The 1,033,194-nt window shown below is 46.0% G+C and overlaps 2 protein-coding genes across 10 annotated transcripts; both read left to right on the top strand.

Moving 5' to 3' along the window:
- The first annotated feature begins 31,467 nt into the window (after positions 1–31,467).
- On the top strand, positions 31,468–648,175 carry GRIK4 (glutamate ionotropic receptor kainate type subunit 4). Of its 5 annotated transcripts, XM_073656651.1 has the most exons (21): positions 31,469–31,937; positions 59,875–59,974; positions 347,842–347,975; positions 435,844–436,008; positions 465,740–465,837; positions 485,952–486,117; positions 524,600–524,778; positions 525,578–525,631; positions 529,534–529,695; positions 532,731–532,893; positions 534,074–534,174; positions 536,014–536,121; positions 596,324–596,527; positions 601,403–601,516; positions 608,767–608,876; positions 617,788–617,961; positions 618,733–618,898; positions 623,100–623,325; positions 623,552–623,680; positions 632,615–632,733; positions 646,836–648,175. In XM_073656651.1, the coding sequence occupies exons 3-21, from the start codon at positions 347,894–347,896 to the stop codon at positions 647,196–647,198; spliced, it is 2,883 nt and encodes a 960-aa protein (XP_073512752.1). In that variant the 5' UTR covers positions 31,469–31,937; positions 59,875–59,974; positions 347,842–347,893; the 3' UTR covers positions 647,199–648,175. The 5 variants fall into 5 exon arrangements, with proteins under 5 accessions (XP_073512754.1, XP_073512752.1, XP_073512751.1 ...); XM_073656650.1 differs by lacking the exon at positions 59,875–59,974 and having other exon boundaries at positions 31,470–31,937; XM_073656652.1 differs by lacking the exon at positions 59,875–59,974 and having other exon boundaries at positions 31,470–31,937; positions 532,731–532,883; positions 534,070–534,174.
- Positions 648,176–787,305: 139,130 nt separating this feature from the next.
- Positions 787,306–869,200, top strand: TBCEL (tubulin folding cofactor E like). Of its 5 annotated transcripts, none has more exons than XM_073656658.1 (9): positions 787,306–787,469; positions 802,386–802,452; positions 819,258–819,399; positions 835,966–836,105; positions 838,636–838,817; positions 841,016–841,272; positions 845,936–846,062; positions 853,044–853,160; positions 863,586–869,200. In XM_073656658.1, the coding sequence occupies exons 2-9, from the start codon at positions 802,450–802,452 to the stop codon at positions 863,902–863,904; spliced, it is 1,287 nt and encodes a 428-aa protein (XP_073512759.1). In that variant the 5' UTR covers positions 787,306–787,469; positions 802,386–802,449; the 3' UTR covers positions 863,905–869,200. The 5 variants fall into 5 exon arrangements, with proteins under 5 accessions (XP_073512759.1, XP_073512761.1, XP_073512760.1 ...); XM_073656659.1 differs by having other exon boundaries at positions 787,325–787,346; XM_073656660.1 differs by lacking the exon at positions 802,386–802,452.
- The last annotated feature ends 163,994 nt before the right edge of the window (positions 869,201–1,033,194 follow it).

Genomic DNA, 1,033,194 nt, shown 5'->3' on the forward strand with positions numbered 1-1,033,194 from the left:
CATCTCTTAAGATTAATATTTGATTTTAACACATTAGCGACCAGGGTATTTATAGCTTTAATTACCTAACACTGTTAAGTGTTTTTACGAAGGTGCTCTTTAATGGCTATACAATGTCCAGTTGTTAGGCAATTCATCCATCGTTATTTGTGGTGCATACAGACACAAGCTCCTTCAACTCAACTTAATACAAGGTGTACTTTACTTGAAATCATAATGCACATACAAAACTATAATAATAATAATAATATATACATACATACTGTATATAAACACATGTGGCCATTACTTTTAATAAACCAGCTTTAAGAACTTTTTAGTTAATTTTCTTGAAATACAGCGAGTGGTGTACCTAGTTATTTAGCCCTATAGTAAAACTCAGGATAGACCCTTGCAAAAGTATTGTACAAAAGTTTGAGGCAGGTGTGGAAAAAATGCTGTATAATAAGAACACTGTCTGACACTGAATTCAGATTTCTTTTTTTCTGTAAAAATGATTGCGCTGCCTTGAATTTGCTTTTTAGTGCATTAATCTTCTATGACATCTTCTGCGATGTGTAAAATGGTGGCGGGTATTTTTTTGTCGATTCGCTCAAATCGAATCCCAAGTTGTTCTTGTTTGCTGGCCCTGTGAATTTCATAAAAGCTGATTTGTATCAAATAGATAATTTTATCTCTAGTCCAGAGCACCTGCTACCATTTTCAGCACCAAAGTTTTGGTTTTCATACATAGTTGAGTCACCTGACCTTGTTTCAAAGGTATGTGTTTTTGGCCACAGTTGGTCCATAAAGACTATTATGGTCAGACATCTCCGAATAATAGATGGGCATAGATGGCCCAACAGGTTGATGCCACTTCTGAGATGATGACACTTCTGGACATCTTTTGATTTCAAAGAGATGTAAGCATGATGTGTCTTTCTTCTTCTGCACTAAATTTTTGTGACCACTGCACCTATGATCCTCAACATTGCCAATTTCTTGATACTTCTTCAAGAGAGTTTGAACAGCACATCATGAAAGTCCAATTTGCCTTGAAATCTTTGCCTGGGAGAGGCCATGTTGATGCAGTATCTTTTGTCTTGTTGGCTCAATCTTGACATGGCACATTACCTGAAACATGACTCTGTCTTCCACACCATCACCTTTGTAGAAGAATTTAGCTATTTCTCATCCAGTGATTTAAGCCTCCTACACATCTGTTTCTGTTTCAGTTAATGACTTTTTCAACTTGAATAGGAAAATGATGATCATTATCGCTTGTTTGATATAATTGATTCTTGTACATCTGACTATAATCCTGCAATATCCCTTACTTTGTACAAGTGAACCAAGAAGAATTGATGCTGGCTTGAAATCTTGAAGGCAAAAAGGCAGTCACACCATACATTGATTTGATTTACAGTGGGTATGGAAAGTATTCAGACCCCTTTAACCCCTTTACCCCCGAGGGTGGCTTGCACGTTAATGACCAGGCCAATTTTTACAATTCTGACCAATGTCACTTTATGAGGTAATTACTCTGGAACGCTTCAACGGATCCCCCTGTTTCTGAGATCCCCCTATTTCTGAGATTGTTTTTTCATGACATATTGTACTTCATGATAGTGGTCAAATTTCTTCAAAACTCTTGCATTTATTTGTGAAAAATGGAAATTTGGAGAAAATTTTGAAAATTTTGCAATTTTCAAAATTTTAATTTTTATGCCCTTAAATCAGAGAGATATGTCACACAAAATACTTAATAAATAACATTTCCTACATGTCTACTTTACATCAGAATGATTTTGGAACCAAATGATAGGGAGTTATAATGGTTAAAAGTTGACCAGCGATTTCTAAATTTTCCAACAAAATTTACAAAACAATTTTTTAGGGACCACATCACATTTGAAGTGACTTTGAGGGGCCTTTATGACAGAAAATACACAAAAGTGACACCATTCTAAAAACCGCAACCGTCAAGGTGCTCAAAACCACATTCTAGAAGTTTATTAACCCTTCAGGTGCTTCACAAGAATTTTTGGAATGTGGAAGAAAAAAATGAACATTTAACTTTTTATACAAAAATGTTAATTAGACCCCAATTTTTTTAATTTTGCAAGTGTAACAGGAAAAAATGTACCCCAAAATTTGTTGTGTAATTTCTCCAGAGCACACCGATACCCCATATGTGGGGGCAAACTACTGTTTGGGCGCACGGCAGGACTCGGAAGGGAAGGAGCGCCATTTGACTTTTTGAATGTAAAATTTGCTGGAATAATTAGCGGACACCATGTTGCGTTTGGAGAGCCCCTGATGTGCCTAAACAGTGGAAACCCCCACAAGTGACACCATTTTGGAAACTAGACCCCTCAGGGAACTTATCTAGATGTGTGGTGAGCACCTTGACCCCACTGGTGCTTCACAGAAGTTTAGAACATTGAGGCGTAAAAATAAAATTTTCACATTTTTGCAACAAAAATGTTTTTCAGCCCCAATTTTGCATTTTCATAAGGGTAACAGGAGAAATTGCACCATGCAGTTTGTTGCGCAATTCCTCCTGAGCATGCTGATACCCCATATGTGGGGGAAAAACACTGTTTCAGCGCACGGCAGGGCTCGGAAGGAGCGCCATTTGACTTTTTGAATGTAAAATTTGCTTGAATAATTACCGGACGCCATGTTGCGTTTGGAGAGCCCCTGATGTGCCTAAACAGTAGAAACCCCCACAAATGACACCATTTTGGAAACTAGACCCCTCAGGGATCTTATCTAGATGTGTAGTGAGCACCTTGAACCCCCAGGTGCTTCACAGAAGTTTAGAACATTGAGGCGTAAAAATAACATTTTCACATTTTTCCCACAAAAATGTTTTTCAGCATCCAATTTTGAATTTTCTTAAGGGTAACAGGAGAAATAGCACCATGCATTTTGTTGTGCAATTCCTCCTGAGCACGCCGATACCCCATATGTGGGGGAAAACCACTGTTTGGACGCACGGCAGGGCTTGGAAGGGAAGGAGCGCCATTTGACTTTTTAAATGTAAAATTTGCTTGAATAATTAGTGGATGCCATGTTGCTTTTGGAGAGCCCCTGATGTGCCTAAACAGTGGAAACCCCCTACAAGTGACCCCATTTTGGAAACTAGCCCCCTCAAGGATTTTATCAAGGGGTATAGTGAACATTTTGTACCCAGAGGTACGACACACAATTTGATAACATTAGGTCATCATATTGAATAAGTTGTCATTAGTCTTGAGCGCAAGTGTTCGCTACTTGAGTTTGCATCGGGTACTCAGGTATGCACCATGTATCGTGGGTGCTCAAGTGACATGCTCGAGTTCATGCCCCACATGTTTCGCAGTTATTAGACACCCAAAAAAAAAACAATATGCAGGGATCGCTTGTGCATGGCTGGCAATCCCTGTGAGTTTTTTTTTTATGTATAACAGCTGCCAAACATATGGGGGGGAAACTCGAGCATGTCACTACAGCACCCGTGATACTCGGCGCATACCCGAGCACCCGATGCAAACTCAGGTAGCGAGAACTTGTGTAATAGTGGGGAAGGACGTAGCCTTCCCTAGGCACTGAAGTAGTTAAGGAAAATGTTCCCTTAATTAATCCTCTCTGAACTGTGGTAGGCCAAGCTAAGGGGTTAGCTTCAGTGGTCCAGTCAGTAGAGTAGAGGGGGAACTTAGTGCCTGGATCAAGCCTTGAGTGATATAGAGCTTGTTCCTGGCATCATTCATTGTGGGCTGCAGTACCTGTAAACAGCCACAAGATGCCACTGTCCTGGGTGCAGATGTCAGGTTGAGTCTGCTAGCAGTGTTACAGACAGGGATGAGTTAATGCTGTGTGATGACAGCTCACTGAGGATAGGCACATTAGGAAAATCTCTGTTTAGTTTCCAGAATCAGGAAGTGATTCTTCAGTAAGAGACAGTACGGGGAATCGTGCGGGCAGCCTGACTATAGTGGCTGCTAGGGTAGACGGGAGCTCTACACCCTCAGACAGTGGGATCACTACTGTGCAAGTCTCCTCACGCAAGAGCAAGAGTCCTGTTAGCTGGTCGGAGAAACTCATCAGAGCTAGTGAGGACCCGAGGCACTTCTAGTCTGCAGGAAGCAGAAGAAGATAAATAGGACTCCAGGCTAGGAAGTGGGGGAGATATTTGATCCAGGTCACTGTTAATGTTACAGAAGAGTCTCGTGGACTAGAGATAGAGTCACAAGAGATGCTTCACTTAAAGAGGGAACCAGGGCTGAAGATGTTGTCAGTGCCTGTGAGAGAGATGATAGCCTGTCGGGCCTTATCCATTATATCTGCCTGTAAATACTGTATATATCCCTCTTCCCTAAGTAAAGTTCAAGTTCTGGTTAAGAACCTTGTGTCCTCTGAAGTTCTTGCTGCCCTGGTCCCAGAAGAGAAATGCCTGGAGACAGCCGCGATCGGATGGCTTGAAGTAAGTGAAGAGCAACACATACTCAGCCACACTTCAGAGGGAGGACACGTATTGTCTGTAGGGTGCCATAGTGAGTGGGGACTACAGCTCGCCCACGACTACCTCGCTGGGGCCCCTTACATTTGGCGTAGTCGGCAGGATGCGAGCTCCTCGCATGAAGAAAGCGGGGAAGAACCGACGCAGAACACTGAGGAGAAGGTGTTGGAAGGCATGCGGCCCAAGATGGCGGCCCGAAGCATGGATTCCAAGATGGTGACAACGGCGGTAAAGTCTGAGAGAAGAACCGCCTATCGTGGGAGTGGACGGCGCCGGAGAGCGCGAAAAGATGTCCAGCCCCTAAGAGTTCCGGCCCAAAGAAGGATGGGCCCAGCGGTGAAGATGCATCCCAGGATGGGACGTCCAGTGAGGAAGAGGGCGCGGCGTAAAGTGAAGTCCGGCCCGGTGAGTATCAGCGCGCGCAGAAAAGAGGCGCGGCCAAAGGTGGAATGGCCGAGAGTGATGAGTGACGCGGCGGTCGCGTCAGAAGGCCGGCCCAGGAAGAGGCGGAGCTGGATGCGCAGGACGTGCTTCACTGGAGAGCGACTGGCGCCATTTTCGTCCCAGCCCATGAGAGGTAAGGAGCTGGGGAAGATATTAGTTGTGATGACACATCGTGATCACGAGGCAAGAGCCCAGCCTGTATTGAGAATGAGCATTGGCGGTGATGATCAAGAGATGGAAGACATGAGCGGTGAGAGTGAATATGGGGACCCGTATGCAGTGGACGCGTACTGGCGGAGACTTGGAGTCTTTTGTCTGCCCTGGGGACCTGATCACGGCGATCAAGTAGTTCCAGAGATACTACCATCCCCAGTTATTGTGGCTCAGCCTGAAGGGAGGCACTCAGTGTACACCGCTCCGGGGACTGGAGAGTCCGTGACTGCTCTAGAATACCAAGAAGAGGTGGAGCCCACTGCAGAAGTTATGCAAGCCTCAGCTCCATCCTGTTCAGTAAGGCCGGACGCAGGCCAGCAACTATTGCATGCTGCTCAGTTGCCAACCCAAAGAAGCTGCGGTGAATTCCTCAGAAGCATAGAGCTGTGGTATGCCGAGGGGAGGAAGATGGTAGAGGAGCTTCAAGAAGGACTTTGGGCCTTGACTTCACTCTGGGAGCCTGATGCAGATGTGCAGGTAGTTCCAGTGATAACTTCAGCTGGAAGTGGCTTGGTTCTGCCTGAGAGGAGTCTGGAAGAAGATGGAGAAATTCCAGGAGACACCTGAGCAGTGACCAAGGTGTCCTCTGGGCAGTTGCAGTTACTCAATTAGTCCAGCAGGCTATTCTGAGGGGTCGAGTTCCGAGGAACCCCTATTTAAAGGCTGGAGACCAGTCGAGTCTCAGGAAAGGAGGTTTAAGGCGCCTCGCCTTTGTTATTCTAGGAAGGACTGTTTATACCTTCATGGCCAGAAGGCCTGTGTGTTTTTTTTCTTCCTGAAAAAGAATATGAGGACTGTTCCCCTACCTCCCAGGCCAGGAAGGCCTTAAGCAGCACTAAGATGTGTGCCTAAGAGAGCTGCTCTTTTTGTTTTTACTCTTTATTTTTTCTTTTTGTTGCGCTTGTTGCGCCTTTTTCTGCGGGAATTTAAAACGCTGAGGCGCACCTTGAGGATGGATATCGTCCAAATCTGCGAGACTTGCAGCCTAGCGGGAAGAACCGGTGACCCCCGCTAGGGCCAAGAAGAAAGAGACTCATGGGTGTTACCTGTGACTGTGTGCCTCAGAATGCAGCCCTTGAAAGAGAATGGGGGCTATTGAGGTGTTGACCAGTCTTAAAAATATGGACATGGACACTGTGTTTCCAGGGTCCTTACCAAGAAGGACCGGTACCTCTGAGAAGTTTTGAAAAGTTGATAATGGACTGTCCTGAATTGCTGTTCCGGGGCCCTTAACCGAGAAGGGCCGGTCTCCCATCTAAGAAGACGACTTCAGGACCAGTCGTATACTAAAGTGTTTTAGTAACTATAGTAATGTGATATGATGTCATAGCTGCTGATTTTTGGTGATTGTTTAGTGTGTTCGGGGATGACCAACATTAAAGTGTTGGGGAATGTAATAGTGGGGAAGGACGTAGCCTTCCCTAGGCACTGAAGTAGTTAAGGAAAATTTTCCCTTAATTAATCCTCTCTGAACTGTGGTAGGCCAAGCTAAGGGGTTAGCTTCAGTGGTCCAGTCAGTAGAGTAGAGGGGGAACTTAGTGCCTGGATCAAGCCTTGAGTGATATAGAGCTTGTTCCTGGCATCATTCATTGTGGGCTGCAGTACCTGTAAACAGCCACAAGATGCCACTGTCCTGGGTGCAGATGTCAGGTTGAGTCTGCTAGCAGTGTTACAGACAGGGATGAGTTAATGCTGTGTGATGACAGCTCACTGAGGGTGGGCACATTAGGAAAATCTCTGTTTAGTTTCCAGAATCAGGAAGTGATTCTTCAGTAAGAGACAGTACAGGGAATCGTGCGGGCAGCCTGACTATAGTGGCTGCTAGGGTAGACGGGAGCTCTACACCCTCAGACAGTGGGATCACTACTGTGCAAGTCTCCTCACGCAAGAGCAAGAGTCCTGTTAGCTGGTCGGAGAAACTCATCAGAGCTAGTGAGGACCTGAGGCACTTCTAGTTTGCAGGAAGCAGAAGAAGATAAATAGGACTCCATGCTAGGACGTGGGGTAGATATTTGATCCAGGTCACTGTTAATGTTACAGAAGAGTCTCGTGGACTAGAGATAGAGTCACAAGAGATGCTTCACTTAAAGAGGGAACCAGGGCTGAAGATGTTGTCAGTGCCTGTGAGAGAGATGATAGCCTGTCGGGCCTTATCCATTATATATGCCTGTAATTACTGTATATATCCCTCTTCCCCAAGTAAAGTTCAAGTTCTGGTTAAGAACCTTGTGTCCTCTGAAATTCTTGCTGCCCTGGTCCCAGAAGAGAAATGCCTGGAGACAGCCGCGATCGGATGGCTTGAAGTAAGTGAAGAGCAACACATACACAGCCACACTTCAGAGGGAGGACACGTATTGTCTGTAGGGTGCCATAGCGAGTGGGGACTACAGCTCGCCCACGACTACCTCGCTGGGGCACCTTACACTTGCTCTCAACATAAGTCACCATATGGTCGTCATTTTTTTTCTTTACTTTTGAAAAAATCCCAATCCTAACCCTAGCACAACCCTAACCCTAACACAACCCTAACCCTAGAGTTTATTTTTTACGCCACTCCTTGTGTGGTATAAGTAATTAGATGATTTTATTCTCCGGGTCGGTGCGATTACAGTGATACCAGATAAATATCGGGTTTTTATGATTGACAGCTGTCACACACTAAAAGACGCTTTTTTTTTTAAAAGACTAGTTTTTGCATAGCCATATTTTGAGAGCTATAATTTTTCCTTATTTTGGCCGACAGAGTCATGTGACAGCTTGTTTTTTGCGGGACAAGTTGATGTTTTTATTGGTACCATTTTTGGTCACGTGAAATTTTTGGATCGCTTTCTATTCCAATTTTTGGGAGGAAGAATAAACAAAAACCAACAATTCCGGAATTGTTTTTTTTCTTTCATACCGTTCCGCTTGTGGTAAAATTGATAAGGCAGCGTTATTATTCAGGTCAGTATGATTACAGCGGTACTACATTCATATTGTTTTTTTATGTTTTGGCGCTTTTACACAATAAAAACTATTTTATAGAAAAAATATTTTTCGTATCGCTTTATTCTGAGAGCTATGACTTTTTTATTTTTCGGCTGATGGAGCTGTATAGCAGCTTGTTTTTTGCAGGACAAGATGATGTTTTCAACGGTACCATTTTTATTTGCATACATCTTTTTTATCGCGTTTTATTGCATTTTTTGTTTGGCGGTATGATGATAAAGCATGTTTTTTTGCTTTGTTTTTTTTTTATCGTGTTCACTAAAGGGGTTAACTAGTGGGACAGTTTTATAGGACAGGTCGTTCCGGACGCAGTGATGCCATATATGGGTACTTTTATTGTTTTGTTTTTTTTCACAATAATATTTATTTATGGGTACAATATATTTTATTTTTTTGGATTATTTTTTTTATTTTTTTTTCACATTCTGATTCTTTTTTTACTTTTACACCTTGTCCCACTGTGGGACTTTCACAATTTATTTTCAGATCGCCTGTATAGCATAGCTCCCTGTGCTATACAGGCTGTCACTGCTGCAGAGGGAGAAGATACTTTGGTCATGCACTGCGCATGACCAAAGTATCTTCCTGCTGTCTGGTGACCCGGATGTTGTCATGACGACATCGGGTCATCATGGCAACATCCGGGAGCCACTGCAGATAGCGTTGGACGCCGACAGGAGAGGTGAGTATCGGTGATCACCTCCCCTTGCCCCCGCAATGCTGTGATCGACTTCAATCACAGCATTGAGAGGGTTAATGTTCAGGAAGTGGTGTAGGACCACTCAATGCACATAATACCGGCTGTCAGCTGTGACAATCAGCTGACACCCGGCGGCTATCGCCCCGCACCGCTTGTGTGCGGGCGCGATAGCCATATGACCTAATAGTACTTCATTGGTCCAATCGACCCAGGTCACCATGACATACTATTAGGTCACAAGTCAGAAAGGGGTTAAATTGTTCACTCTTTGTTTCATTGCAGCCATTTGGTAAGTTCAATTTTTTTCTCATTAAAGTACACTCTGCACCCCATCTTGACTGAAAAAAACAGAAATGTAGAAATTTTTGCAAATTTATTAAAAAAGAAATACTGAAATATCACATGGTCATAAGTATTCAGACCCTTTGCTCAGACACTCATATTTAAGTCACATGCTGTCCATTTTCTTGTGATCTCCTTGAGATGGTTCTACTCCTTCATTGGAGTCCAGCTGTGTTTAATTAAACTGATAGGACTTGATTTGGAAAGGCACACACCTGTCTATATAAGACCTCACAGCTCACAGTGCATGTCAGACCAAATGAGAATCATGAGCTCAAAGGAACTGCCCAAGGAGCTCAGAGACAGAATTGTGGCAAGGCACAGATCTGGTCAAAGTTGCAAAAAAATTTCTGCATTACTCAAGGTTTCTAAGAGCACAGTGGCCTCCATAATCCTTAAATGGAAGAAGTTTGGGACCACCAGAAGTCTTCCAGCCGAACTGAGCAATCGCGGTAGAAGAGTCTTGGCGAGAGATGTAAAGAAGAACCCCAAGATCACTGTGGCTGAGCTCAAGGGATGCAGTAGGGAGATGGGAGAAAGTTCCACAAAGTCCAACTATCACTACAGCCCTCCAACAGTCAGGCCTTTATGGCAGAGTGGCCCCACTGTAGCCTCTCCTCAGTGCAAGACATATGAAAGCCCTCAAAGAGTTTGCTCAAAAACACATGAAGGACTCCCAAACAATGAGAAATAAGATTCTCTGGTCTGTTGAGACAAAGATAGAACTTTTTGGTGATAATTCTAAGCGGTATGTGTGGAGAAAACCAGGCACTGCTCATCACTTTCCCAAAAGAGTGCACTGGACCTCAGACTTGGCCGAATGTTCTCCTTCCAACAAGACAATGACCCTAAGCACACCGCTAAAATAACAAAGGAGTGGCTTCAGAACAACTCTGTGACTATTCTTGACTGGCCCAGCAAGAGCCCTGACCTAAACCCAATTGAGCATCTCTGGAGAGACCTGAAAATGGCTGTCCACCAACGTTCACCATCCAACCTGACGGAACTGGAGAGGATCGGCAAGGAAGAATGGCAGAGGAGCCCCAAAAAATCCAGGTGTGAAAAACTTGTTGCATCATTCACAAGAAGACTCATGGCTGTACTAGCTCAAAAGGGTGCTTCTACTCAATACTGAGCAAAGGGTCTGAATACTTATGACCATGTGATATTTTAGTTTTTCTTTTTTAACAAATTTGCAAAAATTTCTTCATTTCTGTTTTTTTCAGTCAAGATGGGGTGCAGAGTGTACTTTAATGAGAAAAAAATGAACTTTTTAGAATTTACCAAATGACTGCAATGAAACAAAGAGTGAAAAATTTAAAGGGGTCTGAATACTTTCCGTACCCACTGTATGTATGTAAATGCAATGAGGGTAAGATGACCCAAATTTTAGTAATAGTCCCGCCCAGCACTCACATATTCATCCAATGTTTTATACATATCCTTCTAATTATAAAAATATATCTTTAAGAAATGTCTCTGTGTTTGTAGATATAGCAGAAAAATCTTAAAACATGGACAATTTGGGTGAAATACTTTAGCTATATATATATATACATATATATACTAATCAAAAAAATAAAGGCAACACTCAAATAACACATCCTAGATCTGAATGAATGAAATATTCTCATTGAATACTTTGTTCTGTACAAAGTTGAATGTGCTGACAACAAAATCACACAAAAATCATCAATGGAAATCAAATTTATTAACCAATGGAGGCCTGGATTTGGAGTGACCCCCAAAATTAAAGTGGAAAAACACACTACAGGCTGATCCAACTTTGATGTAATGTCCTTAAAACAAGTCAAAATGAGGCTCAGTATTGTGTGTGGCCTCCACGTGCCTGTATGACCTCCCTACAACGCCTGGGCATGCTCCTGATGAGGTTGCAGATGGTCTCCTGTGGGATCTCCTCCCAGACCTGGACTAAAGCATCCACCAACTCCTGGACAGTCTGTGGTGCAACGTGACGTTGGTGGATGGAGTAAGACATGATGTCCTCAATCGGATTCAGGTTTGGGGAACGGGCGGGCCAGTCCATAGCTTCAATGCCTTCATCTTGCAGGAACTGCTGACAAACTCCAGCCACATGAGGTCTGGCATTGGCAGTGCTGTGCGGCCCTCCAAATAAATGCCACCCCACACCATTACTGACCCACTGCCAAACCGGTCATGCTGAAGGATGTTACAGGCAGCAGATCGCTCTCCACAGCGTCTCCAGACTCTGTCACATCTGTCACATGTGCTCAGTGTGAACCTGCTTTCATCTGTGAAGAGCACAGGGCGCCAGTGGCGACTTTGCCAATCCTGGTGATCTGTGGCAAATGCCAAGCATCCTGCACGGTGTTGGGCTGTGAGCACAACCCCCATCTGTGGAAGTTGGGCCCTCATACCACCCTTATGAAGTTGGTTTCTAACCGTTTGTGCAGACACATGAACATTTGTGGCTTGCTGGAGGTCATTTTGCAGGGCTCTGGCAGTGCTCCTCCTGTTCCTCCTTGCACAAAGGCAGAGGTAGCGGTCATGCTGCTGGGTTGTTGCCCTCCTATGGCCCCCACCACATCTCCTGGTGTACTGGCCTGTCTCCTGGTAGCGCCTCCAGCTTCTGGACACTACGCTGACAGACACAGCAAACCTTCTTGCCACAGCTTGCATTGATGTGCCATCCTGGATGAGTTGTACTACCTGAGCAACTTCTGTGGGTTGTAGAGTCCATCTCATGCTACCACGAGTGTGAAAGCACAACCAACATTCAAAAGTGACCGAAACATCAGCCAGAAAGCATTGGTACTGAGATGTGGTCTGTGGTCTCCACCTGCAGAACTACTCCTTTATTAAGGGTGTCTTGATAATTGCCAATAATTTCCATCTATTGTCTATTCCATTTGCACAACAGCATGTGAAATTGATTGTCAATCAGTGTTGCTCCCTAAGTGGACAGTTTGATTTCACAGAAGATTGATTTACTTGGAGTTATATTCTGTTGTTTAAGTGTTCCCTTTATTTTTTGAGCAGTGTGTAGTATATATATATATATATATATATATATATATATATATAACAGTATATATATATATATATATATATATATATATATAGTTTGGACACACATTCTCATTTAAAGATTTTTCTGTATTTTCATGACTATGAAAATTGTACATTCACACTGATGGCATCAAAACTATGAATTAACACATGTGGAATTATATACTTAACAAAAACGTGTGAAACAACTGAAAATATGTCTTATATTCTAGGTTCTTCAAAGTAGCCACCTTTTGTTTTGATGACTGGTTTGCACACTCTTGGCATTCTCTTGATGAGCTTCAAGTGGTAATCACCGGAAATGGTTTTCACTTCACAGGTGTGACCTGTCAGGTTTAATAAGTGGGATTTCTTGCCTTACAAATGGGGTTGGGACCATCTGTTGTGTTGTGCAGAAGTCTGGTGGATACACAGCTGATAGTCCTACTGAATAGACTGTTAGAATTTGTATTATGGCAAGAAAAAAGCAGCTAAGTAAAGAAAAACAAGTGGCCATCATTACTTTAAGAAATGAAGGTCAGTCAGTGCGAAAAATTGGGAAAACTTTGAAAGTGTCCCCAAGTGCAGTTGCAAAAACCATCAAGCGCTACAAAGAAACTGGCTCACATGAGGACCGCCCCAGGAAAGGAAGACCAAGAGTCACCTCTGCTTCTGAGGATAAGTTTATCCGAGTCACCAGCCTGAGAAATCGCAGGTTAACAGCAGCTCAGATTAGAGACCAGGTCAATGCCACACATTGCATCTAGCAGCAGACACATCTCTTCATCAACTGTTAAGAGGAGACTTTGTGCAGCAGGCCTTCATGGTAAAATTGCTGCTAGGAAACCACTGCTAAGGACAGGCAACAAGCAGAAGAGACTTGTTTGGGCTAAAGAACACAAGGAATGGACATTAGACCAGTGGAAATCTGTGCTTTGGTCTGATGAGTCCAAATTTGAGTTCTTTGGTTCCAACCACCGTGTCTTTGCGCGATGCAGAAAAGGTGAACGGATGGACTCTACATGCCTGGTTCCCACCGTGAAGCATGGAGGAGGAGGTGTGATGATGTGGGGGTGCTTTGCTGGTGACACTGTTGGGGATTTATTCAAAATTGAAGGTATACTGAACCAGCATGGCTACCACAGCATCATGCAGCGGCATGCTATTCCATCCGGTTTGCGTTTAGTTGGACCATCATTTATTTTTCAACAGGACAATGACTCCAAACACACCTCCAGGCTGTGTAAGGGCTATTTGACCAAGAAAGAGAGTGATGGGGTGCTACACCAGATGACCTGTCCTCCACAGTCACCAGACCTGAACCCAATCGAGATGGTTTGGGGTGCGTTGGACTGCAGAGTGAAGGCAAAAGGGCCAACAAGTGCTAAGCATCTCTGGGAACTCCTTCAAGATTGTTGGAAGACCATTTCCGGTGACTACCACTTGAAGCTCATCAAGAGAATGACAAGAATGTGCAAAGCAGTCATCAAAGCAAAAGGTGGCTACTTTGAAGAACCTAGAATATAAGACATATTTTCAGTTGTTTCACACTTTTTTGTTAAGTATATAATTCCACATGTGTTAATTCATAGTTTTGATGCCTTCAGTGTGAATGTACAATTTTCATAGTCATGAAAATACAGAAAAATCTTTAAATGAGAAGGTGTGTCCAAACTTTTGGTCTGTACTGTATATATATATAATCATAGTCATAAAAAAGACAATTTGCCTGCAATAAAAAAACACAATCTCCATAACTTAATGCCAGCTTTGAAGAAAGACCTCACCTAATCCTTATTGTGTGTCCACACAAAAATAATGACCCAAGAGACCCCTTATTTCCACTCAGTTTTATACACCTTTCATTTCTCCCACACAATATAATTCTACAATATACAGTATGAGACCCCTACAGTACACCCACGCACAGTATGATGCCCCCACAATGTATTCCTCTGCACAGTATTATCGACCTGCATTGCCCCCACAAGAGTATGATGACCCCACTGTGCTCCACCCACACATTGTGATTTGCACCACAGTGCCCCCCCACGTAGTATGATGTCCCCACAGGTCTCCCACACACTGTGATGTGTCCCAAAATTCCTCACACAGTATATATGTCTCCACAATGTATTCCCCCACACAGTGTTATGGACCTACAGGGTCCACACAAGGGTATGATGACCCCACAGTGCTCCCCCCACACATTATGATTTTCGTCATAGTGCCCCCTACCCACAGTTCCTCCACACACTATGACTATGATGTCCCACAATGCCCCACACACAAAGTAAGATCTTCTGCGTGATAACAGTGGGTCCTCTGACATACTCCATTATCTTGTCAATTGCTTTTGTTATAGTAACTTCCCCGTAATGTATAAGATCCATCACATTATCCTTCATACGCACTCGCAGATAACTTCTTATACAGACATGCTCCATCAAACTCTCAGTTATCCTTATGTAACCTAGAAAGTCTATGAATATTAGCAGCCCAGCCGTCTGAACACCCGCAACCACTAGCATAACCATGATCTATCTCCATAATCATAGCTGTCATTTTTAGCTGATGTTTTCTCTCATGTGACTTTTTTGCAGCATTTATAAAGTCTCAATTTATTTTTCGTGGTAATGTGTCACGATGAGGACAATGATCCCATTTGGTAATAAACCACATTCAACCATTTTGCTCTTCTTTTACATCCACGTAAGTGGCATCTGATCTAGATAGAAAAAGTTCTTGGAACTTTAAAGGGGTAGTCCACAAAGATTTTTTTTTACATGGTGCTCAGATGCAAAAAAAAGGTTTCCCAACTACTGATCCTTTGCCGTTATTTTGGTTCCTCTGCATGGTCCCATGCTGATCGCTTGGCTTACTCTTCCAGTTCATCCAGAATTTGATCACTGCAGCCAATCATTGGTTGTCGTGTGGACCAACATGTCATATATCTGTGTGACCTAAATAGGATAGGAAGTTGTTATCCCAGATTAAAAAAAAGCAGTTAGATTTCTTTCCAGACACAGTGTCAACCTTCTTCAGGGTTTTTTTTTGTGGTTTTGCTGCTCAGTTTTGTTCCCCTAAAAAGATCTGAACTGCAATACCAGACACAGCCTGCAGAAAAGAGTGGCACTGCATCTGGTTAAAATGCAGATTATGCCCAGGAATTGATGCTCTGTATCTTTCCATTCACTCTTTTTGAGTAGGCACTTCCCCATTACAAGCGTTCTGCCATCGTACTTTTCAAAAATTCCTGATTTTGCCAGGACAATACTACTAGCTGTAAATGGTGCAGGGTTTAGCAAAACCATGCCCAAAGTGTGTATTTTGTGGGTATTCCTGGGCATTACTAGGGTGGTAAGAACTATAAATGCACTATAGATCAGGGGTGGGCAATTAATTTTCCCGAGGGGCCACATGAGAGACCGTGACTGTTGGGGAGGGCCGAACCAATAGGCTGAAATTAATTCTGCTCAATATTAATATTAACATGAGCATGAGCACCACACAGCCTCCCCATGTCCAGCATGAGCCCCACAAAGCCCCCCATGTCCAGCATGAGCCCCACACAGCCCCCCCATGTCCAGCATGAGCCCCACACAGCCCCCCATGTCCAGCATGAGTCCCACACAGCCCCCAAGTCCAGCATGAGCCCCACACAGCCCCCCCATGTCCAGTATGAGCCACACACAGTCCTCCCGTGTCCAGCATGAGCACCACACAGCTCTCCTGTGTCCACCATGAGCTCCACACAGCCCCCCATGTCCAGCATGAGCCCCACACAGCCCTCCGGTGTCCAGCATGAGCCATACACAGCCCCCCATGTCTAGCATCAGCCCCACACAGCCTCCCATGTCCAGCATGAGCCCCACACAGCCCTCCCATGTCCAGTATGTGCCCCACAGAGTCCTCCCGTGTCCAGCATGAGCACCACACAGCTCTCCTGTGTCCACCATGAGACCCACACAGCCCCCTATGTCCAGCATGAGCCCCACACAGCCCTCCCGTGTCCAGCATGAGCCATACACAGCCCCCCATGTCCAGCATGAGCCCCACACAACCCTCCCAAGTTCAGCATGTGCACCACCCACCCCCCCATGTCCAGTATGAGAGCTCGAGAGCCTCCTCATGTCCAGCATGACAGCCCTTCCAAGTGTCCAGCATGACAGCCCCCCAGTGTCCAGCATTAAAGCCCCCCAGTGTCTAGCATTAAAGCCCCCCATGTCCAGCATGAGAGCCCCCCCTGTGTCCAGCCTGACAGCCCTCCCTAGTGTCCAGCATGAGAGCCCCCCCTGTGTCCAGCATGAGAGCCCCTCTGTGTCCAGCATGACAACCCTCCCTAGTGTCCAGCATGAGAGCCCCCCTATGTCCAGCATGAGAGCCCCCATGTGTCCAGCATGACAGCCCTCCCTAGTGTCCAGCATGAGAGCCCCCCCTGTGTCCAGCATGAGAGCCCCCCTGCGTCCAGCATGAGAGCCCCCCCTGTGTCCAGCATGAGAGCCCCCCCTGTGTCCAGCATGAGACCCCCCTGTGTCCAGCATGACAGCCCTCCCTGTGTCCAGCATGAGAGCCCCCCACTATGTCCAGCATGAGAGCCCCACTATGTACAGCATGAGAGCCCCCCTGTGTCCAGCATGAGAGCCCCCCCTGTGTCCAGCATTAAAGCATCTCTTGTGTCCAGCATTAAAGCCCCCCTGTGTCCAGCATCAAAGCAAAGCCGTCCCTGTGTCCAGCATTAAAGCCCCCCCTGTGTCTAGCATATACTTACTTCACTCCCCGTTTCCCTACGCTCCTGTCTCTGATGCACTGACTCTCCACAGTGTGCAGGCTGATGCCATTGTGTCAGCTGTTTCTAACGCTGATTGGTGGAAGAGGGAAGTGGCGGCCCCTCCTCCACCAATGCATTCACCGCGGATTGAGACCACGGATTGAGACAGCGGTGACGGTGTGCAGGCGGGCAGTGACGGCGAGCGGTGATGGCGTGCGGTGCAGTGCGGCCCGTGGGCCACTGTTATCAGCCCTTCGGCTGTCTCGGTCCGCGGGCCGGACTGGAACAGCCAGAGGGCCAGATGTGGCCCGCGGGCCGCACGTTGCCCAGCTCTGCTATAGATGTTGGAACTTCTTTTCCCCCCTCTTCCCAGCTTGCTCTGAGCATGTCATTTTGCAAAGCCTCTGTTATGCCAGCAGGCAGTTTAACAGACAGGAGAGCAGGAGCAGAAAGACAAATGCTCACTGTTGGCAGAAGTGACCATTAAATTCCGTGTGGATTTTGAAAAAAAAATAATACATTTCAGACTGGAATCACACAGGTAGTTTTGTGGCAGATTTGATGCAATGTCTAAAGGTAAAGTCAGAGGAGGATACAAAAGAGAAGAGATGTACAGGATTAGTCTTTCCTTCATGTGCTATATTCTCTTTAGAACCATTTCTGGTTTGACTCATAAAACTGATACAAAAACAGTCACAAATCTGTATCCTAGGGATGGTTTCATTTAAAAAACAAAAATTGAAGTATGTTTTAATGTATTTTTTCAAGCCACAGTCAATAGTGGATTTAAAAGGAATGTCAAATAAAAAGGACGGACTTCGACTTCTGGATTCATTTTTGGGAAAAATGCATCCAAAAGTGCAATGGCAATCGCACTCCCATCTCCCAATACCGAAAAAAAGCCTCTGTTTGACAAAGCACCCTAACAGTGATTATTAGCAGACATTAAGCATTATAGCGCTATTTGTATTTTTTGGCAGTAACAGTAAACTCTCCTATTAGAATTCTTCCATCTCTCCTCCCTCAGTCATCTGAATTGCTTATTTGACCTATTTACCTCATTATTCTGTAAATTATAGCTTCCCCCCGATCGCCTGGTTTTCAATATCTACACAGATTAGACTGAGAGAAATTGGAACTCATTAGACTGTGGGAAACACGCAATAGTTTCCTTAGCGCTTATTTCCTCGCTACTAATAATCAAAGTGTGTGCAGGTGAAGTGATTGTAGTGACATTAAAACTCAACTTTTATTATAGTCCATTAAGATAACCAAAAATAATACTAAAACCACGACGAGGCACAGAGCCAACTAATAATGCCTTCACTTATCAAGCTCCCTGTTCAGAGGCAGTAGGAACTTAGTAAGGTTCATGCCATGCAATACAGTACAGTCTGCATTTTGCAATCTTAATCAATTGATGAGCAGGCAAACTCTCTAATCAATTTTAAAAACATAGACGCTAGTCATCAAAACAGGTTTCGCCACAGAAATGGCACCCTCAGGAGTACTTATTGTGGTGGAATAGATGTGGAGTCTGGTATTATGTCTTGGACATCCAATCTGATCAGGAGATTATGGCTGGATTAGGGAGCCCCGAAGATGTATTACTGGAGATGCTGACAGACGTTGAAGAGATGCTGTAATACTGTACCGATACCCCTGAAGTACTATTACTATTGTGGCGCCCCTGAGGGTTCAGTCGCCACAGAGGTACTGCACCTCACCCAGAGGTGTGGTGTCTCCTTCTCTCAGGAAAGGAGGGAGTGCTGCCCGGAACCCCAACACCTGCATCCAACACTACACTACTCTAGGCCGGCTGGAAGGGCAAGATGCATGTGCACAGTGCTGAGCCCTGTCCCTGGCTGGAGTGGGGGGAACCAAAGGTAGGGGGAACCAGTAGTGGGTGTGGGTGGAGGAAGCAGAGTAGGGGAGCACAATAGAAGGCGGTATATAAAGGGAAGCCATCTTAGGTGGCAGTAGAGTTCAGAGGAGAAGACAGTGTTAGTCAGTCAGGGAGCAGAGTCTCCTTAGGAGCTCTGCCCCACAAGTGGGGCATAGTGCTAGAGGCCCAGGAGGGGAGCAGAGGAGGAAGGGAAGGGATCCCAGGGGGTACGGCGAGTGCAATACGGCACCCGTACACCCCGAATCTGTCAGAAGACAGAGGGATCAGGCCGCAAGAAGGGGACCGGCCCCTGGACCAGCCATGTCACTTCAGGTCTCGGCTGGAAAAACCTGAGGCTTCTGGCTTTTATAGTTCAGTTTCCAAAGCCTCATTCTAGTCACCGTGAGGGACAAGTAGGTCCGGGAACTCCAATTTGACAGGAGGGACTTCAGAGCACCCGAGCGGGACTGTGAGTGTGGAAGCGCAGGACAGGAGGGAGAAGACCCAGCGTGAAGTCGGTCTAAAGAGGAACACAAGAAAGCGGGGTTCCGTCAGGTGCTCCTAACCTACCTGAGGAAGAGCTGAACCCCCGGTCTGGTGAACACAGTGCGACGTGGGAGGCTGGCACCCGCGCAGTGTATCAATGGAACGTACATGAGAACTGTGAGTAGAGACTCGGATGACTGCACCGCATTGCCTCCGTCCATTATTTCAGCTGCGTCATCTTTTTCCCTGCACTACAACGCCCAGCACAACCAGCAACGTCATCTACACTGCCCTGGAGCTAGCTCTTCCTGTGGAGAGTCACACCATCCCTGCTGCAGTAACATCAGCTTCAGAGGACTGCTCCGCAGCGGCGGCTCCCTTTGGCCTCATTCCACAAGTGGCATCACGAACACTTCCTAAAACTACAAACCCCATACAAATAATATTTCCCCTTTTTGTTGACCGCCCTGGGCCACGGACCGGGCCACCAGCCACCGTGATATCCCCCACCGGCATCCATAGGCCCGGCTGCCGAGTAGCCCCCACGGCCCAGGGGGCGCGTCACTATGAAGCAGTGAATTATGTATTGTGGGTCTGTATAAGGACAGGCAACTGTGACATCTGTGTTATTTTCCAACTGGCTTTTCAAAATAAATAGGAAAAAAAGCAAACAGAAGACATGCATGTTACAAATGTAATACAATAAAAATGCAACCAAAATATGATATAAACATAAAAATAGTTAAGGCCCCATCCTGACCTATGCTGTTTCCAATGCCTCACATGAAATTTTCTTTCCTTAGCGTTGCTTTCAATGTCAATGCTTTTCAAAACCTAACAATTCAGATGCGGCTGCAGTGAACCTTAGTAACCTCTATGTGACGGGATTTCAAGTAGTTCACACTTGGGCCCTCATTCTATAGAGCTGCTTTTGCCATCTCTTCTCGCCATCTCTTTTCCTGCCTGTGTCTTACAGGGGGCAATGTAGTAAGTGATGATTTTCATATTGGAGCATACAATTCACCATGTTAGGTTACATTCACACACAGCGTTAATGTTTAATTTTTTTCTGCATACAAAACCTGCTCTCTTGGCAGTAAAAACTCTGTTCAAAGCTCCTCTTTTCTAACGTTTCTCGCTGCGTTTTGTCGCTGTTTTTGCAGCATTCTTCTGGGTGCGGATAACATGTGTGCTTTCTCTACAGTATATGTTTAATAAAGTTCGTTTTATTAATCAGAAACGCTTAAAAAACGCAGCAAAGAACACAGTTGCTCTCTATGGGTGAAAAAAACGCTGAAAAGATTGGCATGCTGCAGATTTAAAAAAAAACAATGCAGCTCTCAATTTCAGTTCAGGATAAAAAATAAGTGTGTGCATGAGATTTCTGAAATCTCATAGCTTTTGCTGGTGCCATAAAAAAGCAGCTTTTAGTTTGCATATAATAAGGCTGCATGTGAACATAGCCTTATGATGATGCAGATAATGGTTATGTCCTAACTAAAACTGTTATTTTTCCCACAATATCAATGATTCTGCTGAAAGCTGAAATCTGCAACATTTCATTTATTAACAGAATGGAGTTTCTGCAGGTTTAAAGTAAAAAATATATGTTTTTCATTTTATTAGTCAGGAAGAGAAGATCACCAGTGACCACATTTTATTTATTTATTTTACTCTTATATAGCGCCATTAATTCCACAGCGCTTCACAGACATCATCATCACTGTCCCCATTGGGGCTCACAATCTACATTCCCTATCAGTATGTGACGCGCCCCCTGGGCCATGTTGTTAGGGATACCCGGAGCCGGATCAGATGGGGGTTGTAGTCTCCGAGTGGCTGTGACCCGGTCCGTGCCCAGGGTGTCAAGCTCAGAGTGTGGCAGTCCTACAGATGTTATTAGTTCTTTGTGTCGACTACGCCACCCGTTGATTTGCGGTCAAAAGGCCGCCGCTGCAGCAGGGTCCGCTGAGGCTGTTGGTATGAGTGCAGCTTTGGTAGTATAACCCCCAACGGGAGGGGTATAGCCTCAGGGGGTCAGCCGTGGAGGATGGTGGTTGTGAAGGTGCAGCAAAGAGACTCAGAGGCATAAAATGCAGTTCCAGGGTTTTACTTACTGGTGTTGCTCGGGTCACTGTGTACAGCAGTGACCACCCGAGCCGTGCTGCATCCACCAGGTCCTGGACTCGGTCAACTCCCAGGCAACTCCGGAGTGTGGTCCTGAGCTCCTTTCTGACTCTCCCTTCTTCTGGCCGTTCCCACCAGGGATCCACCTAAGTCCGGCTCCCTCGGGCCTCTTGTTGGTCAAGCCTCCTCTGGGCTCCCTGACCCTATTCTTGGTCTGCCTTCCGGGTGGATTTAGTGGGTGGTCGTGGCAGATCCTGCCCACGACCTCCGGTCTCTGGCTGAGGATTAGTGCTGTAGCCTCCACCAGCTTGGGATCCGGTACCCTGTTGCCGACCCTTCACCCTTTTGTCCTTATTTTGGGATCTTGGGGTCCCCTCTGCGCCTCTGGGTCTCTCTTCCTTCTCCTCTGCTCTGCTTCTCAGGCTCTCAGACAGACTGACTGACCGACGTCTCACAGACTGACCGACGTCTCACAGACTGACCCTGATCTAAGATGGTGCCCACCTTATATACTCCCTCTATGTGTGAGCTCAGGTGACCAGCACCCAATGAGCTCCTAGCTTTACCCAGGCTGCTCCCCCTATCTGCCCCTACACTACTGGGATGTTCCACCCCCCTCCCACTCCAGCCAGGAACAGACACTGTCGTACCTGCACATTTCTCTAGTGGGAGTACCATCGGTCTGCTCCCCGGAAATGGGATGTGTGTAGTGCATGCAGCTAACTGAGCTCAGTTCCACACTCCATCCTTACCCGGGAGTGGAATATCACACCTCTGGCTGAGGTGCAATACCCCTGTAGCAGCCGAATCCTCAGGGTGCTACATATGTCTTTGGAGAACCTAGAGGAAACCCATGCAAATGTGGCACCCCAGGGGTCTGGTTTCCACAGTAACGGCAATGTTATGTCTGAGAGCAGGTGGGAGGTCTCTTGGTCAGGAATCCTATGCATGCCACACCTCCTGCCCAGTCCTGGGAGGGGAAGAACTTCCCCTATATAAACCTGGGGCTGAGGCAGGGTTAGAGAGTTCAGAGGGAGAGTTCAGCCAGGAGGGCTGACAGGGAGCTGTGGCTCCGGCTGGGCCCAGCTCCTGGGCCATGCCAGAAGTAGAGACAGAGAAGAGAAGCAGCTATGGGAAGAAACAACAGGAGCTCTGTGGGAGCAGTGTTACAAGGAGTCAGGGGCTGGCAGCTGCAGAGCTCGCCCTGACTGAGAAGATTTCTTACCGGACCCGGAGTCCGAGGCTGTGAGGACTAACTCCTACCCAGCAGCAGAATCCGTCAGGCAGGGGATTTCAGGTCCTCTGGCCAAGAAACCCGAAGGCACGGTCACACGCATGGGACCAGCACCGCCGTCGTGGAGCGGAAGCTACTAGAAGGCCCCGAGTCACCGGCCATACGGGTGAGCACCACACGGTACACTCAGGGACGTGGGCTACTTAAACCCGCCTCTAGCAAGGTAGCCAGAAGAGTACAGTTAGTTTGGGAGGCCTACAACTCCGCCTGGCCAGGGGAGATCCCATCTGCTCAAGGACTGACCAGGCCCCAATCGCTAGCCAGTACTCCGGGAGGGTCTATCTTTATCACCAGTAAAGACCCTGAACTACACCGCATCGTCTCTGAGTGGTTCCTACTACCCCCATCATCCACGTCGGCTGCCCTGAGGCCATACCCCTCCCGTTGGGGGTTTCACCATCTACGCTGCACAATCGTACCACCGGCCTCAGCGGTCTGCCCTGCAGCGGCAGCTCCATAGCTGCATTCAACGGGTGGCGTAGTCGTACAACATCTACCACTAATACAGCGCCACTTAGTCTGACTCCCTGGGCACGGACCGGGTCACCGCCACGAGACTACAACCCTCAACAAATCCGGCTCCGGGTAAGCTCCCGCGTGCGCAACGCTGCGCGACACAGGCCCAGGGGTGCGTCAACTTTTGGCGTAGTCGGCAGGATTTCGTGCCCGCAACCACCGGGTACTGCGTGCCTGAAAAAGACTGTTCAAACTTACCTGTGGTGAAGATTCCCGCCATCCGGCGCCATCTTCCGCTTCCTTCCCGCCATCGGTGGAGTTTTCCCGCCATCCGGCGCCATCTTCAGCCTTCTTCCCGCCATACGTGGAGTTTTCCCGCCATTGGACGCCATCTTGAGGACGCCGCGCGGGAAGAAGAGGGGCGTGGACTCCGAAAGCGCGCGAGAACTGAAGCCCCGCCTCACGTCCGGACGTTGCGTAAGGTCCTGGAAGGAGCCCAGCAGACGCCGACGTCACAGGAGCGCGACGGAAGGTCCTCAACCCTGACGATCCACTGCGGAGCCGCGGCCTACGGAAGAGGATCATCGCAAGGTAGGCCACGGTCCACTAGGGGGGAGAAGGATGCCGGATACGGAGGAGAGCTTCACCGCTTCAACCCCCGCCAGCGCCACCGCTGTTGCGGTCATGCCTTTCACCATGCCCTATATCCCGGGGGCAGCCTGGCTACCCCAGTACTCAGGGGAGTCACATACCCTGCATGACTTTAGAGAAAAGCTGGATAGCCTCTTCCAGGTGTATCCCCTCACAGAGGAGCAAAAAGTGAGCATCCTGGTGGCCCAATTAACCGGGGCAGCCCAAAGGGAGGTAAAGTCCTGGCCACCTGGGAGGACGACTGTCGCAGAGATACTAACCCAGCTAACCGAGGAGGAGCTGCAGTACTACCAATACGAGGAAAGCCAAGAGGACCCGGACGGGTCTGAGGACTACCCTCAGGAGGGAGCACAAAGAGGACATAGCTACTGAAGGGAAGTAGCGTGAATAAAGAGCTGTAAATAGTTACCCGTAAGGGTACAAGGACTGCTGCTAATTAAAATATGGTCCCCGTTGGGATTAGTGAATTGTTCCCCATGTGCCCCTATCTTAAACCAGGCTGAGGACTGTGAGCAGCCGTTCCTTATCCCCACTGGCCGAGGACTGAGAGCGGCCATATCCTGTAAATAATTATGTGTTTCTAGTAATTTATGGGAGTCTTTGGTGGATTTACCGGGAATCCTTTGTACATGGTTGGAGCGTAACCCAGGAATGGACTAAAGACTGTTAAGGACTCGGGGCAGGACAAACCCCTACCTGGTTATGTCTCCCTGTTTTGGTGAAATGGACACCTTGCTTTTCTTCAAAACTGCACCCGGTTGCGGACACGCCGTAACCATCTTTATGTGTTTTTCTTATTGTATTATTATTGTTTATACCTTGTTATGTTTTTCTAAAAATATGTTTAGTCCCGGAGTACTAAATTTCACTAGGGGGGAATGTGGCACCCCAGGGGTCTGGTTTCCACAGTAACGGCAATGTTATGTCTGAGAGCAGGTGGGAGGTCTCTTGGTCAGGAATCCTATGCATGCCACACCTCCTGCCCAGTCCTGGGAGGGGAAGAACTTCCCCTATATAAACCTGGGGCTGAGGCAGGGTTAGAGAGTTCAGAGGGAGAGTTCAGCCAGGAGGGCTGACAGGGAGCTGTGGCTCCGGCTGGGCCCAGCTCCTGGGCCATGCCAGAAGTAGAGACAGAGAAGAGAAGCAGCTATGGGAAGAAACAACAGGAGCTCTGTGGGAGCAGTGTTACAAGGAGTCAGGGGCTGGCAGCTGCAGAGCTCGCCCTGACTGAGAAGATTTCTTACCGGACCCAGAGTCCGAGGCTGTGGGGACTAACTCCTACCCAGCAGCAGAATCCGTCAGGCAGGGGATTTCAGGTCCTCTGGCCAAGAAACCCGAAGGCACGGTCACACGCATGGGACCAGCACCGCCGTCGTGGAGCGGAAGCTACTAGAAGGCCCCGAGTCACCGGCCATACGGGTGAGCACCACACGGTACACTCAGGGACGTGGGCTACTTATACCCGCCTCTAGCAAGGTAGCCAGAAGAGTACAGTTAGTTTGGGAGGCCTACAACTCCGCCTGGCCAGGGGAGATCCCATCTGCTCAAGGACTGACCAGGCCCCAATCGCTAGCCAGTACTCCGGGAGGGTCTATCTTTATCACCAGTAAAGACCCTGAACTACACCGCATCGTCTCTGAGTGGTTCCTACTACCCCCATCATCCACGTCGGCTGCCCTGAGGCCATACCCCTCCCGTTGGGGGTTTCACCATCTACGCTGCACAATCGTACCACCGGCCTCAGCGGTCTGCCCTGCAGCGGCAGCTCCATAGCTGCATTCAACGGGTGGCGTAGTCGTACAACATCTACCACTAATACAGCGCCACTTAGTCTGACTCCCTGGGCACGGACCGGGTCACCGCCACGAGACTACAACCCTCAAGAGATCCGGCTCCGGGTAAGCTCCCGCGTGCGCAATGCTGCGCGACACAGGCCCAGGGGTGCGTCACAAACACGGGGAGAACATACAAACTCCTTGCATACTGATCCTCCATGTGACTTTTGAAAGCATCAGGTAAGCTAAACAAGTTCCGCAGCAGCAAAATTCAGGCTAACTACTCTCAGTATCTCAGTTTCCAAGTTCTCTGCCCCCTGTCTGATACTCACCTTCCACCGCTTTCACCTGTTTTCGCCGCCGTTCCGGTCCGTCCGCGACAGTGTGTGACCTGCCGGCTGCTCCAGTGTTTCATGAGACCCTGGTTCTGGCCTCAGTTCTGGCTCTTATAGACTTGCATTGAGAGCTTGTAACGTAGTTTCTGAGTTTTGGCCAGTCAGAAGCTGCGCTCACAAGAAGCTGCCGCGGGACCAGAGAGACATCGAAAAACGGAGAATACGCCGGATGGTGAGTCTATGACCAGGAGAAGGGGACTTACATTGAAAGCACCACGCCAGTGGTGAAACAAAAACAAAAGCTGGAGTGATGCTTTAAGTATGACTATGTTCAGTTACAGTGACTTGCGAAAGTATTCACATTCCTTGGCTTTTTACTTATTTTGTTACAACATTACAAGCTGTGTTTAAATATTTTTGTAATCTGATTTGTGTGTGATGCATCAGCACTAAATAGTCTAAGTTAGTGAAGTGAAATGAGAAAAATAAATTACATTTATGGAATCAAATAACTGAAAATTGTCATGTGCATATGTGTTCACCCCTTCTCATATGAAGCCCCTAAAAATTTCTGATGCAAGCAATTACCTTCATAAGTCACATGCTTAGTGACAGGACGTCCCTGTGTGCAATCTAAGTGTCACATGCCTGTCAATATATACAGTATACTTTATATTTTCTGGAAGGTAACAGAGGCTGCAACACCATTAAGCAAGAAGCACCACTAACCAAACATCACCATGAATACCAAGGAGATCTCCAAACAAGTCAGGGATAAATTTGTTGAGAAGTCCAAGTCAGGGTTGGGTTATAAAAAAATATCCCAATCTCTGATGATCCCTGGAGCACCATCAAATCTATTATCATCAAATGCAAAGAGCATGGTACCATAACAAACCTGCCAAGAGAGCCGCTCACCAAAACTCTCAGCCCAGGCAAGGATGGCATTAATCAGAGTGGCAGCACAGAGACCAAAGGTAACCCTGAAGTAGCTGCAGAGTTCCCAAGACTGGAGTATTTGTCCATACGACCACAATAAGACGTACACTCCATAGAGGTGGCCTTTATGGAAGAGTGGGCAGAAAAAATACTTTACTTACACACAAAAATATATGGAGGAAGGTACTGTGGTCAGATGAGACAACAATTTTACTTTCTGGCCACCAAGAAAAACACTATGTATGGCTCAAAACCAACACAGTTCATCACCCCAAGAACACCATCCCCACAGTGAAACATGGTGGTGGCAGCATCATGCTGTGGGGATGTTCTTTGGCAGCAGGGAAAATGATCCGAGTCGAGGGGAAGATGGATGGTGCAAATTACAGGGATATTCTTGAACAAAACCTGTTTCAGTCTGTCAGTGATTTGAGACTGGGACGGAGGTCCACCTTCCAACAAGACAATGAGCCAAAGCATACTGCTAAAGCAACACTCGAGTGGATTAAGGGGAAACATGTAAATGTTTTAAAGTGGTCTAGTCAAAGCCCAGACTTTAATCCAATTGAAGATCTTTGGTCAGACTTGAAGATTGCGGTTCACCTGAGGAAACCAGCTAACTTGATGAAACTGGAGCAGTTTTGACGCGCCCCCGGAGCCGTGGGGTACTCGGCAGCCGGGTCTCTATGGATGCCAGTGGGGAATATCACGGTGGCTGGCGCGGTCCATGGCCCAGGGTGGTCAACCAAAAAGGGGAATATTTATAGGGGATCTGTAAAGTGTTCGTGACGCCACCTGTGGAATGCGGCTGTGGCACCCCAGGGGTCTGGTTCCCACAGTGATAGCAATATTACGTCTGTGAGCAGGTGGGAGGTTTCCTGGTCAGACATCCTATGCATGCCACACCTCCTGCCCAGTCCTGGGAGGGGAAGAACTTCCCCTATATAAAGCTGGGGCTGAGGCAGGGTTAGGGAGAAAGAGCAGAGAACACAGACAGAGACACAGTCTGGTCTGGAGAGGAGCAGCAATAGGAAAGAAAGATCAGGAGCTCAGTGGGAGCTGTGCTAAAAGAGGTCAGGGCTGGAAGCTGTAGAGCTCGCCCTGATTGAAGAATTCTTACCGGACCCGGAGTCCGAGGCTGTGGGGACTAATGCTTACCCAGCAGCAGAAACCGCCCGGCAGGGGATTTCAGGTCCTCTGGCCAAGAAACCCGAAGGCACGGTCACACGCAAGGGACCAGCACCGCGACGTGGAGCGGAAGCTACCAAAAGGCCCCGAGTCACCGGCCATACGGGTGAGCACCACACGGTACACTCAGGGACGTGGGCTACTTTTATCAGCCTCTAGCAAGGTAGCCAGAAGAGTACGATTAGTTGGGGAGGCCTACAACTCCGCCTGGCCAGGGGAGATCCCATCAGCTCACGGACTGACCAGGCCCCGATCGCTAGCCAGTACTCCGGGAGGGTCTACTTTGTCACCAGTAAAGACCCAGAACTACACCGCACCGTCTCTGAGTGGTTCCTGCTACCCCCTTCAAACACGTCGGTTGCCCTGAGGCCATACCCCTCCCGTTGGGGGTTCTACCAGCTACGCTGCACGACCTTACCACCGGCCTCAGCGGTCTGCCCTGCAGCGGCGGCTTCATAGCCGCATTCAACGGGTGGCGTAGTCGAACACCGTACCATCTTCTGCTAAACTCTGCCGCTCAGTTTGACTCCCTGGGCACGGACCGGGTCACCGCCACGAGACTACTACTCCTATCTGATCCGGCTCCGGGTAGGCTCCCGCGTGCGCAACGCTGCGCGACTCAGGCCCAGGGGCGCGTCACGGCCAAAGGGAGCCGCCGCTGCGGAGCAGTCCTCTGGAGATGGTGTTACGGCAGCAGGGATGGTGTGGCTCTCCACAGGCAGAGCTAGCTCCAGGGCAGTGTAGGTAGTGTGAGTTGTGCTGGGGGTTGTAGTGCCGGGAGGGAAAGATGGCGCAGATGAAAGAATGGACGGAGTCAGTACAGTGCAGTCATCCGAGTCTTTACTCACAGTTCTTTTGACGGTTCCACTAGTGCACTGCCTCCCACGTCGCGCTGTGTTCACCACTTCAGCACTTCCTCAGGCAGATTAGGAGCACCTGACAGAACCCTACTTTCTTGTGTTCCTAGCTAGACCGTCCTCACGCTGTGTCTTTCTCCCTCCTGCCCTGCACTTCCCACTCTCAATCCCGCTCGGGTGCTCTGAAGTCCCTCCTGTCTTGTTGGAGTTCCTGGACCAGCTTGACCCTCACGGGGATTAGAATGAGGCTTCGGCAACTGACTATATAAGCCAGAAGCCTCCGGTTTTCCCAGCCAAGACCTAGAGTAACACGGCTGGACCAGGGGCCAGTCCCCTTCTTGCGGCCTACGATCCCTCTGTCTTCTGACAGATTCGGGGCGTACAGGTGCCGTCCTGCACTCGCCGTACCCCCTAGGATCCCTTCTTTAGATCGGAGCCTACTCCTCTGCTCCCCTCCTGGGCCTCTAGGACTGGGCCCTGCTTGTGGAGCAGAGCTCCTAAAGAGACTCTGCTCCCAGACTGTTTTCCACTGACTAAACTCCTGCCACACTAAGATGGCCTCCCTTTTTATATCTCACTCTATAGTGCTCCCTCAAACTGCTTCCTCCACCCACACCCACTACTGGTTCCCCCTACCTTTGGGTTCCCCCCACTCCAGCCAGGGACAGGGCTCAGCAGGAAAACACATTGCTTCTTGCCCTTCCAGCCGGCCTGGAGCAGTGTAGTGTTGAATGTGGGTGTTGGGGTTCCGGGTAGCACTCCCTCCTTTCCTGAGAGAACGGGATACCACACCTCTGGGTGAGGTGCAGTACCTCTGTGGCGACTGAACCCTCAGGGGCGCCACAGTTTTACCTTGAGGAATGGGCAAATATCACAATGGCAAGATGTGGAAAGCTCATAGCGACTTATCCAAAGCGACTTGCAGTTGTTATTGCTGCAAAAGGATGCTCTACAAAGTACTGGCTTTAGGGGGGTGAATAGTTATGCACACTGAAGTTTTCAGTTATTTTGTCCTATTTGTTGTTTGCTTCACAATAAAAAGAAAACCAAATGTTCACAGTTGTAGGCATGTTCTTTACATGAACTGATGCAAACTCTCAAAAAAAAAGTGAAATTCTAGGTTGTGAGGTAGCAAAACATGGAAAATGCCAGGGGGTGAATACTCTCGCAAGCCACTGTTTATAAGGTCCAACCTCTTTTAGAGAAACGTCCAAAATTTGATGAAAAAAAGTGGTCTTCTTTGCATTATTTTCGGTGGAACTATAAAATTGGTCTCAGATAATCTGGTTTGGATAAAGCTTTGCCCTCACTGCTTTTCTGCAGTGTGTTCGGGGTTCTGCCTGAATCCCTCTAAAAGCTGGATTCAGATGAACCCCTGAAGGGGCAATAAAGAATAATGACACTAACACAGTTTCCTTTGCGTTGTTGTTTTGACAGTGTCTGTCTGTTCAAAGGGACAAAGAAATGTAGCAGACCATGAGCCCCGATTCAAGAGTGAGTTTTTTTCGCTCGGGTCTTGATGAGGGGGCAAGGTGGAGTGCGAGCTGCCTGATTTATTAGGAGACGTCTGACTGGCTAAGGTAGGATTTGTTGCATAAGGTACATCATCACTCATCATGAATTTGACAAGTGGGTCGTCATCCCCCATGTCACCCCAGCACCACCCACTTTATTGCAGCTGTGCAAAAATGGCGTAAGATTGGCAAAAATCACAACATTTTTGCATTTCACCAGAAAGTATGCCTTTTCAAAGTTTTTTTATGCTAATTTTCTGGAGTAAAGGCTTTAATGAATTGGAACTTAGGTTTCTTTGCCTGTCTGAACAGAACAAAACACAATCAGAGTCCATTTGAGCTCAGCTCGTGACATTGCAGCACATGGCCCTGTCGGGGGGGGTCAGTCTGAATCCAGCCTTTAAGCATTTCAGTTGGAACCTCTGAACACACTGCAGAAACACAGTGTGAACAGGGCCTAATAGGGATCACCTCTTAGGGTACGTGCACACGTTCAGTATTTGGTCAGTATTTTACCTCAGTATTTGTAAGCCAAAACCAGGAGTGGATGATAAATGCTGAAGTGGTGACGTGTTTCTATTATACTTTTCCACTCCTGGTTTTGGCTTACAAATACTGAGGTAAATACTGACCAAATACTGAATGTGTGATCATGGCCTTAAAGAGGTGGACAAAATATCACGTCACCAAATCTAATATTATTGGAATGACTTTTTAGCTTGGGGGAGCAGGTCCTATAAAAACAAACCGAACTGCTGGGAATGTTAATTTCCCTGTGGTCAGACCCTTTGTCTGCTCCTTATAACCTGCAGTCCCCTGACATTATATTGTGTAATTGCTTTTTATGCATTTATTAAATGTGGAGCTTCCCTCTCAGCCGGTATTGATTCCAGCTCAGTTTTGTACCTGTAGAGCTGCGTTTTATCCCTTATTTTTGTCTTACGTCATCTTTCCAGCCAATCATCCTGTTTCCATCAACTCCATTTCTTTCTACGACCCCACAGTCTCTCTAACTAGCCTTTACCCCTCCTTTTGCAATCCCTTCTTCCACGTAATCCCTCCTTCTCCACAGCTCCCTTTTCCACAGCCCCCTGTCCTCCTCTCCATCGCATCCTCCCTTCTTTTTTTTTTTTTCTTCATGTCTCTTCTTCTCAGCTCTGCCTCAGTGTTACTGGATAATCCTGAAGGAAGACGCAACTCTGCCTCATTGTCTCCTCTCGCCCTCTGCATTCCCCCCAGATGTGCTGCATTTAGGAGGCTACGTCTGTAACATGACACAAGGGGCAGAAGAATGAAGCATGGAAGAGAAAGAAAGAGAAGACACGGACTATCCCCCCGCTTCGTCACAAACCCCACTAATTATTAGACGAGGCTTCGTAGGAAATCCTAGGAACAAGTCAAAGCACTTAGCACCCGGGGAAGGAAACATGCACTGAGCTCTGAGCTCATATTCCTAAAGGTAAAGGTCCACCTTTCCTATTCCGCTATGTATCCTATGTGTTGGCTTCTTGCTGTATAGATCATTGATGGGCAGGAATTTCAGCACTCGGAGAGCTGTGTTCTCATCTTCTGTAGCATAAACTGCATAAAACAAAAGCTGTTTAAAGAAAAAAAAAATGGACCACAAAGCCAATCAGTCATTCTGTCCATGGCTCGAAAAACCTCACCGTTAACCCTTTCCACATCCGCTTTTCCAAACAGACACTTCCTAACTTCTCGTTACATGTGTAGCGGCCCCTCGCTCGCACAAACGTGTTATCAATATAATAGCAGGTACTCATAGAGTAGTGACGCTAAGCCCCTGTCACTTGTCAGTCAGACGGCGGAATAAGGGGCAATTCGGTCCAAGAGGGGTTAACGCGATCACATCCTCCATGTGATATCGATGGTGTGGATCATATTTATTATGGGAGGCTATTCGTGCATAATGCAATGCTGCATCATCCGGAGAAGCTGCGGAAATCTTCCCCGGGGAGTCCACATGTAACGTTACCTTACACACAGTGTGGTGAATGTATGGCGGGCTAGGAATCACTACAAGGTAGTGAACGACTTGCACTTTGCGGTGGTGGCGGCGGCTTGGGAATGAGTGTCCCCCTGAGCGGCATGTAATGAGGCTGAGTCTGGCCATGAATGTGTGTTCTCTGTGCTCTGCTGTGACATGAGCGGCAGGTGTACAGGCCGAGGAGAGCCGCACCAGCTGCAGAGCCGCCGAGGGGCTCCGCTCACCCACAACCCATCATGCTCATAGCATTAGTCACTGAGCAGAGCTGGACATGGGACGGACATGAGAGGAAAGCCTAATGACAGGACAGCACAGGCCGCCATCACCCGCCAGACACGGCTCTGACTAAACTAAAGAGACCAATTCTAATTATTGGATTGTGTTTCACAGCCGACAGGGTGGGCCAAGGGTTAACCTGCCTTGTGCCAGCTCTCCGGTGCCACAGACCCAAACGGGAGAAACTAGTGATATAGGAACGAGCCGCAAAAGAGAATTATCTATCTATTATCTATCTACCATCTATCTATTATCTATCTACCATCTATCTATTATCTATCTACCATCTATCTATTATCTATCTATTATCTATCTACCATCTATCTATTATCTATCTACCATCTATCTATTATCTATCTACCATCTATCTATTTATCTACCATCTATCTATTATCTATCTACCATCTATCTATTATCTATCTACCATCTATCTATTATCTATCTACCATCTATCTATTATCTATCTATTATCTATCTACCATCTATCTATTATCTATCTACCATCTATCTATTATCTATCTACCATCTATCTATTTATCTACCATCTATCTATTATCTATCTACCATCTATCTATTATCTATCTATTATCTATCTATTTATCTACCATCTATCTATTATCTATCTATCATCTATCTATTTATCTACCATCTATCTATTATCTATCTATTATCTATCTATTTATCTACCATCTATCTATTATCTATCTGTCATCTATCTATCGTGTATCTATTATCTATCTATTATCTATCTATTTATCTACCATCTATCTATTATCTATCTATTATCTATCTATTTATCTACCATCTATCTATTATCTATCTGTCATCTATCTACCGTGTATCTATTATCTATCTAGCTCATATATATCTATCCATATATCTATCTATCTATCATGTATCTATTATCTATCTAGCTCATATATATCTATCCATATATCTATCTATCCATAAATCTATCTATTATCTATCTATCTATCCATCTATTATCTATCATCTATTTATCATCTATCTATCTATCTCTCTATTTATTATCTATTATCTATCTATCCATCTATTATCTATCATCTATTTATCTATCATCTATCTATCATCTATCTATCTATCTATCTATCTATTTATCTATCTATTATCTATCTATCTATCCATCTATTATCTATCTATCATCTATTTATCTATCATCTATCTATCATCTATCTATCTATCTATCCATATATCTATTTATTATCTATTATCTGTCTATCCATCTATTATCTATTTATCTATCTATCTATCTATCTATCTATTATATATCTATCCATGTATCTATCTATATATCTGTATCTATATAATTATCTATCTATCCATATCTATCTATATCTGTATCTATATAATTATCTATCTATCTATCTATCTATCTATCTATCTATGTCATATATTTTATCCATCTATCTCCTAAAAAAAATGAAACAGCACCAAACAGGGAAAAAATACTGTGATTATACAAATCTGTAACACTGCTATATATATCTCTCACTTGTTTATATTCACTGCTTGAGAACGGTTCTGTGTAACCGAAACGTTGCTTCACCACATAGGCTAGTAAAGGTCTGTTTTTCTTTGCTAAATTGGAGTGCAACCTAATTTTTATTTTTATCTCATATCTATCTATCTATCTATCTATCTATCTATCTATCTATCTATCTATCTATCTATCTATCTATCTATCTATCTATCTATCTATCTATCTATCTATCTCTGTCTATCTATCTATCTATCAAAGGCCACAAACCAAAGTTGTCAATAATCAAATTCAGAAATGAGACCATATTCTAAACATTGTGCAAGAAAACCCAAACTTTTATTTGCATAATGTACAGCAATTATCCATGAAGATACTAGAACCCATGGGGAGCTTGAAAGATCCTGGTAATATAGACTGAGATGTTATTCAAGTTTTTAAGTTTTTTTTCTGGCACAATATTTGGATCTATCTATTTATCTCATATCTATATCTATCTATCTATGCTGTACACATGTATATAAATATATGTTTAGTCCTTAACCTCCTTCCATGTAGGGTGCATGTATATATTACATGTCTATAATTTCTTAAAAAGGGTTGAACCATAAACCATCTATTGGGCACCAGCCCCCTACGTATGGGTACTTATTGTACGGTGATAAGAGATCGCCCTCTCTTTTGGTGAAGGATCTTGTCCCTGGCGCCACAGCTCCTTTATGAAAAAAGTATGTGGATCCCCTGTTACTAATTAGTCCCAAAGCTCTTGTGTTCTTCTATGGTTCCTCCCCAGTTGTGACTTTGGGAGCTCTTCACATGGAGCCATGACACCCACCTGCTTAATGCAATTTGTGTCTTATAGTAGAGGTATCTGTCTGGTGACTGAGCGTCTGCCACTGTGCTAAATGGGTCTTGCCGTTTTAGGTTTTTCTGACATGTGAGATTACAGCAATGAAGGGAAGGTTGCTGGGATCACTATCAATGCCAATAACTGAGAGGACCTGGCATTTGGGAAAAGTTCCCCTTGGGCACTGTCCTCCATACACATGCACCTATCGCTCTTGAAATCAATGACCTTTCACGTGTGATTCTCTGAGCTACAAACATCTATGAGCCAGATCCAAAAGGATCCAGACATTTACTAAGACCTCCATCCCGGGCATACAGGGCGGCATCGCTACTGGCGCTCCTACAAATGCAATCTTACGCTTACTGATTTGATTTAACAAATTAATGAATAAGTAAATGTAGATGTGGGCACTAAAGTTTTTTTATATATAGCTACTTGCCACTTTTTATTTGTCCTGATTTGACAATATGACTGAGAAAATGCTGCAGACAAGGGCATCCTCATGTAGTATGTGTGTGGTGTTCACACCAGCTGCAGCTCAGAAGGTGGCACAGGCAAGAACACGCCGAGCAGTATGCAGGGTGGAAGCAATCCTATTCCCAGTCCTATACATGGCGGCATGCAGACACTTCGCGGTTGCAGTATTTCCCTTTGACCTTTGATTGGGCTGCCAGTGTCACCCATGTAAACAGCAGGTTGGTGCAGGCAGCAGCATCCGAGCTCCAGACTGCAATGTTTCCCTGGGAGGCTTGCTCGGGTTGACTTCCATTTGGGTTCAGTTGCAGCGTCCTGTCCCAGCTCTTCCTACACCAGGCAGGTTTCATTAGTGTCCATGCTTCCTCTCATTTGCACTTTCCAGCTGTGCAGATGGAGATACTGCGACCATGCAAATTACAGGCTGACATTTGGAAAGTCATTTGTGAAATGATAATTAGAAACGTGATTTTTGCGACTCTTCTTCTGTATCTCGACAGCACCGACTCTTCCTATTTTTTCTGCACATTTGGCTTTTTCTTCACGTTGTACGCGAGGGTCTGCACATGAATATTCATTCAATTCTATTATGGGACGTTAAATGGAAGAGAACTATAGATGTAGAGACGGAAGTTATCAATATGAACGTAGATTTTACTAGGACTATTTTTTTTATAAATATATTGCAGAAAATTAACAGCATATGTGAACTGTAACAATTCAAGCCTTACAATCCGTCACTGTTTTCCACCATCCTGCACAGTTAAAGGGGTTGTTCAGGATTAGAATTATATGTTTGCATTTTTTCAGAAACAGCACCACTCCGACCACAGGTTATGTTTGGTATTGCAGCTTATCTCTATTCACTTGCAACGCCAGACAACTTGTAATCGGGGGTGGAAATGTTCTTTAAAAAAAGCAGCCATGTTTTTTTTATAAAACTCTGCACAACCTCTTTAATGGGAATCTATCACCAGGTTTTTGATACCTCATCTGAGAGCAGCATAATGTAGGAAAAGAGACCCTGATTCCAACTATGTGTCACTTAGCTCACTGGGTGCGGTTGTGACACAATCAGACTTTTTAGATGTAGCAGAGCTCAGAAAGCTAACTCCACCCGCACTACTGATTTCTGTGTACATTGTATATTGATAGTGAGCTGCTAATCAGTGCTGAGGGCAGTGTTGGACCAGGATGCCTGAGAGCTGTAGTCCAGCAGTGATAATCTCCTGCTGATAAAACAGTCATTGTATTGAAACTACAGCACACAGCCTAATAAGTGATACATCACTGGAATCAGTGTCTCAGCCTATACCTCATGCTGTCCTCAGATTAAATAGCAAAACCTTGCTGTCAGATTCCATTTAAAGGGAGTGTAATAGTAGATCTCTCTGTGCTAAACCAATACCAGCAACCAATAGTAAACTAACAAGCATGTAAAAACATATATTTTTTGTCATTAATAGACTCATCATTGACAAAGTGAAGGGTTATTATTTATGTAAATTGGCTCATAAGTGCCAGTGGGTGTTCCCAAGCCAAGGCAGGTGCTTTTGTTTTGGCTCTCATCACTAAAATCTTCCCACCGCTTTGGTGTTGACTGATGAATCCAGCATTCCTTTGCCCTTTGAAGGTCAGTGGTAAAGGATAGAGTCTCCTTCCCCTTCTGGGAGTTTTCTGCAGAGGTGCTTGACCCCCACCAGCCTCCCAACACGCAGCTGAGGGTTTTTTTTTCTACAAAAGGTAACAAGGGACAAGTGCTGTAATGGAATTGAACATCTATAGCCGCACATGTATTCGACAAACACCCGTCCAGATTTGTGTTTCCTACAATAAATTGATAAGGACAATGCTGTAAGCACTGCAATTCAGTTAGAATACAATACTGCGTCTAATTTACTGGTATCCCAGGAATGGCTGTTTACAGCCGGCATCTCTCCATAGTATAGTAATCCAATCACCCCTAGGTTCACAAGCAGTCTGCTCTCTACAGAACCACAACTACCATGCTTTATAGCCTCGTGCTCTAGACATGAAATTCAATGGTTTGAGTAGGAAATTCATTTTTTGTAAAGACTCCTCTAGACTCAAGGACCGCCGTCTATTTCTTATGTGTTTTGCCAGTATTTCTCATTGATTTAAGTCCCTGTACAGTTCCCCTTTTTCTAAGCCCTTTCGGGAACCCCAGTGAATTTACCTGCGAGTGCTATTCTCATATTAGAAGGACGGTTAAGCTCTTGGTTTACCTAATGATTTCCTACATCAAAGATGAAGTCTGCTTCCTTGGAAGAACACGCTGGGCATTTCAGCTCAAACGTCTGGAGAATTGCAGTGTCCTGTAAATCCCGTGTCATTGTTCTTCACTTTGTGAGGGCAGCATAATGGCTCTTGGTCCTATTGGAAAGCATTCGTGAGCTGCAACGTGTGACATGAAGAACAAGGGATGGACCCGAGGTCCAGTGCCCAGTGCTGAATGCAGTTCACATGAACATCATACAACATAGCCTCTGCCGCTACGTCAGTGCGCTCTATAAAATATTCATGTGCTGTGAATTATTATGCTGTTTCTTATGCTAATCCACATAAAGAATGAACACACACCATAGTCTCCATGGGCAACTTGTAACATGATGCTGCGAACACTGACACCTCCGAGGTTTCTCCTTCCTTCAGTCTCTACGAGACCATCCAGTAGTTTCATGGATCACCATGGCATAGGCAGCATATTTTTGGAGGTGTGTAGCCAGGGACGTACATGCAAACCTAGGCACTCCATAGCAAAGGTACGAATTGAGTCCCTCACACAGGCCTCATTAAACTATTCATTGGGTTTCTGTGATCACAACGCAAGGGCCCAATGGATGCAAAAGAAGGCCACCCACCATGTCTAATCTCAAAGATGCCATGGTCACTGTTCAGTACGGCTGCGATCAGAGCTAATTACACAGTGACTGGTGTCTGCTGCGTAAAACAGCTGGCACCCTCTGGGTATGCTCCATACAGATATTTCCGACTTGTGCTGTACACATGATAAATTCCAGGAAAAGTTCCCATTTAGCATCAGCTTACCTTCCCCCAGCTCATGGGCCCCGTAGCATGGTCTGCTGCCACTGACGGTATGCCATTGGGTGCTAATTGCAATATTATGTTCTAACGGTAAATCTTTTGGCCAACAATTAACCTGAAAGTATTTTTCTATTAGAGACATACATTACTAAACTGCTCACACTTAGAGAAAAAAATTCTCAGCATTTTTCCACTGCCGTCTCAGATTTTTCTCAGATAATAAATGTGCTGCAGATTTCAATACTCGCAGCATGCTCTGATTCTTTATGTACCCCACTCACCTGTCCTGTATTGTAAATTGCTGCGGTATTGTGGTGCCGAATCCTCTCCCCAAATATATAGCAAATCCCGAATGTGTGAAACTTCGGGTATATTCACATTGCGTCTTTTTCCTCCATTTTTTTAAGCAGGTCCATTGAAAAAAATGCTGGAAAAAGCGCTAACAACACAATCAATTGAATGGTCCTAATAATTTGCATAGGAAACCGACTCACCGTTACATGTTCAAAGACACCAAACGTTTAAAAGAAGTGACCTCCTGATTACTTATATGTCCAAAGGTGGGACGGTGATACCCGCCCTGATTGGGCGCCAGGTTCACGTGGCACAACAACCTCATGTGAGCCACGGGAACACGTGTGCCGACACTGCTGGAACAGCGCCGGCACGGGAGGTGAGTATAGGTGTTTTTATTTTCACCTGGGCAAACATTCAGAGCAAGAAAGGGTTGTCCTAGTATTGGACAATCCCTTTAACCCTTAACAAACTGCTAATGTCCTAATGGCAGAACAGAATTAGGACCTCAGTTTGTGCATATATAAACCACTTCTATGTATTGAATTCTCATGTACATTATCTGCAAAGGGAAATATTAACAAAATGCAACCAGAATAAGTTAGGTGCCACCTTTGCTACATCTTAAAGGCACATACACTACAATGTTGGGGCATTACATGTACATAGTCTATTGACAGTGAGCTGCTTATCACAGGAGGGGTGGAGTCAGACTAGCAGTCAGTGAGCACATCAGACCTGGCAATGATAATCACCAGGTGATAAAATCTTCACTGTAAGTAAAACAACAGCACACAGCTTGATAAGTGACACATCGTTATATTCAGTGTTTTAACCCCCACCTCAGGCTGTCCTTAGATTACATAGCAAAACCTACTGACAGATTCCCTTTAATAGGAAGTACTAACAGCGCTTCCTCTCCGGACCCAGTGCTCATGTAATTGCTGAGTCTAGGGAGGGAGCAGGAGCTGCTGGGTATTAGGAGACCCAGTAAGCTATACTGAATCTCTCCTGTAATTGGGGTAAGCATAGCAGTCCTAATTACATAGGAAATCAGGTACAGAAAAAAGTATTTAAGTGTCAAAATGCTCCCAAAGGTCTTTTATAACCTTATGGGGGGGCACAATAATAAGTGATAAAAAATGAAAAATAAATACTTAAACAGAAGTTAAATATATAGATCAGAAAAAAAGTTGTTGCCAATCCACATTGCTGTTATAAGCCCTGCCCCCATCTGGAAAAAAAAGTGTCCAATGTATAAAAATAATTGTTATGGATAGGGGAACAAAATGCAAAATGTATTTCAGTGGTCCTTTGTGGTTATAAAAAAAATAAAAAATGTGAAGCACAGACACTTATTTGCTTTTCCTTTAGTGTATTACCAGCAAAATTTAAACAAGAGCGTATGAATATATCATATAAATTACACCTGATGTATCATGAAAAACGGATGTAAAAATTATTTGAATACCCGAATGAGAAATGTATTTTTATAGCTCTATAAACCACCTGTACGAAAAACAACAACAATGTGTCTGGTCTGGAACAGAGGTAAATGGACCAGTCTTGAACTGGTTAAGAAGGCTCAGTGCTGTGTATCAGAACGTGTTGTACAGTATATACTATGTGACCGTAGGAACCCAGAGCTACTGTATAGAGCAGTATGTCACTTTATTATTAGCAGCAACCTGGAGATGTCATCTCTGGATGTTTGGGTGCCTGATAAGCAAATGGCCTCTTATGTCACATAATCAGGGACAGAAGCTGATGAACATGATTGCTTGCAGTGATTTCTGCTCTAGAACCTCATATCTCACTGCTGCCCGCTGCTGCTATTTATCTATCACCTGTCATTCAGTCCTGACATTTCGGAGTCCTCACATCACCAGTTTACCTTCTGCAGTTTGCATTATCATTGTACAATAAAAGTAAATGGTTTGAGGGGTGAGCAGCTCTGCACAGTGGCAGCAATTCAGGTCCTCATTGTATGAACTAGCCCATAGCCATCTGTGTAGTATACATCCCAAAAAAGCTGCAGGAAATATAGCTAGCAAACCTCCAGGTGCACAGTTCTTTCATACAACCATCTCTATTAAACAACTTTCAGATACCCGTAATGCATTAAAACCTACACATCATGTTGGATGTTGGCCCCCAATCTCTGATATTGCACTATATCTATATATGCCGATTGTCTCTTCAGAGAGGAATAGGACTGGAACTCTAGCGCCACATAAAAGTCAATATCGACCCTCTAACAATCCTTTCTACATGACTTAGGATAAAAGTCAAATCAGATACTCTATTTGCAGAAACATGTTTCAGGGCATTTGCCCTTCATCAGTGCAAAGCAAAAGGTCTGATTTGGCGAAGGCTAAGTTCATATGTCCAGTAATCATCCTAGCAGGAATCCCTTGACAAAAAAGTTGGGCAGACAAAACTTTTTTGTCCACCTGAAAAAAACTGTTTTTAACTGGATACGTTTTTTTAACTTTGAAGTCTATGGAAAAAGTATCTGTCAATCAGCCATCAGTTTTCTCACATTTGAAAAGGATCCGTTGTTTACTTACTGGTGGTAGAAAAATAAATATTTAACATTTACTACTGGACATGTGAACTTTCAAGTAATCATCTATATAAAACTGATCTAGAAAGCAAAAAACGGATCCTTTTCAAATAGGAGAAAAACAGATAGCTAATTAACAAATCCTTTTTCCATAGGCTTCAATGTAAAAAAAATGGATCCAGTTGAAATCAGTTTTTGCATTCAGACAAAAAAGTTGTGTCTGCGGAACTGTTTTTTCAACGGATTGCTGCTGGATCTAACGGATCATTACTGGACATGTGAACACAGCCTAAGTGAGAGGCTTCTGATAGTGGTTTAAAACTATAGAGCATCCGTACAGACCACACATGTACACTCAAAAATAGTGTTGTATTGTAAGTCATTTCATTTTTATTAAAGAAAGACTAGAGAGCTCTCCAAATGGGCAAATAATAAGTGTTTTCATAGATTCCATGATAATCAGCAGATTTTAAATTGTACATTAGCATGGAAAGCCTTGGAAATATATACAATTATATGCACCAAAAAGCGGAGGAATTGCCCATCACTGATGATCTCTCACAGCTGCATACACTCTACATTACGCACAATACATAGCTTATAGAACATGGCGTATGGCATATTGCACTACTGGCTATATGGTGTCTTAATTTATTGGTCGCTCAGTCAGAAAGAAGGAAATAAGAAATGTTGGAGGAGTCTGAAGACTTGTCACCACTCCAGACATGGTGTATTCTCCATGAAATAACAATTCTGGAGCATCTTTTCCGATTACTCTGCGTTGTGCCATTCCTTCATTATTCTTTATGAACAGTTATGAATTAATTGGCAACTGGGTGTTAGCTCGTCCCTACACTGTCTGACACTGTGAGCACTGATTGGATAGTGCCAGTGTGTAGGGACACACCCACATCTGGTGACACCCAATTGTCACTTTATTCATAAATAATAAAGATAATACGAAAAAGTTGTAAAAATTTTCAGTTCATGAGAGATACAATTTTTTACTAAAACAGATGTGTCAGCAGGGCCGCTGGACACCAGAGATCTGGGCATAATCCCAATAATCCTTTAGGTGTTGGATTGGACTAGAATAAGTGTAATATTCTCGATACATTTGTGATATGTTTGACGTTTCCGTCACCCGTGGAGATATTATAAACCTGTAAATATAAATTGGCTTCAGCTTCTTAAATGTCCGCATTGTCATCCCAGCAGGCGACACATAACAGAAAAATTAGGAATAATTACTGGTTTCAGAACCCGCTCATAGGATCTCCGGTCACTAATGACTCTGGCTATGCGGAGAATAAGGCCCTTTGTTTGTGTTTGGTAAGAAACACTTTCCGCTGATAATAGGCTGCTGGTGAGTGGTGCGGCCTTTGATACACACTCACAATCGCCTTGTTAATGGAAGTCATAGATTACAGGCCTCGTCACTGAGAAGGAGCCTTTTTAGACAGAGTTTAAGTATTTATGCTCAGCTCTAGCCAAATGTGACTTTACAGACATTGATAAAAAATTGCGGCTAGCAGGGGAGCATCTCGGACTTGGAGGCGCTTTACATAAAACATTACTGAGCTCCATAAAAAGCAGTTGTCTAACATATTGTTAGCTATGAAGGGGATGCAACATTCCCTGCACAGCCCCAGTCATCGTAATGAGGGCCGTAATTTTACAGCAGTCTGGTGTCTGCAAATAGGATACTAATTAAATGGGAAAAAGCTGCTAATAGTAATGATGTGTCATTATTAAAGTGCTTGTCCAATGACAATCACTTTTTACTCTCATGACCTGTCAGACCAGTTATAAAACTATAAGTGGTTGTATACTTCAGACGGTTGTACAGGATTGGAAAGAGATGGCTGCTTTATTCCCAAAATACAGTAGTCCATCAATTGTCAATCGATTGTGTCTGGAATTATGGCTTTGCTTCATTGGAGTAATGGGGCTGCAATACCACACACAACCTGTGGACTGGTGATTTAGGAAGAAAACTGTCACGTTTTTCTAATCCTGAACAACTTCTTTAGGGTATCTGACCACTTACAGCTATTCTTCCTGACACCACCATAAACATGTGAAGGGGGGACCAGGTCGGTTTGCTGTGGGCCGGAACTGAGTTCTCTTTGCCCTGAAACCCCTCTTCTAAACAGGAATTTCAGTGGAGTGTGTTGTGCTGGGTTGGTTCTGTACTCTCTGTTGCTTCGGGAGTCCTTGTTACCTCCCCATCTATGGGACCTGATCCGACTACAAACAAGACAGGAGCCCTTGGGTTTGAGTTTACAGGTTCAGCTTTACTGTGCTATTCATTTACACTCGGCTGCAGCATACAGATTAAGGCAGAGTCTCTTTTTAGTGATGTTCCCTTGATTCTGTGTCCTAACAGTCCTTGTCCTGGTCCTGTCCTGAGACCCACCATCTTCCTCTCCCTCTGCGACCCGGCCGACATCTTCCTCATTAGGGAGACCGAGGTCTGCTTCTCAGTACCTCTTCGGGACCTTAGGCCGAAAACTGTCCTAGCTTCCAGATGGAGCTTTAGATGTGTCCTCATGCTATTAGAAAACTTGCACTTGTAGAACACTTCTCTCTCTGCTGCATCTGCTTTCTGGAACCTGTATGTTCAGCCTTCCTTCTCCCCACTCCACTCTCCTTCACTGAACTTGAATTTAAACTGTATGAGTCATGGACTCTATTGTAGACTAACTGACTGACCAAAACCAGAAAGTGCTTTTCCTATTAGCTCCTCTACCCCTCCCAACTGGTGCGCTAATCCCAAACTATTAAATATATACTAACCTGTGTAGTGCAAACTGTATCTCTATTACCTGCATTGTTCCCCTAGTGGACAGACCTTCCGCATACCCAGAGACGGCCTCAAGGCAAAGCCTAGAGGAGAACTGACACCGGCCATAGGGATAAAACATAATACACTTTAGCACACAAATAATAAAGTGTAACACAGCACACTTAATAAAACATAACATAGAAAACAATCTTAACCCCTTTGTTGCCACGGTGGCTTCTTCTGCCCTCCACCCTCCTACACATGCATGCTCAACTTAACAGAGTGTGCTTTTAAAGTGAACTTGTCTGCAGGTTTTTAGACCTTAAAGAGGTGGTCCACTACACTGTATAATGCCCCCATAAATTTACGTCTTTTAACTAAGTATTTTTGTAAATACCTTCTGCTGCCATATGTGCCTGTGAGCGGCGCTGTTGCTGCTCGCTCAGTCTGTATCATGTGATCCTGGCTGCAGCCGCTGCTGACATCCGCTGATGTCATGTCAACTTCCAGATTTCCTGGATTCCCCCAGGTGTGACCCAGTCTCACACACCACCCCTGATTGACTGGGCTGTGGGCGGCGCGCTTCACTGGGCTGTGGGTCGGTGTTTCACCGCACGTCACAGCCCAGTATCCAGTGAGGGTTGTCCCTCTCTCCTCTGCTTTCATTGGCCGCAAGCATGTGCTGGATACTGGGCTGTGACATGCGGTGAAACGCCGCCCACAGCCCATTTAATCAGGGGGCATATGTGAGTCACGTCTGGGGGAATCCAGGAAATCCCGAAGCTGATGTGACATCAGCGAATGTCAGCAGCAGCTGCAGTTGGGGGCAAGTGATGCGGACTGAGCGAGTGATAGGCAAAGAGAAAGCAGCTCACAGGCAAATATGACAGCAGAAGGTATTTGCAAAAATACTTAGTAAATCGATGGGGGCATTATACAATGTAGTGGACCGCCTCTTTAAACTAACGTCATCTATGTAAAGCATCTGTAATGCGGATGACGTCCATACTTTTGTATTATAAGTCCATTACTCAGTTTTCTCTAAATCCATTGGCGAATGTTTATCCAGATGAGCTTGCAAGTGCAGAAAGAGGGCTTTGCCTAGACTTACAGCCCTCGGGACTGTTACCCTCTTTCTTTCAACTCCTCTGGCCTCCTATCAGTGACTGACAGGTCACTCTTCTCAGTAACCTGCTCCCCTGCCCAAGATCTCATGCAGGCGCCGTTATTACTGGGGGCAGCACATGCACATCAAAGTCCTGGTGTAACTAGAGCCAGATAATCAATCTGCGCATGCACTTGGGGATGATGGCACCTGTACGAGATCTCAGGCCGGGAAGCAGGTCACAGAGAAGAGTGATCTGTCAATCACTGACAAGAGGCCAGCCGTGGTAGGAGAAAGAGGGAGAGAGGCCGAAGAGCTGTAAGCAGAAGCCAAACCCCTGCACTTGTGAGCTCATTTGCATAAACAGTTGTCGATATATTTCTAGAAACTGACTTATAATAGAAAGGTATAGCCATAATCAAAATTTTAGATTCCTAATATAGATGATGTTAGTTTAGGGTCTAAAACCCTGCTTACTGGTTTCCCTTAAGGGCAATAAGCGGTTGCCAGTCTCTTTCTCAGCAGCTTATCTCATTGAGGAAGAAAAGATTAAGCATATTGAAGTAAAAAATGCCCAATCCTTGTTTGTCCTGACATCTGACCCCATATATATGACAAAGACAGCTGAAGTAGACAGGTTCAGCTGAAATTTACCTAATATGTATGGCTACCTTGAGTTACATGTGGGTCCATCCTCTGAGATTTGCTCCATTGCTAGGAATAAGGCTCCCCGAATCATTAAGCACTGTCCTTTTTCATAGAGATGAATAAGAGCAGGAGAAACTGCCCAATGTAGAGGCTGCACATGTTCATGTACTGTAATTGGGGATATGGAATGCCTTATTCTTAAAAGTGGGAAGATATGTGTTACACGCACACCGCTTGGTTCAGATAGGGGCGAGAGAGGTTACATGAATTCTTTGGAATCCTGGGGGAACCGTTACTTAGGGCGACCATAGACCATGTGCTGCAGCTTCTCTCAGGCACACAGGGGTATTGACCTTCAGGCACAGACATGTAGGTTGTTTCACTTGCTGACCAGACACACTTGATAAGAATCCTCATTATCGGTAGAACAGTAGCATTTAATAAGAAGCCACACAGCCAGTGCAAGTTAAGTCTTATGAGCAACAAGCTCCAGTGACAAACAGTACAATATCCTTAGCAGCACAGAAGTTTACAGTCTTCCCAGTAGTACAGGACAGCACAGTTCTAATGCAAAAACACATTAATGAACACAGCATTCTTTACAGCACAGTGAGATGGAGGAGGGGGGAGGGTTTGCTGAGGGAGATGATCCCTGTGACACCATTTCTTCCAGTTCTTATCTTTCTGACGCGCCCCCTGGGACATATTCCTTTTTGAGGGGAATACCCGGCACCGGATCAGATGGGGGGGTTGTAGTCTCCGAGCGGCTGTGACCCGGTCCCGTGCCCAGGGCGTCAAGCTAAGTGTTATGTGGCAGCTTTACAGATGTTACTAAAGTTCTTTTGTGTCGACTACGCCACCCGTTGTGATGCGGTCACTGTGGCCGCCGCTGCTGCCGGGTCCGCTGAGGCTGATGGTGGGTGCGCAGCTTGGTGGGATAACCCCCAACGGGAGGGGTATAGCCTCAGGGGGTCAGGTGCAGAGGATGGGGGTTGTGGTGGTGCGGTGCAGCCGGCAATGAAGACAGACTCGGGTTGTGCAGTTAAGGGAGTTTACTTACTGCTGATGTTTCGGTCACTCCAGCTGCTAGTGACCACCCGAGCCGTGCTGCGTCCACCAGGTCCTGGATCCAGCCAACCCCCAAACAAGTCCGGAGCGTGGCCCTGAGCTCTCCCTCTGTCCTTTCTTCAGCCGTCCCCACCAGTGATTCACCTAGGTCCAGCTCCCTCGGGCCTTCTTTTGGGACACCCTTGGCCCTGGGTTCCCTGACCCTTCATGTGGTGTGCCTTCGGGGTGAATGTGGTGGGTGACCGTGACAGACACTGCCCACGGTCTCCGGTCTCTGGCTGGGGAATGTCTTTACCCCCACCAGCTTGGGTTCCGGTACCCTGATGCTGACTCCTCACCCGGTGTTCTAATTTGGGTTCTTGGGTCCCTTCAGTCTTCCCCCTCTGGGTCTTTCTCTGCTCCACTCTCTCTCTCTCCAGGGCTCTGCTCTGCTCCTCTTCCTGATTCTGACAGACTGACCCTGATCTCAGTTGGTGCCCACCTTATATACACCCTCTATGTGTGAGCTCAGGTGACCAGCACCCAATGAGCTCCTAACACTACCCAGACTGCTCCCCCTATCTGCCCCTACACTACATGGGATGTACCACCCCCCCCTCCCACTCCAGCCAGGAACAGGCTCGGTTGTACCTGCACATTTCTAAGTGGGAGTACCGTCGGCCTGCTCCTCTGGAATGGGATGTATGTAGTGCATGCAGTCTATCTGAGCTCAGTTCCACACTCCTTCCTTACCCGGGAGTGGAATATCACACCTCTGGGTTGAGGTGCAATACCCCTGTAGCAGCCGAATCCTCAGGGTGCTACATTTCTGCCTGACAATAATCTGCACTGCTAGTTCTGGAACTCTACCTGACCTGTGCTTAGCTTCACTCCTGACTTGAATCCTTTTCACTTGCAGGGGCACTTCTGTCAGATGCAGAACACACACACCACCTTTCTCTTCGGCTCCAGCCAGACAGTAAACAACTTCCCCACAATCCCCCTGGGGCTCTGCTAAAACACTCCCCTTCTCCTGTGACTGTGTTAACCCCTCTAGTTGCTGGATGCTTCTGGAGCTCAACACTTCTGTCTCCTGTGCTTATGTTACTTCTAATAGTTGCTGGATGCTTTTAAAGCAACATCACTACTTCTGCATGTTACATATGGATGGGACAAATGCGCCCAGTTAGGGCAATTCCTTAAGGAACAAGATGGGGGTGAAGGTGATGATGGCGCTCACCTGTAAGGATTGTGTAAGGACACAACACCTTTAGACGCCTAATGTGCCGTAGATGCTGCCCTATGACTGGAGGAGAGTATCGTCTAGATAGCAGTTTGTCAAAGCGGAGATTATCACGATGTGTAGGCTGTGCTCACGGAAAGGATGATATCTGGAGAGTATAAGCAAGGTTTTTTATTCACACCAACGCATTTTGGTGCTGGACCGGCGCCTTTCTTAAGTGAACAACTTGTTTTATTACCTTGAGAAAGGTGCCGGTCCAGTGCCGAGACACATAATGGTGAAAAGAATATCTTGCTTATACCCTCTGGATCTTATCCTTTCTGTGAGCGCAGCCGACACATCGTGTTATATTTAAAAGTAACCGAGAACAGGCATAACTTTAAGATCTGCCTGATTAATGGTGCGGTTGCAAATCCCTTATAATAATAATATTAACAATAATAAGACTCATCAACATCAAGAAAAGGAGTGGATCATCAGTATAACAATACTCGCAGATAGCAGGGTCAAGGAAAAAGAAATGGAAAAGACTGAAAAATATCAAGCCCTAAAATAAAAACTGAAAGACTTATGGCACAAAAACCTGCAGCTGTGGTATGAGTAGCCATCGGCACACAGGGTGCTATCCCCAAAAATCTCGGTAGGCACTTACAACTCAATATTGCCAAAATCACCACTAGTCAATTTTAGAAAGCAGCTCTACTTGGATTTGCACACATCCTTCATTGATAGATTACATTATCTGAGGTTCATGGGAAGGACTCAATGTATAATGAAGGCCAGAACCAACTTGTGATGTGACAATTGTGATTTAGAAACAACAATAATAATAATACAGTATATGCAGAAGCAGATCTAAGTTTTATGGCACCCAGAGCAAGAAGTTAGTTTCCCATCTTCCCCTCTCCCTTCCATTAATGTGCTCGCAAAAGTTTTCATAATTCTCTCATTCATGTTACGGTGAGGAGACTTTTAAAGCCGCACTGCTCCTCTGGGAAATATGCAAATTGTCTCTTCAGAGAGGAAGAGGACCAGAACTATAGTGCCACCTACAGGAAGCAGCAATCCTAAAAGTCAATAGTGACCCTTTAACGAGCCTTATCACATGACTTAGGATATAAGCCTGTGTTTCGGGATTCTGCCCCTTGGCACTAGAGTTCTGGTCCTATTCCTCTCTGAAGAGTCAATTTGCATATTTCCCAGAGGAGTATTGCAGCTTTAAAAGTCTCCTCACCGTGACATGCTTAACATTTCACTGTCCACAAGGAGAAATGTTACTCCTTGGATACCGGTCTAACGCCTCTCATCCAGCCAAACCAGAACTCACACTTTGCACTGACAAGGGGCAGTACCCTGAAACACAGTGTCTGCAAATTGAGTTTCTGGGTTTGGCTTATATCCTAGGTCATGTGATAAGGCTCGTTAAAGGGTCACTATTTACTTTTAGGATTGCGGCTTCCTGTAGGTGGCACTAGAGTTCTGGTCCTCTCATTCATGTTCAGTTAAACACTACAGCCCTGCTTCACTGAGAGAAACAGGAAGACAAGCTAGTTGTTACATGAACATAAGTATGAAAAACACAAATGAGTGAGGAAAGCTGGAACCAGCAAGCACAGCCCAATGCTGAGAGTGAGTACATTACACGCTGTTAGGATTCTGCATGCTATAATGATTAATATTATATTTAAAAGGATTTTCCAGGTTTGTGATGAGTCTTTAGTCATTCTGTGACTTCAGACTTCTGAATTCTCACAGTGCGCATACTGCACACTTTCGGGATTCTCCATTGCCGGCGACAAGAGTGGACGGCTATATGAGTGCAAGTATGTGATTTGCATACTTCTAGACACATTTTGACAAGACATATCCGTCCTCGCTTAATTCAACTGTATTGAGTGAGGCAGCACATGTCAGAATGAAAGACCTCTCACTGTCACCCCCAGCACCAGAGAATACTGACACAGTGCAAAGCGCACGCTGTGAGTATTCAGAAGTGTGCAGTCACATAGAATGACTGCAGACTTTTATCACAAACTTAGACAACCCCTTTAATGCCCCTAACATGAATAAACAGCGCAACATTTTATTAACATAGCCATGTATCACATTATCTCACAAGTTATGGATTAGGCTGTGTGCCCACGATGCGTTTTTCAAGTGTTTATGCTGCGCAATTTCCGCAGCATAAACGCTTCAAAAACACTTGGTAATCCGCCCCCCATAGTCCCCAATGACAAACCGCACTTTCAATGCCCATGCTGCGTTTTTTTCCGCAGCGTTTATGCTGCGCTCAAAAATCCGCAGCATGTCCATTAATTTTGCGGACACGCGGCGTAATCGCTGCCATTGACTTGCATTGAGACGCATATAATTGTGGTGCCCCTGAGGGTTCGGTCGCCACAAGGGGGGATACTGCAGCCTGTCAGCAGGTGTAGTGTCTCCTCATCCAAGTAAGGAAGGTGCACTGGTCAGGACCCTGAATCTACATTCAACACTACACACTCCTGACCTATGGGAGGCAAGTATGCACCATAGTGCTGCCTCAGCAGGATCACGAGTGGGGGAACCAAAAGTTAGGGGAACCATGTAGTGGGTGAAGGGTGGAACACACTTTTAGTTTGCACACATAATTTCATATTTAATACTCGGCCATTTTGGGCTGCTGGTCTTCTGATTGTGAACTTCAACACTGAACGTGGACCCTGTGTGGACCTGCAGTGGATGGGGACACGGCCCTCATGCCCTGGCCTTGGGGCGAGGGCCAGGTTGGAGTTAACCTATGTCTCTACCTGGTCAGGGACCATCACCAAAAAGGCCCGGAGTCCAGGAGTAGAGCTCCATAGCAAAAGGATCACAGGAGGATGCAGACTCCTGCTGCAAGAGGGGTACCGGCCCCCGATATCTGACTTTGTCACTATAAGGCTTTGTCAGAGAAGCCCGGTAGGCTACAGTGGATCCCGTCGGGTGACGGGCGGAAAGGAATTGCCGCCTTACCCTATATCTGTGCATAGTCCAGAGGGAGACCCAGCCTTTCCATGCACACGGACAGGAGAGGTTCAAAGGGGACTGTTAGGAACACTCGGAGGGTCCTGATCGAGGTACCTGAATACCTTGGGTGCGCTGAGCCCTCATCCCTGGTGGCCGCAGTGATCCGTGAGGAGCAGGGAGAAGCCTTGCCGCTGCTTACCTAACTGTGAGTAAAGACCTGGAAGACTATCCCTATGGCCTCCGGACTCTTTATTTCCACACTGCACCGCACAGCACCTGAGTGACCCAGGACAATTCTCCCCATCCTCCTGCCACATCTGCCCTGAGGCCCTGCTCAGCCTGTGGGGAGTTATAACACCTCAAGCTGCCATAGCATCCAGCCTCAGAGGACTGCTAGCGGCGCATCACCAGAAACCACAGGTGGCATAGTCGATAAATACCACTCAACCCTGAAAGCCCTTACATCCTTTTTAATGTGACGGCCCTGGTCACGGGACGGGTCCAGGCCACGGCTGCATCCCCTCAACATCTGACCCGGCTCCGAGTACCCCCATCTTCCCAGGGCAATGTTCACGTTGTTGTGAAGGACCTGCCATGACGTCACTAAGTCATGTGACCCATCACATGGCTCAATGACGTCACCGCAGGTCCTTCACATCACCGAGAGCAATGCAAGACACCGGACGGAGCAGACAAAACACCGGGAAGACGTCGGAAGGTGAGTATAAACTTTATTTTTTTTATTTTTCACCATTCTTATTCTTTTTTTTAACTAACTTGGTCACACTATATAAATCCATGCCGGTTGCATGGATTTATATAGTGTGAACAAGTTGTCAAGCACTTTTCCAAGTGATGCTAAAATCGCTTGGAAAAGAGCTTGATAACCCGCATGCAGAAATGCATGCAAAGACGCTTGACAAACGCTTCTACCTGGCGGGAAAACCGCATGTAAAAAACGCATGCGTTTTTCCTGCCAGGGAGAAGCATAAAAAATATGCAGCATTTCTGCATCGTGGGCACATAGCCTTATTACATGTATACAGAGTGAAAACCAATAACATCACAAGAATCCATCACCAGAACTCCAATAGTAGAGAAATACATCCCTAGAACCCAACGCATCCCAACATGTTGCCCTTTTAAATAGCAGCGTGATTATAATGCCCCTGAATAAAAATATCTGCCCTACACTGTGCCCCTGAATACATAATTGCTCCTCACTGTGTTCCCTGCACAAAATATGACCCATACACTGTCCCTCTTATTGTACATGCCCTCCACAATCTCCTCTTTTCCATACTGGGCCTTCTCTTCACACTGTCCTTTCACACTGTAGCCTCCCTATAATGCCCAATCTCTATACTGTGCCCGCACATCACACTCCCCCTTCTTGGAATACTGTACCCTTTTTGCTGTGCCCTCACACTGTACCCCCATGCTGCCTCCTCTCTATACCACCCGTTACACTACCCAGTCTCTATTCTGTGCCCACTCACACTTTTCTCCACCAAACTGTCTCCTCACACATTCCCCCCACTCACCATACTGTCTCCTCACATATTTACCCCCTCGCTCCCCATACAGTCTCCTCACACATCTCACTGCTCCCCATACTGTTTCCAAACTCCATTTCCCCCTGCTCCTCATACTGTTTCCTCACACATTCAACACTCCCCATACTGTCTCCTTACAGATCCCACGCCATGGTCCTCATGCTGACACCTCACACATTTCCCTCCCGCTCACCAACTGTCTCCTCACAAATTGCCCTCTCACTCTCCATACTGTCTACTAATACAGCCTCCCTCCCCCCTCACTCCTCATATTGGTTCCTCCTATACTGTCTACATAAAAAATTCCACTTCCCTTCCCAATTACAATAAATCTTCAGTTTCTTCAAGTCCACGGGAGTGCTTATCATACCAATGTACTTCGGAGAGTGACGTCGCCAGAGAGATCAGATGACCTGATCGCGCAGCTGACAACGTGCTGTCCCGGAAGCACCTGCTTCAATTGTACTTGCGCCTTTAAGGCGTGAGTAAAATTGATTGCTGGGAGACAGCATGTTACACCATCTCTGAGCCAGCTGTCAGCTTGACAGTCGGCTCAGAAGACGCCTGAATCCCACTACGGGAAACACCTCGGACTGCCTCATCAGGTGGCCCTTTGGCGCCCCCCCTGTTGCCGACTGATCCCGGGGTAAATGCTTTTTTGCCCCCCAGATACACCCCTGATATATGAAGGGAGAGTATTTTAGACAGTCCTCTTATATTTTATGTAAATTACCTCTAAACTGTAGGTAAATGTTGATACTAATTCCATATTTCTTAATAATCCAGTATTATGTCAGTGATGGATCACAATGGTTTTCTCAACTAATCATTTCTGATCACACTGCATGTGAAAGCTGAGGCAGACTGTCTTCTGCCTCTTTGGACGTAACTGTGACAGGAACAAGTATGACTCGCTGGAGCCAACAAGAAGTCATTTTTCAAAAAGGAAGAACATAGCAGTGCAATTATTAAATAAACCCGAGCACAAAAGTCTAAGGCTCCAACAAAACAAAGAAGATAAGTGACAGGGTAGCCAAGTAACCGGCCGCAGGAAGACTGTGTTCACCATAAAAATGAAATTTATATATTATAACTTATACTCCTGAACTGAACCAATCTTGTTGCAATATACACACATATATATACATACATATATGCATATAAATAAATGTATATATATATACACTGCTCAAAAAAATAAAGGGAACACTCAAATAACACATCCTAGATCTGAATGAATGAAATATTCTCATCGAATACTTTGTTCTGTACAAAGTTGAATGTGCTGACAACAAAATCACACAAAAATCATCAATGAAAATCAAATTTATTAACCAATGGAGGCCTGGATTTGGAGTCACCCCCAAAATTAAAGTGGAAAAACACACTACAGGCATTACTTTGATGTAATGTCCTTAAAACAAGTCAAAATGAGACTCAGTATTGTGTGTGGCCTCCACGTGCCTGTATGACCTCCCTACAACGCCTGGGCATGCTCCTGATGAGGTTGCGGATGGTCTCCTGTGGGATCTCCTCCCAGACCTGGACTAAAGCATCCACCAACTCCTGGACAGTCTGTGGTGCAAAGTGATGTTGGTGGATGGAGCAAGACATGATGTCCTAGATGTGCTCAATTGGATTCAGGTCTGGGGAACGGTCGGGCCAGTCCATAGCATCAATGTCTTCATCTTGCAGGAACTGCTGACACACTCCAGCCACATGAGGTCTGGCATTCTATTGCATTAGGAGGAACCCAGGGCCAACCGCACCAGCATATGGTCTCACAAGGGGTCTGAGGATCTTATCTTGGTACCTAATGGCAGTCAGGCTACCTCTGGCGAGCACATGGAGGGCTGTGCGGCCCTCCAAAGAAATACCACCCCACACCATTACTGACCCACTACCAAACCGGTCATGCTGAAGGATGTTGCAGGCAGCAGACCTCCTCTCCTCGGCGTCTCCAGACTCTGTCACGTCTGTCACATGTGCTCAGTGTGAACCTGCTTTCATCTGTGAAGAGCACAGGGCGCCAGTGGCGACTTGGCCAATCCTGGTGTTCTGTGGCAAATGCCAAGCGTCCTGCACGGTGTTGGGCTGTGAGCACAACCCCCATCTGTGGACGTCGGGCCCTCATACCACCCACATAGAGTCAGTTTCTAACTGTTTGTGCAGACACATGCACATTTGTGGCCTGTTGGAGGTCATTTTGCAGGGCTCTGGCAGTGCTCCTCTTGTTCCTCCTTGCATAAAGGCGGAGGTAGCGGTCCTGCTGCTGGGTTGTTGTCCTCCTATGGCCCCCTCCACATCTCCTAGTATACTGGCCTGTATCCTGGTAGCGCCTCCAGCCTCTGGACACTACGCTGACAGACACAGCAAACCTTCTTGCCACAGCTCGCATTGATGTGCCATCCTGGATGAGCTGCACTACCTGAGCAACTTCTGTGGGGTGTAGAGTCCGTCTCATGCTACCACAAGTGTGAAAGCACAACCAACATTCAAAAGTGACCAAAACATGAGCCAGAAAGCATTGGTACTGAGATGTGGTCTGTGGTCCCCACCTGCAGAACCACTCCTTTATGGAGGGTGTCTTGATAATTGTCAATAATTTCCATCTATTGTCTATTCCATTTGCACAACAGCATATGAAATTGATTGTCAATCAGTGTTGCCTCCTAAGTGTTCCCTTTATTTTTTTGAGCAGTGTATATATATATATATATATATATATATATATATATATATATTGTGACAGTGTCACTGGTTTTATATGTGAGGGGAGGTATGTGTCACTCAGGATGCTCTCCTGTGTGAACTAAGACCTACTTTATTTCTCCGCCAGCGTGTTATATGCTGGTAGGCTTACTCTGTTAGGCTATGTGCCCACGATGCAGAAATTAAGCAGAAAATTTCTGCAGCATTTCTGCATCTCCCTGGCAGAAAAAACGCATGCAGATTGTGCATGCGTTTTTCCTGCAGAATACATGCGGATTCACATGCGTTTCCGCATGCAGATTGAAAAGCGCTTTCCAGGCGATAGCATCACTTGGAAAGTGCTTGACAACTAGGTCACACTATATAAATCCATGCAAACGGCATGGATTTATACAGTGTGAACCGTAAAAATTAAAACAAATAAAGCTATACTCACCCCCGAGGCCCCGGTGTGTGCAGCAGCGCTCGTTCCTGTCTGGCTCCCGGCTGCCGGCATATCGCGAGACAGAGCGGTGAAGGGCCTGCGGTCACATGACTGTGACGTCACCGCAGGTCCTCAAGCGATGTCGGCATTCAGAGAAAAGCCTTCGGAAAGGTGAGTATAAACTTTATTTGTTATTTTATTCTTTTTTTACAGGTACAATGGTACCCAGGTCTGGATGAGAGTCTCCTCTCCTCCAGAACTGGGTACCATCCGCACATAGAGACGCATTGAAGCCGCTTGTACAAATGTACAGTCGCGGTTTCTATGCGTTTCAATGCAAGTCAATGGCGGGAGTTCCGCTGCACTTCCGCAAAATTAAATGACATGCTGCGGATTTTTGGATGCAACATAAACGCTGCGGAAAAATCCGCAGCATGTGCATAGAACATGCGGAATCCCCTTGGGGACCATGGGGTGCGGATTACCTAGCGTTTCACAAGCGTTTCCGCTGCGGAAATTCCGCAGCATAAACACTTGAAAAACGCTACGTGGGCACCCAGCCTTAAAGGGTGTGCGGTTTTATGGGAATGGCAAAGAGGGCGGGACACCATACCCCTACCTCCCCTCAGGGTAAGGCTGAGCAATGTGTAAAGGCTCAGTCCTGTTTTTTTTTCTCTGGAGTGTGGTCTGGAGAGGGAAGTCTCCAGACCGTATTGTGGAAGCTGCAGAGCTTGTGACCTGTGCAGTTTATGCTATTGAGAGCGGGCGGAACCCGCTCACCTATGGACTGAGCTATACTTTGTTTTGTTTTCCCGTTTAACCCAGAGGGGTCTTGTTTATTTTTCCTGCGGAACCCTGCATGAGTTTATGCCAGATAATAAACCAGCAGAAAGGTAACCTGAGAACGTGTGTCCTGAGTCTGCCTCCAGGAGAGCCGAGCGAGCCGTCTTGCCACAATATATATGGCAAAAAAATAAAAGCAATACTTTCCATGCAATAATGGGTGCAAAGGACCCAAAGTTATCACCAAAACTTTAAATATCTCGTATATCCTCGCTGCCTTGGTCCAATATTCAGTCCAATCCTCCGTGACAGCCGAACTAGGTCAGTCTTCTCTTTTGCACCCAGCCTGGCACCCTGGGCACCTTTTGTACTTACTAGGCTCTTAGATTTTATGATCTGGTAGGAAACCTACTGGCGTCATCACATTGCAGAGCCTGGTAAGAGCAAGATGGGCCCAGAATGCTGAGCATGGAATTAAAGACATCCATGGCGGTTAGATTGCATATAGGATCGGATTGGATGTCGGACTAGCGCACTGAAAATCTTATTTGCACAACTCTAATATATTTATATATATATGTACACATATATAATAATGTGTTCCAAATTATTATGCAAATAATATTTTCTCAGATTTTCCCAAATAACCTATATGAATTGCAGTCATTGTAATTTTCCAGTCAAATAACTATTAGAGTACAATTGAAAGGTTTTTGTACAAACTGCCTATGATAACAGTATATGTTTAAAAAAAATAAAAAACTCAAACTGCACTCAGAATGCATGTTCCAAATTATTATGCACAGCAGAGTTTTCAACCTTTTCATTTTAATAAAGAAAAAAAAACTTGGTAATTTTGAAATTATAAGCATTAGCAGGTTATTACAAACTGAAATCAAACAGTTTTCAACTCAAAACTTTATTCTAGGTGATGTTACATTTGCACATAGGACCCCTTGTTCGGAAGGAGCTTCTGAACTCTCTCGTCCATTGAATTTGTCAGGTTTTGGATGGTTTCTGCTTTAATTGTTTTGCATGAGGACAGAATACCCTCCCAGAGCTGTTGCTTAGATGTGAACTGCCTCCCGCCATCATAGACACTCCTTTTGATGATGCTCCAGAGGTTCTCAATAGGGTTGAGGTCAGGGGAGCATGGGGGTCACACCATAAGTTTGTCCCCTTTTATGCCCATATCAGCCAGAGATGCAGATGTGTTATGTGCAGCATGAGACGGGGCATTATCATGCATGAAAATGATCTTGCTGCGGAATGCACGGTTCTTCTTCTGCAGTTTGAGTTTTTTATTTTTTTTAAAATATACTGTTATCATAGGCAGTTTGTACAAAAACCTTTCAATTGTACTCTAATAGTTATTTGACTGGAAAATTACAATGACTGCAATTCATATAGGTAATTTGGGAAAATCTGAGAAAATATTATTTGCATAATAATTTGGAACACAGTGTATACATAAATATATATATATATATATATATATATATATATATATAGTAAATATATATATATTCTGGACCTTTTTCCCTTTAAGGCTACATTGAAGTTGTGGTAATTCATAGATTGTGTTTATGGGTGATCAACAATAACCATGATGCCCTTCCAAAAACTCATAATTTTTTCTTCTAAATGATTATGGCATCATTTCATTAATTTGTTTCACCTGTTGTCTGACATTGCTCTTTTTTCTCTTGATCTTTCCTGTAAATGCAGTAAATGAGAAAATAATAGTGCAACATTGTGCTAAAACTGCTCTGAAGCTTTCGCATATATATTTATGTCCCTTTTTCGTATTGTAGTTTATGCACCAGATCGAGGATTTATTAGGAGCACTGGAAACAATTACTAGAAATGTGTAGATTAGCACAAATTGCCTTTTTGAATGTATCGTTGTGAAAGCTGCTGTAATTGTAGTGTGGGTGGGGGGTACTTTTTGGATAAATAAAGAAGCTTTTAAAATGAATCTATAATATAATTCCACTTAATAAACAGGCAGGAACCGCTCAGCTTCTAGTAACTGAAATGTCTCCATTGCAGCTTCAGTAGACTGCGAGGCCTGAAGGTCATACTTTTCCTCTAATTATTCCCAGTGGACCTTTATTAAAGCAGAGATCATATTCCTTCTCACTCAGCCTTTAATAGGTAAAATTAGATATGGCAATGGTTAAAGACAATAAAAAACCTACACATATTAAAAAGCTGTTCTACTACCATACGTGAAATTATAAGTCCTTTGTTTAATTTTTCATTATTCATTTTAAGTATAGTCAGTTTCTATGGGTAGATACAATTGACAGTAAATGTCAGCAAACAGCCAGAAAATAATTTATTCAGGCTTTCTACATTATTCAGTCCCAGGGAAAGAACATTATAACGTTCTGTAAAACATATAAACTGCAAAAGACTGAAAGAACTGAGATTTATATAATGCGAGCACAAAGTGCAGAGATCAATCAATCTTTTGGTCTAGAGATGCAAAAAAATCATTGGCTTTCTTAAAGGAAATTTCCATTTATCCATATTGTCTGAACTGCAATTTAGAGATGTCACTTGGACATGAGAAACCTTTCATTAGAGCCACAAGTACATGAGAAACCTCAATCTACAAACAAGCTAGCATACGGGAAACTGCAGGGGCATGCTATGTGCAGAGGTCACTGTACAGGAGGAGCAGGAGCTAAGCTGCCGCCGTCGCCTGTTGTCACTGCCGAATCCTGTGTTTACTGCTGTAGCTTTATATTAGAGGTAGAGATGAGCAAATCAATTCAAAACTAATCAGATTCGCTGTGAATTGATATCAAATTCAAATTTACAAAGCTCCAAGTCTCAAGATTTATAACAGTAACTTTAATTCTAGCAAATCCAAATTTTGGGGAATTTGATTTTCATCAACACATAAAAAGGAAGTGATTTTGCTGGATTCTGAGGATCTGGGAAGGGGTTAAAAGAACCAATAAACTCTTCTAAGTCCTTCTCAGCTCTCTTCATACCTCTAGCACTGTTGTCTTGCCTTCTCCTACTTCCAATAAGCTACGCTTCCTTCTTCTTGTCCCTCTAGTCTTCCAGCTGGGGCTTCCATTAACTAGGGACCACACGGCCCAAAGAAGGCAGAGGAGGCCTACTGGAAGAAGGAAAGGGGAGCGGCGGCAACGGGACAGGTATGAGCTGGGCTCAGAAGAGATTAGTGTTAGAATTTAAATTTTTTTTTACTTTTTCACTGCAGATTTAAATTTATTCAATGCAAATCAGATATTCCTCATGAATTGATCGAGTCTTCTCAAATTGAATTTTGGGAGATTTGCTCAATTACAGTCAGATGTGTTACATTTCATTGTAATGCTGCCAGATTTCTACAGCTTATTATGAGGCTCGGGAACCTCAAATCCACCGGTGTTTGTACATTCGTGTATCGTTCATAATTTTCCATATTTCTGCATACATTTGACCTAAAGCTACATCAAGTCCAAAAAGTAGATAAAGAGAGCCAAATCAATCAGGTGAGGAAAAAATATGACTCATTTTTTGTTGAAAAAATGATCAAATATCAAATGGCTGTGAGTGCAAAAAGTGTGTGAACCTTTAGGATTAGCAGATATGTTGAAGGAGAAATTAGAGTCTATTGATTTCAATCAATGGGATGACAATCAGGTGTGAGTGGACGACCTGTTTTATTTAAAGAACAGGGATCTACGAAAGTCTAAACTTCACAATACGTTTGTGGAAGTGTGTCATCATGACTTAAAACAAAGGAGATTTCTGAAGACCTCAGAAGAGTTGTTGATGCACATCTTAAAAGATAAATTCCTAATGAAAAATGCATAAGTGAAGAAATATATTAGGGTGTAATACAGTACATATAACTTGCCAATATAGAGCTTAAATAATCCCAACCATAATAAAAAATTAGTATGTATACCAACTACTACATATCACACATCTATGCTTGATGTACGTTTCGCCACATTGCTTCATCAAAGAGCGAATCTAACAAATAAAATATAATAGAACATAATGTACTGTATGTGAAGGCATGACATGCCCACAGAGAATTTACAAAAAATATGTTAATAATAATGTATGAATTCTAGCATATTATTATTTTAAACATATTATTACAAGATTTTATACCAAAACACAAGTGTATAATTATCTATTTACAGCATCACATTTTAACACCAAGAAAAAAATGAGAAAAAGCTATGCATCATAAATCATTGTGTTCCTTTTATTCTTTTCACAAATGCTTGCAAATAAAAGTAAACCCATCCTGAAAAAGTCAACACAGTGTAGTGCGGTCATGATAGCGTTAAGTGTCCGTCTTGTGCAAAAAAAATATATTTTCCCCATCCCCTCCAAAGCAAGGCAAATGTTTTAGTGTTAGTTCACACATTAGATTCAATGTGCGCTTTTGCATACTTTGACAAATTTGTTGAATTTCTAGGGTCTATGATGCCAAATCATTCTGACATGATCAATTTTTTGCAGAAGTTTTTTATATTATTAAGGTGAAAAAGTGACAGAATGAATAAGGTTGATGGAAACTGATACAAACTAACATCAGTTAGTCATTAATTTCCCAGAGGTTTAGATCAGTTGCAGAGTAATATGTGAGACTTGTCTTAAACTCAGATTTTTGTGGTTTGTTTTCATTGTTTTTGTCCTTTGTGATGGTTTTGTTTAAACAGCAAATAATTATAGAGTGAAAGGTGATAGCACAATACATAGTTACATAGTATGGTGGAAATGGGACACACATGGATGTCTCAAAGAAGGTAGGGTGGGAAAAACCCTTTGGATTGTAAGGGAAAAAAACATGAGGCTGATTTTGCACACAACGTTCATTACATTTTTTATGGCTTTTTTTTTATAGCTTTTAGTCTCCTACACAATATGAGAATCACAACTATAAATATAACTCATCTGGTTTTGTGGCTCTTTGACAATGTTTTTTAAGTCAGTAGAGGTTTATTTTCTATCAAACAACATGCTCTAGTTATGGTCCTTTTTCTGTCATTTTTCATATTGGTTTATTCCAGAGTTTGCTCCACCAGATCCATGCTTGATATCCAAACCAACAGAAAGGCAACTGCTTAGGTTTATGGCTGCATTCCCTACTTTATTGACTCGGCAGGGTTTGATTATGTGACTTGTGTGATTGTATTATTTGGCCACTGTGTGGCCCGTCTGTAAGGATGGTGGACTGTGCTGTCGCGTTCCTGCCCCTGAAGACTCCAATCGCGTCATCTGTAATGTGAATTATGTCATGCGTCTTTGCATATATTGTGCATGTGAATTGTGTTGTAATGTATAATGTAAGATAAGTAATGTACAATATAGGGTGTATACGGTAGGACAAAGTGCATAAGATAGGTAGTATATGGATAGATAGTTGATTGTAGTTTAGGTAGTGACATTATGGTAAGATAGAGTTAATGTTTGGGAGTAGCCTTAGTGGGAGGGACTTAGTGCTAGGGAAAGTGACGGAGTTCCTGTTGGTTGTCAGATAGGGTTTGGAGAGTGAAGCAAGCAGAACTGCATAGAAGGGTGACCCTAAGTGAGAGGACACCCAGGACGAGGGATAGTGCGATCAAGAAGAAAAGTGACTGATGCGACAGAGTGGCCTTCTGGAGAAGGGTCCATGTAGAGGACACCGAGTCATGAACCCCTGAGCTTGCAACGCCAAAGATAACGGGCCTAAACAGAACTGAGTTTGTTGGACTAGTGGTCTCGAGTGGTAGATCCAGGGCAACGGTACTGGAAGAAATAGGACGCAGAACTGCTGAGAGAGTAGAGAGACTTGCTGATCAGGACTATAGTGTTCAGGCTGGGTTGTCGCAACGTAGGACGAAAGAGTGTGTGTACAAAGTCCTGGAGAAGAACTACAGATGAAGGATACAGATTGAGAGAAAATGCTGTAGACGCAATAACCATAAGACTTTGTACCCACTATCCCTTGTATATAACCATTACTAAGTTACCACCCAGTAAAGAAGTTGGAACGGTAGTCTCCCTCATTGAACTGTAAAACACACGGCCGTGTCCAGCCTACACCACCGGCTACATGCAGCCTGCACACGTGTGATATCCTCACAGTACAAGTCTACACACCCAGCCAGGACCCACACTTACATGTAGCGCCCCGCTCTGCGTTCCATTAGGGGGCACTGCACAAGACACTAACTAATCTAAGGCTAGTCCTGATGGATTGATAGTCTGGGATAAAAGGCCATTGCCCACACACCTGAGATAGCTGTTGGCTGCAACATGATTCAGCTGAAAGCTATCCATCCTGACTCCTATAAATATAAGAACACTTGTCTCAGCCGAATACTTATATGACCTCAGTGGGGAGACACGAGTAAGCCATTCATCTCCTAAGAGAGCAAAAGAATTGGGATTTTGATTTCAAACTGCTTGAACCTTGTCTTCCCCAACATAATTTATCAGAGTTTGGAGGCATTGATAGTCTGCCGATCTTGCCAACATCGAAGAAATCTACATAGAGACAAAAGTGCACAAGATAGGTAGAAGAGGGGGTAAAAACAATGGTAGCGCTCACCTGGAGGTGAAAGAAGCACAGAAAATAGCTGCTGTTGCCCTGTGGCTGGAGAGAAGCAATCCATGGGATATATATTTGCCAGTGTAGGAAGTGACACGTTCGGCAGGCTGCGCTCTGGTAATGAAGGAGCCTTGACATATAGAACAAAGTTTTTAATAATAACCAATGCATTTCGGCACCTTTTTCAAGATAAAAAAGAACTTTATTCCTGCAAAGGTGACTCTTCCTACTCTGGCAGACCTTGCCAACATAGGCATATTGGTCCAATTTTAATGTATACCTTAAAATTCTAATTTTTGCAGTTAGATCACAGATGTAACTTGGATATGCCAAAAAATTTACCGTATTTGTCTATTTTTTTCTCATAAAAACAATATACAGAACTGAATAATAAGAAAAATAGGATTGTCTTCCTTACTTTCAGCTTGTCTACTCCTCTTGTAGAAACAATTTTTGTTTGCAGGAAGGAAATGTCTAAAAAAAAACAAGCTAAATATTACCTCTCTTGGGCATTACAGAATGACATATGCTAGCCATCGCTGTCTATAGAAGTTTTACAAAATCTCGGCCTGCTGGCTTAACTGTATTCATACAAATGTTTCTGCTAATTAACAAGTCATTTGTGAGATTTTGTGTGGGTGTATGTGTTCTATTCTCCAGATTGTTTGCTTGTATACTGAACATTGCAAAAGAAAATCATCATGAAATAGCCCAACAAAAGAAAAAGTATTTACACCGTTGGAGTTTTTCAAGTTTTATTGTGTAACAACATTGAAGCACTGCAGATTTATTTACAATGACAAATATAGAATAAATCCTCTGATGGACTTGTGCACATGGGGTGTACCCCACACTTGTGCAACATTGGTTTGATTGCATTTCAGGATTCAAACCACTGGCGATCACGTAGTGGGCGTCACATGTGCAAGGAAAAGTCCTTCAATGTAGTATAACAAATCTTAGTGCAACTCTTCTTTCGTTTCTGTTTTGCATTTGCGCCTATTTTGTCTGTTTTTGTTGTTTTTCGCCTATTTTTTATTTGTGTCCAATTCTTATTTTAATCTGAGTATTTTTTAACCCCTTCACAACCAATGACATATAGGTACGACATCGTTCGTGTCCCTGCCTTTGATGCGGGTCCACATCTTTCCCTGCACATGACAGCTGATCTGATCAGCTGTCATGTGATTCTAACATTATTATTATTTATTATTATAGCGCCATTAATTCTATGGCGCTTTACATGTTTAAAAGGGGTATACATACAATAATTTGAACAAAAACGAGTCAACGACTGGTACAGGAGGAGAGAGGACCCTGCCCGCGAGGGCTCACAACCTACAAGGAATGGGTGAGGATTCAGTAGGTGAGGATAGAGCTGGTTGTGCAGCGGTATGGTGGAGCGGTGGTTACTGCAGGTTGTAGGCTTGTCGGAAGAGGTGGGTCTCCAGGTTCCTTTTGAAGGTTTCCACGGTAGGCGAGAGTCTGACGTGTTGGGGTAGAGAGTTCCAGAGTAGGGGGGATGCACAGGAGAAATCTTGTATGCGATTGTGGGAAGAGGAGAGAAGAGGGGAGTAGAGAAGGAGATCTTGTGAGGATCGGAGGTTGCCTGCAGGTAAGTACTGGGAGACTAGGTCACAGATGTATGGAGGAGACAGGGTGTAGATGGCTTTATATGCCATGGTTAGGGTTTTGAGCTGGAGTCTCTGGGCAATGGGGAGCCAGTGAAGGGATTGACAGAGAGGAGAGGCAGGGGAATAGCAGGGGGACAGGTGGATTAGTCGGCCAGCAGAGTTTAGGATAGATTGGAGGGGTGCGAGAGTGGTATAAGGGAGGCCATAGAGCAGGAGGTTGCAGTAGTCGAGGTGGGAGATGATGAGGGCATGCACTAGTGTTTTTGCAGATTCGTGGTGGAGGAATGTGCGGATCTGGGAAATATTTTTGAGCTGGAATCAGCAGAAAGTGGAAAGGGCTTGGTTATGAGGTTTGAAGGAGAGATCAGAGTCAAGGGTTACCCCAAGGCAGCGAGCTTGTGGGACTGGGGAGAGTGGACAGCCATTGACTTTGATAGATAGGTCAAATGGAGGGGTTGAGCGAGATGGTGGAAAGATGATGAATTCAGTTTTATCCATGTTAAGTTTTAGAAATCTAGCAGAGAAGAAGGATGAGATAGCAGACAGACATTGTGAGATTTTGGATAGTAGGGAGGAGATATCGGGTCCAGAGAGGTAGATCTGTGTGTCATCAGCATAGAGGTTATACTGAAAGCCGTGAGACTCTATGAGCTGTCCCAAGCCGAAGGTGTAGATAGAAAAGAGCAGGGGTCCTAGAACTGAGCCTTGGGGAACACCGACAGATAGGGGGCGATGTGAGGAGGTGGTGTGTGTGTGGGAGACGCTGAATGTCCGGTATGTTAGGTATAAGGAGATCCAACATAGGGCCAAGTCTGTGATGCCGAGAGATGAGAGAGTCTGTAGTAGGAGGGAATGGTCTACTGTGTCAAAGGCAGATGACAGGTCCATAAGGAGAAGGACAGAGTATTGTCGTATGGATTTGGCGGTCAGCAGGTTGTTGGTGACTTTAGTCAGGGCAGTTTCAGTAGAATGGTACAGTGGGAAGCCAGATTGGAGGCGGTCAAAGAAGGAGCAGGAGGAGAGGTGGGACGACAGCTTAAGATGGACGTGTTGTTCCAGTAGTTTTGAAGCATAGGGGAGAAGTGATATGGGGCGATAGCTAGACAGAGAGGATGAGTCAAGGGATGGCTTTTTGAGGATGGGTGTGATCGAGGCATGTTTGAAGCATGAGGGGAAGACACCAGTTGCTAGTGACAGGTTGAAGAGGTAGGTTAGGGTTGGGATGAAGACTCCGGTAACATTTGGGATGAGGTAGGACGGGATTGGATCAAGTTCACAGGTGGTGAGATGTGACTTGGAGAGTAAGGAGGAAAGTTGATCTTCCGTGATGGTGGAGAAGCTGGTTTTGGAGGAGAGTTGAGTAGATATGAGGAGGGACTGTGGGGATTTATGGCAAAAGCTTTGTCTGATGGTGTCAATCTTCTGCTTGAAGAATGAGGCAAAGTCTTCAGCTGAGATGATTGGAGAGGGAGGATGTGCTAGGGGATGGAGGAGAGAAATTAAAGTACTGAATAGCTGTTTAGGGTTGTGAGACAGGGAGGATATGAGAGATGAGAAGTATGTTTGTTTTGCTGCAGTGAGTGTGGACCTGAAAGTAGTGAGGGCTTGTTTGAATGCGATGAAGTGCTCATTGGAGTGGGACCTTTTCCATCTCTGCTCAGCAACCCTGGAAGCCCGTCTCAGTTCTTTAGTCTAACATGTTAAATGCCTCTGTAAATCTCCGATAGCCACAATTAACACACGCTAACCGGAAGCGCATCACAAGATAAGCCCACTGGCATCCCTGTCATGTGATCGCGGGACACTGATGGATTGTCATGACAGCCGGGGATCTGTGGAAAACCCCCATGCCTGTCATTGTAAATGTCCTATGATTTATGCTACACATAGCAGGATTGAAGTCCTGCTATGTGTAGCACAAGCGAGCGGACGATCGCAGCTTCTAGTCTCCTAAGGAGACTATTGAAGCATGTAAAAAGTAAAAAAGAAAGTGTTTTAAAAAGAATAAAAAACACAAAAGCTCAAATCACCCCCCTTTGCCCCATTCAAAATAAAACAATTAAAAATACACATATTTTGTATCGCTGGGTTCAGAAATGTCTGATCTATCAAAATATAAAGTAAACTAATCCAAATGGTAAACGGCGTAACGAGAAAAGAATCGAAACACCAGAATTACGTTTTTTTGGCTGCCGTAACATTGGAGTAAAATGCAATAACAGGCATTCAAAACGTCATATTTACTCCAAAATAATATAACTGAAAACATCAGCTCGGCGCACAAAAAATAAGCCCTCACCTGGCCCTACATCCCAAAAAATGAAGATGCTACAGGTCTCGGAAAATGGAGACATTTTTTTTTCTTACAAATTTTGGATTTTTTTTCACCACTTAAATAAAAAGGAACCTATACATGTTTGGTATCTGCATACCCATTCTGACCTGGAGAATCATAATGGCAGGTCAGTTTTAACATTTAGTGAACATGTTAAATAAAAAAATCCAAAAAACAATTGTGGAATTGAACTGTTTTGCAATTTCACTGCATTTGGAATTTTTTCCCGTTTTCCAGTACACAATATGGTAAAACCAATGGTGTCATTCAACAGTACAACTCGTCCCGCAAAAAATAAGCCCTTACATGGCCATATTGATGGAAAAATAAAAAAGTTATGGCTCTGGGAAGAAGGGGGGCAAAAAAAACAAAAATGTAAAATCTCCCTGGAATGAAGGGGTTAAAATCTATTTTATATGTGTTTGTGTTCACCTGTTTGTTTTTACTTTGCCATGGTTTGGGGTTTCTGGATCTTTTTGGCTGATTCATCAATTGGGACTTTTAAAAATAAAAGTTGCATCATTTGGTGTAAATGTATTTCAGTACTCACCCCCTGGAGAGACTTTATGGTCATCATTTTGTGAAATGAAAGAAGTCAAAAATAAAGGGAATTTTTGACTTTGCATAAAATTTATGAATCGCAAGGAAAATTTTGAAAAATTTGGGGCAAAAAATGTCAACAAATATTACAAGATAAAAAAGAAAAGTTATGAATCAAGGCTAAAGACTATTAGTCTCTTTCTGAGAATTTCTAAACAGGTAGAAATTATTTTTACTAAATAAAATCAGACACGGAAAGATTCTTTTTTTTCTAATTTGTTTATATTTACTGATCATATATTATTATATTGTTTTGTACAAGATTATGATGGAAGCCACATGGACATCAGAAACTGTAGAGCGGCTCGGAGATAAAGCATTGACTCATATGACGTAGCTTTACGTAAATGCTTTGCAGAGGTCACGGTATGAGGAGGTGGAGGAGGCGAGCTGTGACCATCAACTAATGTCAAAGGCGGATCCATCTCTGCCTCCTGGTATATAAATGTGGCCTTTTATTGCAATGCTACCTGTAATGATAATGAGATGACTGACCAGAAGGGATCCGTAGAGAAGCTGAAGTATCTCAGTATTGTGAGGATCAGTGGCTAGAGGGGTAATTGCAAGATTTGGCACAATCTATTTGTAGATCTGATATCTCTGTCATTCCAGCTCTATTCCTCGCCCAGCGCCGCCTCCTCCTGCTTGACCTTCAGCTACTTTGCCTGAATTCACACAGCATAGAGGCCATTAGGCAAACAGGAAGAGGCAACACTGGGTGGGGAATAGAGAAGGAGTGACAAAGGCTTCAGATCTTCAAATTGCTTTTCAGCTTCATTTGCATATCAATTCTAATGCTGATTTCTCAGTAACAGAGGGATAGATTGGCCATGTAAAAGTATTGCTGGACTTGTCTTTAAAAGAGCTACTTGCACATATAAATAACTTTGGGGGTAACATCTTTGTGATAGTTTTGCTTTAAAGGAAAAATCACCACTTTTTCCCATACAACAAAATACAGCAACAATTTCTGCATATGTAGGCAAAAAAAAATTAATAGGTAATTTAAACATCAGCATATGAAACAGTGTTTACTAATGATCGGCAAAGGGAAAGACAACATTTGACTTTCATACCTTACATGCTGTCCAGTTTTTGAAGCAGGTGAATGTCTTCTAGTAGTATTGGTATACACATACCATGGATTGAAGTGAGGAGAAGTAATGAAAGTTTTGGTAACTGCAGTCATCACTTTTGAGATTACAGGTCAATGCTCTTCTTGAATGAGGTCAAATTCCTCTTAGAACAGAAATGACTATCTGAGCTGTCCTTATTGTTGAGCACTCTCCACAAGGAGAAATCTTACCCCTTTTAGAATCCCTGTCAGAGGCTTCACATTAAGCCAAATCAGATTTCCTGTTTTGCACTGATGAGAGGCAAACACACCGAAACATGTCTTCTGTTTTGGCTTTTGATTCTAAGTCATGTGGCAAGGCTCGATATTGATTTTTATGATTGCTATATCCAATATGTGGCACTAGAGTTCAAGTCTTCTTATCCGAAGAGACAATTTTCATATTATTTTGTATGTATACTAGATTAGTCTAAGTAAAGAAATCTTATGTTGTGGCTGGATAACATTGGTTAACTCAAAGGGGTTTTCTCATGTTTGTTTCTCAGCGATGCACCACTCCTCTACCTCCCAGTTTCCTGTTTGCCTGGGGGGCGGTGAAGTTCTTAAGATTGACAGTTCAGGCCATTGGCATGGCTGAGCCGTTGGCCCAAACTGCGCGCTCCCCAATTGTTGCTAGCAGAGCCAACTTTGCCTCTGAAGCATCGGTGTAGTACCGGGGCACTGAAGCTGGCCGGATCAGACCAATGCCTGCACTCGCTCCTTGCCTAGGAAACCAGTCACTGAAGGAGTAACTTATGATAAGAGCAGAAAACTATAAGATGGAAAATCCCTCCATTCGTGAAACAAGAGAGGATTTTTAATAAGAAAATTAGAAGGTTTCTTGTTTTTGCAATAACTTTGCAATTTTAACCATTTAGGAACATGAGAACACCCTTTTAAAGAGGATACAGGCAGCATTCACAATCTCCAGATTTTTTTTTGTACTCATTTCAGTAGTATAACCCCTTTTAAGAAGTAATTTACCCTCATCTGTCTTCTAATATGTGGTTGAGTACTCAAATGGCTGCCCCCATCAAATACTTGATCCCTGAATGTTACGCACAAGAGCGGAAAATAAGGTATCTGTGCATCAAGGGCTTTGACAAACTACATAAACGACTTCATTGTTACATCAAATTTCTCCAAATGTATCAGGAATTCTGAATGATGGAGCCGTAAAGCTGCATCCATAAGCAGGCTTTGTCTGATCTGTGCTGATAGTGTAACTAAGTGAAGTATACAAGGAGAGATGCTGACCTAAAGGACATATAGTATTCTATGATTTCTTAGTATTTTCATGTAAAAATCTGTTTTATATTGCCAGGACTCTGAAAGAACCTGTAAGTCCTCTTATCGCCACCTACAAGCTCATAGAGGAAAAGCTGTCAGTCTGTGTAGGAGGACTTTCCTATGATTCATGACAACATTTGCAAAACTTTTTACAAGAAAATGCTAAATTATGTAATATAAGACTACATATCCCTTAGGCCAGCGTCTCCCACTCTATCCTAGGCTGATATTAGATTATTATGCTGACTTACTTTAAAGATATAAAGATTTTTTAAGCGCTTTACATTAAAGGAGTTATCAGATCTCAGCAATCCATTTCTGTTAGAAAAGTCCCTTGAAAATAACCAAATTATACAACTTACTGGAACCTCGGGCTATCTGCTTGCCTGCTGTCTTCCATTCCTCTACAGTGCCACCACACTGTTAATGGTGCATTTATGGTGCCCATTGAAATCAGTTGGCTGTCCAAGTAATGAAGGTTTTGGCTGCTTCTCTTTGTAGGTACTTTCTTCTTTGTCTAATAAATGATGGGCTCGAATTGGGGATCTCCATCTGTAAACCCCCTTAGAGTATGTTCACACCTTGCATTTTTGCCATGTTTGCCCTCGCATGTTTTTTCCATGCAGTGTTTTACTGTACCAGCAAAGTGAATGTGATTTCTGATATCTCTTGCACCTGCTGCCTATGTTTTCCTGGTAGATTAGAAGCCATTTCAGATCTACAGCACATCAATTCTTTCAGTGTTTTTGCAGCATTTTTCACACATTCAAATGAATGGGAAATGAACGCACCAAAAAAATGCCTAAAAACACATGCAAAAACATGGCACAATGTACAATGTTTTTGCTGACAGCACTCCAGATATTTCAGCTGGAAATACTGAATACTCTGAGGGTATGTGCACACAGTTTTCTGAAGAGCAGAAACTGAGCGAAAACTCTCCAAATCCTCCTCAAAAATGTAAAACTCCTCAAAAACATAGAATTTCTGCCGAGTTTCTGCTTCGAAAACTCAGCAAAAAGACTTTTTGTGCATGTAATCTAGGGGTATGGGCACACAGAGGTTTTTTAGGTGTTTTTTTGAGCAGAAATTGAGAAGAAACTCTCCAAATCCTCCTTCAAATGTCAGTTTCTACTCTGAAAACTCAGCAAAAATACTGTGCACGTAACCAAATATTTCAACAATGGTTTTCATGCAGTTTTTGCAACCCAAGCATATTCTTCAATCTCAGGATAATGGAAGGAATGGGATCTTAAGTAAAAAATATCTACATTAGAATGTCATGGTTAGCAAAAAAGCTTCTTATGCTTGCCAAAAAACTGCACCACCCCTGAGCATCAGCTCTGCCTGGTATTGCTGCTCAGCCACATTTCAATAGGCTACAATATCATATACCGCTCACAGATAAGGTTTGTGTTTCTGGGGGGGATAAAGCAAGCCTTTTTTCCTAATTCTATAAAAACCCCTATAATTAATTCCTATCTTTCTTATCTTTTCACTGAAGAGCAATAGACCTTTATGTTACCCAGCCGCGGGATGTAAAAATAACATACGTAACAAAATAGGAGAAAATTCAATTTATACCTGTACAGAGAGCTGCATATTTATGTAATGCTCACTACTGCGGATGCAAATCAGAAAAATCACAGATGTTATCCGAGAATAATTACTTCTTGTTTTCATGTTGAAACCCAAATAAAAAACAATAACAAAAATGAAATGATTCCAAGCTATCCATATGGATAATGTTAATGTTATATCAGTAAAGTAAATTGTGTTTCGCTTAATTCATTCTGATACATAAATCCGGAACCAAAAATGTGAACATCTGATGGAAAAAGAGAATTAAACCTTAAAATATGCATTGCGTTAGCAATTTGTAGAGAACAAGAACCAAACGATAGTATGAACCAGCTTTTGCCTTTCTTACAATCCTGAAGTTTTACAGCATGAATTTTAGACATGTAATGGAGGCACTGCCCCAACGACATTGTGCAAACGATTTTATATCAATGCCAAATCAAACGCCACCACTTTCTCATCCATCCAAAATATGGCACTGTGGGGGCCACTGATACTGTCTGCTTCTTGGGACTCAAACAAGGTGACACAGTCATTTTTACTGTAACGTCCCGCTGAAAGTTAGTTAAATATATCTATCCATAGTGAAAAAGCTGATCGTTGGTAATGGGGGATTTTAAAGAGAATTTATCAATAGGTTTTTGCTACCCCCTCTGAAAGCAGCTGAATGTAGAGGCAGAGGCCATGATTCTGGCGATGTGTCACTTACTGGGCTGCTTGCTGCAGTTTTGATAAAATCACTATTTTCTCTGCTGCAAATCTAGCAGTATTCTGAATGCTGAACTGTATATAACCCCACCCACTCCACTGATTGGAGCTTTCTGTGTACACTGTGCATAGGCAGAAAGTAGTCAATCAGCGTTGGGGGCGTGCTTATTCAGAGCTCATGAACATAAACTACTACATGGCATCAGGTTTACTAGTCCTCTTGTAAGCAGCCCAGTAAGTGGCACATTACCGGAATCAGGGTTTTTGTCTTTTCATTATGCTGCTCTCAGATTAAGTGGCAAAAACCTGGTGACAGATTTTAAGGGGTAATGTCCATTCACCACAAGGAGAAACATTTCCCCTTAGACTTCAAGTCATATGCCGCTCAGCTAGCCAAATCAGATCTCATGCCTTGCACTGGGGAGGTGCAAATACCCCAAAACACGTCTGCAAATGGAGTTTCTAGTTTGGCTTCTTTTCTTAAGTAATGTGGCAAGGCTCATTAAAGGGTCAATATTGACTTTTAGGATTGTTACTTCCAATAGGTGGCACAAGAGTTCAATTTTCTTCCTCTCTGAAGAGGCTATTTGCATATTTAAATTCCCAGAGGAGCATTGCATGGCCTATAATTTTCCTTACGCCAAATTGCCGTTCACCACAAGTAGAAACATTCACCTTTAGGGCCCCAGTCAGCGGTCCCTCACCCAGCCAAATCAAATCTCCTGTGTTCCACTGAGGAGGAGCAAACTCTCCGAAACATACATCTGCAAATGGAGTTTCTGGTATGGCTACTTATCTTAAGTCATGTGGCAAGGCTCGTTAAATGGTCGATATTAACTTATAGGATTGTTACATCTGATTGAACTATTTGAATATTTAGATACCCTTTAAGGCATGTGACCCAAGTGAGGAGATATAAAATCTTGGACATTATAATTAGATACATTGTGGAACTAAGCCTTTGGCCCTGATGCAGAAAAACCTGTCTACGGCTCTGGTAGCAGTCATTCGGTAGTTCACACTTATTGACATGCAGGATGCTACTTTCAATCAAAACATTAATTCCAATCATAATACAAATCAATGACTGACAAGTCGAGCTTATGTTCACGGTATATTATTTCATTATATGGATAATCACTTCATGAACAGTACATAATTCCACAATAAATCCAAACAAACATACTCAATTTATCAGATAGACAATTCATTACATTCATCAAAACAGAAGAAAATAATAAATGGAGGGTTCTTTGATGTATTCCAAAACTGTATTATGACGAATGCCGTCCTTACCAAGTAGCAGTGATTCACGTAATATTTATTTCAGGATAGTAAATGTGCTTTGGTGGATTTAATTTTGAAATTAGTCGTCACTATTGCAATTCGAAGCTGATCTCCAACAATATCAGTGTTAAATGTGAGGTCGAGGTCAGAATGGAATGTTCTACCAGAATACCAGAAGATCCACCAGTGAGACCATTCTGCGGCACAATAATAGACACGGTTCAGCAGAAAACAACCCTACTTGGAGATGATGTAGGAGGCAGTGACTTGCCATTTGTATCTACTGGGACTCATCGATGATATGTTGGGATTGCACAATACTAAGAAAGTACACCAACCACCATAGTGAGTGTCATCACTGCATTCTGGGTCTTCTATCCTTTGGATTACGATATCGGAGAGAATGAGACACAGGACAAGGATGTATGTGTCTAAACATGCTCTAAACTTTATTACAAAACACAGGGTTGATATACACCCTGAAGGCAGGAAACGGATTTGCCATATATGGTTCGATTATACAGTTTAGCTGAACAAGCGAAAAAGCTAGTTTCTGTATGCTTTAAAATATTTAATTAGACGTATCTGGCTAGCAAGGCCACGTTATCTTCTTGCGAGAACACATTATTGCTACAAGAAGAAACATCTGGCCAGGGAGGACACGTTATTTTCTTAGCAAGGACACGCTATTGATACAAGAAGGAACATTTCAGCTTGCTGTTGTTTTCACCTAAAATAACTGTCAGACTTATATAGCATAGATGGGGTCCTTAAACTTAAGGGACTCCATCTTCTGCTATAACATTCCATCCTTTTGTTCCTTCATTTATCAATACGAATCTCTATGTTTTCTTTTAGTACAACGCTGAATACACATTAGAAAAAGCTTAAAAACCAAATAAACCGCAAGGCACATTAGTAAAACCTGAAAAATCGCTTGCACTATACCAGCCAACCACCCACCGACACCTTTAAACCAATTTGTGGAATTTAGAAAGGAAAAGGTGTTTGCCCACCAGGAATCCTGATTCTTGAGGTTGGCCTCATCATAAAGTCTCCTTAATTTTACCATGTCTTCCAACTTATGCTTCAGCGTCAGTACACTAGAATTGTCTATGTAATGGCAGCATGCGGGCCCTATTATCTGGCACATCCCTCCTTGTGCTGCTGTTAAATAATCTAGTACAAGGGTATGTTGGTTCGTGACAATAATCAATTGATTCTGTACTGCAAGAGATCCGTTAACTACTTCTAAAATATCCCAAATCTGATCATCAAGATAGTCTGTAGCTTCTACTAATTTATCCCACATTTGTGTCAACATAGGGTATATAAACAATGCACTGAAAAATTTGTTTACCCCTCCCATTTGAACTATATGGGGTCTCCCACTTGGTCTTTCTTTATTGTCTGCTGATCACTTATGCAGTGTATGTTTTGGGATAGACAAAGGATCTAGCTGGTCTGGAGTAACAATATAAGTTGCGGGTGTCAATCTGGCTAAAGTACAAGTTCCTGTTACTCCTACTGGGAACCACTTGAAAGCCTTGTCTCCACATACCCAATACATGGATAAGGGGAGATTCCATAATGCTGAATGTTGCAGTATTAAACGGTGAACTAAATCAACAAACTTAGAAACATTTGACATCATACACCACCCAGGCTGCTGACCTAAGTGAGAACAATAGCCAGCATCAGGATTGCCACACGTAGGTGCACCTTTCTGATAACTTGAACTTTCATTACACTGTAGATTGCCAGGTATTTTGGCACAGGTATCACTTATCCCGTTTTTAAAATAGACATTATTCACCCAATTAAAAGTGTGTAGATATCTTTCCAACAGGGAAGGTTTAAAGGCATCACTACTGTCTGAGGTGGGCTTGAAACTTACTTTTAACCCTTGTTGTGGTATCTTACCAAAATCAGTAATTTTTGTTTTGTTTAGGGGTACCCACTCCCCTCCTTTAAATGCTAAATACAACCTGGGAATTATTTGACCCGTCAGGTTCCCTTGCCACCACAGAAATTCTGTCCATCCTACTACGGGAATCCCAACAGTGGTATTCCACAGTCTCTGTGTGGCATTATTGGCCCAAGTATCTGAACAGTTCACCCAAAAGTTTATCTCTTCCCATGAGACTGGGACAGCGAGAAAGGGTATGCTAGTGGATGTCACAGGGGCATGTGTACATATCCAACACTTAGCAATGGTCTGGTTTTGCTCCTTTAGTCCATCGATTAGAGCAAGATGGTGTTTAATGAATCTATTGTCGTCTCCATCTGTGGTGCTCAACCTAGTCCATGCACCTGTGGTCGCAAGGATGCAGGTAAGTATAAACAATGTCTTCATTCTTTGTCCGCTGGTTCTCCTAGTATCTTTTTGCAATGGGATGCGTGGATCCAGGTGTCTTTTCCCTCTAGCTTAACGGCTGTACTTGTGGTCAGCAGAACTTGAAAGGGTCCGTCAAACCGTGGATCTAGGCTTTTCCTCACGTGTCTTTTTATAACCACCCAGTCTCCAGGTTGCAGCGTATGGCTGCTAGAGTCTTGATCTGGATCTGGAAGAGAACTGAAGACATTATCATGTACTTGCTTAATCTTTTTGTGTAAAGCCCTCACGTAGGAACTTAGCACATGGTTGTTCATTTCTAATGCTTGCGGATAGAAAACACCCTAGGCTGGGTACGTTGCCAAACAATATCTCATATGGAGAGAGTCCAGTCTTTTTATTAGGTGTGTATCTTACTGAAAACAGAGCAAGCGGTAAACAGTCCGGCCATGGTTTTCCTGTCTCAGCCATGGCTTTCTGAATTTTTAATTTCAATGTCCCATTCAGTCTTTCCACTTTACCACTACTTTGCGGGTGATATGGGGTGTGGAATGCTTGTTGAATTCCTAGAGCTGACATGACTTCATTCATTATTTCACCTGTGAAGTGTGTATCTCTGTCACTCTCAATTACCTCTGGTATCCCATACATGCAGACCACCTCCGCAAGCACTTTCTTTGCGGTTGCCACAGCCGTGGCTTTGGCAATCGGGAAAGCCTCTGGCCATCCTGAGAACAAATCAATACAGACCAATACATATTCCCATGATCCTGACTTTGGCAGCTGAATATAATCAATTTGCAGTCTCTGGAATGGATAGAGGGGCCAGGGGGTGTGTTTGAGTGGTGTTTTAACTACTCTACCCTGATTATGTGTAGCACATATCATGCACCCTTGTATCAGGCTTTCTATACAGGTGGAGAATCCTGGTGCCACCCAATGTTTCTGCATCACACTCATCACAGCCGTTTTTGATTGGTGTGTCGGCCCATGTAGTATCTGGGCAGCTGCTGGGTACAGTGCCCTTGGAAGGCATCGTCGTGTCCCTTTCCCCCATACCCCATTTGCTTCATTCAGGCACGCACCTTCCTTTAACCACTTATCAACCTCCTCCTTTTGGGCCTGAGCCTGCATTTGGGATAAGATGTCCTCCGACACAAAGGGGTTTTTAGGGGCACTTATCTGACGTACTGTTGACCCTTGTTGCGGCTTACAGGCTGCTGTTTTTGCCGCTGCATCTGCCATTGCATTACCTCTACTCACCTGGTCGGTGCGTCTGGTATGTGCTCTTACCTTTATGACAGCTACTTTTTTGGGTAGTTGTAGTGCATCAATTAACTGCTGGACCGCATCAGCATTCTTTATGGGGTGTCCTGCTGCCGTCAGGAAACCTCTTGACTTCCATATGGGACCAAAATCATGCGCTATACCGAATGCGTACCTAGAATCTGTGTAAATGTTAACAATACTACCTTCTGCTAGTTTACAGGCCTCGGTTAGGGCCCTAAGTTCGGCCTCTTGAGCCGATTGGTGTGGGAGCATTCGTTCTGCCTTGATTACTGCATTGAGGGAGACAACTGCATATCCAGTATGGAAGGTACCTGAATTGTCCGGTTGACGGGATCCATCTACAAAAAATTCAAAATCTGCATTTTCTAATTCATGTTCAAATACAGTAGGTAAACCTGCCGTTTCTTGTGCCATCATTTGTACACAGTCATGAGGAACATCCTCTCTTGGATCTTCCTTAAATAGCACAGTACCTGACCCCTCCTTTAGATCCGAGAGCGGTAACAAAGTTGCTGGATTCAGGGTAGTACACCTCTGTAAAGAAACATTGGGAGGCATTAACAGTGCACATTGTAACCTGAGATGACGTGCTGCTGAGAGGTGAGCGGGTTGCACTTGGTTCAATATAGTGTAGACATCATGAGGTGTTAGAACGGTGAGCGGGTGGTCAAGAACAATGTCTGCGGATTTATAGAGTAATAGTCCAACAGCATGCAGAGCACGTACGCAGGATGGCGCACCTCTGGCTACCGCATCCAATCTGCCACTAAAGTAGGCAACAGGTCTCTGATTAGCACCGTGTGTTTGAGTTAAAACTCCTGCTGCATGTCCAGCTTGTTCATGAAGGTACAAAGTAAATGGGAGCTCATAGTTAGGGGTACCCAAAGCTGGAGCGGCCAAAATACGGTTCTTGAGAGACTAAAAACAGTCTATTGCCTCTGGTGTTAGTATGAAAGGTGTTGGAGTAAGACAGTCATAGAGGGGCTGCATCAAAATAGAGACGGCATGAATCCACTGTCTGCAATAGGAAACAAGTCCAAGAAAAGTTCTGAGGGCTGCAACATTAATGGGGACGGTGAATGCCTGTACTGCTTGTTTGCGTGCATTTGTTAAATGACGAGCTCCTGGTGTAATGCAATGTCCCAAAAAGGTGACTGAAGATTTACAAAACTGAAGCTTATCTTTCGATGCCTTGCAGCCAGCGTGATAGAGAAACAACATAAGCGATATAGTTGCACTATGACATTGTTTCCTAGAAGGGGCACAAATGAGCAGGTCATCGACATATTGCAAAACAACGATATGTGGTTCAGACCATCCCTCCAGTATTTCCTGCAGACTTGCAGTGTACATTGTGGGTGAATTCTGGGCACCCTGTGGCAACACTGTCCATGTATATTGACTACCCTGGAATGTGAAAGCAAACAGGTACTGGCAGTCAGGATGTAATGGTACACTGAAAAATGCATTTGCCAAATCGATCACTGAAAAGCAAAGAGAGTTAGAAGGTATCTGTGACAGAAGAGTATGCGGGTTGGGCACAACTGGTGTTAGAAGTTCTGTGGCTTTGTTAACCAACCGAAGGTCATGGACCATTCTATATGCGGCTGGTTGTCCTGGCACACTCTTTTTCTTTACTGGGAACAGGGGAGTATTGCAAGGGGACTGGGTTTTGACTAGGACTCCCCTGTGTAGTAATTTTTGGACTTGCTGGGCTATGGCATTCTCCTGAGCCGAGCTAAGGGGATACTGCTTCTGTTGAGGCGAGATTGCTCCTGGTTTTAATTTTACCATTACTGGTTGAACTCTTAACCTACCAACATCTGTTTTTTCTGAGGCCCAAAAATCATGTGGCACAGCCTGCTCTAATATTGGGGGAAACTCATTTGTCTCTTCTATGCTGGCAATATCTAGTGACATAATTTTGCAAAGGGTACTTGGTTTTAAACCTGGGGTCATGGTGACAGTGCCATTGGGATGATATTCAATATGTGCTTGTAATTGGAACAACACATCATTTCCCAATAGATTACATTGGCCTCGGGGCGATACCATGAGCTGGCTATGTACAGTAGCTCCTTGAATTTGCAGGGGAATTGAAGGGGGTGGCAATGACATGATGTGAAAAATTAGTGTCAGTATATGGCCAATCACCTTGCGTAATTACTGAATTGTCGTCCCCCTTATCTACTTGGAAATCGATTTCATGTCCCCCTGGTAGGTTCACCTGCACTATACAACTGGGAGTTGGGGGTAAGGAGATGAGGGGGTTCATGTGCAAGCTACCCTCATCCTATGGGGGCGTTGTTTGGTTGGCTGAAGGACCCGTACTCTGAGCATTTGGATACGGGTTGGTCCTACAGTCCTTTCTAAAATGTCCTGGCTTTTTACAACCGTAACACAGTTTCTGTCCACCTCCTGCAGTCCGTCCTTTGTCTCTGTTGTTTCTAGGGGTAGTCTCTACTATGTGTACTCTGGCAAAAAAGAAGCAAGACAAAAATATATCTCATACCCTACCATAATTATATATAAATGTAAAGCAAAGTTGCATAATAAATATAGGGTACTTAGTGAACTATTTTTGATCAAAAAAAGTATACAAGCCGTCCCACCAGCGGCAAGGTGACCCTAAATTGGGATGGTACCTATACTGCCTATATTAAAAACCTTACTGTATATCAAAGTTGAAGTAATGCATATAAAAGGGTAGACAAATAGGACCGGGTCCCAACTCCAGACCACCTAGGCCCGTGGTAAGCTACATATATACCAATCAGCTCAACAAAGGGCATGCCACACCCTTAAATTGCACAGAATGCAAACAAGTCAAAAAACCAGACAATGTGAACTGAGGTCTAAGATGGCAGACATACAAGAAACAGAGGCATGTTCACACTAGCAAAAAAGAAGCAAGACAAAAATATATCTCATACCCTACCATAATTATATATAAATGTAAAGCAAAGTTGCATAATAAATATAGGGTACTTAGTGAACTATTTTTGATCAAAAAAAGTATACAAGCCGTCCCACCAGCGGCAAGGTGACCCTAAATTGGGACGGTACCTATACTGCCTATATTAAAAACCTTACTGTATATCAAAGTTGAAGTAATGCATATAAAAGGGTAGACAAATAGGACCGGGTCCCAACTCCAGACCACCTAGGCCCGTGGTAAGCTACATATATACCAATCAGCTCAACAAAGGGCATGCCACACCCTTAAATTGCACAGAATGCAAACAAGTCAAAAAACCAGACAATGTGAACTGAGGTCTAAGATGGCAGACATACAAGAAATAGAGGCATGTTCACACTAGCAAAAAAGAAGCAAGACAAAAATATATCTCATACCCTACCATAATTATATATAAATGTAAAGCAAAGTTGCATAATAAATATAGGGTACTTAGTGAACTATTTTTGATCAAAAAAAGTATACAAGCCGTCCCACCAGCGGCAAGGTGACCCTAAATTGGGACGGTACCTATACTGCCTATATTAAAAACCTTACTGTATATCAAAGTTGAAGTAATGCATATAAAAGGGTAGACAAATAGGACCGGGTCCCAACTCCAGACCACCTAGGCCCGTGGTAAGCTACATATATACCAATCAGCTCAACAAAGGGCATGCCACACCCTTAAATTGCACAGAATGCAAACAAGTCAAAAAACCAGACAATGTGAACTGAGGTCTAAGATGGCAGACATACAAGAAACAGAGGCATGTTCACACTAGCAAAAAAGAAGCAAGACAAAAATATATCTCATACCCTACCATAATTATATATAAATGTAAAGCAAAGTTGCATAATAAATATAGGGTACTTAGTGAACTATTTTTGATCAAAAAAAGTATACAAGCCGTCCCACCAGCGGCAAGGTGACCCTAAATTGGGACGGTACCTATACTGCCTATATTAAAAACCTTACTGTATATCAAAGTTGAAGTAATGCATATAAAAGGGTAGACAAATAGGACCGGGTCCCAACTCCAGACCACCTAGGCCCGTGGTAAGCTACATAATACCAATCAGCTCAACAAAGGGCATGCCACACCCTTAAATTGCACAGAATGCAAACAAGTCAAAAAACCAGACAATGTGAACTGAGGTCTAAGATGGCAGACATACAAGAAACAGAGGCATGTTCACACTAGCAAAAAAGAAGCAAGACAAAAATATATCTCATACCCTACCATAATTATATATAAATGTAAAGCAAAGTTGCATAATAAATATAGGGTACTTAGTGAACTATTTTTGATCAAAAAAAGTATACAAGCCGTCCCACCAGCGGCAAGGTGACCCTAAATTGGGACGGTACCTATACTGCCTATATTAAAAACCTTACTGTATATCAAAGTTGAAGTAATGCATATAAAAGGGTAGACAAATAGGACCGGGTCCCAACTCCAGACCACCTAGGCCCGTGGTAAGCTACATATATACCAATCAGCTCAACAAAGGGCATGCCACACCCTTAAATTGCACAGAATGCAAACAAGTCAAAAAACCAGACAATGTGAACTGAGGTCTAAGATGGCAGACATACAAGAAACAGAGGCATGTTCACACTAGCAAAAAAGAAGCAAGACAAAAATATATCTCATACCCTACCATAATTATATATAAATGTAAAGCAAAGTTGCATAATAAATATAGGGTACTTAGTGAACTATTTTTGATCAAAAAAAGTATACAAGCCTCTGTTTCTTGTATGTCTGCCATCTTAGACCTCAGTTCACATTGTCTGGTTTTTTGACTTGTTTGCATTCTGTGCAATTTAAGGGTGTGGCATGCCCTTTGTTGAGCTGATTGGTATATATGTAGCTTACCACGGGCCTAGGTGGTCTGGAGTTGGGACCCGGTCCTATTTGTCTACCCTTTTATATGCATTACTTCAACTTTGATATACAGTAAGGTTTTTAATATAGGCAGTATAGGTACCGTCCCAATTTAGGGTCACCTTGCCGCTGGTGGGACGGCTTGTATACTTTTTTTGATCAAAAATAGTTCACTAAGTACCCTATATTTATTATGCAACTTTGCTTTACATTTATATATAATTATGGTAGGGTATGAGATATATTTTTGTCTTGCTTCTTTTTTGCTAGTGTGAACATGCCTCTGTTTCTTGTATGTCTGCCATCTTAGACCTCAGTTCACATTGTCTGGTTATGTGTACTCTGGTAGCTCTCTTTGCCTGCGCTATGTCATGCTGTGCCCCCTGGGCTATTCTAGCCAAATCCTCTGCCTTCACTGATCTCCAGTCTGGTCTACTTGCTTTTACCTTCTCTGCAATCTCCTTCTTTAGTCCATTCATGAAAGCACTTGCTAATACCCTCTCACTAGTCTTATTTTCGGGAATAAATCCCATTTCTGACCAAGTTCTCCTTAGTGCCCAAAAGTAATCTTTGGGGTCTTCTTCCTTACCTTGAACCCGGTCTTCTAGTGTAACCTGCCTCTCTGCCTGTGTGTCTTTACATGCCTTTTCCAACGCTTTTACGTACAGAACCCCGGATGCTGCATCATTAGCCTCCGCTACATCAGGGCCCGTTCTACTGTCATATTGTTTATAAGTTTCGTCCGTCAGTCTGTCATACCGAGCTTCATCTGCCAATTTCCCCTTAATTACCCCTTGCAGATCTATTCTAGTGGCATGGTATGTATCCTGTATGGTGGTGATCATTCTGGCAAAACCCATAGGGGACTGGGATGGGTCTGGCAGCTGGGAGATCAACGCCAACTGCTCTGAGGGACTCCATGGTCTATACATTAACATTGTACGAGCTTCCTGACCTGGAACCACTGCATCCCCCCTGCTGCTGCTGCTGCTACTGATCCCGGTGCTCCTGGCACAACTACCATCCTCATTGGGAATAGTCTAGCTGGGTGGGGTCTCGGTCCTCCACATGCCACACAGATGTCTACTGTCAAGGGATTCTGCTGTCCACATCTGGGGCAAACCCAACATTTAGGTTCCTGGGAATTCTGGTACTGGGGTGGGGGTGACGTCGGGAGCTGACAGGGAGGAAAATCTGTCATTCCAGTTTTTGTCAGTCTGTAACATCCGTCTCCTAGTTCTTCAATCTTTCCTTCAAAATAAGCGCATGCATTCATCCATACATCCACTGTCTTCAACAGACCCTTATCTTTCAGCCATCCATGATAGGAGTTAAAGAAGGATTTCCATTTCTCTCCATTCATCTCTCCATTCTCATTCATTCCCGCTTTACACAATATTTGTCAATTCCAATCAGTGCCTGTTTCCCTTCTCTGCGTACTACTAAGTCTTTGGCTATAATGCCTTCCTTGGCATTTTGGTTCCCCATTTTTTTGGTTCTCCTTACCTAGAAGAGACTCCTCAGTCACTTAGACAATGGTCACTTAGACAATGGGCCACAAAGGTTTCTGAACCATTCCACTACTAGCCTTCCAGGACTTATACGCCAGCCAGAAAAACAGACTAAAAACACCAATTCCGAGACACACCCACAACACAATCATTGGATCCATACTTTCATTCTTAAGTTTTCCAAAGGATAGAAGGCAGGACTGTCAATTTATCTAAGGGATTCTACTGGTTCAAAGGGACCTGAGCCAGACAACAATCTGTGAATTACCTGGGGAGCCAACCGCTCGGGGGCGAGGGAGTCTCTTCTATGCAGTGATATAATTAGGTAGAATATAACAGTTATTCTTACCTCAGCGCTGTATATATCACCAACAGAGAGCTTCACTCGTCCCACGTCTCGGACCGGTCGAGCATCCCTGGGTAGATTAACTCAAGGTCCCTGTTCGAGGCGCCAGCTGTCGTCACTGCATTCTGGGTTTTCTATCCTTTGGATTACGATATCGGAGAGAATGAGACACAGGACAAGGATGTATGTGTCTAAACGTGCTCTAAACTTTATTACAAAACACAGGGTTGATATACACCCTGAAGGCAGGAAACGGATTTGCCATATATGGTTTGATTATACAGTTTAGCTGAACAAGTGAAAAAGCTAGTTTCTGTATGCTTTAAAATATTTAATTAGACGTATCTGGTTAGCAAGGCCACTTTATCTTCTTGCAAGAACACATTATTGCTACAAGAAGAAACATCTGGCCAGGGAGGACACGTTATCTTCTTAGCAAGGACACGCTATTGATACAAGAAGGAACATTTCAGCTTGCTGTTGTTTTCACCTAAAATAACTGTCAGACTTATATAGCATAGATGGGGTCCTTAAACTTAAGGAACTCCATCTTCTGCTATAACATGAGTTTCATGGGTTTATCGCGACAGAGAGGAGCCAGAAGACCGCAGTGTCTCATTCCTTCAACTCCTGCTCTCATTAGAAGCCTTTCGCCTTCATATTAAATGGTGCAGGTTTCTTTTAGCAGTGCAGGGATTAATCTGCTCAGTTGTGAGCTCCTGGAAGCTTACCTTCATGTATGTTCTCAGCTGTCCAGTGTTAGTCACTCCCCACTCCTATATATTCTGGGCTTTGGCAGGCTATTATTGTCAGAGCTAGCTTATGCTGCACGGTTCTAGGAGTGTGGTGGAGAGTGGTTATTTGAAAAGGCGTTTGGTGCATTTCAGCTTAGACTGTTGTGTGGGTTAGGTTGGTGTTAATCCTATTTGTTCCTATTTTGGTTTGTTTCCCATCCTCCACTTCCCGGCGTTAACCTCTGTTGCTTCTGTGCATATATTTGCATGATTGGTATTTTCCTTTAGCCCTGTTTGTATTACCTTGTTAGTCTGGTTTGTCTACTGGCATACACTACTACTCTCCTCTTCCCTGGGGGGGGGGGGTGGGACAGACTAAGCTCAGATTGAGGAGCTCAGACAAGGTATGAGGCCCCAGCATCTTTACCTTCAGAGGTAATCCGGGGAACAGGGCCAGCTAGGGCGCCCCTAGCATTAGGGATAGGCTAGGAGCCCCTGGCCCCGGGATACCCGACAACAGAGTCATGACCATGGACATTCGAGTTTTAATGGATTAAAAATAAAGATGAACATTTTTTATACATTACCGGATGGATGTGCTGAATTCCTTTTCCTCCTACACCAACTCTGGTTATACCAAGCTCATGTTCCTTCATGCCATGTTCCTCTTGTTATTTGTTTTGTGGGGGGGTACTCTGGTCCTCGTCTATTGATAGGACAGTTTTACTTAATGAATTGCTCACTTTGAAGTCATTTTTTTAATTTAAAGCGTAAAATAAGCCCTCATGTCTTATGTCTGTGTACATAGCACTAACACATTAAGTTGTAAGTGCATAGTATGTATTGTAATACATGTGTCATAGATAATGTGGACACTGTTCAATGTTTGGGACTTGATAGTTTTACATTCTTAACGTGTTTTCTTGCTGCTCTCAGTAAATGCGAAGCATGCTTTTAGATCATGGGATGTAGCCAAAAAACCCAATGAAACCTATATGAAAATTGGAAAAACATTTAAAGGTTATGCTGTTTGGACTGTAAGCTATGGCCCAGGAAAAACAGATGAATGATGAGATACAATTAAAAAGCTGTTAGTTCCATTTGCTTTATTCCTCTGTTGTGCTCTATAAATATCGTTCTCTTTTTATTGCATTTAGTCACTGTTGCATAAGAGCTAATGCAAATGTAAATGACTCTTGTATCCCATCAGAGATATATGTTTCCATAAGGAAGTATTCTTTGGCTTTAATATGTTACAATTATAACTTGTTAAGTTTCATAGTTTTTAAGGTTGTATGAAAATTTGCAGTAAATCCATCAAGTTTTAATTATACCCTAATATTTTGATCCAGAGGAAGACAAAAACCTCATAAGACAATTCCATCTCCATACGGCAATCAGACCACATCCCTGGATCAATCCTTCACCGGTAATATAATATTTATCAAGAAAGCCATGCAGGCCATCCTTGAACTTTTTTATTGCTTTGAACATAACATCATGTTACAGAGACTTCCATAATCTCACTGCTCTTACAGTAAAGAATCCATAATCTTACCGCTCTTACAGTAAAGAATCCATAATCTTACTGCTCTTATAGTAAAGAATCCATAATCTCACTGCTCTTACAGTAAAGAATAGCTGCTTGTCTTGTGATTATAAAAAAACCTTCTTTCTTCTAGATGTAGATGATGCCGCCTTGTTACCATTCCAGGCCTAGATGTAAAATGATTATTAGAAAGGTCTCTGCATTGTCCCCTCATATAGTTGAACATTGTAATAACATTGCCTTTAAGCCTTTGTTTTTCAAAACAGCAACTTTGAGTTTAATAACCTGTCTTGGTATTGCAACCCACCCATTCCCTTACTACCCTTGGTCGCTCTTCTCTGCACCCACTGCAGTTAAGCTATGTCCTTCTTATGCACTGGAGCCCAAAATTGTACACAGCATCTAATTGTGGCTGCATTCATGACTTGTATAGAGGCAAAAATAAGTTCTAGTCATGAGCATCTATGCCTTTTTTAAACCATTGCATAATTGTATTTGCCTTGGCAGCAGCTGCCTGACACTGTTTACTAAAGAAGAGATTGCTGCCCATCAATACATCCAAGTATTTTTCAGTTATTGTTCTAACCAAGGTTTTACTATTAAGTACATAACTATACATTTTGTTTCCTCTGCTTTAGTGCATGACCTTACATTTATCAACCTTAAACTTGAATATCCAAAGCTCAGCTCAACCCTCCAACTTCTCCAAATCCCTCTGTAGCATTACATTATCCTCCTCTGTGTTGATTACCATGCAGAACGTATTATCATCTGCAAATATTGAAATTCTACTCTGCATACTCTCTACAAGGTCATTAATAAAGCATGTTAAAAGAAGAGGACCCAATACTGAGTCCTGTGATACCCCATTGTTAACTGTGATCCAAAGAGTACATACATAACAAACCTCTGTTTTCTATCGCTGAGCCAGTTGTAAACCCAATTACACATATTTTCCCCTAGTTCCATTGATCTCATGTTAAGGACCAACCTTTAATGTGGCAATGTATCAAATACTAAGTCCAAACAGGCAACATCCACTGTGTTACCTTGGCCCAGTTCGGAACTTACCTCCACCTAAAAACTGTTCAGATTAGTTTGACAGGAACAATCCCACATAAACCCCTGTTTATGCTGGATCGTGAGTTTTGTTTTAATGAGATTAAGAATAACATCTCTTAGGAAACTCTCAAAGATTTTGTGCACAATCCGGGTTACACTTACCAGCGTATACAGCCCTTGGCAAAAATTCTGGAATCACCGGGCTCGGATTATGTTCATTCAGTTGTTTAATGTTGTTGAAAAAAAGCAGATCACAGACATGGCACATAACTAAAGTCATTTCAAATGGCAACTTTAGGGCTTTAAGAAACACTAAAAGAAATCAAGATTAAAAATGTGGTACTCAGTAAGGGTAATTTTTTTCAGACCAAGCAGAGGGAAAAATTATGAAATCACTCAATTCTGAGGAAAAAATTATGGAATCATGAAAAACAAATACACAAAAGAACACTCCAATACATCACTAGTATTTTGTTGCACCACCTCTGGCTTTAATAACAGCTTGCAGTCTCTGAGGCATGGACTTAATGAGTGACAAACAGTACTCTTCATCAATCTGGCTCCAACTTTCTCTGATTGCTGTTGCCAGATCAGCTTTGCAGGTTGGAGCCTTGTCATGGACCATTTTCTTCAACTTCCACCAAAGATTTTCAATTGGATTGAGATCCGGACTATTTGCAGGCCATGACATTGACCTTATGTGTCTTCTTTCAAGGAATGTTTTCACAGTTTTTGCTCTATGGTAGGATGCATTATCATCTTGAAAATGTTGTCATCATCCCCAAACATCCTTTCAATTGATGGGATAAGAAAACTGTCCAATATATCAATGTAAACTTGGGCATTTATTGAAGATGTAATGACAGCCATCTCCCCAGTGCCTTTACCTGACATGCAGCCCCATATCATCAATGACTTTGGAAATTTGCATGTTCTCTTCATGCAGTCATCTTTATAAATCTCATTGGAACGGCACCAAACAAAAGTTCCAGCATCATCACCTTGCCCAATGCAGATTCCCGATTCATCACTGAATATGACTTTCATCCAGTCATCCACAGTCTACGATTGCTTTTCCTTAGCCCATTGTAACCTTGTTTTTTCTGTTTAGGTGTTAATGATGGCTTATGTTTAGCTTTTCTGCATGTAAATCCCATTTCCTTTAGGCGGTTTCTTACAGTTTAGTCACAGTCATTGACTCCAGTTTCCTCCCATTCATTTCTCATTTGTTTTGTTGTGCATTTCCTGTTTTGGAGACATATTGCTTTAAGTTTCCGGTCTTGACGCTTTGATGTCTTCCTTGGTCTACCAGTATGTTTGCCTTTAACAACCTTCCCATGTTGTTTGTATTTGGTCCAGATTTTAGACACAGCTGACTGTTAACAACCAACATCTTTTGTAACATTGCATGATGATTTACCTTCTTTGAAGAGTTTGATAATCCTCTCCTTTGTTTCAATTGACATCTCTCATGTTGGAGCCATGATTCATGTCAGTCTACTTGGTGCGACAGCTCTCCAAGGTGTGATCACTCCTTTTTAGATGCAGACTAACGAGCAGATCTAATTTGATGCAGGTGTTAGTTTTGGAAATGAAAATTTACAGGGTGATTCCATATTTTTTTCCTCAGAATTGAGTGATTCCATAATTTTTTTCCTCTTCTTGGTCTGAAAAATATTACCCTTGCTGAGTACCACATTTTTAATCTTGATTTCTTTTAGTGTTTCTTAAAGCCCTAAAGTTGCCATTTGCAATGACTTTAGTTTTGTGCCATGTCTGTGATCTGCTTTTTTTCAACAACATTAAACAACTGAATGAACATCCTCCTAACCCGGTGATTCCATAATTTTTTCCAGGAGTTGTAGTTTCCTCAGATTTTGTCCCTTTTTTGAATAGTAGCACCACATTTGCTATGCACCAGTTCGGTGGTACAGACCCTGTTATTATGAAATAATTAAATGTTAGAAATAACAATATGTGTATCACAGTACTTAATTCCTACAGAACTCTGAGGTGTATGCCACCCGGGCCCGGTAATTTGTCTATTTTAGTGTTTTTGAGACACTTCTTGCTTAATTAAGCAGGTGACATTTAACCCCTTCATGATCGCATGATTTTTTTTAATTTTTTTTTTTCATTTTTGTGCTTCCATTTTTTTCCTCATTTTCTTCTAAGAGCTTTAACTATTATTTTTCCACCAACATAGCTACAGTGGTGGCCAAAAGTATTGGAAGACCATTTAATTGACATTGTCTTCAATGACATTTAATTTGTCATTGAAGACAAATTAAATGAAGATAATAATAGCAAAGAATTTGTGATTGCAATCATTTTCAGGAAGAAACTGAGTATTATCTGACAGAATTGCAGGGGTGCCAATACTTTTGGCCACCACTGTATATCAAGGCTTGTTTTTTGTGAGTATAGTTGTAGTTTTTAATGACACTATTTATTGTACTGTACTATTCAATGTGCTAAAAAAACGGAAAAAAGATTCAAAGTCCGTTAAAATTGCAAAAAAAAAAAAGTGATTCAGCCATAGCTTTTTGGGTTTTGTTTTTACAGTGTTTATTTTACGATAGAAACAACTTTGCAGTTCAATCATGGTGATGTCAAACATGTATAGATTTTTTTTTTATATTTTTTACTTAAGTAGAAAAAAATATATTTGAATTTGAAAAAAAAATTGCTTTGATGCCTGTTACTTTTAGATTTTTCCAGCAATGGAGTAGTGTGAGGGTTTGTTTTTAGCATGGGAAGCTGACATTTTAATTGATACCTTTTTTGGATAGGTATGCCTTTGCTTTTTTTTATTGCAATTTTGTAGGGACGGTGTTTACTGTTTATGTTAAATAATTTTATATTTTTATACTGCAGACTTTTACGGATGTGGCAATATCAAATATTCTTATTTCTTTATTTTTCTATTGAAATGGGGGAAAAACGTGTGATTCGATTTTTTTTTATACTTATTTTTTACTTTATTTTTTAGCCCCTTTAGGGAACTTGAACCTGCTTTCATCTAATCACTTATACTATGTACTGCAATACAACCGTATATCAGTATACAGACAAAATAAAGTTCTCCTATGAAGTTCAGCCACAGCTATTAATGATTATTTTTTTTCCCCACAATTTATTTTTTTCTCTATAATTATTTAAAGCCTCGTCAACCCTCTTACTTTAGTTCTCTAAACGCTTGTTTTGTCATTTTTCCATTTATTGCGCTCCTTACAGTTTTATTTAGCCATTGTGGTTTCTTCCTATTTCTCACTTGTTTATTCCCATGGGGTATATATTGTGCACAGGTCCTATTTAAGATGCCTATAAAAGTGTTTAAGGACATTGTCCCAGTTTATGGCACTAAGATCATCACTCAGCCATTGAAAATTTGCCTTCCTGAAGTTTAGTGTCTTTTAGCCCTTCTATTATACATCTTATTACTTTGTGATCACTATTACTCAAGTGACTCCCAAAGCCGTATATTTGATATACGGTTCAGCCTATTGGTCAGGATTAGGTCTAGAAGTGCCCCCCCCCCCCCTCCTTTGGTTCTGCACCAGTTGTGAAAGGTAATTGTCTTGTATTATTGTCGGTTTCCTTTGCTGGACCTTCAGGTTTCTGCTCCCCAATTTATATTAGGGTAATTGAAGTACCCCATAATAATTACTTGTCCCTGATTTGCTGCCTCATTTATTTGCTTTATGGGGATATTTTCTGCCACTTCAATCATATTTGGAGACTTATTACAAACTCCTATCAGTATTTTATTATTTTCTCCCTCCCCTTATCTCCCCCCACAGGGACTCTACACTTTACATGGCCTCACATACAGTACAGACCAAAAGTTTGGACACCTTCTCATTAAAAGATTTTTCTGTATTTTCATGACTATGAAAATTGTACATTTCACTGAAGGCATAAAAACTATCAATTAACACATGTGGAATTATATACTTAACAAAAAAGTGTGAAACAACTGAAAATATGTCTTATATTCTAGGTTCTTCAAAGTAGCCACCTTTTGCTTTGATGACTGCTTTGCACACTCTTGGCATTCTCTTGATGAGCTTCAAGAGGTAGTCACCGGAAATGGTCTTCCAACAATCTTGAAGGAGTTCCCAGAGATGCTTAGCACTTGTTGGCCCTTTTGCCTTCACTCTGCGGTCCAGCTCACCCCAAACCATCTCGATTGGGTTCAGGTCTGGTGATTGTGGAGGCCAGGTCATCTGGCGTAGCACCCCATCACTCTCCTTCTTGGTCAAATAGCCCTTACACAGCCTGGAGGTGTGTTTTGGGGTCATTGTCCTGTTGAAAAATAAATGATGGTTCAACTAAACGCAAACCGGATGGAATAGCATGCCGCTGCAAGATGCTGTGGTAGCCATGCTGGTTCAGTATGCCTTCAATTTTGAATAAATCCCCAACAGTGTCACCAGCAAAGCACCCCCACACCATCACACCTCCTCCTCCATGCTTCACGGTGGGAACCAGACATGTAGAGTCCATCCGTTCACCTTTTCTGCGTCGCACAAAGACACGGTGGTTGGAACCAAAGATCTCAAATTTGGACTCATCAGACCAAAGCACAGATTTCCACTGGTCTAATGTCCATTCCTTGTGTTCTTTAGCCCAAACAAGTCTCTTCTGCTTGTTGCCTGTGCTTAGCAGTGGTTTCCTAGCAGCTATTTACCAAGAAGGCCTGCTGCACAAAGTCTCCTCTTAACAGTTGTTGAAGATATGTGTCTGCTGCTAGAACTTTGTGTGGCATTGACCTGGTCTCTAATCTGAGCTGCTGTTAACCTGCGATTTCTGAGGCTGGTGACTCGGATAAACTTATCCTCAGAAGCAGAGGTGACTCTTGGTCTTCCTTTCCTGGGGCGGTCCTCATGTGAGCCAGTTTCTTTGTAGCGCTTGATGGTTTTTGCAACTGCACTTGGGGACACTTTCAAAGTTTGCCCAATTTTTCGCACTGACTGACCTTCATTTCTTAAAGTAATGATGGCCACTCGTTTTTCTTTACTTAGCTGCTTTTTTCTTGCCATAATACAAATTCTAACAGTCTATTCAGTATGACTATCAGCTGTGTATCCACCAGACTTCTGCACAACACAACTGATGGTCCCAATCCCATTTACAAGGCAAGAAATCCCACTTATTAAACCTGACAGGGCACACCTGTGAAGTGAAAACCATTTCCGGTGACTACCTCTTGAAGCTCATCAAGAGAATGCCAAGAGTGTGCAAAGCAGTCATCAAAACAAAAGGTGGCTACTTTGAAGAATCTAGAATATAAGACATATTTTCAGTTGTTTCACACTTTTTTGTTAAGTATATAATTCCACATGTGTTAATTCATAGTTTGATGCCTTCAGTGTCAATGTACAATTTTCATAGTCATGAAAATACAGAAAAATTTTTAAATGAGAAGGTGTGTCCAAACTTTTGGTCTGTACTGTATATTATCGCGTAGGATGGTTTCTAGGGACAATTTTACATATAAGCAATGCCCTCTCCCTCACCTATTTGTACGGTCATTCCTGAACAGACTATAGCTGTCACGCAAGGTGTGGGAAAGACTTAGGGCAACACAAAGGGAAGAGGGAAAGTAAGCCCAGACTCTAGGGAAAGGGGGCAGTGGAGACCTCCTAGGCTGGTCTAGTGCCACCCTGTCTCCTCTAATGACCCTATATTGTCTCTTCAGCAATCGCCGCACGCGTGCCTCGCCCTATCTTTCCCTGGCGTATGGCTAAGGCTAGGGAAGGGAGGAGATGAGCACTAGTCAATCCCCACTGAACACCAAAGACAACAAGGGAGCACAAACAGGGGGAAATTGCTTAGCTTTAGATGACTCCAGATAAATGCACACACGTTCTCAAACTCCAGAGAGGAAGAAATACTGCTCTTGCTAAAGCCTTCACAAGGAGTAAAGAATATCTCTGGCACCTCCCTCTGGAACACAGCAGGTATTTATACACCCAGGTCAGGGTGTTAATTATCCTGAGGAAGGTAGCGGCTGGGTGCTAGAGGCAGCCTCTAAGAAGATGTCTGTAATGCCAAATGTAGATGTAGCGCCCCGAGGGTTCGGTTGCTACAGGGGTATTGCACCTCAACCAGAGGTGTGATATTCCACTCCCAGGTAAGGATGGAGTGTGGACCAGGGCTCAGTTAGCTGCACACACATACACTCCCCATTTCCGGGGGACAGCTCGACGGTGCTCCCATATTGCAGGCACAACTGACCATGTCCCTGGCTGGAGTGGGGAGGGGGGAGAGAACCCAGTGGTGTAGGAGCAGAAAGGGGACGGTTTCTGGAGCATAGCAAGGAGCTCATTGGGTGCAGGTCACCTGAACTTAGACACAGAGAAGCAGATAAAAGGTGAGAGCCATCTTAAGTCAGAGCAGAAGCAGAAGCAGAGCAGAGTAAAGAAGTAGTTCAGTCAGAACTGACAGGGAGCCGTGGCTCAGCCTGAGCTCAGCTCCACGAGGCAGGCCTAGAGAGAAGGCCGGGGCCAGAGAGGAAAAGAGGAGAAGGAGAAGGAAGGAAGGAGAAGAGACAGAGGAGTGGAAGGGCTCCAGAAACAAGAAAGCAGAAGGGACCCTAAGAGAGCAGAACGGAAAGCAACCGTTGCAAACCCGCGTTATATCGGGTGAAGGGTCAGGCTGTGGAAGGGTACCGGATTCCCAAGTTGGTGGAGGTAAATTATCCCTCAGCCAAGAATCGGAGGTCGTGATAATTTATTAGTGCGACCCCCTGCCAAATCTGCTAGGAAGGCGCCATATAGGATAGTGGGAAGTGGAGGCCAACGCTTACCCGACACGGTCCGCGGTAGCTGGACAGAAGTTTGGTCACTGGTGGGGCACGAGAGGCCAGAGAAAGGACAGAAGGGAGTCCTGTGCCATGCTCCTGAGTTGCCTGGGGGTTGACCGAGCCCCTCACCTGGTGGACGCAGCATGGCTTGGGCAGTCATTGCTGACAGAAGTGACTTGGATAACAACTGTGAGTAAAAGACCCTGGACTGCATCATTGGACTCTGTGTGATTTCTGCTGCGCCGGCACCATCACCCCCAGCATCCACCTACACTGCCCTGAGGCTACACTCTTCCCGTGGGGAGTTATCCTACCCCTGTGCTGCACACCAACACCAGCCTCAGCGGTCTGCCTCGCAGCGGCGGTTATCTCTGACTGCAATCCACGGGTGGCGTAGTCGGACATTCAAAACACTGATAAATAGACTGCCACAATTTGGTCTGACCACCCTGAGCCACGGGATCGGGTTGCCACTACTACCCCCATCAGCACCGTACACCAGAAGGCCCGGTTCCGGGTACCCCACGGCCCAGGGGGCGAGTCATAGAGATCTCCTGCAACCCACTGCAGGGCGACTGTCTGTCACTTCTGACACACTCGTGACAATAGCCCTGTAAATTAACAACCCACTCATAGCTCTTGTCCAGCCATGTCTCCGTTAACCAATGATACTAGATTTTTTTCCAACAATATTAATTCTATTTCCTCCATCTTGTTGGTGAGGCCTTTGGCATTATTATACATGCACTTTATGTATTTTCTGTACCTGCTCTCTGTAATAACTGTCCTAACCCCTCTCTCATGCCACCCCCATGTTCATTATTAAGGCTCAGGTCACTATCTACACTATCTCCCACTCCTGTACAGTAATTACCTCCCATCAATCCCTAGTTTAATGCTAATTTGTCATCAGGATGTTATATAATTGTAAGTGTGTAAAGGTGCTTTAATGTTGATTATATCCTTACTTTGCTTGTAGAATTTTGTTTTTCCATTTTAGAGAAATCCAGGGTATTATTTTATGCTGAGTACAAGCACAGATGGGTCGGACACTTACAGCTTTCTTGGCTCTTTCCTATTCCACACCCGCCACCTACCTCTGGTCCCTGACTGTCAGGTTACTCTTGCTTCAATGAACTTCCTCCTCTGCCCAAGATTTCACTCAAGCATAGTCATTTCCTCTGATTGTCTCCTCAGAGGGGGCGGCACATGCACAGATCGATAGTCGGGCACTTGCAACATCGTCAGGACCATACCGCACATGCATTGACCCTGGCAATGACGGACCAAGCACAAAATCTTGGGCAGAGGAGGCAGATTACAGAAACAAGAGTGACCTATCAGGCAAACACCACAGGAAGAGCAGGGAGTGGAGAGCAGGAGAGCTGTAAGTGCATTGTCTCGCCCCGCTCTACTATTACAACTCATTCTGTGGCACAGCCAGTTGCCTCATTGTCCTGTACCTCCATGCCACCATGGTCACCCACATCTACCACCTACTCATTAGCAGCAAACTCCTTTGCATATTGTCAGTGGATCTTAGTGTTACAAGCTGCTCACTTAAATCCATTATCTGGCCTTCCAAATTTTCAATTTGCACACATTTAGAACAAGAGTATACATCCGCAAACAGCTGATCATGGACTGCGTACATGCGACAAAATGTCCACTGAATGTAGGGCCAGCTCCAAGTTTTCATGGGCCCCTGGCAAAAGAGTTTCAGTGGCCCCTTTAACACATACCACCATTCATAATGCACAGATACGGCAAAGAAATATAGGTATACAACACAGGGCCCAGGCTGTCCCTTATCCTTCACATTTGCATATGCACGTACACACAGTACGCAGACATGCGCACACACACACAGTACGCATACATGCACACACACAGTACGCAGACATGCACACGCACACAGTACACAGACATGCACACGCACACAGTATGCAGACATGCACACGCACACAGTATGCAGACATGCACACGCACACAGAATGCAGACATGCACACAGTACGCAGACATGCACACATTATGCAGACATGCGCATGCACACAGTACGCAGACATGCAGGCACACAGTACGCAGACAAGCATGCACACAGTACGCAGACAAGCATGCACACAGTATGCAGACATGCACGCACACAATATGCAGACATGCACGCACACAGTACGCAGACATGCACACACACAGTACACAGACATGCACACGCACACAGTATGCAGACATGCACACGCACACAGTATGCAGACATGCACACGCACACAGTATGCAGACATGCACACGCACACAGAATGCAGACATGCACACAGTACGCAGACATGCACACATTATGCAGACATGCGCATGCACACAGTACGCAGACATGCAGGCACACAGTACGCAGACAAGCATGCACACAGTACGCAGACATGCAGGCACACAGTACGCAGACAAGCATGCACACAGTATGAAGACAAGCACGCACACAGTATGCAGACATGCACGCACACAGTACGCAGACATGCACACACAATACGCAGACATGCATGCACACAATACGCAGACATGTACGCACACAGTACGCAGACATGTACGCACACAGTACGCAGACATGTAGGCACACAGTACGCAGACAAGCATGCACACAGTACGCAGACAAGCATGCACACAGTACGCAGACATGCACGCACACAGTACGCAGACATGCACACACAATACGCAGACATGCACGCACACAATACGCAGACATGTACGCACACAGTACGCAGACATGTACGCACACAGTACGCAGACAAGCACGCACACAGTACGCAGACAAGCACGCACACAGTACGCAGACATGCACGCACACAGTACGCAGACATGCACACATATACAGTACACAGACATCCATGCACACAGTACGCAGACATGCACGCACACACTCACACAGTACGCAGACATGCACGCACACACTCACACAGTACGCAGACATGCGCACAAATGCAGGCATGCACACACATGCACACATACAATACGCAGACACGCACATACACAGATACGTACACATACAGACATACGTACATATTTGAACACAAATTCTTAAAAACACATAAAACAGATATAAATATATATATACACAGTCATACACACTGACATACACAGATATTCACATCATACACACACACAAAGACAGACACATTAGAAATATTTTTAATATGGGGATTGAGGAAGCTGGTGACAAGCCTCGCTCACCTGCCCCCGGCCTGTGTCCAGTCCAACTCCTTAGGTATGTGGCAGTGCAGGGCTGCCGGCATGTATTTGCCATCACAGACATGGCCATGGACCATTAGGGGGGCCCTCTCACCGTCGGGGCCCATGCCGCTCCCCCAGCATCTGTGCAGGGCCGCTGGCGGTGTTTGATTGCCGGCACTTCACCAGACATGGCCACATGCAGTGCACTGTGCGGCTGTGTCTGCTAGTAATGACGCAGCCTGGGCGACACACAAGCACAATTAAAGGCGCAACATCGCCCCTGCCATGTCATTACTACCAGACACAGCCGCACAGAGCACGGCCATGTTTGGTGAAGTGCCGGCAATCAAACACCGCCAGCGGCCCTGCACAGATACTGGGGGAGAAGCCCGGGCCCCGTCAGTGAATGGGCCCCTCTGATGGTCCACGTGTAGATCTACGCGTCAGATGAGAACCATTCTTAATCATGAGTAAGGATGTTCTCATCTAAAACGCGTAGATCTACATTGTTTTTTGTGGATTTTTGTACATGACATTTGATGGCTGAATTTTAACCCTTGGATTCTCTATTAGATATTTTTTTCTGCAGACCGTAGAGCTTTTGCCTTGTTTGCTAACTACCTACTCATACAAATACCCTTAGCAACAGAACCAGAAAAATAAATGTGAGGACAGAACATTGATTTATAAAAATATACAGCAAGCTACTTTACTTTAAATAAAGTATGTGTTCGGGCCGCTTGCACAAATTGCCAGATATATGCTCCTAAAATAGAACGCATAAAACACAAGCCCACGGGTAAGGACACACAAGAGTACTAAAATATTTCTGAGCCTGAAACAAAGATCTAATAACCATTGTCCATTGTCTCTCATTTAAGGTGTAAAGTACATCCAGATATTAAACCCATTGTCCCATATATTCTCCCATAACAAAGATCAGACAGGAAGTCCAAAAGGGACAAGGTCAAAACCCAATGGTCCACCACTAGATTATTCCTTAAACCCGCAATAAATAATGGATAGTATACAAGTACTTGAAATTAATCAATTATCCCAGATAATCCATATACTGCAATAGACAAGTAGATAGTTAGTTGTAGTCCATTGTCCTGACGCGTTCCTCTCAAGGCTTTGAAGTTCATCAAGGGACTTGTTGGAGACAAGAGGAGAGAATGCGGTAACAGTAAGTGCTAGGTCGCTCCCATGTCCGCGAGGTACTGTAGGAAGGAGAAGCGCGGCGTGCATTTAGCATCTGCACACGGTCTTAAAGCGGCTACAAGAGATGATGGCACCTCATTAGTGATAGAGGCGGTGTATAGTAACGCGTTACTGCTGTGTAATGCAGAGAGATAACAGGAGAAGACATATACATCTAGTGTTTATGTGTACACCTATTCATATTTAATGACAAATGGAAGATATGAATTAATCTAATAACAACATATTCCTATAAATAGCATGAATCCATGAAAATAATATATATTTAATAGATATTTCATAATGGAGAGCCTATCATGCATTACATATCAAGTAATTGTCTGATGGACCTAAAGCTTCCTAATATCATATAATACAAGTACAGAGATAGAAAATATAATGAAAAACAATATAAGTATGGCATTATAAATCCATTGTACTGTACAGTACTAGGCGTAGTAAACACAGATAACATTCTTAAAAGGTAATTAGCAATTTGAATCTTCCCATTTAAATATGCTGACTTAGTGCAAAAGATAGAACAAAAAAAATGGTAATTATACTGATAATTTAACCAGTCCTAGTAGCTGAGATAAAATAAGGACGTGGCTCAATTAATTCCTATACAGTACATCAATGTTGATTTCCCCCATTTCTCATATAGGATAATGAACAATAGAAGGGGTAGTGGAGAAGATTGTCAGATAGTGGGATACTGTGCTGTTACACCCCAAAAGGCCTATCTTCAAAACTACAACCGCCTCTTGGCAAGCAGGAAGCCAGGAGACAAAGGAGCGGTCTACATCGGAAGAAACAAACATAAGACTACCCCTTTAAGGATTTTATGTAATTCCCATAGTATGAAGAAGCAAAAAAGGAAAAAGAAAAATCAAGTTTATTTGAGATATTATTCCTTTAGACTTGTAACTAGACATCACATGCTATCTGGATATGGATCTCGAGAAGTCCAATTCCAGGACAAGAGAGCCTACTTTTCCAGTGGGTCACTAAACTACTTTATTATGGAAAGTTAGATCTATCCCTTGAAATGATGCGGTTTATCATCTCTACAAAGGGAAACTGTACACCAACAACTAAAAAATACAAAAAATGTACTGTAAAATTCAAAATCACCATCTTATTTTTAGTTTAAAAATCTACATATCCTTTGAGAGTCTTAAGGTGCCCATTTACATTGGATTAATATTGATGAAGATATTACAATTTCCACTATACCAAAGGTTTGTTAGATAAAATTGAATAATGAACGATTATTTTAGCCGCTTGATGACACTCCATCATTGTCTGGAACAAAGTCAGTCATGTTTGAAATTTTCATCCAATAGTCAGACGAAAGTTATGCAAAAGATCTCTCATCCATGAATGATTTTACTTTGAAAGATATTTTCCAGAAATATAGTTATACCTTGCTTGTGTCATTGATCATTTGGTCATGGAAAATTTGAATAACTTTATTTTGCTTTATGATGGCATATCGATCGCTTACAAAACAACCCTTTGATCAACAGTTGTTCAACCATGAAACTAATTTTAATATATATGGTGACTTTCGGGTATCTATACACATTGGCTGAAAGTAAGTGAAACACTCTGATTTTGTCAGGTTCAGCAGGAATGATGGAGTACATAGAGATTGGACCATCTAACTTAAAAGGTTTTTCTCAAGTTGTGTCTAGAGCAGGACCAAGTTTTAAAGCCTCCTTCAGTTGTTTCTTGCTGGAGGGGGGTGAAATGGACAATCATCTTTCAGTGACAGTTCTGATCCTACTGCTGAGTTTCTGTGAGACAATGATGCTCTGTTAGTGCTTGTCCTGAAGTATATACTGTTATCACTATTTTTGCATATAGAGATAATAGGGTGTTTGTACAGGCACATGATTGGGAAAGTGAGAGCAGTCATTAGAACTGCTCTGGAAAATGCCAATGCTGGGAGCTAGTGATTTTGAAGGACTGATAACAGCAGCTGGGTCATTTGCTGAGAGGGGAGAGAAGCTATCTGACGGTATCTCAGGAGGTAACTCCTGATCCTTGGGTTTAACTACATTCGGCCAGGCTCTGGTGGTCAGTCTCCTTGACAACAAACTGTAAAGTATGTAAGAATAATGCTCTCATAGCAGGAGAATGACAACGGATAGAAAATGCAAGTCAGTTGCAAATAGAGATGAGCGTTGTTCTACTCGAACTGTTCGCCAATCTCAAATTCGAGCTGTTTTGGGCGGTGTTCGAGCCGTTCGGCGAACACGAACAATTTGAGAAAAATTCGGCTGTTCGAGGTTATATTCGATAACTGTTCGTGCACCAAAATCATAACTGGATTTTTTCTCAGTAATGATGAAAATTAATGTTAATACGCAGTTTGAGTGTACAGCGGGGTGGGGGGAGGGGCAGGGGATGGATCTCTGCAGGAACAATGAAGATCTCCATTTTTTTTTCTCTTTCCCGCATTTGCAGTGGGGAGGTGCAATCTGTCAGCCTATCAGCAGCGCACACACGGAGCGAAGTGCTTTTTTTCACACAAGCAAGGGCATGTGTCATTGGCAGTGTATGTCACATGTCCTTGCCCTATAAGACCAAGCCATTTTCCCCGTCGCCACCATTTTCTCACTGCTGCAGCTGCGTGTTAGACGGCACCGCTGTTGCTGTGTGCGCTATACCTTGTTAATTTCAAGCCAATTTTCGCACAAATCTCCCTATAGCTTGGGAGTAGGGAATAGTTGTGATTGCAGTCCTTTTAAGGACTAGGTTACAGCATTTCCTATGACTTTTATCAGGCAGGTCTGTGCTCTTAAATAGATAGATTGTGGGAGTAAAGACTAATTGTAATTGGAGTCCTTTTCAGGACTAGGTTACATCAGATCCTATCAGTTTTTGCCAGGCAGGTCTGTGCCAGTGCTGTGCAAGTTTTTTTCACAGCATTTGGCTGAATCTAGCAAAGCTAATCCTTTTTGGCCTATTGCAGAGTGTGTTAGTCAGTGGAGTAGCCTATCTGTGTTGCAAGATATACCACCTGTGTATAGAATACCAATTTTTTTACTGCACCTAGTGAAGTAAAATCTTTTGGGCATAGCATCATTCTATTAGTCCATCTATACTGACCTCCATCAGGTTGCAAATTGAATATAATTTTTTTCTGCATCTAGCTCTGAAAAAATATTGGGCTTCTAGCTGTGTGTGGGACTTGTTCTATTAATCCATCTATACAGACCTCCATCAGGTTGCAAACTGAATATATTTTTTTCTGCATCTACCTCTGAAAAAATATTTGGCCTTCTAGCTGTGTGTGGGACTTGTTCTATTAGTCCATCTATACTGACCTCCATAAGGTTGCAAACTGAATATAATTTTTTTCTGCATCTACCTCTGAAAAAATATTTGGCCTTCTAGCTGTGTGTGGGACTTGTTCTATTAGTCCATCTATACTGACCTCCATAAGGTTGCAAACTGAATATAATTTTTTTCTGCATCTACCTCTGAAAAAATATTTGGCCTTCTAGCTGTGTGTGGGACTTGTTCTATTAGTCCATCTATACTGACCTCCATAAGGTTGCAAACTGAATATAATTTTTTTCTGCATCTACCTCTGAAAAAATATTTGGCCTTCTAGCTGTGTGTGGGACTTGTTCTATTAGTCCATCTATACTGACCTCCATAAGGTTGCAAACTGAATATAATTTTTTTCTGCATCTACCTCTGAAAAAATATTTGGACTTCTAGCTGTGTGTGGGACTTGTTCTATTAGTCCATCTATACTGACCTCCATAAGGTTGCAAACTGAATATAATTTTTTTCTGCATCTACCTCTGAAAAAATATTTGGCCTTCTAGCTGTGTGTGGGACTTGTTCTATTAGTCCATCTATACTGACCTCCATCAGGTTGCAAATTGAATATAATTTTTTTCTGCATCTAGCTCTGAAAAAATATTGGTCTTCTAGCTGTGTGTGGGACTTGTTGTACTAGTCCATCTATACTGACCTCCATCAGGTTGCAAACTGCATATATTTTTTTCTTCATCTACCTCTGAAAAAATATTGGGCTTCTAGCTGTGTGTGAGACTTGTTCTATTAATCCATCTATACAGACCTCCATCAGGTTGCAAACTGAATATATTTTTTTCTGCATCTACCTCTGAAAAAATATTGGGCTTCTAGCTGTGTGTGGGACTTGTTCTATTAATCCATCTATACAGACCTCCATCAGGTTGCAAACTGAATATATTTTTTTCTGCATCTACCTCTGAAAAAATATTGGGCTTCTAGCTGTGTGTGGGACTTGTTGTATTAGTCCATCTATACTGACCTCCATAAGGTTGCAAACTGAATATAATTTTTTTCTGCATCTACCTCTGAAAAAATATTTGGCCTTCTAGCTGTGTGTGGGACATGTTCTATTAGTCCATCTATACTGACCTCCATAAGGTTGCAAACTGAATATAATTTTTTCTGCATCTACCTCTGAAAAAATATTTGGCCTTCTAGCTGTGTGTAGGACTTGTTCTATTAGTCCATCTATACTGACCTCCATAAGGTTGCAAACTGAATATAATTTTTTTCTGCATCTACCTCTGAAAAAATATTGGGCTTCTAGCTGTGTGTGGGACTTGTTCTATTAATCCATCTATACAGACCTCCATCAGGTTGCAAACTGAATATATTTTTTTCTGCATCTACCTCTGAAAAAATATTGGGCTTCTAGCTGTGTGTGGGACTTGTTGTATTAGTCCATCTATACTGACCTCCATAAGGTTGCAAACTGAATATAATTTTTTTCTGCATCTACCTCTGACAAAATATTTGGCCTTCTAGCTGTGTGTGGGACTTGTTCTATTAGTCCATCTATACTGACCTCCATAAGGTTGCAAACGGAATATAATTTTTTTCTGCATCTACCTCTGAAAAGATATTTGGCCTTCTAGCTGTGTGTGGGACTTGTTCTATTAGTCCATCTATACTGACCTCCATAAGGTTGCAAACTGAATATAATTTTTTTCTGCATCTACCTCTGAAAAAATATTTGGCCTTCTAGCTGTGTGTGGGACTTGTTCTATTAGTCCATCTATACAGACCTCCATCAGGTTGCAAATTGAATATAATTTTTTTCTGCATCTAACCCAGCCAAAAGTTTTGGCCTAATACCACAGTTTGGCCACTCAGCTCTGCTCGGTTCCCATCCATTGTTTTTTTGTGCAAACAACTCCAGAGTTGTGAATTAGTTAACCACCAAAATGAGTGGAAAAAGGCCTGCTGCTGGTGGAAAGGGGAATAGGCGTGTTGGGAAGGGGAAAAAAGGTTGTGTCCGTGGGGTAGGTGTTAAAGCAACAGTAACATCTGCAGAAGAAAGACCATCTTCCAGCCAAACTAAAATGTCTACTTCTTTTAGCGGACAATGTGATAAGATCCCTTTCTTACGGCCACGCCAATCGCTACAAATTCCAGATGAGGCACAAAAACAGCAGGTGCTTCAACGGATATCAAGTGCTCCTTTAAGTGGGCTCTCCTCCACATCAACTTCAACATCACAAATACTCCAGTCCTCAAAGGTGTCACCCCAATCGCACTTGCTTCCTCACAGCTCCCAAATCTCCAGCTGCCCGTCTGAGTATGAGGTAGAACAGATGGTTGAGTCTGCAGAGCTGTTTACTCATACTATAGCCTGGGAATCAGAGGTCGACTCCAGCGCTTGACCATAATGTAGACCCTCATTCCCAAACTGTAACTCCTGTTGGTGGAGACAATGAGGAAGACGATGATAAGACTCAAATACCTGATTGGAGCGACAACTTTAGTTTTTTGTCAGGGCAGGAACAGGTTGGCTCTGAGGACGACGGGTGTGATAACGCACAGGGTGATGATGATGAGGTTGGAGATCCCACTTACTGTCAACCCACAGTCAGCCAAGAGATGAGGTCAGCAGAGGAGGTGGAGGAAGATGCTAATGACGACGAGGTCATGTTGCGCTTTCCTGGACAGAGACGTAGTACTGGAAGCACGTCAACAACTGCATCCTCAAACACAACTCTGCCTCTCACCACAAGTCGTGGTGGCTCTTCAGGTCGCATGGGTGCTAAGCCTTGCATAGCCTGGGCATTTTTTCAGATCGATAAAGATGACCCAACTCGTGTTATCTGTAACATTTGTCAGCAAAAGCTAAGTAGAGGCCAAAAAATACATAGTTTGAGTACTTCATGCATGAACCGGCACATGGACATGAAGCATAAGTTGCAGTGGGAAGCTCAGTGTGCTACAATGCGGCCTAGCCGGCCGGGCCAACCACCGTCTGCCATATCTTGTGCATCCGCGGCCTCTTCATCCTCTGTGACTGGGGGGATAGCAGTCACACCTGTTTTGGGGCGCAGACCTGCCACCTCTTTACCCGCAACAGCCAGCGTGATTGGCAGGTCATCATTTTCTTTGGAGGTGGTAACACCAGCTGATGTTGAGCGCTGTCCGACATCGATAGCACCACCTTTGGATCAAGGCAACCTAACATGTCCGCCTGCATCTTCCTCACAGACCGGCAGTTTGCCGGGGACACCCTTATCAGCCCCGTCTAAGCACAATAGCCAGCCCTCGGTCCCTCAGATGTGGACAAGTAAAAGACCATTTCCTCCTAGCCATGAGAAAGCTAAGAGGTTGAATTTCACCATCTGCAAGCTCTTGGCTACAGAAATGCTGCCTTTCCGCCTGGTGGACACAGAGGATTTTCGAGACCTTATGTCCGTCGCAGTGCCCCAGTACCAGATGCCCAGTCGGCACTACTTCTCAAAGAAAGGTGTGCCTGCGCTCCACCAGCATGTCGCACACAACATCACCGCTTCTTTGAGAAACTCTGTGTGTGACAGGGTGCATTTCACCACAGACACTTGGACGAGTAGGCATGGACAGGGGAGTTACATGTCGCTGACTGGGCACTGGGTAACTATGGTGACAGCAGGACAAGGTGCTGCTGTCCAAGTCTTGCCGTCCCCACGAGTTGTGCGTCAATCCTCTTTATGTCAAAGTTCCTCCACTGCTTCTGCCTCCTCAACCTCCTCTCGGTCCTCCACCTGCACCCAAAGCCTGTCTGGTCATGCCACAAGCTTTCTAACTGTGCAGAAGGGATCCTGCACACCTCCTTACTATGCTGGCAGTAGGGCTCAACGTCATCAGGCGGTTTTTACATTGAAATGTCTGGGAAATGTGAGTCACACAGCTGAGGAGTTGTGGTCAGCTCTGGAGAACCAATTTCATGAATGGTTGTCTCCACTGGACCTGAAACCAGGGAAGGCCGTGTGCGACAATGCTGCAAACCTGGGTGCGGCCCTTCGCCGGGGCAATGTCACACACGTGCCTTGTATGGCTCACGTGTTGAACCTGGTTGTCCAGCAATTTTTAGCCCACTATCCCAGACTAGATGGCCTTCTGCAGAGGGCACGGTCGCTGTGTGCTCACTTCCGCCGTTCGCATCCCGCAGCTCAGCGACTTACATCTCTACAGAAGTCGTTGGGCCTGCCACTTCACCGGCTAAAATGCGATGTGCCTACCCGGTGGAATTCAACTCTGCACATGTTGCAGCGACTGTGGCAGCACCGACAAGCCCTGGTGCAATACGTTCTGACGTATAGCCTGGGCCAACGAGATTCAGAGGTGGGGCAAATCACGCTGGAGGAGTGGTCTCAGATCAGGGACCTGTGCACCCTTCTGCACAGTTTTGAAATGGCGACGAAGATGTTTAGTGCTGACGATGCCATTATCAGCATGACTATTCCGGTGATTTACATGCTGGAGCACATGTTAAACAGAATTTGGAGTCAGGTGGTGGCACAAGAGGAGGTGGAGGAAGTAGAGGAGGAGGAGTTGTATGTGGAAGGGCTAACATCTGCAAGGTCCAGACGGTCGGCAGCACCAAGGCGGCAGGCATGTGAGGGTGGGGGAGATGGTTTTACCAGGGCGCATGGTAGCAGCCAAACTAGTGAGGAAGGTGCAGGAGCCCAGGAAGAAGTGGAGGACGAACTGATGGAAGACTCATCAGATGAGGGAGACCTTGATCACATTTCTGTTGTGCGAGGTTGGGGGGAGAGGACAGAGGAAGGAAGCATGATTGTTACCTCGCCACCAACACAACAGGGACTTGGTGCTCCTGGATGCGCAACACACATGAGTGCCTTCTTGCTGCACTACCTGCAACATGACCCTCGAATTGTGAGAATTAGAAATAATCCTGACTACTGGGTTGCCACACTGTTAGATCCCCGGTACAAAAGTAAATTTGCAGAAATTATTCCTGCCATAGAAAGGGATGCACGCATGCAGGAGTATCAGCAGAGACTGTTGCAGAATCTTACATGTGCTTTCCCACAAAATACCAGTGGTGCACGTAGTGAATCTCACAGTTCCAACTTGCCAACCGTGGGACCGTCAAGTGTTCAGCACTCAAACCGTAACAGAACCACAGTATCTGCTGGTAACATCAATTTTGCGGAATCATTTCACCACTTTTTTAGCCCATCCTTTGCAAGGCCACAGGAGACAAGAAGTCTGACACATAGTCAACGCCTAGAGACGATAGTACAGGAGTATCTCCAAGTAAACATTGAAGCCACGACTGTGTCACTGGACCCTTGCTCTTTTTGGGCTTCCAATCTGGATAAATGGCCGGAGCTAGCCACTTACGCCTTGGAGATCTTGTCATGCCCCGCAGCCAGCGTTCTGTCTGAACATGTGTTCAGTGCTGCTGGTGGTGTGCTGACAGATAAGCGCACGCGGCTCTCCACTGATAATGTAGCCAGACTCACGTTCATAAAGATGAACAAATCATGGATCCGAAACGACTTTTCTACCCCTGTGTCATCCTGGGGAGAGTAAAAGCTTGATGATTGGTTAAAATCACCCTACCAACCGTTTTAAGCTTTCAAATTACTAATCATGTTTATCTGTATCTTGGCTGGAAAATAATTTGGGCTTTGTAGCAGTGTGCAGCACTGATTCTATTAGGCCATCTATAATAAGCTCCACCAGATTTAAAATTACTAATCATGTTTATCTGTATCTTGACTGGAAAATAATTTGGGCTTTGTAGCAGTGTGCAGCACTGATCCTATTAGGCCATCTATACTAAAGCTTCACCAGATTTAAAATTAATAATAATTTTTAGCTGCATCTAGCCCGGAAAATAATTTTGGGGCTCCGAGATGCGCAAGACACATAAGTGCCTTCTTGCTGCACTACCTGCAGCATGACCCTCATATTGTCAGAATTCGAAGTAATCATGACTACTGGGTTGCCACACTCTTAGATCCCCCAAACTTTTCGATCAACCTTTTCATTTTAATAAAGACCAAAAAAATGGTCATTTTTGAAATTATAAGCATTAGCAGGTTGTTAGAAACTGAAATCAAACAGTTTTCAACTCAAAACTTTATTCTAGGTGATGTTACATTTTCACATAGGACCCCTTGTTCGAAAGGAGCTTCTGAACTCTTTCGTCCATTGAATTTGTCAGGTTTTGGATGGTTTCTGCTTCAATTGTTTTGCATGAGGACAGAATACCCTCCCAGAGCTGTTGCTTAGATGTGAACTGCCTCCCGCCATCATAGACACTCCTTTTAATGATGCTCCAAAGGTTCTGAATGGGGTAGAGGTCAGGGGAGCATGGGGGTCACACCATAAGTTTGTCCCCTTTTATGCCCATATCAGCCAGAGATGCAGATGTTTTATGTGCAGCATGAGAAGGTGCATTATCATGCAGAAAAATGATCTTGCTGTGAAATACACGGTTCTTCTTCTTGAACCATGGCAGGAAGTGCTGTTTGAGAAAATCCACATACATTATGGAGTTCATCTTTAGCGCCTTCAGGGATCCTAAAGGGGCCGACAATCTCTCTCCCCATGATTCCAGCCCAAAATATTACTCCACCTCCTCCTTGTTGGCGCTGTAGCCGTGTTTGCGTGGGGTGTCCATCAACCAGCCATCCTCCACTCCATCCATCTGGACCATCGAGCGCTGCACGGCACTCATCCGTGAACAAAACAGTTTTGAAATCAGTCTTCATGTAATGTTTGGCCCACTGGAGCCGTTTCTGCTTGTGTGAAGTGGATAGAGGAGGTCGGCAGGATGGCGTATGCACAGCTGCAAACCTCTGAAGGACCCTGCATCTTGTTGTTCGGGGGACGTTGGAGGCACAAGCAGCTTCAAAAACTTGTCTGCTGCTATGACAAGGCTTTTTTGCCGCTGCTCTTTCAACCTGACGTAATTGCCTGTAGGAAAGAGTCCTCAATTTGCCCTTATCAGCACGCACACGTGTGTACTGTGAATCAGCTACATACTTCTTGATTGCTAAGACACTTCATCCTGATCATCGCACAATGTTGATTGTAGTCATGCCTTGACCTAAACACTCCACAATTTGTTGCTTCTCAGCAGCCGACACATCCTTTTTCTTTCCCATTTTGGCAGAAAATGTAGGCTGCTTAATAATGTGAGAGAGCCTTCTTAAGTAGTCTTGCCTTTCATTGGACACACCTGCCAAACTAATTAGCACAGGTGTCTGCAATTGCTTACAGTGATATAAAGAGCCCTGACACACATCACCATCAATGAGTTTAACTGACAAACAAACAAATTCTTCCCTTATCACTCCTAAACACTTTTTGCATAATAATTTGGAATGCAGTGTACATGTGCTTTTCCACAAAACACCAGTGGTTCACGTAGTGAATCTTACAGTTCTAACTTGCCAACCGTGGTCTGTATGGAGTTGTTCAATAAAGGGCCCAAAATTAAGATAACATAGATGGGAGAGGTCTCTATGAATAGGAATTCCTAAGTATTTGATACCCTGTGAGGGCCAGGCAAAGGGAAAGTTGGACTGGATGGAATCCTATATGGATTTGGGGAGGGAGACATCGAGGGCCTCAGACTTCGCTGCATTGATTTTAAAATTTGACCATGTAACAAAGTGATCTATTTCAGCCATAACAGCATGGATGGATATATGTGATTGAGTGATATATACTAGGACATCATCAGCAAATAGAGAGCACTTGTACTCGGTGCCTCCCACCTCAATCCACCTAATATTGGGGTTATGGCGAATTGATGAGAGCAGGTGCTCCGTCACTAGGATGTATAAGAGAGGGGACAGAGGACATCCCTGCCTTGTCCCATTGGTGATTGTGAAAGGTGATGAAAATGTTCTGACGCACCCCCTGGGCCTTGGGACACCCGGAGCCGGACCCTTTTTGGTGGATGCTGGTGGTTGTAGTCTTCGTGGCGGCGACCCGGTTCCGTGGCTCAGGGTGGTCAAACCAGTGGCGGAACTATTTATGTGGTTTTGATGTTTAAATGTCCGACTACGCCACCCGTGGATTGCGGTCAGAGTGAACCGCCGCTACAGGGCAGACCGCTGAGGCTGGTGTTGTGTGTGCAGCAGAGCGTAGCATAACTCCCCACGGGAGGAGTATAGCCTCAGGCCAGTGTATGCGGAGGATGGGGGTGATGGTGCAGGGCAGCAGCAGTAACGACACGGAGTCAGTGATGCAGTTCAGGGCCTTTACTCACAGTTCTTATTATCCAGACCACGTCTGCAGGTAACGGCTGCCCACGTCGTACTGTGCTCACCAGGTGAGGGGCTCAGACAACTCCCAGATAACTTTGGAGCGCTTCACAGGACCCCCTTTGTGTGTCCTTTGGCTGGCCTTTCTTACCAACACTTCTGTCCGGCTGCCTCGGGCCTCCTCTTGGTAAACTTGGCGCCAGTTTCCCTGACCCTATGTGGTGCCTTCCTAGCGGGTGTAGCGAGGGGCTGCGCCACATAAAATGTCAGAGCCTCCGGTTTCTAGCTGAGGGTCGTTTCCTGCCTCCACTAGTTCGGGGACCGGTCTCCCCCTTTGGCCTGACCCCTCCACGCAGGTGGATTCGGGCGTGCGGTGGCGACTCGCCCGTCCGCACCCCTGGGATCCCTTCATTCCTCGTTTCTGGAGCCTTCTCCGCTCCTCTTCCTTCCTTCTCCCTCTTGCAGGCCTGGGCCTCTGTTACTAGGCCCGCCTCCGGAGCAGAGCTCATGCAGAGCCCCTGCTCCCTGCCACTTGTGCTCAGACTTCTCTGCACTGAACTAAGATGGTGCCCACCTTTTATACTCCCTTCTCAATGCACCCAGGAACTGCTTCCTCCCTGCTCCTGCACTACAGGGTTCCCCTTCCTCAGTGTTCCCTCCCCCCACTCCAGCCAGGGACAGGGACTGTCGTGCCCATCTCAGGGGCATATTGGTCGCCCTGCCCCACGGCAATGTGGTGTAATGCATGCAGGTGTCGGGTCCTGATCCACACTCCATCCTTACCTGAGAGTGAGATATCACACCTCTGGGTGAGGTGCAATACGTCTGTAGCAACCGAGCCCTCAGGATGCTACAGTTCCATTTATCTTCAGCCTAGGTGACGTATTGTGATACAGGGCCGTGATTTTGGCTATAAAAGGGTCCCCTAGACCCCTACCCCAAGCTTTTTAAGAGAATCATATATGGCGTGCCAGGAGACTCTATGGAATGCTTTCTCAGCATCCAACGAGAGTATCTACTTACAAATTTTTAACTGCATCTAGCCCAGGAAATACTTTGTGCCTAGTAGCAGTGTCTGCTAGTCAGCGGATTATCCCGGCTGTTAAGCAAGCTACACCACCTGTAGTTTGGACACTTAATTTTTTCAAAGGAAATGCTTCGGGACCACGGGATACTCAGTGAAGAGCATCAGGAGGCACCCCAAGGCATAGGGGCTGGGACTGGCAGTAGGATGCCTTGCGGTGGACAGCCGAGCTCGATCCTTATAAAAGCTTTTTAACTGCAGCAGCTTTAGTGGACGCTACTGGAGCTGGAATTACGCGGCTGCTGGCATGAGACTTGCCCTCCAATAGATCCTTGTAAATGGATTTAAAGTGTATTCATTCAAATTAGAGAGACAATTTAAATTAAAAAGCTTAGAGCTGCCTCCACCACAGGGGGACTCGCTCGACCCACCAGCGGACAGGCACCAGTATTGGGAGAGGGGGGCTGGCCGTCAGGGTTCACCGCGGCTCTGGCACAAACCCGGCGACATGGAGGTGGCACGGGCAGGAGCGGACTGAACGTGTCGGCTTCTCACTTTTTGGATTTTAGAAGGGCATGACATGCCTATATCTGTGTCTCCCCCTCCTTTTACTCCTCCACCTCTTTTCTTTTCTCATGACTATATGTACTTGTCACTTTTCCATGTGTTAGTTGTGTCTTCTGAGCAGTTTGTCAGCTTTTGGACACCTTTGAAGGTGTTTTCTATGTGTTTCTATGTGTTTTTGTTTGCCTGCCATTGGTTTTAACGGTGTTCGAAGGTGTTCGACGAACAGTTCGGCGAACACACGGGTGTTCGACGAACCGAACCGAACTCGAACACTACGGGGGTGGCTCAACACTAGTTGCAAACTTGCTTAGTTTCATACTGTCTAACTAAGTAATACCGCAAGAAGACCCCTTTAAGTCGGCAATATTTGACAAATGTATTCTGAGCCTGTCTATTTCGGCAGGATATGTTTGAAATTATTCTGATCCTCCTCAACAGCAAAGAACTCATTGGGCAAGTTGGATTTCCACTTGCCTAAACCTTTTTTTCTGCAGGGGATACGCCAGTGCCAGAAGTGTAAGACAGTGACATATTCCCCTCTCTCCTTTAAAAATGCATTTTTCATTTTTTTGTTGCTATGGAAATCAATTTATTAGTCCATAAATAGGCCTTGGGGTCCTTTTACATGAGCAGATAAATTGCCCGTAACGAGCGCCAATCGTTGATAAAGCAATCTTTATTTACTAACATTTGCATATTCCAATTATTAGGAATGTTTTGTATGAACGATCATTCTTACAATCCTTTATTTCCCCCTTCTGTTATTATTCAATTGACTTTTATGTCTGAATAAAAGATGCCATGAATCGATAAATGAGAAAATTATCTCTTTTTGGTTTGATCGCTTGGCATGTTCAAACTGGGCAATGATTGGGAACAAACAATTGTTCAGGTGATCATCTCCCTGGTAAAAGGCCTTTAACATAAGTATCATAAGAAAGGAATCAATTTTAATGTCCTCGTACAAAAAGAAAAGAAAACAACACAAGAGAGTAATTGTTATTAGAAAATGAGGCTGGAATTTTACAGAGCTCGTGTCCTTTTACAGGCTTTGCAATAAAATCACGTAAACTCTTCCTTTTCCGGAGTGTTTGCCAATAGAGAACCATTTGTCAGTTTGGTAGAAAAGCATTTAAGGCAAATAAAACATAAGAGAAGACAATGGAATTCTAATGTGACAGAAAATGAAAATGCGCCTCTAAAGTAATTGAAAGAAAATGATGATTATTGTCAAACCCTATGATAAGAGTGTGAAAATGTCATTCAAGACTGATTAGTGTAATCCAAGATGTTGACAGACAATCTGAATGACAAGAAAACATATTAAGTCCTGAAAAGAAATCTGACATCTAACTACTCGAGGGAGCTGGATACAGGGACATAGCAAGGGGAAGCTGGTGGAGCACTTGTCTCGGAGCTATTAAGTAGGAATGTGGAAGGGGCACATGATAAAACACTCTCCCCCCTTCAGTTCCTAAGTTGCCCTGGGTTAAGAAATGCCCACATACAGTACAGACCAAAAGTTTGGATACACCTTCTCATTTAAAGATTTTTCTGTATTTTCTTGGCTATGAAAATTGTACATTCATACTGAAGGCATCAAAACTATGAATTAACACATGTGGAATTATATACTTAACAAAAAAGTGTGAAACAACTGAAAATATGTCTTATATTCTAGGTTCTTCAAAGTAGCCACCTTTTGCTTTGATGACTGCTTTGCACACTCTTGGCATTCTCTTGATGAGCTTCAAGAAGTAGTTACTGGAAATGGTCTTCCAACAATCTTGAAGGAGTTCCCAGACATGCTTAGCATTTGTTGGCCCTTTTGTCTTCACTCTGCGGTCCAGCTCACCCAAAACCATCTCGATTGGGTTCAGGTCTAGTGACTGTGGAGGCCAGGTCATCTGGCGTAGCACCCCATCACTCTCCTTCTTGGTCAAATAACCCTTACACAGCCTGGAGGTGTGTTTGGGGTCATTGTCCTGTTGAAAAATAAATGATGGTCCAACTAAACGCAAACCTGATGGAATAGCATGCCGCTGCAAGATGCTGTGGTAGCCATGCTGGTTCAGTATGCCTTCAATTTTGAATAAATCCCCAACAGTGTCACCAGCAAAGCACCCCCACACCATCACACCTCCTCCTCCATGCTTCATGGTGGGAACCAGGCATGTAGAGTCCATCCGTTCACCTTTTCTGCGTCGCACAAAGACACGGTGGTTGGAACCAAAGATCTCAAATTTGGACTCATCAGACCAAAGCACAGATTTCCACTGGTCTAATGTCTATTCCTTGTGTTCTTTAGCCAAAACAAGTCTCTTCTGCTTGTTGCCTGTCCTTAGCAGTGGTTTCCTAGCAGCTATTTTACCATGAAGGCCTGCTGCACAAAGTCTCCTCTTAACAGTTGTTGAAGAGATGTGTCTGCTGCTAGAACTCTGTGTGGCATTGACCTAGTCTCTAATCTGAGCTGCTGTTAACCTGCGATTTCTGAGGCTGGTGACTCGGATAAACTTATCCTCAGAAACTGAGGTGACTCTTGGTCTTCCTTTCCTGGGGTGGTCCTCATGTGAGCCAGTTTCTTTGCAGCGCTTGATGATTTTTGCAACTGCACTTGGGGACACTTTAAAAGTTTTCCCAATTTTTCGCACAGACTGACCTTCATTTCTTAAAGTAATGATGGCCACTCGTTTTTCTTTACTTAGAATTTGTATTATGGCAAGAAAAAAGCAGCTAACAGTCTATTCAGTACGACTATCGGCTGTGTATCCACCAGACTTCTGCACAATACAACTGATGGTCCCAACCCCATTTATAAGGCAATAAATCCCACTTATTAAACCTGACAGGCCACACCTGTGAAATGAAAACCATTTCCGGTGACTACCTCTTGAATCTCATCAAGAGAATGCCAAGAGTGTGCAAAGCAGTCATCAAAGCAAAAGGTGGCTACTTTGAAGAACCTAGAATATAAGACATATTTTCAGTTGTTTCACACTTTTTTGTTAAGTATATAATTCCACATGTGTTAATTCATAGTTTTGATGCCTTCAGTGTGAATGTACAATTTTCATAGTCATGAAAATACAGAAAAATCTTTAAATGAGAAGGTGTATCCAAACTTTTGGTCTGTACTGTATGTGAGGCCATGTAAAGTGTAGAGTCCCTGTGGGGGGAGATAAGGGGAGGGATAAACACTGTAGGGAAACATAGAGCACCAAACCATAGTGTGATATATTAGATCCAGGTAATGTGCTCACTTGAGTGAGTTGTGTAGGCACAACTCCTGAAAAAGCTCAAGAACGATTGCTACTGCCACATGGCTGGAGGATGATGAACTCCACCAGGATGATTGAAGGAAAAGACAACAATTTGGGCTGTGTTAACCGAAATGAAGATCCTTGATCTAAAAATCTAGGGAAGTGGTTTTTATTCTGCAATACATTTTCACACCGGACTTTTGGTTTTTACACTTGAGAAAGATACCAGTAAAATAAAAAACGAGTCTCTAGATTTTTGGATCAAGGATCTTCATTTCGGTTGGTGCAGACCAAACCGTGAATTGTCTTTTTCTTCATATACTGTATATAGTTCTAAAAATATTACAAAAAAAAGAAGCAAAGTGTAGGTCTGTTATCTAAAGACAAAAAAAAATATTTGTACAACGAACTTCTATTCATTTGGAAAGGTGCACAAGAATACAAAGCAGCCACCTGGAAAACCAAAGCCTCGGAGTAAGAATTGATAATTTTGGTAAACAAATCATGTGAACATTTGTGTGCACCTTTACCTTCCTATTTACAGTTCACCAGTACACCAAGGAGCGCTTAATGGTTTCTGGGGAGACATTTGTCACCAAGGAGGACATGGAAATACTGTTATAAAGTATCACCCATTTTTGGGTTACATACAATCACCTACTTCTAAAGTATACAAGGTTTCTATGTGCCAGAGCAGATATATTTTTCATTTTTTTGCTCTAATTTGCTTTAAAATACATTTGCTTTTTTATAATTGTGACCTAACACCTGCTGACATGTTAATCTCTTCCTGGATTTGCCTTTAATGGAAAATTTGAGCTATGTCTTATCATATATTATTTTCGGGATTAAGGTTTTGGAGAAAATGCCTAAATTAGGTCTAATGAACCGTCTTTTTTATAATGAGGCACATGACTCATCCTTGTGTTATATGTCCAAGACTGATCAGGTAAACCTCATCCATGCGATGTAGAAATGTCCAAAATTATTCTGGTACTTGAAAGAGTTTCTTGACCTTACTATTCAATCTAGTACAGTGGAGAAAATAAGTATTTGATACGCTGCCGATTTGGTAAGTTTTCCCACCTACAAAGAATGGAGAGGTCTGTAATTTTTATCGTAGGTACCATGGTTCCCACTTTATGGCAATTTTTTTATGTTAAGGAGGTTGAGGAGCGCCTTTCATTTCTGTATCGGGCATTGACATTTGCAGTACGCCAGGCAGTACAGCTGCTGAACCAAATGTTTGACGCCTGACAAGTATTGTGCTCCTATCCTGATAATTAGGTTAGGATGTGACACCTTATGGATTTCCGAAGGTTGTCTTGGCAGATTGAGATATTTTTCTTGCCATAAACTGCGACCAGTTCCTGAAAATAAAAGTACACAAAGGACACTGGACACTTTTATGAATATTCTGAATAGGTTCGGTGTCCAATATATTGCCTATGGCAATAGAATAAATAAGCTAGAAATAGGAGAAAACCACTATGGCTAAGGAGATCTGTAAGGGGCACAATAAGTGTAAAAATGAAAGTGTTTAAAGAATTAAAGCAAGAGGTTAGTGACAAGTGTGAGACAGTGAGGGAAATCATATGCGAGGGACGTTATGTATCCCCCAGAATGTGGTTAGAAGCATACTGAACCTCTGATTTGCATTGTAATCACAGTCACGGCTGTGGTTACCATGCAAAATAAAAGTAAGTGTGTACTGGGTCAAATTATTTGACAAAGTCAGTTTAGGAACACCTGTTTTGTGATTTTATTTTCAGAGAGATCTGTAGGATGGTAGTGGGACGGATCTCTCCCTCCAGTCCGAGCCTTACAAGTGGCCCATGGCCACGGTTTTCATTTAATCCTGCAGTTAAGGATTGGGTGTGTCAGTTTCTGTTTGGATTTCATATGTAGCACAGCTGAAGGTGCTGTGGACGTTTGCCTGGGTGTGTGAAGTTAACACAGACCAGAACCAGCAACGTGCTCAAACGCGATAGCATCCGAGAACCTTACGGGGGTGCAAGTAAGTGCAACAGGACTTTATTTATGGGGTCTCGGCAGCAATCCAAAGGTGAGCAATTCTCATGTGTGCAGTATTTGGACAATAAAGGAAGTTTTATTTAACTTGCTTGGGTCACTGTCTCCCTGAGTTTACTGGCGGAAACGCTGCCTTACAAAAGGAATGAAATAATTATAGAGGAAAAAAATAAGTTGTATAAAACAAATATAGGCAGTGAAGAGTCAGATAGAGAGACTCATTGTCAAAAAGGTAAAAATAATCCAAAAATATTCTTCAATTTAGAAACTAAAAAATAATAGTGTTGGCCACCTCAAAAATAATCTGGAAGAAATGGTGCAAGAGGATAAGGAAAAGGCCAATCTATTTATTGCTTTCTTCTCTACAGTATTTATGCAAGAAAATCCCATGGAAGATGGCATGATCAGAGATACCATAAATTCTCCATTAAATGTCAAATGCTTAATCCAGGAGGAAGTACGGCGTTGTCTCAAAAACATTAAAGTACTGGAGAATAATCACCGGACCAGGATGACATACAAGTACTGCAGGAATTAAGTACAGTGATAGACAGACCGTTATTTCTAATATTTAAGGATTCTATAATGACAGTCTGTACGACACGACTGGTGCACAGCAAATGTGCTACCTATATTCAAAAAGGGGTCAAAATCCTGAGGCTGGAAACTATTGTACTGTAAATTAATCTCTACAGTGGGAAAAATATTTGAAGGTTTTCTTAGAGATGCTATCATCGAGTACCTTCTTAAAAATTACCTCATCTTCCAGCATTAACATGGGTTTATTGTGGATTTGTCCTGTCAAACTAAACTGATAACCTTCTATGAGAAGGTAAGTTTCAGACCGGACCTGGGTAAGGCTATGGATGACTTTTCAATGGGTTTTCATACAGTGCCATATAAAAAATTGGTAGATAAAATGAGAATAATGGGACTAGGGGAAAATATACAGTACAGACCAAAAGTTTGGACACACCTTCTCATTTAAAGATTTTTCTGTATTTTCATGACAATGAAAATTGTACATTCACACTGAAGGCATCAAAACTATGAATTAACACATGTGGAATTATATACTTAACAAAAAAGTGTGAAACAACTGAAAATATGTCTTATATTCTAGGTTCTTCAAAGTAGCCACCTTTTGCTTTGATGACTGCTTTGCACACTCTTGGCATTCTCTTGATGAGCTTCAAGAGGTAGTCACCGGAAATGGTTTTCATTTCACAGGTGTGGCCTGTCAGGTTTAATAAGTGGGATTTATTGCCTTATAAATGGGGTTGGGACCATCAGTTGTGTTGTGCAGAAGTCTGGTGGATACACAGCTGATAGTCCTACTGAATAGACTGTCAGAATTTGTATTATGGCAAGAAAAAAGCAGCTAAGTAAAGAAAAACGAGTGGCCATCATTACTTTAAGAAATGAAGGTCAGTCAGTGCGAAAAATTGGGCAAACTTTGAAAGTGTCCCCAAGTGCAGTTGCAAAAACCATCAAGCGCTACAAAAAAACTAGCTCACATGAGGACCACCCCAGGAAAGGAAGACCAAGAGTCACCTCTGCTTCTGAGGATAAGTTTATCCAAGTCACCAGCCTCAGAAATCGCAGGTTAACAGCAGCTCAGATTAAAGACCAGGTCAATGCCACACAGAGTTCTAGGAGCAGACACATCTCTTCAACAGCTGTTAAGAGGAGGCTTTGTGCAGCAGACCTTCATGGTAATATAGCTGCTAGGAAACCACTGCTAAGGACAGGCAACAAGCAGAAGAGACTTGTTTTGGCTAAAGAACACAAAGAATGGACATTAGACCAGTGGAAATCTGTGCTTTGGTCTGATGAGTCCAAATTTGAGATCTTTGGTTCCAACCACCGTGTCTTTGTGCGACGCAGAAAAGGTGAACGGATGGACTCTACATGCCTGGTTCCCACCGTGAAGCATGGAGGAGGAGGTGTGATGGTGTTGGGGTGCTTTGTTGGTGACACTGTTGGGGATTTATTCAAAATTGAAGGCATACTGAACCAGCATGTCTACCACAGCATCTTGCAGCGGCATGCTATTCCGTCCGGTTTGCGTTTAGTTGGACCATCATTTATTTTTCAACAGGACAATGACCCCAAACATACCTCCAGGCTGTGTAAGGGCTATTTGACAAAGAGGGAGAGTGATGGGGTGCTACGCCAGATGACCTGGCCTCCACAGTCACCAGACCTGAACCCAATTGAGATGGTTTGGGGTGAGCTGGACCGCAGAGTGAAGGCAAAAGGGCCAACAAGTGCTAAGCATCTCTGGGAACTCCTTCAAGATTGTTGAAAGACCATTTCCGGTGACTACCTCTTGAAGCTCATCAAGAGAATGCCAAGAGTGTTCAAAGCAGTCATCAAAGCAAAAGGTGGCTACTTTGAAGAACCTAGAATATAAGACATATTTTCAGTTGTTTCACACTTTTTTGTTAAGTATATAATTCCACATGTGTTAATTCATAGTTTTTATGCCTTCAGTGTGAATGTACAATTTTCATAGTCATGAAAATACAGAAAAATCTTTAAATGAGAAGGTGTGTCCAAACTTTAGGTCTGTACTGTATGTAATTGGGTAAACAGATTGGTCAGTGGTAATAAACCAAAAGTGGTTATTAATGGTGTTCCACTGTGACTGGGTCACAGGTAACAGTGGTGTACCACAGGGGTCAATATTGGGCCCTCTTCTTTTTGAAATATTTATTAATGACCTTCTAGGGAAACTACAGAGTAGAATTTCAATATTTGCAGATGATACTAAAGTCTGCAAGGTAATAAACACAGAGGAAGATAATTTAATAATTATGTCACACTGATGGGTGTGGACTCAATGCACCACAGGCCGGGCTTACCTTGGAGGGGCACAACTAAGTGTTTATCTGGTCTTCACTAGAGCCTCCAATGGTGTGGTTAGGCTTGAGCCGCAGGTAGCTAACAGGTACCACTCCAGGGCAGTCCCTGGCACTGCAGCAGCTGATCCCCAGGGTCAGGAATGCAGGTATGGAGTTGGTGTGTCTGGTGTGACAGGAACTGGAATACTGGCAGAAAGGATACTGGTGCTGATTTAGACAGGACAGAATCAGGATCACAGATACTGGTTCAGACAGAATGGCTGGTTTAGACAGGATGGGTTCAGATTTAAACACAGACAAGATGGTTTCAGGTTCAGGTACAGACAGGACGGATTACGGAACAGGGACCTAACAACTAAGTAGCAAGTGCAAGACTAACTAACGCTATAGTTGTTCAGGCAACTCCCTGTGTGCCTTAGATACTTGATGTCTCTCAGCAATAGGTTGAGGACACTTCCAGAGTACGAGCGCTGCCCCATTAAGAAGCGGGGAGTATGTGTCCTAAGCATGTTGCCAGGAGATCTGTGCAGTATGCGCCGGCTCTGGGACATGGGAGTTGCGGCAGGAGCCGGGGCAGGGGAAAGAACAGAGCAGCCGTGGCTGTGAGTTTGTCGGCGTCCCTGCTGGGGGGAGGTAAAGAACAATGCAGGGATATCGGCGCTACATATTACAAAGGGATTTATGTAAGTTGAAGGCTTGGGCGGAGATAAGGTAATTGAAGTTTAATGTAGATAGATGTAAAGTCATGTACTTGTGCCAAGCAAATAAATACTATTTAAAACTATCATTGAAAAAGACGGGTGCGAGGATGATCAGCAAACTCAACTTTAGTGATCAGTGCCAGGCAACTGCAATCAAGGCAAATATAATCATGAGATATATTAGAGGCATAGATGCTCATGACAAGGATATATAGTAGTTTTGCCTCTATACAAGTCACTAGTGTGGCCACTACAATTTTGGGCTCCAATGTATGGACATAGCTGAACTTGAGCGGGGGCAGAGAAGAGTGACCAAGATTATTAACCCCCTAAGTGACCGAGCCACTTTTAACCTTAATGACCAGGCCAAATTTTCTAAATCTGACCAGAGTCACTTTAAGTGGTAATAACTCTGGAATGCTTCAACATATCCCAGTGATTCTGAGAATCTTTTCTTATGACACATTGTACTTTATGTTAGTGGTAAATTTAGGTTGATATATTTTGCGTTTATTTGTAAAAATATCAGAAATTTGGCAAAAATTTGGATAAGGCTGTGTGCCCACGATGCGTTTTTTATGCGTTTCTGCAGCGTTTTTGCAGCTGCGGAAACGCATTAAAAACGCATGGTAGAAGGGCAGCAATGTTCCCCAATGATAATCCGCATGTGCTGTGCATATGCTGCGGAAATTTCCGCTGCGGATTATCATTGCGGAAAAAAACGCAGCACTACCAATTATTTTGCGGAAGTGCTGCGTTTTCGCCACCATTGACTTGCATTAGAACGCACCAATTCCGCAAGACTGCATCTGTACTTGCGTAATTGGCGCGTTCTAATGTGCGGATGGTACCCGGGTGTAGAGGACAGGAGAGTCTCATCCACACCCAGGTACCATTAAAAATTCTGTAAAAAAAGAATAAAATAAAAAATAAATGTATACTTACTTCCTGGCGGCCCGCGGTGCGCTCCTCCTTGCTTCTCGGCACTTCGCGGTGGATTGAAGGACCTGCGCTGATGTCAGAGTCATGTGACGGGTCACGCGACGCTGACGTCGGCAGGTCTTTCAATCCACCGCTGCCGGCAGCCGGTACCGAGCGGAGCAAGACAGCGCGGGCCATCGGAGGGTAAGTATATATTTATTTTTTTATTTTTAACCACTCTCTCGGGTCACACTATATAAATCCATGCTGTTTGCATGGATTTATATAGTGTGACCTAGTTGTCACAAGCACTTTCCAAGTGATGCTAATCGCTTGGAAAGCGCTTGTCAATCCGCATGCGGAAATGCCAGTGAATAACGCTTCATTTAGCATGTCCCTGGCAGGAAAAACGCATGTACAATCCGCATGTGTTTTTTTCTGCCAGGGAGATGTAGAAACGCTCAGGAAAAATCCAGAGCATTTCTGCATCGTGGACACATAGCCTTAATGTGCAATTTTCAAACTTTCAATTCTTATATCCTTAAAGCAGTTAGCTATGCTGTACAAGATAATAAGTAAATAACATTTCCCATATGTCTACTTTACATCTACAGAATTTCTCAAATGTCATTCCATTTTGTTAGGATTTTAAAAGGGTTAAAAGTTGAGCAGCAATTTCTCATTATGTCAAGACATTTACAAAACCTCTTTCTTTAGGGACCTATTAAGATTTAATTGGACTTTGACGGGCCTATGTATTGGAAACTACCCAAAAGTGATACCATCTTAAGAACCGCACCCCTCAAATACTTAAAAACTGTTGTCAGGAAATGTTTTAACCCTTCAGGGGCTACACAGGAATTAATGCAAAGTGGAATGAAAAAAAATTATAACTTTTCCTCTAAAATGTTGCTTTTGCCCCAATTTTTTCATTTTTTATAAGGAATAGTGACTCGCCCCCTGGGCCGTGGGGCACCCGGGACCAGGCAATCGGGAGACGATGGGGGTAGTAGAGGCGACCCGGTCCCGTGGCTCAGGGTGGTCAGACCAGTGGCAGCCTTTTAGATGTTTTAAGTGATGTCCGACTACGCCACCCGTGGATTGCGGTTATTAGGAACCGCCGCTGCAAGGCAGACCGCTGGGGCTGATGATGTATGCAGCTGGGATGGTGTGACTCCCCACGGGAAGAGTGCGGCCCCAGGGCAGTGTAGTGGATTGTGGGAGTGATGGTGGTGAGAGTCCCGGTACCTATAGTGCTGGAGGCGCAAAGGAGCACGCAGACAACAAGTTACAGTCCAGGGTCTTTACTCACAGTTCATTTGTTCCGGGTCACTTCTGTCAGCAGTGACCGCCCGAGCCGTGCTGCGTCCACCAGGTGTGGGGCTCGGTCAACTCCCAGACAGTTCAAGAGCATGGCCCAAGACCCCCTTCAATCCTTTCTCTGGCCTGCCTCACCAGTGACCCACTTTTGTCCAGCTGCCGCGAACTTGTGCAGGTAAACGTGGATCCCGTTCCCCACTGTTCTATATGGTGCCTTCCTAGCAGGTTTGATGAGGTGTCGCACCAATAAATGATCACGACCTCCGGTCTTTGGCTGAGGGTAGTTTCTCCTCCACCAACTTGGGATCCGGTACCCTTAATCTGACTGACCCTTCACCCGGTATTCTCATGGGTTCTTAGGGTCCCTTCCACCTTCTTGTTCCTGAGCCCTTCTGTTTCTCTCTCTCTTCTCCTTCTTTCCTGTTCCTTCTTCTTCTCCTTTCTCGCGGAGCTGGGCTGAGAAGGAACCACAGCTCCCCTTCACCTCCTCTCTCTCTCCACTCCACTCTCTTCCTCTGCCTCTCCCTAGGCCCACTTTGGAGTAGAGCTCCTACAGAGCTTCTACTCCCTGTCTTCTCCTCTCACTGAACAGACTCTCTGTCCTAAGATGGTGCCCACCTTTTATACCTCCCTCTAGCCATGAGCCCAGGTGACCAGCAACCAATGGGCTCCTACCTATGCTCAGGAACCGTCCCCTATCTGCTCCTACATCACTGGGTATTCCTCCCCCCTCCCCACTCCAGCCAGGGACATGGTCTGTCGTACCTGCATTTCTGTCTAATGGGAGTACCGTTGAGCTGTCCCTCGGAAATGGGGTGAGTGTGCTTTATGCAGCTAACTGAGCCCTGGTCCATACTCCATCCGTACCCGGGAGTGGAATACCACACCTCTGGCAGAGGTGCAATACCCCTGTAGCGGCCGAGCCCTCGGGGCGCTACATTCCCCCCCCTGGTAAACCACAGCACGTCCTCGGGCTGTAAAAGAGCAACAACAGTTAAGTACAGGACATGCAAAACCTTTTTCAATAACCTTTTACATTTGAAAAAGGAACGACACAGTTCAATTCCCTTTATGGGACACACTTTTCTTTCACTAGGCATTATAAAATATTTTCAACACTACTGGAACTCTTTTGTCACTTGTCATATAAAACGGTTTCAAGATCATGTAAAACATTTTCTAGCAGCATATTAAACTCTTCATATAAAACAATTTTAGGCAAAACACATTCTGGTATTCTTGGATCACGGCCGCGGTGCAACTTGCGACCAGGTGTGCATTCTTCTTGTAAGTGCAGGAACTTTGGCAAACTTGTAAACATGAGGGACTTGCTGTCCCGAGGTAGACGTGGTAGTCTTTTTATAAAACCAGTAGGGGGCGCTTTAGGAAGCGCAACTATTTACAGGGGATTGGCCGTTCTCAGTCCTCGGACAGTTTTGGGAAGGGGAATAGCTGCTCACAGTCCTCAGCCTGGTAGGGGATATAGGGGATAACTTTCACACAGTCAACAGTTCCATAACAGTCCCAACGGGGACCACACTTTACTCTGGAAACAGTTCCAAAACAGCTCTCTGTACCCAGACGGGTAACTATGTACACTGGTATGCCACTGTTCACTGGTAGCAATACCCTCCAGCTGCTCCTTGCTCCTCATAATCTTCACGCCCGTCCGGGCCCTCTCGGTACTCGGGTTCTGAGTGGTACTGCTCCTCCTCTTCTACCACTCTGTGGACGTGGAGGGCGTACCATCCCTTCATGCCTTGGTGTCGGGTGTAAGACACCACATCCCCTGGATATAGATCCCGCCCTCGATGACCTTCTGGCAGGTGGCTTTCTACATCCCTCCGGGTCACAAATACGTCACTGATGGTGTCCGGATTAGTGTTGAGCCACCCCCGTAGTGTTCGAGTTCGGTTCGGTTCGTCGAACACCCGTGTGTTCGCCGAACTGTTCGTCGAACTGTTCGTCGAACACCTTCGAACACCGTTAAAACCAATGGCAGGCAAACAAAAACACATAGAAACACATAGAAAACACCTTCAAAGGTGTCCAAAAGCTGACAAACTGCTCAGAAGACACAACTAACACATGGAAAAGTGACAAGTACATATAGTCATGCGAAAAGAAAAGAGGTGGAGGAGTAAAAGGAGGGGGAGACACAGATATAGGCATGTCATGCCCTTCTAAAATCCAAAAAGTGAGAAGCCGAGACGGCCAGTCCGCTCCTGCCCGTGCCACCTCCGTGTCGCCGGGTTTGTGCCAGAGCCGCGGTGAACCCTGACGGCCAGCCCCCCTCTCCCAATACTGGTGCCTGTCCGCTGGTGGGTCGAGAGAGCCCCCCTGTGGTGGAGGCAGCTCTAAGCTTTTTAATTTAAATTGTCCCTCTAATTTGAATGAATACACTTTAAATCCATTTACAAGGATCTAATGGAGGGCAAGTCTCATGCCAGCAGCCGCGTAATTCCAGCTCCAGTAGCGTCCACTAAAGCTGCTGCAGTTAAAAAGCTTTTATAAGGATCGAGCTCGGCTGTCCACCGCAAGGCATCCTAGTGCCAGTCCCAGCCCCTATGCCTTGGGGTGCCTCCTGATGCTCTTCACTGAGTATCCCGTGGTCCCGAAGCATTTCCTTTGAAAAAATTAAGTGTCTAAACTACAGGTGGTGTAGCTTGCTTAACAGCCGGGATAATCCGCTGACTAGCAGACACTGCTACTAGGCACAAAGTATTTCCTGGGCTAGATGCAGTTAAAAATTTGTAAGTAGATACTCTCGTTGGATGCTGAGAAAGCATTCCATAGAGTCTCCTGGCACGCCATATATGATTCTCTTAAAAAGCTTGGGGTAGGGGTCTAGGGGACCCTTTTATAGCCAAAATCACGGCCCTGTATCACAATACGTCACCTAGGCTGAAGATAAATGGAACTGTAGCACCGAGGGCTCGGTTGCTACAGACGTATTGCACCTCACCCAGAGGTGTGATATCTCACTCTCAGATAAGGATGGAGTGTGGATCAGGACCCGACACCTGCATGCATTACACCACATTGCCGTGGGGCAGGGCGACCAATATGCCCCTGAGATGGGCACGACAGTCCCTGTCCCTGGCTGGAGTGGGGGGAGGGAACACTGAGGAAGGGGAACCCTGCAGTGCAGGAGCAGGGAGGAAGCAGTTCCTGGGTGCATTGAGAAGGGAGTATAAAAGGTGGGCACCATCTTAGTTCAGTGCAGAGAAGTCTGAGCAGAAGTGGCAGGGAGCAGGGGCTCTGCATGAGCTCTGCTCCGGAGGCGGGCCTAGTAACAGAGGCCCAGGCCTGCAAGAGGGAGAAGGAAGGAAGAGGAGCGGAGAAGGCTCCAGGAACGAGGAATGAAGGGATCCCAGGGGTGCGGACGGGCGAGTCGCCACCGCACGCCCGAATCCACCTGCGTGGAGGGGTCAGGCCAAAGGGGGAGACCGGTCCCCGAACTAGTGGAGGCAGGAAACGACCCTCAGCTAGAAACCGGAGGCTCTGACATTTTATGTGGCGCAGCCCCTTGCTCCACCCGCTAGGAAGGCACCACATAGGGTCAGGGAAATTGGCGCCAAGTTTACCAAGAGGAGGCCCGAGGCAGCCGGACAGAAGTGTTGGTAAGAAAGGCCAGACAAAGGACACACAAAGGGGGTCCTGTGAAGCGCTCCAAAGTTATCTGGGAGTTGTCTGAGCCCCTCACCTGGTGAGCACAGTACGACGTGGGCAGCCGTTACCTGCAGACATGGTCTGGATAATAAGAACTGTGAGTAAAGGCCCTGAACTGCATCACTGACTCCGTGTCGTTACTGCTGCTGCCCTGCACCATCACCCCCATCCTCCGCATACACTGCCCTGAGGCTATACTCCTCCCGTGGGGAGTTATGCTACGCTCTGCTGCACCCACAACACCAGCCTTAGCGGTCTGCCCTGTAGCGGCGGTTCACTCTGACCGCAATCCACGGGTGACGTAGTCGGACATTTAAACATCAAAACCACATAAATAGTTCCGCCACTGGTTTGACCGCCCTGAGCCACGGAACCGGATCGCCGCCACGAAGACTACAACCACCAGCATCCACCAAAAAGGGTCCGGCTCCGGGTGTCCCAAGGCCCAGGGGGTGCGTCAGAACATTTTCATCACCTTTCACAATCACCAATGGGACAAGGCAGGGATGTCCTCTGTCCCCTCTCTTATACATCCTAGTGACGGAGCACCTGCTCTCATCAATTCGCCATAACCCCAATATTAGGTGGATTGAGGTGGGAGGCACCGAGTACAAGTGCTCTCTATTTGCTGATGATGTCCTAGTATATATCACTCAATCACATATATCCATCCCTGCTGTTATGGCTGAAATAGATCACTTTGTTACATGGTAAAATTTTAAAATCAATGCAGCGAAGTCTGAGGCCCTCGATGTCTCCCTCCCTAAATCCATATAGGATTCCATCCAGTCCAACTTTCCCTTTGCCTGGCCCTCACAGGGTATCAAATACTTAGGAATTCCTATTCATAGAGACCTCTCCCATCTATGTTATCTTAATTTTGGGCCCTTTATTGAACAATTCCATACAGACCATGGTTGGCAAGTTAGAACTGTAAGATTCACTACGTGAACCACTGGTGTTTTGTGGAAAAGCACATGTACACCGCGTTCCAAATTATTATGCAAAAAGTGTTTAGGAGTGATAAGGGAAGAATTTGTTTGTTTGTCAGTTAAACTCATTGATGGTGATGTGTGTCAGGGCTCTTTATATCACTGTAAGCAATTGCAGACACCTGTGCTAATTAGTTTGGCAGGTGTGTCCAATGAAAGGCAAGACTACTTAAGAAGGCTCTCTCACATTATTAAGCAGCCTACATTTTCTGCCAAAATGGGAAAGAAAAAGGATGTGTCGGCTGCTGAGAAGCAACAAATTGTGGAGTGTTTAGGTCAAGGCATGACTACAATCAACATTGTGCGATGATCAGGATGAAGTGTCTTGGCAATCAAGAAGTATGTAGCTGATTCACAGTACACACGTGTGCGTGCTGATAAGGGCAAATTGAGGACTCTTTCCTACAGGCAATTACGTCAGGTTGAAAGAGCAGCGGCAAAAAAGCCTTGTCATAGCAGCAGACAAGTTTTTGAAGCTGCTTGTGCCTCCAACGTCCCCCGAACAACAAGATGCAGGGTCCTTCAGAGGTTTGCAGCTGTGCATACGCCATCCTGTCGACCTCCTCTATCCACTTCACACAAGCAGAAACGGCTCCAGTGGGCCAAACATTACATGAAGACTGATTTCAAAACTGTTTTGTTCACGGATGAGTGCCGTGCAGCGCTCGATGGTCCAGATGAATGGAGTGGAGGATGGCTGGTTGATGGACACCCCACGCAAACACGGCTACAGCGCCAACAAGGAGGAGGTGGAGTAATGTTTTGGGCTGGAATCATGGGGAGAGAGATTGTCGGCCCCTTTAGGATCCCTGAAGGCGCTAAAGATGAACTCCATAATGTATGTAGATTTTCTCAAACAGCACTTCCTGCCATGGTTCAAGAAGAAGAACCGTGTATTTCACAGCAAGATCATTTTTCTGCATGATAATGCACCATCTCATGCTGCACATAAAACATCTGCATCTCTGGCTGATATGGGCATAAAAGGGGACAAACTTATGGTGTGACCCCCATGCTCCCCTGACCTCTACCCCATTCAGAACCTTTGGAGCATCATTAAAAGGAGTGTCTATGATGGCGGGAGGCAGTTCACATCTAAGCAACAGCTCTGGGAGGGTATTCTGTCCTCATGCAAAACAATTGAAGCAGAAACCATCCAAAACCTGACAAATTCAATGGACGAGAGAGTTCAGAAGCTCCTTTCGAACAAGGGGTCCTATGTGAAAATGTAACATCACCTAGAATAAAGTTTTGAGTTGAAAACTGTTTGATTTCAGTTTCTAACAACCTGCTAATGCTTATAATTTCAAAAATGACCATTTTTTTGGTCTTTATTAAAATGAAAAGGTTGATCGAAAAGTTTGGGGGATCTAAGAGTGTGGCAACCCAGTAGTCATGATTACTTCGAATTCTGACAATATGAGGGTCATGCTGCAGGTAGTGCAGCAAGAAGGCACTTATGTGTCTTGCGCATCTCGGAGCCCCAAAATTATTTTCCGGGCTAGATGCAGCTAAAAATTATTTTTAATTTTAAATCTGGTGAAGCTTATTATAGATGGCCTAATAGGATCAGTGCTGCACACTTAAAACGGTTGGTAGGGTGATTTTAACCAATCATCAAGCTTTTACTCTCCCCAGGATGACACAGGGGTAGAAAAGTCGTTTCGGATCCATGATTTGTTCATCTTTATGAACGTGAGTCTGTCTACATTATCAGTGGAGAGCCGCGTGCGCTTATCTGTCAGCACACCACCAGCAGCGCTGAACACACGTTCAGACAGAACGCTGGCTGCGGGGCATGACAAGATCTCCAAGGCGTAAGTGGCTAGCTCCGGCCATTTATCCAGATTGGAAGCCCAAAAAGAGCAAGGGTCCAGTGACACAGTCGTGGCTTCAATGTTTACTTGGAGATACTCCTGTACCATCGTCTCTAGGCGTTGACTATGTGTCAGACTTCTTGTCTCCTGTGGCCTTGCAAAGGATGGGCTAAAAAAGTGGTGAAATGATTCCGCAAAATTGATGTTACTAGCAGATATTGTGGTTCTGTTACAGTTTGAGTGCTGAACACTTGACGGTCCCACGGTTGGCAAGTTGGAACTGTGAGATTCACTACGTGCACCACTGGTATTTTGTGGAAAAGCACATGTAAGATTCTGCAACAGTCTCTGCTGATACTCCTGCATGCGTGCATCCCTTTCTATGGCAGGAATAATTTCTGCAAATTTACTTTTGTATCGGGGATCTAACAGTGTGGCAACCCAGTAGTCAGGATTATTTCTAATTCTCACAATTCGAGGGTCATGTTGCAGGTAGTGCAGCAAGAAGGCACTCATGTGTGTTGCGCATCCAGGAGCACCAAGTCCCTGTTGTGTTGGTGGCGAGGTAACAATCATGCTTCCTTCCTCTGTCCTCTCCCCCCAACCTCGCACAACAGAAATGTGATCAAGGTCTCCCTCATCTGATGAGTCTTCCATCAGTTCGTCCTCCACTTCTTCCTGGGCTCCTGCACCTTCCTCACTAGTTTGGCTGCTACCATGCGCCCTGGTAAAATCATCTCCCCCACCCTCACATGCCTGCCGCCTTGGTGCTGCCGACCGTCTGGACCTTGCAGATGTTAGCCCTTCCGCATACAACTCCTCCTCCTCTACTTCCTCCACCTCCTCTTGTGCCACCACCTGACTCCGAATTCTGTTTAACATGTGCTCCAGCATGTAAATCACCGGAATAGTCATGCTGATAATGGCATCGTCAGCACTAAACATCTTCGTCGCCATTTCAAAACTGTGCAGAAGGGTGCATAGGTCCCTGATCTGAGACCACTCCTCCAGCGTGATTTGCCCCACCTCTGAATCTCGTTGGCCCAGGCTATACGTCAGAACGTATTGCACCAGGGCTTGTCGGTGCTGACAAAGTCGCTGCAACATGTGCAGAGTTGAATTCCACCGGGTAGGCACATCGCATTTTAGCCGGTGAAGTGGCAGGCCCAACGACTTCTGTAGAGATGTAAGTCGCTGAGCTGCGGGATGCGAACGGCGGAAGTGAGCACACAGCGACCGTGCCCTCTGCAGAAGGCCATCTAGTCTGGGATAGTGGGCTAAAAATTGCTGGACAACCAGGTTCAACACGTGAGCCATACAAGGCACGTGTGTGACATTGCCCCGGCGAAGGGCCGCACCCAGGTTTGCAGCATTGTCGCACACGGCCTTCCCTGGTTTCAGGTCCAGTGGAGACAACCATTCATGAAATTGGTTCTCCAGAGCTGACCACAACTCCTCAGCTGTGTGACTCACATTTCCCAGACATTTCAATGTAAAAACCGCCTGATGACGTTGAGCCCTACTGCCAGCATAGTAAGGAGGTGTGCAGGATCCCTTCTGCGCAGTTAGAAAGCTTGTGGCATGACCAGACAGGCTTTGGGTGCAGGTGGAAGACCGAGAGGAGGTTGAGGAGGCAGAAGCAGTGGAGGAACTTTGACATAAAGAGGATTGACGCACAACTCGTGGGGACGGCAAGACTTGGACAGCAGCCCCTTGTCCTGCTGTCACCATAGTTACCCAGTGCCCAGTCAGCGACATGTAACGCCCCTGTCCATGCCTACTCGTCCAAGTGTCTGTGGTGAAATGCACCCTGTCACACACAGAGTTTCTCAAAGAAGCGGTGATGTTGTGTGCGACATGCTGGTGGAGCGCAGGCACACCTTTCTTTGAGAAGTAGTGCCGACTGGGCATCTGGTACTGGGGCACTGCGACGGACATAAGGTCTCGAAAATCCTCTGTGTCCACCAGGCGGAAAGGCAGCATTTCTGTAGCCAAGAGCTTGCAGATGGTGAAATTCAACCTCTTAGCTTTCTCATGGCTAGGAGGAAATGGTCTTTTACTTGTCCACATCTGAGGGACCGAGGGCTGGCTATTGTGCTTAGACGGGGTTGATAAGGGTGTCCCCGGCAAACTGCCGGTCTGTGAGGGAGATGCAGGCGGACATGTTTGGTTGCCTTGATCCAAAGGTGGTGCTATCGATGTCGGACAGCGCTCAAGACCAGCTGGTGTTACCACCTCCAAAGAAAATGATGACCTGCCAATCACGCTGGCTGTTGCGGGTAAAGAGGTGGCAGGTCTGCGCCCCAAAACAGGTGTGACTGCTGTCCCCCCAGTCACAGAGGATGAAGAGGCCGCGGATGCACAAGATATGGCAGACGGTGGTTGGCCCGGCCGGCTAGGCCGCATTGTAGCACACTGAGCTTCCCACTGCAACTTATGCTTCATGTCCATGTGCCGGTTCATGCATGAAGTACTCAAACTATGTATTTTTTGGCCTCTACTTAGCTTTTGCTGACAAATGTTACAGATAACACGAGTTGGGTCATCTTTATCGATCTGAAAAAATGCCCAGGCTATGCAAGGCTTAGCACCCATGCGACCTGAAGAGCCACCACGACTTGTGGTGAGAGGCAGAGTTGTGTTTGAGGATGCAGTTGTTGACGTGCTTCCAGTACTACGTCTCTGTCCAGGAAGGCGCAACCTGACCTCGTCGTCACTAGCATCTTCCTCCACCTCCTCTGCTGACCTCATCTCTTGGCTGACTGTGGGTTGACAGTAAGTGGGATCTCCGACCTCATCATCATCACCCTGTGCGTTATCACACCCGTCGTCCTCAGAGCCAACCTGTTCCTGCCCTGACAAAAAACTAAAGTTGTCGCTCCAATCAGGTATTTGAGTCTTATCATCGTCTTCCTCATTGTCTCCACCATCAGGAGTTACAGTTTGGGAATGAGGGTCTACATTATGGTCAGAACCTTCTGCGTCTGGTCCTGGATCCGACTCATAAAGATTCTGGGCATCAGTGCAGATCATTTCCTCGTCTGGATTCACAGAAGCGCTGGAGTCGACCTCTGATTCCCAGGCTATAGTATGAGTAAACAGCTCTGCAGACTCAACCATCTGTTCTACCTCATACTCAGACGGGCAGCTGGAGATTTGGGAGCTGTGAGGAAGCAAGTGCGATTTGGGTGACACCTTTGAGGACTGGAGTATTTGTGATGTTGAAGTTGATGTGGAGGAGAGCCCACTTAAAGGAGCACTTGATATCCGTTGAAGCACCTGCTGTTTTTGTGCCTCATCTGGAATTTGTAGCGATTGGCGTGGCCGTAAGAAAGGGATCTTATCACATTGTCCGCTAAAAGAAGTAGACATTTTAGTTTGGCTGGAAGATGGTCTTTCTTCTGCACCTACCCCACGGACACAACCTTTTTTCCCCTTCCCAACACGCCTATTCCCCTTTCCACCAGCAGCAGGCCTTTTTCCACTCATTTTGGTGGTTAACTAATTCACAACTCTGGAGTTGTTTGCACAAAAAAACAATGGATGGTAACCGAGCAGAGCTGAGTGGCCAAACTGTGGTATTAGGCCAAAACTATTGGCTGGGTTAGATGCAGGAAAAAATTATTTTTAATTTGCAACCTGATGGAGGTCAGTATAGATGGACTAATAGACCAAGTCCCACACACCGCTAGAAGCCCAAATATTTTTTCAGAGCTAGATGCAGAAAAAAATTATTTTTAATTTGCAACCTGATGGAGGTCAGTATAGATGGACTAATAGACCAAGTCCCACACACCGCTAGAAGCCCAAATATTTTTTCAGAGCTAGATGCAGAAAAAAATTATATTCAATTTGCAACCTGCTGGAGGTCAGTATAGAAGGACTAATAGAACAAGTCCCACACACTGCTAGAAGCCCAAATATTTTTTCAGAGCTAAATGAAGAAAAAAATTATTTTTAATTTGCAACCTGATGGAGGTCAGTATAGATGGACTAATAGACCAAGTCCCACACACTGCTAGAAGCCCAAATATTTTTTCAGAGCTAGATGCAGAAAAAAAATATTTTTAATTTGCAACCTGATGAAGGTCAGTATAGATGGACTAATAGACCAAGTCCCACACACCGCTAGAAGCCCAAATATTTTTTCAGAGCTAGATGCAGAAATTTTTTTTATTCAATTTGCAACCTGATGGAGGTCAGTATAGATGGACTAATAGACCAAGTCCCACACACTGCTAGAAGCCCAAATATTTTTTCAGAGCTAGATGCAGAAAAAAATTATTTTTAATTTGCAACCTGATGGAGGTCAGTATAGATGGACTAATAGACCAAGTCCCACACACTGCTAGAAGCCCAAATATTTTTTCAGAGCTAGATGCAGAAAAAAATTATTTTTAATTTGCAACCTGATGGAGGTCAGTATAGATGGACTAATAGACCAAGTCCCACACACCGCTAGAAGCCCAAATATTTTTTCAGAGCTAGATGCAGAAAAAAATTATATTCAATTTGCAACCTGCTGGAGGTCAGTATAGAAGGACTAATAGAACAAGTCCCACACACTGCTAGAAGCCCAAATATTTTTTCAGAGCTAAATGAAGAAAAAAATTATTTTTAATTTGCAACCTGATGGAGGTCAGTATAGATGGACTAATAGACCAAGTCCCACACACTGCTAGAAGCCCAAATATTTTTTCAGAGCTAGATGCAGAAAAAAATTATTTTTAATTTGCAACCTGATGGAGGTCAGTATAGATGGACTAATAGACCAAGTCCCACACACTGCTAGAAGCCCAAATATTTTTTCAGAGCTAGATGCAGAAAAAAATTATTTTTAATTTGCAACCTGATGGAGGTCAGTATAGATGGACTAATAGACCAAGTCCCACACACCGCTAGAAGCCCAAATATTTTTTCAGAGCTAGATGCAGAAAAAAATTATATTCAATTTGCAACCTGCTGGAGGTCAGTATAGAAGGACTAATAGAACAAGTCCCACACACTGCTAGAAGCCCAAATATTTTTTCAGAGCTAAATGAAGAAAAAAATTATTTTTAATTTGCAACCTGATGGAGGTCAGTATAGATGGACTAATAGACCAAGTCCCACACACTGCTAGAAGCCCAAATATTTTTTCAGAGCTAGATGCAGAAAAAAATTATTTTTAATTTGCAACCTGATGGAGGTCAGTATAGATGGACTAATAGACCAAGTCCCACACACCGCTAGAAGCCCAAATATTTTTTCAGAGCTAGATGCAGAAAAAAATTATATTCAATTTGCAACCTGCTGGAGGTCAGTATAGAAGGACTAATAGAACAAGTCCCACACACTGCTAGAAGCCCAAATATTTTTTCAGAGCTAAATGAAGAAAAAAATTATTTTTAATTTGCAACCTGATGGAGGTCAGTATAGATGGACTAATAGACCAAGTCCCACACACTGCTAGAAGCCCAAATATTTTTTCAGAGCTAGATGCAGAAAAAAATTATATTCAGTTTGCAACCTGATGGAGGTCAGTATAGATGGGCTAATAGAATGATGCTATGCCCAAAAGATTTTACTTCACTAGGTGCAGTAAAAAAATTGGTATTCTATACACAGGTGGTATATCTTGCAACACAGATAGGCTACTCCACTGACTAACACACTCTGCAATAGGCCAAAAAGGATTAGCTTTGCTAGATTCAGCCAAATGCTGTGAAAAAAACTTGCACAGCACTGGCACAGACCTGCCTGGCAAAAACTGATAGGAACTGATGTAACCTAGTCCTGAAAAGGACTCCAATTACAATTAGTCTTTACTCCCACAATCTATCTATTTAAGAGCACAGACCTGCTTGATAAAAGTCGTAGGAAATGCTGTAACCTAGTCCTTAAAAGGACTGCAATCACAACTATTCCCTACTCCCAAGCTATCTGTATATTTGTGCGAAAATTGGCTTGAAATTAACAAGGTATAGCGCACACAGCAACAGCGGTGCCGTCTAACATGCAGCTGCAGCAGTGAGAAAATGGTGGCGACGGGGAAAATGGCTTGGTCTTATAGGGCAAGGACATGTGACATACACTGCCAATCACACATGCCCTTGCTTGTGTGAAAAAAAGCACTTCGCTCCGTGTGTGCGCTGCTGATAGGCTGACAGATTGCACCTCCCCACTGCAAATGCGGGAAAGAGAAAAAAAAATGGAGATCTTCATTGTTCCTGCAGAGATCCATCCCCTGCCCCTCCCCCCGCCCCGCTGTACACTCAAACTGCGTATTAACATTAATTTTCATCATTACTGAGAAAAAATCCAGTTATGATTTTGGTGCATGAACAGTTATCGAACATAACCTCGAACAGCCGAATTTTTCTCAAATTGTTCGTGTTCGCCGACCGGCTCGAACACCGCCCAAAACAGCTCGAATTTGAGATTGGCGAACAGTTCGAGTAGAACAACGCTCATCTCTAGTCCGGATCTCTGATGAAACCCAAGCCATGCTCCATCTGAAATTTTACGACAGTCCCGGTGACTCGGGGACCGCGGGCAGTTCGGGGATATCGCCGGGCCTTCATTTTCTGCTCCGCACTTCGGGCCTGCAACTTCTCCTGTTTCACGTGCCGCTCTCGCTGCTCCCTCTCGAACATCTCTAGCTGTTGGCGGCAGGCCTCCCGTCGGCTGGCTGCGTCTGCCCGTGTTTCTTGCGTGAACCCCATCAGGTCCTCTCCGGTCGGATTCCACTCGTACTGAGCATCCTCCAACGGAAGCTGGGAGACTTCCAGAGGCTCCGGAGTGGGTATGAGGGGCTCAGATGGTACTCCAGCCTCCGCGGACGGGCTTCTCCGAAGGCGGGGGTTAACATACTCGGCGGGCCAGCTGAAAGGGAGCCCATCCGGACCGGTATGTTGGGCGAAAAGATCCGCGCCCAGAGGTGGTATTGCAGGAGCAGGGGGAGCGAGCGAGTCGGCGGCGCCCGGTGGTACTCGGCCTTGTGACCAGGCCCGCTGTGGTCGTTTCCTGGTTGCACCCGGGGGTGGCACAGCGGAAGCAGGGGGCTCTGGCGGGGCAGCGGCGCCCGGGGGCGCTAGGCCTTGCGACCAGGCCTGCGATGGTGGTCTCTTGATCACGCTCGGGGTCAGAGGGCACGGCGTGGGGCGAGGCTCGCTGGCGGCGTCGACGGCCTGGGAACCGGTTGGTAGCGGTGGAGACACGGCGTCCGCAGTGGTTTCAGGTATGCCGGGCTCCGCAACGGGGCGCAGGGGCAGGTCGGCGGCCCTAGGGCTTGGGGTAAGGGCGTCTCCGTTACCTGCCTCTGCTGTCGCGGCCTACCCCGCGGCATCGTCCTCAGCCTCCGCTCTGTCCTCACTGTCCTAGGACGCAGGCGTGCTGCTGGCGGCGCCTCCTGCTGTGGGACCACGACCCGCCGGGCCATCTCCTCCTTCCACCCGGCAATCACGTCCCGCTGCGCCCGGACCATCCTCCGGTCCAGCTCCTCCAGCGCAGCGCGCGCATACTCGGGGTCTTCCTTGGGGAGGTGTTCTAGCAGCTCCGTGAAGCTGCATGGTGGTTCGGCCTGCAGCAGGCCCCTCGCCAAGGTGTTGGAGCTGGCTCCTCTCTCCATCTCCGGGTGTGGTCTGGCCAGACTGATCCAGACCACCCCCTGCCCCACAGTTTTCTTCTCTTTCCGCCCCCATGGGGGGTGGCCCTGGGGCATTCTGCTGACAATCACTCTCAGGGGCAGTCCCCCACGTTGACGGACATTTCCACAGCCGTACTCATGGCTGTTAGGGGTGGACTCCTTCTTTGGCGCCATTCTGGGACCTGGCCCACGATGGGAGGTGGCTTCCTGTTGTCTTTCCGCATGCACATTATGGCGCTCGTTCTTCTGGGGCGGGCGCCATCTTTAGTAAAGTGAAACAGTCTCTTCTCAGGCGCGCAGTACCCGTTGTTAGCGGGCACGAGATCCTGCCGACTACGCCAAAGCTGACTCGCCCCCTGGGCCGTGGGGCACCCGGGACCGGGCAATCGGGAGACGATGGTGGTAGTAGTGGTGACCCGGTCCCGTGGCTCAGGGTGGTCAGACCAGTGGCAGCCTTTTAGATGTTTTAAGTGATGTCCGACTACGCCACCCGTGGATTGCGGTTATTAGGAACCGCCGCTGCAAGGCAGACCGCTGGGGCTGATGATGTATGCAGCTGGGATGGTGTGACTCCCCACGGGAAGAGTGCGGCCCCAGGGCAGTGTAGTGGATGGTGGGAGTGATGGTGGTGAGAGTCCCGGTACCAATAGTGCTGGAGGCGCAAAGGAGCACACAGACAACAAGTTACAGTCCAGGGTCTTTACTCACAGTTCATTTGTTCCGGGTCACTTCTGTCAGCAGTGACCGCCCGAGCCGTGCTGCGTCCACCAGGTGTGGGGCTCGGTCAACTCCCAGACAGTTCAAGAGCATGGCCCAGGACCCCCTTCAATCCTTTCTCTGGCCTACCTCACCAGTGACCCACTTTTGTCCAGTTGCCGCGAACTTGTGCAGGTAAACGTGGATCCCGTTCCCCACTGTTCTATATGGTGCCTTCCTAGCAGGTTTGATGAGGTGTCGCACCAATAAATGATCACGACCTCCGGTCTTTGGCTGAGGGTAGTTTCTCCTCCACCAACTTGGGATCCGGTACCCTTAATCTGCCTGACCCTTCACCCGGTATTCTCATGGGTTCTTAGGGTCCCTTCCACCTTCTTGTTCCTGAGCCCTTCTGTTTCTCTCTCTCTCTTCTCCTTCTTTCCTGTTCCCTCTTCTTCTCCTTTCTCGTGGAGCTGGGCTGAGAAGGAACCACAGCTCCCCTTCACCTCCTCTCTCTCTCCACTCCACTCTCTTCCTCGGCCTCTCCCTAGGCCCACTTAGGGAGTAGAGGCTCTGTAGGAGCTCTACTCCAGTCTTCTCCTCTCACTGAACAGACTCTCTGTCCTAAGATGGTGCCCACCTTTTATACCTCCCTCTAGCCATGAGCCCAGGTGACCAGCAACCAATGGGCTCCTACCTATGCTCAGGAGCCATCCCCTATCTGCTCCTACATCACTGGGTATTCTTCCCCCCTCCCCACTCCAGCCAGGGACATGGTCTGTCGTACCTGCATTTCTGTCTAATGGGAGTACCGTTGAGCTGTCCCTCGGAAATGGGGTGAGTGTGCTGTATGCAGCTAACTGAGCCCTGGTCCATACTCCATCCTTACCCGGGAGTGGAATACCACACCTCTGGTAGAGGTGCAATACCCCTGTAGCGGCCGAGCCCTCGGGGCGCTACAATAGCACAAGAAAAGTAATCCCAAAATGTATTACTCAGTTTATTCTGAGCGCACTGATACTCCACATGTGGTTAAAAACAGCTATTTGGGCAAACGGCATTGCTCGGAAGAGAAAGAGCACCATTTGAATTTTGGAGCACAAATTTGGCTGAAATAGATTGTGGGCACCATGTTTCATTTGCAGGGCCTCTAGGGTGCCTAAACAGCAGAAACCCCCAATAAGTGACCACTAGTGATGAGCGAGCATGTTCGCTACTGCTCGGTGCTCGCCCGAGCATCTCACTGCTCGACAATTTCCGGGATTGCTTGGCGGGAGCTCGGGTCTCCTCCCTGCATGTTTGGCGCTCGGGATTGCCTGCCAATCACTGTAATGGCGTAGCCATGTTGGTTGTGGGCATTACAGTGATTGGCTGGCCGCACAGCGTCATCAGGTCTTTATCAGACCTGGCGCCACCATACTCGTCACAGTCACTCCAGAATCAGACAGTGTAGGGAGAGCTGCTGCTGAGTTAGGGAGAGATTTCCTTGTTTCTAGTTAGTGTAGGTGTACCAAACTATACTGTGTGCAGAATTATTAGGCAAATGAGTATTTTGATCATATGATACATTTTATACATGTTGTCCTACTCCAAGCTGCATAGGCTTGAGAGCCAACTACCAATTAAGTAAATCTGGTGATGTGCATCTCTATAATGAGGAGGGGTGTTGACTAATGACATCAACACCCTATATAAGGTGTGCTTAATTATTAGGCAACTTCCTTTCCTTTGGCAAAATGGGTCAGAAGAGAGATTTGACAAGCTCTGAAAAGTCCAAAATTGTGAGATGTGTTGCAGAGGGATGCAGCAGTCTTGAAATTTCCAAACTTTTGAATCGTGATCACCGAACAATCAAGCGTTTCATGGCAAATAGCCAACAGGGTCGCAAGAAACGTGTTGGCCAAAAAAGGCGCAAAAAAACTGCCCATGAATTGAGGAAAATCAAGCGTGAAGTTGCCAAGATGCCATTCACCACCAGTTTTGCCATATTTCAGAGATGCAACGTTACTGGAGTATCAAAAAGCACAAGGTGTGCGATACTCAGGGACTTGGCCAAGGTAAGGAAGGCTGAAAAAAGACCACCTTTGAACAAGAAACATAAGATAAAACGTCAAGAATGGGCCAAGAAATATCTTAAGACTGATTTTTCAAAGGTTTTATGGACTGATGAAATGAGAGTGACTCTTGATGGGCCAGAGGCTGGATCAGTAAAGGGTAGAGAGCTCCACTCCGACTCAGATGCCAGCAAGGTGGAGGTGGGGTACTGGTATGGGCTGGTATCATCAAAGATGAACTTGTTGGACCTTTTCGGGTTGAGGATGGAGTGAAGCTCAACTACCAGACCTACTGCCAGTTTCTGGAAGACAACTTCTTCAAGCAGTGGTACAGGAAGAAGTCGGTATTGTTGAAGAAAAACATGATTTTCATGCAGGACCATGCTCCATCACGTGCATCCAAATATTCCACAGCGTGGCAGGCCAGTAAAGGTCTAAAAGAAGAAAAAATAATGATATGGCCCCCTTGTTCACCTGATCTGAACCCCATAGAGAACCTGTGGTCCATAATAAAATGTGAGATCTACAGGGAGGGAAAACAGTACACCTCTTGGAACAGTGTCTGGGAGGCTGAGGTGGGTGCTGCATGCAATGTTGATCGAAAACTGATCAAGCAACTGACAGAATCTATGGATGGAAGGCTGTTGAGTGTCATCATAAAGAAAGGTGGCTATATTGATTACTAATTTTTTTGGTTTTTGTTTTTGCATGTCAGAAATGTTTATTTCTAAATTTTGTGCACTGATATTGGTTTACCTGGTGAAAATAAACAAGTGAGATGGGATTATATTTGGTTTTTATTAAGTTGCCTAATAATTCTGCACAGTAATAGTTACCGTCACAAACAGATATCCTCCTAAGATAGCCAAATCTAAAAAAAACGCACTCCAACTTCCAAAAATATTAAGCTTGGATATTTTGGGTTGATTGAGAACATAGATGTTGATCAGTAATAAAAATAATCCTCTAAAATACAACTTGCCTAAAAATTCAGCACACAGTGTATATTAGAGACTCATATCCATCTCAACAAACAGTCCTTCTGAGGACTAATCTGTCTGCAGAGATATCAGGCAGGCAGTGTATATAGGCAGGCAGGCAGTGTATATAGGCAGGCAGGCAGGGTATATAGCAAACTGCAGTGCATATAGCACAAGAGGCTCCATTCCAGTTCTGTCTTCTGCTGCTGCAATATTTCTAGAAATAGGCCCAGGTCTCAGGAATAATTTTTTTTGGATCTTAATCCTCATTATTTGCTTAAAAAGCAATCCAGAGAACACAGTTTTTCTGCGCCATTTGCTTCTTGGCACTGCAGAACACAGCCAGGTCCTTTCCATATTACAGCGCTAAAAATCCAGCTATTTAAAACTGTGTTTTCTCCATCACACGGATCACATATACGTTTTCAGAAAATAATGACATTTTGGACCTTCATTAAAAATTTGTTGCAGTGTGTCAGTGAAGCATTTGACACCAGATTCCTGTTCAAAATAGTTACCTACAGGCTAGGTATTTAAAACTGTGGTTTGTCCGTCACACGGATCACATATAAGTTCGCTCCAAATTAAGTCATTTGTTGTGAGCGTGGAAGATAATGTCCTCCATTTAAAATGAGAAAGGCATGTGGCAAGGGACGCGGAACTGGACGTGCTGGTGATGATGGTGCATGCACAGGCTGAGGCTGTGGGCAAGCTGAAATTGTGCCACAACAAACACCCACATCTTCTCGCTCGACCTTCCTGTCCCAATTAATAAGGGACCGCAGAACACCACTATTGAACACAGAGAAGTGTGAAAAGGTTATTGGTTGGATAGCAGATAATGCTTCCAGTCACTTGGCCACCACCACCTCCACCCTGTCTTCCACACGGTCAAGTCTCAGTAGCTGTGAGTCTGGACCGCATATTCCTCACCCTGAACCTCCTTCCTCCCACCATGCCGAGTGCCCAGAGACAACTGATCCCACACTTGGACACTCCGAAGAGCTGTTCACTTTCCCATTTATACATTCGGGCCTCTCGCCCGTTCCACTTGAAGCGGGGCAAGAGGAGATCACATGTAGCAATGCCCAAATATTTGAGCAGCCACGGTCACACGAAGGCGACGGTGGGAATGTGTCCAAAGAGTTGGACGATGATGAGACACAATTGCCAGAAAGTCAGGAGGAGGACCATAGTGCGGAACTGGAAGACGAGGTGGGGGATGATAGAGTAACTGACCCAACCTGGCAGGAGGACATGCAGAGCGAGGACAGCAGCACACAGGGGGAGGGAGGCAGAGCACACCAACAGGCAGGAAGAAGCAGTGTGGTGGCCGCAGAAAGAAGACAGGCAATCGTTCCCCGTAACACCAACAAGAAGTAAGTTGCCAGTACAATTGTTAGGTCTTCCCGAGTCTGGTTGTTTTTTAAAGACTCTGCCAATAACCCCAAAAAGGCCATTTGCACCACCTGCCAGGCCAGCATCAGCAGGGGTGGCAAAACGACCAGCCTGACCACCACCAGCATGATCAGGCACTTGGCAGCAAAGCACCCGACTTTGAGGGCCGAACTACAGGGTCCAGGAACAGTGTCTGCGGGTGGCACCATTGCTTCTTCCACTGTTGTGCATGTAAGCCAATTCCCTGTCCATAGTGCATGCGAAGATGCTTCATGCCCTGCACCTGTCGTTGCACACTCTCAAGTAGCAGCATCAGGAAGCACGTCCACATCCTTGTCCCAGCGCAGCGTTCAGTTGTCCATACCCCAGTCCTTGGAACGCAAGCGCAAATACGCAGCCAACGCCCACAGGCCACAGTACTGAATTACCACATTTCACGACTGCTTGCACTCGAAATGTTGCCTTTTAGGCTCATGAAGACGGAAGCATTCCGCAACATGATGGCGGCGGCCGTCCCTTGGTACTCGGTTCCCAGCCGCCACTATTTCTCCCGGTGTGCCGTCCCCGCATTACACAAGCACGTGTCCCAAAACATTAGCCGTGCTGTCAACAACACAGTTACCGGGAAAGTCCACCTAACCACGGACACGTGGACAAGTGCTTCTGGGCAGGGAAGGTACATCTCACTGACGGCACACTGGGTTAACATAGTGGAAGCCGGGACCCAGTCGGACCTTGGCATGGAACACGTCCTCCCGGCGCTTAGGACTGCAGGCCCTAGGTCAATCAGGGTTTCCCCACAGTCTACAGCTCCTGCACCTCATCCTCCTCAGCCTACTCCTCCTCCTCTTCAGCCTCCATCTCCGAAATGACCACATCAGTCACAAGCTGGAAGCACTACAGCACTGCCTCGGCCAAGCAGCAACAGGCTGTGCTGAAGCTAATATGCTTAGGCGACAAACCGCTCAATGCTGAAGAGTTGTGGACAGCTCTGAAAGAGCAGGCAGATCTGTGGCTCACACCGCTGAACCTACAGCCAGGCATGGTCGTGTGTATGGCCGGAACCTGTTAGCGGCTCTGAGGCGAGGCGAGCTCACAAACGTACCATGCCTGGCCCATGTGCTTAACCTCGTGGTTCAGAGGTTTCTCAAATCCTACCCGGAGCTGCCGGATCTGCTTGTTAAAGTACACCACCTGTGTGCCCAGTTTAGATAGTCACCTACAGCTTCCACCGCCCTTGCCGTGTTTCAGCAGCATTTGCAGCTTCCGGCTCACAGACTGGTATGTGATGTCCCCACACATTGGAACTCTACACTGCAGATGTTGGGAAGGATTTGTGAGCAGAAGAGGGCAGTTGTTGAGTACCAGCATCAACAAGGCCATCGGTATTCAGTTCAGACTCCACATATAAGACCTTAGGAGTGGACATGGATGTTAGACATATGTACCATCCTCCAAAACTTTGAGGACTCCACCGAGATGGTGAGCGGCGATGATGCCATAATTAGCATCACCATCCCACTTCTCTGTCTTCTGAAACGCTCTCTGCTCACAATCAAAGAGGATGTATTGCAAGCAGAGCACAATGAGATGGAGTAAGGAACCATACAGGGTGATTACACACAGCCCAGCCTCATCTCATCCCAACGTGGATTGGGTGACAATGAGGAAGAGGAGGAGGAGGAAGAACAGGAGCTAGTTTCATGCGCTATAGACGGTACTACCTGCACAACTATCATACCGTCTGTTCAGCGTGGATGGCCAGAGGACAGAGAGGAGGAGGAGGAGGAGGAGAGCATGGTCAGTCATCCTCTTGGTGAGGACACAGAAGTCTTGCCTGTTAGCAGTCTGGCACGCATGCCTGAGTTTATGTTACGCTGCCTTTCCCATGACCCTCGCATTCACAAAATTTTGGGTGACAGTCATTACTGGTTGGTGACACTTCTAGACCCACGCTACAAGGAGAACTTTATATCTCTTATTAGTGAGGCGGACAGGTCTACAAAAATGGGGCAGTACCAGAAGGCTCTTGTTGGGGAACTATTAAAAAAATTCTCATCTGAAAACGCTGGCGGCAGAGATCACAGTTCGTAGGACAACCAAGAAGTACAGGCGAGAGAGACACAAATGCAATCCAGCAGAGGCAGGGGAACACTGTCAAAGTTCTGGGACAGTTTTCTCAGACCCTCCCATCGCACAGGCCCTGAGGTGCGGGGTACTCTCATAAGGAGTGCAAAGTTTGGGAAGATGCTGAGAGAGTACCTTGCCGACCGTACCAACGTCCTCTGTGATTCCTCTGTGCCTTATAATTATTGGGTATCCAAGCAGGATACGTGGAATGAACTGTCTCTCTACGCCTTGGAGGTCCTGGGCTGCCCTGTCGCTAGCGTTTTATCAGAGCTAGTTTTTAGTGCGGCTGGTGGAATTATAACTGATAAGCACATCCGCCTGTTAACTGAAAATTCTGACAGGCTGACTCTTATAAAAATGAACAAGGGCTGGATTGGGCCTGACTTCTCAACACCACCGAATGATAGCAGCGTAACAAACTCAAATGCAGTGTTTTTTTGGGAGGTGTATTCCCATGCACCTCTTCACTCCCACACATGGGTATACGCTTCCTGATTTTGGCTATTTGCTCTTGTCCTCCTCCTTCTCCTCATCCTCCACCACCATATCACCAGGGTGACCGTGGTCCGTCCTGCAACACCCACATAATTTTTTTAAAGGGTCTTTATGATGCCCGTAAAAAATGTATTTTATACAGTATGTTCATGTATACCCTCCAGGGGTAAATGTTTGTCAGCCCATACACTTAGTTCATGGGCATTACAAGTATAGGAAACCCGCTCCTTTCTAATGGGAACATTTATTTATGAGGCCTTCCTCTACGTCTCTTCCAAAGGGCACTGGAGTGCCTCCCAATTTTTGGCAGCCCTTGCATTCACTTCATAGGCCAACACTATGGGAGACCCTCTCCTTTCTAATGAGAATTTGTCGCTACTATTGCCCTGCTCTATGTGTCTTTAAATTCTTAGTGGGGTTTTTCCTAAAATTGGTCAGCCGTTGGACTCACTGCCGACCCTATAACTGTATAGCAGACTCTCTCCTTTCTAATGGGAATTTGTCGTTACTGTGGCCCTGCTCTATGTGTCTTTAAATTCTTAGTGGGGTTTTTCCTAAAATTGGTCAGCCGTTGGACTCACTGCATACCCTATAACTATATAGCAGACTCTCTCCTTTCTAATGGGAATTTGTCGTTACTGTGGCCCTGCTCTATGTGTCTTTAAATTCTTAGTGGGGTTTTTCCTAAATTTGGTCAGCCGTTGGACTCACTGCATACCCTATAACTGTATAGCAGACTCTCTCCTTTCTAATGGGAATTTGTCGTTACTGTGGCCCTGCTCTATGTGTCTTTAAATTCTTAGTGGGGTTTTTCCCAAATTTTGGCAGCCCTTGCAGTCACAGCATGGGCATTACCACTATAGGAGACCTGCTCCTTTATAATGGGAACATTTTTTTACTGAGACCCTCCTCTATGTCTCTTCAAAGGGATATTGGGTTGCGTCCAAATTTTTGGCAGCCCTTGCATGCGCAACAACAGTATAGGAGACCCACTTGTCAATAATGGGATCAACAAAGCATAGCCGCCTGATGGTTCTCTAACAATAGAGAGGGCTGACTGCTGGCCTTTTAAGAATAGTAAGGGCTGTCTGATGGCCCTATAAAAATAGGCTTTATGACTTTCAGAGTCCCTCCATCATAAATAAAACAGGATGTGTCTGATGATGTGTCACACAACACATTGCCAGATAAGGTTGTAAAATGTTAAAATGACATTTCCCGGTGAATGCATTTGTCTTAAAAAATATAGTAAAAAAACCTCAAAACAATAGGATCTTTCTTTAGTATAAAAAACAGTGTCACCAATTGAACCTCAATGTAATCACATTGTTCAGCTCCTGCACCTCCTCCTTCATCTCCGATATGACTACATCAGTCACAAGCTGACAGCACTGCAGCACTGCCTTGGCCAAGCGGCAACAGGCTGTGCTGAAGATAACTTGCTTAATGCTTAGGTGACAAACCGCCCAACGCTGCAGAGTTGTTGAAAGCTGTAACACAGCAGCCTGATCTGTGGCTCTCACCGCTGAACATACAGCCAGGCAAGGTCGTGTGTGACAATGGACGGAACCTGGTGACGGAAAAAATGACAGCCCTCTATGCCAGTCCTTTCACCGAGCTAAAGAATATGGATGTGGTGAAATACAACTCCCACTGAGAAGCTGTTTCAGATTGAAAAACATTGTGCCCACCAGAGGATTTGATTATGAGGGCTCACCTTTCTCCCCCGCTCAAGAGCCCCATAGCAGCTGCAAAGTTAGCTCTATCATGAACTCTCCTGAGGTAGAAGCCAGGGCCCACCAGAGGATTCTCTGGTGGGACCGTCCAACCCTGCCGAGAAGCAGTCCTGGCTAAGAAAAGTGTGGGGGAAGGTTCCCGGACACTCTATGGCTGCTTTTTTAATGTGGATCGGATGTGCTTATGCATGTTATTTCTCAAATCGCATTGCAGATCAGGCCATTGCCCAACTCTGTAGTCATGAAATTAAATGCGCAAAGAAAGATGTCTGTCTGTCAAAGCACTACCAACAAGTGCGAGTTGATGTTGGACAGGCTGCCATTGCTTCTGCAACAAGCTGCATTAGAGGATTTCCTGGGAGAAATGACACCCAGAGTAGATACGCTTTCCCTTTATGCCAGTCCTTTCACCGAGCTAAATACAACTCAGCAAAAAAAAGCTGTGGACTGACTCCGTACCGTCCCTGGCCACATTCACCTGTCCACGTGTTTGTGGTTAGGCTTTCCTTCCCAGTAAGTGCACTGGGGAGGGCACGGGTAATGTTGTAGGACCCATTCTTGTGGAAGGCAGAGACGATACCGGGAAAAATAGTGGCGGCTGGGGACCGAGTATGGATACCTGGTCGCCGCCGCCATAAGATTGTGGACAGCTTCCGTCTCCATGAGCCTAAAAGGCCACATTTCAAGTGCAAGCAGCTGTCAAAAATTTGGCAGTATAGTATTGCAGCCTGTGGGAGGGTGGGTGGATGGCTGCATACTTGCGCTTGCATTCCATGGAATGTGGTAGGGACAACTGAACGCTGCTCTGGGACAAGGACGTGGACGGGGATTGTAGAAAGTCTGCAATGACTGGTGCATGGCGGGAGGCATCTTCACATGTTCCAAGGATCACTTATGATGGGCACACTTTTACGCAGTGACCTGGGAGTCAGAAATGCTTCCAGAGGTCTTCCCCATGCTGTTCCCATGTCTTTTCAGCACTGTATACATGTGTCTGATGATGTGTCACACACCACATGGCTAGATAAGGTTGTAAAATGTTAAAATGACATTTCCTGGTAAATGCATTTGTCTTGGTTGAAAGCAATGCAAAAGTGCAAAAATGTATCAAAAACTCTTTGTGTGAACATAGCCCAAGGTGTGGAGGAGTATTTTTGGTTTTGGTTATTTATTTTGCCTTATATACAAGTCATTACCCTGGAAAGGATGTTCCTTAACATATTTCCCAGGAAAATCCATTTTGGTTTCATTTTTGTATGTTTTACTGTGAGTCCGTAAAAGTGGCGTAATACTCTGACAACATTGTTGACAGCAGTGACCTGGGAGTCAGAAATGCTTCCAGGGGTCTTCCCCATGCTGTTCCCATGTCATTTGAGCACTGTTCCCATCGATTTGGGCGGATTTGGGCAATTTTTAGGCCCTCTGCAGACCGCCGGGGGGAGTCGCCTGAAAAATGCTCGAGTTTCCCATAGACTTACATTGGGCTCGCTGCTCGGGACGAGCACCCGAGTATTCCAATTTGCTCGACCCGAGCAACGAGTACCCGAGCATTTTAGTGCTCGCTCATCACTAGTGACCACATTTTGGAAACTACACACCTAAAGGATTTTATCCAGGGGTATAGTGAGCATTTTGAACCCATAGCCACTACACAGAATTTGTTAACATTAGGTCGTCTTATTGAAAATTTACATTATTTTTCATGAAAATGTTGCTTTATTCCCAAATTTTCCATTTTTGCAAGAGGAAAAACGAAAAAGTGGACCCCACAGTTTGTTTCCCACTTTCTTCTGATTGTGACGATACCTCACATGTAGTCAAAAAGTACTGTTTGGACACACGGCAAGGCTCGAAAGGGAAGAAGTGACATTTGGTATTTGTAATGTAAATTTGGCTGGAATAGATTGCAGACACCATGTCTCATTTGAAGAGCCTTTGAGGTATTAATACAGCAGAAACCCCCACAAGAGACCCCATTTTGGAAACTAAACCCATCAAGGAATTCATCTAGGACTGTGTTGAGCATGTTGAACCCATATGTGCTTCATTGAACTTTTTAAAATGTAGATATGAAAATGAAAATTAAATTTTTTCCGCTAAAATGCTGTTTAAGCCCCAAATTTGTAATTTTCACACTGGATAACAGAAGAAAACAAACCCATGATTTGCTATGCAGTTTCTACCGAATGTAATATGAACTGCTGTTTTTGGCACATGGCAGGGCTCAGAAAGGCAAGAGCGCTATTTGACGTAAATTTGTCTAGAATAGATTGTACATGCCATGTTGCATTTGCAGAGCCCCTGATATGCCAAAACAGCAGAAACCCCCCTAATGTGACCCTATTTTGGAAACTAGACTCCTCAAGGAATTCATCTAGCGGTGTACTGGGCATTTTTAACATATGGGGAATACACAAAACTTTATAACATTTAGATGTGAAAACAAAAAAAAATTATAATTTTTCCATTGAAATACTATTTTAGCATCAAATTTATAATTTACACAAAGGGTAAGAGGGGGAAAATGAAAAATTTTGCTGAACGTGGCAGTACCCCATATGTGGTTGTAGGTCTTTTTTATTTTATAGAAGAATACACTACATGACACAACAATAATACATTACAGGATACAAAACATAAGAACAAAACTCCAGAACAGAACAAACGACAAAAACCCGACACAAATCACAGAAAATAGAAGCAAAATAAATCAACCCAAAAGAAAGGGAGAAGATTCGACCATATGTGGTTGTACACTACTGTTTGAAACCACGACAGGGATCGGATGGGAAGGAGCACTACTTGGCTTTTAAAATGCAGATTCCATTTGAATAGATTGTGGCTCCATTAGCTGAGACCCTGAGGTGCCAGATCAGCAGAAACCCCCCAGGTGACCCCATATTAGAAATTTCACTGCTTATGGATTTTATCTAGGGGTGTAGTGAGTATTTTGAACCCACAGGTGCCTCAGAAAATTTTATAACATTGGGATGTGGAAATATAACATTTTAATGGTAAAAATTAAATTTTTTTATTTGCTGCAAATCTGTCAGTTACACAAGGTTTAATAAGTGAAACTGGACCCCACAATTTATTGTGCAATTTCTCCCGAATGCGGTGATGTCCCATATGACCCATATGTCCCATATGACATGTTAGGCCACACGTCAGGGCTGTGAAGACAGGAGCGCTGTTTTGGTTTTTGGAGCCCTGGAATAGTTTGTGGTCAACATTTTGGGAGCCCCTAAAGTGCCAGAACAGCAGAAAACCCCCAAAAGTGACCCCATTGTAGAAATTGCACCTCACAATGAATTCATCTACGCCTGCAGTGACTATTTTGTAACATCCACTCCAGGCTTTATTCTGGTGAATTGTAAATATGCCAGTTTGGTGCCCATACATTGTGCCCCCATACAGTGTAGTGCCCCCATATATTGTAGCGCGCCCATACATTGTGCCCAGCTTGTGCTTCTAGAGCCACCGCCCCATAAATTATTAATTGGGCTCTTGCCACTACAATAATGCCAAACATTTGGCTGCTTACTGCGGTTAAGGCACAGTTGGGATATTGCTTTGGTCTAGGTGGGAGTGGAGATATTGTCTGTTACTAGTTTTAGCGAAAAGAAAATAGGTATAAAACCCAATAAAATTTTTATTGTTAAAAAATATATAATTTTCGGGTCTTTATATAGATGAAAGATTTATAATCAAAAAATAGGGATTATTTTTTACATTATTGTCTATTTGGATGGATAATAATAAGAGTTGATAATGTTTCAGCGTACTTGAGCTCTAAGATCTTAAGAAGACTTACCTTTACACGCAATTCTTTGTCATAGCAATGGCTTAATCTACTTCAACCATGGTAATCCAATTGGTTAAGGCTCCCACACACATTAGATAGCTGTTGGCTGAACGATCGGTTGGCCGACAGTTATTGCTCTTGACTTCCTCATACACAGGAGTACTTAGCTTGACCAAGCATTTATGGGTTCTCCATGAGAAAGGCATTCTAGCAGAAGAGTCTGGCAGAGTCTCTCTGGTGAGAACAAAAGGATTGGCCTTTGGAAATACAGCAGTTTGGATCCTTTTCTCACTGACATTATCTGTAGGGAGGGGAGTTGGGAGGTCCCTATACACCAGGGGTGGGCAATTAATTTTCCCGAGGGGCCACATGAGAGACTGTGACTGTTGGGGAGGGCCGAACCAATAGGCTGAAATTAATTCTGCTCAATATTAATATTAACATATTAATTCTAATTATTATTATTAATGATTACATAAATATGAATTGTGTAACTTAATATTGAGCAGAATTAAGTGTGCTGACATCCCCCTATATACAGCTTGAGCCCCCACACAGCCTCTCTATATACAGCATGAGCCCTACACAGCCCCCCATGTCCATTATGAGTCCCACACAGCCCCACAAGGCCAGCATGAGCCCCACACAGCCCCCCCATGTTCAGCATGAGCCCCACACAGCCCCGCCCGTGTTCAGCATGAGCCCCACACAGCCAACCCGTGTCCAGCATGATCCCCACACAGCCCCACTGTGTCCAGCATGAGCCCCACACAGCCCTCCCATGTCCAGCATGAGCCCCACACAGCCCCCCCGTGGCCAGCATGAGCCCCACACATCCCTCCCGTGTCCAGCATGAGCCCCACACAGCCCCCCCATGGCCAGCATGAGCCCCACACATCCCTCCCGTGTCCAGCATGAGCCCCACACAGCCCCCTCATGTCCAGCATGAGCCTCACACAGCCCCCTCATGTCCAGTATGAGAGCCCAAGATCCTCCCCAGTGTCCAGCATGACAGCCCTCCCCAGTGTCCAGCATGACAGCCCTCCCTAGTTTCCAGTATGACAGCCCTCCTTAGTGTCCAGCATTAAAGCCTCCCAGTGCCCAGCATTAAAGCCCCCCAGTTTCCAGTATGAGAGCACCCCTGTGTCCAGCATGACAGCCCTCCTTATTGTCCAGCATGAGAGCCCCCCAGTGTCTCCAGCATGACAGCCCTCCCCAGTGTCCAGCCTGACAGCCCTCCCCAGTGTCCAGCATGACAGCCCCTCCTGTGTCCAGCATGACAGCCCCTCCTGTGTCCAGCATGAGAGCCCCTCTGTGTCCAGCATGAGAGAGCCCCCCTGTGTCCAGCATGAGAGCCCCCCCCGTGTCCAGCATGAGAGCCCCCCCCTGTGTCCAGCATGAGAGCCCCCCCCTGTGTCCAGCATGAGAGCCTCCCTGTGTCCAGCATGAGAGCCCCCCTGTGTTCAGCCTGAGAGTACCCCCCCTGTGTCCAGCATTAAAACCCCCCCTTCGTCCAGCATGAGAGTGCCCCCCCTGTGTCCATCATTAAAGCCCCCCGTATGTCCAGCATATACTTACCTCACTCCCTGTTCCCCTGGCGCTCCTGTCTGAGAAGCACTGACTCTCCGCAGTGCACAGGCTGACGCCATCGCGTCAGCTGTTTCTAATGCTGATTGATGGACGAGCGAGGTAGCGGCCCCTCCTCCACCAATGCATTCACAGCGGATTGAGACCGCGGATTGAGACAGCGGTGACGGCGTGTGGGCGGGCAGTGACGGCGGGCAGTGACGGCATGTGTGTGAGCTGGGAAGGGCATAGTGCGGCCCGAGGGCCACTGTTATCAGCCCCTTGGCAGTCTTGGTCCATGGGCCGGACTGGAACAGCCAGAGGGCCGAATGTGGCCCGCGGGCCGCACTTTGCCCAAGTCTGCTATACACATTAGACTGTCATCTGATATCACTGATATTGGCAGGATTGACTACTTTGGTTAATGTGTATGGGACCCTTTAATATTTACAGTCAAAGAGGAATCATTTTTGTAAGTGATATGTAACGTGGCACAGGGTGGTAGCCGTGGGTGAGGTACTCGTGTTTTACACCCCAGCGCGCTACATGAAAATGGGGGTCCTGGCTGTAAGTGTGCTCTTGTTACCTGGGCAAAACGTCTCTGCAGGCTGCATGATGCCGATAAATAGGGCAGGCCAGGACCAGATGTTAGGGAACTAATTGAGGGAGACCAAAGTTCAAACATTAAACTTGTTTTTACTGAACATGAACTTGATAAGAACTATGTACATCGGAGAATAGGCCAATTTTTCACAAAGGTTTCCCTTACAATAAGCAGGCATGGGCACTTCTCAGTTACATTTAATAACACTTCATTTTTCTTGCTTTTCACACTTGCATCTCATGACAATCCAGCAAATGATTATGGGAGACTTTATCTTCCCCTGAAAGGGATGCACTGATCGAGGTGTAACGCTACAGCCACTTCCAGCTACTCTTAGTTCCCAACCTACTAATGAGGACACCACTGCTTGAGTGCACAAGTCCGACTCCTCACTACAACCTTGGAAGTCCACTGTGCTCCGTAGGAGAGTTTAAATCCCAATATGGTGACCATTGCTTCCTATAAATACACACAATTGAGTTCCCTTTCACTGTAGATAACTGTTCACTAAAGTCCTTCTGATACAATTCCTTCTTATTCAATCCCGTTTAAGAGGGCCTTCTACACTGTGTTCCAAATTATTATGCAAATAATATTTTCTCAGATTTTCCCAAATTACCTATATGAATTGCAGTCATTGCAATTTTCCAGTCAAATAACTATTAGACTACAATTGAAAGGTTTTTGTACAAACTGCCTATGATAACAGTATATTTTTAAAAAAATAAAAAACTCAAACTGCACTCAAAATGCATGTTCCAAATTATTATGCACAGCAGAGTTTTCAACCTTTTCATTTTAATAAAGAACAAAAAAATGGTCATTTTTGAAATTATAAGCATTAGCAGGTTATTACATACTGAAATCAAACAGTTTTCAACTCAAAACTTTATTCTAGGTGATGTTACATTTTCACATAGGACCGCTTGTTCGAAAGGAGCTTCTGAACTCTCTCGTCCATTGAATTTGTCAGGTTTTGGATGGTTTCGGCTTCAATTTTTTTGCATGAGGACAGAATACCCTCCCAGAGCTGTTGCTTAGATGTGAACTGCCTCCCGCCATCATAGACACTCCTTTTGATGATGCTCCAGAGGTTCTTAATGGGGTTGAGGTCAGGGGAGCATGGGGGCCACACCATAAGTTTGTCCCCTTTTATGCCCATAGCAGCCAGAGATGCAGATGTGTTATGTGCAGCATGAGAGTGTCCGGGAACCTTCCCACACACTTTTCTTAGCCAGGACTGCTTCTCGACAGGGTTGGATGGTCCCACCAGAGAATCCTCTGGTGTGCCTTGGCTTCTACCTCAGGAGAGTTCATGATAGCGTTAACTTTGCAGTTGCCATGGGGCTCTTGAGCGGGTGAGAAAGGTTAGCCCTCAGAATCAAATCCTCTGGTGGGCACAATGTTTTTCAATCTGAAACAGCTTCTCAGTGGGAGTTGTATTTCACCACAGCCATATTCTTTAGCTCGGTGAAAGGACCGGCATAGAGGGAAACTGTATCTACCCCGGCTGTCATTTCTCCATCACCAGGTTCTGCTCATTGTCACACACGACCATGCCTGGCTGTATGTTCAGCGGTGAGAGCCACAGATCAGGCTGCTGTGTTACAGCTTTCAATAACTCTGCAGCGCTGTGCGGTTTGTCAATTAAGCATGTTGTTATCTTCAGCACAACCTGTTGCCGCTTGGCCAAGGCAGTGCTGCAGTGCTGTCAGCTTGTGACTGATGTGGTCATTTCGGAGATGGAGGAGGAGGTGCAGGAGCTGAACAATGTGATTACATTGAGGTTAAATTGGTGACGCTGTTTTTTATACTAAAGAAATATCCTATTGTTTTGTTTTTTTACATTATTTTTTAAGACAAATGAATTCACCGGGAAATATCATTTTAACATTTTACAACCTTATTTGGCATTGTGGTGTGTGACACATCATCAGACACATCCTTTTTTATTTATGATGGAGGGACTCTGAAAGTCATAAAGCCTATTTTTATAGGGACATCAGACGGCCCTTACTATTCTTAAAAGGCCAGCAGTCGGCCCTAGCTATTCTTAGAGAGCCATCAGCAGGCTATGCTTTGTTGTTCCCATTATTAACAAGTGGGTCTCCTATACTGTTATTGCGCATCCAGTGACTGCAAGGGCTGCCAAAAATTTATACGCAACCCAATACCCCTTTGAAGAGACATAGAGGAGGGTCTCAGTAAAAAAAATGTTCCCATTATAAAGGAGCGGGTCTCCTATAGTGGTGATGCCCATGCTGTGACTGCAAGGGCTGCCAAAATTTGGGAAAAACCCCACTAAGAATTTAAAGACACATGGAGTAGGGCCATAGTGACAAGGTACGACATGTTTCCATTAGAAAGGAGAGGGTCTGCTATACAGTTATAGGGTATGCAGTGAGTCCAACGGCTGACCAATTTTAGGAAAAACCCCACTAAGAATTTAAAGACACGCAGAGCAGGGCCACAGTAATGACAAATTCACATTAGAAAGGAGAGAGTCTCCCATAGTGTTGGCCTATGCAGTGAATGCAAGGGCTGCCAAAAATTTGGAGGCACTCCAATGCCCCTTGGAAGAGACGTGGAGGAGGGCCTCATAAAAATGTTCCCATTAGAAAGGAGCGTGCCTCCTATACTTGTAATGCCCATGAACTAAGTGTATGGGCTGACAAACATTTACCCCTGGGGGGTATACATGAACATACTGTATAAAAAAATTTACGGGCATCATAAACACCCTTTAAAAAAATTATGCGGGTGTTGCATCATGGACCACGGTCACCCTGGTGATATGGTGGTGGAGGATGAGCAGAAGGAGGAGGACAAGAGCAAATAGACAAAATCAGGAAGCGTATACCCATGTGTGGGTGTGAAAAGGTGCATGGGAATACACCTCCCAAGAAAAGACACTGGATTTGAGTTAATGTTACACTGCTATCATTCGGTGGTGTTCAGAAGTCTGGCCCAATTCAGCCCTTGTTCATTTTTATAAGAGTCAGCCTGTCAGCATTTTCAGTTGACAGGCGGATGCGCTTATCAGTTATAATTCCACCAGCGGCACTAAAAACCCTCTCTGATAAAACGCTGGCGGCAGGGCAGGCCAGGACCTCCAAGGCATAGAGAGCCAGTTCATTCCACGTATCCAGCTTGGATACCCAATAATTATAAGGCACAGAGGAATCACAGAGGATGTTGGTATGGTCGGCAAGGTACTCCCTCAGCATCTTCCCAAACTTTGCACTCCTTGTGAGAGTACCCCGCGCCTCAGGGCCTGTGCGATGGGAGGGTCTGAGAAAACTGTCCCAGAACTTTGACAGTGTTCCCCTGCCCATGCTGGATTGAAGTTGTGTCTCTCTCGCCTGTACTTCTTGGTTGTCCAACGAAGTGTGCCCTCTGCCGCCAGCGTTTTCAGATGGTATTTTTTTTAATAGTTCCGCAACAAGGGCCTTCTGGTACTGCCCCATTTTTGTAGACCTGTCCGCCTCGGGAATAAGAGATATAAAGTTCTCCTTGTAGCGTGGGTCTAGAAGTGTCACCAACCAGTAATGACTGTCACCCAAAATTTTGAGAAAGCGAGGGTCATGGGAAAGGCAACATAACATAAACTCAGCCATGCGTGCCAGACTACTAACAGGCAAAACTTCCGTTTCCTCACCAAGAGGATGACTGACCATGCTCTTCTTCTCCTCCTCTCTGTCCTCTGGCCATCCACGCTGAACAGACGGTATGACAGCTGTGCAGGTAGTACCATTTATAGCGCATGAAACTAGCTCCTGTCCTTCCTCTTCCTCTTCCTCATTGTCACCCAATCCACGTTGGGATGAGATGAGGCTGGGCTGTGTGTAGTCACCCTGTATGGTTCCTTGCTCCATCTCATCGTGCTCCGCCTGCAATGCATCCTCTTTGATTGTGAGCAGAGAGCTTTTCAGAAGACAGAGAAGTGGGATGGTGACGCTAATTATGGCATCATCGCGGTGGAGTCCTCAAAGTTTTGGAGGATGGTACATATGTCTGACATCCATGTCCACTCCTGAGGTCTTATGTGTGGAGTCTGAACTGAATACCGACGGCCTTGTTGATGCTGGTACTCAACAACTGCCCTCTTCTGCTCACAAATCCTTCCCAGCATCTGCAGTGTAGAGTTCCAACATCACACACCAGTCTGTGAGCCGGAAGCTGCAAACGCTGCTGAAACACTGCAAAGGCGTCAGAAGCTGTAGCTGACTTTCTAAAATGGGCACACAGGTAGCGTACTTTAACAAGCAGATCCGGCAGCTCCGGGTAGGATTTGAGAAACCGCTGAACCACGAGGTTAAGCACATGGGCCAGGCATGGCACGTGTGTGAGCTCGCCTCGCCTCAGAGCAGCCACCAGGTTGCGGCCAATGTCACAAAAGACCATGCCTGGCTGTAGGTTCAGCAGTGTGAGCCACAGATCTGCCTGCTCTTTCAGAGCTGTCCACAACTCTTCAGCATTGTGCGGTTTTTCACCTAAGCATATTAGCTTCAGCACAGCCTGTTGCCGCTTGGCCGAAGCAGTTCTGCAGTACTTCCAGCTTGTGACTGATGTGGTCATTTCGGAGATGGATGCTGAAAAGGAGGAGGAGGCTGAAGAGGATGAGGTCCAGGAGCTGTAGACCATGGGGGAAACCCTGATTGACCTAGGGTCCGCAATGCTTGGCGTCAGGAGGACGTTTTCCGTCCCAAGGTCCGACTGGGTCTCAGCTTCCACTATGTTAACCCAGTGTGCCTTCAGCGAGATGTACCATACCTACGCACAAGCACTTGTCCACGTGTCCGTGGTTAGGTGGACTTTACCGGTAACTGCGTTGTTGAGAGCACGGCTAATGTTTTGGGTCACGTGCTTATGTAATGCGGGGACAGCACACCGGGAGAAATAGTGGTGGCTGGGGACCGAGTACCGAGGGATGACCGCCGCCATCAGGTTGCGGAATGCTTCCGTCTCCATGAGCCTAAAAGACAACATTAGTGCAGTAGTGAAATGTTTAGTAGTGTGGCCTGTGGGGCGTTGGCTGCATATTTGCGCTTGCATTCCAAGGACTGGGGTATGGACAACTGAACGCTGCGCTGGGACAAGGACATGGACGTGCTTCCTGATGCTGCTACTTGAGAGTGTGCAACGACAGGTGCAGGGCAGGAAGCATCTTCGCATGCACCATGGACAGAGGATTGGTTTGCATGCACAACAGCGGAAGAAGCAATTGTGCCACCCGCAGACACTGTTCCTGGACCCTGGGGTTCAGCCCACAAAGTCGGGTGCTTTGCTGCCATGTGCCTGATTATGCTGGTGGTGGTCAGGCTGGTCCAGTTCCCCGTCCCTTGCCACGTGCCTTGCCCATTTTAAATGGAGGACAGTATCTTCCACGCTCACTACAAATGACTAAGTTTGGAGCAAACTTATGTGATCCGTGTGATAGAGAAAACAGAGTTTTAAATAACTGGCCTGTAGGTAAGTAGTTTGAACAGCAAACTGCGGTGAATTGCTTCAATGACACACTAAAGCTAATTTTTAATGGAGGCCAGAAATGGCAGTATTTTCTGACAACGTATATGTGATCTCTTTGACGGAGAAAACACGGTTTTAAGTAGCTGGATTTCCTTCGCGCTAATATGGAAAGGACCTGGCTGTATTCTGCAGTGCCAACAAGCAAATGGCGCAGAAAAAATGGTGTTCTCTGGATTGCTTTTTAAGCAAATAATGAGGATTAAGATCCAAAGAAAAGTATTCCTGGCCCCTGAGACCTGGGCCTTTGTATAGAAATATCTAACAGCAGCAGAAGTCAGAATTGGAATGGAGCCTCTTGTGCTATATGCACTGCAGTCTGCTACATACACCACCTGCCTATACACCCTGCCTGCCTGATATCTCTGCAGATGGATTAGTTCTCAGAAGGACTGTTTGTTAAGATGGATATGTGTAATGTACGGTTTTTCTCCCTACACTACCTAATACACGATCAAATCTCTCCCTAGCTCAGCAGCAGCTCTCCCTACACTGTCTGATCCAGAGTGACTGACAAGCATGGTGGCGTTAGGTCTTATATAGACCTGATGACGCTGTGTGGCCAGCCAATCACTGTAATGCCCACAACCAACATGGCTACGGCATTGTGGCACCCCTGAGGGTTCAGTCGCCACAGAGATACTGCACCTCACCCCGAGGTGTGGTGCTTCCCTTCTCTCAGGTAAGGAGGGAGTGCTGCACGGAACCCCAAAACACCTGCATCCATCACTACACTGCTCCAGGCTGGCTGGAGGGGCAACATGCAGAGCGCAGCTGCTGAGCCCTGTCCCTGGCTGGAGTGGGGGGAACCCAAAGGTAGGGGGAACCAATAGTGGGTGTGGGTGGAGGAATCAGATACAGTAAGCACTTATACAGTAGATATGAAAGAGAAGCCATTAGTTGTCTAGTCAGTTAGTTTTAGTGAGGGCTTTTCAGAGGAACAGTCCAGGAGCAGAGGCTCATCAGGAGCTCTGCTCCACAGGTTAGGGCCCAGGATAGAGGCCCCGGAGGGGAGCAGGGAGTAGGCTCCATTCTAAGGAAAGGATCCCAGGGGGTATGGCGCGTGCAGGACGGCACCCGTATGCCCCGCTCCTGCCAGGTGTCAGGAGGGATCAGTTGCTTCATTCTAATCTCCAGGGGGTCAGGTTGGTCCCGGATCCGACGTACAAGAAGAACTTCAGCATATCCGAGCGGGATGGAGAGTGGGCAGCGTAGGGCAGAGGCGAGAAGGACAAAGTGTAAAGACGGTCAAAGTAGGAACACAAGAAAGTGGGGTTCCGCCAGGCATTCCTAAGCTGCTTGAGGAGGGATTGGACCCCTGTCCGGTGAACGCGGCACGACGAGGGAGGCCTTCACCTGTAAAGTGCACTTGTGAATTGCCTAAGAACTGTAAGTAAAATCTTGGACGACTGCATCGAACAGCCTCTGACTGTTTCTTCACTGGCGCCATTCTTCCTCCCTCGCACTACAACACCCAGCACACCATTCATCGATTTTACACTGCCCTGAGGCCCGCTCCGCCTGTGGGGAGCCGCACTATCTTTAGCTGCCCTGACATCTGCCTCAGTGGACTGTTGCAGCGCTGGTGATCCTCACCAGACACCACAGGTGGCGTCACGAGCTCTCCGAACTTTTTACTAATAAGTGATACCCCCTTTGTGCACTGACCGCCCTGGGCCAGCCACCGTGATTGCTCTCAAAGAGTACCCCACGGCCCTGGGGGCGAGTCAGCATTACAGTGCATGGCAGGCAATACCTGCATGTTCATTGGCTCTCTAAAGAGCACCAAACATGCAGGGAGGGGACCCGAGTTCCTGCCCGTGCAACTTGGAAGTACTCGGCGAGCGCCGAGCATCTCGAGCAGCGAGATGCTCGGGTGAGCACTGAGCAGTAGTGAACATGCTCGCTCATCACTAGTGTTCTCCTAATTGCATCCATTTTTTTCTGATCTTTTTTTTTTTTTTTTTACACTGAAGCAGGTAGACCATGAGATCTCTTTCATAGACTGACTCTTAGTAAATTTATCACTTAGGCTGTATGCCCACTACGCGTTTAAGTGTTTCTGCAGCGGCAATTCTGCAGCAGAAACGCTTAAAAAATGCTTGTTAGTAGGTCTGCAGTGTTCGCCAATGATAATCCGCATGTGCTGTGCACATGCTGCGGAAATTTCCGCTGCTTATTATCATTGCGGAAAAATCTGCAGCACTACCAATTATTTTGCGGAATCGCGGCGATTTTGCCGCCATTGACTTGCATTGAATCGCTTAATATCCGCATGGCTACATGTGCACATGCGGATATTATGCGATTCTGTGTGCGGATGGTACCCAGGTCTGGAGAAGAGGAGACTCTTCTCCAGACTCGGGTACCATAGTACCTGTAAAAAAAGAATTTAAAATAAAAAAAATATTATACTTACCTTCTGATGGTCCCCGGTCTTCTATCCGTACGTCTTGGCTCCCTGGTGGCTCATGATGGAGTAAAAGGACCTTCCATGACGTCATTCAGTCAAGGACATGTCGCATGACTAAATGACGTTATGGAAGGTCCTTTTACACCACCGCGAGACACCGGGGAGACCAGACGCATCAGAGAAGGAGACCAGGGGCCATCGGAAGGTGAGTATAATATTTTGTGTTTTTTTTTTACCATTTTTATTCTTTTTTTTAACTAACTTGGTCACACTATATAAAATCCATGCTGGTTGCATGGATTTATATAGTGTAACCAAGTTGTCAAGCACTTTCCAAGTGATGCTAAAATCGCTTGGAAAGCGCTTGACAACCCGCATGCGAAATCGCATGTGCAAAACACGTGATAAACACTTGTCCCAGGCTGAAAAAACTCATGTACAATCCACATGCGTTTTTTCTGCCAGGGAGATGCAGAAACGCTCAGGAAAAATCCGGAGCATTTCTGCATCGTGGGCACATAGCCGTAAAGGGCTCGCTTACACTAGCGTCAATTCTTTCATGCGAGAGAATCAGGCCACTTATGCTAGTGACACTCGGCTCTCTCTCAAGAGTTTGAGACGAGTGTCATGTTAGCGTCACCTGATTCTCTTGCATGAGAGAATCGCAGGACAGGTGCAGAGAGGACGGAGATGACATCCGAGTGCAGTCCGATGTTTTACATGCACCTGTATGGGTGTGCGAGATCCAGTTTAGGCTACATTCTTGTATTTGGTCAGTATTTTCCATTATTTTCAATTATTATTATTATTATTCCAGTATGTGTAAGCCAAAACCAGGAGTGGAACAATCAGAGGAAAAGTATAATAGAAACACGTCACCACTTCTGTATCCATCACCCACTCCTGGTTTTGGCTTACAAATACTGAGGTAAAATACTGACCAAATACTGAATGTGTGAACATTGGCATATTCTGATTCTTCTAGACCAAAGACACAAATCCGTTTTTTAAACTGATGTGTATGCCTCAATGAAACGTATGGGTTCGTGTCCTGCTGAGGAAAAAACAGATAGCGTGCAGATGAGTAATAAATAATAATTTTATTTCTATAGCGCCAACATATTCTGCAGCACTTTACAAATCAGAGGGAACTTGTACAGACAATAAAGACATTAAACAGCAATACATTATTCAACAATCAGAGAGGAGGAGTGAGGGCCCTGCTCACAAGCTTACAATCTTTGAGCAAATAGAGGAGACACAAAATGTAAAAAGCACTCGCCTTTTATAGACCAGCCATCAATATAATATATAGGGGCATTCAAATAATGGTGCATGAAACAGTCACCAGCCAGTAGCTGTACAAGTACAGATACCAAGTGCTACTGATTGCATGGAGTGTGTGGGAAGAGATGATAGGAGGGAACAGATTCTGAGGAAAAGTTAGGAAGGGAGAACAAGGAATAGTTATTTTAGTGATTTTAGGTGATAATAAGCCAGTCTTAAGAGATGGTTTTTTTAGAGCACACTTAAAACTATGGATATTAGGAATTAACCGGATTGTCTGGTGTAGTTCATTCCAGAGAACTTCTGCAGCACAAGAAAAGTCTTAGAGACGGGAGTGGGAAGTTTGGATAATAGAGAGTGTCAGTCATTAGTTTAGTGGAGAGCTTGAGTAGGGTTGTAGACAGAGATGAGGGAGGAGAGGTAGGGCAGTGTAGAACTGTGGAGAGTTTTGTGAGAGAGATAAGTTTATATTGTACTCTGCAGCAGATGGACAACCAGTGCAATGACTGATACAGGGTGGAGGCATTGGTGCAGTGGCTGGACAGAAATATAACCCTAGCTAAAATATTCAGAATAGATTTGAGAGAGGACAGTTTAGTAAGAGGGAGGCCGATAAATAGAGAGTTGCAGTAGTCCAGATGAGAATGAATCAAAGCAGCAGTAAGAGTTTTTGCAGTTTCAAAGGTAATAAAAAGTTGAATTTTTGAAAAGTATTTGAGGTTCAGGTGACATGGGTGAGGAATTGATTGGCTATAAGAAGTAAAGAAAAGGTCTGAGTCAAATCTAACCCAAATACCTGCTTTCAAGGTATGGTAGAACCACTCACAGAAATAGAAATTCCAGGTGTAGGTAGGTTAGTAGAGGGGGTAAACACAAGAAGTTAAGTTTTAGACAAATTCAATTTTAAAGATACAGGGAGGACATAATGTTACTGACAGTGGACAGACTATCATTGGTATTTTGTAGTAATGCAATGGTGATGTCAGGAGAAGTGTATAATTGGGTGTTAACAGCATAAAGATAGGACTGAAAACCAACTCTGCTGATGATTGTCCAATAGGGGCTGTGTATACAGAGGAGGGGGCCTAGGACAGAACTTGAAGGAACCCCAACATAAAGGGGAAGAAGAGGGTAAGAAGAGCCACCAATTGATACACTGAAGGAGTGGTCTGAGAGGTAGGAGGAGAACCAGGAGAGAACAGTGTCCTTGAGGCAAATAGAATCGAGCATAGTGAGGAGGAGCATAGTGAGGAGGAGCTGGTGATCCACAGTGTTAAAAGCAGCAGAGAGATCCAGGAGAATCAGCAGGGAGTAGTGACCATTAGATTTAGCTGTTAGTAGATCATTAGAGACTTTAGTAAGGGCAGTTAAAGAAGAGTGTAAAGAGCAAAAAACAGATTGTAAAAGATCAAGAAGAAATTTATCTGAAAAATAGCAGATTAGGTGAGGTTAAACCAAGCGTGCCACACGAATGTGTGAATGCAGCCTTAATTTTGTGGATTTGGGTGGCTTTAATAATTATAACGTTAGGGATCTTTTATGTGGATGTATCGAGTTTTAGCGGCAAAACTTTTCCACTCATTGGTTTACTAGTACAGAACCTTCTACATTAATCTTTGACTCGTGTACGGAAGCTGGTGCTTATTTCTGCATGTATTTTCTTCCCTGAAGCATTTTAGTCTTTTGTTCTTGAAGTAAATGCTTTGTGTGAATGTTTTAGTTTTACAGCTACATTCTGTCTTCATAAGACTTGTTACTCCTGTTCGCAGACAGAGCTTGTTTGACAGGTGGAGGGAGAATTGTTCTTGCAGTTAAATCCCTTTCTTGCTCTGTCACTGAAGAAAGCAGCATATATTATTGACTCACCCCCTGGGCCAGTGCTGTAGTGCGGCGCGCGTGCGCGCGGGGGATACCCGGAGCCGGATCCGATGGGGGTAGTAGTCTTCGTGTGGCGGTGACCCGGTCCGCGCCCAGGGTGGTCAAACTAAGTGGCAGTTATTGGTATGATGGTATTAGTGTCCGACTACGCCACCCGTTGAATGCGGTTATGAAACCACCGCTGCAGGGCAGACCGCTGAGGCCGGTGGTATAGGTGTGCAGCAATGTTGATATAACCCCCAACGGGAGAGGTATGGCCTCAGGGCAGCGGATGTGGGTGATGTTGGGAGTGATGGTGTGGATGTCCCAGCACTAACGGTGCGACAAGGAAGCACGGAGACGCGAGGGTACAGTTCAGGGCCTTTACTGATGGTACAAGGCAAATTCCCCCGGGAGTACTGGCTAGTAGTTGGGGCCTGGTTAGTCTGCGAGTAAGCCGGAGTTCCCCTGGCCAGGTGGAGTTGTAGGCCTTCCCGTTAGTCTGTACCCTTCCTGGCTACCCTGCTTTCGGCGGTTACAAGTAGCCCACGTCCCTGGGTATACCGTGTGGTGCTCACCCGTATGGCTGGTGACCTGGGGCCTCCTGTTAGCCTCCGCTCCGGGATGGCGGTGCTGGTCCCTTCGTTGTGACTGAGCCTCCGGGCTTTTATGGCCAGAGGACCTGGAATCCCCTGCCGGATGGATTCTGCTGCTGGGTATATCTTAGTCCCCACAGCCTCGGACTCCTGTGTCCGGTTTTAGTACCTTCTCCCAGGGCGAGCTCTGCACAGCTCCAGCCCCTGGCGCTTCTCCTTGGCTCCTACAGAGCTCCTGATGTCTATCTGTCCCTGTTTCTGCGTGTCCAGACCAGACTCTGTCTCTGTCTGGAACTCCTCTCTCTAAACCTGCCTCAGCCCCAGTTTATGTAGGGGAAGTTCTTCCCCTCCCAGGACTGGGCAGGAGGTGTGGCATGCTTAGGATTCCTGCCCAGGAGACCTCCCACCTGCTCACAGACGTAATACTGCTATTACTGTGGAAACCAGACCCCTGGGGTGCCACATTCCCCCCTAGTGAAATTTAGTACTCCCGGACTAAACATATTTTTTTTTTCAAAACATAACAGGGTATAAACAATAACAATTAAATACATGAGATGGTCACGGCGTGTCCGTAACCGGGAAGCAATAAGGGTGTCCATTTCACCAAAGAACAGGGAGCCGTAACCAGGTAGGGGTCTGTCCTGCCCCGAGTCTTCAACAGTCTTTAGTCCATTCCTGGGTTACGCTCCAAACATATTTACAACAGAGTTCCGGTTACTCACTGTCCATAACCTGTCAGTCCATATAAAGAAATCTGTAACTGAAAAACATAATTAGCAACGGCTACAACAAAACAGGTAAACATAAAATAGTTAAAGCAACTAGCCAACTTAGATTCTCCAACGTACGGGCATCTGGCCTCTGGTAACCCTAGTAGACCTACGGAGCTCACTAACTGGTCCTGCACTACAGGGTGTAGGAGGTGTTATGGGCAGGCTGGGCAGCTTTCTGCGCACTCTTTGGCTCACTAGAGGCACGGCAGGCTCACTACTAGCAGAGGGTTGATCCTCCTGTACTGCTGGTGTGGACTCTTCTGCCTCTTGGGCCGGCTGCTTTTCCAGCTCTACTGGTTCCTCTGTAGGCACTTGCGGGGCTGGCTGGAGAAAGGTGAGGACGGGTACCACGACAGCACCGTTTACTTGTGTCCAAGACCGGGGGAAGTCTCCGAGTACAGTCCTGATCATTTCTTCCCTTTCCTCTGCGGGTCGAGGGTTTTCTTGATCTTTTTCTTCAGGGTTTTGCAGCTGCTCGGGACACTTCTTCAGGTGGTCTCTGGAGACAACGGCTGTGGTTTCTCCTCCATCCTTACTGATCACGCAAATCTTTGGGTTCTCATGGCTTGATGGCAGTACGGTGTACGGGTCCTTCTCCCACTGGTCGTCCAACTTGTGGAGCTGTCTTTTCCTCTTCAAGACCTGCTCTCCAGGTACCAGGGGAACAGCGGGAGCATACTGATTATAAGCCCTCTCTTGCCTTTCTCTAGCTTGAGACAGACTTCGCTCCACGCTCTCCTGCACTTTCCGATACTGCTGCTGCCATCCTGTATCCCAGTCTGCCTCTGGCGAGGTGTCCTCGGGCGTCAGGACTCCCATATCCAGGTCGATAGGCAGCTTACCAGGCCTCGCTCTCATTAGGTAAGCCGGGGTACAGTTGGTAGAACCTACAGGGATGTGGTTGTATAGGTCCACCAGATCAGGCAGCTTCTCAGGCCACAGACTGCGTTCTTCCAGGGGCAATGTTTTCAGGAGGTCTATCACCACCTGGTTCATCTTCTCGCAGAGTCCATTAGTTTGTGGGTGATAGGGCGTTGTTCTTATCTTCGTGCAGCCATACAGGTTGCAGAACTCCTGGAAGACTTCCGCTTCGAAGGCTGGCCCTTGGTCTGTCAGCACTTGGTCCGGGTACCCGTGTGGACGGCAGAAGTGCTGCTGGAAGGCTCTAGCTGCTGTTTGAGCCATTAAGTCCTTGACCGGGACCACCACCAGGAACCGGGAGTAATGATCTACGATTGTGAGGGCGTAGACATACCCAGATCTGCTTGGAGCCAGTTTCACATGGTCCAGGGCTACCAGTTCCAGTGGCTGTCGGGTGATGATGGGCTGCAAGGGAGTCTTCTGGCTGGCACGGTCCTTCCTTCTTAGGTGGCACGGTCCACAGTCTCTGCACCACCTCTCGATGGCTCCTCTCATGCCTACCCAGTAGAACCGTTCACGCAATAAGAACTCCAGCTTCTTCCACCCGAAATGTCCTGCTCCGTTGTGGTACGCCTCCAGAATCATAGCCGCGTCTCGTCTGGGGACCACTACCTGCCAGGTCAACTCATGTGTTCGAGAGTTAACCATTCTCCGGCACAACTTCTCCCTGTAGAGGAACAGCCTACTTTTCTTCTTCCACAGTTGCTTAGTCTCCTCTGGGGCGTCTGGGTCCAGACTGGCATCGGCTTGGGTCAGCATTTCCTTCACCAGACGGACTGCAGGATCACTATCTTGCGTCTCCGCCCAGTTGTAGTGGGGCAAGGGATTGAACGTCGCGGAGCGTTTGTCCTTCACACGGTGGGAATACAGGGTAATCCCATGACGGTGGAACGCAGGGAGCTCAACTTCTTCCAGATCTTCTGGATCTTCCCCTACGTCCGGTAAGTTCGGCATTCTAGACAGGGCATCCGCGTTGGCATTTGAGCGTCCTGCCCGGTATTTGATGGTGAATTCAAAGTTGGACAGGCGAGCCATCCATCTCTGTTCCAGAGCACCGAGCCTTGCAGTGTCCAGGTGTGTCAACGGGTTGTTATCCGTGTACACAATGAATTTGGAGGAGGCAAGGTAATGCTTGAAACGTTCGGTCACTGCCCACACTACTGCCAGGAACTCCAGCTTGAATGAGCTATAATTCTCAGGGTTCCTCTCGGTGGGTCGTAGCTTTCGGCTAGCGTAAGCGATTACTCGTTCTTTTCCTTGCTGGATCTGGGACAGCACGGCTCCTAGCCCGATGTTACTTGCGTCCGTGTGGAGGATAAAGGGCTGGCTGTAGTCTGGATATGCCAGGATTTCATCCCCCGTGAGGGCCATCTTCAGCTGGCAAAAGGACTCCTCTTCCAGCTTTTCCCACCTGAAGGGCGGCTTCTGGTTTTTGGCTTTTCGAGATTGACCTATCAGGAGGTCCTGCATAGGGGCTGCCATTTTGGTGAAACCGGGAATGAATCTTCGGTAGTAGCCTACCAACCCGAGGAACTGCCGCACTTCCTTTATGCTGGAGGGTCTTGGCCAGTCCTTAATCACGGTGATCTTATCAGGGTCAGGAGCCACTCCGTCAGCACTCACCACGTGTCCCAGGTATTGCACCTTTGGTTTCAGGAGGTGACACTTGGAGGGTTTCACCTTTAGGCCGTAGTTTGCCAGAGCTTCGAACACTTCTGCCAGGTGTTTCAGGTGGTCCTCGTAGGTCTTGGAATAGACGATGACATCGTCCAGGTATAACAGGACCGTCTCGAAGTTCCGGTGTCCCAGACAGCATTCCATCAACCGTTGGAAGGTTCCTGGTGCGTTGCAGAGCCCGAACGGCATACAGTTAAATTCGCTGAGACCCATCGGGGTGGTGAATGCGGTCTTCTCTCGGTCTGCCTCTGCTACAGGAACCTGCCAGTACCCGCTAGTGAGATCCAAAGTAGAGAAGAAATTAGCAGATTTTAATGCAGCTAAGGACTCTTCTATCCTTGGTAACGGGTACGCATCTTTGTGTGTGATACGGTTGACCTTCCTGTAGTCTACACACATTCTCATAGTGTTGTCCTTCTTTTTCACTAAGACTAGTGGAGCTGCCCAGGGGCTACAGCTGTCCCTGATTACCCCAGCCTCCTTCATGTCTCTAAGCATCCCCTTGGCGTGTTGGTAGTGTGCAGGGGGTACGGGTCGGTATCTCTCCTTTATGGGAGGATGGTCTCCCGTGGGGATGTGGTGTTCTACCCCCTTTACTTGCCCGAAGTCTAACGGGTGTTTACTAAACACTCTCTCGTACTCTTGAACCACCCGATAGACTCCTTGTTTCTGGTGTGAGGGAGTGGAGTCAGTACCCAGATGTAGTTGCTGACACCAGTCCTCCACTGGTTTCTTAGAGCCGTTACCTTCCTCTGGTTGAGATGGAGGCAAGGGTTCCACGGCCTGTACAAAATTCTGGTTTATGGTGAACAATTTAGCTAGCGTGGCATACCGGGGCAGGTGTACTTCTCTCTCACTGATATTTATGATGCGAACGGGCACCCTCCCATGGCGTACATCGACCACCCCCCGTGCTGTCAAAATGGTGGGCCTACTGTCTGAGTAGACGGGTTCTACCATTGCTTGGTAGTCTCTACCTCTTAGACCAATAGCTGCCCGGCACCAAATCATCATCTCACTTTTTGGGGGCATGGCAATAGGGAACGGGTCACACATTCTCACGCTACCTATCTCACCACCAGATAGTTCCACCTGTTGCCGCTTCATCAGTGCCCGGATCTCTTTTTGGAGCACACGCTGCTGGCCGGAACTGGCGTTCTTGGCAACCTGCTGTAAAATGAGAATCACCTCTGCAAGACAATTTTCAATTACATTGGTTCCCAGGGTGATTCTAGGGTGACTCTCATGACGGTCTATGTCCACTATAATCAGTCCTTGTGCCACCAGTTCGACTTTACCGATTTTAATGGTCACCTCCTTGAATCCCACCTGCGGCACGGGCTGACCATTGCTGGCGATGATACTCAGGTCGTCGTCTGGGTAGCGGGTTATGTCCGAATCATTCCAGTACTGCTTGAAGAGCACGTACGGGATGGTGGTGACCTGTGACCCAGTGTCTAGTAGGGCACTCATAGGAATGCCATCCAGTACCACAGGCAAGATTGGACGTCCCCCTACGTATTTATCACGCCAGTTTGATGGGCCTGATGGTCTTATGCCTGGGGGTTGGCCCTCTACCCCAGGTTGTGCCCGTTTAAATGACAGTACCTTGCCACATGTCCGGGTTGATTGCAGCGGCGGCAAATAGGTCGTCCGTCCTCGTTGTATCGATCGCTGGGTCTTCCTCTGGCCGGTGGGGTCCTCCTTGGTCGGCGCCACGGGATGTCCTCCGGTCCGGATGCCAGCTCGATCTTCCCTGCAGTAGAAACCTGTAAAGACTGCACAGTTCGGGTTAGCGCGGCAATGCTTTTAGTTAGCTCTTGGACCTGATGGTGCAGGTCTGTAGCCGGGTCACTGTTTAAAGCCTGCGCATCAGCTCCCACAGGCCCTGCAGACAAGGGCGCCGTCTCCTGGTGATAAGTGATAGCAGGGCGCCTGTGGGTCACAGCGCCACCTGGTGCCGGTTCTTGGAGCACCCGGATGGCTCTGTCCTTGAACTGTGCAAAGTCCAGGTCAGGGTCCTGTAAGGCCATTGCCCGCAACTGGGTCCGGTGGGCATTGCACAGTAGACCCTCAATGAATTGTTCAGTCAACAGCTTATCTTCATTTCCCACGCTGTCAGGGTCTGCCTGCTTAATGGCTCTCAGGGCCTCTTGTAGGTTTAGAGCATAGTCTCTTATACTCTCATGTGCCCGTTGTTTGCACCCATAAAATCTTAGTTTTATTTCGGCTGAGGTGCGGGTGTCAAATGTGTCTTTCAGCCGGGTTAGTATGTCTCTGACAGTCCTCTTCCTCCCAGGTGGCCAGGACTTTACCTCCCTTTGGGCTGCCCCGATTAATTGGGCCACCAGGATGCTCACTTTTTGCGCCTCCGTGAGGGGATACACCTGGAAGAGGCTATCCAGCCTTTCTCTGAAGTCATTTAGGGTATGTGACTCCCCTGAGTACTGGGGTAGCCAGGCTGCCCCCGGGATATAGGGCATGGTGAAAGGCATGACCGCAGCAGCGGTGGCGCTGGCGGCGGCTGTGGCGGTGAAGCTCTCCTCCGTATCCGACATCCTCCTCCCCCCTAGTGGACCGTGGCCTACCTTGCGATGATCCTCTTCCGTAGGCCGCGGCTCCGCAGTGGATCGTCAGGGTTGAGGACCTTCCGTCGCGCTCCTGTGACGTCGGCGTCTGCTGGGCTCCTTCCAGGACCTTACTCAACGTCCGGACGTGAGGCGGGGCTTCAGTTCTCGCGGGCTTTCGGAGTCCACGCCCCTCTTCTTCCCGCGCGGCGCCCTCAGGATGGCGTCCAATGGCGGGAAAACTCCACGGATGGCGGGAAGAAGGCAGAAGATGGCGTCGGATGGCGGGAATCAGCTCCAGATGGCGGGAAACGACTCCGGACGGCGGGAAACTTCACCACAGGTAAGTATAAAAGTCTCTTTTTTCAGGCACGCAGTACCCGGTGGTTGCGGTCACGTAATCCTGCCGACTACGCCAAAGTTGACTCACCCCCTGGGCCAGTGCTGTAGTGCGGCGCGCGTGCGCGCGGGGGATACCCGGAGCCGGATCCGATGGGGGTAGTAGTCTTCGTGTGGCGGTGACCCGGTCCGCGCCCAGGGTGGTCAAACTAAGTGGCAGTTATTGGTATGATGGTATTAGTGTCCGACTACGCCACCCGTTGAATGCGGTTATGAAACCGCCGCTGCAGGGCAGACCGCTGAGGCCGGTGGTATAGGTGTGCAGCAATGTTGATATAACCCCCAACGGGAGAGGTATGGCCTCAGGGCAGCGGATGTGGGTGATGTTGGGAGTGATGGTGTGGATGTCCCAGCACTAACGGTGCGACAAGGAAGCACGGAGACGCGAGGGTACAGTTCAGGGCCTTTACTGATGGTACAAGGCAAATTCCCCCGGGAGTACTGGCTAGTAGTTGGGGCCTGGTTAGTCTGCGAGTAAGCCGGAGTTCCCCTGGCCAGGTGGAGTTGTAGGCCTTCCCGTTAGTCTGTACCCTTCCTGGCTACCCTGCTTTCGGCGGTTACAAGTAGCCCACGTCCCTGGGTATACCGTGTGGTGCTCACCCGTATGGCTGGTGACCTGGGGCCTCCTGTTAGCCTCCGCTCCGGGATGGCGGTGCTGGTCCCTTCGTTGTGACTGAGCCTCCGGGCTTTTATGGCCAGAGGACCTGGAATCCCCTGCCGGATGGATTCTGCTGCTGGGAATATCTTAGTCCCCACAGCCTCGGACTCCTGTGTCCGGTTTTAGTACCTTCTCCCAGGGCGAGCTCTGCACAGCTCCAGCCCCTGGCGCTTCTCCTTGGCTCCTACAGAGCTCCTGATGTCTATCTGTCCCTGTTTCTGCGTGTCCAGACCAGACTCTGTCTCTGTCTGGAACTCCTCTCTCTAACCCTGCCTCAGCCCCAGTTTATGTAGGGGAAGTTCTTCCCCTCCCAGGACTGGGCAGGAGGTGTGGCATGCTTAGGATTCCTGCCCAGGAGACCTCCCACCTGCTCACAGACGTAATACTGCTATTACTGTGGAAACCAGACCCCTGGGGTGCCACATTATACACTTGGAATCTTTTTTTTTTTTGCTTCCTACACATTTCTTCTGTTTCATTAATAGTTGAATCTCAACAGATTTTTTTAATATTGAGGCTACAGCTGTATTTGTGCTCTGCTTATTTGAATAAGATCTAGTTGTAAGAACCAGCCATCCTCTACATTGATTCCAGTGGTCACCAGTCATCATTTTTTCCTGCGTTTGTTTGCTAGGGCAATCTCTTGTGGTGTTTCCTGGCAGTGTACTCTGCGGCCACCCTCTTCTCTACGGGTGCACATTGGTAGCTTATTATGGGGAGAATATACAGAAGGTCAAAAATGCATCAACTGATAAATTGCTGAATGTCTAATATATTTGTGCTCATGCCTAATTATTAGATTCTCGGAATTCCTCTTTGTGTACTTGTATACTTTTTACTGATCTGGCTAACCTTTACATTATTTTGCTATCTGCTGTGTTTCTGCTTTTCCCTCATCTATTGCAAATGTAGAATATTCTGGAAATTGGGATCTAGGGATTTCCTCAAACAATATCCAGCTCTTATTGAGAAAGTTAGTTACATTTAGATAGGCTGATAATCAGGGATAAATGTTCATAGGAACACTCATTCCCGATTATCAGCCCATCTAACACAGGGTTCCCCAACTCCAGTCCTCAAGGCCCACCAACAGGTCATGTTTTCAGGATTTCCTTAGTATTACACAGGTGATAATTACATCACCTGCACATCACCTGTGCAATACTAAGGAAATCCTGAAAACATGACCTGTTGGTGGGCCTTGAGGACTGGAGTTGGGGAACCCTGATCTAACAGGCCGAACAAAAAGCTCATTCATCATGTGCGATGATTTTTAGGTAGGCTTAAAAATAATCTTAGCAGCACATCATGCTTTATTTAACAGCGGATGTGCTGCTGATAACATAATGTTCTTCATGCACAGAGCGATCGTACTAACTAGAGATGATAAAACTTTTTGAATTTCAAATTTGCCAGGTTCGGTTATTTTTTCCTGAAAAATTCTATTTGTAGCAAAATTATTTGCAACAAATCTCAAGTAGTTCAATTACTATGGAAAGGTGTTTGTTGTTCCTGAATACTGTATCCAATCTGCTTCATTATTAATATAACCTTAGGGCGGATGGTGGTGGAGGGTAAGGAGAACAAGAGGAAGAGGAGGGAGAGAGATTCCAAACTTTTGTGCTGCAAGGTGGATTAAAATGTGTGTACAGTAGAATAGACACCGGACGCACCATGTCATTTATCAAGAACACTACTACTTCTGCTGCAACCTGCCCTGTCTTTCTCCCTATTAATTGCATCACAATGTTTTACACTAGTACAGTCATACTACACAATCCAATTTTGCCGTTTTTCTGTCCCTACATGGAATGAGCTGTGCGCTCGGACCTCTATCCCTACATTGTACAAGCATAAAATGACGCTGCTTGGCCCGCCTCATCTTTTATACTAACTATGATAGTCCCCCCTGATTTGCTGCATTAGACCATGTGATGTGGGAAAGCCCACCAGGCAGTACCTGACATCATTAGCCCGCTTTGTGACTCTTCAGCAGAATGTGAAATGGCACCGGGCATAGAATTGCAAATTGTTTGAATTCATTTGGACCTGTGGATTTCAGGAAATACTACTCAAATTCAATTTTCCATGGATCGTTCAGATTATCTCTAGACTAATAATGATCATTCAGTGCAGATAGAATTTTGATCGGCCTGTTTAAACAAGCCATTAAAAGACCATTGATCGTTTTTCATGTAATCCTTCAGAGGACATTCAGCTGTAACAATGGTTCCATGTAAACCTGGCCTAGGGGTGAAGAACAGATAACCTTATAAACTATGGTAAACTATTGCAGCAGTGCTCCTGGTGTGGAAAGCGTCAGTGGAGAAAATCCTTTTTGGCTGAAGATTTCATCCATTATAAGTTTATGTTAAAAATGTATAACTGTGCCCTTCACCTCTCCAAACAAACCTACTTCACAGCCCTTATCACCACATTTTCCAATATTCCTAAACGACTCACACTTTTCACTCCTCCTCAGTCCAAAAGTGCAGACCCCAACAACCAACCTCAGAGCTGACTATCTGACCAATTATTTAAAAGACAAAATTGACAGTATCTGACAGGAAATTTTCTCATAATCCCTTAATATTATGGATCCTCTTGCCTCCTGCACGTCATCAAGCTCACTTTCTGTTTCTGAACTGGTGACAGAAGAGGTTATCAGGCTCCTTGTTTCTTCTTGCCCTACTACCTGCACCACTGACCCTATTCCCTCTCACCTTCTTCAGTTCCTCTCTCCAGTTGTCACTACTTACCAAACTAAAATATTCAACCTCTCACTTTCTTCCTGTATCTTTTTCTCCTCCTTCAATCACACCATCATATGCCCATTACTAAAAAAAATCATCCCACAAACAGAACATCGCTGCTAACTATGTTGGTCCACTCTTGTCTAATCCGCTATCTCTCAGATAACGCTCTGCTTGATCCTTTACATTCCGGATTCAACTCCTTAGGCTGTGTGCCCACTATGCGTTTTTTAAGCATTTCCGCAGCGGCAATTCCGCCGCAGAAAAGCTTAAAAAACGCTTGGTAGAAGGTCTGCTATGTTCCCCAATGATAATCCGCATGTGCTGTGCACATGCTGCGGAAATTTCTGCTGCGGATTATCATTGCGGAAAAATCCGCAGCACTACCAATTATTTTGCGGAATTGCGGCGATTTTGCCGCCATTGACTTGCATTGAATCGCTTAATATCCGCATGACTACATGTACACATGCGGATATTAAGCGATTCAATGTGCGGATGGTACCCGGGTCTGGAGAAGAGGAGACTCTCCTCCAGATCCGGGTACCATAGTACCTGTAAAAAAAAGAATTTAAAATAAAAAAACACATTATACTCACCTTCTGATGGCCCCCGGTCTACATAGCGATGCATCCTGGCTACCCGGCAGCTCGCGATGGTCTAAAAGGACCTTCCATGACGTCATTTAGTCATGTGACGGGTCACGCGACCGCTGACGTTGGCGGTCGCGTGACCTTGTCACATGACTAAATGACGTCATGGAAGGTCCTTTTAGACCACCGCGAGACACCGGGGAGATCGGACGCATCGGATAAGGAAACCGGGGGCATCAGAAGGTGAGTATATGTTTTTGTTTCTTTTTACCCTTTTTATTCTTTATTTTAACTAACTTGGTCACACTATATAAAATCCATGCCGTTTGCATGGATTTATATAGTGTGACCAAGTTGTCAAGCACTTTTCCAAGTGATGCTAAAATCGCTCGGAAAGAGCTTGACAATCCGCATGCAAAATCGCATGCTAAAAACGCTTCACAAATGCTTGTCCCTGGCTGAAAAAACGCATGTAAAATAAGCATTCGTTTTTTCTGCCAGGGAGATGCAGAAATGCTCAGGAAAAATCCAGAGCATTTCTGCATTGTGGAGCGTAAACGCTAGGGAAATGCTTGGTAATCCGTCCCCCATGGTCCCCAATGACAAGCCGCAATGTCAAAGCCCATGCTGTGGATTTTTCGCAGCATTTATGCTGCGCTCAAAAATCCACAGCATGTCCATTAATTTTGCGGACACGCAGCGCAATCGCCGCCATTGACTTGCATTTGACCGCGTGACGTCCGCATCAGTACATGTGCACAAGCGGGTATCACAAGGTTCAATGTGCGGATGGTATCTAGGTCTGGAGAAGAGACTCTCATCCAGACCTGGGTACCATAGAAACTGTAAAAAAAGAATTTAAAATAAAAAATAAAGATTATACTTACCTTCCAATGTCCTTCCGGTGTTTTCTCCGCTCCGTCTGGTCTGCTCTATGGGTTGCGGTGTTGTGAAGGACCTGCCATGACGTCATTGAGTCATGTGACCTGTCACATGACTCAATGACGTCACCACAGGCCCTTCACACCACCGCGAGCAGTGCAAGAGACCGGAGGCAGCAGAGAAAACACCGGGAGGACATCGAAAGGTGAGTATAATGTTTTTTTATGTTTTTTTTTTACCATTCTTATTCTTTTTTTTTAACTAACTTCGTCACACTACTATAAATCCATGCCGGTTGCATGGATTTATATAGTGTGACCAAGTTGTCAAGCACTTTTCCAAGTGATGCTAAAATCGCTTGGAAAAGCGCTTGATAACCCGCATGCAGAAATGCATGCAAAAACGCTTGACAAACGCTTCTACCTGGAGAGAAATACACATGTAAAAACCGCATGTGTTTTTCCTGCCAGGGAGAAGCGAAAAAAATATGCAGCATTTCTGCATCGTGGGCACATAGCCTAACACTCTACAAAAACTGCCCTCACTAAAGTCTCTAACGATCTACTAACAGCCAAATCTAATGGCCACTACTCCCTGCTGATTCTCCTGCATCTCTCTGCAGCATTCGACACTGTACACTCCCTGACAGAAGTTATGTCGCTTATCCATGTTATGTAAATAAAAGCTTACAACCTGACGTTAAATTCATCCATTGGTTTTATAAATTACTCTTTTGAAAGCTGAAACCCTCCCAAATTTGGTTTAGGTTAAGAAAATAAATTGGCATCAATGCTGAAATATTGATCATTTAATGAACACAGAATGGTCAGATTTTGGCAAGACAAAAGTTTTGTTGCCTGGTCACATAATGCACCCAATCCTAGTTTACATCCTCACCAGTGCTCAGTAAATGATCGGTTAATTAGAGGGTGTGTATATAAAGAAACCCAGCACCCCAGACCTTCACTTGAACTGCAACTCGAGCTCTGACAACATGCCAAAAATCCATCCTGCGACCAAAGCCTTGATTATCAAGAGGCTGAAGACCAGATCCACTGCAGAGGTGGCTGGCACCTTTATTGTGTCTCAGCGTCAAGTACAAAGAATTAAAAAAAGATTTGAAGAGACTGGAGATGTGTTTGACAAGCCCAGGTTCGGCAGACCCCGCAAGACAACTGCTCAGGAGGAATGTTTGTTGGTTAGAAAATCCAAAACAAGCCCCTCTTCCACTGCAGCAGAGCTCCAACAGGCCTGGTCACCTCAAGTCCCTGTGTCAACTAGAACAGTTTGTAGGATTCTGTCTCGAAATGGCCTCCATGGTCGAATCAGTGCCCAGAAGCCAGCACTAAACAAAAGGCAAATAAAAAACCGTGTGGCATTTGCAAAGTCCCACAGCCTGCTAAACAGATGGACGCTGGAAAAGTGGCAGAAGGTGGATTTCTCTGATGAATCTTCAGTAGAATTACACCACAGCCACCGCAAATACTGCAGGAGACCTACTGGAGCCCGAATGGATCCAAAATACACCCAGTAAACAGTTAAATTTGGTGGTGGAAAGATCATGGTCTGGGGTTACATTCAGTATAGGGTGTGCGAAACATTTGCAAGGTGGAAGGCGATATCAATAGCCTAAAATATCAAGAAGTAAGAGCTACCTCTTACATTCCAAATCATAAAAGGGGTCAAATTCTGCAGCAGGATGGTGCTCCATCTCATACATCCATCTCTACAACAAAGTTCCTCCAGGCAAAAAAGACCAAGGTGCTCAAGGACTCACCAGACATGAACATCATTGAGCATGTTTGGGGTAGGATGAAAGCGGAAGCTTGGAAGACAAAACCAAAGAATCTAGATGAACTCTGGGAGGCATGGAAGACTGCATTCTCTGTTATTTCTGATGACTCCATTAATAAATTGTATGAATCATTCTTGAACCGCATGGATGCAGTCCTTCAAGCTCATGGAAGTCACACAAAATATTAAACATGACTCTAATAGCATCACAACTTCATTCACCAATGTTATGCAACATATATTTGTATTTTAAGATAATTATTTGTTTGAATATCACATTACTTTCTGTGGGCGACAAAACTTTTGTTTTGCCAAAATCTGACCATTCTGTGTTCATTAAATGATCAATATTTCAGCATTTATGCCGATTTATTTTCTTAACCTAAACTCTTAGCTGAAGGGCTGGAACTCCTAAACATAAGTCCAACTAGAGGTATAGTTAGCAAGGAAGTGCAGTGAAGGCTGAATATATAAAACCCAACCCAGAATGTAATAGGGCAGATCAATACGGGAGAATGGAGAACACCTGGAGAGGAGCAAGCCAATAAGGGGGAACAAAGACAATTGGAACCATCAACATTTGGAAAGGGAAGAAAAGGCAATAGCTCTGCAGACAGTGGAACCGACTACAAAGCAACAGGTCAGAAGATCGAATCCTAAAACCAAGCCATGACACTAGGCTTCCTCCTCTTTTCTCTCCACCACCCGTATTAGACAAACCATTAGTAAATCTGGTTTTCAGTACGATTTCTATGCTAATGACACCCAATTATACACTTCTTCTCCTGACATCAGCCCCACATTACTTCAAAATACCAGTGATTGCCTACCTGCTGTCTCTAACATCATGTCCTCCATCTATCTAAAACTGGATCTGGTAAAAACTGAACCCCTTGTATTTCGGTAATGCTGGGTGATGGTGAAAAGACCCACTGTTAGCCAGCAAGAGCAGTGTGTTGGTCACATTTGGCGCTAGCCATTGCACGGCTGCGCACCCTTGAGGGCTTGGTATACTCTTCACCCACCTCCTGGTCCTGGTAAGGGGGAACTTAAGCAGAGCCTTTCCCAGGCGCAGAGCAGTAGGGCGGCTCGTGACCACACACAAACAGCAGACAGGGCAATGACATCAGAACCAAAAGCCACAGAGCAACTGCATTAACTAAGGTGAACAATAATAAGCCAAGCCAGGCCCGGACTGCTAATCTGCCTTATCGGGCAGATGCCCGGTGGTCTCGTCTGTTAGGTCATAAAATGGGCTGTCTGGCTACTGCTGTCAGTGTACCATTGTGTATCAGTGAGTCATGCATTCTGTGTAGAATCTGAGGTTATCTGCTTATCTTTATGGTAGGTAAATAAACAAATGACTGGACAACTCAGTTCTAAGGTCCCGTCACACTTGGCGACGCAGCAACGATCCCGACAACGATACGACCTGTCAGGGATCGTTGCTGCGTCGCTATGTGGTCGCTGGTGAGCTGTCAAACAGGCAGGCTCACCAACGATCAGAGGAGCAGCAACATCGTGGAAAGAATCTTTCCACGATGTCCTGCTCCTGGTTACGAGCCTGCTGAAGCAGGAGCAGGCTGGTAACTATGGTAAACATCGGGTTACTATGGGCACACGCGCACCTAGTAACCCACTGTTTATCATGGTTACCACTCTGCTACAGTAAGCAGGAGGTTACCGCTCACTTTAGCAGGCTCGTAACCATGATAAACAACGGGTTACTAGGTGCGTGTGTGCCCCTAGTAACCCGATGTTTATCATGGTTACCAGCCTGATCGCTGCTCCCACTGGTCACACACAGCGATGTGTGCTGACCAGCGGGAGAGCAACGACCAAAAAATGGTCCAGGACACTTTGCAGCGATCAGCGACCTCACAGCAGGGGCCTGATCGTTGCAAAGTGTCACACATAGCGACATCGCTGGTGAGGTCGCTGTTGCGTCACCAAAACCGTGACACAGCAGCGATCTCGCTAGCGATCTCGCTATGTGAGACGGGGGCTTAAGAGTTTAGGATGGGCAATCCAGACACAGATTTGACTTTGAAAAGCTGATCTTGTATATTGTGCACTAATTAATAGCTTCTAATGCCTCTAACTGCAGAGTTTGCTCTGAAGAGTTTGTCATTGTCAGAACAGTCATTCACACAGGTACCATTCCTCCAGCATTCACTGGGAAAATACTAATGTGGTTACAAAATGTCAGTGTTCATGAAGCAGAGCTGGGCTGAGACCATGCAAATCTAAGTATCTGTATATACACACACTGCACAGTACCACTTCTCCTGCCCTGTATAAATACACTGCACAGTACCACTTCTCCTGTCCTATTTATATATACTGCACAGTGCTACTTCTCCTGTCCTGTTTATATATACTGCACAGTACCACTTCTCCTGTCCTGTATATACACACTGCACAGGACCACTTCTCCTGCCTTGTATATATACACTGCACAGTACTACTTCTCCTGCCTTGACTATATACACTGCACAGTAGCACTTCTTCTGTTCTGTGTATATACACTGCACAGTACCACTTCTCCTGTCCTATATATAAACAATGCACAGTACCACTTCTCCTGTCCTGTATATATATACTGCACAGTACAACTTCTCCTGTTCTGTATATATACACACTGCACAGTACTACTCCTCCTGTCCTGTATATATATACTGCACAGTACCACTTCTTCTGTTCTGTATATATACACTGCACAGTACCACTCCTCCTGTCCTGTATATATACACTGCACAGTACCACTCCTCCTGTCCTGTATATATACACTGCAGGTCTTTTTTTTATTTATAGAATAAGTACAGTACATGACAGAACAATAGTACATTACAGGACACCAAACATATGAACAAAACATGACGACAAATCACAGAAAATAAATCACCCCAGGAATATATACATATACAAGAAATAATATTATAAAACCTATAAAACCTCCGGCCCAGCTTCATTCATACTACTATATACAATCTCACACAACGCTCACACTGTCCTATATACACATAAAACACCGTCCTATATACAAGATTATATACAACAAAACACTAAACCTAATATAACGTATATACAACTGGAAACTAATATTAACCTACTGGTCCCACTGCCTGACCTTAGTCACACCCTTACCACACCTCATTCACACCACAGAAAACCAAAAATAACAATATATACAATAGTGACATGAACAATTTTAAACCTTTTTTTTTTTTATATATTTTTTGTATATATATTTTTTTTTGTATATATTTTCTTGTAATTTTTAATATATATATAAAACACACACCTACACTAACTATCCAGCCACCCCTGATCCAGCTCTGGTCACAAAGTTCAGGATTACTCCGAGCTAGGATCAGGCCCCAAAGTTTTTCCCCAGGCGGGGCCTGGACCAGGCCAGATCAGTCCTCTTATCACCGCTGATGAATAGTGTTGAGCCACCCCCGTAGTGTTCGAGTTCGGTTCGGTTCGTCGAACACCCGTGTGTTCGTCGAACTGTTCCTCGAACTGTTCGTCGAACACCTTCGAACACCGTTAAAACCAATGGCAGGCAAACAAAAACACATAGAAACACATAGAAAACACCTTCAAAGGTGTCCAAAAGCTGACAAACTGCTCAGAAGACACAACTAACATATGGAAAAGTGACAAGTACATATAGTCATGCGAAAATAAAAGAGGTGGAGGAGTAAAAGGAGGGGGAGACACAGATATAGGCATGTCATGCCCTTCTAAAATCCAAAAAGTGAGAAGCCGACACGTTCAGTCCGCTCCTGCCCGTGCCACCTCCGTGTCGCCGGGTTTGTGCCAGAGCCGCGGTGAACCCTGACGGCCAGCCCCCCTCTCCCAATACTGGTGCCTGTCCGCTGGTGGGTCGAGCGAGCCCCCCTGTGGTGGAGGCAGCTCTAAGCTTTTTAATTTAAATTGTCTCTCTAATTTGAATAAATACACTTTAAATCCATTTACAAGGATCTATTGGAGGGCAAGTCTCATGCCAGCAGCCGCGTAATTCCAGCTCCAGTAGCGTCCACTAAAGCTGCTGCAGTTAAAAAGCTTTTATAAGGATCGAGCTCGGCTGTCCATCGCAAGGCATCCTACTGCCAGTCCGAGCCCCTATGCCTTGGGGTGCCTCCTGATGCTCTTCACTGAGTATCCCGTGGTCCCGAAGCATTTCCTTTGAAAAAATGAAGTGTCCAAACTACAGGTGGTGTAGCTTGCTTAACAGCCGGGATAATCCGCTGACTAGCAGACCCTGCTACTAGGCACAAAGTATTTCCTGGGCTAGATGCAGTTAAAAATTTGTAATTAGATACTCTCGTTGGATGCTGAGAAAGCATTCCATAGAGTCTCCTGGCACGCCATATATGATTCTCTTAAAAAGCTTGGGGTAGGGGTCTAGGGGACCCTTTTATAGCCAAAATCACGGCCCTGTATCGCAATACGTCACCTAGGCTGAAGATAAATGGAACTGTAGCACTCTGAGGGCTCGGTTGCTACAGAGGTATTGCACCTCACCCAGAGGTGTGATATCTCACTCTCAGGTAAGGATGTAGTGTGGATCAGGACCCGACACCTGCATGCATTACACCACATTGCCGTGGGGCAGGGCGACCAATATGCCCCTGAGATGGGCACGACAGTCCCTGTCCCTGGCTGGAGTGGGGGGAGGGAACACTGAGGAAGGGGAACCCTGTAGTGCAGGAGCAGGGAGGAAGCAGTTCCTGGTTGCATTGAAAAGGGAGTATAAAAGGTGGGCACCATCTTAGTTCAGTGCAGAGAAGTCTGAGCAGAAGTGGCAGGGAGCAGGGGCTCTGCATGAGCTCTGCTCCGGAGGCGGGCCTAGTAACAGAGGCCCAGGCCTGGAAGAGGGAGAAGGAAGGAAGAGGAGCGGAGAAGGCTCCAGAAACGAGGAACGAAGGGATCTCAGGGGTGCGGACGGGCGAGTCGCCACCGCACGCCCGAATCCACCTGCGTGGAGGGGTCAGGCCAAAGGGGGAGACCGGTCCCCGAAACTAGTGGAGGCAGGAAACGACCCTCAGCTAGAAACAGGAGGCTGTGACATTTTATGTGGCGCAGCCCCTCGCTACACCCGCTAGGAAGGCACCACATAGGGTCAGGGAAACTGGCGCCAAGTTTACCAAGAGGAGGCCCGAGGCAGCCGGACAGAAGGGTTGGTAAGAAAGGCCAGACAAAGGACACACAAAGGGGGTCCTGTGAAGCACTCCAAAGTTATCTGGGAGTTGTCTGAGCCCCTCACCTGGTGAGCACAGTACGACGTGGGCAGCCGTTACCTGCAGACGTGGTCTGGATAATAAGAACTGTGAGTAAAGGCCCTGGACTGCATCACTGACTCCGTGTCATTACTGCTGCTGCCCTGCACCATCACCCCCATCCTCCGCATACACTGCCCTGAGGCTATACTCCTCCCGTGGGGAGTTATGCTACGCTCTGCTGCACCCACAACACCAGCCTCAGCGGTCTGCCCTGGAGCGGCGGTTCACTCTGACCGCAATCCACGGGTGGCGTAGTCGGACATTTAAACATCAAAACCACATAAATAGTTCCGCCACTGGTTTGACCGCCCTGAGCCACGGAACCGGGTTGCCGCCACGGAGACTACAACCACCAGCATCCACCAAAAAGGGTCCGGCTCCGGGTGTCCCAAGGCCCAGGGGGCGCGTCAGAACATTTTCATCACCTTTCACAATCACCAATGGGACAAGGCAGGGATGTTCTCTGTCCCCTCTCTTATACATCCTAGTGACGGAGCACCTGCTCTCATCAATTCGCCATAACCCCAATATTAGGTGGATTGAGGTGGGAGGCACCGAGTACAAGTGCTCTCTATTTGCTGATGATGTCCTAGTATATATCACTCAATCACATATATCCATCCATGCTGTTATGGCTGAAATAGATCACTTTGTTACATGGTCAAATTTTAAAATCAATGCAGCGAAGTTTGAGGCCCTCGATGTCTCCCTCCCCAAATCCATATAGGATTCCATCCAGTCCAACTTTCCCTTTGCCTGGCCCTCACAGGGTATCAAATACTTAGGAATTCCTATTCATAGAGACCTCTCCCATCTATGTTATCTTAATTTTGGGCCCTTTATTGAACAACTCCATACAGACCACGGTTGGCAAGTTAGAACTGTAAGATTCACTACGTGAACCACTGGTGTTTTGTGGAAAAGCACATGTACACTGTGTTCCAAATTATTATGCAAAAAGTGTTTAGGAGTGATAAGGGAAGAATTTGTTTGTTTGTCAGTTAAACTCATTGATGGTGATGTGTGTCAGGGCTCTTTATATCACTGTAAGCAATTGCAGACACCTGTGCTAATTAGTTTGGCAGGTGTGTCCAATGAAAGGCAAGACTACTTAAGAAGGCTGTCTCACATTATTAAGCAGCCTACATTTTCTGCCAAAATGGGAAAGAAAAAGGATGTGTCGGCTGCTGAGAAGCAACAAATTGTGGAGTGTTTAGGTCAAGGCATGACTACAATCAACATTGTGCGATGATCAGGATGAAGTGTCTTGGCAATCAAGAAGTATGTAGCTGATTCACAGTACACACGTGTGCGTGCTGATAAGGGCAAATTGAGGACTCTTTCCTACAGGCAATTACGTCAGGTTGAAAGAGCAGCGGCAAAAAAGCCTTGTCATAGCAGCAGACAAGTTTTTGAAGCTGCTTGTGCCTCCAACGTCCCCCGAACAACAAGATGCAGGGTCCTTCAGAGGTTTGCAGCTGTGCATACGCCATCCTGTCGACCTCCTCTATCCACTTCACACAAGCAGAAACGGCTCCAGTGGGCCAAACATTACATGAAGACTGATTTCAAAACTGTTTTGTTCACGGATGAGTGCCGTGCAGCGCTCGATGGTCCAGATGGATGGAGTGGAGGATGGCTGGTTGATGGACACCCCACGCAAACACGGCTACAGCGCCAACAAGGAGGAGGTGGAGTAATGTTTTGGGCTGGAATCATGGGGAGAGAGATTGTCGGCCCCTTTAGGATCCCTGAAGGCGCTAAAGATGAACTCCATAATGTATGTGGATTTTCTCAAACAGCACTTCCTGCCATGGTTCAAGAAGAAGAACCGTGTATTTCACAGCAAGATAATTTTTCTGCATGATAATGCACCATCTCATGCTGCACATAAAACATCTGCATCTCTGGCTGATATGGGCATAAAAGGGGACAAACTTATGGTGTGTCCCTCATGCTCCCCTGACCTCTACCCCATTCAGAACCTTTGGAGCATCATTAAAAGGAGTGTCTATGATGGCGGGAGGCAGTTCACATCTAAGCAACAGCTCTGGGAGGGTATTCTGTCCTCATGCAAAACAATTGAAGCAGAAACCATCCAAAACCTGACAAATTCAATGGACGAGAGAGTTCAGAAGCTCCTTTCGAACAAGGGGTCCTATGTGAAAATGTAACATCACCTAGAATAAAGTTTTGAGTTGAAAACTGTTTGATTTCAGTTTCTAACAACCTGCTAATGCTTATAATTTCAAAAATGACCATTTTTTTGGTCTTTATTAAAATGAAAAGGTTGATCGAAAAGTTTGGGGGATCTAAGAGTGTGGCAACCCAGTAGTCATGATTACTTCGAATTCTGACAATATGAGGGTCATGCTGCAGGTAGTGCAGCAAGAAGGCACTTATGTGTCTTGCGCATCTCGGAGCCCCAAAATTATTTTCCGGGCTAGATGCAGCTAAAAATTATTATTAATTTTAAATCTGGTGAAGCTTTAGTATAGATGGCCTAATAGGATCAGTGCTGCACACTGCTACAAAGCCCAAATTATTTTCCAGTCAAGATACAGATAAACATGATTAGTAATTTTAAATCTGGTGGAGCTTATTATAGATGGCCTAATAGAATCAGTGCTGCACACTGCTACAAAGCCCAAATTATTTTCCAGCCAAGATACAGATAAACATGATTAGTAATTTGAAAGCTTAAAACGGTTGGTAGGGTGATTTTAACCAATCATCAAGCTTTTACTCTCCCCAGGATGACACAGGGGTAGAAAAGTCATTTCGGATCCATGATTTGTTCATCTTTATGAACGTGAGTCTGTCTACATTATCAGTGGAGAGCCGCGTGCGCTTATCTGTCAGCACACCACCAGCAGCGCTGAACACACGTTCAGACAGAACGCTGGCTGCGGGGCATGACAAGATCTCCAAGGCGTAAGTGGCTAGCTCCGGCCATTTATCCAGATTGGAAGCCCAAAAAGAGCAAGGGTCCAGTGACACAGTCGTGGCTTCAATGTTTACTTGGAGATACTCCTGTACCATCGTCTCTAGGCGTTGACTATGTGTCAGACTTCTTGTCTCCTGTGGCCTTGCAAAGGATGGGCTAAAAAAGTGGTTCTGTTACGGTTTGAGTGCTGAACACTTGACGGTCCCACGGTTGGCAAGTTGGAACTGTGAGATTCACTACGCGCACCACTGGTATTTTGTGGAAAAGCACATGTAAGATTCTGCAACAGTCTCTGCTGATACTCCTGCATGCGTGCATCCCTTTCTATGGCAGGAATAATTTCTGCAAATTTACTTTTGTACCGGGGATCTAACAGTGTGGCAACCCAGTAGTCAGGTTTATTTCTAATTCTCACAATTCGAGGGTCATGTTGCAGAAATGTGATCAAGGTCTCCCTCATCTGATGAGTCTTCCATCAGTTCGTCCTCCACTTCTTCCTGGGCTCCTGCACCTTCCTCACTAGTTTGGCTGCTACCATGCGCCCTGGTAAAACCATCTCCCCCACCCTCACATGCCTTCCGCCTTGGTGCTGCCGACTGTCTGGACCTTGCAGATGTTAGCCCTTCCGCATACAACTCCTCCTCCTCTACTTCCTCCACCTCCTCTTGTGCCACCACCTGACTCCGAATTCTGTTTAACATGTGCTCCAGCATGTAAATCACCGGAATAGTCATGCTGATAATGGCATCGTCAGCACTAAACATCTTCGTCGCCATTTCAAAACTGTGCAGAAGGGTGCATAGGTCCCTGATCTGAGACCACTCCTCCAGCGTGATTTGCCCCACCTCTGGATCTCGTTGGCCCAGGCTATACGTCAGAACGTATTGCACCAGGGCTTGTCGGTGCTGCCACAGTCGCTGCAACATGTGCAGAGTTGAATTCCACCGTGTAGGCACATCGCATTTTAGCCGGTGAAGTGGCAGGCCCAACGACTTCTGTAGAGATGTAAGTCGCTGAGCTGCGGGATGCGAACGGCGAAAGTGAGCACACAGCGACCGTGCCCTCTGCAGAAGGCCATCTAGTCTGGGATAGTGGGCTAAAAATTGCTGGACAACCAGGTTCAACACGTGAGCCATACAAGGCACGTGTGTGACATTGCCCCGGCGAAGGGCCGCACCCAGGTTTGCAGCATTGTCGCACACGGCCTTCCCTGGTTTCAGGTCCAGTGGAGACAACCATTCATGAAATTGGTTCTCCAGAGCTGACCACAACTCCTCAGCTGTGTGACTCACATTTCCCAGACATTTCAATGTAAAAACCGCCTGATGACGTTGAGCCCTACTGCCAGCATAGTAAGGAGGTGTGCAGGATCCCTTCTGCGCAGTTAGAAAGCTTGTGGCATGACCAGACAGGCTTTGGGTGCAGGTGGAAGACCGAGAGGAGGTTGAGGAGGCAGAAGCAGTGGAGGAACTTTGACATAAAGAGGATTGACGCACAACTCGTGGGGACGGCAAGACTTGGACAGCAGCCGCTTGTCCTGCTGTCACCATAGTTACCCAGTGCCCAGTCAGCGACATGTAACGCCCCTGTCCATGCCTACTCGTCCAAGTGTCTGTGGTGAAATGCACCCTGTCACACACAGAGTTTCTCAAAGAAGCGGTGATGTTGTGTGCGACATGCTGGTGGAGCGCAGGCACACCTTTCTTTGAGAAGTAGTGCCGACTGGGCATCTGGTACTGGGGCACTGCGACGGACATAAGGTCTCGAAAATCCTCTGTGTCCACCATGCGGAAAGGCAGCATTTCTGTAGCCAAGAACTTGCAGATGGTGAAATTCAACCTCTTAGCTTTCTCATGGCTAGGAGGAAATGGTCTTTTACTTGTCCACATCTGAGGGACCGAGGGCTGGCTATTGTGCTTAGACGGGGTTGATAAGGGTGTCCCCGGCAAACTGCCGGTCTGTGAGGAAGATGCAGGCGGATATGTTAGGTTGCCTTGATCCAAAGGTGGTGCTATCGATGTCGGACAGCGCTCAACACCAGCTGGTGTTACCACCTCCAAAGAAAATGATGACCTGCCAATCACGCTGGCTGTTGCGGGTAAAGAGGTGGCAGGTCTGCGCCCCAAAACAGGTGTGACTGCTGTCCCCCCAGTCACAGAGGATGAAGAGGCCGCGGATGCACAAGATATGGCAGACGGTGGTTGGCCCGGCCGGCTAGGCCGCATTGTAGCACACTGAGCTTCCCACTGCAACTTATGCTTCATGTCCATGTGCCGGTTCATGCATGAAGTACTCAAACTATGTATTTTTTGGCCTCTACTTAGCTTTTGCTGACAAATGTTACAGATAACACGAGTTGGGTCATCTTTATCGATCTGAAAAAATGCCCAGGCTATGCAAGGCTTAGCACCCATGCGACCTGAAGAGCCACCACGACTTGTGGTGAGAGGCAGAGTTGTGTTTGAGGATGCAGTTGTTGACGTGCTTCCAGTACTACGTCTCTGTCCAGGAAGGCGCAACCTGACCTCGCCGTCACTAGCATCTTCCTCCACCTCCTCTGCTGACCTCATCTCTTGACTGACTGTGGGTTGACAGTAAGTGGGATCTCCAACCTCATCATCATCACCCTGTGCGTTATCACACCCGTCGTCCTCAGAGCCAACCTGTTCCTGCCCTGACAAAAAACTAAAGTTGTCGCTCCAATCAGGTATTTGAGTCTTATCATCGTCTTCCTCATTGTCTCCACCAACAGGAGTTACAGTTTGGGAATGAGGGTCTACATTATGGTCAGAACCTTCTGCGTCTGGTCCTGGATCCGACTCATAAAGATTCTGGGCATCAGTGCAGATCATTTCCTCGTCTGGATTCACAGAAGCGCTGGAGTCGACCTCTGATTCCCAGGCTATAGTATGAGTAAACAGCTCTGCAGACTCAACCATCTGTTCTACCTCATACTCAGACGGGCAGCTGGAGATTTGGGAGCTGTGAGGAAGCAAGTGCGATTGGGGTGACACCTTTGAGGACTGGAGTATTTCTGATGTTGAAGTTGATGTGGAGGAGAGCCCACTTAAAGGAGCACTTGATATCCGTTGAAGCACCTGCTGTTTTTGTGCCTCATCTGGAATTTGTAGCGATTGGCGTGGCCGTAAGAAAGGGATCTTATCACATTGTCCGCTAAAAGAAGTAGACATTTTAGTTTGGCTGGAAGATGGTCTTTCTTCTGCAGATGTTACTGTTGTTTTAACACCTACCCCACGGACACAACCTTTTTTCCCCTTCCCAACACGCCTATTCCCCTTTCCACCAGCAGCAGGCCTTTTTCCACTCATTTTGGTGGTTAACTAATTAACAACTCTGGAGTTGTTTGCACAAAAAAACAATGGATGGGAACCGAGCAGAGCTGAGTGGCCAAACTGTGGTATTAGGCCAAAACTATTGGCTGGGTTAGATGCAGAAAAAAATTATATTCAATTTGCAACCTGATGGAGGTCAGTATAGATGGACTAATAGAGAAAGTCCCACACACTGCTAGAAGGCCAAATATTTTTTCAGAGCTAGATGCAGAAAAAAATATATTCAGTTTGCAACCTGATGGAGGTCTGTATAGATGGATTAATAGAACAAGTCCCACACACAGCTAGAAGCCCAATATTTTTTCAGAGGTAGATGCAGAAAAAAATATATTCAGTTTGCAACCTGATGGAGGTCAGTATAGATGGACTAATACAACAAGTCCCACACACAGCTAGAAGCCCAATATTTTTTCAGAGGTAGATGCAGAAAAAAATATATTCAGTTTGCAACCTGATGGAGGTCTGTATAGATGGATTAATAGAACAAGTCCCACACACAGCTAGAAGCCCAATATTTTTTCAGAGGTAGATGCAGAAAAAAATATATTCAGTTTGCAACCTGATGGAGGTCTGTATAGATGGATTAATAGAACAAGTCCCACACACAGCTAGAAGCCCAATATTTTTTCAGAGGTAGATGCAGAAAAAAATATATTCAGTTTGCAACCTGATGGAGGTCAGTATAGATGGACTAATACAACAAGTCCCACACACAGCTAGAAGCCCAATATTTTTTCAGAGGTAGATGCAGAAAAAAATATATTCAGTTTGCAACCTGATGGAGGTCTGTATAGATGGACTAATACAACAAGTCCCACACACAGCTAGAAGCCCAATATTTTTTCAGAGGTAGATGCAGAAAAAAATATATTCAGTTTGCAACCTGATGGAGGTCAGTATAGATGGACTAATACAACAAGTCCCACACACAGCTAGAAGCCCAATATTTTTTCAGAGGTAGATGCAGAAAAAAATATATTCAGTTTGCAACCTGATGGAGGTCAGTATAGATGGACTAATACAACAAGTCCCACACACAGCTAGAAGCCCAATATTTTTTCAGAGGTAGATGCAGAAAAAAATATATTCAGTTTGCAACCTGATGGAGGTCAGTATAGATGGACTAATACAACAAGTCCCACACACAGCTAGAAGCCCAATATTTTTTCAGAGGTAGATGCAGAAAAAATTATATTCAGTTTGCAACCTGATGGAGGTCTGTATAGATGGACTAATACAACAAGTCCCACACACAGCTAGAAGCCCAATATTTTTTCAGAGGTAGATGCAGAAAAAAATATATTCAGTTTGCAACCTGATGGAGGTCAGTATAGATGGACTAATACAACAAGTCCCACACACAGCTAGAAGCCCAATATTTTTTCAGAGGTAGATGCAGAAAAAAATATATTCAGTTTGCAACCTGATGGAGGTCTGTATAGATGGATTAATAGAACAAGTCCCACACACAGCTAGAAGCCCAATATTTTTTCAGAGGTAGATGAAGAAAAAAATATATGCAGTTTGCAACCTGATGGAGGTCAGTATAGATGGACTAATACAACAAGTCCCACACACAGCTAGAAGCCCAATATTTTTTCAGAGCTAGATGCAGAAAAAAATTATATTCAATTTGCAACCTGATGGAGGTCAGTATAGATGGACTAATAGAATGATGCTATGCCCAAAAGATTTTACTTCACTAGGTGCAGTAAAAAAATTGGTATTCTATACACAGGTGGTATATCTTGCAACACAGATAGGCTACTCCACTGACTAACACACTCTGCAATAGGCCAAAAAGGATTAGCTTTGCTAGATTCAGCCAAATGCTGTGAAAAAAACTTGCACAGCACTGGCACAGACCTGCCTGGCAAAAACTGATAGGAACTGATGTAACCTAGTCCTGAAAAGGACTCCAATTACAATTAGTCTTTACTCCCACAATCTATCTATTTGAGAGCACAGACCTGCCTGATAAAAGTCGTAGGTAATGCTGTAACCTAGTCCTTAAAAGGACTGCAATCACAACTATTCCCTACTCCCAAGCTATCTGTATATTTGTGCGAAAATTGGCTTGAAATTAACAAGGTATAGCGCACACAGCAACAGCGGTGCCGTCTAACACGCAGCTGCAGCAGTGAGAAAATGGTGGCGACGGGGAAAATGGCTTGGTCTTATAGGGCAAGGACATGTGACATACACTGCCAATGACACATGCCCTTGCTTGTGTGAAAAAAAGCACTTCGCTCCGTATGTGCGCTGCTGATAGGCTGACAGATTGCACCTCCCCACTGTAAATGCGGGAAAGAGAAAAAAAAAATGGAGATCTTCATTGTTCCTGCAGAGATCCATCCCCTGCCCCTCCCCCCACCCCGCTGTAAACTCAAACTGCGTATTAACATTAATTTTCATCATTACTGAGAAAAAATCCAGTTATGATTTTGGTGCACGAACAGTTATCGAACATAACCTCGAACAGCCGAATTTTTCTCAAATTGTTCGTGTTCGCCGAACGGCTCGAACACCGCCCAAAACAGCTCGAATTTGAGATTGGCGAACAGTTCGAGTAGAACAACGCTCATCTCTACTGATGAAGAACTCCCCCAAATCCCCCACCCAACCTAACTAAAACCCCCTATTATACATTATATACAATATAAACAGAACACAACCTACACACTCACCATCCAAGGCTCAAGTTCGATGCCGGCAAACCTTCTATTCAGGAGATAGAAATACAAAACAAAAATCTAGGGTGGAAAGACGTCAGCCAGCCACCAGGATATAGGAGTACTACCGGACTAAGGCACCCTGAAGGAAAAGCCCCTCCAGAGACGGGCCGCCCTCCGGGCACCCAGTCTTTCATACTCCAGAGAACGTACCTTCACCAGGTCACCTAGGATGTTCCTACAGACTTCATCTACATGGAGGATTTTACTCTGCGTCGAGACTAAAACTCGTGCGTTCCACGTGAAATACCTCACCACTGCGCTGACTATGAATAAAGTGTCTCGGTCCCTTCTCCCAAGGTCTCCGAACGCTCCATAGGCCCACCCGGTGTAGGACAGAGTAGCCAGCCGCGGCCAACCAATGGAAGCCCCCACCCTGTTGTACACCTCTGTATTAAAAGGACAATGAAGCAGGAAGTGCTCCATGCTTTCCAGCACGTTAGCACAAGCCTCACGGGGACAATTCCTGTCCTTGGAGCTCCTGAACTTCAAATTGTCCCTCACATACAGCTTACCATGGATGCAGCGCCAAGTCAAGTCCCAGTACTTCTTGGGGATCCTGCTAGAATTTAACAAACTCAACCCAACCTCCAGATCCCGACTTGGGCAGTCTTTGAGGGCCAATGGACTCTGAAAATGAGAAAGCAAGACCCTCATATCGAGGAGTTTCCTCGGGAGGGACCTCACCTCCCACATTCCCAGACCCCACCGGCGGATCATTTTCAGAACCGGGGTAACATAAGCCGGGAGATACCCGTGTGGTGTGCGAAGATCCTTCAATCTTCCCCCTGTCTCCCATTCCTGGAAGAAAGGCTGAAACCATCCCTTGCAGGAGAATACCCACGGAGGAGCCCTCTCTTTCCAGAGGTTTGCCACGTTCACTTTCAAGAAGGTGTTCACTAGGAACACCACGGGGTTCACCATATTCAAACCCCCTAGTCTCCTCGTGCGGTAAGTGACCTCCCGCTTGACTAGGTTCAGTCTGTTCCCCCATAACATCTGGAAGAACAGACTGTAGACCCGTGTCCAGAGAGGCTCTGGCAAGATTCAGACGCTGCACAGCTAGATTAGCAAGGGGAGCAGGAGAGCTTTGCACAGGCCAACCCTTTCCCTCAGGGTCAAAGATCAACCCCTCCATTGTTCCACTCTTTGGGTGACACCTTTGATTCTGCCTTCCCAGTTTTTCGTGGGGTAATCACCCTGGCCGAATTCGATGCCCAGGACTTTGGCATGTTCTTGGGGTTCGGGGAGGGTGTCCGGAAGATCAAACCCGGGATCTCCGCCTCCCAGCCAGAGACTCTCACACTTATCCTGGTTGACCTTGGACCCGGATGCCTCCGAGTAGCGCTCCACTTCTGACATCACCGCCGCTGCCTCCCCTTGCGAAGAAACAAAGACGGTGACATCGTCCGCATAGGCCACCACCCTCAGGATAGCCTCCGGCGCCGCCCCGCCCATCCGCACCCCCGCCAACGGTCCACAATCGATCCTTCTGAGGAAGGGATCAATCGCAAACGCGTAAAGCAAAGGGCTAAGAGGACAGCCCTGACGGACACCGGATCCTACCCTGAAAGGTCGTCCAATCCACCCATTCACCAGAGGGAAAGTCTCAGCCCCTGCATACAAGGTCTTAAGCCAGTCCACAAACCCTCCAGGCAGACCATACCTCAAAAGAGTGGACCAGAGGTACTCGTGGTTAACCCGATCAAAGGCTTTTGCCTGATCCAGGGTCAGCAAGAACCCCTTCCAGAGGCCCGCCCTGCCTTGCTCCACGGCCTCTCGGACACCTAGAACAGCACTAAAAGTGCTACGGCCAGGAACGCAACAGTGCTGAACCTCCGAAAGGAGCCGGGGTGCAAACTTCACCAGCCTGTTGAAAAGTATCTTAGCCAAAATCTTCCTGTCCACATTGAGAAGTGCTATGGGATGCCAGTTCTCAATGCGTGACGGATCCTTACCCTTTGACAAAATGATCAAAGCTGATCTCCTTAATGATCTTGGCAGAGTGCCCGAGGAGAGACACTCGTTAAACACCTGAGTCAAGAGGGGAACCAAAGAGTCCCTAAAGGTCCTAAAGAACTCGGATGTTAAGCCATCCGGACCTGGCGACTTTTTGGGCCTAAGCCCATCGATCGCCAGTCTCACTTCCTCTTCTTTGATCACTTCTGCCAAATCGCCCAGCGAGAGGTCAGCCCCTGGCTCAGGAACGGATTCAGCCAGGAAAGCCGACATGCCGTCACGATCAAGCTCCCTCCTTCCCAAGAGGTGCGAGTAGTAGGAACTGACGACCTCCAAGATCCCTGATCTGGACCTTCTCAGGGACCCCGTACTGTCCCCCAGCCCCGTCACTATCTTACTATTCACTGACATCTTACAGTTTCTGTAAGGGTCGGGCGAGCAGTACTTCCCGTAGTCCCTCTCGAAAACCAAAGATGCGTGCCTATCGTACTGACACCTCTTCAGAAAGGACTTCACTCTGGAGATCTCCTCGCGGCTACCTCCAGTCGAGACAAGGTGCTCGAGTTTCCTCCTCAGGCTCTGATACAGGCGATCCCTGTTCAGGCTTCTGAGGTTCGAGAGCTGCCGGAAGAATCTCGCCACCCAATGTTTGAACATCTCCCACCACTCTGACTTAGTGTTACTTAGGCCCAGCAATGGTACCTGGCTCTGAAAGAATTCCTCAAAAGACCGTCTTACAGCTTCTTCCTCAAGGAGTGACGAATTCAGCTTCCAATAGCCTCTTCCCATCCGAGGAGTCTCTGTAACGTTCAGAGAAAACATAATCAAACAGTGATCGGAGAACTCCACCTCCACAACCGACAACGGTGAAGAGACGGCCTCCTCCTTCAAATAAAACCTGTCTAGCCTAGACCTGCACTGACTACCTCTAAAAAAGGTGAATCCCGTGTCGCCCGGGTTGTGCCGGATGTGGACATCCACCAGGCGAGCCTCACTCACTATCCTGTTTAACGCGACGCAGTCATAAGCCAGCCGGTCTCCGGAACCTCCTCTATCACAGGATCTCATGACATTATTGAAATCCCCTCCGAAGACCACCTGCCGACTCGAAAATAAAAATGATTTGATCTTCAGGAAGAGACATTTGCAGTCCCACTTGGACTGGGGACCATAGATGTTAATGAGCCGAAGCTCTTGTCCCCCCATGGAGACATCTAGGATCAAGCATCTCCCCATTTCTAATTCGATCACTCGTCTGCATTCAACCGCTGCGGTCTTAAAAAGGACCGCCACCCCGCTATACGGCTCGGCCGCAAGAGACCAGTAGGAGGGCCCATGCCTCCACTCCCGCCTTGCTTTATGCAAGGTTGATATATCGGTCAACCTGGTCTCCTGCAAAAACAAAATGTCGGCGTCAAGTTGGTCGATAAAATGAAAGGCCGTGTACCTTGCCGCATCTGACTTTATGCTGCAAACATTAATAGTTGCCAGCGTCAACGGGGTGGGTGCCGCCATCATGATTGATTGAATTAGATAGCCTTTTTCTTCCCACCACTGACAGTCCCAACCTCTTCCTCCGATAATGACGGGTTTTTAGTGCGCTTAAGACAAACAGACTCGTCCATTCTCTCCTTACATACATTCTTGCCCTCGTCTGGTGGTCCTGGGTTAGTCGTCCCCCCAGAGGGCTTTGTATTTGCCCCCCGAGAGGAAGACCCAGCCATCTCCTGAGCCCCAACCACCTTGTCCGCAACCTCCGGCCCCGGGTCCCCACTTCCCCCCTCCAGAGGGAGGTCCTGGAGAGCCCCGAACCGGTTGGAGAGATCCACCAGAGGGGGGGCGGCTGAACCCTCCAATGGCGCTTGGATCACGGCCAGAGAGTCAGAGGGGTCGCACTCCAAAGAGGCAGCTCGAGACCTGGTCCCCCTCCTACCTCTGGCCGTTTTCTGTTACCCTTTTTCTGTGACCACTCCCCCTCTCCCTCTTCTAGACTGTCACCAGAAGAGGGTTCCTGGGAAGACGTGGCGTCCTCTCGCTCTTCCCTTTCAAGTCTCTTGACTTCCTCGTTCAATTCACTGTCTTTAGGATCCTCAGCTGCAAGTGAAGTACCTGGGTCAGAGTTTAGGGACATTACTCCCTGCCCCCTGTCCCCACGGCGCTTCTCCTGCCGCCTGATGGTGGATGGCGGCAGCTTGCTCCTCACCGGTTCCCTGCCTCCCCCGCCCCTACTGGTCCCTTCACTGGCAAGATTAGTTCCAGCTTTCGCCTGTCCCGCACTCGCCGCTTTCAGGACCGCATTGGCGAAGGAACGCGGACAGCGACTGAACGGGTGACCGAGGTCACCACACAAGTTACACCTAATCCTGCGACAGGCAGCAGCAAGATGACCAAGGTCCCCACACAGTGCGCATTTCTGGGTGGTACACTGCGCACTGAAGTGTGTGGGGCTACCGCACCTGTGACAGACCTTAGGCTGCCCCGGGTAGAAAATCCAGATCCTATCCCTCCCCAAAAAGGTTGAGGAGGGGATATGGGTAACAGTGTTTCCCGAAACCTTCAATCTCACCATGAAGGTCCAGGCCCCTGACCAGATACCATGGTCATCCAGATTCTTTTCGGGAATATTGGTGACCTCTCCGTATCGACTCACCCAGGTGGTAATGTCCATACAGGAAAGCGACTTGTTACTAGTCAAAACGGTCACTTTCCTGACTGAATCTTGGCGGGTTATTGCCAGGGGAAAGAGACCATGCCATTCGGGGCGACTCCGAGCCAGCTCATGGCGAGACCAGAAAAGCTCAAGGCCCTCCGGTCTCACGAAGCTGACATCGAAGTAGGAGGTCCCGTAGGGATGGATCAAGGCAAAGATGTCATATGCCGCAAAGCCCATCCCCAGCAGGAGCTCAACCACCTTCGACCTATCAGGACAGGCATCCTTGCTTACGCACTGGAGACGGACCACGTTCCTACGGTTACTCCTCTGCCCCGTTGTCGGCAGAGACCAGACAGTCTCTGCCCCTCTATCTCGGAAGGCTGAAAGACCATGTCTCTCTATCCAGAAAGACAGATCAACCTCCCTCCCCTCTACAGTGATGGAGCTCTCCCCTCTCCTCAGGGCGTCCAGGAGCTGCTGTTGCAAGTCACCATCCCCAGGGCCACCAGACGAGGGCGCACTACTACCCCCAGCACTGACAGCTCCTGAATAGCTTTGGGCTGAAGCCCCCGCCAATGCTGGGGGGGCAGCGGGACCAGCGCCTACTTTCCCCCCAAAAAAACAGTGCTGCTCCCACCATTCACTCCAGTACTATTCACACCATTCGCAGGACCATTACTCCTATCGTTCACTCCACTACTACTCACACCATTCGCAGGACCATTACTCCCACCATTCATTACACCACTACCCCCAACATTTGCTACACCACTACTCCCAGCATTCATTCCACCACTACCCCCACCATTTGCTGCATCATCATTCACTGCACCACTACCCCCACCATTTGCTGCATCATCATTCACTGTACCACTACCCCCACCATTTGCTACATCATCATTCACTGCACCACTACCCCCACCATTTGCTGCATCATCATTCACTGTACCACTACCCCCACCATTTGCTACATCATCATTCACTGCACCACTACCCCCACCATTTGCTGCATCATCATTCACTGTACCACTAATTCCACCATTCCTACTACTCTCATCATTTGCTCCACCATTACTCTCACCATCTGCTCCACCATTACTCCCATCATTCACTGCACCACTATTTCCATTCCCTTTACTTGTCACCCCATTACCTCTGCTGTTCTCTGCACCTTCCACAGTCACCTCCATTCCTTCCTCCCTTGTGTCTGGTGTCTCTGCACTCACACCTGCTGGGCCGGGGGAGGGGAGCACTCCCAGAGACTCCTTTCCCTGCAGCACCACACCCGTTTCCCTTTGGTTGCTGCTGGCTTTCTGCAGGTCGTCTCCTGGAGCGCCCCGCCCCCCTACTGCAGTATTTTGGTCCTTTTGCTGGGCAGACTGTTTTCTCGGCACCTCTGCCCGCCCTGCACCCACAGACTTTGGGGTCTTAGTGTCCTTTTTGGCTGCTGGGGCACACTGCCCCCCTGTCGCAGCAGTGTGTCCAGTGTTCTTTGCAGATGTGTTTTTCACATCCTTCCCTGCCCCCCCAGCCCCGGTGATAACCGGCTTAGCCGCAGAGGGCAGGGAGGGAAACTCCACAGAACTCCCTATGTCCGGCGCTGTGAGTACCTCCGCAGCCTCGCCCCCTGCACTGTTCTCCGCACAGATGGCAGCATCGCCGGACGTCCTTCTCCTCTCCCCACCTTGCCTCTGCCTCGAGCCCACTGCAGAGCCCGTGCCTTTAGGTTTGGTGGGGTTTAAACAGAAGGTGGCAGGCGCAACATCAGACATTGGTACATACTTATAACTCACCACCTCCTGTGCGGCTCCTCCGGTCTTCCTCTTCCTCCTCTTGGTCTCCTCCACTGGTTTGTCCTCACCGAAAGAAAATTTTGTCAGGTCCACTGGAGACTCCAGCAGTCGGATCTCCCTCAGCAGTCCTCCTTCCTCCTCCTCCCCCGACACTCCAGCCTCTGCTGTCGGAGTCCTCTGCCCTGCCGGGAGACCACTTGAGCTCCGGCTTTGCCCCTCACTGGCTCTAGCACCTGGCACTCCAGTCACCTCTTCATCCTCCCCCTCCTCTTCACTAAGGACGCTGGCTGGCGGTTCTCCTGAGGTGTTTAACCCCTTCATTTCTGAGAACCGCCGCTGGTTCTTAAACCTCTCCAGGAAGGGACCTGCGCTTTTCTCAATCCCCTCCCGGAGGAGCACTAACCTGACCACCTCGTCTCTGAGGGCTTTAAACCTCTGGGAGGTCGCGGGTCTTTCCTTGTTGGACGCTCGGGTGTTCAGGATCCGGGCCTCCCTCAGCTCCTCTTTCAGCTGGGTTAGTGCTTTGCCGGCGTCCTCGTACTCTCGCAACGTGGCGACCACTCGGGAGGAGAAGGAACTTGTGCACTCGCTGGAGCTCATCTCCCCCCAGGATCTTGCTGGGCTCTTGTTCCTGGGGCCTGGGGTGCCCCGGTCTCCCTCTCTGGGCTGGCGGTGAACAGTCTTGGGGTTGGAGCAGGTGGATGTATTCTTCCTCACCCTTCCCGATCTCCTCTCTCCCTCCTGGGCCGGTTGTTGAGGCTCCTTCTCCCCCGCCGGCATAGAACGGGGGATAGGAGGCTGGGAAGCCATGCCGGCCTCCCAGTAGGCCTGCCTCTCCCTGGGGAGAAGAGAGGCAGACTACGACCCTCCTCCTGGAAGTGCTTGAGCTCTGGAGGCAGGTGCTACTCTCAGCACCACTCCTCCTGTCCTGTGTGTATACACTGCACAGTACCACTTCTCCTCTCTTGTATATATACACTGCACAGTACCAAGTCTCCTGTCCTGTAAATCTACACTGCACAGTACCACTCTTCCTGTCTTGTATATATGCACTGCACAGTACCACTCCTCCTGTCTTGTATATATACACTGCATAGTACCACTCCTCCTGTCTTGTATATATACACTGCACAGTACCACTTCTCCTGTCCTGTATATATACACTGCACAGTACTACTTTTCCTTTCCTGTATATATACACTGCACAGTACCACTTCTCCTGTCCTGTATATATACTGCACAGTACCACTTCTCCTCTCTTGTATATATACACTGCACAGTACCACTTCTCTTGTCCTGTATATACACTGCACAGTACAACTTCTCCTGTCCTGTATATATACACTGCACAGCACTTCTCTTGTCTTGTATATACACTGCACAGTACCACTTCTCCTGTCCTGTATATATACACTGCACAGTACCACTTCTCCTGTCCTGTATATATACACTGCACAGTACCACTTCTCCTGTCCTGTATATACACTGCACGGCACCACTTCTCTTGTCCTGTATATGCACTGCACAGTACCACTTCTTTTGTTCTGTATATACACTGCACAGTACCACTTCCCTTGTCCTGTATATACACTGCACAGTACCACTTCTTTTGTTCTGTATATACACTGCACAGTACCACTTCTCATGTCCTGTATATACACTGCACAGTACCACTTCTTTTGTTCTGTATACACACTGCACAGTACCATTCCTCCTGTCCTTTGTACTGTTTATACACTGCACAGTACCACTTCTCATGTCCTGTATATACACTGCACAGTACCACTTCTTTTGTTCTGTATATACACTGCACAGTACCACTTCTTTTGTTCTGTATATACACTGCAGGTCTTTTTTTTATTGATAGAATAAGTACAGTACATGACAGAACAATAATACATTACAGGACACCAAACATATGAACAAAACAAGATGACAAATCACAGAAAATAAATCCCCCCCAGGAATATATACATATACAAGAAATAACTATTATAAAACCTATAAAACCCCCGGCCCAGCTTCATTCATACTACTATATACAATCCCACACAACGCTCACACCGTCCTATATACACATAAAACACCATCCTATATACAAGATTATATGCAATAAAACACTAAACCTAATATAACATATATACAACCGGAAACTAACACTAACCTACTGGTCCCACTGCCTGACCTTACAGTCACCCCCTTACCGCACCTCATTCACACCACAGAAAACCAAAAATAACAATATATACAATAGTGACATGAACAATTTTAAACATTTTTTTTTTGTTTGTTTTGGATTTTTTTTTTTTGTATATTTTTTGTATATATATATATATATATATATTATATTTTTTTGTAATTTTTAATATATATATAAAACACAGACCTACACTAACTATCCCGCCACCCCTGATCCAGCTCTGGCCACAAAGTTCAGGATTACTCCGAGCTAGGATCAGGCCCCAAAGTTTTTCCCCAGGCGGGGCCTGGACCAGGCCAGATCAGTCCTCTTATCACCGCTGATGAAGAACTCCCCCAAATCCCCCACCCAACCTAACTAAAACCCCCTATTATACATTATATACAATATAAACAGAACACAACCTACACACTCACCATCCAAGGCTCAAGTTCGATGCCGGCAAACCTTCTATTCAGGAGACAGAAATACAAAACAAAAATCTAGGGTGAAAAGACATCAGCCCACCACCAGGATATAGGAGTACTTCCGGACTAAGGCACCCTGAAGGAAAAGCCCCTCCAGAGACGGGCCGCCCTCCGGGCACCCAGTCTTTCATACTCCAGAGAACGTACCTTCACCAGGTCACCTAGGATGTTCCTACAGACTTCATCTACATGGAGGATTTTACTCTGCGTCGAGACTAAAACTCGTGCGTTCCACGTGAAATACCTCACCACTGCGCTGACTATGAATAAAGTGTCTCGGTCCCTTCTCCCAAGGTCTCCGAATGCTCCATAGGCCCACCAGGCGTAGGACAGAGTAGCCAGCCGCGGCCAACCAATGGAAGACCCCACCCTGTTGTACACCTCTGTATTAAAGGGACAATGAAGCAGGAAGTGCTCCATGCTTTCCAGCACGTTGGCACAAGCCTCACGGGGGCAATTCCTGTCCTCGGAGCTCCTGAACTTCAAATTGTCCCTCACATACAGCTTACCATGGAAGCAGCGCCAAGTCAAGTCCCAGTACTTCTCGGGGATCCTGCTAGAATTTAACAAACTCAACCCAACCTCCAGATCCCGACTTGGGCAGTCTTTGAGGGCTAATGGACTCTGAAAATGAGAAAGCAAGACCCTCATATCGAGGAGTTTCCTCGGGAGGGACCTCAACTCCCACATTCCCAGACCCCACCGGCGGATCATTTTCAGAACCGGGGTAACATAAGCCGGGAGATGCCCGTGTGGTGTGCGAAGATCCTTCAATCTTCCCCCTGTCTCCCATTCCTGGAAGAAAGGCTGAAACCATCCCTTGCAGGAGAATACCCACGGAGGAGCCCTCTCTTTCCAGAAGTTTGCCACGTTCACTTTCAAGAAGGTGTTCACTAGGAACACCACGGGGTTCACCATATTCAAACCCCCTAGTCTCCTCGTGCGGTAAGTGACCTCCCGCTTGACTAGGTTCAGTCTGTTCCCCCATAACATCTGGAAGAACAGACTGTAGACCCGTGTCCAGAGAGGCTCTGGCAAGACACAGACGCTGCCCAGGTAGGTTAGCAAGGGGAGCAGGAAAGCTTTGCACAGGCCAACCCTTTCCCTCAGGGTCAAAGACCAACCCCTCCATTGGTCCACTCTTTGGGCGACACCTTTTATTCTGCCTTCCCAGTTTTTCGTGGGGTAATCACCCTGGCCGAATTCGATGCCCAGGACTTTGGCATGTTCTTGGGGTTCGGGGAGGGTGTCCGGAAGATCAAACCCGGGATCTCCGCCTCCCAGCCAGAGACTCTCACACTTATCCTGGCTGACCTTGGACCCGGATGCCTCCAAGTAGCGCTCCACTTCTGACATCACCACCACTGCCTCCTCTTGTGAAGAAACAAAGACGGTGACATCGTCCGCGTAGGCCACCACCCTCAGGATAGCCTCCGGCGCCGCCCCGCCCATCCGCACCCCCGCCAACGGTCCACAATCGATCCTTCTGAGGAAGGGATCAATCGCAAACGCGTAAAGCAAAGGGCTAAGAGGACAGCCCTGACGGACACCGGATCCTACCCCGAAAGGTCGTCCAATCCACCCATTCACCAGAGGGAAAGTCTCAGCCCCTGCATACAAGGTCTTAAGCCAGTCCACAAACCCTCCAGGCAGACCATACCTCAAAAGAGTGGACCAGAGGTACTCGTGGTTAACCCGATCAAAGGCTTTTGCCTGATCCAGGGTCAGCAAGAACCCCTTCCAGAGGCCCACCCTGCCTTGCTCCACGGCCTCTCGGACACCTAGAACAGCACTAAAAGTGCTGCGGCCAGGAACGCAACAGTGCTGAACCTCCGAAAGGAGCCGGGGTGCAAACTTCACCAGCCTGTTGAAAAGTATCTTAGCCAAAATCTTCCTGTCCACATTGAGAAGTGCTATGGGATGCCAGTTCTCAATGCGTGACGGATCCTTACCCTTTGACAAAATGATCAAAGCTGACCTCCTTAATGATCTCGGCAGAGTGCCCGAGGAGAGACACTCGTTAAACACCTGACTCAAGAGGGGGACCAAAGAGTCCCTAAAGGTCCTAAAGAACTCGGATGTTAAGCCATCCGGACCTGGCGACTTTTTGGGCCTAAGCCCATCGATCGCCAGTCTCACTTCCTCTTCTTTGATCGCTTCTGCCAAATCGCCCAGCGAGAGGTCAGCCCCTGGCTCAGGAACAGATTCAGCCAGGAAAGCCGACATCCCGTCACGATCAAGCTCCCTCCTTCCCAAGAGGTGCGAGTAGTAGGAACTGACGACCTCCAAGATCCCTGATCTGGACCTTCTCAGGGACCCCGTACTGTCCACCAGCCCCGTCACTATCTTACTATTCACTGACATCTTACAGTTTCTGTAAGGGTCGGGCGAGCAGTACTTCCCGTAGTCCCTCTCGAAAACCAAAGATGCGTGCCTATCGTACTGACACCTCTTCAGCAAGGACTTCACTCTGGAGATCTCCTCGCGGCTACCTCCAGTCGAGACAAGATGCTCGAGTTTCCTCCTCAGGCTCTGATACAGGCGATCCCTGTTCAGGCTTCTGAGGTTCGAGAGCTGCCGGAAGAATCTCGCCACCCGATGTTTGAACATCTCCCACCACTCTGACTTAGTGTTACTTAGGCCCAGCAATGGTACCTGGCTCTGAAAGAATTCCTCAAAAGACCGTCTTACAGCTTCTTCCTCAAGGAGTGATGAATTCAGCTTCCAATAGCCTCTTCCCATCCGAGGAGTCTCTGTAACGTTCAGAGAAAACATAATCAAACAGTGATCGGAGAACTCCACCTCCACAACCGACAACGGTGAAGAGACGGCCTCCTCCTTCAAATAAAACCTGTCTAGCCTAGACCTGCACTGACTACCTCTAAAAAAGGTTAATCCCGTGTCGCCCGGGTTGTGCCGGATGTGGACATCCACCAGGCGAGCCTCACTCACTATCCTGTTTAACGCGACGCAGTCATAAGCCAGCCGGTCTCCGGAACCTCCTCTATCACAGGATCTCGTGAGATTGTTGAAATCCCCTCCGAAGACCACCTGCCGACTAGAAAATAAAAAAGGTTTGATCTTCAGGAAGAGACATTTGCGGTCCCACTTGGACTGGGAACCATAGATGTTAATGAGCCGAAGCTCTTGTCCCCCCATGGAGACATCTAGGATCAAGCATCTCCCCATTTCTAATTCGATCACTCGTCTGCATTCAGCCGATGCGGTCTTAAAAAGGACCGCCACCCCGCTATACGGCTCGGCCGCAAGAGACCAGTAGGAGGGCCCATGCCTCCACTTCCGCCTTGCTTTATGCAAGGTTGATATATCGGTCAACCTGGTCTCCTGCAAAAACAAAATGTCGGCGTCAAGTTGGCCGAGAAAATGAAAGGCCGTGTACCTTGCCGCATCTGACTTTATGCTGCAAACATTAATAGTTGCCAGCGTCAACGGGGTGGGTGCCGCCATCATGATTGATTGAATTAGATAGCCTTTTTCTTCCCACCACTGACAGTCCCAACCTCTTCCTCCGATAATGACGGGTTTTTAGTGCGCTTAAGACAAACAGACTCGTCCATTCTCTCCTTACATACATTCTTGCCCTCGTCTGGTGGTCCTGGGTTAGTCGTCCCCCCAGAGGGCTTTGTATTTGCCCCCCGAGAGGAAGACCCAGCCATCTCCTGAGCCCCAACCACCTTGTCTGCAACCTCCGGCCCCGGGTCCCCACTTCCCCCCTCCAGAAGGAGGTCCTGGAGAGCCCCGAACCGGTTGGAGAGATCCACCAGAGGGGGGGCGGCTGAACCCTCCAATGGCGCTTGGATCACGGCCAGAGAGTCAGAGGGGTCGCACTCCAAAGAAGCAGCTCGAGACCTGGTCCGCCTCCTACCTCTGGCCGTTTTCCTGTTACCCTTTTTCTTTTTCTGTGACCACTCCCCCTCTCCCTCATCTAGACTGTCACCAGAAGAGGGTTCCTGGGAAGACGTGGCGTCCTCTCGCTCTTCCCTTTCAAGTCTCTTGACTTCCTCGCTCAATTCGCTGTCTTTAAGATCCTCAGCTGCAAGTGAAGTGCCTGGGTCAGAGTTTAGGGATATTACTCCCTGCCCCCTGTCCCCACGGCGCTGCTCCTGCCGCCTGATGCTGGATGGCGGCAGCTTGCTCCTCACTGGTTCCCTGCCTCCCCCGCCCCTACTGGTCCCTTCACCGGCAAGATTAGTCCCGGCTTTCGCCTGTCCCGCACTCGCCGCTTTCAGGACCGCATTGGCGAAGGAACGCGGATAGCGACTGAACGGGTGACCGAGGTCACCACACAAGTTACACCTAATCCTGCGACAGGCAGCAGCAAGATGACCGAGGTCCCCACACAGTGCGCATTTCTGTGTGGTACACTGCGCACTGAAGTGTGTGGGGCTACCGCACCTGTGACAGACCTTAGGCTGCCCCCGGTAGAAAATCCAGATCCTATCCCTCCCCAAAAAGGTTGAGGAGGGAATATGGGTAACAGTGTTTCCCGAAACCTTCAATCTCACCATGAAGGTCCAGGCCCCTGACCAGATACCATGGTCATCCAGATTCTTTTCGGGAATATTGGTGACCTCTCCGTATCGACTCACCCAGGTGGTAATGTCCATACAGGAAAGCGACTCGTTACTAGTCAAAACGGTCACTTTCCTGACTGAATCTTGGCGGGTTATTGCCAGGGGAAAGAGACCATGGCATTCGGGGCGACTCCGAGCCAGCTCATGGCGAGACCAGAAAAGCTCAAGGCCCTCCGGTCTCACGAAGCTGACATCGAAGTAGGAGGTCCCGTAGGGATGGATCAAGGCAAAGATGTCATATGCCGCAAAGCCCATCCCCAGCAGGAGCTCAACCACCTTTGAACTATCAGGACAGGCATCCTTGCTCACCCACTGGAGACGGACCACGTTCCTACGGTTACTCCTTTGCCCCGTTGTTGGCAGAGACCAGACAGTCTCTGCCCCTCTATCTCGGAAGGCTGAAAGACCATGTCTCTCTATCCAGAAAGACAGATCAACCTCCCTCCCCTCTACAGTGATGGAGCTCTCCCCTCTCCTCAGGGCGTCCAGGAGCTGCTGTTGCAAGTCACCATCCCCAGGGCCACCAGACGAGGGCACACTACTACCCCCAGCATTGACAGCTCCTGAATAGCTTTGGGCTGAAGCCCCTGCCAATGCTGGGGGGGCAGCGGGACCAGCGCCTACTTCACCCCCACCAACACCAGTGCTGCACCCACCATTCACTCCACTACTACTCACACCATTCGCAGGACCATTACTCCCATCATTCACTCCACTACTTCTCCCATTTGCTGCATCACTACTCCCACCATTCATTACACCACTACCCCCACCATTTGCTACACCACTACTCCCAGCATTCATTCCACCACTACCCCCACCATTTGCTGCATCATCATTCACTGCACCACTACCCCCACCATTTGCTGCATCTTCATTCACTGTACCACTATTTCCACCATTCCTACTACTCTCACCATCTGCTCCACCATTACTCCCACCATCTGCTCCACCATTACTCCCATCATTCACTGCACCACTACTTCCATTCCCTTTACTTGTCACCCCATTACCTCTGCTGTTCTCTGCACCTTCCACAGTCACCTCCATTCCTTCCTCCTTTGTGTCTGGTGTCTCTGCACTCACACCTGCTGGGCCGGGGGAGGGGGAGGGGAGCACTCCCAGAGACTCCTTTCCTTGCAGCACCACACCCGTTTCCCTTTGGTTGGTGCTGGCTTTCTGCAGGTCGTCTGCTGGAGCGCCCCGCCCCTCTACTGCAGCATTTTGGTCCTTGTTCTGGCCAGACTGTTTTCTCGGCACCTCTGCCCGCCCTGCACCCACAGACTTTGGGGTCTTAGTGTCCTTTTTGGGCGCTGGGGCACACTGCCCCCCTGTCGCAGCAGTGCGCCCAGTGTTCTTTGCAGATGTGTTTTTCACATCCTTCCCTGCCCCCCCAGCCCCGGTGATAACCGGCTCAGCCGCAGAGGGCAGGGTGGGAAACTCCACAGAACTCCCTATGTCCGGCGCTGTGAGTACCTCCACAGCCTCACCCCCTGCACTGTTACCCGCACAGATAGCAGCATCGCCGGACGTCCTTCTCCTCTCCCCACCTTGCCTCTGCCTCGAGCCCACTGCAGAGCCCGTGCCTTTAGGTTTGGTGGGGTTTAAACAGAAGGTGGCAGGCGCAACATCAGACATTGGTACATACTTGTAACTCACCACCTCCTGTGCAGCTCCTCCAGTCTTCCTCTTCCTCCTCTTGGTCTCCTCCACTGGTTTGTCCTCACCGAAGGAAAACCGCGTCAGGTCCACTGGAGACTCCAGCAGTCGGATCTCCCTCAGCAGTCCTCCTTCCTCCTCCTCCCCCGACACTCCAGCCTCTGCTGTCGGAGTCCTCTGCCCTGCAGGGAGACACCTTGAGCTCCGGCTCTGCCCCTCACTGGCTCCAGCAACTGAGACTCCAGACACCTCTTCATCCTCCTCCTCCTCTTCACTAAGGACGCCGGCTGGCGGTTCTCCTGAGGTGTTTAACCCCTTCATTTCTGAGAACCGCCGCTGGTTCTTAAACCTCTCCAGGAAGGGACCTGCGCTTTTCTCAATCCCCTCCCGGAGGAGCACTAACCTGACCACCTCGTCTCTGAGGGCTTTAAACCTCTGGGAGGTCGCGGGTCTTTCCTTGTTGGACGTCCGGGTGTTCAGGACCCGGGCATCCCTCAGCTCCTCTTTCAGCTGGGTTAGTGCTTTGCCGGCGTCCTCGTACTCTCGCAACGTGGCGACCACTCGGGAGGAGAAGGAACTTGTGGACTCACTGGAGCTCATCTCCCCCCAGGATCTTGCTGGGCTCTTGTTCCTGGGGCCTGGGGTGCCCCGGTCTCCCTCTCTGGGCTGGCGGTGAACAGTCTCGGGGTTGGAGCAGGTGGATGTATTCTTCCGCCGGCATAGACCGGGGGATAGGAGGCTGGGAAGCCATGCTGGCCTCCCAGTAAGCCTGCCTCTCCCTGGGGAGAAGAGAGGCAGACGACGACCCTCCTCCTGGAAGTGCTTGAGCTCAGGAGGTGCTACTCTCAGCACCACTCCTCCTGTCCTGTGTGTATACACTGCACAGTACCACTTCTCTTGTCCTGTATGTACACTGCACAGTACCACTTCTTTTGTTCTGTATATACACTGCACAGTACCACTTCTCATGTCCTGTATATACACTGCACCGTACCACTTCTTTTGTTCTGTATATACACTGCACAGTACCACTTCTCATGTCCTGTATATACACTGCACAGTACCACTTCTTTTGTTCTGTATATACACTGCACAGTACCACTTCTCCTGTCCAGTTGTCAGAGGCGTCAATATTGGTTTAGTATTTTCAATATTACCATGGCCAAATAAAAATAAATGTTGGAAAACCTGTTTAAATTGATTATCCCAAGTAATCCTCTATTCCCCGGGATAGGGGATAACTGTCCAATCGTTGGAGAGCCGACTGTTGGGACCCCATGATCCCGAGAATCGGAGCTGTGTAGAGCACCATGCAAATGGAGCTGTAGCTGATCATACGCACTGTGGCGCCAGTCACATGCAGCTCTTCAACTAACTCCTTTTAGGAGAGTGAGATGCACGACAAAGTAAAGCAAAATTCACTGATCTGTGGTAATGAGTGTTAGGCTGCGTGCCCACAATGCGTTTTTCAAGCGTTTCTGCCGCAGAATTTCCACAGCGAAAACACTTAAAAAACGCTTGGTAATGCGTGCCCCATGGTCCCCAATGATAATCCGCATGTGCTGTGCACATGCTGCAGAAGTTTCCGCTGCAGATTATCATTGCGGAACAATCGGCAGCATGTCCATTAATTTTGCGGACACGCAGCGTAATCGCCGCCATTGACTTGCATTGGACCGCGTGACATCCGCATCACTGCATCTGCATATGCGGATATCACACGGTTCAATGTACGAATGATACCCAGGTCTGGAGGAGAGGAGACTCTCATCCAGACCTGGGTACCATAGAAACTGTAAAAAAAAGAATTTAAAATAAAAAATAAAAGATTATACTTACCTTCCGATGTCCCCCGGCCTCCTCAGCGATGCGTGCGATGTGTTGGGCGGCTCACGGTGGTGTGAGGACCTGACATAACGTCATTGAGTCAAGTGACAGGTCACGCGACCGCTGACGTTGGCGGTCGCGTGACCTGTCACATGACTCTGACGTCATCGCAGGTCCTTCACACCACCACAAGACATCGGGGAGACCGAACGGAGCGGAGAAGGAGACTGGGGGCCATCGGAAGGTAAGTATAATCTTTATTTTTTACCATTCTCATTCTTTTTCTTAAACTATTACTTGGTCACACTATATAAATCCATGCTGGTTGCATGGATTTATATAGTGTGACCAAGTTGTCAAGCACTTTTCCAAGTGATGCTAAAATCGCTTGGAAAAGCGCTTGATAACTCGCATGCAGAAATGCATGCAAAAACGCTTGACAAACGCTTCTACCTGGCGGGACAACCGCATGTAAAAACCGCATGCGTTTTTCCTGCCAGGGAGAAGCGGAAAAAATATGCAGTATTTCTGCATTGTGGGCACATAGTCTTAGGGTCCGTGCACACGATCAGTATTTGCTGCGGATTGGACCCAGCGCACTTGGCACTGCGGGCAATCCGCAGAGGCCAGATGTTAGGGCATAGTGGATGGGATTTGTAGAAATCTCATGCCCACTATGCGTCTCTGTGCACCTGCGGATCACCTGCAGGCACGGATATATGGCGCGTCTTTTCAAACCGCAGGGTGCCACCCCGGCCGGCCCACTGCAGTCACGGTACTGGTGCACGGCGGTTCGAGTGCTGGTATGGTCCGACCGGGGGAGCGCGACAGTCTTTATCAATTGTGGTGGTTAATAATAAAATAATAAAAAAGGTTTGTGATGCCAGTTGGGATGTTCGGCCTGGTATGGCCGGGCACTGATGAGGGCCCCTGGAAGTTAGGTGGTGATGACTGAGCAGTGCCAGATGATTAACCCTTCCCAATCAGGGCTGGCTTCCAGGGGAGATGGAGCAAGAATGATGCAGCAGGGAATAATCAGATTGAGACAGAGTGATAACCAGTGTGTACCCTTTACTGTAGTTCTGCAAACAGTTCCAGAAGCTTCTGTACAATTCACATACAGGGTTTTGGTCAGACCTGCATGGTGAGGGTTCAGATTCTCTGCTGTGAGATTGTGTAGCCTTCCTGCTGCTAATTATATCTCTGGTAGATGGTTCCTTGGATCCCCAGGGATTCAAGGTGAACAGTTACTTGATCAGTGATCACTTCCAGTGAGCAGGCAAAATGAATCGTGTCAGAACACTCACTTTCTCTTGCAGCAGTGTCTTTGACTCCATGCTGTTGCTGAACTCCCAGGAAAACACTTCACTGCTCGTTATATAAAGACCGAGCAGGCTCACAGTTTAGCACAGACTGTAGAAGTCTCTGTGCTCTTGGGACTGGACCCTGCCTCATGCATCTTGTACATGCAGAGAGCACACATCTCTCCCTTGCACCAAGACCCTCCATGATGCTGCTTTCTTCCTCACACTACAACTACTAAAGCATCTCCTCCCTTCTCTGAGGGATCCTGCATGACTTCCTGGTTTGGCAAAAGTGCACAATCCTCCAGTAAGGGATCTGGTAACAATATGTGTATGTAATGAAAACAGCAGAGAACTTACCCTCACCATTGCTGGCAATAAATATGAATTTTATCACATATGCAGGCATTTTGTGGCGCTATAGACACGGGCGCCACAGCAGCATGCCAGTTTCTCTTGCGGAGACGCTAGTCTCCTCAAGAGAAATTATATCAGTGCAATGTATAGGATGCGGTGAAACCGCATGGTTCAATGAACACGTGCGGATTCACCTGCGTGCAGCGCTTTGGACGCAGTATAATGTATGCTGCGTTCAAAACGCTGGCAATACCGACTGTGTGCACATACCCTTATAGTATGTGGGCTGGTGGGGTTTGTTTGGCAGGGCTGCTTTTTTGACCCAGTCTGGCCCTGAGCCAATCCCAGGCAGCAAAGCATGAACCACTTCAGAAGCACAGAAATGCTGACCTTAACCATCCACCAGAACTGAAATAATCAGCAATGAAAGGGAGGAAATGGCAGGTTTAAATCTCCCTCCCAGCAGTCACCCGTCCACGCTGGGGCAACACCCAATCTCCACCCGCAGACCACAATGACACCGGAGGAGGGGAGAGAAGACTGGAGGGAACCTCCCACCATCTGATTGCCCCAGCAGGTAAAGCGCCCCGCACCCGCTGGCAGCAGCTAACACCTGGAGACCCGGAGTCCCCGCACAGCATAATTGCTGGGAGCAGCGGCTTCCCGCCTCCCAGCAATGCTAGGAGTGTATCTCTTAGAATGCAATATCCAGATTGAGCGAGCAACCCTACAAGCTCTGCCCCCCAGAGGTGATACCCCGTCCCCCATGGCTAGTGCAGGGTGATGGGTGACCCGCCAGAGAGCTGGAGACTGCCCAGAAGTGTGAGGGGCCTGCTCAGGTACAGAGCAACCATTTCTGACAATTCCCTCCCTCTACTAACCTTCCTAAACCTGAAATTGCAATTTCCATGTGGGATTCTACCATAACTTCCAAGAAGCACGCCCGCTGTCTAGCGGTTTTATTTGACTCAGATCTTTCCTTCACTCCCTACATCCGATCAATCACTCACTCATGCCATTTGCATCTCAAAAACATCTCTAGAATTTGACCTTTCCTTATCTTTGACTCTGCAAAATCTCTGTTGCTCATATCCGTTCTCATCAAGGACTATTGCAAGTCTCTACTAATCAGTCTATCTTTTTCTAAACTCTAAACCCTCTCAAATCCATCCTGAATGCAGCAGCCAGGGTCATATTCCCATCCAACCACTAGACTGATACCTCTACCCTGTGCCAGTCGCTGCACTGATTGCTCATCTGTTACAGAATACAAGATAATCTTATCACTCGCACTCACAAAGCTCTACACAGTTCTGCACTGCCCTATATCTCCTCCCTCATCTTTTTCTACCACCCTACTCGCACTCTCCATTTTAATAATCATCTAAGACTAATATCCTCAATAAGCCAAACCTCCCACTCCTGTTTCCAAAACTTCTCTTGTGCTACACCAGTTCTCTGGAATGCACTACCCTGGACAATTCAATTAATTCCCAGTATCCACAGTCCTAAGCATGCTCTAAAAACGCATTTCTTTAGACAAGGCTATCACCTCACCTCGCTAATATAACTATTCTCTTATTGTCCTTCCTAAATTTTCCTTAGAATCTTGTCCTTCCTATCATCTGTTTACACACCCTCCATGCACTAAATAGCACTTTATGTCTGTAATTATACAGATATTGTCTGGTGACCGGTTCGTGCAGCGTTATTTGAGTACACTATTTATTATATTGATTGCTTGGCCATACAACGCAAGCACTTTTATCACTTACCTTTTGTGCCTCCCCCAGTTCCTCATAGATTGTAAGCTGCGAGCAGGGCCCTCATCTCTTGGCATGTGTTGAATTATATGTAATGCTGTAATGTCTGATATTGTTTGTACACGTCCCCTCTGAATTGTAAAATGCTGCAGGATATGTTGGCGCTATAGAAATAAAATTATTATTATTTATTACCTATTGGATTGTAAGTGGCTCATATACTATTCTTGCACTGGGGCCCTCTTATGTTGGTGTCCGCCTCTGCAATATCCATTGTGCAACACTACCAAACACAAGGAATTTATGATATAATAGTACGAATTTAAGAAAGTTTATAACTCTAGATGGAACAATAATTAGATGAAAACACAGACACAAGTATAACACAAGACTAAAATAAACATAGGTCATAAACAAGGATATTAATTATAATTAATTATACTATATAAAATGTTTTTTTTGTCAAGGAAAAGCAATGCAGATGACAAATACAAAAAAAGATATCCCAGCAAATAGCACACACATGTCAAAAACCTTTATCAATATAATAAAGGAAAAGGTTATTGGGACAATTTTTGCAGATAAAAGCACATAAATATGTTATCAAGAGCACAACCTAAGTGATGCACTAGCTTCAAAAACCTGAAAAAAAGGAAAAATATAGTCCAGGAGGAGAGAAGGCTATAGCCTCAATATATGATTCAACCAAAAACATAATTCAGCATTACTATGTGTGAAAAATTGAAAAAATAAATGTCTACCTGACATAACAAGAAGATGTAAAAAGCACATTAGTAAGCAGAAGGGGGCAGGAAGAGACGACTGCAGCTTTCTCCCCATAAATGATCTTATAGTAAAGTTCAGCCTTAGGATATTTGCACACAGAGTTTTTTTCGAGGCTGTCAAAAATTACAATTTTTCTAATGGAAACCACTTCAGAATATCCTGCTTCTTTGAGGTGTTTTTGGAAGAGTTTTTTTTGCGAAAGCAGTTTTGAAAAGCTTTTAAGTGCTTTGGAAGAGATTTTTTTCCTTGAAGCATGTGTTGGAGACTTCTGATTGGAAAATGTCGAATTTGGAGGATTTTCCAGGAGTCATTTCGAAGAATGGATGTACGTGCATTTTTTTCCCATTAGGTATTTTTAAAATCCTAAAGAAAAATACAAATGCTCAAAAGGTTGAATATATGAAGAGCAAATGATTTTTCAATAAACTGAATAGGAAGAGTCTTTCAATACATTTTTAAGCCATTTTCAGGGCCATTTTTTGGACATTCCTCAAATAACTAGTGTGTGCATACTCTTAGGTTGAAATACAAAAGGAAAATTTAAGCAGAATGTGTCATCACGAAAATTACATACTGTTTGAATCCGATTTTTATGTTAACTGTATTTTATTTATTTTTTTGGCAGTGGATTTTTTTTCCTTTTTTTTACATTTCACAATCTGTATTAGGAATAAAAACTAGAAACCTTGCAATTTTCACATTGGCCACTGAGACCTATTGTTTCAGGAAATTTCACATGGACATTACCCACAATAATCAAATCCTTACCCTATATTTTGTATTGAAGTGTCTAATGAGCCAGTGGCAGAGATTATCATGATTGTGGAAGAAGTAGGATCAGCTGAAACATCACCTATTGCGATTGGTGGATTCTTTGTTCTCAGCTGTTTACAGAGGTTTAGCATAGATTTTTAATCTTGCCTCTGATGATAAGGAGTCTGCTGTAAACTCTTCTAAAGGACAGGAAGTATGAGTCTAAAAGGGCTCCAGTGGCAAGTGTAAAAATTGCAAATTTACAATTTTTTTCTTATTTTTTTTAAATAAAGATAGTATAATGAAAAAAACATAACATTGCCATTTCTTTAAAAAATACATGTTTTTAAATGATGATACACTCCATTTAAAACCAATAGGTCACTGACAAAGTTATGATTACTAGATGTGGTTATTCATTAAAAATAGTTTAGAATATCAACTTTTCTTAGGATGAATCAACAAACTATTTAGATAAGAACAAGCACTTAACTAACTTTTAAAAGTAAGGCCATGTGCCCACGTAGCGTTCTTGTAGCTTTTTTACCGCCGTGAAAACGCTTGTAAAACCGTCTGCCATGCAAAGCACATGATGCGCTAACTAGCGCGCCGAATTCGCATTGCGCTGCAAAATGCAGCATGACCATTTCTACCGCGATTACGCTGCAAATTTGCGGCCATTGAGGAACATTGAAACACAGCAAACCCGCAGGTATATGTGGATTTGCTGCGTTTCAATTAAATTCAATAGCCACGAATTTTCAGCGTAATCGTGGTGCGTGTGGTACCCGGGATGAAGAGGAGACTACAACTCCTCTTCATCCCGGCTACCACGCGGTGAAAAAAATAAATAAATAAGTTAAAAATTAAAAAACCCTGTATACTCACCTCTTCGGTCTTCTCCCGGACGCGTCCTCTCTCCTCGGCATCCCGCGTTGTACTTGCAGGACCTGCGGTGATGTCATTTATTCAGCTGATGGTCACACGACCGCTGACGTCAGCGGTCAGGTGATGGTCGCGTGACCATCAGCTGACACCGCAGGTCCTGCAAGTACACCGCGGGACACCGAGGAGAGAGGATCGCCGCCGGGAGGAGACCGGAGAGGTGAGTATACAGTTTTTTTTTATTTTTAACTTTTTAATTCTTTTTTTTTTTACTATAGATGCAGCATTTAAAGCATCTAAGTTGGTCACACAATGTAAATCCATGCCAGTTACATGGATTTATATTGTGTGACCAACTTGTCAAGCCCTTTTCCAAGTGATGCTCAAAATTGTTTGGAAAAGTGCTTGAAAAAACACATGCGAAAACGCATGTAAAAAATGCTGAAAAAACGCTTCTCTCTGGCAGAAAAAACGCATGTAAATCTGCATGCGTTTTTTTCTGCCAGAGAGAGGCAAAAACGCTCTGCATCAAATCTGCTACGTGGGCACATAGCCTAAGGAACCATCTTGGTTTGTGCCTGTTTAGCTTGGACTTTAATCAGATTATCTTAAAAACTAAACCCCTATGTCAGGATTCTGTTGTTTCCCCCCTCTCATTTCTACTTTGAATGTGACCTTCATGCTGGTTTCATTAGGATATTTATCCAGTTCTTTTGTGCCCTTTGTTCATTTCTTTCAGGCTATTTGTTTTCAGCAATTTCAGAAGTATTTGACTGGTTTCATAACACCAAGTCCTTATTCCCTATTGAGGATATGTCATTGAGGAGGGATCCCCCGTTCAAGCTCCCCTATTTGAGATAGAACAGAAGTCTGCCTTGTGATAGTGAATATTGCACTGATGGATTGGATCCATTCAGTCACCTGAATAGCTTTCCAATTAGTACTTCATAAAGCCTGGGGAATGAAGGTTTATTCTGGAAAAATTTGTTGTTTTGGAGGAAGCCAGCAGCTCTATGCCGGCCACTGCACTTTGGAAATCGTTCTCTCTGATGAGACCATGCTCAGATGGGGAATAAAATATTATCTAAATATTAGATAGAGATTTTGACTCATTGTGCCAAGTAGTGTACAGGCTTGGACTGGCCCACAGAAGGACAGGTGAATCCCCCGGTAGGCCCCCATCTCCCTTTATGAGCAGTAGTTGGCACAATAGACTTGATTCATTTGGTACAGAAACAAGCCGTATTTCATTCATCTAACAAACAACCCAATCCAGGGGCGGACATACCATTGGTGCTACCTGTGCAGCCATATAGGGGCCCAAGAGGTAAAGGACCCTTTTTCACCTCCAAATCAGTAAACAGCTTTTTTACAAACACAAAGAGGGGCCTATTGTTATGCAGGGTGTGGGAAAGACTAAGTGCAACACGAAGGGAAGAGGGGGAGGAAGCCCAAACACTAGGGAAAGGGGGAGTGGAGAGCCCTAGGCAGATCAAATAACATCATGCCTACCCTACCGTCCCTATATAGGTTCCATACCTATCGCCGAGCAGGACCCTAAACCCTGTATGTCCCTAGAGCTTGGCCCTAGATAGGGAGGGGGAGGGGTGAGCACTAGTCAGGCCCCACTACAAACTAAAGACAACAAGGTAGACAAACAACGGAGATTAACTTAGCTTGAGCAGACACCAGAGGAGAAACGCCAATTGTCCTCTGAGGGCACCAGAGAAGAAGCCAGCCAACAGTTAGTGCTCCAAGCATGCACAAAAGAACATAGAAGTATCACCAGCGATTGCCTGGAGCAAACTGAGGGTTTTTAACACCCATGCAAGGGTGTGTCAATCAGCAGCAGCAGGAGGGAGGTCGCCGCTGGGTCTTAAAGGAAGAAGGATTAAGGTGGTGTCTGCAATGGCAAGTGCAGTGATCTTCTATAGCCAGATCCAGAGCGACTGTCTATTACACCTGACACACCGTAACACCTATATACTGTTATATCAGTATTTTGTTCTGTCTGTGTCCAATGATTTATTATATAGAAGCATAGGTAAAGTTTTGATTGAGAGTAATGTAGTGTTTGCAGTGGGCCCACAGATACAATGTTACTGGTGGTCCCTGTCATTCCAGTCTGTGTAAGTTCTATCTTTAAACCAGTATTTTGCACTTTTGGAGGAGGGCGATTTGCACTTTCTAATTTTGGTAACTTGTGCACATAATACATTGGATTATTTATTGTACTGCCAAATTACCTTCTGTCTTCTGACTTAACATTTGTTTTATAGGTTTGCAAAGCTCCATCAATCCATAGGAATAGCTGAAATAATGATTAGCCTCGCTCTTTTCCTGTTGACCTTTTCATTTTTCCATACATGTTTGTACAGTCTGCCACATGTTAGCTCAGTCTTTGTATAGATTCCACCTTCCATCTGCTTGTAGTAGCTTTAGTTCATTATTTTCCAATATGCTGGATATTTACACACATTTATTAATTAATTTCAAATGACAGCACATAAGCAACAGATAGGCGATAGGCAGAATTTATTGCAACTGGAATTTAGCGTGAAAGACTTCAGAAGCAAAGTTTTATTTCTTAATGGCGCTGATGATTAAATAGGAACATTGATATTGTAGCTAAATGTTTATTAGATTATCTACAATTTTCAGCTCTTGCAAATAAATAAGCACAAAACAATTATTTTTAACTGTACAATAGGATTTCCTGTAAATGAGACACAAATTCTCCCATATATCTTCCTAGACGTAGTTTTATTACTTAGTAATGAGTCATTTAAAACAGTCATTTAAAATTACTTTTTCATCCTTTTCAAAATGTTTGTAATACCTTATGGAATGATGATGGAGATGCATAGGGCAAACAATGCAGCCAAAAATAGTGGGTTGGAGTTACTTTTCCACACAAGTTAATCTTTATCAGCGCACATGACATAGAAGTAACCTATTCAGATGTTTTTTATTGATTTATTTTACTCCATTACATACCGCCATTAATTCCTCAGCGCTTCACAGACATTATCGACACTGTCCCCATTGGTGCTCACAATCTAGATTCCCTATCCGTATGTTTTTCTTTGGAGTGTGGGAGAAAACTGGAGAACCCGGAGGAAACCTACGCAAACATGGGGAGAACAGACAAACACCTTGCAGATGTTGTCCTTGGTGAACCCAGGACCCCAGCTTTGCAAGGCTGCAGTGCTAACCACTGAGCCACTGTGCTGCCCTTTTTGGCCCTTAAAGACAAAGAATCTCAGATTTTTTTTTGTTTTGCAATCAATAAACTGGTATTACCCCCCAAAAAACAAATAAAAGAAATGGAAATGGCCTTTTGAACATTTTCAAAAAATTATGGACTAACCAGATGTTTTGATCGGCACGGGTCCTTATGCTGGTCCAATTGCAAAAAACAAATAGAATCAGAATTGCTGAGCCCAAGATGTCTAATCTATCCTTATTGGATGACTGACTCATAGTCTTTCTATCGAAGCTGTCTTTAGTCTCTGAGGAAAGCAGGGCTTGACTGAGCGATTCTGTCTCTTCATTTTATTTCAAGTCCGGTGCCTCGTAGTAACCCTCGACTCTGCCCAAGCTCCTACCACTTCCTGCATCCAACAACTCAAAAAAATCTCCAGAATCTGTCCTTTCCAGAACCCTGAATCTACTAAAATGGTAGTGCATGCCCTCATCATCTCCCACCTTGACTACTGTAATATCTTCCTCTATGGCCTCCCTGCTAACACTCTCCCACCTCTCCAGTCCATTCTTAAAGGGGTATTCCCATCTCCAAGATCCTATCCTATTATGTAGTAGGTGTAATAATTATAATATTAGCAAATACCTCCAATTAGAAATGTAGTATAGTATTTTTGATTCGCTATCTCTCTTTCCTCGTGTGCAGGTGTAGCACCCTGAGGATTCGGCTGCTACAGGGGTATTGCACCTCAACCCAGAGGTGTGATATTCCACTCCCGGGTAAGGATGGAGTGTGGATCTGGGCTCGGTAGGCTGCATGCACTACACACATCCCATTTCCGGGGAGCAGACCGACGGTACTCCCACTTAGAAATGTGCAGGTACGACCGAGTCTGTTCCTGGCTGGAGTGGGAGGGGGGTGGTACATCCCAGTAGTGTAGGGGCAGATAGGGGGAGCAGCCTGGGTAAAGATAGGAGCTCATTGGGTGCTGGTCACCTGAGCTCACACATAGAGGGTGTATATAAGGTGGGCACCATCAGAGAACAGGGTCAGTTTGCCACAGTCGGTCAGTCTGTGAGAAGTCAGAGGAAGAGGAGCAGAGCAGCCCCAGAGAGAGAGAGAGGAGAAAGCCAGAAAGACCCAGAGGGGGAAACAGAAAAGGAACTCTGAGAACCCAAAGTCCATCAGCGGGTGAAGAGTTGGCAAAAGGGTACCGGATCCCAAGCTGGTGGGGGCAAAAGCACACCCTAGCCAGAGACCGGAGGCCGTGGGCAGTGTCTGCCACGGCCACCCACCACATCCACCCCGAAGGCATACCACGTGGAGGGTCAGGGAACCCAAGGCCAAGGGTCTCCCAACAGAAGGCCCGAGGGAGCTGGACCTAGGTGGATCACTAGTGGGGACGGCCAGAGGAAAGGACAGAAGGAGAGCTCAGGGTCACGCTCCGGACTTGTTTGGGGGTTGGCTGGATCCAGGACCTGGTGGACGCAGCACGGCTCGGGTGGTCACTTGAAGCTGGAGTGACCGGAACATCAGCAGTGAGTAAATACCCTAAAGTGCACAACCCGACTCTGTCTTCATTTTACATCTACGCTGCACCACCACAACCCCCATCCTCTGCACCTGACCCCCTGAGGCTATACCCCACCCGTTGGGGGTTATACCATCACAAGCTGCACCTACACCATCAGCCTCAGCGGACCCTGCTGCAGCGGCGGCCATAGTGACCGCAATACAACGGGTGGCGTAGTCGACATAAAGAACTTTAGTAACATCAGTAAGGACTGCCACATACAACTGAGTTTGACACCCTGGGCACGGACCGGGTCACAGCCACTCGGAAGACTACAACCCCCATCTGATCCGGCTCCGGATATTCCCACTAAAGAATATGGCCCAGGGGGCGCGTCACAGGCATCACAGGACCTTAGGTATCCATGGTTACATCCACTGATAAAGTCACAGTTAGTTAGCTAGCTGCTAGTGGTCATAACCATGGATACCTAAGGTCCTGTATTGCCTGCACATGAGGTAAGAGAGATAGCGAATGAAAAATACTATACTACATTTCTAATTGGAGATATTTGCTAATATTATTATTATTACACCTACTACATATTGGGATAGGATCTTGGAGATGGGAATACCCCTTTAATTCTGCTGCCCAACAAATCCACCTATGTCCTCGCTACTCCTCCGCTTCTCCCCTCTGCAAATCCCTTCATTGGCTCCCAATTCCCCAAGTATCCAGTTCAAACTAACATTGGCCTACAAAGCTGTCCATAAGCTGTCTCCTCCAGAGATCTCCAAACTAATCTCCTGAAATCTTCCAACGCGTAACCTCCAGTCCTCTCAAGACCTCCTTCTCTCCTCCACACTTTTACATTCCTAACCCAATCGCCTCCAAGACTTCTCGCGAGTATCCTCCATCCTCTGCAATTCTGTGCCCCAACACTTCTGATTATCCATTACATTCAGAACTTTCAGACAGAACTTGAAAACCCATCTCTTCCAGAAAGCTTACAGCTTGTAATAAGCCGGCTGCCTCCTCACCCCTACTGGAGATGCCGAAAACCTCCCCCCTAACCTACTGTCTCATTCCCCATTATCCTGTAGACTGTAAGCTCGCAAGGGCAGGTCCCTCTCCTTTCTGTACTAGTCTATCATTGTTAGTTTTGTTCATTGTAATTTATATCTGTATTTTTATGTAACCCCTCCTCATATACAGCACCATGGAATCAATGGTGCTCTAAAAATAAATAATAATATTTTTTTTCATCAATGGAGTTCCCACTAATAAAAAAACTTCTGAAATGTCTCTTTGATGCAAGTTTTGGGATTCCATAAGATCTCAACATCTTATTTGGAATTTTTTTTATTCTGGCACCAGATATACTGCTATAATAACACTAATGCACTTGGCACTGAATGAGGAAATTTTATATCTGGCACTTGGCATCACTTGTAGAACTAATATACACTGTTACATGGCTAATAAAGCAGAACAAAGACATTAGGTTGACTATACTACATTAGATCAAAACCATTATTATAATATACCGTCGATGTTTAATGTCACTGGATGTGGAGTATACATCTGTCATTCATATGGTTTGGGGCATTGTTGGAACAGTCCTGTCCGTCTCCGGTCCGTGTGCTGTGACATATGACAAACAGGTGTATGACCATTTTTCTGCCATGCTTACATTATGGGACACATTTACACATGTGGATCATTGGAATTTTAAATTGCAGAGTAAAGAATGAATCAATGTCAAATATAATGTCGACGTTCTCAGTATTACAGTATATGTTACAAATAAACAGCTAGAAATCTCCAGCTACCACTTATTCATCATATTATTCCTGATTCCTCCTGTTGTTTATATTCAAACTACTGCAAAACATTGTGTAAGAGCCGGTCACATTCTGTGGTTATAATGGTAACCTTCAGCTTTATTACATTAATTAGCTATCTACATAATTTTACCAATAGGCAATGGTACTTGATGGTACGATTTGGAAAAAAAAATCCTTTATAGTATCAAAAAAATGATAACTATCTCATTCTTGCCTTGGACAATCATAAATTACAGTTGCAGACACCCCGAAATAATAAAGTCTATGCCTTATTCCCTAAGTCAACACAATTTGTCCCTGCAATTTGGCAGCTCAGTGGACACTAGACCCCGAAAATACTTTCCTACAATCTTTAAAAAGTAAAATGCTTAAAATTCATGGTAGAACATGAACATACCCTTATGTATCACAGAAACATAGGCATACTATGTGCTGCCATTCTCTCCAAGAAAAAATACCTCTAGGGTAGAATGTCTCTATAACTCAGCTGGTGATGGAGCATGACACAATCATTTATTCACAGAATCTCAGGGGATCGATAAGTAAAAGTTTTATGTGCATCATATAAAATAAGAAGTACAAACAAATAGAAAACAGTGATGTGACCGTGTGAAAGGGATCTAATATAAAGGGTATTCCAGTAGGAAGAATTTACCACCTATACACAGAAGTCTGGTACCCCCACCTACTGTTGGGACCCCAATGATCGCCAGAAGAGGTCACTTTTATCTTACAGGATCAGCTCGCATGCTCGATTGCCTTTCCATTAATTTCTTGTTTGATTTTCGGTGCTGTACTCGATTTCTCTGACAGTCACATAGAGAATGAATGGAGCAGCAGTTGAGCGCATTCTAACAGGGATAAAAGTGCCCCATTCTGGTAATCGGTGAGGTTCCTAGCTGTCAGGTTCACACTGATTCAGAAGTTATCACCTATCCTTGGATAGATGATATCAAGAAATGACAGGATTAATTCACAGAACTCCAGGTCAGTGATACATGACAGCTAGATGGGAGGCCATCGTATCTCTTATTTTCCGGCATCCCTGGACGGCTTTTTTACTATTCAGGGCTTGCCAACATCATCTGTGTGTCACATTGCACAGATAACATTGCGGTGGTTTGACAAATCAAATGCCATGCTGGGGACACCGGAAGCTAAGATGTTCCTAGCAGCATCCAGGAGCGCCGGCATCTAAGAGAGTCTAGCCTCCAGGTACTACTGACCTGAACGCTGAATCAGAGTCCCACAAGTCGATCCTCTCATCTCTAGTGATTACTTCTATGTACACGATTATCCATTTAAAGCTTGATGAACCAATTTTGATGGGTTCTACCGACCATCTAACAAGTATGGGGGCATCCCAGATGAACAAGCATTTGGCTCACAGCTGTCTAAGGTGTATGGACAACCCAGAACCCAGGATTACCTAATACCAGCCCTGAACAGTGATAACTTTGACTGACCCTATTGCTTGTTGAGAGATGGCATTAACCTTGTTGTACCTGTCTTCTCCTATCACATCTGCCAGGAATATATGATCTTTCACAAAGCAGCATCACCGGAAAACACTTTTAACAGAAACCATGTAGCTAATACAATTAAAGCCGACAACAAAATGAAATGTGGCATTTATTAAAGAGATTTAATTAGTGATGAGACAACCATAACATCTTTCTTGACAATATCTAATAGAGGAGACACAAAATCTTAACATTTCAAGAAGGCTAAACAAAACCAGACAATAGAAGTATTAAAGCTCATAGACTGGGACAAAAGCCAAAAATAGACATTAAAAACAAATTTTGAATAATTCTTGTTGCACATAAAAATGGCTAAAATTCAATCAGTTACATCAAGATAAAACATTTTTCTTTAAATAAAAAGTAATGGCGGCCAAATCTAAGAAAAAGACCTTTTCATCCACTTGATTCAGAACAAAGAGGGGGATGCATTAAAGAACTACAAGGGAAATAATGTGACCCATAAAAATGAATATAAAGTAAAGCTGGAAATGGAAAGACAAATTGCCAAATAAAGTAAAATGTTCTTGGAATATACAAAGAGCAAGAAGATTAAAGCTGAAAGAATTGGAACATTTCAAGAATATTCTAGGTAGACTGATTGGGGAGATGTGGAGAAAGCTTACTTCTTGACAGCAAAAACATCCTTCAGATGCCATCTACAATCAAATCACTACAGATCATATCCAATTATTCTTAAAGAAACACTTTACTGATTTTTTTTTTGAGGGGGTGGGGTTAGCCAGTAAAAACCAATTGTAACGGGTCTGGGAGGCGGAACCTCTGAGCTACTATACAAGGGGGCGGTCCTTGTAAGGAAGCGGGTGGTGACCAGGGAAGACGGGCAGGTAGTCACAGCAGGTGACCGGGACAGTCTCTGGGTAAACGGGCAGGTGGTCACGGCAAGTGACCGGGACAGTCTCTGGGTAAACGGGCAGGAGGTCACAGCAAGTGACCGGGGCAGTCTCTGGGTGAACGGGCAGGAGGTCACAGCAAGTGACCGGGGCAGTCTCTGGGTGAACGGGCAGGAGGTCACAGCAAGTGACCGGGACAGTCTCTGGGTCTAGGGTAGGTACGACCTGTGACGGCTGAGCCTCCAGGTAGGCTAGCAGGCGGATGACAGATGAGTGCTCCCAGGTGAGCAGGCGAGAGTCTCTGGAAAAGCAGGTGGTCACAGCATGTGACGGTGGAGCCTCCAGGTAGGCTAACAGGCGGATGTAGATGAGTGCTCCCAGGTGAGCAGGCGAGAGTCTCTGGATAAGCAGGTGGTCACAGCATGTGACGGCGGAGCCTCCAGGTAGGCAAACAGACAGGTAGCAGATGAGCGCTCCCAGGTGAGCGGGCAAGCTGGTCCATAGACAGACTGACCGGGGTAGGAAGGCAGACCGTCGGACCTCAGGCTAGCAAGCAGGTAGGAGGAATGTCAGGCAGGAAACAGACAGCAAACTGGCAGGTTTCTGGCAGGTAACTGGCTACGGGACCTGAGGGCTGAAGCAGAGTAGTGAACAGTGCAACAACATTGCTCGGGCACCTCCATTTTGGAGGAGGTGCCTTATATATGGTGAAGTCCTCCGGCCATTGGCCGGGGACTCCTTAGGACGGCGCGCGCGGCCCCTTTAAGAGGGAGGGAGCGCGCGCGCGCCCTATGCACAGTGGCCGGGAAGGAGCGCGCGCTGCCAGCAGAGCGGGAGGAGGACGCCGGGCTCGGAGCAGAGGGGTGAGGGGAACAGCGTCCCTGCCTAGCAGAGGGCAGGGACGCCGGCGCTACAGTACCCCCCGTTTAGGCCCCCCCTTTTTTAGGTCAGAGAGAAATTTAGCTAGGATGAGAGGGGCATGGATGTTCTCCCGGGGCTCCCACGTTCTCTCTTCAGGACCAAACCCCTTCCAATCTACCAGAAAAAAGGTCTTCCCTCTTACCCTTTTGGTGGCCAGAATGTTCTCTACCTCAAATTCGTTTTCAGCGGAAACCGGAGCAGGAGGCGTACCTGTAGACTTGGAAAAAGAGTTAAGTACCACAAGTTTGAGGAGAGATACATGGAAGGAGTTAGGGATCCGCAAGTTGGCCGGGAGTTTCAATTTATAGGCCACCGGGTTGATCTGACTGATGACCTCCAGAGGACCGATGAACCGAGGCCCTAACTTATAGGAAGGAATCTTGAGCCGGACATACTTGGACGAGAGCCAGACCTTATCCCCTGGACGGAATTGAGGAGGATCCAGACGTTTTTTGTCAGCATGTCTTTTCATACGCTCGGATGACAGAAGGAGTGCGGACCGGGTGCTCTCCCATATGGAGGAAAATTTGTTAACAAGAGATTCCGCAGCCGGATTGTCCACCGAGGTGGAGACGGGAAATGGGATCCGAGGATGCTGACCGAAGACAACAAAAAACGGGGATTTGGAGGAAGATTCGCTCTCGTGATTGTTGTAAGAAAATTCGGCCCATGGCAGGAGATCCACCCAGTCTGAATGGTGGACATTAACGAAGTGCCGGAGGTAACTGGTCAGGTTCTGATTGATCCGCTCCACTTGACCATTAGACTGTGGGTGGTAAGCGGAGGAGAAGTCCAGGGTGACATCTAGCAATTTACAAGTGGCTCTCCAGAAGCGTGAGGTGAACTGTACCCCACGATCCGACACTATGTGGAGGGGCAGTCCATGAAGACGGAAGATGTGGCGGATAAAGTCTTTAGCCAGCTCGGGTGCAGACGGGAGGCCTGGCAGGGGAACGAAATGAGCCATCTTGGAAAAGCGGTCAGCGACCACCCAAATGACCGTACAACCGGCAGAGACGGGGAGATCAGTTATAAAATCCATTGCTATATGCTGCCAGGGGGCAGCAGGTACTGGGAGCGGAAGGAGGCGATCGGCTGGCAGATGTCTCGGAACCTTGTTGCGGGCGCAGGACACACAGGCAGAAACAAAGTCTATTACGTCCTTGTGCAGGGTAGGCCACCAGTAGTGCCGGGTAATAAGCTGGAGGGTCTTTTTCTGACAGGCGTGGCCAGCTAGTTTAGACGAGTGACCCCAGTGTAGGATCTTCTCCCGATCAGGTACTGATACGAACGTCTTACCGGGAGGGAGACGATTTAGACTCACGGGAGCCACCTGCATTACTCTGGCGGGATCGATGATGTGTTTCGGTTCTTCCTCGAGATCAGACACCATAAAGGATCGGGATAAGGCGTCCGCCTTGATGTTTTTGTCAGCCGGGCGAAAATGAAGAACAAAATCAAAGCGAGCTAAAAACAAGGACCACCGGGCTTGGCGCGGGTTAAGTCTCTGGGCATGCTGGAGGTAAGCCAAGTTCTTGTGGTCAGTGTAAATTATTACCGGGTGAAGAGCCCCTTCGAGCAGGTAACGCCACTCCTCCAATGCCAGCTTGATGGCCAATAACTCTCGATCTCCTATGGAATAGTTGCGCTCAGAAGAGGAGAAGAGTTTGGAGAAGAAGCCACAAGTTACCATTCTCCCGGAAGACGATTTTTGGGTAAGTACCGCTCCGGCTCCAGAGGAGGAGGCGTCAACCTCCAGGAAGAACTGCTTGTTGCCATCAGGGCGATGCAGCACCGGGGCGGAAGAGAAGGCCTGTTTTAAGGAAAGAAAGGCCTCCTCTGCTTCGGGCGGCCACTCTCTGGGATTAGTGCCCTTACGGGTGAGCGCGGAAATTGGGGCAGTCCGGGAAGAGAAGTGCGGTATGAAGAGGCGGTAGTAGTTGGCAAAGCCCAGGAACCGCTGAATGGCCTTCAACCCCTCCGGTCGAGGCCACTTCTCGATGGCAGACAGTTTCTCAGGATCCATTCGTAGGCCGGTCTGAGAAATTATGTAGCCCAAAAACGGAAGCGAGGTCTGCTCAAAGAGGCACTTCTCATATTTAGCGAAGAGGTGGTTCTGCCTGAGCCTGAGCAGGACCTGACGAACATCCCTCCGGTGAGTCTGGAGATCCGGAGAGAAGACCAAGATGTCGTCCAGGTACACCACCACGCAGGAGTAGAGAAGGTCCCGGAAGATGTCATTGACCAACTCTTGAAAGACAGCGGGAGCGTTACAGAGACCGAAGGGCATTACCAGATATTCTTAGTGGCCGTCCCGGGTGTTGAATGCCGTCTTCCATTCATCCCCCTGACGGATACGGACCAGGTTGTACGCCCCACGAAGGTCCAGTTTGGTGAAGATTCTAGCCCCCCTCAGACGATCAAATAATTCCGGAATGAGCGGAAGGGGGTACTTATTCTTCACCGTGATCTGGTTTAGGCCTCTATAGTCTATGCAGGGACGGAGAGAGCCGTCCTTCTTTTTAACAAAGAAGAAGCCTGCTCCCGCCGGGGAGGTAGCTTTCTTGATAAATCCCCGGGCCAGATTCTCCTCAATATACTCGGACATAGACCGGGTCTCAGCAGCGGACAATGGGTAAATACGCCCACGGGGAGGAGTAGTACCGGGTAACAGGTCGATAGGGCAGTCGTATGGTCTATGAGGGGGTAGTGTCTCTGCCTCCTTTTTATTAAAGACATTAGCATATGACCAATAAGGAATCGGAAGTCCAGGTAGATTAGCTGGGGTAGGAGAAGGACGGACGGGATGGACGGGAACCAGACAAGACTTATGACAGTCCTGTCCCCAGCGAAGGACTTCTCCGGTCTGCCAGTCAAGCACGGGTGCATGTCTCTGGAGCCAAGGTAGGCCTAGCAAGAGGGCGTGAGAGAGTCCAGGCAGAACATGAAAGGAGATACTCTCAGAATGCAGCATTCCCACCTGTAGAGTAATGGATTCGGTGATGAGTTGGATGGGACGTGGTAAGAGGCCCCCATCCACGGCAGCAACAGACAAGGGTACAGCCAGAGGTTTGGTGGGGATGCGGTATTTCTCTACCAGGGACTGTGAAATAAGATTCCCGGCTGCTCCAGAGTCAAGTTGGGCTAGTTCGAAATAACGGTTCTCCCCGCAGACGATTGAGACTGACAGCAGCAGAGATGGAGAGGATTTATTCTTGTCTAGGTCGACCTCTCTGAGCGAACCTAGACACAGGCGTTTCCCGACCTCTCCGGGCAGGTACGGATCCGGTGCTCCTTACTGCCACAGTAGAAGCAGCTCCCCTCGGCACGGCGTAAGTCCTGACGGGTTTTGACCATCTTGGTCTGGTCGACCAGCATAGGCTCTGGAGGGTATACCTGGGAATAAACGGAGGGAGTGACGGGTTTCTGGAAGGAAGGAGCTAGACGTGGAAACCTCCTCTCACGGGTGACCTCTTTGGCACGCTCCTGGAACCGTAGGTCAATCCGGGTGGCAAGAGTTATTAAATCATCGAGAGTGGTAGGAATGTCCCGACCGGCGAGTTCATCTTTAATACGGCCGGACAGACCCTCCCAGAAGACAGATACCAGAGCGTCGTTATCCCAGGCCAGCTCCGAGGCAAGGGTACGGAACCGTATGGCATATTGGCCCACGGTGAGACTTCCCTGACGGAGGCGTAGCAGAGACGATGCGGATGAGGTCTTCCGTCCAGGTTCGTCGAAGACTTTCCGGAAAGCCGTGAGAAAGGCAGGCAAGTCGGACACCAGGGGGTCTCCTCTCTCCCATAGAGGATTCAGCCAAGCCAGTGCCTCCCCCGTGAGATGGGACATGATGAAGGCTACTTTGGCCCGGTCGGAATTAAACTGGTGGGACAGGAGTTCAAAGTGCAGGGTGCACTGGTTTATGAAGCCCCGAGCCTGAGCGGAGTCGCCTCCGAAGCGAGGAGGTGCAGAAAGCCGGGGTCCGGAGCAGGATACCATGGTATTGGTGGGCAGCGGCGCTGCCGGGTTGCGAGTCATGACTCTAGCGGTGGTTGCTGGTGGAGCAGTCAGAGTGTCCAGGCGTGAATTGACATTCCGCAGGTGACCCAGGATGGACTCCTGTTGGGACCTCTGACGGGACAGTTCATGACATAGGTCCGAGAGCGAGGGAGCTTGGGTACCACCGGGTTCCATGGCCCGAGCAAACTGTAACGGGTCTGGGAGGCGGAACCTCTGAGCTACTATACAAGGGGGCGGTCCTTGTAAGGAAGCGGGTGGTGACCAGGGAAGACGGGCAGGTAGTCACAGCAGGTGACCGGGACAGTCTCTGGGTAAACGGGCAGGTGGTCACGGCAAGTGACCGGGACAGTCTCTGGGTAAACGGGCAGGAGGTCACAGCAAGTGACCGGGGCAGTCTCTGGGTGAACGGGCAGGAGGTCACAGCAAGTGACCGGGGCAGTCTCTGGGTGAACGGGCAGGAGGTCACAGCAAGTGACCGGGACAGTCTCTGGGTATAGGGTAGGTACGACCTGTGACGGCTGAGCCTCCAGGTAGGGTAGCAGGCGGATGACAGATGAGTGCTCCCAGGTGAGCAGGCGAGAGTCTCTGGAAAAGCAGGTGGTCACAGCATGTGACGGCGGAGCCTCCAGGTAGGCTAACAGGCGGATGCAGATGAGTGCTCCCAGGTGAGCAGGCGAGAGTCTATGGATAAGCAGGTGGTCACAGCATGTGACGGCGGAGCCTCCAGGTAGGCAAACAGACAGGTAGCAGATGAGCGCTCCCAGGTGAGCGGGCAAGCTGGTCCATAGACAGACTGACCGGGGTAGGAAGGCAGACCGTCGGACCTCAGGCTAGCAAGCAGGTAGGAGGAATGTCAGGCAGGAAACAGACAGCAAACTGGCAGGTTTCTGGCAGGTAACTGGCAGGTAACTGGCTACGGGACCTGAGGGCTGAAGCAGAGTAGTGAACAGTGCAACAACATTGCTCGGGCACCTCCATTTTGGAGAAGGTGCCTTATATATGGTGAAGTCCTCCGGCCATTGGCCGGGGACTCCTTAGGACGGCGCGCGCGGCCCCTTTAAGAGGGAGGGAGCGCGCGCGCGCGTGCCCTAAGCACAGTGGCCGGGAAGGAGCACGCGCTGCCAGCAGAGCGGGAGGAGGACGCCGGGCTCGGAGCAGAGGGGTGAGGGGAACAGCGTCCCTGCCTAGCAGAGGGCAGGGACGCCGGCGCTACACCAATCATACAATTTCTTCTTTGGTTGAAATTGGTTAACTGTGAGCTTTATTGAAACCATTATTCTTTGAGTCTCTTGTACTGTTAGCTCCCGTGGGCCAATTCTGATGAGTGATCTAAAGTAGCTGTGAAAGGAGCTGGATGACAATCAATAGGAGATGATCTTTTTGAAAACTCAGGTGCTTTTTATGGAAACAAAGTGCTGCCTGAGTGCAGATTAGACAGCACTCGGACTGAATACTTACCAATCAGGCCGGTGTCAGATGAGCATATGAAAAATTGTCCAATTTTCATCCAGAAAATAAGGACTAGTCTCATCCATATTTTATATCCGTGTGAGATCCGTGCACCTTCCGTGTGTACATATTTTACATCTCTGTGGCATCCATATTTATACATCAAAATTTTAAAATGTTAAACTCTTTAACCCCTTTCCGATGTGGTGCACATTCAAATATTTTTTTATTAAATTTTCAAGTAGAATGAAAAAATATATATATATATAGATATCATACAAACAGTACATATATAGTGAATTAGAGGTACACAAGTAAACAAGGTGAATACCATCGTAAACCTGAAATTATTCGGTTGGTGATATGATTCATAGCTTTAGATACGTAAGCTATATCTTATAGGTGCATTTTATAGACGGGTAACTTGGTTGATTCGTTCATAACATAAGTTGCCAAGGTATAGAAAGATAACTATATACATATTTGGAAGTACACAGAAATGTTTCAGGAAAACAAGGGGCAAGGGAAAATCGGATGGTGATATTAAGACACGATATGCCCGCTATGACTATCCTGTAAGTTAGATACAATTAGATGAATGAGGATGATGAGTCGAGTTAGATTGAGAAGACTAATATAGTCTTAAACAACGCTAAGGTCTCTACGGTGAATGTTTTGGAATCATAATAGAGTTCCAATCCTCCCATTTTCTGAAGTATTTTTTTAAAGATTGCTAAGGGCGTATGTATATTCATACGTGTTGTGGCATGCTAATTTTTCTATAGTTTTTTCCACAGCTCAAATTGTTAGCGGACATCATGTTGCGTTTGGAGAGCCCCTGTGTGCCCAAACATTGGAGCTCCCCCACAAGTGACCCCATTTTGGAAACTAGACCCCCCAAGGCACCTATCTAGATTCATAGTGAGCACTTGGAACCCCCAGGTGTTTCACAAATTGATTCATAAATATGAAAAAGTGTTTTTTTTTTACTTTTTCATTTTTACGAATCAATTTGTGAAGCACCTGGGGGTTCCAAGTGCTCACTATGCATCTAGATAGGTGCCTTGGGGTGTCTAGTTTCCAAAATGGGGTCACTTATGGGGGAGCTCCAATGTTTGGGCACACAGGGGCTCTCCAAACGCAACATGATGTCCGCTAACAATTTGAGCCGACAATTTGCTAGCGGATACCATGTTGCATTTGGAGAGTCCCTGTGTGCCCAAACATTGGAGCTCCCCCACAAGTGACCCCATTTTGGAAACTAGACCCCCCAAGGCACCTATCTAGATGCATAGTGAGCACTTGGAACCCCCATGTGTTTCACAAATTGATTCATAAATATGAAAAAGTGTTTTTTTTTTAACTTTTTCATTTTTACGAATCAATTTGTGAAGCACCTGGGGGTTCCAAGTGCTCACTATGCATCTAGATAGGTGCCTTGGGGTGTCTAGTTTCCAAAATGGGGTCACTTGTGGGGGAGCTCCAAAGTTTGGGCACACAGGGGCTCTCCAAACGCGACATGGTGTCCGCTAGCAAATTGAATGGAAAATCGGCTCAAATTGTTAGCGGACGCCATGTTGCGTTTGGAGAGCTACTGCATGCACAAACATTGGAGCTCCACCACATGTGACCGCATTTTGGAAACTAGACCCCCCAAGGCACCTATCTAGATGCATAGTGAGCACTTGGAACCCCCAGGTGCTTCACAAATTGATTTGTAAAAATGAAAAAGTGAAAAAAAAAAAAACATTTTTTCATATTTATTAATCAATTTGTGAAACACCTGGGGGTTCCAAGTGCTCACTATGCATCTAGATAGGTGCCTTGGGGGGTCTAGTTTCCAAAATGGGGTCACTTGTGGGGGAGCTCCAATGTTTGGGCACACAGGGACTCTCCAAATGCAACATGGTATCCGCTAACAAATTGAATGGAAAATCGGCTCAAATTGTTAGTGGACACCATGTTGCATTTGGAGAGCCCCTGTGTGCCCAAACTTTGGAGCTCCCCCACAAGTGACCCCATTTTGGAAACTAGACACCCCAAGGCACCTATATAGATGCATAGTGAGCACTTGGAACCCCCAGGTGTTTCACAAATTGATTCGTAAAAATGAAAAAGTAAAAAAAAAACCCTTTTTCATTTTTATGAATCAATTTGTGAAGCACCTGGGGGTTCCAAGTGCTCACTATGCATCTAGATAGGTGCCTTGGGGGGTCTAGTTTCCAAAATGGGGTCACTTATGGGGGAGCTCCAATGTTTGGGCACACAGGGGCTCTCCAAACGCAACATGATGTCCGCTAACAATTTGAGCCGACAATTTGCTAGCGGATACCATGTTGCATTTGGAGAGTCCCTGTGTGCCCAAACATTGGAGCTCCCCCACAAGTAACCCCATTTTGGAAACTAGACCCCCCAAGGCACCTATCTAGATGCATAGTGAGCACTTGGAACCCCCATGTGTTTCACAAATTGATTCATAAATATGAAAAAGTGTTTTTTTTTTCACTTTTTCATTTTTACGAATCAATTTGTGAAGCACCTGGGGGTTCCAAGTGCTCACTATGCATCTAGATAGGTGCCTTGGGGTGAATGGAAATCCAAAATGGAATCCAAATTGAATGGAAAATCGGCTCAAATTGTTAGCGGACGCCATGTTGCGTTTGGAGAGCTACTGCGTGCACAAACATTGGAGCTCCCCCACAAGTGAGGTCCCTGCACTCATGTGTAGAATAAACCATTTTTAATCCAGCACACAGATGGAAATCCAATTATAGACGTTTCAGCCCATCCCAGACTTTCATCAATAATCATAATAAAGTTTATTGATGAAAGCCTGGGATGGGCTGAAACGTCTATAATTGGATTTCCATCTGTGTGCTGGATTAAAAATGGTTTAGTCTACACATGAGTGCAGGGACCTCCATTATTCAGCCTTCTGTTTCCCACGAGCACTTTATACAGAGTGCCGACCTACCCTCTTTCCATCAAATGCCTGTACAGGGGTTAAAGGATGAAGTCAGGGTAACCCCTGGGTTCTGGGAAATGGAGTGGTTTACATTAAGTCTGTCTGTAGTAGACGTTACAGTGTCTCCCCCCCATTCAAAGTCAATGGGTTTGTGAAAAATTAAACAGTTTTGGAAAGAAAACTGATTCAACTTCAAAAACACACAAGTTTATCAGAATCAGCAGGATTGAATTATTCAACATTAGTACCAAAAGTATAGCTTTCTTCCAGAAGACACTTCAGGGTTCTTTGCTTCATGTGCAAAACACAATGCCTTGCATATAAAGCAAATAATGTAGGCAGATTCCCCTTTAAGCAAAAAAACAGCTGGATGTACTGACATAAAAAGGAAATATTTAAAGACTAAAATAAATTGCAGCAACTGATGCCAGGCAGCTGCTGTCCGAGCACATAAGATCATGGAATACACTGAGAAATTCACAAATGCACATAAGGAACACCTCATTTAAACTCCTCATGTAGACTAGAGGCTTATGCTCATATTGAAATGGGAAGGAAAAGGACATTAGGTTTTCCAGAGATTTTAATATCATAGTTAAAATAATAATTTACAGATTTGGTTGCTTAGAATGTTTTACGTTATGGACATCCAAATTACACAGACTGTACGATGACGATCAGAGCCAGTAAAACCTGCTGATTTTGGCAGGACCAGACGACTATCATTGGTGTATTTGGTTCTCCTGATCTTTCCCTGATCTTAGGGGAAATAAGGATTGGTAATGTCGAATTTCAATGGCCAATTCCTTTGTTCTCGGAGAAGATAAGCCACCACTAAAGGTGTCCAGCAGTGGCTTATTCCCTCTATTCTGCGCTCTCCATTGAAAGCAGATGCATGAGCAAAGCACGTGTATGGTAGATCCGGAGGGCGGATGTCGGCTGAAGGTGTATGGGCACGGTTAGGCATTTGGTCCTATGAAAGCTGTAGGTTTACTCTGCCTGCTTGTGCATAATGCATTAAAAGCCGCTTCAGTACCAGCATGCTGTTTGTATATTAAATACAATCCATCACGATCAACAAGCCACAAGCTCACATGCGCTTCTCTGCCTCTTAATGTCGTCTTTACTCACGGATGCCTTACAGAATAAGGTCTTGCCAGTGTGTGGTCTATGTCTTGGTCACGACTAATAGTTTTACATCCAGACTCCTGGATCATCCAGGATCTGAAACTTTTATCTTCCTAATTGAGCGTGATTGGTGACTTGTGTCACCGTCGGAGAAAATATAGTAGAATAATGTGAGGAGGGAAGAGAAAACGTCGTGGGAGGGTAAAGACATGTCGTAAAAGGTTGGATGGAGATGAGGATAAGTTGGGCAGAAAGAAGAGAGAATAATGAAAGTAAGACCACAGCCCCACTATCAGTATTCGGTCAGTATTTTTTCTCAGGAGTGGGAGACAAAACCAGGAGTGGGTGATAAATGCAGAATTGGCGACTTGTTTCTATTATACCTTTTCTCTGATTGTTCCTCACCTGGTTTTATCTCTCACTGCTGAGAAAAAATACTGACCGAACACTGACCAAATACTGATAGTGGGACCGTGGCCTTAGGCTGTAACCGGTCCTATAATGTTGGATATGGCTCCGCAGTCTCTTCAGTATGTCCTGTTGTCATCCATCTGTAATGGATCCATTATAAAAGCAAAAAAAATGGATCTGCTACAAATACTACAAGAACGGATATGAACTGGAAACCAAAGTTTCTGGGTTTGAAGGGATTCATTCTTGAACAATTTAATAATGGACACTGGTTTCCATTCTGTATGTGCTTTCTTCCGTTTGTAGATAATCTATTTTTAATAGAGGTGTCTGTGAACCCCTATACTATGCTATATATGTGCACTGCTGAAAAAGGATCCACAAACAGCTGACCATACTGGAGAACGATCCATTATCATTCGTTTCCTATAGACTTCACTGTAAAAATAAAACTATTCCAAAAAAAGTTGTGTAAGTGCAGACCATGGGCACAATTAATCAAACAGTTTACACTATTTTTCTCTCCTGAAACTATTTCAGATGTTGCAAAAATTTAGTAACTTTGGCATTTTTACACCCATGCCAGCAAATCTGCAACCAGTTTGAGACTGGAGCGAGCACACCTGACAATTTCATCATCATTTACGGCACAAAAGTGGCATCAATTGCGAAAGAAGTATATGACATTCTCTGCCATGGTGCATAGTGGCTGAATGATGAGCCAAATTCATTAAGAGGTGCAGCGTTCATTAACACTGGCATACAAAATGTCAGTCTTAAAGGGAACCTGCCAGCAGATCTTTGCTCTCTAATCTAGCAGCAGCATGATGTAGGGACAGAGACCCTGATTCCAGAAATGTCTCCCTTAGTTTACTGGCTGCAGCAGTCACAGTTTTTTCTGCTGCGGATCTTTCGGAGCTCGGAAAGCTGAGCTGTGTATAACCCCGCCCACCCCACTGATTGGCCGATTTCTGTGTACGCTGTATATTAACAGAAAGCTCCCAATCAGAGAGGAGTGGGGGAGGGGTTACATAGAACAAGTTGACTATGTAGCACAAGGCAACTAGTCCTGTATTGATAATCTCTTACTAATAAAGCAATGAGATTATTGAAACAGCAAAACACAGCCTAATAAGTAACACATCCCTGGAATCAGGGTCTCTGCCCCTGCATCATCCTACTCTCAGATTACATAGCAAAACCTTTTGACAGATTAAATTTATTGAATCCTATGTTTTTTATTCCGGCTGAAAAATGGATAGCAGCTGGAAAGGAAGCAAATGATAGATAATGTAGGACCCTTACATTCCCATGCAAATGAATGGGTCCTGTATTGGGATACTTTACTTCTGTTTTTACGATTCTAAAATGGATCCAGAAAACAGAAATAACTACTGGACATGTTATATTGTAGCTTGGCTATTGTTTGGTTAATGATAAAGTAACACAATGCAGAGATATATGCATATACTGTTAGGTAATTAGGCAATTTGGTTCTGCATAAAGATATTGAAGCACCAAAGTACAGTGTCCTGAGTAATGGCCACGGTATAAGGCTTATATCCTCTCTGTATGGGTCCTTGCAGCACAGCTTCTATTACAATCAATAGCATCATTACGGCATTACAGAATATGGGAACCTTAGTAACAGAGCAATCAGCCGTGTGAAGATTCCCTCCGTTTTTGCACAGCATGCAGCACGGCCAACAGGTGGTCAGGGCAGCAATATCTGGAATATCTTTACATAACACACCACAGGATTAAAATCATTGAGAATAAGTTCAACTATGTAATCATTTTATTAATTAAATTTAGGGTGCAGCCTACAAAGGCAAAAATACCTCCAGGTGTCTGAATAAAAAAATAGCAATGGCAGGATCATCTTGTAATAACAAAAAGTACATAGAAGGTAATTATCATCAGTAATGTATCTCCCCTATCCTATAATGAGATTTACAGATCATCTATTTAGTATTGTGCATGGGAAACCACCTGATCAGATACACATGCAGTAGTAGTCATCTTAGACTGGTTTCTAAGGTTCTTGGACAATATCTCATTTTCGGAGCTGGTGAGGCAATGTAATAAATTCTAATTGTTCATTAGTTGAACTTTCCATGTCGATATCCATTCATTTGCCTTATTTTCCATACACGTAATTTAGTTTTGACATTTTGGTTTGAAGGCTTTTAACATAATGGAGCAATTTTCACTTAGAGGTGTTGAGTTTGCTGGTCCTGGACCTCACTTGTTGAGTAGAAACTTCGGCCACCTTTACGGTAGCATCAACCACATCCGTAGCATCTGCTTTTTTATCTCATAAAGGCTCTTTGTGATTCTTTGCTATCATTTTTTACTTTTTTGGCTTATGACGCGCCCCCTGGGCCATGGGGTACCTGGTGCCGGACCGGTAGATACTGGGGGATGTCACAGTGGCGGTGACCCGGTCGGTGACCCAGGGCGGTCAATTAAAAGGGGTTATTGATTGGGGATTTATAGTGTTTTTATAGTTCGTGACGCCTCCTGTGGAGTGCGGATAAAGGGAGCTGCCGCTGCGGAGCAGTCCTCTAAAGCTGATGTTACTGCAGTAGGGATGGTGTGGCTCTCCACAGGAAGAGCTAGCTCCAGGGCAGTGTAGATGTTGTAAGTTGTGCTGGGCGTTGTAGTGCAGGGCTTGATGGCGCAGCAAGAAACACAGAGACAAGGAAGTGAAGTCCCAGGGTATTTACTCACAGTTGTTGCAGTCCAGATTACAGGGATCCATGTAACAGCCCTCGTCGTCCTGTGTTTACTCAGGGAGGGGTTCGGTCTACCCCCAGGTAACTCTGGAGTACTTAGCAGGACCCCCTTCTGTGTCCTCTCTCTGGCCTTTTCCCTGCACCTCACACCTAGTATCTCCAATCCGGTACCCGCGGGCCTTGGCGGGCGACGTCTGTTCCGTCCCCTGGGTCCTATGTGGCTACCTTCTCGGTGAGACTGGCGTGGACTTGTAGCTACAGGACATAAAGTTCTGCAGCCTCCGGTTTCTAGTTGGGCATAAAGTCCTCAGCTAGTTGAGGGACCGGTTCCCTTTAGATGGCCTGACCCCTCCACCGCCTGGCAGATGCGGGCATACGGGTGGCCTTCTGCACGGCCCGTACCCCTGGGGTCCTTTCCTGATCCTGGAGCCTTTCGCCTGCTCCCTCTCCTCTCTTCTCTCCTTCTCTTCAGACTTGGGCCTCACTGGCTAGACCCGCATCTGGAGCAGAGCTCCTGCAGAGCCTCTGCTCCTCCACTTCTCCTCCTCTGACTGAACTCACTCACTAAAATGGCTTCCCAATTTATACCTTCCTCTCATGTGCTCCCCTAAGCTACTTCCTCCACCCACACCCACTACGTGGTTCCCCCCTCTCTGGGTTCCCCCCACTCCAGCAAGGAAAGGGGCTCAGCAAGAACCAGAGACATCTTGCCCCTCCTGCTGGCCTGGAGTGGTGTGTTGGATGCAGGTGTTAGGGTCCTGAGCTGTACTCCTTCCTTAGCTGAGAGTGAGATGCCACATCTCTGGCTGAGATGCAACACCTCTGTGGCAACCGAACCCTCAGGGGCGCCACACTTACATCAGTAAGGGATTGACATTGCAGAAGGAAAGATGTATCTTCTATGAAGAAGACAGAACTCTCGATAAGGGTTTCTATATGGATATAGCACAGGTATGCAGCAGTCTAAAAATATGCTGCTTGAGTGCTTATTATTTCAGCTATGGGCCCCTGATTCATCAGGGCAATTTCGCTAGAATTCTGGCTTAAATTGCTTTGAAAATGTACAAAATTTATGCCAATTCGGAGTTGTGCAAAAATTTTGCAATTCTTCACTTTTTTCACACATTTCTCCCAGATCTGCCAGAATGAGAGGAGATGGTGTGGGATGTACAGTGCTGGCCAAAAGTATTGGCACCCCTGCAATTCTGTCAGATAATACTCAGTTTCTTCCTGAAAATGATTGCAATCACAAATTCTTTGGTATTATTCTCTTCATTTAATTTGTCTTCAATGAAAAAAACACAAAAAGAATTGTCCTAAAGCCAAATTGGATATAATTCCACACCAAACCCAAAAAAAGGGGATGGACAAAAGTATTGGCACCCTTTGAAAAATCATGTGATGCTTCTCTAATTCGTGTAATTAACAGCACCTGTAACTTACCTGTGGCACCTAACAGGTGTTGGCAATAACTAAATCACACTTGAAGCCAGTTAACATGGATTAAAGTTGACTCAACCTCTGTCCTGTGTCCTTGTGTGTACCACATTGAGCATGGAGAAAAGAAAGAAGACCAAAGAACTGTCTGAGGACTTGAGAAACCAAATTGTGAGGAAGCATGAGCAATCTCAAGGCTACAAGTCCATCTCCAAAGACCTGAATATTCCTTTGTCTTCCGTGCGCAGTGTCATCAAGAAGTTTAAAGCCCATGGCAAAGTGGCTAACCTCCCTAGATGTGGACGGAAAAGAAAAATTGATGAGAGATTTCAACGCAAGATTGTGTAGATGGTGGATAAAGAACCTCGACTAACATCCAAACAAGTTTAAGCTGCCCTGCAGTCCGAGGGTACAACAGTGTCAACCCGTACTATCCGTCGACGTCTGAATGAAAAGGGACTGTATGGTAGGATACCCAGGAAGACCCCACTTCTTACCCCGAGACATAAAAAAGCCAGGCTGGAGTTTGCCAACACTTACCTGAGAAAGCCTAAAACATTTTGGAAGAATGTTCTCTGGTCAGATGAGACAAAAGTAGAGCTTTTTGGGAAAAAGCATCAACATAGAGTGTACAGGAAAAAAAAAGAGGCATTCAAAGAAAAGAACACGGTCCCTACAGTCAAACATGGCGGAGGTTCCTTGATGTTTTGGGGTTGCTTTGCTGCCTCTGGCACTGGACTGCTTGACCGTGTGCATGGCATTATGAAGTCTGAAGACTACCAACAAATTTTGCAGCATAATGTAGGGCCCAGTGTGAGAAAGCTGGGTCTCCCTCAGAGGTCATGGGTCTTCCAGCAGGACAATGGCCCAAAACACACTTCCAAAAGCACTATAAAATGGTTTTAGAGAAAGCACTGGAGACTTCTAAGGTGGCCAGCAATGAGTCCAGACCTAAATCCCATAGAACACCTGTGGAGAGATCTCAAAATGGCAGTTTGGAGAAGGCACCCTTCAAATATCAGGGACCTGGAGCAGTTTGCCAAAGAAGAATGGTCTACAATTCCAGCAGAGCATTGTAAGAAACTCATTGATGGTTACCGGAAGTGGTTGTTCGCAGTTATTTTGGCTAAAGGTTGTGCAACCAAGTATTAGGCTGAGGGTGCCAATACTTTTGTCCGGCCCTTTTTTGGAGTTTTGTGTGAAATGATCAATGATTTGATTTTTGCTTCATTCTCTTTTGTGTTTTTCCTTGCAAGCAAATTAAATGAGGAGAATAATACCAAAGAATTTGTGATTGCAATCATTTTCAGGAAGAAACTGAGTATTATCTGACAGAATTGCAGGGGTGCCAATACTTTTGGCCAGCACTGTAGGTGTAATCGAGGGATAGACACCACAGTTCAGCTAATTCATGATGAGGCGTTTCCTGCTCAAGAAATCTTACTCCAGGCTGTTACTGGAGCAAGATTTCTGCTCCTAAATCATTAAACGGCATGCACCTCCTAATGAATCAGAAGCTTCTGACTCCAACACGCCCCCTCATCAAGACTGAAGAGAAAATTGCCTGTCATGGCGAATCAGAGGCTTGGAGTCTGGTATGAAGTTATGAGATTCTGTAGTGGAAGTCAGGGATGACTTGTTGGGGTTCGCGCTGTTTGGTAGCCGCTGAAGTCCACACAAGTATGAATTTCCATATCAAACAGGTTAAAGTTTATTTTCTTGCATAAACTTTCAAGATAACATAAACAGCTTTTCATTCAAAACATTCAATAACAAAAACACATTCCTTAATCATGGTAGGCACAATAAAGTAGCACGGTCTCATTCATGTAGCAATTCGGGCACTGCTTCGCTCTCAGTTTGGACAGCAATAATGAACACACTGCAGTTCCCAGACATTAGACATACCTGAGCCACTTTAGCTGACCCGCAAAGCTGGGACTAGAGCTGTGGGAGCGACCATTCCCACCCAGACTCTTTTGGTTAAAAACCTTCTCAGCATCCTTCCATTGCTAGACCCTTCAATTCCTCGATTTACATATCCGAGGTCAGCCATCTCAGTGACACATACCTACAGTATCATACAGGAATTTTCCTCCTGCTCCTTAACAGACTATGCAATAAAAACACAGCACAATATCACAGCTGACACCCGGTGATATGTGCCAGGAGAGGTGCCGCACCGCTCCCGGCACATTGACCCCTGAAATGCTGCAATCGAAGTCGATCACAGCATTCCGAGAGCAAGGGGAGGTAAGCGCAACCTACTTACCTCCTCTCCTGCGTCCCTCGCTGTCTGTGCCGGGTCCTGGTAGTTGTCATGGTGACCCGGATGTCGTCATGATGACATCCAGGTCACCAGACAGCAGGAAGTTACTTTGATCATGCGCAGTGCACGATCAAAGTAACTTCTGCCTGTGCAGCACTGACAGGCTGCATAGCATAGAGATGCTGCTGCATCTCTCCGCTATGCAAGTGATCAGCCTGCAAGAAATGAAAGTCCCATGGGACAAAGTGTAAAAGTCTAAAAAAGTGTCAGAAAGTGAAAAAAAAAATAAAAACAATTGTAAAAATATATAAAAAAAAAATCAAAAAGTAATCCAAAAAAATAAAAATATACTGTACCCATAAGTAAATATTATTGTGAAAAAAAAGAAAGAAAACCAATAAACGTACACATACTTGGTATCGCCGCATCTGGAAAGACCTGACCTATAAAACCGTCCCACTAGTTAACCCCTTTAGTGAACACGGTAAAAAAAAAAGCAAAAAACGATGCATTATCATCATACCGCCAAACAAAAAATGGAGTAAAACGTGATCAAAATAACGAATGTAAATAAAAATGGTACCACTGAAAATGTCATCTTGTCCTACAAAAAACAACCCACCATACAGCTCCATCAGTCAAAAAATAAAAAAGTTATAGCTCTCAGAATAAAATGATACAGAAAAATTATTTTTTCTATAAAATAGTTTTTATTGTGTAAAAGTGCCAAAACATAAAAAAACTATATAAATGTGGTACCACTGTAAACGTACTGACCCAAAGAATAATGCTGCCTTATCAATTTTACCACATGCGGAATGGCATAAAAAAAAAAAAAAACACAATTCCTGAATTGTTGTTTTTTGTTTATTTTGCCTCCAAAAAATCAGAATAGAAAGCGATCAAAAAATGTCACGTACCTGAAAATGGTACCCAAAAACTACAAAAAAACAAGCCCTTACATGACTGTCGGCCGAAATATGGAAAAATGACTGCAAAAACTAGTCTTTGCAAAAAAAAGTGTCTTTTAGTGACATGCTCGAGTCTCCGCCATATGCTTTGCTGCCAAAAAAAACTTGCGGGGATTGCCTGCCATGCACGAGCGATCCCCACATGTTTTTTTTTGGGTGTCTAACAACTGTGAAACATGCGGGGCGGGGACTCAAGCATGTCACTCGAGCACCCGCGATACATGGTACATACCCGAGTACCCAATGCAAACTCAAGTAGCGAGCACTTGTGCTCAAGACTAATGACAACTTATTCAATATGAAGACCTAATGTTATCAAATTCTATGTCGTACCCCTGGGTTCAAAATGTTCACCATATCCCTTGATAAAATCCTTGAGGGGTCTAGTTTCCAAAATAGTGTCACTTGTGGGGGGTTTCCACTGTTTAGGCACCTCAGGGGCTCTCCAAACGCAACATGGCATGCGCTAATTATTCAAGCAAATTTTACATTCAAAAAGTCAAATGGCGCTCCTTCCCTTCCGAGCTCTTCCGTGCTCTCAAACAGTGTTTTCCCCCACATATGGGGTATCAGCATGCTCAGGAGGAATTACGCAACAAATTGCTTGGTGCAATTTCTCCTGTTACCCTTATGAAAATGCAAAATTGGGGACTGAAAAACATTTTTGTGGGAAAAATGTGAACATTTTATTTTTACTGCTCAATGTTATAAACTTCTGTGAAGCACCTGGGGGTTCAAGGTGCTCACCACACATCTAGATACGTTCCCTCAGGGGTCTAGTTTCTAAAATGGTGTCATTTGTGGGGGGTTTCCACTGTTTAGGTACATCAGGGGCTCCCCAAATGCAACATGGCATCCGCTAATTATTCAAGCTAATTTTACATTCAAAAAGTCAAATGGCGCTCCTTTCCTTCCGAGCCCTTCCGTGCGTCAAAACAGTTGTTTTCCCCCACATATGGGGTATTGACGTGCTCAAGAGAAATTGTACAACAAATTTTGGGGTCCATTTTTTCCCGTTACCCTTGCAAAAATAAAAAAATTGGGGTCTAAAGTAAGATTTTTGTGAAAAAGTTAAATGTTAATTTTTTTCTTCCACATTCCAAAAATTCCAGTGAAGCACCTGAAGGGTTAATAAACTTCTTAATTGTGCTTTTGAGCACCTTGAGGGGTGCAGTTTTTAGAATGGTGTCACTTTTGGGTGTTTTCTGTCATAAAGGCCCCTCAAAGTCACAGCAAATGTGATGTGGTCCCTAAAAAAATGGTTTTGTAAATTTTGTTGGAAAAATTAGAAATTGCTGGTCAACTTTTTACCTTTAGAATTTCCTAACAAAAAAAATTTGGTTCCAATATTGTGCTGATGTAAAGTAGACATGTGGGAAATGTTATTTATTAACTATTTTGTGTGACATTTGTCTCTAATAAAATTTTCAAAATTTTCGCCCATTTTCCAATTTTTTTCACAAATAAACGCAAGTGATATCGAAGAAATTTTACCACTATCATGAAGTGTAATATGTCACGGAAAAATATCTCAGAATCAGTGGGATCTGTTAAAGTGTTTCAGAGTTATTACCTCATAAAGTGTCAGTGGTCAGAATTGTAAAAATTGGTCTGGTCATTGATGTGCAAACCACCTGCGGCAGTAGAGGGGTTAATACAGAGAAATACAGTGGTGTGCAAAAATGTTTGCCCCCTTCCTGATTTCTTATTCTTTTTCATGTCACACTTAAATGTGTCACACAGAGCCCTGCAGGTTTGGATTTCTTTTTCCCTTAATAATAAAGGCCTTCATTTAAAAACTGCATTTTGTGTTATCTGTGTCTAATATTTAAATTTGTTTTGTGATCTGAAACATTAAGTGTGACAAACATGCAAAAGAATAAGAAATCAGGAAGGGGCAAACACTTTTTCACACCACTGTATAGCAAACATTCCAATGAATAAATGTTATACAGTGGGTGAAATAAGTATTGAACACGTCACTAATTTTCTAAGTATATATTTCTAAAGGTGCTATTGATATGAAATTCTCACCAGATGTTGGTAACAACCCATCCAATCCACACAGGCAAAGAATTCAAACCATAGATGTCCATAAATTAAGTTGTGTAATAATGAGAAATGAAACACGGAAAAAGTCTTGAACACATGAAGAAAGAGAGGTGTAAAAAGCCATGGAAAGTCAGGACACCAGCTGAAATCTATCAGTAATTACAAAGCAATCCTGGCACTTGATGAAAAATAATATCAGCTAGTTCAACTGATGGCCTATAAAAAGGTGTCTCATTACCAAGGTGCCACATAGGAAAAATCTCATGATGGGTAAAACCAGTGAGCTGTCTCAAGACCTTCACAACCTTATTGTTGCAAAACATACTGATGCCATTGGTTACAGAAGAATTAAACTACTGAAGTGTCCAGTGAGCCCTGTTGGGGCCATAATCAGGAAGTGGAAAGAACATAATTTCACCATAAACCCGTCACGACCATGTGCTCCCTGCAAGATTTCAGACAGACAAATGAAAAGAATTATCAGAAGAGTTGTCCAAGAGCCAAGGACCACCTGTGGAGAGACACAGAAAGACCTGGAATCAGCAGGTACAATTGTTTCAAAGAAATCTGTAAGTAATGCACTCACCCTCCATGGCCTGTATGCATGCTCACCACGCAAGACTCCATTACTGAGCAAAAACCATGATCAAGAGTGTTTAAAGTTTACTCAACAACATTTAGACAAGCCTGTGAAATACTGGGAGAAAATAGTCTGGTCAGATGAGACCAAAATTGAAGTCTTTGGATGCCATATATACACCATGTTTGTAGGTCAAATGGCACTGCATATCACAATAAAAAATACCTTATGAACAGTGAAGTTTGGTGGGAAAATCATGGTGTGGGGCTGTTCATCAACATACAGCTCTGGCAAACCACATTCAATTGAAGGAAGGATGAACAGACAAATGTACTGAGACATTCTTGGAAAAAATCTGCTGCCATCTACCAGGATGATAAAAATGAAATGAGGGTGAACAGTTCAGCAAGACAATGATCCCAAAAACACAGCCAAAGAAACTGTGAAATTGGTTTCAGAGAAAGAAAATAAAGCTGCTAGAATAGCCGAGCCAATCATCTAACTTGAATCCAATAGAAAATGTATGCAAGGAACTAAAGCTCAGAGTTCATAGAAGGAGCCCACGGGACCTTCAGGATGTGAAGAGTGTTTGTGTGGAAGAATTGGTCAAAATCACACCTGAGCAATGCCTGTGACTAGTTTCTCCGTACAGGAGGTGGCTTGAAGCTGTCGTCACCAACAAAGGTTTTTGTACAAAGCAATAATTAAATATTAGTAAGCGTTTTCAATTATTTTTCACTGTGTCATTTCTCATTACACATAACTTAATCCATGGACATCTATGGTATGATTTCTTTGCCTGCATGGATTGCATGGGTTGTTACCAACATCTGGTGAGAATTTCATGTAAATAGCACCTTTAGAGATATATTTACATAGAAAATTAGAGACATGTTCAATACTTATTTCACCCACAGTATGTACTTGGCAATAATATAATGTCAATTCAGAAATGATAAAAGATATTCTGAATTCATACCGCATGGCTGTCTTACATCCAACTTCAGAATTCAAATTGCTTCTCTTAGCAGCAGCTGCCTCCGCCACTCTCCTCCCCTTGGTGGTTAATTGACTCTTTTAATGCTATAGAAAACCAAGGAATCTATATTAGACATATGTGTTTCAACAAAATGTTTCGCTGCTCCCGAATATGTTGCATTTTTTTATAAATATCAGCAATATCACTCTATGTAATATACCACATGGTGAGTATTGCAGTTAATAAATTGGTTTCTTTTATTGTCCGCGCCCTGAGTCATCACTATTGCTTTTTTCTTCTTTGCTTTGACACATAGAGTTCACCTACTGTTTCCAACCCTTTGGAAGAGAGCCATGTCGCATTAGCATTTTTTTTTCAACATGTAAACTAGGAGATTACATACTTCCTTTTGTTTTGCTACAAAATAACTTGCATTAATAATATTTTTTAGAATGGGATCTTGGTTAATTATCGGTAAATATTTGGATATTATATTTGTTTATGTTATTATATTGCCGACTGAACAAAGTGCAGAATTCCAGATTTTTTTTCAACGGTTTAATAGATTTATTTTTGTATAATAATTATTGTCTGGATCTGGTGTGTGTTTTATTTACTGCAATTTCAATTAATCTGTGATTGTATTCTCTAGATAGGAGTCTTTCTGTAATAACATGTGTTTCGTTATTAAAGCTATCGTTTGAACATTTCCATTTTGCTCTTATAATTTCTCCATAAGGAACAGATTTGATGGTATGAGCTGAATGGCAGCTAGTTGCATGAAGTGTAGTATTACCAGAAACTGTTCATAAATCTTAAATTTAGGCCATTATTGTTGTAGCGTCGGCGTCTCTACCTCCTGCCCGGCAGAGACACCGCTCCACTTACCACAACGGCCCTAGTCCGGCATCTCCTGCTCCTTCCTCCTGCTCCCATGCCGTGTCTGCCTGGGGTGCAGGCACCCTGGGCATCAGTGGAAGGGAGGCCCCTTTCCGAGTCTATCATGTTTGTCACCGAGCCCATAGTTCTCCAGTTTGGTATGCTACACACACAGAAGATCTCCCTCTACGTGCTGTCCGGCATCTCTCATCCTTTGCTGCTGGGACTGCCTTGGCTTCAGAGACATGAGGCAGTTTTGAATTGCAGGTCGGGAGAGGTACTCCGCTGGGGACAGGAGTGCCACAAGACCTGCTTGGTTCCTGTTTGTCCTGCCCGACCTTCGTCCACTCCAGCTAATTTGCCCAGCTTGCCAGCACCCTACTGGTCATATGCTGACATCTTCGACAAGAAGGAGGCGGAGACACTTCCTCCTCATAGGCCGTGTGACTGTCCTATGAATCTCATTCCTGGTGCCTCGCCATCCCGAGGTCGAATTTACACCCTGTTGTTGTCCGAGACCTGTGCCATGTCCGAGGAGAATCTTTCTAGGGGATTTATTCAGAAATCCACCTCTCCCGATGGAGCAGGATTCTTTTTCGTCAAGAAGAAGGATGGCTCTCTTCACCCTTGTATCGACTATAGGGGTCTAAATCAGATTACCATCAAAAACAAGTATCCTCTGCCTCTCATCTCCAAGTTGTTTGATTGCGTCAAGGGCGCCAAGGTCTTTACTAAGCTCGATCTCCATGGCGCATACAATCTGATCCGGATTCACCAAGGTGACGAGTGGAAGACGGCATTCAACACTCGGGATGGCCACTACAAGTACTGTGTGATGCCCTTCAGACTCTGCAACGTACCAGTAGTCTTCCAGGAACTGGTGAATGACATCTTCCAAGATCTTCTATATTCATGCGTGGTAGTGTACCTGGACGATATCCTGGTTTTCTCTTCGGATCTGCCCTCATATCGAAGAGACGTTCGACAGGTATTGCAAATGCTCAGGAGGAATCGTCTGTATGCCAAATTCGAGAAATGAGTTTTCGAACAGACATCCCTTTCCTTCCTGGGGTACATAATCTCAGAGACCGGGCTCATGATGGATCCCGAGAAGGTGTCTGCTGTCCTAAAGTGGCCCCAACCTGAGGGGTTGAAGGCTATACTGCGGTTTCTGAAATTTGCTAATTATTATCGCCTGTTCATTCCTCATTTTTCCTCCCGGACTGCTCCCATCTCTGCCCTGACCGGCAAAGGGGTCAATCCCAAGGAATGGACTCTAGAGGCGGAAGAAGCCTTCATGTCCTTGAAACAAGCCTTCTCTGCTGCTCCGGTGCTTCATCGTCCTGACTGTAACAAGCAGTTCTTCCTGGAGGCTGATGCCTCTTCCTCTGGGGCCGGGGCAGTTCTCACAAAGAAATCCTCGTCTGGACGAATGATGACCTGCGGCTTCTTTTCCAAGCTCTTCTTGCCATCGGAACGCAGCTATTCCATTGGAGATCGGGAACTGCAGGCCATCAAACTGGTGCTGGTAGAGTGGCGGTTCCTACTAGAGGAGGCCCTGCATCCAGTGGTCATCTACACGGACCACCAGAATCTTGCCTACTTGCAGTCCGCTCAATGACTAAATCCTCGTCAGGCCAGATGGTCCCTGTATTTTGCCTGCTTCAATTTCATTCTCCACTTCCGGCCGGGAGATAAGAATATCAAGGCAGATGCGCTCTCCAGATCGTTTCTGTCGAATGACCAAGAGGAGGAGCCTTAACATATCATTGAGTCCTCCAAAATAACTACTGTTGTTCTGTTTGATCTGTCTCATCTTCACCCTGGTAAAACTTTCGTGGCAGCTCCGGATAGGAAGAGGGTCCTGCTCTGAGGTCATTCGTCTAAATCGGCAGGCCACGCTGGACAGAGGAAAACATCCCTGCTTATTTCCCGACATTATTGGTGGCCGGCCCTATGCAAGGATGTTGCGGATTTCGTCTCTGCCTTCTCTTCCTGCGCCCGGAACAAGATACCTAGGCAACTTACGAAGGGATGACTGCTTCCTTTACCCGTGCCTTCCGCTCCGTGGCAGCATATCGCAATGGATTTCATCACGGATCTCCCTGTATCGGCCAGATGTACTGTCTCCAAGATGGCTCACTTCATTCCTCTACCTGGTCTACCCTCTGCACCAGAGCTTGCTAAAGTGTTCTTTCTGCACATCTTCCGTCTCCACGGCCTACTTCTTCATATTGTCTCGGATAGAGGGGTCCAGTTTACTTTTCGATTCTGTAGAGCCATGTGCAAGCTGCTAAAAGTTACATTAGACTTCTCTTCGGCTTATCATCCTCAATCTAAAGGCCAGGTTGAGCGTATCAATCAGATCCTCACTAGCTTCCTTCGGCACTTCGTCAACGCCCACCATGGCAACTGGATGGAACTCCTGCCTTGGGCCGAATTTTCTACAATAATCATGTGAGTGAGTCCTCTGCCAAGTCTCCGTTTTTTGTGGTATATGGTCAGCATCCCAATATTCCGTTTCCTGTTTCCACTTCTGTTGATAATCCCGCCGCGGAGTCTCTTGTTCTTTAACAAGAACAAGTCTTTACTTTTCTGTGATCTGGGAGGTCACAAAGTCTTCATTGCTACAGTCCTCTGAGCGGATGAAGAGACATGCAGACAAGAGACGTCTTGATCCGTTGGTACTTCATCCAGGGGACAAGGTTTGGTTATCATCCAAGTATGTTTACCTCAAGATACTCTCATACAAGTTGGGTCCGCGGTTCATCGGTTCTTTCGAAATTTTGAGTCAAATCAATCTGGTGGCGTACAAGTTGAAACTCCCTGCCTCATTACGGATCCCTAATTCCTTTCATGTGTCTCTCCTCAAGCCTGTAGTCCTCAATTCCTTCTCTGATGATTCGGGTATCACTCCTGCTCCAGTCTCCGCTGAGGACGTTTTTGAGTTCGAGAACATTCTGGCTACCAAGAGGGTAAGATGAAAGACTTTCTTTCTTGTGTACTGGAGGGGTTTGGTCCTGATGAGAGATCTTGGGAGCCCAGGGAGAACATTCATGCTCCCCTTTCTTTTGAAAAAATTTCTTGTGCGCTTGAAGAAGAGGGGGCATAAAGCCCGGCAGAGACGCCTCTCCCCTTACCGTCACGGCCCTGGTCTGGCATCTCCTGCTCCTTCCTCCTGCTCCCACGCAGTGCCTGCCCGGGGTGCGTGCACCGTGTGCAGATCCCCGGGCACTGCTCTTAGGGCACATGCACACGTGCTCCCTGTTTCTTAAAGGGGCCGCACGCGCCGTCTTATAATGTCCCCGGCCAATTGCCGGAGGACATCTGCTATATAAGGCACATCCTCCAAAATGGAGGTGCCAGCGCAATATTGTAGTTTGTTTTCTAAACACTCTCTCCAGCCCTCAGGTCCCAGTGCTTGCTCGCCAGCCTGTCTATCAGCCGTGCCCGCCAGCCTGTTTGTCATCCGTGCCCGCCTGCCTATCAGCCATGCTGATAGGCAGGCAGAATCTCAATTTGCAGACACGGTGTTTCGGGCTGTTGGCACTCATCAGTGCAAAGTATGAGAACTGATTTGGCTAGGTGAGAGGCTCTGGACTGAGGTCTAAGGGGTAGCGTTTCTCCTTATGGAGAGTGACACACCAGCTCTGGCACGTCAAGCCTCCTTACCTTGACGTGCCAGAGCTGGTGCGTCACTCTCCATAAGGAGAAACGCTACCCCTTAGACCTCAGTCCAGAGCCTCTCACCTAGCCAAATCAGTTCTCATACTTTGCACTGACGAGGGCCAACAGCCCGAAACACCGTGTCTGCAAATTGAGATTCTGATTTGGCTTTTATCCTAAGTCATATTGCACGACTCGTTAAAGGGTTGGTTGTGACTTGTAGGATTGCTACTTCCAATAGGTGGCGCTATAGAGTACAAGTCCTCTTTTCTTCTGAAGAGGCAATTTGCACATATTATTCAGAAATTTAAGATCCATGGGACTGTAGCCAACCTCCCTGAACGTGGCCGCAGGAGGAAAATTTATGACAAATCAAAGAGACGGATAATGCGAATGGTAACAAAAGAGCCCAGGATAACTTCTAAAGAGATTAAAGGGGAACTTCAAGCTAAAGGAACATCAGTGTCAGATCGCACCATCCGTCGTTGTTTGATCCAAAGTTGACTTCATGGGAGACGACCAAGGAGAACACCATTGTTGAAAAAAAATCATAAAAAAGCCAGACTGGAATTTGCCAAACTACGTGTTGACAAGCCACAAAGCTTCTGGGAGAATGTCCTATGGACAGATGAGACAAAAATGGAAGTTTTTGGCAAGGCACATCAGCTTTATGTTCACAGACATAAAAATTAAGCATATCAAGAAAAGAACACTGTCCCTACTGTGAAACATGGAGGAGGCTCTGTTATGTTCTGCAGCTGTTTTGCTGCATCTGGCACAGGGGGGTCTTAAATCTGTGCGGGGTACAATGAAATCTCAAGACTATCAAGGGATTCTAGAGAGAAATGTGCTGCCCAGTGTCAGAAAGCTTGGTCTCAGTCACAGGTCATGGGTCTTGCAACAGGATAATGACCCAAAACACAAAGCTAAAAACACCCAAGAATGGCTAAGAGGAAAACATTGGACTATTCTGAAGTGGCCTTCTATGAGCCCTGACCTAAATCCTATTGAGCATCTTTGGAAAGAGCTGAAACATGCCGTCTGGAAAAGGCAACCTTCAAACACGAGACAACTGGAGCAGTTTGTTCATGAGGAGTGGGCCAAAATACCTGTCGAGAGGTGCAGAAGTCTCATTGACAGTTACAGGAATCGTTTGATTGCAGTGATTGCCTCAAAAGGTTGTTCAACAAAATATTAAGTTAAGAGCACATAATTTCTGTCCAGACCTATTTCATGAGTTTAATTTTTTTTTAAATTCTGTGGAAGCTGGGTTGAAAAGCAATGTCTGACTTTCATTTGTTCATTTTCATAGATTTTTAATTTATTATTACTTTTGCCAGATTCAAGTTATTTCTGTGACCATTGTTGGTTTTTCTTTCATTAAATGAGGGGTACCAACAATTTTGACCACGTGTGTACATTAATAATTCCCTACCCTTCCCTAACTACACTATATAAGTGGTTTTCTATTTTTTTCCCTACTTCCTTTTTGATGGCGCTTCATTTGAGAATCCCCATTGCATGCTGGGATACTCAAAGCGTCATTAGTGGACAGAGACTGTGGTCACTACCACAGCCTCTGCCCCCTCCCTGAAATGATGCGTCATCAGTGACACTCATTTCAGGTGCTGGGCTAGTCCTTGTGCGATGTGCACCATGGCAGCGTGCTCTCTGTTACCAGCTTACATCAACAGTAATGAGCCGACATCAGAGCCGTCACTTGCGAGGGCGGTGTTAGTCTCCTGCATGATGATTATTCTGACACCGCTCTGTTGCCGGATCGTTACTGCTGATCTGAGCCAGCGAGAGAGTGCGCTGCCATTGTGCACTTTACACAGTGCACACTGTGCTGGGACTAGCCCAGCCCCTGAAACGTGTGTCACTGATGACGATTCCTTTCAGAAAGGAGGCAGAGGCTGCAGCAGTGACCGCAGCCTCTGCCCCCTGATGACGCTTCTTTTGAGCATCCCCCACCATGCACTGGGGGTTCTCAAATGAAGCGTCATAAACAATGAAGTAGGGAAAAAACATAGAAAAGCAGTTAGTGTAGTAAGGGAAGGGTAGGGCATTTTTAATACAAGTATATTAGAAAATAGTTTAGATTATGGCATCAAATAGATAGGGATTTAGAATGAAAGTTACTTTGCCTTCGAACCACCCCTTTAAGTTCAGAGGTGGTATCCTTTAAAAAGTCAGGTATTCTATAGATTAATGGTTGTAAATGGTTATCAACCCAGGCACTGAGCCCCTCATTGAAGGATCCAATGCCTGTGATGTCCGGCCGCAGTTGTGGGGGAAAAAATCTTTATGGGTTTTTGACAAACCATGGTAGATAGTTAGACGAGAATGTTTTTTTTTTTTTTTTAGAATGACCTGAATTTATGCGTTATCTTAATAATAATCCCCTAAATTTAACATTTATACACAGTTATCCTGATACAAAGATGGACTTTCTTGAACTTTTTCTGACAGTAGATGCACTGTCTGAATGAGCTACATTGTTTCGGAAAAAAAATTTCAGGTTATACTACACTTCATACAACTAGCTGCCATCCAGCTCATACCGTCAAACCTGTTTCTTAAGGGGAAATGATAAGAGCAAAATGGAAATGTTCAGGCAATGAAGAAACACATGTTATTACAGAAAGACTCCTATCTAGAGGATACAATCACAGATTAATTGAAATTGCAGAAAATAAAACACACATCAGATCCAGACAATTATTATTATACAAAAATAAATCGTTGGAAAAAAATCTGGTATTCAGCACTTGGTTCAGTCGTCAATATAATAACATAAAAAAATATAATATCTAAATATTTATTGATAATTTACTTAACCAAAATCTAATTTTAAAAAAAATATTATCAATACATGTTGTCATTTTATTGAAGGTAAATGAAAAGCGCTTGATAATATGTTACTGTGTCTCTTATTTTATATATTAAAAAAAATGCCAACACGACATGGCTGTGTTCCAAAGGGATTCACAAATGTGGAAACTGTAGATGAACTCTATGTGTCAAAACAGAAAAGCAATAGCAATGTCTCAGGGTGCGGACCATAAAATAAACCAATTTATTAACTGCGATACTCACCATGTGGTATACTACATAAAGTGCAAATCATGCAACGTTAAATATATAGGTTGCACCATTTGTAATTAAAAGAAAAAAAAATTGTGAATATTTTGCTGATATTTCTTAAAAAATGAGCAGAGATACATTTTGTTGAAACACATAAGTCTAATATAGATACCTTGGTTCTCTATGGCATTAAAAGCATCAATTGACCACCAAGGAGATGAGAGTGGCGGAGGCAGCTGCTGCTACGAGAAACATTTTGGATTGTTGGATGTAAGACAGCCATGCGGAATGAATTCAAAATGTAATTTATAATTTATTTATTGACATTATATTATTGCCAAGTACATATATCATTCATTCAATGGAATATTTGCTGTATTTCTATCTATTAATCATATTCCCACATGATTGGTTCCTTATGATTCTAAATATTTTTCCAATTATACTCCAATTCACACTATGAATAAGGTGAATAGGATTTCTAGGTTTGAGGTTCAAGTCTGCAGTCACTCTACGTGGCTGCAGACTTGTGACTCCTCACAGAGCGCAGAGTGCGTTCTGTCATGATTCTCTGGTGCCAGGAGCAGGTGATGCGATTTGCATACTTCCAGCCACATTCCACTTATATTAAGCAAGACCGCGCACGTCTAGTTGGCATGTGACCCTCATGTATGCAAATCGCGTACTTGTGGTCCGTTTTCCAGACACCAGCATCGGAGAATCCTAATAGTGTGCAGTATGCATGCTGTGAGGATTTACAAGTCTGCAGTCACATATCTTGACTGCAGACTGTAAGTCAAACCCTGGACAACCCCTATAATCCATTATAAAATGGTTGGGATTTCCTGGCAAAGAAAACTTTTTACTCTCAATACATAAGTGTATGAATCTGACGCGCCCCCTGGGACATATTCCTTTTTGAGGGGAATACCCGGCACCGGATCAGATGGGGGGTTGTAGTCTCCGAGCGGCTGTGACCCGGTCCCGTGCCCAGGGCGTCAAGCTAAGTGTTATGTGGCAGTCCTTACTGATGTTATAAGAGTTCTTTTGTGTCGACTACGCCACCCGTTGTAATGCGGTCACTGTGGCCGCCGCTGCAGCAGGGTCCGCTGAGGCTGATGGTGGATGTGCAGCTTGGTGGGATAACCCCCAACGGGAGGGGTATAGCCTCAGAGGGGACAGGCGCAGAGGATGGGGGTTGTGGTGGTGCGGTGCAGCCGGCAATGAAGACAGACTCGGGTTGTGCAGTTAAGGGAGTTTACTTACTGCTGATGTTTCGGTCACTCCAGCTGTTAGTGACCACCCGAGCCGTGCTGCGTCCACCAGGTCCTGGATCCGGCCAACCCCCAAACAAGTCCGGAGCGTGGCCCTGAGCTCTCCCTCTGTCCTTTCTTCAGCCGTCCCCACCAGTGATCCACCTAGGTCCAGCTCCCTCGGGCCTTCTGTTGGGCAACCCTTGGCCTTAGGTTCCCTGACCCTCCATGTGGTATGCCTTCAGGGTGGATGTAGTGGGTGGCCGTGGCAGATGCTGCCCACAGCCTCCGGTCTCTGGCTAGGGATGTTTTTGCCCCCACCAGCTTGGGTTCCGGTACCCTTGTGCTGACTCCTCACCCGGTGCTCTAATTTGGGTTCTTGGGTCCCTTCAGTCTTCCCCCTCTGGGTCTTTCTCTTTCTTTCTCCTCTCTCTCTCTCCAGGGCTGCTGTTTCCTGCTCTCTGCATCAGACTTGTCCTCTGCAGCTTCTGACCCTGATCTAAGTTGGTGCCCTCCTTATATATCCCTCTATGTGTGAGCTCAGGTGACCAGCACCCAATGAGCTCCTATCACTACCCAGACTGCTCCCCCTATCTGCCCCTACACTACATGGGATGTACCACCCCCCTCCCACTCCAGCCAGGAACAGGCTCGGTTGTACCTGCACATTTCTAAGTGGGAGTACCGTCGGCCTGCTCCTCTGGAATGGGATGTATGTAGTGCATGCAGTCTATCTGAGCTCAGTTCCACACTCCTTCCTTACCCGGGAGTGGAATATCACACCTCTGGGTTGAGGTGCAATACCCCTGTAGCAGCCGAATCCTCAGGGTGCTACATTCCCCCCTGGTAAATCACAGCACGTCCTCGGGCTGTAAGACATAAACATCACATCACATACAAAATTTTTCATAAACATATAAAATATATAAAACATTATATATATATAAAACTTTTTCATATAAACATTCTCGTAGACTTCTCTTGTCTCTGGTTCCTCCTCCGGACACTGTGCAACGTGTGTCCGGGAAAAGTGCGACAGTCTTTCTAGAAAAATGGTTTCTCCTATAAAACCGGTAGGGGGCGCTTTAGGACGCGCAACTATATACAGGGGAAATTTGGCCGTTCTCAGTCCCCGGCCAAGTAAAGGGAAAGGGATGGCTGCTCACAGTCCTCAGCCTGGTTTGGGTAGGGGACACACGGGTTAAACTGTTCACTGGTCCCAACGGGGACTAAACTTTAAAGCAGCCACGGTTACTTGGGTACCCCGACAGGTAACTATATACAGTCCTTTGTACTATCTCAGTCATAGTACCTTCTAGCCTTGAACCCGTTTGGGTCTTCTGGCTCCTCCTCCCTACACCGCAACTCCTCCTCTGTCAGGCGATGCACGTGGAGGGCGTAAGGTCCCTTGGCACACTTGTGCCGGGTGAACGTTACCTCGTCACCGACGTAGAGGTCACGGCCTTTGTGACCCTCTGGCAGGTGGGACTCGACGTCCCGTCGGGTAACGAAGACGTCACCCATGGTGTTCCGGTCCTTTATGAAGCCCCACCCATGCTGCGCATTAAACTTTATTACCGTCCCGATGGTACGGGGACGATTTGCTGCACAGGGGTCCCTTCTGGTCCGACTCTTTTGCTCCGCGCTGCGGGTCTGGGCCCATTGCTCTCTGACCCGCCTCTCCTCCCGTTCTCTCTTAAACTCTGCCAGCTGTTGACGGCAACACTCTGTGCGTTCAGCTGCAGCTGCCCGAGTCTCTCCGGTGAACCCCATCAAATCTTCTCCCGTGGGGTCCCACACGAATTGGGCTTCTTCCAGTGGAGGCGAGACCCGAGTCACGGGCTTTGGAGCCGGAATCAGGGGCTCACACAGGGGACCTAACTTCTTTTGTCGCTCCAGTTCCAAGAATTCTTCGGGCCAGATGAAAGGCCGCCCGTCCGGCCACGCTAGCTGGCTGAAGGGGTCCTCTCCCAGATATGGCACCCTTGGTGTTTCGGGTGCGGGCGCGATGGTGGGGGCGCCCAGGTTACCCAGGCCTTGCGGCCAGGCCGGGGGCATCTGGAAGGTAAATGGAACTGTTAACACGGCGGCGCCCTGGGCTACCTGGCCTTGCGACCAGGCCGGAGGCTCCGCGGAGGTAGATGGCTCTGCTGGGGATGCGGCGCCCGGAAACGCTAGGCCCTGCGACCAGGCCGGAGGCTCCTCTTCCTTCGCCACGCTCCGGGTCACGACGCGTGACGTCACCGGGGTCGCGACGGCGGCTTCCGGTCGGGGCCTAGTCGGTGGCGGTGTCATGGCGGTCTCGGGTACGGCCGGGGGACCTTCGGGCTCTGCGACGGGGAGCTGGGGCAGATAAGCGGTCTTCCGGTATGGGGTATAGGCGTCCCCCTTACCTGCTGCCATGCGTCTCGCTCCCTCTTCTGCGCCGTCTCCGGCCTTGGGTCCTCCCGCGTCATCCGCAGAGGCAGTCGGTGTCTTCTTCCAAGGGAGCGGGTTCCGTGGACGGGTTCCAGCTTGCTGGGCCATCTCCCGGCCCCACTCCGCCAGGATCTCCCTCTGCACTCGGGCCATCCTTCCCGCGAGGCCCTCCAGGGCACTCCGCGCGCACTCCCGATCTCGGGGAAGCTGCGCCAGGATCTCCGCTAAGCCTAGCGGGGTTGTTGACTCCAGCAGGCTCCTGACCATCGGGTCGGTGCTGCTCTGCTCTCCTCTTTCTTCCTTTTGCAGGCTCCTGGCCAGCGGGCCGGTGCTGCGCTGCTGCCGCTCCATTCCCGGGTCTATTCTTCCTCTCCTCGACTCCGGGTGCTCTCGATCTGGACACCTTGCCTCCGGGTGCGCTCGTTCTAGACTGCTCCAAGCGACACCCATCTTTTCTCTTCTCTTTCGTCTCCTCCCACTTCGAGGGCGGTCCCGGGGCAACTCGGTGACTGTCAGCTCCAGGGGGAGTTCTTTCACGCTGACAGACACCTCCAGCATCACAGTCTCCGTTGGTGGGGGCGGTTTCCACTTTTGGCGCCATTTTCTGTCCCGGCCCACGATGGGATGTGGCCTCTTGCCCTCCTTTGGCACGCCCATAATGGCGTCCGCTGCTCTTCCAAGGCGGGAAATCTGCGGTTTTGGCGGGAAGCGTCGCCCAGTGGCGGGAAACTCTGCAGATGGCGGGAACAAGCTGGAAATGGCGGACAATCGGCGGGAAACGACTGGTGATGGAGTCCGATGGCGTGGACCCTCCGGAACCGGCGGGAGACTTCTTTCTGAGGTAAACTTGCACTTTTCTTCAGGCACGCAGTACCCGGGTGTTGCGGGCACGTAATCCTGCCGACTACGCCAAAGTTGACGCGCCCCCTGGGACATATTCCTTTTTGAGGGGAATACCCGGCACCGGATCAGATGGGGGGTTGTAGTCTCCGAGCGGCTGTGACCCGGTCCCGTGCCCAGGGCGTCAAGCTAAGTGTTATGTGGCAGTCCTTACTGATGTTATAAGAGTTCTTTTGTGTCGACTACGCCACCCGTTGTAATGCGGTCACTGTGGCCGCCGCTGCAGCAGGGTCCGCTGAGGCTGATGGTGGATGTGCAGCTTGGTGGGATAACCCCCAACGGGAGGGGTATAGCCTCAGAGGGGACAGGCGCAGAGGATGGGGGTTGTGGTGGTGCGGTGCAGCCGGCAATGAAGACAGACTCGGGTTGTGCAGTTAAGGGAGTTTACTTACTGCTGATGTTTCGGTCACTCCAGCTGTTAGTGACCACCCGAGCCGTGCTGCGTCCACCAGGTCCTGGATCCGGCCAACCCCCAAACAAGTCCGGAGCGTGGCCCTGAGCTCTCCCTCTGTCCTTTCTTCAGCCGTCCCCACCAGTGATCCACCTAGGTCCAGCTCCCTCGGGCCTTCTGTTGGGCAACCCTTGGCCTTAGGTTCCCTGACCCTCCATGTGGTATGCCTTCAGGGTGGATGTAGTGGGTGGCCGTGGCAGATGCTGCCCACAGCCTCCGGTCTCTGGCTAGGGATGTTTTTGCCCCCACCAGCTTGGGTTCCGGTACCCTTGTGCTGACTCCTCACCCGGTGCTCTAATTTGGGTTCTTGGGTCCCTTCAGTCTTCCCCCTCTGGGTCTTTCTCTTTCTTTCTCCTCTCTCTCTCTCCAGGGCTGCTGTTACCTGCTCTCTGCATCAGACTTGTCCTCTGCAGCTTCTGACCCTGATCTAAGTTGGTGCCCTCCTTATATATCCCTCTATGTGTGAGCTCAGGTGACCAGCACCCAATGAGCTCCTATCACTACCCAGACTGCTCCCCCTATCTGCCCCTACACTACATGGGATGTACCACCCCCCTCCCACTCCAGCCAGGAACAGGCTCGGTTGTACCTGCACATTTCTAAGTGGGAGTACCGTCGGCCTGCTCCTCTGGAATGGGATGTATGTAGTGCATGCAGTCTATCTGAGCTCAGTTCCACACTCCTTCCTTACCCGGGAGTGGAATATCACACCTCTGGGTTGAGGTGCAATACCCCTGTAGCAGCCGAATCCTCAGGGTGCTACAAATCACTGATACACTGCTTACATATGACATGACCACATGACTGACTTATATTGGCAGCTTCTCTCGGTTTTGAAACGATCCAAAAGATCTCCGTCCCCCCCAGAAACCTTGACAAACAGCTTCCCCCTTATATCTCTCTCATGCACACCTATCACAATGTAAAATACTTTTAATGGTGTGGAAAGGATTACTTTTATTATTCAGTGTCATTAGAGCGTATCCTGAGGACGTGTAGCTTTTTTGGCAGCAGTTATTCGTTTTCTTGGCTTGCTCATCAACTTTATGTTCTGGTGAGGAAAGTGGTTAATAACATTTTTTTCCTGTTAGTTAAAGAACTCCTCAAATCTACAGTATTTCTCTCTGGATATACATGTAGAGTTTGCTATCTATCTATCTATCTATCTATCTATCTATTTATCTATCTATCATCTATTATCTACAGTATCTATCTATCTATCTATCCATATTTCTATCATCTATCTATCTATCTATCATCTATTATCTACAGTATCTATCTATCTATCTATCGATCTATCTATCGATCTATCTATCTATCTATCTATCTACTGTATCATCTACAGTGGTGTGAAAAAGTGTTTGCCCCCTTCCTGTTTTCTTATTCTTTTGCATGTTTGTCACACTTAAATGTTTTCACGAAACAAATGTAAAAATTAGACAAAGATAACACAAGTAACCACAAAATGCAGTTTTTAAATAAAGATTTTTATTAATAAGGAAAAAATAAACCCAAACCTACAGGACCCTGTGTGAAAAAAAGTGCCCCCTAAACCTAATAACTAGGTGGGCCACCCTTAGCAGCAACAACTGCCATCAAGCGTATTTTAAGTGTAAGGAATTTTGGCCATTTATCTTTGCAAAATTGTTGTAATTCAGCCACTTTGGAGGATTTCCGAGCATGAACCGCCTATTTAGAGTCATGCCACAGCATCTCAATCGGAATAAGGTCAGGACTTTGACTAGGCCAGTCCAAAGTCTTAATTTTGTTTTTCTTAAGCCACTCAGAGCTGGTCTTGCGGGTGTGTTTTGGATCATTGTCCTGCTGCATAACCCAAGTGCGCTTCAGCTTAAGGTCATGAACAGATGGCCGGACATTCTCCTTCAGGATTTTTTGGTAGACAGCAGAATTCATGATTCCATATACCGCAGCAAGTCTTCCAGGTCCTGAAGCAGCAAAACAGCCCCAGACTATCACACTACCACCACCATATTTTACTGTTTGCATGATGATCCTTTTCTGAAATGCTGTGTTACTTCTAGACCAGATGTAATGGGACATAAACCTTCCAAAAAGTTAAACTTTTGTCTTGTCAGTCTACAGAGTATTCTCCCAAATGACTTGGCAAGCATCAAGATGTTTTCTGGCAAAACTGAGACGAGACTTTATGTTCTTTTTGCTCAGCAGTGGTTTCGACTTGGAACTCTGCCATGCATGCCATTTTTGCACAGTCTCTTTCTTATGGTGGAGTCATGAACACTGACCTTAACTGAGGCAAGTGAGGCCTGCAGTTCTTTGGATGTTGTTGTGGAATCTTTTGCGACCTCTTGGATGAGTCATCACTGCACTCTTGGGGTAATTTCGGTCAGCCGGTCACTCCTGGGAAGGTTCACCACTGTTCCATGTTTTCGTCATTTGTGGATAATGACTCTCACTGTGGTTCACTGGAGTCTCAAAGCTTTAGAAATGGCTTCATAATCTTTTCCAGACTGATAGATCTCAATTACTTTGTTACTCATTTGTTCCTGAAATTCTTTGGATCGCAGCATGATGTCTAGCTTTTGTGGAACTTTTAGTCTGCTTAACTTTGGCAGGCAGGTCCTATTTAAGAGATTGCTTGATTGAGAACAGGCGTGGCAGTAATCAGGCCTGTGTGCGGCTAGGGAAATTGAACTCAGCTTCCCAAAGATTTGATAAACCACAGTTAATTTATGTTTTAATGGTGGGGGGGGCAGTCACTTTTTCACACAGTGCCCTGTAGGATTGGATTTCTTTTTCCTTTAATAATTAAGACCTTCATTTAAAAACTGCATAACCGGTTGGGCCACCCTTAGCAGCAACAAAAGCATTTGCAATAACTGGCAATGAGTCTTTTACAACGCTCTGGATGAATTTTGCCCCACTCATCTTTGCAAAAGTGTTGTAATTCAGCCACATTGGAGGGTTTCCGAGCATGAACCGCCCTTTTAAAGGTCACCTGTCAGCAGGATTGTGCTTAGTAAACCACATATACTATCAGGTAGGTGCCATTACATTGAGTAAAATGATACTTTTGTTGATGAAATCTGTGCTGTGGTTCGTTTATAATCTTTATTTTAATTTCTGCCATAATGATATGCTCATGCTCTGGGGCAGGACTTTAAGGAGGGGCTGTAGCATTATGTATTCCTATGTGTGCCTTCTGACAGGTCACTGTGCTTTCAGTGACCTGCCTACTATGTTACATACTGCCTTTGTAATGTCTGTGCCAAAGGAAAATTTACATGCCCCAAAATGGCCACCGCCGCCCGTGCATGCGCAGTAACATCTTTCGGTTGGCGAGAGATGCTACTGCGCACGCGCAGGCGCCATTTTGCTAGAGAAAAAATAAATTTGTCTGCAGCAATATGGCTCTTACCGCCCGCGCTTGCGCAGTAGCATTTCTCGGTCACCGAGAGATGCTACTGTGCATGTGCAGCGCCATATTGCTGCACCCAAATTCTTTTTTCAAAAGCAAAATGGCGCCCACGCGTGCGCAGTGACATCTCTTGGCAACCGAAAGATGCTACTGCACATGCCATTTTGGAGGATGTAAATTTCACTTTGGCACAGACATTACAAAGGCAATATTTAAAATAGTAGGCAGGTCACTGAAAGCACAGTGACCTGTCAGAGGCCAGACATAGGAATACATAATGAGAGCACCAGCTACAGCCCCTCCCTAAAGTCCCACCCCAGAGCACGAGCATATCATTATGGCAGAACTGAAAATAAAGATTATAAAAGAACCACAGCACGGATTTAATCAACAAAGGTATCATTTTAATCAATGTAACGGCACCCACCTGACAGTGTATGTGATGCGCTTTAAGGTCATGCCACAGCATCTCAATCGGATTAAGGTCAGGACTTTGACTAGGCCAGTCCAAAGTCTTAATTTTGTTTTTTTTAAGCCATTCAGAGGTGGACTTGCTGGTGTGTTTTGGATCATTGTTCTGCTGCATAACCCAAGTGCACTTCAGCTTGAGGTTACAAACAGATTGCAGGACATACCTTTTCTTTATTTATTCTCTATATAATATTGAGTACAGTATATATTAGCCATGTATTGTGAGATCACTGTGCTTAAAGGGGTTTTCTGGTACTTTTATATTGATGACCTACCCTTAGGATTGGCGGGAGTGCGACACTCAGACCCTCGCCGATCAGTTGCTTTCGGTGTCAAGCGCTTGCCGGATGTGATCAGTTGCGGAGCTGCACAGCTCCATTAACTGTATAATGGCTGCAGTCGAGTACCCTCTGTGGCAACTTAACAGTTGACAGAGTTGTGCTATTCCACTCCGCAACTCATCACATCCTGCAGCTGATGGCTGATGGCATCAGCTGATGAGTGGGGGTAGCAGATGTCGTCGTAATATCTACAGATATCATTGGATACTGTCCCTGTACTTTGATATCAGTGAGTACATTATGTCTGCATGGTTCCTTACTGTAATTTTATAGCTGTGCTGGGTTTATCACCTCTGCTGCAGAATAATCTGTCTTCACTGCAGGTTCTGTACATTATTCTTGTGCAGCGGCATAGCTGTAATATATCAGGTACAGAAGGTAAAATTCTACCTGGGCACTGGTGCCTAAGGGAATCCTGTGGATATGCAATAAATGCTTAAAGGGGTTGTCCAGACTTACACTATTGATGAGCTATTCAAAGATAGATCATCAGTTTCCAACCATCCGTCATCCCCACCGGTAAGTTATTGGTAGCTCGGACGGCTGCCGAATGTAAATAGTGTGCAAAGTCAAAACAACACAGCTCCATACACTGTAGGGGCCATTCTTGGGTTGCCCTTTAAGATAGAAATATCTCTTTAAAAATAACATTCAATGTTATTAGAACATAATACCCTCACTGATTTCATGTAGCTTTACTTCCCATTTATTAACCATAACCCAGGAAAAGTGCAAAATAAAATCCCATTGTCTATGTTATCGGCACCAGCCCTTAAAATCGACGCCATTATTCAATATTTTAATTAGCCATTCATTAATATTTTAGCATTTTCCAGACAGAGACGCTTAGTAAATGATGCAATGGTGTGAAAATAAGACTTGCCCTTTATGGAACGACCTTGATTTGTACCATATTTTGTTTGTTCCATATTTGTACCCAAATTACTATATTTATTTTGACTGTACTACATTATTCTGGATCCCATTGGGCAATTTTTTTTTCCAATCCTCTAATTAGCACTGACTGCAGGTTATTTATGTTCTTGTGCAGTCTTGGAAGTTAAAGACCAAATAGCATATTAAGAAACGCTGCGGGGCTTGGTTCCTTTTTTAGAGTTTTGGAAAGAAATTGTTCATAAAATGACATCAACATCACATTGACGGAGGAAAGATTTACTCTCTGCGGAATATAAATAGCAAAAAATGAGAATCTGCTGAATAATTCCTTGCAGTAGAATCAACCCTGCCTTCTGCCTATTATTGTTAATGTCAAACTGCTGCAGATTTAGGCTATGTGCCCACGTTGCATAAATGAAGCAGAAAATTTCTGCTTCATTTCTGCAAGTCCTCTCCCGGAAAAACGCATGCGGAATTCCGCACGCGTTTATCGCGCATTTTTCGCGCGTTTATCACGCATTTTCCACATGCGGAATTGCCTTGCGTTTTTTATGCATTGGACAAAGGCAATTCTGCTTGCGGAAACGCAAAATTAATTGACATGCTGCGGATTTTTGAACGCAGCATAAACGCTGCGGAAAAATCCGTAGCATGTGCATAGAACATGCGGAATCCCCTTGGGGACCATGGGGTGCGGATTACCTAGCGTTTTACAATCGTTTCCGCTGCGGAAATTCCGCATCAAAAACGCTTGAAAAACGCTACGTGGGCACACAGCCTTAGGGTTTGATGCCTTTTTATTGTAACTTGGCTTTGGCTCCAGCAGTTTGGTGACATTAACTGTCTGTGCTTTAGCTTTATAATGTGGAGACCGATTACAGAGCAGAAAATATTTAACAAAGTTCATGCAAAAATCAAAGTTGTACAATATTTCACAAATTTATAATTTTTCAGAAGGTGATAGCTATCTCTCATGACTCCACCATACACATTAAAGGGAATCTGTCACCAGACTTTTTTCCACTTAATTCTAGAATGGCATAAAAGAGACAAAGACCGTGATTCCAGCGGTGTCACTTACTGGGTTGTTTGCTGTAGTTTTGATTAAATATCAGTTTTATCAGCAGGAGATTATCATTAGAGGACTAGTAACACTGCTGCTATGTAGTCCTCCATATTCATAAGTTCTGTATAACCCCGCCCCCACCACTGACCAGCAGCTTTCTGCCTATGCACAGTGTTCACAGAAAACTAATAAATGATTGTGTGTTTAAATTCAAACTGTCTGATCCTCGTCTCTCCTGACTTTAGCTGTCTTGGGAGAATCAGGTGGCCCCCATAAATATCAGGTGGTCAGCCAATACTGTCAAAATCGGAAGATTTAATCATCTTTAATCAAAAAGCATGGGTGTCCAATGAGATCCTAAGATCCTAGTGATATTTTTTTTTCATATTGAACTGGTCACACAGACAGGTAATAGTGTCTGCAAAGCAGAATAAAATGTGTTTTGTTTTTTTTCGCCTTGCTATTGCAGAGATAAGAAATCAAAGTATTTGTTACCTAATGAGTTATTGATTTTCACTGGGGGCGTGTACTTCCTCTCCCTCTAAAATGTTGACCAATCATAAGCAGCTTGCAACACAGCAGAAAAAGAACATGCCCCCAGCATAGCTTAGGTTTGTTAGTGTGTGAAATGTAATGATACAGCACTGGTCTTCTGGTCTAACCTCCTGCATGATTAGAAAGTGCAGCAGATTTACTGCTCCTCACCCATACTGTCTGTCCTGAGATGAGTCATATTTATGTCTAATTTACTCACAGCATCTTGTAATCCCACTGCAGTGAGAAAAGAGCAGAGTTTAATTGCATCTCACACAGGAGTAGCTGGTTGTGCTTTCACTGCAGAATGATTACAAGTTGCACTTAGTACAGCAGACATTAGTGTGACTCATTTATGGCCAGGCAGTATGGGAGAGAGACAGTGCAGCAGATCTGATATTGCACAAAGAGGAGGAGAGCTGATAGAAGGGTTTTTAACATGTCACAGCTCAGCTCAGATCTTATCTGAAAAGTTTTAGTCATCTGCACTTTCTAATCATGCAGGCGGTGAGACCATGAGATCAGGGCTGTATCCTTACATCTGAGACCCCAAAGCTATTGTGGGGCATGTTCGTATTTTCTTTGAGTGTTGCTGCCTGCTTATGGTTGGTCTGCTCCCCCAGTGAAAAATGCTTAATAAGAACCACTTGGACTGAACAAAAGTTAACTCATTAGGTGTCAAATAATTTGATTGCTAACATCTTCGCAATGGAGAGGCGAGATAAAAAAAAAAAAAACATTTTATACATTATGTGTTCCATTCCAAATAATTTTGGTTGTAATTTATGGACCTTTATTGGAAGTACAGAAATACGTCGTAGGGGGCTTCACATGAACCTGTGTCAGCAACAAAACAGCAGGCTTTTGGTAGTGGATTTATGCTGGATATTAACTTATTTTGAGGTGTCTTGCAAATTGGAACTTGATTTGGAGTTATGAAAAAAAAACTTAAAGGGAACTTGTCACCAGATTCATGCTGCTCAAACTGTGAACAGCATGAATTAGAGGTTTCATTTTGCACCGAGGCTCTGATTCATCATGGCTGCGGATTGGGCAGCTTGAATTAGGTGACAGGTTCCCTTTAAGGGACCTGTTCTCCAGTGACATCAAAACTCACACGCTTATCCCAGGTAGAGGCATTGCATAATGATGTTATATGAGAGTCTGCCTTTTCTACACTCCTCTGAAAATTTAATTTCAAAATCCTGTATTCCCTATGCTATAAGAAACTCCATCATTCTGGTAATCATTATTGCTCACTCGCCTTCTACTGCAAATACAAAAAATAGGAATTATTTCCAAATCTTTCCCTTCACACAATGTTCAGTATGAAGATAGTAATATAATTATCACTTAGAATACTGTGTTAGGAATCCAACAATGTAGTTATTATCCACATACCTGCCCAAGTATTGACCCCTGCAATCTTACATCTACAATTTTTGTCCTATTGGTACAAAGAGAGAAGTAATTACAGTGTGTATATATATATATATATATACATATATATATATATATATATATATACAGTGCATTGTGAATTTTTTAAGGCCCCCTTGAACTTTTCTACCTTTTGCCACATTTCTGGCTTGAAACATAAAGATATAAAATTCTATTTTTTGGGGAAGAATCAACGAGTGGGACACAATCGTGAAGTGGAACGAAATTTATAAGATATTGTAAACTTTTTTAACAAATTCTAAACTGAAAAGTGGGGCGTGCAATATTATGCGGCCCCTTTACTTTCAGTGCAGCAAACTCACTCCAGAAGTTCAGTGCGGATCTCTGAATGATCCAATGTTGTCCTAAATGACTGGTAATGATAAATAGAATCCACCTGTGTGTAATCAAGTCTCCATATAAATGCACCTGCTCTGTGATAGTCTCAGGGTTCTGTTTCAAGTGCAGAGAGCATCATGAAGACCAAGGAACACACCAGGCCGGTCCAAGATACTGTTGTGGCGAAGTTTAAAGCCGGATTTGGATACAAAAAGATTTTGCAAGTTTTAAACATCTCAAGGAGCACTATGCAACCGATCATATTGAAATGGAAGGAATATCAGACCACTGCAAATCTACTAAGACCCGGCCGTCCCTCTAAACTTTCATCTCGAACAAGGAGAAGACTGATCAGAGATGCAGGCAAAAGGCCCATGATCACTCTGGATGAACTGCAGAGATCTACAGCTGAGGTGGGAGAGTCAGTCCATAGGGCAACAATCAGTCGTACACTGCACAAATCTGGCCTTTATGGAAGAGTGGCAAGAAGAAAGCCATTTCTCAAAGATATCCATAAAAAGTCTCGTTTGAAATTTGCCATAAGCCACCTGGGAGACACACCAAACATGTGGAATAAGGTGCTCTGGTCAGATGAAACCAAAATCAAACTTTTTGGCCACAATGCAAAACGATATGTTTGGCGTAAAAGCAACACAGCTCATCACCCTCAAAACACCATCCCCACTGTCAAACATGGTGGTGGCAGCATCATGGTTTGGGCCTGCTTTTCTTCAGCAGGGACAGGGAAGATGATTAAAATTGATGGGAAGATGGACGGAGCCAAATACAGGACCATTCTGGGGGAAAACCTGTTGGAGTCTGCAAAAGACCTGAGACTGGGACGGAGATTTATCTTCCAACAAGACAATGATCCCAAACATAAAGCAAAATCTACAATGGAATGGTTCAAAAATAAACTTATCCAGGTGTTAGAATGGCCAAGTCAAAGTCCAGACCTGAATCCAATCGAGAATCTGTGGAAAGAGCTGAAAACTGCTGTTCACAAACGCCCTCCATCCAACCTCAATGAGCTCGAGCTGTTTTGCAAGGAAAAATGGGCAAGAATTTCAGCCTCTCGATGTGCAAAACTGATAGAGACATACCCCAAGCGACTTGCAGCTGTAATCGCAGCAAAAGGTGGCGCTACAAAGTAATAACTCAAGGGGGCTGAATAATATTGCACGCCCCACTTTTCAGTTTTTAATTTGTTAAAAAAGTTTACAATATCCTATAAATTTCATCCCACTTCACGATTGTGTCCCACTTGTTGTTGATATTTCCCCCAAAAATTTGAATTTTATATCTTTATGTTTGAAGCCAGAAATGTGGCAAAAGGTAGAAAAGTTCAGGGGGGCCAAATACTTTCACAATGCACTGTGTGTGTATATATATATATATATATATATATATATATACATACATATATATATATATATATATACAGGGTGGTCCAAAAGTAGGTGGACAGAAAGTGTAATAAGGTTATGAAGGGGGAGATTTATCAAACATGGTGTAAAGTGAAAATGGCTCAGTTGCCCTTAGCAACCAATCAGATTCCACTTTTCATTCCTCACAGACTCTTTGGAAAATGAAAGGTGGAATCTGATCGGTTGCTAAGGGCAACTGAGCCAGTTTCACAGATCTAGTTTTCACAGATAGATCTCCCCCAAATCTGTTTTCTTTTCAGATAATTCAGATAACACATAATGGCAAATAATTTAAATACAGATCAAAGAAAATGGATTTTAACAGAGTATTGGAAATCTCAAAATGCTGAAACCGTTAGAGCAAATTGGGTTTAAACATTTGGTACTCAAGCCCCAAAGAGACAAACCATTTACCTAATTCGTGACAAATTCAATGCCACTGGCTCAATCCTTAATGCTCCAAAAATTGGTCGACCCAAAACAGTCTGTACAGAAGATAATAAACAACTTGTTGCTGAACATTTGTTCAGAGTCCTAAAAAGTCCACCAGAAGAGCCTCTTTGGAATTGGGAATTTGACGAGCTTCTATCATGTGAATCCTGAAATCTATTGGGTGAAAGCTTATCGTCCACGTCTAATTCATGGTTTATTGGAGGATGATCCCGACAGGCGGCTGCAATTTAGTGAGATTATGCTTAACGAAATTGAAGAAAATCCAGTAATTTTAGATAACATTATGTGGAGTGATGAAGCTTCTTTCAAATTATCCGGCCATATTAACAGACATAATTGTATTTACTGGTATAATGAGAACATGCATTTAACATTAGAACAACAACTAAATGAGCCTGGTGTCAATGTTCGGGGTGGTATTTCAAGTTTTGGCGTTTTAGGACCAATATTTTTTGATGGAACAGTCACAGGAGATAAGTATCTCGAAATTCTAATGGATCAAGTTGTTCCCCAGTTACAGCAACAGCCTAAGGCTGCGTGCCCACGTTGTGGATTACAAGCGTTTTTGATGCGGATTTTCCGCAGCGGAAACGCTTGTAAAACACTTGGTAATCCGCACCCCATGGTCCCCAATGGGATTCCGCAAGTTCTATGCACATGCTGCGGATTTTTCCGCAGCGTTTATGCTGCGTTCAAAAATCCGCAGCATGTCAATTAATCTTGCGTTTCCGCAAGCGGAATTGCCTTTGTCCAATGCATAAAAAACGCAAAGCAATTCCGCATGTGGAAAACGCGCGATAAACGCGAGAAAAATGCGCGATAAACGCGTGCGGAATTCCGCATGCGTTTTTCCGGGAGAGGACTTGCAGAAATGAAGCAGAAATTTTCTGCTTCATTTCTGCAACGTGGGCACATAGCCTTATTCAAATGACCTTTATTTCCAACAAGATGGGGCCCCTCCACATTATTCAAGAGTAGTCCGCGAGTATCTTGATGAAACATTTCCTAATAAATGGATTGGCCGAAGAGGCCCACGTGATTGGCCGGCACGTTCACCAGACTTGACCCCAATGGATTTTTTCTTTTCGGGAGTACTCAAGGACAAAGTTTATAGTCGAAAACCAAAAAGTGTCAGTGATTTGAAAAATTACATAAGAGATGCATTTCAAGAAATTAATACCCAAAGAGACTTGTGCAAAAAAGTTTGTTGAAGCGTAAGAGGCAGACTTCAAAGCTGTGCAAATTGTAATGGAAAACAGTTTGAGCACATGCGCTGATAAAATTTAAAGGCTTTTGTATTATTGTTCAGAATAAAATGTAATTGTCAATGTTATGCTTGTGTTAGTAAATATAATTTTATATATAAATCAAAATAAATGTTATTATTTTCTGGCTAGAATATGTACAGAGACCTAACCTATTAAATCCATTGGAGTGCATTGCAGTCACAAACTCACCTGTGGCTGCAATGCAGGAATGAAGGTGAGCATTGACCTGGTCAGGCTATCTGACTTAGGCAGATTAAGTAAAACCCGGCAGGGCCTTCATTTCTTGGAGGAGGCTACAGGAAGGCAGTGGTGTCGGCCTCCTCCCTCCAACCCGGGTTTTCCAGTGGCTCTTGCCACAGGTTCTTTAAAACCCCTGCACTAAGGATTAGTGGTGTTCTGTATTGGACCCTGCTAGGAGGATAGCAGGAAAGCTTGGCGGGCCTGTGTGTAGCTGAACTCACGCCTGGGAAGGCTCTGCACCTGTCAGGCTCTGAGCGGCCCGGCGCGGCCGTTGCCCACGGCAAACATTGTTTAAGGACTTATGTTAACCCGGCTGCGAACCGGAGGACTTTGCTTTTTACCCGTGAGTTGCTGAATAAAAGCTGTTTATGTTGGACTTGCTTGGGTCACTGCCTCAGTTACTGCACGGTGTGAACACTGCCGCCTTACAAAAGATACATGAATTAGTGGCTGATTACACATATGGAGCCACGTAATGTTCTCACATAAACATAGGATAATTCATGATAAAACTGTATTTTAATGATTAAAAAAATCTGCCAAATTTAGCCTTAGACCTCATTCAGACGTCAGCGATTTTTCTTATTCATGAAAATATAAAAGGACCGATTTTCATCAGAGTTTTGGATGAGATTTTCGTCATTGTTTGGTCAACGTGTCAGTTTTTTACCATCAGTGCTTCATCAGTGATTTTCTCATGCAAAAAAAAAAATTGAAACCGTTCTCCTGCCCATTGCAATGTTAAAAACGGGAAGCAGATAAGACACTAATGGCAATGTGTGCTGTCCGTGAGTTTTATGGACCCATAGACTTGTATGGATGATTTTGATTAGTGATTTGGATCAAAAAAGGACTTGTCAGCTTGATTTTTTGGGAATAAACTGTCTGCAAAAAATAGATATGTAAACAGATACAGTACAGACCAAAAGTTTGGACACACCTTCTCATTTAAAGATTTTTCTGTATTTTCCTGACTATGAAAATTGTACATTCACACTGAATGTACAATTTTCATGGTCAGGAAAATACAGAAAAATCTTTAAATCAGATGTGTCCAAACTTTTGGTCTGTACTGTACATTATAATGGGTACGTGTTCTATCTATGAAAATTATGTGTAGAACTCGTACATGAAAAATGGATTTCTGTATGAAGCCTTAAGCTTATTCACTCACCAGTATTCTAATCAGCATTTGTAAGCCAACAGCAGAAATTGAGCCTGTGTAAAGGTGGAGAAGTTGTCCTCACACCCTCTCTGAAGATTTATTCTATTAATCCATTTTTATATGCAATTTTACATGCTGTATATATTGTGTTTTAGTTAGCCTGTGGATAGGTTAACATTTAGAAGCCAGCCCAGGCGTGGAGGAGCTACATGGGCACATAGGAAGCTAGTTCCTGCTTGTTAGGCAGCTAGAAAGAAGAGATTGAAGAGATAAGAACTATTGTTGTTTAAAAGGCCACAAGTTGGAGAGTGTGCACAACAGAAGAAGTAAAGAGTTAACAAGTTCAGGACAAGTTTTATACCAACTGCTGTAATTACCTAGACAGGAGACCTGGAGAAGTAACAAGAAAGTTCCCGTCCACCATTAGTAAGTTACTGCCGTAGCAATAAACAGTGCTGAGAGAGGCGTAACCCGCTAGGCAGCTAGTAAAGAGTGAGCTATGGAACAACTTGTAAAATGGTCCTGGAGGTTTAGAAAGTGCTATTCCAACCAGGAAGGCACATGGAGTAACCACTGCAGTGGAGGATAATCAGTCTGAAGGCCAGGGCAGAAAGCTTAAAAGTACTCCGTCACTCTTGAATTGCAACTATACCATCAGAAATGCAGTATGAAACTAGAAATAAGTATGAGCCTAATCCACAAGAAATGTATAAGAAGTATTGTGCATGTTATCAAGTGTTGAAGCACTGTTTGAAGTGTTCCAGTAAAGAGGTTTTTTTAACTTTTTAAATCAGATCTTGGTCTCATTGATTTGTCCCTTATCATCAAGGTCCCTGTGTTAAAGATAAGATTCTAAAATCTACTAAAAAACATTATATGAAACTCTGATGTATACTAAATATCTATACTTATATTCTGTTATATGTTATGAATCTTGTTTTGCATATATCTGTTATATTGGATATCATTTAGTCATATATACCCTCACTTTAATATATATTATGAAAACCTTGATATATATATATCAGATATCTGTACTCGTGTGTCACTATATATATATATATATATATATATACCCTGAAAGGTTTAGTTGGAACTGGTTATAGAAGTGGACTTTCAAATTGTTTACAAGAAGGAGACGAGACAAAGGATTCAACATGACACCTCCCAAGAGAATATCCTGAGGAATGAGGAGAATATCTGGGGAGGAAACACTTAACCCCATAGGACAACATAATGAGACTTATCTATACCATGGGCCAGAGACTACTGTGATTGCTCAATTGCCTCAGGGCAACACCCTATTGGGACTTTCCTCCATACTGAACATATATATGTTATGCTGGAATAATAAACACATCTTTCCTGCGCCATTTCTCTTCAAGAGAAGTTCAGTATCTGACTCTGTCTGTCCGATATCAAAGCTTCACGTATACACTTGAATAAGTTAATTTGGCAAGGGATAAGCAAAGGGTTGGGGTCCTTTGAACCTCACTTCCACACCTGCACCTTTAAATCACTTGTGGCCCATATAGGGATAGTCAGCAACTACCTACATCACATACACACACTCAGGGGTACCGTAAATGGGTGTTTAGGGACTATGAAGCAAACGTCGCTGCCGGAGGTCCCTTACATCTATACCGAGATAGCTTGGCACCTGTGTTTTGGATCCACTCTTGGTTTTGGCTTGCAAGTACTGATGCAAAATACCAACCATAATATTCCAAGGGGAATAGATTTTAGGCTGCATTTACATCAGTGTCAGAGGCTTTATTAAGTGCTTTTGTTTCAAATTCCATCATGAAGCATGTTCACATCAAAACGGTGGACATCACATCAAATGTCTCTATAGTAGTGGGATATTTGTAAATGGAAACATGATACAGATGTAGTACTTTCCAAAAAGAATACCACTCGACTGGCAGGGTAAGAACACAAACACCGGAGCAGCAGCAGAACACAGTGCTGGACCAGGGGAGGGTGAGTACTACACATATTTCTTTTTTAGCTAGTGTTAAACCCTTTTGAAGAGGATTTGTTACTAGGTCAAAAGTAGGCAGTTTTACTCTTATTTTATTCCTGCTGCTCCACTAAGTATTGTTTTTTTATTTTTTAAATGTGCCTTATAGTCGCAGAGATAAGGGCCTTTTGATTTAGTGATAATTTTTAGGGTCTTTTCCAAAGGCGCATGCTTCATAGGATTCTTTGGGGGCATGTCTGTGGGCAACTTTGCATAATTACCCTGAGAGCAACGACCCCTTGTAACGGTCATAAAATGAGCACTAATTAAAAAGGCCCATGTCTCTGGAACTGGATGGTGTGGATTTAAAATAAAAAAAACCTGAATATTTAGGGGAGCAGCGTGAATAAAATAGAGAAAAAAAAGCAAATACTGGCCACTTTTGACCTGTTGACAGGTCCTCGTTAAGTGTCTCAAATATGTTCTTCTGTCTGAATGATAATACATGATGGAAGCAAAATGACAGTATGCTGCGAGCCACGAGCTGAGAACTCACTAGTGGGTAAATCATGCTAAATAGAGGGTAATGTAGAGCGTCCAACTGTAGAGCTGTAATGTAAAGCTGCTACGTGTAAGGATGCTAAATGCTTTACTATATAAAATGGAGCCCGTACCTCCAGCTTGTCTTCCTCTGGTGTTGCAGCTGCAAATTGCTCCAACCAATCTTCCCAGTTATGGTCAGAATGAAGCCTATAATATGCTTATGCATCACTTCCAAAACAGCAATTTTGTGTGCGACTGCCAGTGAGATAACATACAATAAAACAGGAGATAAATGTCAGACAGCACGGAGATGGCGATAGAAAACTACTCACGTTGGCTCATACGTCTGCAAGTGCTGAATCTCTAGTTCTTCCAATCTCTAGCAGATATCGTTCTGATTCTAAGACCTCATTCATATGTTCATCCACTTGTAATGTGTGCTCTACGTTTATATGGATAGCATATAGACAAATCATTGTTTAAGGGTCTTTTTATGAGTCCTTTGCGGAAACCTGTCTGAGTCTGGTCCCATTTGTGGACCAAACTCACTCATTCAAGGAAATGCACCTGCAGAAAAAAAAAAATCAGACAAATGGATCAAAAACTGTCCCAGCTTTGATAGGGCGTATCAATTCTGTGAGATGAACACTTTACCTAAAATACTTTCTTTTTAACCTCTTTATTAATGATCTTGTGGATGGGATTGAGAGTAAAGTGTCCGTTTTTGCTGATGATACCAAACTATGTAGGATGTTAAAATCTGATCTTGACGTTACAATATTGCAGAACGATCTGGATAAGATGACTGAATGGGCAAACATGTGGCAGATGAGATTTAATGTAGATAAATGTAGAGTAATGCACCTAGGATGGAGTAATCCTATTGCTGCATATACATTAAATGGGAGTATACTCGGGACTACAGAACAGGAGAAGGACTTGGGTATTCTGGTTACAAGTAAGCTGAGCAGCAGTACTCAATGTCAAGCAGCAGCCGCAGAAGCAAACAAGATTTTAGGATGTATAAAAAGAGAGATAAAATCCCACAATCCCAATGTACTGTTACCCCTTTATAAATCACTGATGAGACCACATCTGGAATATGGGATCCAGTTTTGGGCTCCACATTTTAAAAAGGATATTCAGAAGTTAGAGTCAGTTCAAAGGCGGCAGCTAGATTATTACAAGGGATGGAGGCCTCTCATATGATGAGAGGTTGGAAAAGTTGAGCTTGTTTAGCTTAGAAAAATGACGCCTCAGAGGGGATCTCATTTATATGTATAAATATATGTGTGGTCAGTACAAAGGACTAGCACATGACTTATTCCTTCCAAAGACCAGACTAAGGACCAGGGGTCACTCATTACGGATGGAAGAAAGGCAATTCCGGCACCTAAACAGGAAAGGGTTCTTTACAGTCAGAGCAGTCAGAATGTGGAATGCCGATCACAAGAGGTAGTAATGGCCGACACTATAACAGCTTTCACAAAAGGGCTGGACGATTTCCTTGATTCACATAACATTGTGGGTTACAGTTAAATTAGATAAAATGTTACAACTATAGTAGTACATTTAGTACGATAATAGTAATTACATAACTAGTAATATAGTTAGGTTTGATCCAGGGTTCTAGGACTGATCGCCTTTTCCCGGGGTCAAGAAGGAAATTTTCCCCTGTGACACAAATTGGCTGAAGGTGTCCTGGGGTTTGTGCCTTCTTCCTGATCAACAGTGTAGGCATATGGTAGTATTAGTAGTGATAGCTAAGTTAGAATAATACTGTAATAAGATAGCAGGCTGTTATTAATAATAATAATAATAATAATAATAATAATAATGATATCAAATAGTTACATTTATAAAAATAAAAACAAACTAAAATAATAGTGGCAGTAGTACAATAAGTAGTGTAATATTAAATATATAACTAGTAATAACATAATTAGGTTTGATCCAGGGTTCTAGGACTGATCGCCTTTTCTTGGGTTCAAGAAGATATTTTTCCCCTGTGACACAAATTGGCTGAATGTGTCCTGGGGTTTTTGCCTTCTTCTGGATCAACAGATTTAGGCATAAGGATTTTAGTAATACCATTATTAGAATCACAAGAGTAATACAAAATTTAAAACTGATTAAAAAAATTAAATTATAAACGGGTCCATTTTTAATTGTAATAGTGCTGCAATAATAAAAATGGAAATAATAACAATACATTTGTGAGGCCAAGTCCCAGTTAGTTAGTAAGTTAGTGTAGTGTTAGTGTAGGGAGCACAATTGGGGGAGGAACGTTGAACTTCATGTACTTAGGTCTTTATTCAACCTACGTTACTATTAAATTAAATTCCCTGCTTCCCTATTAAATTAATACCCCAGATATTAAGACTAGAGATGAGCAAACTCGAACTTAAAAGTTCGGGGTTCGTAGTGGACAGTTAGTGTCCGGGGCTAAACTCCGAACACAGACTTCAACCGGAAGTCCGTGTTAATGTTCTGCGTTCTGGGGGAAGTCCGCAGATGAGAGAGAGAGAGATTTTTTTTCCAGATTTCCAGGTTCAAAGTTTTGGTCTCCATTGTTTTCAATGGGGTTCGGGTTCAAGTTCGGGTACAGTTCTGGTGCCCAAACGGAACTTTGAAATAAAGTTTGGGTCAGGGACCAGAACTTGAACTTCTACAGGTCCACTCATGCCTAATTAAGAGCTTACAAGTTGCTGTCTATAAATTATTTGGGCTAAATAAGACCTGACATCAAAGAGAAACTAATGCACTACCACAAAAGACTGGATGGATTATCAGTTCCACATGTCTCACTATTATAAGACAACTCTGTTGTTTCAGCTCATGATTATACAGTGCTGGCCAAAAGTTTTGGCACCCCTGCAATTCTGTCAGATAATACTCAGTTTCTTCCTGAAAATGATTGCAATCACAAATTCTTTCGTATTATTATCTTCATTTAATTTGCTTGCAAGGAAAAAACACAAAAGAGAATGAAGCAAAAATCAAATCATTGATCATTTCACACAAAACTCCAAAAAAGGGCCGGACAAAAGTATTGGCACCCTCAGCCTAATACTTGGTTGCACAACCTTTAGCCAAAATAACTGCGAACAACCGCTTCCGGTAACCATCAATGAGTTTCTTACAATGCTTTGCTGGAATTGTAGACCATTCTTCTTTGGCAAACTGCTCCAGGTCCCTGATATTTGAAGGGTGCCTTCTCCAAACTGCCATTTTGAGATCTCTCCATAGGTGTTCTATGGGATTTAGGTCTGGACTCATTGCTGGCCACCTTAGAAGTCTCCAGTGCTTTCTCTAAAACCATTTTATAGTGCTTTTGGAAGTGTGTTTTGGGTCATTGTCCTGCTGGAAGACCCATGATCTCTGAGAGAGACCCAGCTTTCTCACACTGGGCCCTACATTATGCTGCAGAATTTGTTGGTAGTCTTCAGACTTCATAATGCCATGCACACGGTCAAGCAGTCCAGTGCTAGAGGCAGCAAAGCAACCCCAAAACATCAGGGAACCTCCGCCATGCTTGACTGTACGGACCGTGTTCTTTTCTTTGAGTGCCTCTTTTTTTTTCCTGTACACTCTATGTTGATGCTTTTTAACAAAAAGCTCTACTTTTGTCTCATCTGACCAGAGAACATTCTTCCAAAACGTTTTAGGCTTTCTCAGGTAAGTTTTGGCAAACTCCAGCCTGGCTTTTTTATATCTCGGGGTAAGAAGTGGGGTCTTCCTGGGTATCCTACCATACAGTCCCTTTTCATTCAGACGTCGACGGATAGTACGGGTTGACACTGTTGCACCCTCGGACTGCAGGGCAGCTTGAACTTGTTTGGATGTTAGTCGAGGTTCTTTATCCACCATCCGCACAATCTTGCGTTGAAATCTCTCATCAATTTTTCTTTTCCGTCCACATCTAGGGAGGTTAGCCGCAGTGCCATGGGCTTTAAACTTCTTGATGACACTGCGCACGGAAGACACAGGAACATTCAGGTCTTTGGAGATGGACTTGTAGCCTTGAGATTGCTCATGCTTCCTCACAATTTGGTTTCTCAAGTCATCAGACAGTTCTTTAGTTTTCTTTCTTTTCTTCATGCTCAATGTGGTACACACAAGGACACAGGACAGAGGTTGAGTCAACTTTAATCCATATTAACTGGCTGCAAGTGTGATTTAGTTATTGCCAACACCTGTTAGGTGCCACAGGTAAGTTACAGGTGCTGTTAATTACATGAATTAGAGAAGCATCACATGATTTTTCAAAGGGTGCCAATACTTTTGTCCACCCCTTTTTTAGGTTTGGTGTGGAATTATATCCAATTTGGCTTTAGGACAATTCTTTTTGTGTTTTTTTCATTGAAGACAAATTAAATGAAGAGAATAATACCAAAGAATTTGTGATTGCAATCATTTTCAGGAAGAAACTGAGTATTATCTGACAGAATTGCAGGGGTGCCAATACTTTTGGCCAGCACTGTAAATGTCACACCAGAGGACCCCTTGTGGGTAAATATAGAGTCCTCCCTGCATAAAATGGTTGGCCAACATATGTGATGCTGGTTTGAAGACCAAATATTGATTTGATTTCTCTTTTGTTCATTCACTTTGCATTTTGTTAATTGCTAAAAATAAACTAATAACTTTTCTATTTTTGAAAACATTCTTACTTTGCAGCATTTTTTCCACAACCACCTACATTTTTTGTACAGTACTGAATGAGGCTCAGTTTTTTTTGACTGATGCAACTCAAAATGGATCACAACTGGTGCCAAAACTGATGCAAAAATGCATCAATTGCGATCAGGCTTTTCACCCTTTTCTCCCAGGTGTTGGTCCAAGGTCAGATTAATATGGTGCATCAAATGTTGTGTTTGGCACACAGACCGTCACCTGCATCTGTCCGACGCAAGAACTGATAGGCCCTAACCATCCCATAGCGAACAATGGGATCAGTTTCTCGTTTTCCAATGACGGATGGAATCGACAAGGCAATGCCAGATATATGTGTAGGGCGCCAGGCTCATGGTCCATAATGTAATTTGTATTCAAGGTCTTGAACATTTGTTCCATCTCTTTTGGTGTATCCTCTGTTACATTATAGACTTGACATTGTGTTATCTTAAATTGTAAACTTACATTTGTCGATCTCGGTAAATCATAAGATTCGAAACACTATAATATCCATCTAGTATCTGTTCACTTGCTCTACAAGTGGGAACAATTTACTTAAAGGGAACCTGTCACTTCAAGAAACAATATTTACCTGCAAATATAGGGGTAATCTGCAGGTAAATAGCATGAATACCCTGTGTAGCCAACTTACTGGAGCATCGGATTCAGGGAAAAAATGAAGTTATATTCTCCTTGCAGCCACTCACTTCAGCCATTGAGTGGTTACAGTCCAGTGAACGTGCTGTAATTACTCCCCGGCACACTGATTGACAGGCAGCTCTGCGGCGTGCGTGTGTGTGCGTCTGTGCAGAGTGAATTGTGAATCAAAGTGCTGGACCACCCTGATGGAAGCAAGCGGCTGCAGAGAGAACATAAGGTCATTTTCTCCCAGTCACTTCCTATAAACCGGCTACACAGGGTTTAAACACTGTTTAAAAGTATATCTGCAGGTAAATAGTGTTTCTGGTGACAGGTGGAGCAATAGGGGGCCTTTAATTCACTGTATCTGCAATATAGTGGAATTTGGTTGCCCTTATTTTTGGGACAAAGGTGGAGCTTTACTTTAATAGCCTTATCTTTCTAATAAAGTTCTGTAAACTGTTGAAGTTTACGCGGCTCCGAAGATGTAACAGTAATGAGCTGACTGTTCTCCCACACCATTAAAAAACAATTCTGGAGCCTCAAATTGTGCATATTAACAATTTGCATGCATTGCAGACCCTAAGGCAAGCATAAATCTTCTTAAATTATAGGTTTTGTAATAATAAGAGCTGGTGGACACTTAATTTTGTCTACAATTACCATCCAGCGTCTTGGTTATGGGATCGGTGTAGCTGAGGCTGTGTCTAATAACTTCATCTTTCTCCATCCACTCAAACAAGGTATTTCCCACTGGATCTTCTAAATCTTCCAATTGCTTATTTATTTTAGATTACAGTTACTTTGTGACTAATTTCTTCCCACTTTAATAGCTACAGAGCTGATGTGACATTAATGATTTCATGGTACCAGATATGGCTATTGAGTTTCTTACACCCAGGGATAATAACATTAGGGATGTTTTTATGAAGCCTGCACCACTGGTGGACGTTTTGGATGGCGTCTACCCCTTGTGTATTACAGCTTAGCTCACTTTTGTTAATGAGGTTTTACAGAAATTTATTTAGATCACATGATGCTGAGAAATGCTCACAATTTTGTCTGTAACAGTGCTGTAAGTGCACATTCATTGAGGCTTGTAGACATTAGGTCGTGGATGTAACTTTCCCATATTATGCTCAGATTTTTTCATTGGGCATACCTATATCTTTCCTTAGGAAAGCAAATGAGATGTCTATAAGTGCCTGAGATTACACAGAAAATCTGTTACAGGACTCATTGATTTTACATGTAATATGGTAATCTCTCAAATGTTAGAACTACTTCTGGGCAATGGCGTAACTAGAGTCTCATGGGCCCCGGTGCAAAATTTGGACCTGGGTCCCCACCTCCATTTTGGTCAGATGTATGAGCCTTTGTATTGTTGTGCATCTTATAAAGACATATGTGTTCTCCCTACCAGGTAATGGTGTCCCCATCCTGGCACCTTCCTGTAATAATGTCTACCGTCCTGGCCCCTTCTTGTAATAATATTCTCCTGTCCTGGCCCCTTTCTGTAGTAATGTCCCCCATCCTGTGCCCCCTTCCTGTAATAATGTCTCCCACCCTAGGCCTCTTCTTGGTATAATGTCCCCCATTCTGTGCCTCTTCCTAATATAATGTTCCCCTTTCTGGTATAATGTCCACCATCCTGAGTCCCTAACAATAATAATATCCACCATCCTGGGCTTTGTCCTCGTATAATGTCCCCTGTCCTGGACTCTTACTTTAATAATGTCCTCCATCTTTTCCCCTTCCTGTAACAATGTCCCCATCTTGGTATAATGTATCCCATCATAGGCCCCTTTCAGGTATAATGTCCACTATGCTGGAAAACTGTCCCACATCCTGGGCCCCTTCCTAGTATAATGACCCCCATCCTAGGTCCCATCCTGGAATAATGCCTCCCATCATGAGCTCCTTCCTTATATAATGTCCTTCATCCTGGGTCCCTTCCTGGTATAATGTTGGTTCTGCTGCTCTTTTCCAACATATTACCACTCATGACGCGCACTCCAACGTCAACTGCCGGCCTGTGATTGACTGGCAGCTTGTATTGCAGGAGAGGGAGCCTGAATATGTGTCCTTAGTAGTGTTGAGCCACCCCCGTAGTGTTCGAGTTCGGTTCGGTTCGTCGAACACCCGTGTGTTCGCCGAACTGTTCGTCGAACTGTTCGTCGAACACCTTCGAACACCGTTAAAACCAATGGCAGGCAAACAAAAACACATAGAAACACATAGAAAACACCTTCAAAGGTGTCCAAAAGCTGACAAACTGCTCAGAAGACATAACTAACACATGGAAAAGTGACAAGTACATATAGTCATGCGAAAATAAAAGAGGTGGAGGAGTAAAAGGAGGGGGAGACACAGATATAGGCATGTCATGCCCTTCTAAAATCCAAAAAGTGAGAAGCCGACACGGCCAGTCCGCTCCTGCCCGTGCCACCTCCGTGTCGCCGGGTTTGTGCCAGAGCCGCGGTGAACCCTGACGGCCAGCCCCCCTCTCCCAATACTGGTGCCTGTCCGCTGGTGGGTCGAGCGAGCCCCCTTGTGGTGGAGGCAGCTCTAAGCTTTTTAATTTAAATTGTCTCTCTAATTTGAATGAATACACTTTAAATCCATTTACAAGGATCTATTGGAGGGCAAGTCTCATGCCAGCAGCCGCGGTAATTCCAGCTCCAGTAGCGTCCACTAAAGCTGCTGCAGTTAAAAAGCTTTTATAAGGATCGAGCTCGGCTGTCCACCGCAAGGCATCCTACTGCCAGTCCCAGCCCCTATGCCTTGGGGTGCCTCCTGATGCTCTTCACTAAGTATCCCATGGTCCCGAAGCATTTCCTTTGAAAAAATTAAGTGTCTAAACTACAGGTGGTGCAGCTTGCTTAACAGCTGGGATAATCCGCTTACTAGCAGACACTGCTACTAGGCACAAAGTATTTCCTGGGCTAGATGCAGTTAAAAATTTGTAATTAGATACTCTCGTTGGATGCTGAGAAAGCATTCCATAGAGTCTCCTGGCACGCCATATATGATTCTCTTAAAAAGCTTGGGGTAGGGGTCTAGGGGACCCTTTTATAGCCAAAATCACGGCCCTGTATCGCAATACGTCACCTAGGCTGAAGATAAATGGAACTGTAGCACCCTGAGGGCTCGGTTGCTAAAGACGTATTGCACCTCACCCAGAGGTGTGATATCTCACTCTCAGGTAAGGATGGAGTGTGGATCAGGACCCGACACCTGCATGCATTACACCACATTGCCGTGGGGCAGGGCGACCAATATGCCCCTGAGATGGGCACGACAGTCCCTGTCCCTGGCTGGAGTGGGGGGAGGGAACACTGAGGAAGGGGAACCCTGTAGTGCAGGAGCAGGGAGGAAGCAGTTCCTGGGTGCATTGAGAAGGGAGTATAAAAGGTGGGCACCATCTTAGTTCAGTGCAGAGAAGTCTGAGCAGAAGTGGCAGGGAGCAGGGGCTCTGCATGAGCTCTGCTCCGGAGGCGGGCCTAGTAACAGAGGCCCAGGCCTGGAAGAGGGAGAAGGAAGGAAGAGGAGCGGAGAAGGCTCCAGGAACGAGGAATGAAGGGATCCCAGGGGTGCGGACGGGCGAGTCGCCACCGCACGCCCGAATCCACCTGCGTGGAGGGGTCAGGCCAAAGGGGGAGACCGGTCCCCGAACTAGTGGAGACAGGAAACGACCCTCAGCTAGAAACCGGAGGCTCTGACATTTTATGTGGCGCAGCCCCTCGCTACACCCGCTAGGAAGGCACCACATAGGGTCAGGGAAACTGGCGCCAAGTTTACCAAGAGGAGGCCCGAGGCAGCCGGACAGAAGTGTTGGTAAGAAAGGCCAGACAAAGGACACACAAAGGGGGTCCTGTGAAGTGCTCCAAAGTTATCTGGGAGTTGTCTGAGCCCCTCACCTGGTGAGCACAGTACGACGTGGGCAGCCGTTACCTGCAGACGTGGTCTGGATAATAAGAACTGTGAGTAAAGGCCCTGAACTGCATCACTGACTCCGTGTCGTTACTGCTGCTGCCCTGCACCATCACCCCCATCCTCCGCATACACTGCCCTGAGGCTATACTCCTCCCGTGGGGAGTTATGCTACGCTCTGCTGCACCCACAACACTAGCCTCAGTGGTCTGCCCTGTAGCGGCGGTTCACTCTGACCGCAATCCACGGGTGGCGTAGTCGGACATTTAAACATCAAAACCACATAAATAGTTCCGCCACTGGTTTGACCGCCCTGAGCCACGGAACTGGGTCGCCGCCACGAAGACTACAACCACCAGCATCCACCAAAAAGGGTCCGGCTCCGGGTGTCCCAAGGCCCAGGGGGTGCGTCAGAACATTTTCATCACCTTTCACAATCACCAATGGGACAAGGCAGTGATGTCCTCTGTCCCCTCTCTTATACATCCTAGTGACGGAGCACCTGCTCTCATCAATTCGCCATAACCCCAATATTAGGTGGATTGAGGTGGGAGGCACCGAGTACAAGTGCTCTCTATTTGCTGATGATGTCCTAGTATATATCACTCAATCACATATATCCATCCATGCTGTTATGGCTGAAATAGATCACTTTGTTACATGGTAAAATTTTAAAATCAATGCAGCGAAGTCTGAGGCCCTCGATGTCTCCCTCCCCAAATCCATATAGGATTCCATCCAGTCCAACTTTCCCTTTGCCTGGCCCTCACAGGGTATCAAATACTTAGGAATTCCTATTCATAGAGACCTCTCCCATCTATGTTATCTTAATTTTGGGCCCTTTATTGAACAACTCCATACAGACCACGGTTGGCAAGTTAGAACTGTAAGATTCACTACGTGAACCACTGGTGTTTTGTGGAAAAGCACATGTACACTGCGTTCCAAATTATTATACAAAAAGTGTTTAGGAGTGATAAGGGAAGAATTTGTTTGTTTGTCAGTTAAACTCATTGATGGTGATGTGTGTCAGGGCTCTTTATATCACTGTAAGCAATTGCAGACACCTGTGCTAATTAGTTTGGCAGGTGTGTCCAATGAAAGGCAAGACTACTTAAGAAGGCTCTCTCACATTATTAAGCAGCCTACATTTTCTGCCAAAATGGGAAAGAAAAAGGATGTGTCGGCTGCTGAGAAGCAACAAATTGTGGAGTGTTTAGGTCAAGGCATGACTACAATCAACATTGTGCGATGATCAGGATGAAGTGTCTTGGCAATCAAGAAGTATGTAGCTGATTCACAGTACACACGTGTGCGTGCTGATAAGGGCAAATTGAGGACTCTTTCCTACAGGCAATTACGTCAGGTTGAAAGAGCAGCGGCAAAAAAGCCTTGTCATAGCAGCAGACAAGTTTTTGAAGCTGCTTGTGCCTCCAACGTCCCCCGAACAACAAGATGCAGGGTCCTTCAGAGGTTTGCAGCTGTGCATGCGCCATCCTGTCGACCTCCTCTATCCACTTCACACAAGCAGAAACGGCTCCAGTGGGCCAAACATTACATGAAGACTGATTTCAAAACTGTTTTGTTCACGGATGAGTGCCGTGCAGCGCTCGATGGTCCAGATGGATGGAGTGGAGGATGGCTGGTTGATGGACACCCCACGCAAACACGGCTACAGCGCCAACAAGGAGGAGGTGGAGTAATGTTTTGGGCTGGAATCATGGGGAGAGAGATTGTCGGCCCCTTTAGGATCCCTGAAGGCGCTAAAGATGAACTCCATAATGTATGTGGATTTTCTCAAACAGCACTTCCTGCCATGGTTCAAGAAGAAGAACCGTGTATTTCACAGCAAGATCATTTTTCTGCATGATAATGCACCATCTCATGCTGCACATAAAACATCTGCATCTCTGGCTGATATGGGCATAAAAGGGGACAAACTTATGGTGTGACCCCCATGCTCCCCTGACCTCTACCCCATTCAGAACCTTTGGAGCATCATTAAAAGGAGTGTCTATGATGGCGGGAGGCAGTTCACATCTAAGCAACAGCTCTGGGAGGGTATTCTGTCCTCATGCAAAACAATTGAAGCAGAAACCATCCAAAACCTGACAAATTCAATGGACGAGAGAGTTCAGAAGCTCCTTTCGAACAAGGGGTCCTATGTGAAAATGTAACATCACCTAGAATAAAGTTTTGAGTTGAAAACTGTTTGATTTCAGTTTCTAACAACCTGCTAATGCTTATAATTTCAAAAATGACCATTTTTTTGGTCTTTATTAAAATGAAAAGGTTGATCGAAAAGTTTGGGGGATCTAAGAGTGTGGCAACCCAGTAGTCATGATTACTTCGAATTCTGACAATATGAGGGTCATGCTGCAGGTAGTGCAGCAAGAAGGCACTTATGTGCCTTGCGCATCTCGGAGCCCCAAAATTATTTTCCGGGCTAGATGCAGCTAAAAATTATTTTTAATTTTAAATCTGGTGAAGCTTTAGTATAGATGGCCTAATAGGATCAGTGCTGCACACTGCTACAAAGCCCAAATTATTTTCCAGTCAAGATACAGATAAACATGATTAGTAATTTGAAAGCTTAAAACGGTTGGTAGGGTGATTTTAACCAATCATCAAGCTTTTACTCTCCCCAGGATGACACAGGGGTAGAAAAGTCGTTTCGGATCCATGATTTGTTCATCTTTATGAACGTGAGTCTGTCTACATTATCAGTGGAGAGCCGCGTGCGCTTATCTGTCAGCACACCACCAGCAGCGCTGAACACACGTTCAGACAGAACGCTGGCTGCGGGGCATGACAAGATCTCCAAGGCGTAAGTGGCTAGCTCCGGCCATTTATCCAGATTGGAAGCCCAAAAAGAGCAAGGGTCCAGTGACACAGTCGTGGCTTCAATGTTTACTTGGAGATACTCCTGTACCATCGTCTCTAGGCGTTGACTATGTGTCAGACTTCTTGTCTCCTGTGGCCTTGCAAAGGATGGGCTAAAAAAGTGGTGAAATGATTCCGCAAAATTGATGTTACCAGCAGATACTGTGGTTCTGTCACGGTTTGAGTGCTGAACACTTGACGGTCCCACGGTTGGCAAGTTGGAACTGTGAGATTCACTACGTGCACCACTGGTATTTTGTGGAAAAGCACATGTAAGATTCTGCAACAGTCTCTGCTGATACTCCTGCATGCGTGCATCCCTTTCTATGGCAGGAATAATTTCTGCAAATTTACTTTTGTACCGGGGATCTAACAGTGTGGCAACCCAGTAGTCAGGATTATTTCTAATTCTCACAATTCGAGGGTCATGTTGCAGGTAGTGCAGCAAGAAGGCACTCATGTGTGTTGCGCATCCAGGAGCACCAAGTCCCTGTTGTGTTGGTGGCGAGGTAACAATCATGCTTCCTTCCTCTGTCCTCTCCCCCCAACCTCGCACAACAGAAATGTGATCAAGGTCTCCCTCATCTGATGAGTCTTCCATCAGTTCGTCCTCCACTTCTTCCTGGGCTCCTGCACCTTCCTCACTAGTTTGGCTGCTACCATGCGCCCTGGTAAAACCATCTCCCCCACCCTCACATGCCTGCCGCCTTGGTGCTGCCGACCGTCTGGACCTTGCAGATGTTAGCCCTTCCGCATACAACTCCTCCTCCTCTACTTCCTCCACCTCCTCTTGTGCCACCACCTGACTCCGAATTCTGTTTAACATGTGCTCCAGCATGTAAATCACCGGAATAGTCATGCTGATAATGGCATCGTCAGCACTAAACATCTTCGTCGCCATTTCAAAACTGTGCAGAAGGGTGCATAGGTCCCTGATCTGAGACCACTCCTCCAGCGTGATTTGCCCCACCTCTGAATCTCGTTGGCCCAGGCTATACGTCAGAACGTATTGCACCAGGGCTTGTCGGTGCTGCCACAGTCGCTGCAACATGTGCAGAGTTGAATTCCACCGGGTAGGCACATCGCATTTTAGCCGGTGAAGTGGCAGGCCCAACGACTTCTGTAGAGATGTAAGTCGCTGAGCTGCGGGATGCGAACGGCGGAAGTGAGCACACAGCGACCGTGCCCTCTGCAGAAGGCCATCTAGTCTGGGATAGTGGGCTAAAAATTGCTGGACAACCAGGTTCAACACGTGAGCCATACAAGGCACGTGTGTGACATTGCCCCGGCGAAGGGCCGCACCCAGGTTTGCAGCATTGTCGCACACGGCCTTCCCTGGTTTCAGGTCCAGTGGAGATAACCATTCATGAAATTGGTTCTCCAGAGCTGACCACAACTCCTCAGCTGTGTGACTCACATTTCCCAGACATTTCAATGTAAAAACCGCCTGATGACGTTGAGCCCTACTGCCAGCATAGTAAGGAGGTGTGCAGGATCCCTTCTGCGCAGTTAGAAAGCTTGTGGCATGACCAGACAGGCTTTGGGTGCAGGTGGAAGACCGAGAGGAGGTTGAGGAGGCAGAAGCAGTGGTGGAAAAATGACATAAAGAGGATTGACGCACAACTCGTGGGGACGGCAAGACTTGGACAGCAGCCCCTTGTCCTGCTGTCACCATAGTTACCCAGTGCCCAGTCAGCGACATGTAACGCCCCTGTCCATGCCTACTCGTCCAAGTGTCTGTGGTGAAATGCACCCTGTCACACACAGAGTTTCTCAAAGAAGCGGTGATGTTGTGTGCGACATGCTGGTGGAGCGCAGGCACACCTTTCTTTGAGAAGTAGTGCCGACTGGGCATCTGGTACTGGGGCACTGCGACGGACATAAGGTCTCGAAAATCCTCTGTGTCCACCAGGCGGAAAGGCAGCATTTCTGTAGCCAAGAGCTTGCAGATGGTGAAATTCAACCTCTTAGCTTTCTCATGGCTAGGAGGAAATGGTCTTTTACTTGTCCACATCTGAGGGACCGAGGGCTGGCTATTGTGCTTAGACGGGGTTGATAAGGGTGTCCCCGGCAAACTGCCGGTCTGTGAGGAAGATGCAGGCGGACATGTTAGGTTGCCTTGATCCAAAGGTGGTGCTATCGATGTCGGACAGCGCTCAAGACCAGCTGGTGTTACCACCTCCAAAGAAAATGATGACCTGCCAATCACGCTGGCTGTTGCGGGTAAAGAGGTGGCAGGTCTGCGCCCCAAAACAGGTGTGACTGCTGTCCCCCCAGTCACAGAGGATGAAGAGGCCGCGGATGCACAAGATATGGCAGACGGTGGTTGGCCCGGCCGGCTAGACCGCATTGTAGCACACTGAGCTTCCCACTGCAACTTATGCTTCATGTCCATGTGCCGGTTCATGCATGAAGTACTCAAACTATGTATTTTTTGGCCTCTACTTAGCTTTTGCTGACAAATGTTACAGATAACACGAGTTGGGTCATCTTTATCGATCTGAAAAAATGCCCAGGCTATGCAAGGCTTAGCACCCATGCGACCTGAAGAGCCACCACGACTTGTGGTGAGAGGCAGAGTTGTGTTTGAGGATGCAGTTGTTGACGTGCTTCCAGTACTACGTCTCTGTCCAGGAAGGCGCAACCTGACCTCGTCGTCACTAGCATCTTCCTCCACCTCCTCTGCTGACCTCATCTCTTGGCTGACTGTGGGTTGACAGTAAGTGGGATCTCCGACCTCATCATCATCACCCTGTGCGTTATCACACCCGTCATCCTCAGAGCCAACCTGTTCCTGCCCTGACAAAAAACTAAAGTTGTCGCTCCAATCAGGTATTTGAGTCTTATCATCGTCTTCCTCATTGTCTCCACCAACAGGAGTTACAGTTTGGGAATGAGGGTCTACATTATGGTCAGAACCTTCTGCGTCTGGTCCTGGATCCGACTCATAAAGATTCTGGGCATCAGTGCAGATCATTTCCTCGTCTGGATTCACAGAAGCGCTGGAGTCGACCTCTGATTCCCAGGCTATAGTATGAGTAAACAGCTCTGCAGACTCAACCATCTGTTCTACCTCATACTCAGACGGGCAGCTGGAGATTTGGGAGCTGTGAGGAAGCAAGTGCGATTTGGGTGACACCTTTGAGGACTGGAGTATTTGTGATGTTGAAGTTGATGTGGAGGAGAGCCCACTTAAAGGAGCACTTGATATCCGTTGAAGCACCTGCTGTTTTTGTGCCTCATCTGGAATTTGTAGCAATTGGCGTGGCCGTAAGAAAGGGATCTTATCACATTGTCCGCTAAAAGAAGTAGACATTTTAGTTTGGCTGGAAGATGGTCTTTCTTCTGCACCTACCCCACGGACACAACCTTTTTTCCCCTTCCCAACACGCCTATTCCCCTTTCCACCAGCAGCAGGCCTTTTTCCACTCATTTTGGTGGTTAACTAATTCACAACTCTGGAGTTGTTTGCACAAAAAAACAATGGATGGTAACCGAGCAGAGCTGAGTGGCCAAACTGTGTTATTAGGCCAAAACTATTGGCTGGGTTAGATGCAGAAAAAAATTATTTTTAATTTGCAACCTGATGGAGGTCAGTATAGATGGACTAATAGACCAAGTCCCACACACCGCTAGAAGCCCAAATATTTTTTCAGAGCTAGATGCAGAAAAAAATTATTTTTAATTTGCAACCTGATGGAGGTCAGTATAGATGGACTAATAGACCAAGTCCCACACACTGCTAGAAGCCCAAATATTTTTTCAGAGCTAGATGCAGAAAAAAAATATTTTTAATTTGCAACCTGATGGAGGTCAGTATAGATGGACTAATAGACCAAGTCCCACACACCGCTAGAAGCCCAAATATTTTTTCAGAGCTAGATGCAGAAAAAAATTATTTTTAATTTGCAACCTGATGGAGGTCAGTATAGATGGACTAATAGACCAAGTCCCACACACTGCTAGAAGCCCAAATATTTTTTCAGAGCTAGATGCAGAAAAAAATTATTTTTAATTTGCAACCTGATGGAGGTCAGTATAGATGGACTAATAGACCAAGTCCCACACACCGCTAGAAGCCCAAATATTTTTTCAGAGCTAGATGCAGAAAAAAATTATTTTTAATTTGCAACCTGATGTAGGTCAGTATAGATGGACTAATAGACCAAGTCCCACACACTGCTAGAAGCCCAAATATTTTTTCAGAGCTAGATGCAGAAAAAAATTATTTTTAATTTGCAACCTGATGGAGGTCAGTATAGATGGACTAATAGACCAAGTCCCACACACCGCTAGAAGCCCAAATATTTTTTCAGAGCTAGATGCAGAAAAAAATTATTTTTAATTTGCAACCTGATGGAGGTCAGTATAGATGGACTAATAGACCAAGTCCCACACACCGCTAGAAGCCCAAATATTTTTTCAGAGCTAGATGCAGAAAAAAATTATATTCAGTTTGCAACCTGATGGAGGTCAGTATAGATGGACTAATAGAATGATGCTATGCCCAAAAGATTTTACTTCACTAGGTGCAGTAAAAAAATTGGTATTCTATACACAGGTGTTATATCTTGCAACACAGATAGGCTACTCCACTGACTAACACACTCTGCAATAGGCCAAAAAGGATTAGCTTTGCTAGATTCAGCCAAATGCTGTGAAAAAAACTTGCACAGCACTGGCACAGACCTGCCTGGCAAAAACTGATAGGAACTCATGTAACCTAGTCCTGAAAAGGACTCCAATTACAATTAGTCTTTACTCCCACAACCTATCTATTTAAGAGCACAGACCTCCCTGATAAAAGTCGTAGGAAATGCTGTAACCTAGTCCTTAAAAGGAATGCAATCACAACTATTCCCTACTCCCAAGCTATCTGTAGATTTCAGAGAAAATTGGCTTGAAATTAACAAGGTATAGCACACACAGCAACAGCGGTGCCGTCTAACACGCAGCTGCAGCAGTGAGAAAATGGTGGCGACGGGGAAAATGGCTTGGTCTTATAGGGCAAGGACATGTGACATACACTGCCAATCACACATGCCCTTGCTTGTGTGAAAAAAAGCACTTCGCTCCGTGTGTGCGCTGCTGATAGGCTGACAGATTGCACCTCCCCACTGCAAATGCGGGAAAGAGAAAAAAAAATGGAGATCTTCATTGTTCCTGCAGAGATCCATCCCCTGCCCCTCCCCCCGCCCCGCTGTACACTCAAACTGCGTATTAACATTAATTTTCATCATTACTGAGAAAAAATCCAGTTATGATTTTGGTGCACGAACAGTTATCGAACATAACCTCGAACAGCCGAATTTTTCTCAAATTGTTCGTGTTCGCCGACCGGCTCGAACACCGCCCAAAACAGCTCGAATTTGAGATTGGCGAACAGTTCGAGTAGAACAACGCTCATCTCTAGTCCTTAGATGCACATCCAGCTGAAATAGGCGCTGGTGTCAGCGTGCCCCTTTCCCGCAAGGGCCTGGTCGTGATCACACCCTATGTGACCGTGATTGTTACACCCTGTTACGCTCACGCCCGGACTGACTGGCGTGAGCGTGGTTAGTGATCCCACTAGACCATGAACCGAGGAGTGCCTGGAAGGGCGTGACTAAGTATCAACTCGGTCCGACCAAGGTCGAACGGCGACTCAATCGACTCCGTGAACCAGGGAGGAACTGAGCAGAGGGACAAGGTGCTACTCCAGGTCAGACCCCGGTCACAGCTGTTGACCCACACTGGGGAATGTAGGAACTGGCTGTTAAGGCTGGCATACTGACAGGTGGGTACTGGCAGGCACGGCTGTTATGCAGACAGGTGGGTACTGGCAGGCGCGGCTGGTAGGCAGACAGGTGGATACTAGCAGGCACGGTTGGTATACAGACAGGTGGGTACTGGCAGGTAGGAACGCAGGCAGGATAGGGACCAGTACAGACTGGGATACAGGAACAGAGCTGCAAGTGCAGCAGACAAGCAGAACAGAGCAAAACCCGCAGGTGCGGTAGACGAGCAGAGCTGAGCAAAACCCGCAGGTGCGGTAGACGAGCAGAGCAGAGCTAAACCCGCAGGTGCAGTAGACAAACAGAGCAGAGCAAAACCTGCAGGTGCGGTAAACAAGCAGAGCAGAGCGAAACCACATGTGCGGTGAACAAGCAGAGCAGAGCGAAACCGCAGGTGTAGTGGACAAGCAGAGCAGAACAGAGCAGAAGGTGCAGGCAGACAGGACAGGGCTCTGTTCACATGGAACAGAAGGGAAAATACAAGAAGATAGTTAGAACACAGGAGGTAGATACGGAGGCAGGGAAACGGGACAAGCAGAACCAGATACACACAAGGTACTTACAATGAAGTAGTGAGTGGACACAAAACTCACAAACAGAAGTACAGAGACAACAAGTTGGAGTTAGGTGCAGGTTCAGACACTGCAGGAAAATGGAAGGTACGGACATAGAGACAAACATGTAATGGGCTAGGGCACAGTTCAGACAGGAACTGAACCTGGAACAAGATACTGGAACGAGCCTGGGAACTCAGCCCCCAGGGTGGCGGAAACAGACTAGAAGTCACAGATACAGATAACGGGCCTGGGTATACAGCCCCCAGGGTGGCAAAACAGACAAGATACAGGACAGGACCTGACAACTCAGTTGCACAGAACACACTGAAAGAAAGTGTTGCTCAGGCACCTCCTACTGGGTGGAGCGGGTTTAAGTATCCAGTGACTCACATCAATAGGCTGGGGAGGCATTAGGAGTGCACACACAGTAACTATAAGAATCAGGCAGTAACCGCGCCGCCGCCCTAAGCAATCAGACAAGAGACACAGCAGGTACTGGAGCAAAGTGTGCAGCCTGGACTGATAGGTAAGATGGCGGTCTTGCATGGTGGGAGGTGGTAAGCCATGCCAGTGTGGCGCCCCTGAGGGTTTAGTCGCCACAGAGGTACTGCACCTCACCCAGAGGTGTGGCATCTCCTTCTCTCAGGTAAGGATGGAGTGCTGCCCGGGACCCTAACACCTGCACCCAACACTGCACTACTCCAGACCGGCTGGAAAGGTAATATGCACTGCTTTCTGCTGGCCCTGTCCCAGGCTGGAGTGGAGAGAACAAAAGTGAGGGGGAACCATGTAGTGGGTGTGGGTGGAGGACGCAGACCAGGGGAGCACTTGAAGAAGATACATATATATATTGGGAAGCCATCTTTTTAGGGGAGTCAGACGGAGAGAGAGGGAGTGAGAGGACGCAAGGAGCGGAGGCTCATCAGGAGCTCTTCTCGGGAGGCAGGCTTGGCCTGTCATGCCCAAGACTGAGAGAGGAGTGGGAGCAGGAGAAAGGCTCCAGGAACTGAAGGGATCCCAGGGGATACGGTGAGTGCTGGACGGCACCCGTACGCCCGAATCTGCCAGGCGGTAGAGGGATCAGGCCGCAAGAAGGGAACCGATCCCTGGACTAGCCGAGTTACTTTAGGTCTCAGCTAGAAAACCGGAGGCTTCTGCACTTTCAAGGTGCAGTTGCCACATCCGCACCTAAGCCGCCGAAAAGGGCACCAAGTAAGGTCCGGGAACTCCAAGTTGCCCAGAGGGATCCCAAGGTACCTGATCGGGACTTTGTGTGGCGGGGCGCAGGGCAGGAGGGAGAGACCCAGCACGGGAAGTCGGCTAAGAAAGGAACATACAGAAAGGGGTCCCGTTAAGTGCTCTGGAGATACTTGAGGGAGTGCTGAACCCCTGCCTGGTAAACACAGTGCGTGACGTGGGAGGCTGTCACCTGTACAGTGCAACCTGAGGAACTAAATAACTGCGAGTAAACTCGGACGACTGCACCCCACTGTCTCTGTCAGTTATTGCTGCTACGTTACCGCTCCTGCACTACAACGCCCAGCATCACCATCTGCACCTACACTGCCCTGGACCTGAGCTCTGCCTGTGGAGAGCCGCACCAACCCAGCTGCCCTAACATCTGCTCCAGAGGTCTGCAGCAGCACTGGTACTCATTACCAGGAAGCACAGGTGGAGTCACGAGACAAAACTGTTATTCATCCCTTCAAGCAACAACCCCCTTTTTAAGAGTGACACCAGGGTAGGGGCCCGGGAGCCGACTGCTGTGACTTCCCAAGAAGGTAAAGGCCCGGGTACCGAGTCCCCCATATCCCCCTGGGCGAGTCACCAGCACGCCGCCAGGGATATTACACACCCCTGCGAGTGTAGAACCTTATTTGCCAGTTCCCAGCAACAAATTCCTAAAAATGCAGATAGTGATGATATACAGTGCTGGCCAAAAGTATTGGCACCCCTGCAATTTTGTCAGATGATACTCAGTTTCTTCCTGAAAATGATTGCAATCACAAATTCTTTGGTATTATTCTCTTCATTTAATTTGTCTTCAATGAAAAAAACACAAAAAGAATTGTCCTAAAGCCAAATTGGATATAATTCCACACCAAACCTAAAAAAGGGGGTGGACAAAAGTATTGGCACCCTTTGAAAAATCATGTGATGCTTCTCTAATTCGTGTAATTAACAGCACCTGTAACTTACCTGTGGCACCTAACAGGTGTTGGCAATAACTAAATCACACTTGCAGCCAGTTAACATGGATTAAAGTTGACTCAACCTCTGTCCTGTGTCCTTGTGTGTACCACATTGAGCATGGAGAAAAGAAAGAAGACCAAAGAACTGTCTGAGGACTTGAGAAACCAAATTGTGAGGAAGCATGAGCAATCTCAAGGCTACAAGTCCATCTCCAAAGACCTGAATGTTCCTGTGTCTTCCGTGTGCAGTGTTATCAAGAAGTTTAAAGCCCATGGCACTGTGGCTAACCTCCCTAGATGTGGACGGAAAAGAAAAATTGACGAGAGATTTCAACGCAAGATTGTGCGGATGGTGGATAAAGAACCTCGACTAACATCCAAACAAGTTCAAGCTGCCCTGGAGTCCGAGGGTACAACAGTGTCAACCCGTACTATCCGTCGACATCTGAATGAAAAGGGACTGTATGGTAGGATACCCAGGAAGACCCCACTTCTTACCCCGAGACATAAAAAAGCCAGGCTGGAGTTTGCCAAAACTTACCTGAGAAAGCCTAAAACGTTTTGGAAGAATGTTCTGTGGTCAGATGAGACAAAAGTAGAGCTTTTTGGGAAAAAGGATCAACATAGAGTGTACAGGAAAAAAAAAAGAGGCATTCAAAGAAAAGAACACAGTCCCTACAGTCAAACATGGCGGAGGTTCCCTGATGTTTTGGGGTTGCTTTGCTGCCTCTGGCACTGGACTGCTTGACCGTGTGCATGGCATTATGAAGTCTGAAGACTACCAGCAAATTTTGCAGCATAATGTAGGGCCCAGTGTGAGAAAGCTGGGTCTCCCTCAGAGGTCATGGGTCTTCCAGCAGGACAATGACCCAAAACACACTTCCAAAAGCACTATAAAATGGTTTGAGAGAAAGCCCTGGAGACTTCTAAGGTGGCCAGCAATGAGTCCAGACCTGAATCCCATAGAACACCTGTGGAGAGATCTCAAAATGGCAGTTTGGAGAAGGCACCCTTCAAATATCAGGGACCTGGAGCAGTTTGCCAAAGAAGAATGGTCTACAATTCCAGCAGAGCATTGTAAGAAACTCATTGATGGTTACAGGAAGCGGTTGTTCGCAGTTATTTTGGCTAAAGGTTGTGCAACCAAGTATTAGGCTGAGGGTGCCAATACTTTTGTCCGGCCCTATTTTGGAGTTTTGTGTGAAATGATCAATGATTTGATTTTTGCTTCATTCTCTTTTGTGTTTTTTCCTTGCAAGCAAATTAAATGAAGATAATAAGACCAAAGAATTTGTGATTGCCATCATTTTCAGGAAGAAACTGAGCATTATCTGACAGAATTACAGGGGTCCCAATACTTTTGGCCAGAACTGTACATGCACTTCCATATACCTTACATGTGGAATAAAGGTTAATATACACCACTGGAGCTGCTGCCTTACCAACACTGGACCTCTGCCTCACCATCATCGGAGCTGCTGCAACCCCCACCTACTGTCTCCTTCCCCATCATCCTATGGACTGTAAACCCACAAGGGCAGGATTCTCTTCCCTCTGTACCAGTCTATCATTGTTAGTCATTTAATGTAAGTGATATCTGTATTTTGTATGTAACCCCTCCTCATGTAAAGCACCATGTAATCAATGGTGCTATATAAATAAGTAATAATAATAATATGTGATTACCTGACGTGTGGAAGGTACAAAAATATATAAATATATGTATCAGCCTTTCTGACTGCAATGAGCTTGTAGGATCATGTTTAAACACATTGGAGATTTAATTTTGAGAAGATTAACTGGAAAACCTTGCAAAAAAATCTGAATGTGTTAGATTTTTGCCCTTCGTAAAGCTTGTATGCTAGGAAAGCTCCTGACGTATACTAAACATGCCCATAGGGTTACATAGGACTAACTGGGTACAAAAGAGTTGTTTTAACCTCTGTTGGGTCAGGATATTGTAAGAAATGAAATATGGAATAGCTTATTAAATTAGAATACTCAATTGACTGAATCCTATAAAAAATGAACCCATTAAACGAATACTATAAAATTCTAAACTTGCATTTTACAGATACATCATGAGCTTTCTTAATAGCTTTTCAAGATGTAACCATTAAACTGATGATATAATGGGCTATGAATGACAGATGCCTGTGATGGATGCTATACAGTGGCATCCAACACCCTTAGACTACTATGGCGTCCCTTAAACAGAGGATATAATAGTCTGGGGGTGACAGATGCCACTGTTAGGCTAAGTTCTCAACGTCATATAAAAAAAATCATCCATTTTTTATACCCAAAAAAAAGACAATTTTTCATGCAATGTACCAACCGTATGTCCATTTTTGGCATCTGTATTTTTGGCATCCGTTTTTATATGTGAACAGTCAATAACATTTACAAGACAAAATACAGTTTCCTATGTTAACAATTACCATATCTGTAAAAATTGGATGTTAGATAGTTGATCTGTATGTGATCTGGGTTTTTCGGACACCGATACACTTGAATAAGCGAGTCTTATCTGGGAGTGAGATCAGCTCTTTACTGTTGCATTTTGAACTCCAAATAGTAAAGTATGGTTACAAGCGCTCGGGAAATCAGACAGCACAGACTTAGTATGATGGACTAAACCACTGGCGGAGACAGACTGAAGAGGCCCCTGTGCAATAACCATATATGAGCCCTTTGAAGTCCAATATCTCATCATAATGCATAATTCCACCTGCTTTGGAGGTGGTAGAGGTCTCCTTACCTCCTGGGCCCCTGTGCGGAAAAACAGGTTGTACCAATGATATGTCTGCCCCTGTACTAAGCAGGATTTCTGCTTTATTAATGCACAGGCAAAGTCCAGATGTAGCCAATTGGAATTTAGGGAGTGAACGGAAATGTGAAACGTCTCCATCCAGTATTGTTAACTATTTGATCACCATTAGTGATGGGCGAACCCATGACTGTTCGGGTTCGGCTAATTGAGTCGATCTTCGAACAGTTTATTAAAAGTTCGGGTTCAGGTACTAGAACAGTGCCCAAACCCCGAACCCCAACACGGACCCCATTCATGTGAATGGGGGAGCCAAATATACCTGGTTTACCGCGCTGTCACTTGTGTCACTTGCTCGAACAGTAGCTGTTCGGTACGGACCCCAAATTTTAGTGTTCGGGTTCGCCCATCACTAGTCAATATGAAACAAGAGTCATGAGACAAGAAGGACACACACGGATAAAATGAAGTATGTTCTCTCACACATCCAAAATACAGGAGAGACTAATGCATGCTGCAATCTTTTTCATTTGTACAGTCCTATTGAATAATATTAATCCGAGTGCTGTCCGTGTGAGGTCAATTTTTTTTACCCAGACAGCACCCAATAGAAAATACAGTCACGTGAATATATCTTTAGATACAGTATGTCCCAACCTATATCTCACATATACATTGGGGGCTTTTCCCAGTTTTTAAACTGATGCTATTAACGCAATGTGAACATAACCTTACTTGTAGAGTTTACTACATTTTTGCAACGCAAATCTAAATATATAAGACAGTATTGTCTGCAATCCAAATGGGATTCTTCATGTGAATGGTGTTTTCTATACACATGCATTAGCTGCAGAATTTGGGTGTAGAACAGGCACTAAAAATTTGCAACAAATATGCCATGTGTGAACATAATTGTCCTCTGTGGATGAAGCAGTTTGTGGGTTTCTTTTCATTTTTGAGATAGAAGGAGGTGTGTTATTACACTGGTATCCGTGTGGATTATTGAATGATTTTTACATACTACGCTGAGAAGGACTCGGTGTGATAGAAGCAGTAGGTTTTGGTGTGTCTGCAGGACAGGCAGAGAAATCCTCTATGCAGTAATGTGTGACGCTTTCCTCGTCTCTGGCTGCTCCGATGCCTTCTGCTGCATAAACAAAAGTCAGTAATAAGGAGACATCAAGCAGTCTTAGAATGGAGAGGAGCATTGACTATCCCCTACAAGAACATTGCTGCTCATCACCTCACAGCTAGTGTTGAGCGATACCTTCCGATATCAGGAAATATCGTATCGGATTGGATCGGGCCGATACCCAAAAAGTATCGGATATCGCCGATTCCGATACCGGAAACCAATGCAAGTCAATGGGACACAAATATCGGAATGAAAATAAACCCTTTCTTTCCTTGTAGGTTAATTCTACATGAAGTAAAACAACTAAGAATAATGTAGAATGACATGAAAAGCTGGCAATTCATCAGCGGCATACACCGGTACCCGACAATTTACAACAGAAAGAATAGAGCATCACACATAGATTAGATAGATAGAAACATGTCAGTCACATATATATGAAGTACAGTGACAGTGTTGCTTACTGTACTTGTCATTTAGTGTAAAGGATTTATTAAAAAAAATATTAGTGTTTTCGTGCACCGTCTCTTTAAAAAAGCCGGCCGGCAATTCAGCAGCGGTACCCGACAATTTATAACAGACAGAATAGAGCTTCACACATAGATTAGATAGATAGAAACATGTCAGTCACATATATATGAAGTACAGTGACAGTGTTGCTTACTGTACTTGTCATTTAGTGTAAAGGATTTATTTAAAAAAATAATAGTGTTTTCATGCACCGTCTCTTTAAAAAAGCCGGCCGGCAATTCAGCATCTGTACCCGACAATTTAGAATAGAAGGAATAGAGAATCACACATAGATTAGATAGATAGAAACATGTCAGTCATATATATATGAAGTACAGTGACAGTGTTGATTACTGTACTTGTCATTTAGTGTTAAAATAAAGGATTTATTTAAAAAAAAATTGGCGTGGGGTTCCCCTTAATTTTAGGCTCTAGCGGAGGTTAAGCAGACAGCTGGGGCAAATGTTTGAAGCCTGGGAAGGGGGTAATACCCACGGAGCTTCCCAGGCTACTAATATCAGCCCCCAGCTGAATACCTAGCCTTTACTAGCTATTAAAATGGGGGAACCCCCCCAAAAAAATAACGTGGGGTCCCCCCTAATTTAATAGCTAGCACAGGCTAGGCAGACAGCTGGGGGCTGATATTAATAGCCCAGGAAGGGTGCCATGAATATTGGCCCCCTCCCAGGCTAGAAACACCAGCCGTCAGCCGCCCCAGAAATGGCGCATCCATAGGATGCGCCAATTCTGGCACTTAGCCTCGCTCTTCCACGCTGCCCTGGTGCGGTGGCAGGGGGTAATGGGGTTGGGGTTGATGTCAGCTTATAATGCCAGCTGACATCAAGCCCAGGTTAGTAATGGAGAGGCGTCTATAAGACACCCCCATTACTAACCCCATAGTCAAAGTTAAAAGAAAACACAAACACCCAGAGTAAAGTCCTTTAATTGAAATAAATACACAATTCTTTATTGTTCTAAATTAAACCATACTTACCATCACGCCCATTCCAGCTGAAGCCAACGATCTCCTGCAATAAAAGTAAAATAATAAAGCAACCTCATCCTTACCTTTCGATGGTTCCCAGGACAGCTCCAGCTCTGCTACATCGAGATGACAGGCTGGACCGCAGCAGAAAGCTGCCATCCAGCCTGTCATCCCGCAGACACTGAGAAGCGCAGGCATGCTTGCGCTCCTCAGTGTCTCTCTGTGACGTCATCCAGATGAGCCGAGTTCATGTCCAATGAACTCAGCTCACCTCATGCACGTCACTGACAGCGTGGGAAAATTCTCCTGCACTCAGCGCTTCAGCGTGAGAATTCTCCCACGCTGTCAGTGACATACATGAGGTGAGGTCATGTCCAATGAACTCAGCTCACCTCATGCACGTCACTGACAGCGTGGGAAAATTCTCACGCTGAAGTGCTGAGTGCAGGAGAATTTTCCCACGCTGTCAGTGACGTACATGAGGTGAGCTGAGTTCATTGGACATGACCTCGGCTCATCTGGATGCCGTCACAGCCAGACACTGAGGAGTGGAAGTATGCCTGCGCTTCTCAGTGTCTGCGGGATGACAGGATGGATGGCAGCGTTCAGCTGCGGTCCAGCCTGTCATCTCGATGTAGCAGAGCTGAAGCTGTCGTGGGAGCCATGGAAAGGTAAGGATGATGTTGCTTTATTATTTTACTTTTATTGCAGGAGATCGTTGGCTTCAGCTGGAATGGGCGTGATGGTAAGTATGGTTTAATTTAGAACAATAAAGAATTGTGTGTTTATTTCAATTAAAGGACTTTTTTCTGGGTGTTGTGTTTTTTTAAATACTTTACTAGAAATTCATGGTGGTCATGTCTAATATTGGCGTGACCCCATGAATTTTGGGCTTAGGGCCAGCTGATAATGCCAAGCTGGCCTTAACCCCTTTATTACCCAGTGAGCCACCGCACCAGGGCCCTGGATGAGTTGGGTACAGCGCCAGAAGATGGCGCTTCTATGAACGCGCCATTTTCTGGGGCGGCTGCGGACTGCAATTTGCAGCTGGGGTGGCCCAGAAAGCTTGGGTCTCCCTGCGCTGCGGATTCCAGCCCCCAGCTGCCTAGTTGTACCTGGCTGGGCACAAAAATAGGGCGAAGCCCCACGCATTTTTTTTTTAAATTATTTCATGAAATTCATGGAATAATTAAGAAAAAAAGGGCTTCCCTATATTGTTGTGTCCAACCAGGTACAAATAGGCAGCTGGTGGTTGGGGGCAGCCCATTCCTGCCTGCTGTACCTGGCTGGACACAAATATAGTGCGAAGCCCCACGTCAATTTTTTTTTAATTATTTCATGAAATAATTTTTTTAAAAAAGGGCTTCCCTATATTGTTGTGTCCGGCCAGGTACAAATAGGCAGCTGGTGGTTGGGGGCAGCCTGTTCCTGCCTGCTGTACCTGGCTGGACACAAATATAGGGCGAAGCCCCACGTCAATTTTTTTTAAAATAAATCCTTTATTTTAACACTAAATGACATTTGAGGAGTTAATAAAGATGCAGTCTCTAAATTATTATTTATTTTTTAATTAATTTTTCCCAAAACTTTTGACGTGGGCTTCGCCATATTTTTGTATGCCAGCCAGGTACAGCATCCAGCTTCTATGAACGCGTCATTTTCCGGGGTGGCTGCGGACTGCAATTTTCAGCGGGGGGGGGGGGGGCAGAAAGCTTGGGCCTCCCTGCGCTGCAGATTCCATCCCCCAGCTGCCTAGTTGTACCTGGCTGGACACAAAAATAGGGAGAAGCTTCACGTATTTTTTTTTTTTAATTATTCATGAAATTCATGAAATAATTAAGAAAAAAAGGGCTTCCCTATATTGTTGTGTCCAACCAGGTACAAATAGGCAGCTGGTGGTTGGGGGCAGCCCGTTCCTGCCTGCTGTACCTGGCTGGACACAAATATAGTGCGAAGCCCCACGTCAATTTTTTTTAAATCATTTCAGGAAATTCATGAAATAATTAAAAAAAATTGATGTGGGGCTTCGCCCTATATTTGTGTCCAGTCAGGTACAGCAGGCAGGAACGGGCTGCCCCCAACCACCAGCTGCCTATTTGTACCTAGCCGGACACAACAATATAGGGAAGCCCTTTTTTTCTTAATTATTCCATGAATTTCATGAATTTAAAAAAAAAAAACGTGGAGCTTCGCCCTATTTTTGTGTCCAGCCAGGTACAACTAGGCAGCTGGGGGCTGGAATCTGCAGCGCAGGGAGGCCCAAGCTTTCTGGGCCCCACCCGCTGCAAATTGCAGTCCGCAGCCGCCCCGGAAAATGGCGCGTTCATAGAAGCGCCATCTTCTGGCGCTGTACCCAACTCATCCAGGGCCCTGGTGCGGTGGCTCACTGGGTAATAAAGGGGTTAAGGCCAGCTTGGCATTATCAGCTGGCCCTAAGCCCGAAATTCATGGGGTCACACCAATATTAGACATGACCACCATGAATTTCTAGTAAAGTATTTAAAAAAAACACAAACACCCAGAAAAAAGTCCTTTAATTGAAATAAACACACAATTCTTTATTGTTCTAAATTAAACCATACTTACCATCACGCCCATTCCAGCTGAAGCCAACGATCTCCTGCAATAAAAGAAAAATAATAAAGCAACCTCATCCTTACCTTTCCATGGCTCCCACGACAGCTTCAGCTCTGCTACATCGAGATGACAGGCTGGACCGCAGCAGAACGCTGCCATCCAGCCTGTCATCCCGCAGACACTGAGAAGCGCAGGCATGCTTGCGCTCCTCAGTGTCTCTCTGTGACGTCATCCAGATGAGCCGAGTTCATGTCCAATGAACTCAGCTCACCTCATGCACGTCACTGACAGCGTGGGAAAATTCTCCTGCACTCAGCGCTTCAGCGTGAGAATTCTCCCACGCTGTCAGTGACATACATGAGGTGAGGTCATGTCCAATGAACTCAGCTCACCTCATGCACGTCACTGACAGCGTGGGAAAATTCTCACGCTGAAGTGCTGAGTGCAGGAGAATTTTCCCACGCTGTCAGTGACGTACATGAGGTGAGCTGAGTTCATTGGACATGACCTCGGCTCATCTGGATGCCGTCACAGCCAGACACTGAGGAGTGGAAGTATGCCTGCGCTTCTCAGTGTCTGCGGGATGACAGGATGGATGGCAGCGTTCAGCTGCGGTCCAGCCTGTCATCTCGATGTAGCAGAGCTGAAGCTGTCGTGGGAGCCATGGAAAGGTAAGGATGATGTTGCTTTATTATTTTACTTTTATTGCAGGAGATCGTTGGCTTCAGCTGGAATGGGCGTGATGGTAAGTATGGTTTAATTTAGAACAATAAAGAATTGTGTGTTTATTTCAATTAAAGGACTTTTTTCTGGGTGTTGTGTTTTTTTAAATACTTTACTAGAAATTCATGGTGGTCATGTCTAATATTGGCGTGACCCCATGAATTTTGGGCTTAGGGCCAGCTCATAATGCCAAGCTGGCCTTAACCCCTTTATTACCCAGTGAGCCACCGCACCAGGGCCCTGGATGAGTTGGGTACAGCGCCAGAAGATGGCGCTTCTATGAACGCGCCATTTTCTGGGGCGGCTGCGGACTGCAATTTGCAGCTGGGGTGGCCCAGAAAGCTTGGGTCTCCCTGCGCTGCGGATTCCAGCCCCCAGCTGCCTAGTTGTACCTGGCTGGGCACAAAAATAGGGCGAAGCCCCACGCATTTTTTTTTTAAATTATTTCATGAAATTCATGGAATAATTAAGAAAAAAAGGGCTTCCCTATATTGTTGTGTCCAACCAGGTACAAATAGGCATCTGGTGGTTGGGGGCAGCCCATTCCTGCCTGCTGTACCTGGCTGGACACAAATATAGTGCGAAGCCCCACGTCAATTTTTTTTTAATTATTTCATGAAATAATTTTTTTAAAAAAGGGCTTCCCTATATTGTTGTGTCCGGCCAGGTACAAATAGGCAGCTGGTGGTTGGGGGCAGCCTGTTCCTGCCTGCTGTACCTGGCTGGACACAAATATAGGGCGAAGCCCCACGTCAATTTTTTTTAAAATAAATCCTTTATTTTAACACTAAATGACATTTGAGGAGTTAATAAAGATGCAGTCTCTAAATTATTATTTATTTTTTAATTAATTTTTCCCAAAACTTTTGACGTGGGCTTCGCCATATTTTTGTATGCCAGCCAGGTACAGCATCCAGCTTCTATGAACGCGTCATTTTCCGGGGTGGCTGCGGACTGCAATTTTCAGCGGGGGGGGGGGGGCAGAAAGCTTGGGCCTCCCTGCGCTGCAGATTCCATCCCCCAGCTGCCTAGTTGTACCTGGCTGGACACAAAAATAGGGAGAAGCTTCACGTATTTTTTTTTTTTAATTATTCATGAAATTCATGAAATAATTAAGAAAAAAAGGGCTTCCCTATATTGTTGTGTCCAACCAGGTACAAATAGGCAGCTGGTGGTTGGGGGCAGCCCGTTCCTGCCTGCTGTACCTGGCTGGACACAAATATAGTGCGAAGCCCCACGTCAATTTTTTTTAAATCATTTCAGGAAATTCATGAAATAATTAAAAAAAATTGATGTGGGGCTTCGCCCTATATTTGTGTCCAGTCAGGTACAGCAGGCAGGAACGGGCTGCCCCCAACCACCAGCTGCCTATTTGTACCTAGCCGGACACAACAATATAGGGAAGCCCTTTTTTTCTTAATTATTCCATGAATTTCATGAATTTAAAAAAAAAAAACGTGGAGCTTCGCCCTATTTTTGTGTCCAGCCAGGTACAACTAGGCAGCTGGGGGCTGGAATCTGCAGCGCAGGGAGGCCCAAGCTTTCTGGGCCCCACCCGCTGCAAATTGCAGTCCGCAGCCGCCCCGGAAAATGGCGCGTTCATAGAAGCGCCATCTTCTGGCGCTGTACCCAACTCATCCAGGGCCCTGGTGCGGTGGCTCACTGGGTAATAAAGGGGTTAAGGCCAGCTTGGCATTATCAGCTGGCCCTAAGCCCGAAATTCATGGGGTCACACCAATATTAGACATGACCACCATGAATTTCTAGTAAAGTATTTAAAAAAAACACAAACACCCAGAAAAAAGTCCTTTAATTGAAATAAACACACAATTCTTTATTGTTCTAAATTAAACCATACTTACCATCACGCCCATTCCAGCTGAAGCCAACGATCTCCTGCAATAAAAGAAAAATAATAAAGCAACCTCATCCTTACCTTTCCATGGCTCCCACGACAGCTTCAGCTCTGCTACATCGAGATGACAGGCTGGACCGCAGCAGAACGCTGCCATCCAGCCTGTCATCCCGCAGACACTGAGAAGCGCAGGCATACTTCCACTCCTCAGTGTCTGGCTGTGACGGCATCCAGATGAGCCGACAATGAACTCGGCTCACCTCATGTACGTCACTGACAGCGTGGGAGAATTCTCCTGCACTCAGCGCTTCAGCGTGAGAATTTTCCCACGCTGTCAGTGACGTGCATGAGGTGAGGTCATGTCCAATGAACTCGGCGCACCTCATGCACGTCACTGACAGCGTGGGAGAATTCTCACGCTGAAGCGCTGAGTGCAGGAGAATTTTCCCACGCTGTCAGTGACGTGCATGAGGTGAGCTGAGTTCATTGGACATGACCTCGGCTCATCTGGATGACGTCACAGAGAGACACTGAGGAGCGCAAGCATGCCTGCGCTTCTCAGTGTCCGCGGGATGACAGGCTGGATGGCAGCGTTCTGCTGCGGTCCAGCCTGTCATCTCGATGTAGCAGAGCTGAAGCTGTCCTGGGAACCATGGAAAGGTAAGGATGAGGTTGCTTTATTATTTTACTTTTATTGCAGGAGATCGTTGGCTTCAGCTGGAATGGGCGTGGCGGTAAGTATGGTTTAATTTAGAACAATAAAGAATTGTGTCTTTATTTCAATTAAAGGACTTTTTTCTGGGTGTTTGTGTTTTTTTTAAATACTTTACTAGAAATTCATGGCGGTCATGTCTAATATTGGCGTGACCCCATGAATTTCGGGCTTAGGGCCAGCTGATAATGCCAAGCTGGCCTTAACCCCTTTATTACCCAGTGAGCCACCGCACCAGGGCCCTGGATGAGTTGGGTACAGCGCCAGAAGATGGCGCTTCTATGAACGTGCCATTTTCCGGGGCGGCTGCGGACTGCAATTTGCAGCGGGTGGGGCCCAGAAAGCTTGGGTCTCCCTGCGCTGCAGATTCCAGCCCCCAGCTGCCTAGTTGTACCTGGCTGGACACAAAAATAGGGCGAAGCGCCACACATTTTTTTTTTTAATTATTTCATGAAATTCATGGAATAATTAAGAAAAAAAGGGCTTCCCTATATTGTTGTGTCCGGCTAGGTACAAATAGGCATCTGGTGGTTGGGGGCAGCCCGTTCCTGCCTGCTGTACCTGGCTGGACACAAATATAGGGCGAAGCCCCACATAATTTTTTTTTAATTATTTCATGAATTTCCTGAAATAATTAAAAAAAAATTGACGTGGGGCATCACACTATATTTGTGTCCAGCCAGGTACAGCAGGCAGGAACGGGCTGCCCCCAACCACCAGCTGCCTATTTGTACCTGGCCAGACACAACAATATAGGGAAGCCCTTTTTTTCTTAATTATTCCATGAATTTCATGAAATAATTAAAAAAAAAAAAACGTGGAGCTTCTCCCTATTTTTGTGTCCAGCCAGGTACAACTAGGCAGCTGGGTGATGGAATCTGCAGCGCAGGGAGGCCCAAGCTTTCTGCCCCCCCCCCCCCGCTGAAAATTGCAGTCCGCGGCCGCCCCGGAAAATGGCGCGTTCATAGAAGCTGGATGCTGTACCTGGCTGGCATACAAAAATATGGCGAAGCCCACGTCAAAAGTTTTGGGAAAAATTTATTAAAAAATAAATAATAATTTAGGGACTGCATCTTTATTAAGTCCTCAAATGTCATTTAGTGTTAAAATAAAGGATTTATTTAAAAAAAAAATGGCGTGGGATCCCCCATAATTTTAGTCTCTAGCGGAGGTTAAGCAGACGGCTGGGGCAGATGTTTGAAGCCTGGGATGGGGGTAAAACCCACGGAGCTTCCCAGGCTACTAATATCAGCCCCCAGCTGAATACCTAGCCTTTACTAGCTATTAAAATGGGGGACCCCCCAAAAAAAAATGACGTGGGGTCCCCCCTATTTTAATAGCTAGCAAAGGCTAGGCAGACAGCTGGGGGCTGATATTAATAGGTCAGGAAGGGTGCCATGAATATTGGCCCCCTCCCAGGCTAGAAACACCAGCCGTCAGCCGCCCCAGAAATGGCGCATCCATAGGATGCGCCAATTCTGGCACTTAGCCTCGCTCTTCCACGCTGCCCTGGTGCGGTGGCAGGGGGTAATAGTGGTGGGGTTCATGTCAGCGCCAGCTGCCATGAAGCCCAGGTTAGTAATGATGGCCGTCTATATGACACCCCCATTACTAACCTACAAAGTGTTAAAAAGAAAAAACACACTACACCCAGAAAAAAATAATTTATTTGAAATAAAACACCATTTTATTTAATTCTTAGTTTACTAAAAAAAAAATAGTTACCTGTCCACGTTCCTGCGCTGATCTCCCATGCACAGCTGTCACATCTGGAGATGGTGACAGCTGTCATGGCTGCTGTAAGCTCACGCTGCCGGGAACACGTCCGCTCCCGGCAGCGGGAGCCACTGACTGAGGTCACCGGAGTGCATTCAGGCAGCGCAGCTCCGGAGACCTCCTTTACAGCAGTGCTGTACCGTGGGAATTTCTCACGATACAGCAGTGCCGTAAAGGAGCTAACCGGAACAGCGCTGCCTGAACTCCGGTGAACCCTTACGGCCCCGTCATTCTAGCGGCGGCAGCGGTTCAGAGCGGTCACATTCTATGTGGCTGCTCTGAACTGGAGATCTTCGTGGGACACTCGTGGACTGCTACGGAGGGGTAAGGATAAGGTTGTGGTTTATTATTTTATATTTTATTACAGGAGATCGATGGCTTCGGGGAATTAGGTGTCTAGGTGAGTATAGGTGTAGTTTTTTATTTTTTACTTTATTTTAGGTGGCGATCGGCGGGGACAGGTAATGTATGAACTAATTTCTTTTAGGTAACCACTGGCCACCAATGACATGTATTTAAAATTTATTGGGGACACAGTAGGGCAATTTAAATAGCAGGATCAGGCTGATGGGAACTACTGCTCCCATCGAGCTGATCCTGCTGGCACGAGTGGACGGGGGACAGACATAGGCCGATGGGAGTAGTAGTGTCACATCGGCCTATGTCTGCCTGCACGCACAGACACCCCGCACACACACCCGCACACACACCCGCACACACACACCCCGCACACACACCCGCACACACACACCCCGTACACACACACACCCCGCACACACACCCCGCACACACTAATCATGACGGGTCTGGGAGGAGTGGCTGACCTGTGCGGCCGTGGGAAAGTTGATGTGAGTTCATGCAGTCAAGCATGAACTCACATGAACCCTCTGAGGGCAACGCGGCTACTTCAAATGAACAGTTGATCGGCATCACCTGATACCTCAGCTGTTCATTTGAAATAACCGGCGGGAAAGCGCAGCACAGAACGGGAAAGCCGGCGGTGAAGTCTTTTCACTGCCGGCTTCCCCGTCCGGGTCCTTCGCTCCTTGGTGCTGCGCTCCCCGCCCGGTCCTAATTTACGATTGGGATTGGAGGTGGCGAGGGGAGCGGAGGATCGGGGTGGGAGGCTGCGGGGAAGCAGTATGGGGCTGCGTGATTGTTTAAAAGCCGGCGGCTTTTTACCGCGCGCCGGCTTTTAAACAATCAGGAGAATTCTCCCACGCTGGGATGGCATTCTGATGACAAGCTGGATGACAGCTGAGCGCTGCCATCCAGCTTGTCATCCTTCACAGACACTGCAGAGCGCAGGCATTATGGGAACTTCCGATTCCGGTATTCGATATTATAAAAGTATCGGAATTAAGTATCGGAATTCCGATACAGTGAATATCGGCCGATACCCAATATTTCAGTATCGGAATGCTCAACACTACTCACAGCACAACAAAGCTCGTCTGGCTATGGCTACGAGTCATCCTGCAGGGAGAGGAGAGAAGGGAGAGGTCCATCCTTGTGCTTCAGTCCCTACCGTGAAGCTTCATCCTCACTGTTCTCCTCATTGCCCAAGCGCCTGTACAGAGCTTCAGCAGACAAGATGAATTATAATCATATGCCTGGAAATGAATAACTCCCTCCATATTGGTTGGATGAGGCTTCGCTCACAGAAAGGAAATTTATTAATAAAGTTAATTGGTTGATTGATTTTTTTAGAGAAAGTGATATATATTGATAGCAACCAATTATAAAAACATGGGAAACTTTGGAGTGGATGGTTAGATCTTACCAAATTAGTCTTAGTCTATCTCATCCAGAATAACTGATCATAAATAAAGTCTGTATAAACCATAAAAATCTGAATAAATACGCCTGTGAGGTTGTAACATAGCTTGTTCTGCAGAAATGTGCGCTGTCCTTCATCTAAAGTAAGCATGCAGAGCTGTTAAACCCATCCACGAGGCCGACACAAGACAAGCCTGTGGAGACAGCTGACCTTTACACATGCATGTCTGGAGATGGCCTTGAGTTGCAATCAAAAACTATTCAGCCCCCCTTTTTCCCACTCCCCCATTGCAAATTAGGCTGATCAGAAAAATGTATACACTTTCTGCTGTTTGCAATAAAATAATGAAAGAGCACTTTAACCCTTTCACAACTGGGCAATTTTAATTTTTTTGCACTTCCTTTTTTCCTCAAATGTGAAAAAAGATAAAATCTAGCAAGATGGATCCTTGAAAAACATTTACTGAATGTACAAAAGGACAGAAAAAATTACTCCAACACCACTAAAAAAGCCGACGGGTTTCCGACGTGGCCCTTACTCATTGCAATGACTTGGCAGGTTCCATTTAAATATAAAACTTTTGTCTGCACCTATGTCATGGTTTCTCTACCTTTTGCTTCACTTTCTACTCCATCCCCTGTCCTTGAGTAGAATTTTGACTTCTTAAAAGTCACAATTCTTAAATCTGGCTTGCAGCTCATTTAAATAGCTAGCCAAGCCACCCATGCTGACATCCACTTTTTCAAAGAGGCAAGAGAGATCTAAAATAGCAAAAAGTTGCAATTTTCATGCAAAAATGGTATGAGGCCAAATTTGCTAATTTTGGAGGCCAAAAATGAGTTCCCCTTATGTTTCTTATCTTATGATTTTCTTTGCTTCCTTGGGATTGAGGGCAGGACAGACAAACAATTTGTTCTCTACGTCTGTTAGGTGTAAAAATCACAATGTAAAATTTTCAATAAATACTTGCTTTGAAAAAAACAGAGATAAATATTTAAGATCCATTTGTAGGTAATATGATGAGATGGCCCAAACATTTTATCACATTGCCCAGTTCCCCATACAGTAGCACCAGCTGTGCTGCCCTGATGGGGTCTCTGCACAGTGATGTCACAATACAAGGATGATACACTCGGTGACATCACATTACCACGTGTCCCGGCCGAGTCTGACAGTGTCAGCTTAAAAATATACTTTTAATCGTTGAAATGTTACTTGAGCTACACAAGAATATTTAGTCTCCAAAATTCTTGTTTCTCGGCATTTACATAAACAAAAGAAGATCCTTCCTTTATTTCCAGCCACGTTCAAGCACCCACGTCTTTCTAATCTGTCTGTCACCCCAGTCACAGTATCACAAGTCATTATCTTGTCTCAGTACAGAACTTGCTGGGATATGAAGTTTTGCATCCTATTTGCTTATTCTGGCTCTCTGTTCCTCACCTCGGGGTACGCTGAGATAATAAAAAGGCTTCACAAGTAATCAGATGTTCCTTCCTTATCCATTACGGATTCAGTGCAAATCAACAACCACAGCTGCCCTAACCCTCTGCCATGGCAGAGACGATCTGCTCCACCTAATAGTGGCTATTGAGTAGGCAGAAGCGCCTTTAAAACCCTCCAGCTTCATGGCTCCTATCATGCTTCATCCATTTTATCATAGAAACTTTATCCCAAAATATGGCATCACTTTGAATAATGCATTAATATACAGTGCAGATAATCTGCAGTTCTCCGACACCTTGGAGATCCATGCAGTCTTAGAATTACTTTATACTATATAGTCTTACAACTGAGTCTTGTAGCTCCATGTTATCTGACCATTTCTACATTACACTTTCTACATTAATTGATCATTATGGACTAGTGATAAGCAATTCTATTCACTTTAACCAGGTACGGCATCCAGTATTGCCCTGGTCCATCATCTGTTTGCTACTCTACAGCGGCTGGATGAGGGCAGACACTTCCAATTCATGAAGAGGTGACACCTCTCCTTGAGTCTGGACAGTCGCACTTGACTGGACTAAGATTTCTGGAATAATGAACGACACAGCTTGTCATGAATTAGATGAGCTTTGGCGTCGCGCCCCCACTGCACATCGTTGCGCCCCAGAACCGCTCATTTTGATAAACTGCCATGAAAACACCAAAAGCCATAATTTTTTGAGCAACTCCGGATGATTCTGAATGAATTGGGGCCACGGTGTTTTAGCTGTTGATTTTTGCTTTTTTTGTTCTTGTGTAAAATAACAGTAAAATAAAAAATCTGAAACAGAAACTCCACATATCCTCAGAGAAAAAATAATTATCAATTTACTCCTTGTAAAGTCCTGATTTCCTGGTTGACTTACATAAATTGAAACATCTGGCCAATTCTTAAATACTCTAGAGATTTCTGCTATATCTAGCATCCAACATTCTGTAACTATATACTGCAATAATCAGTGTTGTACTTCTACCTACCTACCTTGGCCATATCACAAACATTTTTCTTTATAGATTAGAATCAGCTTATTCAACCTGAATGATACCAGATTACAGTGACTGAATAATACTGACCCATATTAGCTTAATATTACTACTATATGCTGACCAAATAATACTGCCATACAGTGGCTGAATAATACCAGTATATACAGTGGTGCCCAAAAGTATTGGCACCCCTGCAATTCTGTCAGATAATACTCAGTTTCTTCCTGAAAATGATTGCAATCACAAATTCTTTGGTATTATTACCTTCATTTAATTTGTCTTCAATGAAAAAAAACAAAAAGAATTGTCCTAAAGCCAAATTGGATATAATTCCACACCAAACCTAAAAAATGGGGTGGACAAAAGTATTGGCACTGTTCGAAAAATCATGTGATGCTTCTCTAATTCATGTAATTAACAGCACCTGTAACTTACCTGTGGCACCTAACAGGTGTTGGCAATAACTAAATCACACTTGCAGCCAGTTAACATGGATTAAAGTTGACTCAACCTCTGTCCTGTGTCCTTGTGTGTACCACATTGAGCATGGAGAAAAGAAAGAAGACCAAAGAACTGTCTGAGGACTTGAGAAACCAAATTGTGAGGAAGCATGAGCAATCTCAAGGCTACAAGTCCATCTCCAAAGACCTGAATGTTCCTGTGTCTTCCGTGCACAGTGTCATCAAGAAGTTTAAAGCCCATGGCACTGTGGCTAACCTCCCAAATGTGGACGGAAAAGAAAAATTGACGAGAGATTTCAACGCAAGACTGTGCGGATGGTGGATAAAGAACCTCGACTAACATCCAAACAAGTTCAAGCTGCCCTGCAGTCCGAGGGTACAACAGTGTCAACCCGTACTATCCGTCGGCGTCTGAATGAAAAGGGACTGTATGGTAGGATACCCAGGAAGACCCCACTTCTTACCCCGAGACATAAAAAAGCCAGGCTGGAGTTTGCCAAAACTTACCTGAGAAAGCCTAAAACGTTTTGGAAGAATGTTCTCTGGTCAGATGAGACAAAAGTAGAGCTTTTTGGGAAAAAGCATCAACATAGAGTGTACAGGAAAAAAAAAGAGGCATTCAAAGAAAAGAACACGGTCCCTACAGTCAAACATGGCGGAGGTTCCCTGATGTTTTGGGGTTGCTTTGCTGCCTCTGGCACTGGACTGCTTGACCGTGTGCATGGCATTATGAAGTCTGAAGACTACCAAAAAATTTTGCAGCAAAATGTAGAGCCCAGTGTGAGAAAGCTGGGTCTCCGTCAGAGGTCATGGGTCTTCCAGCAGGACAATGACCCAAAACACACTTCCAAAAGCACTATAAAATGGTTTGAGAGAAAGCACTGGAGACTTCTAAGGTGGTCAGCAATCAGTCCAGACCTGAATCCCATAGAACACCTGTGGAGAGATCACAAAATGGCAGTTTGGAGAAGGAACCCTTCAAATATCAGGGACCTGGAGCAGTTTGCCAAAGAAGAATGGTCTACAATTCCAGCAGAGCATTGTAAGAAACTCATTGATGGTTACCGGAAGTGGTTGTTCGCAGTTATTTTGGCTAAAGGTTGTGCAACCAAGTATTAAGCTGAGGGTGCCAATACTTTTGTCTGGCCCATTTTTGGAGTTTTGTGTGAAATGATCAATGATTTGATTTTTGCTTCATTCTCTTTTGTGTTTTTTCCTTGCAAGCAAATTAAATGAAGATAATAATACCAAAGAATTTGTGATTGCAATTATTTTCAGGAAGAAACTGAGTAATATCTGACAGAATTTCAGGGGTGCCAATACTTTTGGCCACCACTGTAAATTGAATAAATAATAATGCTATACAGTGACTGAATAATACCACTATATATATATTGAGTAAATAATAATGCTATACAGTGACTGAATAATACCACTATATATTGAGTAAATAATAATGCTATACAGTGATTGAATAATACCACTATATATAGAGTAAATAATAATGCTATACAGTGACTGAATAATACCACTATATGTAGAGTAAATAATAATGATATACAGTGACTGAATAATACCACTATATGTAGAGTAAATAATAATGCTATACAGTGACTGAATAATACCACTATATATAGAGTAAATAATACTGCCATACAGTGACTGAATAATACCACTAAATATATTGAACAAATAATACTGCCGTGCGGTGACTGAATAATACCAATATATATATTGAGTAAATAATACTGCTATAAGGTGACTGAATGATACCACTATATATATTGAGTAAATAATACTGCCATGCGGTGACTGAATAAGACCACTATATATATTGAGTAAATAATACTGCCATGCGGTGACTGAATAATGGCACTATATATATTGAGTAAATAATACTGCCATACAGTGACTGAATAATACCACTATATATATTGAGTAAATAATAATGCTATTCAGTGACTGAATGACACCACTATATATATTGAGTAACTAATACTGCCATGCAGTGACTGAATAATACCACTATATATATTGAGTAAATAATAATGCTATACAGTGACTGAAAAATACCGCTATATATATTGAGTAAATAATACTGCCATACAGTGACTGAATAATACCACTATATATATATATTGAGTAAATAATACTGCCATGCAGTGACTGAATAATACCACTATATATATTGAGTAAATAATACTGCCATGTGGTGACTGAATTATGCCACTATATATATTGAGTAAATAATACTACGATGTGGTGACTGAATAATACCACTATATATATTGAGTAAATAATAATGCTATACAGTGACTGAATGATACCACTATATATTGAGTAAACAATACTGCCATACAGTGACTGAATAATACCACTATATAAATTGAGTAAATAATACTGTCATGCGGTGAATGAATAATACAACTATATATATTGAGTAAATAATACTGCCATGCGGTGACTGAATAATACCAGTATATATATTGAGTAAATAATACTGCCATAAAGGGACTGAATAATACCACTATATATAGAGTAAATAATGCTGCCATACAGTGACTGAATAATACCACTATATACAGTGCCTACAAGTAGTATTCAACCCCCTGCAGATTTAGCTGGTTTGATAAGATGCAAATAAGTTAGAGCCTTCAAACTGCAAACGAGAGTAGGTTTTATGAACAGAAGCATAAATCTTACAAACCAAAAAGTTATGTTGCTCAGTTGAATTTTATTAAATTTTAAACATAAAAGTGTGGGTCAATTATTATACAACCCCTATGTTTAATATTTTGTGGAATAACCCTTGTTTGCAATTACAGCTAATAATCGTCTTTTATAAGACCTGATCAGGCCGGCACAGGTCTGTGGAGTTATCTTGGCCCACTCCTCCATGCAGATCTTCTCCAAGTTATCTAGGTTCTTTGGGTGTCTCATGTGGACTTTATTCTTGAGCTCCTTCCACAAGTTTTCAATTGGGTTAAGGTCAGGAGACTGACTAGGCCACTCCAACACCTTGACTTTTTCCCTCTTGAACCAGGCCTTGGTTTTCTTGGCTGTGTGCTTTGGGTCGTTGTCTTGTTGGAAGATGAAATTACGACCCATCTTAAGATCCTTGATGGAGGAGTGGAGGTTCTTGGCCAAAATCTCCAGGTAGGCCGTGCTATCCATCTTCCCATGGATGCGGACCAGATGGCCAGGCCCCTTGGCAGAGAAACAGCCCCACAGCATGATGCTGCCACCACCATGCTTGACTGTAGGGATGGTATTCTTGGGGTCGTATGCAGTGCCATCCAGTCTCCAAACGTCACGTGTGTGGTTGGCACCAAAGATCTCGATCTTGGTCTCATCAGACCATAGAACCTTGAACCAGTCTGTCTCAGAGTCCTCCAAGTGATCATGAGCAAACTGTAGACGAGCCTTGACATGACGCTTTGAAAGTAAAGGTACCTTACGGGCTCGTCTGGAACGGAGACCATTGCGGTGGAGTACGTTACTTATGGTATTAACTGAAACCAATGTCCCCACTGCCATGAGATCTTCCTGGAGCTCCTTCCTTGTTGTCCTTGGGTTAGCCTTGACTCTTCGGACAAGCCTGGCCTCGGCACGGGAGGACACTTTCAAAGGCTGTCCTGGCCGTGGAAGGTTAACAGTAGTTCCATAAGCCTTCCACTTACGGATGATGCTCCCAACAGTGGAGACAGGTAGGCCCAACTCCTTGGAAAGGGTTTTGTACCCCTTGCCAGCCTTGTGACCCTCCACGATCTTGTCTCTGATGGCCTTGGAATGCTCCTTTGTCTTTCCCATGTTGACCATGTCTGAGTGCTGTTCACAAGTTTGGGGAGGGTCTTAAATAGTCAGAAAAGGCTGGCAAAAGAGATCTTTAATCCACACATGTGAAGCTCATTATTCTTGGTGCCTGAACTACTTCTTAATACTTTTGGGGGACCAAACAGAATTCTTGTGGTTTGAGGGGTTGAATAATAAATGACACTCTGAATTAACTTTTAACGTTTTAAAAAAAAAACAAAAAAAAAAAACAAAAACAAAATTTGCTGCAGTGCATTTCCCACTTCCTGGCTGATCTACAGTACAAATGTCACAATGCCAAGTTAATTCCGCATGTGTCAACCAGCTAAATCTGCAGGGGGTTGAATACTACTTGTAGGCACTGTATATATTGAGTAAATAATACTGCCATGCAGTGACTGAATAATACCACTATATATATTGAGTAAATAATAATGCTATACAGTGACTGAATGACACCACTATATATATTGAGTAACTAATACTGCCATGCAGTGACTGAATAATACCACTATATATATTGAGTAACTAATACTGCCATGCAGTGACTGAATAATACCACTATATATATTGAGTAAATAATAATGCTATACAGTGACTGAAAAATACCACTATATATATTGAGTAAATAATACTGCCATACAGTGACTGAATAATACCACTATATATATTGAGTAAATAATACTGCCATACAGTGACTGAATAATACCACTATATATATATTGAGTAAATAATACTGCCATGCAGTGACTGAATGATACAACTATATATATTGAGTAAATAATACTGCCATACAGTGACTGAATAATACCACTATATATATTGAGTAAATAATACTGCCATGCGGTGACTGAATATTACCACTATATATTGAGAAAATAATAATGCCATGCGGTGACTGAATTATACCACTATATATATTGAGTAAATAATACTACCATGTGGTGACTGAATAATACCACTATATATATTGAGTAAATAATAATGCTATACAGTGACTGAATGATACCACTATATTTTGAGTATACAATACTGCCATACAGTGACTGAATAATACCACTATATAAATTGAGTAAATAATACTGCCATGCGGTGAATGAATAATACCTCTATATATATTGAGTAAATAATACTGCCATGCGGTGACTGAATAATACCAGTATATATATTGAGTAAATAATACTGCCATAAAGTGACTGAATAATACCACTATATATATTGAGTAAATAATACTGCCATACAGTGGCTGAATAATACCACTATATATATATTGAGTAAATAATACTGCCATGCAGTGACTGAATAATACCACTATATATATTGAGTAAATAATAATGCCATACGGTGACTGAATGATACCACGATATATATTGAGTAAATAATTCTGCCATACGGTGACTGAATAATACCACTATATGTATTGAGTAAATAATACTGCCATACAGTGACTGAATAATACCACTAAATATATTGAGTAAATAATAATGCTATACAGTGACTGAATAATACCACAATATATATTAAGTAAATAATACTGCCATACAGTGATTGAATAATACCACTATATATAATGAGTAAATAATAATGCTGTACAGTGACTGAATAATAACACTATATATATTGAGTAAATAATACTGCCATACAGTGACTGAATAATACCACTATATATATTGAGTAAATAATACTGCCATGCGGTGACTGAATAATACCACTATATATATTGAGTAAATAATAATGCTATACAGTGACTGAATGATACCACTACAGTGCTGGCCAAAAGTATTGGCACCCCTGCAATTCTGTCAGATAATACTCAGTTTCTTCCTGAAAATGATTGCAATCACAAATTCTTTGGTATTATTCTCTTCATTTAATTTGTCTTCAATGAAAAAAACACAAAAAGAATTGTCCTAAAGCCAAATTGGATATAATTCCACACCAAACCTAAAAAAGGGGTGGACAAAAGTATTGGCACCGTTTGAAAAATCATGTGATGCTTCTCTAATTCGTGTAATTAACAGCACCTGTAACTTACCTGTGGCACCTAACAGGTGTTGGCAATAACTAAATCACACTTGCAGCCAGTTAACATGGATTAAAGTTGACTCAACCTCTGTCCTGTGTCCTTGTGTGTACCACATTGAGCATGGAGAAAAGAAAGAAGACCAAAGAACTGTCTGAGGACTTGAGAAACCAAATTGTGAGGAAGCATGAGCAATCTCAAGGCTACAAGTCCATCTCCAAAGACCTGAATGTTCCTGTGTCTTCCGTGCGCAGTGTCATCAAGAAGTTTAAAGCCCATGGCACTGTGGCTAACCTCCCTAGATGTAGACGGAAAAGAAAAATTGACGAGAGATTTCAACGCAAGATTGTGCGGATGGTGGATAAAGAACCTCGACTAACATCCAAACAAGTTCAAGCTGCCCTGCAGGCCGAGGGTACAACAGTGTCAACCCGTACTATCCGTCGGCGTCTGAATGAAAAGGGACTGTATGGTAGGATACCCAGGAAGACCCCACTTCTTACCCCGAGACATAAAAAAGCCAGGCTGGAGTTTGCCAAAACTTACCTGAGAAAGCCTAAAATGTTTTGGAAGAATGTTCTCTGGTCAGATGAGACAAAACTAGAGCTTTTTGGGAAAAAGCATCAACATAGAGTGTACAGGAAAAAAAAAGAGGCATTCAAAGAAAAGAACACGGTCCCTACAGTCAAACATGGCGGAGGTTCCCTGATGTTTTGGGGTTACTTTGCTGCCTCTGGCACTGGACTGCTTGACCGTGTGCATGGCATTATGAAGTCTGAAGACTACCAAAAAATTTTGCAGCATAATGTAGGGCCCAGTGTGAGAAAGCTGGGTCTCCCTCGGAGGTCATGGGTCTTCCAGCAGGACAATGACCCAAAACACACTTCCAAAAGCACTATAAAATGGTTTGAGAGAAAGCACTGGAGACTTCTAAGGTGGCCAGCATGAGTCCAGACCTGAATCCCATAGAACACCTGTGGAGAGATCTCAAAATGGCAGTTTGGAGAAGGCACCCTTCAAATATCAGGGACCTGGAGCAGTTTGCCAAAGAAGAATGGTCCAGAATTCCAGCAGAGCATTGTAAGAAACTCATTGATGGTTACCGGAAGCGGTTGTTCGCAGTTATTTTGGCTAAAGGTTGTGTAACCAAGTATTAGGCTGAGGGTGCCAATACTTTTGTCCGGCCCTTTTTTGGAGTTTTGTGTGAAATGATCAATGATTTGATTTTTGCTTCATTCTCTTTTGTGTTTTTTCCTTGCAAGCAAATTAAATGAAGAGAATAATACCAAAGAATTTGTGATTGCAACATTTTCAGGAAAAAACTGAGTATTATCTAACAGAATTGTAGGGGTGCCAATACTTTTGGCCAGCACTGTATATATGGAGTAAATAATACTGCCATACAGTGACTGAATAATACCACTATATATATATTGAATAAATAATACTGCCATGTGGTGACTGAATAATACCACTATATATATTGAGTAAATAATACTGCCATGCGGTGACTGAATAATACCAGTATACAGTCATGGCCAAAAGTATTGAGAATGAGACAAATAGTAATTTTTCCAAAGTTTACTGCTTCATTTTTTGTAATGGCAATTTGCATATACTCCTGAATGTCAAAGAGTGATCAGCTTAACAGCAATTACTGTACTTGCAAAGTCAATATTTGCCCAGAAAATGAACTTTAACCCCCAAAACACATTTCAACATCATTGCAGTCCTGCCTTAAAAGGAGCAGCTAACATCGTTTTAGTGATTGATCCATTAACACAGGTGTGGGTGTTGATGAGGACAGGGCTGGCGATCAATCAGTCATGATTAAGTAAGAATGACATCACTGGACACTTTAAAAGGAGGCTGGTTCTTGGTATCATTGTTTCTCTTCAGTTAACCATGGTTATCTCTAAAGAAACACGTGCAGCCATCATTGCACTGCACAAAAATGGCCTAACAGGGAAGAGTATCGCAGCTACAAAGATTGCACCTCAGTCAGCAATCTATCGCATCATCAAGAACTTCAAGGAGAGAGCTTCCATTGTTGTCAAAAGGCTCCAGGGCGCCCAAGAAAGACCAGCAAGCGCCAGGACCGTATCTTAAAACTGTTTCAGCTGCGGGATCGGACTACCAGCAGTGCCGAGCTTGCTCAGGAATGGCAGCAGGCTGGTGTGAGTGCTTCTGCACGCACTGCGAGGCGGAGACTCTTTGAGCAAGGGCTGGTTTCAAGGAGGGCAGCAAAGAAGCCACTTCTCTCCAGAAAAAACATCAGGGACCGACTGATATTCTGCAAAAGGTACAGGGAGTGGACTGCTGAGGACTGGGACAAAGTCATTTTCTCTGATGAATCCCCTTTTCGATTGTTTGGGACATCTGGAAAACAGCTTATTCGGAGAAGAAGAGGTGAGCGCTACCACCAGTCTTGTCTCATGCCAACTGTAAAGCATCCTGAAACCATTCATGTGTGGGGTTGCTTCTCAGCCAAGGGAATCGGCTCACTCACAGTCTTGCCTAAAAACACAGCCATGAATAAAGAATGGTACCAGAATGTCCTCCAAGAGCAACTTCTCCCAACCGTGCAAGAGCAGTTTGGCGCCCAACAATGCCTTTTCCAGCATGATGGAGCACCTTGCCATAAAGCAAAGGTGATAACTAAATGGCTCATGGAACAAAACATAGAGATTTTGGGTCCATGGCCTGGAAACTCCCCAGATCTTAATCCCATTGAGAACTTGTGGTCAATCATCAAGAGACGGGTGGACAAACAAAAACCAACAAATTCTGGCAAAATGCAAGCATTGATTATGCAAGAATGGACTGCTATCAGTCAGGATTTGGTCCAAAAGTTGATTGAGAGCATGCCAGGGAGAATTACAGAGGTCTTGAAGAAGAAGGGGCAACACTGCAAATATTGACTTGCTGCATTAACTCATTCTAACTGTCAATATAACCTATTGGTACTCATAATATGATTGCAATTATATTTCTGTATGTGATATAAACATCAGACAAACACTAATAAAAACCAGAGGCCAGCAGATCATGTGAAAATATAATTTTGGTGTCATTCTCAAAACTTTTGGCCATGACTGTATATATTGAGTAAAAAATACTGCCATACAGTGACTGAATAATAGCAGTATATATATTGAGTAAATAATTCTGCCATGCGGTGACTGAATAATACCAATATATATATTGAGTAAATAATACTGCCATGCGGTGACTGAATAATACCACTATATATATATTGAGTAAATAATACTGCCATACAGTGACTGAATAATGCCACTATATATATTGAGTAAATAATAATACCATATGGTGACTGAATAATACCAATATATATTGTGAGTAAATAATACTGCCATACCGTGACTGAATAATACCACTATATATATTGAGTAAATAATAATGCTATACTGTGACTGAATGATACCACTATATATATTGAGTAAATAATACTGCCATACAGTGACTGAATAATACCACTATATATAATGAATAAATAATACTGCCATGCGGTGACTGAATAATACCACTATATATATATTGAGAAAATAATACTGCCATGTGGTGACTGAATAATACCACTATATATATTGAGTAAATAATAATGCTATACAGTGACTGAATGATACCACTATATATTGAGAAAATAATACTGCCATACGGTGACTGAATAATACCACTATATATGTTGAGTAAATAATAATGCTATACAGTGACTGAATGATACCACTATATATTGAGTAAATAATACTGCCATACAGTGACTGAATAATACCACTGTAACATCCCTGGCGGCGTGCTTGCATGGCTTACCATCTCCCACCATGCAAGACCGCAATCTTACCTTTCAGGCCAGGCTCCACACTTTTGCTCCAGTACCTGCTGTTTGTATGTCTCTTGTCTGCTGGCTTAGGGCGTCGGCACTGTTGCTTTCTGATTCTTAAAGCTACAGTGTGCGCAGTCCTAATGCGTCCCCAGCCTATTGCTGTGAGTCACTGGATACTTATACCCCCTCCACCCAGTGGGAGGGGCCTGAGCAACAGTTTCTTACAGTCTGTGTTCTGTGCAACTATTAGTTGCCAGGTCCTGTCCTGACTCTAGTCTGTCCGCCACCCTGGAGGCTGAGTACCCAGGGCCTCTACCTGTACCTGTTACTTCTAGTCTGTTTCCGCCACCCTGGGGGCCGAGTACCCAGGGCCGCTACCTGTATCTCTGACTTCTAGTCTGTTTCCGCCACCCTGGGGGCTGAGTTCCCAGGCTCGTTCCTGGATCTTGTTCCCGGTTCAGTTCCTGTCTGAACAGTGTCCTAGCCCGTTACCTGTTTGTCTCTATGTCCGAACCTTTCCTTTTCCTGCAGTGTCTGTATCTGCACCTAACTCCAACTCTTTGTCTCTGTACTTCTGTTTGTGAGTTTTGTGTCCACTTGCTACTTCATTGTAAGTACCTTGTGTGTATCTGGTTCTGCTTGTCCCCTTTCCCTTCCTCCATATCTACCTCCTGTGTTCAAACCATCTTCCTGTAATTTCCAGTCTGTTCCATGTGAACAGAGCCCTGTCCTGTCCGCCTGCACCTTCTGCTCTGTTCTGCTCTGCTTGTTCACCGCACCCGCGGTTCCGCTCTGCTCGTTCACCGCACCTGCTTTTCCCCTCTGCTTGTTCTCCGCTCCTGCGGTTCCGCTCCGCTCTGCTTGTTCGCCACTCCGGCGGTTTTGCTCCGCTCTGCTTGTTCACCGCACCTGCGGTCGCTCCCCGCTCTGCTTGTTCACCGCTCCGGCGGTTTTGCTCCGCTCTGCTTGTTCACCGCACCTGCGGTTTCGCCCTGCTCTGTTTGCTCACCGCTCCGGCGGTTCTGCTTTGCTTGTTCACCACATCTGCGGTTTCGCTCTGCTCTGCTGTCCACCGCACCTGCGGCTCCGTTCCTGTGTCCCAGTCTGTACTGGTCCCTATCCTGCCTGCGTTCCTACCTGCCAGTACCCGCCTGCCTGCATACCTGCTGTGCCTGTCAATATCCATCTGTCTGCATACCAGCTGTGCCTACCAGTGCCCACCTGTCAATATGCCAGTCTAACCTGCCTACCTGCACATCACTTATCTTCACAGCATAGACAATTGCCTTCAGATGACCCCAAAGATAAAAGTCTAAAGGGGTCAGATCGGGAGACCTTGGTGGCCATTCAACTGGCCCACGACGACCAATCCACTTTCCAGGAAACTGTTCATGTAGGAATGCTCGGACCTGACACCCATAATGTGGTGGTGCACCATCTTGTTGGAAGAACTCAGGGAACGTGCCATCTTCAGTACATAAAGAGGGCAACACATCATCATGTAGCAATTTCAGATATCCAGTGGCATTGAGGTTTCCATTGATGAAGAATGGCCCCACTATCTTTGTACCCCATATACCACACCATACCATCAAGATACGAGATGTGCAGCATCTGAAACAATGGATACTGGAAGCCTGTGCTAGCATTTCTTCTGCGGTGTTGCTATCAGTGTGTCAAGAGTGGGAGAAGAGGGTTGCATTGACAATCCAACACAATGGGCAGCACTTTGAACACATTTTATAAGTGGTCATGAACTTGTAAAAAACACATGAAAGAATGAAGTTACGTTAAAACCAAGCACACCATTGTTTTTCTTATGAAATTCTCAATAAGTTTGATGTGTCACATGACCCTCTTGCCATTGAAAAAAATAAAGTTGGATCCAAAATGGCCGACTTCAAAATGGCCGCCATGGTCACCACCCATCTGGAAAAGTTTTCCCCCTCCCATATACTAATGTGACACAAACAGGAAGTTGATATCACCAACCATTCCCATTTAATTTAGGTGTGTCCATATAAATAGCCCTCCCTGTATATTGAGTAAATAATACTGCCATGCGGTGAGTGAATAATACCACTATATATATTGAGTAAATAATACTGCCATACAGTGACTGAATAATACCACTATATATATTGAGAAAATAATACTGCCATGCGGTGACTGAATAGTACCACTATATATATTGAGTAAATAATTGCTGCCATACAGTGACTGAATAATATCACTATATATATATATATTGAGTAGATAATATTGCCGTACAGTGACTGAATAATACCACTGTATATATTGAGTAAATCATATTGCCATGCGGTGACTGAATAATAGTACATTAAAATGAATTAAATTCAATGGCGGCACACAGTGATTGGAAAGTAAGACTGCACAAAGACCAATAATACTACCATACGGTAATGGAATAATACTACAGTACATTACAGTGACTGTATAATACATACAGATTTTTAATAATACTGTTATACAGAAATTACATAATACCATCATACAGCGGTGACCAAATGATACTACCATACAGAGACTATTAATACCATACAGTGACAGAATAAAACTGCAACAATCACTGAATATTAGCATCAAACATGCTTGTTGGGCGTTTTTAATAAGTCTGCAGAATTGTGAATGCAGCTCTGGCTATTATATACTGCAGACCATAACTTATGATCAGTACAAGAAAGGTATAGAAGCAGGATGTTTCCAAATGTACTAGGAGTTTATGTATATTATAATCCGTGGGTAACAGAGATGAATTACATAGGGCGATAGTGATAAAACAGCTTAGGAGCTGAGCCGAGAAAATGCAAAATGAATCATATACAGAGAAAGGAAAGCGAGTGAGAAAGGATAATAACCTGTAAATCATGAATTAAAGGAGGAGGTGTATAAACAATTCTATATAAAACTAATTTATAATTACAATATGGGTAATGGAAAAAGATTACAGCTATTGATGTCAGTAAATGTTGCTTTTCGTACTGAAAGCGTCTCTTTCACAAGAAACTCTTTAATCTAAACGTAGATGTAACTTTCTAAGTTCTATATAGTATAGAGGAAATTATTAATCATTGTCACTCTGACATGTGCAAATCAGAGATCTTATTTATTGTAGACAGATTATATAAGCAACTCACCGAAAAAGACAAAAAATCAAAAAAACTGCAGTATTTAACAACACCAGGTAACAAAACGAATGCACTTACTGGATGGAGCAACCCGATGATAAAGGCAGAGGCAACACAGGTGCAAAATACTGATGAAACAACCACTCACAGCGACCATTCAGAAAGCAGTGATAAGGCTACAGCAAAATTGTTGGAAAATATAGAATTTGTGACAAAATTACACTTTTCATGAACATGGCACATTATAACATGGGAATTATGCTAAAAGGATTTACTATATGCAGTACAGACCAAAAGTTTGGACACACCTTCTCATTTAAAGATTTTTCTGTATTTTCATGACTATGAAAATTGTACATTCACACTGAAGGCATCAAAACTATGAATTAACACATGTGAAATTATATACTTAACAAAAAAGTGTGAAACAACTGAAAATATGTCTTATATTCTAGGCTCTTCAAAGTAGCCACCTTTTGCTTTGATGACTGCTTTGCACACTCTTGGCATTCTCTTGATGAGCTTCAAGAGGTAGTCACCGGAAATGGTCTTCCAACAATCTTGAAGGAGTTCCCAGAGATGCTTAGCACTTGTTGGCCCTTTTGCCTTCACTCTGCGGTCCAGCTCACCCCAAACCATCTCGATTGGGTTCAGGTCTGGTGACTTTGGAGGCCAGGTCATCTGGCATAGCACCCCATCACTCTTTCTCTTGGTCAAATAGCCCTTACACAGCCTGGAGGTGTGTTTGAGGTCATTGTCCTGTTGAAAAATAAATGATGGTCCAACTAAACGCAAACCGGATGGAATAACATGCCGCTGCAAGATGCTGTGGTAGCCATGCTGGTTCAGTATGCCTTCAATTTTGAATAAATCCCGAACAGTGTCACCAGCAAAGTACCCCCACACCATCACACCTCCTCCGTGCTTCACGGTTGGAACCAGGCATGTAGAGTCCATCGGTTCACCTTTTTTGCTTCGCACAAAGACACGGTGGTTGGAATCAAAGATCTCAAATTTGGACTCATCAGACCAAAGCACAGATTTCCACTGGCCTAATGTCCATTCCTTGTGTTCTTTAGCCCAAACAAGTCTCTTCTGCTTGTTGCCTGTCCTTAGCAGTGGTTTCCTAGCAGCTGTTTTACCATGAAGGCCTGCTGCACAAAGTCTCCTTTTAACAGTTGTTGTAGAGATGTGTCTGCTGCTAGAACTCTGTGTGGCATTGACCTGGTCTCTAATCTGAGCTGCTGTTAACCTGCGATTTCTGAGGCTGGTGACTCGGATAAACTTATCCTCAGAAGCAGAGGTAACTCTTGGTCTTCCTTTCCTGGGTCGGTCCTCATGTGAGCCAGTTTCTTTGTAGCACTTGATGGTTTTTGCAACTGCACTTGGGGACACTTTCGAAGTTTGCCCAATTTTTCGGACTGACTGACCTTCATTTCTTAAAGTAATGATGGCCACTCATTTTTCTTTACTTAGCTGCTTTTTTCTTGCCATAATACAAATTGTAACAGTCTATTCAGTAGGACTATCATCTGTGTATCTCCCTGACTTCTGCACAACACAACTGATGGTCCCAACCCCATTTATAAGGCAAGAAATTCCACTTATTAAACCTGACAGGGCACACCTGTGAAGTGAAAATCATTTCTGGTGACTACCTCTTGAAGCTCATCAAGAGAATGCCAAGAGTGTGCAAAGCAGTCATCAAAGCAAAAGGTAGCTACCTGGAAGAACCTAGAATATAAGACATATTTTCAGTTGTTTCACACTTTTTTGTTAAGTATATAATTCCACATGTGTTAATTCATAGTTTTGATGCCTTCAGTGTGAATGTACAATTTTCATAGTCATGAAAATACAGAAAAATCTTTAAATGAGAAGGTGTGTCCAAACTTTTGGTCTGTACTGTATATATATATACACTGCTCAAAAAAAATAAAGGGAACACTCAAATAACACATCCTAGATCTGAATGAATGAAATATTCTCATTGAATACTTTGTTCTGTACAAAGTTGAATGTGCTGACGACAAAATCACACAAAAATCATCAATGGAAATCAAATTTATTAACCAATGGAGGCCTGGATTTGGAGTCACCCCCAAAATTAAAGTGGAAAAACACACTACAGGCTGATCCAACTTTGATGTAATGTCCTTAAAACAAGTCAAAATGAGGCTCAGTATTGTGTGTGGCCTCCACGTGCCTGTATGACCTCCCTACAATGCCTGCGCATGCTCCTGATGAGGTTGCAGATGGTCTCCTGTGGGATCTCCTCCCAGACATGGACTAAAGCATCCGCCAACTCCTGGACAGTCTGTGGTGCAACGTGACGTTGGTGGATGAAGCGAGACATGATGTCCCAGATGTGCTCAATCGGATTCAGGTCTGGGGAACGGTCGGGCCAGTCCATAGCTTCAATGCCTTCATCTTGCAGGAACTGCTGACACACTCCAGCCACATGAGGTCTGGCATTGTCCTGCATTAGGAGGAACCCAGGGCCAACTGCACCAGCATATGGTCTCACAAGGGGTCTGAGGATCTCATTGCGGTACCTAATGGCAGTCAGGCTACCTCTGGCGAGCACATGGAGGGCTGTGCGGCCCTCCAAAGAAATGCCATCCCACACCATTGCTGACCCACTGCCAAACCGGTCATGCTGAAGGATGTTGCAAGCAGCAGATCGCTCTCCACGGCGTCTCCAGACTCTGTCACGTCTGTCACATGTGCTCAGTGTGAACCTGCTTTCATCTGTGAAGAGCACAGGGGGCCAATGGCGACTTTGCCAATCCTGATGTTCTGTGGCAAATGCCAAGCATCCTGCACGGTGTTGGGCTGTGAGCACAACCCCCATCTCATACCACCCTCATGGAGTCGGTTTCTAACAGTTTGTGCAGACACATGCATATTTGTGGCCTGCTGGAGGTCATTTTGCAGGGCTCTGGCAGTGCTCCTCCTGTTCCTTCTTGTACAAAGGAGGAGGTAACGGTCCTGCTGCTGGGTTGTTGCCCTCCTATGGCTCCCTCCACATCTACTGGTATCTGCTCCATGCTCTGGACACTGTGCTGACAGATACAGCTACCCTTCTTGCCACAGCTCGCACTGATGTGCCATCCTGGATGAACTGCACTACCTGAGCAACTTCTGTGGGTTGTACTGTAGACACCGCCTCATACTACTGTATCTCTAGGGATGAGAGCAATGGCAAAATGAAAAAGTGACCAAAACAACAGCCAAAAAGGATGAGAACAGAGAAATGGTCTGTGGTCACCACCTGCAGAACCATTCCTTTATAGGGGGTATCTTGCTAATTGCCGATCATTTCTACCAGTTGTCTGTTCCATTTCCACAACAGCAGGAGAAATTGATTCACAATCAGTGTTGCTTCATAACTGGACAGGTAGATTTCACAGAAGTGTTATTGACTTGGCGTTACATTGTGTTGTTTAAGTGTTCCCTTTATTTTTTGAGCAGTGTATATTGGGATTATACTAGTATAAATTAAATGGCATATAGATGCAAATCAGGAATATTATTTTCCTATCAGATGTGTATGTTTGGCTTATTTTAAAAAAGTTGTCCACTGCCGAGCAACCTTTGCTTAATCAATTTAGGAGCCCATATAAAATACCAGCATAAGCTCACCTTCTGCCAATGTCGCTGACGTGACTTGTTGTGTAACTCGCCGACCGCTCATCAGCTGCAGGTGATCAATACTCCATCAGGGTGGACATCCACTCTGATGACATAGTAAATCTGCAGCTGACGAGCTATGCCTAGATGCAATGATTAAACTGAGGTTCTTTAGTAGTGGACAACCTCTTTAGGGGAACATTAGGTTTAGAAATTAATGATAAAAGTACAAGTTAAAGAGGTTTTCTACCTTATGAAACATGGTCCCCAAATGCTTTCCTACTGCCATGCTGTCTACATTGAGTTCAATGATTGGCTGCCTTTTAGCTACAAATAATCTTGGAAAATATTGCAGAACTCATCTGTATGCAAACAGTATCCAGACATTACATCATGGGATCACAAATAATTCTTTCTTTGAGGTAAAACATTTTTTAAAAGCAGACAGGAAAATGTTTTACCTCACAGGAATAATCAGCTGTGATCCCCTCTGTAATGTCTGTATACTCTTTTGCGTCCTCCCCTGCCCAGGAGATGGGGTATGATCAGACCATGTTCCTGTATGGTCAGACACAGCCATTACACAGTACACAGCAGGGGCACATTTATAAGATTATCTCAGCACAGGAACATTTTATTTAATCACATCCAATTGTGGAAGATATTATTATTCCAAGATCTATTTTTAAATTAACTTTGTTCGTGGGAAAACTCCTTTAACTTTTTTTGCAATTTGTGCTATAGCAGTCTTGGATCAAGTGGGTTCACTTTCACTCCTCACGTGCTTTGTTGAGCCTTGGGCACCCATGCCTGTCGCACGTTCACTGGTTGTATTTCCTTTGACAATTTTTGGTAGCCACTAACCACTACATACTGGGAAACAATCCCTCAAGTCTGCCATTTTTAAAATCCTCTTTTCTGACCATCACAATTTGGCCCTTAGATCTTACATTACTTTGATCCTTATACCTGGACATTTTATAATATCTCATTTTCTCTATTTTGCCCATCTCCTCAAAAAAAAAAAAATACAAATTAAACTGTAAGATATTTGCATCCCAAATGGTGCTATTAAAAAACATATAAAGCTTTCATATACAGTATAAGTCAAAAGCTTGAGCACATCTGTTCATGCAGTGGTTTTCCTCTGTCTTATTGGAATGTGCACATTGTGGATTCAGACTGAAGGCAGCAAAACCACAAAATTACAAATATGGAAAGAAGGAGTGGGGAAACACGTGTGAAACAAACCATAAGATGTGCTAAAACCTTAGATTCCTCAAGGTCCCCCCCTTTTACTCTGAAGACAGCTTTACACCCCACTGGCATTCTCTCAAACAACTTCATCAGGTGCAATGGCTTCCAATGAACTGTGAAGTCTTCTCAAAAGTTCATTTAGGAAATGACTGGCCTTCACAAAATGTTTGCGACCATCGGGTGTGTTTTGCAGAGGCAGTGTTGGTTCGCTGTCCCACACTGTGCTGAGCCCAATTCCTCAACTGTTCTAAGCCAGAACATGGCAAGAAGCACTCAACTAAGTAAAGATAAATGACAGTCTATTAATACTTTAAGACACGAAGATCAGTCAATCTGGAAAAGTGCTGGAACCTTGAAGGTATCTTCAAGTACAGTCATAAAAAACATCAAATTGCTATGATGAAATTGGCACTCATGAGGACCACTCCAGGAAAATAAGACCAAGAATTACATCTGCAGCAGAGGATAAGTTCATCAGAGAGACCAGCCTCAGAAACCTCAAATTGACCGCAGTTCAGATAACAGCCCTCATAAATGATGCACAGATATTAAATAGTAGACACATCTCAAAACTAACTTCCCAGAGGAGACAGCGAGAAGCAGGTCTTTATGATCAAATTACTGCAGAGAAGGCACTGCTGAGGACCACAAACAAGAAGAGACTTGTTTTTGCTAACAACGCAAGAACTGGACATTAGATTAGAAGAAATTTGTACTGTTGAGTCAAAATGTGAGATTTTTTGTACCAACCATCATGACTTTGTGAGATGCAGAAAATGTGACTGGGTGGTCCCTACATATGTGGTGCTCAGCATGAAGCATGGAGGGCAAGGTGTTTTGGTTTGGGGTTGTTTTGCTGGTGACAATGTTGGTGATTTACTCCGCTTATCCAGCATGGCTACCTCAACGTTCCTCAATGACATGCCATCTGGTTTGTACTTAGTGGTACAATCATTTGTATTGCAACAGGACAATGACCAAAAACACCTCCAGGCTTTGTAACAGCTATGTGACCAAGAAGTAGAGGAATGAAGGCTTTATCAGATGACATGGCCTCCACAATCACCCGACCTCAAACCAGTTAAGATGATTTGGGTTAACTTGGAAGCAGAGGGAAGGCGAATCAGCCAACAAGTGGTCAACAGTGCATATGGAAACTCCTTCAAGGATGTTGGAAGCCAGTCCAGGTGATGACTTGATGAAGGTGTTAGAAAAAATGCCAAGGGGGTGACAAGCTGTCATCAGAGTAAAAGGGGGGTGCTTTGTGATATCAGAGGTCTAGCACATACATTGGTTTGTTTCACACATGTTTCTTTCAGCAAACCAATCAAAAATCTATGCCCTTTCCTGGGTCCAAATAATCTCCAAGCAGAAAAGCTTCTATTGGAGAATACCTGGGCGTAATGGTATGTGATGCGTCATTTAATCCTTTTTCCCTCTGAACCCATGAAAATTCCACTACTTTTGTTTCATTGTGTATCAGCGTATGTAGGGGTACATCGATTTCAGTGGGTGCAGAATTTGGAATCCACGTGATAACCAAGGCATTGTACATCAGTGACATCTAGAGGATTAAATACAGTATTACACACTTCTGTTTCATTACTTTAATTATTTTTGTGCATCATTTAGAAGTAAGGGACCAATAACAAAATTATGATAAAAATGCATTAACCTATAAAGCAAAAGCTCTATTTCTAATGGGCTGACCACATAATTTATATATATCCTCCAACAGACCAATATGCCGGAATAGTGTATTGTTAACAAAATGATTAAAACTTGTCCCCACTTCCACTTTGCAAACTCAATATTTCTGGGTTGTGAGCTGAATGTATTAATTTTTCCTGCACATCAGATGTTGACAGCTTTCTCACTATCCACCCAGGAAGAAAAGCTATTAATTAATTAGATCCTGGTGAAAGTAGGAAGCCATCTAAATAATTGACATGTAATACATTTCCCCGGCAGCAGCCAAAAGCTGAATGGGCGTTAGAATTTCTCATCCACTAATTATGCAATCTCCTGCTTTATACACACTTGGTATACATTGACATTATATATGAAGCCCACGTGCAGTGTTTGTACGGAGTTCTGTATCCGCACACATAAGCAGACATACATGACAGCTTATAGTGAAAAGGTTCTTGAAATGACAGGTACGCTGTAACTTGGGACCAGGCTGATTACCATAGTAAGGCTGAAGCTTAGAGACTATGTATGGAAGCCGGAGAGGGTCCTACGTGAGTGCCCATGGCTCACTAGCTAAGGAGATAATCAAATAGAATAAAAAGAGGTAACTACACTGTACAGACCACATCACGAGGTGCTAAAATAGCTCATGTAAAGCCAGAATACATGGGTACAGATAAGTACAGGAGGTTGTCAATTAACAGCAACCATTATAGGTGTGAAGGCGATCTAAAAATAAAACAAACAGATTATATGTCATTGTTATAAAATAGGCAAAATGGCAAACAAAGGGGCTACCCACGTAATACCGATAATCTGTATCCAGGAAAACAAAGATCAATAGGAAGCAGATGAGAGATAAGATATGACGAGGTCAAAATTTAAAGATAAGCAACAATACTATAGCATCAAACCTTAGTAAGGATTAAAAGAAAATAAGTAAGCAAACCAAATATTTCTGGAAAAGATAAGCGTAGGTACAATAATCAAAAGAGTTTCGCCATCTCAGAGGCTTTATCAGGGGGTATTATAGTTTAAGCTAAAGAGGAAATGTATTTAAAGCATTTTTTGTAAAAGATTGGTCGAATCCTAATAATTTTTTTCAGACTTTTATGAATTGTCCACAGGTTATATTTTTCACCCCTGGAGGTTCGTGGCTAAATAATTATATTTGCAATAATGAGGTACTTGTAAAGGTATCAACAAGTGAGGTATGATGTGATGGTATAGGCACATTTGTAAATATCATACTTAATTATTTTGGATTATATTATAGTTTTGGCGGTGATATGTGTTCCCGATAGAGTGAGTGATAAAGGGGTCATCAGTAGCTGTTTACAGTGACGATAGGAGGGTCACTCATTGCATGTTGTTGTACCACATTGTCACGAGGAAATGGCTTGTTACATGCGCATCGAGTTCAGCCTTTCAAAGTAGTCAATTTCTTTTGTTGTGACACATGAAATGGAATTAGGAGATATAAGCTGCTTTGTAAAAGGATTCTGAAATCCACGCCAATTGCAAAGATACAATTTGGTGTTGAGGAAAAACAATAGTTCCATGTGACTTAAAGTGTGGTCTATGATATTGGGTGTGAATTGTGATTAAGAATCCAAAAGACTTGTATTTTTTATGACAGTTGTGTCACTCGTGTGTTAGCTAATGGGTCATGATGAGACCCCATTGGATGTGATGTGACAGTGTGACATCTTGATAATTATGACACGTCACCTAGGTTTCAGTGTTATTTTAGTGTCTTATAGACAGATTTAGTTGAAATATTGGTTACATCTTCAATGCTATTTTATCATTTTACAGCTGATTAACAGGCTGGTGATACTGTTAGGATCAACAGTACTTGGAAGGCACAAATCATTCACGCAGCAGGCATTTTAAGACATGAGAGGTTTGAGACAGAACCATCTGTTTAGGCTCAATAACTAGATATAGTACAGACCTGTTGAGTGTGGAGGACTGCTGCAGCCCCTGTAGATACAGATCTATTCATGGCTGCCCCACTGCTGTTCTCTACCACTGTGCAGGTGGCAGTATTTGTAATTGTTCTTTTTTCTATGCTTAGACATAAAAAATCATCACTTTCACAAAGAAATCCACATTGGTGTATAGATATGCTGCAAAGACATTTGAAATTGATTTATAACACTCCATCAATTGTTATGTGACGTATCGGGTAACACAATGACCTTCCCCAGACAATCGGATTGTAATAGAGTAGGGGTATAAATTAATAGGAAAAGGAAGCGCTGACAAAGCACGACCTGAGGTGGTGTGATGGTGCTTTGCCAGCGCTGACTTTTTCTGTGACTCTATCCACTTACTCTATTACAATGTCATTGTTTCAGAAGTCATAGTATTCACTGAAATATCACTCAACAAATAATGGATTGCTATAAATATATTTCAGATATCTTTGCAGCTTATATGTGAGTGCTGATTTTCTGGAGGAGAGCCGTATACCTACACCACAACCTGTCTGTGCAGGCAGACTATAAAGATTTACCATTTATCCTTAGTAATCATTCAGTTAGTAAGGCCACGTTCACACGTTCAGTATTTGGTCAGTATTCTCCATCAGTATTTGTAAGCCTAAACCAGGAGTGGATGATAAATGCTGAAGTGGTGACGTGTTTCTATTATACTTTTCCTCTGATTGTTCCTCTCCTAGTTTTTTATTTTTCATAGACTTGCATTGCTGATTTTGATCCAACACTTGGATCAAAATCGGACATGTGCACTGCCCCATAGAATATCATAGGCCAGAGCGCTACCTGTGAAAACAACGAAAAAACACAGCAAAAAAGGGCAGCAGTGTTTACCTGCCCAGATCTTCAAAGCCAAATGCACTACCAGGGTGCAGCAGACCCCCATAAAGATGGCAGATACACAGGTACAAAATACTGATGAGACAACCACTCACAACCTACCATTTCATGGAGGGGGTGACTGCTTAGTATTAGAATTGCACACAAAAAGGCTTGTATAGGGCGCTGTTCACACTAGGGTAGTGCACAGTATCCGGCTTACAGCCTATTAGTTACGCCCATACTATTAAACAATTAGACTGTGAAAACCACGGATAGTACTCATATGAGCAAAGCCCTAACACTGATTACTTTTATTGTACATTTACTTTCTAAAAGCAAGGTTAATTAAGATTGTAAATTGTCCTTCTTAAAAATTCCCTACCATTTTGATTCAAGAGTAACTGTTTTTTTTTTAATAAATGATAGTACAAGTGAAAATAATAAACTTTTCAATATATCTTACTTGAGAAATAAGCCTTTCTTCACTTATCAGTCATTTCTCCTCCCCGTCTTCTGCACTGATCATTCTCTCTCAAAAATTGCTCAAATCTGTCTTTAACTCTCATTTCACTGAGGGGTCAAATTACAACTCATTTTTATAGGGTATGTGGAGGGGAGGAGGAAAGCCAAAGGGAGACAGAGACACATAGAAAAATAGAAAAACTGCTGCCGCTTCTATTGGCTAGAACCTGCATAGGGAAATACTGCTGCAAAATGCAGGATGCAAACCATTCAATTCCAAAAACAAGTAGAGTTATAACTCATGTATAACTTAATCTGAAAATCTGAAAACTTAACCTGAAATGTCAGTTACATTTCCTGCTACCTGGTCTGTAATATTTAAGCCTTTCCCAAGATTTCACAACACAAACTACATAAATGTTTAACTCAATATTTTAGACCTGATGAGACTGGTGTTTTACTTTGAAAATCCATGTCATAATTTGTAATACTGATATTAAGATGAGAAGTATGAGTCCAGCTATAGCGGGAAGGGAGAGAAGTCATAAATACAAGTGTATTCTAGTTTCCACCCACCCAGTCTGACTGACAGCTGCAGCTTGTACTGTGCAGTGTGGAATCTCAGCAGCAGAGAGGAGGACACTGAGGAGCTGTCAATCAAGTTTTATGGGTGGAGATTGAGTTAAACTTTCATATGGAATTATATTCTGACATGGATTTTTAAAGTAATTACAGGTGTGCTGTACAAATATAATAAAAATATATATTTTTGGGGTCTAGTTGGACTAACAAACAAAACCTATCTATAACAGATGCCTTTCTACTAGACACTTGTGACACAGGATTTAGTAACACAGAAGCAATTTCTTTAAGATAAGCCATTGATGTTAAATTGGTAGGGGTCTAATACTTAATTTATCCACTGCTCAACGGCTTTTGACCATTTTGCTATGCACAGAACTGGAGGTTATCTCTATTTAAGTGAATGGGGCTGAATGCAACAGTTCTCCGTACAGTCAGGTGGTCAGTAGCACCACTCTATAGGAAAAAAAAGTCAAAGGGCACACAGCTCTGTGCCCCTTTCATTCTCAGAATCAGTGTGGGGGGGTACTTTATGCACTCATTGAGTAATGGCATAACATTTCAATATGCCATTACTTTATGAAACTGTAACCACTCTTTAATTACGTAAACTGTTTCCCCCCTCCGTTAAAGGAGTATTTTCAAGTTATTAACTTGCTTTAATTAGTCAGACAGCATTCAAATAAGGAACTTTACATTTGACTTGCTATTTCCTGTCATACTCCTGTTATGAGACTTTTTATCTTTCATAGTGTACAGCTGGTTTCCATAGAGTTCAGCCACCAATGCTTGCCTTACCCTGGCTAAGGGTGTTCAGTAGTTACATTCTTGGAGAGGAGTTAACTCCTAACATACCAGCCCCCTGTCTTCAGCCCATTAATTTATATAGAGCAGTTAATTGCCAACTTTTCTCCGCTCCCTCTCAGTTGCTGACAAGCTGCTGTTATAAATTTTACAAAATCACCAGCCCCCACCATCAGTTTTGTCCAAGAGCAGATCTCCTAATCACGTCTCTCAGCTCTCGCTGTCCTGAGCCGTGTGCTTGTTCAAATGCCTTGTTATCTCTATATGTAAATGTATAAATAGTGAGAGCAGTGTAGACTCCAGAACAAACCACTGAGGGCAGAACATGTGCTGAGCTTTATGGTTCTACCAATACTACAGCTCAGCTTCTCACTGGAGGAGTGCCCACTTCTCACTCAAGGAGGAGTGCCCTGCCTGCCAGACAACAGGAATTAAGGAAGCTACAAGGAGACTGTATAGCTCTGAGCTGCTAAAGAGACAACTTGGGAATACCCCTTTATATGGGCTTTTGACCATAAGAATATATGACTGCTGTCTTCTAGATAAAGTACCAAACTTGTTCACAAGTTGGAGCATATTTACATACTATATCATGGGTGTATCTTCTGTACCTACACTACCGTTCAAAAGTTTTGGGTGACCCAGGCAATTTTGTGTTTTCCATGAAAACTCATGCTTTTATTTATCAAATGAGTTGCAAAATGAATAGAAAATATAGTCCAGACATTGAAAAGGTTAAAAATAATGATTTTTATTTGAAAGAATAATTTTGTCCTTCAAACTTTGCTTTTGTCAAAGAATGCTCCCTTTGCAGCAATTACAGCATTGCAGACCTTTGGCATTCTAGCTGTTAATTTGCTGAGGTAATCTTGAGAAATTTCCCCCCATGCTTCCTGAAGCCCTTCCCACAAGTTGGATTGGCTTGATGGGCACTTTTTGCGTAAAATACGGTCAAGCTGCTCCCACAACAGCTCAGTGGGGTTGAGATCTGGTGACTGGGCCACTCCATTACAGATAGAATACAAACTGCCTGCTTCTTCCCTAAATAGTTCATGCATAATTTGGAGGTGTGCTTTGGGTCATTGTCCTGTTGTAGGATGAAATTGGCTCCAATCAAGTGCTGTTCACAGGGTATGGCATGGCGTTGCAAAATGGAGTGATAGCCTTCCTTATTCAAAATCCCATTTACCTTGTGCAAATCTCCCACTTTACCAGTACCAAAGCAACCCCAGACCATCACATTACCTCCACCATGCTTGACAGATGGCGTCAGGCACTCTTCCAGCATCTTTTCAATCACAAATGCTCTTCTGTGTGATCCAAACACCTCAAACTTTGATTCGTCTGTCCATAAAACTTTTTTCCAATCTTCCTCTGTCCAATGTCTGTATTCTTTTGCCCATATTAATCTTTTCCTTTTATTAGCCAGTCTCAGATATGGCTTTTTCTCTGCCCTGAAGGCCAGCATCCCGGAGTCGCCTCTTCACTGTAGACATTGACACTGGCGTTTTGCGTGTACTATTTAATGAAGCTGCCAGTTGAGGAGCTGTGAGGCATCGATTTCTCAAACTAGAGACTCTAATGTACTTGTCTTGTTGCTCAGTTGTGCAGCGGGGCCTCCCACTTCTCTTTCTACTCTGGTTAGAGCCTGTTTGTGCTCTCCTCTGAAGGGAGTAGTACACACCGTTGTAGGAAATCTTCAGTTTCTTGGCAAGTTCTCGCATGGAATGGCCTTCATTTCTAAGAACAAGAATAGACTGTTGAGTTTCACATGAAAGTTCTCTTTTTCTGGCCATTTTGAGAGTTTCATAGAACAAACAAATGTAATGTTCCACATTCTCAACTAGCTCAAAGGAAGGTCAATTTTTTAGCTTCTCAAATCAGCCAAACCCTTTTCAGCTTGGCCAACATACGTGTGCAAGGGTTTTCTAGGGTTTTCTAAACATCCATTAGCCTTCTTACACAGTTAGCAAACACAATGTACCATTAAAACACTGGAGTGGTAGTTGTTGGAAATGGGCCTCTATACACCTATGTAGATATTGCAATAAAAACAAGACATTTGCAGCTAGAATAGTCATTTCCCACATTAACAATGTATAGCGTGTATTTCTGATTCATTTAATGTTAGCTTCATTGAAAAAAAATGTGCTTTTCTTTCAAAAATAATGACATTTCTAAATGACCCCAAACTTTTGAATGTTAGTGTACACCATCACCATGATGTATATTTATGGCACCTTGCACTAACTCAGCTTCTACAGTGTCATAAATATACATCAAATGTTACCCCAAAATTCTATGGATCGTAACTTTTTGGGTTGAATTTTTATTTTCCAGTTATTCAGCTTTAGGCGATGTTCCCCTAAGCACCACAGCCATAGTGGAAGCCATAATTATTTTTTTATTTTTTAGTTTCCTTGAAATGTTTTTGCCATAGACTGCACTCTGCTGTCCATTTACATGAACCTAATCCGAAGTGTAGCCATGCCTTAAGGATCTCAGGTGGCCATTTTCTGAATGACTCAAGGTTGGCCTATGAAGGTTGTTGTTTTGGATGGGAACCCCATAAGTAAAAATGTGCAAATTACCGATCAATCTGTGCATTGATTGGGCTTCTATTGATGGAATGGAGATCTGCCATTTGGCAAAAACTACAATCCAAGGACTGCACCCAGCACTGCATTAAATCTCGACAGATCAGTCTTTCTACAGATCTGTCTACAGTCAGCATCTCTACACTTGTATCATGAATAGGCACCAGCAGTCAGCAAAAATGGTGTAAATTAACCTTCACTACTGTCCAAAGTATTAGTGGGTAGCTTCAGTCATATCATCTGAAAAACCTCTTTGACTTGGACTTCAAATAAGAAAAAAATCAATTATCAACAGCTTCAAGGTATGTACCTTGAAAACAGCAAAAATAGCAAAAAAAAAAGTAATAAGGACGTTTTTGAAACATAAAGCTAGATTTTATATTTTCCAGCTAATAAAGGCATAGCTTCAGTTAATGTTGCTTTACTTCCATCACGTCTAATGTAAGATGTGACCAGTCAGACAAATCTTCTATTATAATCTTGCGGAATGTGAAAAATATGTTCTTGGATTGTGTTAGCAGAATGTCAGAAAGCGCCTTCTGTAAAAAAAGGAAATGTTTACCAAGACTATTAAAACAGTGAAAGGTATAATTTTAGTTTAACAGTAAAGAAATTGGCCACGTTTCAGTAAGCACAGACACAGAAACTACCGTGGTACACTACAATAAATTCCCTGGTGTGCATCTGATAAACCATGCCACGCTTGCTGATTTTTTCCCATTAAACTTGATCAATTACTGGATGTTATAAGCTTCAAGCCATGTATCAGTTGGGAGCTGTCCACGGTTCTGTAGGTCTGTGATTTTACAGCAGCTGTTACAGGTCAAACAAACGAATCCGAAAAAAAAAATGACACGAGAGGTTTGGAGGACAAGAACAGTATGTGACCTGTTACACCACAGTAAACATCATTTATTTGTACATGTTTAAGTGGCTGCGGTAGATTGTTTTGTTTGCACAGTAACCCACATCTGTTGAGAATGAAGAAAAAGGCATTGAGCAGAAAAAGATTGCAAGGTACACCGTATACAGATATGGAATTATGTTTTACCATCAAGATGAGATAAGTGCAGTATTGTCCTTCACCATCCTAAATGTCTGCAACCTGCATGCGCCTGTAACCGCAATATAAAAACAAATCCGACTACTAATATTCTTACGTCATTAAACAGTCTCCCTTATATTAGTATTATTTCCAAACTTTCCATGAAACATTCAATGATACTCTTTCTTCTAATCTGCTGTTGATTTGTGATTGTGCAGTTGTATCCTGGTTTTTCTTTGCAAGATTATGGGTAAATTCATCTGGTTTAAAAATTGGAAAATACTGTATATTGAAGGTTTGTTTTTTTTCGGAAATAGCACCATACCTGTCCAGAAAATAATCTATTGAATTTAATGGGAGACTCTTGTGAGCATGCTTGGTGCCATGTGCAGAGGTCACTATGCATGGAAGGGTAAGAAGAACAATGAAGGAGATGAGATGTGTCCATCACACGAGCTGAAGTATCAAGCACCAGATAAATGATCCAAGTGCTATATCTATGGGTTTAAAGGGGAACTGAGAATGGATATATGTTGCCTGATCCACGAGCTGTATGAATTCAGTCATGTATGTTTGACTCTGAAATACTGGGGCATTTCAGAGAAAACATTCTTTAAAAGAAGCCTTTTTGACTTGTCATCCTTGCAGATTGGTCCAGTTGGCTTCTCCCTGCATTCTGCCAATGACTGACAGGTCTCTCTCTATACACACATGCAGGGAGAGACCTATTAGTCATTGGCAGCGGGCGTGGAGAAGCCACCAGGGACCCGCCTTTCTGACTAATCTCCAGTACATCTCCAACATGGTGTACAATCCCTAAGATCATCAAAAGTCATAATGTAGCTCCACATATGCCTTCTAAGTACATTGGGGGAAAATATGCCAATGCTTACATTAATAATGAATGTTAATACCCAAAATCTAATCTGAGCCTGACAAGTCATTTATATCCTTATTACCTAGGGAGTCATAAGAATTCTTTGTACCCCTTTACTAAAGACATAGCTTCAAGTAGAAGCATAGATAATATGAGGTGCAATGAAACATGGCACAATATTTTTACAGGCAGATTTTGCATAAATAATGGCATTGGAGGCGTAAGCAGGCACAGTAGGTCCATTGAAAAGAAGCTGGGTTGACGCAACCGCACAACTGGATTCCAGATAACGACCCGCTAACTATGTTGCTTAAAAAGGTGGTGCTCGATTCCCATAGATGCAGATAAATATAGAATAGTCCAATATAGAAGAAATGGGAAGGCACTCACCAGTAAGAAAAATCATTAACTACCTTTATAAAGTGCAAAACACAGACGGGTGAGATGCAGACCACACTACAGTAAGGCTACTGTTACGCTCACGCCCGGACTAACTGGCGTGAGCGTGGTTAGTGATCCCACTGGACCATGAACCGAGGAGTGCCTGGAGGGGCGTAACTAAGTATCAACTCGGTCCGACCAAGGTCACACGGCGGCTCAGTCGACTCCGTGAACCAGGGAGGAACCGAGCAGAGGGACCAGGTGCTACTCCAGGTCAGACCCCGGTCACAGCTGTTGACCCACACCGGGGAATGCAGGAACAGGCAGGTTAGGCTGGCATACAGACAGGTGGGTACTGGCAGGCACGGCTGGTATGAAGACAGGTGGGTATTGGCAGGCACGGCTGGTATGCAGACAGGTGGGCACTGGCAGGCACGGCTGGCATGCAGACAGGTGGGCACTGGTAGGCACAGCTGGCATGCAGACAGGCGGGCACTGGCAGGTAGGAACGCAGGCTGGATAGGGACCAGTACAGACTGGGACACAGGAACAGAGCCGCAGGTGCGGTGGACAGCAGAGCAGAGCGAAACCGCCAATGCGGTGAACAAGCAGAGCAGAGTGAGACCGCCAATGCGGTGAACAAGCAGAGCAGAGCGAAACCGCCGGTGCGGTGAACAAACAGAGCAGAGCGAAACCGCCGGTGCGGTGAACAAGCAGAGCAGAGCAAAACCGCAGGTGCGGTGAACAAGCAGAGCGGAGCGAAACCGCAGGTGCGGTGAACAATCAGAGCGGAGTGAAACCGCAGGTGCGGTGAACAAGCAGAGTGGAGCAAAACCGCAGGTGCAGTGAACAAGCAGAGCGGAGCAAAACTGCAGGTGCGGTGAACTAGCAGAGCAGAGCGGAACCGCAGGTGCGGTGAACAAGCAGAGCAGAGCGGAACCGCAGGTGCAGTGAACAAGCGGAGCAGAGCGGAACCGCAGGTGCGGTGAACAAGCAGAGCAGAGCGGAACCGCAGGTGCGGTGAACAAGCAGAGCGGAACCGCAGGTGTTGTGAACAAGCAGAGCGGAACCTCAGGTGCGGTGAACAAGCAGAGCAGAGCGGAACAAAACCCGCAAGTGCGGTGAACAAGCAGAGCAGAACAGAGCAGAAAGTGCAGGCAGACAGGACAGGGCTCTGTTCACATGGAACAGACAGGACAATACAATAAGATAGTTAGAACACAGGAGGTAGATACGGAGGCAGGGAAACGGGACAAGCAGAACCAGATACACACAAGGTACTTACAATGAAGTAGCGAGTGGACACAAAACTCACAAACAGAAGTACAGAGACAGCGAGTTGGAGTTAGGAGCAGGTTCAGACACTGCAGGAAAAGGGAAGGTTTGGACATAGAGACAAACAGGTAACGGGCTAGGACACTGTTCAGACAGGAACTGAACCAGGAACAAGATACAGGAACGAGCCTGGGAACTCAGCCCCCAGGGTGGCGGAACAGACAAGATACAGGACAGGACCTGGCAACTCAGTTGCACAGAACACGCTGAATGAAAGTGTTGCTCAGGCACCCCCTACAGGGTGGAGGGAGTTTAAGTATCCAGTGACTCACATCAATAGGCTGGGGAGGCATTAGGAGTGCGCACACAGTAACTATAAGAATCAGGCAGTAGCCACGCCGCCACCCTAAGCAATCAGACAAGAGACACAGTAGGTACTGGAGCAAAGTGTGCAGCCTGGATTGATAGGTAAGACGGCGGTTTTGCATGGTGGGAGGTGGTAAGCCATGCCAGCACGCCGCCAGGGATGTTACAGCTACGACTGTTTGCCCCAGAAAAAGCACAGGCCAGGGTGAAACAGTCGTAACCTTGGTGTGGTCTGCACCACCTTTGTCTGTGTTTTGCACTTGATGAACATAATAAATGTTTTGCCTTATTGGCCCCAGAAGAAGCGTAGGCCATCACTAAATGGTCATAGTTTTGATGCAGTCTTCATCTCCTTGCTTTATTGGTGCTTGCCATCCCATTTCTTCTATATTAGAAGAAATCTATCAATCCCTGCACTGGCTCCCCATTGCCCAGAGGTTCAAGTTCAAGACCCTAACCCTGGCATACAAAGCCATCCACAACCTGTCATCCCCATACATCTGTGACCTAGTCTCCTGGTACTTACCTGCATACAACCTCCGATCCTCACAAGATCTCCTTCTCTACTTCCTTCTAATTCCCTCTTCCCACAATCACATACAAGATTTCTCCCGCGTATCCCCCCTACTCTGGAGCTCTCTACCCCAACATATCAGACTCTCACCTGCCGTGGAAACCTTGAAAAGGAACCTGTAGACGCACCTCTTCCGACAAGCCTACAACTTGCAGTAACCATTGCTCCACCATACTGCTGCACGACATGCCCTACCCTCACCTACTGTATCCTCACCCATCCGTTGTAGATTGTGAGCCCTCGCTGGCAGAGTCCTCGTTCCTCCTGGACCTTTCGCTGACTTGTATTGTTCAAGATTTTTGTAATTGTTTTTGCTATGTATATCCTTTTCACATGTAAAGCGCCATGGAATAAATGGCGCTATAATAATAAATAATAATAATAATTAGACAGTAGATCCCGTTAATAGTCTATGTACACCATATAACACCTCCATCAGGCAATCTTTCGGTTGAATGGAGCTATTATACAGATGTTTTGTGCAGCTCTACATACAAAGATAAGAAACGACTTCTCCACGCCAATAGCTGCGGTGGCGGTTAGCATGGCGCGGGCTGCAGCTGTATGTTCGTGTCCATGTTGTTCCATTGCACACAGAAATGTACATTCTCTTTTGTGATTTCAGCAGCAGTAACAGTTTATGATTTTTCCATTTGTAAGTTTTAACAACCCCCAAAGCTTTAGAATGAATCGCATGCCATAGATTATGTACTGCTAAGTATCATTTTATCACCTCTGGAAAATAAGGAAACCGACGAAATGTTCTTTTTTAGAACTTTAATTATCTTTTCATAACTTTGCGACGTTCTTAGATCAGTACTATAAATATGACTCCTTTGTCCTTTATTACCCTATTTTACTATTTTCTACCCAGATACATGTAAATGGGGCATCACAGAAATTCCGTAACAATGGTCGCCTGAAACCTTTCAGTGATTGACAGTCATGGCTGTAATACTGCACCGGGCTACTTAGTGATCATAAGAGGACTTCAGTTTGGTTTACTCTGGCATATTCCTGCGCGTTATGCTGCCAATTTTCTAAAAGGCATTTTAAGTTATATTGTTGATTTTAGATGCGCATCTGCTCCCGCTCATTACTAGAGAAGAGTACATTGATCTCAATTCTAAGCATGTTCATTACCATTGTGATCTGCACCATTAAGGTGCTTTTGTCTTCATTGCCTTTTTCTGCCACTGCATTTGGAGAAATATGTAATCATTGCTATCATATAGTCTGCTCTGTTCTTTTCTTCTCAAAGGCTTTAGAGAACTATTTCAGGTATGCAGAGGGTATGCAGAAGCAGCAGTTTCATAATGATCATCACATGTTGTGTGTTAAGAAATATCTTTATCTACACTGTTAAAGTTAAATAAAGTAGATAATCCAGTGGAAGGTAATTCTTATTAAATCCTTCTAATTCCATACTGCACTGTTTGAGGAAACCCGGCAGTAAATGTTCAATTTCCTTTCAGTGCCCCTACAGGGGAAATTAGGCATTACACAATTTTTAGCAAAACCAAAAAAATGAGCCGGAGCATGAGTTATTATTATAAGTTGGTATACATGCAACATATATGAGCATGTTCACCATGTGGCCATTTAACAGACAAAACCTAAAATAGAAACAAAATGAGCATATACCCTGCTATAAATAAGTAAATAGTGATAGTACATATAAATAACATAGAATACATAGTAAACACTGTTTTTGATCAAAAAGTCTAAAACCATCCCACCATGACAAGGTGTGCCCCAATCGGGATGGTCCTATCCTCTAGCATTAAAATCTCACCTAAAGGCTAAGTGCCCACGATGCAGAAATGCTGCTGATTTTTCTGCATCTCCCTGGCAGGAAAAACGCATGTGGATATTACATGCATTTTTCCTGCCAGGTAGACGCGTTTGCCAAGCGTTCTTCACATGCATTTCCGCTAACGTCAGGGGTCGCGTGACCCGTCACATGACTAAATGACGTCATGGAAGGTCCTTTTACACCATCACGAGCCACCGGGGAGCCATGACGCACCAGAGAGAAGACCGCGGGCCATCAGAAGGTGAGTATAACATTTTTTTTTTTATTTTAAATTCTTTTTTTTTACAGGTCCTATGGTACCCGGGTCTGGATGAGAGTCTCCTCTTCTCCAAACCCGGGTACCATCCGCACATTGAAACGCTTAATATCCGCATGTGCACATGTAGTCATGCGGATATTATGTGATTCAATGCAAGTCAATGGCGGCAGTTACGCCGCGTTTCCACAAAAATAATGGACATGCTGCGGATTTTTCCGCAATGATAATCCGCAGCGGAAATTTCCGCAGCATGTGCACAGCACATGCGTATTATCATTGGGGACCATGGGGCACTTATTACCAAGCATTTTTTAAGCGTTTTCGCTGCGGAAATTCCCTGGCAAAAACGCTTGAAAAATGCATAGTGGGCACGCAGCCTAAGTCAGACATCCTCAATGTAGAAGGGGGCAGAGAAGGACTGGGCCCCTTCTGATCAGACACTTAGCCATGGAAAGCTATTTAAATGAAATCCCCAGCTCAAAAAGGGTGAGCCACATCTCTGTTTGTACAAAGTACAAGAAACTACAGCAAAACCAAAGAAATGAGACGGAACATGAGTTGGTATACATGCAACGTATAGGAGCATGTTCACACTGTGGCCATTTAACAGGCAATACCTAAGATAGAAACAAAATGAGCGTATACCCTGCTGTGAGTAAGTAAGTAAATAGTAACAGTACATGTAAATAACATAGGTGACTTAGTAAATTCTGTTTTGATCAAAAAAGTGTAAAAGTCATTTGAGCTAAGTATTTTATTTATACAACTTCCCATGGGCAGGTGTCTGACCAGTCGGACCCCGATCCTGCTCTGCCCCCATTGAGGTCGTCTGACACTAGGTGAGGTTTAAATACCTGAGGATAGGACCGTCCCAATTGGAATACACCTTGTCGCGGTGGGATGGTTTTTATACTTTTTTTTTAACCAAAAACAGTGTTTACTGAGTACCCCATGTTATTTATATTCACTGTTACTATTTAGTTACTTACAACAGGGTATATGCCCATTTTGTTTCTGTCATACAATTTTTATTCAAATCAATGGGTTGCAAGGGCAAGGCTGTGTTCAGACTAACAATGCTAAACTTTATGCAAAAATTAGTTTTGTGTTCAAGTGCGTTGAATTTTAATAGAATTTTCCCTGTTTATAAATCTAGTGTTTTAGTCAAATTAAATGGGCACGGGCATTAACCATTTCTACAGGAGTCTTCTTCAGGACCACACCCAGTTAACTAAAATATTACAGTTATATACAGGGAAAAAAGGCTATATTTTATGTATAGAGAGGTACAAGAACAAAACAAAGTAATACCAGATTTAGGAGAATAGGGCACCACTGATAAAGAAAATACATATCTATTTAAAGTAACAGGTTCTCTTAACAGACTTTGAATTGTTCAAAAACCAGAAATTTGTAAAAAAAAATTGAAAACAAATGGAGTACATTTTACGCAAATGCTCAGTTTAAATAATAGGTTATTTTCTGATGATACATTCCCTTTAACAAATCTACTGATAGAAAGTCACATAAAACATCCGGCTCTATGATCGTGACTCACAAATCTCCGGCCCTGAAATCCTTCAGAAACATCTACATTCATCTGTGAACAATGTGAACAGTTTAAACTTTGGCTTTCCTATGATTACTACCTTAGTATTTATTTATGTAATGTTCTGAAGTCTAAGGAAAAACCAAAGGTACAACAGGGGCAGATTTATCAATACTTTTATAGGATGCATCAATTTAGTAGTTAGAGAAAATGGTGCAAATTGCACCAATTTGGTCAGAATGGCACACACAGCGTGATGAGTTTGTCGCAGCTTGCTAGGCAGGCTAGACACATCTTTTTTGTATGCTACCTGCCCCACTGTACTTCTGTCTAAAATATGTTGTGGATCTCTTTTATAAATTTGCCAGATTTTTCAGACATGTAATGGTAAACACATAAAGCGCGTAAACTGCATAATTAAAGTTGCGTCCTTTATGTCCTCCAGTTTTGGAGGCATTTTGTGACAATAATCTTAGCTTAGTAAATGTTCCTTCTTTTCTTTTGAAAACTGATGATGACTTTTTGTAGCAAATCTTTTCATCCAATTCCCTATAGAATGAAATAGCAGCTGACACCTTGACTTTTTACAACTCAGAAACCACACGTATAATGCGTTTGGTCTAATTGTCTTTGGAAAAAGAATAAATAAAGTAAGGAATTTCAGGTTTTTCCTTTCCATATCCTCCAAAAATGTTATAATGCGCCCAGCACTTCTGCATCTTCATGCTCAATCTGCATCTGTTTCATGACCTTGCTTTTTGTGCTCTGCCTCTTTTGTTTCATAGATTTTAGTGCTAGAAAATAAGGAATTTTCTTTTTCATCTTGGCCATAAATCTGAAATACCGCAGTGTATATCATTTGTCCTTTCTTGTTTACAGAGTTTTATGGAATGCCCGGATTACCAAAGGGCTTCATGACGATTTGTGTAAAATGCTCCGTGTCTTGGCGCCTCTGGTGCTTCTCCTGTTGTTGCTGATGAAGACCACTGGTAGCCCCCATTCTGTTCGAATTGGTAAGTTTACTGATCCTTGGTTGCTCCATAGTATTTCAAACATGATGGTGGGTACGTCATATTTCCAATAATAGTATAAGATATAAATTTTATTCCAATGTAGTATGATTTTTCACTTACGAACATACTGTTTGTAGTAGAAATGCCTCTGTATGCCAGTCTCACATGCAGTCTACTATTTATTTATGTTGCTTATATGGCTCCAACATATTCAGCAGTGCTGTACAGAGATTATCATCATTCAGATCAGTCCTTATCCCTAATGGGGCTCACCATCGCATTTCTCCATTTCTCACATGCTCAATGGCCAATTTGATAGGTTAATTGACATTCTTTCAGTATGTTTTTAGTGTGTGGGAGGTAGAGATAGAAAGGAAATGCATGCAAATATATAAAGAACATACAAGCTCCGCACAAGCTCCTTAGTCATGTTCGAACCCAAGAATTACAGTTTTGCCGGGCAGTGATGCCAGCCTTTCAGCCACCATCATGCTCCTGATGTTGATATACTGTTTGCGGAATATCTCACCCAGAAGCGTAACTAGTGTTTTTGGGGCCCCAGGGCAAATTTTGTGACCTGTTTTGTTGTAATCAGTCTGTGTGCATAAAAGCTGAGGGAGTTTCTGGGATCCAGACTGACGTTTCTGGATTGTGAGTCATGGAGAAAGCAAAAGAATTGTCAATGGATCTACGGGAAAAGGTAGTTGAACAGTATAACACAGAAAAGGGATACAAAAAAATATCCAGGGAATTGATAATGCCAGTCAGCAGCGTTTAAACTGGGATTAACAAATACTGTAAAAACCAAACCCTGGTCAGGTAGACCAACAAAAATTTTGGCCACAACTACCAGGAAAATTGTTCAGGATGCAAACAAAAACCCACAAATAACGTCAGCTGAAATTCAGGACTCTCTGAAAACTAGCGGTGTGGCTGTTTCAAGATGCACAATAAGGGGCTGCATGGTCGAGTCGCCAGAAGAAAGGCATTACTGTGCAAATGCCACAAAGTATCTCACCTACAATATGCCAAGCAGCACAGAGACAAGCCTCAAAACTTCTCGAACAAGGTAATTTGGAGTGATGAGACCAAAATTGAACTTTTTGGCCACAACCATAAACGTTACATTTGGAGAGAGGTCAACAAGGCCCATGAAAAGGAACACCATTCCTACAGTAAAGCAAGGAGGTGGATCGCTGATGTTTTGGGGGTGTGTGAGCTACAAAGGCACAGGAAACTTAGTAAAAATTGAAGGAAAGATGAATGCAGCACATTATCAGCAAATACTGGAGGCAAATTTGCACTCATCAGCCTGGAAGCTGCGCATGGGATGTACTTGGACGTTCCAACATGACAACGATCCAAAACACAAGGCCAAGTTGACCTGTCATTGGCTACAGCAGAACAAAGTGAAGGTTCTGGAGTGGCCATCTTAGTCTCATGACCTCAATATCATTGAGCCACTCTGAGGAGATCTTAAGCGGGCAGTTCATGCTAGACAGCTCAGGAATTTACAAGAACTGGAGGCTTTTTGCCAAGAAGAATGGGCAGCTTTACCATCTGAGAAAATAAAGAACCTCATCCACAACTACCACAAAAGACTTCAAGCTGTCATTGATGTTAGAGGGGGCAATACACGGTATTAAAAACTGGGGTATGTGAACTTTTGATCAAGGTCATTTAGATGTTTTTGGTTCTCATTAAGATTTAAAAAGAGAAAACACAGTAGTTTGACAATAAATTGCTTCACCCAACCAATAACCATGAGTGGAGAAAAAGTTTTTTTGTTATCAGAAACAAGGCCAAGAAAGGAAAAATTCTGCCGGGGTATCTAAACTTTGAGCTCAACTGTATTATTGTGGCTCTGCTTGTATCTGTAAAGATATATGTTCCTCCACCCTAAAACAAGAGGATAATACAAAATATATACCGATAATACAGTCTTACAGTTAGCAAATAATACTCCTATACAAATAACAAATACAACATTTACCACCATACAAAACCCAATCTACTACCACCAATACTGCTATATAAAATCAAACTATACTGCCACACCATGACCGTATATTACCACCACACAATGACTAAATAATACCACCATACTAATCATTAATGTAAAACACTGTACCAAGACCAATATTACAACCACACAGTGACCACATAGTGGGAGTACACACATGTTCTGTATATTATATATGTTTAAATATGTACAGATAAATCCAGTGACTCCCTTTGGTCGTACTCATCAGAGATGAGAGAATATATTAGAGTGGAATTAAATTCTACTTGAATATTACAAAAATCTGCGTTTGTCAACATAAAAATGTTTTGTCATTAGTTTTCGTGTGAATTTAGCAAGGGTAACAATGAGGAGCAGAGAGGCCGGAGAGGTGAGCGGTGAGGTAAGTATAAGTATCTTTTCTTATTTTTTACATATTATGTTTATTATGCTTTGGAATCTGTAAAGACCGCAGACCATAATAAGGGACACTCAATTCACGGAGAATAACGTGAACAGGCAAATTCCAATTTTGGCTGATCAGCTCATCTCTAGCACTCATTGATTTTCCCTGTTCTCTATCCAGCACAGAGCATCATTACAAATTGTACTTGTTTATGCAAAATGTAACACTCAAAAATCTTTGGCTCATCATCACAATTTCAGTACTTTCCTTACTTTTACCCAGCCCTAAGCAAACTCTACAGCTATGGGGCCATACATGATAATAATTCTACCCCCTTTGCATACATGACTTTTGTGTCCCCCAAAAGTAACAGTGCACTGCTTGTAACTCCACAGTTATATATAGCGCCTCCTCTATGCCTCCAGACAGTAATAGTACCATAATGCAGGTCATGTCCCCTATTCAATGTCTTCTTTGTGCCCCCATAGAATAATTATCTACTCTGTGCCTCTGTGCAATTATTATCTCCCCTTTTATGCCCCATACAATAATTATACTCCCACTTTGTGCCCCAAAACATATAATTATGACGCCATACAATAATTGTGCACCTTTTTGGGCCTACAGTGGGGAAAATAAGTATTTGATACACTGTTGATTTTGCAAGTTTTCCCACCTACAAAGAATGGAGAGGTCTGTAATTTTTATCATAGATACACTTCAAATGTGAGAGACAGAATCTAAAAATAAAATACAGAAAATCACATTGTATGATTTTTACATAATTAATTTGCATTTTATTTCATGAAATAAGTATTTCATAGAATGAAAAAACAAAACTTAATATTTGGTACAGAAACCTTTGTTTGCAATTACAGAGGTCAGACGTTTCCTGTAGTTCTTGACCAAGTTTGCATGCACTGCAGCAGGGATTTTGCCCACTCCTTCATATAGATGTCCTCCAGATCTTTCAGGTTTCGGGGATGTCGCTGGGCAACATTGAATTTCAGCTCCCTCCAAAGATTTTGACGCGCCCCCTGGGCCGTGGGGTACTAGGTAGCCGGGCCGGTCGATGCTGGGGGATGTCACGGTGGCAGTGACCAAGTCTGTGACCAAGGGCGGTCAATTAAAAGGGAAAAAAAAAGGGAATAAAGTTTTTAGAGTTAATGTTCATGACGCCACCTGTGGTATGCGGCTATATGGGGCCGCCGCTGCAGTGCAGATCCACTGGAGCTGATGGTGACGCAGCAGAGTTGGTTCAGCTCTCCACAGGTAGAGCTAAGCTCCAGGGCAGGATATAGTGATCCTATGAGGTAGATGTTGATGGTGCTGTGTAGTGCAGGGCTGGTGATGGCACAGCAAGAATTCAAGGACACAGTGGGGTGCAGTCTTCAGGTTTTACTCACAGTTGTTCAATTCTCTAGGTTACAAGGGCCAGTGTGTAACCTCCCACGTCGTCCTGTGTCCTCCAGGGAAGGGGTTCAGCAATCTATCAAGTTTCTCAGGAGTACTTAAACGGGACCCCGTTCTATGTTCCTTCCTCGGTCGTCTTCTTGCACTGGCTCTCTCCCTCTTGCCCTGCGCCTCACAATTAGTGTCCCAAGCCAGTAGCCTCGGGTCTTGTCGGGCGACGTGCAGTCCCCTGGACCCTATGTGGCCACCTTTTCGGCGATGTAATTGTGGTTGTTGGCTGCAGCAACTTTAAAATGCAGCAGCCTCCGGTTATCTAGCTGAGCCTGGTTGTTCTCCACTAGTTAGGGGCCGGTCCCCTCTGCGGCCTGATCTCTCCACGTCCGCGTAGATTCGGGCGCACGGGTGGCTTCCTGCACTCACCGTGCCCCTGGGATCCCCTCGGTTCCTCCTGGAGCCCTCCTCACTGCTCCTCTCTTCTCTCAGTCTCTCCTCCTGGGCCTCTCAGACTGGGCCCTACTCCTTTCTCCACTCCTCCTGAGCAGAGCTCCTCGAGAGCTCCTGCTCCCAGCTCTCTTTCCTCTGTACTGGACTCCTTCTAGATGGTTCCATCTCTCTTTTATACTCTTTCTGACAGTGCTCCCCTCATCTACTTCTTCCACCCACACCCACTACATGGTTCCACCCTCCAGCTAGGGACCAGGGATTGTGCTCTCCCTTAAGAGCAATCTCGCCCTTCCCTACTGAAGTGGAGTGTATTGGATGCGGGTGTGTGGGTGCCGGGTAGTACTCCCTCCTTACCTGAGAGTGGGGTACTACACCTCTGGGTGAGATGCAGTACCTCTGTGGCGACTGAACCCACAGGGGCGCCACAATTTTCTATTGCGTTTAAGGTCTGGAGACTGGCTAGGTCACTCCAGGACCTTGAAATGCTTCTTATGGAGCCACTCCTTAGTTGCCCTGGCTGTGTGTTTCAGGTCATTGTCATGCTGAAAGACCCAGCCACGACCCATCTTTAATGCTCTTTCTGATGGAAGGAGGTTATTGGCCAAAATATCGCGATACATGACCCCATCCATCTTCCCTTCAATACGGTGCAGTCGTCCTGTCCCCTTTGCAGAAAAGCACTCCCAAAGTATGATGTTTCCCCCACCATGCTTCATGGTTGGGATGGTGTTCATGGGTTGTACTCATCCTTCTTCCTCCAAACATGGCGAATGGAGTTGATACCAAAAAGTACTATTTTGGTCTCATCTGGCCACATGACCTTTTCCCATTCCTCGTCTCGATCATCCATGTGCTCATTGGTGAACTTCAAATGGGCCTGGACATGTGCTGGCGTGAGCAGGGGGACCTTGCATGCCCTGCAGTATTTTAATCCATAACAGCGTAGTGTGTTACTAACAGTAGTGTTTGAGACTATGGTCCCAGCTCTCTTCAGGTCATTGACTATGTCCTCCCGTGTAGTTCTGGGCTGATTCCTGACCTTTCTCATAATCATCCTTACCCCACGAGGTGAGATCTTGCATGGAGCCCCAGACCGAGGAAGAGTGACAGTCATCTTGTGTTTCTTCCATTTTCTAATAATTGTGCCAACTGTTATTGCCTTCTCACCAAGCTACTTGCCTATTGTCCTGTAGCCAATCCCAGCTTTGTGCAGGTCTACAATTTTGTCCCTGGTGTCTTGGCCAAGGTGGACAGGTTGGAGTGTGATTGATAGAGTGTGTGGACAGGTGTCTTTTATACAGGTAACGAGTTCAAACAGGTGCAATTAATACAAGTAATGAGTGCAGAGTAGCTGAGCTTCTTAAAGAAAAACTGACAGGTCTGTGAGAGCCAGAATTCTTGCTGGTTGGTAGGTGATCAAATACTTATTTCATGCAATAAAATGCAATTTAATTATGTAAAAATCATACAATGCAATTTTCTGGATTTTATTTTTAGATTCTGTCTCTCACAGGTGAAGTGTAGAGATGAGCGTTGTTCTACTCGAACTGTTCGCCAATCTCAAATTCGAGCTGTTTTGGGCGGTGTTCGAGCCGTTCGGCGAACACGAACAATTTGAGAAAAATTCGGCTGTTCGAGGTTATGTTCGATAACTGTTCGTGCACCAAAATCATAACTGGATTTTTTCTCAGTAATGATGAAAATTAATGTTAATACGCAGTTTGAGTGTACAGCGGGGTGGGGGGAGGGGCAGGGGATGGATCTCTGCAGGAACAATGAAGATCTCCATTTTTTTTTCTCTTTCCCGCATTTACAGTGGGGAGGTGCAATCTGTCAGCCTATCAGCAGCGCACACACGGAGCAAAGTGCTTTTTTTCACACAAGCAAGGGCATGTGTCATTGGCAGTGTATGTCACATGTCCTTGCCCTATAAGACCAAGCCATTTTCCCCGTCGCCACCATTTTCTCACTGATGCAGCTGCGTGTTAGACGGCACCGCTGTTGCTGTGTGCGCTATACCTTGTTAATTTCAAGCCAATTTTCGCACAAATATACAGATAGCTTGGGAGTAGGGAATAGTTGTGATTGCAGTCCTTTTAAGGACTAGGTTACAGCATTTCCTACGACTTTTATCAGGCAGGTCTGTGCTCTTAAATAGATAGGTTGTGGGAGTAAAGACTAATTGTAATTGGAGTCCTTTTCAGGACTAGGTTACATCAGTTCCTATCAGTTTTTGCCAGGCAGGTCTGTGCCAGTGCTGTGCAAGTTTTTTTCACAGCATTTGGCTGAATCTAGCAAAGCTAATCCTTTTTGGCCTATTGCAGAGTGTGTTAGTCAGTGGAGTAGCCTATCTGTGTTGCAAGATATACCACCTGTGTATAGAATACCAATTTTTTTACTGCACCTAGTGAAGTAAAATCTTTTGGGCATAGCATCATTCTATTAGTCCATCTATACTGACCTCCATCAGGTTGCAAACTGAATCTAATTTTTTTCTGCATCTAGCTCTGAAAAAATATTTGGCCTTCTAGCAGTGTGTCGGACTTTCTCTATTAGTCCATCTATACTGACCTCCATCAGGTTGCAAACTGAATATATTTTTTTCTGCATCTACCTCTGAAAAAATATTGGGCTTCTAGCTGTGTGTGGGACTTGTTGTATTAGTCCATCTATACTGACCTCCATCAGGTTGCAAACTGAATATAATTTTTTTCTGCATCTAGCTCTGAAAAAATATTTGGCCTTCTAGTAGTGTGTCAGACTTTCTCTATTAGTCCATCTATACTGACCTCCATCAGGTTGCAAATTAAAAATAATTTTTATCTGCATCTACAGTACCTCTGAAAAAATATTTGGCCTTCTAGCTGTGTGTGGGACTTGTTGTATTAGTCCATCTATACTGACCTCCATCAGGTTGCAAACTGAATATATTTTTTTCTGCATCTACCTCTGAAAAAATATTGGGCTTCTAGCTGTGTGTGGGTCTTGTTCTATTAATCCATCTATACAGACCTCCATCAGGTTGCAAACTGAATATAATTTTTTTCTGCATCTAGCTCTGAAAAAATATTTGGCCTTCTAGCAGTGTGTCGGACTTTCTCTATTAGTCCATCTATACTGACCTCCATCAGGTTGCAAACTGAATATATTTTTTTCTGCATCTACCTCTGAAAAAATATTGGGCTTCTAGCTGTGTGTGGGACTTGTATTAGTCCATCTATACTGACCTCCATCAGGTTGCAAACTGAATATAATTTTTTTCTGCATCTAGCTCTGAAAAAATATTTGGCCTTCTAGCAGTGTGTCGGACTTTCTCTATTAGTCCATCTATACTGACCTCCATCAGGTTGCAAATTCAAAATAATTTTTATCTGCATCTACAGTACCTCTGAAAAAATATTTGGGCTTCTAGCTGTGTGTGGGACTTGTTGTATTAGTCCATCTATACTGACCTCCATCAGGTTGCAAACTGAATATATTTTTTTCTGCATCTACCTCTGAAAAAATATTGGGCTTCTAGCTGTGTGTGGGACTTGTTGTATTAGTCCATCTATACTGACCTCCATCAGGTTGCAAACTGAATATATTTTTTTCTGCATCTACCTCTGAAAAAATATTGGGCTTCTAGCTGTGTGTGGGACTTGTTGTATTAGTCCATCTATACTGACCTCCATCAGGTTGCAAATTGAATATAATTTTTTTCTGCATCTAACCCAGCCAATAGTTTTGGCCTAATACCACAGTTTGGCCACTCAGCTCTGCTCGGTTACCATCCATTGTTTTTTTGTGCAAACAACTCCAGAGTTGTGAATTAGTTAACCACCAAAATGAGTGGAAAAAGGCCTGCTGCTGGTGGAAAGGGGAATAGGCGTGTTGGGAAGGGGAAAAAAGGTTGTGTCCGTGGGGTAGGTGTTAAAGCAACAGTAACATCTGCAGAAGAAAGACCATCTTCCAGCCAAACTAAAATGTCTACTTCTTTTAGCGGACAATGTGATAAGATCCCTTTCTTACGGCCACGCCAATCGCTACAAATTCCAGATGAGGCACAAAAACAGCAGGTGCTTCAACGGATATCAAGTGCTCCTTTAAGTGGGCTCTCCTCCACATCAACTTCAACATCACAAATACTCCAGTCCTCAAAGGTGTCACCCAAATCGCACTTGCTTCCTCACAGCTCCCAAATCTCCAGCTGCCCGTCTGAGTATGAGGTAGAACAGATGGTTGAGTCTGCAGAGCTGTTTACTCATACTATAGCCTGGGAATCAGAGGTCGACTCCAGCGCTTCTGTGAATCCAGACGAGGAAATGATCTGCACTGATGCCCAGAATCTTTATGAGTCGGATCCAGGACCAGACGCAGAAGGTTCTGACCATAATGTAGACCCTCATTCCCAAACTGTAACTCCTGATGGTGGAGACAATGAGGAAGACGATGATAAGACTCAAATACCTGATTGGAGCGACAACTTTAGTTTTTTGTCAGGGCAGGAACAGGTTGGCTCTGAGGACGACGGGTGTGATAACACACAGGGTGATGATGATGAGGTTGGAGATCCCACTTACTGTCAACCCACAGTCAGCCAAGAGATGAGGTCAGCAGAGGAGGTGGAGGAAGATGCTAGTGACGACGAGGTCAGGTTGCGCCTTCCTGGACAGAGACGTAGTACTGGAAGCACGTCAACAACTGCATCCTCAAACACAACTCTGCCTCTCACCACAAGTCGTGGTGGCTCTTCAGGTCGCATGGGTGCTAAGCCTTGCATAGCCTGGGCATTTTTCAGATCGATAAAGATGACCCAACTCGTGTTATCTGTAACATTTGTCAGCAAAAGCTAAGTAGAGGCCAAAAAATACAAAGTTTGAGTACTTCATGCATGAACCGGCATATGGACATGAAGCATAAGTTGCAGTGGGAAGCTCAGTGTGCTACAATGCGGCCTAGCCGGCCGGGCCAACCACCGTCTGCCATATCTTGTGCATCCGCGGCCTCTTCATCCTCTGTGACTGGGGGGACAGCAGTCACACCTGTTTTGGGGCGCAGACCTGCCACCTCTTTACCCGCAACAGCCAGCGTGATTGGCAGGTCATCATTTTCTTTGGAGGTGGTAACACCAGCTGGTGTTGAGCGCTGTCCGACATCGATAGCACCACCTTTGGATCAAGGCAACCTAACATGTCCGCCTGCATCTTCCTCACAGACCGGCAGTTTGCCGGGGACACCCTTATCAACCCCGTCTAAGCACAATAGCCAGCCCTCGGTCCCTCAGATGTGGACAAGTAAAAGACCATTTCCTCCTAGCCATGAGAAAGCTAAGAGGTTGAATTTCACCATCTGCAAGCTCTTGGCTACAGAAATGCTGCCTTTCCGCCTGGTGGACACAAAGGATTTTCGAGACCTTATGTCCGTCGCAGTGCCCCAGTACCAGATGCCCAGTCGGCACTACTTCTCAAAGAAAGGTGTGCCTGCGCTCCACCAGCATGTCGCACACAACATCACGGCTTCTTTGAGAAACTCTGTGTGTGACAGGGTGCATTTCACCACAGACACTTGGACGAGTAGGCATGGACAGGGGCGTTACATGTCGCTGACTGGGCACTGGGTAACTATGGTGACAGCAGGACAAGGGGCTGCTGTCCAAGTCTTGCCGTCCCCACGAGTTGTGCGTCAATCCTCTTTATGTCAAAGTTCCTCCACTGCTTCTGCCTCCTCAACCTCCTCTCGGTCTTCCACCTGCACCCAAAGCCTGTCTGGTCATGCCACAAGCTTTCTAACTGCGCAGAAGGGATCCTGCACACCTCCTTACTATGCTGGCAGTAGGGCTCAACGTCATCAGGCGGTTTTTACTTTGAAATGTCTGGGAAATGTGAGTCACACAGCTGAGGAGTTGTGGTCAGCTCTGGAGAACCAATTTCATGAATGGTTGTCTCCACTGGACCTGAAACCAGGGAAGGCCGTGTGCGACAATGTTGCAAACCTGGGTGCGGCCCTTCGCCGGGGCAATGTCACACACGTGCCTTGTATGGCTCACGTGTTGAACCTGGTTGTCCAGCAATTTTTAGCCCACTATCCCAGACTAGATGGCCTTCTGCAGAGGGCACGGTCGCTGTGTGCTCACTTCCGCCGTTCGCATCCCGCAGCTCAGCGACTTACATCTCTACAGAAGTCGTTGGGCCTGCCACTTCACCGGCTAAAATGCGATGTGCCTACCCGGTGGAATTCAACTCTGCACATGTTGCAGCGACTGTGGCAGCACCGACAAGCCCTGGTGCAATACGTTCTGACATATAGCCTGGGCCAACTAGATTCAGAGGTGGGGCAAATCACGCTGGAGGAGTGGTCTCAGATCAGGGACCTATGCACCCTTCTGCACAGTTTTGAAATGGCGACGAAGATGTTTAGTGCTGACGATGCCATTATCAGCATGACTATTCCGGTGATTTACATGCTGGAGCACATGTTAAACAGAATTCGGAGTCAGGTGGTGGCACAAGACGAGGTGGAGGAAGTAGAGGAGGAGGAGTTGTATGCGGAAGGGCTAACATCTGCAAGGTCCAGACGGTCGGCAGCACCAAGGCGGCAGGCATGTGAGGGTGGGGGAGATGGTTTTACCAGGGCGCATGGTAGCAGCCAAACTAGTGAGGAAGGTAAAGGAGCCCAGGAAGAAGTGGAGGACGAACTGATGGAAGACTCATCAGATGAGGGAGACCTTGATCACATTTCTGTTGTGCGAGGTTGGGGGGAGAGGACAGAGGAAGGAAGCATGATTGTTACCTCGCCACCAACACAACAGGGACTTGGTGCTCCTGGATGCGCAACACACATGAGTGCCTTCTTGCTGCACTACCTGCAACATGACCCTCGAATTGTGAGAATTAGAAATAATCCTGACTACTGGGTTGCCACACTGTTAGATCCCCGGTACAAAAGTAAATTTGCAGAAATTATTCCTGCCATAGAAAGGGATGCACGCATGCAGGAGTATCAGCAGAGACTGTTGCAGAATCTTACATGTGCTTTTCCACAAAATACCAGTGGTGCACGTAGTGAATCTCACAGTTCCAACTTGCCAACCGTGGGACCGTCAAGTGTTCAGCACTCAAACCGTAACAGAACCACAGTATCTGCTGGTAACATCAATTTTGCGGAATCATTTCACCACTTTTTTAGCCCATCCTTTGCAAGGCCACAGGAGACAAGAAGTCTGACACATAGTCAACGCCTAGAGACGATGGTACAGGAGTATCTCCAAGTAAACATTGAAGCCACGACTGTGTCACTGGACCCTTGCTCTTTTTGGGCTTCCAATCTGGATAAATGGCCGGAGCTAGCCACTTACGCCTTGGAGATCTTGTCATGCCCCGCAGCCAGCGTTCTGTCTGAACGTGTGTTCAGCGCTGCTGGTGGTGTGCTGACAGATAAGCGCACGCGGCTCTCCACTGATAATGTAGACAGACTCACGTTCATAAAGATGAACAAATCATGGATCCGAAACGACTTTTCTACCCCTGTGTCATCCTGGGGAGAGTAAAAGCTTGATGATTGGTTAAAATCACCCTACCAACCGTTTTAAGCTTTCAAATTACTAATCATGTTTATCTGTATCTTGACTGGAAAATAATTTGGGCTTTGTAGCAGTGTGCAGCACTGATCCTATTAGGCCATCTATAATAAGCTCCACCAGATTTAAAATTAAAAATAATTTTTAGCTGCATCTAGCCCGGAAAATAATTTTGGGGCTCCGAGATGCGCAAGACACATAAGTGCCTTCTTGCTGCACTACCTGCAGCATGACCCTCATATTGTCAGAATTCGAAGTAATCATGACTACTGGGTTGCCACACTCTTAGATACCCCAAACTTTTCGATCAACCTTTTCATTTTAATAAAGACCAAAAAAATGGTCATTTTTGAAATTATAAGCATTAGCAGGTTGTTAGAAACTGAAATCAAACAGTTTTCAACTCAAAACCTTATTGTAGGTGATGTTACATTTTCACATAGGACCCCTTGTTCGAAAGGAGCTTCTGAACTCTCTCGTCCATTGAATTTGTCAGGTTTTGGATGGTTTCTGCTTCAATTGTTTTGCATGAGGACAGAATACCCTCCCAGAGCTGTTGCTTAGATGTGAACTGCCTCCCGCCATCATAGACACTCCTTTTAATGATGCTCCAAAGGTTCTGAATGGGGTAGAGGTCAGGGGAGCATGGGGGTCACACCATAAGTTTGTCCCCTTTTATGCCCATATCAGCCAGAGATGCAGATGTTTTATGTGCAGCATGAGATGGTGCATTATCATGCAGAAAAATGATCTTGCTGTGAAATACACGGTTCTTCTTCTTGAACCATGGCAGGAAGTGCTGTTTGAGAAAATCCACATACATTGTGGAGTTCATCTTTAGCGCCTTCAGGGATCCTAAAGGGGCCGACAATCTCTCTCCCCATGATTCCAGCCCAAAACATTACTCCACCTCCTCCTTGTTGGCGCTGTAGCCATGTTTGCGTGGGGTGTCCATCAACCAGCCATCCTCCACTCCATCCATCTGGACCATCGAGCGCTGCACGGCACTCATCCGTGAACAAAACAGTTTTGAAATCAGTCTTCATGTAATGTTTGGCCCACTGGAGCCGTTTCTGCTTGTGTGAAATGGATAGAGGAGGTCGACAGGATGGCGTATGCACAGATGCAAACCTCTGAAGGACCCTGCATCTTGTTGTTCGGGGGACGTTGGAGGCACCAGCAGCTTCAAAAACTTGTCTGCTGCTATGACAAGGCTTTCTTGCCGCTGCTCTTTTAACCTGACGTAATTGCCTGTAGGAAAGAGTCCTCAATTTGCCCTTATCAGCACGCACACGTGTGTACTGTGAATCAGCTACATACTTCTTGATTGCCAAGACACTTCATCCTGATCATCGCACAATGTTGATTGTAGTCATGCCTTGACCTAAACACTCCACAATTTGTTGCTTCACAGCAGCCGACACATCCTTTTTCTTTCCCATTTTGGCAGAAAATGTAGGCTGCTTAATAATGTGAGAAAGCCTTCTTAAGTAGTCTTGCCTTTCATTGGACACACCTGCCAAACTAATTAGCACAGGTGTCTGCAATTGCTTACAGTGATATAAAGAGCCCTGACACACATCACCATCAATGAGTTTAACTGACAAACAAACAAATTCTTCCCTTATCACTCCTAAACACTTTTTGCATAATAATTTGGAACGCAGTGTACATGTGCTTTTCCACAAAACACCAGTGGTTCACGTAGTGAATCTTACAGTTCTAACTTGCCAACCGTGGTCTGTATGGAATTGTTCAATAAAGGGCCCAAAATTAAGATAACATAGATGGGAGAGGTCTCTATGAATAGGAATTCCTAAGTATTTGATACCCTGTGAGGGCCAGGCAAAGGGAAAGTTGGACTGGATGGAATCCTATATGGATTTGGGGAGGGAGACATCGAGGGCCTCAGACTTCGCTGCATTGATTTTAAAATTTTACCATGTAACAAAGTGATCTATTTCAGCCATAACAGCAGGGATGGATATATGTGATTGAGTGATATATACTAGGACATCATCAGCAAATAGAGAGCACTTGTACTCGGTGCCTCGCACCTCAATCCACCTAATATTGGGGTTATGGCGAATTGATGAGAGCAGGTGCTCCGTCACTAGGATGTATAAGAGAGGGGACAGAGGACATCCCTGCCTTGTCCTATTGGTGATTGTGAAAGGTGATGAAAATGTTCTGACGCGCCCCCTGGGCCTTGGGACACCCGGAGCCGGACCCTTTTTGGTGGATGCTGGTGGTTGTAGTCTTCGTGGCGGCGACCCGGTTCCGTGGCTCAGGGCGGTCAAACCAGTGGCGGAACTATTTATGTGGTTTTGATGTTTAAATGTCCGACTACGCCACCCGTGGATTGCGGTCAGAGTGAACCGCCGCTACAGGGCAGACCGCTGAGGCTGGTGTTGTGGGTGCAGCAGAGCGTAGCATAACTCCCCACGGGAGGAGTATAGCCTCAGGGCAGTGTATGCGGAGGATGGGGGTGATGGTGCAGGGCAGCAGCAGTAACGACATGGAGTCAGTGATGCAGTTCAGGGCCTTTACTCACAGTTCTTATTATCCAGACCACGTCTGCAGGTAACGGCTGCCCACGTCGTACTGTGCTCACCAGGTGAGGGGCTCAGACAACTCCCAGATAACTTTGGAGCACTTCTCAGGACCCCCTTTGTGTGTCCTTTGTCTGGCCTTTCTTACCAACACTTCTGTCCGGCTGCCTCGGGCCTCCTCTTGGTAAACTTGGCGCCAGTTTCCCTGACCCTATGTGGTGCCTTCCTAGCGGGTGTAGCGAGGGGCTGCGCCACATAAAATGTCAGAGCCTCCGGTTTCTAGCTGAGGGTCGTTTCCTGCCTCCACTAGTTCGGGGACCGGTCTCCCCCTTTGGCCTGACCCCTCCACGCAGGTGGATTCGGGCGTGCGGTGGCGACTCGCCCGTCCGCACCCCTGGGATCCCTTCATTCCTCGTTCCTGGAGCCTTCTCCGCTCCTCTTCCTTCCTTCTCCCTCTTCCAGGCCTGGGCCTCTGTTACTAGGCCCGCCTCCGGAGCAGAGCTCATGCAGAGCCCCTGCTCCCTGCCACTTCTGCTCAGACTTCTCTGCACTGAACTAAGATGGTGCCCACCTTTTATACTCCCTTCTCAATGCACCCAGGAACTGCTTCCTCCCTGCTCCTGCACTACAGGGTTCCCCTTCCTCAATGTTCCCTCCCCCCACTCCAGCCAGGGACAGGGACTGTCGTGCCCATCTCAGGGGCATATTGGTCGCCCTGCCCCATGGCAATGTGGTGTAATGCATGCAGGTGTCGGGTCCTGATCCACACTCCATCCTTACCTGAGAGGGAGATATCACACCTCTGGGTGAGGTGCAATACGTCTGTAGCAACCGAGCCCTCAGGGTGCTACAGTTCCATTTATCTTCAGCCTAGGTGACGTATTGCGATACAGGGCCGTGATTTTGGCTATAAAAGGGTCCCCTAGACCCCTACCCCAAGCTTTTTAAGAGAATCATATATGGCGTGCCAGGAGACTCTATGGAATGCTTTCTCAGCATCCAACAAGAGTATCTAATTACAAATTTTTAACTGCATCTAGCCCAGGAAATACTTTGTGCCTAGTAGCAGTGTCTGCTAGTCAGCGGATTATCCCGGCTGTTAAGCAAGCTACACCACCTGTAGTTTAGACACTTAATTTTTTCAAAGGAAATGCTTCGGGACCATGGGATACTTAGTGAAGAGCATCAGGAGGCACCCCAAGGCATAGGGGCTGGGACTGGCAGTAGGATGCCTTGCGGTGGACAGCCGAGCTCGATCCTTATAAAAGCTTTTTAACTGCAGCAGCTTTAGTGGACGCTACTGGAGCTGGAATTACCGCGGCTGCTGGCATGAGACTTGCCCTCCAATAGATCCTTGTAAATGGATTTAAAGTGTATTCATTCAAATTAGAGAGACAATTTAAATTAAAAAGCTTAGAGCTGCCTCCACCACAGGGGGGCTCGCTCGACCCACCAGCGGACAGGCACCAGTATTGGGAGAGAGGGGCTGGCCGTCAGGGTTCACCGCGGCTCTGGCACAAACCCGGCGACACGGAGGTGGCACGGGCAGGAGCGGACTGGCCGTGTCGGCTTCTCACTTTTTGGATTTTAGAAGGGCATGACATGCCTATATCTGTGTCTCCCCCTCCTTTTACTCCTCCACCTCTTTTATTTTCGCATGACTATATGTACTTGTCACTTTTCCATGTGTTAGTTATGTCTTCTGAGCAGTTTGTCAGCTTTTGGACACCTTTGAAGGTGTTTTCTTTGTGTTTCTATGTGTTTTTGTTTGCCTGCCATTGGTTTTAACGGTGTTCGAAGGTGTTCAACGAACAGTTCGACGAACAGTTCGGCGAACACACGGGTGTTCGACGAACCGAACCGAACTCGAACACTACGGGGGTGGCTCAACACTAGTGAAGTGTACCTACGATCACAATTACAGACCTCTCCATTCTTTGTAGGTGGGAAAACCTGCAAAATTAGCAGTGTATCAAATACAGTACTTTTTTCCCCATTGTACATACAATTATGTCCCCTTTATACTTCCATAGATTAGTTAAGCCCTCCTCTTTGACTGCATACAATAATTATGCCATCTTTATAATGTGTCTCCTTTATAACAATGTCCCCCTCTGTGCCTTTCATGCTAAAATGTTCTATTTAATTAAAAGGTAAAGTCAAACTCACCTCACCCATTCCTACTTTGAGCAGCAAGATCCTCTTCCGTCTTGCAGCCGGCGGCCTGGCGCAAGGAGCGCAATAATGTGATGTCTCCAGAAGTCCTGCTTGCACGACTGGCCCCTGATAGGCCCAGGCTTAAAGCAACCTGTGACTTACCAGAGTAAGTGGTGGAGCAATAAGATGATGGCTTTCTGCTCCATCTCAGTTTATAACTGCATCTGCAGGGATCAGGGCAACCCCCTCCAGTCCTTTGCCCGGGGTGCCACCACTATCCTTACACCTCTAATCTTCTCTCTTTCTTGCCTTGAAATATGAAACATAATATATTCTGTTCTATTCTCTCGTTGCTTTAACCATTCCTCTCTGGCTTTCCGCCCTCATTTTCTCTAGAATGTGTATGCGCCACATGCTGGGTGGCAGTCAACAGATCATGCAGTGTCAGAAAGCAACAGAAGAGCGTCTCAGTATCAAAAGTTTGCTATCTTTCTAGACATTAAGTATTGACAGCACTACTTTCAACTTTATATAAGAGGAGTATGCAGGCGGCTGTAAAACTGTAGCAGCATAGAAATAACTGTGTGGCGCAGAGTTGGGCTGGATAATAAAAGTAAAAGCAATTACTTCTAGAGATGAGTGAATCGAATCGCAGGACCCTGGTCCAGCGGCCAGATTGGTAAGCAATGGCCTTTAGACGAAAGCCCTGCATACCACCTACTACCTGATGACATATGTGGCTCCTCTTTTGATTAGCCAACCTGGCGTGATGGCATTATTGTGGTGTGATGCAAACACGATCTTGCACAAGGACAGCTAATCAAAACATAAGCCACAGATGCCGTTAGGTAGTAAGTGGTTCTTAGTGCTCCCATCCAGCTGCCACAGAATACTGACCAGAACAAATGTATTTGCTCATCACTACTTCTAATCTGTGGTGTCATCTGGTGAGCCACTGGACATATTAAAGCAGGGGTGGAGAACCTTTTTTCAAACAAGGACCATTTGGATACTCATAACCTCATTCGGGAGCCGTACAAAATTATCAACATGAAATTTATTCTCCTATATTTGGTCAAACATTTAAGTACCCCCCCTAATTTGATGGCTGGAGCTGCGTCTCTCTCGTGAGGCATGTGATGTTAGGTGTATGTGATGATGGTTCTACGAACAACTAATTTTCCAGGTTTGAGTTGGTATGGAGTGCAGTCCACTCTTTGCAATAAGTTCTGTAAAGTCCTCGCTGCAGCAAGTTCTTCCGAACACAGAAGTATATTACATTGCAGGTCTCCTCACAGTGGGAAATCCATCACTGCTCACGTTACATTTCTATAAGGCAAGCAGTGGGAGAAGGGGCGTACCTAGAAATCATGAGGCCCCAAAGCAGAAGCTCTAAATGCCCCCCCCAAAAAAATTATAATCAGTGGGGCACAGAAAAGCGTTAGTGACCCCAACACAATATGATGCCCCTACTGTGACCCCAACACAAAATGATGGCTCCCACAAAGCCCTCCATACAGTATCATGACCCCCACACAGTATCATGGCCCCCATACAAACATTCACACTGTATAATGGCCCTCACTAGCCCTTCAAACAGTATAACAGCCCCAGCATAGCCCTCCAAACAGTATGATAGCCTCTAATAGCCGTCCAAACAGTCTAGAGTCCCCATATAGCCCTGCAAACAGAATAATTGCTCCCATACAGCCCTCATAACAGTATAATGCCCCCTACAGAGCCCTCCAAACAGCATAATGGTCTTCTCTAGACCTCCAAACCATATAATGGCCCCCACATTGCCCTCCAAACAATATAATAGCCCCCACATAGCCATAAAAACAGTATAATAAACATAGCTCTGCAAACAGAATGGATCCCATATAGCCCTCGGAACAGTATAATGTCCCCCTCCCACATAGCCCTCCAAACAATAAAATGGCCCCTACATATCCTTCCATATAATATAATGGGCCCCACATAGCCTTCCATATAGTATAATGGGCCCCATATAGCCCTCCATATAGTATAATGGGGCCCATATAAACCTTCATACAATATAATGGACCTCACATTGCCTTCCAAATAATGTGCTCCACATAACCTTCCATATAATATACACTGATGAGCAAAAGGGTAACAATGTTTTGAACTTTTGACTTTCAGGCTCCATATCTCACCATCCACTACTGCTTCGAACGTGAGACTACCATCACTTTATAGACAATCATCTTGGCTATCTGATACATAAATTTGACTTGCAACTATTTAGCATATGATTAGTTATGCAGACTCTTGTCATGGTGCTGAATTGTTAATGTTTTGCTCCTGGTGGTGGAAAAATCTTTTCCTTCATGTTTACTACAAAATACAACCTGTTTTCACATTCGCTAACAGCTCAGTGTGTTATCAGGTTGATTCCCAAGTGAAAGGTCACTGGTTCGAATCGACTTGCAGCCATGAAGAATATTTCACAAGAAAAGAGAAACAGCAACATCCAGCTCATCGATAGCTGACTCCAGGCCAAGAACATTGCCAAACTGCATCATTCGAGGGCCATGACAGTTGAAAAAATATGAAATTAAGTCAATCCATCCATTCAAAAGTCAAGCGGTGGACGTCCAGGCATAATATCGGAGTCAACAAGTTGTGTCAACACAAGGTTTATCAGATCTGGCGCGACAAACACGGCTGTGGACGTGGCACGTATGTTTCATAATAGTGAGATCATAGTGGTGGCTCGAAAAAAGGTGAAGAAGCCTCAACTTCAATATCGTCATAAGAAGCGTTGACTCGAGTTTGCAAAAAAGTACAAAAAATGGACAGTAGAAGATTGGAAACGAGTGATTTGGATTGATGAGACGAAAGTCAATAGACTAGGATCTGATGTGTGCAAATAGGTCTGGAAGAAACAAGGGGAAAAGGGGCTAACAGATCGAAAAATAGAAGCAACTGTTAAATTTAGTGGAGGAAGCCTGATGATATGGGGTTGTTTCACAGCCAAAGGAGTTGGATACTTGACCAGGATCAATGGTAATCTCAATGCTGAGCTATATATGAGTATCGAACAAGACAAGTTACTTCATACACTCGAGTACTATGAGTATGAAAAGGACTACATAGTGTGCGAATAGGTCTGGAAGAAACAATGGAAAAGGGGCTAACAGATCGGAAAATAGAAGCAACTGTTAAATTTAGTGGAGGAAGCCTGATGATATGGGGTTGTTTCACAGCCAAAGGAGTTGGATACTTGACCAGGATCAATGGTAATCTCAATGCTGAGCTATATATGAGTATCCAACAAGACAAGTTACTTCATACACTCGAGTACTATGAGTATGAAAAGGACTACATAGTGTTCCAGCAGGACAATGACCCGAAGCATACGTCGAGATTGGCGAATAAATGGCTCAATGACAATGAAGTAGAGATGATGGCTTGGCCCCCACAATCCCCAGATCTCAACCGAATCGAACACTTTTGGGTAGAGTTGAAGAAAAAACTGTATACATACACGAGTGAGTCAACCAGTATGCACCAACTTTGGTAACGTGTAGAAGAGACCTGAGATCAGATTTCCGTTGTGACATGTTTGAATCTTATCAAGAGCATGTCCAAGAGGATTCAGGCAGTGTTGGAAGCCAAAGGTGGATTTACAAAATACTAACAAAATAATAAAAATTAAAATTTAGATTTTGAGAAGCAAACGAGTAACAATGCAGTGACATGGTAAGATTCTGCATAACTAATCATATGCTAAATAGTTGCTAGTCAAATTTATGTATGAGATAGCTAAGATGATTGTCTATAAAATGATGGTATTCTCACTTTCATAGAAGTAGCGGATGGTGATATATGGAGCATGAAAGTCAAAAGTTCAAAACATTGTTACCCTTTTGCTCATCAGTGTGATGGCCCCCACATAGCCCACCATATAATATAATTGGCCCAACATTGCCTTCCATGTAATATAATGTGCTTCACATAGCCCTCAATATAATATAATGGCCCTACATTGCCTTCCATTTAATATAATAGCCTCCACATAGTTCTCCATATAATATAATGGCCCCACAACGCCTTCAATTTAATATAATGGTCTCTACATTGCCTTCCATATAATATAATGTGCCCCCACATAGCCTTCCACTTAATATAATGTACCCTCACATAGCCTTCCATGTAATATAATGTGCTCCACATAACCTTCCATATAATATAATATCCCCCACGTAGTCTTCCATATAATATGTTGTGCCCCACATAGCCCTCCATATAATGGCCCCCACATTGCCTTCTATGTAATATAATGTGCTTCACATAGCCCTGAATATAATATAATGGCCCCATATTGCCTTTCATTTAATATAATGGCCTCTACATAGTCCTCCATATAATATAATGGCCCCACATTGCTTTCCATTTAATATAATGGTCTCCACATTGCCTTCCACTTAATATAATGGCCCTACATAGCCCTCCATATAATATAATGGACCCCACATAGCCTTCCATATAGTATCATGGGCCCCACATAGCCTCCTATATAATATAATAGGCCCTACACAGCCTTCCATATAATATAATGGACCTCATATTGCCTTCCATATAATATAATGGACACCACATTGCCTTCCATATAATATAATGGACACCATATTGCTTTTCATATAATATAATGGGCCCTGCAATGTACCCATTGATTAAAAAATAAAATACTTACCTCTCCCTGTTACCTGCTGCTCCAGTCTTCTCAGTGCTTCCCAGTTGATTTCAACTGTATCGGCATCAAGAATGTCGATACAGTTAAAAGTGCGATGCCGGGCGGGGATTGGTGAGATGACGGGTATTTCACCGCAATCGTGATTAATTGTATTACAAATTATAAGGTCCATTTTTTGCTGTCCTTTGTGAAATTTACAAATTTGGAGCTAAAGCAACATTTCACTAGAAAAAAATGTATTTTTTCATTTTCACATCAGACTCCTGGGTACCTTAGGGGTTCTACAAATGTGACATGGTGTCCACAATCTAATGCAGCCAAATTTATACTCCAAAAATCAAATAGCGCTTTTTCCCTTCCAAATCCTGCTGTAAGCCCAAACAGAAGTTTCTGACCAAATATAGGATATTGCCACATTCAGAAGAAACTGCATAATACATTTTGCGGTCAATTTTCTTTTATTACCCCTTGTGAAAATTAATTTTCGACTGTAGCAATATTTGAATGGAAAAAATGTAATATTTCATTTTTTCATTCCACTTTGGCTTAATTCCTGGGAATAACTTGAAAGGTTAACAAATTTCCTGCCAAAAAATTACAATAAGGGGTGCAGTAATTAAAATGGTGGTTTTCGATTATATAGGCCCCTCAAAGCCCCTTCAAATCTGAATACGGCTGTAAAAAATAGAATTTGCAAATTTCCTTGAAAAAAATGAAAAATTGCTAATCTTTTAACCCTTCTAACATCCTCACAAAATAAACGGACATTTGAAAAATGATGCTGTTGTAATGTAGACATATGGGAAATGTTATTTATTAACTTTTTTTGTGTCGTGTGACTAACTGGTTTAAGGATTTGCTGTAAAAATTTAAAGTTTAAAAATGGCAATATACTTTTTTTGCATTTTCTATAATCTTGGAAACCCCCTATAATTATTAAAAACAGAAAATGTGTTTTGAACACTTACAGTACTTTTCAAAAAATGACCATTTCTAAGAAACAAGGGAAAAGGTGCTTTTGTATTCTTTGAGATTCTTGACCCTAAATCTTTCAGAGGAAGGAAATATGTAGTATATTTTTTTATGCAGCTGAAGATTTGTAGATGGTCCTACAGATTGGAAATTCTCCTTTTAAAATATAAATTTCTGAGATTTACTGCTACGCTCCTTTTTTCTCCACATTTAAATTGCAGTAAGCATTCAATTTCTCAGGTTTTGGTTTATCTTCCAACTAGAAAATGTTACTTACCTGTAATATCGCAACTATCGACATTCTTGTAGCTTGCTTCATTTAGAGTAAAGAAAGCCGGAGGCTTTTGTCGATGCGTCTGCCCTAGGCCCCTGATCATCATACATTCATATTACTTATTATAAAAAGAAACCTTTTTAAAAAACTGTTAAAGTCCGCATTTCCAATTGAAGAGAGCGTCATCTGGTCTTTTCCGCTGGTCTCAGAATAAACAGCTATTAAAGAATTTTTGTTACAACTAATTTTTGCTCTCATATATATAGTCTTGTGCTCATTTTCATTGTTTACGACCTCAACTCTTCTCTGCCTCCCAGCTTCCTGTTTGCCTAGGGGCGGTGCAGTCTTGATGATTGACAGTTCAGACCAGCAGCATGCTTTCACCAATAGACTGAGCCTTGATGCAGGTAGCTTTGCTTTTAGAACAACAGAGGTGTGCAGGGATACTAAAGCAGGCAGGATCAATCAATCTGGCCATCTTGGGAGCGGCACTTGCAAGCTGTACAGCAAACAGCTTGCAAAAACGCGCTCCTCGCCTAGGAAACTTGCCACTCTGATAGACTACGGGGTGGCTGATAACCAAGTAATGAGCAGTAAACAATGAAATTAAAAATCCTCCTATTCCTAAAAAACAGAGGGGATTTTTAATAAGAAATAAATTGCAAAGTTGCTTATTTTTACCAGCACTTTATAATTTTAAATATAAATGAATATGAGACAATCCTTTTAACCCTGCTGTTTTATTTATATTTGCTATATGCTTGTACTGTTCGGGTCAATATGACCTGATCTATTAAAGTCTGTTAATTTTGACATTTAGCTACTCTAAGCGAATTATTTGAATACCAGTTGACTGTGCATCGCTTTGCTCCATGTATTAGCATCACTTTAACCATGTTTTCCTGTTATTCACCTTTACATTATGCACATGGTCCATTGACTGTGCTATACAGTGCCTACAAGTAGTATTCAACCCCCTGCAGATTTAGCTGGTTTGATAAGATGCAAATAAGTTAGAGCCTTCAAACTGCAAACGAGAGTAGGTTTTATGAACAGAAGCATAAATCTTACAAACCAAAAAGTTATGTTGCTCAGTTGAATTTTATTAAATTTTAAACATAAAAGTGTGGGTCAATTATTATACAACCCCTATGTTTAATATTTTGTGGAATAACCCTTGTTTGCAATTACAGCTAATAATCGTCTTTTATAAGACCTGATCAGGCCGGCACAGGTCCGTGGAGTTATCTTGGCCCACTCCTCCATGCAGATCTTCTCCAAGTTATCTAGGTTCTTTGGGTGTCTCATGTGGACTTTATTCTTGAGCTCCTTCCACAAGTTTTCAATTGGGTTAAGGTCAGGAGACTGACTAGGCCACTCCAACACCTTGACTTTTTCCCTCTTGAACCAGGCCTTGGATTTCTTGGCTGTGTGCTTTGGGTCGTTGTCTTGTTGGAAGATGAAATTACGACCCATCTTAAGATCCTTGATGGAGGAGCGGAGGTTCTTGGCCAAAATCTCCAGGTAGGCCGTGCTATCCATCTTCCCATGGATGCGGACCAGATGGCCAGGCCCCTTGGCAGAGAAACAGCCCCACAGCATGATGCTGCCACCACCATGCTTGACTGTAGGGATGGTATTCTTGGGGTCGTATGCAGTGCCATCCAGTCTCCAAACGTCACGTGTGTGGTTGGCCCAAAGATCTCGATCTTGGTCTCATCAGACCATAGAACCTTGAACCAGTCTGTCTCAGAGTCCTCCAAGTGATCATGAGCAAACTGTAGACGAGCCTTGACATGACGCTTTGAAAGTAAAGGAACCTTACGGGCTCATCTGGAATGGAGACCATTGCGGTGGAGTACGTTACTTATGGTATTGACTGAAACCAATGTCCCCACTGCCATGAGATCTTCCCGGAGCTCCTTCCTTGTTGTCCTTGGGTTAGCCTTGACTCTTCGGACAAACCTGGCCTCGGCACGGGAGGACACTTTCAAAGGCTGTCCTGGCCGTGGAAGGCTAACAGTAGTTCAATAAGCCTTCCACTTACGGATGATGCTCCCAACAGTGGAGACAGGTAGGCCCAACTCCTTGGAAAGGGTTTTGCACCCCTTGCCAGCCTTGTGACCCTCCACGATCTTGTCTCTGATGGCCTTGGAATGCTCCTTTGTCTTTCCCATGTTGACCATGTCTGAGTGCTGTTCACAAGTTTGGGGAGGGTCTTAATAGTCAAAGAAAAGGCTGGCAAAAGAGATCTTTAATCCACACATGTGAAGCTCATTATTCTTGGTGCCTGAACTACTTCTTAATACTTTAGGGGGACCAAACAGAATTCTTGTGGTTTGAGGGGTTGAATAATAAATGACACTCTGGATTAACTTTTTACGTTTTAAAAAAAAAAAAAAAAAAAAAAATTTGCTGCAGTGCATTTCCCACTTCCAGGCTGATCTACAGTACAAATGTCACAATGCCAAGTTAATTCCGCATGTGTCAACCAGCTAAATCTGCAGGGGGTTGAATACTACTTGTAGGCACTGTATCTATCAGTGTTGGGAAATCTTTATGATACGCTGCATCTGCACATTTTTGTGAGAGTCTGGGTATGTGCACACGATGCAGAAATGAAGCAGAAAATTTCTGCATCATTTCTGCATCTCCCTGGCAGAAAAAACGCATGCAGATTGTGCATGCGTTTTTCCTGCAGAATACATGCGGATCCACATGCAGATTGACAAGCGCTTTCCAGGCGATTTTAGCATCACCTGGAAAGTGCTTGACAACTAGGTCACACTATATAAATCCATGCAAACAGCATGGATTTATATAGTGTGACCCGAGAGAGTGTATATACTTACCTCCGATGGCCCGCGCTGTCCTGCTTTACACTCCGTTCTCCCGGCAACTTTGAATTGAAAGACCTGCCGACGTCAGCGTCACGTGACCCGTCACATGACTCTGACGTCAGCGCAGGTCCTTCAACTCACTGCAAGTGCCGGGAACCAAGCAGGAGCGCTGCGCGGGCCGACAGATGGTAAGTATATATATATTTTTTATTTTATTCTTGTTTGACAGCTTTTTATAATGGTACCTGGGTGTGGAGGAGACTCTCCTCTTCTCCACACTCGGGTACCATCCGCACATTAGAACGCGCCAATAACGCAAGTACAGATGCAGTCTTGCGGAATTGGCGCGTTCTAATGCAAGTCAATGGCGGCGAAAACGCCGCGTTTACGCAAAATTAATTGACATGCTGCGGATTTTTGAGCGCAGCGTCTACGCTGCGGAAAAATCCGCATCATGGGCACAGCACATGCGGATTTCAATTGGGGAACATTGCTGCCCTTCTACCATGCGTTTTTCATGCGTTTCCGTGGCGTTTACGCAACTGCAAAAACGCCGCGGAAACGCATTAAATACGCATCGTGTGAACTCAGCCTCTATGTATTTTCTCTCTACTAGCATTTAGGCTATATGCCCACAATGCAGAAATGAAGCAGAAATTTTCCTGAGCATTTCTGCATGTCCTTGGCAGAAAAAACGCATGCGGATTTTGCACGCGTTTTTGAAGCGTTTTTACTTGCGGATTTGCCATGCGTTTTTCCAATGCATTATATAGGCAAATCCGCATGCGGAAACGCACAAGTGATGGTCATGCTGCGTTTTTTTCTGCACCTAAAATCCGCGCAGAAAAAATCCTGACCATGTGCACAGAACTTGCAAAATGTCATAGAAAGTCATGGGATAAGATGTGCAATGCGTTTCTGCTGCATTTCCGCACGGAAAAAAAAGCACAAAAAACGCACCAAATCCGCATCGTGTGCGCATAGCCTTATTCTGGCAGCTGTTAGCTGATTAGGCTTTATCCTTATCACTTTAGAGATTTTTGTATATATATTTTCTAGATGGTCCATTTTTATATCTATATTCATGTGCATAGCAGTGTGAGCCTTTCACACTATACATTTTGATGTTAGTTATCGTGTTTCCATCTCAAACTATGTGGGTATTGATTAGAGATGAGCGGTGTTCGAATCGAACTGTTCGCCAGTCTCAAATTCGAGCTGTTTTGGGCGGTGTTCAAGCCGTTCGGCGAACACGAACGATTTGAAAAAAATTCGGCTGTTCGAGGTTATGTTCGATAACTGTTCGTGCACCAAAATCATAACTGGATTTTTTCTCAGTAATGCTGAAAATTAATGTTAATACGCAGTTTGAGTGTCCAGCGGGGCGGGGGGAGGGGCAGGGGATGGATCTCTGCAGGAATAATGAAGATCTCCATTTTTTTTTCTCTTTACCACATTTACAGTGGGGAGGTGCAATCTGTCAGCCTATCAGCAGCGCACACACGGAGCGAACTGCTTTTTTTCACACAAGCAAGGGCATGTGTCATTGGCAGTGTATGTCACATGTCCTTGCCCTATAAGACCAAGCCATTTTCCCCGTCGCCACCATTTTCTCACTGCTGCAGCTGCGTGTTAGACGGCACCGCTGTTGCTGTGTGCGCTATACCTTGTTAATTTCAAGCCAATTTTCGCACAAATCTACAGATAGCTTGGGAGTAGGGAATAGTTGTAATTGCAGTCCTTTTAAGGACTAGGTTACAGCATTTCCTACGACTTTTATCAGGCAGGTCTGTGCTCTTAAATAGATAGGCTGGGAGTAGGGACTAATTGTAATTGTAGTCCTTTTGAGGGCTAGGTTACATCAGTTCCTATCAGTTTTTGCCAAGCAGGTCTGTGCCAGTGCTGTGCAAGTTTTTTTCACAGCATTTGGCTAAATCTAGCTAAGCAAATCCTTTTTTGCCTCTTGCAGTGTGTGTTAGTCAGTGGAGTAGCCTATCTGTGTTGCAAGCTACACCACCTGTGTATAGAATACAAATTTTTTCACTGCACCTAGGCAACTAAAACCTTTTGGGCATAGCATCATTCTATTAGTTCATCTATACTAACCTCCACCAGGTTGCAAATTCAAAATAATTTTTATCTGCATCTAGCTCTGAAAAAATATTTGGGCTTGTAGCAGTGTGTGGGACTTGTTCTATTACTCCATCTATACTAACCTCCACCAGGTTGCAAATTCAAAATAATTTTTTCTGCATCTAGCTCTGAAAAAATATTTTGGCTTGTAGCAGTGTGTGGGACTTGTTCTATTAGTCCATCTATACTAACCTCCACCAGGTTGCAAATTCAATATACTTTTTTTCTGCATCTAGCTCTGAAAAAATATTTGGGCTTGTAGCAGTGTGTGGGACTTGTTCTATTAGTCCATCTATACTAACCTCCACCAGGTTGCAAATTCAATATAATTTTTTTCTGCATCTAGCTCTGAAAAAATATTTGGGCTTGTAGCAGTGTGTGGGACTTGTTATATTAGTCCATCTATACTAACCTCCACCAGGTTGCAAATTCAGTATAATTTTTATCTGCATCTAGCTCTGAAAAAATATTTGGGTTTGTAGCAGTGTGTGGGACTTGTTCTATTAGTCCATCTATACTAACCTCCACCAGGTTGCAAATTCAATATAATTTTTTTCTGCATCTAGATCTGAAAAAAATATTTGGGCTTGTAGCAGTGTGTGGGACTTGTTCTATTAGTCCATCTATACTAACCTCCACCAGGTTGCAAATTCAAAATAATTTTTATCTGCATCTAGCTCTGAAAAAATATTTGGGCTTGTAGCAGTGTGTGGGACTTGTTCTATAAGTCCATCTATACTAACCTTCACCAGGTTGCAAATTAAAAATATTTTTTATCTGCATCTAGCTCTGAAAAAATATTTGGGCTTGTAGCAGTGTGTGGGACTTGGTCTATTAGTCCATCTATACTAACCTCCACCAGGTTGCAAATTCAAAATAATTTTTATCTGCATCTAGCTCTGAAAAAAATTTGGGCTTGTAGCAGTGTGTGGGACTTGGTCTATTAGTACATCTATACTAACCTCCACCAGGTTACAAATTCAAAATAATTTTTATCTGCATCTAGCTCTGAAAAAAATATTTGGGCTTGTAGCAGTGTGTGGGACTTGGTCTATTAGTCCATCTATACTAACCTCCACCACCTGTGTATGTAATAAAATTGTTTTACTGCATCTAACCCAGCCAATACTTTTGGGCTAATACCACAGTTTGGCCACTCAGCTCTGCTCGGTTCCCATCCATTGTTTTTTGCGCAAACAACTCCAGAGTTGTCAATTAGTGAACTACCACAATGAGTGGAAAAAGGCCTGCTGCTGGTGGAAAGGGGAATAGGCGTGTTGGGAAGTGAAAAAAAGGTTGTGTCCGTGGGGTAGGTGTTAAAGCAACAGTAACATCTGCAGAAGAAAGACCATCTTCCAGCCAAACTAAGATGTCTACTTCTTTTAGCGGACAATGTGATAAGATCCCTTTCTTACGGCCACGCCCATCGCTACAAATTCCAGATGAGGCACAAAAACAGCAGGTGCTTCAACGGATATCAAGTGCTCCTTTAAGTGGGCTCTCCTCCACCTCAACTTCAACATCACAAATACTCCAGTCCTCAGAGGTGTCACCCCAATCGCACTTGCTTCCTCACAGCTCCCAAGTCTCCAGCTGCCCGTCTGAGTATGGGGTAGAAGAGATGATTGAGTCTGCAGAGCTGTTTACTCATGCTATAGCCTGGGAATCAGAGGTCGGCTCCAGAGCTTCTGTGAATCCAGACGAGGAAATGATCTGCACTGATGCCCGGAATCTTTATGAGTCGGATCCAGAAACAGACGCAGAAGGTTCTGACCATAATGTAGACCCTCGTTCCCAAACTGTAACTCCTGTTGGTGGAGACAATGAGGAAGACGATGATGAGACTCAAATACCTGAGTGGAGCGACAACTTCTGTTTTTTGTCAGGGCAGGAAGAGGTTGGCTCTGAGGACGGCAGGTGTGATAACACACAGGGTGATGATGACGAGGTTGGAGATCCCACTTACTGTCAACCCACAGTCAGCCAAGAGATGAGGTCAGCAGAGGAGGTGGAGGAGGATGCTAGTGACGACGAGGTCAGGTTGCGCCTTCCTGGACAGAGACGTAGTACTGGAAGCACGTCAACAACTGCATCCTCAAACATAACTCTGCCTCTGACCACAAGTCGTGGTGGCTCTTCAGGTCACATGGGCGCTAAGCCTTACATAGCCTGGGCATTTTTTCAGATCGATAAGGATGACCCAACTCATGTTATCTGTAACATTTGTCAGCAAAAGCTAAGTAGAGGCCAAAAAATACATAGTTTGAGTACTTCATGCATGAACCGGCACATGGATATGAAGCATAAGTTGCAGTGGGAAGCTCACTGTGCTACAATGCGGCCTAGCCGGCCGGGCCAACCACCGTCTGCCACATCTTGTGCATCCGCGGCCTCTTCATCCTCTGTGACTGGGGGGACAGCAGTCACACCTGTTTTGGGACGCAGACCTGCCACCTCTTTACCTGCAACAGCCAGCGTGATTGGCAGGTCATCATTTTCTTTGGAGGTGGACACACCAGCTGGTGTTCAGGGCTGTCCGACATCGATAGCACCACCTTTGGATCAAGGCAACCTAACATGTCCGCCTGCATCTTCCTCACAGACCGGCAGTTTGCCGGGGACACCCTTCTCAACCCCATCTAAGCGCAATAGCCAGCCCTCGGTCCCTCAGATGTGGACAAGTAAAAGACCATTTCCTCCTAGCCATGAGAAAGCTAAGAGGTTGAATTTCACCATCTGCAAGCTCTTGGCTACAGAAATGCTGCCTTTCCGCCTGGTGGACACAGAGGATTTTCGAGATCTTATATCTGTCGCAGTGCCCCAGTACCAGATGCCCAGTCGGCACTACTTCTCAAAGAAAGGTGTGCCTGCGCTCCACCAGCATGTCGCACACAACTTCACCGCTTCTTTGAGAAACTCTGTGTGTGACAGGGTGCATTTCACCACAGACACTTGGACGAGTAGGCATGGACAGGGGCGTTACATGTCGCTGACTGGGCACTGGGTAACTATGGTGACAGCAGGACAAGGGGATGCTGTCCAAGTCTTGCCTTCCCCACGAGTTGTGCGTCAATCCTCTTTATCTCAAAGTTCCTCCACTGCTTCTGCCTCCTCAACCTCCTCTCGGTCCTCCACCTGCACCCAAAGCCTGTCTGGTCATGCCACAAGCTTTCTAACTGCGCAGAAGGGATCCTGCACACCTCCTTACTATGCTGGCAGCAGGGCTCACCGTCATCAAGCGGTTTTTACTTTGAAATGTCTGGGAAATGTGAGTCACACAGCTGAGGAGTTGTGGTCAGCTCTGGAGAGCCAGTTTCATGAATGGTTGTCTCCACTGGACCTGAAACCAGGGAAGGCCGTGTGCGACAATGCTGCAAACCTGGGTGCGGCCCTTCGCCGGGGCAATGTCACACACGTGCCTTGTATGGCTCACGTGTTGAACCTGGTTGTCCAGCAATTTTTAGCCCACTATCCTGGACTAGATGGCCTTCTGCAGAGGGCACGGTCGCTGTGTGCTCACTTCCGCCGTTCGCATCCCGCAGCTCAGCGACTTACATCTCTACAGAAGTCGTTGGGCCTGCCACTTCACCGGCTAAAATGCGATGTGCCTACCCGGTGGAGTTCAACTCTGCACATGTTGCAGCGACTGTGGCAGCACCGACAAGCCCTGGTGCAATATGTTCTGACGTATAGCCTGGGCCAACGAGATTCAGAGGTGGGGCAAATCACGCTGGAGGAGTGGTCTCAGATCAGGGACCTATGCACCCTTCTGCACAGTTTTGAAATGGCGAAGAAGATGTTTAGTGCTGACGATGCCATTTTCAGCATGACTATTCCGGTGATTTACATGCTGGAGCACATGTTAAACAGAATTCGGAGTCAGGTGGTGGCACAAGAGGAGGTGGAGGAAGTAGAGGAGGAGGAGTTGTATGCAGAAGGGCTAACATCTGCAAGGTCCAGACGGTCGGCAGCACCAAGGCGGCAGGCATGTGAGGGTGGGGGAGATGGTTTTACCAGGGCGCATGGTAGCAGCCAAACTAGTGAGGAAGGTTCAGGAGCCCAGGAAGAAGTGGAGGACGAACTGAAGGAAGACTCATCAGATGAGGGAGACCTTGATCACATTTCTGTTGTGCGAGGTTGGGGGGAGAGGGCAGAGGAAGGAAGCATGATTGTTACCTCGCCACCAACACAACAGGGACTTGGTGCTCCTGGATGCGCAAGACACGTGAGTGCCTTCTTGCTGCACTACCTGCAACATGACCCTCGAATTGTGAGAATTAGAAATAATCCTGACTACTGGGTTGCCACACTCTTAGATGCCCGGTACAAAAGTAAATTTGCAGAAATTATACCTGCCATAGAAAGGGATGCATGCATGCAGGAGTATCAGCAGAGACTGTTGCAGAATCTTACATGTGCTTTTCCACAAAACACCAGTGGTGCACGTAGTGAATCTCACAGTTCCAACTTGCCAACCGTGGGGCCGTCGAGTGTTCAGCACTCAAAATGTAACAGAAACACAGTATCTGCTGGTAACATCAATTTTGTGGAATCATTTCACCACTTTTTTAGCCCATCCTTTGCAAGGCCACAGGAGACAAGAAGTCTGACACATAGTCAACGCCTAGAGACGATGGTACAGGAGTATCTCCAAGTAAACATTGAAGCCATGACTGTGTCACTGGACCCTTGCTCTTTTTGGGCTTCCAATCTGGATAAATGGCCGGAGCTCACCACTTACGCCTTGGAAATCTTGTCACGCCCCGCAGCCAGCGTTCTGTCTGAACGTGTGTTCAGCGCTGCTGGTGGTGTGCTGACAGATAAGCGCACACGGCTCTCCACTGATAATGTAGACAAACTCACGTTCATAAAGATGAATAAATCATGGATCCGAAAGGACGTTTCTACCCCTGTGTCATCCTGGGGAGAGTAAAATCTTGATGATTTGTTAAAACCACCTCACCAACCGTTTTAAGCTTTCAAATTACTAATCATGTTTATCTGTATCTTGGCTGGAAAATAATTTGGGCCTTGTAGCAGTTTGCAGTACTGATTCTATTAGGCCATCTATACTAAACTCCACCATATTTAAAATTACTAATCATGTTTATCTGTATCTTGGCTGGAAAATAATTTGGGCCTTGTAGCAGTTTGCAGTACTGATTCTATTAGGCCATCTATACTAAACTCCACCATATTTAAAATTACTAATCATGTTTATCTGTATCTTGGCTGGAAAATAATTTGGGCCTTGTAGCAGTTTGCAGTACTGATTCTATTAGGCCATCTATACTAAGCTCCACCAGCTTTCAAATTAATAATAATTTTTAGCTGCATCTAGCCCGGAAAATAATTTTGGGGCTCCTAGATGTGCAAGACACATGAGTGCCTTCTTGCTGCACTACCTGCAACATGACCCTCAGATTGTCATAATTCGAAATAATCCTGACTACTGGGTTGCCACACTCTTAGATCCCCCACACTCTTCGATCAACCTTTTCATTTTAATAAAGACCAAAAAAATGGTCATTTTTGAAATTATAAGCCTTAGCAGGTTATTAGAAACTGAAATCAAACAGTTTTCAACTCAAAACTTTATTCTAGGTGATGTTACATTTGCACATAGGACCCCTTGTTCGAAAGGAGCTTCTGAACTCTCTCGTCAATTGAATTTGTCAGGTTTTGGATGGTTTCTGCTTCAATTGTTTTGCATGAGGACAGAATACCCTCCCAGAGCTGTTGCTTAGATGTGAACTGCCTCCCGCCATCATAGACACTCCTTTTGATGATGCTCCAGAGGTTCTCAATGGGGTTGAGGTCAGGGGAGCATGGGGGTCACACCATAAGTTTGTTCCCTTTTATTCCCATATCAGCCAGAGATGCAGATGTGTTATGTGCAGCATGAGACGGTGCATTATCATGCATGAAAATGATCTTGCTGCGGAATACACGGTTATTCTTCTTGAACCATGGCAGGAAGTGCTGTTTGAGAAACTCCACATACATTATGGAGTTCATCTTTACCCCTTCAGGGATCCTAAAGGGGCCGACAATCTCTCTCCACATGATTCCAGCCCAAAACATTACTCCACCTCCTCCTTGTTGGCACCGTAGCCGTGTTTGCATGGGGTGTCCATCAACCAGCCATCCTCCACTCCATCCATCTGGACCATCGAGCGTTGCACGGCACTCATCGGTGAACAAAACAGTTTTGAAGTCAGTCTTCATGTATTGTTTGGCCCACTGGAGCCGTTTCTGCTTGTGTAAAGTGGATAGAGGAGGTCGACAGGATGGCTTACACACAGCTGCAAACCTCAGAAGGACCCTGCATCTTGTTGTTCGGGGGACGTTGGAGGCACCAGTAGCTTCAAAAACTTGTCTGCTGCTATGACAAGGCTTTTTTGCCGCTGCTCTTTTAACCTGACGTAATTGCCTGTAGGAAAGAGTCCTCAATTCTCCCTTATCAGCACGCACACGTGTGTACTGTGAATCAGCTACATACTTCTTGATTGTGCGATGATCAGGATGAAGTGTTTTGGCAATGCTGATTGTAGTCATGCCTTGACCTAAACACTCCACAATTTGTTGCTTCTCAGCAGCCGACACATCCTTTTTCTTTCCCATTTTGGCAAAAAATGTAGGCTGCTTAATAATGTGAGACAGTCGTCTTAAGTAGTCTTCCCTTTCATTGACACACCTGTCAAACTAATTAGCACAGGTGTCTGCAATTGCTTACAGTGATATAAAGAGCCCTGACACACATCACCATCAATGAGTTTAACTGACAAACCAAAAAATTCTTACCTTATCACTCTTAAACACTTTTTGCATAATAATTAGGAACATAGTGTACATGTGCTTTTCCACAAAACACCTGTGGTTCACGTAGTGAATCTTACAGTTCTAACTTGCCAACGGTGGCCTGTATGGAGTTGTTCAACAAAGGGCCCAAAATTAAGATAACATAGACGGGAGAGGTCTCTATGAATACGAATTCCTAAGTATTTGATACCCTGTGAGGGCCAGGCAAAGGGAAAGTTGGACTGGATGGAATCCTGTATGGATTTGGGGCGGGAAACATCAAGGGCCTCAGACTTCGCTGCATTGATTTTAAAATTTGACCATGTAACAAAGTAATCTATTTCAGCCATAACAGCAGGGATGGATATATGTGATTGAGTGATATATACTAGGACATCATCAGCAAATGCAGAGCACTTGTACTCGGTGCCTCCCACCTCAATCCACCTAATATTGGGGTTATGGCGAATTGATGAGAGCAGGTGCTCCGTCACTAGGATGTATAAGAGAGGGGACAGAGGACATCCCTGCCTTGTCCCATTGGTGATTATGAAAGGTGATGAAAATGTTCTGACGCGCCCCCTGGGCCTTGGGACACCCGGAACCGGACCCTTTTTGGTGGATGCTGGGGGTTGTAGTCTCCATGGCGGCGACCCGGTTCCGTGGCTCAGGGCGGTCAAACCAGTGGCAGAACTATTTATGTGGTTTTGATGTTTAAATGTCCGACTACGCCACCCGTGGATTGCGGTCAGAGTGAACCGCCGCTGCAGGGCAGACCGCTGAGGCTGGTGTTGTGGGTGCAGCAGAGCGTACTATAACTCCCCACGGGAGGAGTATAGCCTCAGGGCAGTGTATGCGGAGGAAGGGGGTGATGGTGCAGGGCAGCAGCAGTAATGACACGGAGTCAGTGATGCAGTCCAGGGCCTTTACTCACAGTTCTTATTATCCAGACCACTTCTGCAGGTAACGGCTGCCCACGTCGTACTGTGCTCACCAGGTGAGGGGCTCGGCCAACTCCCAAATAACTTTGGAGCGCTTCACAGGACCCCCTTTGTGTGTCCTTTCTCTGGCCTTTCTTACCCCACCAGTGACCACGCTTTTGTCCGGCTGCCTCGGGCCTCCTCTTGGTAAACTTGGCGCCAGTTTCCCTGACCCTATGTGGTGCCTTCCTAGCGGGTGTAGCGAGGGGCTGCGCCACATAAAATGTCACAGCCTCCGGTTTCTAGCTGAGGGTCGTTTCCCGCCTCCACTAGTTTCGGGGACCGGTCTCCCTCTTTGGCCTGACCCCTCCACGCAGGTGGATTCGGGCGTGCGGTGGCGACTTGCTCGTCCGCACCCATGGGATCCCTTCATTCCTCGTTCCTGGAGCCTTCTCCGCTCCTCTTCCTTCCTTCTCCCTCTTGCAGGCCTGGGCCTCTGTTACTAGGCCCGCCTCCGGAGCAGAGCTCATGCAGAGCCCCTGCTCCCTGTCACTTCTGCTCAGACTTCTCTGCACTGAACTAAGATGGTGCCCGCCTTTTATACTCCCTTCTCAATGCACCCAGGAACTGCTTCCTCCCTGCTCCTGCACTACAGGGTTCCCCTTCCTCGGTGTTCCCTCCCCCCACTCCAGCCAGGGACAGGGACTGTCGTGCCCATCTCAGGGGCATATTGGTCGCCCTGCCCCACGGCAATGTGGTGTAATGCATGCAGGTGTCGGGGTCCTGATCCACACTCCATCCTTACCTGAGAGTGAGATATCACACCTCTGGGTGAGGTGCAATACCTCTGTAGCAACCGAGCCCTCGGGGTGCTACAGTTCCATTTATCTTCAGCCTAGGTGATGTATTGCGATACAGGGCCATGATTTTGGCTATAAAAAGGTCCCCTAGACCCCTACCCCAAGCTTTTTAAGAGAATAATATATGGTGACGCGCCCCCTGGGCCAGTGTTGTTTGGGGGATACCCGGAGCCGGATCAGATGGGGGTTGTAGTCTCCGAGTGGCGGTGACCCGGTCCGTGCCCAGGGTGTCAAGCTCAGTGTGTGGCAGTCCTACAGATGTTGCTGGATGTTCTTTAGTGTCGACTACGCCACCCGTTGATTTGCGGTCAATACGGCCGCCGCTGCAGCAGGGTCCGCTGAGGCTGGTGGTGTGTGTGCAGCTTCTGATAGTATAACCCCCAACGGGAGGGGTATAGCCTCAGGGGGTCAGTTGTAGAGGGTGGTGGTTGTGGTGGTGCAGTGAGGATGGTATTAAGACTCAGAGTCGGGCTGTGCAGTTCAGGGTGTTTACTTACTGCTGTTGTTCTGGTCACTCCGGCCTTGAGTGACCGCCCGAGCCGTGCTGCGTCCACCAGGTCCTGGACTCGGCCAACCCCCAGGTAATTCTGGAGCGTGATCCTGAACTCCCTTTCTGACGTTCCTTTTCTCTGGCCTTCCCCACCAGGGATCCACCTATGTCCGGCTCCCTCGGGTCTCTTGGTGGGTACACCTCTTCTGGGTTCCCTGACCCTATACTTGGTCTGCCTTCCTGGTGGATTTAGTGGGGGGTCGTGGCAGATCCTGCCCACAACCTCCGGTCTCTGGCTGAGGATTAGTGCCCCCCACCAGCTTGGGATCCGGTACCCTTGTGCCAACCCTTCACCCTGTTGCTTGTATTTGGGCTCTTGGGGTTCCCTCTTCTTCCCCTCTGGGTCCTTCTGACTCCTCTCTCTCTTCTTTCAGGACTGCTTGACCCTCTACAACAGACTGACTAGTAGCTGTCTGCCTGTCTGACCCTGATCTAAGATGGTTCCCACCTTATATACTCCCTCTATGTGTGAGCTCAGGTGACCAGCACCCAATGAGCTCCTAGCATTACCCAGACTGCTCCCCCTATCTGCCCCTACACTACTGGGATGTTCCACCCCCCTCCCACTCCAGCCAGGGACAGACACTATCGTACCTGCACATAAACTGGTGGGAGTACCGTCGATCTGTCCCCCGGAAATGGGATGTGTGTAGTGTATGCAGCCTACTGAGCTCAGTTCCACACTCCATCCTTACCCGGGAGTGGAATACCACACCTCTGGCTTGAGGTGCAATACCCCTGTAGCAGCCGAATCCTCAGGGTGCTACATTCCCCCCTGGCAAATCACAGCACGTCCTCGGGCTGTAAAAGAATAAACATCCATAAACATACAATTTTTTTTTTCATAAAACATAAACATATAAAACATCATATATACTATCAGCATAAAACTTTTTATAAATAACATTCTTGTTCTTCCGGCCACGGTGCAACTTGTGACCGGGTAAAGTGCGACAGTCTCTTCAAGAAAAACAACAGTTTCCTATAAAACCGGTAGGGGGCGCCTTAGGAAGCGCAACTATATACAAGGGGATATGGCCGCTCTCAGTCCTCGGCCAGGTATAAGGAAGGAATGACCGCTCTCAGTCCTCGGTCAGTTGGATTAAGGGACACACAGGTTAACAGTTTACACTTGTCCCAACGGGGACATATTTAAAGCAGCAACAGTTCACTGTACCCCGACAGGTAACTATTTACAGTCTCTTTACCGTACTTTAACGACGGCGTCCTCCTGCTCCTTCTTTGTCTTCAGACCCGTCCGGGTCCTCTTGCTCCTCCTCACACCGCAGCTCTTCCTCCGTCAGGCGATGCACATGGAGGGCGTAGGGTCCTTTGGCACACTTGTGCCGGGTGAACGTGACCTCGTCCCCTACGTACAGGTCACGACCTCTGTGTCCCTCCGGCAGATGGCTCTCTACGTCTCTGCGGGTTACAAAGACGTCGCCGGGGGTATGATGGTCTCTTATGAAGCCCCACCCATGCTGCAGGTTGAATTTAATCACAGTCCCGGTGGTACGGGGACCATGAGCTGCACGGGGGTTCCTCCTGGTCCGGCTCTTCTGCCCTGCGCTCTGTTCCTGCAGCCGCTGCTCACGGATCCGCCTCTCTTTCCGCTCTTGCTCAAAGGCTGCCAACTGCTGGCGGCAGCACTCCACTCGCTCTGCTGCAGCTGCCCGCGTTTCTTGAGTGAACCCCATGAGGTCTCCTCCGGTGGGGTCCCACTCGAATTGTGCTTCTTCTAGCGGGAGCGGGGTTCTCCTGACGGGCTTCGGAGCCGGAATCAGGGGCTCGCACAGGGGCCTTGCTCTTTGTAGTTCCAGTTGGTAGTACTCCTGGGGCCATACAAAGGGCTGCCCATCCGGGCACGTGTGCTGGGCAAATAGATCTTCGCCCAGGTGCGGCACTCGAGATGTTGAGGGCGCGGTGGTGGAAGCGGCGCCCGGATTGACCAGGCCTTGCGACCAGGCCTGGGGTACCCTGAACGTAAAGGGCACCGTGAAGACGGCGGCACCCGGGGGTACTCGGCCCTGCGACCAGGCCGGTGGCTCCGCGGAGGTAGGTGGCACTGTTGGATTTGCGGCGCCCGGAGGTACTAGACCTTGCGACCAGGCCGATGGTATTTCCTGTTTGGTCGCGCTCAGGGTCGAGGCGTGTGACGTCACAGGGGTCGCGGCCGCAGCTTCTACTTGAGGCCTAGTCTGGCACGGTGACGATGCAGCGACGGGCACGGCAGGGGGAATTTCGGGCTCTGCGACGGGGAGCTGGGACAGGTACACGGTTTCTCGGCTCGGGGTAGTGACGTCCCCTTTACCTGCCTCCGTCCGTTCAGCTCCCTTCTCGGCGCCGTCTCCGGCCTTCACTCCTCCTGCACCATCCTCAGAGGCGGTCTGTCTCCTCGTCTCGGGTGGCGTGCTCCGCTGACGGGTTCCGGTCTGCTGGGCCATCTCACGGCTCCACTCCGCCAGCGTGTCTTGCTGCACTTGGGCCATCCTCCGTGCGAGGCCCTCCAGCGCGGTCTGTGCACACTCCCGGTCTCGGGGAAGCTGTGCTAGGATCTCCACTAAGCCTAGTGGGGTTGTTGCTTGCAGCAGGCTCCTGACCACTGGGTCGGTGCTGCCTGTCTCTCCCTCCATCTCCGGGTACGCTTTCTCCGGAGTCCTCTCCAGACTTCTTGTCTCCGGGTGCGCTCTCTCCAGACTCCTCCAGGCTGCACCCAACTTCTCTCTTTTGTTCCGTCTCCGCCCACGTTGAAGGTGGTCCCGGGGCAACTTTGTGATTGTCAGTTCCAGGGGCAGTTCTCTCACGCTGATGGACATCTCCAGCATCACAGTCTCTGTTGGTGGGCGCGGTTTCCGCTTTTGGCGCCATTCTTCGACCTGGCCCACGATGGGAGGTGGCCTCTTGCCACCCTCTGGCACGCCCATAATGGCGTCCGCTCTTCCAAGGCGGGAAATCTTTGGAAATGGCGGGAATCGTCTCCCAGTGGCGGGAAACTCCATGGATGGCGGGAAAAAGCTGCAAATGGCGGACAACCGGCGGGAAACGACCTGTGATGGGGTCCATTGGCGGGGACCCTCCGGAACCGGCGGGAGACTTCTTTTTAAGGTAACGATGAACTTTTCTTCAGGCACGCAGTACCCGGTTGTTGCGGGCACGTAATCCTGCCGACTACGCCAAAGTTGACGCGCCCCCTCAGCCAGTGTTGTTTGGGGGATACCCGGAGCCGGATCAGATGGGGGTTGTAGTCTCCGAGTGGCGGTGACCCGGTCCGTGCCCAGGGTGTCAAGCTCAGTGTGTGGCAGTCCTACAGATGTTGCTGGATGTTCTTTAGTGTCGACTACGCCACCCGTTGATTTGCGGTCAATACGGCCGCCGCTGCAGCAGGGTCCACTGAGGCTGGTGGTGTGTGTGCAGCTTCTGATAGTATAACCCCCAACGGGAGGGGTATAGCCTCAGGGGGTCAGTTGTAGAGGGTGGTGGTTGTGGTGGTGCAGTGAGGATGGTATTAAGACTCAGAGTCGGGCTGTGCAGTTCAGGGTGTTTACTTACTGCTGTTGTTCTGGTCACTCCAGCCTTGAGTGACCGCCCGAGCCGTGCTGCGTCCACCAGGTCCTGGACTCGGCCAACCCCCAGGTAATTCTGGAGCGTGATCCTGAGCTCCCTTTCTGACGTTCCTTTTCTCTGGCCTTCCCCACCAGGGATCCACCTATGTCCGGCTCCCTCGGGTCTCTTGGTGGGTACACCTCTTCTGGGTTCCCTGACCCTATACTTGGTCTGCCTTCCTGGTGGATTTAGTGGGGGGTCGTGGCAGATCCTGCCCACAACCTCCGGTCTCTGGCTGAGGATTAGTGCCCCCCACCAGCTTGGGATCCGGTACCCTTGTGCCAACCCTTCACCCTGTTGCTTGTATTTGGGCTCTTGGGGTTCCCTCTTCTTCCCCTCTGGGTCCTTCTGACTCCTCTCTCTCTTCTTTCAGGACTGCTTGACCCTCTACAACAGACTGACTAGTAGCTGTCTGCCTGTCTGACCCTGATCTAAGATGGTTCCCACCTTATATACTCCCTCTATGTGTGAGCTCAGGTGACCAGCACCCAATGAGCTCCTAGCATTACCCAGACTGCTCCCCCTATCTGCCCCTACACTACTGGGATGTTCCACCCCCCTCCCACTCCAGCCAGGGACAGACACTATCGTACCTGCACATAAACTGGTGGGAGTACCGTCGATCTGTCCCCCGGAAATGGGATGTGTGTAGTGTATGCAGCCTACTGAGCTCAGTTCCACACTCCATCCTTACCCGGGAGTGGAATACCACACCTCTGGCTTGAGGTGCAATACCCCTGTAGCAGCCGAATCCTCAGGGTGCTACAATGGCGTGCCAGGAGACTCTATGGAATGTTTTCTCAGCATCCAACGAGAGTATCTAATTACAAATTTTTAACTGCATCTAGCCCAGGAAATACTTTGTGCCTAGTAGCAGTGTCTGCTAGTCAGCGGATTATCCCAGCTGTTAAGCAAGCTACACCACCTGTAGTTTGGACACTTAATTTTTTCAAAGGAAATGCTTCGGGCCCCGGGGATACTCAGTGAAGAGCATCGGGAGGCACCCTAAGGCACAGGGGCTGGGACTGGCGGTAGGACGCCTTGCGGTGGACCGCCAAGCTCGATCCTTATAAAAGCTTTTTAACTGCAGCAGCTTTAGTGGACGCTACTGGAGCTGGAATTCCGGCAGCTGCTGGCATCAGACTTGCCCTCCAATAGATCCTTGTAAAAGGATTTAAAGTGTACTCATTCAAATTAGAGAGACAATTTAAATGAAAAAGCTTAGACCTGCCTCCACCGCAGGGGGGCTCGCTCGACCCACCAGGGAACAGGCACCAGTATTGGGAGAGGGGGGGGCTGGCCGTCAGGGTCCACCGGAGCTCTGGCACAAACCCGGCGACACGGAGGTCGCACGGGCAGGAACGCACTGGCCGTGTCGGCTTCGCACTTTTTTGGTTTTAGAAGGGCATGACATGCCTATATCTGTGTCTCCCCCTCCTTTTACTCCTCCACCTCTTTTCTTTTCGCATGACTATATGTACTTGTCACTTTTCCATGTGTTAGTTGTGTCTTCTGAGCAGTTTGTCAGCTTTTGGACACCTTTGAAGTGTTTTCTATGTGTTTTCTATGTGTTGCTATGTGTTTTTGTTTGCCTGCCATTGGTTTTAACGGTGTTCGAAGGTGGTCGACGAACAGTTCGACGAACCGAACCAAACTCGAACACTACGGGGGTGGCTCAACACTAGTATTGATCTTCCATACGTGATTATACTATAGCCTGTGGTCTGTTTAGCAGGGTGGTCTAGGGGTGTCGTAACCGGACCATGGGTTATTTGACATGTCTGTATCTTTTTCTGGGTTTTAACTGTTTTTAATTTTGTTTGTGTTTTGGCTCATTATATATGAATACCATTTTGTAATTTTGTATAGAGATCCCCTTGTGTTGCATTTCTTTCCTTTCGTCTTACTTTTTGTAAGTGTAACAGCGCAGAGAGGCTGCTCCTGCTGCTGAAAGATAGTTAACTAGGTGGTTTATTGTCAGCTAATTCAGATAGATAGGATCCTGTGTGAAATCAACCTTCCAGCATCGAAATCCTTTGTGCTAATAGTGTGGTCCAGACACCAGTCCACATTTCAGTATCTAAATACTTTTTGCTAATTGTGTGGTACAGCCAGCGGTATACATTTCAGCATCTAAATCCGTTGTGCTAATTGTGTGGTTCAGCCAGAAGTGCACATTTCAGCATCTAAATCCTAAGTGCTAATTTTGTGGTCCAGCCAGCAGTATACATTTCAGCATCTAAATCCTTTGTGCTAATTGTGTGGTCCAGCCAGCAGTATACATTTCTGCATCTAAATCCTTTGTGCTAATTGTGTGGTCCAGCCAGCATTTCAAATTTCAGCATCTAAATCCTTTGTGCTAATTATGCTAATTGTGTGTTCCAGCCAGGAGTCCACATTTCAGCATCTAAATCCTTTGTGCTAATTGTGTATTCCAGACACCAGTCCACATTTCAGAATGTAAATTCTTTGTGCTAATTCTGTGGTCCAGACCGCAGTATACATTTCAGCATCTAAATCATTTGTGCTAATTGTGAGTTCCAGACACCAGTCTACATTTCAGCATCTAAATCCTTTGTGCTAATTCTGTGGTCCAGCCAGCAGTATACATTTCAGCATCTAAATCCTTTGTGCCAATTGTGTGGTGCAGACACCAGTCCACATTTCAGCATCTAAATCCTATGTGCTAAAATTGTGGTCCAGCCAGCAGTATACATTTCAGCATATAAATCCTTTGTGCTACTTGTGTGGTCGAGACACCAGTTCACATTTCAGCATCTAAATCCTTTGTGATAAAACTGTGGTCCTGCCAACAGCTGGTTAAAAGAGGGGAAAGGTACATCCAACATGAGTAGGAAAAAGCGAGGTTGTGGTAGAAGGGGGGAATAGGCTTGGTGTTTGAGGTGTACATGGGGTAGGTGGTAATGTTACTGAAAGCTCTACTGAATAAACACCGACTCATCCTAGCCAAAGACAACTGACAACTTCTGTTATTGGATGGGCTACTCGAACTCCCTTTCTTTGGCAGCTGCACAGTGGTATGCCTTGTAGTTGAGGGCCTTGTAGTTGAGAGCACAGTGGTATGTAGTTGTGCTCCAGTGAATGGCAAGCACTGCATCAAGTGGCCTGCCCTCGTCTTCCTCCACCTTAACATCACACACAGTACAGTCCTCAAAAGTGGCACCCCAATTACACTTGTTTCCCCCCACGTCACAACTCTACAACCGCCCAACTGACTGTGGGGAACCACAGATGGGTGAGTCTGCAGAGCTGTTCACACATTCTATTGCATGGGCATCAGAGGTCTGCTCCAAAGATTCACAAACTTAAGAGGAGGAAAGCATCTGCATCGATGCCCAGGAAGAGAAGGAGCGTGGACTCTCAGGACAACGAGTGGGAGAACAGAGAGGATGACGATGAGGTTATAGATCCCACTAGGTGTGAACCCAGAGGCACGCAGCTGAGTAGATCAGCAGGGGTGGAGGAGGAGGAAGACGAGGAGGTTATGTTGCGGCTTCCTGCACAGACATGGACTGATGCAACCATGACAAGCACTGCATCCTCAGCCACAACTCTGGCTGTGGCCAGCAGCGGTCGCAGGTCTGCCTAGCCTGGGCCTTTTTTGAGACCGCAAAAGATGACCTAACTTGTGTTATCTGCCAACTTTGTAAAAAACTACTCAGTAGAGGAAAAGATTGCAATGATTTGACTACTACATGCATGAACCCGCACATGCGCGATCAAAATGCGTTAGTCCTAGTTAACCACCTGCCACCCCATCAGCCACATCTTCTGCTTCTTCCTCCTTCATCACCATGGTAAGTGTTCTCACACAGGTCTCCAGTCGCAGAACCTCCACTGTTTACCCGCTACAGTTGGGGCGAGTGAGAGCCCGTCAGCTATTACGGAAGTGGATACGCCTGCTGTTTTTGTTTCACAGAGCACACCACATCTTTCTCAATCCACCATAATATCTCTGCCTGCACCTCACTCACAGTCCACCAGTCTGTCATGTTCACTACTCCACCCTCTCTCAGCAGAGCAGCCAGCCCCCAGTCCCGCAGTTGTGATCATGTAAAAGATTGTTGCAGAAAACATTGCCCGTTCCTTGAAAAAATGTATGTCTGACAGAGTGCTTTTCACCACTGACACCTGGACGAGCAAGCATGGCAAGGTGCGTTACATCTCGCTGACTGGGCACTGGGTGACTCTGGTGGATGTGGGGACAGGCAGGGAAGGGGCTGCTCCACAAGACTTGGAATCCCCAAGGCTTGCAGGACAAACCTCTGTATCTAACACTTCCTCCAATGCTTTTGCCTCCTCCACCTCCTCCAGGGCCTCCACCTGCACCCTCTCCCTTAATGAGACATGCATTCCAACAGTGCAGAGAGAACCCCCCCTCCGTACTGCGCAGCCAGGGCTCATCTCAATCAGGCAGTGTTTAAATTATTATGCCTTGGAGATCGCAGTCACACAGCTGAAGAGTTGTGGACAGCTATCCAGGTTGAGTTTGAGCAATGACTGTCTCCACTGAACCTGGAGCCAGGGAAGGCTGTGTGCGATAACGGTGCAAACCTTGTGGCGGCCCTACACAGGGGTAACCTCACACTCGTGCCTTACATGGCTCATGTCCTTAACCTGGTGGTACAGCAGTTTCTCTGCCACTATCCCGGCCTGGATGCGCTGCTGCAGAAAGCATGGTTGCTGTGTGCTCACTTTCGCCATTCGCACCCCACGGGTCATCGACTTGCATCGCCACAGAGGTCTTTTAGCCTACCGGTTAATGATATGCGGTGTGCGGACACCATGGAATTCTACTCTGCACATGTTGTAGCGACTGTGGCAGGAGCAATAATCCCTGTGCAGTATGTCATTTTGCGTAGCCTGGGACAACGCAGAACGGATGTGGTGCAAATCACGCGGAGTGGGCACAGATGAAGGACCTCTGCACCCTTCTGCACAGTTTCGAAATGGCTACTAAGATGGTTAGCGCTGACTATGCCATCATCTGCATCACAATTCCAGTCATCTACATGCTGAAGCACACTTTGAATAGTCTGTGGGAGGAAGTGGTGGTCCCAGAGGAAGAGGTGGAAGCAGAGGAGGATGCGGAAGGGATAACAATATCTCTAAGGTCCGGATTGTCGTCGCACAGGCAGGTGCCATGGGAGGGTGGATTACAGCGGTCAAGCAGGGCTCATGGTACCAGACAAACTGTTAGTGAAGGTGCAGGAGCCGAGGAACAAATGGAGGAGGACGAGGAGGAAGGGATGATGGGTGCGCAACAGTCAGGAGATGAAGAGGATAATGATCCCCTCTCTGTTGTCCGTGGTTGGTGGGAGGGGACTTAGGAAGCAAGCTTGAGTGTTACCCCGCCAACAACACACCATGGACCTGGACCTCATGGAAGCGCCCGACACATTAGCGCCTTCTTGCTGCACTATCTGCAACATGATGCCCGTATTGTAGGGTTAGAAATAGTGCTGACTACTGGGTTGCCACTCTGTTAGATCCATGGTATAAGAGTAAATTTTGCCAGATACTTCCCCCCCTGGAAAGGGACGTGCTGGAGTATCGAAATACGCTTGTCGCAATCTTAACAGTGATCTTCCCCAAGACAGCAGTTAGGCACACATTGTGCATCGTAGTTCTAGACTTCCAATCCTGGGAACGTCGAGTCGTCTACTCAAAAACATTTGCAGGAGCAGTAGTGTAAGTGGTAGAAGCAATTCCTGAGTAGTTTCACACATTTTTTAGACCAGCCCGTGCACCAGCAGAACAGAGTGCAAGTCTGACACATAGTGAATGACTGGAGAGGGTGGTGCAGGAGTATCTCGAGCTCAATATCAATGCCATCAGAGGGGAATTTGAACCCTTTTGCATTTTGGCCTGAGCTCACCTGTCATGCCTTGGAGGTTTTGTCATGCCCGGCAGCCAGCATTCTCTCAGAACGTGTCTTCAGCACTGCTGGTGTTGTCCTGACAGATAAGCGCATCTGGCTGTCCCCTGAAAGTGTAGCCTTCCTAACTTTCATCAAGATGAACAAGTCATGGATCTCCAATGACTTTTGCACTCCAGTCGCAGACTGTGCACACTAGGCGATTGTGTAGTTTTTAGTGTGCTGCATTGATATTGCGTTATTGCAGTCTGTGACACCTTTGTTGTGGCTTTTGTGCCTGCTGTTGCTACTGCTGCCGAGGTGGGTAGCTTATAGTGGAAGGGTGTCAGAGCCCCATTATACTATTTCTACTCTGGGAAAATTGATGCCACTTTAGTGGTGTGTGGCAATCAATTTTTGAAATGTGGAGACTTCAAGTTGCCTGTAGTAGAAAGGGTGTCAGGACTCGAACCTAGCAGCTCTTGTGCACCAGGCGGCAGCTCTTCCCTCTTAGCTATTCAGCTCGCTGAACAGTTCCTGGCTAATCTAGATTCTAGTACCTTTGTTTCTGAGAAGCTCCACCCTGTGTTGTTCCTCATTGGCTTCATCCTGCGAGTTCCTGATTGAACACCCTATTTAAACCTGGTCTGGCACCTCCTTCCTTGCAAAATTATTGAGCTCCCAGCCTTCCTTCACTTGCTGCCTCATACAAGACTATACTGCTGTTCCTGTGTACTAATTTCTGGCTTTTCCTAACTATGCAACCTACTAAATTCTTCAAGACTATACTGCTGTTCCTATGTACCGATTCCTGGCTTTTCCTGACTAACTACGCTACCTGCCGGTGTTGCTCTTAGTGGTTGCAATACCACTACTCCAACCCAGGTCAGACCCTAACAAGGGGTGTCAGAGCCTCATTATACTATTTCTACTCTGGGAAAATTGATGCCACTTTAGTGGTGCGTGGCAATAATTTTTTGAAATGAAGTGGAGACTTCAAGTTGCCTGTAGTGGAAGGGTGTCAGGACTTGAACCCAGCAGCTCTTGTGCACCAGGTGGCAGCGCTTCCCACTGAGCTATTTAGCTCACTGGACAGTTCCTGGATAATCTAGATACTAGTACCTGTGTTGCTCCTGCCCGGCTCCTCCCTTTGTTGTTCCTGATTGGCTTCATCCTGTTAATTCCTGATTGAACACCCTATTTAAACCTGGCCTGGCATCCCCTTCCTAGCGAGATTATTGAGCTCCCAGCCTTTAGTCAAGCTCTTGCTTCACCTACTACCTCATACAAGACTATACTGCTGTTTCTGTGTACCAATTCTTGGCTTTTCCTGACTACGCAACCTGCTAAATCCTTCAAGACTATACTTCTGTTCCTGTGCACCAATTTCTGGCTTTTCCTGACTACGCTACTGGTGCTGCCCCTAGTGGTTGCAATACCACTACTCCAGCCCAGGCCAGTTCCTAACAAGGGGTGTCAAAGCCCCATTATACTATTTCTACTTTGGGAAAATTGATGCCACTTTAGTGGTGTCTGCCTCTAATTTTTGGAAATGTTTGGACTCCAAGTTGGGTCTCCTTCATTTGTGTTGCCTGGAGCAGTAGGGCTTCCAGACTGGCAGACCTGCACTTACTTTCAGTCAACTACCTGTGTTACTATCCTTAAATTTTTTCTACCAATACTAGTCTACGAAACTGATATTTGTGTTACCTGAGTATGGCTGAGCAGAAAAGCAGTTTGTGCTGTTGCATGAGGTATCAGGGCTCCCAGCACAGCAGACGTACACCGATCCCTCACCCACCTTGTCTTAATTTGAACTTAAATGCAAAGCGGTAAATGATGGCTCAGACCCTGACACCTCATCCATGGCCTATGGTAGACTGCTATTGTGCCATTATAAAATGTCTACTGTGGGTCAATTAATGCCACTTTTCCTGGTGTCTACCCCTAATTTTTGGAAATGTTTAGGATCCAAGCTGGGTCTCTTTCATGTGTGCTGTTTGGATTTGGCAGGGGTCTCAGAAGACCAGGCTTACACCTGTCACTCATCCACCTGTTACTGATCAATGTTTAAGCTAGAAATGCTGTTCCAAGCCCTGTCCCATGCATCCATGCTACGCAATTATATTGTTTTTTCTCTGCAGCTTCACAAACTTTTTTTCAGATCAAACAGACCCGAGCAGTTCAATAGGGTTAAATGTTTGTTCTCAAGAATAAATAAAGTAGTATGTGTTTTTTAATGAAACGTGAAACATGACGTTTCCCATACACTTTTATCAATTTTGTTGTCCTTCTATGCATTCTTTCAAATTAACGTATTCTTTTGACAAATGAAAGAGGTAAGATTATGTCCGTGTCTCTTTTATTTTGGTAAATGTATCCTGCTGTCATAGAAGCTGTAGTTTGGCACTGCGGGCTGCTATTCAGTCTGTGATTAAAAAGTACAACCAAAATCTTCTCCACTATTGTATTCAACCTGGAAATGGAACAGATTAATTTTTAGCATTACAGCAGACATAGCAGAAAATGTCCATACGGCCTAAGTGCTAGTTCATATGAGTGTATTCTAAAAATAAAAATCAGACAGCACACTGACCAATGTCATTCAATAAGGCTGTTGGGACTGAATTTTTAGGCTGAATGTCCGTGTGAAAAAACTTGCAGCATGCACGTATTCTCTTCCGTATATAGGATCCCCTCAAGTCTATGGGTGCGCTAAAAAAATCCAATTTTTATGGATACATTGCCATTATCAACCTAGAAAACCGTATTTCATCATGTACATTTTAAAATTTTGAATATAAAAACAAAAGTCACAGAGATGTAAAATACGGACACACAGATGATAATATGGATGAAAATCATTTGAATTTTATTAATTAAACTTAGACAATTTTTCACACGCTCGTCTGACCAGCCTTATTCTGTATATATTCTCGTGACTTTACATTCTGGAAAGCATTGTGAATGCGTAACATTTTCGGTTTCTTTCAGCAAAGTGCATTCAGCTAATAGGACATTTAAACGTAGATCTACAAATCAGCCAGAGACACAAAATAGTAGGTCATTTTTATTTTGGAGGCAGAATTTATTAAAATCCATCCTAAACAAAAAAGTAACAAAAACGCACTGGAGGTTACTGTGGGTAGGAAATCTAAGAATAGAAGGAAAGCAGACACAATGAAATATCTGATTGTTGCCATGGTGGCTGCTTCTTCTCTGCACTCAGGTAAACCACTCTATGATCGCTAACACAATTATTATTGCTTTCTCATATCTGCAAGTTGTTGTAATGAAAAAATTAAATGTTAATTGCTATCATCATTATACAGATATAATGCGACATCGGTGTAGCTGCATAATCTTCTACACTCTTTGTTACTGTTCTGTTCCAGAACTTCAACCACGCGGTTATTGCATCATTTTGTATATACAGCTCATTGCAGATGAATGTGTAGCACCCTGAGGACTCGGCTGCTACAGGGGTATTGCACCTCGACCCAGAGGTGTGGTATTCCACTCCCGGGTAAGGATGGAGTGTGGAACTGAGCTTAGTAGGCTGCATGCACTACATACATCCCATTTCCGGGGGACAGAACAACGGTACTCCCACCAGTATATGTGCAGGTACGACAGCGTCTGTCCCTGGCTGGAGTGGGAGGGGGGTGGAACATCCCAGTAGTGTAGGGGCAGATAGGGGGAGTAGTCTGGGTAAAGCTAGGAGCCCATTGGGTGCTGGTCACCTGGGTTCACACATAGAGGGAGTATATAAGGTGGGCACCATCTTAGAATAGGGTCTTTGGTCAGAGAGCCTGAGGAGAAGCAGAGCAGAGGAGCTCAGCCAGGAGGGCTGACAGGGAGCTGTGGCTCCGGCTGGGCCCAGCTCCAGGGCCAAGCCTGCAGAGAGAGAGAGAGAGGAGTAAGAAGGACCCAGAGAGAAAGACAGAGGGAACCCCAAGAACCCAGAATCAGACCAGAAAGGGTGAAGGGTTGGCAGAAAAGGGCACCGGATCCCAAGCTGGCAGAGGCAGAAGTAACCCTTAACCAGGAACCGGAGGTCGTGGTCAAGTTTTGCCACGACCCTCACCATATCCACCAGGAAGGCACACCACGAGTAGGGCCAGGGAAGCCAGAGAAGGTTTTGCCATCAGAAGGCCCAAGGGAACCGGACAAAGGTGGATCCCTGGTGGGGACGGCCAGGAGAAAGAGAGTGAGAGGGAAGCTCAGGACCACGCTCCGGAACTGCCTGGGGGTTAGCCGAGTCCCGCACCTGGTGGATGCAGCACGGCTCGGGTGGTCACTCAAGGCCAGAGTGACTAAAGCAACATCAGTGAGTAAAAACCCTGAAACTGCATCTCCTGACTCTGCCTCTCCTTCCTGCATCATCACAACCCCCATCATCTACACCTGCTGCCCTGAGGCCATAACCCTCCCGTTGGGGGTTATACCATCACTGCTGCACATATACCACCGGCCTCAGCGGACTGCTCTGCAGCGGCGGCCTTGTGACCGCAAATCAACGGGTGGCGTAGTCGACACTTAATAACATCTACAAAGACTGCCACACACTTAGTTTGACCACCCTGGGCACGGACCGGGTCCCCGCCACTCGGAGACTACTACCCCCATCGGATCCGGCTCCGGGTATTCCACCCCCGCGCATACGTGCGCCGCACTACAGCACTGGCCCAGGGGGCGCGTCAACTTTGGCGTAGTCGGCAGGATAACGTGCCCGCAACCACCGGGTACTGCGTGCCTGAAGAAAAGTTTATATTTACCGTAAAAAGAAGTCTCCCGCCAATTCCGGAGGGTCCCCGCCATCGGACGCCATCTCGGATCGTTTCCCGCCGTTTGCCCGCCATCTGCAGTCTTTTCCCGCCATCCACAGAGTTTCCCGCCATTGGGAAGCGGTTCCCGCCATCTGAGAAGATTTCCCGCCCTGGCAGAGCGGACGCCATTATGGGCGTGCCAGAGGGTGGCAAGAGGCCACCTCCCATCGTGGGCCAGGACCAAGAATGGCGCCAAAAACGAAGACCGCCCCCACCAGCAGAGACTGCAATGCTTGAGATGTCCATCAGCGTGAGGGGACTGCCCCTGGAACTGACAATCACCAAGTTACCCCAGGACCGCCCTCAATGGGGGCGGATACAGAACAAAAGAGAGAAGATGGGAGCAGCTTGTAGGAGTCTAGAGAGAACACACCCGGAGATGGAGGGAGAGTCAGGCAGCACCGACCCTGTGGTCAGGAGCCTGTTGCAGGCCGCCACTCCAGAAGGCCTGCTGGAGATCCTGGCGCAGCTCCCCGGAGATCGGGAGCGTGCACAGACCGCGCTGGAGGGCCTCGCACGGAAGATGGCCCGGGTACAGCAGGAAGCGCTGGCGGAGTGGAGCAAGGAGATGGCCCAGCAGGCTGGAACCCGCCAGCGAAGCACGCCACCCACGACAAGGAGCATGTCCGCCTCTGAGGAAGGTGCAGGAGGGACGACGGCCAGAGACGACGCCGCGGAGGGAGTTGAAGAAAAGGGAGCAGGTAATGGGGACGACAACACCCCGTGCCCGATGGTCGCAAGCCTGCCCCAGCTCCCCGTCGCAGAGCCCGAGACCCCACTCACCACTCACGTTGCTGCATCGTCACCGCTCCGAGCTAGGCCTCAAGCGGCAGGAGCCGCGGCCACGCCCCCTGCTACGTCATGCGCCTCAACCCTGAGCGCGGCCAAGCAGGAGACGCCACCGGCCTGGTCGCAAGGCCGAGTGCCCCCGGGCGCCGCAGTACCAACAGCGCCCTCTACCTCCATCATGCCACCGGGCTGGTCGCAAGGCCTGGTAGACCCGGGCGCCGCAGCCTTTAAAGCGCCCTTTGTGTTCAGACTACCTTCGGCCTGGATGCAAGGCCAGGAGCCCCTGGGCGCCGCAAACACCACAGCGCCCTCTGCCTCCACAGCACCCCGTCTGGGCGAAGACCGCTCCGCACAAAACACCACCCAGGACGGGCTGCTCTTCGTGTGGCCACCTGAATATATTCACCCTCGATTCCGGAGGGAACGGCCTCTGGATGAGCCTCTAATTCCGGCTCCTGCGCCCGCCAAACTCGATCCGCTTCCGTTGGAGGACGCCCAATTTGAGTGGGACCCTACCGGTGAGGACCTGATGGGATTCACCGAGGAGACCCGGGCAGCCGCAGCCCAGCGTACGGAGTGCTGCCGACAACAATTGGAGGTTTTTGCTAAGGAGCGACGAGAGAGGCGGGTCCGCGAGGAGCGGCTCCAAGTCCAGAGCGCCGAGCAAAAGCGCCGGGCCCGCAGAAACCCCCGTACTGCCCACGGTCCCCGTGCCAGCGGGACTGTAATAAAATTCCAAATGGAGCACGGGTGGGGTTTTATACGGGACCACAGAACCCCCGGCGACGCCTTTGTCACCCGCAGAGACGTAGAAAGCCATCTGCCGGAGGGACACAGAGGTCGTGACCTTTACCTGGGTGATGAGGTCACCTTCACCCGGCACCAGTGTGCCAAAGGACCCTATGCCCTTCATGTACATCGCCTGACTGAGGAGGAGCTGCGGTGTGAGGAGGAGCAAGAGGACCCGGACGGGTCTGAAGATTACCCTCAGGCAGGAGCAGGAGGACGTCGCCACTGATGTACAGTAGGAGCACTGTAAATAGTTACCCGTGAAGGTACAATAACTGTTGCCAGTAAGATATAGTCCCCGTTGGGACCAGTGAACTGTTCCAGTGTGTCCCATCTCCCCACAGGCTGAGGACTGTGAGCAGCCATCCCTTTTCCCCACTGGCCGAGGACTGAGAGCGGCCATATCCCTTGTAAATAGTTGCGCTTCTTAAAGCGCCCCCTACTGGTTTTATAAGGAACTGTGTTTTTTTTCCAGAAGAGACTGTTGCACTTTACCCGGTCACAAGTTGCACCGTGGCCGGAGGAACAAGAATGTTTATAATGAAAAGTTTTATATGAAGAGTTTTATGCTGCTGATAATATATATAGTGTTTTATGTGTTTATGATGTTTTAAAAAAAAAAAATTGTATGTTTTTGGATATTTTATTCTTTTACAGCCCGAGGACGTGCTGTGATTTACCAGGGGGGAATGTAGCACCCTGAGGACTCGGCTGCTACAGGGGTATTGCACCTCGACCCAGAGGTGTGGTATTCCACTCCCGGGTAAGGATGGAGTGTGGAACTGAGCTTAGTAGGCTGCATGCACTACATACATCCCATTTCCGGGGGACAGAACAACGGTACTCCCACCAGTATATGTGCAGGTACGACAGCGTCTGTCCCTGGCTGGAGTGGGAGGGGGGTGGAACATCCCAGTAGTGTAGGGGCAGATAGGGGGAGTAGTCTGGGTAAAGCTAGGAGCCCATTGGGTGCTGGTCACCTGGGTTCACACATAGAGGGAGTATATAAGGTGGGCACCATCTTAGAATAGGGTCTTTGGTCAGAGAGCCTGAGGAGAAGCAGAGCAGAGGAGCTCAGCCAGGAGGGCTGACAGGGAGCTGTGGCTCCGGCTGGGCCCAGCTCCAGGGCCAAGCCTGCAGAGAGAGAGAGAGAGGAGTAAGAAGGACCCAGAGAGAAAGACAGAGGGAACCCCAAGAACCCAGAATCAGACCAGAAAGGGTGAAGGGTTGGCAGAAAAGGGCACCGGATCCCAAGCTGGCAGAGGCAGAAGTAACCCTTAACCAGGAACCGGAGGTCGTGGTCAAGTTTTGCCACGACCCTCACCATATCCACCAGGAAGGCACACCACGAGTAGGGCCAGGGAAGCCAGAGAAGGTTTTGCCATCAGAAGGCCCAAGGGAACCGGACAAAGGTGGATCCCTGGTGGGGACGGCCAGGAGAAAGAGAGTGAGAGGGAAGCTCAGGACCACGCTCCGGAACTGCCTGGGGGTTAGCCGAGTCCCGCACCTGGTGGACGCAGCACGGCTCGGGTGGTGATTCAAGGCCAGAGTGACTAAAGCAACATCAGTGAGTAAAAACCCTGAAACTGCATCTCCTGACTCTGCCTCTCCTTCCTGCATCATCACAACCCTCATCATCTACACCTGCTGCCCTGAGGCCATACCCCTCCCGTTGGGGGTTATACCATCACTGCTGCACATATACCACCGGCCTCAGCGGACTGCTCTGCAGCGGCGGCCTTGTGACCGCAAATCAACGGGTGGCGTAGTCGACACTTAATAACATCTACAAAGACTGCCACACACTTAGTTTGACCACCCTGGGCACGGACCGGGTCCCCGCCACTCGGAGACTACTACCCCCATCGGATCCGGCTCCGGGTATTCCCCCCCCGCGCATGCGTGCGCCGCACTACAGCACTGGCCCAGGGGGCGCGTCAAATGCACCAAATGTCCAAATCTCGTCCTCATGCAAAACTGATCTTATACAGACAGCACACTGACCAATGCAGGTCAGATTTGTTTTTCTATTGCAATATGTAAATAATTCATGACTTTTCCCTATTGCACTGTATTAGTGCTATGATTAAAAAGTGTACACCAAATAGTTCCCCATGTCTAGGATATTTGTTTTGGTCTAAATTACTTGGCTTCTTTCATACCCACTATTTTTTCAACGTTTTAAAAAGACTCTAAAAATGTCAAGGTTTTTTTTCACAGATTTTTCTATACAGGTTTGTTTTGTAGTGCTTTTATTTTCTAATATTTTAAATATTAATTTTTGGTGTTTTTTGAGTCCCATACACTGTGTGCATAATTATTAGGCAATTTGTATTTTTGACAATTCATTTTGTAGTTGAACAACTACAGAGTTGTCGGTCAATCCAAAAGGTTAATAAACCTGAAATCTGAATATTTAAGAAAGTAAAAGTGAGGTTTTGTCTTTCTTAGGAGAATATGTATGTGTTCAGAATAATTGGGTGACTATTAGTGTGCTGAATTATTATGCAACTAAATGAAAAACATGACTTTTCCATCTTAATTGTTCATTTCCATCTGTTGGAGTGATAATAATATCCAAATAACTGAAAATGTACAAAATACATTTCTGACATCTCAAAAATATATCAGTGACCAATATAGCCGCCCTTCTTTTCAATAACAACCACAAGTTCCATCTATGGAGCCTGTCAGTTTCTTAATCTGTTGACGATCAACTTCTTGGGCAGCACCAACCACAGTTTCCAGACACTGTTCAGATAGGTGACTGTTTTCCTTCATTGGAAATCTCCTATTTAAGAAAGTCTCAACAGGGTTTACGTCTGGTGAGGAAGGGTCCATGATATTATTTTTTCATCTTTTAGGCCTTTACTGACACTGAGCAGTGGACACTATGATGCTACAATGGAGCATTGTCCTGCACAAAAATCAGGGTTTTCTTGAAAGATAGAGACTTTTTCCTGTACTAATGCTTGAAGAAAGTGTCTTCTAAAAACTGGCAGTAGGATTGGGAGTTGATTTTGAGTCCATCTTCAACCCGGAAAGGTCCAACTAGCTCATTTTTAATAATACCAGCCCATAGTAGTACCCAGCTCCAACTTGCTGGTATCTGAATGGAAGTGGAGATCTGTCCCATTACTGAACCATTTATGGGCCCATCCATCTGGTCTGTCAAGAGTCACTCTCATCTCATTAGTCCATAAAACCTTTGAAAAATCTGTCTTCAGACAGCGGTGCATACCACAGATATCACTATAGCGCTGCAGCCTGCAGTCTAAGCATGTTCCAGAGGACTGATAAAAGTCCGATTGACCGAAATGTCTTTACTGATTCTGCATATTCTATATGCAATTAAAAATTCACTTATTTGAATGAAGCCAACAAATGTTAAGTATTTCTTGTACACTACCTTCAGATATTTCTTGGTCCAGTTTTGATGTTTCCTCTTGTGTTTCTTGGTCAGTGGTGGTCTGGTTTCAGCCTCCTCACCTTAGCCATGTCTCTGAGCACTGAACACCTTGTACTTCTGGGCCTCCAGGGATGCTGCAGTTCTGGAATATGACAGCACTGGAGGATAATGGCTCCGCGGTCGCTTCACGTTTGATTCTTTTCAAATCTTCTGCTGTTAATGTGCGTCTTTTTTTTCTCAACACTAGTGATGAGCGAACATGCTCGACATTGCTCGGTATTTGCCTGAGCATCACGGTGCTCGACAAGCTCGGCGAGTATTTCCGGGTTACTCGGGCGGGAACTCGGGTCCCCTCCCTGCATATTTGGTGCTCTTTAGAGAGCCAATGAACATGCAGGGATTGCCTGCCACGCATTGTAATGCTGTAGCCATGTTGGTTGTGGGCATTACAGTGATTGGCTGGCCGCACAGCGTCATCAGGTGTATATAAGACAGGGCACCGCCATGCTCGTCACAGTCTACCCCGGAAACAGGCAGAGTAGGGCGAGCTGCTGCTGAGTCAGGGAGAGATTTGCTTGTTTATAGTTAATATAAGTATTCCACAACGTATATCTATATCCATCTGAACTAACAGTCCTTGTGCATATATTCAGTGGTGATAGGAGGAGTTAGGCAGGCAGGCAGTGTATGTGGCAGACTGCAGAGGGTCCATTGAATGTTCTGTCTGCTGCTGCTGTTCTTACATATAATTGTAGACGTAGCCCCATATATCAGGGGCCAGGGCAAATTTTTTTTCTTGATCTTAATGCTGGTTATTTGCTTAAAAAGCAATCCAAAGTACACCATTTTTCTGCTCCATTTGCTTGTTAGCACTGCAGAATACAGCCAGATTTGTTCCATATTTCAGCGATAAAAATCCAGAAATTTAAACTGAACATGGAAAATATTGGCCTCCTTTTCTATTCTGTTGCAGCATGTCGGTCAAGATATTCACACTCTGTGGAGAATAGTATTAGTAAATTACAGGCCTGCTATTTAAAAACGTGGTTCTCTGTCAGACATATCACATATAACAGCGTTCCAAAATCAGCCATTTCTACCTTCCATTTTGTTGCATTGTGTCGGTCAAGCTATTCACACTAGGTCTCTGTGAAGAATAGTATTAGTAAACAACAGGCCTGCTATTTAAAACCGTGGTTCTCTGTCAGACATATCACATATAACAGCGTTCCAAAATTAGCCATTTCTGCCTTCCATTTCGTTGCAGTGTGTCAGTCAAGCTATTCACACTAGATATTTCTGAAGAATAGTATTCGTAAATTAAAGGTCTGCTATTTAAAACCGTGGTTCTGTCAGACATGTCACATATAACAGCGTTCCAAAATCAGCCATTTCTGCCTTCCATTTCGTTGCAGTGTGTCGGTCAAGCTATTCACACTAGGTCTCTGTGAAGAATAGTATTAGTAAATTACAGGCCTGCTATTTAAAACCGTGGTTCTCTGTCAGACATGTCACATATAACAGCGTTCCAAAATCAGCCATTTCTGCTTTCTATTTCGTTGCAGTGTGTCGATCAAGCTATTCACACTAGGTCTCTCTGAAGGATAGTATTAGTAAATTATAGTCCTGCTATTTAAAACCGTGGTTCTCTGTCAGACGTATCACATATAACAGGAAAATATTGTCCTCCATTTAAAATGGGCAAGGTGCATGGCAAGGGACAGGGAAGTGGACATGATGGTAATGGTGCATGCAGAGGCCGAGGACGTGGGCGTGGGCAAGCTGAAATTGTGCCACAACAAATACCCACATCTTGTCGCTTGACCTTCCTGTCCCAATCACTAGGGGACGCCAGCACATCACTATTGAACACAGAGCAGAGTCAAAAGGTTGTTGGTTGGATAGCAGATAATGCTTCCAGACACTTTGCCACCACCACCCTGTCTTCCACACGGTCAAGTCTCAGTAACTGTGAGTCTGGACCGCATATTCCTCACCCTGATCCTCCTTCCTCCCACCATGCCAAGAGCCTGGAGACAACTGATCCCACACTTGAACACTCAGAAGAGCTGTTCACTTTTCCATTTGTAGATTCGGGCCTCTCGCCCGGCCAGCTTCAAGCGAGTCAAAAGGAAAACGCGTGTACCGATGCCCAAATAGTTGAGCAGCCACGGTCACACGAAGGCAACAGTGGGAAGGTGCAATTATTGTCGCAAGAGGTGGATGATGATGAGACACAATTGCCAGAAAGTCAGGAGGAGGACTAGGGTGCGGAAGTGGAAGACGAGGTGGTGGATGATATAGTAACTGACCTAACCTGGCAGGGGGACATGCAGAGTGAGGACAGAAGCACATAGGGGAAGGGAGGCAGAGCACCACAACAGGCAGGAAGAAGCAGAGTGGTGACCGCAGACATAAGGCGGGAAAGCGTTTCCCGCAACGTCTACACGACGGAAGATGCCAGTACAACTGTTAGGTCTTCCCGAGTCTGGTTATTTTTTAAAGACTCTGCAGATAACCCCAAAAAAGCCATTTGCACCACCTGCAGGCCAGCATTAGCAGGGGTGGCAAAACTAGCAGCCTGACCACCGCCAGCATGATCAGGCACATGGCAGCAAAGCACCTGACTAAGTGGGCCAAAACCCAGGGTCCAGAAACAGTGTCTGCGGGTGACACTACTGCTTCTTCCGCTGTTGTGCATGCTCGCCAATCCCCTGTCCATGGCACATGCGAAGATGCCTCCCGCCCTGCTCGTGTCATTGCACACTCTCACCTAGCACCATCAGCAAGCACATCCACATCCTTGTCCCAGCGCAGCGTTCAGTTGTCCTTACCCTAGTCCTTGGAACGCAAGGGCAAATACGCAACCAACGCCCACAGGTCACACGAATGCTTGAGCTCAAAATGTTGTCTTTTAGGCTGGTGGAGACGGAAGCTTTCCTCAACCTGATGGCGGCGGCCGTCCCTCGGTACTCGGTCCCAAGCCGCCACTATTACTTCTGGTGTGCCGTCCCCGCATTACATGAGCACGTGTTCCGCAACATTACCCGTGTCCTCAACAACGCAGTTACTGGTAAAGTCCACCTAACCGCGGACATGTGGACAAGTGCTTGTGGGCAGGGATGGTACATCTCGCTGATGGCACACTGGGTTAATATAGTGGAAGCCCTTGGGACAGAACACGTCCTCCCGACGCCGAGGATTGCGGGCCCTGGGTCAATCAGGGTTGCCCCGACATTCTACAGCTCCTGCACCTCCTCCTCCTCTTCAGCCTCCATCTCCGAAATGACCACATCAGTCACAAGCTGGAAGCACTGCAGCACTGCCTTGGTCAACGGCAACAGGCTGTGCTGAAGCTAATATGCTTAGGTGACAAACCGCACACTGCTGAAGAATTGTGGAGAGGTCTGAAAGAGCAGGCAGATCTGTGGCTGACACCACTGAACCTACAGCCAGGCATGGTCGTGTGCGATAATGGCCAGAACCTGGTGGCGACTCTGAAGCGAGGCGAGCTCACACACGTACCATGCCTGGCCCATGTGCTTAACATCGTGGTTCAGCAGTTTCTCAAAACCTACACGGATCTGCCGGATCTGATTATCAAAGTGCGCCGCCTGTGTGCCCATTTTAATAAAATGGGGCAGTACGAGAATGTCCTTGTTGTGTAATTATTTAAAAAATTACCATCTGAAAACGCTGGCAGCAGAGGTCACAATTCGTTGGACAACCAAGGAGTACAGGCAATAGAAACACAAATCCAGTCCATCAGAGGCAGGAAAACACTGTCAAAGTTCTGGGAAACTTTTCTCAGACCCTCCCATTGCACAGGCCCTGATGCGCGGGGTACTCTCACAAGGAGGGACAAGTTTCGGAAGATGCTGAAGGAGTATCTTGCCAACCGTACCAACGTCCTCTGTGCCTTATAATTATTGGGTATCCAAGCTGGACACATGGCATGAACTGGCTCTCTACTCCTTGGAGGTCTTGGCATGGCCTACCGTGTCACTAGCGTTTTGTCAGAGAGGGTTTTTAGTGCCGCTGGTGAAATTTTAACCGATAAGCGCATCCTCCTGTCAACTAAAAATGCTGACAGGCTGACTCTTATAAAAATGAACAAGGGCTGGATTGGGCCAGACTTCTCAATACCACCGTACCTGAGGAAGATAGCTTCTGCAATCGAAATGCGTCGTGGCGTTAGAGAGCATACTAAACAATAAAAGGTTTGTGTGTTATAACCTAATCCCCTGTCTAGTTGTTCTAGCGCTTCACTAACACCGCACAATTCCTTCTTTCTTGATTGCTAATCTCCCCCGTGGAGAGCGGTGGAAGCTGCTCTGCTTACAACTAGCTTACTATAGGACCTGCCGTGATGTCATTGTGGAACGCCCACTTCGGTCACACGGTCCTGGTCATGTGACCGCTGAAGCAGACAGAAACTCCCTACAGCAGCTCCTGCTAAGCTGTGGTCATCATACAGACTCCCACCTGGAAGCGTTTTCCCTTGTTGTGCGGGGCTCCTTTGCACAACAGGACCAGGTGAGTGGTCACAACACCCCCCCTCCCCCCACCCCCAAACCTCAGGCTCTTCACCATTGGCGCTCCAACTGCTTTTGTTTTCCATTTCCTAATAATGGGAGCATTTTTTTCAAGAGGCCCTCTGACCTCTACGTCTCTTGCAAGGGGCATTGGAGTTCCTCCAAATTTTTGGCAGCCGTTGCATTCACTGCATATGCAAACAGTATGGGAGACCGACTTCCTAGTAATGGGAGCATTTTTTTTCATCAGGACCTCCGACCTCTACGTCTCTTGCAAGAGGCATTGGAGTTCCTCCAAATTTTTGGCAGCCGTTTCAGTCACTGCGTACGAAAGAAGAGTATGGGAGACCCACTCCTTTTTAATGGGAACATGTTATTACTGTGGCCCAGCACTATGTATCTTTAAATTGTTAGTAGGGTTTTTCCTAAATTTTGGCAGCCATTGGACTCACTGCATACCCTATAACTGTATAACTGTATAGCAGACCCTCTCCTTTTTAGTGGGAACATGTCGTTACTGTGGCCCAGCTCTATGTGTCTTTAAATTGTTATTGGGGTTCTTCCCAAATTTGGCAGCCATTGCAGTCACTGCATACGCAATAACAGTATAGCAGACCCACTCTTTAATAATGGGAACAAAGCATAGCAGACTGCTGGCCCTTTAAGAATAGTAAGGCTATAAATATAGTGTTTGTGACTTTCAGAGTCCCTCCTTCATTAATGAAACAGGATGTGTCTGATGATGTCTCACACACCACATGGCCAGATAAGGTAGTAAAATGTTAAAATTACATTTCCCGGTGAATGCATTTTTCACAGTTGAAAGCAATGCAAAAGTGCAAAAACGCATCAAAAATGCTACGTGTGAACATAGCCCAAGGTGTGGAGGAGAATTTTTGTTTTTGTATACTTATTTTGCCTTATATATGTGGCGCCCCTGAGGGTTCAGTTGCCACAAAGGTACTGCATCTCACCCAGAGGTGTGGTATCTCACTCTCAGGTAAGGAAAGAGTACTCCCCGGGACCCTAACACCTGCATCCAACACTACACTACTCCAGACCAGCAGGAGGGGCAAGATGCGTCGCTTCTCTGCTGAGCCCTGTCCCTCGCTGGAGTGGGGGGGAACCAAAGTAGGGAGACCCATGTAGTGGGTGTGGGTGGAGGAAGTAAATTAGGGGAGCATTTGTTGGGAATAGTATAAAGTGGGAAGCCATCTTGAAAGGACAGATCAGTCTGAGAGGAGAAGTAGTGGGAGCAGGAGCTGTGCAGGAGCTCTGCTCAGGGAAGCAGGGGCCTGGCCAGAGAGGCCCAAGACTGAAGAGAGAGAGGAGCAGGAGAAAGGCTCCAGGAGTGAAGAAAGGATCCCAGGGGTACGGGCAGTGCTGGAGGCAACCCATACGCCCGAGTCTACCAGGCGGTGGAGGGGTCAGGTCGCACAGACGGGACCGGTCCTTAAACTAGCGGAGTTCTTCAAGCCTCAACTAGGAAACCGGGGGCTGCAGTATTTCAGGTACTGGAGCCACAAGCCACATCTGTCTCACAAAGAAGGTGGCCATAGAGGACCCAGGGGACAGAGAAGACGTTGCCCGGCAAGGTCCGCGGTCACTGGATTGGGACACTAGGTGTGAGGTGCAGGGAGATGGCCAGAAGGAACACACAGAAGGGGGTCCTGTTATGTACTCCGGAGGTACCTGAGAGTTGGCCGAGCCCCTGTCCGGTGAACGCAGCACGACGTGGGAAGTTAAGATCTGCAGTTGTAACCAGAAGCAAAATAAATCCGGAAGACTGCACCCCACTATCTCTGTCAATTATTACTGCTGCACCATCACCCCCTGCATTACACTGCACCACGAGTACTACTTTCATAACAGCAACATCTACACTGCCCTGGAGCTAAGCTCTACCTGTGGAGAGCTGAACCAACTCTGCTGCATTTACACCAGCTCCAGAGGACCTGCTTCGCAGCGGCTGCTCCATATAGCCGCATACCACAGGTGGTGTCACGAACTGTATATAAGAACTATAAAACCCCTGTAAATATCTCCTTTTATTGACCGCCCTGGGTCACGGACCGGGTCACCGCCACTGTGACATCTCCCCTAGCAACGACCGGCCCGGCACCGAGTACCCCACCGCCTAGGGGGCGCGTCATTCTTTGGCGTCACGAACAGGATATGAACCCACCCGTTATCACCGGGTATTGTGCGCCTAGAGACTGTGTTCTATACTGAATGTGGCGCCCACCCCAGTTTGAACGGGCGCCATTATGTGTGAGACCAAAGACAACAAGAAGCCACCTCCCATCGTGGCCCGGTTTCCAGAATGGCACCAAAAGTGGGGTCCGCCCCGAGCAGCAGTGACCATGTATGTAGATGTGTCTATCAAGCTGGGGGGGCCGCCCCTAGGTGTGGCCGACAGCAAGCTGCCATGGAACCGCCCCCGAAAGGGGAGAGGAGAGAAGAAACCTGGGAGACAGGGCGTGGTCTCCAGGAGTCTAGACAGACCGCACCCGGCAGGCAGCATGGAGGAGAGTCCGGAGCAAGCTCCCGTCCATGGCCTGCAGCAACCAGAAATGCCTCTCGCCCTGGAGGAGGCAATTGCTAAACTGTCCCTGGAGGATACTGGATTCCTCCGAGATGAGGTGCAGGAGCTGGGCAGGAGAATGGAGGAGGCCCAGCAAGCTGCAATTGCTGCCTGGAGAGCGGAGCTCATGGAGAAGATGATGACCCAGTAGCAGTCGGCGCTGCAAGTGACCGGCAGCGCCCCAGCCCCAGCGGAGCTGCTCCTGGACCAGGAGGTGTCGGGCTGAGCTGAAGCGATCGCGGGAGCAGGTAGGAGCGATATCCCTGTCCCAGACGCTGCTGGCGCTGATCCGTTCCTGGTCCCCCTGCAGGAACCTCCTTCCCCGGGCGCTTTCAACACTGACCCTGGTGACAAGGTCGCCTACACCAGGCACAGAGGTGAACGGGGCTGGTACGCTCTCCGTGTGCACCGGGTAGAGGAGGATATGCCCCTGCAGGTTAAGGCTGATGACCCGGCTGGGTCAGCCTGCAGAAATCAGGTGTTTCCCCGGAGGGAACACCACTATTGAACTGTTTAGTTAACAGACTGTATATAGTTACCCGGAAGGGTACAACACTGCTCAAGTTCATGTTAAAAAAGTTTGTTTGTGTGTGTCTTTAAAGTTCTATAAGTGTACCCAGTAAGGGTAAAAGGACAGTAGGGTTATGGACTGTCAGGCAAAAGGTATTTTTGCCCGAGTTTTAAAAAATGAGAGACGTTTTAAAAAAGAAAAAAAAAACCACCCCCTATCTGTTTGTAAGTGAAGACATAGAACTCACTTTTGCTTTTCCCCAAACCAGGAATTTTTATGACCCGCCATAAAACCTCAGTCCATGGCAAGCACTGGAACAAACCGGAAAATCCCTCCAAAAAAATCCCATTGTTTAATTGTACAAACGTTTTATGCCAATTTTAATCACGCACAGGTCTGACAGAAACATCGGAACCACGTTTTTTGAATGCTCACCTTTTTCCCATTACAATAGTATAACTTGCATAACTGAGGAATGACCGGGAACTGAGATAATGGATTCTGAGCTTCTGAGCGTCATAGAGGTTTCATATTTAATATCTATCTTCATGAATATTGGTGACGGTCAAGATGATGTCTCCCTCTTGGATGTGGGACCCCCCCACACCAAGATATGGAATCTGAAGGATCTTTTAGGTCTTCTGCAGCTGGGTGGGCTCGCAAAGCCGAGCCCCCCTTGTAAGGTAAATAAGGGGTGTTCCCCAGAGTTTTGGCTGCTTACTAAAAAGCAAATCGGCCATTTTCAGGTCATTCTTCTCAGGGACGTCGAACGCACGCACATCACGCGGCGTAAGAAGAATCAACTCTAATTTCCGGGGAGCCGTCCCTCCCACAGAATCTGAGACCATCACCTTGTGAAGCAGGTTTTGCTATTACTTATCCCTTTTATTTTAATAACTGTTTATGCATACATGTAAATTGTCTCCTTTATAATATCTTGTATATATTTTGTAAACACTGCCCACCTTTTGGGAGTAAATCATTAATTATTTACCAGTTTCTTTCTTCTTGTCCTATGTCGAGCAAACACGTTCCTCACCCGCTAATTCACGTTACCTACCAGGTACCCGATCCACCTGTTAAGCGATCGGTGGTGGCAGTATACCAGTATTTATGTGATATTGTGGTTTGAGGGTGGCTGGTCGGAGGTATATATACGTTCCTGGAAGGAACTGGTGGTATATATACGTCCTGTCACATCACGTGCCACAATAGTCGACATAAATTAGAGCAGCTGCACCCGTGCTTATCCTCTGTCAATACCGTGTTTGACCAGCAGGATAAGGGGGCGCCAGAGAGCTGCAAGGTCTGACCCAAGAGTGGGTGTTGTTTTCGTGACAAATTGGTGGCAGCGGTGGGATCATAGGACATTAGTGATCTGGTTTGAGCAATCATTCCTCTCACTAAAAACTTGCACAAAAGTTTTGAAGATCGAACTCAGTGTTTATTAGATCTGAGATAATACTGTATGTGTAGCAGTTACCCCTACCCTTCTTCGCTTTTTCTTTTCTATTTTTATTTTGGCGATCATGGTCGTAGTTGGGGAGTCCTGGTATCACCAGCAGAAAAAGGACACTCTTACTGGAATATGTATAACCAAAGGCATTGACCCCCACGGCAAAAGCAAAGAACAAATGATTTCTGAACTGTTACAAGATGCTGCAGAGCCCGTCCGACAGCAGAGCCCTGATGAGGGGGCGGCCAGCCAGGGCCCGGATGGTGTTGCTGCCGGGGTCCAACCGGTGATTGCCAGCCATACCCGCAACCAGGGTAGTGTGAACCCCCACCTGCAGATGGCCTTGGAGGAGCTCGCCACAGACAATCATGATGGACGACTGGAGCTGATCCTGAAATTCCAGGAGCGGGCTGAGCGACAAGCCCAAGCTGACCGAGAGGCTGCGGAGCGACAAGCCCAAGCTGACCGAGAGGCTGCTGAGCGACAAGCTGACCGAGAGACTGCTGAGCGACAAGCTGACCGACAACACCAGCTGGAGCTAGCCCGGATTCAGAAGGAGTCGCCCTCTACGCAGACCCGTGAGTCCAACAGTGCCAGCTGCTTTAAACCTCGTCCTGAGCACTTCCCTGTGATGGAAAAGGATGGGGACTTGGACACATTTCTGCGAGGCTTTGAAAAGGCCTGCAGGCAGTATCAGCTGCCCATGGACCAATGGGCAAGATATTTGACTCCAGGGCTCAGAGGAAAAGCTTTGGAGGTGTTTGCTTCCCTCCCTCGAGAGCAGGATGGAGACTATGAGGCCGTCAAGCAGGCCCTGATAAAAAAGTACCAGCTGACTCCGGAGGTTTACCGGAAAAAATTCAGAACCCTCCAACGTGGACCACAGGACACCTACCGTGATATGGTAGACGGGCTCAGAATCAACTTTGAGCAGTGGATCCAAGGACTGTCAGCGACCACCTTTGAGCAGCTAAAGGACCTGATGGTGAAAGACCAGTTCCTGCATCTGTGTCCGACTGAGGTACGGCAGTTCGTGATGGATCGGGAGCCACCTGATGCCAATAAAGCAGCGCAGATCGCAGACACCTACGAGGCCAACCGGAGACCAGAGGTGCGGAAGCCGGTCGTCGCCAGCTGGAAAGGGGGTAAGCCATCAACCACCATCCCTGCCCCTGCCAGCCGACCTTCCGGAGGCCTTTTTCCCGTTGCCAAGGCCCTGCCTGCATCCGATGCCCGCAGGTGTTATTCCTGCAACCAGACTGGTCATCTCAGCGCCACTTGCCCAGAGAAGCAGAGGAAGAACCCCCCATCCAAGGCCCCAGGGCCTAATGCTTCAGTTCTTTTGGTGGGTGGGCCGGTTGGGAGGGCCTGTGAAAACTTTCAGTCTGTCAGGGTGGGGGACACTCTCACTGTAGGCCTCAAGGACACTGGGGCCGAACGAACCCTCATCCGACCCGAACTGGTGTCCCCTGAAGCGCTTATTCCAGGAAAGACCCTGACTGTCACTGGGATTGGGGGCGTCCGATGCCCCTTGCCCATGGCCCGGGTTTTTATTGATTGGGGTGCGGGGAGTGGGGTGAAGGAAGTAGGAGTATCCAAAAACCTACCTGCAAATGTTTTGTTGGGAACTGATTTGGGGAGGATGTTTGCTTATTATGTCCCTGACACCCCTCCCCGATCTGATACGGTTGGTAAGGTTAATGCTAATAATGTGAATGTCAATGCTTTACATGATGATGGTGATGATGATGATGATGATGATGATGATGTTGTTGTATTGGAAGGTGCAGGAGAACTCAGCCATGTCACTCTGCGGGGTGATGTTGCTGAGGATCCCCTAGCAGGAGCAAATGTCAGTGCCAAGGGTAATGGGGAGAGGCACGAGGACCATGAAGCAGGTGGTGCGGTGCCAGTGACCAGTGTCACAACAGAAGGTGACCTGGCTGATGGTAGCTGCCGCATACGTAGCACTGTGCCTGAGGTAATGGAGGATGATGGAGAAGTAGTTCTCATGGCCTCTCAGGCTAATGAGACGGTGTTATTCCCCGGGGAGACGGCCTATATAGCCGCTGTTACCCGCAGTCAGAGTGCCCAGAATGCAAGTAACGCCCTGCCTTCTGGACCCTCCTCGGACAGAGGAATAACAGGATCAGGTATGGACCCAGAGCCGGTCCCAGAGGGTCCCAGTGAGGACGTGGCCTTAACCTCACTTCTGGCTTCCTCCAGCCAGGAGTGTCAGGCAGCTCTTCACTCAGATGATAGCCTGGAGACGTTAAGGAGCCTCGCGGAGAAACCCACCTCCGAGTCGGATAAGGAGAGGGTATTCTGGGACCAAGGGAGGTTGTACCGGGAGACAGTTCCCTGTACACCCCAACAGGAGTGGCTGAGGGAAAGACAGCTGGTCGTCCCCTACCCATTCAGGGATGAGTTGTTGCGGATCGCCCATGAAATTCCACTCGCTGGACACTTGGGGGTCAGCAAAACCAAGGCCCGGCTGTCTCATCACTTTTATTGGCCCAAAATGAGGACAGATGTGGTGAACTACTGTCGATCCTGTACCACGTGTCAAAGAGTGGGAAAGTCAGGGCCGGCCCCCAAAGCCCCCCTGATCTCTTTGCCAGTGATAGAGGAGCCTTTCCAGAGGATTGCTGTGGACATTGTGGGACCACTGGCCATACCCAGCAGCTCTGGAAAACGATTCATCCTTACCGTGGTAGACTATGCTACCCGGTATCCGGAGGCAGTAGCCCTGTCCTCAATTAGGGCGGATAAGGTGGCGGACGCCCTCTTGGCCATCTTTTCGCGAGTAGGATTTCCCAGGGAGATGCTTACCGACCAGGGGACTCAGTTCATGTCACGCTTAATGGAGGCCCTATGTAAGAAAATGCAGGTGCAGCATCTGGTATCGAGTGCGTATCACCCACAGACCAATGGTTTGTGTGAGCGATTCAACGGTACCCTCAAACAGATGTTAAAAATGCTGGTTGAGACCCAGGGTCGCGACTGGGAGCGTTACCTCCCACACCTGCTATTTGCTTACAGAGAGGTTCCACAGGCCTCGACGGGGTTCTCCCCCTTTGAGCTCCTGTATGGCAGGCGTGTCCGAGGACCCCTTGGGTTGATAAGGGAATTCTGGGAAGAAGAGCCGAGCTCCCCAGGAGTGTCCATCGTGGAGTATGTCATGCGCTTCCGTGACAAGATGCAGACCTTGACGCAGTTGGTGCATGACAACATGGCGCAAGCCCAGGCTGACCAGAAGCATTGGTACGACCAGAACACTCGAGAACGGACCTACCAGGTGGGTCAGAAGGTGTGGGTGCTGGTCCCCGTACCAAAGGACAAGCTTCAGGCGGCCTGGGAAGGCCCGTACGTCATTCACCAACAGCTCAACCCGGTCACCTACGTGATCACCCCTGACCACGAGCGGGGTAGGCGGAAGGCGTTTCACGTTAATATGATGAAGGCTCATCAAGAACGTGGAACCTGCGTCCTACCGGTCTGCAACCTGCCCGAGGATGGGGAGGATGACCCCCTCTTGGACATGCTCGCCCAAGCGAAGGCCAGCGGGTCCCTAGAGGATGTAGAGCTAAGCGACTTGCTATCCGCAGACCAGAGGTCTCAGATGCAAGCAGTGCTGAAACCCTTCCAAGCAGTGTTCACCAACCTGCCTGGCAGGACTGAAGTGGCGGTCCATGAAGTGGACACCGGGAATCATGCCCCACTCCGGCGGACAGCCTATCGAATCTCCGACGAGGTGCAGCATGTCATGCGCCAGGAGGTCGAGGAGATGCTGCAGTTGGGGGTGATTAAGCGGTCCAAGAGCGCGTGGGCCTCACCTGTAGTCCTGGTGCCTAAGAAGGACCGGACCACCCGGTTCTGTGTGGACTACAGGGGGCTCAACGCTATCACCGCCTCTGACGCACAACCAATGCCACGCATTGAGGAGCTGCTGGAGCGGTTAGCCAGCGCGAGCTATCTCTCCATTATGGATTTGAGTCGGGGATATTGGCAGATTCCCTTGAGCCCCGGGGCTCAGGAGAAGTCCGCCTTTATCACCCCCTTCGGATTGTATGAATCCACGGTCATGCCCTTCGGCATGAAAAATGCCCCTGCCACGTTCCAGCGAATGGTCAACCACCTGCTCCAGGGACTGGAGAGGTACGCAGTAGTGTACCTGGATGACATTGCCATCTTCAGTCCCACCTGGGAGGATCACCTCGAGCATCTGCAGCAGGTGCTCGGGCGCATTCACCAGGCGGGCTTGACCATCAAGCCGGGAAAGTGCCAGATGGGCATGAACGAGGTCCACTACCTGGGGCACCGGGTAGGTGGGGGTACTCTGAAGCCAGAGCCTGGGAAGGTGGACGCTATCGTGTCCTGGCCCACCCCCAGGACCAAGAAGCAGGTGCAGTCCTTCTTGGGCACCGCAGGGTACTATAGACGCTTTGTGCAGGACTATAGTAGCCTTGCGAAGCCCTTGACAGACCTCACCAGGAAGAGCCTACCCCATTCCGTCAAATGGACGGATGAATGCGAGGTGGCCTTTAGGGCTTTGAAGACTGCCCTGAGCAGCTCTCCTGTACTAAAGGCGGTCGATGGCACACGGCCACTCTTAGTACAGACCGACGCCAGTGAATTTGGCCTCGGTGCTGTACTCAGCCAGGTCGACTCGGGGAACCAAGAACACCCCGTGTTGTACCTAAGCCGGAAACTGCTGCCGAGGGAAGTGGCCTATTCCACCATAGAGAAGGAGTGCCTGGCCATTGTATGGGCCCTCAACCGCTTACAGCCTTACTTGTACGGGCGCCCCTTCACTGTCGTGACTGACCACAACCCCCTGAGTTGGCTGCACACCATGTCAGGTGCCAACGGAAGGTTGTTACACTGGAGCCTCACCCTCCAGCAGTACGACTTTACCGTTCAACACCGCAGGGGCAGCGAGCATGGCAATGCCGATGGGTTGTCCCGGCGAGGGGAGCCTCCAGACATACGCTTGGAGGAGTACCAGAAGGTCCTACCTCCATAGCGCAGTCAAAAAGGGGGAGGTGTCAGGCAAAAGGTATTTTTGCCCGAGTTTTAAAAAATGAGAGATGTTTTAAAAAAGAAAAAAAAAACCACCCCCTATCTGTTTGTAAGTGAAGACATAGAACTCACTTTTGCTTTTCCCCAAACCAGGAATTTTTATGACCCGCCATAAAACCTCAGTCCATGGCAAGCACTGGAACAAACCGGAAAATCCCTCCAAAAAAATCCCATTGTTTAATTGTACAAACGTTTTATGCCAATTTTAATCACGCACAGGTCTGACAGAAACATCGGAACCACGTTTTTTGAATGCTCACCTTTTTCCCATTACAATAGTATAACTTGCATAACTGAGGAATGACCGGGAACTGAGATAATGGATTCTGAGCTTCTGAGCGTCATAGAGGTTTCATATTTAATATCTATCTTCATGAATATTGGTGACGGTCAAGATGATGTCTCCCTCTTGGATGTGGGACCCCCCCACACCAAGATATGGAATCTGAAGGATCTTTTAGGTCTTCTGCAGCTGGGTGGGCTCGCAAAGCCGAGCCCCCCTTGTAAGGTAAATAAGGGGTGTTCCCCAGAGTTTTGGCTGCTTACTAAAAAGCAAATCGGCCATTTTCAGGTCATTCTTCTCAGGGACGTCGAACGCACGCACATCACGCGGCGTAAGAAGAATCACCTCTAATTTCCGGGGAGCCGTCCCTCCCACAGAATCTGAGACCATCACCTTGTGAAGCAGGTTTTGCTATTACTTATCCCTTTTATTTTAATAACTGTTTATGCATACATGTAAATTGTCTCCTTTATAATATCTTGTATATATTTTGTAAACACTGCCCACCTTTTGGGAGTAAATCATTAATTATTTACCAGTTTCTTTCTTCTTGTCCTATGTCGAGCAAACACGTTCCTCACCCGCTAATTCACGTTACCTACCAGGTACCCGATCCACCTGTTAAGCGATCGGTGGTGGCAGTATACCAGTATTTATGTGATATTGTGGTTTGAGGGTGGCTGGTCGGAGGTATATATACGTTCCTGGAAGGAACTGGTGGTATATATACGTCCTGTCACATCACGTGCCACAATAGTCGACATAAATTAGAGCAGCTGCACCCGTGCTTATCCTCTGTCAATACCGTGTTTGACCAGCAGGATAAGGGGGCGCCAGAGAGCTGCAAGGTCTGACCCAAGAGTGGGTGTTGTTTTCGTGACATGGACGGTGAATAACCAAAAAACTTTCCGTTGTAAATAGTTTGCACTTCTTCAAGTGCCCCTTTATTGGTTTTATATTAAAACTTATATTAGACTTATATTACTTTATATTAAAACTTTATATTAAAACTTATATTAAACTTTATATTAGACTACTGAACAAAAATCCGTTTAGCATGGCCGAAGACGTGGTCCAACACCAGGATCACCTATGCCCTGCAGCCACGCCCAAGGCCTACGTTTATGGTTTTCGGACGGGTCCCTCATGTTGCACCTTGCTTAGTGGAATGGACACCCGATTACAGATCGGGCTGTAGCCTGCTAAAAATGTTTTATGTGAGAAATGTTTTATGAGTATAAAGAAAAATGTTCTTTGAAAAGTTTTATATAGTAACCTGTAACGTTTAAGGAATATGCCTCCCATAAAGCGAAGAAAAGTTTGGTTAATATCTTCCATGCGAATGCATTCTAGAAAAATTGTATGTCTTAAACCGTGTTTTACTCTGTTCCAGCCTGCGGACGTGATGTGTTCTACCAGGGGGGTATGTGGCACCCCTGAGGGTTCTGTCACCACAGAGGTACTGCATCTCACCCAGAGGTGTGGTATCTCACTCTCAGGTAAGGAAGGAGTACTGCCCGGGACCCTAACACCTGCATCCAACACTACACTACTCCAGACCAGCAGGAGGGGCAAGATGCGTCGCTTCTCTGCTGAGCCCTGTCCCTGGCTGGAGTGGGGGGGGACCAAAGTAGGGGGACCCATGTAGTGGGTGTGGGTGGAGGAAGTAAATCAGGGGAGCACTTGTTGGGAATAGTATAAAGTGGGAAGCCATCTTGAAAGGACAGATCAGTCTGAGAGGAGAAGTAGTGGGAGCAAGAGCTGTGCAGGAGCTCTGCTCAGGGAAGCAGGGGCCTGGCCAGAGAGGCCCAAGACTGAAGAGAGAGAGGAGCAGGAGAAAGGCTCCAGCAGTGAAGAAAGGATCCCAGGGGTACGGGCAGTGCTGGAGGCAACCCGTACGCCCGAGTCTACCAGGCGGTGGAGGGGTCAGGTCGCACATAGGGGACCGGTCCCTAAACTAGCAGAGTTCTTTAAGCCTCAACTAGGAAACCGGGGGCTGCAGTATTTCAGGTACTGCAGCCACAAGCCACATCTGTCTCACCAAGGAGGTGGCCATAGAGCACCCAGGGGACAGAGAAGACGTCGCCCGGCAAGGTCCGCGGTCACTGGATTGGGACACTAGGTGTGAGGTGCAGGGAGATGGCCAGAAGGAACACACAGAAGGGGGTCCTGTTATGTACTCCGGAAGTACCTGAGGGTTGGCTGAGCCCCTGCCCGGTGAACGCAGCACGACGTGGGAAGTTATGATCTGCAGTTGTAACCATGAGCAAAATAAGAACTGTGAGTAAATCCGGAAGACTGCACCCCACTGTCTTTGTCAATTATTACTGCTGCGCCATCACCCCCTGCACTACACTGCACCACGAGTACTACTTTCATAACAGCAACATCTACACTGCCCTGGAGCTAAGCTCTACCTGTGGAGAGCTGAACCAACTCTGCTGCATTTACACCAGCTCCAGAGGACCTGCTTCGCAGCAGCAGCTCCATATAGCCGCATACCGCAGGTGACGTCACGAACTGTATATAAGAACTATAAATCCCCTGTAAATATCTCCTTTTATTAACTGCCCTGGGTCACGGACCAGGTCACCGCCACTGTGACAACTCCCCTAGCAATGACCGGCCCGGCACCGAGTACCCCACGGTCCAGGGGGCGCGTCATATACAAGTCATTACCCTGGAAAGGATGTTCCTTAACATATTTCCCAGGAAAATGCATTTTGGTTTCGTTTTTGTATGTTTTATTGTGAGTCCGTTAAAGTGGTGTAATACTCTGACAACATTGTTGACAGCAGTGACCTGGGAGTCAGAAATGCTTCCAGGGGTCTTCCCCATGCTGTTCCCATGTCATTTGAGCACTGTTCCCATCGATTTGGGCAATTTTTAGTCCCTCTGCAGACCGCTGGGGGGAGCCGCCTGAAAAATGTTCGAGTTTTCCATAGATCTACATTGGGCTCGTTACTCGGACCGAGCACCCGAGTATTCCAATTTGCTCGACTCGAGCAACGAGTGACCGAGCGTTTTAGTGTTCGCTCATCACTACTCAATATGTTTTTTGCAATACTGACTATTTACAACAAGACTTTTGGTGCTTCTGTGATCTGCCTCAATTTGTTAGCATTCAAGAGTGCTGCATCCCTCTGTAACAATTTTTGACATTTAACAATCAGATAAACCTCATTTTTGGCTCATTTTGCCTGAGGAAAATAAGCTGCATAATAATTCTGCACACCGTGATAAAGGGCTTGTATCCTTTGACCGCACCCTCTCCATTGCACAAATACACATCACCTGATCTGATTAATCTAATAAGCATTCAAGCTTAAAGAGATTGGAGTTGGAAAATCGGCAAAAAATTGATAATATGGTTAAATACTCACTTATCTAATAATTCTGCACATAGTGTAGAGAAGTCTATAAGATGAAGATCATAAAATCACCACACACAGAGCATGCTGAATTTAAAGTAAAAAGTCAATTGGCAGTCATTGCATTACATGTAAATAGTCCTATAGATTATAGCCACCAAGCCATGTATTACGGCAGACTACTACTACTCCTCCCTAATTATCTCTGACAATAGCCAGAAGGAAGAAGAAAGTAATTTCCATTACAACAGAGGGATGAAATGTGGTTCCCTGGGAATATCTAAATAACATTAAAATAACAGACCACATGTACAGCCGGTGACTTCTTATATATTCTTTGATACAATTCAGATGAATAGAAAATGCACATTAAAGATGTAAGGATGAAATTATGTTTAATGGGTTTCCGAAATTATGAAAAACAGAAAAGGGCTTAGATGTGTCTGAATGGGCACCATCATTCAGTAGTTATGTTTAAATTTCCTTTTTCAGATCTGTTTAACAGAAGAGTTGCTGTGGGTACTATTAACAGTGTAAAGGAATACAGTTCCCATGATTTCTTACCCCTTTCACAAGCGTTGCCTCTATTTACAGCTGCCTACATACCTCTTTAATACAAGGTGTAAGATAGTGCTCTACTCCCTTACCGTCTTCTCTGCTATCATTTTTTTCACTGCCTCAACATTATCTGTTACCCAGCATGAGAAACATGATCCCTCCAGAGACAGAGAGGTGTTGGTAGGAGTAGGGGGTATACAAGGCATGAGATGCGTGATGCCCTGCACTACAGTGTAAAAGGGGAGGATAAGGGGCAAAAATACCTGTTCAGTACACTGCATGTCACACAAGTAGAAGATGAACACCTGGAGCATGATAACATCAATGCACATAAATTAGCTTACAGAGGTATCTATGCAATGTGTCGTGTACGTGAATAAGCTTACTGCATGTAAACCAATTGCACAATATTTTTAGGATGGATAGTCCCTTTAACCCATTCACACAACCTGATGTACAGTGGGGAAAATAAGTATTTGATACACTGACAATTTTGCAAATTTTCCCACCTACAAACAATGGAGAGGTCTGTAATTTTTATTGTAGGCACACTTCAACTGTGAGAGACAGAATCTAAAAATAAAAACCAGAAAATCACATTGCATGATTTTTAAATAATTAAATTGCATTTTATTACATGAAATAAGTATTTGATCACCTACCAAACAGCAAGAATTCTGGCTCTCACAGACCTGTTAGTTTTGCTATAAAAAGCCCTCCTACTCTGCACTCATTACCTGTATTTATTTCACCTGTTTGAACTCATTAACTGTATAAAAACAAATATCCACAAACTCAATCAATCACACTCCAACCTGTCCACCATGACCAAAGAGCTGTCTAAGGACACCAGGGACAAAATTGTATACATGCACAAGGCTGGGATGGGCTACAGGACAATAGGCAAGCAGCTTGGTGAGAAGGCAGCAACTGTTGGCATAATTATTAGAAAATGGAAGAAACACTAGATGACTGTCAATCTACCTTGGTCTAGTGCTCCATGCAATATCTTGCCTCGTAGGGTAAGACTGATTCTGAGAAAGGTCAAGAATCAGCCCAGAACTACATGGGAGGACCTGGTCAATGACCTGAAGAGAGCTGGGACCACAGTCTTAAACATTACCATTAGTAACACACTACGCCGTCATGGATTAAAATCCTGCATGGCACGCAAAGTCCCCCCCGTTCATGCCAGCACATGTTCAGGCCCATTTGAAGTTCACCAATAACCATCTAGATGATCCAGAGGAGGCATGGGAGAAGGTCATGTGGTTAGATGAGACTAAAATAGAACTTTTTGGTATCAACTCCATTCACCATGTTTGTGACAAGCCCAGGGGGATGGGAACGGGGATGGTACCCGGGCCTTTGCCTGGCCTTGGGGATGTCGCGGTGGTCGGCTCCCGGGCCCGTACCCTGGGATCAGCTTTAAAAAGGGGATTGTATATTGGGATAATAGGTTTGTTACTTTTATGAAAGTTTGTGACGCCACCTGTGGTTTATGGTGAGAATCACCAGCACTGCGCAGTCCACTGAGGCCGGTGATAAGGCAGCTCGATGGTATAGCTCCCCACAGGTGGAGCTAGGCCTCAGGGCAGCGGACGGAGAGGGGATGCAGGACAGGCGAGACCCAGCCGGGTCAGAGCAAGAACAGGGACAGACACGATAGTCACTTCAGTACCTTTTACTGATGGAAATTCAGGCACGTCCCGGAGCACTGTAGGGTGAAGGGTGCATATCAGGATCCTCCCCAATGAGCGGGTGTAGGGACTTCTGTTTCTTTGCCTCTGCGCAGTAAGTTTCTGACCTGCCTGGAGCTAGGCCTAACTTTATCTCTGTCCTCCTCCGGCTGACGTTGTGGTAGGGGCTTCTCTTGGAGTGCACGCTACCAGCTTACGGGGCCTATGTGTCTCCTGGCTCTGTTACGTATCAGCTCTCTGGTGAACCTGGGACCTGTAGTTCCCCAGGGATTCCAGTTATGCCTTACTGGGTCGTAGAGATCCCGGTAAGCTCGGACCTGGTGTCCGGTATATGTTTCGGGGTGAGCTTGGTAAGCTCCTCTGCCCCCACTGCTACTCACTTTCCACTCGCCTTCGGCCATGCTCGGGCCCTCACTAGGCTATACACACTAACGGCAGCTTGCCGCGCTTCACCAATCTTATGGCACTGGCACACCTAAAGCTCACTATTCTGAGCTACAACTGAGTCTTAGTCTGGATGAGCTCCACTGCAGGCTAGCAACTGCAGGAGCTGCAACAGGCTCTGTCCTCTGAGGTAACTTTTCAGAGAAACTGCTGAATCACTCTGTACTCTAAACTAGACTAGACTAGACTAGATTGAACTACCTAGCTCCACCTTCCCTATTTATATCCCTAACGGGCTCCCTCTGCTGGTCTGAGGTGGAAGGTGGAGATGTGTGAATGCTTATGGGGGCCTCTTGTGGAGGAATCCATCAATGCACTCTTCTAGGATCTGTGATACCAAGCGCAGCAGGGCGTCACGTTCCCCCCTAGCAAAGCTCAGCACTCCCGGGCTGAAGTACATTTTAAAACAACAACAATAGGAAACATGAACAATCTTCTCTTTATGGGAGGCACCAAGCTTAAATGTTGCATAACAATATAAACAAGTACAAAGCGTCCTCAGAATTCAAGTCTCTTATGGTGAGGTTTAGCAATTATATACAAGAAGCAGTTTTTGGGCTGCACATAGTCCTCAGCCACGAAGTTCTTAGGTAACTAAAGAAGTCATTAGGCAAAACACAAAGTAATTTACATATGCATGAAAATACACAATAATTCAGTACAATCATACACAATAACCCAGGGGTAACTATCTTACTGAGTGTATCTGACAGGGGGTTTACCTCGCGTGCTACGTGTTGTTCTGCGCAGTGCGGTGATCTGTGTGGTATTAGAGTCTGTATTTTCAGTTACCCTACCAGTTCTACGTGTGACTAAGTTGTAAAACTGCCTTAACCTCTCTCTGGATCTAGCAAGTTCACCATTGGCTGGGCCCTCTTGCTCTGCTCCTACCGGGAATCCTTCATCCGGTGATAGTTCTTGAGCTGGCTCTTCTGCAGCACTAGGCTCTTCTGCAGCACTTACAGGTTCAACTTGCTGTGGAGGGTTTTCTGGCTGTTCGAAGAATTGGAGTGTTGGAATGATTATTGCACTTCCTATTTGAGGCCAATCTGCTGGGAAGTCTCCTAAGTCAGTGTGTATCACTGCTTCTTTAGGTTCCTCCGGGATTGTGAGGGGCACTTCTTCTTGGGGTTTCAGTAAGTCTGGACACAACTTTAGGTGTTCCCTGGACACTGTTGCAGACGTTCTTCCTCCATCTAGACTAATTAAGCAGGTCTTCTTATTATCAAATCTTGAATTCAACACAGTGTAGGGTTCCCTCTCCCACTGGTCATCAAGTTTGTGATTTTGTCTTTTCCTAGTCAATACTACTTCACCAGGCGTGAAGTGTTCTGAGGGCGCGTTTTTCTTGTAGTGCGCCTCCTGCTTATCTCTCACCCGAGTGAGACTGTCCTCGACACAGGCTTGTACCCTCCTGTACTGCTCATGTCTGGTCGTGTCCCAGTCCTCAATGGTCATATCAGCTTCAGGCTCAACAACACCAAGCTCCAGATCTATGGGCAGCTTTTCTGGCTTTGCTCGCATGCGATATGCCGGAGTGCAGTTGGTGGAACTTACTGGTATGTGATTGTACAGATCTACAGTACTAGATCAGGTAGTAGGTCTGGCCACTGATTTCTCTCCTCAAGTGGTATGGTCTTTAGCAGGTCGATGATGATGTTATTCATCTTCTCGCGGAGACCATTGGTTTGTGGGTGGTACGGTGTAGTTCTTATCTTCTTACACCCGTATAGATGGCAGAACTCCTTGAACAACTCAGCCTCAAAGGCCGGGCCTTGGTCCGTCAGCACCTGCTCAGGATAACCATGGGGTCTACAGAAAGACGCTTGGAACATCTTTGCTGCCTTCTCTGCCGTCAGGTCTTTGACGGGGGCGACCACCAGGAAACGTGAGTAGTGATCCACCATGGTCAGAGCATAAGAGTACCCTGACCTGCTGGGGGACAGCTTGACATGGTCCAGGGCCACGATCTCCAGGGGTCGAGTCGTCTTGATGGGTTGCTGGGGTGCCTTCTGGCTGCTGTAGTCTTTTCTTCTAAGGCCACAGGGTCCACAGTCCTGGCACCACCGCTCAATGGAGCTGCGCATTACTACCCAGTAGAATCGACACTTCAGCAGGGTTTCTAGCTTTTTCCAGTCAAAGTGCCCCACCTGATCGTGGTAGGCCTCCAACACCATTTGGATGTCTGTCTTGGGGACCACTATCTGCCATACCATCTCATGGGTCTTTGGATTGACGTACCTCCGGCACAGCTTCTCACGGTAGATAAACAGCCGGCTTCTCTCGTTCCACAGCTGTTTGCTTGCGGAGACGCTTCGTTTTCCAGGGAGGAACCTTCTTGGGTTATCAGCTCCTTAATGTGGCTGACAACCGGGTCACTGTCCTTGGTCTCTTTCCAGCTGTGGTGAGGCAGGGGGTTTAACGTCTCTCCACGCTGCCTCCTGGAGGCTCGTTGCTCGTGGATTATCCCATTCCGGTGAAAGGCAGGTAGCTCAATCTCTTCCAGGTCATCCACTTCTTCTTCTGTGTCTGACTGGTGAGGCATCCTGGACAGGGCATCGGCGTTGCCGTTCTTGCGGCTGCCCGGTATTTAATTGTGAATTGATAATTTGACAGCCGAGCCATCCATCATTGTTCCAGTGCCCCTAGCTTAGCTGTTTCAAAATGCGTCAAGGGGTTGTTATCAGTGAAGGCAGTGAACTTACTGTAGGCTAGATAGTGCTTGAACCTTTCAGTGATGGCCCAGACCAAGGCCAGGAACTCCAACTTAAAGCTGCTATAGTTCTCTGGGTTCCTCTCGGTCGGGCGGAGCTTCCTGCTTGCGTATGCGATCACCTTCTCTTGGCCATTCTGCTTCTGACTTAAGACAGCTCCCAGTCCTTCGTTGCTGGCATCAGTATACAGCAGGAACGGTTGGCTGTAGTCAGGTTAGGCTAGGATCCCATCACCTGTCAGGATCTCTTTCATCTCCTGAAACGACTCGGCTTGCTCCTTACCCCAGTGGAATGGAGGATTTCTGCCTTTGGGGGACTGCCCTACCAGGAGGTCTTGCAGAGGAGCTGCTTTCTTGGTGTAGTCTTTTACAAACCTCCGGTAGTATCCTACTAGTCCCAAGAAGTGACGCACCTCTTTGAGGTTCTTCGGCTCCGGCCACTTCTGGATGGCAGTGACCTTCTCCGGGTCTGGTGCTATCCCTTCTGGACTGACAATATGCCCCAGGTACTGTACCTTTCTCTTGAGCAGGTGGCACTTTGAGGGCTTCAACTTCATCCCGTACCGGGACAGTGACTCAAATACCTCTGCCAGGTGCTTCAAGTGGTCATCGTACGTTTTGGAGTACACTATTACATCGTCCAGGTATAGTAACATAGTCTCGAAGTTGCGGTGTCCCAGGCAGCACTCCATCAATCTCTGGAACGTTCCGGGGGCATTGCAGAGTCCAAACGGCATACTGTTGAACTCGCCGAGTCCCATCGGGGTAGTGAAGGCCGTCTTCTCCCGATCCTCCTCAGCCACAGCTACTTGCCAGTACCCACTAGTGAGATCAAGGGTGGAAAAGTAATTTGCAGACTTTAAGGCAGCTAGGGACTCCTCTATGCGTGGTAAAGGGTATGCATCTTTATGTGTAATGCGATTTACTTGTCGGTAATCTACACACATTCTCATGCTCCCATCCTTTTTCCTAACTAGCACTAGGGGAGCTGCCCAGGGACTACAACTATCCCTTATTACCCCCGCCTTTCTCATGTCGTGCAACATTTCCTTAGCCTTCTGGTAGTGTGCTGGTGGTATAGGCCTGTAACGTTCTTTGATGGGTGGATGGTCACCTGTGGGGATATGGTGTTGAACCCCCTTAATCCCCCCGAAGTCAAGTGGATGTTTACTGAACACCTGCGCGTATTCTTGAACCACCCGGTGTACACCCTGTTTCTGATGGGCAGGAGTGGTGTCTGTCCCAACATGGAGCTGCTGACACCAATCCTCCACCTGGGTTGCAGGGTCATCATCCTCTCCTTCATCTGGTGAGGTTAAGGACTCCGCCTTGTGAATGCAGTTGTTATTTACAGCATGTAATTTGGCAACAGTGGCATAGCATGGTAACCTGACCTCATCTTCCCCACAGTTGAGAAGACGGACAGGCACCCTCCCATTGCGTACATCTACCACTCCTCTGGCGGTTAAGAGCGTGGGTCTAAGCTCGGAGCAATGGGGTTCTACTACCGCCTGGTAGCTCTGTCCTCTAAGACCTATAGCAGCTCTACACCAGATAAACATTTCACTCATTGGGGGGATCACAATGGGTATGGGGTCCGTCACCCGCACATTACCGATTTCACCGTCTGTTAACCTTACTTGCTGTTGGTACATCAGGACTCGGATCTCCTTCTGCAGCACCCTCCTCTGTCCTGGTCTGGCAGGGTCAGCTATCTGTTTGAGCAAGAACACAACTTCTCCCAAACAGTTACCAACAATGTTAGTTCCAAGTACCATATACAGATTAGTATCATCAGGATTAGTCTCTACTACAATTAGTCCCTGGTCCTTCAGCTCCACTCTCCCCACTTTTACTGTCACATTCTTAACCCCGATTAGGTTAAGGGGGAGTCCATTTGAGGCATAAACAGAAAGATTTGGGGCTGGCGGACGTAGGTCGTCCATGGACCAGAACCTCTTGTAGAGGACGTCAGGCATTATGGTTACCTGAGATCCTGTGTCCAGCAGAGCGTGCGTCGGGATGCCGTCCAGCACAATGGACAGGAAAGGTCTTCCTCCGATGAACCTGTTGTACCAGTCTGATGGGCCTGGGGAGTTTACTCCTGGGTATCGGCACTCGGACCCAGGGTTTTCTCGTTTAAAGGACAATTCTGGGCGGTGTGTCCGGTCTTGCGGCAGCGGTAGCAGGTAGGGTCCTTCTGTGGACGGCGCTGGTCACTGATCCTCGTAGAGGGTGGTGTTGTCCTCCTCCTCCTTCGCATCCAGGGAACATCCTCAGGGCTATCGGCTAACAGGATTTTCCCTCCTTCCTCCGCCTCTGTCCGCAGCTGCAGAGCACTCAGCACAGTGGTCAGGGTTTTACTCAACTGGCGCACTTCAGAGCGCAGACTGTCCAGCTCTCTAGGGGACGTTGCTGGAACCTTGGCTTCAGCAGCCACTGGGGAAAAGGTGGGTCTAGCAGGCACTGGGGTAGTCCCACCCTGGTAACATTGGATGGCATTTGTTTCCAGGGGCTGCAGTCCTTTTATAGCCATGTCCTTAAGATTGTCAAAGGTGGCATCTGGATGATCCAAGGACCACCAACGCACAGTCCTGCTCTCCTCTGGAGACCTCAGTCCCCGGATAAACTGTTCCTTCAGCATTTTGTTTTCATTTTCGATGCTGGTCGGACAAACCTGTTTCAGAGCCCGCAGGGCCCCTTGTAGACGCCAGGCATAGTCCCGAACATTGTCCTCCGGCTGTTGAGAACAGTTGTAGAACCTCATCCGGAGGTCCGCCTCAGTATGATCCTCAAAAACAGTATGTAGCTTTTTAAAGATTGCGGACACTGACTCCTGGTCTGCGGCCGACCATGTTTCCACTTCCCGTTCCGCAGCACCAGTCAGTTGTCCTTATACAACAGCGGCCCCTTGCTTGCCTGTCATAGAGTACATGTCTAAGATACCAGATATCTTCCATTTGAATCCAGACAGGGTATCTGGTTTGCCGTTGTACTGGGGGAGCCACTTTGCTCCAGGAATATACGGTAAAGTTATGGGAATGACAGGAGTTACAGGCGCTGCTGGTGGAGCGGCCGCCTCGGCCTGCACGGCGTCGGGCGCGGGTTGAACATCAGGGCCGTTAACCGGTATTCCGGCGTCATGCTGTTCCTCGGACATTCTGGCGCCCCCCTAGTGAACCGTGGCCTACCTTCTTTTCTTTTCTTCCAGGAGGCCGCAGCTCCGCAGGTGACGGTCGTCTTCAGGACCTTGTGTCACTTGCGTCCTACGTCAGAGCGTTCGGCGACGCTCCTTCCAGGACCTGGCGCTTCTTGGTTTGACGTCGAAGCGTGGGGCGTGTCCGGGGCTTTGCGCGCTTTTGCAGGTACGCCCCTCAGTTTCCCACGGTTACGCCCTTCTTCTCGCTCGGCGGCCAAACAATGGCGGCAATCTTCACCACAGTTTAACGTACACAGTTTTTTTAATTAAAGGCGCACAGTACCCGGTGGCAACAGGCATAACACTCCGTCGTTGCAGCGGGCACACGATCCTGTTCGTGACGCCAGGAAAGATGACAAGCCCAGGGGGATGGGGACGACTCAGTACCCGGGCCTTTGCCTGGCCTTGGGCATGTCGCGGTGGTCGGCTCCCGGGCCCGTACCCTGGGGTCAGCTTTAAAAAGGGGATTATATATTGGGATAATAGGTTTGTTACTTTTATGAAAGTTCATGACACCACCTGTGGTTTCTGGTGAGAATCACCAGCGCTGCGCAGTCCACTGAGGCCGGTGATAAGGTAGCTCGATGGTATAGCTCCCCACAGGTGGAGCTAGGCCTCAGGGCAGCGTATGGAGAGGGGATGCAGGACAGGTGAGACCCAGCAGGGTCAAAGCAAGAACAGGGACAGACACGATAGTCACTTCAGTACCTTTTACTGATGGAAATTCAGGCACGTCCCGGAGCACTGTAGGGTGAAGGGTGCATATCAGGATCCTCCCCAATGAGCGGGTGTAGGGACTCCTGTTTCTTTGCTCTGCGTAGTAAGTTTCTGACCTGCCTGGAGCTAGGCCTAACTTTATCTCTGTCCTGCACCGGCTGACGTTGTGGTAGGGCCTTCTCTTGGAGTGCATGCTCCCAGCTTACGGGGCCTATGTGTCTCCTGGCTCTGTTACGTATCAGCTCTCTGGTGAACCTGGGACCTGTAGTTCTCCAGGGATTCCGGTTATGCCTTACTGGGTCGTAGAGATCCCGGTAAGCTCGGACCCGGTGTCCGGTATTTGTTTCGGGGTTAGCTGGGTAAGCTCCTCTGCCCCCACTGCTACTCACTTTCCACTCGCCTTCGGCCACGCTCGGGCCCTCACTAGGCTATACACAATAACGGCAGCTTGCCGCGCTTCATCTATCTTATGGTGCCGGCACACCTAAAGCTCACTATTCTGAGCTACAACTGAGTCTTAGTCTGGATGAGCTCCACTGCAGGCTAGCAACTGGAGGAGCTGGAACAGGCTCTGTCCTCTGAGGTAGCTCTTCAGAGAAACTGCTGAATCACTCTGTACTCTAAACTAGACTAGACTAGACTAGACTGAACTACCTAGCTCCACCTTCCCTATTTATATCCATAACGGGCTCCCTCTGCTGGTCTGAGGTGGAAGGTGGAGATGTGTGAATGTTTATGGGGGCCTCTTGTGGAGAAATCCATCAATGCACTCTTCTAGGATCTGTGATACCAAGCGCAGCTGGGCGTCACATTTGGAGGAAGAAGAAGGATGATTACAACCCCAAAAACACCATGCCAACCTCGAACCATGGTGAGGGGAAAAAAATCATACTTTGAGGGTGCTTTCTACTAAGGGGACAGGACCACTGCACTGCATGTATCGCAAGGTTTTGGCCAATAACCTCCTTCCCTCAGTAAGAGCATTGAAGGTTGGTCGTGGCTAGGTCTTCCAGCATGACAATGACCTGAAACACACAGCCAGGGCAACTAAGGAGTGGCTCCGTAAGAAGCATTTCAAGGTCCTGGAGTGGCCTATCCAGTCTCCAGACCTGAACCCAATAGAAAATCTTTGGAGGAAGCTGAAACTCAATGTTGCCCAGCGACAGCCCCAAAACCTGGAAGTTATGGAGGAGTAGGCCAAAATCCCTGCTGCAGGGATTTTGCATTTTATTGCATGAAAACAGAACTTTCATGCATTTTATTGCATGAAACTTCTGTTTTCATGCAATAAAATGCAAATTAATTATGTAAAAATCATACAATGTAATTTTCTGGTTTTTATTTTTAGATTCTGTCTCTCACAGGTGAAGTGTACCTACGATCAAAATTACAGACCTCTCCATTCTTTGTAGGTGGAAAAACTTGTAAAATCAGCAGTGCATCAAATATTTATTTTCCCCACTGTACATCTGCATCAGGGTCCGCGTGTATAGAGAGAGCTCAGGAGCTGAGGTGGCTCCATACTGGGCAGATGCTGATTGGTAACAGCAGCAGCCCAAGCTAGCTCTGATCGCTGCTGTTAACCTATTTAACCCTCCGTCAGGGGCAATATGTTTCATAACGAGTTTAGGGGCATTGCGCCTGTCAGGCAGAGTCTAGAAAATTGGCTATATTTTCCTTTTTTTAAAATTTCAATGCTCTAAAAGAGATCAGTTACCTTAATAGGAATGTAATAAATGGCTTCTCATTTTTCACACATCCTTTAAAGTTAGGAAGGTACTGGGAGGAGGGTGTTTCCCAGACAAACCACTGAAAATAGAGAAATGAAACTAAGTGAGCTGCGCCTGTCAGATCAGTTGCCCCTGACGGAGGGTTAATGCCACTATCAGTCAATTACAGGTGGTATTTAAATGATTTGGTTGCCAGTGTCCACGCTTACATCCTCAAAATCACTAAGAAGTTGCCATGGGAGCCGAGGTCCTACTGAAGTCCCCTGTCTCAGTCATTTTGGTCCTCCCAGGAAGCCCAGTTCTAGTTTGATCTATAAAATTATAAAATTAATTAACCCGAGAAAAAAATAAAATGCTATTATTTTTCAGTAAGCAGACCTCCACAAATAAAAGCAATAAAATGTGATCAAAACATCCTATGTACCCCCAAAATGATATAAATGAAAACCATAACTCATCGCACAAAAAAACAAGTCAGTACTATTGGCGGAAAAATAACAAAGTTATGAGTCTTAGAAAATGGAGATGCAAACCATTTTTTTTTTTCTACAAAGTTAAGATTTTTTTATCCACAAAAATATACATGTTCGGTATTGCCATAATCATACTGATCTTAGGAAACGTATTCCTAGATCATTTTTAATCCAAAATGAACTCCGTAAAAAGGAAAAAAAAAAACCATGGTGAAACTGCATTTTTATTTCACTAATTATCACCAATTAGAAATCCCTCACCATTTTTCAGTGCGTTATATGATAAAGTGAATGGTATAATTCAAAACTACAACTCATCCTGCAAAAAATAAGACCTCATGCAGCTACAGTATGTCGACAGAAAAAAAGTTATGTTTCTTGGATAAAGGAGAGAAAACAAAATGAAAATATGGTCCTATCTTGAAGGGGTTACCAAACAATTAAAGGTAGCTACAAAACATGTTATTGCCTGCTTTAGTCCACAGTTCATAATATTCTTAAATTTCAGGTTACAATCATGGAAGCGTACATAATTCTGTGCTAAGCATTTTCTACATTTTTATTGCGCTAAGAGCTCCACTGTTCTGATGTAGAACTCCAAACCATTTGCACGTACAGTTGAATGATCCAATTCTGGCTGCCTACTGTCATCACTTAAAGTGGTTGTCCAGGTTGGGATGAAAGTCTGTAGTAACTCTCTGGGACTGCAGACTTCTGAATCCTTACAGCATACGTGCCGCACGCTGTCGAAATTCTTCGTTGACAGCAGCGGAGCTGGCGGTCACTTGACTGCAAGAGTGAGATTTGCATGTATGGATTCACATGCCAAATAGATGTACTCGGCTTTGCTCAGTCCACTTGTATTGAGTGCACATCTAGTCAGGATGCAGCTTTCCGCCTGTAAATTCCATACTTGCTGTCACGTGAATGCCCACTGTCGCCTCCGCTACCAGAGAATCCTAACAGTGTGCAGTGTGCGTGCTTGTCAGGATTCAGTAGTTTGCTGTCACATGGAAGTGACTGCAGACTTTTATCCCAATCCTGCACGACCCCTTTAATGTATACTGCTTATGCATTGACCTCACCAGTATACAATAAGCCCCTTGGCTCCCACCAGCCGAGGTGGTCTCTGGAGTGGACATATCATTGGTGCAACCTGTGCAGCCACACAGGGACCCAAAAGGTAAGGGGGCCAGTTCTACTTCCAAAGCAAATGGAATTATGTATTTGATGAGCTATTAAACAGCAACGGGCTCATGTACTTTTCTTGCATAGTGGCCTTCTCTATCTGTGTGGTCGACTGCCATAATTTCATCCTTTCAGTGTTTTTACATAGGAGTTATGCAGTTCTTAAGCTATCAAACAAACTAATCAGCACAAACTTTAGCTCTAACAGATATATGGCACTAAAAGCAGGACATTCACTTTAAAGGGGTTGTTCCAAGATGGCATGCTATCATCTATCCATAGAATAGGCTATAACTTACTGATCGCTGGAGGTCCCAGAACCTTGACCTCCCCCACTGAGTATGACAACAGGATGGGATGATGGTTGAGCATGCACGCTACCACTTCATTCAAGGTCGTTGGATCTGATGGAGAAAGCCAACTCGCCTACCTCAGTCAGTCTCAGCCAGGGGATTCAACAGGTGCACATTTTCAGCCGCCACTCCATTCAAACAAGGAACTGTGACCCTCCATCTTGTGATTGATGTGGGTCCTAGCGTACAGAAAGTTATCTCCTATCCTGCAGATACATGACAACTTGCGATCTCGGTACAACTCATTTAAGCTTCTGTTTAATAGTGCATGTTGCCTTACAGGGGTTGTGATTACAGAGCATAGATATATATTTGTGGCGGAGTTTGTGTCTCGGAGGACCGGCACTACGCATTGTGCTGAAATGAGAAAGGAGAGACAAGTTAAGTTATTTTTGCAAATGATCTTTTACCGCCGAATCTCACAGTAGCTAAACTGACGGAGCCAGAATGTTTGATGTGAGGCACAGGCAAAGAATCTGATGAGAGAGATATGGAGGCAACTGGGAATAGACAGAAAGCCTTTAGTGAGCAAAGCAGACGTCTTTCAGAGGACCTTGCTTTAATGGTATGGACATCAGAAACATTCGAAGGGGGCACATTACTTTTATACAATGAATGTATTATTGCTATTATAGACTGAAATGCAGAGAAGAGCACAGTCTGGCAGGAGAGGAGGCTTATTTTTAGTGATAAACCTCTTTTCATGTTTTTGCCCATCGGTCATGTCAATCATTTCCTTCGCGGTCACCTAAAAAATAACCAATTCCACGGGGGTCAGCCTTTCACCCGTCGCTCTTTATCCAGTTGTACAAGCATATAAGAAGCAGAGTGATAACATGCTGTAAAATGTACACTGTCTAATCGCTCTGAATATGCATAATTACTGTACCCCCTACTGATTTTGGAATAATAATATCTCGCCTGATAAGATTAACACAAAACGTTCAATCTCGACAACAAAGCAGGAATGCTAAAAAGGACGAATGGCGCCACGAATTACGTAAAAACACTTCATCATCATTTTTCTCATGGGAATGTTTTCTAAAGGTAATCTCGTTTCTTTCACTAGCTGCGATTCTAGATGACCCAATGGAATGCAGTAGAGGAGAGCGACTTTCAATCACACTAGCCAAGGACAGAATAAACCGGACGCCAGAGAGGCAAGGCAAATCCAAACTGGAGGTGGACATCTTTGAGCTTCTACGAGACAGCGAGTATGAGACGGCAGAAACAAGTATGATTTTTTTTCTACTGAAAATATAAAGCAAATGATCTAAATTATACATTTTAATTAGAGATGAGCAGATCGATTTGAAGAAGATCGAGTCCAAGTCGAATTCCACGAAATTCGCTTTTCCACACAAATTCAAACACTTCGACATTCGATTCACGATTTGTTCCATATAAAAAAAAAATCTTGCCCAACACCATCATTGAGTGGCCTAATGTCAGTCTACATTGCCACGCTCACTTCCCCACAATGATCTGCAGTTGGGAAACCTAAACTAGAATTATTATATCTTGTGCACTGGTGGTCTGACAGAGATCAACGTTTCCAGTTGGCAGTGCTTGCTTCCTCATAATGACCGGCAGACTTGGTTTGCAACTCCAGATTGTGGTTTCCATCTCCAGATCCAACAGGTAAGCGGAATATATACATAACATTGAACATCACCGGAAGTCAATCTCTCTTGCCTGGCATCATCGCTGAGCGAGCTAATGTCATTTTACGTGGCCACACTCGCTTCCCTGCAATGCTCGTCTCTCTCCTTTTCCTGCTCTTAAGGCACAAATATATACATCACTCTGTACTGTAAAGTGCTCAGATAGGATATTACTCCATAGATAATGTAAAAGACAGGATCCGGCACTCATACGATGTAAGGAGAACATGTAGTTTATTAAGGAATCACAATCTAAATTAGCAGCGTTTCGATCTGTAACCCAGACCTTCATCAGATGGATTGCTCTATAGGTAGGGAGTTATATTCATTGGGCTGCTACACTTATCTGTATTGCACCACTTAATCATATCGTCCTACCTATCGCAATCTGTCTGATGAAGGTCTGTGTTAGAGACCGAAACATTAAGGCTATGTGCCCACGATGCAGAAATGCTCTGGATTTTTTCTGAGCGTTTCTGCATCTCCCTGGCAGAAAAAACGCATGCGGATTGTACATGCGGATTGTACATGCGGATTGTACATGCGGATTGTAGATGCAGATTGTACATGCGTTTTTCCTGCCAGGGACAAGGGGATGTGAAGCGTTCTTCACATGCATTTCCGCATGCGGGTTGACAAGCGCTTTCCAAGCGATTTTAGCATCACTTGGAAAGTGCATGACAACTTGGTCACACTATATAAATCCATGCAGCCGGCATGGATTTATATACTGTGACCGAAAGAATGTTAAAAAATAAAAAAATCTATACTTACCTTCTGATGGCCTTTATTTGATGCGTCTCGGCTTGCCGGAAGCTCGCTGTACACTGAAAGGACCTGCCGACATCAGCGGTCGCATGACCCGTCACATGAATAAATGACGTCATGGCAGGTCCTTGAGTCCACCGCGATCTGCCGGCAAGCTAGGACAAAGACACCGGGGGCCATCAGAAGGTAAGTATAATGTTTATTTTTTATTTTATTCTTATTTTTACAGGTTCTATGCAGGGCCGGCTCCAGGTTTTTCTGGCCCTGGGCGAAAGAGTCTCAGTGGGCCCCTTTAACACATACCACGATTCATGATGCAGAGATACGGCGGAGAAATATATATATATATATATATATTTATATATATATATATATATATGTATATATACAGTACAATGCAAAGATTTCACTTCTTACATTACATGAGTAATATCTATTGTAAATTCCACAATAGCTCAGAAACCGGTGAATCGCTCCATACGGAATACTGGCCCCCATATAACGCTTCATACGGAATACTGGCCCCCATATAACGCTTCATACGGAATACTGGCCCCCATATAAGGCCCCATACGGAATACTGGCCCCCATATAAGGCCCTATAAGGAATACTGGCCCCCATATAAGGCCCCATACGGAATACTGGCCCCCATATAAGGCTCCATGCGGAATACTGACCCCCATATAAGGCTCCATGCGGAATACTGGCCCCCATATAAGGCTCCATGCGGAATACTGGTCCCCATATAAGGCTCCATATGGAATACTGGCCCCCATATAAGGCTCCACACGGAATACTGGCCCCCATATAAGGCTCCATACGGAATACTGGCCCCCATATAAGGCTCCATACGGAATACTGGCCCCCATATAAGGCTCCATACGGAATACTGGCCCCCATATAAGGCTCCATACGGAATACTGGCCCCCATATAAGGCCCCATACGGAATACTGGCCCCCATATAAGGCTCCATACGGAATACTGGCCTCCATATAAGGCTCCATACGGAATACTGGCCCCCATATAAGGCTCCATACAGAATACTGGCCCCCATATAAGGCCCCATATGGAATACTGGCCCCCATATAAGGCTCCATACGGAATACTGGCCTCCATATAAGGCTCCATACGGAATACTGGCCCCCATATAAGGCTCCATACAGAATACTGGCCCCCATATAACGCTCCATACAGGATACTGGTCCCCTTATAAAGCTCCATACAGGATACTGGCCCCCATATAAAGCTCCATACAGGATACTGGTCCCCTAATAAAACTCCATACAGGATACTGGCCCCCATATAACGCTCCATACAGGATACCGGTCCCCTTATAATGCTCCATACAGGATACCGGTCCCCTTATAACGCTCCATACAGGATACCGGTCCCCTTATAACGCTCCATACAGGACACTGGCCCCCATATAATGCTGCATGCAGGCTGTTACCCCCCACATAATGCCCCATACAGGCTGCCCCCCCCCCCTTATAATGCTCCATGCAGGCTGTTCCCCCCCACATAATGCACTATGCAGGCTGCCCCCCCCCTTTATACTGCCTCATGCAGGATGCCCCCCCCTCTCTTTATAATGCCCCATGCAGGATGTCCCCCCTTCTCTTTATACTGCCCCATGCAGGATGCCCCCCCCCCCTCTCTTTATAATGCCCCATGCAGGATGCCCCCCCCCTTCTCTTTATACTGCCCCATGCCTCCATACATTAAAAAAAAAAATCAAATACTCACCTCCCTTCTCCTCACCTGCTACCTGCTGCCCGCTGCACGGGTCCGAACTCCAGCGTTGTCGGCGTCTTCCCGCTCAGCGCTCCCTGTGACGGCTCAGGGGAGGGTGCGGTGTAAAGACGTCACCGCGCCCTCTAACCTGAGACGTCACAGGGAGCACAGAGCAGGAAGACAGCTGATCTGCGGAGGCACAGGGAGAGGTAAATATCCAGCTGCCGGGGCCCTGAGCAAGCGGCGGAGAAGGGCGGTCGCTGACACCGCTCTCCTCCGCCCATAGCCCAGCGGGGTGCGAGACCGCCAGTGGGCCCCTCTGCCTGCTCAGGGCCCCGGCATTTGCCCGGGTGCGCCGGGTGCTGACGCCGGCCCTGGTTCTATGGTACCCGGGTCCGGAGGAGAGTCTACTGGTATCTCAAACACAGGGATCCAGCCTCTGCCTTCCAGGCTAGTGGAGTCCCACACAGGGACCAGGCCTCTTGCCTTCCAAGGCTACTGGTATCTCAAACACAGGGATCCAGCCTCTGCCTTCCAGGCTTCAACAGGCCTCTCTCTCTCTCCCTCTGTTTCAAAACCACCAGGATTTATTTATCCTTCTGTGCACACAGGGCCTGTGATGATGTTACAGTCATGTGATCAGTCACCTGAGGGGGAGGTAAATGGTCAGCCAGAACACACCCCCTGGATATTTTAGCAATGCAGCAAGCCACTGCATTACATATCCCCCCCCCTCTGTTCAAACTTGTGGGGTTGAACACATAGTATACACAATCACATTATAACCCACAGTTCACACAGAGACCATGTACTTGACAATTGCGCTGCTCAGCCCCTGGAACATTAGTCATCAACATTATCCCATTCCTTAGGGACCTACCATCTGTCATTGTCACTAACTTCGTCAAGTCACATTTCCGAGTCGTAACCTTGTCAGACCTCCCCCGCTCCCAGCGGTCAGTCGCAACCTGGTCAGACCCCCCCCGCTCCCAGCGATCAATACAGCAGTGTGACTTGCTTGCCCTTGTATCTACGATCAGGTCTGACTTCGTGCTGTCCCGTACTCTATTGGGTCGTTTGTATGGACCTCTCAGACCTGAGTTACTGGAGGTCTCACTACCTCTAAACCCACGCCCACTATCCTCAGGACATCTTGAAAGGTCTCTAACTTCTACTGTAGCCGTCCTATTATTTGAAGGGCCCTTTCTCTGTCTGGTCTCATAATTTATAGATGGCTGCCACCTTCTGCTGCTCAGACGATGCTGTCTTTCCATTCGCAGTCTGGTGAGATTCAACTGTTCTACCTCTCGCAGGTAGGTCACTCAGTACTCCATCAGCATGCGTATATATGCAAGATTTTCTTCCGTTCCTAAAGCAGAGAATGACACCATAGTGTCTTCATCTGGTATCCAGTCCTGATGATCACGTGGACGGCTTACTTTCATCACACCAGACTTCTTTACCATCATTTGCATGGCTTGGCCATTTCTCCCAATGAGCTTTCTTACCAGAGCATGAGGCACCCAGATTACTTCTTCCCGCAGACTTTGAGCTTTTCTCATAAGCTCCAGTTGTCTAATGGCTTGTTCCGTCTTCAACCGGACAAACCGCTTTGTGCGAATACATCGCCAGTGCATGTCACTTAGGATAGCCACCCTCTTCACTGTGACTTCGGTTGTGAACAGGACCACCAGCTGTTTAGCTTCTGAGGTCGAGTACACCTTACAGGCTCCCACGGCCTTCTTGAACTCTTCATGTGTAGCACCCTGAGGATTCGGCTGCTACAGGGGTATTACACCTCAAGCCAGAGGTGTGGTATTCCACTCCCGGGTAAGGATGGAGTGTGGAACTGAGCTCAGTAGGCTGCATGCACTACATACATCCCATTTCCGGGGGACAGACCAATGGTACTCCCACTAGAGAAATGTGCAGGTACGACAGCGTCTGTCCCTGGCTGGAGTGGGAGGGGGGTGGAACATCCCAGTAGTGTAGGGGCAGATAGGGGGAGCAGTCTGGGTAATGCTAGGAGCTCATTGGGTGCTGGTCACCTGAGCTCACACATAGAGGGAGTATATAAGGTGGGAACCATCTTAGAACAGGGTCTTTTGTAGAGGTTTGGTCAGACAAGCAGAGCAGCTCATCCAGCTCCAAGGCCAAGAGAGTGAGAGAGAGGAGAAAAGAAGGACCCAGAGGGGGAGAAGAGGGAACTCCAAGAACCCAAAATTTGACCAGAGGGTGAAGAGTTGGCACAAGGGTACCGGATCCCAAGCTGGTGGAGGGCACTAATCCTTAGCCAGAGACCGGAGGTCGTGGGCAGGATCTGCCACGACCACCCACTAAATCCACCCGGAAGGCAAACCAAGAATAGGGTCAGGGAACCCAGAGACAAGGGTTTTACCAACAAGAGGCCCGAGGGAGCCGGACTTAGGTGGATCCCTGGTGGGGAAGGCCAGAGAGAAGGACAAGTCAGAAAGGGAGCTCAGGAACACGCTCCAGAATCACCTGGGGGTTGGCCGAGTCCAGGACCTGGTGGACGCAGCACGGCTCGGGCGGTCACTCAAGGCCGGAGTGACCAACACAAAAGCAGTAAGTAAAAACCCTGAACTGCACAGCCCGACTCTGAGTTTCATTACCATCTTCACTGCACCTCCACAACCACCATCCTCTGCAACTGACCCCCTGAGGCTATACCCCTCCCGTTGGGGGTTATACTACCTGAGCTGCACACACACCACCAGCCTCAGCGGACCCTGCTGCAGCGGTGGCCGTAGTGACCGCAAATCAACGGGTGGCGTAGTCGACACTAAAGAACATCCAGTAACATCTGTAGGACTGCCACACACTGAGCTTGACACCCTGGGCACGGACCGGGTCACCGCCACTCGGAGACTACAACCCCCATCTGATCCGGCTCCGGGTATCCCCCAAACAACACTGGCCCAGGGGGCGCGTCAACTTTGGCGTAGTCGGCAGGATTACGTGCCCGCAACAACCGGGTACTGCGTGCCTGAAGAAAAGTTCACCGTTACCTTAAAAAGAAGTCTCCCGCCGGTTCCGGAGGGTCCCCGCCAACGGACCCCATCACAGGTCGTTTCCCGCCGGTTGTCCGCCATTTGCAGTTTTTTTCCCGCCATCCGTGGAGTTTCCCGCCACTGGGAGACGATTCCCGCCATTTCCAAAGATTTCCCGCCTTGGAAGAGCGGACGCCATTATGGGCGTGCCAGAGGGTGGCAAGAGGTCACCTCCCATCGTGGGCCAGGTCGAAGAATGGCGCCAAAAGCGGAAACCGCGCCCACCAACAGAGACTGTGATGCTGGAAGTGTCCATCAGCGAAAGAGAACTGCCCCTGGAACTGACAATCACAAAGTTGCCCCGGGACCACCTTCAATGTGGGCGGAGACAGAAGAAGAGAACGAAGATGGGTGTCGCCTGGAGCAGTCTGGAGAGAGCGCACCCGGAGACAAGAAGTCTGGAGAAGAGTCCAGAGAGAGCCTACCCGGAGATGGAGGGAGAGTCAGGCAGCACCGACCCAGTGGTCAGGAGCCTGCTACAAGCCACAACCCCACTAGGCCTAGTGGAGGTCCTGGCACAGCTCCCCCGAGACCGGGAGTGTGCACAGACTGCGCTGGAGGGCCTCGCACGGAGGATGGCCCGGGTGCAGCGAGAGACGTTGGCGGAGTGGAGCCGAGAGATGGCCCAGCGGACCGAAACTCGTCAGCGGAGCACGCCACCCGAGACGAGGAGACAGACCGCCTCTGAGGATGGTGCAGGAGGACTCAAGGCCGGAGACGGCGCCGAGAAGGGAGCTGAACGAATGGAGGCAGGTAAAGGGGACGTCTCTACCCCGAGCCGGGAAACCGCGTGCCTGCCCCAGCTCCCCGTCACAGAGCCCGAAATTCCCCCTGCCGTGCCCGTCGCTGCATCGTCACCGCCGCAGACTAGGCCTCAACCGGAAACCGCGGCCGCGACCCCTGTGACGTCACGCGCTTCGACCCTGAGCACGGCAAAGCAGGAAATACCATCGGCCTGGTCGCAAGGCCTAGTACACCCGGGCGCCGCCATTCCAACAGCGCCCCCTACCTCCGCGGAGCCACCAGCCTGGTCGCAGGGCCGAGTAACCACGGGCGCCGCCGTTCTTACGGTGCCCTTTTCCTTTAGCGTGCCCCAAGCCTGGTCGCAAGGCCTGGTCAACCCGGGCGCCGCTACCACCACAGCGCCCATAACACCCAAAGTACCGCACCTGGGTGAGGACCTGTTCGCCCAGCATACGTGCCCGGATGGGCAGCCCTTCATATGGCCCCAGGAGTACTACCAACTGGAACTCAAAAGGGCGAGGCCCCTGTGTGAGCCCCTGATTCCGGCTCCGAAGCCCGTCAGGAGGACCCAGCCCCCGCTAGAGGAGGCACAATTTGAGTGGGACCCCACCGGAGGAGACCTCATGGGGTTCACTCAGAAGACTCGGGCGGCCGCAGCGGAGCGTGCAGAGTGCTGCCGCCAGCAGCTCGAGGTCTTCGAGAAGGAGCGGAGAGAGAGGCGGGTCCGGGAACAGCAAGCACAGATAAGGAGCGCGGAGCAGAAGAGCCGGACCTGGAGAGATCCCCGTTCAGCTCATGGTCCCCGTACCACCGGGACTGTGATTAAATTCAACCTGCAGCATGGGTGGGGCTTCATAAGAGACCATCATACCCCCGGCGACGTCTTTGTAACCCGCAGAGACGTAGAAAGCCATCTGCCGGAGGGACACAGAGGTCGTGACCTGTATGTAGGGGACGAGGTCACCTTCACCCGGCACAAGTGTGCCAAAGGACCCTACGCCCTCCATGTACATCGCCTGACGGAGGAGGAGCTGCGGTGTGAGGAGGAGCAGGTGGACCCGGACGGGTCTGAATCTAAAGAAGGAGCAGGAGGACGCCGTCGTTAAAGTACGGTAAAGAGACTGTAAATAGTTACCCATCGGGGTACAGTGAACTGTTGCTGCTTTAAATATGTCTCCTTTGGGACAAAAGTGAACTGTTAACCCGTGTGTCCCTATTCCCATTACCTGGCCGAGTACTGAGAGCGGCCATATTTCCCCTGTATATAGTTGCGCTTTCTAAGGCGCCCTCTACAGGTTTTATAGGAAAACCGTGTTTCTAAAGGAGACTGTCGCACTTTTCCCGGTCACAAGTTGCACCGTGGCCGGAGGAGCAAGAGTGTTTACAAGGATGTTTTATATGAAAAGTTTTATTGCTGATAATATATGTGATGTTTTATATGTTTATGTTTATGAAAAAAAAAAAAATTGTATGTTTTGGATGTTTTTTATATCTTACAGCCCGAGGACGTGCTGTGATTTACCAGGGGGGAATGTAGCACCCTGAGGATTCGGCTGCTACAGGGGTATTACACCTCAAGCCAGAGGTGTGGTATTCCACTCCCGGGTAAGGATGGAGTGTGGAACTGAGCTCAGTAGGCTGCATGCACTACATACATCCCATTTCCGGGGGACAGACCAATGGTACTCCCACTAGAGAAATGTGCAGGTACGACAGCGTCTGTCCCTGGCTGGAGTGGGAGGGGGGTGGAACATCCCAGTAGTGTAGGGGCAGATAGGGGGAGCAGTCTGGGTAATGCTAGGAGCTCATTGGGTGCTGGTCACCTGAGCTCACACATAGAGGGAGTATATAAGGTGGGAACCATCTTAGAACAGGGTCTTTTGTAGAGGTTTGGTCAGACAAGCAGAGCAGCTCATCCAGCTCCAAGGCCAAGAGAGTGAGAGAGAGGAGAAAAGAAGGACCCAGAGGGGGAGAAGAGGGAACTCCAAGAACCCAAAATTAGACCAGAGGGTGAAGAGTTGGCACAAGGGTACCGGATCCCAAGCTGGTGGAGGGCACTAATCCTTAGCCAGAGACCGGAGGTCGTGGGCAGGATCTGCCACGACCACCCACTAAATCCACCCGGAAGGCAAACCAAGAATAGGGTCAGGGAACCCAGAGACAAGGGTTTTACCAACAAGAGGCCCGAGGGAGCCGGACTTAGGTGGATCCCTGGTGGGGAAGGCCAGAGAGAAGGACAAGTCAGAAAGGGAGCTCAGGAACACGCTCCAGAATCACCTGGGGGTTGGCCGAGTCCAGGACCTGGTGGACGCAGCACGGCTCGGGCGGTCACTCAAGGCCGGAGTGACCAACACAAAAGCAGTAAGTAAAAACCCTGAACTGCACAGCCCGACTCTGAGTTTCATTACCATCTTCACTGCACCTCCACAACCACCATCCTCTGCAACTGACCCTCTGAGGCTATACCCCTCCCGTTGGGGGTTATACTACCTGAGCTGCACACACACCACCAGCCTCAGCGGACCCTGCTGCAGCGGCGGCCGTAGTGACCGCAAATCAACGGGTGGCGTAGTCGACACTAAAGAACATCCAGTAACATCTGTAGGACTGCCACACACTGAGCTTGACACCCTGGGCACAGACCGGGTCACCGCCACTCGGAGACTACAACCCCCATCTGATCCGGCTCCGGGTATCCCCCAAACAACACTGGCCCAGGGGGCGCGTCACATGCACTGACTCTCTGGTGCATTCTTCTCTCAAATCTTCGGGTACGTCTATGAGGCACTTGTACCGAGACGTTTCTGTCTCACGAGTGGTCTCCAAATGATCATCTGGCTCAGGTTTCAAGGACAACTGACTTTCAGCTTCTTCACCCTGTAAAGTGGTCTCAATCATTCGGCGTATGTGCTCTGCATCCACCTTATCATCCTCTAGTTTTTCCTTAACCTTGAGGAGATCCTCATAGTCTATCTTAATTTGTTGCAGATCATTAATGAGTTCACCATACTCCTTCTTGGATTCACACAGCTCCCGGTTGAACTGTTCACGCAGTCGTTCTAGGTTTTGATCACGTCTAGAAACTTCATCCTGCAGCGCCTCTTTTAAGGCAGACAGCTCCCTATCCCTCTGGTGTAGACCCTCATACAGCTTTTGCTTCACCTGCATCAGCTCTAATTGTACCAGGGAGAAACGATCTTTCATCTCCCACAGCTCATCTTCAAACTCCGCTTTGTCAAGCTCCAACTGAAAAACCTCTTCTTTATTTTTCTGGAACTTTTCCTTCCATTTGTTGATTTCCTCGCTGCTTTCCTCCAGTTCTCGCTGCAAGTTCCTCACAACCTGGTTTATTTTCTGCCGCTCAGACTCCAGGCTCAGCTGGTCTGAGGACACATTCTCCAGGTTTTTCCTTAGTTGCTGCACGTCACTCTGATACTGCTACCTGACAGGCTCCAGCTCTTGGTCAGGAGTGGCCACCTCCTCCTTCAGGGCTGTTGGTTCCTGATCCTTCTGTCTCAGTAGATCATCCAGCTTATAACGAATCTGCAGAACTGCATCCAACTCTTCCACCTGATCTTCAGTGTTGTCTGATACTGTACCGGAGGTTGCTACTGGCAACGTCACCTTCTCTTCACTCCTGATCTCCCCTGCTTCTAAAGGAGGATCCACACTCAGAATAAAGGCACACAGCATTGCATTTTCTTTATTTGTCCTTTCAGCAACTTTTTTGTGGTCCTTGCGCCTTCGACGACGAGAGGGGGACTTTCTCACCTCGTCTAGCTCCTCCTGACTGAACTCTCTTTCTACTTTCGTAGTGTCACCGTCAGCTATGGGGTCTGTGTCACTCCCCATGGTGTTGTGGACCAACAAGTCACCTCCCACTTTGACGTCACCCCCTTCTACTGGAGCTACCCCGTTATCAAGGGTCAAAATTGTAATTTTTAGGCGGTACCAACCCACAACCAGTAACCAATTTTGGTTTTCTATACTCCACGCTCTTTTGAAACTGCACCCCCTTTTGAGACTCCGCCCCCTTTTGGACAACCACACCTGTAGGGGGTACTTTTTGAAAAAAAAATGCAATAGTCTTAGGACCCCATTCACAACATATCTTACTGCCTCCCTGGGCACTCTGTGATAGTACCGGCGCCACAGGAGAACTCAAGGAATGGTGTGCTGCCACGTTTCAGTAAAGGGCCAACAGCTCCTGCCCTTCCTGTACCAAGACCTGTTGTCGTTTCTTAAATGCCTGCTGCGAGTCCTGTTGTTGTTTCTCAAATACCTGCTGTTGTTTCTCAAATGCCTGCTGCTGCGATTTTAACAGGCACTTTAATCGTTCAACAGCTTCAGTCTCATTTGCTTCTCCCTTCACAGCCATCTTTATCAGCTCCTGCATTTCTTCAGGAAACTCTATTTTGCTGCAAACCACTTCTCCATTCCGTCTGGGGATATTGCTCCATTCATAGCCATTGCGGTACACTGTTCACACTAGACACTTCAAACCGCTCTCCCCGGAAAATTTTCGTGGCCCCACCAAGCCACAGCAAACCAGGTTTGAGTGCGACGACAATTTTCGTAACCCCACCGAGTTCCAGCCAGATGCTTTAATCTTCATGACCCCGCCGAGCCACAGCAAGATGCTTGCATCCACAATCGTCGTCCTGGGCAGTTACCCCTAGCAACCAGGCTGCAGTTGCCCGCATTCTCCACCACATGTAAGGTAGCGCTATTCATCACGCTGAGGCACTCGCTTCACCGGGTCAATTAAAGCACACATGCAACGTTTTCCGGTAATAAGTAGTCCAGCAGTTTATTACACTTCATAAACTGTTTATAACGTAGTCCATCTCAGTGGCTCACAGGAATGTTACACATGTATCCTAGAGCCTTTTCAGTGGCAGCTATGCCCGCTAGGCTTGAAATACAGACTTCAGCAAGGTACAGCAACAATATTCACTTAAAGCGCCGGTTTACCTTTTCCGGGTCTCAGCTGCTTCTATCAGCTCGGTTCTGCCACTGCTGTGGCTTTAAGGCTCCCAGACGTAGTCTCCAGGCCACGTGCCTTCCGAAGCTACTGGTATCTCAAACACAGGGATCCAGCCTCTGCCTTCCAGGCTTCACCAGGCCTCTCTCTCTCTCCCTCTGTTTCAAAACCACCAGGATTTATATATTCTTCTGTGCACACAGGGCCTGTGATGATGTCACAGTCATGTGATCAGTCACCTGAGGGGGAGGTAAATGGTCAGCCAGAACACACCCCCTGGACATTTTAGCAATGCAGCAAGCTGCTGCATTACAAAATATAAGGCACTTGGCGATATTACAGCACTGGGATAAAGCACAAAGTGATGTCATATAATGTCTATAATGATGTCACAATGAAGGGATAGTCTATATAGTGACATTAATGCAAATAAATAATCAGGAATAATGAACATGGCAACATCACAAGAAAATGCTCATAATTATGTCACCGTAAAGAATGATCTGCATAATGACATCACAGAATATAAATAATCAGAGATGATGCGTATAGTGATGTCACACTGTAGAAAATTATGTACAAAAAGATGATAAAGGGATAATGCACAAGATAATAAGGCATTACAGGAATAATGTCCTTACCTTGTTCTCCAAGCACCTGCCCTATTTAATCTACGTCATTCTAATACACTGATGCCTAAAATTGTACACCGTATTCCATGTGTGGTCTGACAAGTGATTTGTGTCTTATATTCTAGGTTTTTCAAAGTAGCCACCTTTTGCTTTGATGACTGCTTTGCACACTCTTGGCATTCTCTTGATGAGCTTCAAGAGGTAGTCACCGGAAATGGTCTTCCAACAATCTTGAAGGAGTTCCCAGAGATGCTTAGCACTTGTTGGCCCTTTTGCCTTCACTCTGCGGTCCAGTTTACCCCAAACCATCTCGATTAGGTTCAGGTCTGGTGACTGTGGAGGCCAGGTCATCTGGCGTAGCACCCCATCACTCTCCTACTTGGTCAAATAGCCCTTACACAGCCTGGAGGTGTGTTTGGGGTCATTGTCCTGTTGAAAAATAAATGATGATCCAACTAAACGCAAACCAGATGGAATAACATGCCACTGCAAGATGCTGTGGTAGCCATGCTGGTTCAGTATGCCTTCAATTTTGAATAAATCCCTAACAGTGTCACCAGCAAAGCACCCCCACACCATCACACCTCCTCCTCCATGCTTCACGGTGGAAACCAGACATGTAGAGTCCATCCGTTCACCTTTTCTGCATCGCACAAAGACACGGTGGTTGGAACCAAAGATCTCAAATTTGGACTCATCAGACCAAAGCACAGATTTCCATTGGTCTAATGTCCATTCCTTGTGTTCTTTAGCCCAAACAAGTCTCTTCTGCTTGGTGCCTGTCCTTAGCAGTGGTTTCCTAGCAGCTATTTTACCACGAAGGCCTGCTGCACAAAGTCTCCTCTTAACAGTTGTTGTAGAGATGTGTCTGCTGCTAGAACTCTGTGTGGCATTGACCTGGTCTCTAATCTGAGCTGCTGTTAACCTGCGATTTCTGAGGCTGGTGACTCGGATAAACTTATCCTCAGAAGCAGAGGTGACTCTTGGTCTTCCTTTCCTGGGGCGGTCCTCATGTGTGCCAGTTTCTTTGTAGCGCTTGATGGTTTTTGCAACTGCACTTGGGGACACTTTCACAGTTTGCCCAATTTTTCGCACTGACTGACCTTCATTTCTTAAAGTAATGATGGCCACTCGTTTTTCTTTACTTAGCTGCTTTTTTCTTGCCATAATACAAATTCTAACAGTCTATTCAGTAGGACTATCAGCTGTGTATCCACGTGACTTCTGCACAACACAACTGATGGTCCCAACCCCATTTATAAGGCAAGAAATCCCACTTATTAAACCTGACAGGGCACACCTGTGAAGTGAAAACCATTTCCGGTGACTACCTCTTGAAGCTCATCAAGAGAATGCCAAGAGTGTGCAAAGCAGTTATCAAAGCAAAAGGTGGCTACTTTGAAGAACCTAGAATATAAGACATAGTTTCAGTTGTTTCACACTTTCTTGTTAAGCATATAATTCCACATGTGTTAATTCATAGTTTTGATGCCTTCAGTGTGAATGTACAATTTTCATAGTCATGAAAATACAGAAAAATCTTTAAATGAGAAGGTGTGTCCAAACTTTTGGTCTGTACTGTATATATAAAAGTTCAAATCACTTCCCCTTTGACCCATTCAAAATAAACAATTAAAAAAAATACACATATTTGGTATCGCCGCATTCAGAAACACGTGATCTATCAAACTATAAAAATAATTAATCCGATCGGTAAACGGCGTAACAAGAAAAAAATTCAAAATGCCAGAATTACGTTTTTTTTGCTTGCCGCAACATTACAATAAAATGTAATAACGGGCGATCAAAACATCGTATCTAAATGGTATGAATAAAATGGTATGAATAAAACAACAGCTCAGTGCGAAAAAAATAAGCTTTCACCCGGCCCCAGATCCCGAAAAATGGAGATGCTACAGGTCTCTGAAAATGGCGCCATTTTTTTTTCTGACAAGCTTTGGATTTTTTTTTTCACCACTTAAATATTAAAGAACCTACACATGTTTGGTATCTATGAACTCGTAATGACCTGAAGAATCATAATGGCAGGTCAGTTTTTGCATTTAGTGAACATGGTAAAAAAATAAAATAAAAAAAAACAATTGTGGCATTGCACTTTTTTGGCAATTTCACAGCACTTGGATTTTTTTTCCCGTTTTCCAGTACACAATATGATAAAATCAATGGTGTCGTTCAAAAGTACAACTCGTCCCACAAAAAACAAGCCCTCACGTGGCCATATTGACAGAAAAATAAAAAAAGTTATGGCTCTGGGAAGAAGAGGAGAAAAAACAAAAACGCAGAAGCGAAAAAAAACACAGTAGTAAAGGGGTTAAAGCCACATGTGCCCCCCTTCTGATAATCATGACTAATTTATAACCCACCTCTATTACCCAAAACTAAGCTAATTGTTAACCATTTTTCCATACTTCCCCCTTGTCCCATCATTCTCATTTACTGTACCAACCTTTTATGTTACAAAAAAAGTCTAGATACACAACAGGCAACTGCATTTACATCAGTGGTCACTGTAAGTTCTTTTATATAGTGTCTGGATATTCTGTCTATCATACCTATGCCAGTTCAGGTGCCCCTAAACATTAGATGCTGTGTACTGGTAGAAAGGCTTGGGGAAGACAAGATGCACAACCACATTAAAATTAGTTAGTAGCCCAAGACAAAAAGTTCAGCCGCTTATGAAACTATAGTATACTATTACTTAAGTCTTTAATGTGTTTTCACTGACTTAAAGGGGTATTCCTAATGCCAAGATCCTATCCCAATATGTAGTAGGTGAAATAATAATGATATTAGCAAATGCTTCCGATTAGAAATATAGTATAGCTCTTGTGATTCACTATGTTGCTTACCCCATGTGCAGGGCATTGCAGTAGCTTACTGTAGATATCCATGGTTACAACTAGAGATGAGCGTTGTTCTACTCGAACTGTTCGCCAATCTCAAATTCGAGCTGTTTTGGGCGGTGTTCGAGCCGTTCGGCGAACACGAACAATTTGAGAAAAATTCGGCTGTTCGAGGTTATGTTCGATAACTGTTCATGCACCAAAATCATAACTGGATTTTTTCTCAGTAATGATGAAAATTAATGTTTGAGTGTACAGCGGGGCGGGGGGAGGGGCAGGGGATGGATCTCTGCCGGAATAATGAAGATCTCCATTTTTTTTTCTCTTTCCCGCATTTACAGTGGGGAGGTGCAATCTGTCAGCCTATCAGCAGCGCACACACGGAGCGAAGTGCTTTTTTTCACACAAGCAAGGGCATGTGTCATTGGCAGTGTATGTCACATGTCCTTGCCCTATAAGACCAAGCCATTTTCCCCGTCGCCACCATTTTCTCACTGCTGCAGCTGCGTGTTAGACGGCACCGCTGTTGCTGTGTGCGCTATACCTTGTTAATTTCAAGCCAATTTTCGCACAAATATACAGATAGCTTGGGAGTAGGGAATAGTTGTGATTGCAGTCCTTTTAAGGACTAGGTTACAGCATTTCCTACGACTTTTAACAGGGAGGTCTGTGCTCTTAAATAGATAGGTTGTGGGAGTAAAGACTAATTGTAATTGGAGTCCTTTTCAGGACTAGGTTACATGAGTTCCTATCAGTTTTTGCCAGGCAGGTCTGTGCCAGTGCTGTGCAAGTTTTTTTCACAGCATTTGGCTGAATCTAGCAAAGCTAATCCTTTTTGGCCTATTGCAGAGTGTGTTAGTCAGTGGAGTAGCCTATCTGTGTTGCAAGATATAACACCTGTGTATAGAATACCAATTTTTTTGCTGCACCTAGTGAAGTAAAATCTTTTGGGCATAGCATCATTCTATTAGTCCATCTATACTGACCTCCATCAGGTTGCAAACTGAATATAATTTTTTTCTGCATCTAGCTCTGAAAAAATATTTGGGCTTCTAGCAGTGTGTGGGACTTGGTCTATTAGTCCATCTATACTGACCTCCATCAGGTTGCAAATTAAAAATATTTTTTTTCTTCATTTAGCTCTGAAAAAATATTTGGGCTTCTAGCAGTGTGTGGGACTTGTTCTATTAGTCCTTCTATACTGACCTCCAGCAGGTTGCAAATTGAATATAATTTTTTTCTGCATCTAGCTCTGAAAAAATAGTTGGGCTTCTAGCGGTGTGTGGGACTTGGTCTATTAGTCCATCTATACTGACCTCCATCAGGTTGCAAATTAAAAATAATTTTTTTCTGCATCTAGCTCTGAAAAAAGATTTGGGCTTCTAGCAGTGTGTGGGACTTGGTCTATTAGTCCATCTATACTGACCTCCATCAGGTTGCAAATTAAAAATAATTTTTTTCTGCATCTAGCTCTGAAAAAATATTTGGGCTTCTAGCGGTGTGTGGGACTTGGTCTATTAGTCCATCTATACTGACCTCCATCAGGTTGCAAATTAAAAATAATTTTTTTCTTCATTTAGCTCTGAAAAAATATTTGGGCTTCTAGCAGTGTGTGGGACTTGTTCTATTAGTCCTTCTATACTGACCTCCAGCAGGTTGCAAATTGAATATAATTTTTTTCTGCATCTAGCTCTGAAAAAATAGTTGGGCTTCTAGCGGTGTGTGGGACTTGGTCTATTAGTCCATCTATACTGACCTCCATCAGGTTGCAAATTAAAAATAATTTTTTTCTGCATCTAGCTCTGAAAAAATATTTGGGCTTCTAGCAGTGTGTGGGACTTGTTCTATTAGTCCTTCTATACTGACCTCCAGCAGGTTGCAAATTGAATATAATTTTTTTCTGCATCTAGCTCTGAAAAAATAGTTGGGCTTCTAGCGGTGTGTGGGACTTGGTCTATTAGTCAATCTATACTGACCTCCATCAGGTTGCAAATTAAAAATAATTTTTTTCTGCATCTAGCTCTGAAAAAATATTTGGGCTTCTAGCAGTGTGTGGGACTTGGTCTATTAGTCCATCTATACTGACCTCCATCAGGTTGCAAATTAAAAATAATTTTTTTCTGCATCTAGCTCTGAAAAAATATTTGGGCTTCTAGCAGTGTGTGGGACTTGGTCTATTAGTCCATCTATACTGACCTCCATCAGGTTGCAAATTAAAAATATTTTTTTTCTGCATCTAGCTCTGAAAAAATATTTGGGCTTCTAGCAGTGTGTGGGACTTGGTCTATTAGTCCATCTATACTGACCTCCATCAGGTTGCAAATTAAAAATAATTTTTTTCTTCATTTAGCTCTGAAAAAATATTTGGGCTTCTAGCAGTGTGTGGGACTTGTTCTATTAGTCCTTCTATACTGACCTCCACCAGGTTGCAAATTGAATATAATTTTTTTCTGCATCTAGCTCTGAAAAAATAGTTGGGCTTCTAGCGGTGTGTGGGACTTGGTCTATTAGTCCATCTATACTGACCTCCATCAGGTTGCAAATTAAAAATAATTTTTTTCTGCATCTAGCTCTGAAAAAATATTTGGGCTTCTAGCAGTGTGTGGGACTTGTTCTATTAGTCCTTCTATACTGACCTCCAGCAGGTTGCAAATTGAATATAATTTTTTTCTGCATCTAGCTCTGAAAAAATAGTTGGGCTTCTAGCGGTGTGTGGGACTTGGTCTATTAGTCCATCTATACTGACCTCCATCAGGTTGCAAATTAAAAATAATTTTTTTCTGCATCTAGCTCTGAAAAAATATTTGGGCTTCTAGCAGTGTGTGGAACTTGGTCTATTAGTCCATCTATACTGACCTCCATCAGGTTGCAAATTAAAAATAATTTTTTTCTGCATCTAGCTCTGAAAAAATATTTGGGCTTCTAGCGGTGTGTGGGACTTGGTCTATTAGTCCATCTATACTGACCTCCATCAGGTTGCAAATTAAAAATAATTTTTTTCTTCATTTAGCTCTGAAAAAATATTTGGGCTTCTAGCAGTGTGTGGGACTTGTTCTATTAGTCCTTCTATACTGACCTCCAGCAGGTTGCAAATTGAATATAATTTTTTTCTGCATCTAGCTCTGAAAAAATAGTTGGGCTTCTAGCGGTGTGTGGGACTTGGTCTATTAGTCCATCTATACTGACCTCCATCAGGTTGCAAATTAAAAATATTTTTTTTCTGCATCTAGCTCTGAAAAAATATTTGGGCTTCTAGCAGTGTGTGGGACTTGGTCTATTAGTCCATCTATACTGACCTCCATCAGGTTGCAAATTAAAAATAATTTTTTTCTGCATCTAGCTCTGAAAAAATATTTGGGCTTCTAGCGGTGTGTGGGACTTGGTCTATTAGTCCATCTATACTGACCTCCATCAGGTTGCAAATTAAAAATAATTTTTTTCTGCATCTAGCTCTGAAAAAATATTTGGGCTTCTAGCAGTGTGTGAGACTTGGTCTATTAGTCCATCTATACTGACCTCCATCAGGTTGCAAATTAAAAATAATTTTTTTCTGCATCTAGCTCTGAAAAAATATTTGGGCTTCTAGCGGTGTGTGGGACTTGGTCTATTAGTCCATCTATACTGACCTCCATCAGGTTGCAAATTAAAAATAATTTTTTTCTGCATCTAGCTCTGAAAAAATATTTGGGCTTCAAGCAGTGTGTGGGACTTGGTCTATTAGTCCATCTATACTGACCTCCATCAGGTTGCAAATTCAAAATAATTTTTTTCTGCATCTAACCCAGCCAATAGTTTTGGCCTAATACCACAGTTTGGCCACTCAGCTCTGCTCGGTTACCATCCATTGTTTTTTTGTGCAAACAACTCCAGAGTTGTGAATTAGTTAACCACCAAAATGAGTGGAAAAAGGCCTGCTGCTGGTGGAAAGGGGAATAGGCGTGTTGGGAAGGGGAAAAAAGGTTGTGTCCGTGGGGTAGGTGTTAAAGCAACAGTAACATCTGCAGAAGAAAGACCATCTTCCAGCCAAACTAAAATGTCTACTTCTTTTAGCGGACAATGTGATAAGATCCCTTTCTTACGGCCACGCCAATCGCTACAAATTCCAGATGAGGCACAAAAACAGCAGGTGCTTCAACGGATATCAAGTGCTCCTTTAAGTGGGCTCTCCTCCACATCAACTTCAACATCACAAATACTCCAGTCCTCAAAGGTGTCACCCAAATCGCACTTGCTTCCTCACAGCTCCCAAATCTCCAGCTGCCCGTCTGAGTATGAGGTAGAGCTGCCCGTCTGAGTATGAGGTAGAACAGATGGTTGAGTCTGCAGAGCTGTTTACTCATACTATAGCCTGGGAATCAGAGGTCGACTCCAGCGCTTCTGTGAATCCAGACGAGGAAATGATCTGCACTGATGCCCAGAATCTTTATGAGTCGGATCCAGGACCAGACGCAGAAGGTTCTGACCATAATGTAGACCCTCATTCCCAAACTGTAACTCCTGTTGGTGGAGACAATGAGGAAGACGATGATAAGACTCAAATACCTGATTGGAGCGACAACTTTAGTTTTTTGTCAGGGCAGGAACAGGTTGGCTCTGAGGACGACGGGTGTGATAACGCACAGGGTGATGATGATGAGGTCGGAGATCCCACTTACTGTCAACCCACAGTCAGCCAAGAGATGAGGTCAGCAGAGGAGGTGGAGGAAGATGCTAGTGACGACGAGGTCAGGTTGCGCCTTCCTGGACAGAGACGTAGTACTGGAAGCACGTCAACAACTGCATCCTCAAACACAACTCTGCCTCTCACCACAAGTCGTGGTGGCTCTTCAGGTCGCATGGGTGCTAAGCCTTGCATAGCCTGGGCATTTTTTCAGATCGATAAAGATGACCCAACTCGTGTTATCTGTAACATTTGTCAGCAAAAGCTAAGTAGAGGCCAAAAAATACATAGTTTGAGTACTTCATGCATGAACCGGCACATGGACATGAAGCATAAGTTGCAGTGGGAAGCTCAGTGTGCTACCATGCGGCCTAGCCGGCCGGGCCAATCACCGTCTGCCATATCTTGTGCATCCGCGGCCTCTTCATCCTCTGTGACTGGGGGGACAGCAGTCACACCTGTTTTGGGGCGCAGACCTGCCACCTCTTTACCCGCAACAGCCAGCGTGATTGGCAGGTCATCATTTTCTTTGGAGGTGGTAACACCAGCTGGTGTTGAGCGCTGTCCGACATCGATAGCACCACCTTTGGATCAAGGCAACCTAACATGTCCGCCTGCATCTTCCTCACAGACCGGCAGTTTGCCGGGGACACCCTTATCAACCCCGTCTAAGCACAATAGCCAGCCCTCGGTCCCTCAGATGTGGACAAGTAAAAGACCATTTCCTCCTAGCCATGAGAAAGCTAAGAGGTTGAATTTCACCATCTGCAAGCTCTTGGCTACAGAAATGCTGCCTTTCCGCCTGGTGGACACAGAGGATTTTCGAGACCTTATGTCCGTCGCAGTGCCCCAGTACCAGATGCCCAGTCGGCACTACTTCTCAAAGAAAGGTGTGCCTGCGCTCCACCAGCATGTCGCACACAACATCACCGCTTCTTTGAGAAACTCTGTGTGTGACAGGGTGCATTTCACCACAGACACTTGGACGAGTAGGCATGGACAGGGGCGTTACATGTCGCTGACTGGGCACTGGGTAACTATGGTGACAGCAGGACAAGGGGCTGCTGTCCAAGTCTTGCCGTCCCCACGAGTTGTGCGTCAATCCTCTTTATGTCAAAGTTCCTCCACTGCTTCTGCCTCCTCAACCTCCTCTCGGTCTTCCACCTGCACCCAAAGCCTGTCTGGTCATGCCACAAGCTTTCTAACTGCGCAGAAGGGATCCTGCACACCTCCTTACTATGCTGGCAGTAGGGCTCAACGTCATCAGGCGGTTTTTACATTGAAATGTCTGGGAAATGTGAGTCACACAGCTGAGGAGTTGTGGTCAGCTCTGGAGAACCAATTTCATGAATGGTTGTCTCCACTGGACCTGAAACCAGGGAAGGCCGTGTGCGACAATGCTGCAAACCTGGGTGCGGCCCTTCGCCGGGGCAATGTCACACACGTGCCTTGTATGGCTCACGTGTTGAACCTGGTTGTCCAGCAATTTTTAGCCCACTATCCCAGACTAGATGGCCTTCTGCAGAGGGCACGGTCGCTGTGTGCTCACTTCCGCCGTTCGCATCCCGCAGCTCAGCGACTTACATCTCTACAGAAGTCGTTGGGCCTGCCACTTCACCGGCTAAAATGCGATGTGCCTACCCGGTGGAATTCAACTCTGCACATGTTGCAGCGACTGTGGCAGCACCGACAAGCCCTGGTGCAATACGTTCTGACGTATAGCCTGGGCCAACGAGATTCAGAGGTGGGGCAAATCACGCTGGAGGAGTGGTCTCAGATCAGGGACCTATGCACCCTTCTGCACAGTTTTGAAATGGCGACGAAGATGTTTAGTGCTGACGATGCCATTATCAGCATGACTATTCCGGTGATTTACATGCTGGAGCACATGTTAAACAGAATTCGGAGTCAGGTGGTGGCACAAGAGGAGGTGGAGGAAGTAGAGGAGGAGGAGTTGTATGCGGAAGGGCTAACATCTGCAAGGTCCAGACGGTCGGCAGCACCAAGGCGGCAGGCATGTGAGGGTGGGGGAGATGGTTTTACCAGGGCGCATGGTAGCAGCCAAACTAGTGAGGAAGGTGCAGGAGCCCAGGAAGAAGTGGAGGACGAACTGATGGAAGACTCATCAGATGAGGGAGACCTTGATCACATTTCTGTTGTGCGAGGTTGGGGGGAGAGGACAGAGGAAGGAAGCATGATTGTTACCTCGCCACCAACACAACAGGGACTTGGTGCTCCTGGATGCGCAACACACATGAGTGCCTTCTTGCTGCACTACCTGCAACATGACCCTCGAATTGTGAGAATTAGAAATAATCCTGACTACTGGGTTGCCACACTGTTAGATCCCCGGTACAAAAGTAAATTTGCAGAAATTATTCCTGCCATAGAAAGGGATGCACGCATGCAGGAGTATCAGCAGAGACTGTTGCAGAATCTTACATGTGCTTTTCCACAAAATACCAGTGGTGCACGTAGTGAATCTCACAGTTCCAACTTGCCAACCGTGGGACCGTCAAGTGTTCAGCACTCAAACCGTAACAGAACCACAGTATCTGCTGGTAACATCAATTTTGCGGAATCATTTCACCACTTTTTTAGCCCATCCTTTGCAAGGCCACAGGAGACAAGAAGTCTGACACATAGTCAACGCCTAGAGACGATGGTACAGGAGTATCTCCAAGTAAACATTGAAGCCACGACTGTGTCACTGGACCCTTGCTCTTTTTGGGCTTCCAATCTGGATAAATGGCCGGAGCTAGCCACTTACGCCTTGGAGATCTTGTCATGCCCCGCAGCCAGCGTTCTGTCTGAACGTGTATTCAGCGCTGCTGGTGGTGTGCTGACAGATAAGCGCACGCGGCTCTCCACTGATAATGTAGACAGACTCACGTTCATAAAGATGAACAAATCATGGATCCGAAACGACTTTTCTACCCCTGTGTCATCGTGGGGAGAGTAAAAGCTTGATGATTGGTTAAAATCACCCTACCAACCGTTTTAAGCTTTCAAATTACTAATCATGTTTATCTGTATCTTGACTGGAAAATAATTTGGGCTTTGTAGCAGTGTGCAGCACTGATCCTATTAGGCCATCTATACTAAAGCTTCACCAGATTTAAAATTAAAAATAATTTTTAGCTGCATCTAGCCCGGAAAATAATTTTGGGGCTCCGAGATGCGCAAGGCACATAAGTGCCTTCTTGCTGCACTACCTGCAGCATGACCCTCATATTGTCAGAATTCGAAGTAATCATGACTACTGGGTTGCCACACTCTTAGATCCCCCAAACTTTTCGATCAACCTTTTCATTTTAATAAAGACCAAAAAAATGGTCATTTTTGAAATTATAAGCATTAGCAGGTTGTTAGAAACTGAAATCAAACAGTTTTCAACTCAAAACTTTATTCTAGGTGATGTTACATTTTCACATAGGACCCCTTGTTCGAAAGGAGCTTCTGAACTCTCTCGTCCATTGAATTTGTCAGGTTTTGGATGGTTTCTGCTTCAATTGTTTTGCATGAGGACAGAATACCCTCCCAGAGCTGTTGCTTAGATGTGAACTGCCTCCCGCCATCATAGACACTCCTTTTAATGATGCTCCAAAGGTTCTGAATGGGGTAGAGGTCAGGGGAGCATGGGGGTCACACCATAAGTTTGTCCCCTTTTATGCCCATATCAGCCAGAGATGCAGATGTTTTATGTGCAGCATGAGATGGTGCATTATCATGCAGAAAAATGATCTTGCTGTGAAATACACGGTTCTTCTTCTTGAACCATGGCAGGAAGTGCTGTTTGAGAAAATCCACATACATTATGGAGTTCATCTTTAGCGCCTTCAGGGATCCTAAAGGGGCGACAATCTCTCTCCCCATGATTCCAGCCCAAAACATTACTCCACCTCCTCCTTGTTGGCGCTGTAGCCGTGTTTGCGTGGGGTGTCCATCAACCAGCCATCCTCCACTCCATCCATCTGGACCATCGAGCGCTGCACGGCACTCATCCGTGAACAAAACAGTTTTGAAATCAGTCTTCATGTAATGTTTGGCCCACTGGAGCCGTTTCTGCTTGTGTGAAGTGGATAGAGGAGGTCGACAGGATGGCGCATGCACAGCTGCAAACCTCTGAAGGACCCTGCATCTTGTTGTTCGGGGGACGTTGGAGGCACAAGCAGCTTCAAAAACTTGTCTGCTGCTATGACAAGGCTTTTTTGCCGCTGCTCTTTCAACCTGACGTAATTGCCTGTAGGAAAGAGTCCTCAATTTGCCCTTATCAGCACGCACACGTGTGTACTGTGAATCAGCTACATACTTCTTGATTGCCAAGACACTTCATCCTGATCATCGCACAATGTTGATTGTAGTCATGCCTTGACCTAAACACTCTACAATTTGTTGCTTCTCAGCAGCCGACACATCCTTTTTCTTTCCCATTTTGGCAGAAAATGTAGGCTGCTTAATAATGTGAGAGAGCCTTCTTAAGTAGTCTTGCCTTTCATTGGACACACCTGCCAAACTAATTAGCACAGGTGTCTGCAATTGCTTACAGTGATATAAAGAGCCCTGACACACATCACCATCAATGAGTTTAACTGACAAACAAACAAATTCTTCCCTTATCACTCCTAAACACTTTTTGTATAATAATTTGGAACGCAGTGTACATGTGCTTTTCCACAAAACACCAGTGGTTCACGTAGTGAATCTTACAGTTCTAACTTGCCAACCGTGGTCTGTATGGAGTTGTTCAATAAAGGGCCCAAAATTAAGATAACATAGATGGGAGAGGTCTCTATGAATAGGAATTCCTAAGTATTTGATACCCTGTGAGGGCCAGGCAAAGGGAAAGTTGGACTGGATGGAATCCTATATGGATTTGGGGAGGGAGACATCGAGGGCCTCAGACTTCGCTGCATTGATTTTAAAAGTTTTACCATGTAACAAAGTGATCTATTTCAGCCATAACAGCATGGATGGATATATGTGATTGAGTGATATATACTAGGACATCATCAGCAAATAGAGAGCACTTGTACTCGGTGCCTCCCACCTCAATCCACCTAATATTGGGGTTATGGCGAATTGATGAGAGCAGGTGCTCCGTCACTAGGATGTATAAGAGAGGGGACAGAGGACATCACTGCCTTGTCCCATTGGTGATTGTGAAAGGTGATGAAAATGTTCTGACGCACCCCCTGGGCCTTGGGACACCCGGAGCCGGACCCTTTTTGGTGGATGCTGGTGGTTGTAGTCTTCGTGGCGGCGACCCAGTTCTGTGGCTCAGGGCGGTCAAACCAGTGGCGGAACTATTTATGTGGTTTTCATGTTTAAATGTCCGACTACGCCACCCATGGATTGCGGTCAGAGTGAACCGCCGCTACAGGGCAGACCACTGAGGCTGGTGTTGTGGGTGCAGCAGAGCGTAGCATAACTCCCCACGGGAGGAGTATAGCCTCAGGGCAGTGTATGCGGAGGATGGGGGTGATGGTGCAGGGCAGCAGCAGTAACGACACGGAGTCAGTGATGCAGTTCAGGGCCTTTACTCACAGTTCTTATTATCCAGACCACGTCTGCAGGTAACGGCTGCCCACGTCGTACTGTGCTCACCAGGTGAGGGGCTCAGACAACTCCCAGATAACTTTGGAGCACTTCACAGGACCCCCTTTGTGTGTCCTTTGTCTGGCCTTTCTTACCAACACTTCTGTCCGGCTGCCTCGGGCCTCCTCTTGGTAAACTTGGCGCCAGTTTCCCTGACCCTATGTGGTGCCTTCCTAGCGGGTGTAGCGAGGGGCTGCGCCACATAAAATGTCAGAGCCTCCGGTTTCTAGCTGAGGGTCATTTCCTGCCTCCACTAGTTCGGGGACCGGTCTCCCCCTTTGGCCTGACCCCTCCACGCAGGTGGATTCGGGCGTGCGGTGGCGACTCGCCCGTCCGCACCCCTGGGATCCCTTCATTCCTCGTTCCTGGAGCCTTCTCCGCTCCTCTTCCTTCCTTCTCCCTCTTCCAGGCCTGGGCCTCTGTTACTAGGCCCGCCTCCGGAGCAGAGCTCATGCAGAGCCCCTGCTCCCTGCCACTTCTGCTCAGACTTCTCTGCACTGAAATAAGATGGTGCCCACCTTTTATACTCCCTTCTCAATGCACCCAGGAACTGCTTCCTCCCTGCTCCTGCACTACAGGGTTCCCCTTCCTCAGTGTTCCCTCCCCCCACTCCAGCCAGGGACAGGGACTGTCGTGCCCATCTCAGGGGCATATTGGTCGCCCTGCCCCACGGCAATGTGGTGTAATGCATGCAGGTGTCGGGTCCTGATCCACACTCCATCCTTACCTGAGAGTGAGATATCACACCTCTGGGTGAGGTGCAATACGTCTGTAGCAACCGAGCCCTCAGGGTGCTACAGTTCCATTTATCTTCAGCCTAGGTGACGTATTGCGATACAGGGCCGTGATTTTGGCTATAAAAGGGTCCCCTAGACCCCTACCCCAAGCTTTTTAAGAGAATCATATATGGCGTGCCAGGAGACTCTATGGAATGCTTTCTCAGCATCCAATGAGAGTATCTAATTACAAATTTTTAACTGCATCTAGCCCAGGAAATACTTTGTGCCTAGTAGCAGTGTCTGCTAGTGAGCGGATTATCCCGGCTGTTAAGCAAGCTGCACCACCTGTAGTTTAGACACTTAATTTTTTCAAAGGAAATGCTTCGGGACCATGGGATACTTAGTGAAGAGCATCAGGAGGCACCCCAAGGCATAGGGGCTGGGACTGGCAGTAGGATGCCTTGCGGTGGACAGCCGAGCTCGATCCTTATAAAAGCTTTTTAACTGCAGCAGCTTTAGTGGACGCTACTGGAGCTGGAATTACCGCGGCTGCTGGCATGAGACTTGCCCTCCAATAGATCCTTGTAAATGGATTTAAAGTGTATTCATTCAAATTAGAGAGACAATTTAAATTAAAAAGCTTAGAGCTGCCTCCACCACAGGGGGGCTCGCTCGACCCACCAGCGGACAGGCACCAGTATTGGGAGAGGGGGGCTGGCCGTCAGGGTTCACCGCGGCTCTGGCACAAACCCGGCGACACGGAGGTGGCACGGGCAGGAGCGGACTGGCCGTGTCGGCTTCTCACTTTTTGGATTTTAGAAGGGCATGACATGCCTATGACGCGCCCCTGGGCCTGTGTCGCGCTGCGTTGCGCACGCGGGAGCTTACCCGGAGCCGGATCTCTTGAGGGTTGTAGTCTCGTGGCGGTGACCCGGTCCGTGCCCAGGGAGTCAAACTGAGCGGCGATGTAACAGCGGTAGATGCAGGACGACTACGCCACCCGTTGAATGCAGCTATGGAGCTGCCGCTGCAGGACAGTCCGCTGAGGCCGGTGGATGGATGGTGCAGCGTAGATGGTATAACCCCCAACGGGAGGGGTATGGCCTCAGGGCAGCAGATGTGGATGATAGGGGTAGCAGGAACCACTCAGAGACGGTGCGGTGTAATTCAGGGTCTTTACTGGTAACAACGATAGACCCTCCCGGAGTACTTGCTAGTGAACGGGGCCTGGTCAGTCCTTGAGCAGATGGGATCTCCCCTGGCCAGGCGGAGTTGTAGGCCTCCCAAACTGACTGTACTCTTCTGGCTACCTTGCTAGAAGCGGATATAAGTAGCCCACGTCCCTGAGTGTACCGTGTGGTGCTCACCCGTATGGCCGGTGACTCGGGGCCTTCTAATGGCTTCCGCTCCACGATGGCGGTGCTGGTCCCACGCGTGTGACCGTGCCTTCGGGTTTCAGGGCCTGAGGACCTGAAATCCCCTGCCGGTCGGCTTCTGCTGCTGGGTAAGAGTTAGTCCCCACAGCCTCGGACGCCGGGTCCGGTAAGAAAGCTTCTCAGTCAGGGCGAGCTCTGCAGCTGCCAGCCCCTGACTCGTAGTAGTATTGCTTCTGCTGTTTCTTGTCTCTACTCTCCTTGACTGCTAACCCTGCTTCAGCCCCGGGTTTATATAGGGGAAGTTCTTCCCCTCCCAAGACTGGGCAGGAGGTGTGGCATGCACAGGATCCCTGACCAAAGGACCTCCCACCTGCTCTCAGACATAACATCTCTATCACTGTGGCAACCAGACCCCTGGGGTGTCACACCTATATCTGTGTCTCCCCCTCCTTTTACTCCTCCACCTCTTTTATTTTCGCATGACTATATGTACTTGTCACTTTTCCATGTGTTAGTTATGTCTTCTGAGCAGTTTGTCAGCTTTTGGACACCTTTGAAGGTGTTTTCTATGTGTTTCTATGTGTTTTTGTTTGCCTGCCATTGGTTTTAACGGTGTTCGAAGGTGTTCGACGAACAGTTCGACGAACAGTTCGGCGAACACACGGGTGTTCGACGAACCGAACCGAACTCGAACACTACGGGGGTGGCTCAACACTAGTTACAACCACTAATAACTAACTGTCACTATATGAGTGATCATAACCATGGATACCTAAGCCTCTGCAAAGCCCTGCACATGGGGTAAGAGACAGCGAATTAGAAGAACAATACTGCATTTCTAATTGATATATCACAATGCCCCAGTAATTATTATATATACCCAAGGCAAATGAAGTGAACAAAAGAGCCTTAAAATATTATAGTTTTTTATAATATAAAATACATCTAAAATAAAAAAACACAAGTGCCTCTAATATGAGGGACACGAAAATGTACATTTCGTCCTGCTTCCTGAGGGGACGCCCTCTAAGGCAGCAGAATGAAACGCACGTTGGGGTGGAGGGACAACTGTCATTTATTTATGCAATGGGTGTTTAATATATAGGTGGCACTATTTGATTGTTCTATTTACCTATGTAGCTAGCTACCACCATTAACATTATACTTTGCCTTTTATGTCAGATACTGTTTGAGGTTGGGTCTATTTTCGTGTCTTTTAGAGGCCCTTGTATTTTACACCTTGTATTTCATTATTTTGTATGTATTTTATATCATAATAAACTTTAATATTTTAAGGATTTTTTGTTCACTTCATTTCCCTTGGCTATATATAATAATTACTATGGCATTGTGATATATTACTTAAGCAAAGTGCTATCCTACACATTTTTGGATTGATTATTTAGGATGTATTTGGATGGTTACATTTTTAATTGGAGGCATTTGCTAATATTATTATTACACTTACTACATATTGGGATAGGATCTTGGAGATGGGAATACCCCTTTAAATGCTTTTGAAATTCCAGATAGGATTAAAACGGTGAAAAGGGTTGTCTCGGATTAGGAAAAACAGCATCATTTCTACAAAACAGTAGCACTCCTACAGGCTGTGTCTGGTATTGCAGTGTAGCTACATTCTAGACCAGTGTTCCCTTACTTCAGTCATCAAGAGCCACCAACAGATCATGTTTTCAGGATTTTCTTAGTATTGCACAAATGATGAGGTTATCATCTAATCAATACTGAAGAAATCCTGAAAACATGATCTGTTGGTGGCTCTTGAGGACTAGACTTGGGGAACACTGTTCTAGAGCTTATCTCTTTGGTCCTACTTCATTGTATCTATAGGACTTGTTTCACATGTTCCTGCACAGAAAAATACACTAGACAGATATATATGAATAATTTGCAGCTCAATACATTAGTCATACATTTAAGCTTTAAAAATGGGACAACTTCCTTACTGATTCATTTTGGGTAATCCAGAGAGAGTGAGAAGAACGATAATTTATGTACATGATCAATGTGTCTGTTTTTTGCTGTATTGTTCGCTTGCGTTAAATCACGATTCCTTCCATGAAATTGAAAGAGAAGAAAAGCCTTGGTGATTCATAAGTAACTCAGAAATTTTATCTCCTTTTTACAGTGTGCCAGATCCTTCCCAAAGGAGTTTTGGGGGTCCTGGGCCCATCTTACAGCCCGTCATCCAGCTCCATCATCAGCAACATCTGTGGAGAGAAGGAGGTTAGCCCGCTCTAGTCATAAAGCTGTTGCATACTTTGCTATTCTAACCTGCCATGACACATTTGTCAGTTCATTTCTTTGATCTTTTACTCCATGTTATGTTAGATGTTTTTCTCTGATTTGTTTGACAATTATGTCTGTAAAGTGGAACCAAATATTTAACAATGCTTATCCTAAAACTGAACATAACCGGCATCTATTTATGAACTTGAAAGCAATAAACTAACAGTGTATCAGCTCGGTTCTTTTATAAGGATGCCACTGTTCCACATTTGCTCCACTTACAAGAAATATAATTACAGTGTAGTTTGTGATGTAAGCTAGAAGCGTAAAATCTTCTGCGATGTATCTCATGTATCTCTAATGGTACTGCTTGTAAGCAAAGGCGCGCTCATAGAGTCATAGTGAGCGAAACACGGACCATAATAGAAACAGGACCTAATGTACGTGTAGCTAAGGCAGCACTACAGCAAATACAAGAAGGGGTTTTGCAGTAAACAGAATGTTAGGGATGATGCTTCCCCTTTAATTTACAACCGTCCAACAATGGGGCCAAGTTGCCATGGATGTTGGCACTTGTACAGGAACCATTGGTGCACTTTAATATCACAACCGAAACAAAATCCCTACAGTTACAGTTCTCTTATTGACTCCTCAACAGTGGAGACACCAGTCCCAGCAGTAGCTACTCACTTCTTGATGTAGCAGGTCTGGGGTCACACAGGGATCCAGCTTGGGTCCAGATGCCTTTGGCACAGGACTGTAGACTCATTCCCTTAGATAAGCCAGGCAGTGGTGGACATCTCCTGGTAACCTGGCTGGTCTGCAGATGTGGTTTGGTTGCAGGATTATCTTCTCCCCTCACACACTGAGCAGCCGGACTCTTAACACTCACTCTGTGCCTCTGTCCCATGCTCTCCAGGATCAGACTCTCACATGTCTGACATGGAGGATTGCACACATCTCTCTGTCTGCTGCTAGCTTCAACCTTCTTCTCCAACCTGCTCAGCTAATCAGTCCCTTCCTCTTATACTCCTATGATGCAAAAAGGGGCAATGTCTGCTAGGAGGGGTAGTCCATGGTAGTGCAGCAAGAGAAGCATTAATGACGCGCCCCCAGAGCCGTGGGGTGGGTACTCGGCAGCCGGGCCTATGGGAACTGGGGGGATATCACGGTGGCTGGCCCGGTCCGTGGCCCAGGGCGGTCAACAAAAAGGGGAAATATTAACTGTAAGGGGTTTATAGTTTTAGAAAGTGTTCGTGACGCCACCTGTGGAATGCGGCCAAAGGGAGCCGCCGCTGCGGAGCAGTCCTCTGGAGCCGATGTTATTGCAGCAGGGATGGTGTGGCTCTCCACAGGAAGAGCTAGCTCCAGGGCAGTGTAGATAGTGTTGGTTGCGCTGGGCGTTGTAATGCAGGGGGAAGATGGTGCAGCTGAAATAATGGACTGAGGCAGTGCGGTGCAGTCATCCGAGTCTTTACTCACAGTTGTTAAGTTCCTCAGGTTGTACTGTCCAGCTTACAGCCTCCTACGTCGCGCTGCGTTCACCAGAACGGGGGTTCAGCTCTTCCTCCGGTAGGTTAGGAGCACCTCACAGAACCCCGCTTTCTTGTGTTCCTCTCTAGACCGTCTTAACGCTGGGTCTTCTCCCTCCTGCCCTGCGCTTCCCCACTCACAGTCCCGCTTAGGTGCTCTGAAGTCCCTCCTGTCTCACTGGAATTCTCGGACCTGTTTAACCCTCACGGTGACTAGAATGAGGCTTTGGCAACTGAACTATAAAAGCCAGAAGCCTCCGGTTTTTCCAGACGAGACCTGGAGTAACACGGCTGGTCCAGGGGCCGGTCCCCTTCTTGCGGCCTACGATCCCTCTGTCTTCTGACAGATTCGGAGCGTATGGGTGCCGTCCTGCACTCGCCGTACCCCCTGGGATCCCTTCAATAGAATGGAGCCTTTCTCCTCTGCTCCCCTCCTGGGCCTCTATCACTAGGCCCCAACTTGTGGAGCAGAGCTCCTAAAGAGACTCTGCTCCCTGACTGACTGTCCTCTCTCACTCCTCTCACTCATCTCCTGCCACCCTAAAATGGCTTCCCTTTTTATACCTACTGTCAAAGTGCTCCCCTAAACTGCTTCCTCCACCCACACCCACTACTGGTTCCCCCTACCTTTGTGTTCCCCCGACGCCAGCCAGGGACAGGGCTCAGCACTGCGCATGCATCCTGCCCCTCCAGCCGGCCTGGAGCAGTGTAGTGTTGGATGCAGGTGTTGGGGTTTCGGGCAGTACTCCCTCCTTACCTGAGAGAAGGAGACACCACACCTCTGGGAGAGGTGCAGTACCTCTGTGGCGACTGAACCCTCTGGGGCGCCACATTAACATCTGCTGCTGTGAATGTCTGTGTAATCTCAGCAGTAGCACTAGATAATTGGTTGTATTCACTTGGCTTCTTACTTATGAAATTTTCAAAGCAATCGTTAAGTCCAAATGATATCTTTAACTGGGAACAATAAAAACTCTATAAAAGGCCTACTACTGTGTGTAATTTATAATACTGTCATTTTTAATGTAACTGAGGGACTATTGGTTCTCCTTAGGCTAGGGTGACACCAGCGTATATTTTCTCATTGGAGAGATTCTGGCCGATGATGCTAATCACACTCTGGTCAGAGTTTAATCAGAGTGTGATCATAATGTGCTCTGATTCTTTCAAGTGAGGAGAAGATGGAGAAAAAAATGTCTCCATCTTCTCCATTCTGTCAGTCCATGGAAATCGGACTGCACTCAGATGTCATCTGTTTATAATGGGGACTGACCAGTGCTCACCCCCCCTTCCCTATCCAGGGCCTAGCTGTATGGATATATAGGGCTTAGGTTTCATGTTCGGCGATTTGTGAGCAGTCAATATATGGACGGTACGGGAGACAGGGTGATATTAGATCAGCCTAGGGGTCTCCACTTCCCCTTTCCCTAGTGTCTGGGCTTCCTCCCCTCATCCCTTCGTGTTGCACTTTGTCTTTCCTTCACTGTGCGTGACATTTACATGGTCGAGTGCGATCCGAATATCGTATCAAGCTCGTACATGCTGTGAATTTTTTTTTTGGACTTGCTCTGTCCAAGGAAAAAATCTGACGTGTGCACGGTCCCATCGAACACAATTGGTCTGAGTGCAATCCAATGTTTTGTCGTATCACACGCGGACCTAAAATATGGTCAGATGCAAGAGCCCTAAAAGAGAACCTGTGCTGTCACTTACTTTGATGACACAGCATTTAATCTTAATTCTGCCAGTCGTATATTTTCAGTAGACTAGGAGACATAGGCTATTATTCATGAGTATGAACATTGACTCTTGAAGTGATGGGTTTTTTTTGGTGGATCAAGAAACATAGACTATTGTTTGTATGAGTCTGAACGTTGACTCTTGAATTGATGTTTGTGAATTGTTGAATGGCTGCTTTTTACCTCTTATATCAGCTCCTACAGTTTACTGCTATTCTTGGAGGACAGGGCTGCAGGGCCATTGAACAATTGATGTTTCCTAATATATTGATTACCCATTGTATAACTCCATGTAGCTTGTTGACTGCAAAACAGTGAAGTCCAAACTATGCAGATTGATAAAATACTCAAACAATGAGAATTAATCTCATCCCACCTTCCCTCTGACCTGTGGATGATAGCCTGAACCACAAATATGGGTAGAAAAAGGGATCTATATCTTTCTGCACGGAGAGACTCTACAGAACAGCAGCCAGGACACCATGGCTCCATCAAGAGGGACACAGATTTGACCGCTCCAGTGCCCAGGTACAGCTGCTACCTCTGCAGCCCCTGGTCAGGTAGTCCTTTATCTGACTGTAGTAGCTAGATAGATTAAAGCAGCTTTTATCAGGAAATGTGACATCTGGGAACAGAACGACGATGGATTAATGGGACTATGTTTATTTAATTATTTTGTACAAACTTTGGCAAATTCATGTTATAAGAACATATGCAGAATAAAAGAAGAACTCAAAGATTTGTGTGGTTGTCTATATATAGATTAATAATCGCATAGAGATGACAGCTGCCAAGAAAAGGTTCACTCAGCTCACGTCAGATCAAACGATCAGAAGAGCCTGCTCAGAGATTACCCCTCTTACATTTACTTAACAAGAAAGAATAAACGTACAATGTAAGAATTACTTTTGTAGAACTTTCGTCGCAATATAAAAAGACATTTCTTCTGTCATTACTGCAGTATGATGAGTTCAGGAGCACGCTGGCTTTCATGAATGCCTGATCACGTCTCCAAAAGAAAGGAACATTAGTACAAAAGGAAAGTAAAGCCGATTTCACAGAAGAGTAATGTGGGCACATCCGCATTATTGTTGCAAAACCCGGCTTGTTTGCAGGTCAGATATCCAGAGCTAACAGCATCATAAGGGCACTGTTACAGGAGTTCGGGAAATCAGACCTGTGGGCAGACGGACCAGGAATTGTGACCTAAATACACGTGCGGAAATGCGTCCTAAGGGCTTATTCAGACGTCAGTATTTTTCCTGTACACAAAAAACAGTCCGAGTTTCATCAGAGTTTTTTTATCAGAGTTTTTTTATCAGAGTTCCTTCAGAGTTTGGTCTGTGTCGGTTTTTAATATTAGAGTTTGTTTGCTCTTTCATCAGTTTTTCTTAAATGAAAAAGAAAAAACGATGGAGGCTTCTGTTCTTATGCTTTCCATAATTAACAGTCGGGTAAAACAGTAAAACAGATAGCACTCAGATGGGGTTCAAGTGCTGTCCAATTTCTTCATGAACCCAGACTTGCGTTGGCGCATTTTATTTGAGAGTTGGTTCAAACTCTGACATTTCTCTGTGATTTTCTATGGACCACTTGGTCTGCAAAATTACATTACATGTGAACAGCCCCATAGACTCTGATAGTTACCAATTCTCAGTGAAAACATGGCTAAGGCTATGTTCACACACCATGGTTTTTTCAGCGTTTTTTGATGCGTTTTTTTAATGCAAATTTTCAGCTGTGTTTTGCAGTACCAGCAAAGTCTGTGAGATTCCAGAATTCTTAGTTCACACATAATGTTTATTTTTTGTTCAGGATTTTGTGCCTTGCATGTTTTTTTGGGAAAATAGAGCATGTCACTTCTTTCACAATTCTTTCAGCGTTTTTTCACCCATAGGAAGTAATGGGTGGTGAAAAAAACGCTGAAAAACGCACCAAAATTTTTTCAGCTTTTTGATGCCAACATAAGAATGTTTTTTTTTTCACTGAACTTTATGTACATGCATAAAAAGAGACAGAAGGACAGTGAAAAAAACGCACCAAAAATCACCAAAACTGCAAGAAAAATCCTGAACAAACCTCCCTTGAGAGATCAGGTTTTGCTGCAGAAAATTGATGGCAAAAAGAAACATGATGTGTGAACATAGCCTAAACCTCATAGAAGAAAAACTGACATCTGAATGAGCCCTTACAGGAGTAATCTAAACAAAGTCTTACATGTTGTAAGGGTATGTGCACACGATGCAGAAATGCTCAGGATTTTTTCCTGAGCGTTTCTGCATCTCTCTGGCAGGAAAAAACGCATGCGGATTGTACATGTGTTTTTCCTGCCAGGGACATGCGGAAATGAAGCGGTCTTCACTTTCATTTCCGCATGCGGGTTGACAAGCGCTTCCCAAGCGATTTTAGCATCACTTGGAAAGTGCTTGTCAACTTCACACTATATAAATCCATGCAGCCGGCATGGATTTATATAGTGTGTGAATGTCAAAAAATAAAAAATAAATATATACTTTACCCTCTGATGGCCCCCGGTGTCCTGCTTCATCGGTCCCGGCTGCCGGCAGTGAAGACTGTAGGACCTTCCGACGTCAGCGTCACGTGACCCGTCACATGACTCTGACGTCAGCGAAGGTCCTTCTTCATTCAACCGCGAAGTGCCCGGGAAGCCGGCAGGACGCAGCGCGGGCCGTCAGAAGGTGAGAATATATATATTTTTTATTTTATTCTTTTTTTTTTAATGGTACCTGGGTCTGGATGCGAGTCCTCTCATCCACACCCGGGTACCATCCGCACATTAGACCGCATGAAAAGCGCATCAACATATACAGTGATGCGGATTCCATGCGGTCTAATGCAAGTCAATGGCGGCAAAAGAGCAGCGTTTCCGCAAAATTAATTGACATGCTGCGGATTTTTGACCGCAGCGTTTACGCTGCAGAAAAATCCGCATCATGGGCACAGCACATGCGGATTTCCATTGGGGAACATTGCTGCCCTTCTACCATGCGTTTTTCATGCGTTTCCGCGGCGTTTACGCAACTGCAAAAACGCCGCGGAAACGCATGAAAAACGCATCGTGTGAACTCAGCCTTAGGCTATGTGCCCACGTTGCATTTATGAAGCAGAAAATTTCTGCTGCATAAATGCAAGTCCTCTCCCGGAAAAACGCATGCGGAATTCCGCACGCGTTTATCGCGCATTTTTCGCGCGTTTTCCACATGCGGAATTGCCTTGCGTTTTTTAGGCATTGGACAAAGGCAATTCCGCTTGCGGAAACGCAAAATTAAATGACATGCTGCGGATTTTTGAATGCGGCATAAACGCTGCGGAAAAATCCGCAGCATGTGCATAGAACTTGCGGAATCCCATTGGGGACCATGGGGTGCGGATTACCATGCGTTTTTCAAGCGTTTACACTGCGGAAATTCCGCAGCATATACGCGTGAAAAATGCTACGTGGGCACACAGCCTTAGGCTGTGTGCCCACGTAGCATTTTTCAAGCGTATATGCTGCGGAATTTCCGCAGCGTAAACGCTTGAAAAACGCATGTATATCCGCACCCCATGGTCCCCAATGGGATTCCGCAAGTTCTATGCACATGCTGCGAATTTTTCCGCAGCATTTATGCCGCGTTCAAAAATCCGCAGCATGTCATTTAATTTTGCGTTTCCGCAAGCGGAATTGCCTTTGTCCAATGCATAAAAAACGCAAGGCAATTCCGCATGTGGAAAACGCGTGATAAACACGCGAAAAATGCGCGATAAACGCGTGCGGAATTCCGCATGCGTTTTTCCGGGAGAAGACTTGCATTTATGCAGCAGAAATTTTCTGCTTCATAAATGCAACGTGGGCACATAGCCTAAGGCTGTGTGCCCACGTAGCGTTTTTCAAGCGTTTTTGATGCGGAATTTCCGCAGCGGAAACGCTTGTAAAACGCTTGGTAACCCGCACCCCATGGTCCCCAATGGGATTCCGCAAGTTCTATGCACATGCTGCGGATTTTTCCGCAGCGTTTATGCTGCGTTCAAAAATCCGCAGCATGTCAATTAATTTTGCGTTTCCGCAAGCAGAATTGCCTTTGTCCAATGCCTAAAAAACGCAAGGCAATTCCGCATGTGGAAAACGCGTGATAAACGCGCGAAAAATGCGCGATAAACGCGTGCGGAATTCCGCATGCGTTTTTCCGGGAGAGGACTTGCAGAAATGAAGCAGAAATTTTCTGCTTCATAAATGCAACGTGGGCACATAGCCTTAATCCACTTTGTGATGTAGAGAGTATATTGGATATTTCCTTAGGGTATGTGCCCACGATACAGATTTGAAGCAGAAATTTCCTGAGCATTTCTGCATCTCTTTGGCAGAAAAAACACATGCGTTTTTTACATGCGTTTTTACATGCGTTTTTACATGCGTTTTTTACATGCATTTTTACTTGCGTTTATGCATGCGTTTTTTCAATAATTTTTCCAAGCGATTTTGAGCATCACTTGGAAAAGGGCTTGACAAGTTGGTCGCACAATATAAATCCATGCAAATAAATCCATGCAACTGGCATGGATTTATATTGTGTGACCAACTTAGAGGTAATTTCTACTTCAAATGCTGCATCTAAAAAGTAAAAAAAAGAATTAAAAAGTAAAAGGAAATGACAAAAAACCTTATACTCACCTCTCCGGTGGCCCCCGGTCTCCTCCCGGCCACGTCCTCTCTCCTCGGCATCCCATGGTGTTCTGGAAGGACCTGCGGTGATGTCATTTAGTCAGCTGATGGTCACGCAGTCAGCGGTCAGGTGATGGTCGCGTGACCATCAGCTGACTAAATAACGTTACCGCAGGTCCTTCCAGTACACCGCGGGATGACGAGGAGAGAGGACACGGCCGAGAGGAGACCGGGGGCCGCCAGAGAGGTGTGTATGAACATTTTTTTAATTTTTTACTTTATTATTCTCTTTTTTTACTTGCAGGTACGATGGTACCCGGATTGGAGGAGAGTCTCCTCTTCTTGAGATCCGGGTACCATCTGCACATTGAACCGCATAACATCTGCATGCATACATGTATACATGCGGATATTATGTGGTTCAATGCAAGTCAATGGGTGCGCTTTCGCCGCAAAATCACACAATAATTGGTAGTGCTGCAGATTTTTTCGCAATGATAATCCACAGCGGAAATTTCCGCAGCATGTGCACAGCACATGAGGATTATCATTGGGATACATCCCAGACCTTCTACCAAGGAAATGCTGCTGCGGAAACGCATTGAATCCGCATCGTGGGCACACAGCCTCAGTGTGAATTGTCCTAGACTCTGCAGTAATTGCTGAGTGAGGGCTGCAGGGGTCTTCAGGTTGTGTGGGACAGCTGCCATTTAGGAGAGGCAGGGGTCGGAGACAGTTCAGTACTCTTCACAGTGTGCATCACAGATTAAACCGTGTCTCAGTCGTCTAACTAGTATGACCATCCTGCTATGTACGCTCTGAACTTCTAAAGCTTCAAGGAGCTTCAAAATCTACATAAAAAATAGCTCCAAATATTCTTTGGCTATGTGCCCACGTTGCATTTATGAAGCAGAAAATTTCTGCTGCATAAATGCAAGTCCTCTCCCGGAAAAACGCATGCGGAATTCCGCACGCGTTTATCGCGCATTTTTCGTGCGTTTATCACGCGTTTTCCACATGCGGAATTGCCTTGCGTTTTTTATGCATTGGACAAAGGCAATTCCGCTTGCGGAAACGCACAATTAAATGACATGCTGCGGATTTTTGAACGCGGCATAAACGCTGCGGAAAAATCCGCAGCATGTGCATAGAACTTGCGGAATCCCATTGGGGACCATGGGGTGCGGATATACATGCGTTTTTCAAGCATTTACGCTGCGGAAATTCCGCAGCATATACGCTTGAAAAATGCTATGTGGGCACACAGCCTAAGAATAGAAAAAGTTCTGCATTCTGTATTTTTTCTTTCACTAAACGAAAACCAATTGACCTCTCTGCTTCCACCTCCCAAGAGTCAAGCATCTGACGCATTGTGAGCATGAATTCCATTTGTCTATTTCTAAACCAGTACAGACAAATGGAATTCCCAACTCCCAACACAGCCTCGGAGATATGCTGCATGAGTCTGTAATCTGTGTGGTGTCTGCTCTATGTGTCTAATGTGTAAAAGCAGTGTGTGCTGCATGTGTTTAATATGTGAGCAGTGTGTCTGCTGTATGTGTTTAATATGTGAGCAGTATGTGTTTAATATATGACCAGTGTGTGTGCTGTATGTGTTTAATATGTGAGCAGTGTGTGTGCGCTGTATGTGTTTAATATGTGAGCAGTGTGTGCTGTATGTGTTTAATATATGACCAGTGTGTGTGTGCGCTGTATGTGTTTAATATATGACCAGTGTGTCAGCTGTATGTGTCTATTATGTGAGCGGTGTGTCTTCTGTATGTATTTAACATGTTAGTGGTATATGTGCTGTATTTCTTTATTTTTATTTATTATACTTACTTATACAGCACCATTAATTCCACAACACTTTACAGACATCATCACTGTACCCATTGGGGCTCACAATCTAAATTCCCTATCTGGATGTCTTTTGGAGTGTAGGAGGAAACCCACGCAAACACAGGGAGAACATACAAACTCCTTGCAGATGTTGTACTTGGTGGGATTTGAACCCAGGACCCCAGCGCTGCAAGGCTGCAGTGCTAACCACTGAGCCACCGTGCTGCCTTGTATGTGTGTGATATATAAGTGGTGTGTGTGCTGTATGTGTCTAATATGTGAGCAGTCTTTGTGTTATATGCCACCAATATAGAGGGGCAGGAGTCCAGACACCTTGACTGCAAAGGACTAGTGATGAGCGAGCATACTCGCAAGTACTCGGTACTTGCCCGAGCATCTCAGTACTCGAGATGCTCGGAGCTCGCCGAGTACTATTGCGAGATGCTCGGGCAGATGCTCGGGTCCCCTCCCTGCATGTTTGGCGCTCTTTAGAGCGCCAATCAACATGCAGGGATTGACTGCCACTCACTGTAATGCCGTAGCCATGTTGGTTGTGACATTACAGTGATTGGTTGGCCGCACAGTGTCATCAGGTCTATATCAGACCTGGCACCGCTGTGCTCGTCACAGTCACTCCGGAATCAGGCAGAGTAGGGAGAGGTGCTGCTGCGTCAGGGAGAGATTTGCTTGTGTATTAGGTAGTGTAGGGAGAAAACAAGTACATTACACATATCCATCTCAACAAACAGTCCTTCTGAGGACTAATCCATCTGCAGAGATATCAGGCAGGCAGGGTCTATAGGCAGGCAGGCAGTGTATATAGCAGACTGCAGTGCATATAGCACAAGAGGCTCCATTCCAGTTCTGCTTTCTGCTGCTGTTAGATATTTCTATACAAAGGCCCAGGTCTCAGGGGCCAGGGATACTTTTTTTTGGATCTTAATCCTTATTATTTGCTTAAAAAGCAATCCAGAGAACACCATTTTTCTGTGCCATTTGCTTGTTGGCACTGCAGAATACAGCTTGGTCCTTTCCATAATACAGCGCTAAAAATCCAGCTAATCAAAACAGTGTTTTCTCCGTCAAACGGATCACATATACGTTTTCAGAAAATACTGCCATTTTTGGCCTCCATTCAAATTTTTTTTCACTGTGTCAGCAAAGTTTTTGACACTGGTTTGCTGTTCAAAATAGTTACCTAAAGGAGAGGTATTTAAAACTGTGTTTTCTCCGTCACATGGATCACATCTACGTTTTCAGAAAATACTGCCATTTCTGGCCTCCATTAAAAATTTGTTTCAGTGTGTCAGTGAAGCAACTGACACCAGTTTGCTGTTCAAAATAGTTACCTACAGACCAGGTATTTAAAACTGTATTTTCTCCGTCACGCGGATCACATATACGTTTTCAGAAAATACTGCCATTTTTGGCCTCCATTCAAAATCTTTTTTACTGTATCAGCGAAGTTTTTGACACCGGTTTGCTGTTGAAAATAGTTACCTACAGGCCAGGTGTTTAACACTGTGTTTTCTCTGTCACACGGATCACATATACATTTTCAGAAAATTCTGCCATTTCTAAACTCCATTAAAAATTTGTTTCAGTGTGTCAGTGAAGCAATTGACACCAGTTTGCTGTTCAAAATAGTTACCTACAGGCCAGGTATTTAAAACTGTGGTTTCTCCGTCACACAGATCACATATAAGTTCGCTCAAAATTCAGCCATTTGTAGTGAGCTTGGAAGATATTGTCCTCCATTTAAAATGGGCAAGGCACGTGGCAAGGGACGGGGAACTGGAAGTGATTGTGATGGTGCATGCAGAGGCCGAGGACAAGGCCGTGGGCAAGCTGAAATTGTGCCACAACAAACACCCATATCTTCTCACCTGACCTTCCTGTCCCAATTCCTAGGGGACCGCAGCACACCACTATTGAACCTAGAGCAGTGTGAAAAGGATGTTGGTGGGATAGAGGATAATGCTTCCAGTAACTTAGCCACCACCACCACCACCCTGTCTTCCACACGGTCAAGTCTCAGTAGCCGTGAGTCTGGACCGCATATTCCTCATCCTGATCCTCCTTCCTCCCACCATGGCGAATGCCCGGAGACAACTGATCTCATACTTGGACACTCTGAAGAGCTGTTCACTTTTCCATTTATAGATTCGGGCCTCTCGCCAGGTCCACTTGAAGCAGGGCAAGAGGAGATCGCATGTAGCGATGCCCAAATATTTGAGCAGCGACGGTCACACAAAAGCGATGGTGGGAAAGTGTCACAAGAGGTGGATGATGATGAGACACAATTGCCAGAAAGTCAGGAGGAGGACCAGGGTGCGGAAGTGGAAGACGAGGTGGTAGATGATATAGTAATTGACCCAACCTGGCAGGAGGACATGCAGAGCGAGGACAGCAGCACACAGGGGGGGGGAGGCAGAGCACCCCAACAGGCAGGAAGAAGCAGTGTGGTGGCCGCAGACAGAAGGAAGGCTACCATTCCCCGTAACACCAACACGAAGGAAGTTGCCAGTACAACTGTTAGGTCTTCTCGAGTCTGGTTGTTTTTTAAAGACTCTGCTGATAACCCCAAAAAGGCCATTTGCACCACCTGCCAGGCCAGCATCAGCAGGGGTGGCAAAACGACCAGCCTGACCACCACCAGCATGATCAGGCACATGGCAGCAAAGCACCCGACTTTGTGGGCCGAACACCAGGGTACAGGAACAGTGTCTGCGGGTGGCACCAATGCTTCTTCCGCTGTTGTGCATGCAAGCCAATCCCCTGTCCATGGTGCATGCGAAGATGCCTCCTGCCCTGCACCTGTCGTTGCACACTCTCAAGTAGCAGCATCAGGAAGCACGTCCACGTCCTTGTCCCAGCGCAGCGTTCAGTTGTCCATACCCCAGTCCTTGGAACGCAAGCGCAAATACGCAGCCAACGCCCCACAGGCCACACTACTAAATTCTCACATTTCACGTCTGCTTGCGCTCGAAATGTTGCCATTTAGGCTCATGGAGATGGAAGCATTCCGCAACCTGATGGCGGCATCCGTCCCTCGGTACTCGGTCACCAGCCACCACTATTTCTCCCGGTGTGGCGTCCCCACATTACACAAGCACGTGTCCCAAAACATTAGCCGTGCCCTCAACAACGCAGTTACTGGGAAAGTCCACCTAACCACGGACACGTGGACAAGTGCTTGTGGGCAGGGACGCTACATCTCGCTGACGGCACACTGGGTTAACATAGTGGAAGCCGGGACCCAGTCGGACCTTGGGATGGAACACGTCCTCCCGACGCCAAGGATTGCGGGCCCTAGGTCAATCAGGGTTGCCCCCATGGTCTACAGCTCCTGCATCTCATCCTCCTCAGCCTCCTCCTCCTCTTCAGCCTCCATCTCCGAAATGATCACATCAGTTACAAGCTGGAAGTACTGCAGCACTGCCTCAGCCAAGCGGCAACAGGCTGTGCTGAAGCTAATATGCTTAGGTGACAAACCACACAATGCTGAAGAGTTGTGGACAGCTCTGAAACATCAGGCAGATCTGTGGCTTACACCGCTGAACCTACAGCCAGGCATGGTCGTGTGTGACAATGGCCGGAACCTGGTGGCAGCTCTGAGGCGAGGCGAGCTCACACACGTACCATGCCTGGCCCATGTGCTTAACCTCGTGGTTCAGCGGTTTCTCAAATCCTACCCAGAGCTGCTGGATCTGCTTGTTAAAGTGTGCCGCCTGTGTGCCCATTTTAGAAAGTCACCTAAAGCCTCCGTCGCCCTTGCCGTGTTTCAGCAATGTTTGCAGCTTCCGGCTCACAGACTGGTGTGTGATGTCCCTACGCTTTGGAACTCTACACTGCAGATGTTGGGAAGGATTTGTGAGCAGAAGAGGGCAGTTGTTGAGTACCAGCATCAACAAGTCCATCGGTATTCAGTTCAGACTCCACACATAAGACCTCAGGACATGGATGTCAGACATATGTACCATCCTCCAAAACTTTGAGGACTCCACCAAGATGGTGAGCGGCGATGACGCCATAATTAGCGTCACCATCCCGTTTCTCTGTCTTCTGAAATGCATTGCAGGTGGAGCACGATGAGATGGAACAAGGAACCATACAGTGTGATTACACACAGCCCAGCCTTATCTCATTCCAACGTGGATTGGGGGACAATGAGGAAGAACAGGAGCTAGTTTCATGCGCTATAGACGATACTACCTGCACAGCTGTCATATCGTCTGTTCAGCATGGATGGCCAGAGGACAGAGAGGAGGAGGAGGAGAGCATGGTCAGTCATCCTCTTGGTGAGGACACGGAAGTCTTGCCTGTTAGTAGTCTGGCACGCATGGCTGAGTTTATGTTACGCTGCCTTTCCCATGACCCTCGCGTTCTCAAAATTTTGGGTGACAGTCATTAATGGTTGGTGACACTTCTAGACCCACGCTACAAGGAGAACTTTTTATCTCTTATTAGTGAGGTGGACAGGTCTACAAAAATGGGGCTGTACCAGAAGGCCCTTGTTGCGGAACTATTAAAAAAGTTCCCATCTGAAAACGCTGGCGGCAGAGGTCACACTTCGTTGGACAACTAAGGAGTACAGACGAGAGAGACACAACTTCAATCCAGCAGAGGCAGGGGAACACTGTCAAAGTTCTGGGAAAATTTTCTCAGCCCCTCCCATTGCACAAGCCCTGCAGCGTGGGGTACTCTCACAAGGAGTGCAAAGTTTGGGGAGATGTTGAGGGAGTACCTTGCCGACCGTACCAACGTCCTCCGTGATTCCTCTGTGCCTTATAATTATTGGGTATCAAAGCTGGATACGTGGAATGAACTGGCTCTCTATGCCTTGGAGGTCCTGGCCTGCCCTGCCGCCAGCGTTTTATCAGAGCGGATTTTTAGTGCAGCTGGTGGAATTATAACTGATAAGCGCATCCGCCTGCCAACTGAAAATGCTGGCGGGCTGACTCTTATAAAAATGAACAAGGGCTGGATTGGGCCAGACTTCTCAACACCACCGAATGATAGCAGCGTAACATAAACTCAAATCCAGTGTCTTTTCTTGGGAAGTGTATTCCCATGCACCTTTTCACACCCACACATGGGTATACGCTTCCTGATTTTGGCTATTTGCTCTTGTCCTCCTACTTCTCCTCATCCTCCACCACCATATCACCAGGGTGACCGTGGTCCTTGATGCAACACCCACATATTTTTTTCAAAGGTTGTTTATGAGGCCCGTAAAAAAAATTTTTATACAGTATGTTCATGTATACCCCCCAGGGGTAAATGTTTGTCAGCCCATGCACTTAGTGCATGGGCATTACAAGTATAGGAGGCACGCTCCTTTCTAATGGGAACATTTTTTTATGAGGCCCTCCTCCACGTCTCTTCCAAGGGGCATTGGAGTGCCTTCAAATTTTTGGCAACTCTTGCATTCATTGCATAGGCCAGCACTATGGGAGACCCACTTCCTAATAATGGTAACATTGTTTTGAGAAGGCCCTCTGACCTCCATGTCTCTTCCAAGGGGCAGTGAAGTGCCTCCAAATTTTTGGCAACCCTTGCATTCACTGCATAGGTCAACACTATGGGAGACCCACTTCCTAATAATGGGAACATTTTTTCATGAGGCCCTCTATGTCTCTTCCAAGGGGCATTGGAGTGCCTCCAAATTTTTGGAAACCCTTGCATTCACTGCATAGGCAAACACAGTGGGAGACCCACTTCCTAATAATGGGAACATTGTTTTCAGGAGGCCCTCCTCTACATCTCTTCAAAGGGGTATTGGGGTGCATCCAAATTTTGAAAGTGGTCTTGGGGTGCGTCCAAATTTTGGGCAGCCCAGCCACTGACTGCATAGGTAATAACAGTATAGGAGACCCACTCTTTAGTAATGGGAACAATAAAACATAGCCGGCTGATGGCTCTCTAAGAATAGTGAGGGCCGACTGCTGGCCCTTTAAGAATAGTAAAGGCCGCCTGATGGCCCTATAAAAATAGGCTTTATGACTTTCAGAGTCCCTCCTTCATAAATGAAACACAATGTGTCTGATGATATCTCACACATCACATGGCCAGATAAGGTTGTAAAATGGTAAAATGAGATTTCCTGGTAAATGCATTTGTCACAGTTGAAAGCAATGCAAAAGTGAAAAAATGCATCAAAAACGCTACGTGTGAACATAGCCCAAGGTGTGGAGGAGGATTTTTGTTTTTGGTTATTTATTTTGCTTTATATACAAGTCATTACCCTGGAAAGGATGTTCCTTAACATATTTCCCAGGAAAATCCATTTTGGTTTCGTTTTGGTATATTTTATTGTGAGTCCGTAAAAGTGGCGTAATACCTCTGACAATGTTGTTGACAGAAGTGACCTGGGAGTTAGAAATGCTTCCAGGGGTCTTCCCCATGCTGTTCCCATGTCATTTGAGCACTGTTCCCATCGACTTGGGCAATTTTTAGGCCCTCTGCAGACCGCCAGGGGGAGCCGCCTGAAAAATGTTCGAGTTTCCCATAGACTTACATTGGGCTCGTTGCTCGGGTCGAGCACCTGAGTATTCCAATTTGCTCGACCCAGAGCATCAAGCACCCGAGCATTTTAGTGCTCGCTCATCACTACAAAGGACCCAAATATTCATAAAGACTTCCCTGCACACAATACACAAACAATGCAGAAACGTGTGTGAATGTGGACACTGTAAATGCAAAGATGATGATGAACAATTTTACAATCCTTAGACTATTTTCTCGTCACGCCAAGAACTTTCCATTGAAGGTATAAGTCAAGAGGATCTGTTAAAATATAGGCATGCAGTGGAATAACTTGCTAGCAGGCCCTATTGCAAAAATTGCAACAAAAAAAAATTCAATACTACAAAAGCAGATTTAACGATACACATTAGCTGGACATATGGCAAGGAGCCACACTTGTGGCATAAACTGAGAAGAAGAGTGTCTTTGGATATGTTTGCTGTAATGTTGGGTGTTTTTCTGGTGCATATTATTGTCCAAAAAGAGATGTTAACTTACCCATAGGCAAATACAGTAGCTGTATGCACGGACTCTTTGTGCCTCTTTATGGGGCTCTTTTGTATGTCAGGTTTGAGCATTGCTTTCAGGCATGAACATCTCCATAATGCAGCAAGCGACAGAACATGCCACCATTTTGTTTCTTTTGTAATTGCACAGAATGTAACACACACATTCTGCAGGTTTCCATATGATATTGGAAGCATATGGAAATACACTGGTACCCAATGCACCTCCATGGATGTTTTATTACAACTGCCTAGAAGAACCCTCATAAGATGGCAGCTAATTTGAGAAGATCCATAATATAAAAATATCAGTCAGTGGTATAAAACCATCCAGCTCTGACTTACAGGTGCATATCACTAAATTAGACTATCAAAGTTAATTTATTTCAGTTCTTCAATACAAAAAGTAAAACTCATATATTATATAGAGTCATTACAGACAGAGTGATCTATTTCAGGTGTTTATTTCTGTTAATGTTGATGATTATGGCTTACAGCCAATGAAAACACAAAAGTCATTATCTCAGTAAATTAGAATACTTTATAACAACAGCTTGAAAAATGTTTTTAAAATCCAAAATGTTGGCCTACTGAAATGTATATTCAGTAAATACACTCAATACTTGGTCGGGGCTCCTTTTGCATCAATTACTGCATCAATGCGGCGTGGCATGGAGGCGATCAGCCTGTGGCACTGCTGAGGTGTTATGGAAGCCCAGGTTGCTTTGATAGCAGCCTTCAGCTCGTCTGCATTGTTGGGTCTGGTGTCTCTCATCTTCCTCTTGACAATACCCCATAGATTCTCTGTGGGGTTAAGGTCAGGCGAATTTGCTGGCCAATCAAGCACAGTGATACTGTTGTTTTTAAACCAGGTATTGGTACTTTTGGCAGTGTGGACAGGTACCAAGTCCTGCCTGAGAATGAAATTTCCATCTCCAAAAAGCTTGTCGGCAGAGGGAAGCATGAAGTGCTCTAAGATTTCCTGGTTGACGAGTGTGCTGACTTTGGTCCTACACCAGCAGATGACATGGCTCCCCAAACCATCACTGATTGTGGAAACTTCACACTAGACCTCAAGCAGCTTGGATTGTGGCCTCTCCACTCTTCCTCCAGACTCTGGGACCTTGATTTCCAAATGAAAATTGGAACTCTGGGACCTTGTGGAGTGTGTCAGTGACTGCCTTCTTGACATCTGTCAAGTTAGCAGTCTTCCCCATGATTGTGGAGCCTACTGAAACAGACTAAGGAACCTTTTTAAATGCTTAGGCAGTAGTGATGAGCGAGTATGTTTTGTTAACCCTTTCGCCGAGTATACTCGGGCGAGCACCGAGTGGTTACAGCTGCTCGGTGATATGTTTGAATCACTCCCGTGTTCATGATTTGCGACGGTTTGACAGCTTTAATACATGTGATGAATGTGTAAGAAATAGACATTCCTCACATGTATTAAAGCTGTCAAACAGTCGCAAATCATGCACACGGGAGTGTGTGGCGCCCCTGCGGGTCCAGTTGCCACAGAGGTACTGCATCTCACCCAGAGATGTGGTACCCCACTCTCAGGTAAGGAGGGAGTACTACCCGGGACCCACATACCCACATCCAACACTACACCACTCCAAACCAGCAGGAGGGGCAAGATGCACTTGTCCACTGCTGAGCCCTGTCCCTGGCTGGAAGGGGGGAACCAAGAGAGGGGGAACCATGTAGTGGGTGTGGTGGAGGAAGTAGATCAGTGGAGCACAGACAGAAAGGGTATAAAAGACACATAGAAACATATAGAAGAGTCCAGTCCTGCTCAGTAGAGCAGTGCAGAAGGGTCCATGCTCCTAGCACCAGTGCTTGGAGCAGGAGTTGAGTGGAGAGAGAGGAGCCGGGCCTAGTAAAAGGGGCCCAGGAGGAGAGTGAGGAGAGGAGAGAAGAGCAGTGGGAAAGGCTCCAGAGACAGAGGGGATCTCAGGGGCATGGTGAGTGCAGGAAGCCACCCGTGCGCCCGAATTCACACTGACGTGGAGGGATCAGGCCGCAGAAGAGGACCGGCCCCAGACTAGTGGAGAACAACTAGGCTCAGCTAGCAAAACAGAGGCTGCAGCATTTTCAAGGTGTTGCAGGCAAAACCCCAAATTACATCGCTGAAAAGGTGGCCACATAGGGTCCAGGGAATTGCAAGTCGCCCGACAAGACCCGAGGCCACTGGCTTAGGACACTGATTGTGAGGCACAGGGCAGGAGGGTGAGAGCCAGCGCAGTGAGACGACCAGGAAAGGTACATAGAACGGGGCCCCGTCTGAGTGCTCCTGAAATACATGAGAGTTTGCTGGATCACTACCCCGGAGGACACAGGACGACGTGGGTGATTATAATCCGGAAAGTGTAACCTGAGGAACCTAATAACTGTGAGTAAAACCTGAAGACTGCACCCCACTGTGTCCGTGAATAATTGCTGCGCCATCACCAGCCCTGCACTACACAGCACCAGCAACATCTACCTCATACAATATATCATTTCCTGCCCTGGAGCTAAGCTCTGCCTGTGGAGAGCTGAACCAACTCTGCTGCGTCACCATCAGCTCCAGTGGATCTGCACCGCAGCGGCGGCCCCATATAGCCGCATACCACAGGTGGCGTCAGGAACATTATCTCTAAAAACTTTATTCCCCTTTTACTTTCCACCGTGACATCCCCCAGCACCGACCGGCCCGACTACCGAGTACCCCATGGCCCAGGGGGCATGTCATAAGTGATTCAAACATATCACCGAGCAGCTGTAACTACTCGGTGCTCGCCCGAGCATACTCGGCGAAAGGGTTAACAAAACATACTCGCTCATCACTATTAGGAAGCCTTTGCAGGTGTTTTTTGTTAATTATTTTAATTTACTGAGATAATGACTTTTGTGTTTCCATTGGCTGTAAGCCATAATCATCAACATTAACAGAAATAAACACTTGAAATAGATCACTCTGTAATGACTCTATATAATATATGAGTTTCACTTTTTGCATTGAAGAACTGAAATAAATTAACTTTTTGATGATATTCTAATTTAGTGAGATGCATCTGTATGTAATTCTAGCCCATTAGATACAATATACGCAATAGCATAAGCTTGTTTCCAAATTTAGATTAGATCTTTGTAATATAATCTGCTGTATAAGAACTTTGTGACCCCCCCAAGTCTCTTACGTGTTTACAATTTTTCTCTCTTTCCTTCGTGCCCCAGCTTCTGACATCTTCTCTTCATCTCCAATCGTCTCCAATTCTCCATTTCTTTAGTGCTAACTGTTTTCTTATTTTTCCACCAGGTACCTCACATAAAAGTATCACCCGAGGAATTTTTAAGGTTTCAGTTTCAGAGATTCACCACTCTGAACCTTCATCCCAGCAACACAGACATCAGTGCAGCGATTGCAGCTCTGCTTAATTTCTTCAACAGCACCACTGCCTGTCTTATCTGCGCCAAGGCGGAGTGTAAGTACCTGCCACTATAATCAATTAGCCAGCTGTCTCAATGTGGCTGTCCCCATGTACCCTTAAGTAACAGATTGAATTACTACAATGTAAAGTATTTAGCAGTGCACTGAAAAGAACATCCAGATATTATTTCGATCAGGCTCGGACTGGACCACGGGGGAATAGGTAAATCCCCCGGTAGGCCGCTGTGCAGGAGTGGGCCCCGCACATGATCAGTGCTTGTCAATGTACACTCGATTCATTGTATGCAGACAAAGGCAGCTTATCATTTCTTTAATAAACTACCCATTTTATTATTTTATGGAAGCGAAAGGCTGAAATGGCATAAAAGAACAGCAGCCATCGATGTAGTATTCTCTATCCCTAGACAATAATACTTGCATGTAGCTGAATAGTGGGACATCAAAATTAATGTTACTGGTGACCACTTGGTCCCCCAGTCCAACACTGCTGCTGACGACCTCCCCACAGTTTGTATATGCCCAGAGATAACCAACAAGTAATGCCAGGGGTTTCCTTACTAATGCATAACAATATCACTACTTACATGTTACATGTTAAATGTCTCGTGGCATCTTAATGTTACAAACTTGACGTGGTGATTGTGTAAATGCTTATGGACGCATCTTCAATTTACCATGATTGTTATCTCATTTTTATAATTATCACTACAAATGTAACTGTAATTTGTACAAGATCAATAATCTCGCTGTGTAATAGGCCTTTCATTAATCAGAATTGATTATCGTTTGAAGCTTGTTAATGCTTGCCGTTTGCTTTATTCTACAAAATAACATTCACTGGTGCATTTATTATATGAAAGCTTCACATTTAGTATAAGTTATGTTTGGGCAAATGTCCAGCCACTAAAAATATAATAAAAATAGCCAGAATGCTGCAAAATAATAAAATAAGTAACTCTTAACTTAGCGATCTCCACCATTCCGATGGTCTCTGTACTACCTGTGAGTCCAGATGGGTAAATAACCGCTGCAGCTAATCACTGCCTGTAGAGAAAACATCAGCACTGCAGCTAGTGATTGGCTTCGGCGGTCACGTTTCACATAACAGAACGGGAGAAAGGGAGAATGGCACTGTACTTCCTGCTTGATACATGTGATCGCTGCAGACAATCAGTGGCAGTCTCAGACTGGTCCACAGGAGAACAGGAGAATCCACCGGTGGGCCGCCATGCAGGAGTGGCCACCACCCTCTTATATGAGCAGTACTTGGCACTATATACTTTTCTCACTATGTACAGACAAGGGCAGCATCTTATTCATTTATCAATCTACCCAGTTCATTGTTATATACATTTGTGATTGAGGATAATGTCACATTTGCATGTAGCTGAAAAGTGGGGCCCTGGAGTTGGTTACTGGTGGGCCTTTGGCACCACAGTCCGACACTGTGCAGCCGTGACCATTGAGCCACCAAGTGATTGGCTGCATTGGTCAAATGTCTGTCTGCACTTAATAGGAAGTACAGTGACTCCCTGTGGATCTGGGAAGCATTGGAAGAGGAGAGGTGGAGATCAGTAAGTTACATGCTACTTATTTTTATTCTTTTGACAGCATTGTGGATATTTTTCTTTTTTATTATTTTCAGTCACTGAGAAACCTTAGTATTTGAGGGATTCACCAGGTAGGTAAACTGAATACTTGTAGCCTGGTTACTTCACAATTTACAACTGATTGAGATTCCAACATTGCTGTACTAAACTAAGTCATTTATACACAATCGGTCATACTTTTTTTCCCCCTTTTATGCATCGGGATATTCGTTTACGTTTTTTGGAACAAATCCTTCAAAATGGCGCATGTAGTTTTTAAATTTTACACAAAACCAAAACTACTCTTTATTTTTCCCTTTAACCTCTTATGCAACTTTTTAGCTAAAATGTTGCAAATTTGTGCACAATTTTCAGACATACATAAAATCATTCCAGGGCTGTGACTGGAGTACATTTGCAGAAAAATTTTGTGAATTTTTAAAAGCAATTCAGGAATCAATCGAAAACATCTGTAAATCCCAAACCCACAACGTTGAACATTAAAAAAAAGCAGGTGAACATGGAAAAAATAGACTTTAACTCTTTCACGACATGCGCCGTACTTGTACGGCACATGGCGTGTCTCCTCCTTTGATGCAGGCTCCAGCGCTGAGCCCTCACCTTTCCGGGGATATATGACAGCTGATCAGAGCAGATGTCATGTGCCCCTAACAGCCGCGGGTGGATCGCGATCCACCCGCGGCTGTTAACATGTTAAATGCTGCTGTCAGTCTTCGACAGCGACATTTAACATGGCCGCGCCAGAAGCGCGTCACTGATCCCACCCATCGATGCCCGTGTCACATGACCGCAGGTCGCCGATAGGTTGACATGACAACCCGGGGTCTGTAGGAGACCCCTGCGGTTGTCCTTGCCAGGATGCTATGAGCACTGCCCAGCGGTCAGCGCTCATAGCAGATGCGCATTTCTGCTACACATAGCAAGGCTGCAGCTCTGCAGTGTGTAGCACAGGCGATCAGACAATCGCAGCTTCTAGTCTCCCATGGAGACTATTGAAGCATGTAAGAAGTGAAAAAAAATGTTTAAAAATATTTAAAAAATTAAAAAAATATAAAAGTTCAGATCATCCCCCTTTCGCCTCATTCAAAATAAAACAATAAAAAAAATCAAAAATACACATATTTGGCATCGCTGTGTTCAGAATCACCCGATCTGTCAATATATAAAAATAATTAATCCGAACGGTAAACAGTGTAGCGAGAAAAAAAATCAAAACGCCAGAATTATGTTTTTTTTGGTCGCCGCAACATTGCAATAAAATACAATAATGGGCGATCAAAACATCGTATGTACCCTAAAATGGTATCAATAAAAATGTCAGCTTGGCGGGCAAAAAATAAACCCTCACCTGGCCCCAGATCTTGGAAAATGGTGACTTTTTTTTTTAAACAAACTTTGGATTTTTTTTCACCAGTTAAATAAAAAAAGAACCTATACATGTTTGGTATCTACAAACTCATAATGACCTGGAGAATCATAATGGCAGGTCAGTTGTAGAATTTAGTGAACATGGTAAAAAAAAAAAACTGTGAAATTGCACTTTTTTTTGCAATTTCACCGCACTTGGAATTTTTTTCCCGTTTTCCAGTACAAGATTTGGCAAAACCAATGGCGTCATTAAAAAGTACAACTAGTCCCACAAAAAACAAGCTCTCACATGGCCATATTGATGGAAAAATAAAAAAGTTATGGCTCTGGGAAGAAGGGGAGCAAAAAGCGAAAGTAGAAAAGGGCTGCGGCGTGCAGGGTTTAAACAAAGAGTACATTAAAAGAGGCGCAAATGAAAACCTAGCGAAAAACACCAAAAACTAAACCAAAAAGAGGCACAAATGCAATAATGAATTGGGCCGAATATGTTCATCTATAAATTCATATACATCTAGAAAGGTTCTCCAGAGTTCATGTAGCACTTCACTTACTAATGCACATGAAATACCAGAACTTTCTATCCTGTACTTATTGAGTGTGAAAAGTGTATTTTAATGACGGCATAACATATAAAGAATATTTTTTGGATCAGATGTTTTGAGTAAATGTAAAAAGAAGGTATACAGCTTGCTGATGCATAACACTTAGCAAAGACCTGTAGGTGCTACGCATCTGGAACAAAATGTTGAATTGATTGAAAGAACAATTAATTCCTGCTGATTAACACAAGAAAAGTCAATGCCTGGTATTCTCTCATTGATAAGTCTACTTGGTATGTCGATGCCTGAAAGAACATTAAGATCAGCAGGTACAATGGAAAATGGACAATATTATCCACAAGATAAAAAACAAAGTCTGGTTACCTGTCCAAGTGAAAAAGATAGTGTTGAGAAAATAAGACATTTGAATACAACTTTACCTGTAGTATCCTGGCATATTATCCATATTTTTAATTTAATAAGTTATAGAAATTTTTGAAAATGAAATAAATTTAATGGTTCAAGTACACAGTCTTTGCAGTGGCGGTGTGATGCCTCCTATAACTTTTGCACTAAATAGACATAGGTTTCTGTAAGGCCCCCGTCTCTGATATTATTCCCTACATGTAATGTTTCTGGGGGAGAATGATATAATGTATGAATGCATGAATGCAACGAAAAACCTCCATGTATGTCGGTATGAAATCGATGGCAAAGGTAAAGCTTGGTCCCATAGTATTCCATATGTGCCACATTGCAACTTTGTGCACCTTGGAGCTTGTATTGTAAGGTCACACAAATGTATTTTCAGTCTGATGCCGCCCGTGTGATAAATTTATCAACGCTTTTACGATTCATCAACGTCTGATTCATCAACGCTTTTACGCCAGCATTCTGTCAAAAAAAGCTTTGAAAAGTCGCATCATTTTGGCACAACAAGACGCTGCACTAAAATTATGTGACGTTTGGCATTAAAATGCCATTTTCACCCAACTGCTACAAAGTGGGCATAGCTGGAGTGGGACAGAGGTGTGGTGACTGCTGCTCATCAAATTCATGACGCTAGTGCTACTCCATAAATCTTAGTAGGAAATTGAGTAGGATTTATGGCAAGGAGCACACACAGATTTACGCCACTCATCCGGTGCTTCTGATTCAAGAGGCATAAGCCTGAATCAGAAAAATCTGACTCCAGCCCATCTCCTTATCGAGATCGGCGTGAACAAAGCCAGTCGTGATGTATCGGGCCCTTTGTGTGTTAGTACACATAAATATGTGGGGAATGGGAAAAAAAAATCAGAGCATGCATGTCCTGCTGGAAGGACACAAACCTAGCTTTCTGACACTGGCCACTACATTGCAACCCAAAATCCGTTGGCAATCTTCAGATTTTCATGATACCTTGCGCCCAGTACCAGAGGCGGCAAAACAACCCCAAAACATATTTGAACCTACACCACATATGACTTTAGGTACTGTGTTCTTTTCTTTGTAGGTCTTATTCCATTTTCGATAAACAGTAGAATGATGTGCCTTACCAAGCTCTATCTTGGGTCTCATCTGTCCACAAGATGCTTTCCCAGAAGGATTTTGGCTTACTCACGTACATTTTTGCAAACAGTCTATGTCACACAAGGTGTGGGAAAGACTAAGTGCAACACAAAGGGAAGAGGGAAAGGGAGCCCAGACTCTAGGGAAAGGGGATAGTAGAGACCTCCTAGGCTGATCTAGTGTCACCCTCTCGCCACTAACGTCCCTATATTGGTTCTTCACCAATCGCCGCACCCGTACCTCGCCCTGTCTTTCCCTGGCGTTAGGCTCAGGCTAGGGAAGGGAGGGGATGAGAGCTAGTCGATCCCTACTGAACACTAAAGACAACAAGGTAGGGACAAACAAGGGAAAATAGCTTAGCTTTAGATGGTACAAATAACCTTCCTGAAGGGCAGGAGGCAGGAACGTCCCCCTGAGCCTCGAACATTTCACCCTCCAGTTCAGGATACAGTGCCGAAATGACTACCCCTTTCTTTAATTTTTGACTCCTGCACGGAAAGTGACAACAAAATTTAGCCTATTAAAAAACAGGGACCATCTGGCTTATGGTCAGTAATAACAGTAATAGGATGGACAGCCTCCTCCAACCAATGTCGCCATTCTTCGAACGTAAAGCCCAGAAAACATTGTAGAGCTTTCCGGTTCTCGGGATATTCCCAATCAAGGACTGCACGGATCTTTCACAGATCCATCTGAAAACCCGAAGATGACAGCAAGTACCCCAAAAACTGCACCTCCTGAACAGCGAAAACACATTTTTCCAGTTTGGCATAAAGTTTGTTATCCCTTAATATCTGGAGCACCTGCTTAACATGTGTCTCAAAATCAGGTGAGTAAACCAAAAAATCATCCAGACAGACCACCACAAACCTCCCCACCAAATGATGGAAAATATAATTTATGAAATGCTGGAATACCGCAGGTGCATTGGTCAAACGAAAAGGCATAACCAGTCTCTCAAAATGTCCTTCCGGGGTATTGAACGCTGTTTTCCATTCGTCCGCTTCTCTGATTCTAACCAGATTGTAGGCTCCTCTTAAATATCTTAGCTCCTACAACCTAAATCAGGAATCAGAGGAAGAGGGTATGGATCACGGATGGTAATTTGATTTAATTACCGGAAATCTAAACAGGGACGTAGACCGCCATCTTTTTTCTTCACAAAGAAGAATCCTGCCACCACGGGCGAAGATGAGGGTCTGATATGTCCCTTCTCCAGACTTTCCGCAATGAAATCCTTCACTGCTTGTCTCTCAGGGCCAGAAAGTTTATACAGTCTGGACTTTGGTAGTTTAGCTCCAGGGGTCAGGTTAATAGGACAGTCATATGCACGATGAGGAGGCAAATCCTGACACCATCTCTCAGAAAAAGCATCCTCAAAACCAGACAGAAAAGCAGGTAATATTTCCATAGAGACAGTAGCAAGGGAAATATCTAAACAGTTCTCATGGCAGTAATCTCTCCATTCAAAAATTTCCCCTGCTTGCCAATCCACCAACGGATTATCTTTTACAAGCCAAGGAATACCCAAAACAAGAGGTGTGGGAAGATTGTCCAGGACATAGCAATGGAATATTTCACAATGATCTGACCCCACCCTCAGGTTTACCTTATGTACAATCTGAGTAAATGCTTTCCGTGCAAGTGGTGCTGAGTCCATGGCAAAGATGGAAATAGGTTTAACTAAAGTACAGCAAACAAGACCATGAGTTTTCACAAACTCAGTATCAACCATGCTGACTTTGGCTCCACTGTCAACAAACACAGAAATTTTCTCGGTTTTGCTCTCTAGCACCACCTCTGCTGTCAGGACAAAACAAGAACTGCAGGTTGGCAACAAATGCATCCCTTGTTTATCCAACTCCAGACTACCAAGAGTTAATCGAGTCTCCGTTTGTTTAAGAATTGAAGGACAGGTCCCAACAAAATGTCCCTTTTTCCCACAAAAAAAAAATACTCCTTTTTTCTTGCAAATCTCCGGGGAGATGTATGATGCAGAGACACCGCCTAACTGCATGGGTTCCTCCACCTCCTCCAGTACTGATTCACCCCCAGACCGCTCCCCTGGCAGAGGTACACAACCCCGACAAGAATGCAACGGAGAAGGTGGTCTCACTCGTCTATCCCGAAGGCATCTATCAAGACGTATGGCCAACGACATGGCAGCCTCCAAGGACTGAGGGGTTTCATATACTGCCAAGGCATCTTTCAACCTTTCAGTAAGCCCCTCACAATATTGACTTCTAAGGGCTGAGTCATTCCATTTGGAATCTGTTGCCCATCTACCAAATTCCGAACTGTACGTCTCCACTGACCGATTCCCCTGCTGAAGGCAGCGTAACCTAGACTCAGCCAAGGCGACTCGGTCAGGGTCATCATAGTCCTGGGGTAAAGAAAATGTCCACGACTAAGGATCTCCCTGCAGTAGAGAGACCACAATTTCAACCTGTTGCTCCTCATTTCCTGAGGAGTAAGAACGAAGTTTAAAATACAGTTTGCAGGCCTCCTTGAAAACAAAAACCTTGTCCCTACCTCCTGAAAACCTGTCCGGGAAGGCAACCTTGGGTTCAGGCTGGACAGGCCTATCTGCAGAGATCCCCACATTGGCGACTTGTAACCACTGCTGCTGCTGCTGAACCTCACAGCGGAGGTCATTCACCTCCAGAGACAGACTGCATAGCTGCTCTGCAAGCTCTGCAACAGAACCCATACCAAGGGAAAAAAAAAAGGTCCACGCCCAAAAAACACACAGAGAAGAAAAAAAGGTGTCAGGTTTTTTTTTCAAAATGTGCTCGGCCGGCCATAATGTGACGCAAGATGTGGGAAAGACTAAGTGCAACACAAAGGGAAGAGGGAAAGGGAGCCCAGACTGTAGGGAAAGGGGGGGAGTGGAGATCTCCTAGGCTGATCTAGTGTCACCCTGTCTCCACTTACGTCCCTATATTGGTTCTTCACCAATCACTGCATGCATACCTCGCCCTGTCTTTCCATAGCGTTAGGCTCAGGCTAGTGAAGGGAGGGGATGAGCGCTAGTCAATCCCCACTAAGCACTAAAGACATTAAGGGGGGACAAACCACCTTCTTGCACACAGCAGGTATTTATACACCCAGGCCAGGGTGTTAATTAGCCAGAGGAAGGTAGCTGCTGGGTCCTAGAGATATAACTTCTAAGAAGTTGTCTGTAATGCCAAACAAAGAGATCTCCTGCAGCCAACTGTAGGGTGACTATCTGTCACTTCTGACACACCCTTGACAGTCTAGCTCTTTAATGTTTCTGTGTCAGCAGTGGGTTCCTCATGGATCTCCTGCCATAGCATTTAATTTCATTCAAATGTCAACGGATAGTTTGTGCTGACGCTGATTCTCCCTGAGCCTGCAGGACAGCTTGAAATTCTTTGGAACTTGATTGGGGCTGCTTATCCACCATTAAGACTATCCTACGTTGTAACCTTTCATCAACTTTTCTCTGCCGTCCATGTCCAGGCAGATGAGCTACAGTGTCATGGGTTGTAAACTTCTTGATTATGTTGCGCACCGTGGACAAAGGAAAATGAAGATCTCTAGAGATGGACTTGTAACCTTGAGATTGTTTTCAACAATTTTGGTTCTAAAGTCCTCAGACAGTTTTCTTCTCCTCTTTCTGTTCTCCACTATTTGCACCAGTTTGCAATAGATACATTTTGGACATGAATTTAGGTAGTCGGTTCTTAAAACAAAACAGACAAATGAAATTTTCAAACTCAGAATTGAACTTAGTCTAAGCTTTAGAGCTCACTTACACGATACGTATAACTCAGATGAGTGCATCTGATTATCTATTGGATAGCACTCAGAGTAATGTTATTCTATGGTGCAGTTCAGATTTGCTATTTTTTTTTCTCATGCCGATTTGGAATGAGAAAAAAAAAATCGAAGCATGCTGCGAGTAGTTCCGGAATTCAGTTCACGAGCACCCATTCAAGTCTATGGGTGTGTGTAAAACATCAGACTGAACTCGGATGACATCCGAGTGCAGTCTGTCATCCGCGGACTCAGACAATGGAGAAGATGGAGAAGTTAAGTTCTTCATCCTCTCTGCACCTGTGATATGATTCTCTCATGCGAAAGAATCAGATCACACTAAGATGACACTCGGCTAAAATTCTGACAGAGTTTGAGCCAAGTGTCATTAACATAATTGAGCAGATCCTCTCACATGAGAGAATGATCACTCATATGACCCCGCCTAAGTCAGTGATCATAGTTGTTCCCATATTGAGCAGAGCTAAATACATTGGGCAATTTAAAAAAAGTACCGGACAACTTCTTTAATGTTTGGCCGCACCATGATGCACCGAGCACCTGTACTTGGTTTGAACAGTCATTCTGTACTGACAGAGCCCCTTAAAAATAAATATGTAATAGCAAAGACGGTACAGAAAAACAGAAGATTATAAATTGAAGATCATATTTTTCTCATAAATAATGACAAATATTTTAAAGGAACCTGACATCTGATACGTGCTGCCCAATCCATGGACAGCATGTTTGAGACATTGGCTGTGTGATCTCAGCCAGGTATATTTGAATCTGTAACGCTGCAGCATTTCAGAGAAAAGCATACTTTAAAAGTTGGTGAAGACTGAGCCACACAGGAGTCTAGACGGACAGGTGGGTCCCTGCAGTTTTCTCCCTGCCTGCTGCCCTGGAATGACAGGTCTGTCACTACATGCACATACAGGGAGAGACCTGTCAATCCAGGTGAGTGGGTGGGGAGAAACCACCGGGAACTCGTCTGTCCTAATGGACTCCCGTGCGGCTCGGTTTTTAAAGTTATTTTTTTCTGAAATGTCGCAGTGTTTCTGTGACGCTAGTCACTACTCATGGACAGATCGTGAGGCAGAGAAGTCAGACGTTCTGGGGTCAGTACCAAGAAAGTACATAGAAAACCAAAGGGAAAGACAAACGTGTAAGTCAGGTCATAGTCCAGGGTCAAAATACCAGGAAATAGCAGATCAAAGAAAAAGGACAAGATGAAGGGATAGTCAGAACACAGTCCAAAGGGTCAGGCAGTGGAAGATCAGAACTCGGCACAACAGAATCAATCAAACACTCACTAGGTAGCACAAACTACATCTGGCAGGGATCAGGGGCAGACAAATCAGTTATGTACTTGGGCAATCTCCAGAACAGAGGACACCTGGAGAAAGCCCAATACCTCCCAGTCACAGATTGGACGGCCGAGCTGTCAATCAAAGTACCGACAGGTCAGCACGCCCATCACAAGATTGGACGGCCAAGCAGTCAGTCGAAACACAGACAACTCAGCATGACCCAGATTCCATAGGGCAGCAAAACAGTCACTCATTGAGTGGAGGAAGCCTGACAGTTTCAGAGTCAAACATACATGGCTAAAATCATACAGCCAGTGCCTGATAAATGCTGCCCTGAGACCAGGCTGTCAGGTTTCCTTAAAATGAGTTGTCGTAGTTTAGCAAGTCATTGTCTGTCTACAGCAGTGTTTCCCAAACTTCAGTCCTCACAATCCCCAACAGATCATGTTTTCCGGATTTCCTTAGTATTGCACGGGTGAGAGAAACCTGTGGTAATTTTTTATGCCTTCATAATAATTCCATCACCTGTACAATGCCAAGGAAATCCCGAAAACATGATGTGTTGGGGGCTAGGAGGACTGAAGTTTGGAAATCACTGGTCTACAGGATAGGTGTTAACTTGTTGACTCCTGGGTACCTACGTCTGGTACCACCATGAGAATGAGGTTCTGAAGTTCCTCCTTAAATGGCTGCATTTCTTTCATTGTCTATGGGTCTGCTAGAGATAGTCAAACACTGTACTTGACTACCTCCAGTAGTGCCGCTCAGCTATCTTTGGTAGTCCCATAGATATAATGTATGGAATGGTGGCAGGCATGTGCGATCCCTTTGAGACAACCCCTTTAAGGTAGTATCTGAATATCCAAATAAATTAAGTTTGCCTATGTTTCTGTTACACGGTGAGCACACAATGAAGCACAAGGCATAGAGATGAGGATAAATAAGGTCCAACTTTTTGCAACTAAATTTTCCTAAAAAAATTGCTTTTGTCTACATCTCCATCTCTTGCCAATACATCACATCCTATTTTTCATTTGGACAGGACACGTTGAGGACTTCTACAATTTACAGAACATTAATGGATATCAGATGCGATTCGGTTACATTTACTTCATGGTAGGTCCATACATATTTTCAATGCTCTAGTTACCAGCAGGCATCTGCTAGCCCAAATACTGGGCCTCATTTATCAAAATCGGTCTTGTAACTCATAGCGACCAATCAGTGTGCAGCTTTTATTTTTTCATAATACTTTTGTAAATTAAAAGGGAGCTCTGATTGGTTGCTATGGGGAGCATGGCCATCTTGTCTGTCTATGACAGTTTTGATAAATTTCTCCTGACTATTTTCGTTATCAGATCTTACTGTAATATAGGATGTGGACTGCGGTCTCCCCCACCCACAGGGAACACTCCACAGTAGAGATTTCTAGTTGACTTCTATAGGAGCCTTTATCAATAAGGAATACAGACAGGCAATGTTGTGGCCTATGTTCATATCCTCTCACCGTATATGAGAATTATTCTTGTAAGCAAACATACTCAGAAAAAGCGACACCATGAGATGAAAACTATAGGAAGAGATATATTACAGCCTTGTTCTTGCAGACTATATTTAATATATGGTTTATCTGCAAGTGATTCATTGACATTACCTCCATGCTGAGCTAATAATGCAGCAGTGCTTCCTACAAAAAAGTATCTGCAGAAAAATAGAGAACTCACAGTGAAATTGTACCTTCCTGGTATTACCATAGAGAATATTGATATCATCTGGAATAAAAATGAATCCTCCATGCCAAGATTCTGTAAAAACCATATAATATACAGTACGTGATTTCATGAATATACTACAGTTTGTGGAAAAGAAACATACTATATATTTAACAAAACCCATATGAGCATAAGTTATTATGTCCATTTTTAACGTGGAAAAAAAATAATTATATAGGAAACCTGACAGGTGATATATGCTACCCAAAACCTCGGTCCCCAACGGCTATTAAAAATATGCAGCGTTTCAGAGACAAACATACATGGCTGTGACCATACAGTCAGTAGCTGATACATGCTGCCCATGGTCTGGGCCGGCGTTAGGGGGTGTGGGCAATTACCCAGGACCCCAACTCATCTAGGGGCCCACAGCCAGTGGCATGCTGCTGATAGCGGAAGAACACGTGGCCACTATGGGGCCCATAAGTCAGGGGGGCCTGGTGCCAGTGCTGGCTCCGGTCACCCCCCATCCAGCATTGCACATTCAACTGTATCAGAATCCAGGATGACGATACAGTTGAAAACAATGGTGGTGGAGGGAAGCCGTCCACTCCCTCCCACATCAATCTCCCTCAACATTTGACATTTCAGCCAGTGGGCATGATGACGTCACTTCATCGTGCCAAGCTGTGCTGCGAAGTGGAGCTGCTGAGCAGACGAGCTGCGGAGACCGAAGCAGCTGGGGAATGGTGAGAGGTGAGTATGTAGTTATTTTTTAAACCAGCGAGTACATTGTTGTGGCCATAATACTGCATGGAGGACTATGGGGTGTGCATTATAAGTTCTATATGGAGGACTATGGGGGTACATTATACTGTATGGAGGACTATGGGGTGTGCATTATATTGTATGGAGGACTATGGGGTGTACATTATATTGTATGGAGGACTATCGGGAGTGTAAGATAGGGAAAGGGGAAAGGGGAAAGTAGGAAAAGTGTGGATATAAAGAAATTTAAAATGCATAAACTTTATTGATTAATTAAAATCCTATAGATGTAAAATTGCTCATGCATCTATAGATGCATATAAGGTAACCACCTACTGATAGAAAAAGTGGTACCCACTAATAGATCTGGCTGGATGTAGTGTAGGGCAAATTATGGGACACCTCAGCCAGATCTATTAGTGGGTACCACTTTTTCTATCAGTAGGTGATTACCTTATATGCATCTATAGATGCATGAGCAATTTTACATCTATAGGATTTTAATTAATCAATAAAGTTTATGCATTTTAAATTTCTTTATATTCACACTTTTCCTATTTTCCCCTTTCCCTATCTTACATGACTATTTTGGTGGTGTACACCTGTGGATATAGATCTGATGAGAATAGACCATTCTTTTGATTGCCTTTTGGACTATGGGGAGTGCATTATACTATATGGAGGACTATGGGGTGCATTATACTGTGTGGAGGACTATGGGGAGTGCATTATACTATATGGAGGGCTATGGAGTGTGCATTATACTACATGGAGGACTATGGGGTGCATTATACTATATGGAGGACTGTGGGATGTGCATTATACTATATGGAGGACTATGGAAAGTGCTTTATATTATATAGAGGACTATGGAGTGCATTATACTATATGGAGGACTATGGGGGGTGCATTATACTATACAGAGGACTATGTGGAGTGCATTATACTATATGGAGGACTATAGGGTGCATTATACTATATGGAGGACTGTGGGGCACATTATACTATATGGAGGACTATGAGGTGCATTAAACTGTATGGAGGACTATGGGGAGTGCATTTTACTATATGGAGGACTATGGGGAGTGCATTTTACTATATGGAGGACTATGGGGAGTACATTTTACTATATGGAGGAATATGGGGTGCATTATACTATATGGAGAATTGTGGGGAGTGCATTATACTATATGGAGGACTATTGGGGTGCATTATACTATATGGAAGGCAATGTGGGGACCATTATAATATTTAGAGGGCTATGCAGAGGCCATTATAATATTTGGAGGGCTATGTGGTGGCAATTACAGTATAATATTTGGAGGATTATGTGGGGGCCATTATACTATATGGAGGGCTATGTGTGAGTCTTTATACTTTATGGATTGCTATGTGGGGGCCATTATACTGTATGCAAGCAATTATACAGTGTGAAGGTTTGTGTTGGGTCCATCATACTGTGTGGAGGGCTGTGTGAGGGCCATTATACTGTTTATAGGATTGTATAGAGACCAATTATACTGTTTGAAGGGCTGTGTGGAGTCTGTTATACTATGTCTCTGTATGTATGTGCTCCATCCATGTGTAAGGAGGTAGACAAGAGAAAAGACGAATATAGTTAGTGTCTACATAGTAACTCCAAGCGAGCACCGCCATCTGCTGGTCAAAGGCTGTAAAGAAAGTTAAAGCAAAAATTATCACAGTAGTAGGAACCCAAGAGTGAAAGACCTGTGCTCCCAGGGAAGAGTTTAGAAGAGACACCAGGTCAGGTGACAGTTGTGTCACAGTAACTAAATATAAAAGGCCTGGCCATGCTGAGAAGGAGGCAGTTGGCGCCTGAGCCTATACCAGGCAAGTCGTGTGTTCGCGAAGTGGACTTACAGCCACCATCGCCACAGAAGGGTCTGAGAGCTGTCAGATTCCGGAAAAGGCCGGAGCTAAGAGGATCCATAACCTGAGCTTAAAGGAAGATTGGTGACCTGAGCTAAGAGGAAGATCCGTGACCTGAGCTAAAAGGAAGATCCGTGACCTGAGCCGAGTAGAAGTCCATGACCAACGCCAGTTAAAGACCGTGACCAGATCCTGTGGGCCTTTGCTTTCCTGTGCAGATGTACGATACTAGGAGTGGACTTGGACCATACTTCAAGTAGCGAAGATGGCCAGCGAGTTGATTGAGAGAAACCACCCCTGAATTGGATTTGTGACCTACCGGGTAGTGTTGTAATCCCCATTAGGGCCTGTGTACTCTTTAGTGTTGTTCATATAGCAAGCGACAGCGACGAGTAGAGTGACAATGATGTAAGATAACGTTAACGGTGACCGCTACTCAGAGATAGAAATAATAGTGTGAATAATATTGTGATTATATTCTGGATATCTGTGATGCTAAATTCTGTATTGCAATAGAACCTATTTTACTGTCTTTGCTCAAGCCATTTTCCGATCTCATACTTAAGGCACTAATCCTTGATCTGTATATATTAAACAAATCGTTGTTGGTTCAATATCCTCCTCATTGTCTGTGCCGTTGAATCAAAGTAAACTGCTACACATGCATGAGTCGGTATGTATGTGCTCCATCCATGCATATGTCGGTATGTATGTGCTCCTTCCATGCATCTGTTAGTAAGTATTTGCTCTGTTCATGTGTTCATGCATGTGTCTTTATGTATGTGCTCCGTTTAATGCCTGTGTCTGTATGTATGTGCATGTACATATGTGCTCTGTGTATCTGTATGTATGTGCTCTATGTATATGTGTGTGTGCTATGTGTATATACATGTGCATGTAACATGCATTTTGTGTATACGTGTCTGTCACATACTGTTTGTGTTTAGCATCCACATTTATAAATACTGGTAGCACAGACAGGAGTCCATAGGTGTAAACATCAGCAATCGCCCAATGAATGAGCAAAATGCTGCCTATTCATCGGGTGATTGGATTGTTTATGGGTCGGGCAGCATGTATCACCTGACAGGTTCCCTTTAAAGATAGATAGTTCTATTTTTTACTTGGCAAATCATCCTTGGGTCTAATTTATTTACTTACGTTACTCGCTTATATAGCGCTATTAATTTCCACAGCACTTTACAGACATAATAATCACTGTCCCCATTGGGACTCATAATCTACATTCCCTTCCAGTAACTCTTTGGAGTGTTGGAGAAAACTAGAGTCCCAAGAGGAAACCCACACAAACATGGGGAGAACATACAAACTCCTTGCAGATGTTGTCATTGGTGGGATACATGAGCTCAGCACTGCAAGGCTATAGTGCTACAAACTGAGCCACTGTGCTGCAACGATATGTAATTCAGACATTAATCTTTCAAATACATATCCTAAGTACCGACTATAGTCTAAGGGGCTGTTCATATTATTTTGCAGACCAAGTGTCCACAAAAAAAGGAGACATATTCGTTGATGGATCAAACTCACCACTGCAAGCCAACGGTGCAAAAAGCGGACACCGCTAACATTCCATGTGTCATTTGAGTGCTATCCATGCTGTCCATTTTTTATTGGTTAAAGGGGTTGTCTGGGACTTTCACATTGATGGCCTTAAGATAGGTCATCATTGTCTGATCAGTGGGGATGCGACACCCGGCTCAGCTACAGAGATGGACAGCTCCTTCTACTCTACTGCATAGTGGCCGCTGCCGGGTACTGTATATCCACTCCCTATTGATTTGTGTAGGGGGGCAGATGTGCAGTACCCAGCCATGGCCACTATACAGTTGACGGAGCTGTGCTGTGAAGCGCCGTACCTGAGCCGTTCCGCCAGCCGCCAACACCGGGAACAGCTGATCGGTGGGGGGTGGAGGATGTCGTACCCCCACCGATCAGACATTGATAACCTGTCGTAAGGATCCAGCATACTGATGAAAACAGAGCGTGAGCTTCCGATTTTTCTTGATATGCTAGATAAATTTGGATTATTTTCAGCTAAGGTGGTAAATTTGTGCAAATCAGTTCTGCTCCTCTTAAGGTTGAAAAGGGAAGAAAACCTCCCCATGATTACAGTGTTATAGCCAGGTGACTATTTTCATTATTTAGGTGAAGCAGCATCTGTCAAACTAGAGGACTATACAACACTTAATATTCCAACAGTGATAACATAACCATATTCAGAAGAAAATAAAGATTTGAAAGAAATTCCCTTTGTCCAATTCAGATAGAATTGCTATATATAAAATTATCCTTTTTCCCCAAATATTATTTTTTTATAAGAAAATTGTCGAATCTGCTTGGATAATAGCATATTTAAATCTTTTAATTCTCTCCTGTCTAATCTAATTTGGCGTGGGAAGAAACTTAGACTGAAAATTATTAACTTTACTTATCCATTTAATAAGGGGGGATTTAATGTTCCGAATCTTTTTGCTTAATTCCTGACATCCCTGTTCTCCACAATGTATAGCTCCTCACTTATCCTCATTTTTAATGAATATTTGTAAAATTTCATCTAGACAGAACATGTTCCAGGCTCTTGAAGGAAATAATTCGTATCCCTTTTCCGCCATGCTAGTTAAAATCTGGAAGGGATTTATAAAAATCTTGGTGATGGGGCATTTAGCTTCTAATTATCCATTTTGGGACAATCTTAACCATCCTGAAATGGCTCAACTTTCCTGTGATAAATTCTGTTAAGAAAAATGAATAGTAGAAGCCTCACAGATAATAAAAGATGGCTACATTTTATTCTTTGAGACTCTAAAGCTACAAAAGGAATTGAGGAGTCTAGATTTTTTTGATATCTGCAGCTAAGACATACAATGCAATTGTCAACCCCAGTTTTCCGCTTTGGAGGAACATACCCCTCTTATAAACTTATTATTAACTCATCAAACCTGTAAGAGTGAGATCAAAACTTTCTAGAAATATTTGAACAATGAAAGTTCTGAAGATGCGGCGATTAAATCTAGAAAGTTTTAAGAATCACGGTTCGGATTTAACTTTAATAAAAGCTGGGAAATAAGAGAATACTTTGGAGAAAAAGCTCCCTTTTAGGCTCTGCATTAGGTATAACATGTATTTTTTTACCTGGAGTGTTGCTATAAGTTGGCTTTGCATGACAATGATTGAGCTGCATTTTAGCATTAATGTTACAGTCACAAACTTGAATAAGTCTTAACAAAAAGTTCTATAGACTAAGGTATTGAATAAGTTCTATAAAACTGAAGTTAGATGTCCAATGAACCCTACAGAGTTCTGATGTTAATGCAGCAGGACCGCAGAGGTGGGGTTTCCAGGATATTAACCATATGATGGCTGCACCTCTATATGCAACTACTTGTGTGGAACAGATTACATACCTAAATGTCACCACCTTAACCATAAAAGTAAAAAATAGGGCTTTATTATTTTATGTATAAACTTTATAAAGGCATAACTACATTGAGATAAACCCTAAAAAATAGACAAATATGCAGATAATGGTTTGACACAGAAATATAAGATTTTGGGTAGCGATAAAAATAGAACATAAATTCCGGGTTTATTCTTTGATAAATATATAGTGTGTCCATCTTGCATTTATTTACTCCTCTGCAGTAGTTAACTGTTGGGGAGGATGAGAGTATTTATCTAATTCAGCACTTAGACAGTAATTGACAGGCTTTAAAAGCAGTGTGTGGGCTGGCAGTTTCATACACAGAGAATGAGAGTGGTGTCACAGAAGGTTAAAAGAGCTTGGCAGAGTTCATTCCCAGAGTCTTTTTTCTTCTTTATCAGGACACCACACTGATCCTATGGGGGTGGCTTATTGTTAAGGTCTTGTGTACAAGGCAAAGCCATGTAGAGTCCCCATGGTGCCATATTACGGAGCCACAGACGTTCTGCTCAGTTTCGTACAGCACCATATTCTCCTGTAAGAGCAATGTTCCCAGGAAAGAATGTCACTGGGAAAGGAGGTTTTTTTCCTTACAAATTCTGTATAAACCGGAGTAAAAAAAAAAAAAAACTTCTGGAAGTATCTGACCCGCCCCCTGGGCCGTAAGGTACTTGGCTGCCGGGCCTCTGGTTGCAGGGGGATATCACAGTAGCTGGCCCGGTCCTTGACCCAGGGTGGTCAGTAAAAGGGGGAATAGTTTATAGGGGATTTGGGAAAGTGTTCGTGACACCACCTGTGGAATGCGGCTAAGGGGTGCCGCCGCTGCGGAGCAGTCCTCTGGAGCTGATGTTCCGGCAGGACGGTCCCGGAGGAAAGACGGGCACTCACACGGGGATAAGCTTCAGTACCTTTACTGGTGATGGTGCACGCACGGTCCAGGGCACTCCGGACAAAGGGCGCACTTTTGGGCTCTCCCCACTGAGCCGGTATAGGGCCTCCTGATCCGTGGCTTTCCTCGCTAAGCTTCTGACCTGCCTGGAGCTAGGCCTAGCTTGGTTACTGTCTCTCTTTGCACCTGCTGACCTGGTGGTAGGGCCTTCTCTTGGAGATCACTCTCCCTGGACGCTGGGGCCTCCGTGACTCCTAGCCCTGGTACTGTAATCAGCGTTTGGTGAACCTGGGACCTCTAGTCCTCCAGGGGTTCCGGTGGTTCCTACTGGGTGTGAAGGGTCCCTGTAGGCGTGGACCCGGTGTTCGGTATATATCTCGGGGTGAGCCTGGTATGCTGCTCTGCCCCCTCGCTACTTCTTCCTTCTCCTCTTGCCTTTGGCCACTCTAGGGGCCCTCACTAGGCTTCAGTGCGTGCTGTAGGCCTCAACTTGCCTCACACAGCAGCCTGCGTGCTGCTCTCTTCACTACTCTCTGAGCGTCAGCACGCTCTCAGACTCTCTCTCTCAGTCTGACTGAACTGAAACTCCAACTAGAACTGAGCTGCCTGGCTCCACCTTCCCTTTATATATCCCTATCAGGGCTCCCTCTGGTGGTCTGAGGTGGTAGGGTGGAGATGTGTGAATGTGTGAGGGCCTCTTGTGGAGAAGTCCATCCATGCACCCTTCTGGGTTCTGTGGCACCAATGCGCAGCAGGGCGCCACATAATCATATAAAGTTTTTGGAACAAGGAGATACAAATGGGCCCCATGATTTCCAAGTAATTTCAGTTCTACTTAGGCTGTGTGCCCACGATGCGTTTTTTAAGCATTTCCGCAGCGGCAATTCCGCTTGTATGGATTTATATAGTGTGACCAAGTTGTCAAGCACTTTCCAAGTGATGCTAAAATCGCTTGGAAAGCGCTTGACAACCCGCATGCGGAAATGCATGTGAAGAACGCTTCACATCCGCATGTCCCTGGCAGGAAAAACGCATGTACAATCCGCATGTACAATCCGCATGTGTTTTTTCTGCCAGGGAGATGCAGAAACGCTCAGGAAAATATCCGGAGCATTTCTGCATCGTGGGCACATAGCCTTACTCATCCCTGCTGCGCCTGGTCTTTGTTGATGGGCTAAAACAAAAACCTAAAGAAATGAACTGGAATATAAATTAGTACGCATGAAAAGTGTAGGTGCATGTTCACACTGGCCACTAAGCAGATAAAACTTAAGATTAAAAACAAAATGGGCTAATACCTTGCAGTAAATAAATAGCAAGTGCATGAAAATAATATAGGTTGGTTAACATAATTTTCATCAAGCAGGTCATACCCTTATTTGCACAGAGTGCAAAAACCTGAAACACAAAACAAAGTGAACAAATTTACTGCGGGGTATTTGCTCACATCATTTTTATCTTGGGTTTTGTCTGTTTAGTGGCCTGTGTGAACATGCACCTGCTTTTACAAGCATTCCAGTTCACTTCTTTAGGTTTTTGTTTCAGGTTTTTGCCTTCTGTGGACATAAGGGTGTTTAATTGTGTGGCCTCTCTTTTACTTGAGCTGGACATTAGGCTTGTATAGCTACCCTTTGTTGGGTGTCCACTAGTCGGGTCTCAGTCCTGCTCGGCCCTTATTCACATTTATGTCATTTGACATATGGTAAGGTTTTAATACTAGAGGTTAGGATCATTCAGAATAGGGTCACTGTGACATGATGGGATGGCTTTCATGCTTTTTTGATCAAAATTATGTTAACTTGGCTCAGTGTCTTGTGTTGTTTAGATTGCCATCACTGCTGAGTCCAGTGATTGAGCACAGAGTCTGCAAGCTGTTCGTGCTCCTTGCCTAGGTAATCGATTATTCTGAGACTGCAGGGTGACCGGTATTATAAGCAATGAGGTGTATGCCATAGAATTAAAAAGTCCTCTGCTCTTGAGATCAGAGAGGATTATTAATAAGAAGTACATTGCAAAGTTGCTTGTTTTGCAAAGCAGTTTCAATTTTACCCTTAAATGAGCGTGAGACATCCATTCAAAAAAACTTATTTATGGAAAATTGAGCGGTGTTGAGAGTTGACAGCAAGCGCTTGATTTTCTGCACAATTCATTCAGAAATTTTTATAACATACAGTACAGACCAAAAGTTTGGACACACCTTCTCATTTAAAGATTTTTCTGTATTTTCATGACTATGAAAATTGTACATTCACACTGAAGGCATCAAAACTATGAATTAACACATGTGGAATTATATACTTAACAAAAAAGTGTGAAACAACTGAAAATATGTCATGTCTTATATTCTAGGTTCTTCAAAGTAGCCACCTTTTGCTTTGATGACTGCTTTGCACACTCTTGGCATTCTCTTGATGAGCTTCAAGAGGTAGTCACCGGAAATGGTCTTCCAACAATCTTGAAGGAGTTCCCAGAGATGCTTAGCACTTGTTGGCCCTTTTGCCTTCACTCTGCGGTCAAGCTCACCCCAAACCATCTCGATTGGGTTCAGGTCTGGTGACTGTGGAGGCCAGGTCATCTGGTGTAGCACCCCATCACTCTCCTATTGGTCAAATAGCCGTTACACAGCCTGGAGGTGTGTTTGGGGTCATTGTCCTGTTGAAAAATAAATGATGGTCCAACTAAACGCAAACCGGATGGAATAGCATGCCGCTGCAAGATGCTGTGGTAGCCATGCTGGTTCAGTATGCCTTCAATTTTGAATAAATCTGCAACAGTGTCACCAGCAAAGTACCCACACCATCACACCTCCTCCATGCTTCACGGTGGGAACCAGGCATGTAGAGTCCATCCGTTCACCTTTTCTGCGTCGCACAAAGACACGGTGGTTGGAACCAAAGATCTCAAATTTGGACTCCTCAGACCAAAGCACAGATTTCCACTGGTCTAATGTCCATTCCTTGTGTTCTTTAGCCCAAACAAGTCTCTTCTGCTTGTTGCCTGTCATTAGCAGTGGTTTCCTAGCAGCTATTTTACCATGAAGGCCTGCTGCACAAAGTCTCCTCTTAACAGTTGTTGTAGAGATGTGTCTGCTGCTAGAACTCTGTGTGACATTGACCTGGTCTCTAATCTGAGCTGCTGTAACCCTGCGATTTCTGAGGCTGGTGACTCGGATAAACTTATCCTCAGAAGCAGAGGTGACTCTTGGTCTTCCTTTCCTGGGGCGGTCCTCATGTGAGCCAGTTTCTTTGTAGCGCTTGATGGTTTTTGCAACTGCACTTGGGGACACTTTCAAAGTTTTCCCAATTTTTCGGACTGACTGACCTTCATTTCTTAAAGTAATGATGGCCACTCATTTTTCTTTACTTAGCTGCTTTTTTCTTGCCATAATACAAATTCTAACAGTCTATTCAGTAGGACTATCAGCTGTGTATCCACCTGACTTCTGCACAACACAACTGATGGTCCCAACCCCATTTATAAGGCAAGAAACCCCACTTATTAAACCTTACAGGGTACACCTGTGAAGTGAAAACCATTTCCGGTGACTACCTCTTGAAGCTTATCAAGAGTATGCCAAGAGTGTGCAAAGCAGTCATCAAAGCAAAAGGTGACTACTTTGAAGAACCTAGAATATAAGACATATTTTCAGTTGTTTCACACTTTTTTGCTAAGTATATAATTCCACATGTGTTAATTCATAGTTTTGATGCCTTCAGTATGAATGTACAATTTTCATAGTCATGAAAATACAGAAAAATCTTTAAATGAGAAGGTGTGTCCAAACTTTTGGTCTGTACTGTATCTGCCAAGTATGAATTCAACAGTTAGGGTATGTCCAAACAATGTCTTTTTCAGGTGGGTCCGCCCTGGAACCCACCTGAAAAGCACTCAGAGATCTCTCAAAAGAATGAATATATGCATTGCACTTTAAAAAATACGTGTACACATGCTCAGACTTTTGAGAGTTTTTTACTGGTTCAGGTTTCAAAAAATGCCAAGTGGCTAAAAGCTGAATACTATAAACTATTGAAAAATGCCCAGAAAAAAACAGCAAGTCAAAAACAATGAAGCAAGCTGTCAGGAAACGATGAAAAAGGCACAAAGAAATGCCTAAAACATCTTCCTATTACAAAACTCGCCAGGTTCGCCCAAGTTTAAAAGACATTTTATGCACATACCCTAACACAGCAATGTGAATGAGACTAATGGTGTAAGGAGTAGCAATGTAAGGTGTCTTGTAACAGGGCTTGGTGAAGCTCTTTATTAGGGATCATTAGGGGTTCAGAATGCACTGGCCTCTGCCCCTTGAACAGTGGTAGCATAAATCATCTTATAAGCCTCAAGAGAAATTAAGTTTGGTTTATTACTTACTTTCAAACTCTGCTGCAACATCCAGAAAGTTATTGGAAAAAGTAAAGAGAGCTCTTGGACTCAGCACAGCGCTTCTGGAAGATTTCTTGTGCATGAGATTTGGATGCTCTGTCAATAGATGGGGGTCCTGGCACTGGAATGCACAGCGGGTGCAGAAATGGAGTAGAAGGATATGGCATGAAAAAAGGGCATGGCTATTGGGGAAAATTATGTCTGAATGTGACGTTAGAGTCAATTACTGTTTTCAAACAAAATATTTCCAAGGACAAACTTTCCAGAGATGCACCCCAGGTCCGAGCAGTACGGATTCACAAGGATAAGGAATAACTAGGGACTAAAAACTGTACTAATCAAGATAATAATCAGTAACAAAATATTGTTCTCTATCCTCTTGCTGAGACCAGTTTCACAAAGCCGTATTAGAGGACATTTTTGGTTTTACAGCCACAACAACCAGATTGCCTGCAGGTGTCTTCAAATTAATTTATATCACCATAGGGTATTATATAGGTACTGTTCAGTACAACCGTAGGGATCTGGGTGTGGTGCGTATGAATATGTATGATGAAAAGTATCTGAACGCATCTTAAAAAGAATCTTCCTGCTCATTAATTTGTGTCTTAAGGCAAAAAATGTGCGGCTCTTGGAAGATTTGTCTTATTATCATCCTCTGGGATAAAACCCGTTACACAGCACAATCAATGCTGATCACTGTGGTTTTTTTTTCATTATTACATAAGTAGCTTGGGTACTCAGGGATTGCTGCTGGAATGTGACTGCCAGTCACAGCTGTAAATATAAAATATATATATATATATATATATATATATATATATATATATACAAAGTTGAAACCAGAAGTTTACATCCACTATATAAAAAGACACATCTGCATGTTTTTCTCAATATCTGACATGAAATCAGAATAAACCTTTCCCGTTTTAGGTCAATTAGGATTACCATCATTTTTAATATTTGCCAAATGCCAGAATAATGAGAGAGAGAGAATGTTTTAAGGCATTTTTATTACTTACTGCAAAGTCAAAAGTTTCCATACACTAAGATTACTATGCCTGTAAACAATTCTGGACTGCCCATATGATGATGTCATGTGTTTGGAAGCTTCTAATAGTTTTTTTGGGCAACATCTGAGTTAATTAGAGACACACCTGTGGATGTATTGTAATGCACACCTGAAACACACTGCTTCTTTGTGTAGCATCATGGGAAAGTCTAAACAAATCAGCCAAGATATCAGGAAGAGAATTATGGACTTGCACAAGTCTGGCTCATCCTTGGGTACAATTTCAAGATACCTGAAGGTGCCTCGTTCATCTGTGCAAACAATTCTACGCAAGTACAAGCAAGATGGGAATGTCCAGCCATCATACCGCTCAGGAAGGAGACGGGTTCTGTGTCCTAGAGATGAATGTGCTTTGGTCTGACATGTGTATATCAACCCAAGGACAAAAGCAAAAGACATTGTGAAGATGATGGCGGAAGTTGGTAAGATTGTGTCAATAACCACAGTGAAATGAGTACTGTATCAACATGGGCTGAAAGGCCACTCTGCCAGGAAGAAGCCATTTCTCCAAAAGAAACATAAAAAGACAGATTAATGTTTGCAAATGCACACAGGAACAAAGACCTTCATTTTTGAAGACATGTCCTGTGGTCTGAAGAAACTAAAATTGAACTTTTTAGGCATAATGACCATTGTTACGTTTGGAGGAAAAAGGGAGAAGCTTGGAAGCCTAATAACACTGTTATGCACACGCCCGGGCTAAGCGGCGTGTGCGTGTGATTGGTAGTGATTCCACTGGACCGTGCCGGAGAGTGAATGCCTGGAGGGGCGTGACTAGGTATTCACCCGATCCGACCAGGGTCGCACGACGGCATACGACGCCAGTGCACCAAGGAGGAACCGAGCAGAGGGACCAGGTGCTACTCCAGGACAGACCCCGGACACGGCTGTTGACCCACACAGGGGAATACAGGAACAGGCTGGTAGGCTGGCACACAGACTGGTGGGTATAGGCAGGCACGACTGGTATGCAGGCAGGCGGGTATGCAGGCAGGGGGGTAAAGACAAGCACAGCTAGAGTGCAGACAGGGAGGCACTAGCAGGTAGGAACACAGGCGGGATAGGACCCAGTACACACCGGGACTCAGGAACAATACAGGCAGAGGGTTACAGGCAAGCACAGCTAGAGTGCAGACAAGGCTGAGCAGGGAGGACAGGGCTCTGTTCACACGGAACAGACAGGAAGGGAAAGACAGAGCCAGATACTCACACAGTACTTGCAGAGACAACAAGCAGGAGTTAGGTACGAGTTCAGACTCTGCAGAAAAAGGAAGGGAACGGACATAGAGGCAAAACAGGTAAAGGACAGGAGAGAGTTCAGACTGGAACTGAGTGTACGGAGGAGACCGACACTGCAGAGGGATACAGGAGCGGGTCTGGGAATACGGCCCCCAGAGAGGCGGAACGAACAGGCAAGGAGCGTGTTCAGACAGGACAGACCAGACACAGGAGCGGGTCTAGGAAATCGGCCACTAGAAGGCGAGAGGAACAGGCTAGGAGCGTGTTCAGACAGGACAGACCAGACACAGGAGCGGGTCTAGGAAATCGGCCACTAGAAGGCGAGAGGAACAGGCTAGGAGCGTGTTCAGACAGGACAGACAAGAGAACACAGAAAGGAGTCAGTTCAGACACGGGAGCTGATACCGCAAAGCAGGAGACATACAGGACTCAGTTCAGACACGGGAGCTGATACCGCAAAGCAGGAGACATACAGGACTCAGTTCAGACACGGGAGCTGATACCGCAAAGCAGGAGACATACAGGACACAGTTCAGACACGGGAGCTGATACCGCAAAGCAGGAGACATACAGGACTCAGTTCAGACACGGGAGCTGATACCGCAAAGCAGGAGACATACAGGACTCAGTTCAGACACGGGAACTGATACAAAAAGCAGGAGACAAGAGACGGGACCTGGCACCTTCAGAGTGCAAGCACACACTGAAGGAAACACTATGCTCAGGCCGGGATAGAAGGGAGCTGCTGAGCTATATACCAAGTGACAGACAGCAATAGGCTGAGGACGCACAAGGGGTGTGACCCACAGCAGGTACAAAAGGCAGGAAGTGATCGGGCGCCGCCCTTAAGCAGCAGAAACAGACACAAACAGACAGCATGGAGGGAAGCCAGAGAGACATTCTGGACAGGAGATCAAGTGCGCCCTCTTGCACAGTGGGAGATGGACCACCATGCAAGGACGCCGCCAGGTATGTTACAGTACCTCCCCCCTTACGCCCCCTCTTCTTCAGGCCTGCCAGAATCTTCCGCAGGGAATTCGAGGACCAGTCGTTCACTGGGTTGGAGGGGGACAGAGACTTAAGGGTAATCTCTGCTTCGAGGTACATCTTGTCAAGCTCACAGGAAGAAATAGACGGGTTATCAGGTACATAATGAGGAAAAGTCACTGTCTCTTTGTTATCTGGTGGTATCCCGGAGGATTCAGGAAACAACTGGAGGTCCTCCGCCGGGTCAGAAGAGTGCAGAGGCTCAGAGAAAACAACTGCTTCAGAGTACACTAGGTCGGACTCACTGGAGGAAGCAGGCGAGGTATCGGGTACCGAGTATAGGAAAGTCTCTGTCCATCCACCACCAGGTGGCACCCCGAAGGGTTCTGGAGACAGCTGGCGGTCCTCCGCCTGGTCAGAGGGGTGTAGAGACTCACGGGTAACCTCTGCTTCAGAGTACACTAGGTCGGACTCACTGGACGAAGCAAGCGAGGTATCAGATCCAGGATATAGGAAAGTCTCTGTCCATTCACCACCAGGTGGCACCCCGAAGGATTCTGAACACAACTGGAGGTCCTCCGCCTGGTCGGAGGGGTGTAGAGACTCAGGAGTAACCTCTGCTTCGGAGTACACTAGGTTGGACTCACTGGACGAAGCGAGCGAGGTATCAGGTACAGAGTATAGGAGAGTCTCTGTCCTTTCGCTACCAGGTAGCACCCCGAAGGGTTCAGGAGACAACTGGAGATCCTCCGCCTGGTCGGAGGGGTGTAGAGACTCGGAGGTAACTACCACTTTGGGGTACCCATTGTCAGGCTCACAGGACGAAGCGGACAAAGTATTGAGTACCGGGTGTAGAGAAGTCTCTCTCCATTTGTCATCGAGTGGTATCCCGGAGGGTTCAGGAGGCAACAGGGGATCCTCCGCCAGGTAGTAGAGGTGCACAGACTCTGAGGTAACCACAGCTTTGGAGCATCCTTGGACATGCACACCGGTTAAAGAGAAAGAAGCATCTGATGCCGGGTGCAGGAAGTTCTCCTGTGTGGAGTCTGGATGGGCAGAAGTCTCTTCGGCCAGGAGAACTGGTGCACTACCCACGCACATTACCCATTGGGGTTTCTCCGGGATACAGGGAGATGAAGCTTCAGTAGGGACTTCAAGGTTGGGGTCAGGAGGTCTCAGGGAGGACAGACCCTGGCGTGACGGCTTGCCTCTAAGTCTAGCACGTCTGGACTGCCTCTTGAGGTTGAGAGAAGTATTCCGGAAAGCGTAGTCACCCTGTGAGGATTCTGGGTGGGCAGTAGTCTCATTGGGCTGGAGGACTATTGCGCTACCCACACACATTACCCGTCGGGGCTGCTCCGGGATATTGGGAAGTGAAGCTTCAGCAGGGGCTTCAGAGTTAGGGTCCTCGAAGACCATACGAAAGGCCACCAGGAAGGCCTGCAGGTCAAGGATGACAGGATCCCATGCTTCCCATAGGGGGGTGACCCATTTCAAGGCATCACCCGCTAGGTAGTCAATCATAAAGGCCACTTTAGCCCAATCGGAAGGAAAATAGAGAGGGTAGGCCTTAAAGTGTAGCATGCATTGCTCCACAAATGCACGACACTGTCTTGGATCCCCATAGTAACGTGGCGGATCCGCAGGAACGAGAGCTGATAGATCCATCTGGACGGGTGCGTAATTCGCCTGGAACTCAGCTAAAGGGGGAAAAAAATTTATTTATTTATTTTAATGCATGTATTCGCTGGAAAAACTTCTCAAAGAGCGAAGGCCGTGGGGCTCAACGGGAACCATGGCCTGAGCATGCTGTTATGCACACGCCCGGGCTAAGCGGCGTGTGCGTGTGATTGGTAGTGATTCCACTGGACCGTGCCGGAGAGTGAATTCCTGGAGGGGCGTGACTAGGTATTCACCCGATCCGACCAGGGTCGCACGACGGCATACGACGCCAGTGCACCAAGGAGGAACCGAGCAGAGGGACCAGGTGCTACTCCAGGACAGACCCCGGACACGGCTGTTGACCCACACAGGGGAATACAGGAACAGGCTGGTAGGCTGGCACACAGACTGGTGGGTATAGGCAGGCACGACTGGTATGCAGGCAGGCGGGTATGCAGGCAGGGGGGTAAAGACAAGCACAGCTAGAGTGCAGACAGGGAGGCACTAGCAGGTAGGAACACAGGCGGGATAGGACCCAGTACACACCGGGACTCAGGAACAATACAGGCAGAGGGTTACAGGCAAGCACAGCTAGAGTGCAGACAAGGCTGAGCAGGGAGGACAGGGCTCTGTTCACACGGAACAGACAGGAAGGGAAAGACAGAGCCAGATACTCACACAGTACTTGCAGAGACAACAATTAGGAGTTAGGTACGAGTTCAGACTCTGCAGAAAAAGGAAGGGAACGGACATAGAGGCAAAACAGGTAAAGGACAGGAGAGAGTTCAGACTGGAACTGAGTGTACGGAGGAGACCGACACTGCAGAGGGATACAGGAGCGGGTCTGGGAATACGGCCCCCAGAGAGGCGGAACGAACAGGCAAGGAGCGTGTTCAGACAGGACAGACCAGACACAGGAGCGGGTCTAGGAAATCGGCCACTAGAAGGCGAGAGGAACAGGCTAGGAGCGTGTTCAGACAGGACAGACCAGACACAGGAGCGGGTCTAGGAAATCGGCCACTAGAAGGCGAGAGGAACAGGCTAGGAGCGTGTTCAGACAGGACAGACAAGAGAACACAGAAAGGAGTCAGTTCAGACACGGGAGCTGATACCGCAAAGCAGGAGACATACAGGACTCAGTTCAGACACGGGAGCTGATACCGCAAAGCAGGAGACATACAGGACTCAGTTCAGACACGGGAGCTGATACCGCAAAGCAGGAGACATATTGGACACAGTTCAGACACGGGAGCTGATACCGCAAAGCAGGAGACATACAGGACTCAGTTCAGACACGGGAGCTGATACCGCAAAGCAGGAGACATACAGGACTCAGTTCAGACACGGGAACTGATACAAAAAGCAGGAGACAAGAGACGGGACCTGGCACCTTCAGAGTGCAAGCACACACTGAAGGAAACACTATGCTCAGGCCGGGATAGAAGGGAGCTGCTGAGCTATATACCAAGTGACAGACAGCAATAGGCTGAGGACGCACAAGGGGTGTGACCCACAGCAGGTACAAAAGGCAGGAAGTGATCGGGCGCCGCCCTTAAGCAGCAGAAACAGACACAAACAGACAGCATGGAGGGAAGCCAGAGAGACATTCTGGACAGGAGATCAAGTGCGCCCTCTTGCACAGTGGGAGATGGACCACCATGCAAGGACGCCGCCAGGTATGTTACAAACACCATCCCAACTGTGAAATACAGGGGTGGCAGCATCATGTTGTGAGGTTGTTTTTCTGCAGGAGGGACTGGTGCACTTCACAAAATAGATGGCATCATGAGAAAAGAAGATTACGTGGCAATACTGAAGCAACATCTCAAGACATCAGCCAGGAAGTTAAAGTTTGGGCGGAAATGGGTCTTCCAAATGGACAATGACCCGAAGTATACTGTCAAAATGGTAACAAAGTGGCTTAAAGGGTTTTTCCCACGAACAAAAGTTGATTTTAATCAATAGATCTTGGAATGATAATAAGTTCCACAATTGAATGTATGTAAATAAAATGTTCCTGTGCTGAGATAATCTTATAAATGTTCCCCTGCTGTGTACTGTGTAATGGCTGTGTCTGACCGTACAGGGACACGGTCTGATCATACCACATCTCCTGGGCAGGGGAGGAAGCAAAAGAGTATACAGACATTACAGTATGAGATCGCAGCTGATTCTTTATTTGAAGTAAAACATTGTTTAAAAACAGGCAGTGAAATGTTTTACCTCACAAAAAGAATCAGCTGTGATCCCCTGCTGTAATATCTGTAAATTCTTTTGCTTCCTCTCCTGCCCAGGAGATGTGGTATGATCAGACAGTGTTCCATACACGGTCAGACACAGCCATTACACAGGGGAACATTTATAAGATTATCTCAGTGCAGGAACATTTTATTTAAATATCCAATTGTGGAACTTATTATTATTCCAAGATCTGTTGATTAAAATGAACTTTCGTTCATGGGAAAACACCTTTAAGGATAGCAAAGTCAATGTTTTACAGTGGCCATCACAAAGCCCTGATCTCAATCCTATTGATAATGTATGGGCAAAGCTGAAAAGGCAGGTGCGAGCAAGGTGACCTACAAACCTGGATCAGTTACACCACTTTTGTCAGGAGGAATGGGCCCAAATTCCGACCAACTATTGTGAGAAGCTTGTGGAAAGATAGCCCAAACGTTTGACCCAAGTCATTCAGTTTAAGGGCAATGGTACTGACGCGCCCCCTGGGACATATTCCTTTTTGAGGGGAATACCCGGCACCGGATCAGATGGGGGGTTGTAGTCTCCGAGCGGCTGTGACCCGGTCCCGTGCCCAGGGCGTCAAGCTCAGTGAGATGTGGCAGTTCTACAGATGTTACTAAAGTTCTTTTGTGTCGACTACGCCACCCGTTGTGTTGCGGTCACTGTGGCCGCCGCTGCAGCAGGGTCCGCTGAGGCTGATGGTGGGTGCGCAGCTTGATGAGATAACCCCCAACGGGAGGGGTATAGCCTCAGAGGGGACAGGCGCAGAGGATGGGGGTTGTGGTGGTGTAGTGCAGACGGCAGTGAAGACAGAGTCGGGTTGTGCAGTTAAGGGTGTTTACTTACTGCAGATGTTGTACTGGTCACTCCAGCTGCTAGTGACCACCCGAGCCGTGCTGCGTCCACCAGGTCCTGGATCCAGCCAACCCCCAAACAAGTCCGGAGCGTGGCCCTGAGCTCTCCCTCTGTCCTTTCTTCAGCCGTCCCCACCAGTGATCCACCTAGGTCCAGCTCCCTCGGGCCTGCTGTTGGGACACCCTTGGCCTTGGGTTCCCTGACCCTTCATGTGGTGTGCCTTCGGGGTGAATGTGTTGGGTGGCCGTGGCAGATGCTGCCCACGGCCTCCGGTCTCTGGCTGGGGATTGTTTTACCCCCACCAGTTTGGGTTCCGGTACCCTTTTGCTGACTCCTCACCCGGTGCTCTAATTTGGGTTCTTGGGTCCCTTCAGTCTTCCCCCTCTGGGTCTTTCTCTGCTCCACTCTCTCTCTCTCTCCAGGGCTGCTGTTTCCTTCTCTCTGCCGATTTGTTCTCTGCATCAGACAGGCTCCTCTCCAACTGACTTGTTCTCTACAACTGACCCTGATTCTAGTTGGTGCCCACCTTATATATCCCTCTATGTGTGAGCTCAGGTGACCAGCACCCAATGAGCTCCTATCACTACCCAGACTGCTCCCCCTATCTGCCCCTACACTACATGGGATGTTCCACCCCCCTCCCACTCCAGCCAGGAACAGACTCGGTCGTACCTGCACATTTCTAAGTGGGAGTACCGTTGGTCTGTTCCTCGGAAATGGGATGTATGTAGTGCATGCAGCCTACCGAGCTCAGTCCCACACTCCATCCTTACCCGGGAGTGGAATATCACACCTCTGGGTTGAGGTGCAATACCCCTGTAGCAGCCGAATCCTCAGGGTGCTACATTCCCCCCTGGTAAATCACAGCACGTCCTCGGGCTGTAAGACAAAAACACCATAAAACATACAATTTTTTTTTTTTTTCATAAACAACATAAAACATATAAAACAACATTATATATATATATAAAACATTCTCGTCGCCTCAGGCTCCTCCTCCGGTCACTGTGCAACGTGTGACCGGGTAAAGTGCGACAGTCTCTCTGGAAAACTGGTTTTCCTATAAAACCGGTAGGGGGCGCTTTAGGACGCGCAACTATTTACAAGGGATTATGGCCGCTCTCAGTCCTCGGCCAGGTAGAGGGAAAGGGAATGGCTGCTCACAGTCCTCAGCCTGTGGGATTAAGGGGTAAACCGGTAAACAGTTCACTCAGCTGGTCCCAACGGGGACTATATATATATATATCAACAGTTTCTTTGGTACCCGGTCGGGTAACTATTTACATCTACTGCTCTGCCGCACTCAACGGCGTCTTCCTCCTGCTCTTTGCTTGTAGCTGGTTGTAACTTCAGACCCGTCCGGCCATGTGAGCTGGCTGAACAAGTCCTCCCCCAGACGCGGCACCCTTGGTTTTACGGGTGCGGGCGCGGTGGTGGTGGCGCCCGGGTTGCCCAGGCCTTGCGGCCAGGCCTGGGGCACCTGGAAGGTGAAGGGCACCGTTAATACGGCGGCGCCCTGGGCTACCTGGCCTTGCGACCAGGCCGGAGGCTCCGCAGAGGTAGGGGGCGCTGTTGGTGTTGCGGCGCCCGGGAATTCTAGGCCCTGCGACCAGGCTGGTGGTACTTCCTGCTTGGTCACGCTCGGGGTCGAGGCGTGTGACGTCACAGGGGTCGCGGCGGCGGCTTCCGGTTGGGGCCTAGTCTGCGTCGGTGACATGGCGTTTTCGGGCACAGCAGGGGGACTTTCGGGCTCTGCGACGGGGAGCTGGGGCAGGTGGGCGGTTTCTCGGCTTGGGGTATAGGCGTCCCCTTTACCTGCCTCCATGCGTTCGGCTCCCTTCTCGGCGCCGTCTCCGGCCTTGGGTCCTCCCGCGCCATCCTCAGAGGCGGTCTGCTTCCTCTTCCAGGGTAGCGTGCTCCGTTGACTGGTCTCTGCTTGCTGGGTCATCTCCCGGCTCCACTCCGCCAGTATCTCGCGCTGTACCCGGGCCATCCTCCTTGCGAGGCCCTCCAAGGCAGTTTGTGCACACTCCCGGTCTCGGGGGAGCTGCGCTAAGATCTCCGCTAGACCTAGCGGGGTTGTGGACTCTAGCAGGCTCCTGACCATCGGGTCGGTGCTGCTCTGCTCTTCTTCCGGCAGGCTCCTGGCCAGCGGGCCGGTGCTGCTCTGCCCTCCTTCCTCGGTCTCTAGCAGACTCCTGGCCAGCGGGCCGGTGCTGTTCTGCTTTCTCTCCATCTCCGGGTGAGCTCCTCCGCTACTCCTCGTTAGACCTCTTGCCTCCGGGTCCGCTCGCTCCAGACTGCTCCAGGCGGCACCCATCTTTGCTCTTCTCTTTCGTCTCCTCCCACCTCGAGGGCGGTCCCGGGGCAACTCGGTGACTGTCAGCTCCAGGGGTAGTTCTTTCACGCTGACAGACACCTCCAGCATCACAGTCTCTGTTGGTGGGGGCGGTTTCCACTTTTGGCGCCATTTTCTGTCCCGGCCCACGATGGGAGGTGGCCTCTTGCCCTCCTTTGGCACGCCCATAATGGCGTCCGCTGCTCTTCCAAGGCGGGAAATCTGCGGTTTTGGCGGGAAGCGTCGCCCAGTGGCGGGAAACTCTGCAGATGGCGGGAACAAGTTGGAAATGGCGGACAATCGGCGGGAAACGACTGGTGATGGAGTCCGATGGCGTGGACCCTCCGGAACCGGCGGGAGACTTCTTTCTGAGGTAAACTTGCACTTTTCTTCAGGCACGCAGTACCCGGTTGTTGCGGGCACGTAATCCTGCCGACTACGCCAAAGTTGACGCGCCCCCTGGGACATATTCCTTTTTGAGGGGAATACCCGGCACCGGATCAGATGGGGGGTTGTAGTCTCCGAGCGGCTGTGACCCGGTCCCGTGCCCAGGGCGTCAAGCTCAGTGAGATGTGGCAGTTCTACAGATGTTACTAAAGTTCTTTTGTGTCGACTACGCCACCCGTTGTGTTGCGGTCACTGTGGCCGCCGCTGCAGCAGGGTCCGCTGAGGCTGATGGTGGGTGCGCAGCTTGATGAGATAACCCCCAACGGGAGGGGTATAGCCTCAGAGGGGACAGGCGCAGAGGATGGGGGTTGTGGTGGTGTAGTGCAGACGGCAGTGAAGACAGAGTCGGGTTGTGCAGTTAAGGGTGTTTACTTACTGCAGATGTTGTACTGGTCACTCCAGCTGCTAGTGACCACCCGAGCCGTGCTGCGTCCACCAGGTCCTGGATCCAGCCAACCCCCAAACAAGTCCGGAGCGTGGCCCTGAGCTCTCCCTCTGTCCTTTCTTCAGCCGTCCCCACCAGTGATCCACCTAGGTCCAGCTCCCTCGGGCCTGCTGTTGGGACACCCTTGGCCTTGGGTTCCCTGACCCTTCATGTGGTGTGCCTTCGGGGTGAATGTGGTGGGTGGCCGTGGCAGATGCTGCCCACGGCCTCCGGTCTCTGGCTGGGGATTGTTTTACCCCCACCAGTTTGGGTTCCGGTACCCTTTTGCTGACTCCTCACCCGGTGCTCTAATTTGGGTTCTTGGGTCCCTTCAGTCTTCCCCCTCTGGGTCTTTCTCTGCTCCACTCTCTCTCTCTCTCCAGGGCTGCTGTTTCCTTCTCTCTGCCGATTTGTTCTCTGCATCAGACAGGCTCCTCTCCAACTGACTTGTTCTCTACAACTGACCCTGATTCTAGTTGGTGCCCACCTTATATATCCCTCTATGTGTGAGCTCAGGTGACCAGCACCCAATGAGCTCCTATCACTACCCAGACTGCTCCCCCTATCTGCCCCTACACTACATGGGATGTTCCACCCCCCTCCCACTCCAGCCAGGAACAGACTCGGTCGTACCTGCACATTTCTAAGTGGGAGTACCGTTGGTCTGTTCCTCGGAAATGGGATGTATGTAGTGCATGCAGCCTACCGAGCTCAGTCCCACACTCCATCCTTACCCGGGAGTGGAATATCACACCTCTGGGTTGAGGTGCAATACCCCTGTAGCAGCCGAATCCTCAGGGTGCTACAGTACCAAATAATAATGAAATGTAGGTAAACTTTTGACTTTGCAGTAAGTAATAAAAATGCCTTAAAACATTCTCTCTCTCTCTCATTATTCTGGCATTTGGCAAATATTAAAAATTATGGTAACCTTAATTGACCTAAAATAGGAAAGTTTTATTTTGACTTCATGTCAGATATTGAGAAAAACATGAATATGTGTCTTTTTATATATACATATTCTGGTTTCAACTGTATATATATATTATATATATAATATCCTGGGCAGTAAAGGGTAAATGAGCTTGTGGATTTCTTTTAGTGCTGTAATATAAGTGGATTTTAGGGGTATACACAGGAGACGGTTTCTTTTTTATTATACTCTAATGGGTCTTCCCCATGGGCTCTACTTGTCATGGCTGATGGTTCTTGTATAGTAGCCTTCATTTTTCAAGCATTTCACTACTCACAGGTGTTTATTTCTTTCCTCTGGGTCAGAACATATTCAATAGTACTGGATAACAACTTTATATAAAAGCTTTTCAAACATGTTGGGGGTGGAATAAGGAATTTACTTTTTGCTTATTCATTTGTAAACTGTGTGTTCATACAATAAACGCAAAAACCCTTTGTCATTGGCAGTTTAAGCAGCAATGTATTAATAAATGAAGGAAAATGTGAAAATGTAATTTGTTCATAGCCCAAGCCGTCCCAGGTAATTAAATAAGCTACAATTCAAATAAAAGAGTCACAAAATAACATGATCTGCCCATAGCTGCCATCCTACATGTTGATGGTTCCAGACTGTAAGCTCTTTTTATATATAAATATATTCTATAGAGAATAAAAATACACTAAAAGGTAAGTCAAACCAGCAAAAAGGGTAATGAAGATTTATAACACAGCCATTAGATTTCACATTTGCTGACTATAAAGCCACTGTGAATCAAAGGTTAAGCTGTACTTTAAATTATGATGCTTTAGGGATTCATTTGGTAAAAGTCATATTTATGGAATTTAAAAAAGTGACATATAATATGAATTTCCTCATTTCGGTAAAAATCTCTTTACTACACAGTAAAAATCACCTATGAAAAATACAGATTATGTTAGTGCTATACTATTGTCATTAGTGCTGGTAGGTAACATTGATGACAGGGACTCAAAGCAATTTAAAATGAGCCATCATTATGATATTGGATTTGTCCTCAAGAACAGGGAACAATTAAACTTGTTTTTAAACACTTACATTTGGTGTTTAGGGCTAATGCAGACATCATTAAGGAAGATAGCAGGAGACTGAAAACGAGGGCCTGATACCTTGTAGTGGTAAACCCTGATGACAGATTCCTATTAAAGTTACATAGGACCTGTCACCGAATCAAGTGTCCAATTTTTGCTTTTTTTTATTCCTGCTGCTCCCCTTGAGTATTCTGTTTCAGTTTTGTTTTTTGGGGGTTTTTTTTGGAGAGGGGAGGGGGGATTGTTGTTAGCTTTTTGCTTTTGTTTTTATCATCTATAGAGTTCCAAAGATAGAGGCCTTTATATTTTGTCTTGTGAGGGCAAAGCCCAAAATGTATGGCCTTCTGGGAAGTTTAGGTCATATCAGAGGGTCATATGATGCAGATAATAGTGTTGGTGAAAAGTAGCATTTAGGACATTTCTGCATTTTTTGGGGTGCATGTAAGGTCTCCTGTGTGTGTAAGGTCTTAGGTTTAAGAAAAAAATTGTTGGGGTAGTGGACATGGATTAAAAAAAATATATTTGTGGACATTGTCAGTGATAAAGAGTGCACCAACAACTTATAACAAGGAGCTATGGAGAGTGGCTTGGACTTACCAAAGAAGATCTGAAGAACAGCAGAGACTCCAAGCCTAGCAGTTGTGGACACTTCCAGCACTGTTCTGTCTACCACTCATTGCACTTTGTATAGCGCATCCCAGCATGGATGATGTGACAAAAAAACACATCGAGCCAAAGTGAGCTGAAGTGGTGCCACCCGGCTGTTTATCAAAGACTGTGACCACCGAGATGTGTGTCCATTTGAGTCTGTAAACATGTAGCTCTGTAGCAACTTTGATTGAAAATCACTGTAATGGAAGGCATGCAATTGTCAATGATTTGCTCATATCTACTCATGATTCAACTTATTTGTGAATGAGGCATGCTGCTGCCAAGGTTCCCCAGCAAGATATGAGAATGATATTGCCTATAGAGCAGAACATCCGTCGACAGCACAGCCACTATTAGGCTTGTGAGTTGGGGGGCAGGCCTCCCTCCACCGTCTCAATTATAATGATGTCTGCATCCTGAGTATGTAGATACAGTTAAATACAACTGTGGAACAGGGAGGCATCGGCTCTCTGCTCCATCATTCAGCCTGGACATCTGAGTCACAGCACAGCAGGCACCACTGCTGTGGTGCAGTCACTGACATACTCTGTGCTGCTGTGACAGGGTCTCTGGAGGGTGCTGTGTCCATATGAGTGGTTGATATATAAGACAGAGAGAGAGTCTCTCTGTGTGTGTCTGGCTGTCTCTATGATGAGGAACATACTTGTGCTTCGGGGCGGCCTGCGGGCAGATCTTATCTTGCTGATCTGGCCTAGAGCACCAAGAAAAGACCCTGCCTACAGTCCGGCCCCAGAGCATGGGCATATCGTTAACTCAAAACTGCAAAGACTGATTACATAAGAACCACAGGACGGATTTCTTCAACCCAGGTATCATTTTAATCAGTGCAGCAGCCCCAACATGACACTGTCTGTAGTTTACTTAGCAAAATCCTGCTGACAGGTTCCCTTTCAGTTTTATGTATAAAACGTGTAGAGTGTATGCGGGGCGGAAAGAGCAGGAAGTCAGTGAGATGAAACTTCAGCCAATAATTGTAGAGCAGGAAATGATGTCAGAGAAGGATGATATTCCATGAGAACTTTTATTGTTGATGGTGCTTTATTTTTCTCATGCCAGAGAAGGAAACACTGCCTTGCTGACTTTTCCTGTAACATGCAGCAGTGTTTGTTATAGCCTGTTGTTTTAATGATCCTGTGTTTAGGGCATCATGGGCACTTAGTATTTGTAGTTCTGAGTAAAATAATTAATTATGTTAAACAACCATAGTAAATCCGTTTTAGCAATTATAAAAATTTACCAAGAGTTTCTTTTTTTGCTGAGTTTGTAAACCATTACCTGTTCTTGATAATAACAGGAGTTTCCATTTCAGGTCTCCTAAATCTTGAAAAACTCCTACGCCAATTTCTGATTTCGAAGGACTGTCTATCAGTCAGGATGCTTGATGACACTTGGGATCCAACGCCCCTATTAAAGGAAATCCGTGATGACAAGACTGGCACTATTATCATTCATGCTAATGCATCAATGTCCCACACCATTCTGATGAAGGTACTTTTTAGCAAATTCATCCATCTATTAAATGTAATTAATAGCAGAAACCCTGATTCATTTATGTTTCAACCCAATAAAAAAAAGCAAAACTGTTATCTTTAGCTGGGTTCACAGAATCCAATACAAAAAACCCTGGATATCTCCATATGAAATTGCACATCTCTATATAGCTCCATTCAAAATGTGCATGAGCCCGAAAGCAAATAGGACCGAGGATAATTCAGGCTAATAGGCTTATTAGCTTAAACAGGAGTTATCCCTTTATATGATAAGTAAGAACCTAGTGGAAAATGAAACTGATAAAAACTGGTTCATACGACATAAACCGATAATTATGAGAAAAAAAATGCTAAACACTAAAATTCACTCCATGCTCTTAAGGAAGATGCCTCTTAGCTATTGCTGTACAATGGCTGTTGTCCTGAGAATATAGACACTGGCGGGATTAGTTTACTAAACAAGATCACTATCTAGTCATTTTTCCCGTGAATGTAATGAAAACAATTTTAAGTGGATGAACCATTTACTTAATTAATTACATAGAAAAGTAATAATACCATTGAGTCGCAGCCAATGCTGGAGCTTCTGAGTAATTTACACTCATTAATACCACTCGGCTATTCCACTCATTAATACCACACGGTTTCATTTTATTACTGTAAAAGCAGAACATTAAAGTGCCTTTCATCTGCTTTCTATCTGTTTTGAACAAATGTAATAATTGGTGTAAAGTAAAAAAAAAAAACCCTCGCTAGTTCTAATTAAATGTTTCTATGTTTTTTTTACTATTGTGCAGGCTGCGGAGCTAGGAATGGTATCAGCTTATTATACGTACATCTTCACAAACCTGGTGAGATAAGATCGATCTATCTAATCTATCTATCTCATATCTAACTCTATCTATCTATTATCTATCTAATGTCTATCTATTATCAATCTATCATCTATCTACAGTATCTGTCTGTCTACACTATCTATCTATCTATCTATCTCATATCTATCTATCTATCTATCTAGCTATCTATCTATCTACAGTATCTATCTATCTACAGTAGCTATCTATCTATCTATCTATATATCTACAGTATCTATCTATTTATCTACAGTATCATTCTATCTATCTATCTATCTATCTATCTATCTATATATCTACAGTCATGGCCAAAAGTATTGAGAATGAGACAAATAGTAATTTTTCCAAAGTTTACTGCTTCATTTTTTGTAATGGCAATTGCATATACTCCTGAATGTCAAAGAGTGATCAGCTTAACAGCAATTACTGTACTTGCAAAGTCAATATTTGCCCAGAAAATGAACTTTAACCCCCAAAACACATTTCAACATTATTGCAGTCCTGCCTTAAAAGGAGCAGCTCACATCGTTTTAGTGATTGGTCCATTAACACAGGTGTGGGTGTTGATGAGGACAGGGCTGGCGATCAATCAGTCATGATTAAGTAAGAATGACATCACTGGACACTTTAAAAGGAGGCTGGTTCTTGGTATCATTGTTTCTCTTCAGTTAACCATGGTTATCTCTAAAGAAACACGTGCAGCCATCATTGCACTGCACTAAAATGGCCTAACAGGGAAGAGTATCGCAGCTACAAAGATTGCACCTCAGTCAACAATCTATCGCATCATCAAGAACTTCAAGGAGAGAGCTTCCATTGTTGTCAAAAAGGCTCCAGGGCGTCCAAGAAAGACCAGCAAGCGCCAGGACCGTATCTTAAAACTGTTTCAGCTGCGGGATCGGACTACCAGCAGTGCCGAGCTTGCTCAGGAATGGCAGCAGGCTGGTGTGAGTGCTTCTGCACGCACTGTGAGGCGGAGACTCTTTGAGCAAGGGCTGGTTTCAAGGAGGGCAGCAAAGAAGCCACTTCTCTCCAGAAAAAACATCAGGGACCGACTGATATTCTGCAAAAGGTACAGGGAGTGGACTGCTGAGGACTGGGGCAAAGTCATTTTCTCTGATGAATCCCCTTTTCGATTGTTTGGGACATCTGGAAAACAGCTTATTCGGAGAAGAAGAGGTAAGCGCTACTACCAGTCTTGTCTCATGCCAACTGTAAAGCATCCTGAAACTATTCATGTGTGGGGTTGCTTCTCAGCCAAGGGAATCGGCTCACTCACAGTCTTGCCTAAAAACACAGCCATGAATAAAGAATGGTACCAGAATGTCCTCCAAGAGCAACTTCTCCCAACCGTCCAAGAGCAGTTTGGCGCCCAACAATGCCTTTTCCAGCATGATGGAGCACCTTGCCATAAAGCAAAGGTGATAACTAAATGGCTCATGGAACAAAACATAGAGATTTTGGGTCCATGGCCTGGAAACTCCCCAGATCTTAATCCCATTGAGAACTTGTGGTCAATCATCAAGAGACGGGGGGACAAACAAAAACCAACAAATTCTGGCAAAATGCAAGCATTGATTATGCAAGAATGGACTGCTATCAGTCAGGATTTGGTCCAAAAGTTGATTGAGAGCATGCCAGGGAGAATTACAGAGGTCTTGAAGAAGAAGGGGCAACACTGCAAATATTGACTTGCTGCATTAACTCATTCTAACTGTCAATATAACCTATTGGTACTCATAATATGATTGCAATTATATTTCTGTATGTGATATAAACATCAGACAAACACTAATAAAAACCAGAGGCCAGCAGATCATGTGTAAATATAATTTTGGTGTCATTCTCAAAACTTTTGGCCATGACTGTACAGTATCTATCTATTTATCTACAGTATCATTCTATCTATCTATCTATCTATCTATCTATCTATCTATCTATCTATCTATTTATCTACAGTATCATTCTATCTATCTATCTATCTATATATCTACAGTATCTATCTATTTATCTACAGTATCATTCTATCTATCTATCTATCTATCTATCTATCTATCTATCTATCTGTCCAAAAGATAAAGGCAGCACTCCAAGGTCCAAAAAGATTTTGTTGTTTAGTCTAGTGGCGACGTTTCGTTCCAAGTGTTGAACTTTCTTGATATGCAAATTGCCTCTTCAGAGAAAAAGAGGACTTGTACTCTATAGCGCCACCTATTGGAAGCAGCAATCCTACAAGTCACAATCAACCCTTTAACGAGTCGTGCAATATGACTTAGGATAAAAGCCAAATCAGAATCCCAATTTGCAGACACGGTGTTTCGGGCTGTTGACCCTCGTCAGTGCAAAGTATGAGAACTGATTTGGCTAGGTGAGAGGCTCTGGACTGAGGTCTAAGGGGTAACATTTCTCCTTATGGAGAGTGACACACCAGCTCTGGCTTTTCAAGGTAAGGAGGCTTTCTTGAGAAAGTTTCTTGAGAAAGTTCCACACCAGGAAGGAAAACGTCGCCACTAGACTTTGTGTCAATAAACAACAATATCTTTTTGGACCTTGGAGTGCTGCCTTTATCTTTTTGGATATACCTGAGGTTTGGTTATGCCTATGAGGCTTTGCATCCTCTATTTCCTTTAGCTTACTTGTGCTTCACCTATTTTTGTTATCTATCTAACTTGACGTTTATTTTTTCTGGACAGCTTGTCAAAAATCACAGACAGACAACATTTTTTAAGGACACATTGGAAAACCATAATAAATCATTTTGATTATAACTGATCCATGTCTACAGCCCATAATTCTGATATGAAAACATTAGCTGCATTCATTGTGAACTATAAAATGGTTCATAATTACAGTAACATAGTATGTATAAGTTTCTTCAGCTTCAAAAAAAATCAAGGACACAAAAAAAAATGTTACAGACAGGGAAAAAAGTGTCCCATTTTTACAGACTGTCCTGGAATTTCGGGACGGTTGTCAAGCCCGCCTGCAATAGTTAGTTCAGTTTTTTTATTCACTAATACAGTATGCCCAAATACTTTTCTACGTTAATATTCTAATACAACTATCAAGCAGTGGTGTAACTTCAAGCTTGTGGGACCTAATGCAAAATCTCCAACAGGATCCCCAACTCTCTCAAGTCATTAACAATATTGGTCTTCTCATATAGGCCATAGGGACCTTTTGGCCACTTCTAGGCTCCTGGGCCCAGATATCGCTGTAATCCTGTGCCCACTATACTTACGCCCCTCCTAGTTGGGCACGTGTTTCTCACTACAGTTGCACAGCTTACATCTATATTCCAATAGAAAAGCACCTGGAGCAAATCTTACTAAGGGTATGTTCACATGTTGAGTATTTGTAGCATATTTTTCTGCACTAAATCCGCACCGAGAGGAACGTTTCAAAGTATAATATACTTGGCTGCAATCATGCAATTCCTGCTGCCTGTGACGTGGACAACATGAATCACCTCACAGGTTCCCTTTAATGAACGGCTCAAGTGCAGTGTGAACAGATCCTTAACTGTGCAGTGGAACCTACTAGGCTGTTATTGCACAGTATGTATTATTAGACTAGATTGCACGATTTTATTGCATGAAATGTGTGAACTACTAGAACATTTAGGCCACGGCCCCGCTATCAGTATTCGGTCAGTATTTTTTCTCAGGAGTGGGAGCTAAAACCAGGAGTGGGTGATAAATGCAGAATTGGTGACTTGTTTCTATTCTACCTTTTCTCTGATTGTTCTTCACCTGGTTTTATCTCCCACTCCTGAGAAAAAATACTGACCGAATACTGACCAAATACTGATAGTGGAGCCATGGCCTTATTATCAAACACATACTAGTCATTTATTGGTGCTGATCAGCCTTCAAATTGTTGACGTTATTTTTTATCAGGAATTTTCTCTACAACGATTTGACAGCCCTTTGGATGACCGAGTGAAGATCTTGAGTTTTTCTATGTTTAATCAGTCGCACAGCTACTATCAGGAATTTACACAAATACTTCAACAGTCCTGGGAAGAGAATTGTGATCACTCCCCCTTCACTGGCCCGGCCGTGAGTACTTGTTTGGGGTCTTTTCTTTAAGAATTTTCAAGGTTGAGGAATGACAAATCAGGTAGAATGGATTCTTTTTTTATTGTATTTACAGCTAAAGAGGTAATATTTTTCTAAATGGGGATTCCTAAGATTAGAAAATAGTGCCACATTTGTTAACAGGCTGTATCAGCTATCACAGCTTAGAGTCTGTTCACACTTCATTATTATTTGGGAGTTACAGTTATATTAAAAAGTTTAGGCACCCCTATTAATCTTAAGCTTAATGTTTTATAAAAATTGGTGTTTTTGCAACAGCTATTTCAGTTTGATATATGTAATAACTGTTGGACACAGTAATGTTTCTGCCTTGAAATGAGATTTATTGTACTAACAGAAAATGTGCAATCTGCATTCAAACAAAATTTGACAGGTGCATAAGTATGGGCACCCTTATCATTTTCTTGTTTTAAATACTCCTACCTACTTTTTACTGACTTACTAAAGCACTTTTTTGGTTTTGTAACCTCATTGAGCTTTGAACTTCATAGCCAGGTGTATGCAATCATGAGAAAAGCTACTTAAAGTGGCCACTTGTAAGTTGTTCTCCTGTTTGAATCTCCTCTGAAGAGTGGCATCATGGGCTCCTCAAAACAACTGTCAAATGATCTGAAAACAAAGATTATTCAACATAGTTTTTCAGGGGAAGAATACAAAAAGCTGTCTCAGAGATTTAACCTGTCAGTTTCCACTGTGAGGAACATAGTAAGGAAATGGAAGAACACAGGGACAGTTCTTGTTAAGGCCAGAAGTGGCAGGCCAAGAAAAACATCAGAAATGCAGAGAAGAAGACTGGTGAGATCAGTCAAGGACAATCCTCAGACCACCTCCAGAGAGCTGCAGCATCAACTTGCTGCAGATGGTGTCACTGTGCATCGGTCAACTATACAACGCGCTTTGCACAAGGAGAAGCTGTGTGGGAGAGTGATGCGAAAGAAGCCGTTTCTGCAAGCACACCACAAACAGAGTCGGCTGAGGTATGCAAAAGCTCATTTGGAGAAGCCAATTTCTTTTTGGAAGAAGGTCCTGTGGACTGATGAAACCAAGATTGAGTTGTTTGGTCATACAAAAAGGCGTTATGCATGGCGGCAAAAAAACACAGCATTCCAAGAAAAACACTTGCTACCCACAGTAAAATTTGGTGGAGGTTCCATCATGCTTTGGGGCTGTGTGGCCAATGCCGGCACCGGGAATCTTGTTAAAGTTGAGGGACGCATGGATTCCACTCAGTATCAGCAGATTCTTGAAAATAATGTTCAAGAATCAATGATAAAGTTGAAGTTACGCAGGGGATGGATCTTTCAGCAAGACAATGATCCAAAACACCGCTCCAAATCTACTCAGGCATTCATGCAGAGGAACAATTACAATGTTCTGGAATGGCCATCCCAGTCCCCAGACCTGAATATCATTGAACATCTGTGGGATCATTTGAAGAGGGCTGTCTATGCTCGGCGACCATCAAACTTTACTGAACTGGAATTGTTTTGTAAAGAGGAATGGTCAAAAATACCTTCATCCAGGATCCAGGAACTCATTAAAAGCTACAGGAAGCGACTAGAGGCTGTTATTTTTGCAAAAGGAGGATCTACTAAATATTAATGTCACTTTTCTGGTGAGGTGCCCATACTTATGCACCTGTCAAATTTTGTTTGAATGCAGATTGCACATTTTCTGTTAGTACAATAAACCTCATTTCAAGGCAGAATCATTACTGCGTCCAACAGTTATTACATATATCAAACTGAAATAGCTGTTGCAAAAACACCACTTTTATAAAACATTAAGCTTAAGATTAATAGGGGTACCCAAACTTTTTCATATAACTGTATATGTCTGGACTCCAGACTATTGCCCTATTCCTACAACTTAAAGGGGGTTTCCACCCCTTTTCTATTTTAGCTAAGGCCTGAGTGTACTGTCAAAATACTAAGCAGCACCTGCTCACCTGCCTATTCCTGCCGCTCCTTTGCCCCAGTACCTGGGTTCCACGCAGGTCTCTACTCAGTGGGGGTTGCTGCAGCCATACAATGGCCACAAGTGTGATTAATGTATCACCGCTGTGGTTACTGATTGGCTGTAGCAGCCTCAGCTGAAGAATAGAGGCACCCGGTGTGGGTCCCAGGTGCTGGGACAGAGAAGCGGCAGAAATAGGCAGGTGAGCAGGTGCTGCTTAGTATTTTGACAGTACACTCAGGCCAAAACTAAAATAAAGCAAAAGTGTAGAAGCGGTTTACCCAGGACTTTTTTTTCCACTATGTTCTTAAAAACTAAATTGTCAAGTAATTGCTAACAATCTGCCTTTTCTACCCGGCACCGGCACACAGCGGTCATTGACTGCCGGCAATATAGCTGCTCAACATCAACAGAGCAGCTCTTCCTCTTCAGGGTTGCTCTGTCTGCAGTTAGGCATTGGGGAGCCGGCTGTCAATCACATAACGTCGGCAGTCACGCCCCCTCAACAGAGCAGAAGGGAAGAGATTCAGCTGCTCTGTCGATGTGACCTCATTGGAAGCCTCTGAATCGTTGGCAGGAGCGGTCAGTGATCACTCTGTGCCCACGTAGATCGGCACTGGACACAACAGGCAGGTACCTTAGTTAGTAGAAAAAATAGTCTTGGATAAACCTTTTAAGTCTACAATGAATGTCACTCTATAGGCAAAAAAAAAAAAATGTGATCAGACCCTCAACCCTATTTAAGTGAACGGTCCAATACTGCAATATCAGACACATAAATGTAAGTGTGGAACTTTTAATGGAAATGAAAGCAGACACATTTTGTTCTTATATTATACGACCAATATAATACTTTAATTATCCTCTAATTATGGTTTTATATGCATCTTGCATTACCCACTGTATATTCTTCATAATTATAGGTAGATAAGTGTAAAGATAACTAGATCTGCATAGGTGGATGATATACAGAGAGGAGGACAGACAAAGATTATTACATAGATATCTGAATTAATATAACTTTCCCATTGTCGTTTTAGCTGTCTGCTGCATTACTATTTGATGCTGTTTATGGCATTGTTAATGCTGTCCAGGAACTAAACCGAAGTCAAGAAATTGGTGTTAAACCCCTTTCATGTGGCTCTGCACAAATATGGCAACATGGCACCAGCCTTATGAACTACTTGAGAATGGTGAGGAAGGGTGAGGGATTCTCATTTTTAAAATAGCTTTTATTGTATATAGTAATATAAGAAAAAAATGCAAATAATTCTATCCAGAATTTCCTATATTCATATCACACCTATGTGATCCTTACAATTTTCCATCCTATACCTCTGATGGAAGGATACGATAAATGCCGATGTTTTGGCATATTGTACCCTAGGTAAATAGGGCTCATGCTGATAAATTCAGCATACGAAATTGAAATGAGATTATAGCTACTGTACAACATATGCCAACTTTTAGAAGAAACATGCTGAGCCCAGAACAAAAAGTCTCGAAAGTTTGAGGTTTAATAATAGGTTTCCCGAAAAATTTAGAGATTTTTGACATAGAGTGTTAAGAGAGCCTTACAGCTAAATTATCAGTTTTATGGGGATGTCCGGGGGATGGAAATTGTTTTTAAATGTCCTCAGATTGGTAACCATAAAAGTAGTAGTACTAAACTCCCATCCCACATTACTCTGCTTACCAGGCCCCCCCTAGTCTCTCTCTTCTCAACGCCATCTTGTCACACCAGGAATGGCCATTGGTCACCAATCTGATCACTGGTTGCAGTTATGTATCAGGAGACAGCATTGAAGTAGAGACATTTGGGCATTGTTGTGTACAGGATCAGGAGCTGTGAAGTTGAATATTGCTTCTTTTATTTTCTGAGCCCATTTAAAAATTATTGTATTCCCCTGACAACCCTCCTTTAATTATGTTTGATGCTAATTCACATTTAATTACTTCTATATCAAGTGTTCTTCATGCCCCAAGCTTGGGTTGGTTAATGCACAAAACCACCATCAGCCCCTGAAATTCATAACACGACATTTGACAGATGGACTATTAATAATCTCATTATCCCTATTACCCCTCACCAATATCTTGTATTCTTAATACTTCTATTCTTCTGTAATTCTTAGCAAATAGTCTTCATTTCCCCCCACCACTATCCCTTCTACATCTGTGTGGTTCTCAAACCTTGGCCAGCTGGCCACCCTACTGAGTACTGTGGTAGGGTCTATCATTGTGCACTCCTACTTTCTTTTATTACCATACCACGTAATGACTCAACTGAAGTAGGCAATAACAAAGCAGTAAAACTGTAAGCATTTGGAAACAGGTGTATTGCCCTTGGCTTTCTGTTATTGTCTTTCTCTTGCACAGGTAGAGTTGGAAGGCCTTACTGGACATGTAGAATTTAATAGCAAAGGTCAAAGATCAAATTATGATCTTAAGATTCTGCAATACACCAAGATAGGGTTCCAGGAGGTAAGGCATAAAGTTTTCTTATTTGTATCTAATCATTAACGCCCATTTCTTTCTAGAGACTGAAAAAATGTGACTTATATGAGGAGTTATTTAGGTGAAGCCTCACACCATGAGCGCTCATGTGTACGGGGGAGCCGATGAAACGTTCAGCCAACAGTTATTTCAGGTTTATGGCCAGCTTAAGGTTATTTCCAGACTGAATTTTTTGTGGATTTTTTTTAGTGCAGATCCGCTGCAAAGAATACCTGAAAACCAATTGAGAGACTCTCCCTATTTATTTCAATATTAATCCTCCTAGAGAATACTTTTATCCACTTCAGATTTTAAAAAATGCTTGGTGAAAAAAAAGTGCATTTCACTTCTTTGAAGAATATCCTGTCTAATAAAAAGGCAACAAAAAACATACCAAAGAAGAAAAAACCTCTTCCAAAACATTTCAAAAGTCTTCAGGAAATGCTTCACAAAAGGAAAAATTCCTCCAAAGAAGCCACATTTCTTATAGTGGTTTCCTCTTGGAAAGCTAAAAGCAAAAATAAAATCCTCTGTCTAAATATAGCCTACTGCTATGTGTGCACACTTTTTCGAGGAGTATATTGAGCAGAAACTTAGTTGAAGGAAAGTAGGGAAATGCTCAAAATATTCCTCCAAATGTGAAAACTTCTCATACTTTGAGTCTTTTTGCTGAGTTTTCAGAGCAGAAAATCCAAGTTTTTGAGAAGTTTAGAGGTGTATTTGGAAAGTTTCCCATCATTTTCTGCTCCAAAAACTCCTCAGAAAGCTCTGTGTGACCATAGACAGTTTCTGCTCTGAAAGCTCAGCAAAAAGACTCCCTGTGCACATAACCTAAGGCTGTGGTCATGTTGGAGTTTTTTTTTTTGCTGAGTTTTCAGTGCAGAAACTCTCCAAATACCACGAGGAGTTGAAAAACCAAGAGTTTTTATTGGAGAGTTGGATATGTGCACACTGCGCCTTTTGGATGCCGGTGCAACCGCCGAGTTTTCCTAAGCAAAGATTCTTCAAGAAAACGCTGGTGGTCGTTTGCCTGAAGTGACTTCGCTGATGGTTTTTGGTGTCGTTCTTGCGCCGGCATCTTTTACTCTACACTGTGAAGAATAGAGAGCGGGAAACAGCCCGAAGAATGAGCATGTCAATTCTTTTAACCACTTTAGGGTTTCAATGTATTGCTTTGGACCGCACATAAATAGTTCAAATCAACCAGTAGGGCTACAAGAAGTCGCAGTGTAGCCCAGGCCTCAAGTGTGGTGACCCATTTTGATCTTTGCTATGGAATCTACGCTCTTATGTGTCTGCCATTGCTATGAGAGATGAAAAATATATATTTTCTGGCTCATAAAAAATCTGCAGAAGAGATAAAGTGAGAGGCACTTGGACATCTGAAGGGATAGAGCAGTGGAGTCCTGCAGAATCGCAATCTTTCTCCTGACAGGACACATTTGATTTATGAAACTGAAAATGCATGTACACACTGCTGCTTCAAAGGCGACATTAATGGAAAAATGGCTTCTTTTTTACCAAAGTTAATATTTAGGGCAGATATTTTGTGACATATTTTGAAATGTATCAAAATAATTAACTTCAATGCAAGTTGATCAGTTCTCGTGGCTTTGAGCAGAGAGCCGCATGCAGTGAAGTCAATGTAACCGACCGGCTCATGGTCACAGTGGTGTGTATTAATCCCAGTCATCCTACAGGACTTGCTAGCCAATCAGTGCAGCATTTATGTACATGAGAAGTAATTGTGGTCACCATTTACCATCCATAGTTCTTTGTTCGGAATCTTTAAAATATACTTACATGGATATTCTGTTTTCTGACTAGATTGGACAGTGGCACGTCACTAATGGTGTCTCCATGGACAAAAGATATTTCTTCCAAAATGTTTCTGACAGTCTGGCTAATAAAACGCTTATAATTACTACAATTCTAGTAAGTTTCCATTGGTTATTATATGTACTTAAAACATTATGGCAATGCTTTTATATCTAACAATAGTATATTGTCAATACTTACATTTATTTTATCACCCGTCAAACAAATAGTATCATGAACTAATTTAACTGCTTGCCACAAAATGACAAAAATGTATGTCAGGGACTGCTCTCAGATGTGGGAGATTGATGTACATTTTCATCATGGTGACCGCACTGCTGTATTCCTGCCGCAACTACTAGGATCAACTACGATCTTTAGTGCAGATATTTGGGGCTACAAAATAATTTTTGCAATTCACTTTCATTAAAATTTTTGCACCATTTTGCTTTTACCGGCTTTTTGCTTCCCTGCTCATTCAACTTTGATGTGGTCTGGTGTCATAAATCAAATGAGAGGAACTAAAAAAAAAGACAACTTTGGGGGGTATTGTCATGCAAGGTGTGGGAAAGACTTAGTGCAACACAAAGTGAAGAGGGAAAGGGAGCCCAGACTCTAGGGTAAGGGGGAAGTGGAGACCTCCTAGGTTGATCTAACGTCTCCCTGTCTCCCCTACCATTCCTATATTGGCTCTTCACCAATCGCCGCACGCTTGCCTCGCCCTGTCTTTCCCTGGCATATAGCTCAGGCTAGGGAAGGGAGGAGATAAGCACTAGTTGATCTCCATTAAACACTATAGACAACAGGGGTGGACAAACAGGGGGAAATTGCTTAGATTTAGACGACTCCAGACAAATGCACACACGTCCTCAAGCTATAGAGAGGACGAAATACTGCTGTTCCGAAAGCCTCACAAGTAGTAATGAATATCGCTGGCACCTCCCTCTGATACACATCAGGTATTTATACACCCAGACCAGGGAGTTAATTAGCCAGAGGAAGGTAGATGCTGGGTCCTAGAGGCAGCCTCTAAGAAGGTGTCTGTAATGCCAAACTTAGAGATCTGCAACCAACTGCCGGGCGACTGTCTGTCACTTCTGACACACCCGTGACAGGTATACATACATGGCATCCTTTTTTCAGGCGCATTAAAAAAAGGCCCAATAAAATGACCTTAGTGAACAGTAATGCTGTGTACATGTTCTGTCTTATGTCACTTCTACAAACCGCTTCAGGGTTCGGAAATCCTGAAATGGTTAACAGCAGTAACATGTTCATTCTTTGGGTGGGTTCTGCTGGGAAGCTGCCCACGCTCTACAGTATACTGAGAGTATAGAGTAAAAGCTGCTGCAGGAATGATGGCAAACCCAACGGCATTTTCATGGAGCGGCTTCACCAGGGAAAACTCAGCGGTTGCGCTGGTGTCTAACTATCGCTGTGTGCATGTATCCAAAGAGGTAGAAACTCTCCCACTGGACCGTCAGACTGAGCTCAATCATGGATCCTCAGTTATCCCATTTTACAGCCAACAATAGTCAGCGCAACACAGAGGAAGAGGCAAAAAGTGCAACATTTTTAATAAAACACAATTACAGTAATGATTTTTACCAAAAATACATGCATTCAAGTAAGAAAAGAAAAAAAAAATATCCTTAAAGGTTCTGATGAAACATGAGCACAGGATTGGCCATGAGAGGGAGCCCTTATAATCATGTTCCCTGGGCATAATTGTCATCATGGAGGCTGCTAAGGCTCTGACAAAAGTCCCTATGGTTGTTTTATTGGTATTCCTAGTGAGCCAGTGGTGGAGGTTCACGTGTGGGTAGAGACATGGGCAAATAAGGGAACAGGTTAATAAAAGAAGAGCTCTTTACACCAGAATTAGAACAGCTAACAGCGTGATCATAACTCTCAGAGACACATGAACATTGCAGACCATACGGATTGGTATTACAATTACGGATGAGTGAATCCATCGAAGTTTGGTTTAGGTACCAGAACTGTACACAAACTTGAACCAGAACCCGAACCCCATTGAAAGCAATGGGGACCCAAACTTTGGAGCTGGAATCTCTTACTCTCTCTTCCACGAGAAGTCCGTGTTTGAGAGTTCAGCAGAGGACACTAGGAGTGTGGTACAAACCCCGAACTTTACAGTTTGGGCTCACTCATCTCTAATTACGACAGATTTACCCGAGGATCCATCATGTCTTAAAATGACATAAATGAACAATCATTGCTGCATATTGGCAGACACGATACCTGTAATAATCAAGCACAGAACAGTATATAATGTGACACAATATAAAGAAACACATTACCTGGAGACAGGCTCTTCCCTGCAAAAAATGCACATAAGATAGTAGAGCAGATTACATAATCTGTTGGCTAGCAGGGGGTCTCCGCACCTTATGCTGGTGTGCAGGACACCAGAATATTATTTGTAACAATTTAAAATATAAAGTTAAGTTCCTATGTAGGAAAAAAAACTGTACAAATAAATTAAAGTAATATTTTTTTTTATTTTTAAAACAAATAGAATATAAAATTCACAGAAAAGCTAAAATATTTAATTACATAAAATATATATTACATAAATATAGTAACTCCTACATATTGGTATACCCAAGAGAGGACACAGACAGAAGAGGCCCATGTGCAGGAACAGTATATTCACACAGAAGGATTTGGGACCTCTTTTCTGATGATTAGTTGAGGTCCCGCTGGATGGTCATCCTGAAGATAAGTGATATAATGTATGTTGTATATGGGACAACTCCTTTAATTGCCTGTACCTCCAAATACAAGTATAATATAAAAGTACAACATTTCCCATATAAAACAACTCAGGCACATCGAGCAAAAAATTGCATGGTCCTTGATGGACTCAAATTAATGTATGCAAATATTCTGTCTTCTAATACATCAAAAAGGAGATTTAGTGTTGTTGAATCTGGACACTAGAGAGCCTAGCAGCCCATTGGTTCTAGCAAAACACTGTTTGCCTCTTATTTATTTATTTTTAGGTAGTTTTTAAAAGTTTTTATAAGCACCGAAACCTTTAAATTTCAAAAGGAATGTACCTGTGTAAATGGTATAAGGGAATTGTGGCGCCCCTGAGGGTTCAGTCGCCACAGGGGTACTGCACCTCAGAACGAGGTGTGGTATCTCCGCTCCCAGGTAAGGATGGAGTACCTCACAGGACCCCAACCATACACTCAACACTACACCACTCCAGTTCTGAAGGGGGCCTAAAGCACCATAGTGCAGCCCCGGGCCTGAATGGAGGAGTTGGGGGGAACCAAAGTTAGGGGGAACCATGTAGTGAGTGAGGGTGAAGCACTTTACTTTAGCACTTAATAGAATCATATATATCTGGAGGCCATTTTAACAACCGGGTCTTTGGTCGTGGATCCTTGGTGCGGCAGGTCAGCACAAGGCTGCAACCGGCTGAGGGTCCACGGTTCCTGGTCTCAGGCCTCGAGACGGGGGATTGGGGCAGAGTTAAAACCGGCTCTGTCCCCGGTCAGAGTCCAACCAAGAAGGCCCAGGAGGGGAGCAGAGGAGTTAAGCTCCACAGGCGAAAGGATCTCAGGGGGTGCGGACAGAACGGAGTCGCCACCTGCATACCTTATTCTGGCCCAGCCAGAGAGACCCTGCCGCAAGATGGGGTACCGGTCCCTGATTATCTGACTTTGCACTTTACGTCTCTGTCGGAAAAGTCCGGAGGCTTATGTGGATCCCAGGGGGATACGGACGGAGCGGAGTCGCCACCTGTAAACCCTAATCTGAGTTCATCCAGAGGGACCCGGCCTTACGCCACGTTCTCACCACCAGTTACCAACAGGGCACCCAGTCGGTCCGGGAACTACACGTTACCCACAAAGGACATCGCAGTACCCGTACGGGACTTAGTGGGGGACACAAGGTGGGAGAAGTTCAACAGCTCCTGAACTACCTGGAGTGTGCTGAACCCCACCCTGGCGGCCGCAGCTCGCCGTGTGACAGCAGAGAGAAGCTCTGGGCTGAGAAAACACTACCGTGAGTAAAAGACTTGGATGACTTCAACTACTGCCTCTGTCTGTTCTTTCCTCCACGGCTCTGCACCCGCCAACGCTCTATTCTTCACTCTCATCTACACTGCCCTGAGGCCCCGCTCCACCTGTGGGGAGCAGCACCAACTAAGCTGCCTGAATACCGGCCTCAGAGGACTGTTGCAGCGCTGGTGATTCTCACCAGATACCACAGGTGGCGTCTCGAACATTCCCCTATCCTATACACCTTTTCCCCCTTTCCCTTGCTTTTAAGCGTGACCCCAAGGTACGGGCCCGGGAGACGGCCACCGCGACATCCCCAAAAACCAACAACAAGGCCCGGACGCCGAGTAGTCGTCCACCCCCATCCCCTGGGCACATCAGAATTATCTGTACAGCACAGACAGGCAAAAGTCTCATTGAGAGCAGCCGGTGGTACTTGATCTGCTTATCCTTGGTGGGGCCCATGATTATACTTTGCTGATTATTAGTATTAATGAATATACTGTGCGGGATACTTCATTCTCGCACTTGAAGATTGTCAAAGAAGTTTTGAAAATCTCAGTGTGCAACTTGAAGAGAATAGATTTGTAATATTAAATTTCTGTGGCTTCACATGACTAAGCCCTTACAATCCCTAAGCCTGACTAAGCCAAACACTTCCTTTCTTATATCTGTAAGTGCAAACATCTTGTGCAATTTCTCTCCTCCCAGAGCCATTCTTTCACCTGAACAAAAGTACAAAGATTAAAAAACATACTCATCTAATAATCTATGCCACAGTCAAACCCAGGAGAGCTCAAGTGCTGGTTCCGTGTCTTGTTAGTGGTACCGCTGATCTTCGGCGGTGTCACTCGCCGGTGGTAGTTAGTGTTTAGGCAGTTGCCCACGCTTCTCTAAGTGCTGTCTAGCAAGCCAAACACTTGCAGCAATTAACTATCCAGGAGTCTGAGAAACAAAAAGGAACATTTGAAAATTGCAGAATCCATCAACTGACAAGTGCTCTTTATCTATCAAAAGCACTTACAATTATTTATCAACACTGCAGATTTTATAGGTTGGTGAAGTTACTGTAAAACGAGCAGAGTATAGTTTCATGAGCCAGTCAGTGACCAGTGTGCCAAGCCTGATAAACATGGCTATACAGGACCATGTATGGATGATGTATGTGCTCGGATATCCTTCCCCAGAACCATTGCCTCCTTATCCTTCGTACATTCGACCTGTTACTATATTTTTTATATTAGATTCAATAAAGGGTTCATGCACATGTATGGAAGACCTATTATGACTCCATAGAAAAAAATTCACAGTATTAGCTCTACAATATCATACCGGAGTCACCTTGCTACAAAATCCAGTCACCGTACTCACTTGGTTTCGCTTATGCACTGACAGAAGAGGCCCCTGTGCAAGAACACTATATGGGCCATAAGCAACCCAACAGTCCAACATAATACACAATTGCACCTACTTTTCAGGTGGAACTGGGCCCCATTACAGGTTGCCCCATGGTATGTCTGCATCTGTGCTAATGTACATAGTGTTACAGAACAAAGTTGAGACGACTCCTCTGTTCCATTTGTTTCAAGCATGAGAATGGGACTAGGACAATTGTTTGACTCCAAGGCTTGAATGAAGGCATTGACCACAGAAATCCTCCAATCAGTTCAGGTTACAGGAGAAAAATTCTACATTACTATCCCAGAAGTGCAGAACATCAGCATGCTGATGTGAAATATATATCGCCTGAACATTAGGATCTGCTGGTGATGTGGAGATGGATTAGGTGCTCACTTATATAAAAGGTGGTCATGCAGAATTGTTGTTGTTCCCTTGGAAGTGCTGAAGGAACTTCCCACTCAGGTAACAAGTCTCCAGGTAACATAGACACACACTACTGTAGCTATGGCCATCTTTTCCATGTTCACCCAAGGCCACTAGATTAGTTATTCCTTGGCATTGGAAAGGCACAGTAATTTTGCTCCTTAAGAAATAGCTCCAAGAATTCAAGAAATCCACGGCCTTCCAAACTTGGCTTATCTCCACAGAGTAGGATGTTCTCCACCTTGACACATCTTCTCCTCATACTTATTGTTTCTTATTCCCTTATATCTCCTGGATTTTTCAGTACTATGTCTTGTAGTTCATGGGCTATTATTTTTTCATAGTTTTCTTGTTTATACATTTGTTGAATATTTTATGAATATTGTCTTTCCCAAAATACCTCATTATGGACTGTACACCTGTATTGTGTGTTTATGACAGAACCATAAAATATTACACACTCCAGAATCGCTATTCTAATACAAATTCCAATATTCACTTAAAGAGTAACTAAACATTTTTTTTATTTAACCTCTTAAGGACCAAGCCAGAAAGAGCCTACATGGCTGTTCATTTTTTTTCTTCATTTTGCCTCTACTTTTCTTCAGCCAGAACATTTAAATGTTTCTATTTTTTGATACATGTATGTAATTAAATGTATTTTATATGAAAAAAAGTTTTTTATTTTTTTACAGTAGGGAGCCGGGACTTTTTTGTTGAATTTTTTAAAAGTTTATTTTTTACATATATACAGCGGTTAAATAAGTATTGGACACGTAACCAATTTTCTAAGTAAATATATTTTTGAAGGTGTTATTGACATGAAATTCTCACCAGATGTCGGTAATAACCCATCCAATCCACACAGGCAAAAAAATCAAACCATAGAAGTCCATGAATTAAGTTATGTGTAATGAGAAATTACCTAGGGAAAAAGTATTGAAAACGCTTACTGAAATGTATTTAATACTCCGAATAGAGGCCTTTGTTGGTGATGACAGCTTCAAGATGCCTCCTGTGTGGAGAAACTAGTCACATGCATTGTTCAGGTGTGATTTTGGCCCGTTTTTTCACACAAACACTTTTCAAATCCTGAAGGTCCCGTGGGCTCCTTCTATAAACTCTGAGCTTTAGTTCCTTCCATACATTTTCTATTGGATTCAGGTACGGTGATTGGCTGGGCCATTCTAGCAGCTTTAGTTTCTTTCTCTGAAATCAACTGAGAGTTCCATTGGCTGTGTGTTTGGGATCATTGCCTTGTTGAAATGTCCACCCCTGTTTCATCTTCATCATCCTGGTAGATGGTAGCAGATTTTTATCAATGTCTCTGTACATTTGTCTGTTCGTCCTTCCTTCAATTATATGAAGTTTGCAAGAGCCACATGCTGTTTTTGAGGGGTGATATGCAGTGCCTTTTGGGCTCCAAACAGGGTGTGTGTTATGACATCCAAAGAGTTAAATTTTGGTCTAATGTGACCAGACTATTTTCACCCAGTGTTTCACAGGCTTGTCTAAATGCTGTTAAGCAAATTGTGAACGTGCTTGAACATGCTTTTTGTTCAGCAATGGAGTATTGCGTGGTGAGCGTACATACAGGCCATGGAGGTTAAGTGCATTACTTATAGTTTTTTTTTAACCGCTTTGCGACGGCCCACTGTAGATAAACGTCGGCGCTTGCTGGGCTCTGTGCAGCGCCGACGTTTAAAAACGGTGGGTGGTCTCGCAGCGCTCAGGACCCCGAGGGTCCTGCAAGCGCTGCGGGAGCGGTGCAGAGCGATAGCTCTGACAGGGAACATCATCTGGACCTGATTGGATCAGGTCCCAGTGATGTTAACCCTTTGCTGTCTTCTATATGCCGCGATCTATAGTGATCGCAGCATATAGAAGACAGCAGGAGGAGAGGGGGTTGTCTTACTTACCTCTCCGACGACCCCTGATACCTTCCAGGACCTGGGGTTGCTATGGCAGCTGGAGGTCACATGACCACCTCCAGATCTGCCATATATGGTGTCCTGCCTGGCTCAGCCTGCAGCTGAAGCCAGGCAGGAGACTCTGACTGTGAAACAGTCAGCGAAGATCTCATGTAATGTAATATATGTCTATTACATTACATGAGATCAGTGATCAGAAAAATAAAAATTAATGTCCCATACAGGGACTAAGTAAAAATGTAAAAAAAAAAGTAAAAAAAAAATGTTTTTAAACTGTTAAAAAAAAATCACAAAATAAATAAAAATAAATAAATAAAATATTAAACCAATAAATCCGTATATTTTTACAAAACCAAAAAAAGTACACATATTTGGTATCGCCATGTCCGAAACAACCCGAGCTATAAAACTGTCACACTAATTAACTCCTTCTGTGCACACCGTAATAAAAATAAATAAAAAACGGGTCAAAAAACTGTGCTTTTTCCTCATATCGCCAAACAAAAAGTGGAAAAAAATGCGATCAAAAAGCAAAATGGAAATAAAAATGGTACCGCTGAAAACATCATCTTGTTCCGCAAAAAAAAAGCCGCCATACAGCTCTATTAGCCGAAAAATAAAAAAGTTACAGCGCTCAGAATAAAGCAATGCAAAAAAAATATTTTTTTTATAAAATTGTTTTATAGTGTAAAAGCGCCAAAACATAAAAAAAATACAGTAAGTGTAGTATCGCTGTAAACGTACTGACCCGAAGAATAACGCTGCCTGATCACTTTTACCACACGCAGAACGGCATAAAAAAAAACCTCAAAAAACAATTCCTGAATTGTTGTTTTTTGTTAATTTTACCTCCCAAAAAATGGAATAGAAAGCGATCAAAAAATGTCACGTACCCAAAAATGGTACCAATAAAAATGTCAACTCGTCCCGCAAAAAACAAGCCATCACATGACTCTGTCGGCCGCAATGTGGAAAAATTATAGCTCTCAAAATATGGCGATGTAAAAACTAGATTTTGCAAAACAAAGCGTCTCTTAGTGTGTGACAGCTGTCAGTCATAAAAACCCGATATAAATCTGGTATCTCTGTAATCGCACCGACCCGAAGAATAAAGTTATCTCATCACTTATACCGCACGATGAACGGCGTAAAAAATAAATAAAACCAATTCTTCACCTGCTACTGATTTGTTTATTATGTCTCCCAAAGATCGCAGTAAGGCTCTCCTCACATTTATCCTGCGCTCTGCGCTAAGCGCTTATGTAGCGCCCCGAGGGTTCGGCTGCTACAGGGGTATTGCACCTCCGCCAGAGGTGTGGTATTCCACTCCCGGGTGAGGATGGAGTATGGACCAGGGCTCAGTTAGCTGCATACTGCACATACACCCCATTTCCGAGGGACAGCTCAACGGTGCTCCCACTAGATAGAAGTGCAGGCACGACCGACTATGTCCCTGGCTGGAGTGGGGAGGGGGGTGGAATACCCAGTGCTGTAGGAGCAGATAGGGGTTGGTTCCTGAGCGTAGGAAGGAGCCCATTGGTTGCTGGTCACCTGGGCTCATGGTCAGAGGGAGGTATAAAAGGTGGGCACCATCTTAGTTCAGTGCTCAGTCTGTGAGGAGAAGTTGAGAGGAGAGCTGACAGGGAGCAGCAGCTCAGGCTGAGTGCTGCTCCAGAGGCAGGCCTAGAGAAGAGGCCGGGGTCTGAGAAAAGAAGGAACAGGAGGAGAAGAAGGAACAGGAGCTGAAGGAACAGGAGAAGAGGGAACAGGAGAGAAGGAGAAGAGAGAGAGAGAAACAGAAGGGCTCAGGAACAAGAAGGTGGAAGGGACCCTAAGAACCCATGAGAATACAGGGTGAAGGGTCAGGCAGATTAAGGGTACCGGATCCCAAGTTGGTGGAGGAGAAACAACCCTCAGCCAAAGACCGGAGGCTGTGACCATTTATTGGTGCAGCACCTCATATTACATAGTTACATAGTTTATAAGGCCGAAAAAAGACAAGCGTCCATCCAGTTCAGCCTATTTCTTGTGCACTGCAGCTATTCCGCAGCGTTGATCCAGGGGAAGGCAAAAAAAAAACATGCGGTATAGGCCAATTTACATCATTGAGGAAAAATTCACTTCCCGACACCAATCTGGCAGTCAGATTAAATCCCTGGATTAGTTAACTATCCTAAGCATAAGATGTAATTTTATTGTTCTCAAGAAAGGCGTCCAGGCCTCTCTTGAACTCATTAAGTGAGTTGGACATCACCACTTCCTCTCCCAGAGAGTTCCAGAGTCTCACGGCTCTGACCGTAAAGAATCCCCTTCTATGCTGGTGCAGGAACCTCCTTTCCTCCAGACGCATAGTGTGCCCCCTCGCCTTTGTCACCATCCTTGGTATAAACAGGTCATGGGAGAGATCTCTGTACTGCCCCCTGATGTATTTACACATGTTTATGAGGTCTCCCCTAAGCTTTCTCTTTTCCAACGTAAATAGGCCTAATTTTGACAACCTCTCTGGGTATTCTAGTTCCTCCATTCCCTTTATTACCTTAGTTGCCCTCCTTTGTACCCTCTCTAGCTCCAATATGTCTTTCCTGAGCACCGGAGCCCAGAACTGTGCACAATATTCTAAGTGCGGCCTTACCAGTGCTTTATACAGAGGAAGAACAATGTTCTCATCATATGCCCCAATTCCTCTTCTGATGCATGCCATGACTCTATTTGCCTTCGCAGCTGCTGCCTGACACTGGGCACTCCAATTTAATCTGCTATTAGCCAAGACGCCCAGGTCCTTCTCCATGTCAGATTTCCCCAACGGTTTCCCATTTAATATGTATGGGTGACTGCTGTTTTTCTTTCCCATGTGCATGACCTTACATTTATCGGCATTGAACCCCATTTGCCATTTTTTGGCCCAACTCCCCAATTTATCTAAATCCTCCTGTAGCTGTGCCCTATCCTCATCTGTATTAACTACTTTACAAAGTTTAGTATCATCTGTAAATATTGCTATTTTACTATGCAACCCTTCCACTAGATCATTAATAAATATATGAAATAATATAGGGCCCTCTGCTTTCTATCACTCAGCCAGCTATTTACCCACTTGCACACATTATCCCCCAGACCAAGCATTCTCATTTTATATACCAACCTTTTGTGTGGCACGGTATCAAACGCTTTGGAGAAGTCAAGGTATACAACATCCACTGACTCTCCCCGGTCCAGCTGTGAGCTCACCTCCTCGTAGAAGGCGATCAGGTTTGTTTGGCAGGAGCGATCCCTCATGAATCCATGTTGATATGGAGTTAGACAGTTATTATCATTAAGATATTCTACAATAGCATCTCTAAGAAATCCTTCAAACAATTTACCCACAACAGACGTTAAGCTTACTGGTCTATAGTTCCCACGGTCACTTTTAGACCCCTTTTTGAATATTGGTACCACATTTGCTTGGCGCCAGTCTAGTGGGACAGTCCCTGTCCATAAAGAGTGCTTGAATATAAGATGCAGCGGTCTATCTATCACATTACTTAATTCTTTTAGTACCCGGGGGTGTATGTCATCCGGGCCTGGTGACTTGTCTATTTTGATATTATTTAGGCGTTTCTGAACTTCCTCCTGGGTTAGGTGGGTGATATTTAGCGGAGGGTTTACTTTATCACTCTGCATTTCCTCCGATAAATTGTTTTCTTTTGTGAAAACAGTGGAGAAGAAGCTATTGAGTAGGTTTGCTTTACCCTCATCGCCCTCTATGATTTTACCCAGATTATTTTTCAATGGGCCAACTCCATCAGTTTTAATCCTTTTACTGTTTATATAGTTAAACAGTTGGGGATTCATTTTACTTTCCTTGGCAATTAGTCTCTCTGTCTCCTCTTTTGCTATTCTTATTTGTTTCTTAAAGATTTTGTTTTTTCCCTATAAGATATTAGCGCTTCCTCGCTGCCTTCTTGTTTAAGTTTACCGAAAGCCCTTTTTTTGTTTTTCATTGCCCTCTTGACTTCCTTATTTAGCCACATTGGCTTCCTCCTATTCCTAGCCCTTTTATTCCCATAAGGTATGTACCTTCTACAGTGACTATGTAGGACTGTTTTGAAAATTTCCCATTTTCTATCCGTGCTCCTATTACTAAAGATACTATCCCAGTCTATAAGGTGAAGGGCATCTCTTAGCTGATCAAACTTTGCCCTCCTGAAGTTCAGTGTTTTTGTGACTCCCTTGCTGGGCACCCTACTGAAGCACATGTGGAATTGTATAATGTTGTGGTCACTATTTCCCAGGTGCCCCCCGACCTGCACCTCAGTTATTCTGTCTGGCCTGTTAGTTAATATTAAGTCTAAAAGGGCCGTCCCTCTAGTTGGTTCCTGCACAAGTTGTGACAAATAATTGTCTTTGATAATTGACAGAAACCTGTTTCCTTTCTGAGATCTACAGCTTTCGGTTTCCCAGTCTATATCGGGGTAGTTGAAGTCCCCCATAATAATCACCTCGTTATATTTTGCTACTTCGTCTATTTGTCTCATTAATAGACTTTCCGTGGCTTCTGCTATATTTGGTGGTTTATAACAGACTCCTATGATAATTTTATTATTGTTTTTTGCCCCATGTATCTCCACCCATAAGGACTCGACCTCCTCATTTCCCTCCTTTACATCCTCCCGTATTGTAGGCTTTAGACACGTCTTTACATATAGACAGACTCCACCCCCTTTCCGATTTCTTCGATCCCTTCTAAACAGACTGTAACCCTGTAAGTTAACTGCCCAGTCATAGCTTTCATCTAACCATGTCTCGGTTATTCCCACTATGTCATAGTTACCTGTAGATATTTCTGGTTCCAGTTCATCCATCTTGTTTGTCAGGCTTCTGGCATTTGCTAGCACGCAGTTTACACGATTTTGTTTTGTTCCAATCTTCTCCCTGTGGATTGTATTAGAAATTTTCTTACCTCCCTTCCAAGTATCTTGTCTTGGACCTTCTTTGTCGCACTTCATATCTTTCATTAGTATGTTCTCTGGTTGCATGTTCGTGTCCAGCGTTTTTCTTCCCATTCGCTCTTCTTTTAGTTTAACGCCCTCCTGATGAGTGTTGCGAGTCTCCTGGCGAATGTGTGTTTCCCGGGTTTGTTGAGGTGTAGTCCGTCTCTGGCAAGGAGTCCGTCATAGAGGTAATTCACACCGTGGTCCAGGAATCCAAATCCTTGTTGTCTGCACCATTGTCTCAGCCAGTTGTTCACATCAAGGATACTGTTCCATCTCCTGACGCCATGCCCGTCTACTGGAAGGATAGAAGAAAAAACTACCTGCGCATCCAGTTCTTTTACTTTCTTCCCCAATGCTTCAAAGTCCTTGCAGATTGTCGGTAGGTCCTTCTTTGCCGTGTCATTGGTGCCAACATGTATCAGAAGAAATGGGTGGACATCCTTGGAACTGATGAGCTTCGGTATCCTATCGGTAACATCCTTGATCTTCGCCCCTGGGAGGCAGCATACTTCTCCTGCGGTTATGTCCGGTCTGCAGATAGCTGCTTCTGTTCCTCTCAGTAGTGAGTATCCCACCACCACCACTCTTCTTCCCTTCTTGGCTGTCCTTTTTCTTGTGTTTCTGGGTGTTTCTGGGTGCTCTTTTCTTTTTTGCTTGCTGGTAGTGCCTCATCCTTAGGTGTGCCATCTTTGTTCTCCACAAGTCCTTGGAATCTGTTTCTCAGTTGTGTGGTTGGTGGTGTCTCCATGGTCTTCTTGCTTCTTTTGGTCACTTGCCTCCACTTGTCTGCCTCTGGAGGTTCTCTGACGCTTCACTTTCCGTGACCAGTAGTGACGCTTCTGTTCTGTCCAGGAAGTCTTCATTTTCCTTGATGAGTTTTAATGTCGCAATTCTTTCTTCCAGTCCCCGCACCTTTTCTTCTAAAAGAGCCAGTAGTCTACACTTCTGGCAGGTGAAGTTGGTTTCAGTTTCTGGTCGATCTGTGAACATGTAGCACATGTTGCAGCTCACCATGTAGGTTGTCACATCTGCCATGCTGCTCCTTGTCCCTGCTGACTTGATGTCTGTCTTCTTTCTTGTGATACCCTAGGATAAGGGCGGTTTGGCGATGCTGTACCCAATGATCTTCTAGCTGAAGGAGACTCTTCGCTTTTCCCAGAAGGCACCTGAAATATGCAAATTGTCCTCTTCAAGCTTCAATCCCTGGTTTGGCGATGCTTTCCAAGCAGCTGGTCCCGGCTGTACCCAACGATCTTCTAGCTGAAGGAGACTCTTCGCTTTTCCCAGAAGGCACCTGGAATATGCAAATTGTCCTCTTCAAGCTTCAATCCCTCATCAAACCTGCTAGGAAGGCACCATAAAGGACAGCGGGGAACGGGGCCCACGTTTACCTGCACAGGTCCGCGGGAGCTGGACAAAAGTGGGTCACTGGTGAGGCAGGCCAGAGAAAGGAAAGAAGGGGGTCCTGTGCCATATTCCTGAACTGCCTGGGAGTTGACCGAGCCCCGCACCTGGTGGATGCCGCACGGCTCGGGCAGTCCTTATCAGCTGAAGTGACTTGGAAACTAACTGTGAGTAAAGACCCTGGACTGTAACTTGTTGTCTGTGTGCTCCTTCGCGCCTCCAGCACTACCGGTACTAGGACTCTCACCACCATCACTCCCACCATCCACTACACTGCCCTGGGGCTGCACTCTTCCCGTGGGGAGTCACACCACCTCAGCTGCACCCACCATCGGCCCCAGCGGTCTGCCCTGCAGCGGTAGTTCCTAATGACCGCAAATCCACGGGTGGCGTAGTCGGACATTATCTAAAGTACAGTAGCAGACTACCATTGGTCTGACCACCCTGAGCCGCGGGGCCGGGCCGCCACTACTACTCCCAGCGTCTCCCTATTGCCCGGTTCCGCGTGCCCCACAGCCCAGGGGGCGAGTCAGCTTTGGCGTAGTCGGCAGGATTACGTGCCCGCTAACAACGGGTACTGCGCCTGAAGAGAAAGAGACTGTTTTATTGAAAATTGACTGTGCTGAAAATGGCGCCCACCCTAGAAGAACGAGCGCCATAATGTGCGCGCCAAAAGACCACAGGAGACTGCCTCCCATCGTGGGCCAGGTCCCAGAATGGCGCCAAAGAAGGAGCCCACCCCCAACAGCCATGAGTGCGGCTGTGGAAATGTCCATCAAGGTGGGGGGGCTGCCCCTGAAAGTGATTGTCACCAAGTTGCCCCGGGACCACCCCCAATGGGGGTGGGAAGAGAAGAAAACTGTGGGGCAGGGCGCGGTCTGGATCAGTCTAGACAGACCGCACCCGGGAATGGACGCATCCCACAGCACCAATCTGTTGGCCCGGAGCCTGCTGCAAGCCGAACCACCCTGCAGCCTGGCCGAGATCCTGGCGCAGCTCCCGAGAGACCCGGAGCGTGCGCAAGCTGCACTGGAGGACCTGGAGCGGAGGATGGTCCGAGCGCAGCGGGGTGCGCTCATCGAGTGGAGGGAGGAACTGGCCCGACAGGCTGGAATCCACCAGTGACAGGCCTCAGCCGCACCCCGGAGTCTGCCTGCCTCTGAGGACGGCGCAGGAAGAGAGAGGACCAGAGACGACGCCGCGGAGGGAGCCGTGAGGACTGAGGCAGGTACAGGGGACGTCACCACCCCAGGCCCAGCAGCTGCAAGCCCGCCCCAGCCCCCCGTCACAGAACCTCAAGCCCCACTCAATGCACCTGTTGCCGCACCGCCACTGCTCCCAGCTAGGCCTCAAGCGGCGAGCGCCGCGGCCGCGCCCCGCCCAACGCCACGCCCCCTGACCCCGGGCACCGTAAAGAGAGAAGCGTCACCGGCCCGGTCGCAAGACCTAGATAACCCGGGTGCCGTCGCCAAACCAGCGCCCCCTTCCCGGACGGGACCGCCACCGGGCACAACCAAAAGAACTCCGGCCTGGTCGCAAGGCCGAGTGCCCCCGGGCGCTGCTCCCAGACCAGGTCCCTCCACCATACCACCGCTGGGCGTGGACCTGATTGCCCATCATACCGGTCCGGATGGACTGCCGCTGGAGTGGCCGGCCGAACTGATCAGCGGTCAGCCATGGAAGACCCAGCCCCCACGCGAGCCTCTGATACCGGCTCCGGAGCCCGTAGAGGTCACCCCGCTCCCATTAGAAGACGCCCAATTTGAGTGGGACCCCGCCGGTGAGAACTTAATGGGATTCACTCAGGAGACCCGGGCGGACGCGGTCCGTCGTCTAGAGGCTTGCCACCAGCAGCTGGTGACCTTTGAGCGGTAACAACGAGAGAGGCGCGTTAGAGAGGAGCGGCTCCAGGCCCAGAGTGCCGAGCAGAAGCGCAGGGCCCGTCAAGATCCCCGGGCCGCCCGCGGTCCCCGAGCCACCGGGACCGTAATAAAGTTCCACATGGAGAATGGCTGGGGCTTTATAAAAGATCAGGACACCGTCGGCGACGTCTTTGTGACCCGCAGAGACGTTGAAAGCCACCTACCGGAGGGACACCGTGGACGTGACCTCTACCGTGGTGACGTGGTCACCTCCACCCGACACGAGGGCGCAAAAGGACTGTACGCCCTCCATGTCCATCGACTCACAGAAGAAGAACTGTGGCACTATGGCTATGAGGAAAGCCAAGAGGACCCGGACGGGTCTGAAGAACCGTATGAGGAGGAGGAAGGAGCATATGGAGGACACCGCTACTAGTAAGTAGCAAAAGCATATGTGTACATAGTTACCTGTCGGGGTAAAAGAACTGTTTCCAGAGAGTGTGTGGTCCCCGTTGGGACTGTTAAGAGACTGCTACCTGTTTGCCCCTTTTCCCTACCAGGCTGAGGACTGTGAGCAGCCATTCCCCTCCCCAAAACTGGCCGAGGACTGAGAGCGGCCGTCCCTTTAAATAGTTGCGCTTCCTAAAGCGCCCCCTACTGGTTTTATAAAAAGACTAACACGTCTACCTCGGGACAGCGAGTCCCTCACGTTTACAAGTTTGCCAAAGTTTCAGCACTTAGAAGAATGAACACCTGGTCGCAAGTTGCACCGCGGCCATGATACAAGAATGTGTTTTGCCTAAAGATGTTTTATATGAAGAGTTTAATATGCTGCTAGAAAATGTTTTACATAATCTTGAAACCGTTTTATATGACAAGTGACAAAAGAGTTCCAGTAGTGTTGAAAATATTTTATAGTGCCTAGTGAAAGAAAGGTGTGTCCCATAAAGGGAATTGAGCTGTGTCGTCCGTTTCTAAATGTAAAAAGTTATTGAAAAAGTTTTTGCATGTCCTGTACTTAACTGTTTTTGCTCTTTTCCAGCCCGAGGATGTGCTGTGGTTTACCAGGGGGGAATGTAGCGCCCCGAGGGTTCGGCCACTACAGGGGTATTACAACTCCGCCAGAGGTGTGGTATTCCACTCCCAGGTAAGGATGGAGTATGGACCAGGGCTCAGTTAGCTGCATACAGCACACACACCCCATTTCCGAGGGACAGCTCAACGGTGCTCCCACTAGATAGAAGTGCAGGCACGACCGACTATGTCCCTGGCTGGAGTGGAGAGGGGGGTGGAATACCCAGTGCTGTAGGAGCAGATAGGGGTTGGTTCCTGAGCATAGGAAGGAGCCCATTGGTTGCTGGTCACCTGGGCTCATGGTCAGAGGGAGGTATAAAAGGTGGGCACCATCTTAGTTCAGTGTTCAGTCTGTGAGGAGAAGTTGAGAGGAGAGCTGACAGGGAGCAGCAGCTCAGGCTGAGTGCTGCTCCAGAGGCAGGCCTAGAGAAGAGGCCGGGGTCTGAGAGAAGAAGGAACAGGAGGAGAAGAAGAAACAGGAGCTGAAGGAACAGGAGAAGAGGGAACAGGAGAGAAGGAGAAGAGAGAGAGAGAAACACAAGGGCTCAGGAACAAGAAGGTGGAAGGGACCCTAAGAACCCACGAGAATACAGGGTGAAGGGTCAGGCAGATTAAGGGTATCGGATCCCAAGTTGGTGGAGGAGAAACAACCTTCAGCCAAAGACCGGAGGCTGTGACCATTTATTGGTGCAGCACCTCATCAAACCTGCTAGGAAGGCACCATAAAGGACAGCGGGGAACGGGGTCCACGTTTACCTGCGCAGGTCCGCGGCAGCTGGACAAAAGTGGGTCACTGGTGAGGCAGGCCAGAGAAAGGAAAGAAGGGGGTCCTGTGCCATATTCCTGAACTGCCTGGGAGTTGACCGAGCCCCGCACCTGGTGGACGCAGCACGGCTCGGGCAGTCCTTATCAGCTGAAGTGACTTGGAAACTAACTGTGAGTAAAGACCCTGGACTGTAACTTGTTGTCTGTGTGCTCCTTCGCGCCTCCAGCACTACCGGTATTAGGACTCTCACCACCATCACTCCCACCATCCTCTACACTGCCCTGGGGCTGCACTCTTCCCGTGGGGAGTCACACCATCTCAGCTGCACCCACCATCTGCCCCAGCGGTCTGCCCTGCAGCGGCGGTTCCTAATGACTGCAAATCCACAGGTGGCGTAGTCGGACATTACCTAAAGTACAGTAGCAGACTACCATTGGTCTGACCACCCTGAGCCGCGGGACCGGGCCGCCACTACTACTCCCAGCGTCTCCCTATTGCCCGGTTCCGCGTGCCCCACGGCCCAGGGGGCGAGTCACTTACACCAGAGTTTCCGTGTAAATCTCTGAAATACGTGATTCAGCCCTTAACCCATGACGGAAGATTCCCTGTAATGAGGCAGATATAGGCCACTGTGGATGCCGTCTGGCCTGTGATCCCACGGTGTCATTTGTTTTAGGCGTGCATAAAAGTGCGGTTGGCCACAGTTTTGTGCACTTCTGAAAAAAAGGACACCGCTAAACAGAGGCCAGACGGAGTCCAGAGAAACTCTGCTGCCTCATTACAGTGAATGGATCCCGCAGGGGTTTCATCTGAATTACATCACTTGGAAATTTAGATGGAAACCCCGATGTAAGTGCTCAGCCTAGAGCGCCGGATAAATGTTACGTAAAATGTTCCCAATAAAAGCTTCAACTCAGCCCTCAAAAAAAGCTAGTCCCCACTCAGGTCCGTCATCTGTTAAAAATATAAGGGATTTCCAAGTTACTGGTAGCAGAAAGGCTCTGGAAAAGTGAAATGGCCCTTGCCCCCCAAAAGAAATTCAGAAAATTTTGTGCTCCCAAATCCAAATGCCTATTCTACAATAATTTGTTCTCCAATTGTCAAATAGCGCTCCGTCCCCCCAGATCTCGCCGTATGGTTGAGCGGTACGATACAGCCACATATGGGGTATTGACACTTTTAGAAGTAATTGTGTGACACATTTCGGCACCATTTTTACCCATTCCCCTGTGTGAAAATGTAAAATCTGAGGGTAAAACATTTTTTTGTGGTAAAAATATAATTATGCTTTTTTCACTGCCCAATGGTATAAATTTAAAAATTAAAAAATACTCACTACTTCCCTAGATGAATTCCTTGAGAGGTGTAGTTTACAAAATGGGGTCACTTGTGTGGGTTTCTGTTGTTTCGGCATGTCAGCGACTCTTCAAATGTGACATGGTGTCTGCAACCTATCCCAGCCAACATAGCGCTCCTTTCTCTTCCGAACCCTGCGGTACACCAAAGCAGTGGTTTTCCCCCACATATGGGGTATCGGCGTGTTCAGGAGAAATTGCACAACAAATTTCATGGTGCAATTTTTCCTATTACCCTTATGATAATGCAAAGTTAAGGGATGAAAAACGTTTTTGTGGGAAAAATGTGAAAATTTTATTTTTACAGCTCATTATTATAAACTTCTGTGAAGCACCTTGGGGTTCAAGGGGCTCACCACACATCTAGATAAGTTCCCTAAGGGGTCTAGTTTCCAAAATGGTGTCACTTGTGGGGGGTTTACACTGTTTAGGCACATTAGGGGCTCCCCAAATGCAACATGGCGTCCGCTATTTATTCAAACAAATTTTATATTCAAAAAGTCAAATGGCGCTCCTTCCCTTCCGAACCCTGCCGTGCGCCCAAACAGTGGTTTGCCTCCACATATGGGGTATCAGCGTGTTCAGGAGAAATTGCTCAACAAATTTCATGGTGCAATTTATCCTATTACTCTTATGATAATGCAAAATTAAGGGATGAAAAACGTTTTTGTGGGAAAAATGTGAAAATTTTATTTTTACAGCTCAATATTATAAACTTCTGTGAAGCACCTTGGGGTTCAAGGTGCTCACCACACATCTAGATAAGTTCCCTAAGGGGTCTAGTTTCCAAAATGGTGTCACTTGTGGGGGGTTTCCACTGTTTAGGAACATCAGGGGCTCCCCAAATGCAACATGGCGTCCGCTAATTATTCAAACAAATTTTACATTCAAAAAGTCAAATGGCGCTCCTTCCCTTTCAAACCCTGCCATGCGCCCAAACAGTGGTTTGCCTCCACATATGGGGTATCGGCGTGTTCAGGAGAAATTGCACAACAAATTTCATGGTGCAATTTATCCTATTACCCTTATGATAATGCAAAATTAAGGGATGAAAAACGTTTTAGTGGGAAAAATGTGAAAATTTTATTTTTACAGCTCAATATTATAAACTTCTGTGAAGCACCTTGGGGTTCAAGGTGCTCACCACACATCTAGATAAGTTCCCTAAGGGGTCTAGTTTCCAAAATGTTGTCACTTGTGGCGGGTTTCCACTGTTTAGGAACATCAGGGGCTCTCCAAACGCAACATGGCGTCTGCTAATTCTTCAGACAAATTTTACATTCAAAAAGTCTAATGGCGCTCCTTCCCCTCCGAACCCTGCAGTGCACCTAAACAGTGGTTTTCCCTCACATATGGGGTATCAGCGCCCTCAAGAGAAATTGCACAAAAAATTTTGGGGTCCATTTTTTCCTGTTACCCCTGCGAAAATAAAAAAAAATGGGTCTAAAGAAACATTTTTGTGAAAAAAGTTAAATGTTTATTTTTTTCTTCCACATTCCAAAAATTCCTGTGAAGCACCTGAAGGGTTAATAAAGTTCTTGAATGTGGTTTTGAGCACCTTGAGGGGTGCAGTTTTTAGAATGGTGTCACTTTTGGGTATTTTCTGTCATAAAGACCCCTCAAAGTGACTTCAAATATGATGTGGTCCCTAAAAAAATGGTTTTGTAAATTTTGTTGGAAAAATTAGAAATCGCTGGTGAACTTTTAACCCTTATAGCTCCCTAACAAAAAAAAATTTTGGTTCCAAAATTGTGCTGATGTAAAGTAGACATGTGGGAAATGTTATTTATTAACTATTTTGTGTGACATATCTCTCTGATTTAAGGGCATGAAAATTCAAAGTTTGAAAATTGCAAAATTTTCAAAATTTTCGCCAAATTTCCGATTTTTTCACAAATAAACGCAAGTGATATCGAAGAAATTTTACTACTATCATGAAGTACAATATGTCACGAAAAAACAGTCTCAGAATCAGGGGGATCCGGTGAAGCGTTCCAGAGTAATTACTTCATAAAGTGACAGTGGTCAGAATTGTAAAAATTGGCCCGGTGTAACATACCTGGCGGCGTCCTTGCATGGTGGTCCATCTCCCACTGTGCAAGAGCGCGCACTTGATCTCCAGTCCAGAATTTCTCTCCGGCTTCCCTCCTTGCTGTCTGTTTGTCTGTTTTGGCTGCATAGGGCGACGCCCGCTGAACTTCCTGTTTCTTGTACCTGCTGCGGACACGCCCCTGTTGCACCTTCAGCCTATTGCTGTCCATCTTTGGGTATTTATACCACCTTCTTCCTCAAGATGGCGCCTGAGCATTGTGTCCTGTCAGTCGGCTTTTTGTCTCTGACATGCCAGGTCCTATCCTGTTTTCCTGCCTGTTTTCCAGTTCTGTGTCTGAACTGTGGTCTGTTCTTGTGAACACGCTTCTTGCCTGTTCTTTCGCCTTCTAAGGGCCGTATTCCTAGATCTGCCTGTCTGTGCCTTGCGGTATCTGTTCCCGTCTGAACAGAGTCCTGTTTGTGTCTCTGCCTTGCGGTATCTGTTCCCGTCTGAACAGAGTCCTGTTTGTGTCCCTGCCTTGCGGTATCTGTTCCTGTCTGAACTGAGTCCTGTCTATGTCTCCTGCCTTGCGGTGTCAGTTCCCGTGTCTGAACTGAGTCCTGTCTGTGTACTCTTGCCTGCTGCCTTTCCTGGAGGCTGTATTTCCAGGCCTGTCTGAACACGCTCCTAGCCTGTTCCTCCCGCCTTCTAGGGGCCGATTACCTAGATCCGTTCCTGTATCTTGTCTGTCCTGTCTGAACACGCTCCTTGCCTGTTCGTCCCGCCTCTCTGGGGGCCGTATTCCCAGACCCGCTCCTGTATCCCGCTGCAGTGTCGGTCTCTTTCGTACACTCAGTTCCAGTCTGAACTCTCTCCTATCCTTTACCTGTTTTGCCTCTATGTCCGTTCCTTTCCTTTTTCTGCAGAGTCTGAACTCGTACCTAACTCCTGCTTGTTGTCTCTGTACTCCCGTTTGTGAGTTTGTGGTCCACTTGCTACTTCACTGCAAATACCCTGTGGGTATCTGGCTCTGCCTTTCCCTTCCTGTCTGTTCCGTGTGAACAGAGCCCTGTCCGTCCTGCTCTGACTCCTTGCTCACTGCTCCGGCAGCCTTGCTCCGCTCTGACCCTTTTGCTCACTGCTCCGGCAGCCTTGCTCCGCTCTGACCCTTTTGTTCACTGCTCCGGCAGTCCTGTCCTGCCCTGCTTCTGCCCACTGCTCCGGCAGTCCTGTCCTGCCCTGCTTCTGCCCGCTGCTCCGGCAGTCCTGTCCTGCCCTGCTTCTGCCCGCTGCTCCGGCAGTCCTGTCCTGCCCTGCTTCTGCCCGCTGCTCCGGCAGTCCTGTCCTGCCCTGCTTCTGCCCGCTGCTCCGGCAGTCCTGTCCTGCCCTGCTTCTGCCCGCTGCTCCGGCAGTCCTGTCCTGCCCTGCTTCTGCCCGCTGCTCCGGCAGTCCTGTCCTGCCCTGCTTCTGCCCGCTGCTCCGGCAGTCCTGTCCTGCCCTGCTTCTGCCCGCTGCTCCGGCAGTCCTGTCCTGCCCTGCTTCTGCCCGCTGCTCCGGCAGTCCTGTCCTGCCCTGCTTGTGCTCGCTGCTCCTGCAGCCCCGTCCTGCTCTGTTCTTGCCCACCGCTTTGGGCGTTCCCTCTCTGCTGTGGTTGTCTACCGCATCTGCGGTTCTGTGACCCAGTCTGTACTGGGTCTTAACCTTTCTGTGCTCCAGCCCGTCCTTTCGGCCAGTACCTCCCTGCCTGCATACTCGCCTGTATCCACCCATCTGCATACCTGCCGTGTTTGCTTACATCCACCAGTCTGTGCCAGCCTAACCTGCCTGTTCCAGTAATCCCAGTGTGGGTCAACCCCCGTGTCCGGAGTTTGACCTGGAGTAGCACCTGGTCCCTCTGCCCGGTTTCTCCCTGGTGCACTGGCGTCGTATGCCGTCGTGCCACCTTGGTCGGATCGGCCAGATACTTAGTCACGCCCCTCCAGGCACTCTCCGGTCCATGGTCCAGTGGAACCACAACACCCGCACACGCCAGTCAGTCCGGGCGTGTGCATAACAGCATGCTCAGGCCATGGTTCCCGTTGAGCCCCACGGCCTTCGCTCTCTGAGAAGTTTTCCAGCGAATACATGCATTAAAAATAAATAAATAAAAAATTTTTTTTTTTTTCTCAGCTGAGTTCCAGGCGAATTACGCACCCGTCCAGATGGATCTATCTGCTCTCGTTCCTGCGGATCCGCCACGTTACTATGGGGATCCAAGACAAAGTCGTGCATTTGTGGAGCAATGCATGCTACACTTCAAGTTCTACCCTCTATGTTTTCCCACCGATCGGGTTAAGGTGGCATTCATTATGTCTTACCTGGCGGGTGATGCCTTGGAATGGATCAACCCCCTATATGAAACAAAGGATCCGATCCTCCTGGACCTAATGGCCTTCCTGGTGGCCTTTCTAATGGTCTTCGATGATCCTAACCCGGAGGCTCCTGCTGAAGCTTCACCTCCCAATATCCCGGAGCAGCCCCGATGGGTAATGTGTGTGGGTAGCGCAATAGTCCTCCAGCCCAATGAGACTACTGCCCACCCAGAATCCTCACAGGGTGACTACGCTTTCCGGAATACTTCTCCCAACCTCAAGAGGCAGTCCAGGCGTGCTAGACGTAGAGGCAAGCCGTCACGCCAGGGTCTGTCCTCCCTGAGACCTCCTGACCCCAACCTTGAAGTCCCTACTGAAGCTTCATCTCCCTGTATCCCGGAGAAGCCCCAACGGGTAATGTGCGTGGGTAGTGCTCCGGTTCTCCTGCCCGAAGAGACTTCTGCCCATCCAGACTCCACACAGGAGAACTTCCTGCACCCGGCATCAGATGCTTCACCCATTTTAACCGGTGTGCATGTCCAAGGATGCTCCAAAGCTGTGGTTACCTCTGAGTCTGTGCACCTCTACTACCTGGCGGAGGACCCCCTGTTGCCTCCTGAATCCTCCGGGATACCACTCGATGACAAATGGAGAGAGACTTCTCTACACTCGGTACTCGATACTTTGTCCGCTTCGTCCTGTGAGCCTGACAATGGGTACCCCAAAGTGGTAGTTAACCCCGAGTCTCTACACCCCTCCGACCAGGCGGAGGACCTCCAGTTGTCTCCAGAACCCTTCGGGGTGCTACCTGGTAGCGAAAGGACAGAGACTCTCCTTTACTCTGTACCTGATACCTCACTCGCTTTGTCCAGTGAGTCCAACCTAGTGTACTCCGAATCAGAGGTTACTCCCGAGTCTCTACACCCCTCCGACCAGGCGGAGGACCTCCAGTTGTCTCCAGAACCCTTCGGGGTGCCACCTGGTGGTGAATGGACAGAGACTTTCCTATATCCTGGATCTGATACCTCGCTTGCTTCGTCCAGTGAGTCCGACCTTGTGTACTCTGAAGCAGAGGTTACCCTTGAGTCTCTACACCCCTCTGACCAGGCGGAGGACCTCCAGTTGTCTCCAGAACCCTTCGGGGTGCCACCTGGTGGTGAATGGACAGAGACTTTCCTATACTCGGTACCCGATACCTCGCCTGCTTCCTCCAGTGAGTCCGACCTAGTGTACTCTGAAGCAGATGTTTTCTCTGAGCCTCTGCACTCTTCTGACCCGGCGGAGGACCTCCAGTTGTTTCCTGAATTCTCCGGGGTACCACCAGATAATAAAGAGACAGTGACTTTTCCTCATTATGTACCTGATAACCCGTCTATTTCTTCCTGTGAGCTTGACAAGATGTACCTCGAAGCAGAGATTACCCCTAAGTCTCTGTCCCCCTCCAACCCGGTGAGGGACTTCCAGTTGTCTCCTGTACCCTCTGGGGTGCCACCTGAAAATATGTGGAGAGAGACTTCCTTGTGTGCTGTTCCTGGTACTCCACCCGTTTCGTCTGTTGCTAAGGATGGATGGATAGGAGGTAGCATCCTAGCTAACCAGATGAGATCAATTTTTCCTGTGGACAGTGGAAGTGATCTCCTTGAAGTGAACGACTGGTCCTCGAATTCCCTGCGGAAGATTCTGGCAGGCCTGAAGAAGAGGGGGCGTAAGGGGGGGGGTACTGTAACATACCTGGCGGCGTCCTTGCATGGTGGTCCATCTCCCACTGTGCAAGAGCGCGCACTTGATCTCCAGTCCAGAATGTCTCTCTGGCTTCCCTCCTTGCTGTCTGTTTGTCTGTTTTGGTTGCATAGGGCGACGCCCGCTGAACTTCCTGTTTCTTGTACCTGCTGCGGACACGCCCCTGTTGCACCTTCAGCCTATTGCTGTCCATCTTTGGGTATTTATACCACCTTCTTCCTCAAGATGGCGCCTGAGCATTGTGTCCTGTCAGTCGGCTTTTTGTCTCTGACATGCCAGGTCCTATCCTGTTTTCCTGCCTGTTTTCCAGTTCTGTGTCTGAACTGTGGTCTGTTCTTGTGAACACGCTTCTTGCCTGTTCTTTCGCCTTCTAAGGGCCGTATTCCTAGATCTGCCTGTCTGTGCCTTGCGGTATCTGTTCCCGTCTGAACAGAGTCCTGTTTGTGTCTCTGCCTTGCGGTATCTGTTCCCGTCTGAACAGAGTCCTGTTTGTGTCCCTGCCTTGCGGTATCTGTTCCTGTCTGAACTGAGTCCTGTCTATGTCTCCTGCCTTGCGGTGTCAGTTCCCGTGTCTGAACTGAGTCCTGTCTGTGTACTCTTGCCTGCTGCCTTTCCTGGAGGCTGTATTTCCAGGCCTGTCTGAACACGCTCCTAGCCTGTTCCTCCCGCCTTCTAGGGGCCGATTACCTAGATCCGTTCCTGTATCTTGTCTGTCCTGTCTGAACACGCTCCTTGCCTGTTCGTCCCGCCTCTCTGGGGGCCGTATTCCCAGACCCGCTCCTGTATCCCGCTGCAGTGTCGGTCTCTTTCGTACACTCAGTTCCAGTCTGAACTCTCTCCTATCCTTTACCTGTTTTGTCTCTATGTCCGTTCCTTTCCTTTTTCTGCAGAGTCTGAACTCGTACCTAACTCCTGCTTGTTGTCTCTGTACTCCCGTTTGTGAGTTTGTGGTCCACTTGCTACTTCACTGCAAATACCCTGTGGGTATCTGGCTCTGCCTTTCCCTTCCTGTCTGTTCCGTGTGAACAGAGCCCTGTCCGTCCTGCTCTGACTCCTTGCTCACTGCTCCGGCAGCCTTGCTCCGCTCTGACCCTTTTGCTCACTGCTCCGGCAGCCTTGCTCCGCTCTGACCCTTTTGTTCACTGCTCCGGCAGTCCTGTCCTGCCCTGCTTCTGCCCACTGCTCCGGCAGTCCTGTCCTGCCCTGCTTCTGCCCGCTGCTCCGGCAGTCCTGTCCTGCCCTGCTTCTGCCCGCTGCTCCGGCAGTCCTGTCCTGCCCTGCTTCTGCCCGCTGCTCCGGCAGTCCTGTCCTGCCCTGCTTCTGCCCGCTGCTCCGGCAGTCCTGTCCTGCCCTGCTTCTGCCCGCTGCTCCGGCAGTCCTGTCCTGCCCTGCTTCTGCCCGCTGCTCCGGCAGTCCTGTCCTGCCCTGCTTCTGCCCGCTGCTCCGGCAGTCCTGTCCTGCCCTGCTTGTGCTCGCTGCTCCTGCAGCCCCGTCCTGCTCTGTTCTTGCCCACCGCTTTGGGCGTTCCCTCTCTGCTGTGGTTGTCTACCGCATCTGCGGTTCTGTGACCCAGTCTGTACTGGGTCTTAACCTTTCTGTGCTCCAGCCCGTCCTTTCGGCCAGTACCTCCCTGCCTGCATACTCGCCTGTATCCACCCATCTGCATACCTGCCGTGTTTGCTTACATCCACCAGTCTGTGCCAGCCTAACCTGCCTGTTCCAGTAATCCCAGTGTGGGTCAACCCCCGTGTCCGGAGTTTGACCTGGAGTAGCACCTGGTCCCTCTGCCCAGTTTCTCCCTGGTGCACTGGCGTCGTATGCCGTCGTGCCACCTTGGTCGGATCGGCCAGATACTTAGTCACGCCCCTCCAGGCACTCTCCGGTCCATGGTCCAGTGGAACCACAACACCCGCACACGCCAGTCAGTCCGGGCGTGTGCATAACACCCGGTCACGAAGGCAAAAACAGGCTCTGGTGCGAAGTGGTTAAACAATTGTATCTGCTGATTCCACATCTTTCTGTAGCTCTCCACAAGTGTTTCTTGGCTCTTGGACAACTCTTCTGATAATTATTTTAATTTCTCTGTCTGAAATCTTGCGAGGAGCACCTGGTTGTGGCTGGTTTATGGTGAAATTATGTTCTTTTCACTTCTGGATTATGTCCCCAACAGTTCTCACTGGAACCTTCAGTAGTTTAGAAATTCTTCAGTAACCAATGCCATCAGTATGTTTTGCAGCAATAAGGTTGTAAAGGTCTTGAGATAGTTCATTGGTTTTACCCATCATGCGATGTTTCTTGTGTGACATTTTGGTAATGAGACACCTTTTTATAGGTCATCAGTTGAACCAGCTGATATTATTTTTTACTAAGTGTCAGGATTGCTTTCTAATTACTGATAGATTTCTGGTGTCACGATTTTCCATGGCTTTTTGCACCTATCTATTTTCATGTGTTCAATACTTTTTCCCTGTGTCATTTCTCATTATTACACAACTTAATGTATGGACATCTATGGTTTGATTTCTTTGCCTATGTGGATTGGATGGGTTGCTACTGACATCTAGTGAGAATTTCATGTCAATGGCACCTTTAGAAATATATTTACTTAGAAAATTGATGACGTGTTGAATACTTATTTCACCCTCTGTATTGTTTTTGCATAATTTGTTCCCCAACAGGTTTTTTAAGATCTCTGGGGAACATTTTTTTTCTATTATTGATAATTTATTATCACTATAACTGATAGATACATGCCTATATGCACACATAGGCAGAGACCTGTCAATCTAGGGCAGCGGGCATGGAGAAGCCACCGGGGACCCACCTGTCCAACTAGTCTCTAGCGTGGCTTGGTCACTCGCAGCTATTAAACTATGTTTCTTCTCTGAAATACCACAGCGTTTCAGAGTTAAACATATATGGCTGGAGTCCTGCAGCCAGTGTCTGATACTTGCTGCCCGTGTATCGGACAGCATGTATCAGCTGCCAGATTCACTTTAAAGCCAAGAAACAAGAGTTGCAAATGTATGGTCTTTGATTATTATGGGGTTAATTATCCTCAAAGCATTGCAAAGTTGTGAATTTTTATTCTTCATTTTCTATTCTGCTTTCTTGTCTCCTATACAGTATGCTGCAGTGCTATTTCAATGTCCAATCCAAGCTCCTTTATAATCTGCTTTCAACTGCTGCCCCGTTAAAAATTCTGTATACTATATTCAAACATTTCATCTTCTGCTAAACAAATCTCTTCACTGCATTCAAACAGTCTGTGTATGGGACTTTCTCTGTCTGAGCTTTATCTGCTCTCCACCCCTGCACTCAGACAGGGTAGTACCAACACAGACTGTTTGACTTTAGGGATCTTGCTTAGCAGCAGTTGAAATGAATTTTTAAAGGAGCAGAAACTGGGAATGGAAACAGCACTGCAGCATAATGTTTGGAGAATAAGAAGGGAAAATAAGGTAATAAAGTATATTACAAAAATAAATATCTTTGCAATGTCTGACTACAATGATGTAGTTACATTGTAATGCAGTATATGGTGCCTCTGTATGCTATTTGTTTCGGGATGCATATTGAATGCCGTAGAAAACACCTATATATGACGCACCCCTGGGCCTGTGTCGCGCAGCGTTGCGCACGCGGGAGCTTACCCGGAGCCGGATCTGTTGAGGGTTGTAGTCTCGTGGCGGTGACCCGGTCCGTGCCCAGGGAGTCAGACTAAGTGGCGCTGTATTAGCGGTAGATGTTGTACGACTACGCCACCCGTTGAATGCAGCGAAGGAGCTGCCGCTGCAGGGCAGACCGCTGAGGCCGGTGGTAGGATTGTGCAGCGTGATAGTATCACCCCCAACGGGAGGGGTATGGCCTCAGGGCAGCCGACGTGGATGATGGGGGTAGCAGGAACCACTCGGAGACGGTACGGTGTAGTTCAGGGTCTTTACTGGTGACAAAGATAGACCCTCCCGGAGTACTGGCTAGAGATTGGGGCCTGGTCAGTCCTTGAGCAGATGGGATCTCCCCTGGCCAGGCGGAGTTGTAGGCCTTCCCAGCTAACTGTACTCTTCTGGCTACCTTGCTAGAGGCGGGTATAAGTAGCCCACGTCCCTGAGTGTACCGTGTGGTGCTCACCCGTATGGCCGGTGACTCGGGGCTTTCTAGTAGCTTCCGCTCCACGACGGCGGTACTGGTCCCACGCGTGTGACCGTGCCTTCGGGTTTCTTGGCCAGAGGACCTGAAATCCCCTGCCGGTCGGTTTCTGCTGCTGGATAGGAGTTAGTCCCCACAGCCTCGGACTCCGGGTCCGGTGATAGCTTCTCAGTCAGGGCGAGCTCTGCAGCTGCCAGCCCGACTCCTTGTAGCACTGCTCCCACAGAGCTCCTGTTGTTTCTTCCTATGCTGCTTCTCTTCTCTGTCTCTACTTCTTCTCTACTCACTAACCCTGCCTCAGCCCTAGGTTTATATAGGGGAAGTTCTTCCCCTCCCAGGACTGGGCAGGAGGTGTGGCATGCATAGGATCCCTAACCAAGAGACCTCCCACCTGCTCTCAGACATAACATTGCTGTTACTGTGGAAACCAGACCCCTGGGGTGCCACATATACATCACCATATAAGCCTCCACATGAAATCAGAAGCATATAGAAATACAGCTTGGTCTCACATACTGTATTTCTAAGGGTGTCTGTACAAATTATGCCCTAAAAAAGATGAGACTGATTTTGCATCTTCAACTGACTGGTTCAACTGGCTTGACTTCAATTAGCATAGGATCCTTATGTTGATCTATGTTCAGTTTGGTAGAACTGCGGGAGGTCTGTTATTGAGAGTGTAAAACAGACATTGAAATGGACCTGCATTACAGCCTCTAAAGTACCAGCCATTTATCATGTTTTCTCCCCTCAGGAGATCTCAGGACTAAAAATACAGGGAATAAATACAAATAAAGATTTTATTTGCCACGATCATGGAACTTGCCCTTCTCTGGAGCATTAAACGTAAATCAAGTGGACACCATTATTTATTATTCATCACAAAATGCATTCTGCTGCTTTATGTGCTATCTGTAAGTACATGACTTTAGAAGCAGCCAGAACATACTATATCTATTTGACAGATATGGGTTTTATATTTTATGCGTTACACTAGACTTCTGAAGCTAGCTGTATTATCTTCTGTTCAGTGTCCGGCATCAGCATTAGATTATTTCATGAAATCAAACTTTGAGTTTGTGCAGTGCCCATTGCTGATGGCAATACTGACTGCAGTAAAAGCCCCCACTTAGGTTTCCCTCCATAGTGGTATCGCAGATCAGCTTTCAGCAGAATCATTCAGATCTCATTCAGACATTGCAGGAAAATTAACTGTTTCACTTGTGATATGGAAATCTGCGCTCCTAGTAAAAGATCCGATCTTCACAGGTGATATGAATGAAAAGAAAATTTGTTTAGAAATAAGTTATAATCACTAGTGATGAGTGAGCCTGCTTGCTACTGCTCGATACTCGCCTGAGCATCACTGTGCTCAGCAAGCTTGGCAAGTATTTCCGGCTTGCTCGGGCGAGAACTCGGGTCCCCTCCCTGCATGTTTGGCGCTCTTTATAGAGCCAATGAACATGCAGGGATTGCCTGCCACACACTGTAATGCCGTAGCCATGTTGATTGTGGGCATTACAGTGATTGGCTGGCCGCATAGCGTCATCAGGTGCATATAAGACCTGGCGCGAGTAGGGAGAGGTGCTGCTACGTCAGGGAGAGATTTACTTGCTTATAGTTAGTATAGCTATTCCACAACATATATATATATATATATATATATATATATCCAAATAAAGTAACAGTCTTTTTGAGCACTAATCCAGCTGCATATATTCAGTGGTGATAGCAGGAGTTAGGCAGACAGTGTATGTGGCAGACTGCAGTGCATATAGCATGAGGGTCCATTGAACGTCATGTTAGTATAGGTATTCCACAACATATATATATATGAACTAACAGTCCTTCTGAGGACTACAACCCCTGGCAAAAATTATGGAATCACCGGGCTCGGAGGATGTTCATTCAGTTGTTTAATGTTGTTGAAAAAAAGCAGATCACAGACATGGCACAAGACTAAAGTCATTTCAAATGGCAACTTTAGGGCTTTAAGAAACACTAAAAGAAATCAAGACTAAAAATGTGGTACTCAGTAAGGGTCATTTTTTTCAGACCAAGCAGAGGGAAAAAATTATGGAATCACTCAATTCTGAGTAAAAAATTATGGAATCATTAAAAACAAACACACAAAAGAACACTCCAATACATCACTAGTATTTTGTTGCACCACCTCTGGCTTTAATAACAGCTTGCATTCTCTGAGGAATGGACTATAGACGGTACTACCTGCACAACTGTCATACTGTCTGTTCAGCGTGGATGGCCTGAGGACAGGGAGGAGGAGGAAGAGGAGGAGGAGGAGAGCATGGCCAGTCATCCTCTTGGTGAGGACACGGAAGTCTTGCCTCTTTGCAGTCTGGCACACAGATCTGAGTTTATGTTGCGCTGCCTTTCCCGTGACCCTCGCATTGTCCAAATTTTGGGTGACAGTCATTATTGGTTGGTGACACTTCTAGACCCATGCTACAAGGAGAACTTTCTGTCTCTTATTCCTGCGCAGGACAGGTTTAATAAAATGGGGCAGTACGAGAAGGCCCTTGTTGCAGAGTTATTTAAAAAATTCCCATCTGAAAATGCTGGCGGCAGAGGTCACAGTTCGTTGGACAACCAAGGAGTAGAGGCGAGAGACACAAATGCAATCTAGCAGAGGCAGGGGAACACTGTCAAAGTTCTGGGACAGTTTTTTCAGAACCTCCCATCGCACAAGCGCTGATGCGCGGGGTACTCTCACAAGGAGGGAAAAGTTTCAGAAGATGCTGAGGGAGTACCTTGCCGACCATACCAATGTCCTCCGTGATTCCTCTGTGCCTTATAATTATTGGGTATCCAAGCTGGACACGTGGCATGAACTGGCTCTCTACGCCTTGGAGGTCCTGGCCTGCTCTGCCGCTAGCGTTTTGTCAGAGCGGGTTTTTAGTGCCGCTGGTGCAATTATAACCGATAGGCGCATCCGCCTGTCAACTAAAAATGCTGACAGGCTGACTCTTATAAAAATGAACAAGGGCTGGATTGGGCCAGACTTCTAAACACCACCAAATGATAGCAGCGTAACATAATCTCAAATACAGTGTCTTTTTTTTTGGAGGTCTAACTCTAGTCCCATGCACCTCTGTTTTCACACCCATACATGGGGCTACGCTTCCTGATTTTGTCTATTTGCTCTTGTCCTCCTCCTTCTCCGCATCCTCATCCTCCACCACCATATCACCACCATAAGTACCATATCAACATATCTACGGCTCTTGCAGGGGACATTGGAGTTCCTCCAAATTTTTGGCAGCCGTTGCTTCAGTGCATAGGTTAACAGTAAGGGAGACCCACTTCCTAATAATGGGAGCATTTTTTTTTAGGAGGCCCTCCGACCTCTATGTCTCTTGCAAGGGGCATTGGAGTTCCTCCAAATTTTTGGCAGCCGTTGCATTCACTGCATAGGCAAACAGTATGGGAGACCCACTTCCTAATAATGGGAACATTGTTTTCAGGAGGCCCCCTGACCTCTACGTCTCATGCAAGGGGCATTGGAGTTCCTCCAAATTTTTGTCAGCTGTTGCATTCACTGCATAGGCAAACAGTAAGGGAGACCCACTTCCTAATAATGGAAACATTGCTTTCAGGAGGCCCTCTGACCTCTACGTCTCTTGCAAGGGGCATTGGAGTTCCTCCAAATTTTTGGCAGCCGTTGCTTCACTGCATAGGCAAACAGTATGGGAGACCCACTTCCTAATAATGGGAACATTGTTTTCAGGAGGCCCTCTGACCTCTATGTCTCTAGCAAGGGGCATTGGAGTTCCTCCAAATTTTTGGCAGCTGTTGCAGTCACTGCATAGGCAAACAGTATGGAAGACACTGTCCTTTCTAATGGGAATATGTCGTTACTGAGGCCCACCTCTATGCGTCTTTAAATTGTTATTGGGGTTTTTCCAAAATTTTGGCAGCCGTTGGACTCACTACATAACCTATAACTGGATAGCAGACCCTCTCCTTTCTAATGGAAACATGTCGTTACTGTGACCCTGCTCTATGTGTCTTTAAATTGTTAGTGGGGGTTTTCCTAAATTTTGGCAGCCATTAGACTCACTGCATACCCTATAACTGGATAGCAGAATTGCTCCTTTCTAATGGGAACATGTTTTACTCGTTACTGTGGCCCAGCTCTATGTGTCTTTAAATTGTTAGTGGGGTTTTTCCTAAATTTTGGCAGCCGTTGGACTCACTGCATACCCTATAACTGTATAGCAGACCGGCTCCTTTCTAATGGAAATATGTCATTACTGTGGCCCTGCACTATGTGTCTTTAAATTGTTAGTGGGGTTTTTCCTAAATTTTGGCAGCTGTTGGACTCACTGCATACCCTATAACTGGATGGCAGACACGCTACTTTCTAATGGAAACATGTTGTTACTGTGGCCCAGCTCTATGCGTCTTTAAATTGTTAGTAGGGTTTTTCCGAAATTTTGGCAGCCGTTGCAGTCACAGCATGGGCATTACCACTATAGGAGACCCGCTCCTTTATAATGGGAAAATTATTTTTACTGAGACCCTCCTCTATATCTCTTCAAAAAGGTATTGGGTTGCATCCATATTTTTTGCAGCCCTTGCAGTCACTGCATACGCAATAACAGTATAGGAGACCCAATCGTTAATAATGGGAACAACAAAGCATAGCCGGCTGATGGCTCTCTAACAATAGCGAGGGTAGACTGCTGGCACTTTAAGAATAGTAAGGGCCGCCTGATGGCCCTATAAAAATAGGCTTTGTGACTTTCAGAGTCCCTCCATCATAAATGAAAAAGGATGTGACTGATGATGTGTCACACACCACATGGCTAGATAAGGTTGTAAACTGTTAAAATGACATTTCCTGGTAAATGCATTTGTCTTGGTTGAAAGCAATGCAAAAGTGCAAAAACGCATCAAAAACGCTACGTGTGAACATAGCCCAAGGTGTGGAGGAGCATTTTTGGTTTTGGTTATTTATTTTGCCTTTTTCTGTCTCCACGAGCCACTATAGTATTGCAGCCTGTGGGTGGGTGGGTGGGTGGCTGGCTGCATACTTTCGCTTGCATTCCATGGAATGTGGTAGGGACAACTGAACTGGGACAAGGACGTGGACGGTGATTGTTGCAAGTCTGCAACGACAGGTGCATGGCGGGAGGCACGCCAAGGATCACTTATGATGGGTACACTTTTAGGCAGTAACCTGGGAGTCAGAAATGCTTCCAGAGGTCTTCCTCATGCTGTTCCCATGTCTTTTCAGCACTGTATGCATGTGTCTGATGATGTGTCACACACCACATGGCCAGATAAGGTTGTAAAATGTTAAAATGATATTTTCCAGTGAATGCATTTGTCTTGGTTGAAAGCAATGCAAAAGTGCAAAAACGCATCAAAAACTCTTTGTGTGAACATAGCCCAAGGTGTGGAGGTATTTTTGGTTTTGGTTATTTATTTTGCCTTATATACAAGTCATTACCCTGGAAAGGATGTTCCTTAACATATTTCCCAGGAAAATCCATTTTGTTTTTGTTTTTGTATGTTTTATTGTGAGTCCATAAAAGTGGCGTAATACTCTGACAATGTTGTTGACAGCAGTGACCTGTGAGTCAGAAATGCTTCCAGCGGTCTTCCCCATGCTGTTCCCATGTCATTTGAGCACTGCTCCCATCGATTTGGGCAATTTTTAGGCCCTCTGCAGACCGCTGGCGGGAGCCACTGGAAAAATGCTCGAGTTTCCCATAGTCTTACATTGGGCTCGTTATTTGGACCGAGCACCCGAGTATTCCAATTTGCTCGACTCGAACAACGAGTACCCGACATTTTAGTGCTCGCTCATCACTAATAATTACTAAAGTGATAGATAAAGTTAAGATATAAAATAAATATTTGCATGGAGAGACTTAATACCATAGTGATAAAACGCCTGACCTGCCCCCCAGAGGCTGCAGTATTTAACTCAAAACTCTGGCGTACAGCCTTTGGTCTTCTGCACACGCTGTAATAAAAAAAATACAGCAAATAAGCAATAATTAAACAACGCCTAAACAAAATATAAACAATTATTCATTTTCAAAACCTGCTTCCATTTGAATCTCAAACACGTCAAGACCACTGGTTTCTGTGGTACATCTGTAAGGTGCCAGAGGGTGGTAGTCGTGGGCGAGCTGCTGCTCCATGTCTCCCTGGCACGTTACATACACCATATGGATAAAATATGCATGACACTATTCACATTGCAATACAATGCGATTGGTGTCTTCAGCGGCAGGAATGCAACTGACGCGCCCCTGGGCCTGTGTCGCGCTGCGTTGCGCACGCGGGAGCTTACCCGGAGCCGGATCTGTTGAGGGTTGTAGTCTCGTGGCGGTGACCCGGTCCGTGCCCAGGGAGTCAAACTGAGCGGCGATGTATCAGCGGTAGATGTTGGACGACTACGCCACCCGTTGAGTACAGCTAAGGAGCTGCTGCTGCAGGGCAGACCGCTGAGGCCGGTGGTAGGATTGTGCAGCGTGATAGTATAACCCCCAACGGGAGGGGTATGGCCTCAGGGCAGCCGACGTGGATGATGGGGGTAGCAGGAACCACTCGGAGACGGTACGGTGTAGTTCAGGGTCTTTACTGGTGACAAAGATAGACCCTCCCGGAGTACTGGCTAGCGATTGGGGCCTGGTCAGTCCTTAAGCAGATGGGATCTCCCCTGGCCAGGCGGAGTTGTAGGCCTCCCAAACTAACTGTACTCTTCTGGCTACCTTGCTAGAGGCGGGTATAAGTAGCCCACGTCCCTCAGTGTACCGTGTGGTGCTCACCCGTATGGCCGGTGACTCGGGGCCTTCGGGTTTCTTGGCCTGAGGACCTGGAATCCCCTGCCTGACGGATTCTGCTGCTGGGTAGGAGTTAGTCCCCACAGCCTCGGACTCCGGGTCCGGTAAGAAATCTTCTCAGTCAGGGCGAGCTCTGCAGCTGCCAGCCCCTGACTCCTTGTAACACTGCTCCCACAGAGCTCCTGATGTTCTGTTCCTATATTTGCTTCTTTTCTCTGTCTCTACTTCTTCTCTACTCACTAACCCTGCCTCAGCCCCAGTTTTATATAGGGGAAGTTCTTCCCCTCCCAGGACTGTGCAGGAGGTGTGGCATGCATAGGATTCCTGACCAAGAGACCTCCCACCTGCTTTCAGACGTAATATCTCTATCACTGTGGCAACCAGACCCCTGGGGTGTCACATTCCCCCCTAGTGAAATTTAGTACTCCGGGACTAAACATATTTTAGAAAAACATAACAAGATATAACAATAACAATACAATAAAGAAACACATAAAGGTGGTCACGGCATGTCCGTAACCGGGTGCAGTCTTTGAAGAAAGCAAGGTGTCCATTTCACCAAAACAGGGAGACGTAACCAGGTAGGGGTCTGTCCTGCCCCGAGTCCTTAACAGTCTTTAGTCCGTCCTGGGTTACGCTCCAACTATGTACACAGGATTCCCGGTAAATCCACCAAAGACTCCTATAAACAACTAGAAACACATAATTATACACAAGCAACAAGAAAAACAGGTAACCACAAATAAAACAATTTATACACTTCAAATCCTCCAACGTGCGGGTAACTGGCCTCTAGTGGCCCTAGTGGACCTACGGAGCTGACTGTCTGGCCCTGAACTACAGGGTGTAGGAGCTGTCAAGGGTAAATTGGGCAGCTGTCTATGGGCCCTTTGGCTCACTAGGGATATGGCAGGCTCACTGCAAGCAGAGGGTTGATCCTCCTGATCTGCTGGTGTGGGGTCTTCTGCCTCCTGGACCGGCTGTTCTTCCAGCTCTACCTGTTGCTCCGTAGGTGCTTGGGATGCTGGTTGGAGGAAGGTGAGTACGGGTACCACAACTGCACCATTGACTTGAGTCCAAGACCGAGGGAAGTCTCCGAGCACAGTACTAACCATATCTTCCCTTTCCTCTACGGGTCGATGGTCTTCTTGTTCCTCTTCAGGGTTCCGTAGCTGTTCAGGACACTTCTTCAGGTGATCCCGGGATACAATGGCTGTGGTCTCCCCTCCGTCTTTACCGATGGTACAGACCTTCGGGTTCTCGTGGCTTGAGGGCAGTACGGTGTACGGGTCCTTCTCCCACTGGTCGTCCAACTTGTGGAGCCGTCTTTTCCTCTTCAAGACCTGCTCTCCGGGCACCAGGGGAACAGCGGGAGCATACTGGTTGTAAGTTTTCTCTTGTCTCTCCCTAGCCTGACAGAGACTTCGCTCCACGCTCTCCTGTACTTTCCGGTACTGCTGCTGCCTCTCTGTGTCCCAGTCTGCTTCTGGTGAAGTGTCCTCGGGTGTCAGGACTCCCATTTCCAGGTCAACAGGTAACTTACCAGGTCTCGCCCTCATTAGGTAAGCCGGGGTACAGTTGGTGGAACCTACCGGGATGTGGTTGTATAGGTCCACCAGATCGGGCAGCTTCTCAGGCCACAGACTGCGTTCTTCCAGGGGCAACGTTTTCAGAAGATCCATTACCACCTGGTTCATTTTCTCACAAAGTCCATTAGTTTGCGGATGATAGGGTGTCGTCCTTATCTTCCGGCAGCCATACAGATTGCAGAATTCCTGGAAGATCTCCGCTTCAAAGGCAGGTCCCTGGTCCGTCAGCACTTGGTCCGGGTACCCGTGTGGATGGCAGAAGTGCTGCTGGAAGGCTCTAGCTGCTGTTTGAGCCGTTAAGTCCTTGACGGGGACGACAACCAAGAACCGGGAATAATGATCCACGATGGTTAACGCGTAGACGTAGCCACTTCTGCTTGGGGTCAGTTTTACATGATCCAAGGCTACCAGTTCCAACGGCTGCCGGGTGACGATGGACTGCAGGGGAGTCTTCTGGCTGGCACGGTCCTTCCTCCTCAGGTTGCACGGGCCACAGTCTCTGCACCACCTCTCGATGGTTCCCCTCATGCCTACCCAATGGAACCGCCCGCGCAGCAGGAACTCCAGCTTCTTCCATCCGAAATGCCCAGCTCCATCGTGGTATGCCTCCATCACCATGGCTGCGTCTCGTCGTGGCACCACTACTTGCCAGATTAGTTCATGCGTCCGGGAGTTAACCATCCTGCGGCACAACTTCCCCTTGTAAAGGAACAGTCTACTCTTTTCTGCCCACAGTTGCTTGGCTTCCTCCGGAGCGTCTGGGTCAAGGCGAGCCTCTGGCCGAGTCAGCATCTCCTTCACCAGCCGGACGGCAGGGTCACTGTCTTGCGTTTCCGCCCAGTTGTAGTGAGGTAAGGGGTTAAGCGTAGCGCCTTGCTTACTCCTTACCCGATGGGAATACTGGATAGTCCCATGACGGTGAAACGCGGGGAGTTCGACTTCTTCCAGTCCCTCTGGATCTTCTCCTACGTCCGGTAGGTTTGGCATCCTGGACAGGGCGTCCGCGTTGGTATTGGAGCGTCCTGCCCGGTATTTGATGGTGAACTCGTAGTTGGACAGACGGGCCATCCATCTCTGCTCTAGGGCACCGAGTCTTGCCGTGTCCAGGTGTGTCAACGGGTTGTTATCCGTGTACACGACGAACCGGGAAGAAGCGAGGTAGTGCTTAAAGCGTTCGGTGACTGCCCACACCACTGCCAGGAACTCTAGCTTAAATGAGCTGTAATTCTCAGGGTTTCTTTCGGTGGGTCGCAGTTTTCGGCTGGCGTAAGCGATTACTCGCTCCTTCCCCTGCTGGATCTGGGACAACACGGCTCCTAGCCCGATGTTACTTGCGTCGGTGTAGAGGATAAAGGGCTGGCTGTAATCCGGGTACGCCAGGATGTCATCCCCCGTGAGGGCCATCTTCAGCTGGCGGAAGGACTCTTCTTCCAACTTCTCCCATCTGAAGGGCGGCTTCTGGTTCTTGGCCTTCCGGGACTGGCCTATCAGGAGGTCCTGCATAGGAGCTGCCTTTTTGGTGAAACCGGGGATGAACCTGCGGTAGTAGCCTACCAACCCGAGGAACTGCCACACTTCCTTTACACTGGAGGGACTTGGCCATTCCTTAATTGCGGTGATCTTATCAGGGTCGGGAGCCACTCCGTCAGCGCTCACCACGTGTCCCAGGTACTGCACCTTTGGTTTCAGGAGGTGACACTTGGAGGGTTTCACCTTTAGGCCGTAGCTTGCCAGAGCTTCGAACACTTCCGCCAGGTGTTTCAGGTGGTCCTCATAAGTCTTAGAATATACGATGACATCGTCCAGGTACAACAGGACCGTCTCGAAGTTTCTGTGGCCCAGACAGCACTCCATTAATCGTTGGAAGGTTCCTGGTGCGTTGCAGAGTCCGAACGGCATACAGGTAAATTCGCTAAGTCCCATCGGGGTGGTGAATGCGGTCTTCTCCCGGTCCGCCTCTGCTACAGGAACCTGCCAGTACCCACTAGTGAGATCCAAGGTAGAGAAGAAGTTAGCAGATCTTAAAGCAGCCAAAGACTCCTCTATCCTTGGTAAGGGGTACGCATCCTTGTGTGTGATACGGTTGATTTTCCGGTAATCTACACACATCCTCATGGTGTTGTCTTTCTTTTTGACTAAGACTAGTGGAGCTGCCCAGGGGCTACAGCTATCCCTGATCACCCCAGCCTCCTTCATGTCTCTAAGCATCCCCTTGGCGTGTTGGTAGTGTGCAGGGGGTACGGGTCGATACCTCTCTTTTATGGGAGGATGGTCTCCCGTGGGGATGTGGTGTTCTACCCCCTTGACTCGCCCGAAGTCTAACGGGTGTTTACTAAACACTCTCTCGTACTCTTGAACCACCCGATAGACTCCCTGTTTCTGGTGTGAGGGAGTGGAGTCAGTACCCAAATGTAGTTGCTGACACCAGTCCTCCATTGTTTTCTTAGAGCCGTTACCTTCCTCCGGGTGAGATGGAGGCAAGGGTTCCACAGATTGTATTGCATTTTGGTTAATGGTATATAATTTGGCTAGCGTGGCATACCGGGGCAGGTACACTTCCCTCTTCCCGATATTGATTATGCGAACGGGCACCCTCCCATGGCGTACATTAACCACCCCCCGTGCTGTCAAGATGGTGGGCCTACTGTCTGAGTAAACTGGTTCTACCATTGCCTGGTAATCTCTACCTCTCAGACCAATAGCTGCCCGGCACCAAATCATCATTTCACTTTTTGGGGGCATGGCAATAGGGAAAGGGTCACACATTCTCACGCTACCAATCTCACCGCCGGAGAGTTCCACCTGTTGCCGTCGCATCAGTGCCCGGATCTCTTTTTGGAGCACTCGCTGCTCGCCGGAGCTGGCGTTCTTGGCAACCTGCTGTAAAAGGAAAATCACCTCTGCAAGACAATTTTCAATTACATTAGTTCCTAGAGTTATCTTTGGGTGACTCTCGTGTTTGTCAATGTCTACAATGATCAGTCCCTGTGCTGCCAGTTCGACTCTACCGATTTTAATGGTCACCTCTTTAAATCCAATCTGTGGCACGGGCTGACCATTGCTGGCGATGATACTCAAGTCGTCGTCAGGGTAGCGGGTGATATCCGAGTCATTCCAGTACTGCTTGAAGAGCACGTACGGGATGGTGGTGACCTGTGACCCGGTGTCCAGTAGGGCACTCATAGGAATGCCATCCAGTACCACGGGTAAGACTGGACGTCCTCCCACATATTTGTCGCGCCAGTTCGATGGGCCAGGTGATCTTTTTCCTGGGGGTTGGCCCTCTACCCCAGGTTGTGCCAGTTTAAAGGACAGTACCTTGCCATATGTCCGGGTTGATTGCAGCGGCGGCAGATGGGTCGTCCGTCCTCGTTGTATCGGTCGCTGGGTCTCCCTCTGGCCGGTGGGGTCCTCCTTGGTCGACGCCACGGGATGTCCTCCGGTCCGGATGCCAGCTGGATCTTCCCTGGAGTGGAAACCTGTAAAGACTGCACAGTTCGGGTTAGCACAGCAACGCTTTTAGCTAGCTCTTGGACCTGATGGTGCAGGTCTGGAGCCGGATCATTGTTCAAAGCCTGCGCATCAGCTCCCACAGGCCCTGCCGACAAGGGTGCCGCCTCCTGGTGGTAAGTGGTAGTGGGGCGTCTGTGGGTCACAACGCCACCTGGTGCCGGTTCTCGGAGCACCCGGATGGCTCTGTCCTTGAACTGTGCAAATCCCAGATGAGGGTCCTGTAAGGCCATTGCCCGCAACTGGGTTCGGTGGGCATTGCAATATAAACCCTCTATAAATTGTTCAGTCAACAGCCTGTCCTCGTCTCCCACGCCGTCAGGGTCGGTCTGCTTAATGGCTCTCAGGGCCTCTTGTAGGTTCAGGGCATAGTCCCTTATACTCTCGTGTGCTCGCTGCTTGCACCCGTAGAATCTAAGCTTGATCTCGGCTGAGGTGCGGGTATCAAAGGTGTCCCTCAGCCGGGTTAGTATCCCTGCGACAGTCCTCCCCCCAGGTGGCCAGGACTTTACCTCCCTTCGGGCTGCCCCAGTTAATTGGGCCACCAGGATGCTCACTTTTTGCTCTTCTGTGAGGGGGTACACCTGGAAGAGGCTATCCAGCTTTTCTCTAAAGTCATGCAGGGTATGTGACTCCCCTGAGTACTGGGGTAGCCAGGCCGCTCCCGGGATATAGGGCATGGTGAAAGGCATGACTGCAGCAGCGGTGGCGCTGGCGGGGGTTGAGGCAGTGAAGCTCTCCTCCGTATCCGACATCCTCCTCCCCCCTAGTGGACCGTGGCCTACCTTGCGATGATCCTCTTCCGTAGGCCGCGGCTCCGCAGTAGATCGTCAGGGTTGAGGACCTTCCGTCGCGCTCCTGTGACGTCGGCGTCTGCTGGGCTCCTTCCAGGACCTTACGCGACGTCCGGACGTGAGGCGGGGCTTCAGTTCTCGTGCGCTTTCGGAGTCCACGCCCCTCTTCTTCCCGCACGACGTCTTCAAGATGGCGTCCAACGGCGGGAAAACTCCACGGAAGGCGGGAAGAAGGCTGAAAATGGCGGCGGATGGCGGGAATCTTCACCGATGGCGGGAAGAAGGCTGAAGATGGCGCCGGATGGCGGGAATCTTCACCACAGGTAAGTTTGAACAGTCTTTTTCAGGCACGCAGTACCCGGTGGTTGCGGGCACGAAATCCTGCCGACTACGCCAAAAGTTGATGCGCCCCTGGGCCTGTGTCGCGCTGCGTTGCGCACGCGGGAGCTTACCCGGAGCCAGATCTGTTGAGGGTTGTAGTCTCGTGGCGGTGACCCGGTCCGTGCCCAGGGAGTCAAACTGAGCGGCGATGTATCAGCGGTAGATGTTGGACGACTACGCCACCCGTTGAGTACAGCTAAGGAGCTGCTGCTGCAGGGCAGACCGCTGAGGCCGGTGGTAGGATTGTGCAGCGTGATAGTATAACCCCCAACGGGAGGGGTATGGCCTCAGGGCAGCCGACATGGATGATGGGGGTAGCAGGAACCACTCGGAGACGGTACGGTGTAGTTCAGGGTCTTTACTGGTGACAAAGATAGACCCTCCCGGAGTACTGGCTAGCGATTGGGGCCTGGTCAGTCCTTGAGCAGATGGGATCTCCCCTGGCCAGGCGGAGTTGTAGGCCTCCCAAACTAACTGTACTCTTCTGGCTACCTTGCTAGAGGCGGGTATAAGTAGCCCACGTCCCTCAGTGTACCGTGTGGTGCTCACCCGTATGGCCGGTGACTCGGGGCCTTCGGGTTTCTTGGCCAGAGGACCTGGAATCCCCTGCCTGACGGATTCTGCTGCTGGGTAGGAGTTAGTCCCCACAGCCTCGGACTCCGGGTCCGGTAAGAAATCTTCTCAGTCAGGGCGAGCTCTGCAGCTGCCAGCCCCTGACTCCTTGTAACACTGCTCCCACAGAGCTCCTGATGTTCTGTTCCTATATTTGCTTCTTTTCTCTGTCTCTACTTCTTCTCTACTCACTAACCCTGCCTCAGCCCCAGTTTTATATAGGGGAAGTTCTTCCCCTCCCAGGACTGTGCAGGAGGTGTGGCATGCATAGGATTCCTGACCAAGAGACCTCCCACCTGCTCTCAGACGTAATATCTCTATCACTGTGGCAACCAGACCCCTGGGGTGTCACACAACAATCCACACCCCCTTACACATCTTACCTAGAAAACACTATCTTACAGTTCAGTACCTTCTGCATTTATTCTGCTTTCATCAGCAAGATAGATTATTTTTCTTGTTATGTAAGTTCTGTGTAAAAGCTTTTATCGGTCGTCATGTGATCTGTTGCTCTGGAGTCGGTTCACTAACCTTGTAATGTCTGATTATTATTCACTTTATATGAGCCATTTCAATTATTTGTACAGTGATCAGAAATTGCAGCTTTGACCTTTTGTTTAGTTCCTTTTGGATTTTTCTTCTGATGTTCTTCATTCCATGAATTACAGTCTTTCTTTAAGTGTCCCTGTCTGTGGCATTTGTTTACTTCTTGTGTGACCTTGTATCCATCACTTTTAGAGTGATTCCACTGTCACCTTCTGTGAAGTCCTGCACAAGTTCCTTTCGTCTTTGGCATCAATCTCCTAGACGTGTGGTCTTTACAAATTCTGGTGTTAGGCCTGACTCTCATCTTGTCTCTAGTGTATTAACCACTACACTGTATGAGTCAGGTAAACTGCGTAGTAATATTGCTGCAGTTATGTGGTCACTTCCAGCATTGACTCTTTTGTGCTCCTGTATATCCTATTGTTTGTTTAGTTTCATTGTGTACATTTTCTTTAACAGAGTAGGGGCATTTACACTGGGCGCAGCCAGAATGGGGGCGCCGTCTGGTCTCCTCATGTAGACGACCTATCTGTCTCCCAGGGACCAGCTCTTTGCTGCACCCCAGGAATGGGATTTGGCCGTTCTTGAAGCCGTTTCTTAAACAGACAGTTGGCTCAGAGAACATGTAAGACACCAAGTCTCTGCAGTCTATTGTAGTCAAATCTTTCAGGCTCAAGTACAATTGAAGCCCTGACCGCTGACACACCTGGGGTACGAGCAATGTGCAGCAGCATGATCAGGTCATCTGATCACGCTGCTGATGCCACTCCTCCACCATAGAGGAGGAGGCTCAGGACAGCAATAAGTTAAGCACTCCAATAGAGCTGAAGATACAAAGGAGTTTAATTGTTAGGGAGAGTGTGAGGGATTGTATGGCAGTAAAAAGTTTAAGGGGACAGCATGCAGTGTGGAAATGTGAGGGGACAATATGGGTGGGAAAAATGTGAGTGGACAGTATGCGAAGAAAAGCATGAGTTTACAGTTATAAGGGACAGTACGGTGGAGGAAAAGTGAGTGTGCAATATCGGTGGAAGTGTTAGTGTATTGGAAGGAAAGTGTGAGGGAACTATATGGAGGGGGAAGTGTGACGGGGCAGTATAATGGGAGAAATATATCAAGGGGCAGTATGAGGGGAAAACTTTTAGAGGAATGTATGGCGGTAAGTGCAAGGGGACAGTATGGTGGGGAAATGTGTGAGGGCACAGTATAATGAGGCGTGTGAGGGGACAGCATGGGATGGGAGTGTGAGAGGACTGTATGAGGTGAGAAATGTGTGAGGAGACAGTATGAGAGAAAAGTGTAAGGGGACAGCCTATATCCATTGTATATTCCAATAAGTGGTGTGGTAAGGATCAATGAGGTGTCCAGCAGTCCCAAAATCTAACTATATTACACCATTACCTAAATTAATAAATCTTTTATGCAATGCTTTATAGCTGCCATAATTTAACTATAAAGAAGCTGGTCTGCTGTAAAGCATTAGCCTTCAAAAGGTTAACACAACTATGGATGTTATCTTAGCCCAGCTGAAGTATCCTGTGTGACTTTGTTAGATGCTGCTTATCAGTCTGTGACAGGCTCTTCCAAGGCAATTAGCAGTAGCTTTACTCTAAAGATTCATGACAATAGGCTGCATGAAGCTGGAGTTTAGCAAGAAGACTTGTCAAATCATAAATACATATATATTATAAAGTGCATTATTTTCACACAAGCAGAAAAATTTGAGAACTTGTGCTTCTGTTTAAAGAAACTAACATAAAACAAAAATGCATCAGCAAAATAAAACTGTAATCTCTGCTCAAAAGTAATACGATAATACCACCAAGACAATAGGATTAATGTAAGTAACAATCTCACCTGTGTAACTGTCCACATAAGTGGCTCTGTAGTGATGAGTAGACACGGTCACAGTGGTTAAATAAGGGCCAGTACACACTGGTGAGCATAAACAGTTCAAGTTCAGAGTAAAGGATACTTTGGATACCGTAAGTAGATCCGATGTGTTGATGAGCCATGCTCTGACAAAGAAGAACGTGATTTCTCCGAAACGCGTAGGCTACGTGGCTCTCACAGGCCTCTGCATTTTCAGGCAAACTGACATAACTCACCAAGTCCAGAAACCAGCACACAGAGTTTCCAGGAATGATACTGGCCGGAGAACCCCTGGTTCAACTCAGACCACACTTACCTGGAACTATCCAGATATAGTACTGGATGCATTTGAGCTGACAATTATCATAGCGTCCACAGTATCATTTTGAACCCATATGCTCACCAGTGTGTACTGGCCCTTATTTACCTACAGGGACAGCATCGCCTCATCACTAAAGGGTCACATGTGGGGACAGTTATATAGGTGAGATTATTACTTACATCTGTCCTATTGTCTTAGGCGTATTATCATATTTTAGTGCAGAGATTACTATATTATTTTGCAGTTTCTCTTTAAAGGGAATCTGTCATCTTTTTGCTGCCCCATTTGAGAGCAGAATGATGTAGAGGAAGAGACCTTCATTATAGTGATGTGAGATGTTTGTTGCAATTTTGATAAAATCACAGTTTTATCTGCTGCAGATGCAGCAGTGCTCAGTATGCTGAGCCCTGTATAGCCTTACCCACATCCCTGATTGGCAGCTTTCTGTGTACACTGTGCATAAGCAGAAATATGCCAACCAGTGGTGGGGGAGGGGTTACACAAAGTAGGGGGACTACATGACATGAGACAAGTAGTCCTCTGATAATCTCCAACTGATAAAGCTGTGATTTTGTAAAAAAAAATAGAGCAAGCAGCTCAGTAAGTGACACATCACTGGAATCAGGGTTTCTGTCTCCATATCACGCTGCTTTCTAAATAGGTAGCAAAACCCTGTTGACAGATTCCATTTAAAGGTGTTGTCCAATAATATATTTACATACTAAACATCCCACATCTATATTGATAACGTGATCTTATCGCAACCAGGTTTTAATGGAGAGGTGACCACTAGTGATAGAATCATAGAATCATAGAATCATAGAATGGTAGAGTTGGAAGGGACCTCCTGGGTCATCTGGTCCAACCCCCTGCTCAAAGCAGGATTCACTAAATCATCTCAGACAGATGTCTGTCCAGCCTCTGTTTGAAGACGTCCATTGAAGGGGAACTCACCACCTCTCGTGGCAGCCTGTTCCACTCATTAATCACCCTAACTGTCAAAAAGTTTTTTCTAATATCTAATCTGTGTCTCCTCCCATTTAGTTTCATCCCGTTGCTTCTAGTCTTTCCCTGTGCAAATGAGAATAAAGATGATCCTTCTACAATGTGACAGCCCTTGACATATTTGTAGACAGCTATTAAGTCTCCTCTCAGTCTTCTTTTTTGCAAGCTAAACATTCCCAAATCCTGCAACCGTTCCTCATAGGACATGGTTTGCAGACCAGTCACCATTCTGGTCGCTCTTCTCTGAACTTGTTCCAGTTTGTCTATGTCTTTTTTAAAATGTGGTGCCCAAAACTGTACACAGTATTCCAGATGAGGTCTGACCAAAGAGGAGTAAAGACCGATAATGACTTCACGTGATCTAGACTGTATGCTTCTGTTAATACATCCCAGAATTGTATTTGCCTTTTTTGCTGCTGCATCACACTGTTGACTCATGTTCAGTCTATGATCTATTAGTATACCTAAGTCTTTTTCACATGTACTGTTGCTTAGCTCTATTCCTCCCATTCTGTATATGCTTTTTTCATTTTTATTGCCCAGATGTAGTACTTTGCATTTTTCCCTGTTAAAAACCATTCTGTTCGTTGCTGCCCACTGCTCCAGTTTATTTAGGTCTTTTTGAATCCTCTCTCTCTCTTCTCTAGTATTAGCTATCCCTCCTAGCTTTGTGTCATCAGCAAATTTAATCAGTTTACCCTCAATTCCTTCATCTAAATCATTGATGAAGATGTTGAACAATACAGGTCCCAGGACAGAGCCCTGTGGTATCCCACTTGAGACATTCATCCAGCTGGATGTGAAGCCATTTACAACCACCCTTTGAGTCCGATCACTAAGCCAGTTATGAATCCACCTAACAGTTGCCTGGTCCATTGCATACTTGGTCATTTTTTCAATAAGGATGGTGTGAGATACTTTGTCAAATGCTTTGCTGAAGTCAAGATATACTATATCTACAGCATTTCCCTGATCCACCCAGTCAGTGATTCTGTCATAGAAGGAAATTAAGTTAGTCTGACATGACTTGTTAGTTACAAACCCATGCTGACTCTGGTTAATCACTTCATTCTTATCCAGGTACTTACATACATGATGTTTAATAATTTGTTCAAAGATCTTTCCTGGTATAGAAGTCAGACTCACCGGCCTATAGTTCCCTGGGTCCACCTTCTTCCCCTTTTTGAAGATAGGAACAACATTTGCTCTTCTCCAGTCTTCTGGGACTTCTCCTGTTCTCCAAGAATTTTCAAAGATTATGGAGAGTGGTTCTAAAATTTCTTCTACGATCTCCTTCAGTACTCTGGGGTGTAATTCATCTGGACCTGGAGACTTGAACTCATTTATGTTAGCTAAATATTCCCTCACAATCTTTCTGTTTACAGATAACTTGGATTCTTCTATTCCTTTAAAAGGACAGTGAAAATCAGTTGATGTTACATTTTCTTTCTGAGAGAAAACAGATGCAAAATAGGAATTAAAAAGTTCGGCCTTCTCAACATCCTCTCTTACCATTTCTCTATTTTCATCCTGTAAAAATCCTATAGCATCTTTGACTTTTCTTTTACTTTTGACATACCCCCAAAATCCTTTTTTATTGCTTTTGACATCTCTTGCAAGCCTTAATTCATTGTCAGCTTTAGCTAACCTGATACGTGCCCTGCAGGATCTGCAGACTGCATTATAATCTTCTTTAGATATGCCTCCCTCTTTCCATTTAATAAACATTTCTTTCTTTCTTTTTAGCATGCTCGTTACTTTTTAGCATGCTCGTTACTCGAGATTTACGAGCATGCTTGGGCGAACACCGAGTATCTTCAGCGTGCTCGGTATTATGTTTGAATCACTCCCATGTGCATGATTTGCGACTGTTTGACAGCTTTAATAACATGTGAGGAATGCCTAAGAAACAGGCATTCCTTACATGTATTAAAGCTGTCAAACAGTCACAAATCATGCATACGGGAACGGGAGTGATTCAATCATAACACCGAGCACGCTGAAGATACTCGGTGTTTGCCCGAGCATGCTCGCCGAAAGGGTTAACAGAACATACTCGCTCATCACTAGTGGCCACACATACAAAGCTCTCTCCATTCATTTGTATGGAAGTTCCACAAATTGCCTGATTAGTCCTGAAATGACACACACCTATGTGTATAGAAGCTGTTTAAAATTGTGACATCTCTTATCGTGATTGCAAGCACTTTCCCTTTACTTCATCCCTTATAAATTCATCTTATATTTTCTCATGTTAGGAGAGAGATTGGAAATCCATTAGATTTTTTACTGAGGAGCATTAAAGAAATCACCATCTGTAATGTTAACAATGATATTTCCAGAAATGAAAATAGTTAATAAACTTACAGTGTGACTTTGGTGTCCAAAAGTCATTCGTGAATATGCTCTTTTACAACAGATACACATTGACATGTCATCCTATTCATACTCTTAGGCAGGAGTGTACATAGAACTTCTGCTATGGGACCTTATGATGATTTCTAATTGCCACCCCTCCCCCCATAAAAATGAATAATAACAATTAATATTCGGCGGGGTCACAGAAGAGCATAAATCATAACTTTGTAGCCTTTACAAAGTAATTCTCCTCCTACTTGTGCCCTAGATTTCCCTTTCATTGCACCCATAAAGTTTGATGCCAACAAACGTGCCCCCCAAATTCTGTATGATACCCACACAGTGAATTCCTTCACACTACCCTCCACATGCACAGTATGATGACCCCACTGTACCCCACTTCAACTTACCCAGCAAAGTATGGTGACCCCCAACACAGTATGATCCCCCAACTGTAATCCCCACACAGCCCTCCAAACACCATAATGCCCCCACATCTCTCCACACTGTATAATGACCTGCCCTAGCCCTCTAAACAGTATAATGGCCCCCACACAGCACGATGGACCCCACATAAACCTTCACACTGCATGATTGCTTGCATACAGTATAATGGCCCCCAAGTAGCACTCCAAATATTATAATGGCCCCAACATAGAGTTCCATATAGTATAATGGTCCCTACATTGCCTTCCATGTAGTATAATGCACTCCTCATAGTCCTCTATATAGTATAATGCACTCCCCATAATCCTCCATATAGTATAATGCACCCCATAGTCCTCCATATAGTCCTCCATGGGCACCACGGTGGCTCAGTGGTTAGCACTACAGCCTTGCAGCGCTGGGATCCTGGGTTCAAATCCCACCAAGGACAACATCTGCAAGGAGTTTGTATGTTCTCCCCGTGTTTGCGTGGGTTTCCTCCCACACTCCAAAGACATACTGATGGGGAATGTAGATTGTGATCCCCAATGAGGACAGTGCCAATAATGTCTGTAAAGCGCTTTGGAATTAATGGTGCTATATAAGTGAGTAAAATAAAAAAAAAAAAAAAAAATATATAGTATAATGAACTCCCCATAGACCTCCTATAGTATACTGCACTCATGGTCCTCCATATAGTATAAAGCACCCCATAGTTCTTCCTATAATATAATGCATCCCATAGTCCTCTATATAGTATAATGCACCCCATAGTCCTTTATATAATATAACGCACCTCATAGCCACATAGTCCTCCATATAATATAATGAACTCCCCAGAGGCCTCCAACAGTATACTGCACTCCCCATAGTCCTCCATATAATATTACAGCCACCACAATGTATTCACTGATTAAAAAAAACATATAATACTCACTTTTCTTCCTCATTCCATCGCTGCTCCGGTCTCTGCAGCGAACGATCTGAAATGCCCGCACATCTCAGCGCAGCTGGCGCATTGGCACCTGGCCCCCCACCTCACGGACCCCATAGCAGCCACGTGGCGGTATGCCACTGCTCTTAGGTTAGAAAAAAAATGGAGAATAAAACAAATTTGACAGGTCTCAAATATAATATGATAGGTTGTTATTATCTGTTAGGGGTCGATGCATGTGACTGTATGACATCTTACTTCACTCTGACTGCTTTCATTTGACATCCATAAAAGCTATAGAGACCTACTGTACCTCTGTTCACCTCCGAATACAGAAGTGTTTATTGTTTTGTCATTTACATAGAATGCAACACATGGATGTCATATTACACATGTATTTTTCCAACAATCATTGCTTTTATATGTGAACTAGCTATTGAACTCGTTCTACTCCCGGGTGGCGAGCATTTTTATTGGTATATGGTCTCCCATGCTGGTATGTGCTGCCCCCCTCCTGGTATTTGCGCTGCCCCCATCCTGTCTCCACCATCTTATCCCGGTATGCATGGCACCCCTCACCCCCAATCCCGGTATGCATGGCACCCCTCATCCCCAATCCCGGTATTCATGGCACCCCTCACCCCCAATCCCGGTATGCATGGCACCCTTCATCCCCAATTCTGGTATGTGACGCGCCCCCTGGGCCGTGGGGTACCCGGTGCCGGGCCGGTGGATGCTGGGGAATGTCACAGTGGCGGTGACCCGGTCCGTGACCCAGGGCGGTCAATAAAAGGAGTTAGGGATAGGGGATTTATGGTGTTTTTACAGAGTTCGTGACGCCACCTGTGGAATGCGGCTAAAGGGAGCCGCCGCTGCGGAGCAGTCCTCTGAAGCTGATGTTACTGCAGCAGGGATGGTGTGGCTCTCCACAGGAAGAGCTAGCTCCAGGGCAGTGTGGACATTGCAGGTTGTGCTGGGCGTTGTAGTGCAGGGGTTGATGGCGCAGCAAAAAACACAGAGACAAGGAAGTGCAGTCCCAGGGTCTTTACTGGTGCTGATTAGACAAGCCAGGACTAGGGTACTGGCTAGAAGTGGAAGTCGGGGCAGCCTGGAAGCAAGTAAAGAATCCTCCTTGCCAGGTGAAGTTGGAGGCCTTCCCTTTCCACTAAACTCCTTGGCCCTGCTACTCGTAGCGGTGCGGTGGCCCTCGTCCCTGAGTGCGGCGTGTCTGTGCTCACCCGTATGGCAGGCAGCTCGGGCCTTGCTGGCGCGTCGCTCCCTCGTGGCGGTGCTGGACCCTGCGGTGCTGCTGAGCCTCCGGGTGTCTGATGGGGCCAGGAGACCTGCAATCTCCTGCCCTCCGGTTTCTGCGGCTGGGCCTTCAGTGCTCCACAGCCTCGGACTCCGGTGTCCGGTTCTTCTGTGCTGATGATTCTGGGGTGAGCTGCCGCGCAGCTCCAGTCCCCAGCTCCTCTCTCCTCGACGTCCTCGCTTCAACTCCTCACACTAAGACTCACTAACCCCGCCCCCAGATCCCAGTTGCCAAGGGGAGTGGCTCCCCTTGCTGGTCTGGCGCCAGGAAAGTGTTGCATGTTTAGTATACCTGACTAGGGGACCCCTGCTTGCTTCCAGGCATGGCATTACCTCTTTTGAGGGAGGCAATGCCACTGTGGCAACCGGACCCCTGGGGTGCCACATATGCATGGCACCCCTCATCCCCAATCCTGGTATGCATGGCACCACTCATCCCCAATCCCGGTATGCATGGCACTCCTCAACCCCAATCCCGATATGCTTGGCACCCCTCATCCCCAATCCTGGTATGCATGGCACCCCTTATCCCCAATCCTGACATGCATGGCACCCCTCATCCCCAATCCTGGTATGCATGGCACCCCTCATCCCCAATCCTGGTATGTATGGCTTCCCTCACCCCCATCCTGGTATACATGGCACTCCTTATCCCTATCCTGGTATGCATGAGCCCCTCATCCCCAATCCTGGTATACATGGTACCCCTCATTCCTATCCTGGTATGTATGGTGCCCCTCATTCTGGTATGCATGGCACCCCTCATCCCAATTCTGGTATGTATGGCCTCCTCATCCCAGAAACCTGGTATGCATGGCACCCAATCCCTCATCCTAGTATGCATGGCATCCCTCATCCTTATCTTGGTATGCATGGTACCCCTCATCCTGGTATGCATGGTGCCCCGCATTCCTATCCTGGTATGTATGGTACCCCTCATCCCTATTCTGGTATGCATGGCACCCCTCACCCCCCAATCCTGGTATGTGTTACGGATCCGGGTGGTGGAACCTCTGTGCTGCGGTGCAAGGAGGGACCCAGAGGGGTGTAACTAGGTATCAACTCGGAGCGACCAAGGTCGTACGGCGGCTCAATTGACTCCGTGACCAGGGAGGGTCCGAGCAGAGGGACCAGGTGCTACTCTGGGGACGACCTTGTAAGGGAGCAGGTGACTCCCACGGTACAGATGGCAGGGACTGACCGGTATTGCAGATGGGCACAGCAGGCAGGCTGATGAGTGATCCGGGTAGATGGACTGGCAGACACGGCAGGTGACAGGCGGGAGCCTCTAGGTAGGCTGTCAGGTGGTCACGGCAATTGACGGGCAGGAGCCTCCAGGTAGGCTGACAGGTGGTCACGGCAATCACTCTTAGGGCCCGCCCCCCCACGTTGATGGACATCTCTACAGCCGCACTCATGGCTGTTGGGGGTGGGCTCCGTCTTTGGCGCCATTCTGGGACCTCACCCACGATGGGAGGTGGTTTCCTGTTGTCTTTTGGCGTGCACATTATGGAGTCCGTTCTGCTAGGGCGGGCGCCATATTTAATACAGTGAAACAGCCTCTAGGTAGACTGACAGGTGGTCACAGCAAGTGACAGGTAGGAGCCTCTAGGTAGGCTGTCAGGTGGTCACGGCAAGTGACAGGCAGGAGCCTCCAGGTAGGCTGACAGGTGGTCATGGCAAGTGACAGCAGGAACCTCCAGGTAGGCACGGCAGGTAGCAAGCAGGAGCCTCCAGGTAAGCACGGCAGGTAACAAGCAGGAGGGCAGAGCACATAGACAGACTGGCGGACTGAACGGAAGACAGACTGTCGGGCTGGAGAGTAGTCAGGCTGGCGGACTGGACTGGTATTCAGGCTGGAGGGCAGGACTAGTAGTCAGGCTAGCAGCGGGACCTGAGGGCTGAAGCAGAGGTAAGTACACTATGCAACAACTATTGCTCAGGCACCTCCATTTTGGAGGAGGTGCCTTATATATGGGAGGACCTCCAGCAATTGGCCGGGGACTCCTTAGCAGGAAGAGGAGCGCTGGAGGACGCTGGGCGGGGAGCGTGGCGGTGAGAGGGACGGAGTCTCTGCCTGGCAGGGGGCAGAGACGCCGATGCTACAGTATGCATGGTCCCCTCACCCCCCAATCCTGGTATGCATGGTACCCCTCATCCTGGTATGCATGGTCCCCTCACCCCCCAATCCTGGTATGTGTGGTTGACGCGCCTCCTTGGCCGTGTGGGAAACCCGGAACCGGGCCTTTTGTGGGATGCAGGGGGTTGTAGTCTCCGCGTGGCGGTGACCCGGTCCGTGGCTCAGGGTGGTCAAACTAAATGGCAGTCTATATGCTGAATGTCCGACTACGCCACCCGTGGATTGCGGTCAGAGTGAACCGCCGCTGCAGGGCAGACCACTGAGGCTGGTGTTGTGGGTGCAGCAGAGTGTAATACAACTCCCCACGGGAGGAGTGTAGCCTCAGGGCAGTGTATGCGGAGGATGGGGGTGTTGGTGCAGGGGTAGCAGTGACGACACAGAGTCAGTGATGCAGTCCAGGGCCTTTACTCACAGTTCTTATTATCCAGACCACTTCTGCAGGTAACGGCTGCCCACGTCGTACCGTGCTCACCAGGTGAAGGGCTCGGCCGACTCCCAGGTATCTCCGGAGTGTTTCACAGGACCCCCTTTGTGTGTCCTTTCTCTGGCCTGTCATACCCCGCCAGTGACCTCACTTCTGTCCGGCTGCCTCGGTCCTTCTCTTGGTAAACTTGGCGCCAGTTTCCCTGACCCTATATGGTGCCTTCCTAGCGGGTATAGCGAGGGGCTGCGCCACGTGAAATGTCACAGCCTCCGGTTTTTAGCTGAGGGTAGTTCCAGGCCTCCACTAGTTTCGGGAACCGGTCTCCCCCTTTGGACTGACCCTTGTACGCAGGTAGATTCGGGCGTGCGGTGGCTACTCGCCGGTCCACACCCCTGGGGTCCCATCGTTCCTTGTTCCTGGAGCCTCCTCCGCTCCTCTTCCTTACTTCTCCTTACTTCTCCTTCCTTCTGCTTCCTCCAGGCTCCGGCCTCTCTCTTAGGCCTGCCTGCGGAGTAGAGCCCATGCAGAGGCTCTGCTCCCTGTCTTCTCCTCTTGCTCAGAGCTGAACTGAACTCCTGAACTAACATGGTGCCCACCTTTTAAACCTCCCTCTAAGTGCACCCAGGAACTGCTCTCTCCCTGCTCCTGCACTACAGGGTTTCCCCTTCCTCGGTGTTCCCTCCCCCCACTCCAGCCAGGGACAGGGACTGTCGCGCTCTGCTTGGAGCATATCGGTCGCCCTGCCCCCCTGGAAATGTGGTGTAATGCATGCAGGTATCAGGGTCCTGATCCACACTCCATCCTTACCTGGAAGTGAGATATCGCACATCTGGTTGAGATGCAATACCTCTGTAGCAACCGAGCCCTCGGGGTGCTACATTCCCCCCTGGTAAATCACAGCACGTCCGCAGTCTGGAACAGAGCAAAAGACAATGCAAATTAGGACATGCAAAGAAAATATATATATTTTTTTTTTAAACTGTCAACTGCATATCACTTCCCTTTTATGGGAAACATTTTCTCTCTTCAACATTATAAGTGCACTTTTAATATCACGGGAACTCTTTTATCAAATATCATGTAAAGCATCATACAAAGCATTTCGGTATATAAAACTTTTCATATAAAACGTTTTCAAGTGGACTCTCTTGTACTAGCCGCGGTGCAACTTGTGACCAGGCGTCCATTTTTCAATAAGGTGCAAATTTGGCAAAACTTTTGAACATGAGGGACCCGTTCGTAAACCCTCAACGAAGGCCCTGGGGTGGCTGCAGGGTGTAGCTGATCCAGCTGCTGGACCTCGTCTTCGGCCACCTCTAGCAGGTTTTTGTTCTGAGGTCAGTTGTTGTAGTTCCTTATAAAACCAGTAGGGGGCACTTTAAGAAGTGCAATTATTTACAAAGTTGACCGCTCTCAGTCCTCGGCCGGATAGTTCACAAAAGTTGGCTGCTCCCAGTCCTCAGCCGGCTTACTCACAGACCCTTTTCGGGTAACTCTAATAAACACAAAAGCGTTCACAACAACCCTTAACCGGGTAAACTTTTCTGTAATCCGGCAAACTTCTCATACTCCGGAAGACGGCATGTTCTTTAACTTTTCACCCAGGCGGGTAACTATTCACATTAGGTTGTCGCCCATTAGTAGCGATGTCCTTGTTGACTCTCCTCCTCCTCGTCATACTCTTCAGACCCGTCTGGGTCCTCTGGGTAGCAGTGCTCACGGTAGTGCTCTTCCTCTACCCTCTGGACATTGAGGGCGTACCGCCCTTTCACGCGGTTCAGAGGCGCCTGGGGAGGTCAGGCCTTGCGACCGGGCCTGGAGCGGGCCGCTTCCGACCGCACCCGGGGTCAGGGGTACTGACTGGGGCTTGATCCAGCGACGGGGCTCACAGCTTGGAGCCTGCGTGCCGGCGGCGGGAGCGGGGGAGGCGCAGCGACGCCCAGAACGTCTGGCTCCACGACAGGGTCCAGAGGCAGGTTTGTGGCATTAGGGCTGGTGGCATGGTGTCCCCCTTACCTGTTTCCAGGGCTGCGCTGCTCTCAGCTTCCGGCCTCCGCTCCTCGTCCTCAGGGGCTGGCTCGCTGGCCGGTGTTGGCGGTGTCCCGTGCTGCTGGGCCGCGACCCGCCGGGCCATCTCCTTTCTCCACTCTGTTACAGCTTCTCGCTGCGCCTGGACCATCCTCCGGTCCAAATCCTCCAACGCCGTTCAGAGGAACTCCGGGTCTTCTCCAGGGAGCTGCGCCATCAGCTCCCTGAGGCTGTACGGGGCCGCGATGGCCTGCAGCAAGCCACCCGTCAGGGTGCTGGAGTCGGTGCTGCTCGCCATCTCCGGGTGTGGTCTGCCGAGACTGATCCAAACCACACCCTGCCCCCCGGTTTTCTTCTCTTTCCGCCCCTGTTGGGGGTGGTCCTGGGGCAATCTTCTGACAATCACTCTTAGGGCCCGCCCCCCCACGTTGATGGACATCTCTACAGCCGCACTCATGGCTGTTGGGGGTGGGCTCCGTCTTTGGCGCCATTCTGGGACCTCACCCACGATGGGAGGTGGTTTCCTGTTGTCTTTTGGCGTGCACATTATGGCGTCCGTTCTGCTAGGGCGGGCGCCATATTTAATACAGTGAAACAGTCTCTTTTCAGGCACGCAGTACCCGTTGGTGGCGGGCACGAAATCCTGCCGACTCCGCCAAAAGTTGACGCCCCCCCTGGGCCGTGTGGGGAACCCGGAACCGGGCCTTTTGTGGGATGCTGGGGGTTGTAGTCTCCGTGTGGCGGTGACCCGGTCCGTGGCTCAGGGTGGTCAAACTAAATGGCAGTCTATATGCTGAATGTCCGACTACGCCACCCGTGGATTGCGGTCAGAGTGACTCACAGTTCTTATTATCCAGACCACTTCTGCAGGTAACGGCTGCCCACGTCGTACTGTGCTCACCAGGTGAGGGGCTCGGCCGACTCCCAGGTATCTCCGGAGTGTTTCACAGGACCCCCTTTGTATATCCTTTCTCTGGCCTGTCATACCCCGCCAGTGACCTCGCTTCTGTCCGGCTGCCTCGGGCCTTCTCTTGGTAAGCTTGGTGCCAGTTTCCCTGACCCTATATGGTGCCTTCCTAGCGGGTATAGCGAGGGGCTGCGCCACGTGAAATGTCACAGCCTCCGGTTTCTAGCTGAGGGTAGTTCCCCGCCTCCACTAGTTTCGGGGACCGTTCTCCCCCTTTGGCCTGACCTTTGTACGCAGGTAGATTTGGGCGTGCGGTGGCTACTCGCCAGTCCACACCCCTGGGGTCCCTTCGTTCCTTGTTCCTGGAGCCTCCTCCGCTCCTCTTCCTTCCTTCTCCTTCCTTCTGCTTCCTCCGGGCTCCGGCCTCTCTCTTAGAGTGAGATATCGCACATCTGGTTGAGATGCAATACCTCTGTAGCAACTGAGCCCTCGGGGTGCTACATGGTCCCCTCACCCCCCAATCCTGGTATGCATGGTCCCCTCACCCCCCAATCCTGGTATGCATGGTCCCCTCACCCCCCAATCCTGGTATGTGTGGTACCCCTCACTCCCCAATCCTGGTATGTGTGGTCCCCTCACCCCCCAATCCTGGTATGCATGGTCCCCTCACCCCTCCACTCCTGGTATGCATGGTCCCCTCACCCCCCAATCCTGGTATGTGTAGCCCCCTCATTCCTTTCACGGTGTACACACATACAAAAAATAAACACTTATACTCACCTTTCTTCCCTGTGCTCCAGCGCTGCTGTGTCCTGTTCTGCCGAAGGCCGGAGGAGGAGTGCGGCGCTGGAGCACCGCGCTGTCTGGCGCCATTTTGCTGAAGACACACTGTAAATGTGTCTACGCATACCGCGATTTCCGGCGCCATACCCTCCTCTTACCTGTAACGGCTCCATGCGTTCTTCTGCCTGGAGCCAGACTGCGCATCACGCATGCGCAGTCTATAAAGGCTTCAGACAGAGACACGCATCCCCGTTATATTATAGATAGCTCCCCAGTACTGGCTTTTAATGTATCTCCATGTGTCTTTTGGGCAAACTTGCAAATTCACAACAACTCCATGAAACATTGCAAATCACATAGTCTGCAGTCTAGGAGTTTCATTCAGTTGGAGCAGTAACTCCTCTCTAAAGGCGTGGACTATTCTATGCCATACTGGCAAATAAAAGAATTATGTCCAAATGAAAAGTGCTATTGAAGTGTAAGTGTGAGAGAAGGATTCCTTGTTTTCCTAAATTTCTCCATTCTGATCACCCGGCACTCCATAGACCGCATCTTCCCTATTTTCATTGAAGTGTAAGTTGTCTTTTTAAGGGGCATTTGCAAGTGAGTGCATGACAAAAAACCTGCAGACTGTTTGCACATATGTATTGAGCGGACTGACCTGGTAATGTGCCTAGAGAACAGGTATGGGGTGAAGAAGTTTGTGTCGCTTTTGTGATTTGGCTCCATATGTGTTATGGGCTCACCTTGTGAGGTGGACACTCTTAGCTCAGGTCCGGGTTGGCATACGGATCCCAAATGTTGATGCAGCAGGCATGTAAGGTACGCAGGAAACAAGGACTAGAAGCACAGAGGCCACCGGCAGACTTGACACAGGAAACTAAGAGTCTTAATATCAAGACAGGGGAGTGTGTTTTGGTGGGCCTTATCTAGGCCTAGAGGCAGATAATCACATGGGAGCTCACCAGGCCACTTGCAAAACCAGGCATAGAGCATAGCAGAGTGCAGCGGCCATAGGAGAAGACAATGAAGCAGGTGCAGATGAATAACAATATGTCTCTGTACGCATCATACCCATCAGAAGTAAGTGGTGCAAACCTGTTGATTTTGGTGGGATTGGCTGAATATATTGGGAGATCGCCCAGCTTCTGACATCAAGTTGTAGGGGTAGAGACAGTATGGCCATGTGTGAATTAAACATGCCAATCCTTTCTTCTTTTACAGTTAGACCGGTTCCTCACACCCTTGAAACATGGACAGTGCTCAGATCACAATACCTGGCCTGACCGACTGGTCTCCTGATCTAAATGCTTCAAAGATATATATGAGACAGTTAGCTCCGGTCTGGAGACCTGGTGGCTAGTTCCTGTATAGTGATTTGAGTCAAGTCCATATGACATAGACATGTTAAATCGTCCTAAAAGGGCTTGTTCCAAGTATAGCTTTTCACTGTCACAATGTCTCTCTCTGTAAGCCTAAGTACCTCCGTTATTTACACCTTGTCAAGATTGCTTAGCACTGCCAGGATTCTGATCCCCGTCACATGGTGGTGAACCCACCAGCTCTTCCGTTCCTGCCTCAGGTCACTTTGTCATTAATAGCACTTCGATCTGTGGTCTGTGCCGGCCTGACTATTCCCATAATACACGTGTTGTCATTATTGACATCATGTTCATTGTCCTCCTCTAGCGCTGTTTCCCACCATCACATCCGCGATATTAGTTGTGAGACAGGACTAGAATAAACATGACAGCAACGCGACATTACGGGAAACAAAAGCTCGGCAGCAGTAAGCGATTTAGACAGGGCATAATATACAAAGTTTCTTCTAGGGGGATTGAGACAATTTTCACAGTAAAAGATTTCCAGAAAACCCCTGTAAACTTACATGTAAAACGCTTTCATTTACGAATAGCTGTGTGTATATTTTTTTTCATGTGATGTAATACCCATTCATTAATGGTTACCGGAAATAAATTGTAGTCTACAAAGCAAAACTAATAGAAACAACAGGATCAGAACTGAATACAATAACCAAAGCCAGTTATTTTACAGGAAAATCCATATTTGATGCTAAAGCCAAACCATCAGGAATTTGAAGGTAATGACCGGTATGAAGGATTTTGTGTGGACATGCTACAGGAGTTATCCAAGACCCTGCATTTTAATTATAAGATCCGCCTGGTAGCTGATGGACTTTATGGCGTTTCGGAGTTGAATGGCACCTGGAATGGAATGGTGGGAGAACTGATATCGAGGGTAAGAACAGTAATGACATTATCATATTCCTGATACACACATGATCCTAGGATTTTTTTTATTCTTCTGTAAGTCGGTTTCAAATGTCCGGCATGTAGGTCCAGACTGGTTGTACTGTAGGTCTTCTGACACAAATTCATCCTCTTCAAAGACATGTATGACACTGTTGGCCTCAGGTCAGGAGACCTGCAGCTGGTCAGGACATCTCGGTCCATACTCGGACCTGTCAAACCAGCGTCATACACATATACAGCCAAAAACGAAAACATGACTTTTCTTCTGAATCTATGTGTCAAAAATGTAGCAAAATTTTGATCAATAGGCTAGATTCACATCTGCATTACAAAATCAGTTTTTCCATTCCTTATTAATAACATTAAATGGCAGGTATAGCTTTGTCACATACGGCACCTGGAGAACCCCCTGAATTATCGTAGGTTTCCATTATGATGTTCATCATTTTACTGGAAAAAGAGAAATGCTATTTCTTCTGGGAAAAATAATCGAATCTGCATCGGAACCTTCCAAGGGCTTGTTCACACGTTGAGCTATTTTCCCCGTGCTTTTGCTGCAGAAAAAACGCAGCATTATAATGTTATAGTTTAAGATGATGACTGTATATATATAATCCTCATCTTAAACTCAAACTATAAAGGAACATTTTTTATTAATGTTATGCATATCTCTGGAGATCAGATATCATGCTCAGCTCACTGTAAGAGTCTACTATTTCTACTTTCAGACTTTGCTTTGTAGGAATAGTTTGCTTTATTGTTGTCAGAATGATGAGTTTTATAAGTGTTTTATGGTTTATTATATGACATTTTAAGGTTCACTGCAAAAACATTAAAATGTTAAAATATTACAAATAACTTTAAACATTAAAAATTAAAGATAGGTACATGTTAAAGAGTCTCGCACCCCTGGTCAAACTTACTGTTATTGTGAACAGTTAAGCAAGTTGAAGATGAAATGATCTCTAAAAAGCCTAAAGTTAAAGATGACATGTTTACTTTGTATTATTTTAGGCAAAAAAAAATAAAAATATTGTCATCTTTTACATTTTAAAAATTACAAAAAAGAAAATGGGCCAATGCAAAAGTTTGGGAACCCTGCATGGTTAGTACCTTGTAGCGCCCCCTTTTGAAAGTATCACAGCTTGTAAACGCTTCTTGTAGCCAGACAAGAGACTTTCAATTCTTGTTTGAGGGATTTTCATCCATTCTTCCTTGAAAAATTCTTCCAGTTCCTTTTATTTATTTATTTTACTCACTTACATAGCGCCATTAATCCACAGCGCTTTCCAGACATTATCGGCTTTTAGAGATCATTTCATCTTCAACTTGCTTAACTGTTCACAATAACAGTAATTTGACCAGGGGTGCCCAAACTTTTACATGCCACTGTATAATGATGATATTTAGGCAGGCGTAAAAATCATTTCATCCAACAAACAAGAGTTTAACTTGCTTGCTGAGTGATCCACAGCCTTCTTGCACTGCCTGATTATCAGCAAGTGAGTGTTCCTAAGATAATCAGCCATTGTAAATGCACTTAAAGGGAATCTGTCAGCAGGTTTTTGCTACCTAATCTGAGAGCAGTATCATGTAAAGGGGGAGACCCTGATTTCCGATATTTGTCACTTACTGGGTTACTTAGTGTACTGTTTATAAAATCCACTGTTTTATTAGCAGGAGATTATCACTAAAGGACTACTTGGGCTGCAATGCCACTGATTAGCAGCTTTCTGCCTATGTACAGTGTACAGAGAAAGTTGCCAATCAGTGGTGGGGGCGGGGTTATATAGGGCTCAGCATTCAGAGAACTGATAGATCCGCAGCAGATAAAACTGATTTTATCAAACTGTAGCAAGCAGCCCAGTAAGTGACACATCACTGGAATCAGGGTCTCTGCCTCTACATCATCCTGGTAGATACAAGCACATACACAAAACCTCTAGTCATGTATATACTGTGCTGTATATATTCCACCATTACTTAGAGGTAATAATAACTCCACATAATTACTGTGAAGTTACTTTGTAACAAATGCAAAGTAATGTTTCTAAGTACCAACAATAAATGGGTGCTTTATCCTCGGCTCTCCCGATATCCAGCAGCTTTCGGTGATGCTTACTGCTCATGGAGCATGTCTGTCTGACTCTCAGGAGCCCGTTTCCTTTTCCTCACTCTAGTTCTTGCACTAACACACAAAACGCTGCTTTTCAGAGCAAATAGCCATCAGACAAGCCAGATGTATCCCCAGGGCAAAGCTGATTATTCCCATACAGTTGTTATACACTTGCCTCAAAGAAGAGCTGCACATTGCAAGTCTGCATCAACCTAGAGAGATTACCATATTGTGCGCGGAGAACCAGGCGCAGCTTTATTCATCACAAAGCGGCTGTGCACTACATCTAATTTTCTCATTACTGCTCAGTGGAAAAGTACTCTAAAAGCAGCAGGGGTTAGCTGCCATAAATCAATATATCACAATGGATTAGTGGTATGTATAGCATAAAGCCACCTTTACTATCAGTCACAAGAATATAGTTATAGGATATGCTTTCATATTGGGCTGCAGCTGGCCCTGTCTACTTGTTGGACATCATATATGTGAATATATCTATCTATTTACCTTCACTATAGGGACAGAAGTATCGGGACACTACATGTTACCCCTACAGGAGCTTTTCTGACCTCCCATTATAAAGCCATAGACATTAATATACGTTAGTCCACCCTCCCCCCACCAACAGCTATAACAGCTTCCACTGTCTACAAAATTTTGGCGATGTCTGTGGAAATTTTTGCCCCCTCATCCAGAACAGTAACTGTGAGGTCAGACGCTGATGTTGGAGGAGACGGCCGGGCTCACAAACTCTGTTTTAGGTCATCCCAAAGGTGTTGGACATTGTTAAGGTCCGGACTCTGTGCAGATGGTCATTTTCTTCCCCACCGAACTCCCCCAACCATGACTTTATGAACCTTGCTTCGCGCACTGGGGCACAGACATGGGGAACAGAAAAGTCATAACAGAGAGGAGAGGAGATCCCACAGCGGAAGTAAAGATGACCTCGCATTGGATTTACATTGATGCATTCCATTAAGCCCAAATTAATGTTAGTTTCCTCTTCACGTTTTTGCCATTGTTTCTGTGATTGTGGAAAAGAAGAGACATTTTCAACCTTGCACAGTCCAAAGTAATTTTGGATAGAGAGGGTCTGGGAGCTTCTCCCCAAAATTGCATCGTCTGCAGTGCCCTTATTTTATGGCTTTGGAACAGTCTGTGATTTTATAGGTTGCAGGCAATGTTAGTGTTCTCTCAGCGCTGCAGTTTGGTATCACGGTTACAAGTTGGGAAATTGTATCCATAGGATAGGGCATAGCTTAAATATTGCCAGGGTCTGACCATTGGAAACCCCAAAGATCCCAAGAATGTGACTCTGGAACTGGGAACTGAACTTTGCAGAAACCCATCTTGAATGGAGTAGAGGTGCGCATGCTCAACCTCCGCTTCATTAATTGTCTATGGAGCTGCCAGACAAAATGAATGGAGTAGAGGTGCGCATGCTCAACCTCCGCTTCATTAATTGTCTATGGAGCTGCCAGACAAAATGAATGGAGTAGAGGTGCGCATGCTCAACCTCCGCTTCATTAATTGTCTGTGGAGCTGCCAGACAAAATGAATGCAGTAGAGGTGCGCATGCTCAACCTCCATTTCATTCATTGTCTATGGCGCTGCCAGAGAAAATGGAGTAGAGGTGCGCATGCTCAACCTATGCTTCATTCATTGTCTATGGGGCTGCCAGAGGAAATGGAGTAGAGGTGCACATGCCCAACCTCTCTATTCATTGTCTATGGGGCTGCCACAGAAAATGAATAGAGTAAAGGTGCGCATGCTCAACCTCTCCATGCGTTGTCTGTGGGGATGCCAGAGAAAATGAATGGAGTAGAGATGCGCATGCTCAACCCATACTTCATTCATTGTCTTTGGGGCTGAATGAATGGAGTAGAATTGTACATGCTTAACCCAAGCTTCATTCATTGTCTATGGGGCTGCCAGAGAATATGAATGGAATAGAGGTGCGCATGTTCAACCTGTGCTTCATTCATTTTCTATGGAGCTGCCAGAGAAAATGAATGGCGTAGAAACGCGCATGCTTAACCAATGCTTCATTCATTGTCTATGGGGCTGCCAGAGAATATGAATGGAGTAGAGGTGCGCATGTTCAACCTGTGTTTTATTCATTATCTATGGAGCTGCTAGAGAAAATGGAGTAGAGGTGCGCATGCTCAACCTATCCTTCATTCATTGTCTATGTTGCTGCCAGAGAAAATGAATGGAGTAGAGGTGCGCATGCTCAACCTTCATTTCATTCATTGCCTATGGGGCTGCCAGATAAAATGGAGTAAAGGTGCGCATGCTCAACCTCTCTATTCATTGTCTATGGGACTGCCAGAGAAAATGAATGGAGTAGAGGTGCGCATGCTCAAACTCTCCATTCATTGTCTATGGGACTGCGAAAGAAAATGAATGGAGTAGAATTGTGCATGCTTAACCCAAGCTTCATTCATTGCCTGCGGGGATGCCAGAGAAAATGAATGGAGTAGAATTGCGCATGCTTAACCAATGCTTCATTCCTTGTCTATGGGGCTGCCAGAGAGTATGAATGGAATAGAGGTGCGCATGCTTAACCCATGCTTCATTCATTGTCTATGGGGCGGCCAGAGAAAAAAACAAGCAGTGTTCAGCTATTTTGGTAATAAACCTCTACAATAGACGTGTAAAGGTTTTTAGCAACATTATTACAATTATTTGATATTATGTGTGTATTTATAAAAAATGATATATCTGATGTCTGTATCTCCCCAGAAAGCAGATCTGGCGGTTGCTGGACTCACAATCACAGCAGAAAGAGAAAAGGTGATCGACTTCTCAAAACCATTCATGACTTTAGGAATCAGTATTCTGTACCGTGTTCACATGGTAAGGTTCCTGACAGGATCATCTTTCTTTTTGTCAATAAAATCATATTCTGTAGGTACAATAGACGGCGACCTGGGATTATGGGCAATCTCTAAAGCCTGTTTTTATTTGACTGACTTTATATCTGCACTTTATAATTCAGATACAGCAAGGGTCTAGTTCACTTTTGCAGTTTTTGGCAGGAAACTTTTTCAGCCAATACTGGGAATAGATCCAAAAAGAGCAGAGAACGCTGCAGTTTTCCGTGACACTTTTCCTTTCTTTTCGCTCCCCTGCTGCCTATGATTGAAAAGAATGGCATCAACAAAATGACCAAAAATACGAAATGGGAACTGAGTCTAATTGAAACTTTTGTCATTCTGATGTCCGCTTTACGCTTTCAAGTTTTTTTTATCTTTTTAGCCAAAAACCTAGTTTCACACACTACTTTTTACCACTTTAGTTTTCTTTAAGTAGTTTTTGGAACTGAAGCCAAGAGTGGATTCAAAAGAAATGGGAAATATGAAGGAAGAACTTCTCCTTCCTGATGCAGTCATTTTCCAAGAAACACTTGGCCTGATTTACTAAAACTGTCAGGATATCAACTTGTGGTAGATCCGAGGAAATCAATGAGACCCACATCCATCTCAAGAATGGGCTTCACTGTGTGCCACCGTCAGGGCAGAGGTGGTCAGAAGTCTCCTACTAATAAATGGAGAGAGCTGCACGTGTGTATGGGAATTCTCCACATACAGTGCTGGCCAAAAGTATTGGCACCCCTGCAATTCTGTCAGATAATCCTCAGTTTCTTCCTGAAAATTATTGCAATCACAAATTCTTTGGTATTATTCTCTTCATTTAATTTGCTTGCAAGGAAAAAACACAAAAGAGAATGAAGCAAAAATCAAATCATTGATCATTTCACACAAAACTCCAAAAAAGGGCCGGACAAAAGTATTGGCACCCTCAGCCTAATACTTGGTTGAACAACCGCTTCCGGTAACCATCAATGAGCTTCTTACAATGCTCTGCTGGAATTGTAGACCATTCTTCTTTGGCAAACTGCTCCAGGTCCCTGATATTTGAAGGGTGCCTTCTCCAAACTGCCATTTTGAGATCTCTCCACAGGTGTTCTATGGGATTCAGGTCTGGACTCATTGCTGGCCACCTTAGAAGTCTCCAGTGCTTTCTCTAAAACCATTTTATAGTGCTTTTGGAAGTGTGTTTTGGGTCATTGTCCTGCTGGAAGACCCATGACCTCTGAGGGAGACCCAGCTTTCTCACACTGGGCCCTACATTATGCTGCAAAATTTGTTGGTAGTCTTCAGACTTCATAATGCCATGCACACGGTCAAGCAGTCCAGTGCCAGAGGCAGCGAAGCAGCCCCAAAACATCAGGGAACCTCCGCCATGTTTGACTGTAGGGACCGTGTTCTTTTCTTTGAATGCCTCTTTTTTTTTCCTGTACACTCTATGTTGATGCTTTTTCCCCAAAAGCTCTACTTTTGTCTCATCTGACCAGAGAACATTCTTCCAAAACGTTTTAGGCTTTCTCAGGTAAGTTTTGGCAAACTCCAGCCTGGCTTTTTTATGTCTCGGGGTAAGAAGTGGGGTCTTCCTGGGTATCCTACCATACAGTCCCTTTTCATTCAGATGCCGACGGATAGTACGGGTTGACACTGTTGTACCCTCGGACTGCAGGGCAGCTTGAACTTGTTTGGATGTTAGTCGAGGTTCTTTATCCACCATCCGCACAATCTTGTGTTGAAATCTCTCGTCAATTTTTCTTTTCCGTCCACATCTAAGGAGGTTAGCCACAGTGTCATGGGCTTTAATTTTCTTGATGACACTGCGCACGGAAGACACAGGAACATTCAGGTCTTTGGAGATGGACTTGTAGCCTTGAGATTGCTCATGCTTCCTCACAATTTGGTTTCTCAAGTCCTCAGACAGTTCTTTGGTCTTCTTTCTTTTCCCCATGCTCAATGTGGTACACACAAGGACACAGGACAGAGGTTGAGTCAACTTTAATCCATGTTAACTGGCTGCAAGTGTGATTTAGTTATTGCCAACACCTGTTAGGTCCCACAGGTAAGTTACAGGTGCTATTAATTACACGAATTAGAGAAGCATCACATGATTTTTCAAAGGGTGCCAATACTTTTGTCCACCCCCCTTTTTTAAGTTTGGTGTGGAATTATATCCAATTTGGCTTTAGGACAATTCTTTTTGTGTTTTTTTCATTGAAGACAAATTAAATGAAGAGAATAATACCAAATAATTTGTGATTGCAATCATTTTCATGAAGAAACTGAGTATTATCTGACAGAATTGCAGGGGTGCCAATACTTTTGACCAGCACTGTAGATGCAAGTCTGATTGTAGGGGTGCCATAAATGAAAAAGATGACAATACCTATTTAATGCAGAGTTCTGATGCTTAGGGAACCTCATTTTGTGTGAAACCACCCACCACCCTCATCCTGAAGCCAAGATTAATCATCAATGAAAGCAGTAGGCCATGTACACACCGTGGTAGGGAGTTTGTGTAAATTTAATGCCATGGCTTTAGCTAGGAACCTGCAGGGTGAAAGCTATACAGCTGTACAGCAAACGTTTTCTTTTCTCCACTGACATCAAAATCTACACTGTGTGAACTTGGCTCAATACTGCTCTTGATTTTTGATATTCATTTCTAATTATACATAGTAACATAGATTGAATAAAGACGTAGGTCCATCAAGTTCAACCTTCCTCCCCCAATTGTACTCCCTACACTAACACTATACTATCTTACTAACTAACTGGGACTTGGCCTCACAAATGTATTATTATTACCATTTTTATTATTGCTGCACTATTACAATTAAAAATGTATATAATTTAATGTTTTTAATTACCTTTATATTTTGTATTACTCTTGTGATTCTAATAATGGTATTACTAAAATCCATATGCCTAAATCTGTTGATCCAGAAGAAGGCAAAAACCCAAGGACACATTCAGCCAATTTGTGTCACAGGGGAAAAATATCTTCTTGACCTCGAGAAAAGGCGATCAGTCCTAGAACCCTGGATCAAACCTAATTATATTACTGGTTATATAATTACTAATACCGTACTAGATATACTACTATACTTGTAACATTTTGTCTAATTTAACTGTAACCCACAATGTTATGTGTATCGAGGAAATCGTCAATCCCTTTTTTGAAAGCTGTTATTATGATTGAAAACAAATTGTGAACAAGACCAGAAAAGTATTTCCTCTTGCATTTTTACTACCCTTGATGGAATTTTTCCTACTTTTGAGCCCCCCACCAGTCCTGTGCAAACTCAAAGCCAAGGGGGCTGGCAGGGGCTGCACACATGGGAAAACTAAAGGTAGCCCCACTTGTGTAGCAGTGCTCAAAGAACACCGCAAGGCAGAATTCAAGTACGGCACAGTGGACGAGAAGACTGAAACAAAACTCCGGCTTTATTATGTACAAAGGGATTATATGGCGGGAAGTGAGAATAAACAGTATTTACAATGACAATATAAATAACATGAATACAGAAAGAAATAGCTGAAGCGAGTCACAGAGCTATGCTCCAGCTATGGCAATGAAAGCTCAATACAACAGTACACATCAAGTTTCACATACTACTCAAGGCTAGTCCCCTATCTGGCTTTCTGCTAATCGGTCCTATCTAAAGAAAACTGCACTAAACCCTAGCACAGTTCACCACCGGTGAGTCACTCACTGTTGCGCAGATCAGACGCAGATGGCGGCCGCCGCTTGTTCGTGGTGTAACCGAGCAGTATTACATCACTTGAGACCTTTCCTTTGTATGTTGGATTTCTTTCTTCTGCAGGCAGGCAAACCTTGCATCACTTTCACTTAGGTAAAATGACTGGTACTCTGTGTTGTGTGTTACCTCAGGTGATCAGCCTTCAGGGAAAACGTTCTTCAAAAATGGATGGATTTCTTTACTCTTCACACAGTCCTGACAACAAATCTTGATAAAGTCCATGCTCTTATCTTTAGAGACTTACAGTTTCTTTTTATAGTCTCTCTTTATCAGGAACATGCAGGAGCCTCTCTGCTCCCTCAGATACACACACCAGGTCCCTCTGCTTCCTGGTTCATCTCCCTCTCCAGCACAGACCAAGAAGCAGGGGGGGAAACTAGTCCACAAGCAGAAAACTCAAAGGGGGCATGGTTTCTTAAAGCCACAGTGTATTCAATGTCTGGTAAGGGCTGATCCCCTACACTTTCACATGGCTCTCCACAATCAATTCTGTAGGAGTTGTGGAGACACCCAAGCAAGCAACTTGTAACTTGTATCCCAGTTTTGCATGCCTAATGCTCAGGATTTGTAGCACCAACAATGAAAATTTGTGGCTAAAATATATAAACCATCATCCTCAGTTTATTATGTTTTTTTGTTACCTTCCCTACTCTGAACATCTCAAGTGTGGCTGTACAGACCACATTTAAATGATTTGTCTCTGGAAATCCAGATCTCTGGCACTCTCCTTGGAGCGAAAATCCCTAGAGATGAAAATTAGATCTAATAGAGAGTATTCTGCTCAATTTTAGGCCTGGCCGATTGCCTAGCGTGTATGGGAAAAAATTGACCTTCTCCTAACATATTCAATGATTAATCAGTCAAGATAGAACAGTGCTTGAAATACTGCAGCACTTTACTTTCGTCCATATGAGAGAGACATCCATAAAGAGATATTCCCAAGATGAACAAGATGAGAATACTCCTATAAGACAGAATTCTGGTGCTCAGTATAACTAGTAAACCTCCCTCATACTGAAGACAAGATCAATCATAAAGAAAAGCTTTAAGCCATGTACACACTGAATTTGTTTCCTAAAAAGAACAGCAAATTGTTTGTGTCTCTATAGAGGGAACTTGCTGGTTTGTCCTGTTATCTCAGCAGTCTCTGCGCTCAGGCAGTCAGTCTCTGCTGTAGGAGATGTACCGCAGTGTACAAACAGGTACGAGAGAAGATAAAAGGAGAGGCTATTGTAAAGTAAGCTAGCTGACTGGAAAAAAGAGTAGCCAAGCCACAACTCGACTACATTTGTTAGTGACAATTCAAAAAACTTATTTTTAGCCAATGTATAAGAAACAAAGGCCTGTAACACACAGCTATGCTTTGTTGGTAAAGGCTTCTGACAGGTACTGTAGATGAGAATCAAGGAGCATTGGGATTTATTTTAATTTTTCTTGGATTTTATCATATAATTACTAGTGATGAGCGAGCGTGCTCAGATAAGGGGTGGATATCTTCGGCGTGCTTAAAAAGTAGGTTCGAGTTGCCACAGTTGCATGTCAGGCATATATCTGTTCGACAGCTGCAACACATGCAGGGATTGCCTGACAAACATGTGTAGCACCCTGAGGATTCGGCTGCTACAGGGGTATTACACCTCAAGCCAGAGGTGTGGTATTCCACTCCCGGGTAAGGATGGAGTGTGGGACTGAGCTCAGTAGGCTGCATACACTACATACATCCCATTTCCGGGGGACAGATCAACGGTACTCCCACCAGTTTATGTGCAGGTACGATAGTGTCTGTCCCTGGCTGGAGTGGGAGGGGGGTGGAACATCCCAGTAGTGTAGGGGCAGATAGAGGGAGCAGTCTGGGTAAAGCTAGGAGCTCATTGGGTGCTGGTCACCTGAGCTCACACATAGAGGGAGTATATAAGGTGGGAACCATCTTAGATCAGGGTCAGACAGGCAGACAGCTACTAGTCAGTCTGTTGTAGAGGGTCAAGCAGTCCTGAAAGAAGAGAGAGAGGAGTCAGAAGGACCCAGAGGGGAAGAAGAGGGAACCCCAAGAGCCCAAATACAAGCAACAGGGTGAAGGGTTGGCACAAGAGTACCGGATCCCAAGCTGGTGGAGGGCACTAATCCTCAGCCAGAGACCGGAGGTTGTGGGCAGGATCTGCCACGACCCCCCACTAAATCCACCAGGAAGGCAGACCAAGTATAGGGTCAGGGAACCCAGAAGAGGTGTACCCACCAAGAGACCCGAGGGAGCCGGACATAGGTGGATCCCTGGTGGGGAAGGCCAGAGAAAAGGAACGTCAGAAAGGGAGCTCAGGATCACGCTCCAGAATTACCTGGGGGTTGGCCGAGTCCAGGACCTGGTGGACGCAGCACGGCTCGGGCGGTCACTCAAGGCCGGAGTGACCAGAACAACAGCAGTAAGTAAAAACCCTGAACTGCACAGCCCGACTCTGAGTCTTAATACCATCCTCACTGCACCACCACAACCACCACCCTCTACAACTGACCCCCTGAGGCTATACCCCTCCCGTTGGGGGTTATACCACCAGAAGCTGCACACACACCACCAGCCTCAGCGGACCCTGCTGCAGCAGCGGCCGTATTGACCGCAAATCAACGGGTGGCGTAGTCGACACGAAAGAACATCCAGCAACATCTGTAGGACTGCCACACACTGAGCTTGACACCCTGGGCACGGACCGGGTCACCGCCACTCGGAGACTACAACCCCCATCTGATCCGGCGCCGGGTATCCCCCAAACAACACTGGCCCAGGGGGCGCGTCACATGCAATCCCTGCATGTGTTGCGGCTGTTGAACAGACGCGCAATGTGCAGCTGCGGCAACTCGAACCTACTTTTCGAGCACGCTGAAGATACTCGGTTAGCACCCGAGCATGCTCAGATAACCCCTTATCTGAGAACGCTCGCTCATCACTAATAATTACTTCTTTATCCAGGTGATGACTCTGGGTCTGATCTAAAGATATGCTGCCTCCTACCCCCAATGCGTTCTAACCAGCGCCCCATAGATGGCAGAAGCATAGTATTTTCCATAGCACCAAGAACCGGTCATTCTTACTGGAACTCACAATCTGAAGAGAGCAACTTGTCAAAAAGATGAAGCCCTTGTTTTGTCTGATCCTTTTATGTGATGCTATTGATAGCTATATTTAGAAGTACATTGGCTCAGTTTATCATAATTCTATTAAAATAATGCTGCGGTGACAATAAAGAGAGATGACAAAAAGCGGGGGAGACTGAAAAGTAAAGTATATGCCAAGAATAAAAACTGAACATTTGAACAGAGCTGGAATTATTTTATTGGACATGATTTATATAGTTATAGAATAAAGTTTAAGAATACATTTAACTACTTGAGCGCTAGACTGGTCTTCAATTATATGTAAAGTGGAAACTAAAAAATGGAAATCAATTTTTCATATATATTAAACTGATTGATTTTACTTGTTTCATAGGGAAGGAAGCCTGGCTACTTTTCTTTCCTGGATCCGTTCTCACCTGGTGTGTGGCTCTTCATGCTTCTTGGCTACTTGGCTGTCAGCTGCGTGTTGTTCCTTGTGGCTCGGTAAAGATTACTAAATTTATTGCCTTTGATTTATACGTAAGAACGGAAATACATTGTCCTTAATTATTAAGAAGGGACTAGCCATTATGTGATTATATCTGACATCTCTAATTTCCAGTATTCATGTTCATTTAGGTTTATTTTTCTCCTTTGAGAGCCGTAAACTCATTTACCCCATTTATTGTACTATAAGTCACTTTTTAGCAAGAAAAAAAATCTTACTTAAAAAGTGCCTACATCTTATAGTTAGAAGTCAGGGGTGTCCGGCAGAGCCAGATCCTCCTGACAACTCTGTCTGCTAGTAACAAAGAAAGATGGTGTCGACTGCAGCTGCTGGAAGTCTCCCTCTATACAGTGCCTACAAGTAGTATTCAACCCCCTGCAGATTTAGCTGGTTGACACATGCGGAATTAACTTGGCACTGTGACATTTGTACTGTAGATCAGCCTGGAAGTGGGAAATGCACTGCAGCAAATTTTTTTTTTTTTTTTTTTTAAACGTAAAAGTTAATTCAGAGTGTCATTTATTATTCAACCCCTCAAACCACAAGAATTCTGTTTGGTCCCCCTAAAGTATTAAGAAGTAGTTCAGGCACCAAGAATAATGAGCTTCACATGTGTGGATTAAAGATCTCTTTTGCCAGCCTTTTCTGACTATTTAAGACCCTCCCCAAACTTGTGAACAGCACTCAGACATGGTCAACATGGGAAAGACAAAGGAGCATTCCAAGGCCATCAGAGACAAGATCGTGGAGGGTCACAAGGCTGGCAAGGGGTACAAAACCCTTTCCAAGGAGTTGGGCCTACCTGTCTCCACTGTTGGGAGCATCATCCGTAAGTGGAAGGCTTATGGAACTACTGTTAGCCTTCCACGGCCAGGACAGCCTTTGAAAGTGTCCTCCCGTGCCGAGGCCAGGCTTGTCCGAAGAGTCAAGGCTAACCCAAGGACAACAAGGAAGGAGCTCCGGGAAGATCTCATGGCAGTGGGGACATTGGTTTCAGTCAATACCATAAGTAACGTACTCCACCGCAATGGTCTCCGTTCCAGACGAGCCCGTAAGGTACCTTTACTTTCAAAGTGTCATGTCAAGGCTCGTCTACAGTTTGCTCATGATCACTTGGAGGACTCTGAGACAGACTGGTTCAAGGTTCTATGGTCTGATGAGACCAAGATCGAGATCTTTGGTGCCAACCACACACGTGACGGTTGGAGACTGGATGGCACTGCATACAACCCCAAGAATACCATCCCTACAGTCAAGCATGGTGGTGGCAGCATCATGCTGTGGGGCTGTTTCTCTGCCAAGGGGCCTGGCCATCTGGTCCGCATCCATGGGAAGATGGATAGCACGGCCTACCTGGAGATTTTGGCCAAGAAGCTCCGCTCCTCCATCAAGGATCTTAAGATGGGTCGTAATTTCATCTTCCAACAAGACAACGACCCAAAGCACACAGCCAAGAAAACCAAGGCCTGGTTCAATAGGGAAAAAGTCAAGGTGTTGGAGTGGCCTAGTCAGTCTCCTGACCTTAACCCAATTGAAAACTTGTGGAAGGAGCTCAAGAATAAAGTCCACATGAGACACCCAAAGAACCTAGATAACTTGGAGAAGATCTGCATGGAGGAGTGGGCCAAGATAACTCCACGGACCTGTACCGGCCTGATCAGGTCTTATAAAAGACGATTATTAGCTGTAATTGCAAACAAGGGTTATTCCACAAAATATTAAACATAGGGGTTGTATAATAATTGACCCACACTTTTATGTTTAAAATTTAATAAAATTCAACTGAGCAACATAACTTTTTGATTTGTAAGATTTATGCTTCTGTTCATAAAACCTACTCTCGTTTGCAGTTTGAAGGCTCTAACTTATTTGCATCTTATCAAACCAGCTAAATCTGCAGGGGGTTGAATACTACTTGTAGGCACTGTATATCTATTGGGTTGTAGCTTCCTGGCCCTCCTGCTTCTCTAGCCCCCTTAGTATTAAGGTCCTTTACTTAGCAGGCAACCTTGCTGCTTCCCACACACATCACCTGGGCTGATCTGAGCTTTCACACCCACTCTCCAGGTTGCCCTAGATTTCCTGAGTCTCTTTCCAATCTGTAGACTAGTATGAAAGAGGTGGCCATGGACCCTCCTGGGCCCACTGATCAGAAAACTCAGGGGAACAATGGAAACCTGAAAGTGAGGTGTCTGTACTGAGGAAAGACAGCCAGGGACCCTGCACCTTCAATATAGTATAGCATACAGATTTTACAGTAAGCTCAATGAGAAGACAGTATTCGGTAGGCACCTCAGCTCCCTCTAGTGGTGACAACAGGCAGCCAGAATGTTATATTTTTAATCTATGCTGATGCCAGGGCTTTATAGCTCTGTATAAAAAAAAAGAGGAGTACCGACCACTGCACAGATATATTAACCCCTTCACAACATATGATGTATATTTACATTATATGCCGTGTCCACGACTTTGATGCTGGCTCCGGCATTGAGCCTGCATCTTACTCCACACATGACAGCTGATTTAATCAGCTCTCATGTGCCTTTAACAGCCGTGAGTGGATTGGAGCTCCACCCACGGCTATTAACCAAATAAATCCCGCTGTCAATCTCTGACAGTGGGATTTAACACGCGCCATCTGAAAGCGTGTCACTATCCATCGGCTCCCCTGTCACGTGATGGGGGGGTGCTGATGGGTTGTCATGACAGCTGGGGGTCTGCAGAAGAGCCCCGTGCCTGCCATTGTGAATCTGCGTAAGGAGAAAAGGGATCGAAATGCCAGAATTATGTTTTTTTGGCCGCTGCAAGATTGCAGTAAACTAAAATAAGAGGCAATCAAAACATCATATCTATCCCAAAATGGTATCAATAAAATTGTCAGCTTGGGGTGCAAAAAATAAGCCCCAGATCCCGAAAAATGAAAACGCTATGGGCCCCAGAAAATGGCAACAAATGCAAAAACTTTTTTCATACACATTTTGGAAATGGTTTTCACCACTAAAATGAAAAAAAAAACTATACACGTTTGATATCTGCTTACTCGTGCTGACCTGGGGAATCACATTGCCAGGTTAGTTTTACCATATAGGGATCATGGTAAATAAAATAATAAAAAAACTATTGTGGAATTGCACATTTTTTTTCAATTTCATCACACTTGGAATTGTTTTCCCCTTTTCCAGTGCACTATGGTAAAATCAATGGCTTCATTCAAAAGTATTCATTTTCCGTTGTATCTGACTCTGATTATACAGGTATTAAATATTCCTATTTTCCAAACAATTTATAACATTAAGTAATTGGCAAAGTATTTAATTCCTCATGCAGACATGTGATGTTCAGTTATTTTGCTGGCTTAGCACAGGGTTATGTTTTCGTACACCCGGTGACCGCTCCTCCATCACAATGTATAAGCAGTGCTCGGGTGTAAACCAAGCATAATAAGGCACCTTTGCCATGTCTGGTGTTTCCTTTCCTATTGCAGTCAGTGATTTGCAGTGTGCGGAGCGTGTCGGCTGATGAGCTGCAGTCACCTTGGGATGCATAATTGGTGGAAAGTCACTATGCTTCACTAAAATCATAATGTTAATTAACCATGCTTGCATTCCCTGGCAGCACACTAATTAAGCATTGTACGGCTGCACAATTATCTGTAAGGACGTGAGACATTATATTTAAGACAAGTAAACAATACCAATAGCTTCTGATTTTATGACCTAAAAGACCTTGACAGCGATATATGCGTCTAAACATGCAATTACACAATAACACTCTCATAGCGTGGTTGAAATGTAAATATAAAATTGAGTTAACAAAGGAATATATTAACTATATCTCAAGAGAAAAATGTCAGTTTGAAAGTACCTATACATACAGAGATTTAACCCCCTTAAGTCACTTTTGGCCTTAATTATCAAGCCCCATTTTTTACATCTGACCTGTGCTACTTTATAAGGTAAAACCTCTGGAATACATCTACATATCCCAGTGATTCTGAGATTTATTTTGTGATACATTGTACTTTATGTTACTGTTAAATTCAGGTCAATAAAATTTGTAATTATTCATGAAATCATCTGAAATTTTGTGAAAATGTAGGAACATTTGCAATTTTCAAACATTTCATTTTCATGCCCATTACAGCAGATAGTCACACCAAAGAATATAGTTAAAGGGGATCTGTCAGCAGTTTTTTGTCATTTAATCTGAGAGCAGAATAATGTAGTGGCAGGAAGCCTGATTCCAGGGATGTGTCACTTGCTCAGTAGCTTGCTGTAGTTTCAATAAAATCAGTGTTTTATCAGCAGGAGATTATCACTGCAGGACTAGGTGTTGCGTGCTAGACAGTCCAGCTAATCTGTGTAACTCCGCCCCCACCACTGATTGGCAGCTTGTTAACAATGTACAGTGTACACAGAAAGCTGCCAATCAGTGGGCAGAGTTATACACAACACTGCTACATCTACAGCAGAGAAAACAGGGATTCTATCAAAACTACTGTAGGCAGCCCAGTAAGTGACACATCGCTGGAATCAGGCTCTCTGCCAGAAATCCCTCACAAGTGATGTCATTTTGGAGACTAATCTTATCAAGAAATTCATCTATTGGTGTGATTTTTATCCCAAAAGTGACCCCATTTTGGAAATTAAAGCCTAAATGAATTATTCTATGGATACAGCGACAATTTTAGTTGTATTTATTGTTTTCCAGAAAAAAGCATGGATTGGATATTGCCGAGTGAAAATTGTGAATATTCTAGTTTAGTGCCCACACAAAGTGCCCAGTGTGTTTTTCAGGAGACACCACCCTGTAAATTCTTAAAGCACTACTCCAGCGTTTTTTTTTTATTGCACCGCTGGTGTGGTGCTTATATCTAAGTCCCCTGCCCAGTCTCATACTCACCTGCCGCCCCCTTCATTTGTTATCACCGCCGCTCCCATCAGTCTGCAGCAGTTTGTTACCTGCCGGCTGCTCCAGTGTTTCACCTTTCAATACAAGTCTATGAGATCCTTGTTCTGGCCTCGTTCTGGCTCTCATAGACTTGCACTGAGAGCTTGTAGTGTAGCTTCTGACTTCCAGCCAGAAGATGGCGTCGTGGGACCGGAGTGGCACCGAAAAAACGTGAAGAAGCCGGAGGGTAACACTAGAGTGGTGCTTTAAGTGGGTTGTTTTTGCTACAGTAGTGCCATACATATGGATCCTAACTGTGGTTTAGGCACTCTGTGGAGCTCAGCAGGAAGGGAATGGGGGGGAGCATTTGGATTTGGAAGCTCAAATTCTGCTGGATTGGTTTTTGGGCATCAAGTAGTTTTTCCAGAGCCTTTGTGCTTCCGGTAATGTGGAAATCACCTATTTTTCCATTGACATATGAGGATTGTTTTTCCTGAGTTGATTTGAAGCTTATATTGGTAATATATTGGGGTACATAACAATACGATTTACACTTAAATGTATTCTTTATGGTGGCGCAACCCCTTTAACTAAGCAGAAAACTTGGAAATAAATGGTTTTGTATTTTACGGTTATTAAAAATTATGCTCCTTTCAAAAAATAACAAGCTTTTATCGAAGTATGCTCCCTGGAGTTATTCCATTCCATGTTCCCAGCGGCCGATCAACTGGCCTAGCATGCGCAGTTCCTGTCATCATAAGAGTTCCCCCCAACTCCCCACCCCCAGTGTGCACAACGTATGCTCCCTGCACTCACATAGGTCTGGCAGCTTGTTATTTTTTGAACGCAGCATCATTTTTAATAACTGTAAATTACACAACCATTTATTTCCACGTTTTCTGCTTAGCTAAATGTATTCTTTATGGTGGCACAACCCCTTTAAGTCTAGATTCACATTTATCCTTTGCTCTATGCTGAGCACTTATCTCAAGGTTTCTGCATAAATCCTCAAAAAACATGACTCAGACAAAACCTCTGATGGAACCATGCACTATAATGAGACAGATGGCGTCACTATGGACCATTCCTGGACTCTGTTTCAGTGGTGTTCCATCTTTTTAGGTGCGTACTAAAATGTGGTCAACCACACTGTTTGGTGCTAAAAAGATGAGACACCGCTGGAGCAAAGGCCAGGAATGGGCCATAGTGACTCCATCTGTCTCATTACAGTGAATTGCTCTGTAGGGCGTTTGGTCTGAATCAGGTTTCTATGGGGATTTATACAGAAACCCTGATGTAAGTGCTCAGCATAGCTCACAAGATAAATGTGAAACGAGCCTTAAACTAATTTTTGGGAGGTAGAATGGACAAATAACTAGAAGATCAAGAATTTCTTTTATTGTATTCTTTTCGTATGCTGTTCATTTCCACTGTACAGCCCTTTATAGGGTATATTTGTGTCCAGTAGCAACTTCTGCTGTAACTACAGTATGTTTTTCAGAAGCTGGATCCACAGTAATCAGTAGATCAGCAGTAAAGAAAAACAGAAAAAATAGGGTGTCACACCTAAGGAAATTTGAATACTCCAAATTATCTAAAATATTGAATTATTTTGGTGTTTTTATTAGCAAAAAGATGAATACAAACAAACCATAATAAGCCCACCAATAAATACAAGAGAATAAATGATTAATTAATTAGTATGTATTTTATTATATAAAAAAATCCCCTCAACTCTCCCAACATTAAATGCATTGTTGGAAAAATTGTGCATATAGAAAAAATATTTAATTGTTGCTATTATTTTTGTTTTTTCATTATTTGTATGTACATTATTTTTTTATATGCACAATTTTTCCAGCAATGCATTTAATGTTTGGAGAGTTGAGGAGATTTTTTTATATAATTAAATTTATACTAATGAATTAATCATTTATCCTCTTGTATTTATTGGTGTGCTTATTAGTTCTGGAGGCTTCTCCTTTAATCGGTTGTCTAGAGCCGTGTTTTACAACTCCAGTCAATAAGGTATCACTCAACAGATAATGATTTGAGGAAATCCTATAGAGAGAACCTGTGGCAATTTCTGATGCCTTGTTAATAATTCCATCACCCGTACATTACTAAGGAAACCCTGAAATCATATTCTGCTTGGGGCCATGAGGACTGGATTTAAGAATCACTGGTGTAGAAGATGAGGCATCTTGACCTGTCATGCCAATTAGGAAAAGTAGGAGAATCATACTTCCTTGTACAAAAGTGACACTACATACACAAAATGTATTATGAATACACGCATGTTGAAATATTATTAAATACGGCTGAAATACATGTACAAAGGTGGAGAGATTCTAGTCAACTTTTTACAAGTTATTGTTGTCCGGTTTGGGGCCAGAACCATTCCTCCTGTGAACCAGTTATATATCTTTTTTACACGGTTTCGGCATGTTGCCGATGAAACTTGATTGTTGTCCAGTTTAATTGTCTACATTACATTGCATATCAAGCTTATTAGAAATGCAACATGTGCCAACTATCACTCTGGTGTTGGGAAATGTTAAGGGTAAACTGCTACCGACTGGAAAGATGTGTGGTAAGGATGAGGCCGGTGGAGCAAAAGTGCTGTCTGATAAAAATACCAGAGTTAGATGGGAGAATCAGGTTAGACTAGTTTGCTGTTAGACAGACAGCATGGGGACATTATTTTGGTCTCCTGAAAAAATTGTGCAGTGTCACAGGGCAGGAGCAGTTATCCATAGGGGTTCTGAGAAATTGTTGCACTCAAATAGGCGCTGTTTCATAGAAGCTACCTAAGTAGTCGTGAAGGCTAAAACGACAAGCACTGGAGGAGAATGTCAGGTCACCAAGCAAGCCAAGAGCAGGCTAGAGACAGGTGCAGAATTTGGAAGTCTCTGGGGCTACCACTAAAAGGAAGTGAGTGTGGATAATGAGTGAGTGTCACGCAAGGTGAGAGAAGGAACAAGTGTACAACGACGGGAAGTGGGGGAAGGGAGCCCAACAACTAGAGAAAGGAGGAGTGTAGACCCCTAGGCAGATCTAATATCACCCTGACTACCCTATCGTCCCTATATAGGTTCCACACCTATCGCCGAGTAGGAAACCTAATCCCTGAATGTCCCTAGAGCTTGGCCATAGGTATGGAGGGGACGGGGTGAACACTAGTGAGGCCCCACTGTAACTAAAGACAACAAGGTAAGCAAACAAAGGGGATACACTTAGCTTGAGAAGACACCAGAGAGATAACCCCAACTGTCCTCCAAGTGAACTCCAAGAAGAAACTAGTCAACTACTAGTACTCCAGGCATGGACCGAGAAACATAGAACTATCACCGGAGACTTTCTGGAGACGCTGAGAGTTTTTAACTACCAAGCAAGGGTGTGTCAATTAGCAGCAGAAGGTGGAGGTTGCTACTGGGTCCTAAAGGAAGACGGATATCACTACACTACAGAGATGAGAGGATCAAGAAGGTGTCTGCAATTCCAAGCGCAGTGACCTTCTACAGCCAGATTCAAAGCGACTGACTGTCGCACCTGATACACCTGTGACAGTGAGGGTATCATGAAGGAACCATCCAGGTGTGAGTACGGAAGGCACCAAGAGTGGAGAGGGCCTGAACCTGAAGTATCAGAGTCTGAGTCGAGTGGAGTAGCCTGAAAGTTGTATGTGAGTGAGATTGAGCCTCATGTGAAACGTGGGAGTGAGTAAAGCTCTCAGAGCAGATGAAATTTAACATTGAATTCCTGGGGACACAAGCTCAAGTGCAGACACATAGGGAAGATAAACTGTAGAAAGTTGAGATTAGCTGTGCTTCCAATATTACATAATTGTGCCTCCATATTGGAAGTTAGTAAATGAAGATGATTTGTTCAGAACCATGCTGGCTCCGAGTCTTGTCATCAACATATAGCTAGGCGCAGTGTAAGGTCGTCAAGGTGTTTACTTTATATTTTCCCATTTCTCTCTCTGACATGTTGTGTTGTATTCTCTTTATTTAGCCTGACTCCATATGAATGGTACAGTCCTCATCCATGTGTGCAGGGACGGTGCAATCTCCTAATAAATCAGTATTCTCTTGGGAACAGTCTGTGGTTTCCAGTTGGAGGATTTATGCAACAAGGATCGACCATAGCACCCAGAGCTCTGTCTACACGATGTGTCAGCGGGGTTTGGTAAGAGACGATATCTTTCCCATGGATGTAAATTACAGATGCCAGTGTCGTATGAATCACATTTATTTTATTGCTCTGTGAAGGTTTATCTAATTTACAGTGTGGATATGTGATCCTTCATGGAGATTAATATTGCAGAAGACTACAGAAAAATACATCCTTCTTTAAAATGATCCCATACATTACAGCTTCAGATTCTTTAGACAACCTAAAGAAGAAAAAATGTCCACGCATTTTAGGTTTTCATTAAAGAGGTTGTCCGGGCATAAAATGTGGATGACCTACCCTTAGGAGCAGCTGCTGCTGAGAACGGAGGATCGGTTCCTACTCATGAGACTAGGAGATGCTCTGCAGACGGACATTGGACGGAGCTGTGCTGTCCGGCTCCATTCAATGTTTACATCCAGCCTCCACCGGATCAGTGAGGCTGCAAGGAGTCCGGCCTCCTCCAATCTTATAGATCTCCATATTTTGATAAATAATATGAAGTAATCCCCAAACTAAGGGTGTGTATTAAGAAAACGTCAAATAAAAATATGCAATTTCTTGTACTCCATTTTTCATCCAAAACATTGCTTGTGCGCCAATTTACAGAGTCCACAAATATGCAGTGTTGTGAATGAGCCCTTACTGTATGTAATGCGCCGATAGATGAGCAGCGCATTTATACTAGGCATCAATTTTATTTATCATTGATCTATTTTACCACCTAAAAGACACAATGTAACCACCATAACCAAGGTTCCATTTGCTTTTATTTTGCTCTTCTAGGTGGGCATTCACCCTAATAATTATATCCTCATATACAGCTAATCTCGCTGCCTTTCTCACTGTGCAAAGAATGGATGTGCCCATCGAGTCAGTGGATGACCTGGCCGACCAGACCACCATTGAATATGGTACAATACACGGGGGCTCCAGCATGACCTTCTTTCAAGTAATTCTTTATTTTATTTATTTCTTTTACTCATTTGCCATATAGTAGATTTGGGAATTACTCCTCTATTCATGTTAAGCACATAAACAGTTGTCAGTCATGAAATATACCTTAGACTCAGAACTTTACCCAAATATCCGGTTGACAAGTTTCTTGCTTTTACCTGTTAAAGCCATCTTTAATATCAAAGGTCAAACTAGAATCAACACTTAAAAGGGTTTTCTATTACTGTAATATTGATAACCTATCATCAGTATAAGGCCTAATTCAGACATCGGTATTTCCCGCATACGAGAAGAATGCACTGATTATGTTGATCAGACTCTGATCCAAGTTTGATCCGAGTGTGGTCTGAGTGTCATCAGTTTTTCTGGTATATGGAGAAAAAAAAAAGTTTTTCCATCTTCTCCTTTCTAACAGTCCGTGAAAATTGGACAGCACACAGATGTCACCCGCCTGCAGTCCGATTTTTTCATGGACCCATAGACTTGCATTGTCGATTTTAATCCAAACTTCGTATCAAAATTGGACATGTGTCCACAATTTTCCGCCGACGGCTTGGTCCATGAAAAATAATGGACATGTGAATGGCCCCATAGACTATCACATGTATGAGTGCTATCTAGGGTTAAGCGAGTATGTTCCCGTTGCAAATCCTGCACACGGGAGCGATTCAAACACATCACCGAGCAGCTGTAAATACTCGGAGCTCGGCTCGAGCATACTCGGCGAAAGGGTTAATAGAACATACTCGCTCAACACTAGTGCTATCCATGAAAACCAAGGATAGCACTGATATGCAAAAAATTGAATGTGTTTATGGTAGCCGCCTAAAGTGAATGGGAGCCTTTTATACGATCACGTTTCTTACACCTCTGACACAGATTTGCTGACTTAGTCTTTATAAAGTTTTTGCAAATTTGCTTTTATCAATTTATTGAATTTGCCTTCAGACTTTGAAGACCCCCAACCAATCTAACTTTTCTTTCAATTCCTGCGTATAGCAAAAGGATCACACAACAGCAGTTGGAGGATGAACTTTAATGATAGCGCTTGGTTTTATAACAGAGGCACTTCATTAGTGCATTAAATGGAACATACTGTATAATAAAAGATAAGGCACTGAGTGCAGTGCTACCACCAAAGCAAGTCATCCAAATCTGAGCACCGAATTGCTGCGGTTACTTAAAGGGGTTGTCAACTACTCAAACACCCCTTCTCAATTGCTATATTCCCCCATGTAAAATAACAACAGTCTATACTCATCTCCATTCTCAGCGCCATTCCAGTGACGTCGGCGCTGTGTCTCCTGAGGCTTGCATGATGTTGTTGACTCGCCCCCAGGGCCGTGGGGTACTCGTCAGCTGGGCCACCGGTTGACGGGGGATATCACGGTGGCTGGCCCGGTCCGTGGCCCAGAGCGGTCACTCAAAAAGGGGAATATTTTTATATGGGGTTTTTGGGATTTTTCGTGACGCCACCTGTGGTGTCTGGTGAGGATCACCAGCGCTGCGAAAGTCCTCTGAGGCAGATGATAGGGCAGCTTGAGATGGAACGGCTCCCCACAGATGGAGCAGGCCTCAGGGCAGTGAAGAAGAATTGAGGGGCGCGCTGGGCGTTGTAGTGCAGGGAGGGAAATGGCACTGGCGAAATAAAGGAGCGGAGGCAGCTCAGTGCAGTCATCCAAGATTTACTCACAGTTCTTAGACAGTCCACAGGTGCACTGTACTGGTGCAAGCCTCCCGCGTCGCACTGCGTTCACCGGGCAGGGGTTCAGTCCTTCCTCAGGCAGCACGGGTGTACCTGGCAGAACCCCACTTTCTTATGTGCCTCTCTAGACCGACTTCACGCTGGGTCTTACGCCCTCCATCCCCTGCGCTTCCCACTGTGAATCCTGTTCGGGTGCTGCGAGGTACCCCCTGTCCGTCGGAGTTACGCAGACCTGCTTGACCTTACTTGGATTGAAGTGGGAGTTTGGCTCCCGGCTATAGAAGTCAGAAGTCTCCGGTTTTTCCAGCCGAGGCTTGAAGCTGCACGACTGGGCCAGGGGCCGGTCCCCTTCTTGCGGCCTAGATCCTCCTGACACTTGGCAGGTTCGGGGTGTACGGATGCCGCCTGCACTCGCCGTACTCCCCTAGGATCCCTTCTGTAGAACGGAGCTTACTCCCTGCTCCCCTCCTGGGCCTCAGTCCTGGGCCCTTGTAGTGGAGCAGAGCTCCTACAGAGACTCTGCTCCCAGACTGTTCCTCTGAACTGTCCCTACTCAACAACCAACTACCTTTAAGATGTCTACCTTTTATATATCTACTGTATGAGTGCTCCCCTAAACTACTTCCTCCACCCACACCCACTACTGGTTCCCCCTGACTTTGGGTTCCCCCCACCCCAGCCAGGGTCAGGGCTCAGCAGAAAACTACATTGCGTCTTGCCCCTCCTGCTGGCCTGGGGTAGTGTAGTGTTGGATGTAGGTGTTGGGGTTCCGTGCAGCACTCCCTCCTTACCTGAGAGAAAGGGAGACACCACACCTCTGGGTGAGGTGCAGTACCTCTGTGGCGACCGAACCCTCAGGGGCGCCACATTGTTATCCTCCATGAGCCCTGCAGCCAATCAGCAACCAGGTCACTTTAACTTCCTTCGAATGACACCCGGAAGGAGTGAGGGCTGCTGCTTCCATCTGAACTCCTCCAAATGGTATAAAATGTCACAAATGCCCTGGGAGACCAGGCGCCAATGTCACTGGAATGGCGCCAGCGGTGAGTATAGGCTGTTATTTTACAAGGGGGAAATACTGTATAGCAATTGAGACGGGGTTGTTTGAGTAGTGCACAACACTTTTAGCTGTAAATAAAAGAACACAGCAATATTGATAACACAGGCAGTGAGGGTGGGATACATCACCTCTGGAACCCCCAGGGAGAGAATGGACACTGAGGGGAGACGGACTATTAAGATAGTGGGTGTGCACAACAGGGGAGGTGAAGTGGACCAGGAGGACAAGTCAAGACCAACTATGCCACTGTAAAGGGTGAAAGCGGGAGTGTAATATTGCTGGCCTTTCCATTACACTTAACTGTGGAGGAAAAGTAGGTGCTCCACAGTGAAGGACCTATCACTATATTCTCAGTGCCCTCCATGTGTGTTGTATGGAGCCAAGTTTGCAAATCTTACAGCGCAAAATAAATTTGCAAGTCTCCCAATCACCTAGGAAAGATAGTTACTCTATAAGTCAATAATTGACACTTGCAACATGCTCAAGGAAAATTGCCAAGCAAAAACTCCTCTTCAGATAAGCTGTTTCAGGGTGCTTGCTACTCATCAGCGTAAGACAAATCTGTCTGTCTGAGTGTGATGCACATATAGCTGCAAATACACATAGAAAACAACTTGTTATTTTCAACAAACGCTTATTCTTATCCACAATGTAGCATGTGATCACTCCATTCTTGTCAATACTTGCTGCAGGTATATAACACACATATGCAGAATTAGAGTCTCCTGCTATAAACCTCACATATAGAGAGAGTAATATCAGTCTAGATATAGCATACAAAGTATCCAGCGGGGCCAGTTACTAATCATGTATTTTGCAATTTGGCCAAGTGTGATGCACTTAAGGCAATGTGGGGGAAGTTCTGTTGAATGTACCCTTAAAGAAAAAAAAGATATGTTCCATGGCATGTTACATTATGGAAGCATTCATCTATAGAAGCATTCCTACAGTCTCTGTGGATACATAGCAGAATGTCTACTCACTTTGTGTGTCCATTAGTGATGAGCGAGCATGCTCCTTACTCGAGATTTACGATCATGCTCGGGTGTTTCCCAAGTATTTTCAGTGTGCTTGGGTGTTATGTTTCAGTCACTCCGTGCTCATGATTGGCGACTGTTTGACAGTTTTAATACATGTAAGGAATATCTGTTTCTTAGGCATTCCTCACATGTATTAAAGCAGTCAAACAGTCGCAAATCATGAGCATGGAGTGACTGAAACATAACACCCGAGCACGCTGAAGATACTCGGCGAGAACCCGAGCATGCTCGCCGAAAGGGTTAACAGAACGTACTCGCTCATCACTAGTGTCCATCTTCATTTGGCTTTTTGGTCTTGTCATGTAGCATACTGAGTGATCTGACATTTAATTTAATTTCAGTGTTCCTAATAGGAGGAAATAGTTATGTGAATCTTTATTTTTCCCTATAGAACTCCCGTTACCAGACCTATCAGAGGATGTGGAATTACATGCACTCAAAACAACCAAGTGTGTTTGTCAAGAGCACAGAGGAAGGTATAGCCAGAGTGTTGAACTCCAATTATGCTTTCCTACTGGAGTCCACCATGAACGAGTACTACCGCCAACGGAACTGCAATCTTACTCAGGTCGGAGGTCTGTTGGACACAAAGGGCTATGGTATTGGAATGCCCGTAGGTATGTAAGACGATGCTTTTACATTAGGATTATCACTTTCATTGTCAATTGTAATAAATTCATATTAATAAAGATTCTGATTTAGAGAGGTGTTTCTACAGCTCTGGGGATGCCTCATTATGTCTAAGTGATGCTGGAATGGAGTTTGGCACATGAACGCACAAATAACTTTAAAAACTACTGTAAGTAGTGAGTTAAATTTGATTATTCTTTCTTTGCCCTCAAGGCTCAGTTTTCCGAGATGAGATTGATTTGGCAATATTACAGCTTCAAGAAAACAACTGTTTAGAAGATCTTAAAAGAAAGTGGTGGGATGGAGGTATATGTCCAAAAGAAGAAGACCACCGAGCAAAAGGTAACTGTGCTCTTCTGAAAAGGATTCTGCAAATATATTTTCTGCACTCACAGGGTGTATGGAGCGGGCTCAGTGGTTGAGCCTGCTCCATACAGAGCAGATACCAGCTGTGTTACACAGCCGGCATCTGCCTGTAACAGCAGCTACCAGACAGAGCTCTGATCACTGCTATTTAATCACTTAAATGCTGCTGCCAATCACTGACGGTGGCATTCGAATGTACTGGTTGCTGGTTTGCTGTTGCACTAGTTTTCATCGGCTCCTTCATGATGCAATCTCGTAGAGCCAAAGGGCTAATATGACAGTCTGAGGGTTATTGAAGGGCCCCATCGCTGTCATCTTTGTCATCCTATGAAGCCAATCTCCTGGCTTTGCTTCATGATAGTATGTCAATTACACTATATACTATTGTATTACAGTATATAGTAGGAGCAATCAAACAATCGCATGTTCAAGTTCAAATGCTAAAATATAAAGTAACAGTATGTGCACACATTTAAGGATTTGCTGCAGACATTTCTGTTTTAATAACGTGTCCCTTGGCAGGAAAAACAGTGTTTCAGTTTTTGTACCAAGACTGCACTGAAAAAATGTGTCAAAAACACAGTGAATACTAAATGTTTACAAATATCCGTTTGCAAAATGTTTTAAAAAATGATTACAAAAAAATGTTTAAATCATCCCGCTTTTTCCAGTTCAAAAATAAATAAAAAAATAAAAAAATGGGTTTGGTATCATGATGTTTGTTAACCCCTTTACCCCCGAGGGTGGTTTGCACGTTAATGACCAGGCCAATTCTGACCACTGTCACTTTATGAGGTAATTACTCTGGAATGCTTCAACGGATCCCCCTGATTCTGAGTTGTTTTTTTCGTGACATATTGTACTTCATGATTGTGGTAAAATTTGTTCGATATCACTTGCGTTTATTTGTGAAAAAAACGGAAATTTGGCGAAAATGTTGAAAATTTTGCAATTTTCAAAATTTGAATTTTTATGCCCTTAAATCAGAGAGATATGTCACACAAAAAAGTTAATAAATAACATTTCCCACATGTCTACTTTACATCAGCACAATTTTGGAACCAAAATTTTTTTTGTTAGGGAGCTATAAGGGTTCAAAGTTGACCAGCGATTTCTAATTTTTCCAACAAAATTTACAAAACCATTTTTTTAAGGACCACATCACATTTGAAGTCACTTTGAGTGGTCTTTATGACAGAAAATACCCAAAAGTGACACCATTCTAAAAACTGCACCCCTCAAGGTGCTCAAAACCACATTCAAGAACTTTATTAACCCTTCAGGTGCTTCACAGGAATTTTTGGAATGTGGAAGAAAAAAATAAACATTTAACTTTTTTCACAAAAATGTTACTTTAGACCCAATTTTTTTTATTTTCGCAGAGGTAATAGGAAAAAATGGACCCCAAAATTTGTTGTGCAATTTCCCCTGGGCACGCAGATACCCCATATGTGGGGATAAACCACTGGTTGGGCGCACGGCAGGGCTCGGAAGGGAAGGAGCGCCATTTGACTTTTTGATTGTAAAATTTGCTTGAATAATTAGCGGACGCCATGTTGCGTTTGGAGAGCCCCTGATGTGCCTAAACAGTGGAAACTCCCCACAAGTGACCCCATTTTGGAAACTAGACCCCCCAAGGCACCTATCTAGATGCATAGTGAGAACTTCGAACCCCTAGGTGCTTCACAAATTGATTCGTAAAAATGAAAAAGTATTTTTTTTTCCACTTTTTCATTTTTACGAATCAATTTGTGAAGCACCTGAGGGTTCCAAGTGCTCACTATGCATCTAGATTGGTGCCTTGGGGGGTCTAGTTTCCAAAATGGGGTCACTTGTGGGGGAGCTCCATTGTTTAGGCACATCAGGGGCTCTCCAAACGCGACATGGTGTCCGCTAACAAATTGAATGGAAAATCGGCTCAAATTGTTAGCGGACACCACGTTGCATTTGGAGAGCCCCTGTGTGCCTAAACATTGGAGCTCCCCCACAAGTGACCCCTTTTTGGAAACTAGACCCCCCAAGGCACCTATCTAGATGCATAGTGAGCACTTGGATCCCCCAGGTGCTTCACAAATTGATTCGTAAAAATGAAAAAGTGAAAAACAAACACTTTTTCATTTTGGACACACCTTCTCATTTAAAGATTTTTCTGTATTTTCATGACTATGGAAATTGCACATTCACACTGAAGGCATCAAAACTATGAATTAACACATGTGGAATTATATACTTAACAAAAAAGTGTGAAACAACTGAAAATATGTCTTATATTCTAGGTTCTTCAAAGTAGCCACCTTTTGCTTTGATGACTGCTTTGCACACTCTTGGCATTCTCTTGATGAGAGAAACCACTGCTAAGGACAGGCAACAAGCAGAAGAGACTTGTTTGGGCTAAAGAACACAAGGAATGGACATTAGACCAGCGGAAATCTGTTCTTTTGTCTGATGAGTCCAAATTTGCGATCTTTGGTTCAAACCACCGTGTCTTTGTGCGACGCAGAAAAGGTGAATGGATGGACTCTATATGCCTGGTTCCCACCGTGAAGCATGGAGGAGGAGGTGTGATGGTGTAGGGATGCTTTGCTGGTGACACTGTTGGGGATTTATTCAAAACTGAAGGCATACTGAACCAGCATGTCTACCACAGCATCTTGCAGCGGCATGCTATTCCATCCCGTTTGCGTTTAGTTGGACCATCATTTATTTTTCAACAGGACAATGACCCCAAACACACCTCCAGGCTATGTAAGGGCTATTTGACCAAGGAGGAGCGTGATGGGGTGCTACGCCAGATGACCTGGCCTCCACAGTCACCAGACCTGAACCCAATCGAGATGGTTTGGGGTGAGCTGGACCGCAGAGTGAAGGCAAAAGGGCCAACAAGTGCTAAGCATCTCTGGGAACTCCTTCAAGATTGTTGGAAGACCATTTCTGGTGACTACCTCTTGAAGCTCATCAAGAGAATGCCAAGAGTGTGCAAAGCAGTCATCAAAGCAAAAGGTGGCTACTTTGAAGAACCTAGAATATAAGACATATTTTCAGTTGTTTCACACTTTTTTGTTAAGTATATAATTCCACATGTGTTAATTCATAGTTTTGATGCCTTCAGTGTGAATGTACAATTTTCATAGTCATGAAAATACAGAAAAATCTTTAAATGAGAAGGTGTGTCCAAACTTTTGGTCTGTACTGTATTTCTATAGGTAAAGGTGTTATTGACACGAAAATCTCACCGGATGTCGGTAACAACCCATCCAATCCATACAAGCAAAGAAATCATACCATGGATGTCCATAATTTAAGTTGTGTAATAATGAGAACTGACATAGGGAAAAGTATTGGACACGCTTGCTGAAATTTATTTACTATTTCATACATAACTGTATGTTGTTGGTAATGACAGCTTCAAAACACCTCCTGAAGGGAGAAACTAGAAACTAGTCGCATGCATTGCTCAGGTGTGATTTTTTGACTCATTCTTCCACACAAACACTCTTCAACTCCTGAAGGTTCCATGGTCTTCTATGAACTTTGAGCTTTAGTTCCTTCCATACATTTTCTCTTGGATTCAGGTTAGGTGATTGGCTCGGCCATTTTAGCAGCTTTATTTTCTTTCTTTGAAACCAACTTAGAATTTTCTTGGCTGTGTGTTTGGGATCATTGTCTTGTTGAAATATCCCCCCTCGTTTCATCTTCATCATACTGGTAGATGGCAGGAGATTTTTATCAAGAATGTCTTGGTACATGTGTCCATTCATCCTTCCTTCAATTACATGAAGTTTGCCAGTGCTGTATGCTGAAAAACAGCTCCACACCATGATGTTCCCACTTCCAAACTTCACTCTTGGTATGGTGTTTTTGGCGTGATATGCAGAGCCTTTTGGCCTCCAAACAGGTTGTGTATTATGGCATCCAAATTTTGGTCTCATCTGACCAGACTATATTCTCCCAGTATTTCACAGGCTGTTGTTGTTGAGCAAACTTTAAACACGCTGGAACATGCTTTTTGTTAAGCCATGGAGTTTTGCATGGTAAGCGTGCTTACAGGTCATGGAGGTTGGGTGCATTACTTATAGATTTCTTTGAAACAATTGTACTTGCTGATTTCACATCATTCTGTAGCTCTCCACAGGTTGTCCATGGCTTAGGGACAACTATTCTGAAAATTCTTTTCACTTCTCTGTCTGAAAGCTTGCGAGGAGCACCTGATAGTGGCCGGTTTATGGTAAAATTATGTTCTTTCCACTTCCGGATTATGGCCCCAGCAGTGCTCACTGGAACCTTCAGTAGTTTAGAACTTCTTCTGTAACTAATGCCATCAGTATGTTTTGCAACAATAAGGTTGCGAAGGTATTGAGAAATTTCACTGGTTTTATCCATCATGAGATGTTTTTTTTGTGCCACCTTGGTAATGAGACACTTTTTTATAGCTGATATTATTTTTCACTAATTGGCAGGATTGCTGTCTAATTACTGATAGATTTCAGCTGGTGCCATGCCTTTCCATGGCTTTTTGCACCTCTCTTTCTTCATGTGTTCAATACTTTTTTCCTGTGTCATTTCTCATTGTTACACATAACATGGACATGTATGGTATGATCTTTTTGCCTTTGTGGATTGGATGGGTTGATACCAACAACTGGTGAGAATTTAATATCAATAACAACTTTAGAAATATATTTACTTAGAAAATTGGTGACATGTTCAATACCTATTTCACCCGCTGTGTAATATATATTATATATGTATATACACACACATACACAGTATATTATATATGTATACATTGTTATCGCCATAAGAGCAGAATTGCATTTTTTGTTTCATCATTTCAGCTCAAAGAGCTATTTTGAAAGAAAAATTAAAAATGGATGGCTCTTAAAAGACAGTGAGGAAAAAATAAAGTGCTAAAAATGGAAAATTGCTTGGTCAAGAAGGGCGTTTAATTATTTTTTCATAAATAAATAGTGATAGCTAAGATAAAAATATCTCTTATTAGAGATAAAATGTCTCTTTCCCCCATATCAGTCACTTTTTGCTTTCTGCACTGATCATTCACTCTCTAAAATTGCTTAAATCTGTTTACAAATCTGTCTGCAGTGACGGATCAAATTACTCTTGCTGTCTATAAAGCATTATGGGGAGTGGAAGAGGGAAGGAGTTGGCGGAAGAAAAGGCAGAACAAATAAAGAAATTAACTGCTTAAAGGGAACCTGTCAGCTTCCTCAGGGTCCCCTAAATCGCCCCCATGTCTTTATTCAACCTCTAATATACAGTCATATGAAAAAGTTTGGGCACCCCTATTAATCTTAAGCTTAATGTTCTATAAAAATTGGTGTTTTTGCAACAGCTATTTCAGTTTGATATATGTAATAACTGTTGGACACAGTAATGTTTCTGCCTTGAAATGAGGTTTATTGTACTAACAGAAAATGTGCAATCTGCATTCAAACAAAATTTGACAGGTGCATAAGTATGGGCACCTCACCAGAAAAGTGACATTAATAGTTAGTAGATCCTCCTTTTGCAAAAAAAACAGCCTCTAGTCGCTTCCTGTAGCTTTTAATGAGTTCCTGGATCCTGGATGAAGGTATTTTTGACCATTCCTCTTTACAAAACAATTCCAGTTCAGTTAAGTTTGATGGTCGCCGAGCATGGACAGCCCTCTTCAAATGATCCCACAGATGTTCAATGATATTCAGGTCTGGGGACTGGGATGGCCATTCCAGAACATTGTAGTTGTTCCTCTGCATGAATGCCTGAGTAGATTTGGAGCGGTGTTTTGGATCATTGTCTTGCTGAAAGATCCATCCACTTTGTAACTTCATATTTATCACTGATTCTTGAACACTATTGTCAAGAATCTGCTGATACTGAGTGGAATCCATGCGTCCCTCAACTTTAACAAGATTCCCAGTGCCAGCATTGACCACACAGCCCCAAAGCATGATGGAACCTCCACCAAATTTTACTGTGGGTAGCAAGTGTTTTTCTTGGAATGCTGTGTTTTTTTGCCACCATGCATAACGCCTTTTTGTATGACCAAATAACTCAATCTTGATTTCATCAGTCCACAGGACCTTCTTCCAAAAATAAATTGGCTTCTCCAAATGTGCTTTTGCATACCTCAGCCAACTCTGTTTGTGGCGTGCTTGCAGAAACGGCTTCTTTCGCATCACTCTCCCATACAGCTTCTCCTTGTGCAAAGTGCCTTGTATAGTTGACCGATGCACAGTGACACCATCTGCAGCAAGTTGATGCAGCAGCTCTCTGGAGGTGGTCTGAGGATTGTCCTTGACTGATCTCACCATTCTTATTCTCTGCCTTTCTGATGTTTTTCTTGGCCTGCCACTTCTGGCCTTAACAAGAACTGTCCCTGTGTTCTTCCATTTCCTTACTATGTTCCTCACAGTGGAAACTGACAGGTTAAATCTCTGAGACAGCTTTTTGTATGCTTCCCCTGAACAACTATGTTGAATAATCTTTGTTTTCAGATCATTTGACAGTTGTTTTGAGGAGCACATGATGCCACTCTTCAGAGGAGATTCAAACAGGAGATCAACTTGCAAGTGGCCACTTTAAGTAGCTTTTCTCATGATTGCATACACCTGGCTATAAAGTTCAAAGCTCCATGAGGTTACAAAACCAAAAAAAGTGCTTTAGTAAGTCAGTAAAAAGTAGGTAGGAGTATTTAAAACAAGAAAATGATAAGGGTGCCCATACTTATGCACCTTTCAAATTTTGTTTGAATGCAGATTGCACATTTTCTGTTAGTACAATAAACCTCATTTCAAGGCAGAAACATTACTGTGTCCAAACTGAAATAGCTGTTGCAAAAACACCAATTTTTATAAAACATTTAGCTTAAGATTAATAGGGGTGCCCAAACTTTTTCATATGACTGTACTTTCATACAAGCCGCTTTTCGTGGCTTATTGCTTTGTCTGATACCATAAAATCATATTTATACCTTGACCTGTGATATGCAAAGTAAAGGGTGACTAGTTGTGGGGGCGTTACATTCTAATCATTGCTCTAATCATGTTATCACACCCTTGTGGCTTGAGTGTCATTATTTGCAAGGTGTATGTAACGCGACCCCTGAGCCGTGGGGTACCTGGTGCCGGGCCGGTAGATGCTGGGGGTTGTAGTCACTGTGGCGGTGACCCGGTCTGTGACCCAGGGCGGTCAATCCAAGGGGAATTTATATGTATAGGTGTTAATGTCCGACTAAGCCACCTGTGGAATGCGGCCAATGGAGACCGCCGCTGCGGAACAGTCCTCTGAAGCTGGTGGTTTTACAGCCAGGATGGTATAACTCCCCACAGGAAGAGTTAGCTTCAGGGCAGTGTGTGGATGATGGTGGTTGTACAGGGTGTCTGTAATAACCACAGAGTCAGTATAGTGCAGTCCCATGGTCTTTACTCACGGTTATTGCAGTTCAAGTTACAGGTACCAGTGCAACTTCCCTCGGCGTGCTGCGCTTACTCAGTGAGGGGCTCAGTCCACCCTCAGGTATTTCCAGAGCACTTAACAGGACCCCTTTCTATGTGCCTTCCTCAGTCGTCTTCCTGCGCTGACTCTCTCCCTCCTGCCCTGCGCCTCACAGTCAGTGTCCCAATCCGGTGGTCTCGGGTCTTGGCGGGCGACCTGCAGTCCCCTGGGCCCTCTGTGGCCACCTTTTCGGCGAGTATTAACTGTGGTAGTGGGTGTCTGCACCCTGAAAGTACAGCCACCTCTGGTTGCTAGATGGACTTGAAGTATCCGTGCTAGTTAAGTGGCCGGTCCCCTCTGCGGCTTGATCCTTCCACTGTCTTGTAGATTCGGGCGTACGGGTGGCCTCCAGCACTGCCCGTACCCCTAGGATCCCTTCTCTTCTACTCCTGGAGCGTTTCCTGCTCCCTCTCCTCTTTACTTCTCTTCCTTTACAGGCTTGGGCCTCACTGACTAGGCCCGCTTCTTGAGCAGAGCTCATACAGAGCCTCTGCTCCTGTCACTTTCCTCCTCTGACTGAACACACTGATCTAAGATGGTTTCCTATTTTATATACTCCTACTCAAGTGCTCCCAGGATCTACTTCCTCCACCCCATCCACTACATGGTTCCCCCTCTCTAGGTGGTTCCCCCCACTCCAGCCAGGGACCAGGGACTGTGCTCTCCCGTAGGAGCAATCTCGCCCTGTCCCCCGGAAATGTGGTGTAGTGACTGCTGGTGTTAGGGTTCTGAGCTGTACTCCTTCCTTACCTAAGAGTGAGGTACCACACCTCTGGATGAGATGCAATACCTCTGTGGCGACCGAACCCTCAGGGGCGCCACATATGCACCTGAGCTTGAACACTGTACATTCCCTGGGAGGCAGCGGTGATATCCTGCCTCCCAGGATATGTACAGTGTGTCGATGAAGCTGTGGGGCATACACCCGGCATCACTGCACATGGTCAGGGAGGCAGAGATTTGCAGGTTAAGTTAGAAAAACTATTTTTATGGTGATAGACAAAGCAACAAGCCATCAAAAGGGCTTGTTAAAAACTATATTTGGGTTAAATAAAGACATGTAGGCAGTTTTGGGGCCCTGGGGAAGCTGACAGGTTTCCATTAGGCATGAGGTACAGAAGGTAAAATTGTTAAAAATGCAAATACAACATCCCTAAATTGTGTTGTCTCTTGTCTTTTATCTTTGTAGCTGAAATCTTCATTCATAAAAATGGAGTAATGAAATGCAGGAGTAGGTGTCTAGGGTCCACAACATTGCATTGGTCAGAGAAAGTATTTCACACTTCCTAGAGGTAGCATTTGTCTGAGTGCTCTACTGTAGTAAAATCTATAAATGCTCATTGCTGAAACTAACATGGCAAAGTAGCAAATGCAAGAATGTTTTTATGACCTGTAGTTTTTTCTTTTTTTTCTTAGGTTTAGGAATGGAAAACATTGGTGGCATCTTTGTTGTGTTAATCTGTGGCCTAATAGTAGCAATTTTCATGGCAGTACTTGAGTTCCTGTGGACCATACGCAATTCTGAGGAACCTGAGGTAACATACTCAATACTATCTTAATTGGCATTATGCTTAAATATTATGTACATTAACTAAAAAGAAAACCTACCCATGCTCCAGACATTTACCCGTGCTCCAGACATCTCCCCATGCTCCAGACATCTCCCCATGCTCCAGACATCTACCCATGTTTCAGACATCTACCCATGCTTCAGACATCTACCCATGCTTCAGACATCTACTCATGCTCCAGACATCTACCCATGCTCCAGACATCTACCCATGCTCCAGACTAGTGTTGAGCCACCCCCGTAGTGTTCGAGTTCGGTTCGGTTCGTCGAACACCCGTGTGTTCGCCGAACTGTTCGTCGAACTGTTCGTCGAACACCTTCGAACACCGTTAAAACCAATGGCAGGCAAACAAAAACACATAGAAACACATAGAAAACACCTTCAAAGGTGTCCAAAAGCTGACAAACTGCTCAGAAGACACAACTAACACATGGAAAAGTGACAAGTACATATAGTCATGCGAAAAGAAAAGAGGTGGAGGAGTAAAAGGAGGGGGAGACACAGATATAGGCATGTCATGCCCTTCTAAAATCCAAAAAGTGAGAAGCCGAGACGGCCAGTCCGCTCCTGCCCGTGCCACCTCCGTGTCGCCGGGTTTGTGCCAGAGCCGCGGTGAACCCTGACGGCCAGCCCCCCTCTCCCAATACTGGTGCCTGTCCGCTGGTGGGTCGAGAGAGCCCCCCTGTGGTGGAGGCAGCTCTAAGCTTTTTAATTTAAATTGTCCCTCTAATTTGAATGAATACACTTTAAATCCATTTACAAGGATCTATTGGAGGGCAAGTCTCATGCCAGCAGCCGCGTAATTCCAGCTCCAGTAGCGTCCACTAAAGCTGCTGCAGTTAAAAAGCTTTTATAAGGATCGAGCTCGGCTGTCCACCGCAAGGCATCCTAGTGCCAGTCCCAGCCCCTATGCCTTGGGGTGCCTCCTGATGCTCTTCACTAAGTATCCCGTGTTCCCGAAGCATTTCCTTTGAAAAAATTAAGTGTCCAAACTACAGGTGGTGTAGCTTGCTTAACAGCCGGGATAATCCGCTGACTAGCAGACACTGCTACTAGGCACAAAGTATTTCCTGGGCTAGATGCAGTTAAAAATTTGTAAGTAGATACTCTCGTTGGATGCTGAGAAAGCATTCCATAGAGTCTCCTGGCACGCCATATATGATTCTCTTAAAAAGCTTGGGGTAGGGGTCTAGGGGACCCTTTTATAGCCAAAATCACGGCCCTGTATCACAATACGTCACCTAGGCTGAAGATAAATGGAACTGTAGCACCGAGGGCTCGGTTGCTACAGACGTATTGCACCTCACCCAGAGGTGTGATATCTCACTCTCAGATAAGGATGGAGTGTGGATCAGGACCCGACACCTGCATGCATTACACCACATTGCCGTGGGGCAGGGCGACCAATATGCCCCTGAGATGGGCACGACAGTCCCTGTCCCTGGCTGGAGTGGGGGGAGGGAACACTGAGGAAGGGGAACCCTGCAGTGCAGGAGCAGGGAGGAAGCAGTTCCTGGGTGCATTGAGAAGGGAGTATAAAAGGTGGGCACCATCTTAGTTCAGTGCAGAGAAGTCTGAGCAGAAGTGGCAGGGAGCAGGGGCTCTGCATGAGCTCTGCTCCGGAGGCGGGCCTAGTAACAGAGGCCCAGGCCTGCAAGAGGGAGAAGGAAGGAAGAGGAGCGGAGAAGGCTCCAGGAACGAGGAATGAAGGGATCCCAGGGGTGCGGACGGGCGAGTCGCCACCGCACGCCCGAATCCACCTGCGTGGAGGGGTCAGGCCAAAGGGGGAGACCGGTCCCCGAACTAGTGGAGGCAGGAAACGACCCTCAGCTAGAAACCGGAGGCTCTGACATTTTATGTGGCGCAGCCCCTTGCTCCACCCGCTAGGAAGGCACCACATAGGGTCAGGGAAACTGGCGCCAAGTTTACCAAGAGGAGGCCCGAGGCAGCCGGACAGAAGTGTTGGTAAGAAAGGCCAGACAAAGGACACACAAAGGGGGTCCTGTGAAGCACTCCAAAGTTATCTGGGAGTTGTCTGAGCCCCTCACCTGGTGAGCACAGTACGACGTGGGCAGCCGTTACCTGCAGACGTGGTCTGGATAATAAGAACTGTGAGTAAAGGCCCTGAACTGCATCACTGACTCCGTGTCGTTACTGCTGCTGCCCTGCACCATCACCCCCATCCTCCGCATACACTGCCCTGAGGCTATACTCCTCCCGTGGGGAGTTATGCTACGCTCTGCTGCACCCACAACACCAGCCTTAGCGGTCTGCCCTGTAGCGGCGGTTCACTCTGACCGCAATCCACGGGTGGCGTAGTCGGACATTTAAACATCAAAACCACATAAATAGTTCCGCCACTGGTTTGACCGCCCTGAGCTATGGAACCGGATCGCCGCCACGAAGACTACAACCACCAGCATTCACCAAAAAGGGTCCGGCTCCGGGTGTCCCAAGGCCCAGGGGGTGCGTCAGAACATTTTCATCACCTTTCACAATCACCAATGGGACAAGGCAGGGATGTCCTCTGTCCCCTCTCTTATACATCCTAGTGACGGAGCACCTGCTCTCATCAATTCGCCATAACCCCAATATTAGGTGGATTGAGGTGGGAGGCACCGAGTACAAGTGCTCTCTATTTGCTGATGATGTCCTAGTATATATCACTCAATCACATATATCCATCCCTGCTGTTATGGCTGAAATAGATCACTTTGTTACATGGTAAAATTTTAAAATCAATGCAGCGAAGTCTGAGGCCCTCGATGTCTCCCTCCCTAAATCCATATAGGATTCCATCCAGTCCAACTTTCCCTTTGCCTGGCCCTCACAGGGTATCAAATACTTAGGAATTCCTATTCATAGAGACCTCTCCCATCTATGTTATCTTAATTTTGGGCCCTTTATTGAACAATTCCATACAGACCACGGTTGGCAAGTTAGAACTGTAAGATTCACTACGTGAACCACTGGTGTTTTGTGGAAAAGCACATGTACACCGCGTTCCAAATTATTATGCAAAAAGTGTTTAGGAGTGATAAGGGAAGAATTTGTTTGTTTGTCAGTTAAACTCATTGATGGTGATGTGTGTCAGGGCTCTTTATATCACTGTAAGCAATTGCAGACACCTGTGCTAATTAGTTTGGCAGGTGTGTCCAATGAAAGGCAAGACTACTTAAGAAGGCTCTCTCACATTATTAAGCAGCCTACATTTTCTGCCAAAATGGGAAAGAAAAAGGATGTGTCGGCTGCTGAGAAGCAACAAATTGTGGAGTGTTTAGGTCAAGGCATGACTACAATCAACATTGTGCGATGATCAGGATGAAGTGTCTTGGCAATCAAGAAGTATGTAGCTGATTCACAGTACACACGTGTGCGTGCTGATAAGGGCAAATTGAGGACTCTTTCCTACAGGCAATTACGTCAGGTTGAAAGAGCAGCGGCAAAAAAGCCTTGTCATAGCAGCAGACAAGTTTTTGAAGCTGCTTGTGCCTCCAACGTCGCCCGAACAACAAGATGCAGGGTCCTTCAGAGGTTTGCAGCTGTGCATACGCCATCCTGTCGACCTCCTCTATCCACTTCACACAAGCAGAAACGGCTCCAGTGGGCCAAACATTACATGAAGACTGATTTCAAAACTGTTTTGTTCACGGATGAGTGCCGTGCAGCGCTCGATGGTCCAGATGAATGGAGTGGAGGATGGCTGGTTGATGGACACCCCACGCAAACACGGCTACAGCGCCAACAAGGAGGAGGTGGAGTAATGTTTTGGGCTGGAATCATGGGGAGAGAGATTGTCGGCCCCTTTAGGATCCCTGAAGGCGCTAAAGATGAACTCCATAATGTATGTGGATTTTCTCAAACAGCACTTCCTGCCATGGTTCAAGAAGAAGAACCGTGTATTTCACAGCAAGATCATTTTTCTGCATGATAATGCACCATCTCATGCTGCACATAAAACATCTGCATCTCTGGCTGATATGGGCATAAAAGGGGACAAACTTATGGTGTGACCCCCATGCTCCCCTGACCTCTACCCCATTCAGAACCTTTGGAGCATCATTAAAAGGAGTGTCTATGATGGCGGGAGGCAGTTCACATCTAAGCAACAGCTCTGGGAGGGTATTCTGTCCTCATGCAAAACAATTGAAGCAGAAACCATCCAAAACCTGACAAATTCAATGGACGAGAGAGTTCAGAAGCTCCTTTCGAACAAGGGGTCCTATGTGAAAATGTAACATCACCTAGAATAAAGTTTTGAGTTGAAAACTGTTTGATTTCAGTTTCTAACAACCTGCTAATGCTTATAATTTCAAAAATGGCCATTTTTTTGGTCTTTATTAAAATGAAAAGGTTGATCGAAAAGTTTGGGGGATCTAAGAGTGTGGCAACCCAGTAGTCATGATTACTTCGAATTCTGACAATATGAGGGTCATGCTGCAGGTAGTGCAGCAAGAAGGCACTTATGTGTCTTGCGCATCTCGGAGCCCCAAAATTATTTTCCGGGCTAGATGCAGCTAAAAATTATTTTTAATTTTAAATCTGGTGAAGCTTATTATAGATGGCCTAATAGGATCAGTGCTGCACACTGCTACAAAGCCCAAATTATTTTCCAGTCAAGATACAGATAAACATGATTAGTAATTTGAAAGCTTAAAACGGTTGGTAGGGTGATTTTAACCAATCATCAAGCTTTTACTCTCCCCAGGATGACACAGGGGTAGAAAAGTCGTTTCGGATCCATGATTTGTTCATCTTTATGAACGTGAGTCTGTCTACATTATCAGTGGAGAGCCGCGTGCGCTTATCTGTCAGCACACCACCAGCAGCGCTGAACACACGTTCAGACAGAACGCTGGCTGCGGGGCATGACAAGATCTCCAAGGCGTAAGTGGCTAGCTCCGGCCATTTATCCAGATTGGAAGCCCAAAAAGAGCAAGGGTCCAGTGACACAGTCGTGGCTTCAATGTTTACTTGGAGATACTCCTGTACCATCGTCTCTAGGCGTTGACTATGTGTCAGACTTCTTGTCTCCTGTGGCCTTGCAAAGGATGGGCTAAAAAAGTGGTGAAATGATTCCGCAAAATTGATGTTACCAGCAGATACTGTGGTTCTGTTACGGTTTGAGTGCTGAACACTTGACAGTCCCACGGTTGGCAAGTTGGAACTGTGAGATTCACTACGTGCACCACTGGTATTTTGTGGAAAAGCACATGTAAGATTCTGCAACAGTCTCTGCTGATACTCCTGCATGCGTGCATCCCTTTCTATGGCAGGAATAATTTCTGCAAATTTACTTTTGTACCGGGGATCTAACAGTGTGGCAACCCAGTAGTCAGGATTATTTCTAATTCTCACAATTCGAGGGTCATGTTGCAGGTAGTGCAGCAAGAAGGCACTCATGTGTGTTGCGCATCCAGGAGCACCAAGTCCCTGTTGTGTTGGTGGCGAGGTAACAATCATGCTTCCTTCCTCTGTCCTCTCCCCCCAACCTCGCACAACAGAAATGTGATCAAGGTCTCCCTCATCTGATGAGTCTTCCATCAGTTCGTCCTCCACTTCTTCCTGGGCTCCTGCACCTTCCTCACTAGTTTGGCTGCTACCATGCGCCCTGGTAAAATCATCTCCTCCACCCTCACATGCCTGCCGCCCTGGTGCTGCCGACCGTCTGGACCTTGCAGATGTTAGCCCTTCCGCATACAACTCCTCCTCCTCTACTTCCTCCACCTCCTCTTGTGCCACCACCTGACTCCGAATTCTGTTTAACATGTGCTCCAGCATGTAAATCACCGGAATAGTCATGCTGATAATGGCATCGTCAGCACTAAACATCTTCGTCGCCATTTCAAAACTGTGCAGAAGGGTGCATAGGTCCCTGATCTGAGACCACTCCTCCAGCGTGATTTGCCCCACCTCTGAATCTCGTTGGCCCAGGCTATACGTCAGAACGTATTGCACCAGGGCTTGTCGGTGCTGCCACAGTCGCTGCAACATGTGCAGAGTTGAATTCCACCGGGCAGGCACATCGCATTTTAGCCGGTGAAGTGGCAGGCCCAACGACTTCTGTAGAGATGTAAGTCGCTGAGCTGCGGGATGCGAACGGCGGAAGTGAGCACACAGCGACCGTGCCCTCTGCAGAAGGCCATCTAGTCTGGGATAGTGGGCTAAAAATTGCTGGACAACCAGGTTCAACACGTGAGCCATACAAGGCACGTGTGTGACATTGCCCCGGCGAAGGGCCGCACCCAGGTTTGCAGCATTGTCGCACACGGCCTTCCCTGGTTTCAGGTCCAGTGGAGACAACCATTCATGAAATTGGTTCTCCAGAGCTGACCACAACTCCTCAGCTGTGTGACTCACATTTCCCAGACATTTCAATGTAAAAACCGCCTGATGACGTTGAGCCCTACTGCCAGCATAGTAAGGAGGTGTGCAGGATCCCTTCTGCGCAGTTAGAAAGCTTGTGGCATGACCAGACAGGCTTTGGGTGCAGGTGGAAGACCGAGAGGAGGTTGAGGAGGCAGAAGCAGTGGAGGAAAAATGACATAAAGAGGATTGACGCACAACTCGTGGGGACGGCAAGACTTGGACAGCAGCCCCTTGTCCTGCTGTCACCATAGTTACCCAGTGCCCAGTCAGCGACATGTAACGCCCCTGTCCATGCCTACTCGTCCAAGTGTCTGTGGTGAAATGCACCCTGTCACACACAGAGTTTCTCAAAGAAGCGGTGATGTTGTGTGCGACATGCTGGTGGAGCGCAGGCACACCTTTCTTTGAGAAGTAGTGCCGACTGGGCATCTGGTACTGGGGCACTGCGACGGACATAAGGTCTCGAAAATCCTCTGTGTCCACCAGGCGGAAAGGCAGCATTTCTGTAGCCAAGAGCTTGCAGATGGTGAAATTCAACCTCTTAGCTTTCTCATGGCTAGGAGGAAATGGTCTTTTACTTGTCCACATCTGAGGGACCGAGGGCTGGCTATTGTGCTTAGACGGGGTTGATAAGGGTGTCCCCGGCAAACTGCCGGTCTGTGAGGAAGATGCAGGCGGACATGTTAGGTTGCCTTGATCCAAAGGTGGTGCTATCGATGTCGGACAGCGCTCAAGACCAGCTGGTGTTACCACCTCCAAAGAAAATGATGACCTGCCAATCACGCTGGCTGTTGCGGGTAAAGAGGTGGCAGGTCTGCGCCCCAAAACAGGTGTGACTGCTGTCCCCCCAGTCACAGAGGATGAAGAGGCCGCGGATGCACAAGATATGGCAGACGGTGGTTGGCCCGGCCGGCTAGACCGCATTGTAGCACACTGAGCTTCCCACTGCAACTTATGCTTCATGTCCATGTGCCGGTTCATGCATGAAGTACTCAAACTATGTATTTTTTGGCCTCTACTTAGCTTTTGCTGACAAATGTTACAGATAACACGAGTTGGGTCATCTTTATCGATCTGAAAAAATGCCCAGGCTATGCAAGGCTTAGCACCCATGCGACCTGAAGAGCCACCACGACTTGTGGTGAGAGGCAGAGTTGTGTTTGAGGATGCAGTTGTTGACGTGCTTCCAGTACTACGTCTCTGTCCAGGAAGGCGCAACCTGACCTCGTCGTCACTAGCATCTTCCTCCACCTCCTCTGCTGACCTCATCTCTTGGCTGACTGTGGGCTGACAGTAAGTGGGATCTCCGACCTCATCATCATCACCCTGTGCGTTATCACACCCGTCGTCCTCAGAGCCAACCTGTTCCTGCCCTGACAAAAAACTAAAGTTGTCGCTCCAATCAGGTATTTGAGTCTTATCATCGTCTTCCTCATTGTCTCCACCAACAGGAGTTACAGTTTGGGAATGAGGGTCTACATTATGGTCAGAACCTTCTGCGTCTGGTCCTGGATCCGACTCATAAAGATTCTGGGCATCAGTGCAGATCATTTCCTCGTCTGGATTCACAGAAGCGCTGGAGTCGACCTCTGATTCCCAGGCTATAGTATGAGTAAACAGCTCTGCAGACTCAACCATCTGTTCTACCTCATACTCAGACGGGCAGCTGGAGATTTGGGAGCTGTGAGGAAGCAAGTGCGATTTGGGTGACACCTTTGAGGACTGGAGTATTTGTGATGTTGAAGTTGATGTGGAGGAGAGCCCACTTAAAGGAGCACTTGATATCCGTTGAAGCACCTGCTGTTTTTGTGCCTCATCTGGAATTTGTAGCGATTGGCGTGGCCGTAAGAAAGGGATCTTATCACATTGTCCGCTAAAAGAAGTAGACATTTTAGTTTGGCTGGAAGATGGTCTTTCTTCTGCACCTACCCCACGGACACAACCTTTTTTCCCCTTCCCAACACGCCTATTCCCCTTTCCACCAGCAGCAGGCCTTTTTCCACTCATTTTGGTGGTTAACTAATTCACAACTCTGGAGTTGTTTGCACAAAAAAACAATGGATGGTAACCGAGCAGAGCTGAGTGGCCAAACTGTGGTATTAGGCCAAAACTATTGGCTGGGTTAGATGCAGAAAAAAATTATTTTTAATTTGCAACCTGATGGAGGTCAGTATAGATGGACTAATAGACCAAGTCCCACACACCGCTAGAAGCCCAAATATTTTTTCAGAGCTAGATGCAGAAAAAAATTATATTCAATTTGCAACCTGCTGGACGTCAGTATAGAAGGACTAATAGAACAAGTCCCACACACTGCTAGAAGCCCAAATATTTTTTCAGAGCTAAATGAAGAAAAAAATTATTTTTAATTTGCAACCTGATGGAGGTCAGTATAGATGGACTAATAGACCAAGTCCCACACACTGCTAGAAGCCCAAATATTTTTTCAGAGCTAGATGCAGAAAAAAATTATTTTTAATTTGCAACCTGATGGAGGTCAGTATAGATGGACTAATAGACCAAGTCCCACACACCGCTAGAAGCCCAAATATTTTTTCAGAGCTAGATGCAGAAAATTTTTTTATTCAATTTGCAACCTGATGGAGGTCAGTATAGATGGACTAATAGACCAAGTCCCACACACTGCTAGAAGCCCAAATATTTTTTCAGAGCTAGATGCAGAAAAAAATTATTTTTAATTTGCACCCTGATGGAGGTCAGTATAGATGGACTAATAGACCAAGTCCCACACACCGCTAGAAGCCCAAATATTTTTTCAGAGCTAGATGCAGAAAAAAATTATATTCAATTTGCAACCTGCTGGAGGTCAGTATAGAAGGACTAATAGAACAAGTCCCACACACTGCTAGAAGCCCAAATATTTTTTCAGAGCTAAATGAAGAAAAAAATTATTTTTAATTTGCAACCTGATGGAGGTCAGTATAGATGGACTAATAGACCAAGTCCCACACACTGCTAGAAGCCCAAATATTTTTTCAGAGCTAGATGCAGAAAAAAATTATATTCAGTTTGCAACCTGATGGAGGTCAGTATAGATGGACTAATAGAATGATGCTATGCCCAAAAGATTTTACTTCACTAGGTGCAGTAAAAAAATTGGTATTCTATACACAGGTGGTATATCTTGCAACACAGATAGGCTACTCCACTGACTAACACACTCTGCAATAGGCCAAAAAGGATTAGCTTTGCTAGATTCAGCCAAATGCTGTGAAAAAAACTTGCACAGCACTGGCACAGACCTGCCTGGCAAAAACTGATAGGAACTGATGTAACCTAGTCCTGAAAAGGACTCCAATTACAATTAGTCTTTACTCCCACAATCTATCTATTTAAGAGCACAGACCTGCCTGATAAAAGTCGTAGGAAATGCTGTAACCTAGTCCTTAAAAGGACTACAATCACAACTATTCCCTACTCCCAAGCTATCTGTATATTTGTGCGAAAATTGGCTTGAAATTAACAAGGTATAGCGCACACAGCAACAGCGGTGCCGTCTAACACGCAGCTGCAGCAGTGAGAAAATGGTGGCGACGGGGAAAATGGCTTGGTCTTATAGGGCAAGGACATGTGACATACACTGCCAATCACACATGCCCTTGCTTGTGTGAAAAAAAGCACTTCGCTCCGTGTGTGCGCTGCTGATAGGCTGACAGATTGCACCTCCCCACTGCAAATGCGGGAAAGAGAAAAAAAAATGGAGATCTTCATTGTTCCTGCAGAGATCCATCCCCTGCCCCTCCCCCCGCCCCGCTGTACACTCAAACTGCGTATTAACATTAATTTTCATCATTACTGAGAAAAAATCCAGTTATGATTTTGGTGCACGAACAGTTATCGAACATAACCTCGAACAGCCGAATTTTTCTCAAATTGTTCGTGTTCGCCGACCGGCTCGAACACCGCCCAAAACAGCTCGAATTTGAGATTGGCGAACAGTTCGAGTAGAACAACGCTCATCTCTACTCCAGACATCTACCCATGCTCCAGACATCTCCCCATGCTTCAGACATCTACCCATACTCCAGACATCTACCTATACTCCAGACATCTACCCATACTCCAGACATCTACCCATACTCCAGACATCTACCCATGCTTCAGAAATCTACCCATACTCCAGACATCTACCCATACTCCAGACATCTACCCATGCTTCAGACATCTACCCATACTCCAGACTTCTACCCATGCTTCAGACATCTACCCATACTCCAGACATCTACTCATGCTTCAGACATCTACCCATGCTTCAGACATCTACCCATACTCCAGACATCTACTCATGCTTCAGACATCTACCCATGCTTCAGACATCAAAACATGGTCCAGATATCTATCTCACCATGCTCCAGATGTTCAACAACATACGTAATAGCCAAATATTGTTTATAAACTCAATAATGAATCTGCCCACGCTCCAGATTACCCATTATGTATTAATATTATTCCTAAATATTATATACATTAATTCAATAGGGAATCTACTCAAGCTCAAGATCGCTAATTATCTATTAAGCCTTTACAGACTCAGCGATTTTTCATTTTTACTCTTTTCTCCTCCCCTTTTTCCTAGGGCTGTAACTTTTTTATGTTTCCAGTGACATGGACATATGAGGGCTTATTTTTTATTGGACGAGTTGTAGTTTTGAGTTACATAATTCATTTAACTAGGCTATAATGTTCTGATAAAAAAATTAAATACTAGGGAAACTATAGTTTTTGAGGTATTGTTTTTACAAAGCTCATTATGCAATAAAACTTATCTGGCAATACGATTTTCCAGGTCCATATATTTACAGTAATACGAAACTTGCATAGTTTTTTTATTATATTTTTAGAAAAGTAGTGAAAAAAAAACAGAAATTTGTAAAAAAAAAAAAATAATAATAAAATAAAAAATATATTGGTTTGGGTCATAACTTTTTTTTTTTTCTGTCGATTTACTAGCCTTTCACTCGTATTAAGCTGATGTTATCATTGTTACTGTTTTGGAGTATATGTGACAATTTATAGCTATTTATTGCATTTTTGGGAGAATTTGTGATGACGAAAAACACCAATTCTGGTGTAGTGATTTTTCATTCAGTTTCAGCATTTACCGCAAGGGATAAATATTTTTATGTTATTTTAGTTCAGTAAATTACACGCCCAGCAACACCAAATATGTTAAATTTTTTAACTTTTTATATTTTTTTATTTATGTTTGTGGAAACAGAGGGGGATTCAAACTTTTACGGCATATATTTAAAAAAAATATTTCTTATTGTTATTTTATTTTTCTTTTCTAATTAGTCTCCTTAGGGGACTTAAATCAGCAAACCCTTGTTCACCTTTGCAATACACTGGTATTGCATAGTATTGTGAAATAGACAATCTCCTATGAAGTCTAGCCACAGGTTGTGCTCCATGGGAGATCTCACATAGTAGACATGGGTGCCTTCAGAAGGCCATAGCAACTGATTGTTACCACACTTAAGTGTTGATGTCCATCAGAAGTGAAGACTGTCATTCTAAATGACGCGCTCAGGGGATGGGGACAACTCGGTACCCGGGCCTTTGCCTGGTTTTGGAGATGTAGCGGTGGTCGGCTCCCGGGCCCGTACCCTGGGGTCGCTCTTGAAAAAAGGGATTGGAACTTGGATAGAGATAAAAATAAAATAAATAGTTTGTGACGCCACCTGTGGTACCTGGTAAGGATTACCAGCGCTGCTGCAGACCTCCGGGGGGTGATGGGATGGCAGCTGGGATGTTTCTGCTTCCCACAGGCGGAGCGGGCCCCCGGGGCAGTGTGGAGTTTGATGGTGGGTGGTGATGCTGGGGCTTGTAGTGCAGAGGGAGAGATGGCGCAGTCGAAATAATTGACGGAGGCAGTGCAGTGCAGTCATCCGAGTTTTTACTCACAGTTCTTATGTAAGTTCCACAGGTACACTGTACGGGTGTCAGCCTCCCACGTCGCGCTGCGTTCACCAGACCGGGGGTTCAGCTCTTCCTCAGATTGATCAGGAGCGCTTGACGGAACCCCGCTTTCCTTATGTTCCTTGCTAGACCGACTTCTCACGTTGGGTCTTCTCCCTCCTGCCTTGTGCTTCCCCACTCACAGTCCCGATCGGGTGCTCTGAAGTCCCTCTGGGCAACCTGGAGTTCCCGGACCTACTTGACCCTCACGGTGACTAAGATGAGGCTGTGGCAACTGCACCATAAAAGTTAGAAGCCTCCGGTTTTTCCAGCCGAGACCTGGAGTAACACAGCTGGTCCAGGGGCCGGTCCCCTTCTTGCGGCCTGATCCCTCTGACACCTGGCAGATTCGGGGCGTATGGGTGCCGTCCTGCACTCGCCGTACCCCCTGGGATCCCTTCTATAGAACGGAGCCTTCCTCCTCTGCTCCCCTCCTGGGCCTCTATCACTAGGCCCCACTTATGGAGCAGAGCTCCCGACGAGACTCTGCTCCCTGACTGACTGTCCTCACTGTCTGACCTTCTTCTGTCCTGCCACCCTAAGATGGCTTCCCTTTATATACCTCCTATGATGGTGCTCCCCTACTCTACTTCCTCCACCCACACCCACTACTGGTTCCCCCTACCTTTGGTTCCCCCCACTCCAGCCAGGGACAGGGCTCAGCAGGAACACAGTGCATCTTGCCCTTCCAGCCGGCCTGGAGCAGTGTAGTGTTGAATGCGGGTGTTAAAGTTCTGGGCAGCACTCCCTCCTTACCTGAGAGAAGGAGACATCACACCTCTGGGTGAGGTGCAGTACCTCTGTGGCGACTGAACCCTCAGGGGCGCCACATAAACAGCAGAACTTTTAGAGGCTAAATTGATTAGATCAGGGCTACCTCCCATATCTGTTACTGATGGGAGCCAGCTATGTAAAATTACCGTCACACATCTGGTATCTGTGGCACAAGGATCGAGGCTCAGCTAATGAGCCTGCTCCATACAGTGATAGTATGGCAGCTGTCACTAAGGGGTCAATCTTATAGCTAGATATTGTGTACATACAAAACTATGGAAGCAGCGGGAATTGGATGTTTCGCCCCCACCAATTCGCCCCCAGCAGTTCGCCACCCAGCAGTACACCCCCAGCAATTCGCCCCAGGGTACATTTAGCCCCCGCATATTTTGTCCCCAGCATTTGGCCCCCAGGATGTTTTGCCCCCGCACATTTCACCCCCACACATATCGCCCCCCAGTTCGCCCCGGCGAAATGTGCGGGGGCGAATCTTCCTGGGGGCGAAATGATAGGGGCGAAATGTGCGGGGGCGAAATGTACCTGGGGGCGAACTGATGGGGGCGAACCTTCCTATAACCGGAAGCAACACACAAAAATATGTGAAAAAATAGATGATTTTAAAGGCCCATACGGCAAAGTTTCGGTCCAACCGTGGGGACCTTTCTCACCTTGACAAAGGTCCCCACGGTTGGACCGAAACATTGCCGTATGGGCCATTAAAATCATCTATTTTTTCACTTATTTTTGTGTGCTGCTTCCATAGTTTTGGATATACTGTGGACTTGAATCTACCTGGGGAGCTTTGCACTAAAATCTTGCTAGTGCTGTTCGTTACCCTTGTTTTTAGATATTGTGTACAACAGCTCAAAAATCTACTCATGCTCCTGATCACACAATTGTCCATTACAAGATATTTATCTTGTACTTTAATTTTTTTTTTCCAGGTTTCTGTGTGCAAAGAAATGGCGACAGAACTAAGCAACATAATTCTCTGCAAGGACAGTCTCCTACCGCGTCGTAAGCGTGGGGGTGTTATACGTTCAAGATCTACCATTCAAGATGATAGAAGAGGACGCAATACTAGTATACTCAGCAATGGTAAACTATGTGGCGGTAGTGGGCCCGACCCACTGGCACAGAGACTGGCGCAAGAAGCAGCTCTGGTAGCCCGGGAATGTACACATATTCGAGTATGTCCGGAGTGCCGCCGCTTTCAAGGACTCAGAGCGCGAACCTCTGCGGGATCTCCAGCACAAAGTGAGGAGAGTTTATGGGAGAAGACTACAAACAGCAGTGAGCCGGAGTAGAAAGTCATGAGTGGTAAAGAGGATACAAAACATCCAGTGCGGTTTTTTAGTCATCATTTAATTATACAAATAAACTTTTTACAGCTAGAAGAAAATCCTGTTAGTGGATTATCCACAGTACAAAAAAATAAAAAATCTCCCACAATGGATTTCTAAGATCTGAGCTGCTGATGACATCATAAAACTACTGGTTTCTCGTACAAATTAGCAGAGGACTAAACCTAGTCACATAATATTGTTATTTTTGGATCTTGAGGGCCATTGTCTTCCTTTTCCCAAAGTCATAAACACCTAGAGGCTTTTGCTTGGATACCCACAATGTCTGTAGTATTGAAACATTTGGTCTAAAATGATAACTCGGATCTGGTGAGAATAGGGTTGTTCTATGTTCATGGGAACCGTTTTTGGTGTTTTAATCGGTTGAGAATGTTTTTACCATGGCTTCATGTGTGTCTTTGAAGGTTGTGTTATACCAGTATTCATGTTTTGTAGAGAAAGTCAAGCCCTATATGAAGTGTACATCCTGGCCACGTGAAAAACTGGTGTCATGGGATGTAAATACTCATGACTGTCATGTAAATATAGAGCTTCGTCCTTGTGTCATGAGAATAAGAGCTAGATTTACAAAATGATTATTTGTGAAAGTAAATGAAAAAATTCCATCCTCACATGCTGGTATGGTGACAAAGAGAACTGTTAAATATTCCATAGGATTAGGGGTACAGGACAATGCTACAAACACCAATAGGGTTAAACCCATAAGACAGTTGTTATGTACCACTTTTCCTGATAAAAAAAATCATGAACATATGACTTTCATAATGCTACATTTGGTAAATCTACTCCTTATAACAAAAAAAAAATCCACTCCAGGAGTCCATTAAAGCTGTGTATGAAAGAATTATAATGATATTTTTTGATGAAAAAATCTACAATTCTATGCAATTTCTGTAAAATAAAGAGAACAATTCTTAGTATGTTTGCATAGGTGTAATGTATATGTCCACAGCATCTTGGTACATACTGTACTTATTTTATAGGCATCAGAACAATGACAGGTATGAAAATAGTGAAGTAACACTGATCATCAGTGTCCTCACTTCCTCGTTCTCTCTCCTGTAGAGTGTAACCTCTTATAGTCAGCGGGGTCCTCTCTCTTTCTTGTAGAGTGTAAGCTCTTATGGTCAGTGGGGTCCTCTCTCTCCTGTAGAGTGTAAGCTCTTATGGTCAGTGAGGTCCTCTCTCTCCTGTAGAGTGTTAGCTCTTATGGTCAGTGGGGTCCTCTCTCTCCTGTAGAGTGTAAGCTCTTATAGTCAGCTGGGTCCTCTGTCACCCATAGAGTGTAAGCTCTTATAGTCAGTGGTGTCCTCTCTCTCCTGTAGAGTGTAAGCTCTTATGGTCAGTGGGGTCCTCTCTCTCCTGTAGAGTGTAAGCTCTTATGGTCAGTGAGGTCCTCTATCTCCCCTGTAGAGTGTAAGCTCTTTTGGTCAGCGGGGTCCTCTCTCTCTTCTGTAGAGTGTAAGCTCTTATGGTCAGCTGGGTCCTCTCTCTTTCCTGTAGAGTGTAAGCTCTTATGGTCAGCGAGGTCCTCTCTCTCTTCTGTAGAGTGTAAGCTCTTATGGTCAGTGAGGTCCTCTCTCTCTCCTGTAGAGTGTAAGCTCTTATGGTCAGTGAGGTCCTCTCTCTCTCCTGTAGAGTGTAAGATCTTTTGCTCAGCGAGGTTCTCTCTCTCACCTTTAGAGTGTAAGCTCTTATGCTCAGCAAGGTTCTCCCTCTCTCCTGTAGAGAGTAAGCTCTTATGGTCATGAAGGTTCTCTCTATCTCTCACCTGTAGAGTTTAACCTCTTTTGCTCAGCAAGGTTCTCTCTCTCACCCGTAGAGTGTAATCTCTTTTGCTCAGCGAGGTTGTCTCTCTCTCTCACTTGTAGAGTGTAAGCTCTTACACTCATCAAGGTTCTCTCTCACCTGCAGAGCATAAGCTCTTATGCTCAGCGAGGCTCTCACTCTCACACCTGTAGAGTGTAAGCTCTTATGCTCAGTGAGGTTCTCTCTCTCTTACACCTGTAGAGTGTAAGCTCTTATTTCAGCGAAGTTCTCTCTCTCCTGTAGAGTGTAATCTCTTATGCTCAGCGAGGTTCTTTCACCTGTAGAGTGTAAGATTTTATGCCCAATAAGGTTCTCTCTCTCACCTGTAGAGTGTAAGCTTTAATGCTCAGCGAGGTTCTCTCTCTCACCTGTACAGTGTAAGCTCTTTTGCTCAGCGAGGTTCTCTCTCTCTCACCTATAGAGTGTAGTCTCTTATTCTCAGAGAGGTTCTCTCTCTCACACCTGTAGAGTGTAAGCTCTTATTTCAGCTAAGTTCTCTCTCTCTCCTGCAGAGTGTAAGTTCTTATGCTCAGCGAGGTTCTCTCACCTGTAGAGTGTAAGATTTTATGCCCAATAAGGTTCTCTCTCTCACCTGTAGAGTGTAAGATTTTATGCTCATCGACGTCCTTTCTCCCTCACCTGTAGAGTGTAAGCTCTTATGCTCAGCGAGATTCTCCCTCTCACCTGTAGAGTATAAGCTCTTATGCTCAGTAAGGTTCTCTCTCTCACCTGTAGAGTGTAAGCTGTTATGCTTAGCGAGTTTCTCCCTCTCCCTCTCACCTGCTGAGTATAAGCTCTTATCTCAGCAAAGTTCTCTCTCACCTGTAGAGTGTAAGCTCTTATGCTCAGCAAGGTTCTCTCACCTATAGAATGTAAACTCTTATGCTCAGCGAGGTTCTCTCTCTCTCTCACCTGTAGAGTGTAAGCTCTTAGCTCAGCGAGGTTCTCTCTCTCCTGTAGAGTGTAAGCTCTTTTGCTCAGCGGGATTCTCTCTCACCTGTAGAGTGTAAGCTAATGGTCATCAAGGTTCTCTTTCTCTCTCACCTGTAGAGTATAAGCTCATATGGTCAGCGAGGTTCTCTCTCTCCCTCACCTGTACAGTGTAAGCTCTTTTGCTAAGCGAGGTTCTCTCTCTCTGTCACCTGTAGAGTGTAAACTATTTTGTTCAGCGAGGTTCTCTCTCACCTATAGAGTGTAAACTCTTATGCTCAGTGAGGTTCTCTCTGTCTCTCTCTCGCCTGTAGAGTGTAAGCTCTTATGCTCAGCGGGATTCTCTTTCACCTGTAGAGTGTAAGCTAATGGTCATCAAGGTTCTCTCTCTCTCTCACCTGTTGAGTGTAAGCTCTTATGCTCAGCGAGTTTCTCCCTCTCCTTCTCACCTGTTGAGTATAAGCTCTTATCTTAGCAAAGTTCTCTCTCACCTGTAGAGTGTAAGCTGTGATGGTCAGCAAGGTTCTCTCTCTCACCTGTAGAGTGTAAGCTCTTATCCTCAGCGAGGTTCTCCCTCTCACCTGTAGAGTATAAGCTCTTATCTCAGCAAAGTTCTCTCTCACCTGTAGAGTGTAAGTTCTGATGGTCAGCGAGGTTCTCTCTCTCTCACCTGTAGAGTGTAAGCTCTTATGCTCAGCGAGGTTCTCTCTCTCTCTCACCTGTAGAGTGTAAGCTCTTATGCTCAGCGAGATTCTCTCTCACCTGTGGAGTGTAAGCTCTTAGATCAGAGAGGTCCTCTCTCTCTCACCTGTAGAGTGTAAGCTCTTAGGCTTAGCGAGGTTCTCTCACCTTTAGAGTGTAAGCTTTTATGCTCCACGAGGTTCTCTCTCACCTGTAGATTGTAAGCTATAATGCTCAGCGAGGTTCTCTCTCTTTCCTCTCTCACCTACAGTGCTGGCCAAAAGTATTGGCACCCCTGCAATTCTGTCAGATAATACTCAGTTTCTTCCTGAAAATGATTGCAATCACAAATTCTTTGGTATTATTCTCTTCATTTAATTTGCTTGCAAGGAAAAAACACAAAAGAGAATGAAGCAAAAAAAACAAATCATTGATCATTTCATACAAATCTCCAAAAATGGGCCAGACAAAAGTATAGGCACCCTCAGCCTAATACTTGGTTGCACAACCTTTAGCCAAAATAACTGCGAACAACCGCTTCCGGTAACCATCAATGAGTTTCTTACAATGCTCTGCTGGAATTGTAGACCATTCTTCTTTGGCAAACTGCTCCAGGTCCCTGATATTTGAAGGGTGCCTTCTCCAAACTGCCATTTTGAGATCTCTTCACAGGTGTTCTATGGGATTCAGGTCTGGACTCATTGCTGGCCACCTTAGAAGTCTCCAGTGCTTTCTCTAAAACCATTTTATAGTGGTTTTGGAAGTGTGTTTTGGGTCATTGTCCTGCTGGAAGACCCATGACCTCTGAGGGAGACCCAGCTTTCTCACACTGGGCCCTACATTATGCTGCAAAATTTGTTGGTAGTCTTCAGACTTCATAATGCCATGCACACGGTCAAGCAGTCCAGTGCCAGAGGCAGCAAAGCAACCCCAAAACATCAGGGAACCTCCGCCATGTTTGACTGTAGGGACCGTGTTCTTTTCTTTGAATGCCTCTTTTTTTTTTCCTGTACACTCTATGTTGATGCTTTTTCCCAAAAAGCTCTACTTTTGTCTCATCTGACCAGAGAACATTCTTCCAAAACGTTTTAGGCTTTCTCAGGTAAGTTTTGGCAAACTCCAGCCTGGCTTTTTTATGTCTCGGGGTAAGAAGTGGGGTCTTCCTGGGTATCCTACCATACAGTCCCTTTTCATTCAGACGCCGACGGATAGTACGGGTTGACACTGTTGTACCCTCAGATTGCAGGGCAGCTAGAGCTTGTTTGGATGTTAGTTGAGGTTCTTTATCCACCATCCGCACAATCTTGCGTTGAAATCTCTCGTCAATTTTTCTTTTCCGTCAACATCTAGGGAAGTTAGCCACAGTGCCATGGGCTTTAAACTTCTTGATGACACTGCGCACGGAAGACACAGGAACATTCAGGTCTTTGGAGATGGACTTGTAGCCTTGAGATTGCTCATGCTTCCTCACAATTTGGTTTCTCAAGTCCTCAGACAGTTCTTTGGTCTTCTTTCTTTTCTCCATGCTCAATGTGGTACACACAAGGACACAGGACAGAGGTTGAGTCAACTTTAATCCATGTTAACTGGCTGCAAGTGTGATTTAGTTATTGCCAACACCTGTTAGGTGCCACAGGTAAGTTACAGGTGCTGTTAATTACACGAATTAGAGAAGCATCACATGATTTTTCAAAGGGTGCCAATACTTTTGTCCACCCCCTTTTATAGGTTTGGTGAGGAATTATATCCAATTTGGCTTTAGGACAATTCTTTTTGTGTTTTTTTCATTGAAGACAAATTAAATGAAGAGAATAATACCAAAGAATTTGTGATTGCAATCATTTTCAGGAAGAAACTGAGTATTATCTGACAGAATTGCAGGGGTGCCAATACTTTTGGCCAGCACTGTATAATGCTCAGCGAGGTTCTCTCTCTCACCTGTAGAATTTAAGCTCTTTTGCTCAGTGAGGTCCTCTCTTTCACCTGTAGAGTGTAAGCTCTTATCTCAGCGAAGTTCTCTCTCTCTCCTGTAGTGTGTAAGATCTTATGCTCAGCGAGGTTCTCTCACCTGTAGAGTGTAAGCTTTTATGCTCCACGAGGTTCTCTCTCTCTCACCAGTTGATTGTAAGCTATAATTCTCAACGAGGTTCTCTCTCTCACCTGTAGAATGTAAACTCTTATGCTCAGTGAGTTTCTCTCTCTCTCTCACCTGTAGAGTGTAAATTCTTATGCTCAGTGAGGTTATCTCTCTCTCACCTGTAGAGTGTAAGCTCTTGTGCTCAGTGAGGTTCTCTCACCTGTAGAGTGCAAGCTTTTATGCTCCACGAGGTTATCTCTCTCTTACCTGTAGACTGTAAGCTATAATGCTCAGCGAGGTTCTCTCTCTTACCTGTAGAATGTAAACTCTTATGCTCAGCAAGTTTCTCTCTCTCTCTCACCTGTAGAGTGTAAATTCTTATGCTCAGTGAGGTTCTCTGTCTCTCTCTCCTGTAGATTGTAAGCTATAATGCTCAGTGAGGTTCTCTCTCTTACCTGTAGAGTGTAAACTCTTATGCTCTGCGAGACTCTCACTCTCACTTGTAGAGAATAAGCTCTTATGGTCATTAAGGTTCTCTCTCTTTCTTACCTGTAGAGTGTAAGCTCTTATGCTTAGCGAGGTTCTCACTCTCTTATCTGTAGAGTGTAAGCTCTTAGCTCAGCGAGGTTCTCTCACCTGTATAGTGTAAGCTCTTATGCTCAGTGATGTTCTCTCTCACCTGTAGACTGTAAGCTCTTATGGTCATCAAGGTTCTCTCTCTCTCACCTGTAGAGTGAAAGCGCTTATGCTCAGCAAGGTTCTCTCTCTCTCACCTGTAGAGTGTAAACTCTTATGCTCAGTGAGGTTGTCTCTCTCTGTCACGGAATGACAAGGAGATGTCGGGCAAACGACACAACACACAGATAATAGAGTGGGAAGGGGGGCCCTTGCTGACTCTGGACTTAACCTGGCTAGTGAGCAGGCCAGCGAGACACTAGTCTTACCACTTCAAAAGGACAACACGAGGAAGGTATGACAAACAATGGGAAGATGACAACATAAAATACACTTAGCTTTCCAACAGGAAACTTCACCGAGGCAACTGCAACAAACACCACAGCTTCTCCAGAGACGGGCTCCTTCAAATAGGTCAGCATAGAATGAACTATAACCGGCGGTCAGCTGATGGCTTATATGGCTATTTAAAGGGAGGTGGGAGTAGCACCAACCAGCATCAGCTGCCAGCAAGAGACTAAGATTAACCCTTGCTGGACCAAAAGGAAAAAACTAAATTTAAATTACATCATTCCCAGAATTCATCTCCATAGACCTTTGGTCCTCGTGGTTACGGCCAACAGAGACAGACGGTGATGGTAATGACGTAGGCTCCGGAGGCGCGACAAACCTCCTAAGCGACGACCTGTGGAATACGTTAGGAAAACCCATCACTGGGGGTAACTCCAACTGGAAGGTTGTAGGGCTGAGTACGGCCGTGACCCTATATGGACCGATCACCCTAGAACCAGAGTCCCGAAGCATACTTCCACCTGATGTCTTTAGTGGACACCCACATGTAATCATTCACACACAGGCCCAGACCTGAATGTTTATTACCACACGTACGTTTGGAACCAGATGGTACCCTCCTTGCAGGACCAACAACGAAGGCATCCCCCCGTGTCACAAAACTCCAACCCTTAGAAGACTCAGTGGTAACAAGCACCCCCCTGACCAATCCTCATGGGGGGACCCTGAGGTCCAGAGTTAACCTGGGGAATGGGTAGAGTCACACCCCTATTTTCCGGTAGCACATTAGCTACCTTCACCGGAAAATGAGGGGTAGGTTTCACCAAGAAAGCTGAGATAGTAGCACCCAAGCAACTGTTCTCACAAATTTGCCCCAACTGATTACTTCTCTCGACCTAAGACCAGATTGTGTTTCTTCAGCCAGGGAAGGCCTAAGACGATGGGCGTAGACAGACTCTCCAAGACCTGGCACAACAGGAACTCACTATGATGTAGAGTCCCTATGCGCAAGTTCACATTATGTACGAATTGTGTCAAATTCCTGTGGCCAAAGGGAGCGGAAAAATAGGAACGGATCTCGCTAGTGCCCTACAAATAAAACCATGGGACTGAGCAAAGCGAGTATCCACCAAACTGACTTCAGACCCACTATCCACCAAAAACGGAATAGTTTCAGTTTTCCCACCCACTACTATGTCAGTTGAAATGGAAAAGGAAGACGTATTAATGGAGGAAATGTACACACCCTGGTCGTCTCCCTTGACACGACCGGGGGACGCGGCTTATGTGATGGAACAGCAAGTTTGGCACGAGATGGACAGACATTGATGTAATGATCCGTAAGACCACAGTAAAAGCATGCCCCATTCCCACGATGAACCATAGGCAACCTAGTGTGAACGGAGGAACCCCCCAACTGCATGGGTTCCTCCGACAGTGTGGCACCCTGCTGTTTACAGGTACCACAGGACCCAAAGGGGTGCATGGATGGACTTCTCCACAAGAGTTCCTCATTACAAACAAACACCTCCACCCTTCCACCTCATACCACCTGATAGGGATATATATATGGATGGTGGAGCCAGGCAGTTGAGCAGTTAGTTGTTCAGAGAGTGTGCTGCCACTGAGAGCAGTGAAGACGCAGCACGTCTGCTGCTGCTGTATTGAGGGCCCCAAGTGTGGCCGGAGGCAAGGAGGAGAGGAGAGAGGAGTTGAGTGGGCAGAGGAGCATCATAGGCTCACCCCAAGACACAAACCGGACACCGGGTCCACGCCTACAGGATCCTTTATACCCAGTAGGGATCACCGGCATACCAGGAGGACTACAAGTCCCTGGTCGACCTGAAGCTAAACCCTTGCCAGAACTAGGAACCACGAAGGCCCCGGCGTCCAGGGATAGTGGTTGCCAGAAAAAGGTCCTACTACCAAGCGACAGGTGAAGGAACAGCACAACACAGAAGCTAGGCCCAGTTGCAGGCTGGCCAGGAGCTTAGAGAGAGGGAGACACGGACCAGGAGGCCTTATACCCTCTCACTGGGGAGAAGTCCTGAAGTGCACCCTTCCTACCGAGTACCCTGGACCGTACCTGACATCCGCACCAGTAAAGGTACTGAAGTGAATCCCCTGTCTCTGTCAGTTACTCCTGCTGCGCCATTTCTCCTGCATTACAAGCCCCAGCATCACCACCATCAGCACCTACACTGCCCCGGGCGCCAGCTCCGCCTGTGGGGAGCAGGAACATCCCAGCTGCCATCCCAACACCCCCGGAGGGCTGCAGCAGTGCCGGTAACCATTACCAGAAATCACAGGTGGCGTCACGAGACAAACTGTACAATAAAACCCCTTTTTAAAGAGAGACCCAGAGTACTGGCCCGGGAGCCGACTGCCGTGACCTCCTAAACAAGGTAAAAGGCCCGGGTACCAAGTCCCCTATATTCCCCTGGGTGACACAGCTCTCTTTCCTGGCGTCACGAATAGGATTTCGTGCCCGTTGCCACCGGGTACTGCGTGCCGTAATTGAACTGTGTTTAAACTGTGGAGAACATCGCCGCCATTACCGCGTCCCCACGCGGGAAGAAGAGGGGCGTAACTGCGGGAAACGGAGAAGCGTGACTGCTGAAAGCGCGCGAAGCTCAAGCCCCGCCTCGCGCTCTGACGCAGCACCAGGAAGCGTCAGGTCCTGGAAGGAGACCGTCGCCTGCGGAGCTGCGGCATACCCGATCAAATGTAAAGGAGGTAGGCTACGGTTCACTAGGGGGGCGCAACCATGGCCGACGACCAGCAAAACGCCGGAGCACCGGTTAACGCTCCTGATGCTCAAATTGTGCCCGGCGTTGCTCAGGCCGGAGCGGCCGCCCCACCAGCAGGGGTCGTGACTCCGTTGATACCCATGGCCCTGCCGCATATTCCTGGAGCAAAATGGCTTCCCCAGTATGATGGCAAACCAGACACCCTGTCTGGATTCAAAAGGAAAATATGCGGTGTATTGAATATGTATTCAATGACTGGTAAGCAGAGAGCCGCTGTTGTGCTGGGACAATTGACTGGTGCCGCAGAGCGGGAAATTGAAACCTGGCCAGTCGCAGACCAGGAATCAGTATCCATTATCTTTAAGAGACTGGAAACTGTCTTTGAAAACCACAGATCTCTGGATGAGGTTCTACCACTGTACCCAGGAACCTGAGGACAGTATCCGGGACTATGCCTGGCGCTTACAGGAAGCCCTGCGGGCCCTGAAACTGGTTAGTCCAGCCAGCATACATGGTGAGGACAAAATGCTGACAGAAGAGTTCATCCGGGGGTTAAGGTCCCAGGAGGAGAGCAGAACTGTACGGTGGTGGGCCTTAGATCATCCAAATGCCACCTTTTACGCCCTGAAGGACATGGCTATTAAGGGTCTGCAGCCCCTGGAACCATCAGATACTGCTATCCAGCGTTACCAGGGTGGGGCCACCCCAGTGCCCGCAGCACCCACTCCTCCTTCATTAACGGCTGAAACAAAGATGCAAACAGTGCACCCTCGTGAGCTGGACAGCCTGCGCTCTGAAGTGCGTCAGCTAAGTAAAATCCTGGCCACTGTCCTGAGCACCCTGTAGCTACAGATGGATCCTGAGCCGGAAGGAAGGATCCTACTCGCCGACAGTCCTGAGGATGTCCCCTGGATGAGGAGAAGAAGGAGAACAACGCCACCCCGAAGGAGGACAACGCCACCCTGTGGGAGGACCAACGACCAACGTCACCCTCCAGGAGAATTCATCTGCTACCGTTGCCACAAGGCAGGCCACACCACGCGGAACTGTCCTTTAAACGGGCAAACCCTGGGGCCAAGGGCCGACACCCAGGAGTAGATCAACCAGGCCCATCAAGCTGGTACGACCGGTTTGTAGGAGGAAGGCCTTTCCTGTCCATCGTGCTGGACGGCATAGCAACACCTGCATTACTGGACACCGGCTCACAGGTAACCATCATACCTGATGTCCTCTATAAAAGGTACTGGTCCATAGATGAACTCCACCCGCCAGCCCCGAACCTCTCTGTGTATGCCTCTAACGGCCTTCCTCTTAACCTAGTAGGGGTTAAGGACGTGACAGTGAAGGTGGGGAGAGTGGAACTAAAGGACCAAGGACTAATAGTCATAGAATCTAACCCTGGTGATACCAATCCGTATATGATACTTGGTACAAATATTGTTGGTAACTGTTTGGGAGAAGTGTTGTTTTTACTCCAACAGATTGCTGACACTGCCAAACCAGGGCAGAGGAAGGTGCTCCAGAAAGAAATTCGAGCCCTCCTGTACCATCAACAGGTAAAACTAACAGGTGTTGAGATTGGTAATGTACGGGTGACAGACCCGATACCCATTGTGATTCCCCCCATGAGTGAAATGCTGATTTGGTGTAGGGCAGCAATAGGTCTCAAGGGACAGAACTACCAGGTGGTAGTGGAGCCCATTAGCTTAGAGCACAGACCTACACTCCTAACTGCTAGAGGGGTAGTTGATGTACGCAATGGAAGGGTACCTGTATGTCTCCTAAATTGTGGGAAGGAGGAAGTTAAATTGCCAAGATACGCCACTGTTGCCAGATTGTATACTGTGAATAATGATGCCATACACACAGTGGAATCCTTGACCCCACCAGATCCAATGGAGGACAATGACTCCGAAGCTCAGCTGGAGGATTGGTGTCAACAGCTCCATGTTGGGACTGACACCACCCTTGTCCATCAGAAACACGGTGTTTACAGAGTGGTTCAGGAATATGAACAAGTGTTTAGTAAACACCCACTTGATTTTGGAAGGATTAAAGGGGTACAACACCACATACCCACCGGTAACCATCCATCCATTAAAGAGCGTTACAGACCCATACCACCAGCACATTACCAAAAAGCCAAGGAAATGTTGCATGACATGAAAAAGGCAGGGGTAGTAAGGGATAGCTGTAGTCCCTGGGCAGCTCCCCTGGTCCTGGTCAGAAAGAAGGACGGTAGCATGAGGATGTGTGTAGATTATAGACAAATTAATCGAATAACACATAAAGATGCATACACTTTTCCCCGTATAGAGGAATCCCTGGCTGCACTAAAAGCTGCCAATTACTTCTCTACGTTGGATCTCACTAGCGGGTACTGGCAAGTCTCTGTTGCTGAGGAAGACCGGGAGAAGACAGCCTTCACCACCCCGATGGGACTGTGCAAATTCAACAGCATGCCGTTTGGACTCTGCAATGCACCTGGAACGTTCCAGAGGTTGATGGAGTGTTGCTTGGGACACCGGGACTTTGAGACAGTGCTGCTGTACCTGGATGACGTTATCGTGTACTCGAGGACGTATGAAGACCTGATCTGAAGCACCTGGCGGAGGTATTTTAAGCATTGTCCCGGTATGGGATGAAACTAAAACCTTCTAAATGCTACATGCTCAAGCAGAAGGTTCAGTACCTGGGACACATAGTCAGCTCAGAGGGAGTAGCACCAGACCCAGAGAAGGTCACTGCCATCCAGAAGGGGCCTGAACCGAAAAACATCAAGGAAGTACGGCAATTCCTGGGACTGGTCGGGTACTACAGGAGGTTCATAAAGGACTATACCAAAAAGGTAGCACCTCTACAAGATCTCCTGGTAGGACAGTCCAAGAGAGGTAAAAGTCCCCCATTCCAGTGGGGCAAAGAGCAGGCTGAATCCTTTGCAGCGATGAAGGAAGTCCTAACTGGTGAAGAAATCCTGGCTTACCCTGACTACAGCCAGCCTTTCCTGTTGTACACCGACGCCAGCAACGAGGGACTGGGAGCTGTGTTGTCCCAGAAGCAAAACGGCAGAGAAAAGGTAATTGCATATGCCAGTAGGAAGCTTCGCCCTACTGAGAGGAACCCGGAGAATTACAGTTCCTTCAAGCTAACTAGAAGGAATATAGAGCGCACATAGGGTCTTATCTGAGATAAAGGAAATATATGTGAAAGATAAATCAAATTCACTCACCTATTGGGGTTGTGTAAGACACAACCACTGTACCTAGCAGTGGCGGCTGCTGCAAACCCCGAAACAATGATCCTTTGTTGGGTGAAGAGAATGGGGCATCAAACTCCGCTGCTCGCCTGTCAGAATTATGTACCAGAGGAATCCAAGTCGATGTAATAATAAAATAGACTTTATTTCTACGCGTTTCGTGGTGATCACACCACTTCCTCAGGACAGTCTATCGATACGGGACATACTGTAACTTTATTATTGTTATTGATATTATAATTATTGCTACTTGTTGTAACCTGTTACAAAATGCTTCAGTCTAGAAGTACTGAATTGTACTAGGGGGGAATGTGGCACCCTGCTGTTTACAGGTACCACAGGACCCAAAAGGGTGCATGGATGGACTTCTCCACAAGAGGCCCTCATTACAAACAAACACCTCTACCCTTCCACCTCATACCACCAGAGGGAGCCCTGATAGGGATATATATATGGAGGGTGGAGCCAGGCAGTTGAGCAGTTAGTTGTTCAGAGAGTGTGCTGCCACTGAGAGCAGTGAAGACGCATCACGTCTGCTGCTGCTGTATTGAGGGCCCCGAGTGTGGCCGGAGGCAAGGAGGAGAGGAGAGAGGAGTTGAGTGGGCAGAGGAGCATCATAGGCTCACCCCAAGACACAAACCGGACATCGGGTCCGCACCTACAGGGTCCTTTATACCCAGTAGGGATCACCGGCATACCAGGAGGACTACAAGTCCCTGGTCGACCTGAAGCTAAACCCTTGACAGGACTAGGAACCACGAAGGCCCCGGCGTCCAGGGATAGTGGTTGCCAGAAAAAGGTCCTACTACCAAGCGACAGGTGAAGGAACAGCACGACACAGAAGCTAGGCCCAGTTGCAGGCTGGCCAGGAGCTTAGAGAGAGGGAGACACGGACCAGGAGGCCTTATACCCGCTCACTGGGGAGAAGTCCTGAAGTGCACCCTTCCTACCGAGTACCCTGGACTGTACCTGACATCCGCACCAGTAAAGGTACTGAAGTGAATCCCCTGTCTTTGTCAGTTACTCCTGCTGCGCCATCTCTCCTGCACTACAAGCCCCAGCATCACCACCATCGGCACCTACACTGCCCCGGGGGCCCGCTCCGCCTGTGGGGAGCAGGAACATCCCAGCTGCCATCCCATCACCCCCGGAGGGCTGCAGCAGCGCAGGTAACCATTACCGGAAACCACAGGTGGCGTCACGAGACAAACTGTACACTAAAACCCCTTTTTAAAGAGAGACCCAGAGTACGGGCCCGGGAGCCGACTGCCGTGACCTCCTAAACAAGGTAAAAGGCCAGGGTACCTTGTCCCCTATATTCCCCTGGCTGACACAGCTCTCTTTCCCACCTGTATGGCCTCCTCTCCAAGAACCACAACAGGGGGCAGAGTTGGTGTAGATCTCTCCTTGAGGCGTCTATCTACTCTGATAGCAAGGGGCATGGCGGCCTCCAATGACCTTGGTGTAATATATTGGGCCAGAGAATCCTGCAGCCTAACTGACAGACACTCACAAAAATGACTCCTAAGGGCCGGATCATTCCACCGAGTGTCAGTAGCCCATCTCCGGAACTCCAAGCAGTACTCCTCAGCCGGCTGGGCCCCTTGCTTGATCCTACGGAGCTTAGACTAAGCCAGAGAGACGCCATCAAGATCACTATATACTAGGGCCAAAGTCGCAAAGAAAATCGTCCACCAACCGCAAATATGGATAGTCGGTCGGTAGGGAGAAGGCCCAGGACTGGGGATCACCCCTAAGAAGGTAGACCGCAATCCCCACACATTGTTCCTCACTCCCTGAAGAACAAGGGCAGAGCCTGAAATATAGCTTGCAGGATTCCTTAAAAACAATAAATGTATCTCTCCCTCCATGGAACTAGTCGGGGAGAGATATTTTGGGTTCAGGCTGGGCATGAGCTGAGACCAAATGTCCAGACAATTGCTGAAGCTGCTGCACCACCTGTGACCGCAACTGAGTAACCTCATCCTTGAGGGTCTGAAGCAGCTGTGCAAAAGCCTGAGCTTGAGCCATAGGAACCCAGGGAAGAAAAAAAAACGGTGCTGGATGGTTATAATGTCACGGAAGGACAAGGAGAAGTCCGGCGGACGGGATAACACACGGATACCACGGGATAATAGAGGGGGAAGGGACAACTCCTGACACCAACCTGTGTCTGTCCCTAACCTCCCCTATCGTCCTTCCCCCCGTGCGCGATCATGTGCCTAAGCCCTCACTGGCCCTGTACTTAACCTGGCTAGTGCGCAGGCCAGCAAGACACTAGTCTCACAACTACAAAAGGACAACACGAGGAAGGTAAGACAAACAATGAGAAGATGACAACATAAAATACACTTAGCTTTCCAGCAGGAAACTTTACCGCTGCAACTGCAATGAACACCACAGCTTCTCCAGAGACTGGCTCCTTCAAAGAGGTCAGCATAGAATGAACTATAACTGGCGGTCAGCTTGTGAGGGGTGTGTGGAGAATGTCTACTCCACTCCCCAGTAGATCTATACTGTTTTAGTAATTCTATGTACTGTATGTTTTAGTCATCTGAAAATGTGTTATTTGCAGGTACAGCCATTAAATGGCAGCAGAGGTATTGTTTTATACTACATTACCCTTATGTCAGTGGGACACAGGGTTAACTAGTTTGGGGGTCACCCTCAGTGGCAAGCTAGAGACTGAGGGATCTCTGGGAGTCAGATTCGGCCATCTTGGTTAGTTAAGAAGTAGCAGTGAGTGAGGAAGGACAGAGAAGAAGAGAGATGGGTGTGTGGCAGAAACCAGGAGGATTAACAGGAACGGGCACACCACAGTATAATCTATACTCTAATGTTCAATTTGTGGATCCCGTCCTCTTACAGCCTATAGGCAGTAACGGACGTGCCTCGACTAGGGAGCCTCAGAAGCAAGGTAGTCCCGGCTAGAGTCAGGTATTGGGAGTGTAGCGCCCCTGAGGGTTCAGTCGCCACAGGGGTACTGCACCTCAGAATAAGGTGTGGTATCTCCTCTCCCAGGTAAGGATGGAGTACTACACAGGACCCCAACCACACACTCAACACTACACCACTCCAGTTCTGAAGGGGGCCTAAAGCACCATAGTGCTGCCCGGGCCTGAATGGAGGAGTTGGGGGGAACCAAAGTTAGGGGGAACCAAGTAGTGAGTGAGGGTGGAGGAAGCACTTTACCTAAGCACTTATGAGAATTCTATATAACTGGAGGCCATTTTAATAACCGGGTCTTTGGTCGTGGGTCTTTGGGACGGCAGGTCAGGGCACAAGGCTGCAGCCGGCCGAGGGTCCACGGTTCCCGGTCTCAGGCCTCGAGACGGGGGATTGGGGCAGAGTTATAACCGGCTCTGTCCCCGGTCAGAGTCCAACCAAGAAGGCCCAGGAGGGGAGCAGAGGAGATAGGCTCCACAGGCGAAAGGATCTCAGGGGGTGCGAACGGAGCAGAGTCGCCACCTGCATACCTTATTCTGGCCCAGCCAGAGAGACCCTGCCGCAAGAGCGGGTACCGTTCCCCGATTATCTGACTTTGCACTTCACGTCTCTGTCGGAAAAGTCCGGAGGCTTATGTGGATCCCAGGGGGATATGGACGGAGCGGAGTCGCCACCTGTATGCCCTAATCTGAGTTTATCCAGAGGGACCCGGCCTTACGCCACGTTCTCACCACAAGTCACCAAAAAGGGCACCCAGTCGGTCCGGGAACTACACGTTACCCACAAGGGACATCGCAGTACCCGTACGGGACTCAGTGGGGGACACTTGGCGGGAGAAGTTCAAAAAGAGAGGAACACACTAGAGCGGGGATCCTGTCAAGCGCTCCTGAACTACCTGGAGTGTGCTGAACCCCACCCTGGCGGGCGCAGCTCGCCGTGGGACAGCAGAGAGAAGCTCTGAGCTGAGAAAACACCACCATGAGTAAAGACTTGGATGACTTCAACTACTGCCTCTGTCTGTTCTTTCCTCCGCGGCTCTGCACCCGCCATCGCTCTATTCCACACCCTCTCTACGCTGCCCTGAGGCCCCGCTCCACCTGTGGGGAGCCGAACCATCTATAGCTGCCCTGACACCTGCCTCAGAGGTCTGCTGCAGCGCTGGTGACCTTCACCAGGCACCACAGGTGGCGTCACGAACATTCCCCTTTCCCATACACCTTTTCCCCCTTCCTTTGCTTTTAAGAGTGACCCCAGGGTACGGGCCTGGGAGCCGGCCACCGCGACATCCCCAAAACCAACAGCAAGGCCCGGGCGCTGAGTCATCCCCATCCCCTGGGCGCATCAGGAGCTATGGGTGGAAGCAGCAGCTTCCCCACGAGAAAATCCAGAGGCAGTTTTCCCTAGGTCCGAGTCACACCGTGATTAGCATCGTGTGGGGATTGAGACTGTGTTTTACCATCTGTGAATGCCGTGTTTTGCAACAAGTGTTGTACCTGTAATCCCCTGTTTCTAAGGCCGTGCTAAACAAGTAAACTGGACTGTTTTGTTTTTAAAGAACTGTGTCGTCTTTCATTCAAAGCACAGAAGATCTACACCCATCTGAACCAAGCATGAAAGTGAGTAAAGACTCCCACAGCATACAGCCCATAGTACAGAACACCACACACACCCAGGGACAAGCATGTCCCTATATTTCTGTAGAGAGCCGGGGTGATGAAGAAAACACTGCGACACTCGAGCATGACTACCACCTGCCCCCCCCCCCCCCCCCCGTTACAAGCTGATGGACATGTGGCTATTTAAAAGGAGGTGGGAGTGGCACCAATGAACATCAGCTGACCGTCCAAAAAAGGCTGCCAGCAAGAGACTAAGATTAACCCTTGCGGGACCAAAAGGAAAAAACTACATTTAAATTATAGCGTTCCCAGAGCTGCCATGAATCCCCAAATTATTCGTGACACTTTCACCTGTAGAGTGTAAGCTCTTATGCTCACTGAAGTTCTCTCTCTCACCTGTAGAGTGTAAGCTCTTATGCTAAGCGAGGTACCTCTCTCTCTCTCCTCTCCTCCACGTGTATTTTCCAATCAATTACAAGCTTTCCAGTATTGAGATCTGTACAAATTTAATCACTGCAAATCAAATTTTGGGGGAAAATTAATAGAATTAGAATTTCAAAGGATTTGCTTATCTCTAAACACTAGATGTACCCGAAAAATAAAAAAGTTAATCTTAGCTATAATGATGCAATAAGGATTTGGCAATCAGCACTAAAATTAGGCAATAGACATTCAAGTTGTCACAGTGAAAAAATTTACTGTACCTTTAAGGGGAATCTATCACAATGTTTTTGCAATGTATTCTGAGAGACGTATGATGTAGTGATAGAGAGCCTGATGTCAGGGATGTGTCACTTATTAGGCTGTGTGCTGTAGTTTCAATACAGTTAGTGCTTTATCAGCAGATTATCACCTAGAGGACTAGGTGTCGTGAGCCAGGCAAGTCAAGCTAATCTGTATAACTCCACCCTCACCACTGATTGGCAACTCGCTGACAATGTACAGTGTACACAGGAAGCTGCCAATTTCATGGTGTGGGTGGGGTTATACAGATCTCAGCAGTTATAGGACTGCTGCATCTACAGCAGAGAAAACAGGGATTCTATCAAAACTGGGCCTCGGGAAAAAGGTTGCCGGAGGCCATTTTCTCGTCTCCCGAGGTCTTGGCTCCTGAGATCTGAATATATGCATGTGTGGCACCCTGCTGTACACAGGTACCACAGGACCCAGGGTGCATGGACGGACTTCTCCACAAGAGGCCCTCATTACATACAAACACCTCCACCCTTCCACCTCACACCACCAGAGGGAGTTAGGGACATATATATATATGGAGGGTGGAGCCAGGCAGTTCAGTTCAGTCAGACAGAGTCAGACAGAGAGAGAGAGTCTGAGAGCGTGCTGACACTGAGAGCAGCGAAGACGCAGCGCGTCTGCTGCTGACTTCTGAGGGCCCCGAGTAGGGCCGAAGGCAAGAGGAGAAAGGAGAGCGGAGTTGAGGGGGCAGAGGAGCATCATAGGCTCACCCCAGTATACAAACCGGACACCGGGTCTGCGCCTACAGGGTCCCTTTATACCCAGTAGGGATCACCGGCATTCCAGGAGGACTACAAATCCCTGGACGACCTGAAGCTAGACCCATTACAGGACCACTAACCACAAGGCCCCAGCGTCCAGGGAGAGTGGTTACCAGCAGAAGGTCCTACTACCAAGCGACAGGTGAAGGAACAGCATGACACATAAGCTAGGCCCAGTTGCAGGCTGGCCAGGAGCATACAGAGAGGCAGACACGAACCAGGAGGCCTTATACCCGCTCACTGGGGAGAAGTCCTGAAGTGCACCCATCCTACTGAGTACCCTGGACCATACCTGAAATCCGCACCAGTAAAGGTATTGAAGCGAATCCCCTGTCTCTGTCAGTTACTCCTGCTGCGCCATCCCGCCTGCACTACAAGTCTCAGCATCACCACCCACCAAACTCCACACTGCCCCGGGGGCCCGCTCCACCTGTGGGGAGCAGAAACACCTCAGCTGCCATTCTATCACCCCCCCGGAGGTCTGCAGCAGCGCTGGTAAACCTTACCAGGTACCACAGGTGGCGTCACGAACTATTTACTTTATTTTTATTTTTCCTATCCAAGTTACTATCCCCTTTTTGGTTGACCGCCCTGGGCCACGGACTGGGCCAGCCACTGTGACATATCCCTATCCCCCACCAGCATCCATAGGCCCGGCTGCCGAGTACCCCATTGCCCCGGGGGCGCGTCACATGCGCCGCCTCCGGTGGCCATTTTCCCGAAGCCCACCGCAGGACTCACCGCCTACAATTTATGAAAGCCCAGGGCCCACAGCCTTGCACCACCAGGACACTTCCTCCTCCCAGCATGGGGCCAGCAGCATCGCCCCACTCCTGCCTCCTGCAGCAGTGACCCGGCCTCCTGTGACCCTGCTCCACTGCAGCTGGTAAGCTACATTTGGATTATAAGACGCACCCCCATTTTCCTCCCAAATTTGGGAGAAAAAAGTGAGCGCTATAATCCGAAAATACACTATATATTACATTATATATTACATAGCATATGTCTTTATTATCATCATCAGCAATTGATGCTATCTCATATCACTGCTGTTAGCCTCTTAAATGCTACTGTTAATTACTGACAGTGGCATTTAACCCCTTTCCGACCCAAGGCGTACTAATACGTATCTGTGCCCTGGGACTTATGGACCTGATACGTATTAGTACGCCCTATCTTTAAAGCGGCACCGCGACCGAAGTCGCGGTGATAAAATTAAAATTCCGGTGCCATCTTACCTCAGGGTAGATGACGCTGGCATCTCGGGGGGTGGCGCCGCCCCCCGCACCCACGATCACTGTGATTGGCTGTTCTGAACAGCCAATCACAGCAGTTCTCACTGTTTCCGGCAATCAGATTGCCGGAAACGGTGCTGTGCAGCCTTTGATCGGTGCTTTTTTTTTCCACTTTTTCATTTTTATGAATCAATTTGTGAAGCACCTGGGGGTTCCAAGTGCTCACTATGCATCTAGATAGGTGCCTTGGGTGGTCTAGTTTCCAAAATGGGGTCATTTGTGGGGGAGCTCCAATGTTTAGGCACACAGGGGCCCTCCAAACGCAACATGGTGTCCGCTAACAAATTGGAACCATGTCGCGTTTGGAGAGCCCTTTGTGCGCCTAAACGTTGGGGCTCCCCCACAATTGACCCCATTTTGGAAACTAGACCCCCCAAGGCACCTATTTAGATGCATAGTGAGCACTTGGAACCCCCAGGTGCTTCACAAATTAATCCGTTAAAATAAAAAAGTGTTTTTTTTCCACTTTTTCATTTTTACAAATCAATTTGTGAAGCACCTGGGGGTTCCAAGTGCTCACTATGCATCTAGATAGGTGCCCTGGGGGGTATAGTTTCCAAAATGGGGTCACTTGTGGGGGAGCTCCAATGTTTAGGCACACAGGGGCTCTCCAAACGCAACATGGTGTCCGCTAACAATTTGAGCCGATTTTCCATTCAATTTGTTAGCGGACACCATGTTGCATTTGCAGAGTGCCTGTGTGCCCAAACATTGGAGCTTCACCACAAGTGACCCCATTTTGGAAACTAGACCCCCCAAGGCACCTATCTAGATGCATAGTGAGCACTTGGAACCCCCAGGTGCTTCACAAATTAATCCGTTAAAATAAAAAAGTGTTTTTTTTCCACTTTTTCATTTTTACAAATCAATTTGTGAAGCACCTGGGGGTTCCAAGTGCTCACTATGCATCTAGATAGGTGCCTTCGGGGGTCTAGTTTCCAAAATGGGGTCACTTGTGGGGGAGCTCCAATGTTTAGGCACACAGGGGCTCTCCAAACGCAACATGGTGTCCGCTAACAATTTGAGCCGATTTTCCATTCAATTTGTTAGCGGACACCATGTTGCATTTGCAGAGTCCCTGTGTGCCCAAACATTGGAGCTCCACCACAAGTGACCCCATTTTGGAAACTAGACCCCCCAAGGCACCTATCTAGATGCATAGTGAACACTTGGAACCCCCAGGAGCTTCACAAATTGATTCGTAAAAATGAAAAAGTGTTTTTTTTTCCACTTTTTCATTTTTACGAATCAATTTGTGAAGCACCTGGGGGTTCCAAATGCTCACTATGCATCTAGATAGGTGCCTTGGGGGGTCTAGTTTCCAAAATGGGGTCACTTGTGGTGGAGCTCCAATGTTTGGGCACACAGGGACTCTGCAAATGCAACATGGTGTCCGCTAACAAATTGAATGGAAAATTGGCTCAAATTATTAGCGGACACCATGTTGCATTTGGAGAGACCCTGTGTGCCCAAACATTGGAGCTCCCCCACAAATGACCCCATTTTGGAAACTAGACCCCCCAAGGCACCTATCTAGATGCATAGTGAGCACTTGGAACCCCCAGGTGCTTCACAAATTATTTCGTAAAAATGAAAAAGTGGAAAAAAAATACTTTTTCATTTTTACGAATCAATTTGTGAAGCACCTGGGGGTTCCAAGTGCTCACTATGCATCTAGATAGGTGCCTTGGGGGGTCTAGTTTCCAAAATGGGGTCACTTGTTGGGGAGCTCCAATGTTTAGGCACATCAGGGGCTTTCCAAACGCAACATGGCGTCCGCTAATTATTCAAGCTAATTTTACAATCAAAAAGTCAAATGGCGCTCCTTCCCTTCCGAGCCCTGCCGTGTGCCCAAACAGTGGTTTTTCCCCACATATGGGGTATCTGCGTGCCCAGGGGAAATTGCACAACAAATTTTGGGGTCCATTTTTTCTTGTTACGCCTGTGAAAATAAAAAAAATTAGGTGTAAAGTAACATTTTTGTGAAAAAAGTTAAATGTTCATTTTTTTCTTCCACATTCCAAAAATTCCTGTGAAGCACCTGAAGGGTTAATAAAGTTATTGAATGTGGTTTTGAGCACCTTGAGGGTGCAGTTTTTAGAATGGTGTCACTTTTGGGTATTTTCTGTCATAAAGACCTCTCAAAGTGACTTCAAATGTGATGTGGTCCCTAAAAAAATGGTTTTGTAAATTTTGTTGGAAAAATGAGAAATCGCTGGTCAACTTTTAACCCTTTTAGCTCCCAAACAAAAAAAATGTTAGTTCCAAAATTGTGCTGATGTAAAGTAGACATGTGGGAAATGTTATTTATTAACTATTTTGTGTGACATATCTCTCTGATTTAAGGGCATAAAAATTCAAATTTTGAAAATTGCAAAATTTTCAAAATTTTCGCCAAATTTCCGTTTTTTCACAAATAAACGCAAGTGATATCGAAGACATTTTACCAAAATCATGAAGTACAATATGTCACGAAAAAACAGTCTCAGAATCAGGGGCATCTGTTGAAGCGTTCCAGAGTAATTACCTCATAAAGTGACAGTGGTCAGAATTGTAAAAATTGGACTGGTCATTAACGTGCAAACCACCCTCGGGGGTAAAGGGGTTAAGCCACACTATCCAACCTGGTGTTTAATCATTTGTTATGGTAGTCGGGTCCTTCATTAAGTGCCCTCATGCCTCTCATGTGTAATTCTCCTGTGGCATTCAGCCATAGGCCAGGCATCGTAGGAGTCTGTGTTTTTTACTACATACAGCAATACATATGGGGACTTCAATATAAAAGTAAAAAAAATAAAACGTTTTAAAAATATAAATAAGTAAATAAAATTTCAAATCACTCTCCTTTTCCCCAATTAACAATAAAGAAATGTAAAAAAAAAAGTCCATAATGGTATAATCAGTAAAAGTTGAATCTATAATAATATAAAATTAATTAACCTAACTGATAAATGCTGTAAGGAGCAAAAACAAGACCAGACCTTCAGAAATCTGCCAGAAAATGAGTCATGTAATATTTGTTATCCCTTCTTTGTTTGCCATGTTTGATAGTTATGATTTTCCTTTTCTACCTATGGATTGAATGGAGCGTACAGAACAAGCTCGTACTGAAAAGATCCACATATCTTGGTAAGTGTTTCAATGATGTGTTCTGATTTTACGTTCAGTGGGGCCCCTTTTGAAGGAAGATTGATCTGATCATTTAATAAAGACATTTTGTTCTGTAAACTTTATGGTCCTGTAATATTTCTATCTGTGTCCGTGTGTTACCTGTAACATGAGGCTGATAGTATTCCACTGACACATCAATACTTTATTGGCTCCTGATGCTGCTCATGGTAATGCTCGGCTCCATTCTGGCATGTATGATGTAGCAGAATAAAGAAGTTGTGCTTCACTTTGTGCTGGAGGGTTGATGGAGGTGCTGAACCTTCTGACAAGCATGCAACGCACTTTTACAGACCGGGGCAGCAGATGAGCTGGCGATGCCTGAGCTGCAGACACCGTTCCCGCTTTGATGTTGTGCTGCAGTGACAGCTCTACACTGCTTGTGCGTTCTGTCCAACAAGTGGAGTGTGAAATTATCCAATGTGCAAATTCCACATAACAGATCACCACCAGGAAGACTTTCTTTTACTGCTGCAGGTCTAATAAACCTTTTTTAGCATCATCGAATCTGCTAAAATAACAGTAAAGTCCTGCACATTGACAGAACCCTTGGCATCATTGGGATGAGCCTCATAAAATGTATGCAGCATGTGGTTGAGAACATGAGCAAAGCAGGGAGTGTAGAACACAGGTGTAGGACAGCAGCAAATTTTTACATATTTAAGCCAGGGGTGGGCAATTAATTTTCCGAAAAGGCTACATGAGAGACCGTGACTGTTATGAACCAATAGGGTGAAATTAATTCTGCTCAATATTAATATTAACAAATTAATTATAAACATTATTGTAAATTAATATTAATTGTATCGCTTAATATGGAGCAGAATTAAGTATGCAGACACTCCCTACATACTGTATGAGTCCACACAGTCCCCCTATGTACAGTATGAGCCCCCACACAGCCCCCTATATACAATATGAGCCCACACATAGCCCCCTATATACAGACACCAATCCCACACACATTCACACATATATTAAAGAAAAACCCATATACTCACCTTGCTCCTATTTCCCCGACATTCTGCTCCGATCTTTGCTGGGTGCACTGACACACCATACAGCAGACGCAATGTAGTGACATCATCATGTCTGCTGTCTCAGTCACATGCGATGATTGGTGTAAGAAGGAGCCACCGGCTCCCTCCCTCGCCATTATATTCACTGCTATTTACATCCTGAGAATGCAGATAGCGTTGAAAACAGGAAGCCGGGGCGGAGGAGGGCAGCTGAATGGTGCAGCTCGTGTGCCACTGTTTTAAGCCTTTCAGCCCGCGGGCTTCACTTTGCCCAGGTCTGGTAGAAGCAGTTGTCCATCACAGTTAACTTCGGTATCAAAGGTTGATCAGTGCTGAAGATGGTGCAGAGGGCCTAAAAATTGCCCAAATCGATGGGAACAGTGCTCAAATGACATGGGAACAGCATGGGAAAGACCCCTGGAAGCGTTTCCGACTCCCAGATCACTGCTATCAACAATGTTGTCAGAGTATTACGCCACTTTTATGGACTCACAATAAAACATACAAAAACTAAACCAAAACTGATTTTCCTGGGAAAAATGTTAAGGAACATCCTTTCCAGGGTAATGACTTGTATCTAAGGTAAAATAAAAAAACAAAAACAAAAATGCCCCTTCACACCTTGGGCTATGTACACACGTAGTGTTCTTGATGCATTTTTGCACTTTTGCTTTGCTTTCAACCGTGACAAATACATTTATCGGTAAATGTAATTTTAACATTTTACTACCTTATCTGGCCATGTGATGTGTGAGACTTGATCAGACACATCCTGTTTCACTTATGAAGGAGGGACTCTGAAAGTCACAAAGACTATTCTTAAAGGGCCAGCAGTCGGCCCTCACTATTGTTAGAGAGCCATCAGCCGGCTATGCTTTGTTGTTCCCATTATTAAAGAGTGGGTCTCCTATACTGTTATAGCGTATGCAGTGACGCAACCCAATACCCCTTTGAAGAGACATAGAGGAGGGTCTCAGTAAAAAAAAATGCTCCCATCATAAAGGAGTGGGTCTCCTATAGTGGTAATGCCAGACTGAAAGGGCTGGCAAAATTTGGGAAAAACCCCAATAACAATTTAAAGACACATAGAGGTGGGTCTCAGTAATGAGTACCACATGTTTCCATTAGAAAGGAGTGGGTCTGCTATACAGGTATAGGGTATGCAGTGAGTAAAACGGCTGCCAAAATTTAGGAAAAACCCCAATAAAAATTTAAAGACACATAGAGGTGGGCCTCAGTAACGAGTACGACATGTTCCTATTAGAAAGGAGCGGGTCTGCTATACAGTTATAGGGTATGCAGTAAGTACAATGGTTGCCAAAATTGGGAAAAACCCCAATAACAATTTAAAGACACATCAAGGTGGGCCTCCGTAACAACATGTTCCCATTAGAAAGGAGTGGGTCTGCTATACAGATATAGGGTATGCAGTGAGTACAAAGGCTGCCAAAATTTAGAAAAAACCTCAATAACAATTTAAAGACACATAAAGGTGGGCCACAGAAACAACATGTTTCCATTAGAAAGGAGCAGGTCTGCTATACAATTATAGTGTATGCAGTGAGTACAACAGCTGTCAAAATTTAGGAAAAACCCCAATAACAATTTAAAGACACATAGAGGTGGGCCTCAGTAACGAGTATGACATGTTCCCATTAGAAGGGAGCAAGTCTGCTATACAGTTATAGGGTATGCAGTGAGTACAACGGCTAACAAAATTTGGGAAAAACCTCAATAACAATTTAAAGACACATATAGGTGGGCCTCAGTAACGACATGTTCCCATTAGAAAGGAGCGGGTCTCCCATATTGTTCTTGCATATGCAGTGACTGCAACGGCTGCCAAAAATTTGGAGGCACTCCAATGCCCCTTGCAAGAGACGTAGAGGAGGGCCTCCTGAAAAAATGTTCCCATTATGAGGAAAAGGGTCTTCCATACTGTTTGCCTATGCAGTGAATGCAATGGCTGCCAAAAATTTGGAGGCACTTCAATGCCCCTTGCAAGAGATGTAGAGGAGGTGATATGGTAGGTACGGTGGTGAAAGAAACGGTGATGGAGAATGAGGAGAAGGAGGAGGACAAGAGCAAATAGACAAAATCAGGAAGCGTATACCCATGTCTGGGTGTGAAGAGGTGCATGGGAATAGACCTCCCAAAAAAAGACACTGGATTTGAGTTTATGTTACGCTTCTATCATTCGGTGGTGTTGAGAAGTCTGGCCCAATTCAGCCCTTGTTCATTTTTATAAGAGTCAGCCTGTCAGCATTTTCAGTTGAAAGGCGGATGCGCCTATCGGTTATAATTCCACCAGTGGCACTAAAAACCAGCTCTGACAAAACGCTAGCGGCAGAGAAGGCCAGGACCTCCAAGGTGTAGAGAGTTAGTTCATGCCACGTGTCTAGTTTGGATACCAAATAATTATAAGGCAAAGAGGAATCACGGAGGATGTTGGTACGGTCAGCAAGGTACTCCTTCAGCATCTTTCCAAACTTTTCCCCCCTTGTGAGAGTACCCCGCGCATCAGGGCCTGTGCGATGGGAGGGTCTGAGAAAACTGTCCCAGAACTTTGACAGTGTTCCCCTGCCTCTGCTGGATTGGATTTGTGTCTCTCTCTCCTGTACTCCTTGGATGTCCAACGAACTGTGACCTCTGCAGCCAGCGTTTTCAGATGGGAATTTTTTTAATAATTCTGCAACAAGGGCCTTCTGGTACTGCCCCATTTTATTAGGCCTGTCCGCCGCGGGAATAAGAGATAGAAAGTTCTCCTTGCAGCGTGGGTCTAGAAGTGTCACCAACCATTAATGACTGTCACCCAAAATTTGGACAATGCGAGGGTTAAGGGAAAGGCAGTGTAACAAACTCAGCCATGCATGCCAGACTGCTAACAGGCAAGACTTCTGTGTCCTCACCAAGAGGATGACTGACCATGCTCTCCTCCTCCCTGTCCTCAGGCCTTACACGCTGAACAGAGGGTTTGACAGTTGTGCAGGTAGTACCATCTATAGCACAGGAAACTAGCTCCTATTCTTCCTCCTCCTCCTCTTCCTCATTGTCACCCAATCCACGTTGGGATGAGATGAGGCTGGGCTGTGTGGAATCACCCTGTATGGTTCCTTGCTCCATCTCATCATGCTCCGCCTGCAATGCATCCTCTTTAATTGTAAGCAGAGAGCGTTTCAGAAGACAGAGAAGCCAGTGTTAGAACCCTCCTGTTAGTTTTTTCAATCTTGTGTTTGCGGTCACGTGATCATCTGCCTATATATTCCAGCTCCGCCCTTCTGGCTTTGCTGGACTTCAGTGTTGTTTGACTGTTTTGCTAGCCTGGTGCTTCGGTGCCTATCTCTGTCAGTTTCTTGGTCCTCTTGGACCTCTAGTACTTTTTGTCAGTTTGTCTTTTGTGTTCTGCAACAACTTCTGTTTAGGAGGTGTCCCATTTTTGTCCCAGTCCTTAGTTCTTTTAGGGACCCCTCCCTTAATTCTATAGGTCTTCGTTCAGACTAGCCGAGGACAAAGGCGGGTCTGTTCACTAGGAACAGGCAGCCCGCTACATCGTAGGGATTCAGCTTAGTCTTACTGTAGGGACAGCTTTCCCCAATCTTTCCTTAGTTCTTGTTGCAGATCATAACAGCCAGATGGTGACGCTAAATTATGGCGTCATCGCCGGTCACCATCTTGGTGGAGTCCTCAAAGTTTTGGAGGATGGTACAGATGTCTGACATCCATGTCCACTCCTGAGTTCTTATGTGTGGTGTCTGATTTGAATACCGACGGCTGTGTTGATACGGGTAGTCAACAACTGCCCTCTTCTGCTGACAAATCCTTCCCAACATCTGCAATGTAGAGTTCCAACGCGTTGGGTCATCGCACATCAGTCGGTGAGCTGGAAGCTGCAAACGCTGCTGAAGCACGGCAAGGGCGGCTGAAGCTGACTTTCTAAAATGGGCACACATGCGGCGTACTTTGACAAGCAGATCCGGCAGATCTGGGTAGGTTTTGAGAAACCGCTAAACCACAAGGTTAAGCACATGGGCCAGGCATGGTACGTGTGTGAGCTCACCTTGCTTCAGAGCCACCACCAGGTTCCGGCCATTGTCACACATGACCATACCTGGCTGTAGGTTCAGCGGTGTCAGCCACAGATATGCCTGCTCATTCAGAGCTGTGCACAACTCTTCAGCATTGTGTGGTTTGTCACCAAAGCATATTAGCTTCAGCACAGCCTGTTGTCACTTGGCCGAGGCAGTGCTGCAGTGCTTTCAGCTTGTGATTGATGTGGTCATTTCGGAGATGGAGGCTAAAGAGGAGGAGGAGGTGCAGGAGCTGTAGAATGTGGGGGCAACCCTGATTCACCCAGGCCCACAATCCTTGGTGTCGGGAGGACGTGTTCCATCCCAAGGTCCGACTGGGTCCTGGCTTCCACTATATGAACCCAGTGGGCCATCAGCGAGATATACCATCCCTGCCCACAAGCACTTGTCCACGTGTCCGTGGTTTGGTGGACTTTCCCAGTAACTGTGTTGTTGAGGGCACAGCTAATGTTGTGGGACACGTGCTTGTATAATGCGGGGACGGCACACCGGGAGAAATAGTGGCGGCTGGGGACCGAGTACCGAGGGACGACCGCCATCATGTTGCAGAAAGCTTCCATCTCCATGAGCCTTAAAGGCAACATTTTGAGCGCAAGCATTCGCGAAATGTGTTAATTTAGTAGTGTGGCCTGTGGGGCGTTAGCTGCGTATTTGCGCTTGCGTTCCAAGGACTGGGGTAGGGACTTAATGCTGTTTCTGGACCCTGGGGTTTGGCCCACTTAGTCGGGTGCTTTGCTCCCATGTGCCTGATCATGGTGGTGGTGGTCAGGCTGCTAGTTTTGCTACCCCTGCTGATGCTGGCCTGGCAGGTGGTGCAAATGGCCTTTTTGGGGTTATCTGTAGAGTCTTTAAAAAACAACCAGACTCGGGAAGACCTAACAGTTGTACTGGCAACTTCCGTCATGTTGGTGTTAAGGGGAATGCTTTCCTGCCTTGCGTCTGTGGCCACCACACTGCTTCTTCCTGCCTGTTGTGGTGCTACTCCTCCCATTCCCCTGTGTCCTGCTGTCCTCACTCTGCATGTCCCCCTGCCAGGTTGGGTCAGTTACTATATTATCCACCACCTTATCTTCCACTTCCGCACCCTGGTCCTCCTCCTGACTTTCTGGCAATTGTGTCTCATCATCATTCACCTCTTGCGACAGTAATTACACTTTCCCACTGTGGCCTTCATGTGACCGTGGCTGCTCAAATATTTGGGCATCGCTACACGCGTTCTCCTCTTGAACCGCTTGAAGCTGGCCGGGCGATAGGCCCGAATCTATAAATGGAAAAGTGAACAGCTCTTCAGAGTGTTCAAGTGTGGGATCAGTTGTCTCTGGGCACTCGGCATGGTGGGGGGAAGGAGGATCAGGGTGAGGAATATGCGGTCCAGACTCACGGCTACTGAGACTTGACCGTGTGGAAGACAGGGTGGTGGCAAAGTGACTGGAAGCATTATCTGCTATCCAACTAACAACCTTTTGACACTGCTCTGTGTTCAATAGTGGTGTTCGGTGGTCCCCTAGTAATTGGGACAGAAAGATCGAGCAACAAGATGTGGGTGTTTATAGTGGCCCAATTTCAGCTTGCCCACAGCCTTGGCCTCGGCCTCTGCATGCAGCATCACGTTTACCTCCCCGTCCCTTGCCACTCGCCTTGCCTGTTTTAAATGGAGGACAATATTTTCCACGTTCACTACAAATGGCTGGATTTGAACCGCAGTTGTATGTGATACGCCTGATGGACAACCACGGTTTTAAATAGCGGGCCTGTAGTTTACTATTCTTCACAGCGACCTTGTGTGAATAGGTTCACTGACACACTGCAACAAAATGTAAATGGAGGTCAGAAATGGCTGAATTTTGACCATAGTTATATGTAATACATCTGACGGACAACCACGATTTTAAATAGCATGCCTGTAGGTTACTATTCTTCACAGCGACCTCGTGTGAATAGGTTCACTGACACACTGCAATAAAATGTAAATGCAGGCCAATATTTTCCACGTTCACTACAAATTTCTGGATTTTTATTGCTGTAATATAGAAAAGATCTGGCTGTATGTATTCTGCAGTGCTAACAAGCAAATGGAGCAGAAAAATGGTGTACTCTGGATTGGTTTTAAGCAACTAATCAGGATTAAGATAAAAAAAAAAATAGCCCTGACCCCTGATCATGGCCGGGGTCAGCCCCTGGGACTTAGGTCCGGACCTGGCAATTGTTTCTTGTCAGCCATATGTTTGTACCTGTCTACATGATCTTCAAATTACTCTGAACCCCCAGCCACACAGAAGACAGCGATGAAACAAAACGTTCCTCCTCAGGAACTCCCGAAGCCCCTCCCGCACTAAAAGTACCAAACTGTGGATGGAAGCCATATGCACCAAAGTACGGTGACCTGCCTGTAGATTCTTGGCGATGATTATTAATAGCAACCTTGGCCAACGGTAAGTAAGATACCCAATACACCTGGTTTTCGGAGACAAAACACCTGAGGTAAGTCTCTAAATTCTGATTAATGCACTTGGTCTGTCCATTCAACTGTGGATGGAAGGCAGAGGAAATGGACAGCTGCACCCCCAGTCAAGTACAGAAAGCTTTCCAGAACTTATAAACAAACTGGGTCCCCCGATCTGACACCACCTCTGAGGGAACCCCTGGAAGCTTCACGATCTCATTAATAAAAACCTGAGCAAGAGTCTTGGCATTCGGAAGTGCCGATAATGTGATAAAATGAACCATTTTACTGAATCTATCTACAATCACCTGATAAAATGAACTATTTTACTGAACCTATCTACAATCACCAGAACCACAGTCTTACCTGCAGATATCGGTAGGTTAGTAATAAAATCCATGGACAAGTGTGTCCATGGCCTACTAGCAATAGGTAGTAGAAGAAGAGAACCAGACGGACGGGTGTGCAATACTTTAAAACGTGTGCAAATATTGCAAGCAGACACCAATTCAACCACATCCCGATGCAACCCTAGCCACCAAAAACTATGAGAAAGGAGGTCTGCGGTTGCCTTACCACCTGGATGACCCGCAAGCACCGAGTTATGATGTTCCTTAATTACTTTACGGTGAAAATTAGATGGTACAAATAACCTGCCCTAAGGGCAGGAGTCAGGGATGTCCCCCTGAGCCTCCAACACCTCACCCTCCAGGTCAGGATACAATGCCGAAATGACTACCACCTTCTGCAAAATAGGGGCAGGGTTCTCATGGTCACCACCACCAGGGAAGCTCCGGGACAAAGCATCAGCCTTGATGTTTTTAACCCCTGGATGGAAATTGACAACAAAATTGAAACTAGTAAAAAACAGGGACCACTTTGCCTAGGGTTGAGACGTTTAGCAGACTGAAGATATGACAGGTTCTTATGGTCCGTGATAACAGTAATAGGATGGACTGCCCCCTCCAACCAATGTCACCATTCTTCGGACGCCAATTTAATCACCAAAAGCTCTCTATTACTAAAGTCATAATTTCTCTCAGCCGAAGATAATTTTTTTGGAAAAGAAAGCGACAACACAGCCCCAACCCCTACCTCCGACACATCAACTTCTAAAAATAAAAGATTGAGAAACATCGGGTTGACTGAGTATAGGTGCTGTCTGTGGCAAAACAACTCTTAAGGGAGGAAAAAGCCTGCTGGGCGGCATTCGACCATTTAGAAAAATCAAACCCCTTCCTTGTCAGTCAGTAAGGGGTTTCACAATTACCAAATAATTTTGTATACATTTCCGGTAAAAATTAGTAAAGCCCAGAAAGTGCTGTAATGCCTTGAGGTTCTTGGGACGGTCCCAATCAAGTACAGCAGGGACCTTCTCGGGATCCATCCGAAAACCCGAAGATGACAACAGGTACCCAAAAACACATTTCTCTAGTTTGGCATCTAGTGTGTTATCCCTTAATATCTGAAGCACTCTCAGAATCAGGTGAGTAAACAAAAATATCATCCAGATAGACCACCACAAACCTGCCCACCAAATGATGAAAAATATCATTTACAAAATGCTGGAACACCGCAGGTGCATTGGTCAGACCGAAAGGCATAACCAGACTTTAGAAATGTCCCTCCGGGGTATTGAATGCTGTTTTCCATTCATCCCCTTCTCTGATTCTAACCAGCTTGTAGGCCCCCCCTTAAATCCAACTTGGAGAACACCTTAGCTCCCACAACCTGGTTTAATAAATCTGGAATCAGAGGAAGAGGGTATGGATCTCAGATGGTAATTTGATTAAATTTACGGAAATCTAAACAAGGATGGAGACCGCCATCTTTCTTCTTCACGAAGAAGAACCCTGCCGCCATGGGCAAAGATGAGGGTCTGATATGTCCATTCTCCAGACTCTCAGCAATAAAATCCTTCATGGCTTGTCTCTCAGGGCCAGAAAGATTGTACAGTCTGGACTTTGGTAATTTAGCTCGGGGGGGTCAGGTTAATAGGACAGTCATATGCACGATGAGGAGGCAAATCCTGACACCCCTTCTCAGAAAATACGTCTTCAAAACCAGACAAAAATGCAGGTAAGGTCTCCGTAGAGACTGCAGAAAGGGAAATGTTTAAGCAGGTCTCATGGCAGTAATCTCCCCACTCAACAATCTTTCTGGATTGTCAATCCACTATCGGATTATGTTTCACCAACCAGGGTAAACCCAGTACAATTGGAGTGGGAAGGCCCTCCAGAACATAACAAGGAATTACCTCATAATGAAAAAACCCCACCCTCAGTCTTATACTATGTACAATCTGAGTCAAAGCTTTCTGTGCAAGTGGTGCTGAGTCGATGGCATAAATAGGAATGGGCTTAGCTAAAGTACAGCAAGCAAGCCCATGAGTTCTCGCAAACTCAGCATCAACCATGCTGACTCCAGCTCCACTGTCTACAAACACAGAAATTTTCTCAGTCCTGCTCTCTAACACTACCTCTGCCATCAGGACAAACTGAGAACTGCAGGTTGAAGACAAAAATATCTCTTGATCATCCAACTCCAGACTCCCAAGGGTTAATTGAGTCTCTCTTTGCTTAGGAATTGAGGGAAAAGCCCCAATAAAATGTCACTTCTTTCCACAAAAAAAACACAAACCCTTTTTCTTGTGGATGTCAGGGATTCCTCTGACTCCACAAGTGCAGGTTCACCCACAGACCGCCCCAAAGGGGCATTGCCCCGGAAAGAGGGATCAGGAGAAGATGGTCTTACACACCTATCCCGCAGGCGTCTATCAACACATATAGCCAATGACATAGCAGCCTCCATTTGGTATCGGTTGCCCACCTACGGAATTCAGAGCTGTAAGTCTGCACTGACCGATTTCCCTGCTGAAGATGGCACAGCCTGGATTCAGCCAAGGAAATTCAGTGAGGATCATCATAGATGAGAGCTAAAGCCCCACAAAACCCTTATACTGACTGGAGACAAATAGAGCCCTGTGGCAAAGAAAAAGCCCAGGATTGAGGATCTTATTGCAACAGTGAGATCACAATCCCCACTCGCTGCTCTCCATCTTCAGAGGAGTAAGGACAAAGTTTGAAATACAATTTACAAGCTTCCTTGAATACAAAAAAATTGTCCCTACCTCCCGAAAACCTGTCCAGGAGTGCAACTTTGGGTTCAAGCTGGACCGGCCTACCTGCAGAGTCCCCAACAATAGGTGTCTTCAGCTGCTTCCGTTGCTGATGAACCTCAGATAAAAGGTCAGTCACCTCTAGTGGCAACCTCCGCAGCTGTTCTGCCAGCACAGAAACGGGATCCATGAACCAGGTGAGAGGGGAAAAAAACCCACATCCCCCCCCAAAAAAAAACACACACAAAAAAAACATGTGTCAGGTTTTTTTTTTTTAAATATGTATAAGTACAGCCGGTGATAATGTCTCACAAGGTGAGGGGAAGACAATAACAACGGGAAGAAGGGGAGGAAACAGCCTGGATCCACTTCCATTTGTTCACCAACCCACGACTTAGACCATAGCCAGTACCAAAGGCACCCTCGCCATCTAGTCGCCAGCCATCTACCTTAGTGTCATTTACCTTTCTTTTAAGCTTTTTTGTCACCCTTCCCTTCCTAATTGTATGATTACCCTCAATAAAATCAATTCTATTTTACCTACCTTTGCGTAGCAACTTTTATTGTTGGCTCTTCTAATTCCTTTCTACCAAAGCCAAATGATATTAGCGCAAGTCTGTTACCGATTTTAATTTACCCTCTCCACCACACTGTGGTTGGTTGTTTTTTCTTGCAGCAGGTATAACCAGGCTCACCTACCAGCGCCACCACATTTCAGTACTTTGATATAAAGAGTGGTTAGTAAAAACACAATCCTGAGTGTCATAGAAAAAAAATGTAAATCCTTACAGACATTTACAGAAAATAGAGAAAGAGCTTCCAATCTAACAAGTTATCTTCAAATGACCTCCTATGCAACTAACTCCCTCGTTTGGAAACAGGTAATTAAGGAAAATCCTAATGGCTAGTAGATGTGAGGCCAATTAGCTTGAATGCACAGGAATGTGGAAAAGGGCAGATTTACGACCAGATAGATGACAATATCTATGCCATGTCTCCTCTCTATGATCAGTAGTGTTGAGCATTCCGATACTGTAATATCGGGTATCGGCCGATATTCGCGGTATCGGAATTCCGATACTTAATTCCGATACTTTTACAATATCGGATACCGGAATCGGAAGTTCCCATAATGCCTGCGCTCTGCAGTGTCTCTGAAGGATGACAAGTTGGATGGCAGCGCGATCCAGCCTGTCATCAGAATGCCATCCCAGCGGGGGAGAATTCTCCTGATTGTTTAAAAGCCGGCGGGCGGTATAAAGCCGCCGGCTTTTAAACAATCACACAGCCCCATACTGCTTCCCCGCAGCCTCCCACCCCGATCCTCCGCTCCCCTCGCCACCTCCCATAAGTTAGGACCGGGCGGGGAGCGCAGCTCCAAGGAGCGGGGAGTGAAGGACCCGGGCGGGGAAGCCGGCAGTGAAAAGACTTCACCGCCGGCTTTCCCGTTCTGTGCTGCGCTTTCCCGCCGGTTATTTCAAATGAACAGCTGAGGTATCAGCTGATGCAGATCAGCTGTTCATTTGAAGTCGCCGCGGTGCCCTCAGAGGGTTCATGTGAGTTCATGCTTGACTGCATGAACTCACATGAACTTTCCCACGGCCGCACAGGTCAGCCACACCTCCCAGACCATCAGCCCGTCATGATTAGTGTGTGTGCGGGGTGTGTGTGCGGGGTGTGTGTGCGGGGTGTGTGCGCGATGTTTGTGCGAGTGTGCGCGGTGTCTGTGCGATGTGTGCGGGTGTGTGCGGTGTCTGTGCGGGTGTGTGCGTGCAGGCAGACATAGGCCGATGTGACACTACTACTCCCATCGGCCTATGTCTGTCCCCCGTCCACTCCTGCCAGCAGGATCAGCTCGATGGGAGCAGTAGTTCCCATCAGACTGATCCTGCTATTTAAATTGCCCTACTGTGTCCCCAATAAATGTTAAATACATGTCATTGGTGGCCAGTGGTTACCTACAATAAATTAGTTCATACATTACCTGTCCCCGCCGATCGCCACCTAAAATAAAGTAAAAAATAAAAAACTACACCTATACTCACCTAGACACCTAATTCCCCGAAGCCATCGATCTCCTGTAATAAAATATAAAATAATAAACCACAACCTTATCCTTACCCCTCCGTAGCAGTCCACGAGTGTCCCACGAAGATCTCCAGTTCAGAGCAGCCACATAGAATGTGACCGCTCTGAACCGCTGCCGCCGCTAGAATGACGGGGCCGTAAGGGTTCACCGGAGTTCAGGCAGCGCTGCTCCGGTTAGCTCCTTTACGGCCCTGCTGTATCGTGAGAAATTCCCACGGTACAGCAGTGCCGTAAAGGAGGTCTCCGGAGCTGCGCTGCCTGAATGCACTCCGGTGACCTCAGTCAGTGGCTCCCGCTGCCGGGAGCGGACGTGTTCCCGGCAGTGTGAGCTTACAGCAACCATGCACAGCTGTCACCATCTCCAGATGTGACAGCTGTGCATGGGAGATCAGCGCAGGAACGTGGACAGGTAACTATTATTTTTAGTAAACCAAGAATTAAATAAAATTGTGTGTTTTATTTCAAATAAATTATTTTTTTCTGGGTGTAGTGTGTTTTTTCTTTTTAACACTTTGTAGGTTAGTAATGGGGGTGTCTTATAGACGCCCATCATTACTAACCTGGCTTCATGGCAGCTGGCGCTGACATGAACCCCACCACTATTACCCCCTGCCACCGCACCAGGGCAGCGTGGAAGAGCGAGGCTAAGTGCCAGAGTTGGCGCATCCTATGGATGCGCCATTTCTGGGGCAGCTGACGACTGGTGTTTCTAGCCTGGGAGGGGGCCAATATTCATGGCACCCTTCCTGGGCTATTAATATCAGCCCCCAGCTGTCTGCCTAGCCTTTGCTAGCTATTAAAATAGGGGGGACCCCACGTCATTTTTTTTGGGGGGGTCCCCCATTTTAATAGCTAGTAAAGGCTAGGTATTCAGCTGGGGGCTGATATTAGTAGCCTGGGAAGCTCCGTGGGTTTTACCCCCTTCCCAGGCTTCAAACATCTGCCCCAGCCGTCTGCTTAACCTCCGCTAGAGACTAAAATTATGGGGGATCCCACGCCATTTTTTTTTAAAATAAATCCATTATTTTAACACTAAATGACATTTGAGGAGTTAATAAAGATGCAGTCCCTAAATTATTATTTATTTTTTAATTAATTTTTCCCAAAACTTTTGACGTGGGCTTCGCCATATTTTTGTATGCCAGCCAGGTACAGCATCCAGCTTCTATGACGCGCCATTTTCCGGGGCGGCTGCGGACTGCAATTTTCAGCGGGGGGCAGAAAGCTTGGGCCTCCCTGCGCTGCAGATTCCATCCCCCAGCTGCCTAGTTGTACCTGGCTGGACACAAAAATAGGGAGAAGCTCCACGTTTTTTTTTTTTTAATTATTTCATGAAATTCATGGAATAATTAAGAAAAAAAGGGCTTCCCTATATTGTTGTGTCCAACCAGGTACAAATAGGCAGCTGGTGGTTGGGGGCAGCCCGTTCCTGCCTGCTGTACCTGGCTGGGCCCAAATATAGTGCAAAGCCCCACGTCAATTTTTTTTTAATTATTTCAGGAAATTCATGAAATAATTAAAAAAAAATTATGTGGGGCTTCGCCCTATATTTGTGTCCAGTCAGGTACAGCAGGCAGGAACGGGCTGCCCCCAACCACCAGCTGCCTATTTGTACCTAGCCGGACACAACAATATAGGGAAGCCCTTTTTTTCTTAATTATTCCATGAATTTCATGAAATAATTTAAAAAAAAAATACGTGGGGCTTCGCCCTATTTTTGTGTCCAGCCAGGTACAACAAGGCAGCTGGGGGCTGGAATCCGCAGCGCAGGGAGGCCCAAGCTTTCTGGGCCCCACCCGCTGCAAATTGCAGTCCGCAGCCACCCCGGAAAATGGCGCGTTCATAGAAGCGCCATCTTCTGGCGCTGTACCCAACTCATCCAGGGCCCTGGTGCGGTGGCTCACTGGGTAATAAAGGGGTTAAGGCCAGCTTGGCATTATCAGCTGGCCCTAAGCCCGAAATTCATGGGGTCACGCCAATATTAGACATGACCACCATGAATTTCTAGTAAAGTATTTAAAAAAACCACAAACACCCAGAAAAAAGTCCTTTAATTGAAATAAAGACACAATTCTTTATTGTTCTAAATTAAACCATACTTACAGTCACGCCCATTCCAGCTGAAGCCAACGATCTCCTGCAATAAAAGTAAAATAATAAAGCAACCTCATCCTTACCTTTCCATGGTTCCCAGGACAGCTTCAGCTCTGCTACATCGAGATGACAGGCTGGACCGCAGCAGAACGCTGCCATCCAGCCTGTCATCCCGCAGACACTGAGAAGCGCAGGCATGCTTGCGCTCCTCAGTGTCTCGCTGTGACGGCATCCAGATGAGCCGAGGTCATGTCCAATGAACTCAGCTCACCTCATGCACGTCACTGACAGCGTGGGAAAATTCTCCTGCACTCAGCGCTTCAGCGTGAGAATTTTCCCACGCTGTCAGTGACGTGCATGAGGTGCGCCGAGTTCATTGGACATGACCTCACCTCATGCACGTCACTGACAGCGTGGGAAAATTCTCACGCTGAAGCGCTGAGTGCAGGAGAATTCTCCCACGCTGTCAGTGACGTGCATGAGGTGAGCTGAGTTCATTGGACATGAACTCGGCTCATCTGGATGACGTCACAGAGAGACACTGAGGAGCGCAAGCATGCCTGCGCTTCTCAGTGTCTGCGGGATGACAGGCTGGATGGCAGCGTTCTGCTGCGGTCCAGCCTGTCATTTCGATGTAGCAGAGCTGAAGCTGTCCTGGGAACCATGGAAAGGTAAGGATGAGGTTGCTTTATTATTTTACTTTTATTGCAGGAGATCGTTGGCTTCAGCTGGAATGGGCGTGATGGTAAGTATGGTTTAATTTAGAACAATAAAGAATTGTGTCTTTATTTCAATTAAAGGACTTTATTCTGGGTGTTTGTGTTTTCTTTTAACTTTGACTATGGGGTTAGTAATGGGGGTGTCTTATAGACGCCTCTCCATTACTAACCTGGGCTTGATGTCAGCTGGCATTATAAGCTGACATCAACCCCAACCCTATTACCCCCTGCCACCGCACCAGGGCAGCGTGGAAGAGCGAGGCTAAGTGCCAGAATTGGCGCATCCTATGGATGCGCCATTTCTGGGGCGGCTGACGGCTGGTGTTTCTAGCCTGGGAGGGGGCCAATATTCATGGCACCCTTCCTGGGCTATTAATATCAGCCCCCAGCTGTCTGCCTAGCCTGTGCTAGCTATTAAATTAGGGGGGACCCCACGTTATTTTTTTTGGGGGGTTCCCCCATTTTAATAGCTAGTAAGGGCTAGGTATTCAGCTGGGGGCTGATATTAGTAGCCTGGGAAGCTCCGTGGGTATTACCCCCTTCCCAGGCTTCAAACATTTGCCCCAGCCATCTGCTTAACCTCCGCTAGAGCCTAAAATTAAGGGGAACCCCATGCCAATTTTTTTTTAAATAAATCCTTTATTTTAACACTAAATGACAAGTACAGTAATCAACACTGTCACTGTACTTCATATATATGTGACTGACATGTTTCTATCTATCTAATCTATGTGTGAAGCTCTATTCTGTCTGTTATAAATTGTCGGGTACCGCTGCTGAATTGCCGGCCGGCTTTCTTAAAGAGACGGTGCATGAAAACACTATTATTTTTTTAAATAAATCCTTTACACTAAATGACAAGTACAGTAAGCAACACTGTCACTGTACTTCTTATATATGTGGCTGACATGTTTCTATCTATCTAATCTATGTGTGAAGCTCTATTCTTTCTGTTGTAAATTGTCGGGTACCGGTGTATGCCGCTGATGAATTGCCGGCTTTTCATGTCATTCTACATTATTCTTAGTTGTTTTACTTCATGTAGAATTAACCTACAAGGAAAGAAAGGGTTTATTTTCATTCCGATATTTGTGTCCCATTGACTTGCATTGGTTTCCGGTATCGGAATCGGCGATATCCGATACTTTTTGGGTATCGGCCCGATCCAATCCGATACGATATTTCCTGATATCGGAAGGTATCGCTCAACACTAATGATCAGATAAAATTGTAATAGGAAAGATGACTGTGATGTCTTTTGCCTAGGATCTTAATGGGCAAAGATATCGTAAAAGCTGAGAATCTTATAATTTTTTAAGACTAAGACACATCCTGTAGTTCTCTGAAGTCCAGCCCTGTTATCAGTCACCAGAGGGGAGGTATGTGATTGTAACTTGTGCTAATAAAAAGCAAATGCCAATTATGATCCTTGTTCAATGCCAGGATGATACATTGCTCTGTAGGCTAGACCCACGTTTTCTCCGGACGTTTTCACGAGAGTGCTTCCCTCCATAAATCTGAACCATTTCCATGACATCAGGTTTAGTGACTTTCTTTTGTTATTCCTTTTTACTTTATTTAATTGTATATGCTGTATTTTTTTGTCTCCTTTGTAAAAAATTTTATATATTTTTTTCTAACACTGCCTATCTTTCTGGATTAAATATAAAGTTTAATAGATCTGTTTCTATTGCACTGTAAACTGCACCCTGGAAGCCATAAGCTACCTGTAACGGGTGTCTAATCGGCCTGTATAAACGATTGGTTGTGGCAGCGAGTAGTTACTTTGTTATTGCGGAGCTGGCAGTGACCGTACCAGGGGTATATACATATATTCCATGCGTTGACATCGGAGGTGTATATGCCATATGCTCACTGTTACTTTTCCAATAACTGGCCTAGTAGTGGAAGCAGCCACAGTCTTGTCCATCACTCATCAGACAATTGCATAATTGTCCTGGCTATTGGAGGCAGAGGAGTTGTGTTCCCTTGACGAAAAGATGACAGCGGGTGGGTCTGCTCTGTGATCTCTTGACACTAAGAAATCTTTGATGTGACTCAAGAAGAATATGTACACTACTAGATGGTGGCCCGATTCTAACGCATCGGGTATTCTAGAATATGTATGCGGCCGACCGGGCGCAATCAGCAGAGTGGTGTTTCAATTTGGCGCCAATATCGCTGATTGGTCGCTGCCTACGGCCGCGACCAATCAGGGAACCGTATTAGTGAGGACCGGAGAGTGTGTTTAAATTTGGCGCCAAAATCGCTGATTGGTCGCGACCGGCGGCCGCGACCAATCAGCGAACCGTGTTAGTGAGGACCGGGGAGCGGCACTGCCTGTGCGGGTACTCCCGCTGCGAGTAGCCGGGAGATGACCGAGCAGCAGAAGTACCCCGACCGGCAGCGCCACTCCCCGGTCTTCACTTCACACTTGCCGTCGGGATATCAGCGGCCCTAGCCGCTGATCTCCCGACGGTAGCCACATGGAGATCAGCGGCGCCGCCGGTCGGGGTACTTCTGCTGCGAGTAGCGCAGGTCATCTCCCGGCTGCATCACCGCTGACCTCCGTGCAGAGCGGTGTTTAAATTTGGCGCCAATATCGCTGATTGGTCGCGGCCACGACCAATCAGGGAATCGTATTAGTGAGGACCGGGGAGCGGCGCTGCCTGTGCGGGTACTTCCTCTGCTAGCGCCGGTCATCTCCCGGCTGCTCGCAGCAGAAGTATCCCGACCGGCGGCGCCGCTCCCCGGTCCTCCCTTCACACTTGCCGTCGGGAGATCAGCGGCCCTAGCCGCTAGCGCCGGTCATCTCCCGGCTGCATTGCCGCTGACCTCCGTGCGGTAGCTGAGCCCTAACGGCCGCCATCTTGTTCTGAAATCCCGCGTCGCTGATTGGCCGCGGCCAGACCAATCAGCGATGCGGGATTTCCTGGACAGACAGACGGGATAAGACGATTATATATAATAGATAAGATCTATCATAATGACTGTGCAAATAGTCTCCAACTTGAAACTCCCTTTAAGATGGAATTTGTGGAGATACTTGAGATCTAAAAAAAACACCATTTTCCTTATAATTTGAGTACCAGCAAATTCTTCTGACTCTGAGGAATTAGAAGCAATATGTGTGGTTTTGTATCTGCGTTAAACGGATTTCCATGTTAGGGAAAAAAAAATTTCAGCACTACACCATGCCAAGTTCCAACAGTATGTAGTAGGCACACTATTAGGATTCATCTGGTGTTTTTTTTCTCTTTTCTGTCATTAAATATTGTTTTTAAACTGCACTGTGTATATTTACTTACTTATAGGATTATGTTTACCAATTGCCCAGGTGCATTGCCTGCCTTCTGACGGGTTCAGAGCGAGAGTTTCACAGATGCTAGGTAATTAACCAATCAATTGATTGTTCAAACCATACAGCAACCTTAAAGCTTCACGCTTCTGGCTGTCATCCTCATCAGACCATGTTTAAGAATGCAGTAGTCATTCGAAATGCGTCTGGTTTCACCTCCCTACACCCCTTATAATCATGCCTATGCCTAGGCACAGGGGCGGACACTGACAGCTAGAGGCCCCTGTGCAAGAAATGTGTATGGGCCCCCATCCTTTTGTTTCAACAAAGTTACAGATTATATAAATATATACACAGTGCATGTGTATATAAAGTACAGACCAAAAGTTTGGACACACCTTCTCATTTAAAGATTTTTCTGTATTTTCATGACTATGAAAATTGTACATTCACACTGAAGGCATCAAAACTATGAATTAACACATGTGGAATTATATACTTAACAAAAAAGTGTGAAACAACTGAAAATATGTCTTATATTCTAGGTTCTTCAAAGTAGCCACCTTTTGCTTTGATGACTGCTTTGCACACTCTTGGCATTCTCTTGATGAGCTTCAAGAGGTAGTCACCGGAAATGGTCTTCCAACAATCCTGAAGGAGTTCCCAGAGATGCTTAGCACTTGTTGGCCCTTTTGCCTTCACTCTGCGGTCCAGCTCAGTCCAAACCATCTCGATTGGGTTCAGGTCTGGTGACTGTGGAGGCCAGGTCATCCGGCATAGCACCCCATCACTCTCCTTCTTGGTCAAATAGCCCTTACACAACCTGGAGGTGTATTTGGGGTCATTCATTGTCCTGTTGAAAAATAAATGATGGTCCAACTAAACGCAAACCGGATGGAATAGTGTAACGGGTCTGGGAGGTGGAACCTCTGAGCAACTATACAAAGGGGCAGTCCTTGTAAGGAAGCGGGTGGCTCCCAGGGAAGGCGGGCAGGTAGTCACGGCAAGTGACAGGGACAGTCTCTGGGTAGAAGGTCAGGAAGTCACGGCAAGTGACGGGGACAGTCTCTTGACAGGCGGATGATCACGGCAAGTGACAGCAGGGTAAGAGTCTCTAGACGGGCAGGTGGTCACGGCAAGTGATAGCAGGGAAAGAGTCTCTAGATAGGCTAGCAGGCAGGTAGCAGGTGAGCGCTCCCAGGTGAGCGGGCAAGAGTCTCTGGACAGGCAGGTGGTGACGGCAAGTGACGGCAGAGCCTCCAGGTAGGCTAGCAGGCAGGTAGCAGGTGAGCGCTCCCAGGTGAGCGGGCAAGAGTCTCTGGACTGGCAGGTGGTCACAGCAAGTGACGGCTAAGCCTCCAGGTAGGCTAGCAGGTAGGTAGCAGGTAAGCACTCCCAGGTGAGTGAGTAAGAGTCTTTGGACAGGCAGGTGGTCACAGCAAGTGACGGCTAAGCCTCCAGGTAGGCTAGCAGGCAGATAGCAGGGAGCGCTCTCAGGTGAGCGAGTAAGAGTCTCTGGACAGGCAGGCAGGTATCAGGCAGGTATCTGGTAGGTACTTCCTGGTCCGCAGGCGGACTGATCCATAGACAGACTGGCAGGTGCTGGTAGGCAGACTGTCGGACCACAGGATAGCAAGCAGGTAAGCAGATATCAGGCAGGTATCAGGCAGGTATCAAGCAGGAATCTGGCAGGTGACTGGCAGGTAACTGGTAATGGGACCTGAGGGCTGAAGCAGAGTTGAAAGGCTTTGCAACAACATTGCTCGGGCACCTCCATTTTGGAGGAGGTGCCTTATATATGGTGAGGTCCTCCGGCCATTGGCCGGGGACTCATTAGGACGACGCGCGCGGCCCCTTTAAGAGAGGGGGAGTGCGCGCGCACCCTAAGCACAGAGGCCAGGAAGCAGCACGCGCTGCCAGCAGAGCGGGAGGAAGACGCCGGGAACGGAGCGGAGAGGTGAGGGGAACGGCGTCCCTGCCTAGCAGGAGGCAGGGACGCCGACGCTATAGTACTCCCCCCTTTAGGCCCCCCCTTTTTTAGGCCGGAGAGAAATTTATCAAGGATGAGAGGGGCATGGATGTTCTCCCGGGGCTCCCATGTTCTCTCTTCAGGACCAAACCCCTTCCAATCCACTAGAAAAAAGGATTTTCCTCTTACCCTTTTGGTGGCCAGAATGTTCTCTACCTCAAACTCGTTTTCAGCGGAAACCGGAGCAGGAGGCGTACCTGTAGACTTGGAAAAAGAGTTAAGTACCACGGGTTTGAGTAGAGATACATGGAAGGAGTTAGGAATCCGCAAATTGGCCGGGAGTTTCAATTTATAGGCTACCGGATTGATCTGTTTGATAACTTCCAGTGGACCGATGAACCGAGGCCCTAACTTGTAGGAAGGAATCTTGAGCCGGACATATTTGGACGAGAGCCAGACCTTATCTCCAGGACGGAATTGTGGTGGATCCAGACGTCTTTTGTCAGCCTGTTTTTTCATCCGCTCGGATGACTGAAGAAGTGCGGATCTGGTACTCTCCCAAATGGAGGAAAATTCGTTAACGAGAGAATCCGCAGCCGGATTGTCCACCGAAGCGGAGACGGGAAACGGGATCCGAGGATGCTGACCGAAGACTACAAAAAAACGGGGATTTGGAGGAAGATTCACTCTCGTGATTATTGCAAGAAAATTCGGCCCACAGTAAAAGATCCACCCAGTCGGAATGGTGAGCATTAACAAAGTGCCGGAGGTAACTGGTTAAAATTTGGTTGATCCGTTCTACTTGGCCATTGGACTGTGGGTGATAAGCAGAAGAAAAGTTCAAGGTGACCCCCAGCAGTTTACACATCGCTCGCCAAAAACGAGAGGTGAACTGAACCCCTCGGTCGGATACGATGTGGAGAGGAAGACCATGAAGACAGAAGACATGATGAATAAAGTCTTTAGCTAACTCTGATGCAGACGGGAGACCCAGCAGGGGAATAAAGTAAGCCATTTTGGAAAAGCGGTCAGTGACCACCCATATGACCGTACAACCGGCAGAGACAGGGAGGTCCGTAATAAAGTCCATAGCTATATGCTGCCACGGGGCAGCAGGTACAGGAAGAGGAAGGAGACGGCCGGCTGGCAGATGTCTCGGAACATTGTTGCGGGCGCAGGACACACAGGCTGAAACAAAGTCTATTACGTCCTTGTGCAGGGTAGGCCACCAGTAATGCCGGGAAATAAGCTGGAGGGTCTTTTTCTGACCAGTGCGGCCAGCTAGCTTGGACGAGTGTCCCCAGTGTAGAACCCTCTCACGATCAGGAACAGATACGAACGTCTTACCGGGTGGAAGACGATTTAGATTCACGGGGGCCACCTGCATTACTTTGGCTGGGTCGATGATGTGTTTAGGCTCCTCCTCAAGATCAGAGACCAAAAAGGATTGGGATAAAGCATCAGCTTTGATGTTTTTGTCAGCCGGGCGAAAATGAAGAATGAAATTAAAGCGGGCGAAGAACAAGGACCACCGGGCTTGGCGCGGGTTAAGTCTCTGGGCACTCTGGAGGTAAGCCAAGTTCTTGTGGTCCGTGTAAATTATTACCGGGTGAAGAGCCCCCTCGAGCAGGTAACGCCACTCCTCCAGTGCCAGCTTAATGGCCAACAATTCTCGGTCTCCTATAGAATAATTGCGCTCAGAAGAGGAGAAGAGTTTGGAGAAGAAGCCGCAGGTTACCATTCTTCCGGAAGTCGACTTTTGGGTAAGTACTGCTCCGGCTCCGGAGGAGGAAGCGTCGACTTGTAGAAAGAATTGTTTGTTGCCGTCCGGACGATGCAGCACAGGGGCGGAGGAAAAAGCTCGTTTTAAGGAAAGGAAGGCCTCCTCTGCTTCGGGCGGCCATTCTCTGGGATTAGCGCCCTTACGGGTGAGCGCCGAGATAGGGGCAGTCCAGGAAGAGAAGTGCGGAATGAAGAGGCGGTAGTAGTTGGCGAAGCCCAGGAAGCGCTGAATAGCCTTCAACCCCTCAGGTCGGGGCCACTTCTGGATGGCAGACAGTTTCTCAGGGTCCATTTGTAGGCCAGTCTGAGAGATTATGTAGCCCAGAAACGGAAGCGAGGTCTGCTCAAAGAGGCACTTCTCATATTTAGCATAGAGGTGGTTCTGCCTGAGCCTGAGCAGGACCTGACGAACGTCCCTCCGGTGAGTGAGAAGATCCGGAGAGAAGACCAAGATGTCGTCCAGGTACACCACCGCGCAGGAGTAGAGAAGGTCACGGAAGATGTCATTTACCAACTCTTGAAAGACGGCGGGAGCATTACAGAGACCGAAGGGCATTATAAGGTATTCATAGTGGCCGTCCCGGGTGTTGAATGCCGTCTTCCATTCATCTCCCTGATGGATACGGACCAGATTATACGCCCCACGGAGGTCCAGCTTGGTGAAGATTCTAGCCCCCCTCAGACGGTCAAATAATTCAGGAATGAGCGGAAGGGGGTATTTATTCTTCACTGTGATTTGGTTAAGGCCTCTATAGTCTATACAGGGACGGAGTGAGCCGTCCTTCTTCTTGACGAAGAAGAAGCCTGCTCCCGCCGGGGAGGTAGATTTCCGGATAAATCCCCGGGCCAGATTCTCCTCAATATATTCAGACATGGACCGGGACTCAGCAGCGGACAAAGGGTAAATACGCCCACGGGGAGGAGTAGCGCCGGGCATCAGGTCAATTGGGCAGTCGTATGGTCTATGAGGGGGTAATGTCTCTGCTTCTCTTTTATTAAAGACGTCTGCAAAAGACCAATAGGGAACCGGTAGGCCGGGTAGATTGGCTGGGGTAGGAGAAGGACGGGCAGGATGAACGGGAACTAAACAAGTCTTATGGCAGTCCTGTCTCCAGCGAAGAACTTCTCCGGTCTGCCAATCAAGCACGGGTGTGTGTTTCTGGAGCCAAGGTAGGCCTAGCAAGAGGGCGTGAGAGAGTCCAGGCAGAACATGAAAGAAGATGCTCTCAGAGTGCAGCATTCCCACCTGCAAAGTTATGGATTCGGTGATGAGTTGGATGGGATGAGGTAAGAGGCCTCCATCCACGGTGGCGACAGATAAGGGTACAACCAGAGGTTTGGTGGGAATGCGGTATTTCTCTACCAGGGACTGAGAAATGAGATTTCCGGCAGCTCCAGAGTCAAGTTGAGCCAGTTCAAAATAACGGTTCTCCCCGCAGATGATAGAGACCGACAGCATTAGAGATGGAGAGGGTTTATTTCTGTCTAGGGCGACCTCTCTGAGCGACCCTAGACACAGGCGTTTCCCGACCTCTCCGAGCAGGAATGGATCCGGTGCTCCTTACTGCCACAGTAGAAGCAGCTCCCCTCGGCACGGAGTAATTCTTGACGGGTCTTGACCATCTTGGTCTGGTCGACCTGCATAGGCTCGGGTGAGTGCGCCGGGGGAGTAACGGAGGAAGTGACGGGTCTCTGGAAGGTAGGGGCAAGGCGTGGAAACCTCCTCTCACGGGTGGCCTCTTTGGTGCGCTCCTGGAACCGGATGTCAATCCGGGTGGCAAGTGTAATTAAGTCGTCGAGAGTGGTAGGAATGTCCCGACCGGCGAGTTCATCTTTAATACGGCCGGACAGACCCTCCCAGAAGACGGACACCAGGGCGTCGTTATCCCAGGCAAGCTCCGAAGCAAGGGTACGGAACCGTATGCCATATTGACCCACGGTGAGACTTCCTTGGCGGAGGTGGAGCAGAGATGAGGCGGATGAGGTCCTCCGTCCTGGTTTGTCGAAGACCTTCCAGAAAGTCGTGAGAAAGGATGGCAGGTTGCACACCAGGGGGTCTCCTCTCTCCCATAGAGGATTTAACCAAGCCAGCGCCTCTCCCGTGAGATGGGACATGATGAAGGCTACTTTGGCTCGGTCGGTGGAAAACTGGTGTGCCAACAGTTCGAAGTGCAGAGTGCACAGGTTAATGAAGCCCCGTGCCTGTCCGGGATCTCCGCCAAAACGAGGCGGGGCGGTGAGGCGAGGACCGGGAAGAGTTGCCATGGAATTGATGGGCAGCGGCGCTGCCGGGGTAGGAGTCGTGCGACTGGAAGCAGGTCCCGAAGAGGTAGTCAGTGTGTCCAGGCGGGAGTTAACACTACGCAGGTGGCTCAGGATGGACTCCTGTTGGGACCTCTGACGGGAAAGTTCATGACATAGGTCCGAGAGCGAGGGAGCTTGGGTGCCACCGGGTTCCATGGCCCGAGCAAACTGTAACGGGTCTGGGAGGTGAAACCTGTGAGCAACTATACAAAGGGGCAGTCCTTGTAAGGAAGCGCGTGGCTCCCAGGGAAGGCGGGCAGGTAGTCACGGCAAGTATGGGGGTTTTCTTGATCTTCTTCAGGGCTTTGCAGCTGCTCGGGACACTTCTTCAGGTGGTCTCTGGAGACAATGGCTGTGGTCTCTCCTCCATCCTTACTGATGATACATACTTTTGGGTTCTCATGACTTGAGGGCAGTACAGTGTACGGGTCCTTCTCCCACTGGTCATCCAACTTGTGGAGCCATCTCTTTCTCTTCAAGACCTGCTCTCCAGGTACCAGGGGAGCAGCGGGAGCATACTGGTTATAAGCCTTCTCTTGCCTTTCTCTTGCTTGAGACAGACTTCGCTCGACGCTTTCCTGTACTTTCCGATACTGCTGCTGCCGTTCTGTATCCCAGTCTGCCTCTGGCGAGGTGTCCTCAGGTGTCAGGACTCCCATATCCAGGTCAATAGGCAGCTTACCAGGTCTTGCTCTCATTAAGTAAGCCGGGGTACAGTTGGTGGAGCCTACGGGGATGTGATTGTACAAGTCCACCAAATCAGGCAGTTTTTCAGGCCACAGACTGCGTTCCTCCAGGGGCAACATTTTTAGCAAGTCTATCACCACCTGGTTCATTTTCTCACATAGTCCGTTGGTCTGAGGGTGATAGGGCGTTGTTCTTATCTTCCTGCAGTCATACAGATTGCAGAACTCCTGGAAGACCTCCGCTTCGAAGGCTGGTCCTTGGTCCGTCAGCACTTGCTCCGGGTACCCGTGTGGACGGCAGAAGTGCAGCTGGAAGGCCCTGGCTGCTGTTTGGGCTGTTAAGTCCTTGACAGGGACCACCACTAGAAACCGGGAGTAGTGATCTACGATGGTGAGGGCGTAGACGTACCCAGATTTGCTTGGAGCCAGTTTCACATGGTCCAGGGCTACCAGTTCCGGTGGCTGCCTGGTGATGATGGGCTGCAGGGGACTCTTCTGGCTGGCACGGTCCTTTCTTCTTAGGTTGCACGGGCCACAGTCTCTGCACCACCTCTCGATGGCTCCTCTCATGCCTACCCAGTAGAACCGTTCACGCAACAAGAACTCCAGATTTTTCCATCCGAAGTGTCCTGCTCCGTCGTGGTACGCCTCCAGAACCATAGCCGCGTCTCGTCTTGGGACCACTACCTGCCAGGTCAGCTCATGTGTTCTAGAGTTGACCATTCTCCGGCACAGCTTCTCCTTGTAAAGAAACAGCCTGCTTTTCTCCTTCCACAGTTGCTTGGTCTCCTCCAGAGCGTCTGGGTCAAGACGGGCATCAGCCTGTGTCAGCGTTTCCTTCACCAGACGGACTGCGGGATCACTGTCTTGTGTCTCCGCCCAGCTGTAGTGGGGTAAGGGATTGAACGTGGCAGAGCACCTGTCCCTTACACGGTGGGAATACAGGGTAATCCCATGACGGTGGAATGCAGGGAGTTCGACTTCTTCCAGTTCTTCTGGATCTTTCCCTACGTCCGGTAAGTTTGGCATTCTTGACAGGGCATCCGCGTTGGCATTTGAGCGTCCCGCCCGGTATTTGATGGTGAATTCATAGTTGGACAGGCGAGCCATATATCTCTGCTCCAGGGCATCAAGTCTTGCAGTGTCCAGGTGTGTCAACGGGTTGTTATCCGTGTACACGGTGAACTTGGAAGAGGCAAGGTAATGCTTGAAACGTTCGGTCACTGCCCACACCACTGCCAGGAAATCTAGCTTGAATGAGTTATAACTCTCAGGGTTCCTCTCCATGGGCCGCAGTTTTCGGCTGGCGTAAGAGATTACCCGTTCTTTCCCCTGCTGGATCTGGGACAGTACGGCTCCTAGCCCGATGTTGCTCGCGTCCGTGTGGAGGATACAGGGCTGGCTGTAGTCAGGGTACGCCAGGATTTCATCCCCCGTGAGGGCCATCTTCAGCTGGCGGAAGGACTCCTCTTCCAGCTTTTCCCATCTGCAGGGCGGCTTCTGGTTTTTGGCCTTCCTGGATTGGCCTATCAGGAGGTCCTGCATAGGAGCTGCCATTTTGGTGAAACCGGGAATGAATCTTCGGTAGTAGCCTACCAACCCGAGAAACTGCCGCACTTCCTTTATGCTGGAGGGTCTTGGCCAGTCTTTAATCACGGTGATCTTATCGGGGTCGGTAGCCACTCCGTCAGCACTCACCACGTGTCCCAGGTACTGCACCTTTGGTTTCAGCAGGTGACACTTGGAGGGTTTCACCTTGAGGCCGTAGCTTGCCAGGGCGTCAAACACTTCTGCCAGGTGTTTCAGATGGTCCTCGTAGGTTTTGGAATAGACGATGACTACGTCCAGGTATAACAGGACCGTCTCAAAATTCCGGTGTCCCAGACAGCATTCCATCAACCGTTGGAAGGTTCCTGGTGCGTTGCAGAGCCCGAACGGCATACAGTTGAATTCGCTGAGGCCAATCAGGGTGGTGAATGCAGTCTTCTCCTTGTTTGCCTCTGCTACAGGAGCCTGCCAGTACCCGCTAGTAAGATCCAAAGTGGAGAAGAAGTTAGCAGATTTTAATGCAGCTAAAGATTCTTCTATCCTAGGTAACGGGTACGCATCTTTGTGTGTGATACGGTTGACCTTTCTGTAGTCTAGACACATTCTCATGGTGTTGTCCTTCTTTTTCACTAGAACTAGTGGAGCTGCCCAGGGGCTACAGCTGTCCCTGATTACCCCAGCCTCCTTCATGTCCCGCAACATCCCTTTTGCATGCTGATAGTGTGCAGGGGGTACAGGTCGGTATCTTTCCTTTATGGGCGGATGGTCTCCTGTGGGGATGTGATGTTCTACCCCCTTTACTCGCACGAAGTCTAGCGGGTGTTTACTAAAGACTCTTTCGTACTCCTGAACCACCCGGTAGACTCTCTGTTTTTGGTGTGAGGGAGTGGAGTCAGTACCCAAATGCAGTTGCTGACACCAGTCCTCCATTTGTTTATTAGAGCCGTTACCTTCCTCTGGTTGAGATGGAGGCAAGGGTTCCACAGCCCTTACAGAATTTTGGTTTATGGTGAACAATTTGGCTAGCATGGCATACAGGGGCAGGTATACTTCTCTCTCCCCGATATTTATTATGCGGACGGGCACCCTCCCATGGCGTACATCGACCACCCCCAGTGCTGTCAAAATGGTGGGCCTACTGTCTGAGTAGACGGGTTCTACCATTGCTTGGTAGTCTCTACCTCTCAGACCAATAGCTGCCCGGCACCAGATCATCATCTCACTTTTCGGGGGCATGGCAATAGGGAACATGTCACACATTCTCACGCTACCTATCTCACCACCAGATAGTTCCACTTGTTGCCGATTCATCAGTGCCCGGATCTCTTTTTGGAGAACACGCTGCTGGCTGGAACTGGCGTTCTTGGCAACCTGCTGTAAAATGACAATCACCTCTGCAAGACAATTTTCAATCACGTTAGTCCCTAAGGTGATTTTAGGGTGGCTCTCATGACGGTCTATGTCCACAATAATCAGTCCTTGTGCCGCCAGCTCGACTTTACCGACCTTAATGGTCACCTCCTTGAATCCCACCTGCGGCACGGGCTGACCATTGCTGGCGATGATACTCAGGTCGTCATCTGGGTAGCGGGTTTTGTCCGAGTCATTCCAGTACCGCTTAAAGAACACGTACAGGATGGTAGTCACTTGTGACCCAGTGTCCAGTAGGGCACTCATAGGAATGTCATCCAGTGCCACAGGCAAGACCGGACGTCCCCCTACGTATTTATCACGCCAGTTCGATGGGCCTGATGATCTTATGCCTGGGGGTTGGCCCTCTACCCCAGGTTGTGCCCGTTTAAATGACAGTACCTTGCCATGTGTCCGGGTCGATTGCAGCGGCGGCAGATGGGTTGTCCGTCCTCGTTGTATCTGTCGCTGGGTCTTCCTCTGGACGTTGGAATCCTCCTCTGTCGGCGCCACGGGACGTCCTCCGGTCCGGATGCCAGCTGGATCTTCCCTGGAGGGGAAACCTGTAAAGACTGCACAGTTCTGGTTAGCGCGGCTACGCTTTTGGTTAACTCTTGGACCTGATGGTGCAGGTCTGTAGCTGGGCTGTTATCCAAAGCCTGCGCACCAGCTCCTACAGACTCTGTAGACAAGGGCGCCGCCTCCTGGTGATAGGTAATAGCAGGGCGCCAGTGGGTTACAGCGCTACCCGGTGCCGGTTCTCGGAGCACCCGGATGGCCCTGTCTTTGAACTTTGCAAAGTCTAAACCAGGGTTCTGCAAGGCCATTGCACGTAACTTGGTTCTGTGCGCGTTGGACAGCAGACCCTCAATGAATTGCTCAGTTAACAGTTCATCTGCATTCCGCACACTGTCAGGGTCTGCCTGTTTAATGGCTCCCAGGGCCTCTTGCAAATTCAAAGCATAGTCTCTTATACTGTCTTGGGCCCGCTGCTTGCACCCATAGAATTTCATTTTGATCTCTGCTGAGGTACGGGTATCAAAAGTGTCTCTCAGACGGGTTAAGATCTCTTTTACAGTCTCCTTGTCCCTGACTGACCAGGACTTTACTTCACGTTGGGCTGCCCCGGTTAGCTGGCCTACCAATATGCTCACTTTTTGTCCTTCTGTCAGGGGGTATACCTTAAACAGGCTGTACAGTCTCTCTTTAAAGTCGCTTAGGGTATGCGACTCCCCTGAGTACTGGGGCAGCCAGGCCGCTCCGGAGATATAGGGCATTGTAAATGGCATTACTGCGGCAGCGGCCGCGCTGGTGGTAGAGGGTCCCTCCGTATCCGTCATCTTCCTCCCCCCTAGTTAAGTGTGGCCTACCTTCTGTTGCTTCTTCTCCGTAGGCCGCGGCTCGCAGACGATCGTCAGAGTGGAGGACCTTGCGTCACGCTCTGGTGACGTCAGCGTCGCTCTCTCTCCCTTCCAGGACCTTGCGCAGCGTCGATGCGTGAGGCGGAGCTTCGGGTCTCGCGCGCTTTCGGCGTCCACGCCCCTCTTCTTCCCGCGCGGCGTCCCGAAGATGGCGTCCGATGGCGGGAAAACGACTGCGGATGGCGGGAAACTTTTGAAGATGGCGGGAAACTTTTGAAGATGGCGGGAAACGGCTCCGGAAGGCGGGGACCTTCACCACGGCAGGTATGACAGTCTTTTGAAGGCGCGCAGTACCCGGTGGTTGCGGGCATGAAATCCTGCCGACTACGCCAAAGCTGACTCGCCCCCTGGGCCTAGCGTACACGTGTAGTGAGTTACCCGGAACCAGGTCTCTGGGGGGTTGTAGTCTCCGTGGCGGTGACCCAGTCCCATGGCTCAGGGTGGTCAGGCCAATGGCGGTATTTTGTGGGGGTTTTAGGGTAATTGTCCGACTACGCCACCCATGGATTGCGGTTAGCGCGGACCGCTGCTGCAAGGCAGACCGCTGGGGATGATGGTGTGTGCAGCTGAGGTAGTGTGACTTCCCACGGGAAGAGTGGAGCCCCAGGGCAGTGTAGTTGATGGTGAGGGTGATAGTGCACGGGAGTCCCAGCACTAGTAGTGCTGGTGCGGCGATGAAGCAGGAACGACTCAGAGTCTTTGCAGTGCAGTTCAGGGTCTTTACTGGTGATATTAAGGCAGACCCTCCCGGGAGTACTGGCTAACATAAGGGGCCTGGTCAGTCTGCGAGCAAACAGGAGTTCCCCTGGCCAGGTGGAGTTGTAGGCCTCCCCGTCTATCTACACTCTTTCTGGCTACCTTGCTATAAGCGGATAGAAGTAGCCCACGTCCCTGAGTATACCATGTGGTGCTCACCCGTATGGCTGGTGACTTGGGGCCTTCTGTTAGCCTCCGCTCCTGGATGGCGGTGCTGGTCCCTTCCTTGTGACTGAGCCTCCGGGCTTCTATGGCCAGAGGACCTGGAATCCCCTGCCGGCTGGTTTCTGCTGCTGGGTGAATATCAGTCCCCACAGCCTCGGACTCCTGTGTCCGGTTCCTAGATTCTTCTGCCAGGGCGAGCTATATCTCTGCTTAGCTTCCAGCCCCTGGTCTTCTGCTCCTAGCTCCTACAGAGCTCCTGCTGTTTCTTTCCCTGTGTCTGGAACTGTCTCCAGGCTCTGACTGAACTCACTAATCCCGCCCCAGACCCAGTTTATAAGGGCAGATTCCTCCCCTCCCAGGTCTGGGCAGGAAGTGTTGCATTCTTAAGGGCTCCTGACCAGAGAAACCTCCCACTTGCTCTCAGACGTAAGATTTCTATTACTGTGGTAACCAGACCCCTGGGGTGTCACATATCCACCTGACTTCTGCACAACACAACTGATGGTCCCAACCCCATTTATAAGGCAAGAAATCCCACTTATTAAACCTGACAGGGGACTCCTGTGAAGTGAAAACCATTTCCAGTGACTACCTCTTGAAGCTCATCAAGAGAATGCCAAGAGTGTGCAAAGCAGTCATCAAAGCAAAAGGTGGCTACTTGGAAGAACCTAGAATATAAGACATACTTTCAGTTGTTTCACACTTTTTTGTTAAGTATATAATTCTACATGTGTTAATTCATAGTTTTGATGCCTTCAGTGTGAATGTACAATTTTCATAGTCATGAAAATACAGAAAAATCTTTAAATGAGAAGCTGTGTCCAAACTTTTGGTCTGTACTGTATATATATATATATATATATATATATATATATATATATATATATATACACTGCTCAAAAAAATAAAGGGAACACTTAAATAACACATACTAGATCTGAATGAATGAAATATTCTCATTGAATACTTTGTTCTGTACAAAGTTGAATGTGCTGACAACAAAATCACACAAACATCATCAATGGAAATCAAATTTATTAACCAATGGAGGCCTGGATTTGGAGTCACCCCCAAAATTAAAGTTGAAAAACACACTACAGGCTGATCCAACTTTGATGTAATGTCCTTAAAACAAGTCAAAATGAGGCTCCGTATTGTGTGTGGCCTCCACGTGCCTGTATGGCCTCCCTACAACGCCTGGGCATGCTCCTGATGAGGTTCCCTATGGTCTCCTGTGGGATCTCCTCCCATACCTGGACTAAAGCATCCGCCAACTCCTGGACAGTCTGTGGTGCAACGTGACGTTGGTGGATGGAGCGAGATATGATGTCCCAGATGTGCTCAATCGGATTCAGGTCGGGGGAACGGGCGAGCCAGTCCATAGCTTCAATGCCTTCATCTTGCAGGAACTGCTGACACACTCCAGCCACATGAGGTCTGGCATTGTCCTGCATTAGGAGGAACCCAGGGCCAACCACACCAGCATATGGTCTCACAAGGGGTCTGAGGATCTCATCTCGGTACCTAATTGCAGTCAGGCTACCTCTGTGCGCCCCTCCAAAGAAATGCCACCCCACACCATTACTGACCCACTGCCAAACCGGTTATGCTGAAGGATGTTGCAGGCGATCGCTCTCCACGGCATCTCCAGACTCTGTTACGTCTGTCACATGTGCTCAGTGTGAACCTGCTTTCATCTGTGAAGAGCACAGGGCACCAGTGGCAACTTTGCCAATCCTGGTGTTCGGTGGCAAATGCCAAGCTTCCTGCACGGTGTTGGGCTGTAAGCACAACCCCCATCTGTGGATGTTGGGCCCTCATACCACCCTCATGGGGTCGGTTTCTAACCATTTGTGCAGACACATGCACATTTGTGGCCTGCTGGTGGTAATTTTGCAGGGCTCTGGCAGTGTCCCTTTGGAGCCTGGGACGGGAGAAGCTGACTCGCCCCCTGGGCCGTGGGGTACCCGGAACCGGGCTTCTGTACGATGCTGGGGTTAGTAGTGGCAACCCGAACCCGTGGCTCAGGGTGATCAGACCAATGTTGTGGCAGTCTATTTATTAGTGTTTTGAATGTCCGACTACGCCACCTGTGGATTGCGGTCAGGGATAACCGCCGCTGCAAGGCAGACTGTTGAGGCTAGTGTTGGTGTGCAGCACAGGGGTAGGATAACTCCCCACGGGAAGAGTGTAGCCTCAGGGCAGTGTAGGTGGATGCTGGGGGTGATGGTGCAGGCGCAGCAGAAATCACACAGAGTCCAATGATGCAGTCTAGGGTCTTTTACTCATAGTTGTTATCCAAGTCACTTCTGTCTGCAAGGACTGCCCGAGCCGTGCTGCGTCCACCAGGTGAGGAGCTCGGTCAACCCCCAGGCAATTCAGGAGTATGGCACAGGACCCCCTTCTGTCCTTTCTCTGGCCTCTCGTGCCCCACCAGTGTCCTGACTTCTGTCCGGCTACCGCGGACCGTGTCGGGTAAGCGTTGGCCTTCACTTCCCGCTATCCTATATGGTGCCTTCCTAGCAGGTTTAGCGGGGGGTCACACCAATAAATGGTCACAACCTCCGGTTCTTGGCTGAGGGTAGATTCACCTCCGCCAACTTAGGGATCCGGTACCTTTCCACAGCCTGACCCTTCCACCCGGTATAATGGGGTATGCAACGGTTGCTGACCGTTCTGCACTCTTAGGGTCCCTTCTGCCTTCTTGTTTCTGGAGCCCTTCCACTCCTCTGTCTCTTCTCCTTCCTTCCTTCTCCTTCTTCTCTTCTCCTCTCTGGCCCCGGCCTTCTCTCCAGGCCTGCCTCGTGGAGCTGAGCTCAGGCTGAGCCACGGCTCCCTGTCAGCTCTGACTGAACTACTTCTCTCTTTCTCCCTCACTTAAGATGGCTCCCACCTTTTATCTACTTCTCTGTGTCTGAGCTCAGGTGACCTGCACCCAATGAGCTCCTTCCTATGCTCCAGAAACCGTCCCCTTTATGCTCCTACACCACTGGGTTCTCTCCCCCCTCCCCACTCCAGCCAGGGTTATGGTCAGTTGTGCCCGCATCTGGGAGCACCGTCGAGCTGTCCCCCGGATATGGGGAGTGTATGTGTGTGCAGCTAACTGAGCCCTGGTCCACACTCCATCCTTACCTGGGAATGGAATATCACACCTCTGGATGAGGTGCAATACCCCTGTAGCAACCAAACCCTCGGGGGGCTACAATTCCGCCTGGAGACCGGGGAGCAGATTGGCAGAGAAGGCGCCAGGGGTTGGAGGTTCCGGCAGGGAGCTCGGGAGTAGGATGGTGGAGTAGGCGCCCGAGATCAGAGGTTCTGCCAAGGAGCCCAGGAGTAGGTCGGTGGAGCAGGCGCCCGGGATTAGAGGTTCCTCCAGGGAGCCCAGGAGAAGGCTAGCACTCTCAGCGCCCGAGACAGGGAGTCTCTCCTTACCTGCTCCCGCGGCGACGCTTGTGCCATCCTCTGCCTCCTGGCTCCGTTGAGGTTCTTCCGGGGCTGGGGCGCTGCTGGTGGAGTGCAGCGCTGGCTGCTGCCGGATCATCAGCTTCTCCCGCAGCTCCTTTTTCCAGCCGGCAATGGCATCCTGCTGGGCCCTCTCCATTCTCCGACCCAGCTCCTGGATTTCCGCCTGGAGGAATTCAGTATCCTCCAGGGATAGCTCTGCCATGGCCTCCTCCAATGTGAGAGGCCTTGCCGCTTGTTGCAGACCACGGATGGGAGCTGGCTCCTGACTCTCCATCTTGCCCTCCAGGTGCAGTCTGTCTGGACTCCAGGAGACTCTGTGGCACCCTGCTATGCACAGGTGCCACAGAACCCAGTAGGGTGCATGGAAGGACTTCTCCACAAGAGGCCCTCATTACATTCACACACCTCCACCCTACCACCTCAGACTAGCAGGGGGAGCCCGTTAGGGATATATATGGAGGGTGGAGCCAGGCAGCTCAGTCAGAAGTTAGTTCAGAGAGCGTGCTGACGCTGAGAGCAGCGAAGGCGCAGCTCGTCTGCTGCTGCCGTAGTGAGGGCCCTGAGTGTGGCCGATGGCAAGGAGGAAAGGAGAGAGGAGTTGAGGGGGCAGAGAAGCGTACCAGGCTCACCCCGAAAGATACACTGGACACTGGGTCCGTGCCTACAGGGTCCTTTACACCCAGTAGGGACCACCGGATACCTTGAGGACTACAAGTCCCAGGCCGACCAACGCTGATTACCGTACCAGGGCTAGGAGTCACGGAGGCCCCAGCGTCCAGGGAGAGTGATCTCCAAGAGAAGGCCCTACCACCAGGTCAGCAGGTGCAAGAGTGAGAGAGACAGTAATAAAGCCAGGCCTAGCTCCAGACAGGTCAGAAGCTTAGCAAGTGAAAGCAAGGGATCAGGAGGCCCTATACCCGCTCACTGGGGAGAGTCCAGAAGTGCACCCTGCATACCGAGTACCCTGGACCATACCTGCATCTACACCAGTAAAGGTACCGAAGCCAACCCCCGTGTGAGTGTCTGTCATTTCTCCCTGAACCGTCCTGGCCATCTCTCACCTGTTCCACCATCCATTCTCCCACGCTGCCCTGAGGCCCGCTCCACCTGTGTGGAGCCATTCCATCATAAGCTGCCCTAACATCTGCCTCAGAGGACTGTCGCAGTGCTGGTAATCCTTACCAGGCACCGCAGGTGGCGTCACGAACTTTACCAATCCCCTATAGATATTCCCCTTTTGAGTGACCGCCCTGGGCCACGGACCGGGTCAGCCACCGTGATACCCCCCCACCGGCATCCAGAGGCCCGGCAGCCGAGTACCCCACGGCTCTGGGGGCGCGTCATCTTTCTGGCGTCACGAACAGGATCCCGTTCCCGTTGCCACCGGGTACTTTGCGCCTTAAAAGACTGTAATACTCACTGTGGTGAAGTTTCCGCCAATTGCCGCTGTTTCCCGCCATTTTCTGCCATTTTCCTGTCGCCGCACGGGACAAAAGAGACGTGACTGTGAAAAGCGCGTGAAGCCCAGGACACGCCCCGCCCTGATGTTGAACCAGGAAGCGTCAGGTCCTGGAAAGAGTCCAGAGGACGCTCTGACGTCAGACGCGAGCGACGCAAGGTACTGGAAGAAGACTGTCTACCTGATAAAAAGTGAAGAAGGCAGGCTACGGTTTACTAGGGGGGTGCAACCATGGCCGATGACCAGTAAGCCGCCGGAGCACCGGTTAACGCTCCTGATGTCCAACTTGCGCCCGGCGCTGCACAGGCCGGAGCGGCCGCCCCACCAGCAGGGGTCGTGACTCCGTTGATACCCATGGCCCTGCCGTATATCCCTGGAGCGAAATGGCTCCCCCAGTATGATGGCAAACCAGACACCCTGTCTGGGTTCAAGAGAAAAATATGCGGTGTACTGGACATGTATTCTATGACTGGTAAGCAGAGAGCCGCTGTTGTGCTGGGACTATTGACTGGTGCCGCAGAGCGGGAAGTTGAAACCTGGCCAGCGGCAGACCAGGGTTCAGTATCCACTATTTTTAAGAGACTGCAGACTGTGTTTGAAAACCGCACTGAGACAGATCTCCGGATGAGGTTCTACCACTGTAGAAGACAGTATCCGGGACTACGCCTGGCGCTTACAGGAAGCACTGCGGGCCCTGAAACAGGTTAGTCCAGCCAGCATACAAGATGAAAATAAAATGCTGACGGAACAGTTCATCCGGGGGTTGAGGTCCCAGGAGGAGAGCAGAACTGTACGGTGGTGGGCTCTTGATCATCCAGACGGCACCTTTGAAACCTTGAAGGACATGGCTATTAAGGGTCTACCGCCCCTGGAAACATCAGGGACTGCTATTCAGCACTATCAGGGTGGGGCCACCCCAGTGCACGCAGCACCCACTGCTCCTTCATTAACAGATGAAACAAAGATGCAAACAGTGCCCCCTAGCGAGCTGGACAGCCTGCGCTCTGAAGTGCGCCAGCTAAGTAAAACCCTGGCCACTGTCCTGAGCACCCTGCAGCTACAGGAGGAGCCCGAGCTGGAAGGAAGGATCCTACTCGCCGACAGCCCTGAGGATGTCCCCTGAATGAGGAGAAGAAGGAGGACAACGCCACCCCGGAGGAGGACAACGCCACCTCGGAGGAGGACAACGCCACCCTGTGGGAGGACCAATGACTAACGTCGCCCTCCAGGAGAATTCATCTGCTACCGCTGCGACAAGGCAGGCCGCATCGCGCGGAACTGTCTTTTAAATGAGCAAACCCTGGGGCCAAGGGCCGACACCCAGGAGTAAATCAACCAGGCCCATCAAGCTGGTACCACCGGTTCGTAGGAGGGAGGCCTTTCCTGTCCATTGCGCTGGACGGCATTGCTACACCAGCATTACTGGACACCGGCTCAGAGGTAACCATCATACCTGATGTCCTCTACAATTGTACTGGTCCGTAGATGAACTCCGCCCGCCAGCCCCGAACCTTTCTGTGTATGCCTCTAACGGCCTTCCTCTTAACCTAGTCGGGGTTAAGGACATGACAGTGAAGGTGGGGAGAGTGGAGCTAAAGGACCAAGGACTGATTGTAGTAGAATCCAACCCTGGTGATACAGACTTCTATATGATACTTGGTACGAATATTGTTGGTAACTGTTTGGGAGAAGTGTTGTTTTTGCTCCAACAGATTGCTGACACTGCCAAACCAGGGCAGAGGAAGGTGCTCCAGAGAGAGATTCGAGCCTTCCTGTACCAGCAACAGGTAAAGCTAACAGGTGGTGAGATTGGTAATGTACGGGTGACAGACCCGATACCCATTGTGATTCCCCCAATGAGTGAAATGCTGATTTGGTGTAGGGCAGCAATAGGTCTCAAGGGACAGAACTACCAGGCGGTAGTGGAGCCCATTAGCTCGGAGCACAGACCTACACTCTTGACAGATAGAGGGGTAGTTGATGTATGCAATGGGAGGGTACCCATACGTCTCCTAAATTGTGGGGAGGAGGAAGTTAAATTACCAAGATACGCCACTGTTGCCAGGTTGTGTACTGTGAATGATGATGCCATACACCCAGTGGAATCCTTGACCCCACCAGATACAGTGGAGGACAATGACTCCGAAGCTCAGCTGGAGGATTGGCGTCAACAGCTCCATGTTGGGACTGACGCCACTCCTGTCCATCAAAAACAAGGTGTACACAGGGCTGTCCATGAATACGAACAGGTATTCAGCAAACACCCACTTGATTTTGGGAGGATTAAAGGGGTACAACACCATATACCCACAGGTGACCATCCACCCATCAAAGAACGTTACAGGCCGATGCCACCAGCACACTACCAGAAAGCGAAGGAAATGTAGCATGTCATGAAGAAAGCAGGGGTAATAAGAGATAGCTGTAGCCGGTAATGCACACGCCCGGACTGACTGGCGTGTGCGTGTTTAGTGGTTCCACTGTGCCATGAACCGGAGAGTGCCTGGAGGGGCGTAACTAAGTATCTGCCCGATCCGACCAAGGTCGCACGACGGCATACGACGCCAGTGCACCAGGGAGGAACCGAGCAGAGGGACCAGGGTCTACTCCAGGTCAGACTCCGGACACGGCTGTTGACCCACACCAGGGAATACAGGAACAGGCAGACTAGAGCGCAGGCTGGGTAGGGTCCAGTACAGACTGGGAGACGAGTTCAGAGCCGCAGATGCGGTAAACAAACAGAGTAAAGCGAAACCGCAGACGCACTAGACAAGGCTGAGCAGAGCGAAACCACAGACGCGGTAGACAAGGCTGAGCAGAGCCAAACCACAGACGCGGTAGACAAGGCTGAGCAGAGCGAAACCGCAGACGGGTAGACAAGGCTGAGCAGAGCGAAACCGCAGACGCGGTGGACAAGGCTGAGCAGAGCGAAACCGCAGACGCGGTGAACAAGGCTGAGCAGAGCGAAACCGCAGTCGCGGTGGACAAGACTGAGCAGAGCGAAACCGCAGACGCGGTGGACAAGGCTGAGCAGAGCGAAACCGCAGACGCGATGGACAAGACTGAGCAGAGCAAAACCGCAGATGCGGTGGACAAGGCTGAGCAGAGCGAAACCGCAGACGCGGTGGACAAGGCTGAGCAGAGCGAAACCGCAGACGCGGTGGACAAGGCTGAGATAAATCGCCGAAGAGGTAAACAAAGACAAAGCAAAAGGGATAGGGCTCTGTTCACACGGAACAGACTGGAAAAGAAAAGGAGAACCAGATACACACAAGGTACTTGCAAAGAAGTAGCGAAAGGACTCCAACTCACAAACGGAAGTACAATGACAACGAGTAGAAGTTAGGTGCAGGTTCAGACTCTACAGAAAAAGGGAGCAAACAGACATAAAGACAAAACAGGTAAGAAGCTAGGAAACAGTTCAGACAAGAACAGTTACTGCAACAAAATGCAGGAACGAGCCTAGGTAAAGCCAAGTGCTGGTTCAGACACTGCAGAAAAAGGGAGAAAACTGACATAAAGACAAAACAGGTAAGAAACTAGGAGACAGTTCAGACAAGAACAGTTACTGCAACAAAATGCAGGAACGAGCCTAGGTAAAGCCAAGCGCTGGTTCAGACACTGCAGAAAAAGGGAACAAACCGACATAAAGACAAAACAGGTAGGAAGCTAGGAGACAGTTCAGACAGGAACTGTACTGCAACAAATACAGGAGCGAGTCTGGGTATGCGGCCCCCAGAGGGTGAGACAAACAGGCTAGGAGCGTGTTCAGACAGGCCTGGAAATACAGCCTCCAGGAAGGCAGAGAGACAGCTGGCTAGAGTGCACAGACAGGACACAGTTCAGACATGGGAACTGATAACGTAAGGCAGGAAACATAGACAGGACCTGGCATGTCAGCGACCAGAAGCCAACTGACAGAACAAGATGCTCAGGCATGGATTCCAAGAAGGAGCTGGTTTAAATACCAGGTGACAGACAGCAATAGGCTGAGGACGCATTAGGAGTGTGTCTGCAGCAGCTACAAGAATCAGGAAGTTCGGCGGGCTTTGCCCTAAACAGCAAGAGCAAAGCAAAGCAGACAACATGGAAAGAAGCCAGAGTGGCAGTCTGGACTGGAGATCAAGTGCGCGCTCTTGCACAGTGGGAGATGGACCACTATGCAAGGACGCCGCCAGGTATGTTACAGTAACCCCCCCTACGCCCCCTCTTCTTCAGGCCTGCCAGAATCTTCCGCAGGGAATTCGAGGGCCAATCCTTCACTTCAAGGAGATTACTTCTGCTGTCCACAGAAAAAACTGGTCTCATCTGGGTAGCTAGGATGCTACCTCCTATCCAGCCATCCTCAGCAACAGACGAAACGGGTGGAGTACCAGGAACAGCACACAAGGAAGTCTCTCTCCACATATTTTCAGGTGGCACCCCAGAGGGTACAGGAGACAACTGGAAGTCCTCCGCCGGGTTGGAGGGGGGCAGAGACTCGAGGGTAACCTCTGCTTCGGGGTACATCTTGTCAAGCTCACAGGATGAAATGGGCGAGGTATCAGGTACAAGGTGTAGAAACGTCACTGTCCCTTTGTTATCTGGTGGTACCCCAGAGGATTCAGGAAACAACTGGAGGTCCTCCGCCGAGCGGAGGAGTGCAGAGACTCGGGGGTAACCTCTGCTTCGGAGTACACTAGGTCGGACTCACTGAACGAAGCGGACGAGGTATCAGGTACAGAGTATAGTAAAGTCTCTATCCATTCACTATCAGGTAGCACCCCGAAGGGTTCTGGAGACAACTGGAGGTCCTCCGCCTGGTCGGAGGGGTGTAGAGACTCGGGGGTAACCTCTGCTTTGGAGTACACTAGGTCGGACTCACTGGACGAAGCGAGTGAGGTATCAGGTACCGGGTGTAGGGAAGTCTCTCTCCATTTGTCATCAAGTGGTATCCTGAAGGATTCAGGAGGCAACAGGGGGTCCTCCGCCAGGTTGTAGAGGTGCACGGACTCGGAGGTAATCACTGCTTCGGAGTACCCTTGGACAGGCTCACCGGTTAAAGTGGGTGAAGTATCAGATACCGGGTACAGGAAGTCCTCCTGTGTGGATTCTGGGTGGGCAGCAGTCTCTTCGGGCAGGAGAACTGGTGCGCTACCCACGCACATTACCCGTCGGGGCTGCTCCGGGATACTGGAAAGTGAAGCTTCAGCAGGGACTTCAAGGTTGGGGTCAGGAGGTCTTTGGGAGGACAGACCCTGGCGTGACGGCTTGCCTCTACGCCTAGCACGTCTGGACTGCCTCTTGAGGTTGGGAGAAGTATTCCGGAGAGCGTAGTCATCCTGTGTGGATACTGGGTGGGCAGTAGTCTCTTCGGGCAGGAGGACTAGTGCGCTACCCACACACATTACCCATCGGGGCTGCTCCGGGATATTGGGAAGTGAAGCTTCAGCAGGGGCTTCCGGGTTAGGGTCATCGAAGACCATTAGAAAGGCCACCAGGAAGGCCTGCATGTCCAGGACGATAGGATCCTGTGCATCCCATAGGGGGGTGATCCATTTCAAGGCATCACCCGCTAGGTAAGACATCATGAATCCCACCTTAACCCGATTGGTGGGAAAATAAAGAGAGTAGAACTTGAAGTGTAGCAAGCATAGTTCCACAAATGCACGACTCAGTCTTGGATCGCCATAGTACCGTGGCGGATCTGCAGGAACGAGTACTGATAGATCCATCTGGACAGGTGCGTAATTAGCCTGGAACTCAGCTGGTAGCAAAAAAATAAAAATAAAAAATAAATTTCTTCTAGATGCACGTGTTCGCTGAAAAACGTCTCAGAGAGCGAAGGCCGTGGGGCTCAACGGGAACCATGGCCTGAGCATGCTGTAATGCACACGCCCGGACTGACTGGCGTGTGCGTGTTTAGTGGTTCCACTGTGCCATGAACCAGAGAGTGCCTGGAGGGGCGTAACTAAGTATCTGCCCGATCCGACCAAGGTCACACGATGGCATACGACGCCAGTGCACCAGGGAGGAACCGAGCAGAGGGACCAGGGTCTACTCCAGGTCAGACTCCGGACACGGCTGTTGACCCACACCAGGGAATACAGGAACAGGCAGACTAGAGCGCAGGCTGGGTAGGGTCCAGTACAGATTGGGAGACGAGTTCAGAGCCGCAGATGCGGTAAACAAACAGAGTAAAGCGAAACCGCAGACGCGGTAGACAAGGCTGAGCAGAGCGAAACCGCAGACGCGGTAGACAAGACTGAGCAGAGCGAAACCGCAGACGGGTAGACAAGGCTGAGCAGAGCGAAACCGCAGACGCGGTGGACAAGGCTGAGCAGAGCGAAACCGCAGACGCGGTGGACAAGGCTGAGCAGAGTGAAACATCAGACACGGTGGACAAGGCTGAGCAGAGCGGAACCGCAGACGCGGTGGACAAGGCTGAGCAGAGCGAAACCGCAGACGCGATGGAGAAGGCTGAGCCGAGCAAAACCGCAGACGCGGTGGACAAGGCTGAGCAGAGCGAAACCGCAGACGAGGTGGACAAGGCTGAGCAGAGCGAAACCGCAGACGCGGTGGACAAGGCTGAGCAGAGCGAAACCGCAGACGCGGTGTGGACAAGGCTGAGCAGAGCGAAACCTCAGACGCGGTGGACAAGGCTGAGCAGAGCGAAACCGCAGACGCGGTGGACAAGGCTGAGATAAATCGCCGAAGAGGTAAACAAAGACAAAGCAAAAGGGATAGGGCTCTGTTCACACGGAACAGACTGGAAAAGAAAAGCAGAACCAGATACACACAAGGTACTTGCAAAGAAGTAACGAAAGGACTCCAACTCACAAACGGAAGTACAATGACAACGAGTAGAAGTTAGGTGCAGGTTCAGACTCTACAGAAAAAGGGAGCAAACAGACATAAAGACAAAACAGGTAAGAAGCTAGGAAACAGTTCAGACAAGAACAGTTACTGCAACAAAATGCAGGAACGAGCCTAGGTAAAGCCAAGTGCTGGTTCAGACACTGCAGAAAAAGGGAACAAACCGACATAAAGACAAAACAGGTAGGAAGCTAGGAGACAGTTCAGACAGGAACTGTACTGCAACAAATACAGGAGCAAGTCTGGGTATGCGGCCCCCAGAGGGCGAGACAAACGGGCTAGGAGCGTGTTCAGACAGGCCTGGAAATACAGCCTCCAGGAAGGCAGAGAGACAGCTGGCTAGAGTGCACAGACAGGACACAGTTCAGACACGGGAACTGATACCGTAAGGCAGGAAACATAGACAGGACCTGGCATGTCAGCGACCAGAAGTCAACTGACAGAACAAGATGCTCAGGCATGGATTCCAAGAAGGAGCTGGTTTAAATACCAGGTGACAGACCGCAATAGGCTGAGGACACATTAGGGGTGTGTCTGCAGAAGCTACACGAATCAGGAAGTTCGGCGGGCGTCGCCCTAAACAGCAAGAGCAAAGCAAAGCAGACAACATGGAAAGAAGCCAGAGTGGCAGTCTGGACTGGAGATCAAGTGCGCGCTCTTGCACAGTGGGAGATGGACCACTATGCAAGGACGCCGCCAGGTGTGTTACATAGCCCCTGGGCAGCTCCCCTGGTCCTGGTCAGGAAAAAGGATGGAAGCATGAGGATGTGTGTAGATTACAGTCAAGTAAACCGCATAACACATAAAGATGCATACCCTTTGCTCCGTATAGAAGAATCCCTGGCTGCACTAAAGTCTGCAAATTACTTCTCTACCCTTGACCTCACTAGTGGGTACTGGCAAGTACGGGGAGAAGACGGCCTTCACTACCCCGATGGGGCTCTGCGTGTTCAACAGTATGCCATTCGGACTCTGCAACGCCCCTGGAACGTTCCAGAGATTGATGGAGTGCTGTTTGGGACACCGTAACTTCGAGACCGTGCTGCTATACCTGGATGATGTGATAGTGTACTCCAAGACGTTTGAGGACCATTTGAAGCACCTGGCGGAGGTGTTTGAAGCATTGTCCCAGTATGGGATGAAATTGAAGCCTTCCAAGTGCCACCTGCTCAAACGGAAGGTTCAGTACCTGGGGCACATCGTCAGTCCAGAAGGAGTAGCACCAGACCCGGAGAAGGTCACTGCCATCCAGAAATGGCCGGAACCAAAGAATCTCAAGGAGGTATGTCAGTTCCTGGGACTGGTCGGGTATTACCGGAGATTTGTAAAGGACTACACCAAGAAGGCAGCGCCTCTACAAGATCTCCTTGTAGGACAGTCCCACAGAGGCAAACCCCCCCCCCTTCCAGTGGGGTAAAGAGCAGGCTGAGTCCTTTTCAGTGATGAAAGAGATCCTGACCGGCGAAGAAATCCTGGCCTACCCTAACTACAGCCAACCATTCCTGCTGTACACTGATGCCAGCAACGAGGGACTAGGAGCTGTGTTAAGCCAGAAGAAATATGGCAAAGAGAAGGTGATTGCCTATGCCAGCAGGAAGCTTTGTCCTACCAAGAGGAATCCAGAAAACTATAGCTCCTCCAAGTTGGAGCTCCTGGCCTTGGTCTGGGCCATCACTGAACGATTCAAGCACTACCTGGCTTCCACTAAGTTCACGGCCTATACTGACACATCTAGAGACAGCCAAGTTGGGAGCCATGGAACAGCGTTGGATGGCCCGACTGTCAAACTATCAGTTCACCATCAAGAACCAGGCAGGCCACAAGAACGCCAACGCCGATGCCCTAGCCAGAATGCCTCACCAGTCGGACACTGAAGAAGAAGTGGATGACCTGGAGGAGATTGAGCTACCTGCCTTCCATAGAAATGGGATGGTCCACAAGCAGCGCACCTCCAGGAGGTATCATGGTAAGACACTAAACCCTATACCTCATCACAGTTGGAAGGAGACCCAGGACAGCGACCCGGTTGTCAGCCGTATCAAAGAACTGATAACCCAGGAAGGTTCTTCCCTGGAGAAAGACGCTTCTCCACAAACCAAGCAACTGTGGAATGAGAGAAGCCGGCTGTTCATCTATAGAGAGAAGCTGTGCCGAAGGTATGTTAACCCTAGGACCCATGAGATGGTATGGCAGATCGTAGTGCCCAGGACAGACATCCATATGGTGTTGGAGGCCTACCACGATCAAGCAGGGCACTTTGGCTGGAAGAAGCTGGAAACCCTCCTGAAGAGTCGGTTTTATTGGGTTGAAATGCGGAGCTCCATAGAGAGGTGGTGCCGGGATTGTGGACCCTGTAGCCTCAGAAGAAAAGACTACAGCAGCCAGAAAGCACCCTTGCAGTCCATAAAGACAACCCAGCCCCTGGAGATCCTCGCTCTGGATCACGTCAAGCTGTCACCCAGCAGGTCAGGCTACTCCTATGCCCTGACCATGGTGGATCATTACTCCCGGTTCCTGGTGGTAGCCCCCGTCAAGGATCTGACGGCAGAAACTGCAGCAAGGACGTTTCAAGCATACTTCTCCAGGCCCCATGGATACCCGGATAAGGTGCTGACGGATCAAGGCCCTGCCTTTGAAGCCGAGCTGTTCAAAGAGTTTTGCCATCTGTACGAGTGTAAGAAGATTCGGACTACGCTGTACCACCCTCAAACCAATGGTCTATGTGAAAAGATGAACAATATCATCATAGACCTGCTGAAGACCTTACCTCTAGAAGAAAGGAATCAGTGGCCAGACAAACTACCTGACCTGGCAGATCTGTACAAACACATACCTGTGAGTTTCACCAATTGTACTCCAGCATACCTCATGAGAGCAAGACCCGGAAAGTTGCCCATGGACCTGGAGCTTGGAGTGGTAGAGCCAGAAGCCGATATGTCCACTGAAGTCTGGGATACGACCCGACAGGAGCAGTACAAGAGAGTGCAGGCCTGTGTCGAAGACAGTTTAAATAGGGTGAGAGATAAGCAGGAAGCACAGTACAACAAGAGTGCACCCGCAGAACCCTTAACACCTGGAGAAGTTGTGCTGAAGCGAAAGAGAAGAAACTGCAAGCTTGATGACCAGTGGGAAAGAGAGCCTTACACTGTGTTGGATTCCAGGTTCGACAATAGAAAAACCTGTCTAATCAGTAAAGATGGAGGTAAGACAGTTGCAGCAGTCTCGAGAGACCATTTGAAGTTATGCCCAGGTCTATTGAAGCCACGGGAAGAAGTACCTCTTATAGTGACTGAAGAACCCAAAGAAGAAGTACTTCACACTGTCTTTGGAGATTACCTGGCAGATTGGCCTCAACTGGATGGAGCCGTAATATTACCTGTGATGCACTTCTACCAGCAGCCAGAAGACCCTCCACTGCAAGTAAGACCTGTAAGTGGCCCAGAAGAGCCTGCTCAGGAAGAATCCCCGGAAGAAGGATCACCAGTCGAAGCAGAGCCAGTAGGCCCAGTAACCAGTGTACTTGCCAGTCCCATCGAGAGGTTAAGACAGTTCTACAATTTGCCCACACGTACGTACATCTGATAGGGTAGCAGACAGTGCAAACACAGACATCAGCGACACCCCAGTACTACGTAGGTCAACATGCAGTATAAAAGGCCAGGTCCCTGCCAGGTATAAGGAATAAGTTAAAAATACCTGCAGTGTAAATAGTTACCCAGTGGGGTATTGCCTACTAATGTTTATTGTATAAACTAAAATATATGTGTTTATTTAGTTACCCATCAGGGTACAAAAACTTGTAGGCTGAGGACTGTGAGCAGCCCAAAAACTGTTCCTGTACATAGTTGCACTCCCTGGAGTGCCCCTTAAGTGACCACGGAACAAAAACCCGTTTGGCGTGGCGGAAGAAGTGGTCCAGCACCTGGATCACCTATGCCCTGTAGCCACGCCCAGGGCCTACGTTGAGGGTTTTCAGGCGGGTCCCTCATGTTCCCTCATCGGTGAAATGGACACCTAGTTACGGGACTTACTGTGACCTTATTATTGTTATTGTTATTATTATAATTGTTATTATTGCTATTTGTTAACCTGTTACAAAAAATGCTTCAGTCCAGGAGTACTGAATTGTACTAGGGGGGAAGGTGGCGCCCTGCTACGCACAGGTGCCACAGAACCCAGTAGGGTGCATGGATGGACTTCTCCACAAGAGGCACTCATTACATTCACACACCTCCACCCTACCACCTCAGACCAGCAGAGGTAGCCCGTTAGGGATATATATAGGGAGGGTGGAGCCAGGCAGCTCAGTCAGAAGTTAGTTCAGAGAGCGTGCTGACGCTGAGAGCAGCGAAGACACAGCTCATCTGCTGCTGCCGTAGTGAGGGCCCTGAGTGTGGCCGACGGCAAGGAGGAAAGGAGAGAGGAGTTGAGGGGGCAGAGGAGCGTACCAGGCTCACCCCGAAAGATACACCGGACACTGGGTCCGCGCCTAAAGGGTCCTTTACACCCAGTAGGGACCACCGGATACCTGGAGGACTACAAGTCCCAGGCCGACCAACGCTGACTACCGTATCAGGGCTAGGAGTCACGGAGGCCCCAGCGTCCAGAGAGAGTGATCTCCAAGAGAAGGCCCTACCACCAGGTCCTATACCCGCTCACTGGGGAGAGTCCAGAAGTGCACCCTGCGTACCGAGTACCCTGGACCATACCTGCATCTACACCAGTAAAGGTACCGAAGCCAACCCCCGTGTGAGTGTCTGTCATTTCTCCCTGAACCGTCCTGGCCGTCTCTCACCTGTTCCACCATCCATTCTCCCACGCTGCCCTGATAATGCCCCGTCTCATGCTGCACATAACACATCTGCATCTCTGGCTGCTATGGGCATAAAAGGGGACAAACTTATGGTGTGGCACCCATGCTCCCCTGACCTCAACCCCATTGAGAACCTCTGGGGCATCATCAAAAGGAGTGTCTATGATGGCGGGAGGCAGTTCACATCTAAGCAACAGCTCTGGGAGGGTATTCTGTCCTCATGCAAAACAATTAAAGCAGAAACCATCCAAAACCTGACAAATTCAATGGACGAGAGAGTTCAGAAGCTCCTTTCGAACAAGGGGTCCTATGTGCAAATGTAACATCACCTAGAATAAAGTTTTGAGTTGAAAACTGTTTGATTTCAGTTTGTAATAACCTGCTAATGCTTATAATTTCAAAAATGACCATTTTTTTGGTCTTTATTAAAATGAAAAGGTTGAAAACTCTGCTGTGCATAATAATTTGGAACATGCATTTTGAGTGCAGTTTGAGTTTTTTATTTTTTTAAAAATATACTGTTATCATAGGCAGTTTGTACAAAAACCTTTCAATTGTAGTCTAATAGTTATTTGACTGGAAAATTACAATGACTGCAATTCATATAGGTAATTTGGGAAAATCTGAGAAAATATAATTTGCATAATAATTTGGAACACAGTGTATTGTCTATTCCATTTGCACAAAAGCATGTGAAATTAATTGTCAATCAGTGTTGCTTCCTACGTGGACAGTTTGATTTCACAGAAGTTTGATTTACTTGGAGTTGTATTCTGTTGTTTAAGTGTTCCCTTTATTTTCTTGAGCAGTGTATATATATACAGTACAGACCAAAAGTTTGGACACACCTTCTTATTTAAAGATTTTTCTGTATTTTCATGACTTTGAAAATTGTACATTCACACTGAATCAAAACTATGAATTACCACATGTGGAATTATATACTTAACAAGAAAGTGTGAAACAACTGAAAATATATCTTAGATTCTAGGTTCTTCAAAGTAGCCACCTTTTGCTTTGATGACTGCTTTGCACACTCTTGGCATTCTCTTGATGAGCTTCAAGAGGCAGTCACTGGAAATGGTTTTCACTTCACAGGTGTGCCCTGTCAGGTTTAAGAAGTGGGATTTCTTGCCTTATAAATGGGGTTGGGACCATCAGCTGTGTTGTGCAAAAGTCAGGTGGATACACAGCTGATAGTCCTACTGAATAGACTGTTAGAATTTGTATTATGGGGAAAAAAAAGCAGCGAAGTAAAGAAAAACGAGTGGAAATCATTACTTTAAGAAATGAAGGTCAGTCAGTCCGAAAAATTGGGAAAACATTGAAAGTGTCCCCAAGTGCAGTTGCAAAAACCATCAAGCGCTACAAAGAAACTGGCTCACATGAGGACCGCCCCTGGAAAGGAAGACCGAGAGTCACCTCTGCTTCTGAGGATAAGTTTATCCGAGTCACCAGCCTCAGAAATCGCAGGTTAACAGCAGCTCAGATTAGAGACCAGGTCAATGCCACACAGAGTTCTAGCAGCAGACACATCTCTACAACAACTGTTAAGAGGAGACTTTGTGCAGCAGGCCTTCATGGTAAAATAGCTGCTAGGAAACCACTGCTAAGGACAGGCAACAAGCAGAAGAGACTTGTTTGGGCTAAAGAACACAAGGAATGGACATTAGACCAGTGGAAATCTGTGCTTTGGTCTGATGAGTCCAAATTTGAGATCTTTGGTTCCAACCACCGTGTCTTTGTGCGACGCAGAAAAGGTGAACGGATGGACTCTACATGCCTGGTTCCCACCATGAAGCATGGAGGAGGAGGTGTGATGGTGTGGGGTTGTTTTGCTGGTGACACTGTTGGGGATTTATTCAAAATTGAAGGCATACTGTACCAGAATGGCTACCACAGCATCTTGCAGCAGCATGCTATTCCATCCTGTTTGCATTTAGTTGGACCATCATTTATTTTTCAACAGGACAATGACCCCAAACACACCTCCAGGCTGTGTAAGGGCTATTTGACCAAGAAGGAGAGTGATGGGACCTGAACCCAATCGAGATGGTTTGGGGTGAGCTGGACCGCAGAGTGAAGGCAAAAGGGCCAACAAGTGCTAAACATCTCTGGGAACTCCTTCAAGATTGTTGGAAGACCATTTCCAGTGACTACCTCTTGAAGCTCATCAAGAGAATGCCAAGAGTGTGCAAAGCAGTCATCAAAGCAAAGGTGGCTACTTTGAAGAACCTAGAATATAAGACATATTTTCAGTTGTTTAACACTTTTTTGTTAAGTATATAATTCCACATGTGTTAATTCATAGTTTTGATGCCTTCAGTGTGAATGTACAATTTTCAAAGTCATGAAAATACAGAAAAATCTTTAAATGAGAAGGTGTCTCCAAACTTTTGGTCTGTACTGTATATGTATATATATATCTATATATATATATATATATATATATATATATATATATATATATATATATATATATAGCCACACGCAAATACATAATAAAGGAGACTATGTAAGATATGTATATATTACCGTCCCTTATTGAACAGTGCCCTCTCTTGTTATGTACAGCACTGTCCCTTACATATCGGATCATCATTGTTCTCCCCCACCACCCCCATCATTGCTCTCCCACATCACCCCCATCATTGTTCTCCCCACCATACCTCAGTGTTCTCTCTCCCATCCCATCATTGCTTTCCCCACCACCCTCACCATTGCTCTCCCAAACCACACCTCAGTGTCCTCTCCCCCATCATTGCTCTCCTCCACTACGCCCATCATTGCTTTCTTCCACCAGCCTCATCGTTGCTCTCCAACACCACCCCCATCATTGTTCTCTCCACCACCCCTATTATTGTTCTCCTACACCACCCTCATCATTGCTCTCCCACACCACCCCATCATTGTTCTCCCACATCTGTATCATCATTGCTCTCCCCCACCCCCCCCATCATTGCTCTCTCCCACCATCCCCATCATTGCTCTATCCCACTACCCCATCATTGCTCTCCTACACACCCCTTGACACGCCCCCTGGGCCTGTGCTGTGCAGGGGATACCCGGAGCCGGATCGCTGGGGGTTGTAGTCCTCCATGGCTGTGACCCGGTCCGTGCCCAGGGCGGTCAAACCAGTGGCAGTCTTAGTAATGTGACAAATGTCCGACTACGCCACCCGTGGATTGCGGTCAGTGGGGACCGCCGCTGAGGCTGATGTTGTATGCGCAGCCAAGTATGGGATAACTCCCCACGGGAGAAGTATTGCCTCAGGGCAGCTAGAGTGGATGATGGGAGTGATGGTGTGAGCGTCCCAGTACTAATGGTGCTGGTGCGGCGATGAAACACAGAGACGTGTGGTGCAGTTCAGGGTCTTTACTGATGGTATAACGCAGACCCTCCCGGGAGTACTGGCTAGCAGTAGAGGCCTGGTCAGTCTGAGAGCTAGCAGGATCTCCCCCTGGCCAGGTGGAGTTGTAGGCCTCCCCGTCTCTCTGCACTCTTTCCTGGCTACCTTGCTGTGTGCTGGTAGAAGTAGCCCACGTCCCTGAGTATACCGTGTGGTGCTCACCCGTATGGCCGGTGACTTGGGGCCTTCCGTTAGCCTCCGCTTCACGATGGCGGTGCTGGTCCCTTGCTTGTGACCGTGCCTCCGGGCTTCTATGGCCAGAGGACATGGAATCCCCTGCCGGTTGGATTCTGCTGCTGGACCTGGATGTCCCCACAGCCTCGGACTCCGTGTCCGGGTTTAGTGTCTTCAGCCAAGGCGAGCTATCTAGCTTCCAGCCTCTGGCACTCGCTCCTGCTCCTACAGAGCTCCTGCTGTCACTTTCCCTCTCCAGGCTCTGACTCCTCTAATCCTGCCCCAGACCCAGTTTATAAGGGCAGATTCCTCCCCTCCCAGGTTGCATGCTTAGGGCTCCTGACCAGAGAAACCTCCCACTTGCTATCAGACATAATATTTCTATTACTATGGCAACCAGACCCCTGGGGTGCCACATTCCCCCCTAGTAAATTTTAGTACTCCGGGACTAAACACATTTTTAAAGAAACATAAAGACAAGGGTATAATCGATAATACAATAACATATTTACAAGAAGCTTTAGTTCTTTAAAGGTCACGGCGTGTCCGCAACCGGGTGTCCATATCACCCAAGGTGAAGTTTTAACCGAAGTAGGGGACCTGTCCAAAGCAAACCCCTTGCGTTGGCCTTGGGCGTGGCTGCAAGGCTGAAGCTAGCTACTTTGGGCCGCAAGGAGGCCATGCCAGACAGGTTTTCTCTTCCGCGGCCATCTTCGCAAGAGGCACAATGTGCAACTATCTACAAGAATTGTTCCGGTTATCCAGCGTCCATAACCTGTTAGTCCATAGAAATCTGCAGGGTAACTGAGAAACATAATTAATAACAGGCAACAAACGTAAACCATAAACAGTTAAACAGATAAATTCACAGTGCATTAGTTTAAATTTTCCAGCGAGCGGGCATCTGACCTCTAGTGACTCTAGTGGACCTACGGAGCTCACTAACTGGTCCTGCACTACAGGGTGTAGAGGTGTTATGGGCAAGCTGGGCAGCTGTCTGCATACTCTTTGGCTCACTAGGGGCACGGCAGGCTCACTACTAGCAGAGGGTTGATCCTCCTGGGCTGCTGGTATGGATTCTTCTGCCTCCTGGGCCGGCTGCTCTTCCAGCTCTACCTGGTCTTCTGTAGGCACTTGAGGGGCTGGCTGGAGAAAGGTGAGGACGGGCACCACGATAGCATTGTTTACTTGTGTCCAGGACCGGGGAAAGTCTCCGAGTACGGTGCTGATCATTTCCTACTTTTCCTCTACGGGTTGAGGGTCTTCCTGATCTTCATCCGTGCTTTGCAACTTCTCGGGGCACTTTTTCAGGTGGTCTCTGGAGACAGTGGCTGTGGTCTCTCCTCCATCCTTGCTGATGACGTACACCTTTGGATTATTGTGGCTTGATAGCCGTACGGTGTACGGGTCCTTTTCCCACTGGTCGTCCAACTTATGGAGCCGCCTTTTTCTTTTCAAGACCTGCTCTCCAGGTACCAGGGGAACAGCGGGAGCATGTTGGTTATAAGTCCTCTCCTGCCTTTCTCTTGATTGACAGAGACTTCGCTCGACGCTCTCCTGTACTTTCCGGTACTGCTGTTGCCGTTCTGTATCCCAGTCTGTCTCTGGCGAGGCATCCTCGGGTATCAGGAGTCCCATATCCAGGTCAACAGGCAGCTTACCAGGTCTTGCTCGCATTAGGTAAGCCGGGGTACAGTTGGTGGAACCTACCGGGATGTGGTTATACAGGTCCACCAGATCGGGCAGTTTCTCAGGCCACAGACTGCGTTCTTCCAGGGGCAATGTTTTTAGCAGATCTATCACCACCTGGTTCATCTTCTCACAGAGTCCATTGGTTTGGGGGTGATATGGCGTTGTTCTTATCTTCTTGCAGCCATACAGGTTGCAGAACTCCTGGAAGACCTCCGCTTCGAAGGCTGGTCCTTGGTCCGTCAGCACTTGGTCCGGGTACCCGTGTGGGTGGCAGAAGTGCAGCTGGAAGGCTCTGGCTGCTGTCTGAGCCGTCAAGTCCTTGACAGGGACCACCACCAGGAACCGGGAGTAGTGATCCACGATGGTTAGGGCGTAGACATACCCGCTTCTGCTTGGAGCCAGTTTAACATGGTCCAGAGCAACCAGTTCCAGCGGCTGCCTGGTGATGATGGGCTGCAGGGGAGTTCTCTGGCTGGCACGGTCCCTTCTTCTTAGATTGCACGGGCCACAGTCTCTACACCACCTCTCAATGGCTCCTCTCATGCCTATCCAGTAGAACCGTTCACACAGCAGGAACTCCAGCTTCTTCCATCCGAAGTGCCCTGCCCCATTGTGGTAGGCCTCCAGCACCATAGCTGCGTACCGTCTCGGTACCACAACCTGCCAGATCAGTTCATGTGTCCGGGAATTGACCATTCTGCGGCACAACTTCTCCTTGTAGAGAAACAGTCTGCTCTTTTCCGTCCACAGTTGCTTGGTCTCTTCTGGAGCATCTGGGTCCAGGCGGGCGTCAGCCTGGGTTAGCATCTCCTTCACCAGACGGACTGCGGGGTCACTGTCTTGTGTCTCCGCCCAGTTGTAGTGGGGTAAGGGGTTGAACGTAGCGGATTGCTGGCCCCTCACACGGTGGGAATACTGGGTAATCCCATGACGGTGAAACGCAGGGAGTTCGATCTCTTCCAATACTTCTGGATCCTCCCCTTCGTCCGGTAGGTTTGGCATCCTTGACAGGGCGTCCGCGTTGGTATTGGAGCGCCCTGCCCGGTATTTGATCGTGAACTCATAATTGGACAGGCGGGCCATCCATCTCTGCTCCAGGGCACCCAGTCTTGCAGTGTCCAGGTGTGTCAACGGGTTGTTGTCCATGTACACGGTGAACCTGGAAGAGGCAAGGTAATGCTTGAAACGTTCGGTTACTGCCCACACCACTGCCAGGAACTCTAGCTTGAACGAGCTGTAATTCTCAGGGTTTCTTTCGGTGGGTCGCAGTTTTCGGCTGGCGCAAGCAATTACCCGTTCTCTCCCCTGCTGGATCTGGGACAGTACGGCTCCTAGCCCGATGTTGCTTGCGTCCGTGTGGAGGATAAAGGGCTGGCTGTAATCAGGGTACGCCAGGATTTCATCCCCCGTGAGGGCCATCTTCAGCTGGCGGAAGGACTCCTCTTCCAGCTTTTCCCATTTGAAGGGTGGCTTCTGGGTTTTGGCCTTCCTGGACTGGCCTATCAGGAGGTCCTGCATAGGAGCTGCCTTCTTGGTAAAACCGGGAATGAATCTTCGGTAGTAGCCTACCAACACGAGGAACTGCCGCACTTCCTTTATGCTGGAGGGTCTTGGCCAGTCCTTAATCACGGTGATCTTGTCAGGGTCGGGGGCTACTCCGTCAGCACTCACCGTGTGGTGCTCACCCGTATGGCCGGTGACTTGGGGCCTTCCGTTAGCCTCCGCTTCACGATGGCGGTGCTGGTCCCTTGCTTGTGACCGTGCCTCCGGGCTTCTATGGCCAGAGGACATGGAATCCCCTGCCGGTTGGATTCTGCTGCTGGACCTGGATGTCCCCACAGCCTCGGACTCCGTGTCCGGGTTTAGTGTCTTCAGCCAAGGCGAGCTATCTAGCTTCCAGCCTCTGGCACTCGCTCCTGCTCCTACAGAGCTCCTGCTGTCACTTTCCCTCTCCAGGCTCTGACTCCTCTAATCCCGCCCCAGACCCAGTTTATAAGGTCAGATTCCTCCCCTCCCAGGTCTGGGCGGACAGTGTTGCATGCTTAGGGCTCCTGACCAGAGAAACCTCCCACTTGCTCTCAGACATAATATTTCTATTACTGTGGCAACCAGACCCCTGGGGTGCCACACCCTCATCATTGCTCTCCTACCACCCTCATCATTGCTCTCCCCACCCTCTTCATTGCTGTCCCACACCACCCTCATCATTGCTCTCTCCTACCATCCCCATCACCCTGATCATTGCTCTCCCACACCCCCTCATCATTGCTTTCTCCCACCACCCCCATCATTGCTCCCACCACACCCATCACCCTCATCATTACTCTCCCACACCACCCTCATCATTGCTCTCCCACCCCCGTCATCATTGCTCTCTCCTACCACCCTCATTATTGCTCTCTCTCACCCTCATCATTGCTCTCTCCCACACCACCCTCATCATTGCTCTCTCACACCACCCTCACCCTCATTATTGCTCTCTACCACCCTCATCATTGTTCTCCTACACCACCCTCATCATTGCTCTCTCCCACACTACCCTCATAATTGCTCTCCCCCACCCTCATCATTGCTCTTCCACATGCCTCTCATCACTGCTCTCCCCCACCCTCATCATTGCTCTCTCCCACCACCCCATCATTGATCTCTCCCACCACCCCATCATTGCTCTCTCCTACAATCATCATTGCTCTCTCCCACCACCCCCATTATTGCTCTCCCACACCACCCCATCATTGCTCTCTCCCACCACCCCCATCATTGCTCACTCCCACAATCATCATTGCTCTCTCCCACCACCCCAGTCATTGCTCTCCCACACCACCCCATCATTGCTCTCTCTCACCACCCTATCACCTTCATCATTGCTCTCCCAGACTACCCTCATCAATGCTCTCCCACACCCTCTCATCATTGCTCTCCTCCACCCTCATCATCGCTCTCTCCCAACACCCCATCATTGCTCTCTCCCACCACCTCCATCATAGCTCTCTCCCACCCTCATCATTACTCTCTCCGTCCACCCCCATCACCCTCATCATTGCTCTCCCACACCACTCCTATCATTGCTCTCTCCCACCACCCCATCAACCTCATTATTGCTCTCCCACACCACCCCATCATTGCTCTCTCCCACCACCCCATCATTGCTCTCTCCCACCACCCCATCACCCTCATCATTGCTCTCCTACACTACCCTCATTATTGCTCACCCACACCATCCCCATCATTGCTCTCTCCCATCACCCCCATCACCCTCATCATTGCTCTCCCACACCACCCCATCATTGCTCTCCCTCGCCCTCATCATTGCTCTTTTACACCACCCCCATAATTGTTTCCCGTACATCTGCCTCATGATTGGTCTCCGCTCCCTATTATTGCCCTCTGCCACCACACCTCGGTGACCTCTCCCCAGTGTATTGGATAAAAAAAATAAAAAAAACACTTACCTCTTTGCCCATTCCCCTGCAGCATCGTCCTCACCGGCAACTTTCTCTCTGATACAGGTGCACGCTTCATGATGACGTCATCAAGCTGCGCATGTCTGTGTCAGACAGAAAGCGCCAGGCAGGAAGCAGAGGACGGATCCCTGCAGCTCTTCTGCCATTTCCTCCTATAGGCAGCAGAGCTGCAGGGATTGCTCCCTACCCACCGTGTATAATGAGAGCAATCTGGCCATGGGCCCGTGTAGCCTGGGGGCCGAGAAACTGGTCAGATTTCCCTCAGTATTAGCCACTCTGCAAGGGCCCCCCTGGACCTCTGGGCCCTGGTGCAGCTGCACTGGCTGCACCGGCGGTATGTCTGCCCCTGTCTAGGCATATTTTAGTATTGCCATATCTATTTTAATCATGAAATAAAGGATTTGATTTTATGGATTGAAGATGGACTCACTTCCTTCACAAGCAATACCAAAGTCTGGCAGAGAGAAGACTCAGGGCTTCTCCACACCAGAAACTTACCTGGTTTCCATCAAGGGTGAGCTGAATTTTTTTTCATTGCTTTAGGATTCAGATCTGCTTGTCGGTTCAATCAATCATCACATGACTGTTTATATGGTGTTTGCATTCTTTCGGTTATATGTCATTTAGCGTCTCATCTTGCTTCTCTTCTCATAATAGTGACGCACCCCCTGGGCCGTGGGGTACCCGGTGCCGGGCCGGTAGATGCTGGGGGATGTGTCACAGTGGCGGTGACCCGGTCCGTGACCCAGAGCGGTCATTCAAAAGGGGGATATTTACAGGGGATTTATGTACAAAGTTCGTGACGCCACCTGTGGTATGCGGCTAAGGGAGCCGCCGCTGCGGAGCAGGTCCTCTGGAGCTGATGTTACTGCAGCAGGGATGGTGTGGCTCTCCACAGGTAGAGCTTAGCTCCAGGGCAGTGTAGATGGGATAGGTGTGCTGGGCGTTGTAGTACAGGATTTGATGGCGCAGCAATAATCACTGAGACAATGGGATGCAGTCCTCAGGGTCTTTACTCACGGTTATTGCAGTCCAAGTTACAGGTACCAGTGTAACTTCCCTCGTCGTGCTGCGCTTACTTGGGGAGGGGTTCGGGCAACCCTCAGATAGCTCCGGAGTACTTAACGGGACCCCCTTCTGTGTACTTTCTCTGGCCGTCTCCCTGCACCTCATACCAAGTGTCCCAATCTGGTACCTGCGGGCCTTGTCGGGCGACGTCTGTTCTGTCCCCTGGGTCTTCTATAGCTACCTTCTTGGTGAGACTGATATGGACTGTTGGCTGCAGGACTTGAAATACTGCAGCCTCCGGTTTCTAGTTGAGACATAGAGTGCTCTGCTAGTTGAGGGACCGATCCCCTTTGTGTGGCCTGACCCCTCCACCTCCTGGTAGATTCGGGCGTACGGGTGGCCTCCAGCACTGCCCGTACCCCTGGGGTCCCTTCCTCGTTCCTGGATCCCTTCCCGCTCCTCTCCTTCTCCTTCAGTCCTGGGCCTCTCCTCAGGCCCTCTGCCTGAGCAGAGCTCCTGCACAGCCCTGCTCCACTCACTGTAAATTGTTGTCACTGTTCTGACTGGACTGAACTCACTAAACAAGATGGCTTCTCTATTTATACCTTCCTCTCATGTGCTCCCCTGACTACGTTCTCCACCCACACCCACTACATAGCTCCTCCCACAGCTAGGGACCCGGGACTGTGCTCTCCCTTAGGAGCAATCTCGCCCTACCCCCACTACGGGTATGTGTTGGATGCAGGTGTTAGGGTCCCGAGCTGTACTCCTTCCTTACCTGATACCACACCTCTGGGTGAGATGCAGTACCTCTGTGGCGACTGAACCCTCAGGGGCGCCACAATAGAACATGGGAACATGGATTAGGATTTGGGATACTACAGTACCTGAAGAAAATTTGCATAAATGACCCAGAAAACCATTTTAGGTCACAATCTAGCCAAAGAAAAATTCTTTAGCTCCAGGGAATACTTTCTATGGTTGGACGATATCACTCAGAAATGAAATGTAGTTTCTACTCATGCTGAGAAAAAGGTTTGAACTCTTGCTCTTAATGGTCGTGTGGAGTCAGAGGTCCATGGATTTTTTTGCGTCCAAAACTAATTTTGGGGAGTGTGGGGAGGCACTTCATTGGCTCTTGAACTATTTTTGTTGATCATTCCTGAAATTTCTTCTATGTCTTGGTGACCTTTAGGATTAATGTTTGGAAAAGACATGCTCCCTTCACTTAGAACTTCAAGTATTTGTTTCTATTAAGGCCCCAAAAGACTGGATATCTAAAGGGCACAAATTAGAAGTTACAACCTTGGATCATTTCATTAGCGAGGAGCCCTTCAGCCCATGTTTGTCAATATCACGTTTCCGGAAGTAATCCTAAGAGAATCAATAGGAAAAATCTGATAATTTTCAATGATCAATTGAGTCCAGCAAATCTTCTCTGGGAACCTCATCTTCAATATGCTGCATATCTGGATAAGTAACATTCTTAAAGACTAATCATTCTACTTTTGATATAATTTAATGTTTCATAAATCAATAATACACATTGATTTAAATGAGAAATTTGCTTCTTTTTCCTCCTGGACTAATCTTTCACTCTCAATTCATGGGAAAAATCTCTATTCAGTGGAGACAGATTTAGGCATCACTGAAATAGGAGATGACAATGAATAATCAGTCCAGAAGGAAGAAGCAGATTTCTCTAATAATATATATTACAAAGTTCATGTGTACAATTCATTTATGGAAAAAAAATAAACCTTAGTTTCTCTTTAAAGCACAAGCTATCAGTACTGAGGCCAGGGACGCTTTACACATAGAGAAAATGTGATAAAATAATTCATAATACAAACTGCATACATTTTAATCCTTTAGCATTAAAGGAGGTACATGTAGGTTAGTTTTGGGGTCAGTAAGTGTGTAGAGGGCTCTGCAGCTGAGCTCCCTCTTGACGCAGTTATATGCTGTTATATAGCCGGCATCTGCCTCTAACTGCAATGACTGGAACACGCTCCGATCGCTGCAGTTAACCATTTAAATGCTGCTGTCATTCTCTGACATTTAAATGGAGTTGTTCCTGGTGGTGGTGGGCTACCATGGCAACAGGGGTCTGCTGAGGACCCACGTAACTGCTATCCTGGTGCTACTGTGAAACTTAGACTTTGGCTGAACTTCATATGAGACCATAATATATACTGTATACTACAATACTGTGGCATATATACTGTATATATTGTGACAAAGTCACTGGCAGAGTGCTGGAGGGGAGATATGTTTCACTGAGGCAATTAGCTTCAGTGATGTGAAATCTGGAAGTCTTCTCCTTCATGGTAGGTGCTGAGAGGGTTAATCAGCCATATTTAAATGGGCCAGTTTTTTTGTGAACGACTATAGAGCAGGTGGGAGGTCGTTCACCATATCTCCACCCCAGAGTGTGGTCTGAGGTTTAAATACTTGGCCTGTTGAGGTATTCAGAGTTTAGTAGTGCTGGAAAGAGGAACTCCAGTGTTTTTGTGTCCTGAGAAGGAAAAAGCTGAACCACTGTATGGTTGTCCTCCAGCGCGGACGGATCCCCGCAACAACACGGACTGTGCTGTATGTTATGTTTTGTTTTTGCCAACTCTGAACTGGTTTGTGCTGCATACCAATAAACCAAGCATAGACTTAAAGAGACAGGTAACCTGTGTCTACCTCCGTGAGGAGGGAAAAATGCAAAAGTAAAAATGAAAATTGGTTGCAGAAGCATGGATTTTCAAAGTAAATACAGCAGCCTCATTAGGTCTAAGACATTTAATAATGCGTGCAAGCTGATAGTGTGAAATCTTGTGACAGATCCACTTTTAAATAAGAAATCAATCTTTCTGTCCATTTGTCATTTCTGAAGGTGGATTCCTTCACTAGAAAAAATATTTATTTGCTAATTCTTCAACTGTAGGTAAGGAGTTGCTAAAGTAGATATGCTGAAATATTGCACCAACACGTATTTTGCGCCTGGGCTAATCTTCTCTGGTATTATACAGTTTACCGCTGCTTCACATTTTTAATGAGGGACAAAATCTTGCCTTCATGGAACAATAAAGGTCACCGGTGTCATTTTGATCAATAGCGTCTGTCAAAACCTCAGAAACAGATTGGCTTTCTAATAAGGATTCTTGTGAGGAGGCAGCTACCGGACTAACAATTTAATGTCTCGTTTAGTGGTGAAAAGCTTCTGAATCTGCCCTTTAAGCCAACTGAATAACTCCTTGGCCTCAGACTGAATCTGGCCATTATCTGATGATAATGAAGACGATTGATATAGATCTCCCACATTATCATCTTGTAGAGGGTGGGACAACTTGCAACAGGATGGACTCCTCTGCACATGCACAAAGGCTGAAGAAAATGGCACCATCGGCATGGACCGCCCATAGAAAAGTGTATAGCGTTAGAAAATAAAGAAGTTATTGCGGAATGCAGAATATTGATACAATAGACCTACAAATATCCGGAAAGGACTAAATAATACCAAGTAATCAAAATATAAAAATGTATCGCTGACAACAAGAAGCTGGGACAAAACAATATAAAAACAGAAAGACGAGGAAGTTAAAAATCATGAGAGGTGGAGGGACACAGCGAAAAAAGATGGAATCAGTAATGAGGCCAAATAACTAAAATGTAAATTATTATGCACTGCTCAAAAAAATAAAGGGAACACTTAAGCAACAGAATATAACTCCAAGTCAATCAAACTTCTGTGAAATCAAACTGTCCACTTAGGAAGCAACACTGATTGACAATCAATTTCACATGCTGTTGTGCAAATGGAATAGACAATAGATGGAAATTATTGGCAATTTTTAAAGCACACTCAATAAAGGAGTGGTTCTGCAGGTGGGGACCACAGACCACATCTCAGTACCAGTGCTTTCTGGCTGATGTTTTGGTCACTTTTGAATGTTGGTTGTGCTTTCACACTCGTGGTAGCATGAGACGGACTCTACAACCCACAGAAGTTGCTCAGGTAGTGCAGCTCATCCAAGATGGCACATCAATGCGAGCTGTGGCAAGAAGGTTTGCTGTGTCTGTCAGCATAGTGTCGAGAGGCTGGAGGTGCTACCAGGAGACAGGCCAGTACACCAGAAGACGTGGAGGGGGCCGTAGGAGGGCAACAACCCAGCAGCAGGACCTCTACCTCCGACTTTGTGCAAGGAGGAACAGAAGGAGCACTGCCAGAGCCCTGCAAAATTACCTCCAGCAGGCCACAAATGTGCATGTGTCTGCACAAATGGTTAGAAACTGACTCCATGAGGGTGGTATGAGGGCCCGACGTCCACAGATGGGGGTTGTGCTCACAGCCCAACACCGTGCAGGACGCTTGGCATTTGCCACAGAACATCAGGATTGGCAAAGTCGCCACTGGCGTCCTGTGCTCTTCACAGATGAAAGCAGGTTCACACTGAACACATGTGACAGACGTGACAGAGTCTGGAGACGCCGTGGAGAGCGATCTGCTGCCTGCAACATCCTTCAGCATGACCGGTTTGGCAGTGGGTCAGTAATGGTGTGGGGTAGCATTTCTTTGGAGGGCCGCACAGCCCTCCATGTGCTCACCTGAGGTAGCCTGACTGCCATTAGGTACCGAGATGAGATCCTCAGATCCCTTGTGACACCATATGCTGGTGCGGTTGGCCCTGGGTTCCTCCTAATTCAGGACAATGCCAGACGTCATGTGGCTGGAGTATGTCAGCAGTTCCTGCATGATGAAGGCATTGAAGCTATGGACTGGCCCGTCTGTTCCCTAGACCTGAATCCGATTGAGCACATCTGGGACATCATGTCTCGCTCCATCCACCAACATCACGTTGCACCACAGACTGTCCAGGAGTTGGCGGATGCTTTAGTCCAGGTATGGGAGGAGATCCCACAGGAGACCATCCGCAACCTCATCAGGAGCATGCCCAGGCGTTGTAGGGAGGTCATACAGGCACGTGGAGGCCACACACAATACTAAGCCTCATTTTGACTTGTTTTAAGGACATAACATCAAGGTTGGATCAGCCTGTAGTGTGTTTTTCCACTTTAATTTTGGGGGTGACTCCAAATCCAGGCCTCCATTGGTTAATAAATTTGATTTCCATTGATGATTTTTGTGTGATTTTGTTGTCAGTACATTCAACTTTGTACAGAACAAAGTATTCAATGAGAATATGACGCACCCCCTGGGCCGTGGGGTACTCGGCAGCCGGGCATCTGTGGATGCCGGTGGGGGATATCACGGTGGCTGGCCCGGTCCGTGACCCAGGGCGGTCAGTAAAAGGGGAATATTTATAGGGGATTTGGAAAGTTCGTGATGCCACCTGTGGAATGCGGCCAAAGGGAGCTGCCGCTGCGGAGCAGTCCTCTGGAGCTGGTGTTACGGCAGCAGGGATGGTGTGGCTCTCCACAGGTAGAGCTAGCTCCAGGGCAGTGTAGGGGTAGATGGTGGATGCTGGGAGAGACGGCAGGACGGTCCTGGAGGAAAGACGGACACTCACACGGGGGTAAGCTTCAGTACCTTTACTGGTGATGATGCAGGCACGGTCCAGGGTACTCCGGACGAAGGGCGCACTTTTGGACTCTCCCTCCTGATCCGTGGCTTTACTCGCTAAGCTTCTGGCCTGCCTGGAACTGGGCCTAGCTTGGTACTGTCTCTCTCCTTGCACCTGCTGACCTGGTGGTAGGGCCTTCTTTTGGAGATTACTCTCCCTGGACGCTGGGGCCTCCGTGACTCCTAGCCCTGGTACTGTAGTCAGCGTTTGGTAAACCTGGGACCTGTAGTCCTCCAGGGGTTCCGGTGGTCCCTACTGGGTATAAAGGGACCCATAGGTGCGGACCCGCTGTCCGGTATATATCTCGGGGTGAGCCTGGTATGCACCTCTGTCCCCTCGCTACTTCTTCCTTCTCCTCTCGCCTTCGGCCACACTCCGGGCCCTCACACGTGCTGTAGGCCTTGGCTCGCCTAAGCACAGCAGCCAGCGTGCTGCCTCTTCGCTGCTCTCTGAGCGTCAGCACACTCCCAGACTCTCTCTGTCTGACTCCAAACTCTGACTTAAACTGACTAAAGACTAACTGAGCTGCCTGGCTCCACCCTCCCTATAGATATCCCTAACGGGCTCCCTCTGCTGGTCTGAGGTGGTAGGGTGGAGGTGTGTGAATGTGTGAGGGCCTCTTGTGGAGAAGTCCATCCATGCACCCTTCTGGGTTCTGTGGCACCAATGTGCAGCAGGGCGCCACAAATATTTTATTCATTCAGATCTAGGAGGTGTTATTTGAGTGTTCCTTTTATTTTTTTGAGCAGTGTATTATGCAAGTCATGATAAAGTACACAAAATAGTAATAAATGGGGGAAAGCTTCATTTATGAATAAACAAGTGCATACTTGAGTAAAATACATAAATATATAACAGGAAAAATGACCATATGTTAACTTTAAAATATATTTTATTTTTCTATTTATTATACTCACTTATATAGCGCCATTAATTCCCCAGCGCTTTACAGACATTATCATCACTGTCCCCATTGAAGCTCACAATCTACATTCCCTATCAGTATGTCTTTTGGAGTGTGGGAGGAAACCGGAGAACCCGGTGGAAACCCACGGAAACACGGGGAGAACATACAAACTCCTTGAAGATGTTGTCCCTGGACCCAGCGCTGCAAGGCAGCAGTGCTAACCACTGAGCCACCGTGCTACCCTCTACTACATACATAAATAACCAAGCAATGTGAACTGAGGTCTAAGATGGTAGACATGCAAGAAATAGGAGCATGTTCACACTAGCAAAAAGAAACAAAACCTACAAAAGACAAAAGACAAAAATATATCTCATACCCTACCATCATTGTATATAAATGTAAAGCAAAGTTGCATAATAAATATAGGGTACTTAGTGAACTATTTTTGATCAAAAAAAGTATACAAGCCGTCCCACCAGCGGCAAGGTGACCCTAAATTGGGACGGTACCTATACTGCCTATATTAAAAACCTTACTGTATATCAAAGTTGAAGTAATGCATATAAAAGGGTAGACAAATAGGACCGGGTCCCAACTCCAGACCACCCAGGCCCGTGGTAAGCTACATATATACCAGTCAGCTCAACAAAGGGGATGCCACACCCTTAAATTGCACAGAATGCAAACAAGACAAAAAACCAAGCAATGTGAACTGAGGTCTAAGATGGTAGACATGCAAGAAATAGGAGCATGTTCACACTAGCAAAAAGAAACAAAACCAACAAAAGACAAAAATATATCTCATACCCTACCATCATTGTATATAAATGTAAAGCAAAGTTGCATAATAAATATAGGGTACTTAGTGAACTATTTTTGATCAAAAAAAGTATACAAGCCGTCCCACCAGCGGCAAGGTGACCCTAAATTGGGACGGTACCTATACTGCCTATATTAAAAACCTTACTGTATATCAAAGTTGAAGTAATGCATATAAAAGGGTAGACAAATAGGACCGGGTCCCAACTCCAGACCACCCAGGCCCGTGGTAAGCTACATATATACCAGTCAGCTCAACAAAGGGGATGCCACACCCTTAAATTGCACAGAATGCAAACAAGACAAAAAACCAAGCAATGTGAACTGAGGTCTAAGATGGTAGACATGCAAGAAATAGGAGCATGTTCACACGAGCAAAAAGAAACAAAACCTACAAAAGACAAAAGACAAAAATATATCTCATACCCTACCATCATTGTATATAAATGTAAAGCAAAGTTGCATAATAAATATAGGGTACTTAGTGAACTATTTTTGATCAAAAAAAGTATACAAGCCGTCCCATCAGCGGCAAGGTGACCCTAAATTGGGACGGTACCTATACTGCCTATATTAAAAACCTTACTGTATATCAAAGTTGAAGTAATGCATATAAAAGGGTAGACAAATAGGACCAGGTCCCAACTCCAGACCACCCAGGCCCGTGGTAAGCTACATATATACCAGTCAGCTCAACAAAGGGGATGCCACACCCTTAAATTGCACAGAATGCAAACAAGACAAAAAACCAAGCAATGTGAACTGAGGTCTAAGATGGTAGACATGCAAGAAATAGGAGCATGTTCACACTAGCAAAAAGAAACAAAACCTACAAAAGACAAAAGACAAAAATATATCTCATACCCTACCATCATTGTATATAAATGTAAAGCAAAGTTGCATAATAAATATAGGGTACTTAGTGAACTATTTTTGATCAAAAAAAGTATACAAGCCGTCCCACCAGCGGCAAGGTGACCCTAAATTGGGACGGTACCTATACTGCCTATATTAAAAACCTTACTGTATATCAAAGTTGAAGTAATGCATATAAAAGGGTAGACAAATAGGACCGGGTCCCAACTCCAGACCACCCAGGCCCGTGGTAAGCTACATATATACCAGTCAGCTCAACAAAGGGGATGCCACACCCTTAAATTGCACAGAATGCAAACAAGACAAAAAACCAAGCAATGTGAACTGAGGTCTAAGATGGTAGACATGCAAGAAATAGGAGCATGTTCACACTAGCAAAAAGAAACAAAACCTACAAAAGACAAAAGACAAAAATATATCTCATACCCTACCATCATTGTATATAAATGTAAAGCAAAGTTGCATAATAAATATAGGGTACTTAGTGAACTATTTTTGATCAAAAAAAGTATACAAGCCGTCCCACCAGCGGCAAGGTGACCCTAAATTGGGACGGTACCTATACTGCCTATATTAAAAACCTTACTGTATATCAAAGTTGAAGTAATGCATATAAAAGGGTAGACAAATAGGACCGGGTCCCAACTCCAGACCACCCAGGCCCGTGGTAAGCTACATATATACCAGTCAGCTCAACAAAGGGGATGCCACACCCTTAAATTGCACAGAATGCAAACAAGACAAAAAAACCAAGCAATGTGAACTGAGGTCTAAGATGGTAGACATGCAAGAAATAGGAGCATGTTCACACTAGCAAAAAGAAACAAAACCTACAAAAGACAAAAGACAAAAATATATCTCATACCCTACCATCATTGTATATAAATGTAAAGCAAAGTTGCATAATAAATATAGGGTACTTAGTGAACTATTTTTGATCAAAAAAAGTATACAAGCCGTCCCACCAGCGGCAAGGTGACCCTAAATTGGGACGGTACCTATACTGCCTATATTAAAAACCTTACTGTATATCAAAGTTGAAGTAATGCATATAAAAGGGTAGACAAATAGGACCGGGTCCCAACTCCAGACCACCCAGGCCCGTGGTAAGCTACATATATACCAGTCAGCTCAACAAAGGGGATGCCACACCCTTAAATTGCACAGAATGCAAACAAGACAAAAAACCAAGCAATGTGAACTGAGGTCTAAGATGGTAGACATGCAAGAAATAGGAGCATGTTCACACTAGCAAAAAGAAACAAAACCTACAAAAGACAAAAGACAAAAATATATCTCATACCCTACCATCATTGTATATAAATGTAAAGCAAAGTTGCATAATAAATATAGGGTACTTAGTGAACTATTTTTGATCAAAAAAAGTATACAAGCCGTCCCACCAGCGGCAAGGTGACCCTAAATTGGGACGGTACCTATACTGCCTATATTAAAAACCTTACTGTATATCAAAGTTGAAGTAATGCATATAAAAGGGTAGACAAATAGGACCGGGTCCCAACTCCAGACCACCCAGGCCCGTGGTAAGCTACATATATACCAGTCAGCTCAACAAAGGGGATGCCACACCCTTAAATTGCACAGAATGCAAACAAGACAAAAAACCAAGCAATGTGAACTGAGGTCTAAGATGGTAGACATGCAAGAAATAGGAGCATGTTCACACTAGCAAAAAGAAACAAAACCTACAAAAGACAAAAGACAAAAATATATCTCATACCCTACCATCATTGTATATAAATGTAAAGCAAAGTTGCATAATAAATATAGGGTACTTAGTGAACTATTTTTGATCAAAAAAAGTATACAAGCCGTCCCACCAGCGGCAAGGTGACCCTAAATTGGGACGGTACCTATACTGCCTATATTAAAAACCTTACTGTATATCAAAGTTGAAGTAATGCATATAAAAGGGTAGACAAATAGGACCGGGTCCCAACTCCAGACCACCCAGGCCCGTGGTAAGCTACATATATACCAGTCAGCTCAACAAAGGGGATGCCACACCCTTAAATTGCACAGAATGCAAACAAGACAAAAAACCAAGCAATGTGAACTGAGGTCTAAGATGGTAGACATGCAAGAAATAGGAGCATGTTCACACTAGCAAAAAGAAACAAAACCTACAAAAGACAAAAGACAAAAATATATCTCATACCCTACCATCATTGTATATAAATGTAAAGCAAAGTTGCATAATAAATATAGGGTACTTAGTGAACTATTTTTGATCAAAAAAAGTATACAAGCCGTCCCACCAGCGGCAAGGTGACCATAACTTGGGACGGTACCTATACTGCCTATATAAAAACCTTACTGTATATCAAAGTTGAAGTAATGCATATAAAAGGGTAGACAAATAGGACCGGGTCCCAACTCCAGACCACCCAGGCCCGTGGTAAGCTACATATATACCAGTCAGCTCAACAAAGGGGATGCCACACCCTTAAATTGCACAGAATGCAAACAAGACAAAAAACCAAGCAATGTGAACTGAGGTCTAAGATGGTAGACATGCAAGAAATAGGAGCATGTTCACACTAGCAAAAAGAAACAAAACCTACAAAAGACAAAAGACAAAAATATATCTCATACCCTACCATCATTGTATATAAATGTAAAGCAAAGTTGCATAATAAATATAGGGTACTTAGTGAACTATTTTTGATCAAAAAAATTATACAAGCCGTCCCACCAGCGGCAAGGTGACCCTAAATTGGGACGGTACCTATACTGCCTATATTAAAAACCTTACTGTATATCAAAGTTGAAGTAATGCATATAAAAGGGTAGACAAATAGGACCGGGTCCCAACTTCAGACCACCCAGGCCCGTGGTAAGCTACATATATACCAGTCAGCTCAACAAAGGGGATGCCACACCCTTAAATTGCACAGAATGCAAACAAGACAAAAAACCAAGCAATGTGAACTGAGGTCTAAGATGGTAGACATGCAAGAAATAGGAGCATGTTCACACTAGCAAAAAGAAACAAAACCTACAAAAGACAAAAGACAAAAATATATCTCATACCCTACCATCATTGTATATAAATGTAAAGCAAAGTTGCATAATAAATATAGGGTACTTAGTGAACTATTTTTGATCAAAAAAAGTATACAAGCCGTCCCACCAGCGGCAAGGTGACCCTAAATTGGGACGGTACCTATACTGCCTATATTAAAAACCTTACTGTATATCAAAGTTGAAGTAATGCATATAAAAGGGTAGACAAATAGGACCGGGTCCCAACTCCAGACCACCCAGGCCCGTGGTAAGCTACATATATACCAGTCAGCTCAACAAAGGGGATGCCACACCCTTAAATTGCACAGAATGCAAACAAGACAAAAAACCAAGCAATGTGAACTGTCCTATTTGTCTACCCTTTTATATGCATTACTTCAACTTTAATATACAGTAAGGTTTTTAATATAGGCAGTATAGGTACCGTCCCAATTTAGGGTCACCTTGCCGCTGGTGGGACGGCTTGTATACTTTTTTTGATCAAAAATAGTTCACTAAGTACCCTATATTTATTATGCAACTTTGCTTTACATTTATATACAATGATGGTAGGGTATGAGATATATTTTTGTCTTTTGTCTTTTGTAGGTTTTGTTTCTTTTTGCTAGTGTGAACATGCTCCTATTTCTTGCATGTCTACCATCTTAGACCTCAGTTCACATTGCTTGGTTTTTTGTCTTGTTTGCATTCTGTGCAATTTAAGGGTGTGGCATCCCATTTGTTGAGCTGACTGGTATATATGTAGCTTACCACGGGCCTGGGTGGTCTGGAGTTGGGACCCGGTCCTATTTGTCTACCCTTTTATATGCATTACTTCAACTTTGATATACAGTAAGGTTTTTAATATAGGCAGTATAGGTACCGTCCCAATTTAGGGTCACCTTGCCGCTGGTGGGACGGCTTGTATACTTTTTTTGATCAAAAATAGTTCACTAAGTACCCTATATTTATTATGCAACTTTGCTTTACATTTATATACAATGATGGTAGGGTATGAGATATATTTTTGTCTTTTGTCTTTTGTAGGTTTTGTTTCTTTTTGCTAGTGTGAACATGCTCCTATTTCTTGAATGTCTACCATCTTAGACCTCAGTTCACATTGCTTGGTTTTTTGTCTTGTTTGCATTCTGTGCAATTTAAGGGTGTGGCATCCCCTTTGTTGAGCTGACTGGTATATATGTAGCTTACCACGGGCCTGGGTGGTCTGGAGTTGGGACCCGGTCCTATTTGTCTACCCTTTTATATGCATTACTTCAACTTTGATATACAGTAAGGTTTTTAATATAGGCAGTATAGGTACCGTCCCAATTTAGGGTCACCTTGCCGCTGGTGGGACGGCTTGTATACTTTTTTTGATCAAAAATAGTTCACTAAGTACCCTATATTTATTATGCAACTTTGCTTTACATTTATATACAATGATGGTAGGGTATGAGATATATTTTTGTCTTTTGTAGGTTTTGTTACATACATAAATAGAATAGTTAATCTACATATGATAGTAAAATGATATCATGGATCTATACACAATGGTAAAGAATCTCCATGAGCAATGTGTTCCCTCCACCTCACCCTCCAATGCGCATTTTGCAAATGCTTCTTCATGGAGTGGTGAAGTGGGGAAGAGATATGTATATAAAGGAAAGGCATGAGGGGGTAAATATTCAGGGGTAATCAATCCACCATGCTCCACTTACATGGCTGTGATCCAGATGCTCAAAGACAAAGGACGCAGCAGATGACGCGCCTAGGCCCACTCACACCTATGACTAATGGCACTGATGCGAGTGACGTCAGCAGCATTGCCTGTTCTGCCCATAGTTGAGCACACAGTGTGAATGCGCACAGCATGGCGGTGGCCATATTAGAAGAAGGAAGTACCTACGGTTGCCTAGAACAAAATATTATGGATTATATTATGACCAACAGGTATTACTATACATAGCCAAGACACTTTTCGAGATATAAATGATAACAATAATAACGACTGTTGTCAAAAGTAATTGATATAAAGAGTGTATGAATACTGAATCATGAAATAACGGTGGAGCAATGATTATAATTATGATAAAAAAAATTATAAAAATAAAAATTATATATATAATAAAAAATTAAGAATGAAATAATAAATTAATGATTAATACTTGATAATGAATAAACAAAAAAGAAAGAAGAGCCGTAAGAAGCGTGTTTTACGCGAAACAGCTGTCGCTCATTTTACTATTCCAGGTCTACGCTCCTCAAATGTTGCCAAAATATAGTTACTGTTTTAACGTACCAGTGGTGAGTGCTGCTATTTTCTTTTTCATATTTTTGTATGAAAAATATAAAAAGAAAATATGCAAAAAATACAAAAAATATTGTGAAAGTGGTAACCCAAATTGATATAAAAGTCTATATATTTAAAATGAATGTGTCTAAGTAAGGAATAATATAAATAACAAGTTAAAAATGTGGTATGCTATACAAAATAATAAATAATATGTTATATCTAAATGATTATAATGTTAGAGGATGGAAAAAAGTATACAGACATTACATCATGGGATCACAGCTGATTCTTTCTGTGAGGTAAAATATTGTTTAGAAACAGGCAGGGAAATGTTTTACCTCACAGAAACAATCAGATGTGATCCCATGCTGTCCTGTCTGTATACTCTTTTGCTTCCTCCCCTGCTGTAATGTCTGTATACTCTTTTGTTTCCTCCTCTGCCCAGGAGATGTGGTATGATCAGACTATGTTCCTGCACAGTCAGACACAGCCATTACACAGGGAAACATTTATAAGATTATCTCGGCACAGGAACGTCTTATTTAATCACATCCAATAGTGGAAATTATTATTACTCCAAGATCTGTTGATTAAAATATACTTTTGTTTGTGGCACAACCCCTCTAAGTACTATTTCTAAATAATAACAAACATCACTATACTGTTCCTGAGCAAAGTCCACTATAGAAATAATACCACATACTAGAAACAAATAATGCTGCCATGCCATGTCCATATATTACACCAAATAGTGACCAAATAATACCACCATACTGATTACACAGTCCAACAACAAAAAAAATCTTGTTTTTTAGGCCTGTTCCTGGAGTTACTTGGGGCTTAAATTGCATTGGATAGTTTGCATCAGCTCTAGTTTCTTAGATGTGGTTGCAATTATAACATTTTAGACCGTTATTTTAAAGATCTCTTCTGCAGAATCGGGATGTTATAACCAGCTTTCTTATTTGAACGAGAAATTTATGTATTTAAATTAGACATTCTTTTTTGTATAATGACCTTTGCTTCACAACTATTCGTCTCCTTCCTTTCCTTTAATACACGCTGGCATAAAAATGTCAAGCTTAAATGACAAATTCGCTTTTGTTCTGTTTTATTACATAATTATGAACGAAAAATGTAGATGATAAATCATGTTTTTTGTAGAATTTGTATTTTAAAGGTTTCACAATGAGTTTTTCAACTTGTTCTCCTGTTAGCTGGATTGTGTTATTGCGCACAAGTTAGCAGATATAGTGAGAGTGTTCACATTATTCCGTGACGATAGCTGACAATTGTTGGAGTCTAAGGGTATGTACCCATGATTCGGAGCCGCTGAGGTTTTGACGCTGCGTGTTATGAGGCGTCAAACCCGCAGCGGCCAGGTGTTACAGCATAGTGGATGGGATTTCTACAACAGAGTCAACATGTGCTCTGTTGTACATCATTTTCGGGCATATACGTCTACTTAATGCAGCCACCCATAGTAGACTGCATCCGAGTGTCTCCCTCCAGTAGGAGCATACACCCAAAAATGACACATGGCAGAGCGCACGTTGGCTCTGTCGACACTATTAGAGTCAATGGCCCCATGGGTGCATACTCCCGAATTACATTTTGCAGGGGGTTCGGATGTAAGCCCTGACATAGGACAAAGCGCAGTGTGATAGTATCCTAACAGGTCTAACATTTGAAGCAACAAAATAGGTTTTGCCAGTTTTAGCAATAAAAATCACCATACTAACACTAAAATTACCTCCATACAATTACCGTAAAGTGGAAGGTATCCATAGATGCAGGAACTTAACTCCAGCTACTTGCCAGTTTGTCTCCAAAAATAATTTTCAGACCACTCTGACTTCTGCCTGCCAAGACTCGTCTATGCAAAATGTAACGCACAGACATCTATGGCTGATCGTATCTAGAGCACCAACCCCACATTTTCCCCCAATGCTACAGTAAGAGTATTTACTTTTTGTCTTACAGAAAGAGTATTCCCAAAAATAAAATGCATTACTCTAGTGATGTTCCCTAATGTGTCGCACATGTAGTAGTGATGCTTATGTCACCTTTGTACCAAAATACAGTACTATTGTTCACATATTATACCAACCATATGTAACATACCTGGCGGCGTCCTTGCATAGTGGTCCATCTCCCACTGTGCAAGAGCGCGCACTTGATCTCCTGTCCAGAATGTCTCTCTGGCTTCCCTCCATGCTGTCTGTTTGTGTCTGTTTCTGCTGCTTAAGGGCGGCGCCCGATCACTTCCTGCTTTTTGTACCTGCTGTGGGTCACACCCCTTGTGCGTCCTCAGCCTATTGCTGTCTGTCACCTGGTATATAGCTCAGCTGCTCCCATCTATTCCTGCCTGAGCATAGTGTTTCATTCAGTGTGTGCTTGCACTCTGAAGGTGCCAGGTCCCGTTCTGTGTTCTCTTGTCTGCCTATCCTGGAGGCTGTATTTCCAGGCCTGTCTGAACACGCTCCTAGCCTGTTCCTCCTGCCTTCTAGGGGCCGATTACCTAGACCCGTTCCTGTATCTTGTCTGACCTGTCTGAACACGCTCCTAGCCTGTTCCTCCTGCCTTCTAGGGGCCGATTACCTAGACCTGCTCCTGTATCTTGTCTGTCCTGTCTGAACACGCACCTTGCCTGTTCGTCCTGCCTCTCTGGGGGCCGTATTCCCAGACCCGCTCCTGTATTCCGCTGCAGTGTCGGTCTCCTCCGTACACTCAGTTCCAGTCTGAACTCTCTCCTATCCTCTACCTGTTTTGCCTCTATGTCCGTTCCCTTCCTTTTTCTGCAGAGTCTGAACTCGTACCTAACTCCTGCTTGTTGTCTCTGTACTCCCGTTTGTGAGTTTGTGGTCCACTCGCTACTTCTCTGCTAGTACCCTGTGGGTGTCTGGCTCTGCCTTTCCCTTCCTGTCTGTTCCGTGTGAACAGAGCCCTGTCCCCCCTACTCAGCCTAGCCTGCTCTGACTCCTTTGCTCACCGCTCCGGCGGTTCTAGTCTGCTCTGACTCCTTTGCTTACCGTTCCGGCGGTTCTAGCCTGCCCTGCTTCTGCCCACTGCTCCGGCAGTCCTGTCCTGCCCTGCTTCTGCCCACTGCTCCGGCAGTCCTGTCCTGCCCTGCTTCTGCCCACTGCTCCGGCAGTCCTGTCCTGCCCTGCTTCTGCCCGCTGCTCCGGCAGTCCTGTCCTGCCCTGCTTCTGCCCGCTGCTCCGGCAGTCCTGTCCTGCCCTGCTTCTGCCCGCTGCTCCGGCAGTCCTGTCCTGCCCTGCTTCTGCCCGCTGCTCCGGCAGTCCTGTCCTGCCCTGCTTCTGCCCGCTGCTCCGGCAGTCCTGTCCTGCCCTGCTTCTGCCCGCTGCTCCGGCAGTCCTGTCCTGCCCTGCTTGTGCTCGCTGCTCCTGCAGCCCCGTCCTGCTCTGTTCTTGCCCACCGCTTCGGGCGTTCCCTCTCTGCTGTGGTTGTCTACCGCATCTGCGGTTCTGTGACCCAGTCTGTACTGGGTCTTAACCTTTCTGTGCTCCAGCCCGTCCTTTCGGCCAGTACCTCCCTGCCTGCATACTCGCCTGTATCCACCCATCTGCATACCTGCCGTGTTTGCTTATATCCACCAGTCTGTGCCAGCCTAACCTGCCTGTTCTTGAGTCCCAGTGTGTACTGGGTCCTATCCCGCCTGTGTTCCTACCTGCTAGTGCCTCCCTGTCTGCACTCTAGCTGTGCTTGCCTGTACCCCTCTACCTGTATTGTTCCTGAGTCCCAGTGTGTACTGGGTCCTATCCCGCCTGTGTTCCTACCTGCTAGTGCCTCCCTGTCTGCACTCTAGCTGCGCTTGCCTTTACCCGCCTGCCTGCATACCAGTCGTGCCTGCCTATACCCTCCAGTCTGTGCGCCAGCCTAACCAGCCTGATCCAGTAATCCCTGTGTGGGTCAACCCCCGTGTCCGGAGTTTGACCTGGAGTAGCACCTGGTCCCTCTGCCCGGTTTCTCCCTGGTGCACTGGCGTCGTATGCCGTCGTGCCATCTTGGTCGGATCGGCCAGATACTTAGTCACGCCCCTCCAGGCACTCTCCGGTTCATGGTCCAGTGGAATCACTACAATCACACGCACACGCCGCTCAGCCCGGGCGTGTGCATAACAGCATGCTCAGGCCATGGTTCCCGTTGAGCCCCACGGCCTTCGCTCTCTGAGAAGTTTTCCAGCGAATACATGCATTAAAATAAATAAATAAATATTTTTTTTTCCTTTAGCTGAGTTCCAGGCGAATTACGCACCCGTCCAGATGGATCTATCTGCTCTCGTTCCCGCGGATCCGCTACGTTATTATGGGGATCCTAGACAAAGTCGTGCATTTGTGGAGCAATGCATGCTACACTTCAAGTTCTACCCTCTATGTTTTCCCACCGATCGGGTTAAGGTGGCATTCATTATGTCTTACCTGGCGGGTGATGCCTTGGAATGGATCAACCCCCTATATGAAACACAGGATCCGATCCTCCTGGACCTAATGGCCTTCCTGGTGGCCTTTCTAATGGTCTTCGATGATCCTAACCCGGAGGCTCCTGCTGAAGCTTCACTTCCCAATATCCCGGAGCAGCCCCAATGGGTAATGTGTGTGGGTAGCGCAATAGTCCTCCAGCCCAATGAGACTACTGCCCACCCAGAATCCTCACAGGGTGACTACGCTTTCCGGAATACTTCTCCCAACCTCAAGAGGCAGTCCAGACGTGCTAGACGTAGAGGCAAGCCGTCACGCCAGGGTCTGTCCTCCCTGAGACCTCCTGACCCCAACCTTGAAGTCCCTACTGAAGCTTCATCTCCCTGTATCCCGGAGAAGCCCCAACGGGTAATGTGCGTGGGTAGTGCACCAGTTCTCCTGCCGAAGAGACTTCTGCCCATCCAGACTCCACACAGGAGAACTTCCTGCACCCGGCATCAGATGCTTCACCCACTTTAACCGGTGTGCATGTCCAAGGATGCTCCAAAGCTGTGGTTACCTCTGAGTCTGTGCACCTCTACTACCTGGCGGAGGACCCCCTGTTGCCTCCTGAATCCTCCGGGATACCACTCGATGACAAATGGAGAGAGAATTCTCTACACCCGGTACTCGATACTTTGTCCGCTTCGTCCTGTGAGCCTGACAATGGGTACCCCAAAGTGGTAGTTACCCCCGAGTCTCTACACCCCTCCGACCAGGCGGAGGACCTCCAGTTGTCTCCTGAACCCTTCAGGGTGCTACCTGGTAGCGAAAGGACAGAGACTCTCCTATACTCTGTACCTGATACCTCGCTCGCTTCGTCCAGTGAGTCCAACCTAGTGTACTCCGAAGCAGAGGTTACTCCCGAGTCTCTACACCCCTCCGACCAGGCGGAGTACCTCCAGTTGTCTCCTGAACCCTTCGGGGTGCTACCTGGTAGCGAAAGGACAGAGACTCTCCTATACTCTGTACCTGATACCTCGCTCGCTTCGTCCAGTGAGTCCAACCTAGTGTACTCTGAAGCAGTGGTTACTCCCGAGTCTCTACACTCCTCTGACCAGGCGGAGGACCTCCAGTTGTCTCCAGAACCCTTCGGGGTGCCACCTGGTGGTAAATGGACAGAGACTTTCCTATATCCTGGATCTGATACCTCGCTTGCTTCGTCCAGTGAGTCCGACCTAGTGTACTCTGAAGCAGAGGTTACCCGTGAGTCTCTACACCCCTCTGACCAGGCGGAGGACCGCCAGTTGTCTCCAGAACCCTTCGGGGTGCCACCTGGTGGAGAATGGACAGAGACTTTCCTATACTCGGTACCTGATACCTCGCCTGCTTCGTCCAGTGAGTCTGACCTAGTGTACTCTGAAGCAGATGTTTTCTCTGAGCCTCTGCACTCTTCTGACCCGGCGGAGGACCTCCAGTTGTTTCCTGAATCCTCCGGGGTACCACCAGAAAACAAAGAGACAGTGACTTTTCCTCATTATGTACCTGATAACCCGTCTATTTCTTCCTGTGAGCTTGACAAGATGTACCTCGAAGCAGAGATTACCCCCAAGTCTCTGTCCCCCTCCAACCCGGTGGAGGACTTCCAGTTGTCTCCTGTACCCTCTGGGGTGCCACCTGAAAATATGTGGAGAGAGACTTCCTTGTGTGCTGTTCCTGGTACTCCACCCGTTTCGTCTGTTGCTAAGGGTGGCTGGATGGGAGGTAGCATCCTAGCTACCCAGAGGAGACCAGTTTTTCCGGTGGACAGGGGAAGTGATCTCTTCGAAGTGAAGAATTGGCCCTCGAATTCCCTGCGGAAGATTCTGGCAGGCCTGAAGAAGAGGGGGCGTAAGGGGGGGGGTACTGTAACATACCTGGCGGCGTCCTTGCATAGTGGTCCATCTCCCACTGTGCAAGAGCGCGCACTTGATCTCCTGTCCAGAATGTCTCTCTGGCTTCCCTCCATGCTGTCTGTTTGTGTCTGTTTCTGCTGCTTAAGGGCGGTGCCCGATCACTTCCTGCTTTTTGTACCTGCTGTGGGTCACACCCCTTGTGCGTCCTCAGCCTATTGCTGTCTGTCACCTGGTATATAGCTCAGCTGCTCCCATCTATTCCTGCCTGAGCATAGTGTTTCATTCAGTGTGTGCTTGCACTCTGAAGGTGCCAGGTCCCGTTCTGTGTTCTCTTGTCTGCCTATCCTGGAGGCTGTATTTCCAGGCCTGTCTGAACACGCTCCTAGCCTGTTCCTCCTGCCTTCTAGGGGCCGATTACCTAGACCCGTTCCTGTATCTTGTCTGACCTGTCTGAACACGCTCCTAGCCTGTTCCTCCTGCCTTCTAGGGGCCGATTACCTAGACCTGCTCCTGTATCTTGTCTGTCCTGTCTGAACACGCACCTTGCCTGTTCGTCCTGCCTCTCTGGGGGCCGTATTCCCAGACCCGCTCCTGTATTCCGCTGCAGTGTCGGTCTCCTCCGTACACTCAGTTCCAGTCTGAACTCTCTCCTATCCTTTACCTGTTTTGCCTCTATGTCCGTTCCCTTCCTTTTTCTGCAGAGTCTGAACTCGTACCTAACTCCTGCTTGTTGTCTCTGTACTCCCGTTTGTGAGTTTGTGGTCCACTCGCTACTTCTCTGCTAGTACCCTGTGGGTGTCTGGCTCTGCCTTTCCCTTCCTGTCTGTTCCGTGTGAACAGAGCCCTGTCCCCCCTACTCAGCCTAGCCTGCTCTGACTCCTTTGCTCACCGCTCCGGCGGTTCTAGTCTGCTCTGACTCCTTTGCTTACCGTTCCGGCGGTTCTAGCCTGCCCTGCTTCTGCCCACTGCTCCGGCAGTCCTGTCCTGCCCTGCTTCTGCCCACTGCTCCGGCAGTCCTGTCCTGCCCTGCTTCTGCCCACTGCTCCGGCAGTCCTGTCCTGCCCTGCTTCTGCCCGCTGCTCCGGCAGTCCTGTCCTGCCCTGCTTCTGCCCGCTGCTCCGGCAGTCCTGTCCTGCCCTGCTTCTGCCCGCTGCTCCGGCAGTCCTGCCCTGCTTCTGCCCGCTGCTCCGGCAGTCCTGTCCTGCCCTGCTTCTGCCCGCTGCTCCGGCAGTCCTGTCCTGCCCTGCTTCTGCCCGCTGCTCCGGCAGTCCTGTCCTGCCCTGCTTGTGCTCGCTGCTCCTGCAGCCCCGTCCTGCTCTGTTCTTGCCCACCGCTTCGGGCGTTCCCTCTCTGCTGTGGTTGTCTACCGCATCTGCGGTTCTGTGACCCAGTCTGTACTGGGTCTTAACCTTTCTGTGCTCCAGCCCGTCCTTTCGGCCAGTACCTCCCTGCCTGCATACTCGCCTGTATCCACCCATCTGCATACCTGCCGTGTTTGCTTATATCCACCAGTCTGTGCCAGCCTAACCTGCCTGTTCTTGAGTCCCAGTGTGTACTGGGTCCTATCCCGCCTGTGTTCCTACCTGCTAGTGCCTCCCTGTCTGCACTCTAGCTGTGCTTGCCTGTACCCGCCTGCCTGCATACCAGTCGTGCCTGCCTATACCCTCCAGTCTGTGCGCCAGCCTAACCAGCCTGATCCAGTAATCCCTGTGTGGGTCAACCCCCGTGTCCGGAGTTTGACCTGGAGTAGCACCTGGTCCCTCTGCCCGGTTTCTCCCTGGTGCACTGGCGTCGTATGCCGTCGTGCCATCTTGGTCGGATCGGCCAGATACTTAGTCACGCCCCTCCAGGCACTCTCCGGTTCATGGTCCAGTGGAATCACTACAATCACACGCACACGCCGCTCAGCCCGGGCGTGTGCATAACACCATACATGTGTAATGTACCTCTTTGTGGCCCCGATATGGTAGTAATTTTCCCCTTTGTAGCCTCATACATTGATAATGTCCTCCTATGTGGCCTCCATAAATTAGTAATGTCCCCTTATTGACCCCAATAGTGTTCATTATGTGGTCCCCATACATTAATAATGTCCACCTATGTGGCCCCCAAGAATCAATAATGTTCCCATGTGACCTTCCCACTGGATGTTTTATAAATTTCCCCTGACTATATTCTTTGGTATGAGCCTGAGACCTAAAGGTGCAATCTTCATAGCAAAACAGCCTCCATAAAATAATTGATCTCTTTTAATCATTATAGGACTTGTGGACCCTATAATTGCCCTTAAGCTCCTAAATAAAACAAGGACTCAAAAGATTTCAGGTTTCCATTTACCGACTAAGCCCATTCTTGTCATAGACATGTCACTCCACTTTCCTTTTTCTGATTGTAGCACCCTGAGGATTCGGCTGCTACAGGGGTATTACACCTCAAGCCAGAGGTGTGGTATTCCACTCCCGGGTAAGGATGGAGTGTGGAACTGAGCTAGTAGGCTGCCTGCACTACATACATCCCATTTCCGGGGGACAGAACTACGGTACTCCCACCAGTATATGTGCAGGTACGACAGCGTCTGTCCCTGGCTGGAGTGGGAGGGGGGTGGAACATCCCAGTAGTGTAGGGGCAGATAGGGGGAGCAGTCTGGGTAAAGCTAGGAGCTCATTGGGTGCTGGTCACCTGAGCTCACACATAGAGGGAGTATATAAGGTGGGCACCATCTTAGAACAGGGTGAGAGTTTAGCCTGAGGAGCAGAGCAGAGGAGCTCAGCCAGGAGGGCTGACAAGGAGCTGTGGCTCCGGCTGGGCCCAGCTCCAGAGCAGAGCCTGCAGAGGGAGAGAGGAGAAAAGAAGGACCCAGAGAGGAGACAAGAAGGGAACCCCAAGATCCCAGAATAAAGACAAAAGGGTGAAGGGTTGGCGGACAAGGGTACCGGATCCCAAGTTGGCAGAGGCCAAAACCAACCTTAGCCAGGAACCGGAGGTCGTGGTCAGGATCTGCCACGACCCTCACCAAATCCACTAGAAAGGCACACCGAGCATAGGGTCAGGGAGCCCAGAGGAGGCTTGACCACCAAGAGACCCGAGGGAGCCGGCCAAAAGTGGAACCCTGGTGGGAACGGCCAGAGGAAGGGAGAGTCAGAAAGGAGCTCAGGACCACGCTCCGGAATTGCCTGGGGGTTGGCCGAGTCCAGGACCTGGTGGACGCAGCACGGCTCGGGTGGTCACTCAAGGCCAGAGTGACCAAGAGAACACCAGTAAGTAAAAACCCTGAACTGCATCTCCTGACTCTGAATCTTCTTTCTGCATCATCACAACCCCCATCATCTACACCTGCTGCCCTGAGGCCATACCCCTCCCGTTGGGGGTTATACCATCACTGCTGCACATATACCACCGGCCTCAGTGGACTGCTCTGCAGCGGCGGCTTCAAAGCCGCACTCAACGGGTGGCGTAGTCGACAATCAAGTTAACATCTACTGCCATAGACTGCCACTTAGTTTGACACCCTGGGCACGGACCGGGTCACCGCCACAAGGACTACTACCCCTATCCAGATCCGGCTCCGGGTATCCCCTACAGCACTGGCCCAGGGGGCGCGTCAACTTTTGGCGTAGTCGGCAGGATAACGTGCCCGCAACCACCGGGTACTGCGTGCCTGAAGAAAAGTTCACATTTACCTCAAAAAGAAGTCTCCCGCCAGTTCCGGAGGGTCCCCGCCATCGGACGCCATCTCGGATCGGTTCCCGCCGGTTGCCCGCCATCTGCAGCTTTTTCCCGCCATCCACAGAGTTTCCCGCCACTGGGAGGCGATTCCCGCCATCTTGGACAGTTTCCCGCCCTGGCAGAGCGGACGCCATTATGGGCGTGCCAGAGGGTGGTAAGAGACGACCTCCCATCGTGGGCCAGGACCAAGAGTGGCGCCAAAAACGAAGACCGCCCCCACCAGCAGAGACTGCAATGATTGAGATGTCCATCAGCGTGGGGGGTCTGCCCCTGGAACTGACAATCACCAAGTTGCCCCAGGACCGCCCTCAGTATGGGCGTATACAGAACAAAACAGAGAAGATGGGTGCAGCCTGGAGGAGTCTGGAGGAGCCGTACCCGGAGATGGAGGGAGAGGCAGGCAGCACCGACCCAGTGGTCAGGAGCCTGTTGCAAGCGACAACCCCAGAAGGCCTGGTGGAGATCCTGGCGCAGCTCCCCAGAGATCGGGAGCATGCACGGACCGCACTGGAGGGCTTGGCTCAGAGGATGGCCCGAGTGCAGCGGGACGTACTGGCCGCATGGAGCAGAGAGATGGCCCAGCAGGCTGGAACCCGCCAGCGAAGCACGCCACCCACAACAAGGAGCATGTCCGCCTCTGAGGACGGTGCAGAAGGGACGGAGGCCGGAGACGACGCCGCAGAGGGAGCTGAAGAGACGGAGGCAAGTAAAGGGGACGTCACTACCCCAAGCCCAGCCACCGTAAGCCTACCCCCGCTCCCCGTCGCAGAGCCCGAGGTCCCACTGATCGTGCCCGTTGCCGCACCGCTACCGCTCCAGACTAGGCCCCAAGCAGGAGCCGCGACCACGCCCCCTGTGACGTTACGCGCCTCAGCCCTGAGCGCGGCCAAGCAGGAGATGCCACCGGCCTGGTCGCAAGGCCGAGTACCCCCGGGCGCCGCAGTACCAACAGCGCCCTCTACCTCCACTGAGCCACCGGCCTGGTCGCTGGGCCAAGTAACCCCGGGCGCCGCCGTCTTCACGGTGCCCTTTACATTCAGGGTGCCCCAAGCCTGGTCGCAAGGCCTGGTGAACCCGGGCGCCGCCACCACAACAGCGCCCTCAACGTCCACAGCGCCACACCTGGGTGAAGACCTATTTGCCCAGCACACATGCCCGGATGGGCAGCCCTTTGTGTGGCCACCGGAGTTCCACCATCCCCGACTCCGGAAAGAAAGACCTCTGGATGAGCCCCTGATCCCGGCTCCGGCGCCCGTCAAGATGACCCCGCTCTCGTTAGAGGAGGCGCAGTTTGAGTGGGACCCCGCAGGAGGAGACCTCATCGGGTTCACTCAAGAAACCCGGGTGGCTGCAGCGGAGCGTGCAGAGTGCTGCCGCCAGCAGTTGGAAGCCTTTGACCGAGAAAGAAGAGAGAGGCGGGTCCGCGAGCAGCGGCTGCAAATAAAAAGTGCAGAACAGAAGAGCCGGACCAGGAGGAACCTGTTAGAACCTTGCTGTTAGGTTTTTTTTCCTTTGCTGGTCACATGACCTTGTTGGCCTATTTAATCCTGCTCCGCCCTTCTGGCTTTGCTGGACTTCATTGTATATCTACTTTCTAGCTAGCCTGTGCTCTGTATCTAACTCTGTTAGTTTGCTTGGTCTACGGACCTCTAGGTTCTATCTATTTTGTTTGTTCGTCTGTCTGCTGCTATTTCTGTTAGGAGGTGTCCCATATTCCTCCCAGTCCTTAGTACTTGTAGGGATTCCCTCCCCAAATCTATAGGTCTCCGTACAGACTAGATTAGGACTTTAGCAGGTCTGATCGCAGGATCAGGTTCCCTGTTACATCGTAGGGATTCAGCTGAGTCTTATAGTAGGGACAGATCTCCTCTCTTTCCTTAGCTTTGGTAGCAGAACATAACAGTAAGTCCAGCCTGTAAATTCTCTAAGGAAAGATTTTTTTTTGTTCCATCATGGTGTCGGTTCAGGATTTGGCTAAACACCTGCAGGGACTCTCTCTGGAAGTGGCCGAGCTCCGTCAGCACGTGAGTAACTGTCCTGGAGCATATTTCTTGGAGCCTAAGGTATGTTTGCCGGATTTATTTTTTGGTGAACATCGAGAATTTTTTTCATTTAAAAATGCTTGCTTATTGTATTTTCGTTTGAGACCCAAGTCCTCTGGGGATGAATCCCAGCGCGTAGGGTTCATAATGTCACTTTTGCGCAAAGAGCCTCAGGAGTGGGCCTTTTCTTTGCAACCTAGTGATACATGCTTCAGATCAGTGGATAGTTTTTTTTCTGCTTTAGGACTATTATATGATGATCCTGACCGTGTGGCATCAGCTGAGACTGAGTTGAGACGTTTAAAACAAGGATCAGGTAATATGGAAAAATATTGTACACATTTTCGTCGTTGGTCCACTCAAACAGGGTGGAACGATTCTGCTCTGAAAAGTCTATTTCTTGCTGGGCTCAGTGAAAAGGTTAAAGACCTGCTAATTGCTTATCCTACACCTGAGGATTTGCAACAGGCTATGCAATTAGCTATACGGGTGGACAGAAGACTGCGTGCTAGGGTTAATGAGAGCAAATCCTCTGCTATGTCAGTTTCTGGTTATGATAATGTGTGTACTAACAGTGGTGAACCGATGGAGATTGGATCGGTGGCACCTCGCTCTCAAGAAAAACACCGTCGTTTTTCAGAAGGCTTGTGTTTCTATTGTGGAAAATCTGGTCATTTGATTAACCCCTTAAGCCCCGCGGGTGGTTTGCACGTTAATGACCGGGCCAATTTTTACAATTCTGACCACTGTCACTTTATGAGGTAATTACTCTCGAACGCTTCAACGGATCCCCCTGATTCTGAGACTGTTTTTTCGTGACATATTGTACTTCATGATTGTGGAAAAATTTCTTCGATATCACTTGCGTTTATTTGTGAAAAAAACGGAAATTTGGCGAAAATTTTGAAAATTTTGCAATTTTCAAAATTTGAATTTTTAAGCCCTGAAATCAGAGCGATATGTCACACAAAAGAGTTAATAAATAACATTTCCCACATGTCTACTTTACATCAGCACAATTTTGGAACCAACATTTTTTTTTGTTAGGGAGCTATAAGGGTTAAAAGTTGACCAGCGATTTCTCATTTTTCCAACAAAATTTACAAAACCATTTTTTTAGGGACCACATCACATTTGAAGTCACTTTGAGAGGTCTTTATGACAGAAAATACCCAAAAGTGACACCATTCTAAAAACTGCACCCCTCAAGGTGCTCAAAACCACATTCAAGAACTTTATTAACCCTTCAGGTGCTTCACAGGAATTTTTTGAATGTGGAAGAAAAAAATGAACATTTAACTTTTTTCACAAAAATGTTAATTTAGACCCAATTTTTTTTATTTTCACAGGGGTAACAAGAAAAAATGGACCCCAAAATTTGTTGTGCAATTTCCCCTGGGCACGCAGATACCCAATATTTGGGGAAAAAATACTGTTTGGGCGCACGGCAGGGCTCGGAAGGGAAGGAGCGCTATTTGACTTTTTGATTGTAAAATTTGCTTGAATAATTAGCGGACGCCATGTTGTGTTTGGAGAGCCCATGTGTGCCCAAACTTTGGAGCTCCCCCACAAGTGACCCCATTTTGGAAACTAGACCCCCCAAGGCACCTTTCTAGATGCATAGTGAGCACTTGGAACCCCCAGGTGCTTCACAAATTGATTCGTAACAATGAAAAAGTGAAAAAAAAAAACACTTTTTCATTTTTATGAATCAATTTGTGAAGCACCTGAGTGTTCCAAGTGCTCACAATGCATCTAGATAGGTGCCTTGGGGGGTCTAGTTTCCAAAATGGGGTCACTTGTGGGGGAGCTCCAATGTTTGGGCACACAGCGGCTCTCCAAACGCAACATGGTGTCGCTAACAATTTGAGCCGATTTTCCGTTAAATTTGTTAGAGGACACCATGTTGCATTTAGAGAGTCCCTGTGTGCCCAAACATTGGAGCTCCCCCACAAGTGACCCCATTTTGGAAACTAGACCCCCCAAGGCACCTATCTAGATGCATAGTGAGCACTTGGAACCCCCAGGTGCTTCACAAATTGATTCGTAACAATGAAAAAGTGAAAAAAAAAACACTTTTTCATTTGTATGAATCAATTTGTGAAGCACCTGAGGGTTCCAAGTGCTCACTATGCATCTAGATAGGTGCCATGGGTGGTCTAGTTTCCAAAATGGGGTCACTTGTGGGGGAGCTCCAATATTTGGGCACACAGCGGCTCTCTAAATGCAACATGGTGTCCGCTAACAAATTTAACGCAAAATTGGCTCAAATTGTTAGCGACACCATGTTGCGTTTGGAGAGCTGCTGTGTGCCCAAACATTGGAGCTCCCCCACAAGTGACCCCATTTTGGAAACTAGACCCCCCAAGGCACCTATCTAGATGCATAGTGAGCACTTGGAACCCCCAGGTGCTTCACAAATTGATTCGTAACAATGAAAAAGTGAAAAAAAAAACACTTTTTCATTTTTATGAATCAATTTGTGAAGCACCTGGGGGTTCCAACTGCTCACTATGCATCTAGATAGGTGCCTTGGGGGGTCTAGTTTCCAAAATGGGGTCACTTGTGGGAGAGCTCCAATGTTTGGGCACACAGGGACTCTCTAAATGCAACATGGTATCCGCTAACAAATTGAATGGAAAATCGGCTCAAATTGTTAGCGGACACCACATTGCGTTTGGAGAGCTTCTCTGTGCCCAAACTTTGGAGCTCCCCCACAAGTGACCCCATTTTGGAAACTAGACCCCCCAAGGCACCTTTCTAGATGCATAGTGAGCACTTGGAACCCCCAGGTGTTTCACAAATTGATTCGTAATAATGAAAAAGTGAAAAAAAAAACACTTTTTCATTTTTACGAATCAATTTGTGAAGCACCTAGGGGTTCCAAGTGCTCACTATGCATCTAGATAGGTGCCTTGGGGGGTCTAGTTTCCAAAATGGGGTCACTTGTGGGGGAGCTCCAATGTTTGGGCACACAGGGACTCTCTAAATGCAACATGGTATCCGCTAACAAATTGAATGGAAAATCGGCTCAAATTGTTAGCGGACGCCACATTGCGTTTGGAGAGCCCCTCTGTGCCCAAACTTTGGAGCTCCCCCACAAGTGACCCCATTTTGGAAACTAGACCCCCCAAGGCACCTTTCTAGATGCATAGTGAGCACTTGGAACCCCCAGGTGCTTCACAAATTGATTCGTAATAATGAAAAAGTGAAAAAAAAAACACTTTTTCATTTTTACGAATTAATTTGTGAAGCACCTAGGGGTTCCAAGTGCTCACTATGCATCTAGATAGGTGCCTTGGGGGGTCTAGTTTCCAAAATGGGGTCACTTGTGGGGGAGCTCCAATGTTTGGGCACACAGGGACTCTCTAAATGCAACATGGTATCCGCTAACAAATTGAATGGAAAATCGGCTCAAATTGTTAGCGGACGCCACATTGCGTTTGGAGAGCCCCTCTGTGCCCAAACTTTGGAGCTCCCCCACAAGTGACCCCATTTTGGAAACTAGACCCCCCAAGGCACCTTTCTAGATGCATAGTGAGCACTTGGAACCCCCAGGTGCTTCACAAATTGATTCGTAATAATGAAAAAGTGAAAAAAAAAACACTTTTTCATTTTTACGAATTAATTTGTGAAGCACCTAGGGGTTCCAAGTGCTCACTATGCATCTAGATAGGTGCCTTGGGGGGTCTAGTTTCCAAAATGGGGTCACTTGTGGAGGAGCTCCAATGTTTGGGCACACAGGGACTCTCCAAATGCAACATGATATCCGCTAACAATTTGAGCCGACAATTTGTTAGCGGATATCATGTTGCATTTGGAGAGTCCCTGTGTGCCCAAACATTGGAGCTCCCCCACAAGTGACCCCATTTTGGAAACTAGACCCCCCAAGGCACCTATCTAGATTCATAGTGAGCACTTGGAACCCCAGGTGCTTCACAAATTGATTCATAAAAATGAAAAAGTGTTTTTTTTTTCACTTTTTCATTTTTACGAATCAATTTGTGAAGCACCTGGGGGTTCCAAGTGCTCACTATGCATCTAGAAAGGTGCCTTGGGGGGTCTAGTTTCCAAAATGGGGTCACTTGTGGGGGAGCTCCAAAGTTTGGGCACAGAGGGGCTCTCCAAACGCAATGTGGTGTCCGCTAACAATTTGAGCCGATTTTCCATTTAATTTGTTAGCGGATACCATGTTGCATTTAGAGAGTCCCTGTGTGCCCAAACATTGGAGCTCCCCCACAAGTGACCCCATTTTGGAAACTAGACCCCCCAAGGCACCTATCTAGATTCATAGTGAGCACTTGGAACCCCAGGTGCTTCACAAATTGATTCATAAAAATGAAAAAGTGTTTTTTTTTTCACTTTTTCATTTTTACGAATCAATTTGTGAAGCACCTGGGGGTTCCAAGTGCTCACTATGCATCTAGAAAGGTGCCTTGGGGGGTCTAGTTTCCAAAATGGGGTCACTTGTGGGGGAGCTCCAAAGTTTGGGCACAGAGGGGCTCTCCAAACGCAATGTGGTGTCCGCTAACAATTTGAGCCGATTTTCCATTCAATTTGTTAGCGGACACCATGTCGCGTTTGGAGAGCCCGTGATGTGCCTAAACAGTGGAGCTCCCCCACAAGTGTCCCCATTTTGGAAACTATACCCCTCAAAGATTTTATTAAGGTGTATAGTGAACATTTTGAACCCAGAGGTACGGCACATTATTTGTTTACATTAGGTCATCATATTGAATAAGTTTTCATTATTCTTGAGCGCAAGTGCTCGCTACTTGAGTTTGCATCGGGTACTCAGGTATGCACCATGTACAGCGTGTGCTCGAGTGACATGCTCGAGTCCCTGCTCCGCATGTTTCACGGTTATTAGACACCCAAAAAAAAACATGCGGGGATCGCTCGTGCATGGCAGGCAATCCCCGTAAAGTTTTTTGGCCGCGAAGCATATGGGGCAGAGACTCGAGCATGTCACTCAAATACCCACGATACTAAATGCATACCAGAGCACCCGATGCAAACTCAAGTAGCGAGCACTTGCTCTCAACACTAGTCGCCATATCGTCATCTTTTTTTCTTACTTTTGAAAAAAATCCCAACCCCAGCCCTAACCCTAGCACAACCCTAGCCCCAGCACAACCCTAGCCCCAGCACAACCCTAGCCCCAGCACAACCCTAGCCCCAAACCCAGCCCTAACCCTAGCCCAATCCTAACTCAAGAGTTTATTTTTGACGCCGTTCCTTGTGCGGTATAAGTGATTAGACGACTTTATTCTTCGGGTCGGTGTGATTACAGCAATGCCAGAATCATATGGGGTTTTTATGACTGACAGCTGTCACACACTAAAAGACGCATTTTTTGTAAAATCTAGTTTTTGCATCGCCATATTTTGAGAGCTATAATTTTTCCAAATTTTGGCAGACAGTCATGTGACGGCTCGTTTTTTGCGGGATGACTTGACGTTGTTATTGGTGCCATTTTCAGGCACGTGACATTTTTTGATCGCTTTCTATTCCGATTTTTGGGAGGCAGAATAAACAAAAACCAACAATTCAGGAATTGTTTTTTTTTTTTTTTTTTTATTCTGTTCCGCGTGTGGTAAAATTGATGAGGCAGCTTTACTCTTCGGGTCAGTACGTTTACAGCGGTACCACATTTGTATAATTTTTCTATGTTTTGGCGCTTATACACAATAAAAGCTATTTTATAGAAAAAAATATTTTTTAGTATCGCTTTATTCTGAGAGCTATAACTTTTTTATTTTTCGGCTGATGGAGCTATATGGCGGCTTGTTTTTTGCGGGACGAGATGACGTTTTCAGCAGTATCATTTTTATTTATATGCGTCTTTTTGATCGCGTGTTATTCCACTTTTTGTTTGGCGGTATGGTGATAAAGCATTGTTTTTTGCTTGTTTTTTTTTTTTTTTTTTTTACCGTGTTCACTGAAGGGGTTAACTAGTGGGACAGTTTTATAGGTCAGGTTGTTCCGGACGCGGCGATACCAAATATGTGTACTTTTATTGTTTTTTTTTTATTTTTTTTATAATAATATTTATTGATGGGTACATTATATTTTTATTTTTGGTGTATTATTTTTTTTATTTTTTTATAATATTTTTGCACATTTTTTTTTTTTTTTTTTCCACTTTCACACAGTTTATACACTTTATTACTTTGTCCCACTCTGGGACTTTCACTTTTTTTTTTCTGATCGCCTGCATGGCACAGGAATGGAGCACCATCCCTATGCCATGAAGGCTGTCAGAAGTGCACAGTGTGAAGATTGCTTGGAGATGCACTGCGCATGTCCAAGCAATCTTCCTGCTCTCTGGTGACCCGGATGTTGTCATGACGACATCGGGTCGTCATGGCAACACCCGGGAAGCCTTTGCAGACTGCGCTGGAAGCCGGAAGAGGAGGTGAGTATCGGCGATCACCTCCCCTTGCCCCCGCAATGCCGCGATCGACTTCGATCGCAGCATCGCGGGGGTTAATGTGCTGGGAGCGGTGCGTGACCGCTCCCTGCACATAGTACCGGGTGTCAGCTATGACAATCAGCTGACACCCGGCGGCGATCGCGCCCGCACAGCCTGTGTGCGCGTGCGATCGCCATGACGTACTAATACGGGTCTGGCTCTTAAGTCCCAGGGCACAGACGCGTATTAGTACGTCAGATGTTATTAAGGGGTTAAAGGCTGTGAGCTTCGTATGAAGAAAGAAAAAAAAATGGTCAGTCACGCCCGTATTGCCTGTTTAAATTCCAAGGGTATATTTTTAGCTGCTTCCACGATTGCTCAGGAAAAATTAATGGAATTTCGGGTGTTTGTTGATTGCGGGTCTACACTGAATGTTATTGATGGGGGATTCGTGGAAAAACTCAATTTAAAACCTGAACCTTTATCATCCCCCATTGCTGTGGTTTCTGTGGATGGCTCCCCTTTGAAGAATATTACTCTCAAGGTCAGTGAATTTCCTCTCACTATTAATGGTGTTCACCATGAGAAATTGGATTTGGTAGTGTTGAATAACTTGCCTTCTCCAGTAATATTGGGTTTGCCCTGGTTAAAATTTCACAATCCTGTACTGGATTGGTCTACCAGTGAAATTAAATCCTGGAGCCATAAATGTTATGACAAGTGTTGTAACGGGCGTATTGCAGCTTTGGATAGGGGAGAATTGCCTGTTCCTATTCAGGATTTTTGGAGAGTTTTTTCTGAGAAAGAATCGCAGGTTTTGCCTCCCCATAGAGACTATGATTGTTCTATTGAATTTGTCCCTGGAGCGACTCTTCCTAAAAGTCGTTTATTTAACCTTACTATTCCTGAGAGGAAGGCTTTGGAGGAATACATACAGACAAGTTTGGCCGCCGGTCACATTAGGCCCTCTAAGTCTCCTGTGGCGGTTGGATTTTTTTTTGTAAAAAAAAAGGACGGCGGTTTACGTCCTTGTCTGGATTTTCGTGAGATTAACAAAATTACGGTACGCAATCCTTACCCACTGCCATTGATTCCTGATCTGTTTAACCAGTTATTGGGGGCCAAGTGGTTCTCTAAAATTGACCTTAAGGGGGCATACAATCTGTTGCGCATGAAGGAGGGTGATGAATGGAAGACTGCTTTTAACACTCCTGTGGGTCATTTTGAGAATCTGGTTATGCCTTTTGGTCTTACTAATGCTCCTGCATTTTTTCAGAATCTGATTAATGACATCCTTAGACCTTTGATCGGTAAAAATGTGGTTGTGTATTTGGATGACATTTTGATTTATTCGCCAGATCTGGAGTCTCATTGGCGGAGCGTGCGTGAGGTATTACAGTTATTAATGGACAATTCGCTTTTTGCTAAGCTGGAGAAATGTGAGTTCGCTGTACAGAGAATTAGTTTTTTGGGCTACATTATCTCCAGCAAAGGTTTTGAGATGGATCCGGTTAAGGTTCAGGCTGTGCAGGAATGGCCTAGGCCTATTGGTTTGAAATCAATACAGAGGTTTTTGGGTTTCGCCAATTACTATAGAAAATTCATAAAAAATTTTTCTAGTATTGTCAAACCTCTGACTGATCTCACCAGGAAAGGTGCTGATGCGGTTCAGTGGTCTTCTGAGGCCATTGAAGCTTTTGTGTATCTCAAGGAGAGGTTCACCTCTGCTCCCATCCTTATGCAGCCTGATGTTACTAGGCCGTTTTTGGTTGAGGTTGATGCTTCCTCTGTGGGGGTTGGCGCAGTATTGTCTCAGGATAACGGGGATGGATTACATCCCTGTGCATTTTTTTCAAAAAAATTTTCGGAGACTGAATTGAATTACGATATTGGTAATCGGGAATTATTGGCTATTAAACTCGCATTTGAACACTGGCGCCACTTCTTGGAAGGTGCGGAATTTCCCGTTCAGGTTCTTACGGATCATAAAAATCTGATATATCTTGACGCTGCCAAGCGCCTGAATGCCCGTCAGGCTAGGTGGGCACTGTTTTTCTCGCGGTTTAATTTCTCCGTTACTTACATCCCTGGTACTAAGAATGTTAAGGCGGATGCCTTGTCTCGCAGTTTTTCTCCCATAGTCGGTGCTGAGAAAGAGGAAAACATTTTACAAGAAGGTGTTGTGATAGCTGCTTTAGACTCCGTTTTGGAAGATGAGATTCTTAAAGCTCAGGAGAATGCCCCATCTAACACTCCTCATGGGAGGTTGTTTGTGCCTGGGACCTTTAGGAGAGATTTGTTTGTTGAGTGTCACGAATCTCGGTTGGCAGGTCATCCCGGAATCTCTGAGACCAAGAGACTGGTGGGTCGCAGTTTTTGGTGGCCTGGATGGCAGAAGGAAGTCATTAAGTGGGTGCGCCAATGTACTATATGTGCTAGATCTAAGTCCTCACATACTCCTGCTGCGGGGTTGCTTTGTCCTTTGGAGGTCCCCAGTGCTCCTTGGACACATTTGGCTATGGACTTTATAACTGACCTTCCCCCCTCTGAGGGTTTTACTGTCATCTGGGTGGTCGTGGACCGTTTTAGCAAGATGTGTCACTTGGTTCCCTTCGTCAAACTGCCCTGCGCTAAAACTCTCGCTAAGGCCTTTGTCAAGGAAATTGTCAGACTTCATGGCGTTCCTACTGACATTGTTTCTGATAGGGGTCCTCAGTTCGTGGCTCGTTTTTGGCGTGCCTTTTGTGACAGGTTGGGAATTCATTTGTCGTTTTCGTCCGGATATCATCCTGAATCTAATGGCCAGACAGAAAGGAAAAACCAGGATGTTGAGCAGTTCTTGCGTTGTTTTGTGGCAGACAATCAAGAGGGGTGGTCTGAGTTTCTGCCACTTGCCGAATTTGCTCTGAACAATCATACATCTTCTTCTGCTGGTTGTTCGCCTTTTTTTTGTTGTTCTGGGAGACATCCGTCGTTTGGGTCGTTCTCCAAGTTGGGATCTGCCGTGCCTGAGGAGGAGAATTTTTCCGGTGATTTGGAAAGAGTTTGGACGGATGTGCGTGGTAATCTTCAGGAGGCCAACAGAAAATCTAAAGACTACTTTGATAGGAAACGACAGGAGGTTTTGTTCGCTGTTGGTGACATGGTTTGGTTGTCCTCTAGGAATCTGCGGTTGAGGATTCCTTCTAAGAAATTGGGTCCCAAGTTTGTAGGGCCCTTTAAGGTGCTTCAGGTTGTCAACCAATCTGCTGTTAGGTTGGAGGTTCCTACCTCCTGGAGAATTAATCCGGTCTTTCATGTCTCTCTGTTAAAAAAAGCTGTTGTGTCGGATGGTGACGCCTCTGCCTCTGTTCCTCCGGTGGTGGAGGACGGGGAATATGAAATTTCTCGCATCCTTGACTCTAGACGGTATAGAGGTAGTTTGCAGTATCTTGTGGCCTGGAAAGGTTTCGGACCCGAGGATAACTCTTGGGTGAGGTCAGATGATGTTTCCGCGTCCAGACTTATCAGAGCGTTTCACAGGAGATTTCCTGATAAGCCTGGTCCTAGGGGATCCGGAGGATCCTCTTAGAAGGGGGGGTACTGTTAGAACCTTGCTGTTAGGTTTTTTTTCCTTTGCTGGTCACATGACCTTGTTGGCCTATTTAATCCTGCTCCGCCCTTCTGGCTTTGCTGGACTTCATTGTATATCTACTTTCTAGCTAGCCTGTGCTCTGTATCTAACTCTGTTAGTTTGCTTGGTCTACGGACCTCTAGGTTCTATCTATTTTGTTTGTTCGTCTGTCTGCTGCTATTTCTGTTAGGAGGTGTCCCATATTCCTCCCAGTCCTTAGTACTTGTAGGGATTCCCTCCCCAAATCTATAGGTCTCCGTACAGACTAGATTAGGACTTTAGCAGGTCTGATCGCAGGATCAGGTTCCCTGTTACATCGTAGGGATTCAGCTGAGTCTTATAGTAGGGACAGATCTCCTCTCTTTCCTTAGCTTTGGTAGCAGAACATAACAGAACCCCCGTGCAGCCCACGGTCCCCGTGTCACCGGGACTGTAATTAAATTCCAGTTGCAGCACGGTTGGGGCTTCATTCGAGATCATCACACCCCCGGCGACGTCTTTGTGACCAGAAGAGATGTCGAGTCCCACCTACCGGAGGGACACAGAGGTCGTGACCTTTACCTGGGTGATGAGGTCACCTTTACCCGGCACCAGTGTGCCAAAGGACCCTATGCACTTCATGTACATCGCCTGACGGAAGAGGAGTTGCGGTGTGAGGAAGGTCAAGAGGACCCGGACGGGTCTGAAGCCTACCCTCAGGAAGGAGCAGGAGGGCATCGTCACCATTAAGAGGTGAACTGAAACTGTAAAATAGTTACCCGTAAGGGTATCTGCCATGCTGCTAATTTAAATATGTTCCCCGTTGGGACAAGTGTGAACTGTTCCAGTGTGTCCCATCTCCCCACAGGCTGAGGACTGTGAGCAGCCATCCCTTTTCCCCACTGGCCGAGGACTGAGAGCGGCCATACCTCCCCTTGTATATAGTTGCGCTTTCTAAGGCGCCCCCTACTGGTTTTATAGGAAAGCTGTGTTTTTCTTGAAGAGACTGTGGCACTTCCCTGGTCCCAATTTGCACAAGTGGCCAGAGGTCCAAAATGTTTTATAGGAAAAGTTTTATTATGCTGAAAGAGTTAATATTATTATATGATGTGTCCGTAACATTTGATGCTGGTAACATTATAAGTAAGAAGTACCTCCCATAAAGGGATGATTGAAGGATAATGTTTATAATGTTTTATATGTTTATGATGTTTTGAAAAGATTGTATGTTTTTGGATGTTTATTCTTTTACAGCCCGAGGACGTGCTGTGATTTACCAGGGGGGAATGTAGCACCCTGAGGATTCGGCTGCTACAGGGGTATTACACCTCAAGCCAGAGGTGTGGTATTCCACTCCCGGGTAAGGATGGAGTGTGGAACTGAGCTAGTAGGCTGCCTGCACTACATACATCCCATTTCCGGGGGACAGAACTACGGTACTCCCACCAGTATATGTGCAGGTACGACAGCGTCTGTCCCTGGCTGGAGTGGGAGGGGGGTGGAACATCCCAGTAGTGTAGGGGCAGATAGGGGGAGTAGTCTGGGTAAAGCTAGGAGCTCATTGGGTGCTGGTCACCTGAGCTCACACATAGAGGGAGTATATAAGGTGGGCACCATCTTAGAACAGGGTGAGAGTTTAGCCTGAGGAGCAGAGCAGAGGAGCTCAGCCAGGAGGGCTGACAGGGAGCTGTGGCTCCGGCTGGGCCCAGCTCCAGAGCAGAGCCTGCAGAGGGAGAGAGGAGAAAAGAAGGACCCAGAGAGGAGACAAGAAGGGAACCCCAAGATCCCAGAATAAAGACAAAAGGGTGAAGGGTTGGCGGACAAGGGTACCGGATCCCAAGCTGGCAGAGGCCAAAACCAACCTTAGCCAGGAACCGGAGGTCGTGGTCAGGATCTGCCACGACCCTCACCAAATCCACTAGAAAGGCACACCGAGCATAGGGTCAGGGAGCCCAGAGGAGGCTTGACCACCAAGAGACCCGAGGGAGCCGGCCAAAAGTGGAACCCTGGTGGGAACGGCCAGAGGAAGGGAGAGTCAGAAAGGAGCTCAGGACCACGCTCCGGAATTGCCTGGGGGTTGGCCGAGTCCAGGACCTGGTGGACGCAGCACGGCTCGGGTGGTCACTCAAGGCCAGAGTGACCAAGAGAACACCAGTAAGTAAAAACCCTGAACTGCATCTCCTGACTCTGAATCTTCTTTCTGCATCATCACAACCCCCATCATCTACACCTGCTGCCCTGAGGCCATACCCCTCCCGTTGGGGGTTATACCATCACTGCTGCACATATACCACCGGCCTCAGTGGACTGCTCTGCAGCGGCGGCTTCAAAGCCGCACTCAACGGGTGGCGTAGTCGACAATCAAGTTAACATCTACTGCCATAGACTGCCACTTAGTTTGACACCCTGGGCACGGACCGGGTCACCGCCACAAGGACTACTGCCCCTATCCAGATCCGGCTCCGGGTATCCCCTACAGCACTGGCCCAGGGGGCGCGTCATGATGAGGCTCTGGATTTCTCCTGAATTATTTCTGGAAAGATAAATACTGTATATCTGAGCCCCCTGTGATCTGTCCAGTCAAGTTGTAAAACACACCAGTAAAAGTTTTTCTGTGAAGAACCTGACCTCTGAAATGTGTTTTTCCGGACTCTTCTCCTAATCAGAATCTGACAGGGGCTTGTGTTGCCTATAATCCTTTCCTGGTGCCTTGTTTTTTTTTTGTTTTTTGTTTTTTTTTATTGTAATTTCATGTGTTACTGAGGTGGAGGTGATATATTTCATGATCTCCCCTCTGTGATGGGCATCATGGAAAAATATTACAAATCTCTGAAGTCTCTCACCAAACCCCTTGTCCCCCACCCCTATACCATGTGCAGTAAGGAGAAAAGATAAAAATCTAAAAGCTGCTTCTATGCAAAATGGCAGTATACACCAGAAGTGCCAAACGTAATTATCCAGGGTATTTACCATACGAAAGGGAGCTCCTGGTAAAAGAGACATGTGAGACACCTTTGAACATATGGGCCAGAGACTGAATGAGTTGTGTATTTAATTAGGGATAACGAGTTTGCCACCTGAGAGAAATAGGAAACATCTCCTTAGGCTTCAAAGGCAATCTATCACACTCCTTACAATAGCCGGGTCATTCCCAGCTGCATATGCGTTTAATCTCCAGACTCTTAGGCACCGAAATGAAATATGTAATAGCGGAATTTTTATAATTCAAAAGGTGATGGGACAAATATTTTTGGCGGCGGGGCTAATTAAGGAACAGTATGCATATTTTCCATACCTGTGAGCCCTGCCGGTGAGCTGCAATGCAACAGGACAAAGATAACGGACAGTAGTCAAGTCATGTTTGATCTCTAAGGAAAGGTAAAATCGCAATAAAAAATATGGCATCACTTGATAACTTCTGCGATCATCGAGCGAGGAGAAATCACAGAAATTAGACATTTAATAAAACCATGAGGGGTGGGGACCTGCCCACGTGTGGTCATCACAGCGGAGTATGTAGGCAGGGCCCAATTCGGCATAAAAGATAAAGCCAAATATTGATCGTTGCTCATGCTGGGAAATACACAATTACGTGTAAGCAGGGGTCAGGGGAACAGCCAAATCAATTGAGGTGCTCTCCTTCGACTAAACTGAATCGTCTCAGCGATCGGTATAGTAAGTTCTTCTATTAATCCCTTTTCCCTGTATATGCTGTATTGTTTTGTCCCCCTTTGTAAAAGCTTTGTATATTTTTTCATCGACATTGCCTCCCTTTGGATTAAATATAAAATTTAATAATTCTGTTTCTTTGGCTCTGTAATCGTTCCTCCCCCGAAGCCACACACTACCTATAAGGCGTCGAATCAGCCTGTATTTAAAACTGATTGTTGGTGGCAGCTAATAATCTTTCTTGGGTTATCGTGAAGTGGCAGCGATTGAACGAGGGTGTATACATATATTCAATGTGTTGGAAGGTGATGTGTATGCCGTACTCTCACTGCTAGCTTGTTGATAACTACTTAGTGAGAACAGGCTGCAGCCTCCTATATTGATCCTCGGCCAATCTTGCAATTGTCCGGGCTATAGGGGGCAGCAGAGAGCTGTTCGCTACAGAGATCACAGTGGGTGGCCTCTGTGAGTAATCGGGATTGTACGGATCCCTGACATGTGGGAATATCAACACAGTCAGATGAAGCAATGCACCAGTCATGTGATAGGGTTATAACTAGTGCAATTAAAAAAAAGAGAAAAGACAAATGCAAAAGCATCATTTGCACTTCATAAATTTGAACAATATAAGTATTATGAGATAGCGAGAAGTGAGGGGAATCATATGGGACAGCTGTTATGTAACCTCGAGAATGTGCTTAGAAACATACTGAACCACTGGAGTGCTTTGTAATCACAGCCACAGCTGTGGTTACCATGTAAAATAAAAGTAAATGTGGACTGGGTTAAGTTATTTGACCAAGTCAGTTTAGGAAAAAGGGTCTTGGGCTTTTATTTTTGGAGAGATCTGTAGGATGGTAGTGGGACGGATCTCTCCCTCCAGTCCGGGTCTTACAAGTGCCCCATGGTCACGGTTTTCATTTAAGCCTGCAGTAAAAGTTTGGGTGTGTCAGTTTTGCATTTGGATTTCACATGCAGCAGAGCTGAAGGTGCTGTGGTTGCATGCCTTGGTGTGTGAAGCTAACACAGGCCAGAGCTAATGTGGCACCCCAGAGGGTCTGGTTGCCACAGTGGTAGTAATACCATGTCTGGGAGCAAAACAGGAGTTTCCTGGTCAGGAACACACTACATGCAACACCTCCTGCTCCAGACCAGAAAAGGGGAGGATCCTGCCCTATATAACTGGATCTGGAGGCGGGGTTGTTCAGTCTAGTCAGAGACAGAGACAGTGTCAGGAGTCAAGCAGGACACAGGAGTAAGAAGCCAGGGACTGGAGCTGGAGATAGCTCATCCTGGACAGCATACCGAGGACCGGACACCGAAGTCCGAGGCTGTGGGACCCTTCAGGCCCAGCAGCAGATACCGCAGGGCAGGGGATTGCAGGTCTCCTGGCCCAACGGAAGCCCGGAGGCTCAGCCACACGAAAGGACCAGTACCGCCACAGAGGAGCGAGGAATACATGGGATCCGAGTCGCCAGCCATACGGGTGAGCACAGCACATCACACTCAGGGACGTGGGCTACAACACGACTATAAGCAGGATAGCCAAAAGAGTACAGTCAGAACGGCAGGCCTACAACTCCACCTGGCCAGGGGAATTCTAGGATTGCTCCCAGACTGACCAGGCCCTCATCCCTAGCAAGTACTTCCGTTGGGGCCTATATAATTACCACCAGTAAAGACCCTAGGACTGCACTGCAAAGGCTCCATGTTATTATTACTGATCCAGGCACTATCACCACCATCATCCATACACGCTGCCCTGAAGCTCCGCTCTTCCTGTGGGGAGTTACATCACCGTGCTGCACATGCCATCAGCTTCAGTGGACTGCTCCGCAGCGGCGGTTCCCAATAACCGCATTCCACAGGTGGCGTAGTCGGACTATATAACCTATACACATAGACTACCTTGGTTTGACCGCCCTGGGTCACGGACCGGGTCATCGCCACGGTGACTACAAACCCCAGCTTCTACAAGGCCCGGCTCCGGGTATCCCCATGGCCCAGGGGGCGCGTCAACTTTGGCATAATCGTCAGGATTGCGTGCCCGCTACCACCGGGTACTGAGCGCCTTCACAGACTGTGTCGCATACCATGGTGAAGATTTCCCGCCATTTGTCGCCGTTTGCCCGTCATCGTCCGCCATTTTCAAGTCACCGCGCGGGAAGAAGAAGGGCGTGATCATTGAAAACGTGCGAAGTCCAAAGCCCCGCCCCACGCACCGACGCAGCGCCAGGTCCTGGAAGGAGCCACAGCGAGCGCTGACGTCAGACGCGTGCGACGCCAGGTCCTCGACGGAGACCATCGCCTGCGGAACTGCGGCCTACGGAAGGAAGGTAGGCCACGGTTCACTAGGGGGGAGGAAGACGCCCGATATGGAGGAAACTTCAACCACCGGTGCGGCCGCTGCTGCGGTAATGCCATTCACCATGCCATATACACCGGGAGCGGAGTGGTTGCCTCAGTACTCAGGAGAGTCGCACACCCTGAGTGACTTCATGGAGAGACAAAACAGTTTATTTAAAGTATACCCCCTGTCCGAGGAACAGAAAGTGAGCATCCTTATAGGCCAGTTAATCGGTGCAGCCCAGAGAGAAGTAAAATCCTGGTCAGCCAGAGAAAAAGGGACTGTAAAAGAGATACTGGCCCGCCTAAAGGACACTTTTGACACCCGTACTATGGCAGAGATAAAGATGAAGTTTTATGGGTGCAAACAACGGGCACAGGACAGTGTACGGGACTATGCTTTAAACCTGCAGGAGGCGCTGAGGGCCATCAAACAGGTAGACCCTGACAGTATGCGTGACGAAAACAGACTGTTAACTGAGCAATTTATTGAGGGTTTACTGTCCAGCACCCACCGAACCCAGCTGCGCATAATGGCCCTGCAAAACCCTGACTTGGACTTTGCTCAATTTAAGGACAGGGCCATCCAGGTGCTAAGAGAACCAGCACCAGGTGGTGCTACAGCTCACCGCCGCCCAGCTATCACCTACCACCAGGAGGTGGCACCCTTTTCCCCGGAGCCTGTAGGAGCTGATGCACAGACTCTGGACAATTCCCTGTCTACAGACCTGCACCATCAGGTCCAAGAGTTAACTAAAAGTGTAGCTGCGCTAACCAGAACTGTGCAGTCCTTGCAGGTGTCTCCCAAAGGAAAGATCCAGCTGGCTTCCAGTCCGGAGGATGTCCCATGGCGCCGACAGAAGAGGATTCCACCATACAGAGGAAGGAACAGCGACCGCTACGACCAGGACAGACAATCCATCTGCCGCCGCTGCAACCAGCCGGGACATTATGCAAGGTACTGTCATTTAAACGGGCAAAACCTGGGGCAGAGGGCCAACCCCCAGGCATAAGACCACCAGGCCCATCAAGCTGGCGAGACAAATATGTGGGAGGACGACCGGTCCTACCTGTCGTGCTGGACGGCTTTCCAATGAGCGCGTTGCTGGACACTGGATCCCAGGTGACCACCATCCCCTACCTTCTTTTCAAACGGTACTGGACTGAATCTGACATCACCCGCCGTCCAGATGAACATTTGAGCATTTATGCCAGCAATGGTCAACCCATACCTCAGGTGGGGTTCAAAGAAGTGACCATAAAGGTTGGCAAGGTTGAACTGCCAGCACAGGGACTGATTATTGTCGACATTGATCGCCGAGAAAGTCATCCCATGATAACCTTGGGCACTAATGCCATTGAAAATTGTCTTGCAGAAATAATTGTCTTGTTACAGCAGGTTGCGGAAACCGCCAGTTCCAGGCAGCAGCGGGTTCTACAAAGAGAGATCAGAGCCCTGATGAAAAGACAACAGGTAGAACTGTCTGGTGGTGAAATTGCAGTGTCAGGATGAGTGACCCATTCCCTATTGCCATGCCCCCAAGAAGTAAAATGCTGATATGGTGCCGGGCAGCCATCGGTGTAAGGGGTAGAGATTACCAGTCCCTGGTAGAGCCCGTCTACTCTGACAGTAGGCCCACCATTTTGACAGCCAGGGAGGTGGTTGATGTTCACAATGGGAGAGTGCCAGTCCGCATCCTGAACATTGGGGAAAAAGAAGTTCATTTGCCCCGGTATGCCACCCTGGCCAAGCTATTCACCGTCAACCAAAATTCCATAAAGATAGTGGAACCCTTACCTCCATCCAAACAGGCGGAGGATAATGGCTCCAAGGGACAGAAGGAGGACTTGTGCCAGAAGCTGCATGTGGGCACTGACTCCACCCCTCCACATCAAAAACAAGGAGTATACCGGGTGGTCCAGGAGTATGAGAGGGTCTTCAGTAAACACCCACCCGACTTCGGGCAGGTAAAGGGGGTTCAACACCATATCCCCACGGGAGACCATCCACCCATTAAAGAAAGGTACCGACCTGTACCGCCAGCCCACTACCAAAATGCCAAGGGGATGTTACGAGAGATGAAGGAGGCTGGGGTAATAAGAGACAGTTGTAGCCCCTGGGCAGCTCCATTAGTTCTTGTAAAGAAAAAGGATGGCACAATGAGAATGTGTGTAGAGTACAGGCAAATTAACAGCATAACTCATAAAGATGCATACCCGCTACCCAGGATAGAGGAGTCACTAGCTGCGTTAAAATCTGCTAATTATTTCTCTACTTTGGATCTTGCTAGTGGGTATTGGCAGGTTCCTGTAGCAGAGGTGGATAAGGAAAAGACCGCATTCATCACCCCGATGGGCCTCAGCGAGTTCAACTGCATGCCATTCGGGCTCTGCAACGCCCCAGGAACCTTCCAGCGGTTGATGGAGTGCTGTCTAGGACATAAGAATTTCGAGACGTTCCTCCTGTACCTGGATGACGTCATAGTATACTCCAAGACATATGAGGATCACCTGAAGCACCTGGCGGAAGTGTTTGAAGCCCTGGCTGGATTTGGCCTGAAGGTGAAGCCATCAAAGTGCCACCTGCTGAAGCCCAAAGTACAGTACTTAGGACACGTGGTAAGCGCTGACGGTGTAGCACCAGACCCCGACAAGATCACCGTAATCAAGGACTGGCTGAGACCTTCCATCATTAAAGAAGTGCGACAGGTCCTCGGGTTGGTAGGCTACTACCGAAGGTTTATACCAGGCTTCACCAAGATGGCGGCACCTATGCAGGACCTCCTGATAGGCCAGTCCAGAAAGGCCAAGAACCAGAAACCACCATTCAAATGGGACAAGCTGGAAGATGAGTCCTTCACCAGGTTGAAGATTGCCCTAACAGGAGACGAGGTTCTGGCCTACCCTGATTATGGCCAACCCTTCATCCTTCACACGGACGCGAGCAACTTGGGACTGGGAGCAGTGCTGTCCCAGATCCAACAAGGCAGGGAGAGGGTAATAGCCTACGCCAGCAGGAAGCTCGGCCCACAGAAAGAAACCCAGAGAACTACAGATCCTTCAAGTTGGAGTTCCTTGCCATCGTCTGGGCTGTGACTGAGCGCTTCAAGCATTATCTCGCCTCCTCCAAATTCACTGTGTACACGGATAATAACCCGCTGACATACCTGGACACTGCAAAACTTGGTGCCCTGGAACAAAGATGGATGGCCCGACTGTCTAATTACCAATTCACCATCAAGTTCTGGGCTGGCACAAGAATGCGAACACAGATGCGCTGTCCAGAATGCCTAACTTGCCAGATGGGGGAGAAGACCCAGAGGAGCTGGAAGAGATAGAAATCCCCGCGTTCCACCGCCATGGGGTAAAGCAGTGCTCCCATTGTGTGAAGAACAGGTGCTCTGCCAACAGAGAAGCCACGTTCAATCCATTGCCCCACCATGGATGGGCAGAAACACAAGACAGTGACCCGGCTGTCCGCCTAGTCAAAGAGTTGCTGATACAAGCTGACTCATACCCTGATTCAGATGCTCCAGAAGAGACCAAACAGCTGTGGAAAGAAAAGAGCAAGCTGTTCATCTATGAAGGGAAGCTGTGTCGAAGAACTGTTAACTCCCGGACACATGAGCTGGTCTGGCAGGTGGTAGTCCCAAGGCGAGATGCGTCTATGGTCTTGGAAGCGTACCACGATGGAGCAGGACACTTCGGATGGAAGAAGCTAGAAGTCCTGCTACGTGAACGGTTCTATTGGGCTGGCATGAGGAAAGCAATCGATAGGTGGTGTCGAGAATGCGGACCATGCAACCTGAGAAGAAAAGACCGTGACAGCCAGAGGGCTCCCCTGCAACCCATCATCACCAAGCAGCCACTCGAACTGGTAGCCCTAGACCATGTGAAGCTATCCCCGAGCAGGTCAGGCTATGTCTACACTCTCACCATCGTAGACCACTACTCCCGGTTCCTGGTAGTAGTGCCAGTCAAGGACCAAATGGCTCAGACAGCAGCCAGAGCTTTCCAACAGCACTTCTGCCGCCCGCATGGTTATCCAGAACGTGTGCTAACTGACCAAGGTCCGGCCTTCGAGGCAGAAGTATTCCAGGAGTTCTGCAACCTGTACGGCTGCAAGAAGATCAGGACAACGCCTTATCACCCCCAGACCAACGGGATGTGTGAAAAAATGAACCAGGTGGTGATAGACCTACTGAAGACATTGCCCCTGGAGGAACACAGTCTGTGGCAAGAAAAGTTGCCAGACCTGGTGGACCTCTACAATCATATCCCAGTGAATTCCACCAACTGCACACCTGCTTACCTGATGAGAGCGAGACCTGGTAAGCTGCCAATCGATCTGGATATGGGAATTCTGACACCAGAGGACGCATCACCGGATGCGGATTGGGACACTGAGCGGCAACAGCAATACCGTAAGGTACAGGAAAGTGTTGAAAGAAGTCTGTCCCAAGCGAGAGAAAGGCAAGAGAGGACTTATAATCAACATGCACCTGCTGCCCCCTTGTCACCTGGAGAGCAAGTCCTCAAGAGAAAAAGGCGACTCCACAAGTTGGATGACCAGTGGGAGGAAGAGCCGTACACCGTTCTACCCTCAAACCATGATAACACCAAGGTGTGCCTCATAAGTAAGGACGGAGGTGAGACAACAGCAACAGTTTCCAGAGACCACCTGAAGAAATGTCCCGAGCAGCTGCAACATGCTAAAGAAGACCAAGATATCCCTCAACCCGCAGAGGAAGTGGAAGAAATGGTCAGCACAGTACTCGGAGAATTTCCACGGTCGTGGACACAAGTAAATAATGCAATAGTTGTACCAGTCCTTACATTTCTCCAACCAGCCCCTCAAGAAGCTGTAGAAGTCTCAGTAGAGTTGGAAGAACCATTGGCCCCGGAGACAGAAGATTCCTCATCAGCAGACCAGGAGAATCTACCCTCTGCTAGTAGCGAACCTTTCGTACCCACGGTAAGCCAAAGGAAGCTGCCCAACCTACCAGTGACACCTCAAAATACCAGTAGTGCAGACCACACAGTGCCCACTACACCAGGGGTAGATACAGAGGACCAAGGTAGAGCACTGACAGAAAGTGTACTCCGTAGGTCTACCAGAATCACCAGAGATCAGATCCCTGCTCGTTGGAGAATTTAAAGTGTAATGTATAACTGTATTATTGCAAATGTTGTATATGTGTGTATTAAATATGTTTTCCCAGTTACCCTACAGGGTCCAAAAAGACTTTCAGGTTATGGACAATGGATAACCGAAAACTTTGCCTGTAAATAGTTGCACTTGTTAAAGTGCCCCTTTTGTGCCAGACCACAGAACAAAAACCCGTGGAGGTGGCTGAAGACGTGGTCCAACATCCGGATCATCAATCCCTGTAGCCACCCCAGGGACTCCCTCAAACTACATCTTCAGTGGAATGGACACCTGGTTACGGATGATACCGTGACCGATAAAGACTGTAATGTTTGTAATATTCTAATGTACCTTGTTTATTGTTACCTGTTATTTTTTGCAAAAAATGTTTAGTCCCGGAGTACTGAAATTTACTAGGGGGGAATGTGGCACCCCAGATGGTCTGGTTGCCACAGTGGTAGTAATACCATGTCTGGGAGCAAAACAGGAGTTTCCTGGTCAGGAACACACTACATGCAACACCTCCTGCTCCAGACCAGAAAAGGGGAGGATCTTGCCCTATATAAGTGGATCTGGAGGCGGGGTTGTTCAGTCTAGTCAGAGACAGAGACAGTGTCAGGAGTCAAGCAGGACACAGGAGTAAGAAGCCAGGGACTGGAGCTGGAGATAGCTCGTCCTGGACAGCATACCGAGGACCGGACACCGGAGTGCGAGGCTATGGGACCCTTCAGGCCCAGCAGCAGATTCCGCAGGGCAGGGGATTGCAGGTCTCCTGGCCCAACAGAAGCCCGGAGGCTCAGCCACATGAAAGGACCAGTAAAGCCACAGAGGAGCGAGGAATACACGGGATCCGAGTCGCCAGCCATACGGGTGAGCACAGCACGTCACCCTCAGGGACGTGGGCTACAACAAGACTATAAGCGGGATAGCCAAAAGAGTACAGTCAGAACGGCAGGCCTACAACTCCTCCTGGCCAGGGGAATTTTAGGATTGCTCCCAGACTGACCAGGTCCTCATCCCTAGCAAGTACTCCCGTTGGGGCCTATATAATTACCACCAGTAAAGACCCTAGGACTGCACTGCAAAGGCTCCGTGTTATTATTACTGATCCAGGCACTATCACCACCATCATCCATACACGCTGCCCTGAAGCTCCGCTCTTCCTGTGGGGAGTTACATCACCTTGCTGCACATGCCATCAGCTTCAGTGGACTGCTCTGCAGCGGCGGTTCCCAATAACTGCATTCCACAGGTGGCGTAGTCGGACTGTATAACCTATACACATAGACTACCTTGGTTTGACCGCCCTGGGTCATGGACAGGGTCACCGCCACGGTGACTACAACCCCCAGCATCTACAAGGCCCGGCTCCGGGTAGCCCCACGGCCCAGGGGGCGCGTCACTAGCGACGTGGACGAACACGGTAGCACCCGAGAACCTTATGGGGTGCAAGCAGGGGCGTACATAGGAATCATGGGGCCCCATAGCAGAAGCTCTAATTGGGCCCCCCCAAAAAAATGTAAATAATTGTCGGGGTCACCAAAGATCAGATCTCACAACTTTCCATCCTTTACATAGTAATTTTCCTCCTGCTGACGTCCTAGATCTCCCTTTCATTGCCCCATAAAGTGTGATGCCAATAAAAGGGCCCCCCAAACACAGTATGAAACCCCCATGGTGAATTCCTCCACATGCACAGTATAATGACCCTACTGTACCCCCACCTCAACACCCAGGGTAAAGTATGCTGACCCCAACACAGTATGATCCCCCAACTGTGACCCGCTAGAGAGAATGGTACATAATAAGGAAGGGTGTTATACATAATAAAAGAGGAAACTATATAACTAAGGATGGCGCTATACATAATAAGTGAGTACACTATATACTAAGGGACTGTGCTATACATAATAAGTCGACATTCCTGCATCTGTGTGCAGTGTCGGTGTGCTGCCCTGTTTTACTGACACATTGAGCATGTCCTATTCTAATCCTCAAAATCGGATCAGAACAGGACATTCTCTGACCCTCTTAGATCTCATTCTCAGATCCGTGATTTTCATGGATGTGTGAATGGATCTATAAAACTGTACGAGTCCGTAGACCATCCAATAAAAAGATCTGGCAGCACACGGACATTTCACACAAATGTGAGAATGCAGCCTAAGGGATTTTACAGATAACATTATCATTTCAAGTCACACAGTGCAGATACAGAATAATATTTACATCCAGGCACTTACTGCTGACGTCTCATCTGATCAGAGTCGGTGTCTGCTGTTTCTTCTCCATCTGGTCAGACCTTCATGTCGACATCTCCCAGCCATGACTCGTCTTGTCACGATCATCTCCAGCCTAGAAAATAAAAAGGTCACATATATTGTATACATACATGTGTCTCCCCCGCTCTGCGTCCTCGAATACAGATTTGTAACCCCCCCCATTAATATACTATTAGCCACTTAGTAATCAAAATATAAAGTGATAAGCAGCACTGTGCCCCCCATTAACTATAATCTCCACCAGCCAATAATATAAATTATTCAGTCTCTGTGACTCTCCCCAATTAACTGTAAGGCTATGTGCACACGGAAAACATACAAGGCTTCACAGTACAAGCAAAGTGAAACCCCCATAATTGCTCACTCCCAGCATCCCCATCATTGCTCTCTCCCAGCACCCTCGTCATGGCTCTCCCCCAGCACCCCCGTCATTGGTCTCTCCCACCACCTCCATCATTGCTCTTCTCAGCACCCCCATCATTACTCTCTCCCAGCACCCCCGTCATTGCTCTGTCCCAGCACCCCCGTCATTGCTCTCTCCCAGCACCTCCATCATTGCTCTCTCCCAGCACCCCCATCATTGCTCTCTCTCAGCACCTGCATCATTGCTCTGTCCCACCACCCCCATCATTGCTCTCTCCCAGCCCCCATCATTGCTCTGTCCCAGCACCCCTATCATTGCTCTGTCCCAGCACCTCCATCATTGCTTCTCCCAGCACTCCCATCATTGCTCTCTCCCAGCACCCCCATCATTGCGCTCTCCCAGCACCCCATCATTTCCTCTCAGCACCCCCATCATTACTCTGTCCCAGCACCTCTATCATTGCTCTCTCCCAGCCCCATATCATTGCTCTCTCCCAGCCCCCCACCATTGCTCTGTCCCAGCACCCCCATCATTGCTCTCCCCTTCCCCACCATCCCCATCTTTGCTCTCCCCAGCCCTATCAGCCCCATTATTGCTCTTCCCAGCCCCATCAGCCCCATTATTGCTCTTCCCAGCCCCATAATTCCTCTCCCCAGCCCCATTATTGCTCTTCCCAGCCTCATCAGCCCCATTATTGCTCTTCCCAGCCCCATCATTCCTCTCCCCAGCCCCATCAGCCCCATTATTGCTCTCCCTAGACCCATCATCCCATCATTCCTCTCCCCAGCCCCATCAACTCCATTATTCCTCTCCCCAGCCCCAGCAGCCCCATTATTGCTAACCCCAGCCCCACCATCCCATCATTGCTCTTCCCAGCCCCACAATCCCCATCATTGCTCTCCCCAGCCCCATCATTCCTCTCCCCGGCCCCATCATTGCTCTCCCCAGCCCCACCATCCCATTATTCCTCTCCCCAGCCCCATCAACCCCATTATTCCTCTCCCCAGTCCCATCAATCCTCTCCCCAGCCCCATTATTGCTCTTCCCAGCCCCATTAGTCCCATTATTCCTATCCCAAGCCCCATCATTCCTCTCCCCAGCCCCATCAGCCCCATTATTGCTCTCCCCAGCCCCATCAACCCCATTATTCCTCTCCCGAGCCCCATCAGCCCCATTATTGCTCTCCCCAGCCCCATCAACCCCATTATTCCTCTCCCCAGCCCCATCATTGCTCTCCCCAGCCCCATCAACCCCATTATTCCTCTCCCGAGCCCCATCAACCCCATTATTCCTCTCCCCAGCCCCATCAGCCCTCTCCCCAGCCCCAATATTTCTCTCCCCAGCCCCATCATAGCTCTCCCCAGTCCCATCAGCCCCATTATTGCTCTTCCCAGCCCCATCATTCCTCTCCCCAGCCCCACCATCCCACCATTGCTCTCCCCCCACCTCCCCTCCCCAGCGTTTCAGTAAAAAAAAACAAAAAAAAAACAACTTACCTCAGCTCGCTCCCCTGCAGCAGCATCCTCCTGGTTGCCGGCAGCTTTCTTCCCGACCCAGGCGCGCGCTGCATAATGATGTCATCAAGCTGCGCGCGCCTGGGTCAGGGAGGAAGCAGAGGACAAACCCTCAAGCTCGGCTGCTATTCTCCTCCTGACAGCAGCGGAGCTGCAGAGATCGCTCCCTGACCGTCGCGTGCAGGGAGCAGCTGCACCTTGCGGGCCCCTTGGTGCAGCTGCACCGGCGGCGGTATGTCCACACCTGGACTGCTATGGGGCCCCCCCGGCACACGGGACCCATAGCAGTTGCGTGGTCTGCCACCATTGGCGGTACACCACTGGGTGCAAGTGCCAAAGGCACTAAACTTAATTTACAAATTCCCGGCTGCGATCCGGGGGTGAGCAATTTCATGCGTGCAGTTTTTGGACAATAAAGGACGTCTACTTAACGTGCCTGACTCACTTTCTCACTAAATTCTCTGACGGAAACCACGCTGGCTTACATATGGTGGAGAATGCGGGCAGTGTGAAATGAGACATACCCCGAAGAGAAAACTATATGTCGGTAGTCAAGCCTGCAACGCTACAGCTCAGGCCTGCCGACAAGATGGAGGAAATACTAAAGCAGTTGGTCCTCACCCAACAACAACAGCTGCAGTTTCAGCGGCAATAGCATGAGCAGCACCAGCAGCTTCAATGGCAACAGCAGGGGCAGCACCAGCAGCAACATCAACAGCAGCAGCAACAGCAGACTGTACCGGCAGCAGTAGTAGCAGACTAGCGACCTGATTAAGCAATAGATTGTAGCCCGGCGAGAGACACCCCTACCGCTGACCCCGGTTCATCCCGAGGCCTAGGACAAAGTCAGTGCAGCACTGAGGAAGATGAGTCCGGAGGACGATATGGAAGCTCTCCTCACCGTGTTTGAATGCACAGCAGAAAGGGAGAGATAGCTGATTTCCCAGTGGGTTGAAGTGGTGGCCCCATTCCTGATGGGAGACACCCAGAAGGCTTACTTTGACCTCAGCCGGGAAGATGCCCAGAACTATGGGAAACTCAAAAGTGAGATCCTTGCGAGACTGGGGGTCAATACGTATGTATGGGCACAATGTGTGTACCAGTGGTCCTTTGTGGAGACGCGCCCTGCTAGGTCTCAGGCGTATGACTTATTGCAGTTAGTAAAAAAATGGCTTCAGCCTGACACCTTGAGCCCAGCCCAGATGGTAGAGAGAGTAGTAGTCGACTACTCTGCTAGTAGCCATACAGCGCTGGGTGGGACAAGGGGACCCGGACAACCTAGATCAGGTGGTTAGCCTGATCGAGCATTATGTGGCCACTCAGGGCTTCGTACGGGACTCTGTCCCACTGCAAGTTTCACGCTGGGCCCTACAAGCCCAGGAGCCTGGGAAAGGGATACGACCCTCTGCTGGGCTTAGTCCAAACCATGCCACAACTGAGGGGAGAAGCCTAGTATCCCTTAAACCGATCTTGTGTACCAGAGGTGCTACTGCTATCAGTTGCTGGTGTTGCCAAGGGTCAGGACATGTAGCTGACAACTTCCCCCTGACTGCTGAGCCCATGGACTGCAGGTTTACTTGACGAGTATCTATGTATGTGTAGCGCCCCGAGGGTTCGGCCGCTACAGGGGTATTGCACCTCAACCCAGAGGTGTGATATTCCACTCCCGGGTAAGGATGGTGTGTGGACCAGGGCTCGGTAGGCTGCATGCATCACACACACCCCATTTCCGGGGGACAGCTCAACGGTGTTCTCATTAGACAGTAATGCAGGCACGACAGAATCTGTCCCTGGCTGGAGTAGGGAGGGGGGAGGAAAACCCAGTGATGTAGGAGTAGGAGGGGATGGTCTCTGGGCATAGGCAGGAGCCCATTGGTTGCAAGTCACCTGGGTTCATACACTAGGGGAGGGTATATAAGGTGGGCACCATCTTAGTTCTGGGGGAGTTCAGAGAAGAAGTCAGTGGAGTGAGAGGAGGAGTTCAGCCAGAGAGGGCTGACAGGGAGCTGTGGCTCAGTCTGGGCCCAGCTCCACGAGGCAGGCCTAGGGTGAAGGCCGGAGTCAGAAGGAAGGAACAGAAACAGAAAGGAACAGAAACAGAAAGGAACAGCAAAGAAAGAGAAGTACCCAAAGTGGAGAGAGGCCCAGAGACACGAAGGTAGAAGGAACCCTAAGGACCCAGGAGATTACGGGTGACGGGTTGGCAGAACAGGGTACCGGATCCCAAGTTGGTAGAGGCGACTAATCCTTAACCAAGAACCGGAGGTCGTGGCCATCTCTTGATGCGACCCCTCACTACACCTACTAGAAAGGCACACCACATAGGGTCAGGGAGGTGAGCACGAAGCGCCCCGAAGAGAAGGCCCGCGGGAGCTGGACAGATGTAGTGTCACTGGTGGGGCACGGCCAGAGAAAGGAATAGAAGGGAGACCTGTGCCACACTCTGGAATTGCCTGGGGGTTGACCGAGCCCCCGCACCTGGTGGACGCAACACGGCTTGGGCAGTCATTGTCGGCGGAGTGACTTGGAATATAAAGAACTGTGAGTAAAGAACTTGAACTGCAACCCCACGTCTCTGTGCTTCATCGCCGCACCAGCACTACTAGTGCTGGGACGCCCGTGCACCACCACTCCCGTCATCCACATTCCCTGCCCTGAGGCCATACTCTTCCCGTGGGGAGTTATCCCATCTTTAGCTGCACACACCACACCGGCCTCAGCGGACTGCCTTGCAGCGGCGGTACACCCTGACCGCAATCCACGGGTGGCGTAGTCGGACATTAAACCACAAAAACCCCATAAATTGACTGCCACTGGTTTGACCACCCTGAGCCACGGGACCGGGTCGCCGCCACGCGGAGACTACAACCCCCAGCATCCCACAAAAGTGCCCGGTTCCGGGTTCCCCCCACGCGGCCCAGGGGGCGCGTCATATGCCCAGGCTCTCAGCACCATGCACGCAGACACTACATGAAGTGAACCCCATATATGCCAGGTACATGTCAATGGGTACCAGACGGAGGCTTTCTTGGACTCAGGATGCTTAGTGACACTTGTCTATGGGTCATTGGTTCCCAGGGAAAACCCCAATGGTTGGAAAATCGGGGTTGTTTCCATATATGGGGATCTCTGAGAGTATCCAATGGCGGTGGTTACCTTTTCCACCCCGTGTGGGGAGATTAAACATATAGTGGGAGTGGTAAAAACCCTTCCATACGGGACTGTTTTGGGAAGAGACTTGCCCCTGTTCTGGTCCCTATGGGAGAGCAAAACTAACCCTCCCATGGTAAAGGTATATCCGGGCGCTGAACCCAAAGATCCCAAGTCAGGGATACCGCCGTAGGGGTCACCATTATAGGGAAAGAGTGTAACCAAGATAGGTTTCCCCTAGAGGTATTGGCAGGAGAGGTCGAGGAGACAACATCAGTTCCGGAGCTGAAAGTGTCCCAGGGTACTTTTGGGACAGCTCAGCTTCAGGATCCCACATTAGCCCGGGCACGAGAACGGATGATAATGATGAATGGGGTGGCACAGCAACCTGGGGCTGAGGCGGTTTTTCCTCATATGGCGGTCAACTACTGCAGGTTGACAAAATTTGCAATGAAATAGATCAGTTTTTAGTGCCCCAATCATACCGCCAGGAGGTGCCTGAGATGGCCCACAAACAGCTGATGGGGGGGGATCATCTGGGAGCTAAAAAAACTCAACAATGTATTCTGCAGCGGTTCTTTTGGCCCGGGATTTATGCCGAGGTTCAGAGGTTTTGTAAGTCGTGCTCAGAGTGTCAGCTGACCACACCCACAGCAGACTTCCATAGTCCACTAGCTCTACTGCCTGTTATAGAGGTACTTCTTGAGAGAGTTGCTATGGATCTAGTAGGGTCAATAGTGAAATCAGAACGGGACCACCAACACACATTTGTCACAGTGGATTATGCGGCTCGTTACCCGGAAGCGATTCTTCTTGGTCATACCTCGACGAAACTCATTGCCTGGGAGCTGTTTGCCATGTTCTGCCGCCTTGGGCTATCAAAGGAGATCCTTACGGATCAGGGGACTCCTTTTATGTCCAAAGTCACTAAAGAATTGTGTAAACTGCCCCAGATCAGTTGTGCATGTCAGTCTACCACCCACAGACTGATGGTCTAGTAGAAATATTTAATTAGACCCTAAAATTTATGTTAAAAAAGGTGGTAGCTAAAGATAGGACGCACAGGGATATTTTGTTGTTGAATCTAATGTTCGCCATCTGGGAGGTACCGCAGTCTTTCACAGGATTCTCTCTGTTGGAACAATTATATGGTAGACATCCCAGGCGCCTGCTGGACATTGCCAAAGAGACATGGGAACATTAGCCCACCCCTCATAAAAGCGTTATAGGGCACGTTGCGGGTATGCTGGACCGGATTACATTCATAATGCCTATCGTAAAGGAACATCTCCTGAATGCCCAGGCAGCGCAGAGCCGAGGTTACAATAGAAAGACCACAGAGAGGTCCTTTAACCGGTTCAGGACCGCCCACTGTACATAAACGTCGGCGCTGCCCGGGCTCTGTGCAGCGCCGACGTTTAAAAACGGTGGGTGGTCCCGCAGCGCTCAGGACCCCCAGGGTCCTGCTAGCGCTGCGGTACCGGTTCAGAGCGATAGCTCTGACATGTGGCATCATGGGGACCTGAATGGATCAGGTCCCCATGATGTTAACCTGTTCCTATCTTCTAGATGCCGCGATCCATAGCGATCGCGGCATTTAAAAGATAGTAACAGCTGGTGGTCGGCGATCGGGACCCCCCACATACCTCAGGAGCGGCGGGGATCCCGGTGCTGTGACCTCTGACATCATTGAGACCTGAATGGCTCAGGTCTCGATGATGTCAGCGTCACACCAGCCAATCAGAGAGATCACCAGGGAAGTTTGTTTTAGCAACAAACTTTCCCGGGCGATCTGCCTGATAAATACACTGTTTCTCCTCCGATCTCAGTGAGAGAGCAGAGGAGAAACAGTGTGACAAGAGCTGTGTCAGCCTTGCCACTGTGAAAGTAAAAAAAAAAAAATAAAATAAAAAAGAAAGTAAGAGTTAGGGTTAGTGAGTCTGTCAGATCAGTCAGTCCTGTCAGATCAGTCCTGTCAGATCTGTCAGTCAGTCAGTCCTGTCAGATCTATCAGTCAGTCAGTCCTGTCAGATCTATCAGTCAGTCAGTCCTGTCAGATCAGTCAGTCAGTCCTGTCAGATCAGTCAGTCAGTCCTGTCAGATCTATCAGTCCTGTCAGATCTGTCAGTCAGTCAGTCCTGTCAGATCTGTCAGTCAGTCAGTCCTGTCAGATCTGTCAGTCAGTCAGTCAGTCAGTCCTGTCAGATCTGTCAGTCAGTCAGTCCTGTCAGATCTGTCAGTCCTGTCAGATCAGTCCAGTCAGTCAGTCCTGTCAGATCAGTCCAGTCAGTCAGTCCTGTCAGATCAGTCCAGTCAGTCAGTCCTGTCAGTCAGTCAGTCCTGTCAGATCAGTCAGTCAGTCCTGTCAGATCAGTCAGTCCTGTCAGGTCAGTCAGTCCTGTCAGATCAGTCCCGTCCGTTCAGTCCGGTCCGTTCAGTCCAGTCAAAAAATCTAAAAATAAAATGGCCCGTCAGACTTATACCGCAGAGGAGGTGTATGCCCTGCTGTGTTCTGACACTGATGACAGCGCAATCTCAGATGGAGATGTGGATTTTGAAGGCTTTAGTAGCGGCGACACTGAGAGCTCAGAAATGAGCAGTGATTCTGGTCCATCCTCAAGCCCAAGGACCAGTACAACAATAGGGGCAAATAGCGCTACTGGAGAAACGTCTCCAAATCAGGGAACACTGCCCAGTACAAGCGCTGTCCCTGCTACTAGTGAATTGGCGCACACCAGTGTAAAAGGGGCTTTGCCACATGATCTAGCATTTCCCAGATGGGAGGCTTTGGATTCGGCTGCTCCATTCAGCCCTGATTTCAACGCCACTCCTGGTATAAATGTGGAGGTGGAAGATTTTGGACCAATTCATTTTTTTAATTTGTTTTTTACAGACAGCTTGCTAGAGCATATTGTCGTGCAAACAAATTTATATGCATCCCAATTCATAAGCCAGAATCCCCGATCTTACTATGCTAGGGCAAATTTATGGACACCAACTAATGTCCCGGAAATAAAAAAATTTTTAGGACTTACATTTGCCATGGGGCTTGTTAAAAAACCGAGCATTCGATCCTACTGGTCCAACCACCCTGTTCAAGCCACCCCTATGTTTTCAGTCATTCTGCCGTTATGAAATGCTCATGCGGTTTTGGCATTTTAACGACAATAGTCAATGCCTGCCCAGAAATGCCCCAGAACATGACAGGTTATATAAAATTAGACCCATCATTGAAAATTTGTCAGAAAAATTCTTAAGCCTCTACACCCCAACACAAAATATTTCTATAGATGAGTCCCTTGTAAAATTCAAAGGAAGACTGCACCTCAAGCAATTTATCCCATCTAAAAGGGCAAGGTTTGGAATAAAGATCTATAAAATGTGCGAAAGTTCAACCGGATACACATCCGCTTTCCGCATATATGAGGGGAAAGATAGCCAGCTAAACCCACCAGGATGCCCTACTTATCTGGGGACATCTGGAAAAATTGTTTGGGAGCTGATAAGTCCATTTTTTCAAAAAGGCTACAATCTATATGTGGACAATTATTACACCAGCATACCCCTATTTAAAAGTCTGGTTGAACACAACATCGGGGCTTGTGGGACCATCCGTAAAAACCGTCAGGGGTTTCCACAACCATTGGTCAACCAAAAGTTCCAAAAGGGGCAGTCAGGGGCTGTACGCAACGGAGAGCTGCTTGCCCTGAAATATAGGGATAAGAGGGATATTTTTGTCCTCAGCTCGATCCACACAGATGCCACAAGGGCCACTGTAGAACTAGGATCCACCACTCCGAAGCAAAAACCTGTGTCAGTCATTGACTACAACAAACACATGGGGGGTGTGGACCTTGCAGACCAGGTTCTACAGCCATACCAGGTATCAAGAAAGTCCTATACCTGGTATAAAAAGTTGGTTATCTATTTGTTTCAGGTGGCCACATACAATTCTTTTGTGTTGTACAAAAAAGCAGGAAATTCAGATCCTTTTCTTGATTATCAAGAAAAGGTAATTGAAAATCTTGTTTTTCAAAGTGTTAGCCCCGCTCATCCATTAGAATCTGAGGATGTGAAAAGACTCACTGAGCGACATTTTATTGCACTTATTCCAGCAACGGAAACAAGAAGGAACCCCCAGAAAAGATGTCGTGTATGTACTAAGAGAGGAATGAGGCGTGATACCCGCTACTATTGCCCACAATGCCCATCATTGCCAGCCTTATGCGTCACTGACTGCTTTAAAATCTACCACACAGAACCACGTTTTTAAACTGTAAAAATGTATCCCAATTTGTCATTCAAACATTTGGTTCATTTAGTGAATGACATATTCGAGTAGAGCTCACTTAATTTCCAGGGGTGGGGGGGGGGGTTCTCCAGAATCTAAACCTTCCATTGCGTGCTTGTTTCTGGAAATCATCCATCGAGTTAAAATGGTCACTAAACCCATAGATGAATTCCCAGAGGGGTGTCATTTCCAAAATGGGGTCACTTCAGGGGGGATTCTTTAGGTCTGGTACTCTGAAAAGTGCCAGAACAGCATAATCCCCCCTGAAGTGACCCCATTATGGAAATGACACCTCTGTGGGAATTCATCTATGGGTTTAGTGACCATTTACCTACTTATTTTCCCACCACTAGATTAATTTATACAGAGGAGTAGATTGTAAAATTCGGTCACTTGTTGTGGGTTTCCTCTGTTTAGGCACCTCAGGGGCTCTCCAAATGCAACATGGCGTCCGCTATCGATTCCAGTCAAATTTCCATTCCAAAAGTCAAATGGCGCTCCTTACCTTCCGAGCCATGCCGTGCGCCCAAACAGTGGCTTTGCACCACATATGGGGTATCAGCGTGCTCAGGAGAAATTGCACAACACATTTTGGGGTCCATTTTTTCTGGCTGCCCTTGTGAAAATTAAAAATTTGAGGCTAAAGTAGCAGTTTTGTGTTAAAAATGTGTTTTTTTATTTTCACCCTTCAACATTATAAAATTGTGTGAAGCCCCTGGGGGTTCAAGGTGCTCACCACACATCTAGATAAGTTCCTTGAGGGGTCTAGTTTCCAAAATGGGGTGACTTGTTGGGGGTTTCCTCTGTTTAGGCACCTCAGGGACAAGGAGACCGGGAGCCATCAGAAGGTGAGTATAATGTTTATTTTTTACCACCCTTTTACTATTACTTGGTCACACTATATAAATCCATGCCGGTTGCATGGATTTATATAGTGTGAAGTTGACAAGCACTTTCCAAGTGATGCTAAAATCGCTTGGGAAGCGCTTGTCAACCCGCATGCGGAAATGCATGTGAAGAACGCTTCACAAACACTTCTACTTGGCGGGAAAAACGCATGTAAAATCTGCATGTGCAATCCGCATGTAGAATCCGCATGTACAATCCGCATGTACAATCTGCATGTACAATCCGCATGTACAATCTGCATGTACAATCTGCATGTACAATCTGCATGTACAATCCGCATGTACAATCTGCATGTACAATCCGCATGTACAATCTGCATGTACAATCTGCATGTACAATCCGCATGTACAATCCGCATGCGTTTTTTCTGCCAGGGAGAAGCAGAAACGCTCAGAAAAAATCCGGAGCATTTCTGCATCGTGGGCACATAGCCTGAGGAGGACGCCTGCTCATCACTGCATTGTAGTCTCTACTGTCAAAACAGCTCAGCTCCTCCCATATAAGTGTGGTCACATGACCCTGACTCCTCCCGGGCACGTGACTGATCACATGACACTGACATCACCACAGGTCCTGCACCGTACAGCTTCTCATCGCAGCTTTTCTGTTCTACTTTATTACTTGTGTATGTGAGAGCAGAGCAGGCGGCGGAGGGATCTCCTGAGTGCGGCAGCGGCGGCGGTACTGCAGTGTGTGAGTAATGGCACTAGTCACTGTCCCCACTGCTCAGAGGTGTCAGCTGTGCGGCTACTGTCACTGCACGTACACAGCATATACACAGCACTGAGCAAACTGCGGGCCCAGCTGCCAGAGACTTGAGGGGCACACACATGGACTGTGCAAATACACAGCTATATACATCTCTATATAAACAGCTATATACATCTATATATACACAGCGATATACATCTATATATACACATCTATATATACACAGACTGTACACATCTATATATACACTAACTGTACACATCTATATATACACAGCTATACACTGTACACATCTATATATACACAGCTATACACTGACTGTATACATCTATATACACACATCTATATACTGACTGTATACATCTATATATACACAGACTGTACACATCTATATATACACAGCTATACACTGACTGTATACATCTATATATACACTAACTGTACACATCTATATATACACAGCTATACACTGACTGTATACATCTATATATACACAGACTGTACACATCTATATATACACATCTATATACTGACTACACATCTATATATACACAGACTGTACACATCTATATATACACATCTATATACTGACTACACATCTATATATACACAGACTGTACACATCTATATATACACAGCTATACACTGACTGTACACATCTATATATACACAGCTATACACTGACTGTATACATCTATATACACACATCTATATACTGACTGTATACATCTATATATACAGACTGTACACATCTATATATACACAGCTATACACTGACTGTATACATCTATATATACACTAACTGTACACATCTATATATACACAGCTATACACTGACTGTATACATCTATATATACACAGACTGTACACATCTATATATACACAGCTATACACTGACTGTACACAGCTATATATACACAGCTATATACTGACTGTATACATCTATATATACACAGCTATACACTGACTGTACACAGCTATATATACACATCTATATACTGACTGTATACATCTATATATACACAGCTATACACTGACTGTACACAGCTATATATACACATCTATATACTGACTGTATACATCTATATATACACAGCTATACACTGACTGTACACAGCTATATATACACAGCTATATACTGACTGTATACATCTATATATACACAGACTGTACACATCTATATATACACAGCGATATACATCTATATATACACAGACTGTACACATCTATATATACACAGCTATACACTGACTGTACACAGCTATATATACACAGCTATATACTGACTGTATACATCTATATATACACAGCTATACACTGACTGTACACAGCTATATATACACAGCTATATACTGACTATACATCTATATATACACAGACTGTACACATCTATATGTACACAGCGATATACATCTATATATACACAGACTGTACACATCTATATATACACAGCGATATACATCTATATATACACATCTATATACTGACTACACATCTATATATACACAGACTGTACACATCTATATATACACAGCTATACACTGACTGTACACATCTATATATACACAGCTATACACTGACTGTACACATCTATATATACACATCTATATACTGACTGTACACATCTATATATACACATCTATATACTGACTGTATACATCTATATATACACAGCTATATACTGATTATACACATCTATATATACGCAGCTATATACTGACTGACTGTACACATCTATATATATATACACACATCTATATACTGACTGTACACATCTATATATACACATCTATATACTGACTGTACACATCTATATATACACATCTATATACTGACTGTATACATCTATATATACACATCTATATACTGACTGTACACATCTATATATACACATCTATATACTGACTGTATACATCTATATATACACATCTATATACTGACTGTACACATCTATATATACACAGACTGTACACATCTATATATGCACAGACTATACACATCTATATATACACAGCTATACACTGACTGTACACATCTATATATACACAACTATACACTGACTGTACACATCTATATACACACATCTATATACTGACTGTACACATCTATATATACACATCTATATACTGACTGTATACATCTATATATACACAGCTATATACTGACTGTACACATCTATATACTGACTGTATACATCTATATACACAGACTGTACACATCTATATATACACAGCTATACACTGACTGTACACATCTATATATACACAGCTATACAACTGACTGTATACATCTATATACACAGCTATACACTGACTGTACACATCTATATATACACAGCTATACAACTGACTGTATACATCTATATACACAGCTATACAACTGACTGTACACATCTATATATACACAGACTGTACACATCTATATATACACAGCTATACACTGACTGTATACATCTATATACACAGCTATACACTGACTGTACACATCTATATATACACAGCTATACAACTGACTGTACACATCTATATATACACATCTATATACTGACTGTACACATCTATATATACACATCTATATACTGACTATACATCTATATATACACATCTATATACTGACTGTACACATCTATATATACACATCTATATACTGACTGTATACATCTATGTACACACATCTATATACTGACTGTACACATCTATATATACACAGACTGTACACATCTATATATACACAGCTATATACATCTATATACACAGCTATACACTTACTGTACACATCTATATATACACAGCGATATACATCTATATACACAGCTATACACTTACTGTACACATCTATATATACACAGCTATACAACTGACTGTACACATCTATATATACACAGCTATACACTGACTACACATCTATATATACACAGCTATACACTGACTGTACACATCTATATATACACATCTATATACTGACTGTATACATCTATATATACACATCTATATACTGACTGTATACATCTATATATACACATCTATATACTGATTGTACACATCTATATATACACATCTATATACTGACTGTATACATCTATATACACACATCTATATACTGACTGTACACATCTATATACTGACTGTATACATCTATATATACACATCTATATACTGACTGTACACATCTATATATACAGTCATGGCCAAAAGTTTTGAGAATGATACCAAAATTATATTTTCACATGATCTGCTGGCCTCTGGTTTTTATTAGTGTTTGTCTGATGTTTATATCGCATACAGAAATATAATTGCAATCATATTATGAGTACCAATAGGTTATATTGACAGTTAGAATGAGTTAATGCAGCAAGTCAATATTTGCAGTGTTGCCACTTCTTCTTCAAGACCTCTGTAATTCTCCCTGGCATGCTCTCAATCAACTTTTGGACCAAATCCTGACTGATAGCAGTCCATTCTTGCATAATCAATGCTTGCATTTTGCCAGAATTTGTTGGTTTTTGTTTGTCCACCCGTCTCTTGATGATTGACCACAAGTTCTCAATGGGATTAAGATCTGGGGAGTTTCCAGGCCATGGACCCAAAATCTCTATGTTTTGTTCCATGAGCCATTTAGTTATCACCTTTGCTTTATGGCAAGGTGCTCCATCATGCTGGAAAAGGCATTGTTGGGCGCCAAACTGCTCTTGGACGGTTGGGAGAAGTTGCTCTTGGAGGACATTCTGGTACCATTCTTTATTCATGGCTGTGTTTTTAGGCAAGACTGTGAGTGAGCCGATTCCCTTGGCAGAGAAACAACCCCACACATGAATGGTTTCAGGATGCTTTACAGTTGGCATGAGACAAGACTGGTGGTAGCGCTCACCTCTTCTTCTCCGAATAAGCTGTTTTCCAGATGTCCCAAACAATCGAAAAGGGGATTCATCAGAGAAAATGACTTGGCCCCAGTCCTCAGCAGCCCACTCCCTGTACCTTTTGCAGAATATCAGTCGGTCCCTGATGTTTTTTCTGGAGAGAAGTGGCTTCTTTGCTGCCCTCCTTGAAACCAGCCCTTGCTCAAAGAGTCTCCGCCTCACAGTGCGTGCAGAAGCACTCACACCAGCCTGCTGCCATTCCTGAGCAAGCTCGGCACTGCTGGTAGTCCGATCCCACAGCTGAAACAGTTTTAAGATACGGTCCTGGCGCTTGCTGCTCTTTCTTGGGCGCCCTGGAGCCTTTTTGACAACAATGGAAGCTCTCTCCTTGAAGTTCTTAATGATGCGATAGATTGTTGACTGAGGTGCAATCTTTGTAGCTGCGATACTCTTCCCTGTTAGGCCATTTTTGTGCAGTGCAATGATGGCTGCACGTGTTTCTTTAGAGATAACCATGGTTAACTGAAGAGAAACAATGATACCAAGAACCAGCCTCCTTTTAAAGTGTCCAGTGATGTCATTCTTACTTAATCATGACTGATTGATCGCCAGCCCTGTCCTCATCAACACCCACACCTGTGTTAATGGATCAATCACTAAAACGATGTTAGCTGCTCCTTTTAAGGCAGGACTGCAATGATGTTGAAATGTGTTTTGGGGGTTAAAGTTCATTTTCTGGGCAAATATTGACTTTGCAAGTACAGTAATTGCTGTTAAGCTGATCACTCTTTGACATTCAGGAGTATATGCAAATTGCCATTACAAAAAATGAAGCAGTAAACTTTGGAAAAATTACTATTTGTCTCATTCTCAATACTTTTGGCCATGACTGTACACAGCTATACACTGACTGTACACATCTATATATACACATCTATATACTGACTGTACACATCTATGTATACACAGCTATACACTGACTGTACACATCTATATATACACATCTATATACTGATTGTACACATCTATATATACACACATCTATATACTGACTGTATACATCTATATACAGACATCTATATACTGACTGTACACATCTATATATACACATCTATATACTGACTGTATACATCTATATACACACATCTATATACTGACTGTACACATCTATATATATACATCTATATACACACATCTATATACTGACTGTACACATCTATAAATACTCAGCTATATACTGACTGTATACATCTATATACTGACTGTATACATCTATATATACACATCTATATACTGACTGTACACATCTATATATACACAGCTATATACTGACTGCACACATCTATATATACACATCTATATACTGACTGTATACATCTATATATACACATCTATATACTGACTGTACACATCTATATATACACATCTATATACTGACTGTTCACATCTATATATACACAGCTATATACTGACTGTACATATCTATATATACACAGCTATATACAGACTGTACACATCTATATATACACAGCTATACACTGACTGTACACATCTATATATACACAGCTATACACTGACTGTACACATCTATATATACACAGCTATATACAGACTGTACACATCTATATATACACATCTATATACTGACTGTACACATCTATATATACACAGCTATACACTGACTGTACACATCTATATATACACACATCTATATACTGACTATATACATCTATATATACACAGACTGTACACATTTATATACAGTACAGACCAAGGATAAGCAGATCAAGTACCACCGGCTGCTCTCAATGAGACTTTTGCCTGTGTGTGCTATTCCCTTATACCATTTACACAGGTACAGTACAGACCAAAAGTTTGGACACACCTTCTCATTTAAAGATTTTTCTGTATTTTCATGACTATTAAAATTGTACATTCACACTGAAGGCATCAAAACTATGAATTAACACATGTGGAATTATATACTTAACAAAAAAGTGTGAAACCACTGAAAATATGTCTTATATTCTAGGTTCTTCAAAGTAGCCACCTTTTGCTTTGATGACTGCTTTGCACACTCTTGGCATTCTCTTGATGAGCTTCAAGAGGTAGTCACCGGAAATGGTCTTCCAACATTCTTGAAGGAGTTCCCAGAGATGCTTAGCACTTGTTGGCCCTTTTGCCTTCACTCTGCGGTCCAGCTCACCCCAAACCATCTCGATTGGGTTCAGGTCTGGTGACTGTGGAGGCCAGGTCATCTGGCGTAGCACCTCATCACTCTCTATCTTGGTCAAATAGCCCTTACACAACCTGGAGGTGTGTTTGGGGTCATTGTCCTGTTGAAAAATAAATGATGGTCCAACTAAACGCAAACCGGATAGAATAGCATGCCGCTGCAAGATGCTGTGGTAGCCATGCTGGTTCAGTATGCCTTCAGTTTTGAATAAATCCCCAACAGTGTCACCAGCAAAGCACCATCACACCTCCTCCTCCATGCTTCACGGTGGGAACCAGGCATGTAGAGTCCATCCGTTCACCTTTTCTGTGTCGCACAAAGACACGGTGGTTGGAACCAAAGATCTAAAATTTGGACTCATCAGACCAAAGCACAGATTTCCACTGGTCTAATGTCCATTCCTTGTGTTCTTTAGCCCAAACAAGTCTCTTCTGCTTGTTGCCTGTCCTTAGCAGTGGTTTCCTAGCAGCTATTTTACCATGAAGGCCTGCTGCACAAAGTCTCCTCTTAACAGTTGTTGAAGAGATGTGTCTGCTGCTAGAACTCTGTGTGGCATTGACCTGGTCTCTAATCTGAGCTGCTGTTAACCTGCGATTTCTGAGGCTGGTGACTCGGATAAACTTATCCTCAGAAGCAGAGGTGACTCTTGGTCTTCCTTTCCTGGGGTGGTCCTCATGTGAGCCAGTTTCTTTGTAGCGCTTGATGGTTTTTGCAACTGTACTTGGGGACACTTTCAAAGTTTGCTCAATTTTTTGGACTGACTGACCTTCATTTCTTAAAGTAATGATGGCCACTCGTTTTTCTTTACTTAGCTGCTTTTTTCTTGCCATAATACAAATTCTAACAGTCTATTCAGTAGGACTATCAGCTGTGTATCCACCAGACTTCTGCACAACACACCTGATGGTCCCAACCCCATTTATAAGGCAAGAAATCCCACTTATTAAACCTGACAGGACACACCTGTGAAGTGAAAACCATTTCCTGTGACTACCTCTTGAAGGTCATCAAGAGAATGCCAAGAGTGTGCAAAGCAGTCATCAAAGCAAAAGGTGGCTACTTTGAAGAACCTAGAATATAAGACCTATTTTCAGTTGTTTCACACTTTTTTGTTAAGTATATAATTCCACATGTGTTAATTCATAGTTTTGATGCCTTCAGTGTGAATGTACAATTTTCATAGTCATGAAAATACAGAAAAATCTTTAAATGAGAAGGTGTGTCCAAACTTTTGGTCTGTACTGTACATCTATATATATACTGACTGCACACATCTATATATACACAGCTATACAACTGACTGTACACATCTATATATACACAGCTATACAACTGACTGTACACATCTATATATACATCTATATATACACTGACTGTACACATCTATATATACACAGCTATACACTGACTGTACACATCTATATATACACAGCTATATACTGACTGTACACATGTATATATACACAGCTATATACTGACTGTATACATCTATATATACACAGCTATATACTGACTATACACATCTATATACTGACTGTATACATCTATATATACACATCTATATACTGACTGTACACATCTATATATACACAGACTGTACACATCTATATACAGTGGTGGCCAAAAGTATTGGCACCCCTGCAATTCTGTCAGATAATACTCAGTTTCTTCCTGAAAATGATTGCAATCACAAATTCTTTGGTATAATTCTCTTCATTTAATTTGTCTTCAATGAAAAAACACAAAAAGAAGTGTCCTAAAGCCAAATTGGATACAATTCCACACCAAACCTAAAAAAGAGGGTGGACAAAAGTATTGGCACTGTTTGAGAAATCATGTGATGCTTCTCTAATTCGTGTAAATAACAGCACCTGTAACTTACCTGTGGCACCTAACAGGTGTTGGCAATAACTAAATCACACTTGCAGCCAGTTAGCATGGATTAAAGTTGACTCAACCTCTGTCCTGTGTCCTTGTGTGTACCACATTGAGCATGGAGAAAAGAAAGAAGACCAAAGAACTGTCTGAGGACTTGAGAAACCAAATTGTGAGGAAGCATGAGCAATCTCAAGGCTACAAGTCCATCTCCAAAGACCTGAATGTTCCTGTGTCTTCCGTGCACAGTGTCATCATGAAGTTTAAAGCCCATGGCACTGTGGCTAACCTCCCTAGATGTGGACGGAAAAGAAAAATTGACGAGAGATTTCAACGCAAGATTGTGCGGATGGTGGATAAAGAACCTCGACTAACATCCAAATAAGTTCAAGCTGCCCTGCAGTCCGAGGGTACAACAGTGTCAACCCGTACTATCCGTCGGCGTCTGAATGAAAAGGGACTGTATGGTAGGATACCCAGGAAGACCCCACTTCTTACCCTGAGACATAAAAAAGCCAGGCTGGAGTTTGCTAAAACTTACCTGAGAAAGCCTAAAACGTTTTGGAAGAATGTTCTGTGGTCAGATGAGACAAAAGTAGAGCTTTTTGGGAAAAAGCATCAACATAGAGTGTACAGGGAAAAAAAAGAGGCATTTAAAGAAAAGAACACGGTCCCTACAGTCAAACATGGCGGAGGTTCCCTGATGTTTTGGGGTTGCTTTGCTGCCTCTGGCACTTGACTGCTTGACCGTGTGCATGGCATTATGAAGTCTGAAGACTACCAACAAATTTTGCAGAATAATGTAGGGCCCAGTGTGAGAAAGCTGGGTACCCTCAGAGGTCATGGGTCTTCCAGCAGGAGAATGACCCAAAACACACCTCCAGGCTGTGTAAGGGCTATGTGACCAAGAAGGGGAGTGATGGGGTGCTACGCCAGATGACCTGGCCTCCACAGTCACCAGACCTGAACCCAATCGAGATGGTTTGGGGTGAGCTGGACCACAGAGTGAAGGCAAAAGGGCCAACAAGTGCTAAGCATCTCTGGGAACTCCTTCAAGATTGTTGGAAGACCATTTCCGGTGACTACCTCTTGAAACTCATCAAGAGAATGCCAAGAGTGTGCAAAGCAGTCATCAAAGCAAAAGGTGGCTACTTTGAAGAACCTAGAATATAAGACATATTTTCAGTTGTTTCACACTTTTTTGTTAACTATATAATTCCACATGTCTTAATTCATAGTTTTGATGCCTTCAGTGTGAATGTACAATTTTCATAGTCATGAAAATACAGAAAAATCTTTAAATGAGAAGGTGTGTCCAAACTTTTGGTGTGTACTGTATACCCATACATACAGGTTTACATCATTATATACAAAACACCAATGGTATCATAAAATCATAGGCTCCATAATGCTTTCATTAGGTTTTATTCAATCCTTAAAGATACAGAGCTGCAGCAATGTGCGACAACGGTTCAGATGATTCCGATCTTTTTCAAGCAAAGCTTTAAAGATAAAATGCAGCAAGTACAAAAATGCATCTCCAGTTACATACTTACTGTAACAAACACGTATACATACACTAATATACCTAATATTGCAATGGTAAGCATCAGTACAGTCATAAGTACAATCTCTGTATCTCAGTAATTCAGGCTGGATGTGAGGTCCGTGTGTATGCGTTCTGCTGCTGTCTTCAGTAGCTCTTACATCAGCACAGCTTCTATTCTGCACTTCTTGTGCTTTCCTCCTCATCTGTAGTCTGTTTTCTCTGTACTTTCTAACATCAAATACTCTCCTGTCTCTATACGCTTATGTAGGTCTATATACAATCCCCCGCTGCTATCTCTAACACTAACAGAGGGGAAGGAGAGCAGAGGCAGCCATCAGTGCCAGGAGCAGGAACGCTGATTGATTTGTTAAAATTCTACAGAGCATTAAACTGGATAAAGGACTGATAAACTTACTGCAGCAGCAAACGGCTAGAATTTTTTTTAGGGAAGACTATATAGAAAGTTGTTTAAAGATTAACTAAGCTTTTTTATGTAATTCCCCCCCCATGCTTTGCATAGTTATTAGATTTAATTGTATACGCCATTGCTGTTTCATTGCCCATTTTATGCTCCTTTTTAAGGTCCTTTCAGCTGCTGCTCAGCAAGATCTGTACACTGTATTCAAAAAGTGTGTGGACTTTCCCTATCTGAGCCTCTCTGCTCCTTAGCCCCTTATTCAGACAGGGTAATTCCTGTACTCTGTTGGGTTATAGTGTACTGATCTTGTTCAGCAGCGGCTGAGAGCAGCTTCTACTGGACATTGGAACAGCGATGCAGCATGGGGTTTGGGAGAGACCCAAACAAAATAAGGCAGTAGATCAGAAAAATTCAGATCTTTATGCTTTAATTTTGCATAAGAGAATGCACAGTAAACATAATTCAGTACAGAGTCTTTAAAGAGTAACTAAACTTTTACAACTTTTTATTGTATTTCAGTACTTTTATTAATTGCAAGCAAAGTGATGGCATCCAGGGCTTGAGGCCTCCAACCGTCCACTCTAAAAGTTTCAGGATTGCGCACACAGAAAAATGTAGCCTATGCTTACCCTTATGTGTGTGCGCCCCTCACTGGTGAGGTTAGAGGGGTGTCTGAGCGATCAGTGGGGGTACTGAGGTCCTGTACCTGCACTGATATGCATGCAATTAAAAAGGCAACCAAAAATTAAAAATAAAGTAATAAAGGTTTAGTTACTCTTTAAGGCTTTTTAAAGGCCACAGACTTTCTCAGTTGAAGTCAGTGGTAGACTGTAGACAGACACGGCACGCTGCAGTCACTCGCTAATGACCTTTGGAGTTTTATCGCAGGCACAGACGAGCGATTTCCTGCATTGTGATGACTGTATTCGGAAAAACCTTGTGGCCGTTCCCACTATACCCACGATCTCCGAGTCCGGAGCATGGCTGGTATATACAGCACCGCTCCTGTCAGAACTTGTTCAGTGTATCTTTTATTACACAGGGGTATGGTAAAACAGCAGAATAACCATTTCTCCCCATCAAGGCTTTAGAGATCAGCTGGTTGAGACCCCCAAGCACTCTCCAGTCCACATGGTAGCCCGTGACTCGATCGACCAATCACCGGTATCACCATTAGAGAGGTTACCCTGCAGCAGTACTGCGTCTCACATCAACAGAGCAGCTCTTCTTCTGGGCCGCTTAGTTGACAGGACGTGACTGCTTGCATCATACTGATTGACTGCCGACTTCCCGCAGTTAGGCAACGGGGAGCCGGCTGTCAATCAGCATGACGTCGGCAGTCCCACCCCGTCAACAGAGCAGAGCGGAAGAGAAGCTACTGCTCTGTCAACTGGACATCAGCAGAAGCCGCTGGATCACCGGCAGGAGCCGCCTGTGATCTCTGTGACCTCTCTGTGCTGGTGGCGTTAGTGACTACCTGCCTGTTAGTTATTAGGCTCATTGTAAAAAAAAATATCCCCTTTAAAGACAGTGATTGGCTGCAGTAGTCATGTGCCTAGATGAAAAATGATAATTGTTGGCAGCAGTCATATGATTGCACAATGCAGTAGGCCAGTGATGGGCCACCGTAGTCACATGCTTAGATCTGCTAGCCACTTGTAATTCGATACTGGAACAGTGGCAGCTTAAATCGGTGAGTTTTGGTTATTTTATCATTTTATCAAATGCCATGCCATTAAAATATATATATACAGTGCCTACAAGTAGTATTCAACCCCCTGCAGATTTAGCTGGTTGACACATGCAGAATTAACTTGGCATTGTGACATTTGTACTGTAGATCAGCCTGGAAGTGGGAAATGCACTGCAGCAAATTTTTTTTTTTTTTTTTTTTTTAAACGTAAAAAGTTAATTCAGAGTGTCATTTATTATTCAACCCCTCAAACCACAAGAATTCTGTTTGGTCCCCCTAAAGTATTAAGAAGTAGTTCAGGCACCAAGAATAATGAGCTTCACATGTGTGGATTAAAGATCTCTTTTGCCAGCCTTTTCTGACTATTTAAGACCCTCCCCAAACTTGTGAACAGCACTCAGACATGGTCAACATGGGAAAGACAAAGGAGCATTCCAAGGCCATCAGAGACAAGATCGTGGAGGGTCACAAGGCTGGCAAGGGGTACAAAACCCTTTCCAAGGAGTTGGGCCTACCTGTCTCCACTGTTGGGAGCCGTAAGTGGAAGGCTTATGGAACTACTGTTAGCCTTCCACGGCCAGGACAGCCTTTGAAAGTGTCCTCCTGTGCCGAGGCCAGGCTTGTCCGAAGAGTCAAGGCTAACCCAAGGACAACAAGGAAGGAGCTCCGGGAAGATCTCATGGCAGTGGGGACATTGGTTTCAGTCAATATCATAAGTAACGTACTCCACCACAATGGTCTCCGTTCCAGACGAGCCCGTAAGGTACCTTTACTTTCAAAGCGTCATGTCAAGGCTCGTCTACAGTTTGCTCATGATCACTTGGAGGACTCTGAGACAGACTGGTTCAAGGTTCTTTGGTCTGATGAGACCAAGATCGAGAACTTTGGTGCCAACCACACACGTGACGTTTGGAGACTGGATGGCACTGCATACGACCCCAAGAATACCATCCCTACAGTCAAGCATGGTGGTGGCAGCATCATGCTGTGGGGCTGTTTCTCTGCCAAGGGGCCTGGCCATCTGGTCCGCATCCATGGGAAGATGGATAGCACGGCCTACCTGGAGATTTTGGCCAAGAACCTCCGCTCCTCCATCAAGGATCTTAAGATGGGTCGTAATTTCATCTTCCAACAAGACAACGACCCAAAGCACACAGCCAAGAAAACCAAGGCCTGATTCAATAGGGAAAAAGTCAAGGTGTTGGAGTGGCCTAGTCAGTCTCCTGACCTTAACCCAATTGAAAACTTGTGGAAGGAGCTCAAGAATAAAGTCCACATGAGACACCCAAAGAACCTAGATAACTTGGAGAAGATCTGCATGGAGGAGTGGGCCAAGATAACTCCACAGACCTGTGGCGGCCTGATCAGGTCTTATAAAAGACGATTATTAGCTGTAATTGCAAACAAGGGTTATTCCACAAAATATTAAACATAGGGGTTGTATAATAATTGACCCACACTCTTATGTTTAAAATTTAATAAAATTCAACTGAGCAACATAACTTTTTGGTTTGTAAGATTTATGCTTCTGTTCATAAAACCTACTCTTGTTTGCAGTTTGAAGGCTCTAACTTATTTGCATCTTATCAAACCAGCTAAATCTGCAGGGGGTTGAATACTACTTGTAGGCACTGTAATATATATATATATATATATATATATATATATATATCTATATATATATAATATACACATATATACTGGACAATCCCTCTAAGGAATTGTTGGCTTGGGCACCGTGGCTTCTCTGTATAGCAGAAGCCCCTGTGCTTTGCTAGATACCGAGTGCGGAGGCCCAGAGACTTCACTGACTTATAATGGATTCTGTGGGTTTCCTCAAGGTGTCCTTTATTTTGACTCCGAATGAGGAAACCTGCGAGATGGCGATCCCCTGACATAACCGGACCACGGCTTCCACCCAGCCAGAGCTGCCATCACAATGACTGTAGGAGGGCAGAGGGCTGCTGCTGCCTTATAGGGCTGTCTGTTAGTATAGGGCTCATTAGGTGTCTTAGAGACGGTGCAAATCGATCCATCGGGCACAAGACTAATCTATGGCTGCTAGACGAAGCTATGGGATCTGCCTCTTACCTGCCGTCATCCATGGCTCTTGATTAGCAGGCCGGCTAATCACTAGAGGAGCTGCGGATGTCATCTGGGTCCCATCCTACAGCCACCGATTAATGACGAGGCCGATGGACTGCCTTCTACAAATTTACTTGCACCAACTCTAGTGTCTTTGCATATTACCATGAGCTGATGTACAAAAGTATACAATTAGAAATAAATGTAAGGTTTTCATCTTTGAGACAAAAAAAAAAAATACCTGGTTGCGTAGAGGACGTGTCAGAAGGATTATGGGTTGTAAAGTAAGACCTGCAGTAATGGCGCTGTAATGCTGATTAGATTGATAACCTCCTTGAAGAAATTTGTGTTCTGGTTCTTCAGTAATCACCTGTTGAAGTCATATGCTAGTGAGGTGCAAGAGCGGTGGGGCTGGAGGCTGCACTGGGTCTTCTCCTGTCCGTCCGGGTATTTGTCAGCCCCTCCACCTGCCTCCAGTTTTGGCTTACAGGTCACTGCTCTGCCAGTGCCTCCTCAGGCCAATATCTCACACATACGCCGTCAGTGGTGCAGGTGCAGATCAATTTCTTGGCTCAATTACGTCATGTGAAAGCTCCTCCGACCATGACGGCACCTGCATGAGATTTTGGCCGGAAGAGGCAGGTCCATAAAAATCAGTGACCTGTCAAAGAACGGAGGGTCTGGCGATCGTCCAGATGGGCAGGAGAAGACCAAGAGCAGCCACCAGCCTCTCTGCACTTGCGCCTCAATAGGTGTCACAGACAGGGTGTAAAGCGTGAATTGTTCTGCCTATTTATTATTGGATTAATTTAACACAAATCCTAACAATACTGCCCAAAAAAGGATAGAGAGCCACCTCTGATCCGTTATGATTTTGTGTACTAGGTTGTGACATCAGGCCTAAAATTGCCACAAATCTGCTAAGTCCATATAAAGGTTGGGTCTGCAGTCCATGCATGGTGGCATCTACTATAGAGAAGCAGGTGGAGAGACTGTTGGCACTAGTGACTGTCTCATTACTCCATGGGAATCAGATACCAGTCCTGTAATGGGTATACCTCCCATCTGCTGGAGATTACAGTCCACATGCTCCAACGTGTCCCACCTCATTATTAATCAACACCTAAAAGAAAGGCTGAGTGTCAGACGCCTGGTCACACTGATCCTTTGCCTTTTCTACTTGCAGAGACGCTAGCAGAACTATTTGGACCGGAGGAGCTCCCTATGTCAGAGGCAGAATAGGGATTCATATGGTAAGCTGGGGTAAGACTGTGATATTAACAGGAATCTGTTGTGATATGTGAAGGGATCTGGCAGCAAGTGTTAAGTTTTTCTGCAGCACTCCCACAGGAGAAATGAAATATTGCACGCTTACATATGAAATCAGTTGACTGTGCATGAAATGTTAGGACTTTTCAGGTCCACCAGCAACAGGTGCGCTTTTGTAGCTGTTCTGGAAGTTGTTGTGGGTCCTAAATAATAAAGCAGGATGCCTCATTAGGGTTATTTCTGCATAAATCCTTTTACATTTTAACCTGTTGGCAAATTATGGCCTGCGGGTCACATCTGGCCTTTTATCTGCCTTTATCAGGCCCATGGAAAACAAATGTAAGTAAAGTGGTTTTGTAGTGCTGGCAGCATTGCAGTCTCGTTGTACACAGCGTGCACCTGATCTGTGTATACGCAGCTGTGTGCACCTGATCTGTGTATACGCAGCTGTGTGCACCTGATCTGTGTATACGCAGCTGTGAGCACCTGATCTGTGTATACGCAGGTCACTGTGCACTCCTGGACCTGCCCTGTCTGATTGTCGCTTTCTGCACTGTCCACGTGAGAGGGGAATGTGTTTCCTCATCGCTGAATCCCGATTGGTGCATTGCTTGTAATCTGTAAGGAGGAACGTGTTGTGTGAATATATGTTGGGGGGCAGAGGAGTGCGGCTGGGGGAGGAATGGCATCCAAGGGATGAATACAGCAACAAATTATGGTTACTGTGATAATAAACCAGGGGGATAGCGGGATGGGATGATTGCTGATGCAAATTACTTAACCTTCACAAATGAAAAACAATATGGAAAAATGTGTTAGTTTTGCAGTTTCTTAAAGTATGTTGATGAACTGCTTCTGCTAGTACATGTTCCTGTAAGGCTGCATTCACATATACGTGTAAAATATCCCTGTGCCGACCATTTTTTTCTATTTTGGAGAGCACACGGACCCATTGAGTAAAACGGATCTGTACAAACTTCTGTTAAAATCTTGGATCCGAGTTTGCGATCCATGAGACTCAGAGGTGGTCCTATTCTAATCCGATTATGAGGATCAGAGTACAACTTACTAAATGTACTTGTGTGCTCTCTGATAAAAACCGACACTTCACAGTTGTGTGAATGCAGCCTAAGGCTCAAGCTTTGTTCGCACTTCATTCCTGCTCTGCGTTCTTGGGATTACAACTGAATAACCAAAAAAACTGAATCGTGACTGGGCCACAGACTGCAGTGGCACAAAGTAAGTTAAAATGAATGCATAGCCATACTCCTGGCCACAATCCGACTAGTATGTTTCTGCTCTCTCTCAATGCATTGGTTGAGGCCTTGCACATCTAGTCTGAGTGTGGCCGGGAGTGTGCATATCACATACTTGGCACCCGAGAATCCTCACAGTGTGCAGTGCGCCCTTTAATGTCATTGCTTAAGTTACCATAGAATGTCCTAGGGAAACTGAAAAACGGTGGAATGTAGAAAACAACAAACTGGAATTTCGCCGTTTTATTTAAATTTTTTTTAAAGCATTCAGTGCGATGTCATAATAACTTATTTTTACTAGCACTATGTGGCGGCTTGCTTTTTGCGTGGTAAGCCGTGGTTTCTAGTGACGGGTTAATGTGTGTCCATAACTCAGTCGTTTTGCCAGTAAGCAGATTCCTTATGACACACTACCCCTATGTAACTACTTGCTTGTCCAAGCTACAATGTTTCATTGTATCATTCTGATTTAGCCAAGACCACAAACGGGACATAAACAGAGAAGTTGTAACATTTGTTCTTCTTCTTGGACCTGTTCCTGATTCTGAAGCAAAACTGACCAAAATAAGACCATTGTGATAGTAGCTTAAAGGGTGCGACTTACCCTAAAGCCCAGAGAAGTCTCCTCTAGTGGGGCCAAAAGACTGTGATTGTGACGTAACGCTGGTGTCTAATGATGTGCGGGAGCTGGGCCGAGTGCTGTTTCTTGTCCTGTACTCTCATCTTAGACATTCTCTATGGGTACATTAATGTGAGTTATTAACTGTGGTGTAAGGGTAAGGGCCGCCATCTCTCCCACACACAGGACCTTCACAAGATAGGTATGTAAAGAACACATAACTCCAGTTTTCAGTCGATTAAGCTCCTACCCATTAGACTAATATTGGCTGAATCCGCTGATCTTGACAGGTTCGGTCAATGGCCTATTGTGTATGGGGGCACCGGCCAACTGATGTCGATCGCACATGTCTGATTTCTGACTGCCGATCACATTGTTCTCCTAGAGATAAACCTCCGGCCGACGTGTCACTCGGTGACTTTCTCATAGAGAACACAGGAGCACTCAGTTGAATGAACGCTCGGAGAGTCAGATGAGATGGCCGTCAGCAGAATGATCGGCCGAAGCATTGTTTAGCCAAGAGCCATCTAGTGTGTACGGCCGGCTTTAATATGTGTACACATCCCGAAAAAGACCGGGAGATCAGGCTGTGAGACTGAACCACCAAACCGGTTTTACTTGTAGATGCATGTGTTACTGCATGAAATAAAAAAAAAATGTCTGGATGGTGAACTGATTGTTTGTTCATAAATTTGGAATAATGGAGGCAAACTGTACTGGAGAAATGTCTGAATATCTGTGTGATATGTGTCATGGTGAAGTCTCTATTGACGTGTCTGTACATAATATTTGTAGAAATGTCAAAACCTGACGATTTACAGATCATCAGAGTTCAGTTTTATCTGGAAACCCATGGCAGGCATGGGGTGTTCTTTCTTTTTAAGAAGAGGTTCTTCAGCAGCTACACACTTTAGCACAGGAGGTGAGTGGCGTCAGTGATGACCTGTCTCAGCCGGGGAGCGTGCACAGTCGGCAGGTGTCGTGCTCCTCTCTTGTTCTGTAGAGCAGAGCTCATGCACAACACCAAGCGATCATCCACTCGTCCCAATGGGTATACATCAACACTGTGTCATTGTCGCCTCCCGATGATGAAGTGAGTGGCACCAGACCAACCATTTTCTCCTTGAAAAGACCCAGGAAACATAATCGTCGAGTAATTTGGAATTTAGTTTGTGCACCATAGTGGAAACAAAGAAGCAAAGTAGTGATGACCATCTCTGTACATCGCTGTGGAATATGTTAGCACTATGTAAATAATATAATTAGGGTTGGGCAGCAGATTGGTGTTAGAAGTGAGTATCCAGCAACAGGTCCGGGAGAGCGTGATTAAAAATAAAAAAATGTTATTATGAATTCATTAAAAGGCAAAAAAGAAAAAAAAATGTTGGGACAGTCCCCAGCGGCTGTAACCAGTTACTCCAGTAGATCTGATGTGTTTCGAACTAGGTAGTTCTTATTCATAGTCTGATGCCAGACTACAGTTCCCGTGGACTGTCCCAAAATTTTTTGCCTTTTAATGAATTCATAATAAAAAATGTTTGTTTTTAATGAGGATCTCCCGGACCGGTTGCTGGATACTCCCCTCTATTGCTTCGTCCTTCTGCCGACACAGCTGAATCCTTGCACTGCCGGAGAGCTCCATTCACATTGATGAGCTGCAAAAACTTTTTTCTTTGGCAGCAGATTGGTGTGTAGAAGAATATGCCCTGCTACAAATGAGTCACAAGTCAGCGCAGACGTCTGTGACCTGGATATATGCACCTGCTCAGTCTCTTTCTTCTAGATGACTTCTACAAATCTTATCATTTACGGCAGGCATCACATTATGCCATATGTAATCTCCTAAACACTCACCACTTTAAGACCTCATTAATGCAAAATGGTCCGTTATTCATTAGTGGACTAGATCCAGTTTTCATGCATTTTTGGTCCATTGCCTGATTTCACCATCAGTGTCGCCTCTGTTCTTACAGCAGTATGTGGCAGATACGTCACGGTGTGTGGGGCGCACTGTTTGGCGGATATGAACATTAGCTTTTCTTTGCCAAATTGTAGCTATTTATAAATGATCTGAAGACCTTTACGGTCCCCGTGGCAGGCTGCGTGTTTCGGTAAAATCCCAGGATTATTATAATTTCGATAACCCTCATAATGAAAAAATGCAGCAAGCAGGGAAGCGCTGCCGTTCTGTAATCGCCATGTTGCTCTGGTTCTGGGCTAATGTCGCTGTGTCCCAACACTTTCACTTATTGAAAACAAAACATATTTTAATGGGAGGATTGGGACTGATAAGTGTTTGCTGCACTGTTATTGCTGTTTCTGTATTTACAACTTCCTCGTCCTCCTGAGATGTGGGATTAAATGCAAAAGTCCAGAGGTTATCCCGGATATATGTATGTCGTGTACGGGCGGCATTATATGGAGTCCTAAGCTCCCAATAGTATATGGCTGTGCTTGACGCTGCTACTTTATCAGGTTTGTTTTGTTTATTGTTCATTATTTTCTGTTTGTATTTGTGTCCTTTTTCTCAGTTGCTCGCTTCTCCAGTCTCTTTCCGGTGTTGCGGTAAAGTGATCTCTGTAGATCTAGTTACAGTTGCACAATTATTAGCGATCTATATTGTCAGAGAAGACCTTTGTGTCCAGACAAGGTATATAGTAAGGGAAGGGGCAGGGTTTACCTTGTGCAGAGGGGGCTATCCTGTGCATGAAGTCATTGTTTTGGCTTCTCTATAGCAACCACAGATCTCATTCACCCTGCGTGGACTCCCAACTGCCAAATTCACACTTGTGAACCAGCAGCTGCTGTGGCTGTACGGGCGTCCCCAGAGCTGTGGTGGTGCGGGCGTCCCCAGAGCTGTGCAGGTGTCCCCAGAGCTGTGGTAGTACCGGTGTCCCCAGAGCTGTGTCTACCGGGCGGTGATGTGGTCCTGGAGTGAAGTTCTCTCTTGGAATGTGGTGAGTTACTCAGTTCTTCTCATAAAGTCACAGTACACAGCTCTGCTCTCTGACATACAGACCTGGGGCCGTAGTGATCGCCTCAGCTGTCATGTCACTCACTTTCAGTGCTAGTTCACTGTGCAGTGAAGGTGAAGCTCGGCTGGATACAAGGGCCACTTGTACTTTTTCCTGAGCAAATATATTTCTCGTAACTCAACCTAAGGCCTTTTTCACACGTCCATATAAAACTTGTACATGTAAAACAGGTACCGGTGTCATCAGTGTTTTACATCCATGTGTCATCAGTGTTTTTCCAGTATGCATAATGAAAGAAACCATAAATCTTCTCCTATAGTTTGCAATGTTAGTTAGCACTTTGGCACCAGAGCCTGTTTTCGCCTTCATTACCAGGTCAATTTTTACAATTCTGACCATTGTCACTTTATGAGGTGATAACTTTGAAACGCTTCACCGGATCCGACTGATTCTGAGATTGTTTTTTCATGACATATTGTACTTCATGATAGCAGTAAAATTTCTACGATATCACTTGCATTTATTTGTGAAAATATAAAAAGTTTGTCAAAAATGTTGCAATTTTCAAACTTTGAATTTTCATGCCCTTAAATCAGTCATGTCATGAAAAATAGTTAATAAATAACATTTTACCACATGTCTACTTTACATCAGCACAGTTTTTGAAACATATTTTTTTGTTGTTAGGAAGTTACAAGGGTTAAAAGTTGACCAGCGATTTCTCATTTTTCCAACAAAATTTACAAAACCATTTTTTTAGGGACCACATCACATTTGAAGTGACTTTTAGGGGTCTTTATGACAGAAAATACCCAAAAGTGACACCTTACTAAAAACTGCACCCCTCAAGGTGCTCAAAACCACATTCAAGGAGTTTATTAATGCTTCAGGTGCTTCATAGGAATTAATGGAATGTGAAAGGAAAAAATGAACATTTTAACTTTTTTTCACTAAAATTTTACTTTAGACCCATTTTTTTTTATTTTCACAAGGGTAAAAGGAGAAAATAGACCCCAAAAAGTGTTGTGCAATTTCTCCTGAGCACACCGATACTCCATATGTGGGGGAAAACTACTGTTTGGGCGCACAGCAGGGCTTGGAAGGGAAGGCATGCCATTTGACTTTTTGCATGTAAAATTTGCTTGAATAATTAGCGGACGCCATGTCGCGTTTGGAGAGCCTCTGATGTGCCTAAACATTGGAGACCTCCAAAAAGTGACACTATTCTGGAAACTAGACCCCTCAGGGAACTTATCTAGATGTGTGGTGAGCACCCTGAACCCCCAGGTGCTTCACAGAAGTTTAGAATTTTGCGCCGTGAAAATAAAAATATCTAATTTTTCCCACAAAAATGTTTTTTAGCCCAAAACTTTGCATTTTCACAAGGGTAACAGAAGAAATTACACCATACAATTGTTGTGCAATTTCTCCTGAGTACGGCGATACCCCATATGTGGGGGAAAACCATTGTTTGGGCGCACGGCAGAGCTCAGAATGGAAGGAGTGACGGGTTTGGAACGCAGACTTTGATGGAATGATCTGCGGGTGTCATGTCGTATTTGGGGAGCCCCTGATGTGCCTAAACAGTGGAAAACTCCCAGAAGGGAACCCATTTTGGAAACTAGACCCCTCAAGGAATTCATCTAGATGTATGGTGAGCACCTTGAACGCACAGGTGCTTCACAGAATTTTACAACGTTGATCTATGAAAATGAAAAATATACAGTACAGACCAAAAGTTTGAACACACCTTCCCATTTAAAGATTTTTCTGTATTTTCATGACTATGAAATTGTACATTCACACTGAAGGCATCAAAACTATGAATTAACACATGTGGAATTATATACTTAACAAAAAAATGTGAAACAGCTGAAAATATGTCTTATATTCTAGGTTCTTCAAAGTAGCCATCTTTTGCTTTGATGACTGCTTTGCACACTTTAGGCATTCTCTTGATGAGCTTCAAGAGGTAGTTACCGGAAATGGTTTTCACTTCACAGGTGTGCCCTGTCAGGTTTAATAAGTGGGATTTCTTGCCTTATAAATGGGGTTGGGACCATCAGTTGTGTTGTGCAGAAGTCTGGTGGATACACAGCTGATAGTCCTACTGTATAGACTGTTAGAATTTGTATTATGGCAAGAAAAAAGCAGCTAAGTAAAGAAAAACGAGTGGCCATCATTGCTTTAAGAAATGAAGGTCAGTCAGTGCGAAAAATTGGGAAAACTTTGAAAGTGTCCCCAAGTGCAGTTGCAAAAACCATCAAGTGCTGCAAAGAAACTGGCTCACATGAGGACCGCCCCAGGAAAGGAAGACCAAGAGTCACCTCTGCTTCTGAGGATAGGTTTATCCGAGTCACCAGCCTCAGAAATCGCAGGTTAACTGCAGCTCAGATTAGAGACCAGGTCAATGCCACACAGAGTTCTAGCAGCAGACACATCTCTACAACAACTGTTAAGAAGAGACTTTGTGCAGCAGGCCTTCATGGTAAAATAGCTGCTAGGAAACCACTGCTAAGGACAGGCAACAAGCAGAAGAGACTTGTTTGGGCTAAAGAACACAAGGAATGGACATTAGACCAGTGTAAATCTGTGCTTTGGTCTGATTAGTCCAAATTTGAGATCTTTGGTTCCAACCACCGTGTCTTTGTGCGACACAGAAAAGGTTAACGGATGGACTCTACATGCCTGGTTCCCACCGTGAAGCATGGAGGAGGAGGTGTGATGGTGTAGGAGTGCTTTGCTGGTGACACTGTTGGGGATTCATTCAAAATTGAAGGCATACTGAACCAGCATTGCTACCACTGCATCTTGCAGCGGCATGCTATTCCATCCGGTTTGCGTTTAGTTGGACCATCATTTATTTTTCAACAGGACAATGACCCCAAACACACCTCCAGGCTGTGTAAGGGCTATTTGACCAAGAGGGAGAGTGATGGGGTGCTACGCCAGATGACCTGGCCTCCACAGTCACTAAACCTTAACCCAATCGAGATGGTTTGGGGTGAGCTGGACCGCAGAGTGAAGGCAAAAGGGCCAACAAGTGCTAAGCATCTCTGGGAACTCCTTCAAGATTGTTGGAAGATCATTTCCGGTGACTACCTCTTGAAGCTCAACAAGAGAATGCCAAGCAGTCATCAAAGCAAAAGGTGGCTACTTTGAAGAACCTAGAATATAAGACATATTTTCAGTTGTTTCACATTTTTTTGTTAAGTATATAATTCCACATGTGTTAATTCATAGTTTTGATGCCTTCAGTGTGAATGTACAATTTTCATAGTCATGAAAATCCAGAAAAATCTTTAAATGAGAAGGTGTGTCCAAACTTTTGGTCTGTACTGTATATTTTTCCCATTAAAATGATTTAGCCTAATTTTTTTCTTATTCACAAGGATAGCAGGAGAAAATGGACCCCAAAATTTGTTGTGCAATTTCTCCTAAGTATACCGATACCCCATATGTGGTTGAAAACTACTTTTGAGGCACAGTGCAAAGCTCCGAAGGGAAAAAGCGCCATATTGGAGTTCAGATTTTGCAGGGTGCCATGTCACATTGGCAGAGCCCCTGATGTGCCAGATCAGCCTAATCCCCCATAAGTGAACCCATTTTACAAACTACATCTCTCAATGAATTCATCTAGGGGTGCTGTGATCATATTGACACCACAGGTGTGTCACAGAATTTTATACTATTGGGCAGTAAAGAAAAAAATAATTACATTTTTACCACCAAAATGTAGTTTTATCCCCAGATTTTACATTTTCACACTAGGAAATGGGTAAAAATGGCACCAAAATTTGTCCCACAATTTCTGCTTGTAGAAATACGCCATATGTGGCGGTACAGTACTGCTTAGCCATATGACAAGACTCGGGAGGGATGGAGCCCTATTTGACTCTTGGAGCACAGATTTTCCTAGAATAGTTTGTGGACTCAATATATCGAGCCTCTAAGTGCTAGAAGAGCAGAATTCCCCCTCAAGTAACCCCATTTTGGAAATTATACCCCTTTGGGAATTTATCTACAGGTAACATAGTTTTTAAGGTTGAAGGAAGACTAAGTCCATCTAGTTCAACCCATAGTCTAACATGTTGATCCAGAGGAAGGCAAAAAAAAACCATGTGGCAAACACTAAGCTCCACATTGGGGAAAAAAATTCCTTCCCGACTCCATACGACAATCAGACTAGTTCCCTGGATCAACGCCCTATCAAGGAATCTAGTTTTTATAACCTGTAATATTATACTTTTCAAGAAAGGCATCCAGTCCCTTCTTAAATGTTAGTGAATCACTCATTACAACATCATGCGGCAGAGAGTTCCATAGTCTCACTGCTCTTACAGTAAAGAATCCCCGTCTGTGATTATGATTAAACCTTCTTTCCTCTAGACGTAGAAGATGCCCCCTTGTCCCCGTCTCAGGCCTCAGAGTAAAAAGATCAGTAGAAAGGTCTTTGTACTGTCCCCTCATATACTTGTACATAGTAATAAGATCACCCCTAAGCCTTCTTTTTTCCACAGTAAATAACCCCAAGTGTAATAACCTGTCTTGGTATTGCAGATCCCCCAGTCCTCTAATAACCTTGGTCGCTCTTCTCTGCACCCTCTCTAGTCCAGCTATGTCTTTCTTATACATCGGAGACCAGAACTGTACACAGTATTCTAAGTGTGGTCGCACTAATGACTTGTATAGAGGTAAAATTATGTTCTCCTCATGAGCATCTATGCCTCTTTTAATGCATCCCATTATTTTATTTGCCTTTGCAGCAGCTGCCTGACACTGGCCACTAAACGTGAGCTTGTCGACCACCAATACACCCAGGTCTTTTTCAGTTACAGTTTTGCCCAGTGTTTTACAATTAAGCATAGAATTATACATTTTGTTTCCTCTGCCCAAGTGCATTACCTTACATTTATCCCCATTAAAGCTCATTTGCCATTTATCAGCCCAAGCTTCTAGTTTACATAGATCCTCCTGTAATATAAAATTGTCCTCCTCTGTATTGATTACCCTGCAGAGTTTAGTGTCATCTGCAAATATTGAAATATTACTCTGTATGCCCCCTACAAGGTCATTAATAAATATGTTAAAAAGAAGGGGGCCCAATACTGACCCCTGTGGTACCCCACTGTTAACTGAGACCCAGTCTGAGTGTTTTCCATTAATAACCACGCTTTGTTTACTATCACTGAGCCAATTCTTAACCCACATACATATATTTTCCCCTATCCCCATTGTTCTCATTTTATGTATCAACCTTTTGTGTGGAACCGTATCAAAAGCTTTTGAAAAGTCCATATACACAACATCCACTGCATTTCCTTGGTCCAGTCCAGAACTTGCCTCCTCATAAAAACTGATCAGATTAGTTTGACAGGAACGGTCCCTTGTAAACCCATGTTGATATTGGGTCATGAGGTGTAGTGATAATTTTGACTCCATGGGTGTTTTCCAGAAACTAGCAGCAGTGGATGTTGCTGAGTGAAAATTGAAAACTGCCTTTGTAGTGACCAGTACGCTGTAGTGACCAGTATGTTGTAGTGACCAGTACGTTGTGTCCAGCTCATGCTTCTGGAGACATGCACCTATGAATTAGGCAGGCTCTCATCGCTACAGAAATACCAAATACTGCCCTTTAGGCACATTGGAGCTCAGAAGGAAGGGGGCATTTGGATTTGGGAGCAAGGAGCCATTTAGCTTTTCCAGAGTCTTTGTGCTATAAGTAACGTGGAAGCCCCCTATATTTCCATTGACAAATGCCGGAGCTGAGTGGGGACTTGCTTTTTTTGTGGATTGATTTGAATCTTTTGTTGGGAACATTTTACATAACATTTTGGATCACATTTATCCTGCGCGCTACGTTGAGCACTGATATTGGGGTTTCGATTTAAATCTCTGAGTGACATAATTCAGATGAACCCCCGAGGGATCCAATCACTATAATGAGGCAGCAGAGTTACTCTGGACTCTGTGTGGCCTCTGTTCAGCGGTGTTTTTTGTTTCAGAGATGCACAAAACTGTGACCAAAGGCACTTTTATGTACGCCCAAAAAGACGGCCACCACTGGATCACAGATCAGACGGCATCCACAGTGGGTCCATCTGCCTCATTACAGGAAATCTTCCTCTGGGTTTTTCATCTGAATCACATATTTCGGAGATTTAAATGGAAACCCCAGTGTAAGTGCTCAGTGCAGGATAAATGTGCGTCGAGCCTTACTGCGATCTTTGGAGCGACATCGGGTCACCATCGCAACTATCGGCCCCTCGCAATGACGTCACGGGGGCACCGATCGTAGTTCAGAGGGGACTCCCTAAACTCACTGCTAAATGCTACGATCGTTCCACCACTGCTGGCACTGTCAGAATCAGCTGACACCCGGCTTCTGTGCGCGGGCAATTGCCATAACGTATATATACTGTATTGGTCGGGAAGTCCTTCCTGACCATGACTTATATACAGCACAGACCAAAAGTTTGGACACACCTTCTCATTTAATGATTTTTCTGTATTTTCATGACTATGAAAATTGTACATTCACACTGAAGGCATCAAAATTATGAATTAACACATGTGGAATTATATACTTAACAAAAAAGTGTGAAACAACTGAAAATATGTCTTATATTCTAGGTTCTTCAAAGTAGCCACCTTTTGCTTTGATGACTGCTTTTCACACTCTTGGCATTCTCTTGATGAGCTTCAAGAGGTAGTCACCGGAAATGGTCTTCCAACAATCTTGAAGGAGTTCCCAGAGATGCTTAGCACTTGTTGGCCCTTTTGCCTTCACTCTGCGGTCCAGCTCACCCCAAACCATCTCGATTGGGTTCAGATCTGGTGACTGTGGAGGTCAGGTCATCTGGCGTAGCACCCCATCACTCTCCTTCTTGGTCAAATAGCCCTTACACAGCCTGGAAGTGTGTTTGGGGTCATTGTCCTGTTGAAAAATAAATGATGGTCCAACTAAACGCAAACCGGATGGAATAGCATGCCGCTGCAAGATGCTATGGTAGCCATGCTGGTTCAGTATGCCTTCAATTTTGAATAAATCCCCAACAGTGTCACCAGCAAAGCACCCCCACACCATCACACCTCCTCCTCCATGCTTCACGGTGGGAACCGGGCATGTAGAGTCCATCCATTCACCTTTTCTGCGTCGCACAAAGACACAGTGGTTGGAACCAAAGATCTCAAATTTGGACTCATCAGACCAAAGCACAGATTTCCACTGGTCTAATGTCCATTCCTTGTGTTCTTTAGCCCAAACAAGTCTCTTCTGCTTGTTGCCTGTCCTTAGCAGTGGTTTCCTAGCAGCTATTTTACCATGAAGGCCTGCTGCACAAAGTCTCCTCTTTAACAGTTGTTGTAGAGATGTGTCTCTGTGTGGCATTGACCTGGTCTTTAATCTGAGCTGCTGTTAACCTGCAATTTATGACCTTCATTTCTTAAAGTAATGATGGCCACTCGTTTTTCTTTACTTAGCTGCTTTTTTCTTGCCATATTACAAATTCTAACAGTCTATTCAGTATGACTATCAGCTGTGTATCCACCAGACTTCTGCACAACACAACTGATGGTCCCAACCCCATTTATAAGGCAAGAAATCCCACTTATTAAACCTGACAGGGCACACCTGTGAAGTGAAAACCATTTCCTGTGACTACCTCTTGAAGCTCATCAAGAGAATACCAAGAGTGTGAAAAGCAGTCATCAAAGCAAAAGGTGGCTACTTTGAAGAACCTAGAATATAAGACCTATTTTCAGCTGTTTCACACTTTTTTGTTAAGTATATAATTCCACATGTGTTAATTCATAGTTTTGATGCCTTCAGTGTGAATGTACAATTTTCATAGTCATGAAAATACAGAAAATCTTTAAATGAGAAGGTGTGTCCAAACTTTTGGTCTGTACTGTATGTGTATGGAATATAACATTTTTAATGTTCTTTTGATAACTTGTTTTCTGCTAACAACACCTTTAAGTATTCACCTATCCATATGATAGGTGATAACTTGGGGTCTGACTGCTGCGCTGGTCGGCAGAATGGGGGACACTTATCCCCGTTAGAATGGAGCAGCGGTGTGCACGGGCTATCAGCACTCTAGTCATTCTCTTTTTTTGGGGTGCCAACTTGACTTTTTTTATTTTTTTGTGGACAGTTAATCAAAAAATCAGACTGACAATATTTTTTACAGACACATTGGACAATCATAATAAATTATGATAAGTGATGTCTACTGCCCATAATTCTGATATGAAAGACATCAGCTGCATTCACTGTAAACTGTAAAATGATAAAGATAATTATAGTCAAAATAATCTGTATTAGGTTCTTCAGCTTCAAAAAGATCATAGACACATTAATTTTTTTTACAGAGAGGGCAAAAAAGTGCTCCATGTTTATGGACTGTCATGGAATTTCTGGCCGATTGTAACTTTGGGTGCCGAGCGCTGCGCTCAGCGATTTCTGGCTGCCCAATTAAGAATGAATGGAGCAGCGGTCAGGCATCTGATTGCCGCACTATTTTGTGTGTGATTGTCCACACACAAATCCATGCAGCAGATCTGCAACAGACATGGTACGTGGGCACATGTTCTCTTTGTATAGTCATGTCCACCATGATGTTCATTAAAGAGGATCTGTCACTTTCTCCAAAAAATTGAACTAAATACCTTGTATGAATCCCTGCGCATGCGCTTCACCCCTCCCTCCCAGACAACCTCCGCTCAGCAGCTGATCTAGCAGTCTCAGACGCTGATGAGCTGTGACTGGTAGACTCTGGGAGGGAAGGGTGAAGACACTCGCATCCGCAGAGAAGACTGAAGAAATGCTCAGTTGAACTACAAGCAGAGATTTCACATATTGCGCTCCAAAAAAAGCGGATATGAATATCTCTGCTATAGAGCAATACAGCGTAAAAAGGAAACACAGCGACTGAATCAAAGGCGCTCAGGGATTTTTACAAGGTATTTAACTAATTTTTTTATCATGTGACATGAGTAGGATGGGCTGTAGTTTGAATTATATCAGGGACGCCATTTTATCTCTTTCTTGGAGAACTACTTTAAATGCAATCTCACCAGGTTTTTGCCACCTAAACTGAGAGCAGCATGATGTTGGTGTAGAGGCTTAGATTCTAGCGATGTGTCTCTTACTGGGTTGTTTGCTGTAGTTTTGATAAAATCACAGTTTTATGAGCAGGGGATTATCACTAGAGGACTAGTAAACATGCAGCCATGTAGTCCTCCATATTCATGAGCTCTGTATAACCCCACCACTGATTGGCAGCTTTCTGTGTACACTGTGCATAGGCAGGAAGCTGCCAATCAGAGTTGTGGGCGGGGTTATACAGAGCTCAGCATTCAGAGGACTGCTAGATCTGCAGCAGAGAAAACTTATCAAAATGACAGCAAATAGCCCAGTAAGTGACACATCACTGGAATCAGGGTCTCTGCCCCTATATCATACTGCTCTCAGATGGGGGAGCAAAAACCCGGTGACGAATTCTGTTTAAAAAACCTACATTAAAATTTGAAATCTTGGGGAGGGGGGGGGACATGGATTCCGATGTACAGTTCTCTTGAAAATCACATCAGACTTTTATGCCTAAAAACCCCAGTGAGAAAAATCCCTTTTTTGTATGTTCACATTGAGTTTTTTTTAACGTGAATTTTGAAGCGGATCTGCTCCTAAAATCACATAAAAAAAACTCTTTAAATACTCTTTGAACCATCTATGATATAGATCCTACATGTTGCACACATGCCAACTTATAGTCCAGTTCATTTCTTTTGGTTTTATATCCTTGCACTCAGTACAGGTAAGGGTATGGTCTCCCTTTCTTTGAGCTGACGTTACATTTATATAGCTTCCCATTGCTGGGTGTCCATAGTTGGGACCCCGTCCTGCTTGGCCCTAATTCACATTGATGTCACTATGGCACATGGTAAGGTTAGGATCATCCCAATTTGAGTGCACATTGACACTGATGGGATGGCTTTTATACTTTTTTTTAATCAAAAATGGTGTTTTATAAGTACCCTGTTATCTATATGAGCTATTGGTTTTTACTTATCTAGTTACATCACGGTATATGTTTATTTTCTTTCTATTATAGATTTTGGAGCATATTTGCTCCTCATCAAATCACTTCATGTGAACCTACCCTTAGCATATACACAAGTGAAAGCTTTTCTGGCATGCATACTGAGAGTACGCAAAGGGGGTCGTTAGTCTGATGAAGGCCAAAAAATTCTTCTTTTTTACCTCCTGTGCACCGAATCGAAAAAATACTAAAATAGGACTGAGCTATTCTATTCATCGGAGCCGCTCCAGTCGTCTCCTGCAGTTTGTGATCTGCCGGATCGCTCCAATGTTTGCTGGGCGATTCAGAGGTCACAACTCGATATTAGTCTAAGAGAGCCAGAACGAGGGTCTCATAGACTTACACTGAGAGCTTGTGGCTGTGGCCGATCGGGACTGGAGCGGCGCTGGGAAGAGTAGGAGACGGCAGCTGGTCAGTATGTTACTAGGGGCAAAGAACATGCATAAGTGACGCCACTCCGGCCGTGAAATTAAAAAAAACACCGGAGTGGTGCTTTAAAGAGAATCTGTCATCAGGATTTTAAACCAACACTATGGACATATATGTAAAGACACTTTAATGCTGAATAAATCCTCACCTTTTTTACAGAAATCTATTTGGCAATTTTAGAGAAATCCATAGTTGAGCTGATAATGAGCTGCACGTGCAGTGTGCGGGGGCTGCACGTGCAGTGGGCGGGGGCTGCACCTACAGCTCTCCTGCCTCTGCCTATTCTCCATCCACTGCCTCTGCCTGACAGGTCACTGACACATGAGTGACCTAGAGACAGGAGGCAGCGGGCAGAGAGGGCAGGAGAGCGGTAAGTGCATCCTCTGCCCACTGCACTTACAGATCATTTCCATACAAGCTCATAGATTTCTTTAAAACTACAAAATAGATTTCTACTAGAACAATAAGGCTTTACTTAGTATGAAGGCGCCTTTACATGCATGCTTTAAAATCCTGATGACAGGTTCCCTCTAATGTCAGACATGTGCATTTACGTTTCTCTTCCTATCACATTATTGGCTTGCAGCTATGACCAGACGTGTACAATCCGCACATGCGTGTATCCCTGCTGTCCCTCCTTGCTGCCTCTATCCTCTCCATACACAATACACGTCTGGTCTGTGCATGCCTCATGCCCGGGGCTGCAAACCTGCAAGTTATCCCAAAAAGCACAATGAATGATGAAGATTGTAAGTGACGCACGTCTACAGCCCGGAACACTGAAATACAGACATAAGCCGCAGTACCTGTGATCTGTGCAGTGTAAATTACATTCACAATCACCTACACAAGCTCCAAACTTCTTCCTAAAAATTACTTTTTTACAAACAATGAAAAAGTGTTTTATATTTCCAGTCTTTGTCTCCACGACTCTCATGTCCCGCTGCTCCGTGGACTGTGCATCATGGACTTGTAGTACTTCTGGAGCAGTGAGCCGCTTTCTGTACTTTGGATGTTCTTCCATTTCCGTGCACACCGTAGTTTATTTTCAGATGAGATTTATCTCAATGTTCTCTTTAAAGCAAGGAAAAATCAATGTAGTAAACATGTCGTCCCGAGTTCTTCTCTGCTGCAAACATTTCCGAGCACGTAGAGCGAGATATTCATTGGGCACGAGTAACGTTACGTATAACCTTCCATCCACAACCCTCTTCACTCTTTTGCTCCTTTTTTTGTACAATGAAACATTTGAAGAAATATGTACAAGGAAAGCTGATGGTCACCCTGTCGGGGCAGCGATCCCACGTACTGTCTTATGGAGAAGTCCGCAGGTGCTGGGGTTGTGTGACATCTAGGTGTGAGGTTCTTTACCGTCATCTGTAATACATTGTCTTGTTCTTCTAGGAAGCAGATATGGACCCACCTTGTGGAAGGAGTTTCATGCAAGTGCTGTGTGAGAAGTACAGCCCCGAAAACTTCCCATACAGGAGGGGTCCAGGCGCTGGAGTCCATGTTCCCCCAGGGCCACAAGTGTCACCCATGAAAGGTAACAGATGATATAATAAAGAACTACAGAGCAGAGGTTTACAGGGTTATTCCAATTTGAGACGTGGGATATAGCCAAAGGATATGCCATAATATTGCAGATGGGACAGCCCCTTTATAACTTCGGTGTCCCTGCATGTCTCCCTCCCGGCAGTGACGCCGACTTACTCACTACCCAGGCTGCCCTGCCGCGTCTCCTGCCCTGGCTTCTGTGCACCAGGGCTTGCGCACGCCTTACAGGCCTCCTGGCAGTGCGCTTAGGGCTCGCTTGCTTCATGTATCTTAAAGGGGCAGAGTGCACACTCCTAATGTGTCCCCAGCCAATAGCTGGGAGTCACTTAGTACTTAAGGCACCTCTATCTGTTGGGAGGTGCCTGAGCAACAATTGTCAGTCAGTCTGCAAACTGTTATCCTGTTGGCAGGTCCCTGTACCTGTCTAGTTAAACCTGTACCAGTACCAGTCCTATGTACTTAGTCCTAGTCGGAATCTGTACCTTGAGCCTGTAACCTCTACGGCGGTACCTTGAACCTGTAACCTCTACGGCAGTACCTTGAACCTGTAACCACTCCAGCGGCACATGAACCTGTAACCGCTCCGGTGGCACCTGAACCTGTAACCACTCCAGCGGTACCTGAACCTGAAACCGCTTCAGTGACACCTGATCCAATACCTGTTCTTGAAACCCTGTTCCATCTGAACCCGCTCTAATATCTGTTCTACCAGAATCCGTCCCGTCTTGGACTCCGTGTCCGTGTTTGCTATCCTGACCCTTGGGGTCAGCTGGCGCCGTACCAGGATCTGTCCTGGAGTGGCACCTGGCATCCACCTGTGGCTCAAGCCTAATCATATCATGATGAGCTCTAGTGAAAACCCAGGTGGTCGCTTATTTATGCCTCTCCAGGTTCTCCCCAGACCGTGGCGCAGTTGGTCCACGATCCACAAGCATGACACCCTTTAAAGAGAACCTGTAAGGTTCCCTAAGGCCCCTAAACTGCCAGCAGTATCTTACAGAGCCGCATTCCTGCTTTCTAATCTAGATTGTGGTGTGACAAAACTCTGCCGCTATAAGCCGCAAAATCCCTTTTGTTTCTCTGCTCATTCCAAGTTAATTCGCCAGGACTAGCCCAGTGGGTGTCTGTCCCTCCTGACTAGTCCAGGCCTCTGGTGCTACTTGGTATGATTGACATCTTCACTGTCCCCGGTAATTGCTAAAGAGCAGGATGTTGCTGTCCTGCACTGAGAATATGACTGGGGACAGTGAAGATGTCAATCACACCGAGTGGGCGTGACTACAGCTCCTGAGGCCTGGACTGTTCCAGGGAAACACATGCCCCCCAGACTAGCCCTGGCTAGTTAGCATATAATGAGCTGAGAAACAAAAGTGATTTAGCAGCAGAGTTTTGTCACACCACACACTTGGGTATTCCCTTAGTGCAAGATCACGTTCCTGAATGTCAGCACTGGTGTCCGCCATTGTAGAGGGCTCGGGAGCTGTTCCCCCACCACACTCGGTAAGTTCCTGCTGTATTACACGGTCGACATCCGCCTCTTAACAGCCGAGGCTGGAGTTGAGCACCGATCATTGCTGGTAAGCTTTTACATGTTGCTGATAGCAGCAATAAATGAAGCGATGCTGTGCACGCCCACCTCAGCTCATAGCGGCCCCCGCAACTTTATTCTGCTGTAGGTCCCCATGGCTGCCACCACTATTTACAATATATGTTGCAATACATTAGTAATGCAGTGTATAGTATAAGAGAGCAAACAATCACAGGTTCAAGTCCCCTAGGGGGAAGTACAAAAATAAAAAAAAAAGTTTTAAAAAAATATTAATTATGTACTTCTCAAAAAAAATAAAGGGAACCCTCAAATAACACATCCTAGATCTGAATGAATGGAATATTCTCATTGAATACTTTGTTCTGTATTTATTAACCAATGGAGGCCTGGATTTGGAGTCACCCCCAAAATTAAAGTGGAAAAACACACTACAGGCTGATCCAACTTTGATGTAATGTCCTTAAAACAAGTCAAAATGAGGCTCAGTATTGTGTGTGGCCTCCACGTGCCTGTATGACCTCCCTACAACGCCTGGGCATGCTCCTGATGAGGTTGCGGATGGTCTCCTGTGGGATCTCCTCCCAGACCTGGACTAAAGCATCCGCCAACTCCTGGACAGTCTGTGGTGCAACGTGACGTTGGTGGATGGAGCGAGACATGATGTCCCAGATGTGCTCAATTGGATTCAGGTCTGGGGAACGGTCGGGCCAGTCCATAGCTTCAATGCCTTCATCTTGAAGGAACTGCTGACACACTCCAGCCACATGAGGTCTGGCATTGTCCTGCATTAGGAGGAACCCAGGGCCAACCGCACCAGCATATGGTCTCACAAGGGGTCTGAGGATCTCATCTCCGTACCTAATGGCAGTCAGGCTACCCCTGGTGAGCACATGGAGGGCTGTGTGATTTATGTTGTCAGCACATTCAACTTTGTACAAGTATTCAATGAGAATATTTCATTCATTCAGATCTAGGATGTGTCATTTGAGTGTTCCCTTTATTTTTTTGAGCAGTGTATATATATATATATAACTATTTAAAGGTTTCAATCATCCCTCCCTTTCCACCATTTAAAAGATAAGCTTACTTGTTATCCTCTAATCAGTAAAAGTCCAATTTATCAAAATATAAAATTAATTAAGCTGTAAACGCTATAAAGAAGAAAAAAAAGCAAAGGCAAAATTTCAGTTTTTCACTCACCCCCCCCAAAAAATGGTATAAATGAAATTATTAGCTCCCCACACAAAAAATGAGCCCACACAGCTCCATCAGCCGAAAAATAAAAAAGTTATGGGTATGATACCAACATTATGATACCATGCCGGAGGAAGGGACCTAAATTGTCCTGAAAGCCTGCCTTGTAACATTATTTAGTTTATTTTTGTTAGCCATTAAAAGGTATCATAACTACAAGTTTATCTTGTTTTTCCCACTGAGAGCAATCTTTTTTCAGCTGGCTAACACGGTATAAGACCCCCTTTTTTCCTTTTGGATAAGGTACAGCACAACATTTCATGACTTTGTCATGCGGGCTCTGCAATGCCCAATCTCACTTTGACCGATCAGGTCGAAACAGGCGTGTAAATGGCAAAAGTTGCAAAATTTTTCTGCAACTTCATGTACAAAGATTTTGCTGCATATGAGGGTGTTTTACCCAAGAAAAGTAGTGAAAACACCTTCATGAATTGGCCCCAAAGTGTTTCCATCCGGTCGACACCGGAGCAAAAAACAGCTGATTAGTGAGGAGGTGCCCAGAAAACCCCTTTAACTGGGAAAACCTGGGTGTTTTTATATAGTGCTATTCACGAGAATGAAGAGGGAACATCAAGCAATTGAAAAATTGCAAGAAGAACAGGGAAGCATAGCAAGAGCTGGTCTACAGAGTATCCAAGGGGCAGACACGGCTGAACGGATAGAACCAGAATCAAGGACATTGCAAACAACCGGACAGTCCCTGACATGTATGGAATAATGGGTCTCCTATGTGAGCCTGGGGCACTGATCATCTGCTCTCTAATAACCAGCGCACAAACCGCGGCGTATAGTCTAAGGCACAGGTCCGTTCAGACAGAACCACAAAGGACAGAATTGCTTTGTTACCAGCAGATGGCAGTGCTGCACAGTGCAGAGCTCCCATTCTGGCCACAGAAGGATGTGCTGCAGTGTGTGCAGGACTCCACACATACTCCTAAATGTTTGACCTATAAAAATGTCTCCACCCAAGATTAATGGTAATAGCTCCTAATATAAATACCAAAAAAGAGATTCTTCTAAGTGATGTATGAACAATACTTGAGGGGTTAATGAACAAACAGCAAAAAGGGACCAAAATGACCAGTACTATACAAAATATAGTAGGGAAGTATGGCTATCCTCTTATATCAGGAGTGTAATGGTAATAGCCTCAACAAAGAGGAAAGTCCTATACTCCCTACAATAAGAGACAAGAAACCGTCCCCTATAACTGTGCTCCAATTTGGTGATGTGCACCATACATATAAGCTGAAAGAGTATATTGATATTCAACATATGCATAATCATCTGCAGTATACAATATGTTTGATGGATTAAATAATACATAATGCATTGTCAATGCAGCAGAGTTTGCAGAAGGAAGATCAGAAAAAAGATTTAGTATGCATAAATAATGCCATAAAGGCTCGCATCCAACACCATTCCCACTCCTAAAAGGGCAGTCTCAGCAGTGAAAATAAGAATAAGGGTCATATACTAATAATACCTTGAGACATGGTGTCTAGAACCATGAGGAGCACAGAAGGGGGCGCACAGACACCTTGACGCGCGTTTCACCACACGGAGCCTCGTGCTTTTTGGTCTCCACACATATATTGTCTGCAGTTTTCTCCATATTAGCCCATCCTAGATACCATGCACCACTCTATTTTTTACACGTTTTTTAAAAGGATCTTATGGTTTCTGTAAAATATTCTTCCCAAACGCAGTTCAGTGTTAAAAAAGCAACAAAAAAACAACAACAAAAATTTCGTTTACTTTCCCTCCCCAGGTCCAGTGCTGGATCTGATGACTGAGCTCAGGGGTTCATGCTGTCTGCATCAGTAGAGCTACTGAGCGCGGTGATTGGCTGCAGCACGGACAACTTGAAGTGGGCGCTGCAAACAAACAACAGAGACCAGAACAGCACTGGAGAGGCAGCGCTGGACCCGGGGAGGGTGAGTAATGCATTGTTTGCATTTTTATAGTCAACTGCACCACGGGACAAAAGTTTACTAAAACTGGAAAACCACTTTAAATGGGTTGTCCAGGTAGAAAGAAAAGTTTCCCAGGGGCTTGGAGATGTAAAAAATATAATAAACTAATTGATATTCACCTGCCAGCACCCACCTGGATCCAGCACAGGCCACAGGAAGAGGAGACGTCACCGCTTATCCACCAGCAGGACTGCTGCGGCCTGTGAGTGGCAGCAGCAGTCAAGTGACATCAGAGGAACATTCGATAATGCACTGCTCAAGTCACCTGACTGCTGCAGCCAATCATAGGCTGCAGAGGTCCTGCTGCTGGTGGAACGGTGATGTTTCCTCTCCCTTGTATGTATACTGTATAGGTTGTATGTATATATGTATAGTGTATCGGTTGTATGTATAATGTATCGGTTGTATGTATGTATAGTGTATAGGATATATGTGTAATGTATAGGTTGTATGTATGTATAGTGTATCGAATGTATGTATAGTGTATAGGTTGTATATATTGTGCATAGGATGTATGTATAGTATATATGATAGTGTATCAGTTGTATGTAATAGGTTGTATGTATGTATAGTGTACGGATGTATGTATAGGTTGTATGTATGTATGTATGTATAGTGTATAGGTTGTATGTATGTATGTATAGTGTATAGGTTGTATATACAGTGGGTACGGAAAGTATTCAGACCCCTTTAAATTTTTCACTGTTTGTTTCATTGCAGCCATTTGGTAAATTCTAAAAAGTTCATTTTTTTTCTCATTAAAGTACACTCTGCACCCCATCTTGACTGAAAAAAACAGAAATGTAGAAATTTTTGCAAATTTATTAAAAAAGAAAAACTGAAATATCACATGGTCATAAGTATTCAGACCCTTTGCTCAGTATTGAGTAGAAGCACACTTTTGAGCTAGTACAGCCATGAGTCTTCTTGGGAATGATGCAGGACGTTTTTCACAGCTGGATTTGGGGATCCACTGCCATTCTTCCCTGCAGATCCCTTCCAGTTCCATCAGGTTGGATGGTGAACGTTGGTGGACAGACATTTTCAGGTCTCTCCAGAGATGCTCAATTGGGTTTAGGTCCGGGCTTTGGCTGGGCCAGTCAAGAATGGTCACAGAGGAGTTGTTCTGAAGCCACTCCTTTGTTATTTTAGCTGTGTGCTTAGGGTCATTGTCTTGTTGGAAGGTGAACCTCCGGCCAAGTCTGAGGTCCAGAGCACTCTGGAAGAGGTTTTCATCCAGGATATCTCTGTACTTGGCCGCATTCATGTTTCTTTCAACTGCAACCAGTCGTCCTGTCCCTTCATCTGAAAAACACCCCCATAGCATGATGCTGCCACCACCATGTTTCACTGTTGGGATTGTATTGGGCAGTTGATGAGCAGTGCCTGGTTTTCTCCACACATACCACTTAGAACTTTTTGGTGATAATTCTATCTTCGTCTCATCAGACCAGAGAATCTTATTTCTCATAGTCTGGGAGTCCCTAATGTGTTTTTGAGCAAACTCTAAGCGGGCTTTCATATGGCTTGCACTGAGGACAGGCTTCCATCGGGCCACTCTGCCATAAAGGCCCGACTGGTGGAGGGCTGCAGTGATAGTTGACTTTGTGTAACTTTCTCCCATCTCCCTACTGCATCTCTGGAGCTCAACCACAGTGATCTTGGGGTTCTTCTTTACCTCTCTCACCAAGGCTCTTCTCCCACGATTTCTCAGTTTGGCTGGACGGCCAGGTCTAGGAAGACTTCTGGTGGTCCCAAACTTCTTCCATATAAGGATTATGGAGGCCCCTGTGCTCTTAGGAACCTTGAGTAATGCTGAAATTCTTTTGTAACCTTGGCCAGATCTGTGCCTTGCCACAATTCTCTCTCTGAGCTCCTTGGGCATTTCCTTTGAGCTCATGATTCTCATTTGGTCTGACATGCACTGTGAGCTGTGAGGTCTTTTTGGAAGACCCATTTCCGCCCAAGCTTAAACTTCTTGGCTTGTGTCTTGAGCCGTTGCTTCAATATTGCCACATAATCTTCTTTTCTCATGATACCATCTATTTTGTGAAGTGCACCAGTCCCTCCTGCAGCAGAACAACCCCACAACATGATGCGACCACCCCCATGTTTCACAGTTGGGATGGTGTTCTTAGGCTTCCAAGCTTTTCCCTTTTTCCTCCAAACGTAACAATGGTCATTATGCCCAAAAAGTTAAATTTTAGTTTCATCAGACCACAGGACATGTCTCCAGAAATTAAGGTCTTTGTTCCTGTGTGCATTTGCAAACATTAATTTGGCTCTCTTATGCTTCTTTTGGAGTAATGGCTTCTTCCTGGCAGAGTGGCCTTTCAGTGCATGTTGATACAGTACTCCTTTCACTGTGGATATTGACACAATCTCACCAGCTTCCACCATCACAAAGTATTTTGCTTTTGTCCTTGGGTTGATATGCACATGTTGGACCAAAGCACGTTCATCTCTGGGACACAGAACCCATCTCCTTCCTGAGCGGTATGATGGCTGGACATTCCCATCTTGTTTGTACTTGCGTAGAATTGTTTCTACCGATGAACGAGGCACCTTCAGGTATCTTAAAATTGTACCCAAGGATGAGCCAGACTTGTGCAAGTTCACAATTCTCTTCCTGATATCTTGGCTGATTTCTTTAGACTTTCCCATGATGCTAATAATAATCTTTTTATTTATATAGCGCCAACATGTTCCGCAGCGCTTTACAATTCAGACACATTATTGGCACTGTCCCCAATGGGGATCACAATCTTAATTCCCTATCAGTCTTTGGAGTGTGGGAGGAAACCGGAGAACCCGGAGGAAACCCACGCAAACACGGGGAGAACATACAAACTCCTTGTAGATGTTGTCCTTGGTGGGATTTGAACCCAGGACCCCAGCTCTGCAAGGCTACACAAAGAAGCAGTGTGTTTCAGGTGTGCATTAAAATACATCCACAGGTGTGTCTCTAATTAAGTCAGATGTTGCCAAAAAACAGAAGCTTCCAAACACATGACATCATCATATGGGCAGTCCAGAATTGTTTAAAGGCATAGTAATCTTAGTGTATGTAAACTTTTGTCTTTGCAGTAAGTAATAAAAATGCCTTAAAACATTCTCTCTCTCTCATTATTCTGGCATTTGGCAAATATTAAAAATTATGATAATCCTAATTGACCTAAAACGGGAAAGGTTTATTCTGATGTCATATCAGATATTGAGAAAAACATGCAGATGTGTCTTTTTATATAGTGTATGTAAACTTCTATAGTGTATTGTGTATATATATCTAATGTATAGGTTGTATGTGTGACGTATAGGTTGTATGTATGTATAGTGTATAGGTTGTATGTACAGTATGTGTAGTTTATAGGTTGTGTGTATAGGATGTATGTATAGTGTATAGGATGTATGTGTAGTGTATAGGATGTAGGTGTAGTGTATAGGATGTATGTATAGTGTATAGATTGTACACTGTGTGCAGAATTATTAGGCAAATGCGTATTTTGATCACTTCGATACTTTTTATACATGTTGTCCTACTCCAAGCTGCATAGGCTTGAGCGCCAACTACCAATTAAGTAAATCTGGTGATGTGCATCTCTATAATGAGGAGGGGTGTTGACTAATGACAACAACACCCTATATAAGGTGTGCTTAATTATTAGGCAACTTCCTTTCCTTTGGCAAAATGGGTCAGAAGGGAGATTTGACGGGCTCTGAAAAGTCCAAAATTGTGAGATGTCTTGCAGAGGGATGCAGCAGTCTTGAAATTTCCAAACTTTTGAAGCATGATCACCGAACAATCAAGCATTTCATGGCAAATAGCCAACAGGGTCGCAAGAAGCGTGTTGGCCAAAAAAGGCGCAAAATAACTGCCCATGAATTGAGGAAAATCAAGCGTGAAGCTGCCAAGATGCCATTCGCCACTAGTTTTGCCATATTTCAGAGCTGCAACGTTACTGGGGTATCAAAAAGCACAAGGTGTGCGATACTCAGGGACATGGCCAAGGTAAGGAAGGCTGAAAAACTACCACCTTTGAACAAGAAACATAAGATAAAACATCAAGAATGGGCCAAGAAATATCTTAAGACTGATTTTTCAAAGGTTTTATGGACTGATGAAATGAGAGTGACTCTTGATGGGCCAGAGGCTGGATCAATAAAGGGCAGAGAGCTCCACTCCGACTCAGACGCCAACAAGGTGGAGGTGGGGTACTGGTATGGGCTGGTATCATCAAAGATGAACTTGTGGGACCTTTTCGAGTTGAGGATGGAGTGAAGCTCATCTCCCAGACCTACTGCCAGTTTCTGGAAGACAACTTCTTCAAGCAGTGGTACAGGAAGAAGTCGGTATCGTTCAAGAAAAAGATGATTTTCATGCAGGACAATGCTCCATCACATGCATCCAACTACTCCACAACGTGACTGGCCAGTAAAGATCTAAAAGAAGAAAAAATAATGACATGGCCCCCTTGTTCACCTGATCTGAACCCCATAGAGAACCTGTGGTCCATCATAAAATGTGAGATCTACAGGGAGGGAAAACAGTACACCTCTCGGAACAGTGTCTGGGAGTCTGTGGTGGCTGCTGCACGCAATGTTGATCGAAAACAGATCAAGCAACTGACAGAATCTATGGATGGAAGGCTGTTGAGTGTCATCATAAAGAAAGGTGGCTATACTGATCACTAATTTTTTTTGTTTTTGTTTTTGCATGTCAGAAATGTTTATTTCTACATTTTGTGCACTGATATCGGTTTACCTGGTGAAAATAAACAAGTGAGTTGGGATTATATTTGGTTTTTATTAAGTTGCCTAATAATTCTGCACAGTAATAGTTACCTGCACAAACAGATATCCTCCTAAGATAGCCAAATCTAAAAAAATCCCACTCCAACCTCCAAAAGTATTAAGCTTGAATATTTATGAGTCTTTTTGGTTGATTGAGAACATAGTTGTTGATCAATAATAAAAATAATCCTCTAAAATATAACTTGCCTAATAATTCTGCACACAATGTATGTATTTGTAGTGTATAGGTTGTATGTGTAGTGTATAAGATGTATGTATAGTGTATAGGTTGTATGTATGTGTAGTGTATAGGCTGTATGTATGTGTAGTGTATAGGATGTATGTATAGTGTATAGGCTGTATGTATGTGTAGTGTATAGGATGTACAGTACAGACCAAAAGTTTGGACACACCTTCTCATTTAAAGATTTTTCTGTATTTTCATGACAATGAAAATTGTACATTCACACTGAAGGCATCGAAACTATGAATTAACACATGTGGAATTATATACTTAACAAAAAAGTGTGAAACAACTGAAAATATGTCTTATATTCTAGGTTCTTCAAAGTAGCCACCTTTTGCTTTGATGACTGCTTTGCACACTCTTGGCATTCTCTTGATGAACTTCAAGAGGTAGTCACCGGAAATGGTTTTCCAACAATCTTGAAGGAGTTCCCAGAGATGCTTAGCACTTGTTGGCCCTTTTGCCTTCACTCTGTGGTCCAGCTCACCCCAAACCATCTCGATTGGGTTCAGGTCTGGTGACTGTGGAGGCCAAGTCATCTGGCGTAGCACCCCATCACTCTCCTTCTTGGTCAAATAGCCCTTACACAGCCTGAGGTGTGTTTGGGGTCATTGTCCTGTTGAAAAATAAATGATGGTCCAACTAAACGCAAACCCGATGGAATAGCATGCCTCTGCAAGATGCTGTGGTAGCCATGCTGGTTCAGTATGCCTTCAATTTTGAATAAATCCCCAACAGTGTCACCAGCACAGCACCCCCACACCATCACACCTCCTCCTCCATGCTTCACCGTGGGAACCAGGCATGTAGAGTCCATTCGTTCACCTTTTCTGCGTCGCACAAAGACACGGTGGTTGGAACCAAAGATCTCAAATTTGGACTCCTCAGACCAAAGCACAGATTTCCACTGGTCTAATGTCCATTCCTTGTGTTCTTTAGACCAAACAAGTCTCTTCTGCTTGTTGCCTGTCCTTAGCAGTGGTTTCCTAGCAGCTATTTTACCATGAAGGCCTGCTGCACAAAGTCTCCTCTTAACAGTTGTTGAAGAGATGTGTCTGCTGCTAGAACTCTGTGTGGCATTGACCTGGTCTCTAATCTGAGCTGCTGTAAACCTGCGATTTCTGAGGCTGGTGACTCGGATAAACTTATCCTCAGAAGCAGAGGTGACTCTTGGTCTTGCTTTACTGGGGCGGTCCTCATGTGAGCCAGTTTCTTTGTAGCGCTTGATGGTTTTTGCAACTGCACTTGGGGACACTTTCAAAGTTTTCCCAATTTTTCGGACTGACTGACCTTCATTTCTTAAAGTAATGATGGCCACTAGTTTTTCTTTACTTAGCTGCTTTTTTCTTGCCATAATACAAATTCTAACAGTCTATTCAGTAGGACTATCAGCTGTGTATCCACCAGACTTCTGCACAACATAACTGATGGTCCCAACCCTATTTATAAGGCAAGAAATCCCACTTATTAAACCTGACAGGGCACACCTGTGAAGTGAAAACCATTTCCGGTGACTACCTCTAGAAGCTCATCAAGAGAATGCCAAGGGTGTGCAAAGCAGTCATCAAAGCAAAAGGTGGCTACTTTGAAGAACCTAGAATATAAGACATATTTTCAGTTGTTTCACACTTTTTTGTTAAGTATATAATTCCACATGTGTTAATTCATAGTTTCGATGCCTTCAGTGTGAATGTACAATTTTCAAAGTCTTGAAACTACACAGAAATTTCTTTAAATGAGAAGGTGTGTCCAAACTTTTGGTCTGTACTGTATGTGTAGTGTATAGGATGTATGTACGTATGTATGTATAGTGTGTGTGTGTGTATGTATGTATAGTGTATATAGTTTTTATGTATAGTGTGTATAGGATGTATGTATGTATAGTGTATAGGTTGTATGTATGTGTAGTGTATATGATGTATGTATAGGTTGTATGTATAGGCTGTGTGTATGTGTAGTGTATAGGATGTATGTATAGGATGTATGTATAGTGTATAGGTTGTATGTAAAGGCTGTATGTATGTGTAGTGTATAGGATGTATGTATAGTGCATATGTATGTATAGGCTGTATGTATAGTGCATAGGATGTACTGTGTATATATAGGTTGTATGTATGTGTAGTGTATAGGATGTATGTATAGTGTATAGGATGTATGTATAGTGTATAGGATGTATGTATAGTGCATATGTATGTATGTATTGGCTGTATGTATAGTGTATAGGATGTATGTATAGTGCATATGTTGTATGTATGTATAGTGTATAGGATGTATGTATAGTGCATATGTTGTATGTATAGGCTGTATGTATAGTGTATAGGATGTATGTATAGTGTATAGGCTGTATGTATGTGTAGTGTATAGGATGTATGTATAGGCTGTATGTATGTGTAGTGTATAGGATGTATGTATAGTGCATATGTTGTATGTATAGGCTGTATGTATGTGTAGTGTATAGGATGTGTGTATAGGATGTATGTATGTATAGTGTATAGGTTGTATGTATAGTGTATAGGTTGTATGTATAGTGTATAGGATGTATGTATAGTGTATAGGTTGTATGTATAGGCTGTATGTATGTGTAGTGTATAGGATGTATGTATAGTGTATAGGATGTATGTATAGTGTATAGGTTGTATGTATAGGCTGTATGTATGTGTAGTGTATAGGATGTATGTATAGTGTATAGGATGTATGTATAGTGTATAGGTTGTATGTATAGGCTGTATGTATGTGTAGTGTATAGGATGTATGTATAGTGCATATGTTGTATGTATGTATAGTGTATAGGATGTATGTATAGTGCATATGTTGTATGTATAGGCTGTATGTATAGTGTATAGGATGTATGTATAGTGTATAGGCTGTATGTATGTGTAGTGTATAGGATGTGTGTATAGGATGTATGTATAGTGTATAGGTTGCATGTATGTATAGTGTATAGGTTGTATGTATGTATAGTGTATAGGATGTATGTATAGTGCATATGTTGTATGTATAGGCTGTATGTATGTGTAGTGTATAGGATGTATGTATAGTGTATAGGATGTATGTATAGTGTATAGGTTGTATGTGTGTATAGGATGTATGTATGTATAGTGTATAGGTTGTATGTATAGGCTGTGTGTATGTGTAGTGTATATGATGTATTTATAGTGTATAGGTTGTATGTATAGGCTGTATGTATGTATAGTGTATAGGATGTATGTATAGTGTATAGGTTGTATGTGTGTATAGGCTGTATGTCTGTGTAGTGTATAGGATGTATTTGTAGTGTATAGGTTGTATGTGTGTATAGGCTGTTTGTATGTGTAGTGTATAGGATGTATGTGTAGTGTATAGGTTGTATGTATAGGCTGTATGTATGTGTAGTGTATAGGATGTATGTATAGTGTATAGGTTGTATGTATAGGCTGTATGTATGTGTAGTGTATAGGATGTATGTATAGTGTATAGGTTGTATGTATAGGCTGTATGTATGTGTAGTGTATAGGATGTATGTATAGTGTATAGGTTGTATGTGTGTATAGGCTGTATGTCTGTGTAGTGTATAGGATGTATGTGTAGTGTATAGGTTGTATGTATAGGCTGTATGTATGTGTAGTGTATAGGATGTATGTATAGTGTATAGGTTGTATGTATAGGCTGTATGTATGTGTAGTGTATAGGATGTATGTATAGTGTATAGGTTGTATGTATAGGCTGTATGTATGTGTAGTGTATAGGATGTATGTATAGTGTATAGGTTGTATGTATAGGCTGTATGTATGTATAGTGCATATGTTGTATGTATAGGCTGTATGTATAGTGTATAGGATGTATGTATAGTGTATAGGTTGTATGTGTGTATAGGCTGTATGTCTGTGTAGTGTATAGGATGTATGTATGTATAGTGTATAGGTTGTATGTATAGGCTGTGTGTATGTGTAGTGTATAGGATGTATGTATAGTGTATAGGTTGTATGTATAGGCTGTATGTATGTGTAGTGTATATGATGTATTTATAGTGTATAGGTTGTATGTATAGGCTGTATGTATGTATAGTGTATAGGATGTATGTATAGTGTATAGGTTGTATGTGTGTATAGGCTGTATGTCTGTGTAGTGTATAGGATGTATGTATGTATAGTGTATAGGTTGTATGTGTAGTGTATAGGATGTGTGTATAGGATGTATGTATAGTGCATAGGATGTATGTATGTATAATGTATAGGATGTATGTATAGTGTATAGGTTGTATGTGTGTATAGGCTGTATGTCTGTGTAGTGTATAGGATGTATGTGTAGTGTATAGGTTGTATGTGTGTATAGGCTGTTTGTATGTGTAGTGTATAGGATGTATGTGTAGTGTATAGGTTGTATGTATAGGCTGTATGTATGTGTAGTGTATAGGATGTATGTATAGTGTATAGGTTGTATGTATAGGATGTATGTGTAGTGTATAGGATGTATGTATAGTGTATAGGTTGTATGTATAGGCTGTATGTATGTGTAGTGTATAGGATGTATGTATAGTGTATAGGTTGTATGTGTGTATAGGCTGTATGTCTGTGTAGTGTATAGGATGTATGTGTAGTGTATAGGTTGTATGTATAGTCTGTATGTATGTGTAGTGTATAGGATGTATGTATAGTGTATAGGTTGTATGTATAGGCTGTATGTATGTGTAGTGTATAGGATGTATGTATAGTGTATAGGTTGTATGTATAGGCTGTATGTATGTATAGTGCATATGTTGTATGTATAGGCTGTATGTATGTATAGTGTATAGGATGTATGTATAGTGTATAGGTTGTATGTGTGTATAGGCTGTATGTCTGTGTAGTGTATAGGATGTATGTATGTATAGTGTATAGGTTGTATGTATAGGCTGTGTGTATGTGTAGTGTATAGGATGTGTGTATAGTGTATAGGTTGTATGTATAGGCTGTATGTATGTATAGTGTATAGGTTGTATGTATAGGCTGTATGTATGTGTAGTGTATAGGATGTATGTATAGTGCATATGTTGTATGTATGTATAGTGTATAGGATGTATGTATAGTGCATATGTTGTATGTATAGGCTGTATGTATAGTGTATAGGATGTATGTATAGTGTATAGGCTGTATGTATGTGTAGTGTATAGGATGTGTGTATAGGATGTATGTATAGTGTATAGGTTGCATGTATGTATAGTGTATAGGTTGTATGTATGTATAGTGTATAGGATGTATGTATAGTGCATATGTTGTATGTATAGGCTGTATGTATGTGTAGTGTATAGGATGTATGTATAGTGTATAGGATGTATGTATAGTGTATAGGTTGTATGTGTGTATAGGATGTATGTATGTATAGTGTATAGGTTGTATGTATAGGCTGTGTGTATGTGTTGTGTATAGGATGTATGTATAGTGTATAGGTTGTATGTATAGGCTGTATGTATGTGTAGTGTATATGATGTATTTATAGTGTATAGGTTGTATGTATAGGCTGTATGTATGTATAGTGTATAGGTTGTATGTGTGTATAGGCTGTATGTCTGTGTAGTGTATAGGATGTATGTATGTATAGTGTATAGGTTGTATGTGTAGTGTATAGGATGTGTGTATAGGATGTATGTATAGTGCATAGGATGTATGTATGTATAATGTATAGGATGTATGTATAGTGTATAGGTTGTATGTGTGTATAGGCTGTTTGTATGTGTAGTGTATAGGATGTATGTGTAGTGTATAGGTTGTATGTATAGGCTGTATGTATGTGTAGTGTATAGGATGTATGTATAGTGTATAGGTTGTATGTATAGGCTGTATGTATGTGTAGTGTATAGGATGTATGTATAGTGTATAGGTTGTATGTATAGGCTGTATGTATGTGTAGTGTATAGGATGTATGTATAGTGTATAGGCTGTATGTATAGTGTATAGGTTGTATGTGTGTATAGGCTGTATGTCTGTGTAGTGTATAGGATGTATGTGTAGTGTATAGGTTGTATGTATAGGCTGTATGTATGTGTAGTGTATAGGATGTATGTATAGTGTATAGGTTGTATGTATAGGCTGTATGTATGTGTAGTGTATAGGATGTATGTATAGTGTATAGGTTGTATGTATAGGCTGTATGTATGTGTAGTGTATAGGATGTATGTATAGTGTATAGGTTGTATGTATAGGCTGTATGTATGTATAGTGCATATGTTGTATGTATAGGCTGTATGTCTGTGTAGTGTATAGGATGTATGTATAGTGTATAGGTTGTATGTATAGGCTGTATGTATGTATAGTGTATAGGTTGTATGTATAGGCTGTATGTCTGTGTAGTGTATAGGATGTATGTGTAGTGTATAGGTTGTATGTATAGGCTGTATGTCTGTGTAGTGTATAGGATGTATGTATAGTGTATAGGTTGTATGTATAGGCTGTATGTCTGTGTAGTGTATAGGATGTATGTATAGTGTATAGGTTGTATGTATAGGCTGTATGTATGTATAGTGTATAGGTTGTATGTTTAGGCTGTATGTCTGTGTAGTGTATAGGATGTATGTGTAGTGTATAGGTTGTATGTATAGGCTGTATGTCTGTGTAGTGTATAGGATGTATGTGTAGTGTACAGGTTTTCCCGGAGTGCTGCTTTATGGCGTCGTGCTGTAACCTCATAGCTGTGTGCAGCAGACAAGTGCTCACATGTTGTAGTAGATATGAGCGCTCCATTGTTACTGATCCGGACGGGTCGTCTTTATGTTCTGTCTCTTAGATCGCTTGAACCTTCCCAGTATCCTGGTCCTGAACAGCTGTGGTATCAGCCACGCGGGGGATGAGAGTGAGATTGCGGCCTTTTGCTCCCATGTCTCTGAGTTGGACTTGTCTGGTAACAAGCTGGATAACTGGCAGGAGGTAAGACAAGTCGTCATCCACATTGTGACCGCGCCCCACAACTCTACTGGCCATGGCTGACATAATGGACCTGTGGTTCTTTGTGGCATTGTCTCCATCTGACCGTGTACTGGACTCAAAAGTGGGGAAAAAATATTCTTCATGGTTGTGGGGAAGTAAAAATCCACCATCATTGCGTCTATTAATATTTGGTTCGGGTCCCCATAAGTGATTTGTTTCTGCGATGGTTGAGCTGTGTGAGGCTCACTGTTGTTTCTTTTGCTGATATTTCATGATATTTTCACCACTTTTCATTGTGCTGTTTAGGAGAGGCAAGCTGGCATGTTTTATGGTGTTCACTGTGTGGGATGAATAATGGTCGCAGCGGGGCACTACAGATCCACTTTCATCTATATGAATAGCTGTGGATCTGCAGTACCCCAGTGCGGCCACTATGCAGATGATCATGGGGGATGTGATGGGGTAACAGAGTTGCTCCCCATCTGTCAAACTACTTAAGTGCCGCAGACCAAACTGATTAGCCCTGATCACTTCCATTAGAGGCTGGTGCCGACTGTGTAAAAGCCGGCACCAGCGGTGTATGGAGTGATATCGGCTCCTGATCCCGCTCCATTAATGGGGACTTGACATGTCACATGTAATGTCAGCGTGTCACATGTCGAGAAAGGGTTAAAATAGCGCCATTAACTAACCTGTGCTTTTTTATTCAGATTTTAATGGATTAGCTGCTGCGTGACAGGAGTAGTATTATGTCCCAGCACTTATCAGCTGAGATCAGAGAATGGCATTTCCTCCATTGTGTAACCCTACGTGTACCCGACAATCTGTGCCCATATCATGTGGCTAAAAACGAAAAATCCTCATTTAGATTCAGTGAAAAATAAAGCAAGACAAATAAAAGTATTATTAAAAAAAAGTGTATTGAAAAAAAAAACAATCAAATGTATTAAATAGTTCCAAGACACCGTAAAATGTATTCATATTCGGTATTCTCACAGCCCTAAGAAGCTGAAATGTCTATGAAATAAATCCACCTACGCCAATAAGTTATGACCCCTGGAATGTGAAGAGAAAGAGAAAAAATCTGATTATTGTATAACCCCATCAGGACAACAAAGGGCATGAAATGAAAAAACTGTTTAGCATTACGCTCTCAGGTCAAAATATGAAGTTAAACATTGCCACATACAGTACATGCCAAAACCAACGCAAATAGGACAAGGCCATTCACTATGATTGGCTGAGTCTTTGGGAACAACGCCTACACAAAAAACACCAGTGTGAAAGAACCAGAAAGTGGTTAAGTCACCCAAAGATCTGTAAATTTAAGGAGGACCTTTCACCATTTGAATATGTTACCATCTGGCCACATCATGGAATAGTGGCGGCAGAGCTGAGTAAAACGTAGTATTTATTTTTTAGTTTCTCATTTCCGTTGAGGAGATATTGGCTTGTAAAATTTAGGTTATTATTTATAAGTTCAAGGGGTCGTTACCTGAGATTCTTCCTGGGGTCGTGTACTCTTTAACAGCTTGATATATCAGTAACAATCTTAAAAATTTACTTGGACTGTCGAGTGCATTGATTGCCAACCAGGGTCACTTTTACATCAAGGATGGTAAACCCAGCCTAATCATTTTACACGTAACTTATTCTCACCAGCCTCTCCTTCTCTCTTATGCCACTCGCTAGCTACACTTCCAGGTGTATCGACTGGAGACATCAATGAAAGGGAGATCCGTCCTCATGCTGTATATGCGCCACTGACTCCTTCAGAGCCTATGAGCATGTACAGGGATGTGGTTTGTGTTCAGACAGCTCTCTGGCTAAGTGAGCACTGTCAAATAGATTCTGGGGAACTGCTCATAGTGCAAATTAAGGGGGCTTAGCCCATAGCCACGGAAAAGGTGCACCGAGCCCATAGCCACGGAAAAGGTGCACCGAGCCCATAGACCCGGAAAAGATGCACTGAGCCCATAGCCACGGGAAAGGTGCACCGAGCTCATAGCCACGGAAAAGGTGCACCGAGCCCATAGCCACGGGAAAGGTGCACCGAGCCCATAGCCACGGAAAAGGTGCACCGAGCCCATAGCCACGGGAAAGGTGCACCGAGTCCATAGCCACGGAAAAGATGCACCGAGCCCATAGCCACGGAAAAGATGCACCGAGCCCATAGCCACGGAAAAGGTGCACCGAGCCCATGACCACGGAAAAGGTGCACCGAGCCCATAAGCACGGAAAAAGTGCACTGAGCCCCCCTCATTTGCATATAGATAAATATAGGGGCTAAATTCCTATATAAATATTTAATTAGCGTTTTGGGGGTGACGAACTCCCTTTAAATAATGACTTTTTTTTGTTTGTTTTGGGTTTTTTTTTATTAAAGAGATGCACCAACCACCAGAATCTCCATGCAGGATCACCACTTTAACCCCCCTTTGAGGATTCTTAGAGGTACACCAGATTGTACATGTCTTATCAGAATATTACTGCTTTACTCCAAATGTTTTCATTTCTACATTCCCACTAGGTCAGTAAGATTGTGTCTAGTGTGCCTCAGCTGGAGTTCCTGAATCTGAGCTCTAACCCCCTGCATGCGTCCATCTTGGAGAGGGAATGTGCCGGGACTTTTTCTGGCATTCGGAAGCTGGTTCTCAATAATTGTAAAGTTTCCTGGGAGACAGTTCACACATTGCTGCTGGAATTACCGGAGTAAGTATGGGGCTGCGCTGCTGGATCTGACATGCTTCGGCCACGTGCACACTCGTGTCATCACGTAGTGTATATATGACATGGGGTGTGTGTGTATCTAATACACTATAAAAGCCAGGGTCACACCGCAGGTTATGCAGCATTATAGTAGATGCTAAAGGAAGTTCAGAACAAACTCTCACAGGTACGTTCCCACCTGACATCTTCCCTTATGTGTTGGCAGGAAAAATGCTGCATTAAATACATGTGGTTTTGATGTGTTTTTCCCACTTATTAGCATGGATCATCAGGGGTCCTCCTTGGGGAGGGGGGCTCTGGGCAATTGTCCAGTCTGTTCCCCATAACTCTGGCCCTGATTGTATATGGTGGGAAATGTTCCTATTGTATGTGCCAAACATTCCCGCAGCCTACATATACAGGAAATGTGACAAGAGTGTCCTGGCATACTTCTGCCCAAAATGTGTCCACATACTTTATTTTTTTCAATTGTATGTGAAAAAATTGTGATTATGTATAGTTGTATCTAAATCTCGGCTTTATGTCCGACATATATGTGCTCCACTGGCTCTAGCAGCAAGAGGTAATTATATTGGAGATTTGCACCATTTTAGCCTTAGACTAATCTTGCTCAGTGCGAGGACAGGCCTGGCTCATGATTGGCCCCTCCAAATCACATTTCTATGTCAGCGCCCAGAGATGGATATTGCTTTGTGCCCAGGAGTACCAAAATAAATTGTAATATCCGAAACTGTACTCTCATACCTTCCCATACAGACACCGTGTGATACAATCATGTCTTCTTATACCTTACTATAAAGACACCGTGTGATACAACCATGTCTTATACCTTCCCATACAGACACCGTGTGATACAACCATGTCTCATACCTTCCCATACAGACACCGTGTGATACAACCATGTCTTATACCTTCCCATACAGACACCGTGTGATACAACCATGTCTCATACCTTCCCATACAGACACCGTGTGATACAACCATGTCTTATACCTTCCCATACAGACACCGTGTGATACAACCATGTCTTATACCTTCCCATACAGACACCGTGTGATACAACCATGTCTTATACCTTCCCATACAGACACCGTGTGATACAACCATGTCTTATACCTTCCCATACAGACACCGTGTGATACAACCATGTCTTATACCTTCCCATACAGACACCGTGTGATACAACCATGTCTTATACCTTCCCATACAGACACCGTGTGATACAACCATGTCTTATACCTTCCCATACAGACACCGTGTGATACAACCATGTCTCATACCTTCCCATACAGACACCGTGTGATACAACCATGTCTTATACCTTCCCATACAGACACCGTGTGATACAACCATGTCTCATACCTTCCCATACAGACACCGTGTGATACAACCATGTCTCATACCTTCCCATACAGACACCGTGTGATACAACCATGTCTTATACCTTCCCATACAGACACCGTGTGATACAACCATGTCTCATACCTTCCCATACAGACACCGTGTGATACAACCATGTCTCATACCTTCCCATACAGACACCGTGTGATACAACCATGTCTCATACCTTCCCATACAGACACCGTGTGATACAACCATGTCTCATACCTTCCCATACAGACACCGTGTGATACAACCATGTCTTATACCTTCCCATACAGACACCGTGTGATACAACCATGTCTCATACCTTCCCATACAGACACCGTGTGATACAACCATGTCTCATACCTTCCCATACAGACACCGTGTGATACAACCATGTCTCATACCTTCCCATACAGACACCGTGTGATACAACCATGTCTCATACCTTCCCATACAGATACCGTGTGATACAACCATGTCTTATACCTTACTATAAAGACACCGTGTGATACAACCATGTCTTATACCTTCCCATACAGACACCGTGTGATACAACAGTGTCTTATACCTTCCCATACAGACACCGTGTGATACAACCATGTCTTATACCTTCCCATACAGACACCGTGTGATACAACCATGTCTTATACCTTCCCATACAGACACCGTGTGATACAACCATGTCTTATACCTTCCCATATGGACACTGTGTGTGATATAACCATGTCGTATACTTTCCCATACGGACACCATGTGATACAACCAGGTCTTGTACGAACACTGTGTGATACAACCATGTCTTCCCTTTCCAGCTTGGAGGAGCTATTCTTGTGCCTTAATGACTACGATGCCATCGTCAGTTCTCCGGTTTGTTTTCATTCTCTAAAGCTTCTTCACATAACGGACAATAACCTCCAGGACTGGTCGGATGTGTGTAAATTGGGCACAATGTTCCCTTGTCTCCACACCCTTGTCCTTGCAAATAACAACATTTTGGCCATTGAGGATTCGGACGGATCTCTATCGCAGCTGTTTCCAAATCTCCGCTCAATAAGTCTTCATAAATCGGGTGAGATTTTTTTCATCTTCAGCATTATTTCACTTTCGCACAATCGTACGAACAGATAGTGTCCTTCTTTAGTCAAACTGTGCCTCAAAGTTTACAAACTAGGATGTTGTATTAACCAGGCCAGCCATATAGGTGCTCGGATATGGAAAGGGTGTAACTGTGCCGGCAAATGTTCTCCTGGGAATAAGGTCATCGGTTCTGCGCTATTTTCAAAGCCGCGAGTCCCATCTTCTATATTCTACATGTTTTTATCTTTACAATTCATTTGCTGGAATGGAGCAGACATCTGTAGGTAGTATATATTGGGTATTTAGGTACTTCTAACCAAATACTGGGAAAAAAGTGAGTGGGTTAGGCCGCACATCGTAGTGACACATACCATTATCAGCAGGGACCCTGTTCAACTCGTGAAAAAGTAATGTTTTAAAATATTTACATTAATATGATTGCCCTTTTCTAATCTGGTGATCAAAAATTGCTGGTATCTTATCAGTTTTGTTTTATTAGGGAACAGCACCCATAGAAATTCCCTTATATAATAACGTTATTAGTAATGTCACCGATGTCACCGGGAGGTGTGGGGGCATCAGATGATAACTTGCTGCTGTTGTAGACAACTTATTTGTACGCTGCTTCTTGTTTCCTAAAACAGATATTAATATACTCTGATAATGTCATCAGTGCACCCCCTTCATATTCATGAAGTTTCTCCATACATGATTTAAAGGGGTGTTTCCAGGACTATTTTTTTTTTACTATGGACCTAAGAATTAACAGGCGGATAGTTGCTATCTACCTGACTGTTGTGTCCAGCGCCAATCTCTGCCAGCACAGAGGAGTCACAGACCGCTCCTGCCGGCGATTCAGTGAGTTCCCTGTCATCACATCGATAGAGCAGCGGCTTCTCTTCCTCTCTACTCTGTTGACGGGGCGTGACTGCCGAAGTCATGCTGATTGACAGTCTGCTCCCCGCTGCCCAACTGCGGGGAGCCATCCATCAATCAGTATGATTTGTGCAGTCATGCCCAATCGACAGAGTATTCTGGAAGAGGAAGAAGAGCTGCTCTGTTGATGCGGAGCAGCTGAGTAGTTGTCAGTAGCGTTCAGTGACCGCTCTGAGCTGGCGCCGTCTAGAACAGGCAGATAGTTACCTCTGTTACCAACTACCTGCATGCTAGTTTTTAGGCCCATAGTAAAAAAAATAAATGAAATGGTCCTGGACAACCCATTTAATGTAGAAATTCTGTAATGTTCATTTGATTTGTCATAGTTTACATTGCAAAAATTCAGTCAAATGTTCCTTATTGCATTTGTAAAATGGGAGATTTTGGGCCACCACTGATTTGCAGGCAAAAATACCCAAAACATTCACCCAGTATTCAAAAACCAATGACAATCAGGTATCTCCCAGTAACTTCAATAATGTTTATATGCAGTGGACACTTTTATCATATATATATATAGTACAGACCAAACGTTTGGACACACCTTCTAATTTAAAGATTTTTCTGTATTTTCATGACTATGAAAATTGTACATTCACACTGAAGGCATCAAAACTATGAATTAACACATGTGGAATTATATACTTAACAAAAAAAGTGTGAAACAACTGAAAATATGTCTTATATTCTAGGTTCTTCAAAGTAGCCACCCTTTGCTTTGATGACTGCTTTGCACACTCTTGGCATTCTCTTGATGAGCTTCAAGAGGTAGTCACCGGAAATGGTTTTCACTTCACAGGTGTGCCCTGTCAGGTTTAAGAAGTGGGATTTCTTGCCTTATAAATGGGGTTGGGACCATCAGTTGTGTTGTGCAGAAGTCTGGTGGATACACAGCTGATAGTCCTACTGAATAGACTGTTAGAATTTGTATTATGGCAAGAAAAAAGCAGCTAAGTAAGGAAAACGAGTGGCCATCATTACTTTAAGAAATGAAGGTCAGTCAGTCCGAAAAATTGGGAAAACTTTGAAAGTGTCCCCAAGTGCAGTTGCAAAAACCATCAAGCGCTACAAAGAAACTGGCTCACATGAGGACCGCCCCAGGAAAGGAAGACCAAGAGTCACCTCTGCTTCTGAGGATAAGTTTATCCGAGTCACCAGCCTCAGAAATCGCAGGTTAACTGCAGCTCAGATTAGAGACCGGGTCAATGCCACACAGAGTTCTAGCAGCAGACACATCTCTTCAAAAACTGTTAAGAGGAGACTTTGTGCAGCAGGCCTTCATGGTAAAATAGCTGCGAGGAAACCACTGCTAAGGACAGGCAACAAGCAGAAGAGACTTGTTTGGGCTAAATAACACAAGGAATGGACATTAGACCAGTGGAAATCTGTGCTTTGGTCTGATGAGTCCAAATTTGCGATCTTTGGTTCCAACCACCTTGTCTTTGTGCGACGCAGAAAAGGTGAACGGATGGACTCTACATGCCTGGTTCCCACCGTGAAGCATGGAGGAGGAGGTGTGATGGTGTGGGGGTGCTTTGCTGGTGACACTGTTGGGGATTTATTCAAAATTGAAGGCATACTGAACCAGCATGGCTACCACAGCATCTTGCAGCGGCATACTATTCCATCCGGTTTGCGTTTAGTTGGACCATCATTTATTTTTCAACAGGACAATGACCCCAAACACACCCCCAGGCTGTGTAAGGGCTATTTGACCAAGAAGGAGAGTGATGGGGTGCTACACCAGATGACCTGGCCTCCACAGTCACCAGACCTGAACCCAATCGAGATGGTTTGGTGTGAGCTGGACCGCAGAGTGAAGGCAAAAGGGCCAACAAGTGCTAAGCATCTCTGGGAACTCCTTCAAGATTGTTGGAAGACCATTTCCGGTGACTACCTCTTGAAGCTCATCAAGAGAATGCCAATAGTGTGCAAAGCAGTCATCAAAGCAAAAGGTGGCTACTTTGAAGAACCTAGAATATAAGACATATTTTCAGTTGTTTCACACTTTTTTGTTAAGTATATAATTCCACATGTGTTAGTTCATCGTTTTGATGCCTTCAGTGTGATTGAATACAGAAAATTCTTTAAATGAGAAGGTGTGTCCAAACTTTTGGTCTGTACTGTATGTATGTATACTCCTGGATGTAGTCCTCACCATGGAGCAAATGAGCACGAAGTAGAGGTTGAGCAAACCCAATCCAATGTGAAGATTTACAAGACATTTCTCCAGCTATTCCTCCAATGGCGATTATGAGAAACGACTTTTATTCAAATTCCATTAAAACATTTTCCATAGTCCACACAACAGAACAGTATAGACGCAGAGACCCCCCTGGACTACGCGTTTCAATGCCTTCTTCAAGGTCCAAACCCTGTCTAGATAGAACTAACAAGGAATATATAAGGCATATAATTGTTTGGAGGAGAAGCTACAGCCAACTGGGTGACCCCAATCAGTATGAATGTATCAGCTTTTCCCATAACGAGAAAATCTCAACATTATTACTGCTAGTTACCTTGATGCTCTATATAGACAGAGTATACATAGAACATTTATTCATAGTAACGTGGGTTGAATAAAGTCCTAGGTCCACCTAGTTAAACCTTTCTCCCTATGTTAGTGGTTACTGTTAATAAAATTGCAGTTTGTTTCATCCTATAATTTTTTATTCCTTCATTCATTTTTAGAGCCCCTCATATGCAGTTTGCAGCCTGATCTAAGTTTCAGATTTTCCTCTTTTGAGCTATCTCTCCCAGTAATATAGACTGGGTCTGTGTAATCCCTGTGTGTATCGCAGGGTGCTGCTGACTTCATTAGCTCATATATCAGAGCAGCTTCAATCTTTCTCTTTTTATTCCTCTTCATTTGCTTTCCTCTTTTTCTATATCCTGTTTTTGTCTGCCCTCTCTGAGACTCTACATGCTTTCTCCCCTCCATATTGTGGAAATCTATGTACAACCATTTCTCCCTTCCTGCTGCTATTTCTACCACTGAGAGAAGGGATTGGCAAAGCAGAGTGAGATAAAAGCACTGAGCAGGAGATTTAACATATTAATATAATTTTTGCAGAACATTCAGCTAAATAAAGGACTTACAGACAACTGCAAAATAGTAGATACCTTTTAATGAAGACTATTTAGAGAGTTGCTCAACTGTTCAATTAGGAGGCGAATGAGGAAAAAAAAGTAAATTTTAGTTACACCGAAACATATAAAAAAATGTTCTTCACTATATTTTACATTTCAGAGGGCTCTATCCAGGTCTTAGAGAGCTTGTCACCACTTTTCGCTTATGAACTAAACATAGAGGGGTGAACAGTTCAAGGGGCTGCATCTTTCTTTTATAAATTGAGGTATAGAACTGACTCTTATTATCTTTCCTACTGGAAATGTAAATTTAAGGAGATCTCCGCTAATAACACTTTGTTTTCTTTGGACTCCTTCAAGCATAATGTACATTGACCGCAGAACACATAATAGGGCTCGGTCCTCTATTGTGCTGCCATTTCTATCATGTAAGAGTAACCCCTAAGTAAGCCGCACAACCCACCATGTCTATTTCATAGGAGCGCAGTGATGACAGGCTCTCTCCAAGTTCTCCCGCACAGACACCGCTTTGTATCATGGAGATCCCCCTTATTAGGCACAGTTGACAGCTTCCCTCTACTGTGCAGTTTACAGCTATGACCTATGAATATTTATCTCTGTTTCTATAGGTATAAACTCCTGGGAAGACATTGAGAAACTAAACACTTTGCCCATGCTTGAAGAAATCCGATTGCTCGGTATACCTCTTGTGGAGCCTTACAGCACAGAGGAGCGGAGGAAATTAGTTATTGCAAGGTGCGTATTCTATTCTTATCGGGATCATTCCAACCATGTAATTATAATAACTATGTGATGTGGTAATGGCCCCATTTCTGTATGAATGCTTAGGAGAAGACTCAATACGAATTTTTTTCCGAGCACGTTTGACTTTCTTTTTTCTTAAATAATTTCCTAGAAGTATATTGAAAAGAACCCCAAGAAATAAAAGTATTGTCTACTTCAAAAAAATTTCACATTGTTGAAGTGTAACTTTTTTTTATGCCATTCTGACCATATTTTTTTATTTGGACAATCCCTTTAATTACATATCCACATCTGCCATGCTTTTACAGAAGATGTGCACACTTAATTTATGTAACTGGCTGTGCTCTATACGGCGCGGGCGCCGACTGTTATACAGCCAGCACCCAAGATTAACTGCTGCATTTAGAGCTAGTTTCAGTCTCAACCTCTTAGATGCCTCTGTCAATCGTGATAGAGACATTTAAGAGGTTAGAAATGAGGGGTAAGGAATCGCTTCCGTCGCCGATCGCTTCTTTCCTTCATGTGTACTAATGGATTGTAATGGCAACCATTGACATACTGAAGTACACCTATGAAGCTCAGCCCTTTGCTGGGCTTCATAGGAAACTGGTAATTGTACAGTACAATACTACAGTATCTCAGTGTATTGTGTAAATGATCATATATGAAATATTCATCTCATGCTCTGTTTGTATGGTCACATCACTTCCAAAAACAATAGAGGAAAAAGAAATCATAAAGTCGTTTGGACCCCAAAACAAACAATCATACTAATGTCAACTGAACAATAAAAAAAAAGATATAGCTTTTTTTCAAAATAGTAAAACCGAAAAACTCTATAAATTTGGTGTTATCATAACCATACTTGACCCATAGAGCAAAGTTACCAGGTTATTCTTACTATATAGTATATAAATTCGGAATTGCTATAACTGTACTGACCTGGGGAAGAAAGTTGCCGTAAAGTGAATGCCGAAGTTCCCGCAATGCGATGTACAGTTGTGCTGAAAAGTCTACATACCCCGGCAGAATTTTTCCTTTCTTGGCTTTGTTTCAGAGAATATGAATGATAACCAAAAAACTTTTTTCTCCACTCATGGTTATTGGTTGGGTGAAGCCATTTATTGTCAAACTATTGTGTTTTCTCTTTTTAAATCTTAATGACAACCAAAAACATCCAAATGACCCTGATCAAAAGTTCACATACCCCAGTTCTTAATACCATGTATTGCCCCCTCTAACATCAATGACAGCTTGAAGTCTTTTGTGGTAGTTGTGGATGAGGTTCTGTTTTTTCTCAGATGGTAAAGCTGCCCATTCTTCATGGCAAAAAGCCTCCAGTTCCTGTAAATTCCTGGGCTGTCTAGCATGAACTGTGCGCTTGAGATCTCCCCAGAGTGGCTCAATGATATTGAGGTCAGGAGACTGAGATGGCCACTCCAGAACCTTCACTTTGTTCTGCTGTAGCCAATGACTTGGCCTTGTGCTTTGGATCGTTGTCATGTTGGAACGTCCAAGTACGTCGCATGCGCAGCTTCCGGGCTGATGAGTGCAAATTTGCCTCCAGTTTTTGCTAATAACTTACTGCATTCATCTTTCCTTCAACTTTTACCAAGTTTCCTGTGCCTTTGTAGCTCACACATCCCCAAAACATCAGCGATTCACCTCCGTGCTTTACTGTAGGAATGGTGTTCCTTTCATCATAGGCCTTGTTGACCTCTCTCCAAATGTAACGTTTATGGTTGTGGCCAAAAAGTTCAATTTTGGTCTCATCACTCCAAATTACCTTGTTCCAGACGTTTTGAGGCTTGTCTCTGTGCTGTTTGGCGTATTGTAGGCGAGATAGTTTGTGGCATTTGCGCAGAAATGGCTTTCTTCTGGCGACTCGACCATGCAGCCCATTTTTCTTCAAGTGCATCTTGAAACAGCCACACCGCTAGTTTTCAGAGAGTCCTGAATTTCAGCTGATGATATTTGTGGGTTTTTCTTTGCATCCTGAACACTTTTCCTGGCAGTTGTGGCCAAAATTTTTGTTGGTCTACCTGACCGTGGTTTGGTTTTTCCAGAGCCCCTGATTTTCCATTTGTTAATCACAGTTTGAACTTATGACTGGCATTATCAATTCCTTGAATATTTTTTGTATCCCTTTCCTGTGTTACACAGTTCAACTACCTTTTCCGTAGATCCATTGACAATTCTTTGGCTTTCCCCATGACTCACAATCCAGAAATGTCAGAGGCTGGATCTAAGATGCAAGAGTCTGTCTGGATCCCAGAAACTCACTCAGCTTTTATGCACACATGCTGATTACAAGCCAACAGGTCAGAGGTGAGGATGTTACCTTTAGTAGCCATTCAAACCTATTTGTGTCAAATTCTGTGCATGTTATCAGGCCAAAATCACCAGGGTATGTGAACTTTTGATCAGGTTCACTTGGATGTTTTTGATTGTCATTAGGATTTAAAAAGAGAAAACACAGTAGTTTGACAATAAATGGCTTCACCCAACCAATAACCATGAGTGGAGAAAAATGTTTTTTGTTATCATTCATATTCGCTGAAACAAGGCCAAGAAAGGAAAAATTCTGCCGGGGTATGTAAACTTTTGAGCACAACTGTACATGGCACAGTGATAAAACTGGCTGAGAAGCGAAGCCGGCTGTATATTATAGCTGACACCCTGCTGTAACGGCTGTGATCAGTGTTAACTCCTTAGATGCTGCTCTCAATAGTGACAGCAACTAGGTGGTTAACGGAATGCGGGGACTTCCTCTTTAACCCCATTGGCACCCTTGCGACATGAACGCAGAGTGCTAATGGTTGCTATACTTGGCCTCAGGGCCATTGAAGCTGGACGGCCCTGAGGCCATTAGGCCCCACCATAAGCAGGGTCTAACACACCTCCTGTCAGTATAAAACAAACAGGTCTAGTGCAGTGCAATACAGAAGTATTGCAGGATATTGGACCAGTGATCAGACTAGAGAAAGTTCAAGTCACATGAAAGGGATTAACCAAAAAAAAAAAAAGTCCAATAAAGTTGAAAAAATAACTCACATTTTTTCCCACTAAAACTACTATTTTTTATGTAAAAAAAAAACAAAAAACCTATAAATAATTATTATTTCAAGCATCTGGAATGACCTGAGCTATAAAATTGTACCATTGTTTAATCCATAAAATAAACACCGTAAAAATAATTTAAAAAAAATACACCAAAATACAGGTTTTTCCTCATACTGACACAAACAATTCAATAAAAAGTGTTCAAAAAGACATGTAAAAAAAACTGAAAATGTCATCTTGTTCCTTAAAAAGGAAGCCTTCACGCAGCTCAAGTCCCAACACGGCTCTTTGAAATATAAAAAAGTTATAGCTTTCAGAATATAGTGATACATTTTTGTAAAAAAATAAATGTGTGCAAAACTAGCAAAATCTACAATATTAAATAACTGTGGTGTCGCTGTAATCGCACTGACCTGAAGAATAAATCCATCTTACCCCGTTTACTGCATGGTGAATATCGTAAAATGGCGTTTAAAAAAAAAAATCCTGTTTATTTGTTCATTCTGTGTTTTCAAAAATCTGAATAAAAAGCGATTTATAAAATGTTATGTATACCCCCAGATGGCACCATTAAAAACTTCAACTCACCCCACACAAATAACAAACCCCTACTCAGATCTGTCTATGGGAAAATAGAGGTTTTCCACATTACTAGTAGCTCAAAGATGCTGGAAAAGCAACGTTTGCTCTAAAAACCAATCCAGTAAAATCCACTCTCCCAAAGCCAAATGGCCCCTTCTGAGCCCCGTGATGTACCCAAACCACAGTTTAGGTCATCATGTGGAGTATTCCTGCAGAGGAGAGAACGCTCAGAATGGGGTTCTCCAGGACTTGATGACATATCCATTGGATGGAGTCCTCAATAAGAGATTGGTAGGGGTCCGAAACTTGTCACATCCCCCGATCAGCGAAACATATCAGCCCCATACATTGCTTAGCAGCTGCATGCAAATTTATTTAAAGGATATTTGGGAGAAATGGCGTACTAATTTATGGGACTATTTTTTCTTATGAGCCATTGTAAAAATTAATAATTTAGATATGAATCTGGTCATTATTGTAACAAAAGTTAATTTTCACACAGCCGAGTGGTAAAATGTGACATAAAGACAAAAACTATGAAAATGAAAAATTTGGGGCTTAAGCATCATTTTAGTGAAAAAAAAACTTTTTTTTTCTTTCTTGTCACAATGTTAGAAACTTTTGTGGAGCACCTGTGAGTCCAAAATGGTAATTACACCCCTAGATGAATTGCTTAAGAGTAGTGTTGAGCGAGTATGTTCTGTTAACCCTTTCGGCGAGTATGCTTGGGCCGAGCTCCGAGTATTTATAGCTGCTCGGTGATATGGTTAAATTGCTCCCGTGTGCATGATTTGCGACTGTTTGACAGTTTTATTATATGGGAGGAATGTCTATTTCTTACACATTCCTCACATGTAATAAAGCTGTCAAACAGTCGCAAATCATGCACACAGGAGCGATTTAACCTAATCACCGAGCAGCTGTAACTACTCGGAGCTCGGCCCGAGCATACTCGGACAGAACATACTCGCTCAACACTACTTAAGAGGTGTAGTAGCCAAACTGGGGTCATTTGTAGAGGTGAATTCTGCTGTTTTAGCATATTGGAGGCACTGAAAATGCAACATACCATCTGCAGTCTATTTCAGCCAAATTTGTGCTCCAAAAGTGAAATATTGCTCCTTCTCTTCCATGCCATCCCATGTGCCCAAACATTAGATTCTGTCTACGTATGGGGTATTGCCTCCTTTGTAGAAACTGCGTAACAAATGTTCGAGTGAATTTTTTTTTATCATTACAGCTTGTGAAAATGAGGCTAAAATTATATTTTAGTTGAAAGTATGTACTTTTTCACTTTTTTACTCAATTTTGCATCTGAAGGGTTAACAAGCTTCTTTAATGTAGTTTTGAAGGGTGCAATTTTTAAAATGGTATTATATCCGCTTTGGGGGTTTTCTGACATTTAGGCCCCTTCAAAACTGAATAAGTCTTTAAAAAATAGATTTTGCAAAATCAGTTGAAAAATGGAAAAATTGCTGCTTAATTTTTAATCCTTCTGACATCCTAAAATATTGAATAAAAGGATGATTGTGAAATGTTATTAACCATTTTATGTGGTATGACTGGTATAAGGGCATAAAAGTTCAAAAGTATGAAACTTGTAAATTTCTCTACATTTTTGCCAAATTTGTGAGACTTTCATAAGTAAACGCAAATCTTATCAACTTAAATTTACCACCATCGTGAAGTGGAAAGCGCGAGGGAAAAACATCCAAGAATCACTGAGATTGGAAGAAGCTTTCCACAGTTATTTCCACACAAAGTGACACATGTCTGAGATGGAAAATGGGGCTGTCAGGAAGGTCAAAACTGGCATTGGATGGAATGTATCTACAGGACTCTGTTCACCCTTGTTTGGCCAGTATGAATCAGCATAGACTTTTTGTCTATATATATATATATATATATATATATATATATATATATATATATATATATATATATATATATATATATATATATATATATATATATATAATATCTCCTTGGTCCTGTCCTTGATCTATTCACTTTCAGAAATAATCAGGAGACATTAAAGGGAATCTGTCAGCAGGTTTTTCCTAATCTGACTGCAGCATGATGTAGAGACCCTGATTCCAGCAATGTGTTACTAACTGGGCTGCTTGCTATAGTTTTGATTATATCCTGCTTATAAAAAGTGATTTTATCACTTGAGGATTAGTAAACCTGCTGCCATGTAGTCCAACCCTGCCCCCACCACTGATTGGCAGCTTTCTGCCTATGAAGAGTGTACACAGAAAGCTGCCAATCAGTGGTGTGTGTGGGGTTATACAGAGCTCAGAAACAGAGGCAAAAAGGCAATGGTATTTACAAGCCAAGATCTCATCGAATGTTCAGACAGGATGCATCAGACCCCCCTATTAGAAAGAGGTAACACAGGTGTAGAATGCTGATGAACAACCACTCTCAACCTCTCAGTCAATTGAGGGGGTGATTGCCTAGCATTAGAATTGCACACAGATGAAGCTTGCAATAGGGTGCAAGTCATACAGAGCATAGCATTCAGAGATTTGCGGCAGATAAAACAAAGATTTTATCAAAACTGCAGCAAGCAGCTCAATAAGTGATGGATCACTGGAACCAAGGTCGCTGCCCTTACATCATACTGCTCTCAGATAGCTAAAACCTGCTGACAGATTCCATTGAAGGCTTTTTCAAAAATTTGTGATAGAGTATAGAATTTGATGGATAGGTTAAGTAATGGCAAATTTTATATTTTATCAATCACTTGACCGCTGCAGCCAATCACTGGCTTCAAATGTGACAATTACATGAACTGCATGTGACTAGAGGAGGCTTTTTCTATTGTGTTATAGAAAGGGGTACTGAGCAAGGGTCCCCTCTATAACATTCATATGACTTTATGAAGACCTCACTCTAGCCCTAAAATATAACACAGACCCCGTTTGAAAACCCCTAATCTAAGGCCTCTCCTGGAGCTGAATGAAGCTGGTCACTGCGCCGTATAGACTGGAGCTGCTAATTAATTCTGACAGTAATAAATCCAGGTTTTATCACTTTATGAAACATCTTGAGACTGCAGTGATGAGCGATTACTTTGTGAGAAGAGTCCCACAATCGCTCTGGAATTTGGAGATGACCTGGATGATATTCATACTTTCTAAAGTTTCTTGCCCGCGCTATTTCTATGGGGTCACCCTGGTACATTTAAGTCTTTTGGCAGTGAGACCCGGGAGTGAAAGCATATTGATTTCATGAAAAGACAGATCCGGGCATTCTCCTCTCCAGTTTTAATGCAGTGTAGTGATGGTCTTGCTAATCTTTTCCTCTCATATGAACTCCTAGATTGCCGTCTGTTTCCAAACTGAATGGCAGTGTTGTCACAGAAGGTGAAAGAGAAGACTCCGAGAGATTCTTCCTCCGTTACTATATGAATGTCCCAAAGGAAGAAGTTCCATTACGGTGAGACTATAGACAATAGCAAATAAAAAAAGCTTAATAAGAAGGGCTGATGCCCAGACACAATTTACTTTTTTTTGTTGTAGGGAAGTCAGAACAGTAAATATTGGTCCTGGGGCATAATGACCATCGTTGTCCTCATTGATTTATCTTCATCTTTTTCTAGGAACTCGTCACGTCTAGTAAATTTGTTGCTCAGTGCAGGTAAACCGAATCGCAGTCAGCCAAGTATATCGGTGCAGTTTATCTAGGATAGGTACTTGCAAATCCCAGAGATGGAGACTCCATTCCCCTGCATAGCCTTTAGCAGAATATAGGCTGCCATTTTTGCTTGTGACAAGGTATACACACAGAGCATGTATCTGCTGCCTATAGGAAATCACTGTTTGTTTTTTTTCTCCTGTTTTTTATTTTTAACATATTAATAACACCTTCCTTATTTTTCACCACTATCTTCCCAGGGCTGTAATAGTCCACTTTTGGGTTGTACTGGTGACACGCCATTTATAGTGAGGGCATGTTCTCACAATAATGGCCAGAATCAGGGGAGATCTGAGGACTTTCCTGGCCATGGACCCATAATTTTTTTGTTCAGATGACATCTGTTAAAGGGAATCTGTCAGCTGGATTTGATCCTCCTTAAACTATTTACAGTATATGTGCAATTCAGCATTCAAATTGATATACAAACTAAGCTGAAGAGCTATTTGTAGATCTGAAGCCTCTGTCACTCCAGATCTATTCCCCGCCCAGTGCTGCCGCCTCCTCCTGCCTGACTGACTGCTCCTTTGCCTGAATTCACAGAGCACAGAGACTGTCAAGCAAAGCAGGAGGAGGCGGCGCTGGGCGAGGAATAGAGCTGGAGTGACTGAGGCTTCAGATCTACGAATAGCACTTCAGTCTCATTTGCATATCCATTCAAACACTGATTTCTCTGTAACAAAGGAGTGGACTGGTCATGTAAAGTTATTGAAGGACTTGTATTAGAAAGAGCTACACGAGCATATAAATAATTTGGGGGGTGAAATCCTGCTGAAAGGTTCCCTTTAAACTTCTTAAATGTCAGCCAATAGTGAGTGTAGTGCCTAAGCTGTTTGAAGGAGGAAAGGTGTTCTATCATTGGGTTAAATGATTTACTTTAGAGCATGGTAAACCGTAAAGTAAAAATACATATAAGCTTTAACGACAATTATAAAAAAATTTAGACAAAAAAGTTACCATATAATTTTGTGATTGCTGTAAAAAAAATATATAAAAAAAAGAAATGGAAAAATCAATGGCAGATTTACTCTACCACAATATTGACTAAGAAGCAAAAAAATTACAGCTCTCAAAATGCATCAACAGTAGAGATGGGCGAACCCAAACAGTAAAGTTCGAGGTCTGTACCTAACACCCACTGTTCGGGCACAGACACCGAACACTGACTTCCTCAGGAAGTCCTTGTTACTGTTCGGTTTTGGGTGTTTCCCTTTCTGTTATCTGCATTACAGGGCAAAAAATAGGGCTCTGATCGGTGGTAACAGTGTAACAGATGATTGATAGTTAATAGATAGATATATAGATAGATGATGGACAGACTGCTAGATGGATGGATAGGTAGACAGATAGATAATAGTTTACAGGGGGACCCCAGAAAAAAATGACATAGGGTCCTATAAATTCTAACCAGCAAAGGCTAAACAGACAGCTGTGGGCTGATATGAATAGCCAGGAAAGGGGCCATGGATATTAGCCCCCTCTGAGGCTAATAACATCAGCCCTCAGCGGCCCCAGAAATGGCGCAACAATAATATGGGTTGGGGTTCATGTCAGCCTTGTATTGGCAACTGACATGAAGCCCAGGGGTTAGTAATGGAGAGGCGTCTATAAAACTCCATTACTAACCCCATAGTAAAAGATTTTAAATAAAGACACAGCATGAAAAAAAATCTTTACACATTTATTTAAAAATAAAAAACACAGTTATACTCACATAACACCCAATCCATTTGAAGCCGTTAACACCTGTAAAAAACAAAAATAAAAAACAACCATATGCCTCACCCGTCCGATCTGATGAAATAATCCAGAGTTTCCCGCGACAATCTCACTTGCAGAACAGTTACATCAGCAGATGTGACTGCTCTACATGACAGCAGGCTACACACTGACACAGGCAGTGTGAAGCGCTGAGCTGCCGTAAGAGAGTTCACACGAGTTCATCAGCTGATGAACTCCTGTGACCTCACTTACGGCACTGCTGCTGCGTAAGAACTTTCTCACGCAGTAGTGCAGTAAGTGTGATCACTGGAGCTCATTTGCTGATGAACTCCTGTGACCTCTTTCATGGTAATTCAGCGCTATACACTGCGGGATAGAACAGTCACATCTGCTGATGTAACTGCTCTAGAAGTGAGATCGTCGCGGGACACTCTTGGTTACGGCGGATAGGTGAGTATTATGGTGGGTTATTATTTTTTCTCTTTTACAGGTGAAATGGGCTTCGGGGATTAGGCGTTAAGGTGAGTATTATAGTGTTTTTTTTTTATTTTTGTTTTTTTTGCAGGGGACAAGGGCATTGGGGATTAGGTGTGAGTATAATGTGTTTTTTATTTCTATATGTATTTATTTATTTGAACTTTTTTTTTTTACTTTGAGCACAGGCGCTGGCTAATGAATACTCTCATTAGCCGCGCCTGCGCTCGCTGTTAACAGTAACAGTAGGCGTCGGCTGATGGGAGTAGTCGTCTCATTAGCCGATGCCAGTGACCAGCGGTAAGCTTTTTGCCGCCAGTCACAGCTGCGGGATCACGCTGACATCTGACAGTGTGATACCGCAGCGCTCTAACCTGCGGTAACAATGCCGATCAGAGATCCTGTTTCCTGTGCTGTCACTTAGATGACAGCGTGGAAAACCGCGGATGTTCACGCCCCCTATTCATATGAATGGCGTTCGGGTACCATTCTGGTACCCAAACTTTTAATAATGTTCACCTGGACCTGAACATCTACGGGTCTGCCCATCACTAATCAACAGTTTTTTCTTTATTTCATTAAGTACTAAAAGATAAAATGTGTGAGTGTAAATAATATATATTTTTTAAATATAAAAAAAAAATAAATAAAACAAAATGAAATGTAACTCAACTGTTCTGTCCCCTGATGATCCAGTGACAATCCCTGTCTTTGTGTAAGTGCAGCTGAGACGTAAAAGTATCATGGTGGTTCCCATCGCTGAGCGGTGATGCCATTTTTAAGTCGATAGCCACTACCTATAGTTAAAATTGAACTTTCCTTGAAAATTGACCTTTCCTTGTAAATAACATGTAGGTTTAATTCATGCCTGCCTTTATTGTTCTTCTAATAATATTAGTAGTAGTAATAATAATATTTCATAATATTGGTATTTTATCATTCTTATTGTTTCAAAAAATATTTATAACATATAACTTCTATTGAGAAAAAGAATGATATTATTTTAATATTGTATCTTGTTTTATTACTCCCATTTTTAATAGGAGTAGTATTAGTGTTAATATTAATAATAAAAATTCTCCTCGCATTTGCGTGGGTTTCCACTGAGTACTCTGGTTTCCTCGCACATACAGATTGGGAATGTAGATTGTGGGGACAGTGATGATGACTGTAAAGCGCTGTGGAATTACCGTATTTTTCGGACTATAAGACGCACCAGACCATAAGACGCACCTAGGTTTTAGAGGAGGAAAATAAAAAAATAAAAATTTAAGCAAAAAATGTGGTCATGATGCACTTTTAAGAGGGAGGGGGTCTTCTGCTGACACTGGTATAGGGTAATGTCCCCCAATTCTGACAATATCCCCCATCCTGGTATATATGCTGTCCCCCTTCCTTTTATATGTGGTCCACATCCCCATCCTGGTATGCCTGGCATCCTTCCATCCTGGTATGCATGGCACCCCTCATCCTTATCCTGGTATGCATGGCACCCCTCATACCTATCCTAATATGCATGGCACCCATCATTCCTGTCCTGGTATGCATGGCACCCCTCATCCCTGTCCTGGTATGCATGGCACCCCTCATCCCTGTCCTGGTATGCATGGCACCTCTCATCCCTGTCCTGGTATGCAGGCACCCCTCATCCCTATCCTGGTATGCAGGCACCCCTCATCTCTATCCTGGTATGCATGGCACCCCTCATCCCTGTCATGGTATGCATGTCACCCCTCATCCCCAATCCTGGTATGCATGTCACCCCTAATCCCTGTCCTGGTATGCATGGCACCTCTCATCCCTGTCCCGGTATGCAGGCACCCCTCATCCCTATCCTGGTATGCAAGCACCCCTCATCCCTATCCTGGTATGCATGGCACCCATCATCCCTATACTGGTATGCATGGCACCCCTCATCCCTGTCATGGTATACATGGCACCCCTCATCCCTGTTATGGTATGCATGGCATCCCTCATCCCTGTCCTGGTATGCTTGGCACCCCTAATCCCTGTCCTGGAATGCATGGCACCCCTAATCCCCATCAGGCTGCACATTAAAAAAAAATAAACACTCCTACTCACCTCTCTTCTCTCTCCTCCAGCGCTGCATCCTGTCTGCCCACACTGATCTCTCCATGTGAGCCACGCATGACGTCACTGCCATGCGCGGCTCACAAGGAGAGATCAGCTGCCGGAAGTCACTGCTCCCCACGCCGGGTCTGTGTGCGCGGGGAGCAGAGACTTCACTCTCCTTCATAGCCGGCACACAGCGGAGCCGCGCTGCGGCTGCTGCTGCCGGCTATCTCCTGTGCCCGCTCATTAAAGGACATGAATATTCACCCCCTCCCCACACTCATGGGCGTGGAGAGAGGTTGAATATTCATGCCTTTAACAGCGGGCACAGGAGATAGCCGGCAGCAGCAGCCGCAGTGCGGCTACACTGTATACCGCTATTAAGGAGCATGAATATTCATTTTCTTTAGCAGCGGGGACAGTGTAGGCTGCTGCGGGCGGCTGCTGCCTCCTGTGCCCCGCTCCTCCACCGATACCGCTCCCTCCACACCACACACAAATATACACCCCCCCCCCAACATTCGGACCATAAGACGCACCCCCCATTTTCCCCCAAAATTTTGGAGGAAAAAAGTGCGTCTTATGGTCCGAAAAATACGGTAATGGCGCTATATAATCGAGTAAAAGAAAAAAAATCACATCATCTTGTATTACTAATATTCTTAGTACTCTTATTTTACTTTTTCCCTTAAAGAGGTTGTCCACTACTTTACAGAGGCTGGACAGACATCTGTCTGAGATGGTTTAGTGAATCCTGCATTGAGCAGGGGGTTGGACACTATGACCCTGGAGGTCCCTTCCAACTCTAACATTCTATGATGATCATTGATGACATATCCCTAGGATAGGTGATCAGTGTCTGATCAGTCGGGGTCCAATACCCGGCACCCACACCAATCAGCTGTTGTCAGTGGTGGCTGCAGCCTCCGGCTGGAAATGCCCAATTGCTGAGCTGCCCCCTCTTTTGATATTGGCCGCGGCAGAGTACTGCACATCTGCCTCCTATTCAAATCAATAGAAAGTGGATGTGCAGTACCTAAATGCGGCCACTATCAAAAGACGGGGCAGCTTAGCAATTGAGCATTTCCAGCCGGCGGCCGCAGCCACTGATCAGGTATTGATGACCTATCCTAAGGTTAGGTCATCAGTGATAAAGTGGTGGAAAACCTTTTTAATATTATTTCATTTGTGTAATAATAAAAAAGAAATGATAAAATTAAAAAATCTAATACATTATTTTTGTGCATATTTTTATTAATAGTGCATTATTATTATTCTTATTTGAATTCATATTAATTTTCTATTTTATGGTCTTAAAATGAAATGTGTTTGTGAATTTCACCATATGGATGTTGGCATTGTAAGATGCCAACCCACAGCATAATAGTTGTAATTTAGCAACGTGACTTTGTGGTCTTCATGTCACCCGGTCAAAGTTGCGGGGTAGCCCCAGCCTATAGTATAGGCAATATCCCGCACAGATGCTGCAATAACCATTCATCTTTTCGTCACTGTTTGTTTCATAAAGCAGGCATCACTTAAAAGCCGCAGGTAGCATGCTACTTCAAACCCTGAGACTCTGTGCGGAGTCCAAGCTCACTGCTGTCAATGAGCTCTTTGTCCATGGCTCTCCATCTGTGCAATGTGAAAAAGAGACAGCAATAGGTCTTGTGCAGTGATTAATGGCTGAGTCTTTCCAGTTCATAGAACCAGTGTGCTATTCCAAACTGCCTGCATCTCGGGTTGCAAGTGGCTGGGTCATTCTCCCCTGTGGATCCTCATGTTACTGGCTTACACGGTGCGGGGTCCCTCACATTTGTGTCCGCTTCATGTTAAAACTTACTGGGAAGTTTCAGTGTAGGATTTATGCTGGAAATCTTAATCAGTACCTTCAAGTTATTTCAGTTTAAAGAGGCTAAAAATATTCTTTATATACCATTGTCATATATAACCCCCCCAGAAATACCCCCTGCACAACTGGTTGGCACAGATCCATGCTCAGGATTGGTGGCTGTCCTTGTAGATGGAATCCCTCCAATTAGAAAGTCATGGCATATCCTGACCTATATATCTGCAGTGGGTATGGAAAGTATTCAGACCCCTTTTAAATTTTCACTCTTTGTTTCATTGCAGCCATTTGGTAAATTCTAAAAAGTTAATTTTTTTCTCATTAAAGTACACTCTGCACCCCATCTTGACTGAAAAAAAACAGAAATGTAGAAATTTTTGCAAATGTATTAAAAAACAAAAAATGAAATATCATATGGTCATAAGTATTCAGACCCTTTGCTCAGACACTCATATTTAAGTCACATGCTGTCCATTTCCTTGTGATCCTCCTTGAGATGGTTTTACTCCTTCATTGGAGTCCAGCCGTGTTTAATTAAACTGATAGGACTTGATTTGGAAAGGCACACACCTGTCTATATAAGACCTCACAGCTCACAGTGCATGTCAGACCAAATGAGAATCATGAGCCCAAAGGAACTGCCCAAGGAGCTCAGAGACAGAATTGTGGCAAGCCAACCGATTATACCCCCTGGATTGTAGCTCTTGGGCCTTGAGGATTCGCTCTTTTACCTGGCCCCTCAATTTGGTCCCTCAACACAATAGATCATTATGCCTGGCCAATTGTGGAAATCCATTATCGGCTCCTGGGGAGCGCCATTTAACACACTTACATTTTCCAGAGTACCTTTTACTGTTAAGTCTCTGAGCTGGGCAGCCCCGAAGTTGCACTGTCTCTCTGACCTGACCCAGGACTTTCACTTGATATGGCATATGTTGCTGTGATGTGGCAATCTTTATTGCTGGGTATGTGAAAGGGTGCAGCAGTCTTTTCTCCCAGCACACTGCACTTTATGTCTGTCATGGTAATTTTACGATTGAATATTTTGAATTTTACATTTGTATCAAATAAAAAATCTATTTTATGCCATATTTACTCTGTCTCTCCTGGTTCTTACCCTTGAAGATTTGTATGCTCAGATAACTTGGACCAAGGTTTCAGACCTTAATTAGCCTTTTAGGGTTGTTGATTGTTCACTATCATTGTTAGGAAAGGCCAGGTGATGAAAATTACGCAGCTTTATAAAACTCAGCCTCCTCTAACCTTGTGCCAAAAAACAGCAGTCATGGGTTCTTCTAAGCAGCTGCCTAGCACTCTGAAAATGGAAATGGTGGAGGCCCAGAAAGCAGGAGAAGGCTATAAGAAGTTAGCAAAGCGTATTCAAATTGCCCTTTCCTCAGTTTGAAATGTAATTAAGAAATGGCAGTTAACAGGAACAGGGGAGGTCAATATAAGGTCTGGAAGACCAAGCAAAGCTTCAGTGAGAGCTGCTCATAGGATTGCTAGAGAGGCAAATCAGGACCCCCGCTTGACTGAAAAAGACCTTCAGAAATATTTATCAGACTCTGGAGTTTTGGTACATTGTTCTACTGTTCAGAGACACCTGCACAAATATGGCCTTCATGGAATAGTCATCAGAAGAAAACCTTTCATACGTCCTCACCATAAAATTCAGCATCAGAAGTATGCAAAAGAACATCTAAACAAGCCTGATGCATTTTGGCAACCACTCCTGTGGACCGATGAGGTTAATATAGAACTCTTTGGCCACAATGATCAAAGGTATGTGTGGAGAAGAAAGGGCACAGAATTTCAGGGAAAGAACATCTCACCAACCATTAATCATGGGGTTGGATCAATCATGCTTAGGGGTTATGTTACAGCCAATGGTACGGGGAACATTTCACGGGTAGAGTGAAGAATGGATTCAATGAAATTTCAACAAATTCTTGCTGCAAAAATAACACCAGTTACAAAGAGGATGGCTTCTACAAATGGGTAATCCTAAACACACTTCAAAATCCATAATAGGCGACCTCAAAAGGCGCAAGCTGAAGGTTTTACAATGGCCCTCACAGTCCTCTCATCTGAACATCATTGAACATCTCTGACTAGACCTCAAAAAAACAGTGCATGCAAGACGACCCAGGAATCTCACAGAACTGGAAGAATTATTCAAGGAAAAATGGATGGAAATCAGCTTTATACAAGCAGTGATACTTTCAAAAGGGGGTGCTAATAGGTATTAACTATGCAGGGTTCCCAAACTTTTGCATCGGCCCATTTTCCTTTTTGTCATTTTTAAAATGTAAAAACTGAAAACATTTTTTCTTTTTTGCCTAAAATACAAAGTAAATGTGTCATTTTTAACTTTAGGCCATTTAGAGATCATTTCATCAACTTGCTTAAATGTTCACATTAACAGTAATTTTGACCAGAGGTGTCCAAACATTTACATGCCACTGTATATCTCTTTAGCCACAGATATTAAAAGGTTTCTTAAATTATATTTTGAAGGACCATAAAATAAGACATTGCACTCTGTGGACTATGTCTTCCTCCAGGCTGTCATATAGGTGTTGATTGGCTGAACCTTCCATAGATGTGGATTCAGTTACAGGTTGACAATTAGCACCTGCTAATTCATGGATGTCCTACATGCACTATGTAACGTTACCTATATTCTGAGGGTCCGTACAGTTATGGCTGCACTGAATTTAGGATGGCTTTATTATATACTTCTGGGAGGTGTTATGGGAAAAGGGGTGATTTTGTTTTAAAGTTTATGTAAGTACTTCTAAAAAAAAATATTTTTCATTTTTTTCATGTTTATGCCCCATCAAAGGAATTTGGACCTGCTGTCACCTAATGACTAGTACAATACACTGCGACGCTTCTGTATTGCAGAGCTTTTTCTTGTCTGTGATCTCCTATTAAATTGTGTCTGTGCAGGGCTTATTAGGAGCACTAAGATGAGTGGCTTGCAATGACAGCCCATGAAACCTACAATTGTTCATGGGGTGCTAAAGAGGCCACCCATCCTGTGAGCAGTCCTAGCTCTGATTGTGCCCCTTACAGGCGGTTGTTAGCCGGCACCTTCTAAGTATGGAGCGGGCTGAGCTCATGAGCCCATGTAATGTAACATCTTGTAATTTCATCTGTACTGTAAATGCTGGTTAGGTCGGTAAATTTGTTTACTTGAGTCTTTATTTACTACTGACAAGGCGATAGCCTATAATCGCTTATTGGATGCATCCTACATAGCCTTTATCTATTCATATCACTGTGAACCAAAGAGAGATGTGCAGGATGGAAAAAAAATCTCAATAAAATATATACATTTTTATTAAATTGCATCGGAGACCTATAGGCCATGCAGAGCTCCTCTGGGAATTTAATAATGGCCTCTTGAGTGAAGAAGAGAATAGGGACTCTATTCCCACCAATTGGGAGTAGCAATCCTAAAAGTCAATATCAACCCTTTAACAAGTCTTACCAAATTACCTAGGATTAGAAGCCGAAACTCCATTTGCAGATGTGTTTCAGGGTGTTTTCTCCTCATCAGTGCAAAGCAAGCGAGAACTGATTTGGCTAGGTAAGAGGCTCTCACAGGGGGAATGTAAAGGGTAACATTTCTCCTTAACGGCCATGCAATTTTCCTCTGAGAATTTAAATCTGCAAATATCCTCTGTTTCAGGGGTGTTAACTCCTCCTCAGTGCAAAGCAAGATGTCTGATTTGGATGAATGAGAGGTCTTTGAAGGGTTTCTAAGGGGAAAGAGGCTATTTGCATGTAGTATTCTTGTTGCATACAGTTGAGGCTTGTATAACATACCTGTGTTATCGGACATTTATTTATATATATATATATATATATATATATATATATATATATATATATATATATATATATATATATATATATATATATATATATATATATATATATAATAAATTCTATCTTTCTTGCTCACTGAAATAATCATTGATCTTGTCTACAGTAAATGAAATGGGCTAAGATTGTGTCTGTCACTTTCGTTCTTCCTCTAGATATCAAGAGCTGGTAAGGAAGTATGGTAAGTTGGAACCACTGGCTGAGGTTGACCTTCGGCCCCAGAATCAAGCCAGCGTTGACATTCACTATGAGGAGAAAGTCCAGAAAATAAGTGTCCGACTGGATCAGACCGTGGCCGAATTCAAGAAGCAGCTTAAGACTGTGGTACAATTGTCCACAAACAACATGCGGCTTTATTACTTGGACCACGAGACCCCTTTCGGGCCAGAAGAAATGAAATTCAGCTCACGGGCTTTACATTCATACAATGTCCGCGACGGAGTCAAATTTTATGTGGAACCAAAAATCAAATGACCTTTAGTAATATATGTATAGTATAGCTATATATGTGATCTATGTACAGATTTTTAATTGTCTTTAGATAATTTTATGTCTTAGCCCCACTTTGCCTGCACAGCTATGCACTGGAGCCTGCAATGCCATCTCTCTTTAAAGGAGGTTTCCAGTTTGATGTACAAGAAGCTTAATCACTTTAAAAGGAAATGAAACCTACTTTGTTTTAATTCCCATCATCCTAGCTATCTCTGCTTGCTGCCAGTGAATGACCACATTCTCGTGCACATTGAGAATGAATCTTGCCTTGATCATGTGCTGCATACACAGGGGCATGGCTTGTTATGTCTGGAAGTCGGACATGGTCAGTATGAGATGTCTTCATGGGTAGCAAGCAAAGATATTTCCGATATTGAACAACACAAAGACTTAAATTTATATCCGTTCTTGCCATAAACTGAGCTCAAAATATCTGCAAATAATTGTGCATCATGGCCTCCATTCAGCAAAGCCAAAATTCTGGCATAAATGGCTTTGAAAAGTTGCAAAAAAAATTTGAGCAACATAAAGTGGCTCAAAATTATTGCAACTTTTGGCATTGTCACTCCAGTTTCAGCCAGCTTCGGTAGAACGGACCAAGCTGGGGTGTGACAGGGTCTCTCACTGGAGTAACATTTGTGGCAAGGTGCACACCACTTGTCAGATGCTCATGCTTCATTTGTTTACGCCAGTCTTTATGAATCGGGGCCCTTACGTTTTGAAAATTTTCAACTTTTCTCGGCACTCATCACTTTTGAAAAGTACTAAGAAAAGCAGATGTGTCTCAAATCTGTTAGACAAATTTATTAAAGGGAATCTCTCACCAGGTTTTTGCTACCCCATTTGAGAACAGCATGATGTAGAGGAAGAGACACTGATTCCAGTAATTTATCACTTGCTGGGCTGCTTGGTGCAGTTCTCATAAAATCACCGTTTCATCTGCTGCTAATCTACCAGTTCTCTCAATGCTAAGCTCTGTATAACCCCGCCCACACCACTGATTGGCTGCTTACTGTGCACAGAAACGACGCTGCCAATCAGTGGTGTGGGTGGGGTTATATTACATGACAGCAGGTTTTACTATTCCTTTAGTGATAATCTCCTGCAGTTATTTTATTGAAACTACAGCAAGTAGCCCAGTAAGCGACACATCACTGGAATCAGAGTCTCTGCCTCAACATCATGCTGTTCTCAAATAGGGTAGCAAAAACCTGGTGACAGATTCCCTTTAATAATCTGTCTAACAGATGTGAGACGTGCCTGCTTTTCTTAGTACTTTTCAAAAATGATTCTGCTCTCAAATTGCATAACAAAATCCCGATGAGAGCTTCCCTTTAAAGGTTTGTCCGAGACATGGAAAGTGCTGCGCATAGGCAGCAATATCACTGAATTAACTCACCCTCCATTCCAGTGCTGCGTGTATCCTGTATATCGTATAGCCCGTGTATCTTACGTGGCTATACGATATAGCAGCCAGTCATTGGCTTAGCGGTATGCGTCCTGAGACTGCTGACGCCAATGATTGGCTGCAGACATCACATAGGGCTTACAAGCAGCCAATGTAAACAGTATACCGACGGGGATGCAGCTCTGGAACAGACGGGAAAGTATTATCTTATTGGTTTAGTGCTGTACGTATCTCGGGACAGACTCTTTTAATACTAAAGCCAGAAAATTATCACTTTTTAGCACAAATCTTATTAATACCCACGCTCTCTGCATGCGGAGATTGCATTTTTAGACAATCCAAAATGCATCACATCTAATGCTCCTTTGATTAAATTTGGCCCAACTCCCTTACTTGTGTATTGAGCTGTGAATCCTTAAAAAATGTGGGCCAAAGTTCTTTAGAAAGTTGTAAAATTTGGCCTTTTCAGCGGCCACTTCTGGAGCACTGCAGAATGGCTACGAGCAATGAGCGCACCCAGCAGACTGATTGTATTGGGTTGATGCACACACCCCGGGTAACGTCTGCACATTGGTGGCACTGCATTTTGTATAAACATTGCTGAATTGGAATCGACACAGATTCGTTACCGAATATTTAATACATTAGATCAGTTAATAAAGTAGGGGAAAATACTGCAGAAAACACAGGTGTGACCCTATTGTGTTAAAAATCCTATAATCTACCTAACATGTATTAGCTATCTCCGTGTAATTGTGTGCCCATCCCATGTCACAGGACAAGACAGGGTTGTTTGTTGAAAAGGTTTTAAACAAAAAGTTTGTCCCCTTGGGGTCAGGAGTGAAGAGTCTACAACTGATAGTCTATGAGGATGTCATCTGTCACTCATTTGTCAAACCCCAACCAGGTCTTCTGTGCTTAGCACAGGGAAGTATGGAAGATCCTAGGTAGCTACTGATCCTTCCACTTCCTAGAGACTTCTATTTATGGGGTAGTTCTCCTTTATTATGGGGCAGAGCAGAAACATGTTCAGAGAGTATATCGCTCTATTCGTCGGGTAGAAGACAAAAAAAAGACCAGGTCTTGTATGGTGGGATTTATTTTAGTATTTGCACTGAGGTCAGAGCTGGTTTCAGGTACTAACATTTTACGATTTGTTGCAGGGGCTTTGATACTCTTAAGGGCTCATGCAGATGACCGTACTTTCAGTCTAAGTAGGATCCTACAAAGCATCGGATCACACACGGATCACATGTCCAATTTTTTTTTTTTATGTAGAGGAAAAAATTGCAGCATGCCAAAGTTTGATCCAATTATCAGACCAAGGCCTTGCAAGTCAATGAGTCTGTGGAAAGCATCGGACTGCACTCGGATGACATGTGAGTGCAGTCCAATTTAAACGAATGGGCACAATGGAGAAGATGGAGAATTTTTTTCTTCATCTTCTCCTCATCTGAGAGAATCTGATCACATTATGCTCACACTCTGATCAGCGTGTGGTTTGCATTATCGGAATATAGGGGCGAGTGACCCCAGCCTAAAGCCCCATGATCATCTATGAGTTCACTTCAGTAGATCTGCATGGGGTCACAGTTCGGGTTCCAGTGATCACATAGGCCCCAAAGTGGTTTTAGAAAAAAAAATTCTTGGTTACTCTTTGTGTTACTTTTATTTTGGTGAACCCATCTTTCACAAAAGTTTTATTTTGGGGAAGGGGTAGGGGATGGCACTTCCATTGAAATCACAAAATGCCATCCTGAACCACGTGTCTTGTGCTTCAGCTTTATAATTGTGTGTGTTGTCTGCAGCATTAAGGGGTTATTTTTTGTTCTGTAAATACAGGTTTTCTTTGTATTATGAAAAGTTCTGTCATTTCTAATACACTTTCAGCAACAGTTTGTCGAGATTTTCAACATCTCTGCTAGCAGTCGTTAGATAAGATGATCGCACGGGCGCTCAGCCTGTCCTAAGACACTGCTCTGATACAGTATCAAACTCAGCGCCTGGATATCCATCCCATAAACTGGGCAGATTGTTATCCAGTGGAATTTTTCTGTGAAGTTTTCATTGAATGACCTCAAGCAGAGATCTTGAAGGCTATAAGGAACTGATGAGAATATGTTGGAATATTGTTAAAGGGGTTATCCGGGACTTCCTTTTTTCCTCTATGGGGCTAATCATTTAGTATCAGATGGTTGCTAACTACCTGCCTGTTGTGCCCTGCAACGATTTCTCCCTCGGAGTGGTCACAGACCTCTCCTGATTTCTGTGACATCACGTCGACAAAGCAGTTCCTTCTCATCTGCTCTACTCTTTCGATGAGGCATCACTGCCTACGTTAATTGACAGCCAGCTCAGCCCAAAGCAGCGAGGAGCTGGCAATCAATCAATATGATGTTGGCAGTGAAGCCCCATCAGCAGAGCAGAAGAGAACAAACTACTTTGTCAACCTGATGTCACAGGAAGCAGGAGCTGCCCAGGACCGCTCTCAGCCGGGAGAGATCGTTGCAGAACAGGCTGGTAGTTCTCAACCACCTGCCGATAAACGCTTAGTCCCATAGAGTGAAAGGAAAAAGTCCTGGGTGAAAATAACCTGTTACCAGATTTGAGGCAACTAAATGAAATGTCAAAACTGTTTTGGCCTTAGATAGTAAAATAATTTATCCATTACTGAGACGAGTCCAGCGTCAGTCGGCGTATGCACATTACACAGATAGGGGTATAAAGTCAATGGCATTCCCAATGACGCAAGCTGTACTGTCCTTGGCTTCTAATGCGCCTGTTGCCGACAGACTCCTCTCCTTTATAATGTGCGAGGCCTTTTATTACCTTTTATGCCATTTTTAACTTTTTTCAGAATGCCAAATCTCACCTACGTAATAATCTGCTGATTGGTTTATGGTCCCCAAACCTAGCGACAGGTTCCCTTTAATTTCCTAGAATCCTTGTCACTCTTGTATCTGCATTTCGTTTTCAAATATTTAAAAATAATATTTATATCCAATATCTTTTATTTAAAAATGTTCTATGGTTATATATATATGACTTTGCCAAAATGTGCGTCATTTATTTATGCTGATTCCACGTATATTCTATTTTACCAGAACTGGTTTTAGCTTCTTGTTTTCCTCCCAGTCGTCGTCCTTTTTACGTTGCCTTGTTCCAGTTTGCCTTATGCAATATTCTCTACACCTCGGTAGAAAACGTTCTCTCACTGACCTTTCCTTCAGCCTGAACGCTGGAGAGTACAGTATCTTAGATGAATCCCAGGTCTCCTCCTCCACCTATAGTCACCTTTCTTCTTTTTCTTGCTGGCAGAGAATCTTTATCAAGTTTTAATTAAAGTCCCATTGAGTTTCCTCTATATGATTTCCTCTGTGGATTTCTTTCTTTGACATTCCCTGTATATTTTTTTACCTTCTCTCTGTGATGCCCATGAAGTCTCTCTCTTTAACAGTGTTTGGAGGATTTTGTTTCTTTCCTATTTAAGTGAATATAACAAGGCACAATGTAAATTGTGAAGCTCGCTTCCCAGAGGCTTTGCTCCAACTCATATTTCACTCAAAGGGGTCACATGAAAAGAACTATTTAACTCCGAGAGACTTGCACAGGACAATATGTACAAAGAAATATAACAAATTGACTTAAACAACGCCCAGATTAGCCACATCTTCAGGAGCGGCTGGATAATCTTCCTCCAGTATATGGATACAGTATGGGGAGCAGTCCTGAGAATGAATCATTTTGTACCCACACTCTTTATCTTTATGAACTTCTGTTAATCACATGAAACTTTTTTTGTTTTTAATATATAACATCTTGGAGATATGGCAATGTTTGCAATGAATAAAAAAGGAAACTGCACTACCAGCATGTGTATCAGTGGTGTTGTTTAGCTGCAAATCATACATGTGATTTCTGCTGCCCATGCTGTGGTCAGTATTAATCATGCGACAGGTTAAAGGAGACCTTTCACTCCCTTCATGCTGCCAATACCACAAGCAGCATGAATCAGAGCCAAGCTGTATGATTGCAGCCATAGTTTTAAGAGACTAAGGTGTAAGTTTTCTCCTTGTGGAGAGTGACAAGTCAAGCCTGGCATGTCAGAGTGAGGAGACTTATAAGACATGCATGTTCCTCTGGGAAATTTAAATATGCAAATGACCTTCATAGAGGAAGAGGACTAGGACTCTACCACCACTTATTGGAAGCAGCGATCCTCAAAGTCAATATTGACTCTTTAACCCCATTATGACGTGAGACGTATCCATACGTCCCTGTGCCCTGGGCCTTAATGACCAGGTACGTATGGATATGTCTCAGCAATCACCTGCATACAGAGGCTCTGCGCGCGCGATCGCCGCCAGGTGTCAGCTGATTCTGACTACCGACACCTGGAACGCGGTGCCCGTACTGATCCCGGCACTTTAATCCCATAAATGCTGCAATCGCAGCATTTAGCAAGCGAGCAGAGGAACAAAAGCCCCTCTGCTCTTGGACTGGAGACCCCGCAACATCAATGCGGGGTTCCGTTCATTGCCATGGTGACCCGATGTCGTCCTGACATCCACGTCACCAGGCACTAGAAAGGTAGTTAGATCATGCACAGTGCATGATCTAACTATCTTGTGTCTGCAGGGCTAACAGCTAAGGGTGCATCTCACTAAATTAGAATACCTTCAAAAAGTTAATTTATTTCAGTTCTTCAATACAAAAAGTGAAACTCATTTATTCTATAGAGTCATTACAAACAGAGTGATCTATTTCAAGTGTTTATTTCTGTTAATGTTGATGATTATGGCTTACAGCCAATGAAAACACAAAAGTCATTATCTCAGTAAATTAAAATAATTAAAAAAAAACACTTGCAAAGGCTTCCTAAGCATTTAAAAAGGTTCCTTAGTCTGTTTCAGTAGGCTCCACAATCATGGGGAAGACTGCTGACTTCACTGATGTCCAGAAGGCAGTCATTAACACACTAAGTAATGCAAAGTAAACTTTGAATTTAATTTGTAAGTCAAGGTCCCAGAGTCTGGAGAAAGAGTGGAGAGGCCACAATCCAAGCTGCTGGAGGTCTAGTGTGAAGTGTCCACAATCGGTGATAGTTTGGGGAGCCATGTCATCTTCTGGTGTAGGTCCACTATGTTTTATCAAGACCAAAGTCAGCGCAGCCGTCTACCAGGAAATTTTACAGCACTTCATGCTTCCCTCTGCCGACAAGCTTTTTGGAGATGGAAATGTCATTCTCCAGCAGGACTTGGCACCTGTCCACACTGCCAAAAGTACCAATACCTGGTTTACAAACAACAGCATCACTGTGCTTGATTGGCCAGCAAACTCACCTGACCTTAACCCCATAGAGAATCTATTATAGAGAATCTATGGGGTATTGTCAAGAGGAATAATAATAATAATTTTTTATTTTTATAGCGCAAACATATTCCGCAGCACTTTACAAATTTTAGAGGGGACTTATACAGACAATACAGAATAAGCATATTTCATATCGAAAGGAGTGAGGGCCCTGCTCGCAAGCTTACAGTCTATGAGGAAATGGGGGAGACACAAAAGGTAGAATGAACATGAAGATGAGAAACACCAGACCCAACAATGCAGACGACCTGAAGGCTGCTATCAAAGCAACCTGGGCTTCCATAACACCTCAGCAGTGAAATAGATCACTCTGTGTGTAATGACTCTATATAATATATGAGTTTCACTTTTTGTATTGAAGAACTGAAATAAATTAATTTTTTGATGATATTCTAATTTAGTGAGATGCACCTGTATAAGGCATAGCAGTGATCCTGCACTGCTATGCCTTATAGCAGCGATCAGACAGCAGAAAGTGAAAGTCCCTCAGTGGGACTAAGAAAAAAGTAAAAAAAGGTGTAAAAATATTTTTTTAAAAAATCACAAAATAATTTAAAAAAAAATTATATATATATATATATATATATATATAAATATTATTATGAAAAAAAAAACAATAAAAGTACACATATTTGGTACCACCACGTCCGGAACGACCTGACCTATAAAACTGTCCCACTAGTTAACCCCTTTAGTAAACAAAGGAAAAAAAAAAAACGAAGCAAAAAACAATACTTTATCATCATACTGCTAAGCAAAAAGTGGAATAAAATGCGATCAAAAAGACGAATGTAAATAAAACTGGTACCGCTGAAAACGTCATCTTGTCCCGCAAGAAAACAAGCTGCCATACAACTCCATCAGCCGAAAAATAAAAAAGATATAGCTCTCAGAATAAAGCGATGCCTTATCAATCTTACAACACACGGAACGGCATAAAAAAAAATTCTGAATTGTTGGCTTTTGTTTATTCTGCCTCCCAAAAATCGGAATAAGAAGAGATCAAAAAATGTCACATACCCAAAAATACAAGCCCCTACATGACTGTGTCGGCCGAAATATGGAAAAATTATAGCTCTCAGATATGGTGATGAGAAAACTTTTTTTGCAAAAAAAAATAGCATCTTTTAGTGTGTGACAGCTGGCAAACATAAAAACCCGATATTAATCTGGTATTGCTGTAATCGCACCGAACCGAAGAATAAAGCCGCCTAATCACTGATACCGCACGAGGAACGGTGTAAAAAATAAAACCAATTCTTCACCTGCTACTGATTTGTTCATTCTGCCTCCCAAAGATCGCAGTATGGCTCGGTTCACATTTATCCTGCGCTGAGCGCTTACATCGGGGCTTCCATGTAAATCTCTGAAATTCATTATTCAGACGGAGCTCCCAGCGGAAGATTCCCTGTAATGAGGCAGATGGAGACACCGTGGACGCCATCTGGCCTGTGATCCCACAGTGGCTGTCTTTTTATTGAGCTTGCATTAAAGTTCCGTCGGCCACAGTTTTGTGATCCTCTGAAAAAAATGACACCACTAAACAGAGGCCAGACAGAGTCCAGAGTAACTCTGCTGCCTTATTATAGTGAATGGATCCCTCGGGGGTTTCATCTGAATTACGTCATTCTTAGATTTAAATGGAAACCCCGATATCCATGCTCAGCGTAGAGCACAGGATAAATGGGAACATTTTACATAACATTTTGGATCACAATAAAAGCTTCGACTCAATCCACAAAAAAAGCCAGTCCCCACTCAGGTCTGTCATCTGTTAACGGAAATATAGGGGCTTCCATGTTACTAGTAGCACAAAGGCTCTGGAAAAGCAAAATGGCTCTTGCCCACCAAAAGAAATTCAGAAAATTCTGTGCTCCCAAATACAAATGCCCACCTCCCTTTTGAGCCCCACAGTGTGCCTAAACCGCAGTTAGTGTCCACATGTTTGGCATTTCTGTAACGATGACAGCCCACCTAATTTACAGGTGCATGTCTCCAGAAGCACGAGCTGGGCATAACGTATTGGTCACTACAACTGCAGTTTGCAATTTTTCCCCTCACCCATTACAGTACACCTTGAGAGAGGGATCCGCCCCATCAAGGACAGGAAACCGTCTGAAATAAAAGGGTGGTACCTCTCCCTCAATTCAGTTGGTTTCCTATCCTTGATGGGAACCTGTCTGGAAGAAGATGCAGTTTACCTGGGTCTGTTCCGGTGTGGAAGAACGGGCACTGGCCTGTGCACCGGGTTCCAGGCTCCAGAAGCGCCGTCCGCAGCTCCCCTGGGGGGCCTTTGTCCGTGCGGATGCACACGGTGAGGCAGGCTCCGGCTTCCCCCAGACCTCTGCGACACCCTCCTCCTGCCGCAGACTCCTCAGTTGGACTTTCAGGTATGACGCGCCTGATGTCACGGTGCGTTGCATGCTGGGAGAGGCGTGCCGAGTGACGTCAGGGGGCGGCGCTCAATCCAAGATGGCGGCGCCCTGTGAATTTTCCCCCATGGGTTTTTTTTAAGCCTCGGCCGGGGGGAGGGCGCTTGAACTGGAGGCGGTTCTGGATGGCCCTATTTAAAGGGGGGGTTATCCTAGAAGCGCTGCTCATGCTCCAGCACATAAGTCTTGGTAAACCATGGCTGACCAGGACAGTCAGGAGCAGCAGCTGACCCCCCCACCTCAGCAATGGAAGAGGCAGACTGACGCCTCTCAAACGGACAGCAGCTCAAGCAATCGTAGTGGCAGGTGCAGGAGTAAGGTGTCGGACGTCTCTGACCCATCCAGAAAGGAATCATCGGATATTCCACCACAGCCTCCGAATTCCGTACCCGTTTGTGACTTCAGGGGTGATAGATCTTCGTGAATGTCACCTTTTAGTAATAGGAGGTCTCTTAGGCTCCTACAGAAGGAAGCACATAAGAAGAGTAGCGCCAAGCAAAACCACAGGATTTATGCTCTATGCCATATTCCCCTTCCCATAGATTGGCAAAAACAGCTTTGCTCAAGCTGTATTAATAGAACCATAGCAGAAAGTTCTCTGGATTTCGCATCCAATCTAAAATCCATAGTCCACGCAGAGGTTCAAGGGTCCCTGAAGGGGTTACTTAGAGGGATGAAAAAAATCCCATAAGGATATGTCCTCCGACTCTGATTCCTCCCAGTCCGAGGATCTATGGCTAAGTAATTCTTCGTCCTCTTCTTCATCGCATAATGGTAGACCCTACTTCCCAATTAAGGGTACGGACAAATTGGTTAAAGCGGTCAGATCAACAATGGGTTTTGGGAGGAGAAAGCAGCCAAATCCCAGGAAGACATTATGTTCGCTGGCCTTGGAGAAAAAAGAAGACCCTCCTGTGATGGGAGCTAGTTACCCCATCCGCAGATGTCCAATCTTCTTCTGCAGGCCCCTGACATGGAAAGGCTTTTCTTACACTGGGATATATAAAATATGACTATCGCACAGTGTCTCCAAGATTACCTTAACTTTTATTCTCACAAGCAGGTTTTATAGAGAATCACACAGGCTATTTTTAGCACCCATTGTTCTCACCAGATAATACCCACAGTAGGCTCCCAGACAGCAGTTATGCAACAACCCATTAATCAGCACATTGTCTGTTTGCCACTGCTAAGTGAGCACAGGAAGGTGGGGGCCAAGAGTGCTTCGGTCACATCACAGAATGTCCAACAATATGCGATCCACAATATTCACCCCACTTCATAACATGATGTCCCATTAGCTGCATCGGCGCTACGACAACCCCCATGTGGCAAAATCTTGGAGTACGGGGTTGATCCGTCACAATGCTCCCCCTTCCCGGACAAGATTGGCCTACCCAGTCTGCTCCCCGACGGATCAGCTGGAGGAGGTCCACGATTTATGAGGTTGGTAGCAGGTCAGTTTGTCGGCTTAGTCCATCGGCGTTACAATTTTGCTTGCCGGTTCTATAGTGGATGGTGAAGTCTAACGGTTGTAGCGCCAAACTCCACCGTAGTAGTCTGGCATTGTCTCCGGAGACCCGATTAAGCCATACCAGGGGGTTATGGTCTGTTATGAGGGAAAACTGTCTTCCATACAAATATGGTTGGAGCTTCTTGTCAGCCCATACTACTGCCAGGCATTCCTTTTCGACGGCCGCATAGCTGACTTCTCGAGGCAGTAATTTCCGACTCAGATAAGCTATTGGGTGTTCTTGGCCATCCGGTCCGACTTGGCTCAGTACTACCCCCAACCCAAACATAGATGCGTCTGTGTGAACAAGGAAACGTTTAGTTGGATCGGGGGCGGCCAATATCGGGGTATTTGTAAGAGCGTCCTTTAGCTGGCGGAAGGCTTCCTCACACTCGGGGGTCCAGGTTACCTGGTGGGGGAGGTTCTTACGTGTCAGATCAGTGAGGGTCTTGGCAATGCTGCTGTAATTAGGGACAAATTTCCTATAATACCCCGCTGTCCCTAGAAAGGCCATGACTTGGGTTTTAGTACGTGGGGTGGGCCACTTGGCTACGGCCTCAATCTTGGCGGGTTCCGGTCGTTTTCCACCCCCCACCCAATGTCCTAAATACTGCACCTCTGCTTTGCCTACATGACACTTGTTGGGGTTCAGGGTGATTCCGGCTTTGTGGATCCTATCCAATACTGTCTCTAGGTGATTTAGATGCTCATCCCATGTCGCGCTGTAGACGGCGATGTCATCCAGGTAGCCAGCCTCTGGAAGGTCGAGGGGGCATTCTTCATCCCAAATGGCATAACCCAAAACTGGAATAAGCCAAACGGGGTGACAAATGCAGACTTGGGAATAGCATCAGGACTTAGGGGAATCTGCCAATAGCCTTTGCATAGATCGATGGTGGTCAAATACTTTGCCCCAGCCAGCCGGTCTAACAACTCGTCCACACGCGGCATGGGATACGCATCCGTCACAGTTTTCTCATTTAGCTTGCGATAGTCTACACAAAACCGGGTAGTCCCATCTTTCTTAGGCACTAACACTACAGGGGACGCCCAGGGACTATCTGACTCCTCAATGACCCCTAAACGCAACATCTCCTGTATCTCTTGTCGCATCCCTTCTCGTACAGACTCCGGGACGCGGAAGGGGGGTTGTCTCAGGGGGGTCTGATCTTGTGTCTCAACCTTGTGTTGTGCAAGTCGGGTGAACCCCGGTCTCTCTGAGAACATCCTCTGCCGCTGCCTCAGCACTGTCTCGGCCTGCTCTCTCTCCTGGGCCCCTAGGTTTTCTCCTAAGTGTACCTGGTCCCAGTTTTCAACTGAGTCCTCTCACCTAAGACATCAGGCAAGGGGAGTTCGGCTAAATCCTCTGCTTCGGGTGCGCAGATGGCAGCTACCTCTTCAGGGCGCTCCCGGTAGGGCTTCAGCATATTCACGTGGAACATGCGGATAACCCTGGGGTCGTCACAATCGGCGACATTGTAGGTGGTGTCGGCTATTTTCCCCACTACCCAGTAAGGCCCCTGCCATGCGGCCTGGAATTTGTTCTGCCTAACCGGTTCTAGTACCAGGACCTTCTGTCCTATCTTGAAGGTGCGTTCTCTAGCCCTCTGATTGTTCCAGCACGAAGGGCACGATAGGGGTTCCTGCTATGGTTTCCTCCCCTTCCCAGAGTTCTCGCGCTAAGTCTAGGGGCCCCCTCACACGCCTCCCATATAACAGTTCAAATGGGGAGAACTCCGTAGATTCTTGGGGTACCTCCCGATAGGCGAATAGGAGGTGCGGCAAGAATTTCTCCCAGTCCCTGTAGGTCCGGTTGAACATCTCAATGAGTTGTTTTAACGTTCCGTTAAAGCGCTCACACAACCCATTGGTTTGCGGGTGGTATGGGGCGCTTCTAATGGACTTTACACCACACAGTCTCCACAGTTGGCTGGTCACCTCTGCCGTAAATTGGGTGCCCTGATCCGAGATAATCTCCCGGGGAAATCCAACCCGTGAGAAAACCTGGAGCAGGGCAGCCGCCACCGTCTCTGCCAGTATGTTAGGTAAGGCAAACGCCTCTGGATACCGCGTGGCGTAATCTATCACTGTCAATATATACCTTTTCCCTGACGGACTGGGTTTGGCTAACAGCCCTATCAGATCGACCGCTACTCAGCTAAATGGCTCCTCCACAATGGGAAGGGGGTGTAATTTGGCCTTGCAGCGATCTCCCCTCTTGCCAATGCGCTGGCAACTGTCACAGGTCTGGCAGTACTGACGAACATCATGGGATAACCCTGGCCAAAAGAAGTTTTGTGTCAGACGATGCCTGGTGCGGCTGACTCCGAGGTGCCCCGCCAAAGGTATGTCATGAGAGATTCGCAGCAACTCCTGCCTATACTTTTTGGGAACTACCAGCTGTCGTTTTACAGTGGGGCTCGTCCCTGAGTGAGTTTGCTCTGTAACCCTGTAGAGGAGTCCCTGATGCCATATAAACTGTTCACCTTCCAGTACCCCTCTCCCCTCCTGTGCCTTCCCGCGATACCCCTGCAATGAGGGATCCTCTAGTACCTCCCTCCTAAATTCTGCTGGGGTGTCCCATGAAATGTGTCTGGCTATGGGAATACGCGAAGGGCTGTCGTGTCTTACCTGGGCCTCCTCTGAGTGTGATTCCGCCTCTGCAGCTCGAGCTTGTCTCCGGGTAGTCACGGGATATGTCTCAGCCAGGGGGGCGACTGAGAAGGAAGACAACATGGGCCCCAAGTGATTTCCCAGCAGGACATCTGCAGGCAAATCCTTCATCATGCCGACCTTGACAAGGCCATCCCCGACCCCCCAGTTCAGGTGAAACTTGGCCGTGGGCAGTCGATGTATGGCTCCCCCTGCTACACGGACCGCCACTGTCTGACCCATCTTTTGGTCTTGGGCGAGATGCGACTTCACAAGGGTCAGAGTAGCTCCGGAATCTCTTAATCCCTGCAGCCGTTTCCCATTAATGCACACCGACTATCGATGTTGTTGTCGATTTTCCGCCTGGGCTGCCTGCACAGGGTCCACTTCATGCAGCACTCCCTCTATCTCTTCCATCCCTTAATTAGCCATAGCCACCGATTCCGGGTCGGCTTCGCCTTGGTAGCAGTGTACAGTGGCCCGGTTGAAGGTAGCCGTTTCCGGTTTTGGCCACTGGGTGCGCTGGGTCCGGTTGGGACAGTGTCTACGCAGGTGACCCAGCTGATGGCAGGTGTGGCATCGCACCCCAGGAGAACTCTGGTAGGCCGGGGTATTGGTGGGTCCCCCGCCAAGCTTCTGTGGTTTAGGGGCTTCCAGACCCATGGGAGGGCCCCTTGAGACAGTTTTGGACCCTGACAATTGGGCCCTCCTGGCATCATAATGTTATCGGTCAGTCGTGCGGCCTCCTCAAGAGTCGTCGGTCCCGAAGCCATTCTTGCGTCTCGGGAGTTAACCCAGTAAAGAATCGTTCTAACGCGATGAGCTGTAGGACGTCCTCCTTCGTGTCTGCTTTGCTACCTTGTACCCACTGTAGCAGTGACCGCCATAGTTTACAGGCCCATTCAGCGTGGGTATCCGTTTCCTGTTTTGTGGTTTTGCGGAACTTTTGACGGTATGCCTCTGGTGTTAGTGCATATCGGGCCAAGATCACTTCTTTGACTCGCTTATAGTCCATACAGTCCTTATCCGATACAGTGCGATAGGCATCCGCTGCCAAACCTGTCAGCTTGCTGGCCAGAATCTGGACCCAATCCTCCGGCTCCACTTTATGAAGGGTACACTGCCGCTCAAAGTCCTGCAGAAAGCCATCGATGTCTTCCTCTGCCTCCCCCAACTGTCGGAAGGCATTGTATTGGATCTTTTTGTGGCTTACCCCTGCTGGTACCGGGGAGGAAGCCAGGGCTCCCCCTGCTCGCTGTATCTCCTCTCTCCGCTCCGCCATCTCCATCTTGGCTAGCTCTATCTTGGTCCGCTCTGCCATCTCCATCCTGGCTAGCTCCATCCGCTCTGCCCTCTCCATCTCCATCTTTTTATCCAGATCAGTACGCACATCAGCCATCACCTTATCTATGATCTGTACTGCCGGGTTGGGAGCATAAAGTGCCAGTCTGCTCTTTACCTCCCTCTGGAATTCAGTCTCTTCCACGTTCCCATGGGAGGTTGTTGCGTTGTCGAGCTCCATAATGGCTGCTATCAAATCCGCTTTTGTTTTGGTGCTGGCAGTTAGCCCTCGAGCTTCCACAAGGTCCTTCAACGTATTCCTCTTTAGCTTCTGGTAGATGTCTTCCATTCAGTCCTTGGTTCTTGAAGAAGATGGACCGCATCCCACCGCTGCCACCAGTGTGAAGGGAGCTAGTTACCCCATCTGCAGATGTCCAATCTTCTTCTGCAGGCCTCTGACATGGAAAGGCTTTTCTTACACTGGGATATATAAAATATGACTATCGCACAGTGTCTCCAAGATGAACTTAACTTTTATTCTCACAAGCAGGTTTTATAGAGAATCATACAGGCTATTTTTAGCACCCATTGTTCTCACCAGATAATACCCACAGTAGGCTCCCAGACAGCAGTTATGCAACAACCCATTAATCAGCACATTGTCTGTTTGCCACTGCTAAGTGAGCACAGGAAGGTGGGGGCCAAGAGTGATTCGGTCACATCACAGAATGTCCAACAATATGCGATCCACAATATTCACCCCACTTCATAACATTATGTCCCATTAGCTGCATCGGCGCTACGACAACCCCCATGTGGCAAAATCTTGGAGTACGGGGTTGATCCGTCACACCTCCTTTGTTGTAAACCCTAAAATTCAGGGCCTCATTGACTGAGAATGGAGGAAGCTGGAAAGATCAGGGGCCTTACCCTCCTTCTCTAAAAGAAGATACCCCTTCGAGGAGAGAGACTCTGGGCATTGGGATAAAATCCCCAAAGTTGACGGGGCAGTTGCCAGATCGTCCAAAATATCATCCCTACCCTTGGAGGATTCGGGCGTCCTAAAAGATGCCCTTGATAAAAAAAGCTGACTCCTTTCTACATCACGCATGGGAAGCTGCAGCAGGGGGCCTGAAGGCACCTGTGTTGCAAGATCTCTCATGGTGTGGCTCCAACAATTAGAAGACCAGCTTAGGGATTAAAAGATCCCTAGGGATAGAATCCTTTCCAATCTGCCCCTAGTGCAGGAAGCGTCAGCCTTTCTGGCAGACTCTTCAGCGGACTCAGACTCTCGGCTAGATCAGCAAATTTATCTAATTCTGCCAGACAGGCCTTGTGGCTCAAGGGTTGCCCGGGTGACCTACAATCTAAACATAAGTTATCATCCCTCCCTTGTGACGGCAGACTCCTGTTTGGCCAGAAGCTGGATGACCTTTTAGAGAAGGCTGGCGATAGGAACAAAGGTTTCCCAAGATTCTTGGGGGACTCAAAAAGATTTAATTTTCAGAGAAGAAAATTTAATCAGGGTCGCCCTCCAGGAGACAGGAGAAGATGGGAGTCCAAATCAAAAAAGGAGTGAGGCTATATGTTTGGAGGACCATCCTCCAATACTAAGAAATCTTCCCAATGAAGCCAGGCCGGAGGTAGGGGAAAGGCTTTCCCACTTTATTCCAGCTTGGGAAGCCGTTACATCAAATCCCTGGATTCTGAATGTTGTGAGTGGTGGCCTAAAGATGCGGTTCAGCCAGATTCCTTGCCGGACATTTGTGATTATCCTTAAGAGGAAGGTCCAGGAAGAATAGATAGCTCTGGAGTCAGAGATATTAGTGCTGGTAGAGAAACAGGTCCTTCTCGAAGTTGCAATATCACAAAGGGGAAGGGGATTCTATTCCCCTCTATTCATGATAAAAAAAACAAATGGGTCCCTAAGGACCATCATCAACCTCGAGAGTCTAAACCGGTTGATAGAGAACCAGACTTTCAAAATGGAGTCAGTGAGCTCGGCAGTGAATCTCTTACACCACAATTGCTTTATGGTAGTAATAGGCTTGAAGGACGCCTGTTATCATGTCCCAATCCATCCAGACTACCAGAAATATATGAGAGTAGCCCTGTTCATTCAGGAGGACCTGAGACATTTTCAGTTTACTGCCCTACCCTTCGGTCTCTCCATAGCCCCGAGAGTATTTACGAAATTAATAACAGAGGTAACAGCCTTTCTACAAATCAAAAACTTAGTGATCGTTCCCTACTTAGACGACTTTTTGGAAATAGGAAAATCCGAAGTCCACTGCTCCAGTCAACTTCTAGAAGTCACGGCGGTGTTGCAACGACTAGGATGGTTGATAAATACCCAAAAATCAAAACTAACCCCCTCAAGAATTCAAATCTTCATGGGTCTAATCCTGAATTCTCGTCTCCAAGCCTGCTTCCTCCCAGAAGACAAGGTCCGCAAAGTAATCGGCTTAGTCTCGAAGGCCATAAAGTCTCCTGTAATGTCCCTAAGAGAAGCAATGTCCCTCCTTGGCTCCATGACTGCCTGTCTCCCAGCCGTCAGATGGGCTCAGGGGCATATGAGACTTCTTCAGTGGGAGGTCCTGTCAGCGCAGAGATCCTTCAACGGGCATTTAGAAAGAAAGCTATCTCTTTCCCTAGAAGCTGTAGATTCCCTTTCATGGTGGACCAACAGGGAAAATCTGACCTCAGGCATACAGTGGCTGTTACGGGTCCAGGTGGTGGAACCTCTGTGCCGAGGTGCAAGGAGAGACCCAGAGGGGCGTGACTAAGTATCCACCCGAACCGACCCTGGTCGTACGGCAGCAAACGACACCGTGACCAGGGAGGATCCAGGCTGAAGGACCAGGTGCTACTCTGGGGACGACCTTGTAAGAGAGCAGGTGGCTCCCACGAGTCAGATGGCTGGGACTGACCGGTATGGCGGATGGACACGGCAAGCAGGCGGAAGTCTCTGGTAGCCGACAGGTGGTCACAGTTCGAGAAAGCCGGGCAAGTAGCAGTCTTTAGGTTTTCCAGGAAGGTGGTCACAGCAAGTGACGGCAGGGTCTCCAGGCAGGCTGGCAGGAAACAGGCGGGTGCTCCCAGGTGAGCGGGCAGACAGACCAGGCAGGTAACTTGCAGGTAACTGGTGGGCGCTGCCAGGTTAGCGGGTAGGCAGACGAGGCAGGTAACTGGTGGGCGCTCCCAGGTGAGCGGGGTGACGGACACAGCAGGTAACAGGCAGGTAACTGGTGGGCGCTCCAAGGTGAGCGGGCAGACAGACTAGGCAGGTAACTGGCAGGTAACTGGTGGGCGCTCCCAGTTGAGCGGGCTGACGGACACAACAGATAACAGGCGGGTGCTCCCAGGTGAGCGGACAGACAGCCAAGGCAGGTAACAGGTGAGTGCTCCAGGTGAGCAGGCTGGCAGGCTCGGCAAGTAACGGGCAGATAACAGGCTGGCAGGCAGGACGAGGAGTCAGGCTAGCAGCGGGACCTGAGGGCTGAAGCAAAGATCAGACACAGTGCAAACAACTTTGCTCGGGCACCTCCATTTTGGAGGAGGTGCCTTATATATGGGAGGTCCTCCGGCAATTGGCCGGGGACTCCTTATGACGGCGCGCGCGGTCCCTTTAAGAGAGGGGGAGCGCGCGCGCGCCCTAAGCACACTGCCGGGGAAGGAGCCCGCGCCGGAAGCAGTGGGGAGAGAAGCGCTGGAGGACGCCGCGCCAGGAGCGGGGAGGTGAGAGGGACGGCGTCTCTGCCTAGCAAGGGGCAGATACGCCGATGCTACAGTGGCCCAGACCAGTAGACCGTGTGATTATAACCGATGCTAGCGGCTCTGGATGGGGGGGTCATTTAGCAGAGCTCTCAGTACAGTGTCACTTGGCATCCCACGAGATGGGGGCATCCTCAATCTTAAAAGAACTTTCGGCAGCGGAGAAATCCCTGATAAGCTTCCTTCCTCACATTCAGGGTCACCATGTCCAGGTCAGGTCCGACAATCGGACAACAGTAGCCTATGTAAATCACCAGGGGAAACAAGGTCACGCTCCTTCATGACAGTGGCAGACAGAATCCAACATCTGGCAGAGCAACATCTCCTGGAAAACTCAAGTGCAGATTTTCTCAGCCGCCACACCCTAAGACAAGGGGAGTGGAGGCTAAACCCATCGGTCTTCCGACAGATTGTCCAGTTATGGGGGCAACCAGACTTAGACCTGTTCGCCACGAGCAAACAGGAAGGTAGAGAGATTCTGTTTCTTGAACCCAACAGAAAATCCCTATGCTGTAGATGCCCTCCAGATTCCATGGAAGTTCAGGAAGGCTTATGCCTTTCCCCCATTAGTAATGGTTCCGGCAGTGGTGAGGAAGATTCGGGAGGATGGGATAAGGATAATTCTTATAGCTCCTTTTTGGCCAAAGAGACCCTGGTTCTCCCTGCTTCGTCTAATATCGGTTTCGGATCCCTGGGTCCTACCAGAGAGGCCGGACCTTCTCATTCAGGGACCGGTATTCCACGCCCAAGCCAGAGGATTCCATCTTGCGGCGTGGAATTTGAGAGGTCGCTACTAAGTAGCAAGGGGTTTTCACCAGGTCTAGTCTCTAACCTACTGGGTAGTAGGAAACCAATAACAACTAAAATTTATTTGCCGAATCTGGGGGAAGTTCCTAGATTTTATAGATGCCCCATTATCATATAAGCCTCCAATCAAGGGAATCCTTGTGTTTTTACAAAAGGGGTGTGACCTGGGTCTAGTCACAGGGACTCTTAAAGTTCAGGTGTCTGCCTTGGGGGTGCTCTATAATTGTAACCTGGCAGGGAACAGGTGGGTCTCTAGATTTATTAAGTCCTGGGCCAGAGCCAGACCAGTTCGGTCTCTTAAAGTTCCTTCCTGGGACCTGAATCTGGTCTTTAACGCACTCACCAGTGACCCATTCTAGCCCCTACAGGATGTCTCTCCAAAGATCCTCACCCTTAAAACCATCCTCTTAGTGGCCTTAACATCAGCCCAAAGGGTGAGTGACCTGCAGGCTCTTTCGGTCGATCCTCCGTACACGCAAATTCATGATCATAGGGTCACCTTGCGTCCAGACCCGGCATATCTTCCCAAAGTGGTTTCTAGATTGCACTGTAACCAGGAGATTGTATTACACTCATTTTGCAGCAATCCAAAAAACTCCAGGGAAGTTAGATTCGACCATTACCTAGATGTTAGGAGATCCCTACTACAGTACATTAACATGACTAGTGAATGGAGGAGGAACCATTCCTTATTCCTGTCCTTTCAGGGGAGTAGGAAAGGTCATGGGGTGTCCAAGGGTACCATTTCCAAGTGGCTTAGGGAGGCCATTTGTCTAGCATATACCTCCACAGGAGTTCCGGCCCTGGACAATGTCAAGGCTCATTTCACCAGAGCCGTAGCAGCCTCCTGGGCAGAGAGGGCAGACGTCTCAATCGATCAGATTTGTAGAACTGCTACTTGGTCTACACCATCCACCTTCTATAAACACTATCGGTTGGATCTGTCCTCCTCTGACCTTACCTTTGGGAGAAGGGTACTTCAGGCGGTGGTCCCTCCCTAGGGTGCTCATAATTCTCCAAAATTCTCTCAAGGTGTGCTGTCATGGATGAGGGGAAAACAACAAGGTTACTTACCGGTAGCCGGTTTTTCCTGAACCCATGACAGCACCCGTAGTCCCCCCCCCCCCCCTGTTGATTTCTAACACCCTGGTGTGTACTTTTTTGGGTGTTATATACAGTACAGACCAAAAGTTTGGACACACCTTCTCATTTAAAGATTTTTCTGTATTTTCATGACTATGAAAATTGTACATTCACACTGAAGCCATCAAAACTATGAATTAACACATGTGGAATTATATACTTAACAAAAAAGTGTGAAACAACTGCAAATATGTCTTATATTCTAGGTTCTTCAAAGTAGCCACCTTTTGTTTTGATGACTGCTTTGCACACTCTTGACATTCTCTCAATGAGCTTCAAGAGGTAGTCACCGAAAATGGTCTTCAAACAATCTTGAAGGAGTTCCCAGAAATGCTTAGCACTTGTTGGCCCTTTTGCCTTCACTCTGCGGTCCAGCTCACCCCAAACCATCTCGATTGGGTTCAGGTTTGGTGACTGTGGAGGCCAGGTCATCTGGCGTAGCACCCCATCACTCTCCTTCTTGGTCAAATAGCCCTTACACAGCCTGGAGGTGTGTTTGGGGTCATTGTCCTGTTGAAAAATAAATGATGGTCCAACTAAACGCAAACCGGATGGAATAGCATGCCGCTGCAAGATGCTGTGGTAGCCATGCTGGTTCAGTATGCCTTCAATTTTGAATAAATCCCCAACAGTGTCACCAGCACAGCACCCTCACACCATCACACCTCCTCCTCCATGCTTCACGGTGGGAACCAGGCATGTAGAGTCCATCCGTTCACCTTTTCTGCGTCGCACAAAGACACGGTGGTTGGAACCAAAGATCTCAAATTTGGACTCATCAGACCAAAGCACATCAACTGGTCTAATGTCCATTCCTTGTGTTCTTTAGCCCAAACAAGTCTCTTCTGCTTGTTGCCTGTCCTTATCAGTGGTTTCCTAGCAGCTATTTTACCATGAAGGCCTGCTGCACAAAGTCTCCTCTTAACAGCTGTTAAAGAGATGTGTCTGATGCTAGAACTCTGTGTGGCATTGACCTGGTCTCTAATCTGAGCTGCTGTTAACCTGCGATTTCTGAGGCTGGTGACTCGGATAAACTTATCCTCAGAAGCAGAGGTGACTTTTGGTCTTCCTTTCCTGGGGCGGTCCTCATGTGAGCCAGTTTCTTTGTAGCGCTTGATGGTTTTTGCAACTGCACTTGGGGACACTTTCAAAGTTTTCCCAATTTTTCGGACTGACTGACCTTCATTTCTTAAAGTAATGATCGCCACTCGTTTTTCTTTACTTAGCTGTTTTTTTCTTGCCATAATACAAATTCTAACAGTCTATTCAGTAGGACTATCAGCTGTGTATCCACCAGACTTCTGCACAACACAACTGATGGTCCCAACCCCATTTATAAGGCAAGAAATCCCACTTATTATACCTGACAGGGCACACCTGTGAAGTGAAAACCATTTCTGGTGACTATCTCTTGAAGCTGATCAAGAGAATGCCAAGAGTGTGCAAAGCAGTCATCAAAGCAAAAGGTGGCTTCTTTGATGAACCTAGAATATAAGACATATTTTCAGTTGTTTCACACTTTTTTGTTAAGTATATAATTCCACATGGGTTAATTCATAGTTTTGATGCCTTCAGTGTGAATGTACCATTTTCATAGTCATGAAAATACATAAAAATCTTTAAATGAGAAGGTGTGTCCAAACTTTTGGTCTCTTATGGGGGGTTCTGCTGTTCTGGCACCTTAGGGGCTCTGCCAATGTGACATGGCACCATCAAACCAGCCCAGCAAAACTCTAATATGGCGCTTCTTGCCTTCTGAGCTTTTCACTGTGCCTCAAAAGTAGTTTTCGACCACATATGGGGTATGGGCGTACTCAGGAGAAATTGCACAACAAATTTGGGGGTCCATTTTCTTCTGCTATCCTTGTGAAAATGAAAATATTGGGGGCTAAAACAACATTTTTGTGGGAAAAATATTTTTTTTTCATTTTTACAGATCCACATTGTAAAATTGTGTGAAGCACCTGTGGGTTCAAGGTGCTCACCACACATCACTTGTGGGGTTTTCCACTGTTTAGGCACTTCAGGGGCTCTTCAAACACGACATGACTTCTGCTAATTAAGCAAATTTTACATTCAAAAAGTCAAATGGCGCTCCTTCCCTTCCGAGTCCAGCCGTGCGCCCAAACAGTGGTTTTCCCCCACATATGGGGTATTGGCTTACTCAGGAGAAATTGCACAACAAATATTATGGTGCAATTTCTCCTGTTACCCTTATGAAAATGCAAAATTTGGGGCTGAAAAAACATTTTTGTGGGAAAAATGTGAAAATTTTATTTTTATGGCTCAATGTTATAAACTTCTGTGAAGCACCTGGGGGTTCAGGGTGCTCACCACATATCTAGATAAGTTCCCTGAGGGGCCTAGTTTCCAAAATGATGTCACTTGTGGGGGGTTTCCACTGTTTAGGCACATCAGGGGCTCTCCAAACGCCACATGGCATCCGCTAATTATTCAACTAAATTTTACATTCAAAAAGTCAAATGGCGCTCCTTCCCTTGCGAGCCCTGCCATACGCCCAGTGTTTTTGTTCCACATATGGGGTATCGGCGTGCTCAGGAGGAATTGAACAACAAATTTTGGGGTCAATTTTTTCCTGTTACCCTTGTGAAAATAATAAAAATTGGGTCTAAAGTAAAATTTTTGTGAAAAAAAGCTAAATGGTCATTGTTTTCTTCCACATTCCAAAAATTCCTGTGAAGCACCTGAAGGGTTAATAAACTTCTTGAATGTGGTTTTGAGCACCTTGAGGGGTGCAGTTTTTATAATGGTGTCAATTTTGGGTATTTTCTGTCATAAAGGCCCCTCAAAGTCACTTCAAATGTGATGTGGTCCCTAAAAAAAAAATGGTTTTGTAAATTTTGCTGGAAAAATTAAAAATCGGGTCAACTTTTAACCCTTAACTTCCTAACAACAAAAAAATTGATTCCAAAATTGTGCTGATGTAAAGTAGACATGTGGGAAATGTTATTTATTAACTATTTTGTGTGACATATCTCTCTAATTTAAGGGTATGAAAATTCTAAGTTTGAAAATTGAAAAATTTTCAAAATTTTCCCCAAATTTCCGATTTTTTCACAAATAAATGCAAGTCATATCAAATAAGTTTTACTACTATCATGAAGTACAATATGTCCTGAAAAAAACATTCTCAGACTCAGTAGGATCTGTTGAAGCGTTCCAGAGTTATTACCTCATAAAGTGACACTGGTCTGAATTGTAAAAATTGGCCTGGTCATTAATGTGCAAACGATATGGAAAAAAGCACGGCACTCTTGGGTATACATTGATAATATGCAAGAAAGACTTTCCACTTGATAGCTTCATTACAAATAAATGAATTTTTTTTATTGCATATTGAATATCCAGAATAAATAAGATGTTTCGGTCAATCAGGCCTTCATCAGTCTATCCAACACAAAACATGAATATAAAATATAATATAAATATAATATATAAAAGTTGAAAACACAAATCAAAAAATACATATATGCCATAATATATATACAGTGGGTACGGAAAGTATTCAGACCCCTTTAATTTTTTCACTCTGTTTCATTGCAGCCATTTGGTAAATTCTAAAAAGTTAAAGTACACTGCACCTCATCTTGACTGAAAAAAACAGAAATGTAGAATTTTTTGCAAATTTATTAAAAAGAAAAACTGAAATATCACATGGTCATAAGTATTCAGACCCTTTGCTCAGACTCTCATATTTAAGTCACATGCTGTCTATTTCCTTGTGATCCTCTTTGAGATGGTTCTACTCCTTCATTGGAGTCCAACTGTGTTTAATTAAACTGATAGGACTTGATTTGGAAAGGCACACACCTGTCTATATAAGACCTCACAGATCACAGTGCATGTCAGACCAAATGAGAATCATGAGCTCAAAGGAACTGCCCAAGGAGCTCAGAGACAGAATTGTGGCAAGGCACAGATCTGGCCAAGGTTACAAAAGAATTTCTGCATTACTCAAGGCTCCTAAGAGCACAGGGACCTCCATAATCCTTAAATGGAAGAAGTTTGGGACCACCAGAAGTCTTCCTAGACCTGGCCGTCCAGCCAAACTGAGCAATCGTGGGAGAAGAGCCTTGGTGAGCCAGGTAAAGAAGAACCCCAAGATCACTGTGCCTGAGCTCAAGAGATGCAGTAGGGAGATGGACTCACTGCAGCCCTCCACCAGTCGGGCCTTTATAGCAGAGTGGCCTGATGGAAGCCTCTCCTTAGTGCAAGAAATATGAAAGCCCGCATAGAGTTTGCTCAAAAACACATGAAGGACTCTCAGACTATGAGAAATAAGATTTTCTGGTCCGATGAGATGAAAATAGAACTTTTTGGTGCTAATTTTAAGCGGTATGTGTGGATAAAACCAGACACTGCTCATCACCTGCCCAATACAATCCCAACAATGAAACATAGTGGTGGCAGTATCATGCTATTGGGGTGTTTTTTAGCTGCAGGGACAGGACGACTGGTTGCAATTGAAGGAAACATGAATGTGGCCAAGTACAGAGATATCCTGGAAGAAAACGTCTTCCAGATTGCCCTGGACCTCAGACTTGGTCGAAGGTTCACCTTCCAACAAAACAATGACCCTAAGCACACAGCTAAAATAACAGAACAACTCTGTGACCATTCTTGACTGGCCCAGCCAGAGCCCTGTCAAACCCAATTGAGCATCTCTGGAGAGACCTAAAAATGGCTGTCCACCAACGTTCACCATCCAACCTGATGGAACTGGAGAGGATCTGCAAGGAAGAATGGCAGAGGATCCCCAAATCCAGGTGTGAAAAACTTGCATCATTCCCGAGAAGACTCATGGCTGTACTAGCTCAAAAAGGTGCTTCTACTCCATACTGAGCAAAGGGTCTGAATACTTATACTTATGACCATGTGATATTTCAGTTTTTATTTTTTAATAAATTTGCAAAAATTTATTTTTGTTTTTTTTCAGTCAAGATGGGGTGCAGAGTGTACTTTAATGAGAAAAAAAATTACTTTTTAGAATTTACCAAACAGCTGCAATGAAATAAAGAGTGAAAAATTTAAAGGGGTCTGAATACTTTCTGTACCCACTGTATACATGCATAAAAGCCGTAGCAGAAAAATGACATTGGAAGAAAATCATGTAGTTATACAACGTGAACCAGGAGGAAACCCTCATCATAACATCAGATTTAGGTAGGATCAAGCTGTCAAGATGAAGTTGGCAAAAGAGTAAACTAAAGAAAAAAAGAAGAAAAACAAAGAGGGAAAAAAGGAGAAAAAAAAGAAGAAAAGAAAAAAACGAGGACAGAAGAAAAGGGGGGGAAAAGGGAAGAAAAGAAAAAAGGGTAAAAAAAAGAAAAGGAAAAACAACAGGAAAAGAAAAAAGGAAAGATTAAAAAGGAAAAGGGGGAAATAAGAAACAAGAGAAGAAAGAAAAAAAGCAAAAAAAAAACAAAGCCAAAAACCAAAAGTGTAAGAATAAAGTAAATGAAAATTATGAAATAGAAGCAAGGTAAGAAAAAAGGGGATTAAAGGTGACCAGGTATTTGGTGTAAGTGGGTAAATGAGCGTACGTCCTAATGAATGCAAATGCAACTAGGTGAACCGATGTCTATTAGTTATATAGCAGGGTAGGTATATGTGATTTCTGTATCCTGCACTATCCTCATCCCCCGCAGACCAGAATCTCAATTTGCAGACACAGTGTTTCTGGGTGTTGCCCCTCATCAGTGCAAAGTATGAGATCTGATTTGGCTAGGTGAGAGTCTTTGGACTGGTGTCTAAGGGATAACGTTTCTCCTTGTGGAGAGTGAAAAGTCAAGCTTGGCATGTTAGAGCGAGGAGACTTGTAAGCCATGCATGCTCCTCTGGGAAATTAAATATGCAAATTGTCACTTTAGAGCGGAAGAGGGCTAGAACTTCCAACTATTGGAAGCAGCGATCATTAAAGTCAATATCGACTCTTTAATGAGCCTTGCAATATGACTCCCCCTCTCTGAAGCGACAATTTGCATATTTAAGAGACTGTAGGGAAAGACGTGACCAGTCTGATGCTGTCCCTGGCGTCTTATGCCTGGCTTGCTCTAGTTTATTGACAGGTCCCTCCCATGTGTGTTTATAGTGAAAAACCTGTAGATCAACTGGATTGGGCAGGGAGAAGCCACCAGACCCAGCACCGGACTAGTCACATCTCTCCCTACAGCCCCCGACTCGTCAAACTATACAAACTATATTTTCTCTAAAACAAAAATAAACCTAACTGCAATTACGCAGCCAGGCTCTAATTAATTCTGTCTGTGGTTCGGGTGACAGGACCCCCTTTAAGAAAAATGGACCCAAAACACTATGGGGTATGGGCGTACTCAGGAGAAATTGCACAACAAATTTGGGGGTCCATTTTCTTCTGCTATCCTTGTGAAAATGAAAATATTGGGGGCTAAAACAACATTTTTGTGGGAAAAATATTTTTTTTTCATTTTTACAGATCCACATTGTAAAATTGTGTGAAGCACCTGTGGGTTCAAGGTGCTCACCACACATCACTTGTGGGGTTTTCCACTGTTTAGGCACTTCAGGGGCTCTTCAAACACGACATGACTTCTGCTAATTAAGCAAATTTTACATTCAAAAAGTCAAATGGCGCTCCTTCCCTTCCGAGTCCAGCCATGCGCCCAAACAGTGGTTTTCCCCCACATATGGGGTATTGGCTTACTCAGGAGAAATTGCACAACAAATATTATGGTGCAATTTCTCCTGTTACCCTTATGAAAATGCAAAATTTGGGGCTGAAAAAACATTTTTGTGGGAAAAATGTGAAAATTTTATTTTTATGGCTCAATGTTATAAACTTCTTTGAAGCAACCGGGGGTTCAGGGTGCTCACCACATATCTAGATAAGTTCCCTGAGGGGCCTAGTTTCCAAAATGATGTCACTTGTGGGGGGTTTCCACTGTTTAGGCACATCAGGGGCTCTCCAAACGCCACATGGCATCCGCTAATTATTCAACTAAATTTTACATTCAAAAAGTCAAATGGCGCTCCTTCCCTTGCGAGCCCTGCCATACGCCCAGTGTTTTTGTTCCACATATGGGGTATCGGCGTGCTCAGGAGGAATTGAACAACAAATTTTGGGGTCAATTTTTTCCTGTTACCCTTGTGAAAATAATAAAAATTGGGTCTAAAGTAAAATTTTTGTGAAAAAAAGCTAAATGGTCATTGTTTTCTTCCACATTCCAAAAATTCCTGTGAAGCACCTGAAGGGTTAATAAACTTCTTGAATGTGGTTTTGAGCACCTTGAGGGGTGCAGTTTTTATAATGGTGTCAATTTTGGGTATTTTCTGTCATAAAGGCCCCTCAAAGTCACTTCAAATGTGATGTGGTCCCTAAAAAAAAAATGGTTTTGTAAATTTTGCTGGAAAAATTAAAAATCGGGTCAACTTTTAACCCTTAACTTCCTAACAACAAAAAAATTGATTCCAAAATTGTGCTGATGTAAAGTAGACATGTGGGAAATGTTATTTATTAACTATTTTGTGTGACATATCTCTCTAATTTAAGGGTATGAAAATTCTAAGTTTGAAAATTGAAAAATTTTCAAAATTTTCCCCAAATTTCCGATTTTTTCACAAATAAATGCAAGTCATATCAAATAAGTTTTACTACTATCATGAAGTACAATATGTCCTGAAAAAAACATTCTCAGACTCAGTAGGATCTGTTGAAGCGTTCCAGAGTTATTACCTCATAAAGTGACACTGGTCTGAATTGTAAAAATTGGCCTGGTCATTAATGTGCAAACGATATGGAAAAAAGCACGGCACTCTTGGGTATACATTGATAATATGCAAGAAAGACTTTCCACTTGATAGCTTCATTACAAATAAATGAATTTTTTTTATTGCATATTGAATATCCAGAATAAATAAGATGTTTCGGTCAATCAGGCCTTCATCAGTCTATCCAACACAAAACATGAATATAAAATATAATATAAATATAATATATAAAAGTTGAAAACACAAATCAAAAAATACATATATGCCATAATATATATACAGTGGGTACGGAAAGTATTCAGACCCCTTTAATTTTTTCACTCTGTTTCATTGCAGCCATTTGGTAAATTCTAAAAAGTTAAAGTACACTGCACCTCATCTTGACTGAAAAAAACAGAAATGTAGAATTTTTTGCAAATTTATTAAAAAGAAAAACTGAAATATCACATGGTCATAAGTATTCAGACCCTTTGCTCAGACTCTCATATTTAAGTCACATGCTGTCTATTTCCTTGTGATCCTCTTTGAGATGGTTCTACTCCTTCATTGGAGTCCAACTGTGTTTAATTAAACTGATAGGACTTGATTTGGAAAGGCACACACCTGTCTATATAAGACCTCACAGATCACAGTGCATGTCAGACCAAATGAGAATCATGAGCTCAAAGGAACTGCCCAAGGAGCTCAGAGACAGAATTGTGGCAAGGCACAGATCTGGCCAAGGTTACAAAAGAATTTCTGCATTACTCAAGGCTCCTAAGAGCACAGGGACCTCCATAATCCTTAAATGGAAGAAGTTTGGGACCACCAGAAGTCTTCCTAGACCTGGCCGTCCAGCCAAACTGAGCAATCGTGGGAGAAGAGCCTTGGTGAGCCAGGTAAAGAAGAACCCCAAGATCACTGTGCCTGAGCTCAAGAGATGCAGTAGGGAGATGGACTCACTGCAGCCCTCCACCAGTCGGGCCTTTATAGCAGAGTGGCCTGATGGAAGCCTCTCCTTAGTGCAAGAAATATGAAAGCCTGCATAGAGTTTGCTCAAAAACACATGAAGGACTCTCAGACTATGAGAAATAAGATTTTCTGGTCCGATGAGATGAAAATAGAACTTTTTGGTGCTAATTTTAAGCGGTATGTGTGGATAAAACCAGACACTGCTCATCACCTGCCCAATACAATCCCAACAATGAAACATAGTGGTGGCAGTATCATGCTATTGGGGTGTTTTTTAGCTGCAGGGACAGGACGACTGGTTGCAATTGAAGGAAACATGAATGTGGCCAAGTACAGAGATATCCTGGAAGAAAACGTCTTCCAGATTGCCCTGGACCTCAGACTTGGTCGAAGGTTCACCTTCCAACAAAACAATGACCCTAAGCACACAGCTAAAATAACAGAACAACTCTGTGACCATTCTTGACTGGCCCAGCCAGAGCCCTGTCAAACCCAATTGAGCATCTCTGGAGAGACCTAAAAATGGCTGTCCACCAACGTTCACCATCCAACCTGATGGAACTGGAGAGGATCTGCAAGGAAGAATGGCAGAGGATCCCCAAATCCAGGTGTGAAAAACTTGCATCATTCCCGAGAAGACTCATGGCTGTACTAGCTCAAAAAGGTGCTTCTACTCCATACTGAGCAAAGGGTCTGAATACTTATACTTATGACCATGTGATATTTCAGTTTTTATTTTTTAATAAATTTGCAAAAATTTATTTTTGTTTTTTTTCAGTCAAGATGGGGTGCAGAGTGTACTTTAATGAGAAAAAAAATTACTTTTTAGAATTTACCAAACAGCTGCAATGAAATAAAGAGTGAAAAATTTAAAGGGGTCTGAATACTTTCTGTACCCACTGTATACATGCATAAAAGCCGTAGCAGAAAAATGACATTGGAAGAAAATCATGTAGTTATACAACGTGAACCAGGAGGAAACCCTCATCATAACATCAGATTTAGGTAGGATCAAGCTGTCAAGATGAAGTTGGCAAAAGAGTAAACTAAAGAAAAAAAGAAGAAAAACAAAGAGGGAAAAAAGGAGAAAAAAAAGAAGAAAAGAAAAAAACGAGGACAGAAGAAAAGGGGGGGAAAAGGGAAGAAAAGAAAAAAGGGTAAAAAAAAGAAAAGGAAAAACAACAGGAAAAGAAAAAAGGAAAGATTAAAAAGGAAAAGGGGGAAATAAGAAACAAGAGAAGAAAGAAAAAAAGCAAAAAAAAAACAAAGCCAAAAACCAAAAGTGTAAGAATAAAGTAAATGAAAATTATGAAATAGAAGCAAGGTAAGAAAAAAGGGGATTAAAGGTGACCAGGTATTTGGTGTAAGTGGGTAAATGAGCGTACGTCCTAATGAATGCAAATGCAACTAGGTGAACCGATGTCTATTAGTTATATAGCAGGGTAGGTATATGTGATTTCTGTATCCTGCACTATCCTCATCCCCCGCAGACCAGAATCTCAATTTGCAGACACAGTGTTTCTGGGTGTTGCCCCTCATCAGTGCAAAGTATGAGATCTGATTTGGCTAGGTGAGAGTCTTTGGACTGGTGTCTAAGGGATAACGTTTCTCCTTGTGGAGAGTGAAAAGTCAAGCTTGGCATGTTAGAGCGAGGAGACTTGTAAGCCATGCATGCTCCTCTGGGAAATTAAATATGCAAATTGTCACTTTAGAGCGGAAGAGGGCTAGAACTTCCAACTATTGGAAGCAGCGATCATTAAAGTCAATATCGACTCTTTAATGAGCCTTGCAATATGACTCCCCCTCTCTGAAGCGACAATTTGCATATTTAAGAGACTGTAGGGAAAGACGTGACCAGTCTGATGCTGTCCCTGGCGTCTTATGCCTGGCTTGCTCTAGTTTATTGACAGGTCCCTCCCATGTGTGTTTATAGTGAAAAACCTGTAGATCAACTGGATTGGGCAGGGAGAAGCCACCAGACCCAGCACCGGACTAGTCACATCTCTCCCTACAGCCCCCGACTCGTCAAACTATACAAACTATATTTTCTCTAAAACAAAAATAAACCTAACTGCAATTACGCAGCCAGGCTCTAATTAATTCTGTCTGTGGTTCGGGTGACAGGACCCCCTTTAAGAAAAATGGACCCAAAACACTCTAAGGCTGCGTGCCCACTATGTGTTTTTCAAGCGTTTTTGCCACGGAATTTCCACAGAGAAAACGCTTAAAAAACACTTGGTAATACGTGCCTCATGGTCCCCAATGATAATCCGCATGTGCTGTGCACATGTTGCGGAAATTTCCGCTGCGGAAAAATACGCAACATGTCCATTATTTTTGCGGACACGCAGCGTAATTGCCGCCATTGACTTGCACTGAAACGCTTGATATCCGCGTGACTACATGTGCACCCGTAGATATGTAGCAATTCAATGTGCAGATCGTACCCAGGTCTGGAGAAGAGGAGTGCCTCATACAGACCCGGGTACCATGGTACCTGTAAAAAAAAAAAATAAAGATTATACTTACCTTCCGATGACTCCCGGCCTCCTCAGCGATGCGTGCGATGTGTTGGGCGGCTCGCGGTGGTGTGAGGACCTGACATGACGTCCTTGAGTCATGTGACAGGTCACGCGACTGCTGACGTCGGCGGTCGCGTGAACTGTCACATGACTCAATGACGTAATCGCAGGTCCTTCACACCACCGTGAGACACCGGCGAGACCGTACGCTTCGGAGAAGGAGACCGGGGGCCATCGGAAGGTAAGTATAATCTTTATTTTTTACCATTCTTCTACTTTTTTTTTAAACTATTACTTGGTCACACTATATAAATCCATGCCGTTTGCATGGATTTATATAGTGTGAACAAGTTGTCAAGCACTTTCCAAGTGATGCTAAAATCGCTTGGAAAGCGCTTGTCAACCCGCATGCGGAAATGCATGTGAAGAACGCTTCAAATCCGCATGTCCCTGGCAGGAAAAACGCATGTACAATCCGCATGTACAATCCGCATGTACAATCCGCATGTACAATCCCCATGTAAAATCTGCATGCGTTTTTCCTGCCAGGGAGAAGCGGAAAAAATATGCAGCATTTCTGCATCGTGGGCACATAGCCTAAAATAACAAATAGAGCAGGTACTCACCCTCCCAGGTCCAGCACTGACTCCCCACCACTGCTTGTGTCTCTGTGTTTTGGCTGCAGTTGTGATGTCATGTCAACAACACGCTTCATTGCTGCAGGCAATCACTGATCTCAGCGGTTCTTGACATCTACCGCAGGGTAAGTTGCTGCTCTCACTGATTGGCTGTAGTGATGATGCACGCTGTGGACTTGTCTCTGGCAAGGAGCCGGCACTGACCTAGGGAGGGTGAGTACTTGCTCTGTTTGTTATTTAGGTACATCAGAGCATCTGGGATCCACTGCCCTAAAAGAAGAAAGCCCCTCAAACCTCTTTCTGCCACTGGCAATTTTGGTCATTATGACACAACACTATTAAAGTTTGATTCTTTTACTCATTCAAGTATATATTTTATGACATGTTCTATATGTTAATGATATTTTTTATATGAGTTTCTTTATTTGTTTTGTTTTTTTAATTGAAAATTCCTGTTTTGTAAGGTTTTACATTTTTTTTGTAAGTCGGATAATTTCACATAATACTACACAAAATAATTAATATTTAAAGACCTAGTCCCATCTACAGGGTATCTCACTAATGTATGGTAGCAGAGGGAAATCTAGAAATCTCTTATAGCCATAATTCATTCACAACAGAACATAGATCACAGATCAGAGGGTGAACATTAGACATTTTTCCATTTTATTTGAAAAAAGTAACTCCTTTAGAAACAGATGACAGCAACACATCATGAATAAATAGGACACGGCCGTTTCCACCATTGTGTAATATTCCCCTTTTTTTCCCAATAGTCTGTAAACGTCTGAGAAGTGGGGAGACTAAATGCTGGAATTTTTTGTTTAATAATGCGCCAAATGTTTACTATTAATTAATGTTAGTCAATGAGTATAAGCGAATTCCAAATCATTGCATTCATGTTTTCTTTACATTTTTACACAGCATCCCAATTTCATTTAGAATTGGGGTTATACAGGCAAATATTAAAAACAACTTTATAGTATATAGTATTAGATAAATAAATATATCTATATATACAGTGGTGGCCAAAAGTATTGGCACCCCTGCAATTCTGTCAGATAATACTCAGTTTCTTCCTGAAAATGATTGCAATCACAAATTCTTTGCTATTATTATCTTCATTTAATTTGCTTGCAAGGAAAAAACACAAAAGAGAATGAAGCAAAAATCAAATCATTGATCATTTCACACAAAACTCCAAAAATGGGCCGGACAAAAGTATTGGCACCCTCAGCCTAATACTTGGTTGCACAACCTTTAGCCAAAATAACTGCGAACAACCGCTTCCGGTAACCATCAATGAGTTTCTTATAATGCTCTGCTGGAATTGTAGACCATTCTTCTTTGGCAAACTGCTCCAGGTCCCTGATATTTGAAGGGTGCCTTCTCCAAACTGCCATTTTGAGATCTCTCCACAGGTGTTCTATGGGATTCAGGTCTGGACTCATTGCTGGCCACCTTAGAAGTCTCCAGTGCTTTCTCTCAAACCATTTTATAGCGCTTTTGGAAGTGTGTTTTGGGTCATTGTCCTGCTGGAAGACCCATGACCTCTGAGGGAGACCCAGCTTTCTCACACTGGGCCCTACATTATGCTGCAAAATTTGTTGGTAGTCTTCAGACTTCATAACGCCATGCACACGGTCAAGCAGTCCAGTGCCAGAGGCGGAAAAGCAACCCCAAAACATCAGGGAACCTCCACCATGTTTGACTGTAGGGACCGTGTTCTTTTCTCTGAATGCCTCTTTTTTTTCCTGTACACTCTATGTTGATGCTTTTTGCCAAAAAGCTCTACTTTTGTCTCATCTGACCAGAGAACATTCTTCCAAAACGTTTTAGGCTTTCTCAGGTAAGTTTTGGCAAACTCCAACCTGGCTTTTTTATGTCTCGGGGTAAGAAGTGGGGTCTTCCTGGGTATCCTACCATACAGTCCCTTTTCATTCAGACGCCGACGGATAGTACAGGTTGACACTGTTGTACCCTCGGACTGCAGGGCAGCTTGAACTTGTTTGGATGTTAGTCGAAGTTCTTTATCCACCATCCGCACAATCTTGCGTTGAAATCTCTCGTCAATTTTTCTTTTCAGTCCACATCTAGGGAGGTTAGCCACAGTGCCATGGGCTTTCAATTTCTTGATGACACTGCGCACGGAAAACACAGGAACATTCAGGTCTTTGGAGATGGACTTGTAGCCTTGAGATTGCTCATGCTTCCTCACAATTTGGTTTCTCAAGTCCTCAGACAGTTCTTTGATCTTCTTTCTTTTCTCCATGCTCAATGTGGTACACACAAGGACACAGGACAGAGGTTGAGTCAACTTTAATCCATGTTAACTGGCTGCAAGTGTGATTTAGTTATTGCCAAAACCTGTTAGGTGCCACAGGTAAGTTACAGGTGCTGTTAATTACACAAATTAGAGAAGCATCACATGATTTTTCAAACAGTGCCAATACTTTTGTCCACCCCCTTTTTTAGGTTTGGTGTGGAATTATATCCAATTTGGCTTTAGGACAATTCTTTTTGTGTTTTTTCATTGAAGCCAAATTAAATGAAGATAATAATACCAAAGAATTTGTGATTGCAATCATTTTCAGGAAGAAACTGAGTATTATCTGACAGAATTGCAGGGGTGCCAATACTTTTGGCCACCACTGTATATGTATATATATAGATATAATTTATAAACCTGTACAAAAATGTATTCATAATAACTGTTTCATAATATAAATGTTTCATAAAATTTATTAGAATTGGCCATAAAAATGAAAAATACAATAGTTTTCAATGATGTGTAGTTTTAGATATTTTTTTACATATTCACAAGGAAAATGAGGAAAATTGGCAAACAAATTGTGGGTTTATTTTACTCCGGAGTATGGCAATACCCCATATGTGATTAAATAAACACAATTCATGGAAGCGCGTAGTATGTACCTCATAACTCGAGTATATCTTTTAAATCACCATTACATATCATGTAATATTCAATACTACCATATTGTGGACTTAATATACTCCATCGTCAAATAGACACAGAAAAACACAGAGAGAAATAGACGACATTGGAGCCTCCAAGTATAAAGAAATTACAACAAATTTATTTTAAATATATGATCAGGTACACAGCAGGGGTAAGTACAGAAAAACTGTGAGGCTAAAAAAAGAGAAATCCTCCCCACATAGCGACCTCCAAAATAGATCCTACATTCCACATATATAGGTATTAATTACAAAGGTATATATAGGGACAAAAGGAACATCACCATGGAGAAAAGGTAATGGATAACATCTCCATATATATTCATGCAGCCAATATAGCAATATCAGTTGTATTGATTCAATACCATTTATGGGTTCATTTAGAACATGGGATGTCCACTATAGTGCCCTCATTACTTAGATGGTATAACTAAATAGTTGCTCCAGTCACTTGCTACCTTAAGCCCATGGATAGTCCCCAGCACAACCACTGTATACATACCAGGGATCTCGAGCAAGCGTCACGTGACAGTCGCTGGGCAGTCAGAGATGCAGCAGTCTGTATGGATGGTGCGCACGTGGAGCAGGGATGCCCCGACGTGCATTTCGGTCTTCCCTTCGTCAGGGGGCGTGTGGGTAAGACTGATGTATCGTATTTTATAGGCGCCGTGCAGCGCCGTGGACCTGAAGTGACGCATGCGTCGTCATGGGGAACAGAATGCCGGCCGGCGTCCGCGTCACTCGACATCCGGCGGCGGGGCTAATAGCTCTGACGCCGCACGTCAATCAAGACACAGAGAGCCGGCGGGCGCCGAGGAACACATAGCGCGCATGCGTGCCTGGTCACAGTCTTCCCAAAAAGATCAGTGTCAAAAAGGTATAGCGTCTCATGTCATAAATACCAAAGGGTACCAGAGAATATAGAAAATAGAAAGGAAGGGGATGGACTACAGGGACACCAAAATAACAATAGTTTGTAGCAGCACATATCAAACACAGAATAATCGGCTTTTCTAACTATCCAATTGCACGTGTTAAAGGATGAACCCTTTTAAGAGCCATATGCTATACATTTATCAAAAGCTACTGTATATATAACTTTAGAGGGATATATGTGCTGGCATCGACCAACAGAAGGGATACAAATACCAAATTAACACATTGAGGGTCACAGGGAGTTAATTGGCCCAAAGAGTTCATATTCATATATATAAGGATAATACAACACAACATTTGCATAGAAGGTATATAACAAACATATTTCCTCGTATAAATTCATATCTTCTATATTGGTATATCATACATTTATTTTCTTTAGACAACAAAATATGACAGATAACATATCCATGCAAATGTACATGTATAGATAGCAAAGTGCCAAGATATATATTTATATCTCTAGTCCATATTTCTTTATGGTACGTGATCCCTCGTAGTCCCTTATACACGGGTCGAAAATACACACATGGCGGACCCAGAACCAAATTTCCCAGTAGAATACAAGAAATGTGATACCAAAGAGAAACAGTAAGAATCCTAAATGACACAAAAAAGCATTAGTGAATAAAGCAGTTAAAAACATAGGAGAATAAAAACAAAGCCTCAACCATATTAGGTCAATGCAGGTGGACGCATACAAGAACATATATGTATAGATACATATATAAATAACTATGTATTAGAACATGGTGGATAGCTAAAGGAAGGGAGCGTAGCTTATACTTTCGTTCAGTCCATTAGGGTGCAAGGTATTGAGAGTCCAGATCCAAAGGGACTCCATTTGTGCAAGTTTAAGCCCTATCTTTCCACCCCGTATGTTGGGTACAATACAATCAATTCCCCTTATTTTAAGTGCCGAGGCATCACAGCTATGATGGGTCTTAAAATGACGCGGTATAGTTTTTAAGGTAGATGTGTCCGTGTGGTCAGCCGCAGCAATAAATCCTGGCTGACACAAATTGATCAGGCCTTTGGGGGTAATGTGACAGATGGCGTGGTGGTGGCTGATCATGGATTGGAGGAAAAATCGACATCCATCCAAAATGTATTGATCAAAAGAACAAAACTTTGGTGGAATAAAGCATTTCTGGGAAAATATATTACCCGTAAAATGATCCCGCGTGGATTACGGATACTGGTTACCCCTTCATTTCCAGTAGATGATGAATTATTTATTACTAAATGGGAGGAAACCTGTACTAACTGTTCACTATCTCTGATGCAATTGTTGGTGGATTTGAACTCCGAATCTATCACGGAGTTGGATGCCCAAATAGATATCGCACAGGCTGATTTTAAGTCTAATTGTCCATTGGAGAAACTTCCTAATTTTGAATCACAAATAGATAAGGTTCTGGACTCTACAGTCAAAAAGATCCATTATGTACAGGTGTCTAAATTTAATAGAGACATGAGAGACTACCATCTTAAAAAGGTATACCTATGGCGCAAACTAGGAACACAAGTTCCCAATCCTCCTCGCAAATTATCCAACTCTTCTGCTACATTACTGAGTGATTTTTCTGAAGCTTCCTCTTCATCTATGATGACAAGGTCCGGCACTTCCAATAAAAGAATGCGGGAAGTAAATTTCCACCCGTATAAACATCAAGACTATAAATCACCAGACCACAAGAGGAATGATTTCAAGGTAATCAATCTCAGTAATTATGTTTTGACACAATCTGATGTGTCCCTTTTAAGCAAGGGACTATTATTTGCGCCAACTGCCCGTTTTGATGCCTTTACGGCTATCAAAGATTTGCATATCTTTGCGAGGGCCTTGATTTTCAAGAGGTATTTTTTTGATGGTAGTCTCCATGATCTCTTCCCTACAGAGGAAGAACAGGCCGTGTTGAGAACACTGGAGGACTTGTCCACTGAACACAACACTCCAATTGGAGGTAAGATCCCTGACTCTATACGTCCTCGTTCGAGGAAGGTTCCCCCTTTGACGACATGCTCCAATGTGGATCTTTTTGTCAAAATTGTCGCCGAGGAATTTTTGGCGTTACCTCGCCATATTTCACGCGACAATTTATCTAAAGATGAACGGGATAGATTGGATGTGTTACAGAAATTACCTGACATCGTAATTAAGCCAGCAGATAAAGGGGGGAATATTGTCGTCTGGCCAAGGTCAATGTATGAGAGAGAGGCATATCGACAATTGAACAATAAGATCTGTTATAAAAAACTAACATATAACCCCCTCTCCTCATACATGGCTGAGCTTAAATCTGTTATCAATCGGGCCGTGGCTGATCAGACCATCACCCAAGAATTGGCTTCTGCCCTTTTGGTAACAGAGCCAACTATCCCTACTCTTTGTCTGTTACCAAAGGTCCATAAGGATGCTAACATTCCTCCTGGCCGCCCAATTATTTTGGGTAGGGGAAACTTCCTCGAGCATGTCAGTAAGTGGATTGACTCCCATCTGCAGCCACTGGTTGAATGTCTACCCTCCTTTCTCAAGGACACTGGTGAACTATTAAGGAGGGTGGATGGATTATACATTGAGGGTGGCACTGTTCTGGTGACTGCAGATGTGGAGTCACTCTACACTAATATTAGACATGTCGATGGACTTTCAGCTGTTAAGTTCTTTCTGGATACTTCAGTTCTACCAATACCACTGAGGGCTTTTATCCTTGAGTTACTTGAATTTACCCTGTGCCATAATTTCTTCACGTTCAAGGGGTCCTTTTTTCTGCAGCTCCAGGGGACAGCTATGGGCGCGGCCTTTGCGCCCGCCTATGCTAATCTGTTCCTGGGCCTGTGGGAAAGGGACCTCTGCCTGCCTGATCGTGATGAGTCGATGTGCCGTGTCCTTTTTTGGACGTGCTACATCGACAACATCCTCATGATCTGGCAGGGCTCTCTAGCATCCCTGCAAATATTTATGGATCAACTTAATCTCAATGATCGCAATATTAACCTTACCTATCAATCTAACGTGCACCAGGTGGAGTTTTTGGACGTCTCTTTGAAAAGGGACGATACTAATTGTTTGCAAACTACCTTCTTCCGTAAGCCCACTTCTACAAACATGCTGTTGCATGCTACATCTGCGCATCCTACACATATGCTGCAATCAGTACCAGTGGGGCAGTTCCTCCGCATTCGGAGGATCTGCTCGACTGATGCTGAATTTGAGAGACAAGCCTCCGAACTTAAAGAAAGATTCTATGCCAGGGGATACAGTCGCCGCATGATCAAGAGGGCCTATAACAGGGCAAAATTCTCCTCTCGATACAAACTTTTATATATGATAATACAAATACAAGAGATGATAATGAAAAAGTGAGATTCGTGACCAACTTTCACTCTCAATTCTCCCATATGAGAAAAATTTTGGCCCGATCATGGCATATCCTTAAAGCTGACAACATTATATCGAGATTTATTCCAGATTGGCCATCTATCTCTATTAGACGCTCCAAGAATCTGCGGGACCATCTGGTGCGTTCACATTGTGAGGGTTCAGCGGTCACCACCTTTTTGGATGGGAAGACTACGAAAGGTGGATGTGTCCCTTGTGGTCGGTGTGTCGCATGCCCGAACATCGAAAGATGCGACACGTTCCTTAAATCTGATGGGTCTAAGTCTTATAGGATAAATAGATTTATCACCTGCACCACTAAATTTGTGATATACTTTGCTACCTGTCCATGTGGACTGGTATATGTGGGCATGACTACCCGTCAGTTTAAGGTGCGTGTTCGCGAACACGTTCTGGGAATTATTGCTGCGGCTGACCACACGGACACATCCACCTTAAAAACTATACCGCGTCATTTTAAGACCCATCATAACTGTGATGCCTCGGCACTTAAAATAAGGGGTATTGATTGTATTGTACCCAACATACGGGGTGGAAAGATAGGGCTTAAACTTGTACAAATGGAGTCCCGTTGGATCTGGACTCTCAATACCTTGCACCCTAATGGACTGAACGAGAGTATAAGCTACGCTCCCTTCCTTTAGCTATCCACCATGTTCTAATACATAGTTATTTATATATGTATCTATACATATATGTTCTTGTATGCGTCCACCTGCATTGACCTAATATGGTTGAGGCTTTGTTTTTATTCTCCTATGTTTTTAACTGCTTTTATTCACTAATGCTTTTTTGTGTCATTTAGGATTCTTACTGTTTCTCTTTGGTATCACATTTCTTGTATTCTACTGGGGACTTTGGTTCTGGGTCCGCCATGTGTGTATTTTCGACCCGTGTATAAGGGACTACGAGGGATCACGTACCATAAAGAAATATGGACTAGAGATATAAATATATATCTTGGCACTTTGCTATCTATACATGTACATTTGCATGGATATGTTTTCTGTCATATTTTGTTGTCTAAAGAAAATAAATGTATGATATACCAAGATATGAATTTATGCGAGGAAATATGTTTGTTATATACCTTCTATGCAAATGTTGTGTTGTAGTATCCTTATATATATGAATATGAACTCTTTGGGCCAATTAACTCCCTGTGACCCTCAATGTGTTAATTTGGTATTTGTATCCCTTCTGTTGGTCGATGCCAGCACATATATCCCTCTAAAGTTATATATACAGTAGCTTTTGATAAATGTATAGCATATGGCTCTTAAAAGGGTTCATCCTTTAACACGTGCAATTGGATAGTTAGAAAAACCGATTATTCTGTGTTTGATATGTGCTGCTACAAACTATTGTTATTTTGGTGTCCCTGTAGTCCATCCCCTTCCTTTCTATTTTCTATATTCTCTGGTACCCTCTGGTATTTATGACATGAGACGCTATACCTTTTTGACACTGATCTTTTTGGGAAGACTGTGACCAGGCACGCATGCGCGCTATGTGTTCCTCGGCGCCCGCCGGCTCTCTGTGTCTTGATTGACGTGCGGCGTCGGAGCTATTAGCCGCGCCGCCGGATGTCGAGTGATGCGGACGCCGGCCGGCATCCTGTTCCCCATAACGATGCATGCGTCACTTCCGGTCCACGGCGCTGCACGGCGCCTTTAAAATACGATACATCAGTCTTACCCACACGCCCCCTGACGAAGGGAAGACCGAAATGCGCGTCGGGGCTTCCCTGCTCCACGTGCGCACCATCCATACAGACTCCTGCATCTCTGACTGCCCAGCGACTGTCACGTGACACTTGCTTGAGATCCCTGGTATGTATACAGTGGTTGTGCTGGGGACTATCCATGGGCTTAAGGTAGCAAGTGACTGGAGCAACTATTTAGTTATACCATCTAAGTAATGAGGGCACTATAGTGGACATCCCATGTTCTAAATGAACCCATAAATGGTATTGAATCAATACAACTGATATTGCTATATTGGCTGCATGAATATATATGGAGATGTTATCCATTACCTTTTCTCCATGGTGATGTTCCTTTTGTCCCTATACTGTATATACCTTTGTAATTAATACCTATATATGTGGAATGTAGGATCTATTTTGGAGGTTGCTATGTGGGGAGGATTTCTCTTTTTTTAGCCTCACAGTTTTTCTGTACTTACCCCTGCTGTGTACCTGATCATATATTTAAAATAAATTTGTTGTAATTTCTTTATACTTGGAGGCTCCAATGTCATCTATTTCTCTCTGTGTTTTCTGTCCCATATGTGGTTGCATACCGCTATTTGGGCACACAAACACTGAATTGGCTTTGGAATACAAATTTTTCTGCAAATTTTTCAGGAGCTATGTTATATTGTATCAGCAAAGCGGAACCCCATTGTGAAAAATACAGTCCTCAAAGAATACCTGTCAAAATTTACAAGTCTTACTTTACGCCCTTATACCTTTTTTGTTTGTTTTTCTGATTATTTTTTTAAACTGCTCTACTGTTCATGAGAGACTGCCTTTTTATTTGCACTAAATAAAAAAACCCATATCTCTGGAACCATTTTTTGCGCCAAACTCTTCAAAATAGTGCACATGATTCATGAATTTGGCATGAAGTACAAGGGCTCTTTTTTTGTCTTTAACTAGTTTTTGCCACTTTTTAGCACTTAAAGTCACAAACTCTTTAAAAAACTTGCATAAATGCACCACTTTGAAAACTCCATTAGAAACCTTACCCCAGGTGAAACTGGAGTGAAATGAGCAAAAAAAAATGTGACATTTGATAAAAGTAGCATTTTATGACCGTCAACAACATCTGGATAAGGAACGCTGTCAAGGAAGAATGAAAAAAAAAAAAAAGACAACTTGAAAAGTGGCACAAAACGTATAGAGAATTAGCCACAAGTACTGAAGGCAGAAAAAATACTAAAAAAGAGGAAATTTCGCCAGAAAAGTGGAGAAACAGCACTGATGAATTGGGGACATTATCTTCAGAGGTATACTCTCTTAGGCCCCCTTCACACATCCATGTTTCCAGTATGTGTGGTGTCATTTTTCACATGTACTGGAGATACGTACACCGCACACCCATTATAATCTGTGTGGCTGAGCACATGTCCGTGTTTTCACATGGACCATGTGACCCTCTCGTAGACATGTCCGTTTTTTCAAGCAGCACGGATGACAATACACACCGCGCATGGATGACATAAGTGTGACATCCGGGTGAAATGTACTAGAATAGAATATAGAATAGATATTACAGATGTTTAGGTGTTAAAGATGTGCATAGGTAGATAGGTATTTTTGAGATATATAATTAGTGCCTTGCATGTGTTGCTTACTGTAAATGTAATAACCTAATAACCCGTTTTTTTTATAATCAGCAAAGGTAAAGCAGACAGCTGGGAGCTGATATTATCAGACTGGGAAGGTCCATGGTTATTGGGCGCTTCCCAGTCCAAAAATACCAGCCCTGGTGCGGTGGCAGTTGGGGTAATGGGAATCCGATGTAGTCCATAAATGGAAACCTGAAAAACATAAAAAGAGGGAAATGAAAACAAAACACTGTCCCTCGTTCACCAATTGATTAGAAAAAAAAGTTCCCACGGAGGTCCCATGTAAACCAGAGGTTCCCAAGTCGTTCCCTGAATCCAGCTCACGCTGCACTCAGCGAGACTCGGCGACTGTGATGAGTGGTGACATCAGTACCCGGCGACTCTGATGAGTGGTGATGTCAGTAAAGTTATTGCTCATCACAGTTGCCTGGTCTCGCTGAGCGTAGCGTGAGATGGATTTGAGGAACGATGTGGGAATCACTGGACTATGTCGGACCTGCGTGGGAACTTTTTTTCGAATAAATTGGTGAACGATGGAGAGTCTCTTGCTTTCAGGAGGAGTCGGGAGCAGTGGCAGCAGGTGAGAAGTGAAGTGAGTATTTGAGTTTTTTATATATATTTATGGAGGCATGGGGCATTATATGGGGGGTGATATCCTGCATGGGACATTATATGGGGGGTGACATCCTGCATGGGGCATTATATGGGGGGTGACATCCTGCATGGGGCATTATATGGGGGGTGACATCCTGCATGGGGCATTATATGGGGAGGGTAGGAACAAGTGACATTCTGCAAGGGGCATTATATGTGGGGGGGGGACAAGTGGCATCCTGCATGGGGCATTATATGGGGGGGGTGACATCCTGCATGGAACATTATATGGGGGGAACAAGTGACATCCTGCATGGGGCATTATATGTGGGGGGGGACAAGTGACATCCTGCATGGGGCATTATATGGGGGGGTGACATCCTGTATGGGACATTATATGGGGGGGTACAAGTGACATCCTGCATGGGGCATTATATGGGGGGGTGACATCCTGCATGGGGCATTATATGGGGGGAGAGGCGACATCCGGCATGGGGCATTATATGGGGGGAGAGGTGACATCCTGCAAGGGGCATTATATAGGGGAGCGAAGCAACATCCTGCATGGGGCATTATATGGGGGGAGAGGTGACATCCTGCATGGGGCATTATATGGGGAGGGTGACATCCTACATGGGGCATTAAAAGGGGGGGAGTGACATCCTGCATGGGGCATTATATGGGGGGAGAGATGACATCCTGTATGGGGCATTATATGGGAGGGAGGGGTGACATCCTGCATGGGGCATTATATGGGGGGAGTGACATCCTGCATGGGGCATTATATGGGGGGAGTGACATCCTGCATGGGGCATTATATGGAGAGGGTGACATCCTGCATGGGGCATTATATGGGGGGGTGGCATCCTGCATGGGACATTATATGGGGGTACAAGTGACATCCTGCATGGGGCATTATATGGGGGGTGACATCCTGCATGGGGCATTATATGGGGGTGACATCCTGCATGGGGCATTATATGGGGGGAGAGGCGACATCCTGCATGGGGCATTATATGGGGGGAGAGGTGACATCCTGCATGGGGCATTATATGGGGAGGGTGACATCCTACATGGGGCATTAAAAGGGGGGGAGTGACATCCTGCATGGGGCATTATATGGGGGGAGAGATGACATCCTGCATGGGGCATTATATGGGAGGGAGGGGTGACATCCTGCATGGGGCATTATATGGTGGGAGTGACATCCTGCATGGGGCATTATATGGGGGGAGTGACATCCTGCATGGGGCATTATATGGATAGGGTGACATCCTGCATGGGGCATTATATGGGGGGGTGACATCCTGCATGGGGCATTATATGGGGGGGTGACATCCTGCATGGGGCATTATATGAGGGGGTGACATCCTGCATGGGGCATTATATGGGGGGAGTGACATCCTGCATGGGGCATTATATGGGGGGGAGAGGTGACATCCCGCATGGGGCATTATATGGGGGGAGTGACATCCTGCATGGGGCATTATATGGGGGGGCAGTGACATCCCGCATGGGGCATTATATGAGGGGGTGACATCCCGCATGGGGCATTATATGGGGGAGAGGTGACATCCTGCATGGGGCATTATATTGGGGTTGTGACATACTGCATGGGGCATTATATGGGGGGTGACATCCTGCATGGGGCATTATATGGGGGGGAGAGGTGACATCCTGCATGGGGCATTATATTGGGGTTGTGACATACTGCATGGGGCGTTATATGGGGGGGTGACATCCTGCATGGGGCATTATATGGGGGGGAGAGGTGACATCCTGCATGGGGCATTATATGGGGGGAGAGGTGACATCCTGCATGGGGTATTATATGGGAAATGGAAGTGACATACTGCATGGGGCATTATGTGGGGGCACAGCCTGCATGGAGCATTATATGGGGGGCAGTATTCTGTATGGAACGTTATATGGGGACCAGTAGCCTGTATGGAGCATTATAAGGGAACCAGTATCCTGTATGGAATGTTATATGGGGACCAGTATTCTGCATGGAGAGTTATATGGAGGCCAGTATTCTGTATGGAGCAATATATGGGGCACATAATACTGTATGTAGGACTATGTGGTGCCCATAATACTGTACGGAGGACTATGTGGGGTCATTATTCTGTATGGAGCGTTATATGGGGCCCATAATATTGTATGGAGGACTATACTGCCCGGTCTGCACTGTGCGCTGCGAGGATTCGCTGGTTTCTGAGCTATTGTGGAATTTACAATAGATATCGCTCATGTAATGTAAGAAGTGAAATCTTCGGCCTTGTACTATATATATATTTCTCTGCGGTATCTGTGCATCATTTATCGTGGTATGTGTTAAAGGGGCCCACTGAAACTCTTTCGCCCCCGGGGCCCAGAAAAACCTGGAGCTGGCCCTGCATTTGGGTCACAGGAACCTTTCTGGACCTGATAGGTACCAGAACCCAAGTGCAATTGAAATCCCTGCTCCCACTACAGTTATGCCCCTGCTCTCATTGATATCACTTTACTAATATATTATAACATGACTATATCTCCTGTCCTGTAGGCAGCAAGAGTCGTCAGGAGCTCTGTGCAGCTGCCATCTAGTGACCAAATCTGAAAAGCCATAGAAGACAATACTGCAGCTACTCATAGACGTTGGTGCACGTAGACAGCAGTGAGAGAAGGAAAAGCAATATAATTCCTGTAACAAATAATTCTGGATACAAATTATGTTATTGTAAATTAATTAATGCATTGAACAAATTTAGAGATTAATGGGTTTAAATAAACACAATGATTGTTTGGACTGATCCTTGCAGTTTTTAAATTGCGTTTTTTGTCTGGATTTTGTGGGGAGATATATACAGCCGTCAGATGTTGGCTGTGAGAGAACACGATTATAATTTCATTTTCTTGTCATTTATTTTTTGGGTGTTTTCTGTGTGGTTAAATTGCCAAAGGGTAAACTCGTGCTTTGGATATTCATGAAGCTATTTTGTAAACCCTGTCACTTTCTACCTCTGTCTCAAGTACCAATATTTATTTATTTTTTTTACTCACTTATATAGCGCCATTAATTCCCCAGCGCTTTACAGACATTATCATCACTGTCCCCATTGGAGCTCACAATCTACATTCTCTATCAGTATGTCTTTTGAATGTGGGAGGAAACCGGAGAACCCAGAGGAAACCTACGCAAACACGGGGAGAACATACAAACTCCTTGCAGATGCTGTCCTTGGGATTTGAACACAGGACCCCAGCGCTGCAAAGCAACAGTGCTAACCACTGAGCCACCGTGACAATATCTCAAACTTTAGCCAGCCTGTTTATTTAGTATAAAGTTAGACTTCTTGAAGTTTCAGAAACTTTTTTAAGCCTTTGATAGCTTTTGCATTCAGTAGTTGTCATTAGGTGTCACGGGTGTATCAGGTTTGATAGACAGTCGTTCTGGATCCGGCTGTAGAAGGTCTCTGTGCTTGGCTTTGCAGACACCTTCTTGATCCTTTCATCTCTGTAGTGTAGTGGTATTCTTCTTTTGCTAGGACCCAGCAGTGATCTCCACCTTCTGCTGCTAATTGACACACCCTTGCTTGATATATATAAACTTTCAGTGTCTCTAGAGAGTCGACGGTGATAGAACTATTTTCCCCTGCTCAGGCCTGGCATGCTAGCAGTCGGCTAGTTTCTTCTTGGCGGGTTATTGTCATCTTCTTTCTGGTGTCTTCTCAAGCTAAGTGTATCCCCTTGTCTGTTTTCCTTGTTTGTCTTTAGGCGGAGTGGGGGCCTACTAGTGCTCACCTCTTCCCCTCCCTACGTAGGACCTAGCTCTAGGGACAGTTATGGATTAGGTACCCTGCTTGGCGATAGGTGCGGAACCTATTTAACGAGGGTAGGGGAGTCAGGGTGTTGTAAGATCTGCCTAGGGGTCTCCACTCTGCCTTTCCCTAGTTGTTGGGCTTCCCCCCTTTTCCCATCGTCATACACTTGGTCCTTCCCTCACCTAGTGTGACTTAGGACTCCATTTAGACCTCCTGATTTTGTTTCAGTTATATTTTTCACCATTGAGTTTGTTCTTTCGCCTTTTCGGAAGTAGACGCACCCTGAAGCTGAAGTAGTCGCTCAGCGAATAACACATGGTTAGAGGTGCAGTGTCATTTATATTCGACTGTAGAGAGACAAAGGAGATCTACTCATCGGAGGCTCTAGCCCTTTGCCTGAACTAGGTAATACATTCAGTCCTTGGTTATTGGAACATACAAACTCCTAGAAGTAATTATTATAACTGTCTTCCATCTTCAACTTCCTGTCCCTTTTAGGTTTCTTAATGCCTCATTGTTTAACGTGGCCTGATGCCTTATGCCTTTGGTCTATTGCCTCGTACCAGAATAGCAATAATATGCTGTGGCGCAACATTACATTGAAGAGTAAGCCAGTTTATACCCTTTTGATATAGGTTAATTTGTTTCCTATCCCTTGTCCATGAAATATCTGGTTGTGACATAGAAGAATGTGATAAAATGTATCAAACCCAGTATCGTCTAGTCAACGTTTCTTCATTTAGATAAGCAAATGGGTTTAAAATCTGGAGAGACCAGCTAAAGCCCAGTTTATGTTTCTAGTTTGGAGTGGAGAACTGGCTAGTCTGCTCCAATTCTATGTAAGCGGAGGGATCAACGAATGGATTATAGCTTCTTCCTCCCAGTCAAGCACTTTCCATGCAGGTTATCCTAGGTAAGATAAAAACCATTTAGAAAGACTCACGTAAGACTGTTATGATTGTTCTAAAAGTACATCATGAGAAACCCATAAGGTGTTTTCTCTCCTTGTATAACATCCATGTGTAAGGAGTATACTAAGGGCACTTTTGTACAAGAAGACCCTGATTCATCAATTTCTCCACAATTCTGGCATATATTGCTTTGAAAAGTCACCAAATTTTGGTGTAACTCGTAATTATGCAAATTCCATGGTTTTCTGTTTTCTCTTGTGACACGAATCTTCTAGAAAGACTAAGGCTATGTGCACACTGTGCGTTTTTGATGCGTTTTTTCTCGTGGAAATGCACCAAAAACACTTGTTAATCCGTCTGTCAGCTAATGCAATGGCAATCCTGATGTGCTGTGCACATGATGCGGAATTTTCCGCTCAGGATTGCCAATGCGCTTAAGTCCGCAGCATATCCATTCTTTGTAGCGTTTCTGCAGCGCAAAAATGCACAAAGAATGGTACAAGGACCGGGGAAGAAGATTCCTCCTCCCACCATCCGAACGCTGCTCTCGTTGATAACAGCGAGAGCGGCGTGGCTGAGGGGAGAAGTAGTCTTCTCAGCTGAGCCGGCGTCTGTGCGTGGTGTGTGTAAAAAAAAAAAAAGAAAAAAAAAAAGGAAATCAATATTAAAATAACAAACTCCTTTCTCACCTATCCGCTGTCCTCCCGATGTTCCCCGGTGACCCAATCACCCGGTGATCGGCGGTACACTGACGGGAGCGCGCTCGCTCCCGGTAGTGTACATCGGGGCTGCTAGGACTGAGTTCACTGGAGTTCATCAGTTGGAGATCAGTTGACGAGCTCTACGGCACCGGTGCTGTGTGGGATGCAGTAAATGAGGTCATCGGGGCTGATCAGCTGATCTTCAGCTGATGAACTCAGGTGAACTCAGCCTGCAGTACAGCAATGTACACTGACAGGAGTGATTACACTCCTGTCAGTGTATAGTGCTGTCTTCTACAGCAGTCACATCAGTGATTGATGTGGCTGCTGTAAAAGTGACCCGGATCACCGTGTGACACTTGGATTACGTCATGATGGCGGACAGGTGAGGGATATGGTTGTTTTCTATTTTTGTTTTTTACAGGAGACGAGAGATTCGGGGATTAGGCGAATAATAAATTATTAAAACCATGTGCAATTTTATTTCAATAAAATACTTTATTCTGGCCGTTTCTTTATTGAAAAACCATCGAAAACTTTACTACGGGGTTAGTAAGGGGGGCGTCTTATAGAGGCCCTCCATTACTAACCTATGCTTCATGTCAGCCGCCAATACAAGGCTGACATGAACCCCAACCTTATTACCCCATTCGCCACCGCTACACTGCAGTGGGAAAAGTGAGGGTAAGTGCAAGATTTGGTGCATCTTATGGATGCGCCATTTCTTGGACTACTGAGAGCTGATATTATTAGCCTCAGAGGGGGGCAGGATCCATGGCCCCTTCCCTGGCTATTAATATCAGCCCGCAGCTGTCTGTTTAGCCTTTGCTGGTTAGATTTTATAGGGGGACCCTACATCAATTTTTTTCTGGGGTCCCCCTGTATTGTAATCTAGCCAGTAAAGGCTAAGAAAACAGCTGTGGGCTGTTATTAATATCCAGGAAACATTTTTGGCTCATGGCCCCTTCCCCGGCTACTAATATCAGCTCCCAGAGGTCGGCTTTCCCTCTGCTTGTTATGAAAATGATGTGGGAGCCCACGCTATTGTAGCACCCTGAGGATTCGGCTGCTACAGGGGTATTGCACCTCAACCCAGAGGTGTGATATTCCACTCCCGGGTAAGGAAGGAGTGTGGAACTGAGCTCAGATAGACTGCATGCACTACATACATCCCATTCCAGAGGAGCAGGCCGACGGTACTCCCACTTAGAAATGTGCAGGTACAACCGAGCCTGTTCCTGGCTGGAGTGGGAGGGGGGTGGTACATCCCATGTAGTGTAGGGGCAGATAGGGGGAGCAGTCTGGGTAGTGATAGGAGCTCATTGGGTGCTGGTCACCTGAGCTCACACATAGAGGGATATATAAGGAGGGCACCAACTTAGATCAGGGTCAGATGCAGAGGACAAGTCAGACGCTGAGAACAAGTCAGCTGCAGAGAAGGAAACAGCAGCCCTGGAGAGAGAGAGAGGAGAAAGAAAGAGAAAGACCCAGAGGGGGAAGACTGAAGGGACCCAAGAACCCAAATTAGAACACCGGGTGAGGAGTCAGCACAAGGGTACCGGAACCCAAGCTGGTGGGGGCAAAAACATCCCTAGCCAGAGACCGGAGGCTGTGGGCAGCATCTGCCACGGCCACCCACTACATCCACCCTGAAGGCATACCACATGGAGGGTCAGGGAACCTAAGGCCAAGGGTTGCCCAACAGAAGGCCCGAGGGAGCTGGACCTAGGTGGATCACTGGTGGGGACGGCTGAAGAAAGGACAGAGGGAGAGCTCAGGGCCACGCTCCGGACTTGTTTGGGGGTTGGCCGGATCCAGGACCTGGTGGACGCAGCACGGCTCGGGTGGTCACTAACAGCTGGAGTGACCGAAACATCAGCAGTAAGTAAACTCCCTTAACTGCACAACCCGAGTCTGTCTTCATTGCCGGCTGCACCGCACCACCACAACCCCCATCCTCTGCGCCTGTCCCCTCTGAGGCTATACCCCTCCCGTTGGGGGTTATCCCACCAAGCTGCACATCCACCATCAGCCTCAGCGGACCCTGCTGCAGCGGCGGCCACAGTGACCGCATTACAACGGGTGGCGTAGTCGACACAAAAGAACTCTTATAACATCAGTAAGGACTGCCACATAACACATAGCTTGACGCCCTGGGCACGGGACCGGGTCTCAGCCGCTCGGAGACTACAACCCCCCATCTGATCCGGTGCCGGGTATTCCCCTCAAAAAGGAATATGTCCCAGGGGGCGCGTCAACTTTGGCGTAGTCGGCAGGATTACGTGCTCGCAACACCCGGGTACTGCGTGCCTGAAGAAAAGTGCAAGTTTACCTCAGAAAGAAGTCTCCCGCCGGTTCCGGAGGGTCCACGCCATCGGACTCCATCACCAGTCGTTTCCCGCCGATTGTCCGCCATTTCCAGCTTGTTCCCGCCATCTGCAGAGTTTCCCGCCACTGGGCGACGCTTCCCGCCAAAACCGCAGATTTCCCGCCTTGGAAGAGCAGCGGACGCCATTATGGGCGTGCCAAAGGAGGGCAAGAGGCCACATCCCATCGTGGGCCGGGACAGAAAATGGCGCCAAAAGTGGAAACCGCCCCCACCAACAGAGACTGTGATGCTGGAGGTGTCTGTCAGCGTGAAAGAACTCCCCCTGGAACTGACAGTCACCGAGTTGCCCCGGGACCGCCCTCTAAGTGGGAGGAGACGAAAGAGAAGAGAAAAGATGGGTGTCGCTTGGAGCAGTCTGGAGCGAGCGCACCCGGAGGCAGGAAGCCTGGAGAAGAGTAGCAGAGATGCTCACCCGGAGATGTCCAGAGAGCAGAGCAGCACCGGCCCGCTGGCCAGGAGCCTGCTGGAAGAAGAGCAGAGCAGCACCGACCCGTTGGTCAGGAGCCTGCTGGACACCACGACCCCACTAGGCCTAGTGGAGGTCCTTGCACAGCTCCCCCGAGACCGGGAGTGTGCACAGACTGCCCTGGAGGGCCTCGCACGGAGGATGGCCCGGGTACAGCGCGAGATACTGGCGGAGTGGAGCCGGGAGATGACCCAGCAAGCTGAGACCAGTCAACGGAGCACGCTACCCTGGAAGAGGAAGCAGACCGCCTCTGAGGATGGCGCGGGAGGACCCAAGGCCGGAGACGGCGCCGAGGAGGGAGCCGAACGCATGGAGGCAGGTAAAGGGGACGCCTATACCCCAAGCCGTGACACCGCTTACCTGCCCCAGCTCCCCGTCGCAGAGCCCGAAAGTCCCCCTGCTGTGCCCGTAGCCGCTATGTCACCGCTATGGACTAGGCCCCGACCGGAAGCCGCCGCAGCGACCCCTGTGACGTCACGCGCCTCGATCCGGAGCGTGACAAAGCAGGAATTACCACCAGCCTGGTCGCAAGGCCTAGTACCCCCGGGCGCCGCACCACCAACAGCGCCCCCTACCTCCGCGGGGCCTCCGGCCTGGCCGCAAGGCCAGGTAGCCCAGGGCGCCGCCGTTTTAACGGTGCCCTTCACCTTCCAGGTGCCCCAGGCCTGGCCGCAAGGCCTGGGCAACCCGGGCGCCACCACCACCGCGCCCGCGCCCGCAATACCAAGGGTGCCACACCTGGGGGAGGACCTCTTCAGCCAGCTCACATGGCCGGACGGGCGACCCTTCATCTGGCCCGAAGGATACCATGAGCTGGAGCGGCAACAAAGACTAGGGCCCTTGTGTGAGCCCCTGATCCCGGCTCCGAAGCCCGTGACTCGGGTCTCGCCTCCTTTAGAAGAAGCCCAATTCGTGTGGGACCCCACGGGAGAAGATTTGATGGGGTTCACCGGAGAGACTCGGGCAGCTGCAGCTGAACGCACAGAGTGTTGCCGTCAACAGCTGGCAGAGTTTCAGAGAGAACGGGAGGAGAGGCGGGTCAGAGAGCAATGGGCCCAGACCCGCAGCGCGGAGCAAAAGAGTCGGACCAGAAGGGACCCCTATGCAGCAAATCGTCCCCGTACCATCGGGACGGTAATAAAGTTTAATGCGCAGCATGGGTGGGGCTTCATAAAGGACCGGAACACCATGGGTGACGTCTTCGTTACCCGACGGGACGTCGAGTCCCACCTGCCAGAGGGTCACAAAGGCCGTGACCTCTACGTCGGTGACGAGGTAACGTTCACCCGGCACAAGTGTGCCAAGGGACCTTACGCCCTCCACGTGCATCGCCTGACAGAGGAGGAGTTGCGGTGTAGGGAGGAGGAGCCAGAAGACCCGGACGGGTTCAAGGCTAGAAGGTACTATGACTGAGATAGTACAAAGGACTGTATATAGTTACCTGTCGGGGTACCCAAGTAACCGTGGCTGCTTTAAAGTTTAGTCCCCGTTGGGACCAGTGAACTGTTTTACCCGTTAACCCCTTTATCCTACAGGCTGAGGACTGTGAGCAGCCATCCCTTTCCCTTTACTTGGCCGGGGACTGGGAACGGCCAAATTCCCCTGTATATAGTTGCGCTTCCTAAAGCGCCCCCTACCGGTTTTATAGGAGAAACCATTTTTCTAGAAAGACTGTCGCACTTTTCCCGGACACACGTTGCACAGTGTCCGGAGGAGGAACCTGAAACCAGAGAAGTCTACGAGAATGTTTTATATGAAAAGTTATATATAATGTTTATATGTTTTATATGTTTATATGAAAAATTTGTATGTTTTGGTGTTTTTGTCTTTACAGCCCGAGGACGTGCTGTGATTTACCAGGGGGGAATGTAGCACCCTGAGGATTCGGCTGCTACAGGGGTATTGCACCTCAACCCAGAGGTGTGATATTCCACTCCCGGGTAAGGAAGGAGTGTGGAACTGAGCTCAGATAGACTGCATGCACTACATACATCCCATTCCAGAGGAGCAGGCCGACGGTACTCCCACTTAGAAATGTGCAGGTACAACCGAGCCTGTTCCTGGCTGGAGTGGGAGGGGGGTGGTACATCCCATGTAGTGTAGGGGCAGATAGGGGGAGCAGTCTGGGTAGTGATAGGAGCTCATTGGGTGCTGGTCACCTGAGCTCACACATAGAGGGATATATAAGGAGGGCACCAACTTAGATCAGGGTCAGATGCAGAGGACAAGTCAGACGCTGAGAACAAGTCAGCTGCAGAGAAGGAAACAGCAGCCCTGGAGAGAGAGAGAGGAGAAAGAAAGAGAAAGACCCAGAGGGGGAAGACTGAAGGGACCCAAGAACCCAAATTAGAACACCGGGTGAGGAGTCAGCACAAGGGTACCGGAACCCAAGCTGGTGGGGGCAAAAACATCCCTAGCCAGAGACCGGAGGCTGTGGGCAGCATCTGCCACGGCCACCCACTACATCCACCCTGAAGGCATACCACATGGAGGGTCAGGGAACCTAAGGCCAAGGGTTGCCCAACAGAAGGCCCGAGGGAGCTGGACCTAGGTGGATCACTGGTGGGGACGGCTGAAGAAAGGACAGAGGGAGAGCTCAGGGCCACGCTCCGGACTTGTTTGGGGGTTGGCCGGATCCAGGACCTGGTGGACGCAGCACGGCTCGGGTGGTCACTAACAGCTGGAGTGACCGAAACATCAGCAGTAAGTAAACTCCCTTAACTGCACAACCCGAGTCTGTCTTCATTGCCGGCTGCACCGCACCACCACAACCCCCATCCTCTGCGCCTGTCCCCTCTGAGGCTATACCCCTCCCGTTGGGGGTTATCCCACCAAGCTGCACATCCACCATCAGCCTCAGCGGACCCTGCTGCAGCGGCGGCCACAGTGACCGCATTACAACGGGTGGCGTAGTCGACACAAAAGAACTCTTATAACATCAGTAAGGACTGCCACATAACACATAGCTTGACGCCCTGGGCACGGGACCGGGTCTCAGCCGCTCGGAGACTACAACCCCCCATCTGATCCGGTGCCGGGTATTCCCCTCAAAAAGGAATATGTCCCAGGGGGCGCGTCACTATTTTTTTAAATTTTAGGCTATGTGCCCATGATCCGAACGCAGCAGCGCTTTGGACGCAGCATATTTTTGCTGCATCCAAAACGCTGCATTATATTGAACGCATGTAAATTCACATGTGTTCACTGGACCATTCTAGTGGTCAAATTTCTGTTGCGGAGACTAGTGACTCTGCAAATGAAATTGACATGCTGCGGACCTGAAATACACGCCGCATATCAGCTTGTTTCTAGAAATCCCATCCACTATGCTGTAACATCTGGAGGCTGCTGGTTTGATGCTGCATAAACACGCAGCTTCAAACCTGCAGCGGCTCCTGATCGTGGCCACGTACCCAAACTCACCCGCAGCATGTCAATTGACTGATTGAAGTGTTATTATATGCGGAGAATCCGCACATATTGACAACAAAAGTGCGGCATTAGAACACAGCGTTTTGGACGCAGCGAAAATACACTGAGTCCAAAGCACTGCTGGTTGCTGATGGGGGACATAGCGGCTAAACAAACAGCTGTGAGCTGTTATTAATAGCCAGGTAACATGTTTGCCTAATGCACCTTCCTAAGCTAATAATAGCAACTCTCAGCTGCCCCAGAAATTACATAAATGGGAATGCTTATGAGATTGAGTTTAGCTGACACCTAGTCCTTTTGTTTAGTGATGACAAAGTGTCAATCAGACAGTAAAGTAAAGAGTTAAATAAACACACACACAGAGTAAAACACTTTATTTGAAATACAACAGACACATTCTTTAATAAATTAAATTAATCAATATAAAACACTTTATTTGAAATACAACAGACACATTATTTAATAATTTAAATGAACCAATATACTCATCCCAGGTCTGACGGTAATCCAAGGGTTAAAGCAATGTCACACGTTTCTTTTTTCAAATACTTTTATTTAGCTCCAAAAAGCATTCATTGATGTACAAAAATGCATAAAAAAGTGTCAAAATCGCAGCAAAACGCATGTTTTTCTGCAGTGTTTTTCCTGCCAAGAGATGCAGAAACGCTGCAGAAATTTCTGCAATCAAATCCTGAACATGCGCACATAGCCTAAGGCTATGTTCACGCATGTTGTGTTTTGCAGCAGATTTTTATGCAAATTTTCAGCTGCGTCTTGCAGTACCAGCAAAGTCTATGAGAAACCAGAATTCTCTGTTCACACATGTTGATTTTTGTTTGCTGCGTATTTTGTGCCTTGGTTGTGTTTTTAGAAAATAGAGCAAGTCACTTATTTCAGCGTTTTTGTTGCATTTTTGCTGTGTTTTTTCACCCATAGGAAGTAATGGGTGGTCAAAAAATGCAGCAAAAACGCAGCAAAAAACGCAACAAAACCTTCGTTTTTAATGCAGCTGTTTTCCTGCCAGAGAAAAGTTAGCAGCAGATTTGCAGTCGAAAAAAAACACGTGTGAATATTGCCTAACAGGGATTCCGTTATTGTTTTGCACCCAGTTTAGAAGGCAAAAAGGTACAACAAAATTGTAGTCAATTTTTTTTTTCCTTTTCACTTTTATTTAGATTCTTTTTTTAGATTAGGGAAATTCTATTTTTAGTTTCCTAAACTGACAAGACTTTGTTGATCATTTTAGGGTTATTGTTTGTGCCTTTTGTAATCCCTCTTTGGAGCTTTGGATAATTAAGTATTTTAAGCATTTTCTAAGTCTCATATTATCTTCTGTCTTTGGTCGTCAGTAGCAGGATCTAGTTTCTGAGTGTTCTAATGTCTATTTTTTAGTTTAGTGTGTTACAATTAGTGTTGAGCGAGCATGCTCGACACTGCTCGGTACTCGCCCGAGCATCTCGTTACTCGGGATGTTCGGCGAGCACCGAGCATTTCCGGGTTACTCGGGCGGGAGCTCGGGTCTCCGCCCTGCACGTTTGGCGCTCTTTACAGAGTCAATGACCATGCAGGAATTGCCAGCCAGTCACTGTAATGCCGCAGACATGTTGTTTGTGGGCATTACAGCGATTGACTGGCCGCACAGCGTCACCTTGAGTATTTAAAACCGGGCACCGCCATCTTGGACACAGTCGCCGGGGATCAGACAGTGTAGGGAGAGTGCTGCTGAGTTAGGGAGAGATATATAGTGCAAAATAGTTAGTGTAGGGTCTCTAAAGGCTGCCAAATCAAACGAACAGGTCTTCTCAGGACTAATATCCATCCCAGATATCAGGCAGGCAGGCAGGCTCTATAGGAGACGCAGTGGTTATACCAACAAACAGTGCATTACAGTCCTGTGTGCTCCTGCTGGTCAAATTGCTAGACTTATCCCCCGGTCTCAGGGGCCAGGAAAAATCCTTTTTTTTTCCATCTAAATCCTGTATTTTTTTTCCCTCAGTCAGACTGTACAAATACGCGTCTTATTAACCTTTTGGTATTCCCCCCCCGAAAAAAAAATTGAGTGTGTCTGTGACTGTTCAGACACCAATATATCGGTTTAAAATATTCTGGTGTAGGCCAGATAACTAGAAGTTTGGTTTTGCAGTTCCACGGTTCAAATCTCTGTATTATCCAGCTTTTGGCCTTTTTTCCGTAAAAAAAAACAGTAATAGTGTCTCCCTGACTGTTCAGACACAAATATATCTGTTTAAAATATTCTGGTGTAGGCCAGATAACTAGAAGTTTGGTTTTGCAGTTCCACAGTTCAAATCTCTGTATTATCCAGCTTTTGGCCTTTTTTCCGTAAAAAAAACAGTAATAGTGTCTCCCTGACTATTCAGACACAAATATATCTGTTTAAAATATTCTGGTGTAGGCCAGATAACTAGAAGTTTGGTTTTGCAGTTCCACGGTTCAAATCTCAGTATTATCCAGCTTTTGGCCTTTTTTCCGTAAAAAAAAAACAGTAATAGTGTCTTCCTGACAGTTCAGATACAAATATATCTGTTTAAAATATTCTGGTGTAGGCCAGATAACTAGAAGTTTGGTTTTGCAGTTCCACGGTTCAAATCTCTGTATTATCCAGCTTTTGGCCTTTTTTCCGTAAAGAAAAAACAGTAATAGTGTCTCCCTAACTGTTCAGACACAAATATATCTGTTTAAAATATTCTGGTGTAGGCCAGATAACTAGAAGTTTGGTTTTGCAGTTCCACAGTTCAAATCTCTGTATTATCCAGCTTTTGGCCTTTTTTCCGTAAAGAAAAAACAGTAATAGTGTCTCCCTGACTGTTCATGCGAAAAGAAAAGAAAGGGCGCATGTGTAGACTCACAGGGCTATTTATATAATTTAAAAAGTGCCAGTACACTCACCTGTGATGGTTGTGTACGTCTACACAACCAAGATTAAGCGTGTGATTAATGAGGCTCCGGGTCACCTCTATTTGTAGTACCGTCCTGTCGGTGTTTGCCTAGCAACTCCGTGCTCCTCAAGTGGTCACACGATCCTGCTGGACCAGATACCACGTCACCGCAGGTCCTCAGTAGTTTAACCCGGTGGCTGGATAACCGCAGGTCCTCACACATCCAAATATGCCCGGCTGCTCCTGCCGCTTTGGCTCCGTATGGAGATATTTCACAAGTAAACAATGGTGCAGCGGTCTCAGGGAGCGCCAAAGGAATATTGGACAATTTAATAGATGGCAACCGACTTTTATTCTTCCTCCAATACCACTGCCACAACGCGTTTCAACGGTCTAAGCCGTCTTCATCAGGTGGGGCTGTTCAGACACAAATATATCTGTTTAAAATATTCTGGTGTAGGCCAGTTAACTAGAAGTTTGGTTTTGCTGTTCCACAGTTCAAATCTCTGTATTATCCAGCTTTTGGCCTTTTTTACATAAAAAATAAAAAAATTGAGTGTCTCGCTCAGTGTTCAGACACAAATATATCTGTTTAAAAGATTCTGGTGTAGGCCAGAGAAATAGAACTGTGGTTTTCCTCTTCTACGGTTCTAATCTCCTTTTTATTACCCTTTTTCCATTGATAGTGCGAGTGTAAGCTATTCTACTTCATTTACAATGGGCAAGGCGCGTGGCAAGGGACGTGGAGCTGGACGTTCTGGTGATGGTGCGTGTAGAGGACGGGGCCGTGGCCAAGGTGAAAATGTGCCACAACCAACTGCCACATCTTCTCACTCCCACTTCTTGACTGAATTACTAAGGAAGCACACTACAACACCAGTATTGCGAACTGATCAGTGTGAACAGGTTATTAATTGGATAGCAGATAATACTTCCAGTTACCTGGGCACCACCACCTCTGGTCTGTCTTCCACACGGTGAAGTTTTAGTAGCCGTGAGTCTCGACCGCATACTCCTCCTCACCCTGATGCTCCTTCCTCCCACCATGCCGAGTGTCGTCAGACAGCAACTGATCCCACAGTTGAACACTTTGAAGAGCTGTTCACTGGTCCATTTCCATATTTGTGCCCCTCGCCTGCTCCGCTTGAAGTGGTGGAAGAGGAGATCCCATGTAGCGATGCCCAAATATTAGAACAGCCACGGCCAGAGGAAGTCGACGCTGGCAATTTGTCACAAGAGGTGGACGATGACGAGACACAATTGCCACGAAGTGAGGAGGAGGATCGTGGTGCGCAAGTGGAAGAGGAAGAGGTGGTGGATGATCTAGTAACTGACCCAACGAGGCAGGAGGACACGCAGAGCGAGGCCAGCAGCACACAAGGGGAGGGAGGCAGAAAGAAGCAGTGTGGTGGCCGCACACAGAAGGCGGGCAACAGTTCCCAGTAACACCAACACGAGGGACGTTGCCAGTACAACCTGTAGGTCTTCCAGAGTCTGGAATTTTTTTGAAGACTCTGCTGATAACCCCAAAAAGGCCATTTGTACCACCTGCCATGCCAGCATCAGCAGGGGTGACAAAACTACCAGCCTGACCACCACCAGCATGATCAGGCACATGTCAGCAAAGCACTCGACTTTGTTGGGCGAACCCCAGGGTCCACGACCAGTGTCAGCAGGTGTCACCACTGCTTCTTCCGCTGTTGTGCGTGTAAGAGATCCCCCTTTTGTGTGTGCAAGGCAATCCCCTGTCCATACTGCATGCAAAGATGCCCCCTCCTCTCAATCTTCACTTGTTATGGCAGTTTCTCAAGAAACAACATCAACGTCCACGTCCACGTCCCACCGCAGCGTTCAATTGTCCATATCCCAGAGCTTTGAACGAAGCGCAAATTCGCATCCAACGCCCCACAGGTCACAGTCCTAAATTCGCACATTTCACGACTGCGACAGACACATGGACAAGTGCTTGTGGCCAGGGACGGTACATCTCCCTGACGGCACACTGGGTAAACATAGTGGAAGTCGGGACCCAGTCGGACCTTGGGACGGAACACATCCTCCCTACACTGAGGATTGTGGGCCCTATGTCAGTCAGAGTTGCCCCCACAGTGTACAGCTCCTGCGCATCATCATCCTCCTCCTCATGTTCAGCCTCCATCTCAGATATCACCACATCAGTTACAAGCAGGAAGCACTGCAGTACTGCCTCAGCCAAGCGGCAACAGGCTGTGCTGAAACTCATAAGCTTAGGTGAGAAACCTCACACTGCTTGTGAGTTGTGGACAGCTGTGAAAGAGCAGGCAGATCTGTGGCTGAGACCGCTGAACCTACATCCAGGCATGGTCGTGTGTGACAATGGCCTTAACCTGGTGGCGGATCTGAGGCGGTGAGATCACACACGTACCATGCCTGGCTCATGTGCTTAACCTTGTGGTTCAGCTGTTTCTTAAATCGTACCCCGAGTTGCCAGATCTGCTTGTCAAAGTACGCCGACTGTCAGCTCATTTTCAGAAGTCGGCTACAGCTTCCGCTGCCCTTGCTGTGTTGCAGCAGCGTTTGCAGCTTCCGACACACCGACTGGTGTGTGATGTCCCCACACGTTGGAACTCTACCCTCCACATGTTGCAAAGGATTTGTGAGCAGATGTGAGCAGTTGTGGAGTACCAGCTGCAACAAGGCCGTCGATATTCAGGTCAAACTCCACACATAAGACCTCAGGAGTGGACCTGAATGTCTGACATATGTACCATCCTGACAAACTTTGAGGAGTCCACCAAGATGGTGAGTGGCGATGACGCCATCATTAGCGTCAGCATCCCACTCGTCTGTCTTTTGCAACGCTCTCTGCAGAGAATTAAAGAGGAGTCATTGCAGCCAGAGTATGATGAGATGGATCAAGAAGCCATAACGGGCGATTACACACAGCCCAGCCTCATCTCATCCCAACGTGCATTGGGGGACAATGAGGGAGAGGAGGAGGAGGAAGAACAGGAGATGATATCATGCGCTGTAGACTATAGTACCTGTACAACTGTCATACCGTCGGTTCAGCGTGGGTGGCCTGAGGACAGGGTGGAGGAGGAGGAGGAGAGCATGATCAGTCGTCATCTTGGTGAGGACATGGAAGTCTTGCCCGTTTCCAGTCTGGCACGCATGGCTGACTTTATGTTACGCTGCCTTAACCGTGACCCTCGCGTTGTCAAAATGTTGGGTGACAGTCATTACTGGTTGGTGACACTTTTAGACCCCCGCTACAAGGAGAACTTTCACTCTCTTATTCCTGAGGTGGAGAGGTCTACAAAAATGGGGCAGTACCAGAAGGCCCTTGCTGCAGAACTGTTAAAAAAATTCCCATCTGAACACGCTAGCGGCAGAGGTCACAGTTCATTGACCAACCAAGGCGTTCAGGCGAGAAAGACACAACTCCAATCTAGCAGAGGCAGGGGAACATGGTCAACATTCTGGGACAGTTTTCTGAGACCCGCCCAGTTTACAGGCCCTGAGGCGCGGGGTACTCTCCCAAGGAGTGGAAAGTTTCAAAAGATGGTGAGGGAGTACCTTGCCGACCGTACCAGTGTCCTCTGTGATTCCTCTGTGCCTTTTAATTATTGGGTATCCAAGCTGGACACTTGGAATGAACTCGCTCTGTACGCCTTGGAGGTCCCGGCCTCCCCTGCCGCTAGTGACTCGCCCCCTGGGCCGTGGGGCACTCGAGACCGGGCTTCAGGGCAATGCTGGGAGTAGTAGTGGCGACCCGGTCCCGTGGCTCAGGGTGGTCAGACCAAGGTTGTGGCAGTCTCTGTATCAGTATAATGCAATGTCCGACTACGCCACCCGTGGATTGCGGTCAATAAGAACCGCCGCTGCTGAGCAGACCTCTGAGGCTGATGTTGTGAGGGCAGCAGAGTGTAGTATAACTCCCCACGGGAGGAGTATAGCCTCAGGGTAGTGAGTGTGGATGATGGGAGTGATGGTGCACGAGCACAGCAGGAACGACTCAGAGGCTTTGCAGTGCAGTTCAGGGTCTTTACTGATGATGATAAGGCAGACCCTCCCGGGAGTACTGGCTAGCATAAGAGGCCTGGTCAGTCTGTGAGCAAACTGGAGTTCCCCTGGCCAGGTGGAGTTGTAGGCCTCCCCGTCTATCTGCACTCTTCCTGGCTACCTTGCTGTAAGCGACTGGAAGTAGCCCACGTCCCTGAGTGTACCGTGTGGTGCTCACCCGTATGGCTGGTGACTTGGGGCCTTCTGATAGCCCCCGCTCCTCAATGGCGGTGCTGGTCCCTTGCTCGTGACTGAGCCTCCGGGCTTCTATGGCCAGAGAACCTGAAATCCCCTGCCGGCGGGTTTCTGCTGCTGGGCATATATAAGTCCCCGCAGCCTCGGACTCCTGTGTCCGGTTCTTAGCGTCTTCTGCCAGGACGAACTCCGCTTAGCTCAAGTCCCTGGTCTTCAGCTCCTGCTCCTACAGAGCTCCTTGCTGTTACTTTCCCTGTGTCTGGAACAAACTCCAGGCTCTGACTGCTCTAACCCCGCCCCAGATCCAGTTTATATAGGGCAGGTTCCTCCCCTATCTGGTCTGTGACAGGAGGTGTTGCATGTTTAAGGGCTCCTGACCAGGGAACCTCCCACTTGCTCTCAGACGTAATATTTCTATTACTGTGGTAACCAGACCCCTGGGGTGCCACATTCCCCCCTAGTGAAATTTAGTACTCCGGGACTAAACACATTTTTAAGAAAACACAAATACAGGGTATAACAATAGCATAACATATTTACAAGGACATTTTGTCTTTAAGGTCACGGCGCTTCCGTAACCGGGTGTCCATATCACCCAAGGTGAAGTTTTAGAACGGAGTAGGGGACCTGTCCAAAGCAAACCCCAAACATTGGCCCTGGGCGTGGCTGCAAGGCGAAGCGAACTACTTTGGACCACACGGGACCACCCAGACAGGTTTTTCTTCCGTGGCCGTTTTCGCAAGAAGCACCAAGTGTAACTATCTACAATGTAGTTCCGGTTATTCAGCGTCCATAACCTGTCAGTCCAAATAAACCTGAAGGGTAACTAGAAAAACATAATCAATAAACAGACCAACAGAAACATAAACCATTTTCAACATTGACAATTTACAGGCAAATTCACATTACATTTTATATTCTCCAGCGAGCGGGCATCTGTCCTCTAGTGCTCGTGGTGGACCTACGTAACCCACTATCTGGCTCTGCACTTCAGGGTGTAGGAGGTGTTGCGGGTAGGACTGGCAGCTTTCTGCGTACTCTTTGGCTTACTAGGGGCACGGCAGGCTCACTACTAGCAGAGGGTTGATTCTCCGGGGCTGCTGGTATGGATTCTTCTGCCTCCTGGGCCGGCTGCTCTTCTGACACTATCTGTTCTTCTGTAGGCCCTTGAGGGGCTGGCTGGAGAAAGGTGAGGATGGGTACCACGACTGCGTTGTTAATTTGAGTCCAGGACCGGGGAAAGTCTCAGAGTATGGTACTGATCATTTCTTCCCTTTCCTCTGCGGGTTTAGGGTTCTTTTGATCTTCGTCAGTGCTTTGCAGCTGCTCGGGACACTTTTTCAGGTGGTCTCTGAAAACAATGGCTGTGGTTTCTCCTCCATCCTTACTGATTATGCAGACTTTTGGATTATCATGGTTTGAGGGCAGTACTGTGTACGGGTCCTTCTCCCACTGGTCGTCCAACTTGTGGGGCAGCCTCTTTCTCTTCAATACCTGCTCTCCAGGTACCAGGGGAACAGCGGGAGCATGCTGGTTATAAGTCTTCTCTTGCCTTTCTCTTGCTTGAGACAGACTTCGCTCGACGCTCTCCTGTACTTTCCGATGCTGCTGCTGCCGTTCTTTATCCCAGTCTGCCTCTGGCGAGGTGTCCTCAGGTGTCAGGACTCCCATATCCAGGTCAATAGGCAGCTTACCAGGTCTTGCCCTCATTAGGTAAGCCGGGGTACAGTTGGTGGAACCTACGGGGATGTGATTATACAAGTCCACCAGATCAGGCAGTTTTTCAGGCCACAGACTGCGTTCTTCCAGGGGCAACGTTTTTAGCAAGTCTATCACCACCTGGTTCATTTTCTCACATAGTCCGTTGGTCTGAGGGTGATAGGGCGTTGTTCTTATCTTCCTGCAGCAATACAGATTGCAGAACTCTTGGAAGACCTCCGCTTCGAAGGCTGGCCCTTGGTCAGTCAACACTTGCTCCGGATACCTGTGTGGACGGCAGAAGTGCTGCTGGAAGGTTCTAGCTGCTGTTTGAGCCGTTAAGTCCTTGTCAGGGACCACCACCAGGAACCAGGAGTAGTGATCTACGATGGTGAGGGCGTAGACGTACCCAGATTTGCTTGGAGCCAGTTTCACATGGTCCAGGGCTACCAGTTTCAGTGGCTGCCTGGTGATGATGGGCTGCAGGGGAGTCTTCTGGCTGGCACGGTCACTTCTTCTTAGGCTGCACGGGCCACAGTCTCTGCACCACCTCTCGATGGCTCCTCTCATGCCTACCCAGTAGAACCATCCACGCAACAAGAACTCCAGCTTCTTTCATCCGAAGTGTCCTGCTCCGTCGTGGTATGCCTCCAGAACCATAGCCGCGTCTCATCTTGGGACCACTACCTGCCAGGTCAGCTCATGTGTTCTAGAGTTGACCATTCTCCGGCACAGCTTCTCCTTGTAAAGAAACAGTTTACTTTTCTCCTTCCACAGTTGCTTGGTCTCCTCCGGAGCGTCTGGGTCAAGACGGGCATCAGGAAGTGTCAGCATTTCCTTCATCAGACGGACTGCGGGATCACTGTCTTGTGTCTCCGCGCAGCTGTAGTGGGGTAAGGGATTGAACGTAGCAGAGCGCCTGTCCCTTACACGGTGGGAATACAGGGTAATCCCATGACGGTGGAACGCAGGGAGTTCGACTTCTTCCAGTTCTTCTGGATCTTCCCCTACGTCCGGTAAGTTTGGCATTTTGGACAGGGCATCCGCGTTGGCATTTGAGCGTCCCGCCCGGTATTTGATGGTGAATTCATAGTTGGACAGGCGGGCCATCCATCTCTGCTCCAGGGCACCAAGCCTTGCAGTGTCCGGGTGTGTCAACGGGTTGTTATCCGTGTACACAGTGAACTTGGAAGAGGCAAGGTAATGCTTGAAACGTTCGGTCACTGCCCACACCACTGCCAGGAACTCTAGCTTGAATGAGCTATAATTCTCAGGGTTTCTTTCTGTGGGCCGTAGTTTTCGGCTGGCGTAAGCGATTACCCGTTCTTTCCCCTGCTGGATCTGGGACAGTACGGCTCCTAGCCCGATGTTGCTCGCGTCCGTGTGGAGGATAAAGGGCTGGCCGTAGTCAGGGTACGCCAGGATTTCATCCCCCGTGAGGGCCATCTTCAGCTGGCGGAAGGACTCCTCTTCCAGCTTTTCCCACCTGAAGGGCGGCTTCTGGTTTTTGGCCTTCCTGGATTGACCTATCAGGAGGTCCTGCATAGGAGCTGCCATTTTGGTGAAACCGGGAATGAATCTTCGGTAGTAGCCTACCAACCCGAGGAACTGCCGCACTTCCTTTATGCTGGAGCGTCTTGGCCAGTCTCTAATCACGGTGATCTTATCGGGGTCGGGAGCCACTCCGTCAGCACTCACCACGTGTCCCAGGTACTGTACCTTTGGTTTCAGCAGGTGACACTTGGAGGGTTTCACCTTTAGGCCGTAGCTTGCCAGGGCGTCAAACACTTCTGCCAGGTGTTTCAGATGGTCCTCGTAGGTTTTGGAATAAACGATGACATCGTCCAGGTATAACAGGACCGTCTCGAAATTCCGGTGTCCCAGACAGCATTCCATCAACCGCTGGAAGGTTCCTGGTGCGTTGCAGAGCCCGAACGGCATACAGTTGAATTCTCTGAGACCCATCGGGGTGGTGAATGCAGTCTTCTCCTTGTCTGCCTCTGCTACAGGAACCTGCCAGTACCCGCTAGTAAGATCCAAAGTGGAGAAGAAGTTAGCAGATTTTAATGCAGCTAAAGATTCTTCTATTCTAGGTAACGGGTACGCATCTTTGTGTGTGATACGGTTGACCTTTCTGTAGTCTACACACATTCTCATTGTGCTGTCCTTCTTTTTCACCAGAACTAGTGGAGCTGCCCAGGGGCTACAGCTGTCCCTGATTACCCCAGCCTCCTTCATGTCCCGCAACATCCCCTTTGCATGCTGATAGTGTGCAGAGGGTACAGGTCAGTATCTTTCCTTTATGGGTGGATGGTCTCCTGTGGGGATGTGATGTTCTACCCCCTTTACTCGCCCGAAGTCTAGCGGGTGTTTACTAAAGACCCATTTGTACTCCTGAACCACCCGGTAGACTCCCTGTTTTTGGTGTGAGGGAGTGGAGTCAGTACCCAAATGCAGTTGCTGACACCAGTCCTCCATTTGTTTCTTAGAGCCGTTACCTTCCTCTGGTTGAGATGGAGGCAAGGGTTCCACGGCCCTTACAGACTTTTGGTTTATGGTGAACAATTTGGCTAGCGTGGCATACCGGGGCAGGTATACTTCTCTCTCCCCGATATTTATGATGCAGACAGGTACCCTCCCATGGCGTACATCGACCACCCCCCGTGCTGTCAAACTGGTGGGCCTACTGTCTGAGTAAACGGGTTCCACCATTGCTTGGTAGTCTCTACCTCTTAGACCAATAGCTGACCGGCACCAGATCATCATCTCACTTTTCGGGGGCATGGTAATAGGGAACGGGTCACACATTCTCACGCTACCAATCTCACCACCAGATAGTTCCACTTGTTGCCGTTTCATCAGTGCCCGGATCTCTTTTTGGAGAACACGCTGCTGGCTGGAACTGGCGTTCTTGGCAACCTGCTGTAAAATGAGAATTATCTCTGCAAGACAATTTTCAATCACGTTAGTTCCCAAGGTTATTTTAGGGTGATTCTCATGACGGTCAATGTCCACAATGATCAGTCCTTGTGCCGCCAGTTCGACTTTACCGATTTTAATGGTCACCTCTTTGAATCCCACCTGCGGCACGGGCTGATCATTGCTGGCGATGATACTCAGGTCGTCATCTGGGTAGCGGGTGATGTCCGAGTCATTCCAGTACCGCTTAAAGAGCACATAAGGGATGGTAGTTACCTGTGACCCGGTGTATAGTAGGGCACTCATTGGAATGCCCTCCAGTACCACGGGCAAGACTGGACGTCCCCCTACATATTTATCACGCCAGTTTGAGGGGCCTGACGATCTTATGCCTGGGGGTTGGCCCTCTGCCCCAGGTTGTGCCCGTTTAAATGACAGTACCTTGCCATATGTCCGGGTTGATTGCAGCGGCGGCAGATGGGTTGTCCGCCCTCGTTGTATCTGTTGCTGGGTCTTCCTCTGGTCGTTGGGATCCTCCTCTGCAGGTCTGTAGCCGGGTTGTTGTCCAAAGCCTGCACACCAGCTCCTACAGACTCTGTAGAGAAGGGCGCCGCCTCCTGATGATAGGTAATAGCAGGGCGCCGGTGGGTTACAGCGCTACCCGGTGCCGGTTCTCGGAGCACCCGGATGGCCCTGTCTTTGAACTTTGCAAAGTCTAAACCAGGGTTCTGCAAGGCCATTGCACGTAACTGGGTTCAGTGGGCGTTGGACAGCAGACCCTCAATGAATTGCTCAGTTAACAGTTCATCTGCATTCCGCACACTGTCAGGGTCTGCCTGTTTAATGGCTCCCAGGGCCTCTTGCAAACTCAAAGCATAGTCTCTTATACTGTCTTGGGCCCGCTACTTGCACCCATAAAATCTCATTTTGATCTTGGCTGAGGTGCGGGTATCAAAAGTGTCCTTCAGACGGGCCAAGTTCTCCTTTACGGTCTCCTTGTCCCGGACTGACCAGGACTTTACTTCACGCTGGGCTGCGCCGGTTAACTGGCCTATCAATATGCTCACTTTCTGTCCCTCCGTCAGGGGGTATACTTTAAATAGGCTGTACAGTCTCTCTTTAAAGTCGCTTAGGGTATGCGACTCCCCTGAGTATTGGGGCAGCCAGGCCGCTCCGGGGATGTATGGCATTGTGAACGGCATTACTGCGGCAGTGGCCGCGCTGGTGGTAGAGGGTCGCTCCGTGTCCGTCATCTTCCTCCCCCCTAGTTAAGTGTGGCCTACCTTCCGTCGATCCTCTTCCGTAGGCCGCTGGTGCTGCTCCGGGCGAGGACCTTGCGTCGCGTCCTGGTGACGTCAGCGTCACTCTCTCTCCTTCCAGGACCTTGCGCAGCGTTGGTGCGTAGGGCGGGGCTTCAGGTCTCGCGCAGTTTGGACGTCCACGCCCCTCTTCTTCCCACGCGGCGTCCTGAAGATGGCGTCCGATGGCGGGAAACTGCTCCGGATGGCAGGTAAGTTCAAAGTCTTTTTCAGGCACGCAATACCCGTTTGTGATGGGTTGGTGACAATCCTGCCGACTACGCCAAAAAGCTGACTCGCCCCCTGGGCCGTGGGGCACTCGAGACCGGGCTTCAGGGCAATGCTGGGAGTAGTAGTGGCGACCCGGTCCCGTGGCTCAGGGTGGTCAGACCAAGGTTGTGGCAGTCTCTGTATCAGTATAATGCAATGTCCGACTACGCCACCCGTGGATTGCGGTCAATAAGAACCGCCGCTGCTGAGCAGACCTCTGAGGCTGATGTTGTGAGTGCAGCAGAGTGTAGTATAACTCCTCACGGGAGGAGTATAGCCTCAGGGTAGTGAGTGTGGATGATGGGAGTGATGGTGCACGAGCGCAGCAGGAACGACTCAGAGGCTTTGCAGTGCAGTTCAGGGTCTTTACTGATGATGATAAGGCAGACCCTCCCGGGAGTACTGGCTAGCATAAGAGGCCTGGTCAGTCTGTGAGCAAACTGGAGTTCCCCTGGCCAGGTGGAGTTGTAGCCTCCCCGTCTATCTGCACTCTTCCTGGCTACCTTACTGTAAGCGAGTGGAAGTAGCCCACGTCCCTGAGTGTACCGTGTGGTGCTCACCCGTATGGCTGGTGACTTGGGGCCTTCTGATAGCCCCCACTCCTCGATGGCGGTGCTGGTCCCCTGCTCGTGACTGAGCCTCTGGGCTTCTATGGCCAGAGGACCTGAAATCCCCTGCCGGCGGGTTTCTGCTGCTGGGTATATATAAGTCCCCGCAGCCTCGGACTCCTGTGTCCGGTTCTTAGCGTCTTCTGCCAGGATGAACTCCGCTTAGCTCAAGTCCCTGGTCTTCAGCTCCTGCTCCTACAGAGCTCCTCGCTGTTACTTTCCCTGTGTCTGGAACAAACTCCAGACTCTGACTGCTCTAACCCCGCCCCAGATCCAGTTTATATAGGGCAGGTTCCTCCCCTATCTGGTCTGGGACAGGAGGTGTTGCATGTTTAAGGGCTCCTGACCAGGGAACCTCCCACTTGCTATTAGACGTAATATTTCTATTACTGTGGTAACCAGACCCCTGGGGTGCCACACTAGCGTGTTATCGGAGCGTGTTTTTAGTGCCGCTGGGGGAATTATAACTGATAAGCACACTCGCCTGTCAACTCACAATGCTGACAAGCTGACCCTTATCAAAATGAACAAGGGCTGGATTGGGCCAGACTTCTCATCACCACCAAATGACAGCAGAGTAACATAAAGTCAAATCCACTGTGTTATTTCGGGAGGTGTATTCCCATGCACCGCTTCACACCCACACATGGGTATACGCTTCCTCATTTCGGCTCTTTTTTTGCTCTTCTCCTTATCCTCAGCCTCCACCACCACTATACCACCAGGGTGACCGTGGTCTGTGTTGCCAGCATTGCAAGTTCCTCCATCCTAATTTTTGGCAGCTTTTGCTTGGAAGGCATAGGCAAAGACTATGGGAGACCCACTCCCCAATAATGGGAATATTGTTTTTAATATGCTGTACTGCATGGCTCTTGTTTGCCTGCATTACAAGTTCCTCCGTCCTAATTTTTGACAGCTTTTGCTTGGAAGGCATAGGCAAAGACTATGGGATACCCAGTCCCCAATAATGGGAATAATGTTTTTAATATGCTGTACTGCATGGCTCTTGTTTGCCAGCATTGCAAGTTCCTCCGTCCTAATTTTTGGAAGCTTTTGCTTGGAAGGCATAGGCAAAGACTATGGGAGACCCACTCCCCAATAATGGGAATAATGTTTTTAATATGCTGTACTGCATGGTTCTTGTTTGCCAGCATTGCAAGTTCCTCCGTCCTAAATTTTGGCAGCTTTTTCTTGGAAGGCATAGGCAAAGACTATGGGAGACCCACTCCCCAATAATGGGAATAATGTTTTTAATATGCTGTACTGCATGGCTCTTGTAAGGGGCATGAAAACCGTCTTTTTAAACCACTCTGAACCCTACAGCTCTTCCAAGGGGCATTAAAACCGTCTTGCTAAGCTACTGTGACCTACACCACTCTTCCAAGGGGCATTGATATTGTCTTTTTAATCCACTGAGACCTCCACCACTCTTCCAAGGGGCATTAAAACCGTCTTGTTAAGCTACTGCGACCTCCACGTCTCTTCCAAGGGGCATGAAAACCGTCTTGTTAAACCACTCTGAACTCCACAGCTCTTCCAAGGGGTATTAAAACTGTCTTGTTAAGCTACTGTGACCTCCACGTCTCTTCCAAGGGGCATTAAAACGGTCTTGTTAAACCACTCTGAACTCCACAGCTTTTCCAAGAGGCGTTAAAATAGTCTTGTTAAGCTACTGTGACCTCCACGTCTCTTCCAAGGGGCATTAAAACCATCTTGCTAAACCACTCTGAACTCCACAGCTCTTCCAAGGGGCATTAAAACCGTCTTGTTAAGCTACTGTGACCTCCACATCTCTTCCAAGGGGCATTAAAACCATCTTGTTAAACCACTCTGAACTCCACAGCTCTTCCAAGGGGAATTAAAACTGTCTTGTTAAGCTACTGTGACCTCCACGTCTCTTCCAAGGGGCATTAAAACTGTCTTGTTAAACCACTCTGAACTCCACAGCTCTTCCAAGGGGCATTAAAACCGTCTTGTTAAGCTACTGTGACCTACACCACTCTTCCAAGGGGCATTAAAACCGTCTTGTTAAACCACTCTGAACTCCACAGCTCTTCCAAGGGGCATTGATATTGTCTTTTTATTCCACTGCGACCTCCACCACTCTTCCAAAGGGCATTAAAACCATCTTGTTAAGCTACTGTGACCTCCACCACTCTTCCAAGGGGCATTGATATTGTCTTTTTATTCCACTACGACCTCCACCACTCTTCCAAGGGGCATTAAAACTGTCTTGTTAAGCTACTGTGACCTCCACGTCTCTTCCAAGGGGCATTAAAACCGTCTTGTTAAACCACTCTGAACTCCACGTCTCTTCCAAGGGGCATTAAAACCGTCTTGTTAAACCACTCTGAACTCCACAGCTCTTCCAAGGGGCATTGAAATTTTGTTTTTAATTAACTCTAACCTCCACGACTCTTCCAACGGGCAATGCATTTCCTCCTAATTTTAGTCAGCTTTTGCTTTTCAATGCATAGGCGAACACTAAGGGAGACCCACTCCCCCATAATGGGTAGAAGGTTTTTAGTACGCTGTAATCCACGTCTGTTTCAAGGGGCATTGCAGTTCCTCATAATTTTTGGAAAGCCTTCCATTCACTGCTTAGGCCAACAGTGTACAGGAAACCCAGTTGCTATAAATGGAAAAACTGTTTCGTTAAGGCCCTTTGACCTCCATGTCACTTCCAAGGGGCATTGGAGTGCCTCGAAATTTTTGGTAGGCATTGCACTCACTGTATGCCCTATAACTGAGTAGCCGAACCGCTCCTTTTGGTACAGAAACATATCCTACAAGACATGTGTGGTTGACTGGCCTGATATTGATGTGAATGATCCCTGTTCCTCCTGCTCTTTGTCCTTTGCCACCACCTCATCCATCATTCATCACCTGAAGCTTTGTTTTAATGGGAGTCACAGAAGTGGGATAGTAGCAGGAAAAAATCCAGCAATCCTTGGAGGAGGTAGGATATGCGCCAAAACGCTGACCACCTCAGGCCTAGCGGCTACTACATACATGCGCTTGCATTCCAAGGAACAGAAAGCTAAATAGATGGATGGCCTCATGATCATGAATAATTTACTCGTTGTGTAGGAGGCCGACCACTGCTGCTGTCTACCTTCTGAACTTTGTGTTGAAGCCTGATTGACCCAGGACCCGCAATCCTCTATGTCTGGAGGACGTGTTGCATCCCAGTATCCAACTGTGTCCCGGCTTCCACAATATTAACCCAGTGTGAAGGCGTCAGTGAGATGGACCATCCCTGGCCACATTCACTTGTCCACGTGTTTGTGGTTAGGCTGTCCTTCAAATAGGGGCAGCTGGGGACCGTATATTGACACCCGGCTGCCCCCAGGCGGCTGGGGACCGTGTGTGGGCACCCGGCCGCGGGGCGGCAGGGGACCGAGTATGGACACCTGGCCGCCCCCTGGCGGCTGGGGACCAAGCGTGGACACCCGGGCGGTTGGGGACTGAGTATGGATACCAGGCCGCCGACGCAGCCATGACATGGTGGCCAGATTCCGCCTCCACATGCCTAAAAGGCCCAATTTCAAGTGCAAGCAAGCAAGCAGTATGGTATTGCAGCCTGGGGGTGGGTGGGTGGCAGGCTGCATACTTGCGCTTGCATTGCAAGGAATGGGGGCGGTACAATTGAACACTGCCCTGGGACAAGGACTTGCACGGGGATAGTTGCAAGTCTGCATCTTCTGATGCGGCAAGGATCACTTCTGATGGGCACACTTTTAGGCAGTGACCTGGGTGTCAGAGATGCTTCCAGGGGTCTTCCACGTGCTGTTCCCATTTCTTTTCAGCACTGTATGCATGTGTCACACAGCACATGGCCAGATAAGGTTGTAAAATGTTAAAATGACATTTCCCGGTGAATGCATTTGTCACGGTTGAAAGCGATACAAAAGTGCAAAAACGCATAAAAAATGTTACTTGTGAACATAGCCCAAGGTGTGGAGGAGTATTTTTGTTTTTGGTTATTTATTTTACCTTATACACAAGTCTTTACCCTGGAAAGGAAGTTCCTTAACATATTTCACAGGAAAACCGTTTCAGTTTCGTTTTTGAACGTTTTATTGTGAGCCCGTAAAAGTGGCTTAATACCTCTAACCACGTTGTTGACAGCAGTGACCTGGGGGTCAGAAATGCTTCCTGGGGCGATCCCCATGCTGTCCCCATGTCATTTGAGCACTGTCACTATCGTTTTGGGCACTTTTTAGGCTTTCTAAAGACTGCCGGGGGTGCCGCCGCAAAAATGCTCGGGTCTCCCATAGACTAACATTGGGCTTGTTGCTCGGGTCGAGAACCCGAGTATCACGGTGAGCTCGGCCCGAGCTTCGAGCACCTGAGCATTTTAGTGCTCGCTCAACACTAGTTACAATCTTTCATTGTACACTGCTCAAAAAAAATAAAGGGAACACTTAAACAACAGAATATAACTCCAAGTAAATCAAACTTCTGTGAAATCAGACTGTCCACTTAGGAAGCAACACTGATTGACAATCAATTTCACATGCTGTTGTGCAAATGGAATAGACAATAGATGGAAATTATTGGCAATTATCAAGACACCCTCAATAAAGGAGTGGTTCTGCAGGTGGTGACCACAGACCACATCTCAGTACCAATGCTTTCTGGCTGATGTTTTGGTCAATTTTGAAGGTTGGTTGTGCTTTCACACTCGTGGTAGCATGAGACGGACTCTACAACCCACAGAAGTTGCTCAGGTAGTGCAGCTCATCCAGGATGGCACATCAATGCGAGCTGTGGCAAGAAAGTTTGCTGTGTCTGTCAGCGTAGTGTCCAGAGGCTGGAGGCGCTACCAGGAGACAGGCCAGTACACCAGGAGATGTGGAGGGGGCCGTAGGAGGGCAACAACCCAGCAGGAGAACCGCTACCTCCACCTTTGTGCAAGGAGGAACAGGAGGAGCACTGTCAGAGCCCCGCAAAATGACCTCCAGCAGGCCACACATCTGCATATGTCTGCACAAACGGTTAGAAACCAACTCCATGAGGGTGGCATGAGGGCCCGACGTCCACAGATGGGGGTTGTGCTCACAGCCCAACACCGTGCAGGACGCTTGGCATTTGCCACAGAACACCAGGATTGGCAAAGTCGCCACTGGTGCCCTGTGCTCTTCACAGATGAAAGCAGATTCACACTGAGCACATGTGACAGACGTGACAGAGTCTGGAGACGTCATGGAGAGCTATCTGCTGCCTGCAACATCCTTCAGCATGACAGGTTTGGCAGTGGGTCAGTAATGATGTGGGGTGGCATTTCTGTGCTTGCCAGAGGAAGCCTGACTGCCATTAGGTACCAAGATGAGATCCTCAGACCCCTTGTGAGACCAATGCTGGTGCGGTTGGCCCTGGGTTCCTCCTAATGCAGGACAATGCCAGACCTCATGTGGCTGGAGTGTGTCAGCAGTTCCTGCAAGATGAAGCCATTGAAGCTATGGACTGGCCCGCCCGTTCCCCAGACCTGAATCCGATTGAGCACATCTGGGTCATCATGTCTCACTCCATCCACCAACGTCATGTTGCACCACAGACTGTCTAGGAGTTGGCGGATGCTTTAGTCCAGGTCTGGGAGGAGATCCCACAGGAGACCATCCGCAACCTCATCAGGAGCATGCCCAGGCATTGTAGGGAGGTCATACAGGCACGTGGAGGCCACACACAATACTGAGCCTCATTTTGACTTGTTTTAAGGACATTACATCAAAGTTGGATCAGCCTGTAGTGTGTTTTTCCACTTTAATTTTGGGGGTGACTCCAAATCCAGGCCTCCATTGGTTAATAAATTTGATTTCCATTGATGATTTTTGTGTGATTTTGTTGTCAGCACATTCAACTTTGTACAGAGCAATATATTCAATGAGAATATTTCATTCATTCAGATCTAGGATGTGTTATTTGAGTGTTCCCTTTATTTTTTTGAGCAGTGTATATCCTCTATTTATCACTGACAGTGGCACTTAATAGGCGCAATTGCCTGTGAATGCCTGTACCTGCTCCATTCGGCTTCCTGCCTCTTGCAGCACGACTGTGGGGTGCCAATGGGTCATTATGGCAGCCGTGGCCTGATGAAGGTCCCCATGACAGTCATCTTAGTCATTTTAGCTATATACTGCAATACTAGTAGTGTGGTAAAGAGAACAAACGGTCAAAGAATTGCATGGCTCAAGTTCCTTTACAGGTCCTAAAAATATCATTTGTTTTGTAAAAATATAACAAATTATTTTACCCCAAAATTTTGGAAAAGTTCAATAACTCTCCTTTTTCTCCCTTTAAAAATAAATATATAATTAACCATATTTGGTATTGCTACATCTATAAAACTTTGATCTATCAAAATATAAAATTAGTTAACCCGTTCGATAGACCAGAATTGCTGTTTTTCAATTGTTGGACCTCTCAAACAAATGCAATAAAAAGAGATCAAAATGTTGTATGTACCCCAAAATGGTAATGCATTGCTTTATTGACTGCAAAATTTACTTGTCTCAAAAAAGGCAACCAGCACAATTATTTTTTTTACAAATTTACTTCACTTAAATAATAAAAAAAAAACTTTTCAAGTTTGGTATCTCTGTAATCATACTGGCCTATAAAATCTAGCTGCACGGTCATTTTTACTACACAAACACTGTACAAAGCAAATCACATAAAACAATTTCAGTGTGGCATTTTTTTCACCATTTTTTCCACACTTCAAATAGTTTTTCTTGTTATTAATTGAAGTACCAGAAAATAGGCCCATTCCAACTGTATTTATCCTTTTAATATGTTACTTTTTTTGCAGGGCTTCTCACCTTTTTAAATTAGATCTGTAACAGGACTTTCATTTAATTTAAAAAACTTCCTGCTGATCAGCCTGAGACCGGACACAATAACTTTGGGAGAAGGAACTTATTTATAAGTGGTATTGTGGCGCCCCTGAGAGTTCAGTCGCCACAGAGGTACTGCACCTCACCCAGAGGTGTAGTGTCTCCCTTCTCTCAGGTAAGGTGGGAGTGCTGCACGGAACCCCAAACACCTGCATCCAACACTACACAGCTCCAGGCCAGCTGTAGGGGCAACATGCAGAGCGCAGCTGCTGAGCCCTGACCCTGGCTGGAGTGGGGGGAACCCATAGGTAGGGGGAACCAGTAGTGGGTGTGGGTGGAGGAAGTAGTTAGAGGGAGCACTTTTGTAGGAGTATAAAATAAGGAAGCCATCTTAGGGTGGCAGTTCAGTAGATCAGTTGAGAGTGGAGTTAGGAAGCAATTCAGAAGAACAGCTCGGGACAGTTCAGAAGAACAGTCCGGGAGCAGAGTCTTGCTCCACAAGTAGGGCCAAGTCTGGAGACCCCGGAGGGGAGCAGGGAGTAGGCTCCGTTCTAAGAAAGTATCCTAGGGGGAACGGCGCGTGCAGGACGGCACCCGTACGCCCCGCATCTGTCAGAAGACAGAGGGATCGCAGCCGCATTCTAGTCCCTTGAGGGTCAAGCAAGTCTGTGTAACTCCGACGGACAGGAGGGACTTCAGAGTACCCGAACAGGGCTGAGAGTGGGCAGCGCAGAGCAGGAGGGAGAAAGACCAGTGTGAAGACTGTTAAAATAGGAACACGAGAAAGTGGGGTTCTGCTAGGTATTCCCAAGCTGTCTGAGGAAGGATTGAACCCCTGCCCGGTGAACGCAGCGCGACGCGGGAGGCCTGCACCTTTACAGTGCACCTGTGGACTATGTGAAGAATTGTGAGTAAAATCTCGGATGACTGCACTGTACTGCCTCCGTCCCTTCTTTCATCGGTGCCATTTTTCCCCCTGCACTACAACACCCAGCGCAACCCACACTCTTACCCTTCACTGCCCTGAGGCCTGCTCCACCTGTCGGAAGCTGTCCCATCACAAGCTGCCCTAACATCTCCCTCAGAGGACTGTTGCAGCGCTGGTGATCCTCACCAGACACCACAGGTGGCGTCACGACAAATCCCCTAATAATCCCCCTTTTCAGTGACTGCCCTGGGCCACGGACCGGGCCAGCCACCGTGATATCCCCCGGCAACCGGAGGCCCGGCTGCCGAGTACTCCACGGCCCTGGGGGCGCGTCACTATCCTAGAGGAAAATGCTATAACTTTTAATTTTTGTCCAGTATCTTCAGAATGGTGGAAATAATTACATGATTTCCTAAACCATAAATGTATTAAACATATTAGCCCGAGTATTAATTCAAAATTTTTTTTAACATCTCATGGATCTTCGAATGAGAACTGATATGGCCCAGTTTACAATAACTCCTAATTAGAGATGAGCGGATCAGTTGCAATTCGAATTCGCCTCTTCGCTCGGTTTTCCCCCGTAAATCTGATTCACGGAGAAGTTATTCTCCACGACCAAGGGTTAGGCAGGGTAGGCAGCCTCCTAGACTAAGGGTGGGCTATCCCCCGAAAAGCGTTGATGTTGTATTTCTTTTAGCTGTACTGCTGATCATGTCCTCTATCATGCACATTGTGTGAATAAAAACCTATACACGGTTCATTGAGCATTTTTCAATTGTTGCACACCTTGATGTGGCATTTCCGGGCTTCAAACACCTCCAAGATGTCTTTTATGGTGAGCTGGATCTAATCTTGCACCCTCCTAGACCACCACCTCTTGTGTCTCTGAGGGAGGCGCAGTTTGAAAGATAAAAAAATAAAAATTTGACAGTGCTGTGCCTGCCCGGCACCTTCCTCCGACCACAGGCATTCAGTACAGTGATGGCTGGGGCACAGGTGTGCACAGCCTGCACCTTGACGGTCATTCCCTCCCCACTCTCAATTGCATTTGAGTCTCTAAGACGCAAATACAATAGATGCGAGCATCGCCTGGAGCAGGAGCAGGGGAGCGCTAATCAGCTCTCTGCTCCACCAGTAATTGCAGAAAGACGCAGGCTACTTTCGGCCGGCACCCTTTTGGAGGACGGTGTCACGTAGAGGACTGCAGGTGGCGCGATGACATCACTGCATTGCGCCGTCTAGATCCTACTACTATACCAGATTGAAGAGGAGATGGTGGACGGGGAGCTTTGATTAGGTGAGTATAAGCTTTTTTTTTCTTATATTATTTGGCCACTGAATGGTGGCTGTGGGGACATCATATTCTATGTGGGCTGTGGGGGACATCCTACCTGGACTATGGGGACATTATGCTGCATAGGGGACATTATATTGGGGGTCTGTGTGGGACATTGGGACATTATACCAAAGGTCTGTGGGGGACATAATATTATATGGGGGCTGTGGGGAACATTATAACTGGGCTGTGGGGACATCATACTGTTTAGGTGGTTGTAGGGACATCACACTGTTAAGGGGCTGTAGGGGACATTACACTGGGAGTTGGGTACATTATACTGTGAGTTGTAGTGACATAATATTGTACAAGGGGCTGTGGGGATATCATACTGTATAGGTGGCTGTGTTGACCAAACTGCATATGGTGCTTTATGGGACTTTATACTGGGGTCTGTGAAGAACCTACTGTATTGGAGGCTGTTAGAGACCTTATATTGGGGTTTGTGGTGCCCATACTGTATAGGAGGCTATGGGAGACATTATACTGGGGGCTGTGTTGACCATACTGTATAGGGCACTGTGGGTGTTATTATACTGTGTACAATGGGCTATAGGGGCCATTGTACTGTATGGAGGACTGTAGGCCATCATTTTGTGGGGCCACCTTGCTATATGCGTGACTATGGTCGACATCATACTATATGATTTACTGTGGTGTACTATATGGGGGGCTTTTGTGGATATCATACTGTATGAGCCACTATAGCAACCATCATAAGGTATGGGGGATAGTGTGAGGAGCGGGTACAGTTGGAGAGGGCAGCAAGGTATGAAGTATGAAGGCACAGTATGGAGAAGGGCACAGTATGGAGAGAGGTTAGCATGGTGGGGAGACAGTATGGAGCTATTGAGAGTGTTACCGAAAACAGTGGAGAGGGGACATTCATAGTATATGCTGTGGTTCATAAGGGCAGATGGTGTATTATAGCTGATAATTGGCAGACAACGTGGTGGTTATATATCATTTGAGGCTTATTTAGTGCAAAGTATGGACAGATATTTTTATGCAAACGGCATTATAATAAAACTCTTATTTTTAAGGGCACTATGTTGGGATGTGCTGCAGAAGACCAGAGAAGAGGTAAATCTATAGAGTTGAGCTGTGGATGTGAAAAGTCATTATTGCATCTGGACAACATGGGGATGAAAAGAAAGAGAATGACTCAATCAGAGAAAATGTCACCTATAAAGGTACCTGGATGTAAATATTTATTTGTGATACTGCCTGTGTCTCATAAGTACTGTGTTCCTGTATAGTCCGCAGTCAGATGTTGGCTGGTAGCAATATCTCCCAGTATCTCCTTACCATTGTTCAAAACATACTGGGAGTTGCAGGTTCATGTGATTCAAAAGTATATGGGGCTGACCTGACATTACATTTGATCGCTTTACTAAGCTTGGTTTTTGCATTCAAGTACTGTATTTATGGTGGTTCTGGTGGTGTATTCATGTACCGATGGTGGTTCTGGTAACCTATATATTTACTGATGATGGTTTTGATTACGTATTCATCTGCTATGGATGGTGCTTGTGTTCTATTTTTGTACTGATGATGATTTCAGTTTTGTATTCATGTACTGATGATAGCTCTGGTGATGATTACACTACAAAAATCACTATCAGTACATGAATACATCACCAGAACTGTCATAGAGAAAATTGTAAAATCCATAAAGACATCTCCGGAGCGGGGACATATCACCCTGACACTGAACACATGGGATTAATTATAACTGGGGAAGTAAGGAAGAGCTGACACTTCAACCTCCATTGAAGTAGGACCTTCTGCCATGAACAGGTGACGCGCCCCCAGGGCCATGGGGTACTCGGCAGCCGGGCCTATGGATGCCGGTCTGGGGAATATCACGGTGGCTGGCCCGGTCCGTGACCCAGGGCTGTCAGTGCAAAAAGGGGATATTTTTAGATGAGGTTTTTGGGATTGTTCGTGACGCCACCTGTGGAATGTGGCAAAAAGGGGGTGCCGCCGCTGGGGTGCAGTCCTCTGGATCTGGTGTTACGGCAGCAGTGATGGTGTGGCTCTCCACAGGTAGAGCTTGCTCCAGGGCAGTGTAAGGCGGTGAAGGTTGCGCTGGGCGTTGTAGTGCAGGGGGAAAGATGGCACAGGCGAAATAATGGACAGAGGCGGTGCGGTGCAGTCATCCGAGTCTTTACTCACAGTTCTTTAGTTCCTCAGGGTGCACTGTCAGCTTACAGCCTCCCGCGTCGCGCTGCGTTCACCAGGCAGGGGTTCAGCTCTTCCTCAGGCAGATTAGGAGGACCTGGCAGAACCCCACTTTTTCGTGTTCCTAGCTAGATCGACTTCACTCTGGGTCTTTCTCCCTCCTGCCCTGCGCTGCCCACTCTCAATCTCGCTCGGGTGCTCTGAAGTCCCTCCTGTCCATCGGAGTTCACAGACCTTCTTGACCCTCACGGGGATTATAATGCGGCTTCGGCAACTGACAATATAAGCCAGAAGCCTCCGGTTTTTCCAGCCGGGACTTGAAATACACGACTTGGCCAGGGGCCGGTCCCCTTCTTGTGGCCTACGATCCCTCTGTTTTCTGACAGATGCGGGGCGTACGGGTGCCGTCCTGCACTCGCCGTACCCCCTAGGATCCCTTCAACAGAACGGAGCCTACTCCCTGCTCCCCTCCTGGGCCTCTGACACTAAGCCCGTGTTGTGGAGCAGAGCTCCTACTGAGAATCTGCTCCCAGACTGTTCTTCTGAACTGTCCTTTCACTACTGTCTGAACTCAACTCCCTCTCTACTAAAATGGCTTCCCATTATATACCTACTACCATGGTGCTCCTCTAAACGGCTTCCTCCACCCAAACCGACTACTGGTTCCCCCTACCTTTGGTTCTCCCAACTCCAGCCAGGTACAGGGCTCAGCAGGAAACACATTGCATCTTGCCCCTCCAGCCGGCCTGGAGCAGTGTAGTGTTGGATGCAGGTGTTGGGGTTCCGGGCAACAATCACCTCCTTACCTGAGAGAAGGAGACACCACACCGCTGGGTGAGATGCAGTACCTCTGTGGCGACTGAACCCTCAGGGGTGCCACACAGGTAATTAAAACAATGGATCTCTGAGAACCAGCAAACAAGTCTGGGATTCATATACTCAGAGGCAGATAAAAATAAAAAGTTTTATATCCAGCTTACCTTTTGTGGTTAGTGTTTCTCTGGAGGTGCAAAGACTGGAAGCCTGTGTTGGCAGCAGGGTGGAACAATTGCTGGAGAAAATAGGTGTATCCAGCACCAATTCCAGGGTAGTGAGTTTAAAAACTGGAGTTCATCATAAACCTGATTAAAAAAATATCATCCTAAAAAATAGCACTTTTCAGTGGCATGCACATCTGACGAGTTTCGAACTATGTGTTCTTATACATAGTGTGACATAGTATGGCGCTAGATGTTAGTTAAATAGTGTGGAACATAGGATATGACATGGATGAATACCTGATACTTTATGAATATGTATGAGCGTGAGAGAAAGTCACTAATAGATATACATCAAATAATTTTTTATGTTCATACCATTTGGCATTCTGCTGTTTAATTTTAAAATCCATGAAGCTTCTTTATATTTCAAACTATGTAATCTATCGCCACCTCTCTTAGAAGGAGGAATTTTCTCTATAGCATTAACCCTTAAATGGCTGACATCTTGTCACACACAGTGTGGGAAAGACTAAGTACAACACAAAGGGATGAGGGGAAGGAGGCCCAAACACTAGGGAAAGGGGGAGTGGAGACCCCTAGGCAGATATGACACCCTGCCTACCCTACCGTCCCTATATTGGTTCCACATTAATCGCCAAGCAGGCAACCTAAGCCCTGTATATTCCTAGAGGTAAGCCCTAGATAGGGGGGGTGAGCACTGGTCAGTCCCCACTATAAACTAAAGACAATATGTGAGACAAACAAAGGGGGGAAACTTAGTTTGAGCAGACACCAGAGAGATAACACCAAACATCCTCCAAGGGCACAAGTAAGGAAGCTAGCCGACTGCTGTAGCTCCAAGCCTTCACAAGGGGAAATGTGAATATCACCGGCGATCCCCTACAGCAGACTAAGAGTTTATAAACACGCAGACCAGGTGTGTCAATCAGAGCAGGAGGGAGGTTGCCGCTGTGTCCAAATGTGAGAAGGATTTAGGAAGACGTCTGCAATGCCAAACGCAGTGACCTTCTACAGCCAGATGCAGAGCGACTGTCACATCTGACACACCCGTGACAGTCCCCCCCTTCTACGAGTGGCCTCCAGACACTCAGGACTAGGTTTCTCAGGATAAGAGGTGTGGAATGAATGCACCAGCCTGGGGGCATTCACCTCTGATGCTGAAACCCACATCCTTTCCTCTGGACCATAACCCTTCCAATACACCAAGTATTGTAGGAAACGACATTGGAGACGAGAATCTACAATCCTCGAAATCTGAAACTCCATATTACCATCAACCATTATTGGGGGCGGCAGTAGGGGTGAGTATTCAAGAGGTTCCACATATTTCTTGAGCAGACACCTTAAGGGCCTGAGGTAGCTCGAGAATAAACGCTGCTGGGTTTATGACGGCCGTTATTTTATAGGGACCAATAAATCTAGGTCCCAGCTTCCAAGAAGGAACCTTCAACTTTATATTCCTTTTAGACAACCACACAAAGTCATTCACATTCAGGTCTGGACCTGGCAAGCGTCTCCTGTCAGCCATACATTTGTACCTGTCTCCCAAATGTTCCTCCTCAGGAATTCCCAAAGCCCCTCCCCCACTAAAAGTACCAAACTGTGGATGGTAACCATATGCACCAAAGAACGGTGACCTGCTGGCAGATTCTTGACGACGATTATTAATAGCAAATTCTACGAGCGGTAAGTAGCATGTCCAATCCTCCTAATTTTCGGAGACAAAACACCTGAGGTAAGTCTCCAAATTGTGATTAACATGCTCGGTCTGTCCATTCGACTGAGGATGAAAGGCAGAGGAAAAGGACAGCTGCACCCCCAGTCGAGAACAGAATGCTTTCCAGAACTTGGAAACAAACTGGGTCCCCGATCTGAGACCACATCGGAGGGAACCCCGTGAAGCTTCACAATCTCATTTATAAACACCTGAGCAAGTGTCTTGGCATTCGGAAGTGCAGGTAATGCGACAAAGTGAACCATTTTACTGAACCTATCTACAACCACCAAAACCACAGTTTTGCCTCCAGATACCGGTAGGTCAGTAATAAAATCCATGGACAAGTGTGTCCATGGCCAGCTGGGAATAGGTAGCGGAACAAGAGTACCAGACAGACGGGTATGCAATACTTTAGAACGCGCAAATACTACAAACAGATACATGTTCAGCCACATCCGGATGCAATCACGGCCACCAAAAAAGATGAGAAAGGAGGTCCACAGTTACCTTACCACCTGGATGACCAGCAAGCAGAGTTGTGATGTTCCTTAATTACTTTGCGGTGCAGATTAGATGGTACAAATAACCTTCCTGAAGGGCAGGAGGTAGGCGCATCCCTCTGAGCCTCCAACACCTCACCCTCCAGTTCGGGATATAATGCCTAAATGACTACCACCTTCTGTAAAATCTGGGCAGGGTTCTCATGGTCACCACCACCAGGGAAGCTCCGGGACAAAGCATCAGCCTTGACATTTTTGACCCCTGGACGGAAAGTGACAACAAAATTTAACCTAGTAAAAAACAGGGACCATCTAGCTTTTCTAGGGTTGAGACGTTTAGCCAATTGAAGACATGACAGGTTCTTATGGTCAGTGATAACAGTAATTGGATGAACAGCCCCCTCCAACCAATGTCACCATTCTTCGAACAACCATTTAATCGCCAAAAGCTCTCTATTACTCACGTCATAATTTCTCTCAGCCGAAGATAATTTCTTAGAAAAGAAAGCGCATGGATGCCATTTACCAGGGGACCGACCCTGAGACAACACAGCCAAAACCCCCACATCGGACCATCAACTTCCACAATAATGGATTGGGAAACATCAGGTTGACTGAGTATAGGTGCCATGGCAAAACAGCTCTTTAGGGACGAAAAAGCCTGCAGGGCGGCATCTGACCATTTGGAAAAATCAGACCCCTTCCTTGTCATGTCAGTGAGGAATTTCACAATTACTGAAAAATTTTGGATGAATTCCCGGTAAAAATTAGTAAAGCCCAAAAAAAGTTGTAGAGCCTTCACGTTCTCGGGATGGTCCCAATCAAGGACAGCACGAATCTTCTCCGGATCAATCCGAAAACCTGAAGTTGACAACAAGTACCCAAAAAACTGCACCTCCTGGATGGCAAAAACACACTTTTCTAGTTTGGCATATAGATTGTTAACACTTAATATCTGAAGCACCTGTCTAACATGCTCCCAATGTGTCTCAAAATCAGGTGAGTAAACCAAAATATCATCCAGATAGACCACCACAAACCTAAAAACCTTTCCAAATGATGGAAAATATCATTATTGAAATGCTGGAACACTGCAGGTGCATTGGTCAGACCGAAAGGCATAACCAGACTCTCGAAATGTCCTTCAGAGTTATTGAATGCTGTTTTACATTCATCCCCCTCTCTGATTCTAACCAGATTGTAGACTCCCCTTAAATCCTATTTGGAGAACACCTTAGCTCTTACAACCTGGCTGAACAAATCTGGAATCAGAGGAAGAGGGTATGGATCCTGGATGGTAATTTGATTTAATTACCGCCATCTTTTTTCTTCACGAAGAAGAACCATGCCGCCGCGGGCGATGATGAGGGTCTGATATGTCCCTTCTTCAGACTTTTCATAAAGAAATCCTTAAACAGTTGTCTTGGCAGTAATCTCCCTACTCAACGATCTCCCTGGATTGTCAATCTACCAAAGGATTAAGTTTCACCAACCAAGGTAGACCCAAAACAACTGGGGTGGAAAGACCATCCAGGACATAGCAAGGAATTATGGAAAAATGCAAGAGCGCAATAGGGTCTTATCCAATTAAATGTTACATAAAAATATTAAAAACTGCTCACCTAGTAGGGTTGTGTGGGACACAACACCTATAAAGCCTGGACTCCAAATGCTGCAGCTTCCTATGGATATTTCAGAGATAGATGCTGGGAAATGAAGTTGTTTCTGTGCTCTCTGGAGTCACGACAAATCATTAGTATGAATAAAAATGTAGGTTTATTGTCTACGCGTTTCAGAGTCCACCGACTCCTTCCTCAGGACAACCATACATAACTTATTTACGCGTTTCAGAGTCCACCGACTCCTTCCTCAGGACAACCATACATAACAACAGGTTAATCCACATACATGGTATAAATACAAGGGGGGAAAAAAAATTCAAAACAGCCATCAAAGAACAAAGGGAGGGGTGTGTGCAATCACATGCCTATTACCGTCACATGTTTAGAACAGACCATCTGAAGATATGCAAATTGCAAGTATTTTCTACTAGGTAGGGACAATGAACATATGTTGAAATCTGCCAAAACCCAAATAATTAAATAAATAAAATAGGGAGTGGATTGCTACCTGTAGAGCAATAGATTGGTACAATTAACAATTGTGCTAGTGGGTTTATACAGGTTCAAATGACCTGGTAACTAGAATTATATCTGTAAATAATTTAGAATTATTGAATGGGTCGCTCCTCATGTTCTGATATATGTTTTAATGGTTTTATAAAAATATAATATTAATATCCATGTTCATTTTATTTATTTCAATTTTAATAAAATTAACTAAAAACACTTCTTTGAGCTCACCCTCCACTGTCTGAGGAGCAGGTACAGAAAATGGAGAATCAAGAGAATGAGCCGATCGCTGCAGGAGGACACTCTGAGATGGAGTTTCCTTCACTACTACGTTCAAAGAGTGAGGTCAAATGAGTTCAATAGTGGGAGAATCTGCTGTGTTCACACATAGCAGCCTGAACAGAAATGAAAAGGCAATAAACCAGGATCATGGACAGAATCATGAGTTCCGGTGAAATAGAATGAATAATTTCTCAAGTACTGGTGTCTGTTTTTTGTGACTGTTTAATGTATAAATAATGTTAATTCTATTTATATTGTCCTTTAATTAAAAAAACTCACTTGTTTGAGTGAAGGGAATTCTAGGTTCAGACTTCACTGCCTGTAGAACAGGAGGCAGCGAATCAAACAGAACGACATTGCACCAGGCCTGGGAGTCCCCTCACTCTGAGCTCAGAAAGTGCGGTGAATGCCGGTGAAGCAGCTTGGACAGCAGTTTTGTTTTTTTGGGGGGATAGTTGATGGTATATTATAAATCTAGATGGAAAGATATGAAAAGGGGAGGGATGGGGAGGAACTGAACATATAAAAGGGCACAAAATTAATATACAGTGGTGGCCAAAAGTATTGGCACCCCTGCAATTCTGTCAGATAATACTCAGTTTCTTCCTGAAAATGATTGCAATCACAAATTCTTTGGTATTATTATCTTCATTTAATTTGTCTTCAATGAAAAAACACAAAAAGAATTGTCCTAAAGCCAAATTGGATATAATTCCACACCAAACCTAAAAAAGGGGGTGGACAAAAGTATTGGCACTATTTGAAAAATCACGTGATGCTTCTCTAATTCGTGTAATTAACAGCACCTGTAACTTACCTGTGGCACCTAACAGGTGTTGGAAATAACTAAATCACACTTGCAGCCAGTTAACATGGATTAAAGTTGACTCAACCTCTGTCCTGTGTCCTTGTGTGTACCACATTGAGCATGGAGAAAAGAAAGAAGACCAAAGAACTGTCTGAGGACTTGAGAAACCAAATTGTGAGGAAGCATGAGCAATCTCAAGGCTACAAGTCCATCTCCAAAGACCTGAATGTTCCTGTGTCTTCCGTGCACAGTGTCATCATGAAGTTTAAAGCCCATGGCACTGTGGCTAACCTCCCTAGATGTGGACGGAAAAGAAAAAATTGACGAGAGATTTCAACGCAAGATTGTGCGGATGGTGGATAAAGAACCTCGACTAACATCCAAACAAGTTCAAGCTGCCCTGCAGTCCGAGGGTACAATAGTGTCAACCTGTACTATCCGTCGGCGTCTGAATGAAAAGGGATTGTATGGTAGGATACCCAGGAAGACCCCACTTCTTACCCTGAGACATAATAAAGCCAGGCTGGAGTTTGCCAAAACTTACCTGAGAAAGCCTAAAACGTTTTGGAAGAATGTTCTCTGGTCAGATGAGACAAAAGTAGAGCTTTTTGGCAAAAAGCATCAACATGGAGTGTACAGGAAAAAGAGGCATTCAAAGAAAAGAACACTTTCCCTGCAGTCAAACATGGCGGAGGTTCCCTGATGTTTTGGGGTTGCTTTGCTGCCTCTGGCACTGGACTGCTTGACCGTGTGCATGGCATTATGAAGTCTGAAGACTACCAACAAATTTTGCAGCATAATGTAGAGCTCAGTGTGAGAAAGCTGGGTCTCCCTCAGAGGTCATGGGCCTTCCAGCAGGACAATGACCCAAAACACACTTCCAAAAGCACTATAAAATGGTTTGAGAGAAAGCACTGGAGACTTCTAAGGTGGCCAGCAATGAGTCCAGACCTGAATCCCATAGAACACCTGTGGAGAGATCTCAAAATGGCAGTTTGGAGAAGGCACCCTTCAAATATCAGGGACCTGGAGCAGTTTGCCAAAGAAGAATGGTCTACAATTCCAGCAGAGCATTGTAAGAAACTCATTGATGGTTACCGGAAGCAGTTGTTCGCAGTTATTTTGGCTAAAGGTTGTGCAACCAAGTATTAGGCTGAGGGTGCCAATACTTTTGTCCTGCCCTTTTTTGGAGTTTTGTGTGAAATGATCAATGATTTGATTTTTGCTTCATTCTCTTTTGTGTTTTTTCCTTGCAAGCAAATTAAATTAAGATAATAAGACCAAAGAATTTGTGATAGAAATCATTTTCAGGAAGAAATTGAGTATTATCTGACAGAATTGCAGGGGTGCCAATACTTTTGGCCACCACTGTATTATATTATAGGTAAATATAACCCAACCTTAGGTGGATCTCTCTGGACAAATTTGAAAAGTGAACCAAAGGGTAGACAGAGGGGTCAGATAATGTACATATATATAATTAATCAGCTATACAGATTTTTATAGAATTATGCATGAAACCTGTGTAAGGGATATATAGATGGTGTCTAGTTGAATATATCTGTAACCTCATTTAATCCAAAGGGCTTCAAGGTGTTTAATCGATAAATCCAGTAGATTTCTTTCCTATTAAGTTGTTGGATACGATTTACAGTGTCACTCGGTATATGCTCAATAGGAGTGATTTTAAGGGTTCTAAAGTCTTTATTATGAGATATTGCATAATGTCTGGATAGACCGTGTTGTAGAAAACCTTTAGTGATGTTGGACCTATGTTTGTTTAATCTGTTGTGTAGGGGCTGGATTGTTCTCCCTACATACTGTTTATCACGGGACATTGTATTAGATAGATAACAAAGCTAGATTGACATGTTAAAGAGCTTTTTATCGGGAACATTTCATTAGTACTTGTGGACATGAAGGAGGAGGTTTTGTGTATAATAGACCTCTAACAGAGGCATCTAGCTGTATTGCATTTGAAAACACCATGAAAAGGTTCCCTCAGACATAATTGTCTTCCATTATTACTTGATTTTGTGCGTATTCGACTAGGTGCTATAATATTCCTGATGGTCGGTGCTCTCCGGAATGTAATACCAGGAATTCTTGGCAGATATGGACCAAGAATTGGGTCCCCTAGCATTATGTGCCAGTGGTCTTTTAGGATATTGCATATTTCATTACTTGCTGAACTAAAGGTGGTAATGAGATTAAATTCATGCTTGTTCTCAGGGGGTGCAGATGCCTTGTGCAACAAACTGTCCTGACTAATGATTTTTGTAGCATTAAATCAGTTTTTTATTAGCTTCCCTGGGTTTTTTATTAGCTTCTTGTTCCACAAACCTATTTTGTAAAATATTTGCCTGGGATAGGAAATCAGAATCAGAGGTACAGTTTTTTTTTTATTCTTTTAAATTGGTTAATAGGTATATTTCTTAACCATTTCTGATAGTGACTACTTTTATAATGTATGTAGCCGTTGGAGTCTACTTCAATGTTCAATGTTGGAGTACAAGGCTGATACGTCCATTGTTAAAAAAACATATGAGTTTTTCAATTCCAAAACATGCAATAAGCTAATTAATTCCGTAGAGTCTCTAATGTAACTACAGTAGACAGATTACATACGTGTGGTTTCATGATTTTGTCTATATAAGCAGACAAATTACTTGTTAAAGACCCGATGCCCGAGATGATCGGACAGCCAGGAGGATTCAGAAGATCTTTGTGAACCTTAGGCAGGTGGTAGAAAAACGGGATTGTAGGAGATCTGTTGATCAGAGACGTCTTTTCTTTCTTATTTAAAACATTCATAGTAGTTGCCTTTTCAACAAGAGTATTATACTGGCTGGTTATATGGGGAAAGGGGTCAGTTATGATCTCTTAGTGATATACAGGGTCGGACAAAATTCTGTTTGCTTCCTTACAATAATCGGTGGTATTTTGGATAACAATACCCCAACCTTTATCCACCAATCTGATAATGATGTTGGTATTATTCCGGAGAGATCGCAGAGCTGCTCTCTCTTGGGCTGTCAAATTTTTTGTTTTATTTTTTAGTGTATGGGAGATCTTAAATTTGTTCAATACCAGATCACAGAAAGTACTGATATACTGCCCTTTGCTATCTATGAGATAGTTATGTATGGTTATCCTGAGGAAGGAGTCTGTGGACTCTGAAAAGCATAAACAATAAACCTACATTTTTATCCATACTAATGTTTTGTTGTGACTCCAGAGAGTGCAGAAACAACTTCCTTTCCCAGTATCTATCTATAGCAAGGAATATCACAATTGTAACATCCCTGGCGGCGTGCTGGCATGGCTTACCACCTCCCACCATGCAAGACCGCCATCCTACCTATCAGTCCAGGCTGCTCACTTTGCTCCAGTACCTGCGGTGCCTCTTGTCTGATAGCTTAGGGCGGCGGCGCGGTTACTGCCTGATTCTTATAGTTACTGTGTGCGCACTCCTAATGCCTCCCCAGCCTATTGCTGTGAGTCACTGGATACTTAAACCCCCTCCACCCAGTAGGAGGTACCTGAGCAACACTTTCTTTCAGTGTGTTCTGTGCAACTGAATTGCCAGGTCCTGTCCTGTATCTTGTCTGTTTACGCCACCCTGGGAGCTGTATACCCAGGCCTGTTACCTGTATCAGTGACTTCTAGTCTATTCCGCCACCCTGGGGGCTGTATACCCAGGCCCGTTATCTGTATCTGTGACTTCTAGTCTGTTCCGCCACCCTGGTAGCTGAGTTCCCAGGCTCGTCCCTGTATCTTGTTCAGTTCCTGTCTGAACTGTGTCCTAGCCCATTACCTGTTTGTCTCTATGTCCGTACCTGCCCTTTTCCTGCAGTGTCTGAACCTGCACCTAACTCCAACTCGTTGTCTCTGTACTTCTGTTTGTGAGTTTTGTGTCCACTCACTACTTCATTGTAAGTACCTTGTGTGTATCTGGTTCTGCTTGTCCCCTTTCCCTGCCTCCGTATCTACCTCCTGTGTTCTAACTATCTTCCTGTATTTTCCAGTCTGTTCCATGTGAACTGAGCCCTGTCCTGTCTGCCTGCACCTTCTGCTCTGTTCTGCTCTGCTTGTCCACTGCACCTGCAGTTTCGCTCTGCTCTGCTTGTCCACCGCACCTGCTGTTTTGCTCTGCTCTGCTTGTTTACCACATCTGTGGTTTCGCTCTGCTCTGCTTGTTCACCACATCTGCGGTTTCGCTCTGCTCTGCTAGTCCACCGCACCTGCGGTTTCGCTCTGCTCTGCTTGTCCTCCGCGCCTGTGGTTCTGCTCTGCTAGTCCACCACAGCCGCGGCTCTGTTCCTGTATCCCAGTCTGTACTAGTCCCTATCCAGCCTGCGTTCATACCTGCCAGTATCTGCCAGTCTGCATACCAGCCGTGCCTGCCAGTACCTGCCTGTCTGTATACCAGCCATGCCTGCCAGCACCCGCCTGTCTGCATACCAGCCGTGCCTGCTAGCACCTGCCTATCTGCATACCAGCTGTGCCTGCCCGTTCCTGCATTCCCCTGGTGTGGGTTAACAGCTGTGACCGGGGTCTGACCTGGAGTAGCACCTGGTCCCTCTGCTCGGTTCCTCCCTGGTTCATGGGGTCGACTGAGCCGCCGTGCGACCTTGGTCGGACCAAGTTGATACTTAGTCACTCCCCTCCAGGCACTCCTCGGTTCATGGTCCAGTGGGATCACTAACCACGCTCATGCCAGTCAGTCCAGGCGTGTGCATAATAACAATGAACAGACCCCACCCTTAGTTTTACACCATGTACAATCTGAGTCAGAACTTTCTGTGTAAGTGGCGCTGAGTCGATGGCGAAGATGGGAATGGGCTTAGCTAAAGTACAGCAAGCAAGACCATGAGTTCTCACAAACTCAACATCAACCATACTGACTCCATCACTGTCAACAAGCACAGACATTTTCTTGGTTTTGCTCTCTAGCACCACCTCTGCTGTCAAGACAAACCGGGAACTGCAGGTTGATGATAAATGCACCCCTTGCTTATCCAACTCCAGACTACCAAGGGTTAATCAATTTTCCTTTTGCTTAGGAATCGAAGGACAGGCCCCAATAAAATGTCCCTTTTTTCCACACAAAAAAACACACGCCCTTCTTTTTGCGGTTCTCCGGGAAAATGTACAATGCAGAGGTACCCCCTAACTGCATGGGTACCTCTACCTCCCCCGTACTGGTTCACCGCCAGACCACCTCCCCGGCAAAGAAGCACCACCCTTAAAAGAAAGCTCCGGAGAAGATGGTCTCACCCACCTATCCCGAAGGCGTCTATCAACATGTATAGCCAACGACATGGCAGCCTCCAAGGACTCTGGGGTTTCATACATTGCCAAAGCATCTTTCAACTTTTCAGTAAGGTCCTGACAAAATTGGCTTCTACGACCTGGGTCCTTCAATTTTGTATCAGTTGCCCATCTGCAAAATTCGGAGCTGTACATCTCCACTGACTGATTCCTCTGATGAAGGCGACACAACCTGGACTCAGCCAAGGAGATTCGGTCAGGGTCATCATAAATGAGGGCCAGAGCCCCGAAAAACCCCTCCACAGACTGGAGACAAACCGAACCCTGCGGCAAAGAGAAAGCCCAGGATTGAGGATCTCCTTGCAGCAGTGAGATCACAACTCTTTGCTCCTCACCTCCTGAGGAGTAAGGACGAAGTTAAAAATACAGTTTGCAAGCTTCCTTGAACACAAAAAACTTGTCCCTACCTCCTGAAAACCTGTCCAGGAGGGCAACCTTGGGTTCAATCTGGACCAGCCTACCTGCAGAGACCCCAACATTAGGGACCTGCAGCCGCTGCTGCTGAACCTCATAGTGGAGTTCAGTCACCTCCAGGGAAAGCCTGTGCAGCTGCTCTGACAGCTCAGCAATGGAGTCCATGAACTAAAAAAAAAAAACACACATCAAAAAAAACATGTGTCAGTTTATTTTATATATATATGCACGGCCAGTGATATTGTCACACACAGTGTGGGAAAGACTAAGTGCAACACAACGGGATGATGGGAAGGAGACCCAAACATTAGGGAAAGGGGGAGTGAAGATCCCTAGGCAGATATAATGACACCCTGCCTACCCTACCGTCCCTATATTGGTTCCACACCAATCGCTGAGCAGGAAACCTAAGCCCTGTATATCCCTAGAGGTAGGCCCTAGATAGGGAGGGGGTGAGCACTGGTCAGTCCCCACTATAAACTAAAGACAACAAAGGAAGACAAACAAAGGGGGAAAACTTAGCTTGGACAGACACCAGAGAGATAACACCAAACATCCTCCAAGGGCACCAGAGAGGAAGCTAGCCGACTGCTGTAGCTCCAAGCCTTCATAAGGGGAAATGTGAATATCACCAGTGACTCCCTGCAGGAGACTGAGACTGTGGTAAAGTGACATGCTCAGCTGTATGCGGAGGTAAACACAGTATACTGTCTCTTTAAATTTTGGGGCTAGTTTATTCAGCAGGCATAAACTACCCTGTAGTCCACAAAGAAAGCACAGCCCATTCGGCTAAAGAGACAAAACAAAATACAAAACTTGCAGCACTGTCCGTATCTCGGGCCAAGATCTGGCCATTCACAGTTAAGCTCTCATGGTTCAGCACAGCACTTGTGAGCTCCTCTGTGGAGCAAGATTTCCCCAGGTACTGACCACACCTGGGTTTCAGCCTAGACACTCCCTGGATTGGAGATAGAGTGAATAACGTCCCGCCCTGCACTACGTTGTCCACTAAAAACATTCCCTTGTAAACGCGGTCCTGTTAACTCTCTCTACACTTAATGTGCAAGGGAAACTTTCATGTTTTCACATCACTGAGGCTAAGAGTCTGTGACACATATCTCCCTTCCGACACACTACCAGCTGCTTTGTCATATATTCCCCCCTCGGCCCAAATCCAGGGGTTTTGGCACCTTCACTCGTCAGACAGGGAAGTCTGGACACTGCATTGGCATTAGCATGCACTTTCCCGGGCCTGTGTTCCACCACAGAACTAAAGTCCTGGAGGGCCAGGAACCACCTGGTCACCCAGGAATTTTTCTCCATCCTTTCCCTCATCCACCTCAGGGGGGCATGGTCTGAGACCAGTCTGAATTTGCAGCCTAACAGGTAGTAGCTAAGGGTGTCAACCACCCACTTGATGGCCAGGCACTCCTTTTCTACAATTGCATATTTGTAGGCCGAGAGTTTTCTGCTCAGGTACAGAATGGGGTGGCCCTCCCCATTTACCTCCTGCTATGCCGACGTCTGAGGCATCCGTCTGGAGCACAAACTCTTTCCGGAAGTCAGGTGCTATTAAGACCGACTGGTTACATAGGACGTTTTTCAGCTCCTGAAACGCTATCTCTGCCTCAGAAGACCACTTTCGCTATTGTGGCAAAATTCGGGATAAGCCGCCGATAATACCCCACGATTCCCAGAAAGGCCCGTTCCTGTTTCTTGGAGGCCGGTTCTGGATTGCATCCACCTTGTTCATTTTTGGCTTTATTTTGCCCCTTCCAACCATATAGCCCAAGTATTTTGCCTCTTCCTTTCCTATGGTGCATTTCCTTGGGTTTATTGTAAACCCGGCATTTCTCAATGCATCCAGTACTGCCGGGACCTTCTAGAGGTGAGTTCCCCAATCTGGGCTGAAAATCATGATGTCGTCCAGGTAAGCGGACACATATTTTTTATGTGAGCCCAAAATCCGGCCCATGGCCCTCTGAAAGGTACCTGGTGCTCCCTGTAGTCCGAACGGCATCCTGGTGTACTGAAAACACCCATCGGGTGTAGAGAAGGCAGTTTTCTCCTTGGCACCTGGGGCCAGGCGAATTTGCCAGTACCCTTTCACTAGGTAGTGATGTACCTGGCAGGCCCCAGCATCTCAATAAGCTAATCGACCCGGGGCATTGGGTAGGCGTCAAACTTGGACACGTCGTTTAGCTTCCTGTGTTACGGATCAGGGTGGTGGAACCTCTGTGCTGCGGTGCAAGGATGGACCAGAGGGGCGTAACTAGGTATCAACTCGGACCGACCAAGGTCGTACGGCGGCTCAATCGACTCCGTGACCAGGGAAGGACCGAGCAGAGGGACCAGGTGCTACTCTGGGGACTGACCTTGTATGAGAGTGTGGCGCCCCTGAGGGTTCAGTCGCCACAGAGGTACTGCACCTCACCCACAGGTGTGGCATCTCCTTCTCTCAGGTAAGGATGGAGTACTGCCCCGGGACCCCAACACCCGCATTCAACACTACACTACTCCAGGCTGGCTGGAAGGGCATTATGCACTTCTTCTGCTGCCCTGTCCCTGGCTGGAGTGGGGGAAACCAAAGTGAGGGGGAACCAGTAGTGGGTGTGGGTGGAGGACGTAGAACAGGGGAGCACTTAGAGAATAGATATATAAAAAGGGCCATCTTAGTGAGTTCAGTGCAGTTCAGCCAGTGAGTAGTAAGGAGAGGAGAGGAGGGGAGCAGAGTCTCTTCAGGAGCTCTGCTCCATAGTGGGGCCTAGCGAGAGAGGCCCAGGAGAGGAGTGGGAGCAAGGGAGGAATGCTCTGGGAACAGAAGGGATCCTGGGGGGTACGGTGAGTGCAGGACGGCACCCGTACGCCCGAATCTGCCAGGCATCAGAGGGATCAGGCCGCAAGAAGGGAACCGGTCCCTGGACCAGCCGTGTTACTCCAGGTCTCGGCTGAAAAACCAGAGGCTTCTGCACTTCCATGGTGCAGTTGCCACAGCCTCACCCTAGTCGCCGTGAAGGGCACCAAGTAGGTCTGGGAACTCCAGGTTGCCCAGAGGGATCTCAGAGTACCCGATCGGGACTGTGTGTGGGGAGCGCAGGGCAGGAGGGAGAAGACCCAGCGCTGGGAAGTCGGTCAAGGAAGGAACATAAAGAAAGGGGGTCCCGTTAAGTGCTTCTGATACACCTGAAGGAGTGCTGAACCCCTGCCTGGCAAACGCAGTGCGACGCGGGAGTCTGACACCTGGACAGTGTACCCGAGGAACCTAAAAAGAACTGTGAGTAAACTCGGATGACTGCACTCCACTGTCTCTGTCAGTTATTTCCACCACGCTACTGCGCCTGCACTACAACACCCAGCATCACCATCTGCATCCCTTCCATCAACCCTGCCCCGGGAGCCCGCTCCGCCTGTGGGGAGCAGAAACATCCCAGCTGCCATCCCCCCGGAGGCAGCGCCGGTACTCATTACCGGGAGCCACAGGTGGCATCACGAGACAAAAACTGTTAACAAACCCCTTTTAAAGAGAGACCCCAGGGAACGGGCCAGGGAGCCGACTGCCGTGACATCCCTCAGAAGGTCAAGGCCCGGGTACCGAGTCTCCCCCATATCCCCCTGGGCGAGTCAAGAGCAGGTGACTCCCACGGGTCAGAAGGCCGGTACTGACCGGTACAGCAGATGAGCACGGCAGGCAGGCTGACGGGTGATCCGGGCAGACGGACTGGCAGGCACGGTAGGTAACAAGCAGGAGCCTCCAGGTAGGCTGGCTGGCAGGCTCGGCAGGTAACAGGCAGGTGCTTCTAGGGAAGCGGGCTGGCAGGCACGGCAGGTAACAGGCAGGTGCTTCCAGGTAAGCGGGCTGGCAGGCACAGCAGGTAACTGGACTGTAGACAGACTGTCGGGCTGGAGAGTAGACAAGCTGGTGGACTGGACTTGTAGTCAGGCTGGCGGACTGGACTAGTAGTCAGGCTGGCGGACTGGACTAGTAGTCAGGCTGGCGGACTGGACTTGTAGGCAAGCCGGCGGGCTGGACTGGTATTCAGGCTGGTGGGCTGGACTGGTAGTCAGGCTGGCGGGCTGGACTGGTAGACAGGCTAGCAGCGGGACCTGAGGGCTGAAGCAGAGTATAACACACAAAGCTACAACCTTGCACGGGCCTTTTATATGAGAGGTCCTCAGGCCATTGGCCGGGGACTCCTTAGGACGGCGCGCGCGGCCCCTTTAAGAGGGAGGGAGCGCGCGCCCTAAGCACAGTGCCCGGGAAGCAAAGCGTGCCGGCAGCAACAGAGGCAGGAGCGCAGGAGGACGCTGGGCAGGGAGCGTGGCGGTAAGTGGGACGGCGTCTCTGCCTGTCAGGGGGCAGAGATGCCGATACTACATTACCCCCCCCTTTACGCCCCCTCTTTTTTAGGCCTGAAAGAAATTTTTTAAAGGAGAATCGGGGCGTGGATGTTCTCCCTGGGTTCCCAAGTTCTCTCCTCTGGGCCGAACCCCTTCCAATCCACCAGAAAAAAGGATTTTCCTTTTACCCTCTTGGTGGCCAGAATGTTCTCTACCTCATAGACATCCTCAGCGGAGACGGGAGCTGGGGAGGTACCTGGATTGTCGGAAAAAGAATTAAGCACAACTGGTTTGAGGAGAGATACGAGGAAGGAGTTGGGAATCCGTAAGGTGGCCGGGAGTTTTAACTTGTAAGCTACTGGGTTGATTCGCTGGAGGACTTCAAATGGGCCGATGAACCGTGGGCCCAACTTATAGGAGGGTATTTTGAGACGAACATGTTTGGAGGAGAGCCAAACCTTGTCTCCCGGATGGAATTGAGGCAGATCTAGACGTCTCTTATCAGCATGTTTCTTCATCCGCTCGGAGGATTGAAGAAGTGAGGACCTAGTGTCCTCCCAAATGGTAGAAAATTTGCTGACCAGAGCCTCTGCGGCAGGGTTGTCCACATCAGCGGAAATGGGAGACGGAATCCGGGGATGTTGATCGTAGACCACAAAGAACGGGGACTTGGAAGAAGATTCGTTCTCATGGTTGTTGTAGGAGAACTCGGTCCATGGTAGGAGCTCCACCCAATCGGTATGGTGAGCGTTGACGAAATGTCGGAGGTAGCTGGTAAGGATCTGATTGATACGTTCCACTTGGCCATTGGACTGGGGATGGTAAGCAGAGGAGAAATCCAGGGCGACATCCAGCAGTTTACATGTAGCTCTCCAGAAGCGCGAAGTGAACTGGACCCCTCGATCAGACACTATGTGGAGGGGTAGGCCGTGGAGACGAAAGATGTGATGGATGAAATCCTTAGCCAGCACAAATGCAGACGGGAGACCAGGCAGAGGGATGAAGTGGGCTATTTTATAAAAGCGGTCAGCGACCACCCAAATGACCGTACAACCGGCAGAAACAGAGAGATCAGTAATAAAGTCCATAGCAATGTGTTGTCATGGGGCAGCAGGTACGGGAAGAGGCAGGAAACGGCCGGCTGGAAGATGTCTGGGAACTTTATTGCGAGCACAGGACGAACAGGCCGTGACAAAGTCTACCACATCCTGGCGCAAGGTAGGCCACCAGTAATGCCGGGTAATGAGCAGGAAGGTCTTCTTCTGGCCAGCATGGCTGGCTAGTTTGGATGAATGACCCCAGTGAAGAACCTTCTTACGATCCGGAACCGCTACAAACGTCTTACCGGGTGGGAGACGAGAAAGGTCCAAGGGGGCCACATTCATCACTTTGGAGGGATCGATGATATGCATAGGCTCCTCCTCTTGATCGGACGACAGGAAGGATCGAGACAAGGCATCAGCTTTAACGTTCTTGTCCGCTAGGCGGTAATGTAGGGTAAAGTTGAAGCGGGCGAAGAACAAGGACCACCGGCCTGACGCGGATTGAGTCTTTGGGCATTCTGTAGATAAGCCAGGTTTTTGTGGTCAGTATAGATGACCACCGGGTGCAGAGTCCCCTCGATCAGGTAACGCCACTCCTCCAGCGCCAATTTGATGGCTAGCAGTTCTCGGTCTCCTATGGAGTAATTGCACTCAGACGAGGAGAAGAGCTTGGAGAAGAAGCCGCAGGTTACCATTCTCCCGGATGGAGATTTCTGGGTGAGCACTGCTCCGGCTCCGGAAGAGGAAGCATCAACCTCCAGAAAGAACTGTTTGTTGCTATCTGGACGGTGCAGCACAGGGGCGGAAGAGAAGGGTTGTTTTAAGGAAAGGAAGGCCTCCTCCGCTTCGGACAGCCATCCCTTAGGATTTGCTCCCTTTGGGGAGCGCATAGATGGGAGCAGTCCGGGAAGAGAAATGTGGAATGAAGAGACGGTAATAGTTGGCGAAGCCCAGGAATCGCTGAATCGCCTTCAACCCCTCCGGACGTGGCCACTTTAAGACAGCAGAGACCTTCTCGGGGTCCATCCGTAGACTTAGAGGTAATATAGCCCATGAACGGAAGGGAGGTCTGCTCGAAGAGGCACTTCTCAAATTTTGCATAAAGGGGATTCTGCCTGAGCCTAAGCAGGACCTGGCGAACATCCCTCCGGTGTGTGGGAAGATTCGGAGAGAAGACCAAGATGTCGTCCAGGTACACCACCACGCAAGAATATAAGAGGTCACAGAAGATGTCGTTAACTAATTCTTGGAAGACGGCGGGAGCATTACAGAGACCGAAGGGCATCACACGGTATTCATAGTGACCGTCCCGGGTATTGAATGCAGTCTTCCATGCGTCTCCTTGGCGGATCCGGACCAAGTTATATGCCCCACGAAGATCGAGCTTGGTGAAGATCTTCACGCCTTTAAGGCGGTCGAACAGCACAGAGATGAGCGGCAGGGGGTATTTGTTTTTGATAGTGATTTGGTTGAGACCTCTATAATCGATACATGGGCGTAGTGAACCATCTTTCTTTTTTACGAAGAAAAATCCGGCTCCAGCCGGGGAGGAAGATTTCCGGATGAATCCCCTAGCCAGATTTTCTTTGATGTACTCCAACATGGTCCGGGTTTCGGCCAACGACAACAGGTAAATACGCCCACAGGGTGGAGTGGCACCGGATAACAGGTCGATAGGGAAGTCATATGGCCTATGAGGTGGCAGTGTCTCGGCCTCCTTCTTGTCGAAGACATCAGCATAGGACCAGTAAGGTACCGGTAGACCGGGTAAATTAGTCGGAGTAGATGGAGGTCGAGCCGGGCGAACCGGAACCGGGCAGGTCTTATGGCAATCCTGCGTCCATGGAGCACCTCACTAGATTGCCAGTTCAGAACGGGTTCATGTCTCTGTAGCCAGGGTAGACCTAGCAAAAGAGGGTGAGAGAGTCCGGCAAGCACATGGAAGGAGATCCTCTCTGTGTGCAGCATTCCCACCTGCAGGGTTACGGGCTCTGTGACGAGCAAGATGGTCACTGGAAGGAGTCTTCCATCCACGTAAGTGACTGCCAATGGTTCAGCCAGAGATTTGGTAGGAATCTGATATTTCTGTACAAGGGACTGGGAAATGAGATTCCCAGCGGCTCCGGAGTCCAGATGTGCGGTTTCAAAGAAGCGGTTCTCTCCACAGGAGATAGAGACGAACACAGTCAAGAATGGAGAGGATTTACTCCTGCCTAGAATGACCTCTCTGAGCGGTCCTAGACACTCGAGTTTCCCGGCTTCACCGGACAGGAACGGATCAGGTGCTCCTTACTACCACAGTAGAAACAGCTCCCCTTGGCTCGGCGTGTTTCTTGGCGAGACTTGACCATCTTGGTCTGGTCGATCTGCATGGGTTCTGGCGAGCGTGCCCGGGGAGTTGCTGTTTGGGAAGCCAGTTTCTGGAAAACAGGAGCAAGACGGGAAAATCTTCTCTCCCTGGTAGTCTCCTTGGCACGTTCTAGGAAACGGATGTCAATCCGGGTAGCCTGTGACACCAGGTCATCCAGGGTGGTAGGAAAGTCCTGGCCGGCTAACTCGTCCTTAATCTGACCAGAAAGACCCTCCCAGAAGGTGGACACCAGGGCCTCGTTGTCCCAGGCAAGCTCAGAAGCGAGGGTACGGAACCGTATGGCATACTGGCCCACGGTGAGACTCCCTTGGCGGAGATGGAGCAATGAGGAGGCAGTAGAAATCCTTCGTCCGGGTTCATCGAAGACCCTCCGGAAGGCAGTGAGGAAAGCCGGAAGATCGGACACCAGGGAATCCCCTCTCTCCCATAGAGGGTTTAGCCATGCCAATGCTTCCCCGGTGAGGTGAGACATGATGAACGCCACCTTGGCCTGGTCGGAGGGAAACTGATGTGGCAGAAGTGCAAAGTGCAGCGTGCACTGGTTCAGAAAGCCCCGACATAGGACAGGGTCACCTCCAAAACGAGGAGGCGCAGAAAGCCGGGGTCCTAGGCTGGATGCTGTGGTATTGGTAGGCAGTGGCGCTGCCGGAGCGGGTGTCGCTCGACTTAAGGCGGACACAGGTGGAACAGACAGCGTGTCCAGGCGAGAGTTGACAGACCGCAGGTAGGTCAAGATGGTTTCTTGTTGGGATTTCTGACGAGAAACCTCCTGGTACAGGTCATCAAGCGAAGGGGCCTGGGGGCCACCGGGTTCCGTGGCCCGTGCAAACTGTTACGGATCCGGGTGGTGGAACCTCTGTGCTGCGGTGCAAGGAGGGAACAGAGGGGCGTAACTAGGTATCAACTTGGACCGACCAAGGTCGTACGACGGCTCAATCAACTCCGTGACCTAGGAAGGACCGAGGAGAGGGACCAGGTGCTACTCTGGGGACCGACCTTGTATGAGAGCAGGTGACTCCCATGGGTCAGAAGGCAGGGACTGACCAGTACAGCAGATGAGCATAGCAGGCAGGCTGACGGGTGATCCAGGCAGACGGACTGGCAGACACGGCAGTTAACAAGCAGGAGCCTCCAGGTAGGCTGGCTGGTAGGCATGGCAGGTAACAGGCAGGTGCTTCTAGGTAAGCGGGCTGGCAGGCACGGCAGGTAACAGGCAGGTGCTTCTAGGGAAGCGGGCTGGCAGGCACGGCAGGTAACAGGCAGGTGCTTCCAGGTAAGCGGGCTGGCAGGCACGGCAGGTAACGGGCAGCCCATAGACAGACTGGTGGACTGGACTGCAGACAGACAGTCGGGCTGGAGAGTAGACAAGCTGGCGGACTGGACTTGTAGTCAGGCTGGCGGACTGGACTCGTAGTCAGGCTGGCGGACTGGACTAGTAGTCAGGCTGGCGGACTGGACTAGTAGTCAGGCTGGCGGACTGGACTAGTAGTCAGGCTGGCGGACTGGACTAGTAGTCAGGCTGGCGGACTGGACTTGTAGGCAAGCCGGCGGGCTGGACTTGTAGTCAGGCTGGCGGGCTGGACTTGTAGTCAGGCAAGCGGGCTGGACTGGTAGTCAGGCTGGTGGGCTGGACTGGTAGACAGGCTAGCAGCAGGACCTGAGGGCTGAAGCAGAGTATAACACACAAAGCTACAACCTTGCGTGGGCACTTCCATTTTGGAGGAGGTGCCTTTTATATGAGAGGTCCTCCTTAGGACCGCACGTGCGGCCCCTTTAGAGGGAGGGAGCACTCGTGCGCCCTAAGCACAGTGCCCAGGAAGCTTCACGGCAGCAACAGAGGCAGGAGCGCCGGAGGACGGCGGGCAGGGAGCGCGGCGGTAAGTGGGACGGCGTCTCTGCCTGTCAGGGGGCAGAGACGACGATACTACATTCTGTAGTCATTACAGAAACGTCATTCTCCGTCCGGCTTGAGCACAAGAACAATCAGGCTGGACCAGCCGCTCTTAGACTCCTCGATAACCCCCAGGTTCAACATTCTCCTCACCTCCTTGGAGACCACCTTGCATCGGGCTCGGGAATTCAATACAGCCTTTGGTTCACCCATACGTGCGGCTCCGTCAGGATCTCATGCTCCACAACTTGCATACATCCGGGAGTTCTGAAAACAGGTCTCGGTTTCTCTGCAAGAGTTCTCGGCACTGTTGTTTTTGAGCCGGTGACAGTCTCTGTCACTGTGACGTCCTCGACCCTGGTTTTCCACTGGCTCACTGTCTCACCACGGCTTCAGTAAGTTGATGTGCTAGATCTGGTACGGCTTCCTTCTACCCGGTTGATGGACTTTGTATTTGACTTCACTCAATTTCTCAACCACTTCGTATGGCCCTTGCTACTTAACCAGGAACTTACTCTCGACCGTGGGCACCAATACCAACACCCGATCTCCTGGGCTGAATTGTCTCAGCCTTGTGGCCCAATTGTAGACCCTCGCCTGGGCTTCCTGTGCCTGTAGAAGGCTCTTCTTCAAGATTAGCATTACCCTTTCGAACCGGTCCTGCATTTGGGCCACATGCTTGATGACACTCCGTTGGGTTGTAACCTCTGCTTCCCAGGTCTCCTTTGCCATGCCCAGTAGTCCCTGAGGGTGTCGTCCATGTAGCAGTTCAAACGGCGAGAACCCTGTAGAGCTCTGGGGAACTTCACTATTGGAGAACAGCAGGTACGGCAGCAGGCAATCCCAGTCTCGCCCATCCTTCTCCACAACTTTCTTCACCATCGACTTCAAGGTCTTGTTGAAACGTTCTACCAGACAGTCCATCTGTGGGTGGTATACAGACCTTCGGAGTTGTTTAATTTGGAGGGCCTTACACAACTCCCTCATTACCTTTGACATGAACGGAGTTCCCTGGTCCATCAGGATCTCCTTTGGCAGACCCGTCCTGGAGAAAATATGTACCAGTTCTCTGGCCATACTTCTGGAGGAGGAATTCCTTAATGGTACCACTTCCGGATACCGAGTTGCATAATCCAATACCACCAGAATGTATTGGTGCCCCTGTGCGGATTTCACCAGGGACCCGACAAGGTCTATGGCAATCTGGTCAAATGGGACCTCTATGATAGGTAATGGCACTAGGGGGCTGCAGAAATGGGACATGGGAGCTGTCAACTGACAGGTAGAACAGGACAGGCAGTAGTTCACAATCTCCCGGTGACACTCAGGCCAGTGGAACCTCTGTTGGACCCGCTCCCCAGTCTTGTCTACTCCTAGATGCCCACCCAAGATGTGAGAATGGGCCAGGCCTAACACTCCTATAGGGTCCTGGCACTACCAACTGCTCTATTACTTCCCCTTTTGGGTTAGTGACCCGATAAAGAAGCTCCCCATTAAGTGAAAAATATGGGAACCTGGTGTCAGCCCTCAGCTCTTGAGCAACCCCATTGATCACAGATACATTTTCAAAGGCAAACTTTAAAGTAAGATCCTGCATCTGCACAGTACCAAAGTTCCCCCTAGACACCCCCAAGTCTGGAACCTCATCCTCTGGGGTCATCACCTCGTCTTCGTCCCCCGCAAGGACACACAGGGGAAAGTCCTCTGCCTCCGACTGCGACGGTGATGCACCATGGTGTAACCGGCTCCCGGTTGAGACACTTGGCACCCCCGCTTTCGGCCACAAGTCCCAGAACAGACTGAAGTCCCGCCCTATTATCACTGGGTGGAGCAGATCCCTAACCACCCCCACCTCATGGGACTCAGCTCCACAGTCAGTGTGTATGGTCACTCTGACAATAGGGTAATCCTTTGCGTCCCCGTGTATGCACCGCACACCCACATTTTTCCCGTGGATCAACTTGTGTGGGAGCATGGCCCTTATGAGAGTCACCAAACTTCCTGAGTCCAGGAGTCCTGCCACCAGTACCCAATTAACAGTCACCGGACACGACTGTGGCCCCTTACTGGGCTGATAGTCCACACTGCACGCGGGGTAGGCATAGTAGGAACAGCAATGTCCCAGGTTGCAGTCCATTTGTTCAGAGGGCAGCGGGCAGCTACATGGCCTGGGTCACAACACCGCCAACAAATAATCTCTCCTGAGGGGACTTTGGGCACCACCTCCCCCGCCCCTTCGGACCTTGGATGCGCCACCCCATTTTGGACCTCTGCCCCAGACTGGGACCCTCAATATGGAGTGAGCTGTTTTCCCACGGAACTCTCGACCCCCTGGTACCTCTCAACCAGTCCGACCAGTTAATCAGCATTCTGGGGATCAACATTGGCAACCCAAGTCTGTACCGGCCTTGCTAAGGAGTGCATGAACCAATACATCACTACTCGCTTTATGATCTGCGCTGGGGTAGAAGATTCCGGTTGCAGCCATTTTTGCACCAGTTGCAACAGGTCAAACATTTGTCAGCGCAGTGGTTTCTCACGGTGATAAGCCTAGTGGTGGATGCGTTGTGCCCTGACAGTCATTGTTACCCCCAAGCATGCCAAAATTTCAGCCTTTAATTTGACATACTCCATGGCGTCCTGTAAGTCATAATATGCCTTCTGGGGTTCCCCTGTCAGGTATGGCGACAACACCTCTGCCCATTGCTCTGGCGGAAGCCTCTCCTATCAGTAAAGCTTCTACATCATCACCCGTAGTCATTTTCTGCAGCACTCCCCTTACCGCCATTCGTACCGCAAAGTCGTCCACTGACCTTATCGTCGGAGCTGTTGCTGAGCCATGGATCACCTCTGCGAGCAAATCGATATGCTGCTGCTGTTGTCTGCACTAGTCCTGTTGGGCCTGCTGCTGGAGCTGGAGATGCTGCATAAGCAAAATGGTGGTCTCCTGTTGTGCCATTTGCTGTTGCTGTAGTATCTGCTGGTGCTGTGATTGCTTTTATTGGTGCTGCGCTTGCTGCGCCTGCAACAGATGCTTAAGGAGGTCCCCATTTTGTCTGGCGTCACTTGCTGGCTTATGGCCGACTTCACCCAGGACATGCAGCCCTTCCTGTAACAGTCACGTGTTCGCTGGGAGTTTTGTCTGCAATTCTAACACGACCTGTGGTAAAGCGACAAGCTCGGCTGTATGTGGAGGTAAACACAGGATACTGTCTCTTTAAATTTTGGGTTTAGTTTATTCAGCAGGCATAAACTACCCTGGAGTCCATGAAGAAAACACAGCCCATTTGCCTAAAGAGACAAAACAAAGTACAAAACTTGCAGCACAGTCCGTATCTCGGCCAAGGTCTGGCCACTCACAATTAAGCTCTCACAGTTCAGCACAGCACGTGTGAGCTCCTCTCTGGAGCAAGATTTCCCCAGGTACTGACCACAACTGAGTGTCAGGGCTGGCTATTTAAAGCTCAGAAACTCCCTGAATTGGAGATAGGGTGGATGACGCCCCGCCCTGCACTTCGTTATCCACTAAAAACATTCCCTTGTAAACGTGGTCCTGTTAACTCCCTTTGCACCTAATGTGCAGGAGAAAATTCCATGTTTTCACGTCACTGAGGCCAAGAGTCTCAGTGACACATATCTCCCTTCCGACACACTAACAGTGACTTTGTCACAACACCCAGACCAGATGTGTCAATCAGAGCAGGAGGGAGGTTGCCGCTGGGTTCAAAAGTGAGAAGGATTTAGGAAGATGTCTGCTATGCCAAACGCAGTGACCTTCTGCAGTCAGATGCAGAGCGACTGTCTGTCACATCTAACACACCAGTGACACATCTCCTTTGGGTTGTTTGAGAAAGTGTTGCGAGGCACCAGAGAAACTGCGAGTAATGTGATTTTGTGCATCATGCAAGTGTTCAGAGATGTGTTTTCGCAGTGTTCTTGTGGTACAACCAACAGGGCAGCATGGTGGCTCAGTGGTTAGCACTGCAGCGCTGGGGTCCTGGGTTCAAATCCCAACAAGGACAACATTTGCAAGGAGTTTGTATGTTCTCCCCATGTTTTCTTGGGTTTCCTCTGGGTTTTCCAGTTTCCTCTCACACTCCAAAGACAAACTGCTAGGGAATTTAGATTGTGAGCCCCAATGGGGACAGCAATGATAATGTATGTAAAGCGCTGCGGAATATGTTGGTGCTATGTATAAAAAAAACAAAAACTGTATTTTGCATTATTCACAAATAATAACATTTATCACATAAGTGCTGCTACAATTCATAAAGTGATTCATTTTATATTCTGTTGTTAGTTGTGGCACTGGCAATTAATTTTTTGGTGTTGTACATATAAGGACACAGTTCACACTGTTTCTGTCCGCATTTATGTGACCCGCTGGTGGAGAACCAATTTCTTTTGGCATCGTTTCTACCCATGTTTGTGTGGTCCCTGGGTGAAACTGGTTGCCAATTGTAGTGCCTTGTTTGGACACAAATTTACAGCCTTTTTCCAAGATATTTTTATGGGTCTTGTCTGTATATAAAATAGGAAGATTTCTCTTAACAATGTTAATAATTTGATAATAATTAGAGATGAGCGTTGTTCTACTCGAACTGTTCGCCAATCTCAAATTCGAGCTGTTTTGGGCGGTGTTCGAGCCGTTCGGCGAACACGAACAATTTGAGAAAAATTCGGCTGTTCGAGGTTATGTTCGATAACTGTTCGTGCACCAAAATCATAACTGGATTTTTTCTCAGTAATGATGAAAATTAATGTTAATACGCAGTTTGAGTGTACAGCGGGGTGGGGGGAGGGGCAGGGGATGGATCTCTGCAGGAATAATGAAGATCTCCATTTTTTTTTCTCTTTCCCGCATTTGCAGTGGGGAGGTGCAATCTGTCAGCCTATCAGCAGCGCACACACGGAGCGAAGTGCTTTTTTTCACACAGCAAGGGCATGTGTCATTGGCAGTGTATGTCACATGTCCTTGCCCTATAAGACCAAGCCATTTTCCCCGTCGCCACCATTTTCTCACTGCTGCAGCTCCGTGTTAGACGGCACCGCTGTTGCTGTGTGTGCAGCACCCTGAGGATTCGGCTGCTACAGGGGTATTGCACCTCAACCCAGAGGTGTGATATTCCACTCCCGGGTAAGGATGGAGTGTGGACCTGAGCTCGGTAGGCTGCATGCACTACACACATCCCATTTCCGAGGAACAGACCAACGGTACTCCCACTTAGAAATGTGCAGGTACGACCGAGTCTGTTCCTGGCTGGAGTGGGAGGGGGGTGGTACATCCCAAGTAGTGTAGGGGCAGATAGGGGGAGCAGCCTGGGTAAAGATAGGAGCTCATTGGGTGCTGGTCACCTGAGCTCACACATAGAGGGAGTATATAAGGTGGGCACCATCTAAGATCAGGGTCAGTCTGTCAGAGTCAGTAAGAAGCAGAGGTCCAGATGAGCCTGCAGAGAGAGAGTGGAGCAGAGAAGGAAAGACCCAGAGGGGGAAAAAGAAAGGACTCTGAGAACCCAAATTCAATCCCCGGGTGAAGAGTCGGCAATAGGGTACCGGATCCCAAACTGGTGGGGGCAAAAGCACACCCTAGCCAGAGACCGGAGGCCGTGGGCAGCGTCTGCCACGGCCACCCACCACATCCACCCCGAAGGCAAACCACGTGGAGGGTCAGGGAACCCAAGGCCAAGGGTCTCCCAACAGAAGGCCCGAGGGAGCTGGACCTAGGTGGATCACTAGTGGGGACGGCCAGAGGAAAGGACAGAAGGAGAGCTCAGGGTCACGCTCCGGACTTGTTTGGGGGTTTGCTGAATCCAGGACCTGGTGGACGCAGCACGGCTCGGGTGGTCACTTGAAGCTGGAGTGACCGGAACATCAGCAGTGAGTAAATACCCTAAACTGCACAACCCGACTCTGTCTTCACTTAACATCTATGCTGCACCACCACAACCCCCATCCTCTGCACCTGACCCCCTGAGGCTATACCCCACCCGTTGGGGGTTATACTACCAAAAGCTGCACCAACACCATCAGCCTCAGCGGACCCTGCTGCAGCGGCGGCCATAGTGACCGCAATACAACGGGTGGCGTAGTCGACAATAAAGAACTTAATAACATCTGTAGGACTGCCACATACAACTGAGTTTGACACCCTGGGCACGGACCGGGTCACAGCCACTCGGCGACTACAACTCCCATCTGATCCGGCTCCGGGTATTCCCCCTAAAGAATATGGCCCAGGGGGTGCGTCAACTTTGGCGTAGTCGGCAGGATCACGTGCCCGCAACACCCGGGTACTGCGTGCCTGAAGAAAAGAACAAGTTTACCTCAAAAAGAAGTCTCCCGCCGGTTCCGGAGGGTCCCCGCCATCGGACTCCATCACAGATCGATTCCCGCCGGTTGTCCGCCATTAACAGTTTTTTCCCGCCATCTGCGGAGTTTCCCGCCACTGGGAGACGATTCCCGCCATTTCCAAAGGTTTCCCGCCTTGTCAGAGCGGACGCCATTATGGGCGTGCCAGAGGATGGTAAGAGGCCGCCTCCCATCGTGGGCCAGGACCGAAAATGGCGCCAAAAGTGGAAACCGCCCCCACCAACAGAGACTGTGATGCTAGAGGTGTCTGTCAGCGTGAAAGAACTGCCCCTGGAGCTGACAATCACCAAGTGGCCCCGGGACCGCCCTCGAAGTGGGAGGACTGAGAACAAGAGAACAAAGATGGGTGCCGCCTGGAGCAGTCTGGAGCGAGCGCACCCGGAGGCAAGAAGCCTGGAGAAGAGTATCGGAGGAGCTTACCCGGAGATGGCGAGAAAGCAGAGCAGCACCGGCCCGTTGGCCAGGAGCCTGCTAGAAACAGAGGAGGGAGAGCAGAGCAGCACCGGCCCGCTGGCCAGGAGCCTGCTGGAGACAACGGAAGGAGAGCAGAGCAGCACCGACCCGTTGGTCAGGAGCCTGCTGGAAACAACGACCCCACTAGGCCTAGTGGAGGTCCTAGCACAGCTCCCCCGAGACCGGGAGTGTGCACAGACCGCTCTGGAGGGCCTCGCAAGGAGGATGGCCCGGGTGCAGCGAGAGACGTTGGCGGAGTGGAGCCGTGAGATGGCCCAGCAGACCGAGACCTGTCAGCGGAGCACGCCACCCAAGACGAGGAGACAGACCGCCTCTGAGGATGGCGCGGGAGGACTGAAGGCCGGAGACGGCGCCGAGAAGGGAGCCGAACGAGTGGAGGCAGGTAAAGGGGACGTCTATACCCCAAACCGGGAAACCGCGCACCTGCCCCAGCTCCCCGTCGCAGAGCCCGAAGTCTATCCTGCCGTGCCCGTCGCTGCAACGTCACCGCCGCAGACTAGGCCTCAAACGGGAGCCGCGACCCCTGTGACGTCACACGCCTCGACCCCGAGCGTGACCAAGCAGGAAGTACCACCAGCCTGGTCGCAAGGCCCAGTACCCCCGGGCGCCGCAATACCAACAGCGCCCCCTACCTCCGCGGAGCCCCCGGCCTGGTCGCAGGGCCAAGTAGCCCAGGGTGCCGCCGTCCTTACGGTGCCCTTCACCTTCCAGATACCCCAGGCCTGGCCGCAAGGCCCGGGCAACCCGGGCGCTAACACCACCGCGCCCATAAGACCAAGAGTGCCGCATCTGGGAGAGGACCTGTTTACCCAACACACGTGCCCGGATGGGCAGCCTTTCATCTGGCCCCAGGAATATCATGAACTGGAACGGCAGAGGAAGGCTGGGGCCATGTGTGCACCCCTGATCCCGGCTCCAAAGCCCGTAAAGAGGATCTCGCCCCCGCTAGAAGAGGCCCAATTTGAGTGGGACCCCACCGGAGAAGATCTCATGGGGTTCACTCAGGAGACTCGGGCAGCTGCAGCGGAGCGTGCTGAGTGCTGCCGCCAACAGCTCGAGGTCTTCGAGAGGGAGCGGAGAGAGAGGCGGGTCCGGGAACAGCAAGCTCAAATAAGGAGCGCGGAGCAGAAGAGCCGGGCCAGGAGAGACCCCCGTGCAGCGCATAGTCCCCGCACCACCGGGACTGTGATCAAGTTTAACATGCAGCATGGGTGGGGCTTCATCCGAGACCACCGCACCCCAGGCGACGTCTTTGTAACCAGGAGAGACGTTGAATCCCACCTACCGGAGGGACACAGAGGTCGTGACCTTTACATCGGGGACGAGGTCACCTTCACCCGGCACAAGTGTGCCAAAGGACCCTACGCCCTCCATGTGCATCGCCTGACGGAGGAAGAGCTGCGGTGTGAGGAGGAAGAACAAGAGGACCCGGACGGGTCTGAGGTTAAAGGAAACCATAAAGAAAGAGCAGGAGGGCGTCGTCGTTAAGTACAGCGAAGCAGAAGCTGTATATAGTTGCCCGTCGGGGCACCGTGAACTGTTACTGCTGCTATCATAGTCCCCGTTGGGACCAGCAAGTGTGAACTGTTTACCCGTTTAACCCTTAAATCCCACTGACCGAGGACTGAGAGCGGTCATTCCTCCCTAATACCTGGCCGAGGACTGAGAGCGGCCACCTTCCCTTTTGTATATAGTTGCGCGTCCTAAAGCGCCCCCTACCGGTTTTATAGGAAAACCATTTTTCAAGAAAAGACTGTCGCACTTTACCCGGTCACGCGTTGCACAGTGACCGGAGGAGGAGCTAGAAGCGAGGAAAAAGTCTACAAGAATGTTTTATATGAAAAGTTTTATTGATATATATATATATAATGTTTTGTATGATGTTTTATATGTTTATGCAAAAATTTGTATGTTTGTGGATGTTTTATATCTTACAGCCCGAGGACGTGCTGTGATTTACCAGGGGGGAATGTAGCACCCTGAGGATTCGGCTGCTACAGGGGTATTGCACCTCAACCCAGAGGTGTGATATTCCACTCCCGGGTAAGGATGGAGTGTGGACCTGAGCTCGGTAGGCTGCATGCACTACACACATCCCATTTCCGAGGAACAGACCAACGGTACTCCCACTTAGAAATGTGCAGGTACGACCGAGTCTGTTCCTGGCTGGAGTGGGAGGGGGGTGGTACATCCCAAGTAGTGTAGGGGCAGATAGGGGGAGCAGCCTGGGTAAAGATAGGAGCTCATTGGGTGCTGGTCACCTGAGCTCACACATAGAGGGAGTATATAAGGTGGGCACCATCTAAGATCAGGGTCAGTCTGTCAGAGTCAGTAAGAAGCAGAGGTCCAGATGAGCCTGCAGAGAGAGAGTGGAGCAGAGAAGGAAAGACCCAGAGGGGGAAAAAGAAAGGACTCTGAGAACCCAAATTCAATCCCCGGGTGAAGAGTCGGCAATAGGGTACCGGATCCCAAACTGGTGGGGGCAAAAGCACACCCTAGCCAGAGACCGGAGGCCGTGGGCAGCGTCTGCCACGGCCACCCACCACATCCACCCCGAAGGCAAACCACGTGGAGGGTCAGGGAACCCAAGGCCAAGGGTCTCCCAACAGAAGGCCCGAGGGAGCTGGACCTAGGTGGATCACTAGTGGGGACGGCCAGAGGAAAGGACAGAAGGAGAGCTCAGGGTCACGCTCCGGACTTGTTTGGGGGTTTGCTGAATCCAGGACCTGGTGGACGCAGCACGGCTCGGGTGGTCACTTGAAGCTGGAGTGACCGGAACATCAGCAGTGAGTAAATACCCTAAACTGCACAACCCGACTCTGTCTTCACTTAACATCTATGCTGCACCACCACAACCCCCATCCTCTGCACCTGACCCCCTGAGGCTATACCCCACCCGTTGGGGGTTATACTACCAAAAGCTGCACCAACACCATCAGCCTCAGCGGACCCTGCTGCAGCGGCGGCCATAGTGACCGCAATACAACGGGTGGCGTAGTCGACAATAAAGAACTTAATAACATCTGTAGGACTGCCACATACAACTGAGTTTGACACCCTGGGCACGGACCGGGTCACAGCCACTCGGCGACTACAACTCCCATCTGATCCGGCTCCGGGTATTCCCCCTAAAGAATATGGCCCAGGGGGTGCGTCATGTGCGCTATACCTTGTTAATTTCAAGCCAATTTTCGCACAAATCTACAGATAGCTTGGGAGTAGGGAATAGTTGTGATTGCAGTCCTTTTAAGGACTAGGTTACAGCATTTCCTACGACTTTTATCAGGCAGGTCTGTGCTCTTAAATAGATAGATTGTGGGAGTAAAGACTAATTGTAATTGGAGTCCTTTTCAGGACTAGGTTACATCAGTTCCTATCAGTTTTTGCCAGGCAGGTCTGTGCCAGTGCTGTGCAAGTTTTTTTCACAGCATTTGGCTGAATCTAGCAAAGCTAATTCTTTTTGGCCTATTGCAGAGTGTGTTAGTCAGTGGAGTAGCCTATCTGTGTTGCAAGATATACCACCTGTGTATAGAATACCAATTTTTTCACTGCACCTAGTGAAGTAAAATCTTTTGGGCATAGCATCATTCTATTAGTCCATCTATACTGACCTCTATCAGGTTGCAAATTGAATATAATTTTTTTCTGCATCTAGCTCTGAAAAAATATTGGGCTTCTAGCTGTGTGTGGGACTTGTTCTATTAATCCATCTATACAGACCTCCATCAGGTTGCAAACTGAATATATTTTTTTCTGCATCTACCTCTGAAAAAATATTGGGCTTCTAGCTGTGTGTGGGACTTGTTCTATTAATCCATCTATACAGACCTCCATCAGGTTGCAAACTGAATATATTTTTTTCTGCATCTACCTCTGAAAAAATATTGGGCTTCTAGCTGTGTGTGGGACTTGTTCTATTAATCCATCTATACAGACCTCCATCAGGTTGCAAACTGAATATATTTTTTTCTGCATCTACCTCTGAAAAAATATTGGGCTTCTAGCTGTGTGTGGGACTTGTTGTATTAGTCCATCTATACTGACCTCCATCAGGTTGCAAACTGAATATATTTTTTTCTGCATCTACCTCTGAAAAAATATTGGGCTTCTAGCTGTGTGTGGGACTTGTTGTATTAGTCCATCTATACTGACCTCCATCAGGTTGCAAACTGAATATATTTTTTTCTGCATCTACCTCTGAAAAAATATTGGGCTTCTAGCTGTGTGTGGGACTTGTTCTATTAATCCATCTATACAGACCTCCATCAGGTTGCAAACTGAATATATTTTTTTCTGCATCTACCTCTGAAAAAATATTGGGCTTCTAGCTGTGTGTGGGACTTGTTCTATTAATCCATCTATACAGACCTCCATCAGGTTGCAAACTGAATATATTTTTTTCTGCATCTACCTCTGAAAAAATATTGGGCTTCTAGCTGTGTGTGGGACTTGTTGTATTAGTCCATCTATACTGACCTCCATCAGGTTGCAAACTGAATATATTTTTTTCTGCATCTACCTCTGAAAAAATATTGGGCTTCTAGCTGTGTGTGGGACTTGTTGTATTAGTCCATCTATACTGACCTCCATCAGGTTGCAAACTGAATATATTTTTTTCTGCATCTACCTCTGAAAAAATATTGGGCTTCTAGCTGTGTGTGGGACTTGTTCTATTAATCCATCTATACAGACCTCCATCAGGTTGCAAACTGAATATATTTTTTTCTGCATCTAGCTCTGAAAAAATATTGGGCTTCTAGCTGTGTGTGGGACTTGTTCTATTAATCCATCTATACAGACCTCCATCAGGTTGCAAACTGAATATATTTTTTTCTGCATCTACCTCTGAAAAAATATTGGGCTTCTAGCTGTGTGTGGGACTTGTTCTATTAATCCATCTATACAGACCTTCATCAGGTTGCAAACTGAATATATTTTTTTCTGCATCTACCTCTGAAAAAATATTGGGCTTCTAGCTGTGTGTGGGACTTGTTCTATTAATCCATCTATACAGACCTCCATCAGGTTGCAAACTGAATATATTTTTTTCTGCATCTACCTCTGAAAAAATATTGGGCTTCTAGCTGTGTGTGGGACTTGTTCTATTAATCCATCTATACAGACCTCCATCAGGTTGCAAACTGAATATATTTTTTTCTGCATCTACCTCTGAAAAAATATTGGGCTTCTAGCTGTGTGTGGGACTTGTTGTAATAGTCCATCTATACTGACCTCCATCAGGTTGCAAACTGAATATATTTTTTTCTGCATCTACCTCTGAAAAAATATTGGGCTTCTAGCTGTGTGTGGGACTTGTTCTATTAATCCATCTATACAGACCTCCATCAGGTTGCAAATTGAATATAATTTTTTTCTGCATCTAACCCAGCCAATAGTTTTGGCCTAATACCACAGTTTGGCCACTCAGCTCTGCTCGGTTCCCATCCATTGTTTTTTTGTGCAAACAACTCCAGAGTTGTGAATTAGTTAACCACCAAAATGAGTGGAAAAAGGCCTGCTGCTGGTGGAAAGGGGAATAGGCGTGTTGGGAAGGGTTAAAAAGGTTGTCTCCGTGGGGTAGGTGTTAAAGCAACAGTAACATCTGCAGAAGAAAGACCATCTTCCAGCCAAACTAAAATGTCTACTTCTTTTAGCGGACAATGTGATAAGATCCCTTTCTTACGGCCACGCCAATCGCTACAAATTCCAGATGAGGCACAAAAACAGCAGGTGCTTCAACGGATATCAAGTGCTCCTTTAAGTGGGCTCTCCTCCACATCAACTTCAACATCACAAATACTCCAGTCCTCAAAGGTGTCACCCCAATCGCACTTGCTTCCTCACAGCTCCCAAATCTCCAGCTGCCCGTCTGAGTATGAGGTAGAACAGATGGTTGAGTCTGCAGAGCTGTTTACTCATACTATAGCCTGGGAATCAGAGGTCGACTCCAGCGCTTCTGTGAATCCAGACGAGGAAATGATCTGCACTGATGCCCAGAATCTTTATGAGTCGGATCCAGGACCAGACGCAGAAGGTTCTGACCATAATGTAGACCCTCATTCCCAAACTGTAACTCCTATTGGTGGAGACAATGAGGAAGACGATGATAAGACTCAAATACCTGATTGGAGCGACAACTTTAGTTTTTTGTCAGGGCAGGAACAGGTTGGCTCTGAGGACGACGGGTGTGATAACGCACAGGGTGATGATGATGAGGTTGGAGATCCCACTTACTGTCAACCCACAGTCAGCCAAAAGATGAGGTCAGCAGAGGAGGTGGAGGAAGATGCTAGTGACGACGAGGTCAGGTTGCGCCTTCCTGGACAGAGACGTAGTACTGGAAGCACGTCAACAACTGCATCCTCAAACACAACTCTGCCTCTCACCACAAGTCGTGGTGGCTCTTCAGGTCGCATGGGTGCTAAGCCTTGCATAGCCTGGGCATTTTTTCAGATCGATAAAGATGACCCAACTCGTGTTAACTGTAACATTTGTCAGCAAAAGCTAAGTAGAGTCCAAAAAATACATAGTTTGAGTACTTCATGCATGAACCGGCACATGGACATGAAGCATAAGTTGCAGTGGGAAGCTCAGTGTGCTACAATGCGGCCTAGCCGGCCGGGCCAACCACCGTCTGCCATATCTTGTGCACCCGCGGCCTCTTCATCCTCTGTGACTGGGGGGACAGCAGTCACACCTGTTTTGGGGCGCAGACCTGCCACCTCTTTACCCGCAACAGCCAGCGTGATTGGCAGGTCATCATTTTCTTTGGAGGTGGTAACACCAGCTGGTGTTGAGCGCTGTCCGACATCGATAGCACCACCTTTGGATCAAGGCAACCTAACATGTCCGCCTGCATCTTCCTCACAGACCGGCAGTTTGCCGGGGACACCCTTATCAACCCCGTCTAAGCACAATAGCCAGCCCTCGGTCCCTCAGATGTGGACAAGTAAAAGACCATTTCCTCCTAGCCATGAGAAAGCTAAGAGGTTGAATTTCACCATCTGCAAGCTCTTGGCTACAGAAATGCTGCCTTTCCGCCTGGTGGACACAGAGGATTTTCGAGACCTTATGTCCGTCGCAGTGCCCCAGTACCAGATGCCCAGTCGGCACTACTTCTCAAAGAAAGGTGTGCCTGCGCTCCACCAGCATGTCGCACACAACATCACCGCTTCTTTGAGAAACTCTGTGTGTGACAGGGTGCATTTCACCACAGACACTTGGACGAGTAGGCATGGACAGGGGCGTTACATGTCGCTGACTGGGCACTGGGTAACTATGGTGACAGCAGGACAAGGGGATGCTGTCCAAGTCTTGCCGTCCCCACGAGTTGTGCGTCAATCCTCTTTATGTCAAAGTTCCTCCACTGCTTCTGCCTCCTCAACCTCCTCTCGGTCTTCCACCTGCACGCAAAGCCTGTCTGGTCATGCCACAAGCTTTCTAACTGCGCAGAAGGGATCCTGCACACCTCCTTACTATGCTGGCAGTAGGACTTAACGTCATCAGGCGGTTTTTACATTGAAATGTCTGGGAAATGTGAGTCACACAGCTGAGGAGTTGTGGTCAGCTCTGGAGAACCAATTTCATGAATGGTTGTCTCCACTGGACCTGAAACCAGGGAAGGCCGTGTGCGACAATGCTGCAAACCTGGGTGCGGCCCTTCGCCGGGGCAATGTCACACACGTGCCTTGTATGGCTCACGTGTTGAACCTGGTTGTCCAGCAATTTTTAGCCCACTATCCCAGACTAGATGGCCTTCTGCAGAGGGCACGGTCGCTGTGTGCTCACTTCCGCCGTTCGCATCCCGCAGCTCAGCGACTTACATCTCTACAGAAGTCGTTGGGCCTGCCACTTCACCGGCTAAAATGCGATGTGCCTACCCGGTGGAATTCAACTCTGCACATGTTGCAGCGACTGTGGCAGCACCGTTCTGACGTATAGCCTGGGCCAACGAGATTCAGAGGTGGGGCAAATCACGCTGGAGGAGTGGTCTCAGATCAGGGACCTATGCACCCTTCTGCACAGTTTTGAAATGGCGACGAAGATGTTTAGTGCTGACGATGCCATTATCAGCATGACTATTCCGGTGATTTACATGCTGGAGCACATGTTAAACAGAATTCGGAGTCAGGTGGTGGCACAAGAGGAGGTGGAGGAAGTAGAGGAGGAGGAGTTGTATGCGGAAGGGCTAACATCTGCAAGGTCCAGACGGTCGGCAGCACCAAGGTGGCAGGCATGTGAGGGTGGGGGAGATGGTTTTACCAGGGCGCATGGTAGCAGCCAAACTAGTGAGGAAGGTGCAGGAGCCCAGGAAGAAGTGGAGGACGAACTGATGGAAGACTCATCAGATGAGGGAGACCTTGATCACATTTCTGTTGTGCGAGGTTGGGGGGAGAGACAGAGGAAGGAAGCATGATTGTTACCTCGCCACCAACACAACAGGGACTTGGTGCTCCTGGATGCGCAACACACATGAGTGCCTTCTTGCTGCACTACCTGCAACATGACCCTCGAATTGTGAGAATTAGAAATAATCCTGACTACTGGGTTGCCACACTGTTAGATCCCCGGTACAAAAGTAAATTTGCAGAAATTATTCCTGCCACAGAAAGGGATGCACGCATGCAGGAGTATCAGCAGAGACTGTTGCAGAATCTTACATGTGCTTTTACACAAAATACCAGTGGTGCACGTAGTGAATCTCACAGTTCCAACTTGCCAACCGTGGGACTGTCAAGTGTTCAGCACTCAAACCGTAACAGAACCACAGTATCTGCTGGTAACATCAATTTTGCGGAATCATTTCACCACTTTTTTAGCCCATCCTTTGCAAGGCCACAGGAGACAAGAAGTCTGACACATAGTCAACGCCTAGAGACGATGGTACAGGAGTATCTCCAAGTAAACATTGAAGCCACGACTGTGTCACTGGACCCTTGCTCTTTTTGGGCTTCCAATCTGGATAAATGGCCGGAGCTAGCCACTTACGCCTTGGAGATCTTGTCATGCCCCGCAGCCAGCGTTCTGTCTGAACGTGTGTTCAGCGCTGCTGGTGGTGTGCTGACAGATAAGCGCACGCGGCTCTCCACTGATAATGTAGACAGACTCACGTTCATAAAGATGAACAAATCATGGATCCGAAACGACTTTTCTACCCCTGTGTCATCCTGGGGAGAGTAAAAGCTTGATGATTGGTTAAAATCACCCTACTTAAGCTTTCAAATTACTAATCATGTTTATCTGTATCTTGGCTGGAAAATAATTTGGGCTTTGTAGCAGTGTGCAGCACTGATTCTATTAGGCCATCTATAATAAGCTCCACCAGATTTTAAATTACTAATCATGTTTATCTGTATCTTGACTGGAAAATAATTTGGGCTTTGTAGCAGTGTGCAGCACTGATCCTATTAGGCCATCTATACTAAAGCTTCACCAGATTTAAAATTAATAATAATTTTTAGCTGCATCTAGCCCGGAAAATAATTTTGGGGCTCCGAGATGCGCAAGACACATAAGTGCCTTCTTGCTGCACTACCTGCAGCATGACCCTCATATTGTCAGAATTCGAAGTAATCATGACTACTGGGTTGCCACACTCTTAGATCCCCCAAACTTTTCGATCAACCTTTTCATTTTAATAAAGACCAAAAAAATGGTCATTTTTGAAATTATAAGCATTAGCAGGTTGTTAGAAACTGAAATCAAACAGTTTTCAACTCAAAACTTTATTCTAGGTGATGTTACATTTTCACATAGAACCCCTTGTTCGAAAGGAGCTTCTGAACTCTCTCGTCCATTGAATTTGTCAGGTTTTGGATGGTTTCTGCTTCAATTGTTTTGCATGAGGACAGAATACCCTCCCAGAGCTGTTGCTTAGATGTGAACTGCCTCCCGCCATCATAGACACTCCTTTTAATGATGCTCCAAAGGTTCTGAATGGGGTACAGGTCAGGGGAGCATGGGGGTCACACCATAAGTTTGTCCCCTTTTATGCCCATATCAGCCAGAGATGCAGATGTTTTATGTGCAGCATGAGATGGTGCATTATCATGCAGAAAAATGATCTTGCTGTGAAATACACGGTTCTTCTTTGAGAAAATCCACATACATTATGGAGTTCATCTTTAGCGCCTTCAGGGATCCTAAAGGGGCCGACAATCTCTCTCCCCATGATTCCAGCCCAAAACATTACTCCACCTCCTCCTTGTTGGCGCTGTAGCCGTGTTTGCGTGGGGTGTCCATCAACCAGCCATCCTCCACTCCATCCATCTGGACCATCGAGCGCTGCACGGCACTCATCCGTGAACAAAACAGTTTTGAAATCAGTCTTCATGTAATGTTTGGCCCACTGGAGCCGTTTCTGCTTGTGTGAAGTGGATAGAGGAGGTCGACAGGATGGCGTATGCACAGCTGCAAACCTCTGAAGGACCCTGCATCTTGTTGTTCGGGGGACGTTGGAGGCACAAGCAGCTTCAAAAACTTGTCTGCTGCTATGACAAGGCTTTTTTGCCGCTGCTCTTTCAACCTGACGTAATTGCCTGTAGGAAAGAGTCCTCAATTTGCCCTTATCAGCACGCACACGTGTGTACTGTGAATCAGCTACATACTTCTTGATTGCCAAGACACTTCATCCTGATCATCGCACAATGTTGATTGTAGTCATGCCTTGACCTAAACACTCCACAATTTGTTGCTTCTCAGCAGCCGACACATCCTTTTTCTTTCCCATTTTGGCAGAAAATGTAGGCTGCTTAATAATGTGAGACAACCTTCTTAAGTAGTCTTGCCTTTCATTGGACACACCTGCCAAACTAATTAGCACAGGTGTCTGCAATTGCTTACAGTGATATAAAGAGCCCTGACACACATCACCATCAATGAGTTTAACTGACAAACAAACAAATTCTTCCCTTATCACTCCTAAACACTTTTTGCATAATAATTTGGAACGCAGTGTACATGTGCTTTTCCACAAAACACCAGTGGTTTACGTAGTGAATCTTACAGTTCTAACTTGCCAACCGTGGTCTGTATGGAGTTGTTCAATAAAGGGCCCAAAATTAAGATAACATAGATGGGAGAGGTCTCTATGAATAGGAATTCCTAAGTATTTGATACCCTGTGAGGGCCAGGCAAAGGGAAAGTTGGACTGGATGGAATCCTATATGGATTTGGGGAGGGAGACATCAAGGGCCTCAGACTTCGCTGCATTGATTTTAAAATTTGACCATGTAACAAAGTGATCTATTTCAGCCATAACAGCATGGATGGATATATGTGATTGAGTGATATATACTAGGACATCATCAGCAAATAGAGAGCACTTGTACTCGGTGCCTCCCACCTCAATCCACCTAATATTGGGGTTATGGCGAATTGATGAGAGCAGGTGCTCCGTCACTAGGATGTATAAGAGAGGGGACAGAGGACATCCCTGCCTTGTCCCATTGGTGATTGTAAAAGGTGATGAAAATGTTCTGATGCACCCCCTGGGCCTTGGGACACCCGGAGCCGGACCCTTTTTGGTGGATGCTGGTGGTTGTAGTCTTCGTGGCGGCGACCCGGTTCCGTGGCTCAGGGTGGTCAAACCAGTGGCGGAACTATTTATGTGGTTTTGATGTTTAAATGTCCGACTACGCCACCTGTGGATTGCGGTCAGAGTGAACCGCCGCTGCAGGGCAGACCGCTGAGGCTGGTGTTGTGGGTGCAGCAGAGCATAGCATAACTCCCCACGGGAGGAGTATAGCCTCAGGGCAGTGTATGCGGAGGATGAGGGTGATGGTGCAGGGCAGCAGCAGTAACGACACGGAGTCAGTGATGCAGTCCAGGGCCTTTACTCACAGTTCTTATTATCCAGACCATGTCTGCAGGTAACGGCTGCCCACGTCGTACTGTGCTCACCAGGTGAGGGGCTCAGACAACTCCCAGATAACTTTGGAGCGCTTCACAGGACCCCCTTTGTGTGTCCTTTGTCTGGCCTTTCTTACCAACCCTTCTGTCCGGCTGCCTCGGGCCTCCTCTTGGTAAACTTGGCGCCAGTTTCCCTGACCCTATGTGATGCCTTCCTAGCGGGTGTAGCGAGGGGCTGCGCCACATAAAATGTCACAGCCTCCGGTTTCTAGCTGAGGGTCGTTTCCTGCCTCCACTAGTTTCGGGGACCGGTCTCCCCCTTTGGCCTGACCCCTCCACGCAGGTGGATTCGGGCGTGCGGTGGCGACTCGCCCGTCCGCACCCCTGGGATCCCTTCATTCCTCGTTCCTGGAGCCTTCTCCGCTCCTCTTCCTTCCTTCTCCCTCTTCCAGGCCTGGGCCTCTGTTACTAGGCCCGCCTCCGGAGCAGAGCTCATGCAGAGCCCCTGCTCCCTGCCACTTCTGCTCAGACTTCTCTGCACTGAACTAAGATGGTGCCCACCTTTTATACTCCCTTCTCAATGCACCCAGGAACTGCTTCCTCCCTGCTCCTGCACTACAGGGTTCCCCTTCCTCAGTGTTCCCTCCCCCCACTCCAGCCAGGGACAGGGACTGTCGTGCCCATCTCAGAGGCATATTGGTCGCCCTGCCCCACGGCAATGTGGTGTAATGCATGCAGGTGTCGGGTCCTGATCCACACTCCATCCTTACCTGAGAGTGAGATATCACATCTCTGGGTGAGGTGCAATACCTCTGTAGCAACCGAGCCCTCAGGGTGCTACAGTTCCATTTATCTTCAGCCTAGGTGACGTATTGTGATACAGGGCCGTGATTTTGGCTATAAAAGGGTCCCCTAGACCCCTACCCCAAGCTTTTTAAGAGAATCATATATGGCGTGCCAGGAGACTCTATGGAATGCTTTCTCAGCATCCAACGAGAGTATCTAATTACAAATTTTTAACTGCATCTAGCCCAGGAAATACTTTGTGCCTAGTAGCAGTGTCTGCTAGTCAGCGGATTATCCCGGCTGTTAAGCAAGCTACACCACCTGTAGTTTAGACACTTAATTTTTTCAAAGGAAATGCTTCGGGACCATGGGATACTCAGTGAAGAGCATCAGGAGGCACCCCAAGGCATAGGGGCTGGGACTGGCAGTAGGATGCCTTGCGGTGGACAGCCGAGCTCGATCCTTATAAAAGCTTTTTAACTGCAGCAGCTTTAGTGGACGCTACTGGAGCTGGAATTACGCGGCTGCTGGCATGAGACTTGCCCTCCAATAGATCCTTGTAAATGGATTTAAAGTGTATTCATTCAAATTAGAGAGACAATTTAAATTAAAAAGCTTAGAGCTGCCTCCACCACAGGGGGGCTCGCTCGACCCACCAGCAGACAGGCACCAGTATTGGGAGAGGGGGGCTGGCCATCAGGGTTCACCGCGGCTCTGGCACAAACCCGGCGACACGGAGGTGGCACGGGCAGGAGCGGACTGGCCGTGTCGGCTTCTCACTTTTTGGATTTTAGAAGGGCATGACATGCCTATATCTGTGTCTCCCCCTCCTTTTACTCCTCCACCTCTTTTATTTTCGCATGACTATATGTACTTGTCACTTTTCCATGTGTTAGTTATGTCTTCTGAGCAGTTTGTCAGCTTTTGAACACCTTTGAAGGTGTTTTCTATGTGTTTCTATGTGTTTTTATTTGCCTGCCATTGGTTTTAACGGTGTTCGAAGGTGTTCGACGAACAGTTCGACGAACAGTTCGGCGAACACACGGGTGTTCGACGAACCGAACCGAACTCGAACACTACGGGGGTGGCTCAACACTAGTCATGGGAAAGGCAGCATAACATAAACTCAGCCATGCGTGCCAGACTACTAACAGGCAAGACTTCCATGTCCTCACCAACAGGATGACTGACCATGCCCTCCTCCTCCTCCTCCTCTCTGTCCTCTGGCCATCCACTCTGAACAGACGGTATGACAGCTATGCAGGTAGTACCGTCTATAGTGCATGAAACTAGCTCCTGTCCTTCCTCCTCCTCCTCCTCTTCCTCATTGTCACCCAATCCACGTTGGGATGAGATGAGGCTTGGCTGTGTGTAATCACCCTGTATGGTTCCTTGCTCCATCTCATCGTGCTCCGCCTGCAATGCATCCTCTTTGATTGTGAGCAGACAGTGTTTCAGAAGACAGAGAAGTGGGATGGTGACGCTAATTATGGTGTCATCGCTGCTCACCATCTTGGTGGTGTCTTCAAATTTTTGGAGGATGCTACATATGTCTGACATCCATGTCCACTCCTGAAGTCTTATATGTGGAGTCTGAACTGAATATCGACGGCCTTGTTGATGCTGGTACTCAACAACTGCCCTCTTCTGCTCACAAATCCTTCCCAACATCTGCAGTGTAGAGTTCCAACGCGTGGGGACATCACACACCAGTCTGTGAGCTGGAAGCTGCAAATGCTGCTGAAACACTGCAAGGGCGGCGGAAGCTGTAGATGACTTTCTAGAATGGGCTCAGAGGCGGCGTACTTTGACAAGCAGATCCGGCAGCTCCGGGTAGGATTTGAGAAACTGCTGAACCATGAGGTTAAGCACATGGGCCAGGCATGGTTCGTGTGTGAGCTCGCCTCGCCTCAGAGCCGCCACCAGGTTCTGGCCATTGTCACACACGACCATGCCTGGCTGTAGGTTCAGCGGTGTGAAACACAGATCTGCCTGCTCTTTCAGAGCTGTCCACAACTCTTCAGCATTGTTCGATTTTTCACCTAAGCATATTAGCTTCAGCACAGCCTGTTTCCGCTTGGCCGAGGCAGGGCTGCAGTACTTATAGCTTGTAACTGATGTGGTCATTTCGGAGATGGAGGCTGAAGAGGAGGAGGAGGCTGAGGAGGATGAGGTGCAGGAGCTGTAGACCGTGGGGGCAACCCTGATTGACCTAGGGCCCGCAATCCTTGGCGTCGGGAGGACGTGTTCCGTCCCAAGGTCTGACTGGGTCCTGGCTTTCACTATATTAACCCAGTGTGCCGTCAGCGAGATGTACCATCCCTGCCCTCAAGCACTTGTCCACGTGTCCATGGTTAGGTGGACTTTACCGGTAACTGCGTTGTTGAGAGCACGGCTAATGTTTTTGGACACGTGCTTATGTAATGCGGGGACGGCACACCGGGAGAAAAGTGGCGGCTGGGGACCGAGTACCGAGGGACCGCCGCCGCCATCAGGTTGTGGAATGCTTCTGTCTCCATGAGCCTAAAAGGCAACATTTCGAGCGCAAGCAGTCGTGAAATGTGAGAATTTAGTAGTGTGGCCTGTAGGGCGTTGGCTGCATATTTGCGCTTGCGTTCCAAGGACTGGGGTATGGACAACTGAACGCTGCCCTGGGACAAGGACATGGACGTGCTTCCTGATGCTGCTACTTGAAAGTGTGCAACGACAGGTGCAGGGCATGAGGCGTCTTTGCATGCACCATGGACAGGGGATTGGCTTACATGCACAACAGCGGAAGAAACAATGGTGCCACCCGCAGACACTGTTCCTGGACCCTGGTGTTCGGCCCACAAAGTCGGGTGCTTTGCTGCCATGTGCCTGATCATGCTGGTGGTGGTCAGGCTGGTCGTTTTGCCACCCCTGCTGATGCTGGCCTGGCAGGTGGTGCAAATCGCCTTTTTGGGGTTATCGGCAGAGTCTTTAAAAAACAACCAGACTCGGGAAGACCTAACAGTTGTATTGGCAACTTCCTTCGTGTTGGTGTTACAGGGAACAGTTGCCTGCCTTCTGTCTGCGGCCACCACACTGCTTCTTCCTGCCTGTTGGGGTGCTCTGCATCCCTCCCCCTGTGTGCTATTGTCCTAGCTCTGCATGTCCTCCTGCCAGGTTGGGTCAGTTACTATATCATCCACCACCTCATCTTCCACTTCCGCACCATGGTCCTCCTCCTGACTTTCTGGCAATTGTGTCTCATCATCGTCCATCTCTTGTGACACTTTCCCATCGTCGCCTTCGTATAACCGTGGCTGCTCAAATATTTGGGTATCGCTACACGCAATCTCCTCTAGACCTGCTCCAAGTGGACCTGGCAATAGGCCCGAATCTATAAATGGAAACGTGAACAGCTCTTCAGAGTGTCCAAGTGTGGGATCAGTTGTCTCTGTGTACTCGGCATGGTGGGAGGATCAGGGTGAGGAATATAGGGTCCAGACTCACAGCTACTGAGACTTGACCGTGTGGAAGACAGGGTGGTGATGGTGGTGGCTATATGACTGGAAGCATTATCCTCTATCCAACCAACCACCTATTGACACTGCTCTGGGTTCAATAGTGGTGTGCTGCGGTCCCCTAGAAATTGGGACAGGAAGGTCAGGCGAGAAGATGTGGGTGTTTGTTGTGGCACAATTTCGGCTTGCCCACGGCCGTGTCCTCGGCCTCCGCATGCACCATTACCAACGCGTCCAGTTCCCCGTCCCTTGCCACGTGCCTTGCCCATTTTAAATGGAGGACAATATCTTCCATGCTCACTACAAATGACAGAGTTTGGAACGAACTTATATGTGATCCGTGTGATAGAGAAAACAGAGTTTTAAATACCTGGCCTGTAGGTAAGTAGTTTGAACAGCAAACTGCGGTGAATTGCTTCAATGACACACTAAAGGAAATTTTTAATGGAGGCCAGAAATTAAAGCATTTTTTGACAACGTATATGTGATCCGTTTGACGGGGAAAACACAGTTTTAAAAAGCTGGATTTCTAGCGCTCTAATACTGGAAAGGACCTGGCTGTATTCTGCAGTGCCAACAAGCAAATCGTGCAGAAAAAATGGTGTTCTCTGGATTGTTTTTTAAGCAAATAATGAGGATTAAGATCCAAAGAAAAGTATTCCTGGCCCCTGAGACCTGGGCCTTTGTATAGAAATATTTAACAGCAGCAGAAGGCAGAATTGGAATGGAGCCTCTTGTGCTATATGCACTGCAGTCTGCTATATACACTGCCTGACTATACACCCTGTCTGCCTGATATCTCTGCAGATGGATTAGTCCTCAGAAGGACTGTTTGTTAAGATGGATATGTGTAATATACGGTTTTTCTCCCTACACTATCTAATACACAAGCAAATCTCTCCCTGACGCAGCAGCACCTCTCCCAAAACAAGCAAATGGCGCAGAAAAACGGTGTTCTCTGAATTGCTTTTTAAGCAAATAATGAGGATTAAGATCCAAAGAAAAGTATCCCTGGCCCCTGAGACCTGGGCCTTTGTATAGAAATATCTAGCAGCAGCAGAAGGCAGAATGGGAATAGAGCCTCTTGTGCTATATGCACTGCAGTCTGCTATATGCACTGCCTGCCTATATACACTGCCTGCCTGATTTCTCTGCAGATGGATTTATCTTCAGAAGGACAGTTTGTTAAGATGGATATGTGTAATGTATGGTTTTTCTCCCTACACTACCTAATAAACAACCAATTCTCTCCCTAGCTCAGCAGCACTTCTCCCTACACTGTCTGATCCGGAGTGACTGTGACGAGCATGGCGGCGCCAGGTCTGATATAGACCTGATGACGCTGTGTGGCCAGCCAATCACTGTACTGCCCACAACCAACATGGCTACGGCATTACAGTGCATGGCAGGCAATCCCTGCATATTCATTGGCTTTCTAAAGAGCGGCAAACATGCATGGAGGGGATCCGAGTTCCGGTCCGAGCAACCCGGAAATACTTGGCGAGCGCCGAGCATCTCGAGCAGTGAGATGCTCGGGCGCGCACCGAGCAGTAGCGAGCATGCTCGCTCATCACTACATACAACCTTTAATCACTGCTGCTGCCTCGGCTACTTGTAGCTGTAGCTTTGGCACAGTAGGAGAAGCATTGCCTCTGCAGGGACAGATGAGTCTTCTGGTCAGACATTTGATTAGCAGGTAAAACAAACAAAAGAAATGGAAAATGCCACGCTTCTTATCAAACAGTATTCGTGCTTTATTAATATTTATTTTATTAAATTATTTTACTCACTTATATGTACTATACTACATCATTGAATAAATATAATAACGGTGAGAGAAAGAAGAATAAGGAGATGGGGGTAATAGATCTAATATCCAGCAAATTGTAGACCTTCCCCAGTAACACAACACAGTATGACTTAAATACAGGGTCGGACTGAGGCACCGGAGAATTCTCCGGTGTGCCCCGATCCTCAGCGGGCCCCGAGCAGGACGCACGGGGGTCCGCTGATTAACATGGCCGCCGGTGCACCTGCACCGAGGCCCGAAGGTGGAGGGGGGGCCCTTGCAGTGTGCCTGATGAGGGAAATCTGGCCTGCTTCTTGGACCATCTGCCCTCATAGTGTGCGTCGGGCAGGGAGCGATCCCTCGAGCTCCGCTGCTGACAGAAGGAAAATGGCAGCGGAGCTGAGGGATCCGTCCTCTGCTTTCTGACCAGCGCTTCCTCCCTGACACAGGCTTGCGCTGCTTGATGACGTCATCATGCAGTGTGCGGCTGTTTTAGGGAGAAAGATGCCGGGCAGGAAGCAGAGGACGATGCTGCAAGGGATTGAGCAAAGAGGGTAAGTGTTATTTTTTTCGTTTTTTAACTAATACTGTTGGAATATGTTTAGTGCAACAATTCCATTCCTGTGTCTGTGCATGAGAGGAGAAGCAGCCTGCTGATGCTGCACAGAGACACTGAAGATATGTACTGTATATTCCTGATTCCACAAAGCCTATCATATCTGTACCTGTTTATAGCTAATTAAAGCTTTGCTCTGTTGTCAACACGCTTTGAGAATATCCTGAATGATCCGCTGCCAACAGGTTATGGGCCCAGCGATGACACAGAACCCCTGCGGAAACACAGAACTCCAGCGTGATACAGAACCCCAGGAGTGACACAGAACCCCAGGAGTGACACAGAAGAGTAATACAGCAACAGAAGTCCAAAGCAAAAGCAGCACAGAGCAACAGAGATGATGTCCACAAGTAGGGATCACTGCAAGTTCTCAGTGCAAAGTCTCACCAATCAGAATTATCAGTCTTGGAAATTTAAGGTGAAAATGCTACTAAGAGAAGGTATGTGGAAATATACGCAGGAACAAGTGCCTCATCCATTACCAGATGATTGGCTAGAGAAGGATCAGAAAGCACAAAGCACTATCTCCCTCAGTGTAGATGATGATCAGATTGTGCATATATGCAAATGTGCAACTGCAAAAGAGATGTGGGATGAATTACAGAAAGTGCATGAAAGATCAAATCTCAGCAATAAGCTTTATCTCATGAGAAAACTGTATCAGTCTAAGCTAAGTGATAAGCAGAATATGCAGGACTATGTAAGAAACACCCTAGATTGTGGAGCATCTCAGGGGCATTGGAGAAGAAATTACTTTCATGTTGCTGCACTACTATTAAGTGGTCTTCCAGAAAGTTATGACACACTTGTCACTGCACTAGATGCACGGCCAGATGATGAACTCACACTAGAATATATCAAAGGCAAGCTTGTAGATGAATTCAAGCGAAAAACACACAATGTAAGCAGCAGTAATGAATCTACAGCAGAAACAGCCTTAAAGGCACAGGACTTTCCTAAAAATAAGAGAAATCTATGGGAAACTCGTGACTGTTTTGTCTGTAGAAAGCCCGGCTACCTTAAAGCAGACTGCAGAATTTGGAAAGCAAGAATGAGTCAGCTTAAAAAGCAGAACAGTAATCAGAAGGTGAAAACAGTTGTAGAGGAAAAGTTTGCATGTGTTGAAACTGCACTTAATACCAGTACAGGCTCATCTGCAAAGCATATGTGGTGTATAGACTCTGGTGCTAGCAGCCATATGACGTATAACAAGGATTTCTTCACTGACCTTGATGAAAGCAAGTCAGAAAAGGTAATCTTAGCTAATGGTCAATATATGACTTCAGGAGGAGTAGGAGACGGCTACTTCCACTGTCCAGTTTCCTCAGCACAAAGCAGAAAGATCCCAGTAAAGGATGTTGTCTATGTTCCCAGTCTTGAAAGCAATCTTCTGTCAGTAAAGAAGCTTAGCTTATGCAAAAAGGGAATGTAGTTACTTTTAAAGAAAACAGCTGCATTATATCAAAGAAGGGTCACACTCTTGCAGAAGGAAAAATCCAAAATGAACTTCATCAGCTAAAATGCAAAGAAAGAGTGTACAGTGCTAGACAAGATCTGCATAAGAACTGTATCCATATATGGCATAGACGTCTTGGACACAGAGACCCAGAAGCAATAAGGAAGCTAGGTCAACTTGAAAATAGTGTGGAAATCAAGCAATGTAGTCAAATAATGAAGTGCACTAGCTATCTTAAAGGGAAAATGTCCAGAAAATCCTTTCCTAAAGTAAGCATCACTAGATCTGCACAGCCACTGGATTTGATACACACAGATGTTGCGGTCCAATGAGTGTTCAAACTCCAAGCAAGAAGAGATATTTTCTCACATTTATTGATGACTACTCCAGATATACAGTCGCCTACCTGCTTCACAGTGAGGATGAAGTTCCACAGAAACTTTAAGAATATCTTGCTGTAGTATTTAACAAATTTGGAAGAATGCCAAAAGCCCTGCGTGCAGATAATGGGACTGAATATACAAGTGGGAAGATGCAAACCATTTTGAAAAAGAATGGAATTGTGTTCCAGACTACCATCCCATACAACCCAGAACAGAATGGCATTGCAGAGAGAAAGAACTGCACTCTCAGTGAAAGTGGAAAAAGTATGTTGTTTGATGCGAATCTACCTACAACGTATTGGGGAGAAGCCATCATGACAGCTTGCTATCTTCAAAACATACTGCCAGGTAAAGCCACAAATAAAACTCCATATGAGCTATGGAACTGTGAGAAGCCTAACCTGAAGCACCTAAGGATATTTGGAAGCAAAACGTTTGTGTATGTTCCCAAAGAAAAAATGTTCCAAGTGGGAATCACATGCAAAGCAAGGAGTCTTGGTGGGCTATAGCGAAACTCAAAAGGGATACAGAATCTTGCACTCAGAGACCAACACAGTAACAATCAGCAGAGACGTAGTGATTGATGAGAACTCAGTTTCGCTCAAATTCCATGAAGTTACACCAGTCATTCAAGCCAAGAAACAAGAACAAGAATCTCAATCACCAAACCCAGACACTGAAAAAGAAAACACTGAAGTCTGGATAAGTTCTGAAGCCAGCAAGAAAGAAACAGAAGAACCAAGTCAACCTCCAGTCAGGAGACCAGAAAGACCACACAAAGGTATCCCAGCTCGACACCTTTCTTATATGGTCAGAACACTTCCTGAGCCAGAGCCACAGTCATGACAAGATGTTAGCTGATGGTATGACAAAACCATTGCCAAGAGCCAAGTTTGAGGACTTCAGAACCGCAATGGGACTAACAGGATAAGTAGTTGTTGAGTGGGGGTGTTGGAATATGTTTAGTGCAACAACTCCATTCCTGTGTATGTAAATGTTCTATTGCTAGGTTTGTGTATTGTCTATAAAGTTTAAAAAAAACTCCCAGAGGCTCACACACAGAAAAGACCATGTAATTGTGTTCAGTTTCCTGTGTCTGTGCATGAGAGGAGTAGCAGCCTGCTGATGCTGCACAGAGACACTGAAGATATGTATATTCCTGATTCCACAAAGCCTATCATATCTGTACCTGTTTATAGCTAATTAAAGCTTTGTTCTGTTGTCAACACGCTTTGAGAATATCCTGAATGATCCACTGCCAACAAATACAATGGTGATGGAGGAGGTGGGGGAGATGAGGGAGAGCAATGGTGATGGAGAAGGTGGGGGGAGATGAGGGAGAGCAATGGTGATGGAGGAGGTGGGGGACATATGGTGATGGAGGAGATGGGGGAGATATGCATGGCATGGTGATGGAGGAGGTGCGGGGAGATATGGCAATGGTGATGGAGTAGGTGGGGGAGATATAGTAACATAGTTTTTAAGGTTGAAAGAAGACTAAGTCCATCTAGTTCAACCCATAGCCTAACATGTTGATCCAGAGGAAGGCAAAAAAAAAACATGTGGCAACACTAATCTCCACATTGGGGAAAAAACTCCTTCCTGACTCCATACGGCAATCAGACTAGTTCCCTGGATCAACGCTCTATTAAGGAATCTAGGTTATATAGCCTGTAATATTGTACTTTTCAAGAAAGGTATCCATACCCTTCGTAAATTTTAGTAGTGAATCACTCATTACAACATCATGCGGCAGAGAGTTCCATAGTCTCACTGCTCTTACAGTAAAGAATCCCCGTCTGTGACTATGATTAAACCTTCTTTTCTTCAGACGTAGAAGATGCCCCCTTGTCTCCGTCTCAGGCCTCAGAGTAAAAAGATCAGTAGAAAGGTCTTTGTACTGTCCCCTCATATACTTGTACATAGTAATAACATCACCCCCAAGACTTTGTTTTTCCAAACTAAATAACCCCAAGTGTAATAACCTGTCTTGGTATTGCAGACCCCCCAGTCCTCTAATAACCTTGGTCGCTCTTCTCTGCACCCGCTCTAGTTCAGCTATGTCTTTCTTATACACCGGAGACCAGAACTGTACACAGTATTCTAAGTGTGGTCGCACTAATGACTTGTATAGAGGTAAAATTATGTTCTCCTCATGAGCATCTATGCCTCTTTTAATGCATCCCATTATTTTATTTGCCTTTGCAGCAGCTGCCTGACACTGGCCACCAACGTGAGCTTGTCTTCCACCAATACACCCAGGTCTTTTTCAGTGACAGTTTTGCCCAGTGTTTTACAATTAAGCATATAATTATACATTTTGTTTCCTCTGCCCAAGTGCATTACCTTACATTTATCCCCATTAAAGCTCTTTTGCCATTTATCATCCCAAGCTTCTAGTTTACATAGATCCTCCTGTAATATAAAATTGTCCTCCTCTGTATTGATTACCCTGCAGAGTTTAGTGTCATCTGCAAATATTGAAATACTACTCTGTATGCCCCCTACAAGGTCATTAATAAATATGTTAAAAAGAAGCGGGCCCAATACTGACCCCTGTGGTACCCCACTGTTAACTGAGACCCAGTCTAAGTGTTTTCCATTAATAACCACCCTTTGTTTCCTATCACTGAGCCAGTTCTAAACCCACATACATATATTTTCCCCTATCCCCTTTGTTCTCATTTTATGTATCAACCATTTGTGTGGAACCGTATCAAAAGCTTTTGAAAAGTCCATATACACAACATCCACTGCATTTCCTTGGTCCAGTCCAGAACTTACCTCTTCATAAAAGCTGATCAAATTAGTCTGACTGGAACACTGCATTTCCTTGGTCCAGTCCGGAACTTACCTCTTCATAAAAGCTGATCAAATTAGTCTGACTGGAACGGTCCCTCGTAAACCCATGTTGATATTGGGTCATGAGGTTATTCTTCTTCAGATACTCTACTATAGAATCTCTTAGGAAACCCTCCAGGATTTTACCCACAGTAGAGGTTAAGCTAACTGGTCTATAATTTCCAAATTCAGTTTTTGTCCCCTTTTTGAATATTGGCACCACATTTGCTATACGCCAGTCCTTCAGTACTCGCGGGTGTATCCCATCCGGGCCCGAGGATTTGTCAACTTTAGTGATTTTTAGACGCCGCCGTACTTGCTGCTGGGTTAAGCAAGTGACATTTAATGGAAAATTTTTGTTATCACTGATCATGTTTTAACAAAAATTCTCCATTAAATGTCACTTGCTTAACCAAGCCATGGCATGGCAATGGTGATGGAGGAGGTGAGAGGAGATTTGGCATGGCAATAGTGATGGAGACGGAGGGGGGAGATAAGGCATGGCAATGGTGATGAAGGAGGTGGGGGGAGATATGGCATGGCAATGGTGATGGAGGAGGTGGGGAAGATATAACAATGATGGAGGAAGTGGGGAGATATGACAATGATGGAGAAGGTGGGGGAGAGCAATGATGGAGAAGGTGGGGGAGAGCAATGATGGTGAAAGAGGGGGAAAACAATGATGGAGAAGGTGGGGGAGAGCAATGATGGGGATGGGGAAAGCAATGATGGAAGAGATGGGGGAGAGCAATGATGGAGGAGGGGAGAGCAATGATGGGGAATTATTTGGACTCTATATGCTGTTAATATCTGGTCTGGTCACGGCGTGGTGGTATTTCTCCCTTGTACAGTATGTGGTATTATTCGGTCACTATGTGGTGGTAATATGTGGTCTGGTCATGGGTGTCACTGTATTTCTCCCTTGTATGTAGTATTATTCGGTCACTATGTGGTGGTAATATATGCTCTGGTCATGGTGTGGTGGTATATCTTCCTAGTATGTGGTATTATTTGGTCGCTATATTCTGGAAATATGTAGTTCAGTCATGGTGTGGCGGTATTTCTTCCTTGTATGTGGTACTATTGGTGTAGGTATAGTGGATTATGTTGTAGTTGGCGGTCATTTGTTCTCTCTGATATTAATTAGGAGAAGATTCTTTATTTTCATTAGTGATTAAATACTTGGAACAAGATGCACTTACAGGGGTTCCCTGAGTTAAACAAGTTATCACCTCTCCACAGGATAAGTGATAAATTTTTGATTAGTGGGGGTCTGACTGCTGGGACACGCACCGATTGGTAGAATGTGGAGGTTTTATCCCCATTAGACTGGAGCTCGTGTGCCACTTGACCATTCATTCCCTCAGTGGCTGCTCTTTTTTTTTCTGAAAGCCCCCAAGAGAATGAATGAGACTGCGGTCAGACGTCCTACCTGCCGCTGCACTTTAAAATGGGGATAAACTTCCCCATTCTTCTGATAGGTGCTTTTTCCAATGTTCGGACCCAAACGATCAATAAGTTATCACCTATTTTGTGGAGCCCATGGATAGGTGATAACTTGCTTTAACCAAAGAACCCCTTAAATGCAAATTACCGTAATTGTACATCCCAGTTATAGCATTTGCACAGTAGATGTGCAGGAGCCACCTGTGATTTACAGTCGACGCTCCACTATAACGGGGATAACGTCTAACGGGTATTTGCATATAGCTGTAGGGTGGGCCCTGAGGATCAATTCCTCCTGTGGGCCCCAGACACCCCAGTCTGACACTGCTTAAGTATAATAGACAGACCAAATCAGCAAATTAAATGAACAGCCTGAATGTTAATAGATAAAGTATCAGAAACAGTAACAACCAAAAATTGAACTAAACTCAGTCAGGAATCGACTGTCTACAACAGTTAGATGTGTACACCAAAATATCTACATGTACAGTGGGGGAAATAATTATTTCATCCCTTGCTGTTTTTGTAAGTTTGCCCACTGACAAAGACATGAACAGTCTATAATTTTAAAGGTAGGTTAATTTTAACATTGAAAGACTGAATATCCAAAAATAAATCAAGAAAATCACATTGTATAAAGTAGATATTTTTTGCATTTTGTAGTGAGAAATAAGCATTTGATCCCTCTGGCAAACAACACTTAATATTTGTTGGCAAAACCCTTGTTGGCAAGCACAGCAGACTTTTTTTGTAGTTGATGATGAGGGTTGCGCACATGTCAGGAGGAATTTTGGTCCACTCCTCTTTGCAGATCATCTCTAAATCATTAAGATTTTGAGGCTGTTGCTTGGCAACTTGGTGTTAGAACCTTGCTCTTAGGTTTTTTTTTCCTTTGCTGGTCACATGACCTTGTTGGCCTATTTAAGCCTGCTCCGCCCTTCTGGCTTTGCTGGACTTCATTGTATAACTACTTTCTAGCTAGCCTGTGCTCTGTATCTTACTCTGTTAGTTTGCTTGGTCTACGGACCTCTATGTTCTATATATTTTGTTTGTTCGTCTGTCTGCTACTATTTCTGTTAGGAGGTGTCCCATATTCCTCCCAGTCCTTAGTACTTGTAGGGATTCCTTCCCCACATCTATAGGTCTCCGTACAGACTAGCTTAGGACTTTAGCAGATCTGATCGCAGGATCAGGTTCCCTGTTACATCGTAGGGATTCAGCTGAGTTCTATCGTAGGGACAGATCTCCTCTCTTTCCTTAGCTCTGGTAGCAGAACATAACAGTAAGTCCAGCCTGCAAATTCTCTAGGAAAGATTTTTCTGTTCCATCATGGTGTTGGTTCAGGATTTGGCTAAACGCCTGCAGGGACTCTCTCTGGAGGTGGCCGAGCTCCGTCAGCACGTGAGTAACTGTCCTGGAGCACATTTCTTGGAGCCTAAGGTATGTTTGCCGGATTTATTTTTTGGTGAACACCGAGAATTTTTTTCATTTAAAAATGCTTGCTTATTGTATTTTCGTTTGAGACCCAAGTCCTCTGGGGATGAATCCCAGCGCATAGGGTTCATAATGTCACTTTTGCACAAAGAGCCTCAGGAGTGGGCCTTTTCTTTGCAACCTAGTGATACATGCTTCAGATCAGTGGATAGTTTTTTTTCTGCTTTGGGACTATTATATGATGATCCTGACCGTGTCGCATCAGCTGAGACTGAGTTGAGACGTTTGAAACAGGGATCAGGTAATGTGGAAAAATATTGTACTCATTTCCGTCGTTGGTCTACTCAAATAGGGTGGAACGATTCTGCTCTGAAAAGTCTATTTCTTGCTGGGCTCAGTGAAAGGGTTAAAGACCTGCTAATTGCTTATCCTACACCTGAAGATTTGCAACAGGCTATGCAATTAGCTATACGGGTGGATAGGAGACTGCGTGCAAGGGTTAATGAGAGCAAATCCTCTGCTATGTCAGTTTCTGGTTATGAGAATGTGTGTACTAACAGTGGTGAACCGATGGAGATTGGATCGGTGGCACCTCGCTCTCAAGAAAAAGACCGTCGATTTTCTGAAGGCTTGTGTTTCTATTGCGGAAAATCTGGTCATTTGATTAAAGGCTGTGAGCTTCGTATGAAGAAAGAAAAAAAAATGGTCAGTCATGCCCGTATTGCCTGTTTAAATTCCAAGGGTGTATTTTTAGCTGCTTCCACGATTGCTCAGGAAAAATTAATGGAATTTCGGGTGTTTGTTGATTGTGGGTCTACTCTGAATGTAATTGATGGGGGATTCTTGGAAAGACTCAATTTAAAACCCGAACCTTTATCATCCCCCATTGCTGTGGTTTCTGTGGATGGTTCCCCTTTGAAGAATATTACTCTCAAGGTCTGTGAATTTCCTCTCACTATTAATGGTGTTCACCATGAGAAATTGGATTTGGTAGTTTTGAATAACTTGCCTTCTCCAGTAATATTGGGATTGCCCTGGTTAAAATTTCACAATCCTGTACTGGATTGGTCTACCAATGAAATTAAATCCTGGAGCCATAAATGTTATGACAAGTGTTGTAACGGGCGTATTGCAGCTTTGGATAGGGGAGAATTGTCTGTTCCTATTCAGGATTTTTGGAGAGTTTTTTCTGAGAAGGAATCGCAGGTTTTGCCTCCCCATAGAGACTATGATTGTTCTATTGAATTTGTCCCTGGAGCGACTCTTCCTAAAAGTCGTTTATTTAACCTTACTATTCCTGAGAGGAAGGCTTTGGAGGAATACATACAGACAAGTTTGGCCGCCAGTCACATTAGGCCCTCTAAGTCTCCTGTGGCGGTTGGATTTTTTTTTGTAAAAAAAAAGGACGGCGGTTTACGTCCTTGTCTGGATTTTCGTGAGATTAACAAAATTACTGTACGCAATCCTTACCCACTGCCATTGATTCCTGATCTGTTTAACCAGTTAATGGGGGCCAAGTGGTTCTCTAAAATTGACCTTAAGGGGGCATACAATCTGTTACGCATGAAGGAGGGTGATGAATGGAAGACTGCTTTTAACACTCCTGTAGGTCATTTTGAGAATCTGGTTATGCCTTTTGGTCTTACTAATGCTCCTGCATTTTTTCAGAATCTTATTAATGACATCCTGAGACCTTTGATCGGCAAAAATGTGGTTGTGTATTTGGATGACATTTTGATTTATTCGCCGGATCTGGAGTCTCATTGGCGGAGCGTACATGAGGTATTACAGTTATTAATGGACAATTCGCTTTTTGCTAAGCTGGAGAAATGTGAGTTCGCTGTACAGAGAATTAGTTTTTTGGGCTACATTATCTCCAGTGAAGGTTTTGAGATGGACCCGGTTAAAGTTCAAGCTGTACAGGAATGGCATAGGCCTATTGGTTTGAAATCGATACAGAGGTTTTTAGGTTTCGCCAATTATTACAGAAAATTCATAAAAAATTTTTCTAGTATTGTCAAACCTCTGACCGATCTCACCAGGAAAGGTGCTGATGCGGTTCAGTGGTCTTCTGAGGCCATTGAAGCTTTTGTGTATCTCAAGGAGAGGTTCACCTCTGCTCCCATCCTTATGCAGCCTGATGTGACTAAGCCGTTTTTGGTTGAGGTTGATGCTTCCTCTGTGGGGGTTGGCGCAGTATTGTCTCAGGATAACGGGGATGGATTACATCCCTGTGCCTTTTTTTCAAAAAAATTTTCGGAGACTGAACTGAATTACGATATTGGTAATCGGGAATTATTGGCTATTAAACTCGCATTTGAACACTGGCGTCACTTCTTGGAAGGTGCGGAATTTCCCGTTCAGGTTCTTACGGATCATAAAAATCTGATATATCTTGATGCTGCCAAGCGCCTGAATGCCCGTCAGGCTAGGTGGGCACTGTTTTTCTCACGGTTTAATTTCTCCGTTACTTACATCCCTGGTACTAAGAATGTTAAGGCGGATGCCTTGTCTCGCAGTTTTTCTCCCATAGTCGGTGCTGAGAAAGAGGAGAACATTTTACAAGAAGGTGTTGTGATAGCTGCTTTGGACTCCGTTTTGGAAGATGAGATTCTTAAAGCACAGGAGAATGCCCCATCTAACACTCCCCATGGGAGGTTGTTTGTGCCTGGGACCTTTAGGAGAGATTTATTTGTTGAGTGTCACGAATCTCGGTTGGCAGGTCATCCCGGAATCTCTGAGACCAAGAGACTGGTGGGTCGCAGTTTTTGGTGGCCTGGATGGCAGAAGGAAGTCATTAAGTGGGTGCGTCAATGTACTATATGTGCTAGATCTAAGTCCTCACATACTCCTGCTGCGGGGTTGCTTTGTCCTTTGGAGGTTCCCAGTGCTCCTTGGACACATTTGGCTATGGACTTTATAACTGACCTTCCCCCCTCTGAGGGTTTTACTGTCATCTGGGTGGTCGTGGACCGTTTTAGCAAGATGTGTCACTTGGTTCCCTTTGTCAAACTGCCCTGCGCTAAAACTCTCGCTAAGGCCTTTGTCAAGGAAATTGTCAGACTTCATGGCGTTCCTACTGACATTGTTTCTGATAGGGGTCCTCAGTTCGTGGCTCGTTTTTGGCGTGCCTTTTGTGACCGGTTGGGAGTTCATTTATCGTTCTCGTCCGGATATCATCCTGAATCTAATGGCCAGACAGAAAGGAAAAACCAGGATGTTGAGCAGTTCTTGCGTTGTTTTGTGGCAGACAATCAAGAGGGGTGGTCTGAGTTTCTGCCACTTGCTGAATTTGCTCTGAACAATCATACATCTTCTTCTGCTGGTTGTTCGCCTTTTTTTTGTTGTTCTGGGAGACATCCGTCGTTTGGGTCGTTCTCCAAGTTGGGATCTGCCGTGCCTGAGGAGGAGAATTTTTCCGATGATTTGGAGAGAGTTTGGACGGATGTGCGTGGTAATCTTCAGGAGGCCAACAGAAAATCTAAGGACTACTTTGATAGGAAATGACAGGAGGTTTTGTTCGCTGTTGGTGACATGGTTTGGTTGTCCTCTAGGAATCTGCGGTTGAGGATTCCTTCTAAGAAATTGGGTCCCAAGTTTGTAGGGCCCTTTAAGGTGCTTCAGGTTGTCAACCAATCTGCTGTTAGGTTGGAGGTTCCTACCTCCTGGAGAATTAATCCGGTATTTCATGTTTCTCTGTTGAAAAAAGCTGTTGTATCGGATTGTGACGCCTCTGCCTCTGTTCCTCCGGTGGTGGAGGACGGGGAATATGAAATTTCTCGCATCCTTAACTCTAGACTGTATAGAGGTAGTTTGCAGTATCTTGTGGCCTGGAAAGGTTTCGGACCCGAGGATAACTCTTGGGTGAGGTCGGATGATGCTTCCGCGTCCAGACTTATCAGAGCGTTTCACAGGAGATTTCCTGATAAGCCTGGTCCTAGGGGATCCGGAGGATCCTCTTAGAAGGGGGGGTACTGTTAGAACCTTGCTCTTAGGTTTTTTTTTCCTTTGCTAGTCACATGACCTTGTTGGCCTATTTAAGCCTGCTCCGCCCTTCTGGCTTTGCTGGACTTCATTGTATAACTACTTTCTAGCTAGCCTGTGCTCTGTATCTTACTCTGTTAGTTTGCTTGGTCTACGGACCTCTATGTTCTATATATTTTGTTTGTTCGTCTGTCTGCTACTATTTCTGTTAGGAGGTGTCCCATATTCCTCCCAGTCCTTAGTACTTGTAGGGATTCCTTCCCCACATCTATAGGTCTCCGTACAGACTAGCTTAGGACTTTAGCAGGTCTGATCGCAGGATCAGGTTCCCTGTTACATCGTAGGGATTCAGCTGAGTTCTATCGTAGGGACAGATCTCCTCTCTTTCCTTAGCTCTGGTAGCAGAACATAACACTTGGAGCTTCAACTCCCTCCATAAGTTTTCTATGGGATTAAGGTCTGGAGACTGGCTAGGCCACTCCATGACCTTACTGTGCTTCTTTTTGAGCCACTCCTTTGCTGCCTTGGCTGTATGTTTTGGGTTATTGTCTTGCTGGAAGACCCAGCCACGACCCATCTTCAATGCTCTTACTGAGGGAAGGAGGTTGTTGGCTAAAATCTCGCGATACATGACCCCATCCATCTTCCCTTCAGTATGGTGCAGTTGTCATGTACCCTTTGCAGAAAAGCACCCCCAAAGTATAATGTTTCCCCCATCATGCTTCACGGTTTGGACAATGTTCTTAGGGTTGTACTCATCCTTCTTCTTCCTCCAAATACGGCGAGTTGAGTTAATGCCAAAGAGCTTAATTTTTGTCTCACCTGACCACAGCACCTTCTCCCAATAACTCACAGAATCATCCAGGTGTTCATTGGAAAAGTTCAGACGGGCCAGCACATGTGCCTTCTTGAGCAGGGGGACCTTGTGGGCACTGCAGGATTTTAAACCTTTAAGGCGTAATGTGTTACCAATGGTTTTCTTGGTGACTGTGGTCCCAGCTGCCTTGAGATCATTAACAAGTTCCCCCTGTGTAGCTTTAGGCTGATCTTTCACCTTCCTCATGATCAAGGATACCCCACTAGGTGAGATTTTGCATGGTGCCCCAGATCAATGCCGACTGACAGTCATTTTGTATTTCTTCCATTTTCTTACTATTGCACCAACAGTTGTCTCCTTCTCACCCAGTGTCTTACCTATGGTTTTCCAGCTTTGTGCAGGTCTATGATCTTGTCCCTGACATACTTAGAAAGCTCTTTGGTCTTGCCCATGTTGTAGAGTTTAGAGTCTGACTGATTAATTGAGTCTGTGGACAGGAGTCTTTTATACAAGTGACTATGTAAGACAGCTGTCTTTAATGCAGGTAACGAGTTGATTAAGATTGTCTAATTGGTCTGTAGGAGCCAAAACTCATAATGGTTTGTAGGGGATCAAATACTTATTTCTCACTGCAAAATGCAAAAAAAATGTATCTAATTTATACAATGTGATTTTCTTGATTTTTTTGGATATTCTATCTCTCAGTGTTGAAATTAACCTACCCTAAAAATTATAGACTGTTCATGTCTTTGCTAGTGGGCAAACTTACAAAAACAGCAAGGGATCAAATACTTATTTCCCCCACTGTATATCTCAGGGTAAGGACACAGCGTGGAAAAAACATACATGTAGACATGTCAGGGAGAATACAAAGAAGATATTTTCATATTTAAATTCCCAGAGGAGCATTGTGTGGCCTATAACTTTCCTTACGCTGGCTTGGCTCTCTCCGTAAGGAGAAACGTTCCCCTTAAAACTCATGTGAGAGGCCACTCATATAGCCAAATCAGATCTTCTGCTTTGCATTGATGAGGAGAAAACACCCTGAATAAACGGGGCCTGCAAATGAAGCGTCTGGTTTGACTTTTTATCTTAAGTCATGTGACAAGGCTCGATAAAGGGTTGATATTGACTTTTAATATTGCTACCCCCAATAGGTGGTGTTAGAGTTCTAGTCCTCTTCCTCTCTGAAGAGGATGTTTGCATATTTAAATTCTCAAAAGAGTATTGCATGGCCTTTGCATATCCTTACACCTGCTTGGCACTCTCCACAAGAAGAAACGTTCATTCTTAGAATTCGCTAAATGTTAAGGTAATGACTGTACCACCAGAAACTTGACCAGGTGAGAGTTGAGTTGAGACACAAGTGGATAACTGGGAGCACATGTTTGTTTCTTGGCCGCACAATCAGGTATGGATATGTGATGGTACAAAATAGGAATAGAAGTAGAGTACAGCAAGCAGTAGATGATGATGATGATGATGACCCAGACCAAAAACTATGTGAAGCAAGCAAGAAATGAAACATGCACAGAACAAAAACTACTTGAAGATGCCGTCTGATGAGTGTGAAAGATGAGTGTGATGAGAACAGGTAAGATGACAACTTGACATTTGTTCATATTGGTTGACAGTTTACAATCCCCACATAATCTGCTTGAATTATGTTGATGGAGAGCTATAGTTTCTATGTTGTTTCTAGAATATTTGAGCCAGGACGTCCATGACTTATTTTCCTTCTGTTGAGCCTACAGGCTGAAAAAAACAAGACCACAACACCATGACCACGACAGGAGATTTCAGTCACTGATGAGCCTCTTCCATCAACAGCAATTGCAACATCACCAGCTCCCAAGTTGACTGTAGAAGAAGAAGATCTGCCTGCATAAAATCTTTTGGCTAGACATTGCCTCTGCTCTTTTTTGTCACTGTTTTTAACCACAATTTCTCCCTTTCTGAACAAGAAATGCTAGACACACATCAGAAAAAATATCAGCAACAGGCCGCAGTGTTGGTGGGGCATGTTCATATGTCAAAAGTTTTCAAAAAACAGTCATTTGTGACCCGTACACTTTGCCAGGTAGACAGTGGCATTTAAAAGTCTATATGTTTTAAAATTCTCTTTTTTATATATATATTTATTCTTCCTTTTCCAAAAAAGGATTGAACAAGAAATGCTAGGAACATCTCCAAATAACAGCCGTGAAAATAGGATGCAGTATTGTGTGGCATGTATAGATATCAAATTTGAGTACTAAAGTGTGCAAGAAACATTAATTTGTGACACGCAGAATGAGGTGACCGCTGCATTTCCTACCTCTGCTTTTCTATAGGCTAAGATAGTCCCTCTTTTTTTTCTATGCTATACCATATGACGTGATAGTTGTAAGTCATTATGGGAAATCCTGACCCCTTCCAAACAATGGCTTTTTAAACTTTTGCAGTGTGCAAAATGGTGGTGGGCATTTTTGTTTCTTTGTGGGTCCAGCAAATATTCGAATATTTCGACACAAATTCAATTAGCATCAAAATAATTTGATCAGCTTTACAATTATTACAGCTTAATTCTGATATTGTAGCTTAACGCCGATATGTCTGATATCGCAACTTAACCCCATTCACTTGAGCTGTAATACCAGAAAGGACCATGGTCAAAAGTGGTGCTCTTTCAAGAGAAATGCAGACCCTTTTCTCTAACCTCAGATGACCCCTTTAAATTGGTGTGTAATGTAATGGCTTTCTCATTTTCTAGTAATAAAAGTGGTAGACGTAGGCAAAATGGGTGTGGTCATGGATGACTATAGTCTTTGAGTCCAAGATCCCCCTTTATTCGTTCCCTTCTGTGGAAGACGAGAGAATAAAGAAGAAGACATTTCAGAAAATAAATGCAGCTGTCTATTTCGCCCTTCTATACTCTCCTTTTTTATAAGAAAGAGGAAAATACAGATAAAATCAATTTGCTAAATTGTTCATGAACAAAAAGTCCTCTATGCAAAGCTGACTTACTCATTTAAATGCAAACTCGGCTTCTTTTGTATGGTGTTTTAGACAAATGCTAATTCTGTAATTTAATAGCCAAGTTGTTTTTTTCTTTTTTTTTGGAAAGGTGAAAGGGTTTTTTCTCTGTTGTGTTCTTTAGATGAAAGTATTTCTGGTCAGGAAGATTAAACTAGTCCAAGGAGTTGACATTTTCATCTGACTTCTTTTTTTTTTAAGCAGGTAAGATTTCAGGGAAAGAACCCCACTCTAATTTCACAGCCCAAAAAAAAAAAACCTACACAATTGTAGGAGCAACGTAATCAATAGCGATAGACGGGGGTCTTTGCTCTTCTCTGTGTGCCTTCCTATATCATCATACACACACAACGTATCGACCCGGAGCAAAGGCCATAGGAAATACTTTTATTCTGAGAAACAACAAACAGGTGAAAAGGAGACAAGAGCCGAGAGACTGGTGAAGTCCAACTATTACACCCGGCCAGGTATGCAGTGTACCGAAATCATTGTATGCAATATCCCCTATGAATATGGACTGTATGCATGTATGGGACCTGTGCTGAAAGCAAAGGTCTTATCTTTATAGTAATAGTATTCACCTGTTTGCTTGCAGATGCTGTTTGTCACCAGAACAGTCAGGACTCTATTCCACTGATTTGTTTCCTTAAGTATGTATGATTTTTACTAATGTGCACTATATAGAGTCTTACGAGCTATCTTGATTCATCTTGTATATACTTTGCTATATACTGCATGTACCCCATTGGGGTTTTAAGTGTCACTCAACTCAATACTATAGGATTATACTGTATTATATATATATATATATATATATATATATATGATAATACTCAATACTATAGGATTATACTGTATTATATATATATATATATATATATATATATATATATATATGATAATACTCAATACTATAGGATTATACTGTATCTTATTTATTATATATATATATATATATGTATAGGATAATACTCAATACTATAGGATTCAAGCATTTACAGTGATTTTGGGATGTAAGAGAACAGCAATATAGGATTTTATTTATAGAACTACATAGAACTATATATGATGTCTATGACCCTTGACTAACTATCTTATTTGAGCAACTCTTTTTGGTAGTACTATAAGGCTACATTCCCATTATGAGTTTTTGGTGAGTTTTTTTACTTTGCATATTTTAAAAAAATGCCATTACCCTATTTTACTTAATGGGTGCATGAAATCTGCAACATCAAAAACTCACCAAACACTTATCGTGGGAACGTAAACTCTTGTATTTTTGCACAATGGTCATTGGTGTTATTGTAGATATCTACATTGTCTAGGAAAGGTTCGGCTAACTTTGCTATTTTGGAAACCATTGGTTATGTTCATTTTGAAAATGTATCAGTAAATTATTAATTTATATGTATCACTGGATGGGATAGTTGTATTGTTGGGTTGTGCTCTAGTTTGATCATTGTTTCTGTAGTTTGGAAGTTCTTAAAGAACTTTGGTTATTTGGGTTTTTTTTCACTAGCTTTCTATTGTTACTCATTATTCCCATTACTCATTGTACTTTTTGCAAATGGTCTGATGTTTCTGTTAATTATTTATCCTGGTTCTAATAATAAGGCTTTATTGCTCAAGTTTATTGCAAAAGTCTTCCCTTTTGTCTACGTGCAGTTGAGCCATTTTGCATACTGAACTTGTACTGGGATGTTATGATTTATTAATTTGTTTGCTATACAGTAAATAAATGACTTTCCTGGTTTTATGGCTTATATAATCAATTTACTTATATTGTCTTCAAAATATTAAATGAGATGATTCTGCTCAGTTTTGGTTTTACTGTTGATATTTTTTTTATGTAAGTCTACAGATTTTCATTTAAGGCTGTGTGCACACATTGTGTCTTTATCGCGTTTTTGACGCAGTTTTGGCACAAAACCTGAAAAGTGGATGAGAATCCTGACGTCTCATACACACAATGCTGATTTTTGACTTGCAGACTTAAATCCGCAGCAGGTCAATTCTTTCAGCCTTTCTGCTGCAGGTTTCAACCTTACTAATGAGCAGGGAAAAATCTGCATAAAAAAACGCAAGTAAAAAATGCATCAAGAACGCACGTAATTTACGCTGTGTTTTCCTACCAAGAGAGGCAGAAATGGTGCCGAAAATTCTGCACCAAATGCTTAAAGTGTGCATCCATGGGGTGGCGTCTGAGGACTTTTTTTGTAGAAGTATTGACCCATTGCATTTATTGTTTTTCTCCATACATGTAATGAATCCTTTTTTCAACATTTTATCCTGGCACTCAAATATAACTAATATATGCTTTTTTTATATATATATATATATATATATATATATATATATATAAACTTCTAAGGCCTCATGTAGGCATCTGTTGTTTTTTTCTCATTTGTAACAATGAATCTTTTTTCAGTTTACTGTGACAATTTTCTATAATCTATGTGTCATCCCTTTTTCACGTATGAAAAAAAAAATGGATAGAAGTTTTTTAAAGCTATTGTTGATTAACATGTGTATGTGCCATTAGCAGGAGCACATGGCTAGTACTATAGGATTTAGGTGGACATGTTCTAGCGCAGAGAGATTGTTTCAAATTGTTTTTCACAGCTTCCATTAATTGCTCCGTGAAAAACAGACAGCGCTAAGATGACACACGGAATGGTATACGATAGATATCTATGTCTTCACTGATCCATTTTCATGATTGGACAAGTTTGATCTGGAAATCAGATAAAATATCGAAAAGGTCTCCTTTTTTATGCCAGAAAATCTATCTGCCAAAATCATTCATTCTCAAAATTCTCAATTAACAGGTAAAATGTGTATTCAGTAAATACAGATTTTCCCACTACTGAGACCGAAGATGACAGTTGGTGCTCATAAAGTTCTATGGAACTTGCAGTAAAACGTCTAGATCCTCCCTCCACCCCCCCTCACCTCTCCATAGAATTTTGCAAGCACCAACTGTCATCCCCTATCTCAGTAATAGGAAAGTCTGTCTTAACTGAATACAGATTTTACCCATGAATTGAAAGTAAAAGATATGTCCAGGAGGATAAAGAAGCAGGTTTTTCTGATATTAGTAAGTGGCTTATTTTCATGTGTGCTACTGATTTATGAAATAAAAATTAAAATGACAGTTACTTTTTAATGTATGGCATATACAGTGGCATGTAAAAGTTTGGGCACCCCTGTTAAAAAAATTACTGTTATTGTGAACAGTTAAGCAAGTTGAAGATAAAATGATCTCTAAAAGGCCTAAAGTTAAAGATGACACATTTCCTTTGTATTTTAGGCAAAAATATATAAATATATTGTCATTTTTTACATTTTAAAAATTACATAAAGGAAAATTGTCAGATGTAAAAGTTTGGACACCCTGCATGGTTAATAGCAAGTAGCACTCTCTTTTGAAAGTATCACAGCTTGTAAGCGATTTTTGTAGCCAGACAAGAGTCTTTCATTTCTTGCTTGAGGGATTTTCATCCATTCTTTCTTGGAAAATTCTTCCAGTTCTGTGAGATTTCTGGGTCGTCTTGCATGCACTGCTATATGAGGTTTATCCACAGATTTTCAATGATGTTCAGATCAGGGGACTGTGAGGGCCATTGTAAAACCTTCAGTTTGCACCTTTTGAGGTCGTCTATTGTGGATTCTGACGTGTGTTTAGGATAATTATTTATTTGAAGAAGCCATCGTCTTTTCAACTTCAGCTTTTTTACAGATGGTGTTATGTTTGCATCAAGAATTTGTTGAAATTTCATTGAATCCATTCTTCCCTCTACCGTAAAATGTTCCCGTGCCATTGGCTGCAACACAACCCCAAAGCATGATTGATCCACCCCCATGCTTAATGGTTGACGAGATGTTCTTTTCCTGAAATTCTGTGCCCTTTTTTCTCCACACATACCTTTGATCATTGTGGCCAAAGAGTTCTATTTTAACCTCATCGGTCCACAGGACTTGTTTCCAAAATGCATCAGGCTTGTTTAGATTTTCTTTTGTATTCTTCTTAAGCGGAATTTTATGGTGAGGACGCAGCAGAGGTTTTCTTCTGATGAATCTTTCATGAAGGCCATATTTGTGCAGGTGTCTCTGAACAATAGAACAATGTACCACAACTCCAAAGTCTGCTAAATCTGTCTTAAGGTCTTTTGCAGTCAAGCGAGGGATCTGATTTGCCTCTCTAGCAATCCTACGAGCAGCTCTTGCTGAAATGTTGCTTGGTTTTCCAGACCTTATCTTGACCTCCACTGTTCCTGTTAACTGCCATTTCTTAATTACATTTCAAACTGAGGAAAGGGCAACTTGAAAATGCTTTGCTATCTTCTTATAGCCTTCTCCTGCTTTGTGGGCCTCCACCGTGTTCATTTTCAGAGTGCTGGGCAACTGCTTAGAAGAATCCATGGCTGCTGTTTTTGGCATAAGGTTAGAGGCTAGGTTTTTATAAAGCTGGGAAATTTGCATCACCTTGCCTTTCCTAACGATGATAGTGAATAATCCATAACCGTAAGAGGCTAATTAAGGTCTGAAGCCTTGGTCAAAGTTATCTGAGCACACAAATCTCCAAGGGTGCCCAAATTTTTGTATAGGCCTATTTTTCTTTTTGTAATTTTTAAAATGTAAAAAATGACAATATATTTATATTTTTTTGCCTAAAATGCAAAGGAAATGTGTCATCTTTAACTTTAGGCCTTTTAGAGATCATTTCATCTTCAACTTGATTAACTGTTCACAATAACAGTAATTTTGACCAGGGGTGCCCAAACTTTTACATGCCGCTGTATCTTGAAGAAATATATACAACAGTCTCATTCATTTGATTTGCAGTCACAAAATTTTCTGCAACAAATCTTCACTTCCAGGCAATTTTTTTTCTGCAATTTTTATTTTTCCTTCTTCGTCAAAGACTCATAGATATAGACATGTGCTTGTTTTTTGCAGGACGTGTTGTAGTTTTGAATGATATCATTCTTTTAACCATACAATATACTGAAAAATAGGAATAAAATTACAAATGGTAAAAACAAACAAAAAGAAAACACAATTCCGCCATTGTTTATTTGGATTTTGATTTTACGACTTTCATCTTGCAATAGTAATGACATGGCAACATGATTCTTCAGGTCAGAACAATTATGGGGATACCAAGCTCATATACCGGTAGTTTATTTTTTTAAATCTAAATTGGGAAAAAAACTAGGAAATTTGTAAAAAAAAAAATTAGATTTGTGTTGCCATTTTCTGACACTCAAGCACTGTCATTTTTCAGTGGGGTTTGTTTTTTATGCATGTTGCAAATTTTTTTATTAATACCATTTTGGAGTATTTTTATCATTTTGATTCCTCTTAGTGCATTTTTACAAGACATGCAGTGACTGGAAAACTGCATTTTCCCACTTTACAGCATATACTGCAAGGGTAAATTAATTTAATTTTTTTTATAGCTTGAACATTTATAGATGTGGCATTACCAAACACGTTTATTTTACCTTTTTTTATTTATTTTTAAACTGGGAAAAGGGGAGTGATTGAAACTTTTATACCTTTTTAATTTTCTATATATTTTTAGAAGCTTTATTTCAGTATATAGTGAAGTTGATGGTCTCTATGAAGGCGAGTCTGGTGTCTTCAACAGGCCCCTGGCTGAGATTGGCAGCGGCATTTAAATGGTTAACATTTCTGATCAGAAAGAGAACCAATGACTGCTGTTAGAGGCGTATGCCGATACAGGCACAGCCAGAGCCATTTTGCTACTAAATGCTGGAGGTCCAATGCCTAGGGCGGCAAGATTCAAGGGTGGTGTGATGAACAGGGAATTTATTTTTTGCTTTGCTTGCTTACATCTTTCCCTCCAATCATACCTGCATCTTGTAAAGTTTGGGGTGGGGAATCCAGGTTCAATGTGCATCAATAGGACTGCTCCTCTGATTGGTGGAGCAGCAGAACATTGAGTGCTGCTTCACTAATCACGCAGCCTTGGCTCAATGTAAGTGTATGGAGCGAAGCAATGTCCACTGGCCGGGAGTATGTATAACGCATACATACCCTCTGTTCCCAGGTCTTAAACCGGCGAATCCTCGCAGCGCACATTGCGTGTGCTGGGGGATTCATAAGTCTGCAGTCACACAGAGTGACTGTAGACTTATCGATTTTGGACTGGACAACCCCTTTAACACTACAGTTCTGATTAGCAAGTCTCCATTACTTGCTCAGCGGTTCCACATCCTATTTCTTACACTACTAGCGCCCTGGATCACTTCACTAATCCCCATCTCTCAGTCCTGCTAAGGTCCATTACCTTCTGCGTTACAAGCTCGAGGTCTTGTGGCTAGGTGCCCGTTCCCAGGACCAGTCTCCAGAACGTCACTCTGTCTCTTTTGTCACTTTTCTTAAGAATCACGATATCCCTTCTTCTCTGTCTACTCTCATAGAGTTATAAGGGTCACCTTTTATGCAGCTCAACTCACTCTTCACACCAAACTCTTTCATCCCAACTAACAGGAAGCAATCTCTTTTCCTAACACTAAACCCTCCCACTGTGGGCTAGTCCCAAACAGTAACTCTTACTCTATAGTCAACTATCTACATCACTACACTACCTATCCTCTAACTCTGTACCTTACACTGTGCTATCAATATTTAGCCTACATTACTATACACTATGCATAACCATATCACAATACATTATAATTCACACTATCCAATATTTGCAAAAGAAGACTCATGACATAATACACACCTACAATGTGATTGGTGTCTTCAGGGGTAGGAAAGCGATAGTACCGTCCACCACCATTTCACATACATGTACATACATCATGTATGAGTAAACCAAAAAAGAACACTTTATACACAAAGCCAATATATTAAAATTAGTCAGTGAATTTTATTAGAAGACTAAATACAGAACATATTAAAAACACTTAGAAAAGTGACCCTTGGACGAAGCATTTCAGTACGAAACGTGCGTTGGGTGTGGTGGGCCCCCTGGAACCCCTACTTTGGTAAATATGTGCTGCTAACATCCTTTATCCTTTAAGTGTATTTATTGATTTGCATGGCTATATTTTGCTTTCTGGCACACTGTTGCCTTGCTTACACTATGTGCCATATTGTGCTGTGGGGCTCTATTGTTTTTGCATATATTCGACTCTTGCCTTTATATATGTATGCACATTGCATAGAGGTATGTATACAACCTCTAAGTGAATATGAAATTATGATAATATAATATAAAAACTATTGGCACTTTAAAAATTATTATCTGTGCCCAGGGATTGCCCACCAATGTTTTTCAGTGGTGTATCTCACTTTTCTATGTGTTTTTGATATGTTGTATATTTATTCTTCTAATAAAATTCATTGAATAATTTAAATATATTGGCCTTGTGTATAAAGTGTTCTTTTTTGGTTTACTCATATGTTGTGCTTTATGGCCTTAATTAATTTGGGGTTAATTTTTGGTGAAATACATCAATAGGTACAGATTGTACATACTGTATATAATGTCTGTACAGTCAATATGCACTCACCAAATACATCTATGCACGCTCAGTACATATTGTGCATGCAGCAGTGCTCATTCATGCATAGATACATGTAATGATGGCATTATGCATTAGAATACTAAGTATTGCAAACTATTAACCCCTTAGTGACGCAGCTAATTATGACCTTAAAGACCAGGCCAAATTTTCCAATTCTGACCAGTGTCACTTTATTTGGTAATAAATCTGGAACACTTCAACATATTCCAGTGATTCTGAGACTGTTTTTTTCGTGACATATTGTACTTCATGTTAGTCGTAAAATTTGGTCGATATGATTTTCGTATATTTATGAAAATATCAAAAATTTGACAGAAAATGTGAAAATTTTGCAATTTTCAAACTTTAAATTTGTTAATAAATAACTTTTACCACATGTCTACTTTACACATGAATCATTTTTGAAACATAATTTTTTTTCGCGAAGAAGTCAGAAGGGTTCAAAGTTGACCAGCGATTTCTCATTTTTCCAACAAAATTTATAAAACCATTTTTTTAGGGACCACATCAAATTTGAAGTGACTTTGGGGCTATATCACAGAAAATACACCAACCTAAAATCTGCCCCCTCAGAGTCCTCAAAGCCACATTCAAGAAGTTTATTAACTCTTCAGGTGCTTCACAGTAATTATTGGAATGTGGAGGGAAAAAATAATTTTTTTTCACAAAATTTTTACTTTAGCCCCAAATTTTTCCTTTCACAAGGGTAAATGAAAATGAACCCCAAAATGAACATGAACCCCAAAATGTTTCTTGCAATTTCACCTGAGGACGCCAATACCCCATATGTGGAGGAAACCTACTATTTGGGCACACAGCAGGGCTGGCCAGAAGAGATGGAGCACCGTTTGACTTTTTGAACGCAAAAATAGCTGGAATCGAGAGCGGACGCCATGTCGTGTTTGGGGAGCCCCTGATGTGCCATAACACTGGAAACCGCCCACAAGTGACAGCATTTTGGAAACTACACCCCTCAAGGATTTTATCCAGGGTTATAGTGAACATTTTGAACCCACAGGTGTGACACAGAATGTGTCATCATATTGAATACAGTGGTGGCCAAAAGTGTTGGCACCCCTGCAATTCTGTGAGATAATACTCAGTTTCTTCCTGAAAACGATTGCAATCACAAATTCTTTGGTATTATTATCTTCATTTAATTTGCTTGCAAGGAAAAAACACAAAAGAGAATGAAGCAAAAATCAAATCATTGATCATTTCACACAAAACTCCAAAAATGGGCCAGACAAAAGTATTGGCACCCTCAGCCTAATACTTGGTTGCACAACCTTTAGCCAAAATAACTGCGAACAACCGCTTCCGGTAACCATCAATGAGTTTCCTACAATGCTCTGCTGGAATTGTAGACCATTCTTCTTTGGCAAACTGCTCCAGGTCCCTGATATTTGAAGCGTGCCTTCTCCAAACTGCCATTTTGAGATCTCTCCACAGGTGTTCTATGGGATTCAGGTCTGGACTCATTGCTGGCCACCTTAGAAGTCTCCAGTGCTTTCTCTCAAACCAGTTTATAGTGCTTTTGGAAGTGTATTTTGGGTCATTGTCCTGCTGGAAGACCCATGACCTCTGAGGGAGACCCAGCTTTCTCACACTGGGCCCTACATTATGCTGCAAAATTTGTTGGTAGTCTTCAGACTTCATAATGCCATGCACACGGTCAAGCAGTCCAGTGCCAGAGGCAGCAAAGCAACCCCAAAACATCAGGGAACCTCCACCATGTTTGACTGTAGGGACCGTGTTCTTTTCTTTGAATGCCTCTTTTTTTTTTCCTGTACACTCTATGTTGATGCTTTTTCCCAAAAAGCTCTACTTTTGTCTCATCTGACCAGAGAACATTCTTCCAAAACGTTTTAGGCTTTCTCAGGTAAGTTTTGGCAAACTCCAGCCTGACTTTTTTATGTCTCGGGGTAAGAGGTGGGGTCTTCCTGGGTATCCTACCATACAGTCCCTTTTCATTCAGACGCCGACGGATAGTACGGGTTGACACTGTTGTACCCTCGGACTGCAGGGCAGCTTGAACTTGTTTGGATGTTAGTCGAGGTTCTTTATCCACCATCCACACAATCTTGCGTTGAAATCTCTCGTCAATTTTTCTTTTCCTTCCACATCTAGGGAGGTTAGCCACAGTGCCATGGGCTTTAAACTTCTTGATGACACTGCGCACGGAAGACACAGGAACATTCAGGTCTTTGGAGATGGACTTGTAGCCTTGAGATTGCTCATGCTTCCTCACAATTTGGTTTCTCAAGTCCTCAGACAGTTCTTTGGTCTTCTTTCTTTTCTCCATGCTCAATGTGGTACACACAAGGACACAGGACAGAGGTTGAGTCAACTTTAATCCATGTTAACTGGCTGCAAGTGTGATTTAGTTATTGCCAACACCTGTTAGGTGCCACAGGTAAGTTACAGGTGCTGTTAATTACACGAATTAGAGAAGCATCACATGATTTTTCAAACAGTGCCAATACTTTTGTCCACCCCCTTTTTTAGGTTTGGTGTGGAATTATATCCAATTTGGCTTTAGGACAATTCTTTTTGTGTTTTTTCATTGAAGACAAATTAAATGAAGATAATAATACCAAAGAATTTGTGATTGCAATCATTTTCAGGAAGAAACTGAGTATTATCTGACAGAATTGCAGGGGTGCCAATACTTTTGGCCACCACTGTATGTCGTCATTAGTGTTGAGCGCAAGTACTCTCTACTCGAGTTTGCATCGGGTGCTCGGGTATGCACTGAGTATCGCAAGTGCTCGAGTCTCTGCCCCGCATGTTTCACAGCTGTTAGACATCCAAAAATCATGCTGGGATGGTCGGTGTATGCCCAGTAATAACCCTAACCTTATCCCTGAATAACGGTGATCACGTGATCGGAGACAGGAAAATCCGTCCGGCCATGATTGTGTACCCACGATAGATGAGACCCCGGATGTTTTCCGACTCTGGGGGGTGCTATAGGCTTATTTCCAATCATCGTTTTAAAACGGCAATAAGAGAATAAGGCCCCTAACAGCCGCCGTTTTAATGCGTATCGACGGTCGTCAAGGGGTTAAAGGGATTGTCCACTACTCAGACAACACCTTCTCAATCACTCTATTCCACAATGTAATATAAAAACAGCCTGTACTCATCTCTGCTGCTGTTCAGTGAAGGCAACGTCGGATCTCACCAAGCTCGGAGCCCCAGTCTGATGTTGCTAGAATGGCACCAGCACCGGAAGTGAGTACAGGCTGCTTTTATTTTACATGCAAGAATGTAGTAATTGAGAAGGGGTCTCCTGACTTGTGGAAAACCCCTTTAAGTGATTGCTGGTTCAGGTTTCTAAAGGAGAGTGAGGAGTTAGTAAATAAAAAAAATGCAATAAAGATAACTTATTTATCACTGTAACAAAAAACAATGTGAATTGTTGTGCCATGTGCACCCCGCTCTGAAAAATCTACAAAAGTTAACTGGTTTATTTTACGTTGCTCCAAAATGGTACCAATAAAGACTACCACCCATTCTGCTAAAAACAAGAGGCCACATTGATGTAAAAATAGAAAAGATGGAACATGGTTGAAGAAATAAAAAAAAGACCCTAGGAATGATCAAAAAATTGCTGTGTGATCAAAGCAAATGTCCTTTTTATAGTAATAATATCACTGACGCGCCCCCGGGGCAATGGGGTACTCGGCAGCCGGGCCTATGAATGCTGGGGGGGTATGTCACAGTGGCTGGCCCGGTCCGTGGCCCTGGGCGGTCAAGCAAAAAGGGGATTGTAACTTGGATAGAGATAAAATTAAAGTACAGTAAATAGTTCGTGACGCCACCTGTGGTACCTGGTAAGGTTTACCAGCGCTGCTGCAGACCTCCGGGGGGTGATGGGATGGCAGCTGAGGTGTTTCTGCTCCCCACAGGTGGAGCGGGCCCCCGGGGCAGTGTGGAGTTTGGTGGGTGGTGATGCTGGGACTTGTAGTGCAGTCGGGATGGCACAGCAGGAGTAACTGACAGAGACAGGGGATTCGCTTCAATACCTTTACTGGTGCGGATGTCAGGTTCGGTCCAGGGTACTCAGTAGGATGGGTGCACTTCAGGACTTCTCCCCAGTGAGCGGGTATAAGGCCTCCTGGTCCATGTCTGCCTCTCTGTATGCTCCTGGCCAGCCTGCAACTGGGTCTAGCTTATGTGTCGTACTGTTCCTTCACCTGTCGCTCGGTAGTAGGACCTTCTGCTGGCAACCACTATCCCTGGTAACGCTGGGGCCTTCGTGGTTCCTGGTCCTGTAATGGGTCTAGCTTCAGGTCTGCCAGGGACTTGTAGTCCTCCTGGAATGCCGGTGGTCCCTACTGGGTATAAAGGACCCTGTAGGCGCGGACCCGGTGTCCGGTTTGTATATAGGGGTGAGCCTCTGATGCTCCTCTGCTCCCTCAACTCCTCCCTCCTCTCCTCCTTGCCGTCGGCCACACTCGGGGCCCTCAGAACTCAGCAGCAGACGCGCTGCGTCTTCGCTGCTCTCAGCGTCAGCACGCTCTCTGAACAACTAACTCTGACTCAACTGAGCTGCCTGGCTCCACCTTCCATATGTATATCCCTAATGGGCTCCCTCTGGTGGTGTAAGGTGGAAGGGTGGAGGTGTTTGTATGTAATGAGGGCCTCTTGTGGAGAAGTCCGTCCATGCACCCTGGGTCCTGTGGTACCTGTGAACAGCAGGGTGCCACATTCCCCCCTAGTACAATTCAGTACTCCTGGACTGAAGCATTTTGTAAAACAGGATAACAACAATAACAACAATAAGAATTACAATAACAATAATTAAGTTACAGTAAGTCCCGTAACCAGGTGTCCATTTCACCGATAAAAGAACATGAGGGACCCGCCTGAAAACCCTCAACGTAGGCCCTGGGCATGGCTACTGTTATGATCTGCAACTAGAACTAAGGAAAGATAGGGGAAAGTTGTCCCTACAGTAAGACTAAGCTGAATCCCTACGATGTAGCGGGCTGCCTGTTCCTAGTGAACAGACCCTCCTTCGTCCTCGGCTAGTCTGAGCAAAGACCTATAGAATTAAGGGAGGGGTCCCTAAAAGAACTAAGGACTGGGACAAAAATGGGACACCTCCTAAATAGAAATTGTTGTAGAACACAAAAGACAAACAGACAAAAAGTACTAGAGGTCCCAGAGGACCAAGCAAACTGACAGAGATAGGCACCGAAGCACCAGGCTAGCAAAACAGTCAAACAACACTGAAGTCCAGCAAGGCCAGAAGGGCAGAGCTGGAATATATAAGCAGATGGTCACGTGACCGCAAAACACAAGATAGAAAAAACTAACAGGAGGGTTCTAACAGTACCCCCTCTTTTATGAGGATCCATCGGATCCTAAAGGCCCAGGCCTATCCGGAAACCTCCTGTGGAAAGCTTTAACAAGCCTAGGAGCAGAAACATCATCCATCCTTATCCAGGAGTTGTCTTCGGGACCGAAACCCTTCCCGGAGACAAGATACTGTAATCTCCCTCTATGCCATCTAGAATTCAAGATACGCAAAATTTCATATTCGCCGTCTTCCACCACAGGAGGAACTGTGACAGTGACGTCCCTATCAGATACGTCAGCCTTTTTCAACAAGGAAACACAGGATTAATCTTCCAGGAAGTAGGGACATCCAACCTAACAGCAGACTGGTTAACAACTTGAAGCACTTTAAATGGACCCACAAACTTAGGACCCAGTTTTTTAGAGGGAATCCTCAACCGCAGGTTCTTCGAGGACAACCAAATCATGTCACCCACAGTAAACAAAACCTCTTTACGTTTCCTGTCAAAATACTTCTTGGACTTTTTGTTATCCTCTTGAAGGTTACAGCATACATTAGTCCAAACTCTCTCCAAATCACCGGAAAAATTCTCCTCCTCCGGCACCGCCGACCCCAATTTGGAGAACGAACCAAAAGACGGATGTCTCCCAGTACAAAAAAAAAAAGGAGAACAGCCAGTAGAGGAGGATGTATGATTGTTAAGAGCAAATTCTGCGAGAGGCAGAAATTCCAACCACACCTCTTGATTGTCCGCCACAAAGCAACGCAAAAACTGTTCAACATCCTGGTTCTTTCTTTCAGTCTGTCCATTAGACTCAGGATGATAACCAGACGAAAATGTCAGATGGACTCCCAACCTGTCACAAAAAGCACGCCAAAAGCGACCCACAAACTGAGGTCCTCTATCAGAAACAATATGCGTGGGAACGCCATGGAGCTTGACAATCTCCTTAACCAACGCCTTAGCGAGTGTCTTGGCGCAGAGCAACTTAATGAATGGAACCAAATGACACATCTTCCTAAAACGGTCCACGACCACCCAGATGACAGTAAAACCCTCGGAGAGAGGAAGATCAGTAATAAAATCCATACTGAGATGCGTCTAAGGCGCACTAGGAACCTCCAGAGGGCAAAGCAACCCCGCAGCAGGACTATGTGAAGCCTTTGACCTAGCGCACACATTACACTGACGCACCCACTTGATGACTTCCTTCTGCCATCCAGGCCACCAAAAACTGCGACTGATCAGTCTCGTAGTCTCCGAAATTCCCGATGACCTGCCATCCGAGACTCATGACACTCCACAAACAAATCTCTCCTAAAGGCTCTAGGCACGAACAACCTCCCATGGGGAGTATTAGATGGAGCATCATCTTGAGCTTTCAGAATCCCATTCTCCAAAACGGAGTCCAAAGCCGCCACCACAACTCCTTTCTGTAAAATGCTCTCCTCCTCCTCGGCACCGACCGTAGGAGAGAAGCTGCGAGATAAAGCATCGGCTTTAACATTCTTGGTACCAGGGATATAGGTAACAGAAAAATGAAACCGAGAAAAAAAAAGTGCCCACCTAGCTTGACGGGCATTCAAGCACTTGGCAGCATGAAGATAGATCAAATTCTTATGATCTGTGAAAACCTGAATAGGAAATCTAGCGCCTTCCAAAAAATGACGCCAATGTTCAAACGCAAGTTTAATAGCCAGCAACTCCCGATTTACAACATCATAATTCAGTTCGGTTTCCGAAATTTTTTTCGAAAAGAAGGCACAAGGATGTACTCCACCCTTGTTCTCCTGAGACAAAACTGCTCCAACCCCCACCGATGAAGCATCGACCTCGACCAAAAAAGGCTTGGTCTCATCAGGCTGCATAAGGATAGGGGCAGAACTGAACCTCTCTTTGAGATACTCAAACGCTTCAATGGCCTCAGTAGTCCACTGGGCCGTATTCGCACCTTTCCTGGTGAGATCAGTTAGAGGTTTAACAATTACAGAAAAATTCTTAATGAATTTTCGGTAATAATTGGCAAAACCCAAAAATCTCTGTATAGATTTCAAACCAATAGGCCTAGGCCATTCCTGCACAGCCTGAACCTTCACAGGGTCCATCTCAAAGCCCAAAAAACTAATTTTCTGCACAGCGAACTCACATTTCTCCAGCTTAGCAAAGAGTGAATTATCACCCAATAACTGCAAAACTTCACGTACACTCTGCCAATGGGACTCCAGATCTGGTGAATAAATCAAAATGTCATCCAAATACACAACCACATTCTTACCAATCAGAGGTCTCAGGATGTCATTAATAAGGTTCTGAAAAAATGCAGGTGCATTGGTAAGACCAAAAGGCATCACCAGATTCTCAAAATGACCTACCGGAGTGTTAAAAGCAGTTTTCCATTCATCACCCTCCTTCACACGTAACAAATTGTATGCCCCCCGGAGATCAATTTTGGAGAACCACTTGGCTCCCACTAACTGGTTAAACAAGTCAGGAATTAACGGTAATGGGTAGGAATTGCATACAGTAATCTTATTAATTTCACGAAAATCCAGACATGGACGTAAACCGCCGTCCTTTTTTTTTAAAAAAGAAGAATCCAACTGCCACAGGCGACTTAGAAGGTCTAATGTAACCAGCAGCCAGGCTAGTCTGTATGTACTCTTCCAAGGCCTTTCTTTCAGGGATAGTCAGATTAAACAAGCGACTTTTGGGAAATGTAGCACCCGGAACAAACTCAATGGCGCAATCATAATCCCTATGAGGAGGTAAAACTTGCGACTCCTCCTCCGAAAAAACCCTCCAAAAATCTTGAATAGGTACAGGTAATTCCACTTTTTCCACAGCCGCAATGCGACCATTACAACATTTATCATAGCACTTCGGACTCCAAGACTTAATCACATTAGTAGACCAGTCCAATAAAGAATTGTACAGTTTTAACCAAGGCAATCCTAGAACAACTGGAGAGGGTAAATTATCTAAAACAACCAAGTCCAAAATTTCTTGGTGAACTCCATTGATAGTGAGAGGAAATGCAGCAGTCTTGTGAGTAATACATTTCAAAGGAGTGTTATCAATTGCAACCACAGAAATAGGTGATGACAAAGGTTTGGATTTCAATTTAAGGTTTTCCAAAAACCCTTTATCAATCACATTAAGTGTTGAACCACAATCCACAAATACCTGAAATTCAATCAAATCTCCCTGCAGAGTAGTACTCCCAGAAAGAAATACTCCTGCAGAGCGTAAACAAGCTATACGGGAGTAACTGACCTTTTTTTTTTCTTTACTTAAACGACGCTCACAATACTTAATCAAATGGTCACTTTTACCACAATAAAGACACAATCCCTTGGCGAATCTCCGGTCTTTTTCCTGAGAGCAGAGTAACATCCCCCCAACCTCCATCGGTTCCCCACCATCAGAGCAGATTTTCTGGGGACTAGGACCTGACATTACAGGAGTCTTTAAATCATTGAGCCTGCACCTCAGTCTTCTGTCTATACGAACAGCTAACTGCATAGCTTCCTGCAGAGTCTCAGGTGCAGGGAATGCAATTAGCAAATCCTTAAGCCTTTCACTCAGACCAGCAAGAAATAAACATCTCAGCGCCAAATCATTCCACTTAACGTCTGAAGCCCATCTCCTGAAGTGTGTGCAATAATTTTCAACATCATCAGACCCCTGATTCAAACATCTAAGTTCTGATTCAGCAGATGAGATTTGATCAGGATCGTCATATAATAGCCCCATAGCAGAAAAAAATTCTTCAACAGAACTTAAACACGGATCAATAAGCTGGAGAGAAAAGGCCCAACCCTGTGGTTCTTTGCGCAAAAGTGACATAATAAAACCAATGCGCTGTGATTCATTCCCAGAGGATCTTGGTCTCAAACGAAAATATAACAAACAAGCATTTTTAAAGGAAAAAAATCTTGCTGTTTACCATAAAAAACATCAGGCAGTCCTACCTTGGGTTCGACAAAATGCGCTCCAGGACAGCTACTGACGTGTTGCTGAAGCTCGGCCACCTCCAGAAACAATCCCTGCAGGCCTTGAGCCAACTCCTGGACGGAAACCATACTGATCCCCGAATTTCTTTCCTTTTAGTTTTTTTGGGCTGGACTTACTGTTATGATCTGCAACAAGAACTAAGGAAAGATAGGGGAAAGTTGTCCCTACAGTAAGACTAAGCTGAATCCCTACGATGTAGCGGGCTGCCTGTTCCTAGTGAACAGACCCGCCTTCGTCCTCGGCTAGTCTGAACGAAGACCTATAGAATTAAGGGAGGGGTCCCTAAAAGAACTAAGGACTGGGACAAAAATGGGACACCTCCTAAACAGAAATTGTTGTAGAACACAAAAGACAAACTGACAAAAAGTACTAGAGGTCCCAGAGGACCAAGCAAACTGACAGAGATTGGCACCGAAGCACCAGGCTAGCAAAACAGTCAAACAACACTGAAGTCCAGCAAGACCAGAAGGGCAGAGCTGGAATATGTAGGCAGATGGTCACGTGACCGCAAAACACAAGATAGAAAAAACTAACAGGAGGGTTCTAACAGATACAGGGCATAAGTGATCCAGGTGCTGGACCACATCTTCGGCCACGCCAAACGGGTTTTTGTTCAGTGGTCAATTAAGTGGGCACTTTGATAAGTGCAACTATTTACAGACACAGTTTTTGGCTGCTCACAGTCCTCAGCCTACAAGTCTCTGTATACCCTTACGGGTAACTAAATGCACATATATTATTGACAGTTTATACAATAAATAATAGGCGATACCCAACTGGGTAACTATTTATAATGTAGGCACTTTGTGCTTATTCCCTAAACCTGGCAGGGATTTGTCCTTGTGTGCTGCGTGTGGACCTTCGTAGCTCTGGGGTGTTACTAGTGTCTGTGCATGCACTTTCTGTTAATCTAACAGGTGTACGTGCTGGTAGATTATAGAACTGCCTTAATCTCTCTATGGGACTGGCAAGTGCACTGTCCACTGGGCCTGCAGGCTTTGCTTCAACGGGTGATCCTCCTCTTACTGGGGACTCTTCCTGTTCCTGAGCAGGTTCTTCCAGAGCGCTCACAGGTTCTTCTTGTGGCTGATAGAAGTGTATTACAGGTATAATCACTGCTCCATCAAGCTGAGGCCAGTCCGCAGGGAAATCTCCTAGAACTGTGTGAAGCACTTCTTCCTTGGGTTCTTCCGGTGCTATAGGAGGTACTTCTTCTTCTGTTGTCTTCAGTAGACCTGGGCACACTTTCAGATGGTCTCTTGAGACTGTTGCAGTTGTTTTTCCTCCATCTTTGCTAATCAGGCAAGTTTTACTGTTATCAAATCTGGAGTTCAGCACTGTGTAGGGCTCTCTTTCCCACTGGTCATCGAGCTTGTGACTTCTTCTATTCCGCTTTAGCACTATCTCTCCAGGTGCCAAGGGTTCTGCTGGGGCATGTTTATTGTACTGTTCTTCCTGCCTCTCCCTTACTCTGTTCAGACCGTCTTCGACACAGGCCTGTACTCTCCTGTACTGCTCTTGCCGATTTGTATCCCAGTCTTCAGTGGACATATCTGCTTCAGGTTCTACCACTCCGAGTTCTATTTCCATGGGCAACTTTCCGGGTCTTGCTCTCATGAGGTACGCTGGGGTACAATTTGTAGAACTCACAGGTATGTGATTGTACAGATCTACCAGGTCAGGTAGTTTGTCTGGCCACTGGTTTCTTTCGTCCAAGGGTAAGATTTTCAGCAGGTCTATGACGATGTTGTTCATTTTCTCACACAAACCATTGGTCTGAGGGTGGTACGGCATAGTCCGGATCTTTTTGCACCCATACGGATGACAGAATTCTTTAAACAGCTCGGCTTCAAAGGCAGGGCCTTGATCCGTCAGCACTTTGTCCGGGTATCCATGGGGCCTGCAGAAGTATGCTTGGAACGTTCTTGCTGCAGTTTCTGCTGTCAGGTCCTTGACAGGGGCTACCACCAGGAACCGGGAATAGTGATCCACCATGGTCAGGGCATAGGAGTAGCCTGACCTGCTGGGTGACAGCTTGACGTGATCCAGAGCAACGATCTCCAGGGGCTGTGTTGTCTTGATGGACTGCAAGGGTGCTTTCTGGCTGCCGTAGTCTTTTCTTCTGAGGCTACAGGGCCCACAATTCCGGCACCACCTCTCTATGGAGCTCCGCATTCCAACCCAGTAGAACCGGTCCTTCAGCAGTGTTTCCAGCTTCTTCCAACCAAAGTGACCTGCTTGATTGTGGTAGGCTTCCAACACCATCTGGATATCTGTCCTGGGTACAACAATCTGCCACACCATTTCATGGGTCTTGGGGTTGACGTATCTTCTGCACAGCTTCTCTCTATAGATGAACAGCCGGCTTCTCTCATTCCACAGTTGCTTGGCTTGTGGAGGAGCATCCTTCTCCAGGTGGGAACCTTCCTGGGTGATCAGTCTTTTGATAAGGCTGACAACCGGGTCACTGTCCTGGGCCTCCTTCCAACTGTGGTGGGGTAGAGGATTCAGCGTCCTTCCCTGACGTCTTCTGGTGACATGTTGCTCATGGACCACTCCACTTCGGTGGAAAGCAGGTAATTCAAATTCCTCTAAATCATCCACTTCATCCTCGGTGTCTGACTGGTGAGGCATCCTTGACAGGGCATCAGCATTGGTGTTCTTGTGACCTGCCCGGTACTTGATGGTGAACTGATAATTTGACAGTCTGGCCACCCAACGCTGTTCCATGGCTCCCAACCTGGCTGTCTCCAGGTGTGTCAAGAGATTGTTGTCAGTAAAAGCTGTAAACTTAGTTGAGGCTAGGTAATGCTTGAACCTTTCAGTGATAGCCCAGACCAAGGCCAGGAACTCCAGCTTGAAGGAACTGTAGTTCTCCGGGTTCCTCTCGGTAGGGCGTAGCTTCCTGCTGGCATATGCAATTACCTTCTCTCTTCCATTTTGTTTCTGGGACAACACAGCTCCCAGTCCCTCGTTGCTGGCGTCGGTGTACAGCAGGAAAGGCTGGCTGTAGTCAGCGTAAGCCAGGATTTCTCTTTTGGACTGTCCTACCAGGAGGTCTTGTAGAGGTGCTACCTTTTTGGTATAGTCCTTTATGAGCCTCCTGTAGTACCCGACCAGTCCCAGGAATTGCCGTAATTCTTTGATGCTTCTCGGTTCAGGCCACTTCTGGATGGCAGTGACCTTCTCCGGGTCTGATGCTACTCCCTCCGAGCTGACTACGTGCCCCATGTACTGAACCTTCTGCTTTAGCAAGTGGCATTTAGAAGGCTTTAGTTTCATCCCATACCGGGACAATGCTTCAAATACCTCCGCCAGGTGCTTCAGATGGTCCTCATACGTCCTCGAGTACACGATAGCGTCATCCAGCAGCACTGTCTCAAAGTTCCGGTGTCCCAAGCAACACTCCATCAGCCTCTGGAACGTTCTGGGTGCATTGCAGAGTCCAAATGGCACACTGTTGAACTCGCACAGTCCCATCGGGGTGGTGAAGGCCGTCTTCTCCCGGTCTTCCTCAGCAACAGAGACTTGCCAGTACCCGCTAGTGAGATCCAGTGAAGAGAAGTAATTGGCAGATTTTAGTGCAGCCAGGGATTCCTCTATATGGGGCAAAGGGTATGCATCTTTATGTGTTATGCGATTAATCTGTCTATAATCTACACACATCCTCATGCTACCGTCCTTTTTCCTGACCAGGACCAGGGGAGCTGCCCAAGGGCTACAGCTATCCCTTACTACCCCTGCCTTTTTCATGTCGTGTAACATTTCCTTGGCTTTCTGATAATGTGCTGGTGGTATGGGTCGGTAACGCTCCTTGATGGGTGGATGGTTACTGGTGGGTATGTGGTGTTGTACCCCTATAACCCTTCCAAAGTCAAGTGGGTGTTTACTAAACACTTGTTCATATTCCTGAACCACTCTGTATACACCGTGTTTTTGGTGGACAGGAGTGGCGTCAGTCCCAACATGGAGCTGTTGACACCAATCCTCCAGCTGTGTTTCGGAGTTATTGTCCTCCACTGTATCTGGTGCGGTCAAGGATTCCACTGTGTGTATGGCATCATCATTCACAGTATACAATCTAGCAACAGTGGCGTATCTTGGCAATTTAACTTCCTCCTCGCCACAATTTAGGAGTCGTACGGGCACCCTCCTATTGCGTACGTCAACTACCCCTCTAGCAGTTAGGAGTGTAGGTCTGTGATCCGAGCTAATGGGCTCCACTACCACCTGGTAGTTCTGTCCCTTGAGACCTATTGCTGCCCTACACCAAATCAGCAGCTCACTCATTGGGGGAATCACAATGGGTATCGGGTCTGTCACCCGTACATTACCAATCTCACCACCTGTTAGCTTTACCTGTTGCTGGTACAGGAGGGCTCGAATCTCTCTCTGGAGCACCTTCCTCTGCCCTGGTTTGGCAGTGTCAGCAATCTGTTGGAGTAAAAACAACACTTCTCCCAAACAGTTACCAACAATATTTGTACCAAGTATCATATACAAGTCTGTATCACCAGGGTTAGATTCCACTACAATCAGTCCCTGGTCCTTTAGTTCCGCTCTCCCCACCTTCACTGTCACATCCTTAACCCCTACTAGGTTAAGAGGAAGGCCGTTAGAGGCATACACAGAGAGGTTCGGGGCTGGTGGATGGAGTTCATCTACGGACCAGTACCTTTTGTAGAGGACATCAGTTATGATGGTTACCTGTGAGCCGGTGTCCAGTAATGCAGGTGTTGCTATACCGTCCAGCACGATGGACAGGAAAGGCCTTCCTCCTACAAACCGATGGTACCAGCTTGATGGGCCTGGTTGATGTACTCCTGGGTGTCGGCCCTCGGCCCCAGGGTTTGCCCGTTTAAAGGACAGTTCCGCGCGGTGTGGCCTGCCTTGTGGCAGCGGTAGCAGATGAAGTCTCCTGGAGGGCGACGTTGGTCGTTGGTCCTCCCACGGGGTGGCATTGTCCTCCTACGGGGTGGCGTTGTCCTCCTACGGGGTGGCGTTGTCTTCCTTCTTCTCCTCATCCAGGGGACATCCTCAGGGCTGTCGGCGAGTAGGATCCTTCCTTCCGGTTCGGGCTCCGCCTGTAGCTGCAGAGTGCTCAGGACAGTGGCCAGGGTTTTACTCAGCTGACGCACTTCAGAGTGCAGGTTGTCCAGCTCGCTAGGGGGCACTGTTTGCATTTTTGTTTCAGCGGTTAATGAAGGAGCAGTGGGTGCTGCGGGCACTGGGGTGGCCCCACCCTGGTAACGCTGGATAGCAGTCCCTGATGTTTCCAGGGGCTGTAGACCCTTAATAGCCATGCCCTTCAGGGTGTCAAAGGTGGCGTCTGGATGATTTAAAGCCCACCACCGTACAGTTCTGCTCTCCTCCTGGGACCTCAACCCCCGGATGAACTGTTCCGTCAGCATTTAATTCTCATTTTGTATGCTGGCTGTACTAACCTGTTTCAGGGCCCGCAGGGCTTCCTGTAAGCGCCAGGCGTAGTCCCGGATACTGTCCTCAGGTTTCTGGGCACAGTGGTAGAACCTCATCTGGAGATCTGTCTCAGTGCGGTTTTCAAACACAGTTTGCAGTCTCTTAAAGATAATGGATACTGATTCCTTGTCTGCGGCCAATATTTTTCTCTTGAACCCAGACAGGGTGTCTGGTTTGCCATCATACTGGGGAAGCAATTTCACTCCAGGGATATATGGCAGGGCCATGGGTATCAACGGAATCACGACCCCTGCTGGTGGGGCGGCCGCTCCGGCCTGTGCAGCGCCGGGCGCAAGTTGAGCATCAGGAGCATTAACCGGTGCTCCGGCGGCTTGCTGGTCGTCGGCCATGGTTGCGCCCCCCTAGTGAACCGTAGCCTACCTCCTGTTTCTTTAATCGGGTAGGCCGCAGCTCCGCAGGCGACGGTCTCCTTCCAGGACCTTGCGTCTCCCTCACGGCTGATGTCAGAGCGTGCGCTTGACAACGGTCTCCTTCTAGGACCTGACGCTTCCTGGTTCGGCGTCAGAGCGCGAGTTTGGGCTTGAGCTTCGCGCGCTTCCAGCAGTCAAGCCTCTCCGATTCCCGCGGTTACGTCCCTCTTCTTCCCGCGCGGCGACTCGAAAATGGCAGACAATGGCGGGAAACAGCGGCAATTGGCGGGAAAACTTCACCACGGTATGCGACACAGTTCTTTAAGTCGCACAGTACCCGATGGCAGCGGGCACGCAATCCTGTTCGTGACGCCAGAAGTTGACGCGCCCCCGGGCAATGGGGTACTCGGCAGCCGGGCCTATAGATGCTGGGGGCTATGTCACAGTGGCTGGCCCGGTCCGTGGCCCAGGGTGGTCAACCAAAAAGGGGATTGTAACTTGGATAGAGATAAAAATAAAGTAAATAGTTTGTGACGCCACCTGAAGTACCTGGTAAGGTTTACCAGCGCTGCTGCAGACCTCCGGGGGGTGATGGGATGGAAGCTGAGGTGTTTCTGCTCCCCACAGGTGGAGCGGGCCCCCGGGGCAGTGTGGAGTTTGGTGGGTGGTGATGCTGGGACTTGTAGTGCAGGCGGGGTGGCGCAGCAGGAGTAATTGACAGAGACAGGGGATTCGCTTCAATACTTTTACTGGTGCGGATGTCAGGTACAGTCCAGGGTACTCAATAGGATGGGTGCACTTCAGGACTTCTCCCCAGTGAGCGGGTATAAGGCCTCCTGGTCCGTGTCTGCCTCTCTGTATGCTCCTGGCCAGCCTGCAACTGGGCCTAGCTTATGTGTCGTGCTGTTCCTTCACCTGTCACTCGGTAGTAGGACCTTCTGCTGGCAACCACTATCCCTGGTAACGCTGGGGCCTTCGTGGTTCCTGGTCCTGTAATGGGTCTAGCTTCAGGTCTGCCAGGGACTTGTAGTCCTCCTGGAATGCCGGTGGTCCCTACTGGGTATAAAGGACCCTGTAGGCGCGGACCCGGTGTCTGGTTATATCGGGGTGAGCCTCTGATGCTCCTCTGCCCCCTCAACTCCTCTCTCCTCTCCTCCATGCCGTCGGCCACACTCGGGGCCCTCAGAACTCAGCAGCAGACACGCTGCGTCTTCACTGCTCTCAGCGTCAGCACGCTCTCTGAACATCTAACTCTGACTCAACTGAGCTGCCTGGCTCCACCTTCCATATGTATATCCCTAACGGGCTCCCTCTGGTGGTGTAATTTGGAAGGGTGGAGGTGTTTGTATGTAATGAGGGCCTCTTGTGGAGAAGTCCGTCCATGCACCCTGGGTCCTATGGTATCTGTGAACAGCAGGGTGCCACATCACTATACCTGCAGAATGCAAAACTAGCATAGGTTTGTAACCACAAGTTCTGAAAAAGAGGGAACATTAAAGAGAACCTGTCTTGTGATTCATACCGGCCAAACCACAGGTTGTATTATTGCAGCCATGTATGTTTTCTTCTGAAAACATAACTAGGAACTTCGCAATTTACTTATTAAAAATATCTCTGCTCTCAAGAACCAAGGTTTTTATAATTTTATAGTTTACTGCTTGTTGCCTAGATTATCGGCCACCTCTTCAGTCCCTCAGCATTGGCTGATTTCTATGCTTTTTGCTTTAGAGAGTCACACAATGTTTTTTGGTCTGAGGGTCACATAAAACATCACAGCATAAATATCTCCTAGATGCTGATTCCATTTTTTGGACTATAACCTATCAGGAGGATAGAGGTCCTCTTCTGTTCCATTCACAATCCAGAGAGGAGAGACCAAGGATTCAGCTTTCACCATTGTAGTTTATGCGAGATGCTGGCACAGTTGAGTGTTTCCCTCCTCCCATAAACTATAATATGCCAGTACTCTTCTTTGGCCACTTCTATTCTTCATCTACTCCTTACGGAGATGATGTCATGGTCACAGACATGATCACAAGGGAACCATAATTAGTTGCCCATCCCTGGAGTGTTACCTGACACTCCTCTAATCCCCAACATGCAAAATACATATGAGCAGCCATTAGACACTGTCAGGCATGTCTGTAACCAGATAGTTGAGGGGCCACACAGAAAAGTATCAAGGGCCCCTCGGCCACAGGTTGTGCATCCCTTCTTTACAGCATGTTAGAGCTGCTGTGAGGCTGGCCGAATTGCTGGATTCGGTCCGCTTAATTGCTTCTGCACTTCTCTGATGTTGCAGAGGCAAAGCTATGTTTGCTTGCAACAGCACAGGATGTACAGTCCGGGCCGGTGGTGCATCTTTGCCGCTGGTCTCAGTGGTCAACCAGGCTGGTGTGCCCCTCTTCAAGATGATGAGCGCTACCCTTTAACCCCTTTACAATCATCTATCATACACATACTGTGGATGAGGAGTGCATGTGTATGAACCTGGGGGGCTGTCTTTAACGGTGTCCATCGCCATCACCACTGCCCCCTTGAATCACCAATGGAAGCAGGGACGTAACTTGAAGCTCATGGGCCCCAATGCAAAAGCTCCAACGGGGCCTCCGATTATTGCAAGTCTTTAATAGTATTGGTCATTTTCATATAGGCCAAAGGGACTTTTTAGATTTCTTCGGCTCCAAGGCCCAGGTGCGATTGCAACCCCTGCACCTAATGGAGTTATGCCCCTGAATAGGAGGTATGAACACAAAGAGTGCCCAGGGCAGCATGAAATTTAAATACGTCCTTAAAAAGAGACGGCATCCGACGTATGTGGAGGAAGCACAAATCCTGAGCCTCAATATACACTCATTCCAAGTGTGTGACATGTTTCATGAAGAGTTTAAAGCACACATGTTAAACTATGGCCTGTGGGCCAAATTTGGCCCTCAGGGTGATTATATTTGGCCCGTGACGCCATATGAAGGACTACGTGGTGCCATTATTCTGTATGGAGGACTATGTGGGACCCATTATTCTGTATGGAGGATTATGTGAGGCCATTATTCTGTATGGAGGATTATGTGAGGCCCATTATACTGTGTAGAAGACTATGTGGGGCCATTATACTATATGGAGGACTATGTGTGGCCATTATTCTGTATGGAGGACTATATGGGCCCATTATTCTGTATGGAGGACTATGTGGGCCCCATTATATTGTGTGGAGGACTATGTGGGGCCCATTTTTCTGTATGGAGGACTATGTGAGGCCATTATTCTGTATGGAGGACTATGTGAGGTCCATTATACTGTGTAGAGGACTATGTGGGGCCATTATACTATATGGAGGACTATGTGGGCCCCATTATATTGAGTGGAGGGCTGTATGAGGATCGCAGTTGGGGAATCATACTTTGCCAGGGGAGTTGAGGGGGATGGGGGATACAGTAGGGTGATCGTACCATACATGTGGAGGGTACTGTTGAGGAATTCACCGTGGGGGTATCAT

Source organism: Phyllobates terribilis, unplaced genomic scaffold (assembly GCF_046119375.1).
Source record: "Phyllobates terribilis strain yellow unplaced genomic scaffold, ASM4611937v1 Scaffold_12__6_contigs__length_324123572, whole genome shotgun sequence".
Lineage (NCBI taxonomy): Eukaryota > Metazoa > Chordata > Amphibia > Anura > Dendrobatidae > Phyllobates > Phyllobates terribilis.

Coding starts and splice junctions, on each gene's coding strand:
- TBCEL (XM_073656656.1), top strand. CDS start 807,265: ATGTGGTCCTGGAGTGAAGTTCTCTCTTGGAATGTG. Junction 819,400..835,965: donor ACAAGTGTCACCCATGAAAG/GTAACAGATGAT, acceptor TCTGTCTCTTAG/ATCGCTTGAACCTTCCCAGT. Junction 841,273..845,935: donor AATAAGTCTTCATAAATCGG/GTGAGATTTTTT, acceptor CTGTTTCTATAG/GTATAAACTCCTGGGAAGAC.
- GRIK4 (XM_073656651.1), top strand. CDS start 347,894: ATGCTCCGTGTCTTGGCGCCTCTGGTGCTTCTCCTGTTGTTGCTGATG. Junction 534,175..536,013: donor CCAAGATAGGGTTCCAGGAG/GTAAGGCATAAA, acceptor TTTTCTGACTAG/ATTGGACAGTGGCACGTCAC. Junction 618,899..623,099: donor CCAGCATGACCTTCTTTCAA/GTAATTCTTTAT, acceptor TTTTCCCTATAG/AACTCCCGTTACCAGACCTA.